Below are 1,058,295 nucleotides of genomic sequence, written 5' to 3'. Positions count from 1 at the left end.
GGAGCTAGCACGTGTGTGTGTGTGTGTGTGTGTGTGTGTGTGTGTGTGTGTGTGTGTGTGAAAGAGAGGGAGAGAAAGACAGAGAGACAGACAGACAGACAGACACTGGGTATGAGGCTGGGACGAAGGGAATACAGGTGAATAAAATCACCTGCTACTCTCCAATTCAACTGTTCCTAGGACTGGATTTCTGATTGCCCTCACAGCAGTGTTTCAATGCCCCAGATGGAAATGAGGACAAGATGAAAACCATGTTGTCACAAATGAAAGAAAATTGACAGCATTAAGGATGAAAGGAGGAGGACACTTCTTATTCTAACCTTGTTAATTGTCAGCGACCTCCAGCTGACTCACAGAATAGATGTCTCTCTCCCTACTGGCTACAGATCAAAGACCCAGATAACCTTGGGCTTGACGCAAATCAAAGAAGGGTTTTCTTTCCACATCCTCTGGTGGGCCTGGAGAAAACAGGCATAATAATCCGGGTAGGGGAACTCTGAAAAGCAAAACCCAACACCTACTGGCAATGATTACTGTATGTCATATTTGCTCCTTTGAGGTTGGTAATGAATGTTCACTATAATTTAAAAAGTGACAGAAGACAGTTCATATCACAGTTTCTGTTAGAGGAGTCGCTTTCCCCATTCCTCATCTTTCCATAAACAGGGCTCTACTTCTACCTCACCTGCCAAGAGGGAATGGCAGTGGAGGACAGGTCCTGGGGTGAAGGTGCTTCTCATGGCTTCCCCAGGGGAAGAGGAGCACGGATCCTCGTGGTGAGAGTCAGAACTGGCCATTCACCAGTTGGTCCCTATTTCTCAGGGGGGACATGTTAAGACTGAAGATTATAGTCACTTGTGCTCTTTCGCGCCCTCTGAGCTGACTGGGATGTAGGGGAGGGCCGAATTTCCACATGACAGCGTAGCAGGGATTGGAGGAAAAGGCTCTCAGACATACCCAACTCTGGTCCCGCACGCAGGGAATGTGGCTCTGGTGCACGCTCTGTGACGGGGTGTTGGAGCTGAGGCAGGAAGCCCCATAAAAAGACCTGCAGGGCCCCCAAGCAGGGTCACTACTCTCCTGCCAGCACCACCCCGTTCCCTGGCCCAGAGGCTCTATCTCACTTTTCGCCTCTGAAATGGCTTACTTAGCCCTAAAATTCTGTTGGTTCCCTGAGCTCACTTCTGATTGGTTATTTCCTTCACTCATGAAGGTTATTAATCTCACTTCTGATTGGTTATTTCCTTCACTCATGAAGGTTATTACTCTCACTTCTGATTGGTCCACTTCCCTAACTTCTGATTGGTCCTTTTATAGTACTTCATTTGCATGGAGCTCACTCCTGATTGGTTATTTCTCTCACTCCTAATTGGTCCATTCCCCTCACTCCTGATTGGTTATTCTCTCACTCCTGATTGGTCTATTTCTACAAAGCTTGTTCCTAGTTGTCAACTTCTGTTCTACTTTATTTGCATATGATATTGCAAAGTGTAAAACTGGCAACCTATAAAGACCTGTGTAAACCTACCGACAGGGTCCAGAGCTTGCAGTGTTAACTCCTCTGGGTCCACTGGCGAAATAAACCTGAGTTCTCCAACTCTTCTCTCGCCAAGATCCAGGTTGCTGTCACAACTGAGCTGTAACACCAACAGAGCAACATTTTAGCTACTGTCTCCAGCTTTTCTTTTTAAAGGGAACAACTGATCAGATTGATAATGTGAAGAAATGGAAGCTGAAAGTACACAGGTCAGCCTTCTTTTGATGAACCCCTTTTCAGAATTATCTATTCAAAACACACATTTTTCTCTCTTCCAGGACCTCAGCTCACAGGACTGTCTCTGCACCACTTGGTGTTGGGCAGGGAAACTCAGCTCAGGGGGAAAGACCTCGGATCCAAATACTGATCGAAAGCTGCCATTATTAAAACTGATTTTTTTGCTCCTTGTCCTGTGCCTTTGGTTATTTTCCCCAAATTTCTCAGAATTCTGAGGGAATACATACATTGACGGCTCTTTTGAAGTAGAAACATCTGAAGCAAAGTGAAAAAGGACAACCATAGGTTTGTTTTTTATGTCTGTGAGTCTCTGTTTTGTAAATAAGTTCATTTGTGTCTTGTCTTTTTTTTAGATTCCACATATGAGTGATTACAGGGTGGGGGGGTGCAGAATTAGGAATTTGAGATTTGCAGATACTAACTACTATATATAAAATAGATAAACAAGTCCATACTGTATAGTACAGAGAACTATATTCAATATAGTAGTAACCTGTAATGAAAAGGAATGTATGTTTGTGTGACTGAAACATTATGCTGTGTGCCAGAAATTGACACAACATTGTAAACTGACTATACTTCAATTAAAAAAAAAAAAAAGACAGGACAATTAGGGTGAGTCTACCACTACTTGAATCTCAACTCTGACACTACCATGGCTCTGACCTCTGTTAAACCAGTTATTCTCCTTGATCAATAAAATTGAGGATAATACCTGAGACCTTACCTCTCAGGATGAAATGAAGACTCATTCATGGAAATGTATAAAATGCATTTAATAAATCGAAAAGCTAATGTTCTAGAACATTTACTATGTGCTGTAAACATTTATAAGTGTTTCATGTGTAATAACTCAAGTAATCCTCACAACTCTGTAAAGTAGGTTCTGTGTTTTGTTCTTGTTTTACACATGAGGACATGGAAGCCCAGAGAAGGTTAATAGCTTGCCTAAGGTCATAAGAGACAGAGTTGGTATTGTAATGCAAATAGTCTGGCTCCAAGCCCCAGTACCTAATTCTCATGCTATACTCTCTAATTAATGACAGGTGAATCTAGTTTTTTTAAAAATTATTTTTCCTATTAAAATGAGAGAATGAATGCTTGAAGTTAGATACAGGTATGAGCAGTAGAGGAGTCTCAAAAACACCCCACGTGATAGACATGAGGGAGAATCTCTGATGACTAAGCTGAGGGAAGTTTGACCACTTTCCTCGTCCTTTGTCATGTGCTTCCCACTCTCCCTTTCATCATTATTTTTGTTGTTGTTTTTACCTAAGGCATGATCAGGACAAAAATACTTATGAGTTGTAATTTAGGAAGGATGTTTGGATCATACAATCTGGTATACTTGAGAGGAAGGGATTTTAAAGACCGTTTAAGAGAAAATTAAGGCCCCCAGCAGTTTAAGGAACATAGCAAAGCAAGTAAGCCCAGAGCTTAGTAAAGTCAGGGCTACAATCTGGGGTTACAGCAAATGCAACTTAAAAAATGAGTATTATAACTCAAATTAAATGTAAAAACTCATACCTTGAGGACATCCTCTGTGTGTGTGTGTGTGTGAACAAAAGAGCAAGAAGACTTGTGGATTCTTAAATTTTGTGTGTTGTGGATCTAAATGTATAACCCTGTGACACTGTGGTTTTTTCCACTGTGATAATGTTTTAGCATTACTTGCTGGTAATCATTTGATAATAGCTCCAGATGCCTAATCTCCAGTTCTGAGACTGTGGACAACTGAGATATTATTGCTCTGTATCATCAAGCACATCTCCCCTAAGTAAGATAAGATTTTGTACAAGGTGAAGACTGTTCAGTAGTACAGGCATACCTCATTTCTGTGCTTCGCAGATACTGTGTTTTCCACAAATTGAAATTTTGTGGCAACACTGCATCACAAAGTCTGTCAGCACCATTTTTCCAACAGCATCTTCTCACTGTGTCTCTGTGTCACATGTTGTCATTCTCACAATGTTTCAAAGCTTTTCACTATTATGTTTGCTATGGTGATCTGCGATCAGTGATCTTTGATGTTACTGTTGCAAAAAGATTTTGACTCGCTGAAGGCTCAGAAGATGTTTAGAATTTTTTAGCAATAAAGTGTTTTAAAAATTAAGGTCAGTACATGTTTTTAGAAATAATGCTAGTGCTTACTTAATAGACTACAGTATAGTGTAAATATAACTTTTATATGCACTGGAACACCGAAAAAAATGTGTGACTCACTTTATTGCTATATTTAGTTTATTGCAATGGTCTGGAATTGACCCCACAACATCTCCAAGATATACCTGTACTAAATGATTTGTAGGATGATATGGATTTGTATTCAAGGTTCTTATTCTTAACCCTAATGTCCACCGCATAACTTCTAATAGCTATAAAGTCTTATCCTAAGAGGTATTTCAAGGCAATTCCTCTGGCATAAGAACTGAGTCAGCGAATTACAACAGAACTGACCACCCTTATCATATGGTGACCCAGTTATTATTCCTCAAGGACACCTATTGCCCCAGCAGTAACTGGCGGTACCAAGATCCTAATGCAGGTCTTTTTGACAGCAGGGACCATGTTCTCTCCATGACGTTATGAAGGGTTCCAGTACCAGTTTTTCCAATAGTTCGTCATGTGGCTCTGGGCATACTCAACAGTTCAGTATATCACAGTCAAGATTCTTTTGGTTGCAATTTACAGACATGGACTCAAACTTGCTCAAGCACAAGTGAGCTCATTATTGAGTTCACAGGGATAGCGCATGTAATCCAAGTACAGGAAGCGCAGTTTAGCAGAGACAGGAGCGGAAACTGGAACACCTTTGGGAACAAGGCAGTTTCTCCTTACTCTGCGAGGCTCAGTGTTCTATCTGTGCCAGATTCATTCTCTTGCTAAACTGCCAGATGCCTATCTCTGTTAGTGCCAGGAACCCATCTCTGCTGGTGGGGGCCGGTTTTCAGGGGACGGCATTATGAGTTGTGTCTGAATAGGTGTAAACCACAGCATGTCTACATTTCCTTATTTGGCAAATGGGAAGACTGGATTAGATAAAATATAATTGATAGTAACAAAGTCCTTAGTCTGCTTCAGGCGCTTGGCAATATGATTTATATGGACAGGACATGGTAACAAAGACAGATGAAATGAAATGATTGCCAAAATAGTGATACAAGCATCTAGAAAAAATATCTCCAAGTAGGAGATGTGGAGTTTTAACATGAAATGCTAAAAGAGAGAGAGAGAGTAAGAAAATATGAAATAATTCAAGTTGAGTTTCTCAAGTTTGGGAGACAGGACTTTTTCCCTTATGGGTATATTTCAATATTGTTCCACGATGTTAATTATCTTTCATGCTATGTTGTTGGTAGGTTATGATGCTTCATTCATGATACCATGTGAAAACGTTCCACTCTGTGCCTAAGCTTTATTATCTCTTTTCAAATGCAGCAGTATTTCAACTTTTTCAAGTTTTGAAAATGCAGTCTTTCCCAATGAGAAGTAGAAGAGAATAGGGGAGGTGTTCAATTAAGCAACTTTATTTCCATACTGTATAGTGAAAAGCTCTCCATTACTGGAGGAAAGTGATACAAAGCCAGCAAAGCTTACACGTCAGTAGTGAAGCGTCTTTCACAGTTTCACTGCAATACGCCCCTTTAGTAACTGAACTAAAGAACCAAATGTCATTTTGCATGTAATAACTATAGTAAAAAGAATTTTTTCTCATCATCTAAGGATGAAAATTATTACCATTATAGGAAGGCAACAGTCATTAAATAAATTAAAAGCATCTTTAAATTTTTTCCATATACATATATAATATATATATTTTTTAAATTGCCATTGACTGTACAAGCATTCAGTTCTCAACTAAAACATTTACAGAAATGAAGGTGGAAAGCTGAAGGGAAGGCTTGGTTTTTTTAGGAAAAGGGGATCATTTAAGCACCTATAGACTACATTAAAATACAATTCTCAAGGGAAAAATGATATACAGAGAACTCAGACTTACCCACGATATCTTGTTTAATCTCATATTTCATCTTAACACATCAAGTGTGCAAAGCTATTTTCTAACCCAACCTTGATTCAACCAAATCAACATCCAGACATTACTTATGTGTTAGCACGGAGAAAGACTAAACTGAATAATGTAATTATATAAAAATTATTCTAACCCAGACTGATTATAATATTATACACATATGATTGTCTATGAAAATAATAAATGGGCAAAAAGGTTTTTGAGAACTATTAAGGTAAAAAATCTTACATTAATGAATAAATGACCATCAGTTAGTACATAGCCAGGTGAATGTAAAATGTGATCTGGGATATTGTCGTCCTGAGATCTGGGGAGTCCGCTCTTCTAGTTGAAATTTTACAACCTCAAATCCTATAAATTGTATATTATTTATACAAGTTCTGACAAAATACTTTGAAAATACTATATTGACATCAGCAGCCCCTGAATTTGAATTCAAGAGTTATTGAAAAAAAATCCATTTTCTAAGTGACTTAATTCTGTGTGTGTATGCGAGTGTGTGTGTGTGTGAGAGAGTGTGTGTGTGACATGTAGGAATGGGGGCGGGAAGGTGGTTGGAAGAGGGGAAGAGAAAGAGCATGACTTAGGAAGTAGCATTATAAATATAATGTCTTTTCTCACTAATGCTGCTTTAATATTAGGAGATTTATAAAAAGTTTACGTAGTAATTACAGACACTAGTACCCAACAAATTGCAAAATAGTCACTCAATTTTCCAACTGTTCCGTGTACATTTTTATTAATTAAAATATTACCTCATTTACTTCAACCCTTAATACTGAAAAATAATCTTCCTTTATTTTTTGAGACTGAACTTTATACCTTAATATGTCCCCAGTGAAGTAGCAAAATGATGGTTACAAGGTCACCGACAAGTAACTACTGGTCAAAAAGGATTTGGATGCTAAGAGACTATCTAAGCTCTTTCACTGTGTTAGACTCTTGTCATATCAATTGCTACTTAAGATGAAATCTTAATTAGTTAAAAAATTGGAAATTTTTATTATTCAAAGTTGGTTTTTGTTTGTTTGTTTTTTGTTTTTTTGGCTGCTGTAGGATTTAATCTGTAACAAGCAGGCATCAATTCAAATTAAGAAAGGTAACAAACAGACATCTGGATAGAAGAAGGCTGAGAAGAACTACTGGGAAGTACTAGAGGTTTTGGTTGATATCTCTCTAAAAAAAACTAAATAAAGAATTTCACGCAATCTGCCAATGGAAAAAAAATTTTCTTCACTGAAAGGCGCTATGACCAGGATAGGGCAGCCATACACTGGCTCACTTCTATGACATAATTTTGCTTTCAGATTTTTGATAAAATGTATTAAAAATCATTTCATCCCTTATCTCATTTTGAATCTTTAACTTTATGCTACCAGAACAACAACAAAAAATGAACTATAAGAAACCATAGTAACTCAGGCACCAGAACTTAATTCATTACTTAGAATAGGTGTGTCTCATTCATGAAGTCAACACACACTTTGACCCAAAGTGTTAAAGAACTTTTTTTTCATGATCTTCTTTTAATGGGTTTCCAATAAGCTAGCACTACTACTTAAACCACAGAGCAGGCCACACTCACTCAGAAACACTGAAGAGTGGGATGGTCTCACCTTTGGTTTATGGACAGCGATGCTTACAGTTCTTACCCTACTGCTATCGTCCGTCCAAGAAGAGGTGTGTGACCTAGCCAGTATGCTAAACCCAGACTTCGGGTGGCAGAAGGACCTTTCTTCCAGGTCAACGAGTCAGCCTCTTCATTTTACCCGTGAGGACACTAAAAACACACAATTAACATGTGTCTTTTACAAAATAAATGCTCAATTAGTATTTCTTAAATGACAACCCACCACTGATCACTAAAGGCAGAAACAGAACAAAGCCCCATGTCTTCTGCTACTTCGCGGCCTCTGCAACAGCTCAGTTGTCTGTAGTCTGGCCAGACTGAGATGAGAAAAGGATGAACTGTAGACAGAACACCAGCAACCCAGGGGCTGAAAACGTCTTGGTCACACACACAAATTCAATGAGCGAAAAATTTTTGGCACAATTTTTCAAGGGCAGCAGTGTAAGAGGAGATATTTATGACAAATGGAAATGGGAAAAAGAACCAAAGAAGTATCTATGTTTTAATCCCTTTCTTGTTGGATAATTTCAGTGAGCTTTGCTGAAGTGTAGATTTCATGGCTGAGCCAAAAGCCTTGATCCGTGTGAAAAAGTGCCTGGACTTGTGATACTGAACATGTGATTGTGATTAATCTCTAATCATCCATCCATTTCTGAGCCTTGGAATCTGATGATTACTTTATAGCAAGTAAAGGCACATTAAGAAAATTAAAAGTTTAATTGAATTTTTGAGTTCAGTTTAAAAGAACAATTGAAAGTAGTTGTGGAATAGAGGCACAGAAGAGGAAGCACATCTGGGTTTTCGAAAGTTGGGTTGCTGCTTCCCTTTCCTGGGAGGCCATGAAATGAAAACGTTGGTATTTCCCAATAAATGGCTGGGCCAAATGGTAACTCTCTGCATATGAGCTTGGATCACTCTAGCCTTTCTGGTTACGTTCTCATAATTGAATGGTGCTTTCCAGAACATGAAATGAAAAAAACCAAAGAATCCTGTGCAGATTGAATAGAAAACCATGTTAAGCAAGCCTTCCTACAGAGGGTACAGGCCCCTGGCAATGTCTCCCATGTGTATATACCAACACTCAGCACACACTCTCCACTCAGCGCTTCCCACCATGACCCACAGAGAAAAACACAGGCAAACAAGAGTCTCAACACATTTGAAGATAAACATCAAAGTGGATTGGATTATTTAGCACTTGCTGAGCTGCTCAGGAATCTAAGGCAATAAGCCTACTTTAAAATATGAAATTATTCTATTCTCTATGAGCAGAGATAAATGATAAGCTATTGGTCTTTTTTTCCAATCTATTTTCAAAGCCCATTACAAAAATAAATCAGTGTGTTCTCCAACAGTTCTAACAACAGTTTGAGTGATTATTTTTCTTGTGTGATTTAAAAAAAAAAAAGAAACAGATGTCCATATTTACTAAAATCTTCCTTTTAGCTACATTCAGAAACAAATACAGTCCAGTTCTCCTTGGTGGAAATCATCAGAATATTTTTTGCTCATTCTCTTCTGACTATTAAAAAATTTTTGACATGAAATGCATTGGCAGTGCAAAAAAAAAAAGTCCATAAAAATAAACTAATGATTGAATTAAGCATTCACATGAGTTCTTTGCCAGGTTATCTGCAAGCACAAGACTCTACTGTCATGTTTGGATATACTTTAAGTACCACATTCTTATTTTCATCAAAGAATAAGATGCTGAGCGAGGACATCTTTTCCGGCACACAACAGGGCTCAGGAATTCCAGGGACGACCCCCACTGCTCTCACTATACTCTGGATCGTAGCATGATTTGATGGCTTCAAAGACTAGAAAAAGAAAAGGGAGGACATACGTTAGGTAGAATTGTATCCCCTCATCACTAAAATGTACATATCATGAACTTTGTTTCAACAACTTAAGCCCTGGCACGTTACACATTCAGCCCAATCTCCAATATCACCATCACCAAAAGAGTTGTCATTTACTAAGTGCCTGCTATGTGCCAGGCATGTTATATGTAGTCTTTCTAATCCTTATAACAAAACTACCATTTCTTACATTTTACAGGTAGAGAAACAGACTCAAAATGCTTAAACGACATGTCTAAAGTCAGGTAGACACATAGAGTGAGGATTTAAATCCAGTTTTCTAAGCAAGAATCATTTAATTAAAAGTGACTTAAAGTCCAAACAGGGGATTAATACATCCTAGGATGTTTTCAATAACAAGATTGCAGCAGAAACAATTTGTTCTTGATCCTATGCTAATGGTAAAGAACCCTTAACAAGCGCCTATTTAACATAGATATTTTTGCCACTGCCATGGTGATATTTATACCTTGTTTTAAAAAAAAAAACACCAAGCGTGTCAAGAAGTATTGATTTATGTAATGGCTAGCAACAGGATGAACTGATGGTGATTATTCTAACATGTAATTACAGTACTCAAGTCTCAGGAGCACAAACTTGGGGTTAAGAAGACTCCATTGGCCACTGGGGGTCACTGTTGCTCCATGGGTTCAGACAAAGGCTGAAGCGCGGTTTTGAAAGCCTGCGGCATATCCTCTGGAAATAATCTGGGGGGCCTGAGGTTATCCCATGAATGTCAGAAGTTTGACCAAAGAAGCCTGGGTAAAATCTGTTCCCGAGAAATACCAAATGGGACCATTAACATCCATGGGAGACATGTGGTTTTATTTAGAGCGTCATCCGGCTCTGCTCAGCATTGAAGACCAGTCACTTTTCTAAGCCCAGAATGTTTCGGTATTGCCAGAGGGGTAAGGACCTCTTCCTGAGAGATGCCACACTTTTCAACATTAGTTCTCCCACTGTCTCTGTGAAGCAGATGAAAACAGTTTTGTTTCAAAAGAATGTAGAAGCAGGAATTTGGTAACTGGCCAGAGATCACATGTCAATTCAGGAGTGGGATTTAGGCCAAAACTCTGGCTTATTTAATTTCACAATTTTGAGCCATGTTTCAGAGGCACCTCTGCCCCCAATGAACTGGTATTTCAATTTTATACACCTAAAACACCCAAAATGGGAAACTGGAACCAGTTAAAAGGTTAAGAGTACATACGAGCCAAGGGAGAAGCAAATAATCTAGAAAGAGGGCATACTGTAAAACAAATAAACAACAACAACAACAATAATAATAATAGTCTTTTTGGCAGAGAAAGGTCAAATCTGACTTATCTCATCCCATCTTTCCCTTCTAGTGAACAAAAAAATTATTCATACCTTAGACTTCAACATGATTGCTAACAGGCATGTTATTTAAACATTTGCCTTGATGATGGCCAGCTCCTTTATTTACTCTCTCTTCCTAGAGACTTTAAGTGTATGTTAAAAAGAATAGTTAACTTTTAATCAATCAGCTTTTCAAAGCAAGGTATTCTCTCCCCTGAAGGACAGGAAGTCTATGTTGTTCTATTTTGCGTATCGAGTGCCCCGTGGCATCAATACCACCTGTGTAACTAACACAACCTGTAATCCCCAGAGTGCAAGAGCGGCCAGTCGCCACCGTCTGATGACATACACCAGTGTTGGTAATATCTGAAGAGAACGTCTGCAGCCACTTTTCTTCTATTGTTTTATTCTTAAGATTCAATCATCCAAACAGCATACAATAATGCCCCAAAGGATTTTTTTAAACCGTAGATTTTTCTGACATTATTCTGTTACTATTAAAATTTTACTCATTCCTATACTATTTAATTTTCATAAAAAAGTAGATCTATTTAAGCAGATGAGGACTTGATCCATAAATCCTGCTGTGCGTTACCAGTCCTCAGTGCCTAGAGCAACGCAGACTCTCTACACACTGAATAAATACTTGCCAAATGGACACAATACTTATAAAAAAAAAAATAGCATACCCTCCATTTTACCTATTTCTGTGGAAATAATTCCCATCAACAAAAATAAAAGTGTCTGAACAAATGACCTGGCGTAGATATGGAAAATATTCATGGGTGTTTCCTAGGAAAATTCCTGTCCTTTTTTTTTTTTTTTTTTAAGCTCTAACTCACAAATCATAGATTCAGGAACTATGAGCAGTCTCTCTGGTGGGCTCCCTGGAATCCAGGCACAAGCCCTTGATTCCGGACTGGTGGGTCTTATCAGGAACCTCTCAATTTTCTAGGGAGTTTCCCCCCTCTTTTTTCCACTGTGGAATCCTCTGATCAAGCTGCTGTGACCCAGAATAGTTATGTCATGTACAAAAGCTCCACGCGGTCATTTGCTAGTCTAATGTTTTGTTTGTTTTTGAGTTTAGTTCACACTTCTCAGGACTCTCTTTACATAGCTTAAGAAACCTAATGATGACAAATGCAAACCTGTGTTATTTCCCTCCCCAGTCTGTCTTTTTAAAGATGGTGAAACATGATGTTGACATCCATTTAGGTTCTTTTTTTTTTTTTGCTTAGTTAACTCAGCATATCAAGTGTAGGATTTTCTGAGTTCATCTTCATGACTAAAGATTGGAATTGAAAACCTCAGCAAATGAATTGAGGGTGTCTTATTTTGAACTCATTTGTGGATTTCTTCTTTCTATAGGACGCTTCATTCAAAGTGTTTATCCTCTTTGCCTCCTACTTCTGTGTCTTTGCTATTCCCAGCCTTTGCACCATTCCATGCAAAAATAACTTCATTCCTCTAATCCTCGTTGGTTCCCTTGGACCTCTGTCAACAACAATGGCTCAGTCATTTTCATCTGAAATCTGTTTTCCAATGTTCAATATTACTCATTATCAGAGAAATGCAAGTCAAAACTGCAATGAAGTATCACCTCACACCAATCAGAATGGCTACCATTCAAAAGTCCATAAATGATAAATGCTGGAAAGGGTGTGGAGAAAAGGGAACCCTCCTACACCGTTGGTGGGAATTTAGTTCAGCGCAGCCACTATGAAAGACAGTATGGAGATTTCTCAAAAAACTAAAAATAGATTTACCATGTGACACAGCAGTCCCACTCCTGGGCATATATCCAGAGAGAACTCTAATTTGAAAAGATACATGAACCCCAGTGTTCATAGCAGCACTATATACAACAGCCAAGACAAAGAAGCAATCTAAATTCCCATTGACAGATGACTGGATAAAGAAGATGTGGTATATTTATGCAATGGAATACTACTCAGCCATAGAAAAGAATAAAATAATCCCATTTGCAGCAACATGGATGGACCTGGAGATCGTCATTTTAAGTGAAATAAGCCAGAAAAAGAAAGAAAAATACCATATGATATCACTCATAAGTGGAATCTTAAAAAAGGAAAAAGAATACACTGATGAACTTGTCTACAGAACAGAAACAGACATAGTAAACATAGTAAACAAACTAATGATTACCAAAAGGGGAAGAGAGTGGGAAAGGATAAACTGGGAGTTCGAGATCTGCAGATACTAACTACTATATATAAAATAGATAAACAACAAGTTTATACTGTATAGCACAGGGAACTATATTCAATACCTTGTAGCAACCTATAATGAAAAAGAATATGAAAAGGAATATAGGTATGTATATGTATGATGGAAACACTATGCTGTACACCAGAAATCGACACATTGTAATCTGACCATACTTCAATAAAAAAATAAAATAAAATAAATGAAATCTGTTTTCCATCTCTATTACAGTGGTGAGGGGAGGCAAAGGTTTGGCGAAAGCCGTGTGGGTATTTTTCATCTCATGGCAGAATTCCAGGGGTCTCTCCTGGGGAGGACAGATCGGCTATATGGGCTTGAAATCAGAAAAACCCAAGCTGCCGTGTCTGTGAATGAAACCTGCAGGGGTCAGGCACACACCTGCCAAGCTGCGGATGATGTCCTCACATTGGATTTGGTTACAAATGCATTAGCAGCAGAGAGTATGTCATCAGCTCAGAGCCTTCATTGCTAACTCGGGCCACTCGGGGTTTTGCTCCATGCTCTTCCAGTCCAGCCCACATGGGTGTGATAGCCCAGAAACTATCTAATTGGAATCAGTGAAAGGGCAAAGCCTGGAATTTGGGAAAGGCAGAACACAGCTGTTCTGAATTACAGACAGGTTGTCGACTTTTGCAGACGAAGAGCCCAGCTCTGGAGAGCAGGCTGTCACTCAGGAGGCCAGAAGGAAGGAGGCCCAGCAGAGGATCTGGACTGGGAGAACATTTCTCTGGGGCAAAATGTATATCTACTGTCTGAATGTTCTTTGGCGCCTCACTGATTCCACATGTGTTTGTATTGATCTGGTCAGAGACCTTTTTTCCCTCTGTTGCTCAGACTATATTTTTATTTAAGTAGTTTACTCTGGTTACCATGTTGGACTCTGTGCTGATAACAACGGTGCTTATTAATTACCCCTAATGTCACAGCTTCCATCCTGTGGGTGACTGCACACTTGAAAGACACCATGCCTGGAAGGCTTCAAGGGAACCACTGGAAAGCTGTAAAAATTAAGCAGATCCACACAAGGTGATGAGAGACTGGGAACTCCATGTCACAGCCAAACTTCCACTCTCAACTTGGCAAAAGGAAATCTCAAACTCAGAGAGAAACCTCCACACTCATCCGTGTTATGTCTCCCTGGAGTTCTGATGACATTCCAAGTTCTGACAAATATTATCATGAGCTCAGCTGCTGTAACCGATGCTCTCCTGACTCTGTTACTTTCCAAAGAACTTACAGACTGCGGGACCCGAAGGGAGAATCCTATTTTAGGCTTTGTGATATTTAAAGAGGGATAAGAAACATTTACAAAACATTTTCTTGTCTTACATCTTTTATCCTCTTGATCCCTTTTCTTGTGTGGTCTTTCTTCAGCCCCCTACATTCGATTTTCTGTTCTCCTCAGTCTCAGCAATGGCCATTAGGAATTATGTCAATGGCAAAAATTTACTGAGTGCCTACTAAGTGTAAGGTGCTCTACGGTCTCATTTTCCCACCATTTTTTATTAGGTAGATACTATTATATTTTTGTTTACTGTTTGTACCTGTTTCAGAGATGAGGAAAGGAACATATAGAAAGCTTGAGTAACTTCCCCCTAAAAGCAGTCGCTGGTAAGAGGTGGATGGAAGTTTTAAGCCAAAAGGATTTGAATTTGTGGACAAGCAGCACCAGCAACATCTAGGAGCCTGTTAGATGCGCAGGATCTTAGGCTCTACCCCCAGCGCCACTGGATCAGAATCCGTGGATAAACAAGATCCCCAGGCAAACTGCAGGCACATTAAGGTTAAGAAGCCCAGATGTGATTAAAGTATTTAATCATTCTGTTACATGAACACTTCTCTCCTTAAACGTATCTCTTCTATCCTTAACTTACCTCTCACAAGTTTTTAAATCATTATTCTTTAGGTCAGTGAGAACCACAATGAAGATAACTGAAGCAACAGTGAGGCTTTTAAAGAGTGAAAGAAAGCAAAGCCAACAGGGGGTGGGAGAGGCAAGCTGGGAGAGCGGTGGAGACCAGGCTAGGTCTCGGTCTCCCGAGGGGAAGGTGGAAAAGCTAACTGGCTTGAGTATTTCCACGTTATCATGGCTCCCTGGGCCCTAAACTCTGGAGTCAGGAGGGAAGAGAAAAGTGCCTTCCCCAGGCTACCTAGAAGAAATCAGTTTGTGAGAGTGAGAGGAATGATTTGGAAGACTCCGAGACTCATTTAAAATCAGTCACCCCAGGTTTAGATTTTTAATCTGTTTTTAACCCATTTTTAATCTGTTTCTACTTCTCAACGCCACAAAGCAAGCCACACTGTAAAGATTCATCATCGCCTGTTATTCTGGGCATCTTGGCTGTGTGTTTTAAATTCTATCCCAGTTTGAACAAGTTTTGATTGATCAGTAAAACTCCTTTATGAATATTTAGACAAGGTAAGGCTGTTTATGTCATTGTAAATGTATATAATCCTTACTTTGTGTTTGGATTCACAAAACATGGAATCCACAAGGTCGAGAAAATTTAGAAAGCGTGTCCTTCTGAGACATTCTGACTATAAAATGGGATTTCAATCAAGTTCCTGACCTGAGGCCGACCTGGCCTTGTTTAGTTGGCCCTTTGCTTTACGTGTGTGTTACACGAAGCATCCCAGTGGCCACAGGACTGCAACACGAACATGCTACTTTAAAGATCTATCAGCGGAAGTCGGTCACTTTTTGAGGCAAAGGGATTTTATCTCAATTAACATACCACAGCCAGAGTTGATTCACTTCAAGCTTTGCAAAAAAAAAAAAAAAAAAAAGAAAAAAAGAAAGAAAGAAAGAAAAGAAACCAAAACAAAAAACCCACTATTCTTCCCCTGAATTTTATTCCTAGCACCCCTTTTCATTGTATAACAGAGATTCAAATTGTTACAAGCTAAGGATGTAAGTGCAGCAACAAACTTAACTGAAGACCAGAGGGCGCCACTATATCTTATTTACTTTAAATCCAAAGATACCAGTCCCTTGGACTTGCTATGCAAGATGGAGGTTGAGCTGTGGAGGTTTCTGAGAATATATTTTGTCAGGATCCTGAGTTCTGATATGATAAGGTTCAGTCCCTATTGATTCTGGAAGAGACACCGGTAAGCTCTGAGCGGTTGAAATAAGTCTTAGAAGTCTACAGAGTCATTGTATCCTATTATGACTTCTTTTTCTGCTATTTTCAGGGAAGCAAATGAAATAAGAATCTGGTGGATTTCCTGAGGCAAGTTTACCTGGTCTAATCTGAATTCTGACCCCCATGGGGTCATCTCACAAGAGACGATTAAAATGTTCTGCATCATGGTATCAATCCAATTAGTCCTTCCCTTTGCTCTCATGACATTCACTCATTCCCTGAGTACCCCTCAAAGATCAGCCTTCTACCATTTGGGGCTTTCTTGTTGTGGACAGGTGTTAATACGCATGTGACCATGTAGCTAAATATGCACAGTGTTTGGAAGCAAAGAGGAAAATATGTTTTACAAGCACATTTTTTCCTCATAACCTTCTTCATACCAATATTGACTTCATATTACTCTAACAACCATTAAAGAAAAGCCAAGCATAAGCATGTAACCAATTACACTTTAGAATGCAATAAATAAAGGTCCACATGGACTCTGTAAATGAAAACACACACTCAACTCGTGTCTTTCTACCCTGTGGAAAGAGGAAGCCCAGGACAAAGAACAACGTCTACCTTCGGCATGGGGAACTGGCACGCGCCGGAGCAGTAATAGGCATCGAAGGACTTGGGGGAGATAATCCACTCGCTCCAGCCAATATCCGCAAAGTCCACTTTCAGGTACCGCCTGGCGCAGTTGCGAGGTTCAATCCATTGCTTTCTTCTTGCCTTCTTCAGGGTCTGTTCATCAAACTGGAGCGTCTGGCTCTTCTGGTGAGGTCCCTTTCTCTGTTTCTTTTTGTTCTTGCTCTTTTCAGGGGGCTGAGTCTGAAGAGTCTTGTAAGGTTTTCTCTCCTCCCATACCCCGTCCTCCTTATACTGGTACTCTGCCCCAGGAAGCTCGTTGTTCTGCAGAGGCAGCAGGACCCCAGCAGAGCGCTTCTTCCTTCGTTCAATAGAAAGGGCAGCCCTGATACGGCTATCCAGTTTGGGCACAGCTCCAGTGGGGAAATTCCGATGTCCTTGCAAGCTTGATACCACGCTCTCTGGCTCAGAAATGGCAGCATCATTGGCATACACCAAGATATAAGGCTCAGGAGAGGGTATCATCTTCTTTGGCAGCTGTTGTCCTTTGGAAGTAATGTTAAATCCTATGAGAAACTCCTCATTTTCCTTGGCCTCCCTCAAAACTTGAGTGATGTCTTTAGATAGCCAGGACACAAAGTCTCGATGAGATTTGGTTACATCCACTGAAAGATGACCCAGGAGTTGACTTTGGTTTCTGTTGGATTTGAGGACCCATGCAGAGAGGTCAATCTGAATGTGCTTCCTCTGAGCATGATGTGAGCATCCTTGGGACACTGGACAACTCAGGCTGATATTTATTAGCTCTCCGATATAGAAATGCAGTGTGGCAGATAAAATGTTTTCAGACTTGGTTAGAGAAGTCAAGTTAAAAATATGCAGTTCTGTGGTTTCAAGGGTTCCTAGGAAGGAAAAAAAAAAGAAAGTAAGCAGGAGTAAATAGGACCCCTGCTTCACATCATATACAAAATAAGCCAGTGATTTAAATACAAAACCCTAAAATTCTTAGAAGAAAACTGGGAGGAAAATCTTCTTGGCTTTGGATTTGACAGTGGAGTCTTAAATATGACACCAGAAGTGTAAGTAACAGAAGAAAATAACAGATAAATCAATAAAACAGATAAACTGGACTTCATCAAAATTATAAATTTTGTGCATCAGAAAACATTATCAAGAAAGTCTGTACAACTGACAGTATGGAGAAAATAGTTTCAAATCATATATATGATAAAATCTAGTACCCAGAGGATAAAAATAACTCTTGCAACTCAACAACAACAACAAAACAAACCAATAAAAAAAAATGGGTAAATGAATCAAATAGACATGTATCCTAAGATGTACAAACAGCCAACAGCCTCATGAAAAGATACTCAACAGCATTAGTCATCAGGGAAATGCAAATCAAAACCACAATGAGGTGCCATTTGACACACACTAGGCTGGCTATAATAATACAAAACAAAATAACAAGTGTTAGTGAGGTTGTGAAGAAATTGGAACATTTTTACATTGTTGTTTGGAATGTAAAATGGTTCAGCTACTGTGGGAAACAGTTTGGTGGTTCCACAAAAAGTTAGACATAGTAACAACATGAGACGCCACAATTCAGCTCTTAGGTATAAACCCCAAAGAACTGAAAGTATTCAAACAAGTCCATGTACGTGCGTGTTTAAAGCAGCACTACTCTTCACAATAGCCAAAAGGTAGACACAACTCAAATGTCTATCAATGGATCAATGGTAAGGTGTAATACAGTCATATAATGGAATATTATCCAGCCATGCAAATGAATGAAGTACTGATAGATACTACAATGTGGATGAACCTTGAAAACACTTTGTTAAATGAAAGAAGCCATACAGAAAAGATCCCATGTTGTATGATTCCATTTATGTGAAATATTCAGAACAGGTAAATCACTAGAAACAGGATGCAGACTAGTGTTGGCCAGGGGCTGAAGAGAGGGAGGGATATGGATAAACCATTTGATGGGCAGGGGGTTTGACTTTGGGATGAGAGAAATATTTTGGAACTAGGTAGACTTGGTAGTTGCGCAACATCGTGAAGGTATCAAATGCCACTGAATTGCTCAATTAAAGATAACTATTTTTAAATTATGTGATTTTCACTGCAATTAAACAAAAAGATAACAGGAGTAATTTTATAAACTGGATAAATATCACAGCAAGGATCAGACATTTTTAGTCTTTTGCTCTTTCCTTTATACAGTAGTGAACTCAGTGGTGTGAGAGCTGAGAGCTCTGGCTTTTAAATCAGAGATTACCGAGAAATATTCCTATAAATTTGGCCCAGTGTCACAGGAGCATCTTATGTGAGGCAGAGCCTACTGGTTACCAGCATTGGTGAAAGGAGACTCACCTTGACTCAAGGACTGACTCAGTCACTTATTAACTATATAACTTTGGGAGAAAAAGTTCCATTTTTCATTCACAAAATGGAAGAGTGCCTTCTTCTCCTGTCGTCAGAATTAAATGAGATGTGTGTAAATCCATTCCTAAGGGGTCCGGTAAGTGTTTCTTCAGGACAAATTATTATTATTGCTGTTAGTGCTGGTGTTGACCATAAAACAAGGATTACACCTTCTTCTACCTGCCTCACAAAGTTAAGGGTGCAGGATGAGGGTAGATAAGCAAGACCGTATAGCTCCATGTTCAGAGAACATAGCTAAAAAAATGAGCCACGCTTTCAAAACTGTCCTAAAGAATTAATGCTGTTGTGGAGCTTGTCTAAAGTTTATGACATTACATGGGTTTAACTTGAATTCTTCTGTAGAGTTTGACCAAATGACTGAAACTGGCCAACTGTATTTCCAATTCTTCAAATGCAGAAATGAAGGTAACAGAAGAGGCGACTGATTAGTAAGGGCAGAAGTTGGTTCTTGCTCTTGAGATCATCGAATGAGCTAATGGTAAGGCTGAGGTTGGACTCAAGAATCCCCGGTCCCAGGATTGGTCACCAGAGCCTGAGCCCTCCTCCGTGCACTTGTTTCACATACATATTTGTTTCAGAAACATACACGCAATCGTGAAATTATGTTCTTGATCAAAACCATATTTCAGAAAAAAATAAAACATTTAAAAAAGATCTGGAAACTTATAATGAGTTCATTGAGTCCCCAAGTACGAGGGAAGTGCAGTGAGACACATATTTTACTCATTTCTAACATTGTGTGAAGGAAAAGGAGGAAACTGCCATTTGTGCACATTTGTATAATCCATGACACCAGGATAATATTATACAGACCTCTATAACAAAGCCACGCATCAGGCTTGTTCAGAGACTCCAGCTTTAATTCATACCAATCACCAGAGCATATACTTTTACCCAGATGGAAGTTTAAAATGGAAGGAAGAGAAGTCACTCTGTTCTAAGTATGTGGCAATCGGATGGTTGCCAAACGAACACACTGGCTGGGAAGAAATGAACTCAGAGGGATGTGGGTGGTAGAGTCTTACTGGGGAAACCAGTCCGGCTCCTTTCCCCCACATTTTGCTTGCAAATATTGCCTTCTTTCAAACATTTTTCCAGATACCTTGTGATCTGCTGTTAACTAGACTCCACTTTGTGTCTAACCTTCAATATCTTCTCATAAATGTCTCAGAATCTGCCACGCTGTCTCTTTGGGTGGTTTGATTTTAATTCAGTGCCTTAATTTAAGTCAAAGCCCTGTGATCCAGGTTCAGCTCCACCACACCCAACAGCTGTCCTCAGGCAAATTACCTAAACTCTTTAAGTCTCAGTTTGCTCATCTGTAAAATGAGCCCAATAGTATCAATGGCAGAATCATTGTGAGAATTAATTGGAAGAATATAGGTAATACATATCACACATAAGAAAAATCTCAATGAATGTCAGCTAAGTCGAATGGTAATGTCCAATATGATAGCAACTAATCACTTAAGTTTGAATTGAGATGTGCTGTAAGTGTAAAATACACAGTGTATTTCAAAGACTTAGCACAGAATGAGTGTACAATATTACATTAATATATTTTATATTAATTATGTATTGAAGTGATAATATTCGGATACACTGGGTTAAATATTGTGATAATGTGACTTTTAATGAAAAATATATATTTGGCCTTCATCCCTGTTTGTGGCACAGATCCTAAAACCCTTGGAATTGCCTAAGTGATGAGAGCCAGAAATGTCTTCTGTTATGTTACTCAGGTGACTTTTGGAGGCCACCTAAGAGTGGGGGCTGGTTGCCGGGGGAACCAATCCTGTGACTAGAGCGCTGGCACTTTCAGCTCCACCCCCTAACCTCTGGTGTGGGGAAAGGTGCTGGAGGCTGAATTAATCACCAATGGCCAATGATTTCATAAGCCATGCCTGCATAATGAAGCCACCATAAAACCTTACAAAAAAACAAGCTTTGAAGAGCTTCCGGGTTGGAGAACACGTGGAAATTGGGGAGAGCAGTGCACCCACAAAGGGCGTGGAAGCGTCAAGCCCTTCCCCCTACCTTGCCCTGTGCATCGCTTTTATCTGGCTGTTCCTGAGTGATAGCCTTTTATACTAAACTGGTAAACTAGTGAGCAAATGGGTTGCCTGAGTTCTGTGAGCCACCCTAGTAAATTAATCAGAGCCAGGGAGGGGGTTGCGGGAACCTCCAATCCTCAGCCAGTTGGTCAGAAGCACTGAAAACAACCTGGGTTTGGAATTGGCGCCTGAGGTGGAGGGCAGTCTTGTGGGACTGAGCCCTTTACCTATGGGATTTGATGTCTGGGTAGACAGTGTTAGAACTGAGGTGAATTCTCAGACACCCTGCTGGTAATACATTATTGAAATTAATTTCACATTTGGCTTTTCATATTTTTTAATGTGGTTACTAAAATTTTAAAATTACATATGTGGGTCACATCTGTGGCTCAAATTTAATTTTTCTTGGACAGTGGTGGTCTAGAATGACCACCAGTTTTGTGCTCATATAGTCCAAAAGGAAAGGAAAAAAGCATTTTTTTTCTAAATGCAGTGAAGAATTAGGAATTTCTTAAACATGCATATGCAAACCAAAAATAAATTGGGCAAAAGATTATTTTTTGGAATGCAACATACCTTCCTTTACCAAGAACATATTAGATAAAGATAATTTTGGCAATTGCTTTTAAATTTTCCCTCCAGCTGTAGTTAATTGATTCAATCTGCAATCAAAAGTCTAAGACCAACTAACTGCTCTAAAATAGAGTTAAATGGGCAGTTGAGTAATAGTGCTTTATGGTATAGTGATTCTATATGTAGTTTCAGTTGTGTTATTTGTGTATTACACACACACAGCCACTACAAGCAACGATGAACAGGAGCTAAAGCAAAATAAATGTTTTTTGCGATTGAACACCTATTAGGTGCTGGACCCTTGGCTGGGTCTTAGGGCTGCCTAGTGGCCACTGTTGTCCAGACTGGGGCTGGGGAAAAAGATTAAGAATTAATATGCAGGTAGCTATGCCGTGATGATGCTCCTTACTGTCAAAGGTATTAATTATGTCCTTGGAGCACAGAGGAGGAAGCAATTAACTTTCCCCAAGCAAGAGGAAGAGGAACACAGAGGGAAGATGTAACCTGTGAACCAGACTTTAAAGAATGAGGGGAAAAGGATGTGTTGGGTGTAGGCAGTGCTGACACCTGGAAGCTTTTGCATACGTAATATTGTCAATGTTTCAAACAGAAACTTATAAAAATATCCCAAATTAACTTAGTTATTTGAAGTCCTTATCGACATCAAACCTGCCTAACTTCAGAAAAGAAATGGCCAATTCATGTTTAGCTCCTAACTAAAGGTGTTATATCACGCCCAGCACAAGCGCTGTTTCCACCTGGGTGAGGGGACCCATGACCTCTGCCTGACCTACATCTCCCTCCTCCTTGCCTTTTTTAAAACAATGAGCTAGAAGTCTCAACCATTCCACAAAACTTGCCCTGACGTCTCTAATCCATACTTTATTTTTACCCACTCTGACTTTAAATCATTTCATTTCTGTGCAAGTCAATGCTCTTCCCCCCACCACCCCACCACCAAAGCCACCAAATAGTATTTACAGTGGACAAAAACAGCGGTGAGGGAGAGGGAGTTGTCTGAATTTGAGTAAGTGAGGCTAGAGGAATCAATAGGAATAAGATAAATACTTCCCTGCAAGTTGAATTATGTGGTAATATTATCCAACTACTCTAGTGCTTTATTAATTTTTTAGATTTTATATTAATACAACTTATCATTTTTCTTTTTCTTAAACATTTTTTATTGAGTTATAGTCATTTTACAATGTTGTGTCAAATTCCAGTGTAGACTGCAATTTTTCAGTTATACATGAACATACATATATTCATTGTCACATTGCGAACATAACTTTTCAAATAGGTCTCTTCTCATATACTGAAGAACAGGAGTTTGGCAATAGCCTTCTCTCTCTTCCCCATGAATAGCATTGATTTATCTAAGGAGAAGATATTGATACTGAAATACCAGTGAGTAAAAAAATGCTTTTGTGTTCACTACTTCTATTCTGAAATATTCTGATACTTCCCTATTTGGAATCATTGGATCAGAACATGGAGGTATACTTTCTGATTAATAAGAACAAACTGATACAATACTAATATTTAAAAAAAAACACAGTGGGTGTTATCAGGTTACAAAACACAAAACAATAGCTTGTATATTTTTAGGCTGTTTGTAGTTTACATCTACTAGAAAACATTAACGTGTGCCACACCAATCCAATTGTATCTAGAGTGGCATGCTTAATTCTGGGTGCTCTCATTTTAACTACTTTTTGACACAGAAGAGAGCAACTAGGAAAGTAACCAAGAAGTTGGCCTTAAAATTCTCTCTTACAAATTTGAGCTGAATAAATAGAAAATGCATGGCTTGGAGGAAGGGAAAAAAAAAAAGATTAAGCAGGGACATAAGAATTGTTTGCAAATGCTGGAGGGGCTGCAGAGAGATTCAGAGAGATCAGAGTTTTTCTTTCAGTGTCAAAGATAAGAATTAAGTCTAGAGGTGACAGTTGAATGCAGTCAGAATCCAGGTCAACGTAGGTAATGACTTTCTAAGTGTCCAGCCTGATGGTGAGACCCCTCTGTGGGAACAGGCAGACAGGAGATAGGTGGTCATAATTCAAGACTGTTACAGGAGGATCACTTTATGGGAGGGGAGGCATGAAAGGTGAACGAGATAACTTCTCAGATTCCTTGCAAGGAACTACAGTAGACTTTATTCCCAGCTCTTCACGAAGAATGTATTTGATGTCAAAATATAACTACCAATAGGTGGCGCTGTTCTCTTACTGTTTGCCGGCAGCAGCCCGAGCGTGGATTTTCTTTGCTGAGACTACACCTACAGCTGTCAAGCTGCGATGAACCGCTGTCGGCATTACAGTCTTATTTTGAATTTTCTGGAGTCATAATATCAGTGAAATAAAAGTGGGTTTAGAAGTCAGGTAAGTTTCGGAACAAGACACCCTTTCCTTTGCACAGCTGTTAGGACTTTGCAGCAGCTGCCACTTCTTGAAATGCCTTCATCCAGCCTAGTTCTCCTGGAATGTCTAGATTTGGTTTTTAAAGCAAAGCAGAGGCAAACTTGTCATGGTAGCCCACTCCCTTGGATCAGACCCTGCCTCTATTGCTCTTTTCATCATCTTTGTTCCTTCCATAAATTCCTTAAAGACAAAGCCTTGTAGTGATGACATCATATTCTTCTACCCCCAGTGTGGGGCTTAACTCTTCAGCGGTGCTCAATAAACGCTTCTTTTATGAATAAACAGATTTAGTCCAACCTATTCATTGTAGAAATACAAAAATGAAGGACCATAAAAGTCAGCCAGCCAGTATGCACTGATTTTGGAGAGGAACCCAGCCCAGGTCTTCTATTACCCATACAGATGGGTTTTTGTTTTTTTTTTGAGTTTGATTATTAGATAAAGGTAGGAGATTTATTGCTGTTTTCATCCGAAAAGAAAGCACCTGCACCTCATGAAACAGAGGACTCAGCAAGGAGACCGTGACTTGGGCCCAGCCATCCTATTGCAACAGTTCGGTTCCTCTCAAGGAGTAGCCGAGGCAGTGCCCAGGGAGTGGTAAGTGGAAGTTCACCTTCGTGCCGGCCCACACAGAACGTTTTCAAAGGGAAATAGAACGTACAATGGAAAGCTTTCTATGTAAAGTCTGACTTTAAAACAAATAGACTAAATGAAATCTTGATGATTAGTTAAATCCCCAGGAAGCAGGGAAAACATTTTAGTCATACAGAAAATATGTAACTAAGAACAACTCTTTTTCCACCTCTTTCTCCAAACAAAGCACAGCTGCTGGAAATGCCAGGGGTGCCTAGGACAGGGCCACATACACCTGGAGCCACTGGCTGAATGCTTGCTGCTTGGCGGAGTCAAGGCTGCAGCTTCTATCTGCCACCTTCAGCTTCTAGACAAACGCAAGACAGAGATATTCTAAATAGAGCACAAAGTCACAGAATTTTGTTTTTCTTGTGGAGTCCCAGTCAAATGACTTGAGTTTTATGGGATCTCAAAACAACCAGTCTCTATGTCCAAAGTAAGACATGGCCAAAGATGATATAATGTACTCTTTTCTAGAACAGCAAAATATTCATTAATCAGTTTATCTACTCTTAGCCTCCACCCAAGGGCATTCCTAGACTGTGAGCTCTCAGAGGGCAGACCTATGTTCTAATAAATCTTTGAACTCCTAGGCCTTTGCACAGTCTGGGGCATTGATCTTCTGAAAAATATTTGTTAAGTGTGTCAAATGAGCAACTGTGTAAACTTAACCAGATTCTAAAGTGTTTCCTACTTAACACCAAACTGAAAAAACTTTCAAGAAGTTTCAAGTTCCCAAAGTCAGCAAAAGGCCTTCTTGGGTATAAGCACTGTTTGGAGTTTCCTTTCCGTTCATCAGAGAAAAAGCATCACTAGAACAGTGGTATATGAAGTAGAACAGTGCTGTCATACAATATATATGTGGTAAAATGCCTCCTGGGAAATCCTTTCATGGCAAGTTTATTTTTAAAGCATCCTTTGCCTGGCTGGTAGCTTTTCTACTAGCTTTTTTTTTTTTTTTTAACTATCTTTTCTTATCTAGTCCCTTGAACATCTAATTCAGCTCAACTGAAGTATTTCTCGAGTGCCTACTGTGTGGTAAACTATGCCAGGTTCTCAGAATACAAGCATGAAATGAGATATGCTCTTTGCTCTCCAGAGACTTGGCCCCCGCTCCATCATCCTCTTTCTAGCAAAACTATCAGGCCCCAAACTCACTGCAGCTGTGAAAGAAGGGTAAGACATCTTTATTAACTTACTTTTGAACTTCTCCCCAGGGCAAAACTGCCATAAAGACATTAATATACCTTCCAAAGTGAAAGAAACTTGCCCTTATGTAAATTAACCATTTGTCCATGGAGAGGCCCACTGAAAGGGCCAGATGAGACGTTAGTCAATCGTAGATTTTGGACGCTAGTTATAAGATAGTCAGAGCTCCGGGGACCTGAGCTCAGAGCACAGTGTCTCAGACATGCGTCAGCATCACCCTGATGGCTTGTGAAAGCAGGGGATTCTGTGCCTCACCCTCAGTGTGTGATTCAGATAGCTGGGGTGGTGGGCTGGAGAAGTTCTAGCAAGTTCCCAGGTGAGGCTGATGCTGCTAATCCAGGGACCAGACTTTGAGAACAAATAACCTCAAGAAATCACTACGAAAAGTGTGATCCTGCTCCACTCAGCCACCAAGGTCAGGACAGAAATGGTAACTTCTTGAACGCAGGTTTGGGATATCACACCTTTAAGAGGACTACCACCTTTTCATTTTACATTGCCTCCCAGACACAGCCTTTGTGCTACAAACAACTGCACACTATTAAGATTTTTAGGTGTGTTTAAGGTTTTGAAGGAAGCTAGAGAGATAATCTCTAAAATACTAAGAATATCTCCTTTACGTGGGGCTTCTAAGCTTTTAATGAATTTTCACATTCATTTTCTCAATTAGGTTTCACCATCTTCCTGTGAAGACCAGCACAGTAGATATGGTTTAACACATCTGACAGAGGAAGAAACTAGGTCTAGTACCATTAGATGACTTTATTAGTAAGCAGTTCAGCCAAGATGAGCATTTGGATCTCTTAATGCTTACTCAGCTTCAGGTAATAGAAAAATCGAAACTCTAGGAATCTCTTCTCTTCTTGAAAACAATTTATCTTAACCCATGCCTAAGTGCAGCAATTACACTCAATTCAAACAGTATCTGGATTAATTCCATGCAATTAAATTAAATTTTTCTCTGGAGGAAAAGCAAATAAGATCATGTTGGACCTCTGTAGTTTTAACTATAAAGTCAGAGGACTGAGGAAAGAACCTTTTATTTCTAAAACAACTGGATGCAAATGATTTTATCTAAGGAATATTTAACATTTACTCACTATAACATTTAATATTTAATAATAATGTTTAACTTGACTCACTTGATAAAGTAAGAAGAACATACTGAAGTTGCTAATACAGTAGGATCAGTTTGTCCAAACACCTTTATTCATAGTGTGCCCAAATGTGGTTCTATTGTCAAGAAAAGATGGATCTTAAAGGAAGGTAGATCATTGAAGGAGTCAGTAAAACACCATAGTCAATTGGCTTTATGACTTACATGTGACTATTTTAGATAAATAGACATCCATGCCTTTAATAAAATTATCCCTGAAAATGCGTGTTGCCAACAGTATTGCTTTATGTACCAATACTCTAGTACAACCAATACTAACATGTGAACAGACCAGCAATTTTATGGATTTCTCAATATATTCCATAGATGGGGGCTCTTTAGTCACACTGCCATGGTTTATTACTGTCCAGATATCATCCTGGTATACTTGTGTCACTTGATTGATACTATGTCAATGTTTCCATTACAAAATTCTTTTTTCATGAATTCATAACATAGTCATAAAATTCACTATGACTAGAAACTTGGCCTTGGAAGGTTCAAGCTGAGACTATTTGTGATGCCAGACTTCTTTCCACTATACCACTTAAATAAAATTATTAAGATACTGATTCCTAGGACATTCAAATTGAATAGATGGGAAAAGCATCAAAATTTTGGGAGAAAAGTTCTGATGTGAGAGCACAAAAATCCTGACGAGCAAATACAAAGTATATGCAAAGTTGCTCAGTAATTTTCACTAGGTTTTTGATAGGCATGGCTTTTATTCTATCTAATGAATCCAACAAACAATGGAGATTTTATAAAGGATTTGATAGATGTCTAAAACCAAGGGATGAATGATGATAAAATATTAACAAAGTAATGTGTGTGATTTCTAGTTAATTTTTCCACAAATAAAATAGCTCTTCTTTTAAAAGGGTAAAACTAGATGTCAAATAAAAAACATTAATCCTATAGAAGAAAACAATGAAGGAAAATTCATAAAGAAACAGGCAAAATAAAATTAGTGACAGAAAGTCTAAAATTAGATTCAGAGAAGTTTGAGACAAGAAAGCAGGAAGATGGAACAGTTGCCCTTTGGTATCCACAGGGAACTGGCTGCAGGACCCCTACGGAGACCAAAATCCACAGGTGCTTTAAGTCCCTCATATAAAGTGGCATAGTATTTGCATATGGCCTACACACAGCCTCCCGTATACTTTAAATCATCTCTAAATTATTATGATTTGGCAAAATCAACTTTTGCTTTTTGGAAATTTCTAGAAATGTTTTTTCCTGAATATTTTCAATCTCTAATTGGATCTGTAGAACCCAGGGATATTGAGGGCCAACTGTACAATGCCAGCTGGACTCAAGTCCAAAAGGTAACAATGTAAGTAAACACCCTGAGATGGGTACTAAATGGGAGATGAGAAGGGAGATAGTTTTCAGCTGTAATATTCACTTGATTTTTGCATACTTTCTTCCTTGAGAAATTAGGAAGACTCTGAAGCAGTGTTACCCCAAACAGGTATCTTAGAATCACATTTCTCTGAAATGCTCTCTCAGAGAGAAAGTGATCCACTCTTAAGCAGATTCACTAGTGTTTAAAGGCCCTGAAAGGTCCCAAAGCAAAGAAAACCGTTCATTTTTTCTCCAGCTTATTCGACCATGGAATGCAATTTTATGTAACACCTGTTAACATTTTCTAAAGACCCTCTTTTATAAAAGTTTCTCTTAGAAAATTAGATCAGATTATTAGAAATAATAGGTTTTGAGATGAGTTCAGTATGTTTGAAAAATTGTCTGGCAAAAATATCCTGATGCCCATTTCTTCCATTTATATACAAGGTTGGACTTGCTTTCTTTAAAGCCTCTTCCAAATACAAAATTATGTAATTCCAAAATGCTTAAGAGCAGGTTTGATATTCACAGCCCTATTTAATTTTTAGAAAAATCTGAAGTGGCTCAATCAAGTGCTTATAAACTTCCACTGATTAGATAAAATGTCTGTAACTCTTTTAATATTTTCTGAATTTTATATATATATATATATATATATATATATATATATATATATACACACACACACAAATATTCCCTGAGTGAATTATCTGCTTAGGGGATTTTTTTCATTGACCCCCATGGTTTCTTGGTCTCTTTGAGTATGTCTAACTATGCTAAAAAGCTAAATTGAAATTATTTTCTTATGTAACTCATTTTCTTTCTCCTTTCCATTAGCATAGATAATCAAGAATTCATGGTATTATGGATTTTTAAACGTCAGAGATTGTAAAGCTGTCTTGTCTATTACAGTAAAAACTTCATTAAGGGCTATCAAGTATTCAAAGTAGAGTGTAATTCAAAGCAGCTGCACATCCAGCTCCCCATCTCCAGATGTACTATTGTCCTTTGAATAAACACATCAGATAATCTAATGCTCTTTAATTTTAAGCCTCATTTCTAGGTGCCAGAAATTTTAAGGTAATTCTGTTTTAGTAAAGTTATTATATCCCCTTGCCATCAAACCCATCAAAAATGATGTGTTCCCATGCATTTCACAGGGCTGGCTCCTACTGGAATGATTATTCAGCCCTCAGTTATATCTTTCCCAAATGTATATATATTTTAGCCTTGTACTTTAGAAACATGTCAAATGATAGTTATTCATTTTTAAAGATTTTTGGTCATAGAAGGAAAGACTCTCCCCTTTCTCACTGAGGGAAAATATTCACATTTGAGTCCATCTTTCCTCAAATTTCTTTTCTTTTTATCTATGAAGTCTGTGTGGTTTTTTAAAAAGGTGACACATATCCACTGAAATGCAATCTTTTTGTAGTTATATGCCGAAAATTAAAATAATGGTAGTTTCCTAATAAGAACACATGTGCTCTAATCACTGTTCCTAAATAGGTTAAATTCATGATTAAGAAAAATAAGATTAAGTGACTATGGGAATGATGAGAAACTAATGAACACAAAGTATGTATCTTAAAGGATCGAGCCAGGAGAAAACCTCATGTAAAATATTCTTTTTTTTTTATTATTACTACATAGAAGCCAAGGACAACTTAAACTAAGATGAAAATAAAAGCTGATTTCATATTCCTCTTGTCTTCCTTCAAGACGTTGTGTTTTTCTACAGCTGAACTTCTCTGTCATCAATAATTTTGTAAATTACCTTTTACAAAGGGAAAGATAAAACCTTTCTTTATGTAAACCCTCACACATCACAAAAAGACTCAGGAGCGCTCCAAACTTACGGTTTTGGCAAACCAACAGCATAGCGTTGAGGGAGGAGAAAAGGGTTAGCAGAAAGTGTATTTAGGATGAATGCCACCCACCATCAAGTAATAGTTTAAGTAGAAAGTAATCAGAGGGAGACCACAGCAGCTGAATTTCAACCAAAGATATTCTAGGTTCAGAACAATAAATAATTTTAATCAGGTATGTTCCAAGGAGCAAATAGGGCTCTAAGCCTCTAACTCAGCCTGGGTAAGCACTGGGAAAGTCTGCTGGAGCAGCACGCACTCCACAGACACGGCACGCACCTGACTTCCCATTAAAATCTGTCGCATCCCTTGGTACAGGGAAGCCCATATGTTGTGAAACCTAGACACTACGGACTAAAAAACATACCTAATTTGTTAATGCAGACAGCACCTTTCACCTACATCAGAGCATATGTCACAGGACGAAAGGTGTTATGGAAATGCTGATAATGGATAAAGGAGAGAGACACACATGAAAGCCTCAGCACCTTCCTAGAGTCCTGCCTTATTAGAGCCAAAACTGCTGTATAGTAAGTCTTTTCAGTGTGGTAGTAACTAAACACTTTTGGAAGGGGTCCAATGCGAACCACCTCTCCAGGAGTCTCCAGTGTAGTAACAGGACACTTAAGCTTCCACAAGAACCAGTGTCTACATTTGATAAATAAGTCATTAAGACAGTCTGTAGGATGCTAAAGGAATTACTTTTCTTATCAGGGCACGTAGCCTTGTATATATGCTTCAAGCTGCAATTCATCATTTCAAGGAACTTCTGGCCTCCGTATCAGAGTTTATCATTTGCTGGTATAAGACTGCAGAGAGGCTGATAAGGGACGCTTTAAAATTATAATGCAAGGAATGAGTTGAAGCCAGAAAGTAAACGGGGCCTGAGTTATTCAAAGCCTTATTCTTCTCCCACTCATGGTTCCCTGATCCTAAAACAAACCTATAAAACACTATACAATAGATGTGCATGAAACAAACTTCTATTCCACCTCCAAATCTTGTGATTCATACTAAAATGAAATTTGCTGATACCAAAAATACTATTCATCTCTTGGGTGCCTCAGCAGCTTCTTAGGAATATTACCAAGAAAATGAACATCGAGGTAAGAGTGATTTGAGTACCTTCAGTATTGCCACCTGCCTTGCCCATTCAACTTCCTTCCAACTCTTGCTTCTCCCACCCTGCTCCTTCATCGAGCTCTGCCCTCAGAGTGGCACTGGAGTAAACAGGGCATTCACTGGTGTGGTCAGCTGTCAGGACAGCCTCCTCAAGTGGCTGGCATATGATGGACAACTCAGAGCAGGTTTCTGTTTCCTTAGTAGAGGCCAGCTCCTTATAGATCATGCTCGTGGTTTTAAGAAGCAAGTGAAATCTGGTTCAGCTCAGACTCTAGCTAAAGACTTCTGCATTAGAAAGCATAATTCACATTTATTGTAAATGTCATCATGCCTGTGAGCTCCAGAGTGTATTTACAGTGTCAGACTAGGGCTTTCCTTGATGGATGCTTGCATGTTCCTCTTTTCCAGGAGTCCTGCATATCAAAGCTTTGGGAGATTTCTTTCTAGTGATTCTGACAGAATTGATAGAGCAAGCGTGAGGCATGGCCTCCTTACTTGAAGATTCTTGGCTATTTTTCAAGGGTTCACTGAAGACAGGCTTTGCAGTTACATTTCCCTTTGTCATGAATGTAGGTAGTGAACAAAAAAAGCCTGGTGCATCCTCAAAGCATAGAAACCGAGTTAGTGTCCAGGAAACTTTCCCTCAAGCTGTTAGCACAAGAGAGGCAGGCTGTTAGTGTAAGTTATTCGCCTCACCAAGGGGGCCAGGAGAAACCGTGTTAAGCCATGAATTTCAGTCGGCAGTGATCTGTGTGTTGAAAAATGGGATGAGCAGATTTTCATCGGCAGATTCCAAGAGGTGTTTACATCTATGGCTGCTCACCTCCCTCCCAACTCCTCCCAGGGTGGGTGGTACAATCCCTATTTGCCCAGATGGCTTTTAAATAATCGAAACACCCGAGCACCTGGTTTAGTTTGTGTTTGCCACCAAGGGACTATCAAGTGGAAAGCGTCAAATATCCTAACACAGAGACCGTGAGTTAAGAGAGAGTGCAAAGTCTGGAGAAGCGACGGTCTACAAGGCGACGGGAGCGCGTGTAATTCAAGTGTGACTTTTCTCTCTGGTGCCCTGGGGTTGGCATAAAATGACATCTGCCTTTAAGTAAACATGGCTAAAGCCCAGTCCAAGGGAATTTCCGCTGACCGACTAAAGAAACACCGGCACAAGGTACCCCAGAGTTGCCCCAGACACCCAGGGCAGGAGGACTCCGGTGGGCGGCGAGGTGGGGGAGCCCTTGCTCCACGCACTTTCTCCAGCCGAACCCCCTCCAGGGCTGGGCGCCCTTCTCTCCACTTCTTCCTCTCGATTCGGACTCTATAATTGGGCTGACTCACGGGCGGAATGCGGGATGGGACTGCACCGAGGGGCTCGGAGGGCAGCTGGGGGCCGAGGGAAGGTTTCTAGGCATCACAGGTCAGATGAGGAAGCTGCGGGGGTCCCAGGAAACATCTGGGGCGGGACCACGGAAAGGGGGCGACTCGGGCACTCACCTGCTGCTCCGGCTCGAAAGCTGCGAACTGTGTTGCCCTCCCGCAGGAGCTGGGGCCGCAGGGGCGGAGAGCCCAATTCGGAGGACCCTGGTGTCCGCGCTGTCGCGGCTCTGTCACTGCCGCTGTACCTGTCGTAGAGTCGCAGCATGTGCTCTGACACCTTGTCGTGCGGCTGCAGCAGGGGGTCTGCGCCACCACCTGCGGTGCGGTCACCCGGCACAGCCTTGCGGATCCCCGGGAAATGCTGCTTGAGTGTCTGTCCCCGCGCCAGGCTCACGCACAAGCAGCCCAGCCATAGACAGAGCAGTCTGCGCGTCCCAGCCATAGCGAGGTCCCGGCACCGCGCGTCTGCTGCCGCGTCCCGGGGGCGGGGGGGTGGACCCTCTAAGGCGCGAGGGGCCCGCGGCAGAGCCAAGGGCTGAACTCACAACTACCTGGGGCAAGGGGGCCCGGAGCGCGGACGCTGCCTGAGCAGGACAGCGACAAGCCCCACTTTTAGCGCGGGCCGATCACGGACCGGCAGGTGGGCTCTTCCCGGGCAGCGGCGAGGACCTCACCAAGCGCAGGGCGCTGCCAGGACCGTCTCCACTCGGACGCCGAAGAGCTGAAGTCGCGGCGTGTGTGGCCGGGGTGTTTTCGGATCTGTCCGTACCCTCTCTCCCCGCTTTATTTTCGGGAACAGCCTGCCGAAGCGACCGCGCTGCGCACGGGGACTAGCGCTGAGTCGGGCGCAGAGCCCGAGCGGGGTTGAGCGCCGCGGGCCGGAGGGCGCTCGTTCGCCTTTTGCAAGGATTGGAGCAGCCGCGGTGCGGCCGGATCGAGTTTTGAGTGTGTGTGTGAGTGTGTGTGTGTGTGAGTGTGTGTGTGAGTGTGTGTGTGTGTGTGTGTGTGTGTGCGTGCGTGTGAGGGGGTGGGGTGGGGGAGAAAGAGAGAGGGAGAGGGAGAGAGAGAGAGAGAGAGACTTCGTTCCCTGGCTGATGTGTACAGTCCGCCGCCAATCTCACTATCTCCCTTGCGCTCGCTCGCAGGCAGCTGGGACCCCTCTATAGCCAGGAGCGAAGGGAAGAGGGAAGTAACCGGCAAACTAGCAGGGGAGGGAGGGGAAAGAAGAGGAAGTAGGGGTGGGGGTGGTTGGGAAGAGGAGGGGGTAAAGGAGACGGTCGAGGAAGAAAGAAAGGGTAGAAGGGAGTGGGTGTTATTTTTTAATCCCATCAAGAACTCTGGCTGTTTCCTGGCCAGCAAGAGAGCAGAGGAAAATAAACTTCTTCCTGGATTCTTTCTCCTTTGCTTCCAAATAAAATCGAGAGGTGCACACCATCCTCATTTCCTTTCCTGGGCGTCTCCTGATCCAGGTTGCGGACCCTGATCTGTGCTGGGTTGCCATCTCTCCTTGTCTCTCTGAGAGCTTACCCATCATAGCTCCTTCTCTTCTGCATCTTTACTTTGCATCTCCCTCCTCGTCAGGAGAAAGATACGGTGCCAGTCAATCCCGTCTTAAAACAAATAAACCGACAAGCAAACACACCACAAACACTCACCTACCCCTACTTTCCCCCTCAAGACGTTTGTCTCCAAGATTGCAGGCCCTGGGGAAACAGAAGGACTTCTGGGAGACGCTGGAATCCACAGCCAGCTTAACTCTGAGATCCTTCCTCACCTTCTCTTCCCTGGGGGTAAAATGGTGACTAAACTACTGGCTAACAGTTTACTGCTCACTTATCATGCCCTAGGTATTCATTGTTCTTTTTATTTCAAATGTATTATCTTCGAAGGAAGCCCATTTTACAGATGAGGAAACTGAGACAAAAGGATACTCATGGATGGCAGAGCTGAGCTTCAAACTCAGGGAGTCTGGTTCCTGGGCTCAGGTCCTTAATCACCAATCACCACACTATTAATAATGAAACTAGCATTTAAAAAAATTAATTGAAGTATAGTTAGTTACAATGTGTCAATTTCTGGTGTACAGCACAATGTCCCAGTCAATGAAACTACTATTTAAACTGAAGTTTCAGTGTCACAGTCCACATAAACGTTCTTAGCCCAGTGTCTGGCCTGGTGCAGTGAGGACTTCAGTAAATGTCTGTTCCAGCTTGTCTGTTCCCTAGTGGGAGCACAGTGGGGTTTATGGAAAAGAATACAGGCTTTTCGATCACACTGGGCTTCCAAAATTCTGTCTTTTTTTTAAAAGGTCAATAAGGACACATCCCTTTTAGAGTTTTGTTTGGATGACATTAGAAAACAGTGCTAAAGTGACTGGCACACTGACTAGCCTGTAGTAGGGGCTCAATCCCTTTTTATCCCAAACTTATCCCAAGTGCAGACTACATTCTCCGCACTCAATCACTTTTCAACCCACTGCGGTTTACATTTTGCCTTTGGCCACCCCTGGAACTGTGCTGCAGATAATAACACAAACTTCAAGGGTGGTTGTGAGGATTAAATGAGATCATGTGTGTGATCTTTGCTTGCATAAAGAACATAATAGCTTTTGTGATTAATTATGAAGACCCAGTTTCAAAATTCAATAGGCCCTGCAAATTCTCTCCCTCTTTGATTTGTCCCTGTGAATCTTTGGTTCTTTCCCTCTCAGTTCTGTGAGCTGCCTTCTCTTTCTAGGCCTGCCTTCAGGGCTTTCTCACATCTTTATTCCCTGCGCTGGGAGGATGCCAAATTGAGAAAAAAAAAAAAATCTGCTTTGGTGGTCACCTCTGACCTTTTAAATATATAGTTCTTGGTCTCCTCCAGCCTCAGTCTGCATTGCTAAAATTTCACCTTCCTGCTTTTTGAAACCATCCCCAAGACTTCTCTTCCTTTAGATCAAGTGCATAGCCATCTTGCTACTTTTGCCACTTTGTACTTGACATAATTTTTCATCTGTAGAAGCTGTGCTGTGAGTGCTGGGTTTGACCGTAAGTCTTCAATGCCTACCTTCACTTCTTCCTAGATGTATAGACTTTCCCTTCTTTCCCTTGTGCTTCCACTTTCTTACAGGAGTCATAAGTATAAAATAGTATCTCCTGTTGCACAGAATTGTTGTGAATAATCATTGGAAAAGTCCATGTCAAGAGATTAGTACAGTGCCTTGCATACAACAAGTGCTTAAGAAGAATCAGCTATGAGCTAAGAGAATTGCTTGTATGTTTTTATTTAAAGCAGAGGTCAGGCCATATCTATCTTTACATTTTAGTGATCTGCCGCTACATTTAGAGTAAAAAAAAGGGACAAAATGTTAAGCAAGTAAAATAACCCCTAGCCAGAACTCTCACTTGTAATTGTGAGACTGGACAAAAAAGTGTGGATGGAAGCTGGCAAACTGAAGAACGCTTGTAACAGCTACATTCAGGACCAAAAGCAACTCATTTGCAACTAACCTATGCCCAAGATGGAGCAAGGGATGAAACAGATAAGCCAGCAGTATCATGTCCAGCAATGACAAAGAAATGGCACTCACGCCAGACCTTCTGAGTGACTTCCTGGGGACCTGAGCTGAAAGCAAACTGAACTGGGTAAACTGACAATTAAAAAAAAAAGTTTAAAAAATTGAATTGGGTATAGTATTTCCCACCTAGAGATGCCATGCTATAACACTTTAAGACCATAAAAGGATGTTTTGTTTTATCTTAGGTCATAGAATCTCAGATCTGGATGGATTAAATTGTCTCAGAATGCTGGCATCATTAGATGCCCTCCCCCCAAAAGGACTAAATATTAGGATTCATAATTCTGGCTGTGCATCTGACTTAGTTGATATATGAAGGATTTGTAGCTGTTCAAAAAAAAAAAAAAGGAGCTTCTGGATTGAATACAATGGTGATACACAGTCTGATTTCTTATTGAGTCTGATTAATTAAAATTTGTCTTGTATTTTAGTAGTAGGAATTTCCTATTTTATTTTAGAGATTAACTGTTACTGTTACAGCCAACCATTGAATCAAAGGACACTTATCAGTCTCTTCCTAAAGACAAGGAGATTTAAAGAAAGCCATCTGTGTAATTTAAAATAACAGCAAACACAAATTTGAAATTTTAGTGGATTCTGTTGAGTTGAGCTCTAATTTTGACCACAAAATCATGTCTGTGTGTGTGTATATGCATGTGTGTGTGTATGTATACTACACATGTCTTCTTTTTAGCTCTCTTAAGCACTGTATACATACATTTTCTAAATTATTATTGAGTACTTACTCAAGTCTGTATCAGCAGTTGTGGGGAAAATATATAAGAAAAATGTGTCTTAGGCTCTGAAGAGTTTACCTTCTAGTGGGTGAACCAAAGAAAGCCACATGGGACAATTAACCAAAAATGGGAGAAGTAGTATTCAACCATGTTTTGGAGACTATGTCACAATTTGCTGTTTTAAACAGTGAAAGGAGGAAATCAACGGGAGATGGAGTAGCCAGGGAAGATTTCCTAGAAGAGGTGAGGTTTTATTTAGCCTTGAAAAATGGGTAGGACTTTAGGCAAGTCAAACATAAAGGATTTGTAATTTAGAAAAGAATAACAGTAAGAGAGAAGTTGCAGAAGTAAGAATGAGTTTACCATGCTAATAAGGCAGTGTCTGTTGGGACAAAGTTTGACCTGATCTGAATAGGGCTTGTATGCTGGAGAGCACAGGAAATAGAGACGGATTGTAGGGTGGAACGCAAACGCAGAAGGCCTTGAATGATAGATCAAGGGAAAAGTAGGGGACCCTAAAACGTTTTTGAGAAGAGAAGGCTTTCTAATGAAGGCCAGAACTCTCCAAAATGGTCTAGAAAGTTTTAATAACTACTAAATTTCCTGCCTCTGGAATTATGAAAACATAAGGTAGATAGCAACTGGGGGAAATTTTAGAACTGATTCAAACATCAGAAGGTTGATTAAAGATATTTAAAGCCTTATTAGTTACAAACTTCCTTGAATGCAAGGATATATATATAGATAGATATACACACACATATATACCTGATATATATATGTATCTGATTCACAGTGGCGTCAATATATAGGGGTTTATTTTCCCTCTTGTAAGAAATCTGCAGTTAAGGAGCTGTTGGTATTTGTTCAGTGACTTGACAGTGTCATGTCTCATGTTTATGTGGCTCATCTTTTCTCTCTTTCTTGCTGACTCAGGGTCATCAGATGGCTCCTACAACTCCAGCCATCAAGTCCTCACTCAAGGAAGAAAGGAGGAGAAAAGGGGAGGCAACCAGCTATACCTTTACCTTTTCATCAAGAAAAGTAAAGGCTCTCTCAGAACTCTGACAGGTATCTCTCATATATCATTGGTCAAAATCTTACCTCACGGCCACCTCTACCTGGGGCCATTCAAAATTTTCTGAATGAGGGGGACTGGGAAATTGAGTATCTTGTCTCGGTCTGGGCACATTTCCACTGCAAACAGAATCTGAGTTCAGTTGTCAAGGAAGAAGGGACAATAGAAAATGCAAAGTCTGTGAACCTTCAATCCATTTATTAGTAGTTATTTTCTATTCTGCCTGTAAACTTGTTTAGTTTTTCTTCATTCTAAAAACAAAACCAAACATCAAAACACTTTTCCTTATCTGTTTCACAAACTATCATCCTATCATTTTCTTTTCTTTGATCTCTTAACTTGTTTAAAAAGTAGTCTGTACCTAACATTTCACTTTCTTACTGCCTAGAATCACATCACTTCATTTTGTTTATTACCATCTATAAGAGGATCTTTGTTCTCTACTGAAATTTGTGTTAGGTACTAAACTTCTAAACACCGGTCCATTTGCCACCCCACCCCAAGTCTTCATCCTTATTTACCTTTAAGTGTTCGACACTATTTACCACCCTCTCCTGGAAACTCTCTTCCTTTTTTATGTATATGGCACTATTCCGGTTTCTTCTTGTCTTTTTGATTACACATACCTTTGTTTCCTTCACTCTACAAATATTTAGTATCTGTTGTGTTCTTGACACTTAATTTGGTATTGAAGATACAAAGATGAAATGAAATGGTCCCTATTCTCCCTACTGGGGAGACAGGAATATTATCACTTAAGAAACCTTAAGATAGTTTTGAATGGCTGAATAAGGCAGGAAGTGTTGCATGGAGGAGATGATACTTGAATTGAGATTTGAAAGTTAAATAGGTGTTTCTCCAGGACTATTTCAGACAGGATATTCCAGGCAGAGGAGTTATCAAGAACACAGAGATGGGAGAGGCCTTTCTTCTGGGATTCTCTCCAACTTCATACCAGTCTCTCTCTCCAGTTACTTCCTCAGTTACCTCACTTTAGCTATGTATGTAGCTATTTATTTATCAGAAATTCCAAAAATGCCTTTCCTAAACTAAGCTTCACTATAGAATTTCAGACTCCCATTTTTTACAAACTTGTGGATGTCTTGCTGGCACCATAAATTCTGTGCATCTGTAATGAAACTGATCATGCCCCCCCATCTTATTCTTGCTTTCCACTCTTCTGTGAATGGCACCAGTATCTTTGTAGCCATCCTGGTTCCAAGTCTTAGAGTCACATTTGCCTTCTCTCTCTCTGATCATCATTTCTAATCATTGCTAAGTCACATAGACACTATTTCTTCGATATCTCTGTCATCTGTCCTCTTTATTTTTATTGCAACCTCTTTCATTTAGTTGCTAACTTATTCTACTCTAGACTAGTTAAAGTCTCCCAGATGGCTTCCAGTTCTTCCTCACTCCAACTGTATATGATTTCTATTGCTGCTCAACAACCTAGAGGCTTAAAACAGCTCTCATTTGTTATGCTACAGTTCCGTAGGTCAGAAGTCCAGGTGGGCTCACCTGGGTTTCTGCTTAGGGTCTCACACTGAAGGTGCTGGATAGGTGGGGTTCTTAACTGAAAGCTCATTCGTGTGTCGACATATTGCAGTTCCTTAACGCTTGTAGGACTGAGGTCTCATCTTCTTGAGGGCAATTACCAGGGTTTGTTACCAGCTCCCAGAAGCCACCTGCCACTTCTGCCATGTGTCTTCTGCATCTTCAAACCAGCAATGGGGAACTTCTTGCATGTTAAATAGAGTATTTATAATCTCTTTCTCCAGAGAGGGTCCCCAGCCTTTTAAGGGACTTGTCTGAGGTCCAGCTCACCAAAGTAATCTCCCTTTAGTAAACTCAATTTTACCATGTAACATAAACTAATCACCAAAGGGATATCCTGTCATACTTTCTCTTACACTGAATATGGAGATTATACAAATAACTAGGAGTCAATTTAGAATCCTGCCTATCATAGTAATCATCTAAATACTGCTACCAGATTTATCCTCCTAAAATTTAATAAAATCTTTCTCAAAAACCAGTAAGTAGTTGCTCATTACCAATTAAATTTAAGCAAAAAAAAAAAAAATCCTCAGTTTGATATTCACGGCCTTCCACCGTTTGTCCTCAGCCTGATTTTCTGGTGTGTCTCTATTTTTCCCCACATATCCCCTATGCCATAGTAGATGGTTCATTTACACTTTTTTCACTTGCAGTCTTCCTTTGCCTGGTTTATGCTCCTCAAGACCATCTGCAAATGCTACCTTTTCTGTGCAATAATTCTTAATCACTCCAACGGCTTGTGAGCTCTTAATCCTTTAAATCTTCATAGCATTTTATACCTCTCATAGCATTTGAGAGATTCTGGCATATGCTGCTTCGGTTTACTTTTATAAAGAAAGAGGTATCTCTAATAAAACCCAGCTCCCTCCAGGTTGGCAGCAATGGGAGAACATCCACCTGGGGAAGAAGTGAGCGGACCTCTTGTCTGACTCTTCTTCCCCAGAGATTTTCCATCTGCCCCATCTTTCTCTGGCTGATTCTTCTTTTTGTTACTGCATTGCACTAAAGGATTCTGCTATGCCTTTCTCTCTTATTCTGGCTAAGCTTGAACACACAACCAATTTAATTTTGGATTTCTGTCACATAGTTGAGGCAAGCCTGGAACTTGCAAACAATCATTGACTAAAGGTTCATGGAAATAAACACACAGAGACCAACACACAACTCCATAATCTGGCTTACACCACACTTTGATTTTCTGCTTTGTTCTTCCTGGCTCCTGTTTTACCATCATTTTTGCTAACAGTTTTGTTTTTTAAGTGAATATCCCTCATGTACCAGAAATCCCTCTAGGTACTAGAGATACAGTGGGAGCAAAGTAATTATTTGTTATTAAAAAAAAAAAAATCTAGGGTCAAGATCGTAAGACCGAGAGAGGCAGAGGTAGGTGCTTCCTCATGTGTTCATAAATATTCATTGAGTTTACATTATGAGCCATACACTATTCTAGAAGCTGGGGATAGAGCCATACAGAAGACCTTTGAAATCCTACCCTCATGGAGTTTACATTCCAAGAGAAATGGACAATAAAACCAAATTAAAAAATTCAAGAATTTCACAGAGGTACCATGAAGATAATAAAACAAATAGGATCAAGAATGGTGTGTATATGTGGAGGGGGATGCGGTTCCAGGGTGGTGAGGTGGTCACGAGACACCTCTCTGAGGACCCAGTATTTGAACAGAGACCTGAATGATGAGTAAGTCCGCCTAACAAGGTCTGGAAGGAAAATGTTCCAGCCACTAGCAAAAAATTGGAAAGGAGAGCCTACTGAGTGCTTTACAGGGACCGAGGGTCTCACACGTTTTTCATGATCTACACTGAGAATAATCAGTCACTCCGAGGATTTCCCCCAACACCTTGTTCTCTGTCCTAAATAAGAAAATCAGACAAGAATCCAAGGCATAGGCTTGGGGTTGGGGAGATGTGGAAGTGTCATTACATTGATCTGACTTATTAGATGCAAAGACCTTGAAGGCAGGAATAGTTATTCATCTTTTATTTATTTATTAAAAAAATTTTTTTTAATGAAGGTACTGGCAATTGAACCCAGAACCTCATGCATGCTAAGCATACACTCTATCACTGAGCTATACCCTCCCTCCAGTTATTCGTCTTTTACCCTCACTGCCTTCCCCTAATTTCCTTACACATCATTATATGCTTAATATAATATGTATGGAACAGAATCCAACTGAACAGTGATAAGATGAGGGGTGTTACACCAGATATCTCCCATCAAATATATTTATTTTCCTATATTAATATATAGAATAAAAAAGTTTATCTTCCTATAACAGAATAATTTGATTTTAGCTTTTGTTTATTTCCTTTTTTGAAGTCATTTCAACTGCTTTTCAACTAAGACATTCCTTAAAATTGTAATGATATGAAAATTAAAGATGACTAAACATACAGAATAAGAAAAAACAACTAATTAGATCCTTGAGAGCAGAAACACTATTTTCACATCACCTGTCATCATAGGACGCAAACGAAACCAAAATTAGCATATTGGAATATCTCTTCTCAGTTTCCCTTTTCTATGCCTAGGACATAGAATATTTCTGTGTGTTAACTGTATCTTTAGAACCACATAGTATTTTGACTTTTTCCTGTTTAATTAAAAAATAAAGAAATTATATTGTGACGGGGCTGGATCCCTTTTCATGCTTGACTCTGGTGATTCTGCTTCACAATCAACACATCTGAACAACGTGCACAGTAAGGTTTTATCACTAACTGACACACCTGGTCATATTTTCTGTTGTACTATTCAATCCCACCTATACTGAAAATTTCAGCTGATAATGGTGCTATGAGAATTTGCCATTACACTTCCCCTTCTTCTTAACCCACTCCCCCACCAAGAAAAGAAAAGGGTTTTACTTATAACAACTGATGTTTTCGCCCTTGGTAGAATGTTCTGTGTCATGCTTGAATCACAGCATGAGAAATTTTGCGAGCCTGCCTTGAAGCCTTCCTCCCTCTGGCTGTTCATTGAGTCTTTGTGATTTGATAGTCTGAATGTCTCCTCAGGTGCTGGTCCCATTGTTTTCTGTGTGTTGTCTGCAGGATTTGTGGGTGGAACTCGACCCCACCATCCTAATCAGTTTCTTCCTGCAGGCAGTTCAGGTGCCATCCTTCCTCTGTAATTTGTGTTTAAATTCTTACGGCCTCCCCAAAACCTTTTTACTAGCAGATTTCTCTCTCTTGAATTTCTCTTGGATGTTCATACATGGCAGTTTACTGAGTTTGATTCTTGTCTTGGGGAAAAGCTGTTAGTTTAAAAACTCTTTTCCTCTTAGAATACATCTCTTTTTTCACCTCGCCCTTTTAGTGTTTATTTCCTAAGCTGAGTTTCTAAAAGGGTAACACGTACATTATTTTGTGCCCTAGCAATTGTTCCATACACAATTCAGCAAACATTTCCATCCATATTTCCATAGCATCCTCCCAGGCAGTCTTGCCTCTAAGCCCCCATAGGTGAGGATTAGCTGGCAGTGCATAAATACACGTGGCTGCCTCACTCCTCCCCCTCCCTTCTGCTCTCAGGCTCACCCCTATCCCTCTCCCTTCTCCCACTTTCTTAATTCTACCTCCTTTGGTCCCTCTTCCTTCCTACTGGCCCTTCCCCTAAACGTGGTCCACAAGATGGTGGCAATAGGGCTGCGGATTGAAGAGGCTACTGACCTTCCAGTATCTGGAGGGAGGTGATCTCATTTGTCACCTCAGCAACCCAGGGATCCAATCATCAGTATGGCTGCAAGCATCTGCCTTTTCACCTGGCAAATAAATTTCTGGGTGTAGCTACTCAGATGACCCATGTTAAAAACCTTGACAGGATCAATTAAAATCGCTTAGGTATGGTGACGAATGCTTTAAAAATATGGACAGAGGGTGTAGAAATGATAAATATCACCACTGGGAACTAATTTGATTCTCTACTTTCACTTCAGGATTTCCAGGTGTTTTTCTGTTGTTTCTTCCTTGAGGGAAGTCATTTCAAACTGCCCCTGGATATCTGCCCACAGAAAAGCAAATAGCTTTCTTTGACCACAAATGATCACCACTACCAACTCCTCCACCCTGTTTTTCAATTTTTGAACTCTAGGGTAAATTCTTGCCTTATAACATTAAGATCTAGATAACTCTGGCAAGAAGCCAGCCACTGCAAACCAGTCTTTTACTAGGCAATGAAGAGTGATTGCATAAATGCTGTATAAATATTTCAGGTATCCATGTTGTCAATCCTGGTAACGATTGCTGAGCTGTAAACAGAGCAGGAGTGTCTGGATAGTGCCAGATTAGCCGAATAGGATTTGGCTGGACTGAAATTAAAATTGAATAGATGCTGACAGACTCGATTCTCAACAAGATCAAAGGATGCTTCTTTTCCATTTTCGTCATCCCTACAACTATACTAAGTGTACAGTACATTTTATTGGAATGTATATTTTGAAGGAAGTGTAAATAATTAAAAAGAGATTTGTGATTACTTCTGCAGCTAGTTTGGCATATATTTTTGAATTCTAAGGAATTGGTGAGGAACACCACTCAGGAATCTGCGGCCATCCTGTGGTAGTTGTTCTTGCTTTAAAACACTCTGCAATTCCACTCCTGGGCATATATCTGGAGGAAACTCTAATTCTAAAAGACATGCACCCCAGTGTTCATAGCAGCACTTTTTTACAGTAACCAAGACATGGAATCAACCTAAATGTCCCCTGACTGGGTAAAGAAGCTGTGGTATATTTATACAATGGAATACTACTCAGCCAAAAAAAAGAATAAAATAATGCCATTTGCAGCTACATGGATGGCTCTGGAGACTGTCATTCTAAGTGAAGTAAGCCAAAAGAGAAAGAAAAATACCATATGATATCACTTATATGTGGAATCTAAAAAACACAAATGAACTTATTTACAAAACAGAAACAGAATCACAGACATAGAAAACAAACTTATGGTTACCAGTTGGGGAAAGGTGGTGGGAAGGGATAAATTGGGAGTCTGAGATTTGCAGATATTAACTACTATATCTAAAATAGATAAATGACAACTTTAGCACAGGGAACTGTATTCAATATCTTGTTGTAACCTATAATGAAAAAGAATATGAAAACAAACATATGAATGTATATGTATGGTTGAAATATTATGCTGTACACCAGACATTGACACAACATTGTAGACTTCAATTAAAAAAAAAAAACACTCTGGTGCAAATTTCCACATAATATATATCAAACCCAAATCAAAACATGAATCTTCTCCAGATCAGCACATTTCAGATTTCATTTGTTCCATAAAGCCTTTCTGGAAGACTCCAGGCCATTATTTGATACATAAACACATGAACACTAACAGATCATGAACAATGGGCACTTGTGTACATTTGCGTCCCTATTTAGAAAGCAGCCTCCCAAGGGCAAGAATCACGCGTAGCACCTGGGAGAGGTCTTTGCCCGCAGTAGGTCCTCAGTAAATCCCCTTCAGAAGAGCAGCTGCAAGAAAAACACTGGGGCACAAACCATGACATCCTAATTCTGTCACCTAAGATGGCAGAAAGATGAAGAGAGACTTTATTATTATTATTATTATTTTGTTTTTGACTTCTGATAGTTGATTATATCTGCACAGCCTCAACAGGGCTGTCTTCAGAGGAAATTCATGTTGATAGCAGAAATTTGTTTCCTTTTTAGAGAAAAGCAGTACTGCTACTCTTCCAGTGATAAAAAGATCAGGAGGAAACCCATTTTCAATATTTTTCTCTGCACATTGAGCACTTGTACATAAAGTAAGTGTTAACTGCCTTCTCCAAAAATTTTAAATGATCCATATCATAAAAGATACGCAAGTGATCATACAGCAAACCTCAGCCCTTGAATTCCTATTTCCCACTTTCCTCTTAAATCATATGCAATAGCCTATTTGAAATTAATTTAGGAAATCAGACACAAGTTCCAACAAAGGGCGATGGGCAACCAGGCACTTTTCTAGTGGTTTTAAGTTGTTCTGTTTCCGCTCATTTAGGTAGGAAGAGGTCTTACACGTTATTGATCTTGGAAACGCTGTGGGACGTGTCTGTCCTGCTAGGTGGAAGAAATCCCACCTGGTGGCAGTGTTTGGATTGTATCGCCAAGTAAACATCAAGAAACAACTCACTAACAATTTTACTGAGAGATGGCTCGGACAGAACGAGACAGGTCCTGCTGTCAGAAAGTTCTAGGCACAAAGATGATTCCTCTCTTTCCTTTTCCATCCTTAAGACAAAGTAAGACCTCAGAGTGGCCTGGTGGGTGGAGTAGGAAAGGAGATTTCTCTCTGGAGACAGTCTCCAGGGTGGCAGAGCAGGGGCTGATCAGTGTCCCGCGCAGGGCCCTTTGTGAGCCATGGGAAGGACACACATTTTCCAACCACGATTCAAAGAGCTCCTTTCTTTGCTTCTTGAAATTCAGCCAGCCCTCAGGAGCTCCCCAATAAAAGGTAGATATCCCTGGGAAGGCTGACACCTTGAGCATTATCAGCTGGTATCAGTTAACACCTTGAGGGAAACTTAGGAGAGCTGCCAGGAGTTGGTAGAAAAAGAAAGGGGAAGTAGAAACAGTGCCTGTGATAAAGGATTGCCTACCACACTCTTTAGTGCAGGATGGGCCCCGAGTTAGTCTCCAGAACAAGTGGACTTCTGTCTTACCTCAGTGGCCTTGGGCAAGTCATTCAGCTAAGCTCGTTTCTGGTGTATCTATTGGTAGGGAAGAGTAATTATTCTTTATCTCAAGAAGGGTGCTGGGAGAAGTTATGGTCTATAAAACATCCGAGGTTCTCGGTGTGAGGCAGTTCATAAGTACAAAGTGTTATTAGTGGCTTTATTATAGGACTGTAAAGGTGATTTACGTAGCATCATAGTAGTAATATTTTGTGGAAGTACTTATCTCTAGTTCTGCACAGAGGTGGACCTGTTTGTATCTCTTTACCAAGCCATGGCAGAAGTCCTACCAACTACTGATGAACATAGATTAAGTTCTGATAGAAAGGAGATGTTGTTGACGTGTATTACCTAACACAGGTGTTTTATGGTATTTCTTATCAGAGAGTAATATCCGAATGCGTAGCTAAGCCCTGTTCAAAACAGTCTGGATAGAATTTTTTTCTAATCCTGTGAAGAAATGAAAGGCCTTCTTTTCCACGTCCGCAGTCATTTCCAGTACCCTTTTCTTCCATGGCAGGCCACCCTCCGCTGCGTGGCAGTTTAGAAGAATTGCTCGCTGCTGTCCCCTATCTTTCCACACCAAGAAACAGGACAAGAAGAGCCAAGGATTGCCTGGTCACTTCATATCTCAGGAATCTATGGTGACCATCCAGGGCCGAACATAGTTAGCATTTAACCCCTGGGTCCAGAATTCAAGGGCTTCTAACTTCCATCGACTCCATTTCCATTTCCACATTTTTCATAAACTCAATACATCCAATCATTTGCTATGAATGGCTGACCCTCTGTGTCAACACTATGACCCCGAGGACAAGTATAGCCTCAGTACCATGAAAAGCCTCTGGTTCATAGTAGCTGTTCAATAAAGAGTTGTTGAATGCATGACTAAATGATTTAAACCCTAAAAGACTTTCTTCATTCTTTCTTACAATCTGTGTTGCTGAGTCATTTGGCTCAAAACTCAGCTCCTTCAGGTAGCCTTTTAATTCAAGGCAGCCTTTTAATTCAATCGGATACATTTGCCAGAAGAGACAAATCCATAGAGGCAGAAAACAGATAAGTGGTTGCCAGGAGCTGGGGAGAGTGTTAATGGATAGCAATTCTGCTTGGGGTGATGCAAAGATTCTGCAAATAGAAAGTGGTGGTGATTGCACAGTGGTGTGTACCTTTAAAATGGTTTAAATGGTACATTTTGCATTATGTGTACTTTACCATACACACACAACCTAGTGCAGTGCTAAGTTAATATAGTCTGACTGGTGTTTGGCTAGATAACTTGCACCACCAATAATTGGAAAGATCCTGCAAGTCTGTGTAACACTGATAATTCTTTCCACCATGCAATTTGCTGCAAGGAAGAGATACTTTAACGTAGGGTGACCAACTTGTCTGGGTTTGCTCAAGTCTGTCCTGGTTTTAGATCTGAAAGGTCCATGTTCCACTCAATCTCTTTGTCCTGGGAAAACCACGATGGTTGGTCACTGGATTAGTCAGGCTTCTCCAGAGGAACCAAACCAATAAGACACATGTACACGCACACGCACACGCACACACACACACACGGATATAAATAGATATAGAGAAACAGGTATATCTATATACCCAGATTTAGAGAGATATAGATCTGTCTATCTACCTACCTATCTGTTGATTTACTTTAAGGATTTGGTTCACATGATTGTAGGGTCTGGCAATTTGAGATATGTAGGGCAGGCCAGCAGCCTGGAAATTCAGGAAAGAGCTGATGTTACAATCTTGAATCTGAAATCTATAGGGTAGGCTGGCAGACTGGAAACTCAGGCAGGATGTCTATGTAGTTTGAGGGAGAACTCCTTCTTCCTCAGGAAACCTAAGTCTTTGTTCTTAAGATCTTCAACTGATTGGATGAAGCCCACCACATTATGGAAAATAATCTGCTCTACCTAAGTTCAACTGATTATAAATGTTAATCACATCCACAGATAGCTTCACAGCAACATGTAGACTAATGTTTAATGAAATAGGCACCATAGCCTAGCCAAGCTGACACATAAAATTAGTCATCACAGACATGGTGCTTTAAATGCCTCTTGAAAAGTTTGATGTCTACAACAGTACAGTCTTGAGAGAGCAGTGAAAATAAGATATTTCAAAAATAAATCTAAGAAAATATGGATATTGATGGTATACTTTTCAGGACACAAAATATGAAGATGAACTGTTTTTTATAAAATTGGTGTAGGATTTTGAATAATCCTTCAAGGTGTTGAAATAGTTGCATTTGCAATGAGAGAATTTCCAATTTATCTAAAATTGTAAACAAAAGCACAGAGCAGGTGGAAGAGGGGTGCATCTTATGCTGTGGTGCATGCCACCCCAGTTAAATAATTATTCTTCAGATGCAGATCCTGCAATGATGGACCAAAGAGGCAGTGAGAGAACACATTAGGAACACACTGGCTGGAGTCAAAGAGTTGAATTCAAATCTTGATTTCTCTCCTAATGACTTAGGGGACTTAAACAAGCTATTAAACCTCTATAAGCCTCAGTTTACTCATCTATAATGGACTTTTCTTATCCAAGGCACATAGTAAGTGGCAGGGCAGGGTTAGGGGAAAAAAAATGTTCTTCTGATCTGATGTTCTTTATACTTTATCCTTAATCTTTACCCACTAATTTTAAATTTGAGATCCTTGAGACCTAGTGTGCTCTGACGGGGAGATCTTCTGGTCTGTGAAAGGAGGTGAGTTAATAAAGCCATGCCCTTAAGAATAAATAAGAGGTCATTCTCAAATGTGTTTTTCTTCCTCCAACACCTACCTTTTTTTGGCGTAATGAAGGCTATCGCCACCAATTGTAAAACAAACTGTTAGCTCTAATGCAGCATATGTTAACATTAAAGATCTCACTGATGAATTTAAGATAAGAAGCATAGAATCTAAGAACCACTCTTGACCCCAGTGCCTGGAGAGCTGTGAGCATTCTGACAGGTCTTATCAGTTACCACCAGTTGGAGGAAAATTTATTGATCTCTTGGTTTCCTATGGTTCTTAGAATGACTTAGATCCTTTATATTAGGAAATTATTCTCTATCACGTGGACTTTCTCAACTAAAAACTTCTCATCATTTTGCAATCTTTTCTTCCTCTTTCATCCTCTGTGTCTAATTGTTCCCAAGTTTTGCCAGTTCTTCTGGTAAAGATCTGATCCTTTAAAAAATATTCTCATTGACACTCTCTAGTTCACGTCTGTGCCTTGAAAACTGTTAATGCAGCAACCCCGTGAAACAGTTTTCCAATCTTTCAAATTCTCCATTCTCCTTCCCATCCAACCATTTTGCATACATCTAATGCATCATCCTTCTGCAGTATAAATTGATTATTTTTTCCCCTGATATAAACACATTGAATGGTCACTTGTTGTCCATATTATTAAGGATAAAAGGTCTGTGTAACTCAGGGAATGAACTCAGGGGAACTTCACTGACACTCTGAGTTGGCTGTGGAGTTTGGGCACCACGCGCATCTTTGTCACGGCTCAAACCCAGGACCCAGTAAGGAACATGGCATAGAGAAAGCACTCACGCATAATTTTTGATTGAACAAATCAAATAAAAAACTGATTTTTAAATTCTATTTGACTTGACATTAACCCCTAAATGAAGTAGCTAGTTCTGTGACACTTCATATTAACACACATGGAGTCATGTCCAAAGACACTTTGAGACTATAGGGGACAAAAAGGTCTGAATTTAGTTCTAGCTCTTGCTTCCCAGCCCACTTGGATGTATTCAAGCTTCCTTGACATTCTGCCTTTATATATTAAATTGTCCAGAAATAGCTATGTCTCATGACTAACTGAGTGTGTCTCAGCCCATGCAGCGTGTCTAGCTCTGGCAGTCCTTGTTGTTATGCAGCATGTCTAGCTGTTGTAGCCCTTACTGTTTCCCTTTATGTCCCAGTGTGGCTTATCCAGTATGGCTTAAAGTGGGAAAGTGAGGAAGCAATGGGAGTTTGATTACTTGGTTTTCCCCTATTTCTTCCAGACCCATTCCTAATAAGTCTTCAATTCTCTCTTCTATCCCCATTCAGCAGGTAAAAAAAGATTAGTGGGAAAGCTCTTCAATAAGTGATACTTAAATTCAGCCTTTTCTGCCTCTTCTCTGTTTCATCTCTAGTAATACTGCTATTCTGCTCCATACTTGAGTTCTTTAAGACTGCTTTATTTCAAAGTCAGCATTTCCTCTAAGGGAAGGGGCTATGTGGTCCTTATCTCACCAGGTGCAGTATCGCTCACACTGTTAAGGCACTATTGACCAGCTTGACCATATTCCCTTCTACTGGGGAGTCTTTCAATTCTCAGGAGTTGACCAGTCCACCCACTAAATCTTGTGAATCCTTACTTGCATTGTGACAAAGACTGGGCTCAGCTGTGACTTTTTAATCAGCTCTCACGGGATGTCTATGCTGGCCTTTTCCACTTCTTTCTGGCCTTTTTGTCTCCTGCCCCTCCTCCCTTCTTCCTGCCCTCTCTGCCCATTTCTGTTCTTGCCCAACATCTGCCCTTGGCCCAGGGGGCAATTTCCAGCTCTGGGTATTGTCTTTTTTTTTTTTTTTTTTTTCTTTTTTACATCTCCTTCAGGGTAGTAAACACCCATTTGCATTTCAATAGCAATTCCTGGCTATGTTTAAAAAGTACCACCCACAAATAATTAATATTTTAACACAGGAAACCCTGGTTCCCCTTTCTGGTCTGTCTCCTCTCTGCTTTCAGAAGGGAGGCTGGGCTTCCACACGTTGCTTGCTGTGAGTGCAAGTGAAACTTAAAATAGCCATGCTTCACTAAGTGTGCTTTTCACACTTTGAACTTGTGATGACTGTTCTTCAATTTATGGTTGTAACTGCTATCTCTCACCTTTTTCCTCAGGGACTCACCACACCTTGTTTCCTATAAACCATCCAGTGCCTGACTTACAGAGGGAAACTCCCTTCTCTTATTCATACCTTCTGCAGACCATTCCTCTAAAACAGCATAGAGAAAGATGACTGAAGACTCTCCAACTTCCTTCTGTACCCATGCTCATGTCTTCTTTTCCATTCTGCTACAGGAAAATGGGGTATGAGAGGATGGCCATGTCTCAGGTCCCAGGCAAGTCCCTGGGATGTGCCCTATCAAATAAGGTCCTTGGCTTCATGCAGAAAAGAATTCAAGAGTGAACCATAGTTGAGTAAAAGTAGATTTATTCAAAAAGATGCACACTTCATAGACCGAGTGTAGGCCGTTTCAGAAGGCCAGAGAGGCCACGAGGCATGGAGATGGGTGTTTGGTTTAAAATAAAAGTAGAAACACACTCTATAGACAGAGTTCAGGCTGCCTCAAAAGGCAAGAGAAAAAGCCAGGAGGTGCGGGATTGTTAGTTTTTCTGGGCTCGAGAAATTCATATGCTAACAAGTGGGAAGATTATTCCAACTACTTTGGGGAAGGGGCTGGGATTCCCAGAAACTGGCCTACGGTCCACTTTTTGACCTTTTATGGCCAGCCTTGGAACAGTCATGGTGCCTGTGGGAGTGCCATTTACCATGTTAATATTACTACAATGAGCGTATAATGAAGGAAAGTCTACTGGAAGTCAAATCTCCCACCATCTTGGGTCTCAAGGTCTACTGGGAGTTGAGTCTCCCTCCATCTTGGTGCTCGCTACTATGCCATTCTTTTAATGGCTATGCCCTGCTCTCTTCCGTCCTGTCTCAATTCTACCCTTAACCTCATCCCTACACCTCTAGATAATGTAAAGGTAGATTGAGAGGGACAGAATCTGTGGAAACATACCAGTTGCTTGTCACTTTTTTCAAAAAAGTGAAATAGAAATTATGTAATTATGTAGAGCATTTGTAAATTCCAGAGTGCTCTCCTTTGGGGTAGGAAGGACTATTAAATTATAACATTATTACTATATCCATTTTCCTAAAGAAGACACCGAGGTTTAGAAACGTAGGTTAACTGATTGCCATGCTGTCAAAAACCAATGACAAACCACCAATGAAAAAACAAACAAACAAACAAACAAAAACCCCACAACCCATATTAGTCTGCATTTCCTATCCTTTTATAGCCCAGGATCAAACTCATTCATTCATCCAGCTAACGTTTCTTTAATTCCTACTATGAGTGAGGTGAGGTAGATTGCATGACTAGGGGGTGCTTGTGTTAGATGATGTGGTTTGAAACTGTTCTATGGATGTCTTAATAAATCTTCCCCTCTCCCCACCCCCACCACTTGATCCTCTGACTCTACTTCAACACCACACAATTGATTCTCCCATATTATGCCATCTGTCCTTCCCATAGCAGACCCATGAGAACAGGTTTTCCGTAAGCATCACTTAGAACATTTATAACTGTTTATTGTAACATTTACTTTTCAAGAGTTAATGGATTCTTATTTGTTGGACTCAGATTCTCCTGCTCATATGCTTTTTCAAATTATTACTTATATTTAGGTTATCTTTTTGGGGAAAAAAGAGATCATGTATAAATATTTGTTATCCCAAGCTTAAAAAAAAAAAAGCCATAAGGATATTTCATTTGCCAGTCTTTCATTAGGCACTGGAAATAAAATATATTGTTTTTTAAAATATGTATCAATGCTTAATAATAGACAAACCAGAGAAGAAAATAGCAAACGAGTTATGTCTTTAATACAATACTTGAAATAATTTGGCCTTGGTGTAATGGGCAGCTTCACTCATTTGAAAATGTATGGAGACAGGTAACGAGGAAGATGTGATTTTGCCATCCTGAAGGGTTTTCCTGCAGTGAGCAATTAAAGTAATAAAATACTGGCACAAAGTAAGAAATGGACAAAATATTTTCTAACATTATATAGGTACTTCTACAATAATACAGAATGTGTATTTTATAAATTAAAAGCAAGGTGGAAGGTAAGACTAGGAATGGGCTAATTTTATCAACAAATCTATAGTACAAATTATATACCCTTCTTGTGGTACACAGCTATATTTGAGGTAAAATGGTAATATCCCTGTATGGGCCTCATCTGATGGTCAATTAAATTTATTAATAGTCAGCTGAGCTAAAACACTGAGTTAATTTTTATTGAGCCCTTAGTATGTGTTAAGGACAAGTCTAAGAACTTTACACTGATTATTTTACTGAATTATCTTAACCCAATGGAATAGGTACTATTATTATTCCTTTTGCAGATAAGGAAACTAAAGCTCCATGGGGTCAAGTTACACTCCCTAAATTTCACACAAGTGAGTAACAAAGAGGGACTGTGCTATGAACGCAGGCAATTTGCTTTCAGAAACATAACTCTTGAAATTAACTCATTCAAGCCTCAGTTCTATCGGATGCATTTTGAAAGGCCACCTTCATAAAGCCCAATGATGATAAAGTCAAAGTCTATTCTGAGCCTATTTTCCAAATGAAAACGTAGGACACATCATGTGAAAAACAGTAAGACACTCTGTTTGCCGCAGAGGGGCCACTCAGTTATTGCCTGGAGTGAACACGGCAGGGTGTTTGAAATCAAGGTTGTCTTGGAAAACCTTGGGAGGTGCAGTAGTGTATACATTCTCTTCAAGGTGCTAACCATAGACCTTATGCACAAGGCCCAGATTTGATATTCCTTCTTGAGAATGAAAGACTATTTGGTATTCTTTTTCAAGGGCTGCAGGTGTCTGTCTCATCATTCACCTAGAACTGAATCATTTACTCTTTCACTGACTGGTTGTAATATTTAATCCTTGGTCATTCAGGTATTGATCGAATGCTTGACTTACCTGGTAGGGCACTAAGTCTAAAATAGGCTTCGGATTATTTATAATTAACTTTAATCTAGGCTTGATACAGCATTATAGTATATTTTACCTATTCAATTAGGGTAAGTTTCCTAGGTTTTTTTCTTAAAAATGAAATCTTGTACACTGGTTTCTATTTAGCAATCAAACAATCAAAGCAAGGGGAGGGAGAAAAAAGAGAGAAATTCTTGCTCCTTAATTCGTTTATAAAAATAAGACAAACATTTCAAGAAGAAACACTGTCCAGTTCCAAACTTCAGTAGAGGTTACAGCTTCCTAAAACACTTCTTAGGAAAATTCAAATAACCCGGTTTCTCTATCTCACAGAGACCCAGGACTGATATTGGTGATTGGACGTTTCAGGATGTTGTGTAAGTCAGGTCTTTACACAAAAGAGAAGAAACAGTAGAAACAGCTTGCATCTGGCCTGTCACTATTCCTGCAGACCCTCACCTCCCAATGTCACTGAGCTTCAAAGGAATCTTTAAAAATAAATGTACAAAGTGTGAATTAGTTCAGCTTACTTAGAAGGCATCTTTAAACGTCAGCAGTGATATGGTAAGGGCAGTATTATGAAATAAAAAGTATAATTAACTTAAGTTCTTGTGATTCTGAAATAATTTATTGGTACCAACATCCAGACACACACAGAAGGGCTGCTGTAACCAGAGGAGGGAAGTGATGCACTATTTACACCGTTGGTTTTATACTCCCAGCGACAATTTGTGGGTAGGATTTATATTATGTAATTTTAATATAATCATTGAATGGGGAATGGGTGTTATGCTTATGGAAATATGACAAGTGGATACTGTAAAGCCAAATTTTTTCCGGCATTCTCCCGTGTGTGACATCTATCATGCTGAGTCAGTTGTATCTTTGTTACATTCACAATCTTTTCCTTAAAATGTCACCTGAGTGAAGAGGATTTTTGTTACCATCAAATAAAACTAGCATAAATAAGCATATGAAACATTCTTAGACACAATATATCAGAGTGGATAAGAAGATGAACTGGGGCTCAGCTGCATGTGTTCAAATCCTGGTTCTGCTGCTTACAGCTGTGTGACCCTCTGAGATTTACCTGACCTCTCTGTGTCTCAGTTTCTGCATCTGCAAGAAATGAGGACAATTACCAGTAGGGCTGTCTAATTAAGTAAGATTAAGACAAAACAAGTCAAGTTCTTTGAACAGTGTATGTAAGTCCTAGCTATTTAAATTAACTCAGAATTGAAGTTCCCTGCTGAAGAAACAGTTTGCAGAAGTGCAATCAGGAAAGTGTCCTTTTCTAACTGAGGTATCTAATCTATTTCTTCAGAAGATAAAAACAAGAACCACAGCCTCGTCAACGTTATTGCACACTGACTGATGGCGTGTATCAATGGGAGATTGGAATTGGTCAAGAGAGACAAAGAGCAAGAATTTATCAGCGCAGATTAGATCCTGCCAGTGCAGAGGTTCTCCTATCAGGTTTAGGCCCACTGTGGACCCAGACATGATGTTGTTACACTTCAGCTCATCCAAACCCCTCTGCACTTCACGCTCGCTCAGCGGGCCCCTTCCAAGAGGAGTTCAGTTTCTCACGTGCTGGGGACAGAACAGACCCAGCCACCCTGAGTTTTACCACGTTCTGGCATCTCTATTTATTTTGGTAATTCTTTCTATAATTGCATTTTGGGTCAGATCAGGTTCTGTAAGTTTTACGCAGAAAGGCAATATAGTATTGTGCAGAATTTCTCAAAGGTGAATGGGTGAAATGATCACTTGAGGAATTTGTTTCCAAAAAAATCTAGATTTCCACCCCTCTTCCACCACTACACACACACACACACACACACACACACACACACACACACACACACACACACACTGATTTGGAAGGTCTGGCCTGGGGTCTATTATGAATAGACACCCCAAGTGATTCTGATGCAGGTAGTCTTTGGACCACACTTAGTACAGGAATAGCAGGGAAAATTAGCTTTATAATTAGAGAGACCAGGCTTTGAAACCAAGCTCTGTCTCCTACAGTCTGCATGATTCGGGGCAAGTCACTCAACATTTCTGAACTTGAGCTTCCTCGTCTAGTAACAGGGGACTGATGAGTCTCTAGGGAGAACTAAAACACACACTGTGAGGAAATAGCCTAACATGGTCCTCACGTAGCGGTTATTATTGTCGGTTATTATTATTTCACCAATGTGAGACAGGCTGTTGGAAACTATTCATCTCAAAGAGAAGTGAAGCACCTATTAATATGCTCCAAGCCATGAAGGCTCAGGACCAGACCATGGGAGATGGTGACCCCACCAAGATGCTGCCTTTTCTGTGTTCTTACTTCAAGCATCTAACCCACGGTGGGTGCTAAATGGATAAGTCCTTTCCCTACTGGGCAGACAGGTAGCATCCTCTCCTGAGATCTTTTCCTTAGACAGCCTCTGTTGCAGAATTTCCAGGCTGACCAAAGTTCCAAAGCACACACTGGTGCATCATACTTTTTCTGTTTAGGGCAAATAGTCCAAGAGTTAAAATCCTTTCTTTCACTTGTAGAATCCCCAAATCTTATCTATGCAGTTAAAAAAAGTAAACTACAGCCCGGGAATGCTTTTATTTATGTTATAAAGATTTCAAGCTGGAAACCACCTTAAAACCATCTGGTCCAGATCCCATCTAATGTAAAGATGAAGAAACTGAGGATGGAGACACTCAGATGCAGTCTTGATCCCTGTTTCTTGTCCCTTAATGGTCCTCGGGGTAGACTGTCACAGCAACTCAGGGAGCTCTGCTCCACGTGCCTGGTTCACGAGGGGCAGGTTTCACGCAGGCTGGGTTCTGTTCATTGTAAGGAGGTGTCTGTGTGAGTGACTTTAGACAGCTTTGCTTCACTTCCCAGAAGAGAATCTGACAAAGTCCAGGCACTTTGGATCCCGCTGTGTGCTGACAAATGTCTTGACAAATGGGAGACGCAAAGAGGGTGCTGGTGGGTGGGAGAGGGGCTAATTCTCCCCTTGGGAATAGTTTAGACAAGACGCTAAGGGCTACAAAGTGACTCCCAAGTGTGTGACTTTTTAAAAGTCTCATTTGATTTCACTGGAAGGCTTCTTTTGATCCTGAGTTATTTTGTATTTCACTGGATATGCAAAGTCAACTATTAGAGATCGGCACCTTTCAATTATAAAGGCTGAGTTAGAAATTCCTTTTACTGTTAAACAGTGTATCAGGCAAGTTTGTTAACGGAATAAAAGGAAGTGTACTTTGTGCATTCCTTATAGTACAATAATCCTTTCTTCTGCGTAAGCTATTAGGATCTGAAAGTTACATGCATGGCCATTTAGACTTTCACCTTGTTTTGTACATACTGAGAAGAAACAAAATTCAGTTTGATATCCCAGAAATAAATCTTTCACTCCAAACTTTTGATGGGAGTGTTTCACATGCCTCTGGGTAAATTTATTTGACCCTCACAACACACATTTGACCACTCCATTACAGATCCTGACTCGGTGACTACTTTTTTATATCCTACTTGGCCAAATGACTCAGGCTAAATTCAACTCAGGATGAATTATACGTGATATTCAACATTGGTAAACAGCATCATGTATTATTTTAGATCCTTGATAGTCAAAGAACAACAATAAAATAGCATTAGGGAAAGAAAGAAATGAGGAAGAAGGAAAGGAAGAAAGAAGGAAGATAAGAAAGGAGGAAAGAAGGAAGGAAGGAGGGAAGGAAGTAAAGTAGGTAGGAAGGAAGGAAAGAAACGAGGGAGGGGAAAAAATACAAACTACAAGGAGAAATTCATTGTGTGGCTAAGGCTTGAAGGAAAGCAGTGTGTTTGTATTAAAGTGATGGGCTTGTATAAGTAGAGGGCGGATTGCGTACAAAGGCAGAAGCTCGGTTCCTGCTCATCTCTGTCTTTCTGAGGATCATCACTATGTGCTACCAGACATTTCTCCCCTGTTGAAATATTTTGAAGACTTGTCCATCAGGGGACTATTCCTTTGCCTTCTGCTTCCCTACTCCTGGCAGAAGCATCAAGGGACTGAGAAGTGTCTATACTCAGTGTCCTTAGTTCTGTCACTTCTCGAGGCTGTCCAGACAGTGTGCTGTAGCAGAAAAGAATGGAATTTGTAATCTTACATATCAGACTAAAAGCACATCTCCTCCCTCCGTTTACAGTGTGGTCGTGCACAAGGTACAAAACCTCTCTGATGCTCAGTTTCCTCATATGCTTAACTGGGATAATACTAGGCTTGTAGAGTGGTGTGCAGGAGGAGGGGGCTTGTACTAGCCCGTGAGAGCCCAGTGTGCCATCTCTGCTAACTCTCTGATCAGAGATGTTCCATTAGTAGCTTGAAATCGAAACAGTATTAGTGGAAATATTTACACTAAATCAATTGGCAAAGACTACAAATCAAGGCTTCCTTTTTATTTCAGAGAGCCTATTGTTAAGTCTTTATCAGCACATCTCTGCTCATGTATAAAATGAGATAACGAATAGGCTCGCATCAATTGTAGAGACTTAATGTGAATTTTCCTTCCCCAGACCCATCCCTAGAGAATATATATGTCTGAAAAATCTTTGATTTCCAAACCTCTAGCTAAAACAGAATGATAATAGATTTTTACTCAGAAACTCAATTTCACATTATTATCTGCATACTTAGTTTATAGTGTGTTATGTGGCTCTGTTCTCTTCTCTCTGTTTCTCTCTTGATCTCTCTCCTTCAACCTAGCTCAGAAGAGATCAGAAATCAGGCTTTTCCCCTCTAATTCTCACCTGATGCCTAATAGAGCATCTCAGGGAGATCCCTAAAATATTGTTTTTTGGTGATGGTTTTAAGTGTGGGCCTAGATGGTTCAACATCATCTTTGATGGACTGAGAGAACAGGTACAAGTCTAACACGATGAGAGTTATAATGGGTTCAACATACACTAAAAGTGGAGAAAAGGTTTCATGAGGGAGATATTTGTGTAGAACTGCAAAATACAGTAGGATTACCCTGGGAGAAGAGGGAGAACGAAGGGTAAGATAGAATGTCAGAGAGGACTTAGTTGCACGAGGAAGGGCAGAAACCTGCGACGCAGCCAATATAGCTGATGTGGGTCAGGCTGAGACTACATCTTAAAAGACAGACAGGGGGGTCTGTACTTCCTTGACTAGATAAGGAGCATGGGATAATCAGAATTTTAAAAAGATTAATGGGGTCATGGGGAAGATAATGAGGAGAGGAGAGACTGGAGTGCAGTGAAGAGTACCAGGTTTCCTGAGCCTCGGTTTCCTCGCCTGCCAAGTGGGAACAGCAATGTTCTCTTCTCGGGATTATGATGATCAGATGAGGCTTTGGACGTAACGGATATGCACCTGGCAGAGAGCAGATCTCAAGAGGGTGCTTCTCTCTTTCCAAATTCCTCTTAGAGTTGACTTTCAATTCCCCAAATAATTGCATGTTTCAGACAGAACTGGGAGCTGATAACATACAACTGGATGGAAAAGATGCCAGAGATCTGTATAGAAACAGATGCAAATTGTTTTCCTTAACAGGACTTAAGACAAGAGAAAGATGAGCAGGAGGCCGACTTGCTATAGAAAAACCGTACTGGTCTGTAGGCTCTGACTCTCAGCATTCATGTAATTAGCACATCTTGACAGGGTGAAAGCGGCCACCCAGCCTCTCCCTTTGAAGGGCCAGAGGTCATTGACAGCTGCTGCTCTGGCCTTTGCGGGTCTATGCTGCTTGGGACCAGCTGGGGGAAACAGAACCCCAGGAAGAGTGGTCGCTCAGTGATGAGAGCGCCGTTCCCTTTTCTTGTAAACAGTGAACACCCTTGAAGGCCCATCTGCACTGTTCCAATACATTCTGCACCTGGGTTTTTGTTTTCTTTGCTAAAGAACAGTTGCCTGGTATGCATCAGGAGTTCCCATCTGTCTCACAGATAGTCATGGGGCTCTTGACTGTGTGCATTTTATCTGGGAATGAGTGACTCGATTCATTCCCACTCCAAAACAAAATCTCATCCTGGCCCCAAGTCTCAATATTATGAATGTTTCAGTGGCAGAATTGGATTGTAACCTAAAATACAAAATGATCTACCTACCCCAGACTTAGAAATGATACACTTCTTGCCTGGTCATTTAATTAAAGTCTCCGACTCCTTCAGACTTCAACTTGAAAATTTTTGGCAAACGGCAGTGTCTGCAAAAACACTGTTCCTCTGAAAATTCCAAAACACTTTACGTTTGTCATTTGGTGAGCAATAGTGAAATTTGTATTTTATAAGTTAAAATAGCAGGACACCAAGGAGGAAAATACTGGCCAATTTTTGAAAGCCAGAGAAACAATAGGGCAGATAATTTAGGAATCCAGAAGCCCCCAACATCTAATTCTGTCAACTGAATCTCTGTCATGTCTCTTTGCAGTTTGTGCCTGAGTGTTTTTTGTTGGATACAGAGTGTTATGCCTTTCCCGAGGAAGGAGCATTTGATTAAGGGGTGCACTTTGGCCCTTTTCTCAAGGAGGAGAGGACCAAAGAGGTTTCTTGTCCTGCCTAGAAATTCTGCCTGCTAGCTAATTTGCATGAAAATATGTCTGCATGGCTCATTGGAGGCAGCTGAGCAAAGCTGGACCCCTATGTAGAGCTAAGAAAAGTACGGTTTAAAGAAAGCTGTGGCCTGAGTAGACAACAAAAAGTGTTGCTAAGCTTCACCACTAGGTGGCAGATCCTCTAGACAGGAGGAGGATTCCTGTTCCCTCTTCTGGGTTCTACCACAGGGTTGGCTGTGTGATGTGGAAATCCAGTCAGGAGCCCTCAGCTGAGAAGACACAGTGACTCCCAAGTGCCTTTTTACAGTGAAGGGGGGCCATTGAAAAACAGTGCAAAACAGGTCTTGACATCTAAGCTCAGTGTGCTTAGATGAGCAAACTAATAGATATGGGCGACAGAAAGACTATATGTACTTTTGACAAAATTGTATTTGGTGTGTCTCTGTCCAAGTATCTTTCTTTACCCTTTAAATGGGAGATACTGTGTACCTCACAGTGTTGCTGTGAGAGTTAAACGAAATAACCCTTGAAAGGCTACCTGGCACAGACTAGTTCCTCCATAAGTATTTGTTCAAAGACTGACTGAATAAGTCAACAAGCAAAGTAGACATAGTTCTTCTGAAATGTCTTGAATTGAACATTGCCTTGTCCAAAGAAAGGGAAACTTAAAAAATACCTTACAAGAAAATAAAACAGATAAAAATCTTTTTATAAGATACAAATATATATGTATATATGTGTGTGTGTGTATATATATATATATATATATATATATATATATAATATATATAAACTATATATATATAGTTTGCTCTAGGTCCTGGATGAAAGTCTATTGTAAATGCAAGGACCATGGTAATTCACTATTATGTCCTTTTTTTGTTTGAGCTATTGTTTCTTTGAGGGCTCTGTAGTTGCAGGTGATGGAAAATCAAGTGTAGACTGCTCAGTATTCTTTAGATATTTAGGAAAAATTGTGGTCAATAGCATAAATCCATTTTTAAGTATCTGAAATAATTAAATGAGTCCATTCCATGTTTAAGATAGCTTCCAGGATTCACATGGGAAGACACTTTCATTTTATCATAAAAAAAGGCTATAAAAATGGAAAGAGTAGGATATATGATGAGCATAATACAGTCTTAAAAAAACGTTTCTCCAAATTCTCTCAGTTATATTCAGGTACTTACACATTTCAGTAGCCAAATCCATTAAAAACAAAATGAACTTTATGCACGATATAGACCCAACTATCCCCACTCTGCAACTGGATTCATTTTGCAGATTGCACAACTGCAGTATAACTTCTCATGTATTTCAAAACAAAGTCTCCTAAAATATCTCCCTAGTAAGTCAAATTATATGTGTTTTTTTGGCTTATTTGTTCCTTTGATGGTAAAATTCCCTTTTTGTCCCACTGACTGCATTTTATACACGATTTTCACTACATTTCTCTTTTCAGTGTCCTGATAAGGTAGGTTCATCATGAAGATGAAGACTCTGAGACTCTGAGAGGCCATTTGTCCTCAGCCACACAGCTGTTCTAACTTGGCAAAATCAGGATTTGAATCCTGATCCTTCGACAAATTCAACACTTACTCACTCAGCAAGGATGTAAGTTTCTGTGTAGTTTTAGGAAACTGAATTTGGATATGAATTAAGTGAGTTTTAGCTAGAAAGAGGACTGCTGCTCAAGTCCTAGGTCAAGTCCAACTGCAGAAAGAGTAAAGGAACTTATACTAGGCAGGGGGGGACAGGAATTAAAAAAAGGAAAGATATTTGGAATAAGATAAAAGGGAGGGAAAAAATAGAGGAGAAAATGAAGGGAGGCGGTGGGAGGAAAGAGCCACACAGACCACTTCCTTGGAGTTTGCTCCCTTCCACACCCACAGATCTCATAATACATTTCCTTGCTCCGGCCACGTACTTCCACAGAATACTCGACCTCAAATTACAGTACTTACCACATTATATTATATTACTTGTTTACCCATATCCTTGTTATTTAGTAAACCCCATAGAGACAGGCAATATCATTCACATCACTGAGACTGGTACGTGATATGCACTTATTAGATACATTTTGAATGCAGCCATAAATAGGTAGAGAAGAGAATAATACCTTAGGCTGCTTGGTGCCACTAAATTTTGCCCACGTGTATTCTACAGGCAAGGGATTTGGAAGCTGGAATGTTTGCTTGAAGGTGGGTCAGAAATGACTGGATCCTTAAGGAGCTGGCATTTGGACTGAGTCAATATTTGATATTATTCAAAAAATGTAATGCATATTGAACATCTTAAATGAACTGAGAGGACAAGTTCCTCTCTATTGAATTTTGGATTATTTTCTGAATGATTGCTGATTATGCTTTTCTTCTTGGTAGAGTTTTCAAACTACAATTGAACAGGATTCATGTTATACTTATGTTAGAAAATAGATTTATTTCATAGTATTGAATATTACAATTTGGCAGTGGAAAGTTTATTTCTTTTTCTCCACTAATTTGATTTAGAAGCCCCTGTTTCCTTCCCCTGTAATAATAATGGCTCTCATGTTTTTGATCTGTGCCCGAGGTCATTATACCTCAAGAGTCTTTATGCATCTTTTCTATCTTGTTTTACCTCCTGAGTTTTAAGACGATCTCTATTAAAATATTAGGTAATTAAATAAAAAAGTAGGTGAGGACAAAAATGTCTCTCCAGGGACAAAAACAACTTCTTTACTTGAGTTTTATGTTATAACTTATAAGAAATATTTGAACTTTTTAGAACCCTAGAAAAAATTTTTAAGGTCTTGGTCTCTCTCCTATTTAAATCTTACTTAAGCTGGAAAATAGGCATGTGTTTTCAGATGACAGAAAATCATCAAATGCAACTCTTCAGCTTATTCTAGGTGTTAATTTCTTTGACTAAGTTTTATAATACGGATCATGTTCTTAATATCAAACTCAAACAAGGAGATGGTTTGGGTTTTTTTTTTGTGAAACTTAGAATCCCTTTAAAATTCTGCATTTCTGAGACACTGATCCTAGTTTACCTGGTGAATAGTCCAGAAATGTCTTGATTAATGAAGAAATCTTTGAATTATATTAAGCTTGGATTGAAAGACAGTTGCGTGTATGTGTGAGTGTGTGTGTATGTGTATGTATATATGTGTCCTGTTCTTTGACAATGCCTTTTCAGTTGTAAAAATGTCTCAGTGGGCATCTACTTATTGTGCATGCTAACACAGAGTCATTTACAGGTAGGGTAGGGGAGGGCCTGGGACGTCTGAAGAGGAAGCAAATTTTATAAACAAGATTGAGGGCAATAAGTACCTATTTTCTGAGCGAGAAGATGCCGGCAGAGGGCAAATGTGGGTGGGTGGAAAGGATCCTACCAGGAGTGATCTTAAAAGAGATCTCATTTAAGAGGACTGCCTTGAAGGGCCATGCCACCTCAATAGAAGGCTGGACCCTCTGAGACCAAAGGCTGAAAGAATGACCTAAGCAGCCAAGTAGCCAGAGACCAGAAGTTGAAAATTCTGACCTCAAAAGAACCCCACAAGAGAAGAGTTAGAGTGATTGCGCAGCCACCACAGTCACAGGGAACCAATGCCAGGTCATCACTGCACCAGGTACCTAATGCCGTGTCCTCTCTCCCTGACCTCCTTCCATTTGAACACCCACCTTAGAAAGACCAGGAACAGCAGCCACTGAGTTGTGGAGGAGGACCACAAGAGTGAGGCAGGAGAACAGACAAGAAGCCAGTCATGCTCCTCTGTTCCTCTCCTTCATTCTAGTTTTCCAAGCCTGAAGCTAGCCATACGTAGTCTTGGGGTTGGGGAAATGCAGCATTACTATATTTTAACTTTTTTACTACTTCACTTTTAAAACACCTTTGTGAACATCCCTCCACAACCATCTGCCTAAACATCTTCATTGCTACCTCTCTACAAGGGTAATGAAAAGCCTAGAAATAGTAGACATTCAAACTTTTTAGAAACTGCATATTAACAATGTAAATATACATACAATGATAAAAATGATGTTTCACTTCCCTTACTGCTCAAACAAATGCATATGCTATTACTTCCAAATATAATCTTTTTCTTTAGCATATTGCTGTTATGTTGATGTAGACCCAGAAATGGGCAATCAGCTACTCAGAGAAGATATAACTACCCCTTTTTAGAAATTAGAGGGATTGAAATCCAATAAGATATATCTGCTTTTTTGAGATTTGCTTTTCAAACTTAAGATGATTTGGATCTATTTCAGCATCTTCTCTAATTTTCAGCAATCTCAGACTCACATAGAAGTCACACTAGAAAGCAGAAGATAACACTTACATGATATACATGTATTATGATTTTTTCCACGGGAACAACTTTTTGCAGCTAGTGTTTTTGTTTGTTTTAAGGTATAATCCCCCCCCCCCATTTCATAATATCACTTGTACTGTAAAGAGAATGGCAGTGGGGTTAGGAGAGCAACTGTTACAGATAAGAATAAATCCCTCCAGGCCCAAGTATGCATTGGCTCTCGAAGCAGGTTCAACTCTGACAGCCGTTCCCGCAAACTGAACCTTACCAGGTGGTTTTGGTTGAATTTAATTCCTAATACTACTTTTTCTTATTACCATTTTGCGACACTGCCCAGGGAGATGGCCAAAATCTGTGCTTCTATGACACATGGCTGCCCTCAGTAACTTATTCATTAGCTTGGATTTCTAATCTATTGTTAAAGTCTATCTCTGAAAAGTTTGAGGAAGTGGGGAGATTTTCCAGAGTTTAGCCCGTGAATCACCAGAGGAAACTGGCATATGACTTTCTGAAATTGTGTAAGTCTGGCTACAAGTCATAATCTTGAATCTCTCACATCAAACAAGCAAACAAAAAGCATCAAAGTACACCCAGCTCTATATTCCTTCTTTGGGGCCAGGGAAAGTCTTCTTTCTTTTTACGTGCACACATAAATCAGATAATGAGCCCCTTCTCCCTCATTTCCTCATAAAATCCTTCTCCTTTTGTCTTAATACCAAATTCCAGCCAACTGACTCTGTTCTCTCCGCCTCTTGCCCCTCAAACTTCTAATCTCGTGTTATGCTGCCCCAATCAGACCCATATAATGAAAGATTCCCCAGAGTCCCCGGGTTGGGGGACCGTGAAACGTATTCACACCCAGACCACAGCTATTTCAGAATATGTTCATCAGATGTGGATGCTGCAGAATTATCGATGCTCACATTTTGCAGTGGGACAGAAACTATTTGAATGGGTTCAGATTCTTAGTTTCACTATGAGAAAACTTAGTTTTTGGCCTCCTGGAGTTAATTTACTATGTGTATTGTTTCCATCATTAAGTATAATAGGATTGACCTGTTGCAAGTGTTTGGATGGACTGACTGGCAGGTTTAGCCAAATTGGCTTGTCTATCTTCTGTTGGCAAAAACACCATACAAGGCTCAGAAAGCCAGAGACAGAATAGGATTTCAGAAATGAAGCTTAGTTTTTATGTAAACCCTGTGTAAGACTGTCCCCGACATGGGGAAGTAGACCAGCCTATTTAGAATGTTGCCATCCAGTGTCTGAATGATATATTACAATTTTAACCTATCATACACCACAAGACCAAACAGATTATCACTTTACCAAAGATGTACAAAGCTAAGTGCCCTCAAAATATAAAGTGTGATTCTATCTATGTCTTTGTGCTCAGAAAAGAAGAGCATTTTCAAGGCTGTGTAGAAAGCCAGTAACTTACAAAGTTAAGGTTTAGGCTATAGTCAGAGGTCACTACCCCTAAGGTTCCTGAACTCTCCAGGACACCGTTGTCCTCAAAATTTGTGAGTATTAGAGGACATAGTATTCAAAAATACTCTGAAATAGTGCTTGCATGTAATAAGGATTCAGCAAATATTAATGCCTTTTCTTTTGCTAAGTAAAAATATATAGAAACGACTCAGAGAGTGGTACAAAAGCCACTTCCATACGTCTTGTTTATGTATTAATGACATGGTTGGGCAAAATTTTAGGAAGCATTTCAAATTCAAAATCATACTAAGTTTTACAGTTTCAGCTCTTGGATAACTTTCAGCTGCTCCATGAAGATGCTGGGCTGCTATGTGCAAGTCAACATAATAAAGTATGCTTTTGTCCCACGTCCGCAATGAACTCTGTGCCACTTACTAGGTTTAATATTGTTTAATGCCATCACCACTTTCCCAGTTTCCCAGGCTAAAGATCACTAGGTCATCTGCAATTTCTTCCTCCCTCATAGCCAATAGGTCTCTAAATCACGTTAATACTGTTTCCAAAATATTTTTCACATCTGTTTTCTTCTTTCTAGACCTCTGTCACTGCCTGATGATTCCTTCATGAATTATTACAAGTGCCCCTTGAGTGACCCTCTTGTCTCTCATCTCCCCAGTTCCAACTGATCCATTACCCTAAGCAATCATCACCGCCCTGCAGCTCAAGAATTAACCCAGCCTCTCTTTTTCTCTCTTTGGTCCCACGTCATCTAATCTACAAATTAAAATGTCCTTTCTTCCATTTCTTCTTACCTCTATCCTACTGATATTTCAGCTTGTTCTGTCTAGTTTTCCCAGGTTTGTCAAAACAGAATACAAATGCATGGGTGGAGCACGAGACCTTCCATGGTCTGGTTGCTGTTCACCTCTCCTTCACGTCCCGCCAGGCACATCCTCCTGCAGACACTTCGTTCCAGCAGGTCTCATTGGCTCAGAGTTCCTCAAACACATCCTCTTTTCTAATTCTTTTATTGTAGATGTCTTACCTCTGCCTGGCTATTTCCTTCTTCTTCATCAGGACTTGCCTTAGGTATCGCCTCGTCCAGAAATTCGTCTAGGTGCTTCTTTAGACCATCAATCTTGTGAAAACTTCTGTCACACTCTTTATCCCACTAATTAAAATCATTTAATCATCTATTCCTACTACTATATTCTCAGTTTTCAGAACTTCTTAGAAGTTCTCAGAAGCAGGCCAATTTACCAAAAGTTGAACCACTGAAAATAAATCATTGAAAGCCAGTCAGCCCCTTAGTAAATTAAACAAGTATGAGTTGGCTTAAAAGTTAAGCTTCTGGAGGGCAGAGCATTATATTATTAATTTTAGTGTCCCTAATCCCTAGTCTAGTGCCCAGCAGAGCAGGCATTCAACAAGTAGTCTCCCCAATATAATTGAATTATTTCTTCATTAATGTCTCCCAAATGTGGTTCGGTCCAACAGCAATGATTTTCTTATTTCACAGAAATATCACTTTCCAACAGAGCCATTTTAGGGGTAGACTCAATCTTCTGTAGAAATAATGAAATTATTTTGTACGTCGAGAAGGTGATTCTCTTTTCTGAATCTATTGAACCCACTTTCTTGTCCCTTTTCTTTTTTATGACTCCCACATCAGCCCACATAACTTGCAGATTTTTTGCCTCAAAAGTCCCAAAGCCAAAGAGGACATTCTTAAAACTTTCTTGTGGTTATCATTTCTGGGGAAATCATTCCCCTGTCGTCCATATGTTTGGCACATTTGTCTCACTCTGTCGCCTAAGGCTCTGGGCTGACATTGTTTAGAAGCAACAATATTGTCATTTTCAAAATATGGAAAAATAAGCAAATCAGAGAAACAAACATTGGAACACCCTTAAAGAACTGTATCGACTGTAGGGGTATTGTTCAGACTACAAGAATGCTCATGGTTTAAAGATTATCTACAATGTTTATTGCATTGTTATGTCATAGACCCAGATGATATTGTTATATCAGAAGATTTTTATTATGACTGCCTCTTAAGACCATAATATGATATTTACTCTTTAGTACCATAAAGGTAATTCAATAAAATTAGTTTAAAAAATATCTGAAATGTTCCTTTTAAAGCAGATCAGATATGTTATACTAATTCTTCTTTAAACTACTCAAGAGGAAATGATGTAAATGTGTGCATTTTCTATACTTATTTATTCATTCTTTTATTCTTTTTGTTCACCAAAAAAATTCTGGAGTATTTATTTAGTGCAGTGACCTGAACTCAGCGCATTAGAAGTTCAAAGATAAAAGTCAAGATTCTTGCTCTTGAAAACCTCATAGATTTAATAAGGACAAAACAACATTTCTGCCTAAATATTGTAGAAGGAACTAAAACAAAATTAAAAGACATAAACTGTGGTAAAGAAAGCACAGAAGAGAAAGATGATTCATTTCCCGCTAGAGAAATCAGAAAAGACCACTTAGAGGAGATGGTAGTGGATTTTGAATTTGAAGAACAACTAGAATTGCAGCAAGAGGAGATGAAGAGGAAGTGATTCCAGACAAAAGACGTGCAAAGGCACAGTGGTGGGAAAGTGAAAGACTGATTTGGGGAGTAGCTTAAGTAGGTAATGGTGAAGGGAAATAATGGAAGTTGTCTGCGATAAAATTATAAATTCTTTTGTATGTAATGTTGAGTCATTTGAATTACACTTGGCAGGCGAAGGGTTGCTACAGAGTCTTGAGCTAGAATAAGAGAATAGGGATGTTCTTAAATTGATTAAACTAGCAGCACATGAGTATTCATTCATTTTCCATTGCTGCTGTTGCAAATTAATGTAAATTTAATACCATAACAAAGAATTACTATCTTATGTTTCTGTAGGTCAGAAGTATGAAACAGGTCTTGCTGGACTAAAGTCAAAGTGTCTGTAGGACTGTGTCCCTTTATGGAGGCAGTATGGGAGAATGATTCCCTGTGTATTCCGCCTTTTTTTGTTGTTGTTGTTTTTTTTTTTTTTTTTTTTTGCCATTTCCAGCTTCCAGAGGCTACTTGCATTCCTTGTGGCCCCCTCCCTCCGTCTTCAAAGCCAGCAAACTTACATCCTTCTGAACCTTTTTATTTAGTCACACTGTCTTCAGATCACATGAGGAACGCTTCTCTATAATTTTAAGAATTTGTCATTAGGTTGGGCCCACCTGAATAATCCATGAGGATCTCCCTATCTAAAAGTCCTTAACCTTAATCACATCTGCAAAGTCCCCTTTTTTCTATGTAAGGTGACATAGCCACAGGTTCTTGGGATTAGGACATGGCCTTATCTGGGGGCCATTATTCTGTCTTTCACCATGCAGGTGGACTAAAACTGGAAGGAGGCTTGTCTTGAGAACAAATTAGGTGGCTTTTGATCTGGCCTAGGTAAGGGACAGGATGGGATTGGGCTAGGGCGGTGGTGGTGAGAATGTAAAGAAGGAGCTGACACATGATTGGAGATCTACTAGACAGACTTTGGACTTACGTAGAGGTTATTGGATATCAGAGGATGATGTCAGTGGGAAGAGAAATATCAGGAGAAGGAGAAAATTTAAAAAGAAATACGAATTCCATCTTGAATTTGTTGAGCTTAATGTGCCAGTGAATTATTCAGGCAGGAAAATCCAACAGGCAGTTGGTAACATGCATCTGAGTTCTGGGAGACAGGCTGAGGCATAGAAATCTAGTAAAAATATATGTTCCTGTATCAGGAAACTACACATACCCCTCCTGACTATGTGGTATAACAACTGAGATAAAACATCTTGATGTAAAATTCATTATAAAAATAAAAAACAGTTTGTATCTTGCCAAATGAATGCAATTAATGGAGCAAAGTTGGTAGTCCTTATACTGGACTCTAATTTATAATATTTTCTTATTTTATGTTGTCAGCTTTCAGACTGAAATGCAAAAATATGAGTTGGCATTTAACATTTCCGCCCTAAATTTCATTATGTTTAGTAAATTTCTCTGGCATTTTTGAAGTGGTTGCATTTATTTCAAAGAAACAGATCAAAATCTCAAGCACTGGAATCTCGGTCTAATAGCAGGGTATTGAGGTTTGCTTCTCAAAAATGCTAACAGTTGAGATAGGATCATCTGTGTTTAATTTGGGGTTCAGCCACCTCTTTCCTGGCCCCGCGCCTGTGTGGTTCTGCCATTGCCTGCTGATGCTCCACTGAAGCTGACAGAGCATCAGGGTAAGTTTCTACTGGACGACAGGAAGCATTCTGCACTTTTGGGTATTTTTGAATTGTTCACTAACCATAAAAAGGACAATTAAAAGAAGACACAGTACTAGAAAAAGAATGTATTGTTTGAAGAGAACTTTAACCTTAGAAACATTTTTCTCTCTTTTCAATGTTTTATTGCAAGTGGTTGTTTCAGGTCTTATATCAGTTAATTCTAATGATAATGTATATGATTATGCCTTTTTTCATGTGGGGAAACTGAGGATTGGAAAATTAAATTGTGATTTCCTTAAAATAATTCAGCTAACAAGTGAATAAACCGGCACACAAATGCTAGTCTCTTGTGTTCAAAATCATTGCTCCTTATATGATATGACAATTATTCCTCAGTCTTGGAAGCACAGTTTAAGGTTAGAGAATAATGCTATTCTTGGCTGTTTCTTTGTCTACTGTCTGTGTTTCTCACTGGAAGGTAAGATCCCTGGGAATCAGGGGCTTTGACTATATTGTTTACCGCTCCAGTTCTGGGGCTCAGAAGATGGCCTGGCACATAGTAGGTGCTTAGTAAGTATTTGTTGGATGGATGAATAAACGAAAATACATTTCAACAATGTCATTGCTAAGGTAGTGACTGTTCATTTTTCTAGGCCCTTAACGGTGTGTGACAGTTTCAGATGTAGGCCTTCAGGTAGGGTGAGCTGCATGCAGAACCACCAGGGGAGAACTGGAGGAGTACTCACAAACTAGCCCTAAACCCATCTGAGTGGAAGGCCCCTGTACAATATTCTAAACAGTGTTCGACTACAGTCAAGGAATTAGGACATGTGAGAGCTGCACAGCTGAAGAAGGGCCCAGAGCGGCTACAGAGCTTAAGTAAATTGCAGGGGGTAGAACATCAGAAAATGAACTTGAATCTTCTAAGGCTAAGGCTGGTGAAAGTTTCTGGGATGTGTTGGTTCTCCATGACATGGGAGAAGGAAGGCATATGGTACCTTTTTACTTTGCATCACAGCTCTGGCTGGGCAGAGTTATAGTCAGCAATAACAGTTGCAGAATTTAGAAAATGTGCCTTTACGTACAGGAATTCAAAATTGCAGGCTTTTGTCACTTACATTTCCAAAATCCTTTTTTTTTTTTTGGTGTTTGATTGATTGACTGATTGATTGACTGTTTTTATTGAAGCATAGCTGATGTACAATACTGTGTTTGTTTCTGGTGTCCAGTAAAGTGATTCATTTATACATATATATACTTTTTAATATTCTTTTCCATTATGGTTTATTACAGGATATTGAATATAGTTCCCTGTGCAATACAGTAGGACCTTGTTGTTTACCTTGAAGGTTTTTGATTCCCTGCCCGACCCCCACCATATGTACCTGATTTTCTAAGTTTTCAGCTTCCTTAGTGCACTTTGGACTTAGACTGGAATTTCTCATCATCCATCTTATAGTGATAATTTGAAAGAAACACTGACCAATTTAAAAATAATTGGCAAATTAAAAACTAAAAATTTTGTTTATAAACCCACTGATCTTTTAACCTTGACATGTGGTTATAACTTTCATAGTAAGTGCATTTTTTTTCATCATTACATGCCAGCTATGGTGTTAATAAACTGCCAAGAAAAAGCAAAATTATTTTTCAATTTTAAATATTACTCATTACATAATCAGATTAGTAAATACCTACTTATTTGATTTCCTGAAAGAAATAACCATAACACATTACTGGCTGAATGTTCAGATTTTTTTGGAAGGAGATTATTTCTGAGAAGAGGAAATCTTTCAAATATTGTTCTTTTTTCAGTTATGAGCCATTTGAGTAGTAAATGAAATACTGTTCTTCTTTAAAAATTGACAGTTGTGTCTTTAAGAATAGATATTATTAAAATAAGAACTATAGTGGCAAGGATTTGGAGAGCCAAAAGGAAGGTTTGAAAGCTGTAGTATTCACTGATCTATATTCCAAAGTATAAGAACAAAGCAAATGAAATTTTGGAGAAATTAAGGATCCAAACTGATGAGGTGAGAGAGAAGTAGAAGTGGAAGACTAACATCACAGTTACCAGGTGTCCACGTCTTTCTTTTTATTTATTTTTTTGCTGTTTAAGGAGTTACTGGGGATTGAACTCAGGCCCTTGCGCATGCTAAGCATGCGCTCTACCACTGAGCTAGACCCCACCTCCCTCCAGGCGTCCACTTCTTATGCGTGTGTTGATAGGCTACTGAAGGCTGAAACTTACCAATGAGAAAACATTGTTTAATTGTTTTATGTTTATTTTTTGTTTGTCATTAACTGATAATTATGTTTCTTATTACTATGCAAGTAACTTACAATTTAAAGTCTTCAGGGAGGCTGGTATTAAATGCTATCACACTAAGAGGACTTGACACAGTTTTCCTAACCTTATAAACACTAAATCGGTAAATCTAATAGAGTCTGGAGGGAACCTCTACTAATTAAAGTCTGATGAAGTGGATTGAAAGTGATAACCTGTTATCAAAAGCAAATTTGTCGAACTGAAGGAAGATTTGAGGTGCTTCGTGCATCCACTGTTATGGCCTCACTACACAAAGGCACAGTCTATACCAGTGGTTGTCAACTGGTGACAGTTTTGCCAACCATGCAATATTTGACAATGTCTGCAGACATTTTCTTCTGTCACAATTGTGCTAGGATTGCTACTAGCTAGAGGCAAAAGATGTTGCTGTACATTCTACAGTTCACAGAATATACCCCCTCCGATAAATAAGCATGTAGCCCAAGATGTGAATCGTGCTGATGTTGAGAAACCCTGGTCTGTACTAACTAAAGAGCTGGACAGGAGTCTCTCTGCTGCTTTGTCCTACCCTCCCCCAACTTTCTTTAAAAAATAATTTCACTATTTGTCCCAGTGAAGTATTCTTGAAACATAAAGGAGAGCTGTTATGGCTGAAAAGACATAGGAGTCTTGGAGCTCCATTAGCTCTGCCTTCTACTGTCCTTTGAGATGGCCTTTAAGGCTTTTAAGAATACTACTTAAGAAGCATCGCTCTCTGACCTGGGTACCACTATTCTACCAGTCTTAAAACAACTGGACAAGACGACGAGGGAACCCTTGCAGTGGTACGTATGAGTGCCCCAGGTACGGTACCCTTGGGCAGACAGGAAGAATCTTGGTAAAAGTGCCTCCTGGGAATAACAGTTGCCACGATATCTTTTGGTGTTTGGCATCATGAGCATAGGAGAAAGTCCGCACTCAGCCCAGGACAGCTCCATCATATAAATGACTTCTAAGGACAGCCACGTGTGTTCTGCTGTGGTTGAGGAATATATGTGTGTAGAGAATTCAAGAGACATCCAAGTGCAGAGTGAGTGGAGACAATGGAAATGTCACTATCTTCTCTGGTAACAGCTCAAGGTCTAGATAGATTTTACTGCACTGGCCAATTAAAGAGGCTAGAATTTATTAAGTATTTACTATGTGACATATTATTCCAAATGCTTATATTAACTGCCTATTTAATCCTTATATGCTCATTTGGAATTTGAAAAATGATATTAAAGGTGAAGTAAAAATTCATTGTGTGAACTGTAAAAAAAAAATGTAATAAAGATGACCTTTCCCTAAAAGATACTAAAAGCTAATTTAAGACAAAAGAAATTAAAGCATGTGATGACCCAGCAATACATAAGATACAAATACTAGAGAAAAACTAAAAAAGGGGTGAATTTATTATGACAAACTTGGGATTTTTAAATTAGTGAAGCAAAAGTGAATTATTTTGAAAAATACTGGGGAAAATGATAGCTATTTGAGAAAAAAATTTATGTTATTAAATTCCTGCATCATCCCTTATATCAAAATAAATTTAAAAATGGACAGAAATGTACATCTTAATCACAACAAAAGTATCAGAAGGAAATTTTAAAAGTTATTACCATCTTGGAGTGGGGAAGTCTTTCTGCCATGAAATATAAAAGCTAAGCACAATTGAACTTGACTACTTAAAAATCAAATCCTTTTGCACAACAAAAGTTACCATAGAAAATCAAATAACAATAAGGCAACTGAGAAAAACACTTACATCACATATTTCAGAAAAAATAATCCTTATATTATCCCAAACTTCTCCAAATCAATTAGAAAACAAAGAACATCAAAGTAAGAAATAGGCAAAAATGCAAAAATATATGAAGGCATTCAATAAATACAGGGGAATATGCTCAAACTCACTTATAATTCAAGAAATACAACTTAAAATGACAATGGAAAACAAATATTTAACTATTAGAGAGGCAGATAATAAAAAGATTGCTAAGATGCATTATCAACGAGTGGAAAGATGCACCTTCAAACACACTTTAGGGTTATGAATCGGTGCAACATTTTGGGATGGCAATTTGATACCTATCAACATTCAGACACACTTTTGACTCAGCAGTTTTGTGTTCAGGCCTTTCTCTTACATGTATATTTACTTCATGGCAGAAAAATACATGAAAAAGAATGTTAGCAAAAATACAGTTTGTGACAACAAATACTTAAACATCATCAATATCAGACTGGTTGAAACATGGTGCATCCACACACTGCAATAGCAAGCAATACTTAGGAAGACTGAAATACGTTCATGTTCATATGGTCTTTATTTGTGCCGCTTATGTGCCCAGAACACTAGGCATCTTAATGAATATTTACTGAGGTGAGAGGGTGACCCTCATGCTAAGTGTGGAGCTATGAGGAGCAGCATGTAGCAATGATCCCAAGTAATTAGAAAAAACCCCCACACACTCATATTACATGCAATCAGTTTTCTGAAAAGAAAGACAAGAAACCATTAGCAGTGGTGTCTTATCTGTAATGGAATGAATATAAGAAAGCCGGGCCAGAACCAGGGTGAGGCGAATGAGGCACCTGGACTACAGATTGGAGGAAGCACCCCGAGATTGAGTGTCTCCTTCAATTTGGTGCCCAGGTATCTAACTCACTTCACCCTATCTCTGACCTTCTGTGAAGAAGAAGACTTTACTTCCATTTTTCTGTTTTTCAATTCTGTTTGAGTTATTTGCCATGAGAATATAAATGTAATTTTGGAATTAAAAAATGATAAAATTCAGATTTAAGAATCTGGATTTCATTCTATAAAAGGACTGAAGGTGACATTCAAGTACTTTTTAAAAATAGAATTGAGAACAACTATCATAAGTACTGCTACAAAACTGATTTTAAGTTTGGGTAAATATTACTGAGAGAGAAGATATATTGAAAATGATAATGATATAGGCCTCTGCCTCCAGATTACATTAATAAATACTAAAAAATATTGGGAGTTGGGCACTCATTTATCAGACAAATAAAAACAGAAATAAACTATGGTTGATATTTTAAATTTCAGAAAAATAAAGGATTCCAGTTTTTTCAAAAAAGGAAATTGAAGGGTTTTTTTTGTTTGTTTTTTTCATTTAGTAAAGGTATAATCCATGCTGACAATGTTCAGGAAGAATAGCAAAAGAAGAGTTTCAAAACTAATTGAGCAAAAATTGTTAGATTTACAAGGAAAGATAAACATTATTTTTAGTAGAAAACTTGGCTATCTATTAGCCTTTGATGGGCCTAAATATATGCATTCATACATATGTACATACATACACAGATATACACATAAAATGAGAGATATATGTACTTGGATATTATGTTAATAAAGTTTAAATACATATTAAAACAATGTGCAATTTTTTAACCGTCTCCAGAACATTAAACTAAAAATATAAAACTAACTGTAAGCTAAGTTACAAAAGAAATATCAATAAAATTCCCGAAGTGAGAACAGCCAAGGCAAGGTTCTTTGACAACAATGCACTAAAATTAGAAACCATGTTCACAAGTTTAGAGAAAAGAAATTAGGATTATTTTGAAATTTAAAAAAATCCAGCAAAAATTTAGGGCTAAAGGCAGGTGCAAACCTACACATATGAGTACTTATAATATAAGAAAAAATGAGAACACTAATTCTCAAAATTTTTTGATGTGGCCAAAGCTCTTCTCTGAAGGAAAGATTTTATGTTAAAAGGTTTCATTTTTTAAAAAAGCAGAAATAAAAATAAATGATTAATCACAACTCTAGGATTCTGGAAAAAACAACAACAACAACAAAATACACCTAAAAAGACATAAAGAAGGATCTGATGAAGAATAAAAATAGAAACAAATTAATCAGAATCAGAATCAATTAAAAAATAAAATGGTAAGCCCTTTAAAACCAAATCTCTTAAAATATAATTAAGACCAAAGGTACAACACAAATTTTAAAAATAGGAATTAAATATTTAATATCACAGAAAGGTATAGAGGAAATAAACTACAAAGATATTATACACTATTCTATGAAAATATATTAGAAAATTTCGAAGAAGTATTATTTTTCTGAGAAAAAAATTAACATTCAAAGTTGACTCGAAAACTATTATCTTCTCTCATAAGAAATAATCACAGTTTTTCTTCTGAAAATTTTTGAACCATGTGGTTTTACTGTTAAGAAACTTTAAAAAAAAGATAATCTGAATTCTATATAAAAAACTTTTCTAGAATATGGAAGAAGCCCACTTTGAAAGTCTGTTAAAGATAGTGTGAAAAAACTATACATATCCTTTAAGAGGATGAAAAGAAAAGCCAGATTGGGAAAAAATATTTACAAAACATATTTGATAAAGGACTTATATCCAAAATAAACAAAGAATTCTTAAATTTTAACAATAAGAAAACAGCCCAATTAAAAAAAATGAACAAAATATTTAACAGATACCCCAATAAAGATATCCAGATGGAAAATGAGCATATGAAAAGATGCTCAATATCATATGTCATTTAGGAAATTGCAAATTAAAAAATGAGCTACTATTACATATCTATTAGAAAGGCTACAATCCAGAACACTGACACCATCAAATGCTGACAAGGATATAGAACAACTATCATTCACTGCTGGTGGTACAGACACTTTGGGAGATAGTTTGACAGTTTCTTACAAAGGTAAACACAGTCTTACTATATGATCCAGCAATCACAGTCCTAGATGTTTACCCAAATGAGTTGAAAACCCATGTCCACACAAAAACCTGCACATGAATGTTTATAGCCACCTTATGTCATCACTGCCAAAACTTAGCAACCAAGATGTCCTTCGGTAGGTGAGTGGACAAATAAACTGTGGTACATCCAGACCATGGACTATTATCCTGCACTAAAAAGAAATGAGCTCCCCAGCCATAAAAAGACATGGAGGAAGCTAAGATGCATACTGTTAAGTGAAGAAAGCCAACATGAATGGGCTATGCACTATACGATTCCAACTATATGACATTCTGGAAAAGGCAAAACTATAGAAACAAAAAAAAGATAAATGGTTGCCAGAGGTCAAAGGTCATAGGGGGGGAGTGAGGAGTAGTTGGGGCATAGAGAATATTTGGGGGTTGATATTTGGATATCTGCTTTGATACTGTTATGGTGAATACCAAACAGTACACATTCGTCAAAACCCATAGACTGAATGACAACACAAAGAGTGATCCCCAATGTAAACTATAGAACTCAGTTAATTTTTCAATTTGGTTTATTAATTCACATTAATGCAAGATGTTAATAATAAAGGAAGCTGTATAAATATGGAGATAAGAGGTAAATGGAAACTGTACTTTCTGCTCAATTTTTCTGTAAACCTAAAAAACTTATCCAAGAAAATAAGTTCTATTAATTAAAAAAATTACATAAAACTCAATATTCAGTGTCCATAAATTGCCATTAGCAAAGAGGAAAATAAAACTACATACATAAAAAGTACTCTCATAAATAGAGTTTCAAAAATCTCAAATAATATACTAGCAAAATAATTTGGAAAGTTTATTGAAAAAAATCATTCAAGAAGCATTTTTACCTGGAATGCATCTTAAAATTTATCCACATAGTACATTGTATAACTTAATTTTATTTATAATAATAATTTCAATTGATGGCAAACAGTATTTGGAAAGAAATATTGACATCCATTCCTGTTTAAGTCTCACAACAGTATTAAGAATAGGAGTACACTTCCACCCAAATTAAAATATTAATATTAAATCAAGAGTCATCATAGTAATGGTTTTTAACAAAGTGTGTTTCTAATTTTAAGAGATTTCATAGATATTTCTTTGAGTGTCTTCTCAACTCATGATAATCCCCCTCTCTCTAAAAACAGCCCTTCAGATGCAGGGATGAACCTCCGAGCGTTAAGTCTACCATCTGACCTTGACCATTGTTGACTGATCCAGGGGTGGACTCCTGATCCTTGTGTGTGATCAGATTTCATCTGAGAATTTGAAATTTGGAACTGACAGACAGAGACTGAGCAGTAGTTGGAGTTCTGCTTTATTACTGTCAGTATTTGATAGAGAGGATTCCAGAATTCTATATTCTTTCTTTCCTGAGTCTTGGCTATTGTCACTTCCTTGAATTCTAGTATACTCTCATTTCTGCTTAAATGTGTGAGATTTGTTTTTTGTGGCTTGCAAACAACAACAAAAAACCTCCAGTAACTCAGACACTAATAGATATTTGATGGTATAAGTGGAGGGGTGTTGATCAGTGGACAATCTGGGTGGGAACTTAAGCAAACGTAGAGAGCTCTCTTTGTTTTGGAACTTCTCACAGTCAACAAAATGTCATATTGTGAGTCTCTAGGAGAAATCTGTGGTATGCAATTTTACAACCTTACTTGACTGCAGAATATTTTCTTTTGGAAGATACTTTAAAAAGACTAGTGTGCTACAGAACATACTTTAGGAAATACTTTCCTAGTGGTATTCCCAATAAACAAGCATCCTCATCCTCATGACTTAATATGGTTCTGGAAAATGTTGGCCAATTCATGTAACAGCTACAACAATCTTTTGGTAGCTGTAATGAGGTCAGAATCCATTCACGGATAGCAGCAGCATCAGCAACAAAAGTAAAAACTTAAGATCCCTCAGATTCCGTTTTAATCCAAGCTGGTGAATTTCTTGAGGGAAGCACTTATTCATTATTGGGCTCCTAGATGAGTATCCGGCTCACAATCAATCAATCAATCAATATTGTGTGGTCCATAAATAAGTAAGTAGATGTTTCCTTCTCATTTCCTTGAGATTAAGCTAGTTTCTGGTTACGGTTGATTAATTTAAATCATATTATTCTGGGAGATACGATAAAATTTGAAGAGGTCAGTCATATACCAGGCAGTTCTGATTACAGAATTGCTTATCTTAGAAAATTGTGTTATGAAACAGGAATCATACAAAAAAGAGAATTCATCCAGTCACATTGCCATAGCTGTTTTTCCTTCTGTTGTCACCACCAGCGAAAAGAGGAAAAAATGATTTCTGCTCCAATGACTGAGCCCCTCGGCATCCCAGACTTCTCCCTTTTCTCTCTCCTACACACTCTCTGCTCCATTGAACTGGGTGCATTGTTTTGTCATAGAATTACCTGCTTTTCTAAAGATTCTCATTCATTAACAACATTGTCACAGCTGTTGTAATTATGGGGAACATAAATCTGCACAGCCTGACCATTTTAGATTTCAAATTTTAGTGGAGCTGGGCTCCTGATTGATACTAAGTTCAAGTTTCCCTTCTCTGGGATTCTGGACTTGGGAGAAAAGAGAAGGGGGGAAGGAGGGAAGGAAAGAGGGAGGAAGAGAGAGAGGGAGAGGGAGGGGGTGGAGGAAGAGGGAGGGGGAGAAGAAGAAGAGAGTGGGGCAGAGGGAGAGAGAGAGGTGTGTGTCTGGAGAAATAGGCTGTTTTGTTGGAAGACAATAATGATGCACAGAGAAAAACACATTAGTGAGATAGAGTGGGACTTCTGATAGTGTTCAAACGTTTACTTTTGATTATTGCTGGGATGCAGACATATTCCTTTCTTTAGTTCTAGGAGACATCTCAGTGTTTTTATAATAAAGCTTCAAATTGGATATCCATCACTTGCAACTAGAGTCTTGGGCAATACACTTAAACTATCACTTGGAGAAAATTACACTTAACTTGCAAGGCTATTCTATTCAGCTGAGGGAGTCTATAAATAGATTAGAAAAACAGCAAGGAGAAATCATAGATGTTTTGGATTTTGAAGGGACCTTCAAGAGCCAAAGTCTGGAGAGATAAAGTGAATTGGCCAATTCCCAACATCAGCTTGCCAAATAGTCTGGTTCCTAATGCTCTTCACTCTTTATTGCATTGCTCAATTTCTTGTTTCATTTCCTTTCGGTCGGCTAGCTCATTCTTTGGTCCTGTGTCTTTGGCCCGCCGTTCTTCTGCTGATTCTCACATACATTTCACATATTCCCTTTTCTTGGCCTGCATCTGACCATTAGCTTCAAGTTAAAATTACTTTCTTGGTGTACCCTGGACTCAGGCGTAACAGTTCTCTAATTGCTCTCTCTTCTTTACTGGGTAAAAGTCAACCTAATAAGCTTCCATAAAAGGAATTTCCAATTTCCAATAGTTGCATTGGTTTGACCTTAGTACTGTGATCACAGCTCAAGGTAAGACATGAGAGATAAGCTCTACACAATGAGATGTCATTTAAACATTTATCGGGGTTGTGGCTCTGTTGACAGAATATAAAAACAATTTAGAAATAGAATGAAACCTTACATAGATTCATTGAAGATCAGTCAACCTGGGTTGGTGCTGCAAACTTAAATCAGGCTACAAAATTAGGCAATGTGACATTTGAATCCAAGGCCACTCTCATTTAAAAAGACATGAAATTGGAACCCTCAGAGGTCTACACTTAGCTTTGGCCAAGAGGTTCAAATCATGAGAATGCCCTGAATGTTTCTAGTCCATATCCCATGTTATGGGCTGAATTGTGACTGTATTTCGAGATAGGGGATTTAAAGAGGTAATTGCGTTAAAATGAAGTCTAATCCAATCTGACTGGTGTCCTCACAAGAACAAGAAATTCTGACACCTGGAGAGACGACAGGGATGCCTGCGCAGAGGAAAGACCATATGAAGAAACAGCAAGAAGCTGCCACGTGGCCTGTCTCTCGCTTGTGAGCCAAGGAGAGGGTCCTCAGAAGAAACCAGCCTTGCTGAGACCTCGATCTCGGACTTCCAGTACCCAGAACTGTCAGGATATAAATTTCACTGTTTAAGCCACCCAGTCTGAGGTATTTTGTCATGACAGCTCTAGCAAACAAATACGTCCAGAACCCAACTCAGATCTCTGTGCCGTGTTTACTATCATTAAATTCAATTTGGAAGGTAATGTAAAAATTACTTGTGATGACATAATTAGTTTTTTAGTGTCTTAAATGTTGGGACTAAATATGGGAATAATCTTGTAAATATACTATTTTAAATATTTGAAATACCTATACTTAAAAATATTTAAAATAGTTAAAACATTAAGAAGCATTGCCATATTAGAGGACAGAGTATCTAATAGGTAAGCCTTATCATTCCAATTTAAATGTATACAAAACAGAAACAGACTCATAGACACAGAAAACAAATTTATGGTTACAAAGGGAAAGGGAAAGGGAAAGGGAAAGGGAAAGGGAGAGAGATAAATTAGGAGTATAGGATTAACAGATACAAACTACATAAAATAGATAAGCAACAGAACTTATTGTATAGCATAGGGAATTATATTCAATATCTTGCAATAACCTATTAATGGAAAATATAAAATATATATATAACTGAATCACTTTGCCGTACCCCTAAAACAAAACAATATTGTAAATCAATTATACTTTAATAAAAGAAGAACAAATCTAAATTAGACTTAGTTGGGGAGGCAGCTCCTAAAATTATAAGGATTAAGAGAAAATTACATCTTAATAAAAGTTACTTTTATTTAAAAATAAAACAAAATAAAATGTGATATTTGAATAATTCATTTAGACTACTTTCAATTGAAATTTTAAATTTATGAACTATACTAAAACTTATATGAGAACATGAGTCAGTACATTTATACATTTAATTTATTAAATTTATGAGTTATTTAAATGTTTATGAAAGCTTGTTAGTTGGAAATTTGAAATCACTAGAAAATTGAATGTAAGGAAGTTCATAGATAAAATTTAAAATGTTTGAAGTTATTTAGTTAACTAAACTTTAGAAGAACTCATAAAAATTATTGCTAAAATTTCATCAAATCTGTATAGATAGAACAAAATAATTTGTACACATAGTTAAATTATAATTAGAGTTTTGAACTTATAAATGTAATAAAGCAAACATTTATTTCAAAAACAATCTCAGACTTACAGAAAAGTTGCAAGTACAGCACAAAGATTTTTTTTTCCTCAGAGATATTTATAAATAATTTGTTGATGATGCACCTTGAGTCCCAAATGCTTTAGTGTAATTTCCTACAATCAAGGACATTTTCTTATATAACCACAATATAATCATCAAAATCAGGACATAAACGTTTTTACATTACGACCATCTAATCTTTAGAAACCATTCAATTTTCACCAATTGTCCCCCAATTCCCTTTATAGGATATGGATAAGACTCAGAATCCTGTGTTGCCTTGATCATGTCTCTCTGGTTTCCCTCAGTCTGGGACGATTTCTCGGACTTCTGCTTTGATGATCTTGACACTTTTGAAGATACTAGGCCAGTTATTTTGTATAATGTCCCTGGATTTGGGTTTGTCTGTATTTTTTCCTCTTGATTAGGTTCAGGGTATGTAACTTTGGCAGGATTATTACAAAAGGGATGCTGAGTTCCTCTGTTGCATCTTATTTGGTGGGGAACAAATCAGTGCACCTCATTACTAATCATATTCTCTTTGATCATTTACTGAAAATGGTGTCTTCCAGGCTTTTCCATTGTTCCCTCTGTAATTAATAAATATTTTGTGGGAGATACTATGTAAATATCCTGTTGCTCATCAAACTTTCCATTTATTCATTTATGTAGAAACCTTATGGTTTCCTTTTTTGTGCCTGTTGTCATCATTGCTTATTTTGATGCCTGAACTTTCCCAGGTTTGGCCAGTGGGAACCTTTTCAGGGTAGATTCTGTGTCCTTTTGATAAGTCCCCTTCATTTTTCCAGAACTTCTTTTCTTTCTGGCACAGATATTCCAGACACTTGTACTTTCCCTATCTCAGCCTCAGAATCAAGCCATTTTTCCAAGAATCCCTTCTTGCCTTTGGCAAAAAAAAAAAAAAAAAAAAAAAAAAGGCGTTGAGAAATTAAGATCTGGGTGCTAGGTGTGCTCACTGATATTGAGTGTTGCTGCCCCAAGTCCCTCTCAGTGGAAAGAGCACTGGAATATGTGCACACACATACATTAACATATAGTCTATCTGTTGTACGTATTGAAAATGATGAGTTCACACCAAGACATCCAATTCTAATTTACCACCACTCTACTCACCCAGACTGGGATCTGACACCTTGTATCAGACCATCACCTCCCCCATGAATACCCTCTTCTCACCCTTTTGGAACTGGGGACACCCTGCTCTGGCTCTCCCATTCCCATCCCCACACTGAGCAGACTTCCACCTTGCTTGGCCCCACCTAATTGCTTAGAACTGGATTATTTAGAAAGGGAAGAGAAGACAATGGGAAGGAAAAGAGGAAGACTAAATATTAATTTCAAATAACAAATGGCCTCTGACCATCTTTTCTGCACAAAAGCCACCTGCAGGGGCACATTAGGAAAACATGTTCTTCACTATTATGAAGTCCTCATTTCTCTAAAATCTGATTTTCTTTAGATTCCATTTTCTTGGCTTCATGGGGTTCATATTGTCCAGGCATATAAACATAGCAAACACTTTAATGACTTTTGTACATCATCTCATGGGATATTTCATACTATATTTACTTACGTAGTGCTATTGAAAACCTTGCATTTATATTTCCTTATGCTTGTTTTCCAATTTGAGGCCTCTCATCAATATTCAATGATTTTAGGAGATCGCACTGCCACATAGCATAAGGTCTGGCTCACTATATTTGGCAATAGTAGGACCTGGACCATTTTTGGAATATTTGGATACATCTGGAAAACCTGAACTACAAAATAAGTTTCTATATCTCTGAAGTAGCAACAAGATTTTTTCCCATCAACTGTTACAATAAGCTTCAGTGCTTCGTGGAAAAATTTTTAGAAAAACTTCTTATCAAATTAAGAAGCTATTTATACCATAAAAAGATAGACAAGATTATGATTTTCTTTCTAATTTCTTTATCAACTTTTATTATTCTAATTTGCCTTAGACAGGACTTATTTATTATCCTAATTTGCTTCTGGTTAAAGGATTCAAACTTAGCAAACCATTAGGGAACCATCTAACGTGGTTGGTACTTAAGTCTTTCTTCTGGAAACATGGTCAAAAATGACAGCTTGTATGTAGAGCTCTGTCTGGATAGGGGTTCTAGTAGAGTTGTCACCTGGTTGTGCCTAAAATACATAAATCATATTGTTAATCAGTCCAGTCCATGAAAATAACTAGCATTATATGAATTGTCTTCTTGCTTCAGTGTTGTAGCAAACAGAACTAAGAATGCTGTGGCCATGCAGACATGCCCCACCCCAACCCATATTCTTTTTCTCAGGAGCAGAGATAATTCTAATCAGGAGCTTTGAAGCCTCAGGTTGTGACATTACTGAAAAATCTAGGATCAAAGCAGTGTCCCAGGTTCATGCTTGTCTAGACTCTGCTGAACCCCATGGGTCACTGACTTTGCAGAATTCCCAGGGAAGGGCTTTGCAAACACATGTTATTGCAGGGTAATAAGTCAAAAGGAATCCTATCTAGATTTCAAGTTTGTCAAATAGAAATATCTCAAGTTTGAGATTGGTTCAGACTAGTGGAACTAACTACCTGTCCAAGGTGAGTTTCATGAAACACTTCTTATCAGTTTAAAAACTATTTGATCTGCTTTTTTCCCCTTTCACATTATACTCTGAAAAAAGATTCAATCCTTTTACTTTTATTCAGGATAGTCTGTCATACTTATAGGCTCCTAGGGAGCTCCTATGGGAGCAAGTATTTCCTAATATAGTATTGATAAGAGAGAAGACAGATACTAAAAGGGTTAGATAATATCTATAATTGGAAAACATTAGTCATTGGGCATTTTCCATATTTGATGCACAAAAGAAACGTGTTACTTGCTCTCTCATCTTCTCTTATAGGAAATGATGACAAGAAATTTAGATCTGGGACTAGAGAGAAGCTTTGATATTCCCTTTTCTCCATAGTAGTCAATTTCTTGTGCCAGAGAGAAAGAATACGTTGGACTCATCTTTCCTTAAACAGAGTTAGTAAAATTGTAAAGATCTTGAAATGAGTAAAACAAACAGAGTAGGGGGTCTTGAGTGGCTCACCTATCCACATTTTTTTCTGTTCTGGTGCTATTTTACAAATCTTTAAATTGGAGAAAACTGATAATAATGCAAAATATTCTTGTCTACAAAGATGCAAATGAATTGTGCCCAGTGGTATGGAACTGATAATTGCCCAGTATTGGGACCTGCTTTGCATCTATTTGCAAGTTAATTTCAATTTTTCTTTTTCCCTATATATGTACTGCTCTTTGAATTCTCCTTTGAACTGCTTTGTAATATCTTACTAGTTCAAGCTATAATTAATGGATTAAATAAAATCTTTGGTCCATTCATTTTATACAAGAGTTACAATTACATCCTTTTAAGAAAAACTAACTTGTCAACATTTTGGAAGTTCCACTTGCATGCCCTGTGGATTCACCTGACAGTTGAGTAGCCTGTGATCCCAGTGTTGTCCTCCCTCCTGGGCGACTTGAACTCTTTCTTTTCTTGGTTCCCAGAGGTAAATCTCCAGTAGCAAAATAACTTTAACTCTGCTGATCCTCTGTTGTTTTTTTCTACATATTTTCCTGTTTACTATTTTTGCATTTTGTTTTTGTAACTTTTACAATGGATAAATTATTCCCCATTGGTGACAACAATGATTTGGAATTTGATTTTGCGGGTTAACCTTTGTGATCTCAGTAAATAAATTAATAGATTACCAAGATGTATTCTTTCTTAAGTGAGAGACAACAGAGAATCTGACTTGTTAGTTTTTTTCCCTTTGTCTGTTTATTTTGAAGAAACTAAGAATCTCATGCCCATTAGGAAAAAGGACAACTTTTTGATATATGGACTGATAACTTTTTTGTGTTTACTTCTGGTCTGCAGCTAATGTTTAGATCTGAAGCTGTAAGCTCCCTATGTGTCTCTGTGTATATATATGCTTAGAATTCAGAAAGGCCTTGACATGTTTAAGTATGAGTATATAATATCTTCCTATCTTTGGAGGGAACTAATACATTAGATTTAAATGTCTACTCTTAATTAAAGAAACTCTGTTCTGATTGGCCTATACAGTTCTTATATAAATGAGTTCTTATGCAAGTCAAATATTTATAAAATTCCAGGAAAATGTGGAAAGTAAAATTTTGATATGTTAAACATGATATATTTAAAAAGTTAGTCTCAGAAATGTTTTAAAAATGTAATGTTATATAACAGATAAATATTTGGTAAATCAGACTAGTGTAATAATTTTGGTTGAATACAAACAGCTTGTCCTCTGATTTATCAGTGTTAGGTATAACATAAGCATACATTTTATTCTACTGTACTTGGGTGTACTTGTCTTAAACTTATTAAGATATACTGATCAAATGAGCTAACATTACTCCTACACAATATTTAAGATAATGAGAAATGTAAACTTGTATTCAACAAAATTAAATCATTATTCTGACCACTTCATTTCAACAGTAATTTTATTATTTAGTATTTCAGCTTGAATATAATTCCCCAGATCTTTAGATGACCATTAGGTTGAATGACATAATGAATATTTATTTGATATCTAGATAGTTTCTAACTAAGATAGAATACTGAAAATTTGGTGCCTAATTATTAGGCATAATTTTAAGTTTATATACTTTTACTTATATCCTATGGAAAGTTTGTATCTTGGGTCATGTTAATGAATCTGTTCATTTTGTCTCTTAAAAAGGTGTATGTGTAGCTGTAGAAAGTTGCAGCATAAACTTTTGTCTCTTAAAGTGCTTTTGGAAGAGAGATAGTTCTTAGTTATCTATCTCTAGTTTTTACTATGAAATAGAAGTTACTTTGATTAAAAAATCACAATTAATGACTAGGTGAGACCACATATAAGCAACAGGGACAGACTAATACCACTAATTGTTTTTGTGTTTCAAAGAGAAAGCAGTTTATCACATAGTGGAGGTTTTATAACAGTATACAGTAGTAATTAAATATACATTTATATATATTTATAACCTACATATAATTTTATATGTTTATAATTTATATAATTACTATTGTATGCTGCATAATTATATATACTATAAATAACTATATATTATATATGTGTGTATATATATTTATAAAAGTGCTTTTCAGGCTTCTGTTTTTCTTCTTTTGTTCTATCTCAAAATCCCTGTTAAATCTTGGGTCTTACGGAGGACTCCAAAGAAATTTTATGTGAATTATAATTATTAATATTTACCATATTGGAAGTGGAAATTGAGAAAATTTAAAATATTAATTCATTTAACCATAGCAATGATGAATACACATTGAAAGGTTAACAGAAATAACATCTTAGTATGAATATAAAAATTATTTTGAGTTCATGGATCCCCTGAGAATTGCTCTGATACAATAAAAAAGCAAAATGAAGGACAAAATTTGGAAGTATATTTTACTTGCCTTGGTTTATAGTACCTGAGTCTGAAAAGATGTGATGAAATCTGCTAAAATTTTAGTAAAGTTTGCCTTATCTTGAAAGGCTTGCTTTCTTGGCTTACTGGTTAAGTCCCTTGCTTACCATATGAAAGGGATTCCTTTTTTTTAACCTATGTAATCTGTTTAGGTGGCAAATAGTCTGTGCCTTACGAGAATAATTTTCTATCCTTTGTGTTGAATTTATTACATCCTTGATTGTTTAAGAAAGAATAAATAAATGAAAGAGAGCAAAGAACAAAATTCCTCACTTATAAAGAGCTAAGGTTTTTTACTATCATGTTACTGTAAGGTTTATTTTAAACATTTTAAATTGTTTTAAATGTTCCTTTAATTAAATAGTTAACTCAGCACTATTTTTGTAGCACCCTGATCCAATCTTAATTAAGCATCCAAATATCCTCAGACAATTGTCCCCTGATTTTTCCCATTCCATAATTGGATCTTAAGTACAGAAAAGAATCAATAAAACCTTCAAGATATATTTTACACTTGAAGCTATCTTTCAGATTTCCCAGGGGGCCCCTGGAAAAATCACAAAGACTTATCTTTCATCTTGCAGGTGCTAGAAAGAATTAGATTTTTCCATAGAATTCTGTGGGAAGGGTGTTACGTCAGAAGAAGTGCTCAGCCTTACTGAAGAAGATTTGTACAGGTATAATGTTATTAACATCAACATTTCAGAAATGTGTTCTTTTTGGGAAGTCCCTGGAGTTATGTCATTGAACTTGCTATCTTATAATATGGCTTTACTCTCAGGGAAACACTGCTTGCAACTCTTAGGAATATTTCCATCAGGTTTTCCTACATTTATAAGAGTTCTGATTGTGCTGTGTCTGATGATATTTGACAACGGTAGTATAATGTATCTGTTATAATTTCAGCTATTGCTTTTAAAGAGACAAATGTTTAGGACTTACTGCAGACTTACTTACAAATCTCTTTACTTGATATTCTTGGTATAAACAGTCATAGCCTAGGATTATTTGACGTCGTATCTCAAGATTTTTTTCCTCTACAAAACTATTTTCATCTATTTTCCGAATCAGATATAGCATTCACCAACTTCTTTTAAAACAAATTTAATCATTATCCTTAGATGGTTTGTCTAAATTTTTTTTAAGTGGGGAAGGAGGCAGGGAATGGCTTAATCATCTTTTGTTTTGTACGTCACAGAAAGAATTAAACTTGTTTTCTGCATTATCCTTATTATGAACCCATGTCAAACTATTCACATTTGAAAATTATTAGTTTCACCACTCAGCCATTTTAAGTCCCTATCACCTACAGATAGCATTGTTTCCCTCGGATGCTTCCCTGGAGTCTCTCTTACAAGTTACAGATGAGAATCTGTGTCTTCAACTAAGAATAAAAGTCTCAGAATCTTGTAGAAAAGGACTATATCAGGTACTTCAATTATTGACAATTCAAAGCCGAGCTGACATAGATTAGACAACTTTCAGATTGTACCACGGATGGACTGAGTCAGGATTTCCAGGTCTTGTTTTAGGCTGAACAAGAAGACTGAATACGACAGCTAACCCAAGATCCAGTGGGGCAGGAATCAATTATAATAGGACTGAATGAACTAATAAGAGAAACTGATTGTGGTTATTTGTCTGGAATATTGTTGATATTCTTTTAAGGTTCTCTTTTCCAGATATGTAAGAACCACCCTATCTCTTCCCTGCTAAGCAATGTGTAGCCCATAGCAACTTAGTAAAGCCTGCTTCTGTAAACTGAAGTGAAACATTTTAAAATGATATCTGATTCTCACTTATTCCCCTAGGACTCAGAAATTTTTATAGTCTCCTTACTTTCTATGCTTGTTTACTTATTTGCATAGGTTCAATAAGACTCTGCCATGTACATCATACAGTTGGACAAATTGTAAACCAGGGCCTTGCCTGGACTGTCATATTTGCAAACAAGTAGGGACAGCCACTCTTCAGGGATTAAGTATGACTTTACTTAATACTTGCCTGCAAAGTCCTGACTTACTTCTTGGCTTAAAAAGTTCAAGAATATTATATATTATATGTAACTAACTTTAGAATACTTGGGAGACCTTGAGAAGAGAGGAATTTACCCCAATTTATAGATATTTTAGGGGAAATATGGTGGAGAGTGTTCCTTGGGCTTGGTCTCCTACCCTCAGGTCAATAAATAAAAGAGGATTTAAAAAATCCAATTTAAGGTTCCTTATGAAAACTCCCAGGCACAATTTAATTTAGCATTTGTTCAAAATTGTGCAGATTTAGAGTTTACAAAGGAAACTTAAGGTGTCCTATATGGTAAAATAACACTTTTACTGCATCCATGTGAAAAAAAGTCAGGCAACTCTAATTAGATCAGCTTTTTAAGAATAATCTTTCTTTGAAATTATTACAATAAAAAGAGAGGAGGAGACTGTCAGGGAAAACTGTGAGAGATTTTGAAACGGGCAAAAATCAAATAGCGGCTATCTTGACTACTCACTCATCTACGTTTTCTCATCTTTGACATCACAACTCTAAGTTGTAGTAATCTGATAATGCAAATACTTCTAGTCTGTATAAATGCAAAGCAGTTGTGTTTGATGCAAGGCAACTGATTTTTGCATTGATTTTGATAGACCAGTTTTGCTTTTATTTATAAATTCATTTCATAATCTCCTATTCCCTTTTCATGTCTCTGGTCTTTGAATCCTTGGAACCAATAGTAACATCATATGGGTCCCTTGTTAATTAATGAATTAAAAATCTCTGACACGTTCATTTTGTACCTGTATGAAAACCATGATTCTACCTTCTTTTAAAAATTATTCTTTAACAATAGATAACAAGGGTGCTAAAAACAATCTCACGTACACAACAATAAGAACAACAAACAATGCAGTTAGTTGAGAAAATTCAGCACTCAGGAAACTGACTTCAAATTCACAGCACTGTAAAGAGTTGTTAAAAGACTTCCACCTGAAGTCACTACTATGTACCAGGAGAGATGGGACTCTAAGCCAAATATAAAATATGAGTAAAGCAAGACAATGAGATAAGATCATTGATTATAAACTACTGAAAAATAACTGATGGAACAAAGTAAAAAGACTCTAACCTTACTCTATAAAATCTAATACAATATAGAGTTAAATGTATAAAGGAAACCATAAACCAACCCAAAAGAAAATATTGGCAAATATTTGTCCATTCTTAGTATGGGAATCTTTTAAAACACAGAAACAATGGAAGAAATCAGAAAAGGAAATCAATAGTTAGGACTATATAAAAATTTAAAACTTGCATGTTAAAAAATTCTAAATGTTAAAAGATAGGTATCTAAATCGTCACATGTCACTGAAAATGAGAGCCAAAGGTTTTCTACTTTTTTATATATAGAATACTTACAATTTAATGGGGAAAAAAGCCCTACTAAAACTGTATAGAAATGTGTGTAGAGAGCAGTAACAATTCCTGAAGAAGAAATACAAAAACATGCATGTGAAGGAAATGTTCATCCTTAATGATAATCAAAAATAAAAATCAAAATGACTCCAATAAATTTGAATTACAAAATTAAAATTTTAAAAATATGCAAAATAAATAGAGCATAGTGAATGGGTAGTCATAAGCAGTTCAGGTATAATGAAACATTTATAATTTCTAACTGCAAACTGATTTGACAATATCTCTCTAAAACTTTCCAACGTATCTATTTTTTGACTAAGCAATTTCCTTTTCAGGAATCCATCTTAAGGAAAAAAATCAAAAACTTGTTATAGAAAGTTGTTATTTAAACATGAGGGGAAAAACAGAAACCAACCTAAATGTCCATCAGTGGGAAATTCTTACATGAATTATGATCGCTTTATAGGATAGAATAGTATTTACATTGTTTCACAGCTTGCTATTTGCACTTAATAGTGTGTCTTGAACATCTATTCATACTAGCCCATCAACCTCAGCAACTACAGCGTTAACTGCTTTTCAGAACTGCTGCATACTATTTCACTGTGTTGAGGTATCACAGTTTATTTAGTCATTGCCCTGTCACGGATATGTAATTTCCAGTTTTTAACTACTGTAGTGAAAAGTGATATTCTTTTAGAACTTTCATTGTTTCTAAGTTGATACACCACCAAGAAGCAATGTTTATTCACTGAGCACCTATTCAGTGGCACATTAAACACACTGTCTTACTTATCATCACAATAACCTTGTGTAAAATGGTTGTTTTTACAGATTTAATAGATGAGAAAATAGAGGTAGAGAAGAGCTCCAAAGGGGTTAAATAATTGCCCATTGGGATTTCAGGATTTGCAGATACTAACTCCTATACGTAAAATAGATTTAAAAACAAGGTCTTACTGTATAGCACAGGGAACTATATTCAATACCTTGTAATAGCCGATAATTAAAAAGAATATGAAAAGGAATTTATATTTGTAGAACTGAATCACTATGTTGTACATCAGAAACTAACACAACATTGTAAATTGACTATACTTCAATAAAAAAATAAAAAATAGAAAAATAGAACAAAAACAAAAACAAAAAACTCACCCAAAGCTGATACGATCTATTTAACTCCGACTCATTTTACCTGTTGCCTCTCTTAAAGAGTTCTTCCCTGCCTGAGCCCTGGTGGCTATTCTCCACCCTTTCCTACTTGTCCTTTAGCCCCCTTTCAACTGTTCCCAGATAATTTGGAGAGTCTTTAGGTCTTCAGTTCTCAGATGGAATTCATTAAGAGACTAAGGCAGATTTCTGAATATCCTAAAATATTATTATATTACTCTGTGTATGGCCCCAGGCGTGCATTTTCTTTTCTGAGCAAACCATGAGACTTATCAGATTTTTAAAATATGTTGTGTTTCCCAAAAGGTTAAGAACCTATCCTCTGGAGCAGTCTCATGTGCTTGTGAGGTAGTTTTCTGGGTTACCAAGTTAGGGCTGCCTTTTGTTTGTTTGTTTTATTGTGCTTTTCACTCTTGAGGTCATATCTATCACTGAGGCCAGCAATGTTTCTGCTGACGATATTCCAACCAGCAATAAGCATTTAAAAGCTGTCAACGTGAGATTTTTCTCTCTTGCCAATGGACTTGATCACTGTCGATACTACTGTGTTCCATGTTCCGATATATTTCAACATCCCGCAATCTGCTTTGGGATTTCAACGCCTCAGAAACCCGTAAGCATCTGCTGGGGTGGTGAATGGTTAAGAAGGAGTCATGGGAGTTGACCACTTATTCAACTGTAGTCATGCTCTCTTTGAATTAGAGATAATCCCTTAACTGTGCTCTTGCCCCTGCAATGACTCCATGTCTGACTCACGTGCTTCTGGTGCCTGCTTCTTTGTCATTAGTTATCAGGTCTTTGAAATCATGAAGGAAACAGTCATTTTGTTCTTATTTAATCCCTTCATTCAGCCAGGAAACTCACTTTCCACTCTTTCCCATACTCTTTGTCCTGATTTGTGACAAATTTTGTGAAGAACAGTGTGAACTGGAACTAAAGCTCTCTTCCTCAGATTGCCCCATTCTCATTTCTGTATTGGTCCATTTTACTTTTGGCATAATGTGACTGGGCTGCCCTTCTGAGAAGCTTCAAACAGCAATTTAAAATACGTACTTTTCTTTCTACCACAGATATTCAACTTGGATGGTGAAGAGTTGTCATTCACTTTTATTAGTAAGCATTGCTATACGTATAATAATTTTAAATTATATATATACATATTTTTTTCTTTCCTCCTGCTTATCTTTTCTGTGCTATACCTCATATATGAGTTCAGCTATTGGACAGTTAACAACGGTGTGCTTATCTCTAGGGGTTGTTCCATAATACTGCGTATAAAATTAAAATCAGTTTTCCAGGTCAAGAAGAGGGCATAGCATTTAAGTTTTAGGACTTTAAATTCATAAAAGTCAAGCTCTGTTGTATAACATTTAATGTATTCCTCAAGGCCATTGATTTTAGCAGTAGTTAGTTGAGTAAATACTTAATTTATATGTGGTAGAACTTCGGTTCAGGTAGACCAGGTGATTGCCCAAGGGAGAAAATGTTTAAAAGCTTCTTAGTTTGTGGGTGTTTTAGGGCTATAATCAACCAAACATTCAGTAATTTGGGCAGCAAAACCAGAAAGTTGGCAAGACCTCAGCTTTACTTAAGAACTGTGACTGTGCCACAGTTAAAAATTAACATTTACAGGAGCCCTCTGAGGAAAATTCAGAGCCAAAAAAGTGATGCTGGTGATTCAGTAAGTGTCCCCTGCCCCGTTAATTCAAGTTTGTGAGGAGCTGAGGGGACACTGTTGGAGACTTTGAAGAAATCATAGTCTCTCTTAAACCTCTTCTATTCAGTATAGGTTCTTTTTAAAAAATGTCCAATGGGAAATATACCTGGGTTCTGTAAAAAGACAGATTGTAAAACTGAGGACCTTCACTGGGAGGGTGGAGCTTCACAAGATTAAATTTGAACCATCTGCAGAAAAGATGTAGGGATTTTATGGACCTCCATTTTGAGAAGTGCAATTTCTAGCCTGGGACAGGCTCCATTTGATTCTAACACAGTGAACCGGGAGCAGCATCAGGAGACAATTAACACCTTTCCTACTAATAGTAGCAAGTGCTTGGGTGGGGGTTGCTTGGGAAGAACAGAACAGAGGAGAGGGGAGCTGTAAGCAGGTACTGCTGGAATCGTCCTCTAAATTAAGCCAGCAAACAAGCAAAAACCCCCCAAAACAGAAGTATGTGTTTTCACTGGGAGAAATTACTTTTAATTTTAAACATTGTTCATCTAGATATTCTTTTGCTCATGAAAAAAAAAGTAAAATTTGGCACTTTTTTTTGGCATCTGTATTATATACAATAATGACTAAGTATTTATTTTTTAAAATAATAAAATACCAATGAGCCTAACACATCACGATTGCTCTGGACACCCAGAGTCAGCAATTCAAACTTCAGCAAAACCCCCCCCAGGGTTAATTCACCTACCAAGGAGAGAAAAGAACCAGAGTCAATTACTCTGGTAAAAATAGCATTAGCTCTACATATGTTTCTAGCATCTAAGATCTTAAAACATTTTAAAGTTAACCTCAAAAGTTTCCAGGATTATTTCTGGCCCTACTATTCATTTCTTTAGCAAATATTTAATATGCAGTTTATTCATTCCACAGAGGTTTACTGAGCACCTACCGTGTGCTAGCACTGGAAATACAATGGTAAAACAACCAGAAAGGGTTTCTGCCCCACGTTTCAGTTTACACTTTACAAGTCTTTGTCACATATGGTTCATATGAGCATCTGGGCAAACCTACATGAAAAGGATTCTTAACGAGGCCATGATAGCAAGAATGGGTACTGCCACCTTCATTCTACAATGAGCCAAGGAAAAATAGCAGTGATTTATCAGCGGAAGCATCTATTGGGATCGTTGGTACTGTGGACATTACCCAGAAGTCCTTGGTATACGGTCTGTACTTCTAGCCTATGCAGTCTCAGGAATCTGCAATTTAGACTCCTTAAAATTAAGATTGTTGGCTTAAAACTTGTTTTAGAGGAATGAACTTCGATTACTTTAGGAACATATGGTAAGGTGAAAAAACAGCTCATAATTGGGAGTTCAAGATCTGCAAATATTAACTACTATATATAAAATAGATAAAAAAATTTCCTCTGTATATGCACAGGGAACTAAAATCAATATCTTGTAGCAACCTATAATGAAAAATAATATGAAAAGGAATATATATGTATTTGTATGACTGAAACATTATGCTGTACACTGGAAATTGACACATTGTAACTGACTATACTTCAATTAAAAAAATCACTATGTAAAGCAGTGTGTATCAAATCCAGCTAATCTTTAAGCTTATCCAAAGAGACATTTAAAAATACAGATTCCTGGACCTTGCCACAGACGAATGATGCAGTTTGAACCCCTAGGGGTGGAGCCTAGGGTTCTCCTGATTGGCTAGAGGAAGGGGAAATGCTTCATAGAATTGACAAACATCGCTACTAATCAAAACAGGGTAGACTAGCCGCTGACGAGAGCTCATGTAAAAACAGTTTGCATTTCAAAGTAGCGCATTTTTATGTTTGAACAATTGTGATTTTCAGACAGAGGAGACTGGATTGGGGAGCTTCTGTTTGTACAGTGAGGAGTATTGTATGTAAAAAGAAAAGAAATGCATCCTGTTACGTCAGTGCATCATCTGCATTGCACATGCCTTCCAAGTTCATGACACTCAGGATGATCCAGCATCTCTCAGATCTCTGAACTTTTTTTTGTTTGTTTTTTTGCTTGTTTTGTTATTTCTCAAACAACTATATTCAAAGTGCACTCCATTAGACACCAAAGTAACAGAAAGGAGCTTCTGTTCTACTGAATTTCATAGTTTTAATATAATTGATTTTCTTTTGCACACCAATGTTTAGCCAACAGAAAAATAATCTCCTTTCAAAATGGCTTATTCATTTTTGTACTTAGACATAACACAAATGGTATAGATTTTCACTGAACTGTGTAGAATGGCAAAGACTCATTAGATTTGGCTTCCATACTTGGAATTCAATTCTCTCTCACAACTTCTCTGCTATCACTTTCCTTTCTGCACCTTGATCTCAACCCTGCTTGCACTTAAGAATCACCCAGGGAGCTTTTTAAAAAAGAATGGATGCCCAGGCCTTCCACCCATGTCAATTAAATCAGTATCTTTGTGGATGAGGCCAGGCATCTTATATTCTAATAGTTTCTGGGTGATTCTGCTGTCTGGCTCATGCTGAGAATCACTCTTTAGCCAGAACGAATTCCTCTTCCTTTCCATGCAGTCCCATGCTCTGTGCTTCCAGACCTTTGTGTGTGATGCTCCTTCCTACCAGAATACCCTCCCTGCTCCGGTCCTCCTATTTTCACCATACCCACCCTTCAAGATCCGGCTCAGATGCTATCTCTTCTGTTAATTTGTTTTTGAATGCCTAAGGTCCAAGTGAATTCTGCTTCCTCTGAATTCTTTTTTTTTCCTTTTTCTGTTTTATTCGGTAGAATTATTCCAGTTCAACTGCACATACATATTACATTGCATGTAACTACATATATACAGTACACTGCATATTTTTTTTAGTTTACTGATCATTGTTTCTAAGAACAGATTAGAGCTTTAGCTTTTTAAACTTACATAGTTATCAAATGAACACAGCTAACTACAAAATAAGAATCAACAGAATGTGGTAATCCAATCATAAAGGACAGTCAATTGCGCTTACACATAGAGCATTTTCTGTCCTCTAGGTCACTTTCTAGCTTGCCATTTATGTGCATAGTCTATTTCCCCACCAATTAAGCTGTGAGTTTTTAGGGCAAGAAACCCACCTTTTTGATTCACTTTTTATAGCTCCCAGTGCCCAGTAGGTACTCATTACACATCAGATGAGGAAGAGGAGGATGGAGGAAGAATGAAGAGGCTACAGACCTACTGACATCCATCCAGCTCATCATCTTCTCTATACTCATCCAGCACTAGAACTAACTCTCTTTCTCCCCAAAGTGTTGGAGCAAAGTGAATCTCTCAACCACTTTTTCTGCATGATATGCATTCTCTAAGTTTTGTCTTTCCCTGAATGATCAGGTAGTTGCAATATTAAAAAACATCAACTCAGAAACTTCCTAACCACAGGAGGGCCCCTAGTCCTAGTCCTCTTTGATCTTCACCAGGATTATTGTTATGCTCTCATCTTCTCCACACTTTCTCCCTAGTGTGTCCAATCTACACCCTCTAATCTCCTTAAAACATAGCTTTCCTTCTGTTATTTCCCTGCACAAGAGCCTTGGCATATTTCCCCATTTCCCCATATCAAATCTAGTCCAAGACCCTCATTATTCCTGCATTCAAGGTTTTCCATGACTCCCATTCCACTCCTCCAAACCAATACTTCAGGCCAGTTGAACTATTTAGGTTTTCCTTTCCTTTCCTTTACACCCATCAACCTTATCTTTGTTAATAGGCTTCACTCCTGGTATTATCTTCTTCTCCATCTCTATGAGTTCAATACCTAATCATTCTTCAAGTCTAGTTCAAAGATTACCTCCTCCATTATCTCCTAACAACCCCCAGTGCTGCTGCCCTCACCATCCCCTCTTCACTTGGTCCTGCCCCAGATTAAAAGACATCTCTTCTTTCCCTGAATTCCCAAAACATTTCTCTTTTTTGCAGCATATCACTTTCTTCCTTATGTTGCAGTTGTTTACAAGCCTGTTTCCTTAAAAACCTTACAAGCACTGAAAGGGCAAGGGGTGAACTCTCGCTCGTCTTTACATTCCCTATGGGATCTCATATGAAAGATTAAGCTCCATTGCTAGACTCTACTAATAATGAACTCTGTGACCTTGAGCTTGTCATTTAACCTGTGTGTGTCAATTTGTTCATAAATCAAAAACACATTCTAACTTAACAGCCTTAATTTGAGATGGCTTAAATTACATACTCCTGGGATCGCACAAGGACACCTGAAAGCACATACCAAAAAGATTTCTACATAATCTTAACAAAACCTAAGTTTATGGTCACATTGACAGTTTCCACAGATAATTTCCTGTAATTTGTTTTCTGACTTACTTGTATCAATATAGATTGGGGGTGACTGTACCCTTTCTGGCTATCACTTCTCCCTCAAGCATCAGTGACATAATCTATGCCTCAACTTTTAATTGGTGTAGCATCATGTTTGTGTGTTTGGAGGGAACCACTTATTCAATCATTTATTCTACAAATATTTATTGAGTATCTATTAACCAGACATTTTTCCAGGTGATGGGTTCTCACATTAGTAAACAGAAGAGGGGAGGGGAGGGAAAAAAAGCTGGTGTAACTATGGAAGATTTTTCCTATTGTAACTATTTTATACAATCTCTTATCTTATTAGGAGATCATGAAGGTTTTAGACCACCTATGTTAGGCTGAGACTCAACTATTTCATGGTTAATGTTTCCTAAAAGCAAAAGAAAAATGCCTATTTTTTTTTTTTTTTCATTTGTCCAGATAATGTAGGGGAGTGAGTGCAAAGTGCGTCCACTCAATCCTTCTAAAGATAATACATTGGAAACATTTTGGTGGGTGTGAATCACACACACGCATTCTTCACTCAAAAATAGAAACTGGCCTTATTTGTTCCAGATGTTATACAGCTGCAGGGAAGTTAAAGCCAGTGGTCCTGTTTTCAATGCAACCAAACTCTTATTGCATTTGGAATTTCTTAACCAATGAACTCATATTACTTGTTCTAAGACCTACATAATTTTCTTTTTTCCACTGTTACCATTCACAAACAACTGTTTCATGGGAACCATGCTTCAGAATTAATGAGTCTACATCTGTGTTGCACAAAGGAAACACATCCTGTTTACCACTGCTTCCACCTTTCATTTATCTTGACCCCTTTAATTTTAAGCATAAAATATTTCAAAGAGAGTACTTGAAGGAACGGAAAAGGAGAGTTGAGTTGTGTTGTTCTTACAATATTTTCCAGCACTTTAACTATGGAGTTATAAGAAGGTGTTCATCTTAGGAAGAATTTCAAGCAAAATTACTAAGAAAAATATTAAGTATAAAAGTATAACTTGTTTGTAGTTCAAAAAACTTGGCATATTCGCTTATTTCTTGATCCTCCTGTTGATCCATAAGATATGCTTTGTGAATGCATGAAATGCAAAAGGATCAAGGCTCTTTGAAGAGGATGAGTAAGTTAAGAAATCATGTAGGAAATGTACATGCTAACTTTATATCTAGTTCAAAACAACGAAAATATAGTTATATTTCGTTTGAGAATACTTGTGTTTGGGAACAGAGTATGAGATCTCTTGAGATTATTGCCCTTTTTTTTGAGAAGTGGTCTTTTTCGAATTGTGGTTCATGGACAATCAGCAGTAGAATCACATTGGCCACTTAGGAAAATATGTACTTCTGGGCCCTGTTGAGTCAGGATCTCTGTGAAGTGGGGCTGGGGTTCTAGTGGGGACACTGGAGAGCAAAAAACAACAACAACCATAAACACGCATCTTCCACATTAAAACCCAGGGAGGTTAAGTGAATTACTCAAGGCCATAGAACCAGTTAATAGTAAAGTAAGGCTTAGAATTTTGCTTATTGTGAACGGAAAATACTGGAAACCATATCAGTAAACAAAGAATGCTGAAACCATCAAGTCGTCAGCGGCTGCCCCCCAACCCCCACCCCGGGAAGACAAGCCTACAGCCCAGCCCAGCCTCTGCAGCCACTCACAATGGTGCACTCTGAGGGGACTCAGAATAAGAAAGGACAGGATACTGGCCCTAGATAGCTAGATGCTTGTCAAAGGAATGAATTCAATGAGCCCAAATGTTTGCTTCCTCCCATGCATAGAAAAGCACTAAATTCTTTAACTTGAGATGCCTGGCTTTCTTTAGATAACAAGTAATCTTTTATTGTTCCAACTACTTGGTCTTTGTTGTAAAGCTCCTATATATCCTAGCTCCTTCCCTGCCTCTTCAGAGCAGTCCCTCAGAGAGATCTGAGAGGCTGTCCTCCCAGCTCGAGTCCTCCCCCCAATTAAAACGTAACTCTCAACTTCTAGGTTGCGCATTTATTTCAGTTGACATTATTGATGCTGAGACCAACGTTCTTCTCTAGTAAGTTTTTATCTTCAAAAAGATAAACAAAATAAAATTTAAAGGAATACAAGTATACAAATATCATTGGCCGTCTCACCTAATAATTCTTTACTTTTATCACTAATTAACTAAATCAATGTTCACTCTCTTAAGATTTTAGAAGTAACTTTCCTTCAGACTCATCATGATCTTTTGGGTTATAATTAAAATCTTCCAGAAAAAAAGAGAAAAATGTTGTATTTCATGGATTGTTAACTAAGTCTTTGAAATCTCATGATTGTTTATTTTGGAAATGAGTGTCTTAATTAAAATTATTTGAACCATGTTCAAGTAGCAGTTTGAATTCAGTAATGATTCTTCAAAGACATACACAAAAACTATAACTTATGACATACACTCTTGATATACGTATATGCCACTAGTTAAAATAAAGCCCTAAAATGGTCTGTGTGATGCCATTGAAAACTGATTTAAAAAATTATTTCACACATGTTAATGATGCTATGAATCATTTACATCTTTTCTTATGTATGTAGTTTAGCCTTGGAAATGGAAGACTGTGAATGCTATTTATTAAGTTTTCTGTAATTTGCCTCAAATGATAATATTTAACATCCACTTATGAGAAGTAAAGAGGCACCATTAGAGAGAAGATGTGCTCATAAACTGAAGATGAATTCATAGATTCATAATAAACATGGCCTTAATGATGTTCAGGTCCAGTTGCTCATCTCACTAATGAGAAACCTGAGAATAAAAAGAGTAGCGTTCTTTTGAAGGAGACAACATTGTGTCAGAAAGTGTTACCACAGCCGTTAACCCTAACACTACCCCTCCCTTGAGGGAACATAAGCTGTGGGGAAGTGTTATCTTTGTTTTAAAAGACATCACCAGGAGAGAAAAACAAGAGGCTACCAGAACTGATTAGAACGACCGAATCTAAAATGGCAGAAGACCTGACTTCCCGTAGACCTTGAGCCTCATTATTTGCTCACTGTAATGCACTAGCATGGTGAGTGCCACTCTACCGGTGGCCATGACAGGAAGTACCGGACTACAGAAGAAAGAAAAGGAGGTGGCATCCCAGTTCCAGGAAGAACCTTGTCTATTCCCAGAAAACCAACACCTATTCCTCCCCCTCGCATTGATCACCCCTTGATGAGAAGCTGACTTGTGAAGTAAGTTCCCGCTTCTGCATCCTCTGGCCCTTGAATAAACCTTATGCTGTTTCAGTCTCAGCATCAGCTTTGTTATGGACTGTGCAAATCCGAATGGGAAAAGAACCTCCTGGCTAGGGCCCAAGTACCTGTCCATTAGGCCAATCTGGTGACAAAACTGCTAGTTGTCTACCTAAAACTTCCTTCTCCCTTTTGCAGAACTCCTGTTCCTAGCTGAGCACATGGCTAACTAAGTAAAAGATTGCATTTCCCAGCCTTCCATGTAGCCAGATACGGCCAGGTGACTAAGCTCTTGCCGTGGAACATAAGTGACTATAAGTGTGGTAGCTTTGAGGAAACTTCCTTACAAGGCAATAGGGTCATGTTATTTGCACCCACTCAGCTCCCTCCATACATTCTGTTTGAAATGCAGTTGCTTTGGCTGGAGATCTATATTGGCCTAAGAGGATAAGGACCACCTTGGCCCAGATGACTGGGAAGCTGCCACTCCAACTTTGGACAGCCACTATCTATTTTCACAAATGGGAGATAAAGAAGTTTCTGTTCGGTTTCAGCCACTGTCTTGGGGTTTCTGGGGTTTGGAGCTGTATCTGATTGCAGACAATAATCTCTTTCTTGCTATAGAATTTCATTTATTCATTCTTTGAGCACATAGTACTGAGTACATTCTATGAGCAAGGAACTTGTATTTAGTGGATATGAAACAAAATATGTTTTATTTTGGATTTTGAATTTTTTGTTTTGAAAAGCTTTTTCAAAAGTTTTTAGAACCAACTCCCCTTTTCCTTTGGTCCATCCTTGCCCCTATCCCAGGCATATCACGCAGTTTCTATCCTTTCACTATGAAAAAATATTTTTCTTGACTTTGGATTTTACACAGATACCATCACATGAGTAATACATAGTTTTCAAAAGTTAAAAAAAAAAACAAACTAAGCAACCCAAGCATATATGACTTTTAAGTTTTAACCTTTGCCCCCAGATATGATTAAAAGTCATGATATAAATATAGTCCTTGAAAATATGTAAAATGTAAATATTTCTCCTTGAACAAAATCAAAATATCATGGGACATGTTTTAAAAATATTTAAATAAAATATATTTTCTAAGTTAATGCTCAGAAATGCACTTAGGACCATGCTGTTTTCAGTGTTACGCACATACAAAAAGGGATATTAGAATTCTGAGTACATATGTGAGATGAGAGTCTCCTTTCCCTAAATGACTCATGTCTCCATTCAGAGCAAAAAGTGACTGGACATCCCCAGGATCAGAGCAAACAGATGCTCTACCCACTGGCTCCCTGAGGGCTAATTCTGCTGCTAAGCATGGAGAAGTGTGCCCACTTGTAAGTTCCATTTAAACTCCCCCTAAATTCTTCCTCACTGATTTCTAATAATTTACTAAGTTTTGAAGTTTCTTCTTTAAGGACAGTACATGCTCTAAGTTTCAACATAGCTTTTCATTTCTAAATTTAAAAACTTAAGAGTCAAGTATCTAATAGTTTTTGAGTAAGTGTAGAGATACAATAAAATTTGAAGAGATACAAAAGCATAAAAGCAGACTTACCTTAGGGTCCACGTTGAGAATTTTTCTGTCTTTTTTGTATTTAAAAAGTAAGCCTTCTGGATTATCAGCAATCACTTGGTAATTGGGAGTTGAATTACAAACGGCAATATGACTGTCCCAGTTGTAAAAGCTATAAAAATAACCATTCATTAGGAATTAATATGTATAATGCATTGAATTGACAAATACATTTTAAAAATATTTGAGGCAGTTCAGTTTCAAGATAAATGGACAGAAGAATTACAGTCTGTACAACCATGTAGAACACATGTGTGATTAAAAGTCTTACAGAAAAGATTAGACTGTGAGTTATTCTCAAATCATTTAGATACATATTTATGACTATTTTGCATGATTTCCTGGTTTGGACACTCCAGGACCCAGGGCCTATTCCAATATTACATTCCCAGGAAGTCAAGAAGAAAATTGATGCAATTTAAGGCTATTTCTTCTAGCACAGACCCTTCAGGGTATTGACTATTCAGGGTATTAAGAGGCTATTTACTGGAAGGAAAGGCAGGTTAAGTCACTTCTTTTCATTCAAAACAAATTAATTCATTTCTTTAAGGATCTATTTTTCAATAATATGTTTCCCAGGCAGTAAGAAAACTACTTGTGTTTAAGAGGTTACCATAGGCCAGGCATGATGTGATGTATTCTATCACAGCACCCGTATGAAATTGCTCTCATTTCAAAGGCAAGGCAAGAAGACCAGGGGAGGTCAACCAGCAGAGTTAACACCCTACACCTAATACATCATAGGGCTAATATTTCAACCCAGATCTGTGTGTTTCAAAGCATACACATGTGCTTTCTACTGTTCAGCACTGCTTGCATTTGATACTTTTTCTGGGATGATCTTCTATGGAAAAATTCTATTTTTTTTTCCAGATCTTATTTTATACCTACTTGTCAAGAACAAATACAATGCTGTTATGTGAGTTGAAAATATCCTCCATATACTTATTTTTACATATATTATTGCCACTAATGCATATCCAGCGTTATGTTTTCTTTTAAAATGACAGCCACAGGAAGTGAGGCCAAGATGGCAGATTAGAAGGAGCTTGAGCTCTTCTCCTCTTACGAGCACTCCAAAATCACAACTAACTGCTGAACAACCATTGATAAAAAAGACTGGAGCCTACCAAAAATGACCCCTTACAACTAAAAACAAAGAAGGAATCGTAATGTGATGGCAGGAAGGGTGCACTTGTGATATATCAAATCCCATATCCCCTGGTGAGCAACTCACAAACTGGAGAATAATTATATTGCAGAGGTTATTCCACAGGAGTAAGAGTTCTGAGCCCACATCAGGCTCACCAGTCTGGAGGTCCAGCATTGGGAAGAGGAGCCCCAAGAGCATTTGGATTTGAAGGCCAGTGGGGCTTAATTGCAGGAGCTTCACATGACTGGGAGAAATAGACTTCACTCTTAAAGGACACACACCAAAATTTCATGCACACCGAGACCAAAGGCAAAAGCAGTAACTTCACAGAGCCTGAGTCAGACCTACTTGCTGGTTTTGGAGCATTTCCTGGGGAGATAGGGGGCAGCTGTGGCTCTCCCTGGGGACATAAAAACTGGTGGTGGTCATATCAGGGAGTATTCATCTGCATGAACAAACAACTCAATTAAAAAATGGGCAGAAGACTTAAACAGACATTTCTCCAAAGAAGTCGTACAGATGGCCAACAGGCACATGAAAAGATGCTCAACATCGCTAATTATTAGAGAAATGCAAATCAAAACAACAATGAGGTGTCACCACACACTGGTCAGAATAGCCATCATCAAAAAGTCTACAAATAATAAATGCTGGAGAGGGTTTGGAGAAAAAGGAACCCTCCTACACTGTTGGTGGGAATGTAAATTGGTGCAGCCCCTATGGAAAACAGTATGGATGTTTTTTAAAAAAGTAAAAATAGATTTATCATATGATCCAGCAGTCCAATTCCTGGGCATATCTCCAGAGAAAAGTATAATTCAAAAAGACACATGCACCCCAATGCTCATAGCAGCACAATAGACAAAACATGGAAGCAACCTCTATGTCCATCAACAGATGAATGAATAAGGGGGATGTTGTATACACACACACATGGGAATATTACTCAGCCATAAAAATGTAATAATGCCATTTTCAGCAACATAGATGGACCTAGGAATTATCGTACTAAATGAAGTAAGTCATACAGAGAAATACAAATATCGTATGATATTGCTTATATTGGAATCAAAAAATGATACAAGTGAATTTATTTATAAACCAGAAATAGACTCACAGACATAGAAAAGAAACCTGTAGTTACCAAAGGGGAATGACAGGGGAGGGATAAATTAGGAGTTTGGGATTAACAAATGCACACTACTGTATATAAAGTAGATAACCAACAGGGACCTACTGTATAGCACAGGGAACTATACTCAATATCTTGTAATAACCTATAATGGAAAATAATATGAAAAATAATATATATATGTACAACTGAATCACTTTGCTGAAACTAACACAGCATTGTAAATCAACTATAATTCAATTAACAATTGACAGCCACAGAGATAATACATGTATAGCTCACAGCCTAGTATACCTCTCAATATTTGCAATATTCATTTTCAATCATTTCCCTTTTTCTGGGTTGTTTTGCCCTCTGTTACCCCCTTCTTCATTTTGAAAGAGTAGATTTCATTGATTACACTCTGAATTATATTATATATTTTCTGAGGCATCAATTTTTTGCTATTACCTGAAATTGTAATGTGTAAACCTTCAAAGTTTTCAATACTCAAAAAAAACCCCAAAACTGATTATATATTTATATCTTCAGGGGTGCATGTTAGTGAGAACTATTCTCTCTCTTCTCCTCTCACTCCTCTATGGCCAAGACCTGGGAGTGCCTGTCCTTTTTGAAGCACAGAGTTAGGAAAAGTGGGCTTTTCCTAAACAGGTATCTGTCTGTTTAGTCAACCCTCCTCAAGAGAGCAATTCTCTGATTTGAGAATTGAGGAAAAAAGCCGAACATCCATGGATTTCTAGGCCCTCACTTTAGCTAGCTTTCATAAGTGAAGTTTATCATGGCAGGCTCAGTTCCCAGTAGGGTGATGGTAGGAGAGCAGCGTGTAGCACTGGTGATAAATTCAATTCAGTGGTAAAGGGATTACTAGCCAATTTGAATATGCACTCAAGCTGGGTTCCCCGATTCAGATTAACTCGTAATAAAGAAGATAAACTGACCTTCATTCTCCTGGCTGTTCAGTTAGGAAATTGACAAATTGCGATAGAGGACATGGATGTGATTCTTAACTATACATATATCTGAGATAAATAGATAATAGATAATCCCAGTAAAATGCTTGAGTCACAGTTATGCTCAGACTGGCATGGTTTATATCGCATTCCTATCTTGTTGCTCACACCTCAAGTTAATAGCCTTATTGAAGTCCAGGCAAATTTTATATATATATATAATGCAAAAAAAAAAAAGTTAATTTGTATAGCATGTGGTATTTTTGATAAAGTGATTTTGATTGTTTGTCAATACTTTTGTTTTCCAAGGCAGGGAAGGGACCAGGTTTCATTTCACATGTCAATTCTAACAGCTAATAATTATTAGTATTTAATAAAGACAGTATTTAAAGAAGTATTAAAGAAGTATTTAATAAAGATAAGCAACTTTCAGTAAGCATGTGTTGGGTACTATTCTGAGACAAATGAATCTCTTACCTCATTTAATCTTATTTTCAACCCTATGAAGTGGGTATAAAACTATCCCCCTTCATACATGCAGAGCCCAGGTGATTTTGAAGTGTATACTTTTGAATGAAAATGAGACACTGGATTTGAGAACACATGGAAAAGTGGATTTAATGGTTATGAGAAAGACAGGGACGAGGTAAGGAACTACGATTACTCTCAGATTTCTGATCTGGATACCTAAGTGGATGGAATTATTTACTAGGAAATAAAATACAAGGAAAAGAACAGATTGCAGGAGGTGTGTGTTGAGGGGAACGGGCAGTTTAGTTCTAGATATGTTGAATTTGAAATCCTAATGAAACATCCAAGAAAATGAAAGCAAGCATCTTGGTTTGTCTTGTGTACTGCCCTATTACAATTCCTTTTCTCAGCCCATGCCTGACACATGGTAGATTTTGAACGCATATTAATGGAATAAGTAGATAATGAGTGTATTCCTGAACTTTAGAAAGTTTTCTTAGATGGAGTAATATATCTTGAAGTACCAGCGGTATTTAAATTTAAAGAGGTGGTTGAGATGGACAAAGGAGAAGATGGAAATAAGGGTGAAATCTGGGAATATCAATTCACAAGGAAGAAAGAGGAATCAGCAAAGGAGGCTAAAAACAGTGATCTAAAGCATCACCAGGAGAGGTTTTTTTTTTTTTTTAAAAACTGCAGAGAAGAATATATCAACGAATAGTATTTTAAGAAACACAGCAGTGCTAAATGCCTCATGAAGTAGATAACGTGTGAAAAGAGTCCATCAAAACGTACACTTGGAAAGAGATTACAGGAAAAGCAGTTGCAGTAAAATGGTGGGAGCAACACTCAGGTTAGAGAAAATTTAAGGGAAGATGAGAAAAGATTATGGAATAAAAATAATTCCTTTATGAATTTGATTATGAAGGAAACAAGAAAACTAGGACAGCACCAAGAAGGATATAAAAAATTAAGGGTCAATTTTTAAAAAGATGAAATATTTTGAATATAGTTCCATGATATGAAGAGGGAAAAGTAGAGAAAAAAGACTATAAAGAGGGAGGTGCTGTCAAAAGGCTTTGTCATGAAAAATTATATATGAGAAGATCTATCTAATATGCAACAGCCCTATGATATTCCTTTATCTATGCAGGTTAATTTGATTTTAGTAAGAGCTCTGCATATTACTATTCCTATTATATAGATGAGATAACTGGAGTTAAGAGAAGATAATTAAAATTTTTAAGTTTACCTAACTAGTAAATACTAGAATACAGTCTTGAGCCCAGTCTATATAGCATCTAAACAAGTACTCTTTCTTAAAATCTTTACTTTATTGTGGTAAGAACACTTAACAGGAGAACTGCCCTCTTAACAAATTTTTAAGTGTACAATACATTACTTTGACTGTAGGTACAATGTTGTACAGCAGAGCTCTATAGCTTATTCATCTGATGTAAGTGAAATTTTATGCCTGTTGATTATTAACTCCCCAACTCCGCCTCTCCATTCCCAGGCAACCACAACTTCATTTTTGATTCTATGGATTTGACTAATTTAGATACCTCATATAAGTGAAATCATACAGCATTTGTCTTTCTGTGACTGGCTTATTTCACTTTCTTAATGCCCTCAAGGGTCATTGTGTTGTCACATATTGCAGGATTTCCTTCTTTTTTAAGGTTGAATAAAAATTCCATTAAATGTATATACCATGTTTTCTTTATCCATTCATCTGTCAATGGACATTTAGGTAGTTTCCACATCTGGTCTATTGTGACAAATTTCTTTTAGGTTGCAAGTAGATGAGTGATTGAAAAAAAAAACATTCAGGCACTGTATATTTCTTGATTGGAGAGTTTAATTCACTTATACCTAAAACAATTATTGAAAGGGAAGGATTTACTCCTGCCATACTATTAACTATTGTCAGTTCTTTTGTCTGTCTTTTCCTCTCCTGCTGTCTTCCTGTTGTGTTAATTTTTTAATTGATATGCTTTAAATACTTGATTTTTTTCTTTTGTGTATCTTCTATGAGTAATTTTTTTGTAGTTATCTTGGGGTTCACATAAAATACCTTATAGTAGTAAACATTAACTTTAAGCTGATAATAAGTTTAATCACATACACAAACTTTACATTTTAACTTCTCCCCTCCTTTCACTTTATGCTATTGTTGTAAAAATGTACATCTATTCATACTGTGTATCTTTTCATTTTTTTAGTTATAGTTATTTTTAATACTTTTATCTTATACTTTTACAGTAGAATTAAAAGTGATTTACCTACTGCCATTACAGTAATTCAGTACTCTGTATTTGTTTATATATTTACCTTTATTAATGAGTTTCATACTTCCTTATATTTTCATGTTTCTGCTTAGTATCCTTTCATTTCATTTTGAATAACTCTCTTTAGCATTTTTTGTAAGGCAGATCTAGTGGCAGTGAACTCTCCAAGCTTCTTTTCTCTCTGGGAAAGTCTTGATCTCTCCTTCATTTCTGAAGGACAGTTTTGCTGGGAATAGTATTCTTTGCTGGTAGCTCTTTCCTTTGAGCACGTGAATATATCATCCCACTCCTTTCTGGCCTGCAAGGTTTCTACTGAAAATCTGCTGATGGTTTTATGAGCAGCAGTGGGGGGAGGTGTCTGCTGGAAATGACAAGTTGCTTTTCTCTTGCTGCTTTCAAAATTCTTTGTCTTTGACTTTTGACAATTTAATTATAAATATCTTGAAGCTGATTTCTTTGACTTACTTAATTTGTGCCCCTTGAGCTTTCTGGATCTGTATGTCCCTTTCTTTCCCCAGACTTTGGAAGTTTTCAGTCATTATTTCTTTGAATAAAATTTCTCATCCTTTATCTCTCTTCTCATTCTGGGAGTCTCATAATGTGTATACTTGTTCCTTGATGGAGTCCCATAACTCATTTAAGCTTTCTTCAGCCTTTTTCATTGTTTTCTTTTTGCTCCTCTGACTTATTTATTTACAGTGACCTGTCTTTGAGATCACCGATGTTTTCTGTTGCTTGATCTAGTCCAATATTGAAACTCTCTAGTGATTTTTTTAAGTTCAGTTATTGTTTTTCATGCCATGATTTCTGTTTTGCTCTTTTTAATATTTTATATCTCTTTATTGAATTTCTCGCTTTACTCATGTATTGTTCTCTTGAACTCAGTGAGCATCTTTATGTCAGTTATTTTGAATTCTCTTTTAAGTAAATCAGATTATTATCTTTCTTTAGGATCAGTTTCTGGAGATTTATCTTATTCCCTTTTGGGGGAACATTTTTGTCTGATTCTTGATATTCCTTGACTTTCTGTGTTGCTGCCTGCATATTAGATAAGGCAGGCAGCTCTTCTAGGATTCATGGACTGACCTTATTATACAGAAGAAGACCTCCATCAATCAACTTTGCCAGAGATTCACTATCCTTTTCTAAATTTTTTCCTCCCCAGGGAGAAGCATGCAGCTGTGGGTTTTGTCCTTTGCTCTGCAATGAGCAGAAAGTAGGATCTATGATGTCTACCAGCCCAAGACACTGTCACCATTTTCCCCTAGGTGGATAGACTGTTTCTGGGCCATCAGAACTCCAAGACTGCAAAACTAGAAGTCAGTCCTCTGGGGACTTAGAAGACTTGGGGGTCTGGATACAGAAACCAACTCCTGCCTCCCCGGGAGAAGCTGAGAGCAAGGAGGTTTCTTTTTGATAGTATGGTGCTATGTTGGTAGTAGAGATTCCAGCAAGAGTCGGGGAGGGTCCCAAACCTCTCTACTGGCTTTGGTGAGGCTGGTTTTGCATTTGTCTGGGGTGCAGGAACCTTTCAATTAGTTTCTGGATTTCTCACAAGGGAATTTGTCTGAGGATTGTTGCTAAATCTGTGTATTTGTGGGGAGAAGAAAAGTCCAGTCCTATTTTGTTATCGTGCTGATGTCAACAATACAAATGCTTTTTTTAACCTGCTATTTCTTGATTTCTTTTAAGTGGCAAAGTAATTATCAATGTAGAATAATAAGTTAATGTATATTTAAACCTTAATTCTACTCCTTTTAAGCAACCTATATCCAGATCCACATTCAAGATGCTGTTATAACTCATAACTCTATTTCAATTTTTATTGTCTATTAGTATTCCTTGTTAGTTTATCTACAGTACTTTTTTCATCTTACTGAGGCCTTGAGCTCCCTGGATCACTCTTTTAATTCTAATTTGCAACAATTAATTTCTTAATTTCTTTACTTTTATATATCATTCTCAAGACACTTGCTAACAGTCACAAATTTCTTGTTCAACAGATCCTCTTTATATTGAAAAATACCAGCTCTAGGTCAATTCAAATATTTACCTTTTCTATTCCTGCATATAGTCTTCTGACAAGTCTTGCTGAAAATAACATATTATACTGTTGATTTAATTATAAATTCCAAATTTCTAACCCCACCTGGATTCCACACACTGCGGAGTTATTTTTTACATGTCTCTAGCTATCTTTCTCTACCATTTATTATATTGTTCATGTATTCTATTCCTCTACCTCCCTTCTTACTCTCAGAGGATGGCTTCACGTCTTACTCTATTAAGAGAAAAATGATATTAAATGGGAAAATGATCAATATCCGTCACTAGAAAATTTATTTTTACTGACAATGTTCTCTTCCTCTCTTCATTCAGCTCAGAATAAATGCCCCTCTTCCTTTCCAAGATAAAAAATCATCTGTGTGTTCTGAATTTCATTCCTTATTGCCTCCTTAGTTACTTCAAATAATTTTCCAACACTTCTCTAATATAATCAAACTCATCTCACTGTAAAATTTTCCCAAAACTAACAAACACATGTAAGTAACTTTAGCTAAGTAGAGAAAAGAAAGAAGAAAAGTGGCACTCAATAAACGTTCATTGACTGAAAGAGTGACATATGCCCATCTCTACTATTATTATTTATGATCCAATTGATTATAATATTTTTAGTTATTACAGAATTAAAATAAAGAAGTAGCAAGAAAAATATTTTAAAAGGTAATTAAGAGAGTTGATCTCGAACATTAATCTGGGACTTATGAAATCTAAACCCTCATGCAATGGTTTCAGTTTTCTCTTATCTAAAGTTTAGAGGTTGAACTATATATTGCAAAGGCTCTATAAAATGGTAATAGTCTATTATTATAAAAGCCTTCTTTGATTCAATGAGTTCTTACACATTATTTTGATTTATTAGTGTTCACATCTTGAAAAATATTTGTAGAAAAGTTCATACTGTATCTAAAATAGATAGAAGAACTTAAGGGATAAGTGGTGTGAAATTATTTAAGGTTTTGAAATAAAAAACAAGCTTTCTTTTGCTTCTAATGATAAATATCCTAGAAATTGGGCATTTTAGTGTATAAGAGTACCTATACACAACTTATACAAATAAAGTGGGATAATGAAACAAAATAAATATGTGTAAAGTCTGTTCATTAAGTTACTAGGGGATCTCAGGTATGTTTTTGGAAACAATGGCCTGTTTGTTATCTATTTCACATGAGAACTCCTGATACCAGAGAAAATATTTTAATGCCATCCCAGGGCAACAGAGCTTTGGACCACCAGGGGGAGTATATTTCAAAGCCATTGTCTCCAGAATACCTTGTTTGCCCTGGTTTTGCTCAGTATCTTCCTTCAATGGAATGGAAAGGAAATTATGGAAGCACAAAAAGGCCAGTGTTATCAAAGATTAGAAAAATTTGCACATAAAAATACGTTTAAAGGCAAGCCGAGGTCTTACGGGTGAATGCAGAACAAAAATAATGACTATAACAATTATAGTCTCTAGCACATGAAGTATAGAGGAAAAAATGAGACCCCCACCACGTGAACATGGAATCTGACATCACAGAGCACATGCCACTGAAACAGAAATTATCAGCATCTACGAGACTTTCCTTATGAATATAACCAACAGTTTATATAGATGAGGAGGGAGTTTTTGTTTCAACTTCTGTTAATAATGGAATCTTTTGGGGTTTTAAACAGTTGGACCAGTAGGCATTTATAGTACCTAATACTTGTATATGCTTATAAAGTTAAAACATATTTTATGAGAGAAAAAGAATATTTATAAGATACAATTTTTAGGACAGAGAGATATTCCTAGTTAAAGGAAATGTGTAGAAACATAAATAAACAAAAACCTACAAAACTAGTTTTTGTGAAATCAAAAGATTTCATTAAAAAATGAAAATTCAGGAGATTTTATATGAGTCATGGGGACATTTAAGTGTTAAACATTATTTTCTCCTTTTTAATCCCTATGTAGACAGCTGTAGGTAGGATGGCCTTACAGTGTTACTGTCCAGAGTAAAATCCTTCTGAGAAAGAAAAGAGCTGTTACTGATTGTGCCAAGACAATAAGAGTAAGCCTAGATGATGCCAGGAAAACTGAGATGTGTGGTCTCCACACCTACAAACCATTTAAACACTGCTGTTTTAGAATTGATTTATCCAATGGTTGTCTAAAATGTTTCCAAAGTTTTGCCACAGACTTGCCAAAAATATGATAAAGATGTTTAAACAATGCTAAAACATATTTTCCTATGGTTGATCCCTTTTATTTTATTTTATTGCTGTGGAAAAATTATATTAAATGGAATTGCAATTGTGGTATAGAGACATGAAATTTAATCTCGAATAATAAATACTCCTGTTCTTTTTCTATTTGTCAAATAATCTCAAGGCAGTAAAACATTCTATAACAAACTAATTTTCTGAAATATGATATTCCAAGTAAAAATATAGGTTTGATCAGTTATTTTGGTTGGTAAGAATATGAAATCTAAAGTTTAGTGTTTCCATAAGTTAGCTGAGTTGGCTCCTATTCATGGCTACATAATGTATCTCTAACTTCAATCAGCTGCTTAATAAATGCATGTACCACTTGGGAAAATATAGGTAACTGTTGAACAACCCACTTTAACTATTAAAATAATTGGGGACATTAAAAGCCCTAGTGACAGGTGGTCAGGAGGGTCATTCTTTCAATTCAACACATCAAAAATACAAACAAAGAATTATAATACAGCATGAAAAATGATACAACAGAAATTTTGTGTCAGGTATTTTTGGACAGTAGAGGTCAAAAAAGAGTATGTATCTTGATGAAATAAATTTCCAATGAGATTTTCCTGATGTAAAGCAGCAGGAACAAGCATTTTACGTAGAAAGGATAGTAAAAGTTAGATTAGATAAGAACAAAAAAATGTACATACATCAGTGTTAACCTTTTTGAGAGACTTTCAGTAGTTTACTAGATGAGGCAGAAGGTAAACTGCTGTGGATTGAGAATTAAATGTGAAATGTGATTCTTAATTGTCTCCTACCCAAGTGCAGAAACTTTGAGTGAGCCTTCCCTTTGGGGCTGGAGTGAGCTCAGGGTAAAGAAAGCAAAGAGAGTTGGTAAGGTTGGCTCTCCTATCGCTTTCAGGCATGTAGATAGAAAGGAGTGTTTATTTCCACCAGGAAAATTACTCCTAATTTCACCTGAGTAAGAAGACAGATGGGTACCTGTCTGGCATGTTCACCATCATGTGCTCTGAGCCAAAAGTGTGGTGTCAAGTGGATGGACTGGTTGTGGAAGGTGCTAAGGGAGAGGTGAATGGAATATAATAGCAGGGATACCTAACAGATTATAATAGGTCCTCAAGGGTAGAGAATATTGTAACCCAATGGGCAGATTTCTTAAGTCACCATCAAGGAGCTCCCTGTTCAGAGGAACCCTTCTCATGGGTAGAATTTCTAAGGAAGGATTTCATACATGCTTCCATACTCCTAAAGCTGGCCTCCTTACCGAGGCCCTAGCCTTCTGGTAGGGGGCATCTGGCATGCTTCATTGCTAGCCCCATGCAATGGGAATGGAATAGGCAATAATAACAGATGTACCTATTACCATATCTCCCCAGAATAGGACTATGTAGATAGATTTTTGAGTTATACAAACCTGTTTCTGACTTTGCATTCAGAGCAAGTATTAGAAACATCCCGGGGTACCTCTCAGTTGCAGATCACAGAGTGAGAACCTCAAGGTCAAGCAAGAATGCCACATCCAGTCCTATAGTAACTGGGCTAGGTGGCCATTTGTGGTGAAGAGACTAAAGAGGAAGCACTTTCCCAATGCAGAAACATGAGGGAATGGTGCAGGGATAGGGTGAGTGTCACAGAGAGCCCTATCTTAATCTCATTCTCTTTCTGACATTATTAAAACAACTACTGCTAATGTTATTTTGCACTGATGTAGTGCTTTGTCATTTACAAAGAGCTTTCACCTTTATACTCTTGTTTAATGTCCAGAAGAATGATGTGACTTAGGCAGGGTGCTTATTTAGAGGTTATTATAAGATATCGAATATAGTTCCCTGTGCTACACAGTAAATTCTTGTTGTTTATTTATTTTATGTATATTAGTTTGTATCTGTTAATCCCACACTCCTAATTTGTCTCTCCTCTTGCTCTCCCCTGTGGCAACCATAAGTTTATTTTCTATACTGTGAGTCTGTTTCTGTCTTGTTACACACATTCGTTTGTTTTATTTTTTAGATTCCATATATAAGGGATAGCACAGAGTATTTGTCTTTCTATGTCTGACGTATTTCACTAAGTGTAATACCCTTTAGATCCATCCATGTTGCTGAAAATGACCTAATTTAATTCTTTTTTATGGCTGAGTAATATTTCATTGTAGATATATTCTACCTCTTCTTTATCCATTCACCTGCTGATGGACACTTAGGTTGCTTCTATAACTTGGCTACTGTAAACAGTACTGCTGTGAACAGTGGGGTGCATATATCTTTTCAAATTAGCATTTTTGTTTTTTTCAGATATATAGCCAGGAGTGGAATTGCTGGGTCATATGGAAGTTCTATTTTTAGTTTTTTGAGAAACCTCCATTCTGTTTTACATAATGGCTGCACCAATTTACATTCCTACCAACAGTGTATGAGTGTTCCCTCTTATCCACATCCTCACCAACAACATTTGTTATTTGTAGACATATTTTATGCCTTTGATGTCACACTTTACACTGGATATACATAACGAAAGAGCCTCAAGAGAAAGAACTGCATACAAATATAAGATGAGTTTTAGGATAAGACTAAATGAGAAAAAATAACGAGGAGATCCACCTTGTGAAATGCAGGAAAAGAATGAGAAAATGACCAAAACTTGATAGCTGTTATTGGTATCTGTTCTCTTAGGGACTAACGTGTATTTATCTTAGGCTAAGGAGATTTGTATAGATAAATGATCTTTGCTGCTTCTATTGGAATTACAAGATTAAAATTTCATTCTTAAAAAATAACAAACATTCTTTGGCTTAACATACTCTTTCTATCTGGAAGCTCTTGGCAATTCAGATTTTGTGAATATGAAAATATTTTGAACTATTGCATCAGCAACCTTGTCACTTGTTTTTAGGAATATTGAGATGTTCTTTAGGCTTATTGATCTTTCTGTGAGTAGTAGCAAATTCTGCACTGTAATCACCATAATCTTCCTTCATATCTGTGGATATATTTCTAGATTTATAATTTTCCAGTCATGACTGTGTGACAAGTAAGGCTTTTCATTAAAAGAAATGTCAGCATATTAGGGAAAGGAAATCATAATGGGTCTTGGGTCCCAGGAATCAGGCAGAGAAGTCAGAAATTAAAAACTGGGGCATAGGTATGTTGCAAGGGAGACTAGCTACTCCTCCAGGCTCAGGCATTCATTGTGCCTTGAGATGAAATGGCTCTGAATTGTGTAAACTAAAGAGATGTGTATATAGAGCCACACTATAAATGAGTATTATGACAAGGTTCGGGCAACATGAAGCTATGATAGAAGGGCATAATGCTGGAGCAGAGAGACTTCCTTCTCTGCTGCTATACCTGGAGAGCCATTACCAGAGTACCGGTGGAACTTTAGGTCATTAAAGCACTTTTTTTTAAGTGCAAAGAAGTTTTACTAGGCAGATGCATTAACAAGTTCTGATGGTATACTTGGTCAGTAAATGGGCTCATTTAGTTGTACAAGTCAGATGATTTGAGAAGGCTGGAGTTTCTGTGTTTATATCACAACCCTCTAGAAAAGGAAGGCACCTGAGCTGCTAGATGGCTGAGTTTCAACAGGAACAATTTGTTGAAAGAGGGCTCCTTGGCTATTGAAGATGGTTTTGTGAGTTTGCGTCCTTCAAACATGATATTAATCAAGATTTACCCCTTTGGGAACAGGTGGACTTGGTAGGCAGAATTCAAAATATCTTCTATGCTCACTACTCTTTGGTATTGCATCCTCAACGTGTCATATTGCTTGGCAAAAAGGACTTTACTAATTGTCTGACCTTAAAATAGGGAGAAAATCCTGGATTATCCAGGTGGGTACAATGTAATCACAAGAGCCCTTAAAAAACACAAAAGGAAGGCAGAAGAGTCAGGGAAATTCAAAGCATGAGAAGGGTTTGAGGCATTGTTGCTGGCTTTCAGACAGAAAGGCCACGGGGACCTCAGTTCTATAACTACATGGAACTGAATTCTGCCAACAATCTAAATGGGTTGGGAGTGTCCTCTTCCCCAAAGCATGCAGAAAGGAACACAGTTCTGCTCACACCTTAACCTCAGTCTTGTGAGACCCTGAACTGAAAATCCAGCCACACCATGCTGGACTTCTGACCTACAGACAGTGACATCATAAATGAGTGTTATTTTAAGCTGCTAAACTCGTGGTAACTTGTTACTCAGCATTAGAAAGCTAAGAGGCTAGGCAAAGGCTAATGTAAGGGCTTTGGAGTTACCTTAAAGGAGTACGTGAGGAGAAAATAAACATATTGTCACAGTTGGGAGGCTGGGATGGACCGAAGGCTCAAAATTTACTTTGAATATTAAAAGGAATGTGACCTCATTTTGTACTCGAGAGTGGTGAAGCAAGGAATAGAAGTTATAATTAGAATGTGATCAGGGAGAAATAACAAAAATAACACTGAAGCAACAAAGATCAAAGCAATGAGAATCCACATAGTAGAAAAAACAACCTTAGGAAGAAAGAGAAGCCAAACATTTCATAGCCTTTGACTTTTAATTGAATAGCTTTTTCTGTACATGCTATGGAAAGCTATCTTTAAAAAATGCCTGTCTGCCTCTGTCTTCCCGACTGTACAGAGTTAAACCGAGGAAAGGTGTGCTGGTTCTTCTGGGACAGAATTAAAATGGGAGCAGCTATTCATTGGGGCCCATCGTGGTTGATGGTAGTAAGGATCAAGGAGGGAAAACATTAAGTGAAAAGAATCAGAACTCCTCATCCAGCTCTCCTTCCTCATTTGACATACCTCCTTTGAAGACCTTCTTTATTCAAATAATAAAGTGTTTCATGTTTTATATTTACAAGTGAGACCATTACCTTATACTTGTCCCCCCAAATTTTATGCCAGAACTCTTTCCACTAGACTACAACTACTCAGTCTTTTCCTTTGTAAATGATTCTCCTTCTAATTCCTTTGCGATTTTTTGACAGTGAAACAGAAGAAACAATGTCTTATCATGTTCGTGAGTCATGATTTGATGAACATGAGTCATTGGTATCACCACCCACCCAGTCACCCAATCTAGAAATGTGGGTCACCTCAGGCTTTTCCCACTTCATCACCCTGCATCCTGTGTCTTATCAAGTCTTATAGATTCTAGCTCCTTAACTTCTCACATCCATGTGCTTCTCTCCAAATGCTGCATCACCAGTTTTTATGTGAATTAATACAATCAGTCTTCTCCCTTTTGTCTGCATCCCCTCTCATCTATCACCCTTGAAATCACAATTATCTTTAAAATTATCACATCAGATTATTACATCCCTGCTGAAAATACTCTCCTAACACCAATGGCTTTCACTGTAGCTTAGCACATAGACTCTCCAAAAACTGGAAGCTGCTTCTCTGGCCACTCCATGCACCCCTGACCCCATATTTCTCTTAGGCTTTTTGCACTTGTGCATTTCTTTAAACATGCCATTCCAGGCCCTGCCAGTGCCTCTCTAACTGTGGACATGCTGTTTTCTTTGCCTGGACTTCCCTCTCCACATGTCTTTTTTCCATCTAGTTAAGTTCTACTCATTCTCCAAATCTCATATCACACAATACTTCTCAAGGGAACCAACAACCCTCAGCTAGCCTAATTTATATTCCAGTCTCTGGGCTGAATAGATACTCACAGAAACAAAAGTTCTGTCCTGTAACAATTGACTTACTATTCTGTCTTCTCAGTTAGCTTGTGAGCCCCACATGGGTAGGAACAAGGCTTTATCTGACTATTCCTAGAGTTTCTTGCAGCGCCTGGAACTTGGTTAGTTCCAACAAATGTTGATCTTCTCCCTCTGCTACCATGAGACCACCATGAGGGGTGTGACTTAACTCTCACCTTCAGCATCAGCTTCTTTCCTCTTGGGCGTACTGCCATCTTCTTCCTCCTCTGGTCTTCACCTGCCCTACTAAGAGCTTTGGATTCAGGACATTATGAGATACTCATACATTAGTATAAAATAATCTGTCTCTTCTTTCATTTGTCAATGTCATGCATCTCTGATTGTGAGAATGTATGCTCTGTCACTTTAAAGAGAATATATTTTTGACTGGGAGGTAAGGCAGTTTCCTGGCTCTCCTTCAGTCACATCACACACTCAGTAATCTCTTTTGCTTTTACAAAGCATAACTCTCTTGTCAATATGACAGGAGCATCAGGCATCCTATTAGAAACTGAATGGCAAAGATCATTAATAGTTGAGTAAAACACACTGCATTTAAAAATCCATTGCTCCACCCTTAAGAATCTGGTAAGATATGCCTCTGACAAGTATTTGAACTTGATCATAATGACAAAACATAAAAAAGGTAAATTAGCGATATTTTGTTCATTAGAGAGTGAAATAGTTGCTATATGATACAGCAATCTCACTCCTGGGCATATATCCAGAGGGAACTTTAATTTGAAAAGATACATGCACCCCAGTGTTCACAGCAGCACTATTTACAATATCCAAGACATGGGAACAACCTAAATATCCATCATTGTGGTATATTTATACAATGGAATACTACTCAGTCATAAAAAAGAATAAAATAATACCATTTTCAGCAACATGGATGGACCTGGAGATTGTCATTTGAAGTGAAGTAAGCCAGAAAGAGAAAGAAAAATACCACATGATATCACTTACATGTGGAATCTAAAAAAAGACAAATGAACTTATTTACAAAACAGAAACAGACTCACAGACATAGAGAACAAACTTATGGTTATTGGTGGGGAAGGAGGGGTAGGGAATAAATTGGGAGTTTGAGATTTGAAGATACTAACTACTATATATAAAATAGACAAGCAATAAGTTTATACTGTATAGCACAGGGAACTATATTCAATATCTTGTAATAACCTATAATGAAAAAAATAGGAAAATGGGTATAGGTATGTATACATATGACTAAAACCCAGAAATTGACACAACATTGTATCTGACTATACTTCAATTAAAAAAAAAAGAGAGTGAGAAGATTAAGAGAGAATACACATTGAATATTATAAAGCCTCAGAGGAAATGAAAGGGAGGATATGTAGACTCCTGTTTGACACAATGGCAGATACCAAGAGACTTCCTAAGCTTAAAAGTAATGGAAGAAATCCTAAAGGGAAACTTGGATCAATTTAACTCCATAACAGTTTAAAATATTTTTATGTCAAGAGAAGTCAAACAAAAATAAAGGCAAATAACAGGGAAGGAAGAGGGATTGGTTGAGGAGTTAATCACCACTGGCCAATGAGTTGATCATTCATGCATACATATGGCACTTTTATAAACACTCTAACCAGTGGGGGTTTGGAGAGCTTTTGGGTTGGTGAGCACATTCATGTGCCAGGAAGGTGGTGGACCCCAAACGCCACAGGATAGAAACTCCTGCATTCTGGACCCTTCTAGATCTCACCTTATAAACTTCTTCCTCTGGCTGTCTGTATCTTTTAGAAGATCTTTTATGATTAATTGGTAAATATAGGTAAATATTTCCCTGAGCTGTTCTAGAAAATTATCGAACCTGGTGGGGGAAGGGGATGGTGGGAACCCCTGATTTTGCAGCCAACTTGGACAGAAGTGTGAGTACCCTAGGGACAGATTACTTGCAATTGGCATCTGAAGTGAGGGCAGTCTTATGGAACTGAGACCTTAAACCTGTGGAGTCTAACTCTGGGTATTTAGGGTCAGACTTGCATTAAACTGGAGGAGACCCAGTTGGTGTTCTGAGTGTTGGAAAATTGGTGAGGGGAACCCCCCTCCCACATTAGGTGTCAGAACTTTTGTGAGTAGAGAAACAGATTTCTTTTAATCTCTAAAAGATACCTCTTTCAAAAATATAACTACTACAGTTTTTATCATACCTTAACATTACATTAATTCTTCAACACCACCAAGTACTCAGCATTCAAATTTCACCAACTGTTCTATTAATTTCTCTTTTATGTGTGGTTTACTCAACTCAGAATCCAAACAAGGTCCATATTTTGTAGGAGTCCAGAGACTTCAACTAATGAAAGACAAGAGCCTTCAGGGACACTGAAATAACTTTGAAATAATGCTCAATAGTTTCAAATTGGTTAACTAAAGAACAGCACCATAAAATGTGATACTGACAGCTACTGTAACTGATACCCATGAAGAGTTTTCAGAGAGAAGATATAGTGCTCATGATATAAGAAGATTGAGAGTTACGTATATACAATAAAATAGCAAATAAATACATTCATGAACACATCTACACATACTGTTGACTACTTGCCAGTCATTGTCACTTTTGATAGAACTTCTCCCTCCTTACAGTAACATCACAGTAAAAATGGGCAAATATGTTCTTGAATGCTTACTTGCCCCTGGAGCAACATATATAACACGCATGCTGTTCTGTACATATCCTGAGACTATGATGAAAGGCAAAAGTAAAAGGTTGTAGTGGAAGGGAGACTGGTAGGTGTGGTGAGAGGTACACAGTTTCAGACCCAGTTGGATTCAATTCCAACTCCACAAACAGGTACTCCTGAGAATATCTGGAATCCCTCCCCTGGCTAACTGGGGGCAAACTGGTATTAGCAGTCCCCTGAAGACAAAGCTCTTAACAACCTAGAAGGAAGCCCTCCTTGAGCTGGTGATTTATTTTTCCTCCTTGGACCAGGTTTTTTTTAAGAAACATGTAACTGTTTTGTTGCTCTTGTCCTTGTTTAGCAGGTAGCAGGCATGTAGCTGATTACACGGCACATGTTTGGCCTACAGTCACTGACCTGGAGAACACAACTTTGCCCAATAGTTAACCTTCTGTCTCTCCCCAATATACATGCATGTGTCTATGTATGTTTTATATACATGTATGTTACATATGTTATATATATATGTATACTAACAGTATTTATATTTATAATTTTAAAATATTCAAAAAATTCCCTATTTAAAACATTTTAACATTTTTAACACTTTAAGATTTTGAGTTGGGAGAGATTTTGATTTTCTCTTTTATGCTATATACTGTTCTATAGTTTATGTATTATCCACAAGGAGAACACATTATTTTTAAGTCCAAAAAGAGCAAAAGTGTTTCTTTTTAAATAGAGGAAACAAACTTTTTATTATATTATGTGTATCAAATAGATAAATAAAATATATGCATTTTTTGGGGCTCCAAACATCTGTCTGGATGTGATATGTTTTGTAAGATTCTATGAAAAATCTTGAAGTATAAACTGGGATTGATTTTAAGAAACAGAGCATTCTTGAATTTTTACCTGGGACATTAAGAATTGACATGAAATCCATCTATAAACAGTAAGTTTTTGTTTTATTTTTAAGCAAAATATTTAAAATCATCCCTCAAGTTTTTAGTCATAAATTCATAAAAAAGAATTGTACCTGCTTTCTTATCTTTTTATATTTTAATTTTCAAGTAAAAGCTAATCATGTTTGCCAACTGTGTATCTCAAAATATATGTGCTATTCACATATGCAGAAAATAATAATAGTCATTCTTCAAAAACAGTAAACAAAAATGGTACTCTTAGAAAAAGAGCATTATCACTGCTAATGGTATAAAGAATGACCTTCCTGGATAATTTCATCTTCTCTCATTGTTTTAGCTAATACTTATATTTAAAAAAATTCCACACCCATTTCTCTGCCTGGACATCTCAGAGATTCAGAATTATATATCTATCTACTGTGCTCTAGATATTCCACTGCTACTTTAAATGCAACATATCCAGAACTGAGTCCTTGATCTTTCCCCTGAAAAACTGTTACCCTGAATTTCCTACCATACATTTGTTGGTACCTCCGTTTATTAAGACACTCATGTTTTAGATTTGAACTTGTGCTTGCTTGACTTTCCCCTCTCTGCATAGCCCGTTTCCACTCAATTCTGCCACTTTCCCTACATTAATATTTCTCAAATTGGGCTCCTTGTCATCCTGCCTCCCTCCACCATTGCCCTAATCCAGGACCATAGCTTATCTGTCTCCTTGCCTCCTGTCTTATATCTATTCAATCCATCTTCAACACAGCCTCCAGGGTGTTGCTCATACTCAGATTTAACCACATTGCTTCCCAAGGCAAATCCCATTCAATGACTCACCATCACCTATAGCATAAATTCTAAGCTTCTTAATTTGGTTTGCATGGCCCTTCATGTCTTATTGCTTCCAGTTTGAGGTTTATGCTGCAGCAACCCTGAACTGCTAATACTTTCTCTCCTATAGTATGTTGTTTTTCAGTTTTATACCCTTGTTCATGCTGTCCTCTCTGCCTAAATGCCATTTCGCATCTTCTATGCCTGGAAACGCCTATGCGTTCCTTAAGAATGAGTTCTGTCAGCACCTCCTCTAGGAAGCCCTGCCTTTTCCTCACATTAATTCTTTCTATATTTTTCTCCATAATTGGATATGCCCTAGGCATATTTATACAATTCTGTTTCCAAATTGTTTTATAACTGTCTATGTCTAAATTTTTATTAGATGATGGGTTCCTTGAGGAAAGGAAATGTACCTTATTTATGTGCTATAAAATCACTTACCACTATGCCAAACAGATAGAAGGTTCATAAATAGAAATTTAGAAAATAAGATAATAAATAATGTGTGGGAGAATATACCAAACTGTTTTCTCCAAACCTAGGGATAAAGAATATGAGAACTGGGCTTGGTGCTTGGATTTGTCAATGTGGGAGAAACAGTGTCATGAAAGTTTAGACTAGAAGGAGACAAATGTGCAATTAAATAAATAAGCAAATGGTTGTTGATTCATGAGGAACAGAATAAAGGTCAGGTTAGTGGAAGAAATTTGTGTTTTTTATAAAGATTGGGTTGAGTGACTCTTGATAAGAAAATCATATTTTATTAGTAAATTGGGTTTCATTTCACTTGCTTTTAGAAAATCAGCCACAGCCCAGAATAGAAGACCTCATCCCTCCCTTAACCACATCTCAACTCTTCTCTTCTCAGATCCCCATGTATACCCTCCAAGGTATCAGAAACTGAGCCAGAGCTCCCCACTTACTGCTGCAGAAAGACATCATGGACATTCAGGGGACTTTTGGACATTATCAGTAAGCAACAAAAAGAAACTGGAGGTTGAGGCACCACTATTTTGCAGTGAAAGGTTACATATCCTAGGGCAGGCTGGCTCAGGGACACCACCTAGAAAGGAGCTAAAAGGAAGATGCATTATGAGAAAAGAAAGCAGAGGAAGGGAAATTAGAGTACAAGAGGGCATCCACGTGGCATACCCTCTCAAGACCTAAGGACATCACGTGAAGATTTAAGTCATGAATACTGGCCTCTTCTGTGGTACAGGAAGGTTAGGTGCACTGACACTACAGTCTGGCTCATATTCCATATGACCCACCCCCACTGCCTTGGTTAGCACTGACTCAACTTGGTTAAGTTAGGAAATACTTTCATCTCTAGTGTGTATTCAACAGAAGAAACATAGATGAGTCAAGTTCAGAGTGAGGAGCTGGTAGTCCAGCTCCATATTAGTCTGATGGATATTGACAGATTCTGCTTAGGAGCTTACTGGTCAGGAAGGAATTTTGACCAGGATTATTGGTCTTGCTCTATTAACTTGAAAGGGGGCATAACAGTGTAGAAGTAACTTCAGTGCAAGATCTTGATGTGGGGTTGGGAATGGGGAAGCACATCATGCAAGAGTAGTATTTTGCATAGAAGAGGTTTTGCAAGTCCAAATTTTTACTAAGAGTTAAAAAAAAAAAAAAGGTCAGACAATTCTCTAGGAGGGAAGTTACGTTTGTAGCCTATACGGTGGAGCTGGATGGGGCATCCCAGCAGGCCCTTGTATCCTGGGGGCATGTCAAAATCCTGCCTATGCTAATGATCTGTGGTAGGCATCCTATTTTTGACACCTGAGGGAGTTAGGTTCATGTAAGAAAATGACAGCTCCCTTTGATCTTATCTGGATGGTGATCTTTGGCCTGGAATGAACAGACACATAATAAATTTTCTTTGAATGAACTTGATGTCCTGATTCTACATCAATCAGATAAATCCAGACTGAAACAACAGAAAATGATGCCCACCCAGTAGTGAAATGATCCCGACATAACTGAATTTGTGAGTCATGAATTTGACTCAGCGGGGAAAACAGCTTCTCACAGAGCTTGGAAAATGAGAGAACTGCTTCAGTTTAAGTAATGGATAGTTCAACTTCACCTGAGGATCTCTTACTAATAGTTGAAAATGGAAAACATTGCAATAGCCTGAAACTATAATTGAAAGTTCTACCCACTTGAATTATAATGTGCTGAGAACTGCAGATGATTGCATTTCTGTCAGACATGATTGTGACCAGAGGCTAAATTCTTGAACTTCATGTACCACATTTGTCCAATAAGTTGAATTAGAGAGTTGCATGGTAATTCAACATGGTTATTAAAACATATGGAGGCTAAATACTGATATAATCCATTGGATTATAAACCTGAATTCTGGAATCTGGAAACCATTCTAACTAGGAATATTCTGTTTTGTAATTTGCCCAACTTATAGCATGCTTTAGGAACTAACATTTAGAACTAAACGTGCATTTACTGAAATAGTGAGAAGAAAATAAATGCAGGTCCTCAGGGGTTTGGGTTCAGCGCCCAGTTGTGGAAACTACAGGCAGCCCCATATGACTCACAACCAACAGCTACACACGCCGCTATGTATGGGCTCTTCCTTTACCCTCCTGATTAACAGAGGGGCTCCTGCTGCCCCTGGACACCTAAGCCACCACCACAGTCTACAGATCTTTTACTTCCACTTGGCTTCCTTACAGGCGAATGCTATAAATGGAACTTACATCCTCAGAAACCATTTCCCTGAACCGGGAGCTTGACCCAATTTTTTAGCAGTTGCTACTGAAGCAACCCCAACACTGCTGTGAGATTCCATCAGCCACTTTGCCCTCCCTCTCCACCTCTCTTTCACTCTTGGAGCTGTGATTGTGAAGCTTGTGCCTGGGTAGCGTAGGAAAGCTTCCCTTTTACCTGTCGGGTGGGGGAAATTTTGTTATTGGATATTATGTATTATTGGATTATATTAGATATTATATTAAAAATGTTATTATATTAGACATTAGGTATAAATATTAGAATTTCTAAAATGTTTTCTTACATAAAACTACTACTATAGATGAAAGATAGTTATCAGTTTGCCATGAAAAGTTTACAGACATGCACAAACACACGTACACTATAGAAGTAATAGTATCATTGAATCTACCTGACTTTCATATATAACATTCTTGGGAAAATACAGTAAATGTTTCTAATAGCCAGTTTGCAAACTTCTGGAAATAAATCATTTTTAAATTGGGGTCTACAAGGAGAAGCTAGATATGATTAGTCATAAATCAGATTTTATCATTTGTTAGCTTCTACCATTTTTAAAATGGTAGGAAGACCAGTAGTAGGAAGAAAATTTACTTTGTTATTCACAGCCATGGAAACTAGAAATTTATCTCATAATTAGAGTCCAGGCATGTAGGAACAGAAGAGATATAGGCAAAATGTTTGTTATAGATGTGTTGCAAAATCAACTGAATCATCGTAGGCCAACTGGAGATTACTTTGTGTTACCCAGCTGCTTTATGCGTGCCATAGAAAACCAGGATGACAAAATACACTGACATTTAAGGTGAATAAATCAGATAAATCATGCTTGATTGGCACCTCCCTATCTTAAGAGGCTTTTAAAAAATACTTGCAAGGAGCACAGCTAATGGTACAGCATGTAGCACTGAGCAGACATCACATTTAATTCCAGTTTTAACTGTGCCATTACACTGGACAGGAAAGTACACCATTTCTTCCTGAAAATTTCTACATCTACACAGTAAAGCATCTGGAGCTGGTGATTTCTAGAGTCCCCTGGAATGCTACAATTTATGCCTTTGTCTAATGATTAATTTAGAGTAGCTGTGGTGAATGGATTGCTACCCTTGGAAACTGTGGAACAGAAAATTGTGTGGTGTATTCTGGAAGTTGTCTGTATCATGAAATGAGCAAAATAATCATTTATTGTGTTTTTAGAGCCTATTTATGCTGTGTGAAATCCTTCCTCAAAGCACAAAGGCTCCATTTCCTTGGGAAAAGTGCCATAGAAAGGAAATGAAAGCATTAGCCTGGCAACTGCTGGCAGTGACTATTAAGCTATTTGGAGGCTTGCTTATCTGAAGGTTAGCCAAAATACTGGTAAAGAATATGGGCTGGAGTTCCCTCAAACACAACATTTTATGTGAGGCTTCCAATACTAGTGTAAGTAATTACACAGAAGAATAGCTTTCCTTGCATTATTATGATATTTCTAATTCCTTTTCAAATCTAGAAACCAAAAGGCATTCAAAATCTAAAACAGAGAAAATATTACTATTAGTTTTTCTTTTACCAAAGATTGACATGAGAGTAGAATTTTGAAAAGTAATACATTTGAGAAAGGACTAAACTCATCCGAATTGACCATGTCATTTCTTCTGTCCAGACTCAGGTCTCCTGCCCAGATCTATTATCTGTAAAATAGTATGTTGTCTTCCAACAGTCTCCAGGACATGGTTACTTGGGTGTGCCCCCTTCATCATAAAACACAAGTCCAAAACTTCTCATCATCTCCCCTTGAAACTATTTTCCTTGCCCATTTCTTTTAGTATCACACTGGCTAGAAATCTTGGAGTCAACTTGGACTTTTCCCTTTCCATTCCTAATATCATTATATCCAGTTTGTCACCAGGCCTTTCCTTTCAGACAATTTCTTCCTTCCAAACAATTTCTTCCTTCCAAATGTTGCTCATATTAACCATTTTCTCTCTTCCTACTGCTCATCACTAATGGAAAACACTGGATTACTTGATCAACTTCATAGCTGTTCTCCCTCCAGACTTTCTTTCTTCAATATATGAAACACGTTACTTCATCCCAGCATTCATTCCCTGTATTTTATCAGTTACCTTTTTAAAAATCAATAATAGTTCCATCTTGACTCTTGAATTAAGTTGTAACTTAGCTGCTCAGCTAGACTTTCAATGTCTTTTATAACTTATTTTCTCCTAATTATAGAATCCTAGCAACCTTATTCCCCCTTCAGTTACAATTTTCTGGAACCTGCTCTGGCTGAATTGAAAAAATAAGGAATATATTAAAGTATCAAAGGAACAGTTCCCAGAACTCACACAAGGGTTGAAAGTAGTTCACGTTTCCTTCAGCCAGATTGTAGATCGCACAGTATCTGGGTTATTGGGCAGAGTCTCTGCTCTGAATCTGCCACAATATAGCTTGAAAACAAATGCAGAAGGACCTTACTGATTTCATATGACTTAATTACATTTCAAGACAAAGTGCTACATTCTTTAAAGGAATACAGAAATAACCAACATTGAACAATGTAAAATCCACAATGCCCAGTGTCCAGTTTGTATACTAGATATAAATAAGTAGGAACATATGATCCATTGCCACAAGAAACTATCAGTTAATAGTAATAGACTCGGAAGTGGCAAGGATGATAGGACTAGTAGACAAAAATAAAACAGCTAGTATATGTCTTTTAATACTCTTAAAAATGGAAGTAAAAAATACATTTGATGAAATTAATAGCAGATTAGACATTGCAGAAAGGAAAAACAGTTATCAGTGAATTTGAAGACATGGCAATAGAAGCTATCCAAAAAAAAAAAAAAAAAAAAAAAATTCAGAAGCTCAGTGAGCTATTGTATGTGTAACTAGAGTCCTCACAGGAGGGTAGGAGAGAAAGAGGCGATCCAGTTGGAATAGTCAAGATGGAGTTCAGAAAAAAATACTTAAAAAAAATAGAGGCCTAAAAGGTTCCTAATTTAGTGAACACTGTAAGCCTGTAGCTGTAAGAAGCTCAATGAAATTCAAGTAAATGAACATTACAAAAATTTACCAAGGCAGCAATCCAGGAAAAAATATGGAAAACATACAAAATTATGGCAAATCAATAATAAAAGGAAAAATCTTAAAAACTAGAGGAAAATATACATTTTGCACAGATTAAAAAAGGATAAGGATGATAGACAATATCTCATCAGAAATTATGTTAGCTAGAGAAAGTGAAGTGACATCCTTAAAGTACTTAAAGGGAAAAAAAAAAGATCTGCCAACCTAGAATTCTACACACAGTAAAAATATCTTTCAAAAATGAAGATGAAATAAAGACACAAAGATAATTGAGAGAAACTTCCAAACATTTAAAAATAACCCATAGATCAAAATGAAAATCACAAGAGCATTCAGAAAATACTTTAAATGAATAAAAGTGAAAAAAATATATAAAATTTTGTAGGATGAAGCTAAAGCAGTGTTCAGAGAAATAATAAATGCTTATATTAGAAAAGAAAAAATCTCAAATCAATCATCTAAGAAAAAAGGAAATCATAAAGATAAAAGTATAAATCAATAAAATTGAAGACAGAAAAATGACAGAGAAAAATCTGTGAAATAAAAAGCTTGTTCCATGAAAAGATCAATAAAACTGATAAGCCTCCCATTAAACCTCTTTGGTTTGATCAAAAAAAAAGAGAAGACATATCCTACAGACAGTAAAAAGGATAACAAAGGACTACTGTGAATAACTTTATTCTAAATAAATTTGACAACTTGGACGAGACTGACAAGTTCCTTAAAAGACACAAACTATCAAAGCTCAGTTGAGCAAATAGATAACCTGAAGAACCCTATATATCTGCTCATGAAGAGATGCTCACTGTCTTCATTATTGGAGGAAGGCAGATTAAATCCACAATGATACACCATTACAATAGCAGTTCTCAATAGGGAGGTGGGCATTTGCCTCCAGGGGGACATTTGGCAATGTTTGGAGACAGCTTTGGTTGTTATAACTGGAGGCTTGCTACTGGCATATAGTGGGTAGAGGACAGGCATGTTTCTCAACATCCTACAATAAACAGAAGAAAAAATTACTTGGTCCCAAATGTCATTAGTCTGACACCACACACACACACTAGAGTAGGGGAAATTAAGAAGGCTTACAATACCAATGTTGGCAAAGTTGTGGAGCAAAATAAACTCATACAATGTTGGAGAAAGTGAAAAATGTTATGGCATATTTGGAAAAAAGTTTGGCAGTATCTTAAAATGTTAAACATGAGCTTATTCTATCCAACAATTCTACTGATAGGTATTTACCCCAGAAAAGTGAACAGATGTCCACAGAAAGACTTGTTTATGTTCACAGCCATTTTGGAAGAACTCAAATGTCCAATGAATAATGAATAAACAGATTGGAGCAGATCTATATAATGGAACACTACTCAGCAATAGAAAGGAATACACTATTCATGCATGCAACAGCATGGATGAATCTCAAAAGCATTAATCTAAGGAAAGAAGCCATACTCCAAAGACTACATGCTGTTTAACTCCATTTGTATGGAATTCAAGAAAAATACATACTATGGTATCAAAAAAGCAGATCACTGGGGCCAGAGTGGGGGTTGGAGATAGACTACAAAAGCAAAAGTTATGTTTTAGGGAGTAATGAAAACATTCTGTAGCTTGACTGTGGTGGTATTTGCATGGCTGCATACACTTTCTGAAACTCACAAATTGTACACTTTAAAATTAGGAAGTCTTATTGTCTGTAGATTATATCTCAAAATAAACTGATTAAAGGAGGGAAAAAAAAGAAACTGCATGCCAAAGGAGGAAAACTTTTTCCACAACTATGGGTTTCAGAACCACTCAGCCTCTGTCAAAACTGGGAAGCCTCTTGCCCAAGTAGGATAGTGTCTACAATGCAGCCCCCTCTCCCAGCTCCCCAGCCCAAGTCCATGACCTCAAACTGGATGCTTATTGCCTACCTCCCCCTCCATACACACATGTCCAAACTGAAGTAGGGCAACCTATTTCTCAGTCATAAGCCTAGCTGTACTGCAGTCTGAGTAATGTGTTTTGTAGCTTTCCAGATTCCATAGCACATTAAGGAATAGTAAATGGAAGTTGGGACCAAAAATAAATGAGCCACTCCAAAGTATTCACCACAAATCTTCAGCTCACTTTCAAGTAGCAATTGGTTAGTCTCTTCCCTGCTTCTCACATGTAATGTGTTTATTTTCTCCCTTCTCATTTGGGATCTCTCTCATGCTGCCTCCCAACCTTTCCCTCTCATTTACTGTCATACCTTTCTACTTATCTGGATCCTTACTATCTTTCCAAGCCCAGCTCCAAGCCCCTCTTTCTGACAGTGCTGCCCTTAGACCCAGAAAAGCAGGGCTTACATATCAGGTGCCCCCGTTCTTTGGAGTGCCTTTCTAAAAAATGTCAAATTATCCTTACAGTGGTACTTAGTGGTGGAGATCAACTATGGTAGGCAATGCTGTATGAATGAGGAATCAGGCTGCACCAAGATTTATGTTTTCCCTGGTCCCTGTTTCCCCTCTTGAGGGTGTTCCCTGACTCTCTTTTATCACTGATTCTTGCTTGTGGGGTCCGCCAGAAGACTCAGGGAGGTCTAGGACTCATGCCCCGGGAGTCCTCCTGGACCCAGTAGCTGGGTCCTCTAGGATGGGATCACAAGAGGCTGTGCTGCTTAAAATGGGGCTGACGTTGATTTTGAATGATCGCACTTGGCACAGGAGGTTTTCAGGACACTAGGTTACCCGGGATGGATGAGTCAGTTCTCTTTGCCTGTTAAGACTACAGCCCTGCTCAGGTCTGCAGCATTCCATGGCCTCCACAGGTTCCACACAACGAAGGAGGCGTTGTTCCTGGACAGGTCATGTCTATCTTTTCTAAGGGCTTTCACCACCATTGCTCAGCTGTGTCAATTAGCTCCTCCAGCTGATGGTCTCTCTTGACTCTGACTGATAAGGTGACATCTTTTTCACCTGGGTCTGTCTTAGGTCATGTGTGTCTAAGGTTACACCTACTTCATTCCCTCCGACTATGAGCCCTCTGACTGTCTCCTGGTAAAGACAAGTGTGTAGTGATAATCTGATGCCCAAGTATTTTCTAACTGCAGCCTAAATGTTAATTTTGCTGACAGAGACAGAATAAGCTCTTGGAGAAGAGGCATTGTATCTTAAATTTCTTTTTGCAATTTTTACTGCATCTAGCTCTGTTAGGCACTAGTGTGTGATTACTGTTTGTTTTTTTCTCTGACAGATTTATTGAAAGGCCCACTCAGTCTTCTCAATAAATCAAAAATTTGATTCAGGGGATCAGATGCTTAATATTTTCTCTCTGAAAAAAAGAATTTATTAAATATTGTTGACTTACTACCTCAAAGTCAGCATTTCTTATATAAAAAAAGTAAAATATACATTATTTTCTTTGGATAATTCCAGACACATTCTGCTTTTGAAATAGAGTCCTAACTCAATTATAATGCCAGAGACCAAATCATTTTTGCATGGTATAAAAAAAGACCAAGTGGATATACACAGGTTTCTCAAATATAAAACAAGTGCCTCTTCCCATTTTTGTAACTCATTTTCCCTTTCAATAAATACTTCTTGTGACATTATGTTGATCCTGACAGAAATATTTCTGATTTCCTTTCTCTGGCATATGATGTGGTTTTAAAGGTTGGTGTGATGTACTTTGGTATGACATGAAAGTCATCATGAGATTTATGGAACTGACCAGAATCTTATTGCAGCCAGATTTTTTTCCCTAACAACCTAGGCCTGACATCTATTTGGATGATGAATGTACTCAACTTAAATTTCCTTTTAGCATATAGAAAAATAAATGGTAAAAAAAAAAAAATCTGCCATTTGGAATAGATACCTGGTTCCAAATCTATTCAACACTATCTGTGTTAGTTATAAAATTAAACCAAAAATGTTCTGATTCTCTTTATTTTTAATCAACATATTCATTAATGTATTTGATGTGAAAATTCTTGTAAACCAGTTTGTATTTATGTCAGAATAATGTCTTCAAATGTGAGTTTGGCAGAATAGAATGGGAGGAGTGTATGAGTGAAAAAGATGGAAAAGGATATTATAGAGCTACAGTAATCAAGACAGCATGGTATTGGTACAAAAACAGACATACAGACCAATGGAACAGAATAGAAAGCCCAGAAATGAACCCACAAACTTTTGGTCAACTAATCTTCAACAAAGGAGGCAAGAATATACAATGGAATAAAGACAGTCTCTTCAGCAAATGGTGTTGGGAAAACTGGACAGCAGCATGTAAAGCAATGAAGCTAGAACACTCCCTTACACCATACACAAAAATCAACTCAAAATGGATCAAAGACTTAAACATAAGACAAGATACAATAAACCTCCTAGAAGAAAATATAGGCAAAACATTATCTGACATACATCTCAAAAATGTTCTCCTAGAACAGTCTATTCAAGCAATAGAAATAAAAGCAAGAATAAACAAATGGGACCTAATGAAACTTACAAGCTTCTGCACAGCAAAGGAAACCATAAGTAAAACAAAAAGACAACCTAAGGAATGGGAGAAAATTTTTGCAAATGAAACAGACAAAGGCTTGATCTCCAGAATATATAAGCATCTCATATGACTTAATAAGGAAAAAACAAACAACCCAATCCCAAAACGGGCAGAAGACCTAAACAAGCAATTCTCCAAGGAAGACATACAAAAATGATCAATAGGCACATGAAAAAATGCTCAATATCACTAATTATCAGAGAAATGCAAATCAAAACTACAATGAGGTATCACCTCATACCAGTCAGAATGGCCATCATTCAAAAGTCCACAAATGACAAATGCTGGAGAGGCTGTAGAGAAAAGGGAGCCCTCCTACACTGCTGGAGAGAATGTAGTTTGGTGCAGCCACTGTGGAAAACAGTATGGAGATTCCTCAAAAGACTAGACTTACTATATGACCCAGGAATCCCACTCCTGGGCATATATCCAGAAGGAACCCTACTTCAAAATGACACCTACACCACAATATTCATAGCAGCACTATTTACAATAGCCAAGACATGGAAACAGCCTAAATGCCCATCAACAGATGACTGGATAAAGAAGAGGTGGTATATTTATACAATGGAATACTATTCAGCCATAAAAATTGACAACATAACGCCATTTGCAACAACATGAATGCTCCTGGAGAATGTCATTCTAAGTGAAGTAAGTCAGAAAGAGAAAGAAAAATACCATATGAGATCGCTCATATGTGGAATCTAAAACAAAAACAAAAACAAACAAACAAAACAAACAAAACATAAATACAAAACAGAAACAGACTCATAGACATAGAATACAAATTTGTGGTTGCCAAGGGGGTAGGGGGTGGGAAGAGATAGAGTGGGATTTCAAAATTGTAGAATAGATAAACAAGATTATACTGTATAGCACAGGGAAATAAATACAAGATCTTATGGAAGCTCACAGAGAAAAAAATGTGACAATGAATATATATATGTTCATGTATAATTGAAAAATTGTGCTCTACACTGGAATTTGACACAACATTGTAAAATTATTATAAATCAATAAAAAATGTGAAAATAAAAAGAAAAAGATGGAAAAGGTTAGAAAAAAAGAGTGATTGTAATGGAAAAGAAGATATATAAGATGGCTTAAAAACCAAAATCAAACAAAAGCAAGCAAAAACTCTGAAATAATGCATCAGACCAGAGACACAAGAACACTGAAAGGGACAAGCAAGTTATGTTTTACTTTATTTAAATACTTTGAAGTGCTCCAGCAAAGGATACCATCAACAAAATGAACAGACAACCTATAGAATGGGAGAAAATTTGCAAATGATGCAGCTGACAGAGGTTAATGTCCAAAATATACAAACAGCTCATACAACTCAATATAAAAAAAAACCCAAACAAGCCAATCAAAAAATGAGAAGAATATCTAAATAGACATTTCTCCAAAGAACACATACAGATGGCCAACAGACACATGAGACAATCAACATCGCTAATTATCAGAGAAATGCAAATCAAAACTACAATGAGGTATCACCTCACACCAGTCAGAATGGCCATTATCAAAAAGTCTACAAATAATAAATGCTGGAGAAGGTGTGGAGAAAAAGGAACCCTACTACACTATTGGTGTGAACGTAAATTGGTGCAGCCATTATAGAGAACAATATGGAGGTTCCTTAAAAAACTAAAAATAAAACTACCATATGATCCAGCATTCCTACTTCTGGGTATATACCCAGAAAAGGTGAAAACTCTCATTTGAAAAGATACATGCACCCAATGTTCATAGCAGCACTATTTATAATAGCCAAGACATAGAAACAACCCAACTGCCCATCAGTAGATGACTGGCTTTAAAAGGTGGTATATATCTATCTATATCTATATCTATATCTATATCTATATCTATATCTATATCTATATCTTTATCTATACAATGGATTATTACTCAGCCATAAAAAAGAATGAAATATTGCCATTTGTAGCAAAATGGATGGTCTTGGAGAATAATACTAAGTGAAGTAAGTCATAGAGAGAAAGAAAATATTATATATCACATGTAGAATCTTAAAAAATAATGTAAGTAAATCTATATACAAAACAGAAACAGACTCACAGACATAGAAAACAAATTTATGATTACTAAAGGGGAAAGGGAGGCACAGGAGGGATAATTAGAAGTATGGGATTAACAGATACAACATAGTATACATAAAATAGGTAAGCAACAAGGATTTACTGTAAAATACGGGGAATTATATTCAGTATCTTATAGTAACATATAATAGAAAATAATCTGAAAAAAAAAACTGAATTACTTTGCTGTAAACCTGAAACTAACACAATACTGTAAATCAACTATACTTCAATAAAAATAAATTATTTGAAATGTTCAATTGTAAATGCATAAATACTTTAAATATAAATACTTAATTTAGGAATAAAACGTTAACTTTGGGATGAGTCAAAAAATTGAAAGCTGAAGATTAAGAAAAGTTTAGTAGGATAAAGTGTTACTAAACATTTATTAAATTATCCAAATTGCTTTCTAAAAAAGTATTTGGATGCACTTCTAATAATCAATCTTGAGAACCAGAGAAGATGGCACAAATTTTGCAGAGAACTCAGAGTTCATATTTCCCAGACTACTCTACTTTTGAAGTAGAAAATGATAACAATGACCTATTTTAAAGCAGTCAATAATTTATGTAAAGTAAATGATTTGTAGATAAAATTCAGCTGTATACTTTGGTGTGCTAATCTGCTGGACTTAGAGGACTTTTTATGATCAAACATATATTTAGTTATTCTGAACTTTTTCTTTATATTGAATTTAGATGTAAACATAAACTTGTGGACTTTTTAAAGCATGAATTAATTCAAGCAATTATTATTAAAAACATACCTAATAACAGATTGTTTGAATTCTATTTATGATTTTCAAAAAATTCAATTATTTGACTAAATTGAACCATTAAAAAAACCCATTATTGTTACAAGCCTGTTTCAGAAAAATATCAAAATTGAATAGAGAGTTTAAGGCATACTGTTTTCTAAGTTATACATAGACTATTTGTTCCTTTTAAAAATCACAGAGATTTTATTTGTTCTTTTAGAATATTGAAAAGAAGTACCTTGTAAAAGAGAACAGGAATGTAAAAAATTATAGCAAATTCTCTTTCCACTTGAAGTTTAAGAAAGGCAAGGCAAAATAAAAAAAAACTTTCTCAGAATGAAAAATTTAGAACAACAAGGCATAAATTGCATATCAGATTTAGATGTTTTCTGCAACTCTAAAATACATATTATTGGTATGTATTCCTTTGGCATCATTACATAATTACATAATAGATTCATTTCCTATATCTGTTTAGAATATCTAATTATGAATTTATCACTAAAATTGTTATCACAACTAAATTACAAATTTTAATCTGGTGCCATAGCCAGAAACTAAATCTTGTAACAAGTATGTAGATAAATTCTAAAAAAATACTGTACCTTTTTTTTTCCTGCAACCATGAACTAACCCAGGCACTTACTGAAATTTGGTGACTATCGAACAAAATATAATTAATTGTTAGTATTTAATAAGGCAACTGGTAAGATAGATTTGGATTTAAATTCACAGCCACCACTACAGATGTTTGTTTAAATCAAGTAGTTACAGGTCTTGCATTTCAAAATTGCGGAGAACTGTAAGACTCAACAAAGTTGTACATGTATTTTGTAGAGTACAAGGCCTTTACCATGCTATGAGACTTTTCAGAAGTTTGGGTCATAATGTCAGCATCAGGCATGACTCTCATTACCTGAAGATTCAAATCGGGTGGGACTAAGGCAGGATGTGTGTTCATGTATGTGTGTGCACACACGCACCTCAATGTGTGTGTATTCAAAGTACATTTTCAAACATTTGCACTGAATCCAGAGTTATATTTTTGGTGTAGATCATGCACAAGAGTTATATGGTCACGAGAGAGGTGAACATTAGCACCTAAAGATAACTTCAACAAACTTGCAATCTGCTTTAGCAAATATATCAAGTGACTAAACTGAACAATCTTAGCAACATTACTTGAGGTGTAGTGCACCAACATCAACACAGCGATTTGGCTTGCGCACTTACTTCCAAAGGACATTTTGATCTGGAGATATAATGAGAAGCAGCACTTCACTTAAATGCCTTCAGTCCGTTGACTCTAATGTGCAGGGGCAGGTGCATCACCAAAGCAAAGTATGGAAGAATAAAATCCTGGCATGGGAGCAACTCTATCTTGGATCACTTCTCTACTAATTTTTCCCAAACCTTCTTACTTAAGCAGGTAGGAATGTCATGCTAAACCCATATTCTCAAAATATTAAACAAAGAAGTGGGGGAAGACAAAACCTGAACTAAAAAAAAAAATGTTCTTAAAGTTTAAACTCTATGGGACATCCTATCAGCAAAATAAATTAAGCGTAATTGACTTTGTGTTTTGTGGGTGTTTTCACGGCGCTGATAAATGTAACCCGTGGGATTTGTCCACCACCAGCAGTCAAGTTGTCAACATCTACAGATGTAAAGTGTCATAACTGCAGCACCACAGTTCATTACACACTCCCTACCGGCGACTATTGGGGACCATTGAGAGAACAGCAGAAGAGTTAGTGAGAATTGAGAAATTCAAACGCCAATGAATAAGACACTTCTGGCTCCCTGAGCAGTTTGAAAACACTTTGCCTGTTAATCTCAAGATGAAAAAGCATGATGAGAAACTGCAGGAATGAGCCCTTTGCCACAGGGAAACAGCACTGAGAGCCAACGGGAACTAAAAGAACGGTTCCTCCATCACAGCAACAAGGTGATGGGACACGGACTCGCCTAAGCTTTCTGGCAGGTTTCTCCTGGTGAACTTGATGCTTTTTGGCAACCATTCTGGGTGAGGGAGATTCAGAGTAAAAACACTGTCAGGAGATTTTCTTTGGACACTAAGAATATTACTGCTGTGCATATCCAAGTCTTCAGAATTCTAGTCTTTTTAAAAAGATATATTTTCTGGTTAAAAATTATTTTAGTGATTAGAAGAAACAATGGAAATCAGCCCAGCAGTCTCCATTCAGGAGCAGGAATTAGATGGCAGTCCATATTTATGGGCAAACTCACCAGTAAGTTTGGTTTAATAGCTGTTTTCTTTTATTCCTGGCTTTTTTCATTAAATGGACTAGATTCAAATATAATGATCATTAACTTGATGGACTGAAATGATCAAATGGTTGAAATGCCAAAAGATGACAAATAATGCATAGGTTTGCATTGGAACCAAGTGTTCCTTTAGTTTAATTAAGCTTTTCCAGTTTTTCCCAATCTCAAGAAATGGGGAACTTTGATTCAAAAAAAAAAAAAAAGGTATAGGGTGTGGGAGTACTGTCTTTTAAAAATGGTTTTAACTTATAAAATTTGGATCATGTTTTTATTACAAACTTTTCTCATGTAGAATTTCATTATCTCACACATACTTTTAGGTAGCATAAAGCTGGATATCTGAACAACAGCTTATCATTTTGCAAAAGCACTTTTCATTCATCTCCCAAAGCACAATGCTTTTTCCTTCATATTCAGCACATGCTTTTTATTGCCTGTGACAAAGGCTTAAGATGCTCATGCTTACTTCTTATGGCACGTATCACTGGGTTCCCTGAGGATCAATATCAGTTTTAGTGTGCATCAAAGATTCACTTCTTCTCACTAAGATGTATACATGGATGATTTTTATTATTAGGCTTTAGTCCCAAATTCCAGTGTGTTCTCTCGAGAGCTAGGCTGAACCATGGGGAACCACCAAGAATGGCTTTCCTTGCAGCAGGTTGACTTAAGGCCTATAAAAAACACGCTGAACAGCTTCCTTTGTTTCTTTTATCTCGGCCTGATTGCCATTATAGGTGCTCCAGACAGCACCACACCAATTGTGAGAAAAGTCAAACGCCAAGGAAAAATCCTCCATGGAAAATGAGAGGGAAAAGAGCATTCCTTTCACCAGAGTATGAAACAAATTATCCAGCTTAGAGCTTCTTAAAGGGTTCCCCATAGCATTCAAGTAAAAGGCCCCCACCAGCCACTCTGACCAGAAACTGGGGTGGGGTGGGGTGAGAGAGGCAGGTGTCTTCATCACAGCAGGCCTCACTCATTGATTTGCACTCTACGACTCTAAAAAGAGTTGAAGCTGTTCCCACCATTTTTTTGAGAAGCATTGCTTGGATCTAATGTTCCCCTGACCAAAAATGTTCATTCCTCCAATTGAATCATAGGATTAAGCCAGGTAACAGCTAGCATCATACTTGGCAGAGAGCAATGAAGGCAACATTTCTAAAAACAATACACTCAAAACTGGGAAACCTTCAATTTTACTTTAAATCCATAGATAATTAGCTAATTCATGACACAGTTATTGCTCTAAATAGAATCTAAAGCACACAAGTACATTATAAGAATTATTTTAAACTAACATTACTTCTACGAAGCGTATTGCCAAATAAGCAGTAATAGATTTTTTATTAAATTCAGAAACATTTCTCAATGCTCCCAATCAAGGCTGAATTTAAGTTTAACTTTACTTTTCTATAAATCCCTATATAAGTGAAAGGAATAATAAAAACTTCTTGAGACCAATGACTATGTGTTATATTGCTATGTGTTATAGATAATTAAAATTATTTAATGAGTTTCATTGAATTGACTGATAGACACCTCTCAGATATACGTTTGAAGAACTTCCTTAGAGCACCTGAAATAATTACAGATGGTCCCCAATTTATGATAGTTTGACTTACAACTTTTCAAATTTATGATGGTGTGAAAGTGATAACGCATTCTGCGAAACTGTACTTCGAATTTTGAGTTTGGACCTTTTCTTGGGTTGGTGATACGTGTGCGATACACTCTTGTGATGCTGGGCCCGGGCAAGGCAGCAGCCACAGCTCCTTGTCAGCCATGTGGTCACCAGGGTAGACAGATCATTTACCTACAACTATCCTGTACCCGTACGACCTTTCTGGTTTTCACTTGCAGTACGGTAGTCAATAAATTATGTGAGATAATTGACACTATCATAAAATAGGTTCTGTGTTAGATGGTTTTGTCCAATTGCAGGCTTATGTTAAGTGTTTTGAGCACATTTAAGATAGGCTAGGCTAAGCTATGATGTTTGATAGGTTAGGTGACGTTTGGTAGGTTAGGTGTATTAAATGCATTTTCACTTATGATATTTTCAATCTATGATGGGTTTATGTGTACATAACTCCATTGTAATTCGAGAGAGATCTGTATTCTAAAAATATTTCATTAGAACAACTGAAATAATTTTGTATGGCAATGTGATTTACATTTTGAAAAACAAAGCTGTAACAGGATCTACATATTTATCTGTACTCTATTTGTATGTATTCTGACATAAACTTTGATATTGCTAGTTATATACCTTTACAGAAAAAGGAATACTAAAGGGAAATAAATCAAAATAATGATAGTAATATCTTGGAGCAGTAAAATGATGGGTGATTTTAATTTTCTTTATACTTTTGTGTACTTTATTTTCTTCAATAAAGATAAATTATAATTACAATCAAAATAGTACTGCAATAAAATGATTTCTGAAAAATTCTTTACATCTGATTTCAATTTTTTTCTATGTAACTGTGATAGAATTAGAGATCTGGCCTCTGGATAGTAAGTAGAGGTAAACTTCTCCCTTTTCCATTCCCCAGTTTCTCTGGAGTTTTAGGTTCTTTGTTGGGCCACTAGGAAAAATCTCTCCTTGGGTTATGTATACTAATGATAGGGGCATGGACAACACTGAGATTTTCTTATCCCTAACACATCTGCAGACAGACACGTGATTTGACTTCTGAGGTCGGAGTGTCCCAATGTGGTAAGAGTTGTCAAAACAAAAGATGTTTTGTAACATTCCATAGTCTTCTCTATCTAAAATGGTAGGAACCTTCAAATACCATCTCACCAAAGATTTGGGTTTTCACTTTGCCTTTGCCAACAGATTCATTTAAAAAGCATATCTTTGAGGATTTCTATGAATCTAGTAAATCATAATGACCTGGTTACACTGTAATGCTTTATATGAAATTATACAAAAATATTGAAATACTCTTAATTTCTTTGCAGCACAGTATTCATTGATGATTATTTATATGTATACATACATGGCAAATTTATATGTAAATGTAATTCAACAAACCACTACCATAATGTCCTATATATAGAAACATCTCAGAGATATTTCAGGTTAGGTTCCAGATCACTGAAATAAAGGAAATATCACAATAAAGCAAGTCACACAAATTTTTTGGTTTCCCAGTGCATATAAAAGTTATGTTTACACTATACTTTTTGCTAAATGTTCATAGCAGCATTATTTACAATAGCCAAGCCATAGAAACAACCGAAATGCCATCAATAGACGACTGGTTTAAGAATACACACACACACACACACACACACACACACACAATGGACTATTACTCAGCCATGAAAAACAGTAAAATATGGCCATCTGCAGCAATATGGATAGACCTACAGAAAATAAAACTTAATCAAAGTCAAATAGGAAAGTTTAAATACCATATGATATCACTTATATGTGGAACCTAAAAAAAATAAATAAATTTGTATACAAAACAGAGTCACAGACATAAAAAACAAACATAGTTACCATAAGAGAAAGAGTGGGGAGGGATAAATTAGGAGTATGGGGTTAACAGATTCAAATTACTATACATAAAATAAATAAGCACCAAGGATTTACTATATAGCACAGGGAACTATATTCAATACACTATAATAATCTATAACGAAATATAATAAAAAATAACTGAATCAGCATGCTGTATACCTGAAACTAACACAATATTGTAAATCAACTATACTTCAATAAAAATAAATGAATAAAATAAATAATATAATACTCTTAAAAATTCCTTTTTTTTAAAGCTAACAATCATCTAAGCCTTCAGTGAGTCATTTTTTTTTTTTGCAATAGTAACATCAAAAACCACTGATCACGGATCATTGTAACAAATATAATAATAATGAAAAAGTTTGATATATTGTGAGAATTACCAAAATGTGACACAGAAACACAAAATTAACAAGTGCTATTAGAAAAAATATATATATAGAAACAGCAAAACTGTGTAATTTTAGAGATGAAGAGATCAGAGTATGGGGAGAGGGAAAACAAACATTAGCCAAAGCCAAAAACTAGCTGGCCAACTCAGGCAGAAGCGGGAGAATCCAACTGGCAAGCTTTGAGAAGGAAATACGAAAACTATTCTAAAACTTTAAAAAAGATTTAATTTAGAGCTCTCTTTGGAAATTTGAGGCTTAATAAGTCTCTAGTCATATTTAAGCTAAACTAGATATCCATATCTGAAAGAAATGAGAGAGTTGGACAAATAGCTGACGATGATTGAGCCAAGAGGATAAAATGTTAATAATATTAAGTCTGTAGTCCAGAAACCTGTCATTCTAGACAGTGGAATAAGATGAAAATTCGCCCGGGAACCCAATTTCAGTGGGTTTTGAAGTTCCAAGCAGATAAAACAGGCTGTCTTACACCTGAGGCAAAACCTAAGGATCATGAGCATCTTTTGATTGACAAAGTGAAGCCAAACATCTCTCCTAAAAATGTTTATCATTATGGATAGTATGAGAGCAAATAATTTCTGTTCTTTATTACTGTCAGAAAGACCCAAAATGTTTAATAAGAGTATCTTGTAACACCCATCCACCCATTCACCCATTTGCTTCATCCAAAGGAGAAGAGAATGTCTCTAGCAGATCCTGAGAGCTGCTTAAAAAAAAAAAAAAATCAACCCTTTGATAAAGCAATGGATTTCAAAAATGAAAACTGCTTAATATATACTGTATTTGTGTATGTGTGTACATGTTTTAGTCTAATGCAGAAGATCGTATACCTGAAGTTGTTTTATATCGCCCTGGGTATATTTTGTTTACCCTTCCATATCCCACATCCCACATCCCTCCTCCACCCCTTCTTTCCCTGAAGGGCAGAATCCTGCTTCAGTAGATGACCTTGCCGCCTGACGTGTGCATAGTTGCTTACTATGGTGGTGACTTGTGATTTAACTTATGCTGTTCCATAGCTGCCCATTTTCCAGTTTTAGAACAAAAATTATTCTACCACTTAATTTATTTCTCTCAAAGTACAGTCTACATGTTAGATAATTACGCAAATTTACATTTTTACTGGCCTTGATAAATTCCTTTTAGTTCCACACTTTTTTTTTTTTTAACCAATTTCACTACTAACTGACATCACTACTTAATGAAATGACAAACAACGCCTTAAAATATTAAGTATCTACTGAGGTTAGTTTTCATGCTAGGTATTTTACATGCAATACTATAGTGATCATATGATCCTTTATCATTTGAGGAAGATATTATTTATCAACTTTTATAAGATGTAGAAGCAAAGTATCATAGAAGTCTGAACACTTGCCCAAGATGACAGAACCAGAATTAGAAATGAGGATTGAGTGATCCCAAAGCCCTATCTCTTTAAATATAACCAGACAAAGACATTGCTATTTTAATATTCTTCCTATCATATTCATTCTGTACTTACAGGGAATGAATATGTATACATATAAGATAATAACAGAAAAAAACTGATTTAGAATGCCATAGGATGGGATGATTTGAATGCCTTTCCATTTCCTTTTTTTCTATCTTCTATCCTAAAGAAATTTCTTCTCATATCTGTCTTCCATGGTTGATTTCTGTTCTCATCTACTCCTACCACCACACACACACACACAATTTATTTCACTTTCATTTCTTTTCTTGTCAAACTTCTAGAGTTTTCTACTCATGACCTTCAAGTCACCTTTCAATCTACTACAATATAGTTTTCCCAATACTACCACCACGTGATGGAAACTGTTCTTATAAAGGTCACTAATGTTCTCCATATTTCTAGATAATGGACATTTTTAAATGTTCATCTTAATCAAGAGATGGCCCTTCTTTATTCTTTTTTCTCCCAGCTTTATTGAGCTATAATTGATATATAACACTGTATAAGTTTAAGGTGTACACTTTGTTGATTTGATACACCTATATATTGCAAAATGATTTACCACCATAGTGTTAGCTAACACATGCATCACATCACATAATTCATATTTCTTTTTTTGTGGTGATGATATTTAAGATCCATTCTCCTAGCAACTTTTGAGTATAAAATTAACTATAGTCACTATGCTGTACATTAGATCCCCAAGACTTACTCATAGCTGAAAGTTTGTACCTTTTGATCAACATTTCCCCTTTCCCCCAACCCTCTCCAGCCCCTGGTAACCACATTTTTGTCTCTATTTCTATGCATTCATCTTTTTTAGACTTTACATATAAATGATATCATACAGTGTTTGTCTTTATCTGACTAATTTAACTTAGCATAATGTCCTCAAGGTCTATCCATGTTGTTATAAATGGCAGGATTTCTTTCTTTCTCATGGCTGAATATTTTATATATATATTATATATATATATATATATATATATATATATATATATATATATATATATATATATATATTACATACTTGTGTGTGTATATATATTCTCAACATATATTTTTATATATATATATATATATGTGTGTATATATATATATTCTGAACATCTTTATCCATTCATCACTTGATGGTCACTTAGTTTGTTTCCATATCTTGGCTCTTGTGAATAATGTTGCAATGAACATGGGGGTGTAGATACCTCTTCAATATCCTATTTTCATTTCCTTTGGATATATACCCAGAAGTGGGATTGCTGGATCATATGGTCATTCTATTTAGTTTTTAATATTTTGAGGAGACTCCATACTGTTTTCCATCACTTCTTCATTCCTGAAACACTTTTCTGTCTTGAATACATGATACAGTTGTGCTCTGCTTGTCCTCCTATGCCACTGTACCTTCCTTCTCAGTTTAGTTTACAGAGTTCTTTTCCTCCCAAATGTGTAAAATTTTGCTTTTTCACATTATGTCTCTTCTCTTCTCTTCCCTAGTTAGCAAATTCCTTCCACGGATTTTCTGTTGACTACTTTCAAATTTGCATCTGTAGACTTCTCAACTCTAGACATATCTCATAGATAACTCAAGCTTAACATGTTGGAAAAGTTAATGATAATGACATACTTTTTTTTTTTTTACTGCATATTGTTTGTAGCAGTCACTGTTGTCAGTGCATTACATACACAAAATCATACAATCCTCACAGTAACCTTCTTGGGTAGGTACTATTAGTGTCTTATTTTTTAAACAGGGATAATAAATTAGAGAGTAATTTGCCCAAGATCATAAAGTAAGTAAGGGGCAGAAAAAAATTTTTAACCTAGTTTGGTTCTAGAGATCTCATTCTTTAGCTGCTAGACTCTGTGTACTCTCTTGGCCTAAAGGCATTTTTCCTTACTCTTCATGTAGAAACTTAGGAAGCAGTTTCCTCTTTTCGGAATGAGCCTACATTCTTACATTACCTTTTCAGAAAAGCTGTCCTTGATCATCCTGTATAGACCAACTCCTGCCTGCTTGTTCTCAGTCTTAAGTCTCCTATTTATTTCTTTGAAATTACTTAGTAAAAATTGTAAGTCATGCAACTTCCTCATCATTTTCGTCAGATGATGGGAATTGTTTTGCTCAATACCCACTCTAATCCCTTTCTGATGTGCCTTCCTGTACCGCAGAGGTGGGAGAGCTAAAAATCTACTTTTCTAAGGTTACCTCACAGCTGGGTTTTCCCATGCGATTTAGTTTCCATAATTAGAAGCTCTCAGAGGAGGAATTAACCTGGAACTAAGTTATGTGGGGAGAGACACAGGATATCAGGAACAATTTTGCTCAGAGTATAGCAGAAAAGGCAGTTCTATAACTGGCACTTGTGGCAGAAGACTCAAGATACTGCGGCTCCTGATTGTTGCAAAAGCAGCATGTTTCTGGAGCTGTCAACAGTGGTGGAAGCTTCCTGATAATGCAGTTTCCTGATTGTGGTGGAAGCTGCAGCTTTTTGCCAGCTCAGTTCTGCAGTGTGGCTTAAATGTAGAAACTCAATCTAGAATCTGTTTCTTCAGTCCTCCAAGTGATTTTGTGAACTATTTACATTCTTCTTAAATCTTTTCGTGATTAAACCAGCTTTAGTGGACTCTGTTATCTGCATCTAAGAACCTTGGTCATTACATCTAATAAGCTTTGTGTCTGTCTTATCTACCAGAATATAAGCACTTCAAGGGAAGTTATCCTTTTACTGCTGATTGCTGAATTCTCACTGTCAAGTACAGCTTAGCCCATAGTAGGTGTCAATATATAATTATTAAATTTCATGACAAAGTTTTAAAAATGTTTAATTTCTCCTGCAATGACAGAAACTGCTTTGGAATATTATTTAAAAAACTTCCTGCCAGTCCACCTTCCTATTTCTGTACGTTATTATATTTCATTTCAGCTTGGTCTGAGAATATGATATATCAAGGAGACTGAGATTGCTGAATAGGTATCAGTTACTCACAGTTACTAAAATTTCAATGTTTTCTCACACTTTTGCCCCTATTTGGAATACCCTTTTCTCCACTGTTTCACTATGTAGATTCCTACCTGTTTTTCAAGGACAAACCAAGTTATTTTCTTGCAGCAGACTTTCCTGTACTTCCTCAAATAATTAATCATGCCTTAATCTGTGTTTGTATAATACTTTGTAGATTTTTTATCATAGCATTTCTACAATAATAACCTTTTATTATTCTGAATCATTGTGTTATGATTACTAGGTGAAATAAAATGTGTGGGTGAAGAACATTAAAATGACAAAATGCTTGTGAAAATGTGCTATAAACTCACAAATGTAAGTTATTATCCTTATTATTACACGCAGAAGCAGAGGAAAATTACTACTCAATTTAACTTATTTCTCTTTTCAGGTAGGTAGACCTCCAATTTATTCCATTTATCTTCTTTTTTGTGGACTGACTTACACATGACCTGACTTTTGGAAGTCCTAGAAAGAGGGCTAGGCAGCCTTTGGAAGCCACATGTTCATTTGTGTGGCTGACTTGCAGAGCACAAGACTCCCTCAGAGTAATTCCTCGGAAAATTAAGAAATAATTTAGTTTGGAACTAGTTCATTCCTGCATACAAACATCACAATACTGTCTTCAAACAAATGAACACAGTGAATTTTTGCTTCCTTTTTTCCTTTTAAATAACTGGTTCCCACTTTGAAAATAATTCTGTATTGCAAGTATACCAAAATAACTACTTCTCTGGTCATTGAGAGGATTTTCTTTCATAGCATTTAATATATTAGGTGATTCATATTCAAACAATATAAATGTTTATTATTTCCAATATTTTTAATTTTCTTCTTTAGAGACTTTCATTAGCACATGTTGGAGAATAGGTATTAGTTTATATTTTGAATATTTTATTTGATTTATTTAGCATTTATAACATTAATACCACATCTCTCCACTGATTTTTATTTTATTTTTGTTCATAAACCAAAATTTACATCAAAAATAAAATAAAAAAATCAGAGGTGATATTTACAATATTAAACATAAGCCAGATGTGGAAGCATGCTTTTCCAGATTAAACATTTACTGAGCTGGCAGAAAAAGACTTTTTTCCTCATTTATCCAAGTAAGTTTTGTTTGAATGGATTCTAATTTCCTATTCCTTTACCCTTTTCACCATCTTTCTGTTGCTTTGTTTACCTAATAGTGGTTTTTCCTCACCATTGCCTTCCACAGTTCTGCACAGCTGCTTCCCAGATGAGCTAAATAGCTCATTTTCATCTTTAGACAAATTTAAACTATGGGCTAATCCTATATGGCTTTTGCAGACACAGTGACTGAAATCTCTGTGACAGTTCTCATATATGTTTGTGTGTGTGTGTGTGTGTGTGTGTGTGTGTTTCTTCCATAAGAATTCAAGTGAATTTGACTATTGAAAAACACCAAGCATCACTATCTGGTTCTGCGTCCTTCAAATCTTATGTATTCTTTAGGAATAGTGTGGACAAGGCCTCAATTTATGAAGAACATCAAGTATGCATTTGGAAAACAAGAAAATGGGCCTTTCAAGAAAATTGAGAAAGTTTCTAATTTTCTTATCTACTAAAGGTTGATTACCCAATTTCTCCACAGTATTTCACCCAAATGCCTTTATAGTGGCTTCAATCAACATGAGTTGACAAACCAAAGCAATAACTTCTTCTCCTCTCCTTTCCTTCCCTTCCCTTTCCTTCTCTTTCCATTCCTTTCCTTTCCTTTCCTTTTCTTGTTCATTTTCTGCACTTTCTTGACAGTGAAGTCATAGTCAAAGAACTTAGGCAACCAGCATGCTCTTTAATTTAAACAGTACAATCCCAAAGGTTTGACATGAGACTGCCACTCAGGTGACTGATAATGGATAGAGCTTATGGGAACTAATAAGAAGGCATGCTGGCATTCCCAATGACTTGCCTTTTCATGTTAGACTTGTTTAATGCTTCCCTTATTTGAAGGTGGGAGAGGGAATTGAGAGGTTGAGTTTTGGGTTATGACTAAAGAAGCTAAACCATTTAGAGTCTCATTATTCCATTTCATTAAATTTTGGCACAGAAGTGCACGCACATGTTACCGGATTGTAAGGTGTGTTCATGAGTCAGAATTACACAGCTTGAGGGCTTATCTGGTTCACTCTTTCTTAAAAAATGATTACGTAAAGAGTAACTGAAAATCAAATATAAATGTTGATAGAAAGTAAACATGCTGAAAGTTAAAAGAATAAAAATGTTGGTATGGGATTTTTCGATCCATGTCATCAACAAGTTAACTTCCCTTCTGTTGTAGCTTTACGATTCATGGGTGATTGAACGTAAATGACTCAGAATATGTATTAACAAGCCCTTACAATATTTGTGTCTATGTGAGAGTTTGAATATATACACTGCACTGATGTTTCCATCTCTAAATAACATCCAATTCTGCTAATGTGGGAAAGTTAGGAACTCAAAGAATTATATTAATCATTCCTGAATTCAAATGCTCAGGCAGACTACAGTTGGGTTTGCCTTCTTCAGTTGAGTGTGCCTAGGACTAGGTGTGAAGTCTTGGTATGTTCGTGGAACTTCTTACAGGAATAGACAAAGGTAAGGCATAATTGAATCAGGATTTTGGTTTCATTCTTCTCATTTGTCCATGAATACAAATTGAGAAATCATCAAATTGAATTGAATTATTTTTCTTTTAAAATGACTGTTTTTACTCTTAAAAGCAAGGGTAGGGGAAATACAAAATAGCACACAGATTGCTCTCTTTACAACAAAACTTTAAGATCCGCTTGATCTTTCAAATTGTTGTTACGGTTTTGAAATTTATGCGACAAACATTTTGTAATGTTTGAAAATGATACCATACATTGTTTGAAGAAACTGGTCTCACATTGTTTCATTCAATTTCATAAATCAGTAGACATGGAATAAATTTAATAAGTAATTTGGCAGTTGAAGTTCTAAAGTTTATAAGCTCTTACATCCAAACCTATTGCCCAACACATTCCTTTTCTGTAACAAACAAGAATCAAATGGGAACTTGATGATATAAAGAAAAGCATTTCTATACTAAAACCAGAAGGAAATTCAGACACTTTGTACATATCACACTCTATACTCTTGGATATTTATGAAAATAATGAAAGCAAGATTATACTAAAATTTTAATTATTCTTTAACTTGTAGATCACGTGGTGAGATGGAATTTGATCTGGGGAACACTAATAAAAAAGTTCTAATGTTATCTGACAGTTTGAAATACAGTGAAAACTGTCCTACCACTAACACTAAAATAAATTTTGTGAATCAACTGCAAATATCCAGACTTAAAATATAATAAATAATATAAATATAATAATATTTTGACAGAACTGCTATGATATTAATAGCCAGTACACTTTTAAAATTATTGTGCCAGATATTCAGGGTTATTAAAAAATGAATATCAACTGTAAGTAAAAGTAATTTACAAATTGTTTCTTTTATTTGAATAGTCTTCCACAATGTTAAAATGTTTTAAGTTAAATATTTTAAGTAAAGCTATATTTGCAAAGTGTTCCAAGATTGGGTTAGAGGTCTCCTTAGTAAAAATTGCTCATTTCATTCAACTTATTCATGCGATAGATTTTTAGTAATTCTCTGCCACGTGTCAGGTTTTAGGTAGTCACCAGAGGGAAAAATATGTTATAAACAGAAACCCATTGCCCCACATTTCCACAGGAGAGGATGTACATGGGAGAGGTAACTGATTTGAAGGGTGACAACCTAACTTACTTTGAGCCATATATTCCCGGGGTAGTGTGCATGCATTGAAAAGACAGCACAGAGCTACTTGGAGAACTCTTGTCTTTTGCACATTACCTACAGAAGACAGCTGGCTAGAGGTTAGTCTGCAAGCCCAAAAGAAGCTGAGAGTCCTTAGAGTCAGTTCTACAGAGTCAGCTTTTTCTCAGGCAGCCCTGATGTCTGGTGTTGACAGGGGGAAGTAGAGGCAGCCTCTGGACCAGTGGTCCCTGGATTAGCAGCATCAGCATCACTTGAGGATTTGTTAGGAATACAAATTCTCAGGTCCTACTTCAACTCTACTAAATTAAAAACTCTGTGAATGGGGCCTAGAAATCTTGTTTTAGCAAGTCTTCCTCATAATTCACAAGTATGCTAAAGTTTAGGAACTGAAGATTAGATCAACTTTATCAGAAAACTCAGTGCTTGGAATTATTGGACTACCACTGAGAAAGTTGACATTTTAGGTCTAGTAGCCTCTGTTTTTCCTGTGTCTATCTTTGCTTTCTCCATAGTTTTGTCTTATTTCTATAGACAGCATGACCATGTAAAAATGTAATGCACATCACTTCTGGCACATCTATCCTTCTGTGCTTAAGAAAGCCATTAATCCTCTTCTTCTTTGTGAGATTTACACTTAAGCATCCTCAGATTTTTAGATCATCACCAGATTTCTAGTGTTCCACAAGTTATGAATGTTGACTTTTGTACAGAACCTATCTAGAAGGTATTGATTTATATGTATTGCAAGGCTAGGAACTGATTTTGCCTACTACTCCAGAGAGCGAGTTGTGTTCCCTGAGGCATGTTACCTTACTTTTTGATTCCATGAAGGACACAGATACCATATCTGAAGGAAGATGATCATGATGTGTCCCTTTTAAATTAACTTAAGTGAGATGGTTGCCATATAGCTGAGACAGGGAAGCTGCAGGTGGTTGTAGACATTTATTTGCTGTCGTCCAGTTTCTTTTTGCTACATACAATAAAATTAATTTTTCAGTGGAAATAGTGGGTTTGGCATTTTGCAAGATGACCTAGAACACTAACTGATAGTTTATCTAGGAAAATGGCTCTGAGTTCCAAATACAAACAAATGCAATTTTGGGCACAATTTATTTACACATTAGAAGTTGTCTATGATTCCTGATATCTTTACAGTATAGTTTTAATTCTATTTGAATTGTTATAACAAATGCCATCCTTTCATCTAATTTAGAAAATTAAATGAAAAAACTCTGGATATCAAGGTTAATTTGCTACTAATAGTCTTTCTCTTAAAAATGTAGATTTTAAATAGGACATAGACAAATGCACAAATATTAGTTCATACTAGTTTAGCTACTATAAAATTTCTCCAAGAAAACTAAAATATATCTTCTCGGAAGAGATACTTAACAATTCTTCTTTAACTAAGGGGTCAAACTGAGCATCACTAATGATACAACAACTTGACAGTAAGTGCCTCCTGACATGATACAATATATAGTTGTCACCAATAGAGAATTCTTCCTGAAAAAATGTTTATACCTAATACATTCGAGCTTTTAAACTTATCTCCCAGTTTAAAGAAAACGCAGAGATGAGAGGAAAGAAATCAAATTATACCACAAGGAAACAATCAGACAAATCCAGAATACAGGACAATGTAAAAGGCAACTGGCCTTATCTCTTTAAAAAGACAACATTATGACCAAGAAAAAAATATCTTTTTGGAAAGTGGGCACAGCGGTGGGAAGGTACTATCTTAGAGTAAAAGACAGTCCAGAGACATAAGCAATGCATTTTTTTATACATTGGCTAGATGATCATTCACAAAACCAGCTGCAAAACACATTCTGGAACAATTAGGAAAATTTGAATATGAGCTGGATATTAGATGATAATAGGAAATAATTATTTATTTTCTTACATATAATAATGGTGACTTTATATAGGAAAATGTCCTTATTCTTAGAAGATGTATGATGAAATATTTAAGGATGAAATCTGCAAGCTACTTTAAAATGATACACACACATACATCCCAACATTTTAAAGAGAATTAAAGCAAAAAGCAAGTTTGGAAAAAAAATGTTAACAACTGTTTAGTCTAGATTGTGAGTATACTGGCATTTATGGTACTATTCTTTGAACTTCTCCAAAATTTTTTAAATTTTATAATAAAAAGTTGGAAAAGTTGCACAATTTGAATGTACTTTATGCCATTGGACAATACATTTAAAAATGGTTAAAATGGTCAATTTTATGCTATATATATTTTTTAAATGTTGGAGAAAATTTTGTATAAAAAATAATTCTGTCATAACCACAGTAAGTGTTGTCAATAAACTAGAGGCTGTCTCAGATCTCTAATTATTCTCTTAAGGTTTACCCAGAGACATAATTTTCAGGGAAGCACATTCTAGACAATTAAAGATACTACCAGATACTTGTTCTGGGAATCCTGACTTTTTTTTTTTTTTAAAGCAATGAGCCAAACAGAGCTTGGATAAAATTCTACCAGAATAATGCAGACAGATATTTCAGTAGGAGTTTGATAGGAACTGTTCTAGTATATTTGGGTTTTATAGACGAACAGGAGGTGGTCTATCTTTCAGACTTCTCTTATCCATCCTTCAGTTTTCCATGGAAGATGGTACTTAATGTTTAGCTTGAGGTAAAGGAAAAACTAAAATGAGCTAAGTATTGGAAAATTAAATTTATTTGTAAAAGAATTCCAAGCAAATATTACAAAAATCATGTGATCCACATTTCAGAGGATATGAATAGATTCTAAAAGTATCCTGGGACATAACTGAGGTTCAACAAGTCAAGGCCAATTTTTCCCTAAAGACTTTAAGGCTGAAGCCACAATTAAAGGCCACTTTTAGTTCTGTCCAGAGCTCTTCCACACACAAAGCTGTGGGGCACTGTAATTCTTACCCAGAGTGACTGAAAATAAAACCCTGGTTAAGTACAAAGAGCTGTTTTCTGCCAAGCTCAGTGAAAGGAGGAAGTAGCAAGGGTGGGTACAGGATGGCTGAAATTCCCCAGTCTTAACTGTGGATAGTAGACTGCTTAGAGTTCTGAAAAACAATCCCAAATTATGTCTTGTCAAGTCAGAAACACATCTGCAAAAGAAATATATGACCTGTCAATGACTAGGATATGGATATGAGACTGAAGGGGAAAATGATATCTTTTCATGACAAAGTCCTAAAATCGAATCATGTAGCACTGATAACATCATCAACAACAACAACAACAAATCATGGCACCCGGGATTCCACAGATCTCTATCAGGTCCTGGATGGTAAATGCAAATGTCTTCATGTAACTTTTTGTTAAGCCAACTAACACCACTCTGATGCATGTTCTTTGAGGCTACAATGTGAAAAATATTCCTAACCCATAAGGTTGTTGTAAAGAGTAAGTGAAATGATGTATATAAATTATTTAGCACAGTGTCTTGTGCACAGGAAGTGCTCAGCTAATTTTTAGTGCATCATAATCATCTCAGACTTTGACTCAGTCCAGTCACAGTAGTATGGGACAACCTGGGAGAGCCCAGGCTGAAATTAAACCCACTCAGAGGGGTCAAGCAAAGATCACGACTGGGCTAATGACAAAGATGACTTCAAAAACCTAAGATGGTAAGTTAGACTGGAGATGACAAACTCAAATGCCTAGAAGAATCCTATAGACGCTATGAATGAATGACTCAAGGGTAACAGTGCAAATGCTGGAAAGTGTGAGTAGTTATTTTTGTTAGTCTGGTGAGAACATACTCTATCTCAGGGAGCAGCTGCTATTTAATTCAAGATCACGGCTGGGATGAGAGAATGCAGGCTCGGTGTGGGAAGACCTCATTAGTTTTAGGAGAATCTGCAACTCAAAAATATTTTATGTGACATTTCCTGTATCTAAAACATTGACACAACTTTTAAATACATTGTGCAGGCCAAATAAAACATGTCTGCAGCCAGACACTACTAACTGGTAATCTCTGGTCTGTGGCTTCTTAGGTCCCACCTAAGATCAGCATTGGTCCTAAAGAACAGGATGGGATTGAACTTCTGGGTCGGGGACCAGTAGACCAGAACAGTGCTATATGTACATAATGTGGGCCATAAACATGAGCCATGTATGTAATTCTGAATGCTTCTAGTGGCTACACTAAAATAAAAAGAAATAGATGATAATAATTTTTATAATACATCTCATTTAACCTAACATATCCAGCATATTATTATTCTCACATGTTATTAATGTAGATTTATTAACAAGGTATTTCATATCTTTATGATGTCTTCAGAATCAGGTCTGTATTCTACATTTACAGCACATCTTTAACTCAGGGTAGGTCACACTGAAGTATTCGATAGCCATATGTGGCCAGTGGTGATCCTATTGGACAGCACAGGTCTCAAGTATGCTTCTCAAACTTCAATATGGACATTGAAATTTGGGGGGATCGTGTTAAAGGGCCTTTTCTTCATGGGCTGGGATAGAGCCTGAGATACTTCACTTCTTGCAGGCTCTCAGGTGGTGTCAGTGCTCCTGGTCCATGGACCACACTTTGAATGAGGAGCTAGATGGTTGTGGCAAGTCTCCTTCGATCAGCATTTGCCCCCCAAAAGCATTCTTTCCTCCCTCAAAATTTAGTGAATATCTGTTGAAGAGACTAAATTTATATTCTAGTGGTTGGTTACTATATTTACAAGTGAGACAACATTAATAACTTAAAAATAGGCAATATTTTATATACCATTTGCAGAAGCACTGAGTCATTTACTCCTTTATTTTTTTTTAAACTTGAGAACCTGCCAATACATTACCAGATGCTTTCATGAGAATGCACTTAAGCACAGGATAAGCACAACTTTACAATTCTAACTTCACAGTTTGGCACGTTCAACATTTTAATAAAACAGACAATGGGACTGCAAGGGAAATTTGACAATAATACCTCTCAAAGCTTTTGTATTTAAGGGCATTTCTCGGTCAAGGGTATGAATATTTCATGGACTCTCCAAAGAGAAATACAAAAAGAACTTTTTCATTTCCTCCTGACCATTCTATCTGAGGGATGGATAGAGCTCTGCAGGCGGACCTCAGATCTTTGTTCAACAATACACAAATATGGAAATTTAAGCAGCTAAATGTGGGGTAGAGCATGATTCAAGGATTCTACATAGTGTAATCATCCTCAGGACACAGACACTTTTAAACCTAGAAGAGTGTTCTGGAGGTGAGCAGTGAATTATAATTCCTAAGACTTGTTCTCACTCATCACTGTTTTGCTTGTAAACTTTAGCAAGTGGTTTATCTTTTCTCCTCTCCCAGATGTTAAGAAAAATGCTGTTGGACCTATTGCACAAAGTTGTTACAGGGAACTGTAAAGGAACTTGGTAAACTGTAACATGCTATTTGCTTATAAGTTATTCACATTTATGCTGGGGAAGATACTGAATCTTAAACACATGGTCAAGATGAAGTCTGAGCTGACAAGATGATCAGGTTCTCAGCCCTTGCTACTGCTGCATTTCATAACAGTTGCAGCTGTCTGCTGATATTTATATTTTCTGCAGTAAAAATGCAAGACATGATTCTAATCACAGAACTAATGTATCTTCCTACACAGGATAAAATAGCATGTCAAAAGATAAGTAAATAGAAACAAAAGATAAGTAAAATAGATCTTCTGAAATCTTTAATTTTAAAGTCTTTGTTTTAGTTCTGAATCAAACCAAGTATGGAACTATGGATACCAAAGATATTTTTCCCCTAGTAACAACTGTTTAAGTCATTTATTGGCATTAAATTTCTAGAGTGAAAAATCTGAAGTTTGCTTCTGATAAATGGCTTAAATTAAACTCAATGTGGTAAAAATTATACAGTGGGATCATTGGAATAGAGCTAATTTTGTTTAAAAGATCAGTAATTATCTGGCACCCAGGAGAAAAATGAACAAATGATGAAATCCTTAATTGAGAAAATTATAAAATATTATTTAAAAACATTAAAGAAGGCATAAGCAAATGTAAATAAATAAATGGAAGACTTAATATCACAAAGATGTCAATGAACTATACATTGGTCATTACCTGAAAGCAATTCCAATCAAAATTACACCATGTTTTGTGTGTGAGCTTTATAAGCTGAATAAAATGCACATGGAAGAGTAAAGGGCAAGCATAGTTTAGATACTCTTGAAAAAGAAAACCAAGGTGAAGAAACTGCCTTTCTTTGTATTATGAATTATTATGAACATATAAAAATGAGTAAGATTCTATTATTTTAAGAAGAGACCAATGGAACAAAAGAATAAGCCCAGAAACAAACCAACACATACAGAACTTAACTTTTGACACAAACGGTGTCGAAGACGTGAGAGGAGAGATAGTGGACTTTTCAATAAATGTTGCTATGGCAAATTCTTAGTCATACGGAAAACAGAAACAAAAAGGAGAGTCTTACTTAACCACCATATACAGTATTAAATTCAAGTAGGTTAATAAAAAACAAAACTAAAATACTCTATAGGACAATATCTTTATGACTTCCAGAAAGGTAAGGATTTTTAAATGAAACACAAAAAACGCAAACCTCTGAGGAAAAGATTAATAAAATGAATTAATCCAACTATTAAAACTTCTGACTTCTGACCATCAAAAGTCAGTAAAAAGGAAGTGAAAGGAGAATTACACACTGGAAGTTGATATTTTTCAATACGTAGAAGAGGCAAAGGATTATCAATATTCAAAAAATAAAAAATAAAAAGAACTCCTACGATTTACAAGAAAAGGAGGAACAAATAAACTTATGGTTACTGTGAGGGAAAGCAGTGGGAAGGGATAAGTTGGGAGCTCAAGATTTGCAAATATTAACTACTATATATAAAATAGATAAAAAACAAGTTTCTGCATTGCACAGGGAACTATATTCAATATCTTGTAGTATTATAATGAAAAAGAATATGAAAACAAATATATGTATGTATGTGTATGACTGAAACATTATGCTGTATACCAGAAATTGACACACTGCAAACTGATTATACATCAGTAAAAAAAAAATAACCAGTAGAAAAAAATGAGGAAAAGTCTTAATAGGTACTTCACAGAAAGGAAATCTGAACAACCAATAAAAGATCCCCAACCTGATTAATAATTACAGAAATGAAAATTAAAACCACAATGAGAGATCACTTATAATTAACCACAGTGGGAAAAGAAGTGTGCTGATGTCATGAACTGGTGAGGATGAAGGCTAACTACAGCATTTATATAGTATTTCCGGTGGATACAAATTAGTATAAGCACTCTGAAGACAACTTGGCATTATCTGTATCCTCTTTTGTGCTTAGGGCTTTGCATTTTTTCATAAACTTAGGAAAATAATAAAACATGTATTTTTGTCTTTCTGCAAGAATTGAATTCTATTTCAGGGCAGTCAAACAAACTATGAGGAAAAGTTATTCTCTGTGGAAGAATTTCAGCTAAAAAATGCAGAATGAATGGTAGAATTATAACAGTACCGTTATACAAACCTTAGTAAAAACATGTAAGGAGGCATCATTATTGTGTGCTCAAACCACTGAGTGAAGCTTGATGGGAACTTTATAGTGGAGTGATCCCAGTGACACCGCCTGAACCTACTGAACAAACTCACAGAGCTTAACATATTAAAAAATCTTACCTAAAAAAAAATTGACACTGAATTTCATCAAGCCAGTTGACAGGAAATAGGAGGATAGAAGGAACATGTAACAAACAACAACATGAGAGTGATCAGTCACATCTGGAATATGGCACATTTCTTAGGACACATGCCCTGGTTTCTCCAATAAATCAACAGCATAAAAGATAAAAAGGAGGGGGATGATTATAAAGTAAAAGATAGAATAACACAATGTTGTTTGGATTTTGATTCGGGCAAACCAACTTTGAAAATTAACCTAAGACAGTCAATGAAATATGAACAAGGACCAAGTATTAGATGACATTAAGGAATTATTTTGTTAGGTATGATGATGTCATGATAGTTTCTTTTAAAACGTTATCAGATAAACATTCATACTGAAGTGTTTACAGGTGGAATGACAAATTTTGTATTTGCTTTAACATAAAAAAAGCTGTTAAGGTAACAGAATCTAGTATTTTTAGTAAATTATTAGTTATAGGGGTGATGGAGAGGAAGAGGTCTAGGATAACATGGATTTTGCCTTGGGTTGCCAAGGTGATGCTCTTAGCCAAGAAAGGGGTCACAGAAGCAACAGCAGGTTTCACACATTACAATGAGTTTAATATTGAAACTAAGTTTTAGATGCTAATGGGATACCCAGATAGTTGTCTGAAGTGAGCAATAGGACAGTTGAATCTTAAATAAAGAAGAGATCTGTGCTAGGGTTGTAATTTCAAAGACAAGTTCACTCCAGAAAAAATGATCTAATCACCCAAGAGAATGCATATGGTAAGAAAAGAAGTCCAAGGATGAATTCTGGTGACTGCCAACGTGCATGAAATAAACAAGGGGAGAGTCCAACCTGAGAATAACAGGTTAGAGTAGTTGAATAATTTTGAGAAGAAAGAATTAATCAACACTAATCACATAACGTAGAGAAGATAAGTAAGAACTGAAAATCTACAGGGTTTTGAAACTGGCAGTCACTGGTGATTTCAGCGGGAGTCGTTTCATTTGTGTAATGGTGGCAGAGGGCTAATTACAATGAGTTAGCACCTACAGGAGAAGTGAGAATTGAAGACACTTGTTATTTTGAGGAGTTTAGCTGGAAACAGTAAGAGAGGTAGGTCAAAATTGGAATTCAAAGAGGATTTCTTTTCATTAATATAGAAATGATTTCAGCATGTTTAGAGGAAAGATAAAGGAGACAGTTGAGAGGGTCAGTTTGAGAATCTATGAAAACAGAGAGAACAATAAATGAAGTATGGCTTCAGTGGAAAGAGGGGTGAAAAAGATAAAAACAAGTTGAATTAACTCTAAACAAGACAAGGAGTCCTTTCCTTTCTGAATCTGGAAAAATATTGTGAGAGTTATGCATGTATAAAGGAACATTTTACTTAATAAAAATGAACAATTTTTTAAAGAAAAAAATTGTTTATACAGGTAGAGAGTAAAGTCACCTGGGGTCAGATTTATTTTATTTCAGAAATGTCACCAGAAAAGCCCGAGTCACTCTCAGGACATATTCCCTCATGGTTGTTAAGGAAGCCTATGCTTTGCTGTGTTGGAAGAATATGTACAAGTTTACAGCAAACTGGCCCCTGAGAGGTGGGCTGAGGTACAAGGCAGCACGGTGGTGTTTCAAGGGTTAGGAGCAGACATGTCCTGATGTAGATGGCAGGCCCGGGACCAACAGCTGCCAGAATGGACCTGTGACTGGAAATAATCAGAAGGCACTCTGAGTGGGGCACTGGCTAATGAGGAAGCTGATTTCGGTGGACAGACAGACAGACTGTGGTGGTGGTTCCCATGTTTAGACCCCACGTTCTCTGTGAAATGTGAGGTAAATTGTATATGGACAGGAGTCAGGGTCAGCAGTTGAGAACAACGATTTTGAGGGAGTGGTGAAGCTCCAGAATATTTTGTGTGTGTGTGTTGAGGGGTGAAATTAAAGTCTGATAAAAAGCACATAAATGGGTGTCTCAGGGCCACAAAGGTCCTGGTTGAATTTGGAGACCATTAATTATTAGTAGCAGCCAACTTTGTGAAATTTCCTAAAATTTCCTTCAGCAGTGCCCGGGGGTCCAGTCCTAGATGCAGGAAGAGGGTGACTGGGTCAACCTACTCTTAAGGGCAAGCAGGATAGATTACAACCAAAGCACAAAAAGACGTGGGCAGCAGGGATGATTGCAAGAGGGAAATTAAATGATTTGTTCTGCATCTAGGTTGAACTGACATGGTAGAGTAGATCCTATGTGATGGGATAAAGGCGCCAAAGGAAAGGGTAGGGGTCAATAATAAAAAGACTACTGTGGGTGGAGGGGATCCCAGAACAGGCCAGTGATGAGAGTAAATGAGGGTGAGCCAGTCAGAAGCCCAGACTTCAGTTGGTGGCCAAAAAAAAAGGGAGAGGAGAATGTGCTGGATGGACTGCTCCTAAGGCTTCTAGACGGAGTCCCAAGTGGTGCAAGAGCCTTATGAGATTAGCAATTTTTAGGTTCTACTTATCATTTAAAAGGAATGTTAAGGAGAATTTACTTATCTCATCTCTGAAGAGTTCCCTTCCTCAGGCTGTTCATGGAAAAAAATGCATCTATGTTCATTCTCCGTCTTAAAACATACATTTTTTAAAATCTAAACCACTCTTACCACTTTCCTCCTTCATATACATGAGCATTCCAGGTACAATGCAGAACATAAAATAAAAATCTTTTATCTTTACATCCGAGGAGCTTGTTCTCATTGAAGGCGTGAGAAATGTGTACAATTTACCTCATATCCGTGGGTCTTGGAAGAAGTCTTTTTTTCCCACTAAAGTAGACTTCAAAATCTTCAGTCTTTAGCCTGTGGGCATAGTCGATGTATCCTGACACCTCCTGCCCATGAGAATTTCTGTCACGAATAAAGATCACGGACTGGCAACACAGAAAAACGGAGAAAGGAGAGAGTAAATGAATACAAGTCATTTGAGTAAATTTTATATAGTAATAAAAGCTATAGTTATTGAGTGATACCTGTGCCACATCCTGTTCTAAGTGCTTTACATTTGATCCTTACAACGATCCTATGAAGTAGTACTATTATTTTCTCCTGACAGATGAGAAAATTTGTGAAAAGCTAATTCAACATGCATATAATGTGTACTTATAATAATTTTATATAACAATATCAATAAATAATTCATAGACATCTTCCTAAAGGCAGACGTTATTTTCAGTGTTTATAATACATTCATTTATTTACTTTTTCTTCAACCCCATTGTCTTCTCTTTGTCATCATTTTGTAAATTAAAAATCTGAGGAACAGAGAGGTTGAGTATCTCACATACAACCTTCAGTAAACTGAAAAACCTAGATGAAAACCCAGGGTTACGTGTTTGTCCTTCCAATCACTACATTCCTTTTCCATTTGAACACCTATATAGTTTCTGTTATAGACAGAAGTTGGGTCCCTTCTTTTTATTATCATAAGAGTCAAAAAATGACTTTACAAATTTAAAATCTCTTTACAAATTAAAATTTCTTTAAAAAAATTAATTCCATAGGTCAAAACTATAAAGTTTTAATTTCCCCACAAATATCATTGAGCAGCTACTGCATGTAGACATTGCTGTAGGTGCCAAAGATACAGTGATAAACACTAAAGGTCCTGATCTCTCAGAAGTTATGTTGAGCTAAGTGGAGACAGACAACAGACATGAAAAGAAAACAATACTTACAGTGAGGGATAAATGTCATAAAGCAGATACAGAAAATGGTTGGCTAGAGAAGGAGTTGGTGGCAGTGAAGGCTACTTTAGGCAGAGTGATCAGAAAATATCTTGCGGAGATCACACTTAAGCTAAGACTTGAAGGCTGAGAAGAGGGAAGCCATGTTAAGATCTAGAATAGCAGTCTACCAGGCAAAAGAGACAGCTAGTAAAAAAGCCCTGAAGTGGAAACAATGTGATACAAATGAGGAACTATAGTCACTCCCCTGTCAAGCCAATAGACATGGATCCTTAGCTCTAGAGGGAAGGAAAAAAGGGGGGGGGGAACCCTACTTGTAATTGGAAAAGCTCTTAATGTATTCGTTTCCAAATCTAGATCAAAGTGTAGAATTTCACAGCAAAGTTCTAAATCTGGAAGAACCTGTATACAAGCCTTCCTTTTCCTCTCAAGCAATCACTGGATTGTTACTTGTTGGGTCACTGTATAGTCAATTACAGGAAACACTAATATGGGTTATCTTAGATAGGAGAGCCTCCAAAAGGGTGAAGTTAGAAAACTGAAATACTTATTTTCCCTGCTACACTTACAAAAATATACTAACAATACGCCAACTGAAAAATGGAAGAATGGAGACACAATTTACAAGTATTTGTTATTCTGCTGATGTTTCATCTTCTAGACTACTCTGGTAAGGCACTGCGTGCTGAGAATACTGCGCTAAAAAGGATTCTGAGGTACTTTCTAAGCTCAGGGAGAAGGAGTGTTGTGATGGATTAGTGATATTTCCCATAGATATGGCTGGAGGAATTAACGTGCATTGCTATTTCTGTGCTCAATTTTATATAGACTCAGTCTTTAGTCCCTCTCACTCCCCTACATAATCCCAGTTAAATTTATAGATTTCTCCATGCTTTTAGTTAGTTAGTTTATAGTTTTTACAGCACAAAAAACTAAAGGGATAGTAACTCAGACTTCTTGAGACCCTCACCAATAACTAGCATTGCTACCCTTCCTTAAACTAGTCCATGAGCTATCATGAGCTATCAATATTTCATATGCAGTCCGAAAGGTGCTTGTAATCTTTATTCCATCAAGGCTGCTACTGATGTTAGGCAAGCCATGCAGGGACAGAGAGAGGGAAAAAAGTTACAAAGTAAATCCTCTATTTTCAAAATGGAACTCTACTTACAAAAGAAAGCTCCTCTGCCTCTCTCCTGTCTCTGTTTTCATCTGTTTCTGTCTCTCTTTCTTTAAATGAGAGATGGACCAGCCTAATTTTTCCAGCAGAATGGCATACCAGATATTTTAACTGACTCCCTTTCTGAAAACAAATGAAAATTGTGGAGAAAATCAAAAAAACAACTTGTACCATGCATTGATGCACTGGCAAGAAAATGATGAATACTCAGAGTCCAAAAACTAAGTGAAAGCAGGAGCACAGAGAGGAAAGCAGAACCCCAGAGAGGAAAGCAGAACCCTAAAGTCATCTTTGTCTTGAAGACATTTGCCCAACCTCAAGGAATCTCAGCAAGGGCTTCATGACCATGTGGGGGTGGGAGTGACAGGAAACCAAACCCAGCCTTTCAGATAGACTAACAGGACTTATTGCCACAACATAAAGCTGAGAAACAGACAAACAAAAAAGGATAAAAACCTTTTAATGTATCCAGAAAAAAGCATCATTCCAGAATTATACATCCAGAGAAAACACTTTTGTACTGAGCAAAATGTAGATATTTTCAGACCCCCCCCCCAAAATGAGAGACTTGGCTAACAACAGACTCTTGCCCAAATAAATTCTGTAGGATGTACTTCAGGCAAAAGAAAGTGACCCCAGCTGGAAGGTTAGAGCTAAAAAATAGAATGATAAGAAAGAATAGAAGAGATAAAGAATAGGATAGAATATAATAAATACATAGGTAAATATAAACACATACTGAATGTATGAAATAATATCCTCTGTAATAAAAAGAATAGTATGTCTAAATCATATTTGTTTTTATTAACATTAACATGTATGTTTGGAAGGAGTTATAATTAAAGTTGGAATGTCTAAATTTTTTAGAATGAGGGCAGCTATGTTGATTGATTTTAGAATTTGATAGCTATGTATGTATAAATAAAGGGTCACTACAGGAGATAGTGTAAATCATCTTTAAATTATAAGAGGAAACAATAAAATGAGGACAAGTGATCGATCAATGAAACAGAAGGCAAGGAGGGAGAGGAAAAATATGGAAGAGGTAGGACAAACAAAATACACAAATGTAATGATAATATTATGGGCTGAACTGTAACCCCTCAGAATCCAGATATTGAAACCCTAACCCCTATATCTCAGAGAATGCGTTAGACATAGGGACTCTAAAGAGGCAATTATGTTACAATGAGCCCATTAGGGTAGGTCCTAATCCAATCAGACTTTATAAGGGGAGGAAATTTGGACACACAGAGAGACATCAGGGGTTTGTGTGCATGGAGGAAAGACCATGTGAGGACACAGTGAGAGGGGCCACCTGCAAGCCAGAGAGAAAGGCCTCAGAAGAAACGAAATCTCCTCCTTTTCTTGTGCAAGGAACTGCTTAGTTCACGTTCAGGTTCTCTTCAAGCCTAACCTTCTGCCCTATTCACCCAGTTTGTGAGCAACATGCAAATGTTGTTTCTTTCTTAATGGGAATTCTGGTGATCATTGTAGTTACGATTTCTTTTATTTTTCAATGGAAACAAAATGTTCAAGTAAAATTTCTATCATTTTAAACCTAGAAAAAATCATAAGGAGCTGTTTTCACACACATCTGTACAGAGCAAATTCATTTACTCATGTCTTTCCAAGTATGGCTACATATGTGTAAAAGTATATTTAAAAAAACTTTGAGTGAAATAAAAATTGCTAAAATGAAACATTTTCCTAATTAACAACATGCTTTATGAAATCATTTAAAAAATCTTAGAACTATTGATGTATAGTAATTGGTAATAGTCAGGAAATCACAACTCAACATTTTTTTTACATTTTTTTATTGATTTATAATCATTTTACAAAGTGTCAAATTCCAGTGTAGAGCACAATTTTTCAGTTATATGTGAACATGTGTATATCCATTGTCACATTTTTTTTCTCTGTGAGCTACCATAAGATCTTGTATATATTTCCCTGTGCTATACAGTATAATCTTGTTTATCTATTCTACAATTTTGAAATCCCAGTCTATCTCTTCCCACCCCCCGCCCCCTTGGCAACCACAAGTTTATATTCTATGTCTGTGAGTCTATTTCTGTTATGTGTTTATGCTTTTTTTTTTTTAGATTCCACATATGAGCGATCTCATATGGTATTTTTCTTTCTCTTTCTGGCTTACTTCACTTAGAATGACATTCTCCAGGAGCATCCATGTTGCTGCAAATGGCATTATGCTGTCAGTTTTTATGGCTGAGTAGTATTCCGTTGTATAAATATACCACCTCTTCTTTATCCAGTCAACTGTTGATGGATATTTAGGCTGTTTCCATGTCTTGGCTATTGTAAATAATGCTGCTATGAACATTGGGGTGCAGGTGTCATCCTGAAGTAGGGCTACTTCTGGATATATGCCCAGAAGTGGGATTCCTGGGTCATATGGTTAAGTCTCTTCCTAGTCTTTTGAGGAATCTCCATACTGTTTTCCACAGTGGCTGCACCAAACTGCACTCCCACCAGCAGTGTCGGAGGGTTCCCTTTTCTCCATAGCCTCTCCAGCATTCGTCATTTGTGGATTTTTGAATGATGGCCATTCTAACTGGTGTGAGGTGATACCTCATTGTAGTTTTGATTTGCATTTCTCTGATAATTAGTGATATTGAGCATTTTTTCATGTGCCTATTGATCATTTTTGTATGTCTTCCTTGGAGAATTGCTTGTTTAGGTCTTCTGCCCATTTTTGGATTGGGTTGTTTATTTTTTTCTTATTGACAACTCAACATTTAACTTTAGAAACACATAATTACAAAAGCATAGTATAGGTTTATAGAAAAAATAGTGAGATAGAAGAGGTGAGAGATAGTTAGAGAATTAGAATGAAGCAAACACTCTTGATTAATTAATTTAATATATCCATTCAGAAAAAAGTGTATTTTCCTCCAAAGTGAATACTAATTACTCTTACCATTAATACTACTAGCTACCATTTATTAAGAAGACACAATGTTCTGAGCAAAGTATTAGGAACTTTTTATCATCTTACTTACTTACATATAATGGCTGGATAGCATTAATATCCTCACTTTATAAATGTAGGAGTTGGAGGTGTGAGAGTTTGAGAAACTCCCTAAGAGCATGTATCTAGAGAATGGGGCAGGCACCCACACTCACACCTTCACACCCTCACAGCCAGGGCGGCTTCCCATGAAGCCCATGTTCCTAACCACCACACAATGAACACACAGACCTGGATCCAAATGCTGGCCCTACCACCTGCGTACTCTGCGACACTGGTAAGTTAGTTATCCTTTTTTAGGATTCAGTTTCTTCTATTATGAAATAGTCATAACACTTGCCTCTTAGAGTTGCTGTGTGAATTAAGACTATTTTTGCTAAGCACATACATTGCTGAGTACATGGTAAACACTTAGTAAATATTATCTATTGCTTTAAAACACTTTACTGTTACTGTTACTATTGTAGTTATATTATGTTCAGGGTTTTATCAGTTCCTTAGGGATAAAGGAAATGGAATAATCATATCAGAATTTCATTGCCTAAGTGTGTGTAATAATGACTAGGTTGCAGGGCCTGGTTCAGTTCCTTTGTTAAGTTAGGCATCCTCAGTTAAAACTTTGGATGTATTTTAAAGTTAAAATTTAAGCAGTCCTTCCAGGCATTATACAGGATGGACCTAATTGACAATAGAGTCATGATTCTGGTATCCAGAATGGGCATAGTAGGTTAATGGAGCCCTTCTGAAGAATTAGGTTTATTTCAGCCTGAGTGTGATCTACTTTAGTAACTGAAAGTTTTCTCATTTGGAGCCCTCTATCATTTCAATAGTAATTGGACAATGTTATAAATAATTGTTTTCCATTTCTCTAATAAAATTTCCTTTAAAAAAAGACAGGTTTATTGAGGTATAGTTTACATAACATAAAATTCATCCTAAAGTTTTAAGTGTACAATTCAATGACTTTTAGTAAATTTGTAGAGCTGTGTAACATAATTTAATTTTAGAATATTTTTATTACCCCCCTAAACATCCCTTGTGCCCATTTTCAGTCACCCCTGTTCCCACCCCCAGCCCCAGGCAACCACTAACCTACTTTGTATTTCTATAGATTTTCCTTTTCTATTTTTATTCATATAAATAGAATCATATAATATATGATTCTAATAACTTTTTAATCACAGTTAATTTCCCAAAAGACACATGAAAACTATACTTTATATCTAAGGGCTCTTTTAAATGATGATGTTATGTTTATAAAAGGAAAAATTCCGAAATGCTCATTGTCCTTATATAAAACCCTTGAATCCTTTCTAGAAAAAAAGTCAAGGTTTCACCAACACAAGTATATCATTAAATCAAATGATATTCATTTGCAACCATGAATAATGGTCTATATTTATTTGCAACCTAAGCAGAAAACACAAATTTTTGTTTAAGTAAACAACAACAATGAAAAACAGAAGGACAAGCTATTGATAAATATCAAGATACAAGTATTCCTGATACTGAAGTGGGGGCTCAGACACCAAGGAGCATGTGGCAGTTGAGACTTTACTGAGATGGTCTGTGACCTCAAGTGTGAACCAGTGTTAGTTGAAAAGACTTCTGGAATGCTTAGGTCCTCATTATGTCTGATGTGTTGGGAAAAGATGAATTAAAGTACAATTTAGACCATTAATATATCATTTGGATCTTTGACTGCTTGTCTTTTCCCAGAAGTGGATAAAAATACAAATTCATAAACTTGTTATGAGTTGAGTACATGTGTTGCCTGATTTTTCTTGCCAAGCCCTAATGAGGAGACATAAACCTGATACATCGAAACGGGACTTTTTCAACAGTGAAGCCAAAGGCAGTTTTAAAAAAAGCATGCTAAGCAGTATGTGGCTGCACAAAAACAGAAACATCCATTTCAGGGTCTGAGAGCCGTCAGACAAGCTAAGTTCTTGTAATCCCCCCTGAGACTGTCAGCATGCCCCCTGATAAAGACAAATGAAGAAAAAAATTTTATCTCTTAGAATTTTAAGACTCTGGAATGCTTTTATGAATCATTAGTTTTAGGGAATCTTCTTTTGTTTTGGAAAAGAAACCATTTTGCAAATGGAGTCTAAGTTCTGACAAACAATTGTTTTCTAACATTTCCAAAGTCTGTCACTATAAATTTCTCTGAAACAAGTTATTTTCTGAAAATTGTAATGCTGATAATTATTTTGAAATTATTTTCTTATTCAGTGCCACTTAAAAATATCTTTTCACTAGTCACACAATTCTCAGGGTTATGTTGAAGACAGCTTTTCGTCCTCCCTGTTAGAGGCTTATTTTCAGAACCAGCAGAGTTTTACTTCCACATAATGTTGCCCAGAGCAGGTCAGAGGCTAGCTCAGATTCAAGAGGCAGGCAGAGTGACTTCTTCTCTTGATGAGAGGAGTTGCAAAGTATCATTGCAAAGGATGGATGGATATCACTGCACGGATAAAGGACAAAGTGGAGAATGGTGGCCATTTTTTTTTGCAATCTGTTAAGGGTTTACTATAAATAACATAAGAGTTTTGCTCACTTTTTGACAGTTGGAGATTCAATTTGATTTCTGAAGGGAATCATTGACTTTATTATTTTTTTCTCTCTCAGTTTACAAAAATATCCGTATTTGACAAGGTTCTTTTTTGCATCACCAGTGAGGATAAGAATAACTTAAGAATGTCTGATCTCACTGTTACCCAAAATGTTTTGGAAACCTTAGTAAATGAAAATAATATTAAAAGTAATATATATGCTGAAATACTGGAAAGGAGAAAAAAAATCATATTTTACATATAAACTGATAGTTTACTTAGAAAATCCAAGATAGCTAGCTGAAAAATTTCTAAGATAGCTCAGTAAGTTGATCCAATACAAAATATCTGTACAAAAATTGATTGGTTTTACTCAGCAATAAATAATCTACTAGCTACTTTGCATGCAATCTTTACTTGCATTATGCTTTTTAAAAATTATAACATTCCTCCAAACATTTTTTTATGAAAAATTTTTCTAAAATAACATAAAAAGTAAACGAAGAGGCTATATTGCTGAAGGAAATTTATTATTATAAAATAAGTGTATTAAAATTTTAGGCAAATTACCAATGGGGTACTTTTGATTACTTAAAATTTTGCTTTGATGACAGCGGCTAAGACTATCTGAAATAATTTTGAAAAGGAAGGCTAAACAGCAAAACTTGCATTTAGATATCAAGTTATAATTATTAAATAATAATCACATCTGATGTCATTGGTACAGTGATAGGTGGATAATGGAAAGTAATAACTTCAGAAACACACCCATACACACAAATGTGTATGCATGTAGTATACATGTTTTCCTATAGCATATTTTCTAAATTTTCTGCAGTGAATGTCTACTCTTTCTTTAAACACATGATCCTCAAAGTCTTGTTTCCAAACATACTGCTCTCTGACATTCATCTCCTATCTTTCTAGCTCACATACATTGGAAGCCCCAGTTCAAAAATCCTTTAGAGCTGCTAATTCATTAAACCACTACGTTTCACTGTTTATTACCCTCTTTATGTACTCACTTTCCTCCTATCAAGCTAAGATTCCATGGTGCAGTATCATAACTGCTCACCGCATAGCCCTTCAAATTCCTTGCACACATCCTGTTATGCTCATTGAAAAAACTGAAATACTGTTTCAACCCAACTTTCCTTTTATTGTTTTTGCATAGCAATGACTGAGTTTGGCTAGAGAAAAATAAAACTATAATGACTGGTCTCATAAATATTAATGACCATAAACTCCTTTGGACCCACAGCACTTGCATAATTGTCTATGATAAGTTCTTCCTCTCTTCCACACCACACTCCCAATTTTTTTCATATCTTCTTTCCTCAGACTTTCAATAATACCTTTTTTTTCTCACATTCAATGATTTTCTCTCTGAAAATAGAAGAATCCTGGGCATTTCCTCTGCTTGTCACCAGAGCTCCCATAACAGTTTTTAAAATACTTTTCTTTTTGCACTTCCTACTTTATATTGTAGTGTTTGAGGTCCATGCAGGCTGGAGACTGTATCTTTATTTAACTTTGTATGCTTAATATTTCCCCTGGATCTTGGTTCAAAGAAGGTGTATAACCAACATGGTTTTGGATTTGAGGTGATTAAACAAAGTTTAACAAGATAATTTGTCAGGGTGCTATTTATTTAATCATGCTTCACAGTAAGTGTCACCAGGCAACAAAATAATAATAGTGCTAAGAGCTAATTTTTGGAGAGTGTTTACTATGTGCCAAATTTTGTCTCATTTAATCCTAACACAAGGCCCACAATGTAGGTGCTATTATTAATCCTATTTTATAGATAAGAAAACTAAAGCAAGAGGAGGTGCTAAGGCCAAGGCTCGTATGGTTAGTGTGTCACTCAGAATTCCAACAGGCAACAATGGCAACGTTTATTTATTTACACAGGGATTAACAGATGGTGTGTAGGGACACCGCTTAGGACACTGCATGAAGCCAGGGCTATGAGTATTGAAACCATTCCTGCCACTGGCTTTTCCTCACCCTCAAGTGGGAGAATTAATCAGAACCCAAAGGGAGAGAGGGATTACAGACTGAGAGCAGCCTGGAGAAGAGCAGATACTTGATGTCAAGCGACAGAGATAGCTGCAGGTAATCTCACAGAAGGAGGAGCCTCACACTGGCCAAACCCAGCTGGGGCTAGAACCCAGATACCATGCATGTACTCCCACAGAAGCAGAATCCCTTCTCTACTCTAGGTAGAAAGTAAGGTGGAGAGAAGAACGGAAGAGGCTCTGAAGCAACTAAACAAAGGTACGAGGAATAGTTGGTGATAATGCTGGGGTTTGTACCCAAACATTTTACTGTGAAGCCTATGCTATGCTTGTCGGGGTAGAAGGCAGAAAGGGAGGTTCTGCTTTCAGTTCAGATTCCAAAAACAAGGTGATTCTTATGAACAAAGGGATTTTTATTTCCTTTCCACCATCAACATGGATGGAACATCCATCTTGCAGGGGAAATACAATTGCTTAGGAGAATAAGAGACAATCTTGAACCTAACAGAAAAATGACAACATTGAATGGGGATTCTCTTTAGCAAACCACTAAGCATTTAGCATTTTGCAGGGTGTATTGGTTTGGACCAAAGGGCTTCAGACGCAATCAAAGACTAAGAAATGAGAAATAGGAGAGGCTGACAGAATGTAGTCATCTCAGTGGGATAACAGCATCCTGACAGTGAGGATATGACAAAGCCAGAATAGAGTTTCATCAATTAAGAAGACATTATGGATTAAAACCACTTCCTTACTGAGGAGAAACTATAAATTGATCTCTGAACTTACTATATAGTGAGGCTTTAAAATTCATTGACTATGAATGTGAAGTAAATTATTTATCATTCTCATTATAGACTGGATTCTGTCAACTTCAGAAAGTCTTTTCATTGTCTCTCTACAACTCTGTGTTAAAAAAACTCATCAGTATCTTTTAATATAGCCTTCTGAATAGGGTAAATCATACTATGCTTTAGAGGGGCTCATTCACATATACTTAATGAGAGACTTAATGAGAGACAGTACTGCGTGCTGTCTTAGGTGCTGAAGACACAATATTGAACAAAATAAGACCTTGACCTCATGGAGTTCACAGTCTAATGAAGAAGACAGACGACTTCACTACACAGAAATCTGGAATGAACTTCTTTACCATCTGGGTATTTCTCTTATTCTTAGAACTCATTTTTTTGGAGGACTTTGTGGATGAATCTTCTCACCCCTGTGCAGTGTCCCCGCAGATCCCATTTCTTAGCTTTTCTCTAAACTGTATCTTATTGGTCTCTTGACTGCTTTGTCCCATATTAGACTGTAAGTTGCTTGTGACCAGGGATGCTGTCATGTATTTTGGCTCCTCCACAGTCAAGCCTCATGTCCAGCACGGAGAAGACATATAATAATATTTATTGATTAGATGCAAAAATGAACAAAAGAGAAAATAAAAATACCTTTCTTCTACCCACTTTCCAAATGTTAACCTCAAAATGAGCATAAGTCATCTGCATGCTTTGATGGTGAGAAGTGTAACAGTCACCATTTATTGATAATCCTCTATGTGACAGGGGCTTTGCCTATATTTCTATTAAGTAAGTCAGGCATTTCTGTTTCCATCTTTTAATCACATAAGAAAAATATTAAATATTTTGCCAAAGGACTCACAGCTACTTATTTGCCAAGCTGGAGCTTTGAATGAAGGTTTACTAACTCAAGTCTTTGCTCTCTCCTATATACCAGACTACATTCCAGCAAGCATGGAAGAATGTCTCCAATTAGTTGTAAATTGTTGCTATAACAATGAACACATTCTCTAGGAAGATATCTTCAACCCTATGTAAAAATTAGGACACAGTGGGATTGTGAAAACTCAAACTGCCATATTTCTCCTTCTATACAAGATTGTGAATGATCTAAAAGATACTTCCAAGCAATGCTGCCTGGAAGTGAGTACCTTCTGGAGCAAACCAGAGCCTATCCAAGGCTTTAGTAAGTGTCCCACCTCTCCCTCTTCAACCCCCCAAGGAGAGATGATAGTGCCCCTCCCAGCAATCAGTAAGCAATCAGTAAGGGGAGATGGTAGCATTACCTGGAATGTGAAATTCAGGGTGACCATATGGAGTGTAAAAGGGATTATGTAAAAGATAAGTTATAAAAGTAGCAAAGTCCTAGACATTATTATTCAATGCTGAATACATTTCAGAGATACAGAAAGGGGAGTTGGTGGAGACCAGCCTACTATTAAAGGAAGATTTCAGACCATTCATTCTCACATTTAGTGAATGTTTATCGAGAGTCCATGAGCAAATCATTGCTCCAGACAGTGATAATAAATAAAGTCCCTGCTCTCAGTGCATCACTTTTCAGTAGGGAAAGAAGAGTCATAAATATGTAAACAAATAACTGCAGGTAGAGAAATTGCGCTGTGAGAACAATGAAGTTGATGTTAATTGGAAAGGACATAGATACTTAAGATAGGGAGGTTGAAACAATCCTTTCTGAGAAGGACATGTTTTAATTGAAACTTGAACAATGAGAAAGCCATGTGAAGATGCTGGGGAATAACATTCCAGGCAGAAGGAGCAGCAAGTGCAGTGGCCCTCTTACAGGAAATCACCTGGCTTGTTCAAAAGATAGAAAGGTCATTGTGTCTGGATTATAGTGAGAATGGAGAAGCGGGCAGGGAAGGGATGACATGAGATACATTTGGGGATTAAGAAGGACCTAAATTCTGTAGGCTAAGTGGGCTCTAAGAATGACTTTCAATTTGATTTAAAGGCAATAGGAAGTCACTGAGGAGTTTCACGCAACAAAGTTACTGTGAGTTTTAATTTAAAGACATCACTGAAGAATTTGAAAGGTCCCCCAGAGAAGAACGTATGAAGCTTGAGCAGATGGTGCTGTGCAAAAAATGGAGGAGAGCACAGAAAGGACCACTGAATTGTGTAGGACTTTGCCTTAACCTTCAGGGCTAGAGGGCTGCTGCAACCAATATGAGCAGAGCAGACATAAATTCTATTTAGTCATGTTTTAGGCAGTAAACGGAAATTTAACCTACATTAGGGTTGAAGAAAAGGTAGTGAGACTGGATATAGCAACAATACCCCAGACCCTTAAATCCCATCCTCTTACCCACACCTGCAAAGAGCCTGAAGGAAATGAAAACTTCAAGCGAATAAACATTCATGATTATTCGGAGGTTTTGTTGGCGATACCCGGTGTCATAGCCTAAGGCCCTAGGCTGAATTATGTGAAGGAGCAACTGTTATTTAGGTGCCCGAGGTGACCCTGAGTCTTAGATTGCAGGTGGCTGAAAGGCCTCCTCTTCCCACACTAAGCGCACACCCAAGCCTCGGCTATTGTTATCAAATTCAAAATTTACCGGACAATCAGACTGGGTCATGCACTGTGCAGACTGGGCCATGAACTGTGCTAAACACTTCACATGCACTATTTCATCCAGTACTCACAGCGAACTTACTAAACAAGTACACTTTACAGATTAGGAAAGTGGGGCTTGAGAGAGGTAGTTTCCCCAGGTTATAGCTCGATGTGACAGAGCTGGAATTGGAAACCAAGTTTGTCTGATTCCTGAGCCCATTTTCTTCACCATTACACTCTATTGCCCCTCTACCACCCTGACAGTGATGTGAAAAAGTTAAGAGGTGGCAACCCTTCCCCAGTGTCTAGGGTGGAACTGGTTAATAACTTGGCCAAGCTCACTCATATAAGCGGTGGTAGAGCTGGGATTAGAACTCAGGAACCCGTGGGTATTGCCCAACAGGCTGCAGCCTCTTCTTTTCTATGTGTAATTTGTTTTTTCTGTCTAGAGGAAGATCCAGCCAAAGTTCACCAGCTCTCCCACCCCCAGCGATCATCTCCCTCATAGCACCCCCAAGGAGAAGGGATGAGTCCGGCTCCAGGATGTGCGTCTAGCAGAGGAGCTAGGGGCATGCAGTCTCTTTTCCTTGCTCACACACTGAGAAAGACTGGGCCGAATAGATTAGCTAGTTTCCTCTTGGCTTTAGAAAGAAATTCTGGCTTGTTTTCTTGCCAACACTTTCTTGTTAGACTGGTAAACAAAGATTTATAGGAGAGGGGTTGGGTGAAAAGGAGACACGAAGTTCCTCTCAATCTATTTCAAGTGTCTTGGGTCACTTAGGACAAAATCTAATTCAGACCAAAAGGCATCCTTCATGTGATTTAGTTTAGTTCATCACGGGATTTGGAACAAAAGCATCATTTTAAAAGAGGGTGCCCATTTGCCTCGATTATTATCTTAGCATCCTATTGGGGAAGGTTGTTCTCACACACGTTCTAGTTGTGCAGGGATCAAATACATATTTTTTGGATTTAGACTGAAATATGAGTGTAATTCTACCTTAGATATAACTTACATGACCTGGCTTAATTTTGTAATATTTTAATTATTTACTTGGTTTCTAAAAATCTTGTTTAAGGGGTATATTGTGATAGAAATATCTGAACCTGTGTGGACTTGTCTGTTCATCTGGGCTACAGAACAGGACAGTCAGGGACTGTGTTGGAACATCAACTTGGGGTTTGTAAAATGCTATTTGCACAGGGACCTTTGTATGATCATTTTGAGCATTAAGAGCTTCAAGACCAGTGCTATAGAGATTATTTCCCTCTAGGCAGGAAGAGTTTGTGACCTTTATTGCCAGTGAGACCACAAAATTGAGGCTAACTGAACAGCCAGGCACCAATTAAGATGCTTACCTCAGTCAAAGATGATGCACTGACTCCAATGTCAGAGCAAAATGAGCATCGGTCAGCAGCTCAATTATTCAATGTGTGTTTATAAACTGTTTACTGTTACTGTGTGCTAGGCGCACGATGACCAAGACACCACCTTTGTCCTTAATCTCCCTACGTTCTAATGTATTTGTACATATTTATCCTTCTTGGAAACATTTATTTGTCACGAGTGGCAGTTTGGGACAGTAGAAAGAGTCTAGACTGGGCAGGAGTGAAAACATCAGGGTCTACTCGCAGTTCTGCCACTAGTTAGCTATGCAGCCATACATGAGTAACTTAAACTCTTTGTGACTCACTTTCCTCACGTGTAAAAGGAAAGTAACAGGAATGATTAGACATCTGAATCTAAAAATCTAAGAGGCAAAGACATTTTTTGAGGCTATTTTAGCTTAGTGTTCCAAAAATTCTGGAATAACTTGTGTGCTTAATAAATATTAAATAAAAATAAGATCATCTTGATCCTCCTCTTCCTTTGCTCATAAGTCCAGAGGATCTTTAAAGAACTTAAAACTCTTATGTATCATGCTAGGAAAAAAAAAATCAAAACAAACTCTGAGAATAAGCATTAGATAAAAAGAACGGCCCTTAATCCTAAACTCTCTGAAATTCAAAACATGCAGGATGTGGTTTAAGGGTAATGTGCAAATATAAAATTGTGATCTTGAGATTAAAAAAATAATAAATGTGTGTTTATCTTTGTTATCTGCCCATTTAAAATACTTTTGTTCTTAACCATGATAATTATGCCAAAATAACCCAATAGCATTTACCTTTAAGACAAAACACCAACTTGTCTACTTATATTGACGTCAATTTAAAATATCAAGTCATCTAAGCCCTTTCTGCCTGTATGATTTGTTTAGGCATTTTAAGCCCATCAAAATAGCAAACATTTTTTGCTAGACATAGCCACAGAAATAGTTGATGCTATTTCTTATTAATTAATGAAGATTAGAACATAACATATACCATCTAGCTCAAGTCATATATTTTGATTATAAGAAATACTAATTTGAATGTGGACCACTCCAATATGAAACGGCAAATTCATTGTTTTCATAAAAATATACTTATTAACACCAGCAAAGCAAATAGATTAATAGATGAGCTTTTTCAATTTTTCTGAGTTAAGCATCTAAAAACAATGTCTTTGCATAATGACTTGCACAAAAATTAAGTTATCTGCTACTCATGTGAGACAGTTTTGCAATCTGTAGAGTGAGTACAATCTCTAGAGTGGGGACAACAGTAACAGTTCAGATAAATTAGGTTTCAGCGTGGGCTTGGGTTTTCCTTGCTGGGACCTCGATCATTTCTTGGATGTTTCTCAGGAACTTCAATTCAAGATCTCATAAGCCAGGAAGGCAAGTAAATCACTCTAGTGTGGCTCCACAAAGCAGAGCATGGGCCTTTATTACCTTTGAAGCACGTTCAGGGGATTGTTTAAACAGGAATTCCACAGAGAATGTCTTTTAAAAAACCATTTATCCCCTTGGAAATTCCTATCTGAGAACGTGATTTTAAGATGACAGTGAACAAGAATTTGGTTTTTAATGAGGAATTTACCTTTTCAAGTGGATTATCTTCTTTCTATTTTTTCAATATACCCACAGTATAGCCTGGTGGTATATATAGGAAAGAAACTGCCATAGTGGCAATTTTGCAGGATGAAGAAATAGAGCAATGACCAAGATAACCCTGGGCTGCCTAGGGTTAGCCTGCTAGTGAAGCCTGAAGGAGTAGGAAGAAGATCTCTGATTTCTTTAATCCCTTAAAATTTTCATTAGATCACACTGCCTTTTTGTGCTCCTGCTGGCCCATGAATTCATCAGTACAAGAGAGAATATTTCCTTTCCTTTGTATGATGCAAGAAAAATATGTGTTAAGCATTTTTGAGGACATTCTTTGCTATTCTAGAGAAGGACTTGTCATTTTCTCAGTAAATGCTACTGATGATGCTGATGATGAGGATGGGGATGTGATACTGCTGACCAATTAACAAATGACTTAATTACCTACAATGGGCAGAACAGTATAAGCATAAGAGGAATATGAAGAAACATAATGTGTAACATTTGCTACCATGCAGTTCACAACTAATTTGGAAGAAAATGCTTATCCATCTAAAAAGTATTGAATAATTCAAGGCAGCTCATGTGCATCAAATGAACAATATACGAAAGAAGCAGTTTAAATTTTCAGAAGAATCATATCACTGTGGGCTGGGATAATCAAGATAGGCTCATTGGAAGAGAGGAATATAAATAGATTTTGATGAATTTGTGCATTTGAGACAGACAGAAGTGTCCACATACCTAAAAAAAAATCAGCAGATGAGAGTCTGCTAATTTTCTCTAATGTTAAGGCAACACATGCAGTCAATATGCTAAAAATACGCTAAAAAGTCAATAACCTGGTTACAATGGAATTTAAAGAACCACAAAGAAAATTGCAGGTAAAATATTTGCGACCTCTAATCTTAGCTCTTTTTTCCCCTTTTATAAGTACTAGTGAAAACAATCTCTCCATCTCAGCTTGCTAATTTAAAAAATAGGGTAATTCTTATCATTCACTTCAATTTTACGCATGTATCTTTTTGAATTAGTGTTTTTGTTTTTTGTTTTGGATATATACCCAGGAGTAGAATTCCTAGGTCATATGGTAGTTGTATTTTTAGTTTTTTTGAAAAACCTCCATACTGTTTTCCATAGCGGCTGCACCAATTTACATTCCCACCAACAGTGTATGAGGGTTCCCTTCTTCCGCATCTTCGCCAACATTTGCTATTTGTGTTCTTTTTGATGATGGCCATTCTGACAGGTGTGAGGTGATATCTCATTGTGGTTTTGATTTGCATTTCCATGATTAGAGATGAGCATCTTTCCATGTGCCTGTTGGCCATCTGCATTTCCTCTTTGGAAAAATGTCTATTTAGTTCTTCTGCCATTTTAAAGATCAAATTGTTTGTTTTTTTGATGTTGAGTTGTATGAGCTGTTTATATAGGTTGTATATTAACCCCTATTGGTCATATCACTTGCAAATATTTTCTCCCATTCAGTAGGTTGTTATTTCTTTTTGTTGATGGTTTCCTTTGCTGGACAAAAGCTTTTAACTTTAATTAGGTCCCATTTGTTTATTTTTGCTTTTATTTCCTTTGTTTTAGGAGATAGATCCAAAACATATTGCTATGAGTTATGTCAATTAATGTTCTGCCTATGTTTTCCTCTAGGAGTTTTATGGTTTCTGGTCTTACATTTAGGTCTTTAGTCCATTTGGAGTTTATTTTTGTATTTAATGTTAGAGAATATTCTAATTTCATTCTTTTACATGTATCAGTCCAGTTTTCCCAGTATCACTTACTGAAGAGACTGCCTTTTCTCCATTGTATATTCTTGCCTCCTTCTGTAGATTAACTGACCATAAGTGCATAGGTTTATTTCTGGGCTTTCTATTCTCTTTCATTGACCTATGTGTTTATTTTTGTTTATACTGTTTTGGTTGTACTGCAGCTTTGTAGTATAGTTTAAAGTAAGGGTGTGTGATTCCTCCACCTTTGTTCTTCCTCAAGATTTTTTGTCTACTTGGGGTCTTTTGTGTTTCCATATAAATTTTATAATTATTTGTTCTAGATGCAAAAATCCTCAACAACATTAGCAAACTGAATCTAAAAATATATTGAAAGGATCATGCACCATAATCAAGTGGGATTTACCCCAGGGATACAAGGATTTTTCAATATCTACAAATCAATCAATATGATACACCACATCAACAAATTGGAGAATAAAACTCATGATCATTTTAATAAATGCAGAAAATGATTTTGACAAAATTCATCATTCATTTATGATAAAAACTCTCTAGAAAGTGGGCTTAGAGGGAACACACCTCAACATAATAAAGGCCATATATGACAAACCCACAGGTAACATCATACTCAATGGTGAAAAGCAGAAAGCATTTCCTCTAAGTTCAAGGATGCTCACTCTCGCCACTTTTATTCAACATAGTTTTGGAAGTCCTAGCCACAGCAATCAGAGAAGAAAAAGAAATAAAATGGATCCAAATTGGAAAGAAAGAAGTAAAACTGTCACTGTCTGCAGATGATATGATATTATACATAGAAAATCCTAAAGATGCCACCAGAAAACTACTAGAGCTTATGAATGAATTTGGTAAAGTTACAGGATACAAAATTGGTATACAGAAATAGATAAACAAGATTATACTGTATAGCACAGGGAAATATATACAAGATCTTGTGGTAGCTCATAGTCAAAAAAATGTGACAATGAATATATGTATGTTCAGGAACAACTGAAAAATTGTGCTCTACACTGGAATTTGACACATTGTAAAATTTGACACATTGACTATAACTCAATAAAAAAATCTTAAAAAAAATAAAAAAGAAATCTATTGCATTTCTACATGCTAAAAACAAACTACCAGAAAGAGAAATTAAGGAAACAATCCCATTTACCATCACATCAAAAAGAATAAAATACCTAAGAATTAACCTGCCAAGGAGGCAAAAGACCTGTACTCAGAAAACTGTAAGACACTGATAAAAGAAATTAAAGATGATACAAACAGAAGGGAAGATATTCTGTATTCTTGGATTGGAAGAATATTGTTAAAATGACCATACTACCCAAAGCAATCTACAGATTCAATGCAATCCCTATCAAGATACCAGTGGCATTTTCCATTGAACTAGTGAAAATTCTTTGTCATAACATTCAAAGCTTCCAAAACACTTTGGCCTCACATAAAGCATCAGTTATTGTAGCACTGGTAACAACATAATGATACTAGCAACCATTAGGGCTTATTTGATGCCTGGCACTCTCTCAAGGGCCTTGTGGTCTCAAATAATCCTCATAGCAACCCATGAATAGGCAGGCACTTCGCAGATGAGGATATGCCTTTCTTGCATATCTGGCCCCTGATCACTTCAGAACAACTTTCACTCACTTGGCATCGTCCAGTGTCTTTAATCACAAGTGACTGTTAGAAATACTCACTAGTTCATCCATTCAGAAAATATTTATTGAGTGGTAGGTAATGTGAATGAACTGGGAATATACATCACTTTGAGGAAAAACAGAGAAAGCAAAAACCAGAAAACCAAAAAACTGAGCATTCTGCTTTTTTAGATGCACACACAGTTAGCAAACAGCAACTATTTCCTACCTGAAATGACTAAAAGAGCTTTACCTTTTCCCCTTCTTCCTGTGAACTTGCAGACTTATCACTTCTATCTACTCTCTAATATACCACTAATTTGGGATGTTCTCTACCAGCTTCCATTTCTTACTCTTCTCTGCGCCAAAAATTAATCCCTGGATGTCACTGAGAAGGTTAATATGGAGTTGCCCTGTGTATCATTGTAGGAATAACGTTAATGCTAAAGAGACCAAATGTTATTTCACATCTACAAAGGAGGCATTTACCTTCATTAGACTATGCTTACTTTGGTAAACAGTTTTCCATGCAGGGTAGGTTCTACTGTTTGCTTGCATTTGAAATTACTTATTCATTAAAATATCTCCAATAACCAAGCAGTAATAATATTGGGGGAGAATCAGAATGGATGTATGAAATATAGAGAAAAATCCTTGAAAATACTTTTGATCAATAATGTCAAGCTTATTGGAACCATCAAGTGGTGAAAAAATTGTCTCATTTATGTTTTGTCTCTTCTCCTTCCCTCCTGATTTCATAAAAGCATCTGCCTCACACATTATGTGGCACATAGTAGGTCTAGTACATGGTATTTCTCTCTCTCCTCATAGAACTGTTGAGAATGCTATAACTGAATAATGAAGCACGTAGCTGGGGAGGCAAGTGGGATGAGTATTAGGAAGGTCTCATGGGTTCTCAGTTCTCAAATAAGCAAGTGTGGATTTTAATTATCAATATTCAATATATTTTTCAGGTTCAAGATCATTAATATATTTGTCTTCACTAGAACACTGAAATTAAAATGATAGTACTTCATAAAATAGGTTTATGGGCTTATAAACTGTGCCTTTTATTATCTGAAATATTTGACCTACTTTTGGTTACTATGTTCAGTAAATACTGCAAAATCTGTTTGCATAATCACATACTGATTGAGTAAAGTAAAATATAATTAAAATATATGGCTAAGAAAATATAATTACTATAAACTTTTAAAAGTTAAAGTATAGTACTCTTTTCTAGTTATGAATATTTCACATTTAGACTCTTTTATAATACTTGGATTTAGAAGATTAAAAAAAGCAAAATAAATCAAAAGTAAAAGAGAAACACCTGATTTTTCTGAGTACACATTTTTGTTTTAAACTAGATATCCCTAAATGGTAACAATCATGTCAAAGTTCTTGAAATTTTTTGATGTATTATCTTGCTTCTAATGCAAATGTAAAGTGAAAATTTCTATACTAGAAACTGATAAAAACATTTACTTAATCATTAACAGGTATTTCTGTAATAGAATAACACATTCTCTAAGTGGGACTTCAGCTTTTGTGATAACAAACTATAGCCTTGGGAATGAATTAAAAAGCGTTTTATTGTTTACTTAAACAGTCAAGATTAAAATAAACAATCTTAAATCTTTGCATTTTAAATTAAAGCTACATTAAGGAAAAATCAGAACTTTAAAATTTAGTATTTTTGAAAATTGTATAAACATTTTTTGTGACTAGCTGCTACAATCTTCATCACTTTTTTTAAAAACCAAATTATCAATGACGTTATCTTTGGTGAGTACTTGCCTTGCTTTCCTTCATTTACCAATGTGCTTTCAAGTTATTTTAGTCAACAATGTACATGTACCATTTCAAGTAAAGGATATAATTTCCAATGAGATGTAATAGAAGGTAGTAAAATAAGACTTAATTTAGAATTTAAGAATTCCCTTGGGGTATAATTCCTGCCGTTGGGAGTTGGCACCATCATAGACCATAATATGGATGACGCCCCCTGGAGTTGTGCTGTGCACATTCTGCATCACTGTTCATGACCACCCTAACTAACAGAACATGGGAGGCCAGCTACTGGGGAGACTCAAAAGTCCACGAGCATTATTAAACAACCAATACTTTGGAGCATCAGAGGAGTAAAAATCCATTCATATTGCGCTCATTGTTCTGACACAGGAAAACAAATCTGAAAATGTTTTCTGTGAAAACTTTATTTGGAAACAGCTCCCATAACCTTGCTTTGGCCTAGATTTATTATGAATGGGCACAGTACAGTTCTGATATGCAAAATTATTTGGAACACCATTATCGAGCACCAGTCCTTGCTGATTCAAGGATTTGTGTTCTTTCTTTCGTACAATAGGAACCAATTCAGGAATGATGGGAAATGAAATATTATATTTTTAAACAGTTTAAGAAAAAGGAACATAAATTTATTAGATGCTAAAATGGTATGTCTTCAATATACACTTATCAGCATTACACATTTGGAAGATTAATGGTATACCTTTTATTATTAATAAATACCTCTATAATATGAATGCAGATAAATACCACACATAACTGAGAAGCCAATTAAAATGCAGTTTTTGGAACACACTCCCAAAGATTCTATTTAGAAGCACGGGAAGAGACCTAGAATTTGTATGTTTAATAAGTACTCCCGAATTCCTAATGCCAACAGTCTAGCTCTCCCACTTTGAAAAACACTGCCATAAACCATATACAATGGTGGCTCTCAGCACGGGCATCTCTGAGAAGTTTTAGAGAAATACAGCTACCTCTCCATGTATTTATTCCATGGGGTGAAGTCCAGACATGCCTTGACTTAAAAAATTCTAAGAGTGTTTCTGACATGTAGCTAGACTGAGAAACACTGGGGTGAATAGAACTAACTTCATTTGCTGTTTATTATTAAATGCTTTTAATATTTGACCTATTTAACTTAAGATAAACAGTAAAACTTCTTTTGATATTTAGATCATGAAACCAATAAATAATACATAATGTCCATTTCCATTAGGGTGTTTAAAAATATTCATTATCTTGATCTCCTTCCCTAACACATCCTCTCCCATTATTCTTCAGTAAATGGCTATACCACCTACCCAGCCGAAGACAGACTATCTAGATAGTGGTTATGAGCATGAGTTTGGGAGTGAATAGTCCTTGATTGCAGCCCTACTGCTATTTTCAATCTGTGCAACACTGGATGTTAGCCAGCATTTCTAAAATAGTAAATACCTGGCAGATTATTGTGAGAATTAAATGAGATGGTTTATGTAAAGTGCTTAATACAATGCCTGGGTCATGATGAGCTTTTTTTTTTTTAAAGTCAGCTGTTATTATCATTTTTAGCTCCTTGTTCTTCTCATAGTCACCAATTTCTGATTCTTTCACTTTTTAATTAGCTTGAGTATTGTCCATTTGTATCCATTCTTGTTGCAACTACCCTATTCCATGCAATACCATCTCTTACCTGGATGACTACCATAGTTTCCAGCCATACTGAACACTTTTTATTCTTGGATTGTGCTAGACTTTCTTTTGCTTCTGGGCCTAACTACACATATTTCCTCTGCTTAAAACACATCTCTCCTCATCTTACCTTCCATCCTTTGGAATGTTATCCTTCCTTTTGACTAGGCTTGATCACTTTTCTATGTATTTGTCCTCTCCATAATACACATGATATTTTATTGTGATTATGTAATCATGTGAGTGCTTTTCATGCTGGGATGTGGGAGTCTGGATGGTCTTCACATGCCTTATTTGACAACTGGAAATCTAACATTTAAAAAAATTTGATGACAATCTATAAAAATAAAATAAGGATGTTCTGGAATAGCTGGATGACTATGCATTTTAGTGTCTGTATTTATTTTCAATTTTTTAAATTGTTATTTTCTGTTTTTTTTTTTTTTTTGATAGTAGCTATCCTAATGGTGTGAGATGGTATCTCACCACGGTCTTGATTTGCAGCTCCCTAATTTAATGATGTTGAGCATTTTTTTCATGTGCTTATTGGTCATTTGTGTATCTTCTTTGGAGAAATGTCTATTCAAGTCTTTTGCTGATTTTTGAATCTGGTTTTTGTTTATTGTTGTTGAATTTTAGGAGCTCTCTATATATTCTGGTTATTAATCCCTTATCAAATATGTGAATTGCAAATACTTTCTCTCATTCTGTAGATTGCCTTTTTAATTCTGTTGATAGAATTTTTTGATAAACAAAACTTAAAATTTTTTATGAAATCCAATTTGGCTATTTTTTTTCTTTTGTTGTCTATGCCTTTAGTGTCATATCCAAAAAATCATTGCTAGATCTAATGTCATAGGGCTTTTGTCCTAAGTTTTCTTCTGAGAGTTTTATAGTTTCAGCTCTTACATTGAGGTCTTTAATCCATTTTGAGTTAATTTTTGTATATGGTGGTAAGTAAGGGTCTAATTTCATTCTTTTGCATGTGGACATCCAGTTTCACCAGTACCATTTATTGAAAATTGTCCTTTTCCCCACTGAATGGTCTTGGCATCCTTGTTGAAAATCATTTGACTTAATATGTGAAGGGTTATTTCTGGGCTCTCTGTTCTATTCCATTGGTCAGTCTGTCTTTGTATTACACTGTTTGATTACTATAGCTTTATAGTAAGTTTTGAAATCAGAGAGTTTTCCAACATCATTCTTTTTTAAGATTGTTTTGGCTATTTGAGGACCCTCAGATTCCATATGAATTTTAGGATGGATTTTTCTGTTTCTTTAAAAAACTTCATTGGGATTTTTATGGGGATTGCATAAAATCAGTAGATCACTTGTGGTAGTATGGATGTTTTAACAATATTAAATCTTCTAATCCATGAACATGGAATGTGTTTCTATTTATTTATGTCTTCTTTAGCTTCTTTCAGCAATGTTTTAGTTTCCAGTGTACAATTTTTCACCTCTTTAAGTTAATTTCAAAGTATTTTATTCTTTGTGATGGTATTGTAAATTAAATTGTTTTCTTAACTTCCTTTTCAGATTGTTCATTATTAGAATATAGAAATGTGATTGGGTTTTGTGGTTGACTTTGTATCTGATCTTTTGCTAAATTTATTTATTAGTTATAAGAGTTTTTTGTGGAATCTTTAGGGTTTTCTACATACAAGATCGTATCATTTGTGATCAGGGATAATTTTACTTCTTCCTTTCCAATATGGGTGCCTTTTATTTCTTTTTCTTGCCTAATTGTTTTCGGTAGGATTTGTAATACTATGCTGAATAGGAGTGGTAAGAGTGGGCACTCTTATTTTTTTCCTATTATTAGAGGAAAAGCTTCCAGCCTTTCACCATTGAGTGTGATGTCCACTGTGGGTTTGTCATATATGGCTTTTATTATGTTGAGGTTGTTTCCATATACTCTTAGCTTGAGTGTTTTTATAATAAAAGAATGTTGACTTTTGTCAAATGCTTTTTCTGCATCAATCAAGATGATCATGTAGTATTTTTTTCCCTCCATTCTGTTAGTGTGGTGTATCACATTAACCAATTTTCATATGGTGAATTACCCTTACTGAGAACTTTATTTCTTCATATGGCTCCAAATCACTGTCTAGTAACTTGCAGGATGGCTAAGCATTTGTTGCAGGGCAGGTCTAGTGGTAATGAACTTCCTCAGCTTTGCTTATCTGGGAATGTTTTAATTTTGCATTAGTGTTTATGATGTGGCTTCAAATAAATACTGAATAAGTCATGATATGATACATCAATTAAAGCTTCATGGAAATGAAAATGAAAGTGATTTTACCCTTGACATTTTATTATGAAAATTTACAAACATGCATAAATGGTAAAATAATTATATAGTGAACCCTAATACACTTGGTGTCTAGAGCCTATAATTAACATTTTTGCAAGTGACTCTATTCAAATATTAATTCTATAACTTCTTAGCTGGGTGGGTAACCATGGGCAAGTTACTTAATCTCTTTGAATTTCAGTTTCCTTATCTAGAAAAGGGAGATAATGGTAATACTTACTTTATGCATTGCTGCAACGCTTAAATGTTATAATCTATGCAGCTTACTTTAACCTGCTACCAGGCATAAAACAGATATATGCAGTCAGTGTAACCTATAGTAGTTAGTATTTGTTGAACAAATGAATGAATGAGTAAACAAAGGCATAATACATTTCTTGAATTTTCTAAAGGAACTTTAATACCTGTATTTTAGCTGCTGGATTTATAAAAGTGGTGTCTCTAAGAATAAGCGCTCTGAAGAATATGAACATGGAAATTTTTTCTTAAGAGCTGAAACAACATACCTATATAAGGATTGTACCAGCCCAGTTATTTACTATTTAAATTGTTCCTGGTTACATGCAATGAAAGAAGGTGTCTAGTATATCCCTTGGATTTCTTTAGTAAAAAAACAATAAGACAATATGGAGGAATTGCTATAGTTTCTGATTTATTAATATATAGCAGTGACTGCTGTCTATACTGAGTTTCAGTTGTCTGTTGCAGCAAAGAGGAGAGGTATGGGAAGCAGGAAATAGAAGGGCCCTGGAACAATCTTGCCAACACAAACTAATACTAAGCCTCTTGCTCTCTCCAGGTTTCACTCCTGTCCCTGAGGAGTCCAAGGGCATGTGTTTAGGGTTAGGGCAAGGAAGGAGGTGCTAAGTAGGTCCAGGTGGAATTTTTTAAGGCAAACTGGCTTTTCTCCAGCTTCAGGTTTTGCTCACATACTTTCTACAGCTGCATTGCTGCTTAAACCACAGCTGGTGTGTTCTCTCCTGTCCAAGAATGGTTTGGACTATTCCTAAGATTGATGTAAGTGATTTTAAAGACCATCAGAAAGATGCACGTTGTTAATGAGAAAAAAATGAGACAAAACCAAAAGATTTCAAGTTGTTAAAGTCCCTAAACAATTTCAGAGGTAGGACTCAATTTGTTTAGTCATTTTTTTTGACAGATTTCTTTATCATTGATGAATACAGAAGGAAGACATGTACAAGATAGGATGAACTATATTGTAGAAAGAGCATTCTGCATACTGCATTAGAGGTTTGAAATCTAGCTTCCATGCTAACTCTGTTCCCCTTCTTATGCGGCCCTTGATTATGTTATGATACATTTTTGGGTTCAGTATTTTTCTATTCTTATGCCCTCTCATAAATCTTCTCCAGTTCAAAAATATTATAAGTGAATCGAACCTTAGGTTTTTGAAGCCACAAAGTTATAAAAATCAGCTTTCCTTTATTTCTCCTGTCATGAATAAGCATTAATCAAAAACACTGAGTGTACTAAATATTTAAAATACCAAACAGGCTCCTTAAAGATGTTAATTATTGTGTTTAAATATATTTGAAATAAGTTTCTTTCATAACACGATGAATGTTATTACATATATTCCTACTGATTCATTACCAACTTAAATCATATTTTCTGAATTATTTAGAAAAGTATTTCAAACTTGAATTCATGGAAGGAAAAAAGACCTTTATTGTCAATTCCAAGAAACCCAGTTCTGAAAAGTTTTCAAATGTTAGTGAAGGCTTTTCAGGTTACTTGAATGCACCTGCTTGATCAGACCTTCAACAAAGTATTTTCCTTGGCAAATATGTAATTTATGAATAAATAAGAAGTTGGATCCTGAGAAAGTGGAATAATAAGTTCCATGCCTTAAAGTCTTTGTGCACATGCTTGCGTGCAGTTTCTACCAAACTTTTACAAAATTAATTTCAGCAAGTCCAAGTGCTTGGGATACAAGGGGATGACTGCATACAGAGGCCTTTTCACACACCGCTCCCCACAGCCAGCGGTTCTTTTCTATTAGTCGTCTGGGCAGTCCAGCAGGCCCTCAGGAGGGTCCTTGGTAAACTTCTTTCGTGGGTGTGTGTGTGTGCGTGCGTGCGTGTGTGAGTGTGTGTGTGTTCGCGTGCGCGTGCGTATACTGAGCTAATGGATGGCTACCCATCCAGCCCCGGTCCGAAAGTTCCCCCTTGGATGAACAATCCGGCACTGTGAGTGTTCTGCAGGTGTCTCTGGGTGTCAGCTGGCCTCTGTTTATTATTGGTGTGCTGTGTTCAGGGAGGCCTAGCGGGCCATCAGTAACAACTCTCGGCAAATGGGTCAAGGAAATGAAAATAAAGCCTGTGCAGCAGGAACTTTTAGGGTCTGGGGTTTTGCTGGCAAGCTCTGCCAGAGTTCCTCTTTAGGTGCTACTTTAAAATTGCTACTTGTTTGACTTGGACGAGACTTCACATGGCGAGGCCGTGTGAGATACGTGGGGGCAGTTGGGGGGGGTTAGGGACCAGCTGGGAGCAGGTGTGCTGCTTTCTCATTTTAGCTTTCACCAGAGGAATACATCCTCTGCCTGGTTCTGAGGCATTTCTCTTCTTCAGAAGTTTGTTTGTATAATTTTTTTCCAAAAGTGAGGGAGGGGGGTTACTATTAAGGGAGTTAAGAATCATTCATGTGATTTTGAACTATTTTGTTTTTCAAATCTATTACTCACAGTTGAATAAAAAGAAAGAAACATATTTTAAAATGTAAAACCTTTTCCTCCTCAACTTACATTTTCCATGACCCAAGAATAAGCATGGAGCTTTCTTATCAAGATTGCTCTATGATGAATTTCCAAATACCACTTAATACATGGCAAGGTTTCCGGTTTACTTACTAGGCTCATTCAACGAAAAGTGTGTCAAGTTTCACGCAAAAACAATTTCTACTGAAGGAATTGCTAATTTGTGGAAATGACTTAGACTTAGCATAATGTTTTATGATAAATCACTTCTGTGATCATCTATGCCATCCTTCCCCAATAATATTGCAGACCCTATTCACTACCTTTAAAGGGATGTGGTAAAGTTAAAAGTGGTTCAGGGTTATTAGTCTGGGAATCTTTTAATTGGTTTAATTGCTTAAAATATTTCTCTCTGCCTAATGACCTATGTTATACCAAATGACAGCTCATATCATTTGAGAAGTTGTTATTTATTATATTCTTAAAATCTGTAATCTATCATAAACATCTTCATTCATTCATTTACTCACTCATTGCCAAGCAGTGTGTCAGGCAAGGCAAAGAGATGCAAAGAGAGCCCACTCTCTGCCCACCTATTGCACTGATCCATAGTGTCCACAGGTATCCTTTAAAAACTCGAGTCAGAGATCACATCGCCCCTCTGCCTAAAACCGAGCCACACCTCTTCACTCCTGCCCTCTTCTGCCCCGGGCTACTCCATCAACAATGGTCTTCTTGAGGCTCCTCAAACACACCAGGCACCAGCTCCCAATTTCCTGTTCTACAAAGTATAGCTGCATATTTCTTTATTATCTCCATGGTATTTATCTCCTGATCTGATTCTGTTCTCATTAATCTCTAGCTTTGGTCTAATCTCTTGTCTATTTTAAGTTTCATGAGGTCAGAGCTTTTTGTTGTTTCCCTCTAGTATCCCCTGGGTTTGGAATAGTCTTTTCATATAGCAGAATCTCAATAAATATTTGTTCAATAACTCAATGAACACATCAATACCTGGGCTTTAGTCTATTTAGAAAGAGAGATATGTGAATAAATCATCCTAATATCATAAATCTTCAGTGCAATGATAAAGATGTTATAGTGGTCACATGCCTGTCTATATTTATTAAAATGTGAATTTACTGAAGTGTAAATCCGCATGCTATTAAGGGAGTGTTTAGAAGTCAAGAGAAGCATCGTTTGTTTCAAGCTTTATTATATTACTAATATTTCTTTTGGCTCCTGTTATACAGCCACTTTCATCTGTAATTCTCTTATCACTTTTCAAATTGTCTGAAGGCCAAAAAAGAAAAAAAAGTGGGGGGGGGGATAAAAGAAAGAAACTAAGGGAAAAAAGAAAGAGAGGAAAAGACCGTACTTTCCAAAAATTTTCAGCTGGTTCTCAAGAACTTTGGCTAGTTAGTCTTTGGAGTTAGTCTTAGGAAAACTCCTCAGGCTTTGTCCATGAGAATGGAGTCTTTTAAAAGGTCCCTAAAATAGTAGGAGCCTGGTGTTGACAACATTGTTGTATTTGCTTTTGTCAGTTTTATACTGACACTCACAGGACTTGCTCACGCTAGAAGCTTTTTTGGATTTTATGAGTTGGGATGTTTCCCCATAGATTTTTTCAGTTTAGGTAAATAGAAAAGAAATGATAAAGGTCAGTGTTCGCAGAGATTGTTCTTGTAGCCTGGAAATGAATAATTGTGTTGCTCCCTTACTTATTCTTATTGAGATCATAAGTTACAGCAATTTCCTCCTCTCTACCAGTTAGCTATTTTTTAAATTTTTACTTGTCTAGACATCAAGTTAATTTTGGCCACCCCCCTGGTTTATTTGACCTGAAAACTTACTTGTTTCTTGTGAACTTGGTCAGTTGATTAGTATGAATTCATTCTCTCGACAGTCTCCCAAATCTACCAGGTGATTTGACCTCTTCCTTCAACTAACACACTCTTAACACTCCTAACTTAAGTCTTGGGTTCTTGCACTCTCTGGTGAGGCTTGCCTTTAGTCAGTATTTTCACACAAGGCTGTTCTAAAACCCTCCTGTGACTTTTCTGAAGCCCACAGAAAGTTTGTTTTTACTCCCTGAATTTTTTGTTGCCTACTTGAAGCCCTCACAAATCCTACATAGCTGCTTCTGCTAGCTGAGGACTGACTGCTCAAGTATTATCATTCTCAGCTCTCTCTTGCCATACATGAAATCATTTTCATATACAGTGACTTCCTAATATACTTAAGTTAAAGAAAATCATATCCCTCCAGCTCTCCTCATATTGCACATGTCCACCAGTTCTTCTAAGCAGTCATCTGTCTCACTCGGAATTACATGCACACACTTTCCCAACCTGGCTTATGACACTGTGAAGTGAAAGCATTTTGGTTACCCTCACAGGCCACTTCCTGTTAAGAGAAAACCTCTTGCTTCAGTGTGCTTCAGTAATTACGGTGTTTTCTTCCTTCCTTCCTTCCAAGATTTTTACTGAATGAGTTTTATTTAATTTAATTGAATCATACCATAATGACCTAATAAGCCGAAATTTAAAAGAGGGGTAAAAGCATTTCAGAATAGGCAATATGAAGCCTGAGGGAGAGGAAGGAGCAGAGAGGAGGGATGGGTCCTCAGCCACCATTTTCCAGGACAGTATGTAACACCGTTTGGTTTGGTGGAACAGATTTTTTTTATGGGTATTGTATTTCCCAATCCCAAATCAGGGATTACTAGGTCGTTATTATTGTTGCTGTTGTTGTTTTAATAAAAATTATATGTATTTAAGGTGTACAACATGATTTGATATACATATGCCCAGTGTTTTCAGTTCCTTATGTCAAACTGTAACCAAGGCTCTCCAAATCTCTGTTCTAATAGCTCTTTGATTTGCTTTTCCCAATTTCAGCAAATTATTATACATTGAGATTCCTGTTTTTTTTTTTGGTTGGTGAAAATGACTTCATACAATAGTTCCTTATATGTCCTTGAAAGAATGTAAGAATGTAAGAGAATCTAATGACATGTTAAAGAGAAGCATATGAAGTCTGCAGCTGAACTTTACTATTCTATTACCAGCTAAGATGTCAGCTAGAGCAATGGAACCGAATATAATATAATAGACATAAGTATACATAAAAGAATTTAGTATATAAAAAAGTAATGTTTCAAAACAGTGGTGAAATAACAGTTTACTCAATAAAAGCTATTGGAAAAAATTGACAAACTATTTGGACCCAAACAAAAGAAAATTTAAAAATAGTTACTTTCTAAAATCAATATAGATTGCATATAGATTAAAGATAAAATATAAAAGGAAAACTATAAAAGTGCTAGAAGAAATAATGGACTCATATTCACACAATTCATAAGTGATATACATATCAAAACCCCAATTTATTAACTTTTATTGAGGTATATAACTGACAAGAGGATAAAAATGTTGTCTTGGCTGACAGAACATTCTCTACTAAGTTGGAAAAAATCTCCTTGTGAAACCAAATTGATACCAGAAGTTTTCTTGATTTATATGGCAAATGGAAAAAAAAGTGACAGTGCTAAAAGATACCTGCTTTCAAATTGAGATAGTCTCATTACACCATTTTCTATATTAGAAGGATTCATTTTCCTTTACTGCTGAAAGTTCACTGATCATTTTTTCTGTTTTTTTCTATACTTAATGTAGATTCTACATTTTATTTTATCTTTCTTATAGTTTACATGTTGATTCTAAATTTGGAAGAATCTTAACCACAATCATTCACAAATCATTTGCAGAGTGAGTTGCTCCTGTAGAAATTTTGCATATGTTTATATGAATTATTATTACAAAGAGGGTGTCTTTTTTTCCTTTAAACCCTATCTCTAATTCTGATGTACTGTACTAATTCATTGACTTTACAAGTGGCTCTTCAGAAATGGTTTGTCAGATAGGCATTTTATGATTACATATGTAATAATTATCTGAATTTAAAAGGTTTTTTATTGATAGAATTATCTTTGGAAAGTAGTAAAATATTTCTTAATTTTAATTTTATAAGTATTGTAAAAAATATTATATTGGTAAAAAGTATTCACTGCAGTTTTCCATCCCCACACCCAAACCTAGTCCAATTCCTACCTCAGAGGGAGCCATTGCTAAGAATTCGATGTATACCTTTTTAACTCTTTACCTGTGCATTTATATTTATACATCTGTACTGTACACAATGTTGCAAACATTGAGATTGTTGCAACATTGCAAACTGAGATCATAATTCATATAGTGTTCTGCTACTTGCTAAATTTTATTTTTATAATTGACTTGGAGAACATTGTAGGACTCCACAGTATGCTTATAACAAACTGATGGATACAGTGCCTATTTTAATAGAAAATGTTTTCAGTTGCTACATGCAAAAGACTGAAATGAGAACATTCCCTAACACCATGTACAAAAATAAACTCAAAATGGATAAAAGACTTAAATGTAAGACGAGATACTATAAAACTCCTAGAGGAAAACATAGGCAGAACACTCACGGACATACATTACAGCAATGTATTTTTTGAACCAGCTTCCAGAGTATTGGAAATAAAAGCAAAAATAAACAAATGGGATCTAATTAAACTTAAAAGCTTTTGCACAGCTAAGGATACCATCAACAAAATGAAAAGTCAACCTACAGATTGGGAGAAAATATTTGCAAATGATGTACCTGACAAGGGACTAATTGCCAAAATACACAAACAGCTCACACATCTTAATATCAAAGAAGCAAGCAACCCAATCCAAAAATGGACAGAAGACCTAAACAAGCAGTTCTCCAATGAAGACATACAAATGGCCAATAGGCACTTTAAAAAATGCTCAGCATCACTAATTGTCAGAGAAATGCAGATCAAAACTACAATGAGATACCACTTCACACCAGCCAGAATGGCCATCATTGAAAAGTCTACAAATGATAGATGCTGGAGAGGGCGTGAAGAAAAGAGAAATCTCCTACACTGTTGGTGGGAGTGTAGATTGTTGCAGCCACTATGGAGGACAGTATGGAAGTTCCTTAAAAGACTGAAAACAGACTTACCACGTGATCTAGCAGTCCCACTCCTGAGCATATATCCAGAGAAAAATAAAATTCAGAAAGACACATGCACCCCAGTATTCATAGCAGCACTGTTTATGATAGCCACGACGTGGAAACAACCCAAATGTCCATCAACAGATGACTGGATAAAGAAGATGTGGTACATTTTTACAATGGAACAGTACTCAGCCATGAAAAAGAATAAAATAATGCCATTTACAGCAATATGGATGGACCTGAAGATTGTCATTCTAAGTGAAGTGGGCTGGAAAGAGAAAGAAGAATGACATCATTTATATGAAGAATATAAAAAATAATAACAATAATAATAAGGACACAAATGAACTAATTACTATTTTGCTTTTTTGAATACGTGTAAGCACATTTGACTGTCCTTTATGATTGGATTACCACATTCTGTTGATTCTTATTTTATGATTAGCTTTATTCCTTTGATAACTATGTAAGTTAAAAAAGCTAAAGATATAATCTGTTCTTAGAAATAATAATTAGTACATATATGAAAACTAAAAAAGTGCAGTATATTGTATATATTATTTACATGCAATATAATGTATATGTGCAATCGAACTGTAATAATTCTACATAATAAAAATTAAAATAAAAAAACTTATTGTGATTAGCAATGTTTGCTACCTTATTTTTCCTGACATCTTATTAATTTTTAAACTAATGCCTCATTATTCAGTATCACCGTTTATTTAGTTCTATGTCGTCCTCTTTCTTGTGTTTATTCCTTTTATTATTTCAACTTTCCTATATAATTATTATAAACAATTAGAATAGAAAAAGTCTGTAGTTAACGACTTATGAGACCTGACTCAAAATTATTTTCAATATTGGGAATTTCTTTTCTTTTATTTCTTTGTTTATTTCTCCCTCTGCATTTTCTCTGTCCTATCCTTCTAGAACTTCTATTAGACAAATGGTGGAATTCATAAATTTATCTTTTGCACTTTGGCTTTTCCTACCATATCCAGGTCTTTTTGTGTTACATTTTATCCTATTATTTTTTTGAGGGGTGGGGAGAGGTAATAAGCTTTACTTATTTATTTTTCGAGGAGGTACTGGGGATTGAACCCAGGACCCTGTGCATGCTAAGTATGCCCTCTACCACTTGAGCTATACCCTCTCCTCTTGTGTTACATTTTAGAGATTACTTTAGTTTGATCTTTCAGCTCATTAATTCAATCTTCAAAATACATCTATGTGGTGCTTTAACCCATATACACGAAACTGTCTTATTTAGATGATCACATATATCACTCAGGGTTCCAGTTGCCGTCTGGTTAGATTAGATAGGAAAGTTTTAATAAATTAAGTTAGATGTTTACAAAATCATCTGCAGGTCAGGAGGAGCATTCTGTAATTGGGAAGTCCTGGAACAACTCCCAGAACATGACAGGCTTGGCCAGGCTGAGGGCTGCTACTTCCGCTACTACAACGATGGCTGGCTCCCGGTCTAAGGGCCTCAGCCCCGGTCCAGTGATAGGGTGCCATGACATTACATCCTGCTGGCTATAGACCATCCTGTCTCAGTTCTGACATGTACCAGTAAACAGATGTCACATGCTGCTTCTAAATGCCTCTGAAGCCAGAGGACAGACACTTGGAACTTGGCTAGAGCTGCCTCAGAAAAGCCAAATGCCTCCCTGATTGTACTTGCCTGCAGACACAACAGAAGCAGTTCAAGTGTGGTCTCCACCTCGGCATGTTCATTTCTGCCTCCCAAACCTCACACACAGCGTTCTCCTAAGAAGCAAGCTAGGTCCCACACAGATGCCAAGAGGGAAAGGTGTTTGAGAAAGACAGACTTCCCAGTCTCTAGTGTGCAATAGGGTAAGCTACAAAGGAGCTGCGAGAGTTGAGAGAGGAAATCTGAGGCATTTGCTACATTGTATTTTTAATTTTACAAATCTATTCTTTATTATTTCTTTCTTTCTTAGTAACAACTATATTGTGTAGGTGCAATATCTTCTCAACTCTAAGTACACTAAATGCCAGTTTTAAAGTTTTCCTCTGTTTTCACTATTAACTCTTTTTTGGTTGCTAATTCTTCTGTTGAGCTTGGCACTTCTCTTTGGCTTTTGGTTTTCATCAAATGTTTAGCAAGTTTGGTTTGTTTGTTCATATTTGTACTTGATAATTCCAGTTTGCCTTTGGGCAATGTACGTGCTGATCGCATTGGCCTACTTCTTCTGACTGAGGGTGTGTGTGTGTGTGTGTGTGTACAGGATATTACCTATTTGAGATGAATGGGTGTCATGTCTTCTAGACGTCACATGTCTTGGGGCACTGTCCTGATATCTGGATCACACTTTTCAATGCAGAACTTATTCTATCAGCAAATCTTGTTCCTTAACTTTTTTTTTTCTCCTTTGACGGTCCTTATGGAGATAAGAGGTTACTTCAGGCTTTGCCCTGCTTATTTTTCTAGTGTCAATATTCACCTAGGAGTTGCTCTCAGCCAAACTGTTTAATTTTTTGAGAAAGCAAAAGAAGATTTTTTAAAAATTTCATTTGAAATTAATAGCTGAAAGCAAGTAAAAATAACAAATTTTGCTAAAAATTCCCAGGAAGTATTTTAATTAACCACATATATAGAGGTTAACCTAGTTGGGGACATTAAAAATTACTCCCAAATTACAAAGAATCTTAGGAAAAAAATCATAGGAACACAAAACTCACTGGAGAGTTGATTTCTTACTTATTTTTCTTTGGAATGTGTGTTTCAGCTCAAGCATTCTCCTTTCATTGAAACTATCTAAAGGCCTTCAAAATCCACTATAAACATGAAAAAAATGCCTCTGTATGGGTTTACTAATGACATGATGTCGCTCATGTCCATCTGGGTTTGATACCAAATGCCAACACCAAGTCCACTTTCAGAGCATGAAATAGGCACGTGCTTTTAACAAGTTTGGGGGGTTGCTGAGGAACATGTGTAGATGTCTCAACAACATTTTAAAAGGAAAGGACATCATTAGCTCCCTTGTTTAAGAGAAATGGTGAAGTGTAATTGAATTCAACTTGTTCAAACACACTTTACAAAGCTTTGAGTAGTAGAGGTTTGCTTCTTAGAGTTCTGGGACAGAGCAGTGACAGAAGACAGAAAAAGAAAAAGAATTATGCTAAGTTAAACTTTCCAGTACTTTTGAAAGGCAGCTCACGTATAAGCAGTCGCAGCAGACTGAAATATGTAGAATAAGGTGCACTGACTTTAACATAATTAGTTAGAAAAGAGAAAAGAAACAAGATCAAATGCAGTCTATCTTTACTCAGCAATAATCATACATTCAGACAAACTGATCAAACTGATTTTACAATAAGCTAAGGACTTTGCAAATACTCCTTCAAATTTGCTTTTTTTTCCCCTGGGTAAGAAATTATACCAAATTTTTGGCTGCATTGGGTTTGGCTTCAAATCTATGCTAGTATTTCTGACAATGATTTGACAATATTATTTTTATTTGCTTTACTCATAAGTCTTATGACACTCGCTATGGCTACTCCACAGAAGCTCCTCCCCCAATAGATGTTTCAATGAACTCTAGTTTACTAAACTTCTGAATTCTATGTGAATTAAATCGAAGTCCTGATTCATGTAAGTTCTGTCTCATTTGGTACAGATATAGTGGATGAGCCATAGGTTTTATTCACAAGCCCAGAAGGTTGTTATTTAGAAAAGATACCTACTTCCAATAAGTATATTAGAAGAAACAGAAGATGTCCTTTCTGAAACACACAGAACTACTTTGCCCCATTGCTTGCTATCCTATATACAATTATTCTTAATTTTCACAAAAATGAAGAATTTACTATAGTTTTAAGAATAAACTTCTAAACAACGGAAAATTCCTTTGCTCATGGAAACCTGCCTTTCATAAATCTAGATGTTGAGTGATAGAAAACTGCATCTCAATTTATTATGCCAAAAACTCAAGATAATTTTTTTCATCTATTTAATGACAATCTAAACTTTGATGATGTAAACCTTTTCCTCTGTGTTAATAGGTGTACTTTAATTAAGTATTTACATGCATATCAACATTTGTGCATATAGGCAGAATAAACATTTATATGTTTTCTGGATACTATAATTTAATGTGTGATGGTAGCTTTTCACATTAGTCTTACAAACTAGTCAGTTATTTAAACTTTTAAAGCAACACAGTTTTCTCCTCTACTTTAACTTTTCTGAAAGTTGATTAATAGAATAGTGTGATCAAAAATAACACTTCATGTGAACATGTCAATAATTTCTTAAAGAAATGCCTGAAGACTTCAGTGAGTATGCCTATAAATAAATAAAATAATGATATTGTTAGACCCAAATGTAAAACATGAAACCAACATACATTATAATAATACAGAGGTCTCAACCGTATTGTAGCCAGTCTTTAGGATAAAGTGGCCTGAAAATTATTTATGTAAATTATGATTAACCAAAGTATTTCCTTTGTAGCTATTCCATTTTTAATACTAATGTTCTGTTTTCCCTCAGTGAAAGTTTGTATCAGTTTGAAAACAGTATAACAACTATTCCTGTTCTTTTGACCATGTTGGCTGTCTGCACTGGACTGCAAGGTCGAGATTAGACTGTACGGCTCTAAAGGTTTTTCAAGCCCTACGTAGTACCTTGAAAATAGCAGGTGGTTCAACAAATACTTACTAACTAAATAAACAGAATAAATGCAAGCTACTTTTCGTGATAGATTTTAGTGTTTCCACCACTTTTTACAGCCTCCTTCTTCAGTTTGTCATCTGGGAAGGTTTCCTTGCTCAATTTAAGACAAGGAAGAGGACTCTCTTGTGTAATATGTAACCCCTCCACACACAAATTTCTGTCAAGACATTTGTCACCTGTACTTGAATAGTGTCAGCACATCCACCCACCTCTGCAATTTTGTGGGAGGCAGGGACCGTGTGCAGAGAAGCTTATGACACATAATAGGTGATCAATACATGTTGAGGCAAAAAGAAAAAAAATCAAAGCAATCATAAAGCAGTTCCTTCCAGCTGTGACTCGTTGGTCCACTCATCTCACTGGGTACAGATGACAGACACATACTAGCCACCTTTTTTACAAACTTCATTTTTGGAATTTTGGAAGGTGTATGACTACATTACTGGCTTATTAAAAAGAGCCTTCATCTCCCCATGTTGAAACTACATGGCTGCTACTGCAATCCCCTCTCACATAACCTTTCTGTTTTTCAGCTACTTCATATATTGCACTTTAATGTATTTATCACCTCCCATAATCCTGCCTTAGTCTAGATTTTTTTAATTCCCTGATTCTTTCCAAATTTCGGCCACTATGTTTCGTTCTGCTTTGTATCTGCTCTCCCTTTTAATCCATGTCTGGCTCCGGGCCTTTGGTTTACACCAAGATTAACCTCTCAAGTCTGAAGTACCAGATGCCTTATCTTCAATCTTTGAAGTTCTTTACAACCAGCTCTCTAGTAATGCAGCTTCTCAACTCACTGCCCTTTGAATACAAGTGGACACAACTGACCCAGTGTTGGTAGGTCACTTCTCTTAGTGACCACAAATTTGTGAGTTTAGCCAGCTGTGGCAAAGGGGACAGTCTGAGCTGCAAAACTAACCAGGCCATAAGGAGATCAAACCCATGGTCTTAGTTGTGGTCCTTGAAGCACTAATTATTAACAGCTCAGTGAAACAGTCACCAATACAACTGCCATATTAACTTAAATGGCAAATTTGGGTTACATGCTCTCAAGCATGCAAACTTTTTCATCTAATGAATTTACATGAGAAAAAAATATTATCATAGCTGATCACAATGTATACAATTAAGTCATGTGTTAAGGAATAGCTACACTATCATGGCCATGTATTACATATAGAACTTGTGTTTGTTTTGGGAATATATCATATGTTTACAATTGATATTGGATCATATGCTTCTGGTTCTCAACATGACATGATATCACTGCAAAGGTATTTAAATATACATTTTGTATATTTTAAATGTATTATTTGTATACTAAAATATCTTGGTAAAATATGATTGCAATTTAAGTGAATTGTTTTTATGGCAGCTTTTTCAATAAATGTAGAGAACCATATTATTCATAATGTTCAGAGGTGATTTAATTCAATCAATTAACATTTATTATAGCCTACGGTATTAAAATGGCTATAAGGGATATAAAAATGTGCAGGGATCAGGTTTCAACCTTATGAAGTTTATAGCCCTTCTGTGGAACCAAGACATACACATGTGCAAAGGTAAGAAGGGAAGACAAGACAGGAACCAAGTAAGTGGGTTCAGTGAAGGTTCAGAACAGAGAGCATTTGTGTCAGGCTGGAGTGATGGAGTCAGCAAAGGTTTCACTGCATAGGTGGGAACAGAACTGAGATTTGAAAGATGGATAGAATGATGCTTACACATTCGATTCCTGAGGCTGTCATAACAAATTACCACAAACTGATGGCTCAAAGCAACAGGAATTGATCACAGTTCTGGAGGCTAGAAGTCCAAAAATCAAGGTGTGGGCAGGGTTGGCTCCTCCTGGGGGCTCTAAGTGAGAAAGCATCCCGTGCTTCCCTCCTAGCTTCTGGTATTGCAGTGACCCTTGGTGTTCCTTGGCTCGCAGATGCATCCCTCTGATCTTTCCCTGTCTTCACATGGCCCTCTTCTTGGTGTCTTTCTGTGCCCTCTCTCCTTAGGAGGACACCACACAACAGATTTAGGGTTAACTATAAATCTAAGATGATCTTATCTTAAGATTCTCAAAAGATTACATCTTCAAAGCTACTGTTTCCAAATAAGGTCATATTCTGAGGTTCGGGATGAACATGAATTTTGAGGGGACATTATTCAACCCACTGCAGGTGGCTAGGGAGTGCTCACAGAGGTAGAGGACTTTGATAAAATTCCTTCAAGGACAGGGTAAGTGACAAGTAAGTTATCAGACATCAAGATCAGTCTTAAAAATATGCAAATTCAAAAAACAGTTATTATCATGGCTTGCCAGATAATACTCTTCTGGAGGAAAGATTCAACCAGAGGATACCCGGTGTGTTTCCTCCAATAAACAACAACAATAAAATAGCTCTCAATTTGTGAGTGCTTACTATGTGCCAGGCACTGTGTTCTAGTGTTTTACTAGTTTATTAAGATGTTGAAGTTTCAGCAAGACCCTTAAATGCAGGTAAAATTATTAGAGCCACTTTGTAGATGAAGATACTGAGCCCCTGAGTTGTTATACCACTGGCTCCCAGTCATGTGGCTAGTAAGTAATGTGACTGGACCTCAAACCCAGACAGTCTGAATTCAGTATTTCCAAATGGGTATTTCCAAACACGATATTGATGTAGCCCTGTAGGAAGGACTACAAGCTAGGAGTTTGGGGACAGCTGTGGAAGTTCATGTCAACCAGGTAAGGGAATCTGGTTTCTGTTCTGTAAGGAATGGAGTCACCAAAGTTCATGAGAGGGTGCATAACATGACAGAAACAGGGAAATGGGAAGATTGTGCCAATGGTTAACGTCCAGCAGAGACTGAAGAATGGAAATATTGATGCCATCTGTTAGGAGACATTTGCACTCAGACGCTTTTGCAGTCAACAGTCAAAAATTGATAAGGGCCTGAACTAAGGCAGTGGTAATTATGACTCATTTCAAACATACACTGGAGGGAATAATCCTGGCTCTGTAGAGATCCCTCTTTCCCCCTCTCTCTTTCTCTTTCATAGAATTTCAAGAGTCTCTCTATGCAGTTAAGAAAAAGTATGAAACATTATCATAGAATGCTTGCATGGTTTATTCTATGGACAATTTTACTTCCTTAAAAGTTGCACCTAGATCAAAACAATGCAATCTTCCTGTTCCCACCCAAAGAATTTAACTATAATACACTATCAACAAAATCATGAGTGATCCGTTCTCATATAATTACAGGGTGTGCCACAGTATAGATGTCTCCATGCAAAGCAGGAGTAGCCTGCAATTAGCCAGAAGAATTTTGCAGCAAATGTGGTTAGAGGCAAAAGGTTTACTCTAAATTTGACAGTTGGAGCTATAACTATATATAGTTTGTTGGGTTGAATTTTTTTTTTTTTTTTTTGGTCTTTGTCAGGACATTTTTGCTTCATCTGAGCATTTTCTGCAAAATAGTGAGTGTTACAGCTATGGATGCCATATGTAAAAGCTGTTTTTGCTTTGGATTGGTTTTTCCCCCACTCAAAATGGTCTGAATAATCCATTATGAAAATGTCTCTGCATTTTCCCTGCATCTGGAAGGTATGTGTATGAATTTATAATGCTTATGTGAAGCATAAGTCAGTGGCTAATCTATCGGACTGTAAATCATGTGACTATGTACCGTGACCACATTAAAACTTAACCACAAATAAAAAGAGAGAAACAGGCTCTAGCCTATAATTGTGGCTCTCAGAATCAAACCTCTCACATGCATTTAGTCTTAAATGTGTCACATGTAAGAGATACTTGAAAAATCATATTAGTTAATGTCTAACATGTGCAGCACATGAAGTGGCAGGTTAGCAGCTTTTGAAATGCTTATTTTATGGAAAGACAGAAAAGGATCACTACCTACTCAATGCAAAGGCATTAGGGCTAACCATGTAACATATACTGAAATCAAAGACCTGTATTTCCCCAAACTCAATACATTCCTCGCGAGTCAGAACTAATGTATTTTAGAGCATTATGGAGAATACATCTGAATTCAAAATTAAGTTCAACATTTTTTTTTCATGAAATGGTGCTATTCTGTAGGAAAATAACTTAAAATACAGATTGACAATACATCACTGTTTGGTGTTTCAGGTTAAACTAATGCTTCCACTGTTATGCGTGCAGATGCCTTCACAGAGGTCATCCAGGGTAGCAACATATTATGATCTGTGAATGCCAAATTCCTTCTTCAAATAGAATTTCGATTGGTAACCAGCAAATATGGTTTTGTCATAATGGTAAACATATGCATCTTAGAAAATTTTAACAGCCAAATTAATTGGCTTGACTCAAAATGTCAGTATTTCACTATCAAGATGGAAATACTGAAATATAACCCTATGAACTTTTGAATATTTACATACAGAAACATTTAATTGATGCATAACACTTTAAAAAGTTCCATATTATGAAATAAAATGCTTATTGCTCCCCTTTGCTTTCTTTGCTCCTCACTAACAGTGTGTAAATTGCTCACAGTCCCTCATCAGTTTCTCTTCCTGGTTTTTCCTGTTTGTGACATCTGCATGCAAATTGTTAAAATAGGGCAATTTAACCAGTGAGGTTCTCCCACTCCCCACCCTCGATTTTGACTTTTAATTATGACACACAGTGAAATGGGTTATGTTTCATTTTAACTCCAGGATACATCATTATTGAACTGAGGCGCCCTAGCATGTAAGCTGAAAAATGTCACTAGTCAGGGGAATATAGTAAATTACTATCAGATTTTTTTTTAATGAATGCTCTTTGTCATGTTTATTTAATGTGAAAGCTCTGCTTTAAACCAGTTAGAGCAAAAGAATGGCATCTTTTCAATTCATTGTGCTGTGACCTAGGGTTGCACCCAGGGACCTTTATTAAAGATCAGATTTTAAGAGTGTATTTTCCTACTAAAGCCTCTTTATTAAAAATTGACTCATTTTATGTATTCTACTTGAGTCACTGAATTTTTTGAAAAATGAAATCAATGCCTCTTGAATAATTTCTGATTTTTCTTTGGTGTTTCTTTGTGATGAGTACAAACCTAAAACATGTTATGTTATGGCAAAATGCAGTATCTAGTCATTACTTCACACCTGGCAGAGATATGTATCAATTTTGAACCAAAACTAAATTAACTCCAAAAATCACAATATAGTTCTACATTTTGATTCTTGAGATGGATATACATTTACAACATATATATGTTTCACTGTAAAGATAATTTTTCTCTAAAATTTTTGGTTTTATCGGTAGGTAAAATGGAGGGGTAAAGTGTTTCATATTTATTTATCACCCTCGTTATAAATAATTTTATATGTTTAAAGAAAAAAAAATCAATCTGTAAAGTTGAGAACTGTATTTCAGGGAGATAATTAGCTTTTAAGAGGAGAGGGCTTGGTGCAACTTTACATCCAAAACTTATCATCCTTCAGCTAACAAGCTTGACACCTCATGAATGAATTCAAAGGTAATTCTTTTTTTATTTTTAAAGCAAACTTAATGCAATTGGGTCTATACTTTTATAATCATTAATAGAAAAACCAACATCTTCAGATGATTAAAAATCAACAAGATACACCCCAGAGATGTCCTGGCATTTTCTACCATCTAATAGGTTTCAGATTTCCTTAATATATTACCATCTAAGAGGAAGTCAGTGTTGTGTGTGAACAGATACCTTGGAACGCCTGTCTCCCTCAGTGCTTTGAAAGGCTTTAACTTCTACCAGTGATGTCCAGCATCTCCTTGAACCCAGCAAATTCTAGTTCATCCTTCAAGACTACCATCCCTAAATGACTAGGCCCTTCATAGTTTCTAGTGACTTTTTTCAGTCACTAGAATTATCTCTTCACTGAAGGTCCAATTGCACTGGAAAATGAACTCCACAGGGTACAGAGTTTTGCTGGTTTTGCTTGTAATATATCTCTAGTGATAGATGTCTAGAACAGTGCCTAGTTCATGGTAGGAGTTCAATAAAATTTGTTGAATGAATCTCTCTTTACAAATTCCTCACATTATATTTTGGTTCTGTATTTGACTGCCCTAAGAAAGTTCTTCAAAGACATCTTGACAACTCCAGACCCCAGCACAGGGCCTGCTACATAGTAAATGTTCAATAAATAAATCATGGGCTGAAGTTTAGTAACACGATTTCAGAAAGCAAGCAGAGGGTCATTTTCTGAAAATGTAAACAGAGATAGAAGATGAGGGATGATGAATCAATCTCTTTAAGAGGACTTGATGTCAAATGATAACACCTGCAGTATGCTGATCAGTGACTGGTACATAAAATGTCTTCAGTAAATCGGCCGTTTTTCAATCATTAAATCAATCAACATGAATATATATTTCACTTATTTTTAAGAATGCACAGACAGAAGTGAGTCTACAATCTCCCTCAGTTGCTATTTAGTATTTTATTGTTGCGGCATTTAAGACATCCTTCTTATATCTGATTTATTATTATTTTACTTGTTATTAATGACTATAATTCTCCCCAAGTATGTTACAGTATTCCTGAGTGCAGAGATTACTATATTTGTTGGTATTCTCAGAGCTTTTAGCACTTTACTATGCTCTGAATGGGTATTCAAAGACTAATTGCTACTTTATTTGCTAAATATATTTTTGCTTTAATTAAAAATCATTTATTTTATGAATTAAAGAGATGTGGTCCCTGCTTTAATGAAATATAATTCAGTGGAAAGACCCTATTTATATCACTTTCCTCTGAAGGTTTGTGGTTCTTTCCTTTTTTACAATGTGTGGTGACAAAATGTGAACTCTGATAAAAGTTACAAAGAGTATAGTGAAAATGTGTAAGTATTTTTGTAGCTCTCAATATTATCTATAACAGATCCCATTCTCAAAGTTTCCTTCATATATACAACCTAAACATGGCACCCTGAAGTTTCTGCTTGTGTTCTCAAAATGAAAATTTCAATAATAGTAATGGACAGTTTAGCTTCTCTGTACTTTAGTTTCTTTTATCTGTGAAACAGAAATGATAACAATGGGGTGACTGCAAAGATTAAGTGATAATATAGTAAATTCTCAACATGGCACCCACCATTTCTTTACATCATATTTTTGATAAGTTTGACTATTTTCGATTTGTCAAAGTCATCTGGAATTTGATAATACTCTAAGACAGCACTGTCCCCTAAAAGTATCCAGAGATCAATGGAATAAATAAAGAAGATAAGGAGCATGATAATAATAATAGTAAATCAGTAGAAATAATATCTAGAGAGTATAGAAGAATGAAAGAGGCAATGGCTAAATGCTTAAATTTATGTACTCTCTGCATGAAAATTTCACGACCCACAACAAAAGTCTGTATAACTATATGGATAAGAATTAAGTAAATTTTCTTAAGTTCAATCACATTTGTTAATATACTAATAATATGTACACCTCCATTATACTTACAAAATGGTTTATAATATACCATTTTAAAGGTATTTTTCCTAATATTTTAAATGATTCTACTGTTAGATGTAAAGGTAAAAAAAAGATCTGCAAATTCTCATTTATCTAGATGGGTTGTGGGTGCTCTGGTTAACTGAATATTTTGGCTATATGAGTGTTATTACCTAATAATATATACATAAATGATCAATTTTCAAGAGATTAAAGTTATAGCTGACACTCATATAATTTAATAGTATGCTAAGCACTCCTCTAAACACTTTCTATTTATTAACTCAGCTGATCCTCACAATAACCCTGTGAGGAAGGTAAGCTATTACTATCTTAATTTTACAGAAGGGAAAGCTAAAGCACAGAGAAGTGAAGTAACTTGCCAAGGACTCCAGACACTACAAGGAAGTGTCAGAAACAGGACTCACACCCAAGATGACCGACTCCAGAGTCATTGCTCTTAATCCCTACATTATGTTGCACAGAGTGAAGTATAAAACACTTAGGATAATAAAACAATCAACTAGACCTTTCTAGGTCAGAAACTGTGCATCATTCTTGGAACCTCCTACTCCCTCATATGCACTATCATACTGAGAATGTCCATTCAGCTCTACTGCCAATCCACCTTTTACTGTCACCCCCATGATCACCACTTTAGTTCAAACCATCCTCATCCTTATGTGGACGACTGCAACAACATCTCAGCTAGTCTTTTTGCCTCCAATCTGTCCGCCTTCAGTCCATCTCACAAACTGTAAACAATGACACAAGTTGGTCATGTTATTCCCACGCTTAAAATATTTCTTACTGTCCATAGCTGAATCATTCAGTATGATGGCTGTGTGGCCATTAAAGCACTTGCAATGTGCTTATCCCTAAATAAGATGTGCCATGAATGTAAAATATACATGGCGATTTGACAACTTAGTATAAAAATGAAAAATATCTCATTAATCATTTTAATTTTGATTCTATTGAAATGGTAATATATCAGATTTATTGCATTAAAATATATTTTACATATGTATAAAATGCAATGTATTATATTCTGTATATTAAATATTATTAAGATTAATTTATCAGCTTTTTTCTTTTTTCATGGCTACTAGAAAATTTTAAATTACATATGTAGCTGGTATTGTTTTTTATTGGACAGAACTGACCCATAGGATAAATGTAAGCTTCCCCATGCTACAGTTTTCACCTTCATCTCCAATCTCTTAGCTGATCATCAAATCAGCCTATGATCCAGGCTATGATCCAGTTTGGTATATACTCTGGCCCAGCCTGTGACACTCTTAAGTACATTCAGACTTCTAAATACCTTAAGTTCTTTGATGTAAAGCCTTTCAATTTTTGATTTCCTTGGTGAAATCCTAGTAATGTTTCCAAAATTATTCCAATGGTTTTCTCTAAGAGATTTTCTCTGATTTATCCAGGTAGCACTCACCACTTACTTCTTCATTGATAATGTTCCCATATCTATATGTATGTTAATAATTTCCCTTATTGCACTATATGGTAAACATTGGCACCCATCTAACTCCTGTAACAGTCTCTGTGTTCTCCCACAAACTCTACATGCGTTTAATAGGTGTTCATAGAATAAAGGAACATAAATGGAATTTGGAGTAAAAAAAATTGCTTTGAATTATATCAACAGCACTGACTACACATGTGAATTTCAAAATTTATTTAAACTCTAATACGCAAATAATGGAAGAAATTGAGCTGGATATTTATTTATTCTATTGCATATCATTTGACACTCCTTTAAGAAATACATCCTTTATTTCAACTTCCTTGCCATTTAACTTTTAGTCAATAAAAGAAGGGGATTTCCAGGATTTATAAATAAAGATGTTTCCAGGGTTTGGCTTAAGGTTAATGAGAGATTTCAGTATAAAAGAATGACTGAAATTATACAAATTAATGCATAATTTAGAATGGCAACTTCTTACTGTATTTTTTTAACCTTAGGAAATTCATTTTGGTTAAATGAACAAAAAAAAATGCTTACATAGAAGAAAGGCCAAGTGAGAGACAATATAGTCTTCAAATTATACTTAGGGAGATGGAAAGAAATGAAAAGAAGGCATGGTGGAGCTCATTTCAAATACTGATCATTTTCCCAGAATTTCTTCTAAACACTGGAGGTTTCAAATATCAAAGAGTGTTTTTGATGGCAGAAAGAGTGGAGTGCATCTGGGAGCTTCTATGATGGTGAAGGGAAAGTCTAAAGGGCTCACAGATGACCACTAATGGACCAACATGACAGCAGCTAATAATGACACTGTGTTGAAGGCTTGCATTAGAAATCCCATAATTCTATTATTCTTTTAAAATGAAATAGGATAGAATGAGAATAAGAAGTGAAAAACAAACAATACCGTAATCAAATATACCACAACTCAAAGCACTCACCCACTTCTAAAAACATATTTTGAATAAAGCCAGGCCTCAAAACGGATAAGCTTAAGTGTTCGAAAACCTCCATCCCATTGCATTCAAAATATATTTTAAAATTAGTAATTTATCCCCTTTTTCCATTCCTACAGTTCCTGCATCTAGTCTTTCTGTTGTGAAATAAGCCAGGTGTTGGAGATAAGAATGTTTTCAAATGCTTTAATTAAAATGATGAATAAAACAACCATATTTTGACAAGTTTTAGGCTAATTCATTCTGAACATTTAAACCATGTTTTGAAAAATATAGTGTTTTGTTTTTTGTTAATTTGTGACTTCCTGCTTCACCAAGAAATGGCTTTACAGAGACACACAACATGTTTCTCTGACATCAAAAAGTGCTTGCAAAACATTGTTGTGCTGAATTAGTTGAAAATGAATCAGAAACATAAGGATTGTATTTGTACTGAACTTCACAGGAGTTTGAATGTGAGAAAGCATAGAGTGCTTTGGGCAGAATGGTTTTCAGATTTGACTTAACCCCTTCCTGTGAAAGTTTGAGGCACCATTTTCTGCACGAAGTTTCGCCTACTTCAACTGACGGACAATCTATTTTGCTCTCTTTTATCCTTCTTCCCAGTTGATGCCAAAACTCTACAGAACTTGAGAAGAATCTGAAAACAATCTACCAGTGATAAATGGAACATGAATGACAATCCTCATGATTTCTTCAGCTAACTATGAGTCAGAAAAATTAAGATTCCCACTTAATAATTCATAAAACTGATTTGGAACAAATGCTTTAAAATGCAGCCTTTATTCTCTCTTACATGTATAAATTTAACGAACAGCCTGTCAACTTCTTGTCAACCATTTTTTTTTAAAGTAATGACTGACAGTGCTAAAATTTTTAAGGTGATTAAAACGTGCCCATTTTATTGATAAAAATTAAAACATTACTTACATTTGTCATTCATGAATTTTATTTCATAATGCTTTTTGGAGGGGAGAGGAATAACTACTGCAAGTAGAAAATTCTGAAAACCATTGTTACAAAAACTAATCATTCAGCAAAAAGAAAATGATTGTTGAAGCTCAAAATTCATTGTTTCTGTTGTTGAACAAGAAATAGGTGTCCGTTGATTACATGGTCAGAAAATAAACAAATTGGGTATCATTCGATCCCTACTTTTAGATAAACATCACAGAAGGACCAAGCTCAGAATCTCCCTTTAAGCCACAGCTAAATATACCGAAAACATCATATGACCAAGTATTCAGTTAGACCTGAGTTGTATGTGGATATCTGTTGATCTTGCAAAATTCAAACTGCCTATACAAACTGGGTTGCGGAAGGGATAAATGTAGAAAATCTATCTGAGTAAACATTTCAAAATACAGGTTTTATTTATGTAGGGATAAAAAGAAAATAAATTCCAAGTGTGGTTTACTTAACAACCTTTGACTATTTGCCTATCAATACTATCTCAAACCCATAGCCACTGAAAAAAATAACATTTTCATGATTAAATAAATAACATTTACACTTAAAATTTATAATCACTATAATGACAGCACTGAATATCAACACTACAATTCACCAAGAATTTTTAGAGTTCTAACGCATTTCTACCTTCTCTAAAGATTGTTTAATTCTTGCTCTATCTCTAGGAGGCATTTTCATACTTGTCTAGTCTACCACTCATGGTTTAGGAATTTAATCCAAAAGTATACTAATTTCTTGGCAACTCTGTCAGAAAATTCAACTTACTTATGAGACCAAATCAACTCAGATACAATTTTGCTTTATTATCTAGTTCTACTGGATGCCTGCAAAAGCTTTATTAAATCAATAGTATAAAGCAGAGATCATATTCTTTTTTGTTATTAAAGATCCAATTATTTGTCACTGAGACTAGATTTTAAATTTAATTTTAATTAAATATTAATTTTAATATTCACATGTAGTAGATGACCATATTGGAAAATTATTACTTGGTAAAAATTTCAAGCCACATACACAAAGCTACATACAATAATCTGATAACAACATTATACAAATGTTCAGATAAAATTTACTGTGACACCAAGTTATTAATGTCAACTGATTTGGTATGTTTTCTGCTTCGTAGCTCTTTGCCAAAATTGTTTATATTTTTGACAATCTTACTCCTCAACATCGTCCACCACACTTCTAAGAACACGTGGGTAAGTAAGCATTTATGCATTTTAAACATATATTTGTCAACAATTCATTCTGAGAGGGAATATGGTCTCAACTTTCATTTTCAGTGAGCTTCCACAGTTTATACTGCTCATTTATGTAGGTAATAATACAGCTTAACTTCTCAAAATTTTCACTCATTGGCCTTCATCCTCAGACTCATTTTTCTTACTAAGGTTAGCTTGGACCTATCTAAAGGTGCAATAAAACACGTGTTATTTCACTTGACGTACTCATTCCCTGATTTCAGTGTTAGGTTCCGATGTGCATGGAGGGCTTACTTCTAACTTACCAAAGTATGCACCAAATCTCAGTAATTGCTGTAGTTGCTAATATGTATTGAAGACCTCCTGTGTGCAAGAATGGTACTAAATCCTTTCTGCGGATTATCTCACTTAATCCTCACTACTGCTCTTGAAAGTGTGTATCATTATCCCCATGGATATCCCCTCGACTAACAGTCAACGAGGTTAAATATTCATCCAAGTACACACAGTTCGGAGACAACAGAGTTAGGAATAAAATCCAGTCTGTCTGACTTTAAAGCCCACAGACCGAAACTCTCATCCATAATAGGGAAATTTTATCTTTTATATCCATGAAACAAAAGGAGACTTGCTAAGTAACATATTTCCTTTCTCTAGAATAATAATGAAAAGTGCAGCCAGTCAGAAAATTCAACTTCAAACTTTGTTCATGTTTCTTTTTAGCCTGTTAAGATCTAGTCATTGAAAATTTGAGGGTTTTTTTTCCTGAGGGGAGGAGGCATGTATGTTTGGCATTACATAATTAGGAACTGCAAAGCCTCACTTATACAGCCAATGGTTTTAAGATATACTCAAAACTAAGTGTCCCATTAAAATTTTAACATAGGGACCATTTCTGCTATTTAGGGTTTGGGGTAAAATATTCTAATCTCATCCTTAAATAAATGTTTTTTGCTCACATGTGATGGTTGTGAAACCTTTGGCAGGTAAATCTCCTAGTTTGTCAGGTACATTCTGACTATGGTTAAAGATGGGCCCCAGTGTCTATGAAAAAGAAAATCAAGCTGTGACAATTACGACAGGGACTTTCAAGCCTTTCAGAGTTTGTGAAATCTGCCTGTGTTGTACTATGTCTATGAAACTGCAAAGTGGTGGTGTGAACTGGAAGACAATGGAGAACACGTTTTTGCCACAGGTAAATTCATATTTCAAAGAAACCTATGCATTTAAAATGGAACCTGGTGGTTTTCAAACTCTTAAGTAGTAAATGAGAACAATGCTTTCATAAAAATGATAACACTTGATCTTGCTTTATGCACAAAAGAACCTTAACAGGAATTTGCATGGAAAAGCAAAAAAAAAAAAAAAAAAAAGGAAATTAGGGGAGAGACTATAGTGATGTGCACTCTGACTAATCCACTGAATAACCTTAAGCAAGTCTCCTACTGAAGGAAATACTAGTATATTAGTACCTACTTTTACCTGCCCATTGCAAGTTGAGTATGTAAGGGTAGAAGGCATGTTTTCATTTTTCCAAAGGCACATTAACTCTTAGGTGAATAGTCTGCATCAGCAAAATAATTGGGTAGCTAAGATACAGAAAAAGTCAATGCAGTTTTAAAATATGTGAACAGGTGAACAGATTTTCATTCTTGAGGAGGATTTAGCTGAAATGTGAATTCTAGATTTGCAGTCAGGAACTAGTCCCAAGTTTGTGTACTAAGAGTTGTTTCCTTGGGTAAATGTCTCTTACTTAGAGCTCCATGAGCTCATCTCTGGGGCAGTGCTCAACATCAGCTATGTGAAGGTAAATGTATGTCAAAGAGCCCAAACATAGAACATGCTTGATCACGTTTGGTTTTTCATTCACAGATGGTGGAAGTGAGCACTGATTTATAAAGATGTTTAGGACAGAATAATTGATCAGAGTATTAGCAAACTCATCGTCTAATAATCACATATCAGATAACTTTCTGTCAGTATTAACTTTTACCCAAGATAGGGAGGTTATCTAAAGTAAGGAGAGTAGGTTAGGTTCTGACTGATATCAACTGTCCTTTCCAAAAGTTCCTTCTGCTTTCCCACCAAACCCTTACCTAAGTATACTAAGACATCAGTTCATTCTTGATATTTAAGTCAATCCAGCGTAAGATACTTCCCAGTTTCAGGATTTCAGTGGGCAGAAGAGCCTCAGTGACATCCTAAAGGCCTGACAGAGTGATGCACCTCCCCTCCTGCCCAACACTGCTCAGAACAGGCCGATTGTGTATTGCAGTCAGTAGAGAGCTGTTCACCTGTATTTCCTAGGATTTGAGAATTTCTCCTAGTCAAAATCCCTCAGTGTTTTAGTGTACACACATGTAAAATCTCCAGATGGAAAACTAACCTCACATGATTATGTTAATCATTATTCAAGAACTGTATTTCAGCAACCCTCAAATGACTTGGCAATGGGCCAAGGAGAGCAGATATCGGAGACGAAGAAAGTATTAGATGTTTATATTAAGTTAGCCACATTTAATTTAGAGGCTTACCCATTCCAATGAAAACCAAAGCTTTGAAAATTCGAGAACACATTGTCTAACCCTAAACCACTTTTAATAAACAAGGACTTTCCACTTACCACAGAAAATCATGTTTCAGAGACCTATCATGTGTTCTCCTGTCCTCTGTAAAATGGCTTTTCTCTTCCTCCTGCTTCTACTGTCCCCACCACCCTCATAGAAGCTGAACAGTATAAACTATGCAGCTAATATTGTTAGTAACCAGAGGAGAGGGACTTTTCAAACAAATTTATTCATAATTCTAATAAGACACTACTTACTAAGTATTTAAGATGCACTGGCCAATGAGCTCATCTACACACACACACACACAGACACACACAGTCCAAAACCAGTAGAGAAGATTATCCCAGAAATACATTTATATACGTAACATATGTCAGTACACTTAATTTAATAAAATAACCAGATATGACATGTGCCAGTTTTTAATCCTTAGACAGAGATGAGGAAACTGAAGGCTTGGCAGCTAAAATTAGTTCCCCAAGTTACCCGATAGATAGTGCAGCTAGCTACTGGTGCAATAAGGTTACAGGCGCATTTCTGCCTAGCTCCCAAGTTTATAAGCTTCCCTTTCTCAGCACTGGTTGCTTACTGAGTGTCGGGTGCTGTGCTCAAGTACTGAAAGTACGTCATACAGTCCTTCCTTAGTGTGGGGTGAAGGTGGGGGGATGGGTTCTAGGACCTCTGCAGATACCAAAATCCCTGGATGCTCAAGTCCCTTATATAAAGTGGCTTAGTACAGTAGGCCCTCTGCATCCGTGGTTTCTAGACCAAGTCCTTTGCCTTCAAAGAGGTCACAGTTGAGTTGGGGAAGTGCTACATTATCTTAGCATTTTCTAAGTTTATTCAGAACTTGGAACAGTGTGTCTCAAAGTGTACCCCTAGATTATCAGCATCAGCTTCCACTAGAGACTCATTAGAAATTCAAGATCTCAGACCCCATTCCAGATCTGCTGCATCAGGAACTCAGGAATCTGTATGCAACATGCCCTCCAGGTTATTTTGGTGCACACTGAAGTCTGAGTGCCTAAACCAGTGGCCTAAATAGACAGAGATTAGAGAGAAACATACAGGTTAACTTGGAGACATGGGAGAAGGCTTCCTGGAGGAACAGACACTTCAGCTGAGTGGAGGATTTCTGAATTTTTTTTTTTTCAGGCAAAATAGACAACATTAGCAAAAGCAGAGAGGAAAGAATGTCACTGTTTGACACTCCTAGAGATTAAGAGTAAGAGGCAGGAAGTGGTAGTAGATAAAGGAGATCTAGACTGAGTCTATGTGCATGCCTTATACATTGCAGGTCTTGTTTCCTACAGGGCTTGGTATAAGGGCTGTAGCAAGTAACTTCAGGGACCCACTGTGAAAAGGACCTGGAATTGATGCAAAATCTGGGTTTCCTGTTTGCCACCTGTTATAGACCTTAGGATGCTCTTAGGTAGTGTGAGGGAGATGCTTTGCTGTCCAATGCTAGGAGAGAAGGACAGATTCGGAAGGAAGTCTCAGGCTCAGGTGCTTCCAGATGGGTGTAGGAGCTCTGGGACCTAGCTAGGTTGTGACAAATTTAAGCACAGGTGACTGAGTTGGAGTAGAGAGGGAAGAAGAGGGGTTGAAGGATAAGAAAAAGTGATTTTTTTAACAGATGTTCAGGATAACATAATTCTAAATAAAACACACACACAACAATAACAATAACAAAAGCAACACAAGGGAGACTAAGATTAACCATGAAGATAGGGATGGCTATGACACAGTTACTGCAGCTAGTCAGTTCACAGACCAGGGGACAGGACACCATCTGCCCTGCACTGTCATCTAAGAGAATATCGACAATCACAGAGTCAAGCATCAGCTCTGTACACTTCCACTTAACTCCTCCCTGAGCTTCACAGAAACCTGTGATTTACAAGTTAGGGAGTATTATGTTTTAATCATCAAGCCCCTTTTATAGGGACAATCTCTGAATAGTCTACCTGTCCATTTTTTGATCAAGTGGTCAGAAGGACAAACTTCTTTGCATAAACAGTATAAACATTTTGAATGGGGAAGGATTACATTTAAAGTGAGTATTTTGTGTTAATCCCTGGGGGATCTGATTTACAGAATGAGACTGACTTCAAGAATCGGTAGAACCGAAGCAACCAAAAAAACACTGTCAAACTCTGGGGCCTCGAGTGGCTGAAGCACAGCTACAAATTTAGCATCCCCTCATTTCAAGCATTCCAAAATATTTTAGTGATTGTCTTGATAGGATTCCAGTAAAAAACAGCTGTCAAAATGTATCATATATTTGCAAACCTCCTACACAGCACTGTTACTATAATTGGTTGAGGTTTGTTTTTTTTTTTTTTTTCATTTGACTTTAAAAAGGTTGTGGAAAGCATAATTCAGGTTTGGTCAAACTTTTATTAATGTTCACAGGAGGACTATAGTCCATAATTAGAGTTCAGTTTTTAAGTATTTCGTATTTGAAAAGTAAGCAAGCACAGAGGTGGCGATTTTTCTTTATAGCTTCAGTAATCTGAAAGTCAAACCCTCTTGGACAGTAGTATGCACACACTACTGAAATCACCACTTTTTAATCTCATGTATCTGCTCCATCAAACAGCCAAAGTAATTTGGTCAGCAGTGTTTCCATTGGTTTTAATATATCCTTCCCTACCTCCTTTCCACTCCAAACTATGACTTAATTGCACTAGGGTTATTCTTTTAAAGCCATGACATTAAAATAGCCTGAAGTACTGCAGTTCTTTCTGCAGAAACCATAGTCCACTAAACAGAGGGCCTATTTCACCAGCCACACGTCTATCACGAGCGTCTCAGAATTCAGGGTAACTAGTTTACTGGTTAAATCAGGGCCAAAGACAATAGCCATTCCAGATTGCAAAGTTTTTAGAAATATGTGGAGGTCCTTTTTGACATTGAAACAAAACAAAAAACCCCTTAAAACTTACAAGGATTTTTTTTTTCATTATTCTGTTCTGCTTGGCCCTGAACATTGACTTTTATTGCCAGACTCAAGAAGGGTACCTCAAAAATATTATTTCAGTGCTCTGAATTACTTTAACTGTGTTTTGAAACAAGGAAGTTTCCTATATTGATGAAACCAATTATAGACTCTTCCAGTTACCATTACACTGTGGAAAATATTAACTCCAGTAATCACTGGGAAAAATATCTACTCATATGGCTTCAATAGGCAGCCCAATCGGCCTCATAGATCAGAACTGCTATCCTGACCTCTTGTGCTCCATGCAGTCTAGTGATTCTTAATCCCCACAGACATTGCTGTCATCGTTATCCAAAACAAGTTTATTTACGTAAGTCCCATAATTCCATATTTTCACTTTAATAAACGTTTGCGGTATTTAATGCATTAGCAGAGCAGAGAGTTGCCGAGCTGATCAGAATATGGATTGAAATTTTGGCCATGGAAATGGAGAGAAAAGAGTGGTCCTAGAGATGCTCTGCAAGAAAAATTCTAGACATGATGGGAAAGACAGAACCTTAGCTCAAGGACAGTGCTTACTGGGATACCATTGGTAGAGGTGAGAAAGTAGGGTGCCATATACAGATATCCATGAAACTACAACTGTATGTTTTCAGCCGGGAACTTTTAACACATATAAAATAAGAATCTCAGGTTAAAATAAATAAGTAAATCAATAAAGACAAGCTAAAGATGAAATGCTAAAGCCACAACAACAACAAGGAAAATATTTAAAAGAATTTCCTTGTCATTAGGATATTCACAAAAAATTTCTCACTGAAAAAGGATATTGAAATTTGGTAGAATGTATCAGTCAATCTGATTCTGTTAAAGTATTTTTAAAATAAAATTAGTTGATACAACTTATCTTCTTTATCAGTCAAAGCATTTACCTGTTCTGTAATACGGAACACATCATGTGAACAGCAGAGCATAAAGGCATTTAAACAGTTATTAGAAACTCTTGACTATATGAACTGGGTGAAACCTTCTAAATATACTGTTGGTCTAAAAAAAATTAACATGAAAAGATAATGAAAGGCAGGTTATTTAAATCAAGATGAAAAGAAGGAATAAGGATGAAATATTAATCATTCAGAATATTTTGGTGAGCTAAAATGTTTTGGAAAATCCCCTAAAAACGTGCCCGACATAGGGTTCATTTTTCACTTTACTTACAATGTGCTTCTTTCTAGGTAAGTTATTTACTAATGAAAAGTGTAGGGATGTTGGGCTTGTACTTCTCTGCAGTTCTGTGGAACTTCTTTGTCTGTTTTTGCCTGGCTGCATCCCTGGAAGGTTGACCCTGAGATGTGCACTCAAGGCACTTCTACATCCTGGTGTCTGATTGGGTTTGGTCAATGGAAATGCCAGAGAAGTTGTTTAAAATGCCTTAATATACATGAAATCTCTGAGATTTTGCAAGGATATACTGTTTTAAGCCTTACTAATATTTGCTGTAGTTTTAAAACAAAGACGTGTTTCAATATTAAAGTGATAGAGACAAACATTAAGTTTTATATTCTATGGTTTTACATCCATTTATGAAGGAAAATGAGTTACTGAATACATGCTAATTAAGTAATAAAGGACAACTTTTACTGAAACAGTTAACTAAAGAGCATCACATTGTAGTTAAGGGAGCAGGTTCTGGAATAAGACTGGCTAAGTCCCAAATTATGTTCTATCACTTAATAGCTATGTGACATTGTATAAATTACTTAAATATTCCAAGTATTAATTTCCTCATCTTTAAAACAGAGATAATAATATACGTGGTGTGCTTAGTGTACTCCAAGATGGTCCCTGTCTCCTGGTATTTTCGTCCTTCTATAGTCCACTCCTGCATCAAAAAGGGATAACTTGTGTAAACAATAGAATGGTATATAAGTGGTATAGTGTCACTTCCAATACTCAGTCATGAAAGACATTGAAGTTGCTGTCTCTATCAGATCATTTACTCTTTTATCTTGAAAGTGGATTCTCCAGCCCCAGTCAAGCCTTCAGGTATCTGTAATCCCAAATGACATGGAACTGTAGCCTCATGAGAGACCATTCAAATAAAGTGCTCCCAAACTCCTAACTTACATAGAGACTATGAAACAATAAATGTTAAGCTTTGGTGTAATTTGTTATACCACAATAGGTAATGAATACACTCTGCCTGATAAGGTTGTAAGGATTAAATAAGATAATTATCTGAAGCCAATAGAATAGTATTTAGAATATAATGAGTACACAGACGAGTTAGTTATATTCCCAAGCACCACTGTCCTTTAGGAACTGAGATATCTATCACCTATCTATTACCTATCTATCTATCTAACTATATCCAAGTTCATATATATATATATATAAAAATGTGTGTTGTCTCATTTAAACTTCATATGGTTAGTGTCAGAAGACCTAACTCAGACTGGCTTAAGCTGAACTCCCCCTGCAAAATAAGGAATTTTTTGGTTCAAGTAACTAAAAGTACAGGGTGAGAGCTCATTTCACAAACTGCTAGATTCAGGGTCTTGAATGACTTCTGTCCGGTCTCTATCCCTGGGCTTTGCCTTCCTCTCATGTTATTTTAGTTCTCAAGCTCTTCACAGCAAGCTAGCTCCCTGCAGCTTCAGCCTTACGTTCCAGTCCAGTGGGAAAGAAAATGCCTTTCTCCCAAAAAAATCCCAGAAAAATTTTCTTTGTATCACTTTTGCTCTAACTGGACAATATCAGTGTCTCTGACCCAGTAACAGAGCCCGGGGAAGGAAGGCATAATTGGCCAGGTTAAATTACAATGTTCCGCTAATGAACACAAGCTAAAAGTGGAGGGGAGGGGACTACTAGAGGAAAACTAGGGTACTAGGGTCTCATGATTAGAAGGGTAAAAGGGATCCTGGGCAAAAATAATAGATGTCCCCCATGCCTCACAACAGTTAGAGTAGATTATATTATTATCACATTCCACAGAGGACAGTAAAGCCCAGCACTTGAGACGCTTGCCTGGAATTGCACAGCTACACCTGGAAGGGCCAGTAAGATGCCAGAACCCATGTGATATGCCACATTCTTATATTATCTGTCTAAGTGATCCTATGAATTACAATTTTATTGTGGCTTGGTAATTTGAGTTATTCAGACACTATATCTGTTCCACTTCTTCTCTTCTAAATTAGAATCCTGTATAATCTGGTCGATTTCTTCACTTATTCTATCTACTCAGCTACAAAACCTAAGTGAGTCATGGGCTGGACTGTAGAAAATCAATGTTCAATTTTGTTAACTAAACCTACCCTTATAGTTACTGGATGAACAACAAGTCTTAAGAATTTCCCACTCAGGCTTTGCAAATAAGTCTTATTCTAGTTTCCAGTGGATTAGATAGAGGGCTGTGACAGGCAAGTTTTTGTTGGCTATCCTTTCTGCTCTTAATGGAATCTAGCCCTTGAAGATTAAATAAAAAACAATCTAAAGTTCTAGAATACTGTACAAAGATATAGGTGCTCACCTATTTCTCTCCATTTAATATATCAGTATTTAATATAGCTCTTTTATTTGACATTAACTCTCATCCCAGGATCTTTCGAAGTACCACTTTAAAATGGCTAGTGATCATCAAAACCACTCTGTTAAGTTTTTCAGGATCAACAATATTGATAAAATAGTTCTGGTGATGATGAAATAATTTCCCTCTATGCCACCTTCCCAGAAACAATGAAAATGGTATGATGTTCCCCCTAGAACAGTATTCTTTAAACTACTCATGAGCAATAGCAGATACCTGGAGGTATCTGAATTTTCTTCTTCCCTTCCTCAGTATCTCACACTAGGACTTCTTGAACTTGATTAAATATAAATCTCCTTTAAAGAAAGCAATGTGGTATGATAATGTTACCTAAATAAAAAAGTATATAATTATGTATGTGATAATTACATGATACAGATTTTGTATAAATTTCTTACAACAGAAAGTTGTCACAAACAATCAGCATAAGCCTGAAAATAAATAAGTTTGGGGTCTAATTCATAGGTATAAGCTTATAGGCATAGGCTTAGGAAAAGAATCAACTTCACCCTTTTTTCCTTAAATTTTTATTTTATACAAACTGTGTATCTATTTCTACCATGAACATAGACTGCATGTATTTAGTCTCTGACGTCATTCACAGGCTTAGGTATTATTTTTATAAATGTTTCTTTTCATGATTCAGTTGTATAGGAATATAGGCCAAACTATTTGCATTTTCATTAGCATAAGTTGTTAGGAATAACGCTATGCATTTTTTCTAACTAAAAAATTTGTAGCAATACATATGAATGGGATTATTGGTTTTACATGAACTATGAGGTCAGTAAGAATCATTTGCTTGTTTCTAAGGTTGCCCAGAATTTAAGTGATGTTTCCCTTTAACACTGAGTACATCATACAATTTCTATACTCTAAGCCATGATGTTGCAAACATTTCAGTTATTCATCTAAAAAAAAAATGTCTGGGTAGGCCTTATATGTAGTACACTCTGCTAACTGCTATGGGAATGCAAAGACGTACTTTGCCTAAGATTATATAGTGGAAAACATGGGATTCTGAGAAAGTGGCATTGCCATTCAAGAGCTTGCAATGGCACAAAGTGACTATCAACAGCAATAAATCCCAAAACAAGGAAACATTTTATTAATGCCAGAAGGATGCCTTGGTGCAGGCAATAGCAGCCAAAGAGATGCTGGTGAGGAAAACAAGGCAGTGTCTTAAAAAACCCTTTAGAGTTGGTTTGGAGAATAAATAGGAATTCAAAAGTGGAGAGGAGGGTGGACAATATTCCAGGTAAGGATAAAAAGTATGAGTCAAAGCAAAAAATGAACAACCATAGCAACACAAATGGAAGCATAAGGAAGAGGAGAGAAAGATCCAGTGGGGTGGGACAAATTGTAAGAAATATTGTAGAGGTGGAGTAAATACAAGTAGAGGTGCTTTTAAGCTGTGTTCCACAGATCCTAAAGCCCTTAGTCAATGGGATTCTGGAGACTTTTTTTCAATACCTATTATGAACTGGGATTTCTCATATGCTTTCTTCAAAGAAGAGTCCAACTCTTCCTCTTTGAAGAGTACAGAGATACATACATTCATATTGATAGCCAAAGATTGAGAAGAATCTGTAGTGCTGGGTAGGGGAGTGACAAGGTGAAGATTTGGAAAATGATGAGCCAGTTGGATGAAAAGAAGACTAGGTTTCATTGTGGGGACTGAGAGTAGAGGCAGGGCTGGGAGAGACCAGAGGAAATAAAAAAGGCTAAGGTCTGTTTCAACATATATATATGAACAGTGTCTGAATACCCTAATTTATTATCCTGAGGAATTTGGGTACGTAATGGGAGGGTCTGGACCTATCTGTGGTGACATGGAGAAGGAATAATAGATTCAAAGGGAAAGAAGGCAAATAATACTGTGCTAGACAGCTGAATTGCCTGATCTCATTCAATCTTCATGCTGCTTCAGTAAAGTGGGATAGACAGAGAGCAGCGTGCTGGCCAGGCTGTGATCTGAAGTTAGAGTCACAAGAAATGGCTTTTCTGTGGTAGAACTAGGTAATGTAAGGAAATAGAGATGTTGACTCAAGAAATTCTATTAGTACCCATTTAGAAAATATGGAAGATCTGAAAAAATGAATTAATTTGTCAGGGCATTCGGTGTTGATATTAAGGGCACAGACACTGGATCCACTTGCCTGGCTCCAGTCTCAGCTTTGCTCCTGGTTTGCTATGTGACACGGAGTGAAGTACTTAAACTTACTGTGCCTCAGTTTTTTCATCTTTAGAAAGGAGGTAATAAATAGTTCCTGCTTTCTAAGCTTGTTCTGAGTATTAAGTGAATTAATACATGTAAGATGCTTAGAACACTGTTGGACATATATTAAATATTATGTGCTAGCTATTATTTTTATGCTAGTTCAGTTAAGACATGGTATCTGTACAAAAGCATACAAGTACAAATGTGTGGGATAACCTACACATATATCAAAATTGCATCAGGCCAAATACAAATACCAAATGAATACAAGTAAAATTGGGGAAAGCTGGCTAAGACTGATGGGTTGTATCAATGTCAAGATACTGGTTGTGATACTGTACTAGAATTTGTAGGATGTCAGCACTGGGGAAAACTATGCAAAAGATATTATTTCTTCCAATTGCACGTGAAGCGCAATTACTCAAAAAGTTTAGTTTTAAAAAGGTATGGGTTGTTCTCTGTCCCTTTACAAATCTGTGGAAGAAATGGCTGTGTTGCAGTGACTGGTTTATGTGAACAGGAGGATTTCATGTAATATGCAAAGAAGAATCATCCATTATGGGCTTAAAAGCAGTTTTCACCAGCAGTGTGTGAAGAAAAGGAGTAGAAACTCAGTAGGAGGAGGAGGGGATATAGTAAATCAGTAATTTTCTATCAAAAAATAATAATTTTTAGCTTAACTGGCAGTGAAGCCTGAAAAATGGAGAAAGGATTCCACAATCCTAAGGCTGTCACAGGAACTTGTTTAATTTGTTCACTGAAAAATAATGTCCAGATGAGGGATCAGCAAAGGCTGGAACCCAGATCTCAAACAAGTGAACTTCAGTAGGACCTCTTCCTAATTCACATAAAGGAGCTCAAAGGGCCAGTGCAGGTAGACAGTAAGACTTGTTCCTCTCCATACTGGTATATAAAGCACATTCTGTACGGGTGGTTTGTAAATATCTGTTGCACTTTAGCTAGGAAGTCTTGAACCAGTGTCTACAGCACAAATTTGAAAGAAAGAAGAAAGTTTTTAAAAATGATTTTGAGTCTCTATAAAAAAACTGAAACTTCAGAATCTAGAATTGTTGCTTTGACTTTTCGAGTTTCTGAGGAAATACCTGGGACTTAGGTATAATAAAATAATTCTACAGATATCCTTTTTAAAATATGGACTGTAAGCTCATTTTGTCCAACTTAAATAGCTAAAAGCAATTTTTTTTCTCTTTTAAAAATTTTGGCTTTTTTATTATAGAAATGTTCGAAAACACAAATGGAGATACAATAGTATAAGAGATTTCCTGTATCCATCAACCAGCTTCAAAAATTGTCAACATGGCAAATCTTATCCATGCAGCTACTGAATTATATATTAAAGGAAATCATGAATATTATATTATTATCTGTGTGTAGTTTAGTATGCATCTCTAAGAGTTAAGGGCTTTAAAAAACATATTCAGAATAGGATTATCACACCTAAAATTCCCCAACTGTTTCGTAAATATTTTTTTAGAGTTTATTGAAATCAGGACAAATGCAAAGTTCCAACACTGCATTTGATCAACATGCATTTCAAGATAAAATTTCACCTCCTCCTCTCCTCCCCCTCTTCGTTTCCTCCTCCTCTGCCTACCTTTGTCCTCTCCTCTTCCCTTCCTCTCCCTCTCCTCCTCCTTCTGTCTGTTTGATGAAGAAACCAGGTCATATGCTAGAATTTTCGACATTCCGGATTTGGCCAATTCTATGCCTGATGACATTTAACATGTTCTTCCATATTCTTGTAGCTTTTGTAGTTATATTTAGAATTTTGATCAGATTTATCTGGTTTCCATAGTTTCTTACTAACAGATGTCAGTCACTGCAGCCTCATTGAGAGAACTGTGCCTTTTTTTCTCTCTTTCTCCAGTTGTTTTTACAATTATTCTCTTTGTCTTAGGTTTTCAGAAGATTTATTATGGGATACATAGTTGTGGCTTTGTTTCATTCATCCTCTTTAGGATTAATAAGTTTTCATTTATTTATAAAGACTTGATATCTTTAGTTTATTATTTTTGAAAACTAGTATCTCTTCAGCTTGTTATGTTTTCACCTTGTTATTTTTTCACCTTATTATCTCTCTTGACTACATTAGAACCCCTGTATATAACCAAAGAAACAAAAACACTAATTCGAAAAGACACATGCACCACAATGTTCACAGCAGCATTATTTACAATAGCCAAGATATGGAAGCAACCTAAGTGTCCATCAGCAGATAAGGAAGATGTGTTTTATTCAACACACAATGGAATACTACTCAGCCATAAAAATAATGAGTCTTGCCATTTGCAGTGACATGGGGGGACTTGGAGGGCGTTATGCTAAGTGAAATAAGTCAGACAGAGAAAGACACATACAGTGTATCACCTATATGTGGAATTTAAAAAATACAGCAAACTAGTGAATATAACAAAAAAGAAGCAGACTCACAGATATAGAAAAAAACTAGTGGTTACCAGTGGGAAGGGATGGGGGTGGGCAATATAGGGGTGGGGGAGTGGGAGGTACAAACTACTGGATACAAGATAGGATCAAGGCTGTATTGTACAATCTGGGGAGTATAGCCAATATTTTGTAATAACTGTGAATGGAAAGTAACCTTTAAAGGCGTATAAAAATAAAAAATTAATAAAAAATTCAATAACAACAACAAAAGAATCCGTATGACAGTTACATTAGGTTCTTCATCTCTTACATTCCTTTATATACCTTCCATCTTTCTTTCTTTCACTGCTTTAGTCTAGAGAGCTTTTATCTGCTGCTAAACATGTCTATTGTGTTCTTAATTTCATTAATTGTATTTTTCACTTTTAGAATTTTCAATTTTTGCATATACTGTGGGTTCTGTGGGAAGTTACCAATATTGTCATTTATTATCTCAAATATATTAATCAGTTATTTTAAAGTCTTTACCTGGTAACTTCACTGCCTTGACCCTTTTTGGCTTTCTATTATTTGTTTTCCTCTCTCGCTTTTATGTCACTTGTCCTTGCCTGCTGACATTCTGATAGTTATTGATTAAATGTCAGACACTGAGTATGAAAAACTGAAGGAGTTTTGGATAAAGTTATGTTCTTCCAGAAAAGATCTACTTCTCTTCAGGTTGTCAGTAAAAGTGGTATAAATCAAGGACTGTCATCTAATCAAGGACTGAGGGATTAAGACTGGGTGTTAGCTTTGGTGGAGTCTGTCTAATTTGAGTTTCCCTTTATTCATAGAGCATAGCCTTTCAGAGGTCTCACTAAAAAACATGTTTTCCAGTGCTCTTTCTCACTGGCAGCCCTTGTCCTTTTGGTTCTGTGAGAGAGATGTAAATTCTGCTTTACATGGTAGACAGTCTCTGATAAAACCACGCCACGCCACCACTGCACAGCAGGCCAGATCTGGCCCTCAGGGAGTAGTTTGCTGCTCCCTGCTTTAGGTTGTCACTTTCTGCATCACCTCAATGCTGTGCCTGAAATTTGGCTAATATTCCTTTGGGGAAAATGGCAGAGAAAGATGAGTCACCTAAATTTCTTTCTGGAATGTGGGGCCCTCAAATGCTGGCTGCTATAGTTGCTCCCTAATTAATTATATTAAAAAAAATTTTGGGGGGGGTAGGTAATTAGGGTTTTTAAATTAATTAATTCATTAATTTTTAAATGGAAGTACTGGGGATTGAACCCAGGACCTCATGCATACAAAGCACACACTCTACCACTGAGCTATCTCCTCCCCCCTTAAAACATTATATTCATTTATTTAACATTTTTAACCCTGCCTTTATACTTATACTCAGTGGAAGGGATGGCCTGATACAGATTATTCCACAGTAGCCAGAAATAGAAGTTTCATCTACATATCACTCTTCTTTTTGATTAGGAAACTGTCTTCCACACAGCTGCTGTATTCTTTAAGAGCTTCCTTGATTTCTAGCATATCAGAATATTCTAGGTTTATCTCCTATATCTGGAAGAAGGCAGATGATGCAATCTTGATAGGTTGGCTTTACTTGAAAATAAAAGACATGAAGTAGGAGATAAAAAATAAGAAATACTTTTTTAATTAGGGGGAAAGGAGAGGGAAGCAGGGAGCTATTCAGATAAAGTGAACAGCAAATTAAAAGTCTTGAAATGGGAATGTGTGTGAAATGTTTTAGGAGCAACAAGAAAGTCAGCATGGTCAAAGCTGAAGAATAAGCAGGGGCACCAGAAGGAGAGTATGTCCAAGGGCAGAGAGAGGTACAAGGCACAAGGCCTAAAATTTACTATGCATTTGCTGAGCATTCCTCAGTTTTCTACATGTACATATTATAAAAATATAAACACTGTTAAAAAATGTACAGAAGAGGGAAAGAATAAAGCTATTCTAGAAAAATATGTAGTCTTTTCTAATTCTTATCACACTATGAACTGGATATTAATATTTCCATTTTATAGATGAAGAATTTGATGCTTTGAGATGTTAACTAAACTGTCCAAGATCATAAAACTAAGAAGAGATAGGACTAAGAGTCAAACCTCAGTGTTTTACATCCATATGACTTGTATTTCTCCATATGCCATGCTGGGAAATTTGGGAGGGTTAGTTAAGATCAGTACTGATGTAACTAAACAGAGAACCCTGCCTAGCCTGGATGAAAAGTCAAAGCAAGCACATGAGTGACCTAACAGAAAGTGAAGTCAAACAATCAAATGTCCTAGTGGTAGAAGAGTAGATGAAGTAGGGGTGGAGGCTGGAGTAGACATAGGGGTTAAGCAATTTCAGTATACTTTATGGATTTGTATCTGAACACATAAAAATATGTGATTTTCAAAGAGGAAAAATATTTGTTGTGGCTCCACCCAAAAGGTAAATATCTTTCTATTAATGATGAATGTACAAAATAGGAGGAGGACTAATCCTCTCTGGTGTGTGTGATTTAGATCACACCTGAAATTTGCAATCTGGGAACCAAACTTCAATAAGCAATAAATGATTAAAGTGGAATATGTAAAGAAGAGAGAGGACATGGTGATGAGGTAGCCAGTCACCGAAAAGTAAGTGTTTAAGCAAATGAGAGTTTTAAGGGTGGAGGAGATCTTAGGAGTAAATGGTAAATGATTTGTCCTCTTTAAAGGGTTATAATCAGATCAAGTGGCTAGACTTACTCTGTTTCATTCCAGAATTCATATCTATCTGTATCTCTAGTTATCTATCAGTATATCTGTATTTTCAATTACTTAATCTGTTTGAAAATGTAGTCAGCTACCTTTGCAGTGGTTCTTAACTCTTTTGAGGATGCTGACATCTTGGGGAATTTGATTAAGATTGGAAACAGACACATGAATCCAAAAATTTGCATATAACTTCAAGGCATTATCTGATCCATAAAACTCATTTAGGCACTCCTACAGCATCTGTGAACCCCAAGTTAAGAACCTGGGAGAGATTGAGAGTTCTCTGTTCTAGAAACATTTAAGTAGAGGCTGAGAAGCCACTGTAGCCTGACATTGTAGAGAAGGATGCTTTGATGAATTTCTGGCGATGGTCCTAAAATAAGTGTGAAAATTGCCAAATTAGCATGATATATCTGTATGTTCCCTCTCTTGATCACCTGTACAAGGATATCCTTGTATCCTAAACAGTCATAAAAGCCTCATTACCTTGAAGCATTTCATCCATTGCACCTTTTAAATTATTTCCATGGTGTTAGAGTTGGCAAGAGAGTACTTTGAACCTGGTGGCAATGATCTCCATCCAGGGGAAAAAAAAAGAAAAAGATGCAACCTGAGCCAGAACACCATCTACTCTACGAGACAATTTCTTTTATAAAATGCCAATATCCTCAAATGGCATCAAATTGTCGTATTTATTTTGTTGACTCAGTTGGTTCCTAAATTGCAATTCAAATCACTTACTGGAATATTTCAATGTGTTAAAAATAATATCGAAACAAACAAAGTTCATGCCTTTCTCACTTCATACAACCATTTTGTTTATGAATTTGCATCCCAGACAAACTTGTTTTATTTGGATGGTTAGTTTTTCAAAAATATTCTCCAACCTTCTCAAAAGTCCAAGATTTTAAACTTTTGGACAAACATATTTGTACAAAATCAGTATTTTTTTCACTTTTGGTGTCCTGGTGCTTCTTTTAGTTAATTTTCAAATTATTTCTTATTTTGCAGTTTGTCTCAGGCAACGAATGCTTGGTTAGAGTTTGGAAGACTATGTTCTAATTTCATTCCCCAAACTGATTAACTAGATGAGCTAAAAATACATCAACCTAACAGAGCCAAACAGCAAGGAAATAAATATTGTGTGTTACAGATGGAAGAGGTCTAGTCATGAATTAGTGAATACAGTGAATGAATACATAAAATTGAAAATCTATTATTTTTATTATTAAACTTAAAATCATTTATTATTTATAACTATTAAGGTAATATATGACCACTGAAAAAACCTGCATATAAAGAGATGCATAAGGAAAACACATTTAAGAATCTGTAATTCTAGCACCCTGAGATATTAAAATTATGTTTTAATACCTTCCTGTCTTCTTTTATACCTTACAAGTATATCTCTCTATATTACACACTCATTTTGACTAGAAGCATGTTTAAACATAGGTTTATAGCTCAGTTTTCTACTAAGCAATATCTTCATGCAGTTGTTCTCAAAACACAGTTTTTAATAGCTACATCATAATTCACCAAATAAAGACAATTTTTAATGAGTCTTTTCTTTGGACATTTAATTTATTCTAATTTTTATAAGTATGACTGTGATGAATGTCCTTGTTCATAAATATTTAGGAACAGAATCACTATATCAAAGAATGTGAATGTTGTAAGCTTTTTGATATGTATCACTAAAGTAGCTTCCATAGATTCTACCTGTTCTTTGTCCAAAGATCTAGAGATCAAGATGGTAGAGTAGGGGACAATGAGCCCACATCCCCCAATGGACACATTCAAAATATATCTATATGTGGAACAATTCTTACTGAGAACTTACTGGAGATTGGCAGAAAGAATCCCGTACAACCAAGGCTCCAAGAAAGATCCACATGGAGACAGGTAGAAAGGGAAGAGAAGTGATCACATTGAGACCTGTGCCCTTAGGAGGAGATACAGAAGAGGAGAGTGATTACACATGCTTGGAGATCCTCCCTGTGGAGTGAGCATTTTGAACCACATATTGGACACTCCAGCCCTTGGTTCTGACACTGGGAAGACAAGTCTCCTTAGCTGCTATGAAAATAAATGGGACTAACAGGATGGCTGTAAAAAATCTAGACTCCACTTGTGAAGAGCATGTATATACTTGCTTATTGCTAGGAATGTGAAAGAGGAAACAGATCAAAATTCCCAGGAACTGAATTAAATGATACATTAGACCAGCTGGACTGAATAGATATCTACAGGACATTCCATCCCAAACAGCAGAGTACACAGTCTTTTCAAGTGTACATAGAACATTTTCTAGGAAAGATCACATGCTAGGCCACAAAACAAGTCTCAACAAATTATAGAGGATAGAAATTATACCAAACATTTTTTATGACCACCACAGTATGAAACTAGAGATCAATTCCATGGAAAAACACCAATATGTGGAGAATAAACAACATGCTACTAAAAAAACCAATGGGTCAATGAAGAAGTCAAAGAGAAAAATCAGAAAATACCTCAAGACAAATGAAAATGAAAACACAACATTACAAAATTAATGGGATGCATTATGGTAGCTCACAGAGAAAAAAAATATGACAATGAATATATACATGTTCATGTATAACTGAAAAATTGTGCTCTACACTGGAATTTGACACATTGTAAAATGATTATAAATCAATAAAAAAAGTTAAAAAATATTAATGGGATGCAGCAAAAGCAGTTCTAAAAGGGAATTTTACAGAGATACAGGCCTACCTCAAGAGACAAGAAAAATCTGAAATGAACAACCTAATCCACCAACAAAAGATAGAAAAAGAAGAACAAACAGATCTCAAAGATAGCAGAAGGAAGAAAATAATAAATATCAGACAGGAAATAAATAAAACAAAATCCAAAAACGCAATAGAAAAGATCAAAGAAATCAAGAACTATTTCTTTGAAAAAATAAACAAAATTTATAAGCCTTTAATCAGGCCTATCAAGAAAAAAAGACAGAAGACCAAAATAAGCAAAATAGGAAAGGAAAGAGGAGAAATTACAACCAAAATCAAGAGATACAAAAAATCATAAGAGAATTCTATGAACAATTATTGCAAAAAATTGGACAACCTAGAAGAAATGGATTAATTTCTAGAAACACCCAACCTTCCAAACTGAATCAGGAAGAAATGGATAATCTGAACAAATTGGTCACTAGTAGTGAAGCTGAATTAGTAATCAAAAAACTCCTAGCAAACAAAATTCCAGGACTGGATGGCTTCACAGGGAATTCTAACAAACATATAAAGAAAAGCTAATACCTAACCTCCCAGACTATTTCAAAAGTTGAATGTGAGGAAACAGTCCCAAGTTTATTCCACAAGGCCACCATTACCCTGATACTAAAGCTAGAAAAAAAAAAAAAAACTGCAAAAAAGAATATTACAAGTCAATATCTCTGATGAATATAAATGCAAAAACCCTCAACAAAATATTAGCAAACTGAACTCAACAATATATAAAAAGGATCATACCATGAACAAGTGGGACTTATTCCAGAGATGCAAACATGGTTCAATATTCACAAATTAATCAATGTGGTATGCCACATTAACAAAAGGAAAGATAAAAATCACATGGCTACCTTAATAGACACAGAAAAAGCATTTGAAAAAAATCCAACATCTATTCATGATAAAAACTCACATCAAAATTGGTATAGAGGGAATATATCCCCAAATCATAAAGACCATTTATGACAAACCCTCAGCTAACATCATACTCAGTGGTGAAAAGCCAAAAGCTTTTCCTTTAAAATCATGAACAAGACCAGGATGCCCACTCTTGCCACTCCTATTTAACAAAGAATATAAATTATATTGGAAGTCCTAACCACATCAATCAGACAAGAAAAAGAAATAAAAGGCATCCAAATTGGAAGGGAAGAAGTAAAACTCACTATTTGCAGATGACATAATGCTATATATGCAAAACTTTAAAATCTCCACCAAAAAACTATTAGCAATAATAAATAAAGTCAGTAACATTGCAAGATACAAGATTAATATACAGAAATCTGTAGCAAGTCTAATTAATCATTAATTACCAGAAAGAGAAAGCAAGAAAACAATCCTATTTAAAATCTCATCATGAAGAATAAAATACCTAGGAATGGATCTAACCAAGGAACTGAAGGACTTATACTCTGAAAACTATAAAACATTGATGAAGGAAATTGATGGTGATACAAAGAAATGGAAAGATATCCCATTTTCACAAATTAGAAGAATTAATATTGTTAAAATAGCCACATTACCCTAAGCAATCTACAGATTTAATGCAACCCCTATCAAAATATTCATGACATTTTTCACAGAACTAGAACAAATAATCCTAAAATTTATATGGAACCACAAAAGAACTCAAACAGCCAAAGCAGTTTTGAGAAAAAAAAGAGCAAAACTGAAGATGGTGTCACACTCTGTAACTTCAGGCTATACTACAAAGCTACAGTAATCAGTACTGTACTGGCACAAAAACAAACACATAGATCAATGGAACTAGATAGAAAGCCCTGAAATAAGCCCACACACTTATGGCCAATTAATCTATGACAAAGGAGGCAAGAACATACATTGGGACAGCAACATATAAAAGAATGAAATTGGAACATTTTCTCTCACCATATATAAAAGTAAACCCAAAATGGATTAAAGACTTAAATGTAAGACTGAAAACTATAAAACTCCTAGAAGAGAACATAGGCAGAACACTCTTTACATAAATCATAGCAACACTTTTTGGATCTGTCTCCTAAGGCAAAGGAAACAAAAACAAAAAGTTAACACATGGGGCCTAATTAAACTTAAAAGCTTTTGCAGAGAAAGGAGACTATTGTCAAATAAAAAAAGACAATCTACTGGATGGAAGAAAATATTTGCAAGTGATATGACTGGTAAGAGGTTAATATCCAAAATATATAAATGGGTCATACAAATCAATATCAAAAACCAAAAAACAAATAAACAAAAAAAAAACCTGATTAAAGAATGGGCAGAAGGTCTGAATACACATTCTCCCAAAGAAGACATACAGATGGCCAACAGGCACATGAAAAGATGCTCAACATTGCTAATCATTAGAGAAATGCAAATCAAAACCACAATTTCATCTGACACATCTCAGAATGACTATCATCAAAAAGACCACAAATAACAAATGTTGGTGAGGATATGGAGAAAAGAGAACCCTAGTACACTGTTGGTGGGAATGTAAATTGGTGCAGCCACTTTGGAACAGTATAGAGTTCCTCAAAAAACTAAAACAGACCTACCACATGATCCAGCAAATTCATGCTTGGATATATATCTGAGGAAAATGAAAACACTAATTTGAAAAGATCCATGCACCCCAATGTTCAAAGCAGCTTTATTTACAAAAGACAGTATCTGGAAGCATCCTAAGTGTCCATCAACAGTTGAATGGATAAAGAAGACGTGTATAAATATATTCCATTGCATACTGAAATAGTACTCAGCCATAAAAAAGAGTGAAATTTGCCATTTGCAACAACATGGATGGACCTGGAGGGTCATAAACTTAGTGAAATAAGTTAGAGAAAGACAAATACTATATGTTTTCACTTATATGTGTAACCTAAAAAATAAAATAAATGAATGAATATGCAAAACAGAAACTAACTCACAGATATAGAGAACAAACTAGTGGTTACCAGAGGGGAGAGGGAAAGGGTGGGGTACAACATAGGGGTATGAGATTAAGAAGTACAAAATACTATGTACAAAGTTGATAAGCTATAAGGATATGTTATACAGCACAGGGAATATGGCCAATATTTTATAATAACTTAAAATGGAGTATAATCCAGAAAAATACTGAATTGCTATCTTGTACACCTGAAATTAATACAAATTGTAAATCAACTATACTTCAATAAAAAAGCTGTCCAAAATGTTTTTTTAAAAAGAGAAAATAAAGATTAGACATATAAATGTATATATTTATGTTAGCAGAGAATAAAGTATGAAAGGATATATACTACTGGTAGGGGATGTTTAGAAGTACAAAAAGATTATTTAGTTTTGTCTAAACTGATATTATTTTTGTTGTTCAAAATATAGGTATTACTATGCTTCCCCTAAAAAGGTATTCCTGTGTCAAATTTTGGTGATTGTGAGGGTAACTCTTGTGCCTGGAAAAATTAATTATAGCTATTTAGATTCTTTAAATTAATATCAAATTTAATCAATTCACAAAATCACAAACCTGTTTTACCTAATGTTTTAAGTTATATTTTTTCATTATTCTTTTCATAAATTGAGAAAATTTTAATAATCTTTCAAGAGAGCTTTTGATTAATGAAAGTAACTAGTCTAATGTAAACAAACCAAGATTTCTTAACAATCCCTACCATTTACAAACTTAATTAAATTCTTTGAAATACTTTCAACTACTCATGTATAAATTTGTTATTATCTTTCTTTTGAAGTAATTCAATAACTTCAAGTTAGCAATTTGCTAGAGTACTTTAACTTTAGTAACCCTAATATATTAAACTCTTAAGTGTAAAGACAGTTAAGACTCATTAATAAAATGAAAGATTATTGCATAACTTTTGACCTACAAATTGCAAGCCTCAAAAAATTATTCAGATACACATTTAATTGGAATCTAAGGCTCACTTGCTAAATACTATTTCCAATTCCCTGATTAAAACATTTTAAATATCAAATAAAATGATGGATGAAATTATTATAAAACTATGCATTTCTAGATTTAACAAAAACATAGTAAGGTTATGCTAACAATTTACCCTTTATCATCTATATTTGCAATTCTAATACTTCTAGAGTTTTAAAGAAAATTATCCATGTCAAGGAAAAGAGAAATTTGGGATCACCATGTTTTGCAGAACGAAAGATTAAAAATGGACTCCAGACATCCAGATGGATTTTTTTCTTGCCCATGAAGGACACACTGGGCCACTAGTCACTGTAACAACCATCAATTCAAGGCCATACTTTCTAAATAGAGTTGGGTAATAGCACCACACCTCTCAACCCAGGCAATTTTAGCAGAGATTATCTTCTGTTTTGAGTCATACCCTACTTACTTTAACACTTACTAGGATTCAATGAATCTAGACTCTGCTTCATACCATTCTGAATTTGTTTCATATTCTTACAGGATAGCCAGGGCACAATTCTTAAGAATATTTAAATGGTATCTGACTGTATCCCTGTATCTCTCAGAGCTATGCTGATTCTGTGGTTACATCAGTCCCAGCAATGACAATTGTAGAAAAATGCGCTTTTTCAAGTGGTTATAGACAAATATTAATCTAAATATATATGAGATTTTAGTTTAATGATGTATATAGAGTCACTATTCTATGCAGCCCAGGGATGAGCTCCCTGAAATGCGAGTCAGAGCTGAATGAAATTAATAGTGCTTATTTCTCACATAACTGTGTTCCATGTCCTTATATGGCCAGTCATGTCTTCTCTTCTTCACACCCTTTGAAGCAATCAGATGCCTGCAGCACACATTTTGCTGGCAATTCTTGATATGCTTTTTATCACTTTTCTTTAGGCTCCATTGATATTTATAATGTCCTTTGTAAAGGAAAACATTTCCACTAATTTCTTATTGACTACTGCTCTTTACCTATTTGGTTGTTACCTTAAATGTGCTTCTCTGCCCCAAGACAGTAAAACTTTAGATTTTCTTATCCCATGTGATTTGCCTACCTTGATTAGCCAGACATGATAGGTTAAAACCAGTTATAAAAACCTAAAGTATTGGCCAACAACACTCAGCAATTACAAAATACGAGGCAGTCATTGCTAATGGTGCTCTGATCCTCATTTTTCCTTTCTTCTGTAATAATAAAAATTTTGGCTAGATCTGTCATTGTTCACCAAAAACTGAATTTCTAGGAGTCCCTTGCAGCTAGGAATGGCTAGTTGACTAAGCTCTTAAAAAATGGGATGCGAGAGGAAGCAACTTCTTGTCATTCTCTTAAATAGAAATGTCCATACCCTCTCTGTTCTTCCCCTTGTCCATATCTGCTGGAGTTATGGCCCGTGCCAGAGAAGTCACCTTAGAGTACATAATGGACATAGTGGAAGATGTATGTTTAGGATGGCTGAGCACCAACATGGAAGGAGCACAGGTCCCCACCACTACAGGCCACCATTGCAGACTAGATGCTTAGAGTCAGCCTAATACTTAAGTGAAATAAAAAAAAAAAATTATACTTTCCCATCCATTACTACTTCAAAAGACTTCTAACTAGTAATGCAAGCCAAGAAGATGCACAGAAAAGTGCCAAAGTAGTAGTTTTTACTGGTTGAGCACAAGTAATAGACTTTATTCAATTGAATTGATTGGGTAGGAGAACAAATTTAGTTATAGTTAACTGTACCGTTTAGTATTGTAATTAATGTTTATATATGTAAAAAGTTTCTGTATCAAGTAACTATATTTCTGAGCAAATATGGATGTACCTCTTCATTGGTGGGAGGTAAATAAATTTGGCCTGTGCCTGATACTTTGCAAAAGCTTGTATATCTATCCTGGCATTAACACATTAAATTAAGAAATACGGTTCAAAATAGCTCTAGGCAGTATAGCATAATATTAAGGGAAGGAGCTTTAGATTAAAAGAGATCTGGATTTGGATTACAGCTATTTCAACAGATTAGGAGTTGCCTCACACATCTCAGCCAAACCAGAGGACTTCTATCTAAGAAGAGGAGCCAAAGAGAAAGAAGGCATTATCCCAAAACGATCTGTGAGTATGGCTTTCGTCTAATGGATTGAATGTCATGGAAATCCATGGAAGGCCCAAAAGTCCTTGAAAAAATTCTATCAGCAGAAAAATCTCAAACTTGGCCTTAAAAGAACAAAGGAGGTACAGATGAAAAGAGGTTGTCAGACCCTCTGAAATTCTACTGGTGAGAAGCAGGTGGATAATCTACTCAACTGTGTAAGTGTGCTACTTTTCATAACAAGGAAGGATGACTCAGAGGGTGAAACAAAGAGCCCAGAGGGTAGAACAAAAAGCCATAGAGAATTATTCAGAGTTTTTACAAAGTGACCAAGAAACTCTGGATTACAGACCCATTTTTGGACCAGAACTGCTTTTTACATTCCATTTCTTTTCTTTTGAACCAGAATGTTTGTAACTATTATCTGATATGCCTGTCTCACCATGTATGTTGGGAATGTTGTGAACAGATAATTTTTCTGCTTATTTTCTTGGTCCACAAATGGAGGGGAAGTGTGCTCCAGGAGTTATATTTATGAATAATAGTAGAAGCCTCACCTGCACCTCAATAAGATAATTTGGATGATGAGATGTTTTTACTTTAAGCTAAGGAGATTTAGATACAATTTTGGACTTGATCTGAATGGATTATGGAATTTCTATTTAGATGATGAGACTTTGGACTACAGCTGATGGTGTGATGGGATGAGTCTTTCAAGGACTTCAGAAGGGGAGTGAATATATTTTGCATTTGTAAGCACAATTCTAAGAGGGCCTCCAAGATTTCTGTCCCCTGGTATATACACCTTGTATAGTCACCTTCCTTCAAATATGGGTGGAACCTGAGAATGTGATGGAAGAGTCACTCATTTTGGTGATAGGATGTTCACTTTACATTATATAAGACTCCATCACAGCAATCTATAAAGACATTAGAAGGGTTAGATCCTGCTGGCCTAGAAGAAAGCCAACACTCACATTGTGAACTTCCTATGGCATCAGCTGGAAAGGAACTATGGGCAGCCTCAAGTTGCTAACAGTGGTCCCCAGGCAACAGCTAGCAAGAAAACAGGGACCTTAGTCACAGCCACTTTAAGGGAAATGAATCATGCCAAGAACAAATGAGCTTGTGGGAAGCCCTCAAGCTTCAGATAAGAATCTCAGGTGTGGTGAGACCCTGAACATGGGACTGAGCTAACCTGTACCTGTACTTCTGATTTATAGAACTGTGAAATAATAAATGGGAACTGTTTGAAGCCACCAAGTTTATGGTAATTTGTTGCACCACAATATAAATCTAATATAGCTACTAATAAGCCATGTTACCTTCAGTAAAATTCTATAACAGACTCACTAAGCCTCAGTTTCTGAATCAGTAAAGTAGGATACTAATACCTATGTCAAACCATAGCCTATTGAATGAAATAATTTTGATTAAGCCAAAGCAAAATGTCAGGCACCTAGTGAGCAATTAACAATATGTATATATCATTATTTCCAAGAAAATTATAAAAACCTTAAATTTTTCTCTCAACTGACTATATTAACTTATTCATCAAAAGTTTAACCTCAGGTTATCTAACCTGTTCTGCTCACATATTTATTTTCCACTTTTGGAAAGCACTGCTGTACATCACAGATCAAACTCAAATATTTTTGCCTAAAGCTCTACTTAAATCCTCTCAGACAGCATTAATCAGTCCATCCTCTGAGCAACCACAGTATTTGTTGGTTGTAGTTCTATTTAAGGCATACTTTATCCTACCCTCTATCTGGCTGTTTGCTTGCCTATTCCCCATAAATGGCCAGCTATTGGAAATCAGTTTTATTGTTCTTGATATCTCTGTCTTGGACCTCACCTCAGGCTAGGCCCACATCTAGAAGTTAGATTTCTCAAGCAGGCTTTTATTCCCTTCCTATGCAGGATTCTGGAAAAACAGACAGCCTTCCTGTGCCATTAGGCAGATTACTTCTAGGTGTATATGTCACAGATTGGGTTCTCCGAAAAGCAGACTGAAAAAGAGTTTAGTGCTCAAGCCATTTGTTAGGAATGCTCTTGGGATTAACATCTCTGGGAGGAAAAAAATAGGAAATAATACTGGACAGTAGAAGAAGCTGAGTTGTGATGCAACTACATTAAATGCCCCTGCTGACCCTCTGTGTGCCTTTGGAATTGGTATAGCCCTTTATAATTGTTTTTCACTGAGGAAACGGGGCCAGTCCTTTATACCACTGTGGATCAGTACTTGGATGCTGGTCGCCCTGGAAAAGGGGTGTGGCTTTGGTGACAGCTCTCTTTAGCTGGGACAATTTCCAAAGGGGATTGGCAGCAAAGGACAGTCTACCAGGCACTCCTAACAACTGGAATTATGTCTTTTATTGAAAAGGAATCAAGAAGTACATCACTTACCACACTGCAGACTTTAAGAGCCCCAACTTCCCTCCTCTGGTGGGCTTGAGACCTCATTTCCTATTTCTATAAGAGCATAAACACCACTCTAACTTACTGACATCACAATTACAAATTCCATTTCCACTGTATTCCACCCCTCACCCCAAGACCAGGTGCATTAATAGTTCATGAGTTTCTAGTTCCTGTTTATACTTAGAGGAGTCATCCAAACCAAAACATCTTGGAAGTCCACTTGCATTTGAATGGCACGACTGTCGCAGGCAAAAGGGGAAGTACATTATTTATTTCAAGTATCTTTCTCTCTTGTGATTTTTATTCATGAGGTCAATTGTTTGGTTACTGTATTTCATCCCCCAGCATTTCTATGTATATGTGGGAAGTTTCCATATTATCTTAGTCCACCGCCTTGCAAGAAAGAAAATGTATATTTGCAATTTTTAAAACTTAATCTGACTTTATCAGAATTGCATCAGATGTAATATATGCATATTCTATCATATTTTATAACAAGTTAAAATACAGCATCATTTGTGTAATAAATAGTAATTTATCCATTGATTTAAAATATTTATTATATTTGAGTCCCAAACACATATAAACATGCACAAAGATATACAACCACTCAAATCTGTTCCTATGTTTTCTATTTATCTCCATGAATCTGCTTAGCTATTTCTGTACCAATGTCACATTGATTAGATATTTGTAGATTCATAATTTTTTTACTCTATAAGATCTTCTTATGCTCTCCTTGAACATAGGCTGACTGTTACTTAAAAAAAATACTAAAATCGCCTTTAAAATTGCACAGACTCCCACTGGAAATTTGATTGGCACTTATCACAGTATTTAGAATGCACATGTTTTTGTTATTTGTCTAATCATTATTTACTTAAAAAAATATTTTATATTTATTATTTTTTCCTTTACAGAATTTGTTATTGTAGATACAGGAAAAACTATCTGCTTTTTTCCTGTATACACTGTGTAATTATCTACTTTATTGAAAATACATTCTAGTTTTCATAGCTTGGGTATTTGAATCTAAGGTGAAGCATTCTCTCTTTTGCCCATTCCATACAAATGTATCAATTTTTCTGTTTTGAATAGTGCAGCACATCATTGTAAGTAGAGACTGACCATGCTGATAATAACCACAGGAAGGAATGCATGACTGTGGTTTCTTTAGTCATCTAATTCTAAGCAAAATTCTACTATGGTTTAGCTTATCGGAGGGTCCTCCTATATTTTTTCCTTTGTATAAAAACAAAGACCACCATAGTGACCACCCAGAAGTAAAAGATTTGTTCCTAGGAGGATATGGAGAGAGAAAAAGAAGTTTGCTTAAACACATGTTCTTGTTTATATTATACTTTTAGACAACTTTAAATTGAGATTTCAAAATAAAATAGAGTCTCTATCTGATTTAGTTATTTTTAAAACATCTGCTATGACACAATAATACCAATTAAAACATAATCTTAACTAGGATCAGAGGAAATTGTAAAATGCAATCCAGATAACTGAATTACTATAAAAATGAGTATGGGGACAGGAAAAAAATGAAGTGCTTTTATAACAATTCACCAAAGAAACAGTAATCTGTTCATTGCAGGTTACCCATTCTTCCTGGGGACTTGGCATTCCAGCTGTCCTGAACTTTTTTCAGTTCTCCCAAGATACCATGATATCTCTTGGTTTGGGGGCATTTCATGCTCCTCTGCTTCTCTCCCCAACTCCTCATATCTGTCCGCCCATCAAGTATCAGTTTAGATGTCTCATTGTCCAGGAGGGCTTCTCTGGTGAATGCTTTTGGAAAGGGTCTCAGCTATTTTCTCCCATTTGTAATAGTGCTTCTCCTTATACTTTTGTTTTTCACATTTTTGTCCCAGAAAAAAATTTGAATTTTGAGAAGAGGGGGCACTCTAATTTAGAACTGGATCTTCAACAATTAACAAGGAGCTTGGCAAGTGGTAAGTGCTTATTAAATAACTGTAGAATAAATGAAAGACTACATAAATGATTTTTTAAAAAAGCAGTGTGATAGTTGTGTAATATAACCACTTAGCTAAGCTGAAACTATGTTTCTCAGAACTCCCTTCCCTGTATAGTTCCTGGCTAAAGTTAGGCAAAAGAGAAATGTGCACAAGGCTTGGAAACTGGAAATTACGCAGTGGCCATTGGGCTGTGAATGTCACTGTGGTTAGCTACGGTGAAACAGGTGTAGAGGGGATGGTGGGTCCTATTTGTTCTCTATCTTCCCTGCCCTTTGTCCAGCTCTTCTTCCTTTCAGACATCTACTTATCCCCCAGCTTCTTCCACAACTATGTAAGGTCTAATTCCTGCAATGGGTCCATTATTCCATAATGCTCATAGTAGTTCTCCTCTTCTGATAAAGCCTCAATTGATACAAAGAGTAATAATCATATTTCTCTCTCTTTCAGGTTATTTCATACATTGTTAAAAATGCCAAAGATTTGAATTAAGGTTAGTGATCTCCTAGGAGATTTTCACTGCAGAAAAACTTTGAACCAATATGGTAATTTAAAAAGACAGTCTAGCTTTATGGAGAATTTATGAAAGCCATAAAGTAGACTAAATCAGGGTAAGATAAATAAAGATTTTTCTCTGCCTTGGACATACTTCTTAGACTTGTGAAGAGGCTGTCTGCAGCTATGGGCAAACCTACCCATAACATAATCCCAAATAAAAAATGACTGATGAGATCTAGAGGGTTTTTTAATATTTAAAGAAAAAAAAAAAGCTTAAGGAGACTAGGTCCATATTGAAGTGAATAAAGTTATGGAAAATCAGCAATAAAATATGGAATAAAGCTATGGAATGAATTAAGTTAGTAAATAAATTCAGTGTAAAATTTGTGTAAATCAACATCATTTCTACTACCATTAAATCCCCGTAACACTGACATCAAATAATTCCAGTTTGCTATGTTTATGGAAAACCTGTCCTATACTCTAAAGACAGGAACAACAATAAAACAATTCCACAAAGAAATGAAATAATGGCTGTATCAAAATTGCCATGGATATAGAATAGTCAGTATTATTTGATCTTTCTCCCCCATTTCTTAACAAAGATGAGAATGGTGGCTGAAAGGAGCAGAATAAAACAACAAAACTAAACAAATAAAACAAACGGCAATTTTGCTCACATTTTTCTTCTATGCTTTTAAAGTACAACCACAATCGTTAACTGTCCTCTACTCAAAAGTTTTTAATGAGCACAGAATGAAATTCAAAGTATAACCATGACATTTAAGTTTCTCTCTTTAGTCAGATCTCCAACTACCATTTTAAATCTTTTTTCTCATAACCTTATCAAATACACATTTGGTTGTGTATGTATTATACAAATTCTACATCAGTTTTTGGACTGTGAGTACCTAGAGAACCAGCTCAACATATTGACCAACTTTATACCCTCCTTCAGAGCCTAACACAGTTCCTGGTACGTAATAGGCATTTGAAAAGATTTATTGAATTAAAGTGTTTAAACCATGCTAAAAAAGAAACAGGAAGTTTTAGGCACGAATATTACACAAATCAAGTTTTATGTCTTCTTGCGGTCATGACTTGTATTTTTTATAAAGATATAAATATATTTTTTCAAAATAATTTGAGTGAGCTTCACCATTTCTTTTCCAGACTTAATTTTAAGAATAAAACCCCAGGACAGTACAATAAACATTAATAATGCTTTCCTGCTCCTTCAATATTTGGAAGAGTGTAGGAATTCTCCTTGGCCAATATAATTTACCCTGATTTTACCCATATTTGAGAAAGTTTACTTCTGCTTTCTGGTCACTTTTGACATATAATTCTCTCCGTTTTGCTAGCTTTGTTAAATATGCCATCTTTACATGACTGACATACATTTTTTTGTAATCAAATTAGTAAAAAAAATTTAGAAAGGGAATTGTTATGTCTATATTAATATCATTTAGGTCCACAAACTTAGGTCATTTAGAAATTGTTTATTATCCTTTATTGTTTATATAATGAATATGTTATGAAACATAGGCCCATGAGGAAACATCAGTTTAATTCAACTTAGATTGCAAAAATAAAAAACTGACTTTGTGAAAAAGTTAGAACTAATGTTTAATAATGAAAAAAAGTCTACATTAATTTGCTAATACCTAATACTGAACTAGCAATATGAATAATGGAATCATTATTCCAGAAACTTTCAGGATAGAGGCACTGTCTTGACATTAGAAAGATTGCAAAAGAATGTAAGTTTGGTATTAATAAGTTAGCTATCAACAAATGTTTTGAATAAATAAAGTCAAAATAACAAAAATGCCTACAGAAAAATCCTTGAAATATTGATATCTCCATTGGTGATAAGTCCAATTATTTGTAGTCATGAGAAACACAATTTAAAATTACGTTTTAATGAATTTTGAATACTAAATAATTCTTTAATAATATATTTTAAAAATTGAATTTTAGTAGTTATCAAATATCTGGCATTTTAATTCTAATTTTAATTTTAATTATTTCTCTTTTTAAAAATCCTGTCCAATGTCTCATGTAAAATAATGAAGACAGATTATAAAAACTGACTTACCAGAACATAAGAAAAAACAAATATTTATGGGTTATGAGAACAGAAAAATAGTATTGATTTCTAGGTATGGTTTGAATAATAATTCTTATTATTTTAAAATTGTTCTTCACATGAAATGATTAAAACTCAAACCATGATACAATAGAAGCCAGCAAATATTTCTTGTAAATTTTTAGATAATAAGTATTTCAGGCCCTGTGGGCCATAGAGTTCTGTGGCAACTACTCAATGCTGCCATTACAGCAGAAAGTAGCCAAAATATTTCAAAGACAAATGAGTGTGGCCATTCCAAAAATTTTTGAAAAATATTAAGAAAATAAAATTCCAATAAAACTTTATTTATGGACACTGAAATTCATCATAATTTTCATGTGTCATAAAATATTATCCCTCTTTTGATGTTTTCTTAAAATCATTTTTAAAAAATGTAAGAACCATTCTTAGCTCCTGAGTGTACAAAAACAAGTGGTGGGTCAGATTTGGCCTGTGGGGCATAGTTTACCAACTCCTGACGCAGAGTACAGAGGAGCCCGTCAGCTGAGCTCTGCTGCGGGGTAAAAACCTTAAGCTCACAGACAGCAGTCAGACATAGAAAAATAACCATATGTTTTTGTACTTGAAGAATAAACCATAATACATTTGTATAAAGATAAACAGATGCAGTGGCACTGTGCAAAGGCAACCAGCCATATACCTGAACCATACTTCCTTCACAGGAAAAAAAAAAAGAAAACAAACCTGGGGCACAGAAAACAAAACAAAAAAATTAATGAAGCCATACAGATCAATCTGTCATGCTATTTGATTTTTTTAGTTGGAGAACTATTACAATGGATTTGAAATAGGCACACTATTTTCTATATTCAAACTACCTAATGTGCAAAGCAGAGGCACATGGGTTTCCTTTGAAAGGATGAAATTTTGGTGAACAAGGGGTGTAAATGGAGGACATGTGTTTTCCCCTTCATTCCAACAACTTGGGTAACCGATGTTTTCCTGAAGGTGGAGAGAGCGGAGTCTGCACAATATAGCTCTCAGATATCTCTAATGAGAGAAGACTATGGGCATGATGGGAGGATTGCCCTAAAACTTCAAACTAGCCCTTCATTACCAAAAGTACGAAAGGAAAGAAACAGGCCTATTTGAGCCAGTCTTTTTTATTTATTCATGTAAAAGTACAAAAATACCTGCTAGTAAAACGAATTGAGTGGATGTTTCTGCTGGCCACAGAGCTCTAAAGAAAACTTCACTGCTCATTGCACAAGAATTAGAAAGGGAGCCTTTGAGTTTCTCAAGTAGTGACAAAGACCTATCTAGGGTTTACCGTCAATCGGATTATGTTAGATTTCTACTTCCCATTCAGTTTCACTTCTACTTTCATTGTTCACTTATCACCCTGAAGAGTAAAAGGTGAACTTGATAACTGAACAGTAGAGTTTTCTAAGCAATCTTCTAAGTATTTGTTCTACATGATTTATGGTCCTTTAATTTCATTCATTCATATTTTGTCATAATATATAATTGAGAAAACACTGAAGAATGGTTTCAAAAATCAATCAAATGAAATGGAAAAAAAGCACTAAGTGTTACTGTCTTACAGAGTTTAGCATTTCTCACCCATGATGTCTATTTGGTTGTTTCTTTTCTTTTGTTAGATCTGACTCCAAAGGAGACAATTTCTCATTTTGCCTAATGCCTATGGGTTCTACTCCCCTGTCTCAAAGAGCAGACCAAATGTTATATTTTGAATCTTTCTATAAAACAACCAGGCAGAAATAGTAGAGAAATAAACCACTGCCCCAGTATCTTCCTCTTCCCTCTTCAAACTATTATAGACTTGTCTCTATCTCATTTGGTTACTATTGACCTAGAAAACCTCAGACTGCCCTGATCTCTAAGACTAGGATGCTTGTTGCCTCTTGATGATTAATGACTTTAAAAAGTGAATATCTAGTTTCACACAGGAGGTAGGCAAAAGTAAAAAGGATTGTTGCCACCCTTATAGGAGCAACACCTTTGACAATCTGCAAACACAACTTTTCTTGAACTCATAGAAGAGTTGAAGTCATAGACTGACTCACATGAACCCTAAGGAAAGGCAGGCATCTCCACAGACAGAATGCAAGCACGTGCTTACCTGGAGCAGATACCAATGAACATATGGAAGAATTCAGCTAAAATTTTTAATAAATTGCCAAAGGCTGACTGTAGGATAGCAAGAGAATATAGAACATAGGAGAACTATGGAAATGAAGGAAATTCATACAAGCTTCCAGGCTCTTCTTGCAAATAAAGACCAATGAGTGTCATAAGAAAGTATCTTATAAGGTGCAGGCCTAGTGGAGTTGAAGGTACAACACCGGCCCAGATCCTTCCCCACATTTCCCTGTGGAAAAAAGAAAGCCTTAAATGGTGGGGGAGTGGCAACAAACACTCACACCTTATTGACAAAGTGCTTACTTATGCCTAGTTCTTAATCAAGGAAAAAACGCTCTGTCCCTCACCCACAGCAAGATGGTAAGTATTGAGTAACAGCAGTCTTCTTACTCTTAGGAGCGGGACAGGAGGTTGTAGGAAGACAATCTAAGGCACTGTGCAAAGGGAAGACCTAAAATTCAAGGTGGAGCAGCCTAAAATACATACATTAGAATAGAAAAAAAAAAAAAAAAAAGAAAAAAAAATCAATAGTTCCTAAGCATTCATCTCAGATAGAAAAAATAATACTAATAAATGAAGAAAAATACAATGAATGGAATATAAAAGAGAAAAGCAATAGAGTGGAAGGAACCTCAGAGACAAATTTGGATCTTGGATAATAATAACAAAAATGTCATCTGCTGATACTGATCAAAAAGAGAGAGAGGAAGCATAATCAATTCCAAGAACGAAAAAGGAACATTACTTTGGATCATACAGACTTTAAAAAAGGTCATAAAAGAATTTTACAAAGTGTATGCAAATGAATTGGAAAGTCTGTGAGGACATATAATTCCTAGAAAAGCACATCCTACTACATTGACATAAGGAGAAGATCATAGCCTTCAATCCATAAATAACATATTTCTTACAGCAAAACTCTGGCTCAAATAGTTTCACCAGTAAGTTTTACCAATTACTTAAGGAAGAAATAATGTCAATCTTGTAAAAACTCTTTAAGAATACTAAAAAGAGAAAACACATCCAAACTTATTTTATGGGGCTAAGATAATCCTGATGCCAAAATCTGAACAAAACATTACAGGGAGAGAAAATCACAGGCTGACCTCACTGATGAATATAGCTACAGGTATTTATGTTCAAAATATTGACAAACCAATTCTAGTCATATCTAAAAGGATAATATGTTGCTGTTGCTGTACACCAGAAATTAACACAACATTGTAAGCTGACTATACTTCAAAAAATAAAAAATAAAATTAAAAAATGACATTACCAGGTTAGGTTTATTAATATTAGAAAATCAATTGAGGTAATTCAACAAATTAAGCAGAATAAAGGGGGAAAATTATTATTTCAACATTCAGAACAAAACATGCATAAATTTGTAATGAAAAAATCTCAGCAAAATTAAGATTAGAAGGAAATATTTTTAATCTGATAAACAAGATCAACAACAAAAAATTAAGTAAAATTCATACTTAGTGGTAAATGTTTTCCTCCGACATCAGGAACAAAATATAGATGTCCACTATGAGCACTTCTATTCAAACTGTAGTGGAAAGCCTTATCAATACATTTTTTGAAAAAAAAGGAAAAAAGAAAGAAAACAACATCTATGAGGCTTAGAAGCAAAAAATAATATTTATTTGTATATAATATGATTGTATATATAGAAAATGCAAATAAATTTTCTTAAGAGTCAGTAAGTAGATTTAACTATTTGGCTCAATTGAGAGTTAATACTTAAAAAAAATCAATTCATATTTCTATTTACTAGCCACAAAGAGTTGAGAAAATGACATTTTCACATTACTATTTATAATAGCATAAAAAACTTAAGAGATAAAGCTAATAAAAATTTTAAAACATTCTCTTGAAAAATTAAGTCCTAAATGAAAAGGAAATATCATATTCATGAATTGAAAAGGCCATTTTTATAGGCCCTCAATTTTCTCAAAATTGTTTTATAGAGTCAATAAAATTCAAAAGTCCACCTGATTTCTTGTGAAAATTGACAAAATGATCATAAAACAGTTATGGATATGCAAAGATCAAATAGCCCAGACAACCTTGAAGAATAACAAGATGGGAGAACTTATTGTGCTTAATATCAAGGTGTGTTTATGCAAGGACAGATAAATAGAAAAATGGAATAGAGACAAAAGTAGGAAAACCGATCTGTGAAATACAATCAACTCATTTACAAGAAAGGTGCCTCTAAAGGGCAGAGGGGAAAGGACAGTTGTTTTAATAAATGGTCTCAAATCCAAGGGATATCCATATGGGGAAAAAATAAAACTCGATCTCCCTACCTCATTTTATATATAAAAATCCATTCTAAGTGGTTGGTAAACATCAATATGAAAGATAAAACAAGGTAACATGGGAGAGTATCTTCATGTCATTAGTCCAGGGAAACATTTTGTAACCATGGCAGGAAACAGAAACTAACTATAAGAAAGTAATCGGAAATTGATAAGTTGGAACACATTCATTTTGGGAGCTTCTGCTCATCAAAGACACCATTCAAAGAATGAAAATGCAAGCTACACAACAGAGATAGCAGGTGCAACACATGTGTATTAGTTTTCTAAAGCTTCTCTAACTGATTACCAAAAACCTGGTGAATCAAAACACCAGAAAGGTATTCTCTCATAGTTCTGGATGACTGGAGTCTGAAATCAGCTTCATTGGGTCAAAATCAAATCGTCAGCAGGCCCTATGGGGAGAATCTGTTCCTCGACTCTTCCAGCTTCTGAGGGCTGCATCAGTGAGGCCCTGACTCCTTGTCACCTTATCTTCTACATCTGTGCCAAATCTCCCTCTGCCTCCATCTTAAAATGATGCATATGATTGAATGTATACTCCACCCAGATAATCCAGGATAATCTCTCCATCCCAATATCCTTAATTAACATCTGTGAAATTTTTATCAAATTAGGTAACATGTACAGGTTCCAGGGATTTAGACCTGATATATCTAGATGGTCAATATTCAGCCTACTGCACACTGTAACCAACAGAGGGCTCAAATCTAAACAACATAAATCAACAAGATAAATGTAATTCAATAAAAAAAAATTAAATGTACAACCTCACAAAAGAAGTTATCCAAATGGCCAAAGAATATGAAAGAAATGGTTAACTCTACCAGAGTTTGCAAGGAAGTGAAACTCACTAGAATGGCTGAAAAAGAGACTGACAGATCTCAAATTTTGCTGAGACTATTGAGCAACTTTAATTTAGTCTCACACATTCCTAATGGGAGTATAAACTGTTAAAACTACTACAGAGAACTGCTAATATTTTCTACTAAATGAGAAACTAATAACAAAGCAATTCCACTGCTAGGTCTATTTCTTACAGTAATTATTTTTTATTGAAGTATAGTCAGTTTACAATGTGTGTCAATGTCTGGTGTACAGCATAATGTTTCGGTCATACGTATACATAAATATATTTCTTTTCATATTCTTTTCACTATAGGTTACTAGACAATATTGAATATAGTTCCCTGTGGTGTACAGTATAAACTCATTGTTTATCTAGTTTATATATAGTAGTATTTGCAAATCTCAAACTCTCATTTTATCCCTTCTTATCCTCTTCCCCCACCCGGTAACCATGAGTTTGTTTTCTATGTCTGTGTGTTTATTTCTGTCTTGTAAATAAGTTCATTTGTGTCTTTTTTATAGATTCCACGTAGAAGTGACATCACATGGTATTTTTCTTTCTCTTTCTGGCTTACTTCACTTAGAATGACAATCTCCTCATCCACCCATGTTGCTGCAAATAGCATTCTTTTATTAATTATGACCAGTCAGAAAAGCCATTATTAAAAAGTCTACAAACAATAAATACTGGAGGGGGTGTGACCTTCCTACACTGTTGGTGGGAATGTAGTTTGGTGCAGCCATTATGGAAAACAGTATGGAGATTCCTCAAAAAACTAAAAATAGACTTAACATATGATTCAGCAATCCCACTCCTGGGCATATATCTGGAGAAAACTATAATTTGAAAAGATACATATACCCCAGTGTTCACAGCAGAACTATTTATAATAGCCAAAACACAGAAACCTAAATGTCCATCAATGGATGACTGGATAAAGAGGCTGTGGTATATTTATACAGTGGAATACTACTCAGCCATAAAAAAGAATAAAATGATGCTATTTGCAGCAACATGGATGGTCCTAAAGTAATTTATGCAGAAGTCCACCAAAAGGCAAGTCAAAGAATGTTCATAACAGCTTTATTCATAATAGCACAGGGCTGGATATATACCCAAATGTCTGTCAACAGTGTAATGGATAAATAAATTCTGGTGTATTTATATAATGGTGTACTATTTGTAACAGATCTTCAGTGCTCCACCTATATCTCCCTATATCCTTTTGCCATTCTTTTTGGTGTACTTTCATTTTCAGCAGCCAACACCTGTGCCTAGATCAAAAGGCTGTCTTTAGATTGCAGAAACCTAGTTTACTGTGTACCCAGAGAACCAGAAGTTCCTGGAAATGTATGTACCTTATAGGCAGCCCGTAACCAATGAGTTGCAGGGGCAAAAGTCTAGGTTTCCAAGCTTCTCTATCCCTGATCCAGACATCTCTGACCTCAAGCTACACTCTGTCCAGAGCTGACCTGTGAGATTGGGCAAGTACCCATCCTGGGAACTTTGCTTTATATTGTACATATCTTGCTTGGCCTCCAACCATCCCTACCCAACTCTCACAGTCCCCTACCATTTTTTCCTTTGGAATTTTATTAGGAACAATAAAGTCACATTATCATAAACACTTATCTCAGATTTTGCTTCTGAGGGACACAATCTAAGACATTTTCAAACATGAAAATGAACAAACTATTGCTATACCCAACAAGAAGAATGAATCCCACAACAATAATACTAAGCAAAATAAGCCAAACACAGAAGATTACACTGAATGGCTTATTTATATAAAGTTCAATACCAGGAAAAACTAATCTATATAGTTCTAAGTCAGGATATTGGTTTGCTTTGAGGAGGAGGATTAAAAAGAGTAATACATCAATCATCCAAGAGGCAAAGGAGTGCTTCTGGGATGCTGGCAGTGTTTTATTTCTTGATGTTGGTGATATTTATGTGGGTGTGTTCACTCTGTGATAATACCTTGAGACATGGTTTGTGATTTGTTTAAACAAAGATTTTAAAAATTAACTACTACATATTTAACTATCATAATGTTGTAGCATGGTCAAAGTTATCCATAAATCATCTATTTCTAATTATACTACAGCAGAAATAAATTTCAAATTAAAAAATACAATGAATTACTTAATACATGACCAAGAAATTGGATCATATTTTAATCTTAACTAATTGTTCAAATCAAAATAATAAGATGGATGCACATATAATCTCTGTGATATAAAAGACCAATTTTAGGCAATAGTGTAAATTTAAACATACTTATTTGCTAGCCTGTTATTCTGCCTAAAATTAACAACACTCTTAGACAGTTCTTAATGTCAACTTCAATTGCACTAAGAATATTTTGGTAGTTTAACAGAACTGAGAGGCAGATAATAATTTAGATACAGAAGAAAGTATAGATGTTGGAGAACCAGGTCCTAGAGATAATGAGCTTTCAAAAGTGTTTAGAGTTGCCTGGTTCTCCTGGACCAAAAGTAATAAAGGGGAACTGAAGACAATTTCCAGCTAATTAATAATTTTGGTTATTTATCACCATTATCATTATCATTCTTGTCCTAATCTGCAACTTTGTCGTAAGTAAGTACTTCATACCCTTAAGTAAGACTCCATAAATCAGTTTGTATTATTTTAAAAACCTATTAGATTTCATCTGTTGAGATTTTTTTCTCATTTAAAAATGTTCAAATGGCTTTTTTCTCCCTAATGACAGATGCATTTCTTGAAGCTGCTCTTGGTATCTAACTTTACAGAAACGCTGTCTATAATACCACAGATGGGGCAGCTTATAAACAACACAAGTTTATTTCTCACAGTTCTGGAGGCTGGGAAGATCAAGATCAACAGATTCAGTGTCTGGTGAGAATCTGCTTTCTGGTTCACAAATGGCTGTCTTCTCACTATGCCCTCAGGTGTTGGAAGGGAGAAAGGAGCTCTCCGGGTCTCTTTTATAAGAGCGTTAATCTTTTTCATGAAGTTTTTGTGTTCAGGAACTAATCACCTCCCAAAGGCCCCATCTTACTTCCAAATACCATCACACTGAGAATTAGGTTTCAACATATGAATTTGGGGTGGGGAGGGGAGACACAAGAATTCAGTCTATAGCAGACATATTAAATTAATATGTAGAAACATAACAATAATTAAATTGCAAATAGAATGCTTCATCTCTTCAATATAGAAATAGTTGCAGACAATAGAAATTTAGAATGAACTTAAACCAGTCTGATTATGTTTTACAAAAATATAACATTATTCCCTTTCAAAAGAAGATTTAACAAAAGAAGGCAAGTCAAATTAGAATGTCTGCATACCTTTACAATTTTTCACTTTTTGGTTTACAATTTGGTTAATTTTTAAAAACTTAAACATAATAAAAATGGGCTTTTTTTCCTTTTAAACTAAGTATACCCAACTCTTTTGCATTTCAAGTTCTTATTCCAGAGTGATAGCAGAGAGGTATAACTACAGGGAAATGTATTAGGCACATGTACTTGGAAATAATTTTGGGAACAAGCCATGTATATGCTTATAACTAAAATAATCTTTAATATAGAATATTTCTTTGAATTGAATGTTAATGCAGAAGGCTTGGCATATTTTAACATTCCTCCTGCATAAACCCCAGCTAAGGACATTATACTGTTTGCTTCCTGAAAAATTAACCCTATTCAGACATATGACATTATATTCAATAAATTAAATATTGATTAAAAATGCCCAGAGCCCTAAAATTCAAACCTGTCATTATGTGATGATATGAAATTTAAGAATATATATTTCTTCTACCATAAATCTATCCCAAATTTCTTTGGCTGGAATTAATTGTTCTACTCTTTTTGTATTCTAACTTGCTCAAAATTTTATTATAGAATTTTGAATTGAGCTCCTCCAAAATTAATGTCCTAACCCTCAGAATGTGATTGTATTTGGAAACTGGGCTTTTAAAGAGTTAATTAAGGCAAAATGAAGTCTTGTGGGTGGGCCCTCATCCGATATAATGGTGGTGTCCTTATAAGGAGAGGCAATTATGACAGAGAGAGACACAGAGGGAAGACCATGTGAAGACATCAGAGGAAGAAGGCCATCTACAAGCCAAGTTCAAGAGAGGCCTTAGAAGAAATCAACTCTGCCGACACCTTGATCTTGTATGTTTAGACTCCAGACAGCGAAAAAAGAAATTTCTGCTGTTTGAAGCCACCCAGTGTGTGGTCCTTTGTTATGGCAGCCTCAGCAAAATAACATAGAACATAATTGTACTCCTTAGCTAGAGATCATGGTGCAACTATTTTAGACATTGTAGATGGGGATCTCATCCTTTCCCTCTTGTTCTCCTTCCTCTTCCTGTCTTTGCTTTGTCTTCTTGCCCTTCCTTCTCTTCTTCTACTCCTTCATGGTATCTCTCACAGTCCCTGCTTATTTGTCAGTAAAGTTTCAATAAATAAAAATTTGTGAACAGCAACCCTGATATTTAGAGAAGGCAGAGTAGAGAAAATAATGGAAACACTTTAGGAAAAATGAAAGTAATAATGTTAACCTGAAATTTTCAATGACTAAATTTAAAAAGATAGGAAAATTGGGAAGACAATTCTCTCTCTTTTGAACAAAGCTCCTCTCTTCCTTCAGTGTTCTCTACTCTGAAGGCATGCTACTGGACAGACTCTGTGTTTGGAAATTTATCATGCTGCCTGAAATCCAAGTTTTCCTTTTCCTTCCTCCTGCTTTCTCAGGCCTTTATTATAAGTTGACAAATAAAAGATGAACCAAACTCCTGAAACTCTGAACATGGTATTAACTTGCAACATTCTTGATGATTTTGTCTTTCTTAAGGAATAGTTTAAGCAGAGCCTCCCATAATCCAAAGCACGTTTTGTTTGCGACGCCTTCACAACATGATGAAACCATGATATTGCGAAAGTAGCTCACACATGGGCTGCAGCTTTCACCATGACTTAAATCAAACACAAAGTCTGTTCTGCAAATTACACTAATGGTTCCAAGCCCATAAGATAAGAAAGAAAGAGCATAATTAGTGACCACTGTGTTTTCTTATCTGATAGACAGGTTTACTTTCACTGATGTTAAAAAATTACAGCTGAGTTCCAAAATCATAAAGCCACAAGTGGATCCCTATTATACAAGCTTCATGATTCTTATTCACAGATTTCATTGTGACCATCCATGTAATGATCTTGATAATGACAATATTCCATATGTAAACCCAGCAATTGTAAGAAAGTACACCAGAACATTACAAAGTCTAAAAATGACTTGAGAATTAAGAGTAGAATCCTCTTCCCATTTGAGTATGAAGAGCACTCAGCAATGATCTAGATACATCAAGTATATTATAAATACTTTAAAGTGATAGCGTTTATTTTTTAAAATATTACTATTTTCCAATGTGATTCTGTAAGGGGGATAGAGAGAATTTTCACTATAATGCCATTTTATACAGTTTAAATGATTTATCATGTGTTTGTATAACCTATTCATACAATATTAGAAATTTTACGTTAGAAAAAATAAGTATTCTTTAGGTTCTAATTTCTAGGTTACAGAAAATACAGAGGCTAGAGTAGCACTCTCAAAACAAATGAAATGTTGCCACATACATAATTTAAAATTTTCTAATAACCCATTTTAAAAACTAAAATGAAATAATAAAATTAATTGTAGTAGTTAATACATTTTATTTAACCCAACATACCTAAAATACTACCATTTCATGTAAACAATAAAAACAATTAATAATAATAAATTGTTAATGAGATAATAAAAAAAGAAAAAATAAGTATTGTCATGTGTCATATTTTAAAATATATTTTATAGTATAAGCATGATTTACAATGAAAAGTTTATCTTCTAAATTTTACTTTAGTAATTGCTAAGATTTATTAATTGCTTACCAAGTACCAGGTACTTTGATAAGCACTTTCTTTTTTAATTCTCATAACAGCCCTATAAGATAAGATTTTGTTTATCGCTATGTTTTACACAAGAAAACCAAAACAAGTAGATTCAACAGCTCTTATGTGGTGCAAGGAAGATGCAAAACCAGGTTGAAGATTCTAAAGCCTTATATCTCATACTCGGCACTGCCTTCTAGGTGTTGAACACCATGTAGCATTGTAATTCATAATTCCCTAACTATTCAATAAATTGTTTAAATAAATTGTTTTAAAATAAATAGATGACTGTTCTCTTTCCATTTTGTGACATGTAAATAGCTCTCCAGCATAAAATATGCCTGCATAAATGTTTCCTATTAAATAGTGAATGTGAAATGATTAAAGAGAAAAAAATCTTATTCTCCAGAAGAGGATAAAGTTAAGAGAGTTGTTAGGAAGTAGTAGGGTACTACTGTATTATATATATGGTCAGAAGTTTATTTCTAATATTAGACCCCAAATTTTTACCAAAAAGAAATAAACAACCCCATCCATTGTTGCAGTGTGGCAGAAAATACACAGGCTGAACACATGGACAAGTGATCAGAATGTACATTCTTCCAAGAGGGCAAAGCCATTCCCGGTCCTACAAGCAAATGGTGGCAGAGCATAGTGATGAGAAGAGATTGCCCTAGGGGTATAACAGATAAAGATACTGTATTAAAATGAATTTGAGCAAATTCATAAATAGCATTGGTGATAAATACCTAAAAGAAAAGTGATACTCCAGTGTAAATAAGTATGTGGAAAAGAATACCATCATACATTCTATAAGTTCAAAAAAAATATCCTAAACTGCTACTAGGTGTCAAAAAGAAAAACAGTATGTTTTCATGGAGTTTACAATCTAGTAGGGAAGACAGACACTCATCGAGGAGAGTGAAAAAAGAAGAGGTTGAATAAGTCAGCAAGACTAAATCATGCCAGATTGTTTAAGCTACTTTAAGGGATAAAGGGACTTTTATTACCCAGAAGGCATGGGAAATCATTGAAAGAGGTTAAGGAAGGGAATGACAAGTTAATATTTGCATTATAAACTGATAACTCATCAATGTGAAGAAGGGATTGGGGCTGCAGGGTAAAGGTAAGGGCACTAATTAGAGCTGTTGGTATAATCCATGTATGACTTGATAGTGGCTTAAAAACAGAAATCTTTACTGAATAGAAGGCAGGATTAGGTGACAATACATAATGGATGAAAAAGAAAAGGTGGATATAAAGGATGATTTGCTAGAACCCAGACTAAATGATACATGGTGTTAAGATTTACCTAGCAAGAGAACATTGGAGAGTTGTGGAAAGTTCATGGGTTCATTTTTGGACATACTTGATTTCAAGCATCTGTAAGACATCCAGGTAGAGATATTACTTAGTTGGGGCAATAAATCAGGAATTCAGAAAAGATATTTGATCTGAAGATATAAATATGTAAATTATCAGCGTATAGCCATGAATACAGAGAAGAATACCTAACAGGGAATAAACAGTGAGAAAAGAAGAAAGTCTAGGAGTGAGAGCACTATGAATTTCACCATTTTAAGTTAGATTATTGTAGCAGCTGGCAAAAGAGACATGACAAGAAAATCAGATAATTACTATGCCAAGGTAAAGAAAGGAAATGCTAACTGAGTAAACTAGCACATAGTCAACTGTGCAGAATGCTACCAAGACACTATAGAAGATGAGAATGTAAATAACACAGAAAAGAAGCCATAGCCAGAATTATTCTTTATTGTCCATGGCTGCCCACAAAAACTTCAGGAAAAGGAAGTCAAAATTTGCTTCAGAACTCTGCTATATAACTATCTTATATATGACTAAAATCTCATAAAGAAGATGACTAACAAATTGGACTACATTCATATTGGGAGTGTCTGTTCACTGTGACACCATTAAGGAAATGTAAAGGCAAGCTATAGAGCAAAAAAATCATGTTTACAAACCATATAATGGACAGAATGCTCAAATACAAAGTATATAAAAAACACAAATCAACAAGTAAAAGACAAACTAATAAAAAAAGGAATTGCTTCACAGCCTCACAAAGGAGATAGCCAAGAAGCCAATAAACATATGATAAAATTGTCAACTCCATTAGAAATCAGGAAAATGCACATTATTACTACAGTGTGGTACTTCTACAAAGTCATCAGAATGGCTAAAAAAGACGTCAACAATCCTAAGTTTTGGTAAAGTTGTAGAACCATTGGAAATCTTACACATTTCCAGTGGGCACATAACCTGTTAAATCTACTATGGACAACTCATAATATTTTCTACTAAATGTGGACCTAAAAACAACAACATATGGCCCAACAATTCTACTGCTAATTCATGAATATATATATATATATATATATATATATATATATATATATATTTTTTTTTTTTTTTTTTTTCTTATAGCAATGTAGGCACAGGGCCACCATAGAAGAATGTTCAGAACAGCATTGTTCATGATTGCCCAAACTGGAAACGATTCAAGAACCTGGTGTTTGTTTCTTGTATCTCCTATTGACCTTAAGAAGAGGCCTCTCACAAAATTCTGCCCAATTTTAAATCATATTTCATCTCTCATATACATCACATCAAATTCAATGAAATTAAGGGATTCCCCTATCATATCAGAAAAACTTTAATGAAGTTATAATTTGTGTCAGAGTGGAACAGGCATCTGTTCAGGAAGATGCACATAGAAAGAATATCATCACTGGTTGGCTCATAGCTGCCTTTTGCTATCACAAGACAAATTACAGGACTGGAACCTGTGAAAACCTGGAAAGTGTCATTATGATAGTGAAGCAAGGAGACACAGACAAAAGGAAAGAGAAAGAATGTGACAGGCAACAATCTTTGCTTGGAATATTGGTATTTTAGAAATCCTGATAAGTGTCAGTTAAATTCCAGCAACTCTATTCGATGTGATAAATCTTAATGTGATAAATATGTACCTACTAACTGCTGAGTACTAAAGGACAGCTCCCTTAAGCCATTGCAAATCCCAATGAGCAGATTAAAAAGCCCTTAGCTAACAACTACATAGCTATGAAGGCATACCACTGTGTAGTTAAGTACCTACAGTCTTGGCTCACTCTTTTTTTTTTTTTCCTTAAGTGACTGCTCCTTGTCAAAGTAATTTGATTAGTAGTGAAATCACAGACTCTGACTGTTTAGAACTATTGCCTTGGCAATGTATGCACACGAAGGCTGCTTTAGGGAAACAGAACTGGATGTTTGGAATATTGTCCATAGATAGTCATGGCATCTGGAGTGTAAACAGAAAATGGACTCATCTGTAAGCCACGTGGGCTCTAAACACAAGGTTGCCATTTGTTTGCTCACTGATTAATCCCACTGAGGCTTTCTAGTTCCACTGTGCACCTCATAAAAAAAAATCAAAGAAAGCTTGGATCCAAGAATATTTCTCTTTTGTGTGCATGGATCCATTATGACCTATTTTTCCACCTTTGCAAAATGTGTTCAGAAATACCGGCTATATTAAGAGCCTCTAATTCATTAATTTTAGTGCTGTTTTGTTTTTATGAAGCAGTAAACAATGAGACCACCAAGTAAGCCTGCATTTCCCATGATTATAACTATAATTATTATCTAGAAATATGTTGTTAGGCCGTTGACTGTGCTACCTTGGGAAGAGCACATTCCTTTAACAGAGACTATAATACTTACTTTATATGGCATTTTACAATTTTCTAAGTGTTTTCACTTGGAGCTTATACTAGACTCAATTAATTTGCACAATGACATTACTTATATTTAAAACAATTCTAACTTATAGATGGTCGCAACATGAAAATGTTTGCTCAAAATAACAGAGATTTAAAGTAACAAACCTACCTAGACCTTAGGATTCTGGTCAAAATACCTTTTTCTCCAGGTTCAATTTTTATTTTATACTTAATAGTAGTTCTTTAAATGTGCCAAACTGCATTCTTTAGACTTCAGTTATATAATCAGCTCTTTAGGATATAATAAGCATCACCTTAGCATCATTTGATTATTCAGTTTATTAATTGCATATCTTCTTTGTTATTTTTGGCTCCTCTTGTTCTATCTGTGAAAACTCTTCCACTCAAAAATGGCAACCCTAGTCCCTAGAGTTTGAAAAGAATTATTTTGTTCATCATCTATCATAGTCTACTCACAAATTCCATTAATTGTTGATTTGACATATTTCTGCCAGTTGTTTCAATTTATTTCTGAGTCCATTTTAGACTTTGGTGTCTGGAATTGATGTGAAAACTGTTACATCCTTTTGCTTAAAATAAAATTTGATTAAATTTTATAAAATCAGAATCACTATCAAGCTAGTATTTACATTTATTGAAAGATTAAAGAGACATAGAGTAAGTTGTTTTGTAAATAGCCTAGTTATATACTTCATATATGTTAAATTTTAAAGTTTCTTCCATACCTGATATATTCTTAAACTTTACTTAGTAAAACCTTAAAGAGCATCTTAGTCATAATATACATGTATAAACAACTTCTATATATTACTTGGAGCAATACATTTATACTCTTACTGGTTGTATTATTTCTTTTCCTCTCACAATAAATATTTATTCCCATTTGAATTTTTAGATCATTACTCTGTTTTTTATATTTACAGTCTAAAAAAAATTGGTTTAAAGTAAAACAAAATAAGTCCTCTTTATATTTGGATCTACTTTACAAATATATGGAACCTATTTCAACGGAAATGTTGTCTAGTAAATCAAACTACTCAAGTTCTTTTTTGAGACTATTACAATTCTATTACAATAATGGAGGACAGATTAGTTAAACTATGAAATAAAGACAATCAAATATCCAGCTGACTCAGGTGAAAGTTTTCAATCTCTTTTATATTACAGAACATGAAATTCTATCTGCGAGTATTTCCATGGTCTCTCTGACATATACCAGTGCTGCCGTCTCTTTTTCCCCTATATCTTTCCCTGCTTCTCCATGTCAGTAGACTTAAAACCATCTTCCACCTGCTTCAGATAAACTTAAAATTGTCCTATAAATAGAGATTTCTTCCAAAACCAAATTAAATAGAAAGCAGAAAGAAAAAAGTAGAGAACATTAAATTTCCTTTGGGATCCCTGCCTAATTCTTCTTGGGCTCAGAGCCCAATTTCCACTGAGCCCATTCTGGTTTCTTTAAAGCCATGAATGCAAAGGCCAGTACTTATTATCATGATCGTTCAGTCCTACCCGGCTTGTCATATTCTGAAGACCATTTCCTAGTTTCTAGTTTGTTTTCCTAATGGCCCTATTTGTACACACAAGCTTTGAATGGGGCTTGAGGGGATGACTTCTAACAGGCTAACTGAGAAATGCATTACAAGTGAGACTATATACTACCTTTTCCTATTTTCACTATCTACTGGAGTAGAAGTCTGTAAAAACTGCTGTTTTTATCTGTTCCAATACTAGATTATTTTCACTACAGAATTAACTATTGTTTGACTCGGAATGTAATTTTAATCATTAGTTACTGAAGGGTGATTAGAGACTAAAGAGCTGACCCATCTCTGCTCCTGAAGGAAGTCACATCAACCCGATTGATACCAACCTCTAAATCTGATGAATGACAAACTTATAGCACTCTAAAAGCTGCATAGATTTTTTTCACTCAGAGAAAGAGCTACCAAGTCAATCTAGTAAAACCAAGTTCAAACATGTTACTTCCTTCAGAAAAATAGTATTTCCAAATTAAATATTTTTACAAATTAAGTAGACATTTCTCAAACCACTCATTTCTAATAGATTCTTATAAAGCCCTATCCTGTGCCCAGAACTTTATATGTAGTATCTAATAATATTTTTAGGGCTACTACTTATTAATAACTTGCTATGTCAGGGAACTGTATCAGGAACTTTTAGGATACTTCACTTGTTTTAATCCTTAGAACACCCTCTGAAGTGGAAGGTGGCCCTTTAGATTAATTTATTTGCCTAAGCACAAAAATCTAATGAGTGCTTGAACCAAGACTCAAGCATAGGTCCTTTCTGTCTGTTGTCATATTCTCAATTTTTTACTTGCAGAAAAGCCCTCAGTCTTAAATTGCACGTACCTTAGGCTCTTCACACCACAATTACCTCAAGTCGGTTGGGATTGATAGCCAGCAGATTCTAGGAAACTGAGATAGAGTTTGAATTCCTTGGGAATTCTGTTAGCTCAAGACACACATCAGGCAAATAAATGAAAGCACATCAGATAAATCCCTACTGAGGAATGTTCTGAGCAGTACTCAAAACTATCAAGTCTTCAAAACAGAGAAGCCAATAGGAGCCTAAGGAAACATAATGACTAAATATAATGATGTAATGCAATATCCTGGATGAGATACTGGAAGAGAAAAAGGGCCTTAGGTAAAAACTAAGGAAATCTGAAAAAAGTAAGGACTTGAGTTAATAATAGTGAATTAACATTGGTTCATTAATTCTGACAAATGTTTCATAATGATGTAAGACAATAATAGTATAAACTGAGTGTGTGGTATATGGGATCATAAATGTTCTCTAAATCTAAATCTATTCTAAAATAAAAAGTTTATTAAAAAGGAAAAAATGCTACTGTATAATTCATTTTTACTAAATAAGACCTATAAACACAATTCACAAACTTAATGCACTTGTTTTTGGTGAAGATTTACCAGCACCAAATAAAGGCAATTTTATTTGGTGTATCATATCCATGTGCAATATTCCAACCTGCAACCTAACTTAATTAAGGCTTGGTTCATACTCTGCTTGGATCTGCTGGTCATTTTAGTAATAATATTTTTATACAACCTATGTCATTAGTTCCATACTTAAGGCATACATTTTCACCATCCCTTTAACTCTTCTCATTCTGATCATGTGTAAAATAGAGATAACAATAGATAACTCACAGGACTGCAGTTACGATGAAATGAGATAATGACATCAAGAGTAGTGGAAAATCTGCATATTTGTCAGCTCTCAAAATATACCGCTATCCTATTCAAACATTATTTTCGAGTATAGGACATCAAGTGTTGCTTTCTTGCCTACAAACATCTGAAAACTTTCAGAGTTAATGAGAAGCAGTTTAGAAATATCCGTTTGAGATTTCACTGCAAGATGGGCTAAGACACACGGCTTCTGGATGAATCACCAAACATTGAGCACCAAGGTTTCAACACAGTGACGTGCAGCCACTATTCCTGAAGATTTGCTGTCTCACCGCTTCTAGGTCATGTCGTTTCCTGTGATTTAATGCCTGCCTGCACTGCGGAGCTGACTTAGACACTTAGTATATCTATGATCTTTATTTCAAGGTTAGGGTTTATCTGTCTCCCCCTTTCTTTCTTTCTTTTTTTTTTTTTAGCCAGATGAGTTGTTTAGCTTCGTCTTGGTTGGAAACAATAAGATGCTGAGAACTCTTCTTTGGTAGTGTGAGCCTTAGTTTAGGATGCTTTTATTCATCTATCAGAAATTGTTTTCTTATCCTTCAGGAATATGCACTGCCACAGATACAGTGACCAACCCAATCCTCAACCAGTGAAGAAGCATTTTGCATGATATATTTTGAAGTGATTTGCACCTGAGATGATCTGGGTTCTTTTCAAACATGGAACTCAGTTTCTCAAGTTGAGGAGAAACTTGAGGCCTATCATTATTACAAAAGGTGGTCAAATTTTTAACAAATCAGTGTGCTTCCTATCAACTAGATAAATGACTCCTAAGGAATAATTTATATGGTGAGTAGATCTTGTGTGTTAACAGGCGCAAATATAGCAAACAGTCTTTGAAATGGAAAAGAAAATCATAAAAGGTAAGGGAAAGGAAGGGCTCAGATTCAGAAAAGCAGGACTATTTGCCAAAACTGGGGCCCTAGCATGCAAAAATGTTAGGGGTAACTTACATGAGTAGAACATGTACATCAAGTTTTTCAAAAGTGGCGATGAGAAACTACCTATTTTCTACTATTTTTTCCCTCTTCTTGTGAACTATAGTAAAAGCCTTTGAGTTGACTGGTCAGGTTTGGAGGAGAGCCACAAATAGAGATAAAGAACACAGCAGGGATTACAACCAGCACCTGAATGAGGTACAGTGTCATTGGACATCCTGACAAGGGAAAGATAGCAATTAAAGTCACTATATTGCTGTCTCTAAAATGAGATGTCTCTATTGTGAAGAAACTGCCGTCTTATTTTCTGACCCTTTTTTTCCTATTATCTTCTTTTACAGAAAGCCATGAACATTCAGTTCTAATATGAATTGTATAAGTAATGTTATCATATACCTTTAATAGATATATGAAATAATCTAATGTTCAGTTCATAGTGAAGTACAAAGATATGATCTTTATGGAAAACTCACATCTGTAAAGAGTTGCAAACAGATTGAACTAAATTTCCCAAAGAACAGCCTGGGTCCATATTTACAATCTGGCAATAATCATATTTACTATAAATGATGAAAAAGACCACTTGTGTTAAACATGTAGGCATGAAAGACCTTTAGATACATTTGCTTTTATGGCTTCTGACATGTGGCAAATTAAGTCATATTTTATAGATTTCAATTCTACCCATTCTCAAATACCACTGAGCAGCTGAATAGTCTCTTTTAAAGATTCCTACACAGGCTAAGCCAGAAACTAGTTCACGAAAACCAAGTCATTATGTATTGTGAACTCAAAATTCAATTTAATGTTATTTTATATTTATAATCATTTATACGTATATATTAATAGCAATCATCAAATGTATTTCCTATTTTATCAGAGCTAACCACAGGATCAAATAAACCTGTGTGTGTGTGTGTGTGTGTGTGTGTACAGAAACTAGTATATATAAATATAAATATAAATTTATCTAAAGAATTAGATTGGTTTACGATGTTTCAAATTTTCCTTTTCCTTCCTATTTTGTCATTTCTGGCAACAAGTTATACGTGTATAAGTCATAGTTCTACATATGTTTTTTGCTGAATATTTTCGTGCTGGTTTGAGATGGCTCCTTTAGCATTTACATTCCAGGTTACAGGATTAGCATAGGAAATTCAAAGAATTTTGTATCAAAAGTGAGCATTGCTAATGTGGAGTGAAGCTTGGCTCCTGGCCACACATGACAATACATTAACTCTTTGAAGTCAGGAGTGTTCATGAATTTAAATGCATATTTAAAAGTTACTTTTACGATTTTTTTCAGCAAGGATTTAGATCTCCTCTGTAAGGAAGAAATAAGAGTTGTTTTATCTATCTAGATACATTCTTTCAAAAACAAGTATTTACTATTTCCTTGTGTAATTGAAATCTTACTAAGTGGATATGAAACAGTTTGATCTAGTTTTGGGGGCAACACTTCCTCTCAAATCCAACTCTTACCTACTGATGAAGAGAGAAAAATTCTATCTTGTCTGAAACTGTTACCAGCTACCAGAATTTGAAAAAGAAACTGATGACTTAAACCCACCTTCTTCCTAGAAATAAAAATAATACCCTACTGTTTGCTATTAACTAATTACTTGCCAATATACCTCAAAGAAACCCTAGTACTTTAATGATCATTAATAAAATAATTTTTAAAAATTGCCTGAACTTTGCTGTGAATGACACAGTACTATACAACAAATACAATGTGTATGTAAACCCACACTAAGTATTTACTCACATAACTTAGAATGGCATATAAAAGAAATATTAAGTTTGACAATAATCTACACAATCAGGTTAGTCAACTATGAAAGTAGTTAGATGCAAGCAAGCCAACTGATTTCACATTTTCTAAGAAATTTTTTTACATAATATCTAATTTTTTTCATAAACAACACTACTGTCTACATATATATCTGAATCATCTTTTCATACATGAAGAACCAAAGCAACTGAATTGCCAGATAGTCACATTTCCTTTAAGATAAAACATTACCTGTTTCTGAGATGAGTGTGTCTTGAGCTTTTAAACACAGAACATTGACGTCAAATTGAATTAAGACCAATGTCTTTTGCTTTCTCTAGGCATCCACAGCTGGTCTCCTACATCTCACACTTATCTGAAGTCATATAGTCTTTAAAATTATCTCAGTTGTAGAAAATCTTTTCAGATCCTGCTATCATTCCATAAAGAGTTCTCCCCTTGCCACCTATGGAAATAGCCCACTCATTCTCTGACCCCTCCCTTTTCTTCATAGCACTTATCAGAAGCTGACATTATTCTATCCCTTTGTCTGTTTATCTGTCTGTGTTTGTTTATCATCAGTCTAGGATAGATTTGTTTATGGTCTGTCTCCACCACTATAACTGCACCTCCTTGAGGGCAGGGAAATTGTTTTATCTCCCGTGACAGACTAGAACTAGAATGACGCCTGGCACTTTTTAGAAACTCAATAATTATTTCTTGAATGAATAAGGAAATGAATATATAAGTGTAATGATTTTCATTAGAAAATGCCTTATTTTCCCTGTAAGAACTCTATACACTTCTTATTTTATAAGTTCAAAAAGTAATTTAGTAGTTCATTAAAAGTTTACTTGCATGCCTTTACAAGTTTTAATTTATATCTAATGCCCCTTCATAGATTTTCTGTTACAGTTCAGGCTGGGAGATTTATGCAGACTTCAAAGTTATTATTTACAGAACTTAATACATTACCTTATCTCAAAATTATAGCCACATACAGATGATAAGTGACCATAACCACATTACTGATGTGGGCACAATTAATACTGATTTAGTAGTATACATGTATATTCCTGGGAGTTTTAAAACTAACCTATACCAAGTGTTTCAATAAGGCTTATAGTTCATCAAAAGTTAGAAAACAATGCTAAAATGATTGTCATGGCATTTGGCGGACAATGAAAAATTTATACTGGGTTTCTTTTTCTTCCTTTCCTCAAAACATTTGTAGAGAGTCTATTATATAACCAGCTCTTTTCTAACACAAAGAATACAGAGAAGAATGAGCTCAAAGTCTAGAGGGATATAGAAAAGTAAACAGAAGATAATAATGCAACTCCAGTTGCTGTTTCTTTTCTTTATTGACTAAGTAGATGAAAACTCATATGCATTTCCTAACCAAGCCTCTTATATGATCTCACTGTCTTCTGTATTTTCAGTCAAAAGGGGAGATATTTATTAATTATTAAAAAGCTGGAGAAGCAAAGTTAATGTGTAATAGAAGAACAGGCAGCAGGTCAGTCTATCCATCTGGAAACAGCAAGCAGAACTCAAGAGTTCAAGGTGTGTGATTCTTAAAGCAAACTCCCAGAGTATCTATGGCTGTTCTCCAAGTAAACAGCAAGATTTATAAAGGAAAACCATGAAACTGAATCATTTCTTTCAAATATTCCACCCTTTCTGGCACATTTCCAATCAGATTGGTCTTTTTCCTGCTTCCAGTGTCTACACTCAAAACAAACAATTTTTTTTTTTAAATGCAGGGAAATCTTTGCACAGCATTTTAAAGGTGAAATCACCTATAATAAAGAGAAAAGTTTATGGAAGCTTTTAGTAATGAGGCAATTTTGGGTTATAGCATAGTAAACACATGAGAAGCTGATAATAAAAACTATGAATTATAAAAATAAATCAGCAAAGAACCCCAATGAGAACTGATGAAAATAAAAATAATCAGCAATTTTTTTTTTTAGAAATCTATATGTAGGAAATGACATTACAAGGAAAAAAAAATCATGAATAGTTGATGAAAATCAACTTGGCCAAAGCCTTCCACAGTTTTAGGCCAACGAACTTAAGAAAACTAGGTCACTCACTACTAGATCATGGTGAAATCAAGGCATTTTCTTCTTCCTGTTGGTAAACTGAGCTTGCCAGGGCAGTGCTAAATGAGCGAACGGTGAGGGCGAACAGATGGAGCAGGCACTGGGGTAACAGCCAGTGATAACGGGATTAAGTGAAAACAAAAACATGTTTAGAAACAACTGCACCTGCACCCATTAAAGCTTGCTTATGGCCACTGGGTCCTGATAGAAACCAGAACGTTTGACTCCTTGTAATTTGAAAGCTATTTTATAAGCCATTATTGTGCATTTCCTCATGCATGCCTTCCTTTTTATTGTCAGTGGAGGTTTCAAGGAAAATTGCCACAGGGCATTTTTAAAATGCAGAAGATCTGGTGATTTTACTGTGCTGGTTTTGTTTACCCAGATATTCTAACTTAATGTTTATTTTAACAACGTGGAATTACCTCGTACTTTTTTCAATGCATGATTTGATTGGCATTTGAAAGCTTTCAAAAATTAAAAAAACTAAATAAATCAGATGCTTACTACTCTCACAAAGGTTTTCCTTTAGATTTTTCAAGAGGAAAGGTAGGTGTCATCTTTAAACATACACACTGAGAAAAGGGGCACATAGCATTCGGTTGTGAGTTTGAGTTAGCAGATCTCTCAAATCATTACAACAAAATGTGAGCAGTAGGTACAAAGCCCAGAAGTAATACAGAGGAAATGCTATGTAAGGTTACCACCTCAGGAAATCTCAAAGTAAGACTAGATAGAGAACAAGTGGAGATGAAGGGCAGTCTAAGAAGAAAAGAGACACGTGAAAAGGGGGAAGAAGTGAAACAACACAGTGCATCTGGGAATTTCTAGAGCTGTTCAATATTTTAGTGGTGTAATTAAGCTAACAGCAGCCAATGCACTGCATGGCAGTGTGACAGTTGTGAAGAACAGTGTATTAGTTATTTATTGCCCAAATTATCCTTAAAATTTAGCAGCTTAAAACAACATTTATTATTTCACAGTTCCTGTGAGCCAAGAATCTGGTCCCTGCTGACCTGGGTGCCTCTGTCTCAAGGTCTCTCATGAGGTTGTTGGCAAGCTGCTGGCCAGGGCTACAGTCATCTCAAGGCTTGATTGGGAATAGAGTCATTTCCAAGCTCACTCAAGTGGGTTTCTCCCAAGGGCTGCTCATAATATGTCAGCTTGCTTTCCCCAGAATGAGCAATCTAAGAAAGGAAGAAGACTTCCTTGCTCAAGAAGGAAGTCACAGTCTTTTATAACTCAATCTCATGCGTGACATGCCATCATGTCTGCTGTATTCTGTCTGTTAAACGTGAGTCACAAAGTCCAACCCACTCAAGGTAAGGTGATGGCATTAGGACATGAATATCAGGATGGGAGGAGCACTGGAGGAGCACTGGAGCCACGTAAGGGGCTGCCTACCACAAACACACATGAATTTCCCTCTAGGCATGCTTATGGTGGCATTGCCAAGCCTGAGGAGTCAACAACCAAAAGAGTGTTGAGCTGGCATTAGTGTAAGCCAAAGCTTTCACATAGAACCTTATATATATTCTTTTGCCTATGAGACCAAACTGGTGGCCTCAATTCTGCAGGTGACTAGGAAATCTGTGAAAGCTTTGTGGCAGCACCCAGAGTACAGACATTTATTAGGATAAAGATGCATCTACCTTCCTTTTTTTTTTTTGGAATCTCAACCTCACCATTGAAGGGAGACAGCCAATAGCAGCAACCTGCAATCTTGTTTTCATGTATCTAAGAAACTTTGTCTTGGTTAATCAAAATCCCTTTTCCTGAGCACAGGAAAAAGGAGTTAATCTCTTTTGGTTGTATGCAAGTTCGAAGAGTAAAAGCATCTTTTAAAAAATGGGTATACTATTGGTGCGAAGGTCAAAGCAAGATACTGGATAAGTAGGCAGGAACCGGAAAAGGTAGGCTTTGTCTCTCATACTTAAAAGCTTAGATTAATGCTGTGGGCGATGTGTGACCTCTGAAGGGGTTATGCTTTATAGAAAGCACATTGATACCAATGTGGAAGGAAGAGTGGGTTTGAAGGCTATGTTTCAAGGATGATTACTTCTTCAAATCCTCATATTTGGGACTGGTGCAGGAACTAAGACAGGGGCAGAAAAGACAGAGAATGGAATTGAGAGTTTTTTTAAAAGCAAAATGCATGAGATGATGACGGATTGAATGTAGAGTGTATGGAAGAACGAAGGACTTAGGTTAATTCCCAGTCTCCTAGTTTACTTGATGAGATCAATTGGGAATACAGAAGGAAATGTACATTTGAAAGAATTTATAATAGGAAAGAATAAATACAGAATATGGCTTTGAAAAGTTTCAAAAATCTGAGGTCAAAAGAAAATGAAGAAAGAACTAAAATAAATCATGCTACTGGAAAAAATTTTTTAAAAAGCAAACAGAATCCATAGTAACATTCTTCAGTCTACTGCTTTTTGTTTTACCACAGTATTTTTCAGTTTATTACTCTATTATCATTGGAATACATGAAAAGTGCTAAGCCAAAGTTTTGTAGACTCAGAATTAAAGAAACAAATAATATTAGAGAAAATAATATTCTACACGTTTGGAAAAATAAGGGGATAAAAAAGAATATTACTATTGTGCAACAAATCATGTCAGTTTTAAGATTATTTACCGAGGTCTGAATATGGAAATATTAAGGATAGTTTTCTTTCCAAAACCAAGTGGAATTCTGTTGTTGCTATTAATTCTTAAATTATAATATGTTCTCAAGGAAAATCCCCACATTCATGGTTTTAGACACAGAAATTGTTTGTTATTCATTAGATGCAAAACTGACTTGAGCTTTCCTTAGCCTTCCAATTAACTGTTGCAAAAAGAAATTCTATTTACAAATTTATTAATATTGCTATCACTTCAAAGTGGGATGAAGAATTTCCTAACATATTTTACCAATAATTTTACATTTGTTCTCTAGACCATTTTCTGAAATATATTTTGCTTGTCAATGGGAGCACAGGATTTTAGAAACCGAAACCTAAAGGATCTGTCCCAGATCTAACAACAGAATATACTTAGGCAACATCTTAAAATAAGCCTCCTTGACTTGTTAATAATGGTAACAATAATAGTTTATGATAATAATGACAATCAATATAGAACATTTATTGAGTTCTTACTAAGTAACTGACACTATGCAGGGCTGTTTAGGTGTGTTCTTTCTTTAAATTCCTTAACATTTCTATGTGGGACTATTATTAGCCCTATTTTAAAGATGAGGACACCAAGGGCCATGCTTCCACAAGACAAGAACAGTGGAATCAAGATTTGAACTCAGGCAGTCTGGCTGAAGAGTCCATGACTTTTAACCACTTCTGTATGTTTTTTCCAGGCATTTATTGTCCTTAAAGCAATGAAACATTCCAGCGCACTTGAGTTAATACAGTTCATTTTCTACATTCTTTATCCTTTTGGAGGAGTAAAGTGAAGTACGGCCTAGTTAAATAATTTTCTGAAGGTATTTTAGCTATTTAAAAATATTACAGTAGTAAAGTAGTAAATAAAGTGTTCCAGAAGGAAAATAAGAATATGTACATACCTCTGTTAAATGACCTGGAATGTTGAACTATGTCATATTTTACTTGTGAGCCAAAATAAAAATGTTTTTTTCTAGAAATGATACATAGATGTTCTTTCACATTGAAAGTAAATATTTTTCTTGAACTATCTAAATGTTATCTTGGAACATATAGAGCAATGCCCTAACTCATGGTGATCTACTTTCTTTTATTAGTTTTTACTTTATTTTTGCTGAAAGGCTGAGGGTCTTGGGTGGAAAGATGAAAACTTTAGATTTTATCTGAAGTAAAAGAAAAACAATACAACCATGAAAAGTATTCTAGATGAGAAAAGACCAATTGATAAATTCATACCTCCAACCAACTGATTATATAATATCTCTTGGGTGCTGTGGTAATACTGTTAAAACATGGTTTGTATCTTTGAAATATCAGATTTAATTTAAATCAATTTTAAGCCAACTACTTTAGTTCACCATTGGTGAGTAATACAGCCAGTCTCCACAATGTTTAAGTTAGTGAAGAAATGGAAAATCAGGGAAAGAACATATGCTAGTTTTGATCTGCTATGAATGTGAAACGCCAAAAGCATTACAAAGAAAGATAGTTCGTAACACATTTCAGCACCAGTGAAGTGTGGGGGGAAAATTTAATCTTGATACATTTTGCTTTTACTTTCCTTTTAATTCTCATTATCTGATAATCACTTATTCAACTTTGAACACCAGTTGTATAAATGTATTTGTTTCATTTTTAAGTATATTTAAAATATAATATAAAATAAGTATAAAGTAAGTGTATTTGGAGGCTTTTTAAGAGATATTTTCTTCTCTCTTCTAAGTTAAATTTACCGAGTATTTGTGATTGCCTAATGGGACACATTTTTTTTTTAAGGCAAAAGAAAATCCACCCAAACACTTGAAAATTACAGGCAGCTTCAATCTATAAATTTTAATGTTATTATTCTAATTATGTCATAGAGGAAGAGTCCAAACTTCTGGCTAAATTTGACAGATTGAACACACCCATTTACCTCTGCTCCCTCTGGAAAGCCTAATGAAATTACAGTAAAGGGATAAAAATTGTGTAAACTCACAAGGGCAATGAGAACTAGGGAGGAAGTGAATGACAAAGAGAGAAACCCACAAAACCATAGACGATGTAAAGCAGATTGTGGGGCATTGGTTAATGCAGCAGAAGAGGTGGATGCCTGAGTGTTCTCTGCAAAAGGGAGAGAAAATTAGAGGCACTAGGCACGTGAAAGCTCCACTGGGTATCCAAGTTATGTGAAAACCTGTATGAGTACTGGTTAGAACAGTCTTCCATCCCCAACGTAGCTCTGGCATCCAGGAAAGTGTCTTTCCTTCCCTTGCACACATTTAGAGACGTTGAAAAATACAGGGTCTCTGTAACTCAGAGACCAGTCAAGCAGGAGGATCAGAAGCTACACTGAAAACATAATCATAAAGTGTCAACAAACCAGAAGGTCTAAATAAGAACATCCCAGCTCCCTTTTCTGATTAACTCTCAGACTGGCAATGAGGTCTATACTTGCCACCATTTTGTCCCTGTAATGGGCAGATGATTAGAGAAGTCTTTGCTGGTGAAACTGACCTCTGAAGAGAAAGAACCTGACTTGGGTTAAGACCCCCTTGACTAATTGGGTTCTTCTTCACTCAGGAGCTCCATGATGAGATCTACTTTGGTACCTTTAGAAAAATTCTGCCACGGAGACAGAGACCTTCCAAATGGAGTTTTTAGTCCTTTCTCTTACATATAAATAAACTAAGGAACTCCAGACATTGGAGGGAAGTTTCTAACATAAACAAAAATGATAAAAAAGACAAAGAGAAAAGGAGACTCAAGAGAAATTTAGTCAATGAAGAAAGCAAAATAAAAATCTCAAAATACACAAAATTGACATCCTCAAAGAGTTGAAAGAAAGTAGCTCACCATGATGTAAAAAAGAAACACTCAGAGAATAAGACAAATCTTTTAAGAATTAGAAAAATAATGGAAACAAATATTCAGGAAATATTAAGAAAGTACTTGGATGTAGTGATGTATCAAGAATGGAACAGTGGGAGTGGTCTAACCTGGATGCAGGCAAGAAAGGGGTGCACGGTGAGCAGAAAATTTAAAAGTAATAAAACCAACTAAAACTAGTCTGCTTTTTATTATTAGCATGAGTCAACAATTCTAAACCACATCAGTGATAAAGTATTCTTATCCACAACAATTTTGTGTGCATCTAATTGCTAAACAGTTGTTGCAGCTGCTACTGAGTCTAAGAAGAAATGAACTCAAGGAAACAAAGATATGGATGGACAATACTAACGTTTTTAGAATTTATTGTGAAATGAGATTTTTATGTTTTAATAGTGATTTACCTATTATCATTTCTTATTTTATATAATTTTGCTCTCCTGACCCTTTTTCCTTGTGAAATTAGCAAGTGGTTTGTCTATTTTGTTACTTTTTTTCATGACAACAGGACTGAATTATTAGTAAGGTAGACTATTTTCCCATTGTCTTTACTTTTATATTTAGTAACTCCTCTTTTGAGCTTCCTTTGATTTGCTGTTTTTTTATCTGTTTTTTGGGGGATGGGGTAGGCTGTAGTTATTTAATCCATCTATTCATTTTACTTTTATATTTTAATAGGTATCATTGACATACATTAAAATATGCACATATTTAAAGTGCATTATTTAGGTTTTGCCTGCATAAAATCCATAAAACTGTACTGACAGTAAGGATGATGAACACACCTATTACCCCAAAACCTTTCTTTTCACCTTGTATGATCTTTCTCCCACCTCTCCCCAACCTCTCATCCCGAGACAATCACAGATCTGCTTTCTTATACTATAGATTAGTTTGCATTTTTAGAATTTTGTATAAATAGAATCATTTATGGACTCTTTTATCTGGCGTCTTTCACTCAGCATAATCATTTTGGGATTCACCCATGTTGTAACATGGATCAGCAATTTATTGTTTTTTGTTTGTTTGTTTTTTGGGATTTTTTTGCTTAGTATTCCTTTCTATGTCTACACTACTGCTTTTTTATCCATTAGCCTGTTAACGGACATTTGGGTTGTTTCCGGTTTGGGGCTGTTATGAATCATGCTCCAATGACCACGTACAAGTGTTTGTATGAGCATCTCTTTTTGATAACTAACTGGGAGAATGACTAATTCATATAGTAGATGAATATTTAACCAATAAGAAACTGTCAAAAAAATTCTCCAAAGTGATTGTACTATTTTACATTCCCACTAGCAGAGAATGAGAGTTCCACATCTTTGCCAAAAGGTGATATGATCAGTCATTTATTTTAGCTATACTGATAGGTGTGAGGTGTATTTCATTATGGTTTTACTTTGTATTTTCCTAGTGAGATTATTATTGTTGAACATCTTTTCAAGTGTTTCTTTGCCATCCATGTACTGTTTCTGGTAAGATACCTGTTCAAGTCAATTGCCTGCTTTTATTATCGCCTTCTTTGTTTTCTAATAATTGAGTTTTGAGAGTTCTTTATATAGCCTGGATCCAAGTCTTTTATCAGATATATGCTTTAAAAGTATTTCCAAGTCTGTGACTTGCCTTTTCATTCTGCTAAGGGTATCATTTGAAGAATAGACATTCTTAATTTTCATGAAGTACAATTTTTCAGTTTTCCTTGTATGGATTATGCTTCTGCACGTGTTAGAAAACCCACAAATTGTCATTATTTTTGCTTTAAATAGTTGATTATATTTTAAACATATTGAAATAAATTTAAAAATCTTTCTGTTTACCAAAGTACTTATCATTTTTTGTATTCTTCATTCCTTTGTGTACATCCAGGATTCTGTCTGGTATAATTCTCCTGCTTAAATGACTTCCCTTAACATTTCTCGTAGTACTGGTCAGTTGATGATGAATTACTTCGGCTTTTCTATGTTTGAGAATCTTATTTTGCTAGTTTCTTGAATGATAATTTTGGGTAAACTGGGTAAAGGTTGGGTCAAAAAATTCTTGGTTGACATTTTTCTTTCAGTTGTTTAAAGGTATTTTTCCAGTGTCTTCCCACTTGCATTGTTTCCTACCAGAAATATCCTGTCTTCCTTACCTTTGTCTCTCTGGATATAATGTATCTTCTTTCTCCTTCCCCTCTTCTGCTGCTTTTAAGAAATTTTTTCTCTGTCACTCACTTTAAGAAATTTGATTCTGATGTACTTTGGTGTAATTTTCTTTATACTTCTTACAGTTGGAGTTCATTGAGGTTTCTGGATTTGTGGGTTTATAGATTCCATCAAATTTGGAATTTTTCAGCATTATTTCTCATATTTTTTTCTTCCCTGTCTCTCTTTTGTTAATTTAAATTGCCCGTATATTAGTCTGTTTGAAGTTATCCCTCAGCTTACAGAATTGCCACACATTTTTCCGTGCTTTTTTCTTTCTGTGTTTAGTTCTGTACAGATTCTATTGTTAATTCAACAACTGTGTCTTTTTTGCTTGTATTTTTCCCTCAATGTCTAATTTACTTTTAATCCTATCCAAAATATTTTTCATTTCAACACTTTTTTTTCACTAGAAGTTCAATTTGGGTTATTTAAAAAACTTCTCTTTACTTAACATTGGTTCAGTCTTTTCTCTAATTTCTTGAATATATGGATCATAAGTAATAAATGTTAACATTATTGATCACTAATTCCCTCATCTGTATCAATCCTGAGTCAGTTTTGTTGGCTGACTTTTCTCCTCATTCAATAGAACCTATTATCTGTAGTATTTTCCTGTTTCTTTTTTATTTTTTGTGATCTCTATTAGATGCCTGACTGAATTTTACCTCTTGGGTGCTGAATATTTCTGTATTCCTATAAATATTCTTGAGTTTATTCTGGAAAGTTGTCCAATTACTTAAATTAGTTTCATCCATTCAGTTTTTGCTTTGTTAGGTGGGCCAAGAGCAACATCTAGTCTAGGGTTAATTTTTCCTATTACCGAGGCAAATCCCCTCTGAGTATTCTACCTGATGCTCTGTGAATTGTGAGGTTTTTCCACTCAAGCTAGTGGCCCTGCATTGGCTTTAAAGCCTGTTCCTTGTCATCCTTTCAGGTAATTAATTCCTCCCACTCCAGGAAAGCTGCCCACATGCATCACTGATACTCAGCTGACTGCTTGAGAGGGGCCCTCCACAGACCTAGATGTCATCTCTCTGTGTGGCCTGCTCTTCTCCAGTCTACTGCCCGGTGAACCACAGCGGCGTTGGCCTTCCCAGACTACCAGCTTCATCTCTTCAACTCATGGAGACTTCTGGGTTTCCCCTCCCTGCACTGCAACCCAGGCACTTTCTCTAGGCAGTGATTTGGGAAAATTGTGGGGCACATCTCACTTATTTTCCATTTTTCAGGGGTAACTGCCCTTTGTTTCCTGATATCCAATGTCAGGACAACTGTTGTTTCATATGTTTTATCTACTTTCTTTAGTTGTTTCATAAGGGAGGTAAATCTGGTCCCCATTACTCCACAGTGGTCAGGTATAAAATCTTAACTATTTATACACCAAGCAGGGCTGGTATCTCTCATTCACCTGCTTCTTCTCTCACTTCTCCATCTATGCACTAAGACAGGAGCAGCAAAGGTCTTAATTCATTAATTTCTCTTCTTTCATTTTTTTGTGATTAAAAACATTTGGTGCTTCAACTTTTCTTCTGATTGCTGTTTAACTATGTCATTGGTCCTAATATGTGGTGTTTTAATTATTATTATTATTTGCAAATTTTGTTGTTTCAGTATATTTTTCCCTTTTTATCTGAAAGTTGTTTAATATAAGATTTTATTTTTCATTTATAGATGGAAGGACTTTTAGGTCTTTATTTTGTGAATAATTTCTGATTTTATTAACTTGTGATTGAAGAGTGTTTTTTGTAATATTTTTACAGCAGGACACTTACTGATGTTTTATTTATGACTTAATATATGATTGAATTTTCAAATTCTTATATGTTTTTTAAGAACTACTTTATTTTTTGTCCTTATTTTCAATAGTTTAAAAACCCTCTCTTTGACTTCAATTATATTCCCTACAGTCCCCCTACCATTAATTATTTACTCTTGACAACTGTTCAAAATACTATTCAGAGACACTGCTCCTGCATATTTGCATTAATAAAAATAACTGTCTTAAGCACATTCCTTACTGAAGAGATCCTTCCCTCTCCACCTGTGTATTCTTCAGTTCACCAAAAATGTGAGCATAATGTGGGTACCACAGATACCAGGTTGAAGACTCGGTCCCTGTCCTAGAGGAAGCATGCTAATCTGCCAGGGTTTTCTCCTCCTCGAGTTTTGCTAGAACCCCTCATGGTTTTGTTTCCATATTTTAAAGTGCAATATTCCAAAGGCTTACTACTCACATGAAGTGTTACTCAAATTATTGTAGAGTCTATCTAGAAACACCATGTTGATGATCACTAACAACAGATTGTGTATCATCTTCACCTCTTCATATTCTGTCTTACCTTTCCTTGAGTTACAAAGAGTTTGGCTTCAACAATTAGTAGGGCATTACTATTATCAAGTGTAATACTAAAGGAGAAGTCATAGAAAAATAATAGATACTGGAGAATTAACATACAATTATAATTATAAAACTAAACATGGTCAAAAAGTTATGGTGATTAATAATGAAAAGGTATTTTTGAAATGGGGAAAGTCAAATGTTTCAACTAGTTCACAGTTGTACATCTAAGATTTTATAAAAGTAAAACTTCATGATTAATAGAATAAAGCAAGAATTAGACTAACTCCACCTTAATTTTTGTTTGTACAATATAGTGATAAAAATACCAACGTTATGGGATTGTTGATAAGATCAGAACTAACAAATGCAAAGGCTTTCTTGACCCATAGCAGGCACTGGATATACAGTAGTTCTTGTTTTCATTATTATTAATGCATTCTTATGTAAAGATAGACATAAAAATTTTTTAAACAAAGATCCTCAGACATAAATAACTTAAAGGCCTTTCCAGGATACATTCTGGAGGAATTTAAATGTTTTGTCTACCAGTAGTTGGAAAGAAAGAGTAGAAGTCATATGTGATTTCTGCTGACCTGAGTTTATTTCCAGTAACACACAGTGGTCACAACAAAGCATTCAAATATGACTTTGTATATTTCAAATGTCATGGGAGAAGCTGGAACTACACAGGAGAAAATCATTGCCAGACGTTCTGGTTCTCTTCTCTTATTTAAAAACAGCCGACTCAACTCACCCTTCGGTTTTCTGCTTTAACATGCTCACTTCCTTAGTGAAGCCATCCCCTTTAGGCTAGACTACTAGAATTGGTCCTATGGCCTAACCCCAAATTCCCCCATCATAATATTCATCACGATTTTCATATTTCTTGTGTAGTCATATTTCTTCTCAATATATTGCAAACTCCATAAAAAGAGGAGACATGTCTGCTTTATTCCTTGTTGCCTCAGCACCACGAAGACTATTTGACGCAATGTTTGAAACTCAATCAATATTTATTAAATAAATGATTGAGTAAACAAATAAATTCCCTAACAGATGTGCAAACTTCTATGAAGAGCCAGAGATAGTTCTAGAATCTGGGTCTGAAGCAAACAACAGAGAACATGCAAGCACACTCCTCCAAAGGTTTTGACAGAGTGAGAAAACATTATCTGCATCTCCAGGGCAACCTCTCTATTACTGATGGTCACAGCAGACCTTCAGAGACCTTCAGGACTGGCGTTGCTTTAGAACCAGCTAGGACCTCTTAATCCAGAGCTACGCACTGAATGTGTACATATTCAGATTCAACTAAGCTAGTCGTAGAGAAGTAGCTATGTATCAGGCTTGGAGAGCTATGTGCTTTATCATGTCATTTTACTCAAAGGCACAAACTATAAGGGAGCAAGATGATCATTTCTATTATAGATAAGGATAGTGGCTACAAAAGATATCATAACTTTAGCTAAATCATGTAGATTACCCATAAAAGAACCAGGATGCATATACAAGTTGTAAGCTCACATGTCGGGAGTGAACGTTTTACGGTAAGGCACAGTGAAGCGATTATGTTCAAGTTGTTTTTGCATAGGCATGAGCAGGTCTGCACATGTCATCAACAGACTCAACTGAAGCTCAAATTACCTTAGTGATAACCAAGTGTATTTTAGCTATAGGGTATTCTAGGAGTTATCCTTTCTGACATTTCTCCTGCTGTCAGACATGAGATATGTTAGCTTTCTAAGTTTCTTTTTCCTTATCTGTGAAGTGAAACTACTATGTGCCTTTTTCCTCTCATAGGGTCATTTGGAGGAACAAATAAGACACCCATATAGAAGCCGCACTGTGTTAGTATTAGCACTTCAAGGTTTTAAAGGGATTGTTAACATAGCTATCATCTTGATTTTCTTACTCTGCTTTACTGAACAACGTCTGTTCTCGTCCTTATTTTTGTTTGGAGTTGTATAGCCTTTTAGGTTACTACTCCTGGATTTTTTAAGTCCTATGAAAATTATTCTAGTATGTTTACATATAGGAAAGTTATTTTCAGATTCTGACATGATGAAAAATCAAATCAAGGTCCCAGAAAAATAACAGCTGCTTACATTTAAGGTTTGCTTTATCTTGGTTACCACTGAAATGGGTACAAATTCAAGGTTTGATGGAAACAAAACTGGATGTGACTTTTAAACATAGCTCTGCATTTATCAGCATTACAACCCTTAGTTTGAAATCCTTACCAATAAAATGGGGATAATAACAAACCCTAAACTTCTTAAAATCATCAAATTCCATCAAATTGTGAATAGTAGTATTATAAAGAGTTTAGGGTTACTCACATAGTCAATATTTAAAGAAGACATGCATTCAAAGGGAAAAGGTGTATTAAAATCAATTTTTATTTGTATTTTTAAAAACAAATGTTTTATTTCTGAAAAGCACTTACCTCTAATGTTAACTAAATTGATGAGCAAGAGAGTATATTTCTTTGACAACACTATGTCAACTCATTTAGGCCTTTTGGAAATGCAATATTTATGACAACTCTCAATTAAAAAGTATGCTATTTCCACATCAGAAACAAGAAAAATGATTATGCCATCACGATACACAAAACAAAACTTTTTGGGGAAAATATTTCTTGATCTGTTATTATCAACAGCAAACAGACCTAAGTATTTTCAGGATTTGCAAGGAGATCAAAATATTTCTGAGGTAAGCCAACTTGTCATTTTTTTTCTCCTCTCTTAAAGGCTGGGTCATACAGAGGCAGCAAAATGTTTTGTGTTTCTTTGACTGTGTTCCACCCAAATCACACAGCCAAGTTTCAGTACTATTATGTTTATATAGTGAACTTCAGATACCTATTTCCTAATTTGGATTGATCAGAACATCTTCAAAACATCTGCCCAAGTTGGTACACTGCCCAGGAAGTCTAACAACTTTTGTGAAGAGAAAATGAGATTTATGGGCTAAGACAGGGAACTACCTGGAAAATTATGAGGTTTTAGTAAGGCTATCAGTACATCTGACTTTGCCAAGAGTCAGCCATGTGGAATGCAATAAAAACTCTAGGCAGCTTTAAAATAAACTCTTTGATTAAAAGCAATTATAAAAAATTGTCAGCTGTCCGAACTGATATTTTTCCTTGGAATAATGTAAGAAGTCAGTGTCGGAAGTGTGATTAGTAGATTTCCAAAACTAGCTCAGTTTTCCTACATGATATAGTCTGGAGGTAATGGGAAAGCCAGCTTTCTCGAAACTTTATCTCCCTTCCAAGTCCTAAGATGCTTACAACTTGAGTTTCTAAACAGGTCTTGTAAGACTTTCCAAAGGGAAGGGGCATATAGCAAGGTGAGGGTGTAACATATGTAAATAAACTGGATTATTGTGACACAGCATTAAAAGAGAGCATTTTCTTTGATGGATTCACCATTACGCCAAGCCAATCCTCAGTGTGTCAGACTTAGAAATTTGATTTGTGAGTACTCTGGGAATGGATTTGCATCTCAGAAATGGACTCAGAGAGGCTTGTAGACATGTAACAGATAAAACCAGATGCTATTCTAAGGATTAAAATTGAGAACTGTAACAGCCTACATATCCAGGTGCTCAGCCTTTCCTCAGAGCACTCTCTCCAGGCAGTCCAATCACAATGAAAGTGAAATTGTAATCAGAAGTTTGCTTTGAAGGACAGAATCCAAATAAGGATTATTTACTATGTAATCTGCATGTTTAAATTCATCATACCAGATAACTATTTAAAAATTAGAGTTAATCCTTTCAGGAAGCAACCGTTTCCAAGCCTCTCTCTTCCCTTCTGTCCCTCTGTAGCCCACTCTTCATGTAAAAAAATCCTCAAGGAGGAATATCCCACTGAGTCACTAACACAGATGTTAAAATCAGTGTCTCAGATAGCTTTTATCCTAAGAGGTGGAGGAAACAGCATTAAATCACCAATAACCTCAGGAAGAGGATAAAAGCCAACAAGAAATAAGGGTGAAGAGACAAGAAGGGCTGAAGATATTTTCTACTAATTCATTCATTTAATAGGGCCTGCTTTGTGGTTTACTTCTGTTTGGGGATGAGCAGATTCCTCTGGAGTTTAAGCACCTCTCAGAAAGACTGCAAACTTGGAAGTTAAATGCCTCTTTGCAGCTTGGGCAAAAGCAGTGACTTACTTGATTACTTTAGGAGACACATTTATTCAGTTTTTATTCTGAAAGTCATGACTTTATTATTTTATGCAAACTTAAAGTTACATATTACATAAACTTGGTTGCACAGCATAGTAGTTAAGATCATGGCTCTAAAAAAGATCTGGCTTTGAGTCTCAGCTCATCCAATTCCTAGTTGTGTGAACTTTTCTAAACAAGGGGATAACAAGAGTACCTAACTTACAAAGTCAAAGTAAGGATTGCACTGGAGCATGTAAAGACTTGGCGGAGTGCCTGGCACCTAGTAAGGGCTCCATAAATTCTGGTTGCTACTGATGTTGCCACCAATGTTTCCACTGTTGCTTTGGTGATGGCTTTGTGGGATTCTTCTGATATCCTCAGATTCTTCCTACATTATAGAAAACAATTTATTTCCTATGGACTAAGAACAGCCCACTTCAGACTACCGTCATCTCTTGTTTGGCCTCTTGCCTTAAAGTCTGATAGTTCTCTTCTCAGAACTGCACACAGCTGCTTATTGCACAGCTGGATATGCAATTTTTCTGACTTCAATTCTTCAAGGATCCCCGCTCAAACCTATTAACAGAGTCCTTGTAGCCAAGCATTTGCCCAGCTCTCCAGCCTCTTCTTTTTACTTTATAATCAATCAACACCATTGACCTTTAGTTCTTTATACATGGTGCTATCTCTCACTTCCATGACTTTGCTCCAGTCTTTCTGCTCTCCTGGAACACACTCTCATGCTCCATCTATCAGGTTAACTCCTGCATATCCTGAAATAGTCAGTTTTTACACCCTCTCCTACCCTTCCAACTCAATGGCTAACTCACCACTGCCCTCCAGCACCCAGCACAGTGCTCAAAGAACAAATGAATGATAGGATATCCCTCTGATAGAATACCATACTACAGAGAGATGAGGAAATGGGAGGCATAAGAAAGATTCAGTTTGCAGGTTTGAAGTGTGATATTGATCAGATTGTGAAAAAGTCTTCACACACACACACACACACACATAGCAGAACTTTTAGTACCATTTTGCTTAATCTAAAGGTCAATAGCTCATTTTGGGATAAACTATTCACTGATTTGTTGAATTAATCAGGTTATTATGAAGGACAAATGATTCCAAATCATTTTCATATTTGATTTCTAAAACATCTTTGGATCTATTATATTTGATTGTTGATTTGAAAGTTTACATTTTAGCAAAAAAAAAAAATTAAAGATTGTTAAGAATGGATCATACAATTAGTCATCATTACTGACTTACACATTTAATTTGCTCAAGTCAAAACAAGATTTTTTTGTACAGCCAGCACTACAAGCTCAAGCTAGCAGCTAAGAAACGATGATTGCCGTTGTTAGTTGGTCTGCCATTGGATAACTTTATGTTATCACATATAACCTAGTTTCTGGACTTAGTGTTTATCTGAAGTTTTTATTGACACATGAGGTTAAGTGAAGCTAATCTCCTCTATCCTGGGTGTATCACCTTTGTAATGTTAACAGTGGTAAAGATGTAGGGGTTTTTTCCTCAGTATGCTAAACAGTCATAATTCAGATAGTACTTAAGGAGCAGATGTTAGGAGATAATGGTTTTCAGGACAGTAGGGTCATCGAGCAGTAACCAAATGCCTTAGGTACATAAAGGGGGCATGTTGTCACAGACCTATACCTTTAGCTTTCAAGAAGTGTGTTTACCTCATAACTACAGCATCCGCATGTGTGAACCCACCAGAAATTTGGCTTAATTAAAATATGAAGGAGTTTATGAATGACATTTTGAACTAGATGACTACTGCCTCTTCACTGCTAATTTAAGCACAGAGGAGTCTCCATTTTAGAAATGAAATGCATGCAAAGGACGTAACTTTAAACACTGGGATGAGAACTGGAACTTCACATTTTAATCTACTTTAAGATTGTGTTCTACAATGCCCAAAGAAGTATCTCTTAAGCCTAATTAGAAGGTCCAAACTTGAAGTAACCTCATCTTGATGAAAGATAGCAACTCATTTTTCCAGCATAATTAGAAAATATGCCACTCTAGATCAGAACATCTCCAAGATGACTAAATACTTCTTATTTTCAGGCCTGTAATTTTAAAAAATATCCATAGTAAAGGCTATAGCCATAGTTTAAGGAAGTATGGTATAATGGGAAGACCTTCAGTCTTGGTTCCAGTTAGGTGAGAATTAGGACCCTGGCCCTGCTACTCACAAAATACGGGCCTTAGACAAGTCATTAGCATCCCTTAGCATTAATTTCATCATCTGTAAAATGAACGTAAATGTTAAATACCCTATAAGGTGGTTCTGAGAGTTGGTCTCAGCACATAAAAGGAGGCCAATAATTAGCCAGTATTATTGTTTTTTAATCATTATCTGTAGAGACTAATGGAATTTTAGAGCCAAAAACAACAATAAAAGACAACAGAGAGGTACAGAGGTCTTAAATTCAAATGCTGTCAGGGGCAAAGCAAATGCCCCGGCTAGAGCGAAGAAGTCCTGGGTAGAATCAGGGAATGTATGAAAGCCTCTTTAAGGCTGTAGATTCAAAATCTTTTAAACATCAAGGACAAAATAGTCTCACTTCAGTTCTTCAAAATAGAGACCAGGCCATCAATATGTAATGCTTGATATTCCAACATAATAATTTTAAAAGTAAGAAAGTCAATGCTCAGGGAGATTGTTTCTTGTTCTAATCACCCACTAGCTTAGTGGCAGAGATGGAATCATAATTTGCTTCCCTAGAGCTTCTTTCTTTCATTCCCAAGTTTATCTCTTTCTGGCATCTCTAAAAAAATTGAATTTTGTTTTCTGTTTTCTGCATGTTGCTTTCCTGGGATAAAGGAAGTCTATTTTCCTCAATCATTCTGGCCAATGAAAAGACAACTTCACCTACCTCCACACTGGGACTCAAATAATGAGGCTCAGATAAAATGCTCTCTCAGCTCACATTCTTCTGATTTTTCAGGTTACAAAGCTTTAGTTCCTCTTTAAGCCCCAATTTCTAAATCCCTAAAAATTTGTTCAGCTATTCTATTATCACCATGGTCTCATATAATTCAATTTTGATTTACCTTTCTCATTGTTCTGAGACCAGTATCTCCAGCTACCATTCATTGATTTTTATTGCTTATCAGTGATATAATGAGAAGTCAATCAGTTGTGCACAACTTATTCCACATATGTAACTGTAAATATTAAGTATACAGGTGCTAGTGTGCTCTGGCTGAATAACTGTAATAGTTGTTAACATTTTATGTGCTTAATAACTATCACAGGGACTTTAAAGTTTTAATAATTTTAAAGAAAATGAGAGTCCCCATCATCCATTGGCCCATGCTCCCCCCATCTTCCTACCTTTCTTCCTCAGTTATGTCTTGAGCTCCTACAATGTTCAATCAGTGTTGAAGCAAAACCCAAGATTTTTGTACAGTGCCACCAACCTGAGTGAAATTTGGATCATTGTATAAATGTTGACTTAGCAAAATACACTTCTCGTTCAACCAGTTTGTTCAACCCTGTGCTTAGTGACTGAAAGGACCCAGGCTGTGTTTGTGTTACATTTTATCTAGCTTGCGGATGATGGAACACCACGGGCCTGCACTAATCAGATTGTCCAGCATCTGAACTACTAGAGGGTAGGTGAAGCACTGATCCACTAAGATTGAAGAAGCAAGTTAAACTTGGAAAGAAACTTGCTCAATAATAGCTCTAAATCATAGGGGTAGTGATTTATACTAAAATATGAATGAGGACAACAGCAATAAATAACAATGCTTCTGACAACCCTGATATTTAACCCAGATTATTTATATGTCTTTCAGGCTTATACTTGTTTGCAACCTTGGCAAAATTTTCTCTTGTTTTTATACTTTACAACAGCATCATTTGCTTTCATTTACCCATACAACAGAGAGCTGTAAGTCAAAACGTCTTTCAAAGGAGCCACATCCTTTAACAAATGTAGAACATGTGGAAGAATCAAACAGCTAAACTCTAAAAAGAAAAATGGATTTTCCCAGCTACTGATATCTAAATGTAAAAACACTTGGTTATATATATGCTTTCGTTATAACATTTATTGGGCTCATTATGTTTTAGTATACTTTTCCCAAATTTTGAAAAAAAGCAAAAGTGTTAATAGCCATAGTATTTATAATAGAAAAAACAGAGCTGACATTTATTTTGTGTGACTTTTACAGTTTTAAGGCTGATACTCCACAGGTCAGATGTCAAATTAACCACACCTCAATTCCCTCTTTAAATATGTTTTCATTTACATTTGAAAAAATGCTTATAGTCATCTATTTTAGTATTTTATACTGTGTTTTTGGTTATTAGTAATAAAAAGTTCAAATTCAAGGGCATTTTCTTATGATGTATCAGCCTTATATGCTATTTGCTTTTAACTACATTATTATTTTGATTGTTTTTTTGTGTGAGTGATCACAGAATTTATCATATAATGAGTTGAAAACTGCTTAAGTGACCCTCTCCATTGAAAAAGCTATTTGCACAGGCCCATATGTACTTCTTTCAGTATGTTAAAAATACTAACATCAAAGGCATTTTTAATAAATATTTTACACTAATTTAAAATAGAATCCTAGCAAACCTTATAAGAAAAATACCACCTGACAGTCTTTCCCAATTGAACTTCTCTATGAAGAGTATAATTTGAACTATAATTAGTACATTGAATCTAATACAGAAAATGACAGACATCGTGTGGAATGTTGGACTCAGTTTTTAACTTAGGTTCAGAAAAATAGAAAGAATCTGGAATACATTCACATGAAGAGCAAAAAGACAAAAAAAAGTTCCTTACTAGGATTGAACTCTAATCTAAGTGGTCTACAAAGATAACAAAAATGTAAAAGCACATAAATAACAGGATGTTATGAACACATAGAGAATATAGCCAATAATATTTCAACAACTTTGTATGGTGATGGATGGTAACTGGCTTTATTGCAATCATTTCACAGTGTACAAAAATATTGATTCACTATGTTGTACCCCTAAAACTAATATAATATTGTAAGTTAAGTATAACCCAATAAAAAGTGTAAAAGCATAAAGCATACATTTGATCAGTCCTTTCTTTCTAGCCAGCTCAAAAGGAGAGCTGATTGAAATCTAACAGGAAAACATTGTGTATGCATCAAATGATCAAACTGTGAAACTCATACCAAATGAAACAATTTAACTGAAAAACTTGCACAGAGTTGAATATGCTAGTGACCGGCTGCCACTCAGATATACTAGTAAAGTTACCACTCCTGATGGCTATTGATACTGGGTCCAGATTTCCTGATTTGAAACAAATAGTCTCAAGCTTAAACTACTTGTCCTTCATGGATGAAAATAATCAAAAGGTCCTGATTTGTGTTGGCTGGGTCTTCAGATAGTCCCTCATCAAATTCCTTACATTTTCCTTCCCCCAAAGACCACTTAATCTAATTCATCACAGCTAGAGTAGTTGTGGCAAATGGATACATGTACAACTTTAATTTCTTGAACTATAGAAGAATGCTCATTTGCTCCAATTTTGTGTTTGCTACACAGATAGTTATAATTTAGCAACATGTGTGACTCACTAAATGAAGTTTTAAAATGTTCAAAGTTGGAAATAATGGGATTACTGTCCAGATAAGAGACAGAAATAAAGTGGAATAAAACACTTGGGGCTCTAGAATTTATTTTCTATGCCTAGGACCAGAATATTGGGAATTAAGAAGGATTGTGGAAAAAAAAAAAAAACTTTGAAAGGAGAGCTATTAAGCTGTAGTAATGGTGAGGTTATGTATGCTCTAGAATTTACATAAATTTAATACTCAAAATAAATATTTACAGCATAGTCTAAAGTAGAGGCAATCTAAATGTCAAAGTGAAGAAGTAGATTATTGGTGACTACAAAGGTTATCAGGAAAGAAAGATATGATGAAAGAATGTTAGTTGAGAGACTGCTAGAATGGCTGTTTAACCAATGTGGCTAAAAGAAGAAAGCAAGTTACATAAGAATGAGATTGAAGACATACTATCATGGGGAGCAAAACTTATGGCCAGAGTAGCCATAATTAATGACTGAAATGTGGGAAGGCTGAAAATACAGGAGTTTCTTGTTTTACAACGTTGATGATGCTGGACATGAAGCAGTTTCGAATGACATGTGGAGTAACTGTGCAAGTGGGTAACTGCCAAATTGTAGCAAAGGAACCTAAAAGAGTCAGAAGGACAAGAAATTATAAGATCAGAACATTAAGACTGTCACTATATAAATGCTGAAGTTACTAAAAGTAAATATAATTGATGAGTGAAAGGAAAAAATGTGTGAATTTGCTAACAATATACTTGAGAAGGATAAATTCCTTCACTCTTTTGTATAACCATCTCACATTTGTTGAGTTCCTTCTACTTTTCAATGACACTGAACCAAGTGCAAGAAGAAAACTTATTTCTTTACCTTAGAGATAAAAGTTGGAACCAAATTTATACGTGAGTAATATGGATTTGAAAATAAAGTCAAAAGAACTTAATTCTTTCATCAGTAATAAAGCTATCCTAAAAGAAAGGTTAAAGAGTCTTCTCTAAGTGGACAAGAAGTAATAATCTATAGAAAGAGAAAATCCCACTAGGAAAGGCAAATATATAGTAAGGACTAAGGGTCAACAACTTAAATAAACTAGTACAATGATTAAAAGACAAAAAATTATATAAAAGCAACTATAACTACAATAAACAGTTAAGGGATAAATATGAAGACATAAAATATGACATCAAAAACACAAAATGTGGAGGAGGGAGGTAAAATGTAGATCTTTTAGAATGTGTTTGAATTTAAATGACTACCAGCATAAACAAGTAGATATAATAGGTTAACATATATGAACCCCATGCTAACCACAGATCAAAAACTTACAATGCACACACAAAAACTAAAACAAAAGGAACACAAGCATACTACTAATGAAAATCATAAAACCACAAGGAAAGAAACAAAAAGAAGAAATGAACAAAAAAAACTACAAAACAACCGGAAAACAGGCAATAAAATGGCAGTAAATACATACCTATAAATATTTAATTTAAATGTCAATGGATCAAATGCTCCTATGAAAAGACATAGGGTGGCAGATTGGATTGAAAAACAGGACCATTCAATATGCTACCTACAAGAGACTCACTTCAGGGCTAAAGATACACATAGACTGAAAGTGAGTGGATGGAAAAAGAAGTTTCGTGCAAACTGAAATGACAAAAAGAGGAGTAACAATATATGTACCAGACAAAATAGACTTTAAAACAAAGGCTCTAAGAAAAGACAAAGAAGGACATTATACAATGATAAAGAGATCAGTACAAGAGATATTATACTTTTAACATGTATGCACTCAATATGAAACATATAAAGCAAATATATAAAGCAAATGCTATGAGACTTAAAGGGAGAAATTGACAATACAATAATAATAGGGGATGTTACACCGATACCAATGGATAGATCATCCACACAGAAAGTCAATAAGGTAACAAAGGTCTTAGATGCTACAACAGACTGGTTAAACTTAATAGATATTTACAGGACATGACAACCAAAAACAGCCGAATACAAATTCTTTCAAATGCATATGGAATATTCTCCAAGATAGATTACATACCAGGTTGCAAAACAAGCCTCAACAAATTGAAGAGGATAGAAATCATATCAAGCATTTTCATGGACCACAACAATAGGAAACTGGAAATCAACTCATAAAGAAAAGTGGGAAAAGAACAAACACACATGGAGAATAAACAACATGCTCCTTAAAAACCAAAACAGGTCAATGAAGAAATCAAAGAGTAAATCAGAAAATACCTCAAGACAAATGAATATAGGAATACAACACTCCAAAATCTAGGGGACACAGCAAGAGCAGTTCTAAGAGGGAAATTTATAACAATACAGGCCTTCCTTAAGAAATAAGAAAAGTCTCAAATAAATGACCTAACCTACCACCTAAAGGAATTAGAAAAAGAAGAACAAACAAAGCCCAAAGTCAGCAGAAAGCAGAAATAATAAAGATCATGGAGGGAATAAATAAAATAGAGATCTAAAAAAATAATAGGAAAGATCAATAAAACCAAGGGGTGCTTTTTTGAAAAGATAAACAAAATTGATAAACCTTTAGCCGGGCTCACCAAGAAGAAAAGAGAGGGGACACAAATAAACAAAATAAGAAAGGAAAGAGAAGAAATAGAACCCATACCACAGAGATATAAAAAATCAGAAGAAAATACTACGTATATTTATACACCAAGCAACTGGACAATACAGAAGAAACTGACAAGTTTATAGAAAGATTAAACCTGCCAAGATTGAATTAAGAAGAAACAAATAATTTGAACATACCAATCACTAGTAGTGAAATTAATAAAATTTCTGTAATAAAAGCACTCCCAGCAAACAAAAGCCAGGACTGGATGGTTTCACAGGAGAACTCTACCAAACATATAAAGAAGACCTAGTAACTATCTTTCTCAAACTAGTCCAAAATATTGAAGAGGATGTAACATTCCCAAATTCATACTACAAGGCCACCATTACCCAAATACCAAAATGAGATGAAGACACTACAAAAAAAGAAAACCATAGGCCAATATCTTTGATGAATATAGATGCAAAAATCCTCAACAACATATTAGCAAATCAAAAACAACAATATATAAAAAGGATAACACACTATGATCAAGTTGGATTTACTACAGGGATGCAAGAACGGTTCAATATTTCAAATCAATCAATATGATACACCACATTAACAAAAGGATGGGAAAAATTACCTGATCATCTCAGCAGATGCAGAAAAAGCATTTGACAAAAATGGACATCCCTCCATGATAAAAAAGAAAACAAAACAGAACAAAACAAAAACTAACTCTCGTCGAAGTGGGTATAGAGGGACATACCTCAACATAATTAAGGCCATTTATGACAAACTCACATCATACTTAACAAGAAAAGGAAATAAAAGGCACCCATACTTGAAGGGAAAAAGTAAAACTGTCACTGGCTGCAGATGACATGATTACTTTATACAGAAAACCCTAAAGTTTCCACCAAAAAATATTAGAACTAATAAATGAATTCATCAAAGTTTCAGGATACAAGATCAATATACAGAAATCTGTTGCTTTTCTATATATACACTAATAATTAACCATCAGATAGAGAAAATTAAAAGTAATCCTGTTTAAAATTGCATCAAAAAGAAAAAAATATTTAGGAATAAACTTAACCAAGGAAGTGGAAGTCCTATACTCTGAAAACTATGGAACACTGATGAAGAAAACTCAAGATAATACAAAGAAATGGAAAGATATCCTGTGCTCTTGAACTGGAAGAATTAATGTTAAAATATCCATATTACCAACAGCAATATACAGACTTAATGCAACCCCTACCAAAATGCCCATGACATTTTTTAAAGAACTAAAACAAATAAGCCTAAAATTCATATGGAACCACAAAGGACCCCAAAATGCCAAAGCAATTTTGAGGAAAAAAAAAAGAATAAATCTGGATAAGTTTCTTCAACTATTGCAATCAAACATGATTTAATTAACTCAACATCAGCAAATGGTTTTCCTTGCTTAACTAACAAATGAATGACTCAGAAAGTAACAATGGCTGTATCTTCATTTTCATTTTTTACTTTTGTGAAGGAAGTCTGCTATGATGAGACATTTCATTTTAGTTTTTAAATTTTTCTAACTATTCTTTTCTTATGATTTGGGATTATAATTGATGATTGCTTCATTTGGTAACGTAGATATACATTTTATTACTTTAGCACAACCACAGCGCCACCGCTTTGCCAATGATGTGATATGACCATATATGTGGCACTTAAAAGACTATAGAATTATAATTGTGCCACTGTGATTGGAAGTGCAATGCAAAGTGATGACAGCATAACATATAGTTTCTGTGGTTGCTGCTCAACTTTGTTATTATGACATATAAACAGCCACAGGTGATACATAAACAGATGAGCATAAATAAAACTAATAAAACTTTATTTATAGGCATTGAAATTTGAATATAATTTTGATGTGTCATGAAATATTACTCTTCTTTTGATTTTTTTCAACCATTTCAAAAGGTAAAAACCATTCTAGGCTTTGCAGGCATAGCAAAACCAACAGCAGGCCAGAATTGGCTGTCATGAGCCATAGTTTTCAAGCTCCTGTTCTACAGCTTAGGGTGTTTCATGTTTAAAGGCAAAACAGGGTGAGTTATTAATCAGGAATTTCATGTGTCATTATAATTCAGGTTAAATATGAATGGCACAGAATATTCATTGCAGAAATATCATTTTGCTTAAGCCTTGAGGTAAGATGCATGATAAAAGAATCAAACATCAAAATATCCCTTGACTCACTCCTTAAGGCAGTGTTCCTTGACACGTGATCCACGGAGCAAACGCCTTGGAAGGGGTGCTTATTATAAAGGCATATTCATGCCCCTCTAATTTTATTTCATTAGAAATCTATACTTTTCTTAAGCTATCCAGTTAATTTTTGTGTATTAAGTTTAAGAACAACTTCCTTAATATGGAAATATTTTGGTAGGTATTATAAGTGACCAAATCAATGTTTCATGGACATGGGTGAAACCCAAGAAGCCCATATGTGTATCTAATTATCTATAGACATGTTGTAAAAACTGACTGTGGCATTAACCTATTCAATAAATCTCATTCTAACGAACTGGTACTAGGACAAAGGAAAACTAGAAAACTCAGTCATACGTGCATGCTAAACATGCACACATAGTACACACACAGAGACATACACATTGACACAAAATCCTCTGTCCTACAGTAGGAAATAATTTAATGTATCTATAAAAGTTTTATAAATTTCTCCTTATAATTACTCAAGCTATAATTTGACATATGATTTCATCTATGATTATCAGGAATTTGTATATTTTCATGTTGGGAAGATATTAGGAGAGAAGAGAATAATTGCAAATCTGATTTGAATTATGCTCTCCCTCAAAAACCCTTTGTTTTTGGCAAAATCTTTATTCTGTGAAACTTTGAAGCTTGTGCTATCTAATGAAGCCAAGATTTAATATAAATAATTTTCATTTAATCCTTAGACAATACAAAAGTTCTGGAATATTCTCATTTGTCTTAATTAAAATTTTTTACATTTTAAGATATGTTCACACAAACCTAACTCCCAAATATAAGAAAAAATAAACTACATTTTTTAAGACATAGCACAGACCACATAGTAAAAAAGCCAGTAATGATGACACTTGTTCAAGGAATGCATCTGGGCATACTTGCTATGGAGAGCCTACATTCAAAGTCAAGATTATAAGAGAAGTATATTCTGAATTTTGATAATTCCATAGCAGCCTTTTAAACATAACATATACATGAACATATCTTAATGTAGGCACTTAAACACATGTGAGAAACTTGTACTCATCATTTAAAAAGCAAGAATTTTAATTTATTGCATAAACTATATTGAAGCAATAGTGAAAATGGTTAAAAACGAAAAACTATGCAAAATCCCACTATTTTAACAAATCAATATTATCCTGCCCCCAAGTCAAAATGCACTCATTATTTTTACAGTTGCCAATCATTGTGGGGATAAAACTTTGTGTCTTTGAAAAAAAAGAATTTTCTGCATGGTCTCATTATCATCATTAAGGGTACTTATAGTAATGTCATTGAGTAGGTGAATTCTAATTATATTCAACAGTCTTCGAATGTTGGAAAGGAGGTTAATTACTGATTTCTTAACTTTAAAAATGTATTCTAACAAGAACTAACTAGAAAGAAACCATTCAAGTGTTCCTAATCATTAAGGGTAGATTGGGGTTAAGTAGGAGATAACTTTCCCTATTAGATTAATATACCAATTGCTGTTGTCATAGGTCTTACTCAGCAGTTAGTACGGCACCAACTGTGAAACAGTCATTCACATCTCTTTTCTTCTTTTCACAGGCACACAGATAGATCACATTCTCAGCTTCATTTTTGATTAGCTTTGGCCACATAACGGAGTTCTGGGTAATAGAATGTTAGCACAATCCAACATGCAAGGATTCTACATTGCCTCATTAAACATCCTAGAAGCCAACTTCCACGACCTTTCTTATTCTTTCATTGGAAGGAGACAGCTATAAAACCTGGGAATCCATGTCTTGAAGATGACAGGGACACCAATAACCTGGTTCTTAATTGACTAAGTGGGATGAAACTATCTCTTATTTTCCACTAAACTGAAAAAGTTCATGACTGTGTCTTGTGAGCAAGAAATAAACTTCTAGATGTTCGAGCAATTATAAATGTTCTGGTCAATTTTTTTTTACAATAGTTACTATTACTCTATTATATAATATTTGGGGATATAGGTAAAAGAAGAGGTTGTACTTTCCCTCTTCTATCCAAGATAAAACTGCTAGCACTTTTGTCCCCCCAGTGCCTGCACCATTTTTGACTTCCTTGCCATTACCATATCGAGTTTCTATTTGAACCTGTAGTAGAGTCTAAAAACAATGTTTCTATGATCTCCTATCTATACCCAAACTGAGTGAACCTTATCTAGATTCTATCATCACATCTAAAATGGTAAAATAACCATTAAATCCTGTAGTCTTAGATCTTCTTAACTGACAACTCTGATAATGTAAAACCATGTATATCAACATTTTACAAAACAGAATGTATTAGAATGGAATGAAACCTCCAAAAGTTCTTGGTACATCTGCAGATATAATTCTATCTAGGACAGGTTAGTATTACATTAGATTGTTTTGGAAACCAATATTTATCTATTTTATTATAATTAAAGTCTTGAAGAAAGGCATGCTGCTTCTGCAATTTCAGGAATGTTTGATCTTTTGCCAACAATAACACTGACATGTAACTATGCCAATGATCTGCTATACCTATCATGAACCTAATCATAAAATGTAACGGTACAGTATCATGCCTTATTCTTAAATGAACAAAATAGGAGATTCCTTAACTGCAACTTACATCAACTCTATATGTATTTAATCTCAGCTAGGTCTTCAATTTAACTTTGCATTCCTTAAATTCAGCTGACAATCTATCTTATTTCCTATGATAGCCCTTCCAGAAATTTTCTACTCTTCTTAGGTGTCCACCTCCAATCCTGCATTTCTCATTTTCAGCAGTTATGTTACTGAGACAATGCAGAGCATCATAATAAGGTCACACAAATTCTTCACCTTTCACCTGTCTACACACATTTTCATCTATATGCTCTTCCTTACTTCCCAAAGCAGATGAATAACTTTCCAGCATCTCTTTGAAGCTTTATCATACACTACATCCTAGACTCTAGATATACCCCCATCCTTACTCTTAATTCTTAATTTTTACCTCCTCCAGATTTTCTCTATGATGCTTCCTCATTTTTCCAGTACATACCATTTTCTCTTCCTCCTTATTAATTTATTTTCTCAGTCTAAAGCAAAATTCTATATATCCATAAAGATAAAAAGAATAAAGAAAGGAAATCTTCCTCAAGGACTCTCAATATTATTCCACCTTTCTCTTCTTTTTCACTAACAAACTTTTAGAAGGATAATCTACCTTTTCTGCTTCTTTCTCTTCCACAGCTACTGGCTTCTTAATTCATCTTAAACTAGATATATGAGGAGGTAGGCTGGATATTGTCAGCTGAAGATGGGCTAAGATAACCATGGAAGTAGGGGAGCAAAGGTAAGACAAAAGGACAATGTATTTGGAGGAAAGAATGCTTATCTTATTGGGTGGCTGTGGGGAAAGAGAGGGAAAAAGGGCTGGGGAAGTAGAAAATGACAGAGTGTAAAGGGCCCTAAATTTCAACATCTATGCAGCATATTCCCAAGTAGTTTCATTGTAGTTATTTTTATCTAAATAATTATTTCACAACCTCTAAAACCACCAAAATATGACAATACACTTTAAATTCAGGAAAATGGGTAAGTAAGGGACCTGAGTTACTCTTTTGGGTCCCACATCCCTGTCTTTTGCTATATCCTGTCGCTTATTTCTTGGTATTGTATTCTTCTGCCTTTAGACCAAATCTAATTATCAATGTCCTTATCACATTATGACAATTCAGTTTTCTTTGCCACTATCAGAACACTCATTTTCATGTATTTCATGTAATATATAAAATACACTGAAGAGAAATCGGAGACTATAAGTAAGCCATTAATATGGGATATTCTGGTTAAAAGAATGAGAAATAACTATTTACTATCACTTCCAATATTTCTTATGGGTTTCTTGAGAGATGATTCTCCCATAAGATTACTGTGACTATAATGGGGAGCTTATTGAACCAATAATTCAGTCTTGCAAATAGATTTGCTCTTTTAGGAATTAATTACATACAATTGTCACTGTTCTGTTGAGCTTCCTCAGAGAGTTCTGGTGTGTAATGGTTTTCAGATGCCTGTTGAAGCAAAGTCCATGGACTGACCTGATATGTGCATACCTGCAGGAACTGACTGATTGATTTTCAACTTAATGATTTTTCTCTGTATTCCAGATACTGTTCTATATGCTTTAACATTAATTAACTTATTTAATTTTTAAAATATGAAAAGTGGCTCAGAGAAGCCTAGGGTTTGAGCTAAAGTGTAAGAGACAGGATCTACCCAGGCAGATGAGCACCTGGCCCATACTCTTTTCATCACATCATTTGGGCCTTTCCTAAGGCACCAAAAGCTGCCACTTCTATGTACAACCTATCCCAAGTATGTTAATCCCAGTAAAAATAGTTCATGTGGACAACAGAGGCTAGGAGTATCTTCACAAAAAATGTCATAATTTAAGGGAAAGTGACCTGAGAAAAGAGATGTTCTATTTTCTCTCAATAACAAGCAAACTTGTGTATTTTAGTTTACCTGGTTTTCAGATTAGAAAGCCAGTGATATTGCTCTGCAATAACTAAACAGAAATTGATCATTTTTCTAGATGGAACTGAAGGACTAAGATTATTTATGCACTGTCGATTACAGGAGGACATGTGGGCAGCAATAGTGAATTAGAGTTTTCTCACAGAGAAGAGAGGGGCAGAGACCAGAGAAAATTCCACAAGCATTTCTGTACATTTCTATAGATAATTCAATTTTGTTTATAGGTATTAATTTCCCAGAGTTTAACTTAAACTCAGTCTTACTGCTCTTAATTTTCATCCTTGGTAACAAGAAAGGTACTATTATTCTGTACAGAAGGACTAAAGAGATGCTGATTATCAGTATCAATTCCATAATCTAAAGACTACACTAACAATTCATTGTCTTTAAGGATATGTATACGGCAAGCTAGATTATTCTTTCATTATATCTTCCAGAAATTGACATTTTCTCTAAGGTCACAGAATGTTAGTTATAGACAGCAGTAGGTCAGCAGATCCAGGTCCAATCAAAGACAGTCATTGGTGAAAAGGTTTCAGTTTAATGAACTAGAAAGCTATGTTGATTGGTATTAACTTGAAGCAACCCAAGACCTATTAACTTCTTTGTTAGGTAGACATACATTGTGTTTATGTTAAGGGGCAGAAGTAGATTCCTCTCCAGTCCCACTAAGTCAAGATAGGTCATGGAACGTGAAATAGACGTAAGTCGGAAAAAGACAGCTGAGCATATACTGAGCTGGAGGCTGATCTAACTATGAAGGATGGTATTAACACAGTTTATTTCCATAATATATTTCCAGAAAGTTAAGCATTTTTTTCTTCCATTTTGTCAATTTTTCCAAGGTTAGTACCCAAATGCTCCGTGAATCAGAACACAGACTCAATTGGAACAGTTTCCAGTTTATCTGATGAGGCATGTTTGTTTTATGATACAAGATTTTAAACCCCACTAGCAATTAACTAGGATGAAATGCTTAATATAGGCAAACTTAATGCAGACTTTATATGTTTATTCTAAAAAATATAAAATGTAAAATATTTGCAGAGATGCATTTCTTTCTTACTTAGCAGACACAGTGAGGCGAAATGGCCAGGAAAAAAATACTCCATAAAATTCCAGAATTTACCCAAGTAGCAATAACTTAAAAAGGGACAAATAAAAGTAGTTGTATGGCCTTATCTGAGTACAGTTTTCTAGAATGACCTCATATCCACCACAGACATGCAGATTAGCCTGCACTGATGCCAACATTTCAGACATTTGGTAAGATATTTATCTCCATTCCACTAAGAGACAGCTTAGTGCTGTATATAAAAGCACAGAAATAATTTATTTCTTTAGCGCTTCCAGGAGAAAGTTTCTGTGCCATACGTTTTTTAAATTGATAAATGTCTTTTTAACAGAAGGCGAAAAAGGAATAAACCAAATATGGATTCATGAAATGTATGTAAAGAGTTTCTGAAAAATGGATATTTACAAACATTGAAATACATCCTCTCCACTGTGTTAAGCAAAAGAAAATACAAAGTATGTCATGAGAATGTCCCAACCTTGTGATTAACTTGAGTAATTGAAAAAGGCTGAGAAGATTTCTGAAAGGCCATTATAAAAATAAATCTATTTATGCATCTCCTCAAGCACCACTGTAGAGTTTTTCCACTCCACCTCATTCTCCCACCTGTTTGGAAAGATATGTCCTGGCAGTGTGTCTAGAACCTAATATCATTCCTAACCACATACAAATTGAATTCCAGCCTCATAGCATCAAATCTCTGGGGAATAAAATCTGGCCACATACAAAGAACACAAAGTGTTCCTTAACAAGATGGCAGGTATTTGGCACATGAATCAGGTTTTGTTTAAACAAGCTGATTAGCAGTATCACGCTGGCAAGTTCATTGTTTATAATCATTCTATTTCATTTGCCTATAAAAAGTAGAAGCACACATTCCGTTTTATAAGCCTAGTATGAATCAATAGGGATTTTTTTTTCTCTCGAGTAAATACTGGATAGCTAAAACAAGGGGTGGAAAGATAATTTAAGTACAAGGGATTTTAAAGCCCACCAACATTGCTGTAAGGAGAAGGTTCTGCTAACAATTACCCCATTAACCACATTCAAACTATTGTGGAAAAAAATAGACACACCAGTAAATCTCACTGTATTTCCTGCCTAAAATCAGTGTAGATAGATGAACATCTAGGACTACTACTTTTAAATATCACTTTCAGATCCTCCTTGCCAAAGGAGTCTTACCACCTTCTCAAGAGAACTAACACATTTAGGTATTTTTGAAAAAGTACAAGTCAGTTAAACTTGTTTGATGACTAGCGTTTGACAACTGAATATTAGGATTTAACATTTTAATATAAATCATGTCATTTTTATTTTCACAGAGGCCAAGGTATGAGAAATCTGCTTTCTTTTTTTTTTAAATATAACATTTATTGCTTAGATGGTTTGATACAGAACAGGTTTTCTTCTCATTTTGAATTTGGAAGTACTATACAACTGAATACAAAAGAGGAACGAAAGTACCGAAACTGAATGTGTGATTCTCTGTTCATGTGGCATAAACCAGTTTTGTACATAACATTTAGCAGCAGTTTTTAAGCTCCCTTTAGAAAAATATGAATTCTACACATTTATTATTGTTTCCTGTTTAATGCATGGGCTGAAATCTCTAGGATCAACTTCCTTCTGGAGGAAAGAGAGGAACAGAGGGTGGAAAGAACGGTGAATCTTTCTGAAACCAGCATCTGACTGTCATGTAGCTTCCCCAGGGGAGAAATCTGCTTTCTATATCCTCTCAGGCATTTAATATCTTCCTTTCTAACCCAACCCAAAGATTCTTAAACCATATCCTCAACTGTCTGATGTCCCTGATTTTCCATTTTTGGTCTCATTTCTGACCCCTCCTATTGTTCTTAGAACATTTTTTACTCCAAGTATGAGAGGCAAAACAGTACAGTGCTTAGAGACATGAACTTGGGTACCAAGTGGTCCTGGGTGCAAGGCTACACACTCCAGCTTACTCTCAAACTCCAAGCTTCCACATCCAGAACCCATCTTGCTTGGTTCTGAAGGTCCAGAGAGATAATGTGTGTAAGTGCATAGAACAGTGGCTGACACAAAACAAATATGTCTTTTCAGTAGTAAATAATTAATATTAGTTTTAATTTAGATTTTTATTAAATATTTTTCTTTCCTTGCCCTCTCTGGCTTCTTAGAAGCTCAGTCTACAAATATATAAAATCTATTCTATTTCTATTTAAAATATTTTAAAATTCTATTAAAAATTTTTTTTTACTAAAAGAATTCTCCTGAGTGATTGCCAAGATGGTGGAGAAGGATGCATAGCTTACCCTCTCCCATGAATACACCAAAAACTACATCTACATATGGAACAATTCACCCTGAATACCTACTGAACTTTGGCAGAATATCTCTTACATTGGAAATACAAGGAGAAGCCTCACAAAAGCAGATAAACAAGTTTCTACTGTACAGAACAAGGAACTATAGTTAACATCTTGTAGTAATCTATAATGAAAAAGAATATAAAAAGAAATATACATATGTATATGGATGACTGAAACATACTTCACACCAGAAATTGACACAACATTGTCAGCTCACTATACTTCAATAAAAAAAATTTTTTTTTAAATTCTCCGTCTCTCTAGCTACTGCCATACATAGTTTTCTCTCATTTACAACTTCTTGAACAAATATGCCAAACCTCTTGTCACCACATTCTCATTTTATTTATTCCTGAATGCACTGGTTTCCGTTTAGTTCCCCAAACCTAGCAAAATTTTAGAAGGCAATTTTTCCTATTCATGTTCTTCTAGCCAGAGCCCTTGCTAGGACTACAGGCTCATCTTCTGGCTGTACGTCTCTACCTGGATATATGACTGGCACCTCAGACTCAGTAATGTTAAATTAAAACACTGCCTTAGTTTTCAAGTATGTTTTGCCTCTTCTATTGCCCGTTCCAACTAGGGGCACCACTACCATCCATTTGATAGTATTAAAATAACAACAAGCATTATCTTAACCACAAACTATAAAAGTAATAACTAAAGCTATCTGAATGTCTCCTCTGTGCCAAGCATTGTTCCAAGTATTTACAAACATTAACTCACTTAGTGGTCCAAAAAATCCTAGGAAGTAATTACTACCTATATCTAATGAAAAAGCAGGCCTAAGTAACTTGTACAAGGTCACACAGCTAGGAAGTAGTAAAACCAGGTATTCTGCCTTTGGAGCCTATGCATTTAACCACTTTACTCTACTGATCTCAGCTTGGAAGCCAGAAAGGTGAAAGTCACCTTTAACTTCTCAATTTCCTTCACTTCTTTTATCGGGGTAATATACCAAATTCTGCTCATTTTAGTTCGTATATACCTAACAAATCTCTTCATGTTTTCATTTCATCTCACCTGTATGATTACTACATTCTTTGCTTCTAGTTCTTTCCAATGCATCTACCCTAATCCCACCAAAAGGATCTATCTAAAATTAAATTCTGATGGCTTCCTTCCCTGCTTCAGTGGTTCCCAATGACTTTGAAGATTAACAACTAAGTTTTACCTCTTCAATGCCAACTCTTGTCACTTTCATCCACACATATAACTGAGGATCCCAAACTGAGTACAGGCTGTGTCCAGAGCTTAAGTTCAGGCAAGTGTGATAACCTAGCAGTCTGCTGAGCTATGAACTTTAGGAATTTTCTGGGAGAATTTAAATCTAGGGACAAAGAAACAAACAAACTTATAAAACCAAAAACTAGCCAAAAAATGGCATAAGGGATTAGGAGTCAACGTAAGTTTGAAAGATAGCACAATGAGTTAAATTTTGGAAAATATGAATTTGAGGAGCCAGTGACAAATCCTTGCGGCAATGTACAGCAAATAAACTTGTGCTAGTAACAAAGCTCTGGTTACCAGAGGTAAGGAGTTATTTCAAATGTATCACATTGACCACCTCTTCAACTGTTCTCTGGTACTTAACTACCAGTAACAATTGAAGAGACTGTAAAATACTAGCTACCAGCATTTCTTGGGACTAATAAAGTGCAAGTTGGAGGAGAGAAAGTCACCTTCCCATTGCCAATTTTGCCATAGATTGCTTCCCATCGTGGGCACTATGGGGATTCAGAGTGTTTCTGGTACTGCCTGGTGAAACAGTAATTGTGCTTTCTGAATCTGGAAGAAATGTGGCAATAGGTTGGGAATTGTGGGGTCTGGTAAAGCAGCCATAGGTAACATGGTATCTGTTGGAGCAGCAATGAAGTGCTGTAGAGTGAAATGTTGACAGGCCACCCACGGTCCAGTAGGGAGCCTGCCCTGCCTAACAGAGCACATGGAGAACCTATTTGGAACCAAGATTTTTATAAAAACATTTGAGATGATATTGACTAATCTCAGATATAACTAGGTTACTGGTGTTGGGGGGTGTATCAATTATATCCCTCTGAAGTCTGGGAACCTAAAGTATTTACTGTAAAGGAGGAAGAAGTTGCAAAATTTAAGTATCACTCTTAAATGACTTATTTGGCACCAATAAACTCATAGGGACTAAGGAAATTCAAATTGTGCCAGATATATTAAACATTTAGTAATTTTTCAGATAAACTTGACCTGCTTAGTGTTCTGACTTATCTGTGTTGGAATCATTTTGCAGCATATGTTGTGAGGTCTCTGAAGCTAATGATCATCTAACCTAAAAGAGTGCTTTTAGTACATAGTAGGTGCCTAAAAAATATTTACTAGATTGAATAAAAGTTGAGGAAAAAAGTCCAATTAATTTAACTTACCAAGCAATTCAAATGTCTTAGAATCATTGTATTTCTTTATACATTCTTTTTTATTTTTGCCAGGAACTCATTTATTATTAAGGTTATCACTTATTAATAAGAACTCTTCTGTTTTTGTCCTTTATAATATTATATTAAAGTTGATAACTGTTACTAGTATTTTTGAAATATCTGTATATACATTCTTTTATTTATTCAAAAAGCATTCATTGACTGCTAGGCACTGGGCTAGATTCTAGAGATGTAATGGTACAAAAGAAAATTTTTGTCCTCAAGGAGTCTACTGTGATAGAAGTAAAGGCAACTGTAAATTTGGGGTACTTACTACAGGATAGACACAATGTTAGTGTCTATAAATGAATTATTTTATTTACTTCTCACAAAAATAATGATGAAATTTGGAATATATTCCCCATTTTAAGAAGTGGTCCCTCAAAGATTAAAGTGATTTGCCAAAGTCACACAGTTAGGAAGTTACAGAGCCAGAATTTCAATTTTGGGGTCTATGTTGGGTCAGTGCTACTATTCCTCAATCTTTCATCATTCAGCTATGACACTGACAATTTCTGTCGTATCAGGTACGACCTCCAATTAAATATTACTTGTCTAAAGCAATGATGTCTACGAAATCCTTAGTTTGATTTGTTACTTCCTTTCTTTCATAATATACAATAAATATTTGTATCAAAATAAAAAGTTTGTCCTCATACTACCACAAATCATCTTGAGTGTCACTTTGTATGGACATAGTGTGCTGTGTCATGTGACTTCATGTGAAACTGGAGGGCCAAAGGGAAGCCAGGTGGTAGCGGCCATAAATCTTGTTCTTGTCTGCCCTCATGGTGAGAAATCTAATTGTTATGATCATGCTTCCCTTTCACTACAGTCCAAAGTCACGATTCAACAAAACTAAGAGGTGTCCATGATCCTTCCCAGGGAGTGGCTCCCAACTATTGTCACCCAATGTCACTGCTGAGGTTTAGCCTAAATTGGGTAGGTTTATAACAACAAGTCCAAAAGGCCACGGGCCACTTGATTCTTGTTTCAGTCTATCTTTTGCAGTTGTGGTTTGTCCTGTTTATTTATTTGTTTGTTTGGAGATGAAACTAGTCATGGCTCCTGTACTTGTCTGAATAGACTTAGAAAGGTGAAGCAATAGGGCTCCATTACAAGCAGTGGCAGGAATTAAAAAGATAACAAAAACAGTGACTGTAAAAACATGTCTGCTTCTAAAATTACCTCCAAACCTTAGATTATCCTCTAAAGAAATTTTTATAATTATATATATAATTTTATAAAGAACTCATTCTCTTCAAGGTCCCATTTAACCAGGATCTCCAGTCCTGAGATAGATCATTTTTCTGAGAACTAGAAAAGGCTCTTTAAGGAATGACTAATTTTTAAAGATTTAAGTACTCTGGTTAAAATCCTTATAAAAGCATTAGTCCTTCCTATGTCTCAGGAGTCCTGAACTTCACATCATCTTCTCCACTGACACAACAGAAAATCATCCAAATTGCTTCTCTTCACAAAAGGTCACACATGATTTGTGTCTGGCTACCCGCTCCCACCCTCATCTCATACTGCTCCTCCCCGCACACACAGAATCCAAGCACGTTGGCCTTCTTACCCTTCTTCGTACACGTTAAGCTCATTTATGCCTCAAGGTCTTCACACTTACTGTTCCTTCTGTCTGGGACACTTTCAGCAGTTCTTCCCTTTGCTCATCGAGCCATTCAGCCCTCACCTCAATTGTCACCATCTCAGACAAGCCCTTCATAACCACCTTTTGAAATTCTTTATCACCTACCTTGTTTTTATACACTTTTGCGTTTATCTCATGAAATGATTGAGTTTATTTTTATTTATATGCTTATTGTCTCTCTTCCCTAATTGAACATAAATTATATAGAAACAGGGACTTGGTTTTATCCTCTACTCTACATCTTCAATGTCTATATCCTTATTCACTGTTCTATAACCTGATTCACATTCTGTATCCTTACTATTTAGAACATACAAGATAGCAATAATTAAAGAATCATTTTAGAGACCAGGTGACAAAGCTTGCAGACTTACTGTACTTTTACAGATCATGTGCTGCTTTCTCTGTTTTTCTCTCTCTTATCTTGGCATTTGACTGTCCTTTGTCACTTTTGACTGCTATCAGGAATGCTCTTCCCTCACATGGTGTGGTAAGACCACACTATTCTTCATAAATCCAGCTTCTTCTCTTTCCTATATGTCCACTGAACAAATGACTCATTTGAAATTAGTGTATTTAAGACACAGTGAATCAAACTTTTATTCTATAATTTTTAAAATTCTACATATATGAGGCTTTTGTCAGTTGATGCCCAAGGCATCTTTGTAGCATTAAAGATGTGGTCTGCATTGGTTGATTTCTGATACAGTCAACTCTAGCTTTATGAGAGGAGAGGATCATTTGAGGATGTGATGGTGGGGAATAAGACAAACAATATTTATACTGATGCTCACATCCATTTGGGTCACATTATTATTCTGAAAAACAGCATGTAGATGAACAGAGTACAGCTTGCCCCATCTGGGTAGCAAAGGTATCTGCCAAGGATGGCAATTGGACCTCACTGCATGTGAGGAAGCTGTCCCTGGAATAAGGTAAGTGGGAAGAAACTAGGTGGTTAAAAGAAAAAAGGAAAAGAAAAAAAAAAAAAGAAAACAAAATAAGGAGGCTCTAGCAGTCCATGCATTATCACTAGACCTAACCAGTAAGAGACGCTAATGGGATCAATTTTCTAATACATCTAAGATTCTCCAGACTAGCTCACACTGCCTAATAGTTAACAACACATCAAAATTTACCAGAATGAATGATAAAGTGTGGATGTGCTATATATATTATTATAATATTATCCTGTGCCCAAATAAGAAACCCATGTGCACATTTGTATTAACTTGGCTTTCATCATATTTAAGTGTATACTTAGTCTGTTTTAATGATGCTACTGTGAGGCATTTCCAAATACTACAGAATGTACAGAGCTTGACAGCAAGCCTTAATGGTCTGGTAACCACTGGAATAATGTTGGCCCCCAAATCTGGCACCTGCATCTAAAAAAAGGTCAAGTTACAGAGACTCATCCAAGCTATGCAAATGAGCTTTTTGTTTCTACTTTGGACTGTAAAGCGTATAATGCATGTGTTCTGAACAATTAAATTATAGTAATTTTTTTAGTTTATTTTAAAAACTGTCAAATTCAAGACACAAGCAAAGCAAACAATTTCAACTAAATACATGTTGCAGATAATCTGAGATTTCTTAAAAATAGTAAACATGTTTTCTACACACAGTTGACATTTATAAATAAATACAATGATTTCTAATGAAAGTTGTAACTTTTAAAAGAGCTACTAGCAAGTTAGAATTCAAGATGTCAGTTAAACATCAATTATTCTGGCAAGCAATAATTAAATTCACAAATGCTATGTAGATACTGGCAATTCTTTCACACATCCGTTACTATAAATTACAATGAAATTTAAATATTCAGAGTGTTTGGCAAGTCATCTGCTTTGAAGCTATGTTGGTAGATAATCAAAGCTGAGAGCAGCAGATAGATATATACTGTTCTTTCCTACTGAGAAAACATAACCATATAGATAACTACTGCTGACCAGCATCTGGCCTTCCAAAATAAGAATAAAAAACAGACTCCTCCACTCCTAGTCAGGTGGCATGAGTGCTGAGCTTTTTGCTTTTCATTAGAATCTGCAGGCAAAGAGCTGGAGAGCGCCTGTCTTGTGAGACGTATGTATTGACCTCAAAGGGTGAAATGCAGGGCACTATTTATTCAGGTGAAAAAATACAAAGCTTTGCGTGTTGTTTAGCAGTGATCAAACAAAGAAGATTCCAAGGAATGTACTCCATGTGTGACTTTCAGAACTCAACTGTTGTATTTCCAATATTAAGTGGTGAGGCAGAAACACCATCATTGTTAGGGCGGTGACATTTTTATTCATAATAAACTTCCAAATGAAAGGATTCTATAATTTTTAGGTATAAACAATTGAGAAATGAATAAATTTAGCTCTATGATTAAATTTAGCTGTTTATGACAGCTTTAAGGGCATTAATCTGCTGAGATGAATGAATGATTTCTACAAATTATTATCATTGCAAAGTTTGGAAGCTAATATTCTACATTTTGGATAGCCTTTAGATGACTAAAAACGGTCACCATACTCTATCATGTAAATCTGATCAGGATGTCATCATCAAATTATTTACAAAGCACTCATTACATACTTGCTAGGTGATGGGTGTAAGACTCAAAACCTGATCTCAAAGAATTTACAACTGTGCTGCCCCATCTCAGGATAAATCCCTCCTCTGTGTATCTTTAAAGCTTTCTGCAACAGCAGGCTATTAGTTTTATCTTCCGTGAGTCTCAGTTTTCTTACTTATAAAATGAGGATATTAAGATAGATCACTTACAAAGCTACCTTTAGGTATGAAAATTCTGAGATTCCACAATAACTAATTTCAAGAATTCTGAGGCTGAAGAGATCATGGGTGATAGAGCTGGAGTCTGAGATAAGAATGTGAAATATGGAGCTTTAATAAATAGATAGGAGGGAGGAGCACATTCCAGGGAATTGGAATTGGGCGAGCACAGATTAGAGGAGAGTTGACATAATAGTTTCAGAAGTCCAGTGATGGGATAGGCTTGCTCAAGTGGAGACACATGGGAGGGTAGCAGGAGAGAAAGTCAACTGGTAAGTTTGGCCAGGTGGCATAATGACTTGATTATCCAGCTGGGGCTTCAGGATTTATTATAGAGGCAAGAGCATTTTCTAAGGAGAAGGGGCAACTTTTGTAAAACATACTTTATAGAGATTTATGAAACTGATATATACGGGTGTATTAGAGGTGATAAGTCCAATTAGGAAGCTACAAGGATACAGGAACAGGTATATAAGGAACATACCTCAGGGGGTTTCAGCTGGAAGAGCAAAGGGAAAAACAGAAATGTTATACCATGCACATGGTCCCCAAATCACTGCACTATAGGGTGGAGGTCAGTTTTACACCCATCTTTGGAGGAAACCAGTCTGTATTTTCATTTTGCAGGGTAGACACTTCACATCACAGTAGAAATCTAGGCTCAGGAAAGGCCATATCCTGTTTAAGTGCCAAAGATACGAACAATAATTATATTCTCTGGAAACCTCGCTCCTCAGAATTAAGAATGGCATCTGTGTGCTGCCACTGCCACTGTGAGCCCTGCTGTTGCTCAACTGCAGTAAAACACACATGAACTAGAACAGGGCCAGCAAGGTGACAAAAGTTTTCTTTACATAGATTTATATGACCATAATTAACTAAAAAATTTCTTTGCTCTAACAATTTTTTTAGGAAGAGAATAATGTTTGCAATGCAAATAAAAGGATTTTTATAACATTATCTCAAAGGAACGAGAAGGAAGTACAAAAAAGCCAGAGAGGCATATGATCAACGAGAGAGCAGAAGGCTGCAGAATGTGGATTTCACTAGATAGGTCAACAATCTAAAAAGTTCTCTTAGGGGTTGATTCCAATAGCACTCAAATAAAATCTTCATCAACGTTCTCATGGATTTATTTAATCCTCAATATGTACGCTATACTTGGTTGGTGAGTGCAAATCTGCAATTAAATTGTGAAAACAGTTCTTAGCATGTTACCTCTGGAGTCTTTTTTCCTAACTTAGTTCTCACAAGAAGATGAAAAATATTAAGAACCCGAATCCCTCAGTATTCCTTGTGCCAGATACACTATGTAGATCCCATGGCAGGCATATTTAATGAGGGAGTCAATTGCTGCCTCAGTTCTAATTTGGCCTTTCCCAGTGTCCAATATGTTTCTCTCAAATGAACTGGTCCACGGGGAGCTTCAAAAAGTCAGGGTGTATGAAGAGAAGGAACAGGAAAAATTTCAGCATTATGACAGTTTTCTGCAAGCTTTATTTTTTACAAAGTTATGTTAATTGATTTCTATGGTTTAAATTAACCAGAGCACAGGCAGCTTAATTAATCAAAAAATTCCCCTTAATATCAACCTACACACATGCTACCATCCCACTGTGGAGTAACATATTTCTGCATTGTCCTACATATGGTCCAAATTAGCACCTGCATAGTTCAGTTATTAAATGAAAAACAGTCCCTTACTTGACCTACGGAGTTCTTGTATACAAGAACCTATCCAACAGCATTATGTCTTCCCTTATCAGATGTGTGTGGTATGACATAATGAATGTAACACTTCAGTGCAATTGGCAAGATTTCAATTCCCAAGCACGGGGTCACATTTCCCTGCTCATTGTTTTGAAAGCAGACATTATGCATTGGGTAGCTAATAGTGAAGCTCTGGCGTTTTCCCCTCAGAGATCTCAAACCAAATCTAAGAAACTAGTAAGCTAAATTTAATAACAGTCTGAAAATTCATTTGCTGAGTAAGAGCTTCTTAGAATAAATGATGAAAACTCCAGAGACAAGTTAGGTGAATGTGTAAGGCCAGCCCCAAAGTCTCTTTTATCTGAAAATTTTAAAGGACAATAGCATTGCATAGACTATTTGATTCTGGCTTTGTGAGTAAGTTTCCTATTTTTGTTGTCTTGATAAAGCAACATCCAGGCCCAAATTTTAAATACTTTCCTAATGTATTTCAAATTATGTATAACTACACAAATAATATATATCAATATCACTGTATTGCTCATATGAACTTTAATATTTTACCATTTCTATCTATTTTTAACATTTTTTTCTGAGACTTTTTTGGGACAACCATAATATACACATATGTCTGAAGTGCCTAGGCTTCAATGGAAGAGAAACAGCGTTTTGAGACTGTGTGAATAGCCATAATAGAATATACAGAAAGATGTACAATTACACAGAAAAAGAGAAATGTGAAGGTGACTGTAATAAGAGTTTTTAATGATGTCAAAGACTAGTAGTCGTGGCAAATAGAGGCTAAGCCTTATCCACTGGATAGAGAACAAGAACAATGGAATTCATTTGGGACAGAAGAGGTCTAGTTTAGATAAAATTAATTACTTTCTGATTCTAAAGAACTAAACCAGCATGTAATAGTTAGAAAGATTAGAAAAATAGATAACTTAGGGTAAATGACAGAAATAAAACAGAAGAGTCTTATGATGCCCCGGACAACAAACAATGGTCATTCATACCTGGAAGCTTACACTCTGATTCACCAGTTATAGAACAGAAAAGATATAACTAATCTGGCAAAGAATCGGAAATGGACAGCTGCAATTAGCAAGGATGGCATGTAGCTCTCGTACAAAACTATATTTGAAATGACTGGGACTCCAGTTTAGAAAGTGAAATCGAAAAATAGAAATGATTAAAGTCTATGAAACCCTGAAACTTACAAAAATGGACTTGTCTGTCAAATATTAAGATACTAGAACTAATGTGTACTCCTTGACACTCAAAGAAAGACATCTTATGATGCAGAAAAGAAAATGTACTAGACTTCCATGATAGCACAAAAACTTTTTAAATATTTATTGAGCATCTGCTATGAATAAAGCACTGTGTAAATAGTATGTACTCAATAAATATCTCATAAACTGTGTGCTATTCCTATTTTTCAAAACTAAAATTATTTTTAAAAGTTCTAAAATACTTATTTTAGGCAGTTGAGTAGTAAACATATGGAACTCATTAACTTTAACAGTTAAGCTAAAAATATAAATATGGTCAAGAGATATTTCATTTAATTCAATGTGGATTGATCCATATTAGGTTAGTTAAAAGAAAGTAGAGATTTTTCAGGTATACCTTTAGGTTTTATGTTATAAAATAAATATCAGTCTCCTCTATTAAACATCTTTTGGTAATGATACAGTAAAAAAAATACTGTATTCAATGATCAAAGGGAACTTCTGTAGGACTTTGGACTTTATGAAAATTTAGACATCAGGGACTATGATTTTGTTACTAAGAAGCATGAGGACCTATAGATATTTATGAATTTAATGATATAATTATTAATGTATTGATATGGAGGGGAATGTAGTGGGAGACCCCTGGAGATATCTTCACCCTTGTGATGCTATAAATAATAGTCTATAGATGCTTCATATTTACATGGTATTCTTCCCATCACCATCACCACATCAGCCCATAAAATGGCAAATTCATTCTCATATTATACTTGAGATAGAGGTGTTATACTAGAGAAGGAGAAAGAATTTGACAAAATCTGCAGACAAGATTTTTAAAAGTGGGCTGAATGAGAGTTAATTCGCAACCTGTAACTCAGCATCCCTCACAGAATGCTGAAGGATGAACATACGATACAACATAAGGAGGGAGTGCTACCTGGCAGAAGACCTCAGGGCTCTGTTCTTGGTACCATTCTGTTCGACCTCTTTATCAAACTGGGATGATGACAGGGAAGGTTTTATCCACTGGCAGCCTTTAAGAGCTAGGAGAAAGAGGTGGGATGGCAGAAACAAGACTGGAAGGATCTCAATGGGCCAGAAGTGACATGGTAAAACTTGAAAAATGAAACTAAGCAATACGCAGAAAATGCTGCCTTGGTGGGAAAGATCTAGCCTAAAAGCACTGAAAAAGTGACCTCTGAGAAAGGGGCTTCACTTTCTAAGTCTCAGTTCTCTCATCTATGTAATGGAGGCAACAGCAAGGCCTTACAAATAGTAAATGTGCTATGCGTATAAAATGCACAGTTTAGTACTTGATAAATTTTAGCTACTGTTCTTATTAAATATGTCATAGAGGATAACTGGAATCTGCCAAGTACTTCACTGTGACTCCATGGCAAACTATCAAAATAAAACACAATGACAAATGTCATGTGCTGTTCAACAGAACGCACTGCTGCTCTTCCAATCATTAAAACTGTATCACTTTTAAGAATATAGAATGTTAGTAACAGTTCAGATCTTTTAAGATAAAAGAGTTGGGCACAGTTTTGAGAGGGGAAACGTGGACTTGGAAATGAGACTGACCAGCTCTGTCACTAGCTCGAAGTGTGGTTGGGGACATGTTACTTTGGTCCCTGTGCTTCAGCTTCTCATCTATAAAATGGGAATGGTAAGAATAGCTAAATCATGGGGTTGTTGAGAGGGAGGATTCCAGAGATAAAATGGGCAAAGCTCTTAGCACAAGTCTGGCTAATGGGGAATGCTCAAAAAACATTAGTAATAGATATCATTAATATATCCTCTAAATTAAACAATTCAAACTGACAGAGAATTAAAAGGCCTTTGGCAATAACTTATGTATTCACAATAAGTCTTGGTTTTAAACACAAAGAAACCAGAGACAAGAGAGAAAATATGTATTTTACAAAGTAATTTAACGAAGTCAAACTTTCATTATCTAAAAGATAGGTAATTGGAATGATTCACTCCAACACTTATAGCCCATATTGAATATTCTATTGGCAAGAATTGAATTAGTTCCACATTTTGACCATCTGTCTTATTATTAATAACACTTACTATTAATTAAGAATTTACTTAATGTAAAATCATATACTGGAGGGCTTCATTTGATACTCATTAAAACCAACTTCATTTCAGGGCTGGTCTCCAGAAAACTGGAAAGAAAGCAGTTCTCCCGAACTGAGTTTCCCCCATACTTAGTCTTCTGCTAATCCCTTCTAGTCTACAATGTTCTCTTTTATCTTTTTTTCACTTTTATTTGAAATTAACAATTTTAACCGTTGTTAATATCTGATAAGGCTGGATTATTTGATTGTCTCATGCATACTTACTTTAACTAAGAACTGAAATCTTAAAACATGAGACTGAATCTATCAACCTGTCTCTGATTAGTTCTCCAAAAATCATCTCACCTGCATCATTTACAACTCTATCTACATGGTTTATTTACCAGAGACATGAAGAGATAGTAAGAGGGAATCAAACCCAGAGCATTTGCAAGGACAAGTGGAGACATTCATTTCTTAAGCTCACTAATCAAAGTAAAATAAAATAAAATAAAAATGTAACCAAGAAATTTGAGAGTGTTTTAAGGATCTTGAGGCTATAGCACTTTGTAAGTGATGACACTTCTTTCCCATAATTTTCAGGAAGTTGAGCAGAAAAACTTGTTCAACAGATGGTGTGTATTTAAAATCTCCAACCATCTTTCATATATTTGGAGTAAACAAAGAACACTAACAGTTTGAAAATTACCTTCTTCAGACAGACAACTTGATCCTACTGTTAAAATACTATATTTTAAATTAAAATTGAACCTATAGTTTCTGAGACTTTCATACTCACATTATTTAAAACTCAATTTTAAATAATGCGAGTATCTTTCAAATATTTCTCTGATGGCTACTAGAATGTGGGGAAGATGTTCAGAAAATAAGTCCCACTTCTTTTCTTCCTGCTTCCCAAAAAATGCCCCCGTAAATCAAATTTATGGAGTTGAATATAAAAAATTAAGCATATTATAAGCACAATAATGAGATTTATAACTGGAGAATAAAAAATAAAACCTTCAAGAGTCAACCTGCTGCTTGTGATTTAAAGTGAAGGACCAATTGATTAGATAGTTGTTACCCCCAAGGGTTGAAATGGTTTCTTCTTTGTTCTTTAATCTCCATTCTGAAAATGTTGCTCCTAAATAGGATTTTAAATAAAATTTTGCATCTGTTGCCTCAGAATCTGAATTAAAACTTGACAGTGAAGATACCAGTTGACAAGTGTTCCCACATTCTAAGGAGAGATGCTAGGCAGGCGGATTTACTGAGGAGCTAGACAGATCCCTCTCTCCATCAAATGCTCTCTTTTCTCTTCCCTGCTAAAAGACAAATAGAGAGTTATGAAGAGAAAAATTTGTAGGATACAGAGAGCTTTGTTTTGCTCTTTTCCCCTAGGATGGGTGACTGGAGTGGTATAAGGCAGTACAGCCAGGAGGCAGTAGTTGGCAGTGAGGCAGGATAAGAATGCTTCCATTCTTGTGGGTCAAGCCTTCAGGTGGAAGGTTTGAGAACTTCCCTCTCCTCTTACTTATATTAGAAGACATCTTATTGGGACAAAAGGAACTCAGCCCTCCAAATAAAAGGCAATATTACAGACTATGTGCTAGGCACTGTTCTAAGCACTTTATATGTCAAATTAGTGTAGCTACGAGTGGAGGTTACAGTTCCAAGTTTACAAATGGGAAGTTCAGATATCTAGTAAATTTCCCAGTGTCACAGAGTTAGTTAATGCCCCATAATATTCTTCCTTAACTCTAATAGATTGTATGGTGGGAGAAAGAAACTGAACTGGTATTGCAAAGACATTAACTAAAAATTGCATCAATTATACTGAGACGCTGTATAGTGGGTATTGCCATGGTTGGAGTGGGCGAGGAGAGGTCCTCTGAATAGCCCAGTGGCATATTCCATGAGGGAGATCATCTTTTGGACATGACTCATAACCAAAAGAATTGGTTGAAACTGATGCTGAATATAACTGCACCAATCACAAAAGACCATTCTCCTCTCTTTCTCCAACATGAGGAACCAGATACAGAGGGAGACCGGTTCAAAAGAATATAAAATAAATCACAAAACAGATCACAGCTTCCTACACCAAATGTAAGGTGAGACCTTATCTGATAATAATAATTGCACATTAGACTAAAGGTTTGATTAAGACTGGACTGGACTTTCAAAAACTGAAAGTGAAATTAAATTAACATAAGACTATTTTTAGTGGGAAAAAATCCCCAGAAAACTAAGCCTGTGATATGGTCCAGGGAAAAGGAAGGCAGATTCCACAGAACAAATCTGAAAGCAGTGGTTAGAGAAAAATAAAATTTACCTTTTTTGTATATCCCACTGAATTCAGCCCATTCAAAAGCTAACTGTTCCTTTTTCTCTTTCATATCTTTATTCTCCACCAGATCTTGAGGTTATGTTTCCAAGGCCTTCCCCAAAGTTCTGGAAACTTCTGGTGGTCTACTATTCTCCAGGTTCTAGAATTCCCAAGGGCTCCTTTCGTATTGGGTTACATGGATGCACGCATGACAATTAGCCCTTTGTCAGTTGGCACACACCAAAATGTCTCCCACACAAAGCATTCATGAGCTTAGTTGACTTTACCGAGTACTTGGTAGTTACTGGTCAGGATCACATTATGCATTTTATATGTTTTGTCACCTGTTAATTTACCTTTGGCTAGTCCCATGCTACATTACATTCTCTTTCTAATTTCATCCTGTTTTTATGCTTTACTTTTCCCTTTCAACATTTCAGGAATAGCTCTCTCTTTTTCTCTGCTTCTGTATCACTAGGTCCCTGGGCAACTGAAGAAGTGGGCAGCCCTAATTCTCACTCAGATGCCTTAATAGAAATGTCCTCTACTGCCCCACATTCCAGCATTCCAGGCCCAAACTTTCCAGTCCTACAGGCTTCCCACCTCCTTTCCTTCACTGGCCTCTCATAAATGTTTGCCTCTGGTGCTAGCCCCTTGTGATTTTTCTTGTTTACCCAACTCACTCCTTTCTGCACACCTGGGTACAACTTGTCTTTCATCCTTTGTTAAATTTCCACCTCATCAATCTCCTGATTGATGGAACATTAACAAACATATGCATGTACAGAATTCACAAGAGAGATTTCCCTCTGCCACAGGAAGGGATACACATAATAAACATTCAATAGAGAGAAGAACTATTTTTCATAATCATAGTATTAACTAGGAGTAGATAGGGAAAGGAACTAAAACACTATCATGCAGAGTTTCCAAAGATTATATTTTTCATAAAAATTTCAGAGTTGGAACACATTTTAGACATAATCCATTTTAATACTCTCAGTATAAGAACAAAGAAACTGAAGCCCGGGTAGAATAAATCGCTTACTGATGACCCACATAGCTAGTTAGAGGTTGGAGCAGAATCTTTCAACTTCCAATGCTATTCCAGGGTTATTTCCATTACACAACACTGCCTTTCTTTGTATTCTAATGGTTCAGGCATTATTAATATCCCTAAATATACAATATTCTTTTATTCTTATGGCCATTTGTGTGGCTGAGAAAGAGAGGACAAAAAATATGGTTGATAACTAAAATTCATCTGGAATCTCAAGGCACCCCAAATAGCCAAAACAACTCTGAAAAAGAACAAAGTTGGAGATCTCATATTTCCTGATTTCAAAACTTAATACAAAGTAATCAAACAGTTATGGTGCCAGCATAAAGAGAGACATACAGACCAACAGAATGGGAGAGCTCAGAAATAAACCCTCACATGTATGGTCGAAGATTTTCAACAAGGGTACCAAGTAATTCAATGGAGAAACAACAGTCTTTCAAATGGTGTTGAGAAAACTGGATATCCAAATGCAGAAGAATGAAGTTAGACCCTTACCCTATAGCATAATCAAAAACTGAACTCAAAATGGATCAATGACCTAAACATAAGATCTGGAAATATAGAACTCTTAGAAGAAAGGGAGAAAAACTTCATGACACTGATTTTGGCAATGATTTCTTAGATAAGACACCAAAAGCATAGGCAAAAAAATGTAGATAAATTGGACTTTATCAAAATTACAAACTTGAACATCAAAGGATGCTACCAACAGAGTGAAAAAGCAGTTCGTAAAACAGAAAATATTTTCAAATCATATATATGATAAGAGATTAATATCCATAATATATAAAAGAACTTCTATAGTTCAACAACAAAAATACAAACAACTCCTATTAACAAATAAGGCAAAGAACTTGTATAAACATTTTTCCAAGGAAAACATACAAATGGCCAATAAGCACATGAAAAGATGCTCAACATGCCTAATCATTAGGGCAATGTAAATCAAAACCACAAGGAGATACTACTTCATATCAACCAAGATGACTACTATAAAAAACAAAAACAAAAACAAAAACAAAAAATAAAAAGTGTCTTCAAGGATGTGGAGAAATTAGAGCATTGCTTGTGGGAAATTTAAATGGTATAGCCCCTATGAAAAACAGTATAGCAGTTCCTCAAAAAGTGAAATATAGAACTGCCATATGATCCAGCAATTCCACTTCTGGGTATATGCCCCAGATAATTGAGAGCAAGGACTTGAACAGGTATGTTGACACCCATATTCATAGCATATTCACAAAAGCCAAAAGGTAGAAGCAACCCAAGTGCCCATTGACAGACGAATGGATAAACAAAATGTGGTATATCCATACAATGGAACATTACTCAGCTTTAACAAGGAATGGAACTCTGACCCATGTGACAACCTGGATGAACCTTAAAGACACCATGCTAAGTGAAGTAAGTAGACACAAAATGATAAATAGCATGTGACTTTACTTACATGAGGTACCCAGAGTAGTCAAATGTATAGAGGTAGAAAGTAGAAGGTTGGTTCCCAGGGGTGGAGGCTAGTTATTGTGAAATGAGAAGTTTTGGTTTAATGGGTACAAAGTTTCTGTTCAGAAAGATGAAAAAGTCCTGGAGATGGATGGTATGAATAGCTGCTCAACCATATGAATGTACTTAATGCCATTAAACTGTATAAGTAAAAAAAGTAAAAAAGCAAATTTTATGTTCCATGTATTTTACCACAATATAAAATGTTGGTCAACAATTACAGTTGTATCTCATTAATTCTTAATCAAAACTATTCATTCATTCAAAATATTTACATATTCAAGGTCCCAAAACCAAAAGCTAAAAGCTGCAAGGATACAAGGAAAAATATTAACTATTTCTTAAAGAAAATTACAAAATAGTAGAACAGAAAAAAAATCATCATGTAAACAAAAGGATTCCAATGTATATAAAGTGATAAGAGAATTAACAGAATTTGAGTGATCTAGGAACACCATGACTAAAAGAGGTTAGGAGCCTAAAAGGGAAGAAAATGCAGAATAAAGGTATGACCACAGGAAATTATGGTTTAGGCTTAAATAACCAAAGCAGTTCTGTTTGTCTGCAGTACAGAGTAACGGAAAGACAAATAGAAAATAAAAGTAGATGGAGTGATCTTGGAGAGTCACTGGACTATGCTGGACTATGGAAATTGAAAGCAACTCAGTCAGAAGAAATGTTCAACCACTCTCCATCCCCTGGGAACTTTGATGCTAGGGTCTCTACTTTAGCTGTCCAAAAAGAAAAATCAGATGGTACTATCAAGGTTTGACAGGAGATATGATGCTTGATGAGTGTGACGACTGCTTCTTCTTGCTTGGCTCTTCCCTGTTTGTTGGTGTCTATGTCACATGTAGAAACCTAGTTGCAAGAGAGTCTGGAAATACGTAATGTTATTTTCCAGATTCTAGAATATGAGAAGTTATAACAGAAGGGGGTTGGAATGGATGTTGAATGAGACACCCCGCTATAGGTACTGAAAAACTAAATTTGATAAGCGTTGAATATTGTGGGAGATGAGGTGAGAAGAAAGGTATTATCTTTAGGATGATTTCCATGTTCCTGGACTTTTCAAGTAGTGGTGAGGAAATACGGGGCTAGGATCAGGTTGGAACAGGGGAAAATGAAAAATGATAAGGTCTGTTTTGGATAAGCTGAGTTTAAAGTACCTGTAGAACAACTCAGTGAGGATTTCTAACAGCACTTGATGACATGATTCTGGAGTTCAGAGGTGAGAGCTGAGATAAGAAAGATCTGTGAGCCCTGGGTATGAGATGAAAACTTGGGTGGCAGAGGAAGAAGTATCCAGGGTAGAGTAAGCTTCATGAGAAAGGAATATACAAACATGAATAAAACTCTGAGACATATTTAAGAGGCTAGCAGTGACATGAGACACTACTAGGAAAAAAAGGACCAGGTTGAGGGGTAGGAGGGAGAGTTTGCAAAAGGCAAAAAGCTTAAACATCTAATACTGTCAAATGCTACAAAAATAATTCAATCAAGTCTTAGAAGTGAGCAACAGATTTAGCCATGGTTAACAAATTCTAACCCCAGATATCTCATAATTTTGAGATATACAAGCAGTATATTTAAAAATAATTTAATGACATTTTCATATTATCAGTATTTAGAAAATATTTTAAAATATTGATAATAATTCAGAATCATTTGCCACTTCACAATTCATAATAATGGGTATCAAAACAATTTTTACACTTTAAATGTTCTCTTTTCCTTTAAGGAATCCTTAAGCATTTAGAATCCTCAAGGAATAAATAAGATTACTACAGATAAAAGTTCCATATTTTCAGCATTGGTTTAAACAGTAGATGCTGACCCCAAATGCAAATGATAACCAGTATTTTTCTTTTTGTTTGGTGATTCTTTATGAAAAATCAGAAGCTATTAACAATAAATTAAAATTTAAGTAATAAGAAGGTACATTCAGAGAGGTAACTTTTTCAAAGCATTTAAAATTTCAAAAAAAATGTAAAGGATTTAAAAATAGAACAAATGTATAGCTGGAGAGACAAAAGAATTGGATAAACAAAAAGAAAACTAATGAAAAGTCACTAAGTTCTAGCTTTATCCTAATAACGAGAAATACATGTCAGAGAGCACATTAACTATTTGACTCGGTTTTGACAAGAGCAAATGAGTATCTTTGAGAATCAAAAACTGTCAATGATTTTGAGGAGTAATCATAAAAAAACTAAATAGAATTTTTTGGAAACTTTGAAAAAGAAAAATTCTCTAGCTTTTGACAGAGATTGCTAAGAATTTTCAAAGTATACATAAAGTAACTTAAAATATATCTTGAAGGTCCCGTAACTATTCTGTACAGTATCAAAATGCAACAGTAATGGTTCTGCCTTAAAAATGTTCAGTGCAAACACTGAAATAGCCAAGGAGATAAAGTCTCACTTTTCTCTTAATCTGAGCTGAGAATTGGTCTATGCATATTCAAAATGATGTTGCACAATTTAGTGCAGCTGTTCATTTCGAGCAGATGAGAGGAAATCATTAAAGCAATGTCCAACCACCTGACTTCCACCTTCAAATAGAAGAAGTGGCAGAGAGCAGGGAGATGGTTTACATGCCAATAAAGGGAATAGGGTGACAAAATGTAAATTTCTTTGTGATATCTGTGAATGTTTTTGTAAAATGCAGTTGGCAGCTTTCCAGCTTTCCTTGAGGGGGCCCCACATTTATAATTTCAGCAGCTAAAATTCACATAATTACAATTTCAATTTCACTTTGAGGATATTGTTAGGCTTCTTTTGTGCTTGATCGACTGAACAGCTGTGTCTTCAAGTTGAAGTGTCTACTCACTATTTCAAACATTTTAAGAAAATAAAATGAAGCTCATATTTGGGACTACTATTAAAAGGAAAAAATATTCTCATGCCCTTGGAAGATGAGGGGATTGCTTTATTATTTGCTCTCAAGAACAACACATGCAATGCATATTTGAAGCCAACACAGCTGCAGAACACACTTACCATACCAATTCTGTCTACTCAGTGTCCTTTCTAGCTTTTATATAGATTCAGTTTAAGACACATGAAATGTAGTTACTTCCATGATTCCAGAATATTTGTTTTTAAAATCAGTATTTTAGTAATGTTGCATTAGGTACCAATGGAAGATAGCTTATCTTAGTACTTTCCAGTGAACTTTTAATTTTCTACTGACATTTTATCCTCAGATAATCACTTATTTATATCAGAAAATTTCACGATAGATGAATCAGACATAAAACACAGAGTGACCAAAAACCTGAATAAAGGAGAGAGAACACGAATCACAAACACATTATTTAGTATAAAGTTCAACAAGACCTAATAAAAACTATTGGGACTTTGGAGCACTGCAGAGTTTACAAAAATTCCATGAGCCATCTACACTGACGAATAAATACTACCTAAATACCTGCCATCTAACTTTATGCCTTTTTTTGTGCCTCTCTTTTTCCTGAGAACATAATGAATCACTAAATGTGCTTCATCTTCCTTCAACAGGAGCAACCAGACAGATACACATGAATCCAACAGCGTACTGATGTTGTCTACCTTGTTAATCAGCTTTTAGAAGATGCCCATCATTCCCCAGTGCTCTAGCATCATGGAGCTTTAATGATCAGGTTAGCCATAATTTGAAGCAAATATTACACTTGAAATGTAGTAACTAACTACAACAAGTAAGCACCTGAAATTAAACCAACTTAATGCTTGTCTACTACATTCATATACAAAAATGAATTCTCTTTAATTAGCATTCTACGCATACCCACATATACATTATAGACATTACTGATATGTAAGCAAATTGGACACAGACTTCATGTCAGTGAATAATTTCATAAAACACTCACGTGAGATGTCCAGCAAGAAAAGAACACTAGACTGTTGTCTAATTTATTGAGAAAAAATACCTTAGACTATGAAAAAAATTTCAGTGTTGGAGTGTAATATTTCAAGTGATAAACAGTAATTTTAGTGAAAATCAAAACCATTTTAATATAAAAATATAGTATCTCTTGATACCATTGTGAATATCCATCTTGTATTATAAAAAGCATTGTATAACTGAGTAACCTCTTTTGAAACAGTTTCTGATTTTCCCTTTGCTCTCAGACATCAGCTGTCCCTTCACACTTTTATGCCTGTGCTTACCACACAAGTACTTTCCTCTAGGAGAACTGGGAAATCAGATACTGAAATTTATAACACACTCTGTTTAAATTAGATGGTCAGGATTATGAATAGCCCCTTTTATCTATCAAAAAATTTAATTTTGATTTTATCTTACCTTTCTTAAATATCCTATATTCCAAAAATACCCTAAATTTATGCTAATTTTAATTAGTCTTTTTAAAGAATGTGCAGTATCAGTAAAATTAAAACAAATGTATTTTAAATTTGTGACTTTTTTGTTTTAAATAGACAAATAAATACATACATATGTTTATTATTTTAGTATTATGTATATATGTTTAAACATATATCAAATATACATTTTTATTGAAGTATACATATTTATTTTACAGCTGATTTACAATGTTGTGTTAACTTCAGGTGTACAGCAAAATGATTCCGTCATACATATATATATTCCTTCTCAGATTCTTTTCCATTATAACTTATAACAAGATATTGAATATAGTTCCCTGTGCTATACATTAGGTCCCTGTTGTTTATCTATTTTACATATAGTAGTCTGTATCTGTTAATCCTAAACTCCTAATTTATCCCTCCTCCCTCCTTTCCCCCTTGGTAATCATAGTTTGCTTTCTGTCTGTGAGTCTATTTCTGTTTTATAAATAAGTTCATTTGTATCATGCTTTTAAATTCCACATATAAGTGATATCATATTGTGATATTAGTCTTTCTCTGTCTGACTTACTTCACTTAGTATGATAATCAAATATATTTTTAAAAAAAGTGCTAAAGATGAAATATAGAATAGTTTTAAAAATAAGCATGCCTGATTTCCCCCCCAAATTTACATCTCACACTTTGTGAAGTAGTGTTTTAAAAATCTGGTTCTAAATTTGGATTAATTGCCCACTTGCTTTTGATGTCTGTCAGAGCTGAAAAAAAGATAATCACAAACTTACTTAAATGTAAGTAGAAAAATTACAAATCGAGAAGCACGAACTAAATTAAAACCCTCATTTTTCAATTACATTTACAAATTATGCAATAGTTTTGGTTAAAACTTGGTTAGCAAATTTACATCTTCTCTAATGTTAATCTGTTTTTCCTGATAAATTAATTGAAAGATATTAGACATTATATTTTTTAATTTTTTAAAATGTCTTTTGTTTAATCTACTGTCCGCAAAGGAAGCTTTTTCACATTTAGAAAATGTTTTCAATAATGTGTAGGAAAGACAGTGCTTAAAAAATATAGTTTTTATTTTTCACAAATAGTTTCCAAAAGTCACAAAAACCTCTTCAAAATTAGGAGTTTGAGATTTACAGATACTAACTAATATATATAAAATAGATAAACAACAAGTGTATACTGTATAGCACAGGGAACCACATTCAATATCTTGTAGCAACTTACGGTGAAAAAGAATATGAAAATGAATATATGTATGTTCCTATATGACTGAAGTATTGTGCTGTATACCAGAAATTAACATAACATTGTAAACTGATTACACTTCAATAAAAATATATTAAAAAAAGATTTAGAAGATTTAAAGATTTATTTTCTAAAATTTTAAATGCATAGATGATTATTTAGAACTGTCCTGAAATTACTCAGCAATGAAGTTACACAGAAGTGAAACAGTTTCAAATCAAATTTCAAAATGCTCTCTCCTATAGCAAACAAGAGTTGCTTCAAAAAGTGGTTTGTCTTCATGTTCTAGGTGCTTGACTTGCAAATCACTGAAGCTTCATACTTTCATTACTAATATCTGAAGGCTCTGTACACACTTTCGTAAGATTTACTGTTAAAGATAGTGGCTGTGAATCTACATTTCCAACTGTTTTCTTGCTAAAATCGAATTATAAAATCTAATTTAAAATCTACTTTAGTTTTGCCAACTTCTTGTTATTCTAATTAGTGCATCACTGTTTTTATCTCCAGTGTGAATGATGAGCTGTATCACCTTCCTTTCATCCTTTTTTCCCTTCCTTTCTTCCTTCTTTCCCCTCCTTTTACCCCTTCTCCCTCCTCGCCTCCCTTTCTTTCATTTTGCACAAATAGTTGTCAGTTTCTTGTCCACTTTCTGAAGGTTAGTTTAATTAAAACTAGATATTGTAATTGATAAATGCATTTGACCTGGCACACATTAACTGCAATATGTCAATATATGCTGAAAGAAAGAAAACAAGGTACCGTTGCCAACTGCTAGAATTATTTAATTCCCCCTCTTTCATCAATATTTTGTGTTTTTGTTAATAGCCAATGACATATATGCAGATTGGAATGGAATACATAGATTGAATGAAAAAAAAAAAACAGCGCCAATCCAGCTAATCCATATTTTAATACTAATAAAGATTAATTTCTTCCCAATTTTTTACATTGAAAACAAACACAAATCTTCTCGGCACAAAAAAGAAATTATAATAATGTGATGTGATAGAGGTGTTAACTAAAGCTAGTCTTAACCATATTGCAGTATACAAATGTAATAAATCAACTCATTGTATACCTTAAACTTACACAGTGTTATATGTCAATTTTATCTCAATTAAAATAAATAAAACCCAAATATACATATGAATTCTAATGTTTTCTCCATGCCCCACACTGGCTTATCTTGCCCACCCTTGAGGTTTGTGCTTTGGAGACCACTGATATGAACACTGAGGTGACATGATTTTTGAACAGGAGGATAGTATCGATAGATCAGTGTTCTAGAATGTTCACTCTGTGTAGAGAATAAATTTGAGTAGGCAATATAATAGATCAATAAGAAGGCAATTTATAATTTTTAATTTTTTACTACACATGTAATCCAGCTGAATAAAAATGAAGCCCTAAACTACAACAATCAGAGGGAAGGAGGAAAGGAAACAGATGGCTAAGGTGGAGTCACTGGAAATGGAGAGGTGAAGGGGAGACAACTTGAAGACGCCTCCTTAGGAGTCTTACCTGTACCACTTGGCAGTAGCCCTGCAATTCATCAAAACATGGCACAGGAAAAGGAGGTTTGGGTGTGAGGAATTAAGCATCTGCTTTTATCTGTCGTTGATATACAAGTAGGGCATGCAGCAGAATACAGAAGTGTGGAGCTGAGAAAAGAGCTTTGGAATAAAAATTAAGCATCATTTTACAGTCTTAAGTGGACAGCAGAGGCAAGGGGCATTGTCTGTGAAGGCCACTGATAACATAAGGCAAAGGAAAGAAGAGGCTCTACGTCTTTTATTAACAAGTTTGACACAGTAGCAGTATTTTAGACTCGCCAGTTCTCCATCTGGAAAACATGGAGGTCTGAGACTCTGTGCCAACATAGCACACACAAGGTGAGTAAACTGGAGGTGAGGCTAGCTTAGAAGCTTATGTTCATTTTACGTGCTGCTTGGGCAAGAGAACTTAGCCAAGGTATTTCTGACAGAGAAAACTGAACAGCCAAATCAGGAGGGCATCCACAAGAGAGGAGTGAGGGAGCACCAGAGGTAGAACAGACACACAAGAAGGGTAGGAGGTCAAAACAGTGTGGGCACATGATGGGGAGGGGGGCACCAGACATGAGGGAAGTACCTGGCACACAGGACATGTTCAGAAATATTGACTGTTCTTATATTTATTTCAAATACCTTTGCGATTTAAAAAATTAATCATTAACATATTTTAACAACTTATTCAAAGCAAGTCTATACATACATAATGTATATATATATGGAATAATTATAACAAAAACCTGTGTGACCACCACCAACTGACACATTCTCAGTACCTTTGTTGCCCCTATTCACCCTCCCTGATTACACTCCCTGCCCTCTCTCCCAGAGGAACTACTAGCCTGAAATTACTGTTTTTCATTTTTTACTTCTTTCTATAGTTTTGCCAAATGTATAAATACATACTTTATAAAATATTGTTCATAAAATTTTTGTACCTGGTGAAATTTACCGCATGCAGAGAATCCACTTGATGAAATATTTTTGGCACTGCTGAAGTCCTACATCCATTAACAACAGTACTTCATCATCTAAAATGTACAGTGTCATTTCTAATGCAAAACATTTATTGGCAACCATGTAGTCAGCTTCAAGTTCTCATCAGATGAAAATTTTGTTGTGACAATCACAGCCTAATTTGTCTTGTGTGTTTTGAAAGACAAGCGTACCACTGATTTTTATCTTCTAGCATAAGTGTAGCTTTTCATCTTCTTAGGAATTCTCTGCTCTGTTCTACTTTCAAAACCACCCAAATGCATTAATTTTGAGTAGAGTATGTCCTAGTTTCTCATTGTAAGAGCATTATCTTTCTCTTAGAGAGAATTTATTAGCCCTGCAACATTATTAATTCCTCAACCTTGCAGTTTAAGTGAATTCTCAAATTCATAAATATATGGACTGTTTAAATGGGCTTTGACTTTGTCCTGAATGAAACTGAATTCTATGTAACAGATTAATACTTCAAAATTTAACTGAGAGTTTTTTCCTTTAATGTGCCCATTTACTACAGTACCACACCTCACACACATACACAAACACGTGTGCATGCACCTAACAGCCTAGACAGGGAAACGAGATCTTTAGACTAATCAAAATATATATATCTGTATTTCAAAAACACTATAAACAAAATATTGAAGCCAAGGACAAGGGGAGAAAAATACTGACAACCTAAATGACAAAAGATACCAGCTAAATTCACAGAAAAGTACACTGATGTGCAATTCATAAAAAATCAAATAGCCAATATATGTAAAACATGTTCATTATCAAAGAAATTATTTTTAAGCAGAATATTACAAAAGAATAAGAAATAACAAAAACAATAATGAAATAAAGATACCATCTAGGATGGGAGATTTTAGAGAAAGTAGGCATTTAAATTGGGTAACTATTTCACATTACAAATCAAAAGCCTTAAGATGCTTACTGACTACATCCCAGTACTGTCCTATAAGAGATGGGCATGAATAGGTCTCAGGCAGCACATCCTCATGGCTACCTCAGAGACAATATGAACAGAGCATATCCCAACCTTAGATGACTGGCTAAATAAAATGTGATACATTTAGATGATAACATTTGTGTTAGTCACTAAGATCCTGTTCTTGAAAAATGATTTAGAATATTAAAAGATGCTAAAGAGATATGCTAAGTAAAGAACTGAAGTTTAAAAAATGATGTATCAATGTAATTTTATAGGAAAATAGTTTTTAAAAAGTAGGTTTCATAGTTGTATGTATCTATAAAAGTTATATACTACAAAGTACATTTTGGGGATGGTAGAATAAAAAGTAACTTTTTTGTCTTACTGATGCTTCTAAAACCATTTTCTTTAAGTATTAATGTAAAACTGTCCTGTTAAAAGTAAGTACCCTAATATACAAAAATCACAGCTCTCAATATATGAATACCATGAATTCTGCAAATTCTTGCAACTATTAACCCTCACAACATATTTTAAAATGGTTCTATATATATTCTGTATTCATATTTTCTTGTACTATATGTGTTATATAAGGCACTTCTGTACTACTGAAACTATTTTGTCACTATTTTGGTTATTTACAAGCTAACCTCTCAACTGAAAGCCAGTGCAGCACTGAAAAAAGGTAATACAGTTGTACTTCTTTTCCTTATTAATGAATAAAACTAAAAGCCCATTTTGCAAGGAACATATTCTTCAGTGATTTATGGAAGGAAACTCCTGAATGCCTAACATAGATGAAACTGAACTATATGACAACAATTAGGAATCTTTCAAAAACATTTAGGATTCCAATTTTAGTGGTCTTTTAGTAATAATACTACTTGACCAAACATTTTTCTACACAATAAAACTGTGTTTTTATATTACCTTTTCATTTTATTTAGAAATAATGATTAGTTTTAATCTAAAGTTTTTTAAATTAACTTTTCACTTTTGTCAAATGCCTCTGAAATACTGAGTTAACTGGACTTTCTGAATAGAAGGGGAAAGCACCAATAAAGTAGAAGTAAATGAAAATTTCTTAATTCCACTAATTTGGAATTTATTTTTAAACATCAACAGTAATTGCCTTCAAACAAAGTGAAACTTTTTGATTAAAGTCATATATTATTTTGCATTGCACCATATCAGTATTGCTGTCCCTGCCTCTGGTCTCCTCCCCCTTCAAATTATGTCCAGTAAGAAGATCCAAAATACGTATCCGTCAAGTCAAAATGAAATGTCATCTCCTCTATGAAGGAGCTTCCCAACAGGGAGAATTAGTCATTGCTTCATAGATTCTCCCATAATACCTTACACTCGTCTTAACAGATGTTCCATAAATTAGTGATAGGTGTCATTTTCAGACTCAGGCAACAGCAGTGGCTCAAAAAAGCCACTTACCAATGCCTTGGCCCTCAGGCAGCTTCCTCCTGACTCCAGGACCAATAGCTTCTTTCCTTCTCTATAAATACTTTCTCCTTCTCTTGTACCATCCTTTGCTGAATTTCCTCTCTCTGCAATTACCTTTCCCTCTATCTGCCAGAAAATTGTAAGGCTGAGTTTAAACTATATTTCCTATGTGAAGTCTCCTCTATTCCCTTACTGGGAAGTAAGCTCACCAGCCTCTGATTTCCTTTGTGTCAATGTGATATTGTTTTGTTCTTACTCTTGTTTCTAGAAAGCCCAGGCAGGATTGGAATCACTTTTGTACACTCAAAAATGGAATATTTGAAATATATTTTGATAAACACTCTTCAGATGAAAACTTACATAAATCCCCCAATGTATTAAAATGTGCTTTAGAATTTCTTGCTTATGTTTGCATTTATGATCTTTAGGTATTTTGTAATTAATCATTGAAAACAATGAGGCTGCTCTGAGAGACAGCTGAAAAGAGAAATCTGAGTAAAATTTATTTTTATGTCCATCAGCTAAACTTTTTCATTTATTTTGAAGTTTCTCTAGGTTGTACAATATAAAAAAATTGTGACTCACAAAATTAAGTTGCAAAAGATGTTTAAAACCTTATTTTCCAATCCCAAGATCTTTTAGTAACATTGCCCCAGAAGCATGAAAGAGGAGTAGAAGGAAATGTCTAAGTTGAATTATGGTAGAAGTCCTTGTCACTGACACAATTAGACTGGTAAGGAGTCTGTGTGACAAAACAAAACTAAACAAACAAACAAACAAAAACCCAAAAAACAAAACCACAGGGAGAGGATTATGAAAGGATACAAACAATTTTTTATGTAAAAGATACAAAAGGCCACATAGTTGCCATTTTTAAATTATGGATAAAGCCTTTTCCAAGCAAGTAGCTGCTCTTCAGAGCTGCTTATAATCCTTCTTTCTCCAATGCATCATCTATAAAGTCTAGTGTTTTTCTTTAAAACATAGCAGGAACTTAAAGATACTTTAGTAGCAACTTTCACATGAAAGTTCCCAGTAATTTATAATTGTTTTTTCTACTCCTAATTTAACTGTGATTTTAACCAAAATTTTCCAAAGCATTTAACTTACCTTTCTTAGAAACAGCATTTCTTTTTGCCCCCATATTTCATTTCCTTACCTAACATTCAATTCAATTACGTGAATGATTCAATATTAAATTTAATGTAATAGTAAAAAAGAGAAAAACTAGCATAAGCAGGTTTGGAAACCAAAATAAATGGCTCTTAATTATCACACAGCACAGTAGAGGGGGCAGGAGTGCACAGAGCACGCAACCAAGCATCTCGCTAACTTTGAATATCCATCCCACCACGGGCTTTCAGAGGAAATGGATCATTTCATATTCCAGTGAGTCAGGAAATGTAGATTTAGAGGCTTTCTATGGTACTAACTACTTAGTATTTGGACTCCCTTCTAAATACATAAAATACAGAGAAAACATAAAATACATGTGAAATCTATCCATAATAGCATTTTAGTACTTGCCATTAAAATATTATTTGATATCATTTAGCTGACTACAAAGATAAGAGCAGCAATGTGTCTGAGACCTGACTGATGTTTAATTACACTCTGTGCAGGTGAGTTGAAGTAATCATTGATTAATTTAATTCATGTTTACTAACTCCCAAAACATGCGATAAACTGTGCCAGGCTCAAGAATTATAATGCTAAAAAGATCCTCTTCTTTATAGAACTTATATTCTTGAGTTGCAGTCTCCAAACTTTTTGTTCACACATTTCTACCAGTAAAATTATTGGAGGATTATCTATATTTATTTATAAAATATGCTTATCAATATACTTATCCATATATATGCATATTTATATGTATATTTATAAATTATATGCATGTAATTCTGCACATATTATGTTTCATGAAATATGCATAGTCAACTTTGGATTCCATAGTTCTGAATGCAGTAAAATTATTTGTCACTTCCACCATTTATCTAAGGGACATGAACAGAAGTGAGTTTTTCTTTTTAACATGACCAATGCAAAGATACAGTCATTCATTTGATTAAAAAAAGTTATAAGATGAGCCAAGTGCACTGTGGTTGAGAGTTTATTTCATGGTCTACCCCCAAAACAAGTACACCTGTCTTCATAAATTAATAAATTGGTGGACTCAAAAAACTTAACAACACACATGAGAGTGTTTTAAGTTATATTTTAAGGAATGTTTGCAGAGCCTCTGCAAAACCCTAGCATCAGCAGCACATGGTTTGAAGACCACTGGTCTCTGGTCTGGGGCATCGAGGGTAGTGTCTGGCACAGACGCTCTCTCTATAGTATTTATTACTTGACACGTTATTTTAAGGAGAATTGTTCATATACTTGAACAACAAACTGTACTCTTACACTTTATTTTTCAGTGCTTCGAAAATATTTATAAATTCAAAGAATTGAAAAGCCAATTGAAATCCAGTGTTGAGTCTTTTGTTTTTCTCTCATTCTATGTTTTAAAATCATAGTGTCAGATCAGAGACTATACTGCAAAACTGAAACATTTATTATCCACTCTGATTTTATATTACTTTATTAGCACAACTAAATATGGCTTATAGGCTGGAAAAGGAAAAAAAGAGGGAGAGGGAAGAGAGAGGGGCAGGGGAGAGGGATAAAAGGGAAGGTGGAAAGAAGAACAAAACAATACCAAGGGTTCCCATGTTATCTGGAGGCTTGGATTGGGAGAAGACAGTGAACATCACTAGTCAATATGCACTATTCTCCAGAAATGAATATGATAAAAGTGTGACACGTGGCCTTGTTTTCCGATAAAACTTTCAAGATGATTTGGCTTGCTTTTTTCTAACCTTCAAAACCCTCGAAAATTAAAGTGGCTTACACAGGCGATAATGAATTAAATGTAGAATTTGTAAACACGCAACTGAGAATATAGCTTCTTCGGGCATAAATTGCAGCACTCTTAATCTGGACAGTAGATCTATTGCAATGAGCTGATGAGAAATTAGGATAATAAGTCATCAGCAGTCATCAATTTAAATTGGATGCAGGAGGCCAGCACAGGCATGGGGCTGTTTGGTGACAGTAATAAGGATATGGTGGAAGAATTTCCAGGCTGACTAAATATCACATCTGGGTGAAGCATGTCTGTTCCTGTCTTTTTCTTTTATTTAACAAATATTGCACGGGATGAAGGAATGTCAGGGCTAAACTCTCTACCGCAGACGTAGAACATATGCGTTTGTGCCAGCTCAAAGCAAGATTACAGACCCGGGAGGCACTGTTGTGGTCTGGCAGTTGAATCGTCCATTTTCATTAACTTGTGGTTCAAAGATACCACCACGTTTGAGAAAGGATGCTGCCTTCTCGATGACTGTGTGTTGAAAAATAATTCCTAAAAGCTAAAGCGTGGAAAGAACCACATGTTTGGAGATCATGCTAAATTTCAAATATTTCTGACTGAAAGCAATTCACAGTAAAAACACAGGTTCTAAGCAAAAATTATCTTCGCAGATAATGTTTCCCAAGTATTTCCCTCATTTTTACTTGCTATTGTTTGTGAAGGAAAATATGCCAAGTAATAGAAAGAACTTCACACAACAGAAGCCCAATATCTCTTCCCTATCTCAAAAATAATCCAAGTGACAGGAAGACATTTCAACTACCCAGAGAGCTGTTAGCGCTCCCTTTTTTCTAAGTTATTTTACATCTCGTAAGTTAGATGACTTGCAACTGACTGTTGCAGGGTGACTTAAAAAATTAGTGTTAATCATTTACGAATACAGTATTAATTTAAATGAGATTTAATATAGGCAGTTATTTGCATTATATAGAGGAAAATCTCTTGTTCTCAATGTCCATGTCATCTACTTGAATAATGGTATTTCATCTATTCTTTCAAGGCAAAATAAAAGTCAGACTACTTCTACAATATAGAGAGGAGTTTGCCCTGGCATTATGATACTGTGGCTAGCACTGACCATAAAAATCATTGAGATGTTGGAAGCAGAAGAGAATTTTTCATTTTCTAGATAGGGACCCAGGCTGTAATTTGCCCAAGCAAGGGAGTTAATGAAAGGCGGGGCTTGGCTGGTGTCCAGCACCACTCTACTGTGGGATGCTTCCCAACTGCACAGCTCTAGACACACTGCACAAATGCGGCATCAGGAGATTCACTGTCACAAACAGCCTAGACACAGGGGAAGGAACAAGAATCAATTATCTTCAATAGCCAATTCATTTTACTCTCATAGTCCACTGTGTTTTCAAACTCATACACTAAACTCTTACTGTACAAGGGCGATTTTGTTGGAACACCTAAGAACACCTCAGCGGAAAAGATATCCCCAGCCTCATAGCCACTCATGCTACTCATATGTTTGCTTTCACATTCTCTCTTTCCAAATGACATCTCACTCCATGCTCCTTTTGGGGGTGGGGGGAGGTGTCTGTGTCTGTATGTCTCTGTGTGTCTTGTGTGTCTGCGTCTGATTTGCATACATTTTCTAGGGTGAATCCATGTGTTATGTAGAATAGTGGGCCCCAAAGATACTCACATCCTAATCTCCAGAACCTGGGAATATTCTGGTTAAATGGCAAGGGGGAATTAAGGTTAGAGATAGAATTAAGTTTGCTAATTATGTAACTTTGAGATGGGAAGATTATTCTGGATTATCTGAGTAGGTCCACTGTTAGTTATAAGGGTCTTTATAAATGGTAGAGAGAGGCAGAAGAGGGAGAACACAAGAGGTGGCAGCATGAGAAAGATGCACTCCTATATTGCTGGAGGGATCACAAACCAAGGAATGCAGGTGGCCTCCCTGAGCTGGAGACAGCAAGGGAACAGATTCCCCCCTTGGATTTTCAGAAGGAATGCGGTCATGCCAACACCTTCATTTTACCCCAGTGAGACCCGTTTCAGGCTTCTGACCTCCAGACTTCTAGAATAATGAATTTGTGTTGTTTTAAGTCACTAAGTTTTAAGCCACAGCAATTTGTTACAGCAGCAATAGGAAACTAATACTGTCCAAGGAAATAGGAAAAATCAAAGTGGATAAAAGATACCACAATTTCTGAAGGCTCAACTGGGGGAGAATCCACTTCCAAGCTCACTCTAATCACTTCTGGCAGGATAAATTACTTCACAGTCTGTGGGACTGTGGGTCTCACTTGTTTGCTAGCTGTTGAAGTACATTTCCATAAATGATAGCTGTTTCTCTGGTTCCCCTTTTTCTGCTTCACTGTTCCACTTACAAGTAGTATTTATAAGGATCCTCAATATTTGTTGAGATGGCATACATTGGAGAACAGTGAAGGGAAAGGTGGGGAGTTCAGCTAATGAAGAGGATCTGTAAAGTAGATACCGTGGAACTCGGGGAGGAAGTCTGAGTTGGAAGGCATAACTGTGGTAAGATTTCTGTGAAAGAGTGTGTGTCAAGAAGCTAAGTTAATAAAGTCCTACAAGAAGGAAAGTTTGATTAAAAGTGACAAACATTGATAAAGATCAGTGAGAGTGGAGGTGAAAAATACTTCTGTATCTAAAATCCTTTTTTCTTCTTTTTTTTTTTGTTGTTTTTGCTCACATTTTGTTATGAATTGGACACTTAAAAATTATTCCATTTCATAATGAAGTATGAGAAATATTGCCCTATGAAGTTAGGCAATGGGACCAGAGTCACACACAGGCCTATCACAGGGGCAGCAGCTGCCTCTGGCATTTAATTCTTCCAAATAGATTGCAAAATCTATTCAAGGAGCAGAAGTTGGAATTCTCTAAACATTATGCTCATCTGAATTAGTCTTCATAGAACACTTAGACAAATACTTATTATTGTCTCCTTCAACCCAATTACCAATTGATCTGTAACCCCATGTGGATATAGGAAGAAAAAAATATGATAATAGTATGAAAACCCAAAATACGAAAATAAATCAATGGAGTTTTTTTTTTTTTTTTTTTTTTCATAAAAAGAACCATAAAATGGAATTGTTAAGTCTGGTTTCTGGTGCTGGACATGTTACTGAAAGACGATATTGAGTGATTCAAAGAGTCTCTAGACCTGTTTGCTCTTCAGTTTTTAATTAAAAATGGTATACTTATTATCATCAATGAAACAGAGAAAAGAGCTATAAAAATAAAGCTATTAATCCTTCCATAACTCTTTCATTCTCACCCCCACAAAGGCAATTAGTGCTAATAGCTTATTATGTATCCTTTTGCATTGTGTTTTCATATTAATAACATGACATACAAAAATACACATAAGACACATGCTTTATTTTCATAAAAATCCAGGATCACAATAACTATATTACTCTGTAACTGACTCTTCTCACCTGACAAAGATATATTGGAAATCCCTCCAGTCCAGTAGCTGTAGAGCTAAATTAAATTTACTTTCTAGTAACTACATAGAATCTCCCAGTGTGGCTGTACCATAACACATTCAACTACATCCCTATTGATGAACATTGGAGGAACTAAAACTTTACATTAGAATCTGAATGATGCAAAAGTCAATATTTCATACAGATAATAAAGTATCCTATACTGCTTAATGCTGTATCTTTCAAAAAAGCAATTACACTGTAACTTGAAATTATTTTTTTTCTTTTAAATCTATTATAATAATATTTTTCTGATTATTGATGAGAATTACAAAAAAACTCATTCTCAGCTAATTTTCTTGATTTTTATTTTTCTGCAGCAAAGGGGAACTGAAGCAGCAAGAACAGAACTTCCATATATTCCCCCAATCAAATCTATCAATTCTTGCATCTGGACCCAAAAAGACTCTGCCTCCCCCTTATCTTATAGGTTGAATTATCCATCTTCCTATCCAAGAGCCCAACTCTCCAACTTGTATGCTGGATACCACTGCCTCTCACCTACTCAAAGATATTACTCTAGAGGCCTTCCCTTTACTTTATCTTTACTTTTCCTTCTCTAGTGGATTTCTCCATTGATAAACAAATGTCCTATAATTTCATCTGCTTTAAAACAGTCGAGCCAATGACTCTGTGACCCCTTTTTTCTCTCTAGCCACTGGTCTATTTCTATACTTTCCATTACGGCAGAGTCTTCTAATAATTAGTGTAAATACTAGAGTCTTCTAAACTCATTCCCTCGTCTTTTTTTCTCTTGGTCCCACTACACTCAGGCTTCTATACTCACCCTACTCTTCAAAGCACTTCTTACCAAAGTCACTGACAACTTCCATCTTGCCAAATCTAATGGGTCATTTGTTTGTCTTCCTCTTAATCTGCCAGCAGCATCTGGCCCGGTAGATCACTTTCTCCTTTAAACAATTCCTTTATTTCTACACCAGTTTAGCATCTCCTTGGATTTTCCTCCTATTTCATTCAAGTGTTCTTTGCTCTTTTTTTTAACCACTAAAATGTAACCTCCATGAAGGGCGGGTTTTTGTTTCCGTCTTTTTTATTAGCTACATAATATACCAGCACTAAAAGTACAGTCCAGCATGTGGACCACGTAGTAGACTTACAGTATGCTTGCAAAACTATTGACTTTACACTGAATTATCAAGGTAGATACTGGTAATTTTGGCACAGTAAACTCCAAGAGTTCCTATTAATTTGTAAAATGCCTAAACAGAATTAATTATACTCTCTCATGACCCAACTTTTCTCCTGACTTTCCTAGTCAATTAATAATGCCATCATTCATCTCCCTGGACAATTAGATTATTCAGAGCAGTATTTAAATCCAAATTTAGTCAGCTGCCAAGTCCTATAAGGTTTTATATTTACTGTATCCCTTCCAACTGGATTCCTTGGCTTCTATCCTTCCATAGTTCAAATTATTCTTCATACTGTTAAGAGATTAATCTCTTATAAACTGAAGATTGAGAATGACAATTTGCAATTTATAAATTTTTAACTTCCTAAAAGCAACAGATTAAATACAAACTCCTCAGACTGGACTTTAAGACCCTACTAAATGCAGAATCATGCCCCTCCATTAGCTTCATTTAGTTATCCCTAAATATCCATGAAACAGAACCATCTCTTTTTCCCAAAGTAGGTACCTGTCATTAATTATACAGGTTCCTCTCTCCCCTGAATGACCCCTTCATTAAGTACTTGCCTAACTGTACTTTGCTTGGTTTCAGCTTAAACTGATTCTCCCCATCCCATTTGCTTATCTCATATGATACTTTTTTCCGTTCAGCTGAATGATACATGAGCTGTGTATACATGTCCCCCACTGTGTGACCATATCATGGCATGCTCTGTTAGGTCATAGTCATATGATGTTCTCTGTACTCTTTCTTGTTACAGTTATTGGTACTTTTATAAGAAATGCAAGCTGTAGTACATTTCTTATTCATGATTAAATTCTGTATAGCACCTAGCAAAATACCTTGTACAGAGTATACAATTAATTTTAAAAGTAATTAAACTAAGGTGATAAATAGGGCAAAATGGTGTGCAATCTCCTGATAACTACCATTGCGATATTGGATTTAAAAGAGAAACTGTTGATGTAACTAAATACGCTGTGATCAATATATTAACTTTACAGAAATTACTTTTTAGTTATAGACATGATAATGTTATGTCTGCATAGATATCAAGATTTAGTTTCAAAAATATGCTTTGTTCAAAAAAGAACAAGTCTTGCAAAACAGTACTCTGTATAATAAAAATTCTTCAAATTCATGCAATTCATCTGACATCATATTTAGCAGATATTAAAATTTTCTATCTATAGTGACAAAATTACCCAGTAAATTTAATTAATGGACATAGCATATTTATTTACATATCACATTAATACTTGCATGAAAGTATAAAATATTTTCATCTGGATTTTGCAGAGCAAAGTAATTGATGTGATTCTCTAATGATAAACTGCAGAGGTTGTCACTTTCTATACACAGGGGGCCACTAATTAATCTTGAGTAACCCTCTGAGACACAGAATATAAGCAGTGTGCCCAGAGGAGGAAAATAATAATTAACCAGAAAATAGACACAGAGGAAAAACAGACTACATTTCAACAAATACAGTGAGTATTATAGGTGATATCCAGTGTCACTACTGGAGTTCACCTTAGGGGGAATTATAAAATTCCCAAGACTAATCCTGAAACATGATTACACGTGTATCCTAACACTCTATGGAGGAAAATATATGAAGACAAGTTTGGAGCTGCTGCTTAACTAAACACTGGCAATGGAAATACTCTGAGTATTACTCTGTTTTCATAGGCTAGTAAGTATTATGCTCTGAACTTGAGACAGGGTTACTTTGCCCAAGGGATGTAAACCTGAACAAAACAGGTGGCTAATTAAGAGAAAAAAAGGGTCAAACTCGTAGTGCAGGCAGGCAATGCTAGGGGCCAAAATGACTTCGTCCCCAGTCCACTGTTCCTGCTCTCATCTCCTGCCAGCCCTGGTACACCCAACAGATACGCCTCTGGTATTCTACCAGGTCTAAGGACTTCGCATTTCCCCAGCTGCTGCAGAGCTGGATTGGGCTCATGGGCATACCTCCCAGCACCCACACAGCATCCTGGACTCAGAAGGGACCTGCACTTGGTTTAATTATTTTTTATTGTGGCAAAATAGACATAAATTAAAATTGACCATTTTCATCATTTTTAAGTGCAGTCCAGTGGCATTAAGTACACTTACCATTGTGCAACTATCACCACCATCTATCACCAGAACTTTCTCATCATCCCAAACTGAAACTCCATACCCCTTTAAGAAGTAACTTCCCCTCCCCCCATCCCTGTGACCACTAGTCTACTTTTTGTCTCTTTGAATTGGACTATTCTAGGTACCTCATATAAACAGAATCATACAATATTTGTCTTTTTGCCCATACTTGGTTTAATGCTTCACTGTCTCTGCCTTGAAATTCTTGATAATTTTAGAACAAGAGGCCCTCCATGTTCATTTTGCACTGGTACCCTCACAGATTATGTAGCTAGTCCTGTTGTGAATAACTGTAATTCCCTACCTATGTCTTTTCTACACCAGAAACACCTCCACGTCCTTCTGAGTTCTACTCAACTTCATCTCTTCTATGAGATGAAGAACAGATGCTGTGACCCACCACACTCACTAGTGTATTCTGCTCACTGATGGCACTCTTCACACTGCATTGTGATCCTTTCTTCTAAAATCTGTCTTCCCTGCTAAGGGGAATGTCTGTGTCTTACTTCTCCTTGTATGCTCCATGCCTGGTGTAGCTCCTGAAATGTGCCCCCCACAAAATGCACGTGTCAAAGCCCTAATCCCCAGTGTGATAATATTTGGAGATTGGGACCCTTGGGAGGTTATCAAGTTTAGATGAAGTCATGGGAGAGGGGGGAGGGCGCCCATGATGGGATTAGTGTCCTTATGAGAAAAGAAACCAAAGATCTTGCTCTTGTTCATTCTGCCACGTGAAGACACACTGAAAAAGTGGCCCCCAAGTCAGGAAGAGAGCCTTCACCAGAAACTGACCATGCCAGCCCCCTTTCCTCAGACTTCCAGTCTCCAGGAAAAAAATGTGAGAAAATAAATTTCCATGATGCAAGCCTCTAGTCTGTGATGTTTTGTTATGGCAACCCGAGCAGTTTGGGACAGTCCCACACAAAATAAGTGCTCTAATACGTCTACCCGGTACAAGGACAGCTGCACGCCCCAACAGGGGATCACTCCTGGCATTGTCACTGGACTCTAAACTGAGTAAGAACTGAGGGAGAAACAATAGAACACTGGGAAATGTTGGCAGCTTTGGTGGTCCAGAAACTCTAGTCAGGGACCTGATCTAGGCACTGAAACTGTGAACTGTAACTGTGTGTCTATATTCTTTTTTTTTTTTTTTTTTTTTTTTTTTTTTTTTTTTGGTAACTGTGTGTCTATATTCTCAGGAAAGTCTAAACCAAGTCTTAGACTCCGTGTTTTAGACATCTGATAGGTTTCTCCAAGTGTTTCTGATTCTGTAAGTCTCTAGCTCCTTTTCTTTGGAACAAGAAATAAGAATAAGGCTTATTTGTATCTTTCATATCAACTCTGTGTTCTCATCTGAGCACCTATGACTATTCGTAAGAAGGATGGCTAAATAGGCTTCAAAGCTTACAGTGTCACAAGCACACATATCAATACAGTGCACAGTAATATTTGCATGTGAAGGAAATGTCCTCAAATTGGAGCTCTTTGGCATAACTTAACTCCTTGCCACACCTCAACAAGTAAACTGAATAAAATTTCTCCAAGCAGAGAATTGGAGTGGAACTGTGCAAAGAGTCTAGGACAGAAGGGTTGGAGTCATTTGTTTCCAGTTCACCAGCCATGCTCTTACTCGTTGTGTAACTCTGGAAGTTTCCTCATGAGTCAACACAAGAGGATTTGGCAAGATGAATCTCCCTGAACTCCGAACACTACCAAAGTCACCAGTTTCCCTCCCATCTAAATGCTGGGTGCAAGTAGAAATTTAAAAAGAGAATTGCCTTTTTTGCTAGGAATTAACCATGATATTATAAATAAAATATTTTAAGAGAGTCAATCATATGTGACAAAAGAAACACTGTACTGACTCTTTAGCAGTGGCTTCTCCAGTGAAGACAGGGAAATAAGGCACCATGACCTTCGGTTGAACTGTTGCTTGGACGTGTTGTCTTTTAAAGGACGTGATAGAAATTATAGATGTCTGCTAATCACTGTCTGCCATGCTTCTAGGTCATCTAATAGGCTTGTTCTAGTGTTTCTGTTAGCTCCTTTTCTACGGAATGAGACTGCCATACTTGTTTATATCTTTCATGTCAACCTTATGTTCTCATTTGGGAACCTGTGACAAGTAAACGAGCCTGGCTGGTGAACAGCTTTACATAAAATGAAATGCTATAGTGCTGGGAATTCCTCTTTAATTTTAACTTTAAACTCAATCTTTCGGTTGCATGACTGACCACCTTATTATTACCTGTACTGAAAAAGGTCCCATCAATACTGAATGTCTTAGGTCCACAGACCAAAGACAAATGCTGCCATTGTGCAGCACTGTGTAACCTGTCAAGGAAATGCACAGGCATTGACAACCACGTCTTTCCGAAGTAAGGGGGTTTCACAGGAATGAAAATGCATGTCTATCACTTCTCCTTTTTACTGTACATCGTATTATATCTATTATACCTTGATGACAATGACTTTTTTCTCATTTTCCCTCTTTTTGTTGGAATACAATCTAGAGAATATTATCCATATCTTTTTTATAGCCCTTCCATACTAACATTTTATCTTCATTAAGCATAATACAATGGGTCTTACATTCTTGATCTCTAAAAAAATGAACAAAAGTAATTTATGACAGACCCAGTCTTTATAGCATCCACAGATGGACATAATCTTTATTTTTGACTGAAGTTTCAGAGTAGAGTTTCAAACTATTTTATTTTTTGATAGGCATGTCAAACAACACATTTGTTTAAAAAAAACTTATATTTTTTCTCTTTTCTAGAATACACTCATACTTTAGTTCTCTATAGCAGGGGTTGGTGAACTTTTTCTGTCATGGGCCGGACAGTATGTACTTTCTATTTTGGGTGTCACACGGTCTGTGTTATAATTAGCTAACTTTGCCATAAACAATGTGTAAATGAATGAGCACAGATGTGCTCCAATAAAGTTTTATTTACAAAACAAACAGCAGGCTGGATTTGGCCCACAGGCTATAGTTTGCTGACTCCTGCTCTGTCTTATTCTAGAAAGTGTTGTGCAAATCACAAACATAGGATGCCAAGATACGTTGATTTAGAATGAGCTTTTCCATCAATTATGTCACTTTGGGCATGTCTCTTAGCCCATGTGGGCTTCCTCATTTGTAACGTGAACATGTGTCATCTAGGTGAATGTTATCAAACCCTAACACTTCAGTAGTCACCTGAGGATCCCCTTCACTTGTGAACAAATGCTAGAAAGTTAATGATAAAACCTGTGAACAGCTTTTTTTTTTTTAATCTTAAAGTATCTTTTTTTTTTTGCAAAATATTTTAATTTTTGATGGCTCTCCTTTGAAAAGTAAACTTTTAGAACCACTCTATAAAATGTCTGAGTGATTATAAACGAAATACTCCATTCTCCACACCTGAAGATTAAATACTAGAAAGAAAGGGTCTGAGGATGATCTGGCTGTGGTACCTGACACCACATGAACAGCCAAGGTTAAGGCTGCTGTTCTGCCCAGCCAGGCAGATGCTCTCTTTCTCTCTCTCTAATTCCTGTCTATACTTTTGAAGAAGAGAGTGAGCTTTCAGGAGAAAGATGGGCCTTTGTTTTTTAAACCCTCTGAGGAATATTTGTGGCTGTGGTACATGACAATTGAGGTAGTACTCAAAAGGTCTGTCATTTTGGTAACAATACAGTACTTCTATTAAAAAGTAGAGATGCTTATAAGATTTGCTTTTCATGGTACATTTCCTTTAGGTATTAGTGAATTTATGTGAACTTTCTTCCAGGAAACATATAATTTATAATTCTATCAGAATGTAAAACTATCCAGTATCAGTGGGCCATATTTAACAAAAGATCTAAGATCTCCAAATTCTCTGCAGTTGCCTACAGTAATAGAGCTAAGTGAGGGCCATGGTTGCTAGAACACTCCTAATGGACAGATGAATGCCTGCTGCTATTTTCAGTACTAACATGGATCATAAAAATCCACTTCCTAGCAAATGACTGCTGTATTACCTGAGGGGAATCTGAGGGCAGCTGTGAAAACGTAAATGAGAATGTAAAATAATGAAGTAAACTGCTTATTTTACCTTTACATTTCTCTCTGATTAATTTCAATTTTTAAGAATAAGTCACAGAGGATAAAAAGAATATAGCAATCACTAACATAATTATTACTTGTAAGCAATTTTGTTTTGGAGAATTTATCTTACCTTTTTTTCTTTCTTTCTCTTCAGTTTATTTATTTGTTCCTGCCTCATTTCAGAAGCACTGATGGTGGCTTCCTAAAGTCTAACTAGGGTTCCCCACTTAGCTTTTAATAAAATGCACTATTTTAACAATTTAAAAATGTGAATTTGCTTTCTTTGAGTATTACTTATTTTGTCTAAATGTAATGGAAGTAAAGTAGGAGAGTGGAAGCGGCTGTTAGTTACAGGATAGCTGTTTGCAGCAGGGAATAAAAAGGAGAAGAAAAAGCAGATTCCAGATCTTTAACTTATGGTAAGGAAATTTCACTCCACATTCAGTATCCTGTGGGGGTAGCTCTCTCATGACTCACATTTTCTGTGGGGAAAGCTGCATATGACAATCACTATTTCAGCTGTTTTCAAGCTTAGTTCTTTGCATATTAAGTTCAAGAAGAGCTGGAAAGTAATAAATGAAAATTTGCCATAAACATGCATAAAATTAACTTCCTACTTTATAATTATAACGATTACAGAATTTTATAAAGCTAGATTACTCTAAGGATGCCTATCTTAAGAAAAGTAATTTTTTTTTACCATAAATCATTTCATATATTAAAGTCCTTTGGGAGATAGCATAATAAGAAATGATTTACAATGATCTCCGTGGAATACATAATGTTAATTATAGTTCTCTATTCATATGTTGCTCATTTCAAGTTAGACAAAGGATATCCTACATCTTTCATATTCGAGTAATTCAAGTTTAGCTGATATTCACTATATAGAACTCTTTGTCAACCTTTAATATAACTACAATTTAATGATAGATGCTCATAATGATGTCTCCAAAGAACTAAAAAAATCTCCTAAATGCTTTTAAGAAGCTTAGAAAATTCAAATTAGGAGATCTGATGTGGTTGTACTTTTGAGGACAATTTAATAATTCAATTATAGTAGCCTATCAAAAAAATTGTGTTTTGTCACATGTTCAACTTATATGCCTTAACATGCTACTTTATGATAATTGCAATCCAGGTAGAATGTTTAAACAGCTAAGTGAAAAATATTAGAAATAATAGCTAACATTAATATAGCAGTTACAAAATAGCAGGCAGACATTTTTAAATATATATGACACTGGAGGTAGATACTATGTGGGAACTGAAGACCAAAGAGATTAACTTGCCCAAGAAGTTGACAACAGAGTTGACTTGAAGTGAGCTTGATCTGGCTCAGGCAACTCCCCTACTCTGAACCATTATGCTGTGCTATCTCAAGAGTTTTCCTCTCAGCGAGAAGGAGTTTACATTCAATTTTTTATTTTAATAGGTCCATAGTTTATCATACTCTGCATTATTTAAAATGTTTAGAGAGGGAAAATACTAAACCATGGAGGAAAAAGCCTATAACTAAGACTAATTATTTTCAGGAAACATTGCTTCTCATACATTAAAATTGTTGGTATTGTACAAATTTGGTCTCTGAGCAAAATGTGTAATTAGTAATGTTCAAAGCAATTATTCTCTAAATAAATAAATAAATAAATAATTCTTCCATGAAATTCAGATGCAGGCAAAGAGGCAAGATTTAATTTTTTAAATGGCTAGTTTAGTTGTAACCTTAATTAGACTCAAAGAAAACTGAAGAAAGAAGGTCTGTTCCTGATAGTATCTTGCCAGATAGGAAACCCTAACGCCACAACATAACCTAGTAAAAAGTGTCCTAAGAATGAAAATTAAACAAAATGATAAGGTCTATTAAAATTAGCAAGAAAGCCATATTGTTTTAAAAATAATTTTGATGCTAGAAAATGATTTTTATCACCAAATGTTCATATCATAATGAAATAAATCAATAAAATGAACTACAACATGAAACTATAGAGAAAATGGTCTGAATAACTCTAATTTTCCAAAATGCTTTTACTACTGTTGACATGACTAAAGCAATCATAATCTATGATGATATGGATTAAAAAGGAAAAAAATTGAAAGAAAATGTATGTACATTGACTTGAAAACAGTTCATAACAGTCAGAATTATGCTAGTAGTTGAACATTGCAAGAGGCAAAATTGAATTGCCTCCTCATTTTCAAAATGAAACATATAAACTTGAACATCTGAACTACTAGGATTATAATATACCAAAAAGCATAAAGGAAAGGATGGTTACTTAATGGAAAATTACTAAATGGGAAGAAATGCATATGGCCAGAAATCCTACCATATAATTTTTTTCTTTTTTAATATTTAATTTTATCAACTACTAATTTCTAGCCCTGTTCTGTAATTCATAATTGGTGCTTCATATTTATGTTAGCATCTATTTAAAGACTTTGCATTGCATATTATAAAATTTATCAAATTTATTAGCCAAAAATATACATAAACACAATTAAAAGCATATATTATATAATAATATATCAACAGATATTTCATAAATATCAATTTTAAAGTAACAATAGAGTTTAGTATTCTTATCTACTAACTTGGTAACATTCAATAACTATAAAATCAACACTTTTATTGTACTTTGAAATTAAAGTTAAAAAGATAATCCTAGTGACTACAATATAGTTTAACATAGCAAAGACTGGGACAATTGATGTGAACATGTTATTTTATAACTAATTTAAACAAGATTAATACAGGAAGTAACTATATTTTATGAATAGCCCTATAACTGATCATACTTCTCTTATGCTTTCTAATTTTAATATTTTAACAGTCTAAATGGCATCTTCCTGTCATTAAGGGGGTTTGGTGAGGGTCTTTTCTCATTTTAAACCTAATTAATCTCTAAAATATATTGTGCTAAAGTAATAGTGTTAACATAACTCCTTAGTATTTTGGGATAAAAAAATAATAATTTACAAGTCTGCCTACTCTTAGCATTTATTTCATATCTACCATTAATCAAGTAATATCATTTAAGTACTTATAAAAATATTATGCTGTTATGGTCAATATATTACTTAATAATAGATGGATCATTAATTTCCTTGTATAATAATAACATATAATAGATAAATAATTTAATGTCAGGTACTAAATAATTAAATGTATGTGCTGAAAACTTTATCATCATAATTTGTCCTTCTTTCAATGAGTCCCATGGCCTTAAAGAAATGCATTTTCCAGGTCCTTGGACTATTTCAAACTTTTGACAAGTTTATCTAAGAAGAAGAAAAATTAAAAATCTTTAAGGAAGAAAATCAAAATATAGAACTATTTCTGTTTCCAAAATATAAATACAATTGGTATTGTCAAATATTCTACCAAGGAAATTACTCTATAAGTTGTAAGGTTTTAGAAAACTATGAAAGGTACATCTATCAACAAACCCTTAAAAGAAAATAAGAATCCTGAGCTAGACTGATTTATAGTTGTGTTGTAGTGTGTGCATATCATCTATCTTAGCAAATCCAGTAGTTCTGCAATTGCATTATTAAAACATTCCCCAAATTTCAACATACTGCATCACCTAATTTGGTGGAGTATTTTTTTTAAATGTTCTTAGAAACTCTGTAATTTGGAATGTGCTTATAGTCAGGATTATAACCACCAACTATCATTGAACTGTAGACCAACTGAAGTGGTGGTTATCGGGGCTTTTGCTGCTAAACAATAAGCATATGTCTTTCATTTGCCTTAAAATGAACAAAATGTGATTAGATAATAATATGAACACTACAGTTGCCACTAATATCTTTTATAATGCATCCAAAAACATAGTATTTCTTTAGCTTATTATCTCATGATTTATTTAAAAATTGCACTCTTAATTTAGTTATCACTCATGCTATAGCTTTTAAAACAATGGTATTCATCAGTTTACAAAGTAGAAGACAAATTTAGAGCAGGCAGTAAATTTTCCTTTTAAGACATCTTTAAAGATAGGACTTTTCTGATAACTGCTAAATTAAGTCTCGCATATGCAACTTTCACAGATGCGGGGTGATGAGGTTGAATTTGAAATGATTTTACTCTACCATTAGTCAATGGTTTCCTTTTCTCTGCCACAAAGGAAAAATAAACAGGCACTTACACAAATACTGCTTTTGTACCTTTACTTCCATTAACTCTGGGAATCCTAGTCAAAGTATGTTGAGCCTCTCAGTCTATCCTCCATATCTCATGGTTGTCTTACCACATTCCTTATCTCTCTGCTTCTTTGTGCTGAATTCTGAGTGAGTTTCTCAGTTCTGTCATCCAGTTCACAAATTTTCTGTTAGCCCATGTTCAATCTAGAATTTATTCCACCTAGAGATTTTATTAACTTCAATAAAAACAGTTGTATTTCCAAAAGTTTCACTTGGTTCTATTTATATCAAATTATTTGTGTGTCCTCGCTCCCTTTTTTGTTTCCTAATTTTTGTTCTTTATTCGTGGATATTATTATCAGACTATTTCATAAAATTAATTCATCTTGGATGCATTCTTCCGAACATCTGCCTAGTTTTGCTGGCTTCATTTCTTAATGTTAATGAAGTTTGCTCCCATATTTTGTTACCTTGGTTTGCAAGCTTATCTGGATGAAAGGAATCCCTTCTCTCCCCAACCCTTCCTTTCTCTCTCTCTCACTTGCGTCACTCTCTTCCTATTATAAGCCCTCTTCATTCTTCTGCATTGTAGTTATTTCCACTTAGCCTCTTAATGAGTTAAGTCCAGAATCAAACTATAAAATAATTCTTTCTTTGTGGTGATATCACTGATAACACAGATTTAGAAACTAAGCCAATGAGCAACTTGACTCATTTTCAATTAAAAAAAAGTACTCTATTGGTATTCTTGCTTACTTTGGCCTATGGGGTCTTATAAAGCCATAGCACCAGGCTCACGATCACAACCATAATTCTAACTTCCTTTCCTGAGGGGGCCTGCAATAGGCAAGAGTCATTCCCACCCCAAACACGAAACACAGTAAGCCCATTCTCTCTAATTTCAAGTACTACATAGTTACTACATGTTATTCAGACCATGTTTCTGGTCTACAGAGATACTGATCATGCCTTGAGCCCAGCTGTATCTTTCAGACAGTCTTTATTTTCACCTTTCATTGCTACTTTCTGGAGCAGAGGTAGTGCTTTAAATGTGAATTCACTGTGCTATCCCAACCAGAAATGCAAGTTATTGTTAAAAAGCTACTGATAAGAAATATTATAAAGACCAGTGAAGTTAACATATTATCAGACAAGAGGATTTTAGAAAAGGTGCCTATATAAAAGTCTTTATCTAAGAAAGAACATTTTGGCATACTGAGATTTGAAATACAAAGCTGATCAATAACCTCTGATCTAACCTATCTGAGGATTGCCTTATCTAACCTATCTGGATAGTAGGGCTGTAGTGCAGTGTAGTGATGTGAAGAAGAGAACAGAACCTCCCAGTATAGTTCGCTTTACACCTAAACCGCTGTATTCCTATTCAATGCTGCTGCTCCTTTTAGTTCATCTTACTTCCTCTCACCTGGACTAACGCAACAGTCTCCCGGTTAGTCCCCCATTATCAGTTTCTCCTCTTCCATGACCAGAAGAATTACTCTTCTAATAAAAAATGATCATGGCAGATCTTCAGATTAATGAATTCAATTGTTCCCTGAGCCTAAAGGAAAGAGACTGACTTTCTAAGCATGACATTCAAGGCCTTTACCATCTGCCCCAACTTACCTCTACAGCCTCAGCTTGTACTATTGGAACTTACGTGCCTTCTTTAGAACCAAAACATTCCTAACACAAGGCTTCACTCTAAGACTATAAGAGTTCCTCCCCTCACAGCTCCTTTACTTGAAATATTTTCTTTTTTCCTTAATACATTCCCATCAGAAGGCTGCACTTAAACCAAGGGCCTAGAAAACTCTAACTTCCTTTAACCCAGGCTAATAATCAAACAGCTTAGAAAATTCTCACTTCCTTTCACCCAGGCCAAATATCTGCCTTTTCTGCATGCCCCAGCCCTGGGTTCACACCCCATCTGAGGCACTTATCATATTGTATTAAGTATGTTTAAGCAAATAATTACAACTAAGATCTTCTAGAGAGTCCTTATCCCATTCACCCCCCGGATCTTCAATGTTTGTCTTTAACTATTCAGTTGAGCTTTTTACTCAGTTAGTCCAAAAGGACTTTTTATTAGAATCTGGTATTTAATCTTTCATAAGTCTTCATAATATAACTACTCTCTTAAGGGGGTTTAGTAATTCAAGTTTATTTCTTGGGAAAAGGAAAGAAGTCATTTTCAAGTAGCAACATTCACAGCACACACTTCAAGGCATCTCGGATAAAACTCATATTGTTTCACATCTGTAACTGGATCCTAGAGGAAAAATACTTTTCGTTATATACCAAATATTTAAGGTAATAATTGAAAAAGGGATGCTCTCCACTGGAAATGCTCACTGAGGACCATTAGAAAAGGGTGTCAGTGACTCTGCCAAAGGTCACTCATTTGATGAAGGAGACAGAGCTGTAGAGAGAGTGTGGAGCCTGGAAGAAGAAATAGCCACTTCAATTTATTTAAATACTGTAGGCCAAGTGTTCCATATAGTTGTGTTATTTAGTGTTCAGCACAAACCAACCCCCAAAGGAAGATATTGTTTTCCTCATTTTATATGCTAGGAATGTAAGGTTGACAGAGGATAAATAGCCAAAAATCTCATAGCTAGAAAGTGGCTAGGTCAAAATTTGAACCCAGATCTACTTTATTGTAAAGCCAGTGCTCTAACTTCCTGTAGGGCACAGATTTAAGGAGACAAAAGAGGCCTGAGAGACTATCAGTCAGTCAGTGTAAAGTTGCTTAAACATGACCTCAAAGAACTAATTAAATCAAGTGATGAGAACGATGACAGGGATGAGGAGCACAATCTGAATTTATCAGTATGTCATCAGGACTCAAGCCATCACCCTGAAGCAACAGTGACATAGTTTAAAAGTTCACTTGATTGTAGATCAAACACAAAATATAAAATAAAAATGAAAGATTTATTAAATTCATTTCAAAACTGTTTTATGAACATCTTTGGAGAAAATCACAATGGCGCTCAATCACAAAGCCCTTTCAGAAATCCTCCTCTGCCATCTCTGAGATTCGGACAGCATCTCCCTCAGCACCAGGACATCCCTGGCACCTCTGCAGTCACCCTCTTTCCAACAAACTGTTCTTTCCATTTTTCTCTGGAGTCATCCACCAATGAGCCACCCATAAATAAAATTATACACTGTATTATTGCTCTTATCAATAAACAAGGGTAATGGCAAACATTCAACCCCAAAGATTCTTCTATAAACTCGCTGCATAGCCTTGACCACTACACTCTGCCTGCATTTTCTCAGACAAGTATGTACGGATGGAAGAATTGGCTTTTTTTTTTCTCATCATTCTCCATAAATGTAACTTGTCAAAATTTATATCATTCAATCTAAGACAATAACAATGACAAAATGCCTTGTATTTCATATCACATATTTTTAAATTGTTTCCACAATTCAAAGTGTTAGAAGGATGTCTACTCTAAAGAGAAGGGCCTTCAGTGCCCTCTGAAAGGCTTCCACCTTGAGCAGGCCACTGCCACCTTGTGGCACTTTGATTCAACGAGTTTTGATAAGTGACCCATTCCTAACACACCACAATGAAGTGTGAACTGGAAGAGGGAGGACCTTTCCCAATTACTTACTTTGGTGGTAAACTGATTCTAGCTAGATTGTAATGCTGGATAGGTAATTCTTTTCATATCTAGTTTATATTTTCACATGTCCAGACAAGTCAATCAATCACCTTCTAATGAAATAAAATATTCAACAACTTAAAATTGTCCCTGAGTTCTGAATGACTTTGAAAAACTGAAAGGTAACCAAAGATCACTTTAGTAATTGTGATATCATGATTTATAAGAAATAAATTTATACTTGGCATTCATATGACCAAAATATATTTCTCATATATATATTTGAACTTCATCCACAGTTCCTGGCTCACACCTTCCAAAACACTTGGGATTTCTTGAGCAATAAGAATAGGAACATCTTTTATTATAATATTTGGTCTCCTATGCTCAGTCCCTGAAAGTCATTCAGGGCCACAAAGGTGAAATGGGTATTTTGTTCTTCATAACAAGACCTTTTCCATCACAACTGAGTTTATGCTATGGAAGATGACTTTTGGAAAGTACTAAGGATGAAGGCTGGTGGCCAGGAGAACCAACCATGTGATTAGAGGGTTGAAAATTTCAGTCCCACCTTGTGATTACTAGGGAGGAAAGAGGGGCTAAAGTTGAATCAATCACCAATGGCCAGTGAGCTAATCTATCATGTCTATGCACTAAAGCTTCCATAAAAAAACAGAAAGAGGGGGTTCAGAGAGCCTCCAGGTTGGGGAAGCAAAACAATTCCAGATGCCACCATGCCTTGCCCAAGTTCCACAAGAATAGAAGCTTTTTTGCCTGGGACCTCTCACTGTTCATCTCTTCATCTGGCTATTGATCCATATCCTTTAATATACTTTGTAATAAATCAGTAAGCCAATGAGTAAACAGGCTTTCCTGAGTTCTGTGAGCCATTCTAGTAAATCAACCAAACCCAAGGAGGCGGGGCGTGAGAACCACTGATTTATAGTCATCGGGTCAGAAGTACAGTTAACAGCCTGGACTTGTGATTGGCATCTGAACTGGAGAGTGGTCTTGTGTGACTGAGCCCTCTACCTATATAATCTGATGCTATCTCCAAGCAGATGGTATCAGAATCAAGTTAAATTCTTGGACACCTGCTGGGTGCCTGAGAATTACTTGTTGGTGTGGAGAAGCCTACACACACACACACACACCACACACACACACACACCACACACACACACACACACACACACACACTTTGGAATTGGGTCCAGGAACCCAAAAGAGTAAAAGACATTGCATATATAGTTGTCACACTTACTCTATTTTTGATTAATAATTTTTAGTATGGGTTTCACATATGCTTTTACTTCATTTTGACTATTAGAATGCATTTATTTTAAGCCCTTAATTAATCGTTTGTTCTATTTATAATATAGATACCCTACCCTACCCTAACTACACTAAATAAAAATCTACTTGTTATTAGCTATCTCATCTTCACCTGAATTGGGAAAATTTGATTTAATGTATTCTTTAGTTTACTAGTAATAAAAATCATGAAAATAATCAGAGTTCATGTGTCTGATTTGGCTGCAAGACCCTTCAGAAAGAACTCCCTTCCTGCTTCCTCAATTATTTTTATATGGTTTTGGTTTGTGCTTCCATTTTATCTTCTAGGACAATATTCACTACATGTCATTTCACCTCTAAATTATTTTTATATATCTCTCTTTTTTTCCCTAACACAATAGAAGTCCTCATCTTTTTTGTATCCATGGTACCCTTCTGAATATAAAAATACCTGATCACAAACTTGAAAGACTTATATTTAATTATTACCAAATTACTTATTTGCTTGGTTGTCCTTCAGTCCTATGTATCTGTTTAAGAAAAGCCATTTACTCTCTTTATATACATACTAATGAGGTAAGAATTTTACATGTTATGGATAATACTTTCTTCTTTAAAAATAACTTGACTTTATAAAATACCTCCTACCTCTTAATTCCAAGAAGTAAACCTTGCTTTACCTCTTACTTTTTCTTCAAAAATCTGAAAGAGTAAAAACTTATTCTTTCCAGACTTGCCCTTCATTAATGACCATGAGATGCTTATAGGTTATAGAGGATTCTTAATCTTCATTGTCATTGTATATGTTTGGAGGCAGCCAAAAGGTTTGGGCTCACAAAAAAAGAACTACTTTGGTCCAGTTCCAGGCTTGGCATCCAAAATACACAGTTTACAGTTTACTAAGGAAGACACAAACAAAATTTATGTGAAAATAGGATATGACACAACACAATACAATACAATGTGATATTCGTTGTAATTTTATGTGAGGTTAACTCTTAGACATCTGAGGTTGTATTGACCAATCAGAGGAAACAGCTCCCCTTTCCTGGAGATGGTTAGTAACTAAGCAGTAGACAGACAAGGCTAATGCCAGCTCCCTAGCAGCTGAAGGAATGGCGTTGAGGGTGATCCCTAGCATGCTCTGCTTTGAAGGAGACAGTGAGGGCCAAGATACCCACCCAGCTAAACCTACTCTACTCCATGCCACAAGGACTACTGTGGTTTCTTCCAGTAATGTCCTAAAGATCTTGCAGAGGCTGCTGAGTGAAATGGGGAAGACATAAATTATTTCTAAACTATCATTGCTAGAAGTACCAAGATGTATGCCCACCTAGGGTGAATCAGTGGTGTCAGGTTTCTATTCCAAAGTAGACATTTAAGTTAAGTATTAAAATATTTCTAAAACTTTACTTTGTGAAAAAGTTTGACTTCCAGTAACCCATAATACTATTTTATAAATATATGGAAATATTAGAAAAAAAGTAAACACATTATTATTTACTTTTCACTTGTATAAGTTTGCTTTCGTATCACTATTTACCTAGTCAATGAACAATGTTTGACCAGTAAATAGCCAGTGATTTCTAAATTCTGCACTCTGTTTGCAGTTCCCTAAGCTTAAATCAGTATTTCCAAAGTCTAGTAAACTAATTTGCTCATATTAGTAAATATTAGCAGTTTCAGTTCTCAGTATTAGCTGAAATTTATTGGCTCTATAGAGAGAAGGAAAGAGTTAATGTGATAAAAAAAAGAGAGATTTTCAAATAACGTATATTATTAAAATACAAATAAAGTTTTAACATTCTTTGCCATTGAGGAAATCCATAATATATGTTGTATTTATAATTAGATGATAAACACTTAAATTTATCAATGAAGAAATAGGAAACTTGAGGCTATAATTAAACATAATGATTCACAAAGATGTCACCTTCATGCTGACATTAAAATCATGTTTTTCTCTTCTAACTAGAAAACATTTCAACTTCAAACAACATTTTAATAGTATGTGCATGCAATGCTTTTTCAAAATTTTTGATAAATGGGACTAACTCACCTATTTATTTTTTTTGAAGCAGAAGATAACCAGAAACTTTGTTAAATTTTTATTATTTAAATTTTACTATTTATTAGTTCTGAAGTAAATCTCTACTAATACTGAAACCCAGTTAATCGGCATTCCATGCAGCAAGTTAACACGTCATTTCTTTGTCATTGAAGTATAGTTGACCATATTACATAACTAATATTCTATCAGTTTCAGGTGTATAGCATAGCAATTGAGTATTTTACAGATTATACTCCATTAAAAGTTGTTACAAGATAATGGCCATAATTCCCTGTGCTATACAGTATATCCTGGTTACCTATCTATTATAGATACAGTAGTTTGTATCTCTTAATCCCATACCCCTAATTTGCCCCTAACTCACTTAAATTTAAGACTTCTAACTACATTTAAAAAGAGACAAGTTGCTAGAAATTGTCAGCACCTAATCTTTCAAGTTAAAAAAAAAAAAAACTGTGCCATATCTCCTAACTTCCCTGTCAAACAATCTAAATGAACTTTGCCTCCTAACCTTTCAGGAGTGCAGCCAGGCTTCCAAGGACAAATGTCACACATGCTTTTCCAGCAGAAGACCTGGTCCCGGTTCTTCCCCATCACACACATCAAATCAGAGCCATCTTCTCTAATTAGAGTATCTGTGATATCAACATCTCCTTGTTAGTAGAAGTGCTTTAATTTAGAGTCAGTGCCTCACCACTGGCATGGACTGTCTGTCATCTCTGTTAAATATAGAGCTACTGGGATCAGGTCATTATCAGTCAGTCATACAAATGTACCTCTTAGGACACCTTCTGTCAGGAGCACCCTGTTTTGATCACTCCTTTGAGACTTAAAATATTCTAAGACAGCAGTTGATTTTAATAAAAACTTCCCATTAAGATAGAAATAATATCATAATTTCAGTGCAAACTGACATTAACAATCTGTTGAAATGAACTTAACTTGTAAATGGATGATTTGTTATATATACAGAGGGAAAAAAATGGAATACAAATTACAAACATACAGGGGCCCATGAACAATAGCATCAATTAACAAAACCCAAGTCCAAACTAATTGGGAAACAATTGCAGTAACTTAAAATAATTGCAGAGAATGAATCAAATATGTGCCTGCCTACCTTTTTTTGGCAAAGATACAGGGGAGAGTATGGCCAAGAGCGATCAGAGTTATGAACTGAAGACAGATTTTGTTTTCCCCAATCACTTTTGTCTCAATCAACAGTGTTTTGGTCAAGCACTAGTCTTTGCAGGTATAGATGGATTGTAGAACGCAGTCAGTTGCAAAGCCTCATCATCTTATGTACAAAGGGAACTGATGATGAACTAAAAGACAGTAGTTTTCAGATTTTATGTACCTAAGCCCCAGCCCCTGATGACACAATTCGGCGTTCTACAAAAGCAACATAGCTGATTCTCATGCAAGTAATGCATGGATTGCGTTTTGTAACATACCACTATGTGGTATGAGTGCATAACAGTCAAACATAAAAGCCACCTGAAATGGGGCAGCAGATAAGTGCTTCTCTTTGTTCTGAATGGCATTATGTATGTGACCTAATTTTGGAGAGAACAGAGGAAATTATGTAATTTGGGATTACAATGAATTGAGTTTAATGAACTGATTCAAATTTGTTTGAGACACTGTAGCTGCCACATCAGTTTTAGAGTTACAACAAAAATATGTAAAATAATGTATTAATTATCCTTAGAAAATGAGAGGTTCCACAAAAGACATGATGCCAATGACTTCAAAGCTCTGTATATTTTAACCATTTCTACTAGTCTTCTTGAATGAATTCTCTACTTCTTGGTTCTGACAATAGAAGCGACTTATGTCATCTTTCTGAACATTCCTCACTGGCTTAAGGTAAGATATCCTGAGTGAATATCCCAATTCTGTTGCTTACTAGCCTTGAGAAAAACTGCATGCCTTCTGCTCTACATCTTAGCCTACTCAATTGTGAAACAGGTAATGTACTTCATGTAAGGTTATGGGTATTAAATGTGATCGTGCATGTGAAGAGCCTAATAACAGGTTCAGCAAACCATTGTTATTTTCCTTTCTCTCCTTGGCTGTTAGTTTCTCCTTTCTCACTATTGTATTTAATTATTTTAGTTTGGTAATTCTTATCTTCTAAAGGTGAATAAAACAGAGAAACAAGCTTCTTAAGAACCATGTATTAAATGGAAGAAGACTTGGAGGGAGAGCCCAAGGCTACAGGTTTAGGATCTGGGGTGTACAGAGGCATTTTGTACTTAACGCAGAGGATTGAGAGCATTGTTCAACCTCTATTAAGTGGAAACAATATTAGAATACTGTAAGCCATTACAGTATTTAGTATATTATTTAGTAATATAAGAAATAATAAGAAAATTATTTAGTATAACATTGAGTTGGGTGCAGAAATAGGGATAACTCAATTTTCACAAATTATTTATATCAATATAGAGATTCCACAAAACATAATATTAAATAATAGTAATTCATTTTCAGCCTTATATATGGTTGATGTTGTTTCTATAAATAAGGATAATAGTTGATAAGGCTTAAAATATATACTTTAGGGTTTTTGTCATCAAAGTCTAGTGTAATCATTTCCAGAGAAATTAAATTTGCATTATGCTTTTGAGATAAATTCTTCAGCAACAAGCTGAGTTAACCCACCCTTTTCACCAAGTTTTAGGCTCTATTTTTTAGTTTACTATGTTATTTTTCTCCTTGGGGACACAGGGTAAGAAGCAGGGTATTGAAACAGAAGAATTACATATTTCGTTTACGTTCTGGAAAAATAAAATTTAATATTTCGCTAATAATGGTGGGTGGCTAACAGTATTCATGTATTCTTCACTGTATCACTAATCTAAAAACAACTGACACACTCTCTCCTTGAGGGCTGACAACAACAACCACCACCAAAACCCTCTAGAGCATGACCATTATTTGTAAAGTTCACAATAGTCATTCATTCATCTAGCTCAGTTTTAGGACATCGATCAAAAAAATTTTCCTCACACTCATGTACATCAGGCCAAATACATTCGTATTTTACAAATTCTCTACCTGGGACATGGGGTGTACAGTATGGGCAGTCATGACGCAGTTTATTTATTTTCATTGCTTAAGTCAAGACCCACTGTAGAAAGTGGTGGCGCTACAAATAACGTATTCAGTCTTCCGGCTTCCCTTTCATCCTTCGGTAAATGGGGAATTAAGAGACCAAGTCCTCAAAACTTTCAAGAGAACTCAAGAGAGTTTGTTCAATGGAGTTCAAATATCAGGCTAAAAGCAAGTTGCAATTTTGATTTGAACCCTGCTTCCTACTAATGTCCCAACCCAGGTGTGACCCGCATTTGATAAAACATTAACTTTGTTCTCTATGTAAATAAAACGGTGGCTGTCCAGGTGCACCTGCCGTATGGAATTACAGGCAACCACAAAGCTATCAGAGGGTAACGCAGCAAAAACAAACAGAACAAGTGTGCTAAGGGGCACATTTAGATTGCCGTTGTAGATTACGTATACAGTTAAATCTTTCTGTCAAATAAGTTGAATGCAGTTACTGAATATTATGTATAGCCCACATGGAAGCTAATTTCCTCAATGTTCCCATATCAGCCCCCGATTTAGAGGAGTATTTTTAAAACTGTCTTAGGTGAGAATGTTTTAAATTCGCTCAACAATCACATAACTGGAAGGTATTTAAGAGTACTGTGGAGAAAGGGAAAAAAGTGTTGGTAACTGAATATGGAATAAACTATGCTCCCTTTTAATATCTTCTGTGAAATGGCAGAATGATAGAGAGTACTTTGCCCATTTATTACTGACAGGTGTAATTTCACCCCTACTTGAAAGGCCATGACTTTAAAAGGAGATGAAAGCCTCCAGCTGATGAATGAGGGAAGAAAAGTCTGACAGGAAAAACACGACTGTCTCGAGGGAATTGAGTCATGTGGTCCTGCGGTTTACCATTTGGCCATGAAGTTACAAAGATTTACAGTGTGCTCTAAAGGGGTTTGGAACCCGTTTATTTGCATTTACTTCTGGACAGCTGATAGAACAACTTAGGGAAACTGCAAACAGTGTGACCAGCTCATCCTGCAGCTGATAATGACATAATGGCTTTAGGCCACCCAGAGCAATTGAACCACGACTGATGAAACCCTCCCGCCCGCAAGTTTCTGGGCTAATCACAAGATTTAAGATAGCAAACTGGGTATAAAATGCCTTTATAAATATCACTGAACACAAACCATGGGTCTACATTTAGAAAAGAGCTTATATCACTTTTGTAGATTATACAGCATTGAGAATAAAGTCCCACGGTACTTTTTAGTTTTAGGTCTGTTCTGACAAAACCTTCAGATAAAAGGTCTTTAAATTATTTTGATTAATTAAACCAACATACATTCTGTACTGTTATCATTAAGGCACTGGGCTTAGCAACTGAGTTTAAGAAAACTAAAAATGTAAAGGAGAGAAGATGTAAGAGTAAGCTACTATAATAAGGAAGAATGTAATGAGTGTCATAGGAAAGACACAGGATAGAATGGGAGATGAAAACAAGAAATGGCTATTTCTCTTTAAAATATTAAATTACCATACTGCTTTGTTAGAACTTACTCTTGCAGGAGAAGGTATTTGCAAACCACATATCTAATATGAAGCTCATATCCAAATTAAACAAGGAGCTCAAATAATTCAACAGCAAAAACAAACAAACAAAAAAACAAAACAAAAAGCCCCACAAATAATCTAGTCAAAAAACGGGCAAATGACTTGACTAGACATTTTTACAAAACAAACATACAAATGGCCAACAGATATTACGAAAAAGTGCTCAACATCACTAATCACTAGGAAATGCAAATCAAAACCACAATGAGATATCACCTCACACCTGTTAGGATGGCTATTATCAAAAAGTTAAGTGTTGGAGAGGATATGGAGAAAAGGGAACCCTTGTACACTGTTGATGAGAAGGTGAAATGGTACAGCCATTATGGAAAACAGTATGGAGATTCCTTAAAAATAAGGATTCCCACTTCTGGGTATACAGCCAAAAGAAATGAAATCTGGATCTCAACGAGATACTTGCACTCCCATGTTCATTACAGCATTATGCACAATAGCCAAGATATGGAAACAACCTAGGTGTTCATCAACCAATGGGTGGATAAAGAAAATGTGGTAAATTTAATATTCCATTTTGTGTGTGCATGCGTGTGTGCGTGCGTGTGTGCATGTGTGTGTATATATATATATTTCAACTATAAAATATAATTATAAAACATTATTCAACCATAAAAAAGAAGGAAAACCTGCCATTTGCAATAATATGGATGAACCTATGGAATATTACACTAAATGAACTAAGCTAGACTCCAAAAAACAAGTACTGTATGATCTCACCTGTATGTGGAATCTTAGTTAAAATAGTCAGACTCACAGAAGCAGAGTAGAATAGTAATTGCTAGGAGCTGTGGGTGGGAGAAATGGAGAGACATTAGTCCAAAGGGTACAAGATGAATACTTATAAGATGAATAGATTCTGGGGATCTAAAGCACAGCATGGTGACTGTAGTTAATAGCACTATATAGTATACTTGAAATTTGCTAAGAGAAAAGACCTTGTGTTCTCACACACACACAAAAAAAGTTGTGTGACATGATGGCTTTGTTAATTAGCTTGACTGTGGTAATGATTTCACAATATATATGTATATCAAATCATCATATTGTACACTTAAATACATGATTTTCTGTTATCAATTACATCTCAATAAAGCTGGAAAAATTGCTCTCTTTTCCTTAAACGTGCATCTTCTTACTACTTCAGTACTACGTCCAGCTTGAGTGGCTTGGCTGTTCAGATAAATTCAGGGATATTCATTCCTGTGAAATCAGTGTAATGTCTTCTGTGATTGGACAGCAGACTCTCACTTGCCTCTGTATCTTGCTGATGTTATTTATTTTTATTAGAGCTTCTATTAAGTTAAAGAAGTTGTTAATGTGATTAGAAAGAGGTGTGACAAAGGGGAACTGAAATATTTTCAATTAATAAATTACTTAGAACTACTTTATAAAATATAAAGACTTAAACATATGCAAATTATCTGAAAATTCATAGATATTAATGAGTATAATTCAGTCTTTTTAAAAGTTTTCAGAAATTTCCTACAGGTAAAATGGTGGCCAGATATGATTCAAAGAAGGATATAATTACTAAGCTGCATTTGGTTTGTTCAAGCACAGTTTAAAATTTTTTACTTCTTTTCAGTTTATCATTTTAAAGGTCATTTATGGACTATTCTTACAAAGTCATTATTTTACCAGACAATTCATTAGTAGGCACAAAGATATGATCACAAAAACTCACAGAATATAGCACACAAGTAGGAAAATATATGGACAGGTTAGGTATCAATGGAAAGCTACCAAAAAATATTGTTATACATAAAATAGAAATTACAAAAATTCCACTAATGCCATAGAAACAAAAAACAGGGAAAGTTGTAAACATTAAAATCACCATTATAAAATCATTATAGCACTCCTTGATATTTACTCAAAGGAGTTGAATACTTAAGTCCATAGAAAAACCTGCATATAGATGCTTATAGCAGCTTTATTCATAATTGCCAAAACTTGGAAGCAACAAAGATATCCTTTGATAGGTGAATGGATAAATGAACTATGACATACTGCTCGCTGCTAAAAAGAAATGAACTATCAAGCCATGAAAAGACTTGGAAGAAGCTCAAATGCATATTACTAAGTGACAAAAGCCAGTCTGAAAAGGATGCATACCGTATGACATCAACTATATGACATCTGGAAGAGGCAAAACTATGGAGATCAGTGGTTAGGGGAGGGGGAGTAGTGATGAACAGGAAGAGCACAGAGGATTCTTAGCAGGGTGAAAATACTCTGTATGATACTATAATGATGGATACATGTCATTATCTATTTGTCCAAACCCACAGAATGTACACCAACAAGAGTTAACCCTAATGCAAAGTATGGACTTTGGATGATCATGATGTGTCAATGTAGGTTCACCAATTTTAACAAATGTACCACTCTCTTGAGGGATGTTGATAATGGGAAAAGCTATGCATGTGTGGAGGAAGGGGATTTATGGGAAATTTCTGTACCTTCCTCTCAATTTTGCTATGAACTTAAATAGTCTTTAAAAAATCATATTTCACTATTACTTTGGGCCCACTACCAAAATAAGTAAGAAATGAAAATAAAATTAGCACTTATTACTCTGGATTGTTTAAAACTAATTTGATATTAAAGAAATATCCTGTTGAAACAATCCAACATTAAAAAAGTAAAAATCTTTACACTTTAATAAACCTATAAACCAAACTTGAAACCTTTCTAAAAGAATATCCCCCCAAATAGCTTCCTTCCCTCACTACATAGTTTCTTGACATTGGAAATATTTGCATGAACAGCACGACAAAGTTATCAAAATTCCTTAACACAGTTAAATAATATGACAGAAAAAAGTACTTTAATAAATATGAATATTGTTCAGATTTCACTGTAAAGTTTTGCTAGGATCAATAATTATACACAAGGCAGGAGTCCTATTGATTTACAAAGTCATGTTATTTAACATAATGTAAACATTTTTCCCCCCAAAACAACCTTAAGTTTCTGGACATAGTAAGTTGTTCAAAGAGCTAATAATATAGGTGTACAAAAAGCCCTGGGAAACTTTTCCAAGAAATTCATCCATGCATTTCTTTATATTGAGTAATAAGCCCTACTTTAAAAGTCTCACCCAGTATGCGAACCTCAAATACACAACTAAATTTAAATGTAGGTAATCCCAAATCATTTGTAGAATTGAATTTTATCATGAAATATTTTCATTCAGCATTTCCTTATTTTCACCTCCTTTTCATCAGCCACTCCCTCTCAACCTCTCTCTCTCTCTCTGCTCCTCCCGCCTCTAGCCACACACCCCCACAAATACACACACAGACACACACAGACACAGACACACACACTGTTAGCTGTACTCAGCTGTATGTAAGAATTCTAACCCATTTCTGACCCTCAACATGATGATTCTGTTTCAAACTATTATTTCTCATTAAACCTCCTGGCTTCATCCCATTAGGTTAACATCTGCTTTCTATCAATGCCAAGGAAGACAGGTTCTGTAAATAAACTCTCTTTAAAAAATAAGAATAAAAATGTAGGAGTGTATGGATCTTAAAAAAGTAGAAATCTAGGTTCTTTTATTACAACCAAAATGAGTCTTTTCGATATGAAAGCCCTCCATTTACTTCGGGAAAATCGTGGAAAACATCAACATCTGTGTATTGCAATAAAGGCACTACTTGTAACTGCCATTCATCAAGCCAGTGAGTAATTCGGAAAACAGTAGCAATAGACTTTGGAGTGCAGTACATGTAGGATGAAGCCAAAATGTTTTTCTACCTCGTAAAGGAAACTTTTCCATGAGCTCTACTTTCTGCCAGTTGCGTCTTCAAGGTATGAGCAGCAACAGCCTCCTGTTGATTTAACTCCAATAAATGGAAAGGAAACCCAAGTGAGGCATGTTCCATATGTTAACACAACCTCCTTTTGAAGTATCATTTGAATCCCACCCTCTCTTATTATTAGAATCAGTCAGGCAGATTGATAAGTGTGAGAATATTGATAAGTAACATGAGTTTAAAAAGTGTGCAATCTGCTATTAATTATTTAGATATTTCATTTACTCTCCTTTCAAGAACCCATTTTCCAATGTTGGTGAAAACAGACACGTGGCCCAGAAAGGAGAGTGTGAAATAGAAAAAGCAAGAAGCTTTTAAGTTGAATAATCTATTTCCTAATTATTTAGGTTTAATGATACACTTAAATGTGAATGATATAAAATTTAAGATGGTTTATTCTTTAATGTGAATTTCTCCATGCATTATAATTATATAAATATTTTGTATGTATATATATATAGATATATAGAAGTATGGATATAGAGATATATAATTATAATGTAGTAGATTCAAAAAGAAATTTCAGCTAACAAATGTCTTATAAATGTCTCTACCACATTACAGTAAGATAAAAATAAGTAAAACTACCTCACATAACCTTCCCATTGTGACATTACATGAGCTTCTAGTCCAATGCAATTTCAAGCTGCCCCCACCAAGATGGATTCATGATCGTAATTGTATTTCTATTCCCACAGCATTAGGTTGCAGAAAGCAGGTATTTCACCCTGACGGTGATACCTTTCCCAGTTCTCTTTGCACCACTTAAATGGAAAAACAAGTCCTCAGAACAGCAGTCCTTCTTATTCTGGACCCATGCCCTTCCAACACTCACAGCTTTCACGCTGCAGTCAGAAACCAAGCTGTGGTCAACTACTTTGGTTTTCTGAAAAATGACCCAATGTTACCCTGATTCTGAAGTCAGGAAATACTGAGATTCTTGTATCTATGATTTTTTCCTTCTTAGCATTCATTTTTACATATTTCTCTCCTATTACAGCTCTAACTCGCGGCATCATGACTCTCTTATCTCCATCCCCTTTTCTCTCCATCCATTGCCCCTTCCCTTTCTTACTTCCTGTCTCACAGCCTCTCTCTCTCTCTCTGTCTCTGTGTGTGTGTGTGTGTCACTCTCTCTAATTCTCTCCTCCCTTCACCTCTTTGCTTTTAGCAAATGCTGAACACCTTGACATCCTGGTGAAGTAGAGAATTCACTGACAAACAAGAGAGACATGGTCTCTACACTTATGGTGCCTCTTCTTATCTATCTAAGGAGACAGACATTGAAAGAGATGCAAGTGTGATGAAGTGTAGAGTATGACAGGACCATACAATACAAATATTTAACTTCTACTTGTCATATTCTTCCTGAAGAAGCAACACTCAAGCTGGTCTCTGAAATAAGTAAAAAGTACACAATATTTTAAAAGTACACAAATATGAAGATACAGAGCACAATAGAAAACTGGTAAGTAGAGGCAATCATAATCTTGACTTGTCCCTCTCCTCCTTCACTTACATGAAGGAAACTTCCCAAAAGACTAGCCTTCCTGGCTTCCTTTCCTCCCTTCCTTCCATCTACAGACATTTTCTGAAAACATGCAATATTCTAAATACAAGAAATATCAAATGACCATTATCAAATGATTCAACAATTATTATCACAAGTTAAATGCATAAATACCCTGCTAGAAATTATTTTACAAAAACTCTCAGAAAAGAGAAGGAAGTTTGACAGTTTTATAACAGTGAATGGTAAAAAGGAAAAAAATTAAATGCACATCATTGGGGTATGGATTAAAATAATATGGCCTATGCATCCGATTAAATATTATGCAGCTTTTAAAAAGACTGAGGCAGATCTAGACAACTAATTCAGCTGACTCAGATATATTGCTACATGAAAGAGCAAGCTGCAGGAGAGTATATACAAAATAGTCCCATTAGATTATGCGTGGAAAAGGATTTCTAAATCTGTATCTGTCATTCTATTTACAGGTGTATTTAAACTTCTATATATGTCTGTGACTGCATGCCAGTTGCTATTGTGATGGCTATACATCTCTGTACATCACAGAATATTTCTGGAAAGATTTATAAGATATTGTTAATTGCAGAAGGGGCAGTGAGATTGGAAAATGAGTCTCTCACTTTTAATGTTTAAATCTATTTTTAAGATTTACTTTACTACCTTATAGCTTCACTTATTTATAGTTTTTTAACTTATTCAATAAGAATTTAGGGAGCCTCAGTGACTCTTCTTTCAACAAATGGAGTGGTCCCTCTTAGGATTTCAAGAGAAAGGCAATTTGGCTCCCATCCCCTTAGAGGACTTGTGTGGACTGGCTAACACTGTCCTTCTCTGCAAACAGGGATGCTGCCCACGAAACACACACACCAATCCAGTGTGATGAACTTCTGTTTAAGTACTCAATATTTAAAAATGTTGGGAAGTGCCATTAAAAATGATAGGTTATAATAGGTGAATCTGGGTAAAAGGTATACAGATGTTCTCTATAGTATTCTTGTGTCTTTTCTATAGTTTAAAATCATTTCTTTAAAAAAAAGATTCAAAAATGAAATAAGCTGGCATAATGAAATGTTATTAAGTAGGTGACATAACAAACTGTTGTTTTCTATAGAAACAAATAAATGTCCTCTTTTCATTTCACCTGCAGGTTATACTGAGAGCTAGAATGAAATACCACAAGCATAAAGCTCATTCTTGAGAGCACATTCCTGACATTTGTTTCTATTTATTTTATTTAAAAGGTGATGTAGTAAATCAGTAAGAGTATTTCATAATGTTATTTCCTCTTGGCTATATAACCTAGTTTTTCACTTGTCCAGTCTGCATCTAGAGTTAGATGTATTAATGTAACTTATTTTATGTTTAAGGAAAAATTATTATTATTATGAAAACACTTTAAGAAAATCATTTTGGCATTTTTCTTCTCCCATTAGGCCGCATTTTATTTTTGGAAAATAAAGTCATAGACATGTTTATTAAGCATTTGGTTGAAAAGTAAATGTTGTTCAAAAGAAAATGAATTTGCACAGAAGTCTCTCTTATATGAAAATCATCTAACTCCCACTTTCTAAAATTTCAATAAATTATCTTAACATGATCTCAAGTAGAGCTACAAACAACAATTTCTCTTTTAACTGAAGTATGGATTTTATATAATTCAGCCATGAAAAGTGAAGCATTAATTTTTTTCCTCTATAACTGAATGTAACTTATCTTGTGAGTCCCCATTTTCACTGGTGGCAAAATGTGTGATCTCGCCAGTGTGAAATAAGCTCAGTTACATTTTTTCTTCTAGTTTAAACACACTTCCCTTGAGGAAAATATTCTGTTGGAGCAGAATTCTCCTCCCTCTTCTCCCTTTGATCCTTCTAGGGTTAAATTTTTCTTTCTGGTATCACACTGGCTTCAGGGGACAGGTGTCCAATCCAAGTCCATTGAATCTACCCATTCTGCCTTTCTGATGTGATGCACAATTCATACTTTTATACAAGGCATACTTTTGGTTTTTGATTCTTGTCCCTGCATGCACCTTGAAACATGGATGTCCCTTTTTGCTTTCCAGTTGCCAGTCATGGGCACACACCACCAACAGTTCACAATGAAGACAGAAAAAAGGGAGTCATCAAGAGAAAACTGATAAGCAGAGAGACACAGCATCCCCAGCTCTTAACTCTCATCAGCCACAGCTCACACCTATGTGCACATGGCCAACGTTCCAGCAGAGAGGAAACCTGAGTCAGTAACCCCACATATTTGTAAGGCTAAGGGTCAGGGAAATCTGTGATCTGCATCAGTGGGGACCTCCTCATCAGGGGATGGCTGTTAGAAAGGTGCTGCCTCCGGACCCCGGTGACATTCTGTTGAACTAAGCCAGCTCTCTGCTAAGCAACCAAGAGAGGAAGAGATTAGCCACCATGGCCACTGGATTTGTCTCTCATCAGCCTAAATCTAACTGTTGATTAATTTTTATATTTAACTTTTTATCCTGGAATTCTCTGGCATAAGTCAAAGATCTGGTATTTGGTGTTCTTACTTAGTAGTTTTCATAATTAGTTCTCTTGAACTTTGGAAAAAAATGACATCATTGTCCACCACTGATCCTTTGAATTCTTCCTTTCTGAGTTTATATATTTTGTATTTATTTTGTTAGGTTATTTCTTAGGCTAGAGCCTTCAGAATAATGATAATCTCGCCCAACTGCAGTGAATATCAACATTCTTGCCAGGTTGTCCAACTTTAATAGGCATGCACCTAGGGTTTCATCCCTGCATTCTCCTCATTTACATTTACTTGGAATCTCTTAATTTTTAAGAAAACTGCTTTGCTCTACCCTTTACTCCTCCCTACAGAAATGGACAAGTTAGTGGTTCTTGCTTCTTTCAACCCGGTGGAGCTGAAACAGCTGTTAAGTGTGAAGTGGTGTAGTGATCCTAGGTAAACAAACTGCTTTGTAGAGCAAAATTTCCCTTGGGCTAGCTGTTTCAAGATCTATCCTGGGAAAAAGAATAGCAAAGGCAAGCCCATTTGCTTTTATCCTTAGCCATCCTTTTAGTATAGATTTATTTATCTATTTGAAAATCAGTATCACTTTCTCATTCTATCTGATTTCAGGATCTTCTTTCAATTGAATCAAAATTTGGGTGAGGAATAGAGAAATCATATATAATGTTCTTCAACTCCAACAGTATTTATTGTTTATTCACATCACTTGCATTTCAAAATGCACAAATATGGTACATTTTCCACCAAGGAAAGTTTATCAAATGAAAAATTTTAAGAAGTATCCAAATCAGATAGAGCCAAAAGTAAGTTAGGCAAAAGTAAGTTACAGCAGCACAAATTTCCACGTGAGATTAAAAGCTAACCTCTCCAATTTACCTTGTTAGACAGTTAAGACGGTTATAATAAGCTGTCACCTCACTCTCATCACCTGTACACTAAAAGTATAGAACCATATTAATTTTTCCTAGCAGTTCCTTTCTTCAGCCCTCCGGAATTGTACTTTATACAATAATCTTGTACGTAAAGCCTTAATAATAACTAATATTTATCGAGCATTCACTAAGCACATCACATACTCTATCTCATTTAAAGCATTCCACAATTCAATGACTGGGAGCCACAATCATTCTCATTCCTCAGCTGAGGAAACTGAAGTACAGAAAGGCATCATTTTCCCAAAATGCTCAAACTAGTAAATACCTGAGCTCAACTATAAATCTAAAACTCTTGACTCCAGGGCCTACTATTTTAATCACAGAATAAGTCTAAATCCATTTATTTAAAAATTTCTTCCTTATATTTTAGACACCCAGAACCATTCTTTTAGGAACTGTCCATTCCCATGAATAAAATATCTTAATTTTTCAATGATGAAAAGAAAATAAACAATGACACTATGAAATAACTGTCATGAGAGCTATGGGACAGACGATGAAACATTCTAAATTTTGCCACTTTTTGCGACTTTAAGACAAAGCTTGTTTTTTGTTTTAAAGCTCATAACAGCACAGGGAGTTCAGTCTATATTATCATACATTTGCATTTGGAAAATAAATTTACACTGTCAAAGGAGAAAACCGACTTAAACAGAAGCTGATTAAATGCTTGAAAATAATTCAAGTCACTATACCATTGAAGTGATTCCAAAAAGTGACATGGATGTGATATAAGATCCTGAACTACATCAGAACTCCAGGATTTTGCAAAAGGGTAAGAGGGGAGTTCATTCACATAGAGGAAGAGAAAATTTTCTTTGGACTAGTTATATCAGATAATATGTTTGTTTAAGGAAAAATAAACAGGTGGGAAAAAGTTCTGCATGCCTAACGTGGAAGGAAAGCATATTGGTGCCTAATATATTGCAGAAACTGTTTTAGTACAACTCATTCTTTCAAAAATATTACCCCTATACAGTGGCCAAGGTCAGTTCGAATTTAGGTAATCTGCTATACACACACACACACACACACACACACACACAGCAGATTATATATGTTAAACTGATCTCAGAGGTATTCTGATACTTTACCTTTTAAAAATATTTCCTCTGTTTATTATTCATGGCTTACTAATTTTTCCCTTTGAGATCTGGTAATCTGTAGCTTTTTGTTTTGCTTTATATCCCAATTTTAAATGTATAACATCCAAGTTTCCTACTGATAATCAACAACCTTTATTCCTTCCTTGCTAAAGGCATATATTATGATTTGGTCACATGTCTTATAAAAACACTTCTGCAAATGTTTCACGAATAAATGATCCCTTGTAACCTAAACACAAGTTTCAGGCCTCAAAGATTTCCTGGGAGTGTAACAGTAGTAGCCTGCAAGATCAGGAGTGGCAGTACCTCGCTTTACATGAAACTCATAACAACGCAGTCACAAGGTGCACCTAAGAGACTTTGGGGTCTGTACTCATTGTTAACAGAGGTCCTTAAATACAATACCTGTGCAATTTTGAAGTCACACTCTGTGACCTAGTTAAAAAAAGAATAGACTGGAGATGAGGGCATTTATTTTCCAGACCCCACTGGCCACAAACTACATGGCTTAACCTCTAGAAGATTCAGTGTTCTTATTCCTCATCAACAATCCCATGTGAGACAGTGGAGAATCAGAGATGGCTCATGGGATATCAATGTCAGGCATCTGACTGTAAAGAGTCAAATATTCTCATGGCTAGTAAGAACTTGGAAAAGCACCTCACAAACAACTTATAGAGGTGTCTTAAAGAAGCAATGAAATCACAGGAAATGATTTGAGAACAAATTATATGGAAAATGAAGAAAATTATAGAGTTGCAATATAGGTGACAGACCTCTAGACTTGATATACGGTGTGATGGCAGGGATCCATAATTCATCATCTGATACTCTTCAGAACATCTAAAACTGTGCATTGCATAAAATAGGCACTTGGTAAATGTTGCAAATGACATGAATGTGTGCTCGGGGGTTTTTTTCTTCTTGAATTTGGCTGAACGAAAGCCAGCTACTCTACACAAAGTTTTTACTTTCACATTGTTGGAGGTGACCAAAGGCCAAGTGTGCCATTTGGGCATGCATCCTACCATCTTGTGGGTATTCCTTTTTCCAGAGGAGAAATAAATTTACACTGGAAGTAATTTATTCTGACAAGAAGGTGGGCAAGATTCCTGCATTAGGTGCCTCACTCAAGACTACATAAAGTGGGAATTCAAACCAAGATGGCTTCACTCATGACTTCCTTCCTAGAAGAGCTAAGGAAATATGACCTGGATATAACAGTAGGTGAGATATAATTGAACACCTTTGCTCACAGAAGGTTTGAGACTGGGAGCAATGTTAGCTAGGGAATCAGTCAAAGCTTTCAAGATACGATCCTATAGTGTCCAATATTCCCTATTAGTCACTTGCTTATCAAATCTACAAATGTTGAAAGACTTTGTGATATGTGGGAGACAGCTACCATGTCGGATTAAATATTTAGAATTCCAAAATACCCTGATAGGTTGGGACAAGTAACCCAAATAACTTGAAAACTCATTAAATGCTCAAGAAAAAAAAATAATAAATTGTTGCTTTTGTACGCAAACAAATTCCATTAGCATAAAATGAAGCATTAGGGTTAATAACAATTCATATTAAAAAAAATTAGGATATTCTGTAGTTCATGAGTGTGATGATTGGGTATTGACATGCTGTGTGACATGTGCCTCCCTTGAACCTTGTTACAACATTGGCACACTACCTGGCTGACATGAAAAAAAAAAAATAGGACATTCTGGCTTATCATTAATATTCAATTAAGTTTATACTCTGACTTGACTATGGCATAAGTCAACACAATCATGGGACACACTACTAGAGGTAGTGTCCAGATGGCAGGAATCTACAGTACACTGTGCCCTGTATTAGTACAATCTTCTCTACACAGGCATGTAGTGGAGTACTGAGTACAGTTTTAGATGACATGTTCGCATGCCCCTAGGCTCAGTCCTCAGACTTCTTCTCAATCTGTGCTCATTTCTTTAGCAATAGCATCCAATCTCATAACTTGAAGCAGCATTTGCACACTGAACACCCCTAAAACTCTTAACAATGCAGACCTTCAAATGGAAATCAAAATGTTTATATCTATGCCTGCTTGACATCCTTGCTAGGATGCACAGTAGGTCTATGGAACTTGACCTCTACTTCACACCGTATTCAAAAAAGTAGTTGCAGTTAAAATATACATCTAATGAAAATATTAAACAATACAACTTACAGCAGATAATATAGAAGTACATTTATGATCTTGTAATAGCATAGATATCTTAAATAGGATAAAAAAAAAAGCTCTAGCCATAAAGGGAAAGATTCATAAATTGGCCTACTACATTAAAATTAGGAACTTCCATTAAGAAAGCAAAAAGCCAAGGTATAGAGTGGGAGAAGATATTTCCAGCACATCTAATCAGCAAATTATGTTGTTGTATATAATTATAATATGTTCAGGATTGCACATAAATAGTGTTGTCATACAGTGGAAAACCGCAGAAATGAAACAGTATCTACCACAACTACACATGACATGATGACTCTCACAAATGAAACACTGAGTGAAAGAACCCAGACAATCTGATTCTAGCATGCAAAATTTGAAAACTGACAAAACTGTTCAATGGTGTTAGAAATGAGAATATTATTATATTTGGGAGGAGGAGAGTAGTGAGTAAATGGGCATAGAGGGGGCTTATGTAATGTTCATTTTCTCATTCTGGGCATCAATTGAAGAATTTGTTCATTTTATAGTAATTTATGGAGCTGCAAATTTATAAACTATATACTTTTATATGTATGTGATATTTTCAATTTTAAGAAGTTTAAGGGACATTGGAAATTAAGGAGTATCAAGAAGAAATCAATCAGAATACTGAAGGTTTTTAAATAAAGAGTGACTGAAAGAATAAAAAAAATTAACTTAAAAGCTTCATAAAATTTAAAAGAAAAAAAAAACCAAAGCTATCTTCAAAAATCAGTATGGCAGCAGCATTATTTTATACTGTTCCAGAAGACAAGGAACTAAAAGAAGGCACATTTTCCCCAGCACTAAATGTTAGACTCTGTGAAATGGAAATGACAACCTACAGAAAAATGGGCTACCTACCAGTGACAGTATTTAAACTAGTCTATCAGAGAAGTTGAAAAGGGATATCTATATCAGAAAAGAGACTGAACAAATGCACTATGCTCTTTTTATTTCTAAGATGCTATGGTTCATGATGATATTGGTGTCAAATGTATCTGTCCTTCTCTTCTCCCTCCCTCCTTCCTTCCCCCGGTCCTCCCTCCACAAGCCCTTTCTGCCTCCCAGACTCCAAAAGATAAAAATAGAAAATGAGATCTTTTGCCTTCTTAATTCTGTTTCCTTCAGGTGAGTCACACAAAATCTGGTAAGTGTGACGAGAGCCCTCACCGTGGGCCAGATGTAGAGTGCTATGTATTCTATGCCCTGCCAACTTCACTTCCCCCAAAGGAGAAAATATTTTGGAGCTGGATGTCTCTTCTCCCCAAATATTTTCCCAAGAATCTGGGAGAATGCCACTGCCTCAGAAAGCCCACAAGAAAATATGTGCACTGTCCTTGCTATATAACTTAATAACTATTTCAAACCTGACTACAGATGCCAAATTGGTATGCAGCTTCCTTTCAAATGACACCTTGTCTTTTAGGTCTTCAGAACAACAGCACTTTGTTGAATTTTATATTCATTTCAGCATATTAGTTCTCAAATAATTGAGATGTCATTTTATTTGATTACTTTTAACCCCAATACAATAAGGTAGAAAGCATTTAATTAAAAAGTCATCTTAGCTCTGGCCTATCAGATAACACCTGTTGCAAAGCAACAAATATATATAAAATGTTAAACAAGCCCCCGCCAAAACATAATGTCCAAAGTGTTTCTAAATCATTTGCCACATATATTACATTTCCTTTTATTCCTAGAAATCTTTAAAATATAGGAAAATCTACTTTACCAAAAATTATATTCATAATGAACAGAAGACTTTATACATGTGCATATAAATTGCACATATATATGAGCATATGATGCTCCTATCAAAAATCCTAGGCAGTAAGGATACAATGACATAATTCTATTTTAAAAAATAAAGTTCTGTAATTGTCGAGGATTAAAATAAATCTACCATTATAAATAAAATAGAATAGGAAATAGTTGGGCTTATTCATGAAGGAAGAAAGGAAGGATGGATGGCAGGAAGGAGGGAGGAGGGAGACAACAGCATCCAAGCAGGAAACCAATTTATCAGCTAAGTCCTGGAGAAGCTCCGAGGTCGGAAATTCCAGTTACATAAGAGTCAAAGAGTGAGAACTAGGGCTAGAAATAAGATCAATCAAAATACACTCCACCTGCATGAACAGATATCAGTAACTAGACAGGCATGCCCCTCAAACACCCAGACAAAGGACTGAAGATTAATAGTTAAAGATACCGAACAAAGTGCCTGGGGGGAATCAGAACAGGCACTTGATACCACAAAACAGCCTCCATATTTAAGAGGGCTCCTGCCAAACAGTAAGCTCCCTGGCCAATCATAGGTTCATGTAAAATCTATCAGAGCTCATAGGCTAGCTTTTATGTTGCCCTTTTCTTAAATATGAATGAAGAATCAAGGAGCACTAAAAATTTGAGAAAAATCTTGCAATATGATAGACAGGAAATACATACAAAATGATTTACCCCAGAGGACACAGAAGTAATTTAGACAACAGAAAATTAACAAACAAAACAAAAAACCTCTAGCCTCCTCAGCGAACACAACACTAGGATGAAAGAACATCAGTTACAACAGTGATATACCTGTTCAGCCTGCTGATCTCAAATGATAATACCATGACAGTAAAGGAAGAAGAGGAACAGGTACTAAAAGTTAATAAATTAATCTTGGAAAATACCCAATTATTTGGAAAATAAACAATAAAATTTAGATAACTCATGGGTCAAACAGAAATCCAAAGGAAAATCAGAAAATAATTTGTACTGCATATAAAATGAATTGCATGCAAATGAAAACATGACCTATCAAAAAGCCTGCTGGAGTTAACGTGGTACTTAGAGGGCTATTTATAGCACTAAAATACCTATGTTGGAAAAGAATACGGTCTCAAGTCAATGACCTAAACTTTCATCTTAGGAAATTAGAAAAAGAACAAATTAAATCCAAAGTAAGCAGAAGAAACAAAATAATCAAAAAGGCAGACATCAGTGACAGAAACAACACAAAATCAATGAAGCAGATAACTGGTTCTGTAAGAAGACCAGTAAAACTGATAAACCACAGGCCAGACATCTCAGGAAAAGAGACAAGACACAAATCGCCAATATCAAGAATATGAGTGGATATCACTATAAATCTTACAGATGTTAAAATGTAAGGAATATTATGAATAAGTTTATGCTAATAAACTTGACAAGTTTTAAGTGCCAACAAAAAGTGAGTATCCAGTAAAAGACAAGTATCCTAATTATCACTGTAATTTGTTAACATTGCAAGGGTTCTATATTGGTTATATCTATATTGGTCAAATATGAAGAGGAGTAGAGAGTTCTAAAAAAAGAGTGACAGAAAACTGAGCCACCTGAGACTTTTCCTCCATCTCTCAAGAACTAAAGCGGAGTATAAATTTATTTGGCCCCTACGCCAAAGGAGGCAGGTATTCTTGCTATCTTGAGTTTAATGAAGACGTTGGTTCAGATCTGGCCCCTCCCCTTGAGTCTCTCTGTCTAGGATGAGTAAACACAGAGACCAGCAATGGTCAGACACGCAGAAATGGTCCAAAGAAGAGCACCTGCCAACACTGCACTGTATTTCTCATCTAAAGGAACACTACCCTGGGATGATCCAGCTGTAAAATATACCTTTCCCGGGACTCAGGAGTGGGGAAAAAGAAATGGGAAGGTCCCACTGTTTCCCTTTCACTTACAGCATCTAAAGAGACAAAATACTGCTTCAAAAGCTTGGTTGTCAAGAGCACTTAATTCGCCACATACTGAGGTTAAGGAGGAAAAGAGAAATCAACATGATTGCTAAATTTCTGTTTGTGATCCAAACCTTGCTGAGAGCGTATCTACCAACCTCTTAAAGTACTAAATTATACTCAATTGAAAAATCAAAAGAGCTTTTGAATACAATATAACAATTTTCTCCAAATAGCATAAACATTAAATTAGAAACTGTTAGGTTTTACAACTTTCTGCCAAATTCATCATCACGTTTTGCAAATTAGGTTGAGCAAAAATGTTCACAAATTTTAAAGAGTTATCTTCCTCTTACTGTTCTGAAGGTCAGCTCTGTTATTTATTACAGTACAGTCAGCGTCTTCCCTGACAGCTGATTTTTGGTTGAAACTTCTATATGATTTAATTTCAGAAAGTAAAATTATTTTTTGACAGAAGAGCTATTTAATTCATTCATTTCCAATGACATATTTCATGTATCAAGAATTTTCCTTTTCCCACTGTTTTGTTTCATTGTTCATATTATGAAAGCTGTTGTGTTTGTTAACATTAAGTAGCCAGAAGTTTTTTTCTTCAAATTTATGAATTTGAAGAAAGAAATATTACTACAATGTTGCATCAATGGTCAAATAGTCTCATGAATATACTTGGCTTTCAATTGCACATATCCAAATCCAAAACAATCTCTGGATGTTTCCTTAGTTGTAGAGAGGAGCAGATTTATAATTTCATCAACATAAAACACTTAAAAATAGAAGCCCTTATGTATATCACCACAATCAAAACATCCGTTTATTTTATATTTTACTGAACCCACTGCATTTCGCATTGCATCTCTCCAAAGTTTGTAGCAATTAACCTTTGAATTGCCGTGTGCCAAGTAAGTACACAGAACGGGATTTAGAGGAAGTAATAGCTTTCTTAGATTCACACAGAGCATGAGTCCATAATACATCACATCAACAAGAGAAAGGACAAAAACCACATGATCATCTCAATCGATGCAGAAAAAGCATTTGATAAAATTCAACACCCATTTATGATAAAAACTCTCGCCAAAGTAGGTATAGAGGGAACATATCTCAACATAATAAAAGCTATATATGACAAACCTACAGCCAGCATAGTACTCAACGGTGAAAAACTCAAAAGCTTCCCACTAAAATCTGGGACAAGACAAGGATGACCACTATCACCACTCCTATTCAACATAGTCCTGGAAGTCCTAGCCACAGCAGTCAGGCAAGAGAAAGAAATAAAAGGGATCCAAATTGGAAAAGAAGAGGTAAAAGTGTCATTATATGCTGATGACATGTTACTATATATAGAAAACCCTAAAAGGTCCACACAAAAGCTACTAGAGCTGATTGAAGAATTCAGCAAGGTAGCAGGTTACAAAATTAACGTTCAAAAATCAGTTGCATTTCTTTACACTAACGATAAATCAACAGAAGAAGAAAGTAAAGAAACAATCCCCTTTAAAATAGCACCCAAAGTAATAAAATATCTGGGAATAAATCTAACCAAGGAGGTGAAAGAATTATACACAGAAAACTATAAACCACTGATGAAGGAAATTAAAGAAGAGTTTATAAAATGGAAAGATATTCCATACTCTTGGATTGGAAGAATCAATATTGTTAAAATGGTCACACTGCCCAAGGCAATCTACAGATTTAATGCAATCCCTATCCAATTACCCAGGACATATTTCACAGAACTAGAAAAAATCATAATAAAAGTCATATGGAACCATCAAAGACCTAGAATTGCCAAAGCATTACTGAAGAGAAAGAAAGAGGCTGGAGGAATAACTCTCCTAGACTTCAGACAATACTATAGAGCTACAGTCATCAAGACAGCATGGTATTGGTACAAAAACAGACATATAGACCAATGGAACAGAATAGAGAGCCCAGAAATGAACCTACAAACTTTTGGTCAACTCATCTTTGACAAAGGAGGCAAGAATATACATTGGAATAAAGACAGTCTCTTCAGCAAATGGTGTTGGGAAAACTGGACAGCAGCATGTAAAACAATGAAGCTAGAACACTCCCTTACACCATATACAAAAATCAACTCAAAAAATGGATCAAAGACTTAAACATAAGACAAGATACAATAAACCTCCTAGAGGAAAACATAGGCAAAACATTATCTGACATACATTTCAAAAATTTTCTCCTAGAAGAAATAAAAGCAAGAATAAACAAATGGGACCTAATGAAACTTACAAGCTTCTGCACAGCAAAGGAAACCAGAAATAAAACAAGAAGAAAACCTACGGAATGGGAGAAAATTTTTGCAAGTGAAACCGACAAAGGCTTGATCTCCAGAATACATAAGCAGCTCATACGACTCAATAAGAAAAAAATAAACAACCCAATCCAAAAATGGGCAGAAGACCTAAACAAGCAATTCTCCAAGGAAGACATACAAATGATCAAAAAGCACATGAAAAAATGCTCAATATCACTAATTATCAGAGAAATGCAAATCAAAACTACAATGAGGTATCACCTCACACCAGTCAGAATGGCCGTCATTCAAAAATCCACAAATGACAAATGCTGGAGAGGCTGTGGAGAAAGGGGAACCCTCCTACACTGCTGGTGGGAATGCAGTTTGGTGCAGCCACTATGGAAAACAGTGTGGAGAGTCCTCAAAAGACTAGGAATAGACTTACCATATGACCCAGGAATCCCACTCCTGGGCTTGTATCCAGAAGGAAATCTACTTCAGGATGACACCTGCACCCCAATGTTCATAGCAGCACTATTTACAATAGCCAAAACATGGAAACAGCCTAAATGTCCATCAACAGGTGACTGGATAAAGAAGATGTGGTATATTTATACAATGGAATACTACTCAGCCATAAAAACTGAGAACATAATGCCATTTGCAGCAACATGGATGCTCCTGGAGAATGTCATTCTAAGTGAAGTAAGCCAGAAAGAGAAAGAAAAATACCATATGAGATCGCTCATATGTGGAATCTAAAAAACAAAAACAAAAACAAACAAACAAACAAAAACAAAGCGTAAATAAAGGACAGAAATAGACTCACAGACAGAGAATACAGACTTGTGGTTACCAGGGGGGTGGAGGGTGGGAAGGGATAGACTGGGATTTCAAAATTGTAGAATAGACTACACTGTATAGCACAGGGAAATATACACAAAATGTTATGATAACTCACAGAGAAAAAAATGTGACAATGAGTGTGTATATGTCCATGAATAACTGAAAAATTGTGCTGAACACTGGAATTTGACACAACATTGTAAAATGATTATAAATCAATAAAAAATGTTAAAAAAAAAAAAGAAAACTGAAGAAAAAAAAAGATTCTAACTCTATTAGTGCTTCTGGAGGTTTCTTCCGGATGAAATTGGAGATAATCTGTTCCCATAAAAGGATTCTGCTAAATGATTATCCTCTCCGTAATAGAGATAAACTTTACTAATTTTAAGATGGTAGGTTCCCTTGCTGTAAGTCAAGAACTGGACTCTAATTTAAGCCAAATAGAAGTTTTACTGGAATGATCCCTGCAGTATCTTCCAGATTCAAAGGCAGGATTGAATGTTCAGAACACAAGAGTAGCTACACAGGCAGCTCAGAGAGCTCAGCAGTAGGAGTTCATGGACCATCTCTCTTAGCCTCAGTGAGTTCTTGGATGTGTAGTTCAGCACTCCTAACGTCACTTCCCAACAGAGAGCATCCTACTGGTCCAACATGAATCAGTCATCCAGATGCCTAGCAGAAGACAGGGACTCTGTGGCCTCTGGAGGCCTTCATCTGGATCTGGGTTCCTTTCCAAGAGGAAAAAAATTGTGAGCTGCCACCCCAAGGTTTGCTCTTTGTATTTGACCTTTTGGCTGCATTTTTTGTTCATTTCCTTATAAACATTTTACTAGACATAATAAATTCACTCATTTAAAACTTTCCCCAAAATATTATAATCTATGTTTCATGTTTCCATTTATGACTATGAAATATTTCAAATATAAAGAAAATTACAAAGGAGATTAACATAACATATTTACATAATGAATACCTCTTAGCCAACATCCAGCTAAACAGCTTACTCAAATCTTTACATTCTCCCACACTGGCATCAAAAATTTTGAAGAAATAAAACAGTACATAAAAGCCTATTCTTCAATTCTGTTCTTCTCTGCTCTTTCGTTTCCAACCTCCTCCCACCTTGCACAATGTAACCACTTTCCAATATTTGGTGTATATTATCCCCATGTAGCTTTTATATGTTAGAACATGAGTGTATCCATACAAATTTATTAATTATTCTGTATGCTTTTAAACTTTACATAATTATTTTTAATGATAATATTTGTTGAGAATTTACTGTGCTCCAAATAGAGTTCCAAGCTGTTTGCTTGTGTTAGTTCCTTTAATCCCCACACCCATTTATTGACTTCATTTTGCTACTAATTCAACAGGCAGACAAGGAAACTGAGGCATAGGAAGGAACAGAGCTTGTCAATAACTGAGGGAGGGTCACTCCTGCACGTGTTATTCTGAAACACATTTTTTTCTTTTAACTTAACGTGATGTTTTTAAGATGATTCCAGGATAATGTACAGAATACAGCTAGTTTTTCACATTGACAGCTGTACAATATCCCATTCCATAAAGAGATCACAATGTGTTCTCGTGTTAATGAACATTTAGGTGATTTTGCTAGTCTAATAAATGCTATAATGCACTTACTTGTAATTATTTTCTTATATATATGATTGGCAGTTTCTCTTAGATATATATATATGTATCTACTAGGTTAACGATTTTATACATCTTTCTTTTTACCAGATATTGCCAAATTGCTCTCTGAAGGGAATTTAACAATGCACGCTTTTGCCATCTCTGAACATGGTTTCCTCCTTCTTCACATCCTTACCTGCATTTGAAAAGATTGTTTTTTTTACTTCTTGCCAATTTTGTGTGTGTGAAATGTAACTCTTTAAATTTTCATTTCCCTGATTACTAGCACAGTTGAGCATTCTATATTTTCACACTCTAGTACCATATTGTCTTAGTAATGATGGCTTTTTAATATATGTTATTATGTGGTAAAACTGGTTATCCACACCTTTATTCTTTTTCAGAGTTTCCTCAATTCTTTTTTGGAAATCTAAACGTCATTCATTTACTAAAGATCACTAATGGCCTTAATTAAAAAATAATTTTTCTGTGAATGAATATTTTGTTTTGGGAATAAGATATATACATACACACATGTATATATAATGTATACATATGAAAATGCGGCAGATACCTGGACCACCTGGGATCTCACCAATCACACTTCATCTTCTCCTGGCACTCAGCTAGACTGCATTTCCCTGTCATCCCAGGTAGGTATGGCCATATTACTGAGTCTCGGGCACAAGAACTGAGACAGAGAACTCTAAACTACACTTTCAGGACTGGCTCATAATCTTCTGCATGATTCCCCTCTCTCTCTTCCCTGAGCTAATTCTCAATATCCAGGGCATTTTCAGAAGCTATATAATGAAGATAATAGAGCATGCCTATCAATATAGGTTTCTGAACTAATGCAAGAAACAGGAAAAGCCCTAATGTAAGTTTATCATGGACAAGGAACTGATCATGAAGTGAGAGAGCAATAAGTTATTATATTCAACCACTAAGATTTGTTTTCTTCTATAGCTCACTTCACCGTAATTACTACTTCGTTGTATGTACACAGGTTCATAATCTTTTATCTGAAATCTTTGGAGCTAGAATTGTTTTAGAATTCAGAGTACATGGATTTTGGTAGGATAATAAAGTGAATATTCAAATATTAACCAGCATTCCCAGGTAAGCCTAGGACAGCATCCATTAGCCTGACACATTCATTTTTCTGTGATGAACTAAAAGGGCAGTAACACTAAATGACATCAACTCTATAAATAGCTTCATGTCAGGTCAGATTTCATTGCCAAATCATCTTATTCCAAACTTTAAAAATCTTCTGTTTTTTCAGAACTTTGTGGATTTTAGATTGGTGGTTAACAGATTGTGGACTTGGAAGTTCACATACTCTTTCAGATCAGTGCACTTGCTGTCAGTATATCAGTGCTTTTTTTAAAACCATTTTTAGCCCTACTTTCATTTATGGAGAAGAGTGATGCAGTCTCAGGATGTTCTTATGTCTACTGATGTCTAAACAGTCCAGTCCTACTACATTTCACCATGAGACAAATAACCAAGTTAACTTGCTTGCATAGAATATTAGGGATATAATAACTCCATAACATGGAAAAGAGATTCATTTTTCAAATTTTGGTGACTTTATAACAACTTTACTCTTTTTCATATTCCAAAAGCAACCGAAAGGATTTAAAAAATACTGTACTAGATCTGAAAATGCATAGTGTTTAAAAAGTAATCAACTGTATCTCCATTCCTTATGATGGTTTTATTTCTTGTTATAGTCACAAACATCTTTGGTGAATGCACTCGAACATGCTGCTGGTTGCTCACTCATGAGTAGATTCACTGGCTTCATTCTGTCAATCCAAACAAAACAGTAACCATTCTATATAGAGCCAGGTACTAGTGGATATAAGATTTTGATGAGAAAGCTTATTATATATGCAAAATTTCTGGACTGAAAACCATGTTTGAATTTCTGATTATTTGTAAATGAAGATGCTTTTGCAGTATAATACATTTTATTTTAATTCAAATGATTATGGAAAGGGAACACTAAAGAAATAATTAAATTTTCACATAAAAAGGACTGATAAATTAAAATAGCATAAAAATATTTTTTGCCTATATAAGATTACATTATTGAAAGAGGGGCATTCTTTTCTTTCAACAATGTTTGAAACTAAGCTTTTGCATCTGCAGTGCATGTTGGTGGGGTCCCTCCTAGATCCACTTCCCCAGGCTGATGCACTCAGATCCAGATGCTGCAGGTGTTAATGGCTAATGGTTCACACCTGCACTCTCCTCAAAAAGGACTGCCCTTAGGTGATTGGAGCCACTTTCCTTCCTCCCCCAACCCATGTGGCTGCTGAGGATTAATTGATGGAGACAGAAAAAGGGAAAGGAGAGTGTATATAAGCACATGCCTCTGACCTCAAGGCAGAACAAGTCTGATACAATTCATGCTCCAGAGCTCCCTGTGTGATCAGACTGAGGCTGGATTTCCACTGAAACCACATCCCTACCTACCTTTTCCCTCTATACAATCATGCAGCCCTCATTCCCTTAATAGGGTTCATATGAGAGAATTTTCTCCCTAAGTCACTTGCACTAAAATCTGCATCTTAGACTCTGCTTCTAGAACTGAACTAACACAACACATATTATTTATAATTTATTAAACAACTACTAAGGATTCAGCTTATTTGTGCTTTAAACATTACATAATTTTATTCTAGAAGTATCTCAGCTCTATGAAAACTATGATCCCCATATTGGGGAGCAGGTGTGGAACTCAGACTCTGCAGAGATGAAGAACTTGTACTTAGCTTATAAATAAGTGGGAAATCCAAGAATCAAATTCAGATTAATACGGCTCCATAACCTCTACTCTAAAATTACTCATTGCCTCTGTATCATATTTTTGTCCAGGAAATTAAAAAAATTAAAGTTCTATCGGACTATACTTTTTTTTTTTAGCAAAATGGAAGTTGATGTGCATTCTATTTTCCAAACATTGATGTAATTTGTTTAAAATGAAGGTAAGATTGTATGACTTATATAATTTCCATAAGGGCTTATTAGTGGGCAAGCATGGATTCAATTAAAAAGGAAACAAACATCTGTATAATGCCTTCATTTTCTTGAAAGGGGACATTTTATAGAAGTTGGAAAATAGCAAGGAGGGAAAAGATCATGTCAGCACAATGTTAGTGGTCATATACGATGCAATCTTACGTTTCATAGAGATTTCAACACAGGAAATGGGTATATTAGGAACTGCCTAATTCATAGGTTTTCCTGACCCACATACAGTGGTTTCTTTGAAAGATTCTGAAGGAAAAGCTGTAAGTAGTGCTTATATACCAGCTTCAATAATGCATATTTCAAAGCCCAAACTAGTCAGCCATGTAACTGTTTACACAGTCAATATTCAGTGGGAAAATGAGTATCAACAGGTTCCATTTTCCCAACCCAGAACAGCATGTGACCCTTCATTATAATCCTCATTAGTCTCTGATTAGGAAGGAGCTGTTTTACTTTTGTTTTCGATTCAGTAAATCCAGGTTTCTTAGTTTACTGTCATCTGAAAAATAACGACTCCCTCCACCCACCCTTACTCTGCCACCTAGCTACCTTAAAGAGTTATGTGATCCTATCATATCAGAAACACTGTAGGGAGACCTGCGTCTTCTTCATCTTTGGAAAATAGCAAGTATTATGGCAAATAGCAAAGCGGTTTGCAGAGAGCAGAAAATTAATGAAAAGGATTGTGGTTTCCTATAACATTGGAAAAATTCCATAACAAAGTTTTTTTTTTTAATACTCTGCTACAATATCTTGCCAATGACCAACAATCCTTAGATCTCTAATAAAAACTAAGTATTTATGGTCTCAAGGAACCCTTTCTACCATCCTTTCTAAAGAGAGACTCAAAGCTATTCAATGCTTACCTTGAGAACTATCAACGAAAGTATTGTATATTTTCTGTAATTTCTATTGTATTTATAATTTTAGCTCTAGCAATGTTATAATTTTCTTTTATTGCAGAAATCATAGTATTTATTAAATACTGTATGTATCATGCAGTGTGTCAAGTGTTTAACCCATATTTTCCTTTCAATATTCAATCAAAATAAGATGAAGGCACACTTTTTTTATTTGAAGTATAGTTGATTTACAATGTTGTGTTAGTTTCTGGTGTAGAGCATAATGATTCAGTTATACATATACATTCTTTTCCATATTCTTTTTCATTACAGGTTTTTATAAGATATTGAATATGGTTCCCCGTGCCATACACTAGGACCCTGTTGTGGATCTATTTTATATACAGTAGTTTGTATCTGCTAATCCCAAATTCCTAATTTATCCCTCCCCTCCCCTTCCTCTTTGGTAACCACAAGTTTGCTTCTCTGTCTGTGGGTCTCTCTGTTTTGTAAATAAGTTCATTTGTATCATTATTTTTAGATTTCACATATAAGTGATATATAATATCTGTTGAAGGTACTCTTTTAATCTGTACATTACAGAGCAGGACATTGCACCTTAGAAAACTAACATAGTCTTTCTGCAATTTATAATACTGGTAAGTAGTAAATCTGAAACCTTAGACTACTTAATGTTTACCTCCAACTTCTATGCTCTTAACCAATGAACTATACTAAGTCCTCTAAAGCCCGGATCACACTTCTGTTCCCATTAATAAAATTATCATCAGTTGTTTATACTTTCCACTGAATCCCCCAAATAGAAATGCATGAATAATATTCAAAACTCCCTCTCACCACTTCCTATATCAAAATAAAGTTATCTCCTGATTACTCAAATCCGTGTTTTTCCTACCATTCATTCTGTCATTTCCTGATCCCAGCCTTTTATGATCTATCTGAAATGTTACAACAGCTCTCAGTTGACCTCCTCTTCTCATATTTCATCCCCTACCCCTACAGACACATACTTATCCTTACATACTGCTGCTAATGTACTCTTAAAATACCCATTTGATGACATTGACTACCCATCTAAATTCTTTCATGGATACACACCATCTTCAGGGCACTGTCCATGCTACTGAGCACAGCACAATAGAGCCCTTAGAGCTGCCTGTTGCCCACCTCTTTGGCTCTCTTGCCATCATATATATTTGAGACATATTTACAAGGTAGAACTGACCAGCTTTGGTCACAAACTGGAGGTGACATCTGAGGAATGGAAGAGGAACAGAAACTTGGTTTAGTTGTAGATTAAATGTTAGTATCCGAGGTATAGCAATATGGAGATAAACACTGGAATCTTTTTCTCCAGCTCTCTACTTGACACTTCCACTTCTTTCATCAAAGACAACTCAAACTCAGTCTATGTTTAAAATCAGATCCATGGTCTGTATACCCTACTGCCCATCTTTGAGTGCACCACCATCTATCCAGCTGTGAAGGCCAATTATCCACGGCCACTCTCTTTGTCTTAACCCCCTCCTTAGCCCTGTCCTGTCACCAATTCCTGCCTAGTTTACCTTCTAAATAACTCTTAGATCAGCTCTCTTTCCTTTATTTTCCCTATCATCTTCCTGGTCCAGGCTACCATCTCATCTTCTCTCACCAGATCTTGCATTTATTGGCATTTGCTTTATCAGCTCTATAATTTATTCTCTATACTGAAGGCATACAGATCTTTTTCTGTCTGAAAATCTGATCACATCATCTCTCAGCCCACTTCCTCAGTCAGAACTTTTTTGGTTCTTCCTTCATGGCACCTATCACAGTTGCAATTTTGCTTTATTTGTATGCTTACTTGATTACTTGATTTTCCAAGCAACTTTAAGCTCCACAAGGCACTTGCCATCCACTGTTCCTCAGAAGCCCACACAAATCCTTGTACAGAAACAGTTATCACCATTTAATAAACAACTGAATAAATTAATAAACAGATGGACAGCAAGATCTAAGCCTCTGTTTTGGTAGCAGGAGGCATAGAGTCAGTGAGTCATGGCTCTGGGTGATTCACTAAGGGAAAACGTGTATAGTGGGAGAGATGCTGGTCAAGTTGAGGTGTAAGGTGGTCAGCTAAGAAAGAGACTGAGATCAAAAGTCAGAAGAAAGTTGGAAAACTATACAAAGATAGGAGAGAAAACAGACGATCAACTACGTAAATAACTCAGAGTATTTTAGAAAGAAATTGGAAACTACTGTCTCAAATATTTTCTTTAGTCTCTATCACAGATATGAAATGCTCTCAAGATGTTACATCTTCATTCAAGCATCCTCTGTAATTCTACCATTTTTATCAAGACATTGCTGGAAATTGCAAAAAAAAAAAAAAACTTAATCTCATCCTCTTTTAAATGCTCAATTATTTAACATTTTCACTGATTTTTCTGAGAAAATGCATTTTGCAGTATCTCATAAGTTCATACAATGTGTTCAGTTCTCTGTGAATTTTTTTATGTCTACCTGTATTACTATGATTTGCTTCTCATCCGAGTTTTTGGATATCTAGAACCAGACCTGATTAATGTGCTTTTCCAAGCATTTATTATAAACATATACTTAATAAATGCCTCACTGTGGTGGCAGTGTTAAAAACTTCATCACATGAACAATCAAAAAACTGCACTTCTCAGGGAACAATATATCTGCTCCCAAATGAGAAGAAAATTGTTAGTCATTTTAGTCTTTAAATTTTTTTTAAAATCTGAAATACATGGGACATGAGGTAGAAATGTTTTCCTACATGAATAGCTCACATTTAAAATAAAATTAAATAATTATATTACTAGGAAAAAATACTCATTGTACCCATCATTTGAAATACTACACAGTTAATCCTTTCAAACATTTTTGTACATAAATTGCACATAAGGCTCAATGTTTTGTCTAAACAAAGTGCATGGAACATCATAGTAATTGAAAACACAGTATCTTGGAAAAGATGTTTTAAAAATGTGTGGTTATACATATATGTAAAGGTATGCTTCCATATTGTGCTTGTATATATGGCTATATATACATATACATATATTATACATACACATTATTTTGTGTACATTATATATGAAATTTAGAGGCATTCATGAAATAATACAAATTCTCAAATTAAATTGAGTTACTTCTGGCTTACAACAAGCTTTTTTAAAAAGGGATTTATCTAAACAATATTTGTATTGACAACATCTGACCCACTGAACCAATGAAAGCTTTAAAGGAATTACTTTTCAAGAATTTTTATTCTTCAAGTAGCAGCTATATAACCTTCAGTTTTCATAAAACACTTCTCTCCCAGGACACAGCCCAAGATTACACGTCCAAGCAGCAGCTTTGTGGGAATGGTATAAATGCATATAATAAGCAAATAATCCTACAGCTTGTGCATTGAAAATATTATGGTGGGGGCCCCTGGGGATCAGGGACAGAGAGCAATGCTGTTTTCCCAAGCTCCATAGCAGAGTAAATTCAAAGACTAAGCAGCAAAAACTAATACATCATGTTTGTAATTAGTTGACCAGAGGGAGAAAGAGGACACTCAGAACAAGATTCAATTACACTAAATAGCATCTGAAACCTGGGATCACCAAACTTAAAAATAAAATAAAAACTTGTGAGTGTGGGAAAGTAAATTTAATTTTCTTCTAATTTCCTAGTTACATTTAAAGAAAATTACCTAGGAAAATTGCTATGAAATTAGTCCTTCAAGCCTTAATAGGCCAGGCAGGTCAACTATGTCAGTTCTAAAACTATATGATAATTTTTCTAGTATTACTTTCAGTAAGATGAAACAAAAAGGGTAGCAAGTGTGCCTCTCCGTTGAAGTTCTCCATTTATTTTGCCCCTACACATTATGTAGAGAAATCCCAACGCTCAGGAAATAGTCATTTCCCTTTGAAAGCTCAGCCCTCATAAAATTCACATACAATTTCTGCTGACAGCAAATTAATATAGATTCAAATCTCATGAATATTGTATACTTCATAGGACTGCTTTTCAAAAAGCATATCCATTTAGTTAATGGCTTTTAAGTAAGCCTATGATTCTAACAATTAGATCTTTCTAAAATATGTTGTATTCTGTTGTAAACAGTTTGCTATAAAACCATTTGGAGTCTTCGTTAAGATTAGGAAAATAGAAAATTAAGCCTTAAATGCAGCCCTTGATACAATGACATGTATTCTGCTGATTATAATAATACTATAAATTCAAAGGGCCAGATAAATGATCATATGTTATTTTCAGAGTTAGCAAGCTATGAGTCTAAAAAAGATTCTAGTTTCCAAATCAGTGGCAACCTACCCAACATTAAATGACTCAAAAAAACTTCAATTTAGGTTTTCTAAGGGAAAAAATCATAATGATACAAGGTCATTTGGAGCAACAATACAGAAAAAGTAGATAAACTCACAGCAGAGCTATCTCATCTTCTAAAATTTCAATCCAACATACTCAGCAGGTGCGCCTCTAGGCTCTTTCTTCCCTCCTGCTATAACTTTAACAGTGGTTCTGCCCCTCTCAAAAGGCAAACCTTTTCCTGGAGCTCTGGATCCCGCCTTTCCAGCAAGAATCTCCTTTGTCCCCTACACCACCAATACCCCTCTCTCTACTGAATCACTGCTATTAACATAAAACTTGGTTAATAGTATCCATCTTAAAATACAATAAAACAAACTTCCTGGACCCCCAGCCCAATATCAGCTATCACTCAGTGTTTTATGTTACACAGCACTGTAAAAATCCTCAAAACAGTTATTTCTCCTTATCTTCACATATACACTTTTTTTCTTTCCTCTATTTAATCCACCAAGACGTTTAATCAAAGCTCTCCACTGAAACAGCCCTCAACAATGTAACCAATGATACTTACCTGGTCAAAAACAAGAACAAACTTTTTATCCTTTGTTGTGGGTTGAATTATGTCCCCTCAAAAGGTATGTTGAGGTCTTAACGCCTGATAGTTGCGGAAACAAACTTATTGGGAAATGGACTCTTCATAGATGTAATAAAATTAATATTAAGTCATATTTAACTGGAGGAGGAGGTGCTAATCCAATATGACTGGTGTCTTTGTAGGAACATAAGATAGAGACATAGATACACAAGAATGCCACATGATGATGGAGGCAGAGATTAGAAGAATGTCTCTACAAACCAAAGAACATCAATAGCTGTCAGCAACATCAGAAGCTAAGGGGAAGGCATGGAACAGACTTTCCCCCAGATCATGCAGAATGGTTCTGCTGTCACCTTGATTTCAGACTTTTGGCCTTTAAACCGTTAGAGAACAAATTTCTGTTGTTTTAAGCCACTCAGTTTGCAGTAATTTGTTATGGCAGCCACGGGAAACTAATATATCATCTTAGCCTAACTTACCTCCTTATTTCTGCTCTAGACTTCTTCCCCACATTCTCCTACCCTGCCCAGCAGCAATGAGGTCAGTCTTTCTAAAGTGTTAATCAGATCAGGTCACTTCTCTGCTTAAGATCATCCATCTAACTTTCTGTCACAATAATAAAAGAATAGATATAAAAATTAAAAATAAAGAATAAAATAAAAATTCCTTAAAACCTGTATGATCTGGCTGCTGATCCCCTCTCTGACCTCATCTGTCTTTATAATTCCCTTCAATAACTGCATTCCAGTCATTCTGGTCTTCTTACCATCTCTTGAACATACCATGATTGGCTGTCAATTCAGATTTTATTACACTGTTCCTTCTTCTCAGGGTATCTCTCCTTCGCAAATATTTATCTGTTTGCGGTGTCTCATCATTCAAATTCCATGGCCACCTTCTCCATTTCATTCAAGTATTAAAAGATGTCACCTCCTTAAAGTGATTTTCTTGTTCACAGTAACTAAAGCAATCAACCACTGTCTAGTCAATCTCTCTATAGCCAATATTCTGATTTTATACACCTATCCAGAGCTGAAATTAACTGTTCCACTTTTATTTTGCTTACTTATTTTCTTCCTCCTCTCTCAAATATAAAGAACTTTAAAGTCATAGATTCTGCAGTGCCCCAGTGTCCAGTGACTAAAACAGTTCCAGGCTTGAGCAGGTGCACAAGAAATATTTGCTGAATGATTGGAAAATGGATGGGAGTTGGTCAAGAAAATACACAGGCATATCATTTAGGAGGCTGTTATAATAATATATTTAAGATATTATGGGGGTCTGAATCTAGATAAATGATATTTGAGATGGTGAAATATGAAATGATTTGACATATTTAGGAGAACTTAGTGGCTCATTCAACATAAGTGAGAGAGGATAAAGGAATTTATTGTTACTGACATACTTCTGAGCTGGGTAAATGAGTGGATGATGCTGTCATTCATTGTCAAAGGAAATACCAACAAGATAGAAAGGTTAATAAAGATATATTTGAAAGGAAGTATACCATGGTGGTAAAAGATATGGGCCTAGGTCTGTAAAGCTGTTTGTATTTGTCGGTGCTACCGTCTAACAATGAGCTACTGTTTTCAACCCTAAGAAATCTGACTTCTGTCCTTACTATGGATGCATTTCGTTCTTCTCCGGTATTTTTTCTTTATTTGCATGTTCTCAAACACAACAGATCCTGAATCTCACTTGCTCCTTCTTGAAAGTACTTGCCATGGATTCCTGAGAGACCACATTTTTCTGCTTTCTTCCTACTGTTCTAGCTACTCTTTCCATTAAGGGTCAGATAAATTCCAAACTTTTCTATTGTAACTGACAAAGTCTTCTAAAGTCTAGTCTCTGCCCATATTTCCAACCTCACCTCTTTTAAATCTCACTCAGCCCACTTCCGCTAAGAAACTTTCCCTGATTTCAAGTCTAGGATAGTTCTGTACAGTTATCTAACCAAGGCTTGATGTTTTCCCTTTCTGAAGTACGTTTGAGGATTTTATCTGCATGTGAAATTTTCAAGGTACCTGATAGAAAATGCCAACTTTTTTAATTGGTAAAATAGACCTCCTTATAACATCTTTTTCTGTTGCTCTAAAATTTTCAACATACCACTTCTGATTATTTTTCTGTAAGTCATTTATTGCACTTTCAGCATGAATATTTACCTACTTTTATCCTTAACTTGAAACATTTTAAGACTAACAGAAGACTGCTATCACTAATATTATATTAGCAAAGCAAGAAAGGAAATATTTATTCTAAATAATATTAGCAACGTTAAGTATTTGATCTAGCATACGTTTTAATAAAGCAAGAGCAAGTTCTCCTTAGATGATTCAAAATCATGTCTCTTCATTATGTGGTTTCTATACCATCTCCCAAGGAAGACTCCAAGACTACCTTCTAAGGTAGCATGAAATCAGGTAGGCAGGGGGCAAAACTTGGGGATGAGTGGATGACATGACTTGGAGAAGTGTACTAGGAGGTTGGGCTGAAAAGAAGCGGGACGTTTCAACATAGGACTAGCACAGAGTTGAAGATGACAACCAGTCTGCCAAATATAGGCATTTTCTCCACAATAGATGCATAGAATACTACTATTTCTCACCATTTGGTTACTTCTGTAGATATAATTGGAATAACATTTTTCGACATATATTCCTGTAATATATAAATAATAAAGAGCCATATTATGTCCCTCATGAATTAATTTTCAGAGACAATATTAAATGCTGTATTATTACTTACTAGACATTATATACTAACTGTGTCTTCAAGGTATACATTTTTAGCCTTTGAATGAAATGTACTCACGCTCACTTTTCCACTGCGATTATCTTCTTCTCTCACTGCCAGAGCCTTCAGAAAATTGTCTTGCAGGTCTTTACCAGCACTTGTTAATGTCCTATAAAAAGCAGATCTTCAGTCATATTAGATAACAAATATATTTAGAATACTATGGGTAAAAAAATAAATGCTTCTTTATTCCAAATGACAATTCCTTATAATACTAAATCTATACATACACATTACACATAATCATTATAAACACACAATTATTATAATCTACTAGATTCTTCAATTTAATTTCATATAGTCTTTATTTACAAATAATTAGAATCAAGTTTATAAATAATATACATGCCTATATCAATACATATGCCAGATTCAGTTAATTCCACTCACATGCTCATTTTATTCTTTCTATCATGCCATGAAAATTCAATTTATTCCCCTCACAACCCACAATGAATTTAAATTGCCTATAATTTAAGCATAATTTATTTATTTAATATAAAAAAATGAAAATACTAGCGACCTAGGCCAACTCAGTTATTGAAACAGAGCATTCATTTCAGCTCCATGAATGGGGATAATCAAAGCAAGACAGGACACTAGCTTGTCTCTGTCAGATAAAAGAATGTTAAGAATTCAAAAGAGAAATTTTTCTTTATTTCTCTGGAAATAAATTTTAAAGAAAATTCATCATAAAGGTCTCAATCAAGCAACACTGAGCCACAAAATAAAGAGTGAGTTCAAGAGGGATTAGTGAAAAAATAATCCTTTATTTGGCAATTTTCTATATATTCAAAAAACATTTCTATTGTGTGTCCATTATGTACCAGAGACTGCACCAAGGACAAAGATGAATGACACATAGTTCCTCCTCTCAAGTTCCTGTGGTCTCAAAGAGGTGAACAGATACAGAAACACTGTAGTATAATATCATGGGATAACTGTAATAATAGAGATATGGATGGATATTGAGGAGTTCGTAAGAGAAATATCCAACCTATTCAAGGAAAAGTCATTTAACTTAAGCTTTCAAGTAATTATTGAACTAAATGTTAAAAGATGAGATAGCATTAGCCAGCTTGGGAGTTGGGGTGGTGGGAGAGGGAAAGAGTTATCAGTAACTATAAGAGAGATATGAAACTGCAAAGTGCCCTTAGGTAATTGCAAAAGTCAAAAGGTAAGTGCAGGAAATGAGGGAGAAATCATATAATATTAAAAATAAAAGCTAACATTTGAATACACATACTGTTATAAATACTTAGTTAAGGTCACAAAGCTAATAGGAGCAGACCTATATTCAAACCCAGGCAGTCTGGTTCTAAAACCCATTCTTATAACCACGAGGCCACACTGCCTTTCCAGGAAGGTCTTGCATGCTACACTAAGAAGTTTGAACCTTGTCTTCTAGGAGATATTGAACCACAAGGGTCTTATGCAAGGAAATAAGACAGTCAACTTTGTGTTCTAGTAAAAATATCAAGTGGCTGCGATAAATATAATCTGGAGAAGAACCACGATGGAAAGATTAATTAGGGGGCTTTAGAAGAGACGATGAAGACCTGATTTAAAGCAGTGGTGGTAAGAATAGGAAGGGATAGATTTGGAAAATATTTTAAAAGGTAAGTAGACCTGGTGATTTCTTTTTGTGAAGAGTTAAAGAGAGGCTACTACCAGATTTCTTTAAATCAACATAGCCATGTACAATATGTAACCTACCAATTAGTTTGTTGATCTATAAATGCAACCCATTAAGTTGATCGTAACTTGTCAGCTTCTTCTATTCTAGCTCTGTGTGCCTTGGCTTATAGTGTCAGCATCAACTAATAGTCCAAAACATCTAAATATACATAAAAATAACTAGTAATTAGTACCAATAGAGAGAATCAGATATTTGAGAAATACTCAATTTACTGTTCTATTCAAAAGTGAGACAATACACCTATGCACTATTCTAACATTAAATCTTCAAAATATCAAATTCATTTTGTCAGTAGCTTGGCCAGAAAACATGTATTGTTTCTCCACTGCTCACAAGATAATCTTACCACTTGGTCAGTTTCTACCTAATTTCCTCCTTATGGTCTATATTTAAAACTAGAATGAGTTAGAAATTCTCTGTGAAGCTTGAACAGAGAATTAGCTCCCATAGACCCACAGACCATCTAAAAATTATAGTTGAAGGAATGAAATAGACCTTCATATGTGGTCTTCTGTGATAGTTATAGACACCTGTTGGTTTTACCTCCCTGATATCTCTCCTGACTTTTTGATAACAGAACCCCAATTTTGGTAAACAGTCAGTCAAGGTACCCACTCACTTATAACTCTTACCTCCCAAACTTCAGCTAATGAATATGCCTCAGGTTTAACCAGTGTCACTTCAGCTCATGAGAATGTACATCATAAACAGAGAGACACAAGGATGAAAAGCAACTGGAGTTGTAGTGATTATCCTTAATTCCAACTACTTAGCCTCATCACTCAACTTTCTCTTCAAATCTACGATAATCAGTGCTCCTCCAATAAATCCCCTTTTTAAATCTATTTCATTAGAATTGGTTTCTTGCTCACAACCAAAACCTCTAATTGATACAACTGGTATCCAGTTAAGATACTGCAGATCTCCTAAAAGTTTCCTTATAGTAAGTCTACTCCCCACTCCTCCCACTTCCTCAAACACACTTTATTTTGTTGTAAATCTTTAGAACATTGCAGATAAGTTAAAGTCCAATTTGATCACCAACCCTGAAGCCAAAACACCAAAGGTAACCATCATTATCAGGTTTGCATGCATCCTTTAAGGTTATTTCCTATTGTTTATTTGTATATGTGTACCCATAAAAACATACACAGTATCATTTGGTGACTTGTTCATTTTACTACATATTTTGCAACTTACTGCTTTATTGCATTGTTGTTATTGTTCCTGAGAATAGATGTTTATGAGAGTGTCAAGGAAGATCAAAATCATCCCCAGGTCTGTCAGACATGAAAAGCCAGAATATATGACTAGGTAACATTCAAAATAGGGAAGGAACTCCTAATGCTCTGGCAGGCCTGGCTTTCTTACTAACTAATGGCTGAGGTTTTTAGCAGATACCTAGGCAGGACAGGAAAAGGGAGTAACTGTAGTAGAATTTTTGCTTTCCCTGGACACTTACCTTGGCATACCCTCTTCTCCCTTCTTCGTAAAAATAAAGCCTCAGTTTTCACCTGTAGCTTCCTAGAATAAAGACTACATTTCCTAGCCTTTTTTTTTCAGCTATTTGTATCCATATGACTAACTTTTGCACAATGGGAACCAAGTGAAAATTATACACAACTTTTAGGAAGTGTATTTAAAGGGAGTGGGTACCATTTTTCCCTGAAGTCAGTATGCAATAGAAAGACTGTGGCTCCAGCTGCCATCCTGACGTAAGTGGGAGGCCACTATTATGGAGAAACAAGAGAAAGGAGCATGGTCCTTGACACCTTGGAGAACCAACCCAGCTTTGACTGACACCATCTGGACTTCTGGAATATAACACGGAAAAGGGTTTATATTTTGTTTCTGCCACTATCATTTGGGGCTTTTTCCTACTATTTTTAACTAAACTAATCTAAACAGAGACATTCACCAGGCAAAACACTAATCCATCTGACAAAGATGTTGTTGAGGGATTGGCTTCGTAATCAAAGTAGACTTTAATCTTACCTGTTATATTCTAAGGATATCCCAGGAGACTGTATCACTTACGTAATTAAAATAAATTGCTTTTGAACCAGTCAGAAAGTTAAGTATTTTCAATGGAAGCATGAGATAATGGAAATTAAACTGAAATTTAGGTATCAGTCTTTAATTCTTATTCATTTACCAACTGAGTAGTCCAAGTCAACATGTTTTTCTGAACCTAGGTTTCATGATGGGCTAAATAATCTCCAAGTCCCTAGCAGCTGTAAAACTTGTAGTTTAAAATGATCATACTCTATCAGCAATCATCAAACATCATTAATTTACAATCAGTCTAAGAAATGTGACTATTACACTGGAGATATAATAAGATCAAATTGTTCCTCTTCAATATTATTCAAGTGTTACACACACAGACTTACATCATTTCCTATAACTTCTATGAGGAAGATACAAATATTTTGTATATGAATTGGGAACAGAGAGGATAAAGTCTTTTATAATCCCTAAGCTATTTGCAGCAGAGAAAAAAAGTTATATACATTATCAATTACTACAGCATGCTACAGATGAGAACCTGAAACTTCTCAGCAAGGAGAAATACTGGAAAAGAAAGGTAATACAGGGTATGTAGTAAGGAATTCTTAAATCTTTAACATGTATTACTCTTACTTAACTAGATTTATTTAACAGTCAGTGACCTGAGAAACCTTGCTTAAATAAATATTACAAAAGGAGTTACTTCCTCAAGAAGTGAAATAGTTCTGCTACAAAATCTTAGGATTGTAAGTTTTATAAAGGCAAATACTCCATCTTTGCTGTTTTCACTCCACCACACTTTCAAGTGGGGTAAAAGTGATATGGATGAGTTAATTTTTACCAACCTTGTCTAATCATTAGCTAAACACATTTATATAATTCTACATGAATGACTAAATGTATTCTTAATCCTCAAAAATAAGGCTACTAGTTTTATGAGTTAATTATGTTATGTGTCCCACATTCACATTTCATATTTCTCGAATTTATATTCAACTCATTAGCACTCATTTAAATATGTAATTCAACTTCTCTAAGCCTCAGTTTCTTTAAAAGGATGTTTTTGTATACTCAGTTTGGAAACATGTAGTGGAGATTAAAGTAAAAAATAGTAGATAAGTAAAATGTTTATTATAAAAACTGTAATATTATCATCTTAAGAAACAAACACACTTATTTATGAAAAGGCAGTTTTCAGAAATAGCTTTATTCCCCATGGTATGTTCACTGGCAAAACTATTTGTTATGTGTTTGTATTTGTTTGGTCTCGAGAAATATAATTCCGATTTTTTTAGAGGCTAAAATGGAAAAATTGTTTGCAAACTTGATAAAAATATGATTTTACTTAAAACAATGTATGAATTTTTAGACAATTCATTTGAATGTTTGAGTATTAAGTATGGAGATATATGTTCACAGTACTTTCATGCAGGGTACCTGTTGCTCTACCTGAGAGAGATGATCCTGTACATTTTCTCCAGGACTGCACGATACCTTTTGTATTATCCTTTCTATAAGTGAGGAGGAACAAGATTTTACTTTCCCCCCCAAAAAATATTTTATAAACATCTCTAACATTGATAAATCTTCACATTCCTTTTCTCACTGTGTCCTTGTGTATTTGCTCTGTATTAGCCAGCTCAGTCTGCCATGATAAAATACCACAAACCGGGTGGCTTCAGTAACAGAAATCCGTTTATCACAGTTCTGGACACTGGAAGTCCAAGGTCAGGGTACCAGCATGTTCTGTTTCTGGAGAGAGCTCTCTTTGGCTTGCAGATGGCTGCCTTCTCACTGTGTCCTCATCTCACGTGGCACAGAGAGAACAAGAGCAAGCTCTCTGGTGTCTCCTCTCAGATGAGCACCGGACCCATCGTGAGGGCCCCACCATCATAATCTCATCTAAACGGAATTACCTCCCAAACTTCAGTCTCCAAATACCATCACATAGGGGCCAGGGTTTTAACACAGGAATTGGGCAGGGCAGGGGCTTTGGGGGAGGCACACAATTCTATTCATAGCATATTCTTTCTCCCTTCAGAACTCATTTCCCACATCTTGTTTTTCTTGTAATATTCTGTCTTGCTTGCCTTATCACCTCTTTGGTACAACTTGGAACTATTTCAAATTTTCTTTTATCATGTGGGGTAAGTTAACAAGGCTTTACCTCCTGAGGTATGCTAGATTAAGTTACTGAAGTCAGCTATTTGTTCTTCTCCAGCTATCTTTAGCAACGTGCAAACAATTTCAAGCCAGATAACCATACAAAAAAAAAAAAAAAAAAAAGACAGACCATAGGAATTTGCTTCAAATATCATAGAGAAAAACTTCCTGTTCCTTATCTTGAATGTGAATTTATACGAAAATAATATACTCATTTCAGGAGTTCTTTAACCTTTATAGCTGGGATATAACCTTTATAACTAACATATGTTAAAAACAGCATAAAACTAAAATATTGAGTTAATCAATTATTACAAAGCCAACCCCTGTAACTCATCACCTAGGTCAAGGAATAGAACAATGACTACACCCCAGAACCCCTGCTCACTCCTTCCTGCTCACAACTACTTCTCCTTGGTAACTACTTTCTCACTCTTATGATACTCACTCCCATGCTTTTCCCTTATCTGTCTTCAACTTTCATCATCATTCTTTTTAAGCACTTACTCCAAACAATATAGTTTAATTTGCCTGTTTTTGAACTTTCTATAAATGGATCATGAAGTGTATATTTTTAATGTATTGTTTCTTTCATTAATATTTTTATATGTTCCCAAAATGTTGATGAATATAGCTGTATCTCATTTTCATTGTATTCTTTTATATGAATATACAACTATTTATTTATCCTTTTTATTAACATAGACCTCAGAGTTGTTTCTCATTTGTGTCTATTATAAACAGGCAGCTAGAATTTCCTTTCTGTGTGTCCTGAGCATAAATTTCTTTAAGATGTGTAACAAGCAATGGGATAGCTGTGTTGTAGGATACCTGTAACTTTAACTTTCCAAAATAATGTCAACTTATTTCCAAACTGGCTGAACCAATTTACATTCCCACTGCCAGAGCGACAGAGTTCTTTTTAGCTCCACATCATTCCTAAAATGTTGCATTTTTGGGCTTTTTAATATTGAACAATTCAGTGTGTTTGTCCTACTATCTCACCATATTTTAATTTTCATTTCCCTGATTACTTTTATGTTTTGTATGCACATACTTTTATGTCTGATTTGTATGCCCTCTGAAAGCTACAGTGAATACCAGAAATTGTATAGAAGGGAAAAAGCAGCCGGTTTCCTTCCCTTTGAGCATAAATTCAATAGGAGAATCCACCTTTAATGCCAGGGGTTTACTTTTTTGAAGATCTAAGAGGAAAAAAATAGTGGGCCTAAATCCAATGTGTGGTTTTTGAATCTCTTGTCTTGTAAGATATTCTTTGTTGCTTTTCTTTCTTTCTTTTCTTAAAATATAATTGAAAGAATGTTCCTTAGGCTTCAAGTCAGTCAGGATTACATTTGGAGAGATTTATGAGTTAGGAACTTCTACACTACAAACTGTGATTTCCATGGAATTTCCAGGAGGTCATCAATTTAAATTCCAGTAACTTTCAGAAAAGAAGACTAGTTGAGAAACAAGATTCATTTATCAGTGAGAAGGAATGAGAATCAAATTTCCATTAAGTAGGTAAATAGCACCCCTTTCGCCACTCTTTTCTATGTGAAGGAGTTTTTAAATTTTCAAATGCACAGTAAAGCTATCAGCATCTCCGGGAAAAACTTCAACTGTCGGAAGCACACAGACGAAAGACTAGAAGCACTAACGTGCATGCTGGACAGCTGTTTCTTTTCATTTTCTATTTCGAGGAAAACCCAAGTGGGAGTCCTGAAATCTGAGGTATCTTATGTCAAACTCCACTCCCCCTGGATGAAAACTTGTGCTTTTCTTTGAGGGTTGGCTTCTGTGTTGAGAAAGTGTCTCTGAACTCCTCATTTTTTGAAACACTTCATTTGGCAAGTTTCTTTAGTTAATTCTTGAATATGGTAGGTTAAGATGTTCTCACACTTTAAGGGGGGAAAAAAGGTTGCTTAGAGAGGAAATAAATGTTCTTAGTTTCTGAATATGTTTGATTTTATTCTGTAAACACAGTAAAATATAACTTTGCTATTTACTGTCTTCTAGGAGGCAGCTAAATCTTTTATTTGGCTTAAAATATACTCTCTGATCTTCTGGTTATATTTATACAGGGAAAGCCAATGAGAAAATAGAAAGCAAGGAAAGTAACCCCTTGTTTGATATGCTTGCCTCCAAACTCCTCTTGATCTGTGGTTCCTATCTGTGGGAATCTGTGATTCCTATCCTATTCATGGGAATCAGCCTTATTGCTCCGTAGAACACTGAGGCTGGTCCTGCAGATGACGCTTTAGAAAGCTGAAGTTCTTGAAGTTTAACATCTTTATGATATTTATACCTACTCTCTATGTGTGTGTGTCTCCTTAATAATTTTTGAAAGATTCCATAGAGAGAGGAAGAGAATTTGATACAATTGGATTCCAGGAGGCAACTCATCACCAGAGAACAGCAATCAAAGCGAAAGCCTACACTGCATTTCTCCACAACTATGCACGGTGATGGGGACTATCCTGCATCAGGAATAGTGGACATGTGGGTCCTCATACAGATGAAGGGGCACTGGATGGAAGAAGAGGAGTACTGGTGTGGGACCTTGGGTGGAAAGATAACTAAAGATTGTTAGGAAGGCTTGTTGTCTGATGTCCTCTGTATTAACCCCTGTGTTACCCCTTTAATAAAAGCTGCAGTACTGGGATGCAAGTCTGACCCTTAGTGATAAAGAGAGTTTAGAAAAAATAAGACGACATTAAAATGAGGGGAGTGGGAGAAAGAGAAAGTAACCTAAACCGTCATACTAAAGAAGGTTCAGAAGAGCCACATCTTTGTCCTTGAACCAAAGTCAACCAATAAAGAGATATGGCTTCCAGAGATAGATCCACCCTTAATATCCCTGCCACACTCAGTCCTTGGGGGAAAGCAGCCTGTGGGAGGTGTGGCCTGAACAACAGGTTTCAAAGAGCATCTGATGGGGCCCTCAGTTAATTACATTCCCTGTACTAGCTGCATTATACTGACAACCATAATCTCCTTTCATCCCAAACAAAAATCCCGAGGTTCAAAAACACTGACATAATGACTCATTTGCTTTATCATAAATAGAGTCTCAAAATAAAATTGCCAATATTAGCATCAACAATATGCTTTGCAAACACTCTGAAATGTTTTGCAGATCTTTTTTTTCCTTAGGCTATATCCCATTAGGAATGTATGGCCAGAATATTCTGTTTTAAAGTCACTACACATGGAAAAGTTCCCTTCTTTACAGCTATGATACCAGCTAGATATATAAGGTTCATTTATTGATTTTATTTCATTTTTTAAGATATTTTAAAATTTTCCTTACAATTATATGAAATATTCTTAGAATTCTAAAGTCAAATCTGCAATTTAGAGACTTAAAGAAGTCTAGCTTGCATCTCCCCCAATGCCCTCTATCCTATTCCATTGCCTCTTTTCAATATAGATCATCATTTTAAACAAGGGACTTGCTTTATATTGCTTTGTTAACTGCTATTTTTTTAAATATAAGCATGCATATCTATCTATCTATCTATCTATCTATCTATCTATCTATCTATCTATCTATCTATCTATCACCTAGCTAGCTACTTCTGTATTTATTTATGTAAGTAGTAGCACCTTATACCCATTTATCTCAACCTTGCTTTTTTTACTTAGCAGTATATTCAGGGAATTATTCTATAGTAGTAAGAGACATTTTCACTCCTTTTTCAGTTGCACAGAACTCTATTATAGGGATAGATCACAGTATAGTCACATGGCTACTGATGGTCACTGGGGTTGTTCCCTGTTATCTGTTATGACGAACACTGCTTTAGTGTATAGCTTTGAGCATAGGTCATTTCACATTTTTTGCCAGTTTATCTTTGGGATAAATTCCTAGGTGTAGAATTCCTGGTCAAAGAGTACATGAGTATTTTATTTTGCTAAATATTATCAAATTCTCCTTCAATCGGTTGGGCCATTTTGCAGACATCCTGTCATTTATGAGCACCATTTATAAGTTTCTGCATAGCCTCATCAACAAAGTATGTTCTAAAGCTATTAGATTTTTGCTGATTTGACAGGTGAGAAACTGAGTATACTTTTTGTATTTATCTTATTATAAACAAAAATGAACATATTTTCATATGTTTACACTATTTACATTTCTTTTTCTATGAACTGCATATTGATACCTTATTTTTCTATAATATTCTTGGTCTCTTTTTTTATTTTTTTCTTTAAACATGAAGAACGTTAGCTCTTCTCTATGATATGAATTATCAATATTTTCCCAGTTTTTCACTTGTAATCCTACTTTGCTTAGAACGCATTTTTACCAAGAAAATGTTTTATTTATGTGTTATTAAAATTATCAGTCTTTCCCTTACTGACTAGATTTTGAATCACTTGTAGATTTTGGAGGATTCACGTATGTTTTCTTCTAGAACTTGAATGGTTTATTTTTTATTTATTTTAACATTTATATCTCTAATTCCTTGGAATTTACCATACTTTACTGTATAATAAATTAATTTGATTTTAATTTCGTCCACTTGGGTATTCTCAACACCATTTATTTAAAAGTCTACTTTTATTTTTTACACTAATTTGAGATGACATCTCTATCAAAAAATTTTCGATACACACTTGAGTCTATTTCTGTGTTTTCTATTTTGTTCAGTTGCTTTGTGCATCAGTACAACACTATCTTGATTATAGAAGCTATATGTTCTAATATCTGGTAAAGTAACTCCCTCTCATGCTATTCTTCTTCAGGGTTTTTGTAGATATTCTTGCTTATTTGCTTTTTCCAAATGAACTTTAAATTTCTAGTTTAAAGAAAAAACCCAAAAACTGATGATCATTCACCAGGATTGCTTTAAATTTCTTAATATCACAGCTTATGTGTCTAAAGATGGTTGCAATGATATCTCTCATCGCACATGTTATTATGTTATTTTGTAACATAAGCTTTGCTCTCTCCCATTAAGGGGTAGAATCTACTCCTCTCTTTGACCTACACAATATAGCAGGAGTGACATTAAGAAGTGATATTTAAAAGGACTCAAAGCTTCCACTTTTGCACATTGGGGAAGCCAGTCACCATGTGTTAAGAAGTCCTACCACCCTGAATCTGTCATGTTATATGGAAGGCCAAGCCAGCTAATGGAGAGTCCACATGAAGAGAGATATTTGCTTGGCCAGCCCCAAAACATCCCAGCTGAGAAGACAGGTAACTGAAGAAGCCATCCTGGATACTCTAGCTCCAATAGAAGCAACTTGGAATAAAAGATAAGCTGTCCCCACCAAAATATGTCCAAATTGCAGAATCATGAGCAACTAAATAAATTATTACTATTAATCACTGAGTTTGGGAATGGTTTCATTTGCAGTAATAAATAATCAAAATAAAAATGATGGAGATTTTTCTCCTTTGCACTATTTATATTATGGATTTTATTGTTTCCTGTCTCCTATTGACTCACCCTTGAATTATAGGACAAACTGCACTTAATCATGATATATTATTTTTTAATGCACTGTTGGATTTTAAGATTTCTGTATCATATTCATAAGCAAAGTTAGTCAGTAGATATCTTTTTACATAAAAGCTTTGTAAGGTTTGTGAATCAGTGTTAAACACACTTCATAAGATGAATATAGAAGTTTCTCTTCTTTTTTAGTGCTCTGAAGTAGTCTAACTATTACCTGGGACTATCTGATATTTAAATGATTGGTGGAATTCCTGTGGTACAACCTGTGCCTGGAACTCTACTTTGGTGCAGCTTCTTAACTACTCTGAATCATACTACTCAGTCTTAAAAAAGAACAAAACTTTGCTATTTGCAGCAACATGGATGCACCTGGAGGGCATTATGGTAACTAAGTCAGATGACAAACACTATGATATCACTTACATGTGGAATCTGAAAAATACAACAAACGTGAATATAACAAAAAAAGCAGCAGACTCACAGATACAGAGAAAAAACTGTTCAGTTACTAGTGGGGAGACAGAAGCGGGGAGGGGCAACATAGAGGCAGGGTACAAAATAATGGGTATAAAATAAGCTACAAAGATACATTGTACAAGAAGGGGAGTATAGCCAGTATTTTATAATAACCGTAAATGGAGTATAACCTTTCAAAATTGTGAATCACTATATAGTACACCTGAGATTTATATAAGATTGTACAGAACTGTACTTCAATTAAAAAAAAAGTGTTAACCTCAGGCCTGTGTCAATCCAGGCCTGCCTAAGAGAATGGCCTCTAGTCCATTAGCACACACCGTTTTCTTTGGACTAGAATGTAGACAGATACAGATTTTTCTGTCTGCTTTTTCTGTTGTGTGGCACTGCCCTGGATGGAGGGAGCTTTAAATTGCAATGTAGGCCTTGACTAGAACGGTGTAAAAGATTGGCATGCGAATGGAAGTGCGGCTTCTCTGTGTCATGGTAACCGCGAGGCCTCTCAAAGAGAGAAAAATGGCCCACTTGCTTTATCCCTAGTCCTACATTTTCTATTAATCCAATAAATGCCGTATTAGATTAAAACCATGTGTTTCATGAGTCAGATCATCAAGCTGGACTCATAAAAACTATCATACTGTGCAACATCTACTTTTTTTTTGTCTATAATAATTGATCTGTTTACACAGTTAATCTCTTCTGTAACCAATTTTGGATAGTTGTGTTTTTCTAGAAAAATTTATCTATCTTATCTGTTGTTTATAAATTAGTGTTGTGTAAATTAATCTCTATTGGTTTTTTGTAAGTCTTCTTTAGTAGTGAAAACCCCCCAGCCATTTCTCATTTTAAGTATTTGTCGGTTCCCCCTTTTGTCTTACTTGAGCTAGCTAGTGGTTTGACTAGTTTGTTAATTTTTTTTCAAAGAATTGGCATTTGGATTTATTATTAATTCTATATTTTTCTCATTTATTTTTAATTAATCTCCTTTTTTACTTTTTGGGGGTACTTTGTAGTCCTTTTTCTACCTTTTGAATTGGGTACCTAATTCATTTGCTTTTACTGTTAGATTTTTATTAGTATAGGTATTTAACACTATATATTTTTCTCCAAAAACTGCTTTAACTGTATCCATAGATTCTGACAGCTGTATTTTCAGCACTCTTAGTTTGAAGAAATTCTGCTATTTCATTTTGTTTCCCTTTTGATCCAAGAGTTATTTATTAAAGTGATTTTTAAAGTCCCACTTGAAAGGACATTTGTATTGTTTTTGTTATTAATGTCATTTAAATTGGATTATGGTCTGATAATGCTCTTTGTAGTAACTGAGGTAGTGAAATTTTTAAGGGGATTTTTTTTTTTTCAGATGTACATGTGTGCCCAAGATATAGTCCAATTTGGAGAATGTTCCATGTAGACTTGAAAAGGTGAAGTCTTTGTTAACAGAGTTTAACATTCATTCATGAAAATGAACTTATTAATTACTTATTAATTATCCATCTAGTAAATATTTGTCTATCTGTTCTTACCTGGCTTGAGATAAGTGTGTTAAAGTCTCCTATTATTAGTGTATTTCCATTATTTATTATTTCCTCCACAATGGTTTCTGATTTATCAATTTGTGTTACTGGGTAATTAATTGAGTAATATTAATAACTCATATCTATAATTGTGAAATATAGCTTTAAGCACTAGAATGACATCATATATAATTTGTCTATTAATGCTTTTTTATTTGAATACTAATTTGTTACATATCAAAATTACAACTCTTACTCTTTTATTTGTGTCTGTCTAGAATACTTACTTTTTTAATTTATTTTTACATTTCTGTATTTCTCTAATTTAGATATTTTTATATAAAATATGGACTATTTTGTCTTTATAGTTGCACTAAGTTCATTTACACATACTGATGTTATTGATAAATTTAGCCTTAGTTTTTATCATATTGCTTTATATTGTATATATGTCAGACACACACACACACAGCTTTTTCACTATGGCACCTACTTTGTTACATCTTTTTTTCTATATATTCCTTGGCTTTATGAAAGGCTTGTATTTTGCCCAAATAACTACCTTTATCTGACCACCCTTCTATGAAACTCTTGCCTCTCCCCCTTTTTTTAAAGCTAACGTTCATTATTCCTACTATGAAGAATATTGAAATTAGCTAGCAGTATTTTTTCTCCCACTTTTTCCTATCCCTAAACGTCTAATTTGAAATCATATGCCTTTTCTCTTCAGTTAATCACTAGAAGGCAGTCAGTGAACTTAATCTATTCTCCGTACACTTTCCCTTATTTCTGATGGCCAACGGTATCTCTATTGCCAGTGCATACAACAATATTATACTACACTCGCCCCCTTATATCCCATTTAGTCTCTGTTTTATAGATAAATATATACTTATTGTTGACCACAGTTCTTTGGTTTATGTCTTTCTGGTCATTTTGGTGGTATAAAGTGTATTCTCTAGTTAATTCCCCAGGAAGTCTCATGGGAGCAATATTCCTGAGTTCTTTGCACATCCATGATAGTGTGTTTCCAGCCGTCGTACATGAAGTTTAGTTTGGTTGGATATAAAATCCTTAGCTCATATTTTCTTTCAGTCTCTTAAATATTACTCCATTACTTGCAGCATAAAACACAGAAAAATCTGATGACAATCTGAGTTTCTTTCCCTTAGAAGTCTTTTTTTCTTTTTCTTCAAATTCCATTTTTCATGTCTTGTAGGCTATTCTGTTTTTTCCTGAAATAGTAGTGTGCCCTTCCAGTCCTTTATCTCAGAAAGTTTCTTAAAAGTATAATGTTTAGTTTTAATTTTATGTTGTTGCTTTGTTTTTTCCTTCTCCAGGAATTCCTATTGTATATATGTATGTATGTATGTATGTATACTTTATCCATGTCTTTATCATTTTATACAGTTTTTATCTTATATTACGTTCAAGTCTTTTTAATCTCTTCATTCTGTGCAATTTTTAATTTGTTTCTCCTTTTTATCTTCTACTCCTCCTAAAGCAATGTGTGGCATCTATTTATACGTTTCTTTTAGTTTATTCTTCACTTAACAAAAGCGTTTTTTTTTACTTTCCTATATGGTGTTAGCTCTTTAATTTTATAATAATAGGAAACCAACATGCTTGTATTTCTTACTAAAATTACCTATAAGATAGAACTACATATCCTACTCTGACTGATGAACTCACTCTAATTGACGTCATATACAAGTTTAAAAAAAACAAGTAAAGGATATTAAACAAATGCAACATTGATGAAAATGCTTGGGGTCTTTTAGCAATTCTTGGCAGCCCAGAATGAACCCAGAATGAAGAAAGAGCATTGACAGTAACAGTATATAAGGCAATAGTATTGCTATGGGCTTTGAGAGAATTCAGGCAAGGCCTGAGCACACTGTCTGGCACTTAGTAAGTGCTCAGTAAATAAATCCATATTTTATTATCATTATGATTATCATTACTATTATTCAGAGGATCAAGACAGAGAAAGAGACAGATGGTATAGTAAAGTTTTGGGTTACAACTTTGACATTTAAATTTTGAGTCTCCTTTATCTTTACCCGTCCCTCCCTATGCTCAGATCAAGGAGCTACATGGGCTTCCCAAACAGGCTAATCATAAAGTGTCTGCCTTGGGCACTGCTTTTTAAAAGATGTATTAGAGCATTGTGCTAGATTCTGTTTTGGCAGTAATAGTATCTCCCATCCCACACGCTCTAATGCACTGTGCCCACGCCATCCCTTCCAGCAAAAGGAATAGTCTTTTTTCCTCCACCTCCTCAAATCTGATTACTTTGAACAACAGAACCCAGGGAAATAATACTGTGTCAGTTCTACACCCAGCCTGTAATTGAACTGGCATCTTCTCTCCCTCTCTTTCTGAGCACACTGTCTTAGAAGCCAACTGTCATGTAAGAAAAAGTACACTGAGACATCCATGCTTTTGAAAAGCCCAAGTTATACGAAGAAACCCTGGATATGGAGTTGCCACTTGGAGAGAAGGAGAGGGAGAAACAGACAGACACTGGTAGACAGAGCACTGAGGCCACAACCGTATCAGTGAACAGGCCACTGGAAGTGGACCCACCAGCTCCAGGCCCTCAGAGTCTATTGAGCAGAGACCAGCTGTCCAGCCAAGCCCTTCCTGAAGTCCTGACCCACAGAACTGTGAGCAAAACAAAACAGATATTTAAAGCTGTGATGTGTTTTGCAAAGCAGAAGATAACCAGAACAAATATTTATTTAGAAGATGTGGAATGAAATTTATTTCCTGTGTAAAAAAATATTATAAACCTTCATGTTTAAGTTCAAAACAAATGATTCTAACATGCAATGAATGGAAAGCCACATTTTAATTTAATTTATCTTCCGTTTCATAAATCTGTCTACCATTCATAACTGGCTATTCATTCACACATGCTCTAAGAATAAAACTACTGGATATAGTAATAAACTCTTGTTCAAAATATATTTAAATCTTTGTAAAGTCAGCTTTCATGTTAGCAAAATATTTCCATTTTTCTATAATTCTTTTCCTCTCCACAGCTTCCTTTGTAATATTCTGGACCATACAAATAGTTAGGAGACATTATTAGAAACTTTAAAGTCTAGATAATAAAATAAACCACTTGTTCCCATGCTATTCTGGTTGAGAATTTCACCTGGCTGGCTCAGAGTTGGTGGCACAATTACATATATGCTATGAAAACATTTAACAGGTCAGGTCCAGGGGAAAGAGATTTTTCTTTTTCATTTCCATTTGATGGCACTGTCTACTTCATCAAAAGTGGAATCTATTTATATTTCCCCAGTTATAAAAGCAATCAAGTGTGGTAACCTGTGTTAACAAGCACCCTGGTCCAATTTAAACCAGCAAGATTTCAATACTTTTTACTAACTGATGCCTCAAGCAGCATTTACTTGTTAGGTTGCCCCAATAAGGAAAACAAACAAGAGTGAATTATTTGAGAGACTATTTGTATCTAAATCCCTCCTTGAAAGGCAAAGAATTTTATTATGTTTTCATCTTAAGTAAATAAAATGGTTTCAGCTCCTTTAAAAACATTAGTAGACATATAATTTACATGAAAATCTTTTATACACAAAAATTCAAGTATTAGTTGTGAAGAAATCTGAGGTTTAATATTGGAGGAATTATACACATAAATTTTCATGTATAAAACTAAAACCCATTCCAAGGGAAAAAAACAATTGTAATACACGATAGTATTTATAGTACAGTTAGTTGATATCTGGACTTAGAATATGTATGACTCAGAAATAAAAATGCATATGTTGTCAGAATAAACATATTTTATTCATGAATACTCTATCTTTCTATCATGTAATTTTTTCTGAATTAAAGATACTTTAAAAACGTGCTATCTTTTACAAGGAATAATTGGATTAGGAAGTCACTTTTTAACACTTAGACTGTTAGTCATTTTGACATTGTTGGCATGTTGTCAGCTGAAAAATCTAGTATAAAAATTTGATTGCTACTTACATAATCTAACGTACAGGAAATGCCTTTGTAAGGACCTTAATCCCTTGTATTTTATTGTTTAATAAAATGAACAAGTAATTGTAAAAACTACACTTAGTGTATGATATTTGAAACTCCACAGAGTAAATGATTTTAAAAATATTATTAGTGCTCACATACTTCAGTTGAACAGTTTCCATGGTTATTGGAGTTTTGGCTTACACTGGAAGTCCACACCTGACCAAATATTGGCACAAATGTTTCAAACAGTTAACAGAGCTACCAGCAGCATGTCCCATGTCACCTATCCAGCATTAACAATATATATATATATAAATATATTTTAAAGTTTCTTTATCAGCTTTCTGCTAAGTTTGTAAAACCACCATTACCAGAAAGGGGAAAACACTGCAACTGAGAAGCTCTCCTTATGTGGTTATAGCATAGCCCAGTATACACAAAGAGGTAATTTTTGTCCTTCACATTTAGAAGTGTTTGTCTGTGTGTGTATCTGTGTGTGTGCATGTGTGTGTACTGAGTGATGCTTTTAAATATTTAGAAAATATTCTAAATTATATACATTGCTACATCTTGCATCATATGGGATGTTACGTTAGGAACAATGTTAATTTTAGGATAAGAGTTGTACGGATTAAAAGTAGAGGGATAAGAATCAAACTCTAACTTCATTTTTAATATGACTAGTAATAAATAAAAAATAAAACAGAAGCCACGATGAAGCCACTTAAAAAGATGATATTACCCAATCAAAAAATCTAAAAAAATTTGAACATTAAATTGAGACTTGGCTACAAAAAAGTAAAATTTGCCTACATCAGATCAGCCAAATATATGCAGATAAATGTGAATTTAAATACAGGAAGGAAAGAGTTGGATATGGTGACTCAGGATTTAGATGATTCCACTAAAATATAAAGGGATACTTGCTTGCATTTAAGATCAGTCAGTAAATATTAATATTGGTTAATTGTTCACTAGACATAGTAAAACTGTCATGTCTCATTTATAATTTTATATGCAACATACGTCTAATACAAGTTTGAGCTCAATATGTGATTGCTGAATAGATATATATAATCTGTGCTACATTAAGGCTATACTGTGTAAAACTTTATTTTTTTATTCCTACAATCACACACAGTAAGTATGAAATTTTATAATGGCATTTTGTAGATAGTTAAATTCTGCATAATATAAAATATGAATATGTTACTTAATGAACTGGCAAATTTTAAGGAGTTTGAATGAACAGAGGAAACTTTTGACAAAGAATCATGTCTGCAGATAGATTTTCATTTTTCCTTTTATTTTGCAGCAATGAGAAAGTTTATTTTAAAATATACAAACTTTTTTCTACCTGGTAACTTTATCAAACATTATATTTTGCTTTCAACAGTTTTTCTAAAATCTTTTTTTCTCTCAATTCCTAAAACACATAAATACTCTCAATTAACTAAAAGAAAAATTTATTAAAATAGAGTTTCATATGACAAATTAAATACACTTCTATGAGAGCTCTTTCACTCCTCTAAGCAGCAAATCATAAGGTATGTTCAGTAAAAGACTAAGCCTACAAGAATTTCATCAAATATAAGAGTTTTTATTGTCACCCTGCTGAAAATCCACAATGCATATTAGCATATTAAAGACACTGAAAAGTCTTACAGTAAAGAAACCTCTTTAACTCTGCCTAAATTCAGTGTTTCCAAAATTTATTTGACCACAGAATGAGTTTTTGTCATTTCACAGAACATCTGTTAATATATGTGTACCAAGTACACACACAAACATATCAAATACGTTTTTGGAAATGCAAATATTTCAGTAGTTTAAATATGTGGTGTCCTCTCTCTTCACCAAATCTTCCTAGTCTCCCTCTTGTAACACATCTAGAATCCATTCAACTTTCTCTATCTTCTTTCCACTATCCTAAATCCAACCCGTCATCATCATTTATGTTAAATATTACAAAAGCTTCTTAGCTGGCATCTCTAATTTTACTCTCCAATTTTCTTCACTGAAACCAGAGTACCCTAAAAATGCATATGACTGTATGTGTGTGTGTGTGTGTGTTGCCTGCTTGATTCAACCCCTCCAATTAATTGTTTCCTGTAGAATTTAGAATAAAATATAAATATCACAAACCAGTCCTGAAAGGCTTTGCAAGATTTTTCTTGCCACTCATCTCCCTCACTACTCTGACTGCGCCGGCAGTGTACAGTTCTTGAAACATGTGATGCTTTTCCCCACCCACCTCAGATCTCCCTGAAAGATGTTTCCTTTTGCTGAAAAGGCAACTACTGGAATTTTTTTTTTTTTGTCTCTTTATTTCTTGCTTGTCTATAATACATCAGCTTTATTGTCAGATCCTCAGAGAGCCCTCTCTAACCTCCTTTCTAATTTAGGCAATTACATAATTTCAATGAAAGATAATTACAGCACTTGAAAATACAGCAGATTAAAACTAAAATTTTATTACTTATGATAGTAAAAATAAGAGGAGAATGAGTTAAGCAAACCATCATATCCTGATGAGAGTCTTAGTTCACACAAACTCACACAGAGGAGACTGGCAGGGCTACCGTTCCCCTCACGGGAAAAGACAAAACATACAGCAGTTATACAAACTGAATTTCTTCTATCTTAGAGTTTCTATAATTAATTATATAGACGGATATTTTTAGAGCCTAGCTCTCATGTTTTACAATGGCTTTTTAAAATTTTCCTCACGAATATATCTTCTAACTTTTATTACCTTGCCAATCTTTGGCCAATGGCTCCGTAGTGGATTAGTATCATGATGATAAATAAACTACTTGAAATTCCTACCACATTATTTTAAAGTTCCCATAAATTCACATAGAATCCTTTTCTTTTTTTTTTATAGCACTTATAACATTTATTTTTGTGTTGAATTATTAAATATCTATTATCCTCACTGGGCTGAATCTAGTAAGACCGGGTACCTTATCAATTTTTCTTAACTCTGCATACCCAGTGAGTCGCAGAGTGCTTCAATAAATGTCTATGCATTGGGCTATATGCCAGAAACTGATACACTGTAACTGACTGTACTTCAATAAATAAATAAATAAATAGAAAGTATATATATATAAAATGCATAAGCAATAAATTAAACAAGTTAACCAAAGTTAAAAAAATTTAATTAAAAAAAGTCTACGAACTAAGTGAATTATTATATGAACCACCTACTGCTCAGTTAATTTGATATAAACTAGAAGAAGAAACAAGATAATATATAGTTCCCACCCTTAAAAAGTTATAAATTCAATAGAAGTAGACCATTAAACAGATAATTAAAAGTCTGATAAAAGCTATGAAGTACAATGAGTGTTAAATAAGCCTATAGAAATGGTATATAGTACTACATCAAAAATATCCTAAGGTTCTCCTAACTTAAATACTAAAAAGAAAAATACATATATATGTACCTATGTATGAATGTATGTATGGATGGATTTAACACGTTTGTAACTTTGATTGAACTAACCCAGCTGTTTCTTTGAAGAATGTTTAATCCTTATAATGGTCAAAACTACCAACCACAACGAAGCAACATGGAAAGAAAAAGCTCAAATAAACTTAACCATGTTTATATGGAATACACATAAACAGAGAAATTACATTTCTGCAATGTCTAAAGAAAGTTAGAAAAATGCTTCATGTATATTATTTCTCATAATTATCTTTCCTCTCATACGAAACATTTATTTTCTGTTCATATTATGTCTAAATCACATAAAAATATGCCCACCATGTTTCTAGGAAAAAGCAAGATACATGACTAAATGTCTGAGAGGAAGCAAATTTCTCTTTTGTAACAAGGTTTTAATTTGACTAGGACGCAAAGATCAGAGCAAGAACTGAATCATCTGCTTCTCGGATCCTTCTCTGTGGTTAGGAGCTCTGATAATTATCAAGAATAAAAATCCCCATCAAAGAAACATATGAGAGTTTTTGCAAGAGCTGAAAACATTTGTTAGATAGTTCCCTCCTAATCACTACAAAGGTTTCTTACATGGCACAGGAAAAAAACTTACTTGGGCCATTTGTGGCATATTAAGAACTCTTCATTACATATAAGTCTCAAGTATACATGATTTACTTTACTTCATGGAAATAAAACCTACATACAGAGAAAATATACACTTCATCCTTCTTATTTGAACCAGAAGTTCTTGGCTTGCTCTCCATATGTAGGGGTGCGAGGGATATCCCGATGTATGATCGGCAACTCTGTCTTTCCCCTCTCTGTTACATATAAACAGATTTTGTTTTGCTTTCTAGCTAAAGTTGTTCATTATAAAGAGTCATTTTCCTCTAAATCTCTTTGGGTCATCAAAATAGTCATAAAAGTCTGTATTTATAATTGCAGTTTGCAAGTTAATTTGCCTTCATTTCCTGCCCTTGTGTGGTGTACTGGACTTACATAGTCTTGTAATATATTATTTGCTTAACCTGCTTACAATTTCTCCATTTCATCATATGGAACAGTAGCTACTTATGATTCAAATAATAATTATTTTACTTATATTCGTATTTAATTAAAATATTTAAACATATTTTCAACTATTTATGTTTGGATTCTCTATTTAGTAAAAGAAAATTCAGGAAAAAGTAGATTCCTAGAAAGTCACTGTATATCTCAATATTCCTAGTTGCAAACAACAGAATCTGACTAGGTTAAGCATAAATCAAATTTATCAAAGGATCTTAAGGATCTCATATAAATTTGAAGAAAGTCAGAAATCCAGAAACAGAAGCTACTGAAAAATACTCAGGCACATTGAATTGATTGCTTTAGCAAAAACATTATTGCCTCTGCACTTGGACAAGACACTATGCTTTTATAGATGCCATAGCACATATCAAAAATACTAAGACTAGATCCCAGAAGATTCTCCAGTGCAAGCCCCAAGAACTAGATACTTTACTCACCAAAAAAGTATCCCCAATATTCTTGATCCCCTTGCCTTGGACACCTCCAAATACAGATCTCTTGCAGATCAAAAGATTTGCAAGCCAAATTGTCACATTTATGCCTTAGAAGCAAGAGACTAGAAGAATGATCCTGATTTCTGCTTTGAGGAAGCATTCTGCATTTTTTTTTTAATTCTATATTTGTCCTTTTGACATCCAATAATCACAGGGCCAAATTAACAGACGAAATTGTTTACTCTGCCCCTGCAATCCAGCTTTTGCAGGTATACGAAGATGACATTACAAACTTTCTAGCCAATCAAGACCCCAGACTCTCAACCATCTCCTCTACCTAACTTTCACACACCAAGCCAATATTCCTCTTGTCCTAAATCACCCAGACTCAGGTACCAAACAACTAGAGTCTATCCCTATTGCCCAGAGCCTGCTGACATTATTCAAATTAGCCAGTCCTAAGCTGTTTTCCTTACCCTGCCTTGCCTTTCTACATAGCAGAAAACACAGTAAAGGCTCTGGGCCTTGCTCTCTCCCTCACTCCTGCTTCTCCCTCCTGACAAAACCTGGTACTTCTCCATGTGGCCCTGCATGGCATGGCATTTCCCTTCTCTTAGAAAATGTAAGTAATCAATTCTTTCAAAGCGAGATATCTCCTTATCTATCACCTTACCATACCTAATTAAAAAAAATCCAGGGTACAAATCTTAGAACATGAGTCTAAGGCATATAATCTGTGGAACTATCCAAATACAGAACAGGTATTTCAAAGATGTTGTAGAGCCACAAATATGACAACCAACCATTCCATCTAATAGGTAAATGAGATCATTTTATTAGCAGAAAGTTTTCCAGTTAATTAAATTTAGTGAGAGAAACTGTAGACAAATTTCAGTTTAGGATACTTTCCTGGAAAACCACTAATATGTCCTTTAAACCTGTCCTTGATCTGAAGATATCTTTGGAGCTGTAAGACTGGTTAAAAACCTACTAAGGAAGTCACATTGAAGAAATGTGAAATCTATTGTTTATACAATATATTTTAGAGTAACTTAATCTAAGAGTTGTGGAAGATGTAGTAATCTTCTATTAGTTTTTAACAAAATTAAAAAAAAAAAAACTCACCTAATGAATCTGAGTAGTATAATTAAAAGATCTTTAAATGATACATATATATCATGACTCAGAGTTACCTAGTGGAATAATTATGCAAATTTGTTTACGTAGAACAAAACTAGATTTATGAAATTAGAGGATCTAAAGGTTCTTACCCAGTGTAGGAATCCATTCAGTGACATCCATGAAAGGCAGTAATTTGAATTCTGTGGCAATATTTTCAATGGCAGGGAATTTCTAAAGGCCATTTATCCCACTACTGAGCAGTTCTAGTGATTAGAAAATAGTTCCTTACACTGACTTGAAATTTTCCTCGATGTAGGTACTACCCACTGCTTCTAGTTTTGTTTTCCTAAATCCCACAGTTATGATCATCCACCAGGCATATCTTCAACTATTTGAGGATATCTTTTCTATGACCACCTCAGACCTCTCTCTTTATGCTAAATATCACCAGTTCCCTTACAACTTCAATACAAAAATGGTTCTAGAGCTCTCATTAGCTTGATGACCTTCCTCTGAATAACCTCCAATTAATAAGTATCTCCTACAAAATAAAGTTTCCACAATTCAGAACTATACTTCAAATGTGGTTAACTGAGGGCACAATGGGAAACCATTCGTGTTCTATACTTGTAAGCAATTACATCATGCTGTTGACACAAAAAATTTTAACAAAACTTAAAGTCACTTTTCACTAGCTGGCCAAGGTGTTTGCAAGGTTCAGTCATACTCCATTAAAGCTCAAGGGTAAAAGGATGACTGCCTGCTAATAGTTATCAAAATAGGAACACAGTTTAAGATTCCTATTTCTAAGAATCAAGATTCTCTTCTAGTGTTAATATCTTCCCTTCGCTAAGTGTTCACCAATCAGTTGTCTATTTATTTATTCCAAAACAGGACTAGAAGTTGACATGAATCTCCTTGGTCTAGAGTCTCCAAAACTAGGGGTCAGGTCTCTCATTCTTAGAAATGACTCTGAAAACAAAATGGTAATTTTATTCTACCTCCTAACATTGAGTTGTGGGGGCTAAAAAATGGGACTTAGAAAATATGCTTCACTCTTAACCTTTTATATTTTTATGTTGTGTGCTTTGACCTACCCAAGTTGAAGATGATTCTCTTTAACAAAACAGGCACACACACAAACTGGCTGAACTACGAGTCTCTTTTTTCTGTAATATAGTTGTATCTTATCTTATCCAGGATTGGCGTGGGTGGGATGAAAGTTCTTTTTTAATCCTTATTACTTTTACAGTTCAAAAATCAAGTAAAAAACCCTACTGAATCTAGATTTTTTTAAAAAACTTCTTGATATTCTGATAAATTTCTCTCTAGTTATTGCTATCATCAAAAGGCTTCGATCATCCCTATATCTACAAAATCTATGTTCAATTAAAAATATTGATGAATAAGGAAATTCATTTTTTTCCTTCAAATTGGAGGAAATCATTCACAGATTTCCCAGTATGATTTTAAAAATACCTTTGTCCTATAAATGTGTTAGTAAAAGAAAATGTCTTTATTTTAGTAACAGGAGCCCATGGTTTACTTTCCGAAACAAGAAAAGAAGTCTTCACATTCCAGACATAAAACTATAATTAAAAATCTCACTTTTTTAATATTCAACTGATTGCTACTGTTTAAGTAACTAGATAAGGTCCAAGATACAGTAGCTCCCTCTAAGCCCTGAATCAGCAAACCAAAACTTAACTGTTTCTATGCTTGACTCTCTCAGAAAAGGAAGGGCTAAGTCAATAACTCAGCACTAGCCTGCTCAGTACAAGTGACCTGACCTAGCTCCAATATTTCCCTTTGCTTCACCTCAGGACAGTAATCCTGTTTTAACCAGTCATCAAATGCCCAGTGTAAGTTCTTTGTTCTTGCTCTCTTTGGTCTATAAAGCCCTCTCCCCTTGTAGAACTCTTCGAAACTCCTTTGTATTTTCTAGACTAGATGCTTCCTGATTAGATGAAACCCAACTATATCAGTGGAAAATTTTCTTTTAACACCACACTAAATCATTTTATTTCTGTGGATAAACAGAACAAAATTAAGTTTGTTAAACTCTAAGAAAATCATCAAAATATTGAGATAATTTTTTCTTTCTAATTATCAAGATTAATTGTGAATTATACTTAAGTACATTTAACTACTAAGACCAGGCCAGCATATATTACAGATGGAATCACCTCATTTAGAAATGTTATAAAAAGTTATCTGAACCTTCTAAACCTTAACAAAAGTATATTGGGAAAACTTTCATTGATTTTTTTATGAGTTTTCTGTTTAATGTGTGGATAATTTTTTTTAACAAAAGATTCTTACAAAAACTTTTGTTGACTTTTTTCAATACTATAAATTACAGAATCATTTCTCAAAGGTTCAAAATCAGAGATGCAAAAAAGAAAAATAAAATCCCCTTTAATCCCACCTCCCAGAAATGATCACTTTTATTGTGCTTTTGGGCAAGAATTTTAAATATATAGCATTCAAGATGCTAGTATTCTTTCCTTTACACAAGGTAGATATCAATAATTAATCTTAAGTATTCTCTCCCTGTGATTACAGTATTTGCCCCACAATTCTGAGCACAGTACTGGATCTAATCAACATTTATGTACATTACCATTATTTAAATATAATACTATGCAACATATTTGTGGGTTTTATTTCTTACTTTAAGAAGTCAAGAACATGTTCCCAGGTCATAAAATAGGTTTTTTTTTTTTTTAACAGTATCATTTCAAAGGACAGCTTGGTATTCAATTGTATGTGGGTTCTACATTTTACTGTGGAAAGCTTCCCAGGTTATGTCTTATAAATAGCTCTATGATGAACATCCTCAAAGCATATGTGCATACGACGTGGAATTTATTTGCATTAAAACGCTTCTGATATGTATTGATAAATTGTTCTTAGAAGGTTTTTTGAAATATATGTATTTTTTCAAATATTGAAAGGCTGTGAGAAACGACTGGACCTTACATATTTAGTCCACAGAATCTTTCCCAATCCTTTTTTAAAGTTCCCCTGAGGCAGGAAACCCATTAGCTTTGTTTTGCCAACAGTTAAGGCTCTTCTATAATTAAAATCGCAAAGGGTATCCACCCTGAAAGGAAAAAGTATTTAGTGGCAAAAACTTCCTTTCTATCTAGAGGAGTTAAAAATAAAGTTAGAAGAGACGGGAACATTCCAGTAAAAGAATTCATAAATAGGAATCCTAGAATTCCACACCTGTGCATACTAATAAATGTTAACAACATTCATTCAACTTTGTAAAGACTAAAAGGTAGACCAATTTAGGGAACCATGCTTGAATACAGTGTTTTTATAAACTTTTGTGTTTGACCAGGTAACCACTGACAGCTTCAATTACCCATCTACTATTATGCAAATGAAATTGAAGCCAGAAGTCGCACACCTGTGCTTGCCTCTGGATTTAATATTTCTAATGAGTTCTTAAATCCTGTTCTACAGACAAGCATGTGAGATTGCTCAGCTCAGATTACAGTAGAGCAGGTGAAAAGCTTTTCAAACGGAGACAATACTTTCAAGGAATTCAATAAGGCGTAGTATACATAAGGTTTAGACATTGTCAGATGGAAAACAGACACAACAAGAGTATAATAAATTATTAAAGTGTTTGTTAGTATTGAGGTGCTTGGCCAGTGACATTAAAGTAATGAGAAGAAAACGGTAAAGAATGGTACTTAGCTACCCACTAGGTTTCACCTTGTGGGAGGTCCTTTATACTCTTGGCAGACAATTTTGGTGCAGCTGTATCAGGTCTGTGGTCTTTCTGGCTTGATGGCATTTTTTTTCCTGCTTTATAAACAATGTGTTCACCTTAAAGCTTACCTGCAAAATTTTTTACTGCGCCACTCAAATAACATAGATTTCCAAATATCAATGAAATAACAACAATAATAATAGCAGTTAATAATAGCTTTCACTATGTGCCAGACAGACTACAGGACTTCATGAGATTTTACATAATTTACTAATATTACATTATTTAATCCTCACAACAAACTACTAAGAAAATAACTATTTTATAAATGAGGAAACTGAGCCTTAGCCAACACATAATGATTAAGGAACAAAGCAGGAGACCATTCTAGCTACCTGACACTACACAGAAGTGAACAAGATAAATATGGCTTTCCAATCTTACATTCCAGAAGGTTGCAAAGAAACGACCAAAAAAAATCAAGAAATTTATAATGGACTAATTACTATTTTTTAATATTGCATTCCCTTCTGACAAACCTTTTTCCAACACTTAGCAGTAAAGTATCTAGAAAAGTGCCTCATTCTTCCTTATGCTAATTTCTCTTGTTTAAAAAAATAGAATTATTAAACTGTGATGAGATATTCCCCAAACAGCCAGATCTCCAAGACATTAAATACTCATTTGAGATTTTAAGATGGGTCAAGTTTAAGTAGGAAGAAGTGGAAAAGGCATTAGGGAGAAGCACCATGTACCTTAAAAAATCTTTCCCAAAGCCTCATCAGCAAGTGTATGCCCTCGTGTTGCCTCTTACACCTTAATGATCAGAAATGGGTCAGGTGGCCACATCTAGCTGCAAGGGAAACTGAGAAAGTGAGTACATTTAGCTGAGCACATTGCCACCTTGAACCAGATCAGAGATCTATTTTTAATGAAGAAGAGAATAGAAATTCAATAGGTCACAATCAGTTGCTTCTCATAGACAAGACAGTCTTTCTGTAGATTCTGAAAGATAATAAAAGACTATAATTTAGTATTATAAGTAAAATTTTAATTCTAAATTGAAAAATTGTATCAGCTGCAGGTGGTACCTGGTGTCCTGGAGTGACAACTGAAAACATATCTTTGAGCCACAAGATGAAATAACAAAACCTAGTAATATCTTCAAGCACTTGGTTTCACACATTAAGAAACATTTAAAATTATGTTCTGAACATTAAAAAGAAATGTATAAACTGAAGTACAAAGGTAAAAAGTTTTAAATAATTCTTGATCTCTTTCTTTCACTCACATTTTACATCCAATACATCAGGAAATGTTTTAAAAGCTACCTTCAAAATGTATCTGGAACCTGGCAATGGCTTTCTATTTCCACCCTCTTACCATCATGGTTAAGCCGTCCTCATCTCTTACCTAGATTATAAAACTAGTCTTTTAACTGGTCTCCCTGCTTCCTCCTCTGCCTCTCAACACAGCAGCCACAGCCATACTTCCAAAACATAAATCATTTTTGCCTTTGTCTTCAACCATCTAAAAGATTCCAATCTTTCTCAGGTTTGTATATTGACATGCAAAGCCCTACAGTATCTATGCTTTACCCACATCCACTCCACAGATCTTTTTTTTTTTTTAATTGAAGTATAGTCAGTTACAATGTGTCAATTTCTTCCTATCAGCTCTATCACTTATTCAGTCTAGCTGTTCCTGGAGGCACATGTCCACCTCAAGCTCTTGGACATGCCTTCATTCTGCCTGGAGCACCTTCTCCCCTAAATCTGCTTGCCTTCCTTCCTCACTTTCCTTTCACCTCTTCTTAACTCTCATCATATTGGCTAGGCACTGCCTGAGGACACTATGAAAAATGACAGCCCAGCCCCTCTTCTCTAGCATTCCATATCCTACCTCTCCTGCTTTCTTTTTCTTCGCATTTATCATCCTGTAACATACAATACATTGCCTCCTTATTTATTGTCTCTCTTCCCTCCCCAGAGTAGCCTCCATGAAAGCAGGGACTTCACTTTTTGTTAACTGATGAATCCTTGTGCCTGGAACATTGTTGGCACATAGGAGGTAATAAATATTTGTTGAATGGTTTGATGGACATCATTATGTAAATAAAAAGCAGAAAAGCCTCACAATTCAGAAATAGCAGAAAAAGCTGGATTATACCTTAATTAAATGACTTTCTTTTTTGCATAAGATTTCTATAAATGATACTCTCCAGAAAATATTATCTTGGTAGCAGGGTACTCATATTATTTTAATGTACCTTAAAATCATTTCACTTGACTATTTCAGGAAGTATTTGTACCTTACAAACAACATATATATGGTTTCTGAAAGAAGTCTCCAATATTAACATGATATATATTGCTACTCTTTGCATTTCAAATTTTGAAACACTATGATCATAGTCTCAGCTATATTTTCAAATATTTTTGTGATGTCATTGCAATCACATTCCAAAGCAAGCATCTGGAAGTTCAAATCCCTTGTGTACTTCATATAAATATTCTCATCATACTAGCAAACGTGTGACCTGCTTTGCTAACTCACATGCATTTTAAAAATTAGTATTTATAGTCTGTAAGGAAAAGTATTTCAACTTGGTTATTTATACAATTTCCTCCCTCAGGTCACATTTTTTTTTTCCTCACTGTGTTCAAATACTATTTTCAAAACAAGAGATTAGATGTTTAAAAATGTATCATATTAGAAAAGGGAAAATTTGCTATCTCTTAAATTCAGTTAATTTGTGTGTAATTCACTGTCCTTCCTTTGGATCCGCAGATCTGCTCTATTATCTCCCATGTATGGAGGGGCCAATGCTGTGCTCCCTTCGCCCTACTTGGTTTTTCTTACAACCTGTTTGCCAAGAAAAGGAAGGCACTGTATCTAAACAGGGAATTAGCAAGTCTAGATGAGCAAGAGGTCCTTAGCCTCTCTCCACACATACACAGAAAAGAAGGGGGGAAAAAAACTACTAAACACAGCAGTTCCCAAATAGTCCTTTAAAATGTTTCTTTGCTAAAATTCAAGATAAAAAATGTGTTCATGTGAAACACATGACTGTATTTCAGCAATGATTAAGCCACATTAGCGAGATCCAAACAGCCAACTGATTTTACTATGAGTGAAAACTATCAGCACAGATTGAGAGGAAATAAAGAATCCAATACAGACATACAAGGGCACTGAGTACTGTTCAAAAACTTGAACTATGCTGGTTCATGTTTAGAAAATAAGGATATTATTTGTCTTATATGATGTAGTATAATCTAAAAATGAAGCAGGGAAGGCTTCTCAAACTGTTCACTTGACTAAACTGAGACCTGAGAAATGAGTCGTACCTACTCTCAGGAAGGAACTGAAAGAACCTATGAGGCAGAGAACACAGCACAGACAAAGGACTGGATGTCAGAGAATATGGTGCCGGCAGGGGTGCAGGAGACTGGGGCTTGAAGAATTCAGCAAGAGAAGAAAGGCAAACTGTTGCCTGATGACAGAGGGTCTAGAAGTCACTGAAATGTTTCATTGAGATTGAGGAAGATAGTTTCGGCTACATGTGGAGAGTAGATTGAAATGGAGCTATTCTGAAGGCAGGTAAAGAAGCTTGTGGGAGTAATCCAAGCAAGGGGGTTCTGCAGCCTGAAAGAAGACAGTGGGTGAATAGAAGTGACAACATTTGACATCAATAAGGTAGTAAAAGTGGCAGGATTTAGGAGTTATTTGGGTTGACTGCAAAAAGAGAAAAAGTGGTCAGAATAAGGGAAGGATATTGGTTTCCTTCTCGGGGCACTGAAATTTAAATATCAGAGTAAGAGCTGAAGAGAATATGATGAGTTTAGCTTTGCATACTTTGATTTTGAGATTATTATAGGATATTGAAGGCCAAAATCCAGGAATAATCCTTATCTCTTCTCATCCAGTCCATGAGCAAAGCCTTTTGGCTCTAGCTTCAAAATATATCCAGAATTTGATCTGATCACTTCTCACCATTTCCTCTGCTCTTATTCTAATCCAAGACACCACCATCTCTCTCTGGGATTAGTACAACAGTCTCCTAATTGGCCTCCAGGCTTTCTCCCTTGTCCCTTTAAAATTGATTTTCAATATAGCAGCTGCAGTGATCCTTTTCAATTTAAGTTACATTGTGTCATTGCTTGGCTCAAAACCCTTCAAAGACCTCCCATCTCACACAGAATAAAATCCAAAGTTCTTAGCATAGCCTCCAAGGGCATGCCCCCCAATTCCTGCCTCTCTGATCCCATCTCTAAGCCCCCCTCACTGCTCTCCTTGCCATTTCTCAAACAAGCCAAGCACGCTCCCATCTCAAGGCTTTGTACGCATTCCTTTTTCTGCCTGAAACACTTGGCTGTCAGATATCTGCATAGCTCTCTGCTGTACTCAGTCACTTTATCAGCAAGGTCTTTCCTGATGAACCCATCTTGAACATATCTAAAATATCACCCTGCCCCTTTCTAACTGTTTAAACATTCTTATTTTTTTTCAATAATACTTATCACAATCTGAACTCTAAGAGCTGGCATTATATTCACATATGAAAGGATTTCCAGTAAGATGGAAACTATCTAGCAGCTTCTGATGTATTTCGTTCCACTTATTTATGAGAATAACACACAATAAAGTGAAAAATGCAACCACCCTAGAAACCAGGAATCTTAATAAGTAATCCACCAAACCCCAAGAACTTTCCATTAACCAAAACATAGATGGGGCTCTGACTCAGGAAACAGGAGGAAGAAGTTAGAGGTGACAGCCACCCACAACCACTTGTAAGCCTAATGCAGAAATGATGTGATTTGTCAACCAAGAAGACAGAAGGCATTCCCTTCTTCATTCAAGTTCTGAGATGGCTAGGCTCTTCCACCATCCTTCTCCAACAATTCTTGTCTTTATATAACAATATTGCAGAGTATCTCTTATTTTCAGGAATACACATAACATTGGCAAAAGCAGTCATAAGAAGCCATAAAGACTCAAAAAACTCTGAAAAAGAGGTACACACCAGGGAAGTGCAGAGGTGAGAATGGTCATGTAGTTTCAGCGAAATGGAGAACAGGTCAGTCCTTCCAGGGCAGCAGGTACAAGTGGAACAGTAATCATCTGGTGAAAGGTGGGGAAAGGCCTGATTAAGAGGGGCCTTCACTTTCTGATTTTGGCTTTGCACACTGACCTCTAAACAACAGAATGTCATTAAGGGCTTCTGTAAAAGGCAGGTAAATGAACAAAGTGGTATTTTAGGGAGACTAATAAGGCCCTATGCCCTTTTGCTTCTTCATGGCCAACACCTACATTTGCAAACACTGTGACAAAAGATGCAGGAAAGAGAAAAGGGTCACAGATAAATTCTTAGAATACCCTCTGTATATCTTTGTACTCTAATTTGCCCTGAAAACTGCTGCTTCCAATCTGAGTGGGATAATACGTTTTACAGAAACAACTTTTAAGATTAAAAATTCTTACTAGCAGGTCCCCAGTGATTGTGTAACAAGAAAACAGGCTGTGGCACTAAGGAACACACTTCTGAAAGATGATGAATTTATGTAAAGAGCAAATAACAATTGTTGATGTCTCCTGAATATGCTTAGTATGAACTAGGCATTCTATTAAGCACTTATGTGCTTTATCTCATTTTATCCTCACAATAAGAGATGAGGTAGGTATTGGATGAGGAAAATGTAGCTTGAAAAATTTTAAGTAACTGCCCCAAGGCCACACAGCTGGTATCTTGCTCTCATACACTATACTTGAAAAGAGATAGAAAAAGTTCAAAGTAGATTTTTTTGTCTAATTAATTATAAAATCTTAAAATAAAGGCCTTATATACATGTTTATTTGAGAACTAGATATTAGGCTCTGAAAATGTGTACCAGCTATACTGGGAACCAAAAGGGACACAAGATGCGATGCAATAGAAGAGCTATATAAATCCATTCTGCTTGCCTACTTGGCTATTTACTTGTGTTTGTTGGTTAGTATTAATTAGAATCACAGTACATACCTTATAAACTACAGAATAACATCATTTACTAAAATAACACAGTACCAAGAAAGCCAATTAAAAAGTGGCAAAACCTCATTTGATTTTAAAGTTACAATCTGCAATCATAGGATTGTACAAATATAAGAAATCTATATCCATTATTAAAAATCAGAATATTTAGAAGGTTTCACTTCCCTTTTAATTGCTAAGGCAATGACATTGAAGAGATGACATACAAAATTTTTATTTAAATTTGCTCTTTAATAAATATGCAAGCATAAGTAGTAAAAACTATGTCACTAGTCTCAAGAGATTTATGGTTTTGATTTAGTATATGTTAGTAGAATTTGCATTTTTAACAGGGTAGTGGAAAGATTCGGAGCCCTAAAGTAACAGAGAATTATTTTTCACTTTGAACTTCTGTTCATTCTTATGTAATGAATTTTCTGTTTTCTATACCAAAATGTAGTCTTTCAAGCTACTTTCCAATGAATGCATTTTCTTAATTTCTTGATTAAAATTGCTGAGCAATTCATCTCAGCTGAAGTTTTCAGAGTATTTAACTGCAGGCTGCCTTAGTCCATTTGGGCTGCTGTAACAAAACACCACAGACTGGGTAGCTTATAAACAATAGAAATGTATTTCTCACAGTTCTGGAGGCTGAAGTCCAAGATGAAGGCACTAGCACGGTCATGTTCTCTGGTGAGGGCCCTCTCACTGGTTTATAGCCAGCAATTTCTCTCCATGTCCTCACATGGTAGCAGGGGCCAGTGATCTCTCAGAAGCCTCTATTTTTATAAGGCACTAATCCCATACTTGGGGGCTCCATCCTCATGACTTAAGCACCTCTCAAAGGCTCCACTTTCTAACATCAGCATCTTTGGAGGTTAAGACTTCAACATATGAATTTGCAAGGGGACATAAAACATTCAAACCATAGCAGATTCCCCATAGAGGGCCCAGCTAAGCTATGCCCGGACTCCTGACCCAGAAAAGCTGTGAGATATATGAATACTAAGTAGTACAGTGCTATTCTATTCTATAATCAGTTAATATTAAAAACCAAACTTAAAGTCTCCATATCTCTTATACAATTGGAATTTCCTGAATTCTCTCTCTTATCAATTATTCATCTACTAAGTCAAAAAAATTTTAATGTGTATTATGTGCCAGGCAATAGTGCTTCATGCAGAGGCTAAACAGTGAGCAAAACCAGACACAGTCCCTGACTTCATAAAGCTTACTGTCTAGTGGGAGAGAGAGAGACTATTCAATTAATCATAAACTCACTTAGAACAGTGAGACTGCTATAAATTCTAAGAGGAGGAACTTGTCAGAAGGAGAGTGACCTTATATTCATAGAGGTCAGAAAGTTTCTCTGAGGAAATGAGCTGGTGAAGATGAGAGGCAAACTCTTCCTAGGTGAAGGAAAGAAATGCATAAGTAGAAGCTGTGGCAGGAGGAAACAAAGGATCTGAAAGAAGCCAGAATGACTGGAACAGAGACAGTGAAGGGGAACAGTGAGGGAAGGGGCCAGACATCTCAGTAGGAAATGACCAATTATGCAGGGGTCCTGGGGGTTTTGATAAGGATTACTAAAATCACTGAGAACTCTTAAAAGCCTTTGAAAAGATTTAAGCAAGAGGGAGACATGAACATATTTGCATTCCAAAGAGACCACACTGGCTATGTGGTGCAGAATGGACTAAAGAAGGCCAGAGTGGATTAGACAAACTCACTAAAGAAGATACTGCAGTGGTCCAGGTAAGTGATGATGATAGGTTGGAAAAGACTCATGATAAAGGTTGAAGAAACAGAAGGAAGCTGATAGATACAGATAAACATGTTAAAATGAAATCCATGGATATTGATGATGGATTGATTTTCTAGTGAGGCCATAACACCCTAAGATGACCCCAATGAGTCATGCTCTTGTATAATCCCTTCACACCTGAGTACAGGTGTAAACTGTGACTTGTTTCTAACTAACAGAATATGGCATAGGTAGTTGGATTTTACTATCTAGATTACATTATGTCATAGAAGACTCCATCTTAACAAACTGGAAAGAGAAAGATTCTTTGGCCTTTAAGAAGCAAATATCATGATACGTTGAACTGCCTATCTAGACAGCCATATGGCAAGAACTGTGGGTAGCCTCTAGGAGGTGAGGACAGCCTCCAACCAACAGCCAGCAAACAGCCAGGGCCCTGAGTCGTGCAGCCACAAGGAAATAAACTTCACCAACAATCAAAAGGAGCTTGAAGTAAATTCTTCCCTAGTCAAGCCCTCAAAGGAGAAAAAGCCCTGCTGACACTTCAACTGCAGTCTTGTGAGACCTTCAGCAGAGAAGTCACCTGTGTGCAGACTCCTGACTCACAGAAACTGTAGCCTAACAAATGTGTGCTGTTTTAAGTTGCTAAATTTGTGGTAATTTGTTAACATCAGTAAATAATACATCTAGAAAAAGGGAGATGATATCCAGGTTCTGGCTTGCAAATCCAGAGGGTATGGTACTTTCCACTGAGTGAGCAAGGATTGATAAACACCTAAGTTTAGGGACGGGAGCTCCACAATGAGTTTTGTTTTGGGCATGCTGAATTTGAGCTTCCTTAAGATATTCAAGAAGCATGTCCATTAGATATTTTTATATATGGGGTTCAAAGAAGCCTAAGGCTAGATTAATGGTGATTTTGTCCCTCAGGAACATTTGACAATGTCTAGAAATATTTTTGATTGCTTCAAATGGGGGTTCTACTGGCATCTGTTGGGAGAAGCCAAGAATTCTGCCAAACATCCTAAAATGCACAGGACAGAAATCCATGCCTCTAAAAAAAATCCAAATTATCATTAATGCTGAGGTTAAGAAACTCTGGGCTAGATATAAAACTGTATACATATGTGTGTAGATGATGTATGAGTCTATGGGTATGGTATTAGATTATCTAGAAAAAAAGCACAAAGTGAAAAGTTAAGATAATTTAGAACTGAGTCTTCAGGAAAGTCAACATTTTATGCCTGGATCAAGAAAAATTAGCCTGCAAGGGAAATAAAGTTGAGAGTTGCAAGAAAAGTAAAAGAGAGAGTACTGTATTAATAAAACTTTGAGATCTTCCAGAGTTTGTCCCCTTCTAAGCTGTACTTTCCTTCAATGATCTCATCCACTATTGAGTTTCAAGAGAAGTGAGTGTTCCAGTGTTAATCCCAAGGCTTGGCTATTGTAAAACTCAGAGGTGTATGATTTGATTCCTATTACTATGGTCTCAGATATCTGTGGATTAATATAAAAAAAATCACCCAAGTCAATTTCCATTCTTAACTAACATGCCTGGCCAATAAAAGCATTCACCCAATAATGAACACATTATAGCATTTCATCATAGTGAATAAGATTATGTTCAACTTATCATAGTATCCATGGTCTTAGAAGTTTAAATCAATTCTTCTCTCAGTCTTTATTGGTCCAATATGAATCCAAAATATTTCATCTGTTCCCAAGTAAAAATCTACACATCATTCTTCATGTCATAGGGGGTGCTCGAACATGATATTCTAGGCATAGATAAAAAGAAAGTCTTCTGGAGGTCAAAAGACATCCTTGAGTTTTACTAGTTGGTCTTAATGATGGTTGATCAATTTTCTTGTAATAAATAAACACATGAAAAGTTATTCAACATCACTCAAAATTAACTAAGTACAGTAAACCCTTGGACAACATTGGGGTTAAGGACACCAACTTCCCTCAACACAGTTGAAAAATCAGCATTTTACTTTATATTCAGCCCTCTTTATGGGCAGGTCTGCATCCACAGATCAACTAACTGCAGATCTTGTAATAATGTAGTATGCATTTATTGAAAAAAATCCATGTATAAGTGGACCCACACAGTTCAAATCTGTGTTGTTCAAAGGTCAACTGTACAGGTAAAAATATAATGAGGTACCATTTTTCATTTGGGAATTTGAAAAGATAAAAAAGAAGTTTGATAAGATCCTGTGGTAGTTGAATATAGATTACTATACTCAAATCTCATAGCCCATTTTTAGGAATGTAAATTGGTAAAAGTTTTTTGAAGGACTATCTGGTAACACCTATTAAAATTAAAATATATATATAGTTTAGCCCAAGAATCCACTTCTCAGAATTTACCATATAATTATAGTAAAAGAAAGCAAAGATATTAATATAAGGATATTCACTGTAGCATTTTGATAAGGGTGAATAATTGGGAAAAATCTAAATGTCCACCAACTGAAACCTATTTAAATAAATTACAGGGCATCCATATATCATAGTAATGAAGTAAATCTATATCCACCAAATGAAGTGATAATTGAAATATACTGGCAAATGATATAAGGTCAAAATACTTTATGTCATTCCATTTATATGTAAAAAGTACATGCATGTGTACATATATAAAAATTATATACATTTTCTATTAAAAAATATCTCAAAGAGAGACTATCATAACATTTTCAATAGCTTACTCGAAGGAGTGAATTAAGGGTGTAGACAGAGAGACTTTTGCTTTTCATTTAACACAATTTTATTTTTTAACTTCTAAAATAAATATATATTATTTTATAATAAAATATTTTAGCAAAACTATAATACAAAAACTTCTAATAAAAAATAGAAATAACTTTGACCTGAAAAATTCCAGTAAATAGAGCTAGTTTCTAATGATTGGATAGAGAAGATGTGATACACACACACACACACACACACACACACACACACACACAACGGAATACTACTCAGCCATAAAAAGGAATGAAATAATGCCATTTGCAGCAACATGGATGCAACCAGAGATTATTATACTAAGTGAAGTAAGTTAGACAAAGATAAATATCATATGATGTCACTTACACATGGAATCTAAAAAAGTGGCACAAATGAACTTATTTACAAAACAGAAACAGACTCATAGATGTGGAAAGAAACTTATGGTTAATGGGGTAAAAAGGAGGAGAGGGATAAATTAGGAGTTTGGGATTCACAGATACTAACTACTGTATATAAAACAAATAAACAACAAGGTCCTATTGTTTAGCACAGGGAACTATATTCAATATCTTGTAATAACCTATAATGATAAGGAATAAGAAAAGGAACATATATACATGTGTAACTGAATCAATAATGTGTACACCAGAAATAAACACAATATTGTATATCAACTATACTTCAATAAAAATAAAAACAGATTAATCATATTCTCTCTACATACATGTGTATATCTAAAATTCTCCTCAAAAATAGATTTAGTAACATAAACTTTCCAATATGAATGACATATAGAAAATGATATAGAGAATTTAATGAATTTTTAAAATATTTCCCTCAAAAGGCCTTGAATATGATTGAAGGACAAACTGGATAAAAGCCAGAATAAAGAAAAGAGATTTAGAAAAACACAATGTGATTTTTTTAAAATAAAGAAATAATTATGGGGTAGTTTGTGAAGGAGGCTCTAAAGGTCCTCAATTATGTAGGCAGAATGTAAAATAATTTTCAGTAGCAGTTTTCAACACACATGTGTGGCAAAAGCAGATTTCTTTTTGCACGGAAAGTAAGAGAGATTTATGAGTTACACTTTTAATAAGTTATTTCTTTTTTAATGATATGGGAATATTTTAATAAAATGTCATGTTTCTTTTCATTAGTCAAGTAAATGCCACTGCAGTTAACTATATCCACAGCTGTTACATTACATTGTCACACATAAAAGTTCAAAACGTAAAATGTGAAGATACACTGAATAAGTGCCACATTATGGTGGATAAGAGTAAAGATGTAAACTTAACCCTGCTCCCAGCTGGTGCAGCACAAATCCATAATAAATAGAATCCTTCAGGTGTCACGTGATTGCTTCTGTCTTCCTACCCAGTGTTGCCCAAGTGTTTTTAGGAACTCACCTGGAGAAAGTGACCAGAACAAAGCAACAAATAATGGCTCTGAGATATAAGATACATTATTGTGAAAGACTATATGGAATAAACAAAAGCCAAGATCCAATAATGTGCTACGATTATATACAAAGCTTAAACTTTATGTGTTAGTGTCAAACTAAACTCATGGGATCATATTTGCACTAGGTCTATAAAATTCTTGCTTGTGCTTGGCTCTTGCTTTGTTTAAGGACTTCACCCATAAGTGACAGAAATACTAAGAAGTGTGGGAGCAATTACAATGATGGCTCCCAATTAGCATAGGGGAAGAGGAAGACCCTCAGAAGTCTTTCTGGTGAGTTAATGCCTGAGATGGTCTTAAAACCAGCTAAGTAGGAAATGGGGAAAAAAGAGAAACTTCTGAATAAAGATGAGAGAATAAGACAACACACAGAGACAAGAAAAAGTATGATATATTCAAGGAAACTCAGCAGTAGGGGACTTCTACAGCTTAAGACAAATAGGGTTGAAACTGGAGAGATCCACGAAGGACTTCCAAGCCACATTAAAGATTTTGGGCTTCACTGTATATATGACAAAAATTCTTTAAATATCATTAAGGAACAGACTGACAGATCAGATTTTCACTTTAGAAAAGCTATTTTGGCAGTCGTATGTAAGTTATAGCTAAAGACAATATTAGCCTGGAGGCAAGAATTTCAGTTAGGAGATGTTATGGGTTGAATTCTGTCCACTCAAAAGATATAATAAAGTACTAACCTCCAGTACCTCAGAATATGACCTTATTTGAAAATAGGGTCATTGCAGATATAATTCATTAAGATAAGGTCCTACTAGAGTAAGATAGACTCAATCCAATATGACCAATATCATTATAAGAGAGAGGTAGAACATCATTTGAAGATGAAGGCAGAAAATGGAGAAGGGCATCTACAAACAAAGGAATGCCAAAGGATTGCTGATCATCACCAGAGGCTAGGCGAGAGGAATGCAACATATTCTTCCTCAGAGGTCTCAGAAAGAATTAACCCTACCAACACTTTAATTTCACACATCTAGCTTCCAGAACTGTGAAAGCATAAATGGCTATTGTTTTAGCCACCCAGTTTATTATACTTTGTTAAGGCAGTCCTAAGGAAACCAAGGTCAGAGCAATGGTACAGAAGAGTGGAAGTAGGGAAATGCCATTAAAGATGGATAGAAGAGAGAAACTTTCTGGATATATTTATAAGGTAAAATTGGTATATGTGAGCAATTGACCAAAAATTGGGAGTGAACTGTGGGAGGAGCCCAGAATGACTCAGTTTTCATGGGAGATGAGAGTGAATCAAAATAATATAATGAATATTGAAGAATCAATTTCAAGCGGGACGTATATTCATTTTTAATGGATTTAAGTAAAAAGGTAAAGGAAAATTTAGAATATTAAGAAAACAAATTCTAGTAACACTGGGCAGGTGATAGGTGTCCAGGGAAGTCACCCATTCTGGGGCAAGTAATCACCAATGAGAGTCTTAATAATATTATCAAAGTTCTGGCAGATAGGCAGGCAGGAATCTCTGTTGGGAAACCTTAATACGTTCTGGTAAGCAACGACCCTTAAGAGTCATGGTTCCTGGGCTGGCATCCTATTTTTGGCCACATAAAACAGGACCTCATTGGGAGAAATGAGTACTGAGAAAAGTATCATATAGGATTAGAATCTCTACGTGCTCTTCTGTTCTTCAATATCATGTTCTACCTCCCATTACCCCAAGATTCTTCACTTGCTAGGGTACCAAAAATGGCACCCTAGAAAAATCATTAGATCTGAAAATGTTACATTTCCAAAATATTTGTGTTTAATAATTAAACTGGTTATTAAATCTTAATAACGTAAAAGCCTTTGAGACCTAAAGTGATAATGAGGGAGATATTTTTGAGTAAAAATTATCTCTTGGCAGTCTTCAGTTCACATACTGGAAGTCAAAATCTACTTTGTTTACTTAAAAAACACTTCATACCTATATTCCCCTTTCTCCAACTCCTATTACTTCCTGAACTTGCTTTAAGTTCTCATTTTAATACATTTTTATTAGTCTAATTTCTACTGATAGACTATAAACTCCTTGAGGGCTGAGAATATGTCATCATAATTTTATTTTGGCACCGAAAAGAGCACAGTGTTTTGGAGAAGCAGACGTTTATTAAATATTTGTTGAATGAATGGATTGGTTTTCAAGGTTACACTGTCTAATAAAGACTCGGTCAGCAAATTATCTGATGTCTTATTCATTTTGGATGAATTTCAGCTGCCTCTACAATGATTTAGGGCATTCTTTGAAATTTATTTAAAGTGATAAATAGTATTTTGTTTAAATATCATAATTGGTATTTTTATCATTCTCTCTTTTGAAAATATCTCATGTTAGGCAAGATGGATTTCCATTGTATGAGTGTAGAATACAGTACACATAGTACAGATGTGTTCAAGAATATACAGTGACAAAAATCAGAGCTGGGTATGAAATTCAAAATTTTAGGTAGCTGTCCTGCAACCACTAGACTATTTATGAAATTCTTCTTACTTATTTGTTGTATTTACCTTTTATTTGAGGAAAAGTTCTCCAAGTGGTAAAATAACTGTTTAATATTTTACTTAAGTGATTTACCACTTTCAGAAAAGTATAAAATATTTGGCAGAGAACAAGACATTTTATGCATGTTAAAATAAAACTATTCTCTTACTTTCGTCATAGCCAAAGACTGTATTTCATAAAATTGAAGTATAAAAACATTAGTTTCACATAATAGAAATAGAAACCACTGCAACTTAAATCAAAGAGTAAATATTCAAGTGAACATCAATTTTGTGAGAGCCATAGAAGGATTAGAGTAAAATTTATCTCTTATTGTGTCTAGGGGAAATCTTTACCCAGTCCGATCATTTGGTGAAAGTTTTACTTAAGAGCAATATATGCAAGAACTGGTTCCTGCCAGTGTAATCCTTAAGGAATGAACCTAAAAATCTTCATCATTTCAGTAATCAATATCTAATTTTTTGTACTGTTTTTAAGTTTTCAAGTGATCATAAGACTTTCTTTTATCCACATATTCAGTGTCATTGTTTTAATGGCAAAAGTTTTCTCTATTTTTTTTCTTTACTTACATGATTCCTTTTTTCTGAGTTCACCTTTTTTAAAAAAAAAATTTAATATAGTTTTTAAAGGTTACTTTCCATTGACCATTATTACAAAATATTGGCTATCTTCCCCATGTTGAATAAATCCTTGAGCCCATCTTACACCCAATAGCTTGTACCTCCCACTCCCTCACCCTTATATTGCTCCTCCTCCATCTCCCCACTGGTAACCACTAGTTTGTGCTGTGCTTCTCCTTTCTTCATTAACTGATAAAAACTTAAAATTGGTGGCCCACTAGTCACCAGCAAAGCACTCTGAGGTATGTGTTTTCATAGAAGTCAGAGTCCTAGCTCCATTTATCTTTCATTTTTTATTCATTTTCCTTCTTATTTCTAAATTATATTTGCTTGCTCTATGGTGCCTTAAATCATTGGTAGAATAAGTTAGAACACAATCAATTTATAATTTTTAAAAACCAGCATAAAGTATTTTTAAATGTGCACAATTATAGCTATAGTTTTATTTTTTTTAATGTGTCTGTAATTCTACTATCTTTAAAGTCACCTTTCTGAAAGTACGAATGACTTGGGTGTTTCCTGCCAGCCATCACTTACGCTTGTGTAGACATGTATCATCCAGGCCTCATCTTCTCACACACAAGGCTGACCTCAGTACCTTGCACCTGCGTGCTACTGAGGCGTGATTTGGTGAATCTGTATTACAGCTGAGCTACTGCCTCAGGGGAATGTTTAATAATGATCAATGAAAAACTTTTTCCACCTTTATTGGGATATAATTGACATAAAACACTGTCCATTTAAAATGTACAAGGTGTCAATTTGATAACTTACATACTGCAAAATGATTACCACTGTAGCATTAACTAACACCACCATCATGTCACATAATTACCATTTCCTTTCCTTGAGGAAAACATTTCAGATCTACTCTCTTAGCAAGTTTCAAGCATATAATACAGTACTGTTAACTATAGACACCATGCTGTACATCAGATTCCTGCCAATTTATTAATCTTCTAACTGGAAGTTTGCACCATTTCACCAATACCTCCCCACTTCTCCCAGCTTGCAGGCCTTGGTAACCATCATTCTACTCTCTATTTCTACAAGTTTGGCTTTTTAAAATGCCACGTACAAGTGGTATCATACACTTACTTATCTTTGATGTCTGACATTTCACTTAGCGTAATGCCCTCAAGGTCCATCCATGTTGTCCCAAATGGCAGAATTTCCTTCTTTCTAATGGCTGAATACCATTATATATGTATATACCACAAGTTCTTTATCCATTCATCCTTTGATGGACACTTATGTTGTTTCCGTATCTTGACTATTGTGAATAATGCTTCAACAAACATGGGAGTGCAGTCATTGGGACCCTGTTTTCATTTCCTTTGACCATATACCCAGAAGGGGGATTTCTGGATCATATAATAATTCTATTTTTAATTTTTAAAGGAATCTTTATACTATTTTCCATAAATGCATCAAATTACACTCCCATCAATAGTGTACAAGGGTTTCCTTTGTTCCATATCCTTGCCAACACTTGTTTCAAAAACTATTTCTTGTTTTTTGGATAAGAGCCATTCTAACAGGTTTGAGGTGATATCTCACTTTGGTTTTAATCTGCATTTCCCTGATATCAGTGATGTTGAGCACCTTCATGCACCTGTTGGCCATCTGTATGTTGCCTTTAGAGAAATGTTTATTCAGATCCTCTGCACAATTTTCACTCAGGCTGTTTTTGTTATTGAGTGGCATGAGTTACCCTCTTTTATCAGACATATGGCTTGCAAATAATTTCTGCATAGGTTACCTTTGCACTTTGTTGATTGCTTTTTTTTCCTGTGGGAAACCATTTAGTTTGATGTAGTTCTACTTACTGATTTTTGCTTTAGTTGCTTATACTTTTGGTGTCATATGTAAAAAAGTACTGCCAAGACCAGTCAAAGAACTTTTTCCTTATGTTTTCTTCCAGGAGTTTTGTAGTTTCAAGTCTTACGTTTAAGTCTTTGATACATTTCATGTTAATTTTTGTGAGTAGTGCAAGGCAGGAGTCTAATGTCATTTTTCTACATGTGATTATCCTGTTTTCCCAACACCATTTATTTAATGAAGAGACTGTCTTTTCCCCCACTGAGTATTTTTGGCTCCCCTTTAAAATATTAGTTGACCATAAATTTGGGGATTTATTTCTGGGCTCTCTATTCTTTTACATTGGCCTATGTCCCTATTCTTATGCTGGTACCACATTATTTTAATTATTGTAGCTTTGCAGTACAATATGAAATCAGGAAGGGTGGTACCTCCACCTTTGTTCTTAAGTTTCAAGATTGTTTTGGCTATCTGGAATCTTTCTGGTTCCATACAAATTTTAGGAAATTTTTTTTTCTATTTCTGAGTGAAATGCTATTGGCATTCTGATAAGATTGCACTGAATCTATACATAGCTTTGGGTGGTACAAACATTTTAAGAATATTAATTTTTCTGACTCATGAAGATAGGATATCTTTCCACTTCTTTGTGTCCCTTTCACTTTTTTCATCAAAGTCTTGTGTAGTTACATTGTACAGGTCTTTCACCTCCTTAGTTAAATTTATTCCTAGGTATTTTATTGCTTTTGATTCTGTCATTAATGGGATAGTTTTCTTTATTACTTTCAGATGTTTTGTTGCTGGTGTACAGAAACACTACTGATTTCTGTATGTCAATTTTATATATGGAAATTTTACTGAATTCCTCAATTAGTTCCAACAGCTTTTTGGTTGAGTCTTTAGGATTTTCTATATATATAATCATATCATCTTCAAATAATGAGAATCTTCCTTCTTTTCAGATTTGGATGCCTTTAATTTCTTTGTTTTGCCTAACTGCTCTAGCTAGGACTTCCAGCACTTTCTTGAATAAAGAGTGCTGAGAATGACACACTTGTCTTGTTTCTGACCTTAGAGGAAAAGCTTTCAATCTTTTACCATTGAGTATGATGTTAGCTATGAACTTGCCATACACGGCCTTTATTACGTTAAGGTAAGTTCCTTCTAACTCATTTTGTTGAAAGTTTTTATCATGAAAGATGCCGTATTTTGTCAAAAGCTTTCTCTGCATCTGTTAATAAAACAATCATATGATTTTTTTATTCTATTAATATGATGTGTCACATTTATTGATTTGCATATGTTAAGCCATCTTTGCACCCTGGGGATAAATCCCACTTGATTATGGTGTATGATCCTTTTAATGTTCTGTTTAGTTCAGTTTGCTAATATATTATTAAGAAAATTTGCATCTATATTCATGGTGGTATTGGTCTGTAGTTTTCTTTTCTTGTAGTGTCCTTATCTGGCTTTGGTATCAAGGTAATCCTGGCCTCATAAAAAGAGTTTGGGTGTGTTTCTTCCTCTTCAATGTTTGGAAGAGTTTGAGAAGGAGTAACACCAATTCTTCTTTAAGTGTTTGGTAGAATTCACCCATGAAACCAACAGGGCCTAGGATTTTCCTTGTTGGGAGGTTTTTGATTGACTGGTTCAATCTCCTTACTCATTATTTGTTCATATTTTCTATTTCTTCATGATTCAGTATTGATAAGCTGCATGTTTCTAGGAATTTATCAATTTCTTTTACTTTATCCAATTTTTGGACATACAATTGTTCATAGTGGTCTCTTATGATTCTATGTATTTCTGTGGAATCATTTGTAATGTGTCCTCTGTCACCTCTGATTTTACTTATTTGAATCTTCTCTCAATGTTATTAGTAGCTAAAGGTTTGCCAATTTTATCCTTTTGAAAAGCAAGCTCTTAGGTTCTTTGATCTTTTCTACTGTTTTTCTGGTCTCTATATCATTTATTTCCACTCTGGTCTTTATATTTCCTTCCTTCTGCTCACTTTGAGCTTAGATTTTTTTTTTTTTTTTCCCTATTTCCTTGACATACAGGTAGGGTGTTAACTTGAGAGCTTTATTTTTTCTTAATATAGGTGTTTATTACTATAATTTCCCTCTTAGAACTGCTTTTGCAGCATACCATAGGTTTTTTATATGTTGCATTTCCATTATCATTTGTTTCAAGATATATTTTGATTTCCTTTTTGAATTATTCTTTGACCCATTGGTTGTTGAAGAATACGTTATCTAATTTTTGCATATTAGTACATTTCCCAATTTTCTTTCTGTTGTTGATTTCTAGTTTCATACCACTGTAGTCAGAAAACATACTTGGTGTGACTTCAATCTTAAATTTCCTAAGGCTTGTTTGGTGGCATATCTTATGATCTATCCTGAAGAATGCTTCCTGTGCACTTGGGAAGATTTCTGGAGATGTATTCTGCTGCTGTTGAATGAAATGTTCTATATATATCTGTTAGGTCTATTTTGTCTAAAGTATGGTACAAGCCCAGGATTTCCTTGTTGTTTTTCTGTCTGGATGATCTACCCATTGTTGAAAATCAGGTATTAAAGTCCCCTACTATTATCATATTGCTGTCTGTTTCTCCTTTCAGATGTGTTAGTATTTGCTTAATATATTTCATGTTCCTTCCTCCTTTCTTGTTGCCTTTCTTTGTGAATTAATTATGGTCGAATTCCCTTCTCTATCTTTTGTGAATCTATTATCAGTTATCATTTTGTGGTTACTTGCATAAAACATCTAATAAATATGATAGTCTATTTTATACTGATTACAACTTAATTTCAATTATGTACTCACTTCTGAAGGATAACTCTGCCAGTTAGAGTACTCTTGGTTGACAACTTTTTTCTCTGAGCACTTTGAATGTATCATCCCACTCTCTCCTAGCTTACAAAGTTTCTGCTAAGAAATCCACTGATGGCTTAATGAGGGTTCCTTTGTAAGTTATAATTTTTTTTTCTTCCTGCTTTTAGGATTCTCTCTTTGTCTTTGATTTTTGACAGTTTTATTATGATATACCTTGGAGAAGATAATTTTGCATTGAAATAATGGGATGATCTATTTGCTTCATGAATTTGTATGTCTAAATCTCTCCCCAGGTTCGGGAAATTCTCAGCCATTATTTCTTTAAATAAGTTTTCTACCCGCTTTTCCTTCTCTTCTCTTTCTGGAACTCTAATAATCTACATATTGATTCTGTTGATAGTGATTTAACTTTTCATAGATTACTTAGACTTTCTTAACTCTTTTTCATTACCTTTTCTTTGTTTTCCTCTATGCAGGTATTTTCAAAGTTCCTATCTTCTAATGCACAGATTCTTTTTCTATTTGGTCTATTCTGTGCTTGATGCTTTCTATTGCATTTTTTACTTCATTCATTGAACTCTTCAACTCCAGAATTTCTGTGTGGTTCCTTTTTTAGGATTTCTGTTTCTTTGTTAAATTTCTCACTGTGTCCATCATTTTGTTGAATTGCCTTTCTGCATTTTTCTTATAGTTTATTAAGTTTCCTTAAAACAGCTATTTTAAATTTTTTGTTGGGTAAATCATAGATCTCTATGTCTTTGCCTTCAGTTACTGGAAGATTATTGTAATCCTTTTATAATGTTTCCATGGTTTTTCCTGCTTCTTGGAGGTTTGTGTTGCTGCCTTCACATCTGAGTTAGCAGTCACCTCCTCCAATCTTTATTAACTGACTTCAGGGTAGCAATACCTTCCATCAGTCCTGTAAGAGATTCTGAGGCTTTCTCAGGCCTTGAATGAACATACCTGCTCCACGCTTCTTGCTCCCATTGTGGCAGAATTCTTAAGCTTGTATGTCTTCTCTCAATCCTACAATACACCAGGCTGGTTGCTGATAGCCTCTCTTTTGTTTTCCTGAAGGTAGCCCTACCATGGGACTTTTTTGTGTTTTCCCCCTGGCCCACAGATCCTACCTGCTTTCTGTGCATGCTTATTAGTCTTCCAATGAAGCTCATGCTCCCTGCTTTCTGGACTGAGCATAGGGAGCCAGCAGCAAAGTCAGAGGAGACATGCAAGTTTTGTGTATGCCTAATGGGCCAGTTGCGGGAATTCACATATGAGACTTCCCCAGTGGTTTGTGGGCAATCTTCCTGATGGAGTCCACTATGCAGTCATTAGAAACTATGTCCCTTTAATACCCTCTCAGAATCACATCTGCCTCTTTCCCAATATTCTTTTCCTCAGTCATGGAGCTCCAAGTTTAGGACCCTGGGTGCCATAAGAGAGAAATGAGTCTCTTTGGCAGCATCCTGCAAAGCTGGAGAAGGCTTGCAGTCACTCACCTGCTCTCCCTTACTCCATGGGAGAAATCTCAGGCCATCTGGGTCTCATTTAGGCCTAAGCTGTGCTGCTTTGTGGGAGGGGCGATATGGGCAAAGTCAAGCTGTTCTTCTTATCCACTCCAATTCAGTAAGTCATATTTTTCCCCCTCCAACAGAGTGCAACTTCTTCTCTGGAAACCTGGAATTCTACAAAGGCTCTCTTGTCCCTCCATGGGTGACTGCCCAAGTCAGTGTTCTCCAGGTGCTCTGGACCACTGCCAAGAGGGGCTGGAACTGGTTCACAGGCTACTGCAGGTCCACAGCTGGTACTGAGGTCTGTTAGTCTATTACCTGATGCACAGGTGGGTGAGACCCTGGGTCTCTTGGCAAATGGTACTGGATCCCACAGCTCCCACAGAGGCAGTTTTGTTTGTGGATGAATGAATGCCCAGTTTTTGTTCTCATGGAGGGGACAAAATGAGGAACATCTTATGCTGCCATGATTCTGATGTCACTATTTTCTTGGCAAATGTTTTGACACTTACATATTAAAAGTAAAGGAGAAAATTTTAAGGAAAAATATCTTAAATAATAAGTAAATTCTTTTGGCATATCAGAGTAAAATATAACCTTCCCATGTGTATCAGAGAAATGTTATCACAGATAGAATGCTGACAGAGAACAGGACCAAGTGAACTAACTCTAAAGTGTGCTGTTAAATATACCCCACCTAGCTCGTAAGGTCAGTATTTTGGTGCTCAGGGGAGATAAAATGAGTTAAGGAATGCCCCTCCCAGTGTTTTAGACACTTATTTCTCTCTGGTTGTGTAATTTACATAATTAAACATATTAAGTACTCAAAACAGAGTGAACACATAAAAAATTAAATAAAGAGCTTTTAAAGAACTTTAAAAGTCAACATGTGCTTCTTTCATGCTGTCTCCAAATACCTGTTGCCAGCTTTCCAGTGAGACCCCAAACTAGTGGTTGCCTAGAATGGAGATGAGGAGGCAGGTAAGGGGTAGAAAACCGCTCTTCTGCATCTCTCTCTGTCCTGGCCCATCCCAAAACTCACAAACTAAAGTTCTTACACTATATGAATCATAAAATTTTGTTCTTGGAACTCTGAGGACAGATAGGTTACTGGGCTTTTACTCACTTTGTTTTTGTAACTTCTAGTGTGCAACATATATTTGCGGATCCATGATTTGGGGCCGTTGCATGACAGTGCTGACAGATATTTGGCTATGGTCAATCAAAACCCCTACATTTTCTAGTCCTGAGCTGCTCTTCAGCCAGGCTCACCACCACACAACTACATCCATTCTTAGGTGGCTGACCTTTTGAACATGAGGCTAAAATTGTATATTGGTCCCTATGTTAAATTACATCTCATTGATTTTGGCCAATTCCAATCTGTCCTCAATTTCTTTGAATTCTAATTCAAACATCTTAATTAATCCTCAAAGCTTTAGTAACTACAAATGTATTTATTTGTTCAATAAATAGTAACAGAGTGCTTAGTGTTAGTATATATACTAGAAAGTGGGGTTACAGAGATGAAAAAGACAAAATTAATTTTTATTTTATCACCAGTATTGCACTTCTGTCAGCATTATTTCCTGTACACCAACATTATCTTGAATCTCTCAGTTCCTCTCCTTCCTCATCTTCAGTGAACCTCACTTCTACTCCACTTTACCATCCAACTCTCATGTTTGTACCCTAGATTTGTCATCCCTTGTAACTGCCAAACCTGAGACTCAAACAACCACAGCTGTCCATTATCCTAGCTCTACCATTCAGCATTTCCCCAGCCTTGCACCAAGTCTTAGATCTTAGTGAGGTACCCAATTTCTACTGCTGCTTTTTCCCTATCAAATAGCCTAATCACATCACTGCTTGATCTCCTCCCATATTCAACTCCATAGTACAGTATATCAATCACTCTTACTATGTCAACTCCCAGGCTTGTCTCTACACTATATCTTCCTTGATTTAAATTGAATGTCTTCCTCCAATACCTGGAAAGCTGTACTTTGCTAGAGAAAATAAGTAGTGTCATTAAAGATCTGTGGCCTCCAACATCAATAGCTCACTTATTGCCATCTAGGAATACTTCCAGGTATCACTAGTAAATGCTCTCTTTCCAGTCCTCATGCAGCCATTTCAAAGTATCTCCACTCATCTCAAAGCTCTGGCTACATTCTTGTTCAATATAAAGTAATAACCTTACCATTACAAAACAAAATTAAAGCCGATAGAAATCCCTCAATTTTCTGCCATCAGACGTATAAACTGAACTGCACCGACATGCATGGTTTCTGTCTTTTCTCCTGTTATAGTGGGAGAGGGGTTTGCTCTCCAGATAAGGGCAATTTCTCTTCCCATGGTGTGGATCATCCCTCTGACAGCTTCTCATGGATCTAGCTCTGTTAATTACTTATCTCTCTTCAGGAGGCTTCTCACCAGCATTTCAACATACTAAGTTCCTCCTGATCTAAAACAACAGAAATTCTTACGCCATCCAGTTTCTTTCCTACTCCACAATCAAAAGTTTGAAAGTGCTGCTGCATACAGGCATCTATTTAATCACCTCTCATTTATTCCTCAGCAAATGGTGAAACTAGACATTTCAGCAAAAAATCAGATGTCACTAAATTTACAAATAATTTCTTATTGCCAAATCCAATGAAAACTCATCTGTTTTTGTCTTAATATACTCTTTCATTTGGTAAATATTTATTGAGCCCTTATTACATTCAGGCCATGCTGAAGATAGAGTTGTAAAAAAAAAAAAAAAGGTAAACACAGTTGCTCGCCTTGTGAATATGAACTGTGATGGGCTACTGTGATAACGTGCTAACTACTCACTGGAAAGAACACTTAACTGAAGGACATTCTTTACACTCCCTTCCTAACTGACTTTTAAACCTTGTAACCAGAGTTCTATCAAGGGGGAAGAAAACATTCCTCTACCCTTCTAGGTTCTTCTGACTGGTCTAAGAATTAAATTGACATGAGACAGAACAACAGGAAAAAAATCAAACTTGTGATTCATACATATGGGAACCCCACATACGTGAGAGGGTCTGAGACCCCATATACATGAGAAGTTCAAAGACAGAAAGGTAAATGAAGTACATATGCCATCTTGAGCTAAGGGATGGGATGGGGACTGGGGCTTCCAAGGACAGGAGGGTCACTCACAGGACAGTGAGAAGAGCAGATGTTTGGTAATTAGATGTTTGCACTGCCATATAGATAGGACCACTTAGATAAAGTTTAACTCTGGTGATAACACTTTTTTACGGGAAAAATCCCCAATTTAAATTCTAGTAGTTAAGAGAGGGGCAGTAGTTTCTCTCGAGCCTGAAGGGTCTTAACTACCTTCAGCTCAAAATAACTCACTTGCCAAAGTGGCACATCTTGGGAAGGCCTGTTCTAAACCCTTATAGTTCCTTATAAGCCTTGGGAGGACAACTATTTTCTAGAAGGAAATTTGAATATGATCAAATTTCCTGTTCCCCCATTAGGTATCATATCTTGCTCCCCTAGAGTAATTAATGCATTGGTTTTGACTTTATCTTCTTTCTTGTGTTACCATCATGTAAATTTCCTGTCATTTACACTTAACCATAAGCTCCTTCAGCATAGACTTTATATTAAACTCTTTTTGTCCTCCAACTACATCCCAGATGTAGTTACACATACAAGATTTCTAATATATTGTTAAATGATCAGATGAACAGATAAATGGATCGGCATGTCAGCACAAGAATAATGAATTACTATTAAGTCCACAATTAAGCCCCCACAAAAGAAAGGCAGTTTTATTGGGTTGCATAGATTTCATGATGCAAAGGAATTATTTATATAGTTTATGTTATCACAGCTTATTTCCCTAACTCCCTGTGACATCACATTTTCTTTTAATTCCAATTAGAAAGCTAAGCAGAAACAAATTTAAAGTTTTCCTATCTCAATTGTTGGCACACAAACTAATTATAAGCATTCTGATAAGGAAAATAATACAAATTATGCAAATTTTCAAGATATAGGCAGGCTATTCTAAATGCTGCCAAGTTTTTGCCAATTTTTCTTGTCAAAGAGAAAGTTTGTGCCTATAGAGACAAAATGAAATGGAAAGTAGAGCAATTATGTAGAAAATTAGGCCAATTAAAACATAACTAAGATAATAATGTTGGGCTTTTCTACAACAATGCAGTGTGGTGACCATTTATTTCAACAAGAATCTCAGCTTTTAACATAATGACATGCTTTAATAGCCTCTATGTATAAACATATTTCTAGATGTTTCCCTCAAGCCAGTCACTTGCATCCCTCAAGAAATCTCATTTATTGGACAAGTACTTGGTTGGGGCAGATAAACAATTAATGCTTGGTTTAAAAATATTTCTTTGGATGTTAAAGTTAAAACAAAAGTTTCTAAAGAAAAAAATTTAGATCATTTTCTTTCTTAGCAGAGTAAGATGCTATAGTTTCTGCATGAAATTTTGATGTTTGAATGTTACAAAATCAAAAGACATTCAGGCAAAAGAAATTGCTTTGCAGGACTTTTTTCTTTTGTATTAAAGCAGACATAGTCCTGAGTAGACTGAGGTGATTCATTAACACTTTGTTCCCTTTATATTAAGAAAACTGTTTTCATCAAGTTAAATTTGGAAATAAGACAAATTAGTCTTTAATACAATAAATGTGAATTTAAATTGCTACTTTTTTAAACTTATTCCAGCAACTTCAATATGTAGTTACTGAACTTTGAAGTAGTCATGCTTTTAGCTCTGTTAGATTTTCTTTTTTCCTAAAAATGATATGACACTCTTTTTTTTTTTTTTTAAACAACTATACTGTATTTGAAAAGGCAAGTGAAACTAAGAGAAAGGAGTGAAAACGGTAGGGAAATAATCACCAAGTAGGTGATAGGCTTAATGCTTTTATGGGGATTCAACTGCAGCATCAAGGGACTAGTGGGCTTTATACAATCATTTTAATTTCATAGTGGCTGGCCAGTCTCCTTTTGGTAATTCACCTGAATTAAGCCCATTTTTATGCCAATAATTCTCTTCCTATTGACCCAAGGAATTTAAAACTTTTAAAACTCTAATCCACTCTGGTTCTTCTCTTTTCCCATCATGCTATTACAGACATTTAAAGTTTATTTAATTATTGGCTACCTCTTAGTTAAATTGTAAAATTGGCTTAAGTGTTATTAAATTCCTGAAAGATTAATAACATGATCAAAGAGCAAAGCCTATTCCTTAAAATGCAGTTCTAAAACGTTGGTTTTAAATTACTGTCTGAAAAGTTCATGGCCTACCGGTGCCCTAAGCTCTCCTCCTCTATAATATGGTGTAATTTTGAATTGATGTTAAACTGAAATCACGAGCCATCTTTCTGACCATGAAAGAAATTTGTTCCATACATGGAAAGTATATTTCTAAGGGGATTCATAATAATTATTGATGTTTTCAACAATAAGTCTATAGTAGAAATTCATGGGAACATCATTCACCATGACAAGAAATTTAATTATTTCATGGCACTCTCCCTTCCACACTCCCTTCTCTTTTCCTCCATCATATTTAAACATATATGGGTTAAAGTTTCTCAGTTAATATCTTACATGGCATAATATAATTAATTCTCCTTTAGTATATTCTAATAAATGTGGATAATAGTGATTGGCAACTTCTCAAGTAAAAATTTTATTATTCTCATTGTAGCTTGTATAACTTGAAAAATAATACCATTAACTTATACTAAATTAACATATTTTTTAAAAGTTTAGAAAACTATTTATCACTGCTACACATTCACTCATTTAACAAATATCAATTAGGTGCCTACTGTATAGCCGACATTATACTACGTCCAGAAGGACACTTTGAGAAGCCAAGAGTTTACCTGAGGATGAAATTGACTAATGAAGGTGTACCTTCCAGAAGATCTTTCCTCTACTAAATAATAACACAAATTCCTGAGTACTTGCACAAATGAAAACCTAAACCTTAACATGTTAGGTATATTAATATGTTACAAAAAAAAAAGCAGATTGCATTTTAGAATGTTTTGAATAAAATGTGCTAGAAAGGAGTAATACTTTTCACTTTAAAGAACATGGACTGCAAAATGTTTGGAGGAATGCCTCATAGAGCAACATTGGTAAGAACGACCAGGCAGAAGAACTGATGCTTGCTGTGACTGGATATGATTTCCACCACTATTTGTGGCTCACAGCCTGAGAAATTCTGGAAATTTTTTAGATTATAAAAGCGTATTACAAACAAATTCTCTGTACTAGGTAGGATGTACATATGCTTTATCAACCAAAGCACAACATTTTTGAGACTCAAAGACAGTATTATGAATGATTGTGCTGGGAAAACTGATACAATTTGAGACTATCCAGACAAAGCCACATGCATTAATATCAGGGGACCAAAGAATGTATAATTCTTCCATACATTTTTCTTTAAATGGAAATTCAACAGAGTTTCAAAATTTAAATTCAGCTTAGGTTATAACTGGAAGTATTCTTGATCTACTATTTATTTTATGCCTTCAACTAAATTACTTTTAAAACATGTTATTATATAATTTATTTTAATCATTATCATTAATCATTTATGTGGGGAGAGAGAAAGAGAAGAATTCTAAAAATACCAAATATGGGACTAGATGTAATTGAAGTTAATTCTCTAGAGGCAACAACAATGCACTGTTTCCCTCAAAATTATTATCACTTAATCCTCAAATACATTTTACTAAACTTTCTTGGTCTTGATATCCAAAGATTATTTCTGCACAAAGACTCTAATGTAATTCCCCTCTAATGAGGAATTAATTAACGTATTGGTTGAGAATTGATTAAAGGTCCTTATCAAAAGGTTATATTACAACTGTTTGAAATTCTTTCTTTATTTCTTTAAATATTATTGCCCAACTACTCCCTAAAACAGCTCTTGTTGTGAGGTTATGTTCTGAGTAAGCTTCAAAGAAGTGGTATTTCCTAGGCCTGGCTATCCTGGAGAAGGTCAATGAAACACCTCTGAGAGAGGATAACTGGTTAAAACCCATTTGTATTGCTCTGGCTTTGCCATGACTTATAGCTGTGTTAGCATCACTTGTGCATTCCCTTCGAGCTCTCTCTTGATCCCAGGAATAATGTAGCTGCAATTGGTGCATTCATGTATTTTAATAGTGTTGAAAATGCAGAGGTTGTGTTTCAACAGTTTCCAAAAATCTTCTCTATTCATTACTAATTCTTACTTAACATTCACAAAATTTCAACTTTTATTTTTTTAAAAAAGTGTCTGTTGAAGCAAGCAAGCAGAAAAGAATTCAAAAGGAAATTCCATTTGGCCCATTTCTGTTTCTTGTATTCACCATACATTTATTCAGCATCTACCCTAGGAGATACAGTGAGTAAAAAAGAACCACAGAGCTGTGTTTTCATGTCTCCCCTTCTCAAAAATTTATTCAAATACACAAGACAATTTTAGTTAGGTGCTTAGGAACCGTTAAGGAAATACACAGTACTCTAAGTAAGTGAAGGACAGTGACTAAATGAAAATTGCTTATGTTTACTTACTTTAGTTTCTAGATTATTCTCTTTAACTTTCAATAGTATTTATTCTCATTGCATATTAGCACTAAGGCTATCTACTTCTCTTTTATGGTCAGTTTCACCCCAAGGGTGTCAGTCACCTCTCCAATTACTCATACTCACTAATAAAAATCAAAATGCACAATTTCAGTTTCACTACTCCAGTACAGGGGCACAGATTTTTTTCACCAAATGAAGGGAGCCCCAGAAAAGGCTACTAGTAAGTCATATCTTAGTGTGTATTTGCCAATGGGTGCAGTTCCAAGGGTTGATCATGTAAGAAAAGGGAGTTTCAAATTGATGGGAAGGGGCAAGAGAGCAAGAAGTTATTATTTTAACATTCTGTGATAAAGCAAACACAAGAAATGCACTTAGAGACATCGACTTTGGAAAACCAGTATGGGCAGCTTAAAGGCATTATGTCTGCATGAGTGGCTAAAAACAGAGCATTGAGCACTGGAAAAGAGACAAGACGGCAGAAAGGGAGACGGGATGCTATTAAAAAAAAATTTCAACAGCTTCATTATTTTTCGCAGGCCAGGCCAGTGAAGGTGTTACTGAAAAGTCTGGTTTCTCCCCCTTATACAGAGAAAGGCAGCAAGAGGAACAATTTAGGAAAAAGCCATATATAAGGACATGGAGATTCTTTAGATATACACTTCGTGGGTACATGTGTATCTATATATACGCTCACTGACAAATATATATTCATATATGTATATGTGTGTGTCTACTATACAGACACTTGTGTGTATATATATATATATACACAGAATATGTAAATTCTGTAATCCTCACAGAAACCCTATAAAATTGGCAGTAGTATAATTTGTTTCACAGATGAGGAAACTGAGGCACAAAGAGGCTAAATAATTTCCCCAAAGTCAAAGTCACACAGCCAGCAAGGATATGAGCTGGGATATGAATTCATGCAGTCCGTCCTTGGTGTCTGGGCTCCTGACCACTAAAATATCCTATACTGGGACTGGTATTGGGAGCTGTGGAAAAGGTTATTTACCACCTGTTAGCATTTAAGTCTAAAATTTAGTTTTCAAATTCGTACTTTATAAACTATTACTTCAAATGCTCCCTGATTGAATTTAATAAAAATTTTAATTAGACTGGATGTTCTTTATTTAAACATGCAACTTTTTAAATAAAAACATGAAGTACAAACCAACCAATTTTGCACTGTATTTTCACCAGCTTTTGGCATGGATTTAAATACTAGAATTGTGTTAGAATGTAAATTTGGCCTTGCTTTTGAGCTTTCTACCTTATGTATCTTTCCATTACAGTGGTTTTGGAGAGCTATATGGAGAGTTAAATATTTGTGATTATATTTAGGGTAAAAAATCTGCAATGACTTTGAAGCTATATGTTAAAGATTCATGGCATCTGGTTCCTGTTTACAGTTTTTCAGTCTTCCAAGATACATTAATGAGAAACATAATGAGGTAAGTTAGATTTTCACAGAGTTATGCTTATTAACAAACATTCTCCCTGAGGTAATCAGACATGACCATACTTAAAAATTATATAGATTATAAAATATTTCAAATCCTGTATTTTTAAATAATGTAATAATAAATGCAGAAAACAGGTACTAAAGGGCAAAGAATCCTGAAACATGTTAACAATACTACTGCAAAGTAGAAATTGAAAGAGGAAAGATTTTTCTTCAATTCTGTGCAGAATGTATTACTAAATTGCCAAATAATAAAATTTAAAATGGTCAGTATCTATTGAGTGGTTATTAAGTACTAGGCATTTTTCTAAGAATAGTGATTACTCCTTAAACAACTTTATCAGGTAGATATTATTATTCCCATGTTTCAGGTGAGAATACAGAAACAATAAGAATTTAAGCAACTTACACAAGGCCCCACAGCTGATAAATGGTAGAGCTGGGGATTTGAACCCAGGCAGTGTGACCTCTTGAGCTTAACAGGTAGCTCCTATCCTATAGGACTACACTACCAACTGGCTCTAGTTGTCTTATTAGGCAGCCCACACATATAATGTAACTTATCCACTAAAAGCCTGAAGACTGCATCCTGGTTTGGATCCAAAATGTGTGTCACTATTCTGAGCACTGCCATTTAGAGCTGTTTTCCACATGCACTCCATCAGTTGTTCCTCAGAAGCCAAGTAAAATTTTCTCTTGCAAGAAAACCCTTCCTAGCACAGCAAGTTGTTTCACCTTCTCCCCGTCCCTTCAACCCAGTAGATGTCGAGGTAATCAGTCAGGAGATGGCTGATGGGAAAAGATGTGTTCTATTTTATATACACATAAGAAAAACTCCCAAGATACTAGTATATACTATGTAAAATGTGGGCCTGCCACCACTACCAAGTAGAATTGATCTTTTCATTATGTTCCTCTTCTATGGTTGTACTTATTCTTCATTTTCATCTAATTTCGCACACATAAAAGTGTTGGGAATTAGAGCTGAGCAACTAGATTCACCCCAGGTCCTGAAAAAACTGAAGAGGAGCAGGGGGAACCCTCTTTTTAAAAATAACTTATAAATGTTGATCAGTAATTAAAACTTGAGAATTTTAAAAAATCAACTGCTGGGTCTCTATGAATCTCTCAGGATTTCATATGAAATCTCAGCCTCAGTGTAGTGATCCCTACAATGATCCTAAGAGAAAGTAGCATTAAGGCAATTCCTCAGTTAATATAACTTTAAAGAGAGGAGGACCTGTTATTTTATGCTTGGTTTGACCATAGTTATTGGACATACCATTAAGATATATAAAGATTCTCTTTAGTCAACCTTTAGGTCATGTGATAGGCTTGGGGTCAGTAGCTTTATAAATGCTGCAGTACAGTTTGTCTGAAGATTCTGGTCTTAAATAAATTCAAAGAAAAGAAATATACTCTAAGTGCTATACTATGACCAATTTCATTATCACATCCATAGCCACTATCTTCATTGTTAGTAATTACTGACTTACAAAAAAATAAATATTAAAGTATCAGTCATATTCACTTTGGTGGAAAAATATGAACACATAGTTTTGAATGCTTTGATGTATTACAGTTACATTAAACTACTAGAGAAATATTAGAATTTATAGAATATACTAGACAAATTAAGATATATAATCACTTTATCTACTCAGGACAAATCATTTACAAATTGCATTCACTATAGCAATAATGCACTCAAACATAAATTATCAAATGCAATGGGCATCTCCTATATTTTATGTCAACAGTAACAATTAACAACATCAACAGAATGCTTCCTATGTGTCCTCAGTTCTGTTATTTTTATATGTACTAACAGCTCATTAATGAGGTGGGGACTTTTACTATAGTTAAGGAGAGGTTCAAAGAGGTTAAGTGATTGCCCAAGGTAATACAGATAAGTGAAGCAGCAATTGAACTCAGTGCAATGATGACTTTAGCTTCAGGAAGGGAGCTGGTTGACAGAGGAACCAACTAAGTGATCAGAGGGTTAGAACTTTCAGTCTCAACCCCAGAACTCCAGGGAGGGGAGAGGGGCTGGAGGTTGAGTTTTAACACCAATGGCCAATCATTTAATAAATCATGTTTACATAACAGAACCTCCATAAAAAGCCCTAAATGAGCTTCTGGGTTGGTGAACACACTGAGGTGCTGGGAGGATGGTGTGGTCTGAGGGGGCCTGGAAGCTCTACACACACACACTCCTCCTCCTATGCCCTATACCTATGTGTGTTTCCCACCTGGCTATTCCTAAGTTACATCCTTTATACTAAACTGCTAATAATTGTCCGGAGTTCTATCAATTGTTCTAGTGAATGATCAGACCTGAGGGGGGATCATGGGGACCCCTAAATTTGTACTCAACCAGGCAGAAATGTGGCTATTCCAGGCACCCCTTTTGCAGTTGGTGTCTGAAGTGGATAAAGTCTTGAGACTGGATCCTTAAACCTGAGAAGTTTGACTCTAATTCCATGTAATTAATGTCAGAATTAAATTCAATTGTAGGAAATTCAGTGTCAGAATTAGTTGGTGTCAAGAGGGGAAAAAAAAACAGAATTGGACACACATTTTTAAAGTATCAGCAACTCCATTTCATCAAAGAAAAATATATCCAATATACTTTATATCTTAGAACTGAATGTACATCAATAAGTATCTTATAATGAAGTGCCAGCATCCTCCAGCTTCCAAATGGAAAATAAACTCCGCAGGCAATTAATAAATTAGACATTAATACTGCCCTATATATCAAATGACTTTAAACAAAAATATTTAAATATATAATTAAAGTACTACTCTTTGAATTTCTTCTGGCATATTATTAAAAATAACATTTTTATTGATTATTGATCTTTTTAATTGAGAAAATTGTAGATTCACATGCAGTAAAGAGAAATAATACAGAAAGATCCCATGTGCAATTTATCCAGTCCCTCTCAATGGCAGCACTGTGTACAACTACATTATGGTGTAATATCATAACCAGAAGATCAACACTGGTACAATCCACCAGTATTATTCAGTTTCCCCCAGTTTTATTTGTACTCATGTATGTGTGTACGAATGTGTGTGCGTATTTGGTTATATACAATCTCATACATGTGTAGCTTCCTGTATGCACCACTGACTAAGTCAAGATACTGAGTTCCATCACCATAAGAATCCTTCCTCTTGCTCATTTGTAACCACACTCATCTCCCTCCCACCTCCAGACCTTCCCTTGTTCCTAACCTCTGATATCCACTAATCTGTCATCCATTTCTAAAATCTAATCATTTAAAAAATGCTCTATAACTTGAAGTGTATTATGCTAAGTGAAATAAGTCAGATAGAGAAAGACAAATACTGTATGATATCACTTATATTGAAATTTTAAAAATACAATAAACTAGTGACTAAAAAAAAGAAGCAGACTTACAGATACAGAGAAGCAATTAGTGGTTACCAGTGGAGAGAGGAAATGGAGGAGGGGTAATACAGAGATGGAACGTAAGAGGTACAAACTATTATGTATGAAATAAGTTACAGGTATGTATTGTATAACACAGAGAATATAGCCAATAGTATATAATAACTATAAATGGAGTATAACCTTTAAAAATTGGGACTCATTATACTGTACACGTGTAACATATAATATTGTACATCAACTATAATTTTTAAATGCTCTATAAATGGAATCAAAGTATGTAAACTTTGGTGACTGGCTGTTTATCACCCAGCAAAATCCCCTGGAGATTCACACAATAGTTATATGAATCAGGTCCTTTCTTTTTTATTGCTGAGTAGTATTCCATGATAGATAGGTACCACAGTTTGTTCAACAATGTTTAACAATATTTAAGAACATGGGGGCTCATTTCAGTTTGGGGCTACTCCAAAGAAAGCTGCTATGAACACCATATAGGTTTGGATTGTTTATGTGACCATAAGTTTTCCTGTCTCTGGGATAATTGCCTAAGAGTACAATTAGTGGGTTGTATGGCAGTTGTATGTTTAGTTTTATAAGAAACTGCCAACTTGTTTTCCAGAGAGGTTGTACTATTTTACGTTCCTACCAGTGATGTATGAGTGATCCAGTGTCTCCACATCCTCTCGAGCACTTAGTGTTGTCACTGCTTTTTTTTTGGCCCTTCTGTATTAACTCATTGAGGTTTTCATTTGTGTTTCTTTGATGTTGAACATCTTTCCATGTGCTTTTTAGCCATCTGTATATCCTCTTCACTGAAATGTCTCTTCAAGTCATTTTTCCATTTTCTGTTTAGATTATTTTTTTACTGCTGAGTTTTAAGAGTTCTTTATATACTCTACATTTTAGTCTTTTGTTGGATAAACAGCCTGTAAATATTTTCTCTGAATCTATAGGCTTTTCCATCCTTTTATCAGGGACTTCCACACAGCAAAAGTTTAAAATTTTGATGAAATTCAATTTACCCACTTTCCTTTTTATGGGTCACTCCTTTTGTTTCTCGTCTGAGAATATTTTGAATAGCTCTAGATGTTAAAATTTTTCTCCACTGTTTTTTCCTAAAAGTTGCATGCTTTTACATTTTATATTTAATTCTATGGTACAGTTTGAGTTAATTTTTGTGCAAGGTGTGAGGTTTAGGTTTTAGGTTGAGATTCTCTCCATCATCTCCTACTTCTTCTCCTGTTTTCCTTCCCCCCTCCTCCTCCTCTCACTCCTCCTCTTCCTTCCCCTCCGTTCTTTTGCCTATGGGTAGCCAGTTGCTCCAACACCAGTTGTTGAAAAGGCTATCTTTACTTCACTGAATTTTTTTGCATCTTCATAAAAAATCAATTGAGCACATTTGTGTGCATCTTTTTCTGGGTTCTCTATTCTGATCATTGTGCCCCTCTACCAATACTGTACTGTCCTTATGACTCTGTCTACACAGTAAACCTTAATCAGGTAGAGTGATTCCTCTCACTTTATTCTTTGCCAATTGTTTCAACTATTCTAGCAACTGTGCCTCACATATCAATTTTAGAATAAGCTTGTTGACATCTACAAAAAAACCTTGATGAAAGTTTCATAGGAATTTCATTACACTTGTAGATCAGTTAGGGGGGAACTAACACCTTTATTATGTTGATCCTCCCATTCCACTAACACAGTTGTGTCTTTTCATTTGTTTAAATCTTTGATTTCTTCCATACCATTAAAAAAATTCCCAGCATACAGATCCTTAACATGTTTTGTTCAATGTATTCTATGTCTACCTTACTAAGAGTTTTATTTTAAAAAGATGTTGGATTTTTTTCAAATACTTTCTTTGTGTCACCTCACATGATGATACGATTTTTTTTCTTTAGGTTATTGATACGGTACATTACACTGGTTGATTCTGAATGCTGAACAAGCCTTGCACACCAGGAATAAATTCCACTAGATTGTGGCATATAATTCTTTTTATACATTGTTGGGTTCAGTTTGCTCATATTTTGTTGAGAAATTTTGAGTCTAAATTTAAGAGAGATACTTTTCCTTATGTAGTCTTTATTTGCATTATTACCTTTTTCTGGCTTTGGCATCAGGATAATACTGGATTCCTAAAGTAAGTTGGGAAGTGCTCCTACCTCATTTATTTTCTGAAAGAGACTGGGCAAAGTTAAATGTTATTACTTTTCAAAGTGCTTATTAGAATTCTCTAGTGAAATTATCTAGATCTGGAGATTTATTCTTCAATAGCTTTTAAATTATGAATTAATTTTTTAAATTATTAAAGATCTATTCAGATTATCTGCTTCATCTTGGTTGAAATTTGATAGTTTACAGGTTTTAAGGAATTGGTCCATTTCTTCTACATTGGCAAATATATTAAAGTTGTTCATACTATTCATATATTAATTTCTAATGGTTGTAGAATTTGTCACAACATCCCCTATTTCTGGTATTCGCTATTTGTGTCTTATTTGTTTCATTTTTGTTAGTCTTATTAGAAGTTTATTTATTTTATGGATTTTTTTGTTTCAACTGATTTTCTCTATTGTTTTCCTACTTTACTGTTTCATTGTTTCTGCTCTTATCTTTAATGACCTTTATGATTTCCTTCTTTTTGCCTTGGATTTCCTGGCTTTGGGTTTACCTGGCTCTTCTTTTTCTACTTTCTGAGCTAAGAATTTAGTTTATTTCAGGCTTTACCTCATTTGCAATGGAAGCAATAAATTATAAATAATTTATGAATTTATAAATTATAAATTTCCCTCTAAGCAACACTTCAGTTGCAGACCATTTATTTTTATGTTGTATTTTCATTTTCATTCAGTCCTATGTATTTCTTTCTATTTCCTTTTAGTCTTTCTCTTTGATCCATGGATTATTTAAAGATGTAGTTTAATTTCCACATGTTTAGAGATATTTCTGTTATCTTTCTGTTACTGATTTCTAGTTTCATTACATTATGGTCAGAGAACGCTCTATGTATGAATTCAGTTTCTTTGAATTTGTTGAGGTTTGTTTTATCATCTAGGAATTGTTCCATTCTGTTAAGTGTTCCAGGGGTATTTGAAAAGACTGTGTTCTTTTTTTCATTGGGTGGAGACTTCTATATATGTCAGTTAGGTGCTGTTGGTTTGAGTGTGCTGTTCAGATCGTTTTTATACTTGCTGATTCTGGGTAGTAGTTCTATCTGATGCTAGAGGGGTGGTGTTAAAGTCTCCCACAATAATTGTAGATTTGTCTACTTCTCCTTTCATCTCTATCAGCTTCTGTTTCTTAAATTCTAAATCTTTACTGTTTGGTTGGTAAACATTTAGGATCATTCTGTCTTTCTTGTTGATTCATCCTTTTATCAATGTTATTTGCTTCTAGTAATTTTCTTATCCCTGCTTCTAGTAATTTTCTTATCAGATATTAAAATAGTCACTCCTGCATTTTTTGAATTAATGTTTTCATGTATAACTTTTTCTCTTTTACTTTTAGCCTAACTATGTCATTGAATTTGAAGAGAATTTCTTGTAAAGAGCATATGGTTGTGTTATATTTTTTAATTCATTCAGTCAATTTGTCTTTGATTGGTATATTTTGATTGGCATCATTGAGGAAATTATCAATGCCCTAGAACTTAAGTCTGCCATTTTATTATTATCTTTTTCTATTTCTTTCCCCTGGAACTCATTCTTCTGTTTCTCTTTCCTTGCCTTCCTGTGGGTTAACTGAATATGTTTTTAGGATTCCAGTTTATAGTGTTTTTGAGTGTTATTCCTTTGTGTAGTTTCTGTAGTGTTGCTCAGAGAATTATATTATCCACATATGACTTATAACTCACTGATATCAATATTTTTACCAGTCCTATTTAAGTATGGATACCTCATTTCCATTTAAGTCCCTTACCTTCCTCATTTTTAAATATCATTGTCTTGTGTATCAGATAGTTACATCTGATTATCTGTAATTTTTTAATGATTATCAAAATAAGAATTACAAAGCTCATGAGGAATAGAATAGCACATTATATGTAACCACACTTCTGACCTTTCATTGTTTCTTTTCTTCTTGCTTCTTGAACCGCCAAGAGTTTTTCTTTTATCATTTCCTTTCTGGATATTCTCTAAGGCTCCTCTCATTCTAATATTCTATTAAAACCTTTCCAAAGAATCTGAGTTTAAAATAGGCACTCAAAGAAATAGACATTTTTAAAAGTCTGAGAGAGGAGACAGAGATGGTCTAGAGCTGAGGAAAGACCACTGCAAAGACCATGTCAGGAAGCTAGAGAGAAGTGTGTTATCTATGAAGGAAGATTAATGAAGCAAAATTTATACCCTCCACAATTACATCTTGGACAGTACGAAACTGAAAGAGATTTACCACTCAAATAAACCATCCTAGAAAGGCCTCTCATTCAAACATTATAAAACACCTACAGTGTGCCAAGAACTGTGCAAGGTGGCAGAGATGTAGAGACGAGTGACAAAAGGTCTCGGTCCTAATTCATGATTGGCTTAGACAGGAGTGCCTAGCAGCAGAGCTTGACATAGGGATTCAGGTACTTCTGCACCGTTGAGGGAATGCTCCGAGGAGAAAAGCAGTGAGGGAAGCAGGGTAAGTCAGAGGATAAGGAAGGCAAGGACATGGGCTCAGCTAAAGTTTACTTTCGCTGATCCTAATGGAGACCACAAGGAATTCTGCAATACCAGTGGCACCACAGAGCAGTCCCACCTAAGGCAGAGGACGTTTTGCATCTCTGTAACAGCACAATTCTCTGGAAGAGGCTAGTTCAAGGCCATTAACAGCCAGCACTCCCTGCAACTAGGAATGGGTAAACTGGCTGGTAAAAGAGATCTGGGTGGGTACCAACAGCATCCACTACAACTGTCTGGGAAAGAAAGCAGATCACAATTAAATTATAGTGTAATTTGGTATCATAGTTCTGACAGGTACAAAAAAAGTATAAGAACAAAGAGAAGGAATGAATAAATTCTGTCTGGAGCAGCTGGAGAAGGCTCACCACATAATCTGTGGGGCCCAGTGGAAAATGAAATGTGGGGCACCTTGTTCAAAATTATTAATCATTTCAAACTGATGACAGAGCATTAAACCAAGCCTGGAGCCCTTCTAAATGTGGGACTCTGTACAACTGCACAGCTCACTCTCCCATGAACTTGGCTCTGAAGGTGAAGAGTCTGTGAACGATAAGGAACCAACAGGATTTTGAAGTAGATGAGTTATAAGCTCCAATTGTATTTTTAAAAGCAGTTTCTGGAAGCAGAACAGAGGATGATCAAGGAATCAGTTGTGTGATAAATCCATGTTCTTTTCAGGTAACTTCATCATGACTCATCTCAATGAAATAAAATGTATGGTGATTTTCTGTTGCTGACTAGTTAATACTAACATCTGTAATAGTCACTTCTATGTGAAGAAATAACAATTATATATTCCCAATGTATAATGTTCTTCAAATTATTTATGACCTGACAATTTCTGCTGCTAGTTACTACTTTTTTCCCAGAAATCAGCAACTTTATAAGATCACGATATAAAATTCCAATATTCACACTTAAAGGTCAAGATTGAAGACCTGACTACAAAAAATTACTATGAGTGTACACTACAATGTATTTTTGACTAAAAGCCACACATGAAGATAACAAAAGATTCTGGTATTTATTTAACTCTCATTCTGTTTTAAGAAAAAGCCTACTTCATGTAAAAGCAAATGCATCTTAAAACTTTGTTTCCTCTATATGCAGAGCACTATTGTCAATACACTCAAATTTAACTCCCCCTCCTCTACTCAAGCTTGTTCTAAAATGCTTTCACACAAATTCAAGATTTAATTCATAATCTTGTATACTTTAGCATGCTATACACTAATAAAAATAAAGGGTACCATGCTGTTCCTTTTTATAAGGTATTAAACTAAAATTACATAATTTCACATATTTAGAGTATATGAGCAAATACGTTTAAGTTACATCAGCCATACTTAGACATGTAATTCCAACTACACCACATCCTATGGTTTAAACATCTTCCTTCATTAGTCACCAAGAACAGCATGAAAACATCTTGGGTCAGGAAGTTATCTTCAGAATTTGTATTCAAGAAAGACTAAACTTCTAGAGCTGACCTCCAGCTCTAGAAGTCTGTGGTTCTCAGTCTAGAAAGTACTCTCAACCGTTTCCCATATTTCTCTGTTGGCAACTTGTCATTTGGCCTGTTCTGGTGTCTGGAGAGCTGTGTTCCAGAGAAAATCTATAAACATTAAGGGGAGAAGGCAATTGACCATGAACTTGGGAATTACTCAGCATTGGATCTGGAAGCCTGAAAATCTCTTAGTGTGGCTTTTATCTACTGATTTTTAGGCACAAAAGACAGGAACATTTTTACCCATGGTGATTTTGTATATAGGATGAAGAGTATCTGGATTCTCCTGTTGTATAGATCTCAAATATTCCCAAGGTCAGGGCAATCCCTATTCTACAAACCCTACAAAATGCTCCAATCAGAGCTATATAAAGTGCTCCATAAGCCAGCCAAGTGGCCCCTGAGTAGCTAAGGAAACAATTCTCAGCTCTCATCATATGACTGTGGCTGTCTATTGAGTCAAGGATACATCTTAGTTAAAATTTTCAATATGTTTCAAAAAAGAAATGTGTAAAGTAGGTATGAAGCTATATCTATATATTCAGTTGTGAGGAAAAACCAAGAAAAGTAAAAAACAAAAATCCACAAAGACCCTTTATTTTTCTATAACAATTTAATTTCTAAACTCACCCAAACTCCAGCTATTTTTGCTTAGGACTGAGTCTACATGCCAATAGTCCTACATAGTGTTAAAACACAGGGTTGGGGGTGTTCCTTGGTAACATCTGTCCACACTCACACCCTCGGAATCTTACCTCATCTGTGGTCTGGTCCTTGGATGTTAGTCTACTGAGGTTACAATTCTGTCAAGCCCAATTCTCATCCATAAGATCTTGTCCAGAAACTCTCTCTGCTATTTTCATGACCCTCTTGGGTGCCTGAGTATTTTTAGTCACTGCAGAGCATGGTGGTCCATGGGAGAGTTATGGGTAAAGCTCAGGCCAGTCTGCTTAGAGGTGTTATGTAGCCATCTCTGCCTGGGGGGCTAGTCCTCCCTCCCCAGGTCCTAGGCCTACCTAAGGGTAAGGTCTAGGTCTCCTCTGCTCTGGCATCTCCACTGAGACCTCTGCTGATCCTCACCTGCGGCTTAACTATTAGAGAGAGGCAGTCAGAGTACATGGCTCCTTTCTCAGGGACTCCCCCAGACTGAGTCAAAGCCTATATCAATTCTCCTTTGAGTTTCTGCCTAGCCCCATTCTTATACCCTCCTGGAGCAAAACATTCTCTTGCTTTTCCCTTTTTTCTCAGCATTTTTCCCTTCTCTGGAGAAATAAACATTTCCCTAGCACACTGAATAGGGGAGGGACCAAGATCTACCCAAAATCTGGGAAACAAAAGCAGAACATTCTTTAAAACACTATCAGCTACAAATGATTTCATGTAATGTTTACAGGTGGCTCAGCCAATCTGATTCACTGTTATTTATGCACAGTTTTAATAAAGGATGGTTGATCCTGAAATAACTCTCAAAATGGATATAACTTGCATATAATACTTTTTAAAACAATTACACTTAGGTTATTTTTTCATGTGTATTATATAATTAATTAGAATTAAAGTCTGAAATGACATTTTCTGTAACAATGAGAAATGATACTCTACTTGTACATATTTTTCAGATAGCCAAACATTTACATACCATGTTTATTTTAGCAATTTTATGAAGGTCTTCTAACAAATATCCTATATTTTTACTCCTTCTTAACTAAGGAATAAGACTAAATATGAAGACGCCTTCTAAATTTTTTTCCATATACTCATGTTGCTTCAAAATTTTTTTTAAGTCTTGATAATTTATTATCAAGTTTAATCTCTGAACAATACATATGGTGCTGACTGCAGGACTGACATTCCTATTCCAGGCCATCTAAGTTCCAACAAATTTATGCAATGTGTAGTGGTCTATTTGGAGACATTATGAGACTTTTAAAATATATGAAAATGTGAAACAACTGGACTTTGTTAAAATGATATTGCATTGCATATGGTGTCCGGAATAAAATGAAAATTAATTTTTACTTTGTTTTAAACTTTACCATATGTAAAGTCAACATTTGGTTTTCATCATTATACCTAAGTTCTATATGAAGTCAGTTAGTTCTTAAAAAGTATTATAAGAAGTTAGATTCATCTAAAGCAACTTACTTGACCTCTTTCTCCCAAAGAGGAGCAAGATATTAAATACAGATCATAACACAAAGATTATTTAAAACACTGAACTTGTATTTTATCTAGGATTTCAATCTGATAGTAGGCAACCAATCAACACAATTCCCGAAGATAGAAAACATGGTCTGAAAATTTATTAAAGCATAATGAGAATATCCTTAAAAACATTTACTAATTAATTGATAGTAGTCAAGTTGTCAAGGTTGCCAACAATATGTTTTAAAATTTAATTCAAAAGGAACTTATGTACTACTGATTTAAGAAGAGGTTTGAAAGCACCAAACAAATCTTAGCTTACAATAAAGATAATCCTCAAGAAAATATTACACCTATGACAAATATTTCTGTGATACTGGTAGAATCCCAATAGAGAATATATATGTGGTTCACTTATTCAACAAGTAATTATTTGGATACCTATTATGATGCAAGTACTGAAAGCATATGGTAAACACTTTGCCTCTGCCCTCCATGGTGGCACATGTGAAAACAGGCAGGGTGATAAGGAGCAAAAATATGGCTTGGCATAGGATGCAATGACTGCAGGTGAGAGGGGCAGCTAATTTACTCTTTATATGGGGGCAAGAGGGGAAATAAAGCCTTCCCAAAGGGTGTAAAGTATGAAATAAGACTTGAAGAATGATGAAATTACAGGGTGAAGATGAAAAACATTTATATTGTGTTTCACTCATTCATTCATTTAATAAGCATTTTTATAAACCAGGCACTGTTCTAGGCACTTGAAAATCAGCAGAGAAAAAATTAGACTAAAATCCTTATCCTCCAAGACTAAAATCCTTAACCTCCAGGAACTTACTACATTCTAATGGGGAGATAGACTATGAACGCATAAGCAAGTAAATACACATTCAGTCATACGGTAGGTGGTGGGGTTGGCCTCACTGAGAAGGTGATGTATAAGCAAAGATACAAAGGAGGAAAGGGTATGACCCATGAGAAGGGGTATGATATGGAGGGAAAGTGTTCTAAGCAGTAGGAATAGCAAGAGCAGGGTCCTTAAGGTAGGAGTTTGCATGACATGTTAAGGTCAGTTGCAGTGAAGTAAGTAATGGGGAGACTAGTGAGAGGTAAGGTCAGAAAGTGAAGAGAAGGCAGTTTGGGCAGGGCTTTGTAAGACATTATGTGGACTTTAATTTGTATAGTGAAGGAAAAAGGTATGTACTGAAAGTGTTGGGTAGAGAACTAAACTGATCTAACTGAATATGATCAGTCTGGCTGCTGAGTTGAGAAAAGAAAATGGTAGGGGGAGCAAGAAGGGCACAGAATCAGGCAGACCACTTAAGAAGTTATTATATGGTGTATAGTATTCCAGGCTAGAAATGGTGGTGTGTAGACCAGAAAGGTAATAGTGAAGGTAGTGAGTAACGATTCAACTCTGGATATATTTTAGAGGTAGATCTTATATGATTTGCTCACAGATTTGATTTGGGGTAAGATAGGAAGAGAAGGATCAAGGTAACTCAAACATTTTTTGGTCTGAGCAACTGGAAGGATGGATTTTCCACTTCCTTATATGGGAAAGCCTGTGGGAGAAGAAACTTTGGAAATGGAGTGGAAGGTCAGAAGTTCAGTTTTGGACATGATGAATTTGAGTTGCCTAGTAGATATCTAAGTAGAGATGTCCAGTAGGCATTTGAATAAAAAAGTCTGCAGTTTAGGGGAGAATTCTAAGCTAAAGGTATAAATTTGGAGATAACGACATGTAGTTGGATATGAGGGTCAAGATCTTAGCTCTAGAGTACGTAAGCAGTTATAAATATGGGATATTAAAAGTAACCAGTCAGTGAGACTGAAGAGGAATGACCAAAGAGGTAGGAGGGAAATTAGAGGAATATGTTTTCCTGAAAAAGCCTTAGAAACAAAGTAGAGATGCTGTCTCAAGAAGAATAAAGTGACTGTCTCAGACCAGGACTGATGATCAGCCATTGGGAAAAACAACATGGAGACAGATCAGTGGTGACCTGAGCAAGAGCAGATTCAGTGGAGAAGTGGGGATGGAAGGATACCTAATTAGAATGGCTTCAAGAAGAAAGGCATTGCAACTTTATGATATCAAACATTGGTGTGTGTTTCTAGTCATAGCATCCTGCAGTAAGAGCATACCAGGGAGCATTGCAATTAACTACTTTTCTTGCTAGTGAATATAGCCAACTCCAAGGTAAAATGGTAATTATCATGTCACAAAGTTAGCTACAAAATGCCTCATGATTTTTTTTTAAAGTGAAATGCCACACAAAATGTATCTTTTCATTAGGAAATTTTAAAAGGGAGACTTTATTTAATAGCCATGTTTTTAAGATTATAGAAAGCAAAAAGATTTTAATATATTAAAATAAAAATTATATAAAACTCACTAGTTCAGGAAATTATGAAAGAATAAAACAGATCTTATATACTTGTATACTACAAGGTGCTGGTTTATCTAAATACATTTCTTTCTAAAGTGAGAAATAAAAAGAGAAGACCTGGATGCAGAAAGTATAAATAACTATGTCAAGCAGTTTTGTCATAAAGAGGAACAGAGAAATGATATGCTACCTTGAGTGAAATATGGACTTACGACAGGGATTTATGAGATGAGAAAAATTACAGTAATTTTTTCCACTGATGCAAATGACTTAATAGTGAGAGGACGTTCTGTTGAAAGTAGAGAGGGTGGCTGGAGGGATGTTCTTGACTTGGCAAGAAGGGCCTGGCTCTAGTATATCAGTGAAAAGATGAGCTTTTAATTGAAGCACAGTCAGTTCACTGGTAAAAACAGGAGTAAAGTCAAAGTACATGGATACAAATGAGTTGCTGCAGTGGTAGTAGCTTTTAAAATTTTTACTTTGTGTTATTTCACTTAGATGGGAATAAAGGCCATCAGCTGAGAATGAGGACAGTGAGGGGGGAGGTGGGAATTTTTTGAACAAATGAAAGAAGGTATAAAAAAAGTTATCTAGGAGAGTAGGGAAGTAAATGGATTAGGTAAATGTAACAGGATTGCTGGAAGCACTAACAAAACATCTGAATTAGTGATCATGAATTTAGAAGTAAATTTCAACACAGCATTTTTTCTGGACATGTTCACCATCATAGGTATAGGCACATTGTAAGCAGAAAATTGAGTTTTGCCAAGTCTGGGATTTTACCAGGTAAACATGAAAGAGTGAGACAGGAGCAAAGGAATAGCAATTGAGTCTACAAGTGAGTGCTTATAGAGGCGGACCATGGAATTTTGAAGGATAACTGGCAATTGAGTACATGAGTGAAAATGTGAGAAAATTAGTAGAAGGTAAAAGGACATAAAATAAGGGAATTGTAGGGCCTGGTGAGTTTGAAGAATTTTGGAAATGGTGTCCTTGAGAAAGTGAACTGAAGAGATAAATAGTGGTTGGATAATGGTCTCCTCAAAACTGAGACTATGGATAGGTTGAATTTGCCAACAATGATAAGGTCAAGTTTATAGCACTGGGATTGAGGGACTGACGTAGACTGAGAGATAACAAAAATGGAAGAGAGAAGGTCAAGGAATTGATAAACTGGGGTAGTGGAAGATATTGAAATCACCTAGAAATATTTTATAGGAATTAATAGAAACCACAACCTTTGACCGAACTATCAAAGTATAGTTGATGTCCAGCCCTACTTGTTGAATTAACAGGTAAAATGAAATTTTATTATAGAAGAAAACTTGAAATTTAATGATACTCCACCACATAAACTCTAGTCTTACCTCTTCCTAGTTCTTACAGTTTCTTTTTCTCTTTCTCTGACCCCCTCCGTGTGTATGTATGTGTGTGTGTGAAACTATTATTCCTTCAGTAAATTTACTTTAGATAGTCAATTGAACTGATTAAAATTGAAAAGATGAAGAGACTCTGAAGACAATATCTACTTCATACAAGATAGAATCATTACAAGGTTTATACAGCTAAGTTCTTATTGCAAAAGTCCTTTCCTTATTTTATTACACTGAACAGAAAACAAATCAAAATGTAAAATTGCTTTTATGGAACCATCCATTCCATAGAACTGGTTGTAATCAGAAAAAAACAAAACAAAACTGTATCTTTCTACCACATGACAGAAAAATAATTGTGTTATACAGAACTATATCACAGAATATCACCATTGCAGAGTTCTTCTCTGTGAAGCAACTTACTGCATGGATGATCAATTTATTTGGATACTAATATTAAAAAGCAGAAGTCTGGAAATTTCAGAATATAAGTAAATGAGCAGGAGAAAAATCAAATTCATACTGCCTTCCCCTAGAGAAATAACACTTTCTCAGTATAATCTAAATATAGGGTTTTTTAATTTTGTTTTTTCCTAGGGTGTAGTAGACATGACATAATTTTTAAGGTCTCAATTATGTATTATTCTTGTATACCAGCTGAGACCAATTTTAAAAATGTATCTAGCTAGTATAATTAAAGTTATTTTTGTTCTAACTAATCATAGTGTATAGTATGAAGACAAAACTGTTATTTTAAAGTGTCACCTGTCTTTATATGGAGATCAGTTGTAATTTATTATTTTTGAATCAAGGAAATACAACATAAATCCTCAATAAGTAAAGCTTCTGGAACCTAAGAGTTCATCACAAAAGTTCCTGAGGTTTATTTAGAGTTTGGCATCCCTAATGCGTTTCTGTTGTAAAAGCATCAGACTTGTAAAAGCATCACGCTTGTGGAGAAGAGGAGCCAAAATGTAAGCACCCAGACCAGGTAGGAGGCCAAGGTGGTGGTTTTCTATGGAGGAAGTGATGTGATTGGACCAGAACAGTGGCCGTGAAAACTGACAGATGTCAACGAATTTAAGATCTCTTTCTGAACTGGAATCAATATGATCTGGTGATAGATGAGGTTTCAATGAAAAGTGAAACTCCCAAAAGAATACTCCTGAAATCCAAGGAAGTAATGCTTCTAAAACTAGTATTATAAAATTAATGCATCACTCTGAATGCACCACTTAGAAAAATTGCCCCCATTTTTACATAGGATGTAGTTCTAAAGGCTCCCACACACATTAACGATATTTTCAAATATGTATTATCAGGACCTACCTTAGGAGTAGATGGAGTGGGAAGATCATGTGATGCCCAAAAGAATACCCCTTCTATCACATGGCCCAAGGCTTGTCACTCTGAAATTTCACTATTAGCAATGCCTTCAGCAATCGACGGCAATAGGATGGCCTGAGTGATACGGACAGCTCCTTTCCCCTACTACCAACATGCAAATACATGTATGTTTACTGTGCACATGAAGAAATAAACCTCCACAAAAGAATGTGAGCAGATATTAGATGCAGGAGAATCAAAATCTCTAGAAATGGAAACAATAGAACAATCTGATACCGAGTTTTAATGATTAAGAGATGGATTCCATTTAACTTGAAGTAAATTCTGTTCTCAATTAAAATGCAAATAAGCCTGGAAAGCACTGTAGCTTTATCATCTAAAAATAGAAAATACTGTTAGACAGACCTTTGTTCACAGAATTAGATTAATCACCATGAAATGCATGACCAACTTTTCTCTTCTTTTTTTATTTTATACTGAACTTCCCTGAGCTGAACAGCCAACTCTAGAACTAGAACACTGACAATAATTCACATCAATCTATGTGTTATTGTCATGTATCCCATTGCTTTTGAGTTGCCTATCATATAATTGAGAGTTGGAGTTTATGAGAAGAACAATAGCTACTTGAGATTAAGAATAGAAGACCTTTGGGGAAATAATGCAGAGAAAAAATACAAATTTTGTCTACCTCACAATTCAGTCAAGAGTTTCCTGGATACTTTATATCAATACATCAGTTAGTATACTGACAACTAATTCAAATAACAGAGAAATTAAAGTTTGTTACCCCAATTCTCTGTCCCTATAAAACCATGAACAGATATTAAAACAAAGGTAGTAAAATTTCATGCAATTAATTTCTTAGAAATAGAAAACCATAGACTTTCAATAAGCTAGTCTAGCCTTAATGAGATAACCCCTCTGACAAGGACACTAGATCAACTATAGTATTATTATTATCTTTGCATGTACAAAACCCCACTGATTCCAATAACCATGTAACTATAAAGTTAAGTTTCTCCAGACTCACAGACATTGTAAGCAATCATATCGTTATTGGGGGAAAGGGGGCGGGAAGGAATAAATTGGGAGTTCAAGATTTGCAGATACTAACTACTATATATAAAATAGATAAACAACAGGTTTATACTGTACAGCACAGGGAACCATATTCAATATCTTGTAGTAACTTATGGTGAAAAAGAATTTGAAAACGAATATATGTATGTTCCTATATGACTTAAGTACTGTGCTGTACATCAGAAATAGACACAACATTGTGAACTGTCTATATACTTCAATAAAAATAAAAAAATATTAAGTTTCTCACAGCCAGAAATCTCTTTATACAAAATTTTGTTTCAAATAGTCTCACCTGGATTTACTATAACCTAAAGTCCTTAAAATGAGGACTGATGTTAAAATATATCTAACTACCATAACTCAGTCTAGAAGATTATGAATAGTAGAGTTTTACATTTAAAATCACAAGCAATTCAATGTCATTTCTATCACTTACATCTAAATGTCATTTCCCACACTGAGTCAAGAAAAAAAGCATAAAATAAGTACATTCAAATTTATCCATAAGCAAAAAATGCCAAGCAGACATTTAAAAAAAAATAAAACCACACACACAAAGTTATAAGCCATAAGATTTCCTTTTGAGGTGATAAAAAATATTTTTTATCTATTACGTACTTAACCCTTCAGCTACAGTATCTTCCAAGATTTTACATTAAAAGGGGGCTATTTTCAGTTCACATGCGTATTTACACATACTTATATCTTAATAAGCACTCTTCTTATATTGCTTAGTATTCAAGTGTCTTGGGAAATGGCCTGGGAAAATAAGAGGTAGTTGAAACTATTTTCGTCATTATTTGTAATGATACTCATATTTTATACAATGACTTCCACTTTTAGATTTTTTACAGTAATAGTCATTTTTGCATTGCTAATTTTAACAGTCTTATTGTATCCTTCCTAGTCTGTCAAAACAAACACAACTGCACAAAAGTGATGAAAGCTTATGTCACTCTCTTGTAATAAAAGGATACCATTTCATACTTCAGTTAGCACCTATACAAGCGAATTAACGAAGAGAAGAGCATTACATTAAAATGTAACTAGTTAGTTCCTCCACTCAGGAAAGAACTGGATTAAATTTTGGTCACTATTCATAGAATTGAGCAGTACAGTTCAATATTTCTCAAAGAATATGAAAGAAATAAAAGTTCCAAATCCTAAATTCCTAATCTATTACTGCTCTAGAAAAAATTGCCAAAAGGTAAGATATATGCCATCCCATACACACACACACACACACACACACACACACACACATATCCCTTCTTCATCATATATGTATCCTATATAAGTATATATCCTTTCATATGTGTGTTTGTGTGCATACATAGAGAGAAAGAGAGAATTCATAAAATGGTGGGAGGAAATCAGATTGATATTTAAGGACTGAGAAGTAAAAGCAGTGAACACAGACTACAGCTTAAAGATGTAAAGATAACCATAAGGATGTCTTGGAGAAATCAAGAGTTGAGAGCAAGGTTGTTCAGACATTAAAGGAGAAGGAGCTCAGTTTACCAGTTCCATGTAATTCCTCTGATTTTCTGTGATAACTCAGCTTAGTAATTCCTACCCTGGAGGGGGAATGGTCTTTCAAATGCCTACAGAAAGATCTCTGACCCCACATTTCCTCTCACATGTCCTTCAGGAAGTTAACAACACTCTTCTATCCTGCCCCACCATTGTCAACTTCCCTACCTAAGCTTATGCTTCCCCGGAGAGTTTTATCAATTGTGCACCACATTAAATTCTCAGTAAATGAAGAGCAGTTTGTCAGGATCTCTTATTTGCCAGTTTCTATCTGGAGAAAAGAACCACCTGAGTAAAGGAAATTTGCTATTTTAATTTACTTGATAAGTAGGTATGCAGTACAAGACTAAAGAAGGCATCAGTTTTAAAATTTACTTGTCTTTTGTGGCATGAACTTAAACTAATGTGGGCAAAGTGGCCCTGCCTACAGCTTTGGTTTTCAATATGAGATAAAGGTGATTTTTAATACAAGGTAGGTGATCTTTATTGTATATCATCAATCAAAATATAAAGCATAATACTTCATTTCCCCTTTATTTTATTTAACAAATCACGTGTTGAACAGATATCTGCAAACACCAAAACAATACAACTTCCAAAAGTTGATAAAATTAGATTCTGACCCACAGTGGTCTTGAATAAAATTGTGGTTTGCCAATACCACAAAGATTTGACTCACTCATCTAAGCATTTTATAATATAAAAATAGTCGGAGAGGGATAATATCATGGCCTTTTATAAAATCAGTCATCCTTGATCAAGAATAATTAGGACCACACAAAACATGAAAGTACTTCAAGTTATTTTCCATGTGGTAAAATATTGGGTAGTTGAGTAGAACTGAGCAGAACCAAGATACTGAATTAAAACCTTAACAAAATGATCATTGTAATTAAAATTCATCCTAAAAATGAAAAAAACAGTATTTTCCAACTAACAAATTTTTTATGCTTATTTTTTTCTATTAAGTTATAAACAAGAAAAAATAAAGAGGATAAATATTAATTACATCAAAGATAGTGCCATCTTTGAACATTGTAGAAATTGTTTTCTGTGTTCAAAAATGTTGAGGCAAGTTCAAACTGTTAAGAAAGCTCTGAGAAACCTATCCAAAGTTATATGATAGAAATTTTTTAATTTAAAAGCTAATTTAAATAAGTTAATTGAAATATATGTATATACTTATGAACTATAAGTATACGAAAGAAAGCTCTGAGAAACCTATCCAAAGTTATATGAATAGAAATTTTTTAATTTAAAAGCTAATTTAAATAAGTTAATTGAAATATATGTATATACTTATGAACTATAAGTATACGCTCAGATTTCTATATAAATTGAAATTGTAATAAAGACTACATTAATTACAAAAGAAAGCACCTCCAGAGAAAAACTGAGCTATTAAGTACAATAAACCAATTCCATTTTTAGTACTTTTGTTCCATTTAAAATGAGTTAAATTTCAATAAGCAATAATTCATATTGTAAATACAAATGTCCAAGAGCAGTGGAAGGGTAAGCTACAGTTGGAGAGGCCCAAGTTATCTTACAAATTATCAGAAAGGTTGATCGTTAATGCACTAATCTGTACTTGCTATGATCACATACTTTACAGGCTTCAACAGGTTTTGTTAAAACCCCCAGTTTCAGAACAACCAGACTTAGCTGTCGTCTCAGTGATATGTCCACATTTTATTTAAGTAAATAAGATCACCTTCCATTTGGTTATTCCAGTAATTTTGAGTACTTAGAAGATCCAGAAATTCTAAAGTCCCACAGCGAGCACGTGGGCAGCCTGATGGAGGGGAAAAAAGGTTTTAAAAAAAGAACTAAAATCACTTCCTGTGGTTAACGTTTTAGAACCTAGTCCAGAACAGTCTGTACCAATATTGTGGGTTTGTCGGTATCTTATTTATGAACATCGGAAACAGACTTGCATGAGTGCCATACTTTGAGTAGGACGCACGTGTGAGACAGATGGAACTTGTATTTCTATCAGATGTAATTAAAAACTTATTGAATATACTGCCAAATACCACAAATATTAAAACATTTTAGAATAAATTTACTATTGCTTTGACAGCAGTTTTAGCAAAATAGCTGGTTATTCCGACAAATGAGAAGACTGAGTATACTGGACTAGCAGAATTATTGCAATTAAAAACATGGTAGCTTGGTGTAGACTAATTTTGTTAGTACTATACATACAATCTATACAGATTTAAATTTAAGAATTTTATTGTAATAAAATACACCAGGCTCTTGTATGTGAAAAATTAGGAAACAGCTTTTAAATGAGATCTCCCAAGGAGAAATGAATAAATCAGAAGAGAACAAACTCAAAAATTGAACACTGAATGAAACTTTCTATGCAGTGAAACAAGGCCACCCAAAAGAGACTGCCCATTGAGACACAACATGGTTTCCCATCATATTCTTCTGAGAATTCCTTTCAAAAAATGCCAAATGCATCAGAGAGATTAGTTAGGATAGTAATATTAAATAACCAATGGATTGATGAACTAGAGGTCCCTGGTGATGCTGGAAAGGGCAATTTTAGTTGAGATGGGAATTCAATCCAAATTGCAGTGCTCTGAGGACTAAATGGATGTTTAGGTAGGATTCTCCCCCACCAAGAAAATAATATGCTAACATTTCAAAACACAAATGCATAAGCTTGTCATTGAAACAGCAACAACAAAAAAATGAAGTAAAGAAGTAGGTTTCTAAATTCTTTAGAGCTAGGCTTGGTATTAATGGTTATTTTATATAAATAAAATGAGATGTAACATGACAAGGTTTAATTAGAAGTTATGAGACATTTTGCCATCATACTCTAGAATGTGAGCTTTAATTTGAGAAATATTGACTTTATAATTTTTATTAATGTTAGGAGAAAAGCTATCAAGAGGAGACAGAGAAAACAACGTAAGTGTGCACTGATAGATGAACTGATAAAGAAAATGTGGTATATATTATATATTTAGTGAAAAAGAAAGAAATATTGCCATTTTTTACAACACAGACGGACTTTGAGGGCATTATGCTAAGTAAAATATGTCAGACAGAGAAAGACATATGATCTTACGTATATGTGAAATCTAAAAAAACAACAAAAACAAACAAACAAAAAAACCTCACAGATACAGAGACCAGATTGGTGGTTGACAGAGGCAGGGGTGAGGGAGTGGGTGAAATGGGTGAAGGGAGTTAAAAAGTACAAATTTCCTAGTTATTTAATAAATAAGTCATGGGGATGTAATGCATAATGTGGTGAATATAATAAATAATACTGTAATAAACATTTGTGAGCCACTGAAAGAGTACATCTGAAAAGGTTTCATCATAAGAAAAAAAATTTTGTTACTATATATGGTAATGGATGTTAACTAGAATTACTGTGGTGATTATTTGGCAGTATATGCACATATATCACATCATGTTGTATGCATAAAACTAATATAATGTTATATATCATTTATATCTCAATAAAAAAAGAGATGGAACTAAAATGGTCAAAGTAGCTCATGTACCTAAACTCCCACATGCACTCACCCACTAAAATTAATACAAATTAAAGAAGTAATATTGAAAGTAGATTAAACTCTCTTAACTATCAGAAATTTTCCACTTAGATGATTCGTTTTTTAAAAACTACATGCATACTGTTAACAAGAAATAAAATTATATCAAAATACCAAAAAAGGGTAATGATTAAAGGGAAGAAAAAAGTATATAGAGCAAATGCTAGCGGTATGTGCAATAATGTAGAAACGTTAATGTCAGAAACATTAAAGTTTAAAACATTACATGGTAAAAAAAAATCTAATTAGTGTTCTAGTAAGCAAATTCAAATTTGAAGCATATTGTCATTATTATACTATATTACAAGAAAAGAATAATGTGAAATATCAAGCGCAACAAAAATCCTAAACTAAACATGGTACACCATATTATGTGTTGCCATTAATAACTGTTACATGAAATCACTACCTTGAAGAGTTATTTGTACTCCCATGTTCAGTGAAGAATTAGTCACCTTACCCAAGGTATGAAAACAATCTAAGTGTCCTCCAGCAAATGAATGGATAAAGAAAATGTGGTTTATATATACAATGGAATAGTATTGTCTTTTTAAAAAATCCTTGCATTTGCAACAACATGGATAAACTTGAAGGGAATTATGCTAAGTGAAATAAACCAGACAAAGAAAGATAAATACAGTTGTCTTTCAGTATCCATGAGATCTGGGTTCCAAAACCCCTCCCACAGATACACAAAATCTGTGTATCATCAAGTCCTTATATAAAATTTGTATATAGCCTATGCACATCTTCCCATATACTCTAGGTTACTTACAATGCCTAATACAAGGTAAATAGTACAATAGTTGTAAATACAATATAAATGCTATGTAAATAGTTGCTGGTGTGAGGCAAATTCAAGTTCTGCTTTTTGGAGCTTTCTGGAAGTTTTTATTTTTCCAAATATTTGCCATCCACCATTGGTTGAATTTGCAGATGCAGAATCCACAGACACAAAGGGCAGACTGTACTGTGTGATGTCGCATACATGCAAAATCTAAAAAAAAAGGAGAACTCATAGATAAAGAGTAGAAATGGTGGTTGCCAGGGACTAGGGTGTGGAGGAAATAGAAGCTGGTTAAAGGGTAAAAACCTTCAGTTATAAGATAAATGTATAACATGATGACTACAGTTGATAATACTATATTGTATAATTGAAATTTGCTAAGAGAGTAGTACCAAGTGTTCTCACAAAAAAGAAAAGGTAAATACATGAAGTAACAGATGTGTTAATGGTGGTAATTTAGGAATCCTTTCACAATGTCTCTGTGTATCAAAGCATCATGATGTATGCCTTAAATACATAAAATTTTTACTTAAAATATTTTTAAAAATAAATAAACAAATTAGTTACAGACAAATATTTAAGAATTTTGAACTTAGTCCAAAATATACTGTTAGCAAATTTCAAAATGGAATGTATGGCATGATCCAAATTTTAAACAGTATATAAAATATAGATTCACATGTATATTTTAAGATGAAAAGAAAGAAGTAAATCAAAATACCAAATTCGGTTGGCAGAATTACAGGGAATCTTTATCATCCTTGCTTACTTCTTATCTTCTATATTGAATACATATCTCTTTTATAAAAGGTTACTTTTAGAATAATGAATATTGACTTTATCTTACTCATACTCTATTCCTTAACTTATAAATTAATATATTTTGTTTTATTTTAAGAGCCTCATTTATCAAAGCCACGTAAGGAAATCTACATCAAAAGAAATGACAACAAACTAGTGGTTACCAGCTGGGGGAGGTGGGGATGGGCAATACAGGGGTGAGGGAGTGGGAGGTACAAACTACTGGGTGTAACATACGCTCAAGAATGTATTGCACAACAGCAAGGAATACAGCCAATATTCTGTAATAACTATAAATGGAAAATAATGTTTAAAAATTGTACAAAAATTTAAAAATTTTAAGTAAAAAAACGACAAAAATCACTTGTTAACAGAAATTGCTTTACTGCGTTCAGAAAATTAAACAAAAAGAAAAATTGATATGAACTGTACAATTACTTTGGTATAAATTAAAGAAAATTTTCTTCTAAATAAAGAGAAATTGACTAACTAATTTTTTTTTTACCCACATAAAAAATTTCACAATGACCAAGAATTGGCAGCTAAATGTGTCTACAATGTTTATATCACTTCCTAAAATGTTACTTTAATATATAGGTAAAATTTGTTCTTGCAGTAGATCCTTTTTTGCTAGGAAATTAAGCTATATAAGGATACATTTCAAAAAGGAAATTAGAGTTTCAGCCAAATTAAATAGTTTTTCCTTCTCCTTCCTCTTGCTACCTTCATTGTAAAACATAAGCTAATATACTGAATTTTCAAATTGTGGATGAATACCAAATCTATAAAATCTAGCCTACCTTTATATGCCTTAACAAAATGAAATAAAATACAACATATAAATTGTGATGGTTTTCTTTTAAAACATGAGGTAAAGATACACATCTCTCTTCAGATTATAATTGAGAAAGTGCTGGACTTGGAGGCAGATATACTGGAATTAAGACTCTTAACTGCCACAGATGATCACTTTGACTTTTCTGACCACATCCATTAATATATTCGTTTATTCCAAAAATATTGACTATATGTATATTCTAGTCACTAAAACATAGGGGTGAGATTAGAGCAACGGGAAAGAAAGACAGGCGAGGTCTCAGCTCTCTTGAGGGTTTCATTTAGTGCAATGAAAGCCAATAACAAATACCTGAATAACTAAAGATAATTATGAACTGTATTTTTTTTAAAAAGCTGTGAAGGAAATAAACAAAATTGACAAAGGATTAAGGAGCAGAGGATGGCTTAGTTAACTCAAGTGGTCAGGGAAGACTGTTTAACATAACTGCCATTTGAGCTGAGACCAGAAGGATGAGGATGAGAACACGTAGCAGAGCAATCCAAGCAGGGGAAAGGCAAGTTAGTGGAACAGGAATTCACATGGGCTGTGAGGAATGGAAAGGAAGTGAGGAAGGTCAGAGGGCCGTGAGCACATGAGCATAGGCAGAGTGTATGAGGTACAGATAGGCCACTGTTGGATCACACGGAGACTGATAAGCCACAGGAAGGAGCTAAGATTTTTATATTTAAAGGGAAGCCAAGCAGAGGTCTTAAGCAAGGAAGTTACCTGATCAGATTTATGTTTAAAAAAGAAAAATCATACTACCTGTGAAGTACTATAGGAAAGCAAAAGATGGGAACAGTTAGGGTACTTTGATGATGACTTTTCTAAGATAGTGGAGTTGGGGATAATGGGAAGAGGAGCAGTTTTAGATGAAGAATGGGTCTGGAAATCAAGCAAAAAGTTAACTTCAAGAATATGAATCAACCAGGTATGACATGTAGATGACACAGATATTTCAGGCTCAAGCTCAGAGAGAGGCTCGCGCTGAATACAAACTAAGAGTCATCAGCATTTAGAAGCAGTTTTAAAGGCATGGGAAATATATGAAGTATGCATTTAGAGAATATAAATTACAAAGATAAATAATTAACACTGTATCCACCTTGACTGGTGAGCAACTGTATTAAGCATCTCTTTATTCTGATGCTGTTACACCTGGAGTCTTGCTGACCCTGAAGAGGCGGCCCCTCCTTGGACCAGGCAGTTCCTGGAGATAGTAAAGGACCCCCCTGAAAGTGCACCTACCTTCCATGTATCAATCAATTGATTCAAAGCCCCAATCATAAATACTCCCAATCATATCATTTATCAGGCTCTCACTCTCCCAGTGACTATGCCCCGCCCTCATCACCCAGCCCAGGTACCATACAACTAGAGACAGCCTTATGCATACTCCAGAGCCTGATGAAACTATTTAAACTAGCAACTAGCGTTATCTGCACCAAGATGTATTTCCTTCTGACTCCTTTACACATACTTCCAAATGCCTCCATTTTATCCTACATAAAAACTCTCTGCCTTTGACCTCCCATTGGTCACAACTATTTTCCCTGGATTTCCCGAAGAACTAGTTTATCATGAGCCACTACATGCTTGTTTACTTTTCAAAAACATACCATCATTAATTCTTCTTGACACTAGATTATCAAAAATATTAACCTATGAAATTTGATGATAATGAACAGTAAAGTAGAAGTTTTTGTAAGTTATTACACAGATATGGGCTGTGTAATATTGTTTACCTGACTACAATAAAATATTTCCTTAAACAGAAAGAAAACGGCTGTATTACCCTTATGTCCTATCTATGAATGTTAACTGTGGTATTTGTCGGCATATCATATGTGTTGTCCTGTGTGTTTTCCAGATGAGTTCTTTTTTAAAGCCTGAGCAAAGCTCATTACTGTTTAGTGCTTTTATCAAATGGCATCCAGAATTCTAAATTTAATTTTGCCACCTCCATTTTTATGAACATATTAAACTTACAGAAAACCTGGTATCCAGCCTATATTAATTCTATTTTTAAACCATGAACTTATCCCTAAATTTTAAAAAATCTTACTTATTAAAATAATCATTATATAAAATGTGTGGTCTTTCCTGAAAAGCATATTACAATTATTTTTTATTACTGTTAAATAATTTTGATCCACAGCTTAATGACATCCATATTAGACAAAATTAAATATATTTAACAAAGCATTTCATGTCAGAATATTTTTACTCTTGGTAAACACTGTTAAACACTAAAATGAACTTTTTTCTAGGAGAATGACAAGCTACACATGCAATGTTAAAACTAAAAATTGCCTTTCGTAAAATGGAGAGGCAAGTAAGATTGATTGACGAAGAAAAACACCCTCTTTATAGAAATACTACAGAAAATGAAATTTATGTAATAAAAAGTTATGGGTAAAATTGTCTTTAAAAAAGCAGTAATCCCTTCTGTAGAACATTTTACTGAATTATTGGATAGCTATAATGGTTTAAATCTTAAACATAATGACTATTTAATGTACTGGGTTTTAAACTATGAGATCACAAATGTGTTTGATATTTTTAAGTGCTAATTTAGGCAAAAAAAAAAAAAAAAGTCCAGAAAAGTTTTGGTAAATGTAAAGAACATAAATTGGGAATTCCAAGAATATATAAATTATATTATTTCTAGAAGAAGAAAAACAGGATAAGGAGCCCCTTGGTTCAGCATTTATATATTTAACCTCTGTTATTAGCCAGGAACTCTTCTGGGTACTAGAGAATGAGACAGAAGAGGTTTCTGCATCCATAGATCTCACATTCTACAGGACAGACATCGATAAAGGAGAACAAGAGTAGATAGTGACTTGTTAAATCAAAGTCAGGAGGCTCTGTAACTGAAGTTAGGCTGAAGCAGAAAAAGACCAAGTGACAAAGAAGTCAACGTTTAAAAGAGTCAAAATCAGATGGCATAGGTAAGGATTCTGAAGCCTTTAGGTGATAGAGGCTGTACCTAAAGTGGAAAGCTATCCGTACATTTGCCATGTTAAGAACCAGTAGTGAGAGGATGAGGAGACCCTTATAGATTTGTCGAGGAGACCCTTATAGATTTGTCCAGGAGACCCTGAGTTGGGTAGGTTATATTAAGCTTCACAGAGGGATAGGATACTAAGTAGAACAGAAAATGTAAGGAAAAAATAAAATAGAATACATATTACTTCTTTTAAAAAACCTAAGTCATCATAGATGACAAAGATCATTGTCAATAAAGTAATTTTTTTAAATTAAACACACTTTTCGTAACTGCTAAAATAATGTACTAATAGCTTGAAGTTACTAAATTGATTATTTTTATGCCTTTGGTGACATAAGTTCTGTACATCTTCCCAAAGTATTTGACAGAACTGAAATAATGCTACACTAGAGCAGCACTTAGAAACGGGGAGAAAAGAGGCCCACCTACACAAAGTGCCCAAATACACTTAGGACTGGGCATTCAACAAGAAAGTTCTGCTTACTAGAATGTTATAGTGTATAGGAGATAGCACGGATCTAGAAAAATATAAGGTCAAAGTTGCAAATAGGACTCTAAATGTCTGAAGCACCTGGCTGGTCACACAGGCGGGTTGTCACAGGTGATCAGGCTCAGGGGATATAGATTTCTGCTAACCAAACCTCCAAGAGATGAATTCGTTTTCTACTGCTGCTATAACAAATTACCAAAAACTAAGTGATGTAAAACAACATATATTTATTCTATTATAGTTCTGTAAATTAGGGCTCTAGGGGAAAATGCACTTCTCTGTCTTTTTCACATTCTAGAGGTCACCTGCATTCCCAGGTTGTGGCCTCCTTCAATCTTCAAAGCCAGAAAGCAGTTCAGTCCTTCTCACATAGCATCACCATGATGTCCTCTTCTGCCTCGCTTGCCCACTTTGACACCACTGGGATTACAGTAGGCCCACCAGGATAATCTAGGATAATCTCCCTACTTTAACTTCAGCGGATCAGGAATCTGACTTCCATCTACAGCTTTATTTCCCCTTTGTCAGATAGATAACATTCACAAATTCCAGGGATTAAGACATGGACATCTTTGGGGACTCATTACTCTGCCTAATACATCCTCAGTTCTCTTGGAAGTCCCTGCTTCAGAATTTACATATACATTAATAAATATATTTAAAAGATAAGAGTTGAGGTAACATTATCATTCACTAAGAGCTAGTGTTCAGAGAGAGAGAGAGACCTGATTCAAATTTCAGCTTCAACATTTAATGGCTATTTGATGTAACATATTTTTGAAATTATCTGGACAATGATTTCCTCATCTAAGAAACTGAGAAAAAATATCTCACAGGATTATTGTGAGGGTAAAGGTAAATTAGGTAAAAGGCTGGACACAATACCTGACAGTATAAGTCCTTCAGAAACACTAGCTGATAGTATTAGATTATTGAAAACAATGCACTGTTTGCTACCTCTCTGAATTGCTGCCCAGGGTTAAGACTGTCTTCCTTAATTTATTCTCTACTGCTTTGTTCTTTACTGTTTTACTAACGTGAACAATTGCTAAACAGCATATGTCACTACAGCCTGCATGCCAAGAAATTTTATTAAGTTCATGTGCTAAAAACTTTCTCATTTCTTGGATGACTTAATAAGACACTTCCTAGGAGTATTATAATCTTGAATGGTATTTTAATCTTTCCAAAAGGAACGCATTATGGGTAATATTGTTATTAAACAAATAATAGAAATATCATCTACATAAAAGTGACAGTCCATGAGATTTCACTCTGAATTTCTTTTCATCCTCTAATATCTCTTCCTGGTCAGAGAAAAGAGAAAATGTAGTTAGAGCTAGTACTGATACTACTGCAAAGAGTTTAATATGTGCTTTCTTATTGATCTGGTACACATTTCTGTTAAAAGAATTTCAAGCATCATAAAATTTTTCCTTAAATTCTATATTCCCAGGTAGAGTTGCCACCTGTGCAGTTATACAGCCATTTTACAATATTCTCTGACTCTTCCACTTCTTTTATTACTATCCAGTTTTAGATAGTAATCCTTTCTCATATAATTACTCAAAACATGTGCATTCCCAAATTTTCAAAAAATGCCACATATACCAGAACACAAAATATTTTTTCTTAACACTTCTTGGAATATTATTTCAAAATTAAATGTTTGACATTGAGTATTAGCCATGTACCATGTCCTAAATATAAACCAGGCTCCTAGTGGAAGATTCTTGGATGGACAGTATAAATAGGGGGAAAAAATACATGGTAGCCTCACGATCATCATGTTAACTGGTGACAATAAATAAATACTTGTTCAATTGTATTTTCTGTTTTCAGCTGAGAAGTAGGAACACCTGTATTTTAGCCCAAGCTCTGCTACTAATTAGCATGAAATTTTTAAACAAGTCACTTATAAGCCCTCAGGGTCAGGCATAGTTTCCTCAATCTATAAAACAAGGAAATGAAGACTAGGTCTCTACGTTTCCTTCTAGTTTTAAAATTTTATCCGCATTTAGTAGCTACAGTCAGTAATCAAAATCCTCCGAACAAAATAAAATTTATATTAACAAAATTATTTCATATGTACTTTGCAAAGCCAGTAAAATAGGTGAATTTACACTTGCAATGGAGTTTTTAAAAATGCCTTAAGCTGAGTGCAGTATGTTCAGTGAGTTTCAATTTTGTTAATTTAAAAAATCAATAGCTCACTAATACACATAGACCTTAAAAATATGTTATTTGCTATGCCTTTGGGGGAATTTAACTGGTGGTAATTGATCATTTTGCAAATTATTTTGTTTTTTGTGGCATACGGACATTTTTCAAAAATAACCATCTATAAACTTCACAAGAGTATCTTCATTTCAGTGAAGTACTTGCATCCTTATCTAGACTACTTGTCTTTACAAGTCAGATCTGCAATCCTCAGAGCATCTGCTGGCTGCCTCTACTGACACTAAGCTTTTTCAACAAAGTGTTGCCCCTAAGAAGTATCCATGACTATGCTTTCCCGTCTGCTATGACAATGTCATTGTCTTTGAACCTGCCATTTCTGCTTACATGGCTTAAAGAGACCAATAGTCTAAAAATATGTCTTTTAGGCATTTTGATACTTTCCCAGAGATAATGATTGACTTTCTGGCCATCAATGGATGTTTAATAATAGCACTTACTTGTTTAGATAATTTATGAGCTAAAATAATATAGAGTGATTTAAAAAAATACTCCATGAACAAATGTGTATTTCATCATACTCTTTGTAAACTGAGTTCAGCTATAAATAATGAGAACAAAGCAGAACTTCAGAGGTTTTCTACACATACTATAATTGAAAATTTATTTTGATTAGAATATAGTATCTTGAAAATCCAATTCTTTGAAGCAATCCATCCAGTAAACAACCAGCAGCATCTTCACAATATCCACTTTAGACACTTTCATCTTTGGAGTACTACACAATCACTAAGGACACATTAGGATACTATTTGAAGAAAGAACACAATGAAAACTTTGTATTAATTTGTTTTTAAGGAAAAATGCCCCAGTACATGAGGGAAAGAATTTATCAACTAGGTACTGCCCAGGTTCACATTAAATTGTTACAGCTGGGTATAACCATAAAAAAACTGGATATGACTATTAGCAGATACTTGTCCAGCATAAATCAGAACACATGTTTTAGCTTTATGGCAATGGGCTGTGAGCTTTTTGTCACTTGGTTCCCAAAACGTGTTAATGTTCCAGGTGTCCACCTAATTCAGTTAGTACCAATATAAAGATTTTTCAAGACGTGGTTTTTAACTTTACTGAACCAAACAAGTTTATTGCACTAAAGTGATGTAGCTCTTTAAGATGTTGCAATAAGATCTACATGACCACTTAACACTAAAATATCTAGTTTGAATTCTTTAATTAATAGGTGTGTTTACAATGCTATTATTCCTAAGAGACCAGTTTTCATAACAAATAATTCATTACTTTATCATTCTGTGGCAAATGTTTGCTCTTTTGATCAGAAATGTGTCTTAGTCTTACCTAACAGTTGGAAAAACCAATTAACAATAGAAACATTTATTTAAAGTCTGATTTGTTTTCCCAGAGTGTTCTATAGAATATGAAAGTATTTTACCTGCCTTTCTTATGCACGTTAGCATATTAAATGGCCTGAGAAATCTTGCGATAAAGAAATCAGTTTGATTTTCTTTAACTCAGCATCTCCCAAATTTATTTAACTATGTAATTCTTATATCCCTTAAAAAAATATTAACCTCATGCAGAGAGTACTTTAAAAGGCTTGGGATAGAAAAGATAACTCCAAGTTTTCTTTGTATACTTCATTTCTAATTCTTAAATGATTTCCACATTTTTCAAATCTATATTTTTTCACTTTAAGTCCCCATGTCTCATTCTTTCTTTTTTTAATAGAGAAAAACTTCGATAAACTGGCAACCTTAACTTCAACTTTTACATAATCCAACTCAATGCAGTAAATATTCACCAAGGTAAAATTGTTATACCATCCCTTAGTTTTCATTTTGGTAGACTAAATAGACCAAAGCCCTACAATTGTTTTTCCTTATAGATCACAATTTATACCCATCTGATCATTCTTCTGGAACCCTACCTTTTCAAAGACATGTATGATCATTTTGAATTATGATCATTGACACTAGGCACAGCAGTCTAATTAACACAGCATATTACAAGAATCAGAAACCACCTTAAACATCAAGACTTGTCTGAAATTATTCCTGCACATTCCCTTTATAAAGTATAATTCTTTGGAAATTCTATGTGAAATCACTGTATCAACACCCTCCATTCCCACCCTTACCCCCCAAAATACAGCTTTTTTTTTTGCCAAGGCAATCCTCTATACCGATGTCTTTTTAAGTAAGATATTTTAAATTTTGTAAATAAATGATAATAAATACATTAAGACAAGGAGTAAAACTTTCAATCTATGAAACATACAAGGAAATAGAATCAACTCATACCCAACTACTGCATTCAGACACAAAATGATTTCACCACCGGGTGCCCATACTTACTGGTGCTTAAAAATTAACTCAGTCCTTTTTGACACTGAATTTCCAGTAACTGTTTTAATTTTTAGACTTAATATTGTTTTTCAAAATATATACAAGATTTTTTTATTTGATAAGCTTCTTACTAAAAATATTTGTACTGATAATAATTCATTAACTATTTTAATGGCTAGAGGACTATGCTCATAGAATATAAAGAATTTTTAAATTTTTATTTATATGCATTTTATTCCAGATAAATAAGATAGGGCAATAAATGAAAGGCTATCAAACACACCGAAAAAATTCATTTGAACAAAATAAAATTCTGTGGGGTAAGTGGAATGGAATTAAAGTCAAGAAGAAATATTAGTGATAAATATTTTGAATTGTTATGGAACAGCTTGTCTGTTTTTAAATAGTGGACATCATCTGCTATGGCATTTAGTTCTTGTTGGATACATTTTAAAAGGTGGCATACAATATACCAGGGGTAACATTCTTTATAACAATTTAAATTACAGTAAAAATATTAGATATAAACTTTAAAAATACATGAAATATGTATTTTTTTTAAAAAATCCTTTAAGGAGTGAATGAACAATATGTCTGAAGACCACTGACTTAGGGAAAGTGAGGAACTAAATAAATGCACTAGGGAAATGTAGTAGGATTGCTGGAGCACTAACAGTTCAAGCAGGTTAGTCCTCATGAATTGAAAATGAGATCAGTCATTTTTGCAGGGTTTTCTCCAGCCTTGTTCATGTCTGCAAGTGCAGGTGTGGAGGGAGAGGAGAGCTGGATTTAACCAGAGTTGGAGTTTTGCCAAGTCAACAATAATAAAGTGAAAAATAGAAGCGAGCTGACAATGTCTGCAAGGGAGTAATTATAATGATGGACTGTGGAATCTAAACTAAGTTGGGAGGGAAATGGGAGAATGGAGACTTAGGGGATAGTTTTAAAAGGTGTCAGAACAATAGGCTATAGGGCTCATGAGAGTCAAAGAATAAATCTAGAGAACTAAAGAGAGAGCTGTGGAAAGGTCAGCAGCAGTGTTATGAAATGGAGACAATGAGGAGATTGCAGATATTAGTAATGCAAGATCTAGGGTCTGACAGTGGGATGAGATGGATAGAGTTGGTTGGTGTACAAGCTCATGGGAGAAGAAAGCCAGGATCTGAGTGGCCAGACTAGAAGGCTTATCTCCATGCTTACTGAATCCCCAAAATGATGATGGGCATAGGGACTGTTAAATTATTTAAACAACAGGCCACTTGACTGAGGTGACTCTAATGTCTTGGAGGCCTATATTTACAAGTAAGCAAACAAAAATCTAAGCCATAAATTCCTCAAAGTTACAAAACTGAAACCTAAGGACAACCAATTACAGACAACTAGCTAGGCTTTAAGATGAGGTTAATAATAATTTCCTTGCTTTGCTCCTGCCTTTTCTCAGTAAAAATCCTTCCCTAAGCTCCTGCTGGTGGAGCCCTCCTCACCACTTTCTGATACGGAGCTGCTTGATGAAAGTCGTTCTTTGCTCAAAAACTTGAAATTTTTTGTATACTTCAGTTTACCTTTTAACAGTTTGAAAAGACAAACCCAGGAGCTTAAACTGAAGTCTGCAGAAAACATTAAGAAGCAGGAGTGGTACATGGTATAGTTTGAAGACATGACTTCCCAAGCTGGGAGATTGGGGAAAACAAAGGAAAATTCTCTGGAAACAGCAGCCCCAGAGGCATGAAACCATCATTCAAGAGCTTTGCAAAGGAGATAGTGTCCTTGAGGAAGAGCCAGTTGGCAGTGAAGAGAGTGATGAGAAAAGAGCTCCAGAGAACACAGTGAAAGGGATTGGAAAGAAATGGAAGATAGAGTCAGAAAAGGAGGCACACACATGGAATGAAATTTCAGGAGATAAGGACTCCTGGAAATCCTGAGTATCCGTACAACTGACAAACAGTGAAACAGAACATGAGATTAATCTTGATGCTACCGTGGGAGAACCATGAGTTGGGCCCCATGAGTTGGTATAAAGATTATTTTAAAGTGAAAACATCTGAACTATAGAAGAGGCAGAAAGAAATTTTATCTGAACTTCACCTATCTGATCTAAAGTAGAGCCTCCCAAAAATACAGCTACCTTTAAACCCTCCAAGGGAGTTTCCTATGAATTCAGCTGCCCTGAAGATAGATTATTCACTCCCATTAGCATCAAAAAGCCCAAAAAAACTTTCCATACTCTCCCATTGAAATGCTAACCCAACACCCCACTCTTGTTAAGTTTAGTATATAAACCTTTTATCTTTGGCTATTGAGTGAATAACTCATCACTGAACACCCCTCCACATACCCCATACCCATGAATTCACAAATGAACCTTCTTTTCTCCTGTTAATCTATTTTCAGTTTATATGCAAGTCCTCAATCACTAGACCCAAGTTGGAAGACAATGAGTTATCATTTCAACACTATCAAGACAGATGGTGATGGTCAGTGGAGTTCTGAGTGTTAAGGAAAAAGAAGGAATAGGGGCAGTGGGATCTTTCTAGGAGCCGGAGATTCAAGAACTCCCTTATTACTCCTACCATGGATGCTGTAGGAGGAAGGACAGCGTTGTTAGAGCACTATGTGGGTCTTGCTTTACATAATTCATCCATTAAAAGAACAGACCACTTGGTCTCTCAGGGACTACTATGAGTCTAGCAATCTCTGCCAACTAAAGATGCCGCTCGCCATCTGGCTCTACAAGGATTGAGTCATTAGCCACTGCAGTCGCTGACCTTCGACACATGCTGAAAGAAGTTCAGAGCAGAGATCAAGAATGAGCCACTCCGCTCTGGGAAAACCAGCAGAATATGCCTTCAGACAGCTAGGTATTCTCAGGAGAAAATTTTGTGAACCCAATTTTGGGCATCTTCTTATACTTAGAAAACCACTAAAATCATTGACATCTGTGCCTTGTGACTAGCAGTAACCTTCTACCAAGATGTGTGCTTGATTGCAAGCACCCGTTCTCTAAAGGTACTCCTTCACACATAGGCTGACCTCCCCCCTTACATCTTTGGAGCAGTTCCTCAGAGCTACTGAGAGGCTGTCTCCTAGGCTATAGTGCTCAGTAAGTCCCCAAATAAAACTGAACTCACAGCTCTCATGTCGTGCATTTTTATTTCAGTCAACACCTCTTTCTTTAACTGACCTCTGGGACAGCACTTCTGGTTTCCCCCCTGCCTCACTGACTCTTATTCTCAGTCTCTTTGCTAGATCTTCCTCCTCTCCTAATGTCTGTGGGGCCAACTGACGTCCTTCAAAGTCCAGCAACCTCATTCCTGGGCTCTCAGGTATCTGCTTGCAATCCCTCAACAGATAAAGTATATTCTTTACTGGGCATGTTTGCCCTAAGAAACTAATAGCCCTCGGTAATGCCTAATCTCACAATAGCTCAGGCTGGCTCATTTCAGTCCACCTTATCAGACTCATAAGACCCACCGCCCCTTCGCAGACTCTAAACTTCTTACCTCACCTACAACCAATGAGAGACTTATGCACAAGCTGATCAGGCACCTTGTAACCATATGGTATAAACCCCAATAACTGGCCCTTGGTGCTCACACAGGCCCCTGTCGTCTGTGTGGCCCACTGTTGTTTATGGCAGCGTAACCTAATAAACTCCTTTACCATTCTCCTCCTTTATCTTTGGTAAATTCTTTTACTACCTAAAACGCTGGCCTGCCATGTACCTTAACAACATCTAAATTTTGAAGTGGTCTAGGACTCTGTCCGTGGCTGCCCTCTTTCCTTCCATCTCTCTCCCTCCAGCCCTAAATCATTCCCACTAAATTAGCTTTAAACACCAATATTCACTGATGATTTGTATTCATTTCTAAATGTACAACTCTAAGCCTGACGTTGTCTTGAGATCAAAACTTACACATCCCCAAGTGACCTAACATGTTCACTTGGATGACAGAAGCTATCTCAATTTTAACAAGTCCAAGAGATGTCCTTATTCCCTTCATACCCCAGAACAACCATCCACTTTCTCAGACTGCCTTGTCTCCTCATCTCAGCAAATGGCACCAAAAACTTACCAAGTTTCTCAGGCCAAAAATAATTTATGTGTCTCAGCTGATTCTTCTCTTTCACTCACACTGCATATGAAATCCATCAGTATATCTTGTCCCTCTATTTCAAAAAAAAAAAAAAAAAATCTAATTGTGCAACACTTCCCCACCTCCCAGAACAAGCTCCTATCATTTCTTGCATAGGCTACTGCAGTACCCACTAACTGCTTTCTGCCTGCTTCTGTTTCCCCCCATAATCTGCCCCCTACACAACAGCCAGAGGGATTTTTAAAAATACAGTATGTTCACAACCTCTACCTGTTTTAGCTCTAAGCTAAGTGCCTCTCAAAGACCTTACATGGCCTCCAAGTCCCAGTCTACACAGGCACCTGCATACCTCTTTAGCTTCCCTCTCCTCTCACTACCTCTGTCACCCTCTGCTCCAGCCTCACAGGCCTTCTCACTCCCCCCCACACATGCTACTCTAAGCCCCCAGCCCCCAGCCTTTGTTTCCTCTACCTGGACCCTCCTGAAAATCTGCAGGGCTGCCTCTTTCTGTTTCAAGCCTCTGATGGCTTTCCCTGAACACACTATATAAACTGCACCATCTCAAGTCAACCCAATCACCTTGTTCTGCTTCATTTCTTCATAGTATCAATTACCACATAAAACTGGATTTCACATTGATTAGTTTACTTGTTTATTACCCGTCTTCCTCACTAAGATATAATCCCCATGAATAGAGGAACCATGTCTATCTTTCTCATCTCCGTATCCCCAAAACCTAGAAAGATAGTTTCATCACCAAACAACATTGCTGAATGAATTGAGGAATAAACGAGTGGTCAATTTATAAATATATTCTTTACATTCTCATTCTTTTTGTTGCTTTATATACCAAATCTCAATTCTATGGACTTACACACTCAATTTTTTTTTTTTGCATCCTGTGAAATACTTCTAACCTGACCCATTTCCTGCATTCCATTATATGATATAAAACTATATTTAAATAGTTATTATAGTATACTGATGGTGAATGCAGGAATTTTTTTACTTCTTAATTGAAATACAATAGACATATAACAATATATTAGTGTCAGGTGTACAGCATAATGATTCAATATTTGTATATACTGCAAAATGATCACCACAATAAGTCGTTACCATATGTCACAATGTAAAGTAACAAAATCATTCTTCTTGTGGTAAGAACTTTTAAGATTTACTCTCTTAGCAGCTTTCAAATATGCAATGTAATATTATCAACTGCTATATATTGCCACATGCTGTATATTGTATCCTCGTGACTTTATTTTATAAGTAGACGTTTGTACCTCTTGACATCCTTCATTCATTTCATCCACCCCCAAATTCCCCTCTCCTCTGGCAATCACCAATCTGTTATCTGTATCTATTAATTTTGTCTTCTTTTGTCTGTTCATTTGTTCTGTGTTTTAGATCATGTAAGCGAAATCATACCGTATTTGTCTTTCTCTGACTTATTTCACTTGGCATAATACTCTCAAAGTCCATCCATGTTGTCACAAATGGTAAGATTTCATTCATTTTTATGGCTGAAAAGAATTCCTCTCTCTCTATCACATCTTTATCCATTTATCCATTGATGTGCCCTTAAGATGTTTCCATATCTGGGCTATTGTAAATAATGCTGCCATGAACATGGAGTGCTATATCTTTTGGAAATACTGTTTTTGTTTTCTTTGGATAAACATTCAGAAGTAAAATCGCTGGATCATGTGGTAGTTCTATTTTTAATTTTTGAGGAACTTACATGCTGTTTTCTATAATGGCTGCACCAATTTGCATTCCTACCAACGGTGCATGAGTTTCCTTCTCTCCACATCCTCACCAGCACTTGTCATTTCTTGTCTTTTTGATAATAACTATTCTAACTGGTGTGAGGCGATATTATAGTTTTGATTTGCATTTCCCTGATAATTAGTAAAGGGAAACACCTTTTCATGTGCCTGTTGGCCATCAGTATGTCTTCTTTGGAAAAATGTCTATTCAGATCCTATGACCATATTATTAATCAAGTTGTTTGTTTTTCTGTTGTTGAGTTGTATGAGTTTTTTTATATTGCTTAGATATTAATCCTTTGTTGGATATATGATTTGCAAATATCATCTTCTACTCTGTACCCTTGTCTTTCCATTTTGTTGATGGCTTCTTTTGCTGTGCAGAATTTTTATTTTTTTGTTTTTGTTTTGTTTTTTGTGTAGAACTTTTTAGTTTGATGGAGTCCTACCTGTTCATTTTTGCTTTTGTTGCCTTTGCTTTTGGTGTCAAATACAAAAAAAAAAAAAAATCATTGCCAAGACCAATGTCTAGGAGCTTGCCATCTATATTTCCTTCTAGGAGTTTGATGGTTTCAGTTCTTATGTTCAAATCTTTTATCCATTTTGAGTTGATTTTTGTGCATAATGTAAGGTAGTAGACTAATTCCCCCCTTTTCAGGTGGCTGTCCAGTTTTCCCAGCACCACTTACTAAAAAGACTATCCTTTCCCCATTCTTGACTCTTCTGTTGGAAATTAATTGACTGTGTATGTACAGGTTTATTTTGGGGCTCTCTATTCTCTTACAGTAATCTATGTGTCTGTTTTAATGCCACTACAATTCCGCTTTGATTGCTACAGGTCTGTAAAATAGTTTGAAATCAGGAAGTGTGATGCCTCCAGCTTTGTTCTTCCTTCTCAAGATTGCTTTGGCTACTTGGGATTATTTGTGGTTCTACATACATTTTAGGTTTATCTGTTATATTTCTTTGAAAAATGCCATTGGAATTTTGGTAGGGATTGCACTGAATCTGTAGATCGCTTTAGATAATAGGGAATTTTTTTTTATCCACTTGTCTTTTTTTTTTCTTTGTTTTTAAATTCTTTTTATTTGGGTAATATTTTATTTTATTTTATTTTAAAACATTTTTTATTGAGTTATAGTCATTTTACAATGTTGTGTCAAATTCCAGTATAGGGCACAACTTTTCAGTTATGCGTGAACATATATATATTCATTGTCACCTTTTTTTTTTGCTATGAGCTACCGATAATAGGGAAATTTTAACAACATTAATTCTTCCAATCTATAAGCACAGAGTATTATCCCATTTTTCTGTCTTTCTCGATTTCTTTCATCAATCTGTTACATTTTTCAGTGTAAGCTACCTTCACTTGTTAATTTTTTTTTCATTTTGCTACTCTGAACTCTAGTGTATTTTTCAGTTCAGTTATTATATTCTTATTCAATTGCAGTTTCTGCTTTCTTGTATTTTCTATCTCTTTGCTGAAGCTCTCATCTTCATGATCAACACTTTGAATTATTTATGAGAGAAATTATTTATCTGCATTTCATTAAGGTTTTTTTGCAGTTTTATCTTGTTTTTTCATTTAGAATATATTCTTCTGTTTCCTCACTTGCTTGACTCTCTGTGTTTGTTTTCTGTACTGGGCAAAACAGCTCCCTCTCCCAGGTTTGAAGGAGTGGCCTTATGTAAGAGATGAATCTTATCACTCAACCTTGCCCTAGCTCTTGTTTGTCTTGTGAACCTTTGTGATTGTTTAAGCAGCATGATTTATTCTTGATAGGTCCCAGTTATTGAGGGTGTGCCAAGACCTGTCAGAGTTCCAGAGGGAGGGATCTCAGTTAGTACCTAGTTTCAGGCTGATGGGAATCCTGACTCTCAGGCAGGAGCTTTTAAACTATACACATATATATATATATAGTCCTGTGGGACCCCAATCATAAACCCTGCTGGCCTCCGGCCACATAATCTTGAGGTGTCCCCTTGGTGAAAGTTGCAAAAATCAGGGATCCAGACAAGTGTGTAAGCTCCTTTCTGGGAAGCACTGGCAAGGCCAAGTGAGTGCAAACACAGTTCTCCCTGGCCTGCGTACACTGACAGCATCTCTGTAGCTTCTAGATGTGTGGTAAACCTGCAGCCTGCTCCTCAGGTTGAAGCTTCAGGACAAGTAAATAGGTCTTTTTTCACAAGATGACTGGGGGTGTATTTCAGTCTACTGTATGTGCAAAGCTGTGGGTGTGACAGCCTGTCAAGAATTGTCTCTCTGTTTTCAGTTCTGTGGGGTCCAGAAATGCACAAGCTGATGTCAACAGAGATAGGTGATTAATGGGTATCAGCTGTGTGGACCATGTGCCCTTTAGCAGACCAATCGGAGAGTGTAGGGCCAGTGCATGCCTGCTGGCTTTAGCAGATCCATGGGTGAGCACAGGGCTGGGGCACACCCACAAGCTTTGGTGGGACTGCAGAAGAGTGCAGGGCCTGGGCATGCCCACTGTTGCTAACAAGGTAGATGGAGAACACAGAAATGGTGCTCACCATCACCTCTACTCCCAGAGAGCTCTAACAGGCTCCTGCCCCTCCAGTAGATGTTTTAAAATTAGCAAATTAATCTCATTCACATTTGGTCTATGTGCTCTTCAAACTGTTGGTTTTCTGTGGGGTCCCAGAGGGAGTGAGTCTGTGTGTGAGTCCTTTTGGAGCAAAATGTCCTTTTCCTCTAGCCCTCTGGTTCACTTGGATGTAAGTCCTGTTGGTTTCCAAAGCCAGACCTTTGGGGGCTCCTCTCTCCAGTGCAGGTCCCAGGGGTTGAGGTGCTTGATGTGGGGCATGAACCCCTCCCTCATTGGACAGAAGCTCCATATTTGTGAGATCCCTTCTGTTTGGGGGTGGGGGTATGGAATGTCTGGTGAGACGATGTCTCTGCCTCTCCTACCATTCTCGATACGGCCTTTATCCTTTGTTGGGAAGGAGCCATTCAGTTAGTTTTCATGTTTTTTTTTCAGAAAAATTGTTCCAAACATAGCTGTAGATCTGGTGCATCCATGGGAGGAGATGAGTCTTCAACATCCTATGCTGCCATCTTGAACCACCCCTCAGAAAATTGTTTTAAAGTTGTTTGAATTTGAACATATACATTCTCCATCCCACTCAACCATGTAAAAGAAGAAAACTGAACTTGTCTTAGATTGCTTGTTTTTTAGAGATGAACAGGGAAATATTTAGTATCTTTATTAACCTTAAGTTTTCAGAAACTGACTTTAAAATTTATTGTCCCATCCAGGAAATTTCCAGGTTGAATAAACATTTCCTAATTACAATCACTTTCTTATTTCCATTTAAAAAATAAGGAGTATTATTTGTCAGGTCAGTAACGTCACTTCTCAGCTTTTTGAAAAGATTCATAATTCAACAAGTTATAAATATATGTAAAATCATATATATCAGATAAATTATGTACCCAAACATTATTGTTCAAATAAATATGTTTTTCTTGTACTTATTCCTCAGCATGTTCCTTTGCTTAATGAAAATGCTGATAATACAAAGTTGGAGAAACCTGAAACACGGTCACAACGTGATGAAAACTTAAATTAACTAATTGTTCCAGCTTTATTAGGCTATAATTGAATATTAATATTACATAAGTTTAAGGTGTACAACATGATTTCATATACTTAATACTGCATAGTGATTACCACTGTAGTGTTAGCTAACACCTGCATTATGTCACATAATTTTCATTTCTTTTTTGTGATGATATTTACAATTTACTCTCATAGCAACTTTCAAGTATATAATACAAACTATAATCAGTATACTGTACCTGAGATCCCCAGAGCTTATTCATTAAATTTCAATTCTAATTTCAATGTATCCATTAAATTAATTTATTAAACTAAATTAAATTTCTATTTATAATTTAAATTTATTCATTAATTTCAATCTTAAAGTCATGATTTTAAATGGTCAAAATATGTGTTAAATAATAAAAATTATTTATAATAAACATTTTTAATAGTAGAAATTTTTTAATAGCAAAAAGAGTTTTAGTTTTAATGTAGTTTATAATCAACCTCTCTTTGGTAGTTCATTGAGTAAAACAAAATTTCTAATTTTTTTGAACAGGTTGTGTTCTATTTTACTCCAAAAGGGCACAAAACATCTAAATCAAGGAGATATTCCATAAGAGACAATTTATCTCCCTAAAAAAGTAGCACATTGCATTTTTTAAAGCATAGGATTATTTTAATCTATTGAAAACTATAAATTTAAAATTAAACCTTACAACCGCTTGGGAAGGATTAACGATACTGGCCTCAGACTCATTTTACTGAATTTCTTTCGTAGAAATATATTTTTGGTTTTGGGAATTCACACATGCTCTGACTTCTTCCTAGAATATTCTTTACCCAGCTCCTTACCTGGCTGGCCCCTACTCACCTATCAGGTCTCACTTTGGCTGTATCTCCCTCTCTGTGTGGGTTTTCCTGGCCCCACAGCATCTGGGTTAGGGGTCCCTCCTGTGGATTTCCAGGGCACTCTCCACATCTATTCGCGTATTTATACTTTATTGTAATGGTCTACTTGCTTGTCTCTAACCTCTAAATAATTTCAAGCTCCTTGCGGGCAGGAGCTGATTATCTTCTTTATCAATATATCTATTGGAAAGCATAGCTTTTTTTTCATGAGTCAATGAACTGAATACCAATTAATCACATCAGTCACACTCACTGCAGCTGAATATTGCCACAGTACCTCCTATTTCCTAAGAAATCTAGAGGTCAATGCACTCCACTATTCATTCATCAGGTTCTGACCAACAGCATATATTTTGATGAAAAGATTAATTATGCATCAAATTTTCCATAAAAAAAGTAGCATCTAAAAACTAACCATCACTGCAAAGGTGGATTGTTATAGATTTCTTTTGCTTTAATGTCTTGCACCTGAAACCTAAGAAGGCTCAAAGAAACATTATCCCCCTCCTCTTTTGCTTACTAAATAACTAACTTGTTTTAAGTCCATGATCTCCATTTTCTAAGAAAGTAGGGAGAAATATCTTAAGTCCATATAAAAGCAAAAAGTTACACGAAAACAACTCCCCCCTCCACCCTTATTTTAAAGTTCAACGGTATTTACAAGACATAATCGATTCCAGTTTAGGATTTAAGAAAATGTCTGTGTAACATTCTAAAACGAGTGAGATTCAACAAACTGATTTATATTAAATTCCAAGCTTAGGACTCCTAAGTCAACATTCTAACAGTGCTAGCTAGTGAAAGTGCAGGGACAGTGTGGCTTGCCATGGCTGAAAGCAAACCGAAAGCTGTGAGTGAGGGATGGCTGCGGGGTCATGTGCTGCCAAGGCCTCAATGTAAACACAGGTGTGTGGGAAGGAGCGCAAGGGCTCTCCCATCTAGCAGCTAAAGAAACACTGGCAGTCACGCTGTGGCGTCTGAATGCTTGATTTTGAAAATAGGTCGTTTTTGTAAAATCACTACATCTTACTTAGCAGGTTAATACCCCCTCAACTTCAAGGATTCACGAAGCACACCTGAACCTCCTATCATTGTTTTACGCTGAAAATTAAGAGATGGAAAGCACATCTTTTTTTTTCCCCTGCTGAGCATCTCCCTGCTGAGTAAAGTAGTTTGAAGTTATTACCACCTCATTTGCTGGCATTTAGCAAGGATTCTTTTTACGGTTGCATGGAAGTAATGCCACAAGAGGATTTTTCCTGCCAAAATCTGTTAAATGGCATAGCAGTGTTTTTTAAAAAATATATTAGGACTATGACATACATTACCAATAAATTTGTCAACAATAATAACATTTGTTAACTGGTTTGGGTTTGGGGAGATTTGTTTTCATTTTAGGGTTTTGCTTTTTTAAAGCTGTTGTTTTGGGTTTTATCTTGGGATTCTTTTTGCAGGGAGAAGGCGCTGGTTTAGTTTTCTGATGTATCTATCTGTTATCAAATATAGTTAAAGTGTTAAAATAGTGTACAATAACTTTTAGGGTATGGCCAGTGGTTATAAATACAGGTTTTGAAGGCAGACAGTTTCAGCTCATATTTTAGCGGAACAACCTACTACTGTGAGGCTAGAGCAGATTATGTAAATCCTCAAGCCTCAGGTCTTCCTTTGCAAAATCGAGAAAACTGTGATATCTCCCTGTAGAGGGTTATTTTGTGGATTATATAATGCCTGATAATAATGCAAAGTAACTATTAATGTCATTATTACTGCTTTGTAATAACATCAGCTTATTTTATTTAGAATTTAACTTCATTTGATATGGTTTCCAAACTGCTTAACTGTACAAAATGATTGTCTACAGAATGCAAAACAAAAAAATTCGTAGTTAATTTCTCTGCTAAAATATAATCTCTCTCCCCCATTCTATCCTATTTTCTCAGTTTTGAATATTTCTAATGAGGCAATTTTCCACTGGATGAAAGATGGCACTTCGGTAAAAACTGTCAAAATGCAACCCAGGATTTCATTAAGAACATGTCATGCTATTATTATTCCTGATTCACAAAATAACTGACAGTTTTTAAGTCAACAAAATATTCTCATGAAATTGAGACAACTGTCAATCCAAGATTGAATATGAAGAAAACACAAACAAGTATGGGCCATTAAATGACATCAAGTGACTCAGTCATAATACATATAATAACAATTACATCTGTATAAAGTACTTAAAAGTATCACATTTCCTATTGAGCTGATATCTACATGGACTGTAGATATCATGTTCTTAATGACAAAATGAATTTGATTTATTTAAACATTGCTCTAAACTTCACTCTGGGAGCCAATATTCAGGCACAACAATAGAAAGAGAAAGAAAGAGAAGAAAGCAGACTGAGAATTCATTCATTCACTGTTTATTCATGTATTTAACAAATGGTATCTATGCAACCAAAAGTTTGTATACATCAGCTTCAAGCTGTGTAGAGTTTTGTTATTTCCCAAGCATTTTTACATACATTTTTATTATTTGATCTTTATAAGTGATGAGGGAACTGAACGTATGACATGTCCAAGGTGGCAGAGGCTTGTGGCTGGTTTTCCTGAATACTGCCTAGTGCTCTTTTCACTACGTGGTGCTGGAAAATCAGTTTTCACTATGCAAAGGAGAGGCTGAACCTGAGAAAGCTGATGACCACAGAAAGAACACAGAGGCGTTCCTTCCTGGAGGCTTTCCTGATATTCCTAGCATCCCTAAGTAAAGTTATTTTGCTAAATCAAATAATAACTTAGCTTTTTTTCTTCTTTCTCTCTTTTATTTTTCACTTAGACAAAAAAAAAAAAAAAGAAGTAAGTGTGAGGGAGTAAGTAAGTAATTAAGGACTTATATAAAATAAAGTAAATTTTTAAAAAATAGATAACAAGAACCACAGAAAATGGTAAGTAAATATATTACACAGGCATCCTTAAATAATTGATGGGACGAGTATCAAATTTTGTCCTAAGTATCCCAGCAAACAAAGTAAAAATGAACACATGGAAAATAATGTAATTCTCATTAGCAGAAATAAATAGGGGCATTTATTTCTTGAGAAAAAATAAAACATTTTTCCTGCCATTAAACTTCTAAAGGAAATTTCTTACCTGCTTTCTTTGATTAGAGAAAGATAATATATTAAATGACTTCCTTTCCTAACATCCCAACACTACATCCTATATATTGTTAGCTATTGTTAATACTATTACTATTAATATTATATGTATACTAATGCATAATTTTTACATGCTTTCACACAGAATATCTTTTGAATTAGGCACTGTTATTATTCTCACTTAATAAATGAGAAAAGCGTTTGTAGAAATGAGAAAACTTAGTAGCTTGCCCCAGGTCACCTAAATAGTAATGAATTTTATTCATAAATATTTATATACATCTTGTTACTCCAAATCCCATGTTCTCCTTCAATAAAAAGACAGCACCACATTGGCAGTCAACTCTGTGGCCACAGCCCAGAAAAGAATGGTTCTCAAAACCAGCAGGCATCAGAATCACCTGGAGGGCCTGAGGAAAAACACGGATCCCAGGACCTTGCCTCAATCAGAGTTTCCGATGCAGTAGATGTGACGTGTGGCCAGAGAATCTGCATTTCTGACAGGTTCCCATAGGATACTGATGTTGCTAGTCAGGGACCACATACTGAAACCACTGGCCGTGAACTTTATAGTTTCTAAATATATACCACACTTAATAGAGTATTTTTGCTGATTGCTTTTTATTAATTATCCAAATTTATTTGGTAATGTAAGTCCAGACACTGAGATAAAGGATAATGAAAGAGGAGCCCAAGGTCGTATCTAGAAATAACATCTTTTCCTAAACCACAATTACCAATGTGTTTTCTAAAGCAAACAAAGGAACCAATGCTCACTTTGGTTCTCACTATATTCTTTTATTAAAGACATCTACAGTGCTCACATTTCTGTTAAATCTTATTTTATTAATCTGGATTGCATATAAGGGCAAAAAACAGCTAACAAAAAGCCTATGTGGTACCAACTTTTTCTTTCTGCAGGTTGACCCTCATCCACACTTGTATCAAATCACTTAGCATTAAGAGCTCCATTATCTAGTCTGTACCACACAGTCCAGTGTTGGAGGGCGCATGAAAGGAAAATATTCTTCCACATGCGGAACAACTGGGACGCAGGTGTCAGCGAGGTTGTGGACTAAGTATCCTGCCTGGCAGAGACAAGGCGGGGAATTGGGAAACTTTCTGGGAAGAGATTCAGGAGGCAGATGAGTTTACAAGAAAGGTAGAATGGGGAAAGTTGGAGAGGAGGAGATGGAATAATCTGGAGAGGAAATCTAGAGCAAAATGATGAGAGCAAAGGAGAAAAGTGAGGCAAGGTTTGCATTTTAAGAAGTGGTTAAGAGAGTGGTACCCCCTAGGTATTGGCTTAGAATGGCTTTAGCTGCTCTGCTCCAGTCTTTAGCAACATCCCCAAACCTGGCTGCGGTGGGATGGAGGAGGGACAGAAGTCCTGATTGACAGCATTTGCCAGTATATGTGGCATAAAGGTGTAAGAACTCGCACCTTGGCCAATTTCAAGCTACCAGCTGATGGCCTATCTGGGAAGAGAAGTGCCCAATGGGCTTGCTAGCTTGTGAAACCTGGCTCCAGCACACTCCTGCCCCAAACCCACAAAAACACAGCCTAAGAGAAAATCAGTGGACCCACTATTCAAACATAGCTTCAAGGCAATAGCTCTGTAGCCTTCTACTAGAATGTTGACCCTAAAATCCTCCTGGTAGAATAGAGAACCACCCCTTCTCTGTAACTGATAGAGAGACACAGGATTGCCCTCCTGCAGGTTCCTAAACAAAGCCTTAGAACACAGCTTTTTCATCTCTGGGTGCTGATACACATCTCTAGATGCTCTCATTGTGCCTGTACCCTGCAGTTGGAGGGTCTGAGGCGATGCAAAACCGCAGCAGCCTGGGGTGAGAGAGCATGTGATAGGGTGGTCAAGATTACCTGCAGTCGGCTACTGGGGGCCAGATCAGTGAAAACAGAATTCAGGAGCTGAGGGATGAAAAATGCTGCCCTCAGCTGATTCTCTGTGGTTTGGGGTGGGCTGGAGAAGGGAATAAGCCCTCTCTATCACAGTCGGTTTCAAGGGAACTGGAAGGAAAACAATTGCCAAGGAGCAGAAGGTCCCCATGACCATTCACCGTAGTCCTCGTGCTGGGCAACAGTCCACAACAGGACAACAATTCCAAACTGAGCCTTCAGGTTAAACATTTTGAAATATGGTTCTATATAATGTGTGCCTATTTTAGATAGTTATGCATATTTATTTAAAAAATATACGGAGAGAAATCTTCACAAATTTCCTTTCTTCAAACATTGATAAGCAAATCACAGAGAATTTTTAAAACCTAAAAATATTTGCTTCCTTTTGTTTGAAAGAACACAACAATGAATATTTTGGTGATATTTCCATGACATGCTTCTTTGCAGAAAAGGTCTAGACAGATTTTGGCTCAAAAAGGGCTTCTAATTTGTACTTCATGCCATTTTTAAAATATATATATTTAAGTAGATGCCATTCAAGTCTGAGAAGACATTACATAAAAACTATTTTTCCTTTCCATTAGATATTTTTTCCTTGATTATTAGCTCACAAACATTTTAAATTACTAGAAAATGATTTGGGTGTTTTAAGGTATCCTGAAGTATTTTCAGGGATCTTCACTTAAATTAAAAAATTTAAAAATTGCCACTGCGGACCTCAAAACCTGGAAATTCTGTGCTCCTCTGAAACTCTGAGAGGATCTGTTTCTTCCCAGAAATTATGGCTGCTGAATGAAAGAGGAGTTTACATTCGTCTGTGTGTGAAATACAGCTTAAGTTGCCCTGCTGCAATCCTCCGGCTGGGAATGTTAATCACACACGGTGTTTATTCATTGGGCACGCCCTTTTTATTTTCTTTGGGACCGCATGTCTCAGAAGCCCTGCTCACGTATGTTCAAGGAAAAACAGTCTACAGAGGGTTAAAACATTAAAGAAAAGCTCCAAAATGTGCAGGAAGGCTGTGATTTGTTAGTGTGTTGGTTTGGTTTGGTTTTTCATTCTATGTCACTCCATTTCTTTCCTTGATTTTCTTTCTCTTTCACTCTCCCAAGGTGAGAGGGAGAGACAGGAATGTATTTTAATTTCCTCATAATATAGCAACAGTTTTTAAAGTGTGGAAGAGACGGAAGAGCAGTGAAGGATACAGAAAGTTGAAGCATTTGGATCCCTCACTCCAGTCATGATGCATTATCTCAGGTTGCTCCCGGGATCTGTGGGGCATTTTGGAATCTTTGCCTCTGTGACCCACCACCTCTTTTCTTATGCAGTAAACTATAACCGTCCTGTCTCCCCTTCAGGGGGAACTGTGACCCCCACCTCCAGCATCATTGCCCTCCTCTGCCTGTCAGCTTATTCTGTATCCCTGGCATTTTTGTTATCCTAATTAGGGCATCATATAAAATAGAAATAGCAAATTCTATTTTTGTCTATTCTTGACTTATGTCTGATGGAAAATAAGGTCCAGTACATACAATGCATAGTAATTTACTAAAATAATCCAAATCATTTAGGTTCCACACACACGCAAGAATTGTAATTTTTATTCTGCTATTAATTGTAAATAAAAATTAATAAATACCTGAAAGAAACTTAGCCATGGAAAAATAATTTTAAAATGGAATTATGAAAAATGCCACTCTTAATAAAAATATTAGGCTCATCATAGAGAAAAAAAGACTCCTCCGTTTTATCTTGCCAGAGTAGAAAATTAAATAACTGAAAAAGTAAAAAACATAAAAGTATTCTCTACAGTTCAGAGGATCCTTGTTTTTCAATTAATCAATAATATGCCAGGTACATTTTTAATATGAAGCTCACAAGAAGATGTCAAAATATTATGACAAGGTAGAAGAAATTATAAAATGTCTGGAATTTACAGTTTTCTGTTATTTGGTACAACTCACAGAAAGCTTAGCCCATTTAAAATTTATTAAAAATGAATTATTTGAGTACTACTAACTTCATCTGCAAATGGCAAATGCAAGAAAAAGTGTGTTTAAAAGGAAAGGTTACAAAAATAATGGAAGTAAAACAAAAACGAAAAGTTTGCTGGTTTGCAGTTTATTTTTTAAGCCTTTGAAGTTTGGAATCCTGGACGATATACCTCATCTGTAAAGCTCTGAAATTTTAGGAGCAAAGCTTTAAATATTGTAAAATTGAAAGATACTCATTGTTTTTCCAGTTGTGCATCACACACTATGGGTGTACCATTTAGCACTGCAATGTTTTGAGTGGCCAGTGAATGTCACCTTTTTCACTTCTAGGTAAAAATCATCATTTTCTTAATGAATGTTGAAAAGAGTAAAATGCATAGAAAATATAGCACATAGTTTCATGTGTCTTGAACTATGCAGCTACATTCAGTTTTCTTCAGCTTAAGTACCAGAAATGTAAGTAAATGTTACAGTAAGCAATTGGCAGCACAGTAATGTTAAGGTTCTAGCAACCGTTTACATTTCAGGGAGTTACAATTTGGTTTTCACATTGGCTCCAGGCTTAAAGTTGGCATGGAAAGCTCTTTATTGGAGTGTGCATTTTTTTTTCTTTTACTTTACAAAATAAAGTCAAAATTAGTTTTCTTGTTATTTAGTCAAAGGCAGCCAAAAACAACATGATCTTGGCTGAATTTAGGTACGTTTATGTATCTCTAATTTAAAGTCAGTTTTAACTTTAAAAGTGAAATGTTGCAGATATTTGCAGATAAGGAAGACCTGGTTGGACTGGTAGAGTTTTAATGTTGGTGCAAGTGAGCCTATGGCATGGAAGTAATAATATTACCTAGGACACAAAATATCACTTCAGTAAATCTCTGCTGTGTTTATATAATGTTGTGGACTGAACTGTATCCCCCTAAAATTCGTATGTTGAACCCCTAATGCCCAATGAGACTGTATTTGGAGATAGGACTTTTAGTGAGATCATTAACATTAAATGAAGTCCTAAGAGCGGGGCCCTAATCTAATAGGGTTAGTACTCATAAGAAGAGGAAGACACCAGAGATTCATCTTCTCTGTCTGTCTCTGTCTCTGTCTCTGTCTCTGTCTCTGTCTCTGTCTCTGTCTCTCTCTCTCCCAATCTGCACACACATAAAGAAGAGGCCTTCTGAGGACACAGTGAGAAAGCAGACATCTGTAAGCCACGAAAAGATGCCTCACCAGAAACCAACCCTGATGGAACCTTGATCTTGGACTTCCAGCCTCTAGAACTGGGAGAAAATAAATTTCTGTTGCTTAAGCCACTTCAGCCTATGGTATCTTTTATGGCAGCCCAGCAGACAGATGCATAAAACATATGAAAAACTAGAAGGACCTCAGATTATTTCAACTAAATACATTTAATTGGTTTAAGGCCATTTCCTTTTGATCATGAAATTCTTCAGTTTCTTGATCACACCTCATGTTCTTTCTTTATATAATTTTATAGCATTCATTCCTAATTGATTCATTCCTATGATCATGTTTCTAAAACAGCCATTTGCTATAGATGATTTTCAGAATTTTGCTTTTCTTCTGAGTGTTTAGTTTCATGTTTCTCTTCCTCCATTTTAATGTCTTATGTTAAATAGATTTATTTTTAAAATGTTAATCATTTTATTCCAACTTGATGTTGCCAAAAGCTAGGTTTTGATGATTATTCCCATCCCACTCACTGCTTGAGGGAGCAGGTGATTTCTTTTCTCAGATCTGCAACTTCAAAACAACCTCATGTGCATAGCTTCCTCCTCTACTTCTGGTTTTGCTCAGATATTCACCTGGTCCTATTCTGTTATCCTGAGGAGTCAACTTCTCCTACTCTCACTACCTTGTTCTCTAGTACTCTAGATTGAAGTAGTATGTTGAAGGGAAAAAACCTAAAATTTCCTGTACAGGCTATTATTAGGACCCTGTTATTCACTGAAAAAGGGAAATTTAGGGAGAAGAGGAAGTTTCTCAGGGTGACAGGCTGATGACCGCACTTTGAGACATGTTGAGTTTGAAGAATCTATGGGTCAACCAGTGAATTGTTGAATAAACAGATCTGAAACTGGGCGGGAGTTGCAGCTGTTGTGAGTTGGGAAAGCATGGGTGGGATGAGATCACTTAGAGTATATAAAGAGAGAAGAAAGCAAAATCAGTGCCACCAGAATTAATAAATAAATCGATGGTGGGAGGGCAAGAGCAGAGAGATAAGGAAAAACCAAAACTATGTGTCAAAGAAACAAATTGTGGTGGGGGCAGGGGTGTGACAACAGCGAGAAATTCAACAGAGAAATCAAGGAAACTAAGACCAGAAGAGTGGTGATATACTCTGATTTTAAAAACTACAAAGTCTTGCTGACCTTAGCAAAAATCACTTAGTGAAGTGATGGAGACAGAAGTCTGGCTATAGTGGGTTGAGGAGGTGGCTGCATATAATGACTCTCTCAGAAAGGTGGCTCATCTAATGAAGGAAACTAGAGCAGGAGTTGGAGGAGTTTAAAGGTTGAGGAAGTTTTATTTACTTCATTTGTTTTTCATAGGGACAGAATTAACTATATATTAAGGAGGAAAAGTATTGGTAGAGAAGATGATGTTGAAAATACACTAAAGGAAATGCATTTATTTTTCTCATTTAAGAAACTTGTTTTGAACACCCACTATGCACCATGTATCATACTTCTTGCTGGGGATCCAAGGATGGGTTAAATTAGCAAGGCTGCTGCCCTGTTGAGAATCCCAGATGGACCAAAAGCTCTAAGAAGGTAGATTAGATTAATATCTAAGTGGAGGCATTAGTCTTAAGAAGAAAGAGAACCAATTATTTCACAGAACTAGGATAAAGTTCATGAAAGCAGGCATGTTTGTAGACGAAAGAAAGGGACAGGATAGGAGTTAGAAGAAGTTCAGACATCAAGGTTTTTTCCTATTTCTATAACATAGGATGCAAATCATATACTCAAATGAGGATGTTCACAGTAAAATAAATAAAATAATTCTTGAAGGAAATGAGAAAAAGAAGCAATATGATCACCAAGCACAACTGACAAGGCAGCTAAATTTGAAGGTGGTGAAGTCTGGTACAAATCCACATGATGGTGTGAATGTCTCCAGTACCTCTCAGTGGCAGACCAGTTATGGGGCAGGGTGGGGAGGCAGAGGAGTGGATCTATCTTTGGTTATGATAACACTAACTGCTCTAACAGATTAACTTAGAAATTTAATGATTTCACACAATAGAAGCTTATTTCTCATTCATTTAAAATTATTCAGAATAGGATTAGGGATTTATTCATGAAGTCATTTAGGGAGTCGGGATAGTGAAAGCTCACCCATCTTCAGCACGCAACTTCCTTCCAAAGCACCACGGACGTTGTCATACAACCAGCAGGTGGGATTGGGGGAAAAGGTGGAGAGTCGTGCAACAGATTTACACAGGCTAGACCTAGAAGCGGCACACAGAAGAATGGCATGTGCTGCCTCTAGCCACATAGGCCCTGGAAGCTGAAGGCTGTCCCTGAGTCACACCTAACGCACAGACTCTATGGTGTGGCTGGGACCCTCCTTTCTTAGGAACCAGGCTCCTGAGGCCCACTGTGCTAGGTATTACTCTAGGGCAGGCATGGACCCCTTCCACCTCAAAAGATGTGACAACCTGTATCCTACTGCGTCAGGAAGGAAATCTGTTCTGCACCTCTCCTTACTTTCACAGGTTGGACTCTCTCTCCCCTTCAGGACTCCAAGCAGAAGCTCTAGGAAAATAAATGAGGTAAGGAAATGCAAAGGACCAACAAACAGTATCTCAACAAGTTAACATATATTGTTATATTTATAAGAAATGAAGTAATAACAGCATTCTAGGTACCCAAAGAATATACTAAAAGCAAGAATATTTCCTGCTACTCTGCCAACCTATCTAAGCCAAAGGGATTCAGTGGATAAACATCTGTCACTCCATTTAATTTTGCTTAAGTGTGAAAACTCAAAAGGATATGTTTTTAAACACCACAAACATGGCAGCCTCTTTGACTCTCTTCTCCAAACTAGGAAAATTATCAAAAACAACTTTCTAACATGCCCCAATAATGATTTCAGATTTCAGAGATGCTATTAGGACACAGGCAAATAACAAAGACAGTTACTCAGTTTCCCATATGATTTACTGGTGGTGGTGATGGTGGTGAAAATGCTGCCTGTGGATCATCAAACAGGGCAACTCTTGCCTTTCAATTTCATGGTTAACTGAAGAAACTCTGCTTACTTCAAAGTTATATTTGAAGTGGCTACATTTTGGTATAGTGCAAACTACTTGTGCAATATAACTCTTCCATTTTTACTTACTCTCATAGCCTCATGAAATAATAAGAACACTACCACTACCCATCTGCAGACGAAAACATACTCAGAAAAGCATTTGGAATGATTGATCACTGCCTCCTCCTCAAATTACTTTCCTCTCTTAGTATCCAGAACACCATACTCCTTTTGTTCTCTTCCTGGCTAGCCCTTCTCTGTCTCTGCTAGTAAGTTCTTCCTCATCTCCTGAACCTCTACACGTTGAAGTGTTGCCTGTAACTTTTCATTGCCTGTAACTCTTCTCTATCTTCTCTGTTCACATGACTTTAAATACCAGTATACTTGAATGACTCACAAATTAACATCCGCAGTCCAGATCTCTCCACAGAACTCCAAAATGCTTATCCAATTCCCCCTCTTCACAGCCACTTGGATTGCTACATGGCATCTCTAACTTGATATGTCTGAAACCCAAACTCTAGATTCCAGCCCTCCATAAAATCCTCCTCCCAGCAGCCTTCCTAATTGAACGGCTATTTCATCCTTCTAGATACTCAGGAAAAACACTTAAAATCATCCTTGAGTCATTTTCTTCTTCATACCTTATATTCAATCATTAGAGAAGTCTATTTTTCCTATCTTCAAAATACGTCTGGAACCCAGACACGTATACATATCACCTCCACCATTATCATCCTGGTCCAAGAGGCACCATCCCTCGCTTACTACAGTAGCCTCTCATGGGTATCCCTGCTTCCATCCGTATCCTCACCTCAATCTATTCTTCTTACAGCCAGAGAGAGATCGCTTATACAAGGTTTTGTCACTGCTCTGAGCAAAGCCCTCCAGTGGTTTCATATCTCAAAAGTGAAAGCCACGGTCTACAGTATGGCCTGTCAGGAATCTTCCCCACCCCTTTATTTCTCTGATCTCTTTTGCCTTTAAATCACTCCACTGCAGCCACACTGGCCTCCTTGCAATGTGGCAAGCACACCAAGTTTGTGACTGCCTGAGGCTGTTGGCTCATTTCTCCCTCTGCATGGAAGTTTCTTCCCCGACCTATCCTCCATGGCTCACTATCTTGGCTCCATCAGCTTTTTAATCAAATGTCATCTTCTAAATGAGATCTTTCTTGATCATTCATTTTAAAACTACAACCCCACACCCAGCAGCACCCTCCTATCCCCTTTACCTGTTTTATTTTTTTCCAAAGCACTTATGCCCATCTATCTTACTGTATATTTTGAGGGTTTGTTTGTTGTCTTTCTTTCCCAACTAAAATATATGGTCTCTGGATACAGGAATTTTTGTATGTTTCCTGCACTGTATTGATCAGTACTTGATGCTTAGACTAATGATAGACAAATAGGAGGTGCTCAATCAATACCAGATAATGAATGAAGGAAGATAATTCATTGATGTGTGACTCACTGAGTATTATATACTGGTGACTGCCAAAATTTATATCTGAAAAGATTAACTTAAAAAGTTTAAAGGCATTTCCAGGAGACGATTATTCCCTTGGGCTATATGTTATAAAATGAAATAGGTCACTCAGTGTATATTTCTTCCTATTCTCCAGGATTTTCCTCAAATTTACTGGTCCTACATTTTAAATGTTTTTTACACCTATCTCTTCAAAAGAATCTTTCTTGTTCTCTAAGTGTTGCTTTTACATAGCATTGTATCCTTGTTTTTAAGGATACTGAATAGAGTATGAAAGTGTGTATGAGTGTGTGGTGACAGCATTTACTAAATTCCCATTTAATTTAAACAAGTATCTGTTTCATTTGTGACTGTGTGTGCATTTACAGGCATTTTTAAATGTTTACCTTTGTTTTTCTTCCTTATGTTTTAAGTTTTCCTCAAATATCTGTTGGGCCTCTGTCATCTTTTCACATTTAGGAATGAAGCAATAAAAACCTAAATATGTGGGAATGCGTGCATGGGTGCAGGTGGAATTTTGTGGTGATGAGCTGGTCCTTTTCTTGAGAACTCCTACAGGCTGAGAATGCTTTGATCTGGGCATCAGCTCCCACACCAGCTGTCCACAGGAGATTCAGACAGTCACTTACCTCTAAAAGGAGGAACCCTCTAATATTTTCCTTAAGTGGGTTGATGCTCATTGTTGGGTATTCTGCCCACCATGTGAAGTATAAGATTATTGTGACCTTCCATATACAGATCTTAATGGTTCAACTCACTCTTCACTCCTGTTTTTCATCAGACCTGGTATCCAGAATCTTGTTGCTCTCCAGGATTCACCCGGGTAGATCAACTCCCTCCCAGGTCCTAGCCCCATCCATTCTGCTTCTTCCAGGACCTCTCCCCAAACTGCTTTCTGTCTGCCAGAAAATTGTTGAAAATTGTCAGCCACGAATGGTCACCCTGCTATCTTCATTATGATGTGTTTATGTGTTTTAATCCCTTTGAGGTGTCTGAGATGGTAAAGAACACAAGATCATGTAATTTGTGTGCCATCATGAACCAAAAATCTTCTCTGACTTTTAAAGCTACTGTAAAGCTAAAATGCTAGGAAAATAACTAGATAGGTAAAAATGAATATCAGGCTTGCAGGGTTATTTTTAAGGAATAATTTGAGGAAAGGGTATATGTGAATTTTTGAAAAAAACATTCTGTAGAGTATTTCTAAAATTTAGATTACTGGACCAAAACACTGACTAATTAAATTAAGATTTATAGGACAGGATATATGCACACTAAAATTTGGGGACAAATGAATGAAAGGGTTGATATACGAGAACTCACTTCTTTGTATGAGAACTCTTATAAGGGGTTTAAAGGCCTCTGCCTGGATGCCGTTGTCTACTAAAAGCTGGAGTGTTCGTGATATGCAAGGTTCAGCAGACAAAAGCATGATCTCTTCTAATAGTTTTTATGATTTTAAAACTTTTCCTTAAATATAAGTAAACAAAAGGGATTGAGTTCTCACTGCTTACTCTACAGCCCTCTGCAATAACAGGTGAGTGCATGTCAATCACATGAAACTTGCTAAGACTGCAGTTTCTATGAGACCCTACTCAGGGCTTCTGGTGACTCTCTAAAGCAGGCGTTTTAATAACCTGTGCCTATTTTAGTTTCTCCTCTGTTCCAAATCCCTGCACAAACAGCAGGGGCTGCTTTAATATAAATATTCGAAGTACCAAATGCATCATTATGGCCATCTGTTTTTACTACCATTTCTCATGATGTCTCTGACTTCAACTGGTAACGCAAACATCATTTTCAAATTAATCATCAACAGAGTAGTGTGAATTGTTTTAAGTTAAATTAACATCTCTGAAGATGACTAATGGAAAACACCAGTGTGGACAGATGTTTTCATTTGGGGAAATGTGTTATATCCCTTCAAACAAATCCCATAATCTACCCCCACAACTTCTACTACTTCACAAGTAATCAAGTAAAATACAATAACTTAATTACATTATTTTTCAAACTTATTGTTATACCACACTGTTCTCATTCAGCTTGGTTTGATGGCTCTTTTAATGTTAACAATATTAACAATAATAGCTTTACCTCTAAAAGGCATTAAATTTCTGTCATCTAAAATAAACCATTAGATGTATTTTACAATAGCCTTTACCCAAACAGAAGCATGTTAACATAACTCAGCTAGTTCCATTAAGGATACCCAAGGCTTTTACAAACCTGAGAGACCAACAGTTCTCAGAATAAATTCTAAAAGTAATTTTATCTACTTATCTTTCCCAGAAATGACAGTAGCCAGAAAAACTAATTTGGAGTCACATGTCCTGTAATTTATTCTATTGGGTATTCTTCTGTATCAAGAGGAACAAGTGGGGAATGAAATGAATAGCTGAGGAATTGTTTGCCCCAACAGGAGGATGAATTGACTAAAAGATAACTACAGAGTCATGCAAAGACTACATTGTTCCTTTAATGTCAGGATTCAGGTGACAACATACAGCTTACTATCATGACGGGGTGGCATCCCCAGGCAAAGGGCAGGCTTCCCTGCCCCAAGCTCGCACTAAACATCAATCACCAGGATCATGTCCCTTTAAGGTGAAGATCTACGAAGGCCTTCTAGAAGGCACCTTTGCATTTTTTTCTGGTGGGTTTATGTTTCTACCCGCCACAACTGTTCTTGTGCCCACAAGTTAACAGGTAACATCCTTAGCATTTTTCTGAGTGTTTACTGCGGGACCTGGTGCCAAGTCAGTTTCCTAGGAACAGTTTTCCAGGTACGGCTCAGGCTTTAGATCTGATGGGATCTAGTCTTAGTTCGCAGAGTAATTATCAGATTAACATAGTCTTAAACGAGGTTCATCTCAGTAGCATAGTTTGTTAGAGTAATGGGTTAAAAATGAGGAAGAGGCTAAATTAATCTAAGCCATCTATCACTAGAACTTTCTATCCTTCATAAAACAGTCAAAGAGGAAAGGAAATGAATGGATTATGTTGTCAAAAGATTGAAAACACTAAATCAAGCATTTAGAAAAGAGTTAGTTTACATTTCTGTAGATCATTAACTATGTTAATTGTGTACCAGACAGAACTATATGTTTCCTTTATCATTACCAAATAACATGAAAATCATTCCTACACGGAAAAATATTAACTCAGATATTTTTAAATGAGTTCTTACAATGTCTTAGTTGCATTGCTGGACCTGTATTATGGGCTGAACTGTATCCTCCTAAAATTCATATGCTAAAGTCCCAAGCCCCAGTACCCCAGAATGTGACTATACTTGGAGATGGGGCCTTTAAAGAAGTAATTAAAGTCAAATATGTTATATGGGTAGACCCTATTCTAATCGGACAGATGTCCCTATAACAAAAGGAATTTTAGACACACAAAGAGACACCAAGGATGCTAGTGCAATGCAAGAAAGCAGCCACCTGTAAGCCAAGAAGAGAAGTTTCAGAAGAAACCAATTCTGCCAACATTTTGATCTTGGACTTCCATCCCTTAGAACTGTAGGAAAGTAAATCTCTGTTGTTTAAGCCACCAGTCTGGTAATTTGTCATGGGAGCCCGTGCAAACTAATACAACCCCCATTGACTCAACAGATACTCCCTGGGCACAATCATGGGCCGAGAGGGTGCCAGCTGCCGGGCTGGGCACAGCACCAGGACACTGCTCCCATTCTCGCCGCTCAGTGTATTATACAAACACTTTGGACAGTGGAGAAGCACAATTACTAAAAAACGACATAAAAACTGACAAAGCGTTTACAACGTCCCAAGAACAGTTATCGTCCCTAATCTATTTTAGATTTACCTCATTTGTTTTTCATTCTGATAAAAATTAGCCAACTCATTTGGTCCAATCTTTTTAACCATTACCTTCTTCACTGCCTGTTTTCAAAGACGCTCCTTTTTTCACTCTTTATAATTCCACTAAGTTATTGACTCATTATTCTCCCCCGCTGAATTCTACAGATGTGACTCACAACCTCTTTTTTTAATGACACATATAAAAATAAAATTTTCACAAAATTGACTATGGGAGCATCTATATGGGGCTTAGAAGAAAAAATATTACATTTTCTTTGTATTTTATGATTATAATATCAATAAAATACAAAGTATTAAGGATAATTTTAAATACTGATATAAATGAACTTTCCAAAATAAAGTTTTTTAACTTTTAATAAAAAACATGAATTTTTTCTGTGGACATAATGCTTTAGTATATGGTTTTATGTTTGAAATGATTATACACAAATCAAGATTTTTTAATGATGATCTCTTTAAATTTTTCATTATGATATCAATGATAAATTTTGTTCACACAAGTAGGTGGCAGCAAATGAATATACATTGATTGTATTTCAATTATTGGAAATGACTTTCTACCAGAATTACCAGACTTCAGTTAATTCTTCTGTTGAACTTAATATTTCAGCCTTTAAAAATGTCTTCCTTCTTTTTTGTGACAAATATAACTGTGAATAGTCTTGTGGTGATGCTGATTTTTAACCTTCAAGTATTTAAAAACAGTATTTTCCTCAAGCCTACATGGATGTTGCTTTGCTCACGTTAATGTTTTAGGATTCAAACTTCTCCGCTGACTCTATCAATACCTGTTAAAATAATTTAAACTCCTTGGAAGCTGAAGAAACATCAGCCAAGTGCACTATTTTGAAAGCCAATAACAATGTCTTTAAAAATATGCAAAGTAAGAGATCAGCCCCTCCTCTTTCTTATACTCCTTTCTCTCTCTCTCTCCCCGCCGCCCTCCTCTCTATCAGACACACACACACACACACACATTTATGAGTAATTTTATAAACTCTTGTAAACTGACTATATTTCAAATTAAAAAATAAAAATAATTTCTTTTAAATTAGGCTAAAAAAGTAATTTTTCTTTTAAATTAGGCTAAAAAAGTAATTTTATAAATTCTTGCCTAACTTTCCTTGGGGAACCAATGTACTTCAGTATGATGTAATGTTCTGATCATATTTCTTTGAATAAAGATGAAAAATGATACTTTAACAGCTTGGATTTAATTATCATTATGTATATTCATTTTTTATTACCAATCACCATTTTTGTAACATATTTTAATATAAACTAGATCTATGGACAAACATTGACATATGTGAACATCTCTAATATTAATTAATGTATTTCTGAATTCCAGCATTTAAAAAGAACTTTTGATGTAAATCTCATATACTTTCCTGCAACTTAACATAAACTTCAGTACCCACAGATATTTTGGGGGAGTGCTTCCCTGGTATGTTATTGGTTTCAGGTACTTTTTACCACTTTGAACAATTTATTCTCAGTAGTGTGATATAGAGTTTCTTTGGAACAAATAATATTCTTTCAAGCATTTGTCTTCAGGTATTCCAAATGATGTGGTATCAGCAAGAATAGTTACTACTTCTGTGAAGTCACTGTGTGTAATGAAAACTTTTGATGTACCAATCTTCTGTTTGATGTACCAATCTTCTGAATTCATATTGTCCCTCTCATACTTGATACGAATGTCATACTATTTACTAATAGTATTATTTGAAAAGGCAACTTCCCCTTTGTAGTATCAAACACAGTATTAAGATATTTTGCAGGCTGGTAAAATTAGAGGTTTGCAGTTACGTTTAGTGTCTTTTTTTCTGACTTTATGGATTAATTAATTCTAAATCTAGTTTCTTGAGCTTGATTTGACACTGTTTTAAGAGATTTCAAAATAACTTGTGTGTGTGTGTGTGTGTGTGTGTGTGTGCCAACATAGTTTACTTTGCCCCACTGTTTTGCTGCATATTTCTTCCCAGCAAATAAGGCATTTAGGCAGAGAAACAGAAATTACTAGGGCAGAAAAAAAGCTGTTTCCCATTATATCCCTCCGTCAGTGACAAGGTATTCTACCTTGTGAATCAGGAACATTCTAGCTTTGAGAAAGAAGTTGTACATTTTGGTGAAAAATTAGTATTTATAAGTATTGAATTGAATTAAAAATAAAGAAGTTAGGGAGACTGTGGGACTTTCTAGCCTCAGAAAATTAGTTTGTGTTTTCTAGATGTTGGCATTCTTAGAAATTACATAAAACAAAAATGCATTGAAAATCTGAAAATTAAGCATATGGTTAGCAAAGCTGAAAACATTGCTAAATTATTCAATTTCATTGTAATCCTGGAAAATTTGAAAAATATAATTATCAATTATAATCATAATTTTAAATGTTTTTAAAAGATCAGTTTCTAAATCCAGTAAGACACATAATCATCTTTAATAAAATTATTAAATTACTGTTAATTATTTGTTTTTAGAAATAAACCTTTTCTACCTCTACATGAAAAAAATTATAAAATCTCATCAAAAATCAGACTTGGCTAACTGTTAACATCAATAGCCAATAAAGAAATAAGGAAAACAAGAATGAAGGTAGAGACAATTAACAAAGGAATTCTGTTTAATTTATTAATACTAATAATAAATTAGTAATAAAAATAATAATAAAATTAAGCACGAAACAGTTTCAATGTGAAAATTCAGCACAATATAAATCTTTAAAGAACTGTATATTTTACTTGTATTCACAAAACAAGGAACTTTACTGATAAACATCATGACTTAAATAATTATCAAACTGAAGTAGGAAAGTAAGTGGGAGAGTCTCCATGTCATCATGCAAACTTTGACTAAAAATCAAAGCAAAGTAGAGAAATGTAGGTGGTATATCTTGGCCCAATTGGGATATAAGACCATCTGCAAAAGGACTTTATAATTTGTGGAGTATAACAGAGAAACAGATGGATTTTCTTGTCTTGACCCTAAATCTCCAAAAAGTATATTAAGCTATTTTGCCTGATGTTTTTAATTTAGTTCTACCTCTGGGAAGACAGATGATTGGATAATCACTTGGGGCATGTTTCTGTCCCGGGATCTATAACTGCCTGATCATTGTTACATATGCAAAGCCCAGAGCACAAAGAACTCTCATCTAGAAGTATGTTTGATAACTTTCTATAATGGATATGTCATAACTTCATTAGAATAATAAAATAAGTGCACCTTGAATTCTATGAATTACTTGAGGTTGACACTAAAGCATGTTAACTTTTGAAATTGAGTCCAGAGATATGTATTTCTCCATTACGTTCAACGTTACTAACACCTAAACACAATTGAAAAAAAAAAATAGCCTAAAGCATAAATCCAATAACCAAAAAGACATATTATTGTACTTTAAATATCTATTAAGGAATATAAAAGAATATTTAAATAAATTAATAACCAAATTGCATTCTTGTATAGGATGAGTCAACATAATATAGTAATGTGACCCATTTTTTATGGGAACTGGAGCCCAGAAAACAGGTGCAAAATGTGCTGATTTTCTGGTTGCTGCTAATACTGTAAATAATAAATTGTCCTTCATCTCTGACCTAGGAGTCGTGTCTCCTATCAGCATCCATAAAACTATTGCAGGCTAATTTATTAGTGTGCCAATTGGGTAAAATCCTAAAATATACAGCTCTAGAGGAATGGCAAAATAACCAGATTTTGTATAGATACACCAGCATTAGCAATGATATAATCATTTACTTCTTCTCAGTATGATATTAAATTATACCTTCAAAACATCATTCAACTTCACTTTCACCCACATGATATTCATAAATGGATAACAGTTCACTACCATGTAGGACAGTTCACTATAGTCATTTAACTGGTTATCATAACTCTTGGCTACAAGCAATATATACACTTACATGATCTCAGGAGAAGAATGAGAATATGAAGCAGAATTTACCAGACTAACTGAAGTATAAAACAGAACTGTTCCAACCTACCCATAAAATCATGAGCAAGAAATAAATGCTTATTTTCATATGCCACTGAAATTTTTAGATTGTTTGTTACACAGCAACAGCTGACTGATACCAGACCCACAAAATATCCTCTCAATGTGATAAAAGCTTATTTCTCCCTATGCAATATTCTCAGTGGAGGCAATACAGAGACAGTATGATAGCTCTGCCACATGAAGTTATACAGGGACAAAAGCTCCTTCTATTTTATTGATCCACCTTTCCCTCAAAATTTTCCTTATTTTATTCCAAGATAACTCACTACCTTACTCATATTCCAGAAAATGAGATAGAGGAAGGGTGACAGAAATGCATCATACTTGCCTTTTAACAACATCCCAGATTCTGTACCCACCAAGTCTCTTTACATCCTCTAGCAAGATATTAGTCATGTGGACACACCTAACTGCAAGGAAGGTTAAAAAAAACTTACTTTATTTTTGGCAATCCTGCACATATCCAAAAATCAGGGGCTATACAGACACCTTGTTTTGTTGTGCTTCTCTTTATTGCACTTCACAGATACTGTGTTTTTTACAAATTGAAGGTAAGTGGCAACCCTTCATGGAGCAAGTCTATTGGCATCATTTTTCCAACATTTGCTCACTTCATTTCTCTGTGTCACATTCTGGTAATTCACAAAATATTTCAGTTTTTTTCATTATTATATTTGTTCTGGTGATCTGTGATTGTGGCCTTTGATGGTACTACTATGACTCTGAAGGCTCAGATGATAGTTAGCATTTTTTAGTAATAAAGTATTTTTTAATTAAGGTATTTTAATTAATTGCATTGGGTTTTTTAAGACATAATGCTATTATTGCATATTTAATACTCTACAGTATAGTGTAAACATAACTTTTCTATGTGTGGGGAAACAACAAAAAAAAATTGTGTATCTCACTTAATTGTGATACTCGCTTTACTGTGGTGGTCTGAAACCAGACCTGCATCTTATGACTGTATCTCTGTCAAAGGAGAGAATGGAAATTTGAATATAACTAGCATTATTTGCCACAGTCTATTCACGTGGCAACCCAAATATCCATCACAACCTCTCTCCTTCACATACAATACATTGATTACCTCCACAAGGGAGAGAAAATTCCAAAGTCCCATTGCCATGTTGCTGTACTCAGGTGAAAACCTCTCCTTCTGGATGTCATATAGCCCTTTCCATTTATTAATTATGGATACAGAGTCTCATAGTTTGGCAACCTACAAATTAAAACAAGTTAATTTGTCCCTATACACTCAATATTCAAGAATTGTAAAGAAAGTGAATATTGCAAACTAAACTCCCCCTACGGAGCAAAGAAGGATTGGGAAACTTATAGCAGTCACTGGGCTATGGCAGTAATCAAATCCTACTAGACTGGAGTTACAGATATTCCACGAGCCAACAATGGATTAGTCTCATCTGGAAGCCCCTGTTTCTGCTTTCCTTGAGGAAATGCCCATTTCTTCCAAAGCCCTTAGTTCTTTCTTATCTTTTGTCTTCCTTTGCCATGAATCAGGTAGGCACTACAGAGACTGCTCTGCTTGGAAACTGCAACGTTTTTGTAGCCTGTCCTTTGTTGGTCCAGATTTGGCAGCCCAGGAATTTCCTAAAGGGTTGAACAATTATAGGCTTTTGCAGGCTATGTTGTTGTTCTGTAGCCATACAATTACCTCAAAACCTTAGCAAGCTTCTAGGCAATTTGTTTTGGATTAGTTCCATATGTAAGTAACTATAGTCAAAGATCTAATCTCGATGTAGTCTTTAAGCCCAAAGATGCTTGTCTTTTCCTTATTACCTTGTGTGCTTTGCTTACCCTCTCTCTGGATGGAAGCTACATCCAAGCTATCTAAACCATTTTGTTTGGGTGGAAAAGCAATACTCTTAATTTGATTTTGCCTCTGGTCTGGCTCCCAAATCTGACAGGGCACTGAGCTTATCCTCTACTAAGGCAGTGGCTTTGAAGCTACCAGTTATAATTGCTTTGGTTTGGAATACAGAGGGAGTTGACTTTTTCAGCCCTCAAAGGCCTCAAATTATAGGACTCTCAGTGAAATTATTTTGCTAACCTGGCACAAAGAGCTTTTCTTAACAGAACTGTATTCCTTTCCACCTCTGCTTGCAGACTGGTTAACTCTAGTTTGAGTTCATCTCTGTTATAGGATTTTGCTGGAAGAGCAAGAAGCTGCCAACACAGATGAAGATCCTGCAGCTTTCCTATAATTTCCCTTAATGTGATGTATGGACTCCATTACCATTTAATCTGTCTTCTAAAATATTATAAACAACAATTATATCAATGCTTTGCCTCAGCATATCAGAAAGAACCAGCTTTTTATCTCCAATAGCTGTGTCTCTCTTCCTGCCTCCCCAGTGCTAAACATAATTACGTCAGAGACCTAGGTTACGCCACTTCATGCATGCCATTTCTGGTACCAACTTCTGTCTTAGTTGGGATGCAGGTTTAAAATGTGTAACAAAAGTTCAAATACAGTCCATAAAAAAAATAGATGTTTACTCCTTTCACATTATAGTCCAGAAATAGTCCTCTAGGGATGCTATGGAGGAATACAGGCTCTTTCTATCACGTAGTTCTGTCATCTCTAAGACATTGCTTTTATCTACATGGTGCAAGATAATCTACCACCACAAACACTTTTCAAAGCAGTAGGATGGGGAAAAGGTGGCAAAGGGTCAACTCTTCCTCCATTTAAGGAAAGTCTGGAAGCAGCACATATCACCTCCAATGGAGCCTGGGAAATGTAGTCCTTACTCTGTAGCCACATGTCTAGCTACAAAACAAGACTCCTTCCATTATAGGAGAAAAGGATCATGGATAGCAGGGAGCAAAAAAATAGTCCTTGCTACAACCTTAAAACAAATGACATTATTGGGGTCTAGCATGTTTGTATATCATGAACCAATATTTACAACAATAAGAACTAAGTTGACTAGCACACTATTTTAAGAAAAACTGCTCACTTAATAATATTTATAGAATATTTTACAAGGCATAACACTCAAAACATAAATTTTCTTATCAATAGATGTAAATATACAGTTTATCTTTTGCATTAAATATCTGATACATACTAGGCATTTGGTAAATAATTGTTGAATGGAAGAATGAATGAACTGACCAAAGTAAGCATTTATTGAGTCCTTCCTATGAGACCACAACTGTGTTAGACAACAAAGATATATTAAAAAACGTATAACATATGGAAGAAATTGGCAGCATTTTACTTCTGATACTGGCAACATGAAGCACTATACACATACAATAAAAATATAAAATAGGGAGATTTAGTACAATAACCAATGGCCAATGTAATGAAGCCTCCATTAAAAACTCAAAAGGACAGGAATTGGGGTTTCCAAGCTGGTGAACACATGTAGATTGAGGAGAGTGCTGCACTTAGAGAGGCATGGAAGCTCTGAGCCCCTTCCCATATACCTTGCCCTATACATCTTGTCCATCTGGCTGTTCCTGAGAGAAGGAAAGGAGAAAAGCTGAAAAAGAAAAAAAAAAAAAAAAAAAAAAAAGGAAAAGAAGAAAAGGGGAAAAAAAGACCTACAGAAACAAATTCAAAGCAATTAACAAAATGGCAATAAGAACATACATATCAATAATTATCTTAAATTTAAATGAACTAAATGCTCCAATCAAAAGACACACTCTGACTAAATGGATAAAGAACAAGACTCATATATTTTCTGCCTAAAAGAGATTCACTTCAGATCTAGAGGCACATACAGCCTGAAAGTGAGGGGATGGAAAAAGGTATTCCATGCAAATGGAAATCAAAAGAGAGCCAGAGTAGCATTATTTATATTAGACAAAATAGACTTTAAAAAAAAGACTGTCACAAAGAAAGACACTACATAATGATCAAAGGATCAATCCAAGAAGAAGATATAAAAATTGTTAATATACATGCATTCAACATAGGAGCACCTCAATATAGAAGGCAAATGTTAATAGACATGAAAGGAGAAATCAACAGTAACACAACAAGAGTGGGGGAATTTAACACCCCAGTTACATCAATGGACAGATTATCTAGACAGAAAATCAATAAGGAAACACAGGCCTTAAATGACAGAGTAGATCAAATGGACTTAACTGATACTTATAGAGCACTCAATGTGGAAGCAGCAGAATACACATTCTTCTCAAGTGCACATGGAACATTCTCCAGAATAGATCACATGCTTGGTCAGAAATCCAGTCTCAGTAAATTTAAGAAAACTGAAATCATATAGAACAGCTTTTCCAACCACAACACTATGAGATTAAAAATCAACTACAAAAAAAAAAAATTAAAAAAAAACACAAACATGTAGAGTCTAAACAATATACTACTAAACAACCAATAGATTACTGAAGAAATCAAAGAGGAAATCAAACAATACTTAAAGACAAATGAAAATGAAAACACGATGATCCAAAACCTCTGGGACACAGCAAAAGCAGTTCTAAGAGGGAAGTTTATAGCCATACAAGCTTAACTCAGGAAACAAGAACAATCTCAAATGAACAACCTAACCTTATACCTAAAGCAACTAGAGAACGAAGACCAATCAAAACCCAAAGTTAGTCAAAGGAAAGATATCATAAAGCTTAGAGCAGAAATAAATGAAATAGAGAACAAAAAAAAAGAGAGAGAGAGAGAAATCAATGAAACTACAAGTTGGTTCTTTGAAAACATAAACGAATTTGATAAAACTTTAGCCAGACTCATCAAGGAAAAAAAAAAAAAAAAAAAAAGGAGAGGGCCCAAATGAGTAAAATCAGAAATGAAAAAGGGAGCAAGTTACAACTGACACCACAGAAATACAAATGATCATAAGAGGCTACTACAAGCAACTATGGGCCAATAAAATGGACAATGTAGACAAAATGGACAAATTCTTAGGAAGGTACTATCTCCCATGACTGCACCAGTAAGGAATAGAAAATGTCAACAGACCAATTACCAGTAATGAAATTGAATCAGTAATTTAAAACTTCAAACAAAATTCCAGTATCCCATAGCTTCACAGCTGAATATTATCAAACATTTAGAGAAGAGTTAACGCCTATCTGAAACTATTCCAAAAAACTGCAGAGGACGGAACACTTCTGAACTCATTCTATGAGGCCAGCATCACCCTGATACCCAAATCAGACAAAGATATTACAAAAAAAGAAAATTATAGGCCAGCATCACTGATGAACATAGACTCAAAATCCTCAACAAAATACTACCAAATCCACTTCAACAATACATTAAAAAGATCATACACCATGATCAAGTGGGATTTATCCCAAGGATGCAAGGATTTTTCAATACCCACATTTCAGTGTGATACACCACATTCACAAACTGAAGAATAAGAGTCACATGATCATTTCAATAGATGCAGAAAAGGTTTTTGATAAAATTTAACATCCATTTATGATACAAACTCTTCCAGAAAGTGGGAACAGAGGGAACATACCTCAACATAATAAAGGCCAATATGACAAATCCACAGCTCCCACCAGACTCAATGGTGAAAAGCTGAAAGCTCTTCCTCTAAGATCAGGAACAAGATAAGGATGCCCAGTCTCACTGATTTTATTCAACATAGTTTTGGGAGTCCTATCCTCAACAATCAGAGAAGAAAAAGAAATAAATGAAATCCAAATTGGAAAAGAAGAAGTAAAGCTGTCACTGTTTGTAGATGATATAATACTATACATAGAAAATGCTAAAGACATTACCAAAAAACTACTAGAGTTCATCAATGAAATTGGTAAAGTTGCAGGATACAAATCAATATTCAGAATGCATTTCTATATGCTAACAATGAAAATTCCGAAAAAGGAATTAAGGAAACAATCCTATCTACCATTGCAACAAAAAGAATAAAACACCTAGAAATAAACCTACCTATGAAGGCAAAAGACCTGTACTCCAAAACCTATAAGATGCTGATAAAAGAAATTGAAGATGACACAAATAGATGGAGAGATAGACTGTGTTCATGGATTGGAAGTATCAATATGTTTATCATAGCCATACTACCCAGGACAATCAATGGCTTCAATGAAACTTCCATCAAATTACCAATGACATTTTTCAGACCTAGAATAAAACATTTTAAAATTTGTACAGAAACACAAAAGACCCTGAATAGTCAAAACAATCTTGTAAAAGAAGAATGAGCTGAAAGAATCATGCTCCATGACTTTAGACTATACTACAAAGCTACAGCAATCAAAACAGTATAGTATTGGCACAAAAACAAACACATAGATCAATGGAACAGGACAGAAAGCCCAGAAATACACCCACGCACTTAAGGTCAATTAATCTATAACAAAGCATACAATAATGTATACAATGCAAAAAAGACAGTCTCTTCTTCAATAAGTGATGCTGGAAAAACTGGACAGCTTCATGTAAAAGAATGAAACTAGAACATTCCCTAATACCATACACAAAAATAAACTTAAAATGGCTTAAAGACCTATATGTAGGACATGATACTCTAAAACTCTCAGAACAAAACACAGGCAGAACACTTTTTGACATAAATTCCAGCAATATTTTTTTGGATCTATCTCTTAGAGTAATGGAAATAAAAGCAAAAATAAACAAACCAGACTTAAACTTAAAAGTTTTTGCACAGCAAAGAAAATCGTAAACAAAATGAAAAGACACCCTACAGAATAGGAGAAAATATTTGCAAACAATGTGACCAACAAAGGATTAATTTCCAAAATCTACAAACAGCTCATGTAGCTTAATATCAGAAAAACAAGCAATTCAATCAAAAAATGGGCAGAAGACCTAAATAGAAGACGTACAGATGGCCAATAGGCACATGAAAAGATGCTCAATATCACAAATCATTAGAGAAATGCAAATCAAAACTACAATGAGATATCACCTCACTCCATTCAGAATGGCCATCACTAAAAAGTCTACAAATAATAAATGCTGGAGAAAGTATGGAGAAAAAAGAACTCTCCTGCACTGTTGGTGGGAATGCAGTTTGGTGCAGCTACTATGGCAGTATGGCAGTTCCTTTAAAAACTGAAAATAGAGTTACCCTCTGATCCAGCAATCCCACTCCTAGGTATATATCCCAAGGAAACCCTAATTTGAAAAGATACACACATCCCATTGTTGACAGAAGCTCTATTTACAATAGCCAAGCAACCTAAATGTCCATGGACAGATGAATGGATAAAGAAGATGTGGCAGATATATACAGGGATATATTACTCAGCTATAAAAAAGAGTGAAATAATGCCATTTGCAGCGACATGGATGGACCTAAAGATGATCATATTAAGTGAAATAAGTCAGACAGAGAAAGACAAGTATCATATATCATTTAAATGTGGAATCTAAAAAAAAAAAAAAAAAAGACACAAATAAACTTATTTACAAACCAGAAATAGACTTAAAGAAACAGAAAACAAACTTATGATTACCAAAGGGGAAAGGAGAGGAAAGGGATAAATTAGGTGTTTGAGATTAACATCTACTAACTACTATAGTATGAAATAGATAAACAGCACAGACCTACTGTGTAGCACAGGGAACTCTATTCAGTGTCTTATAATCACCTATAATGAAAAAGAACCTGAAAAAGTATATATATACACAAATAGATAGATAGATAGATACATGTGTAACTGAATCACTTTGCTGTACATCTGAAACTAACACATTGTAAATCAACTATACCTCAATAAAAAAGATGATAAAAATAAATGTATAAAATACTAAAAATACATAAATAATAAATAATAAAAATCAAGAATTTTTCAACACAATTTCTAATTATTGTACAGAAAATAAAACTGTTCTAAATTAAATTTTCTTAAAATTATTTTATAATTTCAAATAAAATATAAAAATTGGGTATCCTCTTTTTAACTCGCTCGCAGTGTGAAGGTTACTCTAAGGGCAAATGAAATAATTAGTATTTATGAAATTTTTATATTATATTGAATTTGTATATTTATATTATAACAAATCTTATATTTAAGATTTTAGTAAAAAGTAATGTACATTTAGCATGACATTGTGACATGTAACTATTTGCTTAAAACTGGAATGTTTTTCAAGTAATTTAAATCAATGACAAATAAATGAACTATTTCTTTATAACCATCAAAGTTATTTGTGCTTTTATATGAAGAACAAAATAATTCATTTGTAGTTTTGAGAAACTGAGAAAAGCAGAACTTAAAGCAGTCCTTTGATTGAAGTAAAGCATTCCTCTCATTTTTCCACAAATTTTTCTCTTTTCTATTCTTTCATTCCTGGAAGCAGTATTTAGCTATCACCATGGATCAATTTTAGCAATATATTGCTACAGACTATTGAGATACATTATTTAGAAGGCTGTCCACAAGTTAATGACTTGTCTGCATACATATACAAAACGTTTATTTTAATCACTCAGGTATATGACACATCCAGATTGTTTCCACAAAATAATATCTTAGGTGAAATCACACATCTTTAGCTTTTTATACTTTTTTTTCCCTCTGCAGTTCTGCATATTTGGGAACTAACAGATGAATAGGAAAAATTAAGCACAGTAAGTGCAGGAAAACAACTGCTCAGTGCCTGCCATGCCTCACTAAGAACAGATTTTTTTTTTTAATTCCTTGATGAAAGCAAAATTTTTGCCCACTTTGAGAGCAAAGTCATTTAGTGCTCTGTCAAGCATATAATGTGAGTAAAAAAAAGCTGAGAAATATTTTTTATTAAAAAGCACTTATTACAAATCATAAACATTGGTGAAAATATTCTGGGAAAGATGTCAAGCTAGGCATATTTAGTCCCCTCCATCCAACTCCAGATTCCCATTAACATGAACAAAAGTATATAGAAAAATAACGTGTGCACTGTATAAGAACAGGGAACTTTCTGCCAAAAACTATGAAGACTTTCTTTTACAGCACAGATGAAATAAACAAAAGAAAAAACTAAGCGCTCATTACCAATATTTTATCATCATAAAATATTTTCCATTTTTATTTGCTTTTAGATTTTCCTATCTGTAAGTGAGATTAGATGTTCCTTCCTTTATTCAACAAATATTTATTATGTTTTCATGAATGAGCTACCGTTATAGGCCTTGATATTCAGAGAATGTTCCTATCCACTAAAGGAGGGTTACCCAGAGGCCTGATGGCAGGCAGCAGCTGGGACTCTCACTACAGGATCAAGCCACCCACAAAACAGAACTTTTGCAGCCACATGTCAATGGCATTCAAGGCTGCTGAGCTGCCAGCAGCAGAATTCAAACTGTAAGGTTAATGGGCACTGATGTAGTGGCTTCTCCAAGCCTATTAAGAACAATGAAGGAGGAGGAGGAGGAAGGGAGGGGAGGTGGAAAGTGGGAAGGAAGAGGAAGACAGGCAGGGTGGGAGGGAGGGGAAATGGTGAGGCAAGAAGGAGAGAGGGAAACCCTGCAGAGATGTGGTTCCTCTGCTGCTGGAGCTCCACATTCCACTGAGGACTTACCACGTGCCAGATACCATTCCACCTACAGAACAAAACAGATGAAAATTCCTGCCCACAGAGCTCACACTCTGGTGGGAGAGGAGCTATCAATCAGTACAAAGGAAATAAAATATACAGCATGTTAGACAGGGATAAACACAAAATAGAAAAACTTAGCAATCAACATAAATAAGGAAGAGACAACAGCTATAGGGGAAAAGGGGTGTATAATTTTTAAACAGATTGGTCAGGGAAAGTCTCACTGAGACGAGTTCAAGAACAAACCCGTGAAGGATGGGAGGGAGTGTGCCACGAGCAAATCTGAGAGAGGAGATTCCCAGCAAAAGGCCTTAAAGCTGAACCACATCTGATGTACAGAAGGAACTGCAAGAAGGCTAGAATGGCTAGAGATAGAGAAACGAGGGGTAATGAGGTCAAAAAGATAATGGATTAGAGATGTGTTAGAAGAGACAGAGAATTGAATGATAACTCTGAGATTTTTGGCTGGGGTAACCATTTACAAAAATGGAAAAGCCTGCATGACAAACTAATTTGAAAGGGACAATCAGGAAGTTTATGTGTATCAGATATTCAAGAAGATATATGGAGAAAACAATTCCATAAGGAATCTGGAGATCAGTGGAGAAGTCTAAGTTGGAGGCTAATTAGTAGGCAGTTGTCAGAGCAGAGAGTGTATTTAAAGCTATGAAAATAAATACAATCATCAAGGATGCAAAGAAGACAAGCAGGAGAAGTTCAAGGACAGCCCTGGAGTACTTCAATATTAAAAACTTGAGAAGATAAGGAAGAACCAGTAAAAGAAATAAATGAACAGTCAGAAAAGAAAACCTAGGAAAATCCAAAAGCCAAGTGAAGAAAGTGTTGCAAAATAGAGAAAAAGATCCGCCGTTGTGAATACTGCTGTATATCAAAGAAGATGAGAACTGAAACTGGCCATTGAATTTGTTTGTTTTGCTTATTGTCTTCTTATGCTAGAGAAGACAATATTCCTGCAAAATATCACATAGCAGGAATTGTTTTCTATCTTAGTCATGAATAAATTATGAGAGACTAGAACAATGCCTGGTACATAATTCATGTTCAATAAATACATATTAATAAATGAATCTCAGCTTTTAATATAAATATAAAAATATAAAATAAAATAAAAATGTTTTATGATGGTGAAATGTTCGTAAATATTGTTAGATTAGAAAAGTAGAACTTTGCTATAAGCCTCAGGTTCTAGATCGCGCCAATTTACATAAAAAATTCAGAGAGTTTGAAGGATTAATAAAATGGCTGCACTTAGGCTAACAGATTGCTTATTCTTATGCTTGCCCTTTAAACGGTCAACTGACCTGACTGACCTGGTTGCTACTCACAGTTCCAGGCCCATTGTTAAAACTAAAGCTATTGATCTTACTATTTCTACTTTATTCTAATAATTGAAAGTAATAATCAAGCTTGGTCTGGGAGTCCTTCTCCAAGGAGAAGATCACAGGACTGTAACATTACAAAATAGCTGGAATTACCAAGACCACACCTTGAGTGCTTACAATATAAAGAGATCTAACTGCTGGCCTCAATAGAATTGGTCGCCTGGAGGCATCATGTCAACATTCTAAGGCTTCTGATCAGAAAATGATTCTGTTGCTAATTATCAATGCTTTATTGTTTGAACTATGGCTATATAACCACCCCACCCCATCCCCAAGGTGGGTTCACAGTTTTGAAGGCACTAGCCTGCTGTGAGTCCCCTTTGTCCTGCAAAGCAATAAAATTGCCTCTTTTCTTCTAAGCTCCAAGACCATGTCTCTGGGTTATCTGGCTCATCAGGGACGGGGGGGGGGGGGGGGGGGGGGGGGAATCTTTGGGCAACAAGCTAGCAGTATATAGAAAAGAAAACTTGGAAATAAAACAAAAATTTTCATCCCTAATTTTTTGCTTTACATCCAGATTACCTATTTTACCTAATCTTTGTATATTTACAAACATGGCCGTTTTGCAATGACATATTATAAATTACAACTCTTAATCCCAACTCAACTTCTTTCAAAAAGCAGTATTTAATTCTATTGAAAGACACTAAAGAACTCTACCAGAATCAAATTAGTATCCAACATTTCGTAGACTGCTGGACAGTGAGCAGGACCCTGTGGGGCCCCATCAGATACAAAAACCTTTTTGTGTCCCCACTTTCTTTTTGTAGGAAAAAGGCTTCAGCCTCCTAAACCTTCCCTGAGTTCCAAAGGGCAGATTCAAACAGTTACTATTCAGGAGAGTAAAGGAATGTAGGAACAAAGGAAAAGCTGTTCAATCAATAGTGCATCAATAAAGTGCAAAGTCCTCCTCAAGGGATCTACATAACAATATACCTTTGAGTTCTTCTGTAGGAAGTAAGGCCCCCACCGAGGTGGAAGATGATAACTTCAGGCTGAGTGCAAGATTCCTGGAACACCTCCCTGTTACTTCACCACTAACCAATTAGAAGAAAGTCATACATCCTGCAGCCCTCACCCCAAATTCTGCCATTAAAAATTCCTGAAAATCACCAAGGAGTTTGGGTTTTTTGAGTACAAGCTGCCCATTCTCCTTGCTTGGCCCTCACAATAAAGCTTTCTCTGCTCCAAAATTTGATATCTCGCTTTGTTTGGCCTCACTGTGTGTCAGGCACACAAACTTGGATTCAGCAACATGCTCACACTTAATCTTAAAATCAAATTTTAGACTCATGCTATAATAGCCAATCTGAGTCTATAGTCTCTGAATTTGGTATAATACTTCCATAAGGCAGAGTTTATAGTTCAAAATGACATAAAACTTCAGCACAGTAGCCACCAAAATAAATTAACAAATAAAGAATATTGATGACATAATAAGAGTGCAACAGTAACATGTCATCAAATGAAGTTAAAGCAGAAACATTTCTAGGACGTTCCTACTCAGATTTTATACTGAGATATACAGATTAGATACTTGTATAACTATAGCTTACCAACAATTGTCTAAGATATTTCATATTCTCAAAGATACAAATTCAACATATATCTTCTCATTAGTTTTTAGGCAAAAGAATACTTGGGTCTTTCAATTAAATGTGCCCTATTGTTTGAACAAGGCTAATGGAGAGTCTTCTTATTCAGATAAATAATTCTAGAGCAATTAGTCCCAGCTGATGACTGACTTTATAACATTAGTTGAATATTGGGTGGGATGCATGGAAACCTACTAGAATTTTCCTAGGCAATTTGCCAGAGAGAATTCTTGTCAAGAAAAACAGTCCTGTGATTTCAGCTTTGAACTCTGAACTGTACATTGTGTGAACATGTCAAATACCCATCCCACAAATAACCTCATGCTCTTTCTGAAAATCCTGCCAAATGCAATGAATCTGATTTAGTGGAAAAAAACATTTAAGGCCAAGAAAAATACACACATTGTGTATAGAGTGTCAATAATTTTGGAAATATTAGTTTACCTCTTTTCATGATTTCACTTTAAAAGAATGCAGTGTTGTTTCTACTGAAATATTTTTACCATAATTAGTTCATTTTTCTCCCAAGGAAACATTTTCTTCATAAGTTACTACATTTGTATATTATTTTCTTTGAGTAATTAATTCAGCTTTTTAAAAAATGACGCTACTAAGGTCAAGGTTTCAGATTTTGCACCCCCAGCCATTCCTTATTCCCATGCAGATCACTTAAATTGTTAACATTACACCCTGGGACCTAAATCCTGCCCATGTCACTTTATAGAATACAGATAAAAAACAGTCACTGCCTGTTTTCAATGTAGAATAGATTTTAGACTTTTCCTAACAAGATGTTGGATGGATAGGAATAGTAGAAGAATTAAAGTAGAAATTTTGTAGAATTAAGAATCAAACTAGAAATAAAAAGACAGTCATTTACGGTAAGCACTGTAATTCAGAACCAAGGAACGGCATCCGAGTAGGGGTCTGAAATAATGAAACATGAGTAAGTTGGGCAGCTCAACAAACTCTGCTAAAAAAGCAACCCCCTTCAGTTTTTGAGGGTTCTTTTTGGGGGTGCAGCTTTTGCAATGGCTTGCTGTCGAGCATATTAAACGTGCTAATTTTTCTGAGAAATGTAAAGTTCAAATAAAGAGCTATCCCTTAAGATCAACTGATGATTCTTCTTTCTATTTCATAGTATTTAATATATGGTAAACAGTAGCTATTTAATAACCATTTGTGAATAAATGCAAGTAGACCAAAAAAACACATCAGGAAGCTGAGGCAATTAATGAAAAATAATGTTTGAATCTGCTACTTAAAATTTTTAAAAAAGAGTATGACTTCCCTTGCTCTTTTATACAAATTCTAAGCTTCATGCCTAGTTGAAATAAAAACAAAATGCCCTAAATGCCTTCACCAATATATTATAATGTATCTCTCCATCTTGTTTAGAAACCTAAGTTGTTTTCTAATGCAGTACCTTGATTTGGAAAAGGAAAAACTACAGTAATGGTGGCAACTACCTCCTAGAGAAAAGTAGGTCTTAATCCTATTAGGGTCGCATAACTCTTTAATGATCCAATTTTAAAACAATAAGCTCTTACTACAGAACTGTGCACATCTTACACAAAAGGCCATATCCAATTTTGGGACTTTTCATGCCAATCACTAAAAAAGCCCACAGGAAGCCAGTTAAAGAAACTTCCTATAGAGGAGATGAAGAATAAATTTACAGATTTATTATTACTTTAAAAGTAAAATAAATTATTTTTAATTTCTATTTCCCAAGCTAAAATTGGTTTTAATAGGTATAAATAGACTAAAACTTATTAATTGGTGATATGCAAAGTAAAATAAAATAATATATACTTAAGAGGAATTATGTAGTTAAATAAGCTTGCATTTAATTATTCCAAATTTCTTACAGTTTGTAACCCAAACAAAATGAGAAAAAAACTTAATGGAAATAAAATGACAAGTACTAAATTACTGCCATACTGCCCTGCTCCCCTACTGAACTTGACCCTATTCCCATACCCTAGCCCTACTGCGGATGGTGACTATTTTAAAGTTCCTGAGCTCAGCTGAGTGGCATTGATATTACCTGTCTAAAGCATCTCTGATTCAAGTGGGGCAATTGAGTGGAAGTTAGTCTAGAATGAAGCAAGAAAGAGGTAAATGAACTATTAGGCTCATTTGATGATAATGATGGTTAAAACAAAAATTATAACACTGATTAAATATAGGTAGAGAAGATACTTAAAACACTTATGTTACAAACAAAGGGGAATAAAACAGTTAAAAGGTAGGTAAGTCTTCCATATTTCACTCAAACTAGAAAAATGACAACACCAGCAGATTGTGATAAATTATGTATATATAATTAATATCTAAAGCAACCACTAAAAAAGCTATGCAAAAAGACAACACTCAAAAACAATATAAGTAAATCAAAATCAAATTCTAAAAAGGTTCAAGAAATGCACATGAAGACAGGAAAAAGGAAACAAGAAATAAAAAACAAAAAGAAAACAAAAAATAAAATGGCAGACTTAAACCCTAACATATAAATACATAAATTATATGTAAATGGCCTAATATATTAATTAAAAGACAAAGATTGGCAGAGTGAATTAAACATCATGGACTAACTGTATGCTGTCTAAAGAAACTCACTTCAAATTTAACAATATAGGTCAGCTGCAAATAAAAGGAAAAAAAGATATATTGTGCAAACATTAATCAAAAAAATTGGCATGATTATATTGATATCACATAAAATAGACTTTAAAACAAAGAAACAGAGAGATATTTTCTAGTGATAAAGGGTAAATCAACTGAGAAGAACCAACACACTTCTAAATAATAAATGAATAAAAATGAAAGGTTCAAGAGAAATTAAAAAATACACTGAACTGAATGAAAATGAAAATATTTCATCAACTTGTGGGAAACTGCTAACTTAGTGTTGAGGGAAAAAAAATTATAGTCTGACCTAAATGCAGCAGAAAAGAGGAAAATTCTCAAATCAATAATTTAAGCTCCCACCTCAACAACCTAGAAAAAGAAGAGATAACCCTGAGCAAGCAGAGAGATGAAGAAGAGCAGAAATCAGTGAAATTGGAACATCACAGAGAAGCCAGAATGGGCTCACACAAAGATACCCAACTGATTTTTTATGGACGTGCAAAAGCAATTCAATGTAAAAACCAATCAATCAATCAATCAATCACCTTTTCAATAAACAATGCTGGACAATTAAACATCCATAAATCAAAAATAAAACTCAACCTAAGTCTCACTCTTTATACAAAAATTAGCTCAAAATGGATCACAGATTAAAACATAAAATAAAAAACTATAAAACTTTCATGGGAACAAAAAACAGAAGAAAATCTTGAAGATCTAGGATTAGGCAAAATGTTCTTAGATGATACCAAAGGGAAAACTGATAAATTGGAACTTATCAAAATTTAAAACTTTTGTTCTGCGAAAGACCATGTGATAGATGTGAAAAAACAAGATACAGTCCAGAAGAAAACATTCACAAGCCTCATCTCTGCCAAAGGACTAATTTCTAAAACATATAAAGAACTATCAAAACTCAACAGTTTAAAAAAAAAAAATCCAATTTGAAAAGTAGGCAAAGACATGAAGAGACATGTCAATGAAAAAGATATGCAGATGGCAAATAAGTACATGAAAAGATGTCCAGCATCATTAGCCAGTAGAAATGCCTTAAGACCACAATGAGACATCATTATACACCTGCAAGAATGGCTAAGATAGAAACTAGTAACACCACCACATGCTGGCAAGGATGCAGAGACTGGATCACTCATATTTTGCTGTTGGGAATGTAAAATAATACAGTCACTTTAAAATGTTTGGCACTTTTTTTTTTTTTCTTAAAAAACTGAAATGTGACTACCATGTTACCCAGCAATTGCACTCCTCCTGGGCATTTACCCCAGAGAAATAAAAAATTACATTTACCAATAAAACTGTACAGCCATGTTTATAACAGCCTTATTCATAACAGCCAAAACAACCCAGATATCCTTCAATGGGTGAATGATTAAACAAACTGTGGTACATCCATACCATGGATAACTACCAAGCAATAAAAAGGAATGAACATTTGATCCACACAATGACTTCAATGAAGCTCCAGAGAATTACGCTAAGTGAAAAAAAGCCAATCCCAAAGATTACATATTATATTATTTCATTTATATAACATTCTTTAAATGACAAAATTATAGAAATAAACACACTAGTGGTTGTCAAGGGTTACAAGGAAGGAGTAGTGTTGGGTGGGAGTGGCTATGGCTATAAATGGGCATCAGGTGGGATCCCTGTAGGGCTGGAAATGTTCTGTATCTTGACTGCATCAATGACAATATCATGGCTTTGGTGTATTATAGTCTTGTAAAATGTTACCATTGAGGGAGAATAGCTAAAGGATACATGAGATCTCTATTATTTCTTACAAATGAACCGACGAATATGTCAAAATAAAAATTTTAATTCAAGAACATTTATATAAAGAATAATAAATACATTATTGGTCTTTAGTATCAACAGAAAATTAAGAGATGCTTGTGGAAATTAATACATGAACCTTCGTTTTTATATTCAGCTCCATCACCTGTCTTGGTTTTACCTGGGCTTTATCTCTAAATTTTGTCTCAACAGACTTCTGCCAAAGATCCAGTCCAATTCTATGCTTCTAGCTGACTGTATTCTTCCAACAAGGCAGTGTCGTCCAGAAAGAAAGCAAAAAATTTATGAGGTTTTTAAATATCTGCTGCCCTTTAACTTCTGCAAGGGTACTATTCTGAATCTTTTTTTAAAATCTAGTGAATCATGAGTACAAACCTATCAGAATGGACACCAGACCATGAAAGGCCAGGTACATGTTTAATAAACAGCTCTGGCAGGAATGTAGGGGACAGTTTGTAGAAATTGCCAACTTGTGAATGCTCCTACCATGTTCTATTTCAAGCTATCAATGAACCTGGAAGAGTTACGCAGAATTGCCTCTTTTGAGGCAATACCAAGAATTGAAAAACAAAGACTAAAATCCCTAAGATTTTGACCTTCAATCTTTAAAATTTGGTATTTGTGAACTGAAATAAACTCATGTGGTGTTAAATTAATTAAACAAGGAACCCATCAGACTGAGGTGGTACTAATGCCTGGGTGGCCTATGTAAACAAATCAAAATCTCAGCCTGCAAACACCTCAAAGTTATGAAATCAAAATGCTAACGACAACCAATCACAAACAGCCAACTGGGCTTTAAACTATAGCCAATCAAATAATTTCATTTATTTGCTTCTACATTCTCTCCATACAAGTCTTTCCCTTGGCTCATTTCCAAAGAGTGCTCCTAACCACCTCCGGTTTGGCGCTGCCTGATTCAAATAAGTTTTTGCTCAAATAAACTCTTAAAATTTCTAATATGCCTCAGCTTACCTTTTAACAGTGGTCACTCAAAATTGGTCACAAATTTTCTCTAAGTATCTCCTGCTTAGCAGCCTCTAATGATTAAAGGCAGGTGAGTGCTAAAAGTGTCCTTTTCTTTTCTTTTTTTTTTTTAACATTTTTTATTGATTTATAATCAATTTACAATGTTGTGTCAAATTCCAGTGTTCAGCACAATTTTTCAGTTATTCATGGACATATACACACTCATTGTCACATTTTTTTTTCTCTGTGAGTTATCATAACATTTTGTGTATATTTCCCTGTGCTATACAGTGTAGTCTATTCTACAATTTTGAAATCCCAGTCTTTTTCTACAAGTCACCACCAGAACATGTGAAAAACAAAGTTAGCTTCACAATGAATTCCACCACATGCATAAACATTTTTAGCAAGGAGGCACAAACCCAGTTCTCTAAGCTAGATGAAGTCCTCGCCTCTCTAACAAGAGCCTCATATTAAAGATCTGAAGACAAACACTGTGTTTCGTGGGCAGCATTAGCTAATCATAGTGACTAGTTGAATCACACAAAGGCCCATCCTTTAAGCGATGGGAAAAAGGACTGATGGAAAGTCTACATATCTGTATCAATCTAAAAAGATTAAGCTGATGGATGTTCCTAATTATTCTTCCCCAGCCATGCAATAGTGGTGGTGCTTGTACAATATCTACCCAACCCACAAATCTTGAAAGCCTCAACTTCATCAATGAAAAAGTATGTCTAAAAGCACTTATGCTAGTTAATAAACCCTCTCTTGCAGATTCAGATAAGCATCTCTTTCAAATGCTAACTTTCCTTAGCCTGAGGAGTCTTGATTAGGGCATTTCAAGTGTTAACAAATGTCGTTTAAAAATAATTTACACATATATATCACACTTTCTATGCATAAGTACTTAAAAGTAACTTACAGACAATGTAACAAAAATCCCCTTTTAGATCTGTTGTAATATTTTACTTAGGAAAAATGTTATATTTTTTAAAAGCCTGAATATATGTGGTATAAATGTGCCTTTTTTTTTTTTTTTTTTTTTGGCTTTAGAGAAAAGCTCAGGAAAGACTGAGTTAGTTTCAAAGAGTTGAAAATAGCATGTTGGTTCATTTGATTCCCATATTAAATGATACTCAACCTATTTAAACTAATTAGTGGACTTCTAATTTCTTGGAGAAGACTTAACCATGTAGCTAATATTTATTGAATGTTTCCCTAATGCCAAGCATTGTGCTACATACTTAGCACAGTTTAACATCTCATTTAATCCATGCAGCAACCCTCTTAGTAGATATTACCATTGCCCCCATTTTATATATGAGAAAACTGAGGCTTAGAGCATTTAACACCTTCCCCATGGATAGCCTGTTAAAATGTAGTGAATCAAGGCTCTAACTCAGATATTCTAATCCCAAGTATCTGTTCTTAACAACTACCCAACGTTTCTGTGTTAGTCAAGCACTCCAGGCCCTTCCCCTGTTAATTCTGATTCTGTAGGCCTGGAGGACCCAAGAAGCTACCTTAGCAAGAATTCCTCCTATAAGTGTGAAGGAAAAGCCGGGCTGGGCTAACAAGATAACTCACAAATCTAAGTATCAGAATACTGATCTGAGTTCTACAGGACTAACTTGTAAATCTAGGTTAATTAGTGTTGGTTTGCTGTTCATGATTTTTTGCTAGCCTGCTGGATTTTCAAAGATGCATATCTGGCTTTGGAATGTTGGTTTGCTGCCTCCCCGCCTCCACTTTTGTGATAATGATGCTGCTAAAGCTGTTCCATGCCTATTGGCCGAATACCCCAAGCTTGTACTTTACCCTATAAAACCTCATGCGCACGTCTTGGTAGTGCTCAGAGCTTCAGAGCAGAAGCCCCTCTGAGGCCGCCGGTGTAATACATCTGAGTACTCCAACCCTCCGAGTGGTGCTTGTTTCTTGGCTGGCCTGTCATTTCCGTAACATAAGTACATAGGGTAGGGGGTCCTGGGAGAAAGAGAACAAGACATGGCTTTCTTGACATAAAAGATGTCATTTTGGGCCTAAGTATTTTGTGATTCAAGCCTGGTCACTGGGCTTGTCCCTGATCACCTCTCAGTAATCAATGGTCTTTAGGGAAGCGACGGAATGTGAGAACAAAGAAAAAGCAGTCAAGAAACAATAGTTCAGTGACAAAATAAGAGTCCCAGTTCCTCCTTGAGGCATATACATAATAACCTGATATATATCCCTGAGATCTGCAGGAACTAAGGCCCCCACCACGTGGAGAATGGAATGATGATGATGCCCTTTGCTGACTTCAATCAACTGAAGCTTGGACTGTACCTACCTTTGATCCAATTCTATGCAAAATTCTCTGCTCAAGCCCCTTCATGAGATGCATATGAGATCCTTCATGACTATGCATGACCCTTAGCTTATAACTTCTCCAATTTTGCTGTTCAAGGAGACATGACTTTGGGAAAGATCCTCAGTGTTCTCCCTACTTGATGTAAGTAATAAACCCTTCCTTCTCTCGACTGATCTTTGGCATGGTTGTGCCTAAGCTCAACACCCACCAAGGGGCAAAGCCAGTTTTTGGGTAACACTCAGAAGATTCCTATGAACAGGCAGGTTTGGGAAATCCCATATTATGTCATGCTGAGTCTCTGAAAATTCTAACATATACATAACCTAAATTCTAACACATACGTAACCTAATTTCTAACATATATTAACCTAAATTCATACATTTTAGCTTTTTTACTTTTTTATCTATAAGGATGAAGAACAGCAGATACTTTTTCATCTCTATATTTATATTTTTTAAATTTTTTATTGATTTATAATCATTTTACAATGTTGTGTCAAATTCCAGTGTAGAGCACAATTTTTCAGTCATACATGAGCATATATATGTGAACGAAAATACTGCAATGTGAACGAAAATACTGCAATGTGAATGAAAATACTGCAACCATATCAGTAAACAAAGAATGCTGAAACCAAGTCATCAGCGGCTGCCGCTACCCCCCAGTGAGGACAGGCCTGCAGCCCAGTCTCTGCAGCCACTCACAATGGTGCACTCGGAGCAGACTCAGAATAAGAAAGGACAGGATACTGGCCCTAGATAGCTAGGTGCTTGTCAAAGGAATGAATTCATTGAGCCCAAATGTTTGCTTCCTCCCATACACAGAAAAGCACTAAATTCTTTAACCTGAGATGCCTGGCTTTCTTTAGATAACAAGCAATCTTTTATTGTTCCAACTACCTGGTCTTTGTTGTAAAGCTCCTATATATCCTAGCTCCTCCCCTACCCCTTTGGAGCAGTCCCTCAAAGCGATCTGAGAGGCTGTTATCCTGGCTCGAGTCCTCACGCCAAATAAAAACATAACTCTTAACTTTTAGGCTGTGCATTTATTTCAGTCGACATATATATTCATTGTCACATTTTTTTCTCTGTGAGCTACCATAAGATCTTGTGTATATTTCCCTGTGCTGTACAGTATAATCTTGTTTATCTATTCTACAATTCATCTCTATATATTCTCCACCTTTTAAGAAATTGTTAGAGAACGCCATATTCCAATATTAAAAAAAAAAAACAAAAAACAGAGCCTTCCAGAAAACACAGTAAAACGATGTACTGGTTATATTAAAATATCCTGTAAAAAATAAAGACTAATAAAAATATGCTTTCTTCTTTCATAATTCTCTTTTAAAAATAACTGAAATAATCTCTATTAAATCATCATTGAATATATTCAGGTAAGTAAGTGTAGAAAACAGTTAACATGTTAAATGTCAGATTAATATTTTTTAAAAGTCTAATAACAAAAAGAAAACTAACAACCCCAGGTACTCTTCGTCTTTGGTTGTGTAAGGGAAGAATCATTTTCCCTCTACCCTTCAAGGTTCTCAGCTGAGAACACCAGGAGAAAAAAAAAAAAGAGATTAACAAGAGAAAAACAAACAGAAGCTTCATATGATGTACACCTCCTATAAATATGGAAGATACCCAGGAAAACTAAGTGACTCCTCGAAATGGCCCAAGCCATCACCTAAAACACCATCTCCAGCTAAAGAGAAAAATGTTGGGGGTTGGGGAGCCAGTTATGGGAGATTATCAGGCAAAGCACAGTAAACAAGGCTAAGGTTGTTATGCAGGTTTACGTCATTGCCTTCCTTACTGGTAAGAGTTTCTAGAGATTTGGTCATCCACCTCTTCCTGTTACAGTAGGGAGATACCCTTACAAAAGGAGATTGCTCTTACAAATGTAAATGTCCCTTACAAAAGGGTAACTTCTATTCAGTTGTAGAAGCTTTTCCTGTGTCTGCTGTTTCTTAAAAAATAACCAGGCAAAGATAATCCTTACGCCAAACAGGTATATTTTGGGGTGGGAAAGTCTGCTCCCCTTCCCTTCAGTGATCAATTGTATTAAATAAACTGATGTTATCAGAATTTTAACATACATAGATATTGACTAAATGATCCCTTTCTGGGTATTTGGATAAAAAATCCAATTTCATCTATAACTTTAAACACACACTCACATTTGAAGCATTTCTAGTGAGCACAGCTTTCATCAAGCTTTTTTAACAGTCTTTTTCACTTTAACCTAAGAGTCTGCTATTTTTACACAAGATTATAATCACTCCCCAGTGTAAAATCACTCCCCGGGACATTTAGTGGCTTAATTGGCAATACCGCCCTTTTACTAACAACTCCACAATAAAGGAAATGTTTTTAAACAGTGAATATGTAACAAAGCAACATGTGATTAAAATTCAATACATTATCTCTCTCGAATTTTATTATAGCAGGTGCAGAACACAACTGTTCAGAGGCTTGCTAAGGGCAAGGTTCCCTTTCATTTGAAAACAATTCTATTTTTACACCTGTTTTACAAAGATTCTAAATGAAAAGACCTAGGAACAGATAATGGAACAAGAAAATAACACTAAATATTTTCTTCACAGAAGCCTGAATTAGTTTTACCCCAAGGAAAGGAAGGGGTGAAAATAATCTTTGATCTAGTAAAGGTATCCCAGAGATACATAAGTGTGTTCTCAGAAATTTATGTGTAGTAGTAAATGTGTTAGATTATAAGGGGAAAATATTTTTTATCACCTCCCAATGCAGAAACAGTTACCAGGAGTAAGACCTAAGAATTGTCCATGTTATCTGTTATGCAGTAATCCTTTTCAATTCAACAGCTATGTATTAAGCATTTATTATTCATTCAATAAATATTTATTGAGAGCCTACCATATGCACTCTATGTATAATGTAAAAAATACATATAAGAAATTATGGGCTAGCCCTTGCGAGAGGTAAAAAAAAAAAAATGACTACTTAAAAAGAAATACTAAGAAGGGCTTATAATCCAATTGCTACCAGAAAGCATACTAATACACTGGCCATCCAGAGTAATACAAAGTGCTATGGGAATTCACAGAAGAGGTGAGGGAGAAGTCAGTGCATTGATGCAGTGAAGACTTGTAGGGTACCTTCCCTATGCCTAACACTATTCTGCATCAACTGGCTTATTAGAATATTTTTTTTTTAATTTAGAAATGTAAATAGGCAAGGATAGAGGCCCCCCCAAGTACTTATCACCCAACTTCCACAATTATCATTGCTTTTTGTCAGTCATTTTATCTGTCATCTCTCATTCTTCCCCACCCATCAAGTATTTTAAAGGAAATCCCATACATCCTATGATTTCTTAATGCTCTCTAACAGACACAGAACATGTGTGCACATACACATATAACACCATTATCGCACATAACAATTTATTACAAAATTAAATTTTTTAAGTAATTTAAAATAAAATTCCTTTTTACCATATAACCATGTTAACTTCTTGTCAACATTTTTTAGCTACTTAATCCAATATTGTATTCTGTATGGAGTTTGTTATAGAATTTAGTTTACTCTGAAGTTTCTCAAAAACCTTTTGAGCCTTTATGTGATTGTGACCTTTGAAACGAGTATCACAGATCTGGCAGAGATTTCCTAGGGTTTATTTTCGTTTAGTTACACACAGAGGGAGGGAGGGCATTCCTTCTCGTTCCTCCACTACCCTTTTAGGTCTCCATGGCCATACCTGTGTCTTGACTGGCTTACAAGTCCTGAGACCATTGAAAGTAAATGGAGTAGGGTCCTGTGGAGTCCTCCCAGGTACTAACCCTTTCTGTGTCCCTCATTTCTCGTTTATAGAAATAGGCTTCATTCAGCCTCCCTGATCTTCCCTGAGTTCCAAAGGAAAGATGGGGAAGGAATGCAGAAACAAAGGAGGAGCAGTCAAGAAAGATAGCACAGCCCTGGGCAGGGTCCTTATTCCCCCTCAAGGGATGTAAACAACAATCTGATAGTTCTTCTACAGAAACTAAGGCCCCCACCCAGGTGGAGGATGGTAACTTCAGGCTGAGCACAAGATTCCTAGAACACTACCCTGCTACCTCACCACCAACCAATCAGAAAAAAGTCTGCACATGGTGTAAAATAACGAAGGCTCTGACTCCCTCCCCAGATGATTTTCCCTTTAAAAACGTTCATGGTTGGAAAAGAATCTTCTGGGTTGGTTTTTGGACATGAGACCACCTTCCCTCCAGGTTTTTGGCCTCCTGAATAAATCAACCTTTCGTTTCCAACCAACACTCACCTCTCAGGTATTGGCTTTTGAGTGATGAGCAGTCAAACCTGAGTTAGGTAACAAAAGCAGTGTTGTCCCCCTAAAGTAGCTGGGTGCTGAATAGTCTCCAAGAACAGATGGCACCATTTCTTCTGGACAATCCAGGTACAAAGTAATGATTCTGGCTGGGATGTCCCTCGAGTGTGAAGGGCCCCTGTCTATATGAACTACTTGATTAAATAATCTATTTTTAAAGTTCATGAGTCTATATAATGTCTAATGGTTGCTGACAATTTAGTATAATGGGTAGAAAATAGGTGCTTAAGTTTTTTGTTTTGTTCTGTTTTGTTTTGTTTTATTGTCCAATCAGTGCATGTGAAACTGGGTCCCCTTAAAACCAAGTTCCCCTGCCAAGTGTATGATTAACTTCTCTATCCAAAACTTTGTTCTTGTTTTTGTCCTGACCTCTGTTCCCCTCAGAATGAGAAGTATCAAAGAAAAGGGGGGACTGAAACTGAGCAGGACCTTGAAGGGCCTTCTCAGATACAAAAGCCCCTCTTTGTCCCCAACTTCTTGTTTGTAAAAAAAAGGGTTTAGTCCCCTACACCTTCCTTGAGTTCCAGAGAGCAGACTCAAGCAATTACTAATTACGGGAGTGAGAAGGCAGAAACAAAGGAAAAGCAGTTAAGCAGAAAAGTAATGATACCTTAAACAACAGTTCAGTGATAAAACAGAGTCCCAGTTCCTCCCCAAGGGATATACATAACAATCTGACACAAATCTTTGAGTTGTTCTGCAGAAACTAAGACTCACACGTAGGTGGAGGATGGTGACGATATGCTGACCATATGTACTAGATCTTAGACTGGTTAGAACCAGAAGGTTAATGGTTACAATTCCTGAAACACCACCATGATATCTCATCATCAACCAATCAGAAGAAAGTCCAGGAGCTACAACTCTCATCCCAAATATTACCTTTAAAAACCCTTCCCTGAAAGCCATCAGGGAGTTACAGTCTTTTGAGCACGAGCTGCCCATTCTCCTTGCTTGGCACCCTGAAATAAATGCTATGCTTTCCTTTATCACAACCTGGTGGTGTCAGTAGATTGGCTTTGCTGTGTGGTGGGCAAAAAGACCCAGTTCAGCTCAGAAACACATGTGACAGTTCCTCCTAATATCTAGGTATCACTTCTTCTTGAACAAGTCTGGGAACTATCTCTTCATGTTCTTTATTGTCAAGCATCCTATTCTTGGTTAATTTCCTATCCTCTTTAGCAAGGAAAAAGTAGCAACACTATTATTACTCATAATGCCATGACTCTTCGGAACATGTTTATATTGAAACAATATACACCTTCTTGCCTCTGCACTTCCCTAATACCAGTTCTTTCATTCAATTTACATCATTCCTTAGAAAGCTGCCTCATCCTTGGTGCCACCAATGAATGCTGCAATACAGTGACATTCAAAAGATGACACTATGCTTTATTGATGATAATCACAAAAGCAAGTCTTACCCAGAGCATGCAGGAAAGTGTGAATGATAATTCCTTTTCTGCTCATGTTAAATTTACCTTTTGAAATTTTATAATATGGAATAAACATCTTCCAACAGTGCCTCTTCTTGAAGTCTTCTGACTATAATCACTGCACTCGTAGAATGTGAACTCTTTCCATGTTGAAACTGCAACCTCATCTCCCACACACTGCCACCAGTGGACTGTAGGGGAAAAGCCATTGTCAGAGAGAAGTGACACAATGCAGCAAGGAATGTCCTTCTCTTCTGGCGTGGCTTAAGAAAGACCAGGAGAACATGCATCTACATAGATCAAAGACAAAAGAGGATATCAATCAGGAGGGCCACTGGTGTTGAGAGCAATGATTTCTAAAGTTCTCAGAGAGCAAGGGCATGGCCACTTTGGAGGACCACCTGCAGAGAGGTGGGTGGCCACTCTGGATGCCATTGGGGAAGGTCATCTGAGGCTAGAGTACAGTAGCCTTGAGGCAGCACTACAGCTGGAAACACTGACGATGCACGCACCTGCACAAGTGGTTCAAGCACAAGGCCCTGTTAGTCTCTCAGAGCCCTGAATTTGTTCATTGACCTCCATGGGTGAGCCACCAATAATCTGTATATCAGCACATTCTTGTGACTCAATCTTGCTCAATCAGAGAAAGACTGTGCCAGTCAGAAGAGGGATTTGTCCACCAGTTTGCCCACTGGAACTCCAGCAAAATTGATGCAAAAATTGAATGTGACTTGCCATGTGAAAAATACAGGTAATAGGATAGTACGTCATGAGCTCCCAGAAGAAGGGGAGAATAGGGTTATCAAGGTATATCACAGAAGGCTTCAAAAAGTGTTTCAGTTGGGCTTTGAACAAAGGATAGGATTATACAGTATACGGGGAGACTCAGAAAGAAGTCTTAGAAGAATAATGCAGTTCCTGGCATGAAGCAGCCCCAATACAAGAACAAACAAAGGAATATGGAAAGGCAAAGAAGCAGAGCGGTCCAAGGCTGGAGTGAGGCACAACGAGCAGCTTATTTTGTGAAAGTAAAAGCAAAGAGGAGTTGTAAGGAACTACACAGGAAAAGCAGGTTGGAACAATGGATGAGGGAAAGCCCTTAAAGGGTTTTGAGCTAGAGAGAAACAAAACCAGAGATGGGTTTTTAGTGAGAAGAGAGCAGGATATAAAATCTAAGGGCAGAGACCAGGGCTGGGAGCCACAGGACAGTGGGGCACATCATGAACACTCCCCTGTCAAAACCTCCCTCCTTCAGATCACCCGGCATCTTGGGTGCAAAGCACTGGAAACACTCTTTAATGTAATGAAATATAAGACAGAATTGGATTTCAAATTGTTACCCAATTGTGAAAACAATCCTTCTGTAATAATAAAAATGACCTAGTATTGTCAAAAAAGAAACAAAACATGCTGAGTACCGCTTCAAGGAAAGAGCCACAACTACAACATCAGAGCATTTATTTCTGATCTCACGATCAGGATGGGAATATTTTACTGTTGGTAATTGGTTGGAATAGAACTCCTGGCCCAGTGCCTTCCTTTTCTGAATTTCAATGTTATCGGCCTTTACCCGATCCTCAGGCTTTAACACCTACACATGGGAGATCACTATAAATTAATTTTAGTAAAGAATTATACCACCATAATGCAATTTTTTAAATAACTGTGTATTATCTGGTTTGCTCATTATAACAGCATCTTTTGTGAACTGTCCCCACTTTACTCAAATCAGTCATTAGAAGGATGAAGTTTATGGAAATGTCATAGAGAAACTTGCTATATTTCTTGTATTTCTGATGGGCAGAACTGTGTAGATTTATAACTTCACACAAATAAGTAGTCATGCCATTTACACCTATGGTGAGAGTCTGTATTATCTATACCGGCCTTTAACACATCTCGGCTAATGTCCTAAATTATAACCTTCAAGGAAAGGATAGTAGGTCTTTTGTCAAAACCTAACAAAAATAAAATAAAATAATGTAAAAATAACAAAATATGTATGATGTAAATCACAGTCAGAACACAGTATTAACAAGTTTATTATGTAACAAATCCATAATTTTAATGGCAAAGTCAAACGGATCATCATAAAGACACCTCATAATCAAGAGGTTTCTGATGTAACTTTTTAATAACCCTGGGGTGTCAGGGTTCTTGAAATATGGGTATCAACTGCTTTTCTAGCATTTATACTAATGATAATTTGTGCTTGCTTTTCAGCAATATTTCAAGAAAAGATTGTTTTTCAAAAAGCCAATAGAGAGAGAATGAGAAGAAAAGCCACAGACTGGGAGAAAATATTTGCAAAAGACACATCTGATAAAGGACTGTTCTCCAAAATATACAGAGAACTCTTAAAACTAAACAAGAAACAAAAATGACCTGATCAAAAAAAAATGAGCCAAAGACCTTAACAGACACTCACAAAAGAAGATATACAGGTGGCAAATAAGCACATGAAAAGATGTTGCACCTCATATGCCATCAGGGAAATGCAAATTAAAAAAACAATAAGATACCACTACACACTAATTAGAATACCCAAAACCTAAAAAACTGACAACAGCAGATACTGACAAGGATGTGGAGCAGTAACAGTTCTCATTCATTGCTGGTGGGTATGCAAAATGTTATAGTCACTTTGGAAGACAGTTTGGCAGTTGTTTACAAAATTTGACGCATCCCTACCACATGATCCAGCAATTGTGTTCCTTGATATCTACCCAAAGGTGTTGAAACTTAGGTCCACACAAAACATGCACATGGATGTTTATATCAGCTTTATTCATAACTGCCAAAACTTAGAAGTAACCAAGATGTCCTTCAGCAGATGAATGGGCAAATAAGCAAACTGTGGTACATCCAGACAAGCAAATATTCAACACTCAAAAGAAATGAGGTATCAAGCCATGAAAAGACATGGAGGAAACTTAAATGCATATTACTAAACGAAAAAAGCCAATGTGAAAAGGCTGCGTTCTGTATGATTATAAAGATATGACGTTCTGGAAAAGGCAAAACTATGGAGACAGTTAAAAAAAGAAAGAAAGAAAAACCAGGAATTAGGGGCAGGAATAGATGGAACAGAGAGGATGTTTAGAGCAGTGGAAATACTCTGTATGACACCATACTAACGGATACATGTCCTTACACATTTGTCCAAATTCACAGAATGTACATCAAGAGTGAACCATATGTAAGCTATGAATTTTGAGCGATTACAATGTCTCAATGTAGGTTCATCAACGGTACAAATGTACCACTCTGGTAGGGGATGCTGATAAATGGGGGAGGCTATGAATGTGTGGGAGGAAGGCATATGGGAAGTCGCTATACCTCTCTCTCAATATTTCTGTGAGCCTAAAACTCCTTTTAAAAAAAAAATGAAGCCTTAATTAAAATATATATATAAAAACAAAATTCAAAAATTTGTTTCATTCAGATTCAATGTGCTGAGATAGGATTATACACAAATTAGTAATCCACTATATAAGTGGCAGTAATTTTTATGCAAGTGGTAAACAAGAATATTTTTTTATTTGACTTCTTTTGCAGAATTATCTGGGAAAAATCCAGAAGAAGAAAATTAGTAACAACTTCTAAACTTCATTAAGTCATTTTTTAGGCCTAAACCACATATTAGCTAATCCAGAAAGACTGTCAAATTTTCATTAGATATGTTGTCACAGCCACAGCCACAACTGTAATATTACCAAGTAGCATTAGATAGAGGTTATATTTTCATTTTTAAGTTGACTTAATCCAGCAAATACTTATTGCACAACTACAAGATGTTAGGTGAATTTTTTTTAAAGTGTGACACTGTCTTTCTAATTTTATTAATTTATCTCTATTCCTTCAATACAACTACTACTTCAGCACATTTGTGTTCCAGCCAGTGGTCTGGGTTGGGAGGGTCACTGGTGAACCAAAAAGGCCAGTGGTCCCTTTATGGTCCTTAACACAAACGTACATGAAACTATTCACATAGAACACAATGCCAAAATGAAGAGCATATGTAATTAAAATAAGTCAAGAGAGAGGAAATTCCTCTAAGTTACTCCAAGAGTAGTTCCATGTGGATGCTGGGGTTAGAGAAGGGGCTAGAAACAGAAGTAGAAGATGGCAGCTAGTAGAATATAATATGTATCCTTCAGAGGAAGGGGTAGGGAGGGTGCCGTGCTCCGTGACAATACTTCTGCCACAGCACTCTGTCCACATCTGTTCTACCTTGTATAGTTGCACATGAGATTTCATTTGCAAAAAGATTCTGCTGAAGGAAAACCAAAAAACAAAAAACTCTGGAAATCACTGACCTGATTACTGTGCTTCATTTTATTCCTTAAACTTGATGAAAGACAACTTTAGCATTATGTGAAAAATCTTTTGATTATTATGAATTAAGTTTTAAATTAGTTTCCATTTAAAAATTAGATTTGGAATAATATTCTTCTTTAGTTGCATTTTCCAGACGTGTGCCCTACAGCAGAAATGCCCATCCATTTCCAGCATGCCCCTTCACACCCTCTCCAAGACAAAGATGAGTTTCCTTTTCAGAGGAGATATTCATGCTGGTTAAGAGGACAATGGACCATACACTTTGCTCTCTTAGCCAGAAGTGACTGGATCTGGGTCAGTCGCATTTTTGGTCCTGGAAATTCGCAGTTGTGACGCACTACTTTTACGAGTTTCTGATTGCTTGAACAGGAAGTCAAATAAAGTTGTGTCAGTCACTCTACGGCATAAACACAGAGAAGCAGAGAAGCAGATTTGTAGCTAAAGACAGAAAAGAATGACACAGACAGGCAGACAAAAGAAGAAGTGAGTGACCATGAGACACTGGAGAAACACAGAAAGCAAACTTCATTCCCAACTTTTGAGTTCCTGGGTTCTGGTGCCTTATGAGACCCAGCTATAAAATGCGCTTCTGTTCCTTTCATCCAGAACCCTAAGGCATCTACTCTCCACAGCCCCTCCAGTTTCGTGGTCCCTTCATTGTCCCAGATTTTTCCTCCTCTTTTTTTACTCTTGTAGAGTGAGTTTCAGCTCTCAGACGTCTCTTTGTACAAACAGGGTTTTACTGAAGGTAAAAGTTACATTTGCAGCTTTTAGCCCCTGTCTGCAGAACTGCAACCATCTCCATCTCCTGAAACCCACCTTCGCAGGTGTCACAGGTGAGCTCATGCACAGTCTTGTTATCTTACCCATTCTGGTCCCTCTCAGGAAGGCCTGCTGCTCTGCACTGTCATTTAAGGGTAAGACTTCAAAGCTGCAGCCAGCACCACAGTCAACATCTAAGTAATGACACTAATGTCTGGGTCTATAGTGGATCCATGCTTGCTGTCCAATTCCACTCCCTCCATTCCCTCTTAAGCCCGTTCCAGTTAGACTTTTACCCCTATTATTGATGTCATTGCACAGGCAGCTTTGGGATGCAAACCACCTTCTTCTCTAGCCTTTTAAATTCTACTGATAAATCTTAGTTATAAGCCTAGAAATTTTTTAAGGGTCTGTTTAAGAAGCCTTTGATTGATTGACATTTGGTTCCATTTATAAAATTAAATACCTTCAAATATATGAAAGTGCATTCATAAATTCAATATACTCAATTTCCTTTTTAAATACTTGAATTTGTCTTATTAGGAAAAAACTCTCCGAAGTACTTTAGCAATTTTTGTATATTTAGTAAATTAAACATATAAAAAGGACAATCTTAAATTCTCTTAAATGTTCCCATACAACATATAAATTTAGAAACATTTATACATAAAACCACAAGTTGAAACTACTTACTCAATTACATATTTTAATTTGAAGCTACTAGGGTATCATTTTAAAGGCTGAAATTTGCTCATTTTAAGCAAATATAATACTAATTATGAACAGATTCTTCCCTAACACACAAATACAAATGCTCTAATTTTGAGTCTTAAACACTTTTATACTCCATTTTAAATCTTCTTGAGTTTGAAAAAAATGCAAACCCATTAAGGAAAACAATCATCATCCCAATTAATAGACATTACTTTAACCAGAGATTTGATAAAAGAGTGAACAGCCAGATGGGTGGATATTGTGTGTGGGTCGAGGTGCCATTTCCTGATCCAGCAAGTAAGAGACATATACCTACCTGCTGCCGCATTCCCCAAAATCCTCAACGGGCATAAGCTGCTGGGAGGAACGCCGCTATTTCCACTATGGCTCCTTGTGTGTGCCCACATCTCGTAGTCACCCTATTTAACATAGATCCTTTAGCTCTCTCTCCCCATAGCAAGCTCCATGGCACTACACTTGCCAAGTGAGAATGAATCTCTCCCACCTCTGTGCTTCTGGAATATGTTGTTTTTACTTCTCTTATTCCAGTTAGCGCATTCTGCTTCAAGGAATATATTTAGTTGAATTTATGTGTTAACCTCCTTTCTGATCTGGAAGTTCTTCAATGAAAGGGGCTTTTCCATGCTTAACTTTTATCCTAAAATGTGTCACACAAAACAGATTCATTTAGTAGTATCTTGTAACATATTTATTTGAATTGTAAAGGTTTTATGGCAAGTGTTTAATAAGCAAAAAAAAAAAAAAAATAAGACCTGTATATTGACTCAGACTATTAATTAGAAATGAAGTACAGAAAGCTTGGGACAATTGAAATGATGATTGAGATTTTCACAAGCAAGTGGTCTCAAACAGACAGGAAGCACAGTATGAGGCAAAAAGCATGGTCACAAGATTGCAAAGGTATGAATCCTTACTCTTCCATTTACTAGCGGGGTGATCTAGAGGTAGTTACTTAACGTCTCTGTGACTGTGGTCTACATCCCACATACTCAGTTTCTTATTCCATAAAAGGGGCCTAATTAAGGCCCCCTCATAGGACAACGATGGGGATTAGATGAGATAATCTAGACTACCTCATTTGGAGGAATACCTGTCATACAGGAAGAAACCGCTGCATAGAACACACCATAGATGATGCCCTCTGTGGCACTAATAAATGTTATCCATTATCTTTCTCTTTACTATGAAGTAAGTGTAAATTATGGAATGCAAAAGAGAAACTGGGCAAAGAGAATTCTTATCCTAGAAAATAACACTCAGGGCCTCTTAACAATATTCTCCTGATAAAGCTTCCCAAGGATAAGATGACATCACAGCAATGAGACAGTAACCAAACCCACTGAAAGAATTCACGTTTCTGCTACCCTAACAAATTAAGAGTGCATAGTACATAGCCCCAGGTTCTTTAAAGTTTTTCATGGAATAAATTAATGAGAAGGGTAACATTTTTCTAAAAACAAGATAAACGCTGTAGTATGTTAACTGCTAATTTTTAAATTTTAAAAAGATTGTTTATATCCCTTTATCTCTTTGAATTTTCCCAGAAGTATTTTTTACTAGAAATACAAAGAGCTGGAATAAGTTAAACTCTAAACAAACTTTAGGTAGTGATAAAATTAAATGAAGTATTGACTGAGGACAGTTAAGAATTAGTGAATCAAACATCACATTAAACATATACTATGCTATTTATTTAAATTTCCTCTAAAATACTTATAATATCACTTTGTGTTTAACTAAATTGTGGAAGTTTGCAATATTCCATGTCACTCATGCCTTTAGGAAGTGTCAATGCTCAAACTACAAAGTTTATTTGAATTGTAAAGTTTTATGATTCATGTGGCCACCATTCAGATGTCTTAATTAGGGATCAAATGGCCAAAGGAAATAACCATCTCTGGTTACACACAATGCTGCTTTAGTGAAGGGGAGCAACTTAATTATGACACATATCACAAAACATCACCAAATTTCCCTTCAAACCTAAGTCTTGGTCATCATTCATTCAACACGTATTTCCTTATATTCTCCTAATGATGATTATTACTTTTGTACCCACATTCTATTCTTAATATTAACAAAAACTGCCATTATCAATGGAGAATACTTCTAAATGTGTACAATTTCTCCATAGAATAAAACAAAGAAACAAAAAAGAAGGCCAAACAAAAATTCTGCCTTTGTCACTGACTCTTTGAAGGGCCTAAAGTTAGTAACTAAATTCTCTAAGTCTTGGTTTCCTTATCTTTGAAAGGAGAAAAATACCATCTCCCTGCGATTGAGATAATTTAGTGTGATGCCCGACCTTCCCTATAGTAGCAGCTGGTATAATTTCCTGAATAATTACTCCATTCAGAAAGCCCAGGGAAGAAAGAACATACGTACTATAGTTCTACAAATGAGCAGGTGAGAAATACTTTCTCCTCTCTGGTCCAGTTGCTAATACTATGGAGTTAGGAGGAGATCAGAGACGCTCAAGGAGACACCGGGTAGACCTCTGATCTCTGCCTTTGCTGAATTCTAGCTTCTGTCCTTGGATACATACTCCTAACTGACTGTCTTCCAGGTAACTCCACAAGAATAGAAATAACATGCACTGAATCTTGAAGTTGGAAGAGTTTCAAAAAGAGAAACAGGGCAGCTCCCTGCACTGCGATGGAAGACACTCACAGCATCCTAGGCAGAGGGCTCTCTATTCCTAGTTTCAAAGATCTCTAAGGACTGAACTCCCCCATATTCCTTGGTTACCTGTTTCAATGTTTAATCCCTTCTTTATAGTTATATCCATCTTTATGACCAACTGAACTTTTTCTCTTGCTACAATTTAAAACTATTTCCTTTTATTTGGTCTCCTGTGGAGGTAAAAGAACATCTGTTCTGCATCTTCCATGTAATAACCTTTCAAATGCTTGAAGACAGTTAAATCACCCCTTAGTCTTCCCTTCTCCAAGTTAAACAGTCCTGATCCCACTGAGCCCTCTCTTAGGAGCTAGTCCCCATTCCTTACATCACTTTTGCTGATCTTCGCTGGACCTTCTCCAGAGTCTCCATGTACTTTGCCAAATGCAAAGACCAAAATCGAACACAGCAAAAATGCCAAATAAAGCAGAAGGATTACTTTTCACTTCTGTATCCCTCTCTTGATAAAACGTTCCAAGTGGTGTGCTTGCCCTTTTTTCCAAAAATATATTGCTCTTTCTAATCCTCTTTGCTTTGTAATCATGTACGCTATCATTTTGTGGTACCTTTCTCCAAGGCTCAGATCAGATTTCAGGTGCTTCAAATAATTCCTCCCTGTCAGAAAGGACCAAATTTAGAAGCGCATAGTTTTGGAACATTTTTCTACCTTCTTTAAAAGCTAAAATAGAAAAGCTGTGAAAACAAAATCAAAATTCATACAATCCGTGACAAAACCATCAACATTTACATTCTGATGACATTTAAGAAGTATGTTTTCTTCGTATGTATGTAGAAATCCATTTTCTTCTAGTTTAAGAATGATATAATCTGACAGATCTTGTAGGAATAACTTGTTAAGAAGTAATAACAACAACACAGATAAAAAAAGGTTAAATTTTATGGATGAATTTGTCAATAACTTTGTAAAAATGGTGAATCCTAGTACATTTTAAATCTGGTTTGAGTTTTGCAATTTTAATCTAGACTCTACCTTCTAATAATGCACATTAAAAATACACTTTCTGACACCTATAATGCTTTCAATGTTTGAATATATTTATCAAGGGTTATGTTTCTGAGGATTTTAGAGTTGCCAATAACTCTAATTTTTTATTTTGAACTATCATAAATAACTATATTTGAAATCAGCTAAAATTTCTCATATTTTTTCCTTTCTTTGTTTACCTTCACGAAGGTACTGAACTATGTACAAATTCTCATTTCACAGACATTAAGCTAGAATTATATAGCTCCCTACCACATATATTTATCAGTTGTTTATAGTTTTAAAGACACCACTTGACCATTTTATTGTTCAGGAATGCTAACACTGAAAGATGTTAAAATGAAAGTGTTACAATGATTTGAAGGAAAACACTAAAGACAATGTCTTCATTTTAGGATTTTTTTTTTTAATAGGGAATTTTCTTCCCAATTTCTCCCATATCATCAGAGCCTCTTTCAGGTGTCTGCTATTCTTAACCAGTCCCTCAAATAGCAGTATACGATCTAAGGAATGTGCGGAGGAGTGGCAATATGCATCTCTGCTCTATGCATGACTTAAAGCAAATGTATAAATCACTCAGTGACTCCTAATAACCTCATACCCAAGTTAATTTCACATTCTGACTATCAAAAGACACTTTAAATTAAGGGAGAAGACAATCTGCAAACTGGAAGAAGCTACCTGAAGTATATAAAGCTGAAACAAGTATAAATAAAGTATTCCTACAAGAAAATAAGAAAAGTACAAAAGAGAAACCTATATTGCCAAAAAACATACGAAGGGATTTTTCAATTCAATGCCTTTAGCAGTTAGGGAACACAAATCAATACTACAATGAGAAGTCACTTTAAAAATATTCAAATGGCAAAAAGGAAACAAATGCTGACCATACAAGTATTGAATGGGATGGAGAGCCAAAAGACATTTGACTAATTGGTAGTAGGAAGGCAAACTGGCTCAACTACTTCAGAAGTAGTTAAACATGCACATACTCTACAATTGATACATCCCAATGGATGGCATATGCCCAGGAGAAATGTGCATAAGGAGACATGTTCATAGCAGCTCTGTTCACAACAGCAAAACCTATAAGCAAACCAAATCCCTTTCAACAAGGATGCTTAAGACTCAGTGGTGATACCACCAACAGAATGTCACGGAGAAGGCAAAAAATAAACTGTAGCAACACACAACAACATAAATTATTCTTAGTAATAAAATATTATCTGAGAAAGTAAGTCCCAAGAGAGTATATTCAGCAGTATCATCCTTTGTAAAGTTAAAACCACTAAAATTTAAAATTGACTTTTTAGAACACATATAGACATACAATTACATAAAAAGGAAAACAAGAGGATGGTGAACACAGAATTCAGGATGTTGGTTAATTTGTGACTGTAAAAATGGCTCCAATTATTACAAAAATGGGCTCTGTCTTTCATAGCTCTCCCCACATCTACGCTCTTTGCAATATAATTTGGCAACCCTCTTCCATCAAGAGGCAGAGACTATTTCTTCACCCCTTGAATCTGGCCTGGCCTTGTGACTTCCCTTGGTGAATAGAACGGTACAGAAATGACAGTGTGCCGGTTCAAGACCCAAGTCTGGGTCTCTCTCCCTTGGATCCCTACCTCTGCCAGGAGAACATGTCCATGACCCATGCTTTTGACATTCTAGAAGCAAATGTACAAGGCCCATTAAATAATCTGTGTGCTGAATGTACTGACATCCCCATGTCTACCTAAAGTTATTCCTCTTAGAGCTTATGTGTGATGTACCTTTTTTACTTTTCAATTAAGACATGGCATATCCTGATGGATAGGTATCATAAAAATATCATCCATAATTCTGAAGTTTTGATCAGCCAAAAAAAAAGGCATGTGAGTTGATATTAATAACTACTGTCAAGGCTATATATAATAATAATATCTGGGATATAGTTAATACTTTTTAAGAGCTGAAAAAAAGACTAAAAAAATTAATATGCTCTTCAGAAAATCACAAAGGAAATTCTGAAACATGCTACAACATGGATGAACCTTGGAGGACATCATGTTAAGTGAAATAAACCAGTATTAAAATAGACAATAGTATATGATTCCACTTATCTGAGGTATCTTAAAGTAGTCAAAATCACAGAGACAGAAAGTAGAATGGGGGTAGTAGGGACTGGGGGAGTGGAAAAGAGAGAGTTTTGTTCAATAGGTATAGAGTTTCAGTATCCTAAGACCAAAAAGTTCTGAAGATTGGTTGCACAATAATGTAAATATACTGTACTGAACTGTACCCTTTAAAATGCTTAAGACTGTAAATTTTGTGTAATGTGTATTTATACCACAAATATAAAGTTTATATTACACATATTTATAGATCATATATGTTATATATGATACATAAATGCTACTTAGCTATTGACCTGTTAATCATTGCCATTGATTCTCAATCTAACTTAGGAGCAATTTTCCTAAGTACTAATTACACATAGAAGTTAAGTTTTTAGAAGATATAAGTAGGTATAGGTTTTGATAATGTGATTTTTTTTAAAAGAAGGTAGATTCAAAATGCATAAGTTACTGAAGCTATGGGCGCCATACCTGGGACTCCATTGGCAATGCGAGATAAACATCAATGTTGCAAATTCAGCGACAAACCGTTTTACTGCTACTTCATCCGTAATACATCTAGCATCTGGCACTCTGAAGTCCTGAATCAAAAAGTCATTTATTCAACTAGTAGTTGAGAACTTACTATTTATCGGGCACTAAGGTTGACTGGTGAGACAGTGGTGAACAAAAGAAATATACCTGCTCATACAGAGCTTACTTGTAGTTGAGGAGAAAAACGGCATATATCAATCAATCAAGACAAACAAAAACCTATTAAGACCTCAGAGAAAAATAAAATAGAGCAACGTTGTAGCAAGCAACTGTGTGGCTAGTTTGGACTGACAGTCTGGGGATACCTCCACTGAGATACTGAGATATGGACTGTTGATCTGAATGACCGAGAGAAGACAGCCACATAATGATCAATCAGGCAGAAGAGTTTTCCGAATAAAAAGAAGAGCCAGTGCAGAGTCTGTGCCAGGAACAAGCTTCATCTTCACAAAAGAAATAAACCAGAACTATCAGTTGGTACTAAAAAATAGAAGAAAAGGATTCAAAAGAGCAGAATCATTTTAAACCTATGAATAACAGCCCTGGACTCCATAAACAAATTACTGCCTCTAATCTAGCCCCTTTTGCTTGAAGATTATTAACTTGTTACAAGCAGAAACAATCCCTACTAAAAGGAAATGTTTTGTTGCACTTATGTAAACAAATTTTATTTATTTATTGCTGTAGGGTTTTCCAAAATTATTTACATTTAGAATATTATTAAATCACATAAAAACATGTTTTAAAGGAGTCCAAATTTATTCTTAGGCTGAGAAAGTTTATTATCGCTATCCAAATCCAGGTGCAAAAACATTTTTGCTAATGTTACAAATTCACTACTTAGAGAGAAAAGCTACCCAAACACACCTGCACCTTTTCAGAACTGATTTAATATTGTGTTAAAGTAAACATATTAAGGACATGAATGTTTAGTCATCAAAAGTCTGTATTGCCCAATTTGCTACTTAAAGTGAATGAAACAAGCTACCAGGATTCTGATAAAGATAAACCTGCATTTCATGACTCCCTTTCCAAATCCAATATTACCAGGTAGTAATTGGTGCTTATGATTTCACCTTAGTATTAGCTTGGTCATACAACTCACATGATTGAGAACACATAGAGTATAATGTAAAAGGAAGAGGCTATGTGCTGAGGATACAGCATTTAGTGACCTTATTTCATTAAATGAGGCAATGAAGTGTAGTAGTTACGAATCCAGGATCCAACACCAGACTGCTTGGGCTTTCATCCTACAACTGCCTCTCAATGGTTGTTTAAACTGATATGTAAACTCCAAGTACTCAGCTTTTCCACTGTAAAATGGAGATAATTATATTGACAAGGTGGTTGTCAACATTAAATAAGCTAAAACATATACTAAATGCTCCAATCAAAAGACATAGAGTGGCAGACTGGATAATAAAGCAAGAACCTTCAAAATGCTGCATACAAGAGACCCACTTTAGGGAGAAGGAAACATATAGATTAAGAGTGAAAGGATGGAAAAGGATATTCCATGCAAGTGGAAAAGCCAAAAGAGCAAGTGTAGCAGTACTGATTTCAGACAAAATAGACTTTAAAACAAAGGCCATAAAGAAAGATAAAGAAGGACATTTTATAATGATTCAAGGAGTGATACAAGATGAGGATATTACACTCGTTAATATATATGCACCCAATATAGGAGCACGTAAGTACATAAAACAATTACTAACAGAGATAAAGGGGGAAATTGATGGGAATACAATCATTGTTGGAGATTCTAACACTGCATTAACATCACTAGACAGATCTTCCAGACAGAAAATAAATAAGGCAACAGAGAAATTAAATGATACAATAGAAAAATTGGATTTGGTGGATATTTTCAGAGCATTACACCCCCCAAAAATAGGATATACATTCTTTTCAAGTGCACATGGAACATTTTCTAGGATTTATCATGTACTTGGGCACAAAAGAAGCCTCAACAATTTTAAGAAGATAGAAATTATCTCAAAACATAAAATGCTCTAAAGTGCCTGGCACACGTCAGCAAATGATAGTTACAATACTACTAATTATTATTATTATTATATATTATACACAAAACACACTCAGATCAGTGTACTGAAAGACTATTCCCTCATATGAAAGTCTGTTTCTTAATACATACATACATACATATATATATATACATATATATATATATCAATGATATATGAATATATCATATCAACATATAGATACGAAGAAAAAGAGAATATATAAACTAAATCAAGTACAAATTAAAAAGTCATAATGTTAGAGTAGGCAGATAGCTAGATATGAGCAGAGAAATGAGGACACAGACCAAATGGCAGAAATTGGGCAGAAAGGAGGGCCACAGGCCAAATGCAGGAAACCATACATCATATAGGCACCAGGAGTCCCTGGGCAGAGAAAGAGAAGCAGGAACCTCTGGGCTAATAAGTGGTTACACATTTGGAGGTGATAAGCAGCCCAGAGGCCAAAAAAAGAAAGGTGGAAAAAGGCAAGAATCTCCAGTGTCCGAATGTAACCTTTTGCTCATTATGCCCTCATTTCAATAAAATTAGCCTGGCAGACTACAAGTACCCATCATGCACCGACACCATGACTCTTCTGATACAGACTAAATAAGGACAAAAATCCCTCCTCCCTTTGGGAAGGTGGAGTTGGGATGAAAATCTGACCCCAAACCCTTCCCTCCCTAATGAATATTCTGCCTATTCATTTTTACACCCCATGGTAACAATTTGCCAAAAAAACCTCAGGGCAGCCGCTCACCTGAGCCTGCCCTCTCTCCCCTTGAGAGTGTACTATCCATCCTTTAATAAATTCTCACTTTACTGTAAATCCAAATTTAAAAACAAAACAAAACAAAAAAATCCTTGACCCTTACCTTGAAAAATATACCAAAAAAAAAAAAAAACCCTCAAAGTTGATTATATATCTAAATACAAAACCTGCAACTCTAAAAGTTCTAGAAGAAAATATAGGAAAAAATATTTGTGACCTTGTAATACTCAAATATTACACACACAAAATAACCCTGAACCACAAAGGAAAATTGTTAAGTTGTGCTTCATCTCAATTAAAATCTTCTACTATTTGAAAGACACCGTTAAAAAAAAAGTTTTAAATGCACAGAGAGAATATATTTACAAAATGTGTATCTGGCAAAGAACTTGTAACCAGAATATATAAAGAACACTTATAGTCAATAATAAAAAGATATTTCACCAAAGAAGACTTATGGATGACGAAGAAGCACATCAAAAGATGCTCAGTATCATTAATTAGTAGGGAACTACATGTTAAACTATAATCCAATACCAACCACTATACCTGCTATCTTGGCTGAAGTTATTAACCCGAAAATACCATGTGCACTGTCTGGGAAGTACAAATGGAAGTCTCATACCTTGCTAATGAGAAAGTAATACACTTTGGAAACCCATTTGAAAATTTCTTATAAAATTAAATATACACCTGCCATATGAACCAGCAATCCCCTCTTGGGTATTTACCTAAGATAATATATGTCTTTACAAAGACCTATTTGCAAATATTTACATCAGGTTTATCAGAGAAGCCTAAAACTAACAACCAACTATCCATCAAGTGGAGAAAGGATGGATACACAAATCATTGTCCATCCATAAAATAAAATATTACTCAGCAAAAAAACAACAAATATGCATGTAACCACGTAGTCTCAAAAGCCTTATACTTAGTGAAAAAATGGCTCCATACTGTATGATTCCATTTATATGCCATTCTGGAAAAGGCAAAACTCTAGGTACAGAAATCAGGCAAGTGGTTGTCAGGAACTGACACGAAGGCATAAATACAAGGGCGTGAGGAAACTTTTGGGGGTGATAGAAATGTTCTTATCTTGATTTTGGTAGGGGTCACACTACTGTATTTGTCAGAACTCATCAAATTAAATACTTTAAAAACACCAATAAATCTGACTCTTAAAAATGAATCATAAAATTATAAAAATAAAAGGACTTGCTGCCTGGCTTCAAGGAGCGTGGTTAACTGACAGCTTTTAGTTAACTCTTTCTTGGTCAGCCTCAGCAATTGAGCAGACGTCCTACTGTTCTTGGGGTAGCCTTCACAAATCACTGAAAAAGACAATGGTTCAAAGACCTATATCCCCCAATTGTGGGACCCCTTCAACAGGCAGTCTTTGCTTTGCAGACCTTCCACTGATCTGGCAGAGACTGCCAAGTGGGCATTAAGGTCTGACAACTCACCCTATCCAATCTTGCTTCCACCCTTTTCCTTTTATGTTTATTACTCCCAGTTAGCCTTTTGAATTCTTAAGTCATTTCTGTGCCTGCTTTCCAAACAGTCTAGTCTGTGACAGGTTGTATCTGGAGTAGCCTGAGACAGAAGCCAGTAAGATGGGGTTTGGGAACTGGATCTCTCACCATGAACCCTCTAGTAATGAGATCCAAAGCCCTGGAAGTAAGTGGCATGCAGACAACCCCAGCACAAGGTGGCAGTCCAACTGTTAAAACGTCCTCATGTGGTAAGCTGGAATGCTATGCAATTAGACTGGAATGTCTAAGCCAATGGGATGATTTGGGCATTTGAAATATATAGAGAATGATAAATATAAGAACAATGGAATTAGATAATTATTGCTAAATTGCTTCGATGCCCTATAAGTTAATAATGCAAAGCTAAGAGCAATTAACCAACAACTGCAACAAAGTAAGAAAGCCAAAGAGGTCCTCATCTCATGCAGTGGGGAAGTAGAAAATAAAGATCAAGCATAGGACTTGATAGGCACAGTGGCTAAAGTCCAGAGACAACTGGATGCCAGCAGGGGCAGGTCTGCTACATCAAAATCAGAGCTCTGATTAGGAAAATCTGGGATCCTGACCCATGGAATAGAGACAACTGAGTAGCTGCTCCTGAAAATTTTGACCTCCCCAGACCTCTGAATCTTCTGAACCTAAAGAAGTAGCCTAGCTTTCTCCGATAAGATCTAGGAAACACCCACCATCAGCAGCAGCAATGCAATAAGAAAACAGAGTCCTTTCTCCCATAAGACATGTGTCCACCTCAGGAGATATCCCACTTCCACTTCTGACCACCAGGCCTATAAGAGGGTTAAGTCACAGCCAGGGACACATCTGGTAAGTAAGGAAAGGAACATGATTCCAAAGGAGCTGCAAGACCAAGACAACACATACTAGCAGGACTGGGGGAGTGCTCATGGGACTAGATTCTGTGGATTCTACACAGGGAAGCCAGACCTAAGACTGAACAAATCAGTTTGTTGACTCCCAGCACTCTCTCAGAACACAAGATACAGCATTTTGGTAAGGATCCCAGAAGATGGGATCACTTAGCTCATTGTTAGGGTGACTCCAAGGAACCTGGAACAAGCAATGGCCCACAACGAGTACAACTGAAATGTCTAAATTGCAGGGACAAATTTTGAGGAATAAATTAAAAGGCTTAGGAAAATGGGCATGCTACAATGGACATATTCTGTGAGACCAGAAGATCCACTATAGGATTATGGTCCATGGAAGGACACAGAGGATACCCAGTCACCAAGGCCATCAGAAATGTGCTTGTCAGAATGGCACCAGAATCACTAAGAAAGAAGTTCAGTAGTGGCTCTCCAATGCAGTCCAGGGCTAAATGTAAAAGAGCCTGTCACAGACCCTGGCTTGCTGAGAAGAATGGGAATAATGGTGTCTTGATGTAATAGAAGCTAAGAGGTGGAGCTTAACCACAGGAATCCAGATGCTTGTAATTATTATAAAGACCCATGAGGTTAGAGTGGTTGCCAAGGTTAGGGAACCTACAGAAAGTTATAGAGTTGGTTTATTGAACATGGCATTCCTTTGGGCAAAACAGATGGGCAGCCAAAAATGGTATTATTCAATTTGTATCACAATAAGAAATCAAAGTTGATTATCTGACACTGAAGGCAGTCATCCCAATAGAAAGTCAGGATGTCTTGCCCAGTATCCATACCTGATCCAGTTTTCAGACTAAGAACCTGTTGACTGAAGAAGTTACCAAGTCCTAAAGGAATGGACCTGTAAAGCTATATAAAGTATCCATTACAATGATTCCCTCTTTTCTTCCCCAAAAGGACCTTTTAACCATTTACTTAAATGAGTAGACACTAAGGAAAGGAGAATACCCAGATAGTTGATAGACTATTGGATGCAAGGTCACAGCTGAGATTGGTATCTGGAGATCCAAAGCATCATCACGGTCCTACTGTTAGAGTAAAGACATATGGAGGTAAGATAACAAATGGAGTCATGGTCAAGGGTTGGTTTATAATAGGTCTACTGTGTCCATGGATCCACCCAGGGATAACTGAGTCGAATTTCTAATTTAGACTGTCAAACTTAGCAGTTGGCATAATCCTCACACTGGATCCTGGAGAATGTAGACAACCACAAGCTCATCTAAGTAGCAGTGTTGACTGCAGGTGCCATGCTGGCTGCTAGAACAAATTAATATGACTTCAGGTACATGGTATGTAGCTACTGATTTGGTGAGTGAGTTCTTTTCTATCCCAATTGGGAAATGAGGTCAAAATCAATGAATTCACATTAAACAGACAACAATATTCACCCACAGTTTTGCCTCAAGGCTATACTAACTCTCTATCACCTGTCATAATGGAATCTGGTCCAACTGGACATCCCACAAAACATCACATTGATTAATTTCATCAGTGACATCACACTGATTGGAAGAATGAACAAGAGGTAGCTGTCACATTGCTTTTATAAGACATACTCTGGAGGACAGATAAACCCTACAAAGAGTGGGGTCTGTCATTTCATAAGTTTTCCAGGCTATGCCAGCAGCAAAGACCAATACTGAGTCCCTGGTAGGGCCTATTTCTCAAGGAGAACAATGGAGTTAATCTGACTACACTGGGCCCTTTCTGTCTTTTGTCTGTGGACAAAAGTTCACTACCACAAGAGTACTTACCTATTCCAGGTATGAGTGTGCCTCTTCTGTCTCCCTTGGCCTCAGTTGGAGCCACTATCTAGGTGCTTACAGAATGCCTAGTCCACGGCAGGGAATCCAATACAACACAGCATCCCAACCAGGGAACCCACTTTACAACACAGAGGTGTGGGAGGGAGTTCATGACCGTGGGATCCTCTGGCCACATCACATACTGCCCCATCGGAAGCTGTCAGCCTGAAAGTGTTGGAACGGCCCAGTGAAGGCACAGCTGAATCGTCAGCTTAGGGGCAATATTGTTCATGGGTAAGGTGCCATCTTTCAGAACACTCTCACCAGGGAAAACAGCAAGTGTCTCACTGAACTAAAAACCATGGCTGCCACATGAGCACTTTGGGCTTCTTATGCCCAAGGGCCAGCAGGCAAGAAGCAGGGGCACTATCTTGTGAAGAGTAATTGTTGCTGATCAGTTCAGGGGACTGCTGTTACAGAATGGGGGTGCAGAGTAACAAGTGACAACTCGAGGGACTCACTCGGGCAACTTTTGATATTCCCTTACAGAATTTTAAATGAGAATGAGAAATGCAGCAACCCCAGCCAAGGGAGGGTAGGATTACCAGGGCCTCCTCGTTCTCATGATTGAGACTCAGAGAGGTGACAGCTGAAGGCACAGAACTTAGGACAGATAGCAGAATGAGATGATGAGAACCAGCTCTGGCCCTCAAACCAGCAGTGATGGGGACTGTAGCTCATCTCACTAACTTTCCCCTTCTGAGTCTCCTCTCAGGGAGAGAGGCCCTCGGTGCTCTGGAATTGCTGGTCCCTACACGCACAAAATGGATCTGAACATCACGAGGGGCAAACTGTGGCAGGCACAGGACACATCACTAAGATACCCCGGGGAGAAAGGCCTCACCACCTGGCTGTGAGGAGTGCTGAGCTGAGAGCCTTCAGCCTGTAACCCTTCCAGGGTCTGCCTCAGTTTCAAGCTGAGCTCACACTTTCGAGGGACAGCCCCAGACAATGGCTGGGTACAGTCGAGGTACTAGGGCCTGACATTTCACCCAATGTGGGACTCCTTTAATGGACAACTCTCACTCTGGTGCTTTCTGCTGTGCTGAGAGTCCATGTTACTTTGGCATCAAGATTCTGACCTTGCTTAGTGCTGTTTCCTAACTTTCCCTTTCACAGGTGTTACTTCCCCAGCAAGCCTTCTGTACTCCTCTCATTTTCTGCTTCCTGGAGAAGCTAATCTGTGACAAGCCACACTCTTAGGTGCCAGCACTTCTTGAAATGGGTGCTCTGTAAGTGCTAGAGAAGAGGGTTGTGATCTACCTGGGGCTGCTCACTCACACAGCACAAAAGTATGTACGATAATCTGATAGTAGAATCAAGTGTTTCCAAGTTGGTACCAGTTGGCATGTTTTCAAAGTGATCCTCACGCAAATATGGACACAGGACATATTTGGTGTCCACACTCTGCTGGCCCTGCTGCCAATAACACAATGGACCTGGCAGGGAAGGAAACAAAGTAACTCCCACGTGGGACAAGAGGAAACATATGGGGCCCATCCCCACAAAGGAGATGAGAAGATGTGCAGATGAAAAGGCTTCCGATGCTAGCAGCTCCGGGTGGAATAAGTAGTCTGATGACTTCCAGCTCTGGCCAGTTAAAGACACGACTACATAGAATAAATACTCATTTTGATCCAAACACAAAATGGACGTGTACCTAGATAGAATTTACACTTTAGACATGACCAGCTCCTCTTGATACACAATAGGACACATCTCTAATAAAACATGAATATATATTAATTCCTTATAAAATCTCACAAAAAACTCTATACTTCTACTTCTGACTGATAAACATTTATTGATACCTACAGAAAGAGAAGACTCCCCTGATGTTTTATATAAGACACATCACATGTACACATGTACTTTGCATCATTTCAATTTTCTGTGAATAGAAGTCAAGTGTAATTGTGCTGAATAAATTATTGAAGTTTTATATAAACTACCTTTGGTAAGAAGAATGGCCCCTTCAGGGATGCCAATGCCTTAAGCCTTAGAACCTGTTAATATATTACATTACATAATACAAGGGACTTGGCAGATGTAAGCTACAGACCTTAAAACAGGGAGATTATCGTGGATTATCAAGATAGACCCAGCGTGATCACATGAGTCCTTAGAAGGATGGATCTTTCTGTGACTGAAGTCAGGAAAGACATTGTGTAAGGAGAGGTCAGATAAATGTAAAGGTTGGTACACTCCTGCTGGAGGGTGACCACATGGAGAGCCTAAGAAAGAACGTGGGAGCCTACAGGAGCAAAGATGAGTCCCCAGATCGACAGATGACAAGGAAACGAGACCTCAGTCCTAAAATCACAAGGAACTGAAATTGGCCTAAACAAGTGTAGAAGTAGACTCATCCTCAGAGCCTCCAGAGAAGAACTCATTCCAGCCAACACCAGGATTTCAACCTTGTGATACACCGAGCAGAGAACCAGCTGAGCCACTGTGCTCTGACTTCTGACCTACAGGACTATGAAGAAATACCTTTGTGTTGTGTTAAGCCACTAATTTGGTAGTAATGTGTTATGGCAGCAATAGAAAACTAATATGTTACAGAATGTCGGTATATTAAATTCCAATACTCTACAGTTCTGAAACACAAGAACCACTAAAACGATCAATTAAAATTGCACATTCCCAGAGCCAATTCACATTCCACTACCAAATGTTATTTTTTTAATAAATACATAGGAGACTTCAACCCATAATTACTGGGTATTTTTTAAATGTTATCTAAGAATAATACACCCATTTCTAAGTAATTATCCTCTCCAACACTTAAAACTTTAGCATTCATTTTTAAAAAGTAAATAGACAATTACCTTGCCAAGTCGTTTTCCAAACGTCTTATCACTTCAGGTGTACATCTCTTTCTTAATATATTTAATGTACTTTATTGGATTCATATTTTATATAACCATGTATAAGTCACATTAACAAAAGCCAGTGATCATTAATAGAGTTCAATGAATTGATGTTTACAAAAATGTGAGAACATAAATGATACCAAGGATTTAGGCCTCAAAAGTACAAAGAACTCAAAAACAAAAGTACAAAGAACTCTAAGGCAAAAGTCACTCATATTTCTAGTATATAACTACGTAAAGTCAATAATACTGAGTTATGTTTTAACAAGACTTTATTGGTATGATGGCCATACTTAAACCAGTAGCTCAAAGTTGCACGTGGCCCTCTTGCAACCATATCACAGTTCTTCTGGTTTCTGATCTGCAGAACACATGCTTAGAATATTCCAAGTCCCACCTGCTCCAACCAACGTTTCTAAATTACAACAATGCCAACCAAACTGGATTTTTCCAGAGACTCTACAATATAATACAAAAGCTGAATTTGGAATGTGGACACTTACGTTTTCTGAGTTCTTTCAGCCAATCTTGCAATCTCTATAGCTGCTTTCCTTGCTTCAAAATCTTCCCTTTTTACCACCTCTCCAGTCCCTCGGTAGCCTAGCTCCACCAACTGGCGGGCCAGGCCTTCATCCTAAAAAGAATATGAATTGTTGGATTTGCAGATGAATGAGACATCTTATTTTATCTAATGTATATGAATAATTGTTTGAAACGAAAAATCAAATGTATTATTTAAAAAGGAGACAAGATCTATTAAATACAAAAAGTTAGAATTCTTTCTAACAATACTTTTATAAACATGATTTGTCATCCCTTTCCCAGAGATGTAAAACCAAAAAAATAATAATAACATGAATCTTAAATAAATTTTCTCTAAGGGACGGGAGGACAAAAGTCTGTTGTGTTTTTAATCAATTTATAAGAACAGCTGTATATAATTAATAAAGTATCTTTAAAACAATAAAACTAGAGACAATAGTATTCACACAAAAAAAAGATTTTTTTAAAAACCAATTGCACAAAAAGAAAATTGGGTTGCTTTCAGAAAGTTCAACATTTCAGACTTATTTCCTTGAAGTCAATTAACTGATGACACAGAGCATTATAACTTCAAATACAAAATAAAAAGCAGATGAATTTCCCATCTGAGTAGAAAGATAGTTTCCATATAATGTTGGTACCAATAAAAACAGAAAAGTAGAAACCCAAGAAGATGACCACAAAAAGTTTCAAGCTGAAAACAAAATCTCCCCACAATCCTTTAGACCTTTTATATTTTACTTTAAGAATTGTCTCACACATTTCTGTCACTTGCATAGCATATTCAAAAAAGAATACCATTTTCCCATAACTTGAAGAGGTGACATTTTACTTGAAGTTACTAATATAAAGGCTAATTTAATGTACTACGAGTATAAAGTGTTACATAAAAATAGGTATATGTTAATAATGATCCTTACATTATCATCTTAAACATGAATGTCTGAAATATGATGAAAACAGCATATATTTTACATTTATCCTTACTTAATACATCACTGAATGCAAGAATTATCTAACAGAATTAAAAGAGAAAACTTAAGATGCATGGCTAATAATCTATTCAACCCATAGTGACTACTTTAAAGTTCAAACTATTTAAACAAAATAGAAAACTTGCTACTTTGCTTTGCTAAACACTCGAAAGCAAATACCAAACTCTACAGCAATATGGATGCATCTGCCAAGTTAATACAATGCAAAGCACCAGGCTTTGGGAGGCTCCTTGCCTTCTTCCTGACTTGTTTTCCTGCTTATTATACCTGCTATTCCAGGCTTCTTTAGTGTGAACCACAAAACTAAGCAAATGCCTCCACCTAGTGGAATTAATATTTAACAGACAAAGCAATGCAGACTTGGAGTTTGATTTACAAAAGTGAGACAATTTGAGTCTAAATTTTCTTAAATATATTACTGAAAGTGCGCTTATGGGAAGAACTCACAGCTGATCTCTGAGAGACTGTGGGGCTCTTCTAGTGGAATGTAAGTTACTTGTGGTCAACAGTATTTTCTACGATAAAGGCCGTTAAAACGTTGCTGTATTAACTTTGTATATGGAGTGAATTATACATTCCTGTGTGCCTTCCCTGGGCCACACGAAATCATCTGGATAGCCCTGCACTCATCGACACTACTGTAAACTGCGACAGATGACAAGACCTACTGAAAAAACAACTAGGAAGTTGAAGTTGGAGTTTCCCCACTTAACCATTACCATGTTCTAACTGGTGGAATCACAAGTCATCTCTCTAAATGGCCAATCATCTTTAAAGAAATTATCTTTAAAGAAACTGAGAAACAAAACATTTTATTTATTCACATATTTAGCATTTCTGGTGATTTTCATTCCTTTGTATAGACCCAAGTTTCCTAGTGATATATGATTTTTCCCTCTACCTAAAAAACTTTCACAATTCTTATAATAAAGGTCTGCTAACAACAAATTATCTTGGCTTTTGTTTGACTGAAAAAAATATTTATTTCACCTTAATTTTTTTGCAGCTTTATTGAGATATAATTGACATACAGCACTGTGTTAAGTCTACGGTGTACAGCATGATTTGACTTACAAACATCATGAAATGATTACAAGTTTAGTGCACAACCATCATCTTATATAGATACAAAATAAAAGAAATATAAAAAGTATTTTTTCCTTGTGATGAGAACTCTTAGGATTTACTCTCTTAACAACTTTCATATATAACATACAGCAGTGTTACTTATATTTATATTATCATTTACATTACATCCCTAGTACTTATTTCTCTTATAACTGGATGCTTGTACCTTTTCACTGCCTTCATTCAATTCCCCCTCACCCACCCCCAACTTCTGGTAAGCACAAATCTGATCTCTTTTTCTATAAGTATGTTTGTTTGTTCGTTTTTAAGGATAATTGATCTATTATACTAAATTAGTTTAGTATAAATACTAAATGTGTTAGTTCCACTAACACAACAGAGTAATGTGATACTTCTATACATTGCAAATTGATGACCACAACAAGTCTACAGATATTACATAGTTGTGGACTTTACTCCCCACACTGTACATTTCATACCATGACTCACTCACTTCCATGCAGCCGGAATTTTGTACCTCTTAATCTACTGCCTCTACTGAGATGATCATATGATTTTTATTCTTCAGTTTGTTAACATGCTGTATCACACTGATTTATTTGTGGATACTGAACCATTCTTGCATCTCTGGGATAAATCCCACTTGATTATGGTGTATGATCCTTTAAATGTACTGTTGTACTCAATTTGCTAATATTTTGTTGAGGATTTTTGCATCTATGTCCATCAGTGATATTGACCTGTAATTTTCTTTTTTTGTTGTATCTTTGTCTAGTTTGGGTCTCAGGGTGATGCTGGCCTCACAGAATGAGTTCAGAAGCACTCCTTCCTCTTCACTTTTGTGAAGTATTTAAGTAGGATAGGTGTTAACTCTTCTCTGAATGTTTGGTAGAATTCGCCTATGAAGCCATCTGGTCTTGGACTGTTGTTTGTTGGGAGTTTCTTTTATCACTGATTCAGTTTCGTTACTGGTGATTGGTCTATTCATATTTTCTTTTTTTTTAATTGGTTCAGTCTTGGGAAAGTATTAGGTTTTCAGGAATTTGTCCACTTCTTCTAGGTTGTCCATTTTATTGGCATATTGTTGTTTGTAGTAGTCCTTTGCTTTTTATGATTCTTTGTATTTCTGCTATGTCCATTGTAACTTCTCTTTTTTCATTTCTGATTTTATTTATTTGGGCTTTCTCTTTTTTTTCTTGATGAGTCTGGCTAAAGGCTTATCAATTTTGTTTATCTTTCAGAGAAACAACTCTTACGTTTCATTGATCTTTTCCTTTTTTTTTTAAGTCTATTTCATTTATTTCTGCTCTGATCTTTATGATTTCTTTCTTTCTACTCACTTTGAGTTTTGTTGGTTCTTCTTTTTCTAGTTCCTTCAGGTGTATAGTTAGGTTGTTTACATTTGAAAAATTTTTTTTTTGTTTCCTGAGGTAGCCTTATATTTTTATACAGTCCCTCTTGGAACTAATTTTCCTTTGTCCCAAAGATTCTGGATGGCTATGTTTTCATTTGTATTTGTCTCCAGGAATTTTTTTCTCTTTGATTTCTTATTTCACTTTAATTTTTGAAAGATGTATTGGCTGGATTAGTGTTCCAGGTTGACTTTTTACCTGAAAGCCCTTTAAAGATGTCATCCCATTGTCCCATGGCTTATACTGTTCCTGATGAAAAGTTCAATTTTTACTGCCTTTGTTTCTTTCTACATAATGTGTCGAATAAATTATGTAGATTTAGATTAGATTCCCTTAAGATTTTACTCATTTCACTGGTTTTCAGCAATTTTACTTTAGATTTCTTTAAGATTTTCTCTTTATCACTGGTTTTCAATAATTTTAAGATATTCCTTGGAGTGGTTTCTTTGCATTTATTCCCCTTGGAATGCAGTGTATTCCTTGCCCTATGGATTTATAGTTCTCACAATATTTGGAAACTTTTTAGTCATTTTTTCAAATATATTTTATTCCCTGTTTCTCTCTGATCCTTCTGGGATTCCAATTTTTTTTTTTTTGGAAAGGTAAACATATTATCATTTTTTTATTAAACTCTAAAACTCTAATGGTTTTGACTATAACAGTTCATCCTAGTAAAAACCAGTGATTAGCCATGATAGTCAAGGCATATAAATAAAGCAGTAATCTCCTATTAAATGTTAATGTTTCTTTTCTCATGTGATCATGAGTCACTAACTTTTGGATGTTAGCAGTTTGGGAGTTTTAGTTATAAGTTGGCATCATGCAAAGCAGAACCCAGAGACAGTTCACCCCTAAAGAAAAGACTTCATTAACACACACAAACTATAAAACAACATGTGGCAAAGGTAGACCCTACCAAGTAGGAAGCAAATGTCTACGGAAGACTTAATTCTGAGTAGACTGTTATTCTGAGATGAATTCTTCTCTCAGCTGCTGGGATCAACATATGGCCCCAAGGATGTGCAATGGAATGGCACCTGCAAGTTTCTGCAGCCTTGGTCCTTGATGTTGGACTGGGATTCCAGGGTTCCATGCCAGAAGCCTGTGTAGCTGCCTCAGACCTACAGGTTCCCAGAAGGTTATGGATTTGCATATTCACAGTTTATTTCCCTTACTGGTTTTAGGCTATACCACCCCTCTATACAGCCTTTGTGCCAGAGCCAATTCCTTCCTCTATGTGGCTGTGACCCTGATGCAAGAGCCTTGTACAATGTTTCTCAGTGGATGGAAGCAAGGTGTAGATAAGGAAATGAACTTTGTGTGTTATTAGGTGGTGTGAGCCATACTCTTTATGGAGGAATATGGGACAAGGGGCATCCAGCATCCAGGGCACTCAGTTGTTTCTCATCCGAAAAGAAAAAAGAAGAAAAGTCTATAACCACTAGAACATTGAGCATTGCCCCACAGGAGACCAAGGTTCTGTTAGCTTTTGTTTGTGTCTTTTGTTATGTTGTTTATTGCTAGAGAAGAGAGTTACTGTTGTAGCTCAATCTTAGATTTCTTTACTAAACTCACTGATTTGTTCTAATAAGTTCCAGTTAATTTTCTGGCATTTTTATTGTAGATAATCAATTATTACCTACAATTAATAATATTCTGACTCCTTCTTCCAAATATTTATGACACTTTTCTTTCATTATAGCATTGCTTTGGCCAGACTGCCAATAAAAAAGTTGAGTATCAGCAAGCACTTTTATCTTGTCTCTTATTCAAAGACTAAACATTCAAATGTTTAACAACCGAATATGCAGTTTACTACAAGTATTTGCTATATACTATTTCTCAAGTTATGATGAGTGAGGTTAGAATTTTATCCTACACTTTTTCTGCACCTGTAGAGGTTATCATAGAATTTTCTTTTTTAATTTATTAGCGTCATGAGCTCATCCTTGCATTCCTATGATAAATCACACCACTTAAGAATAGCCTTTACTAGTCTCTGATCTATTATTTCTTAATATAGTCTTAGATTCATTTTTCATTTCTTCTCATCTAGTTCATAAGTAAAATTAGTCTTTAGCTTTCCATTTTGTGCTATCCTTTTCTAGATTGATGTCAGGGTTACACAAGTCCTATAAAATGATTTAAAAAATTATATGCTTTTCTTTTTATTAATTTTTAATTATACAAGTCAGACATAAATATATTCTCCTTGTGAAAATTAAAATGTGGCAGATGTAGTGAATTTGTATTCTGTCAACCTGGCTAAGCTGGAGCTGATTTTCCATAATTTTCCTCTGTTAGATAGTTACAGATTAGGCTGGGCTACAAGAGACATTTGCAATAGGTTTGGAAGACACAAGAGGAGCAGCCTTATTGTTCTAGCTCTTGCAGGATCTTCTCCTTCACCTCCTACAATTCCTGGGCTAGGTGCATGACTATGTTTATCCCTTTGACTAAAGGTGTCTGCTTCTTCTACAGATGTCCCCTACCATCAAAGTTGGAGGTGCAGAGGAGGTGAGGGCCTAATCCAAGTTCCATTTTGTCCTTATGAATTCTAGCTCATCATTGCAGGTCTGTTTGCCCTTGCTTCCTCCACTTTTCATGTACCTTCCCTTCATGGCCGTCTGTCCTGATGACTTCAAGCTCCAGTACCAGACACCAAGGAAACAGCCTTTCATGGACCATTTAAATTGTTCTCATAATTGTGTAAGGTCAAATATCTACTGAAAAATTATATACATATGACACACATATATCTACATATACAAATACATATGTGTGTGTGTGTGTTCTAATTTTCTGACTGAACCCTGAATGAGTCACAATTAGCTACTGGCAATGGTTCCAAAGGAATAGAAATTCAAGGATGGGTTCTCTGAATTGGTTCTGGGTTACCTGGAATTGATTCTCTCATCTTATTAAAGGTATTATAAATCCTGATTACAGTAGGAAAGCCTATACTATAGTCAGTGAAATGCAGAGGCAAGTTATTTAATTTATCACCTTTAGAGACTTGTAATTAAGACAGGGTTTGGAATAACCAGGTGATGGCTACCAAAGGATAACTTAGTGTTAATAAGAAATATCATGGCGTTGGTTGCTTCTAAGTGTGCTGAAGGCTGTGGGAAAAGAAAATGAGAAACTCAGGGCTTGAGGTTTAGCCAGCCACTTGGTAGCAGGTTAGTTACATAGGATTAACCCTATCATGAAAGGGAAAAATACTTGGTACAGTTTCATGATTTTTAAAAGCTTTTTCCCACAAATGATATTATGTCATACATATGCGACTTCTCATATAATTATTGGTTATTTTAGTGTCTATATGAGAACTACCTGTTTGTTAAATTTGCCCATTTTCTTTTTTTTAACATTTTTTATTGATTTATAATCATTTTACAATGTTGTGTCAAATTCCAGTGTTTAGCACAATTTTTCAGTCATTCATGGACATATACACACTCATTGTCACATTTTTTTCTCTGTGAGTTATCATAACATTTTGTGTATATTTTGTGTAAATTTGCTCATTTTCAATTAGACTTTATTTATTATTGATATATAGGGCTTTATTCTATATAGCAAGTCTTTGATTACGCATTTTGCAAATATTTATTCTCAAGCAGTTGCTTGCCTTTGGTTTTTGTCATATAGAGTTTTAAATTTTTGGCATAGAAATTGCATATCAAACCTTAATAAAGTACATAGAAAAAACTGCATCATTGCATTTACTAGACAGAAGAAAATTTGAAAATAAACAGCTAACCATTCAACTAAAGAAAGTGGAGAAAGAATAGCAAAATATACCTAAGTAACATAGAAGGAAACAATTAATAAAAACAATAGGAAAATAAAATAGAAATTAAAATAGACAAATCCAGTCAGCTTTAATTGTCAACTAACTTTATGGTCAACTAACATTTGACAAAGGACCCAAGAACACTCAATAGAGAAAATACAGTCTCTTCAATAAGTGGTGCTAGGAAAATTTGATAGTCATATGTAAAATACTGAAACTAGACCCAAATCTTACACCACTCACAAAAATTGACTTGAAATGATTACAGACTTAAAGGTAATACCCAAAACCATAAAACTCATAGAAGAAAATAGGAAAAAAGCTCACTGATGGGTCTAGGCAATAATTTTCGGATTTGACACCTAAAGCATAAGCAAGGAAATAAAAAAATAAATAAATGAGACTACATCAAACTAAAAAGCTTCTTCACAGCAAAAGAAATAATCAACAAAATGAAAAGACCACCTATGGAAGAGAAATCATACATCTGATAAGGGGTTAACATCCAAAATATATATTAAAAAAACTCAAACACCTCAAGAGCAGAAAAACAAATAATACAATTTTAAAATGAGCAAAGGTCCTGAACAAATATTTTTGCCCAAGAAGATACTCAAACGGCTAACAGGTACGTGAAAAGGTGCTCAACATCGCTAATCATTAAGGAAATGCAAATCAAAACCACAATGAGATATTACCACAACCTGTTACAATGGCTATCACCAAAAAGACAAAAGATAACAAATGCTGTATTTTAACTGGCTGTGGATGTGGAGAAAAGTGAACTCTTGTGCACTCTTAGTGGGAATGTAAACTGGTGCAGGCACTATGGAAAACAATATGAGATTCCTCAAAAAAAAAAATAGAACTACCACACACACAATCCAGAAATTCCACTTCTGGGAACATATATCCATAAGAAATAAAAACACTTTGTCGAAGTGATCTCTGCACCCCATGTTCACTGCAGCATTATTTACAATAGCCAAGACATGGAAACAACAACCTAAGTGTCCATCAGCAGATGAATGGATAAAGGAATCTATGTCCATCAACAAGTGAATGGATATATGTAAGTCAACTAATTATGCTCTGTACCTTAAACTCATGCAGTGCTATATGTCAATTTTATCTCAAGAAAATCAAAAGAAAAAAATATTCCGTAAGTCATTAGATAGTGGAGCTGGCTTACAACTACAGCCGGAAAAGGTAAACCAAATGCATCTGTTCCTATCAGATTGAAATGCTGATGCTTCCAAAGTTGAGGGGGCCCAGTATGGTAAATTTGCCACCAAGTAGTTGGATGTTTACCTGAAGAAAAGGTGCTATATCAGAGGCACTTTACTTGGTTGCAGACAGTAGAATGCCTGTCATTCAAGTTGGACATTCAGAGGTGGCAGCAGTTATGTCAGCCTTGGCAAGTGGGAGCCCACCGCTCCAGTCAAGAAACAAAGCTTTCTTAGGCATCTCAGGAGCTCCTTCACATGCCCCTTCCTAACCACCAATCTTTGCCTTCCCCGAAAAGTAGCCACTCTCCTGACCTTCCCAGTAATCACTTCTTTGCATTTCTTTATAGGATTATCAGACAAGTGCTATTCTAGATGCCAGTTTAGTCTTGTCTACTTCTTAAAATTTCACGTGTTTTCTAAGTTTCTCTTGATCTACATCTTCTCTCATCCATGTCCTACCTGCACGATTTGATCTACAGTTTCCCATGAAGAAGCTACAGTGTGATCTATAGTTTCCCATCGCCTGGCTTTGCTGATTGCCTACTCAGGGTTCAGTTCCATGTGTTCCTCTCTCTTCTGTATGTTCTGCAATTAACAGCAGACTTGATTAACAGAGACTTGATCAGATTGAGGTTTGGGCTTTTTAGAAAGTTTATAAGTGGTGTTTTGTTCTTTCATGCACTAATGTCTGGTTCTTCCCCCTTTAGTGACATTAGCAGCTGTATTTAACCAATGTTACCAACCCTTACGTTGATATCATATTAGTCATTTTGATTTTCTGAAGCTCATTCTGTAATACATATCTTAAGAAGGACCCATGATAAAACTGAGTTCTTGCATGTTAATAACAATTTGCGTTTTTTATAACTAGAAGTCAGATTTGCTGGATATAAAACTCTTGGCTCACATTTTTTCCCTTTGGTATCTGAAATAAGTGATTCTAATTTGATCTAACATAAAGCATTGTTTTAAAAGTCTGATAATTTCATTTGTGTAACCTGATATGTCACTTGCTGTTTATGCCTAGATATCCAAGTGGCTTTTTAACTTTTTCTTTAAAGTCCATACAATTTTACTAGATATGCTTTGGTATTGGTCATACTGGATTTAAATTCTCAGGTACAGAGTGTATTCTTCTAATATGTATTTTCAAATCTTTTTGTTGTTTCTTTCAAGAAAGTTTTCCTGAATTATAGTTTTTAGTATTTGTTCTGTTCCCTGCTCTGACTTACTTCATCGGGGACTTCTATTATCCATATGCTGAAACTACTATCTTCAGTAATTATCAGTTTTGTTTGAACCTCTCTTTATTCCATTATGCTTTGATTTTTTTTAAAAAAAGTTTCATCCTTTATACCTATTATTTCTTTAAGATACTATCTATTGTGTTTATCCATTCTTGTGTTCCTTCCAGTTCAGTTTTCATTTCTACAGGTTTCATTTTGTTCCTCTTTCCTTCTTGGATTCTGTCACATCTGAATTCTTTCATGTGTGTATTATCTTCTTAATATCTTTTAGTTTGCATGCAAAAGGAAGGTCACAGTTCTGTAAGGGACTGCAAAGATGCTATTCTGCTCCTCATCCTCTTTTTTCTTATAACTTTGAAAGAGCTTTGACCTCATTTTTGGTCTTCCTGAACTTTTAAAGAATCTTACAGAACTTCCCACTTATTTTGTTTCTATAAAGTGTCCAAAAAATTTGGCACTTGCTTTCTAAAATTTCTTTTTAAATTTGTTTTACTCCCTTGCTTTTACCTGACCCTTCTCTTTCCATTTGTGTCTCTATTGTCCCTATCCTGCTCAGTATTGATTCCACTCCTAACAGCATCTCCAGTGCAGAGCACTGCCCAAAAATGAGCTATGGAATTTAGTTTCAAGAGTTCACAGGGGTCCATTGCTCCAACTCCTTCAGACCTCACCCAGGAACCTTTATCCTCACCTACTAATGTAGTGGCCAAAACCTCCCAGTTTCAGCTGCTGTTCTCAGATTGGACTACTCCACTTCCAGGGAACACCTGTGGACTGCTTTGTAGTTTCTTGTTCTGGGGTCTTCTGGATGTCCCCATTCTTCTCTCTGCTTTCCTCTCACATCGAAGCTAACACCTTCTGAGTGTTGTGGCTATTGATCGTTTCTCCTCATCTGCTTTTATCTTGGGCTTCATAGGAATAACTCTCATCTGGTTTTGTGCAAATGTTGTTCATGGGTTTTGGGTATCATAATCTGGCTGCTTTTGCTTCTGGATCATCCTATGCTCCTTATTTCCTTCCACTTTTCAGACCCCTCCCTCTCCTTTGTGAGCACCACTTCCATGCCCATGCCCTAAGTGATGACTGTTCTCCAGCATTCTGTCTTCAGCCCTCTGTTTTATCTCACCCTACATACTCTCCTCAGGAATTTTCTCTGCCTCTACCCTTGCCTCTTCCCAGAAGTAGCTGTTGAAGTTAGTATAAACAAAAAATTAAATGGAACATACCTTAAATACCAAGAAAATAAATTTGGGGGATTGCCTGAGACACAGCTGAGAAACTGAGGAGGATATCAGGCTCACAGCACTGTAATTTTATCATTATGATAAAGATTCAGAAGTACAGTGGATGAGGCATTCCTACCTCAGTTTCAGTCCCTGATTATCAGAATTCATCTCCATGAAAAAACCAGATATTTTTACTTAAGGAGAAGTACCTCTGTGAACCTAATGAAGGAAAAATATAAGATTCCTCTTAAGCAGAGAGCAGCTAATTTATGCCACATATTTTTCTATTGAATAAACAAAGTATAACTGATTCTGAAACATGTGAATTAAGATCTTTCATAGGGAACAGTATTTACTCTGTACCTTGATGGAATAAATACTGGAAAAAAAATACAATGGTTGGTGGTTAACTGGCTTACTGTGTAATTATGGTAAATTATGTTACTGGGTTTTTCTTAGAAACTTACCTAATCAATGTCTGCCAAATAAATTTAAGAAATATCCAAAAGGTTTAATTTGTGTGATTTACTTATTTCTATTTTCTAAATAATGGAAAGATAATCTCTAAATAAAACTTCCATATTGCCAATCTCTGTAAATAATTTAGCCATGAGTCAGGGAAATTCTAAAATAATTCAAAAAATACCCCTTGATCCCTTATCTGAGAAAAGCAATTCCATAGTATTCTTATTTCTCCCATGGTCACAGGCAGCCACTGAAATGAGGGGGATAGTGTTTATTTAACAAGAAAGAATCTGGAAAAATACAGTGCAAAAATTTGGCCAAAACTTTTTAAGTATTTGTATATTGATTTAGGGGATAGGTTAAATTAGATTAGATGATACTACCTCCCAGAACAAATACTGTTATTTGAGTTGGCATAGATAAATCTGATTGTCAATGCTGTTATAAGTTTATTGTAATGTTTACAGGTACCTAGTAAGACGACCAAAGCACATTGTACATAGAATGAAAAGCCTCTTTCATCCTCCTTTACCACCTTACCCTAGTTGCTGGGGGAGCTGGTATATACATTGTATGCTTTGACTTTTTATTAACTACAGTGAAACTTGGACTTTTTAACTGAAATTGAATGGCATTTGTCTTAATTCTGCCCAGTTATAGACCAAATCATACCTTGAAGATGTTCATATGCATCAATGTTACTTATACAAGCCATTTCCATTTAAGTTGCCTTACTCTATCTATTGCATTGTTCTTGCCAAGTCTAAGCTCTGTCTTGTTGGAATTCTTTTAACACTGAACCTATGATGTAAAAAATGTACAATGTGTTGGCTGGTCCAAGTGCAGTGGTGTTTATAACTAATTGATCACAGCCAGTTACAGATTTCTTTGGGGGTGAGGGTATAGCTCAAGTGGTAGAGTGCATGCTTAGCATACACAAGGTCCTAGGTTCAATTCCCAGTACCTCCTCTGAAAAAGTAAATAAATAAATAAATAAACCTAATTATCCAACCCCCTCAAAAAAATTTTTTAAAGTACAAAGTGTTTTAAATTTTATTCATAATAAACTAAGTTATAGCCTATTGTAACCTACAAAACATTTCTTATAAATTGTCTAATTTATTTTTTCATTTATATACAGTTTCTTAAGTAAATTTTTTAAATATTTGTTGTGGTCTGTTCTATAAACATTGCCATTCTCTTTCCCTTCAGGCTTATTTGCATGAAAGAAACTTGGGTTATGCTTGCTTGTATTACATGGCCATTAAGCTAAGTTCAGTATTCTCTACCTTCTTTCCTGTAGGTAAGTTTTGTTCATACTCTAAATAAGTGTTAAAAACATGCTTTTTATTTCCTACTTTATAAATAAATTCTCTAAGTTGTTCTCCATGCTACTTGGGGACAACAATGGACACCCAGAAGGATGTTCAACCCCCAAAGCAGCAGCGAATGTTATTTGTGGAGAATGTCACATAGAAAATGAAATAAAATGCAGGGATCCAATCCAATGCAGAGAATCTGGATACAAAATAATATACAAGAAAAGGACTAAAAGATTGGTGGTATTTGATGCTCAATGAAACATGGAATTCAGAGGAATATGTTCATTTGTAATTGGATTTGCTGTTAATGTTGTTGTATAGCTTTTGATTTGTTTACTATATACACACGATTTCATTTTAAAAAACACTGTATTTAGGTATCTATTAACAGTTTATATAAAGACATTGTTTTTCGTTCAATTAAAAAAAAAACTTTTCAGCTCATCGAATAGTTAACTGAGGTCATTTTTCATTTTTTTCTCCTACTTCCCTTCATTCTTAAGTATCATATAAAAAGCATTGTGGTTATTATATTTATACACTACTCATATACTTATTGTGGCTTGAGATGTTAAATAACAACACAGAGGTCAGGGCCATGGCAGGTAAACTCAGGAGAGATGATTTAAAAAGAATAAAAGCACAATTTACAAAGATATGAGCAAGATTAATGGAAACCAACATGGGATAGTGAAGCATCCTTGGGCTAGCAACAGTGCTAAAGTTATTAACACCATTAGACCTAAAAGGAGACAGGAGAGGAAACAGTCCCTAGAACTCCTAGAACAGGAATGCTGTCAGCACCTGGAAAGAGTGCTGCAGCTGATGGAACAAGAAGTTGGCCAAACATAAGGAATGCAGCCACTTCCAAACCACAGCCCGCAGGAAGACGACAGGGAATAAGTTCTCTAACTCTCTTCAATCTCTTCAGTCTCCTTACCAGCTGAAACAAACCCAAAACCAAAAGAGCCTGATTAATGACCACAAGGGATAACTTCCAGGGGCACAGATAAGGGTGGAGAAGGGTAGAGATTGAGTCTAGCAAAGATAGTATGCCCTTTGTATGTGAATCATTGGTAGTAATTTTTTTTAATTAATTGAAAACATTTGGCAGCAGCAGAATATCCTACACAAGAAAAGAGTGCCTAGAAGATAGTAAATATTTGTAAAACTTTTGCTGAATAAATAAAACTTAGACTGGACTGTAAGTACTAATACTAAGATGACTTAAGGTCAAGTCTAGAACTGATTCTTTTTTTGTTTATTTTTGTTGTTTTTTTTAAATTGAAGTATGGGTGATTTACAGTGTTGTGTTAGTTTCAAGTGTACAGCACAGTGATTCAGCTATACATATACATACATAAGTACTCTTTTTCAATTATAGGTTATTACAGATATTGACTATAGTTCCCTGTGCTATACCATAGAACTTTGTTTTTTTTTATTGCAGTATACTCAGTTTACAAAAGAATATGAAAATGAATATATGTATGTATATGTATGACTGAACTATTATGCTGTACATCAGAAGTTGACACAACATAGAACTGATTCTTAAATTCCTAGATATTAAGGTAATATCTACTACAGTAGGCTCTTGGTGAAGGTTTACTAATTCGACAGTTGAATGAACACATAGATACGTGGATGGACAGATAGGTGCATAGATGATTCATGAAATTTTACATACATTAAGATCCTTCAGTATAGTCTTGCCTAGCCCCTTCATTTTGCAGATGAAGTAATGAAGTTTCAAACTGATTTAAAACACAATAATACAGAATTCGAATCCTAATCTCATGACTCTAGGCTCTTCCAACTACAGTATGCTCTCTCTCACTTGCCATTCAAAATTTGCTCCATCCAAACCAAGTACAGATGACCAAAATGAAAAAGAAAAGAAAAAAGAAAAAGAAAAGAGCATCACCTCACAACGCATGATCCATGACACATGCTTGCCAGACTAGCCAGAATACTGAAACAACTCTGAGAAGTTCACTTGTCTCTGTGTGCCCTAAGTGGGCAAGTAAGTTGTATCCTCAGAAAGTATTGGAGAATACAGGTTCCCAGAGCTAATGACACTTAGAATTTTTCATTGCTCAGTCCAAAAATCTGTAGCTTAATATTATTATTAAACTAAATATTCATCTTATTTTTTATGAAAGTACAATAATAATAATTTTAACCAGTGCCAAATTTAACAGTAAATTTCTTTACATTTCCCCCAAATGCAGTCACCATTTTCCATTTTGGAGACCTTTAAAATTCTAATTGATGAAACACAATATTAATTTCTGACTCCTAATCAATGTTAATGATTTTAATTGCTTACTCACATGAAAAACTTTGCCTTAAAAAATTTGAAATCCTTCTTAATGATACTAAGCTTAAGCTTGGCAATTTTCCACATGTGTTACAAAGATAATGATATCCTATTGGGATATTTATCGTCTATACTTTATTTCTGTTTAGATATTCAAAAATTTAGATGCAAACAGTGTTTGGCACCATGATTTTTTCCCCTTCATTTCAGTGACTACGATGCAAGGCATAAAATTCAACCTTCATGATTTTAAACATATTATCTGTATAAAATATTTAAAAGCTTGTTTTTGAAGTCAGAATATATCTTGGGAATATCACTTGGATTTTTAAACACTTAATTCCAGAAAGATAAAATTATCTGTCCAAGGTCACACAACTTATTTGTGGCAGAGATAGGACTAAAATTAGATGTTTCTATTTCCTTAAAATTCTGTTCCTATCCAGCATATGAATGTGTTTTAGAGGATAAGCACTTTTCAGACCTTGGAATCCACACTGAAATAAAATCCCACTTAACAGGATCACTGGAGTCCAAAAATTACTATCCACTAAAATGTAGAATTACATCGTTGCAGATAAGGAGTTTGAGGATTTGGCTGCAGCATAGAAATCCTTCTCACACTCAGGTGTGGTGTGGCACCACAGAGCGGCGCCGGTCCTCTCTGGCCTAAGCAGAGAGGGGACAGCTTGGGGTTCTCTGGCATGGCTCCAGGACAGCAGAATTTCCAAGTCAGTGCCCATTTAGTGGGCCTGGTTTGGCTATGTACCAGGGCTACAGAGACCCGCCGTCCACCTCCTGCTTCCCAGGACCGGTAGCCTGTTATTTTCTCGCTCGTCCTGGTCCTCCTGGAAGAGGACAAGAACGCTATTCTGTCGGCGCCCTACCCCCACCCCCAGCCACCCCCACAGCACGCATACACCTTCAAGAAGCAGGTCGGGGGGGGCGGGGTCCTGAGAGGAAGATAGAAGCAATTCCAATTACGTCCGATTTTGCTATGTTGCAGGCTTTTTTTTTTTTTTTAACTCTCAACATTAGTTGTGATCCTTCACCCCGATAAACTGGAGTCAGGAATTGCCTGCAGGACGACCTGTAGCGCGTACCCGTAATTAGAGGGCTTTCTGAATCAACCAGCGTGAGGTGGAAATTCGTGGAACCAAATGCCCAGCACGACACGAGGCAATCTGAAAGAATACTGGCTTCTATTCTTTCATACAAACTGGCAAAGGAAAGAGAAGCAGGGTTTCCTACCTGAATTCCAGCCCGCCGGAAGGGTCTCGGCGGGCCTCGGAATCCGGCCACCCTCCTCAGCGGAGAGGGACTTTGGAAGGGGAGCGGGCCGGGGGGCGGCGAGGGGGGGCGGCGAGGGAGGCCGGCGAGGGAGGCCGACGTGCAGGAACGCCAGGCCCCGCGGCGGGTCTGCGTGCGCGCGTGCGCGCGCACGGCCGTGGGTCTGCGCCGGGTGATGGACACCTGGGGCCCGAATTCCGCACCGACTGAGGCAGCGCGGGGCGGGAAGACCCGCCGATTCTCCGCCGCTGAGCTCTGGCGCCGCCGTCGGTATTTCGGGGTCGGCTGTCCCCGCGGTCCACCGCCAGGGGGCGATCACCCCACGACGCTGGGCCTCGGGAGAGCCTGAGGGACGCGAAGGAGGTGGCCGCCCCGTGGGGCTGCCGCTCTTACCTCCAGGTAGTACAGGTCCACCGTAGTGATCTGCGAGTCCAGGAAATCTTCATAGGTGCTGAACTGAGTGACTATGTTGTCCAACGTGGTCGACCCCTCTTCCTGATCCATGGCAGTTACCTGGGCCGAAGCGTCCCTAGCGACAGAGGCACCGGCCCGGGTCAGAAGGTTCCACCCACTCCGTCCCTTCCAATCAGTTGGGAACCGGTGCGCAGCTTTGGACGTTAACCCCGCCCCCGTGTCTTGTTACTGCTCAGGCTTCCGCCTTATTCCTAAGAACGCCGTCTCAAATTACCCACTGCAAATCAGGTCTCACACCGTCACCTCACTCGGACTTCGGCGAAATGTGGAGCCACAGGAGAGATGCCAATTCCAATCCAAAATTAAGAAGTATGAGACTCCCAGGATATGTAGACAAAATATTATAGATCAGCGCTTCTAATCTCATTCTAAAACCATGCTATGAGGGACAAAAATATCAAGGTTAGTTCTCAGGTACCTGGAAGTTCATTATTGCAAGGAGAGTATTGCAAGGAGATTATCTCAAAACAGAAGTCTCCGGAAATGATCTTGTGACCAAAACCAATAATAAAATACATTAATGATTTTGTTAAATTATTTTTAAAATTATTGCTAATGTTTGGAGAGGAACAATTTATGAACTTCTCAAAGGAAAGAAACAATGAAAATATCTTTGAAGACTTCTTTTGGTCCCAAGTGAGTTTTTCTTTTTACTTTTTAAGTTTCAGTAAACACATAAAGAAGGATCTTGGCTTGTTGAAGTTGCCTTTGTTAAAGGGTAAATTAGAAATTAAAAGGTTTTTACTAAAGACTTTTCCTATAGAACAAAGTTGTGCATTTTTAAAAATATGGGTTTAAAGTAATCCAACTTGGAAACCAGCAAACTTTTCAGAAACCATTTTTGGATTTTAATGTTCTACAAATCATCCTTGGGAATCAACACACAGTGCAGCCCTCGGGCCTGTGGTAGCTGCTCTTTAAGTGCTTAATGAAGTGATTTTGAAGATTTTCATAGAAGTGCAAAAAAAAAAATTTAATGAAAACTTCTGGTAAGATACTTCATTTTAAGTTAGCTTTCTTAACTTTAAAAGATCATCTCAAAAATTGAGATGTCAGCTGGAGGATATAGTTCAAATGGTAGAGTGCATGCCTAGCATGCACAAGGTCCTGGGTTGAATCCCCAGTATCTCCTCTAAAAATATTAAATAGATAAATGAACCCAATTACCCCCCCCACAAAAAAAAATTGGAATGCCATAAATGTATAAATTTTAAGTGATGTAGACAATCTCTAGGATATCACTGACTTTTTTTTTAATTAATGAGTATATTCTGAAATGTTTTAAAAAGCATTTTGGACATTATGTTTAAATGCAATGTAATTGTTTAATTTAAGAGAATAGAAAGAAAGGAGAGAAAAATCCTATACACTCCTAATACAGCAACAATATTAATAATAATAATACCATTTACTTAGGGCATCCTACATGCCAGGCACTGTCCTAAGTGCCAACAACAGATTACATCTTTAACTAGCAGTTGTGCTAAAATTAACAACCACCAACACTTTGATATTATCTAATGTCTAAAAAGACATGAAAATTCAAATAGCCTAAGAACAAGAAGAAATCCACATCACTTAAGACATTCTGATAAGGGACATAAATCTCAGTATTCTCTATTATCTAGAGAGTTCTATAAGTCCATCCTGAAAAAGGCATAATTATGGATGAACTGAACACAAGAAAAGGCTTGGAAAAGTTCCAGCCACTTGCTATGTATGGAAAATATGTATTTGCTTTAGTATGATAATATTTATTAAAATTTTACTATGTGCCAGCCCTGTTCCAAACACATACTTTACCTTCATGGTTTCATTTAATCATGACTACAAATCCACTTGTAAAGTAGCACTAGTATAATTTATTCATAATATAGAGACAATGAATCTAAGTGGATTGGCCAAAGTCTTAAAGATGAAAATAGCAACACAACTTACTACTCTTGCTTGCCCACAAAGAGAAAGCAGATGTGGATCATGGTTTGAAGGACCACATGGAATTAACTATGAAAGTTAATTTTTTTGGTTTTTTGTGTCTATTCGGAAAAAATATATGTCAAATTGTGAAAGGGAACAGCACAAATAAAGGAGCAAAGGTGGAGTGGTGGGGAGAGGGCAAATTCCAAGAAGTAGAGGCAAGGAGATTGGGTTCTGTGTGGGAAAAAACTGCACATTGATTTGACAGTTGTGAGGGACCCAGTAAGGAGAGTAGAGGAAAGGAAGCCGACCAGAGGAGGAAAATTGGTAGGAAGGCTTTAAATGCTTGGCTAAAGAGTTTGAAGAGGTAGTACTCATGTCCTTGAATGAGAGAAGGTACAGTGAAAATGACTGGGTGATGATCATGTACTACTGAACAAAATGTGTCTTTACTGTTAAAGCCTCCAGAGAGCTTATTTTTATTATCTTAGGTCTGAAGTCCTCCTCCGTCATGATTTCATCACTTTCAAGAAACTGTAAAGCACCTAAGGAATCTTTGGGTTCACTAAACTATAGCACTTTGATTACAAGGACCTATGTTGTTCTGTTATGATCCATTGTGATTATGCCTTCTTAGTGGAAATTTCATTAAATCTACCATTCGGTCAATGGCTCTTTGATGAAGTAACCTCTAAAACATCTAAAGTTAAACAATCATGAAAATATTTTCTGTCAGTCAATCTAGTAAAGTGTTCCAACTCAAAACACCAGGGATGATTTTCAACAACTTAGTTTTTCTATGAATATTGAAAGAAAAAAAATGAAAATTTTTAAACTCGGCCTTGTTTTTCACAGAAAGGCTTGAATGACAGTAAGCCTAATTCAACTGTATTTTTCTTAACTTTCAGTTTAAGTTCAAAAGCACTTTCAGACTTGTGCCTGAGAAACTGCAATGAAAGGATGGCAACAAAGAAATTAATGAGCTCCAGCAAGTCTCTATTACCTATTGCATAGTCTTTGTTATAATGGGGAAATACTTTGTTTTGGATAACATGCATTCCTACTTAAACTCCTCGATTTTTAAAGATTGAAACCTGAATTTAGCACCCAATCCCAGAAATTCCATCCTTTGCCAAAGGACCAGCAAGGATTATGTCTATTCACAACACAACTCCAAAATGTAAGAGAAAAGAAGCACATGCTATGTAAGAATAACAAAGTATATACCACATTTAGCTTAGTTTACTGAGTTAAGAAACGGCATAATGTAAAAATAAGAGTCATCGGAATGTAGAGAAAATCTAAACATCAGTATCTCTTTGAAATAAGCAGACCTTGGTATTATAGTTACCTGGCAGAAGTATGTAAAACAATTTCAGATTAAACTTTCTACTTTTCTATTTCCAAATATTCAGCAATACACCATGATAACTGGGAAAGTGAGTGGGAAACATATTTTTGGTATTTTGACACAGTAAGAAGAGGAATGCCTTATTATGTTAATGAGATGCTAAACATTAAGAACTTGAACTCTATTCAAATGGACTTAAGACACCACCATATTGCAAGAAAGAAAAACATACAATCACTCTAGAAAGATAAGAGATTTGTGTCTGATGTTGCCCCATTGCTTGTGAAGTTTCTGTGGATTGCAGATGAGGACTACTGCTTAATCATCAGCCCAGGAGAGCTCTTTTGTGCTTTGTAATAATGACCACACTGAACTTCTTTAAAATATTTCTTGTGTTGAGATCACTGGACTTCCACACTGTCTCAGTTATTCTAAAGAGCAGGAGTTCTGGTTCCACAGCATCTCTGTCATGGAGACATGATGTGATCATGTATCGTAACTCCAGAGTGTTCCCCTGGCCTACACCTGACAGTGTAAAGAGGGAAAGACCAAGTATCAGAGGGAACTGCTCCCAGAACAGGTGTCCACACCTGGTAAATGTTTGAAAACCACTGTGCTGTGGGATAGATCATGGACATAATAGCCACAGCCATTTGAAACAGAAAAAACTTGGGCTCTCAGTGACTCTATAAGGTACTTCTAACAATTTCACTGAAAGTTCCCTCAACCTTTTTGCCAACCTGGAAATCAGGCTCCACCCTAAAACATCACTTCCCTCACCCCTATAATGCCCTTTCCCCTTCCCTCTCCCTACTAGTAAGCACCAGCTTGTTCTCAATATCTGTGAGTTTGTTTCATTTTTGCTATATTCACTAGTTTGCTGTATTTTTTAGATTCCACATATAAGTGATAACATACAGTGTCTTTCTCTGTCTGACATTTCACTTAGCATAATACCCTCCAGGTCCATCCACGTTGTTGCAAATGGTAAAATTGTATTCTTTTTATGTGTGTGTGTGTATCACATCTTCTTTATCCGTTCATCTGTTGATGGACACCCAGGTTTCTTCCATATCTTGTCAACTGTAAATAATGCTGCTACAAACATTTGGGTACATGTGTATTTTCAAATTAGCTTTTTTTCCCCCAGATATATACCCAGGAGTGGAATTGCTGGGTCATATGGTAGTTCTATTTTTGGTTTTAGAAAGGTACTTTTTCATGCTAATGTAATAACACAATTCAAGGCAATTTTTTTGAAGCACTATACAAATTCAGAGCAGCTAAAATCACTTCTAACTCAGGGGATTCAAAGAAAATGTAAAGGATACCATGGCCTTTGCAGTAAATTTGAAGTATTGAGACAAGAATCTGGGGCTCTGAATAAATGTCCATGCAAATGACTCATGTGTGCTAAAGTTTGAAGGTGAAAATCACAAGCTACGTTCAGTGATGTGTGACCAGGTAAATTGCATTATAGTGCAGGATATGTGTAACAAGAGGGAAAATGATACGGTATGATTTGTCAACTTAAGAAACTTCGGCTGTGTTCTTCAAGCAGAGGAGAGTCAAAGGAAGGGTTTGGAAAGAAGTAATCATCAGAACAGTAGTTTAGAAGATTACTCTGACAGCAGTAAAAGACTAGAGGGGTAGCAGGAATGTCTCTTAGATCCGGAAGAAATGAAGCAAGGGGAGTTTGAACCCGAGAATAGCTGTAGGAGAGATGGATTCAAGAAACCTTTGGAGAGGGATTTTAGAGAGGAGCAACTGATTTCAAGTTCAATGCATATTTTTTTACCCTTAAATAAAATTCAGAAGATTTTCATATTAAGAAATACAACAATGTGGTTGGTTTTTTAATGACACTTTGCTGGTACTTAATAAACTAATGAGGCACTGACTTAAAGGTTACAAAAAAAATCAAATAAGATTTCTGGGGAAATTAAGAAATGACATCTTTAAAACTCTAGAGACAAGGTGGAAACAAGCTGCTTCTCTGAGTATATTTAGCACCTCCAAAATATGCACTGACCTCTATAGGATTCCTCAGAGGAGAAACTTGATCTATTTTAAACCAACATCTTCTTCCCAGCCTCTGAGTACGATGTCAGAGATCATCAAGTACTAAAGCATTTTTGTAGCCATAGTAATAATACAACCCCAGTCACAACCAAGCCAACACAGAAAGGGGGAAAAAGATCACTAGACTTCACTTAACACTCTAGAAATAGCATTAAAAGAAGGGATGCCAATTCCACTAAGGGCTAATTCACTCGTTGAACTTGGCTCTGCTTCTCCAGGATATCAAACATTCTCTGACTATGGATAAATTAATCATGATAATTACAATAAAAGATGTTTTGGTCCATCTTCCCCAATGACACTTATCAAATCAATAAACTTAATCACTCAGCAATAATTTAACAAAACCAGGATAGGCACTGTGCTAGGCCCTAAAAGTGCAACAAAAAATAAAGCCTGGTCCTTTATATGTATTATAAGGATAATATAAGTTAGGCATGGGAGGCAGAGGGCCTTGACTAGTAGTTGGTTGAGTGAAGGAAAGGGAGGAGATGAACTAAGCAGATTTGAGAAACATGTTTGTAAATAAATGAAGAAAATACAACTTAATAGGAGCTGTGATAAAATTTTAAAGGAGCTATGATAAAAATATTTACAGAGTGGGATATAGGTGAGAAAAATTGGATCTGTGTGTGAAGGACAGACTTAATAGAAAGAATGCAAGAATGTCTCAAGAAATCAGAAAATAATTTTGTCTTCTCTAACAGAATGAGTTAGGGCTGGATGATCTGTGAGATCACGTCTAGCTTCAAATTTCTGTTATATTCTATTATAACAAATATTTATTAAGTGTTTGGGTTTAACCTAAGGAAGTCTCTGAGAAGAGGGAGAAAGAAGAGAATCATTCCCCAACAGTGCACTTTGCCCTAAGAAAATGCATATTGTACTAGATTATTTTATGCCCACAAATCTCAGCATGCTTGGCAAGACTATCACATTGTGTTAGTGTGTCGAAAAATGTGTATTTCCCACCTCCTCTGCTATTCAAAATTGTCTCTTTCCCTCTCCCTCCCTTACCTCTTCCCTCCACCACCACTACCCACCCAATACATCCACATCTACGCAGCAGTTTAATTTTTAAATATGAAAGCAGATAAGATGGATATTATTTTTAGGAAAATTCAGATAAAGCTAACCCTAGCCAAATGATCTGAACACTAAATATATTAACGCCTTAGAATATATTTATGAAGAAAAAAGGAGAAGCTTATATAAATAGAAGCTGTTACCATTTGCCAAAATAATGTGGTTAACATTAGCCAAAGGCACACAAAAATGTTAATTTCAATAACCAAGAGTGAATATTTCTGGCAAATTCAGTGTTTCAGCAGGAAACACATTAAATAAACTTATTTTAATGAACATAGCACAAACATGTTATTGTGTGACCATATTAAAGGACCCCCAGCTGCTGCCTTTTCTATCAGGACCTCATTAACGTGTTTATTTCTCAGATTCTTCTTACTTTTCTCCTAAACTTCTACTTTTCCATGTCCATTCAGAATATCTACTATCATATATAATTACTGGCCCACATATTCTTTTTCAAAATTGTTGCTATTCTCAGAATTTCAAATTTCTTCAGAAACTGTTTCCTCCTAGGGCACGTCAGTGTCAGTGTCTGTGATTTGCATTATAGGACATTGAAACAGAGGTGAGGGCAGTAACACAACTGAAATGGCTGTGAGTGAGTCTGTGATAAAATTTTATCACATAAAATGTGGCTCTGTCTGCATGCTTATCAATAACCGAATGCATTAATAATGATAACTTAGGTCTGTTTATGATACCTTATGTAATGCACTATGCTTCCTAATTTTTTTCCCCTTTCCACTTACTATTTACTGTATGAATCAGTTATTGGATTTTGAGGGGTTTTGTAACTGGCTGATAATAAAAATTGATTGCAAAGTACTCTGAGATCCTTTCACAATAACTGCTCTGGAGAGCAAAACAGTTTTTCATTCCATGTTCTTTTATAATGTTTCCCAGTAGATCACATATTCCAGAAAGAGTGTACGCGTAGTATAAATTTCTGAATTTTTTAAAAATGTAGTTTAAGAATATTGTCCCTCACTTTAATTAAAAATCTGATATTTGCCTTAAAATATTACTGCAAGGGCAGCTATCAAGATGTATGTGACTCTCGGCAATCATTCTGATTAACCCAAATCACTCAAAGTTTTCAAATAACTGTTAGTACACAGGATGGAAATCTAATTTTTAATTTAAAACACACTGAAAATACACTAAGTAATTTAAAACTACTGATTTCTGGAAGTCTATCCTGCATAATTATTTAAGAGTGAAGAATTATATTTATGAAATACTTGCATACTTTCTATTAAAGGCCTATATAATTTATTGACCATTATAATATACATGATTACATAACTAATTTGTTCCTCCACATGTTAATCAATCTTAATTAATAGAATTTTTAGGCTAATATAATTTTTATGTAGGTCTTTGGACACTAACAGAAAAAAGTAATCAAACCTTTTGTTGAGTCAAGAAAAAAACTGCTCAAAAGACAATTTTCCTGAGAAGCGAACAATTAATAGATACAGTGCTGACCTGGGTTCTAGAAAATCAAGGTCCAGTTATATTTATTTATTTATTTGGGAACCATAGTCAAATCCTATAGCTCCTTTATATCTTTCTTTATTGAGAGACAGTGATAATAAATTAGAGCTCCAAGTCATAAACAGTGAAAGTTAATTAAGAGAAATGAGCTACATAAAACAGAGGCCATGTTTTCTGCTTTTTATTTTAAATCATGAGCTCTTCAATCCATGGGCTCTCTACCTGAGACATCAGATGACAGCTGGCTTCTGATCACTGTTCAGGTGCTTCGTCCAGAACCAATTGCTCTAATTTATACACCGTGTTCCAACCAGTTTCTGACCTTTCTATTACTAAGGAAATTTGTTATTCTTCCACTTACAATCTAACTTTGCCCTTCCACCCCATATTTTACCTGGCTTTCCCAATTATGAATGGCCATTGCATCTGGCCTGGAGATGGATTTTTCTTCAATGTTGCTTCATCTTTTCCTAAGGAATGCATTTATTCCAGCATCCTGTGGGTGGCGCTCCTGCCTGGGTCTCCCCAGCCGGAAAGCCGGATCCAATGTTTGCTTCTCCTGCGTCTGCCAACGGTGCCCGGTAGGAACAGCTTTATCCACAGGTGAAAGCCGTAACATGGTGTGGTTTGAAGGGCATCAAGCCTGCCAGCCAAAACTCCCCTGGCAGCCTACCTGAAATTCCAGCCAAGGATCATTAGTGTTGCTCCTTAAAATAACTTTGTTGTTTTGAATCTGAATCTTTCTTTCCCCGGCTCTTACCTTTTCCAATTGAAATAATTGTTTTCCTACATGATTATTAAGAACTCAAACTTTCTTATGATTTCAACAGTTGTGTTATAGCAAAACAGAGGGTGCTTGGTAAGCAAAGTTTTATGTTTCTTATAATCAGTTTATCTCCCTTTTATTCTACATTAGTATTTAGAAAGAAAAAAGTATTAAAAATAAGTTTGCCTCCTCACTAAGGACAAGAGATTGTACTCACACAAGAGGAGAGTGGCCCGGGGATGTTGGTAACAGAAGTGATGGAAACTGTAACCAGAATGAGAAAAATCCAAGCAAACGGACACATAGGGAACATTCCTCACCAGATGATTCTTCTTTCTAAAACCTAGGAAGTTCTGAGTTTTCCTTTCACTCTGGAGGTTCTTTTTCTTATAAATGCCTTCTGAGCAGAAGTAGATTTTTAACAAGATTAAGCTCTTTGTTGCCTGGAACAAAGGACACATTAATTAGTAAATGCATCATTAAAGATGCATTTAATTAATTCAGCTACTGACAGCAGCACAGCATTTCCCGGAACAAATGGAGACCTAGCCATGTTGATTTGGGGTGGGGAGGGGTAAGCAGTCAAAGGAGCGAGCCCAGTCCAGGTGAGCAGCCAGGGATCAACATGGGAGTACAGTGTGATAGGGGTGTTGGCAGGAAATCACCAACATGACTGGGAGATGCGTAAATGAGGGGCAGAGGAGACCAAAGGGGACCAAAGAGCTTTTTTTTTTTTCAGAGCTTTAAAAAATGTTTATTGAAAATCATAGCACACCTAAAGAAAAATACCCAGAATGATTTATATCAAAGTGAATACCCATATTACTTCCCCCAAGGACAAGAAATATTTCCAGTACCCTCCCAAATCCTTTTTCTCCTTCTACTTGCTACTTCCTCTCTGCCTTACTAAAATGTTAGTTATTCCGATTTTTTGCACCAATCACTCCTCCCTCAAAGGGAGAGCTTAACCAGGTTTAGAGTTAAATTGTGAAAATGTGTGCTCCTGGCAGAAGAGAGGGAATAACCATGGAAACATACACATAGGAGGATGTCTCAGAAAGAGTAGTTAATACTTACTCCCAGCCCAGCCCAGCCCAGTATTTCCATGGCCTGGAGCCCGTCCTCCCTTCTCTTCTCTTCCCTGATGTGCGTGCATATGGACACCCTAGCCCAAAGGTTTAATCTGGGTCCACACCTGGCCTGACCACCCCTCAGGCAGGGTCCCTATACCTGCAGTGTGGAGTCCCTGTTAACAGGGAATTCTGGAATCCCAGTCCCCAAAGCCCATCTAAACAGGAAAGGATCCAGATCTGGGTGGACTTGTTCTTTTGGCTACTTAACTCTTCATATTAGGAGGGGCAGGGCAAGAAAAGGAGGATACATTTAAAAATACAGGGTCAGGGTTTCCGCTATCTCCTTGTCACCCTCCACCATGAGGAGGCAGATTGATTGTGAACAGGGCTGAAGCACCGAAGGGCAGTTTATAAAGTGGCCCATATCCCATAATGGGACTGCGACCAAGAACATTTGCCACCACAACTGGGCTACAGCCTCACTGGTCCCCGTGTACATTGGTCATTTTTTTTCTTAAACAAGGAAAGAAAAACATGGACTAGTATCCAACAGTTTTTCAAGAGCAACAAAATATCCTGTCAGTCCTCTCTATTCAGACTGGAGGGAATTTCCAGCCACTTAAAATTATGACACCACACTGAAAATTGCCCAATGTCACATTTCCACTGCTGATTTTCCTGTAAAGCTGTATGCACACACAATTTTCACATAAGGTGACTTTCAAAACTTAGTTTAAGGCATGTACAGGACTTTATTAACACCACTTAGAAAAGAAGGGAACAGCTCTATGAGTGAGAAAACATTCTGTAAGTGTGCAAATATGTGTAAAATTTCTGATTTCTCCAGAAGAAAGGTCAAATATGTTAACCTTTGCTCTCTGGATCATAGAAGAAAAAATCAAGTTAACAGCTTAAAACTAATGTTTCATTTTACAGATGGGGAAACTGAATTCTTACAAGTTTAGACATCTAGACCCAGCACTTTGCCCATTCGTAGTATGTACTTATAAATAATTGTTGGATGATGGAAATAATACCCAAAGCCAGAGATAGTGACAGAGCCAGCCTTAGAAACCAAAAGGACTCCTGATTCCTGGTCAGTTGTTTTGACATTACTCATCCTCACATTTTCCTGAGCCATAGTCAGCAGTGCAATAAGACATAATTGTAGTCATGTAGGTGCAAAACCCAATAAGAAAAATAATGCACTTCCAATCACAGAAATGCATCTTTGTACACTTCTACTTAAAGGAAACCTAGTGCCAATCCTTTTAAAGGGTAAAACAAAGTGTTGTTATATGTTCCTCCTTGGGCACAGGACCCTGGCAAAAAGGAAGCTATTCTTCTGCTCACATGGGGTTAGAAAAAGTGTTTTAACTTCTTTAGCCCAGATGCATCAAAAAAAAAAAAAAAAAGTACTGAAGTATATCCAAGTGTTCCTAAAACTCTTTCTTCTAAAGAATTACTAGACAAAAATCTGGCCTACTATAACTTCCTAGGTACCTTAGCAAATGGCCAGTGCTGATTTTATTTTATAGCATTGAATATTTTATCTAAATTCAATAGCTACTTGAGATGTAGAACTGAGAACTGGATTCAGTGAGTCTTCTATTAAGTCTATTGTTTTTAAAAATACAATTACAGATCTACTGAAAACATGGAATCATTCCCTACCAAACCAATGTGCCAAATGTAATTCCATCTGTTTGATAGTTTGACATTTTAGGTCTGGAAAAGCCCAGGCTGAAAGACGGCAAAGAGCAGGGAAATTTTCTTTCAGAAGTGAAGCAGCTCTCTTAGAACAGAGCTTTAGGAAAGCAGAATCCAAAACCGCTGTGACTAATACATTTTTCAGATTTATTAAGTAAAAAGGCTCAGAGGCAGAAGAGAGGCACGAGGCAAACAGAACTGGCGCCGGCGTCAGCTCCTCAGGATCCCTTACAATGCTCTAAGGTTATTCTCATAGCTGGGCAAGAATGAGGAGTGGTAAATGTGTAACTCACTGGCAAGACAATACTTTCTGAAAATAGTATTTTCTACTGAGTTATCAACAAAAAAGATGGATATAAGGGTTACACCAACTGTTTCTCTGGATATGGTGCACCTGTTTAAAAAAGAAAAAAGCCTAAAGGATTTCTTCTCCTATTTCACATCCCTTGACCTTTTCAATCATTCACTTCACAATGCTAATAAGCATCTGGGACATACCAACGTTTAAATGAATCTGTATTTTGGAAGTATATTGGATATTTCTTCATTCAGACAAAATAAGGTTCTTTTCAAAAATGTTTCCTTATTTTGCACAGGAATAACTGAAAAATCTATGTTGAAAGGGCTGGATACTTAATATTAAAAGTGTGTGATTGTTGCCTCAGAAATCATGCTTTTTTTGGTCACAGCTTTATTGAAGTATAATTTACATACCAGACAATTTACAAATTTAGAGTGTACACCTCAATGGTTTTTAGTGAATTCAAAGAGCTATGCAACAAATCACCAGAATTAGTTTTTACAACATTTTATCACTTCCCAGAGAAATCCTGTATCCTTTAGTCATCACCCCCATGCAGCCAACCGCCCACCACCAGTCCTAGGCAACCACTAATTTAATTTCTGTCTCTGTAGATTTGCCTATTCTGAACAATTTATGTAAATGGAATCTCAAAAGTGATGATATTTGGTGATTGACTTCTTTCTCTTAGCATGTGGTTCATCCATGTTATAGCATGTATGTCATACCTATTTTGGGCTGAATAATATTCCAGTTTGTGGTTATACCACATTTTATTCATTCATTAGTGGTTGGACATTTGGGTTATTCCACCCTTTGGCTACTTTGAATAATGCTGCTATGAAAATAAGTGTACATATCTTTGTATATATATGTTTTCATTTCTTTTGAATAATATACCTGGAAGTAGAATTCATGGGTCATATAATAACTCCATGCTTAACTTTTTGAAGAACTGCCACGCTGGTTTCCAAAATGGCTGCACCATTTTACAGTTCCACCAGCATTGTATGAGGATTCCAATTTCTTCATACCCTCATCAACACTTGTTATCTGACTTTTTATGATAGCCATCCTAGTGGCTTCACTCTTTTGATAGTGTTCTTTCAAGTACAAAAGCTGTATGTAAGTTTTGATAAAGTCCAGTTAATCACTTTCTTTTGTTGCTCATAAGCATACCTAAGGAATCACTGCTAAATCTAAGGTCATGAAGATTTATCCCTATGTTTTCTTTTAAGACTTTTATAGTTACAGATTTTCTGTTTTAAGTCTTTATTACACTTCAAGATAATTTTTATATGCAATATGAGGTAGTAGTCCAACTTTTCTTTTCAAGGTGGATATCCAGTAGTCCCACAGACATTTGTTGAAAAGACTCTTCTTTCCTCATTGAATGGTCTTGGCACCTTTTTTGAAAGTCAATTGACCATAGATATGTTGGAGTTTTTTCTACAGATCTATATGTCAATCTTCATGCCAATACTATCTGTCTTAATTATTGTTCCTTTGTAGTAGTAAGCTTTGAAATTGGAAAATTCAAGTCCTCCAAGTTTGTTCTTTTTCAAAGTTGCTTTGGCTATTTTGAGTACTTTGGATTTCTATAAGCATTTTAGGATCAGCATGTCAGTTTCTGCAAAAAAGCCAGCTGGGATTCTGATAGGGATTGTGTTGAATCTGTGGATGAGTTTGGGGAATATTGCCATCTTAACAATATTAAGTTTTTCAATCCATGAACACAGGATGTCTTTCCATTTATTTAGATCATTAGTTTCTTTCAACAATATTTTGTAGTTTTCAGAGTATGAATTTCACACCTTTTTGTTAAATTTATTCCTAAGCATTTTATTATTTTTGATGCTGTTAAATTAGTGAAATTGTTTTTTGTTTTTGTATTGTTCATTGCAAGAGTATAGAAATATATACTCTTATATGTACATACAATATATAGATTTTTATATGTTTATCTTATATGACACAACCCAACTGAATTTGTTCATTAGGTCTAATAATTTTTTAGTGGATTCCTTAGTTTTTCTGTATACAAGATCATGTCATTGCAAATAGAGATAGTTTTACTTCTTACTAATGCTTTTTAAATAATAATTCACCACATTTTAGCCTTAAATGAAATCATTGAATGGACTATGTCCAGATGTGAGAATTTATACATGGATTTTTCATTTTCGTCAAATCTACTTTTCACTAATATATGATCATTGCTAATAAAACATTACTTTTCTTCTCTTTTTGTTTTCTGTTTTTTAATATAAATTGCTTGAACAATTGTTTCTTCTGACCACTTTACTTCCCCACAGTAACACTGTTAACTTTCTGCAAAATTAACAATGTTGTTACCATTTATTCTAAAAGGATTATGTCATCTAACCAGTCGCAGGGTCAGCAGTTTTTGATTTAATGAAATAAGACAAATTTCTTGAGAATGGAGTTTTATACAGCAATCAAAAGTACAGAAGAGCACTGTCACCTCACTATAGCAGTAAGTTTGTAGTATTATAAATAAGACAATAGAACATCTGTCCACAAAAGGCTAATTAAAATTTTGATATATATTCCTCCCACACCACAAAACATAAATACCTGCCACTTATGGCTAATTTCCCCTCTACCTAGAAAACTGCTCCTGCAATCACTTTATAACACATTGAATAAAAAAGCTGCCAGCATTTGGCACAGACTGATAGCAAAGCAATAAAAATTAGTCAAGAATTATACAGCTGATTCTGGGAACACCACGAGTCTTTCAACATGTCTCTCCGTCTCTGTCCAAAATCCATCTATCATCCACATATGGCTGTCTCATTAGACTTAAGTTTCTGAGGCACTCATTAAGGAGCTCAGAGGATGGGTTAGTGTGTTACCAAAGAGGAGACTGAGTTCAGGGGCAACCTCCTGATCCCAGGATGTAGCCTCCAGAACCAAGGAGCATTATAAGGAAGATGGCCATGCAGTTTCTCTGAGAAAATAGCTCTTTTAAGGAGTTTTATCTGGAAGTTATCTGACACAGAGAGCAAGATGCTGCATTTAGGATGAAGTTAAAATCCTTCGTCAGAAGCAAATAGATTAATCTGTGATATAACTTCAGCTCCATTCTGAGACATTTTTTATTATGTGTTTCTATAAACGAAATATGTATAATCAGGGAAGGTTTAAGTAATTAGTCTCCTACTCGGGCTGGTTATATTTCATATTTTTTACTATTACCCACTCATACATTTTTTTAAGACCAAGCTTTAACTGTTATGAAAACAGTTATCGAATGTATATTAAAATTTGGCAGAGTTGATAGCCTAAGTTATCATTGATTCATAACAAAACAAACCACAAGAATGCTCACTTGCAAGTGACTTATCCGAACATGCCCCCATAAACTGTATTTAAATGCTGTTGATTTTTATCTCAGTGCAAACACTGGAGCATCCATATTAGTAAAGAGACAGAAAAATCATCTAGACTTGACTCCAGAGCCTTAGCTATTAGCCAGAATAATCTGAATTTTAATCTTGGATCTCCCCTTTTGTGGCTATGCCATATTGAGTAAATCACAAAATCTCTCCAAAGCCTGCTCTCTTCTTTGTAAACAGAAAGTGAGAACTATTTAGCTTATGAGTTACATTAAAGAATGAAATGAGAAAATGCGTATCAAAAAATTTAGCACAATGCTTGGCATGTGGTAAGTTCTTGAATAGACTTTGAATTCTACTCCTGTTCTTAGCCTACTAATTTGAAAATCTTAACTAATAATTTATGTGTAACACTCACATTTATTATAATTATAACTGAGAGTTAATAAAAATACAGTGCAATTCCCTCTTAAAACGTGTGCATTAATACTGTCTACTATTAATATGAATGAAATGCTTTAAATTTAAAAGATAAATATATAATATATGCTATATTATATGTACCATATATGCTATATATAAAGCATATACATTTATTGATAAAGCATATATATGCTACATATATTATGTATTTAATTTTCCAACTTTTCTATCTTAGCATTCACTCTATTACCTTCTTTACATCCAGGAAGGCAGTACTCCCTGTATGAAAGACTAGCAGATAACAAACCACAGCCCACATTGAACCATATTCCCACATTAATTCAACAGCTGATATTATGTCAAGGGTGTATCTTTTTCAGAGGCACTAGGCATACAATAGAAGAGATATGACAAGCCTATTTCATCTCCGTATCACCTAGAGATCTTAGTATTGTACCTAGGAAATAGTAGGCGTTCAAAAAGTATTTACTGATTAGAACTACATCTCATACATGGTGAAAGATAGGGGGAGATGATAAGGTAGATTAAAAAACTTAATAATATAAAAAAAGTCCCATATGCTATTAACTAATATAAAAATATTTTACTCTGTTTTAATACATATTACTGATAGTTACATATTGGTACAATAGTACTTTATGCAATTTATAAAAATTTAGGTGTGAATTTGGGTTCAAATAATGTTTTACTAATAGGACTGGTTTTAAAAGGTATGGAGACTTTGGCAAGGGGTGGTGCTGAAACAGTTCTCAGCCATCTACCTATACATCCATCTACCTATTGATCCATCCATCCTTTTTTTTTTCCAGCTTGAAACTTCTCTCACCCGAAATTCTTGTTTATATCCAGATGTGATGGAAGAGAGAAAAGAAGGTATGACTGATCATCAGTGGACATAAAATGGATTGTGAAAGGCTCTTAGCATATAATTCCCCAAGTCTCATAGGTACCACACAAATTATATCATCAAAGTAACTCTACTTGTCAAACTCTTAATATGCATTTGAAATACTTCACAATTCACAGTTGTGGATTGTCTTGATATACAGTTTGCACCTCTCTTGCTGAATTAAAGCAATCACCTTCTTATAAGTCCTCAATAAGATTTGTAGGGGTTTTGGATTGTTATTTTTGGTTTGTCTGTTTTCCTAAAAGGACTATACCTGTCTTTCCTTATGGATGAACCCAATACTCTAATTCACTGACTTAGGGGCTTTTTTGTTACTAATTTTCTGTTATAGATTGTCTTCTACACAGTTGACCTTCCCTTAGAAACATGAAAAATAAATATATAATATATAATGTATGTGTTGTAAATATATATGGAATTGAAATTTAAAAGGATGTGATAAATATAATTCATGTTTTAAATAATTTTGTTATTTACCAATAATTCAAATAATTTTCCTCTCACTAATATTAATATTTTAATTGAGAGCAATGTGATTGTTTTGTAATTTTTTAACTTGATCAACCCTTTGTGGTACTCACATGCTGGTATTCAAAGCTATGGGTCTAAATTCATTATGTTTCAATATGTGATTTTAAAAAGCTGTTGTAACTGCAAAATATTCTTCATAAGCTACATAGACCCATAAAGGAGAGATGAATGCAGGCTCTGATTATTAAATCACAGTATCTTTTTACGTGACACAAATGAACTTGTTTGCAAAACAGAAACAGACTCACAGACATAGAAAACAAATGTATGGTTGCCAAGGAGGAAAGGGAGGAGAGAGGGATAAATTGGGAGTTCATGATTTGCAGATACACACTACTATATGTAAAATAGATAAACAACAAGGTCCTACTATAGAGCACAGGAAACTATATTCAATATCTTGTAATAGCTTATAATGAAAAAGAATACGAAAAGAAATATATATAAGTATAACTGAACTGCTATGCTGTACATCAGAAATTAACACAACATTGTAATTCAACTAAACCTCAATCTAAAAAAATAGCCTTTCACAATCTCATCTGCCAATTATGTAAAAGAGTTTTGTTGAAATGCAGCAAATACATCTCTGTCTTCCCTGATAACAATCTCTCATGCTAGGTAGAAAGTGCTGTGCATCTTTAACTGGAGGAGACGTCTCATTTCCTCCAGTCCAGTACTTCCTGGTTCAGCCTCTAGTCCAGGACCATGTGACTGCCTCCAAGACCTTGTTTTGGTTAAAGAGAAGGGAATGGTTTTGCTGTTGAGGCTGCAAATATTGTGTGTGCTTGCACACATGTATGTATCCATACACATACATGTATTTTGAGATTGGTTAAAAGCATGTGAATGACAATTGACACTTACCAATTGACCTGTGCCTCAACAAAAATAAAAGTTTATATGAACCTCTCAAACGAGATTTTCTGATATAACAAAACTTGAAGATATGTTAGAGTAAGAAGGCAAGAGGGAAGGCAGGAAGAGAGAGACGGGAAAAGAGTTACTCTATGCTACAGCAGAGAGAACATTTACAATGTTAAGGTGTAAGAAGGATAGAGTATAGGAGCAATAAAGATACGGCCGTATGTGTCTCCTTCCTAAGTACTCCATTTAGAATCTGATCCTCCTCTGGTTTCCAAATCCAGAGGTGGAAACCAACCGTGATGAATGGACCATAATAATTTCATGATACGCTTCATATGGTACCTCTCAGAATCACATACTATCTGGAGCATCATTTATGAGAGAGCAGGAATGTGCTGCACCCAAGCCCTTCTCAGTCTTAGTTTATAAGCTGCCTTCATAGTAAAAAAAAGAATCGCAAAATCAAATTTAAGCACATCTCATAGTAGCTTTTTTAAAAAGGCAGTTGGAGAAGCTTCTTATTTTTCATATCCAACCCCATTCCTTTCATTAAAATTTGATTTTACAGGTAACTAAGTGGATTGCTTTCAACTGATTTTTAATACTCAGTTCATGGTGCAAACTTAATTCTGGCAGTTTGTGTTTTTGTTTGTGGAGGAGGTACTTGGGATTGAGCCTGGGACCTCGTGCTTGCTAAGCACGCATGCTACCACTGAGTATACCCACCTCCAACCCCAATTCTCGCAATTTCTGTATTTCCCTGAGAGCATCAGTCTTATCCAATGTTGAAAGGTTAACTTTAATAAATAAAAGAGCCAAAGGACTAAAATTCAAGGATTGAGATCTGTGATGCATCAGACCGTGTTGTCTCTTAATACATAAATGTACAAATATCCACTTTGCATGAAACTAAAGAAGCTATGAGTAAAGCTTTTATTTTACAGCTAGAGGAAGCATATTGAATAGTACAGACAAGGAAACAGGTGCAAAGCACTTAAGTTATTTGACCTCATTGTAGGGTTTGTTAGTGGTGAAGCAGGTGCTCCAGTGCATATTTCCTCCCTCTGAGACCAAGTTCCCTCCATGAGCCTTACTACTTTCTCCTCACACAGAACATAGCAGCAAAAGGGGCAGAGAGCTCAGTGTAAGGGTATACAAGTCTGCTTGTGCAAGTGCCCAGTAGCCTGTAAAGGCTGCTAACGGGTCAGACTAGGAACAATGGCAGCAGCCTTGCAATCTAGACAGTCTCCTAATTGCAACAGGAGGTCTGATAACTCAGCTGTCTGGTAACAGTGATCACCCAGTACTTAAATCGTGCATTAAGGAAATATCACTAACTTTCTCTTACGTTATTTTAAGCTCTAAACTTCAAGTGTCTACAGCAGTAATTCTCAACCCAGGCCCCTTTCTTTAGGAAAATTGTTCTAAGACAGTGTTCTCACAACTTTCCTGTTCATCAGTGTATTGCAGGCGCTCAAGGCCTGGCAGGTTCACAGATTCGGGCACTCTGAAGAACACCTGCAGAGTCGGAGGTGTCTCTGACATGTCTTCACTGCGAGAGGAGTACACAGGCTTCGATGGCGGCAGCAGGAAGCCCCGCCCACCTTACACAGCAAGGCAAACAAAGCCGGCACCCAGCCCATTACGACCTACGGGCTCACCAGTGCGCTTGCGTAGGACAAGTCATCACCGCGTAACAACACATTGGTACTGCGCATGAGGGATAGTATCACTGAGTCACTAGGCACCGGGCATCTAGCGAGGGACCTGACTGACTCCATTTTCCCTACAATCCGAATCCCCTGGAGGGCTTGCTAGAACACAGAGTTCTGAGCCCCTGCCAGGGTTTCTACTTCAGTAGGTCAGGGATGAGACCAGGGATGTTGTGTTTCTCAGGTGATGCTGTTGCTGCCAGTCCAGGGACCACGCTTCAAGAATCACTACTCTGAGCAGTTGATAAAAGCCCACTGGGTTCCTTCTTCCTTAATGATCTTTCCCCCACAGAAGGCAAGACTCTTTGACAACTAACTCCGTCAAGTCCCCTTCTGATCAGTGCCTATAACCTCTAGCACATGTATTTCCCTCTCAGTAGCTTTAGGAAGCCTCTAGCAGATTTTATCAGCTGGACTCTGCCATTTGCTTTTAGCTCTTAAAGAACAACACTCTTTCCCTTGAAACATTTCAAATACATTTAAACATAGTAACCATCTAAAGATGTGATTTTTTCCATAAACACACACTACATAAATGTTACACTACAGTGTCTCTTGTCCACGCTAGGCAGGCATGAGAGGGCACAGGTGAGTTATATTTTGCTTCTTCATGCAGAACAAATAAGTGGGTAAAAACAGCCCTGATACTCCTTCTTCTAAATGCGTTAACTCAAGAAACCTGCTACTGGTTAATAGCAACTGCTATCCAAAGTCTGGGGAACACCAGGATAAACATAAATCCGGAAAATATGAGGCTCATAAATTAGTTCCTAAAAAAGGAACTAACATTCATTGAGTGCCTATTAGGAGCCAAACCATCAGACGTTTTTAATTCACAAAACGGAACTCTGTGTTTTAGCAAGTGCTCCAGGTAGTTCTTAGGCAGATTAACATTTGAGAACCATTAATTTAAAGAAATAAATATTTGAATATTGGTATTTTAGGAGAAAAAGACCACTTTGGCATTTTAACAGGTCTGGTGAGGCTGGTGAGGTCTGCCCTGAAAGAGAAACACCAAATGAGACAAGGTAGCTGGGAACTTGGGGAGAATAACTTTGGGGGGCAGGCAGGAGTAATGTAAAGAGGGAAAACAGAGTTGGCGTCTGTCTCAAGCAAGCTGTGTGTGTGCCCTGTTGCCCTATTGTGGGGTGCTCTCAAAGTATGCTCAGGGACCCCTTCTGGAGAGGTAACTGAGGATGCCTCTCCCCCCAGGGACTCCACCACTCTGAACGTTCACAGGACAGCCTCACAAATATGTCAGAAAGTAGAGATGGAGTTAAAGAAATTGAGCTTGTGGGGAGGGGTTAGTGGGTACAAAACGGGATGGAGAGAGAGGGCTGCCTGAGTCAGACAGATTTCAGACTTAATTCCGATAGTCACTTCCTAGCTGGTGAGCTCAGGCAAATTACTTAATCTAACTCAGGTTTTGTCCTTATCTATAAAAGGGGATAATCATACCTACCTCAGAGAATTGTTGTGAGGATTAAAAGAGATAATGATGTGCTTGGCACCCAGTAGGAACTCAATTGTCCAAAGGCAGCTGGCAGACCCAGCTCCCCCTCTGGCATAATGGAAGTAGTCCTACCTTTTTCCTTAAGTTGAAGCTTTTCTCCATGGGTTTTTGCTTTTCATTATCTGCTTTGTCTTGTGTGAATAGAAATGACCAGAGTGGAAGAGCAGAGTCCTCCTGGGAGAGTAGGTGGGAACTGGGTTTGTATCAGCTTGTTCTCTCCTCCTGCTCCCCAACCTTGCTAGTCTGCCCCCTCCAGCGGGGGTGGGGTGGAGTGGGGGAGGGATGTGGGGCCCGCCGCAGGCATGCTTCTGTAGTCCAAAACTCAGCCAGCTCTGCTTGGAGACTCAGCCTTAATTAGGCATTTACCTAGCATAACTCAGCAAATCTGTGTTTGAAGTAGAATGATCCTGTATAAAACTTAATTTCTCTCTTTCTTATTTTGCCTCAAAAAGGAAAAATGGACTCTTCAGGATGGAGGAGGCTTGGGTCATATTTCTTCTTCAATCTGCCTGACTTGGATTGGGGAATTTTTAAAGTAAATACTTATGATGCATAGATGACTTCTGCATGCCAGCTACCTGTCAAGTGTAGCAAGTACTCAGCCAGCTACTGCATTAGGTTTTGGTTTAAAGCCACTCTAAATGATTTATTGTTTTTAAATTATTTACGTGGCATTATTCCTTTCTTGTAAAATGCAGAAGTGCTGTCAGGAACAGCACAGCAGCAAGCTTATGAATGGAACTACAAGTAAATCAAGGTAATTAGAAGCTTCAAGTTGCAAATACTGACAAGTTCTCCACCAGCCACCACTTCACTGACGATAATAAAATTTGCATGATTTCCTGACATTATACTCACCACATATTTTCATTGCACGCTCACTGTAATTACTTAGGGCATGATCTCACGCTCATGGCAAGCAGAACTCTCACTGAACCCAGCCGTGTCTATTACAGATGCTTAGAAATGAAGCGGATGGAATTAAGGGAAGAGTTCCCTACATAGCTTTAGGGATCTGTGATGTATCAACTGAATTTTGACAGCTAAGAAAAAGAATATTCTCAACTACTCCTATGCTACAATCAGGTCAAATTATAATGAGACAAAGTTATCTCAAAGACAGGATTCAGGTCCTGAGTTTTGTGACAGTTGATTTCTACAATTTGTTTTCTGGTTCTTTGATGTAAAAAAGAAAAATTAAAGATGATTTTAATCCCTGATATAAAAGCACATTTAGACATAACTCTAGGTGATACTATGGAAAGAAAAATTGTGTTATTCATCAAAAGTCAGAATGGACAATTAAAAGGGATTCAACACCCTAAAAGATCATGGCACCTCCAGATGTATAGGGTGACTAAAACATGTCAATTCAATGTCTGTAATCCTTATCCAACCACTCATTTTGTCAGTTTACTTCTCAGTACTTGGCCCATCTCTCCTACATACCAGCACACGGATTCATACAGTCTCCATGTGCAGGCTCAGAAAACCAAATTCACATCTGACCATTTACTCTTCTTTTCTAAACCCTAGAGCCCCCAACCCATAGCTGTCTCAGTAGAGAAGCTGTCTCAATAGAGAACTATATTATAAAATATGTAACAGAGTTTCAATGATGAACACACTGTGTACACTAAAACTTGGAAGACAGAGACAAAAACAAACAAACAAACAAAAACCCTGATTTGATTATTCTCAGCTTTGCCTTGTGATCCTGGAAGATTTAATCCCTCAACCTGCAAAGGAGGAAATTAGTCATTCACATGCAGCGGTTGTGAGGGGTAAAGAGATAAGATGAAGCACTGAGCACAGTACTTGGCCTGCAAGAAGTAATGGTCAATTATGAGTGGAAAGATACAGCTAATTATCCAGAAATGGCCTCTCTTATTTCGTAGGTCTTTTAGCAAGTCCACATAGAATAGAATGCCTTACTATGGAAAGTTAGTGTCTGAGTTAAGACAAAACTACTAGAGAGCAAGAAAAGGAGCTTTATTTTTTAGAATTTAACAACACTCCACCAGACTTGAAAAAAAAGGAGAATTTTAGGAATGAGTCTTCTCTACCCTCTAACCATGGAAAGCAACTTGGTGGCATAAAATAAAAGTATTAGAAGTTATCCCCCCAAATCACAGTGCTCCCAAACCCAAAGGTATATGTACTGGTAAATCCCTAAAGTAATGAAATTCACAAACAATCCCCAGATCTTAGCCTGGTCAAAGTTACAACCATAGTTACTGATTTACCTCCTCTGCAACTGTGACAATGCAGATATCTCTTGGCTTTGCGTGAATATGCTGGGGCGAGGGTGCTTTTGTAATGGTAAGGTATATGAACTTGTAGTAACATATTTGCAATCTTTAGAAAAATGGAATAAAAGTCCATTGTAAATAGTTTGTGTTAATTATCCTAAAAGATTACATCAAGCTCTGCGGTAGGTTTACTCATCTTTAATTATATCCATTTTTAGACCAGTAGTAACTTATGAGATTTCTGGAATGTGTTTAGTAATCCACTGAGGAGACTGACTCAGAGTCAAAGAAGAAAGATTTTCAGTGTGTCCAATTGCCGTGACTGCTGACTTCGGTCACTTGTTGCCCACCCTTTAACATGAGCAGAGAATGCATCAAAAGTACATAGTTCAATTAGCACAGAGCAAGCATGAAACTATTATGTAGATGGGACATATTTTTTATTGGATCACATGAGTGCTCATAACTTCTGCTAAAAATTATGTGCGTCATTTGTATTAAAGTGCCCTTTCCTTTGCCCCCTGCTGTATTTTGAAGACAAAACAGACCATCTTTTGTAGAATCCAGCAGTCTGCTCATTTGTTGTTGTTGTTGATAACAATAGTGTTCTCATTGCTCCCACTCAAGAAATGGGGAAAATTCATCTTTATCAGGCCTCTCAAAGACAAGCCCACCAGCTTTCTGAATGAGCACCTCACTATTTGAATGTGTGGCTTATCACTGAAATATTTTAGCATATCTTAAGGCAGTTCCAATGAGGGCTATTACCATGGTTTTCCATTTCAGTGAGATTTTCAAAAAGTGACTTAAATTGTAATTAATGTAGCAGCTGGCCAATCAACATGTTCACAACTAGTGAGTTTTATGTACTTTTAAAAGCTTAAATTTGGATAGTACCTTAGAGGCAATTTAAGATGCAACTTCCTGTATCTAGTATACTATAAACATTTCTTTTGTCTTTTTTTTTTTGTCACGTTTGTGTTTGTAACTGTAAGATTTTTTCCCCCTCTCTCCTTTAATTTGGAAAACATTCATTGTAAGAAAGAAAAACTAGTTTTAGAATTGAGTTTCTATATCAGTAGATTAATAAGAGACAAATTAGGAAGTGTGATTTATTTGAGGAAAGTCAAGTTGAAAACAAGACATAAATCCAGTAGGATAGTTTCAGGTTTTGGTTGCCTCTAAATTGAAATAATCTCATCAACTCCTTCTACCCCAGAGTGGAATGTTAAAAGACCTTTGAGAGTTGGCCTATACCAGCAAAGAAAGCAAAGAAATCTTTGTTAAAGTTTTCATTCATTCAGTTACCTATACTGATTAAACTGTGTCTTATTGGCATCCTCTCCCCGCCTCCCCTGCTGTCGTCTATAACTATTAAACAGATCATTTTCTAGTGCACCATATTCAAACGTTTGAAGAACTGTGTGTTCTTACAGAAGACTTTGTCTTATCCCTGTTCATCCACTAGAGCCTTCCTAAAGGAAGCTTACAGAGGTCTGCCGAGTTTGGGTGGAAGAACAAAGAGTTCTCCATGACATCACTTATAGTCTAAACAGAAGTTCAGCCGTAAGTGAAACCAACTTAGAAACTGGGCTGGAGGAGGAGCAGCAGAAAACCCAGCTGTGATGGTTATTTTCATGTGTAAACTTGACTGGGTTAAGGGATGCCCGGGTAACTGGTAAAACATTATTTCTAAATGGATTTATGAGAGCATGTCCAGGAGAGATTACCATTTAAGTGTGTAGACTGAGTAAAGAAGATCACCCTCCCCAAAGAGGGTGGACATCATTGAATCCACTGAGAAGCCAAACAGAACAAAAAGGTAGAGGGAAGATAAACTCTCTCTGCTTGAGCTGGGGCATCCATCTTTTCCTGCCCTCGGACATCAGTGCTCCTGGTTCTCAGGCCTTTGGACATAGGCTGAATTATACCATTGGCTTTCTTGGTTCTCTAGCTTGTGGATGATGGAATATGGGACTTCTCAGCCTCCCTAATCACATGAATCAATTCCTATATAAATCTCTTCTATAGAAAAATAGATAGATAGGGATAGGTAGATACCTATATAAATATATAGATATAAATATATATCCTATTGGCTCTATTTCTCTAGAGAACCCTGACTAATACACCAGCTCACATTGCTGGGGAACTTTACAAATCATCAAGTTAAACCCCATTGAGATGTCCAAGCCTTTCCAGTTAATTCACGAGAGGGGTAAGGTCAGGACACAGACTCACATCTGCCGATTGCAGCACTTCCTCTTACGAGCAGTAGACCCGTGGGTCCCAGCTTTGGAGGACATACACAGAAGTGGAATAACTAACAGAAGAAGAAATCTTCTTTAGTCATTTTTGCATATTTGCGCATAGTCCATGTTTGATAAATATAATAAAGTGCACAGCTTCTTAAAACTATAATAAAATGATTGCTTATGTATTAATCTGCTTTATTTTTATTTGCTACTGAACTGTGTGATTTGAAACATACCATTTAAGAATGAATGTATATTTGACCTACAAAATGAAGTAAACCATGAACGAAACAATTGTCAATTCAATGTATTGCATCCAGCAATAAGGGTATACCATTTAAAATTTCACTCTATACAGCATTGTCAGTGGAAGACTTTGGACCTAAATTATCTAAGCCATATCCTTACGTCTTTTGCAAAGGCAAATATCGCCACAGAAAGACAATTTACTTCAAAGATTATTAGATTAAAGTTGGTTGCTAAGGTTTAATATCAGAAGATATAATACAGAAGCTTGCCTGGCACAGTAAAGAATACATTATGACTTATGCCTGAGGCTTCGATCTTTTGCTTCATTTATAAAGTCAGGATACCTTTTTGTGCTATATATATGTGTGAATATGTTTGTTTCTATAATTCAATATATGCATTCCTAAAAAAATCACTGCAATATGCAAAATTATGCAATAAAAAGAACAGGAGAAAATGAGGGGGTTAGAAATACAACACTCAAAACTTTATCAGTGACACATTAAAAAAGGATAGGAACCTAATAAAAATAATAGCACAGTTTATACACATTAAATGGTTAAGAAATATGTAAATACTATAATAAATATGTCATTTTACCTTAAAAAAAAGTCTTACATTCGCTTATACTTAAGTTTCCAGTATACTCTGTGAAATAGAAAAAGATCAGAAAGAGGGAGAGGAAGCAAATGAATAATACTTTTATCATAAAAGAGAGATAAAGAAAAAAAACAGAACAGAGAGGAAAAAAACACCAAAAAGCCTGTGAGGAGAAAGTGGAGAATGAAAGAAGGGAGGGTGCTGGGCTGTGGGAAGGGGTGTGGCTTGTGAGTTACTGTCAAGTGCTTTGTACTCATCTGCCCAGGTTGCCATCACAAAAACCTACAGACTGGGTGGCTTAAACAACAGAAATTTATTCCCTCACAGTTCTGGAGGCTCGAAGTCCCAGACTGAGGTTCTAGCAGACTCAGTTTCTGGTAAGGGCTCTCCTCCTGGCCATCAGACCACTGGCTTCTCCGTGTCCTCACATGGCCTTTTTCCTCTGTGTGCAAGCCTGTGCATTGTTGGTGGGGGCGGAGTGGGAGGGAGAAAGAGAGAAGGCTCTCTGCTGCCTCTTTCTCTTCTTGCAAGGACACCTGTCCTATCAGATTAGGGCCCCCCTCTTATAAACTTGTTTAACCTTAATTATCTCCTTAAAGGCCTGATCTTCAAATACATGGGAGTTAGAAATTCAACATATGAATTTGGAGGGGGGGGGACACAATTCAGTCCATAAAACGATTCAGGGAGGTGTTATCTAAATCGAGTGGAAAGTTGTAAAACCAGATGTGGACAGATGTGGTTCATTGGTTTCATGAGAAGTGTGCAGTATATATTTATTATGCACATGTATGCAGTTTGGTTCATCTGAAATGCATAGTATTTCTCACCAATGAAATTGCATATAAGCAAACACAAATTCACATTTTGTTCAGATTGTTCCTTTACATATCAACTGAGTTGGAACTAATTAGCATTTTCAAAAGAAGCACTGTAACAAAAGTGACCATACTCATTCGTTCAATCCATGAATAGTGGCTGCCTCTTATATTCCAGGCACAAGGCTCAGTGCCTGAGACTCTGCAATGAATAAACCAGACAGGGTGGCTTCCCTCAAGGTGCCTACAGTCGAATTGGGGAAGACAGACTACTTACAGTTCCTTGGGGGAAATCAGTAGACACAGAATCACGTAAGATACTTGGGAGAGTGTAAAGTGCTCTAAGGAATAATAAGGAGGGGGTGAGATGGACTAACTTGGGAAGGAGGCTTCAAACAGAGCCATCGGGGAAGGCATCTCGGAGGGGACAAAGCATGGCATTGCTGAAGACCTGGAGGAAAGGCATTTCAGGCCACTGTGGTTGGAGCAGAGGGAGGAGGCTGAAGGAGAGCAGATGTGATAGGAGAGTGAAAGAAGGGCTGGGTCCATTCTAGTGGGCTGGGGAGCTATTAAAGGTTCTGAGCAGGACAATGACAAGACAAGATTCAAGTTTTAGAAATCTTACTCTGACTTCTCTGACTTACTCTGACTTCTTATTGTGAGAAGAAGAGAGATGAGTTGGGAAGCCATAGCAACAGATGGAGTTGGAGACAAGGGTGGTCTGGACTAAGGTATGGAGTTGAGAGAGATGGTAGGATTCAGGATTTATTTTGAAGGTTTAGGGAAAAGGAGGGATGGGCGGATTGCATGAGGGTTACGAGGGAAAGAGGAGGCACAAGAATGATTCCTAGATTTTTGGCTCAAGTCACTGAATATGTCATCATGCTGTTTATTAAACTGTGGAAGTCTGGAAGCTTAACCGGTTTGGGAACAAGAGTTGAGTTTTGGACATGCTAGGGTTGAAATTCCTGTTAGACATCCAAGTAGCAATGTAGAGTAGGCAGTTGATTGTGTGAACCTGGAGCTCTGGGAGAGGTTGAGGCTGGGGATTTTAATTTGGGAGTCAGCAGCATACAGATGGTATTTAAAGCAGAGGTGAGATCACACGGTGGGGAGCTTTGAGAGGGAGTAGAAAAGAGCCAAAAACTGAGCCCTGGGATCCCGGGAAGTTTAGAGGTCAGATGGAAGAGAAAGGAGCAGGCACTGAGCTAGCAGAAAGACAGGAGCAAGTGGCACTTGGGAAAATAACTAAAAAATGCGTTTAATGAAGGAGGGAGTGATCAACTTTTTTTAAAGAGCGCTTCAGAAATGTTGGTAAGTCACCAATTGATTACATTCCTTGTATAACTTTAAGAAAACAGAGTCCATGTGTTTCTATATAACACGTACAAACGCACAGACCAACAGATAACATCTTGAGGGAAGAGTTGATGCCTAAAGATCACATTTTGGATAAATAATATTTTAAGGTTTGTATAGCTGCCAAAACTTCTGAATTTGGTGTTGCTTATGAGTATAAAGTTCTTTCTGCCCAGGAGAATGTTGAAATATGTCCCCCCAAATGTAGAAAGAGGAACTTCTAGATCTTCTTGTTCCTCTCTGAGTTTTCCTTTGCACTGCAAGCTACTCCTTGGTTTTTACTGACCATAATAACTTTTCCTAGAGAATGGATTTCCTGGAAACCACCTGTGGCTGAAAGTAGCACACAGAAGGTTTATTGGGGAGTGCTCTTGAGAGTAACATCTACAAGTATGGTTACCAAATTTAGCAAATAAAAAGACAGGCTGCCCAATCTAAAAAAAATATATATATATACAAATTTTATTTACAAACCAGAAATAGACTCACAGACATAGAAAACGAACTGTGCTTACCAGGGGAGAAAGGGCAGCGTTGGGGTGGGGCTGGGGGTGAATAGATAAACAACAAGAACCTACTGTATAGTACAGGGAACTATATTCAGTTTCTTGTAATGATCTGTAATGGACAAGAATCTGGAATAAATAGAAATGTAGGTAGGTATGTGTATAACTGACTCACTTTGAACACACCTGAAACTAACATTGTAAATCGACTACACTTCAAAAATAATAATAATAATAATAATTTAAAAAAAAACCCAGCCCAAGCAATATTGAATATACTAATACTAAAACATTACTTGTTTTATATCTGGAATTTAAATTTAACTGGAATGTTGTATTTTATCTCTATCCTTACCTGTAAGGAAATGTAGAAGGCAGGGTAGAGGGAGGTGACACTTTACATGGTTACAACAGGGACCTCAGCTGATCCTGGGGCACTTTGAAGCTAGCACAGTCCTCCATTTTTCTTGCAAACTGTGGCAAGTGGGCTGGGCCATTGAGTCTCTGAATCAGCCAGTCACTGACCTCACGGTGCCCCTGGGCGTGAGTGTACCCTTGGCCACAGCCTTGAGCAGCTGAGTTTCCAGCCTCTGGGGAATAAGTATCACAGCACCAAAGAGGGAATCTGCGTCCAGCACCACAGCATCCAAGGTCAAGTGCCAGCACTTCACTTCCTTTTAGGTGTTTTAGTTATATATCTAATAAGGTGAGGTAGCTAAATATGTTCTGAAAACCAAAAGTGTAGATTAAAACTAAAAAGTGCTGGTCAAATGCGAGGTGGTAGTAGTCATTAGAGTAGTCAAGTTTTAATGCTAATGTTATTGCCTGCTTGCCCCCGCCCCTCCATCGTAGCATGGCTGGGGCTTATTGGTTAAACTGTCCACCTTCCCTTCCCTTCCCTTCCCTTCTAGACTATAAGCTTCTTGAGGGAAGAAACCATGTCTCATCTATCTCCTTGTAGACAATACTTTATCCTGTAGTAGGCATACAATAGGTACTCAACCAACGTCTGTGAAAAACGAAGAAGCGGGAGCTAAGTAAGCCCTCCAAATGATAGTTTAAGTCAGCCGGACCCACCCTCCATTAGGGTGGGGGGAAGCTGATTTCAGGCTTGAAAGTCAACGTGAGATTTCATTTTCATTTCCCCTCTTATTTTCTTCAAGGATACAAAACTGGCTCTACCCTCTCTGGCCTTTGAGTCTCTTTACTAGACAATGAGAACCTTGACCAAATCCTGAATCATTCAGCTTTTTAAATATTCACTTAGTGCATGACTTTCGACACATGGCACATGACAGGTTTCAAAGAGTTAAGGATACGAGAACCCTTTCCCATTTGGGTGCCTGCCTTTGGGAAATTTTGAGAGTTTCCTTCCCAAACGGAAGATGGCATTCTACATCCCCTCAACAATGAGTCGTATGAGAAGCCTCTACTTCTCTCTACAACCTCACCTCTTATGAATGCTTCCTTCTATTAACCCTTGAGTGAGTCACGCTGATGCAGGCTGATAACCCTCTGGTGGATATGCTTCTCCCAGAATAAGTGTTGACATGAAGTCTCCAGATCCCCTACAGCCAGACCAGTGATCCGAAATTTTAACCACATTGGATCCTGCCTGCACATCCTGCCTCTGGCTCCACACCCACCTTTCCGCCCACAGCGTGAAGCTGTGACCGACTGCAGAGGCAGACACTTGCAGGGTGGTCCTCTGAGCACACCCTGGGGGCGAGAGACATGAAATATTTATTGACTGCAGGCCAACGTTACAGGAACGCTAGCTGAAAGCACTGCAAGGGTGCCTCTGTAACACTCAAGGTAGACACGACAACATTTGCCAGCCCCCTCAAATGTCCTGGGGGAGGTTCGTTTGCGCTAAGCCTAGCAGCCCCCAAAGCAGCAGTTGTTCTCAAAGGGAGTCTGATACAATCCTTTGTTTAAGACCAAAAGTGGGAGGTAGAGTTTTTTTTTAAGTGCTAGATTGTTAATTTTCCAGCTTCCCGCAAACAGGTTGAAAAGAGCTGAAAGGTTAGGCAAGATTCAGGGCTATATTCAATTTTGATTTTTTAGCCTACACACTTGTTTCTATCCTGTAGACACCTTTATCATGGGAAACAAATCAGACTCTGGGAAGAAGAAAAACACCAGTTTCTCCCATTTTTAAGCAATACTGAAATTAGACATCCATTGATCTCCTATCCTAGCTATCAGATCAACGTTATAACAAATAGAATTGGAGATCTCCCTAGAAAAGCGTACATCACATTTTCACATGCTCTATTGGGCTCCTAATTATTTTTCAATGACTATAGGATAATCTTGCATCTTTGTCAATAACCGATGGAAAACATGCTAAAAATTTCCAAAGGGAGTGCCAAAGGAGTGTCTGAAGTTCTTTCAAAGCTATAATGTAACCCACAGCTTAAGCTTTTGGGTCTCCTGTGGTAAGTAGTAACCTAACATATTAAATTCCTTTGGCAAGAATAACTGTCATTTTTGAATGACACTAACTGTGAACTGGATGGAACACTCAAAAGAATTAATCCACTGCCCTGATAATATATGCAAGAGTGTAAGTTTCCCCTGAAACAGGTGCTATGTTTAATTCTATCCCCAAGACCGCAGCACAGTGCCAGTATCTTTTAAGGAGTTAAATAACCATTGAATTTCCATTAGAAATTCATTAGCGATTTCTGCCATAAATGATTAGCAACCAAGAAATCATTATTCCCTTAGTTTGAGTAAGTTCCTTTGGACTTTGCTGGACCGAGTTAATTTCTCATCATTAAACATTAAACTCACTTGACTAGCAGAGAGAGCTTGTGGTTTGTGCTCTGCACCAGCACACTGGGCTGTCTTTTTCTCATTTGATCTCTTGCTCTCCAGACTGTAGAAGCTGAGAATCTCAGGCAACCTGATTTCTAAGGTGAAAACAAACTCTCACTCAGAACCAACCCAGTTTTATTTCTGAGTGATATAACAAATGGGGCAACATAAATGGGCATGGCTTTCCCTCCTAAGCATTATTTACAGGAACTGCAGGTCTCAGAGATTTAGAGTAGTCATTGCCGTGACTGTTAGTCTTTCATTACCTAAACAGAAAACATGTTTTCACCCCTTCGTAATGCACCTTGTATGCAAAAAAAAAAAAAAAAAAAAAAGAGAGAGAGAGAGAATAGGCAAGGAACATACAACTTTTTGCTGCTTTTTGCTTCTAGATTTTAAACTCTTTCTGCCCTGTTAGGATGGTGGTTGTGTGGGAGGTTTGTGTTTCGTCTTCCAATACATTTAATACTCCAGTATAGTTACACTTGATCTCAGGGGCACTTTATGGAGAAGAATGCAGCACAACTAGCAAACTTCAAAAAATGTAAAGCTGTAACCTGTGTCAAAGCATGGAAACAAGTTATGGAATGCACACATCCCACAAAGAGAGCCTGGTGGTGAAACGAAGCAAGGTTGTTGAAGCAGAGCTGTAATTGCACCCCAGAGAGTAAAAGACACTGTGTTGCCTCCTCAGCAGAAATTCACCTCCCTGGATGAAAATCTGATAAATCTTCCAGTTTCCCACAGAGGGAGTGACAGAGAATTTAATGAGAAACACATTGGCACCGGACCTGTCACTGTGTGATTATGCATTCTCTAATCTCTCTGTAGGCGACAGAAAAAGGCGATCTTCTTGGAGAGAGTTTATCTGAGAAAAGGGGGAAAAAGCACATCTAGAAACAAATTACCGAAAAGTAATGTCTTCACCCTCCCACTGATACCTACTGATGCCCCACCGGACTGCTTGTTTGGCCTGCAAATAGCAAAGTCATCGGGATTTGCACAGTAACCTATTTTTATGATTGCCAATTAAATTGAAGTTTCATACGATGACTGATTTATTGATACTTAAATGCAGCTTGCAAGCGCCTGACAGTTTTAGTCTGGACTTGGGATCTGTGTTTGAGAAGTCCAAGGACAGTGAGTGCAGCAGCCAGAGTTCTTACTCTTGTTGTTGGAGCCATTTCACATCTTACATGAAATTATCTTTTTTTTCCTCATGAAATTCTCTTAACCATCACCGTCATCTTCATCAAATAAATCTTATCCAGCACTTACATCCATCCTATAAGCATTTCTGAGCACTTGACATATTCCAGGAACCTACAAATATAATTATATAGGCAGTACTTTGAATAAGTAGAATGTCCAATAACCTCCACAAAGTGTTTAAGTCAAAGGAACACATTATTCAAAATTGCTATCAGCTAAGAGCATTTCTTAAGTTCCTTTTATTAGGCTGCACTTGCATTAGACAACGTGCAAGGAGAGAGCAGCTATATTCCCTGCAGAAGTTCAAAATCTGAGAATACGCTGGTGTTAACCTCAAGGAACATACTGAATAAGTATCAAGCCAAATAAAAACGTATTTCACCAGCTGAGTGCCTTGAGCTCGCCAGCAGGGTCTCAGAAAATACTGACACAGTGGAATAGTAAGGGAATGGTGATGGAAAGTTATGTCATGAGCTATACATATTTGAAGGATGGTGTCAACAAGATTACTCATATTTCTTCATGAATTTCTAGAAGGCTTCATGGAGAAAGTGGGATTTTAGTCAAAACAGAGTTGTTCAAAAATTACATGTGTAATTAAGGTCTTAGAACTATTTATTATCAACAATGATACTACCCTGACCAATCCTATCTGGGTTAATTCAGATTTGCAAAGTCCCTTATGAAAAGATAAGCCCAGAATTGATCCCTGTTTTTTAAATCTCTTCACAGATCATTTTTTCTTAATCTAAGACAAGTCTTTAAAAAATATCTGTTTATTACTGTTTTGACAATTTTTTTCATGTGGTTGTCTAGTTTCATCTGGATATAGATTTTTAGTTTTACCTGAAGAGGAACCATGCCCTCTTTTTGGTACTTCTACATTTGAAGATTCATGCAATTATTGATGATGAAGCTGGAAATAATGTCAGAGATCATATAGCGGAACGAAGCCCAGAGAGTGACTTGTGATAATTATACGGCAGTCAGGACAAAAGCCAATTGAATAAAATAAAAAGTATGTAAGACCTCTTGATTCTAACCTAGTATTTTTATGACATAAAATCATTTAAATAGCAATGGATGAATTGTAGTTCAATATTCTGATGGTATGTGTGGACACTGTATGTGATTCTTAGGTATAAAAATGCCTCCCCTGACTCAGGCCGAGTTCTCGTCCTTTCTCTCCCAGGAAGTGAGATTGAGGAAGTAACACTTTTCTTGCACAATGCCTAATCATAGGATAATCTTATTTCAAAAACTGACTATTACAATTAAACTGACTTCCAAAAGAAAAATAAAGGGGTCATGTTCATTTACCCAAAAACTTCTTTCAAAATTTGTAAAAAGATGGTTGGCTTAAAAATAGATTTTACATGATCAAAATTTAGATGTAGCAATGAAATAAATTTTAACGAAGGTATAGAATTCCTTGGACAAGTTATTTTTGTTTACTTCCCATCACAGCAATGTCTACAATACTGTTTCTTATTTTAAAAATTAACTGTACAAGAAATTTTCTGCAGCTGTAAAAAATGGTGCCAGAATTCAAGTTTTCAGGTAGTGCAATATTCTCATTTCCTTTTGAAAAATGTCAGAAGTCATGGCTTAGTCCTCTCTCTTTTGGAAGGGTAAAAATGTTCAGTTTCTTACTTCAATATCAACTTTATAGAAAATTTGCCTACCAGATTTATAGTGTTTTATTTTCAGGTACAAGAAATAAAAGCATCTAAGAAGATATAATTGTTAAATTTGGAAATTTTGTCAGTGTCCTTTATAACTGTCACACAGTTTTGAACAGCTGAGTCACCATAACTCAGCTAAAAGAACTAAGTTAATTTATATATACCCACATTCTCAAATTAGTTTCTTTAGAAGAAAGTAATGGTATATTTTGTGAAATAGAAACCACAGTGTTATCACATCTTATTGAAAACCTCTATCTCTGCTGATGTTCCAAATAAAGAATATCTTAAATTAAATTGAACATAATATAATTAATAAAACTGAAATGTTAGTCTGAAGGTGTTTGTCATCTCTCTTCTAGGCAAATGAGGTTTCTAAATTGTAAGGTAAAATTTGTTGACATTTTTAGGTGAACACAATCACAATTAAATAACTTTATTTAATGTCAGATAAATCTAATCACTTAAAAAATCACCAAAAACTACATAAGCAAAGATCTCCTTAAAAGGTGCTAAATATTAGTGAGGATTATATTTATACTCTACATGAAGTTTTTTCTACATGAGTTTTTCCAATTAATTAATTTAGGTAACTTTATGCTTCAGTGAGCTTTAATTAAATGTAATTGTGTATGGCCAGTAAACTAAAGATAAGTGTAATTTAAAGTTGCTTTTTTTTAAACTTTAGCTTGGCTTTAAATTTTGAAATTAATGAGTCCTGATTTGCATAATGTATATTTGGTAGCTATTCTACTTTAACCTTCATATGCTAATCAAATCAAAGAGTACAGATAAGGTGTTATTTTTTAGTTTAACATAAACTACCAGCAACATTTGCCTAATACAATATATGCACTAATTTAATTTGCTGTTAATCATCATTAATGTCGTCTTTCTCTTGTCCATTTAGGAACACATGTCTACCATTCTCCTGTCCTGCAATTTTATTTTTCACATGTACTATGAACTTGATACATAGTGCATAATTCTTAACACTATATTAGAATAAACTAGAGGACTATGAACTTGATACACAGTGCATAATTCTTAACACTATATTAGAATAAACTAGAGGATTATTTTTAGCTTTATACCATGTATATAAGGTGATATGCCAATTGGATAAGAATTGGACATACCTTGGTTTGCAAAATTTCATTGTTTCATTTAATCCAGGAGGTTTTTAATGTATAAATTAATTACGACTTTTGTAGCATTTTATTTTGTTTTTTAAAAATCATGCGTTAAATCCAAATGTTTAACCAGATTATTAGTTTTACAATAAGACACAGAGTATGTGTGTGATGTTTTAGTTGACGGATGGATTTTATATATTATATATAATATATATGTGTATAATTTGTTTCCATTAAAACAAAGCTATCTGCCTAAGTGGTAGTAACTTGAATTTTGTTGAGTTTCCACATTGCGTTTGTGCACCAAAATAAACCATACTTTGCTCAAAAAATAAGTTTAGCAAATTCCTTATAAGAAATATGCTTAAATGCAAACCATAAACTTTCTGTGAACTCTTTTGCTCTTCCTATGAGACATTCTTTTAAACATTAGCTCTACCTTTCCTATTGCCTCATTTCTGAAGATAAATACTTATATTTCATAGAATTCCATAAAAATGACTACCCAAGAAAGTAAATTGTGTAAATTCTCTTAAACTAAATTGTCTGTGATTTATGCCCAACATTCAGTATTTGGGTTGGCAGTTAAGTGCCATTTTCAATGCATCAAATTCCCAAATTAAGTTTCCCGTATCACATGGCCAACTTTTTAAAAACATACATCAGAAAGTTTCCTTACAAAGGGGCAGATCTATTCACTGGGATGGTTATGTTTAGGATAGAAAACTCAAAGGGTGTTTGACTGAGTAATAGGAGTACTTTGACAATGGGACTTGACGTGGAAAACTGTTATTCCACTAAGTGGGTTGCTCCCTGTGGATCTATACAGTGGGGAGAGCAGAGGGTCATGGAAGAGGTATTTTAAGCACTCTGGTTTCATAGTGTATGCTTGAGGGACAGAATAAAATGTATTCATCCAGCTGTTAAAGAATGAGGGCAGGGTAGATAAAAGGACAAGTGAAGGCGAGGCGGAATTAGTACCAGTAAATGCTGTGAACTCAGTGTGCTTGTACCTCTAATCCTTTCCTTATCTACAGCTTTCAATTCTACCAAAAAAAGTCCTTATATTTTTTCCTTACTTCTAACCCATTAAAGTCCAAGCACCAAAGAGATAGAATTCCATATACGATCATGAATTTACACACACACACATACACACACACACACACACACACACACACACACACCCAGGCTGAGCCTTTGGTGCTATTGAAGAGAATTTAAACATTTTAAGATGTAAAACTAAACTTACATGATCTGAGGTATGGTAAAAATAATAATAATAATAAAAATTAAAAGTGCAATGAATAAGAAAAATGAAAGGGAAATCCACTTGTTACAAATGGGCTATAAACACATTTATAATTCATAAACTGTATTCAAATGGTTGTTTTATGTCTTATTAATTAAAATAATAAAAGTAAGAAAATATGCTCAATGCAGAGGTATGTTTTTTTAAAAAAACAAAAAACAAAAGTTAATAAAATATTTTTATCTGCATCAAAATATTCTTTGGAAACCAAAAATAAAAAATGTACCATGTATGTTTTTTCAGGTTGACCTGTAAAAGTCAGAAAAGTACATAGTTCCCATCATTTAACTTTCTGGAACCAGAGTACCAGGACGCGTCAAGCATAAAGCAAAAGGCTTTATGTGGCACTGAATTGAAGCAGTGCGCTCTTCATGTTGGTACAAAGAATTCCAGTTCAGTTCCTATCAGAAAACGTTTTGTTTCAGTCAGACTGAAACAAATGACCTGGCTTCGATGCAGTGTAGTAGAGCTGAAGCTGTGTCCGAAACTCTGTCTTCAGGGCACTAAAAACATCTAGGGAAACTCTTGAGGGAACTGCGCGGTTCCTCACGGCCAAGATGAGAATTATCCAAAGCGAAACTTGAGTCTGTACTTCACCGGGCTGGGGCTTCTCCGAGATGTGGAAAGGGGGACCTTTGGCTTGATGGGGTTAGGTGGCTTTTTCTTTTCAGGAACAGTAACTGTGAAAGAAAGTTCCGGCTGCTCCAATTGCTTAAATCTTGGCAGAAAGTGAGTGGAGATGTGCTGGGGTTTAACCCGGGGGCTGCAGCCCCGTTTAGCTTTCCCCCTCTTGTTCAGGGCCACGTACCACTCCCGCCCTGTGTTCTCAGTTCTGTGTATCGCTGAGGCATAGGTGTTATAGCTGTTCTCTTGAAATCGCTCCCTGAACTTGCAGTCATCTGTAAATCTGGCCTAGGGAAAAAAGGGAGAAGAAGAAATTCAAGTAGTGAGAGTATTTTCAGCATGTGATAAAATGAGGTCTTGTACTGCAAAGAAAAACCAGGAATTCCATGGACCCTTGCCCTCCTATGGCATTCTCTTTTATAAAGACACATTTTTGATGCTTTAAAATGACTATGGTTCCCATATTCCTACTTTATTCACCTTTGTAATGCTGATTTCTGCTTACTATGTACAATCATGACATAGTTATCAGTGAATATAAAAATGATAAGAACTCTTCATATACTTAAATTCTGTTTCTCTTTAAATTACTTTGGAAGTTTTAGTTAAAAATTTAATGTTTAATGTAAAATCTGGCCCCTCTTAAGCCATCAAGAAAATAAATACTGCTGTGTTACTAAGCAACAATTGCTGGGTGAAATACGCATTCATTCAGAGAAATGGAGTCACATTATGCTTTGAAACAAGAATACATTTTTCAGTGTTACCAGTGTGATTCATGGTGCTGAGAGAGGGGTAGCATATGGCCCTATTTAAAGTTGCGTATGTTAGAGATCTTCAGGAAAACATGTATTTTCACACAGTGACGCAGGAGAGTGTGTGTGATGCCAGGAAGAGAACAGTTACCTTTTGGAGTCACTTGTAACACTTCAGCCAGATCTCTCTCTCATTCTCTCTCTCTCTACACACACACACACACACACACACACACACACGACATCTGTCTTGGAAATACTCACAGAAGAATGGAAAAAGCAGAGAAGTACACATCCGTCACGGTGCAGCTTGATAAGCGGCATTATGACAGCGGTGTGCAGAGGGTGCAAGGAGAGCATAGAGGAAGGGCATCTAAGAGGATGGAGGTGGTGGGAAGAGGGCAGGAGAGTCTTCCTAGAAAAGGTGATGTTTGAGCTGAGTCTTCAAGTACACCGGGATATTAGTGAGGCAGGTGACGTGAGAAAGGATTTTCAGGGAGCAGGAACAGTGTGTTCCCAGGGCAGTATACGTACTTCAGTGGGACTTCCAATCAGGATGCGTGGAGAAAGAACAAGAGATGAGGATGACAAAGTTGTCCAGTACAAGCTCTGTAAAGGCTTATTTTGTCGTATGGAAGAAACTGAACAAGCATGGTCTGGGCAGAGAGTGTGAGTCGGTGTCAGATAGACACGCGATCAAATGCCAGTTCTCTCAATTCAGTTCTTAGGTTTAGGCTCCTTGTCCACAATCCTTACACCCATAGGGCTTTTGTGAGAATCAAAATATTTTTCTTAGGAAAGGATCTGGAGTTTTCATCAAATACAAAAGGGTCACAGGGGCCATAGGGAGTGGGTATAGCTCAGTGGTAGAGCGCATACTTGAGCTCCTGGGTTCGATCCCCAGTGTCTCCATTAAAAAATACGAAAGTGTCCATAACCCCCAAATAATTAGAATTCCTAACCCGGGCTAGATGACCAGGTTTCACAGTTTCAGGGAGCACCATTAGTATAAACTTCCTGGGCTTGGGAGTATCAAATATTTTGACACCTATGTATGTATAAGAATACTAAACACATAGATAGATAGATAATCTTTCTATATCAAACCCAGAGATTCTCTGCTGGAATTAGAAGTCCTTTCATTCCTTCGCTTTTCTAATAATGCCAAATTTTCTTCTGCAAAACAGATCACAGCACTGTAATCTGAAGGTCTGAACACTGCAAGGCAATCTACATAGAACTACCGTTGATGGCCACACGGAGTTTTTGATTTGTGCAAAGTCCTGGCAGTATCAGAAGATAACCAGTTTCAGAGCATTTCCAACAGCGTATTTATCTTACGTATGGTAGTTTCCTCAAGTTATTTACATTCAAGTGTAGTTCAATCAATAAAGTTTTTTTTTTTTAAATATGAGGGCTATGGAACTATGTATGTAAGAACTCCACAAGTCTACTGGAGACTCCCTGGACAGAGTGTTTTAAAGATCCACTGCCTGTGGCTTTCTTGTCGGTCAGAAGCTACCAGCCCACATCTAGGATAAGGATACTATGCTGACTTCACTTCAGAAGAGCACACATTTATTGTTCCTGTTTTATTTTTTTAATTAAAAAAGGCTTTCTTATAAGTCTAATGTAAATTTGTCTGCTTAGCACTTAAAGGGACTTAAATGCTCTCACATTCAATTAGATGATCCCAAAGTTTTATTTTAAAATAAAAGCTATAGCCATCTGGAATATTTTCTGCTACATAAAATGACAAGCGTTTCAAAAGGTGTAGGGGATTTCATAAAAAAAGAGTGGCAGGTGTACTTATCCTGCCTCAAATTATTTTCTTAAAATGCATTCGAAAACATTTTTAAAATGTACAATACATCATACTTTGACCTGACTTCCACCCCTGTTTCACACACAAAAAATTATTTCCTGAAATAGAGATAGCAGTGATTGCTTTTTGCAATTTTGACAGATTTTTTTCAAGTGTATTGCATTATTTAACCTTCTTTTTTCCCTGACAATGTCAAAGAAAGTAAAAAAGGAATATGTCTTTTTTTAATTGATGTGGCCAACAGACACACACACACACACACACATACACACACACAGTGTATTAACCTATAGCAATTCCATCTTACAGTCTTTCATAAGGGTGAAAACCCACTGATGCCACTCCTTAAAATTTTTCTATCTAAAAACTTTCTCTTTTCCCCCCTCAAGATTCTTGTTCTAAAGTTCTTTCTTAAGAGAAGCCTTTAAAGGGATGGCTGTTCAGGCTGTCACCTAGGGTAGAGATGATCAGAACGCTGAGGACCCACACATGACTGGCAGGCCCTTAGCCATTCCAAATCCCACATTAAAACAGGAGTAAGGCAGTCAGACTGTTTTGGCTTTCTTAATTGACTTCTAATTTAATGTTTTGTCTGAAAAATTCTTCCAGCTACAATGGAACAGAACCATTTGAAACAAACATTTCAGTGAGTTATTTCATCAAGAGATCTAGTTTCTTCTGGACGGATCGACTGTTCCTGTCAGTATTCCTGGCCCTGTCCAGACAAGATGGTGACCCTAAGTGGTACATCTCTGTCCCTTGTGTTACAAATGAAGCATCTTTATAGCAGAGTCACCAGCAGCATAGGCATTTAAATATATATACTTTACCATTACACAATTTTGAATTATAAATGTTTCAGGCTACTTGTAATTTTTGAAATCATCTTTGAATTATAAAAAGTCCTTTAGCAAAATATATTGTTTTAAAATAATAGAACTGGATTATTTCCTTAGAAAAAGTCAAGTCGACATGAAGACTTTTTGAACAGCTTAGGTGCGAAGTAGAGTGGTAAATCACATTTCAAATAAGCTGAAATCAGGACTCAAATCACCTCCACCCTCCCACCATCAGCCATGACAACAAAATCAATCATTAAAATGTTTGTAAAGAACCCCATCTTTGTTTCAAATTCATTTTTTTCATAAATTTATTCAGCAGATGTTTATTGACTGTGTATCACTGTGTTAGTTGCCACTTTTACAATGAAAAACAATATAGGCTTACAGAGAAAAAAAATGTGACAATGAATATACATATGTTCATGTATAACTGAAAAATTGTGCTTTGCACTGGAATTTGACACAACATTGTAAAATGACTATAACTCAATAAAAAAAGTTTAAAAAAAAGAAAAAAGAAAAACAATATAGGCAAGGTTCTGCCCATGTTCTTTGTTGACTTAAATTATTTTTCTCTTTAATTTTCCTTGATCTTACAAGTGTAAACACAAGTCACAATCAACAAGCCATAACTGCAAAATTAAAATGAAATGTTTAAATCAGCTAATTTCTATGTAACTTACAATAGTCTTGATTGACAAAATGAATAAAAATTAAATAAACTACTTTCCTTTGAATGTCCAAATTATTCAGAGGTGGCTCAGGGGGACACTTTGCTTTGATTCTACTCATCTGACATAGTGAGGGCACACAGTGGATTTTTAGAAGAAAGGTGAAATTTAGTTTAAAGAAAGTAAAACTTAGATATTCCAGAGTAGACTAATTTTGCTTAACTGAAATCCAACGGTCAATTAATCCAAACAGAAAATTCTTCCTGAAATAATATTTTTAAAAACTTTCAAAAACCTCCTAACACAGTTTTGTCCCTTAGTGAACTTGCCCTATGATGATTGAGAATCCTGTAGCAAATGAGTTGAGGCTACGCTAACACATCCCAATGCTCATTATGTGCGAATACAGACATAAATCTGCAGTATGTCAAAGAGGCATATAGAGAGCATTGACTCTGGATGAACAGCAGTCACAGCTCTCGAGTTTGTGGGGAATTTAATCAATTTTAATGCTTTATTTCACTTTGATTTGCCTCTTTCATCTGAAAAATTTTATAAAGGAGTAATGGACTAAATACAAATAATTAAAATATCATAGAATATAGACTATTGTTAAATAATTAAAATATTGTTATAGACTGTAACAAAAACAATTATAGACCAAACTGTGCTGTAAGCAAAGTTTTCCTGCTGCATACATTCCTACTTCCGGTTCCCCTGCCTCCTTTTAGTGCTTTTTGGTTCCCACCCCTACTCCTTCCCATGGGACTGCCTGGGGCAGATGCCCCAGGCCCAGGCTGTTTTGGATGGTTGTGCAGGATGTCCCAGCACAAAGGCATCCACTTTGGTGGTGCGTTAAGTCTGAAAGCCAGACCCTGCTCCAGTTGCCCCCTAGCAGAGAAGCCCAGAGCAAGGCAGCATCTGCCCAGAGGGGTGCCCTTGACTCTTCATAAGCGTCTCATGGGTCAGTTGTGGCCATACAACGCTACCTCCAGAGCATGGCCATGTTTCCTGCTTGGCACTGGACATCTGTGCTTCCTGTATCTCAGTCCTTCATGCTGAACAGCCAAAGGAATATACAAGTTGGATTTAATAATCCCTCAACCTGAGGTAATATAGTGAAGAATGCCAACTACAGGATTTCTCCTCCTCCAAACTTGATGAGTTGACTTAAAACTGCTCAGGAACTCGTGAAAATGCACATTCCCAGGCCCTGGGTCCAGAGGTTGTTTTAGTAAGTCTGAGGTGAGACCCTGGAATTGCATCACAAACAGCATCCTGTGTGACATTCAGGGAGGTGAGGTGAGAACCACACTTGGAAAGGCAGGGGGTAGGGTAGGACTTTCCTTTCTGCTGCTCTAAATAGCTCAAAAAAGCTGGGCTGTCGAGGGCTCAAAAAATGTGCCGGCTGCCATTATTATTTCATTCTCACCATAATTCCATGACTCTTAGGATGCTATTATCTGATTTTCCAGCCAGAAAAGTAAAGAAAAGGATTCATCTAAAGGCTCATGTTTATCAAGTGCCAGGATAAACCTGTGAGTGAAATCTCATCTACTAATTCCTAGCGTCAAGCTCTTTCTGTAGTTCTGCACAAACCCAAGGGCATCTCCTAGGCTTGTATAGTCCTACCTGCCCTGAATTTGCTCCATGATGAAATGCCGATGAAAAACAAGCACCAATCCCCACACCATCCGAGACACAAAAACACCATCTCTCACTTTAGGCTGAAATGGATCTTTGAAGCTATAAGTTGATCCATTATACCCAGATTTCTTCAATAAAATAGGCCCTCTAGCCAGATTTACATAGTACGACATTAAGGGAAAACTGACATTTACTGCAAAGACAGAGCTCTGAACCCATTTTTAAGCCTGAATTCTTAGGTATTCCATTTTACTGTGTAAACTGAAAGCTCTGGGAGGGCAAGGGGAGTTTCTATTCAACGCCTTGACACAGCTCATGGTCTTGACTGTAAGAATGGAGTGCTTAATAAATTATTTTTTGATGATGATGATAACTATTACTCAAGCCCCCATTCCCCCTTTCAATAAACATGTCCAGCTTTAGGGGCTGCTCACTCCTCACTCTGCCCCCAGTGCAGGAAGTCCTGTCCAGACTCTCATCCCCGGCAAGCCAGCTGGCACCCTCTGAAACCAGGAAAGGAGGACGTTCTAGTCCTTGCTCAGGGCTGATCAAGCACACATTCCATGCCTGTTTCGTAAACTCTGCAATTAGCTTTCCTTCCAAACATGATCCCCTAAAACCCTGAGAAACAGAAATAATTCCACCACATGCTTCTCTCTGCATCTTTAAAATAAGTTAAAATGTTTTTCCCCAACAGGCAATGAGCTATCAAGCATACTTTATGAAAAGACCAAAGAATACATGATAATCAACTTTCCCAAGATATATATATATATATTTTTTTTTTTTTCTTTTTAGAGAGAGAGAGAGAGAGAAAAAAAAAAGGCACAATAGGGATCTTAGAGATAAGATTAGGACCATTGGAAATCCTTGCCTCTTTAAGATCTTTAGCCTGGGAATTTTGCTTTCAGATTAGGTTCCTTGGAAAAACAAAAATACAGGAGATAAGGGACTACTGTATGCAAGACAAGTTTGAATCTAAAGAAAAAAAAAAAGCCAACAATAAATGGGGTTTGAGGCTGGTCTAAATATCTGAGGGGGTCACAGCTGCCTGACCCCAAAATCAGAAAGTATTCTAAGAGAGACTGAAGATCTTCAAACAGCTGCCTGAGAGCAAATTCAGGAAACTCTGTTCTAACATTAAATGCTGGATACTTTCCAGGCACTATTCTAAGTGTTTTATATGTACTATCTCATTTAAAATGCTCATCTATAGCCAGGCATTGTTACTTTAGTTTTCTTCCTTTTATAGCTGATAAAACCAAGGGATAGAAAGATGATGTAGAAGGACACAATCTAGTTGTGTCCTTCACCACCACACTCATGAACTTTGACTCTTACATCTGGACCCACCTCAGATAAATCCAGAAAGGCTCCCTATGGGACTTTGGATAAAGACAACAAACCTGAGGAGAGAGCAAGAACAGAGTGAGGAGGGAGCATAAACAGACAAGCAGCCAGAGAGATAGAGGCAGAAAGAGAAGGATGCTCAGTCCCACAAAGAACGTCAGCCCAGAAATGAGTTAAGAAAGAGGACAGAGGTCCCAGAGAAGGCTCTGACTAAACCTCATGGCTCTCAGGGAAGCAATTATCTGCTCCTACACTCAAAGATTCCCAAGGCATCTTGAGAAGGAGACCAGACACCTCCATCCTTGTAGAGAATGCTGAAAAAACCTGCATGCTAAGCATTTGGCTTCATTGCCTGTTTAGGGTATACCAGTAAGGGTTTTAAGGAGAGTTGCATGTAGATTAATATGAGTTTGTAGACTGAATGCAGGCAGGGAGCAGCGCACACTGAGATGGTTGACCTTCGAGTAAAACTTCTCTCACCGAATTAACAAACTTAGCACACAAAGGAAATCAGCTTAAATGTTGCCTGAGTCTAACTGTTCTAGGCTGATACTTCTGTTTACCACCTTTGTGTCCACCAACGATGAAGCATTTTCTACATGAAGATTTTCTGTGAACAAAACAGATCTCTGTTCTGAAAGTTCATTCTAAGAGGGTTTCCCCAAGCAACTCATCATCACATTGAAAACCAACATTTATAATACTTGGTGATAAGTTCTGTGGCAGACCCATCTCCTCCTTTCTAGACTTTAAAATCAAGTACTGGAGATACAGAAGTAGATGGAAAAAAAGATCCCCAAGAAGAGGTTGGAATGAGAGAAAGAAACAGAAACATGGAAAAATATTCTAAGGATGAGCCAGAATATTCAGAATATTCATTCTTTAAAATGTAATATAAAAATATTATTAAAATATGCAACTATTAATTCCTATAAAATAATAGCTGAAAACAGTGTATTTGTTCCAAACAAAACAAAATATCTTCTTTCAAGCTTTCCTCTATCAAGCATAATAGCATTTAAAGGAAGAGAGAAGTTTGAAAGTATGTAATTCTGCTTCAATCACTTGTTAACTGTGTTCACTTAGAAAGATATTTAACATCTCTGAGACTGTTTCCTCGCCTAACTATGTAATGAGATAATGTGAGTGAAAGACCTTTCAAAGAAATATGCAAATACTTTATCTCTGCCTAGTAACTAACTTTTAATAGTCTGATTGTTACTATAAAACCCAAGTTGAAAATCTACAATTATCTATGAATATTTCTTGATACACTATAGATTTACTTTCCCCAGAATTATATGAATACTTTACATTTATAGTTCACATTTACACTGTAAATAGAACCCTAAAGTTATTGTCTATTAATTAAAAATTTTTCCAGTTTCATTGAGACATAATTGACATACAACATTTTGTAAGTTTAAGATGCATAATGCGGTGATTTTATGTATATATTTTTGAAACGATTATAAAGATACTCTTTAAATGTCTCAGCACAATTATTAATTTAAAGCAACTCACTAATAACATATTTAATCCTTAAAGTATAAGGGGGTTTAGCCTTTTTTAGTGGTGATGAAACTTTGTAAAAGCCAAAATTAAATAATTATATTTAAAGTTATAAGACCAACTTTTTAGCATGTTTAACTAGAAACTTAAAACAGGAAAAAAACATTCGGCATAAAACTGATCATTGTTAGGATTAAAACTACTTCTAAATTCAACTTCCTTTAAAGAAAATCCACTTTATAATTTAATTAGGTTTCCATTTAGAGAAGAAGTGCTAATAAAAGCTCAGATAAGAGAAAGTGGGCTTGGACAATTGGTTTAAAAAGAATCCACATAATCATAGGGCTTAATTTTTTATCTACAATTCAGCTCAAAGTCATCAGAATGACTTTTATATCAAAGGGCTTCAGTGAGTGACAAGAGCAAGACTTGCTTTGTACTGTTTAAAAGTCATTATTCCATGAAATAACTTTAGCCTGCCAAGATGAGAAAGAATAACAGATGCTGTTTTTGCATTATCTGCATTATTTCGGCCAGCCATCCTTAGACATTTGGGTCAAGTTTCTGGAAATTTGTTACTTGCATTTGACAGAGGAATCATGTATCCTAACCTCTCGGTTTGACCTTTCTAATTGGCATCCATTTGTAATACTTCGCTTTCTGTTGCAATTATCCTTAAGCTGGCCCAAGTTAGTCTATTTTTTGCATGTACTAGGACATGAATCAGAGTATTTTAAAAATTTAGATTTTCACCAAAAACAAACAAATAAGAGAAAATTTCTTTTCAGGCATTGCATATTATTATGATGCTAGATGTTGAACATGTTTCAATCTTTTACAGCCTTAAAGTAGATTGAGGAAAAGTTATTCAGTGCAGATGTATTTGACCATTGATTTTTATTCTGTATGTGGATTTTTTAAAAATCAAGTATTTTAAAAAATAAAATGGCATGTTCTACTTTCCCATAGCAATGCAGAACTTTGCCTCTTTTATAAAATTAATAATAAATAAATCAAAGAGTAATTACTTTGTGAATACTATATTATAGCTTGTTAGAATATAAATAACCAGCTCAGAAAATGAAATAGGTAAATCTGGTAACAATTCTTGCAATGGATGATCAAAGAAGTTGATGACTTTCCATTTATCTTAATATACTGAAATTTTAGTAATTTATTACATTTAGATTATATTTAAATTATTATATAATAATATATAATATTTATTAAGCACTTACTATGTACCTAAAACTGTTCTTAAAGTTTAATGTATATTATCTCATTTAATCCTCAAATAACTGTAGAAATAGCTTGAATTCTATGATATCTATGATAACAAACCACCTTTAAATGCTAAGGAAAGGAAAACTGAAAGTCTTAAACATTGAACCAAGTGAAATTCTCACTGAATTTTTTTTAAAGGTCTGTAGAGTAAAAGTCATAATTAGTAAGTTTCAATTGATTGCACTTGATTAAAACATCTTATGTATTTCAAAACCTGGAAAAATGATATTTCTCCAATTTATTTAATGAGAATTAAAGGGAATAAGGATCAAAGGATTAGTTTTAAAGAAGAATTGCTGTTTAAAAAGATTTAGTGTGACAAAACCTAGTACACTACAGCAAAAGCATAAATCACTTTTAAGGACTGTGCTTAAGTACTAATACTATAATAAACAGAATCTGTGAGTGGGAAAAGTCAACTAAATGTATTTTATTATCTTTAAAATGTTTTAATGCTTCCCAAGTAATGCACATTTTGAGAACAAAACATAGAAATCAATGATTTGTAAATTGATTACAAAATGTATAAGTGGTCTGAAGAAAATTTTAAGAGTGTAAAATTAGTCTTCATAATTTTAAGAAGTTTTTGATGCAACAAAAATACAAGATAAAAATCCCTCAAATGAATCTAATAAAATTTCTCTATGACAGGTCAAGCTCATCTCATTATTGGTTTCTTCCCTCCGTATTTCTTAATTTGAATATGTTTTATTAGACTCCATCTTTGACATCATGATTAGTTTGTAAAATTAAGTAAAAACATGATCTACTGAACACACACACAATTCACCATAAACATGTTAACTGAAAATATAATATAATATACTATTTTCATAACATTTCTCCTCACTTGGACCATTTTAAAAAAATAAACAATGACAATCACTTAGAGAATGCTATTTTCAAGTACACTAATCCTTAAAACTTTTTGTGGAGTCTCTATTATACTTTCAAGTAAATAAAATACTTAAATGATTACTTACAAAAACACATACAATTCTCTTGGTTAAAGGTACATATAATTTTACAAAAACAAAAACATTAAGTAATCTGGGCAAATTGTCCTATCTACCAATTTGGAAAATCATTTCATTCCAGTTTACAAATGTAAAATCTCTACAACACCTTTAGCAAATATAAAGTGGTTCTACTTACACTTGCATGGAGTTTTCCTTTTTTTGACATCGCTAAAAATTTGTTGCTGAAAACTCCTCGTATTCCTACAATCCCCTGAGACACAGCAAATATTTCCAAAATACCTAGGATGACAGAAATCCCAAAATAAAACACAGACTCCTCTATATATCATTGTGAAGAATTAAATTTCTGCATAGATTCTTTCCATTCTTTATTACTGTGATTTTTAAAAGTATTTAACATCCTTATTTTTTGTGACATTCATTATGTAAAAGAAAAAAAAGTCTAGCACTCAAGTATTCTTTAAAATGATAAATTTCAAGGTTCAAAAATTTAGTTGTGCTTCATTAGTAATGCTTTTTTTTTCTTTACAAATATGTCACTTTTAGTAAGCAGTGTTTGACCATAGAATCTTTTCAAGTTCTAAAGGAATGGAAAAGACATTTTAAAATGTTTTACAAAATAATTCTCATGCATTGTTTTTGTCAGAGAAAATAGAGTACTTCTAATATTAAAGGATATAAAGATTGTACTCAGGACTAGTATAAACCATGGAAAGCCTTGAAATGATACTTATTTAATAAAAGAAATCCCTCTTCTCAAATTATCATAATTATAAAAGTACAAATCAATATACATATCATGATCCATCATTTAGTGAGTAGCTCATTCAAAGATTACACATAACATACTGAAAGCAACATAAATAATTCGGGATTATTGGCTCAATGAAGTGTTTAATGGATTATGGTTTCAAACATCTTGCATTTTGAATGACTTTTCTGGAAAAAAATTTAATGAGGTATTTTATTACATTATTGTTCATATTTGGTATTTCATAGTATTATCAACTCGATGTCCTTCTGTCTTCTGTAATAATTTGAAAGCCCACATCCACTGGGTCAAGTGAGTCACAGACAACACTTCATAGAGAAGATGAAACTCAGAGTCTGTACATAATTGGAATTCCTGACTGTTTACTGTGAACTCATATATAATGTTATATGAACAGGAGAAAAGCATAGTGCTTTTTGTTAACAGCCTACAACAAATTAAAAAAAAAAAAAAAAAAAGGCCAAAATAATATAGTTCATTAAAGCTTTTAAAAAGGCACCTAAGAAGAAAGGAAGGAAACAAGCAAGGTTGGGAGGGAAGAGGGAAAAAACATCTCAATATTTCAATCTGTATCTTGAGCACATATTCTAATTAGGATATCTCAATAGGATTGTGTCAAATAGAGAAATTCACCATATTTTCTTAAAATAGCAGTCTTCCCCTGATGAATTTGGAGTACATAAAAATTATTCAATTTACCAAAAAGTAGTGTGTTGTGGATATACATATATAATACATAGAATTATATAGATGAATATCTTTACAGCACACTTATGTTGCACAATGTGACCTAATAACTATAATTGCAGCAAATCCTGCCACTTATTTATTCAATTTATTTTTAAGATTTGTTAAAAATACTTGATCAGAAAGTTCATGGAGGAACTATTGTTCTTGTGATAAGCGTGCTTAGCTTGGGGTAAATAAAATGCATCTCAAGAAAACTGCAGCTACCACTTTATTAGTGGATGTTTCTTTAAAATGAACAAAAAATATGTAAAAACTATTAGAAAGAACCTACTTTTGCTTTTAGGAAGAAACTCTTAAAAATATGTTTTATAAATTCATTTCTTCAAAATATTTTCAAGGTGCTATTTATAATAGATTTTGCTATGTGAATTATTTGACTGTGATGCTCACCCAAAGATTTAGAAGCATTATCATTTTATCAATAGTAACAAAGCACATAGAATGCTTTGTAAAGATAAACTTACTATTCAATATAATATGCTATAATAATATTATTAATAAAACATAAATAGAACATCAGATACAAAGTTATAGTTCTATCAAAATTACAGAATGATACTGAAAACAACATTAATAATTTTGCATATTTGGGAGATGAGGGGGTGAATGTGACTACTGTGTAAACGTGTATCAAAAAATGAGACAGAGAGAACATGAAAAATTGTCTATGTGTAGAATGACAGATGCAAAAGAGACAATATGGAGTTGATAGAAAAGGAGACTCGATTGTGTGTTTCCCCCAATTTACTCATAGTTCTACATTCTAGAGGTTTTTCTATACCATTGTCTGGAAAATCACCTAGTTTTGTAAATGCAAATCTATTGTGTATTAGTGAAAAAGAATACATGGTAGCATACAAGATAAAATTCTCATTAAGCATAAGTGTTTGCAGGCTAACATTTAAGAGGCCACAGAAAAAGGGATCTGTAAATACTTGTTTAATGGGAACACTGCTCTGCCTATGTAAACTGTTGGTTTCTGACAACACATTCTATTTTTAAGAAAGACCTATTTTTGACTCAGCTTGTTTCCCAACACACTATACATTCTGTATGTACATGTTATGTAAAATTTGCACTGTAATAAGTTTTAAATATGGGCAAGATGAAATCATATACGTGAAAGTGTTATTTCACTGCATACCGCATGGCTTCTTTTCTTGTAAGTTCCAGTATAAAAAATGTTACAATGCCTGGAAATAAAAGAATTTTATAATTTTAAGAAAATTCTATTTAATTGAAAGCTTAAAAATGTATTTTTACATGTATCATTCTATTTAAAATTATGAAGAATGCAGGAAAGAAAAAAGATGAGATTAGATGAAATAATAGTTTTTTCACAGAGGCAACTTTGGTATGATCTTCTAGATCTTAAGGTAATTATGCTGTAATATTGGGCACCCTGTTAAGATCATAGTCTCCAAAGTAACCCCCAAAGTTATTTCACAATGTCTTTTTTTCTAGAATATTGGAGCATATTCTGCAAGCCTCACAATTCAACTTCCTGCCTCCTCACCAAGAGATCACAGGCCTGTTGATTTTACTATGCCAAATCTCAGTAACTCCTTAAAGCATTTTAAACCAATGTGCATTAAATCACACATATATATAAATCCCAGAAAACATTTCTCTAAAACTGATTTTTTTTTTCAATTTCAGTAATTTCCTCACTCTTATTAGGAGTCAGTAATAATAAACATGATGGGAATTTGCAATTCACATTAAGGGAGCCCAGATGGTGTCCCTAAACAAAACTGCAGATGGCCATGTGTGTCACACAGATCATAGATAGTCAATAAATTTGTTTGCTGAATTGGATTGTTTCTTTGACCTTCTCACTACCTCTCTTCCTTTTCAGGACACCCCACATGTACACCTGTATGGACACATGTCTTCATTCTCTCCTGCTATTTTGGCCCTCTAATGCTGAGGAGTGGGGCAGGGGGAGAGGATCAGTATAGTTAATTCATGTTAAAATGCAAGTGACAAAGTGTTCTCTTTCCTAGGGTGTTCACATTTAAGAGGATCAAAAGAAAAAAGCAGTGCTTAACTGAAGGGATTATTAGCTCTTGGAGGAATTTTGGGATTGATATCTAGGTTCAAAGATACAAGAACTTGGTGTCTCAGATTATACACACACTATTTAATCAACTCACTCACAAGCATAGGCATGTGTTACAAAGTAAACTTATTCCAGTAAGAAAATCAGTATCTAGATTTTTTTACTTAGTCCCCTCTAGAATTTTTAATATAATAGACTTTATTATCAGTGGTGGATCCAATTATGTAAACTTCTCCCTTTTCTCTTTTCTTAGTGAATAAGAATGACAGATACTCCATGTATTCAGAAGCTTTCAACAGCTCGTCTGAAAATCCTCAAAGAAAAATCATTTAAAAATGAAGTTTCTCTGCTTGCGTTCACACAGCAGGAGATACGTCATATCTTTATCAAATCCGAGTCTTAATAATCCAATTAATAATCCAGTCTTCACTGATTACGTTAGCAACATAGGAACATCCTGCTTGAGTTTTTCTATATAGTAGATAAAGTTTCTGGTTTATTTAGTCTTTGGGGACTATATAAAGGTTGATACTACATGACATCAAAATTGATAGTGAATTCAGATTTTTTTAAATGAGTAAAACTGAGGGTTTGGCTTAGCCAAAATACATGATTGGAATTTCCATATTTTATGTGAACACTTCAGCTTTGTGTAGCTATAGCTTTGAGCTTTTGCTCCCTAAACTGACAACTACTTTATTGCCTATTCTTCAGTGGCTCAAGGTAAGTCAACAGGAGCAGTGTGTTGAAACTAAACTTGAAAGCATAATAATTGAAGCAAAATATGTTTCTATTCAGTACTAGGATTTTATCATCTGTCTTGACCATCTTTCTTCATCCTTCCCCAGTACTTCCTCATAATAAGAGTTTATGTACAATGAGACTGATTCTTTTTTCTGTCTTCAAAGCTTTGGAGAACTATTGTATAAGAGAACTATTGTATTTCAAAAACCTATGGCCAGTGTACTTCTGATGGTGAAACTAGAAGATATACACAGTTTGCAAAAATTAGTGTCCAATGATGGTTGTAAAACATTTATACACACATGTATTTATCTGTTCTGACAAACACAGAAAAATTTTGAGTTTAAAAGCAGCTATTAGAATTCAGCTTCATGGCAAAATTTGACTCTTTTCTGAAGTAGCAAGCTGTGACAGAATAATGTTTTTTTGTTTTTTATCATTGATAACTCAGACAGTAGAATTAGAAGACGAGGTAAAACTCTGATGTATCCTCTATGGTCCTCTTGGTCCCAAAACTCTCTTAGTGTCTCTAGAGAGACCTGGACAATTGTTTCCTCACACACTCTAACCAACAGTTTGTAAACAATGCCTTAGTTTACATATGAATCAGGGAACCATCAAGTGCTGTCTTCAAAGAGGTATATGACCAACTGCAATTGGCAGGTCTGTTTTTCTCTCACAGCTTCTTAAAGACAGAGATTCATTCTAAACTTCCAAATTACATGTTGTCCTTTTAACATGACATATTTCATAAGTTCTCCATTGATCAATGGTTGCAAAATCGTATGAAATAGTGTTAGACACTCAGACATCACAAAACTGAAAATCACCATGATTTAAACAAGTAAATTTTACTCCTCAGTGAGAAAAACCTGTAGAAGGAAAAAAAAATCCCTCAATGAACCCCAAAGTAACCCAAATATCAAGTTTGGTGAGCTAGGTACCCTATGCTGGGTACACGAATAAATGGATGAATGAGTCAGTGAATGATCTCAAGCCATGTGAAAGATACAGACTAAACTCTGAAAGGCTGCTGTAAACTGGAATGAATTAGGAAAGTGTTAGTTAAATCAAGAAAGTTTTATTTAGGCACTTTAGTTTTGTTTATGAAACAAAACAGTGTTACAAAACAGTGTTACAAAACAGTGTTTTGTGCCTGTTCTTTGTTAGATACCTTTCAAAGTGGATTTTAAAATAAAATGTGCCTTAGAACTAACAAATACTGGCCAATGTCTTCTTTAGCTGAATGTATTCTTTGTTGAATTGTTCTCATTTTCTTTCCTATATTTTTCTACAACTCCCTCCACAAGGCCTTGTCTGCAAAAGTCCTTGTCTCTCATGGTTTCTTCCAAGTGAAGAGGATGAGTATCTTGGGAATAAGTCTGGTTTTCAGAGATCCGTAGCACACCAAAACACATGCCAGACACATCCTTTTACCCTCCCTGGGATCCAACCTGCTGCCCCTTGCAGGCTAACTCTGGATCTTCCCTTGGGAACACAGAAGTTATCCTCTGTTGAGGCTGCCTTCTTGGATAAACTACAAGAAGAACAGAATAGAAAGAGTGTTCCTGTAAGGAGAAAGGGGGAAGATTACTAGAAGTGGGGAATGAGATTTGAAGTCTGGAGCAGGGAAGAGTTGGGTGGGCCAAAATGAGAAGGCCAATGGAAACACTGAAATAGACATAACTCTTGTCGACCCTGAGATCTTGGGAAATTGTCATTTGCCCTAATTGACCTTGCCTTTTGCCACCAAAGACGGTCAGTTGTTGAATAAGAGTGCAACGAACCTTAAAACATAAAAGTCAAGCCCCCCTAAGGAGAGTGTGGAAGGCCCTAGCATTCGGTGAGGGGATGTGGAAAACCCTCTCTGGGGTTCCGTGCTCCAGGTCACCTCGCCACATGCGACATAGCCAGCTGGAGCGGCAGAGACCGGAAGACTAGTCGGAGACAGGAGACGGGCGTGGACTCGCTCCCTTTCTGGTGGCAACCAGCCGCCGGCCCACCGACCCCCGACCGGAGAGGGTGTCAGATGCCAGCTCCGCTGTGGCGCCGGCGCTCCTCCGGAGCTTGGGAAAGAAGACACGCAATTGACCGTAGGGTCATCGGTTTAAAAGACGGATAAAGTTAAGCACACCTGGGATCCACCAGGCTGACACTATGGGAGCCAGGAGACCCTGCGCGACGCTGTTTTCTGGCCACGTTTCCGCTCTCCCGAGTCTCTCAGAGGCTCCGACTGTGCTTCTATCTGCTAGACTAACCCCGGCTGGAAGAGCAATCCGGCTCTAAGGAGGAAAAGGCCCGCAGAGATACCCCCAGTCCCGCACACAACCCCAAATCATCTCTCCTCTTTGCAGCCTAGGGAGGCAGTGAGAGGAATCAGAGTGGTGTGGAAACTCAGATGGGGTAGAAAGGAAGAGGAGATGAGGAAGGAGGGAAAAAGAGGGAGCTAAAGAGAAAACTCAGAAAATTTTAAACTTGGCTTTAAAAAACCTACAAAATTTTCATCTGTACAAAATTGAATCGCCTCTGAGTTTCTTCTAAAATAAAGTTGTCCTTGGGGACCAAAGGCCGGCCACTCTTTCTCACAAGGTCTGGTCATGGTCTCAAGATATTAAACATTGTTAAACCCAACTCCTGAATTCATAATTCGAATGTCCATCACGTCCTCCCCTCTAAACGTGTCCAGTTTTCTAGATCACTGTCTTCTTCGAAGCAAGGTATGTCTTGTCTCCCATGTAATACACACATATATAATATAAATATGCAAATATGTACATATTTATAATAGATATACAAGTATATCTATTATATATAATATTAATTTGGGATTTATGATAGTGGTTGTGGGGAGGGGAGTATGCGAGGTTTGATTATTCTTAAAAAAAACTATTATTTATGGGCAGGGAAAGGAGGTGCACATTGATGCTCAGTGTAAAATACTATTCTGGTAAACAGAAGCAGAAAGTAAACAGAAACTAGAAGAGGAGAAAGAAAATTCGTATTTTTTCTCCAGGCACAGGCTGGAGCTCCTCTTTGGGACCAGGGCAAACTGGAAGCAAGGTGCCTGTCTGTACCAGCCTCCGGATAGCCTACACCTCAGGAATCTCCATTCCTCATAATCACAAGAGGGGTAAGCGTGTGCGCGCCGTGTAGACGGATCTCCACCCAACCTGCCCCGCCGTTTCCAGGGCCGGCTGGATCCCAGTGGCCGAGGCTCGGAAAGGTGCGCCTGTGGCCCAGGGAATAATCCGCTGTCCCTCCCGAATCTCCTGCCGCCCGCTTAGGACGGGTTTTGTAGGAGAGCAAGCAACTTACTTAACATATTGGCTTCGTGGGAGCCATTGACTTTGCCATCCGGGTAGATCTGCAGATGGAAACCGATGCCCACTCTGCAGTAGAGGCTGCCGGTCCGGCGCCCCGAGGGGCTCCACTGGAAACTGGTCTGCTCCAAGCCGCTTCCTTGGCTTCCCAGAGAAGCCGCGGGGGAGGAGGAGGCAGAGGAAGAAGAGGAAGACGTCGTGCTTTTGCTGCTCCAGCTGCTGCTGGCGCCTCCCGGGTTCCTAGCAGTGGCAGCCTGTCCGGGTTGCCCTTTGGGGACGAGGCGCTTCTCCCCGCGAGCCCAGGCGCTGAGGATCAGGTGGCTGAGCAAGAGGAGGAGGAGGAAGGACAAGCTCATTCTTCCAGCCGCGGGGGTCCTAAGTGCATCTTGTAGGGCTGGTTCTGGGCTCCGCAGCCCCCGCTCGGCTGCGTACCTCTGGCGCTGCCCCCCTCGCCGCACCGAGTGGACATAGCCTTGGGAAAGAGACAGGGAGAGGGGGTAGAGAGAGGGAGGCCACCCGAACGGATCTCGGCGCTGGCACTGGGATATTTATAACGCCAGTGATCTCACTGCTCCGTGCACGCCTGCGAAGCTTCCCCTCACCCGCCGCTTTGTGTACTCTCCGGCCGGTGCGGGGAGGGAGCCTCGCCGTCCCGGGGGCGGGGGTGTGGAGGAGGGAGGAGATGGGAGAGGGCGAGTGGGAGGAGAAGCCGGGCGGAGAGAAGCTGCACCCCGCCGCTGGGCGCGCGCACACCCGGGCCACGCACCCCAGCAGTTCTCACGCGCCACACGGCCATCCTCCACTCGAGCCAACGCTGCGCGGAATTCAGCTCCGCGCGAGCACTGTGTCCTCCCGGGGCCGCGACGGGAACGGGAGGTTGAGACGCGGGAGTGAATCTTGTCCTTTCCCACCTCTGCCGCACGCTTGCGTCCCAGCAAGGCACTCTCGTCTACCTAGGATCCAGCTTCCAGGTTCCCTTCCCTTTGCTGGGAGGACCAGACTATCACAACACTTGTCCCGGGAATCCCTCGGGAACTGCTCCCGCCGGGGATCCCAACGCTGCTAGTGCTTGCGACCAAGAGCCAAACAAGTATTCCCAGCCCAACTTGGGAAGGGTTTGGTGTGGCGCGGGGGAGGAGGGGGCTGTTTTCGCTGTTGTTACTACTGATTTCCTAAAGAGCTAATGAATGCATTTACTCAGCGTTTAGAGAGCCACCCTAAGCCATTACGCCTGAGCTTGAGCTGTTTTCCTGTTGTAAACTCTTGGTCACGCTAAACACGATGCTGCTGAATTTGTTTTTGCTTCTGGGAAGCTCTCGGTCTGTGTCTGAGAGGGTAAGCGCACACGCACATCACACTGAGAGCTGAGCAAGATAGGCAGGGTCTGAGCACCCAGCACATGTGACTAACTGTCCAGTTGTCCTCTCTCGCCCCAGGATCCCCTTGGCAGGAAGGATTAGCTAACGGCTCGCTTCAGCTTACTCAGAGCTGCCATTGACTGAAGGGCCGACCCCAATGAATGATTAATGATGCTCACACTGGATTTCAGGAAACCTGAGAACCGGGAATTTCCATGTATGCCATGCCCCTACTGTCATTTATCTGAGAAATATACCTGGCTTACATTCTTGAAATATTTCTGTCTGAAAATATATCTGAAGCTTTAAGCTACACTCTGATACACTATTCATTGGTTACTTTAATGAAAAGGCTGTGATTTTGACTGATGAAGTCGATTCACATAAGCCAAGGTTGATGCTAAGTTGTGGCTTTATCCATTACTGAGTACCCACTTAAGGATTCCTATCTCAATAATGAAAAGCATATAAAACACATATAGATTTTTCAGGATTGGAAATCTTTCGTGGCTACATCAAGGCAGCTTTAAACAGAACGTTACCTGGACAAATTAGCGAAGCCACTAGGGGGAAGGAAGGGCACGTCACACATAGATGTGCATAGCCTGGGCACAGTGCTCCCAACACACTGTGTAGGATGTTTTTCTGGGCTAAACACCTCCTTCTGTTTCCACTGTGCTAAACTCAAGCTCTATGATTCTGGCTTAATTACCGTGGGGTAGATAGATGCTGACAAGGCAATCTTGAGAGTGGACATTGAGAACAGACAGGTTGCCTCTGAAAACGGTCCACTTGACTGACATTGCCCCTTTCCAGGATGAATGATTGTGGGATGCTGGGCCTGGGCACTGTGCCTTCTGCAGGTGATACCCTTGATTCTGTGACAAAGCTGTCAGGGTTTAAGACCTGTTGGTGCTGCTGGATACCATCAGTAAGTTCCCCTGCATGTCACACAGTATACCACCCATGCCTCAAGTGGCAAAGATTTTCCAAAGCAAATCCAGCTTGCATCTCCTCCCTTCTCTTCCCTAGGAGTCTGCTGAAAGGGCAGGAGACTGACTAACCTTAGACGCACTATCAGCCTCCTTCCCAAACTCTGGAGGCCAAAACCACTCAGGCAGAGCCTCTGAAACTGACATTCTGCCTTTTCTGCTTTCTTTCAGCTTCTCAAGCACCACTCCCAGTGAAACAATCATTCTTGTATCCTTCTCGTTCTCTACAAGATTCCAGCTGGGGATTAAACTTTTGTCTAAGGATGACTTAGGAAGGCCAAACCACTTGCTCAGGTTTTAGCTCACCTCAACCTGGAGGGTGTCGAGGTGCACTCCGACCTCTCTTGGGTGCAAGGGTGAGACTTTAGGAAAAGCCGAGCGTTCTCCAAGCAGAGAGAAGTGACCAGCTCTTGTGACTGGGTTTAGCAAACCACAGATCCTAGGTTTCTTAACTCTCGTGGATGCTCGGGGGCTTAAAATAAGTGCGCGCTTAAAACCAAATTGATCTGGTGTGCATGAGCAAGTAGGGTGGATGCCACTAAACTTTTAAAAACCTGTAACAAGAGAGTTGAACATGTATTGGGGTCATTACCAAAAAAAAATTTTTAAAGACCTCCAAACACTGAACAGTAAAAGAGAGCAGCACTGCGCCTGTCCCGAGAGCTGGACAGCCTAGCCCCTCCCTCCGCAACTTGGCGGAGAGAGGAACCAGTCGCCCTGCGCTCCCGGCTGCGCCCTCCCTGGCCCGCGCCCTGCCTAACCCACGGCGCAGCAGATCCGCTGAGCCTCTGCCCACAGTAAATCTGCTGTCGGAAAAATTCTCATTTCACCGTCTCGGCTACTCAAGTTCTATTCCCATAGACTCCACTCTAAAGAGGGTGAGTGCAAGCGTGTACCAGATTTTCTCTGGTTACTTTCCAGATCATCAGAAGCCCTCTGGCTGGAGACGTTCCCCAGGCCCATTCACAGGCTAAAGAGCCTAGTGAAGGTCGCCAGGGTTAGGAGGACGCGTGCCCGGGGCCGGTGCGCGGTGCTGGTCAAAACCCCCGCGCTCTCCCAGACGCGGAAGCAAGGTTGCGGAGACGGTGCATGCTCCTGGCTACCTCCAGAGATAAAGCAAACGATCCTCCAAGGCGAGCTTCCACTCATAGCAACCGGATGGAGCACCAAAAAACTAACCAACAGATGAATGGGTTTCACCAATCAACTAGGTGCCAGATCTGGTCAGCAGCCCTTCGGGTTAACCTTCCTTAGCTTCTCAAGCCCTCCGCCTCACGTTCAGTAGCCCCACCTCCTCAGGCTCACCTTTCCTAGTCCCAGCACCTGAGCTTTCTTCCCAGGACTCCCATAGTTCAGTGTGAGAAATCAGACGTTGAATTTCTCTTAAGTCTTTTGTAGCTGTAGCTGTGATCCAGTCATTAGCAAAAAGAGTCGATTCAAAGCAAGATATAATGACTAGTATCCTCAGTCACTGGGCACTCAAAAGTCTAGGAAAAAGAGGTCAGGGCAAAGAAGTCAGTGCCCAAGCTTCCCTCATCCCAGGAACCAGCTTACTATTTACAACCTTCCTCTGGTTGTAAGCAGAAGTCAGAGTTTGCTGAGACCAGAGGCCAAAGCCTGGTCCTTCCTACAGTGCATCATGCTGGGATGGAGGAAGGACAAGAGGGAGATAGTGGGATAGGGTGAGCAACCTTTGGCAGGCAAGCCAGAGTCCTGGAAGGCTCTCCAACCCACAATTGAGGCTGCCAGGGTGCCCGCGGACCTCACACAGGTTAGTTTCTCCACATCTCCACTGCTAGAGGTACCCACACTCTATGAGGTTTGTCTGGTCTTAGGTTTGTTATAATGCAAGGCAAAGACTGGTTTTCTTTGCTTGATCCAGGCAGACAAAAGGCCAGAGGATTTCAGAAATGTTTCCTAAGTGAAGGGCTTGAACCTAGCCCTCCCTGTCCATTCCTGCCGCCCTTCCATACACTTAGAGGCTGTATCCAGACAGCAGCACTACTTTTGGCTAATCAGGACCCTGGTGACCCCCACAGTGCCTTCTAGTTCCATAGGTTTTTTAATGGAGGCACAGTTGCATTATGGGAGGAGTAATGAACTGACCCTCTTGGGGAGGGGGAGAGGTCAGTCCACATTCTTGCCAGGACCCTCTATTTCCTTCAATTGGATATTGTGTACTGAGAAAACTGGGGGCCTGTAGCACTTTGGGACACAGTGAATGGATGTACCAGAAGCTAAAGCAGAAATAGTCACCAGGTTAGTTGAAAAGCACTAGAGATGAGCTTTCTGAGAAAAAGTAACTGATTTCATTGAGTCAATTCACAAAAGACCTCTTTCTACCAGCAAAGGCTGCTTTGCTTTTTCTCTCCACAGATATAGAGGAGAGCAGCTGCCTGTGGCCATTTCAAAACAGCTGCCTCCTCAAAGAGAAGTAACAGACCCTTGAGAAGAAGGAGGAGATCTAACCTCCGGACCTGCAGAGTGCTTAATCACTCATCAGCACCCCGCCTGTGCGCCCCTAGTCTCCGCTTCCTTCCAGCACAGCAGCCCTTCCCACCCTTCTCAGCCTGCTCAGTACTCCTCTAGCCACAGGCTATTAGTTCCTGTAGCTGCTGCCAACTTGCCTGGTGAGAAGCCAAGCCTGGAGGAAATAGATAGCACTAGAAGCCCCTTATCTTATTTAGGGCCAGCCATGGAAGATGGAGGATGCAGTGCCTTGTGCTGGTGACAGGTGAGCACAAAAGTCATGGTTTGTGATCATGCCACTGTCCCTTGCCTCCAACAGAGCCCACTTTGCCATTTGTGATGATTTCTGCTCCTGGCACAGTCTGGAGCTAATAATGTCTAGAGAGGTCGTTCTGAGCATAAGGTAGAGAGGTGTGGTACTTCCAGTCTTAATTCTCCATGAGAAGTGGGTCGGGTGGCAAGAAGGGTGAGATATCAGAGACTTTTCTCATCTAAGAGAAAAAGAGGGTGAATTTGAGTTGCTGCTATTGGAACAGCTCTAGCATTCTGCATGCTTGGTTGGTATCCAGCGAGACAGGCCATAAGCAAACGGGCACTCATTCAAGAAAAATGAGGGCAGAGGATGAGAGAAAGGAAGCACAGTGTCCTCTTGTAGGACATCCCTCTTGTGCCAAATGAGGCAGGGGGAAGAGAACAGAAGTGAGATCAAGCCTGGTCCAGGGATAAACAGATAGGAAACTGCTGAAACCGAGGCCACATGGGCTGCATCCTTTCACCAGCTCCAGCAAAGACCATTTGTTCAGAAAGTAATTTGATCAAAGTTAATTTCTCAGGCTGAATCTGAGAGCTTGTCCACACAGGCTAAGTTTTCTTTTTCCCCCATAATAAGATGCTTATTTTTCTTCATTGTTAAAGGGGTAGGAGCCCCAAAACTGGGGAGATGGAACGGTTGGCAGGGAGTACACAGCACTGGAAAGATATCTTCAGCAAGACCAAGTGGATGTTTTGCTTCAGTTTAGTTTTTTCCCACGAAAAGTTCAGGCACCATATTCTAGAGAAATACTCTTTGTATAAATTTTCTAACATCAGAAACTTTCTAAGAAATCTAAAAAGTTTTTCAGCTTAACCAAAAGCTGTTAAAAAAAAAAAAAGCCAAAAAGCATCCATTCCTGGGGCCTCTAGAAGAATTATTGGTGAACCAGCCTTTTTTTTCCTTTCAATATTTTTTTTTAATTGCAAAATAGTTGAAAAATCCTGGACCATTCTTTCAGCAATCACAGTATGAAAGTGTTCAATAATCACAGTATGTAACAAAATTGAATTACCCACATGCCACCACCCTCAGCTCCCTTGTAAACATATACAAAAATGGCTAAAAGTTGAGCAGAGGGACCTAACAGTTATAACTTACGTTGCATATTGTAATCATAAATATATAATATGAAATCATGTTGATAAAGTCCGTGACTTCTGACCTATGTCCTCATCATTGGTCCATACCACCCTCTGCTTCTCATTCCAGTAGTAGCCGGCTCTGATCAGAGCAGCGAGAGGATCCTTAGCAACTAATGTATGTTCACAGATTTTTATAAAGAGAAGGATTTACCTTATGCAAGCCACTCTGCTATCTGCCCTAGCTCTGAAGCTCCTGTATGCTCCCTAAAGGAGGAATTGAAGAGTCTACAGCATGCCACCATCAAGACTTTTCTTGGAGGGGGTAGGGGATAGCTTACTGATGGGTGGAGTGCGTGCTTAGCGTGCACAAGGTCCTGGGTTCAACCCCCAGTACCATCCCCTAAAAAAAAAATAAAATAAAATAAAGAAAAACCTAATTACCTTCCCTCCAAAAAATCACCAAGAAAAAAAAAAGACTTTGCTTGATTATGAATGAGGCAATTTCCTGCTGGGAGCCCAAGGGGCCCCCAATAGAAACTCTCTGTAGTTTTGAGTTCACTTTTCTTATCAGTGCATCTGGTGTCTCAAGAAAATCATAAGCCCCTCCAAGGCAGACTCCTTCAGCCTTGTAATCCCCCAAATGCACCATAATATAAATTCTAAATGAGGATCTTTATGAGGGATGGTTTCAAAAGATGGCTTAATAATCATTTTAATCTCTCCCCAAAAGAAGTGAGAACTTTACTATATATAAAATAGATAAACAAGGTCCTACTGTATAGCACAGGGAACTATATTCAATGTCTTGTAGTAACCTGTAATGAAAAAGAATATGAAAACGAATATACGTATGTGTATGACTGAATCACTATGCTGCACATCAGAGACTAACTCAACATTGTATATCGACTATACTTCAATAATAATAATAATAAAAAGTATATTGCAGTGCTGGAGATTTGTAGTCTGTCATTTCCTCTACCCAGGGGACAGAGAATTTGGGAGATGGCGAGTGCTTCATGTGCATGTGTTTTCATCGTTTGCATCACCATAGCTCTTAATTACAGTAATCATTTTCACAAACTGGCTTTGTTTTCTCCTCTGGCTCCTTGACTTTTGGCAGGCTGCACCAGGCCAACACCTGTTGTCTCGTTATACAGAGAAACACCTGTCAGTGGAGCCACTAAGTACTAATGTAGAGACTGTCATCTGGGGGCTTGGGAACCTTTGCTATTGTCAGAAAAAAGGAAAGAGCACCTGTGTAGGGCCCAGGAGAGCTGAATGACAGCTTATTGACTCCTGACAGAAGATGTCGATGAATCCGTTCCCCTTTCTCTACCTACTCCCCAGAAATGCAGCCTGGGGCCACAACATCTGTTAATGAGCAAATGAATGTGATCAGATTCGAGGAAAATTCCTTTCTAAAGGAGACTGTAGTTAAACAGGTATGAGGGCTTTGAGGCATCAAACTCTAAATGGCTTTTACAAATAAATATCCAGTGGATAAAAGTGGAAAAAGGGAAGTAAGAAGAAAAGAGAAAAGATGCAAAGAAATGTTGGGGGAGCATGAAAAATGGGACCAAGAAGGTTTTTTTCCATATGATAATCTCTTTCAGAAGATCAGCATTTTGAGCGCTCTGGTGGCACTAGGCTGGTTCTAGGTAGAGATGGGTGTATCCAGCCTAATAGGCTTCAATGGAAAAACTCAGTGTCAATTCCTGAACGTAACGATTATTCTTTAACAGTGTAGATACTTAGATACGCTTATGTCCACACATGGAGAAGGAAGAGAACAAAATGACAGAAAGTTTTGGGAAGAAGAACGAAAGGAGATTAAAAGCCTATGTTTTTCAAAGACAGAGTTTAGCACCAATATTTATTCTTAGATTTCCTAACCTTTTGTTTCCTAAGTTCAAGATATATAGAAATCCATGCCAGCCCAGAGAAATGCCTTGATCCTACCTCAGCCTGTGAAGATCACCCACGGAGTTGGGAGTTACAAGGATGGGGATGACACGAGCCTTTCCATTTGTATCTCTTTCCAGTTGGAACTCCTCTCCGCTGTATTCTGTGGGAGGAGCTGTCAGCCTGAATTCTTCCCCCAGATGGATTTTGCTTCTCTCTTCTGTCCCATTGTCTCTCACAAAACCATTCTCCTTTCCTTACATTATGACTCTTCCTAGATTTGGGAGCTCTCCTGGCATTGATACAAAGAGAAAGCAGGGTAGGGGCAGACACTGGATGGATAAAATTGTAGGTAGGAAGGAGAGCAGGCAGGGGAAATCATGAAAAGAAATTTTAATCTTGGATTCATTCTTGATTTTTCTCTTTTCTGCACTCACTATATGCAATCCAGCAGGAACTCCTTTTGGCTTTATCTTCCAAATATAATCAGAATCCATTCACTTTTCACCATCTCCATTGCAACCACCTAGGTATAAGCCATCATCACCTCCCAAAAGGCCCTGTTTTTGGCCTTTCCTCCTTTCAATTTTTTTTTAAAGGCAGCATAGTAATCTTTTTTAAAAAGAAAAGGCACTCCTATCCTTAAAATTACTGGTCACTTCTTGTTTCACACCTAAAATAAAAGCTAAAATCCTCCCAGTGGCTTTCCAGCCCCTAAGTGATCCCCTGGCTTGCTCAGTTCAAGCCATACTGGCTTCCTGGCAGTTCTCAAAACTCATCGGAAACAGACTCACAGACATAGTAAACAATCTTACGGTCACTGGTGGGGGAAGAGGGTGGGAAGAGATAAATTGGGAGTTCGAGATTTGCAGATATTAACTACTATATACAAAAATAGATTTAAAAATGTATTTTTTCTGTATAGCACAGGGAACTATGTTTGATGTCTTATAGTAATCTATGATGAAAAAGAATATGGAATAGGAATATGTGTATGTATATGTATGACTGAAACATTATGCTGTACACCAGAAATCGACACAATATTGTAAACTGAGTGTACTTCAGTTAAAAAAGAAAAACTCAGCCATGCATTCACCTTAAGATATTCACAAAGGTTACTCTCTCTGTTTGGACTGCTTTCCCCTAATGTATTTGTCTGACTAATTCTTTACATCCTTCAAGGTTTTGCTCATGTTTTCTTCTCAAATGTCATCTGATCACCCTCCATACTCCCTAATACCCATTCTGCTTTTCTTTTTAATTTTTTTCCATAGAAGCTGTATATTTAATAAAGAGTTATGTAGCTCTTACTGTCAGCCAGGCATTCTCGCCAGATACTAATTCATCTAATGTACATACCAACTTATGGAGTAGGAACTGTTGTCTATTTTGTAGGTCATAAGAAAACTGGGGCACAGAGAGGGTAAGTAACTTACCCAAGTCACCCAGCTAGGAAGTGGTAGCGCTGAGGCTGGGACTCAGGGTGATTCTAGGAGCAGCACCCTTACAACTGTGCTTTGATGTACTTAGCACTTTCTAATATACTGTAGGATATACATCTATATTGTGTTTGTTGTTTGTTGTCTTTGTCCCCTGCTAATATGAAAGTTCCATGATGATGAGGCTCTTTCTTCTGTTCACAGATACCTAGAATGGGGCTTGATATATACTGTGGGTGCCCAATAAATGCTTGTGGAATGAATAAATAAACTCGATGATTGAGAGTCTGCTCTCCAGCTTGAGATACATTGTTTTGGGCTCATTATCAAGACATCCATTTCTCAGGCACCTCGATTTATCCTCCAGGGACTTCGGGTAAAGTAGAACAGGGAGAAACTTCACTCTAGTTCAGATATTTTATTTCATCCTATCATTTTTGAATGAGTGAAACTGCCATAGAGATGCAGCTGTTATTTCCCTCTGATTTTTTTTCACCTTAAGTTTCCTTTACAATTCCACCCACCCCTCTCCACACTGTACTTGGAGTGGGTAGATGTGAAAGGAAAGAAATGAGGATTCACTCTTGGTCTTATATACACACACACTAAACACTAGTTAGCTTTTACATTTTATATCCTCTAGGAATTTTGTAGTAATGACAGCACAAAGGCAGAAGGAATCTGCAGCCAGAGAATGGGCATGGACGATGTGACAGAAATGCAGCTGATTCTTCGTGGTACCCACACTTGAGAACAAAACAAGGCAAACCTCATACACGCAGATTTTTAAAAATTCCAGTCCAGCAAAGTGGAAGCCCTCAGTGCTTCAAAACTGTTTATTCTGTAAAGATAGCAGGCTCAGTGGTGGAAAAGACCCCTAATGAGAACAAACGTACCTGAATTCTAATTCTGCAGCTCACCTCCACACACACACACACACACACACGCACAGTAACTGTGTAGTGAGTTAAACCCTAGAGCCTCATTTTCATTCTCCATAAAAATAAGGGTAATAATTTCTGTTCTGACGTCCTTTGTTTGGAGAAATAAAGGTAAAAACACAGTTGTAATTATGAATGTGAAATTATTACAGATTTAATTGATAATTTAAATTATGTAATTACAAAAATTATAATTGTTTACATTAAATTTGTTAAAACAATGCACTTCCTTAATACACAAAAAAGTCTCACAATGCATGGATATAACTATTTTAACCAGATCATCTTGCCTTTGGAGAAATGCAGGTAATAAAATCAATAAGATGAATGCCCTTGTGTGTCACAATCTGTGACAGAAGCGCTTGGTCCAGTAGCTTTTTACAAGGTGGGATTATGATGCCCTATAGGTGGTTCAGCAGCTGAAAGACAACTGCAGAGAACATTTGAGAATTAGGGTGAATGAGATTTATCAGCCTGATTCTGAGGAACGCTAACGGAAGCGAAGATAAAGTAAAGAAGCCCAGTCTGCATTTGCAACTGTCTTCTTCAAATAGTGGTCCTTTTTCCCACCAACACATCTAAAGGCAGCAAGTCACTGGTGTGTCATCTTTTCTGACTCTAAGGCCTCCAGCAGGTACAGCAGTTTCCAGAGTATGAGGATTTGTCCGGATCACTTGTCCACCCTTTAAAAGAAAGGGATTTCGCTTCAGATTTCCATGTGGGAATACCTTTGTAGTGGACACTTTGAAGCCGTGCTAGTTAAAGCTATGTCGTAAAAGCAAACAAATAATCTCCCATTGTCTGAACTGAATGCCTTCACCAAGGCTGACGTGCCAGAGAGCACCTGGAACAAACTCTAACCTGTTTTCACCTCATTTTCTCCATTAGTAAAAGCAAAAGACAAACTCACTGGCTTCAAGACTTTTCCTCATATATGGTTACTTTTCAAAGTTTTTTTGAAAAAAGTATTTTAGGGCCTCTTACTGCATTAAGCTTTGTCTGTAATGTGTTTTGATTTGTTCAGAGAAACATGAGCAACAGGACTGTATGTTCACTAGAACAAGACATCATAGTAAAAATTTAGGGGCACATCTAATATTAAAAATTTTTTAAGTCAATGTTTTCTAAGAAAAAAGAATCATAAAGCAATTGTCTATTTCAATAGCAAAGGTCATTGTTGGTTTGTTACAAAGGTAAAGCACTTTGAAACATTTGAAATTGTTCCTAAAAATATTACCTTTGTATTAATGAGTAAGGAAGGAAACTTTTGCACTTTCCAATACAACTGTTTCACACCCAGTCTATTGCTGTGGAACACAGGATTGTTAACAAAGCAAAATGTAGGGGACTCATTGTTTACAGCTTCTTAAAAGGAATCTCAGGAAACTACCTTCTGTGTTAATGCAGGGAACCAGGACGTACTGGATGAGGTCTTAGTATGAACTGACACGAGATGCAAGCATCCAAAGGGAAGAGATCAGCACACACCCAGACATCAGCATTAGAGGCTGCTGGAGTGAATCACACAGCATTTCTCTGCTGCACAAACACACCTGACCTCGGCACATAAAACACACATTCAGCCTTCTGCACAGGCACAGTGCTCCTAGCTCTGCAACCTGGAGAACTTGTCTTAACCTCTCTTTGCCACAGTCTCCTCACTGGGAAAATGGAGACAGTGATAAATAACCTTTGCCTCTGAGTGCTGATTTGACTGTCACTGTAAAAGCTGAGGAGCTAATGCACACAAACGAAGCACTACCTCCCTTTCCTGGCACATCGAGTGCCTAAATACTGTTAATGATCATAATGTAACCCCTCTTTTCCCTCTCACATACTTTGGGGAAAATCATTTCGGAGAAGAAATGGATTACCATTTTGATGCAAGTCAACAAATACATCAAAATGGTCTTTCCTTTTCCAAGTCAGATTTCTTCAGCTCTGTGAAAGGTAAAGAAAACGTTCTTTATCCTGATTGGGAAAAATCACAAGGGATTTCCTTTGTCATAAATATCAGAGACAGTGTCATCAGATGACGCGTAAAGGAATGATATGCCTCCAGTTTAACAAAAATAGTGCTCAAGTTTTGCAGGCTATGAAATAATGATCGCTCTTGTCTTCCCATTACTGGAGTGATGACATTCAGGCACCTATATCTTGTGTTCTACCAGTAAGCGTAGCATATCTCTTCTAGATAAAAAGACAGCTGTCATGTAATGCCAGAATAAAGCCTTCAGATCACACTCCATTTGTCAAGTCAGTATGTCACAAAATATATTTTTCTTCTAGGGATTTTCCTAGCTTGTCCACATATTACAGGCACATTAAAGAGCCCTTCTTGTGTTAGAAACATAAAACACTCAAATAAAAACAAGCGCAAATATTCCATTCTCCAGGGGAAGATTAGAGTTTCCAGGAAACACACATAACTGTATACACACTTCTCTGTTACGTGCTTCTTTTTAACATGAAGCTAAAGGAGCAAATGAACAACAGTAGTCATCGCTCTACTTTATTTACATTTTGTTTTATTTTGTTTTTCATTCTTTAAAAAGTTTACCTATACTAAAATTCATTCTTTTTGGTGTGCTGCTCTAAGTTTTGTAAGTGCGTAGACATATAACCATCACCACGCTGAAGACCCTCATTTGGTTTTAATTAGCCCTAAATTATACATAACATAATATAAATGGCAAAGTGTAAGTGATTCATTCCTTTAAGGGGCAAACACAGAGAATGGGGGAAAATGACAGAGGAAAGGTACATGGGCTTCTGTCTTCTGAAATAAGCCCTTCATTTCCACAATTTCCATTTACTAATTTCTTCTCTTTTGTTCCCTTAAAAAAAAAAAAGTCTCAGCTTAAAAGCTGCTTTCTCTCAAGTGCCTTTCCTGACTCATCTCCCACCCCAGATCTAGATTAGGTCCTCCTGTGATGTTTTCAGAGTATCACTACTTACCACAATTTACCTATACAGCTTTTTTCTGCACAGCTTTTTATGGGTAATCAGCCTAAAGTCTGTCTCCCACACGACTAAGTTGAGAGTGTGATTGGTCCTGTAGTCTCTCCAAAAATGGCATTTGTTTCAACAATTTTTTCAGGCTCAAGGATAAAATAAGCCTAATACTATCAAATTATTTTTAAAAATTTTTCATTGACATGTAGTTGATTTACAGCATTAGTTTCAGGTGTACAGTGAAGTGATTCAGTTATACATATACATACATACATATATTTTCTTTTCAGATTCTTTTCCATTACATGTTATTACAAGAAATTGAATATAGTTCCCTGTGCTATACAGTAGGTCCTTGTTGTTTATCTACTTTATATATAGTAATGTGTATCTGTTAATCCCCACCCCCTAATTTATCCCTCTCTGCCTTTTCCCCTTTGGTAACCATATTTGTTTTCCACATCCATGAGTCTGTTTTTGGCTTGTAAATAGAATTTGTATCATTGTTTTTTAAATTCCACATATAAGTTATATCATATGATACTTATCTTTCTCTGTCTGGCTTACTTCACTCAATGGCATTATTCCATTCTTTTTATGGCTGAGTAATATTCTCTCTCTCTCTCTCTCTATATATATATATATATATATAATAGTCCAAATATATATATGGAATATATATATTTCAAATATATCAAATTCTTAATGGCATCATACCAACCCCCTTCTAATGGTTAGGTAAAAGTTGTGTGAAAGTAAAGATCAGTATGTACAGCTGAACATCAGCAGAAGGATTTATAAAGTATGTAAATGAAGTTACATGTGGAGTCTTCCTGGAATGAACTTGTTTCCAACCAACAAATGGCATGAGATCCACCACCAGTCTCTCTCCTCCCAGAGTTAGGCTCTACAGTTAGCTACACCCCTTAGCTTTCATTGGATAATCAGCTCTAAGCCAGGCTGGCCCACAAAGGTTGATCTGGGTTCAAATACTGGCAAGAAGGGCAACCTAGATGCTAGCAAAGATTTCTTTCACTTTGTCTCACTACAGAAATAGCAGTCACGTAGAGTAAGGCTGACGTGCCGCAAGATTGCATGTGACCGATCCTGTCTTCTTAGCTCCTCGTGCTCCTGCGTGCAAAGTGCTGCTTTAGTTTATTCAGTCCTTTAAAGGTCTGACCAGTAAGAGGAGACAAAAAAAAGCATATACTTTCTGCCTTTTATACTTTTAAGCTGGGGGAACAGGCCACATCAGCAGCCAAGGTCCTATCAACTAGGAATTCTTGCTACTCCCCTATTAAATGTTCCCAAGTTCTCTTTCTTCTGTCATCACTGGATCTATAGCAGCCCAGCCATGGCCCACCATGAACTCCGTGACAGCCGGAACTGTGTCTATTTTGGTCACCAGTTGAATCCCCACGATTCCTGTAACTGAGGATGCACTCAGGAAGTATTTACCGCCTGAGTGAAGAAATGAACGAATGAATGAATGAATGGGTTCTGCTTCTGACTGTGCCATCAATTAGCTCTGTGGTTGACCCAGTTATTTACTTTCTTCATATTTCAGGCTTTCCTCAACTGTAACATGTAAAATCTATAAAAGCAGTTAGACTGGATAATCAGCAGGAGTCTTTTTAAAAACAAGACAGATGTTATAAACATAAGATCGACAAGAAAAAGTCACTTATATTTACTTCTTATCTCAGGCACTACCAGCCATATTGCAGCCTATTTCAATTAAACTACATTAAATGACAGAAAGAATATGTTTTAGTCCTGGCAATGCTGATTATTGGCATGTGGCTTTGCATAGTATATAAACTGCATGCACTTCCATTTTTTATATACAAACTTAGGAGAAGAATAAGGAGATTTCTGACCTTTTATATCCCCAAAGTTTGATTATTCTAGTTGTTTTAAAAATTTGTTTTGTTTAAAGTAACTCTTTTTTTGTGAAAATTCCTGAATTGATGTCTTTTAAGTGCCTAAGTTCCAAAGATTTTCTTTACACTGAAGTCAAATTTACAAGTCCTCTAAACCTTACGAAGAGGATAGATATTATAGAGTTATTTCTGAAAAGGACAATAGAGGGTAGATATAAACTGGGAAAAACAAAGCATAGAGGGAAAGCGATGTCCCAGGAGATGGAATCCCTGTGCTTGCGGGAGGATTAGGATAAGGTAACATGATCACAGCATCCTTGCCACCAGAAGAGGGGGAGTACTCTAACTTACAAGGGTGGATTAACATCATTTCATCTCCCAAACTTTTCACTTTTTGCTCTCTTTGAAACAACAATTTTGATTCAAGAAGAACAATTTTACTTCTCCCAGGATACAAATGGCTTTCATTTCTGTGAGAATTTCTTTTAGCCTTTGGAAAAGTGCCAAAGAGCCAGGATTTCTCCAGATTTTAAGCACATTTCTGACACTGTGCATCCAATAAGATGTGACACATGGACATAATGGGTTCCTAGAGATAATTTTTAAAAAGAAAATAAAACTCACGTCTTTGTTACAGTAGTAAACCTCTCAGGCTGACAAGACCAGGCAGGATCAAAATGTCTTTCATTACATTCTTTCACATTCTTTTTAAAGGGCACTATTTTGCATTTGATGAAATAATGGCACACAGAAGGGAACATGCCCTTATTCAGAGCAGTTAGATTGAGAAAAAATAATTAGGTGTTGCCCTATGGCCAGAAACTCAAGGGAGACCATAGATTCTCTAAAAAAGAAACTAGACTTATATTTAGTCACATATGTTCCATTTGAGGAAGAAAAAAGTGAAGCATTTTAAACAAAATCTCTGTTCAGTGCATTTTCTTAAGATCTCAGGTTTTTTTTTAAAAATCTAGTAAAGTAGGAGAAGAGTCACAGAACAATGATAAATATAAATAAGTGGCAAAAAGAAAAATTTTTGTAAGGATGAAGAGTGAAACTGGATCAAGACAATGAAAAGACTATTTCTGAGATGACAGAAATTAATTTTTAACTTTTTAATGGACATCTTCAATTAATCTCCTAAAGACTCCTAAATCTTTATGTGCCCCAGATATCATTCAATATCTTCATCTTAGACTTGATCAGAGCCTGAGATAAGGATTGGGTGTAGATAATTCCTTTGGAAGATAGTTCTAGGAAGCAGTAAAGAGGGAGTTGAGAGAATGAAACCAGACGTGAGGGTAAAGGGCAAAAAAAGGGGATAGATCATTGAACTGGTTACCTGCGTCAGTACCTGGAGCTCAGACCCACTGGAGACATGCTGAGCACCTTGTAGAAACTGCCTCAAAATTGTCTCATAGAAGGATGGGGAAGTTGGAGCAATTAGCTATTGATTCCTTCTTCCTCCCACTTCCAGGCTGCTGGAAGCAGCTGTGCTGGTTGTGGGTACTGATGCCTTAGAAGAAAGCCTTGAGGCAGAAAAGCAGAGAGGTGCAACATTTGCCATTTGACATGGGACCCTGGAGATACACATGGAAGTGCTTACTATAGCAATGCTGAAATATTTGGGCTAAGAAGAGATGGTGCAAAGCACTACAGTATCTATTAATATCTTGACTCCAAATTGTTCCTCTTCATACAGTCACTTTTCCATTAATACCATCACCCCCTTTCAACTTGGCCAAGCTAAAATACTTTGAGTGATCATATCTTTTCCATCCACCATATCTAATATTGAAGTTTCACTCTTTCTGTCCTGGAAATCTGGAATCTGTTTCTTTTCTTTTTTATTTATTTGAACAAGATATATATTTTACATAGTTTTAATCATATTGTATGTATAATTTAGTTCCTTTTTATTTTAACATGGGAACACAAATTGAAAATGGGTAATGATAAAGTCCTATATTTAGGCTAAGAAAATCAATTGCTCAAGTACAAGATAGAGCACAGAGAAGCTAACAATATTTGTATTAAAACATTCTCAAATACAACACACAAGTAAAAGATCTTGGGATTGTGAGTTTGTCAAAATCTCAATGTAAATCGCTATTGAGATAAGGCTTCTCAAAATTACTTGCAACATTGGGATACTTTAAGAAAGATGCAGATACATGTTTCCAAAGCAGGATGAAATATTTTAAAATAGAACCAGAGAATAACAGCCAATAAAGTATAAAATATTTGATAATATTATTTGATTGAATGATCTGAGGATGTTCTAGCATATAAAATAGAATTGGGAGAATGATACCTTCTTTTGGAGTTATAGTTTTTGACAACATTTACTTGGATGTATTCCCAATTTCAATCCAAATATAAAAGTGAGTACTTAAAAAAAACAATAGAGGCCTTATTGCCATAACATTATTAGAGTTGAACAACTACTAACAGGATCCTTAATGGTTCACGTATGAAAACCCATAGTCCCTTAGTTATAAATTTATAACTGTGACTGGGAAAATTAGTGTATAATTTCTAAAATAGAAGAAATCCTAGAAGAAACTTTAATTTCATGTCCAGTTATAGAAAAGCATAGACTGAGATTTACTTTTAAAAATATGGTTTGTGTTTTTAGACATTAAATAATTTAAATTTTAAAAGGAATGCAAACTTATTCAAACAAAAGAGACCTCTACATTTAAAAATGTAATCAATGTTGGTGTATTCCATGTTGGTAGTATGTTCTTCCATGACTTTTTCTATGCTATTTCAATTATCCCCAAATATTTGGGAGGTTTTTGTTTATTTTAGGAAATGAAATCTTATAATACACATGGTTGTGCTGCCCTCATATAAAAATATGCCAAGGGTAGCCCTCCTAGACTAGATCAATACGTATGGATCTAATTCATTCTCTTAGATATTTGCTCTATGTTTCATAGACTCATATACAATAAATATATACTCTTTAAGTTCTTTCCAACATTTTTTAGCAGTAATTACTTACAATGCAAAACATTCAAATGTACCTTTGATTTTATTTCTGTGCGATAGAGTCCCCAAAACTGGGATAGCTGGGTTAAAGGTTACGAGCAATTTTTATCTGAATAAACGCTGCCAGATTACTTAACAAAAGCTATATATCTCCCCAAAGACCCCTGCAGCAATGCATGAAGCTCTCCACTTCTGTAGAAACATAGATATTCTGGATTTTACATTCTTGGAAAGATGTCTTCAATTATTTTAAAAGATTTGCTAATGAGATTGGATTATTTTGTATCATTCTGGAGCTTAGAACTAGTTTAAGTGAAATTAGCTTTTGGCTTGGTATATTTTTTTCTAGCAATGAGAGCTGTTCATAAATATAGACTGCTTTTTTCAGAGATCAGTTTACTGTTTCTGCAAACTATGCTTTGGAAATAACCTGCTAAAAATAATTCTTATATTTGCATAATAGTTTATTGCTTATATAACACATTCATATTTTAAATTTCTATTACTCTTTTGATCTCCATTAATCTGTTATTTTGTATGCTGGTTTTTAGTAAATCTTGTTTTCTGAAGATTTATATTAATCTCCAATGTATTCTCTCATTTTCCTTCTCCGTGTGTCTCCCAGCCCCAGTTTTGTTTTTGGCATTTTGGAAAAAAACAGAGTATTATGGGGTACACCATTCACCCAGAAGTAGGTAGTATAGTCATCGATATCCTAATTATGTGTCTTTTATAGATCACATACCAACTTAATATTCACTTTAAAATAGTAAAGTTTAATTCAGACTTATCTGTAAATGCAACACGGCTCTTAGATTTAGGTTTATCTCTATTACCCTAGCCAATGTCAGTGATGCTGGAACCAAACTGCAAAATATTCCTCCCTTCATCTCCCCATAACTGAATTTTGATATGAGAATCAAAGGTGAAGACTTTAAAAACAAGCTTAATGGAGTAGTTTTAATTAACAGTTAGATTGTATTTTGGTAGAGGTTGTAGTTCTTAGAAAGCCGGCAGGGGAAAAGTGTTCTTACAACTGTGAACATCAGAGACCTCAGAATTTGGTGATTACATGTCTTGGCAACAATGAGAGTAAGTACACCATCCCAAGGGCAGATGACATATTTTCCAGACGTCACTATTTAGTTGTGTCACTGTCCAGCGGCAGCCACCGATTAGGAAAAAAATCCTTCCTCCCCTTAAGGAGCATAGCCGGCACTGAAGGCAGTGGGGGAGATGTTGGCAAGGTACCGGAACAGGTGGCAGCAGCAGGTGTGATAGGCGAGAGATGACAAGGGCACAGAGTGTGCTGCGGCTGGCAAGCTGTCGGTAACCAGCGTTCAGGAACTGCCGAGAACAGAGAAAGAGCAGAGATGGTGGCACAGGGAAAGAGGAGCAGGGCAGAGCAGACTGTCATAGCAGGGTGACAGCTACCCCCTGAACAAGCACAAACAGGAAATGTGATGAGAGTGGAAGTGGTGACCTGCAGCCCCAGACTGGCTTGGAGGATCACACCATGATGACAGGGAAGCCTGCGGTCCTCCAGCAGACGTGCGAGTCACCCAGAGCTCACATGCCAGAAGGCAGACCACACCCTGCAGTCACAGTGAGAGAAGAAAACAAAGAGAAAGGAATTCAGTGATATTTCTTTTTTTCATCTCTTTTGGATGCTTTGGCTTTTTTTTTTCCACTCAAGGAACCATGATCTGAGGAACATGTGGATGTCCCCAAATACTCTGAGAACCCAGAGGTCTTAGATTGGGAATCAGAGACTAAACATATTGTTAAAGCCCCAACTGTATCTGCTCTATAGCTGTGTTGAGACCACAATCAAGATGTCTAATTATAGATGATTGTAAAACACTTCTCTCATACAATTCAACTGACTAAATATTTACTGATGCCATATTTACTGCATTAAAAGTCCCATAAAACAAGGAGTCGCTGAGGACTGTTACTATGCTGCATTTGGACACTGCCTTGATACTATATAAATACACAATGTGATTACATTTAAATCCACTGTGATAGAATTCCATCAATATTTTATTATGTTTGTTTTGACAGATTATCTCACATAAGATATTTCTCCAGGATTCTGAAGTGTCAGACTTGCTCAGAGTGCAGTGGAGTTGCAAAGCAGAGCTGAGTTTCAGTACATCACAATATATTATGTTTTCTGATACACCTAATAATAATTTTTAAATGGTGATTTTTTGAATGTCAGCCTGTGGTTATGACAAGATTGGTTTACTCATTCAAAATTCTTTTCATAGTGCTTACTTTGTACAGGTGCTGTTCTGGGTACTAGAGATGTCATAGACAACAACAATAAAAACAACCATGACCTTTACTGAACTTCCACTGCAGTGAAGGGAGGCGGATGATAAATAAATAAACCACTGAAAAATTAATCATAGTAAGCAGGATGGAGATATTAGGTTGGAGGACAGAATGTTGCTATGTTACATAGCACGGTCAAGAGCGGCATTCGTGACAAATCGCCACTACAAAGCAACATAAAAAGTGAGGAAGCAACCTGTGCAGATATGGAAGAAAAATTATTCTGAAAAAGACACACTTGGTGCAAGTCATTCATGAATTCTGTTGTTCAGGGAATCAGAGAAAAGGAAAAGTGGCTGGAAGGGAATGTAGGAATGAGAAAAAAAAGTTGTTTTTTTTTTTTAAGATGCAGCGATTAACCACTTGTGTGAAGATGAGGATGATTAGGAAAGAGGAAGAACTTGATGATATAAAAGAGGGATGGAAAGATGCTGGGAAGAGATTCAGTGCTCTAAGGTGGGATAGGCTTTTTCCACCTCAACACTGGGCCAGACAAGTCCTCACTGTGAGGGCTCTTATATATCCTAAGACTGCTTAGTAGCAACGACGACCCTACTACCCATTAGACGCCTGGAGCTCCCTCATAGTCAAGTTATGATGATCAAAAAATGACTCTAGACTTTGCCAAGTGCCCCCTGGGGGACAGAACCACTGAGAACCACTGGTGTAGGACTTGGTCTTCAGCAAGAGCATAGATAGTTCATCTACAGTAGCAAAGGGAAAGCAGGGTAAATGGTCATGGATTCAGATGATCTTAAAAATGTGATAGGTGGAATATAAGGAGTTACTTCTGATCGATTCTGTTTCACCTGAGAATGTGTAGGGGAAAGAATATACTGGAAATTGAAGAAGAGGGGAACAGCATCTGGGAGAGTGAGGGGGCGAATGGTCTAAGGAAATGCAGCTGGACTGCCAGAGAGCACTAAAGCTAGGTAATGAATTCAAAGTAAAATCAGCCAGCATGGTTAGGCATTATGACCATGGCTGCGGGTGAAGGACAAGGCTGCTTCTACCCAGCCATGTAGTTCCTCTTACACAATAACCTATATAGTCAGCTGCTTATCTAGATGGAGATCAGGAGAAAGGGAAATACAGAGACAAAGGAATTTAAATTAGTAACTCAAGATACTCTCCAGTCATACTAGGAAGATATTCGTGGCTACTTCAAATAGACGTCTCTAACAAGGGTCATATTTTGAGAATTGTAAATATATTTTTGTCCTTCATCTTTCTGAGTATAAGATCTTTATGAAGCTGATCCAAAATATACAACCACTTGGAAAGGGAAAATAATGGGAAGACTTTGCTAGAAAACATGGAGAGAAAGAATAAAGCAATATCTGATTTCTGACGTGGAAAATATGATTTGGCAGCAGGACTAGTTAGGACTAGTTTCCTTGTTCTGGGAGCACTGTCCTGTGCATTGTAGGATGTTTAGCAGCATCCCTGACTTCCACCAACCAGCACCTCACCCCAATGTGACAACTGAAAATACCTCCAGATACTGCCAAATATCTCCTCGAGGGAAAAACCACCCTTAGTTGAGAACCACTGTAGCAGAAGATTTCATAAATTCCTTTTAGTTCCATTTGATATATCAGGCCAGGCTTGAAGGACTTACATGACAGAATCTTCCAGAGTATGGAGAAAATTTACCCCTTTCACCTACAGTAGCTAAGCCATAGAAAAAGATATCATCTAAACGGAGGGGAAAATATACAATTTGTCAAAAGACTCCCTCACTTTCCTTATAGTGGTAATAATATGCTTCCCCTTTTGGTCCAATTATCATCCTCTGGAAATAAATTTAATTATTTTATTTAACTGCTATTCCATTTAATAGCACTTCATCTATTTGAAGACAGTTTTCATGTCCTGTCTAGCTCTTCCTCTTTTGAATTAATCATTTCCAATTCCATCAACCAAGTTTACACGTAAATTATTCTTGTGAATCATTTTCGTGGGGGACCTGGAGGATAAAGGGTAAGGCGTCTTTGTCTCTGTGTGAATGTAGGCAAGAGGATGTATACATCTTCAGGGCCTTTTAACACACTCAGCAGACATTTCTCTTAAGACACCGACAATATACACAATTCTGTTTCTTTCATAAGTGCATAATTATCTTATGATAGAACTTACAGGACACCCACTTCTAGTGTGGATTTTGTTAGAGGCCAGCCAGATTCCACTATAATGAGCCATAACATTCAAGTATGGGAGAACCCTGGAACTGCCTAGGAGTGGGGACACCGCTTCTAGTCTAAGCTCCAGTATTGTCAGCGTGACACTTACTCGATAGCTTAAATAACTGATGTTTCTCCTTTTTAACAATAGTTGTATCTTATTACCTTTATCCTTACATTGCAACATGTCAACTACCAAGGGTGATAAAAGGAAGTAAGTGATGATTGGAAGAATTCCAGTAGCAGTTACAAGAAATGACCACAGGAAGAAAGAAGGGAAGAATATGCTAAAAAACGAGTTAACAGTCACAAAAAGGAAGGGGGGGGGGGTAGAAGAGGAGAAACAGCAGGAAAGTCGCCTAAAAGTATAGGCTATGAGTACTCTTTCTTCTCCTCCTGTTTGGAAACTGACAAGCCCTGGGCAGCTATACTGACCGGAAGGAAGGAGTGGCGAGGGGAGGGTATGGAAGGACCAGAGAGCAGAGCAACTGAACACCTGAGAGAGCAAAAGGAAGGAAAGTGAAACCACGGAGAGAGGAAGCGTGAGTGTTAAAAGGTATTCCAAGAATTGGTGTGTCCCAGCTGAGGAATGGAAAGCGAGCAGGAGGAAAAGAAATCTGAATTTGAAGTATAAATTGGTCATTAGAATAATATTTAAAGAAGATAATAAGCGGAGAGACCTTTGTTAAAACTCATCTAAGAATAGACAGCTTAGAGCCGCTATCAAATTATTATAAATTATAGAGGTACATTTATATATTATATGTTATATATCATATAATTATATATAAATTATATATAATTATCTATAAATTATTTATATATATAATTATATACATATGTAATTTCCAACAGGTGATAGAGTCAGGAGGACAGGACTGTGTTCAAGATTCTACCACCCATGCTGCTATGTGAATGGGGAATGCTGGTTCGTTTGACCAGCAGTGAAAGTTGAATGGTTTTCCAAATTCTCCTTATATGTTTCCATGGTAAGAAAGAATATTATACAGCAATTGTGATTTCAGAAATGAGTGTATGCAATGTAAGTTTTGGAAGCAGAAATGTATGAAACATGTTCAGAGAAACTGGGGGCTTGGATCTAGTTTTACAGCATGTTTGTACCCATGTTTTGTATCAATGAAATGCTGAGTTCTGTTTAAAAACAGAGGCCACTACACAAAAAAACAGGCCCAATTACTCAGCCTTCTTTTTTACGATACTCTACATTTGACCCAGAAAATAAGCACAGGGCAAATGTAAAATGTATTGGAATAAAGAAATATTTATTTTAAAGTAGTTCTATTCTGCTTTTCGACTATGACCAACTGTAGTAGGCCACCAACCCAACAGACTTGACCTCAAAACAGCTAGCTATGTTTATTTGTTCCCTTGAAGACCTGATATTCTATTAGAACTTTTTTTAAGCAGGGGGAGAAAGGGGGTGAATGTATCATTTCCAAAGAAGTACTTACAAAAGTCTAAACCTCAAAATGAGAAAAATAAGTATGTTAATATGCTGTTTCAAGCATTATTTATGGGTGGGGGAGTTGGATGAAGGTGATCAAAAGGTGCAAATTTCTAGTTATAAATAAATAAGTACTGAGCATGTAAAGTACATAATGACTGCTGTATGGTATATTTGAAAGTTGTTACGAGTTCTCATCACAAGGGAAAAAGTCTTATTTCTCTATATGAGATGATGGATATTAACTAAGCCCATCGTGGTAATCATTGCACAATATATGTAAGTGAAGTCATTATGCTGTATATACCATGAACTTATGCAGTGCTGTATGTCAATTATACGTTAATAAAATTGGAAGAAAAAATTAAAAGTTTTAAAATGATATAAAATAAAATATTATTTATTAATTTTAAGACTAAAAATACATCTATGAATCATTTCCAGGGTCACAAAGATCAAATGAGAAAGTGTGAAGTGAAATGCTTTGGTAAGTATAAAATACTAAAGAAATTTAAGCTCTATTGTTATTCATGTTTCTTCTGAAATATAAGTCATCACAAATATGCATTACTAATGGCTCAGATAAATGAAAACATTCAATGATAAAATACATATGAAGAAAGAGAATTCAGTTCCTACACAGTTAGAGAAAAATGAAGTTTGGAAGATACAAATGTTTAAACGAGAAAAGCAAGTAATGTGGACCAAAGTTTAAGAGGGAAAGTATTTACTACTGTTACTCTTCTAAGGAGACAATAGCCCTTCCAACGTGGAAACCTGTTAGCTTTCCTCATGGGAAAAATTTTTTGTAGAAATACCTTGTATTTGTAGGACATATTTCAAAAGAATAAGAAAAATAGACAAATAATAGTTTTGTTATAATGTGCAATGTTAATAATAAGTGATTTTGTAAAGATGAGAAAATTTGGTAAAGAGACATAGCGCCTCAGATCACTTGTACGACTGGCAGGTAAAGATAAGCTAAAAAGATATAAAATAAAATAAAAGGTCAGTCAGTGATGGAAACTCTGTAGAAGATGAATGTGAGGAATGAAGGGAGAGTTTCTGGATGAAAGGACAGTGGACAGTTCCTTCTCCTTTCAGGCCTCCCTTACTTATATCAGTGAGACAAAAGTAGAGACTGTTGGTGCAGTGTGTGTCTACCAAGCAAGGAAACAGAAACGGCTGAGTTAGTTGTGAGCAGACTGCCACTGTTCTGGTAAGAGCAAATACAAAGCCACATGCATAAGGTACAAAACAGAACTGTGTCGTTTCAGGGATTGATTCTGCAAACAAGTTCAGTGTTCTTACAGTCACATTTAAAACTAGCCTTGTGCAATACAAAGATAAACAGCAAAATTTACACAATGATTAAAATTTTAAAATTTTCTTTACTTTGAGTAATATTAAATAGCTTAAATAGCTAATTAAAAAAAAAAAAGGACTGGCATGATAAGTTGAGAGACAGAAGCAGGAAAAAAGGAAAATGTTTTGTATTTCAGTACCTTTAATGGCACTCTTCTGCCTTCTGAACAAGAGGTCCCACACTGATTGTGAACTGGGCCCTGCAAAGTATGTAGCCAGACCTGCCTGAGGCATCATTACTGGGTCCCAACCATCACCCAGAATCCCTTTCCACCTCCTTACTGGGGCCTCAGTTTCTGTTAGAATTATACAAAGTTGTCATTCAGCAATTGCACAGAAGCTTGAAATGCTCAGAGATGCCATACAGAGAGCGGTGAATTTGACTAAGAGAGAGGCATCGTGCCCCAAACCTGCCAACCATATGTGTTTGGGGAAGTGACTGACATTTTTGGCCCCTAATTTCCTCAACTTTCAAATGGGGTAAAAATTTTCTATCCCTGAGGCCACTTCAAGGTCCAAAGAATCTGTAACTATAAGAAATAAAAATTTCAGTTAATAAGTCTGCAAGTAACTTGGAGAAGGAAACTCATACCTCCATTCTGCTTTAGCCTTCATAGGTGGTAAATCATGCGTCAGAGAAGGACCGAGAAGATTAACTACATTCTTGATATAATTACATAATTGTAATGTTTTGAGTAACAATTGAAATAAAAATATATAAAAATCACAGTCAAAAGAAAATATGAAAACTGAATATATTTTTGGATATTTTATAGTACTCATTTTATGTATATATTCATGTTACCTTAGAAACTGTTTTAAAACTTAGAGTTAATTAGAATAATGACTATTGTCATTTTGAACTCCTTAAATGATATTAAAATAGCATGATTGTGTTGTTAGTCTTTAATAATATTAAAGAAGTTTTATAATTATACAATTATTCATTTATATTTCCAAAATGTGTTCTTTGTAAACTAGCCAAAATTAATTACGTTCATTTCCTAAGTTAATTGCCTTAGAATATTGGTTAATTGGGTTTCCTTCTAACTTCTCAACCTTATATTCAGTGCAAAATATAACTGGAAAAGTTAAACTTTCATTTTAAAAACATACATATTTTCTTCATTCGGTCAGTGGGAAACTGAAGGCAGAGGGCATAGCTGCCTAAATTCTCAAAGCAAGTCAGGAACAGACTCCTAAGTGTTACACTTCTTGTACTAAACATCATGTTCTCTAACTTCATAAAAGGAAGCTGCCAAAAAACTTCAGCAAATCATAATAATGACATATTAAAATTTTTCCCATTAAAGCCAATAGAAGGCACAGATGCTCAAATTCTTTCAATTCAGCATTTTAAAGATCCTAGTTAATGCAATAAACCAGAAAAAAAATTAGAGGTATATATATCTCTGGAAGGAAGAGACAAAACAGTCAACATCTGATGATGGTATGATTGCTGATGTAAAAATCATCTAAGAGAATCACCAGACACACTATTAGAATTGATAGTTAGAATTAATTCATTTAGGTAGACAGACATCAGATCAACCTTTAAAAATCAGTAGCTTTCTTTTGTACAAGCAATCATGAGAAACGGCAAAAGAATAAAGGGTTTCATTCACAGTATCAATAACTACAGCATGACTGTGGATAAACCTGTCACGGTCAGTCTATTAGAAAAATATGTTAACTAAAGGACATATTATGACATAAAAATTTCAGAGATACATATATTCATTGACGAGAAGATTCGACATATCATTTCACCCCAGATTAGTATGTGAATTTAGTGCAATGCTCGCTTGCAATAGAATTTTTCTGTAACCATTATAATCTAATTCTAACATTAATATGAAAGAGTAAATAAACAAAAGTAGCAAAGATAATTTTGCTATTTAGTTTTGCTATTTGAAGAAATAAAAAAGCTTTCCTATGCCAGTGAGCTAAAAAGGTGCTACTTTTTAAAATGTGGTGTTACACAGGTATGCATGAATAATAAATAATATTAAATTAATAGTCAAGTGCCCAGAAATAACTCTGTAAACATAGGAAATTTACATTATCATAAAAGTAGCATTTAAAATCAGTAAGAAGTTATTAACTATTTATCAAGTGGTGTAAGGAATATTTATCATCCATTTAGGAAAAAGAATGAAATGAGATTTGTACCTCACACACAAAAATAATCCTCAGAAAATCTGAAGACTTAAACAAAATTATAACAATAAAACTGTATAAGAATAGATGAAAATATAAGATAAATGTACAAGATACATATTTGTTCTGAGAGTACAAGTGATCTTCTTAAGGAAGATACAAAAATTAAAGTCATAATAGAAAGAACTGATAAATAGACAGCATAAAAACAAAAATTTATGACAGAGAAATAAAGTTAAAAGTCAAGAGATGGGTTTGAAAAATACTTGCATAACTGTAAGCAATAAGCATTTGATATTCAAAGTACGTAAAACCTCCTAGAGATTAGTAAGAAAAAACAAATGGCACAGTAGAAAAACAGGCAAAAAATATGAATAAGAAATTCACAGAACTACAAATACCTAAAAAATGTATGGAAAGATGGTGAATGTAAATGGTACTAATAACTTGGCAATAGTTTCAGACATGAGATACCATTGAAATGACTATGTAAAGATAGATAATGAATGTTGGCCTGAGTTTGGGGAGCCTGCTCTTCTCCAGTTGTTGCTAGTTGCGAGGGCACTGGTGAGACACTGGGAGACACTGGGAGAGCTAATTGGTAGTATCTATTACAGCGTTCAGTGCCTCTCCCTATGATCCAGCAAGTCTCTTCACAGTACCCAGTGCAGAGAAATGCTTGGTCATGTACAGGCAGAAAAAGAAACTAACTGTACATTTTGAGGAAAATGGGTAATTATAGATAAGTTCATTCTCAAAGACATTATGCCATAGATCCAAAGAATGAGCGAGATTTATAGGAATCAACATGTAAATAACTTCAACATCTATTATTGAATAAAAATCATTGTACACCAGAAATTGTTGCAACATTGTAAACTGACTATACCTCAATAAAAAAAGGAAAAAAAATCTAACACATAAATGACAGAACAATTTGTTCAATGGTATTTAACATTTATTTTAAAAACACATGTGCACATAAAACAAAATAGTGTGGTATATATTGTAGGTGTCTGAAACATTTGAACATAAATATTTATCACCAGATCTGGAAGAATACACAAAAGGAGGTGCCTTTGGGAAGGCTTGGAGATTAGACCCAGTAAACAATGGAGGCTGCCTCTTCTCTGTAATATTTCAGTATTTTATACAGAAAAATTGGTCATGTATTATATTTATGCATGAAAATAATTTTAAATACTATTAAAATTAGTATTATGTGTATAATGATTTAAAGTGTACTTGCTGTTTTAACTTTTTTGCTTTCAGATGTCAAACATTTTCTTCAATAAGATCTTTTCAAAAGTGGTAAAAATTATGTTAGAGGGGCCTCTGTCACAGTGCATTTTGATAAGTAAGTCATGGGTGAATGATATAAAGAGATAGTCTTTTGGAAGGTAAGAATAAATGTCTTAAGTGATTTCCCTATAAATGCCTCCATTTCATAGAGAAATGAGATACTGCACTATTTCTGAGCTTAAAAACTGCTGATTTGGGGTAAATTTTAAGAATAGCTGAAAATACTTTAAAATCAATATCAGTATGGATATAGGAGAGCTATAGAGGGCATTTATTCAACTGAGAAGCCAGAAAATTGTAACTTTATGCCAGATGGCTTAGTGGGAAATACACATGACTATAAACAGACAAAAAATATAATATGTTTGTAATGTTACTTTTTATGCACAAGTAGTGGTACTAACAGTATAATAGCAGCTTGTGAATGTTTTTTATGTTAGTCAAAACCTCAAACAATAAAATGTCTTAGATATACTAAGCACATTAGACATTCACATTTTAAAGACATTGCTTTTTAAAAAGGGGTTCAAAACACAGCTTTAATGGATTACTAGGGAAATTAAATCAAGAATGATGAAATTCGGAGATTCAATTCAACTGGTGTTGATGCTGGATATTTTTCATCAGTACTAAGGTTTGCGGCAAGGGGCAGAAATTGAACGACTGTTTCTAAGTCTCAAGAGGGCTGCACATCTCTTATTGTTTCACACTAATACAGCATCATAAAGTCCATGAAAACTTTAGAAAATAGACATTAGTGTTCTAGATGCTAGCATTGAAATAGAGATATTTAAATAATCAAAAATAATATAGATATAATTAGATATCGAAGAGGGTCATTCAAAATGTCATAATATAAAATACACTTGAAACATAAGAATATACGACTCCAGTATCAGAAAGATTTTAGAAAAAGAGTTTGAGAAATAGCAGAAACTTTTCTGAGAAAAATCAAAAGTTCCAACATTGAAAATAAAGGCATGTAAAAAAGATTCAGTGACAGTAATCAAGGCTAAATTTTTCCATTTTTAAGGGAAATAAGTTGAAAAAGTGACCTCTAGTGGACTCTCAGCTTCATGCATAAAGTTGGCTCTTTTTATTTTGAAAAAAATAAAAGTTTGTATCACGAATATAAGTTGCTAAGGACATAGAATCTGGATAACGTATTTTTAAAAACACGTTTAGAAACATTGTATTTATTTTGGCTGTTTTCAAAATTTAGAAATCATTATTTCAAAAGGAGTTCACAAAGTCTCCTGATATAATCTAGTATCTTTAAAATAACATCAACTTTAAAAAGTACTTTTCACACATGGAACAGTGTTTATTGCCCAAAAGTGCATTTCCAGGTGGGCGAGGAGAGACACAGTTTAGATTCAGGAGAATGAGTGATAGGATCTCATTGGCCCATGCCTTTATTAGCCCAATGCTTCATTTCTTTCCCTCGCACACTGCCAGTGGATGGCACACCGACAAGACAGACCGACCATGGCACGTGCTGGCTTCTTACCTTCTAAACTCAGGCTGATCATCTGCAGGAACCCAGACCCTCTGATGAGCACATGCCGCAAACCAGCACCCATTATTTCTTGACTTCAGGATCTTGAAGGAAATTCGTTAAAAAGCACACATTGGAAACAAGATGTTGATTTACAGTAGGGTGGTGAAAGAGTAGAAGCAGAAGAGGTCCTTACTGAGTTAAAGAGGAGATTTCTCTTCAAAAATCACTATAAAATATATTTTTATGAAAAAAGAGAACCATTTTTTTCAAAGAGCAAAAAAAAGTTAAGATGAAATTTCTTGAAAATAAAATATATTCAGGAACTCTATTTCCAAGTAAACATAAAAATTCTGTGCAAGTTCCACAGAGCACAGGAAATTTCTGGAATGATCATTTTGCTCTTTCTAGCCCAGAAAAATTATTATTTAAAAAAATTACAGTTAAAATTAATTAAAAATTAATTTCTGAAAAATTGTAAATCAATAATCATCTCGAGGTGAGAATTTTTTTCTTTCTAGAAGCAGAACTTTATTAGTCTTCTTCAACTAATATCATATAGTTTTATAGGACTAAGAAGATTTCAGTAACTTTTGAAAACCTCTGCTAGCTCAACCCCACACCCATTCAGAGAAATATTAAAATGGGATGGGGTGTGCAAGCTTAGCATCACTTCCATCGACTTTTCATAGTTTGATTTTTCCTTTCTACTCAATTCTCTTAGAGTGAAAACTACAGAACTACATGTTTTTCATCTTTCTTGGCCTCAATTCTTCTAGCACCTAGGTGATTTAGGAAAAAAAGGAGATCTAAAAGGCTATTTAAAGAGATAGGATAATTTTTTCCCCAAAAGTTAAACATAGAGATTTGGAAATGTTGTATACAGAATCATTTTGGGGGGCTCTCAGAGGATCCATTGCTAATAGAATCCATGCTTTGATTCTTTTTTTTTTTTTTGAATACAGACTTCTTAGCGACTACTTGACAATTTGTCTTACCAGCCTATACAAGCGCTCAGAACGTGCCTTTCGTGCTTAAGAAGCCAGCTTATCAAGACCTCCCACGCTGCTCACTCCAGGCGTGAGTGAGCAAACAGGTCTGGCCGGTGTGCCCTAAAGGCCAGCATTCCTGGGCTCCGCCAGACCACCAGGGAAGGGAGCTCTTGGGAGCGGTGAGCTTCCAAAGGAGTCTGGAGGAGTGGGTTTTTACCCCAGATGTTTAGAGGAGACAAGGAATCTACTCTGTCATGTGGAGGAGTCCGTGGTTCAGACTCCAACTTTATCTTAGTTTCCCACTTAGAATTCTCAAGAAATAGTCTGTATCCCAGGAAATCTCCTCTCATAGTTTCCCAGCAACATCCTCTTTGTACAAAAAAGCACAGAAGATGCCTCCCTTCATTCACAAAAGGGAGAAAAGAGTTTAACCCCAAGATAACGGAAGATTCACAAAGGCCTATAAAGGGGGTTATGAAAATAAGAATTATTATGTATCTAGTACCTGCTAAGTGACTTGCACTTCCATAGTTCACCTCTGGTCTTTACAACAACCTTATATGCTTTTCAGTATTCCAGTTTACAGGCGAGAAAGCTGAGGCTCAGAAAAATAAGATGACATGCCAACAGTACACATGGCACAGAGCACCACCAAGAGGGAGTATCAAGGTCTTTCTGACTCCAATACCTGTCTTTGCTCTACATCCAAATACAACCTAGAAAAGCAAGGAAGGGTGACTGTCATCCCTTAAGTCATGAGTAATCTCAATACCTGATAACTATCCTTACCAGCTGCCTAGCCAATAATTTTGAACTTTGACTTAACAAGCTTTAGCCCACCAATGAACAACAACAACAAAAATTACTTACAAAACAAAATAAAACTTTTTTGGTGACTTTTCTCAGGCCACCTAGAAGCCAAATCCATCCACTCCAAGTACAGAGAAGTATTAAAGATGTCAGATATAATCCCCCAACGAAGGCTCCACTTCAAAGGTAAGTGGAGAAAGTCATTTAGGCAGGTGTGTAGCCTGTCACTTAATGCGCTTTTCAGTACAGCAGCAAGAACACAAAGAGTTGTTATAATTTGAGATACTGAAAAAGAAACAAAAGACTTTAAATCTCTGAGGCATTTTGTTTGACTCTTAGAACACTAGAATATTCTAGGCTGCTTGCCAAATGAATATTTGGTTGAATATAAATAAGCTTATTATCATGCATATGATAAATGTGTACAAAAGAATTGAGGGTTAATAAAACTTTTTATTCCTAAACAGACCAATATTTTATCAGAAAGGCCCATTGTGGGAAGAGATAAATTGGGAGTCCGAGATTTGCAGATACTAACTAATATATATATAATAGATAAATAACAAGTTCATACAGTATAACACAGGAACTATATTCAATATCTTGTAGTGACTTATGGTGAGGAAGAATATGAAAATAAATAAATGTATGTTTATGTATGACTAAAACGTGCTGTCCACCAAAAATTAACTGACACAACATTGTAAACTGACTATGAGTGTGTGTGTGTGTATACAAATATATATATAAAGAAAGACCCATTGAAAGTTTTGCCTATATTTCTGGGATGTTTTTCCATCTTAACACTTTCTGAATTCTGAGTATCAGCAGTATTTCTAAATTATTTCATTATACTACACCTTCTTTCTCTGACGAGCCGTAGAAAATGCCTGGAATTTAACACGTATGACTTCAAAAATTTCTTCTCATTTATTATGACAAAACTTTTGATTTTTTAAACTCAGCTTCCCTGGAATGTATATCAAAGGATTGTGCATTTGGATAAAAAAGGAAGAAAAAAAAATCAATGCAGTCAAAACAGTTACCTTATAAAGTACCCATTCCATGGGTCTGTATTTAGGATGCCTTCTTTAATTGAAATGGAATATTTGAATTATATATTAATAGAGAGGGTACCATCTCATTATGACATATGTCCTCGAGTGCTGTCTCACTCCAATGCAAGGGGGGAATATTATCTTAAAGAGAATAATAATGGTAATCATTGACAGATGTATCTGTTGAAGGAACAGATATATTAAATTATGTTGAAACTTAAGTCATAGATCAATCTGAGAATTTTTTTCCAAACCTATAGAAATGGCTTCCCTAATGACATGTGTCATGACCTTTCATTTGTCCTTGTCACATCCAACTGTTGTTTCAAGCATGTAGTGGCCCTCTTCCATATTTTATTCCTGAAGCTACCTACCTAATTAAGAAATTAGATGATATGTAACACGCTGGTGACCCTGACAATGAAAGTGATGATCTGATAGGATAAAGAGTGTTTCACATTATTAACTGAAGTTTTTTACCTCTGAAAGTAGTGGAGCTGGTTATTTGTATAGAAAAGGCAATAGAGGAGAAACAGATATGCATCCTAAGAAGGCAAATAGTTTTTAGATTCATATTTGACACTTAGAACATTATTTTTCTTCAATTTTGCTTGTTTAAAAAGAGAATAGGTAAAATGGGCAACACATACCACAATTTTGGCAACAAATACCACAATATGCATCTAAGAGTCAATTATTACTAAAGAGAGCACACATAAAAAAGTTTCTAGGAAGAAAAAAAGAGACCTTAGATGTCTTCTCTGTTCTCAACTGTCAGAAGCAACTTTTCAAGACTTTATTAGGATAAATGGACTCTGGAAAATTAGCTATTTCTCTCGTTTGTTCCTTTTCCTTTCTTGTCTGTGTAGGGTGTAATGGGGTGAGGGAGGGGAGGAAGATGGGATAGAAAAAGCAAGAAGTGAGAGAAGTTACTAGAAATGGTATAATTAGCATTCCTGACACCTTGTCTCTGGGCAAAGCTTCAAACAGAAGTTTGATAATCAATCTTTCCTGTGTCCTCTATTTTTATTAATACTCATATAAATGTAGTTTCTCACAACTAACTATTTAAAAGTTGAGTGATTATAGCAAACGACTTCTCTGTAGTATTTCATGACACCTACTAACTTAGCCTACCTCCTTATTTCCTGTAGACACACTGATATTTTCTCCTTAAGCCCATCCTATTTGATAGGGATGTCTTAATGTTGTACAGAAAGAAACTGTATCCAGCAATTTGAGCCAAAACAATTTGATAACTTAAGCTCCCTGAATTACATCACCTGAAATAGGACCTTTTCAGAAAGCACACACATAGTAGGTTAACTAATTAAGGATTGTGACATTCTTGGGACATACCAAGGGCTGTTAAAAGGGAAGTGTCTTTAAACTCTTCTTTCCTCCCCTGGCCTATGGTAGGAAAGACCTACAGAATTACCAAGTCATTAATATTCTTCATGCTTATTAAAGGTCAGCAACAGTGAATCAGTTACTAGCAACTTCCTAAAAGTTTAGGACAGGAAACAATAAAGGATGCTATATCCAAATAGAAGCTGCAAGGATAACTTAGCTGGATAGAATGTAATTACTGAGGTTAAAATTAGCCAGGTCACCTTACTCTTATGGAAAAAAAGCCCTGGGAACCTGGCAACCAAATAAATAGATAGGAACTTCCTTCCCATTAATAGGCTTCTTTCATTCTGTGCTGAAACGTTACTCCAAAGACATACACCTATTATCTTACCAAGAATGCTTCCTAAACCGAGTTTGGACACCCTCCTAATTATTAAAAAGACCCTGAGCTGAATAACTATAAATGTGTGTTATAGATATATAGATAGATAGATAATCATATTAGAACTGAAAATATCTTACAAATCACGTAGTTCAACCTCATTTTTTAGATGAGGAAACCGTCCAGAGTTGTGACTTCCCCAAGCTCAGTCAGCTATATTGACATGGTTTGTTTACTATATTATTGATCTTCTGTGGGTGGTAAATATTTTTAATATTTAGCTGTAAATTATTTTGTCAATTTAGCTAAATATTTTTGATAAAGGTTGAGTTCGACTTTGTCACTCAGCATATAGCAACAGCATATGTATGAGTAGTTGCTAAAAAAAATAAAGAATATATAACTTAAAAGTCAAAAGTGATATTGCAGCTAAACATGGAAGACATCCTTTCACTAACAGAGCATAATTATTCATAATCAAAAAACATTTAAAGACATTTCTTGTACTAGCCATTTTGTAGTTTAAAACCCGAAGTACAACAGATGATTCTGTCTATTTTCCACTAGGTGGCAATATATCTTTTTCTTTACAGTTTAAATGTGTTTTTCCAGGGTATGATGAAAAGACGTCTTTGAGTAGTTTTTCTCTGAGTTGACTCATTTGAAATTAAGACTAAACAATCTTAAGAAAGAGACATGAGAAATTAGGAATATACTAGGACAGAGGATAGGGTTGTCTTATAAAACATAGAATTAAAATTAATAAATTTTGCTTCCTATATGCTCATAAACAAAATTTAAACTGACATGACCCCCTTAAAAATTTGGTAGTGCTGTATCGTTTAATTGAAATCAGGTTTGTCATGTATTATTAGTAGCAAAAAGCACTGAAAATTTTCTTAGTCCTGTTTAAAACATCATCCTCAAGATTAGGTCATAGTGTTCTAAGCTGCAGTATGTATTTTCATAGCCTATCTTCAATCAGGACTTGGAAAATAGTACTCATTAAATGACTTTGTGTGCGTGTGTTAGTTTGTTTGGGTCCATACTGGAGATAAGTTGGTTCTGAAGGAATAATAAGACAACTGCTGTTTTCTTTAAAGTCAGATGGGTTTCAGTGAACTGTCTGCCAATGTACTGGCTTGCGAAGGCTGCCATAACATAATATCACAAACTGGGGGGCTTCAACAACAGAAATTTATTTTCTCACAATTCTGGAGGCTAGAAGTCCAAGACCAAGGTGTGGGCAAGGTTAGTGTCTTCTGACGCTTCTTCCCACGGCTCACAGATGATAGCCTTCTCCTCGTGTCTCCACACAGCTAAACCTCTGTGTGGTGTGTGCCCTAATCTCCTCTTCTTACCAGGCCACCAGTCAGCAGTCATAGTGGATTAGGATCCTTCTGTGTGACCCTACTTTACTTACCTCTCTAAAGGTTCTACCTGCAAATACAGTCACATTCTGAGGTACTAAGGCTTAGAACTTCAACATAGGAATTTGGGGTGGGGGCAACACAATTCAGACCATAACAACTAGTAAATCTATAATCACAGAGTGCCCCGTACTTTTAACTGAGCTATAGGACCAAAAATCCTAGATTGAAAGCCTGAGTTCTAGAGCTAAGCACTGATTCTAGAGATTATCTAATCCACTCATTCTTGACCCTTGCGGCACAAAAGAGCTTTCAAGTGCACCAGTGCCTGGTCCCACACCCAGATATTCTGATGAGTTAATTTTGAGTGGGACCGGTCATGAATATTTTTTAAAACTTTCCAATTGTCTCTAATAGGAGACCTGACTGCAGAACCACTGATTTAGACAACTATTTTCCAAAAGTGGTTAGAGAATCACCCATAGAGTTTATTAAAATGCAAATTCCTATACAGGGGTAGTGGCTGCCTTCACTCTGATCTGCAGAAATGGAGCCAAGTCCATTTATCAAGGGTCCTAGTAATTTTTATGAACCCAAAAGTCTGCAAAGCTCTGATCTAGTCTAACCCTCTCATTTTACATTGAGGTGAAAAGGCTGAGGCTTGGCGAAGTTAGCTCATCCAAGGTCACATAGCTAGAGAACAGCAGAGCCAGAAGGAGATTAGATGTTAGATCTCCTGAAACCTAATCTAAATTTTTTAGCAGGATTCTCTGAGCTAATAAAGAAATGTGTGGACATTAAAACGATCTTGTAATTCTGGTCCCAGGACTCAACTGCATCTACCCTCGAATCCAGGCAGGTCCTGACAAGTCTAGAAGCCCAAGAGGACAGGATTATTACAGTTGTATTTCCTTTTAAAATGCATTCCAGGAGCCTGTATTGTGTTTGTGGACAATGGGCAACATCAGAACTGATGGGTTATTGCGAATCCTACATTATACTGTGCTGCCAAGGCCCTGCAGGTCCCGCCTCCCCAGATTTAGGCCTGAGTCCTAGGTGGAGGCTACAGTAATGAGTTAGCAAATTCAGTGCTATGAAGCCGATGGAGGAGTCTGTTTCCCTGGCACCAGTAGCTTCTGCAGCAGGAGTCAGTGGCTTAGCATCACTCACCATCAGAAAGTGGCAGCCTCTGTGCTGGCGTCGGCTGGCAGAGAAGTAGCAGTGACTGATTGGTGAGCTGGAACAGGGAGCAAACTGGTAGCTCAAGAGATTTTCACTTCTGCTGCTATTACCCATCCAAAATCCAGGGGTAAAGAGAGCTCTTGGGAGCTTGGTGTCAGAGTCTGAGTTGGTAAAGGGAGGGAACACACATAGACAAATAAGTTGCGACATGATTTTAGAAAACCTAATGCATTGGAATCCAAAAACTTAAAATCTAACCCCTCAGGGGGTGATGATCCACAAATATTGAACATTTTTTCCATAAAGATTTAGCTTACAGGTTTTCTTGAACAGAGAATTTTCTATGCACTTCTATTTTTTGTTGTTCAAAACAACCCAGACTTGAGTGAGAAAGAACAGCAAAATGTTGACATGTTATGAATCACTAGAAATGGGAAAAAAAATCCATATGAAACAAAGATAGAGCATCAGTGAAGATTTTTTAATTGAATGTATATTTATAGCACTATAATTCAATTGAGCCTCAATATATCAACAACATAGCCATTTTCTAGACTGAGGATTTATACATTTTAAGTTTCCCAAGGGTTGGCTGCTGTTCTAAACCCTTCACGGTGTTTCTCAAAGTGTGGAGTGTGGAGCAAGACCCACCCGCTCTAGACTCACTTAGGATGATCGCTTACAATGCAAGACTCTGGGCCCCTCATGAGATCTACCCAGTTTCTGGAGATGAGCTTGAGAATCTGCATTTTTAGCAGATACCGAGGTGATTTAGAGCGATTGCTCCCTCGAGGACCTCTACAATGTCCAAAGATACTACTGCTTTTCCTCTGCTCTGGGAGCTCTTAATAACGTTTCTGATGAAAATTTCTGAGAATAGTTGTCTCTGGGGATTGTCGTCTTTTGGAGTTGTTACCTTACTGAGTCAATGAAAATGTGAAGTTGTTACCAGAGGTCCTCTTTTTTCAGTGTCTTTACATGATTTTCCAGCTGACCATGCTCCTGGGTCCCTGAGTAAGCTGTGTAGGAGCTGGTATGAAAGGGACCCAGACTCTGTACGTATTAAACTTTAAATTGCTTCTCCTGAAGTGTGGTCAAAGGGAAGACACCATCCCAGAGAAGAGAGAAAATGTGTGCTCTCTGAAATCCCAAGTCCCTGTTTTTAAGCTGTTACAAAACTGGCTTAATACCAACATAGATGTATTTTGGATATTTAAAGGATTTAAGAAATTCAGATGGGAGCTGCTGGCAACCATGTAACTTGATGAAACTTGTCTTACCATGCTATTATCATTACTCTGCATGGAGTTAGGTTTTTGAAAGGTAGGTTTTCTAAATATCTTCCTGGTTTTAAGTTTAGGCATGTTTGGAGGCTTAATAAACACTTTCAAGTGTAGCCTCAAACTCAAAGACCTCTGATTTGGAAGCAGTCTTAAGCATTACCACCCCCAGAAGAGAAGAACCTCTACATAGCAATGCCTCCTCTTTCCTTCGACAGTTCCAAAATTAGGAATTAAGCCCCTAAAAAGCAAATGGAGGGAAAAAAATACTTTCACGTAAGATTCAAACATTTTTTCTTACTATTTATTCATACTGGTGGGAATCTTCTATACCACCTCTTTGCTGGAGGGCAAAGGACTAAGGGATACCTAACAAAGTCATAAGGCAGAGGCAACCGAGGGTGAGAGGTTCTGAGACAGAATTCAGAGGTTAGATTAAATGTCCATGCAGATGAGCTTCCCACATTCACTATTTACCTCTATCCAGCCCTGCTAAAGCAAATAGTGTACTTAACCCTCTCTAAAAGCATTGTAATGGGGAAATCTAATTTATCTCTCTTTGTAGGAGGAACCCTGCAGTATTAGTCCCTTTCTTTCTTTTCTCTACCTTCATTTGGCTCCCACCCTGGACCCCTGAGCCTAGAGAGGCCTATGGATACTAAGATTTTTCTAACCCGCATGATTTTTTTTATCATTTTGGGGACTGGGTGTCGCTGTTTGGCAATGTTTTTCTCTCTCAAAGACCCAGTGAAATCTTGCCAGAGGGGAAAACAGATCTTAATTTATTTGTTTGTCTGGGAGAAAAGAAGTCATTAAATACTTTCAAAAAGTTTCACACTTCACACACACACAAAAAGTTACCAAACACAGAAAAAGCTACTTTGAGTTCTGCAAGCAATAACACTGGCACACCCATCCCAGATGAATCCCTAGAGAAAAGTATAATCATGCTACATTTTTCTGGATTTCAACCCCCACAGCAGATGTGCCCTGGGCTCCTGGTCAAGGGTGGGACTGGTTTCTGGATTTCTCCCCTGAAAGCCACAGCTTTGCTTTTCTCAAAAAAAAAAAAAAAAAAAAAAAAAAAAAAGATGAAAGAAATCTGGAATTGATGGCTAGACATCCGAAGAGAAGCGAAGGGACAAAGAACTGGTTGAATTAATTTCTTTCATCCCATAATTATTTTCTTCCAAATCTCATTCCTGTTCTTCGTTTACAAAGGACATTAGGATATTTCCCTGAAGAATTTACTCCCTGAAGAATTTGGGAAAAAGAAGATAGTGTAGGTGTTCTTCAAATCTCAATTTTAAAAGAGGGGAAATGATAAAATGACACATTCTAGCTCAAAGTCTATTTAAAAACACTAAAAAAAAAGTGAGCTGGAATCAGGGATCCCTTCTAATGATACTGACTGTTGGATTAATATCATTCATGCATCACCATGATCTGCAAAACCAGAGTTGTTTTCACTAAGCACTGAGACAGCATAGCTTTCTAAGCAAGGTGTCATTTCTTTAATGGTACGCAGGAAGAGAAACAGGCTTCTCTTCTGCATTTTGAGCATCTTTTCTACAAAAGGGCAAATTATAGCTAGGATTGCTCTTACAGCCCTTTTCGTTCTTATTGTTTTGCTTGTATATAATTTTTAAGTACTGGGAACACATGGTACTTATAATTTAAGATTATTATAGCTAAGCCAATTAAACCCATACGTCCTTCGATGGACTTATAGGCTTGCTTGATTTTACTTCTTAAATATTATTTCAGTGATCCTTCTGTAAGTTTGGGATGTAAGAAAGAAGAGCTGAGTAGTTAAATACACATCTACAAAATGAAACCAGCTGTTACTCCCACCTCTGCTTGAAAATGAGCAAAGATCATTAAAGGAAGTCAAGGCCACAAAAGAGTTCTTAGAGAGGACTAGAGCATCCTGACCACCTGAGGAAGATAAGCCGAGGCTAAAAATCTATCTCTCTTATCAAAAGGGAAGTTAATCCAGTACAATAGTATGAAAAGCTTCTACATGAATGATTGTATTTGCTTTTCAAGACACAGCTGTGCAATAAGCCCACAAGTAGTATTATTCACAAATTCAAGTAAAGTAAACTGAGATACATAGACGGAAAGGCCTCAAAATTTGGAGCAGATGTCCTGCCTTAGGAGCCATTATTCTTTCCATTATACTATGATATTGTATCACGTCTTTCTGTTCCAAGATCCTAAAACATGATGAATTGGGACCCTTAGGAGGCTTCCTCCTGGATAGGTTGTGAGAATTAAACCAAAGCAACATATGAAAAGTACTTAGAAGAGTGCCTGCCAGTTGTGTATCTATGTGTGTGCTAAAATGGATACGTACATTTGTATATATAAATGTATATGTATGTACATAATATACACATATATGCGTAAAAATGCACCATGTGTGCAAACATGCATACATACATACATATTCCAGTACACAGACACAGACAACTTGAAAAGGAATAAGTAAATAACAATGATCATAACCAGGTTAGCTATGAAAGGAGGACACTTTACCAGACCTCTCACCCTAGAGAGTTAAAAAATATAATTTTTTTAAAAGAACTTTTTCTTCAGTTTCTTCATCCTCTAGTCCTGGAGAAGAGACAAGTTTCTAAAAATTTTAAGTCCTGATTTAAAATAAGAAAAGCAAAAGTTGCCTTAGGAATGGGATCTGTGAAGCAGAGAAGCAGAGAGCATCCCTTCTGCCTGCCCAGCCCGATTATAAAGCCGGCAAGTGTTCAGGCCCACCAGTCTAAGGCTTCTGTTTCTGCCTCAGCATTCTAGGCCTCGTGGCCCGGTTGTCAACTCAAATGCATTTGGAAGAGGAAAGGGAGGTGGCCCAGCTTCTCACTCCATTCCCAGTTCAGTTTCTGAGCAGGCTAAACTTTCTACACCCATTGTAGGTATTTTTGCACCTTCCGCGGAAGACAGTATTTCCAAACAAGGCCCAAAGGTTATCTGTTCAAAAGTCAGACTAGCTGCTGCTTCTACGAAGAGGAACTGTTCAAGAGGTGGCCGTGTGAGATCCCAGGTGTGTGTATGTGTTTGTCTATTTAGAGAGGACCGGCACTTGTCCCTCTCTCTGCATCCCCAAGTAGGGTGTGAGGTAGTCCTCAGTACCCAATGTATGCACAATGCAGTCTCCGGTTGGGCTGGTGCGACCACCACAGGAGTTGGTTGCCTGAATGGCTGAGAATCATCAGGGGTGAGGGTTAGGGTGGGGATTTCCTAATAAAACTCCAGAAATGATCTCATATCTCCAGAAGTACTTAAGAGATGGAAAAGAACGTGGAGGTCAGGCAGGATTGCGGGATGGGGAAACAGAGATACCACAGAATGATCCAAATTGATTCCAGAACAGAGAACTGGAAAAGAAAATCTGAAACCTCGGGGCGGATCCCTGCTCGCCGCGCTTGCCCGCGCTCCGTGGTTGGGTCCTCGGTGGTCCGCTAAAGCGAGGCGTCCCGGCGCGGCTGAGCGCTGACGGCTGCCCCTGGTTCCGGGTGTGTGCGCCTCCCCAGGTCCCCGTGAGCCTTGCAGACCAAGCGCGGACTCCTCCACCGTCCTGTGGGCGCGGAGGGGAGTCTGCGCCGATTATGCGTAGGGAAGGAGAGGAGAAGCCCCTGACCCAAGAGGCAGGTCGCCCTGGGCCTCGGGCCCTCGGAATCGGGAGTCGGAGGTGCACTTCCTGGCCGTTTTATTGGTATGACTGGTCCCGGGCGTCCAAGGTCTCGGCGCAGCGGATCACGCTTACTGGACCCGGCGACTAAAGAGAGACGCTGAGGAGAGGGCAAACTCTGCAGAGGACCGGAAGCGGCGTGCACAGAGGTTCAGAGACCTGGGTGGGAGGAGGAAGTGCGCAACCCCGCTGGACCCCTGTCCTCTCAACCCCCACCGCAGCGCCGGACGGCGGCTGTGGCTGCACATCTATGTTCGCAACTGGCCGGCGCGCGGCTGCGTCCTCTACTCGCGGTACTCTGGGCCTCGGAGGGCCTCGGAGGGCCGCAGAGCTAGGAGTGGGCCCGGGACCTTGGGAACTTTCCCCGCTGGGTCCGGTGTCGGTCTCGGCTCTACAGAGCCTGCAAAGCTGTGCAGAGATGTGCGTGCGTCCTTTCCTGGCCCTCTAGTTCCCGCACGCCTGTGCGCGTACGCTGTCCTCTGCAAACACATCCTGGGAAATACAGGCGTCGCCCCCTCCCACGCACAAACGCCAACAGAGAAGAGAGGTTCGCAGTCCGCCCAGAGGCAGCACCCTTGGGGATCGCAGACGCTAGGCGCCGGGTCACTCCCAAGCCTTCTGCCCCTGAGTGGGACACCACAAGCACTGGTGCGGCAGCCGCTCGGTTTTCCTTTTCCCCAGTCTTTAGGACCTGTGGGTTTGGCAGGCACTCGGAGCTCAGGCCACCTGCTTGGGCTTCAGGGCACCAGCCTGCTCCAAGTCTGCATGACCCTGTGACCTTGTTTTCTCCGCAGCTGTGCGCCGACATTTACGCCTATGGCCTCAGCCGGCTCAGCAGAGGGGTTGGGTTATGGAATCTTAGAAATTCTCATCTAAGAAAGTTAAGATACATCCGAAAGCTTAATGCAACATTAAAAGAAAACATGCCTCAGTTTGCCTTGGCTGAAGGCAAAACTAGCTTTGGGCACCCTTCCCCTACTGCTTCTCGCCAAAAAGGTCTTGTAGGCAGTTTGGTCAGCAAAGCTGCCCAGCTCTAAAGTGTCTGCCACGAACACACCTACCTGGGTCGCCTGGGCAGTAGCTCAGCCAAGGCTCGGCTTTCTTCCACATTGTGTGATTAAGTCAATGACCATGCAAAAGAAAACACAGGGGAAGCTCAGGAGGTGTCTGTATGTGTCCCTCAAAAAAATAACGTTCTAGACTATGAGGAAGTCCTTTTCAAAAAGCAGTATTTGCTTACTTTTTCTTCAGATCTAAATTCAATTTTTGAATCTCCAGCAGGTAATAAAGCCACCATAGTGAAAAGGAGATTCTGGAAGAATGGGACAGAAATGAAAGGGCATTCAAGTTTTTTTGGTTTGTTTTTTAAAGTAAGACCCCAGGCAACCTGGGTTGGTTGGCTGCTTGGTTGGTTGGTTGGTTGGTTTTTAAGAAACTTTTGCTCCAGAGATCCACTATGTTCCAGGCAATTTAGTCAACCTCTCAGACATTGTGATTTAAAGATCTCTTGAGGCCCACTTTCTATTTGTCCCCAAATATCTTTCTTACTTCTTGCCATCAAATTTGCTCCACAACCAATCTTGATCTTTTCTCCAGAAAGCCCTCTTTAGATTTAAAAGGAGCCTGATTAGCTCACTAGAAAAAAAAAATTCCCCATGCTAGAAGTTCTTTTAAAGATAGCAGAACCTGTCTCACTCATTGTAGAGATAAGACACCAAGATGCAGGTAAATTAATGATGCCAATAATGATGCAAGCTTACACTAGTCATTCAGAGCAGTTATAACTGGAATTTTGGATTGTTCTTCTCATCACACTTTGCTGAGGATTAGTGTTTCAAATTACCCAACTGTTGCCTAGGAAAACTGAGAGCAAGCCTCAAAGAAATGTAGTGCTAAAAGTACTTGGATAATCTTAAGAAAGTCAGCCTGCTTTTTCAACAACCTTGGTCACACTTAAGGATACACCTTTTTGCCTTGCCCCTGGTCTTTGCCTGCCTAATAACTTGTTCTGTAGTCACCTTAAGATAATGAAGTTTTTACAATCCCTTTAAGGAAAACCATTGAAAGCCTGCAGTGAGACTCCGTGCAAGTTTCCCATTTCAGACCTTTTCACAAGTGTCTTCCTTCTGACATAGGGGACGGTTGGCAAGATTGTGAAGGAAGGAAGAAAAAAATGGGAAAACACCTTCTGTGATAGATAAATCAGTGCAATATCTGTCACTAGAGCATCTATAGAGTGACTCTGAAGATGCCCATAGATCAAGTGCTTGCTACTCTAGGACCTAAAGGATCATCATTCATTTGGTTTTGCATCTACTGGTTGCTGGACATACTACATGCACCTACATGTGTATACTCTGTTTAAGAACTGTTGTCAGTATATGAAGAGTACAGAGGGACTTTCTGTAAGAGGAAGGGCAGGGAGAGGAGGAAAGTTATCAGGTTATTCTGTATTGTGATGCTCCAGAGCTCTTTTTTTGTCAGAGGCTGTGCACCTGCTCAGGATTTTACAAGGAAAGCCGGGACTTGCAATACCTAGACCACTGTGGTCATTTCACCTTGGTTTCCAAAGAAGCTCTCCCTAGGGTCTCTTAGTGGGAAATGACAGAAAAGCTGAAGGGTTCTAGTGCACAAGATGCTCTTTCATGTAAGCTTCACTAGTAGAACCTGTAGTAGGTATGCCCTACTATAGGGCCTTCACCTGGTCCCCCAGACCCAGGCCTGAAGAATGGCCACTTGTGAAGATGCTAGTTATCCTGCTGCTGAAAACAATGCTGACATTCCAGGGACAGGTTAGCTGCATGTCCCTGAAGGCATCTTTGTTTAAATAATTTGTCCTTTAATCAAGAAGCTCAACACTTTCCAGATAAAGATGTTCCAACTAATAATCAAACCTTACCTTCTAACTTTGAGGCTCAAAATTGGCTTAGAGTAAATAATGCAAGTGGGGCAGGGTTTATCGCCCCTCTCTTCTGCTATCTCTTCTCAATAAAATAGATAGTATCTACTCAAAGTGCAGCCCTTAGCTACAAAAAAAATTTGAAAAACACTTTCCAAATAATTGCTTTGAAGAAAATAGTCATTTATTGTCAAAGCATCCAACATATCCGGATAATCTATAAAGTTTAATAAATCTTTCCAGGGATAAAAGAAACACGTAACTATTCAGACTCCATTTCACTGGCACAAAATTACACTTTGTATTAAAAGGAAATACATATTTACATAATGATGACATTCTTCATTGAAGTCCATAATCATTTCATGATACATGCACTTCCCCTGGAAATTTAAATTGAATGGTGACCCCCTTTTTATTTGTTTTGCTTATTTTGTAAGAACACAAACTGTAATCAAGAAATGCAGAAAGCATTTCACACTCCTCCTTTACTTTATATCTAAAATAAATTTTGCCCTTACATATAATTATTACATCTAAATCGTAAGTGCTTAATAATTTAAGTAGAAACGTATGACAAATGCATCAATATGTTGCAATATATGACATTTTTAAAAATGTACTTTTGTTTTTGGGAAAGTGAAAATGCGTGCATTCAAAAGAAAACCCCTCAACCAACCCACCAGATCAAAAATCCACCATCCTGTCGTGTGTGTGTGTGTGTGTGTGTGTGTGTGTGTGAGCGCGCGCTAGTGTAGGTCTCGGGTAAACATTTGGATGTAAAGGCTGTGGGGGAGAGCACATGTGTGCACGTGTGTGTATGTGTGTGTATGTGCGCGCGATGCTTCAGGTCACAAGGAGGTGGTGGATATCCTAGAGTGTTTGTTCCTGCAGGTGGCTCGACTGTGCGTATGCGCCCGTGGAAAGCTGGGGTCCTTTCCGTGTCAATTATGCGAGGTCATGTGTCTGGAGAGATGGTGGCGCTCCCTGAAGGACTCGTTGCAGATGGGGCACTTGAGTTTCTCCTCCCGCCTTCGCTTCACCAAGGGCTCCATGGCGTACTCCTTTTTGTGATGAGACCTCATGTGGTACACCAGGTCGGAGGTCATGCGGAAGGAGGCATTGCACTTGGCGCACCAGTTCTGTGCGGGCAGACACAGCGAGGTGAAGGAGGGTGGCAGCAGCGTGAGCGCCGAGGGCAGCTGCAACTGCAGAGGCCCCGCGGCCGCGGCTGCCGCGGCCGCCGCGGCGGCGGAGCTTTTGGGCCAGAAGGCAGTGGCGTAGAGGAAGGGGCTCTGTTTGGGCAGCCCGCCGCCGCCGCCGCCGCCGTTCGGCAGGGACCCGCAAGCTCCGTTCAGGTCCGCGGTTCCCTGGAGCTTCACGGCCAGAGGGTCGGAGGCGGCCGGATAGAGTCTGGTGGGGCCGACACCGTCGCCGGGGTGGCACGGCTCGAGCGCGCTCAGCTTCTGGCCCAGCACCAGCGGGGACAGCTGCGAGAAGGAGCGCGCCGGCTGCGAGAAGGCGCTTTTGCGCTCGTCCGACGCGGCGCCCTGGCCGCCGCCCGCCCCGCCCGCGGCCCCCGCGCCCGCGCCGCCCCCGGCGCCGTTGCCGCCCGCGCCTCCCAGCTGCGGCACCGAGGTGAAGGCGCTGCCCCGCGCCGGGCTGCCGCCCTCCAGCCGGCCCGGCAGCGCGCCCCCGGGCCGGGGGGCCAGCAGCTTCTCGGCGCCGGCCGGAGACGCGGCCACGGGCGTGGAGGAGCCGCCGCCGCCCGCGTCCTGGTCCTCAGCGGCCGTGCTCCCGCCGTCGGCGGCCGCCTCCTCCTGCAGACCGGCCGCTCGGGCCGCCTTCTTCACCTCCACGAAGGCGCTGCGCTTCGCCTCGCCCGTCTCCGGGCTGGGCGGCGCGAAGAGGCGGCCGTTCTCTTCCAGGCCGAAGTAGCTGCCGGAGGCGCGGTATTGCTGCGGCGTGCACACCAGGTCCTCCTTGGAGGCGTGCAGGGGCCGCTCGGCGAAGCGGCCCCGGCCTCCAACCAGCCCCGCGCCGCCCCCGCCGCCGCCGCCGCCGCCACTCTCCCCCGCCTCCTCCGGGAATTTCCTCTTCCCTTTGCCGACGCCCGCGGCGTTGCCGTCGGGACTCAACTCCGCCTCCTGGTGGCCGCTGCCGCTGCTGCCGCTGCTGAGGCTCCGGACTGGGGAGCAGCCGCTGGCTCCCCCGGAGTTCTCCAGCTCTCGGGCCAGATTGTGAAAGTCCGTGGACGGCTTCGCGCTGCCGCCGCCACCAGCCGCAGGCGGGTTACCGCCCTCGGGGGAGGCGGCCGGGTAGTGGTGGACAGGGCCGGCTTTGCAGAACTTGGGGCCGGGACCCAAGGGTGCCTCCTGTTGCTGCGTCTGCTGCTGATCCTTGCCGCCGCCGCCCCCGTGATCCTTGGTGCCCACGCCGCCGCCTTGCTCCTCTCGGGGGCTCAGCTCAGCGCTGTGAAGTCTCTTGGGGCAGCGGAAGCGCAGATGCGCCACATAGGGGAACTCAAACTGGAAACGTTGGCTGCATTCCAGGCATGTGTAAGGGGACGACCCTGCTTAGTGAGCAAACGCCACACACAGACACACAAGCGCACGCACACACACGCATACCACATGATTATTCAGCATCGTCTGCAGGACAGTTTGCCATCACCCTCTTCACAAATCCACCGTTACCTATCAGGGACTGAGTGCCCAAGAACAGAATATCCAGTAAGGCCTAATCCGACTTTGCCACCTGACTTGGGGGCCGTACAGTAATTAAGCCAAGCGTGCCCCGATTTATCCTCACCCATCTGTCCCAGCTTCATTCCGAACTATATCTTAGAGGCTTTCTCTGAGGCACCCCAAGGGAGGAAAGGCGCGCCGAGACGCCAGAGTGAGCCCCGATGCTCCCTGAGTTGCTCCCCGAGTTGCTCCCCGCTTGCTAAGGGCCCATACGCAGGTCGAGAGCCAACCTACCATTCATTTTGCTGTGGGATCTAGAGGGGCAGAGCAAGAGCAACTCAGTCAGTTCTTTCCCGTACCAAACTAATAACTCCTCATCTTTGGCAATCCTGCGGAGAGAGCGGTAAAACAGCTGTCCGTTTTTTATATAGGCTTCAAGGTTCTGCTCTTCTTTATCTCTGGCTGATTGGACCAGACGCAACCACATGAGACCTTCTGAGGAACCATTCGCCGCTGAGGTGTCTACCTACAGTGTAGAGACAAGAAAGAATACAAGAAGGGAGGGGCCGAGGGAGGGAGACTTTTTGTGAGACTTCTATGGCCATGGGAGCCAGGGCCATTTCTCCTTATTCTTTTCCAATGAATTATCTGAGATCAAGCTTCCAAAAACTTGACCCAAGTTGGCACCCACCCTCATGTTTGTCACCAGCAGGCAGGATGACATCCCTTGCAAGCTGAATCAATTATATATAGATTATTTAAGTCATCGTTTTCATACACTGGCTGAACAATAAATGAAGATGTTCCTTCCTACAATCCAAATTAGTGTTAACCTCTTGAGAATTGATTTCTAAATTACCCCATTGCAAAAGTATGGGGGATTTTGTTCGTTTTACAAGTAAAAAGCAAGCTTAGATCTTATCAATTATTCTACGGCATTCACTTATCTTCCTAATTTTGGCTTAAACAATTAATAGTTTTTCTTTGTAAAGAAAGAATAGGAAATGAGGACTTTTCACTCTCAAATATATGGCTTTAATGATGTTTTATTGTCAAACCATTAACATTTTTATTTAAATATGAACTCTTGGCACTAGCTAGCTTTACCAGCAAGAGTAATACTCCCAGGAACAAGAGACCTCGGGGGTTGGAAGGCAAATGCACCCAATATTTATAATTAAAGTACTTATAGAAAGTACTTAGTATGCAAATAGCCACAACCCTAGTGAACTCTCCCAAAGAGTTAAGGAAGTGGTGTTCATGTCCAGGAAAGCTCAGAACTGAGGCACTGATTTAGACATATCTGGCATTCAAAATCAAATTTGTCATTTATTTCAGAAAATCAGTTGACAATACTTTGAGTTTAATTTTCCTTTTCTAATTTTTGGTGTGTAAGATAAAATGTGTTCTCACATCATTGCATTTTCAGATTTCAGAAGCTGTCTCAGCTTGTCATCAAAATGACTATTAGTTCATTTTCAACAGGATATTACCCTCATACCCTACGTAGCATCAGCCAAGACTTACCCGGAAGATATAAGGGACTGTTCTCTTGTCGGTGGACTTTAGAGCTATGAAAGCTATGCTGTCATACAGGGAAGTATGGCTCAGGACACAGGGACCAAATATAGCGTTCTCAGGGATGTCACAGGTAGTGTAAACGCTGGTAAAAATATCTGTCAGACATTGTTGGACAGCCTTGGCATCTCCATCCCAGATGCCTCGCGGGATGCCCGAATCCTCCATCACTGGAGACAGATACAAAGGACAGTGGAAGCGAATTACATTACTCCTTTTGCCTCTATGAATCCAGGAAGAATATTTTAACTACTAGACAGATTTTTCTTGAATTTGCCTGAATTTTCCATAGCTCTTATTTCAGAAATAAAGCCAACAGCAGATTAAATCTGGCATATTTTGAAGATGCCAACTAAGAGTACTTTCTTTTCCTTTAAAAATTAAAAAAAAATATTTCAATGGGGGAGCTCAGAGTAGAGTGATTGCTTGAGAGGAAGAAAAACAGAGGGTTAGGAAAGAGAAGATCGCTTTTTTGCTTTACCTTGGGGGAGAATGGGCAGGGTTGGGGGGAAGTCGGAGACTAGGGGAGAACAATAGGATATTTTACTAGACTATTGACTTTCCAGACTGAAAGAAGCTTTTAACCCTTAGAAGAAAGCTCCTCTCTTCTCCTCTTATGTATTGAACTGGGTGCCCAGGAGCTGATTTTATTATTATTATTTTTTCTTCCAAAGAGGGAAGCAGCATGAGCAAGCAGGCGGAGACAGCGGAGCATGGCGAATGGATTTCAAGTGGAGTGTCAGGGCCACTGATTCGGTGTCAGCTAACCTTTCTCTGCAGCCTACAAGAGGGGACGTATGTCTGCTCATTACCATAATCCAACACTGTCCCTCCGAGGCTTTAATTAAAAGCAGCGAGCAGAGGTAATTATTTTTTTCTCGACATGCTTATTTATGGATGAGAGTGAATCCCAGTTACCTTGTTATACAAGGGGGTGGATAGAGTCGCATGCGCCTCATAAAGTGAGCAGGTACAGGGCAGGCCTGAAGTGTCCCCTGTCTGAAATACCACATGTGTAATGACTGGTGAATTCCTGTTTTCCCAGATAGGACCCTGTCTGGGCAAGAGAGGGCAGCCCTGCTTGAGTAGACCTCGGTGGGCTCTCCAGCTGTTTAATCCGCAGCAATCTAGAAAGTAATGCCCCAACGGAGGGCTCTCTATTAAGCTGTCATAAAGAGACATTTTCCCTTCCTTTACCGCTGGACACCCCCCCCCCCCACAAGACTTACCATTAAACGAACAAACAAAACAGATATTTAAATTTTAAAGTAGCTTTGAGTAACTGCATTGTTCACTCTTTCTGACTGATTAAAAGATTCTCTCAAGTTGGTTTTTCCCCAATAACGTGGCAATGATTTATGTATGTTTTGTATAATTTAAGAAGCAGGAAAGAAGAGACTGATTCTTTTCCTAAGAAGCTATTTTTTAATGAAATTATATGAGTAATGTCCATTTTTATCTTAATGTCTATTAACCAATTAATCTTGCAGATGTGATTACAAGATAGTGCTTTTTTTTTTCCTTTCCAGCTAACAGAGCATGAAACTTTGGTCAGCTCTTTCCCATTCACTCTGCTATATCCTTCAAATGTCAAGTAATGGGCTGTATCTGCCAGACAGGAATAAGAGAAAAATACCCACAAAGTGGGAACTTACTTTATTGTGCTACAGCGTCTATCCCTGGGCATTTTTACCCCACACGAGGTAGCCTTTCTCATCTCCAGTTGCAAATTTAGACACATTTAAAAAATCCCTCAGAACCTCTCAAAACCTCCTTTTCAACGGAGTCCTATTCTCTCTTTTTTCAATTTCCTCAATTCAGCGTTTTATGCCCCAATTTTTCTCTTCCTTTTAAAAGTCTCTTTCACACAAGCGTTTCATTGTGCCGGGAGGTCGCCCCGTCACTTCGGGCAACAGCAGGGACGCAATCATTAAAATGCAGTTCTACCTAACAATACGGTGAAAAGATCCTCGCTACGCCGAGCTAATAGGAGTTCGCGTCGCCGCGGCGGCCGCCACGAGCCTCGAGCCGGTCACAATAACTGCTGGGCGACGGTTGGGCTCTGTCGCCCGCATGCGGCCGCCTTTGCCACCCAACCTTTCACAGCTCAGCATCCTCCTCTAGGCCCGGGTTCTCAGGCGCCCGGGGGACCCTCCCAGAGCCGGCTGCGCTCGCCGAAAGCCGTCGCTGCCGCCTGCCGCTCGCCCTCTCCCGTAGGCAGGCATTGTCTGGCAGCCGCGCGCTCCCCAGTCCCTTGCTTCTTGGGCAAAGTGCTCTCCACCCACTCCTCCCTTTGTATAACCCTACCCTACTGGAAGTGGAGAGCCCCTCAACAATTATTTCCCCCCTCTTCTGGATAATGAGGAGACAGCGGACAACATTTTCCACTCTTCCCATCAAACCTGCCTTCCTCCCATCCCCCTCCTCCATCAATGCAAATACTTACCAGGAATAAGGTCAGGATCAAATCGACCAAATAAGGCCACCTGGAAACAGGAGATGCAATCGAGTATTTCTTTTGCCTATTGTATCAGTGTATTTCCATGTCAAGAGGTGTTGGTGTTGCAGTCGTGAAGGCCCTGCCTAAAGAGAGGAGAGAGATGGAGAGATGTGGAGAGAGAAATGAGGGGAGAGTAAGAGGAGAGAGAGAGGAGAGAGAGAGAAGAGAAAAGAGTTGTACAGATGGACCCGATGCAGTGACTGACTGGCACGCAGACACACACTTTTTGTTTGCTGCACATAATCTGCCCAATGACGCGTGACAGCCCACGTCCCCTCCCTTTAACTCTTTGCTGGGCTGGGCGCTCCCTCCGGCGCTGCCTGCCTGGAAGCGATCTCTCCGGCCTGCCCGCGCCCCGCTGCCCCTGAGCGCCTGCCCCAAGTGGAAACGCCTCTCAGAGCGCGGCCCTGCCCGCCGCCTCCTAAAGCCTCGGCCCTCTGGGACTGGTAGGGGGAAATCAGTTTCGGGGTCGGAAAGGGAAGTATCAAAAGACCTGGAGAGGGCCTTTTACTGTTTCGATTGGCACTGGAGAACCTCTGGTAGAGAGCTGGCCACTCAGCACACGCACGGACTCCGTGTTCATTTCCAGAGTCTGAGTTCTGTGAAGGGGATGGGGGGAGGGGCGTGGATTAGTCCCAAGGGATTCTCCGGTCTTTGAGCCGCGGCTGATGTGCGCAGCTAGTTGCCTGGGGGTGATAAACGCGCACCAGCTCTATCTAGGAGCGCTCACACTACCAAGCCTTTAGGAGCAAGATTCAGAAAGGATGCGCTTTGGTGAGAACTTGGCTCAGTCTTTCCTTGAAAACGGAGATGGGTAAGGGGGATGTTGTGGGAACGCTGCCAGACCTCGGAAGGGGATTTACAGGGATCTTCTGGTCCCAGGACACAAGTGCTTGACCGGGGAAGAAGTGAAGAGGAGATGGGTGGCAGGAACCCAGGTTACGGGGACACCAGCTCTTCCTGCTCTTCCGCCTCTGCCTGGCGCGTGCTGCATAGGGGGTCCCTTGCTGTGGGCGGTCGGTATTCTAAGACCCCCTAGGGTTGCGGAGGATAAGTTAAAGTAAAAATTATTACCGGGATGGGCTCCGGAGAGCTTTTCACTTCCAGCAGGTGGTGGAAGAGCGGATGGAGTTGCCGAGCCCGTCTCGGGAGCCTCGTTTGTGCACTAAGCCACTTAGAGGCGCTGGCTTGCCCCTTTAGTGCAGCAGCTGATGCTAATGACTTGAGGTCTTTAACAGCCTGAAAGTTGACTCCTTCAACAGAGGTCGCAACACATTTTTGCTGGGAGTTCTCGGGGTTCTTTTTCGACATTTAACTCTCTGCTCCTAAGGGAAGAAAGACTTTTGAGTCGTATAGAGAGTCCCACTCCCTCAGCCCCACCCACAACACCACTACATTGAAGAGGGCAATTTGTTAGCTTTAGGATAAATAGGACGTGTAGCCGGCTAAAGTGGACGAAGCAGAACCACTGTTTAAGGAGACAGCCTCATTTTTTAGCCAGTGCTGAAATAAGGTAAGTATATTGGGGTTGGCAAAAAGTAGCTTAAAAGGGAAAGATGTGTACAGTGTTACCTTGATCCTCTCCTGGCTCCGAGACCTCCCTCCGGAACCCAGTGAAGCAGCGAGGCGCGAAGCGCCTTCCCTTGCTGGCGCCTACAACAAGGAGGCCCGGAAAGGATTTTGCTGAGAAGAAATTTTTTTAAATGTGTAAGGAATTTCCCACTGAGTTCTCTTCTCTCTCTCCTCCCTTCTCTTTTCACCCAGCAGCCCTGGTCAGCCTCCCCACATAAGTTCCTTCTGATCGGACAGAGCCCCTTGCCTAGGATTAAGCTGGGACTTGGAGAAAGAAGAGTTGCAAGATCCTCATATACCAGGGAGGAAGGGGAGAATTCTTCCTGAATTTCCAGGTTAGCTATTGACTTTTCAAATAAACCTTCTCAAACTGCAGCTGTCCTTCATCTTAACATATCATTCCTCTTATGCATGTGTGCACACTTTTAAATAGTTTGGCCAAGGGCAACTCATGTAACGACCAAGACTCAATGCTGAGGGCTTTCACGTATTTCTATATAAGAATCTGCAAAGTTATTTAGCCACCAATTGGCTTATAACTGGGTGCTCCACTCATTACCCCCCCACAAAGCATCCCCCCATCACTTGTTTAAAGAAAGAATGGTGGGATTAGAAATGTCAAAAGAATTGCCTGAAACATCTGAAAAATAACTTGCAGTGTTAAAGAATTCACTTACATGAATTCAGAGAAGAAATGGAAAAAGAAAGGACAGGAGACATGCAGGTGTAAAAATCCCCAGCAAATTAAGATAAAGAAGTAGCCATAAGAGAGTTGTGGTCCCTTAGAAACTACAGCAATGGTGTGTGTGTGTGTGTGTAGCAGTGTCTTTGAACTAATTCCATTAAACTGTTGAACAGAACACTCCTTAGAGTCTTTCCCAGGACAAGTCATCTGTCCATGCAAGCCATTTTTAAAAATCCTCCTACATATTGTAAATATAAAAGCACCCACTGCAGTATATGGGCATTCTTACGCTTAAACTCTAAATGGCAGGCATTTTTCCTTTCCCTAGCCTTTCCTTTCTTAAATATAAAGGTCACTAAGATTATGTCTCCTTTGAGGTACTGAAACCTAGACTCTGATTTGTATAAAATAACAAATGTTTTTGGTATTTAAATTGGGAATGAGGGAGCTTGATCTTCTAAGTCTAGAAAATAATTAAGATTCTATACATCCAAGAGGGGAGTTATATACTGAGAATCTGGCCATCAGATATCTCTTCTCAGTTTCTCTTATTTGCTGCTCACTTAGATTTCCCCTACTGATTTTAGATAAAATGCCCAAATAAAAGAATTTCCTATATTTTATGAATCCAACCAACTCTTTGTCTTAGGTATTAAATAATACACATAACAAAAAAAATATTAGTAAGATTAGCTTTGAAATTTCTACTTTGAAGGTTTTCCAGTTTTTAAAGTGGTACATATTTTGCTAGGTAATATAAATGATCTAAATGAAAATTGTTAATAGGAGGTAAAGAAAATCTACAGATTGTTTTTATTTCTCTAGAAATGTATGGGTTAAAATGGTACATAAACTACTTTTAGATCATTCTGCAGTATTACTTACTGGAATTCACTGACACTAATGAAGGGCTGAAGCACTTATTCAGCCCCAAACAGTACTATAAAAATGCATCTCAGTCAATGGTTTTATCTAATTCAATGGAACAATGGGTTTATGCATATATTTGGAGCTCTTTTCCCTGGGATTTTATTTCCAATTAAATGATTAGAGGGATGACAATGAAGAGTGAGGGTATTTTTTGCCTTGCTCCACTTTAACAAGGCTTCTGGCAGTTATGGTAAAAAATACATGTGTAGACAACTGCAGTATTGTTTTGGAAGAGAAGGCTGGAGAGAGGTTGATGAATGATTCCCGAGGTGGTGCCTTTTATGACTTAAGTGGGAGGGTGGAGAAAGGGTAAGAAAGGAAATCTGATTCTTGAGAGTATTTGAATGGAAATGTCGTTTCTTCTCCCAGGGTAGAGAAATGGGGCCCCAAATATCTCAACTTCTGTGATAGGAGGCAGGCAAAGTCTCTAAGAACAACTTACTCAGAAGGATTATTACTTTATAAGAATGAAAACATTGTTTTTCTTTTTCTCTCTCTTTATAGGTCCTGGCTCATCCCCCCTCTAATCATATCACCGAAGCACCACACACACACACACACACACACACACACACACGTATATTTACATATTCACACTGGAAGACAAGAGGATGCCAAAGAAGCAGACAGACAGTGGAGAATTTTTCCTAAACTTATATTTCCCACAGGGAGGTCTCTGGAAAGGGCTTATGAGGAGACTGGGGGAGGCAGAGAGTAACTTCATGGAGGGGTATTGCATTGTCTAGCCTCACCATGGAGAGTAAGGAACTTTCTAAGGGATAACTTAGAGCCAAGAAGAGGCAGACTTGCTGAGCTGAATAAAGGTTTACATGTATGGGGAGGGGGCACTTTGTTTTTAATAAATATACATGGCAATCCCATTATGGGCCTGTTCCTTAGCAAGGATTACAGTGGGTTCAATAGCTGATAAATGAATTAATCTTTCCCAGGCTCATTCTGGGACAGCCAGAGATGCAAAAGATGGATAATCTTATAGCCAGGGTCCCAACTGCTGGGATCATTACTCCTGACACATTTTTCTCTCTTTCTCAATCAATGTTAACTGTTTTTCATGCTGCTGCTACTACTGTAACTATTGTCATTATAGTTATAACCTACCTTTCTCAAGTTTAAAACTTTCTATCTGAGGGATCTCAAGTTCCACTTGCCTTTCTGCTGGAGTTCAGCTTTGAGCTGGATAGTCTTTGAGAGCTTTGTTTAATTCATTTTCTCTCCTGGATCTAAGTTGTAGTCAACTGGCTTAATGGCTTCTGGGTATGACTTCTAGCAGGACAAACTGGTGCTACTGAAAGCAACCACCACAGGTCTGAAATCAATGTCTCATGCTCACCTGTGTCAAAGTAACCTGTGAGCCAGATCTAATATCCAGCATCCTGACCCCTTGGATTCTCCCAGATTTTGTACCCCTCTCCAGATGAATGGCTAGAGATCTGGCAAGGAATTTTCTATCAAATCTGCAGGTTACAAAGACCTTCCCAGAATTATACACACAGTCTTTGAATATCTCTTAGTAGGAGGGGTAGGGTAGGAGGAAGGAAATGCAGGCAGTCAGCCACTCTGAATCTCCTTGCCCTCTGGGCCAGGCTCTCTAGGGAGACTGGGGCTGAAGGAGTGTCCAGTAGTCTCAAGTGGGAGGGAGCATCAGATTTTGAGAAGACTGATTCTAGGCTGGGAATGTCATCAAGGTGAGAGGCTCTGCATCAGATTTCTTTACAAAGCCAGGAGAAGGGACATTATCCCAATACCTGGTACCTGAAGGTCTAGTTCCTGAGTTAAAAGAGAGATGCTTATTGAAACACAGTGGGTTCCCACTGGGCAGATTTTCGATTCCCTGGTACTTGATCACAGCTGGCCCTCTGAAGCATGGACTTAGATTATAAACTGGGCTGCAGGCAGATAAGCAGCATAAGGCAGTCCTCTCCTGGAAAGGGGGTCTAGGCAGAACACACACATGCCCAGGACTTTCTAGCTTGGAATCCATCGACTGCACTTTCCTGAAGCCTGAGGAAAGACACATTTGATTTTCTCTAAGGAAAAGGGAGGCGAGAAATAAAAGGAATGAAAAAGACTAGGGGAGTAGATATCAATCAGTGACCAGAACAGTGATGATTCCCATTGCTTTGTTAGAGCCTTGGAAATACAGTTTAGTTTTTTCACAAACTATGTTCTTATACCCAAAGCACTCCCCTGGTTGTATTGTAAATTGGACCGTTTGAGTGAAAACCACCTTTCATGATTTCATTTCAAATGAATTGCAGGTGTTTCATAATTTAATCCAGGGGTGTTAATCTAGCATCAATGGGGGAATGTCTCCCTAAACATTAAATGAAAGGCCTATAGCTTTTAACAGGTTTACATAAGCACTAAAAAACTACCAATGTAGGTCTTTTTTCCATTCTAATACTTAGGAGAAGCTGTCTCTTAAGGAATTCAAAGATCAGCTTGTCACAAACAATATTAACAGCATGACTACTATAAACAATATTGTATGCACATTACAAAGTGGCAAAAATAATAGGGGGATTGAAAATTTTATTTGTTCTCTTGAACTTACTGATTGAAAAGTCAATTTCCAGATTGATTTGATAGTCTTCTGATGATGTAATATAAAGGTAGCCAAGATATAATTCATAACATCTCTAAAGTTTTAAGGAAAACCCATATATAAAAAATAAACAATATCCTGAATTAGAAAATATATCATTCACAAATTCCTAAGAAGAATAAACATATTGAATTTAAAAACCTGAATGTTGAGTTTCCTGAAGGCCTCAAATCCAATTTAGGTCTGAACAATTTTATACCTGATCAGACATGGTTCTCTCCGTGGGTGTATGTGTGTGTGTGTGTGTGAGAGAGAGACTTCTCTTGGCTGCATGTCTACATAGTCACTTCTCCCTGTTGCTTGTTTTCATGTAAAATGGTTTTAAGAAAATAGTTTGTATTAAGTTATATAGGAGAACATTTGGTCTTGGAGAGGCAAAACAATAGAGTTCTAAAGAATATACTTTATACATATGATTTATTATCAAGTACCTTGTGTATATGATCAGTTGTCTCATAGCATTAGCTACATTCTAGAGCCAGTTTACCTGAGGCCCTAGGAAGTTAATGTTTCCAGACAGGGAGGGATCCTCTGAATTTGTGAAAATATCCCGGGGAAAGTCAATCCTCTGAGAGTGCAGCTGGTTCCATTTCTTATCTGGGGGACTGAATTAGCTTTTCTACCCCTGAAGCCACTCACAGCTGAGTTTGGGCCTAACGTTTGGGCCTCAAGGCAAAGCAGGGAAGTGCTTGCTAGCCACAGACAATTCCTGATGTCTGGATTCTCTGGTGCCCGTATCTCAGTAAAGGCACAGAGGGAAGAGTGCAGAGAAGGTCAAATGACAGAGACAGGCTCAGACATGGGCTAATGAGATCTTCCTGAGAGAGACCCAGGGAGGATACTACCCCGACCGTATCACAAGGGCAGACAACGCTCCCACTACATTTGCGAGGAGTAACTAAAGAATGACACTGAATGGGGCTTGGGCAGAACCAGACAAGCCTTGAGAGAAGGGTCACTCTTCTAGAAGCAGCATTAGCAAACCATGAAAGTGAGGCAGGAAGAAGCCATGTGGCACTCTAGGTGCGCGACAGACACACCCTGGACTAAGCAGGTGGGAAGCATATGTAGACGTCCCCTTCCCCTCTTTTCCACGTTCTCCAGCCTCCTTCCCCCTCCCTGGAATTAGTGCCAACTCTTGCCTCCTGCTGAGACTACTTTCCGCGTGGAAAGGCTTCTCGAGCTCTGGGCTTTCTGGGCAGCTCCTTTTACTCCAGCCCTCCGCCTCCATATGCCCCCTGTGTCCTCACCCGGCTCTCCCGTCTCCCCACCAGCCCCCTTTCCAAGGGCACGGGTCTGTGTTCCGATCTCTCAGTAGCTGGGCTGCCTGTGACCTCCCTCAGCCTTTGTTTCCTCCTCAAACTAAGGGTGCTGGCAAGAGGTGTCGCCGGGGTCGCGCGGAGGACTCAGGGAGGGAACGAGGGCGAGCGGGGCGAGCGCGCTTTGGAAAGCCAGTTGCTGAGCAGATGGTAAGGGATTACATCCAAGAGCCGGGGTTAGTTTCATTTCAGCCTTGGACATCCCAGAGAGATCTCAATGCCTTCATTAACGAACCTTCTCAGATGTCTAGAGAACTGACCCAAGAAGGACCAGCAACTCAGGTTCAGGCCACAACTCCATCAGGGGAACTATAATGCCCGGGTTCAAATCCGGGCCCGTGGCGCTGTCCGTGCTTCAGGCCTTCATCTGAGAACCGAGGGTAAGAAAGGGAACTCTTTTCACGAAGTTACCGAAGTTACCATGAGAGCTGAGTTGATATTTAGCAAGCGTAGAGAACAATGCCTGACACACAGTGAACAGCTATTTCGGTGCTGGCTATGTTACTGTTGGTAACACTGTTTTCGCTTCCTTCTCGGAAAATTTAGGAATTGTATTGTGCACCCGCTTTCAAAGCCACTCAGTGAAGCCTGGGGATTTCTCGATGTTTCTAGGAAGGCTGGAAGGAGGTACCGGAGAATAAAGTAAGTAGGCGGGAGGAATGTGTCCAGGTGTTCAGGAACCCCCTCCCTCTACCACCCAAGGAAGGGCCCAAACACAGAATATAGAAGAGCAAGCAGTTTTCAGCCGGGAGGCTGGGAGACGGGACTTCTATCCCTCACCAGCTGGGAGTTCTTTCTTTAGACCTGGCAGCCGCGCCACGTTACAGGCGCTGGGAGGTCCGGCGGCGAGGGCAGAGGGCTCAAGCAGTCCCACCTGGCGCAACAAGAAGCCCGTAAACGCATCGCTGGTTGACTCCACTGCGGCGGCCGGAAAGCCAAAGCCTGGCGGGGCAGAGAAGCCTGGGGCCCGGGCCTCCCGCCCCGACCAGGTCCTCGGGCCTCGGGCCGGAGCGGCCCCGCCCCTTCCTCGAAGGGCGGCGGCTCGGACGCAGGCAGGACCCGAGGCGGGGTGGGCCGCCCTCCAGGACCACCCGTACGCACTCCAGCCCCGGGATCAGATCGGGACAAGGCACCGCCACCCGGGCCTCCGCCACGCCCAGGCCTGGGGCTGGGCGGGTTCCACGCCCGCCGCCTTCAGGCCCCGCCCCGACGCCCCGGTCTGCGCGGGGCATTGTGGGCCGCACCGCCGACGGAGCCCCGGGTCGGGCCCGGCTAACTCAGCCCTGAGCCGGCGGGTCTCTACCCCACAGCTGCAGTCTCACGCTCTGTGAAACTTCCCGCCCAGGCAGGGACCCGGAACAGCGGTCAGTGTGGGCTCTTTCTTCGGAAGGGTCCTGGAGCTAGTGGTTAAGAGGTCGTCGAAATTTGGGATCTTAAGACACGTACGTTTGAACCCCAGGTCTGCAGTCTGTGTGTCTTTGCGCAGATCACCTAACCTCTCTGAACTTTAGTCTCCTCCTTTGTAAAATAGCAAAAACACCATTTGTCTCATTTGGGTGGCTATGAATATTGCAAAAGGAAGCCTGGGTCCCAAACCCAGCTGGACCATTGCTTGGGTTAATTTCTCTATTCTTCTGTTTCCTGTGAATTAAGGGGATCTGTGAACTAGGGTTAATAATACTTACCTCAAAGGTCATAAGAAGTAAATTAGATAAGCCTATGAGAGCATTTAGTCTAGCACATAGTAAGAGCCCAAACAGTAAACTATTTAAAGCATCTCAGTGTCTGCCACTTTGAAATGCTGGGTAAATGCAATTTTTTAATCTTAGCCCTCCCCCCCCCCAATCTCTTTATCTTCTTCAGAGAGAGAAAAAAATGCAAAGGTGCACGTTGGTATGTGGGTGGTAGTGCACACAGAATTGGGAAGAAGCAGTTTGTGGCAGAAAGTTAGGTGACACTTCTAGAAGCTGCAGGCCTTTCCTTCTGGCCTTCTCAGGGTAAGGTAAAAGAATACGAAAGGCAGGGGAAAGGAACTTAGAACATGCAAGATGCTCAACAAATGTTTCTTGTGTAGAAAATGGCATTTCAAATATTAATGAGACAAGGAGTCTGTCTGAAATGGAATGGGAAACCCAGGATTGGGACTGGCTTCCATCTCTCTGCACCTGGCTGCCAGTAGGCATGTTGGGAGCATTTCTATGTGACTTTAATGTCATGGCGTCTGGGAGAAGAAGATACAGGGGTGAATTATCTTGGGGTGAATTAGGCCTTTAGTGGAGGTTTGAAATCTCTATATTCCCCCAAAGCTTGAAAATTCAATTTAGAGTCCAGGAGCTGACATTCACAGATATTCTGTCATCATCCTTACAGCTTAGGCCCTTTCAGAGTAGGGAGCATACCTACATCACCATATGCCTTATCACTGCCACACTCCTTCAATGCCAGAGTCCTTTGATTTTTCAAATGGGAGCACGAACATCCTTTTTTGTTGTTGTTGTTCTCTATAGATAATAGGATAATGGAGGATGATGTTTTACCAGGAACTAACAGGGCATTGGGGAAAACATGGCCCCAAACAGCATTCAAGACCACATCCTTCTGCTCTACTCCTGAGGGCAGAGAATGCTGACGCAGCAACAGCAATCTAAGGTATTTCATAAACTTCTGGCTTTTTGTCTGCTCTCCTCTCAGACCCTGACTAAAAAGTGTTAGCAGAAAGGAAAATAAAATGAGATGAAACCAATTCCTCAACCCTTACCCCCCCGGTGGGGAGGGCAAAGGCAACAACTGGTGAGAAGGAGCTGCAACTTGGAAAAGATTTATTTTTCCTGGCTATAAATCTCACCCCCTTGTTCCTCTGCCCAACGAAGCATGATAAAGTCCTTTTCCATAAAGTATTCAGTATTAGAGCCACAAAGCTCCCCCAATCAGTAGCCATCTGCTTCTACCATAACTGCTGCTCCCGGAGCAGGGAAAGCAGCAGCAGAGAAAGGGCACCACTGTTAGGCTGCTGGACAAATGAGGAGGCTGAATAGCTTTGGTTTTCCTTGTGTATCTGTATCTATAGAGACAGGAGAAGAAAGGCCACATTATATTGATACAACAATTGTAAAACAAAACACGGAAGAGGCATCTAAAGGGCAATATCGCATGCATCAGGGGTCTCCAGATAAAAGGGGATCTAACAGATTTATAGAAACCTTTAATTGGTTTTCAATTGAAAGCTAAAGAGGCTGGGGCGAAGCTGTGAAGAGTGGCAAAGTGCTCTCCCTCAGCCGTCTGGGAGGCGTGATCGATTTCGCCGAGGGCGAGAAGAAGAATCCGGAACCTGCCCGACGCCTCGGCGAGAGCAGGGAACAACACTGTGTTGCGAGCTTAGCTCTGGGGCCAGGGAGTTACTGATTGGCTCATAATAACACAATCTCTCAATCTCTTTCTCTCTCTCTCTCCCTTCCTTCTTCCCTTCCTCCTACCCTCCTTCAGTCTGGTAGGTAAGTGGAGAGGGAAGGAAAGGATGCAAAAGTAAATCTAACTTCCCGTCCCCAGATAAATAGACCTCAGCTTAAAAACGCCAAGCTTTAAACCTGTTCATCAGCTAGTAGGGAGGCCCCTTTGAAAAAACAGGAGTCCCGCCCGCCCGCACCCTACCCGTATCCTCTCCTCTCTGCTTTTCTGGACTCAAACCGGAGAAGCTAAAAATCACTGGATACTCTCCACTTAGTACATGGAGAAGTTTTTGCTTGCGCCCAACGGGCTGGTTTCAGAGCGCTTTTCTCCACTCAGCAGGCACCGCGCTCCTTTACTTAACCCCTTCCTGCCCGGCCGGCGGCGGCCCCCACAAGCTTCCGTGGCCAGTGCCCACCCACGCAGCAGCCCCAGACATCCGTCCGTCGGTTCCTAAGGCTAATTTATTGGCCCGACCCTCCATTATCTTTTTCGATTTCCTAATTAATCAAAGATAAAAGGCAATGGTGCAAATTACGATTATGAGGGAACTGGAAGACGGTTTTGAATAAAATGGGAGAAGGGAAATGTGATTGATGGAACCACATGATAGGGGGTACTGAAATCTCAAGTGATAGAAACAGGCCTCAGGGGGTAAAACCCTGACCCCTCTGTCCTGCCAGCGGGCTTCTTTGCCTGCCCTAACGCTGTCGCAAGGGGACAGTTCCAAATGAGGTCACTTGGGTCCAAAGCCTTCGGAGGAAGGAGAACTGGGTTTCCTCTCAGGCTCCAACCTCATTAGGTGGCTACCGCCTAGCTAACTCTATCCGCCCCTCCACCCCCGCCAGCGCGCCAACCCCTCCATCCCCAGCGCCAACACGCACTCCACAGCCGCCCCAGCGGAATTTCAGGACTATGGGCCAGGGATCCTAGTCCACAACAGGAACGCCCTTTGACTGAAATGCACCCTATTATTACGTTGCTGCGCCAAGCCTCAAGTCGCTCAGTTTTCCTTCTGTCTTTAAATATTCCTCCAGCGAGGCTAACTCTTCGTGAAATTGCAGGAAAACAAGTCTAGTAGGTCAGAGATTGCATTTGCTCCTGTAAGGGATTAATGGAGCCCCTGTCTGATGCTGCTTTCCAGAATTACGTTCGGATTAAAAGGCAGACACGGCACGGGCACACATTTTGCATTCACTGGTGGCTGTGATTAATGTTTCCTAGGGGATTTGTCTTGGGAACTTACAGAATGTGCTCTCGGAGGTCTAATGCCCGACAACCGCGCGTAGGGGCGAGCAGAGGGTCTGTGGGCACGCGCCAGAGCACTGGGGGATTAGAGGAGTCGTCAGATGGGCGCGCGATGCCAGGCCCCGCGGCCTTTAGCGCCTTCTTCCCTCCACCCCAGTCCCTGCACAACTGCTACGGAGTAGAGCAGTCAGGACTATCCCAAGAGGCGGACTTCAGGTCTTAACAGGAGTATGTATCAAAGAAAGTGCCCTCGAAGTGTCCTGGCTCCGGGGTGGGGGAAAAGGGCTCAGTACCAAACCACTGAACTTCATATATCCGTCCAGTTAAGGGAATTCCGAGCTCCGTGTTCAGGGGAGGCGCTGCTCCCAAATGCCTCACTCCCCGCCTCAAACCAGAGTCTACGGGCACGGGCCCAGACCCAGGAGAGAGTGACTGCAGTCCCCTCAGGCCCCCCATTATCAGGGTTGCTTTCGGGGGCACCCAGGGGAGCACCTGTGGAGAGCAGCCAGAGCCTGGGCAGGAAAAATATCCCCTTTCTCATTGCCCCGGGGGTCTGTCAAACCCTGACCGCGCGGGTAAAGAGACCAGAGAAAGAGAGGAAAGTTCCAGGATGCAAGGGAGCAGGCGGGGAGAAGGAAGGGAAACTGGCAAGGAAGGAAGAAAGAGAAGCAACTAGGAATCGAGTGAGAGCGTAGGGAGAAAAACGCAGAAAATGGGGAAGGGGGTGGTCGCAGTTGCTGGGCATTACCGCTCTCCGGCAGAAGGGGGCACCTTTCCGGCCTGGACAGCCTTCCACTCGGCTGGGGCAGGACGCCCTGGCGGGCCCACCCTCGGGCTGGGCTCCAGGGTGCTGGGCGCCCCCTCCTGGCGGCTTCGCGGCGCTCCGGGCGGTCCCGCGGATGCTCTGCTCCCGCGACTGCTCCGCTCCAGCGACTGCTCCGCCGGCGGCGCGGGGGACGTGGAGGAGGAGCCGGGAGGAGAGTCGGGAGACGGTGTGAGGGTGTGACGGTGCTGCGGCGGCGAAGAGGCTCCCCGCTCCCTCCCCCGCGCCTTCCTCACCTGGGGCCTGCAGGGCCCCTTCATCGCGGGCACAGCTCCTGCGCGCTCCTCGGCGGCCCCGGCTCCCGCACCGATCCGAGCCGGCGGCGGAGCCCGCCCTCCTCGCCGAGCGATCGCAGTCTCTGCTGCAGCAGCTGGGAGGGAGGGAGCGACCGCCGGCTGCTGCCGGGCGGCGTCTGGGGGCCGCGAGCCGAGCGCGAGGAGCCGCCATCTGGAGCCTGGCAGCGGGCGGGGGTGCGGGTACAAGGGAAAGGGCCTGGCGGCTCGGCCTGGGGTACACGAGGGGCCGGGGTCCGAGCGTGGGAGCGCGTGCTTGAGTGCTTGTGGTGGAGTGTGCGTGAGGGTGTATGGCCCCTGGGGAAGAGGAGCAGAACCCTGCCCCTTTTAAGTCCCCTGAATTCCGGAACATTCCCTACAGGCAGGTCTAGCAAAAGAGAGGGGGGACCAGCGTGGCAGCCCCTCCTCCCACCAGCCATTTCCCCAGGAGGTTGGAGAGCTGGGGATGGGGATGGGGATGGGGATGGGGATGGGGCTGGGGCTGGGGGGGGGGGGCAAAACACTCCTACGCGCGCATACACCCGCTGTCCATCAGAAGTGGTTTTCTCATTTCCCTTTCCTCCCACCTTGTTCATCCCACTCCAGGAAACAGTCCTCTCCAAACGGCATGGGTTTTTGGACACCTCCACATTACTTCAGACAACTACTTCAGCCAGAACGTGGGACAGACACTGACAGGATATCACCTTTGGGAATAAATACCGTCTAGTTTCCGGTGGATGGTGGAAAAGGGAGGGGGTGGGATGAGGGAAGCTCATCCTTGCACTGCTAGCACAGGGAAGGAGAGAGTAATTGGGGAGGGGCAGGATAGGAAGTGTTATTTCTCCCCTCTTTTTTCATTTCAGATCCTTCCAATATTTTTTATCTTTAAAAAAATTCCCCTTCCTAAGTTTGGATGGGGTGGGGGAGCAAACTCAAGGAAGTGGAAAGGTGAGAAAGTATGGGAGAGGGCCAAGGGAGCCGGTCAAGGAACTGAAGCTCTCCAGCTTTGGGGCAATCTCTGCGGGAGATGCCCTCAGCTATAGGTTTTAGCTCAATGTAGGGAGAGCTGATCGGGTGTATAGGTGGTAGTGGGAAGTCTGGATTGAAAAAAAAAAAAAACATACTCATTCCCACCCCAAGGCATTAAAAGACACCCCCTCCCCAGCTGTCTTGTGTCCGGCAGAATGGCATTATGTAAAAGATCTGGCATGTCACCCAGTGGCACATCTGGTAGGTGTAGATGGCATTCATTAGCACAGGGCTTCTACTCTGCAGCATGCCAAAGCCCTGACAGAGATGCCCACTGCCAATCATTCATTCGCTGCCAATCCCAGAGCTCGGCCGGACGGGATGGCTCCCTTCCACCCTGGCACCAGGACTGGAGGAAACAATTTGTTGAGATACCAAGAGATGAAAGCGGAGTTGAGGATGCGAGGCACCCAACAGATGTATCCCGTGAGGAGATAACGGTGCGAAAAGTCATTTAGCAAGAAAACATATGCAGGATCTCAGGAGGGAGGCTTGGGCAGGGGTCTGCCTGCCTAGGGATGAGCTAAGGGAGGGGCAGGGGAACCCCTTCAGAAACCTCAAGCTGAAGTTGCTCCTCTGAAAACACACAAAGATCAATCCCCACTCCCTTAACTATAAGACCTCTTTCTCCCTCCTGCCGTCTCTCTCTCCCCTCACCCCTGCCCTGCCATGTGTACCTCTGTTTATCTAACTAGCTCTGAAAAGATGAACTTTCCTGCCATCCTCAAGGCTTTCTGATCACTGATATAAAAAGCACCTTCCTGTTCTTAACGTTGCACCATTCTCTTTGCCTTGTAATTTGTGGAGGGAGGTAGGCTGTTAGGTTATCTTTACTGCATCTTAAAAAGTAAATGTGTTTGGGGTACTAAAATATTGCATATATTAATATGAGCAAAAAAATGGGTAAAGATCTTATTTCAATTCCTGGACTTTCAAAAGAGAGAGATAAAGGAAAGCAAGGGGATTATTAAAACGGCCAAGGCTGGATAAACAAAATCTAGAATAGGGGTTGCCTCTGAGGTTGTCCTTTTTGATTAGGCTGGGTTGTGGTTACCTAGATGGTCAGTGTATTGTTTTCCTTTATGCCATGTACATATTTTATAAATATTCTTTTTGCCCATTCAATTTAAAAACAACAAAACTCAGAGGTTTGAGGAACTCAGTGTTTGAGCATAACAGCTCTTTATTGAATATATACACATATATACTATATATAAAATTTTAATACTCTTTTTAGTATAAATGTATACTGTGAAATATTTGGGGCATAACTTATGCTGCTGGCTCATGATCACAAGATGACTGCTCTAATTCCAGGCATCACACTATTGTTTTAAGCATGAAGAAAGGGTCGGGGCAAAGAAAAGTTGTTCTTTCCTTTTGTGTGAAGGAAGTACTTTTACTTTTTATTAGCCAGACCTGGGTCATCTGGCCATAGATAACTGCAAGAAGTCTGGGAGAATTAACCTTTAAAATGTAAAAAGGTAGGGAGAAGAGAATTAGGAATGGTTGTTGAGTTGCGACCAAGGGTTTCTAACCAAAAACTCAGGGCAAGGAAGACTAATTTTAGCACCAGGCAAGAGCAGATGATCAAGCTTTATCATTGTTTTAAATAAAAATCTTTTGTTTTTATTATAGACATTAAAACTTACCAGTCAGGATACTGTACTTGAATTTAGCAATTTCTTTGTGAATTTCATCAGATTCTATTTCAAAATAAGGCCTCAAGCTTAATCAATATGTTCATAAGACAGCAGACACAAAATCTGACATATATAAATAAAATTAGTTTTTGGAAGGAAAGTATAGACCCAATTTTTTTTTTTTTTTTTTTTTTTTTTTACAAATTTCAATGAAACAAGGAAAATGGCTCATAGGAAGGACTAGAGTTTTAATCCCAACTATGTGACTCACTGGATGTGTGACTTTGGGTATTTTACTTGTTTAAGTCTATGTCCTTATCTGTAAATGGGTTAATAATGTTAATAATGCCTTGCAGGGTTACGTTGAAACTTAGAAATAATGACAGGTTTTTAAAGGTGGTAATTTTGGGGGACCCAGCAGGAAACAGAATTCAGTCCAAATGGGTCATATGAAGAGACTGCTTAAAAAGATGTAAGCATGGTTATGGAACAAGTGAGATGATGAAGCACAGAAACAGTGCATTGAGAAGCTCTTAGGAGAATTAGTGTTTCTGGAACTCAGTAGTACTGGAACCTTAGAGAAGGGGCCCAGTGAGAGTCATAGGAACATGGCTGTTGCCAGAGAGGTAGCGGCATAGCAAGGAGGGAGCAGGGGTGAAACATTCCAGTCTTTCCCTTCTCACATCTTCCAATTTCACGTTGATATCTTCCATTGGCCAAACCCAACTGGAAACTAGGTGGCACTCTACTGGAAGCATGATGATGAATCTGCATGGGTCAGCTTTTGAGGACACTGAGTCAGGCATAGAAGGCTGGAGAATGGATCTTGGGGAGACAAAGGGAGAATAATTAGCACACCATTATTATTATTCAGCAATAAGATTGTCTGAGAACCCTCCCTGCAAACATCTTTGCAAAGCATAGTTCCAATGGGAAGTAAAAACTTAAGAGGCTTTGTAAACCTAACCATCCAAGTTTTTAAGAATCATCTCTCAGAGCCCTTTGGCTGAAAGTTCCTACTAGCACTCATGAAAGGTTTCCAGAAGTCTTGGCAGGCTTTGTAAGCCAAGACCTGGAAGAATTTTAGAGTACGCCCTATTGACTTCCTTTGGGCTTCCCCAGGTCTCTCATCATTTTGTGGCTTCCTGTGTCAGGATCAGTCTTGCTAGACCCGGTTAGTCACTTGCTGGCTGTTGCTTTCAAGGAAGCCAGCCAGTATTCAGCAAAAAGTGACTGCTTTATAACAAATCAACCTCACAGCAACAGGAAACCCTACTAATGCCTTTTCTTGAGTTCAGAGTCTGTGTGGACTTCAGATTGAAGTAATCTTTCCTCTTTCCAATTTTGCCGTCCCTGTCCTTTCCACCTATATCTGAACAAACCCAGAGACAAGACAATGAAAAACAACGGTAAAGAAACATATTCTCTTTTCTAATTTTAGATAAAATTATAAGTAGTATCAGAGTCTTGAGTGTTTACTCTAGATAATTAGCACAATTAAAAGCCTCGTTTCTGAATCTCCTAGAAACTAAGTTTGAAAAATTGGTAGGCCTGAAGTAAAATTAGTAGCCATTGTTTTAATGGAGAGAAACAGATTAACAAATTAGAAAAAAACCCTGAAAATTAAGAGTGAGAAGCAAAGATGAATAATTTTGGAAGCAACATATAAAACTAAGCAATGAGTATAAATGAAATAGATCAACCTCTGGCATGATAGCATGGGGAACTCTGTGGACCAATTTCCCAGTGAAACTGTTGAAAATTATGTATATAAAGGCCAGTCATTTAAAGCCTCTGAAAATGGTCCTAAAGGCAAACAGCAAATGAAGAATAACTATTCAAGAAAATCTATGAAAATTTGGTAAAAAGTGAGAGTCTGTGGTATTTGAACTAAGACCACTCCCTTCCAAACCCCGCTCCCAACTCAGTGAGACAGACTCCAGACTGCTGTGGCCAAGAACACAGCACCCCCTCTACCCACCAGCTCCCAACTGGAGGATTTTCTTTGCAAGAGGAGTAGGATTTCTGCTTTTCTCATCCTGCCTCTAGCTGCCTGTTGCTGAGGCTAAGTCCCACATGAATGTGGTTAGGAGATGCAACTTCCTTCTTCTGCCCAACCCTTACTTGTGGAATGAAGGTTCTCCTTTGGGTGTGGTGTCTTGAGAATCCTAGGGCTCAGATAGCCCTCTTCCTAGTCCTTGAGATTCCTTTCCAGGAGAAGCAAGCTGAGAGGACTGCAGGCTGCTGCCTACCCCCACTCCCATTCCCCTACCAAGCACTCAGCTCCTAGAACAGGGGTGTCACTCAGAGAGAACCTTGCCATTGTTCCCACCCCCGGCTCCAGAGCCCTGGCTCAGAAATTTTGCCTGTTGGAGGGGAGATGGAAAGAATCAGGTCATGAAGCAGATAGCTTGTAATCTTTTCCTGAAAGAACTGACTTTATCTGCAACAGAGTGGTGAAGTTTAAACCTAAGGGCTACTTTCAAGAACAGCAGAGGTTGTAGTAAAAGGCAACTGGGGGGAGATTTGTGAACCTATTAAAAATATAGCCTAGATTGTAAAGCCAGTAGTTTGTATGAGAGAATCCAGGAATAAGAGCTGGAAAGAGGTATCAAACACTAGCCTCAGAAACTGTTCCATCTAAAGGAGTCACAATATGATTGGATTAGTTTGTAGAGGAACTCTGCTCCTGGAACTCTTTGGCTTTTTGTTTTGTTTTTAATTTTTCTCCTAGTTTTATTGAGGTATAACTGACAAATAAAATTCTACATATAACATGTAGAAGGTGATGATTTAATATATGTAGATGTTGTGAAATGATTAACACAATCAAGTTAACTAAAACATTCATTGCCTCATACAGTTACCTTTATCTATTGAGAATGCTTAAGATCTACTCTATTTGCAAATTTCAAGTACACAATAGAGCATTAATAACTATAGTCACTATGCTGTACATTAGATCTTCAAAATTTATTCATTTTATAACTGAAAGTTTGTATTCTTCGACCAACTTCTCCCTATTTCTCCCACCCCTGCTCCCCATCCCCTAGAGTCTACCATTCTATTCTCAGTCTCTATGCGTACAACTTCTTTTTTAAAATTCCACATATGAGTGAGATCATATGGCATTTGTCTCTCTCTGTCTAGTTTATTTCACTTAGCATGATGTCATCCAATTCCATCTATTGCAAAAATGGCAGGATTTCCTTCTTTTTAATGATTGAATGGTATTATATGTATATATATCATATGTACATATATATGTGTATATATGATATCTATCTATCTCACATTTTCTTGATCCATTCACCCATCAACAGATGCTTAAGCTGCTTTCATAACTTGGTTATTGTGAGTAATACTGCAGTGAATGTTGGCAATACAGATATCTCTTTGAGATACTGATTTTGTTTCCTCTGGATATGGTAGTTGTATTTTTAATTTTTTGAGTAACCTTCATACTGTTTTCCATAACAGCTTTACCTAAACTCACATTCCCCCCAACAGTATATAAGGGTTCCTTCTTGTCCACATTTCCACTAACATTTGTTATCTATTGTCTTTTGAATAGTAGCCATCCTAATAGGTGTGAAGTGACATCTCACTATGGTTAAGATTTGCATTTTCCTGATGATTAGTGATGTTGACTGTATTTTTATGTGCCTGTCTATTGAGCATCTTTTTGTGTACCTGTCTATTTAGGTCCTTTCTCCATTTTGAAATCAGATGATGATGATGATGATGATGATGATGATGGTGATTGCTATTGAGTTGTAGGAGTTCCTTATATACTTGGGATATTGACCACTTATCAAATAGATGGTTTGCAAATATTTCCTCTCATTCTATAAGTTGCCTTTTCATTTTGTTGATTGTTTTCTTTGCTGTGCAGAAGCTTTTTAGTTTGATGTAGTCCCACTTGTCTATTTTTGCTTTTCTTGCCTGTGCTTTTGGTGTCATATCAAAAAAATCATTGCCAAGACCAATGTCAAGAGACTTTTTCCCTATGTTTTCTTCCAGGAGTTTTAGGGTTTCAAGCCTTACATTTAAGGCTTATTCATTTCAAGTTAATTTTTGTGACTAGTGTAAGATAGGTTTCCAGTTTCATTCTTTTGCATGGAAATATCCAGTTTTCCCCACGTCATTTATTGAAGAGACTATCCCCCTTCCATTGTGGGTTCTTGGCACTCTTGTCAAAGGTTGGTTAATAGTTTATGCATACTTATTTATTTATGGACTCTCTATTCTGTTCTACTGGTCTATATGTCTGTTTTTATGCCATTCTGTACTGCTTTGATTATTATAGCTTTGTAATATAGTTTGAAATCAGGAAATGTGATGCCTCCAACTTTGTTATTCTTTCTAAAGATTGCTTTGGCTATTCAGGGTCTTTTGTAGTTCCATACAAATTTTAGAATTTTTTTTTCTATTTCTCTAATGCAAAGGCACTGTTGAAAACATTGGCACAATAGGCCAGAAGTTAGTAGAGTTTAACAGCTGAGTGTAGTCGAGGAAAGAGTAGAAGAGAATCCTGCTGGTACCATGGCACCCCAGACTAGAAAGATAAATAATCCAAATAAAGAATAAGCATGGAATTGAATAGATATTTCTCTAAAAAAGATGGAAAAATGACCAATAGGCACATAAAAAGATGCTTAGTATTATTAGTCACTAGGGAAATGCAAATCAAAACCACAATGAGCTACCATTTCACACACACCTAGTATGGCTATAATAAAAAAGACAGACAATTTAAAAAAGAAGTTTAAATAAACCAAAATAAGTCAGGAAAGGGAAAGCAGAGAAACAAAAACCAGATGAATGAACAAAAAATAAATAATAAAATGGTAGACCTAAATGCAAACATATCAATAATCACATTAAATGCAAATGGCCTAAACACATTAAAGAAAATAAAGAGATGGTCAGAATGGATTAGGAACAAACAAAATTTATGTTGTCTATATAACAATCATTTCAAATATAATGATGTAGATAGATTAAAAGTAAAAAGATAATAAAAGTATGCCTGAAAACATTAATCATTAGAAAGCTATAGTGTTTGACCTAACATTGTAAAATGACTATAACTCAATAAAAAAAGTTTTAAAAAAAAGAAAGCTATAGTGGCTATACTAATAGCAGACACAGATTTCATAGATAAGGAAATACCAGGGATAAAAAATTCATTATGTAACAATAAAAAGGACAAATTTTCAGTCATTCCCAATAATCTTAAATCTGTATGAACCTAATAACAGTGCTTTAAAACACACAAAACAAAATCTGAAAAAAGTACAGGAAGAACTAGACAAGTATACAATTATATTAGAGACTCAGAAACTCCTCTTTAGTAATAGAAGAACAAGTAGAAAGATCAGCAAAGGCATAGAATAACTAAAATCACTATCAAACAACTGTATTTAATTTTTATTTATAGAACACTCAACCAAACATCAGTAGTATATACATTCTTTCCACATGCACATGGAATACTCACCAAGATACATCATATCCTGGAACATAAAACAAAGTTAGCAAACTTAAAATAATCAGAATAATAATAGCTATGTTCTCTGACCACACTAAGCAAGAAATAGATATCAGAAAGATACTTAAGAAACAGATATCAGAGAGTTAACAGGAGACTGTCCAGGCACTTCAAGTTAAACAACACATGTCTAAGTAACTCATGTATCGAATAGGAAATTTCAAGAAAAATTAGAAAATATTTTGAAATGGAGGAACATAAAAATACATAGCAAATTTGTGGAATGTAGCTAAGGTAGTGCTGAGATGAAAATTTATAAGATTGTGATATTAGGAAAAAAAAAAGGTTTCAAATCAATTATCTAAGTTCCATCTTAAACCAGATGAAAAAGGGGGAAATAAACCCAAAAGAAGCCAAAGGAAATAAATAATAGAATAAGAACAGAAATCAAAGCAAATTTTAAAAGAAATAATAAATATAATTAATAAATATACAGCTGGTTCAATGACAAGCCTGTAGGAAGACTGACAAAGAAAAAAGAAAAATTTTCTAATGTCAGCAATGGAAGACACTCAGTAGACATTAAAAGGGTACTCAGCTAATACTGTGAAAACTTGACAAATTCAGCAGATGAGATGAAATGCCAAGTCCTTAAAAACTACAAACTATCAAAACTCATCTAAGATGAAATAGACAACCTGAACAGTCCTACAACTATTAAAGAAATTGAATTCATAGTAAAAAACAAAATAAACAAAAAACCTTTCTGAAAAATAAATCTCCATTTTTAAGTGTCTTAACTGGTGAATTCTACCAAATGTTTAAAGAAGACGTAATGCCAATTCTACATAATTTCTGCCAAAAAGGAGAAAGAAATATTTCACAGTTCATTTTATGAGACTGGATATGAAATCCAGGCAAAGGCAATATAGGTAAAATAATCGCACAGATCTTTATTCCTCATGAACATAGACACAAAATCTCCAATAAAATATTAGTAAGTTGAATCCAGCAATATATAAAATGAAAGTGACACTAAAGGAAAATGGAGTTTATACAAGGAATGTGAGGCTGGGTCAATATTTGAAAACTAATCAAGCTAATCGACCATATCAATAACCTAAAGAAGAAAAACCCACGTGATCATGTCAGTTGATCCTGAAATAGTATTTGACAAAATTCAACATCCATTCTTGATAAAAACTCTCTGCAGTTTAGGAATAGAGGAGAACTTCTTCAACCTGTTAAAGGACAACTATAAACAATCTGCAGCTAACATTGTACTTGCTGCTGATAAAATGAATGTTTTCTATGACTGAGAAAAAGACAAGAATGTCTGCTCTTACCATTACTACTGAACATCCTCCATCCATTGCAATAAGGCAAGAAGAAGAAATAAAAGATGCATGGGGTAGAAAGAAAGAAGCAAACTGTCCCTATTTACAGATGACATGATTTCCAACATAAAAATTCCTGGGAATTTATTTGTAAAATCCTAAAATCCTAGGATAAAAGTGTGAGTTAAACAAGGTCACTGATAAAAAATTTTTTTAATTACAAAAGCTCCTGATAAAAGGGAAATACATATGAATAAATCTAAGTAAACTGCAGCATCTTTATACTGAAAACTAAAAAGCGCTGATGAAAGAAATCAGAGAACATTAAATAATAGAGAGATATATCTTATTCATGGTTTCTAATACTCAATATAGGAACATTGTCAGTTTTTCCTAAATTAATCCAAGGTTTAACAAATTTATAATTAAAATTACAGAGGGATATTTTGTAGATATAGACAATTCTAAAATTTATATAGAAAGACAGAAAATAGAATAGCTAAAAAAATTTTGAAAAATAAGAATAAATTTGGACACTTTATAGTTCCTTACTTCTAGACTTACTATAAAGCTAAAGTAATCAAAACTGTGGTGTTAGCAAAGAATAGACAAATAGATCAATGGAATAGGATAGAAAGTCCAGAAATAGAGCCATACAGGTGCAACTATTTGATTTTTGGCAAAGGTGCAAAAATAATTAAATAGAGAAAGAGTAAGTTTTTCAATAAATTGTGTTGCAGCAATTGGACATCCATATGCAAAAACAAAAGAAGACAACTAAGTCTCACACTTACTACATTAATATTAATGCAAAATACATCATAGATCTAAATGCAAAACCTAAAACTATAAAACTTTTAGAAGAAAACATAGAAGTAAATCTTCATGACCTAGGGTTAGACAAAGAGTTCTTAATCATGATACTAAAAGCATGATTGATAAAAGAAAAAAGTAACTTGGACTTAATAAAAATTTAAAACTTTTCCTCTGTGAACAAGCCACTATTGAGAGAATGCAAAAACAAGCTACAAACCAGGAGAACACATTTGCAAATCATATATTAACGAACGACTTGTATCCAAAATAGAAAAAGAACTCTTAAAACTCAACAGTAAGAAAATAAAGAGCCTGATTAAAAATGAGTAAATGGTCTGAACAAATATTCGCCCATCAGGACATAAGGATAGTAAGTGCATACACGTTCTACATCTTTAGACACTGCAGAGATGAAAATTAAAACTATAATGGTTTTCAATGTTTGAATGGTTAAAGAAGAAAATACTGATAGTAGCAAGTACTAGTACATGAGTCTGCTTGGGCTGCTATAAGAAAAATACCAAAGAGCTCGTGGCTTAAACAACACAAATTTATTTCTCACAGTTCTGGGTCCTAGAAATCCAAGATCAGGGTGCCAGCATGGTCCGGTTCTGATGAGAACCCTCTTGCTGGCTCGCAGATGGCTACCTTCTTACTGTATCCTCACATGGCAGAAAGAAAGAACATTTTTATCCCGTCTCTTCTTATGTGGGTACTAATTCCATTCCTAAGAGCTTTACTCTTGTGACCTAATTACTCCCCAAAGGCCTTACCTCCACATACCATCACATAGGGGATTCCAGCTCAACATACGAATTTTAGAGGGAACGCAAACATTTTGTCTGCAGCAGCTGACAAGGATACAGAGGAAATGGAACTCTCATATATTGTCTGTGGGAATGTGAAATCATTCAGTTACTCTGGAAAAGTTTAATTTTTTTTTAAAAATAAAGTTAAAATACATTTCTAGGACCTAGAAATCCCATTGTTAGCGTTTTACCCAAAAGAAACGCAACTGATATTCACAAAATTTTATTCAGTAACATTAATAGCAGCTGTAGTCACCATTACCAAAAACTAAGAACAACCAAAATGTCTTTCAGTGGGTGAATGGATAAATCACTTTGATACATACACACAATGGAATACTACTCAGAAGAAAAAGGAATGAACTACTGATGTATAGAAAAACTTGGATGGGGGAGGGTATATCTCAGTGGTAGAGAGTGTACTTAGCATATAGAAAGTCCTGGGTTCAATCCCCAGTACCTCCATTGAAAAAAATAATGAATCAATGAATCAATCAATCTAACTACTCCCCCTCACCCCCGAAAAAAAGACTCCTTAAGAAAAAAAAGTGAAACTTGGATGATTCTTAAAGGTATTAAGCTAAGTGAAAGAAGCTAATCTGAAAAGGTTACATATTCTTGTCTTTATTTCTGTGACATTCTCAAGAAGACAGAATTATAGTATTCAGAAGTGGAGTGCTGCTGTAACATACAACTAAAAATGTGAAAGTGGCTATCCCATCCTTATCACCACTTTATCCTTATCACACAAGTAGGCTTTATTTGGGCAACCCTTTGACAGATTTGCATAGTAGCTGAAATCCCTCACAGCATGAGGCTGTCCAGAGGCCACGCTGTAGGGGCCACCATTCAGAAAGGGACGAGGGGAGGGGAGTTCCTGAGGGAAATGTGTTAGCAGTGCTGGTGATGCTCAGCAGCCCAAAGGGAGTCTCTGAGGCAGAGAGTTGTAATGGGCAGCAGCAGTTTAGGATCTAGAGTTTGTTTCATCTGTGGCTAGCAGAGGCTGTGTGCAATTTTATGGGACATGCAAAGCAGGCAGGCTTTACATGGCTACAACCCTGCTTATTTGGGGTAAGTTTAAAACAACCGGGCATGTGAAAGTTTGAGTGTGACACTGGTGGAGCTGATGGTGGAGCCTTCTGTGAAGAAGTAAACAACCTAGAGGCCAATATACAGAGGCTATCTCTGGCTCTTTTATATAACAGGTGGGTAATGGGTAGAGACTAGAAGAAATTTGAGCACATAATAGAAAAAAGTCTAGGTTGCCTTGAGAAGACTGTTGGTAGAAATATGAATTTTAAAGGAAATTCTGGTAAGCATGCAGAAGGAAAAGGGGAACACATTATTGGAAACTGAAGGAATTTTAAATATAACTGGAAGAATTGTTATATAGTAGCAAAAACTTGGCTTCTCTGTGTTCTACAGTTGTGAGAGAGCAGAAATCATAAATGATAAAATTGGATATGTTGCTGAAGAGATTTCCAAGCAAAGTATTGAAGATGCAGCCTGGTTTTTTTCTTTCCGCTCAGTAAAATGCAGGAGGAAGGAGATAAATTAAGGAAGGAACTGTTACACAAAAAGGAACCAACATTTGATGACTTGGGAGAATCTTGGCCTATCCAGATTTCAGAGGATGGCACTATTAGGAGACTCACTGTTAAGGAAGGATGTTCTGGAGAGAAGGTCAAGGGTATGGCTGGATAAACTTTTGCTGAAGCAGTTAGGCTTGCTACTCATGGATCCATTCAGTCATCTTAGGAGAAAGCAGAAACAGAGATGGGGTTATCCAGGAAATATTTCTGGAGGGCTCTCATGTCTAATGCTGTGGACCCTTGTGACATACATGGGAGACCCACAAGGTTTTTGAGAATGTTATGTCAGCAGGAACACTGCTAGTTTGGACCAAAAAGAGCAGAAACAGGACAAAATGAGAGAAAGCTGTTGGGCTGCCAAAATTACTCAAGCAGAAAACTGCAACTGCAAACATATGCCACTCTTTAAGGAAAAAGTAATGATGCTAAGGGTACAGCCTCTGCAGATTATACAGAGGCCTGTGGAGTCCCAGAGGGCAGAGCATTAAGACACAGAGTATCATTCACAGGCCTTAAAACCTAATGAAATTTTCCCGTATGCATTTCTAACTTACCTGGAATTGGCCCCTATGTTTCTTTCCAACGTCTCCCTTTTGGAGTGGGAATATCCCTCCTATCTGTATCTAACATCTATGCCTTGCCCACCATTTTATTTTGGAAGTAGGTAACTTGTTTTCTTGTTTTACATGTCCACAGAAAGAAAAATTTTGCCCCAGAGTCTAACACATATCTGATGTAGATGATGAGATTTGGGATGTTTGAGCTGATAATATTTAGATGAAATTTTGGACTTAAGAATTGATGCTGTAATGAGTTGAGATTTTGGAGGATGTCAGGATAGTGTGAATATACTTTACATATGAGACACATGTGGATTTTGGGGGGCCTGAGAGTGGGCTTCAGTGGGTTGAATGGTGTTGTCCTCCAAAAGATATGGCAACATTCTAATCCCTAGAATCTGAGAGTGTGATCTTATTTGGAAAAATGGTCTTTGCAGACATAATTGTTTGGATTTTAAGATGAGATTACCCTACCTTACCTGATTGGTCTTTAAACGCAATGACAAGTGTCCTTATAAGAGACACACAAAAGAGTGATACATAAAAAAATGAGGTGAAGGCCATGGGAAGATGAAGGCAGAGATTCAGGTTAAGCAGCCATAAGCCAAGGAATGCCTAGAACCATCAGGAGTTGGAAGAGGCAAGTTGTTTTCTCCCTTAGAGCCTTTGGAAAGAGATTACACCTTGGTTTTGGAGTCCTGGCCTCTAGAACTGTGAGAGAACACATTTCTGTTGTTCAAAGCCACAGGGTTTGTAGTAATTAGTTATGGAAGCCTTAGGAAACAAATACATTTACCTTGTTATGTTTTTAGATTTAGAGCTCTATCAAGGGAGGCTCACATCTTAGAAGAGCCCTCATATAGTTTTAGTTTCTTTATATAAGATTGGGAGCTGGATATTTTTGGTTCTGGCCTGATTGAGCATGACTGATTAGCTCACTGGCTATTGGTGATTGACTCAATCTCTAGCTCCCTTTCCCTCCCTGGAGATCAGAAACTGGCACTGAAAGTTCCTTCCAACCCTCTATTCATAGTTGGTTACCCTGGCCAAAAGTCACCTTCTTTAATGTAAACCTAGTTGTGGTGGAAAGGGGCTTGTGATGAATAATAAAACACCTGTTTCACCTTTGTGGCTCTGAAGCATTTTCAGGCACTAAGGATAAGAGACCAAGTATAACAAAAGATGTTCCTATTGCTGTTATTGCTCAGGAAATTCCAAGGGATTTGGGAGCTGTGAGCCAGGAACTCTGAATGAAGACCAAATATATATGAGAAATGTATTTTGGTCATCTGAATGATCAAAAATGTGTATTTCTTACTTATAAATCACAATTTCTTGCTGGCCATGGGATTTTTGTTTGCTTCTCTGTTTTAAGAGAGCTAAGTATTCAATTATACTGATTTTTAACTTTAGAGTCTTCCTGTGTTTACGAACAAAAACAAAAACAAAAACTAGATGCTAGCTGAAAATCTCAGTCAAAGATCTAAATGAATATTGAAAAATAAGTCTTGGTATTTGAATTTTTCTGTTTTAACCTGGATTTTGAATGTCACTGACTATAGCCTTCATGTTAATTAACTTCAATCAAATGGAGACTATGATTTTAGCAAGAAATGTCAGAAAGAATAGGATAAGAAAAATATGTCAGCTCTCACTATTCACGTTGCAGGCTTTAACTCCAAAATAATAGAATGACAGGCTATCTAAATTTATTCATGCAGAACAATTACTTCCCATATCCGATTCATTACCATAGAGCCATGCTAACTCATGGTAGATTCATCTCTTTTATTTGCTTTCTCTGAAGGCATTTTTTTCACTTTACTGTTTACTGCTTGTCCAATATTTTGTTTTTTCTACTATTCTTTGTTCAAACTGCAAAAATCTGAAATAAAAATATAATATAGAAGTATAGGCATCAGCTAACATTTTCTATGGCATATGGTACTTCAGATGCCATATGTACCAGTGTTTAGTGATTCTGGCAAAGAGGCATAGAATGGTGAAATCCAACTGCCAGGATTGCTGAAAACAAATATGTAAATGCTCCAGGGCTTTTGTTATTCATAACATACCTCTAACACAGCACATACAATATGCTGTTCATTCTGTAACTAGTATAACTAATAAACCACATTTTCCTCTCTTATTTTTTAAGGCTTCTCCAAGTCTGTGTGGTCTTCTGCCTCTAACCTTGAATCTCACTACTGAACTCTGCATTTCATGAGGCTCATATTAATGAAAGAGGCCTAGGGGAATACATTCATCCTTTTTCAAGGGCATTTATTTATTTTTCAAATTAAAATCCGAAGTCTTCTGCAGGCCTCTTCTATGAAACAAAGAAAACACACTGGGCATGTTCTCTAGGCAGCACAGTCACTAGAGGAAAGCAGCTAACACCAGGAAAGGCAAATCTGGGCAGGAGAACAGGAAAAGTTCCTTTGCTGTGAGGCTGCCCAGTGGTCTTCCCAACAGTGAAGCTCCACAGGATGTAATGTGACAAGAGGTCTGTAGATACAATTACTTTGAGAAGTGGAAATAATGATAATTGTAATAACTTTTAAGCCTGTATGAAATGATCACAATTTAGAAAATAAAAGTTGACCTTGTTTGTTTTGTTGGCCTTTCTCTGCTGGTTTAGACATGGCTGATGGGAAGCATACCTAATCTCCTCTTTTCTGTTTCATAGATGGGAAATGTACACAAAGTGGAAAGAACAGCAGACTAGCGGTTAGGCAACTTAGAGGTCATTACTTTCCATTTGTCGTCAGACAAGCCGTTTAACCTCTTTGAGCCTGTTTCCATATGCACGATGAGGATAATAGCTTCCCTGGGGATATTACTGTGAGGATAATATGATATAATCTTTGTGGAAGTGCACTTATCTAGCATTATTATTATTAAAAAAGAAGCGTCTGTAGATTTACTGGTAGTTTAGAGACCTAAGGAGGCTTGTACGACTTACCACCGAGTATTTTTCTGTGCACACAAAAACCTAGAAGGAATATGGGAAATGGAAAGTTGTGAAACATGCCAGTAAGATTGTCAGCAATGAAAATGACTCCTCCTTGGCTTGAATCTTGTAGGTTGAAATCAAGTGAAAGTGACAGTTTTATAGGTAAAAAATGGTCTAATCTAGGGAATTTCGCTTGGTTTTCCTTAGCTATTTTGATGGATTCCCCATGATAACACACACACACACACACACACACACACACACACACACACACCCGCCCTTTCCTTTCCAGCAGTAACCAGTAACTGGAAGAGCAGTCTGATTTCCATTTCTGTTTAATAGCTTCTTCCCTTTCTATCACCCCTGATTAATCACCGAGTTATTCTGTTTGTTAACTGAGGTGCCCCTCAAAGGTGAACCTCTCATTTTCATGGCTATGCCTCAGTCCAGGTCCTCATTTCTTGTTTAGGTTATTGAAATATTCTACCTAATATTCAACCTAATAATTTTGTGATGGCAGCAATGGTAATTTGAAGACATTGGGAAGGGGAGTGAGAATGGAGTCTGTAGGATCAAGAAACTGCCTCCTGGTTTAGTCTGAGATCCAGGGTATAATCATGAAAAGATGTTAAGGACGTTAACAGAAGGTTGGGAGGGGAAACTGAATGCCTGGGAGACAGATTCTGAGAGCTGCTCCAGAGAGGAATTTAGATCTACGATCAAGGAGCTCTAACTCCCATTAGAGCAGTTGCTGGAATTACCCATCCTGTGACCTCACTGTCAGACATTGGGACTGGGGGATAAACCTCTTCTTATCTATAGGTGAACATTGTCTGGAAGGATTGCTTCTCTGGGAAACTTGGGAACTTAGACTTTCTACAGGAAAAGAGTGTTGCAGGAATCCTACGGAAAAATTCCCCACTTGGCCTGAGGTCCCTGGTATATTACCATGTATAATAACTTTTCTTTTCCATGGGTAAAAATAAGACTGGTAAATTCCAACTATTTTTCTTAAACAAGGTGGCTCAAGGTTGCTGGGCTCTGTTATGAAAAGCTCCACCACTGAAATGAAAGAAAAATTGATCCTTTTTAAAGCTCCTTTTGTTAGGAATTATGCTTGATTAGTATTTTGATATGTGTATATCCATGTATAAAATAAGGAAAACCTTTTCCAAGAAAGATTAAAGGATGTTACAGTGCATTTCACCACAGGTGAAATCATTTCAAATTTCTGCCTGGAAAAAATGATAAAAAATACTATGTGTAAGAACACCATTTCTCCTTCCAGCTAAGCCATATTGGACAAACCTGCAGAGAGCCAGCAATTAGGAGCAAGGAATCCCTCCGTCATTGGCCCCAGTTATGATGAAATAATGCCAATTCTGGGACTGTTAACAATTAGAATGTTTTTAATCTTCAGACAGAGATGTCTAGCTTAATCCTCAAATTCAGCAGAAACTGTGACATGTTGTTACCCTGGTTTTATTATTGACCTAGGACTTGTTAGATATATCTGCTCTATTAGAGGAGTCCTTCAATAAGAAAAAAATAATAATCGTGATGAAAGCTCAAAATAGCTTGCCTCTGATCATTAGAAGGAACCAATGTAATGCAGACATACTCCAGAGAATAGTATCAACCACCATTGATGCAAATTCTCAGGTGAGACTGGGTTATGATGCTTGCTTAGATTTTTGCATAAAGAAGTTCAGACTACCTTCATGAACTTCTAGTAAATAGATTTTGAAAAATTCAGAAAGGACAGAGAAAAGTGCTTCAGAACAAAGTAGGGCTCCCAAGAAGAGTACACACCTTAACCTAGGGCAGACATATTGATCAATGGGTCAATCAATCAGTTAATCAACTTAATACCTTAGAACCACAGTCTGTAAGAGACACTGAAGACGGAATATGAATATGACACAGTCTCAACCCTCAAGGAGGTTATATTTTAATAGAAGAGTAAGAAGAGAAAAAACAAAAGATGATGAGGGCCTCATTATAGCCTCATTATATGAGGTGGGGAGTGATTCATTCTGTTCGGGTTGGTCAGAGAAGGGTTCACAGAAGGAGATTATCTGAGATTGATCTTGAGAGATGAATAGGAGCCTGCTATAAAGGGAGGGAGGACATCACAGTCAGGCTGAACAGCAAGTAGTGGACTTTAGAAGGCCCAAGAGAATCATATTGGAAAGAGCAGGAAACAAAAGATTGGGAAATAAAAGATTGGGATGTAATAAAATATGGGTTACAGAAAAGGTAAGCTGGGGAGATGAAGAAAAAACAGAGATTTGGGAACTTGGAAATGCAGTAACTAAATTTTATTAGTAATTTGCAGGATAAGGAAATTACTGAGTCCAGTTATTGTGATTAGTCAGCTAGTAGGTGCAAATGTGTACTTTGGCTAGGTAGGATCTCAGCATTATTCCATCAATGTGACGTGTTTTCTAAGTAAGTAAGTAATTATTTATCATTATAATAATTATTAGTTTAATAATAACTCAGGCACACATGTTGCCATTAAAGAATTAACAAAATATCTCTGTATCTCCATCTATATCCATATATTTTATGGAATATTAATATATACATATATATGCACATGTGTGCATATGCACACACATGCCCACACACGTGTGCGCGCACACACACACACCCCGAATGTACTTTAGAAAAGAGCCAAACCCCTTTATGATAAATTTTCCAACAGAATAAACAATCTTGAATATAATGCAAAGCTTGCCAAGTCCTGTCAGAAAGCTCTTGTGGCTCAATGCGATTCTCGGATGGTGAAGAACCGCTAAAATAACCCCTTCACTCAGACTCCTGTGAGTCCCTGCAGGGAGCTTTCATTGCAGTTGTCACTGTGAAAAAGCAATCAATTTTAATATATAGATACACAGAGGGTAAAGGCATGTGAGTATATGTGTGTGTGTGTGCTCTCTTGAATATGTATGTATATAGAGCGACACCTAGGTCTTTGCTCTAATAAAATGTATGTATGAATAATTGGGAGGAAGGGCTGTTAGGGTTTCAGTGTCTTCTTTTTCACTCAGTAGAGTTCAAAACAATTTTTATTAGAGCTAGTAGAGATTTCCGTATAGGTTATATTAATGGAATGGATTTTTTAGTACACACCCAATAGAATAAAATAGTCACATAGAATGGTATTTTTCAAATAATAGGTTGTGATTTATTAGGAGGTAATGAAATAAACTAAAAGAGTTGGGGCCAGCATTTTACAAAATGAAGTAGGGTAGAAGAGAAAACTATGAGAAAGTGTAGGTAGCATGCACTAAGCTTAAGTATTATTTTGTGAAAACTTTGTCTAAGTGTGTCTGTGTATTGGAATATAATTTCCACTTTAAAATGTGGACTATAATTTTAAAAACATTGAAATTTGCTGACTATATTAGTTGGCCTTGGTCAACAGAACAAGATACCGTAACTGGGTGGTTTAACAACAGAAATTAATTTTCTCACAGTTCCAAAGGCTGGAAGTCAGAGTTCAGGGTGCCAACAGCGTTGGATTCTGGTGAGAACTCTCTCCTTGGCTTGCAGACCGCTGCCTTCTTCATGTGGTTGGGAGAGAGAGAGAGTAAGCTCTTTGGTGTCTCTTTTCATAAGGGCACTAAGCCCACCATCCGGGTTCCATCCTCATGAACTGATCTAAACCTCATCACCTCCCAAAGGCCTCTTCTCCGAATACCATCATGTTGGGAGTTAGGGCTTCAACAGATGAATTTTGGAGGGACGAAATTCAGTTCATAGCACTAACATAGAGTTTATATCTGAATTTTGTGTTCAGTTTAAAGTGTTACCATACTGGAGACTGTAAATTCCCTGAAGGCAATTATTGGATATATTTTATCTTTACACCCTCCACAGCCCCAGCAGTGTCATATACTAACTGCTAGAAGATCACAAAATGGTTATCAGACAAATGTTGAGAGCTCCAGATGCTTATATTTAAAAGGATAATAAGGGTAATATTTTGCATTGATTTGGCACTTACTACTTCACAGAGTGCTTTCTATAAATGATCTCGTTGATAATTTGGAACTATTATTTTAGAAGGAAGCATGCAGAATGTTGCATTAGTAGGTTTAATTATTTCCTAAGTGTGCTTCACATTACAGTGGTACACAATAAGACATCATTTAAGTAGACCCTAACATTTGTGTTAGGAAAGCACCAGGGTTTTATGGGGCCTGAAGCTTGTCAAATTTTGGAGAATTTCATTAAGAGCTAGAATACAAAATATGAATAGAATATTAGGTGCAATCTTGAATATTTATTTAGAAGGAAAAAAGAAATTGTAAAAAATTTAAAAACTGACAAATACCTAATTTCCGAATGTAGGCTGATAAAATAGAGAAATAAAATTGATATTTGTAGATTAACCCCTTGTACCCTGTGATTTTGCTTAGCTCACTTGGGTGTTGTTTTGGGATTTTTTTTTTTTTGTAGATTCTTTAGGATTTTCTACATAGACCATGTGTCCTTTATGAAAAAAAAGAGAAATTTTAAATTTCCTTTTTTGAACTTGAGTGGCTTTTTAATTATTATTCTTTCTATTATTATTATTATTATTATTATTATTATTATTATTATTATTATTATTATTATTATTATTATTATTATTATTATTATTATTATTATTTGCCTTGTTTCCCTGGCTAAGATCTCCAAGGCAATGTTGAATAAAATTGCTGAGAATGACCATCCTTGCCTTATTCCAAAATTATAGTTGAAGTAACCACTCATTCACTACTGAGTATTCTACTGGTGATAGATTTTTTTTTATAGATATCTTTTAGGTTGAGGAAATTCCTTTCTATCTATAGTTTATGGAGAGTTCTATCAGATATGGATGTTCAATTTAATCAACCATTCTTTTTTTTGTATTTATTGAATTGATCCTTTCAGCAATTTGATTATTATGTGTCTTGCCATGTTTTTCTTCTAGTTTTTCCTGCTTGGGATTCAGAGTTAGATTTGTGGGGTTTTAATATATGTAGTATTTTAATCAAACTTGGAAATTTTTCATCTGTTATTTTTTCAAATACTCTGTTCTGTCTCCACTTTATTCTCTCATTTTGGAGTTCAACCACTTATAAGTTTGACCAGTTTACTAATGCTCTGCCCACTTATTTTTCAGTATTTTTTTCTTCTGTCTTTCATTTTGGAAAGTTAATGTTGTTATGTCTTCAAATTCACTGATATTTTTCTCCTCTAATATCTAATTCGTTCTTGATCCTGTTCCATGTCTTTTTTTCTTTTCAGGTATAGTATTTTACATCTCTAGAGGTAAAATTTTTTTACATAACTCCCATTTATGGTCATGTTTTCTGTTACTTTCTTAAATATATGGAGCTTATTTATATTAACTGTTTTAATATTCCTGTCTGCTAGTTTCATCATTCACGTAAATTTTCTTTGTGTTTCTATACTTTGATTTTCATTCTGGTTATAAGTCATATTTTCTTGTTTATGTGAATGTCTTGCAATTTTTGATTAGACACCCGACATTGGGAATTTATGTTGCTGATTGATGAATTCTGATGATTCTTTTGAGTAATGTTAGAATTTGGTCAGGTCCACAGTTAATCAGTTGCACTTTTTTGAGATTTAATCTTTGTTTGTGTGGATAACCCTTTAGACTGGGATTAATTTAGCTCCACTACTAAGTTGATGCCCTTCTGAGAATTCCATCTGATGCCCATGTATTATGAGATTTTTCCATTCTGACTGATGGGAGGACAAACTATTTCCAGCCTTATGTGAGCTCCAGAATTGTTTTGCCTATTCCTCTTAGGTATTTTCCCGCCTGACCTTTCAAAGTTTTTTTCTTAGACATGTGCAGACCAATACTCCACCAAAGACAGTGGGACCCACTGCAGAGCTATGGAGCCCTTTCTATGTAGAGCCCTGCAAGTTGTAGCTGCCTTGAACTCTGTCCCTGTCTTCTCATCGAGGCAGTACTCCTGATCTTTGTTTGAGTTCTTCCTTCCTGTTCTATGGACTGAAAACCATCTCCAAACAGTAGGCTGGTAAAAATGTAGGATTCAACTTGTCTCTGATCTCTCAGGGATCGCAGTCCTGTGCTGCTTGTTGTCTCACGTCTGAACATTATTTCTTCATACATTTGTCCATGTTTTTAGTTGTTAAAGTATTAGAGTAAATCTGGTCCCTCGTATTTCATCTAGTCAGAATTTGAAGTCTACAATATTTTATTTAATGTCTGCATAGTATTCCATTTTATGGATACCAGACTTTAGTTGTCTGTTGTTGGATATTTACATTTTTCTAATCATTAAAATTCTTATTCATAAATATTATGAAAATTATTGTGCATATATATTTCTACCCTTAATTAATTTTTTAGGTAAAATTTCTGAGAGTATGTAAAAACCAAGACATTTTGGGTAAATTTTATGGTTTTTACTTATCTCGTTTAAAATCAGTGCAGGGATTCCTTAGGAGCTTACTAAATAGCAGTCTTCTTCAATATCTAATTTTCAAACAAACTGATATACAATGTAAAGGAAAAGCAGTAGGCTAAAATAGAACCCTGTTGCCTAGAGAAGTTAAGTTAGACCATGTGAAAGCTAAATGAGACTGCTAACGGAGCGCAGGGTTAGGAGAAATGCCCAGGTACAGATAATGCTGGACCAGGGGGAGCTTCACTATAGGGACACTCTGTCTCTGGAGGAGGAATGGGTGGCTTGTTCCCAGCAGAAGGCCACTGACAACAGGTTCTCAGGAAGCAGCAGGAAGGAGCTGAGCCAACAACACTCCAGTTTATTCTTCCCAGATCTGCCAATCAGGTAAGTCATTACACTCCACAGTAAAGCTGTATAAAAAAATACCAGCATTTGCACTACTTAAGATCTCTCCATAGAGAAGAAAATATCAGGAGCGAGTAAGAAATATTTCTCTGCTAATATCAAGTTAATAGTTATTGATAACTTACTATATGTCAAGTAACATGTATTGTTTTATTAAATCCTTACGTTGACCCTACAAAGTAGGTACCATTTTACAGGTGAGGCTGGAGCTCAGTGTGGAGGAGAATCACCCATGATAGTTCAATGTTCCTGAGCGTGGTTTGCAGGTCACCTGCGTCAGAAGGACTGAGGTGGCTTTTTAAATTGCAGTAGGTGGTACAATCTCCAAAACATGTGAGGAAGTATATAACTTTTATAAAATTTACATAACTGAATTTAATTTCTGCCTAGAGGCCCTGTTCTCAATTGATGACAGAAACATTAAATCTACTGACATTCAGAAAACCCAGGAATTCATGGATTATCCTATCGCTGTAGGTTTAAATTTACTCAGATTCAGAGTTCTGCTTTACCCTCTTTTCCTGAGATCATATCTAAGTTCCACAGTTACTTTTTAGTGGTCCCATGACATCAGAGGTTTGGTCTAAATTGTCCTCCTCCTCGATCTTTACTGACCAGAAATTTCACATTCACACCTAATTCTGCTTTCTCTCTGCAGGGTTCCCTTCCCTCTAGGTGAGTAAGCTCCATCTTTTCTTGGGCTAGGGGTGGGCGGGAAAATGGGATGTTATCTGATTCTTCCCCAAATCCATGGTCTATGGTATGGTCCTTGAATTTTGCCATTCACCATAAGCCTTTCTTCCCCTTTCAAAGTTGAAGGTTCTGTGGAATTAAATTTTCTGTTGAAAAGTAATATTTTGATTCTTCTTTTTATTATTATTTTTTTTTGCCCTGAGGTAATGCTGCTTCTGAATGAATAGGGGAAAAGCAACAGGAAAATTTAGTACTGGGGTGAAAATGGCTAGAGAAACCTCACTTGTTATCTCCGAATATTAGCCTCTTTTATGAAAATGCAGAAGGATTTTGAATCAGAACCCCTGGGCATGGGGCCTGGGAATCAGCATTCTAGCAGGTTCTCCAGTTTGGATACCTGTCTCAGGTGGATTCCAGAGGATTTTGAGGAGACTGAAGATGTAGGTGTCATAATGACATGAATGCTTAGATGCTCAGAATAGATATTTTAAAAATTTACTTGGACTTATCAGAATGCATGTACTAGGGCATACAGGAGCCTTCCATAAAGTATTTTGTCTTTCACTCTTCTGTCTACACTTTCCCCCTGAGCTTTGCCTTCTTCCTCTGTACCTTCAGTCTCAGTTTTCCAAGGCTCCCCTCCTTCCCTCTCCTAGCTGTGGCGGGTGGCTGTGAATGGAGTGGGAAGATTATAACTATCAGGCATCTATGATGTTCCTGAAACTTTATACGTCTGGGTTAATCTGCACAACATTCAGTTTATTCTCAGAAAGGTTAAATAAACTGTTCAAGACTGCACAGGTAGCAGGTGGCAGATCTGGGATTAAAATCCAAGCCCATCTGGTGCCAAAAGTGGGCTTTAATTATACTAATTATCAGGCTGCGCCTATAAAAGACATTTTATATGTTGTATTGTCTTTTCTGTTTTAGATTTCCAATAATAGTACTTTTGTTTATATGGCACTTTACAAAGTGCTCTAAGGAGTCAATTTAAGGCGTCTTGATTAATATTGATGTGGGTTTGAAGCTCAGGCTAACAGTTTTGTGAACAAGTTCACCTCTGAAATCCCCACATTTCTCTCTCTCTCTTCTCTTTTTTTTTTTTTTTTTTTTGGTTTCTGTTTTAGGATCTATTTCAAAGCATTAAAAAAAAACATATATGTTACAATACTTCTTTATCTGAATGTGCTTACTCAGGTCTAAGGTATCTGAAGCCCCCCTTTGTGTGAGATCACCTTTCTTAATGGCATTTTGGTGCAGAGTGGTTGAACTACTAGTTGTTAAGAGAAGACACAGGACAAGTATGGAAGCGAGGGGACAAGAGTTTCCAGAGAGAAGGAGAAGGGACACTTGTTAATTGCCTTTTGGCCTGTTGGCCCTTTCAGGTGCCTGAGGTCCAGCGTCTTTTAAGACACAGCCTCACCTCTTTCTCGGTCTCATGTGGGTGCGGCTGGCTGCACCCGAGGGCCGTCCTGTCTGCGCAGCCTGCTGTGCCAATGCCCTTGTCTTTCTCTCTTTATGCCCCTGGAAAGTGTAGATGTATTCATGTACTTCTTGATGTACTCCAGGGTAGCGTATTATTAAAGTACAATTACATTAAAAAGTATATCTATCAAAAGCATTTCTCCCCTTAATAAATGAGGGAAAGTGTGAATTCAGCTATTCTTTGAAGACACTGAATCTGTATAGTGGGGGTGACATTAACATAAAACTCTTCCTCTTGAGCCCCCTTAGCTGGATAGTGTGGGTTGTGCTGAGGCAGCAGTTAAACTTGCCAATTAAAATGATCTCAGTCTCCTGGTTTTAAGCAGCCCCGTTATATATAACTGTTCAGACATTCCAAAGTTCACCTTTCTGTGACTCCTCCTTTCCTATCCTACTTGAAAGATATCTGGATTCAAGAGGGCTTATCTGTTCTCATGGTCATGGGAAAAGAGATTGTGTTCTCCCTGGGTTCTGGGCCACGACCCTCATCCTTCCTCCTCACCAGGACCCTTATGGATCACTTGCGGAATTCTGAGGCTAGTGAAACTTGTTGTCTGGTCTCTTGGTATGGCCAAGGCACTGTGATCTTCCACTTACAAAAGTTGCTCCGCCTTAACTCTTGGTGGCATTGCTGGTCCTCAGCAGTTTTAACAATGATGTCACCTCTTACTCTAGCAGGCTTTCCGACTCTCAACTCGGTTACGTCATGTCAGAGTTTCTAAATCTCTTACAAACCTCACAGAGAAAGACTCAGAAGGTACTATTTCTTGCCCCCCTCCTTTTGTGCTTCCGTGTCACATCACAGTTTCTAATCTCCATCAGCTATCCTGTGTTGTTGCTGGGCAACTTAGGTGGTGATGTGCCAGAATTCCAAATGAAAAAGGGAAGAAACTTTTTACTTCCCATTTTATTTACTTGTATATCTTAATGGCTTTCCTCCCCAGAAGGAGTGCTAGAAACAAACATTTGAGAGCACATATTTGGGAGAATATCTGTGGAAACAGTGGTAAGGGAGTAAGGAAGTGAGACCGAGAAGGGAAGCCAATAAAGAGTGCATTATCCAGCAACCAAGATACGGTTTGAAACGGAGCAGAACGTACGCCTCAGCATTATCCAGTCCAAGGTAGCGGGGAGTTGGAATACTGACATACAATGCCCACTGGTCACTCGTTGATCTTATGGGGCATTCATTTGCAAGAACTCTCTGTGTGCTGTGTGTGGAGGCAGGGCAGGCTTTGATAGCCAGAGAAAGCCATCAGGCAAAGAGATAAAGGTCCTTCGCTGGAAGTCAGGCTGGCATGCACAGATGGTAAGTGCTGAGGGGACATGGCTGGGGCGTCAACAGCATCTGCTACAGTCCTGATACCACATAGATACACTTGTGACCCATGATAAGTTTACTCTGTTCTGTCACTGATTCTTCAGATTTATGGCCGGTCACAGCTTAAAAAAATAATGAAACAATACTAAAACCCCCAATAGACTAACACAAGAGGGTTAATAGGACAAATTACAGACCCCACTTCTCTAGTTCACACTGTGGTTGTAACTGAACTTCATTTGTTTTCCTCCTCTATTACACACTGTGGATTCTCCTCAGCCATGGACAGCACTTCTGTCCACCTAGGTTGCCCACTCAAGTATCCCAAACCTTCAACCTGGAGGGATCTGGGCCCCTAGTTACTATACCATTGTCCTGCTGTCTTTGCTGAAATTTTCCACTTTTCCCATTTGTGGTCACCATTAGGCGTACAGGTACTAAGAAGTGCTTCAGAGAATTTCCTGAATTCCAGACATTATCCTCCCTATTTGACATCAGCCAGTGTAGTGATTGATAATGGTGATCAGGTAATATAGTAACTTTCCTCTGCCCGAAACAGCCAGGTGGCAGCTACAGCTTTAGGTTTATTGGGAAACTTACTGTGTCTCCCCACAGAAGGATTCACCTCCAGGGAATCATGGACTCCAGTTCTGCTGAGTTTTAAGTTGTGGCATGGGAAACACAAGTTCCCTCACCTGAGTTACTAGGAATAATGGCGTGAGAGGCCAGTCCTCACACACCGTTACTTCCACCTCTTAGTGGTGGGTGCAGCACCAGGTAATGGCCCTTGTCTTGAGGTATGCAGCCCATCCTGAAGGACAGCACCTAGTATTGCAGGGTGTTGTCCCTAGCTGGCAGTTGGCTTCACCTTTAAGAGGTCATACCAGTGTACTCTCAGGCTTGCAGCTTCTGGGGGATGCTGTATACGGTGGGATAGGCGATCCAGTGGTTCATGTGTTTACCTCTTCCATTATAAAACGTTTGCATTGTATTAGTATTACCTCAGTGTTTGTCTCCAACAAGCCCTGTAAATATTTGGGTATTCCACTTTTATCAGTGTAAAATTTCTCGTTAAGTGGTTATAGGTCACTCTGGGGAACTGTAAGGGGAATTACTACTGTGGATACGTACAGTGTGCAGGCTCCTTCCTCAAGGAGATTACATTCCCCTTTGATCAGTGGCCTCTGGGTCTGAGAACTGGCTGAGATCTTGGAACTGGGTGAAGAATCCTGACATTGACTTGTGGTGGCTGACACCAACCTGCTCACTTGCTCTTGCTCTTTTCTGGTTATACAGGTGAAGCAGTACCTGTGTTGTCTGTCAGGTTTGCCTCTTGGGACTCCAGAGTCTGTTAGCTATTGCCGTATGGTCCCTGTGGGCGAGGCCCCTTCCTTGTCATACTGCTTTGCTGCCTATGTCCTTCTTGCTTCAGGCAGCTGAGTGCTACCACCTGGTCTCTCCTATTTTAGAATTTGTCTCTCCTATTTAAAGTAGGGGACCCAGTGACTTAAAGAGGATATCCACCTCTACTCAGTGATGCTATTGCCTCCCTTACTGCATTAACAAAAGGAGTATCCTTTGGGCCCTCCTGAGGAACATAGCTGGTGGTCTCTGGTCATACATAACAAATCTATTGTAATGTGTCCAATTCTCCAAGCCTTTTGACTCCATCATAAATACTTTGTCAAGGCAATTTTATTCCGTTTAATCTAGGCTACTATCATCTCCACATTTCAAAGAGCTACCCCAGCAGCATGTTAGGATCGGCTCAAAGCACCTTTGTTCCCAGTGTCCTGAGTCATGAAAGAGTGTGTGTAGATCTAAAATGCTTTATATCTGCTTTATATCCTATACTCTCAGATCCATTTTGGGGCATATTTTTTTTCTTGGTTCCCATGGTAACAAATGTTTCAGGTTCTGGGAATTTTTTTTGTAAATAACCTCTTTCTTTCCAGCAGAGACAGTACTTCCCTAATTTAGGCTAGACTGAGAGTTGTTCCTGATTATTGTTCCAAAATAGTGGTTCTGAAAGTGTGGTCTCCGGACCAGAAGCATTAGCATCACCTGGGAATTTTTTAGAAATACAGACTCCCAAGTCCCATCCTAGGCCTGCTGAACCAGAAACTCTGGGGGCCCTAGCTCAGTGATCTGTGATTTAACAAGTCCTCCAGGTGACGCTGAGAACTCCATGTGAAAGTCTGAGAACCACTCATCTAAAAGCCATGAGCAGAAGTGGGGCAGATCTTGAGGAATGCAGACATCATCTTATGGGTCATGTGCCTTAGGTGAAGACTTCCCATAGTCTCCAGGCAAGGAGAAGCTATCATCCTCTACCAAGGAGGAGTTGCTTTTGCTACAGAATTTTAGAGGATTTAGTGGTTTAAGAGTTTCCCTACCCACTATAATGGGAAGCAGCAAGAGAGGAGGGGAATAAAAGTGGATATTGACTCACTCAAACAGCAAAGTTTGCCCCAGAAAGCATGTAAAAAACATTACAAACATGCACACTCGTACATGTCTGTAAATGAATATATATATTTTGTTCTAGCTTCTGTTCATATAACAATGTACATCTTTTAAAGTGTAGAATGAGGAGTGGGGTGATGGTAAAGGAGACAGAAATTACGGAAAGTGGTATATCCATTTATATTTAGGAGAAGGGCTGGAGCAGGTGGATGTGCTTCTGCAGTACTACTTGGAAGATATGTTTGCCAAATTCACTGTAAACCATATACAAGAAGAAGAAGAATATGCATTAGGATAAGAATAGAGCTAATAAAGAAAAAATGTAAGAATTTTAAATACCAGAAAAAATATAGCTAGTTTTTTCGTGTAAGTGTAATAAATTCAAACACTGTTATTTTATGCATGTGTTTAGTCTATTTTTTAAGAAGGCATTAAGAGATTCTAATATAGTAGATTCTAACATAGTAGTATTAAGAAATTCTAATAATAGTAGATTTAAGTCAAGTTTTAGAATAGTTTGAATAAATAAGTTTACAGTCAATGTTCAATGTTTGGAAAAATGTTGATTTATTAGTTTGTAAATAGTATAGATATTTACAAGAATGTTAATTTTTATTTCTGAAGGACTATTACACCCTGAATATTTTTACTGGATAAATAAATTGAACATTAGAAGTATTCTTTTTGATACAATAAAGCTCCTTGGAAATTAAAGAATCTATCACTATTGGCTATTAATTTTGAGGGACTTCTAAATTTTTAAATGCCTATGGACCATTAATGACTCCTTTAGCTTTCTTCCTTCATTATATATGAGAGTGACCTCTAATATCTTTTAAAGTTGCACTTTGATTTCTTAGTAACCCAGATTCATATCTAAGATAATTTCTAAATTATGTTTAATAGTCATTATTGGAATTAGATAATAGTAACTATTGGTCAAAAGTCAAAGTTGAGTTTCTTGGATATTGGGTGTATTATTGAGCTGGTTATTGTTCGGTGACTAAAGCCCAATCCTACTGGGGATCCTCTGCAGCATCATGTAAAATACCATAAACTTTTCTCTCTGAAATACAGGAAGCCAAGACTTATATCCAATGGCTGTTTGGTTGAGGGTTTTCCCTGGGAATCCTTACATTTCTGGCTGCCCAGGAACTCCGGTTCAAATGAAAGAATTCTGAATAACTCATTCTTGAGCTAATAGTGGCCTGTAATTACTTTGTAGTCTCCCATGTTATACTTAAATATGCTTTGCCAAATAAATACTCTCTTTTTCTCACAGAAACTAGAAGTAGACAGTGGCAAGGGTTGTAGGAGATTGTGTGAGATTTCAGGTAACGATAGATCCAGGAAGCTTTTCCCAATCTGTTGGAGGGCGATATTTTGCTTTGTCCCCATTCCTGAAGCCTCATTCCATGTAGAAGGCATGTAATTAGCATGACACTCATGCCCTCTGCCCATGCCCTCACTCTTTCGAGAGGGAAGAGTGACTTAGCTGATAGTTGAGTTTGGGAGGACAAACTAGGCAAGAATAGTTTATTCCTCTCAACTCCCATTTCTTTTGGGATCTAGCTTACAGAACACACACACACAAACACGCACACACACATGAACACACACACACACACAAACACACACACACACACACACACACACACACACACAATTTGCTCCTGCAATAAGTTTTACAGGGACAGGCCTCTCTCCTCTCAGGGATGCCTGTGATGGTAATTTGTTCCCTGTGATCGAGGAAAGCCCCTGGCCTGTAACCCAGGCTAAGTAATAAAAGTGATATTTTGATTTCTGACTGCTTGACTTCTATCTGTTTTCTCTTAATTAGTCCAAAATGTGGTTATGAGAAGAAGGATATTATCTATTATCCCCACCCCAGCATTGTCCTACCTTCAAATCATGGAAATAGTTTGAAGTTTCCTGATAGAATTTTTAATTTGTATACAGTTACTTACAAATGACGACAAATGTAATGACTTCATGTCATGAATATAGTTCCTCTTCCACAAATCTTACATCTACAGTTAGATTTGCATTTTTCTGTGAAGTCAGGCATCTATTTCCACATCTCTGTTAGAACTGTGGTATGCTTTTCGTCATCCTTCTATGATTTTACTTCCTCAGAAAATCCATTCTCTTGGATATTCTTAATGGACAAAAGTTATTTTTCTTTTATTTGTTAATAATATTCATGCTGCCCATGGTTAACATTGCTAATTGATACTGTAAGAAATTGCCTTTTTTCGGGTATTAAAAGGGACTGTTCAAGAACAAATGTGTTGATAAATCTGATAGACAGATACTGGGCTAATTTGGGTTCCCATAAAGCAGAGACAGAGACAAGGGTGCCACTAGTTTATCTGACTGGGAGTGGGGAGGGGTTCTGGTTAGAAGTTAGAAAAATGAGGCAGGGATGAAGGGAAGGTTTTCAGAGGGCGTCGGTATTACTGAGTTGGTTTCTGCTTGTGCACCTGGAGCCCGGTTCTACTGGCGATCCTCTGAGGAACCATGTAGAAAGCACTGAGAATTGTTCTTCCAGGGGATGGGAGACCAAGAGGCCAGGTCATCTGTCTAGTGACTCTCCTCCTCAATTGACTGAGGGTTGTCCTTGGGAGAATTAACTCCACGCAGCTTCTGGGCTGCCCCTTGTGTGAACAGAGTGAAGAAAGGTGATGTGATACAGCAGGGACTTGAAAGGACTGGGGGTACTTGCATCTGACATAGGATCTGTTCACCGCAGCTTCAGCTGACATCCAGGAGGAACTGAAGAGATGTGCCCAGGGCACTTGTTCAAATATTACCCAGAAAATATTCAAAAGAGAGAAACCATTTGCCAAATTCATCCCATCAATAAGTACCTTAACTGTTGACCTGACATGGCTAAGCAAGTGTTTGCTTTTTCACAAATTCAAGTTAAGTTGCTCTGAGTTCTTCCAAATTCTAGAGCAGTCAGATATATCTATATCTTTATGTCTGTCTATGCATCTGTGTTTCTGTTGATCCAGTCAAGTTTTCCTTTATGTTGCACTGATTTTGAGTTAATGACATGTATTACTGAAGTAATAATTATATATTAGTTCTTAAATAATGTAACTGACAGTTAATTAAATTGGTCCTTGTAAGGAAATTACTCCTCTTTATGCCTGTATGTGTATCTCTGGTACAAAAGCTGGGATTGTCTTGTGATTTCAAGTAGTGATTATCCTGTTGTGGTTTACTTTACAAGAGTGACATTGGGTCCTCATAGGTCACAAAGTGCATTCTCTTTTGAACAGTGCTATTGACAGGGAAAGAGGACAGTCAGGGAGAGAACTAAATTTGAAAGCTTAGGTTATTGAGTGGTGGGTGATGAAGAGAACTTCTCTCTAGGAAGCCAGCCAGAATCTGGATAGGATGAGCAATTTAAGCTCCAGAAAAAAATTCATCATGTATAGTCCAGATTCTCTGGATTCAAATTCTTTCTGTGTATTTTGTTGCTGCCCTCCTACATTAAATAAAATCTTGTTAAGATGTTGTAGTTCATGTCCATCATGCTCATCAAGTAGAAGGTTTAGTGTTCACAATTGGCCCTTAATGTTAAGGGCTGGGAGCATCCATATCTTATGACCTGGTGCTAGTTTATGAGTAAGGGAATCTCCAGGAGGGATTTCTAATTCAGGACCAATAGTTTCATGAGTTGAGAAGTTAAAAATGGAGATGTATAATTAGTACATGAGTTTCTCAAACATCTGTCACAACGTATTGTTTAGTTACTATTGAGAAGGCAGTGAGCATCTCTGACAGATTTCATCTTTGTAAAACAAACATTTCTCAATGTTTTTCTTTCTTAAGCAAATCAATGAATTCTCAACTGGGGAAAATAAGCCAATATTAGAAAAATTCCTGCTGAAACAACCTGGAAACCCAAGAATTGTTTTTATGATTCACGTTTATGTGTCTAAAATAACTGGACCGCAACCTCAATTGCTTTGGTACAGTTACTTTTCAATAACTAGTTAAGAGTAGCCTGGGGTAGAATCAGTCAACTATAATGTGGCTGGCCCTTGGAGTTATTAAAAAACAACTTTAGAATGGTTCTTCTGACAGCTGTACATAGTCTACTTCTAAGGAAATTATATTTTGCTGGCTACAATCTATTCTCTTCTGTCTAAATATTTTTAAGGATAAACAATAGTAAAAAAAAAAAAAATCTGAGCCAGGGGTCAGTAAACATTTTTTGAAAAGGTCCAGATAATAAACATTTTAGGCTGTCCGGACCACATGGTCCCTGTTGCAGTTATTCAACTCTGCCAGTGTAGCTCAAAGACAGCGCTAGACAATACACAAATAGGTGAAACTGTTTCTTCCAATAAAAACAGAAACCAGGCCTGATTTGACTTGGTGATCAGCTGACATCTAAAGTAAGGGGGAGGTGATATTAATGAAACATAGTCTATGCAAGTAAAGTCATCACATGAAAGCATATACTTTACAGGAATCCTCTTTAGCTGGGCTTGTGTATCCAGCAGGCCTTTACTTTCAAGACCTGTGCTGCTCTTTCCAAGGTTTTGTATTGGAAAGGGTTTGGGATCTGCAGTCAGAGGGCCTGGGCTCAGGTCCTGCTGTTTCACCTGCTACTTGTGTGACCTTGAGCAAGAAGCTTAACCTTCCTAAGTCTTGGTTCTTTGCTTATAAAATGAGACTGAAATCATGTTTTGCTGTGAGAACTAAATGAGATAATATTACTGAGAAGAATTTTGCAAAAAAAAAAAAAATCACCTATAAATACTTAAATTGAGAAGTACTGCTTATCCTGGGTTGTTAGTTAACAAGTGCCATTTTCCTCCCTGTGAATATTTTCACAGGCTGATTAGCTTCATGTACTTCCCCTAAATGAGAAGGACGTTCATCCAAGGAGAATGTGGCAATATAATTTACCTCAGTATTAGGGTTCAGTTATGCATTCATCATAAGATTTTAAGAAATGTGCATTTACAGAGAAAAAGAAACCCTAGAATTTGTAAAAAAAAAATAAGAAAAGTTGCAGTAGGTGATACAAATAATTATTCAAACTTAGGAAGAAAAGATACTAGAAGGCAAGAAATTAGAGAAAATAAAATAAGTAGAAGGTGAAAGATAACTCGAGGGGAAAAATCAAGATAGGGCCAATAATGGTAGTTTAGGGGGGAAGTATTAAAAAGGCAAAATTAATAAAAGTAGGTCTAGTTTAAGGTGAAGATCAGAGTCTGCAGGCAAAGCACTGAATAGGGAGTTTGCAGCTCTGGGTTTATCTGTCTTCGTTACCAGTGTGACCACTTTGCCTTCTATACTTTGTTTTAGTTATTACACTTGAGACCTTCCTATTTCTATCTGTATTTACTGACAGGCATCCGAAAATAAAGGCCAGGGAAGCATTTCAAGTAATAGCCCATAGTTCTATTGGTTCTGCATTTCTAATCAGAGAAAGCTTCCTTAAGAAAAATGACGCCCATGTGCCCTGACTACAAAATGAGTTAAGATAAATGAAGATTAAATAACAGACTTGTTAATCAGGATTTGGGGTAGACTTAAATTTTCACAGTCCATTTTCTCGCTCTCACTTTCTCGCACTCTCGAGCCTGTATTCCTGCTTACACATTCTCACAACACACATCCACACCCACGCACGCCTGTCATACTTTGTCTACCCAGATGGATGAAATGGACTGAAGTTGGGTGCACCAATGTGTCTTTTATAATCAGTATTCACTGTCTCAGAGTCAGACAAATGAGGAAAAAATAAAACACATTCTTTTTTTTTTTTTTTTTTGAAAGCATAGAGAAATGACATTCCTATTTTTCCTCTTGGTATGGCTCAAACTAACCTATCTAGGTACCACGTTTATATTAAGTGGATATTCAGTTCTGCCATCTGGCAAACAGAAGGTTAAAAGTAAGACTGTTTAAGGAGAAACAAACAATTCAAGAGGGTTTTCTTTTCATCTCAAAAAAGAAGTATTTGAAAAACATCTCCTCATGTTTCAGTCATTGGATTATATGTGGTCTTGGCCATACTAGCAAAAATATGAAAACACACTGAAGAATTGTATCCTTTGTTAACATGGAGTTGTAGTGGATTTGGAAGTTTGGGCTTAATGGGAAAGAAAGAACAATTAGATACTGGGAACAAGAAAAATGGGAGTGATTTGATGTGTGAGAGAAAGGAATTCGTTGCTTCAAGGAGAAGTACTTTGAAAATTCCATGAAACACTATCTAGGGTTCCCAAAGATGAAAATCCTCTCAGGGAAAAAAAAAATAAGGTCAAAGTATTAATAACATTTTCACATTTTTTCCTGAGTTTAAGAATGGAGAATGTATTTCAGATACTTCCTAAATATCTAGGGGGAAGGATACACGTTCTGGTGGTAATACCATCTCTCTTTGCTTCATTTTCAGCAATTTCGGTATTATTCTGAAATGAAAAGCCAAATTTGATAGGGCTTTCCTTCAGGCCCCAAATCTGCCATTTTAATAAGATCATTTTGTATTCTTCTTTTACAGAACTTCATTTTCCTGATTGCAAACTTACTTAAGCCCCTTTCAGTAAAAGGAAAAGGATTCCTAGGACTATGCTTTCAGTATATGTTCTCCCAAAAGGATTGAAAGAGTCCATCTAAACTCTTTTGTTTTTAATCCATTTAATAGAGAAAGCAAGGAGGCATAAGGGTTGCGGGTTTCACCCAGTACTCTCCTCACACCGGGTCAGTTATGGCTGCTACCACCAAATAGAATTAGATAGTACATGTATATGCTCTGAGTTTTAAATTTTATTTTTATAGTAAATAAAATAAAATTTATTCAATATTTTTACAAACTTCTTATCATCTCTATCACCCCAAATCACTCCTGGGGCAGTATCAGGTTTACAACCATAACAAGACCATTATTTCAGTCAGTAACTGAAAGTGTGAAGACATGAAGGGAGGATCTGAATTGGGTTGAAATTTCTTATCTCTAGATTGCTTTGTAGGTAATTATAGATACCTGAAGTAATAAAAAAAATGCACTTAAGTAAGCTTTGCAGAGCAGCTTGTCAGAGTCTGCTTGCTCAAGAATACCCTGTTTTTGCTCTTTTTTTAATGCATTACAGAAGAAACACTCCACTGTGGTAACATACGATGAACGTGACACTGATTTGGAATGTAAATATATGCAGGGTGTTTTAAAGTGACAGCGTTTTGTATGTAAAAATACTTCAAATATATATACTATATTTTAAATGCAATTGACAGAGAATAAAACAAGGACAATCATTATATCCTAATTTTTAAAGTGTGTATTGGAAGAGGTATTCACTCAAGGATGTCATTTTTTACTTTGTAAGAAAAGAGTAAATATCTTACTCAGTTATTTTTTAGTACTTGGCTATGAAGTGGAGCAGGTTGAAAAATTAGCTTTTTGTTAGGTTGAATCATACAAAAATCCTGATATTCAAAAGATTTTTAACCTACACAGGGTAATTTTACATAGTTCAACCTAAAATATAGGGCTTCCTCAAAGGAAAAATCTCTCTCCAAAAAAGGGATACTTTTTAAAACAGCAGCTCTTTCGTGTTTGTTATATTTTGAATAACTAAGTTAAATTTTATACTACTTGTAATTTATCAGGTAAATATTTGTTCATACAATTTCCTAGTGCTATTTTCTGGAAATTGGATGGAAACAGAGTTCACATGAATTTAAGGCTTTATTGTAAACTAATGTCCCTCACATTTTTAAAGTCTTGAATAAGAGCCATTGGTTTGTCAGGACAGTTTGATAAATTTTGTTACATTTTCATACCTGTGTATCTACCACAACCGTCAAAATGTAAAACATTTTCTTCACCCCACCTTATTCTCCTGTACAGGCAATGCACCTGCCCTGCTAAGCAGCCACTGATATGATTTCTATCACTATAGATTAATTTTCCTTTTATAGAACTTATAAAAATAGAATTATATAGTCTGTACATTTTGCTCCCGGCTTCAGCCAGAATATAATGTTTAAAGATTCATGCATGTTGTTGTATTGGCAGTTTATTTCTATTTATTGCCATGTTGTGCTCCATTGTATGAATACATCATGATTTTGTCTATCCATTCACCTGTTGAGGGATATATGGGCTGCCATCAGTTTTTGGGTGTTATGAATAAAGATGCATACTGGTGTATAAGACTCTATGTTTTCATTACTCTTGGGCCAGTACCTAGGAATAGAATTGCTGGATCATATAGTAAATATATGTTTAGCTTTATATTAACTGTCAAATTGTTTTTCAAAGTGGTAATACTTTGATTTTTTTGTTTCATAGCCTTTGTATTAATTTTCTTGTTGCTGCTGTAACAAATTACCATAAATTTAATGATTTAAAACAACACATATTTATTATCTTACAGTCTTTGGGTCTTCCGAGTAAAGTCAAGGTGTTGGTAGGGCTGATTCCCTGTGGAAGCTCTGAGGAGAGAATCCATTTCCTTGCCTTTTCCAGCTTCTGATGGTTACCTACATGCCCTGGCTCATGAGCACTGTCTTGCTTCTGCCTTTACTTCTTCTACTGTCTCTTTGATCTCCTGCCTCCTTCATATGAAGGGCTCCAGATTTACCTGGATAATCCATGATGATCTCTCATCTCGAGATCCTTAATTTAATCATTTATATAAAGTCCCTTTTGATGTGTAACAGCCACAGATTCTGGGAATTAGGACCTAGACATCTTGATAGGCCATTATTCAGCCAAAAACACCCTCTAACCTTCCAATCAAGTAATTTCAGCTAAACTTACTCATTTACCCAAAACTTTAAGGTGCACGCACACATTCTTTACATACCTTCCTTAAACTCAATGACTACTAGTAATTGGTGGGTACCATTTGCCAAATACGGTAGCACTGAGTTGGCAAAAATGTAGGATGATGTAGGATCAGGATGTTTCTTTGTCACTTAAAGGAGATGAAATTCTAATCACCTGTTGGGAAGAAGACCATCTGAGAGGGACCTGTTGGAGCTTTAGTGGGACCAGAAAAGGCCCAGCTTACTTCCATCCTTTGGAGTCTAAACCTCAGAGGGAGGGTAAAAGAAAGTTCGGTCAAGTGTGTGGGAATCTCAGAGCAGTCGGGACCATGGGGCTGCTCCTCAGGGTGCAGTCTCCAAACTGCAAAGTACGGAGACTCTCACAATCCAACGTCATGCATGAGTGATAGATTGACCCTGATGAAAATGTCTGATTGATAAGTCCAAGGACAGCCTCTCAGAGCCCCATGCACCCTAGTGGGGAGGCAAGAGCTAAATGTAAACCAGTAGTCCCAAAGGGGAATAGGGGTATATTAACTGATGACTCGAGACTATGACAGGAAAGACTTGGCTTCTAAGTTAGGTCAGGCATCAAGTGAGAAAGCAGGACTCAAAGGCAGAATGAAGAAAGCACTCAGCACTGGCTAGTGAGGATGGAGGATGGCATACTTCACAGGCATTCCAGGCCTGACCCTGGAGACACACTATGAGCCTCGTGGAACTTACCTGGGAGGTAAGTTACCTGGGAGGAGAGGGAAAGGGGGAAAAGCACGACATTACAGATTTTTAAACCAAAAGAGATAAAGACATATCTGGAAGTGACTGAGCCACCTTGAATTAGGAAGATTAAGTTTTACATTAGAGCAAACTTGAGAGCTAAAAGAAAATTACCCATAGAAAAATTCAAAAGTACATTTTAGCAAATCTGACTTTGGTTGCCTGAGAGCTTCATGTTCCTTATACAGATAGAAAGTATATAAAAATACTGTAACAGGGATGATGGAATGACCAGGCTTGATGGAGACTACTTGGCCATAAATATCTGTTCCTCAAGATTCCAGACTCCTTGTTCTCAGCATCGTCAGGAATGTTAGCCACCGAGATTTTCTTAGAGTTTAATCTTAGAGGTTAACCTTCCTTATGATCATTGAGAAGATTCTAAGAGTTAGTATTGTGAAAAGTTGATGGGAAGTCCTATTCACATGTGAAAGGCCATTGTTTTCAATTTTTAAATGACAAAACCATGATTTGTGGCCAAATCAAGGTCTTTTAACTGCGGTCTATTTCCTTTTCTATACTATCATCTACATTGTCTTCCATGTCATGAATTCTTCTCTCCTGCCCAAGTACTATAAGATGACAGTATCAGATGATGGTGAGAAGGAAGGCACTCAGGTTCATCAATCTTCAAGTCACACAAGACCAGGCAATATTAGATGTCTGTCTACTGTTAATAAAAGCTTAAAAATGTGAGTGTCACTGGGCTATGGGTATTTTCTGAAGTTCATCATTTTGGCAATTTAATGTGAGGTATTTTATAGGGGAGGGGTGAGTAGGAGAAGACACTGATCTAACCCCATTTCCTGTTGGTTGTAATCCCATTTGTCACTCACCTGCTTGAACTGCTAAAGCCCTTCAGGAACCTGATTGTAGAAGCCTCCTGTTAAGTGGGAAAAGTCTCCCCTGCCTCTTAGCAAATCATGGTAAACATGTCAACACTTTATGGGATGTGGTAAACTTTTGAATATGTGAACATCTGATGAGGAGATCTTTTTGATGGGAACTTGTATATTGGTTCAATAGGCAGGACTAGTTATCTTCTTGTTTACTTTCAGGTATCTGAGACAGTTACACACACATGCTGGGATTTGGGGTCAGCCCTCTGTGAGGTTAATGGAAACATATTTAACGCATGGGTTTTTGAGTCTTCTCCCACTCCTCCGACTATTTTTAAATGGCAGTCCTGCCTCTGGGATGGTGCCTAGATATTCTAAAATAGATACACTAAATCCAGTACAAAATGTGGTTAGTTTTTTTTTTTTCTGGGTGTTTGCAGCACATTTGTACAAGTTGCGAAAAGACTTGTTTTGCTGAATTTTCATTAGCACATTCTTAGTGAGATAGTAACATTCAATATCACTGACAAATATATTGGGCATCTCTAGTAAGAGTTTTTCTAATTATTGGATTTGTAGATATTCAGGTGTTGGCAGAAATTCTAAATACTGATAATTTAAAGACTCCAACTATTACTGTGATGACCCGAATGCTCCAACTAGTAACAACCACAGCTACTTTTTGAGCACTTATATTCCAGGAATTGTTCACAGTGCTTTCCATATGTTACCTTACTAATCACAACAACCCTTTGAGGTAGGTACTGTTATCCTCATTTTGAAGATGAGGAAACGGAGGCACTGAGAGGCTAACCGTATCGCTCTAGGTTATATGGCTGGTGAGTGGTAAAGCTGTAATGTGAATGGAGTCAGTCAAGCTCCATAACCAGTATTCTTAATCACCATGTTAATTACGTCCCACTTTCTTTAGTCTTTACTTTTTAATTTAATTTTTTATTATGACTTTATTTTTTACAGCAGTTTTTGGTTCACAGCAAAATTGAAAAGACAGTACAGAGATTTTCCATTTACCCCTGCCCTGACATGGGCATAGCCTCTCCCTTATCAATATCCCTCACTGGATGGTACTTTTGTTATAATTGATGAACCTATATTGACACATCATAATCAACAAAGTCCATGGTTTACAATAGGGTTTACTCTTGGTGTTGTACATTAATGTAATGACATGTATGCATCATAATGGTATCATTCAGAGTATTTTTGCTGCACTAAAAAATCCTCTGTACTCCACCTATTCATCCCTTTCCCCCAAACTCATAACCTCTGATATTTTTCTTGTCTCCATAGTTTGCCTTTTCCAGAATGTCGTATAGTTGGAATTACACAGTATAGACATAGGCCTATTCACATTGTCTATTTCTTCTTGTGTGAGTTTTAGCAAATTGTGTCTTTCAAGGAATTAGTCTATTTCATCTAGATTATCAAATTTGAATTGTTCATATTATTCCTTTATTAGAATATTGATTTTATATTTTCCTTCTTTTCTAATATATTAATTCAACACTATAAATTTCCATCTAAGCACTGCTTTTGTTGCATCCTATAAATTTTTATAAGTTCTGTTTTTATTTTCTTTATGTTGTATGTTCTTGTTTGATCCCTTTATCATCATATATTGTCTTCCTTTGTCTCTTGTCCCAGACTTTGTTTTAAATCTAGTTTGTCTGATACAAGTATTGCTACCCTAGATTTCATTTCCATTTACGTGGGATACCTTTTTCCATCCTCTCTCGTAGTCTATGTGTCTTTATATTTGAAGTGAGCCTCTTGTAGGCAGCATAACTGAATCTGTGTTTTGTATCCAGTCAGCCACTCTGTGTCTTTTGATTGGATCATTTAGTCTATTTACATTTAAAGTAATTATTGATAGGTATGTACTTGTTGCCATTTTGCTAATTGGTTCTTGTTGTTTTTATATTCCTTTTTTTTTCTTCTTTTGCTCTCTTGTAATTTGATGACTATCTTTAGTATTATATTTTGATTCCTTTTCTTTTTTGTTTATTTATCTATTTTAGGTTTTTGGTTTGTGGTTACCATGACCTTTATATATAGAAACCTACAAATATACACAAGATCATTTTAAGTTGATGATTTCTTAAAATCTAACACAATTTAACAACCAAGCATTTTAACTGGAACCCTCCCAATGTTCATTGTTTTTAACATTATATTTTATATCTTTTTGTTTTGTGAATTCCTTAACTGCTTTTCGTGGATGTAGATGATTTTAATACTTTCATATTTTAATCTTCCTACTTCATTAGTAAGTGGTTGATCTACTACCTTTAATGTTAACTTGTCTTTATCAATGAGATTTTTCCTTTTATAAATTGCAAATTTTAGTTATGGTCTTTTCTTTCCCACTTAGAGAAGTCCCTTTAACATTTCTTTTGAAGCTGGTTTAGTAGTGCTGAATTCTTTTTAGTGTTTGCTTGTCTCTAAAACTCATTCTTTCTCCTTCAAATCTGAATGATAGCCTTACCAGGTAGAGTATTCTTGGTTGTAGATTTTTCCCTTTCAGCACTTTAAATATACCATGTGACTCCTTTCTGGCCTGCAAAGTTTCTGCTGAAAAGTCAACTGATTATCTTACCATAGTTCCCTTATACATAAAGTATGTAAAAACTATGTTTTTCCCTTGCTGTTTTTAAGACTTTTTTTATCTTTAACTTTTGTCACTTTAATTATAATGCATCACTGTGAATTCCCTTGGGTTCATCTTGCTTGGGGCTCTCTGTTCTTCCTGGATCTGGATATCTGTTTCCGTTTTCTGTTGCAGGTTAGGGAAGTTTTCAGCTATTACTTCTTTGAATAAATTGTCTTTTTATATGCCTTGTTTTTTGTTTTTTGGTGCTTTTTTTGATAGGTAGACATTTTGTACTGGGTTAAAAATAAAAACTGCTGTAAATAAGCCTTGAGTAATGAGGTGGTAAGGTGTTGGCCAAGGGGAAATATTCTATAGTCTTATGATTAGGTCTGTCTTTTAGTGAGCATTTGCCACTGAACTGTGAACTTCACAAGCATTTCTCAGTTTTTCGCCCTCCTTATTTGGGACAGGGTGACCAGAGTGGGCTGGATTTTTGATAGTTCCCTTCCCTCAGGACAATTAGACTTTGATAATACCCCCAGCAGGTTAATTCTGATTAACTAGTTACCCCTGAAGGCACAGATGCTCTGGCTTATTTCAAGATGGTTCCTTTTCCCCTCCCTTTGCCATAAGCACAAGAGGATTTTTCTTGATATTTACTGTGGGAACCTGGTCACTGTCTGTAGGTAAATCTCACAATATTTTGGGGCCTCTCCCTATGACTGGGTCCCTCTGAGTTTTAACTGTCCTCACTGAACCTCCAGCGAGTCATCAATTACAGCTCAGCTTGTCCTACTCCAGCACTTCTCCCTGTGGTGGTTTCTGCTTGTGAGTCTCTGCTCCAGTAAGCCATGAGTCCCTGGATTCACCTGTCTTTCTCTCCAGTCCCTGGGAGCAGTGGTTTTCCCTATGTCTTCCTTTTTCTTATGGATCTAAGAAGAATTTTTGATTTTGCAATCTGTTCAGATTTTTATTTGTTGTTAGAACAGAGTGGTGACTTGTGAGTTCCTTATACATGGAACAAGACACTGGAAGTCTAGTCTTTATTTTTGTTTTCCATTTTTCACTAATCTTTCCTAATTTTCTTTCTTGTTCTACTTCTCTCTTTTTTTATACCCTCACCATCTCCTTTCCTCCTTTTTTTTTAAGCTGGTTTCCTTTTCTTCTCATCCTCCTCTTCTCTTCCTTCCTTCTCTTCACCACACTTCTGTTTAAGTTTACATTTTCCAAAGAATTATCAATGTAGACAATGTATCACTAAACAGACATAAGTGTTTGTATCCAAGGTTTTATTGGAGACTTTAAAGAAGAGAACAGATTAGAATTGTGAGTTCTAACATTGGGAGACGTAAAGGAGAAGGTATTTTGCCATTTGGGTTGAGACTTCTTCCAAAAGTATTTAAGGCATTGAATTTCAATGGCTATTCAATATTCTGTTCCCAAATGGCTTTTTTCTTCCTTTTTTTTTTTCCCCCTGCAGGGAATTATGCAGGGGAAAAAAAGCAAATGATAAGGCAGGATATAGAGATGATTCATTAACCTTAGGGTAGATTAATGTATGAACAAGACTGGGAGTGGGGAATGACTCAGTGACAAGCAACCCAGGGGAAATCTTCCAAGAGAGAAGGAAAAAGTTACTTGAAAGGTGGCCTTCAGGAAAGCTGTTAAAGTAAGGTTTTCAGTAGACAGAATACCTAGGAGGTTTGAATAATATCTCCCTTGTTCATGCCTAAAATTTCTTAATCAGTGATTCTCTTCCCTATTTTAAAATACAAAAATAAAGTATAGGAAATAAACAGGTAATATTCACCCAGGATATCTCATGTACCAAGTACTTCCTATGAATTATTTTATCTTCATAATAACCCCATGAAGCAGACACAAATATTATCTGCATTTTTCAGATAAAATATCTGGGAAGTTAAGTGTCTTGTCCAAGAATGTGCAGCAAGGATGTGATGTAGCCAGCATTAAACAGAGGCCATCTGACTCAAAAGTCCAGATCTTAATCCCTGGCTCTGCTATAATAGAATACTGTATACTTGGTGGCTTAAACAGCAGAAATTTATTTCTCACAGTTCTGGAGGCTGGGAAACCCAAGATCAAGGCACCAGCAGATTAGATGTTTGATGAAAGCCTTTTTCCTGTTTCATCGATGGCCATCTTCTTCATGTAAGGTCATAGTGGAAATAGCAAAGGAGCCCTCTGGGGTCTCCCTCATAAGAACACCAATCTTGCTGCATCATGAGGGCTCCGCCTTCATGACCTAATGCCTTCCCAAAGGTCCTACCTCCAAAGACCTTCCCCTTGGAAATTAAGTTTTAATATGAATTTTGAGCAGAGTCTGTAGAAGCCCACCAGCATAAACACTTTTTAAGTTCCCACCTGTTATTAGTAAATGACTAATTTTTAGTGAAGTCATGAAGAGATAAGACCCTTTTTTTCTTTCCTCTGATGGAAAAGCTCTGAGAAAGAATAAGAGAGAGTGACTAGAAGAGAAGAGACAGGAAGGTGAGATATAGTGACAACTGAACAGAAGAAAAGGATGATAATATTAAAAATAGCAATAATGAATAATAACATTTCTTGTGCGTTTCTTCAATGATAGGAACTTGTTAGACAATGTGTACATAGTACTTCATTAAATCCTCATAAATACCTCATAAGTGGATATTTTATTTTACCTATTTATGTATGAGGAAGTGGGCACAGAGAAGGTAGCTGACCTGCTGAACATTATGCAGCTAATACAAAGCAGAGCTGGAATTTAAACCCAGACCCAGATGTGCTTTTTCTTCAACTACCTTATTGTGGGAATTGAAAAAGGCTCATGATAATAATTTGTGGGTAAGGCTATCCCTGTGTAAAGGCATCAGATTGTTTATCTTTTGGGGTCTTCAACATTTTACTTTCAGTTTAATAATTATAGTCTAAATGATCTGTATGCCTTCCAAAATCTGAGAATCACAAGGTGAAGCTTAGATTAGGAGGTGGTATGAGGAAAGCTATGTTAAAATTTGAACAGTGGTGTCTAAGTCTGGATTATTTTAACAGCCTTAATGCCCCTTCTCCCTGCACCCTGCTCCGTGAACATGTATTTATAAATGCTTGAATGAGGACTGTGATGCTGAGAGTCAGGAGGGCTGCCCAGATAGAGAGTGGGTGCATAACTCAGTATGGAAGAATACTGAAGGACTTTTTGGAGAGAAGGGATGATGGAAATGTAAGTGTTTCAAAGTCTAGACAGATGAAAACTTGAATTTTGGGAACAGTAAACTGTAGCTTATAGTGGAGATGGTTATGGCGTCACTGTGACTTCACCCAAGTAAGCTCTCCATGGTTTTCTGCAGTCCCAAAGATGAAGGGATCTCCCAAAGATCTAGAGGACTGGAGGCTGTTAAATGTTATACTGAACAGGAAGTGGAAGCAAGATGAGTTGAAGCAGAAGTCTGAGATCAAACTTCATGACCTAGGCGAGGGTCTCTTAAAAGAGCAGCAGTAATCTTTGGTGGAGATTGAGGAATTGAGGAATTCTCTGAATCTTTGAAGAAACTTGGGTCATGTGGAGTAATTTTCATGTAGACAGGTTGACCACTTAGGATCCCAATTACAAATAGCCTTAGGAGAATTTATTCTCACATGTCAGCAACATTAATTCATTTACTCAACAAAAATTTGTCTGAATCTTTTTCTTTAACTTATCTTCAAGTTCATTAATACTCTCTTTACCATATCAAATCCTCTCATAAACCCCTGTATTAAGTTCCTAAATTTGGTTATTGTATTTTACTTAACTAAAATGTATTTTTAAGTAAATTATGTATTAAGTAAATACATTTTAGTTCTCTGTCAAAATTCTTTTATTTCCTTTAACATATCAAACATAGTTATTTTAAATTTACTGCTGACATCCCTGTGGCTTTCTTTCTATTTTCTCATGTTTTTTTTTTTTCAATCAGGTTATTCTTTTTAAAAAAAACTTTATTTGTCTACCATTGTATCATTTTATTTTACTTTATCTTGGTGGGGGGAGGTGATTAGGTTTATTTATTTTTAGAAGGGGTACCAGGAATTGAACCCAGGACCTCACACATATTAAACATGCACTCTACCACTTGAGCTATAACCCTCCTAAGGTTATTCTCTTGTCTTCTCTTATTCTTGTTTAATTTGGATTGTGTATCTGACATTGAATATGAAATATTATAGAGCTAATTTGAGGCCTATGAGATAGTATCTTTCTCCAAGAGATTTCATATTGGCTTCTTGGATTTAAGGATACTCTTCTATGCTTTTACTTCATTTAGGGGTTAGGGTAATTAGAAGCTGAACTACATGACTTTCACTTGTCAAAAATATTAAGATTCTTGATTTTTTTTTTTTACTTCTTAGTTTAATACTTGTCATTCAAATTGTATTCAAAATTTTTAAATTAAAAATTTTAAATCTGAAAAAGAATTCTATGTTTTGGGCATTTCTATTATAAAGTGGTTATCAAGATGATCCAGAATGTATTTACTATATTTATAAATACATATATATGTATATGGCATGTATATAGTATATATATATATGTTCCTCAACTTGTGAATCGCCTAAAATCATATATATGTTGTGTATATGTGAGTGTGTGAATTTAATATAGTATGTATACATATATGTGTGTGTATATATATATATATACACATATTTTTATATATATGTATTCTTCAACCTGTGAATCCCCCCAAATCATGTCATCAGACTTTGTGAAGTTAGGTCTACAGATTCAGCTTGAGAAACACTTCCTTCCTTGTTTCTTTATTGTCAAAATTTTACACACTCTCAATCCTTGAATGGTTGCATTCCCACAAATTACTATTTTAGATTTAAAATCTTAATTATTTTTAAATTCCTATTTCAGTCTTCAGGTGGAAGTTAATTTAACAATATACTCTGAACTTCACTTTTCTGTCTGAGCACATGGCTTAAGATTCTTCCCATTCAGCTTGTGGCATCTCTGTATTTGAACCATGTCCAGGTGTCTTTCGACTTTGTTGAATAACTGAAAGAGCCGTTGCAATGCTTGAGACATTTGATTCTTCTAGTCATCAGAAGACGTTCTTCCTCTTGAATTTCCAAAATTCCAGAAATTCTAGTTTTAATAATTCAAAGAATAAACATCACAAACATCTCTATTTTCTTTTGTGTGGGTGGAGCAGATGCTTTAGTTCTTTGTTTCACATCCTCTCTGCTCACATCTAATTTTAGCGATTGCTACCATGTTTAGTTTTCTGTAAACTCAGGCTCATCTCCTGTTGTGGCATCTATATATCTTGTATCTTCCTGCTTGCTTCCTCAGGAGGGCCTTCTCCAAAGCTGTATGAACCTACCTGTGCTTCTTGGAAGTGTAGGGATTATTAACACTCCCACAGAGGCCCTCAATCAACAGAGTCCACAGATAAATGCGCCAGCTGCCTGTTTCTCAGGTGGACATTTCTGAGAGTCTTCTAGGCAAGTTGAGCTCCCATTACCTAGAAAGCAAACTTGATTATGAAACCTGATGTTGGCTTTTCTTCTCCCCCAATTTATTCCTCCTACACCTTCATGCCTGCTTCTAGAGATCATCTTCCATATAAATGATCTCAAATTAAGTCCTTGTCTGATGCTCTGCTTTGAGGGAACCCAAATTAAGATAATTAGATAGTTCCTTTATGAGTTTAAGAGTATGCAACTATATGCATTTAACAAATATTTACCGAGGCCCATAGTGTTCCAGGCACCGCTTAAGTTTCTGCTGGAAATGCAGAATGAAGAAAACAGACAAAGAATCTTCCTTCTTTGGAAGATTACATTGTAGTGCAGATCACAATGAAGCCTTATGGTTTTTCTATAGTGAGTGAATCTGGAGTAGGTTTGTAAAGAGGCCAAGCAGGCAGGTTTGAGAAAAGATTGGACCAATAGACTCAGAGCCTGAGGTAGAGGAGCTTATGTCTATACCTTATACAGAGAGAAACAGGAAGCCCCTAGATTCCTGGAGGGAGAGAGAGACACAGTTACAGTTTGTTAAAAGTTTGCACTCAGAAAGGGCCAAACTCAAGCTTTGCCTCTGTCACTATTTTTCAATAAAGATCAAGTCTAGTTAATACACAGATATTTCATAAATAATCATTGATTTATGTACAAGTTGGCGTTTAAGTCCTGGTTCTACTACTTTGAGCATGTAATTTAACTTCTCTGTCCTTATTTCTACATCTATAGATAAGGGTACTAACAGCACTGACCTCACAGGATTGTTGTGTAGTGTAAATAAAGGATCGTAAATAAAAAGCACATTTTATATTGTAAAGCAAATTTAAATATCAACTGTGGGATGTAAAAGAGTGTACCAGTTAAAGTCTAGGTTAGCAAAGACACCTTTAGGTGTGCCAGAGACGTTCCAGGCTTGTGTGGAAGGCTGTATGACGACATTTTGCTTTTTCTTCCTCTGACTATTGTACAGTTAGGTCTAAGCACCTCAGTGGTCAAGCTCTTTGTTAATTTTGACATCTGCTATTATCAGGTATTATCAGTTTGCTGTAGCTTGTAGTCCACACCTGATCGTAAGTGGTGCCTGAGTTTTTTGTTGATGACATTGCAAATGTAAACACAAGCAAAGCAAGAAAACTGCCCTTTCAAGAACAGCTGTGTAGTATTCTTTTCATTTGTAGACTGCAGTGGAAAAGCCCAAGTCCCGCTGATGTTAAACAGCACGGCTCTCTCACTATGCGTATTTTCGTTCTTCCCCGCCCCCCGCCCGCGTGCTTGAGAACGCCACATTAAAAAAGAAAACAGCATCCCTGTGAGCCATTGTCCTCAGAACTATTAGTATTTCATAGACTTAACGCGACAATGAATTACACGTCCAAAACAGGTTGTGTGTGTGGTTTAGCAAAACAAAATTAAGAGTCATTCCGGGGAAGGACATTGCCACAGCTTTGGCATAATTAGGAATCATCATAATCAAATACAGGAAATTGGCACATCTGCTTTTCAGGCTGTTGATCCAACTGTGAGGCTGCCTGTGCGCACTGGCACAAGCGGTCCTGATGCAGCTCGATGTGTTCTGCAAAGCTGTCTTTGCATAAATATTTACATAATTTTCTCCAAACACCACTATAAGCAGTTGTTTTTTATCACTTTTTCTCCCTTGGGTTATTATTTCTTCCCATCCCTACTCCTGGTGAAGGAGTGATCACTTGTTATTCTAAGGACTTCTCTTTTTTCAAAGGAAGTTTAGAGAAAAATCTTGGAACCTGAGAGTTCTATAAAATGACAGTGAGAAGGAGCAATACCTTTCATTTGGTACATTTTTCTAAAACTACAAAGAGAAGAACTGCACTCAACCCAGCTGTCAGGAACACAAAGCAGAGAGGCAGAGAGGGAGATTGGAGGGAGAATCGGTTCAGGGTTTGAATCTGGTGGGGAAGAGAAAGTCAGATGAAGTGAGGCAGGACAGCATGGTCTTAAAGAAGTCATGTCTCCACCCAACCCATGTCTCCTTTAGTTATTAAAGGTTAAAAGGGTCTTCTGCAGAAGCACTGGTTGAGTTCTTTAACTTTTAGTTACTTAATAATTCTGATAGTTTCCTTTCCCTTAGAATGATCTAAAAGATCTCTCTTGTCTCCTCCAGTTTTGATGTTCTATGTTGCATTGTTGAAACCACAACATATTTTAAAATGATACATATTTCATACTTTAAAAAAATTCAATTAAAAAAACTACCATCTTTTTCATTTTCCAAGCATTGTTTTGCTTACCAAGTTGCACAAGTGTCCTATTTCTGTTGACAACATCTAAATGGCAGCAGATAAAATCTTTTATAATATTCTAAATATTTATAAAGAATATTCCTCCAATGTGGAAGACATATTTGTTCTATTTTAGCATGAACCCTTTGTTTTGTTTTTTGTTTTTTGAATTGTTTTTTATTTGTTTGTTTGTTCTGGGGGGAGAGAGGTAATTAGGTTTATTTATTTTCTTATCTTAATAAAGGTACTGGTGATTGAACCTAGGACCTTGTGCTTACTAGGCAAGCACTCTACCACTGGCTACACCCTCTCCCTGGGACCCTTTACTTTTGATGCAGACTTTTGTCTGCCGTGAGTATAGGATTTGTACATAGGAGGGTAGCCTAGGAAACATTTTTATAACAAAATAATTGGAGGGTTTACACAGGGAAAGATATGTTTACCTTTCCTTATAAAAGCATTAAAAAGAGGCTACTTTCCAACAATTTGCAAATAGGAAAAGAAAAAAGATTCTAAGTAGGAACAGGCAAGAAATCTCCCTTAATCATATCCCCAACTACAGCTTACGTTAACACATACATATGTGTGTGGTACTGGTAGTTATCTGTTGTGTGGTTAGTTTTGTGTGTATATGAATGCTAGACTGTGAACGTGGTGCCTGTGTTAGGTGCATTTAAACTTTTTAAACCTTTTAGTGAGCTTTATATAGTTTAATTACAGAGTATAAATCATTTCTTTCCAATGAATTCCTCTATTATATTGAAGCATATTAAATCATAAGCATCTTTCGAGTAATATTAAACAGGCTTTTTCCTCTTTTCCTTCTGTCATCCATAGAGCATGGTTTTTTATTCTCATGCTTGTTTCCTCATGGACCCCAGGAACTGCTGCAGCACCAAAAACACCAGGAAGATAAAGGGTGAGAAGTGGGCCGTTTAATGGCCCCTCCTCTGCTGAGAACCATTCTGCTCTTTTTGGCTCTCTTTTCTCTTAGTATCTGTCTTATCCTTATCAATCCTTACCCTATACTTTTTCTCCCTTCAGTTTTCCAGATGAGCTGATGACAGCTCCATGTCAATGAATAAGACCACTGGGTGCTTTGTCTGCGGAGAACTTTGGGAGTGTAAGTCCTTGAAATGGTCCGATGAGTCAGTCAGATTTAGGAATACAATCCTGTGTCCACTGTTTGATTCATAGTGGCTTTGTACTAACTCATTCAATTTTTTATTAGTTTAGAGTTTAACTAGACAGTGTTTTTTTTTTTTGTGATGCACATGTTCACCTGTGGATATTTTTAAAACCTTAAAAACCCTTACATATGTATGGTGCTAGTGGTGGTGGTGATGGTGGTGGTGGTGGTGGTGGTGGTATGTGTGTGTGTCTGTGTTCACAAATCATTCTTTACCATCTATTACTGAGATGTTTTAAACTTTCTCTTTCCTTCTAAGTCTGATAACTCTAGATTTTCCTTTGTTTTTTGGCCAGGTCCTGGGGTTCAGCACCTATGTTATGTCTTTAATTGGTCATGGTTGTGATGTGATTTTACAGCTGAGGAGTTGTCAGCAACTTTCTTTGATAATATCTCATCTCACCATCAGCTAGCAATTTAATTTTTTTTTCTGCTTGCTTTTATCTATGGTAAGACTTTTTTTAAACTCCACGTGTGTCTTTTCATATTTGCATTTTATAATATATTTATTATCATCCCTTCTCTACTTAAAGTTACTCTGATAATATATAATACACTCTTCAAAGTTTGAAAGACAGGGCTGTGTGGTAAAAAGAGTTCTTTACTGGGAGTTTGGTGTTCCTGTCCTGGAGCTCCAGTTTCTTAGCTGTAGTGAGGAACCTGGACTAGAGAAAATTTTAGTCAACACTTACTGAGCAACTGTCACGTGCCAGCAACTGTTGTAGGTGCTGGTGAGAAAAAGAGACAGATTCTCAGTCTAAGTTTATGATATTATTGGAAGAAGAATCAATTCATAAGCAATTACAAAAAATTATACAAAGTCTCTATTAGGAAATGCATGGAGTATTAGGGTACACGCAGGGTATTTCTCTTCCTCCAGAGGGAGTCAGGAAGAACTTCCTGGAGTAGCTCACCTTTAAGATGAGAACAGAGAATAATAAGCAATAAGACAAAGACAGGGGGAATAGTATTTAAGGTAGAAGTCCCCAAATGGTATAAAAATGCCATTTTGGGATCATTTCGACTGTATTTATATGATATAATAGTTGAGAGGATAGAATTACTTACCTTTTAGAAATATGGAAACTTTGGGCTTGATCTGTAAGATAGAGCCTTAATTATTGTTAATTTCCTCATTTTTTTTTTTTTTTCTTCAAAAGCTCCCTCTGGGCCTGCTAGTTTAGCAAAGGAGTATTGGTAACATAAACCACATAACTCAGATACTAGAATGTTCATGCTGGAAAAAACCTACGAGTTCATTCAGTCCAGCACCCTTAATTCTGCACAATGTTTCTTCAAGGCAGAGAAATCAAGCAACACATTTACTCCGTTTTCATAGCTGGTTAGTGGTTGAGTTTGCACTAAATGTAGTCTCTGATTGCTGTTTTGTTGTTGTTGTTGTTGTTTTTAACAAAGGAGCTTTATCGTGTTTTAATTTTTCCCTAAGTTTTTTTTTCCTTCCTTTTTTATAAATTGAAGTATAGTCAGTTTACAATGTTGCATCGGTTTCTGGTGTACAACATAATATTCATAAAATAACATACATATGTTCCTTTTCACATTCTTTTTCATTATAGGTTACTATAAGATATTGAATATATTTCCCTGTGCTGTACAGTAGAAACTTGTTGTTTATCTATTTTACATACAGTAGTTAGTATCTGAAAATCTCAGTTCCTGGTTTATTGGTGGTTCTCCTCTTGCAGGTTGTATTTTCATAACATGAGTATAAATAAATATACGTTTCCATAGTATTTTATATCCTGGAGAAGAAAATTATAGAAAAGAGAGGTGGAAGTGGAATGATAGGCGTTTTTGTTTATTGGTTTGTTTTGTTTTTGGTTCTCTGGTTAGTGGTTTCATCATTGTGATATCTATGAATGGGTCTCTAAAGTTAAAAAATTAGACCTATTCACTCTTGCCTTCTTCAGGATGCATTTTAGTGTTAATTATATATCTGTCTAGTATTTTAATTGAGAAATAAATATTTTAACCAGAACAGTTAGTGTAAGTCTAAATTTCTCTTTTCCTAATGATGTCTGTTTCTGGTACTGTCTGTATTATAACTGTTAAGTTATAGATTACTTACGGATTTTTATATCAGTTCTGTTGGTCGAATATGATAGTGGTTAAGCACTCAGGTTCTGATAAAATTCTTGATTAGTTCTGGACTTAGTATTCATGACTTCAGGCAAATAAGGTAACTACTCTCAATAATACTATTTCTTCATTTGTAAAATGGAGATGAGATTGTGATGAGGACTTAGTGAGAGAGTTTGTGTAAAACATTTAGCCTCGGCTTAGAACAGTATTCATTGTATGTCGGTTGTTATTATTGTTATGATTCATAAAAGTCAAGTTCTCAGTACAAATCATGATTGGAGGTGGGCTCCAGAAACACTGCTTGCAGGAGTACTTGTCAAAGCAAATAAAAAACAAAATTTTACATTTGTGGAATGGATCAAACCAATTTTGATATTGATATTACCACTGCTGTTGCTGGAAACCAGATTTAGTTTATGGGTCTTGGCTGCCAGATGAATGAAGCAGAGAGCCAATTTTGTATAAGTGGGTCCCACAGGATTCCTGGGAGTGTCCGGAATGTGGAAGGCGCAGTGTGTTACTGCTGCAAATCTCTCTTCCTGCCAGGAGTGACATTATCCGGATAGCTTGGCTCAGCCTGGTCATCCCACCCTGTTGGCAGCAGGACAACTGTGAGACACAAACAAACAGCCTGGGCCAGGCGAGATAAGCCGCTGGGGAATGTGGGAAGGGGACACAGAGAGCTTGTGGAAGGACCAGAACAAGGAGGAAGTTTGGACAAGGATGTGATAAAGTCAAAACTTAAGTAGATCAACCCCTTGAGATTCCAACTGGGAAAAGTGAGATAATATTTTTGAGATAGTTATCAAGTTTTTATTGGCATTTTCCATTCCCACTCTCCCTCCTCTTAAGTTCATCTTCCACCCTCTTCCCTTTTTCCCTTTTGCAGACTGAAGCTGGTAGGCACATGCCATGTGGAAATGACATTGTGGACCAGGTTCTACCTCCTTCCTCCACTCCTTCCACATATCTACATACCTTGGTACTGAAGAAGTCCCTCTGATTGTGGACACACCCCAAGAAAGGGAGTGGGGAGTCACAGGGATTGACTAAGATTGTTTAATCACTTCAGGGACTTACTACCCCAGTAGAAATTTAAGAGTTAGAACAGCAAAAACAATATTAAATTCTTGAACATCTTGAGTTTGAGGATGAGATTCAAATGTGAAACATTTATATATATATTTCCTCTGAAAATTTCAGTTTCTATCCAAAGTAGGCATTAGGTAGAATATCTTAAGAAGGATTCATATTTTTGTGATACTTGTGAATAAGAAAGTACGAGGAAGTTTCTCATGAGGATTTCACTGCTGTTCTCCATAATCATGAAGCCAATTTTGATGCAATATAATTCCATTTGGGAATAACAATGACAGTCAACTCTAAAATTTTCTTGCTGAACTGAAATAAACCTCCATCTAAGGGGGAGGTCTTTGTGTTTATTCTTTCAACAAACATTTATTGAGCACCCATTTTAGGTCAGACACATGCTTGGCACAGGGGATAAACTGACAAGAAGCAGAGATGGTCCAGGGAGAGGGACTGTTTGCAAGCAGACAAGCCAAGCTTATATGTGAAACAGTGATGGGGGTATGTTCTTACAAATAATTTTCACATAGGGTTATTTAATCATAGATTTAAGTGGAAATTGGATAATCTATAATTTCCTCTTAGTCAACATTCTCATCCCCTAAATAGCTTCAGAGAAGGCCAGGATACTGAGAACACTGTGGGCAAATGTGTTCTCGTTGGTTGATGTGGCTTGCTAATTCAAAGTGTAAGACCTCACCTCTCAATTACTCACTTAACATTCCAGTACATTTTTGGAACAACGGGTAATTTTGGAAGCTGCCAAGCAGATGGACAAATGGTAAATGACTTAGCAGATCTAGGAAAGCTGAAACCTAAGCCTACCAATAAGCTAATTAAAACTGCTGAACCCTGGAAATGCTCCTGAATTGAAACCACCAGATTCTTCTGAAGGTGAGAGTGCAGGATGGGGCTGAAAGCAGAAGAGGTTGACAGCGTTGTGTTACAGGGAGGAGCACTCATTCTCCCTATTCCTTCTCCTGCCCAAGCGAAAGCCTGGAGGTTAACTGGTTGAACCAAAGATGTTCTGGTCTTAGCGATTCCAGATAGGAGTGGGTATGGAGGAGAGATGCCATAATAAAAGTGGAGAAAATGTGAAAGTCTATTTTCTGAAAAATGAGACCCCCAGGACACTTTTTCATGGGATTCTTAACATCCAGAATTCTGGAGGCCAAATTTATATTCCTCAGGCAGGAGATTGCAGGATTCTTCTTTGGGAGAACACAGCCCATGTAAAAAGACTTACAAATGTTACAGCTCTTTCAAAAAGACAGAGGGAGGGAAACGTCTACATGCAAGGCTGTGGTATAAGGGAGTTAAATCTCATCTTTTATACCATATAGTCATTAGTGAAAAGTCAGGATATATAACAATAAGTATGTTATTTGTTTTTACATAGTATTGGAAATATAAAGATAATACAAGAAGATGCTGCTAAAGTATTTGAAAATGGATTTCGTCTTTTTATCAAGGATTAGGGGTAGGGGATGAAAATGAGAATTGTGTTACTTTATAAATAATGAAAAATAAAAATATAAAGCCAATTAGTATGGACTTAGAGAATATTATGCTTAGTGAAATAAGTCAGAGAAGGACAAATCCTATGTGATATCACATGTAGAATCTAAAGAATAATACAAATGATTGTATATGCAAAACAGAAACAGACTCACAGATATAGGAAACAAGCTAGTGGTTGCCAAAGGGAAAAAGGATGGGAGGAGGGACAAATTAAGGGTAGGAGATTAAAAGATACAAACTATCATGTATCAAATAGATAAGCAATGAAGATATATTGTATACTACAGGGAATTATAGCCATTTTCTTGAGATAACTTTTAAAATTATAATCTGTAGAAATATTACATCACTATCCTGTACACCTGAAACTAGTGTAATGTTATAAATCAACTATACTTCAATACAAAAATTAAAAAATAAATTTAAAAAAGACAATCAGTAGAGTACCAGGGAGTCAAACATGTCTGGACTAAAATTTCCGCTTCTCCATCTATGAGTCCTGTGACCTTTGTCATGTTGCTTGAATTTTCTGAACTTCAGTTCTCTCCTTGGTAAATGGCAAAACAAGACCAAGCACACAGTAAGAATTCAATAAATAATGTCTATGTCTTATGATTATTTTGAATATTAAATAAGATAATATATTTATATAGTATAGTACTCAGTAAAGCTTAACTAATCCTATTTTGACAATGCTTTTGTAAGATGGGAAGAAAAATCAATGCAGAGTAAGGAGAGGAATAAATATTTGGCTCTGAGTACACGCATCGCACACACACACACACACATACCCACACACAGTATAGTAAAAACGAAGAGAAGGTACATGTGGGGTAGGAACAGTAAAGCTTATAAGCGACTGTTACATTTATCCTTTATGTTTAAGTTAAAAAGAACCAGATTAAAAGAAACAATGCCAATTCGAGTAAGAAAGAAGAGAGATAAATTTCCTAAATAATCTTTTGATGACTTCCCTAACACCTTTGTGGAGCAAGGGGGCATATCCACAGGGTTTACTGAGTACCTACAATGTGCAAGCTACTAATTTCAATTATAAAATTACATAGGTATTATATTTAATAAAAGTACTTTAACTTATATTCTTTCACTTTGCTTTCATAGTTGCCCTGTAAAATAGAGAGAATAATACTTGACATTTGGTTTTGCTAGGAGGTAAGGAATAGAGAAGGTGGGAAAAAAAAGAAAAAGAAATTATAGGAATTGCTTAAACATTAGTATCACTATGGAAGCAAGACAGAGATAATAATTTTGTAATAGGTATCTATTTTTATAACTCAGTGTGACAATTTGTTTATTAATTTTCAGTGAAAAGTACAACTGCCAAATGAATTAAAATGCCGATATCACCTGGTTTGCACATTCTGTCCCCTGTGAAAAAATGTTTCCATGGAAATTCAGATTGGTTGGTAGAAAGGCAGTCAGAGCACAGTTATGGGCTGCTTTTAATGGCTGATACCATCAAATTAGGACATGTGATGTCCCCCAACACACTCTCAGGTGATATTTTTTGCCAAGCAACCAGAATGTCCACATCAGCTGGCCAAGTCACCTTCATCTCTGGGTGGTGCTGAAGCCACGCTGACAGATCTGTGTTCTTTGACTTCGTGCAGATCATCTGGTGACACTTTTCTTCAACTATCTTTCAGTACAGTTGGTTAGGGTAAAGCCTTCTCTCACAAAAAGCTGCATTCCAGCCATGCCTTCTTGATGAGTATTACATATTTTAAATGGCAATTGGAAAACTCAGTTTGTGCAGGGATTAAAAATGAGTATTGTATCCATATGGTTTCTGAGTATTCTTAAAAGTGCATTAAGAGAAAACCCAACAAGTAATTAAAAAGCACTCGAGTTCATTTTGACAAGACCAAAGCTAAAGATGATTATTGGATTAAACAAATATGGTATTAGAAGCATAGATGTTTGTATCAGAATACAGAATGTGCTGCCTGTGATTCTCTTTATGCTATGTGTACATTTAAGATGCTATCAAACTCTTAATCACTACCCTTATGTTAGAAGCTTTGTTTGTCTTAGCTAGTGAAATGTCACTTCAACAAAACCAAAAGAATTTTTAAAAATACCCACATGCTTAGAGAGCAGAAAATAGCAAAATGTGGGAAAAAAGTCATCTTTGCAAGGAAAGGTCAGCAGAAACATATGGATCCCAAGTGAAATTAAAATAAGGTTTCTGTACAGACTAGATACTGTGGCAGATAACGGTGCCACAGGCCAGACAGAAGGTTCCCAAGGCCCCAGGCTGCTTTCTTACTTCTGCTCGGCTGAAGACTTTATCCAACATTATTTTGGTGATAACACTTGTTATACATTCTCTGGATCCTCAGATGCTAAATCATCCTGTAATAGACTTCATCCAGGAAACCCAAAGGCCAGCCATATTTCATCATTTTAAAGTTTCAGTGATTATAAAACAGCCATCTGTACATGTCTGGAAGCATATTTTTATTTGGGTTATTATTTGATAATGTACATACAATCCAATCTTCAATCCTCTCTAATGTGCCTATTTAAAAAAAAAGTCTATAATAGGAAATTTTTAGTCATATATTTTTTGTTTATATTTTATCTAGTTGATATGTACATAGGACTTCTTGCATCTATATTACATAGGAAAAGAATCAGTAATTACACAGAATAACAAAGAATATGTTCACTGAAAATTTTCTGACTATATTACCTCATTGAAAAAATTATTTTGACTAAGAGTTGAAGACCATATTTAACCATCCTATATAGAAAGCCCTCCTGGAACTTTCCATCTAAAACACACATTTTTATTCCTATTTAATATTACTTATTACTTATCAGTATTTACTTAGTAGGTGCTTTTATCACCAATCAGATTCAAAGTAGACTGAGAGAGAGTTAGATGCTACAAAAGTAGCTTTGAAACTCAGCCCTAGCTGGCACTCCCTCTCCCTGACTACAGACTTTTGGGCCTACATGGTTAAACCACCTGCAACAGATGCCTGGCATTCTGCCATCAATATTTATTTTTTGAGATTAATGCAAATATGCAAATATGCAAATACTGTTGGTCAGCTTGGAGATGGGGTAGAAGGAAAGGTAATACATAAATATTTTCTAGTGATGCATATATATTAGTGTGAATTTTATTATCAGATTGTCTTGTCTTTATGAAGAAAGCTCAAAGAACTTGTTTGTTTAGAGCAAGAATTGCAGGAATGGTTACTTTAATGGGAGCAAGTGAGAGAGTAGTTGCGATGGAGCATGGTAGAAATGGAAGTGGGATGGAAGTTAGCAGAGGTTTGGAGAATGCTGTTTGAGAGTGAGCCATACCAGTCAGGTTCCCAGCAGGAAACAGATGAAAAACATTCACATTGGATGGTCTCATGGAGAGATGATTTATAAAGGATGAGGTAGGAATAGGTCAGGAAGGAGCAGATCCTAGAGCTGTGTAGAGAGGGTTGCCTGACAGAAGCTGTGCCTGTTGATGACAAGGCCCTGCCAAGGCACAGTAGAAAGAAAACTGCACAGAGTGTCCATCAAAAGACTTGAAATTAAGTCTCTGTTCTGCAGTGGACCAGATAAGTATTGACTCTCTGTGCCTTAATTTTCTCAACCAGAAGATGTAATACCTTTTCCAGAAATTCCTTGTCATGTGATATCATTTGTATTAAAGTTCCAAATACAGAGCCCTACAGAGAAGGAAGGTTAAAGAAGTGAATGTTTAATCTCAAGGATGCAAAAATTAAAGGCACAGGTAAAAGGAAAGGAAAACCTTTACCTGAGACTGGCCTTCAGGTTAATACGTGGAAGGTGATTCATCTATATGTATGTGCTCACTGACACCTGTTTGAGAGATATATGTGTATAAATGTGGGATCAATAAGTCAGCAAGTTAGAAATAATAGCCCACAAAGGATAAATGATGGAGAGGGTGTGGAGAAAAGGGAACCCTCCTACACTGCTGGTAGGAATGTAGCTTGGTGCAGCCATTATGGAAAATGGTATGGAGATTTCTCAAAAAACTAAAAATAGACTTACCATATGACCCAGCAATCCCACTCCTGGGCATATGTCCAGAGAGAACTCTAATTTGAAAAGATACATGCACCCCAGTGTTCATAGCAGCACTATTTACAATAGCCAAGACATGGAAGCAACCTAAATGTCTATCGACAGATGACTGAATAAAGAAGTTGTGGTATGTTTATACAATGGAATACTACTCAGTGATATAAAAGAATAAAATAATGTGGTATATTTATACAATGAATACTACTCAGTGATAAAAAAAAATAACAATAAAATCCAGCAACATGGATAGACCTGGAGATCGTCATTCTAAGTTAAGTAAGCCAGAAAGAGAAAGAAAAATACCATAAGATACCACTCATATGTGGGATCTAAAAAAAAAAAAGAAAAGAAAAAAAGAGGACACTACAAAACAGAAATAGATATGCAGACGTAGTAAACAATCTTATAGTTACCATGGGAAAGGGGATGGGAAGGGCTAAATTTGGGAGTTTGAGATTTTGCAAATGTTAACCACTATATATAAAACTAGTAAAAACAAATTTCTTCTGTATAGCACAGGGAACTATATTCAATATCTTGTAATAACTTACAATGTAAAAGAATATGAAAATGAATATATGTATATATATGCATGACTGGAACATTATGCTGTATACCAGAAATTGACACATTGTAACTGACTATATACACTTTAATTTAAAAAAAAAAGGAAGAGTTAGAAATTATTTAGAAAGAGGTGGATGGACAGAAAGGGAAAGGGAAAATATCAAAAATAGCCAAAACTTTTTCCTGAATCATTAGAATAAAGAATATTAAATATATAATTTTGCTAGTGGAGGTCAGACTTAAAGAGAGAGCCAGTAACGCAGGCACAATCACAGGGTTCGTCCCCTCAGACACGGGAAATGTAACAGCTCATAGCTTTTAGCAAAAGGGTACAAACATTTTGTCACATTTCTTCAGAAATTTATTTCATACTCACATATACATTTTTAATGTACATTGTTAAACTTTCTTAGTAAGCCACAGCAAGGAGACTTAGAAACATTATATTTTTCCTGGTTTCCCCATGGAACTCAGCTTTCCGTTTAAATCCCACTGTATAGTAATGTATGAAGAATGTCAATGCACTTTACCTCTTACAAGACACTCTTGTACAAAAAATGACTAGTTAAAAGGGATGATACACTTCTTAACATCTGCATCAGGGAAAAGAGAAATTATGTGATTGATCTCATGAGTTTGGTACTGCGTTGTGATACCATCTAACACAAATGCAGTTTAAAATTCTATGTGAAGTCCCTCTGTTTTGACTGTCAATTCAGGGTGGAAAACCATTTTGTTAGAAGTGTCAAGGATATGATGAATGGTTAAGATACCAACTTTGTTAGCTTATTTTTTTGACTGCCACATGATTCTTCTTGTACTGTATCATGTATGAACAAAAAAGACATTAATTCAAAGACTAGAAATTCAATGAGTTTTAAACTAATCACCTCAAGGTGCCATGAATTTATCTGCGATATCCTTTACATACTGATGTCTGTGCCTACTCGGGATCCCTTGGTTTATATTCAGAATTTGTGCCACAGAAGGGAAATTGTTAATGAATGTCTTTAAAATGCAAATTTGTCAAGGTCAGAGTTTCAAAAACAGAAGCTTGTTGGTTGAACCATGCACTGCATTTTATTTCTCTTTAATTGTTGGTTCGATTATCAATCAAAATATTGACTGTAATTGTTTAAAAATTAATTTATAAAACTCATTTTCAGCCTTTTCTTTGTCAAATTGAGCTGCATGTGAGAGAAAACTATTTTGGGCAGAAAAGAGATGGCTATATGATTGGTATAAACTATACAGCTATTGCACGCTGTGGAACCAAAATGTCCCAGAGAATTTGGGTGTAAGAAGAATTTTAGTAAAGTGAATCTTGCTCCCTTGATGAGTCTCTTTATAAAACAGGAGCTACCCTTCTTGTGGAGGACACCTTTTAAGGTATCCACCTAATATGCCATCTCTAGGAGGTGTACTCTCACCACCAGGGTGGGGCCCTGTCTGCCACATGTGGATTAAATGTTCCTGCCTCTGAACTTGAGTTTCAATCAAGGGTGGACGCCTGATCCTAACTAGATCATTACAACAAAATCTTCTTTTCTAAAAATTTGAAATTGGAACCTGGACCTTCCAGATTAGACTCTAATCCCATCCATAGATCCCGTTACAGTCCTCTCTGGAGTTTCTATGAGATACTCTGTAGCTATTAGTATTTCTTTTTGTCTTTATCTAGTTCACATTGTTATCTGTTCCTTTAACCAAATTTACTTCTCCTTTGGGGGGAACCCTATGGATTGAACTGAAGACTTTGGTTTATTTTCTTTTTTTTTTTTTGATTGAGGTGTAGTCAGTTTACAATGCTGTGTCAATTTCTGGTGTACAGCATAATGTTTTGGTCATACATATACATACAAATATTTGTTTTCATATTCTTTTTCATTATAGGTACTACAAGATATTGAATATAGTTCCCTGCACTATGCAGAATAAACTTGTTTATCTATTTTATATATAGTAGTTAATATTTGCAAATCTCAAACTCCCAATTTGTACCTTTCCACCCCCCTTTCCCTTGGTAACCATAAATTTGTTTACTATGTCTGTTTCTGTTTTGTTGAGAAATTCATTAGTGTCTTTTTTTCTTTTTCTAGATTCCACATATGAGTGGTATCTTATGGTATTTTTCTTTCTCTTTCTGGCTTGCTTCACTTAGAATGATTATCTCCAGGTTCATCCATGTAGCTGCAAATGTTATTATTTTATTCTCTTTTTAAGGGCTGAGTAATATTCCATTGTATAAATATACCACAGATTCTTTATCCAGTCCTCTGTTGATAGATATTTAGGTTGTTTCCATGTCTTGGCTATTGCAGATAGTGCTGCTATGAATATTGGGGTGCATGTATCTTTTGAATTAGAGTTCCCTCTGGATATATGCTCTGGAGTGGGAATGCTGGATCACATGGTAAAGGACTTTGGTTTAGAAATGGCAGGCTTACTATCTACTGTTGAGATCTTCTGCAACCCTATTCCAACAATGAGATTTCCCTTGTGATGTTTCCTCTGAGCCTTCTCACTCACAGTCCTCTGCACAGCTTCCCAGTCTCCAATTTTTTTACAGGCAGAGCTTACTTTCTGACTTACATGTATTTCTCTGAGGCACAGAAATTCCTTAACCTTCTCACTTTTAAAAGTGTCATTCTTCTGATTCTACCATTAACTCTACAGTTTTTAATCAACCTAGGCATTAGTATTTCATTGAAAATATGATAAAAAACAATAAAAGAATGCCAAACTTTACCAATTTTGAAAATAATTTTAAGTGTTCTCAGTCCCTCGGTGTCTTTCCTCTCTAATTTGTCCTGCTACAGCAACCCAATTATTCTTCTAAAAGCAAAGCTCTGTTCAAACTCTTCTGATATTTAAAATGTATTACTGTCTCTACTTTGTCTACACAAAAGTGTTCATACACTAAAAGGGTTTTATCTGAGGCAGAAGTTGGCAAACTTTTTCATTAAAAGCCAGAGAGTTAATTTTTTAGGCTTGTGGGCCAGGTGGTTTCTGTCTCAACTACTCAACTCTGCTATTATAGCACAAAAGTAGCCACAGACAATATGTAAGCAAAAGGGCATGACTGTGTCTAGTAAAACTTTATTTACAAAAACAGACGATGGACAGGATTGACCTAAAGCTTTCTACATATTGCACCTTACCCACTTCTGTCAGCTTTACTTTCTACTCTATCCCTTCATACATTCAGGTCTCCACTGACATTATTATTATTACTTTTCTATGCCTAAACACTACTCACTTGGATGGAGGCTGGAGTGGGGCACAGGGAGGCTGTCATTTCTCTATGCACATTTTTCCATAAGAAGGTGCCTTAACATTAACTTTAAGGTATTGTTTAGTCATACTGCTTATTATGAGTCAGATGACATATTCTGGAGAAAGCATAATAAAATACATGATTAAAACATAATACTAATCCTATGAAAAAGATAAAGGGGGTATTCAAAGGTTGTGCCTTTAAAAAATATGCTTGCTCTTCTACCCATCTTAATTAATGCCATTTTTCACCATCCCTACCTTCAGCTAGAAGCTGGTTATGCCTTTTCTCTCTGCAGAGTTTTCTTCCCTTCATCTGGGCTAATCTTAAAAGCACTACCCATTTTTCAAAATGCAGATTAAAGGCTCTGTCCTTTATCAATCCTGATCTTTCCAGCTATGAGTAATTTGTTACTCTTCGGAATTCCTATTACACTCCACCTCATTTTAATTTTGGTATTATGGTTATTTAATTATCTTGATTCAATAACTAGAATATCTAACTCAAATATCCTCTTAATAGACTCTGTCTTCCGAAGAGCATGGAACAGTGCTTTGCGGAGAGTAGGCACTAAACATTTGTTTGATTAATAAATTTTAAAAATTTGTAAAAATAAATGTCTTCAAATCGAGCCTCCCTTTATTTGATGAAGAAGTGTTAACTCTGTATAAAGATCAGGGTCAAAAGCAAACCTCTGGTTTACTAAACTTGGAAAATATCCTCAGGCATTTGTGGTCCAGTGTGGGTGAACTCAAGTTGGTATTTTTGCTAGCCAAATTTGCTACATATGAAACCCATTGGCCATTTGGGGATTGACAACTTTCCTACTGCTCCTTTCAAAGAACTTCCCAAGAAAACTGGGATAGATAATCTATGTGCCATATGTGCTGTTAAAATAAAGTTGGATATGCACTAATCAAGCGGTTTCCATGAGAAACGCAAGGGGTCCAAAATATGAAAAATCTTTTAAATGGTAGTACTTATGGTAGGCACTCCAAATAGAAAAATTTCAAACTTTTTTATCTTAAAAAAATAGTTTATACCAAAGCTTAAATATCTTGGAGCAGAAACAATGTGGCTGTTTAAAATGTTATATAAACAAGTTTCAAAGAAGCGGAAAAAAAAAAGTTTCTTTTTCATGTTGCCTACAAAGTCTTTAAATATAATATTTAGCTTAAAAAAGAGGTTTTTTTTTTTTTTTCTTTTTGAAAATGGTGGAGACATAGGTATAGAGAGCCCTCCTCCTACAGGGCAAAGGGACAAAGATAACCAAACTGGAATCCCCTCAGCTGAACAGACAGGCTAAGAACATCGTCATTTAGGATAATCTAGTCCTTTTTATTTGTTTCTTTTGAGGAAGGTGTCATTCTTAGCTGTAACTTGTTTTGTCTACCTTCTGAGTTGACTGCTTCTATCTACAATCACTCTCATTCTTTGATTTTTTTAATTTAAAATTCCTGTTTCTGTGTTCTTAGGCAAACTAAAAAGATTTCTACATGTTTTATGATATCCTGAAAGTGTATGGGATCTCTTATTTTCTTTCAATTTTTCATTATGTAAAAATCTATTGATTTGCTTTCAGTGAAGTTTACTTTTCTTATTGAATGGAAGGTTCTTTAAGTTTATAGTGCTTTACAATTTTCAATTTTCTGCTAAATGAAATAAGTCAGACAGAGAAAGATAAATACTACACGATATCATTTATATGTGGAATCTAAAAAATACAACAAACTGGTGAATAAAACAAAAGAAGCAGACTCACAGAGAACAAACTAGTGGTTACCAGCGGGGAGAGGGAATGGGGACGGGGATATAGGGGTACATGATTTTAAAAAAGGGTTATTATGGGATTATATGAAATCATGTGTGTGAAACTTTTGAAAATTTAAAGCATTTTTGAACTCCCTTCTTTTTCTTTTTTTTAAATCTAATTTCCCTTTTTTCTTCAGAATATCTGAGTTTACCAAGGAGAGGAATAATATCAAATGAATGCTATGGATAATTTAAAAATTCAGTTTCTTATCTCTTTTCTTCCATTTATAACCTTTTATCATAATTTAAAATGCCAGCAAAATGACTAATGTAAGGTTTACAGAGATTAGAGAATGTTAGGACTTGTCAATGTCTTTGAAAACAGAATCTGGTCTAGCTACTCCAAATGAAAGGCATTTATTCAGGAGTATAAATAGCTCACAGTGTCATTTGGATTGCTGAAGAAGGAAGGTGAAGGCTGAAAATTCAGGAGCAATTCCCCAAATACATTCCATCACTGGGCTTCAAGGGAGCTGCCCACTCTGCTGAGATTAGAGGGGGTGAGCCCCAAAGCCACCTCTGAGGCCCAGGTGCTGCCTCCTGCACACAGCCTCTGTCACGTCCGCCCTGCACCAGCAAAAGGACAATGCAAGCTCTGCCTCTCTCCTCATGCACCTCAGTTCTCATTCAAAGTATGGCATGAGCATATATGGGTGGATTCTAAACCATGAGGAAAATGTGTAAGGGAGTTTAGGAAATGTCCATTTTAAGCTTTTTCTAGCTTGTAGAAAGGCATGCTGGAGAGGGGTTGGGTCAGTGTTGAGTGAGTTAATTCACTGTCCACCATTTCAGGCAACTTTTTATTTTCCATTCTCTTTGATTCCCATCACTTCTCCCACTGGGATAAACAGCAAAATGACTAGAATTTGAAAACTGTTTTATGAATTAAGTTGTGTTAAGATGCATCAAGGACCTGTGAGAAGAATAACTATTTTCCCATTTCCTCATTTGTAACTTCCTTCTCTGGTGGTGAGAAGTGTGTTATCTATGTTCATTTAATTTATCTATCCCTCTATACATAATCAGTTTCTCATCACCACAGTTACCCTCCACCAAATCTGATACCCTTGTCCTGCAGGAGTTCTGACACTGTCACCACCTGCTGCCCCCTACTGAGACATTGACACTGTACTTGGCTGCTACCCTGTGTGAGTGCTTTTTATAACCCATCTGGGCTCTGATACCCTATGGGAGGGTGGCTCCTGAAAAAAAAAACAAACCCTCCATTTGTTACTTGGGTTTCAGTAACCCGTGCCAGGTTCTCCCGTGCTGAAACTTTCGTTGTCCTGCTTGGGTTCAGCCCCACACCAGGCTGGCTCTTTGTGCAGAATTCCTTTTCACACTGCTTGGGCTGGGCTCTGAGACCCTGCACCAGGCTGCCTCACCCTCTACTTGCCCCTCACCTGCTTCAACATTCTGGATAGCTTGTCTTCCAGTGTAGAATTTCTTGCCCTGTTCATGCTCTGACACCCTGCACTGGGGTGACCTCCCTGCATGGAAGTCTGTGTTTAAGTTCCAACAACTTTATGATGGGCTTCCTTCCCTGCCCAGAAGTCTTCACAGGTATCCTTCTTACCTGGCTAGTTCTTTGACTCCTCATCCTGGGCCACTGTCCCCACCATGTAGAAATCTCCCTCACTTTTTTTGGCTCAGTATTCTACTCTAGGCTGCCCCTCCCTGTATGGGGGGACACTCCCCTCACTCCAGTTGGCCTCTGACACCCTGCCCTGGACTACTATAGCTCCTCTCGACAGTAACACATTGGCTTGGCCCCACCTAATGGCCTTTGGCCTGGATTATTCAGTAACAGAATGGAAGGGAAGAGAAAGAGGAGACAGAATTTGATACCTGGAACGTGGTGTCAGGGACATGGGGGTACAAAATGAGGCAAGCCCTAAACGTGTAACTGTGTATGTGAGGGACACAGGGACTATCGTGGTTTCTCTGGAGCACTGAGTACATGCTTAACTTGTTAGAGGTGAGGACAAAGAGCTAATCTGTGATACTACTGTGGAGGGCCTCAAGTTGTTAGGAAATGATATCTCATTGGCAGTTACTAGGTGGGTGATTAGTATGACTGGTTTTGCACTTCAGGAACATACATCACACTGAAGTGTGTAGGAAGTAAGAGCAGACAGAACAGTATTAGAATAAGTTCACTAAGAATTGAGAAACTGGCCTGGACCAGGTCTGCTATCGAGGGCATGAGACGAAGGGATGCCGTTACAGGACGTTTTATTCCAGGAGCCAATCCGAGCCTGCAGTCGTTTGCGAAGGTCTGACGTTGCACGTAAGTCTTTCATCAAACAAGCTACCAGGTGGTTAGCTTTTTGTGGATGTTTCGGATGCTGTGGTTGCAGAATCATAGAGAGATTCCTCCCACAGCCGAGTGTGACTGCTGGCAGCTCATAGCTGAGTTCCTCCTAAACTTGCCCTAAGCCAGAGGAAGCTGCCTTGCTCAAGGTTATACTTCCCTTGAGGGGGCAGCCCACATTTAAAGGCTGGTCCACGGGGAGACAAAAACTCTGATCCCATTGCCTCATTCAATTCAGGACAACTGCGTGAGGCCATTCCAGCTCCAGGGCTACCCCTGGGGTGGCTGAGGCTTCCTTGCAACTGTGTCACAGTTCAGCTTTCCCTCTGACCGTTTTTGCTTCCTTTACTCCTTGTAGGCTTTGCTGCTTGAGACCCACTATATCTCCTGGAGGCATATCTCAGAGTCTCAGGTCTGTTTCTAGAATTTAAAACACATTTATCCCAAATACAGATGTTGGTAATCTTTCTATCATTGGTTGGCATCCCTTATTGTCATAGATAGAGGTATTAATTTAGAAGTAATTGCACCCTCCAGAAGCATTCTGTTCACTCTCAGGAACTAGTTCAGACATTGGGGAAATCTAGTTCTCTAATAACTACACTGATAAAAGTTTAAACAAGCTTTGTCACCTGTAGGTAGATTTATTTTCTTCCTCTAAGTCCCGGAAGTTATCATATAATGAATCACTCCATGTGTAATGTGAATATGAATCACATCCGGGAGAGTCATGCTTGTCATTGTGGATGTCATACAAAGTTATCTACTTGCAAATACTATAGATGATATGATTTTTTACTCATAAAGGATACATTTATTTTTATTTCCCTGTGTTTATTATTGTTGCTCATTTGCCTCTTTTGTTTGTTTTTTGTTGGGGTCAGGGGAGACAGAAATAAACTAATGGAAGTGTATTGGAAAGGTGCACTCCTGAGAGCAGGGGATATAAGTTTTATGCTTAGAAAATTACCAAATACATAGTAGGAATCAATAAATGTTTGTTAAATAAAAATCAGTAAATAAATACTTAAGTAAAATTTAACAAAAGTCTGCAGGAGCTCTGTGGGTGTAAGAAATGGTCAATGATAGAGGGGCTGGTGAACACTTTTAATCATCAGGAGTCAATCTCAAGCCATTCTAACTGCATTAAACTGGGTTTAAAATGTTTTGGATTTATTAGCATATTTTATACAATAAGGTGATAAATTCTAATGTTGAATTAGAAGTTTAGTTTGATACAAAGAATAACTTTCAAAGAGTAGGGACTTGCATGGATTATGAAGCCAAATACTTCAGCAGAAATGCAGATAATTTGATAAAAGAGAAATAGTCTAGATTTATTTATGTAAATACTTCAGTCCAACCAACCCCCTCTACTTAAAAATCTGCATTTCTTATTACATCCTTGATTTAAAATAGAAAGTTAAACAGTGTCCCAGCATGGTACAAAAGTCATTTTGAAGCCTTACCTGGCCAGTGTCCCGCTGACACGGTGCCCGAGCCCTCTCACCTCAGAGAGGGGCAGAGAAAGCTTTGCTGTTGTTACTGCTCCTTCTTCATGGCTTGGTGAGATCCCCAGTCTGCTCTTGCTTTCACTTTCCCTCACTGTTGCTTGGAAATAGAGTGACCAAGAGCCTCCTTTAGGGACTGTTCCAGGGACTGACTCATTTTAGCACTGAAAGGCCCATGTCCCTGGACACCGCTCAGTCTGGGACAAATCGAGACAGTTGGTTGCCCCAGTAATTGATGACCTTCTCACTAATTTATATTAGATGAACGTGATTTGATTAATTATGGGTCTGTGCTAGGTGAGGCCACATCCCTGCTTTGCTGTAGATCTTATGTGAGCAAATGAGTGAAATGATAAAAGTTCTGGAACTGGGGTGAAATAATTGCCCAAACAAACAAATAAACAAAAGACAGGTAATACACCTTAGTATGTCAGTCACCAGGTGACCCTGGTCAGGAGAGCTAAATGAGAGAATTCTAGGAGGGCCTAGGAATTTTCAGAAAGAACGAGTTTTAAGTCTAAAGTATTTTGCTTTAGTTTGGGCCTAGGACAAGATGGATTCTTGGACAGGTTTGTGAAGTCCCAGAAGTTGAGTCACGAAGCTTGGGGAAAAGGAAGCCAATGAATGTGATTTTAAAATACTTCATCATGAGGGTAGAGTCCATGGATAGCATTGTGGCTCATATTTCTTTACCTTCTGTCCCCCCCTAACTTAAAACCAGTTGCCATTGCTTTTTGGCAGATTTTCCCCCCAGATTTTATATTCATGTACTGATATGGTATCAATTGCTAAAGGTATATGCTATCTTGGATTCTGTCTTGATTAAAACTGAAGTTGAAAATGGAGACCAGTTTTAACCAACATTTTAAAACTTTGGAAAAAGCCTTTAACAAGCTGTTAATACAAGTTTCCTGAGAATATAAGACTGTTTCAGTTTTGCTGTCAGAAGTCAAGGAGATTAAAGTGTCCACAGTTGGGCCCAAATTTGAAATGAGAGGTAGTAACATATGTCTGGAGACCTGATGGCTATAGAGGAATCAGAGTTTCAGAACCTTAAGAAAAAACGAGACCAAGGAAGACGGAATTAGGATGCTTATAATATAGCCATCCCTCTCACTGAAACATTTTATAGAGCTGATTTACTTGAAATCAATGGAGAATTCTGTTTCTTTCTAACAAAAGCATAGTTACCTTCCACTCAATCAGCCACTTGCCCCATGAGTACCCTCCCTACTCTATCAGGTAAGAAGCAGTGGATTCAGCAGATGATAGTAGAATTTCCATTTCTAAGTGGCAGACATTGCCAAACTGGGGATCCACCTGTATTTATTGACGCTCTCATCCATTCATAGCTCTCATTTTAGCCGCTGCAGGGATGGTCTAAGGTACCATTTTATTGTGCCCTGATACTGCAATAGTCTCCTAACTGGTCTTCCTGCTTTCATTTTTTTCCACCTCCAAGTTCACTGTGTCATATCAGCCATATTGATCTTTGAAAAAATAGAGCCTATCAGTTTATCCCATGCTGCACTCCTGGGGTTAAACTCCTCTAATGAGCTCCTGTCACACAATATAAAATAACTGAATTCCCTATTACAGTTTATAAAGGACATTAACTAGCCACTGCCTACCTCTCTTACTTCATCTTACTTACAAAACTCCAACCACATTGCTTTTCTTTGTGTTTCTCCAATATGTGAAGCTGATACTAATAGAAAGTTGCAGTGACTGGGAATGTTTCCTCTTCTAGCTCTTGGAATGGCTGCCTTCTTTCTGTTAGTCAACTAGTCAGTCATTCTCTGGGATATTACCATGTTTTATTTTTTTTTTAAATTTTGGTGAGGAGGTAATTTTGTTTATTTATTTTTAATGGCGGTACTAGGGATTGAACCTAAGACCTCGTGCATGCTAAGCACACACTCTACCACTGAGCTATACCCTCCCCCCCATATTACCATATTTTAAATCTCTGCAAACCACCTTCTAATATGGACAGTATTATGTATTTTTGTCTGTTTCTCTTCTCAACCAGACTACAGACTTCATGGAAACTGGGGCTTGTCATCATGTTCTGTGCATTAACTCTAGGTCCTAGAACTGTGCCTAGCACAGAGTAGGTACACAATAAATCTTTGTTAAAGTGATAAGTTTCTAACTTCAAAGAGATTGCAAATCTGGTTGTTTGTCAAAGATAATGTAAATGAAAAGTGAAATACACAGGCAACCAAGAGAATTGCTGAAAGACAATACAGGATTAAGTACTATATGTGATTAAGTACTACATGAACTTTTTATTATGATAAAAAGCACTGATTTAATTCAAATGAAAAGGAGGAGGTAACACTTTATATTGCCCTCAGTCATTGGTGTGTATATCAGTAAGATTGTTAGGTTTCCACAAGCCGAAGGCAAAAGTCTCAGGCAGAGGTGGTGGGAAGGGGGAGAGAGGAGGGAGTGGGTGCAGAATGAGTAAGCAGAGAATTTGAATGCATGCAAACTTTGGTGAGGGTGGCCTAGCTTGCTCCAGGATGAATTCTTACTATCTGGAGCTTGAGATGAACAAAAGTGGGATGAAATATTTTGAGGCACAACTCTCCATTCCTGAAGAGTTCTCTCCCCAGCTCCCCACCCCGACTTCCCCATTTCCCCCACCCCACCGTTTCTAGGCTTGGTGAGCTGAACTACGAAGTAGGTTTATAATAAAAGAGGAAGTTGCCTTCCTTAGGTAAGGGTGCAGCAAGTCGGCTTGCGGTAGTGACGGGGCAGAGGTGGGGCAGAGTGAGGGGGCCATAACATCCATTGAGATTGCTAGACTTCTAGTCTCCCAGCCACACAGAGGGCTGCTCTGCACAGCTGCTGAAATAGGCCGGGCCTGCAGGATACATGGATCGGCTCAATTTCTAGAGGACATTTGTTTTTCTAAACTACTTCTCTTTCCAAAACTGGCAAGCCGTTAGTCATCTTCAGCTCGGCACGAACCCAGAAGTGTGCGTGTGTGGCTCGCCGGGTTCGCATCAGGCCCCGCCCTCGGCCGCCGGGACGCACTGACACCGCGGGGACCTGGCCAGATCCCTTCTGGCCTGGTGAGAGTAGCTTCTCCCGAGCCACTAGCCCCGGGGCCAGCTCAGCCTCCTCCCCTAAACGGGACCGCCCGGCTGCGCTGTGCCAGCGCGGAGTGCAAGGAAGAAAGTTTGGAGTGTCAAGGGGAGTTGGCCGCCGGAGGAAGGGAACCGGAAGACAGGGGTCTCCGCTCCAAGTTTGCGCGGCTGTGGCCGCGTCCCGGGGGTGCCTGTCCCGCGGCGCACTGCAGCTGCCGGCATTGAGCCCCCCTGGCGGACTGGAACTCCCGGCCCCGGTCCCAGGCGGGCGACCAGAGCTGGGGAGGAACTTCTCTTGCGAGCTGTCGCCGTGGGCTCTCATTGTCTGCAGGAACTCTCCGGAATCGGGAGGGGGAGGTCTGGATCTCTCTTCCACTGGGATTCGTCAAGAGTTCCGGCGGCAGCTGCGGCGGTTGCAGTCTCCCTTTGTCCTCCTAGGACCTCCCTCCCTCCCCCTCTCCCTCCCTCTGTCAGTTAGTGGGTCCCGCTGACCTAGAAGCGGGCGCCCTAGCTGCTGGCAGTCCCCCGTCCCAGGGTGCGTCCCTGGGAACTCGTACCACAGTAGCGTCCCCACCGAGTCGAGCCGAGGGGGCTGCGAGCAGGAAGGAGTCACAGGCCCTTGGCTGCATGATGGTGGCGGGGTTGCCCCCGGCCCGCAGTCCCGGGAGCTGGTTGGTCCCCGGGCTGTGGCTGCTAGCTCTCAGCGGTCCTGGGGGGCTGACGAGCGCCCAGGAGCAACCCTCCTGCCGAGGAGCCTTTGATCTCTACTTCGTCCTGGACAAGTGAGTGCGGGAGGGAGTTCCAGGGTCTTCTGGTGAGAGTGACACTGGGTGGTGAGCTGTGGCTGGGGAGGGTGAGATGTGTGTGCGACCTGGGCAGAAAGATTGGAAACCGGTGATGGGTGGGTGCCCTGTTGATACCTCTGTCCGAAAGGCAAGCGCTTTCGGATCTGTGCGGGCTGGGGGTGGGGTAGGGGTGACAGGAGAAGGCCTGAACTGCTAGGCTCTCTGGGGAGATGAGTAGTCACTGCTTGCCAGTCTTGGGACTTCTTGGGAAACGAGATTGCTGCCACTTGGGGTAGCCTTCTGCGTCCCTGGAATCCAGACAAGACTCTCGGCTTTCTCTGTTGTGACCCCCTCATGATGGCTAAAGTTTGCCTGGTTTTGTCCTGATCACAGCACTTTCATTGTCACTAGGCAAAATCCAAGGTTAACATGCCCAGTGTGGTTTGCATTTCCTGCCAAGGAAGGCTGTATTTACTTTGAAGAGCTGGGATCCTACTCCAAACAACTAGCAGGCCGGTGATCCCTGAAGATGGTTTGACCTCTTTGATTCTTGCAACAACTAAGTTTCAGCTACTGATATTTACCTTGGGTGAAGAAGAGGTCAGGTTACCCCATGTAAATATGTTTCTAATCAGTTCAATTTTTTTTTCAGGTCTGGGAGTGTGGCAAATAACTGGATTGAAATTTACAATTTTGTCCAGCAACTTACAGAGAGATTTGTGAGGTATTTCTTCACTTTCCTTTTCTAAGCAGGGGAGTTTGAAGTGGAGGGAAGTAAATCAAAGGGTAGGGAGGGTATCCTCTTTTGGACACCTTTTGCAGAGAAAGCCTTTACTGCAATGTTGATTTTTAAGTGCCTCAAGACCTTATCACACACATGCTGTTATTAGGACAGCCCTTCAGTTGTTGAGGGCCTATTTCATCTGGATCCCAGAAACTTGGCTCTGGCTCTGGGGAAGCATCTTCAAATACTATTCCAAATGTCTTTTCCTTTCTGAATTTTCATGTTTTGAATTTCAGTTATGCTTTCTCATAATTTATCACATTAAACATTTATGCTAATAGTATCCATAATATATTTTTCTTTCCACACAATTCTTAGCATTGTAGAGGTCCTCATTTAAAAAAAAAAAGTGTTGGTAAACTTCAAAAGAACATGTGTTAATAACCCACTACCAGAAAAGACACTTGTGTGTGTGTTTAAAGAAATGACTTGTGTTTACACAATGTGTGGGTGTGTGCTGGTTTAAAATTTAACTGTTCTATATATGCAATAAGCCTTACTAGGAAAGATTGGTTTCCTATAAAAAGCACAACTGCTATAAAATCCAGCTTACTCTCTTATTTAGAGGTAACTAAGAATTAGTGGCATCCCTATTTAAAAATACCCCTAGGACACCAGGCTTTTGAGGGCTTTTTTTCCTCCTCCCTTCCTTTTTTTTTTTTTAAGAAAAAAAAAATGTAATGAGCAAATTCAAGTTTATCAGAATAATGGAAAGGACATGAAAAGGAGCTGTATCATTAAATATTGCTTCTTTCAGTCTTGTTAGCCCAAATGTTTTCTGTAAAACAGGCTTGGATGATCAAAACATTTTGAAAGTCATGTTGCAAGTAACTTCAAACAATCTGTAGAGGCCTAGGCAATCCTTGCTTTCAGTTATTGGCAGCAGTAAGCTTATCCCTATAAAAATGTATGCTTGTCCATGTTCAATCATCAGTCGCCTGCTTAAGAAGCCAAGTATAACACTCATTTCTGGACAGGGTCTGAGGTAGAGTTGTCTAGGAAAGAAAAAATGAACAAGGCTCTGTATCCTTAAATATCAAAGGCAGAAGAGACAGTTGTTTATAAATTTTCTCATTTAATCCAATAGTGTGCAGTGTCCCACAGATTTCCATTGAAAGCAATGGGTCACTGCAGTACATTTTTAAGAAATGGGGCTCTTATTTTGTTGGGTTTGCAAGTTGGAATTCTCTAATGCACAGTTCTCTGGCTTGACTTTAGTTGCTGGTTACTAACTAATGATACATTATAGGAAGTGAATAAAGGGTGACTACCCAACAGGATGACTTTTCAAATATGTATAATACTTTGAGATCATTCTGATCTTCAGCCGATAGATCTTAGTCTCAGATTTTCAGTTTCAGATCTTAGTAAGAGTTGCATAGAGTGTCTTAGAAACAAGAACCATTCTGTGAGATTAATGCCTAAAGCTTAAAAGACGTAGCTATCCAGGGCAATTGTTGCCAATTGAAAATGTGATGTTCAAGGCTTGGAAAACTGAAAATGCGTATCAAAACGTGATTTGTTCAGCAGGAACAGGCTCACAGACATAGAAAACAAACTAATTCTTAACCGGGCGAGGGGTCGGGGAAGGGAGGATGGGTGGAGAGATAAATTAGGAGTTTGGGATTTGCAGGTACTAACTGCTACATATAAAATAGATAACAGGGTTCTGCTGTATAGCACAGGGAACTATATTCAGTATCTTATAATAGCTTATGGTGAAAAGGAATATGAAATATATAGATATATATAACCAAATCACTATGCTGAACACCAGAAATTAACACAACATTGTAAAATGATTACACTTCAATATAAAAAAAAATAAGTGAAATGAGATAAACTGCAGTAACTTCATAGCACAAAAAATGTCTTTTGTTCATCTCTTTCACTTTGTCCATGACACTCTTTAGTTTTCTTACTTCAGAATAACTTGTAGGAACTCCTCTCACCGTTGTGGCAATTTAATCAAATGGGCTGTTCTCGAGCCCTAAATAGCACTAATGATAATCACTCTGAAGGGACTGGCCTCCTTGCAGGACGTGAGGTAGAACTCCAAAGGAAGAAGCACTTCCTAGAAACGAATATTGCATTGACCTAGAATTTATCTTTCCAGGTAGTCTCTCCCTAAATGATCCAATGGGTCAGGGAGGAGTGCTTGAGGACTGAGAAGCACTGACTAAATCCAAAATGACAAATGCAGTAGTGCTGAGCAGACTTGGTGTATCCACTTAGGGAGTTCCATTTAAAAGAAGCCTGGACTATTCAGTGAGACTGATTTTAATTGAGACTCCCTAGCTATACATCTGTATGGTATCAAAATATCTTTTAAAAATGCTTTAACTGCCTCTTTTCTTATTTTACAGCCCTCAAATGAGATTATCTTTCATTGTGTTTTCTTCTCAAGCGACCATTATTTTGCCATTAACTGGAGACAGGTTAGTGCATTATCATTTCACTGCAAGCTTTTAGTAGAGACTAATCTTGAAGGAATGATTGATATTTCGAAGTGGTGCTTCAGGTCTCTCAGTGGAATCAAGCAAATGCACAAACAATTTAGTTCTCTTCGCTAATAGAGGGGAAAGGAGGTATGAGTAATATAAAAGAGCCGATAATCTGAAAATCAATATCATTCATATTGGCTGTGCAATGTGCAGTGAAACCCAGATCCCTGCCTTAGTTGTGTGTATTTACTGCTTCCCAACTTCCCCCCTCTCTGGTACTATAAGTTGTTCTCCATTTTCTTGTTTAGATGTAATATATTAATCAACTAGGAATTTGAAGAACATTAGGGAGGAGAAAGACATGGACCTATTTGGATATATTACTGGATTGAGTAGACATCCTGTATCTCCAGTCTTACTCTGAGGTCCACTGATGTTGAATATGTTTACCTTTATAAAAGAACTTGCTTTCAAGTACACAGACACACATACATACACACACATATATATAAATTCAAATTTATATATAAATTTTTTTTCCCAAATCAATGTTACAGTGTTTCATATGACCATTTCTATGGCCTTTGAATCCATCATTGTGACAAGTTAGAAGTGGTCATTGACATATTTTGAAGAATAGTTGCTTTCCATAGTGGGAAGGGAGATAATTCTGCTTCATATTTGTATTTACTTCAGTTAGTACAAAGTATGCAAGATAGTTTTTGCTCAATTCTTGTTGAATAAATGAATGGGTTAATAACATTTGGAAATCAAATTTCTCCAAACTGTAAGTTTAGCAAGAGAGATTGTTGTACTTTGTTTTGCATAATATGTAGATTTCTGAAAAGTTATGTGTATATGGGTTTTTTTAAATAATGTTTTTCTTTAAAAATGTCAAGAAAGCATAATATTTAAAGGGACTCAGGCAGATAACTTATATATAATTCACAGAATTGACATAGCAAATCAATCAAACTTCTGATTTTTTTGTGCTTTAAGTTTTACTTTTCCTGGATAGGACATCTCTCTGCAGGTGAGCAGTCCAGCTTACAACCTCAGTCATCTCACTGACACTTCCTTTCATACTTTCCTCTGGGCATCTGGGTCTCATCGAGGGCCAGAGTAATAGTAGTCCCTAACAACCCGCATATAGCAGCTTTCTATATCCACTTACATAACAGTCCTTGCCTTCTTGAAAAGAAGTTATCTCCATTGCCCAGCTTAATTTCCAAAGATACAGCTTTTGATCCAGTCTCTCCATTAGGAGAAAAAAAGAACCGTTTTAACATTTATGGAGTGCATACAAAGAGAAAAGCATTTCGAGTAATACCAGATGCATAGTGGACTCAGCAATTGTCACCTGCATACACTGTGTCCGGTTTTCTGTTAGGTACTTTACATGTGGGTCCTCCAGCACTTTGATGAAGGGTAGTCACTGGTCGACAAGGCTGGCATTCTGTGGACGTGCGCGGACAGGGTTTAAATGGTTAATCACAATTAGAGATTCTTCCCTTAGCACTGACTCTATCTAACAGGGAAGAAGTTGGAATGGGATAAAGAGGCTTCCATTTCAAGAGGCAGCATAATATTGCAGCTAAAAGCTGCTGAACCAATTTACAAGCGGAATGGTTATGGACAAGTTACTTAACCTCTTCGTGCCTCCCTTTTTTCCATTTATGTAATGATGATGACGATGATGATAGCAATACCTTCCTCATAAGGTTGTTGTAAGAACTGAAGTCAGTGAATGTGGAGAATGTAGGAAGAGTCTGGCATATATGTAATTCAAGAGATGAAGGCTTTGTTGTTATTACCTGCAGCTAGGGAATATGTAGTGTTTTAATGAGCAGGGAGGAATTATGCTTCTATAAAGGGATTATTGTCTTGTTAGAAAGGATTTATAATATTCCAGGACGAATTTTAGTAATGCACTTTCAACTTGTTTTATATATAGTTGGCTCCCTTGTCTCTTTTTAAATAGAAATAAGTTCAGTTTTAGTAAATTGCACTATTTGTGGCTTATTGAATTAGTTTGGGGTGTCAGAAAGTACACTAAGAAGGGCTGGGTCAGAGTTCCAGTTTTGCTACTTATCGATTTAGAGACTTGGGATAAATCATCAATGCAGTGTGTCAGTTTTTATGTCTATAAACTGCAGACATAATCTACCATGTTTTCTTAAAAGAGTTGTGAAGATCAAAAATAAGACAATGCATAGAAAAGTATTTTGTGTATCACAGAAAAGTCTCCACTAAAGGATATTATTTCCTGACCCTAGTTGTTCTTTTACTAGTTTTATTTAATTAAATTAGTAACTTTTCAAATTTCTATGGTCCTCTGTATTTGGATATAAGGTCACTTTCCATCTGTTACACACTTTCAAGTGTGTGGAAGCCATTTGCATATTTAGATGCAAGATCACTAAACAAATGTTTTCACAGCTATTGAGGATCCTTCTTTCAAAGCCTAGAAAGGGGAATTCTATGTATGAACTTTCTTGATGTCGTATGTCACACTCACAGATGTGAGCAAAGGAAATGCAAAGGTCAAATACAGCAGGTTTCACAATTTTCTTTCTCTTGCTCATAACTCTTAAGCACCTTGGTAAATATGAGAAGTGCCTCCTTCATGTTTCTCAGAGTGTTGCTAAATATTTTCAGTAGATATGAAGCAAGATTGGAAGGCAGTGTAGAACCACCTCTTCTGTTAGGGTTTCAGCAGGAAGTACTGGTCGGTACTACGTAGATGCATGAATAGAATAATAAACATGGCAAGAAATGATCAGCTATACATGTTATATACTCATGATTTTAAAACTTTATTATTTTGTTATTTTAATTTGAAACACTCTCTTCTTCTCTTGCCCCCGTGAGTTTTATCCTTCGTGTATCTGTTAATCCATCCACCTCCCTACCTACCTGCTTTGCCTACCCTATACACAGTGTATTGTTCATTGTGGGCCCTGGGGGTAACACAGGGATGAATAATCTCTCATGTGTGTGAGAGTAGGGGGTGTACACATACATGTGAACAGCTCAGAGCTCTATATAGGATCAGGTATGGAAAAGTGCCAAGTGTTGGTACAATATGGAAATATCCAGCCTCTCAATATTAGACAATTTAAATCAGGACTAATTTTAAAGGATATTTTTAGGTATTATGCTGTATAATTGGGGATAGTGAATTATGCTTAGTTCTGTTCAATATAATCTTAATGGCATAAAAGTGATTTAATTAAAAACATTTAGTGAACAATTATTATGTGCTAGATATTATGCAAAATGTTTTCCAGTCATTACTTCACTTAACCCTCATATCAACTCCATGTAATAAATACTGTTATTTCAACTTTACAAATGAGGAAACTGAAGCTAAGAAAGGTAATGTAGTTTATCAAAGGACACAGTTAGTAAGTGGTGAGGAGTGTATTAGCCAGAATGGTCTCTTAAAGTGTAAAGCAGATGATGCCACTCTCACACTTAGGACAATCTAATGGCTTAGCATAGAAGACACACGCTTCCCATTGGCCTTAAAGCTCTACCTGATTGCTCACCCAGTCCTCTCCTACAATATCGTGTGCCACAGTCTCGCCCCCGGCCTTCTTTCCATTCCCACAACAGGCCAAGCTTGTTTCCACTTCAGGAGTTTTGCTCTTTCTCTGCCCCAGATCTTCCCCTGACTGGCTCAGTCTTGTCACTGAGGCCTCATGCCATGCACCACGTCCTCTGAGAGGCCCCACTTGTCCATCAAGCCTACAGGAACTCTGCCCCATCCTCCCAGTAATGGCTCACAATACTCTTATTTGGTTATCACTTTCTGAAATTGTTTAATTAATTAATTGGTTTATTTTATCTCTGTAACCCTAGTGCAGACTGCATGAGAGCAGAGGGGTCTTCTTTGTCTTATTCACCCATGTATCTAATACCTAGAACAGAGCTTGGCACACAATAGATACTCAGTGAGTATTTGTTAACGAATGATTGAGTTGGTCTGACTCTAGAACCTGAGTTATTAACTTCTATCATGTACTTTCTCTCCTTGAGAAATAAGTGATGACTTACATTTGTTGATTTTCTCATTCCTATTGTTACAGATCAGTTATAAACATTTTCAGCTCTCTTTTCAATACCTTTGTCCCCAAATTGAAAAAGTCATAATTATTTGACCTGAAAATAATAATCAATTACTTAGGAAAAAAATATTTCTTAGGCAAATTTGTAGGAATTTAAAGAGAAGTCAATTGATTAAATTTACATTGAAAAGTATAAATAATATACACATTTCTCTTATTTGAAAGGATTTCTCCTAATTCTTTTAAATCTGAATTAAAATTTACTTGTGATAAAACAGTTTTTTATAAGAATTGTTAATCTGTAAAGTAGTTCATTCATTTTGCATGGAAACTTTCAGTATCTAAAAGTTTTGAAGGTTCCTATCAGCAATTCTACTGTTTAGGACTACATCCTACTAATATACTAGCACCACTGGGCAAAGATAAGTCTGTGCAAAATTAAACACGGCAGCATTGTTCATAATAATGAAAATTGTATTAAATTTAAATGCTCATTATTAAATCAGAGTGTATTCATAGAGTGAGATGCTATACAGTCATGAAAAGAATTGGAAAATCCACATATGTCATGAAAAATTATCTAATATACTAATTGAGAAAAGCAAGTTTCAGAACATTCTGTTAAGGGTGATAAATAAAAATGGTGAAAACATTTTAACTGTTTTTATGGTGTGTGTGTGAGAATAAATGCATGGAAAAAGGTCTGGAAGATGGGCAACAAATTGCTAATAACAACATGGTCTTAGCAGGGAGATTCAAGGTGGGGAGAGCCTTCCTGGTTTTCCATACCTCTGGGTTGTTCAGTTTTATTTCAACAATAATGTATTATTTGTAAAAGAAAAAAATTAAACAAATGTTGAAATTAAAAAGAAATGTTACTGACTTCTTTTGTAGCCAGAGATAACTATCTTGCAATAAGAATGGAATTACAGGGCTAAAAAGAGTAGAAAGTAGAGCATATCCAGCTGTTACCTTGGAGGGTCCTACACGCTCCTTGTTAAGTGAAAGCGCCAGGACTGGGCCTTGGGTAGGAGGGACATAGCAGCTGTATACAAGCCGTGTGACTCTGGACAAGTCACTTCCTCTCTTGCTGCCCAGTCTCCATGTGTGTTAAAAGGAGCTAATCATGCCCACCAGATTGCAGGGTAGGGATGGTTACATGCATATAGTGATGCGTAGGCCTAACTGATGACAGCGTGGGAAGGAGGCTGCGGTTGAAATGGGATTTGGGGTGGACCCCATCATCACCATTTTCATCATTGCGTGCCAGAACTCTAACAGAAATTTAGAGAAGTTGAGTGACTTTGCCCAAAGTGACTCAGCTGAGGAGTTAGAGCCAGGATTCAGGCCCAGTTCTGACTCCTGTGCGTGAGCACTTAACCGCTGCACTGCCTCTGGCTCGCTGTTCCTCTTCTCCAGTTTTCACAATTAGTCAGAATTTGTCATTCTTCAAAGACACCCTCTAAGTGTATTCTGTTCTCTTACAGACCAGTGACATGGTGAGAGGCACTGACTCTAGTTACTGTTGTTGTTTTTGTTTTTATTTTGATTCTATTAGGGAAGTAATTACTCCTGTTTAGAAGACTCAGCTTTGGCTACACATTGTGCTAATCCTGAGAAGTCTGGGCATGGCAGCAACTCAGATTCTAGCTGTGGATATGTGAATAGTTACTTCAGTGAAGTCCCACATCTGCTTTATGAGTATGTTCTAGAAAATTAAATACATTGTCACTGATGCCTGGGAGACAGACCTGGCCCACTGAAGTGGCAAAACATGAAGGTCACTTCCTCCTCGCACTGAATGGGAAAATGGTGTAAAAATATACAAAACGCAGTAGATACGAACTTGAGGCGTTAGCTGTGTACCACACTTTGCTAGGTGTAGACTAAATTGGAGAAAACCTTTCCTCAAAACCCAGATCATGCGGAGCATTTTGTAGGCAGATATTTTTGAACCATTTGTTACTTTGGATTCACTGGTCTGGGTTCTGGACCACAGAGACCTTGGCATATATTGGTCTTAGAGTGGCATGTTAAAGAAACCATAAGCAAGTTTTTATATGAAGTACAAGTTATTGAGATAATAGAGTGTATTAGCAGTGTTTGTGTCTGGAAAATCATCTTTCCCTCTTTTGAAACCTTTAAAAAATTTTTAAGTTGAGGAACTTGTATGGAACATTTTTTTTTCAATTTGTCTTTCATGCAGTATGTTGTGCATAGCAGTATATAATAGCACAATTAAATAGATAGCTAGGCTGGGTATATTTGAATGCATGAACAGATTTTCCTTTATATAATTTTTTTCTAATTTTGTCAGACTGATTAATATTGTGATTTGTTAATGGAAGGAGACAATAAAAGTAGTAGATGAAGTTCATTGAGCACATACTATGTGTATCAGACATTTTGCTAAATGCTTTATATATGTAATTGCTCAGGTAAAGTACAATGCTAAGTGGATTATAAATCATTAGTAATTTTGTACAGACATCAATAACATCCTGAGAACATTGTTTTGTTTCATATTCTACTCACTTTACTAAGTTTTATCTTCTAAAATAAACATTTAATGATGTTATGTAACTGGCTAATCATTATAAAATTCTTGTGTACTCCTGCATTTTGTTTACAATTTTTTTTATTGCAAGAACTAATGTCCCTGGCTAACGATCTCTTGAGAATAAAGAACAGAACTGACCTATGATGTAAATACCTGTAACATTTATTCTTATGCCGTTACCTAAATTGGCATGTGGTAGCATAGACAAACGAAGCTTTTTGCTTTTGTGGTAGACTGTTATTCTGCAGCCTCCAATGAAGCACCAACTACATAGATACCCATGTATATTACATACATGTGTATATAATTATATAAATGTAATATGTATAATATATATATCATATATGTATGTAAAATCAATATTTTTTTAGACATATAATTTTAAAAATCTGGGCTGGGCCATGGCTTTCTTTAACCAGTAGAATGCAGCAGACATAACCATTAAACTGAGCCTCCGATTACAATTTGCTCACTGCCCTTCCAGGCTTTATTATGAGTCTCCTCAAGGTCCTACTCCTTTAGCTCCTACCCTAGTCCCGATGCCTATTTTGGTTATCTATTTCTGCATCATTAATTACCCCCAAATTAGGGGTATAAATAGAATGTATTGTTTCTCACAATACTGTGCTTTGAACGGGCAGCTCTTAGGCTTCCTGGGTTGTCAACCAGGAAGCTGGGATGGCTAGAAGAGTTGAAATGACCTCACTCACACGGTTGGCAAGTTGGGGCTGGTGTTGGTGCTGGCCCCAGCTAGTGTCTTGGGGCTCAGCTGGGACTGTTGACCAGAGTCTTTGTTCTCCTCTGTGTGGCTTTTGCACATGGCTGGGTTGGGCTTCCCCCCCCTAACTGTGGTCTCAGGTAGTCTAAGTTTTTATGTGGCAGCTAGCTCCCAAGGGCACAAAGAGGAAACTCCCTTGCCTTTTTAAGGTTTAGACCTGCAACTGGCACAGTGATCGTGAAAAACACCCCCAAACTTAGTGTTTCAAACAGCAAGTTTGTTGTCGCTCATGATTCTGTGGGCCAGTGGCTCGGCTCGGGGCTTTCTCTGCCCCACTTGATGTCACCTGGTGCTGTAGTCACAGCGGCTGGCCGTAGATCCTGGGGCTCAGCTAGAGCTGTTTAGTGGAATAACTTGGTTCTCCTCCGTGTGATCTCTGCACGGGGCACAGGCTTCTCACAGCATGATGACTGGGTTCTGAGAGAGCACGCCAAGAGCAAGAATTGTAAGAGTAAGGAAGCAAAGTCTCCAGTTCTCTTAGGGGTTGAACTCATATCTAAGAACATTATTTCTGCCTGATTCTATTGCCACACAGTAATTCAAGGGGATAGGGGATAAATTCTGTCTCTTGATGGGAGAGGGGCACATAGAGAGTGGGAAGGAATTGACAGAGGCCATATTTAGAGATTATCTACCATAGTTTATATGAAAGGAATAATGAAATCCCAAAGATGAATTTCAGAAATAAACACACCAGCTTAGAGGGAAAAAAAACTTGTATATAACCAAAGTAACAAATTAGACTGGTAATTCTGGCAATATTCTTCAGATTCTCATGTAACCCATAACCCATATCAGTAAATTTTGAATAAGTATCCTTTACTTTTATTATTTATTTTTAGCCTCTCCCTCTCATCCCTCTAATTCATTTGTATAAATTAAAACTATTTCTTTATTAACAACATTTATACATTTGCTTTTACTTTTATTATTTTAACATTACCATTATTTCCTTGAGTTAGGTTGGAATAGATCTTGATACATTTCCTTTACCTCCATGATTTTGAATAGTGTTATTGTATTCAAACTCTCAAGGACTTAAGAACAATATGTAGAAATACTTTGCTAGTACAATATGAGAGTCAAAATTTCATTTATTAGAAATGACTACAGTTTTCCTAAAATATATATATTTTTAATTGGGGCACTACTCATATCCTTTCTCCTGTCTCTCTCCTTTAATATCCTCTAATTTGTCTTCTGTCCAGGCACTCACTACCTTCTGAATTCTCAGTGCTGCCAAATAACATTATATTATAAACATCATAGTAGGCACCTAATAAATATTTGTAGAGTGAGTGAGTCCAAACTCCACTGGAACAGGCATTCTTATTTACTTTTATGACTATAGAAACCGAGCTCCAGGAAACCGCCCAAGTGCTGGTGGTTACACAGTTTAACAGTTGCAGAGTCAAAGTCTCGGTTCATCTTTTATTTGCTCCAACCCCTGAGTCTTCCTACCTTATCCTCTGTCTTTCCATGTAATTCCTTTCTAGGGCCTTCTCCTCACCAAAGCTTCAGTATAACACTTTCTTTCCTCTTTTCTCTTTCCCTTTCTCTCCTCCTTTCTGGTCTCTGTATCAAAATTTTTCAACCCTCAATTTGCCGAGTGAGCTCTCTTTGGAATCAAGAAGAAAGTAAACTGGGTGAACAAAATCCTACTAACGGGGGAATGACCAGTACCAGCGGTAACAACGACAGTAGCGACAGCTAACTCAGTGCTTGTTATGTGCCGTCTTGTCCACACAGTGGGCCATGGGGTAGGTATTTTCATCCTTGTTTTGTAGATGAGAAAATGAGATAGGGCTTGAAATTAATTTATGTTCTCTCTGACGATAAGCCGTACCATCCCAGAAACTGTATTTTACAGTTTAAAAGATTATCCTAGTCACCCTAAAAACCCTTTCGATAGAAAAATTGACAAATTAGGTGAGGAAGAGAGCATTCCAACCACGTGCAAGGTCTGTAAATTAGACTTGATTAGAGGTTTTTAGTTCTGGCTGCACATTAGAATATCCTGGGGAATTTCCAAAAAGTTCCCTGACCCATCGCACACCAAGTAAATTAGAATCTCTTCAGTTAGAGTCCAGAAGAACTTTTCTTTTTTTTTTTTTAAGCCCCTCAGGTGGTTCCAGTGTGCGGCCAAGGTGGAGTACTACACAGCATCTGCAGAGATGTGTGTGAGAGTAGCCAGGGGCTAAGCGTGAGTCGTTCTCCTGTCACCGCGTAGGATCACGGTATTCACAAGCAGGGGGTGCTCAGCAGATGTGTGTAGGTAATCTACACACATCCAGACTGATTGAAATATGGGAAGAGCTTTGAAATCTGGAAAGTTAGGATGAAAAGTTTAAGTACTGTACAGATGTATAAATGTACATCCTTAGTCACAAGCAGAAAGTACTTAAAATGATGCCTTAATTATGCTAGTTGGGCAAGTCAGAATTTGCTGCTAACCATTTTTCATGCCATTGTTTATAAAATGTATCTTTATCTTAGCTATGACATCATGCGCACCTTCCATGATCCCAAATGTCCTACGGATGGAGAAAAGCCATTGCTGTCGTGCCATGTATGGCAGTTGTAGTTGCCTTGTTTCCTGCCCTTCTCATCTCTTGTCTTCTTATCCTTCTTCTGCCCTTTTTCTTTCTTCCTTTCCCTACCCAGAAGAGATAACTGAGAGATACTAACAGAGCTGAAAGTATTCATTTCATAGATGAAAACAAAATGAGTCAGTGTGTTTTTGCCTCCTCCCCTGACCCCTTCATTCTGTCTTTTCAATCAATATAATTATAAAAACAAGAAGAAAGAGTTGATTATAGATTTTGGTTCCCTGATGCTCAACAGCAACAACAACAGCAAAAGCAGACGTTTCATATCCCAGTTTATTTGTATAAATTCTGCCTCTTTTCCAGAAAGTATTTGAAGCTACACAGAATATAATAACATTACAGAAAATTATTAACATATAAAAAGAAAGGTTGAGCTCTTTGAAAAGAGAATGTAGCAGTGTGATCACCATATGAACTTATAGAATTTTCTGAATGAGTGAGAAATGTACTGTGGGGTTCCCGATTGTCAGGGCAAGAAAGAGTTTACAGAGTTGTAGCGAGCACAAGGAGGAAGTGTCTGGTGATTACTCAGGCGTGGCCAAGGAGCTTCTGCCTTGTGACCTCATAGGGGACTTTGTGTATCATGACAGCAGCATCCTTGACTACAGCTTCACAACAAATACCAAAGTAGTTCCAGGATTGCTCTGCCTTGTAGTTGAAGACATAACGTTAAAGCCAAACTCAGTAAAGCTGATCTTCTAAGATGTTGTTGGATTTGAGCTGATTTTTATAACAGAGACAATTTTTCCTCATTTATTTTCTATCATTTTACCCCGTGAGTTATATGTTTAACCTACTACATAATTCTGTTTTCCTCTAGTTAACCATTTACTAACAGAGAAGTTTAGAACTTATTTTTAGTTGCTTGGGGCCCTTCAAAGGCCTGAGATCTGCCCTGTCTTGTTTTGGTTTCCATTTTTTCCCCCGAAGTGACCCTTGTTAATGGAGGAGAGGCTGATAGATTACGTAGTTACCTTGGAAAGTGAGCAACCAGGACTCACATGTGTTGATGTTAATGGTTGTGGGCAAGGAACACTTTTCCTTCTATGACTGTGTCGCTTCAAAAGTAATGATGCATCAGAGCAATTTAGAATATTATGGTGGCAGGTATGGGCAGAAAAGAGGTGCTCTGTTCTTCCAGTGAGATAAGCTAGCAGAGCCCTACCCTCCCAAAGACTCTGAATCCCACATTTGGCCAGGCTTTCAGCTTAGAGTCTCCTGCTGGTGTTGTCTGGTCTTCAGAAGTAATGGTGAGCTGAATCTGAACTGAACTGAGAAGGCAATTTTTACCATGCAAAATCTGTTTATGTAAAGTTGAATTTCAGTTGTCTTTTTCATTTCTCTTTTGGCAGCAAACATTAATGCTTGAGGACACGCTGCCACTCATTTCTGGGAAGCACCAAATATTTGGTTTTTATCTACATTCAGACAGAATTAGTTTCAAGTCGTTTCTGTAGGTATTAAAACATAAATATTTAGATAAAACAAGTTTATAAATTATGTAATTTACTCCATCATCTGTGGAATGATGAATTTTTTTCCTATGGAGATTGAAAAATGTATTGAACACTTACTTTGTAAAAGGCCTTATCATCACTAATAAGTGCAAAGTTGGGGGTTACATTATAGATAATAGACATGGTGATAGGGCACCGTAAACTTTCAGTCTGGTTGAGAAGTGAAAATATTAAATTAAGTTAGTAAAATTATTTTAAAGTAGAATGTCATTGAGAAACAGAATTATTCGTTGTAGTAAAAGTTGAGTATGGATACGGTTGGGGCACCTTAGAAAAAAAGAGTAAACTGAAGTTAAAGTTAGGTTCAGAATAGGTAGATTTTATACCAAGTATTGAAAGGGAAAATCAGCATGGATTGGTAGAGATGACTGAATTAGGAAGGAGGAAGATTAGGAACATATTTTGAAAGTTGTCTTGTGTTTCTTTCTGGCAACTTCTTGAGATGGAGAACTTGTCTGATAATCATTTTCATTACAATATTAAAATATAAGCATTATGTTACTTTTAAAATGTGAATGAGGCTCTGATTAATGACTCATTTATTTCAAGTATTTGAAACACAACTTCACAGCATGACAAAATAAATTTTTTGCTATATTTGACATTTGTTTTAATATGTGCATATATATGTGTGCATATACATATATATAAATTCTGTAATTTTGTGTGTGATCCCAGTACGTTTCTTGATGTTCAGATAATATATTTTTTATAATTAATCTTTCATCTCTCATCTTCAGTAGTGTGGGTGCTCTTCGTGTTTTATTTAAAACATTATACTTCAGTTTACCATTTCAAGACTTTTTTATTTAGAAAGGTATATTTTTACTTCTATTTAAAAACTAAAATTCTGAAAATAATATATTCAGATCTCTTTGTTCTGTTAAATTTAAAATTTTAGAAAGAAAATTTGAGTTTGTTTTAGATTGTTTTTGCAACATTGTTGTATTTATCTCAAGATTCTTGTGGTTTCTTTATTTTTAAAGGGGTCTCTAGAACCTGTATTTAAAAAACCTGAAAAATGAGTCTTTTACTTACACACACAAAATAACTCATAATATTGTAGTTATACTTCTTTAGACAAATTCCATTGAGATAACTAATTAGTGACGATGAAAAAGATTTTTTTATGGTTTTCCTTTATTTTGTCTCTCTCAAGAATCCATTATCATCCATCCATCCATCCAGTCATTTATTCTCCCATTTGTTCATCATATATGTATTAAGTATCTACAATATTCAAGAGAATGAGCTGGGGTTTGGATGGGTGAGAAAGTGCCATGAACGTGACTAGCTCATCAGAATTCTGACTCTGGTAGACAAAAGTAGGAAATATTCATTTCCATAAGTATGGGTTCAGTAATGTGCTTTTAGGAATTTTCAGGTAACAAAGAAAATTTCCAGCTTCTAGGGAGGTGGGATGAGTGCTTCAGAAATATTTTTTCACTTAAGCTGACTCACTCAATCCTTGTTTTTTTTTTTTTTTTTTTTTTTTTTGGATGAAGGAAAATGTTTTACTCCTTAGCATTTAGTAAAACAAATATGATAGAAATCTGTTGTCATATCAAAATGCCTAGAATATGCCTGGATTTTTCAAGACATTTCATATTGTCAGTACTTTTATTTTTCGCAGTTCAAATACAGATATTACTAAATACTCCTTAACATGACAGAGAGTGTGAGGCGCTATCTGCCCTCAAAGCCCAAGTTTTTTCCTTTACTAAAGAAGCCTTACTTGCAAAACTGCCACTTTTTTGGAGAAGTGTTTATTGTGATCTTTGCTTGTTTTTCTTTTGCTTCATTTTTTAATATATTATTTTCAGGGGCAAAATCAGTGAAGGCTTGGACAATTTAAAACGTGTTAGTCCTGTGGGAGAGACATACATCCATGAAGGACTAAAGCTGGTAAGTTCTTTTACATTTATGAGTATAGGAGAGAATATTGTCTTACTCTGTAATGAAATAAATATACCCCTCTAGAAAAACTCAAAGACCCTATTACATGTTTATCTTAAAATTTAAAAAAAATGCTCTTAGTTGTTCTAGGAATGAGACTGACAGGAAACGTTTACTGCAGTGATAAGAAAAGTTTTGATAGCATTTTGCCTTTTAAGGAAATTCCCCTTTTCTCTGCAGCTATATTCAGAGAACCACATTTTCTCTGTGATTATGGTCGACCAAGACTTAAAAGCCTGTATCATTTAAACCAAATAGTTACTGTTCTAGAATGTCAATATATGTATATTTCAAATTAAAATAGTTAACACAAAATACCCTGTTTTAAAAGCCAGTCCAATATATTTTGACTTTGCTAGACTTACAAATTCAGCTTGGTGGAACATGCTGGTTATAAGTTTAGATTAACTTGTGAGTTGGACAATTATTCTTCCTTTTCAGGCAAATGAACAAATTGAGAAAGCGGGAGGCTTAAAGACCTCCAGTATTATAATTGCTCTGACAGATGGTAAGTTGGACGGTCTGGTGCCATCGTATGCAGAGAAGGAGGTGAGTGTTGAACTGAAACTGTTCTTTCCACCCCAGTGTGCTTTGCTGTATGTCTCTGCATGGATAGCCTGATCTTTGAATAATTCACCTCTCTGTCTCCCTCTCTCTGTCTCTCCCTCTATTAGGCAAAGATATCCAGGTCACTTGGGGCTAGAGTTTATTGTGTTGGTGTCCTTGACTTTGAACAAGCTCAGGTAAGTACAGCAGATCTGTGAATTTTAATCTCAGCCAAATAATTGTCTTGAGGAGAGCTTATCAGATTTTTTTTCACTGATGACTTATGATGACAGTAATCAGTAGTTATAGATTTCTCTATAAAAATGGCCAGATGTCTTGAGCTCTATGTTTATAGTGTTTGATTTCCTTACTGAAAACAAAACTCTAATTTTCTTGAGCATTTATTTGGTTTGAAGTAATTAACATAGGAAAAACTTTTGGATTAAAATAATAGGAATACTCCTCTTCTTTGACTCAACTGACAAGATTATCATGACAAGTCTTGTTTACGTGTTTTAGTTTGATTGAAAACTCCACTCTTAGGAGTGCAGGGATTTGGGAAGTCTGTGCGCGTAGAAATCTTTAATAATTTTCCTTACAAAAACCAGTTTTTTTGATGAAGTTTCGAGGGCTTACACATTACAAATTTTTTTCCACTGACAATGTGATTTTACATTTAAATGCTTGGTTAAGTACACCTGAGATTCTTGAGTCTTGTGACATTTACAGCTAGTAGAACTCTGCTGTTTTGAAGTTGAAACTCAAGTAAAAGGACCCTGATCTCAGTGCATTTTGTTGTGATACACTTAGAGTAACACTAGTACCGTCACCTGCAATTCCTGACAGTGAAGTAATCCTCTGCTGTAATTTTTCAGATGCACATTAACTGAAACATAATGAAGTGTAAAAAGTATTTTATGTCTCAACCACCCCGTAATTAAATTTTCCTCCTTTTTCTAAAGCTCGAAAGAATTGCTGATTCCAAGGAACAAGTTTTCCCTGTCAAAGGTGGATTTCAAGCTCTTAAAGGAATAATTAATTCTGTGAGTATTTCTCCACAGACAGGAGAGGCTCATAATTGTAGATATATTTTAAATGTAAAAAGTAATCTTGATATCCAGTTCAGTTGGTCATTATCTTGAACAAAGAGATTAAGAAGGAAGTTGGATGTTGCAAACGCAGGGAAATTCTAAAGATCTGGATCTTGTTTGTAAGTGAGATTTGGTATTAATTCTTGCAAATTGAGCTCTGTGAGCCTGGGTTTGTGATTTCAAGTTTAAGATTTTCATAAATAGTCCCAGAGCACCCTTTGAGCATGGAGTTCCTCACCGTCTTGATATCTTGAAAGTTTTATAGGCTTTATAGAAGTGTAAAATAAAATTTTGGATTGGAATGTGTGATTACTTCCTCCTCCAAATATGGTATGTCTTAGCTATCAGTCAGGCAACTGGAACCAGCGGCTGAGGATTTGACTGCTGTTGTTGTTCTTTCCATTTCAATGATTAATGGTTTCACTGGAGCTCGTAATACTTCTGTTTGGAATTCAGTTGAGCTGTCTCTGGTGATCATTAGAACCGGGGCCACCCTAAACGGGGTCTGGGGAAGTGGAGTGATGAAATGCAAAGCAAAGCTCCTAGGGCTTCACAGCTGAAGTTTATGTTTCGTTTTACTGCCTTTTGCTAGAAGCACTAGGAACAGTTGCTATTAAGTATTTATGATATTTTGGTAAACAACATTCTAAAATGGAAGTGAATAATATACATTCTCTAAGCCAAAGCTTTTCCTTTAATCTTTAGATATTTTTGAAGGAAAAAAAAAATCTCAGTTTTTTTCTGACATTTGGTTCTGGCATTTACAATTTTTTTTAAAGATCATGTTTTTTTCAGAAACTAGTGAGATTTATTGAATTTGTTTTTGGTAGCCTGTAGGCTTTTCTTCCGCCCATAATAAGTGGAGCTTTTTAGAGGAAACATACGATTTGGTTCTATCCCATATTAGTATGACTAGTGGACAGGCCAAGTGTAAGTGCAGAATGGAAAAGAGATTCAGTTATTTTAGGAGTTTACATATGTGTTTAGTTTTAGGAAAAATTTTCAGTGTAAAAAATAGTAAATACTTTTATGGCTAGATTCATGATATATAGTCTACAACTGTGATTGGCTTTAAAATATTAAAAAATGGATTGACAATGCAAATAGAAGTATCATTTGACCCTATAAATAAATCAGTGTATTGTATTTTAAATAGAATTTTACTATACTTGTGAATTTGCAATTATTTTTATAATTAATACTGGGGAGGAGAAAAGACCTCTGTGGGTTTTTCCCTTGGGAAATTTTTGAAAACTCTCTTTTTGTGGGTTATGACGACAGATTTCTCTTTCAAGGTACTAGTAGTTGACTATCAGAGGAGATAAAGTTGTTGTTGTTTTATTAAATTCATTTGTTAAAGTTCATGGTTTAAATTTGTATTAGAGAAACTTCAGAATGGAATTTCTAACTACAGTGTTTCTTGCCTGAAGTTCTTGATGGACTTTAGCTCAAGTGAGTTATGTTGAAAGATTTAGCATGGAATTAGAGAGAGCTGGGTTATTTTAGCCACAAATTATGAATGAAGCCTCTTGAGTTTCCTCTGGAGGTGGCTGATGGGTATAGCTATCATCTCATTGTAATTAAACTTCAGCTATTTTGTCACAAATGGAGGAGTAAATGATCCTCAGGGAAGCCAGCCTCTGGGGAAGCCCTGGCAGTAACTTGGCAGAGGTGGCAGGTAGACAAACGGAGCCATTACAGTCAAAGCTGATCCCACTAGTCGCTGAGATTTTTGTCAACATGATGCTAGTTTAGGATTTCTGCCCACTTTGTAGAAATTTAAGGCCATTCAAACACTTTAGCTCTCTTCAAGGCAGAGATTGCTCCACCTCTGATAATATACAAAAAGTATACTTCTGCCTCAAATTTGAATTACCCCTTATACTTACAAATTATATTTTAAAAATTTTATTTGATACTTAAAACAAATATAGCGTATCTATTTCAGGGTAAGGGCAGACAGAAGAGAATATCTCTCTGTTCTTTAGGGTTTACCAAACTAATGGATAAAATTGTACTGTGGAATGTATGTACACGAAACTAAGCAAATGGAAGAAAACAGAAAATTTAAGTCTTTCAAGATATTTGGTACTCCGAAGGCAAAAATATTTGCTAAATAGATTACAGATTTATTTTTCCTGATAGGAGTCATTTAAGTACATCTGGCCTTATTAATTGTCAGTGCATTCATTTCCTTGAAGTTAATCTTTAATCGAGAAAAACTGATAATGTGATTTTCTTATTTCCGTTGTCCTTCCTCCCCTGCCCACCAAAATCCAGTGACCTAGATGGTTCGGTCCCCTTGTTTTATAAGATAGCAAGTTTTGTTAAGACATGGTTTGTCTAGGCTCAGCTTCTTAATCAGCAAAGATTGGAATTTAATTTTGGAGCCTCTTTTTATCACAGTTAGAAACACTAAGTAGTCCTGTCTTTTACAGCTTCAAAAGCAAGGGACCTGAAAGGGCCTTTGTTATGAACATTTTGCTTGTTAACAGTTCAGTGCCTTTTCTAAAATTTATTTGATTCAGAAAATCACATTACTGTTCTATTTTAATTTGGAAGGAATGTATCATTTCAAAATTTTTAGATTTCTATCCAGGCAAACAGGATAAATAACATTTTTTTGTACTATTGGTTTAACCTCCACTCTTAATTAGCACATTTGATGGTTTAGAATTCATTATCATCATCATGTAGGTACTAGTGAAAACCTTTTCCTCTTTTCCCGTTATCTAATATATTCTTTCACTTACTCATTTATTGAGCTCTTACTATGCTTAGGGCATTGTGTTAAGCTTGAAAGAGAAGACTCAAATAAGACAAATTCTCTGTTATAAAGCAACTCGAAAATGACAATTTAAGGTTTGGAATATGGTTGGGGCCCTGCAAGAATTACAAAGTGTGGGAATTTGGGAAAGGGAAATTTCCGTGCGTCACCCTATGTAATAAAAAGAAATCCTACAGTGCAATTTGTGTTAAAATGCCAATATGGCTAGAGTAAAGCTGACAGAAAGGTGGAATAATTTGGTCATGTGAGGCTTTGACAATGAGAGTAAGTATAATTAGAAACAAGAAACACGGAACTTCAGGAACAGCCTGGGCTGAGTGGCTGAGGCACCATAGTATTTGGTTTCGATTATGGAGCTATCATGGGGGATAAACATTGACAGGCAGGCTGGACCCAGATTATGGAGACTCTCAAATGTTTAGATGGTGAATTGCCCCTTATTGCATAAATAATTGGGGAAGCATGGAAGATAAATTTAGAGCATGAGATTCATATGATAGCAGTGAACATTCAGGAAGAATAATCTTTGGGTAATGTATAGGGTGATTTGGAAGATAGAAAGCTGTGTTACGTCTCTTGCAATAGTGCTTGTGAGACACGGTACAAAGAAGCCTAATATAGTGAAGACAATATGCGATTGGGAGTAGGAAGACCTGAGTGCTCTGCCACTGCCTAGCCTCGTGACCTTGTATATGTCCTGTAATGTAATCTCTCTGAGTTAAAATTTTCATCAGTCAGTGCGGATAATGATACCTATTTCATTGGGTTGTTTTGTGATTTAAGTGAGACAATGATTAAGAATGATGTAACTCAGAAGAGGTGGGCTTTAAAGCCTGTGGTGGGAAGCTGGGAATGGCAGGAAGATGGGACCATGTGGGGTGGGGTTATTGATTCTTCAGGACGACAGTCCACTGAGAGAAATGGCCAGCATTCTAAACAATCAATGACTTAGGTCTAAAGGGGGATGGTATTGATATGTGCAAGGATCACATCTAGTAGGTGGGTCATAACAAGGATGTCTAGATGGTGTAGCCACGCAGAGTCAAGTATCTGACTGTGCCCTGGTTCCAAATCCTCGGGAATCGGGACTCGGACCCAGCCAATAACTAGAAAAGGAGATTCAGTATTCTCTTGACAAAAGCTATGTAGAATTTCAGGAAACTCCATTCTGAAAAGAGGCACAATTTTTGTGGGGGAAGTTGTGGTGCTAATTAGCAATTCATAGTGGTAATACTACCCTGTTAGGAAGGAAACTGCATCTCCCAGTGGACCATAGTTCCTAAGGGCTTATTTCAGGCCCTGGGATTCTAGGTCCTTCACAATAAAACTAGGTCAAGGACCGCAAGGGAAGCACCCAATAAACTCTCTGCCCTGGTCAGAATTGTGTCGGGAGCAGGGTGGGGCTGAACGTCCCTTTGTAAAATCGCTTGCTCTTGCTAAGTGGGGCTCTGGAGACTCTGGCAAATATTGCTGTTGTTATCATTGTGATGGCAGGGAAACTGGAAATAAAAAGGTAAATGTGGGGAGCTTTAAAAAATTAACAGAACCGGGGGCTCACTGGATATAGGATATAACGGGCAGAGAGAGGAACCAAATGTGACTTGGGCCCTCCACCCCTGGCTCGTGTGAGTACCTAGAAGCATTGCAAGTGAAGTCTGTTCTCACAGAGGGTCTGGAGTGTGAGAGGACAACATGAAACTGGGCAGAAGGGCAGAGAGAAGCTGAATGGGCCTAGGAAGAAACCTCGCTGGAGGATGTCTCTTAGGGAAGTGGAAGTCCAGGGAAATGTTCCGGGAAACCTGCAGCATTCGGTCATTCTTTCTCTTGTTTTTTCTCTGCTCTCCCATTGCTCACAAACAGAAGGATATAGTTCTTCTATTTTCCACTTTACATTGTTTTTAAGATCTTAGAATATTAGTTATTTTTGGTTTCTTGGAAAAGTGATTGTAGGACTTTCATTTGAAAATAAAATTTTGTTCAGACGAGGATAGGTCAGATTGACCTGTGAGTGGCACACGGTTTCTAGTGCAGTGTTTCATAGTGCAGTCCTGTAGAAGAGGACATTAAAGAGAAAACAAAGCCTGATTAGCGAATAAAGGGAAAGAATAAAAATCCAAATGATCTGTGGCCTCCTTCCCTCTTTTTTTTAAAAAAAAACAAAGCCATGAGATATTTTACTCTTTGCAATTATTTCCGCAATTTTTATTTTTTTGCTGAAGTGAAACACTTCAGAAAGTGTTAAGCACAAGAGATGAATGAGTTGTGAAGCTGGGTTTATAAATAACCCTGATCCAAAAGAATTAAGAACACTGCATCTGAGGTGATGGCAGCAAGTGCCAGAGTTTCTAAGTACCTAATGGAGAAGTAGAGAAACATAAATAGGAAGGCAATGGTCACTCATACGTGTAGGAAATTTAAATAAAACTGTGATAGATTGTTTATAAAGGGAAACAGTGCAATATACATTTCACAAAATACCTTCATTTGTAGTGCTGGAAATACAAGCTTCATTTGACCTTTGGAGCCAAGATGTTTTTTCTCAGTAACATCTATTATTGTTAATGATAATATGTTATTATTATTTTTAAAAGTGTTGAAGAAAGGTGTCTAAACAGTATTTTAATGGATTGAGAAGACATTGCAAAATTATTTTCTCTACTGGAAAACCGTTTTCGTAGAGGAAGGTGGTACCTAATAAACATTCTGATAAGACCTTAGCTTAACTGCTTTCAGCAGGTTCTGCTATGAATGTTGACTGCCTCATTGTGGAAATCTCTATAAAGTCATGGTTTGATGAAAAACCTAAAGTCTGAGCTAACTATAGAGATATATTCACAGGGAAAGAAGAAAAACCAAACTGATACAACTTACTCAAATTGGAAATCAGTGTCTAGGACTCCTTTTAAAAAGGACTGGCTATAATGTGAGGCTCATTATATGTCAGATTCTTCTGAGCTTCTATTTATCCAAGGACCTTTAGTACTGAATATAGATGAGCTGTCCCTTATAACATCTTTCACATTAATGGTAGGAAGGTTGGGATCCTATTTCTCCCCCTCCTCCTTTTTTTTGCCCAGTGCTTAATATAGCATTGGTTACGTAGTCATTGTTTAGTTCATATTAATCAATAAATGGATACATAAAATCCATGCTTCTTGAAAATATTTTTATATTTTTATAATATATTTATGGTGTAGTTAAGCATTAAAAAAATCAAATCATTTTTTTGTTTGTTTTTGCCAGAAAATCTTTATTTTGGATTGACTTCTGATTCTGTATTACTTTGATTTCATCCTCTTTATTTATATTCCACTGTATTAAGACTTTTGGTTACAAATGACAAAAACCAAGTTCATAGTAGCTTAAGGGGGAAAAAGTTATTGGCTTTTACAGCTAACTGGATGGTCCAGAGGAGGAAATTGCCTCAGGTACAGTTAGATCCAGGGAATTAATCTGTGTTCTTAGGGTCTTCTCTCTTTGTAGGTTTTGCCTGTATTTCTGTTTGCCTCATTCTCTCTTTATTCAGATGAGTGCCAAATGAAAGTAATCACCAAGGGTTTCAGCTTATATGGGGCTCAACTAGCAAGCCCTTTGGAAAGAGAGACCTGTTGTCTCTGGGCATTGGTATACTTGGTCCTAGTTAAAGACTCTGATTTACTCCCTTGGATCAAGTGCTCACTCCTGTAACAATTATAATCAACAAACATATCTGGACCAGCCTGGGTAACATGCCCACCCCCATGATGAAAGGTTGGGAGCAAGCTGGAGAGGGAGATGGTATCATGATTGATAGCCTCACTAGGACTCTATGGAGTGGAGAACAATTTCCCCAGTAGAAAGGGAACACTGTTCATAGGTATGTAAGGATGAAAAACTGTTCTGGGTAGGGAAAAAAAATCAATAACTATTACAGTTTACTATATTCAAATACATTTAAAATGCTTTTGACATATTTTATTAAGTCACTCCACTTCTAAATTCTAATTAACTCAAAAATACAAATAGAAAATTTGCCTTAAATTATTCATTTACTTTACTGAAATTTTATAATCTTGACATCCATTGTCCAATGCTTTATTTGCATTTGCATGATAATTATACTTAATAATATTATTATTCTTTCCTTTTTCTTTATTTGGTTGGGATTGTAGTTTAAGAAAATCAAATCCATTTTCAATAAATAATTACAGCTTTGTGATATTTTGTGAGAAAACTAAAGTGGTGGTACTAGGTTACATAGCCAAAATTAAGTGCCAGATGTTTATTTCTTAACATTAATCTGTTGGACTACAAAAGAAGATGACCTTTAGAGGCTCACTTGTTTTTGAAAGCAAATTCAGTTGAGTGCAAGGACATTGAAAAGGAGGCTAAAATGGTTACAATTTGTGACTAAATGTACTGTCAGTGTAAATTATCATGAGTAAATGCATAATTCCTCAGTTATATCTCATTTCCCCACAAATATAATAAATCCTAATTTATTTGGAAGCAAATTTTTGAATATTTACTGTGTCCAAGACACTATTCTGATGTTGGGTTACAAAGATGGATATAGTATTCTTGACTTTTCTGAGCTCACAATTTTTAGGCATATGTGTTTGTAGAATCAATAGAACTGATAGAGCTTTTTTTTTTTTTTTTTTTTTTCTATTCCTGTTGCATAGGAAAATATTTTATTTGCCACTCTGGAGTTTCAAAAAATCAAATAGAACAAATATAGACTTACCATGCTTGACAGGTCTATTTAACATTTCAGTTAATGAAACAAGAGAATGGGTAAATAGGACTAATATGAAATAATATATGCATCTAAGTGAAAAACATGTTGGGACTCAATTTCTTTAGATTCTGAAACAAATGGTACATTTATTATTACTTTATACCATAATTTCAAAGCACTTTTTATGGAAAAATCTACTCATCCTTTAAGAAAGCATTAAATGATTATTCTGAGTTTATGCTGAACAAAAGAAAGAGAGGCACATAAACTTTTGTTTTATATCCCAGTCCATTTTTGGGTGTGTTTCTGTGTTACAGTGAAAAAGGAAGACTTGCTAATATGATTTGTTGTGAAAATCACAAGATGCAGAGGAGCTTAGTTGTCACTTGGGTTTTTGTTTCGCAATTTGTGATACGGACATGATTTCACCAACAGGATAATCAGTAACTCATCTGTTATGTGTGGAGCTGAGACGAGTAAAAGGCAACAGTCATAACTTACATTCGTCCCCAGATTTATTAGAGTAAAACTTTGTTTAGAATCCGTCGCTTGTGCTTAGACTGTTCCCTTGTTTGCCAAGGAAGAGAGAACCCATATTTAGAAATGGGTCAGTGCAGAACATGCCGTATTGAGCAACTGGTATTTTGGAGCTCCAAGCATTTTTTAAAAAATAAACAAACCAAAACATGTGATTACAAATTACAGTTGTTTTTCATTGAAGTATTACCTCTTAGAGAAAAATATATTTGGTAGGGATGTTTGGCAGCAAGATAGAAAGTAAAAATCATATGTCTGAATATTGAAAGGTGAAAAGCAAACAAGAAAAGATTGTGAAAAACATCTTTCTAGTTGTTTTAGCTGCTTATTTTATGCACATGTATGGCTGATTACTAAAGCTTCATTTTGAAGGGGACTTTTGGGGGGGAACTAGTGATGTTCAGTGATTTTTCCTCATGAAATTTAAACTTGGAATGCTTCATATTTGGGATGAACTCAGTGCTAAAACTTCTCAGTGAAGCAGAAAAAAAATAGTTTGCTTTTTTAGACCGTATTATTATGCTCACTGATATTTTCTGACATGCTGTATGTCATGGAAATGAGCAGTTTCTATTTGTTAAGTATACACTGAGAGTACTTGTAAATTATCTGCAAGGTACTGGTGTAGGTGATGTTATATACTCAAAGTCACTGTTAGAAAATTATTGCTAGAATGAATATTTTGAATTTTGAATAGAGTTTTTAAAATGTTGAAGATGTTTGGCTAGCATATTGAATTTAAGTGTGAAGAGATCGTCTACTTTGGGGGAAATACCTTTTTATTTAGAATTGACCTTAAAAAAGGAGGTCACAAAGGAAACCATTCAATGGGATTTAATATATTTTTCCTGTTTCCACATATCCTGTCTAGAATTAGCCCTTTTTGGAAAAGAAGAAACATATCTTAAATTTGTTTCTTTTTGTGTTGTTTTTATTGTTTCTTTCTCTTTAAAACAATTTTTTTTTCCGTTTGGCTCAGTGCATTGATTACCAAAAAAATTGAACTGTCCAAATAAGTTTTCCTTTCATTGTGTGTGACCAAAAGATTAGTTCAAGTAGCCCCTCATTAAACTCTGTATTTTTAAATATGTTAAACAGTTCATTGTTATGCACCCCATTTATTTGTTTTGTAGTCTGAATGCTTATGCTTTTTATTAGAAAGTTTTACATTTAATTTTCAGTTAATTCAATAAACATTAATTGAGCAGCTGCTGTTATAACATATTGTGCTGTATATTTTTTATATTAGATTGGTTTTGAATGTGAGGCATTATCATTCATTTAAAACATATTTACCTAGTTTCTTCTGGAAAGGGCTCTATTCTACTTTCCAAGAGTATCTTTCCCATTGCCATTTAGAAATCGGAAAAAATATAGATTTTAAAAATCTACCTTGGTTTATAATTAGTTGTAGGAAGTGGGCTTTTGTTTGTTTGTTTTGTTTACACTGGATGCTTGATCTTCAAATCATAAGACCTAGATATTTCTCACAAATTTAATATTAAACATCAAAGACACTGTGGGTCCTAAATAATATTTTGACTTCATCCCCTCATCTTAGCTAATTCCATGCTAAATTTTGTCTTAGATATATCCTGACTGCAATTCTCCACTAATTAATCCCATTTTATCTTCAGGGCCAGAAGAAAAGGGCCACAGCAATATCCATTGTATGCATTTCTTTCAGGCCATGATATGGCTTTTACTACCTCCTATATGTTCCATATTTGTTATTATAACATGTGTTCATTATGTAAACATGTTTAGGGACTTACAAGAGCTCAATCAAAATATGGGTTCATAGGTATCATAAAATGTCCAAGAAAGAAGAAATCAGGCCTGATGCTATCTGCTTATTTCTGCTCTAGATAGTTCCTTGATAATACTGTCAATTTTCCTGGTTATTATTCAGTAGTTGTAAAGATCTGATCATAACCCTATGGATGAGTAAGATAAGAAATTGTTTTATAACCAAGGAGATTCTTGAAAGAGTTATGTCTCTGTCTTAGCAGTGGTCCTCACACCTCCACAAATCTTGCGCATTCTGACTCCGAAGTGCGTGTCTGCCACTTGTTGCCCTGTGCGCAAATTTAGCCTGTAGTGAAATCGTACAACCTGACCACATAACACTAGATGCAGGCTCAATCCAAATTAATTTGCCTGGAGTATCCAGGGTGAAACCCCATTCTGGAACTTCATTCAGGCTGGACTTCAGAGGACAGCACAATAGGACCTACTTTGATCTCCTGCCAAACATCTGTATTCTCAGAAGCCAGCAAGCAGCACAGTCAGAGCTGACTCCTAAGGCTGCATCCGGTCTTACCGCTAACCAAACTAACCCAGAGGGAGGCGTAAACAACCTTATCTTATTCTACCCCACTCCCTTGCCAAAATGAGACATTCCATGAAATTTGTGTTTGCAGTGTTCACCCAAACTATTGAGAGTATTCTGATGATCTGAATTGTACAAATAACATATTCAAACTGTGTACAATAAGTTAGAAGCAACAGAAAATAATTAATGATAATTTGTAAGGGTGAATGCTACTGTTCCACACAGTTTTATCCCAAACAACTCATCAGATGGGAAATACTTGGATTTTTTTACTTTCTTATGAATTAATGGCAGGCTTTTTATCATACATTTTAAAGGAGGCATTCAAGATAAATACATTTTAAAGAGGACAGAAAGTTTTGATAATGAGTAAGGACAGTAACTGTTATTATAGAGATTAAATATATAAAACCATCTTTAGGCATTTCATTCCCAGTTTGGGACAATATGCTGGAATGTAGACCTTTTACACAAAGTACTAGAATTTAGAATTCTATATATTTCAACCTCTTTTCTTTTATAGATTTTTACTGGTTTATAAATACGAGTCTTGCCGATGGTCTTGTGTATACCATCAGCTACTCAGCCTAGACCTCTCCTGCCTGGAAGTTCACACTTTTATCTCCTGCCCAACCTGTGCCCTGTGGGTGCAACTGTAGGTTAAAAATGTTTAAAGACCCTGTGGTTCACAAATGCAGGAGGGAGAGAAACTAAGAGAAAGGGTTAGAGAGGGGCAGAGCTCCCTCAGGCAGACATGTAGGCCGACTTGATTTTCCAGTGTTGACGCTCCATGTTGGAACATATTCCTTCCTTGCATTTTTTGCTTTACTAATGGTTATGCTGCCTGAATTTCCATGTATAGGGATTTTCATGGCTTAAAAAAATAACCTCCTGAGGCTGTAATCCTGTCCAGGTTGTTTGAAGAGTCATCTTTTCACATATCCACATTCACATGTTAGTATGAATGAGTTCATGGAATAAGAACAACTACATTGAAATAGAATATTTGGGGGAGGTAGGGCAAACCTGGATTGTGATTGTGGTTAGAGAAAAAACATTTCTGTGCAACTAGAAACCTGGGTGAGACAATGAGAGGGGAGGGGCAAAGACTCACTTAGCCTATATCAAAAGTTTGCTAAAGTCAGCTTCACATCCAGAAAAAACAGAAAGATTAAACAAAACCAACAGTGCCAAACTTTTGCCTCCTCACTCTGAATGTCCTTTCTGTTCCCAGGATTCAGGCAACTTCTAGAGTGTTTGAACTATGAAACCTCAATACCGTTGACATAGTTACTTTTATGGAAAAAAATGTGTTCTAAGATTGAATACAAAAAATAACTTTTCTAAGCGCAGTTTGATTTTAATTTCCAAATTCCTACTATGTTCCCACACCAGTGTCAGGACCCCTGGTAGCTTGTTCTAGTCTTGCTTGTCTTTTAGCTTCTGTATGTTGCCAGGAAGTAACAAGTACAAGTGTTTTGTCTGTACAAAACCAAATCTGAGACCAAAAGCAGTAATAAAGTAAGAAAAAATAGAAAAAATGAATAAAAAGAGAGAGGGCTCTGAGCATTTGGGTGTCCTGTATATTACTAATTCATGGGATGATCCAAAATTTGAATTTATTCAAAGTCGTTGGTCCTGGGAATTTTAAAACAAACCTATAAAATCCCCAGTAAAAAAAACAGTGTAAGCCTAGTGACATACTTTTGAAGATAAGAAATAAGCCAGATTGTAGATTATTTTTGATAGTATAAAAGACATCCAGGCAAAACAGGCAGATACATTTCACTAGTTTGTTGGATATTAATTTGTCTAATGGATAGACCATTTATCCCAAGCCTGGAGGGTGGCAGGGGACTGGTTAGAAGAACGGAATTTGGGCTCAGTCAGACCTGGGGAGATTTGGCTCTGTTATTTAAAAAACTAATTGTTCTAGGATATTTTAAAAAAAATCTCTCTAAGTCCCAGTTTTCTCACCTATAAAATGGGGATAAAAATAGTATGTATTCTTAAGATTTGGAAGGATTGATTGAAGAAATTCAGATAAAATGCTTAGCACAATTTCTGGAATGTAATAAGCACCCAATAAATGATAATTATTATTATTGTTGTTAGAATTTGAATTTTTGGCTATGGATATTTGTTCTAAATTTAGAAAGTTTAACTTTTGTCATCCGTATTAATATTTGAGGATTTAAAAGTAAGGATTGGGTAATAATATATTTTTTTCACTTGTAAATATTCCTTAATACAAATATTACTTTTTGAGTGAACAATTAGTATACTCTTTTCACAGCTAGCATCAAGTTCTTTGCCAATCTATCTATCTGTCTATCTATCTATCTATCTTTATATATATATCTCTTTCAAATGATGCAATTTTGCATCTAGTGTGTCCATGACTTAGAGTGCCCTGGTTTTGTTAATAGCATTTGGCTTATCTTTAAATTTGTTCTATGGTGCTGTTAGCTCTCTCTGATGTCAACTAAGGCTGACCTTTATTGGAAACTATTTTCTGTTTCTATTGAGACTTAATGAAGACAGACGGCAACATGTATTTGAAGAAACATCTTTACAAGATCCTCTGTTGTACAAATGATGGCTAAGTGCAGAGTATGAAAGATAATGCATCAATTATAGATGGGACATCTGATCCAGTTTTCAATCAATCAGTAACAGTATTTAATTTGATAAAAACTAACTAGTGTTTAAAATAGTCATCCCCTCTGTCTTTTGTCATTTAGTGATGACAATTTTAATGTAATAGATCCATTATGATATTTTGAACATTTGAACTTGTGTAATTACTTGGTGAGAATGGATTATGAACTATTTTGTATTTATGGAAATGATTGTTTAAAAATTTAATGATGTAAACTATTTGTATACAAACATTAAATCACAACACCTTTTAGTTGTTCTTTTCTTAATATAGCAACATGGTAAACTCTCGATGGAAAAATCAAATTTACAACAAATTTTATTTTCTAAACATGCATACACTTTCTTCTCTCACTTCTCCCCCCACCACATTCTCTTGCTCTTTGACTGTTTTTCATGTGGAAATGGTTTTGGTGAACTTAGTTTCAAATTATGGGTCTCAGGATTTCCAATATTTACAATTTATTTGAGAGGTTAGATGCTTTTTCACATAAATTAACTTTATTCTGCTTTATCTTAGTCCTTTTATGATTGCTGATTGCTCACTGGATAGACATTTTTAATATTCTCATTAATTCATGCATTCATTCTGTATTTCGTAAGCATTTATTGGTTGTACTGCAAGTACAAGACAACATGCTAGTCCTGAAAGGCTTGCACAGTATGTCATCCCATTTCTGTACTCAAAGAGTTCATCTTCCAACAGAAGACGTGACTCATACACTCAATATAAGGTCCTATGAAATAAAAAAAATCAAAATAAAGTTTAGAGAAAGATAGGTATGTTCTATGTGGATTATGTCAATTGGTAATTCCAGTTTTATGACTCATGGTCTAAACTGCTTGTCTTTCAATGAATGTGTTACCTGAATCACTTTTTCTTATCTTGTTTTGTTAAAATAATTAAGTACAAATATTCAAGTAATCTAAGTATATTCTTACATATAATGTATACTTACAAGAATACTGTAATATACATTACTACAAGATATAATTAATATTTAGTTATTCTTAATCTCTGCTTAATGTAATTTAATTTCTTTAATCTTAGACTTGAATAGAACATAAATTTCTAAATTATACTGGACATTTTCTTTAAATCAAAATACGTTACAGGGGATAAACAGCGACTGACTTTAGAGCAGTGGACCATCAATGGTCCTTGTAGGTGTTCATTCTCCAGTTTTAAGGCACATTCCATAAGAATTAATCATTTGATCTTTACTATTGGAACTTTTCTATTTTAGAAATGTTTGGATGGAATATACCAAATTAGAAGAGGAAGTCAACCCACACACGTTTGTTTTAATGTTTGAGATCTGATTTAAATATGATCAGTATTTGAAGAAGAGAGAAAACCAACATAATTTCAGAAATTCACACACATCATTCTGGGCTGTATAGTCTTTGACATGGCCTTTGGAAAAAATCTCTTTATAACTTCTTGATTTACTTTATCCTAAGGAAGTTTTAGAAAATGGTGTATATTTATAATAGACATAGTCTTTAAACCTCTCTCATATTTTTTTTTACTTTTTTTATATTTCTTTTTAATCCTTTTTACTTAAAAAAACAAACCAGACATCTCTATCTCCCCACAACAAGATGAGAAGTCTACATATGTGTTTGCTCTTAAAACTCTCTCCTACCTTTCTCTACCTTGACCTTATCATTTCAGTGTTATCTAGAAACTTAATTAGGGGTTAGTACATGTATATATTTTTTTCTTATTCTTTTCTTCAAATTTAACTGTTTTTAAATAACAACAACAACAAAAAACCTCTAACAAGATACTTATTCATCTATCTACCATACTATAAATTTATCTTATAGTTAAAATTCATAATATTTACTCTGAAGGCAATCAGTGGCCTGATGAGTGGCCTAATGTTGGTCTCCAGTATGTTAAAATCTGTGCATAGTGGTTGTTTCATTGCAAACTTAAAATTCCTTCTCAATTTTGTGAATTTGAATCAAGCATTTGTGTACCATTTGAAGTCCTCGGTAGAATACATTTTTTTCTTTACTAAGATATTTAAGTACTTTCACTTCATATATCTCATATAACATCTCTCGGGTTTTCCCTCTCACAATTTTCTGTGTTGAAACATTTTTCTGTACTGCTGATAGAGCTGTGTCTAAAATAACTAATAAAAAGTTTGTAAACTGTGAGATACTATCAGTCTCCTTAATGGGATTTATTTCTAAATAAATTCTTTCAGAATTGCTGGCAGATAAAATAGATTTGAGGGCTTTCTGTTTTCCTTTGACCTTCTGTTTTCGTAGCTTAGTTCTCACTTATCTCAAATCGGCCAAAGCTAAAGCAATAATGCCCCAATTTGTTAGCTGGAACCTTTTTAGCTTCATATTCCTTTGGCAGAACTTCTATATTCTGTTCCCTTCAGAGACTTGTTATCTGAAGTATGTCAAAATATTTAAAGATGTTAGTGATTTGAGATACTTTCCTTCCAAGAGGGCACATTAACCTTTGACAATGGCCCTCAATGGTTACCTAAATTCTTAATTGAACAAAACTCTTTCTTCAAAGGAGTGTCAATTATAGGAGATACAATAGCAGACCAAGAGGTGTTTGGCACTGAAAGGTCTTTAAGTGACTATGAAATGTCTTTGGTCATTTCTGAGTTTAAATAGACCTCATTTGGAGTTTCTCAGATGTAAAATGTTACTCTGTTTCCTAATCACTGAAGCCTCTATCACTATATGAAAAGTCGATTCACTGGGAAGTCATCTTAAAAAGTACAAATGATTCCCTCTTTCAGAGATGCATATTCAGCAACAAAAATTCCGTGATTCGATCCAGCTGATTTTAAGAGTCGGACAATTTACATATCCACTGTTATTAAAGAAAGCACGGAAGGCATTTCTGTTTCCTGCCACAATTCTTCCTTCCTGTTTTAGTTATGAGCAAAAGATGCTAGAAATGACTGATCATCATCTGTCTTCCACTTCCGTCAAGAAAGGAATGTCGTTCAGAGATCATCTGGAACTTGTCTGACTTTGCTAACGTAGCGCAGAGCAGTTCTAAAAATAAAGACAGGATTGTTGAGTCCATTAGGAGCAGCTCATTTCGTCATTGTTGTTTTTCGCCTGTAGCCTTGTGCCTTGTATGGTGGTTTCTGTTTCTCAGAACAAGTCTAAGAAAAGCCATTCTGTTCCTGTGCTCTGGGAATGCTGGAGTACAGAGTCTGTGTTTTTGAGAATAATGTTTGGCTCCCACAAGGAGCCTGTGTTCTGCAAGTGTAACGTTTGATGCATATAAGGAGGAATAGCATCCATGGGAATTGAGGCGGAGAAATTGAATAGAAATGCCAGAGTCAAATAAAAAAGTGTTTATTGATATTATATTGAATCTTTTAGTAGAAAACATTAAATTAGCATAATTAAACAGGAGGTCTGAATTGCTGTCTCGTTTTTGCCTGATGGGGAAAGTCAGCATGGATTTTATGGCCATCAGGAAATTTTAGTTATCTTTTCATATCCAAGGCTACCAGACTTTGAGGCAGCAACCCACTTTATCTGGGCTTATCTGTAGTTACTCTAATCAAATAAGGATTTCTACAGAATACAATCTTAGAATATATACTGAGAGACAACACAGAAATTTCGTAAGACCTCGGTAGTTGTATATATGATAGTTAATAAATGTTCTCTGTCGTCTATTGAAGTTAAGGGGAGGACCACACGATTATTAGTGATCTTATGATTCATTTTACCTGTTAAGAGTTCGTTCTATATCTTGGTCTTCTTTTTTTCCTTTTTAGATATTAGCTCAATCATGCACTGAAGTCCTGGAATTGCGGCCCTCAAGTGTCTGTGTGGGGGGTAAGTGGTTAGAATTTAAAAATACCATGTAAGAAATTGTACTTTTTTTTCCTAGTTAAAATACATGATTTGAAACTCATGTTGGAAAGAGAATAACAAAATTAACTTTTTTGGCATCTTTTTCTGTAAGAATTTTTAAATAATTCCTTGAAATATTTCTATTTTAAATTCAAATTTTTAAGATTGGAGTGTTATTTTAAATAATGAACATATTGTGTGACAGGCTTTTAAAATCTTCTGTATATTTAGTTCATGTTTGAGACCTTTCCTCTGACAAGTAAAATAAAATAGGAATTTTCCCTTTTATCTGATTATACCAACAGTCATATATCTGTAGACTTTGGGCTCCAGGCCTCAGTGACCTGGCCAAAGTACAATACCTACCAGCTTAAGGCCCATAGAAAGTGATTTATGGATGGATGACAGGGAAGAACCAGGTGGCTTCAGAGTTGGTGCTAAGAACGGACTCAGGTTTTAGCACTTTCAAGCCATCCAACCCAAAGAGAGTGATTCTCTCTGGCCTGTTCTAGTTCTTCTTCAAGTCTGACCTGCAGTTTACTTTAAGAAGGAGAGATATGGGGTCTGGTAGGGTAGGAAATGTGCTGTGCAGTTTACCACAGAGCTTCCCAACTGCTGGATGTGGGATGAAGTTCTGCATCTTTTAGACTCTCTAATTAAAGATTATTGAGTTATTTAAGAGGAATAATGGATCTGAATATTCCAGAGCAGGATGGGATTCTTTGCATTTATAATTTTACCTAATCCTCATAACAGCGCTATTTGACAGTTCTATAATCCCTGGTTCACAGATGGGGAAACCGAGGCAGAGACAGGTTCAGTACTTGCTGTTAGTAGGTGTCCTATTAGACTCTTGTCTGTCTGACTCCAGAGGCTCATGTTCCTTTTACTGAATTACATTTTAACTTTAAATGCATGACACTTTATTTTAACTTATAAGAAAAATTCCTTTCATAACACACTGTATGGAGAGTGGCATGGCAGTATTTTCTTTCACAGTTAATTACCGTATATATGCTAGATTATCTTGGGTAGGAAGTCTTTGAGAGGACTGAAAGTTAATCAGTGTTGGAATAGTTGAGATACCTTCTTATAGCAAAGCAGCGAACATTTAGTTGCCATTCAAGACATTTGATCAGTTAACTATTCTTCTAGCAGGTTATCTCACCCTCTAACATTTAGTGACTGCTCCTCTTACGCAGAGTACAAGCTAAATCAGCTTTCTTCAGTGATGACCATAGGTTATTAGTCCAAAATGCACGACTGTTGATGTGTTATAAGGTTGCATGCAACTGAAAATAAAACTGGGATTAGGGGCATGGAGAAGCTGTTAAAGAACTCTGTGTGGAGTGTCAGAGATTAAAGAAAACATAACACATGACTGTTCAAAGAACCAGAGAACCTGAGGCATTAATTTCTTTAAATTCGCATTCCTCAGTACCTGACAGGAGAGAAAAACATAGTTTTCTTTCCTGCGGATATTTTCCTAAGATGGCAAGTTCTTTCCTAAGAATTTGAGCAAGATTCTATTGTGTCTGTCTGGGAATGACTGTTATGCTTCAATTCTAATATCTTGGTCACTATTGGAAAACACTTTGTTTAAAAATAAAATAATGGGTCTCCGTGTGACAGTGAGTGGTAGTGTCACCGCATTTCCCTAGAGGGTCGAAGAAAGTGAGAAGAGCCCATCTTCCTTGTTATTAGTTGGCTGAATAGAAATAAGAAATTCATTTTGTGCATCTTGATCCTTTTAAGTTACGTCTCTTTGTTATTTTTTGTAAAGCAGTGATTAAAATTTTTATTTTCCCTTTTGCTTCTAGAGGAATTTCAAATTGTTTTGACCGGAAGAGGATTCAACTTGGGCAGCCGGAATGGCAGTGTTCTCTGTACTTACACTGTAAATGAAACATACACAAAGAGTAGGTCCTCATGGTCTCAGTGTTGCTTGAATATCTGCACAGCGTATCGGTGACAAGAGTTTTCCTCTTTTCCCCAAATGAAACTGTGCTATATGTATGTTTTTAATCAGTGAGGAGAGAAATGAAGTCCAGTCGTAATACCAAGTAGTAATAATAATTAGTTAATGGTTATTAATAGTGGAAACATTTGCTCATAACTTAGTATTTGCTGGACCCTATCCTGAGTAGCCTTTTTTATACAAATGATGGGCTAGTGGCTGAAAAAGTCAAATAACTTGCCTGCGGGGGCACAACGAATAATGAGCAGAGCTGAGAGATGAGCCCAGTTTTCTTGACTGTCTTCTGTATGGACTACATGCACTGCTTGATTTAATTGCCTCTTTCTCCAGATTTATTTCTTGTCACTTTTGCCTGAAAATCTGACTATCTTGGACTACTCTATTATTTATTGCCTTATTTTATTGTCACTTGTTTTCTTCATCTAATTTTCCGATAATTTGTCAGCCAGTTTCTTGAAGACAAGCTTTTTGCCTTTCAGATACATTATATCTTCAATGCCCACCCAGCACAGTGTTCATTGATAATTATCATATTTAAGAAATTAGGTTTTATTTTTCCCTTGCTTGGCTTTCAGAAAAGCAGATGAGTATAATGTTTTCATCTTCATTCTGAGTAAAAACTCCTCCTCTTTAAATAGATCTTAGTATTCGGAGCATTCTGGATCTCTACTGAGACATTTTCGCCTCATTGACAATTACGTTGTCTTCTAAGGTTTTATACTCTACGGCAGATGCTACGATTCTATGAACTCTGGTGGAGTTATTTTTTGAGAGGTTCATCTACAATTTTATTGTTTATCTAATGGTTCTAAGCCCTCCGGTTAGCACAGCTTTGGCTACATACGCAGTAACTGCTCAATATGTGTTTGTTTAATTGAAGTGTGAGGATCTCAGCATGGTAAATGCCATGATTAATTCCTCTCTTTCCTATCCGATCATCATTTTAGTAAGGCAAGACAGTGATATTTGTAACAAACTCTCTTCCTAGTAGGTTCTACAACTGAAAAGGACAGAATAATTTTAGTGTTCTTATTCAGTAGTCATCTGTATCTAGGCGTTAGCTTTACCTAACTCCTTTGGATTACACATTTAAGTTGATTACACTATAAACATATTTTATACTTAGCTATATAAGGTTAAATTTATTAAAGTAAATCCTCAAACAAATGAATTAAATCATACTGTATTTTATTTTCATCATTCACCTTCTAGGATTATCCATTTGATTATGTAACTTTTCGGAATATTTATAGTCTAGATAATTTTTCTCATAAATTCTTAAAATTACAAGGGCAGTGTAAACATTCAGCTTTATAAAATGTATTTATGTATCATAGACATAATTATTTTAGTAAACTCTTAAAATAAATTTATTATCTTTTGGACATTTGTCTTCTTTACTCCATCATTTTTAAATTGTGCTTTTAAAATATATATCACTTATCCTTAACAATCTAATACATTAGCATAATGAGGAGGAAAGTTGATAATTTTATAGTATCTACAAGCTGCATGTGAACTTACTCTATGTCAAAAAATCATCATTTATAATTTACCAATATTATATATCAATGAGGCATATAATCTCTATTTTTCATTCTCTATTCCTTCTCATCTTTCTTCCGATGAGTATCTTTTTGGTTTTTCATGCTAATATAGCTAATGTTCTACACTTGAACTCTGATTGCTACATGTCTTCATATTATTAATGAAAATGTGTGAGATACATAAAACCCTTTATTAATTCAATGGCATTTTATTTTCCAGGTGTAATGCCGGTAAGTGTGGAACGTAATTCTATGCTTTGTCCTGCACCTGCCCTGCATGAAGTTGGAGAGTAAGTATTTCATTAAAAACATTTAGGAACTTTTTAGCTACAAATTAGGAAATGGTGACAAAATATACATTAGTTGTTTTATTTATCTTTTCTTGATCTGCAGATTAAATATGAAATAGTAAACACTAGGCAAATTACTGTGGTTATGATTTAACTATACATATTCTTAGTAGGTTGAAAATGGTAAAGCCTGTTTTATCTTGTTTCTTAAGTATTGATTAAAAGCCTCTATAAATATTTAAATGGATAGGATTGGGAACTATTGTTATGGCCTTTAAATGAGCCACAGCCATTATTTTGGACTGTAGAGTATTGAATTTAAACACACACACACACACACACACACACACACACACACACACACAAAGTTTCAAAGTGGGATTTTGATGAATTACCATAGTATTTAAGTATAAAGATTAAAAAGCTGAAGGCTTAATAAAGCATACCTTAGTCTAGGAAATATTTGTTCTTTAATTGATGTTCCAGTCCTGTTAATGTCTATATTTTCATGTTCTTTGGTGTGGTAATAAACCGTAATGATAGCTGGTTAAAATAAAGGATGTTTAGTTTGGAAGGGTTTTTATTTTAATCATCTATACACAGATAATTTTACCAGCAACTTAATATTTCCATTTGCAGTTTTTTCCCCTGCCTTCTCTACTATGAAGGAAATAATTGCAAATAGTTCAAATGCTCTCTAGTTCAACAGTAGTGGATGCAATACGTTTAGGATAATGAATAGAATACAGTTTTCAAGAATCACTTTATACTGATCTTGCACCTAGAGCAGAGAAAACTAAAAAATATAAGGCCCTAGTCCAAACTCTGAGTTAGTGTTCAGAGAGTGAAGACTGTGTTTTCCTTTGTGACCTAAGAGAATCATTTTAGTAGTTTGAAGTTGACTTGAGCACTTGACTTTTGTGGATGCTTAAATATTCAAGCTATTGGACATCACTTCTCATCATCCAAGGAAACTGGAGCGGTGTCAGCTTTCTATTTTAAATCCATTAAAAGTCTGGATAATATGACTTATAAAAGCAAGACTACCAGAATCTTTTTTATTTCTATAAGAAAGTATTTATTTTCTGTGTCATGTAGTAATCTCGTCTTATTGATAACATGCTTATGGTTCAATTAGACTGGCCTTGGAGTTCGAGGCAGGTCCATTTTGCATGGAGCCATCTTTACCCTAGGGGCACTCTGGGGCTCAGTGGCTTTCTGAGTTATAATGTCTCATATGATAGCAGTATTAAATCTATTGACTTCAAGTTTGGTCTTACTTTATTGAATCTGTAATTCTGTACTGATGTTCCTGATTGCCCCCCTACCAGTCTGCTTTCAGAGCTGTCTTCTGTATCTGAGCCACTGGCAGCCCCATCCTTCCTGTTGTTCAGGTAACCTTTGAGTTGTTACTGATCTCTTACACACAGCCAGTCAGCAAATCTCAGCTCTGCTTTCAAAGTGTGTTCAGAATGCAGTCCTCCCCACCACCTGCACTGATGGCATCCTAGACCAAACTGCTGCCTTTTCTTGCTTAGTGTATTCACCTCTCAACTGGGCTTTCTGCCTCTGTCCTTGGCAAAAGGGATCCTGTTCAAACAGGTCAGTTTATGTCGCCCCTGGAGGATGAGCTCCTCATTACGTTCAGGGTGAATGCCTCATCACTGCAGTGTTCCTCGGGGTTCCTCAGGATTTGGCCCTCACTGTGTCTCCAGCTTCATCTTCTTTTTGCCCCTTCTGTCATGGTCATGCTGGCCTCTTTGTTGTTCCTTAACCATGTGGGCTTCCGCCCACACCAGCACTTTTTACACTTGCTGTTCTCTGCTTGAAATACTCTTCCCCTCATGTCTCACTCTCTTTTCTCAACTTCTTCAGGTTTTGTTCAGATGTCAACTTCTCAGTAAGCCCTTCCCAGTCACCCTAATCAGACAACCTCCCCCCATCTTGAGTTTAACACTCTCCATTCCCTTTTCAAGGTTTACTTTTTCTTCAAAGCATTTATCTGTTTGTTATTGTGTCTCCTTCTTGTTAGGAATGAATTTTGTTTGTTTCTTGCTGTGTCTCTAGCACCTAATGCCATGCCTGACACACAGCAGATTCACTGAATGTTTGCTACGTGAAAGAATGAATACATTTTTCTCAAACATTTTGATTTACTGTGTATAGAAGGAGCAAACAGTGCGTTTGATGTCTGGGTATATCAGGTAGGAGAAAAGTCCTCGGAATTCTGTTTGGAAGGTCCTACCATTGCAGAGAGCACAAAACTATCTTGGCTTTTTCATAGTAACTACTAGTTCAGGAGGACAGCTTTCTTTTTTCTCCTAAGTGGTTATAGAATGCCTGTCCTGTTCAGCACTGAATTTGTTTTCTCTAGAATTTGCCTTGGGGCACAGTCTTTTTGAAGAGACTACCATGGAGAATTCTGATATTCTTTAGTGACTGGTAGATTGGCTAAATACTCCAGAGATGTGATTTTTAATAGTCATGTAAGATGTAATAAGTATCAGGCATGAAAAATCATCATTTGTTTGGCTTTTGATGTTAATATTTCACCTACAAGCAAACTGAGAATGTTTTGGAAGGAGAGCTGTCTAAAATAATTACTTTGACTTTCCTTTTTTTTTGTTGTTGTGTCAAGTACATAAAACCACTGAGGCAAAATTTACGAGATTTTATTTGTTACTGTACTGGCTATTTGATGATATCGTTATTTGTTCTCCTAAGTATGTTGCAAGTAGTTTGGACCTTTCCTCTGCTTGAATTTTCTTCAGATATTTTTGTGGGTGATGAGCTGTCATATGAGATTGTATTAAAACCAACACAACTGAAACCATTTAGCCTTGTAAGGTGACTGATGCTTAATATGTTTGTCTAATTAGCTTTTGGCTAAGGATTCAAACCCATTAAGTAGCTAGTTAGTCTATGTTTCAAATAAACACATCTGGCCCCACAATGAACGAAGGCTTTTCCTACGCGAGGGTGACAGATGTGGTGATGGTTCCCCTTATTCTCTCACTTAAATAATTCACAACGTGCTGGTGAAGTGACCCCAGACGGCCAGCCTCAAAGCCAGCTGCATCGTCTCAGAGCTGGATCCATGGGCACGTGCCTCATCTCGTTAGCGTGCTCTTTCAGTTCCCTTCTCATCTTTCTGTCACTTCCTGCATTACGTTTTCTTCGAGCATTGTTCGTTTCAACGCCCAGGGCTCACGAATTTTGGTTTGAAAGAGAGTTAACGTGAAGATGTTTACTTGGAGATGGGGCCTAAGAATGTAGCAAAGTAGCTGGAACCTGGGTTTGCATTTGGAAATTGATGTCACAGAGTAAACAAAAGCTAAAGCTCTCTGGGCAGTCTTGTCCAGGTATCTAGCATTGCTGGAATGGGTCTTTGGAGTACCTTCTTTGAGAGACATCTCTATTAAATTTCTCCATTCAGGATAGAATTTCAGACTGAGATAAACAAATTCTTAAAATTCTGTTTTAATACAAACAGAAAGAAGGATGGTAGCACTGAGATTATTCTTTTCTATTTTTTCCACTGGATATAATTTAATTTTAAAATGTCATATGGTTAAATCAATTGTCTTACCTAAAAAACATCTGTAGATTGTTTGGGAGTTAATTTCTGCCAGTGGTTCATTCGCACCAAAACCTCCTAAGTGTGAGTAGGAAGGACTGTGTGAAGTTCTGTGAAGCCCGCCCATCTGAGGGCGCTCACCTCTTGGGCTGATGTGCAGGCGCCATCAGTTCTTGCAAAATAGGCTTGTTCTCTGAGCCTTGTTTAGTGAGACTTCGACAATAGCACAGCTGCTCTGGAATAGTTGAGATCTCAAACCTGTAATTTGGCAAGAAGAACAGAGCAAATTGGGTAAATATACATAAACACATTGTGAAGAAAGAAAAACAGAACAGAATGAACCAGAGCCTTATCCTACAGCTTGTCTGATAGAAATGATTTAAGGAGGCATATGGTATAGTTAAATGTGCTTTCAGAAACATTGGCCAGAATCTTCTGGCAAATATGAAATAAATATCTAAATCAGATGAAACTGATAGTATTAGTTCTCTTAAAAGGCAGCGTGGGAAGACAGTTGACAGAAGCGGTGGGACATCAGCGTATGTGGAACATTTTAAGCATCTGATACCGAAGAATCATTGAGATGGATGTGTGGCAGACTTGGGGTTAAAGCCTGACTTGGTAATAGAGTCTTTGTGTTCTCCTCAACATTGTTACTTTTTCAATATAATTCATTTTGCCTGGAATAACACTGATTAATTCTATTTCCCTTTCTTGGTTGAACAAAACTGCCTTTTTAGCACAACTTCTCACATGAACACTTAAAATATATATACCAGTATGTGTATGTTAGGTGAACTTATTTTATCAGATTTTTTTTTGGAGAATGAGGCATGACTTTATTAGAAAAGTTAAACACACCACACACACACACACACACACACACAAACACAAACAGCGGTGATCAGTTGGTCTTCATCAGATGACTTGGTGGATGAAGCTGCTTATGGCTGCTCTGGTCTTCTCCCCCTTCCCTCCTTGGTCAGGGTCCAACTTGAAGCAGCACCATAGCTGCAGGGCTCCATCTGGGCTCGTGGTAGGACTTCAGACCTTGTCTGAGCTCAGCCACCTTGGCCATGGTTGGGTACTTCCAAATAACCTGCTGGTTCTGGGCAAAGCCATGGCCTGAGACGAGCTTCTTGTAGTGGGGAGACCAGAAGATGGAGTGCACTCAGAAACATCCACAGCACTCACCCCCAGAGAAGACATCCTAGATGCACATGTGTAAACCACTGGGTCTCCTTCCAGCTGCCAGGACATCGGGCTGCTGCGGAGGCCCAGCTACAGCTTGCACAGCCCATTGATGCTGGGTGAATGCCTGCGGGCAAATCCAGCCATCCACTCTAGGCCACACGCTGACCAAATGTCCTCCATCTGCATATCTATGTAGTCCCCAGTTCCATTATCTTAGTAGCAGGTGATGCAACACAACTTTATTCTTTCTTCTGTTTCTATGAGGAATGAGACTTCATTTACTTTTTTCATCATGGATACCAGGACTTTATGTCTTTATTTTTAATAAAAATATTAGAATCTTGGTGAGATGGGTTAAGGCTCAGGGCCCTCTCAGTTTTTACATTTCTCTACACGCCCTCCCCCAATGGTGGAACGCTTATTTCTTTGTTCCCATGGTGTGTTGCTTTCTGATTACACCTATAAATGTGGTAAGTTCCCCTAATCTGCATTACAGCTCCATCCTAAATATTATAGTCAGTTCTGGAAATTGTCTTTTAAAGAGGAACAACAATTAATTCCAGCACAACTAGGGATGGCCGACAAGATGTTGCCAAGTATGGAAATACTAAGGGGGATGCAGTTAAACTACTGAAAAAGATATGAATCAGGTGTGACACCTCAGCTCTCTTCAAATGTCGGGTCTGTCACGTGACAGAGAGGCTTCCTCTTTATTGCCCCAAGAACAAGAGGAGGAAAGAGTAGAAGATATAGGGAGGCACATTTCAGCCCAATGTAAGGAAGACTTTTGTAATAATTAGCATCATTTAGTGAGTGTTTCGGTAACTATAAAACTGTTCAAAGAGGGGCAGCTGCATGACGATATAAAAGATATTTCTTATATATCTACTTCTAAATTTTATATTATCAAAGTTTTTACTATTACTAAGACATTTGACAGTTTTGGATGAAAGGCGCTAAAAATTGAGTGATAATTTCCAAGTATCATTTTAGTATTTTTAAGAAATATGCAAAGCAGTTAAAATGGGATTATTTTCAGTGTAATACTGAAAAAATTTATGATGCAACTTTAAGTGTGATGTCCAGTACATTTCTGATACAGCTTTATTTTCCTTCTGAAATCTTGCAATCTTCTTGACTGCAGTGTTTGCTTTAGTTATAAATGTACATTGAAATATCTCAAAAAGAAATTGTTTTATTCAATTATTTTATTCTTTAACCACTTTGAAGAAAATGTCCTAAGACAAAGCATTCACTTACATATACTCATAACTAGAAGTGGATTCTTTAAACTAGTCACAAATATGAAACCTTGTTTTCAACTCATAACATTATGCATTAAGCTAACTTTTGAAAAGGTCTGCAGAGCATTAAACAGTAGCCCTTAATTTCAAAATATCTTAAGTCACCATAATTTTAATAACTTTTTGAGTAGTTGCCAGTTTAATTTTCAGTCTGTTAAAATTGGAGGTAAATTATTTATTACTTCCAGCAAATGTCTTTCACAATTTTATTTAATTTTTTCATCTTTTTTAATGGATCATAAAATTGCAGTCTTTTATTGGATATGCATAAATATAGCAGCAAATGAATACTTTGCAAATAGGTTACTGTGGATTGAAATGTCCACTGTATTTCATCGAATATGAGATTTCTCAGATCTGAGTAGCCCTAACATATGGCACTGAGCTATTCTCCTGTTTTGGAATTTTCATACATCTTTACAAATTAAATAAAAGCACTGTGACCATTGGGACATTGAATTTATTTACTTAATTGTATATCACAATACTATTTAATAATTTCTTATGTGTCATGAAATTAGTACACTTGAATTTAGTTTTATTATTATTTATTATTTATTGGTATTGAGTACCAATTGACATTAAAATGCACTTCAAGCAGTCTTTTTGTTATGTTGTTTAGATTTCTTCTATCCTTCCACTTAAAAAAATACTCTGAGGATGGAGCAGAGTATATGGACATATTTGTAAACAATTCTAAACAATGTAGAACCAGTTTATAGAAAAGGAAGTAGACAGAGTTTTCAGTTCTAAGCCTTTCGATTACATTGTAATACTTTGTTTTATTTTTATTGCAGCCTTATCACCAAGTACAGCCTAGCTATATTGTAGGCAATTTATAAATATTGGTTTAATTAGTAGTAGAATGACTGAGTGACTGATTGAACTTCCTGATAAACATTCATAAACCAATTTGGCATGCAGTTTTAGGTGTAAAGTTCAAGCACACAGCTCAACATAGTGGAAACGTGGGATTTAATCAAGATAATGCTTTGTAACAAGAAGGAAGTAGTATTGAAAAATTTCTTTACAGGAACCTGCATGGCATTATGTACTAGGAATTTTTGAACAATTTAGCTCTTTATATTGTTATATAACAGTAAGTAGAATGGAAATTCTTTAAATTGAACAAAACATTGTTAAGGAAATTATTTTGTTGTTGCTATACATTCTTCTATATTATCTGTGTTGTTTTTGAACTTGGATCTAAAATATTTATATAAAAGTATCTTGATATTCTCAATAATCTGTTAAAGAATAGTCAAGTGTTACAGTAATTTATAGAGTACCTGCTGTGTTCCTGGTGATTTGTTGGACATTTTATGTACATTATTTTATCAAGCTCTCTTCCCCAAAACAACTCTGAAATGGGCACACTTAACCCCATTTTACAGTTGAAGAACACAAGGCTGAGAATGTAATGACTAGGGTGCATACCTAGAACTCCTGATTCTCCAACACGTGGGCTGAATCTGTCCCCTTTCTCAGTTTTATTTGGTTCTTGGGACAATTGAAGATGAACTTTGTACTCACCTCCCACTTATGTATAGGATTTATTAAAAACAACATGGCTTTAATACATTTTTTGCCCATAATAAAGTTTTTGTAACTGAGAGTATGGATTCTATTGTCATAAATGTACTAACTAGCAGTAGAAGTTATACAGCAACCAGGGTGAGAAACCCATAGATGATAATGGAAGTGACATAAAATATGACAAAACATGAAATACATATATCACAGTTTTGGAGAAAAGAAAGGTCAAATTATTGAGTCTGGATTAGAGGGGAAGATGGTTTTATGAATCTGTGTCCAGCAAGGGGGTAGCATAGCTTTGGACAATGGTGTCGGGTCATAATAGTGCCAGTATCATACCTGTAATCTCAAAAATGTTCTTCTAAACAGATGATAAAATTTAAAAGTGGAAATAACTTTTAGAGTGTTTTTTTCATGATTGTAACACTTCTGAAAAATTTTCCCAGCAAATATATATGCATATAAAAATATACATTTATGTATATTCACAAATAAATACCTTATCTTAGCATATAGCAGATGCCATTGTAGTTAACCATGAGAAATACGTGAATATAGTAAAAAGTTGGAGGAGTGACCCTAAGCTCTTGTCAGTGAGAGAAATTTAGATATAAGACTCTAGTGGTTATCGAGGATTAAGGTGGCATGCAGTAGAGGTGAAAGCACTTTGTCTGCAGAGTCAGAGAAGTCCAACATTTGGGTGAGTTACCTTTTTAAGCTTCGGGTCCCTTATCTGGAAAATGGAGATAATGCTACAGCCTCCCTCAGTGTGTTGTTAAATAAGATGAGCTCTGTGTCTGTCTCGCAGTAAGGAATCCATAAAAGCCGTCATTATCAGTACTGTTGCTGACGGTCATGTTTTGACTGGGCTGCTACTGCCCTCAGGAAGATGAAGATTATACTGTTGAAATTGAAGTCCATGTGTCAAAAGAATCTTCAGGTGGCTTTTCATGGCTATGGAGACTTAACTCAGTTTTATTTGACACCAGCCACAGTATATACTAGACTGAGATTTTAGGAATAACGTCTGATTGTTTTGGTTGCCTACAAGACCTCATCAGCATGCTACAGGAGGCTACAGAAAAGAGTGAGCTTTGTTGTAAAATATACCTTGTGTTCTTATTCCATTTGGATAAGCATTCAACATTTTGAATGTTTCCTTCATTGATTAGACAACTGGTTCACTTCTGGTGAGTTCTACGGGCCAGATGATAAACAACTTCTGTCAGTGTCTACTGATCCCTTAAAAGTTGAGTCAGTAAGATTATCTGCTCAGTCATACATTATTATGAACCAAATGATCTTCCCCCAAACTAAAACCATGCCTTCCATGCCGTGTGCTCTCTGGTACATGCTTTGAAGTAGAGAAATTAGTGGCTAGGAAAGATTATTTTTGGATTCAACTATGCTTAGTCTTCAAAAAACCAAACTAAAACAAAACAAAACAAGGCACTCAGTTCTGCAGAATAAGCAACCAGGTTTAAGTTTTCTTTCTTAAATAAGCAACTTGGCATTCTGTGTTGAAATAGTTCAAAAGTTCAGTTAAGTTGGTATAAACACCCCAAGTTTTCTCTCTTTTCTGGATTTAGCTAAACTTTTTTTTTAAACAAAATGTTTTGAAGTGAATATTTCAAAAGAAATATTTTTAATGAGGGTAATTCTAAATTTTGAAGAAGAGTTTGGCTATGTTTGCTAATTGTATCTTTCCTGGTGGCTCTAGCCCTGTAAGAATCCAAACTAAATATCACATTAAGGAAAAAAAAAACACATTAAGGACTTTATTTCTTCAAGCCTCTCAAGTATGATGGAAAGAATTCAAAATTTACTAGAATCCTAGCTTTGCCACTTTGGGCAAAGAAATGAACATTTCTGGGTCCTAGGTACTTCAGCTGTAAAACTGTGAAACTACTTACTTTAAGGGTTCTTGTAAGGATTAAATGAGATAATATCCATGAAATGTCTGGGATAGTGTCTGACATGTGGCAGGGACTAAATAATAATCCTCATCTCCTCACTCTGGCGTCATTATTGAAAATCTTACCAGTTTCAGATTGTTTCTTTTTTATCTTAACTCTCCATAACTAATAATATTTGGCACTCAATCCAAGGCACAGAGAAGAAATTTTCTAAAGAAAATAAAATTACAATTTAGAGTAATTAAAGCAAAGCTTCTGCTATTAATTCTTGGAATTTATAATATTTTATGAGAATTGGAGCATAGTGTTGTACAGAAGCTAGATTAACAATGTTGCCTGCTACTTCCACTTTAATTAATAGCTTTGATTTGCTTATACACTGATTATTCTTTGGCAATATACTTTGTAAACTCTTTTGGAAAAGAGTTGTTTCCTTAATGCTTTAAAATCTCCTTGTCATTTTTTTCTGTTTGATACCTTCTTAGAGCTATTTAAAAAAAATTACCAACTGATCCCAAATAATGAATTACTAGAATCTGAATTAATAAAAATTTCACTATTTTTAATTGTATAATTATTTGAAATAAAAGTGAGAGCTATGTTTTAATTATGGTATTTCTTAGCCATAGACAAAAGTTATCCTCTCTTTTTTTCTACCTTTGTCAGGATATTTTAATTATCCTGGGACCATTTACAACAAATGCCTACTAATACATAAATCGTGTACTTTTTTTAAATTTCCTTCAGTTTATCTTTGTCTTTCATGGTCATTTTCTCTATATTTTACCTTTGAATGATTTATTATTTCCAATTTTATATTCTTAAAGAATGATCTTGTGATAATGGTAATATCTAAAGACAGGGAACATAAACTAAATGGGATAGAAGGATATTTTCCCCCTTTTTTAGGTTTTTGTGAACCTGAAATCTCAGTAATTTTCTGGATTAAGGAATTTTTTAAATTAATTTTTTTTTCTAAATTTAAAAAATTTAAATTAAATAACAGGAAGTACCGGGATTTCTTAATGTTTCTATTTATGTTAATGCTTGTTTTAGGAACAATTAGATCACCTGAGGAATTTGCTTCTGGCTACTGAGTAAGGACTGCAACTAAGAAAGAACAAAGTTAGGATTTGACTCTTTCAGTAAATTTTTCTGGCTAGTTTGAAATTATTTAAGTAAATAAAATTCTCCCACAATATTCTAGTTTTTTAATTTAGTTTTGATTATTACTTCTTTATTTTCTTTCAGAACTCTTGATGTTTCAGTGAGCTTTAATGGAGGAAAATCTGTCATCTCCAGCTCATTAATAGTCACAGCCACAGAATGTGTAAGTAACAGTCTGCATAAAGTTACCTTTTAAAAATAGTTCTATCCAGAAATAATTTATGGATCTTCAATGTTGCTGCAGACTATAGTAAAGAAGGTACAGACAGTAACGCTGGAGACCATTACAAGAAAGAATTTGTATAGAATTTATTTTAGGTTGTTTTGTTTTTCCCTTTCGCCTCCTTCAAAAGGAATTTATGAGAGTATACATTTTATTTTGATATTTATAAATCTGAAAAGTCATATTTAAAACCAAAATACAGTAGAAGAATAATTTCCAAATGAAGCATTTTTTTTCTTGAAACATTACATATGTACCTGGAATAATGCCTTTTTGTTAATGAAATCTGCATTATAGTATCTAAGGCATTTATTATATTTTGAAATTATTAGTGCATTTTAATGAGTGAGCTTATTGCTCTGTCCATTTTACTGTTGGTGCTTTCTCACATGAATAAGGAATTCCATTTTTATTGCTTGGCAGTATCTTAGTTTGAAACTACATTGAACTATAATTTAGTTGAGATGATTGATGTTTGTTGCCTAAGATGCAATATTTTGAAATGTAAACTCCATTGATAAAACAGTGTTTTCCTTGTAGGATTTTTTTTTTTTTTTTTTTTTTTTTGGTTTATGGAAAGTCTTGCTGTTATATTGTTGAACATGAAAACACGAAGCACTAAAAGGAACTGATCACAAGGCTGTTGTTCTTATGAGTGCATTTTCTTTGTAAAAATATATATAATCAAAGCAAAGAAAAAAAAAAAATCCCTGCCCTTTAAAAGACCAAAATCCCAAACCTAAACATTTTCTTACATCTCATCATTTCATATTTTGATCTTTTAATCCTAGAGACATGCTTCCTCCAGAAAACAAAACCGAACAACTCGATATTATTTGTAGAAGGGTAGCTTTGTTTCTGGTTGTGAGAAAACATTGCAGGGAAGACAAGCATCCATATGCACTCTTGGGTCTCTGCTGAATTCCCTGGATAACTCTTGACACCTGTTTTTATTTTTAAAATAGCTAGTTTTCTTTTCTTTTTATCTTCAATTCTTGTTGCAATTTGTAGGTTTTTTGGCGGTCGCAGTTTATAGGTTTTCTGGTCCCTCAGGATGTGGTTGTGATTACAAACATTTGTGGTATGTGGTTTCTCTGTGTTTAGCTCACTGGAATGACTTTCTTTCTCCATCCTCCTTCCTTTTCTGTACATCCAGCCACCTTTATGCAACCCTCTCCCATGCAAACAGGAAAACAAGTCTTTGTCTGGATCCTTATAACCATGCACTGTCTCAGTGTGCAGGATGCTGAAATTAAATGACACATCTGGAATTTACAGGTTGTGTACTTTAAGGAAGTCTTTCAAGGTCTTGCTAGTTCTCAGGGGAGCGTAATGTGACTGAGGTGGTTTAAGAGTAAGGTGATTTCAGGAAAAGGGACATTAGTTGTGTCAGAGATGCAGAGAGAGTGAGGGGACAACTTGTCATGTTCAATAAGGGATCAAAATAATTTTCATTGAGGAGAGATTTGAGCAAAGGCTTGAGGAAGGTGAGAGAGTGAGCCTTGAAGACCATGCAAGGGAAGGGTGTTTATGCAGTGGGAGCAGCTGGGCCAAAGCCGAAGCTGGGACTATATCTGCTAGCTTAAAGAAGAGCAAAGCAGTCAGTGTGTGGGTTGAAGGAGTTTTGAGACGAGCAGGAGAGGGTGGAGGGAGAGGAGAGATCACGTAGGGTTTTGTAAGTCATTGTAAGGACTTGAGTTTTTCTTCTGAGTGAAACAGGGAGCCACTGGAAGGTGACACAGCACCACATTGTTTTAAAAGGATCACTCTGGCTGCTGTGCAAAAATAGACTTTGCAGGCAGGGGCCGAAGTGGAAACATCAAGACCAATTCTGGGGCTATTTCAATAACCCAGGAGAGGAGAAGGGGCTCCACTAGGGAGATAGCAGTGGAGGTGGTAAGAAGTGATGGTTGGAGTAGAATGTGTTTCAAAGGTGGAATCTATGAGATACCTGGACAGATTAGATGTGGGTGTGAGAGAAAGACAATAGAATAGCTCTAAGCTTTTTCACCTGGGCAGCTAGAAAGATGAGTTGTCATCAGGTAGAACAGTCTTTGGAAGAAGATAAGGAGGTCTGTTTTGGAAATGTTGAGTGAAAGGTGCCCTTATCATCTCAGTGGAAATGTCAGAAAGGCTACTGAATACAGTCTGGAGTTCAAAAAAGAGATCTGGATTGGAGGTACACATTTGGGAGTTGTGTGGAATGAAAGAGTCAACCAAATTCTTTTTTTTTTTTTTAATGGAAAAAAGAGCTTTTAGGGAGGTAGAGCAAGAAGGGAAAGAAAACCAGAGAAAGGTTTTGTATTTATGGAGGAACTGAGATGAACTGAGTCTTGAAAGACAGCACAGGTCTTAGGCAAGGAGAAAAGGTGGGAAAGCATTATACAGGTAGATAGCAAACAGAAACTGAAAGGAGGAAGAACAAAATAGGGGTACGGGATTAACAGACACAAACTACTATATACAAAATAGATAAGCAACAAGGATTTACTGTATAGTACAGGGAACTATACCAGTTAGTTTGTAATAACCTATAAAAGAATATAATCTGCAAAAATACTGAATCACTATGCTGTACATCTGAAGCTAACACAATATTGTAACGCAACTATGCTTTAATAAAAATAAATTAATTAACAAAAATAAATCGAGAGAGGAGATATATTTGGCTGGAGTAAAAATAGTGGAAGCCTTGGAAATGGAAAATTTAGACCAGATTATCAGTAGCCTAAAAAAAAAGTCCAGAGTTCATCCTATAGATCTGTGGTTCTCTAAACTTCAGCAGACAGAGATGTCAGCGTTGAAGTGAAAGAAGGAAAGAAAATCTCCCACGTTCACGTGTCCCAAGGGCCAGACTACGGCTCTCTCCTTGAGCTGTGGTTATCAGAGTGGGATACGAACTTCAGCAACTAGAGTCACCACACGACAGGCATTTAGAAAGTTTCTTCCCCTCTTTGATCTAGAACTAGTTGAAAGGAGGGCAGCCGAAATTGTAACCAAAGGAGGCATGATGCCTCCAGAAAAAATGCCAGGAAAAAGTATTGCAAGCAACAATATTGGCTATTGGATCCGGCTCTAAAGGCAGGGGTGGAGAGATCCAACCAGTTCATGTGAAAGTTAAATGTGAATTTCTTCTCTCAGAATACAGAGGCACCAAAGTTGTTCTGGAAAGCAGGGGTTTATTTTTTTATTTAGAGATGGTGACATTCTTGGAAAATCTGTAAGACTGAAATAAGTTGCTATTAAAATGGCATCAAGTGAGACTGCACGTTACACTAAAGTTCTGAAATCTTTCATCAGGTAAATAACTTCCATGTCTGTCTTTTGTAGTAAACTAATAATCTCCAAACTAATAAAAAGGTAAGAAAATGGATTGCATTTTTCACAATCCTAGACTTACTCAATTTGAAAGAACTCTTTTATTCTGAAATTGTTCTTTCTGCATTTTAATTTAAAATATCCTTTAATTGAGGAAAAGATAACCAATGATTTGTCTGGTCCTTCTTTCCTTTCCTCTTTCCTTCCTTCCTTCCTTTTTCCTTCTCTCCTTTCCTCCTTTATTCTTGGAGTGGGAGGAATACCTAGTGATAGAGAAAAATTCCACTGGACAAAGTTAAAAAGGTAAGGAAGACCTTATCCAAGACTATTACAATAGAGAAGAGAGATGAACTCAACTCTGCTGAGATAAAGGGCTAGAGAGCTGTTTTTTTCCTTCTAATTTCATTGAGATGTAATTGACATACAGTGCTGTGTAAGTTTAAGGTGTACAGCATAATGATTCGACTTACATGACATGATTATCACGACACATTTAGTGAGAGCTGGAGAGTTTAAGAGCTGGAGTGGAGGGAATTGCAGGCCACCTGTCTCTGCTAACTGACCTTACCTGAAGGGAAAGTCATCTTTTTCCTATTCTCCTGATAGGAGGTAGTGTTAAAACTTGGAGCAAGGCACTCATTAAAGTGAGGCTCCTACCCTCTCATGGAGACTGGGAGTTGGGGGCACCACCTTCTTTGATGATGGCTCTCAGATCAAGAAAGACATTCCCCCTGGGATCTGTAAAACTGGAAAAAGACTTTAAAGGAGATTTATACACATTTCAAAGAGGCAGAAAAAGATTTTGCAATTATAAAGTTTTCTAAGTTTTTTTCTCTAGAAAAAGGGAGGTCGAGGACCTATTGTCCAGAAGAAATTTGTTTAAAGTTTAATCAGGCTCAGGGAAAATGTAAGTCCTTCTTGGACTGTAGAATAAATGAAGTGAATAAGAGAAGGAACAGCACAAGACGTGGGAAAACGAGGATACTTACACATATGAAGAGGCCAACATGAAAGGAGCAGCATCAGATGCTTCAGGGAGGGGAAGGAGGAGCGGTCAAAGGGGTCACGGTGACCTTGCTGCTTCAGCCTAGGTTGATGATTTGCAGTCTTCTGTGTGAATTTTATTATTTCACTAATTATTATAGGGTAATAAATAATATAATATAATAGTATAATATTATATAATAATATAATAATAATATCAATAATAATCACGGGATAATTTTTTTTTCATATTAGATTTGACCATTGTTTTGATTCAAACTCAAATACCTCTGGTGTGTGGCAGTAATATTACCATTTCATAGATATGGGACGTGAAGCTGGAGCTGATGAGAATGTGCCTGCAGATGTGTGCATTAAATCCCTATTCAGAATAGAAGAGGACAATGGGTAACATTATGATAAATACCAGGCATTGTATTTACATGCTACGCAGCCTTTAGGCATATTAGAATGACATAAATAGGTGAGATGCAGTTGGTAATCTTACTCATTCTAAGATGATGCTTTTGGCTCTTCACAGGCATTGAAAAGTGAAACAAAATAAAAAACCATTGCTTTAGCAATTGATTAATCCTTGTGGAAATGCCACAAATAAAGAAGGCCCTCTGTGTTCTCCAAGAGCATCCGGGCTCAGTCCTATTAAGGCACTTATGTCACTGGGCTGTAATTTCCTGTTTACTTCTTGGTGTCTCTCAACAGTCTTGAGACGAGGACAGCAGAGCCCGTGTCTTGCTCGTTGCCTCCCTCTCAGTGCCGGGTCCTGACAGTGCTCCAAAATTATTTGTTAAATGAGTGAATGAAAGTAATTGTACATTCAGTTTCAAAGTGGGGAAACTAAGGTTTAGATTTAAGAGATTCAAGATTAGAGTCTGAGGAAGGTTTGGATTTAGGCAGTCCATTCTCTTCATCTGTCTCAGGAGATTTCCTAAATGTGTCTCCACTTAAAATAATTCAGTGAAAGATTTTTTTTTTCCCCTTGGAATCGCTGCTCTTCTGACTCTTTTGGAATAATAATACTGAGAACATGTTTTCTGAGCACATATTAAATGCCAGACACTGTGCCAAGTGTTATACATGTGCTAAGCAGTTTATGATTTCATTTAATACTCACCACTCTAGAGGAGGCTATTACCATGACCTTAATTTTACAGATGAGAAAACTGAGGAACAGAGAGCCACCTCCAATCTTCAGAGCACATTTATGCAAACGCTTTAGAAAGTGCTTCTTCTAGTAGGTGCACCCAGCCCTCAGCAGGGTCCAGAGCTTGATGAGCAGAATATTGGCTGATTTCACTGCTCCCTGGAAAGGGGGGAGTTGGAGCCTGGAGGCTCTGGAGATTGGATTGCTTCTCAGTTTCACAGTCGAGTAAATGCTTGAGTTGGAACCCAAGCCTGTCTTTCCCCAGCCTGAATACTTGTACAATCTGCCATTTGTTACCAGATCCCAATTTGATCTATGTTAAGACAGAGGTTAGCATTTTTTTTTTTTTTTGTAAAAGATCAGAGAGTAAATACGTTAGGCTTTGGGGGGCAATGCACTTTCTGTCCCACTACCCAATTCTGCCATTGTAGCCCAAAGGGGGCCGGAGACATTATATAAACAAATGGGCGTGGCTGTGTTCAACAAAACTGTGTTCACTGACATTTTAATTTCATGTAATATCCTTTTCTCTTGATTTTTATCAGAAATGTAATAATGTAAAAAAAAATTAGCTTGCCAGGCATCTTATGAAATAGATGAGCTGATTTGGCCTTCGGGCCATAGTTTACTAATTCCTGATATGGAATATTTCAAAAGAATCAAATGAAATGAAATCATCACCTCTTCCATGACTGTTTTTTCTCCCCCTAGCTCTAATTTCATGGAAACAAAATTGTGGAGACCTATTTCCCCTTTTCTGTGTCAGTGTTATTCTAATGTTGTTGCTATGATTAATTATTTTCTAGCTAGATTGCAACATGCTAGTCATATAGTTTTGAAATTTTTGAGTGCTTCTTCTCTTCCCATAGTTATTTTGCAAGTACGTAGTGACTCTGATTTGTTTTTACACTTCTATGATTCTGTTAGCTAGAATTTCAGTTCTGTTTGGCAGATTAAAGTTTTTGATTGAACATAATAACTTGTTTTCGATAAAGAAAAGGAAATTAGGTGCAGATGAAGTTCAAAACTGAATGTGTCCAGGATGATTAGAAAATATATATTCCTTTTACCCTATAATCAAGCTCAAGGGTCTGGTGTGTCCCCGGGTAAACCTTAAGAGAGTTTTGGCTTCACAGCCTTGATCACCATGTGGGTACTAAGTCTCCAACCGGACTCCTCGGCTAACTTGTCTTTGTAGACACTTGAAAATGCTGCCTGTCAGAACTATGGTTAGCTAGGAACAATTGATCCTACAAATGGCTGACTGGAAAGTCATCTAACAAATGGACATTAATCCAACAAGTGGCCAATTGTCTCTGTAATAAAGAGATTACTGCTTTCCAAAAATTTGTGTTTCCTGTATTTTCTTCAGCTGCTTCAGCTGCAACCAACAACTGCCCCTCCACCCCACCAAACTATGTTCCAGCCAAAGTCGTCTTTTCTTGTTCTTGCAAGAAGCCACTGCTTCTGCCCCGACTCCCTTCCTGGGCTTCCATATTCTTCCTCAGGAGGCCCTCTCGAAGCCTGCACGGCCTAGTTCCCACTTTGCCCTGTTTCTGTTGTGCTCTCCTTCCACACTCCTCACGGTTCTGATTATTTGTTCACTTGTTCAAGGGTTATCTCTCCAGCTAACCCGTGGGCTTCATGAGGACTCATCTCACACGATCGCTTTGGCAGTTCCTTAACTATCTAGTATTTAAAGAGCAGCACTGCCTAAACAGGAGTGAAGCTTTTAGCTTCCACCTGTGATACAGATCTGTGCATAATCATAGCTAGTTCCATCTGACTCTGAAGTCTGCTGTTTTCAGCATGGTGTCTGCTCATGCGACTGAAATCTATGTGTTTGACCTTTCCTTAATTGTTTATAAAGTTATGTGAACAATGAAATGATTTCCCTTTCATGACTGAAGCCTTTCATGCTCTGATAATGGCTTTGGCAAATCTAAACAAAGGAACTGGGGAAGCCTCGGTTTGTATCCAGTTAGCCGAGCTAGTGTCTGGGACCAGGGTCTCCAGAGCTGTGTTTACGATGAGGTTGGGTTGCATTAAATTCTTTGCTTCTTCTGACTTGTTTTCCATCATGCTTAGCTTAATATGATAAAGATTAGGTCTGTAGGTCTTTCAAAAGTGTGTGTTTTCATAGTCAGTATTCTTACAGACAGATGTTTGGAATCATTTGAGAGAATATTATCACATTAAATGTATAGTTACATCTGGATGTGCATAGTGTTTTGTCAGTGTTCCTAATAGGGGCATTTTTTGACAGAAAATCCAAGAATTTTAACTGCCTGTCATGGCTACCCCATCTACTTTATATTCCATCAGTATCATTTTCCAAATTCCCTGCTCATGACACATTTGTAGAAAGAAAACCCTAACCACTAAACTTTTAGTATATTCACACCCTCTAGTTTTACATCCTTATTTCTGAACACAGGATTTGATTCTAAGAAAAGGGGGAAACGAATGTTCATAGAACCCTTTAGAAAGTTGTGTAGAACAGCCAAGCGGTGAGCCATTTCCATGGGTGCTGTGGCTCGATCCTCATGTGGGGAAGGTCTGGTGGGGAATGTTGTTTACATTCCATACGTGTCACAGATTGGGGCTATCTTATATAAGACCTTATATTTGAAGGTGGAATCATGAATTTATAGATTTGACAACATTTGTCCCAAAGGATATTATAGTTTTCTATGTATTTCTTTGACATTCCTTTCCTGTTATGTTCTTATTTGTCCAGATTTTAGAGCTTAGTGTAATCAAGCCTGTGGGGAGCTGCATGATTTCTTCTTGAATGTTTAGAATTCTGGGTAGAAAGATACACTTGGAGTATTTCATAAGTGTCATATGTGTTCTGAATTACTTTCTTTGGTTTTGAGGACAGAGAACTTAGATTATTTGCCTGGAAAATTTCTGTAAGGTATTTATCTCTCTCCTCTCTCTCTCTCTCTCTCTCTGAATCAAACACACACACACACACACACACACACGCAGCTTTCTATGTGCAAGACACTGATTTAGATGTTTAGGACACATCAGTAACCACATGCCGAGCTTACATCTCCATTCTAACAAACTCTACATCAAGAAGTTACTAGACGAATGCATGTCTTTTCAATTCTTGTATTTTAAAATAATTCTTTACGATAAATATTTGATAACATCTTGAAGTGCCTTAAGAATGGTCTACTGGTAAGTGGTAAAGCTTTATGAAGATATTGTGTGTGTGTGTGTGTGTGTGTGTCTGTGTATGTAAAGTTTCTGTAGTTATTTTCATTGTTTTCTGAAAAATAAATGAAATGATAAAGATTCTAGGTGGTATTTTGGTGGTGTCTGTTTTGGTTAATTTGCAACCTACCGTCTGCTATATAAATATTTTGTGTGGTTATTCCCTCTTACATTCAGATGCAAAATTAGAAATCAAAGGATACTTTAGTTGATCATGTATACTTGATTCTTAATCTTTTCCTAAAAATTTCTGAAATTAATGAATGTTTTATGGTCTATGCTGCTCTGAGAATTATTTTTAAAGTTATTTTTAATAGATTTATTAAAACTGAAAGGCTACTAACAACCAATATCTTTGGAAATTGATTTATTTGGAGATAGTTTCCATCTACTCTATGGTAATCTCTCTCTTTTGTTTTCCATTGTGAAAATATCAGATAATATAGGGAAATGATGACACACATTTCAAGATTTTTCTGATCAGCTAAACCAAGTATATTTTGCTAGCACTCCCTGCTATTTCTGAAAACTACCTTCTCTCTTCAGTTATTTACAAATAACTGTCTACATAAAGATTGTTAGCTCTTTTTGTGCATAGGTAATTATATATTGCAATTCAAATTACATTTTTAAATGTTCTGATTAAATCCTACTACCACTGTTGCTTCAACATCAGAAAACCTCTTAGCTTTGTTCAATCCTAGCATTTCCCAAAATGGATTCTAGGGAATCCTACTTCTGTAGGATATTGATAACGTTATGAAAAATAAAAAAGATTCTGTGCTGATACAACTTGGACTTACTTTTGTTTTTTTACTACAAAACCATCCAGAGCTTTAAAAATATGTTAATGTGCACAGTGCTTTTTAAAGAGTGATATCCTTTGCCACAGAGTTTCATGCCTTGGGAACAGCTGACTTTCTTATTTTGTAGATTAGAAAACAGAGGCACCAAGAATTTGAGCAATGTGCTTAACATTAGACCCATAGACTGCTTTTTTTTCTTTTTCTGATGTATAGTCAGTTACAATGTGTCAATTTCTGGTGTTCAGAATAATGTCCCTCGACTAAACTACTTTTAAGACAACACCATTCTAAGATGGATACTGACAGGTTCTTCCCACTCGACCCCAGCCTCTCTGTTAGCTCTTGGGATACATATGGCTCCCTCCTTGACTTCTGGGCTTAAACGTCTTATTTGTTTTGAATGGCAGTAAATGTATCTCTGAAAAGCTGCCTTATAAAGGCCCAAATTTCCATCCAGAGAGTGTATTGATTTATTTACAGTTATTTTTGTTCTTCCTTGAAATATTTCCCTTAAAAAACAAACCAAAACACGAACAAAACATGATAACTGGGGATCCTGGAGAGTGGGATTTGGAAGAGACACCTTGTTCCCTTGGAAACTTTTATCTCTGAACTAAAAAAAAAAAAATAAACACTCTTTGTTATGTGTGTTTGTGACTTTTGCAGTCTTATTTATTTGGAATTCATTCTCTTAGTAAATAGATTTAAATGCTGATCATAGAGTATATACTGGTAAGTAGGTTGGACATGGGCCCTGCCTTCCTAGGGCTCACAGCGAAGAGAGAAAAAGCAAATTAAATAAATAATTGTAGTTCACCTCAAAAATAAGCAAATAATCAACACATAAATTGTGATAATGCTAAAGATTAAAGTGTGGAGAACTATCCTTTGTACAGTAAGGAGGAGCATTTTCTAGCCAGAGGTTACAAGGAAGTCTTCTGGAGGAAGTGGCTTAAGCTAAGTTCTCTGATGAATAGGTACTTGGTAGGTGAAGGGGGTAGGAGGCAGAGCCCAGAGCAGGTGCCTTAGGGCTGGAGGAGCTCATCCTTAAGAAGTGAAAGAACACCAGTGTGGTTCTTGTGTGGGTAGTGGTTCAGCTGCCCTGAGAGATCTTCTGATAAGAGAATGCACGTCTTGCATCGATGGGTATGCACCACTTGCTAACAAGAATCATTGTTTGTTTGTCATCTCCTTGGTGATTTTTGAGATTCATCTTGTCCTATCATTTAAATATATAAAGTAAATAGTGTTCCATTATCAAAAAATCTGGGGAAATTCTGCATAAATTCTGCCTAGAGGTAATCATGCTTGTAACCAAAATAATCCTTCCCCAGAGACAAAAGATAGGGACCATATGGATGATCTGTACAATCTCAAATTGTAATTTTCCTTATTTTTTTTATGGCCGAATTTAAAACATTTTGGAAGTTTTTCGTATTTATTGCCTGCCTTTTCTCCCCCCATTTTTAAAAATTGAAATATAGTTGATTTACAGTGTTGTATATTAGTGATTCAGTTATACATATAATATTATTTTTATATTCTTTTTCATTATAGGTTACTACAAGCCATTGAATATAGTTCCCTGTTGTTATTGCCTGTCTTAACATAATATATATAAAACATAATATAAGGGAATTTAATACAAATAGGTTATGATATATTTATATATTATACAATATAAATATAATAAAAGGGAATACAATACAAACAGATTATAAGATAATTTTTTCAATTTAAAGAATTTAAAGGAATATGATGGAAATCAGGTTTGATATCATGATGCTTTCCATATTATTTTCTGCTGTTTCCTTAAAAAACATGTCTTTGGGCTTTGTCCCTAAACTTCACTGCCTTGTTTTTGTTTTCTGCCTCTTCTAGTCTAATGGGATTGCAGCCCTCATCGCGATTTTGGTGTTACTGCTACTCTTGGCCATCGGTTTAATGTGGTGGTTTTGGCCCCTTTGCTGCAAAGTGGTGAGTAAGAAGGATTTGCAACTCTACCCATTTTTTTTTAAACAGCAAGGTGTAAAGTAGGACCTGAAACCTGAATCAGTGACACATGGTTCAACAACAGCAAAGTTTCAGTTAGCAAACTGAATTTTAATAATTTTTATCACTGTAATAAATTCTGGAAAACATGCATGCCAATAGATGTTTATTATAAAACTTCATCTAAAAACACTTCACAGTCAGGTTTGGGGGAAGAAGCGGGGAAGAAGGTAGGAAAGGTTATAGGGATAAAGGGTTTTAATTTCAAGTAAATTGAATGATATGTTCTGCCGGATTCATTGGGAGAGGTTGATAATCTGTCAGGTTTTTGTTTTTATTTTTCAGTGCTTAATGAATCTTTCATTACTCTTTCATTACCTGAAATCTACTATTTCAGGACCGTCTCTGTCTGCCTCTCAGAAAAACATCCTATAAATAAGTCATGTGTAGGTGTTAGGGTACCCGTTAAACAGTCACTTTTGAAATTATGACAGTTGGTTTCAGGTTGTCATTTTTCACATTTGAGTAAAACCTCTGAAATAATATGGGTAGATAGAAGCTTTCTGTTACTACTGTAGCAAATTATCGCACATCTGATGGCTTAAAGCAACACAAATTTGTTCTCTAACAGTTACATAATCACAAACCCAACATGGGTCTCACTGGGCTAAACTGGACTGAAAGGGTACATTCCTTTCTTAATGCTCTGGAGGAAAGTCTGCCCTCTTGCCTTTTCCAGCTTCTAGAGGTGACCTCCCTTCCTTGCCTGACGGGCCCCTTCCTCCACTTTTAAAGCAACATGGCATCTTTGTGATTATTTTGTAGTCACATGTCCCTCTGACTCTGAACCCATCTGGGAAAGGACCTCCAATGTTAAGGAACCATGTTATTAGGCTGGAGGCACCTGGATAATCCAGGATAAATGCCTATCTTAAGGTCTTTCACCTTAGTCACGTCTGCAAAGTCTCTTTGGCCTTGTAAGGCAACATATTCACAGTTCCTGGGAATCAGGCTGTGGACATCTTTATGGGGCCATTAACTAACCTATTTTGGTAATATTTCTTGTCTAATCAAAACATTACACAGGACTTTATATTCTGTAGATCACGGCAGCATTTTACATAATATGAGGTGAGGGCCCTTTTTTTCCCCCTCACTGTTGCTGACTGATTTCAGCTTCCTTGCAACTTCAGGCAGTACTTTATATTACCCCTGCATTTATTATTAATTGTTCTTCAGTCTCCTTTCATGAGACAACTTTGTAATCCTTTATCTCAGAGCACTTGGCCCATGGACGAGGCACAGAATTAACTTAGACAACAGTGGAGACAAGAAGCATCCTGTCTCTTTGCTGAACTAATCAGTTTCCTGCCACAGCAACTTATGCTCAAACGGTTTCCTGTTGTAATCTTGATTATCTTAGATATGGCGATTTTAGGCTACGTAGCATTCTTGAGTCTCAAATTTAAAAGGGAAAAGGTGTCTTAATGTGATTTGTGCTTCTTATTTTTTAATTTAAATGTCACCGTGGTGGATATCCTTCCTTCATTACTTTGCAGTTTCATTTAATGTTGACCAGAGGGCTCAAAAGTATCAAAGCGTATGATTTTTAAAAGGACACTTGTGAAAACTGAAATGGGCTTCTTTGGGAGGTTGCTAGGTATGCTCAGATGAAGTCTCCACCCTCATATCTCATGGTGTAGAGATACTCCATCATCAGGTGGTGAGAATAGATCCGTTCCATCCCTGGGACACTGCAGATTGTGAATCACGTGGTTTATTTCTTTATGCAAATCACTCAGGGACACCATCAAGGTGTGTTTTCAGGATGTCAGGTGGGCTTCCTATCCTCAGAAACATGAATGTTTACTAATTTCTGCAACTTATTTAATAGAGAGAAGCACCTTTATTTTACATTTAGAAATATATATTAAAGAGCAGCTAGCCCTGAGTATGAGCTTGTATGTAGACCTAGAGAGAAGTGAATCATAGCAAATGTTTCCTAAGTAGGTTTAAAAGCAGGGAGAGGTAGAGGCAAAATTCTGCATTCAGCCCTTAGCAATCTAATATGGGCCAGTACAGTGCTAGGAACTGGTGGAACAAAACTGATTATCGTCTGAGGTGGAAACTCACACAGAACTGTGGGCAAAGTGTGAATGGTGGCTTATAAGTTCCCAAATAGCAACGTGTGTAAAGAACACAAAGGAGTCGGGGTTTGCCAGAGTTTAGGGATATTTCAGAGAAACTGGACTGAGCTACAGACTCCAAACTGAGTTTTGAATAATGAATAAGACATTGGCAGTTGGTGAAGGACATTTCCGATGAAATGTGTGGGGAATTATGAGCTATTCTGGCATGCTTTGGGAAGTCCTAGGCTGAGTTCTAGTGTGCCAGGGAAAGGGAGAGGTGAAAGACGGTTTAGAATTTAGGCATGCACCGCACTAGGGAGGGCATCCTCTGTCTTGAGGAAGTTTGAATTCACCTCAAGGATGATGAGAAGCCACTGGAAAGGAGTGTACACTTTTGATCAATGTAATCCCCTGCAAAAAGCTTTGCTTGTTTTATGGTGGTGTTGATATCTGGTCTTGGGAGAGATTAGGTCTTATTCAACTGAGTTCTTTCAACAGCTGAAGTGCAAAGCCAGCAACAGATAGTGCACCTTAGATATGACCGGAGGTAAATCTCTCCAAAAAAAGTGTAGAGAGTTGGAGTATAACATTTTTGGATATGATTAAGAATCTTGGAATAGGGTTATTATCCAGGATGATCTAGGCGGGCTCCAAATGCTGTCATAAGTGTGCTTATAAGAGGGAGGCAGAGGAGATTAGATTCCAGAAGGGGAGAAGGCAATGTGACCATGGAGGCAGAAATTAGAGTGATGCAGCTACTAGGCAGGGATTGTGGTCAGTCACCAGAAGCTGGAAGGGCCAGGAACAGATACACCCCTGGAGACTGCAGAAGGAACCAGTTCTACTCACACCTATTTTTAGCCTTGTAAAACTCATTTTGGACTCCTGGCATCCAGAACTGCAAGAAAATTAATTTCTGTTGTTTTAACCCACTCAGTTTGTGATAATTTGTTACAACAGCAGTAAGAAACAGGTACATTCCCTAAATGATTCTGATATTCTCCAGGGTTGGGAATCACTGCTTAGGGCTATTGATTTTGGCAACTAGTTTTCAAATCAGCTCATTACAAAGATTGTTCGTGGAGTACAGGAGGTTGTAAGATGGGAGATAATGAAATAGTCTTCAAAATGTTTGCAGTGGAAAAAAATTGTTTGTAGTGGTTCCACAGTGATTAAAAACAATACGCATTCTTTAAAAGTAGAATTACCATTCTGTTTTGTTTTGAGTAACTGTAAATATGCATATGCATATTGCTTTATACATTGAGTAGAATTTACTTACTGTTTCAGAGTGGCAAGGGTTTTGTAGAAGAAACAGGTTTCTAATTTTTAGGAGTATCCAAGGTGCATACGTTATTAGAACCTATTGACGGCAAAGACCCAGGCATTCTGTATTATTTTCTCAGAGTGCTTGTTATTTGCTAGAAGAGGTCAGTACAATCCCATTCATATTCAGATACATATCACTACTTCAAAATGATGTCAGACAGAGAAATAGAAATACTGCATGTTTTCACTTTTATGTGGAATGTAAAAAACAAAACAAAAGAGCAAATATAACAAAGCAGAAACAGACTCATAGATACAGAGAACAAACCAGTGGTTGTCAGAGGCGAGGGGAGTAGAAAGATGGGTGAAATAAGTGAAGGGGATTAAGAGGTACAAACTGCAAGTTCTAAAATAAATTAGACATGGGGATATAAAGTACAGCATAGAGAAAATAGTCAAGAATAGTGCAGTAACTGTGTGTGGTATAAAAATATTGAATCACTATGCTGCACACCTAAAACTAATGTAACATTGTAAATCAACTATACTTCAAAAATTATGATAGTTTCTAGGCCTACTATTATGTTTCATTATAATTATTGAATTAATAAAGAAGCATATATATTTTTGAGTCACAGATTTGGTTTCTTTTTTTTTTAAACAGATTTGATTATTATATTTCAATACAATTGGGTTCCTCTAAATCCTGTGTATTTTAATATAGCTTCATTACTCTGGGCAGGGATTCATAGATTCACCAGATTGCCAAAGAGGGGCATAGAATATAAAAAGTTAGGGAAACTCCTGTAATAGAATATATGGCCATCTAAGATGCTTTTAATATGAGACTATTTTTAAAAATTTAAATCTTTCAGTTCATTTTAATGAGTATTTTCAAGGATAAAAGAGAGAGATGATATCATTTAAAATGTTGCAAAATTGTGTCTTCTGTGTGCCTGGGCTTTCCATGACAAATAGAATCCAAACCAATGATATTTGGAGGACTTTATCTAGTAATAATAATAAAAGAACTCTTATGCGAAGCTGGAAGTCTTAGGCACTACCATTAGTGAATTACAGAGGGTGTTGAGTTTGCAAACTATTGCATAAGGGGAAAAGTTCTCATTTTTGTATGAAGTTATTTCTCACCATCTGTTTAAGAGTCTGTATCCTGTGCATTGAGTATCCTTTACAACCATCCATCCTTTACAACTGCTTTTCTATAACAAAGACATCAACAATATCCTTCCTTTTTCCTTAAATTAGAAAAGGGGCCAGGAGAGGTTAAAAAAATCATATATTGAATCATGTGTAAGATATCAGAAACTATGGATGTTTTCATCATGGTTTAGCTTAGAAGATATGTTGAGTTTATAGCAGATTTGTTTTACTGTCAAGATGGCAGAACTGACAGCCCTATAGTTGCATCATTTGGAGCAACCAGACACTCTGCAGAATTACAGATGTAAGGCTAATGAGGTGGCAAACAAAGGCTTTCTGTAGTGTTGTCAATTAGAGCGTGTTATACAGCTGCAAATAAATATCTGAATATGCTGGAGATGATAAGTGTTCACTTTGCTCTAGTGTCCTTGGCCAAAGTTCTCCATCCGCAAGGCAAAATTGCAAGCTCATTTTTCCTTAGTTCATTTTAAGACATTACATAAAGATCTCATAAATCTTAATTAAAAAAAAATTTTTTAAAGTTATCTTTTTGAAGCCCACTTTGCTTATAAGTAAGTTGAGCTTTTGTGATGAGGATCTGTCTGACTGGAGCTGTATAGAATCATTTTCTTAGCCAGCAACAGCTGTGCTATTCTTTCTAAATAGTAATAATGCTTCTACATTGCACTTGTTTTTTATTGTTGAGGAGGGCTCTTGGTGCCTTTATTGAGTTACTTTGAGAGCAGCCTGATTTGTTTCTTTTTTTTGGAATGCACAATAAAACAGAAGTAATTTAAATTTTAATATGCCTTCCTTGCACCATTAATTAAAGTGATTTATGTTTGGTTGCCTCCTTGAAATAGAGTGTGGTGTTAGTACTCATTGCTTCCATGGTGATGTTTTCTAACAGAGCACCATTTACAAAACAGGGTTTCAAACTCTTCTGGTCTTGTTTTATCTGCTTTGACAGCAGCACCTTTACTTAACTCCAGGAGAATACACTCTCACACTGTTCTTCCCAGTCCTCATTTGGCACTTTACATTATGCTTATTGTCTAGACTTCCCACAAGTTATTTATTTGTTCAAAGTAGACTCTTTGAACACTGATGAGTCTGTCAAGGAGGAAAGGAAAGGGAGGATGAGATAAGCCTGATCATATCTTGGTCTGAAAGTTGAAAGCATCTACCTTTGTGGGGTTCAGAAAAGGACTTCCCAAATACTAATGTCAGAAAACTTTGTGTTTATGCCCTTCAGAAGAAAGCACTACACTTGCTGTCTTATCTTATCAAAAAGAAAGGAAGAATGAAAGGAAGTCCCACATATATTTTAAATAAATTTTTGTAAACACTAAGAATGATTTCTTATGGGTCTCTGGGCTCTCAGGCAGTAAGATGACATTGCTCATAAATTGGGCATTTGTTTTTGTCACTGGCAAGAATCAGTCCTGAAATACTACTTGATCTACAGTCGTTGTACAGTATCTTCCTTTTTTAAATCCAAGGCAGTTCACTGTTGACAGTTCTTTTCACTCTTTTCTGAATATCGGAACATATGATTGCATCAAGCTGGCTGCAGGCTCCTGTGCTGACATTTTCTAGCGCAAAGAATGCCCACATCACTCGAACATTTGAAAAGTGTTAATGAGCAGATCAAAAGGACTGTTGCCTGAAGCGGCTTTTTTTTTTTTTTTTTTTTTGAAGAAATCGGCTCTCCTCCAAACTGAAATCTTCATTCTAGCAGCTAAGGAGATGAGATGTAGTCCTCCCTGATGATGATAATAACAAATGAAAAAAAAATTGGAGAAGACTCAAACTCTGCATATGGTTCATAAAGTGGTGAAAGTGTTTTCCAGAATCTTCAATACAGAGCTGAAGGATGCTAAGTGGAAAAAATCCTGGCAACTAGGCAATATTATGCCTTTTAAAATCTGCAAATTCTCATAAAATATGGTGCATATGAATACATCCTTTTCTGAGAGGAATGTGTTCTTGCACTATTTAATACAAGAATGGGATTCTCATGACTGTTATTTTTAATGTATTTGGGCCAACAGTCAGGTTTCCTTTTCTCCTGCACTAGTTTTACTGAAACATAGGGATATCAGTGGACACTGATTTTTGCCATTTTTGGCTTTTGGGCTGAATGGCTTCAGATTATTTTCAGCCTCCTTTGTTACTTACAAGGCTGTATGGTAGATTGCAGAGAAGGAGCATTTTGAAATGTCACACACACACACAATTTATTTCCTGTTCCAACACTTCTAGGGCATGGATGTTGGGTGTATGAATCGGTGTATGTATATTATGTCCTTATAAAGTGGGGATGACAGCATCTATCTCACAGAGTTACTATAAATATTCAACTATTGCTATCTGTTTATATCTATCTATCCATCCATCCATCCCAGCAAGTAACAAACTACTCAACAAGTCTTAAGCCTTTTCTCTTGCACCCTGTCCCTTTGTGATCCAAACCTTAATTTAAAAGAATGTCATGTGGCAAAAGAAGTTGAACTCAGAGTTTGGTGGTAGATGGGCCTGGGTCTTGGGTTTGCATCTTAATTCTAGTGTTTTCTCTTTGTGTATCCTTGGACAGGTTACTAAAGTTAGAGCCTCCCTCTTATATTTAGAATGGAGATAAGCACACAGGATTATTATGAAAATGAGAGAAAATAGAGTGTGTGGCGTATGTCAGCACCAATAAAGGGTGGTTATTGTTGATGGTATTAACAGCACACAGGTGAACCTCAGCTCTACTTCAGTTTCTTTAGGTTCTGTTATTTGTTGTGGTGGTGGTTGTGTCTCTTAATCTACTAGATCAAAATTTGATTTATGTAGAGTTTTAAGGTTCTGTTTTCATTGTTAACAACATAGAAAATATAGTTGCCAAGATTTAAAAATCAATTTAAATTTATAATAAGTCACGCATTTAGTCATACATAAGATTAATTACACATTATTGGAAAAATAAACCCTAATGTTCTTTTCTGGAATAAGGTGAATACAAATACATGTAGACATATGCCCTATTTAATTATGTAAAGGCACAGAAGAAAAGAACCTAGTGGAAATATTGTGATATGTATTTTGTTGTATCAATCTATTAGAATTTTCATTTTGGAAAGGACCTACAGTGAATCAGGTTTATTTCCCAGGTGAAGAAACTTAGTCTGGTCTTATGTTTTCCTATTTGCCTGTGAGTTCACATTTGCCTTTGAGTTCATTAGCTCTCTGACTTTATTGGTTAAAGAAGAAACTTGATATTTTGGGTTTTTTGGACCTAGAAATATTTTAGTTTCATGGAAATCTTTATTGGTTATCATTTATAGCTTTTTTTCTTAGTATTTTCCTTATAAATTTAGAGGTTGGCTGTGAGCCTTTGTGAACATTCTCAGCTAATTCCTTTAGCTCACTTTCAATCTTATTTTTAGTGTCTGTTGTTTGCAGAGCACTTTATTAGGCACTGTGATATTTATAAAGAGGGAATAATGATTATTGCCCTTAAAAAATCTACACATTTGAGGGGTAATTGAAAAGTTCCAAAATAAACATATAAACCTAAGTTAATGAAGCATGAATGGTTCAACTGTGCAGCAATGCATATTTTTAGAAGTTTTAAAGCTTCTAGATAAAGTGATAGAAAGTTGGTAGACTACTCTGTGAAGGCTGGATGGACTTAACATGGAAATGACCATTTTATTTGGGGTAACATCTTCTGTCAGCTTGGAGTAAAGGAGCATATACAGGGATGTTTGTAGATAGAACATTAAGGCAGAACTGTACCACACTAAGGCATTTGAACAATGAGAATACAAGAGGTGGCTCCTGTAGATGTACTGAAAAAGGACCTTTCCTTTTCCAGGTTGTGGCTTGTGATAATAAGGGTCTTTGATAAAGAGAAAGAATGCAAAGATGCCTCTCATCATTCTGTTGTGAGTTCATCAGCAATGGTCATAGGAGGATTCTAAATTGAAATTCAATTTGCGTATATCAGTGCTCAAACTCAGTGTTATGCAGGATAATGAGCATGACAAATACGACGTAAAAAAGAAAGTGTCATGAAAGGCGATGTTCAGTAATTCTCAGGAGAATATAGTGTCGAACAGGGTTGGGAATACTATTTAAGTCCTCAGGTAATAAGTAGGGTAAATTTGAAACCCTCACAAGGAAATGAAAATGAGTTCCAATACATTATACTCAGACTTAGTGGAATAAAGGATGTCCCTTGGCCTTTGTCTAGTGAGAGAACTCTAGAGAGCACTTTATGGTAATTTGCAAAAGTGAGTGGAAGCATGATTTGTATGGTTTTTCCCAAAATTCTGTTAATTCTTTGATTTCGGTTGTCACTGGAACAATTGGTCCATTTTGACTAGAGAAGTAATCAGTCAAGCTTCTGTTAGGAAGAATATTGACCTGGCTACATAGGCTAAAATGAAGGTTGGGGTAGAGATAGAGAAATATGCTAGATGTCTAACTTAACTACCAGTAAAGCATGTAGACATTGATGCCAAAAAAAGAAAACTATGTTAATTATAACTGGTATGCTATGATAATCAATTAATGTTATCACTATGTTATGAGTTAAAATGCATAGAATGAAGGTGGGGACCTCTGAGGGTGCAGCCATTTTGCCTGAGCACCATTCATCTAATTCTACTGGCTTAGCTGTGCTTAAAATGCCAGGATTAGTTCTGGAAACCGCTGTTTGAGATGTTGATCAAATGAATGTATGCTATGCTAAAGAAACTGATCGAGATGACCCAACAATTCAGGCCATTATATAAAAAATGGTTATGATGTTTAGCTTCCGGGCGAGTAGGCTCAATAGATACATGGTTATTATCCCAGTATTCAAAAATAGGACCTGCTCTCTTCTGAAAGAAAAAACAGTTATGTGTGTGTGTGTGTGTGTGTGTGTGTGTGTGTGTGTTTCCACATTCTAGGATTGGGACTAAAAAGTGGAAACTACAGAGAGGGAGGCTTTGGCTTCATTTGGGGGAAAATTTTTCAAGTGATGTGAGTTTCTTGCCAGTGGAATGAATTACTTTGTGAAGTAGTGAATTTCTCTTTATTGCAGGAATTCAAACATAGTTGGACTACATCTAGGTGGGAATTTTTCAGAATATTGAAGTTTTGGTTGAATGTGTGTTGGGAAAGTTGAAAAATATTGTACTAGATATTTTTAAAATCCAGAGAATCTTAAGTTTATGATTTTAGGTAGTGATAGTGAGAGTGGAATTCAGAGTCCTTCCTTCTCTCCTTGATCTTCCTTCCCTCCTCCCTCTCTTCCTTCCTTCCTTCCTTCCTCGCTTTATCCTTTCTCCATCTTTTTTTCTTTCCCACCTTCCACCTTTTCCTCTCTTCCTAACTTCCCTTTTTCCCTCCCTTTCTTCTTCCTTACAAAATAGAAGATCTATTTTGTGTTAGACACTTTACTGGATACACTGAGGAGCAAAGCAGACATAAAACACATCCTCACAGGAGTTACAGATTTTTGGAGTTAGATAAAATGATCAGTTGTGATCCATGGTAGGGGAGAACAAACAGGCATCTGTGCATATTGAGGGAGTCTGAACTGCATTGAGAAAATTGGGGGAATTCTTGGTGGGCAGAAGAGGAGAGGAAAAGATAGGAGACAGAGCAGGGGGAGTGGGGGGATTATGTCAAAGAATCTTTGGACAGCATAAATGATTGGGTGAAGTCATTTAAAAGTGAGAAGAAATTATAGATTATGAGACAATTCTAAGACTTTAAAGAAAGTGATTTACTTGAAAGAAACAGGGAAGACAGGAAGAAGAGTTGGCTTTTAAATGCAGATGACTAGCATGGTTTTGACCCTGTTGAGTGTGAAATATTGATAGATCTGGTTTTCATGGATTGCTTTTGGACATGTGGGTTGATAATGATATGAATGCTTCCTTTTTATAAAGGAAATGCACCTGTAGCTTAATCACCTTTATTTCATTTTACTGTAATACTATTTTGAATCTTAATCCTCCCCTGGCATTTATTTCTGGGCTGACTATAAAAATTCACAAATTTCTATCCTTCAAAATTTTGAAAAAGAACTGGAATTGTATGTTTATTGATAAAAGAAAATTGAATTAAGTAAGAGGATTACAGAGAAATAACAGCATTTCTTATATCAAAAGTTTGAATGCTACAGGAATGAGTGAGTTTGAGATTCAGTTATATTAAATTATGGTCCATGTATATCTATGTAGTTGTAATTACCATCTGTGTATTTTTCCCTGAGATTTTGATCTAAACTAAAATTTGAATGCTAAAAGTGATCTATGTGAAGAAAATTATGTCATGTTTTTACTAACCTAATTATTTTTTACACATTCTTACTGTCTCTTCCCTACATACTACTGAAGGTTTTACATTTGATTTTTTTTTTTTTTTTGTACAGGTTATAAAAGATCCTCCTCCACCACCACCATCTGCACCACAAGAGGTAAATGAGTGCCTAATGAGTGATGTGGATGGTTTTTTTTCCTGTATTTGGATATTATCCCCCAGTTTGATCAATGACATTATTATTAGATAACTGTGATACCTCTGTATTGACTTTTGCATTTTTGAAAATCATTTGTTATTTTTTATCTTCTTATGATTTCTCTCACATGCTAGAGGAATGGGACCTTCACATATTGATGAACATAGACTGGCCATCAGGATCAATAGTACATAGAGATTTAATTTACTTTTTATAGCAATATATCAGTAGTTCTGACATCACTTATTTTATTTACAAAACGTTGGAAGATCCAAGCTGGCAGTTTAGATATTATTACTTTCTCCAAAACGATTGTTACTTTTTATTACCATTAGGCAAAATTGTGTTGGCAACGTGAAATACGGCATTGCACATTTTGAAAGCTTCTCAACTACCTATCTTTTTAGTACAAATTTCTCAGAATTCAAATTTACACATACATTGAGGCTTGAAGTGATTACTGAAATGTGGTCCTAATTTTATGTCTTTTTATCTTTTAAAACATGAAATGATGAATAGATCTGTAAAAGACAAATGATGCTCATAGTTAAGGAGTAAACTTCTGATAACCTAGCAAAATAAGGTAGATTTCTCAAATTGTGGAGTGGAAGGAGTCCCAATATTCCATAGCACTTCACCTGAGATGTATGCATGTAAGCGTAAATTTGCCCACACGTGCTATATATTTTTTATTACATTTCTTCTGTATCAATGGCATTATTTTGAAAAATGTTTAAATGTGAGCCAGTTCTAAGCAATATTTTAAGAAATTATTTCAACCCAGTTTTAAAAACTTGTATCTACATAGGAGGAAAAGGAACCTCTGCCTACTAAGAAGTGGCCCACCGTGGATGCTTCCTACTATGGTGGTCGAGGAGTTGGAGGAATTAAAAGAATGGAGGTTGGTATCTTTAAAAAAAAAAATAGAAGCTGCTAATCTGGACTATGTATTTCTAGAATTATTAAGCCATGGCAACTCTACTGTTCACAATTCAATATCCTAATATCCAGTTTTACTTAACACTTTTTATTTGGACAAGTTTTATTTCTCTGGAATAATCCTAGCCATTTCAAAATTATTCAAGAAGAACTGACTTTATTAGTCAAAGAACTGCATTGATGAGATGTCTGAATTCTAAAGGGCAAAACAAAGTTAGGGTTTTTCTGACTATTTTGGAAAAAATTATTGCCGAGAACATCCAGTATGAAGAAGCGAGCTACTTAAAGTTACAACAATGCTTGTCTTTGAGAAGATCCAACAGTTGTTTGAGGAGAAAAATGTCAAAATAGTATGTCCATGAGCTTATCACAAATATTGAGGAAGTACATTTAAAGCTTTTTTTTTACAGCTTATAGTTATCTCTTATGAATGATCATAATTAATATTAAATATCATTTATAGAACATATTGAATTTTTAGACTCAGTGTGAATTAAAATTGAACTTAAATATTATATCTTAAAAATCAAATTTTTACCACCACAGAAATATTTTTCAAAGTGATGCATTAATTAATAATAAGGAATCACTGCCAGCCCTAAGCCCTTGACAACAAGATAGACAGGCCAGCATCCCACCCCAAGGAGCAACTGGAGGAATTTTCTCATTGAAATATTGACTGTATTATTAAACACAAATCCTGGCATTTCCTTATTAGTTATTCTTTAATTTTGCTTCTTGATAAGAAGGAGTTTTTATGTTTTGCAATCATTGCACATGTCTCCTTACTGTCATATCAGCTTTGTCCCATTACTGCCAGAAAAAATCAATAAGCTAATTAACAACCTCACAACTGTTGCAATTTTCCCTTTTTATACATTTCAGTAAAATTCAGATTCCCAAGGAGAGTTTCCCATTTGCAGAATACATTTCAGTATTCTTCAGAAGAAGCCCAGACTTTCTTAACATGGTTATCATTACCAGAGTGGCTAAAGAAGTCATCCGATAGTGGTTCTTATTTTCTTGACCACATTAGATCTTAAAATAATGCACATTTGCCTAAGAGCTTGCCACTTTATTGCTGAAATATTCTCTGAGACAGGTATCTCATTGCCAATAAGCCATGGAAAAGGTGGGCGCTAGAACCTATTAAATTTGTCTTTTGGAGAAGATTGCGCATGTGTTTGCCCATGAGTAATTGAGAACACCACACAGTACAAGAGAACATGGCTAGGCTAGCTCTTGTTGCTTGACACAGATGGAGGGTCATTTTCCTTCCATTTGCCTTTGTTGTGTCATTCTAGGCTTGGAGGGTTGGGGAAAGAGTGGATTGGAGGTATAAAAAAAAAAAGTCACACTTGTATAAAATTGTTACATATGAATATCTAAATATGATCTGTCACAGCTTATTTTTAGTTTATTTAGTCTCGTTCCAAAATGTGTGTGTAAAAAGATGTATGCAAGGGGAAAAAGAGTTTGACAGGAAATAGCACAACGTGTTAGTAGCTTTCCCTTGATGGAGTGATTTTCAGTTTGTGTTCTAGAGTTCCCTGTTCCCAACTTATTTGACAGTGAGCTTGTGCTGATTTATATTCAGAATAATAAACTTAATTCCATTTTGAAAGCCACACATACAAAATACCACGTGACAGTGAGATTCAGATATATTAGTTCTTGCTCAAAACACTAAGAACTGTGGCAGATTTTTGTTACTCCAAGATTCCAGTCTTCCAAAGATTGAGAACTTTTTTCTACAGAAAATGAAAGCATATGTATGAGCTCATAAATGGGTCCTGACTTAGAAGGAATATTATTGGAATATGTGCAGGAAAGCCAAGGGCTCATGAACATTCTTGAGTAACTCACATTTCAAGTGGTAAGAGTTATTGACTCTTATTTTTAATTTTAGATGTAACTGAATTTTATTTAAATTTAATTGGAATGTATTTGTTTGTGTTTTTATTTGTTGACTTTTAATTAATATGAAATTACATTGCCTTTCCTTTTCAGCTGAAGAAAATTTATGAAAAGGACTCACTATTAATAAGTTGGCATCCATTTTAGTCATAGATAATGTTGGCTACATTTTATGGAGTGCTCCATCAATGAGATGGAAATGAGAATGAAAGTGAAGGAAAAAGTGAAAAGTAAATATGGGCATCACAAAGGGGAAACACGATGCAGAAAAATACACAATAAAAATAAACTGAGAATTAAGCATCATGAGACTTTCTCAAACATGAACTTATTTAAACTTGGAGAGGAAAAATAGAAAACATAATTTGTTTTAAAACCATGCCTGTTTAAACCTGGAAAGTGTTTTCCTTTACAAAATACCTTAAACTTGGGGAAAGTAAATGGAATTTTAGAAATTACCTGTACATTTGAATTAAAGAATAAATCTTCGTAACTAATGTTATTTTAAGCCAGTATAGGAATTTTACATAGAATTTTTTTTCTTACTTCTCCTTTACATTAAATATTTAAACACTGTGGTAATGGCAATTTGCAGAAAGCTGGAACTGAGCTGATGTTAATAACAGCTGTTAGCACAACTGATCCACAATACCTAATGACTTCAAATGTGTGTTTCTGCCAATTCAGCGTGAAACTGTTTTTGTTTCTTTTCTCAATTCTGAAATTGCTCCTTTTATGATACAACCTCCCAGCCATCCAAATATGCTCTGGAAATTATGGAATTTCATTGTTTATCATTGAAAAAGCCAAGTAGAATTGGAAAATTTTAGCTATCAAGCTTGCACTCTTCTTTCATGGTAAAAAGTCAGATATATTAATTCTGTTAAGGCTGCCTTTAACAATCTGTTCTTCTTCTTTTATCCTTTTTGACTATCAGTGTGGTCAAACTAAAATATTAAAATGTATACATAAAAGTGTGTATATATATTTAATTGTTTTTAAGAGTTTTAGGAGAGCTCTATAAAATGTTTCTTAGTTTTTGACCTTGAGATTGAGAGGAGTTGTATTGTTTCGTGGTGATGGTGGTGATGATGAAACAGCTGCTTCATGAAGTAACACTCAGGGATTTATTTACTGCATTTCCTTTGACCTCAACAACTATATTATAAGTTTAGTCCTTTGATAGTTGAGTCCCTAGAAATGCCACATTGGGTCAGAACTCTAGTTCAACGATCTTTGTGTTCTTTATCTGAGAATACGGTGCCGGTGAGACTTGGAGAAAGAATACAATTACATTAGCTCTATGATATCCACCATGACATTGGGGCTAGTTAAAATCTAAGTTAAAAAATCTATAATTTCCAAATGAATCTACATTTTATCTACTTATATTTCTACTCCGAATGTCTTCTTTGAGTTATGACATTCCTATGCTTATTTAACCATGTATCTTCTTTTGTTTTTGTTTTTTTCCCTTAAAATTGAGACAACAACTCCAAGAGATGTATCTTGGTTCTGGTTGTTTTTAGTTCAATTTAGCTATATCTAAAGATTTGTAAAGTTTTAGTTTATCTAGGTGAAGACACTGTGATTTGAAAAGAGAAGGTCATTTCTCTGGAAAGAAAGCCAACTATCTAGCTCTAAAGGTTTAATGGTGTTTAAAACAATTTTAACAACCTCATAAAGAACATGCTAGTACCACTGATCACACTGAAAGATACAGATACGTTTTAATGACTCAGCAGGGTCCACTTGAAATTGAAAACCTATTCTAAAACTGTAATTAAAAAAAAGGTAAAAACATCTAAGTAAGCCTTATCAAAAAGGTATGAATGGTTCTTTCTGTGAACAGTAGTCATCTGTATTCCCACCCCTTAATTCAGGTCATTAAAATACTTTAAAAAGTGTTTAATCATTTTTTTTTCCTTTGTAGAAATCACTTAACTCTGGTGAGTCACTATGTGCCCTGCACAGAACTCCCTGTTTCTTTTTAGAACTTCACTTATCTTTTTGTCTTCTTTGGTAATGTCCTTGGTTTTTAGACTTCCCTACTGCTCCTGGTAGGACAAAGCCTTCCTGCAGGGGCCGCATCCTCTTTACATGCCCACATTTGCAAACATTTGGCCCAGATTTAGCCAATTTTCATTGAAAAATGAACATCATTTGACCTTGTTGTTTTTCAATATCCAGAGTTTTCAGAGAAGGGAATTTCCTAAAATTTGTGAGATTCCCTGGTGTCTCTGAATTTTTTCTCTTCACAGCCTAGCCTTTTCAGATTTGCCTTCCTCCGTGAAAAATAAACGTGTCAAATTACCATACTCATAGGAGTAGAGGAACTAAAGACTGAAAGCTACTTTACAAAGTTGATCTTTACAAAATTGAAGAAAAACATTTATAATTATTTTACTTCCAAAGGCTAAATGTTTAAATCATACTTTTTTGCCATAGATTCAATAGACAGTTTGGAAGGAACAACTGACTCCTTTGTATAAAATATATTTGTAAAATTCAAACCTTATTTATTACCCATTTCAGACTACATATGTTCAAATCCCTGTCCTGCCACTTACTAGTTGTGTGGCTTTGGGCATGACACTTAACCTTTCTGTGTCTCAGTTCCTCATCTGAAAGAAAAAAGTACAGTATCCATCTCATTGCATTTTGGTATGGATTAAATGCAGACTGGCACATGAAATCATTCAGTAAATGCTAATTATCACCATCATTATCGTCTGTTTCCCCCAGTGCCATCAGTATATATGGGTATGTGTTTAGCTGGAAGGAGAACATACCTCATTAGAGAATAGAGTTACACACTGTCATGCACTTCATACATACCCCAAAAATTAACTCCTTATTTGAAACAGTGGAGAAATGGTTGCATCAATTTAATTGATGCCAGATTTTTTACAAAGGGTCTCCATTTCTAGAATGTTAATATTAAGCACCTAAGGAGTGGTGAGAAACCTATTAAACCTTCCAAGCGGAGGAGTTTGGAGTTAGGATGCCTGTTCATCTTTGACTCTGAGGTGGTGAACCAATGAACCAGCTAAACAAGAACTTGTTCCTCTAGGCCACTCTGCGTCTGATACTAGTATTTCCCATTGTTTTAAAGGTCCGCTGGGGTGATAAAGGATCTACCGAGGAAGGTGCAAGGCTAGAGAAAGCCAAAAATGCTGTGGTGACGATTCCCGAAGAACCAGAGGAACCCGTCAGGCCCAGACCACCCCGACCCAAACCCACACACCAGCCTCCTCAGACAAAGTGGTACACGCCGATTAAGGTGACTGTCCAAACTTTGTGGGATTTCAGTGCAACTTTCTGGAGAAGCTGTAGCCCCTTTAGTCTCCCTGCCCCCATTTATCTGAAGGAGGACCGAGGTACATCAAATAGCAGACATTCAGTTCACCTTATAGCAAGTGAACACTTTCTGGGCAACAAGAAACTCCATTGCTGTTATTTATTTATTCGTCTAACTTACGAAAGAAATGAGAGTAGAGAATAAGGCTTTACCCTCTTCACTTCAGTGCACCTATTTAGCAAACCGGTGTGGAGCACACTCCCCCGGAATTGACAAATCCCGTCTCCCTCCAGGGTCGGCTGGACGCGCTCTGGGCTCTGTTGCGGCGGCAGTACGACAGGGTTTCCTTGATGCGACCTCAGGAAGGAGATGAGGTTTGTATGTGGGGATGTGCTGGGAAAATCCTGACCCTGGCCTCACGGGTCTGTGTGACGAAGGCAGTGAAATAATAATCAAAAAGAATCTAAAGTCCTCATTACAGTCGAGGAAGGAATTATTGTCTCGTGCAAATTCCTGTTAGGTGGAGTGCTTAATAAATGATTCTCTATTGTTAGAATATGTCTTTAAACGCTGTGCTTTAACACAAGGACTTTTTCAAGTAACACAAAAATTAAGATCCACCGCACACAGACTGTAATAAGCACCCTCGTCACTCTAGCCTTTGACTTGGATGACATCGGGTTCTGAGGTTTACCCAGTGGGCACATGCCTCAGAGTCTCCACTGCTTTAGGTATAAATAGGTATTTTCCTGCCTCCAACATTTGATTTAATCTAATTTCTTGTCTATATGAAAGTGCCTTTAACGTTATGAAGCATTGTGGAAGTCTGCAATGGTGAGATACACACATTTATGTATAAAAATACATACATACACACACACATATATGTTATGCATTTTCCCTATCAAGGAAGCCTATTTGAGGCTTTTTTGTTTTTGTTTTTGGAAATTTGGCTAGAATTACTCTAGTTTTATAATTTCTGTAATGTATCAGCTCTATTTCCTGTTGTATCCATATAAGAAAAATAGCTTAAAACTCATTCATATGTAACAGTGGGCAGGTTTGATTCAGAGACAGGACACTGTTAGCAATAATAACAGGACTGTTTCATTATGTGTCAATGTGATCATCATTCTGTGTTAACAAGTGCGTGATCTTCATTCATCTCAGCTTCAGAGCATTGTGGCTTATTCAGGTTAGATAGGCTAATTTTTTAAGGGTGAAATAATTGATGAAATTAATACTTACTTTACAATGCCATGCTATCTTTAGTGTTACACGATTCTAGCTTGATATCAAAAATACAAAAACGTCTAAATTTTAAGATTTTACTTCTATGAAATGGAGGTAATCTTAACAACATCTGAGTTCAGCCATTTAGAAAAGCAATTTGAGAAAACAGTCCTGGCATATTCCTAACAGATCATTTACCCTTTGCTAGGACCAGAGGTAGAGAGAACCACGTGGGTTGTGAAGCAGCCTCTTTCATTACCAAACCAATGCGATTAACAGAAATTTCTTATATGTAATGAAATCTGTGCCTCTGTTTCAATTTATGCACCATCAGGAGTTCTGCTTCTGGAACAACATATAACAACTCTATTCGTCAATACGCTAGACTTTCACTTTGAAGGTTTTAAAATTGTTTTCATGATCATCTTAGTTTTCTCTCCTTCATGTTAGACATTAGTTCATTTGCTCAATAATTTTCATCTTTTTAAGTGTGGGGTATCATGCTAGCCCTGAAGATGTATTAGTAAAAACAGAGAGTGGTTCCAGAAACCTTGTCAATACTTTCTATATTTTTTAATTCTTATGATTGAAATTTTGTTTATTTTTATCATTTGTAGTAATTTTGACTAAATTAAAAAATTTTTGGATTATAAATTTGCACAAGTAATGGCATCAGGTAAAATTGGGGAGGTGGGTACAAACTATAGACTTTGCCCTTAAGAAACCTGAAATTTTTGGGGGGAAATGAGACAGATACAAAAATAAAATTTATTCCAGAATCTGGACTGGGCCATACCATAGGTAGGTATCAAGTACTTCTGAGTGCATAGTGAAGAGAGATTAACTCTCACTGGAGGAATTTGGGAATGCTTATTAAAAAATATAGGCCTTCTATCTTTGAAAATGGATAGGGTTTCATCAGGTGGAGTTAGGTGCAATGCGTATTTCCACAGATGCAACATCATAAGCAAAATCTCTGAGGCAGCCGAGAACAGTGATTTGTGGATTACAAGACAGTCTGAGGGCTGGGGATTAAAACCACAATGATAGGTTGGGAACAGAAGAGAAGAAATCTTTGAGTTTGCATAAACTGATATATTTGTGCTTTTGAATGATGCATTATACTCATTCATTCATTCAACAAATATTTATCTGGTGTCTAATATGTACCCAGCACTTCGTTAGATACCAAGTAAATCTAACATTCTTCTTAAATTATAGTGCTAGAATATTCTCCATGTTGCCCCACCAGGTAAAGCATTATTTATTTTTCCATGGTTGAAGGAAGAGTAATGCTTGCATTATTTTGACTGTTTCCTGTGTTTTTTTAGTAATTTGATTACACTTTTGTCTGATATACCCTTAAAGCCATTTATTCTGACTCTTGAGGTTAAATTTTTTCAAAATTGAGAATTTTTCAGATTTTAGGGATCTGATATAGTCCATATATATTATGTAAAGCATCATCTAATCTCATTATTGAGACATTCTGCTTCAGAAATATTAATTACTGCAAGTGAATAAATACAGACTAGATACTCTTAAGTCAATTCAGGTCAGATTTTGCTTCCAAATGAATTTTGGTGACAAACTTAACATGAAACTTTCAGTTTTCAAAGATTGTGTATTTCAAAACTATAGATAAAAGATTGCAAATCTTTACTGTGTGTTATTAACTAAAATTCCACTTTTTCACTCTTCACCTATATATGTGATTTATGATTTTTAATTTGTTTTTATTTAAATGCAGGACTTTAAGCTTAGAAAATATCAATTGCTGCTCAATTAATTGATTTGTTTTTCCATCAAATATACATTATGATTCTGTGTGTGCCTGACACAGTCTGACGTAATTTCTCTTCATAATAACTATCCTTGATAGCCTTACTGCTTCCAAAAATTCGTCAACTGCAAATTTTCATCACTTATTTCAAGCCATGGTTAAAACCTCAATGGGGTACTCCATGGGAACCTTCCTCACAGGTTGACACTCTGCACAGTTAATTGACAGTAATATGGTAAAGTTAGGAGCCCAGCCAATAGTATAAACTCAGTTTACCGTCTTATTCACAAGGATATTTAATAAATTGTGTTAAATAGTTTTTATTCCCCCATCCAACCAAACCAATGATGCAAAATGATCATGGAAATCAGGTAACTATGGCATGATTTGCTCTAAGCTTCTGATTCCTGCTATGATCCTTTATAATATTTATTATTTTTTTAGACTGAGGTTTGATGTCAAATCGATAGTTATCAGCATAGAACTGTTTTCCTCTAGACAACATGGTAAATCTCTGCCCTCCCTTCTTTTTTACTTCCCATTTCCCCATTTTTCATGTTTCAGAAAGATTATTAATAATATCTAAGTTTCTGTCAACTCCACATCATCTACCAGGTCCTCTTTACTTGATAGAATTAACTCCAATATAAACTTCCCATCCCATACACATAACATAACTATAATCTGTATTTTTTCAGAGATTATAAAATTACCTAGTGAGTCATTCTAATACTTTGGCAGAATTAGTGTTCTGTACACTACTAAGACAACTGAAGCATCCCAATGTTTTTTATATGTTTACATTATTTTTTAGGCAGCCGTTATACTATCTCCATCACATGATCTCTAGAATGCTTTCCTCCCTGACCTTCCTTCCTTCCTTCTTTCCTTCCTTCCTTCCTTCCTTCTATGCCTTCATCCATCTTCTTTTTCCCTCTTTGTTTCTTTCAAGCACATTTACCTCCACTATGCTCTCACTTTCACAGTTGCTAATTTCTTATACCAGTTTGTGCATTTCTTATATGCTATGCTAATTTTCTTCTTGGCTTCTTCTTCTGAATGAAGCCTTTCAATTGCTCTATTCTTTTCCTCTGGAGTGTAATAAATATCATTATTGATAAGGCCAACCTATGGGACTCTGTGATGCCCCAAAGAATCTGCACCAAATAGGATGCTTAATTATATTAAATATTTGGTGAATTTTACTTAAAAGGCTTTATAATAACCATAATACATCAAATAATATTATCCAAAAGTAATATTTAATTAGGTGTCTAAATAAAATCATATTTGCATGGTGCATGGCATAATCTGTACTCACACTCTAGCACCCCACAAATTTTATTTACAAAAAAGAACATATAATATTTTAAAACTTCTAGTGCTTTTTTTTTTTTGCTTCAGAGTGTCTTTCATTTGATAAACTTAATTTACCTAGTAAGAAATTGAGGACCCAAAGGCAGAAAGAGAACAAGGGACTCAGAGCATATTTGGCACAGCTAATTTTGATGTGTGATGTTAAGATGAGATGATTTGCTTTGGTAATGCTTTATCTATGCATGAGAAGAAGACCATGGCTCACTGTTACCTTCTATTTATTGTGGCTAATTAGTTAAGCCCTCAAAAATTAAACTGTCTGAACTCTACGGTTTTTACAAATTTAGTTTATATAGACATGGTTTGTCTCATAGGATTACATGGAGTAGAGAAAAATTTAAATTTGGGAGACTAAGATGTCCAAGTAGCAGTGTCCTCTAGCTTTTTGTCTATTCTTTGTGTTGAATTTTCTAGGCAAACCAGGGCATAATCACTGAATGAGAAAATTAGTCTTGTAGTTTTGGGGATAGCTTTAGATGTGACTGGGCTCCACAGCATAAGGAAGGGTAAAATTCTTTAACCTTAGAGGTCTTCAACCTTACTTCTCTGAAACAAATCAGCATTTGATTAAACTAATTTAAAATACTGAACCCAAACCACTCAAACTACTCATGAATGATTTCATATATATGTGTATACTATATATATATGGTATATATAAAGACAGATATTGATTCTCACTGAGAAGGTTTGTCTCTGCATATCAAATAATTCATTGGTACAAATGTTATTAGCTACTTAAAGACAATTCTTTTTAAAAGAAACTTTGTTATCAATATATACATTGGTGAATACATTTTGCAAATAATTTTGTTATTTTCCTGTGCTTGTAAAGGTGTGTTTACATTTGATTATGCTTTTTATGAAATGTGTGCATGATGGTTTAAGAGGGATGTATGTGTATAAAGCATGTGTACATTGTAGAAATTAGGAGGACTTTTGAAAACATTTTCTAATCTTTGGATATGGATGCAGGTTTTTTTGTTTTTTGTTTTTTTTTAAGTACAGTCAATTACAATGTGTCAGTTTCTGGTGTACAGCACAATGTCCCAGTCATGCATATACATACATATATTTGTTTTCATATTCTTTTTTATTAAAGGTTATTATAAGATATTGAGTATTGTTCCCAAAAAACTTGTTTTTTAAAATCTATTTTTATATATAGTGGCTAACATTTGGAAGCAGTTTGTTTTACTTTGCCAAGAAACAAACGAGAAAGCTTTCTCTTTTCTGAATATTAACAGAAGTAGCAGTCACACTCTTTCTTTAAAAAAAAAAGACAACAAACTTTATGCTGCTTGAGAGACAACAAAACACAATTGTTTTGAGGTTGTGGCTGATGGTTTCAAAATAATAGAACCTCTGCCTAGTCAACTGCCTGTTTTCTACGTTGGAAACCAATCTTGTCATTTATTTATAAACTGTTTACTGCAGATTCTGCCTCTTGAGAGTTTAGTTTAGTGAACAAATCAGTGTACTTAGAACTAAACCCAGAGTCACGCACATTTACTCTGCGAGTCCCGTCACGCTGAATTTCAAGCCAAATGCTCTCCTTTTATGGCTCAGAGGCCACAGCGGGCTCGTTAGCGGAACTCACTGCTGAACTGAAGTCCTTGATCAAGTAACTGAAGTTCAGGCATAAAGTATCAAAGCGGCGCGAGAAACCTCTCGCTCTGCCCCCCGCACCCGCCACCTTTCGGCGCCGCCAGCTCCTGCCAGGGTGGCGGGGTTGGCGGGCTGCACGCAGACCAGGCAGAGGCTTTGATTGTGGCTGCAGCTCCTCGGAGTCATAAATGTTTCAGCGCGCGGCGCGCGAAGGTCGGGCCGCGCGTCCAGGTGTAAGCTAGCAGGTTGTCGCCGACATCTGTTTGCGGCGGCGGCAGCGGCCTCCCCAGCCCGCAGCGAGCGGCCCGATTGTCAGCGGAGGTAGTTGAGAGCGGCAGAACCGTTTTGGTCTCACACTCGCTGCCTGGAGGCCTGAAACACCAAAGGTAGGAGTGGGGGTGGACACAGCTGCGATCCCAAACTTGCCTTAGGCGCAAATAAAGAGATCTAATGAAGTTTGACTCCGTTGCGGTGGGGAGACGGGACAGAAAGCCACTTCAGAGACAACTTAACGCTGCAACATCTGCCGCCAAGTTTCCAGGGAGTGACGGGGGACAGCAGGTACAGATCGGAGTCTCCACGTAAACAGCCTCCATTAAGCCGTGGACTCTTTTGAAGGGCCTCCATCAAACATGCTGGAGTCCGCAGCAGGAGTGAGTTTGGTTTTCAAAGCAGTGTTTTGTTTTTGCAATAACAAGGTAATTTATAAATGATGCATTACCATGCGTTCTCTTTTTTTTGTCTGAAAAGAAGAGAGTTAGAGAAGCAGCAAAGCAAAGAAAGAAGAAAGCACAGTCCTAGTTTTGGAGTTGTTCCACAAACCAATTAAATCTCCAAGGAGCTGCTTGTCTGTAATCGAGGTTATGTTAACCTTCAGACGGCGCAGTCCCTCATTCACCAGTAAGCAGACATAAATTAAAATAGGGCAATAAAAGAATCCCAGTAATAGTAACACCCGCGAAACACACCCACTATTTCTTTGTTTTTAAACTCATAGAGCTTTTTATTACATGCAGGTGAACTAGAGTTAGATATTTTTCCCAGATGTATTTAATTTTTCAGTAAGACAAAATTTAGAAAATTGCATTGACTTCAGTTTTCTTCCTGTTTGTAAAGGCTTCCTACCTGTATTTGAATATTAAAAACCCAAAGTAAGGTTTACATGTTAATGGAAGCATTTTTCTTTCTTGAGGAAGTTTCCCCCTCTAGCACCTAGAATCAGCCAGGGAAAAATGGAAGAATTTGTAATAATTTTCACTGGGGAGACTATAAAAACTCATTAACTGTGCACACACACATATATGGCGTAACAGATTTGGTTAAAATATTAGTCTGACAAGTAAAGCTCCAGAGTGTGGCCAGGTAATAAAGATTCTACAGTAAACTGTTACCATTAATAATATTTAGGCTTCCTCACCTGAGGAAATAGCTGTGTGACCACCGCAATAAAGGAAAGGTGCTGACTCAAAGGTCTCCTTTGGAGTGGGGCAGCCGGGAAGCAGTGGCCCGGGGAGAAACGCTAGCATGTGGCAAAATTTTTATCAGTCAATGGTGAAATAAGAAACATAAGTGCATAGTGAGTTTCCAATTAAGCTAAATTTATTACGTGGAGAGGACTTCTATTAAATGTACAGATATGATTTTCATTTTTTAAGATGATTGATGGTAGCTGCTTTAAAACGAATGTTCACCATGACAAAACTCAGTGTCAGCCATTTGATTTTTTTAAAATCTACAGGAAAAAACCCTACAAAAACCCAACCTGAGCACAGGTTTATTTAAAAAGAACCAGAGGAGCCTGATAATCTCAGTGGCAAATGATTGCAGCTGGAGCCCTGGCTCACATCCCCAGTTCTAAATTTATGTTCATTCCTCTGTCAGTCCTGCTTCTGAATTCTCATGCTCAAAACAGGCCTCACCCTCTTCAGTGGTGGCTTCTTCAGTGATTCTCAACCTCCCAGGGATTACTCTGAACTCTGTCATGCTTACAAGTCACCCAGTGCCCTGTGCTGTTAAACCACTTCATCTTCAGGATGAAGAAGCATCTGGAAAGCAGAGATTTTGTGCCATACTGCCTTTGAGTTCCCCATCACGTTTGCAAAATGTAAACCACTTGTGGGTATTTCTGAGCAGACTGAAACCTCCACTCAGACAGTTTGATATGTCACATGTTTTCAGTGCTTGGAATTATGCTGCTAATGACTGCACTCTTAAATTTAGTTTTTAAATTCCATCTAAACATTTTGTGTCATATAGCCAAACTTTGTAATAGATTTTAGGGGCTGTAAGATAGCCCTTTATTTTAGCCTAACTCAGTCAGTCCTATTGCCCACAGTGCTTTCATAAATTTTCTTTTTCATACTTAAATGAGAGGGTAGAGAAAAAATCAATTTTTTTTAAATTGTAGAGTGATTGCTTATGTTTTATTTCTATAAGGATCTGAAATTTTAAATGGTGCGTTAGGTCAATTATAACGTGGCATCATTGGAAAAGAGTACCACTAAGCTTTTCTAGCCTTTATGTGACCACAAATCTCTCTCATTTTTATTATCTCTTGTCTATATTTCAGGGTATCCTTAAAATACTTTAAATACCCTGTTTAAATTGGTAAAAGTAATTAACTTTGGTTAATACATATTTGAAAGACAAATTTTTACTAGAATAACTCAGGTTGTGAGCATGCCATTATTACTACAATCCCACTGCCTGATTTATGAGTGGATGTGTATGTGTGTGTGTGTATATTATGTTTAATATGAATATATGTGTATATATATTCCTATAGGACATATTTTCTCAGTGTGTATGTCATCAACTAATGTCTGCTTCAGTGGAAAATAACATTCATGAAATAGAGAGCTTTTCTGATACCATTTCATAGCTTAAATAAAACCATCTCTTAATTATGCATGTAAGCTGGCGAAAGTGTTGATTCAGTTTGGTTCCCTAAAAGTGGAGTATGGAATATGCAAAATGTAATCATTTAAATTACAAAAAAAAATTAATTTTTTTCAAAGAAAGTATCAATAGAACTTAGACATTTAATTGACGTTTTACCCCTGGTCCAAAATAACTTGTGTATAGTGGCATCATATAAATTTTACGTATTAATCGGAAGTTTAGGCAGGGATATTTCTTGGTGAAAATTGATCAGCAACCTTTTTTTTTTTTAACATTTTTTATTGATTTATAATCATTTTCAGCAACCTTTTGATAATCAAGAAACAAAACTTATTAAGTTAGTGTAAATATCCTTTAATGCACTGAGTTTAGAAATAACTTTTTTTTTTGTCATCAGTGAGTTTTGGCATACTAAAAGCTACTTTTAAAATATCAAGAGCTAATATTGGTTGTCCAGGGCTAAAAACATTATTTTCATAGGCTTAATATCCTACTTTGATGTAGGGCACCTTGAGGACATCAATTAAATCATCCAATTGGGAGCAGAAATATCAGCGAACAGAATTTTAACCCTTTTTTTCCCTGTTTTTGAGTACTTTTTGTACAGCTTTCATGTAATTTTAATTACGGAAGATTAAATTTATATTTCTTTAAATATATCACTTTACAATTTCTAATAATTGGCAAAAATCTATATTAGTCTGCATACATTAAATATTCAGTTTTCAACTGAGAGCTCAAAAGATGCAGTCCAAGGAGGGAAAAACAGTGCATTATTTTCTAGACAGTTTATTTTAACAGAGTACATAATGATGGTGCCTTTGTGTCTACCAGACCCCCATTTATAAGTTTGGTTTAAGGAAACCTTCATAACTCAGTTAAGGATATTGGCTTGAGTAGGAAGCTTTTATTGCCCCTTCTTAAAAATGAATTTATATTAACACATTATATAAATCTATACTTTTAAGGAGAAATAAATGACTTTTCCGCTAAATAGCTTTCATTTCCCTTATTTCAAAATAAAACACTGTGATTTTTATAATATACACTTGTAAGCTCTAAGTAAATCATCTTTAAAATTGCTTCATGTAATCTTAAAGTCTCCATTAGTTCCATTCTGAATCAGATCACAGCCTCTGACATTTGAGAAATTTGAAACTGTTGTACCTTTAAGGTATAAAATAAAAATGACTTACTATCCAAACTTTGCAAAAAATTACGTCTAAGACTGCCAGTGGACCTTCACTTATTTACCATTTTATTTATCTGACTTTGGATTAAAAATTAACTTTTTTATTTCAAAGAATTTTTTTTCTCCTTATGCTTTTTTTTTTCAATTAATGAAGTTGATGTAGAGTTTACAGACATTTCAGTAATTTTATTCAGTGATATACCTCATGTCTCCCTCCTTAGAGAGTTCTTTTCACTTAGAAAATGTGGGGGAAAAGATGGTTCTAATTTCCTAAACTTTAGATTTCCATAATGCTTCTTCAAAAGCAGGTTAGTGTACTGAAAATAATATATATTAGATATGTTTTTCATAATCCTGTCCAGTATTAAGCACATTTTGGTTTGTAATTACACACACACACATATCATTTCATATCATATCTTAATTGTCTAACAGAGTTAGTAAATCTGTAAAACATACTTCAATAAAAAATTCAAATAGCACACGTATATACGTAACATACAGATAAAAGGTTGAGAGTAAAGAGCAGTTACTCTCCAATTACCTTTCTTTCATTTCCCTCCCTTCTCCTATCTCCTAACTTTGGTTGATGCCTAAGGTTTAGCCCTTGATCTTATGTTTTCTCTCATTTTACTTTCTCTAGGAGCATCTTGACTTTCACTGCTTTGCTATCATCATTATACACATGCTTTTTAGACAATTCTGCCCTCCCTTCTCAGTTCTACTTGCATGTCTCTGGAAGCTTACATGGACTTTCTTCTTGGATGTCCTGTTTTCACCACATTCTCTGTGCTTAACTGGACTAGCGTATTCCCTATATATGGCTTTCAAATTTTATCTTTTCTTCTAGTTATTCTCACTACCCTTCACCTGATGTATCTAAGCTGAGGCCCAGCAGACCTCATAGTTACCATACCTCAGTGAGCAGACCCAGGACCTTAACTTTTTAGTTCTGGGTGTGATGTCCTATGCTAACAAATCACAATACTTCCCTGTTATGTGCAGAAGCTACTGATTCAGTGAGAACTGTATGTATCAGGGTCCCTTTTAGTTTTATTGTAAGTAAAAGTAAAAATGAGCTATTGGTGAATTTATGCAGTAAACTCTACTGATTGTTAAGAGGTACATCAATTTGACTTTGTAGAACTTAAAAGCTTTTTGTTATTAGGACTTACAATTTTGTCTTCATGACTCTACCCTGAAACTAAGCTACTGAAAAAATTAAGACATCAGAGCAGTTCTTAAATTTGACAAATTTGAATTATCTCTTATAAAGATGTGACTGAGGATGCTGGTTCATAAAAATATTATTTATATGGAGCTAAGATTTATCACTTTGGGGTGATGATTAATTTTTAATTTATAATTAAATCTATTGAACATTTTCTGTGTTATAATAGCCTGACACCATTGTTTTCCCTTGGGTTGAATTCTGATGAATAGATGAAGGCTTGTAATTTTTATTAATTTTCTTTACCAGGATATGTTTATTGTTTTCATGCTTGCAGTTGCATCCTTATTTTTTCTAAAGCAGATTTCATCTTTGTTTCATATTTGATCTCAGAGAAGGTTTCAGTGACTGGACTTCTTGTGAGATGTGTATTCATCCCAGTGAAATCATACATTATAATGTCAATCTCTTGCATTATCATCTTCTGTGCAGGCCTCTGTGTGGCTTATGCTAGCTCTGAGTGTCTTATTAGTCCAGTTTACAGAAATGCAGGCTCTTCTCAACAAACAGTGAGAAGGCTGACAACTGAATTCAGTTCCTACCCTCCAGAAGAAGTATGATGGCTTTATCTGTCCCCTGAATCCAAATTAGGAACTAGTCCTATGCTCTTAACTAGATTAGTTCCCTTTCCAGTAACTGTTTAAAGGAGGGCAGCTGTCTGAGCTATTATTGGTTGTAAATTTGCTAATGTCTACTTTGTTCATGTCAGATACAAAAGGCAGCAGATAGCAGGATGAAAGTTTCAGGACCTCAAGTTGTCACAGCCTGAAATGAGCATGGAAGTGTCAGTGGAGTTGGGCATTGAAGAGATGGGAGCAAGTGTTACTCTGGGGAAGAGGAGGTGACGTCTGTCATTAATCTTAATTGCCAAGAGTTTTAAATCTGAGTTATTTTTACTGAAGTTAAGCTCTTAATACTGTTCGTGCTTTGACATCAGATGCTGTTTATATGATAAGAAGTTTAGGAAGGAGGAAAGAGGTGTGCTTGTGTGTGTGTATCTTACATAAATATTTTCATTTATATCTTTCAAAGATTTCCCTGGGTTAATATTCAGGCCTTCACCTTTTGACAGTTACTGTAGGGCAGTTAGGAATTACAGACAAGTCACAATAAATCCAGATAAAATTCCTAGGTATAGCAACAGCAGTAAATCTGAATAATATTACTTTCATGTTTACCAGCATACAAAATACTTCACTGAAGAGGAAATGCTAGATTATGGGCTAAAATAGAAGGAGAATAGCTCAGGAGCAGAAAGGGGGAAAGAAGCAAATAAAAAGGAAAAAGAAATGAAGAATGGGGAAAAGATTATTCCTCTCAAAAACCTGCAGGCAATAGGAGAATTAAGTGTTAAGTAACTACAAAATATATGTTTTTCTGGTTTCATATTCCACTATTGAGTCCCTAATTATTTGGAATTAAACAAATTGAACTTTCAGATGACTAAGCAGTCTTTACTTAAAGCTCTTTCCCCACCCCTCACCCCCACCTGCGCTATTGCTGTTCCACTCATGTTTGTCAGGTTAATCTCCCTTCACTATTAAATCTATGTTACTATTCCACCATACTTTTCAATGTGGAATTGTAACTAACTGTATTAATTATGAGTATGTTGACTTTGGAGGCTATGGAAAAATGGGTAGCAATTCTTCTAGGGGAAATCTTCAAAAAGCAGATAAGGCTTAAAGCTTCAGAAATCTGATTTCAGAATTGTATTTCATATTCTCTATGCATTTGGACACAATGAAAAGGTCTGCAATGAAAATATACAACACACTAAAATAATTTAATTTTTACATGTATATCTTACTTCTGATGATGGTGAACTGAATTCAGTAGCAAGTTATAGGCAGTGACTTGAATATTGTTGTCTACAAATTTAAAATCACAGATTTGGTTTTGAGTATATTACATTTACTCTTTACAGCAGTGTTTTCTTCCTTTTATGATGAGCTTTAAATGTAAATAAGATAAAACATGAAAATGAAATAGTGTTTATTTATCAACCTACTTACTTTTGCACACAATGACTCCTGGAGAGGTAATGTAAAAATCTATACGTATCAAGAGTTTAGATTTTAATTTATAGGCCTTGAAGAGTCAGTAAAGTTTTGGAGCTGGGCAGTAACATAATCAAATGGAATTAGAATTAGGCTCTTGAAAGGTTCTCAAATAAATTTGGGACAGGAGTGGAGTTTAGCCCTATATCAATGTTTTTATCTTTTATATAAGATCTTTCATCATGAGTTGCAAAAAGAATCACATGAAAATTATGATGTAGAAGGTCTGATGGATTGTCAAGAGGTCAAGTGGTTTTGTGGATAAAATAACACTATTTTTTCCAACAGAAACCTCATCTTTTTTTTTTAACACAACCTAGGTTCATTAGCTAGAAAAAGTCAAACCTTTTTTTCTGCTTTTTCAGAGGTCTAGGAGTCTTCCTTGCTTCTTAGGAATGTTTAGGTAGATAACTGAAGCTCATAGTGGCAATACAAATGGACTTGAATGCAGGTGTTTATGCATATGTGCATGCATGCACGTGTGGGAGGGTGTTTTGTGTCTGATGGGGGGTGGCAGCAGGGCATTTTGGTTGTTGAGGGCTCTCATAACTTCAGGAAAGAGGGAACACTGTTCTCATGGGAAATATTTAGGACTCTTTCTGCTAGCAGTCACTGAGCACCTACTATGTATCAGGTATGTTTAGTTAGGTATGTTCAACTCAGTGTTAAGAGTTAGGCGTCATTTTCTTCCCATATTACAGATAAAGAATATGAGACTCAGAGAAATTTAGTGAATCTGCGAAGGTTACGTTGCTGAAAAATAACAGAGCCAAGTTTCAAACCCAGTTTTTCTTTATTTCCTGTTCAGTAAGTGCCCCCATTATGCCAAGCCATCCTTGTTCAGGGCAACACTTTATTCTTCTCCCTGTTCAGTCAATAACTGACTAAATTAGGGCTTTTATACAGGTTGAGAAATACTTTTAAAATTTTCGATTTTGAATCTGATTCTCTTGGGGCTAAAATGATCAATTTTGTATCTATGTCTGTATCGGTAAATTATTTTAGCATGTACAGTTGAAATTCAACCTGCGATTGGTCAAATCCACCAATGTGGAAACCGTGGGTAGAGCGGACCGATTGCTACGTCATTTTATATGAAGGACTTGAGTGTCGGTGGACTGTGGTATCCCCTAGGATCTTGGAACCAATCCTCTGTGGATACAGAGGGCAGAGGGATAACTGTATTCAGAATGCATGCATATTACCCTATTATTTGTATATATATATAATTTAAATAATTTAATTATGCTTGCATCTGTAAATAAAAGATAATATTTAGAAGTGGCAGTAAATTCCACAGAAAGTTGATAAGCTGTGAGGAATATGGAATTTTGGCATCATAAAAGACCTCAGAAGTTATGTAATTCAACCCCTTCTACTGAGACTTCCACCTCCACCTCAGTTCTGGGCTCCAAAACGAACAGCATGTTCAAGGGCTCAAAGAGGGATGAAATAGTTTGTATATTCCAGGAATTGCAAGTAGTTGCCGAGGCTGGAGCAAGAAACTGGAAGTTAGGGAGGTACATAATGGGAGGGGGACAGAATTACAGTGATTCCTAAAGCCCTTGGTGACGTGTTGGTGAGATCACTATATTCAAGTGTTAGAAGACATGGGATCTCTATTCTATGATTAGCTTGAAGCCCGGTGCAAATGTCCTCATTTCTCTGATCCTCAGTTCTAGCATTTGTATTTAGAGAAATAAATGATCACAAAGATATCTCAAATTTTTTATCTAATTCCAACCAAGCCAGCTCTATGAAGATGGGACTTTTTCTGTTATGCTCAATAGGATACCAGGACCTTGTACATTGCCTCTCGGACAGTAGGCTTTAATAACCTTTGAGGAATGAAAGAATTTCTGTAGGTAGAATGTTTGGTCCATTGTTTACAAGTATGTTTAAAGTAATTCATACTTTTTTAGTAATTAGACATGTCGTAACACCATCAATAATTAATAAATACATATAAGCATTTTACAAATTATTATAAGAATTTAAAAATGGCTATATCTCTCAATATTCTGAATTGCACTAGAATAATTATAACAATGCTATGATTCTAGATCCATAATGAATATTTTGCTACTATTATGCTTTAAATAATTTGAAAATAACTGCACATGGAAGAAAGTAAAGAGAATACAGATTTAAGAAAGCAGTATATTTAAATATTATGCCAGTTTTCTGCCTTTGTATAATAAAACTTGTCTATTTATTGCTGCTTCTTTCAAAAAAAGAGGAAATATTAATGTGTGATACTGGATTATGTACATTGTCATTTTGATATTTTCCAATTTTCTGCCTTGTGTCACAACTGCAAATAATTTAAACACAGAGTTTCTTTTATTTAATACTGTTATAAGCAGTAAAGTACTAATGTGTTCCTGTCATTAAATATATATATATAGCTACATGGAACTGTTCTCCCATTGGGTCATTCTAAAATTGATTTTCCACCTTGGGCAAATAGTAGTGGACAAATGTTAAATGAAAATCAATCACTTTGATTTAAATAAGCTAAATACATTCCTTTTATTAAGTGGTCTTTTTCCCTACAGCTAACTGGATGACAAATAACATTTGTGGTGACCTCTAGCCTTTAATGAATGATTTTAACTTAACTCTCTAAGGAAAATGGCTTGATCATAATTTTATTCTTATAATAGAATTATCCCACTCTTGATCAGTTAAAGTATTTTTAGATATTATTTATAAATATAAAAATTCTTAATTAATATTATTTTAACCACAAATTTTTAGACCATCCTTATTTCAAATGTATATCATAAATATTTCATTATAAATACAGTGGATATAAGTAGCAACATGTTATTGGGAAGTACAAGGATCTAGCAAAACATGGAAGCACAGCAGTCTTTTTTTTTTATTGAATATTAATTTTCTTTTACTTGTCAATGTGTTTAATCTGCATGGATTTTAGGCACTGATTTTTCAGTTCACTTTGGTAGAACTTATATTTGGTCAAGAGATTGAAGTATGCATTTTATATCTTTATTTATTTTAATTTTTTAAGATTGAAATGTAGTTGGTAGTTGTGTTAATTTCAGGTGTACAGCAAAGTGATTCAGTTATATATGTGTGTGTGTGTATATGTGTATATATATATATTTTTTTCCATTATAGGTTATTACAAGATATTGAATATAGTTCCCTGTACTATACAGTAGATCCTTGTCTGTTTTATATACAGTAGTGCATATATGTTAATTCCAAATACAAATTTATCACCCCTTTTCCCTTTGGTAATCATAAGCTTATTTGCTGTATCTATGAATCTATTTCTGCCTTGTAAATAAGTTCATTTGTATCATTTTTTTTTAGATTCCATATATAAGTGATATCATATAATATTCTTCTTTGTCTGAATTACTTCACTTAATATGATAATCTCCAGGTCCATTCATGTTGCTAAAAATGGCATTATTTCATTCTTTTTTATGGCTGAGTAATATTCCATTATTTATATATACCACATCTTCTTTATCCAGTCATCTGTCCATGGACATTTAGGTTGTTTCCATGTCTTGGCTTATTGTAAATAGTGCTGCTATGAATATTGGGTGCATGTTATCTTTTCAAATTCTCCAGGATAGATCACATGCTAGGCCACAAAGCAAGCCTCAGTAAATTTAAGAACATTGAAATCATGTTTAAGCATCTTTTCTGACCACAAAAACTATAGGATTAGAAATCAACTATAGGAAAAAAACTGCAAAATATACAAACACATGGAGTCTAAACAATATGCTACTAAACAATCAATGGATTCCTGAAGAAATCAAAGAAGAAATCAAAATACCTAGAGATAAATGAATATGAAAACACGACAATTCAAAACCTATGGAACACAGCAAAAGCAGTTCTAAGAGGGAAGTTTAGAGCAATACACGCTTGCCTCAGGCCACAAGAAAAATCTCTAATAATCAACCTAACCTTACACCTAAAGCAACTAGAGAAAAAAGAACAAACAAAACCCAAAGATTGTGGAGACAAAGAAATCATAAAGATTAGAGCAGAAATAAATGAAATGGAGACTGAAAAAAAAAAAAAGCCCAATAGAAAAGATAAGTGAAATTAAAAGCTGGTTCTTTGAAAAGATAAACAAAATTGATAGTCTTTTACCCAGACTCATCAACAAAAAAAAAAAAGAGAGAGAAAAGGCCCAAGTCAATGAAACCTGAAATGAAAAAGGAGAAGTTACAACTGATGCCACAGAAATACGAAGGATCATAAGACAAAGAGCACTCTTAAACTCCATTTTTACAAGAAAAGCTAAAAAATCAAGAAAGACCCCAATGTAACATGTACCTTAGATAATTACATTGATATTACGATAGTGTAGGATCCAAAACTGTGAGCGACAATATGGAAAGTCAAAACTTGAAGAAGATACTTAACTAAGAAATTGAGCATAGTTCTAAGGAAGTCAACATACATTACCATCATTATTAATATTTTCATCAATAATAAAAACCAGCATAATCTCCAGAGCAACAGCTGTGTGCCAGGCACTGTGCTAGTGACCTTACATGTGTTATTGTAATTCTCAAAACAACTCACTTTCCTTATCCCCATTTTATGGGTAAGGTGGCTGAGGATCAGAAAGGCTAAATAATGCCAATGTCACACACATAGGTGGTGAGTGAGTGGTGTTAAGTTCTTTTGAACTTTAAATAAGTTAAAGGAAAATGTAGTATACCATTTAAATTCTGCTTTACATTTTAAAATTAATTGACCAATTATATAGAAAATGCACTACTGTTCAGAATTCAGTGTTTTAGTTGCAATTTTTAGCCCCCTGGAATGAATTGAGAAAATTATAACAATGAAATTAAATTGCAAAGTCCAACTTAGAAATGGGAATTTCTAGTCAGCTATTATGTAACATAGGAATTACTAGTGACTATTTAAATATAAAATAAATAAAATGTAAATGTTAAGTATTTTAATAACTTTTTTTGTAAATATTAGAGTCAGAAAATTATCTGTGGATTTTTGAGGGGCACCTACAGATATTGTACAAGGGCCAAGGCTTAGTAACAATTATAAACATGTATTTTCCTTTAAAAAAGGAATAAAATATAATTAGTGGTAGAAAATGTATCAACAAGTTACTCTTAATATAAAACTTTTCAAATTGATTGTTACTTCTAATCTCTAAAATCAAACTAAAAAGATTTCCATCCAGAGGCTAAGATTATGACACAATTCCAAATTATATTTTCCAAATGTGCTTCATATCAAAATTCATATATACTATAGAAGGGCCATAATTTTTAGTTTAGCATACTGTTGGCAGATCATATAATTTATTGTTTAGAATCCCTCTTAAAATCTAGTTCTCAGAATATTTCATCTTCATTTTCGACTTCAGTTAAATTTGAATTGAATTTACTGTTTATTCCTTATTTATTCTCTCTTGCTTGAGCTCTCATTTTGATCTATGGAGTAACTGATTCCACTTGTCAAATTTATCCTTTGATCTATCTGCAAATAGTGTGCCAAAATCATCCTTTAAAAAGCCCACTGAAATGGTTTTTAAAGTGTCTTCTCGGGTACATTAGTGAACACTGAGGCAAACAGGCTGCCAGACATTACTTTTAAAACTAATCCCCAGCTTGCAGCAGTGAACATCTGCAGGTTGATGGCCTACAGTGTAAGTGGTCCTCACGTTCCTTCCACTTCACATGGGGAGGCCAGGGTTTCTCGTAACAAAGCTGTTTTTGATCCTTTTTTTTGGTGAATTATCTTGAGAAACTTTCATGTCATGGCACACTAACATTATCATTATTACTGTTGTTGGTGTTGTTATTTTGCTGAGAAAATACCTTTTTACCAAATTGTAAGAAATCATGTCTCTCTTATTTCCAAGGTATCATTCTGTGTACTCCCTCTCATATACAAATACTAATATCAAAATTAATAGTAATGATAAGACAGTTTATGTAACTGAAGGTGTAAGAACAATGTCTATATAAACTGTTTTAAAGCTCAAGTTATTACATTTATAGTAAACAGTTCTAATCCTTTGTAAACCACTTACTGCTTTGTTTCTGAAGTTTTTTTAGGAATAAGAAATGGGGAAAAACAAATAATTAATGGCATTAATGAAATTATAACATATGGTCTATAAGATTGCAGGTGAATATCTCTTTGAATTTAAAAATTATTAATACTAGAATTTTTCTTTTTGGTGTGTTGGAAAACATGCATTTAAATACATTTCTGGCTTTTGTTTTTTCTAAAATTTTGGTTGAAATGTTTTTCAGTAAAATTGCACTGAGAGGAAGATAAACCATAATCTTGTCAATAGGCTCTTTTATCTAAAGAAAAACACTTAAAAAATTTAATGATGACCAGATAGTCTCTACCTTCTAGAAACTTATGATTTGGGGCAGGGGATAAAGTAATGCCTTAAAAATTATAACTCAAAGCAGAGCAAACAAAATTCAGTTAAAAACAAAAACAAAAAATAAAGCCAGTGGATGGATCCTAATTTCTAATACAATTTTTCTACCATTGTATGGCCTTGAAATCTATGATAGTGCTGCTTTTGATAAATACTGTATTTTGAAGAATTAATATAATCATTTTGCTTTATATTAATTCTTGGTAATATATACACAAAAATATTACAGATAATCTAGACTATATACTAATACTGCAAAGAATGGTATATGATATATATAAATGCATGTGTGTGTATATATATATATCCACAATTATAATTCCACATGAGACAATTGGTAGTTCAAAAAAAATGAGCTAGGATTAGGATGGGAGAGCTATAAAATAAAAATCATTTTTTCTCGTGCATCCAGTATTTTAAGCAGTCTTAGAGACCCCAAATTTAGAACATAGTCTTCAATAAATGTATAATCTATTCAAAGGACCAAGAATATATATATAGAAAATAAAATAATGAAATATTTGAATACCAGTTCAAGGCAGTAACAAGAGGTGTGTAGTGGAAGTGTTGCCTAATTAATTTCCAAATGAATGGTCTAGATATTAATTGCTGTGTGTGTTATCTGGGAAGAGCACATCAGATGGGGAGGTGAGATGACAGTTTACACAGGAAGAAAGATTTGAATTAACCTTGCAGGATTTGTACAGGTAGAAAATGCAGAAGAGCTAACATTTGCTCCGGGACAGTGGCTCAGCTATTTACTTCCAAACTATATGTTGGAAAATAATAGGGAATAAATCTACATCTTAGCCATTTCTGAAGTGTCTCATATATTAGAGGCTGAGGATCCGTTTCCTCCTACTTTAACATTGGATATTGTCTTTCTTATGGATCAAAACTAGTATCTGTTTTAATGTTTTTTAAACAAGAATTAGCATCCTAACCTCTCCTTGGCATATATTCTTATTTTCCAATTCTTTGCCATTTTTGATAATATGAAATATGCAAAAACTGAAGTACTCTTTGAATAATCTGCAATGGAGGGTGGACCAGCAGAGGGAGAGAGGGAAAGAGGGAGGGGAAAGAAGAAATATTAGCTTTGGTTTGTAAAATTCTGAAGCTGTTAACTTGCTGCAGCTATTTTCAGCAGCTTAATTCCTTCAAGAGATGTAGATGTGTAGCTAAAGGAGATGTGGCCTTTTTCGTCTAAAGCAGCGGGAGTTTCATAAATCAGCAAGAGAGTAACGGAGAAATGAGAGAAAGAGTGTGAATGAAGATGATGATAAAGGAATTTTTGGCTGTTTTCTACAACTGTTTCTTAGATTGATGATCCAAAAGAAAGTCTTAGGATGACTGTTTATTTAAAAAGAATATGAACAGATACTGAATAAAATAAAGAATATTTAGTGGCAAATTTTGAAGAATGAAAGTTTTCTATTAGTTTTATAAACTGAGTTGCAATCGTGCATATTCAAAGAGGACAGCACTGATATGATAGCTGTTCTAGTCCTTTCCTGATCATAAAATTTTGAATATGGTCATCAGTTGTGTTTCTTATTTTCTAAATATCAGACCATAATTCATGAGTTGTAGTATTTACAAATTGATGTATTTTCAGTGAAACTTTGTAGGAATGATACATGTTCACTAACAGAAAGTGGTTTAGTCTGGACTTGGCCAATTTGTCCAGTGACTGAGGAGATAACTAAAATTTATCCCATACCTTCTATGTGCCAGCTATGTTACATTCATTTTCTTACTGTAGTCCTCATAAAAAGTAGGTTCTCCTTTATGTGTATAGGACGTTAACAAAGGTTAAACAGCAGGCAGGTGGTAAAGTTTGAACTCGGAGTTTGATGATATCAGATCTTTAATTTACATTACATGGGGAGTTAGTGACTTGTAAAGATATAATCTACCAAGAAGTAAACTCTTGGGGCATTGAGGACACTGCGATTTTATGTGCATGTTTCTGTGTATATTATTACTTGTATTTTTTAACCTTCTGTATTGGCTTGCACTTTCCCAGGAAGGACCTCTGCAGAGATAGGTATTATGCCAGTATGGTCACCCACCTGGGACGGTGACAGCTGCTGCAGCTGAATCCAGCCCTTGTCATCATTAATGACCTGCATTTGACACTTTATCCCAGTCATCTTTGTTTAGTGTACAATATATTGCATTAGAATAATTACTACCTGTCATCCTCTATTTAACAGACAGCTCTTAGTCATCCCAGACATGTAAGCATCACGTGATCACGTACCACACCCATTGTAGCTCCTCTGTTCTCATCCCGTTTGTGAGTGCCAAGTGTGCAAGTGTCCTCTGTCTTCCTGTTTTTCTCATGATGTTCAAATACCTTTTATACCTAAATTGAAACATTTTCATTCTGTGACTCATATTAAAAGGATTTATATCCCTAGTTTTCAAATATTAGCCAGATGTTTATTAAGGGATAATATTTTCTGAACATAAAGTATGGTCAATGGATTTAGAGTCTCTATTCATCCTGCTAAAAATACTGGAGAGCTAGAGTAGAAGTCATAGAAAGAAATAGTACTGCTGACTCAAAGAAAGGATGATGACCAAATCCAAAGGGTTTAAATCATGTACAGAAGGTATTTTAATACCTATATTAAAAACTTTGTTTTAATTTAAAGATCTGAGTTACATCCAAGGACAGTTTCTTTCCTTCCTTCCTTCCTTCCTTCCTTCCTTCCTTCCTTCCTTCCTTCCTTCCTTCTTTCCTTCTTTCCTTCTTTCCTTCCTTCTTTCTTTCCTTCCTTTCTTGCATGTAGTTTGAGGGAGACTCAGGGGATTCACTGAATACTGAAATGGAAAGGACCTCCATCATGATTTTAAGTCATCATATTATTATATTTATTTGAATGGGTTTAGAAATGTCTTTGTCCTGGAGATTGAAAACTGTGACTTTTTTAGACTTGTATGATCTTTGTTTTGCTTAAGAGCCTACTCATAGGCATCTGTTTTGGTTTATTTTACTTCAGAGAGTTAATCTGAATTTCTGTGTATCTTAATTTGACACTTTAAGAAAACAAAATGTCATGCCTGAAATTTGGAATAACATATGCCCTGTATTCATTATGTGATTTACCCTAGCTTTATTGTCAGAAGACCAGGTTCAAATATCAGCTTTTGCATTTACCAGCTGATTGGCCTTGAGCTAGTTTTATAGCCTCTCTGAACCTTTTTTTTGATAGAATTTTTCAACTGAGGCTTTTTATCTGAATCAGAGAACAGAGAAAACAATTTAAGGGATTGTTTTCTCATTCTCCCAAGGCTTCTGCACAACTAATACAGACTTGGCTGAGAAGTCAGCTTGTCATATACAAGAGATGGTTCCAAAGGTCTTAATGCACTTGTGGCACCCTGGTTGAGAAAGGCTAATGAGGATAAAAGAAATTTCCACTTCACAAAATTTTGCCACTATGTTTCTCATTAATTGAGAAAAAGCTTTGGTTTTGGAAGCTAGAGGTGAATGCAGTCAACTAGCAATTTATTTTCTTTAGTTCCCAGATTATCACTTAATGAAAATGAGATTTCTCTGAAGCTAAAATGAATTCCTCAAATGTATACCTTCTGGATAAAGTATAACTTCATGGCAACAATGAGTAGAAAGGACAGAACAGAAATATGTTTTCAGATGGGCTTATTCAAATCTCTGTTTGTGGTATTAAGTTTATGTGTATGTTATGTTAAGTTTGGAAAGCAACCTTTTTTTAGAGTTTTGTAACGTTTACTGACAAGATACTTAACAGCAGATGATAATTACTGTGCATGCCTATACATTTTTGCAATAAGTTGTATCGTCACTCAAAAGTGACCTTGTGAGGTGAAGGGGAAGTCAAGAGAGACATACAGTGTCTCTTGAGAGCAAGTGGAATGATGCGTATCAGGAGAAGACACTAAAGATTTATTGTCTGTGGCAAAGGAAACACGGATCTCTGCTTGTGCAATAAGTGTTTTTGACATCGCCAACAGTAAAAGGTGACTGGAAGCTGTAGGTGAGAAAATATTCTGCTGGAGAAAAATAAGAAACATTTTTATGTTGTTGTTTGTATTATGAGCTTGCCTTGCTATTTAGTTTTTGTAGCACTTAAAAGATGAGGAATGGTCATGTGCCAAGCCAATCGTAGTTGTAAATAGAACCTTGCTACCCACATAATCAGATTTACCTAATTGAACCAACATGCAAGGCAGATTTAGTTATGAGAGGAGGTAGCAATGCAAAACGGCATAATTATTATTTTTCTTCCAATTTCATACTTTGCTTATGAACGCTTTCTTTCCTGTTTACATATGCTAGTTTAAAATAAGACAAATGTGGACATCCACATAGAAAAGAATGAAATTAGAACATTCTCTAATACTATATACAAAAATAAACTCAAAATGGATTAAAGACCTAAATATAAGACCAGAAACCAAAAAACTAGAGGAAAACATAGGCAGAACACTCTTTGACATAAGTTGTAGCAATATATTGGGGGATCTGTTTCCTAAAGCAAAGGAAGTAAAACCAAAAATAAACAAATGGACCTAATTATACTAAAAAGCTTTTGCACAGCAAAGGATGCCATCAACAAAATGAAAGACAACTTACTGAATGGGAAAAAATATCTGCAAATGATATGACCAATAAGGGGTTAATATCCAACATATATAAACAACTCATACAGCTCAACATCAAAAAAATGAAACAACCCAATTAAAAAACGGGCAGAAGAACTGAATAGACATTTTTCCAAAGAGGGAATGCGGATTGCCAACAAACACATGAAAAGATGTTCAGTGTCGCTAATCATCAGGGAAATGCAAATCAAAACCACAATGAGATATCAGTTTACACCTGTCAGAATGGCTATCATCAAAAAGAACAAAAATAACAAATGTTGGTGAGGATGTAGAGAAAAGGGAACGCTCCTACACGGTGGGAATGTAAATTGGTGTAGCTACTGTGGAAAACAGTATGGAGGTTTCCCAAAATAATAAAACAGAACTACCATATGACCCAGTGATTCCACTCCTAGGTGTGTATTTGAAATAACCAAAAACTAATTTGAAAAGATACATGCACCCCAATGTTCATAGCAGCATTATTTACAAATGTCAAGATATGGAAGCAACCAAAGTGTCCATCAACAGATGAATGGATAAAGAAGGTGTGGTATAGATACATACCAAAGGAATATTATTTAGCCATAAAAAGAACTATATTTTGTCATTTAAAGCAACATGGTTAGACTTGGAGGGTATTATGCCTAGTGAAATAAGTCAGACAGAGAAAAGCAAATCTTGTATGATATTACTTATATGTGGAATCTAAAAACTACAACAAACTAGTAAATATAACAAAAAAGAAGCAGACTCACAGATATAGAGAACAAGCCAGTGGTTACCAGTGGGGAGAGGGAAGAAGCAATATAAAAGTAGTGAATTAAGAGATACAAACTATTACATATAAAATAAGCTACAAGGATATATTGTACAAGATGGGGAATATAACCAATATTTTATAACTATAAGTGGAATATAGTCTTTAAAAATTGTGAATCACTATATTGTACATTTGTAACTTACATAATATTGTACATCAACTAGGCATCAATAAAAATTTTTAAATGAAATAAGACAAATGTATAACCCATTTAGCTTGAAATTTGGAGAAAAGAGAATAGTTCTAATGGGAAGAACTGCTTTACTTAGACCATTACCTGGCATAGAGCAAATGCTCAATAAATGTCAACAAATATTTTCACCATTAATAACAATATATAAGAAATCAGTACATTTCTTCTAATAAAATAATACAGTATGGATGATGGTTGGCTTAAAAATCTGGAACTTGAAATCATAATGGAAATTTTGAGGAATACAGTTATTCCATATGTAGGTAAATTCCTGCTATATAAAGACACTTGGGGTATATTCTTAAAAAATGGATTTCCATATTGGACTTTTGTACATATTACTTAATGTACTAAGTTGTCTTCTCATTGGAAAGAAATTTGCACCTCTCTACTATTTTTTTTTAATTGAGGTATAGTCAATTTACAATGTTGTGTTAATTTCTGGAGTATAGCATAGAGATTCAATTATATACATATATATATTTATATGTATATACATATATATATATATATACATATATATATATAATTGAATATATATAATATATATATATATATTCATATTCCTTTCATATTGTTTTCATTATAGGCCATTACAAGGTACTGAATATAGTTCGCTGTGCTATACAGTAGGATCTTGCTGTTTATCTATTTTAATACATAGTACTTAATATCTGCAAATCCCAAACTCCCAGTTTATCCCTTCACCCATTCTCCCTCCCTTGCTTGGTAACCGTAAGTTTGTTTTCTGTGTCTATCAGTCTGTCTCTGTTTTATAAATAAGTTCATTTGTGTCTTTTTCTCTTTTTTTAGATTCCACATATAAGTGATATCATATGGTAGTTTTCTTTCTATTTCTGACTTACTTCACTTAGCATGACTGTCTCCAGTTCCATCCACATTGCTGCAAATGGCATTATTTTATTCTTTTTTATGGTTGAGTAGTATTCCATTTCCACCTGTCTACCTTCTCATCTTCATCTGCAGTGAGCCATTCTCTGGAGGAGAGGTGTGGCAGGGGCTGAGAGAACCAGACTCTTCACTGAAGTCACCCTAGTGTGGATGAGTCTGTCTCCAACAAAGCCACTTGAAACTAAGCCTAAATTCATGAGTTAAATAATTCAGGTAATGTTTGAAAAAACAAGAATTATCTGTTTGAGAAACATTTATGCTTGATTTTACAAAGCTTCAGAAGAGAAAATTGTGGCGTTACTAGGCAATTGGCAAAACAACTTTGCAATTTGAAATGAACCTCTTTCTCCTTCTGTTTTGGCCTGAGTCACTCTGTTTGCTGCAACCTCAAACTCTAGGGAGCAAACACTGGGCTAGAAGGAAGGAGAATTGAAGGGGCAGGAGACCCTGGCAGCAGGGGTGGACATGCTTAATGTATTTAAAAGATTAATAGTCGATTTAAATTAAAATTGCCAACACAAAGCATGTTGTACCAAACTCACAAATGTATGGGTAACAACCATATGGGCTACAGCTTAGGCCAGTGACTTGTTTTTATACTGTGACGGGCATAGAGTAGGGCTTTTTATTCTGAAGGTGGAAAGAAATACCTTTTATTTGTCATGCAAATTAGAAATAGACACTTAAGTACAAGAACTCATGTTCAGATTTTTTTTCTCCCAAGTAGTGCAGTCCATCATTTTTTTGGTGTGGTGCCAGAATACGATACTGTAAAAAATCTGAACGTTTTTCTCCTACTGCAGCAGTTTAAAATGGTCTTGTGATTTAGTGGTTTTTAATGAGTATAACAGTAGCAATTATTCCTATATATAATACAATATATTAACCACCACGGATTACAAAGTAGCAATACTTAAGTTAATGCACTCCTTTTTCAGCAGTATTCAGATTTTTCTGTAGGGACTGAATTGCTTATAGAGAGATTGGCATGAAAATACAGAAAGCATTTGGGGTACATTTAATGAGCTTGAATTCTAGAGCTCTCCTCTCTTTCCTGCTTTTCCGCTACAGTTCTGCAGTTCACAAAAAATATCCTCTGGAGGAAAATATTTTGTAATTTGTATGAGTAGCACTACCAGCAATGTTAGGCTTTGCGAAGCCTCTGGCAGGTCTTAATTAACTTGATTCAGACTCAGAAGTGAATGACACTCTGCCTTCAGCCTTAGCACAGGAACCTGCCGTTTCATTCAGTGTTCTTTCCTTCTGACCATCTCTGTCTAAATGGGCAGTAGCAATGTTTATAACCAACCTCATGAGAGCTTTCACAAAGAGTTGAAACAACAAATTCCTAAAAATAAGGAATGGATAAGGCAGTCACGTATCAGTGAAAACTAGAATAAAATAGTAACCAGATGTCAAAATATAATTTCTTGTTTTTACTGAAAAGAAATGAAATATTCAAAAATATTAAGATATTATTAAAACACTAACATAATGCTAAGTAACACGGTTGATGTTCAGGATGAATATTTGGCTCAATAGATACTTAATTGCTCAAGTTTTACTTTGTCAGTGACACATAACATTTTATGATTTCTTTATTTCTGGTATAGATGATGAAACAGAAATCTGTTGTTTGAGAATGGCACAATCCAGACAGTATCTCTATCAGGGTAGATATGAGTCACAAATTAGGGTAGGGGAATAGGGGATAGCTCAGTGGTAGAGTGCATGCCCAGCATTCATGAGGTCCTGGGTTCAACCCCCAGTACCTCCATTTCAAAAAAATTTAAAAATAAATAAATTAATCTCATCACACACCCCCTCCCACATACACACACACAAAATTAGATCTGGGAAGAAGTGGCCCGAGTGGCAGAAAAGTCACTGGCAGATAGACCGTTTTCTGTGAACGTACTACAGTGAGAACGTCAATGAAGATAACATCCAAAGCAGATAATCAGAAACCACCTGCCCTAGCCCTGAACTTTTATGGATAGTTCAAAGAATCTTCCAGAGAATTTCTTCTCCTACCCTACGTTGTGCCATTTTAGATAGTTATGTGAAATTGGTTTTCAAGGAATTTAATTGAGCCAAATCTGAGTCTTTTGAGGTTTTCCTATTGCTGGTAATCACCTCATTAAGAACCTGAAATGGGCACCTTGTTTTCTTAATGCTCCTGTTGAGACTACAGTGATTGATTCCCGTCCTTTGTAACTGAATTAAAAGCTTAATTAAATTTATGGGTGTTTTTAAACTGTATAAAAATAGGGCTCGTTCATTTATTAATTTCCTAAGAGTAAAGTGAAAATATTATTGCCAATTCCCTTTTTTTCTGCTTTGTAACAAAGATTAAAATTAGAAATGCCTCCAAAGGAGTGAATGAACGCACAGTCAAATTATTCACTTCTTGCTGACTTTGTATCTAGAATTGTGCAAGAGACAGAAAAATAGAAAATATAATAATTCTTAATCTTGTATAGTACTAGGTGAGAATGATTGTATAAGTGCAGAAGGCTTTATAATCCACAGTGCAATAAATAACCAAAGCTTAAAGTGAATTATTTTAAATATTGTGCAAAAATTTTTAAATTCACTGCTTTCTGATTATTTCATGTGTTAGTTTTTTTTCTCCTTCACTACTTTTTAGGTTTAATAAGAGATTTTATTTCTTTTGCATCATTCTCTAACCCCTGAGACTAACTTGAATACTGTAGAAATATTTCACTCTTTCTTTCATCATTATAATTGAACTTTTATGAGGAAATTAATCATCTAAAAAGAAAAAGAAACTTTGATAGAATTAAAAAGATGTGAGAACATTTTGGCTGTTCATTTAGGGTTTGGATGTGAGATTAAGTGAAAAACTTCTCGTGTGGGAATCTTTGAAGCAGGGTTCCAAAGTGCATGTGTCTCTTGGTATCCAGTATGCACAGAGGATTGGTTCCAGAACACACCCCCATCCCCTGCAGATACCAAAACCTGTGGATACTCAAGTCTCTTACATGAAATGGTAGTATTTACCTACAACCTACACCCATCCTCCTTATCTTTAAACATCTCTAAATTACTTATTATACCTAATATAATGCCTATGTAAGTAGTTGTCAGTGCATAGCAAATTCAAGTTTGGCTTTTTGGAACTTCCTGGAATTTTTAAGAAACCTTTTTGATCTGAGGTTGGTTGAATTTGCTGGTGTGGAATCCACGGATACAGAACTTGTGTGATAGGAAGGGCTGAATGTAATGCTACCAATTATAGTGCTGATTTAGGAAAGAAAATGGTAATGGTTTTGAGAGTAGCAAGTTTTGATAGAAGATCTGGAAACAGAAGTTAAATAGCACTGTGTTATTTTAAAAATTATCTGAATAGAGACTGATGAAAATTCTAGCAAAAAAGAGGGCACCTTTACTAAATAATTAGGTAATTTGTAATACTTGTTTAAGAGTGATGACTGAAACAACTGAACTCCTTTAAAGTGTAGCATCATGATACTGGCAATGAGGTTATTCCCTCCATTTAGAATTATGAATAATATCTCAGTATTAGAATATGTGACCTGCAATCAGGGTTGTACATATAATCCTGATAAATTCCCTTCTCTTACAACTTTAGAATGGGATCATAGTTCTTCGTGCTTTTTTGGGGTCGGGGAGGCATATATAGGTCCTACTGGAAGTTAAGTCATCTCCTGAGAGTATATTAACTCAAGTGTCACTCTAGACAACAGAAATGCACCACATATTAATGTAGTGAATGTGAAACAGCAAATGCTCCTTCCAAAAACAAGGAGCCAAGTACACACGAGTGAGCAGAGCAGCCTCATTTTAAGTTCACCTTAGATCTCCAAGTTCTTTGATTAATTGTAAACATCTTAAAACTTCTTCACATTACAATTTCTGCAGCCAAGGGAAATTAAGACTTTCTTCCCACTTTATACCACGTACCTTAGGCACGTAAGCATAAATGTCAGTGTGCTGTCCTGCTCTTTGGTTCCCACTTTGCCTCCTCATATTCATGTTTAGCCCAGCCTTCGCCTAACTTAATGCTCCTTCTGGCATTTCCCCCAGTTTTAGGTCACCTTTTTTCCAGTCCAGCTGGCCTTTAAGATTTTCTTTTCATGTCCACTATTTCTGGACAGTGTACCCCAAATTCCCTGTCACTTCTTCATTTGCACTTTTGTGGACCATGATGTGCCACCACACGTTATGCATAATTTCAGGAATGTTGCTTCTAGTTGAGCAAATTATGTCCCGCATGAAGGTGGAAAGCAAGGGAGTACTGGGAATGGTCCCTGAAATCCAGCCCACTCTGTGCTGCCAAGCTGGGTCAGCCTCGGGGAGAGAAAGGGCATTTGTTCTAGTGGGTCAAGGTATGGTGACTTTTTAAAAAAGGAACATACAGTTTGTAAACTCTCCACACTGGTAGAGGGCATGCATTTTAATTTCAGGAGCATGTTCCAAACCTGTCTATTCTTACTTAGCAATGGCCAGCACTGTTTAGTTGTTTTCTTAATAGGCTGCCCAGAGTCAGTCCTCCAAAAGCATCCAGGATCTCACTTCGATGACTGGTGGGTCTCCTTCATGGAAGAACCGCTGGATACATAGATATTTCTTTGATTGGAACTTGACTAACGAGGGTTTTTGGGTTTTTTTTTTTTTTTTTTTTTTGGCTCCAGTATCTAGCTTGAAGTTTTCTTTAAAATGATTCTTTGCATCAGACTACTTGCCATTTCGTCTCTGTTAGACAGAAACAGTGGTAGGAACACATGGCATTTGCTCGTGTTCATCGTGTGTCAGGCCTTGAACTTCATGGGCGTGTCTACAGGTCTCCCAGTGCCTCCATGAGGCCATGCTGTTGTCCACATTTTATAAATGAGGACAATAAAGTGGAAAAGATAAGTTGCTCCCAGTCAAATGACTCTCAAATGGTAGATCTGGTTTTGAAAGATGAAAAAATGTTTACATGCTTGACCTCTCCTTTCATCTTATGCAAAAGCATTGACAGTCATTTACTAATATTCTTGTCACAGAAATTCTGCTCTACAGGTTTTTTCATACAGCTTCCCTGTGCCACAGTTTATATCTGAGAGAAAGCTCAAAACAGTAACAACTATTTAATTTCTTCCAGTAATTTGATTCAATGGTAAGATTATAATTTAGAAAAAGTAACTTCAGTTGTGTGTGTGTGTGTGTGGAGTAAGTTGGGGTAAAATACATAAGTAACTAAGATGATAAGTTTTCTTTGAACTTTTTGTTATTACAAAACAAATACATACTCATGAAAGAAAAATTGTGTAAGTTTCAAGACAAAGAAGAAGAGTGTCTTCTCATGTCATGTCACACAAACCGAAACTATCAAAGAATTACCTCAAAATTTTTCTGAACCTATTTTTAATTAGAGTTGAAATCATACTATAGAAAAGCTAATCTCCACCCTGCTTTAAAATTATATCATTCTTGGGTTTTTTTACCTTGTTATGTAATTTTCATGATAACAGTCACATAACCTTTTATTTTAATTAGTGTAGGAATCCCCTATGATTGGCTATTTCATAGTTTTTCATGGTGGGACGGCTACCATTATAACTGATGTAGCAATGATTACTTTTATTCGAAGCTGGGTATTTTTAAGGAGGAAATAAATAAGTAAATAAATTCATCTATTTAGTTAGATAACAAATAAACAGCATATTTTGGTATATTAATAGACAAATGATAATTTCAGGTAGCAGGAGCTATAAAGAAAACAAAATGAGGTAAGAAATAGAGAATGGGTGCGAAGAGCCTACAGATACTCCGATGCACGTGCATTTGTGAATGCATTCAGGCAGTTGCAGGAATTAGATTATCCTCATTCAATGTTATTTCTAAGGATATATCACTTATCTAAATACTTTCTAAATTAATACATGTGTGGCAAATAAAGCAAATTAAATATGTTCATCTGCTAAAGAATATCTATTGTTGATCTGGGAACAAACAGTGAGCTCTCACAGTCGCAGCTTTAACCTTGCCAATCACAGACTTCCTGTAAGTGCACTGCAGTTATTTGGAACCTTTTCTGGGTTGGCGTTGGCATTCTTTTGCTAGATTACATTTATGCATTAGTACCATCTGTGCCTGCTGTACCTTCTGTGAGTGAGCCCTGGCCAAATGACTGGCATTTATCTGAAAGTGGGGGGAGAGAGTGAGAGAGAGAGAGAGAGCGAGAGAGAGAAAGAGAGGGATCCTAGAACATGTATTTCACTCACAAGTACAGTTTAAGAAAGAATGAAATATTTGCAGCTGGTGTCCCTGACTTCAACCCTTACAAAGTTAACCCCATTCATTTGCTTTCTCTTAAAATGTATATGTATATTATATATATTATATATATGACATAGCTATTTACTTTTAGTCTGTGATATGCAAAAGAAGTTAAAACCAAGCATTTAAATAAGGAAATAAAACAAAGCACATTTGCAAAATTTTCAAGTTGAGAAAAATTATGTATGATTTGAGTATGTGTATAGACATGAATAGACATAATGTAAGTTTGGTTTTGTTGATTAGATTTAGTAGACTGCTTGAACTGGACTCTATTTTGGTGAATGTGTTGAAATCGAGACTTAAGAATATTACAGTCATATGCAGGAAAAGTATGGCTCTATATGGAACATATAATCAGAATACTGATTTTATTCTATAAAATCATTGTGAGATTATATTATTTTAAACTGTATGGTATTGCAAAATAGATCAGCAAGTAAAACCTACTCTAAAAATGTTAATGGAAATAGATAAATAATTCTCTGATTAGTAAAAATAAATGTCGAAGAGTCGCAGCTTATTTACACTATTTTCTGTTTTTATCTTGTACCTATTTTTAGTGGACTTGACTCTCTGGTTTTCATACCTGCGGCAAATTAGAAGCAGTACAGTTGACTTGGGCGGGGGCTGCGAAGGAGGGGTACATCATAGTTATGAGAGGTGAGGGTTGCAAGGAAGAGAATGAGAGAACTGACAGACACAAGACTGCAAAGAACAGCTTCACGTTCCCCAGAACGCCCTAAGGACACTGCTGGACTACATCCTGCTGTAATAATCAGTATTCACCATTACAAAACTTTGTCTTGGGTATGAGACTATGTGCAGCCAACTCCGTTTAGGAAGATAGAAATGTATGTTATTGAAAAGAGTTTCATCCTAAATGAGAAGTGTATAAAGTTTTAGGACTTAATGTCATTAATCCACACCATCCTTACACACTAGCTTGTATTGTGCAAGTATTAGAAATCAGAGGTCATTTCCTGTGGTCTCAAAAAGATTAGGTCTCACACAAATTCCCTTTGAAAATTTTATATTCCTTTTCATAATATTCTTCAGATTTAGTTTATAATGTATTTAATTTCTGAACTTCTACCAGATTTAAGTTTCATAAAGGTGAGCATTTTTCCCTATATTCCCATCCAGTAATATTTCATTATCTCTAACGGAATTTTAAAAGATCTATACGGATATCCAAGATGCAGAATTTTATTAATGCTTTAGTGGTGATGATTATGGGTGTTGGAAGTTGACTCTCCTGCGTCCAGATCCTGTGGCTGCTGTTTATTTACAGTGAACTTTTGAGTAAATAATTTACCTTTTCCAGGCATCAGTTTCCTGATCTGTAGATTTGGGGTATTAATACCTGCCACATAGAAGTGATGATTAAATAACCCCAGTGCTTATAAAGCCCTTGGAAAAGCACTTGATATATAAGGACTAAATTGTGTAATGGTTGGTCACAATTATCATTGCTGTTGTTGTCAGAAAATTATTGGTTATATTTATGTGGAATATAGTTGGTTATGGTTCAAATTATGTTTTTAAATATGATTGTACCTGGCTTCTCTGCTTTCTGTTTTATGTATATTTAGCCATGAAATCAGTTTGGAAAGGTCTTTGGAATCACAGTGGTATTACAGCGTTAGCACTAGGAGAAAGAAAAGCCACAGAGTCGGCTCCTGTCCTAGGCACCGGGTCCTGTCTCAGTTGGAGAGGCTAGTGGTGGCAGCAGTGTTAAGGACAGCTAATGAGAACTTTATTCTTTCCTCAACAACAGTTAGAATCTTTATGTTTTTGTCTTGGATGGCTGAGTCTGTGCGTCTGGTCCTATGTCCACCAGGCGGTAGGCAGTGGGGGAGAAGACCCCTTCTGGAGCCGACTGGAGTGACTGAGGGAACTGAACGGAGGCTGGGGGCAACCAGCAGAGCCATTGCCTCCCACTCTCAATTACCAGGATAATTGTTCCACTCTGAATTACTTATTCTCAACTCTTGCATATAGTCAAGACTTTGTTTGACTGTTAACATTCCATTGAGATTAGGATAGTAATATATCTCAACTAGAATTCTGAGTTAATTTTTGAAATATCAAATATTTTCTTGGCTATATATCCTGCAAAAATGCTTATTAAACGATACTTATTTTTACATGCCACCATTAGTTTTATTATATTAAAAGGAATTGACTGTCATGACAGATAATTAGGATAAATATACTTACATATATAAAGAGAATCACATATTAGTAATTTGTAATAAAGTCTGATATATCTTTAAAAATAAATTAATATACATTTGATTTAAATGTACCTTTCCTAAGATTCCTAACTTGGTTCTTACTGGTATATGGGAACTTTTTTATTTTTTTATATCTTGAATTCATCTATCAGTGCAATCTATAAATTATGATAGTATTTCCGTTGATTTTTAAATTCCTGAAATAATAACTCTTTATAGTGGTAAAACATGTATAACATAAGATTTACAGTTTTAACCATTTTTAAGTGTACAATTCAGTAGAATGAAGTGCATTGACATTGTCATACAGCCATCACCCCTGTTCCTCTCCAGAACTTTTTCAAAACTCCATACTGAAATTCTGTACCCGTTAAACAATAACTTCCCCTTGTTCCCTCCCCCTATCCCCTGGTGAGCATTATTTATTTCTCTGTCTCTATGAGTTTGATTATTCTAAGTGCCACATAAAAGTGGAATCACATAATACTTGTCTTTTTTTTGGTCAGTCTTATTTCACTTAGCATAATGTTTTTAAGGTTCTAGCCTGTGTCAAATGTCATTCTTTTTAAGCCTGAGTAATAATCCACTGTATATGTGTGTGTGTGTGTGTGTGTGTGTGTGTATGTCACATTTATTTATCCATTCATCTGTGAATGGACATTTGGGTTGTTTCCACCTTTTGCCTATTTTGAATAGTGCTGCTGTCAACACAAGTTTACAAATACCTGTTTGAGTCAGTTCTTTTGGGCATATACTCAGAAGTGGGATTGCTGGATCATATGATAATTCTATCTTTCACTTTTTAAGGAACTACCATGCTATCTTCCATAGTGCACTTTTTATATATCCCTCAGTAATGCATGAAGATCCCAGTATCTCCACTTCTTTGCCAACACTTGCTATTTTCTGTTTGTTTGATGATATCTATCCTAAGAGGTGTGAAGTGGAATAAAGATAGGTTTTGGGTTTTTTTTAGCTTCTACTTTTCCACTTACTTTTCCCATTTGTAAATAGATAGTGTGTACTTCCAACTGAAGCATTTTGCTTAGCATAGGAATACAAAGGTAAGAGAGTTACCTAGTAAGTTATGGTAACCTTACAGCAGCTTTTCCATATAAGAAACATAGTTGCACTTCTTAGTTCATTTAAAAATATCTAAAGACATGTTATGTTTAGCTGTCTCCACATTTGATGAAATAGATATATTTTAAAAATAAAGTAGTTACTTTCACATGAAAGTTTTTCCAGATCTTTATGAATTCTCATTTTCCTTTCTAAGCTTAAAGTCAGATCTCTTTGTTTGCTTCAATATGACAACAGTCTCATTCCTCTTTGCAACTACATAGGCTAAAACAACCATCTGGATGGAAAGTTGACATGTGGCTTGTAAAATGATAAGGTTAGAACGACAACCTTCTTCCATCAAGTTAGACACACTCCTATCTCATTGATAACATGGTTCGATCAACTTTTTTTTAGTAGACATGATTGGGATTGCTATGTTTTGGTAACTTAAATGTTCTGGTTTGCTAAATCCTCTCAAAAACATGCACAAGAAAATATGAATCAAATGGATTATCAATTCTTAAAAAATGGATTCAAACTGTCATTTTAAAATACTGGTTGATTTATTCAACACATATCAATCACTGTTAATTCAGCAGACCCTTGGCAGTCTTGCAAGTTTTCCAAAGCCATCATTTTGAATCAATTTTAGGTCTATAGTTCTCCCAAAGTAAAGAACATAGGACATTGAAGAGACTGTTTCAGAACACACTGATTGGTGGTAAATAATTTGTAAGATCATTTTATTAGGCAAAATTTGTCTTTTTCCCATAAAAGGGAAATGCAACAAAAGAGAAATACTTTAAAAATTCCTCTTGTCTAGAGAACAGCTGAATGATGTTAACTTCTTCTTTGCCCAATACCAACTAGTTCATGGACACCACCTCTGTAATAATGCAGTTAGTGGATAGATGGATGTTATTACACTGATGGTACTGGCTGGTTGCTGCTAATTAATTCACTCATTGGCTGATCTGTAAAGGTGTTGTTTTTAATATTGCTCAATAATAAATGACCCCAACTCACACCAAGAGGACTCTCTTGATATAATCCTTTTAAAATGTAGGAGTGAATTTTGTAGAACCTGAATAACGAGATATTAGCTATGGAAATCTTAAGTCCTGAAAGTTAGTATGATTATAGCAAAGAGATTATATTTTTGTTAGTTCTGAGTCTCAATAACCTGCATGATTTGAAATTACTATAAAGTAGTATTTGTGCCTGGATTTCAGATTTGCTTTTTCTTATTCCCATATGCTCTATTTTAAACATATGTTAAGTTGTATATTTAAAGCTGGAAGTACCAAAAAACCCACATAAAAATATGTTTTCTTTATTATCAAAGGCTTCAATGCCATCATCTTTTTTTTTTTTTTTGGAAAAAAAAAGAAGAGTGAATATAATTTAAGTCTGTAAAATAGATTTTTAATAGCACCAAATAGAATGAACATCTGGCTTTCTTTTTGCAAGGTGCATTAATGTTGTCAGAAGAGACTGAATAAAAATGCTGATACGATTGTCCAGGTTTGGGGTTTGCTGGTACAAGAATATTTTATTCATTCAGTCTTCTCTAAGTTCCAAAGATAGATGTTGACTCTGATGAAAAAATACAATGATATATATTTAGAATGACCAATCTTTCACGTTTAAATCTCAAAATGCGCTGCTGCAGTTGGGTTTTTCTCAGGGATGCCATTCAAACAATACATGACATTGTCATCTCACATAGCCTTTCTGTCTGTGATGATAGGGTGCCAGGTTAGAGTGTGACAGCTCGGCACGGCTTTTATTGTGGCGTTGTCCTGACGCAGGACTACCTGCACCTCTCTTTTGTTTCCGTCAAAGAGATATTTTCAAGTGTCAAGGTCTGGGAATTGAATTTTCATTGTCATATTTTAACAGTCTGACAGAGACTGAATTTAAAGGAAGCAAGCTTTATGAACACCCGATTTTCTGCAAATGCGAAAGGCAGCGTCTTGCCTTTTCCTTTCACCTTCCTGACTCTGAAGAATGTTCTGTGTACCGGTCTTGCCATGGAATTAATAATTTTCTAATAATCTCTTACCAAAGGAAGAACAACTCCAATAAAGCATTGTAGATTACGGACTTTCTTGTTCATCTTAAATAAGATGTAGTAATTGAAGTTGATTGTCAATTATAGTTTATTCTTTTCAAGAATATTTTTATTCTTTTTAAGTCCAAATCTTATTGATGAAGAGTTCAGTATTAACTAAATCTTAAACTTTCATTCACATTTGTCAGCAAATGCCATCAATTTTAAGAGTTTTTTTTTTAAAATACGTCTTTTGGGAAATCTGCATGAATTGTGCTGTATTGTTTTCAAATGACTAATTACTAATGATGTTAGTAATCAGGAAATACAGGATAATTCCTCCTGAAGCATAACTTGGTCTCTAGAATTTTATCGACACACATGGAGGTAGTAAGTGGCATGCCACACATGATGTTGATTTCTTTGACAGTGAATTAAGAGGCATAAAGGAAAATAAACGCCCACAAAATCAGCTAATTAACTGGGCACTGATCTAACGTTTCATTGCTTCATGACATGTTTACGTGCGATTAGGTTACTCACAATGACCACTTCCTGCTTGTCAAACATGTGTTGCATTTAGATCTACAGATCATAACGGACTTAGCATACATACTGTTATCTCTGTCTTCTCTGTCGGTGGTTTCGGGCATGAAGCGGACCTCACTTCCTACCATCTGCTCTCTATTTAAAATTGACATCAAGTTCAGTTCCTCCCTGATGCCTACTTGCCTTCCAGCTCAGAACACTTCTGTCCTGCAGTTCAGCCATTTCCCTATCATGCCTAGCCCCTGGGCCGACACGTAGGAAACAAGACATCTAGGGCTGCTTCAATATCCACTTCACAAAATAATCCAGGAGGACTTTCGCCATGGAACAGTTGCCTCTATTGCAGACTTACGAGTCAGTTAAAAACTGAAGTGTAGTTTTATAGCTTTGAATTTGTATGTTTAGACAGGGGATCCATTGTCCTGTATTTTATAGCTTGCTAATCATGGTGCAGTTAGAGTGAACTACCTCAGTATTCATATGACTATTGATATCAATATCAATTATATGTTTCAGAGAGATATATTAGCTGCATAGATCAAATTTAATGTTTCAAACCCAGTAGTTGTAATTAATTCAGCAAATATTTTTAAGCACTTAAACTGTAGGATGAACACTGTCTTAGGTATTTGCAAAATGGTAGTTAAAAAAAAATCATGAAGCTTACAGTCTAGGAAAGAAGGTAAGAGTTTTAACAAATACTTAGCTATTTTGTTTTAAAAAATTGGAAGAATTATACAGCTGAACAAACTTTGCCATCATCTAGAGTCTATATTTTTTGTAGTAGGAGAAGATATTAGGATAAAAATATTAATTGTGGTTTAGAAAATCATTTTGGCTTAGAATATCAGAATTTGTTTTTCTGAGCTAACTGAAAATTGACTCTATATCCACATCTATGTGTCTATATATCTTCCTGTCTATTTATCTATATATCTATCACTATCTGTCTACCTATCCCTCCATCTATCCATAAATCATCTATTTGCACTAACACTCCACCCAATATTTGACTTGTAGATGGACCTAAATTCCAGTTTCTGGTTCTAGGATTTATGTTGAATAATTACATGTAGACAATCAAATGGAGATTTAATCAAAGCCAATCACTTTTAGTTATTTGACTCTTAAATGTATGTGTCTTCAGCATTTTTGAGTTCTATGCAGGAAGAAGCAAACTGTCCTTTGCAAACAGAGGTAACTTATTACATATGAGTAGGTAATTCGTTCTCTCAAACACTGTCACAATCATGTTTTTTACTTATTTGAATGTGTCTATATGCTTATCTGTGTATAAATGTTTAAACTTTGAGATTTTATTCTTTCCATTTGAGGGAAATTAATTGTGTCTCCAGATATGGTTTAATATTACCACAATTATTTTAAGAGTCAGTCTTGTTAGTTGATAATGTTATTTAGGGTAGGAATGCCTGTATTGGTCAAGGGACAAAATTCATGTTTAGTTTCTCTGCACGCTATGAGCAAAGAATTCTCATTAAGTGCCATTGTATACTCATTGATAAGCGAAGTGACACCTGGGTCACAGTGGCATCTATCTTTGCAATATAAATCCCCGTGGCTACATATGAAAGGCTTGTTCAGACTTGCATCTGCATATAAAAGCAGGGATAGTCTTCATGCTGTCAACAGCCTAATTTTAGTATCCACGATTTAAGGTGCTGCTTGAAGTTTTGTTCTCCTTGGTATAAATTTAGCAATAAATGTAATCATTTGGTTGCTGCTGTAGCAGTTTAAGATGTAGAAGTGTAATGTGAAGAATTTTAATCCACATTACTTATGTGTTATATAAAAGCATATATCATTTTATATCATACATCTAAATACTAGTCTATAATAAATATTCAAAATTAAATCCTGACTTTAGGGATTTGGATGCTTTATTAAATATAAATATGACTTCAGCAATTGTTTAAAATTGTTTTCCCAAATGTAATAAAAAAAAAACCTAAAGCATAAATTTGTTGTCCAAAAATTGAATACATACATATGTCTTCTATTAGGACTGAATGCCTGGAATGAGTTCACTAAATACTTGCTGTACTGAAGGAAAACAGCATCATAGTAACTAATTTTCCAGCTAAAGCTTTAGGAAGATTTTTAATAAAAAATTTTAATTTACAATCTAGAAAGTAGCCTATAATTTCCCTTCAAAGTGAAACTTTAAAAACTGTACATTTCTTTAAAGTTTTTTAATTGGTATTATCCATCAAGTATTAATTTTTAAAACCTAAAGTGGTTTTTAAAATTTGTTTTTCTTTGAAAGATCCTGTTAAATGACTGTTCTTAGTCTCAGATTAGCTGGGAATTTAGCTGTCTGACAGATGACCCAAAGAGCTGTGGATACTTTTAAGTAGGGGCAGCTAATGAAAATTTGTATGAATCACGTATAGCCTGAATTCATCAACACATTCTTAGTTATTAAATTTCAACCTGGAACAACATACACTGTTTTAGAGTCCCAAAAGTGAGGATTTAACTCTTAAAACCTAAACATAGCTAGGGATAAATCATTGCATTCCTAGGATCATGTACATTAGCAAAATCTCCCAATAAATATTTTTCAGTGATAATGATGTATAAGCATTCAAGATTTCTCTTTAAATGTGCCAAAAGCAGTTTGATAAGATAAACAAATTATCTAAGTGACTAATTTTCTAGGAAAAAATATATGAGTTGCATGTAAAATTTTTGCTCTGTGATGTTAACAACTGAGGTTAAAGTTTTAAGTCTAGAAACACTCAGGTGAAAATTATCATTTTCATGCCACATTCTTCCACACTGAGTAAATTAATTTATTCTGTTTTCCACCTGATTGAATAGTGGTGATATATTATACCTTTCATTTGGATTTGTCTAACATTTATCTAAATGCATCATTTAAATATGGACTGAGTTTTCATTTAGCCATTATTTGACATAATGGTTGGAGTTTGTGTACTTTATTCTGATATTGTCTGTTGAGTGTATGTGGGAGAGAGAGAGAATGTTAGTCTTAAGAACTTTGAAAAATAAATCACTTTATATCTTAGCTCAGTCTGCTTTGTAAAAGAGATGAGAAGGGATCCAGGTGTTAACTTTGTATAACTAGTAACTTGGCCCTTAAAAGAGAATTTATAACAGTTGCTGCCTCAAGGCTTCAGATGGTCTCTGCTTCCTCTCTGCCCTCATCTCTCACTTTCTTCATCGCTCAGCCTGTTCCTGCCATGCGATCTTACTTTTCTACAGATATGCCAAAGACATTTTCACCCCAGGGCCTTTGAATTTGTTATTTTCTCTACTAGAATTATTCTTCCCCATAGGAAGTTTCACTGACTTCCTTAGAATCTCTGCTCAAGTGCCACCTGAAAATCTCTATGATATTACAACTCCTCCAGCACTGGTCCCCAACACACATGCTCATATATACTGACATTCTGTACCCCCTTTCTGATTGAGAGTCACCCTTTTCTTTTGGCATAGATTATTCGCAAGTGGTGCTGTGCACTTTGTAATGCATCACATCAACTGTTCTGTTTGTGATGCCAAGATAGATCAGAGAAACCATGTTATAAAAGCCTGATTCATCATAGTGATTATTTTATATTTTTGACATGGCTTACATTAGTCTTTGATAAATTTCTTTAGTTTGGGCACAGTATGTCTCAGACACATCTTTTACTTTTTCTATTTCAAAACTGGAGTGAACCATTCAACTCCAAGGAGCCTTAGATGTTTTAGATAGATTATGGTATTTAGAGAACATATTTGGATACTAAGGGTGCTAATTGTTATTGGGTTTTCATTGCTTCTCAGCATTTTCAGCAGGTGGAGCTAGGAAACTCAACAGTTTTAAAAAATCATGAGTTAATGGTATAGTTTCAATTCTAATTTAGCATTAAAAGATGTTACTTAATATTTTTGAATATATACTTTGTACCTCTTTTCTCTTACATGAAAAATCTTGGCCTTACCAATATTAAAATACTTATTTGCTCTATCCTATTTTTTTTATATATATATTTAGATATATATATCTGCAAATTAATAATGAAATGGGTATTAGTAAAATTAAGGCTAATGAATGAAATAAACTTTTTGCTGGTCTGTTTATCCCTGGATTATATTCTGTTATTGCTATACAAGCAAAATACTGTGTTAAGTTACTTGAAATCATTTCTTATGTAAATTTGGTTATGTATCCAGTTTATTTGTTTCAGTTTATTTCCAGTTCTTGTGTCTACTATATTATTTCTATTTGTCCTACCCATTCTTTGTTCATCTGTTTCTTTCTTTTTTTTTTTTTTTTTGCCTTCTTTTGGATTAATATAATTTTTTTTGTAATCCATTCCATCTCCTTATTTTCTTTTAAAGCTGTATCTCTCTGCTGTTTTTCAGTGGTTGCTTTAGAGATAAAGCTTCTTTAACTTCTCACAATCTACAATCAAATAATAGTATACTAGTTAAAAATAATATATAAACACTACTGTGGCCTAATTTCCATTTCCCCCTCTATCTCTATGTGCTCCTATTGTCATATATGGTACTTCTAGAAAAGTTATGAATTTAATAATACGATATTATTAGTTTAGTGCTAAGTAATCAATAGTCATAAAGAAATTTTATTTATTTTATGTATTTAGATTCTGTGTTTGTGCATATGTTTACTCCTGTTTCTTTTTATTTCTTCCTGCACACCTAGACTTCCATATAGTGTCTTTTCCTCCAGTTTCAAGAATTTCATTTAGCACTCGTGGTTGTTGAAGTCTGTTGCAGATAAATTATGTCAGGTTTTGCTTGTCTTTTTTTTTTTTTTTTAACATTAAAGGAATGATTCTTTTTTTTAACATTTTTTATTGATTTATAATCATTTTACAATGTTGTGTCAAATTCCAGTGTTCAGCACAATTTTTCAGTTATTCATGGACATATACACACTCATTGTCACATTTTTTTCTCTGTGAGTTATCATAATATTTTGTGTATATTTCCCTGTGCTATACAGTGTAGTCTATTCTACAATTTTGAAATCCCAGTCTATCCCTTCCCACCCTCCACCCCCCTGGTAACCACAAGTCTGTATTCTCTGTCTGTGAGTCTATTTCTGTCCTTTATTTACGCTTTGTTTTTGTTTGTTTGTTTTTGTTTTTGTTTTTTAGATTCCACATATGAGTGATCTCATATGGTATTTTTCTTTCTCTTTCTGGCTTACTTCACTTAGAATGACATTCTCCAGGAGCCTCCATGTTGCTGTAAATGGCATTATGTTGTCGGTTTTTATGGCTGAGTAGTATTCCATTGTATAAATATACCACTTCTTCTTTATCCAGTCACCTGTTGATGGTGTTTCCATGTTTTGGCTATTGTAAATAGTGCTGCTATGAACATTGGGGTGCAGGTGTCATCCTGAAGTAGATTTCCTTCTGGATACAAGCCCAGGAGTGGGATTCCTGGGTCATATGGTAAGTCTATTCCTAGTCTTTTGAGGAATCTCCACACTGTTTTCCATAGTGGCTGCACCAAACTGCATTCCCACCAGCAGTGTAGGAGGGTTCCCCTTTCTCCACAGCCTCTCCAGCATTTGTCATTTGTGGATTTTTGAATGACGGCCATTCTGACTGGTGTGAGGTGATACCTCATTGTAGTTTTGATTTGCATTTCTCTGATAATTAGTGATATTGAGCATTTTTTCATGTGCTTTTTGCTCATTTGTATGTCTTCCTTGGAGAATTGCTTGTTTAGGTCTTCTGCCCATTTTTGGATTGGGTTGTTTATTTTTTTCTTATTGAGTCGTATGAGCTGCTTATATATTCTGGAGATCAAGCCTTTGTCGGTTTCACTTGCAAAAATTTTCTCCCATTCCATAGGTTTTCTTCTTGTTTTATTTCTGGTTTCCTTTGCTGTGCAGAAGCTTGTAAGTTTCATTAGGTCCCATTTGTTTATTCTTGCTTTTATTTCTTCTAGGAGAAAATTTTTTAAATGTATGTCAGATAATGTTTTGCCTATGTTTTCCTCTAGGAGGTTTATTGTATCTTGTCTTATGTTTAAGTCTTTCATCCATTTTGAGTTGATTTTTGTATATGGTGTAAGGGAGTGTTCTAGCTTTTGCTTGTCTTAATATGTCTATTTTCCTTACATTCTTGAGTGGTATTTTCTCAGGATATGGAAATTTAGGTTGACTCTTTTCGTCCCCATACAGCATTTTTGAGAGTTCCACTGTCTTGTGTTTTACATTGTTTCTGGTAAAAAGTTGGCTGTCATGCTTAGAGCTGTTTTCTCTGCATAGGATGTCTTGGGCTAAAGGATAATGAGGGACAAAGCAGGTATACTCTTATGATATTCTCTGGTTTTCATAAGTTTTATTATATGTTCTTGATAAGGTTTTCCATATGTTTATCCTGCTTAAAGGTCACAAATTTTCTTTGATTTGAAGGTTTATGCCTTTCATCAAGTCTAGGAAATTCTTAACCATTATTTTTTTTTTTCAAATCTTTCTTCCCCTCTCTTTCTTCTCTCTACTGGGACACCAATTACTCATGTGACGGACCATTAGATATATATTGTCCCACTGGTCTCAGATTCTCTTTAGTTATTTTTTTCTCTTTGTTTTTCAATTTGAGCAATTTCTATAATCCTACCTTCAGGTTCAGTGAGTTTTTCTTCTTGTATGTCCTGTCTATTTTTATATAAATCAAAATGTTCTTTATATCTGATAGTACAATTTTTGTCTCTAGTTTTTCCATTTTGTTCTTAATGAGAGTTTCCATATTCCTGCTAAAATCCACCTTTCTCATTAGAACTTTTAATATTTTTATTGTAGTTACTTTAAAGCCCTTGTCTGTTAGCTGTAGATTTGCCTATATTAACTGTATTCCCATTGATTATGGTCATATTGTCCTGCTTCTTTGTGTGTACCATAATTTGTAATTTTATGCTGGACACTGTCATAAAAATAGAATAACCTAGATAATATTTACCTCTAGAAACATATATATACTTCCACTGTCATGTTGCTAATCTGTGGTTGAGCAGGGTCTTGGTTTGTTGCCATCTTAGTTATTTTTAGTTCACTGCTGGCTTCCAAAATTTTGAGGACAGGGTCAGGGGTTTCCCTTTAGCAGAGCTCTCTGTCTTTCCCTTTCGCTTTCCCTTTCCCTCCCTCTCTCTCACTCTAGCTCACCTGTGAGCTTCTGGGGTTGCAGTGGAGTTCTCTTTGCTCTCCAGCTGCCGAGACCATACGTCCTCTGTCTCCACCAGCTGCTACTTTCTGTACCTGGAGAGGCCTGTTCACGTATTGATTCTCTGCCTGCAGCCTTTGACTGGCCCTATTCCTCGCACTCTCGAAGGCCCCATGAGCCTCGGAGGGATCTTTCTCAGTTCTGCACTCAGGTTTCAGCAGGCTACTGCCATGTGTTTCCAAAAGGCTCTGGGCCCCTCAGGCCTATTTTTCTTATTCCTCTTCCCATTCCCCAAACTTTCAACCGTCAGTGGGCTGCTTCCTTTCCCTTAGGAAGGCCCTAGGTGTCTTTGAAAAGGGAATTATTTCAGCACTCTCCTGCTTTTCTCCCTAGCTTTCGGTTGACTACTGCTTTGCTTTTACAGACAATGTCATGTACTATGTGGGGATCTCTCTTTGCTTTCTTGCTATGTCTCCAAATTTTGGCAGGGTTCTGCCTTGCTCTTAGTGAACGCTATTTTAGCCATCATATCTTACTATTATGAGGTATGGGTTAAATGTTTCATTAACTGCAAACTGTGTGCCTGACTCTCAAGAAAAATAAAGATACATAGATATTTGCAAATTAAATGTTAACAGTATGTGTAGAGTCACTAGAATTTTGCAGATGCCATAACAGAATGAAGAGAAAAAATTTTGGAGATGAATTTATCAGGCAAACTCAGTACTTCCCTTCACGACATCAACTGAACATCCATGTGGTGTGTTGTCTCTGCTGTAAAATGGGACATTTATAGATTGAGCTTCCATTAGAAAAAAGTATATGAAACTTATATTTCAGCTCAAAATCATTCAGTTTTATTTAAAGTAGAAGATAACACAGCTTATTTTATTTATTATATATGTGTGTATATATATCTCTCTTTGTCTTTCTCTCTCGTTATGAGTGTATGTGTATGTATATATGTATGCTGTGTGTATATATATATTGCTGATAGTTGAATGTGGTCTTATTATATTATTAATATTAAATATGTAAGGACCAGTAACTTGCCCTTTTACTAAACAAAAAAATGAAGTAAACCTTTCAGGAAGTTCTGACCTTCAGAGAGAGAGAGAGAATAGTAGATGCCTACTCTTCACTCTGTACATCCAGTTGCTACAGGAAATCTTCACTCAAAAAGCCTATTGTGTTCTCAAGTCAGCATTTTTCCTGATATTTGTGATTTCCTGAACCTCTTGAATTGTCTTGTGTGTCTGTTCCTTTGTTTATCTGTGCTTTGAGTACAATTTAAAATTTGAATCACTTGTTTACTGTTGCACAAAGCAAGAAGGTTTAGTAAACTCTTGTTTGGAGTAGAGGTATAAATAACTCAGCTATCTGTGTTTGAAAAGTCTAAACTAAAGTGCAGTTGTATGCTTCAGCTTGTCAATGGATATTTATGAGGTGAGCGTAATGCTATAACGGTTATAGCAGTGAAATATACCCTGTGCAGATAGCTAGTAAAGGAGCTCACAGGTGTTAATGCCAGCAGAATTTTAATGCTCAAGAGATGGGAAATGTGGCATTTGCTCTGGTTAATGCTGCTCTTGCTGGTCACGGTGAAAATCAGTGGGTGAAATCAGTTTTCAAATATTGCAACAGAGTTGGAGTCTGTATACTTAACCAACGGCAAATATATTAGTTCCTACTGTTGTCTTATTTTTATGTCCTGGTTTAGTTAATTGCAGAACAGTAACAAAGCAGTGGACATTTTTATTCTGAGCATCAACTTTCCACTCCTACTTATTATGAGACCCAAGAGAAGGAATTGCCAATAATGAAACATCAGTGAACTTCTTACTCTAACAGATACTTGATGTTGCCTGAAAATCACTTAAGCAAAGTTGAAGTTGACAGATTCTAATTGTGAGTTTAGCTTTTGTTATGACCAGAGTTCTACTGGTGATTTATTTTGGGTACATCCTGTTTCTTCCTATACTGAGAGAAAGTGGGTAATGGAATAAAACTTCTGCACAGAGCTCTGCTGTAAGAGATGAATTGGGATATAAAAACATTTCTAGTTTATAAAGAATCGTATTATGCTTATTTTTCCTAGCAGTCAAAGAAAATGAATTTAAGCTTTTAGTCTTTAGAACTAGGGGATTTATTCCTACAGAAGAACTTTCAGGATTTTTTTTTTTTTTGGAATAACATAGTTTCAGCATGCTTGTGTGTATAAATTTCAAATTCATATTATCTATGTTAACTTAGTGAAGATTAAAATCAAAGGAATAATCATTTGACATCAGCTTTCTGCACAGTAGTTCAGTAAGTTCTACCAGAATAAGAAAAGGCAAGGAAGAAGAGAGTTAGACATGTTGGGATCTTTTGTATAAGGTAGATAGATGTTGAGGTTAATATATTTATTGGAGAATTTTAAAGGTTCTGATGAATATGGAGTCTTTATGATTAAGAAAATTAAGACAGAAACATATTAATTTACATTTACTTATCTCTAATCTACTTCTAAAAAAAATTGAGAAAACTATATATATAAAACTTCAGAATAAATTAAGAAATAATCATAGGCCAAAGTTAAGATATAGCTATACCAGAAAATGTACACTAAAGGTAGCAGTGCTTTTAGGGCATGATGTAAACCTGAGCTTTTTGAAAGTCAAGGCACAAAGAGAAAGGCTGAGTTATGTAATTGTCATTATTTAATAGGAGAAGCACGTGAGCTTACCAGAAGTGACAAGTTTTTTCCTAGCTAGCTCTGAACTCCAAGAATTACTCCCTTCATATCAGCATCCTCAACAGCAACTTCCCAAAATGCAGAATTCTCTCTATATGACCAAAATTTATGTGGGCTCAATATGAAGGGATAATACTGAAATGTCCTAGATTTGTTTAGGGAGGCATTTCTAAAGAGAGGTAAAGAAACCAAGCCCAGATATAATGATAGTTTACTGGCGACCAGACTTAACATAGGTATGAATAGCTTGAGTAATAGTTATCAAACTACGTTTTTAGTGTAAACAAAAACAAAATCTTATACTGAATTGCAATTTTAAAGGGTAGGTGAGAGTTCAGCTCCTTGGGTTGGATTAGGATTGAGAGGCTTGCAGTGGCCTCCTTGCTCCATTCTCGTGCAGCATTCCATTCCTGACGCATCTCGTAGAACCCACAGGACTTCATGGACTGCGGTATAAAAAATGCACTGACCTACAGAAACTGATGGCTGGCATTTCACTTAGGACCTCACTCTCAAAGATAGTTTTGCTAACTGATCTGGGGAGAAAGGATTCCAGAATTTTTATTGATAAGTGCCTGAGGTATAAATACTCTATTGATGGAATGGAGATACATGTGTGTGTATATATATATATATACACACACCCGAGATACTATGTGTGTCTTTAGAAAGTCTGATGTTGTATGAAAATTAAAGAGCTCCCCTTATATTCTTATTTAAATATAATGGACTCCAGTGTACACAGGACTTGAGGCAGGCCATGTGTGCACACACACACACACAAACGTTTTTTAAAATAGACTGCTGATTGTGACCTGGACTAATGCTTGAAAAGGCATTTTATGAAAACTCTTAGAATGAAAATGCTGACTGTGAATTATCACACTTATTCATCATTGGCTTCTGCCACACCCATGCACTCTTGAGTAGAGCTGTGTTCACATGGGTTCACCAGGGTAGTAACTGTAAAAACCTAGAGATGAGTAAATGAGTTGACCTTTGGGAACACTGAATGCTGAAAAATTTTGGCATAGTTGGTAGTTGGTGGCGATTCCTAAGAGTGAGTAGTCAGCAGGTTCATGGGCTGACGTTTAAACATATAACTATATTTTGCTGATTGAATTTACTATTTGAAAACTACTTTTTCAAACCATCAAATATATGAATATACAGAAAAGGTATAAAATAGAATGTAAGAAATCATATGCAGTTCTACTACTCATAGCATGTTCGTGCAGTCTGTTCATCTTGTCTTTTACTCTTTAGATATATATTGCATAATTATAGTTATGTCCATATACAAGTTGGCATTTCCCTATGTCTTATTATCATTTCCCTTCATCTTTAAATTTTTTTAATTTTTTCTATTTTAGTGGCTACATAATATTTAGTTACATAGGTGAATCATAATTTATTTAGTTATTCTCTGATTGTCAGACAGAAATAAATATAAGTTGACTGATTATATTTTTCATATTATAAAAAATCCCATGGTAAATATTTTGAAACTTTTGTCTAGATATTTTATTGGGCTGGATCCTCAACATGAAATGACTAAATTAAGGAATATAAGCTTTTAAAAACTATTATTACATGTGTTGCTTATTATACAGTTTTTGCCAGTTTATACTTTCACTAGTAATGCTTGAGAGTTCTTTTCTTGCTACAGGAGATCACTAGTTAGGTAGTTTGTTTGATGTAAGCTGCATATGATAGTACGCTTTAAAAGGTAGGCAGTTTTACTCTTTTTAAGCCATAATTTTTATTAGGCAAACAAAATATCATAACAAGATCATAATACAATGATGTCAATTATTAATATTTAAATGCCCTTCTAATATGCTACAGTTTAAGTTGGTCAACATGCCAATAGTAATCTTGTTTATAGTTAATTTGCCTAACTGATTGTTTAACATATTGAGAAGGTAAACTATAACCTCATCAGTCATTATCTGATTTATCACAGTTTTGAAATTAATGTACTTTAAATGTATTTGACTAGAATCTAAAGTCAGTAATTAAATTATATTTGTTCTGCCTAGCCTTAATTTTTTTTAATATTTAAGAAATTTTACTCCTAATCTATTATGTTATAAAAAAATCAATAAATGTAACAATTACTTCATTGCATCCAAGGAATTCTATATTCCCAAGGCAAAAGAATGGAATACATTCATAGTTCATTTTTAAACTAATGCAGTCCTAAGATACTAATTTATTTCAATTTTATATTGACTATATGTTGTTATTGTTGAAATTTATGACCTACTGACTTATATGGCGTGATACCAAATTCAAATTGGTTGTTATGATTGCCTAATTAAATAAATAATGTGAGTGTTTACCTAAAGCATCACAACAAAAATATATTTTGATTTTACCCATAATTCAGATTAGAGCATAATTTTAAGTCAAGAAAATTATTTTTAAAAATATTTAATTAAAAATTCAAAAATATAGAGAAAATGTTATTTCTTAATAGTAATAATTATTATTTATAACATAATATTACATGTTACATTATCCTTTAAATATTTATGCCACCTGAATCAAAGTTATTGAATTATTTTGTAAAATATAACATAAGCATAATATTACACATTTATTCTAACTTTTGCTATCAGAAACCTTGTGTTCATCTATTTGTAGTATCTTACAATTTTAGTGGTTTATTTTATGGACTATATAGTCCTATTACCTGATAATGAGTATTAACCTCTATATAAAGTGTTAAAATTATGTCTCTATGTGTATTTCTGTATATTTAGGTTACATTGAATTGTTTCTTATTAAGCCATTCAATTAACTTTAAAAAAATTTTCAGAACTTGTATTATTTGTCATTAAAGTGAAATACTCTCAGAAAAATAATCACTATTACTAATATTTTCTTTTCTATACTATTAATTGATGAGTTTTATGCTCAAGCTATTTTATATTGTTTACTTGTTACTTAGATAACATACCTTTATTGTATAGACATTATAAACATGAGGATATAACAGACCTGTAAACCTTGTCATATCCCATTTCCTGCAAGTAACAATTGCTCTGCTTTTGCTATGTTCTGGCATAGACTGCTTGCCATGTTTATCAGTGGCAGCCCAAACGTTCTTGATCTTAAATATAATTAGCATTACATTGATGGGTTTTTTAAGATGGTACCGAATAGTAGTCGGAGGGCCACAAACACTTAGCCACAGCGTCTTGCAACCAGGGTGTGTTGCCTTGATTTTAGAATATTCTGGTAAGTGGTTGGTAGCAGTTAGCATGAAATAATGCCCTGGGATTAAGATGCCTAGTAGAATACTGAATAAAAGTGTCCTTTGGCCAGTAGTTTCTTTTTTTCTTGATTATTCCTTTTCTATCTTTTCCTCTTTAGATCTCTCTTCTATTTTCTCCATGTTCTCTCTTTTTCCACTGTTGTAGTGCTGTACTTTAAATAGTTCTGTTTTCCATAGTGTTTTTTTAACTCTAATTTTACCATACCATTGTGTACATGAATGTTCTGTGGAAAAGATCTGAATGAACCATCATTCTTTGACCCAAGGAAAAAAATACTTAGAACTTCAAGTCTCATCTGAACATTGACCTTACCTCGGGTAATCATTTATTATATTCTAGTAGGAAAGTAAGTGTTCTTATGCTTTTATATATATATAATTACATCAGTATTTCAATAAGGATTTGTTTCTTTCCTAGGGCCGGTGCATAAACTTCTCCCGAGTTCCGTCTCAGTAAAAGGAAAGCAGGGAGACCGGGAGGTACGAAGATGTAAATCTTCACAATGCCAATTTCCAACCAAACGAAAAAAAAGTGCATTTCAGAAGTTTTTGGAAGAGCAGCTTTACTCCTGTCAGTCAGGAAATATTTTCTCTGCCTTTTGCTTTGCTTGCACCAAACATTTTCAAACGTTTGTTCTGCCATCTACCCGGCGTTGATGAAACCTAGGGGTAACTCATGATTCAGGACATTGAAAATAAAGAGGAACTGTAACCTACACGCTGCGGTTTACACAAGAAAGTCCATTTGAATGTGTGGAGGAGGGAAAAGCAGTAACAAAAGCATGAAGATGATATCAGAATGGAGACCATAAAACAACTGGCCGTGGTGGATCTTTAATGGAGAAAAGAGTGTTTTACACGGAACCATGGCACTTGTGTTTTTACATAGCAAGGTTGTTAGCCACAGGCAGAGTATGAAATATCCCACCAGGCTAAGCAAATAAAGGCATCCACTGCCTGATAGCTGTGTCAGAGCACAGACTCCTTCCAGGTCCCCTATCACAGTGTGCCTACGGGAACCTTCTGACTGGAAAATCTCGTCATTCTAACACTGAAAAGTGCACACGCATGACAAAATGTAGACAGGATGCCTCAAGGTATTGGTAGCAAGCAAGATTTTGCCCTCTAGTTTTTGAAGACACCTTTCTTTCATTATGCACTTGGGAAAAGAAGAAAATTAATAGAGCGTTATTCCACGGGAAGACAGCCTTTAACCAGAGATCTTGAGTGGAGTTTAAGGGACTCGTGATTTGAGGACTTGTCAAATCATGGTCGATCGGCAGATTTACCCTCTTTCTATGTTTAGGGCTTAGTAGTGCATAAAGCATTAATATCTGTAAACACACCTACGAGTTTGTTTTGCTTTTAATTTAAAGGAAGCAGTAACCACAAAGCTTCCGCTCAGGGTTTTTTCTTCCTCCAGTCTCCAAGGGCTCTTCAGCGTCACAAGCCAGCAACTCTCTTTGCATGAAAATTTCAAAGTTTAATTAATATAATTAAAGGCAACAGCAAGCAGCAGCCTGTGAAGATTTTGCTCATCTTTTTTATGCCTTTTGACATTGAGTGACCTATTACTGTATGCGCATTACTTGGATTTTGAGGGGCACTCTACCTTGGTTGTGATTCAGTAGAGGAAAGAAAAAAGACTTCTCATCAATTCATCAATTAAATTTTCAGGAGGGTCGACCACCACAAAGCATCGAAAATGTATGTATTATAATATTTTTTAGAAACACCACCATCGTGTCACGTCGAGGATGCCAAATTATGTTAGCGTGAGCGGAAACACTGTGGGGGAGGAAGAAGGCAGCAGCTGAAGAAAAAAGCTCAAATGATCTAGTCACTTTCGATACTGTACTTCAGATGCGAAATGGATATTCGACTGGAAACCTGACAAAGCGCGCCTGTTTGATGTGAACTGGTATAGACAATGACCAGTGGCTGGGTCAGTGGGATGTCTCTCTGCGAGCACAAAGGCTTATCAAATGACACTAAAAATAAGTTCAACAACCATCACGTTGGAAGGGAGAAGGCGAACATTTCATGTTTGGCGGGCATGTGAGTGCACAAGTTGGAAACAGCGATTTGGAGCATCCCAGTATAATTACCCGCATTGTGCTCTTAAGGGAAATTTCAAAGGACAGGAGTGATTCTGATGGTTGGTGTCCAGATTTGTGGCACTGCTCCAAGAAGCTTTACACACACACACACACACACACACACACACACATTTTTATAGATAGATAGACAGATAGATAGACAGACAGATAGATAGATAGATAGATAGATAGGTATACATATATATCCTCTAGCTTGAATCTTTTGCTCAAGTTTATTTATGTCACTGGCTGGCTGGATCCAACGTCATGTGTCTGTGTATTCATAAATAAAATTTTACCTGTGCCTCTGCTACCGTTTTCTTTCAGCCTACATAAACTCAAGCCTCGTTTGGTTTGGTTGAATATATAATTGTCTTGCTTAGTTTCAGGGACAGAAATGTCCCTTATGTTCACATCTGATCCTGTTGGTAGTGATTATGCACATGTACAAGTGTGACTTGGGAGCCGGGTATGTATCCATTGAGTTCTCGCAGACCTTGGTTCTACACTGCATCTGGGGCCGGGCCTACTGCTGTTTTCTTAAGTTAGCACCTCATTTCTCATCACCACAAACCCCTACACGGTATTTAAGAGCATCAAGGATACTACAGAAGCTAAGGCTTGTTTATTTGGCCGTTACTTTGAATCGGCCTAGTATCATATGGCATTGGTATGACACTTTTGTTTTGTTACATGAGCAATGTCAGTAGACCTCTGCCCTTAAATGGCAAAATAGATTTCCATAGATTGTAATGAAAATGGATTGCCAGTTCTAACCCCACTATGAAGAGCTCTCAGTGAAGAGAGAGAGGTAATGGTCTTTATGCAGACTAAAAAAGTACCATTCATAAAGTTCAAAGACAGGTGGAATTTTATTGCTCTTCAAGATACGAACCAGATCTATGCTACGATTTTCTCTGATTATGCTAACTAACAAATAGAGAAGAATTTGCTTTGAAGAGTTCTCTTTTCTCATCAAAGGTCTAAACATCCACACCTTTCAAACAGGCAAATAGAAGGGTAAAATAAAACCATTTCTATAAGTTTAATCATATTTTATATTTTATAGAGAGAAACAGTCCCTGTTTAATTTTTTGGACATAATGTCAGTCAAGATCTACTTCCTCTGAATAAACGAGTTAAGTCTTTATCCATAATCCATTTGTGTCGCATAAGGTTGCAAAAACAATTAAGTGGGAAATGACTCCTAACTTATGTGTCTACTCTGCCTGGAAAGAAAGTTTTGAAGGCATCTATATATATTTCATAACAATGTCTGTTCTTTATGGATTTGATCCATAAATATTTATCTATCTGAAAACTTTGATACTTGGAATGTTTTCCTTAAAGCATTTGGTGCTCCAAGAAAAAACATTTGGTGCTAAGAGTTGCAGCACTGATGCCTTTCCCCAAGTTAATTCTATTTTAAATTTTTGTATTTCCTTCCCAATGAGATGCAGAGTAAAATTTGAGGCCTTCCATTAAGTAGGGAGCAGCATCTGTCATCTATGGATTATTACTATTTTGGCAGAAGTACGTAAGGTTTAAACCTCCTATATTTTAAATTGTTAGGGAAGAAATTGCTTCTGTTTTTCCTGAATTTTACTCTAAATCATAAATTATTCAATATTTGTTTTTCTAATAAATCCTTACTGAATACAAGATCTGGGTATCTCCGTGAACTTAACTTTATTATCTAAATAGCACTGACCATTATTTACTGCTCAGAGGCAATTTATTAGTTTATTTTTTTATAAATCAAAACAGTTTATATTACCGCCAAGAAGGTGTCTAATATATTTTTTGATTGATCAGCTTATATACCTTTCTTTTTGATTTTAAGAAGGCAAAATATAACCAGGTCACATTTACAAATATTGTAAACATTGTAACTTCCTCCTTCATCATGAAACCTTGTGGTTAACTTTTGCTAGATTTTGTACAGCATCACATTACTGTAGGAAGTTTATTAGTGTTTTATTGCTACTGGAAAGTTTTGGTGGGTGTATGTGCACAGGAGGCACATATATACATTCTTTATCTTAACAGGAAAGAAAATATATACTCCTAGAATAACTGGAACATCTGTTGTATGTTTTAAGGAAAGAAACAGGCTGGTAAGGCTGGAGAATGTTGTCTGTCTGCAGGTATGAAGTGGGTGCAGCCATGTATTGTAGTCTCAGAGTTAGATTACTAGTTCACTGAGTGAATCTCTATGGCTTATTTCTGAGAACACTTTAATTTTGGTATATTTCTACCCTCACTAGGGTCTAATTCAGTCAATTTGACAAAAGAAAGAAAAATTTCGCTCATAATGAAGCAAGCCCTGTGCTAGTTTTTTTTAACACTTTATTTTTGTGCTCTTCTGCCAAAAGAAATGCTGATAAGCAAGTACACAGTATAACATGAAAATTTATATTAAAATGTGCTTGTTCAGATTGCTTTGCAAGAGCTATATTAAGGGGTGTGTGTGTGTGTGTGTGTGTGAAAGAGAGACAGACACAGAGAGATGGAGGTTGACTCAGAGTAAGGCACTTCAAATTGTCTTAGTTTAAGAATCTGATGGTAGAGAGCCTCGACCTTAGACATAGCCACAACCAGCTTGCTGAAATTGAACAGATCAGCTCCTCAACCATAGACTGGAGATGGGTGGGCTGGAGGTATCTCAAGTTCCTTCCAGCTCTGACAACATTTTTGTGAATATAGTCATATTGGAGGCTTTGGTATTTATGCATCTCATATATTTAATGACTGGCTTTATTCGTAGAGCATGGTAATATTAGCTCTGTAAACCGCCTTTTAGTTACAAGAAAGACATTGAACCATAGTACATAATTTGATAATTAGCCATGATAGAGTAATTTCTCAGTTAATTTCTTATAACTATAATTTGTTGAAGAGGCAACTGATAATAAAGTTTATATCTAATGAAACCTCTCAAAAGATGAGTAAAATACTGGAAAGTTTATCCATGTATTTCACTCAGACTTTACAGTCTTAGTAAGTGTCTCAAAGGCATATATAAAGATATACAGAAATTGTTACGAGCTGTTTATGCCACCAGTTTTAGTGAGTGAGGTACTTTGTACCCTACAGACAGTTAAATCGTTGAACTCTTCTCTTCTAAGTCAAAATTGGGGGCTGGGGGAACTTAATTGACAATAACTATGCGTATGTTTCCCATAGCAAGTATTCATTGGAAAACATTTTATTGAGTAATTTGAACACAGTTTAGGATAGGTACTGTGTTAGAATTGCTGACTTTTCCAAAGTCACCATTGTCATATTGTAAAAGATAACTATGAAAGTGAGAGTTTAAAAAATATAGACCCTTGACATTGTCTTCTAATTACTGTAAAGTTATTTGTACCTTGGGTGAATTATATTTTCAAGATTATAAGTGTCAATGGATAACCCAAAATAAGTTGTAAAAATTATTAAAATGTGCATTTTAGATTTGGTTAAAGACACTGAGTTAATTTTCTAGAATGTAGACTAACCAAAAAATAAATGCGTTGCCTTTGTGAGCTAAAAGGCACGGTGATTTTAAACAATTTAGTTGCTAAAAGAAAGGAACTGAGAGCTTTCAAAGTCACAGGAAAAGGAAATTGTTACATCATATGCTAAATTAGAAGGAATTCTAAACCTCTAGGCATGCTTTTGAACTTTTGTACTCCACCATCTGATTTGCCCAAGTAACTAGGGGAAGAAAAACTCACATTATGAAATAAGATTACTAGTTCTAGCAGATGACACCTGTAAATAGAATTTTTACTGGGTGAAATGCTGATGTAAAATGAGATGATTATCATTATCACACTAAGTTTTCTTCTGAGTTCTTTTTTAACATCCTCTAATTCTAAAAGCCTCTCTTAATTAAACAGAGCAATGACAGACCTTCATCTTCTTTAAATACTTTGTGTGAGGCTGTCACATGGGAAGAAAGATTATATTTCAAACAATATGCTCAAGTGTAAAAAATCTTCAACAAATTCTTAATGTTTAAAAAATTGGGAGAAATTTTCAGGGCTTCTGTAATTAACATCTTGGGACTCTTCCCAAGGGGACTAGAGATTACAGAAAGTTTGAAGGGTTTTAGAATAATGTTTATAAAGGATCTCAAAGACTGAATGATAACCTGGAATATTCAGTGTACTTTGTCTCATTTTAAAGGATGTTGATATGATTAGAATAATAGGACACAAAGCTAAAAAAAGAAAATTACGACAATAGCATTAATGGTGCTCAGCATCTCTGTGTTCCTGTCACTGCCAGAAAGCACTGAAATGATGTATTTATAGCAATGATTTTTAAAATTCTAATTCAAAATGATAAAGGCCAATTCACAAGTGATTTCAGAATTATTAAATCTATTGAGCTGATAGAATAACAATAGTATACTCCTCAAATTATTCCTTTAAAATCGTGGTAAAAATGGAAGTAAAATACTTCTTTTAAAAATATTTCCCTCAACCCCTTCAAAAATCGATCCAATAATTCTCAACCCAGGGTCATTGCTGCATATGTTTATTTCTTCTAGCTTTCAAAAAGTCACTTTTATTATCAATTAAATCGAGAAGAGAGGCTTGTGTTAGTTTTCTATTGCTGCTGTAACAAATTACCACAGATTTAATGGCTTAACACATTCATTCTCTGATGGCGCTGGAGGTCAGAATTCCAAAATCAGTTTCATTGAACTAAAAATGAAGGTTTGAGCAGGGTTAGTTTCTGTGGGAGGTGCTGAAAGGAGAATTTGTCTCCCTGCCTTTTTCAGCTTCCAGTGGCTGTCTGTATTCCTTGGCTTGTGGTCCCTTCTTCCATCTTTAAAGTGTATCACTCCAACCTCAGCTTCAATCATCACATCCCCTTTTGTCTCTGATCTCCTTCCTCTTTACAAGACTGCTGTGATTACATTGGACTCACCTGGATAATCCCAGGTAACTTCCTCATCTCAAAATCCTAAACACAGCCACATCTGCAGAGCACCTTTTGCCACATGAGGTAACAATTACAGCCTGGGGATTAGGCCATGGGCATCTTGGGAGGCCATTATCCAGCCTACCAGAAAGATTATACTAATTTTCCTTCCATTAAATATTTCCCTTGTATATGATACCATAAGGAAATACATAAGTTGAGTTTAACTTCCTATATTAGGTCTTTGCCCAAAATTATTTAGATCTTGTCATCACACAAGTGGTCTTGTTTTTGGAGGAATCCCACTTCTCCTCATTCTACTGCTTTATATTTTACTTGAGATTTCTCTCATAAAAAGAAAAATGCCAGGGGATAAATTCTTGGAATATTCCAGCCGGATGATAAACCTCGCACAAGGTTGAGAAGCACACGGGCAGTTCTTTGTTGCCTCTGGAACAGTTACCTGTTCTATCCGCATAAGCCCAGAAGTTACCCTGTATTTAGTTCCCTTTAATACTTTCTGCTGTCATACTGAAAATCAGCTTAGAAGATAACGAGAGATCACTACGGACAACAAAAATAATCTGATATTCGAATGCTAGCATTAGCAACAGACATTTCAAAAAGAACGTTATAAACATTTTTTAAACTATTGTGTTAACTATTTTGTCCTAAGTCATGGGATTCACACACGGCACACTTTGTGTTTACAAAGCGCATCGATTTCAATCATACCGCTCATACCTATATATATATGTGTATATATATATAGTCTGAATTGCACTGTTTAGTTCCATGTGTGATGTCACATCAGAACATACATCCTACGACGGAAAATTCAACAACTAACTACCGAATGCCAATTGAGGGCTCAGCGACGTGTGGCCAGCAGGGCAGTGGGAAGGAAAACGTTAAGTTTGTCTTACAGCGGAGAGAAAGAACACCTTAAGTAAACAGGTAACCAGTGGGATGAGCACTTTGAACGTTTAAGTGCGAAGGTCTAGGGCTTCGGGGGAAAACTGGAAGCAGCAGGAACTTTGAAGGATAAGGACACAAAAAGAGGAGGAAGAAGGATGTTGTAGACAGCGGACAAGCATGCCCTAGAGGGAATGGAAACTGAGGCCGTCTTTGAGGACTGAGAGTTAGGAATTACAGAAGAGAGAGCCAGGAAGAGCGGGAAAAGACGAAGCAGGATGATTTAGAAAGAAATCAAAGTGTGAAGCCATGTTCACGATTTTTGACCATTATCTTCAGGATGGAAAGAAGCCATTCAACAAGTGTTGGAAGATCTAAAGCAGGAAAGTAGTAATATCAGGATGACACTCTGAAGCAATGCCACCTTAGAGGGGAGACCGTAAAGGAAAGGGTGTATCATGGATAATTCAACATCTCGCCTCAAGTGCCACATCATTGTGCATTGTCTGGGCATGATATTTCTGAGCTTGTCATAATTCAAATCCCCTGGGAATTATGGGAGCATGTATTTTCTACTACCTCAATTAAGATACATCCCTCTTAGTTTTAAACAGATGCCATGTGTTTAAAGTTAGAACTAGTCATTCTTGCTTCACACTTCTATTTTTTTTTCCTGTTACTTTAAAGATTCGGAGAGTACTATTTTGAATAATTTGGCTACAGTATTTCCCCCTCCCCCAGTCTCTACGGAGCTTCTCACTCCTGTGCCTATAGCTCTGGGGTCTGGCCTCTACCCAAGTGTCTCACTGGGGATCTAAATTCTTTAGCCTTACTCTCACATTAGCTAGAGGTGACCGGCTAATGTGAGCACAGTCAGCCCTTCTTATCTGTGGGCTCTGTCACAATTTGTTGAATCCGTAGATGTGAGCTGCAGACGTGGAGGGCTGTGGGTGCTATAACGGACTTGAGCATCCACAGTTTTTGGTATTCACTGGGGTTCTAGTACCAAACCCCAGTGCATCCTGCATTACGATTATGCAGCCAGGTTCACAGCATCGGCGTGTCGAGCCCAGAAGGGCTAGTATAATGCACACTAGGATGTCACCCCTATGAAATTACTCTGAACTTTTGAGTCTTCTACTGCAACTGAGACCAAAAGAGCTCCATTCGAACATTATGTTATAATTTATTGAAAAGCCACATTCTTGGTCCTGGGGAAACAGTAGCAAAGAGGGACAAGGTCCCTGCTTTATATTCAAGTAGAGAAACAGAGTAAGCAATGGGACTTCTAGAGATATGCTCTCAAGAAAGTGTCAAATACATATGTGTGTGTGTGTGTATTCATACATATATTTATCATATCACATGTGCTATGAAGAAAAGGAAGCAGTTTGAGCTAAAAACTGAGTAGAAAGATTTATTGTTAAGGTGGTTACTCAAGGTCTCTCTGAGGGATGGGGATTCCAGGCAGAGGGAAGAGCTCATTCCCAGGTCCTGAGACAGAGATGCGCTTGGTGAGAACAAGGAGGTGAATGAAGAAAGGCAGAGAGGCGACAGAGATGAGAATGTGTGATAGAAGAGGGTGGGGAGCAGGGCTTCGAAGGCCAAGGAAGGAGGTAAGATTATACTCTAACTTCCTAATAGAAAGCCAGGTGTTGGAGGGTTTGAGCAAGACAGTGATATGTTCGGCTTTATACTGGGGAAAAAAAAAAAAGACTCTCGCTTCCTGATGGAGAGTAAACTTTAGGAGGCAAAATGGAAGCAGGGAGACAGGTGTGAAGTATGAAACATCCTCTGTCCTTTAATCTGTTTAAGCATAAAATCATCTATATATTTTTCAAGGAGCTGTGATTAATAATATAGAGAAACTATATTTCAAGTTGATCATGAGCTTATTAAAGGAAACACCAGGAAATTTAAGATAAATTGTACTCTAGTTGCTTATGTGCTTGGGTAACTAGAAAGATAAACTGCCTTTCCTCTCTTCCTCTTCGTAGTGAACAAAAGAGCATGACAGCCTTTGTCTAAGAATTTAACTCAGTGAGGAGGGGCTCTTGCAAGTCATACATTCAAAGCTTCAGCTGAGTTCCTCCACAGGAAGTAAATCTCAGACCTGAGTTCTGCAACAGAGGTTGAACAAAACTGAATTTCTTTTTATGAGACAAATCTTGGAGAAATTCTCCACATCCCCCTCCCCCACCACCAAAACTGGAGGGAATAAAATGGAGAGAAAAGAAGAGAGAGGAGGGCTAAGGAAAGAGATGGGAGGTTAGGTTATAAGCTGAGAAAACGGCAGAGGAAGTGTCTGTGTTTTTAAGAATGGAGATGCCTGCTTTTCCATTTTAAATTTCATGCCTTCCTGCAGTGTAAATCCTTCCAGCTCGTAACTTCAGTCATCTGCTCACTCAGGTTCTCTGTCACGCAAGGTAGTTGACTGAATTCAAGAAAAACAAAATGATCCCTAAAATTAATATGAAACATAAGACTCTCTGAAAATTTGCAGAAATACTGAGTATTGACCATTCCAAAACTGATGAATGGATTCAAGGTAATAGTACATAGAACTTAAACAGCAATCTTTCCCCACTTGTTAATTGTTTTTTCACGGGATAAAAAACTTGTAAAGAAAGGAGAGTGATTTCAAAGTCAATAGAACTAACATCTACTTCAAATACTGTTCAAGTAGTAATCTTGAACAAGACGTCAATAAAATTGATAAACTCTAAAATGTTAGAAATAAAAGGGATCATATTTTGCCTAATGCCCTGCGCCAATAGACTTTGAGTTTTTAGGAAAAATTATTAAATTCTATATATTCAACAGGAATAGCATTCATGTCACTCATATTTTTTGTTACTCTATATAGCTATGTGCACATACACACATAAGCCTTTCTAGGGAAAGATGCTAAAAACGACTCACAATATGAACTTCCATGTGCTTCACGATCCTAAAGATATCCCTGATTATTCATGTGAAGCCATACGACATCTGAAAATAATGATTTCTCAGCATCTTTGAAGCTAACCAGGCAAATCACCTGAAAGCATTAATAACTTGCACTTATATATCATTTTATAATTTTCCAAAATACTTCCACATGTATTATTCATTATTTCTATTTAACAAATATGTACTGGCTGCACACTTTATATTCAGCACCAATTTGGCCAAAACCCAGGCAAATTTAGTGTGAAATTGAGGTGTAAGGGCATGGAGGGAAGGCAGAAGAGACGGCCTTCTCAGGATACTCAGTAAAAAAAAAAAAAAAAAGTCTTACAGCGTGAATCCTGAGTGGCCCATTGGAAAATAAACCCTGATCACATAAAATGAGATTTAATGCTAAATGAGGCCTGTTTTATATGGGCAACCCTAGATAAACTCTGTACCACCGAGGGTATCTCATTTTGCTGCCGCACAATTTCCCGTGGACATTAACAGCCTTCCTCAGGGAGGAAAATAATTTTAAATCATTCTATTTGTTGCAAAACATTACTTTAGTCTAAGTCACGGGTAAGTTAAGCCACATAAAAATGTAATATCCTTGAAGTGTAAACAAAACAAAACAAAACAAAACGACATAAAAATGATGCAGTTAAGAAGGTGAAGATGCTTCCTGAGTGAAAAAAAGAATGAGGTTTCTGGAGGAAATTGTTTTCAGGGCCAGCTGAAGGACATTATGATAGAGATCATTGCTTTAACATAATTTCAGAGGCAGTTAATGTTGAACAAGAAAGGAGAGAAAACCCAAGACAGTGAAAGGGTAATTAATTCAGAATCTTAGTTTTAATTTCCAAGGACTATATGGTCAAGCAACACTTCATAGTGGAAAACTGAACAACTAGATTTATATTTTGCTCTTTTGCTTTGTGATAAGGAAATGTTCTAGGTGTTTATTCTATTAACACATCAGTATTTCCACTCCATTTTACCAACTGATCTACACAAAGCAGGTAAAGAACAGTGCTCTGTAGGTTGAAGCCAGGTATGGCAAACCTTCAACAGAATGATTTTCTGATACCCCCAGAGAATGGCACAAATGATGCGTCTGGGGTGGAGCCCTGAGGGGAGAGGAGGTTAGCTGCGCTTTGTAACCAGAAGTGTAAAAACTCTCCTCCACCTGCCAGCGCATGCCCTGATCCCACGCCAGATGAGTGCCAACCATGCCAAGAGAAAGTTGCTAAAAACCAACCAAAAAGTCAGAAACCAGGCAGCAACTGTACAAGGGATGAAAAACAACAATAAGGACAAAGCCATTGAGAGAGAGAGGAAATTGCCTGGAATTCACACATTCATTGGCTTAATTAATGACAATTGGCAGGTGCCTACCTTGTGCCCGTCTCTGAACTGGGCAATGAGACACAGCAGAGAGAACACACTGGTCTCAGCAATCTTATTGGCAAAAGGAGACAGACACTAAACAAGAGGATGCAAGATCATGAGTCACATAAAGGAGAAATACAAAGTGCTGTAAGAACTTGTAATGGGCAGGGGCTCACCTAGTCTGAGTCTTTAGGAAAAGCAGTGAAGTTTTTGCTGAGACTGGAATGATGAGTAGTGTTTCCTCTCTCCCTCCCTCCCTCCCTTCCTTCCATCCTTCCTTCCTCCTTCAGTCCTAATCACTTAGCAACATAAGTAGAGCATAAAACAACAGAGAACATAAAATAGCAGACTGTCTGGCACATAATAAGCTCTCAATGAGTATTTGTTAGTGAGTTAAAAAATGATTATTCAGACTTCTAGTTCCAAGACTGAGTAGTCCATTTCTCCCACGTCCTCTCTATTACAACCAAAAATCCCCGGACATAACACAACAGCAGCAAACACAGGAAGTCTCTGGATGGTGGAAGAAGAAGGCAGACTGCTTATGAACTTGAGGACAATCTGCCAGTGAGTCTCCTGGGTTTCCGTATTGCCTTCTTCCAAGGAGGGTGCCTTGGGAGAGACCCCCGGTCATGGGGGACTGGCACCCCTACTGAAGCTGACCTTGCCCTCTCTCTCCTCTGTGTAAGTAAAGTGTTGCTCCCTCCAGTACTTGACTGCACTGTATTTTCCTTGGCATCTCCAGTACCAAAATGCAATGGGCAGAAGTGTTTATTGAGCCCTCCCATGGGACTGATAACAGGTACTTTGCTTCACAGATTTTTTTTTTTCAATTTTTTATTGTGGTAAAATACATGCAAGATAAAATTTACCATCGTCAGCATTTAAAGTGTGTAATTCACTGGTTTTTAATACATTCATAGTATTGCACTATCCTTACCACCATCCATCTCCCAAGTCACACAATTAAGCATTTTTGGAATTGCTGCAACAGGCAAGTGGTTTATCTACCTGTATCGTTTTTCCAAATTGATCAATGTTCCATTTCCTTCTCTTTTTCTGATTGTAGCACAAGGGTTAAGCTTTCCTCTGCAAAAGAGTATAATTAACACAGCTGTGTGTATGTGTGACCATTCTTTTGAACTACTTAACTTGTTCATTCAGGTTCAACATTAAGAGGCCTCAGGCCACAGTTACAATGAGATGCACATTTTGGAGGCTACATTAATACAGTAATGCATTTCATGCTGTTGTTCCATAATTTGCCTAATCAAATAAAATGAGGTCAAGCATTACATTGGTAGGGTCCAACCTCCCCATCCATACAGTTACATTTAGCTAATTACATAAGAAATTACTCGTCTTCCAAGGGTTTGTTTGCATTGTTTAAACTAGTTAGAAGTCAGAATTTAATCAGTGTATTCTATTTGTCTCCTAAAATCTAGTGAGACAATTTCTCCTCCTGAGTCAAGCCAAAGTATATGGGAACAATGTGTGGGTCTTAATTAGTTAGTTAAACATATAGATATTTATTGATTACTGGCTACATAACAGGCACTTTGTTGGCCACTTATTCATAGCAGTGAAAAAGACAGAAACACAACCCTCACCTTTCATGAAGATCCTTATGACCTGTGAGGTACCATATTCATGGATCCCAGACATCTTTGGATAAGGGGAGCATTATCCTGCCTCCCACACTAATACAGAGAATGAATTTAAGAATTAGGCCTGTGATGATATCTTCTTGAAATAAATTTATTTCAAGTAACAGTTTAAATTCATATCATATGCCTCGAGAATGGAACTAAATTAAAAACTACTCAAATTCTCATAGGCATTTGAAAATTTCTGTTAGTTTCAATTTCAGATAAGTCCAATTTATTGAAACCCAGGTGGATTCTATTTTTTCTCATGCCAACTGAGATGTCTTTTTCTGATAATTTTGAAAGGCTCAACATTCTCAGATTCTTTGTCTGTAGTTAGTTGGCCACACACACCATACAACTTCCTAATTCTAAATTATAGCTTTCAGTTTTCCTGTTGTGAGACTAAAGAACACTGCTAGAAGATGTTGACTCAGTTACCAGTTGGCACCATAGATATATAGTATATATACACACACACACACACACACATATATTTTTTATATATATATATAAATTATATATTAACTTGTTAGGGTTTTATATTATATATATAATGTGTATATATTTAAATATATATAATGTATGTATATTTATATATAAAATATATATTTATATATATAATGCATATATTTATGTATAATGTATATATATTTATACATATATAAAATGCATATACACACACACACATCTGCACCGTTTTTCAGTATCATATACAGGTCTACTACAATTGAGGATAAATAACTCTTCAGGAAGGCAATTTTGAAATCTGGCATAAAATCCTTAACATGTGCACTCTCTAGACTCAATTAGGTTTGCTTTATGTTTCCTTTGATGTATTTATAGGCAATTAAAAAAATGAGATGCTTAGTAACTTTTTATACATCTCTCTGTACTGTTATCATTATGAGTTTTTTCTTAATGGCAAATTTAATCCACACACAAAAACTACTTTTGAATGGGAAAAACAAATCAATGGAAACAGTTGATTTTCACAAAATTCATTTATTCTAAATATAGGATAGCATGAAGTAAATAAGAATCCAACATTATTTGGAGTAGTTCTCTAAACAGTTGCAGAAACAGGGAAATTTATGAAGAAATATCTCCTGATATAAGGTAAGGTATGGAACAGAGTTTTTGATATTAAATGTGGGCAGTGACTTAGGAGATAGTCACTAGGATGTACCACTGTCATCTCACACTAAACAGCAACAATAACAACAACAAATAATCACTCTTCTTGACCCCACGTAGCTTGGCAGTTCCTATGTCCATCAGTTCATCAATCAATCATGCCGTCTAGAAATCATAGTCAATTTCTTCCTCTCTTTATTTTCCTAGTTCTTACTAGTACTAATTTTTCCTTTCGCTTCTTTGCTACTAGTGTTCCAATCAATTTAATCTTACCAATACTATTCAATAGATCTCTCTGAGATAAAGGAAAACTTCTGTAAATCTGCACTGACAATATGGTAGCCACTAGCAACATGTGGCTATTGAGCACTTGAAATAAAACTAGAAAGACTGAGAAACTGAATTTTCAAATTTATTTATTTTATTTTAACTTGTAAGCAGTTATCTACATGCTATGACTAATGTCTACTGTGTTGGACAAAACAGGTCAAGGGCTTCATAATCTCACTCCATCCGTATATATATTTAGTCACTTGGAAGTATCTTTTGGGGGAAAACCTACTTGTTCCCAGGAATAGTAGAGATTCACATTCCCCAAGGATCTGGTGGCCAAGAAAAGAATGTGATAGAGGTGTGTGTGCAGGGTGTTGTGAGAGAATGGACAGAGACTAACTAGGTGCTGAGAAAAGGCTTCTTGAGGAAGGTGGTGCTTGAAGTGAGATGTGATGGGTCAAGAGTGCAGAGGAAAGAAGAGCAGACAGAGAGGAATGTATAATGTTAACAAGGCAAAAGAGAGCAGTCCATTTGGGGGGAAATTATAGAAGTTCAAAGTGGATGAAATCTAAAATCCAAAGTAAGGAGAATGTCATGAGGTGGGCTTAGGAAGTTAAGCAAAGACTCCAGAGTGGTGTCTAACCTTTCTTTCATTTTCTATTTTAAAGTGCTTATAACATACTTATTGCATACTAATCCAGGTTATTTTGCTTTTTATTTGTTTATTTTTAAGCAAAAGAGAGAAATAATTAGATGAGCACATTGGAAATGTAATAAAATACAAGAGGGAGAATGGGTTGGAAGGTGTAAAATTTGTGGGGGTGTCAGTTGGGAGATTGTTGCCATGATCTTAGTCTATAATGGCAGTAGGGAGAGAAAGTAAAATGTACAGGAAAAAATACTACAGAGCTAGAATCAACAAGATTTGGTGATTGACTACCTGTATAAGTTGAAGGTAGTCAGGGAATCAAAACATTTCATAGGTCTCTGACTCTGGAAAATGTGGTTTGCAAGGGACTGGTGACGTCATTCATTAATGTAGGAAGCTTTGACCTGGGCTAAGAGTCATTTCTAAGATAAGTCACATTGTAGGCAGAAGACCTCAGTTCTTTGACATGTGAACCCCTTGATAGAGCTCCTTGAATCCCTCCATGGCATAGAAGGTTTTATGTGCCAGATCAAGTGATGAGAGAGAGACAGAGAGAGAGAGGATGGTTTTTACGACCCAGTCTTGGAAGTCGTGCACTCCCACTTCCTCCACAGCCCATTTGCTAGAAGGGAGTCACTTTGTCCAGCTCAGTCAATGCCAGGGTGTTGGGCTCCACCTTTAGAAGGAAAGGTGTCAAAGAATTTGTGGGCATATTTTAAAACTACTGCACTACTATAGGAGAAATATGAGCTTATTTATTAAAATAGTTAACTTTGCTCTAAATAGAGGGGAACTACGAGCTCAGTTCTGGTCCCCGAGTTTACCTCTGTGAAATATGTAAATGGAAATTTTCAGTAGACTTTCAGATGGTTTTATGTTTCTGGAGAGATATTGGTTGAAGCCATAGGAATGGATAAAAATAACTCAAAGAAAGAATGGTGACTGAAGAAGAGGGCCAAAGACACAAGCTCTTCTAGGGAACCCTTTGTAGGGAATTCCTGCAATAGGAAGACATTGATGGAAGTGGAGCCCAAAAATGACTCTAAGAACTAATAGTCAAGCTGTGTGCGGAGAATGAAGAAAGAGTGACAGCATTCTGAAAAGGAAGGGCTGAGTATGACACACATTGACTTTAGTTTATACACTACTCCTGCAGAGGAAGATTGGGGGACATTAAGGGGATTTTTAGTGATAGTTTATATTTTATATTTTATTTATTTTTTCAGTAAGATAGAAATCAAGAAAACTCAAATGTCGGATTTGTTTAATCTGAATAGCGAATAATGAATGTTATGTTGTTACATGTGCTTTCATATTTGAAACACCTGTGTATTTGAAATGCTTACATTAATAAAATTCAAAGGAACTGATTAACTTTGTCAAGCCCTGCAGAAGGTCAAGAAAGGCAAGAACTGAAAAATGTCCACTGGATTTAGTAATAAAGTGGTTAATAGGGTCCTTGGTAAAAATAATTTCAGCAAACTAGGGGTGGTAGAAGCCAGATTCCAGTGGGATAAGAAGTTACTATAGAGAGGTTGGCTGGAAAGGTCAGAAATAGGTCTCTGTAGGCTCAGAATTATAGAAGCTATTATACTTTTGTCACTGTTTCTTTCTAAAACAAGGTAACTTAAATTTATTTCTAGACCAAGGTGAGGGGAAAAGCTACCAGAGAGGGGAGACTTGCCATTCCAGACTAAAACCGCTGAAGAGCAGAACAAGATCCCAAATGCAGACGGAAGGCTTGTCGTGAGAGGATGTGGGTCTTTCCCTTTCCTTTTGTGTGGTGGGGAAAATAGGGGCTCCTGCCATAGCGGGAAAGAGGGAGTCACTGAGACAGAGACAGATGAGACTGGGTACCTTGATAAGCCTGATGAAACTCTGGATCTCCTTTTCGGGAATCAGAAACTGTTTAGTCACAGAACTGTTCCTAGTGCCTGAGAGTGACTGCCTGAGATTCACATGCTGGTTTCTCAGAAGCAGATGGTGGGATGGAGCCTTGGATGTGATTGTTTATTGAGGATCATTACCTATGAAGGAGTGGAAGTCATCTAATGACTTTTTGTGGACCACTTAGTGAATAAGCTGCAGATCATTCATACAGTCAAAATAAATGTATCAATATAAATGAATCACAGGAATATGACAGTGAGTGAAAAAAGCAACCAGCCACAGGTTATCTACCATATGATAAAATTTATGTCAGTTTAAAAAACAAAACAATAGTATATTTTATGTTGTAAATAAATATATAGAGAGTAAAAATACAAAAAATTCATGGGAAAGATACAAATCAACTTGGTTACCTATGATGGCCCGTGAAATATAAAGGAATGGGAAGTTCTGTGAGGCAAATATGTCAAGCCTTGTGCTTGACACATAGTAAGCACTATAGGTGTTAGCTAATATAATAATAAAACATGCTAATATGTTTATTCTTATTGGTATCCATGTAGGTGTCTGTTATATTGTTTTGTTGTTGTTGTGTGTTTAAAAGCATTCATACTTCATGATTTAAAAAAAATGAACACCATCAGGAACACTTTCCTAATTATACAAGGACAATAATATTGATTTCCAACATAATACATGACTTTAATCTCAACTTTCTGAGGGCCAAACTCCTGTGAATGTCCAAGTGAAATAGTCAAGTCAGTCGCATACTGTTTGGCTGAACACACACATGCACACACATATTCACACACGAGCATCCTCTTGGTGTAACATAAGCACCAATAACCTCATTTAAAGGCTGAGGCCCTGTGCATTTGTCTTTTCTCTCTATCTGATGAATTCTTCAAGGGCAGGACAGTGTCCCTTTATGCTCGGCCAGCCGTCCCTGGCATATTGTAAGCACTCAATAAATAATAATTAATTCAGTCGTTTAATAAATAATCGTGCATTTACTCAATAAATAATAATTAATGATAAAGTGACCGAAAAGAATGGCAAAATTTGAAGAAAAATGTTATAGATGAGATATTTACCTGTTTAAATTGAATTAAATGTCATTTTTGCAGATGTACTTAGAACCTGAGTCCTACGAATTTGATATACTTATGCCTTAGATTTTAGAACACTCTTGTTCTTTTAGTTCATCTCATCACCAGTGTCTCAGCTGTATTCACATACATTTATATAAACCTGTAATATGCATGTGTGCATTCATACATTTATCCATGTCCCTGTATTTGTATACATATATACATTTATACATGCATAAACACTTTTTTCCCATCTCAGTCTATATATCACTGACCCTTGGCAAGCCTGTGAGGCATTACATTTATTTTTGTGAGTGTGTATGTGGGAGGAAGTCACTCCATTTTGCTGACTTGTAACCCAGATCTTCTATGCCTCAAGTCCTTAACTATCATAGGAGTTAGTAATATTATTACTATCAGATTACTATTTAGTTAATCTCATAAACTAACTTGTCATGAGGTATTAGTAGCTCAGTGAATTACTTTCTTACCTTAATAAGAACTGTTGCTACTTTCCTCTTAAAAAGTGATTGACTGCGTGAATTCCAGAGATACCTGTGTTGGAAGTACAATTAAACAGGGATCCTTTTGGTGCTGCTCAAAGTATGGCATATTTATTCTTGCTACTGAATTCAGATGGAAAGTGAAAAATAAATTCACCCTGTTATTTGTTTCCATACGTCTAGCTCCTTCATCAAACAGATCAAACAATTAGAAATACCGATTTTGTATTACTTTACTTTTAGGTTGTACAGACATAGTCTTATTAAAATTTAAACCAGAGCTCAAAAGTCCATTTGGTAAACAGAGCAGCACATTAAAAATCATGTGTCATGTTGTAAATCAATCCAAGTTGATATGACCACAAGCATCTACCAAATTTCCAGTTTGTTTTTCACTTGGATATTGTATTTAAGACTCGTATTCATTTAGTCCTTTCCCCTCAATAACTGCAATTGAAATTACTGTTCATCTCATTCACAATCCAGTACGTGCCTCTTAGAAAAACAAATAAATGTCTGCCTTTTCTGAGTTAGTTCCATAGAGCAACTACCAAGAATGAACACCACATTTGAAGAAACATGTTAATTCAGACAAGGCTTTTACTGATGAGAACAATTTTGCTAAAGCGAAAGCTTTTTTGAAGAGGATAATATAAGAAATAGATGTAATAAAAGGAAGGCGCCCTTTAGATGACAATGAGGTGATAACAAGAGCTTGATGCCATGCTTATGAGTTATTTTGTTATTTTAGTCTAATGGCCGGGAAGGTCCTTTAAAAATCATCTAGGTGGGTATATATTATATGGAGGTAATAGTGAACATGATGGTTTCCATTTGACTTTAAAATAAACTTCAAAGTCAGAGAACTTTTTGTATTATTTTGCGTTGTCAATGTATATACTTTTGAAAGGCATGGTTTTCATATGCAAAATATCTTCCCAACATGTGCCTATTTTAAAAGAATTCTTTATTTGAAATGTAAAAACACAAAAATAAATACATTAATTCAACCAGGGAAATTGGTTAAGTCAACTCTGCCCCTTTAAAACTCACCTTTGTCTCTAATGCCTTCACCATCAAGGAAGATTGAAGACAGGATTCAGCGAGAGCTATCCTTCATATTTTACCTGCTCATTAAATGCCAAGATAGTTTTTTACTCAATGATACAGCTGCCAATGAAAATAGTGAGCAAAGACAACATCAAGGCCATGTTTTCATTTCGATCATTTTTCCCTAGTGAATTACAAGGTTGTGAGCTCTCCGACAATTTATATTGACCCAGGCTTCATAAATCTGGTACAGTAGATCGAGTTGCTGAGCTATATGTTGTGATCATGTCTTTCTCCCAACAACATTAATCACTTGCTCAAAAGGAAGTAGCATTTCAAGAGTGCTATATCTCCTGCTCGCGACCAAAAGGACATCTTAACAGAAGCCTTTAATGTTGCCCTTTTTCCCCCAGGGTTTCCATACTCACTCTTCTCTGTAGGTTCCCAAGCTCTAGCCTATCTTGTACTCATTATTAAGCAATGTCAAAATGAGCAAAAAATATGCAAGGAAGTATAGACCCATGAGAAAATTATTACATTTGTAAAGTACAATTACTAAAGATGGAGACAGAATTAATAGGACACTGGATGCATTTGCCTATGAAAAGAATTAATCTACCATGTCTAGGTTCACTCGAAGTTGGAAATGCATTTGAGACAAAATGATTTTATTTAATTTTCTCCTTCAGGAAATACTAAACTTAGCCGGAAACCAGCCAACACATCTGTCTCTGAAACGTTCCAGGGCAAAGATATTAACAATGGTCCAACAGGTCATGCATCTGGCCACCAAGTGGGAAAAAGGAGGGTTATGACTAATACACAGGAAATTATGCTATTCGACACTATTTTCTATTAGAGAATAAAACAAAGCAAAAAATTAGGCTAGTATGAATGAGATGAAATAAATGAGATTGTTTTCTCACATAATGTGATCGTGCCATTTCTTCCAATTGTTTTAGTACGTAAACAGAAGCATTCTTTTTTACTAAAGAATCACTAAAAGTAAATACATTGCATGGCCTTTTACAGTCTGATTTTTCATTTGCCTTCCTGTAACTGTTAATAGGTACTCTTATGGGAGATTTAATTTCCTTTATGTGCAAAGTAATTTGTAATCAAGTGGGTGGTTACTTTAAAGAGTAAGATGCATTTTGTTGAACACTCTTTTCTCTGACATTACAAGCTAGTCCATACAACATTTCATTCTTCCTTTCCTTTATTCTCTTTAAAAACAAACAAACAAACAAACAAAAAATTTTCATGAAGTGCAAAGTACATAGGGGACACTTAGTTTTAGTGCTTAAGGTAAACATGATGGCATCTTACTGGGGAGAGACAAGGGAAGAGTTCTCAGCATTTAATTTTTTTTCTTACCAGTGTGGGACACTTTCAGAAAATGTTGTTCCTATCCTCCGTTGCATCATTTGTGATATTTTAGAAAACCTTTTAAACAAGAGTTTAACTGTACACAATTCATCAGACTGACTTCTTTCATATTGCTGGCAGTTTTAATTATTGTTGATAATATTGATTTTCCAATTGTACTGAGTCTGAAAATAGAAAGGTCAATTGAGTTCACTTTTAAAAATACATAAAATGGTAATACTTTTCCCCAACTCTTTGCGCAAAGGACTAAAGTTTTAATCTCACTTCTGCTACTAACTGGCAGCTTGTAAAGCCATGGATTCTCTCAGCTTTATCTGTATGAGAAAGACCATTTTTAATACTACAATCTCATGATGGATGGAGAACCAGATTGCTGAAAGATTTGTTCGCTGCTTATTAAGTCATTTTAAAACCATCTGTACCTGGACTACATTTTGCTTACAATAAAATTAAAATGAGTCTGTGGGTAATAAAGACATTTAAAGGAATGTTGGATAATACAATTCAAAGCACAAAAACAATACCAACACTAACATTCTTTTGTACAAATACAGTGTAATATGATAGTAAAACCGTTGTATCAATAATACTTTTATGATGTAAGATAGTCTTACAAGTTATAAATGCACAAAAAAAGGTAAAGAAGGAAAAAGTTCCTCACAATCTTAGAGGGATTAATGTTGTTTTATAATTTTTACTCCCACTTTTTTTTTCTGTTCACACAGTATTTTAAATTGAATGCAAATTTATAAATTAGGATGTCTACAGAATCTTAAAAAAAAATTTTAATTAAAAAAATTTTAATTGAGATATAGTCAGTTATAATGTGTCAGTTTCTGGTGTAATGGCCCAGTCATGCCTATGTATACATATATTCATTTTAATATTAATTGAAGCAAAAACACTTTCTATGATCAAGAAACTCTTCTTGCACAAATGAAAATAATTTAAATCACACAAAAGAATATTTTTAAAGGTTATTATTTCAAAGAGCAGGTCTTTGACAGTATCCCTCTTCCTCAACTGTTAGCCTGATTATTTCACAAAAATCAGATCAAGGTCCTTCAATATTGAAATATCAGCAGGGTTCTAGGAATATCCCAAGAGAAACTAAACAGGGAATGGGAGGATTGAGATGGTGATAGGTATTTTGAGTTTTTCATGTAGAAGATAATTTTATATATATATATTTTTTTCTGTATAGAGGAGTTAAATGACAAGAAATGAAAGCTGTCTCAAGCAATGCCATGGCAATGACCACAATACCAAGAAAACTGAGTTAATCCATTTTCAAAAAACTAATCCAATTAGAAAGTACAGGAAAAAACTTACTAAAAGACTTGAGCCACACTCTTCCTGAAAGCTTTTCCAGTATCTTCCATGTGCTAAAGAGTTTTAAGTCTTTACCTCCAGTGTGGGCTCTCTTCTTACTCCAGACTCATGTGTCCAACTGTCTCTGACCAACCATTTGGATGGTTCAGAGTCAGCTTATCCCCCAAATGTTCAAAACTGAACCTACACATTTACCCAAGCCAGAAACAAACGGTGAAACCCTCTTCCCTTCAAACTCCAAATTCAATCTCTAGTCAAGTCCTGGCAGTGTGCTATGTAAACGCCTCTCACCTCTGTGTCACTTCTCCCTATCACATGCTAACTCCCTCCTTCAGACCACCATTGTCTCTCATCCAAATACGCTAAAACAGCCTCCTTACTGACCTACGGGAAACCCTGCCCCTCTCCAACCCACACTGCAGTAAGAAAGAGCGACTGGGGGTGAAGTGGGAGGGGACTAAGTGAAACTGATTTAGACCCATCTTTGATGAAATCTTTAAATATTTTCTGAGTCCAAACAATTGAAAGAGGATTCCAGTGGCTCTCTGATCTGGTTCTTGCTTTCCTCCCAAGCACCATCTCTCAAAATCTCTTGCTTTAAACTCAAAGTTCTAAACTAACTGAAACACTGTACTTCAATATAACATGCTCCTCTCTTCTTGGATCTCTTCCCATTTTGGCCTTTGCTCGAAAATTATGTTCCTACCCTTTGCGTGGCTAATCTCTACTCATCTTTTCATTATCATCCCTCAGGTCACTTTCAAAACGTAGACTTCACTACCCTCAAAGGCTTGGCTAGATACCCCATCTGGTATGCTCCCAAATCACCTTGCCTTCCTCTCTAGAGGATCTACCTACTGTGTTGAGATTCCTGGCTACTTGGAAGGTAGGAATTGTGTTTTTGTAACCATTGTATCCCCAGGCCTATATTTTCTAGATTTCTCCCAGTTTCCCATCTATGCCTTTTGGCTCCATCCAGCAGAACCATCCATAACTTGATGAACATGTCTGCACCATCGTTTCTCTCTCCATTACTTCCCCTTGAAATCACCCTCATTACCCAAATCTTCCTTGTTCCTCAAAGTCCAGCTCTTTTAGCACCCTATCCATGCACACTTTCCTGGTTACACAGTGCAAAACTCTTCAGAGCTTTTGTAACAGTTGTGTAACATGTAACAGGCCTTGTATGTTAAACACCTTTTTGCCAGTCTTCTTCTCTTCCTCAGAAGACACTTTCTTCCAATTCATTGGCATGGCATATCTTTCCATTTGTTTGTGTCATCTTCAATTTCTTTCATCAACGTCTTTGATTTTTCACCTTGATTTGACTTATTCCTTGATATTTTATTATTTTTGATGTAATTGTAAAGGGGATTATTTTCTTAATTTCTCTTTCTGGTAGTTTGTTATTAGTGTATAGACACTCAGATGTCTGTATATTAATTTTATATCCTGCAACTTTATTGAATTCTTTCATTAGTTCTAACAATTTTTAGTTGTTTATTTAGAGTTTTCTATATATAGCATTTGCCATTTGCAAACAGTGACAGGTTTGCTTCTTCCTTTCCAATTTTGATTCCTTTTCTTTCTTTTTCTTATGTGATCGCTGTGTCTAGGACTTTCAATACTATGTTGAATAAAAGTGGCAAGAGAGTGGGTGTCCTTATCTTGTTCCTGCTCTTCGGGGAAACGTTTTCAGTTTCTCACTGTTTAGTATGGTGTTAGCTGTGGCTTTGCCATATATGGCTTTTTTATGTTAAGTATACCCTTTTTGAAACATGGTAACCAGGAGGCTGATTGAGCTATTTAAGGTCATATGGAAACCACTGGCAGATTAACATCTGCACTTCTAAAAAGTGTCCTAAGCCTTATGCTATTATTCTTCCTTTTAAATGTTACGTTAACACTTAATAAAGTCTATCAATAAACTGATTCTTAAAGTAATAATCTTATTTAGATGACAGAATCTTCATTAACTGGTCATTTACTTATTCATTTAAAAAATATTTCTTGAACCCAAGTAACAAGCCAGGCATGCTCAGAACTAGCAATAACGTAATGAATATATGAATCCTTGCTCTGAAGAGGCTAACTGGGTGTGTGTTGGGGGATGGTAGGTGGTGAGTAACAGACATTAAGCAAGCAAATAAGTAAGTAGATAAATTAAATAAATAAATAAATAAGCAGGCAAATAAGCAAATGTCTACAGATGGTAAAAAGTACTGTGGAGAATATAAACTGGGTGGTAAAGGAGAGAGTAACTGGTGAGTCTCTTTCAGATAAGATGACCAGAGGAGTGTTCTCAGAGGAGGCAATAAGCGAATTGAAATCTAAAAGATGCAGAGAGCTGAAGAGAATTCTGGGAAGAGGGAACACCAAGTTCTGAGGCTGGGAGGGATTTTATGAGCTTGAGGGAAAAAAAGGAGGTTAGTGTGGTTGGAGTGTGGTGAATAAGGTAGGGGGCCATAACAATATACAGACTGGGTGGCTTAAATTGCAAAAACTTATTTGGAGGCTGGAAGTCTGAGGTCAGGCAACCAGCACGGTCAAGTTCTGGTGAGAGCTCTCTTCCTGGTTTGCAGACGGCCATCTTTTTTCTATGTCTACACGTTGCTTTTCCTTGGGATGTGCATAGAAAGAGAGCAAGAGGATCTCCCTCTCTTCCTCATCTTATAAGGGCACCAGTCTTATTGGGTTAGGACCGCACCCTGATGACCTCATTTAACCTTAATTATCTCTTCACAGTCCTATCTTCAAATATGGTCACACTGGGGGCTGGGACTTCAATATATCAATTTTGTGGCTATCCAATACAATCCATAGCAGGAGCATATTATAAATAAGGATGGAAAGAAAAGTGGTCTATATCATGCACTACCTGGTAAAAAATTTGGATTCATTTAGAAAGCAAAGAAAAAATATATAAAAATAGGAAAACCTTAAGTACTAACTCAGCTTTCTTTCAGCTTCTAGAAAATGTATTCATCTAGTGGAAACTTATTAAGCCCCTGTATCAGAGAGACACTATGCCAAGCTCTAAGATTGCAAAGATCAATCAATCATAGATGACCTCTGAGGAGCTCACAACTGAAGAAGCACACAGGGGAAAAATAAACTCATGGAGAAGGAGAATCTTTTCAACAAATAGCTTGGAAACAACTTTGACTCCTATTTCTCAGCATATGCAAAAATTAATTGGCACTAGATCATATAGACCTTAGTGTAAAAGTTAAAGCTACAAAGCTTATAGAAGTAAACATAGAAGAATATTTCATAATCCTGGGATAGGCAAAGAGTTTTTAGACATATATATATAAACATATATAATATATTACTTGTTAATCAATTTTAATAAACAATATAATGCAATGTGTATTATAATTATAATATAATACCATATAATTAAAATACAATATATACAATATAATACAATAATTGGAACTTGGACTTCATCAAAATTAATTTAAAAACTTTTGCTTATGAAAAGACAGAAAATGAAAAGGCAAGTGACAAACTCAGAGAAAAGATTCACAATACATTCATTAATCTGATAAAGGATTTGTATAGCCAGCATATATAAACTAAGTCTTACATTTGAATGTCAAAAAGACAAACCATAACACATGGGGAAACAGAAGCTTCCTAAAATAAAAGGTATATAAATGATCAATAAGCACATGAGAAGATGTTCACCATCATTAGTCACCAGCGAAATGCAGTTTAAAACCAAAAAGAGATAGCACTGCACTCACTAGCATTGCTAAACAGGAAGACAGGCGATGCCAAATGTTGGTAATGAAGTGGAGAAAGTCAACTCTCACATTTCTAGTAGAATTGCAAAGTGGTATAACCATTTAGAAAAACAGTTTAGTACATCCTAATAAAGTTAAACATATAATTCAGCAATTCCATTCCTTTGTATTTACCCAAGATATATGATAACATGTATCCAATAAAAACTTGTACTTGCATGCCCATAGTAACTTTATTCATAACAACCAATAACTAGAAACAATCAAACATCCATTAAGGGGAAAATAGGTATCAACTTGTGCTATATTCATCTGATGGAAACACAGTAATAAAAATGATGATACAGTCAACATTATGAATGAATCACAAAAATATTATGCTGAGCAGGAGGCAACAACACAAAAAAATACATACAGTGTGATTGTATTTATAGGAAGTTCAGGTGCAAGCAAAACTAGTCTTTAGTGATAAGAACTTAAAAACAAAAAATGTTCCAGGGAAGGGTGAGAATGTGTGGTCAGTATTGATGGAAAGGGAACTTTCAAAGGGTAAAGAAAATCTTCTGTATCTTAATTGGATGATGGTTACAAAGGTGTGTCATTTGTCAAAAGTCATCCAACTCTGCTCACGTAAGCTCTGCATGTTCTACTATATGTAAAATAAAAACGAATTATGCTGTACACCAGAAATTGACACATTGTAACTGATTATACTTCCATAAAAAAATTAAATTAAAAATAAAATAAAATAAATCAAACTAAAAGAAAAATAGATTTACTAGTAAATTGTGAGTAATAAGAGGGAAATGCAAAGAAGGGAATAATTATGCCTCAGAGTCTGACTAAATGTAAAGGGGTGAGGAGTGAAGTCTGTGATTCAGCCTGACTTATTGGGGAGCCCATGTTGGGTCCAGACTCAGAGGACTGGACTCACTTGACAATAGTATTTCACTCTACCAGGCACATGCACTAAGCTCCATGGCTGGGTACTTCTTCCTTTCTTTTGTACCTATAAGGACAAACAAATATGCCAATAACTACCAGGAGATCCTGACCTAAAGAAGGTAGATTGAAATTTATGATGAGATACGACTCATCCCGTTAGTAGATACACTGGCTCTGCCCGAGTTTGAACTCTGCTGGAAGGCTGGAGAATCTTCCACTTTGGAACTTGTTTCTGTTGTTATTCTGTTGTGGCCTGAAGAGCGCTAGCCCCCAGGGCACAGGGCAAGCCTCATCTGTTTAGCCTCCTTATTAAGGGAAGGGCGTTCCAGCTTTAGTCTCTCTGGGAAGGGCGGGGATGTTAATGTTTTATGCTCTTACTTGTTAATTTTAAGTACATGCAGAATTACATGCAGTGGTTGAACAGTAGCTTTAAGATCAAAGTCAAAATGAGACAAATTAAAATTAATAAGTTCAAGACATCAGACTAAAAGATTTACAGCTTTTTTAGAGATATACAGAAAAATAAAGAAAGATGAACTTTGCACAGACCCAGATAAATATTTGAATAAGCACTTTCTTCTTGATACCCACTTACATTTCCTTTAAAGACCCTTTTACATCTACCTGTTTCCCTGACTTGCTGCCCCTTTATGCATCATCTCAATACTCACAGCTGCTGTATTTCTGCTAAGAGCTCAATTTATTGGGCTAAGAGCCCAATACTAACTTATTGTCTGTATGATATCATTAAATCTACATTTAATATATTAAATCTATAAACCTATGAGGTGTGCTATTATTCTTCCTTATTTACAGATGAAAAAAACGAAGGCACAGAGGAGATAAGTAACTGGCTCCAAATTACACAGCCTCTAAGAGTGGAGATTTTAACTCAGACAACCTAATAGAGATGGGATTTTTAACCATCAAGCTAATCTATCATCTCCTCCTTGCCCCTTGATCTTTTCTCCCTCTTCCTCTAGTAATAACTTTGTGCTTTTACATACACTATTTAATTTAATCTTTGCAATGACTTTGAGAGGTAGGACTTAAAAATCTTTACAGATTAAAAAAAAAAAACCCAAAACACTTTTTGGGTTTTGAAAGGTTGATAAAGTTTGCATGGCTAGGAAGTGTTGATGATAGCTGAGTTTGAACACTTATCTACCTTCAGAGCTGTGAGTCTTTCTACCTAAGAGACACACTTTTAAATTAGAATTTCTCCCCAGGCCCATTTGTGTTTAGATAAGTTGCTAGTTCACAAACTGTGAAGTTTCAGGCACCTGCGGAAGTTATTTGGGAAGATGGTGTGGGGTGAAGGCTCCGTAAGTGACACCATGTAGTGGCTACGTGTCCCCTTTCTTGTCAGGCTGGTGCCGAGCGCGTGGAAGCGAAGCAGTGGGGACTAGGGGGCCACCTCCATCTCTCCCAAATGCACTGCTGGGTAGTCAGTGTCCACTTGGCTTCTGGTGTTACTGTCTAACCTTGGCATTTGACCTTTCACTTCATAACATTAGCACTCAGTCCGTTTGGAATCCTCTAAATCTGACTCTTCCTTCCATCTGATCTGGACAGTTCAAACAAGGTGGCTTGTTAACTACAGTGTGATCAGGCTTCAGGAAGTGCTAGAGAAAAGATTTTCAACATATCTTTGGAATCCATCTCAGTATATGGTTGACCTAATTCGATTTTACTTAAGCTAATTTTAAAGTAGTTTGCATTCTTTGGACAACATTACATGAAATGAACCCAGTAGTGAGTTGGAGGTCAAGAGAGAACCAGGCAGTGTGGAAATAACTGAAACAGGGTGGCATTCGCACATAGTGTTTAAGTATTTTTCAAAATCTTGGAACCTTGTTACTCTTCTAGTCAATTAATATGTTAAGTTTCTCCACATCTTATTTTCCTTATCTTTAAAGTCAAGACATTGAAATTGTTGAGTTTTAAGATCTTTTTCTATAAAATATTATACCTTCTCTATACTGTAATATGTTCTGCCTATGTATTTTTGATTTTTAAAAAATATATATGTAAACTATTATTCATGTATTCATCATTCTTTCACTATTAAATTGTTTGCTCACTTCCCAAAATTTATTGAGAACCTATACGTGCCAGGCACTGTGTTGACTTGGGTGCAGTAAAGGTAAACAAGACACAGCCCCTGCCCCCAAAGAGATCTATGCCTAGAATTGGATAAAACAATACAGAAGGCTAATGAAATTCTCACAGTGACACACTTCCCAGAGATGACAGATGACAACTGCTTTTCCTTTCATCATAAAAACATACAAAAGGTCCATTTACTTCATAAACCAGAAGGCACATGTCATTCTAATTGCACTTCCACCTTTTGTGCAACTTTCTCAGAACCAGTAGGGCTTTTATTTCTTCTTCTGCTTTTTTTTGGTACATAAATGAATAATACAGGAGACAACCAATAGCCAGTTTATACTCCCTGCTGTCCTTCCAAAGCTTCATTGCCCAAAATAAAGGTGCTGCGGAGGTGGAGAACCCAATTTCCATTCTAAGTTTCACACAGTGGATTTCAGTCAATTACAGTTTCTGTTCCTAAGATACAGTTGCTTACGGAGGCAAGTGGCACCCACATTTTTGGGAAACAGTGATTGTGGTCTATAGGAACCATATTCCCCTAATATCTGCTGAGACCCCAGTCAAGAGATCCTGTTCAGTTGCTATGGGGATGTCATAAATCCGATTCCATTTCCTTTCCCAGGCATCGACTTCTTTTTACCTGGGTTTTGACTCGTCTCAGTAACACAACAAACATCTTGGGGCGGTGGGGGGAACAACATGTTTGTCACTCTTTTTATCCTCACTAATGCATTGGAACTAGGCCATCTGGCTGCCTTTTGGGTAAATCCATTTTATAACAAGATTTTTCGTGTGTGATTCAGTAATTAAACCCCTTTGGATAGAGTTCAAGATGGACCTGCCTTATGCTGAATTTTGCTTTATAGCAAACTGTTAGTCACAGGTGCCAGTGAGTTTATAAATCAGGATGAGAAATCTCTTATAGATTTCAGAAAATTAGTTACCTTACCCCTCCCACCATACCAAATTTCCTTTGAGCTTAGGTCCATTCTTTTCTAGAGGCGGAGCAGAGTGAGAAAGTGCTTAGAATTGCCCTTGGTCTAGCATTACTAAGATTGCTGTCTGCCATCTTTAGCCTAAATCTAACCAGCTGGGGTGGAAAAGTTGAGATTAAGACAGCAGAGTCTTAATGTTGTTTCTTCTTGCTAATGTACAGACACCATGATAGACAACTATTCACTCACTCATTTAATAAGCATTCCTAGATATTAGGCTAGAATCTGAGAAATAACTAGAGAAACTTGTGAGCTCAGCTTCCTTATAACATGACTCATTAGACACCTAATATTCCTTTCTTGTTGTCATCGTTACATAGGGGCTTCAAACATCAAAATGTAACTTGACGTGATATCATCCTTGGAATCTTTTTGGAGACTATTTTGAGCAAAGTACCTTGCCATGTCTTAAACTCAAAAAGTATAAATCAATACAAAAGTGGAATTAAAAGTCAAGTGATCAGTCATGTTTTTCTTGATATCTTGTGGGAAAATGTTCAACTTCTTGGTTAGCTGTGCTTCCAATTTCTTTTGCCACAATTCATGGAAAGTTTGAGAATTTTCTTCTGGTCACTGATTCATATGAAGATTCCTTTGCAAAACATCAACAAATTAATTGGATTCTAGCTCTTTGCTTTTCTTCTTGTTCTCTTCTTTGTACCCACTTCCTGATTGGTGAGATGAGCCATCTCTCTACAGGTCTGTGTGCTTTCTTAGTTATGATGTACTTATAATGTCATCCATTCGTATCAGCGGCACTGAGAACTTGACAAGGAAAGCAATCCGCTGGGACAGCTAATTGGGTAACAATTCACTTTTATATCAAGCTAAATTATTTGAATCTTTTAAATAGATAATGAGCTTGGAACCTCTTCTCAGGCATAAGAATAGCTTGCCTTGGGAAGAGTAGGCTGTTTGATTTCTGGCATTTCCCCCACTTTAACATAGATTTGCTTCCTTTTTTTTTTTAATTCTTATTTTTTTTTTATTGAAGTGTAGTCAATTTACAATGTTTGTTTCAGGTGTATAGCAAACCGGCTCAGATATATATACACATATACACATATATATTCAGATTCTTTCCCATTGGAGCTCATTACAAGAAACTGAATATAGTTCCCTGTGCTATGCAGTAGGTCCTTGTTGTTTATCTACCTTTTATATAGTAATGTGTAGCTATCAATCCCAAACTCCTATTTGAAACCCTATGAATGGGTACTGTGGTCTAACCTTCTTGAGTAGAGACAGAATGTTCCTGAGAATTGCTGGAAATTCACCAGATGGTAACAGACTTTAGAAAACAAGTTGACTTTGACCTCTTTGTGGCTTCTGTGTTGGCCGACATAAATTGCACTCCCATGAATGGATGGCTGATGTTTGTAATAGAGAGGACTGTGCTATATGGCTTAGGCCTCTGCAAGGCCTAAAAAGGGTACTTAATGGGTTTGGGGCCCTAGACCCATTGTTAGGATTATATTTGGGGTCGCATTTGGGGAAAGTTTTCATCTTGCTCTCCCTGAGGTTCTTAAAAGCTGTTTATACAATTGCAATTCACTTTGAAACCTCCTGAAAATAAACTTATTGAGAGATTTTTAAGGCATTTTTTGTTCTGGTTGCGTCACCTACTCTAAGAGAAAATGATCTAAGTAGAAGCCAAGACGCGCTGCCATCTAGACACGTTCACAAAGAGGCAAATTACTGCAGGTGCAGAAACCTCTCAAAAGCTCACTGAGTTTAGAAAAAAATTAAAAATAGTTCATTGCAATATTGTGAAATGTATTTTTGTCACACATTCTTGTGAGTACTATGGCATGATCATTTCAAAGAATTATCAAACTGATCTTGTAATCACAGGATTTTTGTGCAGCAGTGGCTTTTGGACTTCTGGGTTTTATTCTTCCTGGCCACTGTGGAATGCTGTGGGTATAGTGATAACTACATGACTTTTGAAAGGGATAGTAAAGTTTATTGATGTGTTTTGCAACTTGCTAGTTGGAATCCTTCCTTATTAGTGAGAGGGTAAACTCCCAAGATTCTCCTACTGAGAGTAAAATCTTTGACTCGTGCTTCCTCTGGTTGGTGTAAGCCAGTATTTGCAGATGACAGCACCTAGTGTTAATGACCTGGATTTACATCTGTGACTCTGAGCTGATGGAGACTAAGGAGAACAAGGGTAAGAGGCACCGTGAATATTTGAAATGGCAAACAGAAAATGAGCATCAGGAGGATTGCCTCTGCTGGTCAAATTAGTGACCAAAGCAATGCAGTGTGTCACTCTGTAAACAAATTACCTGTTTTCTTCAGAAGTCAAATCAATGGTTAAGTAGGAGAATGGCAGGTGGGGTTCCAGGTAAAGGGCCAAACAAGACTCTTTCTCTCTCTAACAGAGTTGGCAGAAATTATCCCATTGGTGGAAAAGCCCTTATTGCATAAAGAGGTCAGAAGTCTTTGATGGTTAATAGATTTTTAGTTTTTATATTCCTTCTGATATATTAAGCTATTCATCCTAATTTTATTTGAATTAAACTATGTACAGAGATTTTAATTAAAACAAAACTGTTCACCTTTCACAGCCATTCTCCATTCTTGAGTTCCACTTCCCAATATGAATAGCTGTTTCTGATATTTCTCTCCATTTGTCTAAATAATAATTGTACACATACATGTATATGTATGACTGAAACAGTATGGTGTACACCAGAAGTTGACACAACATTGTAAACTGACTATACGTCAATAAAATAGATACATAAATAAAATAAATAGCAACTGTAACTGTAATAGTAATTGTTACTACTTAATTAAAAATTTTTAGAGATTATTACTTGATTTCTTACTATAGACAGACAGTATTCAGCCCCCCTCACCCTCTCAGGCACCCAGACTACAGGCGTACATGTTTCCTTCTTCTATCATTTCTAATGTAGTTGTTTTATCACTTTCATTTAGGTCAATATTCAGTCATTTACATTGCTATTACTACATAGATAGGTTTACTGCTGAGCCCTTGATAAAATAAAGTGGTTTTCCATTCATGTGGAATTTTCATTGCTTCTAGAGTTAATAATTGTCTTTTTAAATTTATTTACTTGTAAATTATTAATTCATGGAAATTGTGAAAGAACTGGCCAAATTATCAAATAAACTATCAGTTCAATTATTTTTTTTCTTTGACTCTTCCATATTTCTCCTGGAGTTTTCAATTTTCTTGTTCCAATCTTGATTGCCAACCACTAGACCCTCTGGGATTTCTTTACAGCCTTCTTGTCCTTTTCTGTCTTGGATCCCACATTGCTGTCCCTTTCATATTCTCTGCATTACTAAATTACTCTCATTCTGTTGGAGTGCATCCTTTGTAGCTTTCTCAGAAAAGCTGCCTGAGAAATTGATGTTTTGAAGCATTGCATATCTGAAAATATCTCTATTCCATTTTTTTTCAAACATTGATACTTTGGCTTGCTATAGAATTCTAGGTTGTACTTTTTTTTTTTTACACCTTTCTATTTTATTTCTTAAGGCTGCTGTTGATAAATCTGATACTGTTCTGATTGCTGATCCTTGGTGTATGATTTGTTTTTTGTCTCTCTGAAAGTCTGAAAGCTTTTCAGTCTTTTCTTAATTCCATTCCCCCACCTCCAGTATTCTTGCTGAGATCTCTCAATTTGAAATCACAAACACATGTTCCTAAGTTCTAGAAAACATGAAACATTCTTGTATTCTACCTTCAATAATTTCCTCTGACTTTTTAAAATAATTATTTTTCTAGAACACCTGTGAGTTGGATGTTACCCTCTAGGATTGATCCTTTTTCTTATTTTTTTCCCATTTGTTTGTTTTTTGGTTCTACTTTCTGAGCCAAGTCTTCAGCTTTATTTTACAACATCCCTATTAGCTATTTATATTTCTTCTCTCAGATTTTTAAGTTCCAAAAACACTTTCCCATTATTTGAGCATTTTCCATTTTACTATTATTGCATGGCTACAAACTCCATACTTACTTCTATGAGAATGTTAATTATAAAGTTTTCTTTTCATCCTTTATTTTTTGGCCTCTACCTTTTATGTTAGATTCTTTTCTCAAATGTCAGGTTTCTCTTTATATTAAAGAGATAATACATGCATCTGTTTCTGGAAGTATGAAAGATTGGATATTCTAAATATTCCTCTTAAAATAAAATTCTGGATAAAATTTATATAAAATTTTAGTTGAATTCATTTTGGATCTTCAGAAAAGAGTCTACAGAGACCGAAAACAAAATGAAGAAGAACACCTTGAAGGTAAGACACACCCAAGCATGCCTCTAGCCTGAGAGAGTCTAAAGCGAGGGAGAGAGACTAGTGAGATCACTAGATTGGATGGGAGGCTGGAGTAGTGATCCCAGCCTTCCCACTCTTTGGATACAGCTTTAAGAATATCTGTGTCATTTCTCATTGTCTTGAATTTAACTTCATTTGTGTACAAAAGATTCATCCCAAAAATTACAGCATTGTGTATGGATGGAGTAAAGGCTACAGAAAAAGTGCAAGTATCAGCAGAATTCTTGGTGGGTGGTGTTTCAGAGACTCTTATTGGTCTACTGGGAGCTAGGGAAAACTCTACTCCTTACCAACAGAAATAGAGTGGACTAAGAAATATTTCTGTTACTTTCCTTCCACCCAAAACTTTTCTTAGGGGTAAACTAAGTCAGATTTTCCATTTAAGTTGTAGCTTCTCTCATTTTCTAACTTGAATGTGTCAAGTTTTAATATGGATTTTGTTGTTGTTGTAGGGTAACAATCGTGAGATACTTCTTTATCTAATGTTATTTCAAATCTCTTTGGTGCTTGTTCAGAACTTTCTTAGTAACTCATCACTTTATAATTCCAATTGGGATGCCACGGCTAAATCAGGAAGCTTTTCTTTTTCCCACTGGAATCATAGATCCCTATTAAATTTCTTTTTTAATATTTTGCTTTTAAACAAATTTTAAAATAGTTTATCTCACAAATGGGCCAAGAAAAAAATCAATTATTCCTCATCCTTTGAGGGTAAGAGTAATAATCTAATACTGAGACTCTTTACTATAGTGTCTAGCTTTAAATTATTTCAGAAACACAAGTGTTGGGAGAGAGAGAAACATATGTCTCAGCAAGCAGGTGGCTGCGCAAGAAAAGAATCTCCATAATGGCTTGTCTGCATTTCTGGAATCTTGAAATACTGCACAAGCACAGCCTTAAGATAACCATAACAGACAGCAGGGTGTGACTTAATGAACAAGTAATAAATAGCAAAGAAAAAAATTAAGCTACAGGTGTTACATGGTGATGCATGAAATGGAAGCTCTGAACCATGGAGGAGAACTTAGCCGAGTAATTTTGACACTTCGGCAGGATTTAAAGATCTCTGGATTAAACTAAAGTCTTTTAAAGAAAATAAATATTATTTTAATCCTATGTAATCTACTATGGTAGAAATTATTTCTAATTGGCTGATAATCATGCATTTAATAATTTACTTAATAAACCTTAACTGAGAGCCTATTCTGTGTCAGGCTTTATGTGAGGCACAATAGATGCAAAGACATCTCAAAGTTCATAGTCTAGCAGTAGAGGTGAATAGCAACTGTACAATTATACTACATGATAATGAGTTTGCTGATGAAGGAAGCAAAGGATGCTGTGTAAGAAGGGCCACCTAACCCAGCCTAGAAGACTCTCAGAAGGAGCTGATATTAAGGCCAAGTGAGACTAATTTAGAAGAAGAATAATGCTTAAGTAGCTCCTTCTAGGGAGAGAAGGAAGCATGTACGGAAGCATGAAAGACTTGAGTCAAATCAGTAATTTTGAGTTGAGTACACTGGTATAGAGGGTGCAAGGACTGGGCAGGTAAACTTAGATAAGTGTCATTATAGGATTTAGAAAGATCAAACTGGTGGCAGCATGACATGTAAATTAAAGGGATTACAAGTGAAGGTAGGGAGACAAAAGGCTATTATTGTAAACCACAATGAGAACTAATAAAGTTCTGTACCAAGGTAATCACAGTTGACATGCACAGATGTCAAGATTTAAGAAATGTTCTAAAAAGTAGAATCAACTGAAAATCATGACAAATTTGATATAGGATAGAGGAGTGAGAGGTGCTGGGTCAAAGATGACGTTCAGGTCTCTGATTTGAACAAAGGGTATGAGTCCTGCCATTCACATAGATGGGGTAGTAGTGGGGTGTCTGGGAAGAGAAACAGGTAGGGAGGGAAACTAAGGGGTTCAGTTTGAGACGGGTTCTGTTTACGATGTCTTTTTAGGCATCCAAGTGGAAATACCCATGAATGATTGTTTATGAAAGCCTAGAAGTCAGGAGGGAGATCTGGGCTTAAAGATGTACAGTTGGGCGTTACTGTACTATAATAATGGTTGACGCTGTTAGTACGAATGTATTGCCCAGAAGGATTGGCCAAGGGATAAACCTAGAGAAATACTGATTCTTAAGGAGCAGGTAGAGAAAGAGCAGATTATAGAAGAGGCTGAAAAGCAATAGCTGATGAGGTCAGACTATAACCATGTAAGAATAGTCCCCCAGAGTCAAAGGAGTTCAAAGAAACAGCCTGCAGTACAGAGGCAATTACCACAGCACCGTTGAGCCAGTTAAGAGTTACAAAGTGGAAAGAGTGATGGTATAAATTATCAATCAATATAAAATAAATTTGAGAATGAAAAAGATTCTGGTAGTTGATTTTATGTATCAACTTGACTGGACCATGTGGTGCCCAGTTTTTTCATAAACATTATTTCTGGATGTGTCTATGAAGGTATTCCTAGATAATATTAGCATTTGAATCAGTAGACTGATTAAAGAAGATTGTTCTCACCAGTGAGGGGTGTGGGCATCATCCAATCAGTTAAAGGCCTGAATACACCAAAAAAGCCAAAGAAGGGAGAATTCACTCTCTGCCTGACTACTTGAGCTGCAACATGGCTTTCTCCAGCTCTCAGACTGGGACTCACATCATTGGCATTCCTGAAACCATTCTCAGGCCTTCAGATTTGGATTGAAATTTAGACCATCAGTTCTCCTGGTTCTCAGGACTTTGGATTTGGACTGAAATGACACCACCAGCTTTCGTGGGTCTCCAGCTTACAGATGGCAGATTTTCTCAGCCTCTGTAATCATGTGAGCTAAATCCTTATAATGAATCTCTTTCTATATCTCTAGCTGCATTATCTATCTATCTATCTGTCTGTCTATCTATCTATCTACACAATCTGTTGGTTCTGTTTCTCTGGAAAAAAAACCTGACTAATACAGGGATTGTTGTTAAAAATTACAACAGGACAAGTATAAACTAGACATTTTTTTGGAAAGCCGGGATGCATGGTCATCCTACATTTGGAAGAATTATTTCAATGCCATGGTAGGAGTGAAGGCTGCAGAAAGCAAGAGTTAAGGAGTGAGGTGAATTATAAGAATTTAAAGTATGAATGTACACACTTTTTTTTTTTTTTTTTTTTTTTTTTTTGCTCTAGCTTGTATTTAAAGCAGAAAGACTGAATAGGAGTTAGTGGCAGACAGAGGGTTACAGGAGAGTGTTTTGCATGGTAGAGGCTTGAACAACCTTGTTTGCAAGAGAGAACATGTCAACAGTGAGAGAGGTCAGGGAATTTATCATAAGAGAGAATAAATGATTGAACAACTCCTGTTTGGAAGTTGGAGGGGATGACAGAATTAGCTTCAGAAAAGAGGATAGAACATCTTTTCTAGAGACACAGGAGGAAAAAAAAATAAATAGAAAACAAATATAGCAAATGTGTAGGTGGGTAAGTGTGAAGTTGGACAAGTTTTAACCTGATTGTATTTTTTCTGCAAAATCTGAGAGGAGGCCTTGTGCTGAGAGTGAAAGACGAAATTACAGTATAGGGAGCTTATGAAAAGCAGGTAAGGCTGGAATGGTTTTCCTGGGTAATGAGAGAGAAGCTGATTTGAAACACACTCCAGGATTTTAGGCAATATTAAGGGCCAACTGGACACCATTAACTTACAGTGACACGGATCTACACAGTTTTATGTTTTATTCCCCCATCCCCATCTATTTTAGGTAGCGGGGACTGTGGCATTGACCAGACTGAGGTTATGGTAGGCGGATGCAGCAGCAGGGGACAAAGGATTGAGCAACAAAGGAGCGATTCAAATGCTGCATTACTGTCCACATGGGAACTGGGGACAGGAGAAGGCCGACTGATGGGTAAGAATGGAACCATCAATACATTTCAAGTGTAGTCAAGCATGTGAAACAAAGATGATAATAGCACAAATAAAATAGCTAGAAGAATAGGAAACTGTGTGTAGGGAGTGGACACAGAACTTCAGGATTTCAGGGGTGTGTCAGCTCTGGGTGGTGAGTGGTGGTAAAGTCTCAGTGGTGGCCATGGTGAGTGTCTGCAGTGGGGAAGAAATTGTGTGAATCGTGTTTCCACATGGATGCGGAAATCACTAGTTATCATGATGAAACTTAGAGCGGAAAGGGAAACTTTAAACCAAATACTGAATTAGATGACTGAAGTGACAAAAATGTGGGGATGATGGAGGGGATATCCAGATGTATTTTTACAAGGATTTAGAGAAGCAAAAGTTTGGTGTGGCCATGTGGCGTTAAAGCTACAAATGCTGCCCTTCAACCTAACTCTCAAGAGGGCTCCAGGGGGCCTGGTACCATCAGAGTCAGATTTTCACAAAGACACTGAAATCTAGGAAACATTCTGTGAAGAGGAGAGTGGAAGGGTTGACAAGAGTAAGAGGACTGGTTAAGAAAAAAAGGAAAAAAGACCAGCTTGGACATAACAATATGGAAGAAAATAGTGTAACTGAGAGGTGTGCCTGCATTTTTTAGGTGGGCAAAGATGACGAGGGGTCCGTCTGTCTAACCTTCTGCCCTGTTCTCCTCTTCATTCAAGGTGCACTTAAGAGCACCTGACATATATGTGTAGAATGTGGGACGTAAGCTCTAAGAGAGCGGGGACTTGTGATATTGTATGTTTCCTGCTGTGTCTAAAACACTGTCCCTAGCTCATAGTCAGTGTGCCACCAATATCTGTGGGAGAAAGGAATGCATGCATCCTGGAAGGTGGACAATATAGAGCAATAGATAAGACCATGAGCCTGAGATGGGATCCTGGCCGGGCAATCCTGGGTAAGTTGATTAACTTCTTTAGGTTTCAACTTCCTCATCTGTAACTTACAGGTTAGATTAGTAACTATGCTTCTGAGTTTCTGGAAGTACCTGGCACTTAATTAGCATGCAATGAATGGTAACATCGCTGCCACTACTACTTTTAGCTGCTTTATTTGTTGGGAAGAATTAGGGGATGACCATAATTTGAAGCCAGAGCTCTGATTTAAAAAAATTAGGTTCCCAAGCAGAGTATTGGTAAAAAATCCTAGAATAAGTGTGCCAGGTTCAAGATTAGTTAAACCCTTAGGGAGAATTCCTTCCTTGTATTTTTATAACAACTACAAAATTTCTACCCAGTTACTCTGAACAAGCTCTTTTTGGGATGCCAATTCCCTGGTAAAGCTGGGATTCCCTGGGCAGAATGACAAGGATGCTTTTTAACTCTGTGAATGGTGCCATTATTTCTCCCGTTTCCAAACTACTCTTACCCTGGAAGAAGGTAAAATTTTGAAGAAGGATGTGACTGTAGTTTCTAGTTAGTTTGTGCCTTTCCTGGATTTTCTTTGATTTTGTAAACTCTTGAATTCCAACGACAATCATTGTCTATAGTAGTTTTTCCCAGAAATCCTGGGAATACCTGAGTCATGAATAAGAAATCTTAACACAAAATTACTTAAGTAATTTAATTAATAGAAAATATTATACTGCATCAAATGTGCATGTGGAAAACTTGGATGTGATCTACAACAGCAAACCCATTTGTCTTACCCAAATCTGACGCTGTATTCCTTGCCTTGCATCTTGGCTCTCTTGACTCTGTACTTTGACTCTAATTCCTTCTCTACCAGCCCTGGAAACATCTTTGTTGAGGATAAGTAGCTCACTCCTTCTCCACATCTCACTCTAATACCCTTAGATTGTACATGACTCACGGGGAAGCCAGGAAAACCACTTCCAACTCTCTTATACTGATTCTGGCCAAGCCTCCAGTTTCCTCGTGCTGGGATCCTTTTGCTTTCTTGCTTTAAAAATCGACAGACTGTAAAATAGCTCTCACCCATCTAAACAACTTTCCGTGCAAGTCATCAAAATTCACTCTGATGTTCCCAAACACGGGAGGAAACTTGATTCCTTTCAATGTTGGAAACCACTTTGGTGTCCCCAGTTCTCTCCTTCCCCCCCAGTCCCTCAGTGCACTTGGGAGCCTTCTCAAGATTTTGCTCCAATCCTGAGGGAGTCCAACCTACCCGTGACATTTCTTTGATTTATGGTTTTGAGGTTTTTCAAATAATGTAAGTATTCAGGAGGAATATTTTAAACGAAAACTTGGGATTTTGTTTTAGATAGAGCCAAAGCCATGCATCTCTCATGGCTGCTCTTCTGTCTCATTTTGTACTTCTGGATACGAAGCCCTCCTGGATGTCCAGACAGTGCAGGAGTCTTGACATGATGAGGTGACTATGTTCCAGTGGTTTTTCTGCAGTTGGCCAAGTGGTCACTGGTTCGTTTACACAGTGGAAGTTTTGCAAAAATTACTTTGATGAGAGTAAAAGAAAACTATTTTTTTTCCCCTGAGAATTGTAGTAAAGATGAATCAATATATTTTTTATTAATTAGCGCTGAAGAGAAAAATGGGAGAAAAGTAAGGAAGGTCGTCAGTGAGGGAATTTTCTGGAACTCTACTGAAGCAAGTGCTGATACAATTTCTTAAGGTCAAAGATTGGAAGATGGAAGTTAAACTTGGCTTGTTTCCCATATGTGCTGACAGTTGAAGCTCAGGGAAGTTTAATCCCTTTTATATACAGATTGAATTAAGTGGTCATGAATTTCTGCAGTACTAATTAGCTTTAAACCAATGAGAAATCACTTGATAGAGTAAGAATATAATGCCCAGAACAACCAGAGAACCTGAAAATTTTGTCATACTGTGTTGTGGCTCAAAAGAGTACTACAACGTTAAGCAGAAAGAGATGGGAATTTTACCTGTTTTCCTTCTGCTGCTTAATTTGTTACTTCGTGTCCTCACAGTCAGAAATGTTAAATAACCTGTGAGGGAACTGGAATCTAAATCAGGCTTATATAACTGTCCCTGTAACTGCTAAACTTGTTTGGACATAGATGCAATCTAGCAGGAGGGATCCTTAAAAAATTACTTTTTACTGTATAAGAGATAAACTCATACACACGTCCAGACACCTATATTCCTAAGTTGATGATTAGATGAGTATTTAGGTATGCAGTTATTAGATTGTTGTGTATGAGTAAACAAATGGGAGAAATTTAAGGCACTGAAGTAGTCTGAATGAAAGCATAACATCTGATGTAAGTTACCTCTTCAAAAACGTCTGATGAATGAAGAAACTTAATCTTCTTAAGGTATTGGGGCACAGTTTTACCTGAAAACCTCAGGTAAATTTTGTATTTTAGTATGTATTCATATCTGTCTTAGAATTATAAGTGTAACGTCTTATAATTAACTTTATTTTTTATTGACGTATAGTCAGTTTACGATTATATATAGCAGTTAGTATCTGCAAATCCTGAACTCCCAGTTTATCCCTTTGCCTCTCCCTTTCCCCACTGGTAACCATAAGTTTGTTTTCTATGTCTGTGAGTTTGTTTCTGTTTTGTAAACAAGTTCATTTGTGTCATTTTTTTTTTTTTTTAGATTCCGTATATAAGTGATAACATATGGTATTTTTCTTTCTCTTTCTGGCTTACTTCACTTAGTGTGACGATCTCCAGGTCCATCCATGTTGCAGCAAATGGCATTATTTATATAACCTTTTAAGAGGAACAAAAACATAATGATAGGTTTTCTTCCCCAAATATCTGTGCAAGATGGGTTTTCCAGAAAGATGTGTTCAGTTTTTAATCCTACACTTTGGTGTACCACTGGGCACACTGGAGTGTTGTTCTAATTCAGTGGATTGTAGCTCTGGCTGAATGGTAGAAACATTAGGGTTCCTTTTTGAAAATGCCATTCGTAGGCTTTACTGAAGTCCCATTAAATCTGAATCTCTGTTAAAGATGTTTCTAATCTCCCCAGATGAATACAGTGTATGTCCAGAGGGGAGAACCACTGCTGGACCTGGAGACGTGGCCAGTTTGAGAAACATGGATGAGATCACATTAGATGCCATCTATCATTATACCTGTCTTCACATCACACCTCTCTTTGAAATTTTCCCTCATCCCTGGGCCTTAGAACAGCTGTAAATACAATGGTGAATTGATCGCAGGGAAGTGGAAACCTGACCCTCATGGAAACCCAGACCTCGTGTGTGGCCCCGGAGATCCTGAAGATCAGCATACAAGCTACAGCAGAGAAATAACTACTGCTTAACACTTGGGCATTGGTTTTTTTTTTCCAGAATAAATTCTTATATCTAAAGAAAATTTTAATTTGACAAAAATCGAAATTGATGATTTTCTGGGAGTATTTAATAATTATAATTTTATCAGTCTGACTTTTAAAACCCCACCAAATTCTCCTACAATATTTTCAGTATTTGCTGAAGGATAACATCCCCCCTTGCCTTAATCATGTGCCAGATTACTCGTAAACCTGGACCATATGCCACTGCAATTTGCTGATGGGCCCAAGCTGTTTTGGTAGATAAAAAATCCAAGGGGATTAGAATGGCTCAATCCTCACTGCGAACAGAGCAACGGCAGTAGGGCAGCTCCACGCTCTCCTCTCTCTCCTTCTCCGGACATTACCTACGGTCTCTTCAACCCAAAACCCAGAGATCATATCAATGCCTGCAAAAATGTATTTCACCCTAATAAGGTCTTTCTTTAGACACTTTCACTGAAACCAAGCTTCAGAGACACACAGATCATGCAAGGGATGGGACAGAGATCATTATGTGTGAAAGTAGGAAATATTTCCCCAATTGTGTCTTTAGGATGGTCCTGGGGGAGATAACACTCTTAAGTTGATGAGGGACATAAATGACATCTTTCTCCTTTACTTGGCTCCCGAGTTCTGTCCAGCACAGTGAATTCTCTGTCATCAATGTTTGAATGACTACAAGCTCTTCTGTTTATAATAAAATGAACTTCTATGACTCTTGACTTAAAATCAGAATCAGATGGTTGATTAAATTATTAAAAGTTAAAATGACCTTTGGCAAAATATAATTTTCTGGAGGACACTTTCTCCCACTCCAGTTTTTCCTTTCTATTGCAAGTGAAACTTTCCCCAAATGAGGAGGTCATTGTGATTTATTTTTGTGTGTCTTCAGATCCATTTTCTTGACAGCAGCCACTTGTTTTAAACATCTGACATGGTGTCTTTAAAGATAAAGAGATAAAACATTGATTTGAAGCATACTAGTTATTTACATGGCTGACAATGCTTTATACAAATAGAAATGGTAAGAAAATGCTTATTATTCAGATTTCTGTGTTACTGTTAAATAATGTGCATACTGAACAGTTCTGTGTGGATTTTGGAGGGTTGAATACTTGAAGTTTAGAGTTGGAAGCAGTAGAACTCATCCAATGCAGGAATCACCTGCATCTTCCTTTGCTCAATTCAAGAATCTTCTCTAAATATTCCTGGAAAATCTTATTTGAACACTTACAATGATGAGGAATGCTACAGAGCCATTCTTTCTATTGAATTTGAATCTTACACCCTGTAACTATTATTTATAGTTCTACCTTTGAGAGCTCAGTAGAATAATTTAATTTTGTTTTTCTCTATGATCACCCATCCAATACTTGTCTGAGAGACACAATCCTACCCCTAGGAATGTGACAGTAATAATGGGAACCTTTACAAAAGAATTTGTCTTTCACTAGAGATCCCACTTCTTACATACAGGGACAAATGTTCCAAAAGCATTATTCAATATTACAACCAGCCAACTAATATATGTGCTCAGAATGAATCACACCCATCTTAACTGTCTTTTTTTGGCAGTCAGAAAGGGATCATGCTCTCCTCGAACTCCTCCTTACTCTTTTTTGACGAACATTAAAGTACAGCTTATTTAGAAGATCTGGCATCATACTATAACAAGCAACTTAGGTAGCTTTCATATTCCTTGTGGTGGTGAGTTCTTTCTTAATCACATATTAATTTATTAATTCACTAACTTCAAACATTGTCTCTTAGTCAGGTTTCTTTCAGTTGACAACGACACGAACATAACTCCAACTCTCATTAGGAACAAAGGATTGTTACTATTTTTGTTATAATTGCACAAGCAAAATTCAGGTATAAGATTCAGAATTCCAGCAATGTAACCAAGCCTTCCTTTCTCTTGATCTCTTGCCATGTGGGGAAAAATGCACTGTGTTGTTTATTTTCACACTACTGCCACACTTAGAATGCTTCTGGCACCAGATGTGTGGGTTTGTTTCCACAATGACCAGTTCTCCAGCACCTGCTGGGTGTTCTAGCATCAGTTCAGTTCTGACGCTATCTACCAGGAGTTAGTACCAGAACCCACAAGTTAAGGGCTCAGGCTCACAAGACTGCCTCCACTTCAGGTGCCAATTGCAAGCCCCAGGTTGTCACCTGTACTTCTGACTGACTAGCTCTCAGTGTTTCCAGGACCGTTTCCTTGGGTTTGATAATTTGCTAGAACAACTCACAGAATTCAAGGAATCATCTACTTACAGTTACCAACTTATTGTGTAATAAAGGATACGATCAAAGGGATAAAGATGAACAGCCAGATGAAGAGATACAAAGGGTGATGGCCAGAAGGGACCTCAGCACAGAAACTCCTATCCCCATGGAGTTGGGATGCATTGCCCTCCTGGAACATAGATGTGTTTCCCAAAATTCTTTAGAAAATTTTACAGCAGCTTTAATCATGTAGGCATGATTGATTATGAACTCATTTTTCAGGCTCTCTCCCTCTCTGGAGACTGGGGAGATGGGGCTGATAGTTCCAAATTTCTAATTATGGCTTGGTCTTTCTGGTGATTGCCAGCCATCCAGAAGCCCACCAAGAATCACCTCATTAAAACAAGAGATGCTCTTAGCACTCAGGAAATTACAGGGCTTTTAGGAGTTCTGTGTGAGGAACCAAAGTCACAGATCAAATATTAGCAGGAACGAGAGGCAGAGACCAAAATGTACATCTTCACACGGAAAGTGTAAAGAAAGCACCTCCTTCTGGAAGTCTCAGGGGAGGATTACAGTGGCCACTTAGACCTGTGTTTAATTGAAACCCTGCCCCTCGGTCGGCCGCTATGAAGATGAGTTAATAGACCACTTTTACAGAAAGACTGGGTGTTTCAGTCAGCTGTTTCTGCACCTGGGGTGTAGCCACAGTGAGTCCTCATGTGACATTTAAGAACTGGTTCTCAGGTCACTATAGCCTTGTGGGTCTTGTGAACAGAAGCCCTGCTGACATTCAAAGCTAGACGCTTTGGGAGCCATCTCTCAGGTGCTGGTCTCAGAAGTTGAGCTGCCAGATTCAGGGTTCACACCTTGGCTCCTCAGGAGAAGCTGGGGGTTGTAAGTCACCTCTTGACTGTGAGTCGCTGTGCCAAGGGTGGGGTTCAGGATGAGATTGTGTCTTGGTCTCTCTCACCCATTTTCGTGTGTTTTTCTTCTTGTTCATCCAATGCGTGGGAGTTGCTTGGCTAGTTTCAAAGTTTCTTTCATATGTGGCTGAAGATTTGGTGTGTCCATGGGAGAAGGTGAGTTCAAAACCCCTCTAGGTTGCCCTCTGGGACCTGAGTCTGTCTGCTTGCCACGCATCTGTGTGCAGCTTGGTCCCCAGCACGTCCAGCTTGGGCTGTAATCCAGTTTGTGCGGGATGGAGGGAGTTCAGTTTTCTCACTCTTCCCAAATGTCACCTGATCTTTCGTGGTTGGTCAGGCCAGAGTCACATGCCCCACTTTGTACCCAGGTTCCTGTAACTGGGTTCTTACCTGGCCTCTCCATCTCTCTTCTATACTCATATGGAAAGCAAGGTGATATGGTTTAATGTGAATGCCGTGACCTTAGGATTTGAACTTTCCCAGTGATTTTTGGTATTTTTAAAGCTGGAAAACATTTTTCAAAATTTATGCTTCTACTACCGAATTCCGCCCATAAAATGGTCTCAAAAAGTGAATACATATCTGAAACATCTTTTTTTGTTCTAAGATCAGTTCTAGCATTAAACCCACAAAAACTCTGTCATGTAGAGAAGACGTAAAGTGGATTTATTTACAGTGATTAGAAAATAAAACAACAGAATTTAAGATGAGGGCCTTGAGTTATGAGAAATGTCTTTAAGCTATTAACTTAAAAAGATTTCAAAGTCCCTTTTTGTCAAATATCAAACTGTATAAAGAGGTATTTATTTGGTTTTGATAGTTAAATTACCATTTAAAAATTCTTAAAATCGTCAAACATCTTAAGTAGTTCTGATAAACAGAGTACAAGATGTGGGAAGTGTGGAATCAAAACTGTTTTCACTCATTAGGGACGACCTTACATAGTCTCACCAGTTATGAGTTATCAGGACATCTGTAACTTGTGAACATGATTTTCATATCATATTCCCAAATATTATGTATTTCCTCTTTATTTTTGAAAACATGTTAATATACAAATACACATATTGAGGGATGTATTTTTTCATATTTACTAAGTTACACCAAATCGTTAAAACAGGAGTTAACAAATCCATTTGTTAAGATATGCCAACAAAAGCATAACAAAACATACTACCAGAAGTATGCACGTCCTGGCTCCTTCGCTGAAAAGGTCACCTTTCCAGAGCGTAACAAACTGGTGCGTTGGGAAATAGAGAAACATCAATCAAGTCAAGTACATTTTTCACTTGTGTACTGAAGGCACAGTAAAGTGAGCATTAATTAAAAAAAAAACTTTATAAAGTGAGAAATGGAGAGTGAAAGATCAAAGGGCTGGATGAGAGAGTTAAGCAGATAAAGATATGGAAATCTGTTTCAAATCTGTTTCCACACAATCACTTAAAGAAGGAGATGGAATCACTTAAAGAAGACAGGTTGGAAAATCCAGGCTGACTTTTTGGTGAGATTATGCCAGTTGGCATCTGTACTGAGTGCATCGAATGCCCTGCCTCACATCTTCTTGGGCCACTTTTTACTCCAGCCATTGTTGCAGCCTTAACATGACAGGACTTGGCCTCAGCTGCACAGCCATACTGGTGTCTCGGTGGAGGAGGGTGAGATAGAGGTGATGCCAGCTGGTGCTAAGTGCTATGGAGAAAAGTAGAACACAGGGGTAGAAACAGGTGCCAGGGCATGGAGATGGGGCAGTTGCGATTTTTCATAAGGCAGTCAGCAAAGACCTCACTGGGAAGATAGTGAGTCTCTCTGGGGAGGAGCCTTGTGGACACAGGAAACAGTGCAGAAACTCGAAGGCGGCAATATGCCTGGAAGGTTCCTGAGTAACTCAAGAAACCAGCATCCCTGGAAGAGAACGAGCCAGAGAGGCAGGGAAGCAGGAGATGAGGTGATGGTGCCAGGAAGTGGAGAGCCTCACAGGCCTCTCTAAAGATGCTGGCTTGGACTGTGATGAGATGGGAACTCAATGGAAAGTTTTGAGAGAAGAACTGACATGTTGTGGTGGGTGTTGAGACTGGGCTGGAGAGGGTGGGGCCAGGTGTGGAAGCAGAGACATCAGGTAGGAATCTACTACGACAATTACGTCGAGAGATAATAGCAGCTTTTGCAGAAGCTGGGAGCAACAGATGCAGGAGGAGGTGGGAAGTGAGATTCCAGACGTACTTTGATGGTAGAACTGGTAGAATTTGCTCACAGGTAAGATGTGAGACATGAGGAGCAAGGATCATTTCAAGATTCTAACTGAGAAACAGGAGGAAGAATCACTATTAACTGAAACTGAGAAGACTTTGACTTGGTTGGTGGGTTTGGGAAAAGGATTAAATTCTAGATACAATAAGTTTGAGATACCTATTAGACATTGAAATGGAAATATAAATTAATCAATAGGCTGTGTATATGTGTCTGGAATTCAGGAGAATGCCCGGGATGAGACGTAAATTTGGGAGTTATCATCCAGATGGCATTTTGCCACCAAACTGGATGAATCACAGAGATAGTGTGTATGGGGAGAAAAGAGAAGGGGTCTGTGGACTGAACTCTGGGTCACTCCAGTGTGTTGAGGTTGGGGAGCCCAGGAGAATCTTGCAAAGGACCAGAGAAGGAGTGGACATTGACGGTGAGGGTAATAGACAACTTCTAAAGGGAAGACCAGAGTGGAGTTGTGGCTGGAGGGGACCTGCGAGGTTAAGAGAAGGGTTCTTCTGTTAATACTGGAGGAATAATAGCACACACACGGGCTGTTAGAAACTATTGGGTAGAGAGGGAAATTTGGTGATGCAAGAGAAAAGAAAGAATCACCAGAGCTATGGCCTTGAGTAGGCAAGAGAGCGTGTGACTTCATGCACAAAGGACCTTTAGTAGGAGCACAGGTTGTGCAAAATGACAGGATGACAGGGGGCAAACAAGGAAGGATCTGTGGGCCCGGATGCCAAAAGGTGGGTAGAGGTGATGATTCAAGCTTCCAGGCTTGTGAGAGTTGTGTTTTCACTGTTTCTATTTCCCTGTTCCATAGGAAGGAAGGTCAACAGCTGAAGTGAAGACAGGGAGGAGGCACTGGTGAATGAGGACAGCGGGGTTTGAAACAGTCCTCTGGAAGCGTGGGAGAGTGAGTGGATCAGGGAAACCTGCATGGCCCCTGAGCTGCAGGGACCCATTTGAAAGCGGGGCATGTGCATTTAAAGTTGTTTGCTTTTTTTCCTAGCCCTGTTCAGCTGGGTGGAGGAGTAGAATCATCGGAGAGCTGAATTTAGCCAGGATGGGGGTTTGGCCAGTCTAATATGATAAAATGAAAGACATGCAGGGAACGGAGGGTGTACACAAGGGATACCAATAGTTTTATATTGTAGATTTATGTTTTCGTTTGAATCAATTCCCTCATCTGACTTTAACTTTTCTACTGAACCTACCACCTCTCATTCATCCAACTGTGGAACCCCAGAGCATGATCCTTGCTCCTCATGCATGGAAGGGAGGGAGCAGGGTAAGGGGGGAAATCAGTCTAGTGTCAGAATATGGAGGCTCTAGAAATCTGAGCTAAAGAATACTGTTCTTAATAAATTCTCCATCCAGGAGAACCAGGAGGAAGCAGCATGTTCTTTCCTGACCTAACCTCAGAAATCTGAGTTGAACAGTAACCTGTTTTTGTAAATAACTTGCACTGGGACACAGTTACATCCATGTTTTTACATGTAGTCTGTGGCTGTTTTTGCATTTTGACAGCAGAGTTGAATGGTTGGGTAGAAACTGTATACCCTGCAAAACCTAAAATAGTTACTGTCTGGCCCTTTAGGGGGGAAAGTTTGCTAAACTCTAATCTAAAACTCAAAAGAATATCCTAAGTGGGAGCTTTCAAACTGATCAGTCTTGGGCTTTGTTGAGTAACTGAACCTTGTCATGCAAACCTCCAGTACTTATAGAGCAGTACCTACCAAGGGATCAGATTCCTCAGGGAGATTACAGGGCCTTTCTTACCCCTCATTTCCTAACTCCAGAGATGGTCCCTAAGACGAGACACAACACATGAACTGCACCCAGATTTAAGCATTAATTTTGGGATGTTTGCCAGACCAGATGGTTAGAAAAGCTAAGTACTATTGATTTATTTCTTACCCTTTATGAGGCAACATTAGAGACAATGGACCTTATCAGAACAAATGAGAATAAACAACAGAATGCAGATCAGAGGAGAATTAAGAACAAATGCTATTGGATTTTATTAGGCTATAATTAATTTTGTATGTAGAAAAGCACTAATTATTAGTTAATTGTTGACCACACCAACAGAGCTCTATCTCATGGCAGCTGGGCAAGGATGGACTTCTCTGTTTCATGAATGTCACTCTCTCCCATATAGTACTGTGACCATAATCTCCAGTACCCTGGGAATGCTTTCCTGCAAATGCAATTAATCATCCATCAAATGCCTTTGAGCACTTAGTAGACATTAGAGGCTGGGGAAACAGATTAATAAGACCCGATTCCCGCCAACAATGTTGCAGTGCAGTGGTGATTTGCACCCAGAACTGCAATGATTGTTCTTACATGGTTTTGGCTCACAGACCTTTATGAGATTGTGATCAAAACGACAAACCTTATTTTTAGAAAAACAGATGTGCAAAGGCACATCTAAACAGAATTTTACATGTAATTTCAAGAGACATTATATTTCCTGAAGGTCATTTATGAAAGTCTGTGTGGGAGCTTACTCCCTTTTTAAAATCCTTGTGGTACAGAGCACGGGCACAACTGAGAGAGAGAGAGCTGGTGTGTGTGCGCGTGTGCATGTGTGTGTGCGCTCACACACACATGCAAGTGTCTTAGTTTCTTAAGGATCTTAAGATGGAAAAATATTTTCTAGGTGGGAGGAATGGCTTATGCAAAAGAAATGAGACATGGTAAGTCAGGGGAATTCAGGAAGTCAAAGCAGTTTGGTTGGACACATTCCGAGGGCAGATGACTAACGCCTTGGGAGAAGAGGCTGAAAAAAGACTGAAGACTGAGTCATACCTAGTATATTGTATGAGTAGATCTGTCACTCTTCCTTGAAGGACTGCATGTCCCTAAGGGGGGCACACACTATGGGACATGCAGTTTATCGCAGGACACATATTTGTTTGCCTCTACCTGGTTGTTTATTGCTGATTTTCTCTTTTCTTGATTTTTTTCCTTTATTTTTTTTTTTAAATTTAGGCATGTGTTAGTGAACAAGGATCTTTATATATACTATATCATAGGATCTAATTAAATGTTGTAGCAATCGCACTAGCTTTTATTATTTATTTATTATTTTATTTTATTATTTTTATTTTATTATTTATTATTATTTATTTAGCTTTTATTTTACCTATTTTACCCACAAGAAAACAGATCCAGAGAGGTAACTTATGTGGTCAAGCCCACAGAGCTAAACACAGCAGAGCTGGTAACTGGACACCCTTTTTCCTAATTTCAGGTTTTATACTTTTTCCTTTGGGCTTAAGACACTGAGCCAAGTAAGTTTTGTTGATAATTGTGAAGGATAATTGATCATTTCTGGCTAATGTAGAATACCCGCTTGTAAGTCAGGTTATTAAATGTGACCATACTTTTTGTTTAGTATTTTATGTAGTAATTTTATTTAGGCCAAGAATGTTGGAGTGAATAGATTTTATTTCTATTTTTTAGTTGATCTTTCACACTTACGTACTCTGACTTTGGTTTTTATTTTGTTTAAGAGAAAGTTGCAGGAAGGCTTATAGCTGGGGTTGAACTGACCAAGCTGGACAGACTGGGAAAGGCTTGGAAGGGCTAAGATCTGGATTAGAAAGCCCTGGGAATTCCTCCAAAACACAAACTCCAAGCAACAGACAAAATGACTGCACATCATAAGGAGAATTACATGTTAAGAAGTTTTTTAGAAAGTGTTTTCAGCCTTATTCAGGGGTGGTGAAAATATCTAATTACAAAACCACAAAGCAGAGAGAGAAATGTTGGCTGAGGGAGGGGAGAAACTCTGTGTATTCACAAGTAGAGTCCAGTGTCAAATGTGGCTTGACTTCCATTAGCTTTGTTTTTTGACATAATAGATTTTTCTAGAAAGCCTTCCCCAAAATTAAACCCAATTAACGCACAAATTCCTACTGAGATTTAGAAGCCAATCAAAGACAGATTCTGAGATGACAGGCTGAGAAGGAAGGGACAGTGCCCAAGTCGATCCTGGTCGTAGTAAGATTCAGGGAGACCAGACTTGGGTGTGGCACTCGGACATCAGACGAGCGCAGTTCTAGGATACTCAACATCCAACAGAAAAAGGAAAGATGATAGTGGTTGAAGATGTCAAAGCAAGGAGGCTTCAGTAGATTAACCTGGCTTTTTTCGTAGTTGTGCTGAGGGTCGGCTCTGAATACAATACAATAAGATCCATCACTTGGTGAAATAATGTGCAATGAGACATTGAATCACAGCCACAAGAAAGGGAAAAAACAGTGTCAAAGGCCCCACCCAGTGTTGCATAAATGACAGGGAAACATATTTGGAACAGGATACGTTGAGCACTGTTTGTCTGTGTGTCCCCACCAGAAGAACAACCTCTAAACCCGTTAACCCAGTCAAGTCATTTTCTGTGGAAGTTTCTGTGACCTTTCCCACAGGCCTTCCCCTGCGCTGGATCCCAAGCTCGGTGCCACTTCACAGCTTGCATCATCTCCTCGGAACCCGGCCAGGGGGAGAGAGAACAGCTGGGAAGGGATGATTGTAAAAAGCCCCCAGGATTCTACAGAGGGTCCAGAAACCCCCTTCATGAAGTAAACTTAAGGAGCCCGAGGGCACTTTCGCCAGACACAACGGTAGTGTGAGAAGAGAGACACAAAATGCGAGTTGATTGGTGTGACCACGGTGCAGGGCAGACTTTTGTAAACAGGCTAAAAGTCCTGTCTATTTCGTAGTATTTGTTAATATGACCGCAGACACGTTGACTAAATCCTAGGAACAGCTGCTCTTGATTCAACAACAGGGCATTAAGTCCCACAGCAAATACATAAAGTCCCACTCTATTTTCATAATTGAAATACATATTTTAAAGACCCTTTCAGTTATTCAGTGTCACTGCACACATTATGACTCATTTTAAAAAGACTCTCAGTTTCCACAATGACTCTTAGTAGACTGTCTGTAGATCATAACATGAACTGAAGTTATTTCAAGAGAATATAGTTTTTATTTAATCTTAGCTCATTCCTCTAAATTGAAAGCCACTATTCCTAAAGCACCTCTTGGAGAGATATGAAGCAATTTCCCCCCTCTATTTTGGTTATGTGAATACATTCCATTGCTGTTTTATGATTTACGAGCTAGGTATTATGTGGAACTTTTTATTCATTCTGAGCCTATGTAATTGCAGCTACAAAATGGCGATATCATCAGAATCTACCTGCTACAGTTGTTTGAGAATTAAATAGAATAATATATGTAGTGCTTAGCAAAATGCTGGGACATAGAAAGTGCTCAGTAAGTGTTAGCAGTAATAATCTTTATCATCACCATCATTATTCATTTAAACTCAGGTTAGTCAAAAATATTCTCATTTTTAAATGATAAGTTTTATGTTTGAAGATAGCTTATAACTTCTGATTTTTAACTTTATATAATTATCACTACTGTCTAATTTGAAAATGTACAAAAATTTCAACATCCTCCAAATTTGCTTGGTAAGGGAGTCACATATACATAAGGGGAATTTTTTTTTAATTATTTCAAATTTTTAAAAATAGCTCAGTTTAATTTTCAGGCACAATAATGTTTAATTTATGAAAAATCGAAAAAATCTCAATGATTAAAATTTATTGATAATCATTTTGCATTAAGCATTTAATCTAATCTTTACTATGCCAAAATAGAGTCATTGATGTTTTTAATTTTTGCTTATTCAAAAAAAAAAAAACATGGAACGTTTGTATACCAATGTGGAATGCTTAAGAAATGTGCCACTCCGAGCAAATTGGAAACAATGATTGAGAACCTCAAATTCATCTTGTTTGCTACATTTTAGGGCAGCAGATTCTCCAGCTTTACTGAGAAATGTTCAGAGAGGGAATGGAAAGTGTTCTGAAATCAGAAGAAGACGTGCGTCAGTGCTTATCTGCCACGGCATGGAGACCTCCCTCGGTTTAAAGGCCAGCCAAGCGTTGTCTTTGGAGCTTAGCTATGTAACCCAATGACATAAATGGGAGTGTCAGGTTGAAATCCTTCCAGACTTGGATACATCATGTGCTGAATTTTTTAGACCTAGATATAAAAATAGTTTCCAGGCTTAGAATCAGACGTAATAAGGATGAAGTACCTCCATAAATTAAGTTTTCTAAAAGCTTCAAACGTAATTGAATTCGGGTAAGTCCTGCTATAATAAACAAGTCAATTTTCCCAGGGTCCTGTGTAGAAATATGTCTCAAAGTGGTTCACACTTTCAGAAGTTCTTCCATGGCCTTCGCTTCCCTAAGGGTATTGTGTCTGAGATATTCTCTGAAGGCAGATTCTAAGACAAAGGTTTTTGTAATCAGTAGTTGATTCATGGATCGCTGTAAAACAAGAAGCAAGTGATTCCAGGAGCAAGAAGAAGCGGTCGAGGGTTAGAACAGGAAGGAGGAGAAGCAACCCAAGGGACGGCGTCGGCCGACACTGTGGTTCCTTCTAAAGAGCCATCTGGTCTGTGTTTCAGATAAGACCAAAAGGTATCAAAAGAGGGGACACCTATTCCTTCACTTCTGCCTCGTCAAGAGAGGCCTCACCGATCCTCCCCTGCACTTTGGAATAGTGCAGTCGTATTTACAGACTGCCGGTGCAGGTGCATCAAAGCCAAAACCAAACATACAGCAAAAAAAACCCCAAAAAACCAAAAAACCAACAGTAGGAACTGAAAGATAGTAACACAGGCCTGAGTTGAGCACTGTCAGGTTGCACCTGTGGGAAGCTGGCTGACGCCGTCAAAGAACCATTCAGCACAGCAGTTCTGGGGTGGGACGTGGAGACAACGTGAAGTAGAGCTCAGTATCTGCTGCCATTCATCCCTGTCACCATTCGGTCTCTTTCATTCCCTTCCCAGTGTCCCTTTCAAGGTAGTAGCCAAACTTGCAAGGACTTAATAAAAGAGGGTGAGTTCAATGAACTTCAGTCTTCACTGCTGTAGCTAGTCCTAAAGCCATCATCAGTATCTTCTCTCCCCCAAGACCCATTTTGAATTTCCCTTATAAGTGGCTAGTAATGGTTGTGTGCCTGGTGGACTGACCCTAGACTTTATCCTCAGGGTTCAGAATAAAATCCGCATTGTGGAAGACTACGTGCCAACCTTACAGGGTGCTGTACCTGAGCTGGTGCCTTTGCCAAGCCTTTCTCCTATCCTGTTCTACAGCCAGCCACTCTGCTCAGGCAAACTACTTCTGGGTGATGAGGTATGTAATAAGTGTAATGGACTCCGTGGATACGTATCCATTCTTCTATTTCTTTTGCTGTAAAATTAGTCTGTTCTTGTCAAGATGAAGCAGACAGAAGAAAGTATACAATAAATACATGTGTTGCTTTATGTTTAACCTAAATAATGGTTTTGTGGTGGATGCAACCCACAAGGGTAACAAAATTCCTTTTGCAAATCATTCAGTAAAACCAAACTGCTCTGCAAATGTTTTGATGGTTAATGGTGATCACAAGACAGGGATTTTTGGTAAGAGAGCCATCCAGACCTGTGAGGAGCTGGGTTTTGATTACGGAAAGAGCCAGGCTGATGCTCTGAAGTTTGCGGGCACTGGATGAGAACTGAAAGTCCCTTGACGTTTGCTACCTTCTCCTCCCTTTCCTTCTCCCTGGCACAGCTGCTTTAGCTTTAGGAACAGCAAGGACAATGGGCAATTTAGAAAAAGTAAATGCAGTTTGCAAATTCTGAATTTGCAAAGTCCTGTAAGAATAATTTAGAGTAATGAATTTAAAAATCAAATTTGTATCGCCTTCTCACCAGCTGCAAAGTGTTTTGTACCAGAAAAAAATTTGCAATAATGCAGTATGGTACATTTTTCAACTCTGAATAAAGACTACTTGAATTTTAAGAGAGAGCAAGAACAAGAGTGAGAACGAGAGACAGAGAGAAAGTGAGCACAAGGTGTGCGTACAGGCCCTGGGGCAGGCACGGCACAGCACGTCTAGGAAGTGGGTCTGCGCAGCTGCTGGAGCTCAGACGGTGAGCACTGTAAATATTCACCAAGAGTCTGAGGCAACAGCTGGGCGATGAGGGCCATGCAGTAGCTGGAATAAAATAACGCCCTGTGTTTAAGGACACTAGCTTCAGGAGGCTGAAAGCAAATAGCTCCTCCTCTCTGTCCTGATCCTCCTATGGTTTGTTGTAAGGGTGTCCTGGATTTTAAGCAGTTCTCCCTGGTAAAAGCAGACTCCCTGGACACCACAGATAGCACTTTTTATGATCAATTTCTTATAGGGTGTGTCTCCATCCCCTGGCAGAATGAGATGATCAAAGCTGAAAGTTTCAATGACATCACTGAAACTGAAAATGAGGGAAATATGACATTAGAGCTAGAAGAGAAAATATGTCACTAAGTTCCCAAACCACAGAGAGGCTTCTTCTGCAGACTTCTCAGAAGATGGGGCTGCCTCAACACTGGGCCCATGAGAAGGAAAAGCTGTCCATAGCTCATGCCCACTCACTAGAACTCAACGCCACAGAGCACGTGCTTCATCCTACCTGAATTGCAACAGACAGATATGACATCTTAACATGTAAAAACAATCTGTTAGCATAAGTCAATGTTGGATGTGATACCATGTGAATAGATCAAGCATTAGGTAAATACTCTTATTGTAGTGATGGAGGAGGTTCTGTAAGGCTAAAAGGAAAGCCCAGGTGTCAATTCCAGTAAAGATGGCACAAGGTGGAAGAGCTCCAGTGTAATGACATTGGAATCAGACAGTTGGCTCTTCTCTTCAGGGATGACGCCACATTGCTGCGTGTGTGAGGGCACTCTAGAGCAGCAGTAGCGAGTTCATTCTTGATGCGAGGTAGTCCATTTAGCGCCTCTATCCCTGACACATCATTCATAACTCACTGTGTCAGCACCACTGGGCTGAGTAAATACGGTGGTTGACACTTGCAAGATGGATCATCTTGTCCAGTTGGTTGCTGAGTGCCTCTTTTGTAGTGAATACATCTCAGTGGGCATTCATGTGAGACATAAATATTTGCATATTCTGTGGCCACTTCCAGTGTTCCACCTACTGGCCTCTTCTCCAGACTTCTTTGCCTCTGATCATTGGTTGTTGCTCCTTCATGCACAGGGGTCAACGTACAGTCATAACTCAAACCACTGTCCTCTCTGCCTGGTAAACTGTAGACTGCACTGCTCATAATTTTGAACACTGAGAGAATTTCCTTCACCCCAATCTGGGGCCATCTTTGAGGAAGGCTGGAGCATGGTGGTAGCAGTACTTTTCTGGCTGGTCCTAAGGTTTTACATATTCCCGTCTGTGGACCAGATCTGAGTTTTTCCTCCTCTGTCAGTTGATCATAATTGTTTCAGATTGGGTTTCCCAGGAAGCAGAGTCTGTTCAAAGGATTTAACATGCAAGAGGTGTATCAGAGTGTGCTCTTGAGAACGTATCTGTGGAAGGAAAAAGGGTGAGGCAGGACTGGGCAGAGATGCGAGCTGTGATGCAGTATCCGTGGAGCACCTCTGCTTGCCCTGCAGACAAGACTGAAGACCAGAAGACTCCTGAGATCTGTCCTGAGCTCGGGGGAGAGAATCAGATCTTTGTATGCCTTTTTCAGTGATCACCGAATGTAGGCTACTCAAGATGGGGGGTGATCTCAGGAAAGGAGGCTCTTTTCAACTAAGGCAACCTCCAAAGGGCTGACAGCGAGGGCTATTACAGTGTGTGGGATAATGAGTCTTTTATCCCTGAAGGGAAATTTGGGAAGTGAATGTCAGCATATACCAGAGCAGTCAACCTCTAGAAGGTATAATTTGAAGGAAAGGCATTGGTACAGCAGAGATGGTTTTCATGGGAGTCTGCTTATGTGGTTTGCTTGTTCTTTCTGAACCTGAATAAAACATTGTCCCCACTGATACTTGGGGTTGCTGCTGTACACTGGACCTTAGGGCTTGGCTGATCAATAATACCTAGCTCCTGTGAGCCGTTCTGCCCACAAAGTCATTTGGTATCCCAGGTAAGGTTCCAGATCTGCATTCTCATATTTTCAATTCATAGGAGATAAGCAAGCTAAATGACTATCTAGAAATCTATCACATTGGTGAAGACCTTGCCCTCAGGAAACATCCAGCTCTGTTATCAATAGCCATGGTTTACTGATAACAATAGCAACTCCATGGAGAATTAGCGTATTGAAACACTAGGGTACAAATCAAAGTTGAAAGTTAACATATGAAGTCGCTCTTTTAAACAGAGATATTTCATGGCGGGAACACTATGAAACAGCTGAGCAAAAAGAACATCCATGATATGTGATAGGAATCCTTACAAAGTATCTTCAATTCACTCTTTTGGAGTCTAATATATGAATATAGTCATAATTGAAATTTCTTTGTTTATAATGTTTTCTTCTCAGAATATAGTTTTATAGAACCCTTGGGTTACTACCACCCTTAGCATCTTAACATCTGCAGATCTTAGCATCTTCTGGTTAGTGCCTTTGTCTATAATTAAGCAACTATATTTAAAAAGATTAATCCTCTAGAATATACACCAATCTTTTAATAATTTATTTTGATACTTGACACCTGTAAGTGGATTTACCAATGGATGTAGCTATTGGGGGAATTTATATATAAATATGTATAATAAGTAAAGTGTGTGTGTGTGTGTGTGTGTGTGTATATATATATATATATATATGTCCAATATAATACTTTTAGAATATAAATATGAAAACTTGAGAGAAAATTAACCTAAATTACATGGACTATGCCTATCTCAAATCTGCAGGATTACGTGGTGTTTTGAAGAGAAACTGAACTCTCCCCATCAAGATCTGAGGTCTAAAGCTTCTTCCTTTTGAACCTGGACCAGCTTTAGTGACTCTTATTATTAACCGAACATAGTAGATGGGAGCTGTATAACTCCAAGGCTGGATCAGAAGAGACCACGAAGCTTCCACCTGGCTGTCTTGGAAAGCTCACTCTGACGGAAGTCAGAAACCATGCAATAAGTCTGATTATCCTGCAACCAGTATGCTGGAGAAGACAAAAGCAGACGCCCTAGTCAACAGCCCAGCTGAGCCATCAGCCTATAATTGACTCCAAGGGTCAGCACTTGAGAGCCGTCTTCGACAGCCAGCCCATTCAGACTTTCCTATGACTGTATCCCAGCCAATGTCTGAGTGCACCCATATCAGAGCCAAGCATTCCTCAAATTTCTAATCTATAAAATAAGAAGCAAAGTGAAATGTTTGTTTCTAGAATTTTGGGGTTAATTGTTAGACAATGATAATAACCGATTAGTGTGTGCCAAGTTCTCTGCTCTGTGCATTATTTCAATCGACTCCTTTAATACTGACACTGATGCAAAGTTAAGTGTCATTTCATTTTAGAGATGAGGGGTTGGAAGTGGACATTGAGAAGACGTGATTGCTGGTTGACCCACAAGTTGCACCTGGGCAATCAGGGGCTCCTCACCCCCTCCCCTATCCTCAGAATGTGTGTTCTGCCCATCATTCCCATGGTGGGAGCCGTTTTCGAGGATGGACCCTTGAGAGAGTGATGTGTTGTTAAGACCATCTGGACAGGGTATGTGACTGAAGCCCTTTCAGGCCTCTATATAAATTTTCAAGATTCTGGCAGGTGGGTGTGGAAACTGACTCTTCTTGTGGGTGCCAGGGATGAGTTTTGCATGTAAGTCCCCTTGCTTATTAAACCTACCACCTACCAATCCAGAGTGCTCTGCCTCTTCCTTGGGTTTCTCTCTGTCCTCCACAGATGGGGGCCAGTTTCAAATTTCACCGGGGGAAATCCAGTGGTTCCAAGCCAAGATGACGAAAGTGAGCTTCAAAGAGGTTAACCTTCTCTTCACGGCACGCAGCTAAGGAGAGGCAGAGCTGAAACTCAAGCCTAAGTTTGCCTGACTAACCGTAACCTGAACAATAAGATCTAAAGAATCTTGTATTTGTAGAGTAAAGACCACTCTTTAAGCAAAAAAAAAAAAAAAAAGAAAAAAAGAAAAAGAAAAAGAAAAAAGAAAAAAGCAACATATCTGATACTAATTGAATTAGAAATATCCATATTCAAATAAAATAATTAAAAGATTTTCTCGGGTTCAGCATGTGTAGCCTGGAAATGAAAAATCTGGATGAGAGAGCCCTAGTGAAAAACAAATTTAACTATTACCATATGAACATTGTTGCCTGGATAGTGATGGTGCCAAATGGCTGAGCAAAAGGTATTGGAAATAATCTGTAACAACTTTTGTAAAGATGTTCTGGCATAAAAATGAAGAACAATTTTATTTTGAAATAATGAAAAGCATGAGTGAAAATATAATTAGTATCTGTAAAAAGTGAATCATTATAGTGCTTTGCTTTGAATGACCTTTGATGAAATTCACGTTCTTCAATAAACCATTACCCATTTTACCTGACATTAAAAAAGGAGAAATCAGGTTTCTTTTCTTTTCTTTTTTTGCCTTTCATCCCCTTTATATCATCTATCAAAACAAAAATATCAGACTTAAACTACTGTCTCATATGCCAAGACTGATTGAGGAACTATAATTATTCTTGTTCACACACTAAACATATTTTTTATTTGTTCTGATTATGTAAGTGGTTTGTAATTTATTTATCCCGAATAAAAACTATTTTCCATTTCTATTCTGTTTCACTTACACAGTTTTTTACATATTAACTCTCAATCCAGGCAAAGAAACGCTTCATCAGTGACGACCCCTTCATCTCCCTCACTCTCCTTCAGAGGTGTCTTCCTTTATTCTGCGTGATATTTGACATTCGGGGAATAGGTTGGATGTTTAAAATCCTATATTTATTAGTATTTGGCTTGTTTGATCCATGCTTTTTGATTATTCGTATGTGTAAGCATCATCTGGGGAATGCATGATAAGAACAGTCGATTCCTGGACCACATTGCCAGAGATCCTGATCTGAAGGGTGCAGAGCTGGGCTGAGGGATCTACAGTTGTAAGGAGGAGTCTAAGACTCTGTTTGCAGGCGGATCTTTCTGCATATACTCTTGTCTTTCAGACTATTTACCTCCAGTGTTTCTACATAGAATTTTTCCTCATAATCTATAAAATTGTCGTATCTTATCTTAAAATGATCATCAACTGAAATGAAAATGGAAAGGACAAAGCCAGGAAAATTCCTCTCCCCACAATTCATCTTTGTATTAATTCAGCAACAAACCTTACTAAGTAATCTCTATTACCAGACAATCCCTCGGTATTCAGAATATAAAATAACACAAGACAACTGCTCACTAAGATGCCTATTATAATAGGTCTCTGTACTTCAAAATCTGTGTTTCCCAGAAGTAATCATTTCTCTCCTATATCCTTTCTTTGCTGTTAAATTAGTGTGTAATACATTAAGAGAGGGTGCTTTGAAGTTTTCATTTGCAAAGATGCTATTCAAATCCTCTGTCACCAACGAATTGTGATGTGGAATAAGAATAAATTTTTTATTCATAAAATAAGGATAATAATATTCAATTCACAGAATTTTTTTTAAGCATTTCAAAATTTTCAAAAATAAATAAGATAATGTGGGGGCTCTGCCTCCAGTATAACAGTGCAAGGAATTCTATGGACTTGCTTCCAGCAAAACTGATAAAAAATATTTTTATAAAAAGCAACTATTTAAAGTCTCTGGAAATGGATCTAAGAGCACACAGCAAATGAAAAAATATTCATTCAGGAATATCTACTACAACTTGGCAAGAACAGCAAGAGTCGATGGTATTTGAACCAAGACCCAACTCTCTCCTTTGCTCTCCCATCTCAGCAAGACAGAAACTCCACTCCAGAGTTGTGTAACCAAGGATGCAGGACTCACTCTCATTTCTAGCTCCAAGTCAGAGGGCTATTTTCCTAGGAGAGGCAGCACAACAGCATTTCTCATCCTGATCCCGACTGTCTGTTGCTGAACCTAGGTTCTGAGCAAGTGTGACTGACAGGCAGGGGCTCCTGTCTCCCACTCAGCCCCCACTCGCGGGCAGAGGCTATCTTGGGTGGAGCCTCACTGAGAATGCCGAAGCCTGTCCTTTGCCTTGCTTGTCAGGTGGGTGGAGGTTCCATGTTGAGAGAGGCAAGCAGACAAAACCCGAGGCTACAGTTTGCCCCCTTCCACTCAGCACTCAGCACCAAGGCAAGTGTGTCTTTCCATTGACCCCACACCTAGCTCCGGAGCTATGGCTAATACGTTTTGCCTGGAAGGAGAATCAGGTTGCATATTAGAAAGCTCTGACTCCTTTCCCAAAAGAACTGATTTCATTTGCAATAGGGTGTAGAGAAATTTAAACTTCAAGGTGTCCTCAAAACTAGCAGGATTGTGGCAACAAACATATGATAGGAGGTTGGTAGATTCATTGGGGATATAGGCAAAAGTGTTGGCTAGCTGTTTGCCAGAGAGGTGGGGAAAGAGGCAGGGGGAGGAACACTTCCTGGGCCAGAACAAATCTCAGACAGGAGCTACCCCTTCAAAGCAGCCTAATTTCACTGGATGTAATTTCATGGGGTCTAATTTCATTGGATAGGTCGGCTGAACAATTCATACCCTAGGATATTGTTGAAAACAATACAGCAAGTAGCTGGCAATCACAGTAGTGCAACTAACTTGGTGCAGGCAGGGGAAAAGACAGTCAAAGGAAGTCCTGCCAAACACTGTCGTTTGAGGTTGATGTGGGCTATCCAAGGCTGTGTGCCTCAGCAAACCGCATCAGAGGCTTCACAGAGTGGTGGGTCGGGGTGGGGTGGGTGATCTACTTCACAAAAATGGTCCAGTCCATAACAATAACAGACCCTGGCAGGGAGAGGCCAGCACCAGAATTGCCAGAATATGTTATCTCTAATGTCACTTCCAACAAAAAAAAATTATGAGACATGCAAAGAAACGAGAACATATGACCCACACACTGGGAAAAAAGCAGTCTGTGAGTGACTCGATGTCAGGGTTAATAGATGAAGACTTCAGAGTGGCATTATAAATATATTTAAGAAACTAAAATGAGACTATGATGAAAGACATACAGAAAGGTAATAATAGCAATGTTGCAACAAATAGAGTATCAATAAGGAGATACACATTATAAAAGTAAGAACTAAAAGGAAATAAGAACTACAGTTGAAATTTTCAGTAACTTAAATGAAAAATTCTTTGGCAGAACTCAAGAGTAGCTTGGAACAAGTCAGAGTAGTAATTAGCAAAGTGAAAATAGACTGATAGAGATAATGCAATCTGAAGGACAGAGAGAAGAAAAGAATTAAAATATATATATATTCAGAGACATATGAGACAGTACTGAGCACACCAACATACACACAATGTGAAGAGAGAGAAAAGAGAAAAAAAGAAATAGTTGAAAACCTGCCAAATATGTTGCAAAACATTACACATCCATGAAGCTCACAAACTCATAGGCCAAGTGCAGAGATCCACAGACAGGCAAGTCGTGGTACACATGGTGAACGCCAAAGGCCAGGAGAAAACCTTGAAAGCAGCAAGAGAAAAACGACTCATCCCACACAGAGAACCCCCCAAAATTACCAGGTGAATTCTCCTCAGGAACAGTGGTGGTCAGACAGCGGTGGGATAACATGCCCAATGTGCTCAGAGTGAAGACTGTCAACCAAGAATCCTACAGGCAGCAAAGCTATCACTCAAAACAGAAAGGAGAAAAAAGACTTTGAAAGATAAACCAAAAGTAAAATAGTGTATTATTCACAGACCCATCTTTGAGAAACACTAAAGGAAATTTTTCAGGCTAAAAGCAAACGATCTCATATTTTTCAAATCCACAGAAGGAAACAAAGAACACTTATAAAGGCAAAAATGTTAATTGTGAAAGAGAGTATGAATGTATATTTCTTATCTTTTCTTCTCTTAAGTAATTTAAAAATCAATTGTATAAAACAAAACAATATGTATATAATGACTTTTTGAGCCTATAACACACAGAAATGTAATATATTTGCCATTAAGAGCTCAAAGGAGGTGGGTGGGAACACAGCTCAGCAGGGCTAAGGAAATGACTCCGGAGGTTAACTCGAATCCACAGAAATAAATCAATACATCCAGAAGTGGTAAATGATGAATACTCTTGGTCTTTCCCCAAATCTGTCTTTGCTAACTGAGATACTGACTTAACTTACTCTGTTTTTCACCCTCTCCCAAGAACCTAGGGGGTCCCTAGGCTGGCATGCTTTTGTGATGCTGGAGAAGGGACAAGAGGTGGGAGCCAAGGATCAGCAAGGGGTCTCTCTGCTGCATTTCCCAGGGGAGTTGAAGCCAGGAGAGTTAAGAGATGTGTGTGAGGAAAGAGGAATTAAAGAAGGCTGGTTGTGGAATCCCATCATGATATTCAATCAGTTTAAGCAAAAAAGAGAATTTATTTTGAAATTAACTTTTATTTACTGATCTGCACCTTTGACAGAAAGCTACCTGATCTACGTGATCCTTAGGAGAAAAGCGCCCACCACCACCTCTCTAGCCTTCCCCATATTTGCTTCAAGTCTTTCATTAGTGATGTTTTCATCCTGTATCTCGGACATTTTACCACTTGATGCAAATGGTACTTTTTATTTATTTTTACATCAATAATGGTAATAATCATTTTATTACTATATCAATAATACTAATTATTAACATTTCCTAGCCAAATAAGAGGCAGTTTGAAATAGAAGGAGTAATTGATAGATCTGTTTCAGTATAGTTTCCATCATACATATCCTGGTGTCTTTGGACTATCCATTTAAATTCTTTTTGAGTATCAAGTCTCTAACCTATTGAATGATGGGCATAACTTGGTCAGGGGTCCCGTGAATAGACTTCAGTAGGTTTAAGAACACCCAGAAATTCTATACACAATTTTCCCAAGATACCTTATAGATTTAAAATTATACAATGGCATTAACTGAACATCACATTTTTCCAGTCAAAATTTGCTTACCTCTTGCCATGTAAAATGTGATTGTTTCTCAATTTATTCAGTGTTCGGTTGTCTATGGAAAGAACAAAAGAATGGATTAAAACATTACGAACATGGTGTTGGAGTCTCCTACTATAAATTTCTGCTTCTATGACTCCTTCAATTCACAAGGGATGTGTGACTGCTCTTGTATTGGGATCAAAAGATAAGTCTCCATTCTGTTTTTGTTTCTTTATGTCTCTCTCTCTTTTTTTCTTTTTAGCAGAAGCATCTTAATAGGTCATTCAACCCAGCCCCGAAGGTTGAAGATGAGGAGACTGAAGGAAACCCTGCACTCTGCTGATTTAGCGAAGATGACACTTCTAGTCCTGAACAGCCGTGGGGTCAGTGCCTTTCCACTCCTCTCTCCAGTCCTTTTGCAGCCTAGGTTTACTCTGCTGAGGTTTTACAGCCCTGTTTTGTATTCAGATTCATAAACTCTACTGTCCATTGGAAAAAGTAGAAGAAAGTGAAAATATGATAATGTGATTCAGTCAGTAGTGGGATGAAGCAAGAAAAAAAGATTTATTTACAAATGTTTGTGCTGGTATAGCTTTGTTTCATTTCTGGTGAAATGGGTAAAATAATTTAAATGAATCTTATTTTTTAATTGATGCATAGATTACACTTTTTGTGCTTGAAAGCAGAGATAAATTTTACTCACAATTTAATTCTTATCTTCAGAGTCTTAGCCAACACTTTGTCTATGGAGGATTGGGATGTGACTCAGTGCACAAAATAAGGATAGAAAGTGGAAAGCATATTCTATGTGTAATATTAAACACAGAGAACACACTTACTTTCCTTGGTATCTGTGGCTTGGTCAAAATCACCTCAAAGTTTGAGGACCTTTATTTACCCCCACAGAACACTAAACCACATTTCTCCAAGGAGTTGGGGAAATACACTGTTTGAATCTTGTTTATCGAGAACAATGGAGTATTTTCCAGGGGACTGTTTCTGATACAAGCACGTAGAGCTTGTAAAAGAACAGTCAACATACATAAGCAACATTTATATGACCACCTGTGGAAGGATATAGGAAAATTTTATATCCTAGAAAACGCTTGAAGAAGGCATATAGGTCAGGGTCCTCTCTGAAAAAATAAATCCATTTGAAGTCCTTGAACATAAGAAAGTCAACATAGGGAGTTTCTGGTGCATGAATAGAAGAACTGAAAGCTAAATTGGTTTTGGTTGGGGCAACTCAGAGATTAGCCACAGCAAGAAGGTCTTAGTTTCCTGAGGGAGAGAGAAACAAAGGAGGAAATGATTTTGTTAGAATCCAGAAGCCAGGGTATCTGAAGAGTGGTGGAACCAGGCTACTTGGCAGGAGTTGGAGCTGGGGATGAGTTTCAGTACCTGTAAAAATAGCTACTGGAAACAGAAACATCCAGGCTTCTCGTCCGCACTTTCTAATCTTCAATGAGTTTCTCCCATTGCTAAACTTGCTGGGAAGTTGAGAGTAGGGAGCCCGGGAAATGCAGATTAATACAATGCACAGCAGAGCAGGGAAACAGTGGAGAAGGACTCTGATAACAGACAGGCAGTGTTATTGGTAGATGTAGCCGGTGTCCAGGTTCTTGCCCCATCCCAGAAAGAATTCAGAGACAAGACAAAGAGGTTAAGAAAGTTAAGGGAAGACTTACTAAGGGATGGAGAGTACACTCTCAAGGGGAGAGCAAACAGTCCCAGGTGAGCGGCTGCCCTGAGTTTTTTGGCAAGTTGGTTACATAGGGTGTAAAAATGAATGGGTAGAATATTCATTGGGAAGGGAAAGGTTTGGGGTCATATTCCCTGATTTTCATCCCAACTCCACCTTTCCAAAGGGAGGAGAGATTTTCCTTATTTAGTCCAGATCAGAAGTGCCATGGCATTGGTGCATGATGGGTACTTCTAATCTGCAAGGCTAATTTTATTGAAATGAGTGCATAATAAGCAGAAGGTTGCATTCAGACACTGGAGATTCCTGCCTTTTCCTACATTTCTTTGTTGGCCTCCAGGCTTCTCATCACCCCAGAAAGTGTAACCACTTATCAGCCCAGAGGATCCTGCTTTTCTTTCTCTGCCCAGGGACCCCTGGTGCTTACATAATGGGGTTTCCTGTATTTGGCTTGTGCCCCTCCTTTCTGCCCAATCCCTGCCATCTGGCCTGTGTCCCCCTTTCTCTGCTCATATCTAGCTCTCTGCCTGCTCTAAAAGTAGAGGAATTATTTCTTTGCAGAAACAATATCAAATACTCAAACGATTAGATGGCAACATAAGAAAAGATATAACCAAGTACTCAAAATTATCCAGATGACTACAAGAGACATCAAATATGAGAAATGTCTCCGGTTGGAAAGGAAAAGTGTGCAGGAATCAGGAAAACTAAGATATGCTGGGACGTGGGCTGTGACCAGATTTTGTTGGGGGAAATGGCAGGCCAGAGCACAGGTGGTGAAAGAAGAGGATTTAGAGGGTTTAGAACAAAGGGAAAGTTTTATAGACACGCTGTTACAGGCGACAGTGAGCCACGCAGACAAGAGGTGCCTGTGTGAGCAACCAGGTGAATATAGGGTTTTTTATTGAGGGGAAGGGGCTGTAAACACAAGGGGTAGGGGGCTGCATGATTGATTTGTGCATAGGTACCTGATTGGTTGTAAGATCTGTCAGGTACTACTCTGAATACCCGATTTACAACTCTGATAAGGACTGGACATCTGCCTGGGGCATTGTGAGGCGCAGTTTCCTGGGGCGGTTAGTTTTATTAGGGTAAACACACATCCAGAGAAAATGCTTTTATCTTGCAGAAATGCAGGTATGCAAGGGTCCTGCAGTGGGGAGTGGGGTTAAGGTGTCACCGGGCTCAAGGCACACAGAGAGCCCTGGAATGGGGATTTTATGAACTTTAGAGCGGCTTCAGGAAGCTCTAGCCAGCTCCACAGATTTGATTTAGAAAGAAAGCAGGGAGGTATCAAGGGTAGAGATGCAGCGTTAAAAAAAGACAGAGATAAGAATTATTCTGAAGTATGTGCGCGAGGTAGGGGTGGAGAAGGAAGGAGGTGGGCATGGCAGTCAAGTGAGGAGACCAGGAGAATAATTCCTTCCTCTTCTTTCCCTCTCTTTTATCCTTACTTCCCTTTCCCATTAAATCAACAGATGTTTACTGAGTACTTTTTATTTGCACATACAGTAGCCTATAGTAGGTACAGGATATGCACTGAATAAAAAGGCCTCACTCTTGCCTTTGGGGACCTTACTGATGCAGAAAAAATGGATGTAGGGCGTGAGGAGGGCCACGTTCCAGGCTTTGGTTGAGCCCTGGGACGTGCCCTGCCAAGTGTGGGTCCTTGGCTTCGCGAAGGAAAGAATTCAAGAGCGAGCCACAGTTGAGTAAAGGTAGATTTATTTACAGAGATACATCAAAAGACAAGAGAAAGGCCACGAGGTGTGGGGGTTGGGTGCTCAGATTAGAGTAAAAGTAGGTACACACTCCATAGACAGAGTGTGGGCCGTCTCAGAAGGGGGAGACATAGAGGGTGGTGGCAGCGAGCCGTGTTGCTGGTTTTTATCGGCTTGGTGGCTTCATATGCTACTAAGTGGAAGGACCAGTCTAACTAGCCTGGGGAAGGGGCTGGGATTCCCAGGAAGTTGGCCATTTCCCACTCTTTGACCTTTTGTGGCTAGCTCTGGGACTGCCATGGTGCCTGTGGGCATGTTATTTACCATGTTAATACATTACAATGATGCTCAAGATCTGCTAGAAGTCAAATCTCCCACCATCTTGAGCCTCAGGGCCTACTGAAGGTTAATCTTCCACCATTTTGATGTTAATTGCTGTATCATTCCTTGAATGGCTATGCCCTGCCCCCTTCCTGTCTCATTACTGTTTAATTAAAGAAATAGCCAATAAATCATTAAACAAACAAAAATGTAATTTTAAATTGTGTGTGAAAAGGCTATAAAGGAAACAAACAGGGTGACATCAAGCAGAAAAATATTCAGTAATAAGAGACAGATTGGGGCTTTTGACCCCTCATGCAGAAAACATTAAACAATATTTGGGGCATATTTCCTGGTACAGTGGAAAACTACTCGTTGCAGATTCTTAACCAAGGAAGTTGTATGGGAGGAAATGACAGTTTTTGCATTTTTTGATCGTCAGACTGGACTCGATATACGAGGCTATGATAGCAACATGAACAAAAATTTAATTTAGACTGTCAGCAGTTGTGGACAGAGAGAAAGCAAACTAGCCAACACTTAATGGCAAACTTGATTCAGGGTTTAAGAAGAAGTCAAAGTTGATAAGTATCATTTGGGAGGCCAGAATAATCATGATGTCATTAGTAAAGAAAGAGATGTTGGGGAAAGAAGATTTACAGGGGAAAGCAATCAGTTTTGAACACATAATTTTAAAGATGATGTCCATTAGAAAAGTGATGCAGCCAATTCTCCTGATGTGATCGATTTTATTTATAAATAACTAATAGAGAGAAATTGGGGTGCAAGGGTATATTCTTAGAAATTTGGAGTTTTGTAATATCATGCTTTTAAGGCGATGACAGAATATACAGTGGGATTGTTCTCACACAGTATGATAATCCATATACATTTAAAACTGTTTATAACAGCTGAGTCTGAGAAGCGTGTTATATAGCTTAGGGTCCCAGAGATTGTTCGCAGAACGCAGTAGGTACTCAGACTACTTAATGATGGTTAATTAGAATTATGCAGATCCCTGAGAAGGCAAAGATACCACTCAGGATCATTGAAGTGCTGATTCTGCTTTCTTGTCCTGGATTGTATGTAGCCTTGCAGACACTGAATGTGATACAAAAGCAGGGAAAAGTCTAATTTGTCTTAATACTATTTAGGGCGAAACGCACTGATTTTTAGAAAACTATTCTGGCACAGGCACCTGTAGAGGACACTGCTAGCGCTCCACCCATCTGCCCTCAGGTCTCTGCCATTTTACATACACGAGGTCTCAGTCATGCGTTTATACACACGAGGTCTCAGTCATTCTTTTATTCTGAATAGCCAGTACCTGTGTTTCTTGGCAGGCAGATGCTCACGAACTTTTAGATTCCACTTTCTGACCTGCACAGAGATCTCAGAACTCCTGGGAGCTTACTCCTCCAGCCTCACCACCATGGGCGGTGTGTAAGCAGTGTCTTGTCAGAGGGGAACTGAGAACTCAGTCCTGTTGCCATCTGATTGAGGATGATGTTGAGAAATGACCCACACTGTCTCCAGAGCTCCCCTGTGGAACTGAGCCAAAGTCTTCCTGGGACTTATGTTGCTATGACTCCCTGTGTGGTCTCCTTTCCTTCCAGATCCCTCTTCCCTAATTATCTAAATTTTTCCTGGAACACTTCCTAAAAAGACACTTTTATATAAATCCTCATTTTGGAGCCTAAAACCAACCTAACTAAGGTGTATTGGTTTTCTATTTGCTGCTGTAATAAATGACCACAAACTCAGTGGCTTACCATAACATGAATTTATTATCTTATAGTTCTGTAGGCTAGAGGTCCAACAGGAGTTAAAACCAAGTCACTGTTAAAACCAGTCACTGGACTAAAACCAAGGTGCTGCAGGGCTGCATTCCTTTTTCAAGGTTCCAGGGGAAAATCTGTTTCCTTGCCTTTTTCTGATTTCAAAGGCCACCCACATCCCTTGGCTGTTGACACTGTCTCCATCTTCAAATCCAGCAAAGGCTAATTGATTTCTTCTCATATCACATCACCCCAACTTCCTCTTCTGCTCCCTCTTCTGCTTTAAAGGACACCTGTGATTATACTGGGCTCACTCGGATGATCCACAATAATCTCTTCATGTTAACTTCAGCTCATTAGCAAACTTAATTGCATTTGTGATCTTAATTCCCATTTGTCTGGGAAACTTAACATAGTCTCACGTTCTGGATGTAGGGGGCTTGTCATTATTCCACCTACAGCAGATGTTAAACCCTGAGTATGAAAAAAGTCTTGTGGTAAGAAAAATCAGACTGTTTTCTCAGAGCACGCATTATTCTACTCTGTTTAAAGTGTTATCAGTTTCTGTCTTTTTTTGGGAACTGGAGTCACCAGAAAAGATAAATTACATCTGTTTCTAACTTGTTCTGTCCATCTTGCTTCTGTTAATTATTTGTGTCCTTGGCTAATTAAATTCGGAATTTAATCTAATCTGTGTGTATCTGGGGAGGGTAGGGAGTCTCTTCTTGCTAAACCACAACCAACACAAAAGACCTTAAGTTCAGCAATGATGAAATTGTAATGCACTATTTTTTCAGCTTGAAAATTAAGAATAAAAAGTATGAGCAATACTTCTCTGCTAGTGAATTCTCTATCAGTGTTCAGGAAGAGACTGAGTGGCAACTGCTTAAGGATATTGCAATGAGAATTAGAAGTTTGACACCTGAAACTAATATAATAGTGTATGTTAATTATAACAATAAAAAAGAATTCAAAGTATGAGGTTGTGTCTAAGCTCTCTTTTATCATATGTTTTATTATAATTATATCAACACAAGGAAGTTAATAATAATTTGGGAGCTGTCTTTCCATCATAATATACCTCAACCAAGGTGCCATCAACAAGGCAGAAAGAAGGCTGTACCTGCAGCAAAAGTTGCTCACCTTCTGACCAGGGAAATAATGCAAAACAAATTGGGAAAGGACAGAATTCTGAATCATGTTACAAAGGAAGCTTTTCAGTTTCCAGGAAAGTTTGGAAAACTCTCCACTGGGAGACTCTTGTAAGGTGCACAGGGCCATGAATTAAGTGCTCAGGTGAAAAAGGATTTTAGAAGCCAGAAAATAGATGTTTAAATATGCTTATGCTATTGTATTTGAAGCCAAAAAAGGAGACACTAGGATTGTTTGTCATATCTTAACTGCTGCTGAGAAACTAAGAAAGGTATTTCCAAAGTGAGATGCCAGCTAACGCTGGAAAACCTTGGGGGCTGCTTGCCAAGACTGTAAACTCCATTTGTCACAGAGCCTGTGTAGTACAGAGCTTCTTCTAAATTTATCATTTCCATTTGTTTTTGTCATAGAATTATAAACAACGTGAGGTTAGACACATGAAACTGCTATATGTGTTGCTTCTTTCGCTCTCTCAGAAGCAGCTTTGTTTAATATCAACTGCACTGTTAAAATCTATGAGGACTCAGATCCCACTAGATCCTAAAGTCTTAAGGGTGAGAGATGGCTGATGGTTGTCTTGTTCCTTTCCTTATGCTCTAAATTGCTCAACAAATGAATGAAAGAAGTGAGTGAATGGATTATTGACTAAAAATCAGTGTAGAGGTGTTTCTTCAATGTTTTGTGAAATATATTATTGAGCAGATACAGTAAATAGAACCATGTGAAATTGCTGATTTATTAATATTACTGATTTATAAAAGGGTGATTTCTTACAGTTCAACTGAGTAGATGACTGATTAGTAGTTCACTTGTCTTTCCTCCCCCCCAAATATTATATTCAGAATAAATCAGTTTATTAGATCCCTATTAAGGGCCAGATATTCAGATAAAAGTTTTTCCATGTTATCTTGTTTAATCCTTGAAACAACCCTAGTAGGCAGAATTCTAAAACAGCCTCCAAGATCCCCACTCCTGGTGTACATTTTTGTACATTATCCCTGAGACTGCAAATCTCATAGATTTTACTTACATCATTAGATTATGTAATGTAGCATCATTTAAAGAAAGGGAGATTATCTGGTGGGCCAGACCTAATCACATGAACCCTTCAAATATTATGGGTCTACAGATCAGACACAGAGAAAGTCAGAGATTTGAAGCAAGAGAGGGATTTGATGTGAGGGAGAGTCTTCCACTGCAGGCTTTGCAGATGAAGGGACCATGTGGCAGGGAATGTGGGCAGCTTCTAGGTCTGGAGTGATCCTACATTTACAGTAGTAGGAAAACAAAGGACTCAACTCACCAACAGCAAGGACATAAATTCTGCCAACAGCCCATGTCCTTTAAAGAGGATCCTGAACCACAGATGAAAACTGCAGAGACAGCTGACACCTGGGTTTTTCCTGGTGAGACCGTGCAGAGAACTGTCATGTGTGATCTATAGGAAGTGAGAGATATTAAGTTTGTGTTGTGTGGAAGTTCCTATGAACAGAGAATGAACACAAAGCCTCTCAGAACTTTCATTTCATTTTCCAAAAGAGGAATGGAGACTCAGTATTAATGCCTAATTTTCTCAGGGACAAATAGAAAATATTTTAACATATGACTTTTGATTATGTAGTTAATATTTTTTTCTAATGTCCCTTTGTAAAGAAAAGAGGTTTGGAAGAAGAAGCGAGAATTAGAGTTCTGTCAAGTCCATGATAAACTCTCATGTAGACAAGAGATCACAAAAAAGTCATAAGGAAGGTCCCTTAATTGTGGCTCTATTAAGCCTTTTACCTTTCTGGGTGTTTTAATTAGGAACATAAAGATTCTCTGTGAACTCAATTTGAGTATGATTGAAAGATATTTGGCAAGAAAGAATCACATGGTGTCAGGTGAGCTTAAATGTCTTTCTAAAGTGAGAGATATGCCTGTGGTTTGTGGCAACTTTCAGAGTTCAAGTTTCCTCCTTATTTGTTTCTTTTTTGCTGAGAAAACAGCACACCAAGCTCAACATATGATGAACTATTTTTCTTATAAATCACATTATGCTGTTTCATCCCATGTTGCTATGTTTCTTGTAAATCTCCAGGTAGAAAAGCAGCATATAGCAAGATCATCAGGTAAGCTCTATATAACACATTGTGTGTGGGGGGGTGGGGGGTGAGTGTGTGATATCATTTTGACTTCTAAACCCATGACATGTACTGGTCATATTTTATATAAATCATGTAACTAGGAAAAGTCCTAAGAAGATTTCTTCCCAAGTTACTCATAATCCCAATATATCGAAGTTGACTGGCTTTTAAAAATGAATTTTATTCTAGACATAGAATATTTATTTGCAGATAAAAGGATAGGTAGAACAAAAATTAATATACTATAGTCATATTTTAAAATAAATAAAATAAAATACTTGAGAGAAAAGAAATGAAAAGTATGCTGAACTTTAGATAATTAACTTCCTTACCACATGACATATTAGTTCTAGAAGAACCCTCTGAAGCAGAAATGGGCAAACTTTTTCCTTAGAGGACCAGAGAGTTAAGTATTTTAGTCTGTGGGCCACACATGGTTTCTGTCACATATTCCTCGTGTGTGTGTTTAGGGGAAGGGGGTAGGGGATGTATTTACAACCCTTGACAGTTTTAAAAACCAGTCTTATTTTCAGGGCTGAACAAATAGCCCAAGTAAGAATAAAATATTATGACAAACATGAAGAGATTAGACTAATCTTTTAGTAAATTCTTTTATTAAAGCATAATAAACTACAGAAAATACACAAACTGGGAGCATACAGCTTAAATCATTTTCACAAAGTGAATTCACTTGAAGAATAAACTGAAGTGGAGCCAAGAAAAGTCACATTGCTAGCAACTCAGAAGCTGCCCTTCCGGCCGGGCAGCCGCGGAGGTGTTGCCCGCATCCGTCTGTGAGGAAAGAGCCGCTCTCTGCTGCGTGGAGCGCCAAGAGCTCACTTCCCGGACCCGCAGCTCCTTCGTTCCTCCCGGGGCAAGCCCAGCCGGCCGCGGAACACAGTGGGGTCTTTAGGGCCTGATCATTTCTGGTCAACAAAGAGCTCCTCTGTTTGGCAGGCCTTTTGCGGAGCTTTCCATCGGATTGGCTGAGACACCTTCAGCTCTGCTTTACCCTCTGAGGCTTTTCTGGCTCGATTCTGTTTTCTCGCGCCTGTCAGGGGGGCAGCGGGTGTAGAGACTTTCACTTCTCGACTATGCTTTCCTCTCACTTACGTTTTTCAAGTGTTACCTCTCATTAAACCTACTGCTGTCCTAATCCATCTCAGCATCTGCTTCCTGGAGGACTGAGGCTGACGCCTGTCCCCTTCCATCTGCTCCTCCATCCTATCAACATAACCATGGCCCTAACTTCTGAGACCCCAGGTAGCTTACTGGATTGAACTGAGTATCAATGGAATCATATACTACATAGTCTTTTGCAACTGGCTTATTTTGTTCAATATTGTTTGTGAGATTCATCTTTCTTATTCTTACAATGGTAAATTGTTCATTCTTGTTCTTTAGTTTCCCATTGTATGAGTATATCTCGATTTATTTATCCATCCTATTATAGATGGACATTAGGTTGTTTCGAGTTTGAGGTCATTGTAAAAAAGTTGCTATAAGCATTGTTGCCTGTGTCCTTTGGTGAACATTTGATTCATGTATTTTCGCTTAGATTTGTACCTAGGAGTGCAACTGCTAAGTCATAAGGTATGCACATGCTCAATTTTAGTCAATTTTGTCGAACAAATTTCCAAAGTTCTTTTATGAATTTATACTTCCACTATCAGTGTATGATAGTTCCAGTTGCTCCATTAAAAAAAAAGTCTCTTTTATTTTAGCCATTCTGGTGGGTGTAAAGATAAATTACATTATAGTTGTAATTTGAATGCTATTGAAAAATGAATGCATTTTGTCTGTTTATTGGCCATTTGGATGTTCTCTTTTGTAAAGTATCTCCAAGTATTTTGCACATTTTCCCTTCTGTTGTGTTCCATTGTATGCATTTTTCATATTGATTTGTTGATGCTCTTTATATATTCTGTATAGTAATATTTTGTTAACTATATATAGTTCAAATATATTCTACTGTTTTTACTCTTCTAATGATGTCTTTTCATAAAAAAGAATTTCTTAATTATAATGTCATCTAATTTTCTTTATGGTTAATATTTTTTGTTTTTATTTGCCTACACTAGGAAATAATGACATAAAAATTTCTCCAAATTCATGAGGATATTGTCCTGTGATTTCCTCTGAAAAGCTTTATGGTTTTAACTTTAACATTTAGCTTTTGACTATATTTTTGCATATGAAGTGAGGTAGTGGTTATGATTCATTTTTTAATAGGAATATTCAATTTACCCAGCACCATTTATTGAAAAGGCATCTTTTCAGCAATGCAATAAGTAGCCATCTAGATGATAAAAGAAATGCTGCTTTCTTTTCTCTCAATTCTGTTTCACTGGTCTATTTCATTTTCCTTGCATCATTACCATATTTTCCTTATTATTAACGCTTTGTACTATATCTTGACATCTAGCATTGCAACTTCCAGCTTTGTTCTTCTCCAAGAACTCCTTGGCCATTCTTGGGCCTTTTCATTTCCATATAAATTTTATTATCATCTCATCAGTTTTCACTCAGTTCAATAAACTGAATCAACTATGACTCAACTGAATGACAATTGATAGTTTTACAATACTTAATCTTCCAAACTATGAACATGGTATAGCCTTGCATATATTAAATCTTCTTTAATTCACCTAGTATTCTTGTGATTTTTTGGTGGGGTGTGTGTGTGTGGAGGTCTTATACATATTTACTGTATTTATTTCTAGAGATTTATTAATTCAAAAAATTTTTCTGTAGATTCTTTCAGACTTTCTATATAGCCAACCAAGCTGTCTCTGAATAACTACAGCTTTAATTCTTCCATTCCAATACGTATAACTTGTATTTCTTTTTTGTCCTTTTTTTCAACACCTAGGACTAGCAATACTACTTTAGCAGCACTAAAATGGTGATAACAAACATCCATTCTCATTCTCAACCTTAGGAGAAAAACTTTCAGTAATTTATTATTAAGTAGGGTACTTGGTACATCTCCATAATCTTTCAAAGATTGAGGGAGTTATTTATTGTTGTATGTAAATGTTGAATTTTGTAAGTGCTTTTTTGCATCTATTGAGATTATACTACACATTTTATCTTTTTGCTTATTTATTTTCTAATAGTAAGTCAACTTTATATTCTGAGTAAACTCATTTTCCCTATATTGTTGTATTCAATTTTCTAATGTTTTGCTTTGAGTTTTTTCACCTATAATTATGAAAAAAAATAGTCTGTGATTTTTTTTTTCTTTTAATATCCTTATCAGTTTTTGTGTAAAGATGGCCTTGGATCCATACATGAGTGCTCCTTTCTTATAATTCCTGAAATAATTTTGGTAAATTATTTTTGCTTAAAACTGTGGAAAAATGCACTGGCAAAACCATCTGGATCTGGTGCTTTCCTTGTGGGGACATTTATAACAATGGATTTAATTTATTTAATAGACTTAGGGATCATTAAATTATCTATATCTTTTTCTGTCAACACTGGTAATTTGCTTTTCCAAGGAATTTGTTTATCTCAACTATAGTGTCAAATTTGTGTAAAGTTGTTTCCTTACAGTTCATCCTTAATTTTTTTTTTTAATTATATCCAAGATCTGACTCTTGTCTATTCTTTCATCACTATTACTGGCAATTTGTGTTCATTCCCTTTGAGGGGGCATTCTTTCTTGGAGTCTATCAATTTAATTAATCTTAGAATTCTAATAACTGACCCATGACTTTGTTGATTTTTCTCTATTGTAATTATTTTCTCTAGTTCATTCATTTCTGCCTTTCTGATTTTATTTTATTTTTCCTTCTACTTCAATTGGGTTTTATTTGCTATTCTTTTTCTAGAGCCTTAAGGTGAAATATTAGGCCATTGACTTAGTGCTTTCTTCCTTTCTAATAAATCTTCATGACTAGTTATAGCCCGAAATTCTGATATTTTCTAATTCAAATCTTTTCTAATTATCCAATTTCTTTCTTATTTCTTTTTTGACCTAAAGCTTATTTAAGAGTGTGTTATTTACAGGTGTTTGCAGCTTTTCTAGGAATACTGTTGTTAGCCACTTCTAATTTATTCTGCTGTGATAAGAAAACTTACTTTGAAAAACTTGTTTTCTTGATATTTATTGAGGATTTTTTTCTTGGCCCAGCATATGTTCTATCTTGATAACATCCTTTGTACACTGGAAAAGGAACATATGTGTTTATTAATGTCAAGTAAAGTAAGATAGTTGATATTATTATTTAAATATTCTCTATACTGCTTAATTTTTTTGACCACTTGTTCTATTAATTACTGACGGAACAACACACTTTCTCCTCCAGTTCCAATTCCCTTCACATTCTGCGGTCTCACACAAAGTCTCTAACATGGTCTTATCCACTGTGATACACATGTACCCCTAGTTCTTGTTTCTCTCCGCAAGAGGTATTTGTACAGGCCACTTGACATAACGTTTCTTAATTTTAAGAAAAGTATGAGAAAAATAGGCCAAGTCTCATCTTTCTTCTGCATTTTGGTCCAGATTTTATAGTATTTTGCAAGTATGCTTTGAGTTTCAGATTTTCTGTATTTTAAATATTTATTATTTTCCTTAAATTTTTAAAAAAAGGAATGAGGAAAAAAACTTTATTATGCTATATGTAACTAAGAGGCCAGTCAATACTTTTTAAAGTTTTCAGTTTATATTGCTCCTTTTAGATAAAAGTGATAAAGTGATGTCAAAGGTGTGTGATACTTCCTTTGTGCTTCAGGTGTTTTTTCTTGAATCCTGCAGTATAAATTTTACTGCATCTTTCATAAAATCCTCAGCTCAAGCAATCCTTATAAAGGAGAGAGTGTAATATATAGTTTAATATCCTAGTTTTGAAGTTACACAGGCCTGGGTTCAAGTGTTAGATCTATTACAATAATAGAGAAAATTGCTCAATTTCTCTAAATCCTAATTTCTATTTCTGTATGTTGGTGATGAAAATACCCACCTCACAAGGATGTGGTAGGAATTAATGATGTAGCACAGAGAGAACGATTGCTACATAATTATTGGTAAATAAACAGTGGCAATTATGATTATTATTCTACATGAAGATGTCTGATTGAATCAAAGTGATATTGTTATAAAGTTTTATTGCAAAATTCTAGCTTCCCTAATCTTTGGGTAGAAAGATAGATGTAACTCTCCACATACAAGTTAAATCATTTTGCGGGAGAAACAGAAAAATGGTAAACAATGATTCCTACGTTCTAGAACCTTCACATCTGAGCACTGAACTTCCTGGGAGGAAAGTTTTGCTCATGGAAGTGTATGCCAGCCAGTGGCATGTTATCTTTGTCTTGTCTACACCCTGACCTTTCAGCTTTATAACTTCCAAATGTTTATATAATGAGAACTGCCCTTTTAAAATTGACACAGTGATTAAAATACAAAATGAGAGCCGAGACTGCCCTCCAATAAATAGGCTGGATCTGAGCAGACATCTGTCCAGTAAGACTCTTCTAAGCAAGCAGGCACACATTTCTCTGCTTGTATCTAAAAAGTGAAGGTGACATTTATACCGTTCAGTAATTTTTCTCTCCATCTGTTTATTCAATGGTGAGATTTAAGTTGGCAAATGCTACACTCACATTGATACTACTCCTAGGCTATCTTTCAAGTATTCAGCTTTTAGATGGATGAATCCAGAGCCTTGCCAACACACACATTTCTTCTAAATTTCAATTTATAAGAAAACACTCCTTCAAGAAGAGAACTATAATCAAAGCCGAACGCACCCTACTTGGTTGGCAGTTCATCTTGCCACAGACCTCCCAGTTCCATCAAAGTTTCCCACATTCTATAATAAGTTGTTTTAACTACTTTCTTTATATCCAACCATACCTATATATAGGCTTTCTTCATACTTGAATAGAGATGAGCTGCAATTATTCAAAACCATCTTAATTATTGATTAACAGGGAAAAAATATCCCCAAAGCATAATAGAATACTCACAGTAATTTCAGCTTTATGCTTTTCAAAGAGCATAAAGATTCATAGGAAAGATTCAATAGCAATACAGCATTTTTATTCAAATATAATTACAATTAAGTCACGGATGTGAACAGGATGCAGGGATTTTAATTGTTCCTCTTCCTCACCTTGCTTTCCTCTACTGAAATTCTAGTCCTGGCAGCTGGCTTTCTTGTTCCCTGAGCATGCCGAGTGAGATCCTTCTGCCTAGTTTTCAGGGCCTTTATCCCCAGCTGATTCCTCTCCTTGGAACACTCATTCTCCATATTTTAATATGACTAACTCTCAATTTAAATGTCACTCCTTCAAGAGGTCTTTTCTGACCATTACTGTTTAATCTAGTGCCCTGTTTTATTCCTTCGGGGCACTTAACATGATACACAGTTTTTTATTTGTTTTTTCAGCAAAAACATATTCCACAAGAATGTAAACTACATGATAGCAGGGATTTGGATTTTTCACTATCTCCCTGTTTGTAGAAAAGGCTTGCAATATAGTAGGTACCAACAAGTACTTGTTGAATAGATGTATGAATGAGTAATTTTGCCAGTCAGATTTCAGCTTTCTTTTAAGCTTTACTGAAGTTTGATTCCAACACCTTTTGTTTTAAGCTAGGATCTAAAACTAATCACATTAAGTCGTGATGACCACCCTTATTTAATTTGTGCTCTGCTTTTCAGGTAAATAGAAGGTGGCTTCTTTTATTTCAAAAGCCTAAATCTCCCACTTGTCCTTCCACTAAGCCCTGTATCTGAGTTTGAGGGATGCACCTAAACTTTAATCATTTGCTAGGAAAAGAGCATTGATATCACTGAGTCAAAAAATGTGACTCGCTGTTCACTTTCAAGTTGTCTTAACTGTCTCCTTCCTGTGCGAGATGAAATGCTCATGGCATCTGAATATGCCTGTTCTCACTCCATCCCCTTGCCCCACTCTCCAGAAGTAGCTATGATCAAAAATTTCTTGGGGATTCCTTGAGAAAACTCTCACCTAAAAACACATATATCTATTGATATAAATATAAATTATACAGATTTTTAAGTACAGGTTGGAATGTAAAATAAAATTTACCTTTACTTTACAACAGAGTCTCTATTTCATTTCCCTATGAAAAGGTACAGATCAACTTCTAATAAAGTTGCAGAGTATTCCACTGGAAAAATTCTGATTGATACAGGTTTATATGTGTGTGTGAGAATGTGTGTAGGATAAATTTTTCAAAAATGATTTATTGTGTCAATTTTTTTTAATTTCTGAGCAAGAATTTTGCTCTTTTTAAAAGATAATTATTATTTTGTTCTAAAATGATGTAACACAATTACTTTTTTTGAGTTTCATTGAAATCTTCTCTTTGATGGGAAAAAGCACGAAATAAGTATGTTGTGCCTGAGATTCAATTTTCTTTCAATTTTAAAAAAACTAGTGAAATTTTCATTATTGCCTTTGGTTAGTATCTTTAAACCTAGCAAGTGAGTATATAGCTTTTTCACATTGGAAATAATAGCATGATTTTACAGTAGAATTGTGAGAGATTAGTTGTTAAGGAAGTGCCTCATTTGCTTTTATTGAACTTCAAAGATAAATGTCCAGAAATGCACCCACTTATTCTTCTATAATAAAATTTTTTTAAAATTTTGAAATAACTTAAAACTCACAGAAAAGTTGAAAATATAGCATAGATAGTACACGCATACACTTCACTCTGATTCCCGTCATGTTAATAATTTTCAAAACCACAGTACAATGATCAAGACCAGGAAATTAACTTTGGCATGTTACTCTCAGCTGAACCACAGACCTATTCAAATTTCAATTTCCCCTTACAACCCTTTCCAGCTCCACAGTTGTGTCCCCTCATTCTTCTCCAAGCTGTGACAGTTCCTGAGCCTTTTCCTATCTTCCACGACTTGATATTTTTCATACTCATGGTCAGTTATTTTTTATTGTCTGATATTGTCTCATGATTAGAATGAGGTTCTACATTTCAGCAAGAAAACTACAGAAGTGACGTGTTCTTTTCACTACATTACAACAAGAGGAAAATGATTTTCATATGCGTTATAATCAATAGTGGAAACTTGAAATCGCATAACTAACATGGTATTTGCTTGTTCTCTCTAATGTAAATTTACTATTTTCCCTTGGCAGCTGATAAATATCTTGGGACAGATATTTTGAAGCTCTGCAAATATTCTACTTCTCCTCAAACTATCACCCACTGCCGTTTTCATCTGTTGGTGGATCTCGCAGCAATTAACAACGATCGTGTTTACCTAATGATAATTCTATATTTCCCTCAGTCCTCCTAAACACGTGTAAAAAAGGAGCTTCTACTTCATTTATTTATTTACTAAATTACTTGTTTATATCAATATGGACTCATGGATGTTTATTTTATGCTAATAGGTTATAATGAAATACTATCATTATTTATTTTGTTGCTCTAATTGTTCCAAATTTGGTTACTGGGAGAATAACAAAATACCAAAGACTGGGTGGCTTAACGTCGATTTCTCACAATTCTGGAGGCTGGAAGTCCAACACTAAAGTGTAGGCAGGTTTGATTTCTCCTAGGACCTCTCTCCTAGGCACGCAGATGGCTGTCTGCTCACTGTGTCCTTAGATGGCCTTTTGTCTGTGCACATACATCCCTTGTGTCTCTCTTCCTATAAGGATAGCAGTTCTAGGACCCCACCCTTATCATCTCGTTTAACCTTAATTAACTCTTTAAAAATCCTATCTCCATATGTAGTCAAATGGAGGATTAGAAACTCAACATATGAATTCAATGCATAACAGCATTTATTTATCTGCAGGTGCCTGGCAGTCAACAGATAGCCTCTCCTCCCACACAGGCATCTGCTTCTGCTAAGGCTGCCTTGGTTCCTTGATTCCTCATTCTGCCTTTTCTCTGCTTCTCTAGTGTGAAGAGGGCTATGATGAGTCTCACGCTTTTTCATTCTCTTCATTCTTATTGCCAGCAGAGTCGTTGATTGAGCCCTTCTGGTCTGGCTGATTCCAGGGAGATTGCACGATGTAAAAGACTGGTAGGTGTTACTGTCCTCTCAGAAACCTTTCTTAATTTGCTACAAATTCCAAGTGGAAATAATAGTATTAGATTTTATAAATGAGAATACTTGGTCAAGGCCACACAAGTGATAAATATTAGAGCTGGATATCAAATGCTTGTCTATCAATCTAAATTACATATTTTCAATTGTTACCTTTGGAAGAAAAGACACAAAACCAAGGAAATAAATACAAAAGAAACAACAATGGCAACAAAACACACCTCTGTATTTTATTATACCATTTTCTTTACTGAGTATTCTATTTCCAATAACATCCCTGCAATATATGTCAACTTATCTTGTAAATGTACTCATAGAATAAAACACACATATGTCATGGTCATTATTATATACAAATTATCACTTCCAAAGTAACATATTGCTTCTACTCTGAGTAGCCTATTTGTTTCATAGTTATTTGCTTCCTTATACATCAAATCTACACAGGAAATGAAGCTCTGGCACTGGTTACTTTGCACTAATATAGCCAATACAGATTGATGCAGTTTTCTCTCCATGCCCAAATATCTATTAACATAGAGAAAATCTGGATTATCTGGTACTGAATGTGCAAAAACGAGTTTAGCTTTCTGTGCTGGATGATTGAATGCATCCTTGGATCAGGCTATCAAGGTTTAATTGAACTACAAATCCAAAGATAATTGGAATAGAACTCTGGTCCAAAACAGGACACAAATAGTCTAAGCTTTAGTTAATGAACAGAGGCAAATGGAGACTTCTGTTTACATTCATAGCATCCTTTGATTGTATCAACTCTTTCAAAAAACGTGGCATCACAATATTTAAAACGAACAGTTATATAACAATTATGCCGAAGTCACTTTGTGCTTAATAAATGAGACTAGAAAAATAAAGTGTAATGAGAGAAGATTTAAAAATAACTTCATTGTATTTTAGGCTCTTCAAGGCTATATGTTTTTTTCATACAATAGTAATGCAGCATTAGGTGCGTGGTAGTTGCTAAATGCATGCTTTATTTGTATGTATGAATGGTTAGTCTTTGGAGGAAATAGATTAGTAGATGAGGTAAAATAGAATCTATTCATTATAAAAGTTATATCAGTTGATTAAAAAAGGGTTTGCTTACAGAATAAGACAATGTATTCTAGTTGGTACTGTAGTTGCCACTGTCAGCAGTTTCTGATCTTTTGAATGAGCTCATTGGTTTAGAATTATCAAAATTAGTTAAGCCACATGCAAATTCACCTAATGTTGTCACCTTATCAAATTTTAAGAGCCGTGATGCTTATTTCTGAAATATTTCTCAAAGTGTTATTGCTTTTAAAATTCATGTTGACAAATGCTCACAAAACTAAATATGAAAGATCAAAATGATAAAATTGTAGAGATGGAGAAGAGATTAGAGGTTACTAGGGGTTAGAGGTGAGAGAGAAGAGGGAGAAGGGTGTGACTATAAAGGGAAGCATGAAGGAGATCTTTGTGGCAATGGACTGACTCTGTGCCATGATCGTAGTGGTGGTTGTAAAAATCTACATGTCATACACGTGTTTTGTGTGGCGCATGTAATAAAATGGTGCAGACACATTGCATCAATAGCAATTTTCTGGACTTAATATTTTTCTATTGTTACATAAGATGTAATCACAGGGAGGAACTCAGTGAATGGAACACAGAACCACTCCACTATATGTAATGTCTTGTGCATTGATAATTATTTCAAAATAAAAGTATAAAAGTAATTGGGCAGAGTTAATCTCAACTTAGTACAATAGTTGTGCACTGTTTTCCCCACTGCTTACATTTTAACTCTTCTGTAATTTTATTTTGACTGGTGCTATTTACAAGCTGTACATACTTAGGCTTTTGACAAGCAGTTGCAGGTGGCTTATCAACTCATCGACTGCATCGTGTACTCTTGCTGTTAAGTGATAAACACATGGCATTCAATCTGATACTTTTCTTTAGAAGACAGAATATCTCAAGTGTTTAGGTCCAAACACTGTTGTGACACTTGCTGGTTGCTACCTTTATTGCAAATATGGTTTTATACATTTCATCAGTACAATAAAAAATGTGAAATACTGGCTTTGTACTGATTTTATAGGTTTCTCTGTGATATCAAATATACTGTGAAACAATTTATCAATATTCTGTTACTCACTGATTCTTTCTTGTGTTCCCATATATTACACTTAGGTGAATGGTGTAGATCTTCCCATTAATACTACATAAATTATGCCGTGATACACATCACTGGCATCTTAGTATATACATAAAAAAGTGGATGAGAAAAATATTAGAATTCTCTTTTTCTGCCTGTCTCTGTCAACGCTAGGAACCCCCAAAGGCAAATAGCCCATCTCATTGCTTCAATTTGCATTTCTTTAAAAACTAGTGAAATTGAGCATGAATATTTATCTCAATTTGTGTTTCCCAGTTTATGAAATGCCTCTTCATAGTGATTTGCTTATTTTTTTCTACTTAGATAATATTCTCTCCCCAACTGATTTAAGTAGCTGCTTCTGGTCTAATTATATGGAGCTTTTGGTCGTATATGTTGCAAATATTCCTCCTTAGCTTATCTTCAGTAGGAAGATGGGGAATATGGTATATTCAAGGAATTGATGAGAAAAAAGCAAGCAAGCCTGGTGTGGCTGATGCAATCATAGAGCCAAGGGGAGCAGGAGCGAAAAACCATCAGAGGTATGGAAACACACAGGCTGTATAAAAGAATTTTAGTGTTTATCCTAAAGCATTGAGAAGCCACTGAAATGCTGTAAGTTAGGTGTGGGTGGTATGATGCTGGTGGAGAGGTAAAAGAGGTTTTTTATAAGAATTCTTTTAAAATAATCTACCTAAAACTCTTAGCAAAGAATGGAACATAGTAAATATTTAACAGGTATCTGCTGTTCATGTTAATATGACTGTAATGATTACTATCAACATTTCTGTCAGCAGGAGACTGAAGCCTGGTGAGGCTAAGTTTCCTAAGATTACTCCAATGACACAGCTATAAAGAATCACAGATAGATGCTTCTAGGCTAGATTTCATTCTCATTCTGATATCCAGAGTGTGAGTATGTCTACAGTGAGCAATTCATGAGCTCACAGCACAAATCTAGCCAGGGGAGTGATCCCGTTACAGACCAAACATTAGGAGTATTAACAACAAAAATTCAATTGTGCATTAGGTCACTCTCATGGGAGACATACCAAGTGCATGTGATTAATGTATTGGAGGCCAAAAGACTCAGTTACAATAGCATTTACACAGAATAGGTTTTGGGAAACAATATTATCCTCATTATAGTGTTAGTCTGCCAGGATTTACAAGTACCATTTTTCAAAATTAAATAATCTACAAGCTTGGTATTCACAAACACGCACATACTCTGTGGGCCCTCAATAAATACTAGCTGACTGACTGACAGATAAACACCGTCATAAACAGATAAGCACTTCTAAGTGAAGTGTAGCCATATATTTAAAGAGGCAGTATTGGATCTACGTGTATAAACTAGAGATTAAATATACGAGAAACATAGCAAAAATGCAATAGTGAAATAACTTTCTAAACTGTGAGCTCCTTAAATAGCAAATGAGGGTAAACTCCAACAAGTATTAAAGTATCCTGGATGAGAGTTATAAAGTAACTTTACACTACAAAATAGATGCTCTTCAAAGATCATAAACAAATCCATTTTTGTGACTTCAGATCTTTACCCCACCTATCAATTAATTTGCAAATAATGGAGACAGTGAACTTGTTAATATGTATGGTATTTCTTGAGAAGGAAGTATGGAATAAGGAAACAGAGGTGAAACTAATGATCGAGAAATGGGCATTTGATTGTACCCTCTCCTCTCAGTTTTCTGTCTGCTAAAGTCTTATTAAATAGCCTTACCTAAATCAATGAATAGATCCCTAGCAATTTAACTGAAATGCAGCATCACTGTGACTCACAATCTTAAGTTCAGTACTTAACTAGTTTTATGAACTTATGCCAGATTTAACTTCTATGAATTTAATATTTTTTTACCTCAATTGGAATACTTTAATAAGCCATTTCTTAAAACAAAATGTTTCTTTAAATATGGGTAATATCTGGTACAGGGCTGGGCATTTAATGAGCACGAAGTAAGTCTTCTTGGCTGATATTATTTATTAATTAATAGTGATAATGACAATTTCCCCAGTAACAAAGCCCACTTAGCATAATCTCTCTTGATAACAGGACTGCCCTGAGGAGTTCTGGTCGTGGCAGCTGAACTCACAGGATAAGATAGCAGGGTAAGCACCGGAGGACAGGACCAGCCTGGTGGAAAGGCAGGTCCTGCTCTCCAGGTTGGCATTGGCTGGATGCTTGAAATGTGTAAGTTACTCTGATCAGACCCAAAGGAGCAACTAAAGACCACAAACTGCCGTGAGCTCCCAGGGGAGGAGAAAGGAAGTAAATAACTTTAAGGACAAGTTAAGAGGAAACCCAAAGCTTGGAATGAAGACATGATCCAGCCAATTACAGTAAAGGGTCAAGAAGAGGGTTTTGTTGCTGCTGTCATTTGTTTATTTTAAGTACTTGGAGACCTCGTTCCTTCAAGTTATATTGCATATTGATTTCAGTCATGCCTGAGACTAACTGAACATTTCTCAGCATCACAATTAATCTATCTCTTGCTTCATTTTCTATGGAGGTTTGAGGTTCTTTGGGAGAAGGACTGAAAAAAAAAATAATGACTTTTAAAGGTTGATCCAAGTAGTACGATTTGTGAATACCATATTAATAGGATTTTAATGACTGCTATTAGCTGGTAGAAAGTGGCTCATAAATGTCTAAAATCACCATCTTTCTATACTCGTCCCTCACTTCCCTTCTCTCACTAGAGGTGGGGCTCAGATTGAATGGAAGGACAGGCCTACTGTGTTAGAGCATTAAATTTATCTTCTAAAAAGACATCAAATGTTTTCTTCTTAGAGTTTTAAATCATCCTGCAAGAAGTTATTTTTAGGACAAATTTAGTTGAGAAAATTGATATTTAGAGGCTTAATATGAATTAACAAATAAGAGGTGGAATTTGAAACCAACAATGTTTAACATTCAGGAAGACATACCATGTTTCTGGTTGAAAAGAGTTAATATTTCAAGGATGTAAAACTATCCCAATCTATATACACATTTAATAAAATTGCAATCAGAATTCCAAAGTATCTTGTTTTACCTGATCAAAATAATTGAAAAATACATATGAAACAATAAGAGTGTAAGAATTGCCAAGAAATTTTGAAAAAGAAGAATATTAGGGAAGAACTTCCCTTATCAGTTAAAAAAAAGGTTTTAAAGCTGCAAACAGCACAATAAGACAGTGAAATAAGAGTAAGTGTATAAATGAATGGTTCTGGCCATAGTTAAACTCCTAACTAAAATCACACTCGAGAATAACTTTCTTAAGGACTACCTTTACCTGTCTCTACCTGATTCATCTCTCTCTCTCTATTCTGCCACAACCAGATCTCTCTCTCCTCTGTCTATCCTTGTCTGTCTATCTATCTTTTCATCTATCCAATCTATTTATATCTATGCATTTATATGGAACAGGAAGGCCATCTTATCCAAGATAACACAGATATATTGGAAAGACTGAGAGGTCTGATTATAGAGAATATTTTCAATGTATTTTGAGAAACTATAGCAGCAACAGAATCAAAAGATAAATACTACAATCAAAATGTTTCCAATACATGTGACAATGGGTTATTCCTAGTAGACAAAGAACTTTTACTAATGAATAAGAAATAAATTGAGCAGCTCCATGGTAAAATGTATAAAGGCAATAATTAGGCATATCAAAATCTATATGGAATGTTACTTACACCATAATGTCTGTAATTCATTAAGACACCATTAGAACTGCTGTCAAAAAATTAAGCAGTCAAAATTCTACCACCTCTATTCCTCACAATTTTCTTTAGTTTCTCCTCTTAACCTATGATCAGAAAATTTAGTTCTCTATAAAATTTGCTCTTCCTTAAAATTCTTTTTTTCTCTAAAATTTCTAGACTTTCCAATTAAAATTCCCAGCTGACAGAGCTACTGATAGCAGCTAGATGTTAGTTTTTAAAAATACACACTAAGGTGAAAGAAGGCTTTTGCTTTCTAAGGTATCCACATTTGCACAAGTAAAAGACACAAATATTTGATCCTGTTTTATAGATGGAGGATGTAGAAGGCTTTTATTGATTGGTTTTTCAAGATTCTAAAAAGGGCTACATTTAATATTAGAATTAAAATTCAAGGATAACGATCTTCTAAAGAGGTTAAGCTTCACCTTCTGAGACATAAATACACAACATAAAGCACTCAAGCTTGTCTTTTAAAAACATACAAAAATTATCAGAGAAGACCCAAACCCAGAGAGATCTGTGCTATACGTTGGACTGACTTTATAGTGTGACCCAGAGGAAAAACTCCACATTGCAGATGATAAGAAAGTCAGAAGAAAAGTAAATAAGAAAGAACTATGCAGTCAGAAGCAGGGCTAAAAGATGGCAAATGCCAGAAATCAATGCAGATAAATGAAGAATACTGAATCTTGAGAAGAAAGAGAGGCAATGGTCAAAAAAGTAAAATAAATAAAACAAAATAAAACCACAACAACAGAAGCATCGCAGCAGTAACAGATTTGGGAGTTTTGGAAAAATTCTCCAAAATACAGTCGTATAAATCGCAATACATCGTATAAATGGTGACACAGTTCCCCTTGAAGTACAATATGAATTACAGAGAAGAGGGAAGGGTCTCACACGCTCTCTAAGCAAGTAACTAAACCTCTGGAGTACCTAGCTGATGCTGTTAGCCGGGTCTAGAGGCGGAAAAGCCTGAGCGGTGAACAAGGCATCATAGGCAATTTCAATGGCACCAAAAATTAAAATTTAGTTTTCTTCCACCATTGTGGTCAAAATATTTTTATGAATTCCCCATAGGCAGTAACCCAAATATCATTTTAAGAGTTTAACTATGTCAATGACCCTGTTGTTAAAAAAATGAACACTTTTGCATGACACAAATCTTCTAACCCGATACATTCCTCTCAAAATATTGAATTGAAAGATATACAAAGTTTTTCTACTTAAGAAACACACCATTCTGAAAATAATTCCTGTTGATAAATGCTGATTTCTTCCCTTCCTAACTCCCTTTTATCTCCTTCCCTTTTTTTTTTCTATTTTCTTTCCAATAACGGTCGATAGAAAAAAAATTCTTTTCCCTAATTTTCTACTGCTGCTATCTTTTGCCATATTTAGGAAGATTCTAAAACATTTACATTAGTTTTTCTTCACTACAGTATTACATTCTTTGCTATCTTTGATGTAATGGACATACAGTTAACATTCTTGGTGGCTAAAAAATAAATTTTATAAGATCAACAAACAGTAATGATCTTATAAAATTATTGTGTGCTCATTGTGTGTGAGGCATTAAGTGCATTATTTTTTATCTTTATCACAGTTTATGAGCTAAATCTTATAATTACCCCATTTGCAAAGGAGGAAACTGAGGCTCAGAGAGATTAAAATCACAGGGCTGGTCACAGGTAGAGATGAGGTTCCTACAGGCAGAGATGTCTGAAGAATTACTTATACCCCATCATACCATTGCAGTGTAGGTCCTGGGAACAGCACTTTTAACTCTTGTGGGGACACCATATTCATTAATAGTTTCAAACAATTCAAGGCGTTTAGAAATAACATTAGGTCGTGCAGTCCCAGGATAACTGAGGAGCTGAGCCGAGTCCCGGAAGAGAGAAGGTTTCATCTCTCTGCCTCATGCTTCTCATTTCCTTATACTTGTTTGTTAAATGGAAGGAGAATTTATGAAATGTTTAGCGAACTATTTGGCTTTATAAAGAATACGTGCAGTGGCTGGCTTTGTAGACTTTCCAGACAAAAATTCTTTTAGCATTATTTACTTTTGTCTAATTCCGTGGATAAAAGTGACCAAATTAAAACTCAGCCCTCATCTTCATCTCCTGGTTGCGACTCGGGCTAAGATACCTTCAGGTTTTATCCAACAGAAAAGGCACATCCAACCTCCTTTCAATAGTCATCGGAGCAACTATCAAAGATACACCGCCTTGAGAAGGAGAGGGATGAAATGAGTGTCAGATTCTAAAGACATGACATCCTAATTAAAAGAGTCCTTTGTAGAAGCCAGTGAGGGTGTAGACAGAGCCAAAGTGGTTGTGAAATCTTGTCTCTGCAGATGTCAATAGCCTAAGAGCAGGTCCAGTCATTAGAATCTGCTTTTATTGTGTCTAAGCTCAAGACATGAAAACTCACTGCAGTCGCCCTGCCTAGACACGGAGCTGCTTAGAACAAAAAGTTCTGTCCTGGAACAAGAAAATCAGGGTCATAACAGTCCAGGCATATAAATATGTATATGGACTATCATTCTCTTGTAACAAATGGTAAAAAGCTACGCAGGCGACAGTGAGAGAGTCAGGCGGAGAGCCTGCTTTATCACCTCCCTCGGACTGTGTTTCCCAAGCAGTGCTTCTCGCCAGTCCCGGGTCCCGGGCCATCATTAGTCCCTGCACATGGAAGCAATGAAGGTGTCTCTTCAAGTAAATCACTTGGGGATTTTTATAATCTCAAATAAAATTTTTCTAATATTTTTTTCTAAGTTTTCCAGGTTTAAGGTTTTAATCTTTTATTATTTATTGGGCAGCCGTTTGGAAGAGCATGGTGAGAAAGCCCGGATAAATAGTTGGTTGCAAAATCTGTGCCGTCCAATGCTCTCTTGAAAACTAATGAGTTCTTTCTTTTTCCTATTATCACTGTTCTATCCTCTGGTGCTTAAAAATTAATAGCATGTAGGTTTATAAACCTTTGGCTGTCAATCAGTAAAATTGCTGATAAATATATTTTGGAGATTGCATGGGAAAGTCTGCAGATAAATTTTCCCTTCAACCACCGGAAAGATCATAGGCAACCATTTCAACTAAACATATTTTCCAGTGTTTTGTTTTTACGATATCAGGACAAAGACAATTACATGTCAACATAAGAAATAAAATAAATCTATTTCAAACCGCAACTTTGAAAATTATTCAGAAAAAAATGTAAATAAGGCAAATGCTTTGGAATACAGGTGAATATTTCTTACTCCATTACTCCTGGGAGTTTGATAAAATAACAGATCATTGTAAATAACGTCTTTCTTTGTAGAAATAATGAGAATAAAGTCAATAAGGGGGAAAGTATGCTGTTCTAAGTGCTTTTTTTTTTTGAAAGTCTTAAGTCTCTGCATTTATCTCTGGTATTAAATAGAACTGATTTGCATCTGCCTGTTAAGTCTTAGATATGAATGTGGTTAGAAATTTATGAAACCTGAAAGGGTCTGACCCTTATCTAACGAGGGAAAAATAGAAAGCAGACACAAGGAGAATCGGTACAAAATATGAAGTCATAATGACTGCTGAATTATTATTCTTGTGTATCTATGCATTTGCAAATCCAACATATGTAAGAATGAAGGCAGGAAGAAGAAATGAAGGCAAGAATGAAGGAAAGAAAGGAAAGGAAAGGACGGAAAAAAATGAAGGAGGAAAGAGGAGGAAGGCAAATGATTAGCGGTGAGTCTGTGATGAGAACTGAATCAAATATAAAAGGGCTCTAATTCCTATGCTGCTTATTTAACACGATTCTAGCTGTCTTTTTCCTCAGTGTTTAAAACAAAATACGCTCTCTCTTCTTTCATGATAAGCATCATTCTTCCTTTTCTGAGACTATGATTTCGAAAAGGCTTTACTCTAATTTTGGATTATGTATGCCATTTGGACCTTCAATTTATTTGTGGCAGCAAGCACTCTGATGAGTGTACTGTTTGTCCTATAATTGCTGTCTTCCAGTGAGCATTTTGTTCCATTACGATCTCCCAGAACATTTTATTCTCAAAAAGATGTGGCACAGACTGATTCTTCATTTTAAGGATGCTACTTTAATTTCTCCAGGTTTTCAAATTATTTTTCATTTTAAATTATATTTTGAATAATAAAAAGTGGGGAAAAAAGAATGATCAGGACTGAGACACGTTGAAAATCATATTGAATATTTCTTTTATTTTAGAAATGAAAATATATTATGGAATGCAGCCCGACACAGACAACTCACTCATGATATGCATTAATAATATAAATATGTGAATGGAAACGAATTTTGTTGTAGAAGCAGTAATTCTGAGTGCTTTTAGAAAACCATATTTTTTAAAACCTTTACTTACGCAATTTCATCGTGAAAGCAGCAAGGCTGATTTTGAAATAAAGACTATCAGAGCAAGTATTGCTGGAGTATTTTATGGTAAGTAAAGAATAATGGCTTTATGTGTTTCATAAATGTTATACTGTTCCCCACAAGACATCTTTTTTTTTTCTTTTTTGAAAATGAGGAATGAGTGATTAGGAGAATGTGCATTTTATTTCAAGTATATTTAAGTAATTTAATTCTCTATAACTGTATCAAGGCCCTCAAGAGACTATCTTGTAAGAATTTACTATAGAAATAAGCGTTGACAATGTATCTACTTGTAAAATATAATCTGGAGTGACACACAGACTAGCAGGATGGTTAGAAATAAAGTTAGAGAGGTCAAAAAACATATTCTTCAACAAAACGTGGTTGACAAAAAAAAAAATTTAACAGGAACATATGACAAGGCCTTACGATTTAGATTTAAATATAGCTCTGGGCTTCCAGATTACCAAGTCAAGTAAGAGTATATTTCCTGTTATATTACAAAAGAAAACATACCAAATCTTCTGACAAGAAAAGGTAGAGTAACATTAGGCAAATAATATGGTAAATAGTTCCGCTAGGAAAATCCAATTCTCAAGACACTGGTTATAGATGGGTTTACACCAGTATTTAGATATACATTTCCTAGATGTTTCAGGGGCAGGCAGGGATATTATTGTTTCCCATGACCATTAATTTTTCACATCCATTTACAAATTGATTACATAACAAGGGTTGTACCCAGTGGGGTGAGCAGCACCTTTCTCACTTGTAGTTAGTTCTCTGCCTGAAATGCTCTCCTTTCCTGCTGCGTATCAGTAACTCCTACTCACCCTTTAAGCCTCCTCACAAACTTGGTCTCTGAAAGGAAGTTTTTTCTAAGCATCCCGAAGCTTTCTCATACCCACCCCTCACCCCCCAGCCCGCCCCGTGCGGCACTCTTCTCTCTGTATTGTCATAGTTGATTTACTTCTCTTCACTGAACTGTAAACTTCCTGAAGGCATGGAACAGTATTTTACTCCTAGTACCTAACACGGTCTTTGACACCCAGTAGATGCTCAGTAAATCTTCGGTGGATGGCTGAATGGATGAATAAGTGAACTTAGGGTTGCACTGAGGAGACTTGTCATCAGGAAAAATCCTTGTCATCAAGAGTTTGGGGTCAGGCCCTTGGGTAGGGAGAAGTGAGGGAGGGGGAGAGGCAGAACTGTATGGAGAGTGGTGGGGGTCTCAGCTCAGAGCTCGGATCTCATCTGCTCTCTTGAGCAGCTTCCCGATCTTTAAAGTCAGCATGGATACTGACTCTTGTGAGTAGAACTGGGTAAGGGACGAGGAAAGGTTTTATTTAATCAGAGTTCCAAAGCTCAACCTGCTGCATACTTGGAGGCTGATGGAGAGAATCAGAGAAAATCTTGATACAGTTCTATTCTAGAAAATGGATTCTTCGTGCGTTTATTTTTAATAGTGTCTTTGTCATAGCTGCCTTTGAGGAAGGCACTTTATATTTAGCAAGAACTGCTATGAATTAGTATTCATGGGCATAGCCTTTTTGTCTGTTTGTTCTGATGTTCCAAAATTGCAAGGAAAAAGTGCCTGCCATTTAATTATATTAAATCAGATATGTGAACAACAGAATTCTGGCGTCAAGGACTGTATTAGCAAATTGTGCCAATTAGAAACACACAGCAAGTACCATGCACTTTCCTTTTGCATTAGTGGCTTTTAAATCATATAGTGGCATGGTAACAAATACAGCTAGCATGGTATGACTGTCACATTTTCCACACGTTCATTTTTAGCTACTTTGCCTTTTAAAGAAAACATACAGTATGCTGTAGGCCTACACAGAAAGTGCTTCCCAAAATATGAGATAATTATATGCTTAAGGAGTAATATGCAAACACCCTTCTTCAGATAATTATGAACACTTATTTTTCCACATGGGAAGCTAGCCAAGAAGTAAAGACATACTGCACTTTGGGAAGTCATCCATTTTTAATACACAAGAGTGCCCTGTCAAATACTACGAAAATAAAGTTAACAGATTTCTTGTGATTGAATGAATAAATGAAAATAAAAAGAAATTCTAAAACGACAATTAAAAAACATCCATCACACAGTGTCACATTAAAAAACAATCCTATGAAGGGACAAAGTCTGCTATAAGAATAGACGTGGACAGTCATAAATAAACATTCAGTTTTTGATAGATTTTGAAGATATATGTATCTTCCTCCAGGAATATTCTTTAAAAATTAATGGAAATTGAAAAGTAAGCTTGTGTAACCTGTACTGTTGAGTATCATTTATTTATACTTAAGGAAATCTTGATTATTATGGTAAAAGGTGATAATTAGAGCACTGAACAAAGAAGATGGATAGTTGAAATACATATGGTGCTAAATTATATTTTTGTCCATTGCTCAAACATTCTAAAATCTAAAATTTTTACCAGATCTCCATTATGATTTTAAACTATCTAATTTGAGTATTAAGAAACTGTAAACTAAATTCTATTGCTTTGGAAATTTTATTTATTTAAGGATAAAATAAATTGGGAATTAATTTTAGTTTCTTTTAAGGTGTTTTTGTACATATTATTAAGAATTTACCTCTTGTTTTTAAAATTTGACTAATATTGTAATATTATCTGCTAAAGAAAATCTCATTCTCTTATTATTTTGGGTAAAGTTTACATAGAGTTAGAGTCACAGCTAGTAAGTGTGTACTTTAATGAGTTTTGACAAATTCACACAAACATAACACCCCAAAGAACACTGCTATGACCCAGAATGTTTCCTCATCCTCCACTGCATCAGTCTCTCTCATCCATAGGCAAACACTCTTCTATTTCCATCACTAATAGTTTGGTATGTTCTTGAACTTCAATGGAACTACCCAGCATGTATTTATTTATGCTAGTTTTTTTAAAATAGATTTTTGAGATTCATCTCTCTAGTTGCATGTATCAGTAGGTCACTCTGCTTTTATTACTCAGTAGTATTACACTGTGTGATATGCAGTGATTTATGTATCTTCCCTTCTTTTGGTACACCTCTAGATTGTTTCCAGTTTGGAACTATTATTAATAAAGCTACAATATAAACACTTTTATAAGTTTTACATGGACCTATGTTTTGATTTCCTTTGGGTAAATACTGGGAGTTGAAGTGCCAGGTCATATGAAAGGTGTATGTTTAAGAACTGCCAAACAGTTCTCCAAGTGTGGGTCAGTTTGCACCGTCACCATCATCACATAAAAGGGATCCGTCTGCTCCACAGCCTTGCCAACATTCTGCGTCTTCAGTCTTTTCAGATGTGTGTTGTTTAATTTTCAAATATTGGAGAATTTTCTAGATCTGTTTCTGTTACTGACTTCTGGTTTGAATCCATTATGACCTTAGAACAGATTCTGTGTGAATTATTTTCTTTCACAGATGGTAAAGTTTGTTTTATAGCACAGAGTATTGTCTGTCTTGATGAGACTGAGTTTATGTTCAAATAATATGACACCACCCCACACGTGGTAAGGACCTTGTAACAATGTATTCCGAATTCCTTCCCCTCATCCTTTGCTGTACAGTGTCATATATTTTAATTTTTACATATGCTATGAACAGGCAATACACTGTTAACCATCTTTTGCTCCAAACAGTTATCTCTAGAGCAGCAAAAGTTAAGAAAAACATACACTTAATTTATTTAATTTATTCCTTTTCCAATGCTCTTCATATTTTGTATAAATTTAATTTTCTTACATTTTTTTCTGCCTGAAGAACTTCCCTGAATATTTCTTTCCAAGGTAGCCTGCTAACAATAAATTCATGAATTTTTATGAGATCATAATTTTTTGCTTGTTTGAGAAAATATTTATTTCTCCTTAATTTTTGGATTATGCACTACTGGGTCTGGAATCTGACCGACCATCTTTCTTTTTCCTCCAGCACTTGAAAGATACTACTCCACTGTGTATTTTCTTGCATGTTTCTAATGAGAAGTCTACCATAATTCTTATCATTGTTTCTCTGTAGGTACTATGTCTTTCTTCCCTGATTCTAAGAGTTTCTTTTTGTCTTTGGTTTTTAGCAATTTGAACTGGATATGATAGGTGTTCCCTTCCCCCACTCCCAAACTCCATGCTTTTCTGAGCTCCTTGTATCTGTGGTTTAGTGTCTTGTCATTAATTTTGGAAGATTTTCAGCCGTTATTTTTTCAAGAAATACTTTGGCATCATTTGCTCTTTTCCTTCTAGGATTCTAATTATTCACATATCAGACTGTTTGATACAATCCCACAATTCATGGGTGCTTCCCCCATTTTCACTTTTTTCTCCTTGGTTTTCAGATTGGGCAATTTTTATTGACTTATCTGTGAGTTCACTGATCCTTTCCTTGGTTGTGTAAAGTCCATGGTTGTAGAGAGTCCACTGAAGGTGTCTTTATCTTTGTTTTTGTGTTTAATATTTCTAGCATTTCCATTTGATTGTTGTAGTTTCTATTTTTCTCATAAAAATATCTGATCTTACATGTGGTATACCTTTTCATTGAGTCATTAACATATTAATTATAGTTACTTTAAATTCTTTGATATTTCCACATTGATATCATATATTTGACTCTAGTTCTGATGATTACTTTGTCTTTTTAAACTTTTTTTTCATTTTCATATGCTTTGTAATTTTTTTTAAAGCCGGATATATTTTATAGCACAGTAGATACTGATCTTAATGCATTTTTATATTTCGATATGTGTATGCCTATCCTTATGCTAGGCTTGTAGTGTGGAGGACTATGTTAATATGCTCAGGAGATGGGCTGGATTTGCAGTTTGTAGCACAGGCTTCAAATTCCTCTAGGTTTAGGGTGTGGGTGGGTTTTCTAGAGCTTTTTCTCCAGTATCTTCTTCCCAGAGAGAGTATAGCTCCCCAGCTCTATCCCACTGTTAAAATTATCAGCACTCGTTGGCATGGTGATGGGAGGTGGAGAGAGATGCTCTCTGATGTTATTAATTCAACTTCATTCTTAGGCAGGATGAACCTGGGTCTCAGAGTGGTGTGACCTTCACAAGTGTTCCTGCCCTTGCTCCAGCTATAGTACATATAACTTTGCTTAGCGCACATTCCTGCCCCTTCCCCAAAGGTAGAACTTAACTTTTCCTGTTTCTCTTTTCTCTAGCTTTAACAGGTTTCCAACAGTGTCCTAAGCAAGAGTTTTGTGGCTTTTCTCCCTGCGGACTGTCTCCCTATAGGGGAGTCAGGGACATGGGCTTGGGTGGCGTTTTGATGGTGGTTGCAGTTCCCCTCCCCTGATGAGTGTCATGAGGGAATTGTTCTCAGGAATCTACACAGTTTTCTCAGTGAGGACCTCGTGTGGTTCATGGAGGAAAAATATATTAAAGGGCATAGACTCCCCTATACATGCAGCCACAAATGACTTTATACTTGCTCATCAATATGTATTTGGCCTTTAGTAATTCATTCAGAAATTTTAACTGACTCTTTTTACAGGCTTACATGGCACATGGTGGCATTTGACTCAGGTATACAAATGCTTGGTTCCTTTTTATCTGGGAATTTTTTTCCCTGAAGTTAAAGGTTTCTGATAGATTCAAGAAAAAGTCATTAATTTGAAGTTTGAGAAGTTTTTTGTTTTGTTTTGGTAAGGGTGATATCAACGTTCTTTACTGCTAGAGAGCAGCATCTCTGAGATGAAACAGGAAGTTTACCTATGTTCTTACTATATCTATTTTAATGGAAGTGAAGTGGCATCTCATTGTGTTTTTCAGTTGAATTTTTTGATGGCTAATGATATTAAGCATCATTTTCTATGGTTATCAGCCATTTGTATATAGTGTAGTTGAAAGATTTTTATGCTCAAGTTTTTTACACAGTGCTTAGTTGTTTTTTTGGTCTATTTATTATTGATTTGTAAGTACTCATTACATATTTTGGATATAAGCCTTTGTTATATAGATGCATTGCAAATATCTCCTCCTTGGCTATGACTTGCCTTTTTGTTTTTTAATTATTGATGAAGAGAAGTTTTTCATTTATATGAAATCAGCTTACCAATTTTTGTGGTTCTTGTTTTTTGTGTCTTTTTGCCTAGATCAATAACAAAAATTTTCTCTTATTATTTTCTTACAGGAGCTTCATGATTTTAGATTTCATGTTTAAGTCTATGATCCATCTCAAATTAATTTTTGTGTGTGGTGCAAAGTAGAAATAAAGGTTAAATTTTTTTTCTGAATATTCATGTAGTTGTTCCCAGCAGCACCTGTTGAAAAGTATTCCGTCTCCCACTGAATTATGTTGTTACCTTTGTTAAGAAACAGTTGGCCACATATATACGTGCTGTGCTCCTTATTCTTTTCATCGATATGGTTAAGCATCCTTAACCCAATGTCATACAAACGTGATTACTCTAGCTTGACTGCGTGTCTTTGTTCTTTGATGTTATATTGAATTTGGATGGTGTTTTATGTTGTGGTGAGAGGGAACTGGAGTTAGAGTCATAAGACTCAGAGTCTTTTATCTGTTTCAATTTCACAAACTGAGAATTTAAACCTTCTGAGCTCTTCTACCTTCTCTCTCTATATATTTTCTTTATTTATTTTCTTTTTATCTTGTATTTATTTTAGAAATTAAAATATAATATCCATCTTACCTATACATCATATAAATGCTTTGAAACAGCATTGCATTATACAGAGTTATAAAGAATTTTATATGTGCCTTATTTGATAAGCCATGTGTAAGTCTTTAGAAGCTTCAGATTTTTATTTCTGATTTTGACTTAAAGACAAGGAGAACCAGTGACACAAAGCCATAGAAGAATGACTGTTGTATTTCAATTAAAATAGGGCCTCTTTTCTTCTCATCACCCAATACCTCTATCTATAGTCAGGCAAAAACCCAATTAGATATTAATTGATGTGCATTAAAATTCATTAACTCTGCATGTGAGGCCTGGGCTATAATTAACTGTCTTTCTTACCTTTTGTTCTGAAATCTCTAGGTAAAAGACCCCGTTGTTAATAAGAAGGAGGGAAACAGTTTTGCCGTCTGTAGTTAGTTAGATGCAAGGTCTTCAGACGGCTGGGTGACTTAGTACCCAAATGTCTGATCATAACCAAGCAACACTGTCAAATATCCCAAACTATTTTCCTCCATGAAGTTTATCTTTGGTATGTTTGAAGAGGGAAAAAAATTAATGTTAGTTTAAATGTTTTGATCTCATAATATTTACACATTAAATTACACTTTGTGTATGTCTTCAACAAAATAAAACTTTATATTCAAACTTAAGATCCAAAAAAAACACTCCCTGAATGTGAAGTTTCAAATGAATAGTTTGATATTTATCAATTTTAAACTAGATATATTGAAATCACTATATATTTGCCTAAAAGACATCTTACAAATGAGTGATAGACAAAATAAATTACCTCAAACTCAACTGAAGTAAGAGTTTTCCTAAATAGCTTGCACTAGCTTCTTGGCATGATATCTGGATAGATTTATAGTCACAGTTATATTGGACCTTTGTTATCTGTAATCTACGAAAATAACCAAAAAAGTAACTGTTATTCCCTAGAATCTCAAGATCCTTAAAAACTAATTATGCACAGACTTTAAGTGAAGAATTTAACCCCATTTTACACTGAATTCCATCCACGTGTAGACTCAAAAGAAAGAAAACCATGTGAAATGAGAAATGAAGAAAATTTAAAAATTATAAAATTTACAGAAAACCATTAAGAAGTTTTAATCCTTCCACTTCTCCACTCTTTAAATTGGACAACGGGGGCCCCATGATTTAAATGACTTTTCCAAAGCTGTAATTCTGGTAAGTGTCAGAATCATAGGAAAAACCTGTTTCTACCTGATTCACAACCAGTTCTCTCCAGGACATAATAAACGTAATTCTCAGTTCATGCTTGAGTCTAGAAAACTATCACTCATTTCTCCATTAATCTGGATATCCTGTAGATGGCTCAGACTCCCAGAAGATGACAACGACATGTGGTGCTCACAGCTGATATTTATTTCAGAGCTATTATGTTGTAGGCATTGTTCTAAGTATTTACATCTATTAAATCTTTTAACCCTCCGATTAGTCTTGTGAGATAGGTCCTATTATTATCATCTCCATTTCACAGATGAAAATGCTGGGGTTCAGAGAAGTCAAGTAACCTGCTCAGAATCTCACAACTAAAAAGTGAAGGTCTGTGCTTAAAAGCCTATGCTCCTAACCTCTGCATATGAACGTTCATATGTGATCACGGCCTATTGTGGTTAAGTGATACATATGAGTCCAATTCCATAATACCAGCATTATGAGAAATTTCTCCAAATTTTTTAAACATTTTCAAATAATTACCTATTGAATTACGAATTAGACAATTTTCTCTTAGGTCTTGCTGTTTTAGATTCTCAGGTGAGAAATGGTTGACGGACAGGGTTCTCTTTCATTATTTATATACTTAAAATGCTAAGACGTTATTGAGTAAGATGTATTCTGATTCTTCATGGTCTCTTTGCTCACCCCTCCTCCCTTAATGCCAATTACCCACATCTTCCTTGGTCCTGGGCCCCTCTTCTCCTTCACTTTTCTCTCTCTAGGTGCTTCCATTCAGTCTTTGGGCTTTAAATCCCTGTATATACCCATGGCAACTAAATTTCTGTCTCTAGTCATGACCACTGAGTTTCAAATTTAAATATTTGCTGATTTGCCTTTTGACATCTCCACTCAAAGTAATAAATCCCTCAAATTTAATGTAACCTAAATAGAACTCTGTAATCCCTTCTGCCCTCAAACACAGATCAGAAAACAAAAGCAAAAGCAAAACTTACTCTTAGTTCAATACTTTCCATATTAGGTAATACCACCCTCATCCATCCCCCAAAATAGAAGTCACTCTTAATCTCTGTCCCCTCATCCTCCACAATCAATCCTTTAGCACATCCTCTCAACTTTCTTCCAAACCATACTTCATGTCCATCTTCTTTATTTCTTCTTCCTGCTGTCATTCTAAGCCAAATCGCTTACATCTCTTGCCTGGATTACTTGGAAGCCTGACATCTGATGTCCTGGCTTCCACTCGTTCCCCTATCTAATAAATTCTCTATATGCCAGCTAGAGGAACATCTTTAAAATGTAAATCTCAGTATGTTGCTCATATCACTTCCCTGCTCAAAAACCTCCAAAGCTTATCCATTACATTTTGCATAAAAAACAGCTCTTCACCATAACCTCCAAGACTCTATGTGATCTGTCTTGCTTACCTGTCTGATCTCATTGTCTGTGACTCTTCTCTCTACTACTTACATTCCAGCCACAAAATTTTGGCTAGAATCTCAGTTGCTTGAAAAAAATGAAGCATACTTTATCTGGGTGCTTTGCCCTAAGAATATATTACTGAAGATTAGGAGTTTCAAAAAAAGAGAAAGAATCACCAATGTACTGTACTTTTCTTCAATCACCTCCTGGGAAGGGGATTCCTTCCCCAGCCTCCAAGCCCAGTAGTTTCAGGGACCTTCTCAGATTCCTCAATATGGGGTGGGAGAGGATGAAGGATACTTTCACATGAAGATGTCTGAAGGTTAATAACCTGATAGTGGAAGAAAAGAGAATATTACAGGAAAAGAAAGAATACTGTGAATTTTCCCAGGGGGCTTATTGAGCCCTTAAAGGACAGAACTTGAAATTGATCCCTGTCTGGAGGGGCAACAGACAGTCTATGTGGAATGGACTGCTGAAAGCCAGGGGCTGAAGGGCTACCAAGAACATTCAGCTGTAAAGAATATTTCCCATACCAGGAAATCCTTAGTGAATGGTTAATAGCAACAATGGTGCTATGGACTGAATTGTGTCCCCCTAAAATTCATCTATTGCAACTCTAACTCCAAATGGTATTTGGAGATGGGTTTTGGGGAGATAATTAGGTTTAGATGAGATCCTGAAGTTGGGGCCCTCATGATGAGATTAGTGCCCTTATAAGAGGCACACTAGAAAGTATTCTCTCTTCTCTCCAATGGGAAGACACACAAACAAGAAAGTCATTTACAGGCTAGGAAGAGATGTCTCACCAAAAACCAACCATGTTGGCATCTTGGTCTTAGACTTCTAGCCGCCATCACTGTGAGACAATGAATTTCTGTTGTTTGCCAGCAAACTATGAAATTTTGTTATGGCTGCCAGAGCTAACTAAGACAGATGGTTTCCATTTACAGATGAAAATTTTCTATAAGAGAAAGAATTCATTTCTTGTCACGTGCCACATTCAAGGAGATTAACCCCAGATTAAAACCAGAAAGGCAACAAAGATTTTACTCTTTTTATGTACTCCCACCTCCCTTGCTTGGTCTGGCTGGGCTTGAAACAGCACCCAACAGGTTGGGAGGAGACAGTACATGGGACAGGAAGAATGTGACCAAAGTCCCCCTCTACCCCCAGGTTTCTGAGGCTGGGCCAGGCCTAAGCCAGAGGAGAAGAAACGCTTTAAATTGGATAACAGAGTAAAGATTTTTAAAAATAGTAAATAGCACCGAGCTTTTCCCCATATGATAAAAGATGAGAAAAATAATGGGATCCACCTAAGAGTTAATCCAGAGTCCAGGAAGAACAAGTCAACAAAGTCAGCTTGAAGGGACAGTGGTAAAATGAGTAGAGTTGCTTTCCGGTTTTCTCTACAAAATACAGGTTAATTAACCAGATACGCAATACCTACTACAGAAGGGCATGGAAATACCCTATAGGAACACATGGAAGTGACTGGGGTCCGGGGAGTGTGGAGCAATTCATGTTGCCTGTTGGGTCAGTAAGGCTGCAGAGAGAAAAGGGACTGTGAGCTGAGACTTTAAAAAGAAACAGAACATTCATATAAGATGAACAGAAGGAGGGAGATAAAGACATTCCAAGAGGAGTTAATAATGTAGGCAAAGGAAGAGAAACTTGAAAGTCCTTGAGGGCTCATGGAATGGCGCTAGAGAACAAAGTGTTCATGTCAGAGAGAGATGGAGATGATTCTACAAAGGTAGCCTGGGACCACCTGTGCCTTGTTAAGTAATCTAAACTTGATCAACAGAAGTAATGGTGAGTCACTAGAGATTTTTTAGACAGAGTAATGACTTTGAAAATTATTATGTGTATGTTGGAGTAAAAGAGGTTGCTAATGGGACACATTTAGAGAGATTAAAATGGGGGGATTGAGAATGGAACTTGGGGAAAACTCTCCCATGTAGAGGTGAGCAGAAGAGGATCCAGTGAAAAGTCAGGAACGGTCACAGAGGGAGAGAAAACCCAGAAATAGTGTCACAGAAGCCCGATGAGAAGAGTGCGTTTAAGGGGAAAGTGGACGGTGTCAGAGCCTGCAAAGCGGTCACAGAAAAGAGGCTGAAAGAGACTCCAGGTTCCAAACCTGTTGTGTTTTATTTTCCACATTTGGAAAATAAAGACCATATTTGGGTAGTTGAGGTGCTGCAAAACAAACAAAATGAAACCAAGTTCTAGCAAATCCAGATTTTTAAGAAGCGACTAATAAAGGTTTAAATTATTTTTTGCACTGCTAGAGAATCGTATCAGCTAGGGTGCTGAGAAACTCAGGGATTTGTTCAATAGAAGTATAGTCGATTTACAATGTTGTGTTAATTTTTGGTGTACAGCATAGTGATTCATTTATATATATACATTTCTTTTCAGAGATTTTTTTACATTGTTTCAGGTTTCCTCCAATTTTAAAGAGTTTTCCCAGGATTTTGTAACTGAGAGATATAATCAATATTTTAAAAGTTGTAGAAAATCATCCAGTTTCACCAAAAGTTATGTTTAAAAAGTAGAAATAAAGTCCTTTCTTTATAAGGAAGTGTAACTGGAATTTTAATGTGAGGGGGACCCTTGTGTCATCTTGTGCATCCTCCCCCAACCCCACCTCTGTTTTGCAGATGAGGAAACTGGAGTTCAGAGGTCAAATGACTTTCTCAATGTTACCTGGATAGTTATTGGCAAGAACGGGAACAGAAGTCAAGTCTCGTGATACCTCTTTAAGGGTGTATTTTCACTATATCACACTGGTGCTTCTTAAAAATTAGTGACTGGAAAGTAGAAAATGATCATTAGCAACGAGATGAAGCCCAAGCAGATGCTCTGGTGAGGTGAAGCTTATGGCACGGAGCAGAGACACAATTAACAAATACTGTTGGATTTGCCATGGAGGAAGTGAGTTTTACGACTCATAACAAAACTCCACAAAGGGGGATTTTGGCAGTTTCAATTCAACTTTCAGCAGCCCTTGCTTGAGGCTCAGCTTGCTTAATGGGCTGAGCTACCCTAGGTCCTCCTGGGGCTCATTAGATCAATGACTGCAGTCTTTAGACCTTGGGTTTTGGAGCCGAAGCTGCTTGTGCTGCAAGAGGCAAACTAGCACTGACTGTTAATATTAAAGAGCAATAGATCATTGGGACTTAAATTAGCGGAAGCAATTCCAGTTCTCTTTTGAGGACAGAGAGACATCACGCAAAGCATGGGATGAAAGTATGCTGTCAACTATATTTTAATCAGAGAAACTTGAATCAGCAAAGTCATGTATGAGCTATATCTTCTCCTGGTTTTCCCCCTTCATTCTGGGTCACATCAATAGAAGTATTATTTTCTCCCCATTGGCCAAGAGATAAATGTTGCATTAAGAAAAAAAACATACGGCAAAAATGGGGGAGTTACTTGTTTCTCTGAGTAGCATAAATAATGATGAAACTGAAACAAAATCTAACTCACAAATCTGCCAGGCAGGTAAACCCCGAGTAATTAATTCAGGCAGCCCTTATAATGGTTGCTACCAATTTATTATCCAAACCACAGTGCCTTAAATTTGTGTCTTTCTTCTCAAGACCTCTAGGATTTCTAGACAATAAAATGATAAAGTTTTTAAATGGGAAAAATATTTTTAAAAACATATGGGTATGTAAAGAAACAAAGGTAGCTTTCACCAGCCTCATGGCCTCACAGCCTAGTAACCGGTGGCAATAAGATGTTCTGGTCCGGTGAAGAGGGAGAGGAACTTTGGGCTTGCTGTCTATGTGGACGACCTGTCAAAGTCGAATCAGTTGAAAGAAATTTTGCTGAACTTCACTATCAGTGATACTTTTAAGACTGGATGTGTTCAATTGCAATGTTTTTTGCCCCTGAAAGGGTTTCTCCTCAAAGGAGGGAGGCTGCATTAGCCTGTTTAGAAAACATTGCAGAAGTGATGCTAATTCAAGTAAGAGTTCATTTCTTGCAAAACCCTCTGGGGAACTTAGATGGTTCAGTTTTCAAGTTTAGACTAAAGATGAGAATTAGTGAAATGAGAAGATGGGGCTGAGTCTTGCCGGCCTGCCTTGTCATAAGGACTGAGAAGTGCACACTAAATCTGCTGACAACATATGCACTTTAGTTATGAAAATCTGAATGAACAACGTTCTGTCACAAGTTTGCTGCCTGTATTCAATTCTAACCTTCATTCTGTTGGGGAATTTTCACATCGAACTGGGTTTGATATTTCACTCTGCCAAGAATAATCGCTAAAGAAAGCGGTGCATACTGACCACTGTGATTCATTAAAAAATGTTAATCCTGATGCACACTACCACATATAAAATAGATAAACCACAAGGCTTTATAGTAGAGCACAGGGAACTATATTTAAAATCTTGTAATAAACTGTAATGGAAAAGAATAAAAAAGAATGTATGTATATGTGTGTGTGTGTGTGTGTATCTGAATCACTTTGCTGTACACCTGAAGCTAGCAAAATATTGTAAATCAACTATACTTCAATAATGTATACAGCCCTACAGTCTTTCTCCACTCAAAATTGTTAAAAACTATGGCAATATTAATTTCTCTTGAGTGATAGATTCTACATTGTGGTCTTGAAGTAGGTACCACTGGGAGAAGCGTTGAAAACGTAAAGCTCAGCAAAATCCTTAAAAATATAAAGCTGTTTTTATACTTCTAATTTTATTAATCATGAGTTCTCTAGCATTGTCTGTAATTTATTCCTCCTTTATTAAGTGGGAAGGAGGGTGCCAGAGTCAGGACAGCAATTCACAAAGTGATGAACCCATAGTTTCTCATAAGTTGCTACTAAAATACACCTGTCTGTTTTTCTTTGATTGCTTTTCTGCACCCTCCACTATTTCTGAATCTGGAAGTTTGAGGCCAGAGGAGAGACCAGATGGATCAGGTGGCTGAAGCGAGAGCACAGGACAGCAGCGGGCATGCACTTGCCATCGATGGCCAGAGAGCTCTGGAACACTGGCTTCTGTTCTGCGCTCTGTCGCTGTCCAGTGGGGTGACCGTGGCCTCTATTTCCCAGTTACAGCTTGGTTCCTACAAAAATGATGACAGGCTACTGACTCATATTGATTGTTCTTCATTTGCTTTGAGACACATTAAATTAAATATACTTTCAAAACTTGAAGTTACGTTTTACAAGAGGTAACCCCAGAATGTCACCCCATTTGGCATGTGCCACGGGTTTGATGGGAAGGAAGGAAAAGGAGGGAGGAAGAGTGGGCAGCATATTCACTCCATGATTCTTTGTGAAATGAAATTGCTGCCAACGTGTGTCATTCTGACAAATTTCTAAGCAGATTTTAGAGGTTCATAGAGATGTTTAAGGGGTCTGCATTGGCCAGCAGCTGTGAAGATCACCAGCAAGACTGAATGATTCTCTGCATAAATTCGGCATAAGCCCAGTTAACAGAAAGATGGGAAATGGAGAGAACAGCATTTTCATCCGCACCTCTGTGACTCCCTGGAGACCCCTGAGGTACCCTGTGAAGACCAAGGAGATGGGGAGGGCAGATTCCTCTCGTCATCATCTACACGTGATGAACGGCCCCAAATGACAGTCTCCTTCTGAAGGAAAAAGGCAAACTTAGTAAGTGTCTTTTCAGCAATGTCATCACTCAGCATTTAAAAAAGAAACAAGCACAAGTAATAAATGTTGATTATTCCAAACATGCAGAATGTAGAGGCTGCACATTACTGCCTCAAAAGCAGAAAAGTTTTCTTCTTTTCTGAAATCAGTGACCCCCAAACTCTGTCATTAGTAACAATAATTAAAAGGTGCTCTAAGAGGGAATGGATGGATGATTGCCACTAAGAGGCACATTCTCATTAATTTATTACTGATTTTTAACTTTGCTTCATTAGGACATGTCTGGTGAAGGCCATTTAGGACTCAGGGGATTTGCCTGTACTTCACGTTGCCTCCATATTGGTTCCAGGGAAGGAGGATCATTTCAGTTTGTTGTCCTCCATGGACCTATATGTACAGGGAGGTGGAGAGAAACCTACTGCCTTGTAAATCTCCCAATCAAGGAAGTGGTCAGCTTCCTTAGGATGTTCCTGAGACTGACTGAATGGGTCTTTAGGAGGCAGTTCTGGGAAACAATCATCAGCTGAGCACACTGTGAAGCAGTTTGCATGTCATTTACGTTTTTACGTCAGTGAGCAGTATGAATAAAATTCGACTCTGTCCCCGATAGATTAGGTGCCTGGTCTCGAGGATTCTGAAAACACTCTAGGATTAGTTTCCCTCACTATCTTTTGCTCTCTGCGTTTCCAGCTCTCACGTAGTTCATGAAGATTGCCTCTTGGGAGACAGGGAGCTCTCCTCCATGTCTGGTCTTCCAGCCACACAGCAGGGGCCACCACACCTGACATGAGAGGGTTCTTCCCAAAAATGTTTTCTAATGAGCTCACTAAACAGAGAACTTTTTTCTTTTAAAAATACTCTTGGCCAAATAAATTATTCTTATCATGTCTCTGCCTTAGGGCTAAACATCTAGATCTATGTCTCTTGATTTCCCCATGGATCTCTCTTGTGATGGGGATGTGAAGGCATAAATTGATCTATCCCAGTATTGGGCTACCACCAAGGAGACTCGAATTAGGCATTTGTTGGCGGTCAATGGCATAATTTACTAGAGCTTGTCTGTCTCCTTTAGAATAGCAAATGCCATACCAAATGCCCTTGAACTTTATTTGAAAGGATCAACTCTTTAGGATTCTCTAGGGTGAAATTTTCCCCATTGTTATCACTGCTTTCATCTCCGCCAAGCCTAACACAAAACCTGGTATAAAGTAGACCCTGAGTAAATGAATAATTGAATAAATAAAGTGTTAGTTCATGCCATGGATGCAACGATCTTTTATATTCTTTTCCCCAAGGTGTTAGGTATGGAGAATGTAATCTAAGATCATCTGAAATAAACCCTTGAATAAGAACTGAAAATCATACTTGCTTTAGTCATGTAAATAAAGAAAAGTATTGTTTTGCTTAATTTGGTGGAAGGCTTGGAAATCTGGATTATGCTTTTAGGTATTTTTTAAGCAAATCTATTAAAGGCAAGAGAACATCCATATTGCCAATGGTAAAATAAATGCACAAAATGAATCCATTATCCAATACTCATAGAGCACTGTTTACCAATGATTAACAAATCCAACTGATATTAAGAACTTAGCCCCCTCTAATGGAGCAGACCATGGGGAAATATCAAAGAAGTGCTAACAGCTGGCTTGTTAATATTCTCAGCCTTTTTTCTTTTACAAGAGAAAACAAATGGGAAAGCACAAAAGCAATGACAGAGCAGTCCTCTTTAAGATAAACCATAAGAAGTAAAAGTACCAACTAGACTGAGAGCATGACCATTTCCCGGATCACAAATTCTAGTATTGGGTATCAGGAATCAAAAGTGCTATTAGCTTAAGGAGCACTGATACACAAGCAACTAATTTTACTCTTTAGCAAATACTTCACTAATAGAAAGACCCAATTACAGATCCTAATGGCAAAGAGCATTTATCTCATTAAGTCACTGCCACATGCCATCTGTTTCCAAGTCAAGTCCATATGAAAGAGCCCTTCAAATAGCAAAAAGAACATAGAGAACGTCAAATCTCACCTTGCTCTCATGGCTTTTTTAATATCTCAGTTTATTCTGAACCACTGTGAAAGTAGTCATTTGAAAAGGTAAAAATGAAAGGTTAAATACAGAGCTAATCCTTTCAAGAACAAGGTGCGATCCTATCTTTTGGATTCCCTCTGCCCTTCCTTTCTTCCTTCTACACACACAAATTAGGTCCCATCTTGAATGTCACTTGGTCAAAGAAGCCTTCCCTGACTCCGACATGGAAAGCTCCCTGGCCATATACAGTGCATGTTGGCTAGATCACCAGCTCATCATTTGTGAGTTTCCAGGGTGCTAAGGCAACTCTCATCTTTGATATAGTTCTAGTCTCTCTAGTACTCAGTGAAGTGCCTGGCACATGGTAGATATTCAGTCCACATTTGTTAAATGAATGAACAAACGAATGAATGAGAAGCTTAAATGGTAAAGATACAACTGTTCCAGCATCACCCAAAACTAAGCAGAGATTTTTAGATACTCTTTAGTGAGTATTAACTGGAAAGAAACACCTAGAGACACTTTTTTATCAATAGAACTTTCCCCTCCGGGGCCTGATAAGGCAGAGGGGGTCCTATGATCCCCTTACAGCTTCTTGTATGAAAATACTAAATCCCTAAAGGACCACCTGTGGAGGATATCTCTCTGAGTCATTGTAAGCACCAGTTCTGAATGGCTTCTTGGATCTCCTGAAATGTTAGTTTCAGTTTTAAACCAGAAGAGAATCCAACCAGTTATTACGAGGCTAGAACTCATTCCCTGGGCCCTCTTATTCCAGCTGTTTGAAAAAATAAATTTCCTAATTATATTAGACAGTCTCCCCTCACACAACAACTTACAATGGGACTCAGGACCCACACTGAAAGAAACTAACTATATGTGGGAACATCTGAGGACACTGTAGTCCAGCTAATAAAACATAAGGCAAAAGATTGGTAAAATCCAATTCTATTAAATGGAGAAGCATTTTGATTTATCACCTTATAGTGTAGTAATCAAACTCTTTCAGTGTAAGTATGACTGATTCAAGTATATAAAAAACAAAAACTGATGTTCACACACCTTCATGAATACAAAATGGCTTAGATGGTGAAATAAGCCTTCTATTTCACTATTTGAAGTAGGAGGAAGTCTTGATGTAGTTTCTAGCTTTTAGTTGTTTTGGTTTTGAAAGGTTATAGCACAATGAATTAAGAAGATCTCGTAAAACATCTTGTTTTGAACTGAGCATGCATTTATATTTAATTGTACAGTGTTGAACTTGAAAGCATTTTAGGGTTTTTAAATTTCTCCTCAAGTTATTTTTATGTAATTCCAAGGGAAAAATGCTAAACTCTGTAAATACTTCATTCTTGTTTTGACGTATATGTGTGCATGATAATTGCTCTTTGTTTCATCTTCACTTTTGTGTTATGTGTAAGTATACATCTGTGCATGTAATAATTGCTATTTTGTTTCCTTTTCTGCCTCTTTTGTTCTTTTCGACTAGAAAATAAGTAAATGTAATAAAAGATTATTGAAAATAAGGGTTAATCTTAAACCTACTCTTTAAGGAAAATAATTAATGATATCTTTTCTTTGTGTCTATTTTCACTATATAAATATTAATTAACATGGATTTAGCATTTAAAAGAAGTGTTTCCAATTTATACTGTAGTGTGAGAAATTATTAAATGTATAGGTTCAAGCTTTTATTCTCAAGCTAATACTTTTCGTATTAAATGCCGAATGATCCCTAAAGGAAAACTGCAGTATATCACAGCATCTTTGCACTTTGGCACACACTCTCCACTGGGAATATGTTATAACAATATATAATGTAACTGATTCCAGCATGACCTAAATTTGCTCCTATATTTATAAGTGAAAGTTTTGCTATCTTAATATACATGATATCATGGTAATCTTCTAATCAAATTTCAGAAGAATTAAGAAGGGAAATTTTTGTATTGATATGGGTTGAAGGGTCTTAAAGTGAGTATAGCAGGACGGAAAGAGGATGAGATTGTTGAGAATGTTTATAAATATTGCTGAGGCTGAAATGTGTGGCTGATGAGAGAAGAAAGTAAATTAAAGCCAAATTAATGATTAGGAAATTGTCTTCATTACGTCTAATGTAATAGGAGGAATGGAGTGAAAACTGGATGAAGGGGAGTATTTTCGAAGTGGGCTAATTAAGTCTTCAGAGGTGAAGGAACTCCCCATAATGATGAGGTCAGGAAGAATCAAGAGAATGTGTTCTGAAATGGAGGCGAGATAACAGAAGTATGAGGCTACTTAATGGACAAAGTGATGACCAAAATGGCAGTAGCATTTGGGGCTGGAGGAAACCTGTGACTTTGACACCACAGTTGCCAGCGAATTGGTCAAGAGTCCCTTGGATGTAGGCAAAACTGCAAGGAGTAGAAGACAAAGAGGGACTTATCCCTGGGGAGTCAGAGCAATGCGTTTGTGACCTGGAAGCCACAGTGAAGACCTGTAGAAAGCCAGTTGTGTCACAGACAGAGAAAAAGCAGCTTCCATTGTGAGACCTGCAAGTGTGGGTCCTTTACCAATGGGCCAAGTTTCCAGAATGGAAGGAAGTGGAAGGAGCATTGGGTGAAGAATATGAGACAGAACAGGATGCTAGCAGACACTGGTGTTCCACTCAGATCCCATCAATCCTTGCACACTTTCTCTGAGCCCCGCTGCTCAGAGCCCCATGCCCAGGCCCCCACCCCCACAGCCTTCATAGAGTTTCCAAATTAACTAACAAAAATACAGGATGGACAATTCAACTTGAACTTCAGGTAAACAACAAAGAATTTTTTTAGTATAAGTTTGTTCCATGTAATACTTGAGACATACAAAAAGAATTCATTGTTTACTTGAAATTCAAATTTAATTGAGTGTCATATTTTATCTGGCAACCCTTTGAGGGGAATCAACTTGCAGGAGTAATTTAGGTGGCAGGGCTCCTCTGAGGGACCAGGTGAGGCCAAATTTCTGCCTGAAAATGGACCCTTGCTGGATGTCTTCCCTCACCCTGCTCTGCTTCCCCCTGTCTCTGCCAGGTCCTTCCCAGGTACCAGAGTGAGTCACTCGTACACCATTCTTGTCTCAGGGTTTGTTCCTGTGGAATCTGAATTCCGATGAGGAGTTTACTTTGAGAGAAACTGAGTATAAAATAGAAAGAGTTTGCAGGCAGGTTGGCAATGGGACCGTGAGTCAGGAGGGAGCAAAAGGAAGGAAATTTGCCCCAGTTTTACAGAGGAGGAACTTTCCTGACTTGCCTGGCTCACGGAGTTAGAAAGTGGCATTGCTGAGGTTCAAATGTAGACAGGTCTGGTGCCTAAGCCCTTGCATGTGTCTCCACACACACTCCGTCTCTAAGGCACAGAAACAAGCAAGAGACTGGCTGAGCACAGGGCTTTGATAACAGACCACCTTGTACCATCTCAGGGGGACAACATGTTGACGTCAAAGGAAGGAGCCCGGTTTGTACTGTGCGTGGTGCCTCAGAGGAACAGATCACAGCAATGGATGGAATGAACTTATTTCAAGGTCTGAGGCCTGAAAGGAACATTCTGGTAAAACAGAGTCCAGAGCTGGGATGCTTCCATGTGCTTCCCGAGTGCTGAAGCCATTGGTAGTATCTCCCTGTGGCACTGGGAGGACTGGGATTGGAACGGAAATCATCTTTCCAAATGCCCTTAATAGAACATAGACGTGCTCTCAGGAGACTTTCCAGTATGAATCACTTAAAGGCCCATGTTTCTCCCTTATTATTTAAATGTTCCTTATGCAACATGTTCCATGTTAAAAATCACAACCATTTTTAAGTGAAAACATAACATAATTTTTAAAGTAAAATATAGTTACTTAAAGATGCCTTAGTAATTTATGTAATGTTCTTTGTAATTTTTTTTTAATGGAGGTACTGGGGATTGAACCCAGGACAGTGTGCACGTTAAGCATATGCTCTACTACTGAGCTATACCCAGCCCCCTGTGATTTCTTTACTATGACCTAATTTTTCTTTTATTCTCATTAACATACATTCCTTAAATATGAAATATTAGTGATAATAAATAATAATAGTGTTTTTCAATTGGAGGAGATTAAAAGGTTGAGAAATGGTGTGGCTAGGGGATGTGGAATATATCTTTGGCATTTGGACAGCTGTGGCTCCAAAATTTGGAGCTAAGAGTCAAGCAAAGAGTGTTTTATTGCCAGTATCTAAAACAAATTTTATTGGAAACTTTTATGCTTGTAGGTTTGAGTAGTTTTTATAGTGAAGAGTTCTGAAAACTGCTATAAAATTTTGCCTTGGGGGTTATGATTACATTTGTATCTTTCCCAAACTTATATAAATAAAAAAGACAGTTTTTACTGTGAAAGCTTAAAAGGTTAGAGAGGTATTTGGTCTGTGATGAACCTTTTATAGGTTTGATGTTACAGGAATTTATTTTAAAAATATCAATAAAAATACAACTCTCAAGCCTTGATAAAGAAATTGCAGGAAACTTGACGTTGAAGTTTCTATTCAAACAGACTGACTAAGATAATTTAATTAATTTAGTGTACCATGCAAACCATCTTTAATGTTAGCTGATGCTACAATTTCACATGGTTGTGATATGTAATTTACAATGTTTTTTGGTGGCTAGACAGTAACAGGAGGTAGAATTTTTCTTGCTAGAGCTGTTTACACATAGGCTGGACAATCACGTGGCTTGGAAACAGACACATCTCAGAGGAGACTAGAGGAACCCTAAGATCACTTTCCAAACGAGACACTGATTTTTCAGCTGTAGGGGGAATCATTTAAAAATAATATGGGGGAAATATCCCCCTTTCTTCCTCTTCTTCACACTAGAAGTTTTTATCTTGCAAAGACAAGTTCTATACCAAAGAGAGAAGAGGATGAGGCAGAAGGAAGAATGGGTGAGAGGGAGGGCGAAAGGGAGAGAGGAGACATTTACAGTGTAAATCATGTATCACACATGATCTAAAATAACTGTGTAAGGAAGGAAGTGATTCCTCATTTTCCAAGTGAGGTAACTGACTCAGTGTAGAACTAGAATTCAAACCTGAGTCTCCTGGAGACCCAGACCTGTACTTTTCCCCATTATATCGGTTTTTAGATTTTACAACTTACAGCAAAAATTGAGATCAAAAGTGAGGAAGTGATTGTCAATTTATCATATATGTAATAATACATAATAGAGAACATGAATTGGGCTTCTAAGGCACTTGTCCAGAAAGCTTCTGGCTCAGTGAGTCAGACAATCAGCAAACATCTATGGGGCACCTATTATGTGTCAGAGACTGTTCTAGGCATGGTAGATACTGCAGTAAACAAAGTAAACAGAGCTCTTGCCCTTAGAAAGCTTAGCTTCCACTGGGGAGGAGACTGACAACACACATATATAAGACAATCTCAGGCCTTGGTAAGTGCTTTGGAAAGAAAAAAATCAAGCAGAAAAGGTAGATTTGGTTTGGCTAAGAGTGTAAGGTCTGAGGATGGTAAGAAAGGTTGACAGTATTTTGTTGAGAGCACTGAAGGCCATGCTAACGACTCTGGGCTTGATCATGCAGGTAGTGGGCGATCCCATATGAATTTTTTTTTCTAGAAAATTATATGATTAAATTTGGGTTTTAGGCAGTTGCCTCTACTGACAGTGTAGAGACTGGAATGGAGAGGGAAGACACACAAGGAAAAGGCAGAGGCTTTTCAGTAATTCAGGAAAGAATGATGCAATTATCAAGGCAATGAGGATAGATTCATAAACTATCAGTGAAGCACAAGGACAAGTATTAATGACCAGATATAGAGATAAGGGAGACGAGGGTGGATTTGCTATTCCTGGGTAAAAAGACAGCTCTCCTAGTCTTAGAGAGATGAAAGATATAGGAGGAGGCAGGGAAAAAAACAGTAAGATGTTTCTCCAGAGATTATATATTTGGTTCTGGGGAGGTTGAATTCAAGGCACTTGTGGCATCATCCAAGTTGATTTTGTTTTTCAGTAAGCATCTGAAAATACAGTATTCTGAGTGCAGCTGGTCTGGAGATAACAATTAGGGGTTAGTAACTTACATGTGTCAACTGAAGCTATGAGAATGGACTGAGGATGTTACAAAATTTAGGAAAAATGGATACAGGATATTAAGAGATGTCTGTGATCAACCTGCTTTTCTTTAGAAACTAATATAGTAAGAACCAAAGCTACTTAAAGAATAAGGCAACAGAGGGAGTTCCCCTGGAGTGTGTCCTCATCTTTGATGCCCTGTTACCACTTTTTCCTTCTTCTCTTTCACTCTCTTACTACTACCATGAAACTTCTTCATTCCAGTTACTTCTCCCTCTCCTCTTTTCTCTTCAGTCTCATTCTCTCCCTCCTCCACATGCACACATACCACTTCTCACTTGGCTCTAATGGCATTTTATAAGATACTCAGCCTTTTCATTTCCCTTGTGATAAAAATGACTCTTAAAGAAAATTAAGGTTATAGGAAGAAGAATGCACTTGAATCAACCTTGTACAGATGAATAAGGTTACCATGGCATACTGAAAAGATCAGGGAATACGTTGTCAAAAACCTGGGTTTCCAGGCCAGCATTTCTACTTTAAGCTGCTCATTTACATTAACCCCTTTGAGTCTCTGTAGTCCTCTTAAGAATATACACATCACAGGACTGTGATAAGTAATAGATGAAATGATATATGTAGATGTGTTATATAGGGCTGTACCAATATTAGGTTTTCATCTACTGTCTGGCTTGCTCAGTAAATGTTTGTTGAATGAATGATCACCTCTATTAAGGATTCTTGAATTTACCCCTAAAGATCTGTCAGTCTCTATAAAATTGTTTCTTTAAGGCTTTATAGCTGCCAGTATTTTTGGCCTTAAATATGTTTTTATTACCCTCCTGTAGTTTTGGTTGCATTGGCTTTATATTAAATAGCAAAGTTATTAAATTATTATATAAAATGGGCATCATATAAGTATTATTAAATTATGCTAACAATAATATTAAAATTTTTTTTGATTATGACTTTTTGATAATCCTGATTTCTCTTTTCCTGTAAATCTTTTTCATTCAGTTCTCAACTATACACAAAGAACATAAAAATATTGAAAATACTCCATAAAACTAAACATAAAAGTATAGCAACCAGAGAAGGCTATCGTTAAGTTCTCGTTCAGCCATGAGTTTTATATGGCCTACTAAACTGTATTTACCTTATAACATTTTTCCTTACTGTAAAATATCCAAAGTTGACTTGGAGACTTGTCTTAAAAAGCTTGAAATTTGAAAACCGTGATTATTTCTCAGACCTTCTTACGGACCTCTCAGTGTAACGATGGGACCGCAGAAGGCATTGCATTGCAGTCCAGACGGCAGCTTGTTTTCTTTTCTATCAGATACCGTAAAGCTCCATTCCATGCTATGCCAATAGACTTGGTTAGATCGCAGTCTAAATTTAGTGCAAATGAACTGCAGAGATTACTGTTGATGAAGACATAAAACTAGGCTATCGGCTTTATGAAAACAAAGGCAAGGCCGGATATTTTTAATATTGTTTTTCAATATCTAGCACAGAAATCGTTCACAAAAGCTTACGCTGAACTACTAAACCGTTGTGTGCAGCAAGTTGTGGATTATGATTCACAAATACTACTTTGCCCACTTCAGAGTCTCTTTCTCAGTAAGCTAGAAAGCACGCGCCTGCTGTCCACGGGTGCCTCGGTGCTCTGTCACCTTCCCCGTGTGTTCTGACTTCGGACATGTGACCTTAGATCTTCTTTCTGAACGGAATTCTCTTCCCTCGTAGACTTCTTCATAGTTTGGTCTCTTACTTTGTTCAGGTCTCTCCTCACACGTCCTTCAGAGAGTTATTCCTTGACCACATTCAAATAGTCTTTCCCTTCCTTATTCCTAATTACCAGTTTCTGCCTCCTTTTCCTTAATTTTTTATTTATGACATTTGTAATTCCCAGAAATTAAACACTTATTTGTAAACTTTTAAATTGCCTGTCTCCCCCCTACCCAATAGACTATAAGGTTCACGCAGCCAGTGATCTTGTCTGTAGAGATCACTGCCATCTCCCCAAAGCTTAGATGAGTTGTCTGGAAAGCATTACATGCTCAATAAAAATCTGTTGAATTGATAAATAAATTCCTGATGTCTGTATTTGATTTCTCTCCCAGGAATCCTGGAAAAGTCTTTGAGAGTAGAAATTAAATCCTATATCCTACCAATCAATAGAAGGTCAAAGTCACTGGGTAAATATTTACATCTGCCATTTATCGAGGCAGGCGAGGTACTTGCATGTTCCCATTTAATCCTCAAGACAACTTCCTGAGGTAGTTATTCTTAGTCTGCTTTAATGATAAGGAAACTAAGACACAGAAAATATAAGTAAATTACCTCAGAATCATTCTAAGTATTAAAGCTGGCATTCAAACTTCATTTAGTTTGACCCAAACCCTCTGCTATCTATAACTAAATTATGTTCCATTTCATATAGAAGCCTTTAGAACCCTCTTAAATGGAATCATATTGCGTTTGTTTCTATTTTACAATCCAATAGCAAAAATTTCCAGTTTACCTAAAACTAAACCTTCAATTCAATCCTGAACTCAGTAAGTTAGCCAATGCCAGTGCTCTCAGATTTGGAACGTGTTTTCCAGCCCCTAAAGCTCTCAGGCTCTAAAAATAGCCTCCCTAGACCTAAGGGCCCCCAAATTTTCCTCAGTTATAATTCTCTCATCCAGAACATTTTTCTACCACATTTTAGCACCTGAGTGAATTTTATCCATTCCATATATCCCCTTTGGGATCATATAAATACAACTTAACTTTCTTAGAATCTGTGTTACTAATATGCCAAGTGTAAAATGATTCAATGTGCAGCAAAAGTTGTTAATCAATTATTGACAAAAATAAACACCAAATATTCAATACAGAATTGGACCCCAGGATATGAAATCAAGGAGAGAACTGTCAAAGAAAACTTGTATCAGACAAGTTAAATAGGCAAAGAAGACTTTAATTTTTACTTATATCTTAAGCATCTTAAATAATATGCGATTTGTTGCATACAATTTCTTGATATTTTCATTATGCATCATACTTCTAAGAGTTTGTTTCTCTAATTTATTATCTATGCTTCATTGTTTTGAGTAATTAATTCTGTTTTTAATTCCAGTAGTGGCAACTTTTATAAAAGTAATAATGTTAAAACATATTTCTCATATCACCCTCAGAAATGAGGTAGTATCTAGTGAATACCCACTGTAAAATATGAATAAGTTAACACTTTTACAGACATTTTTATTCCCTCCTTCTTTCTTCTGTGTCTCAGGTTTTGTTAATTTGCTATGATTTTTCTTCCTCCAATTGATTTTAGGAAACTTATCATTATTATTTCTTTACGTGGACAAAGGCGTCTCAAGATGGCCGTAGGTCCCTGTATAAGGAGACTCAATGATTCCTTCCACTCTTTTCCTACCACACCTCATGGTTGGTTAATTTCCACCCCCAAGGTAACTGGGAACTTAGTTCATTCTGGGCAACAGGCCAGAACTAGGGATTCAACACAAGGTAGGCCGGTCACTAACTATCCTTCCTGACAGCAGCTCCTAGTGTAGTAGACAGAACTTCCAAATGAGGAAAGAAAAGTTGCTTCTCTTTTCTTATACTTTCAATAATGTTCATTTAAAAAAAATTTTTCATTTTCATTCTTTCACTTTTCACTGAGTTCTCACTTGATAGTAGGAAACTCTATGGGCACTCCAGTCGCATCGTTTCATTTGTGTTTCCAGGCACGCATACTTGACATTTTAAATTTCGATTCTGCTTAATTCTCACGGCTTCACAAGCAGCTCTTCGGTTTACCTCTGAGTAAGGAATTTTCCCTGTCTCGTCTGCTTCGTTCACCCTCACATATTTGTTTCGAACATTTGGATTTGTGCTTGCTCAATGGTGTGTGAGTTTGAAATGCCAGGGGAAAATAATTGGACAATGCCATCTACTCAAAGTTTAAAAGCTTAATTATGTTTCTAGTGTTCTATCACTTGTCAGAAGCCACTATGTTGAATCTCAGATGGTTATCCGTAAGTTCTTGTGTCTTGAAAAGTATCCTGGGAATGAATTTTTAAAGCACTGTCTCAACTCATTTTCTTACAAATCTCTTTCTATTCACAAATCATTACTACTGTCTTACCAAATTTCTTGTGAGAAGGGAATCCCTGAGAGACAGATTTAAAGAAACAAAACAAAAACAGAGCCATCTAAATAGTCAAATGGTAGGAAGTTCTAAAAAGTAGAAAACTTTGTTTTAATTCTGCATCAGAAGTCCCCTGTCAGTGTGGTGGTCTATGAAATTATTTTACTAATTTATTCCTTTGTGAAATGAGAGGAGGAGAAGGAAAGCAGTTGCCCTTAAGTCACTGCTTTGAAAACTCAAGAGGGTATGATGGTCTGGGTAATCCCATTTGCAAAGACATCTGGGAAGAAGTACCACCTAAGTGGCCTTCAGTAGAATTTTTTTTTTCAAAAAAATTCCCTAATACAACTTTCTTCATAAACATTTCATTTTCTATATCTGAAAGCTTCACAATGTGTACATAAAATGTTCTATGATGCCTTATGAAAGATAATAAACACATTTTATTTATTTATTTATTTATTTATTGGTTTATTATACAGTTCATTTTTCCCCCAAACTTAATCCCATTCTAATCTCCATGAAACATTTAATACCAGTTTGCTGTTGTTGTTGTCCTAGGAAACACAGTTTGGGGAACCTTGCCTTGGGGACATGTTTCTCATGAAGCTTATGACTTTGAGATTTAAGTCAATAGTTTAAAAAGGAATAAAAAGGATGGCAGACAATCATTTTGTTTTACACTTGACTCTTGAACAACAGGAACAGGCAAGCACATGTGCATCCACAGACAAAGAAAGCTTCCATGGGGAAGTCTGTCTCTATACTTATGCCCAATTCTAGGACTTTGGCTCTTTGTCCCCAGATATTAACCTCACTCCCATTATTGCCCAATACTAACAACTTATATATCATTTTAATGTGTAAAAAATGGAAACTCATTTAAACTAATAATACTGGATGTAAGTTCATGCTAATTAAGAAATTCCTTAATTCCAAAGGGATTCCATAAATTGAGAGTTAGAATGGTGCACAGAGTTAGTGAAATCGTGAGGGAAGTAAACGACTTTGTTGGCACTTGAAAGAAGAAACTTCTTCAAGATGGAGGCAGAGAGACTATTACAAAGATAAAATTTCCTGACTTGGCAATTTGGTCTACTACCTACTCTAGCTGTGCTAGACAAAATTATTCCCAAATGCACATTTCTAAAGTGACTTCCAAAATGAAGTACCAATTATTATTCAATGGTATTGTGTGATAGACGTATCTCATTTGTACCCTTGCCAGCATTTTTATAATATTTGTAATCTTCGCCAGTTTTGTGTAGAATAATTCTTGTCATTTTTTCATTATAAACTCTTTGTCAGGTTAAGTATTTTAAATTTTTTTGTGAACTATATTTCCATCTTCTCACGCAACATATATTGGTTATGTAGGGACTAATGATTTAATCTGAACAATTCCATCCCCTTAGTTGATTTCCATTCTCACAGTTTTTCTGCTTTATGGACATATTCAGTGAATATGAGGTATAAACAAAACCAACTTGTTGTCTTATCTCAAATAACCCCAGAGTGTGATCTGATGATGAAGTTGCTTAAAACTGTGATGAGAATACAGTGGAAGACTGTATGCATTCTATTTACCATGCTGTTTTTAAGTTGGCTGAATGTCATGAATGTCAGAAACGAAACAAAGATGCCTGCTATCACCTTTAGTAGTTAACACTGAAAGAGCTAGTCATTAAGATATACCAAAAACAAACAAACAAAAAAGGAAATTAGGTAAAGTTATTAGAAATAGGAGACCAGTGAAATTATTTTAACATATAAAGTTACCTGTGCTTACATTATAGAAGCAATGGATTATCCTAAATTCTTTGGAAATCTTGGATTGTGTATATCATCTGTATTATGGGATAAAAAGTCTACTTTCTCCATTGAAAAGATAGTTTTTCATTTTCCTCCCCATACCAAAACCCAGTTGAAATCCAGAAGAACTATTTCACACAGGAAACTAATTCTAATTTCTTAATATGCAGGGAATATGTGTTCAGTCTTATTCAAGGAAAGCCTCACCAGTGGAAACAATTTTCATATAATAATAATTTTATAGAGCAACCTAATTTTTAATAATGACCAAATTAAAAAAAATAAATTAGAAGTTAGATACACTTAGTACATGCTGTTTCTTACACTTATAATCTTATACTTACTAAACTTGTCAAAAATCCAGTACAAGAGCTATGGAAAGACATGAGGAGGAAGAAGGAAGAAACTGGAAGGGCTATTGTTTCAGTTCAGTTGATGAAGGGATTTGTAAGGTACGAAAATGAGAAGGATAGATAGAGACAGATAGCAAATGATACTAATAGTTAAAATCGGCTACTTATTTGTACTGAAGTGTTTCACATGGAGTGTGGGTTCCAGCCTTCAAAACGAATTCATGTAGTAGCTAATATTTTCATCCCCAGTCATGTGAATAAGAACTGAGGCTCAGAGAAGTGAAACAGCATTTATAAAAGCAAAGAGCTTAGCAGCAGACATAGCATTGGAACACAAACTTATATGATCTAGAAACCAAGAAATTTATTTTATTTTAATTGATTCATTAACTTACTTAAAGTGATGTAGGTACCTAATTTATAAATTTAAATAGTTTTACAAAACTAAAAAGATAGTCGGTTACCCTAAATCTGAAATTCCAGATTCTACACAAGATACAACACTCAATTTTTTTCACTTGTGTTCTCTGGTCATTCACCTCAATATTTCTAGACATCAAAGGTTGTATCACTATTTTTTGTAAAGCAAATTTACTGAGCTCTAATTTATTATATCACAAGATGTTCTGTTCAGTGAGCTTAAATATGCTCACCAATGTAATCACCAGCCTCATCAAGAGACAGACATTGTCATCACCCCAGAAAGTCCTTTTGTGTTCTTTCCCAGTCAGTGCTTTCACTCACCCTGACCCAAGGTGTTGATGTAACTTTTATCAACATAGATTTACATAAATTAGTTTTACTTCTCTAGAGCTTCGTATATAGTATAGTTTTTTTTGTTTGTTTTTATTTTTGTTTTTTGCATCTAGCTTCCTTTGCTCAGCAAAACAATCTGGAAATTCATCCATGTCGTTGCCTATATCAGCACTTAGCAGTGTTTCACTGTATAGATTTGTCACAATTTTTAAAATCCATTTTCCTTTGATAGATATTTGAGTTATTTCCAGTGTTCAGCTAGTAGGACTAATCTACTATGAATATTTGTGCACAAGTCTTTGTGAGGACGAATGTTTTCATTCATTTTTGTAGTGGAGGAAGGTAGGTGTACGTTTAATCTGGTAAGAAACTGACAAAACATTTTCTAAAGTTGCACCATTCACACTCTCACTGACAGTGTATGAGAGTTCTAATTCCACATTCCCACTGACACTTATTTTTGTCAATATTTTTAATTTTAGCCATTCCCTTGGATATGTAATCATTTCTCATTATGATTTTAATTTACATTTTTCTGAAGAATAATGATTTTCAGCAGCTATTCATGTGCTTATTAGTCTTTCATATATTTTCTTTTTTAAAATTAAAGTATAGACACTTTTTTATTAAAGTTACACTGTATCAATTTCTGGTGTACAGAACAATGTCCCAGTCATGCATATACACACATATATTCGTTTTCATATTCTTTTCCATTAAAGGTTATTACAAGATACTGAATTTAGTTCCCTGTGCTATACAGAAGAAATTTGTTTTTTTTAATCTATTTTTAGATATAATGGCTAACATTTGCTAATCTCAAACCTCAAATTTATCCCTTCCCACCTCTTTTCTGCTGGTAACCATATGATTGTTTACTATGTCTGCGAATCTGTTTCTGTTTTGTAGATGAGTTCATTAGTGTCCTCTTTTTTTCTTTTCCACCTGTGAGTGATATATGATATTTTTCTTTCTCTTTCTGGCTTACTTCACTTAGAATGATGATCTCTAGGTCCATCCATGCTGCAGCAAATGGCATAATCTTTTTTAAAGGCTGAGTAGTATTTCATTGTATAAATATACCACAACTTCTTTATCCAGTCATCTGTTGATGGACATTTAGGTTGCTTCCATGTCTTGGCTATTGTATATAGTGATGCTATGGACATTGGGATATATATGTATTTTCGAATTAAACTCTCCTCTGGATATATGCCCAGGAATGGGATTGCTGGATCATATGGCAACTCCATTTTTAGTTTTTTAAGGAACCTCTGTCCTGTTTTCCATAATGGCTGCACCAATTTACATTTCCACCAACAGTGTAGGATGGTTCCCTTTTCTCCACAGCCTCTCTAGCATTTATCATTTGTGGACTTTTTAATGATGGCCATTCTGACTGGTGTGAGGTGATACTTTATTGTAGTTTTGATTTGCATTTCTCTGATAATTAGTGATACTGAACATTTTTCATGTGTCTATTGGCCATTTTATTTCTTCACTGGAGAATCACTAGTTAGGTCTTCTGCCCAGTTTTGGATTGCGTTATTTGTTTTTATTTTTGTTTTTTTTTTGTTATTAAGTTGTATGAACTGTTTGTATATCCTGGAAATTAAACCTTTGTCAGTCATATCATTTGCAAATATTTTCTCCCATTCTGTAGGTTGTCATTTTTTTTTTTTTTTTGCTTATGGTTTTTATTGTGCAAAAGCTTGTAAGTTTAATTAGGCCCAATTTGTTAATTTTTGCTTTTATTTCTATTGCCTGGGTGAGTGCCCTAGGAGAACATTGCTAAGATTTATGTCAGAATGTTTTGCCTATGTTTTCTTCTAAGTTTATCATGTCTTGTCTTACATTTAAGTCTTCAAGCCATTTTGAGTTTATTTTGGGGTATGGTGTGAGAGAATGTTCTAACTTCATTGATTTACATGCTGCTGTCTAGCTTCCCAACACCAATTGCTGAAGAGACTGTCTTTTCTCCATTGTATATTCTTGCCTCCTTTGTTGAAAATTAATTGACCATAGGTCTGTGGGTTTATTTCTGGGCTATCTATTCTGTTCCATTGATCCATGTCTGTTTTTCAGTCTTTCATATATTTTCTTTCGTGAAATGCCTGTTGAAGTCCTTTGCCCATATATTTTGTCTTCTTATTTTTGAGTTGTAAGAGTCTTTACATGTATTTTGTCAGATATATTTATTGCAAATATTTTCTCCCAAAATGCAGTATGTCTCATTATTTTCTTGTTTATGCCTTTTGAAGAACAGATATTATTAATTCTGATAAAGTCCAATTTATACATTTAAATTATATTATTACATTTTGTTTTCGAAGGACTCTACCTACCTACCCTAAGGTCACAAAGATTCTCTACTCTGCTTTCTTTTAGAATTTCTATGGTTTTAGAGTCCTCATTTAGGACTGTGACTCATTTCAAATTAATTTTTGTGTGGAGTGTGAAATAAGGTCAAGGATTTTTTTTTAAATGATAATCAATTGATGAATACTATTTGTTTAAAAAGCTATGCCTTCCATTAAATTACTTGGACACCTTTGTTGTAAATAATTGGCTGTATACATGTGGATCTCTTTCTGAAGCCTCTTTTTTGACCCATTAATCAATTTTATAATTTTTATGTCTATACACATTCTCATAATTATAGAATGTTTTAAAATTAGGTAGTATAAGCTCACCAGTCTTTTTAAAAATATTTTTCAAAGATATTTTTAGCTGTTCTAGGTTTTTTATTCCATTATTTTTTATATTTCAGTTTTAGACATTATGTATTTTTTATTGATTTATAATCATTTTACAATGTTGTGTCAAATTCCAGTGTAGAGCACAATTTTTCAGTTATACATGAACATATATATATTCATTGTCACTTTTTCTCTGTGAGTTACCATAAGATCTTGTGTACATTTCCCTGTGCTATACAGTATAATCTTGTTTATCTATTCTACAATTTTGAAATCCCGTCTGTCCCTTCCCACCCTCTGCCCCCTTGGCAACCCCAATGTTCATAGCAGCACTATTTACAATAGCCAAGACACAGAGACAGCCTAAATGTCCATCAACGGATGACTGGATAAAGATGATGTGGTATATTTATACAATAGAATACTACTCAGCCATAAAAACCGACAACATAATGCCATTTGCAGCAACATGGATGCTCCTGGAGAATGTCATTCTAAGTGAAGTAAACCAGAAAGAGAAAGAAAAATGCCATATGAGATCACTCATATGTGGACTCTAAAAAAACAAAAACAAACAAAAAAAAGCATAAATACAAAACAGAAACCGACTCATAGACATAGAATACAAACTTGTAGACATTATATATTGACTACTTAATTCTCAAGATGAAAGTTTAGTTATTCCTTCCTTTCCCCTATGAAATCTAATCAAAATTTTTGTTAAATGAGCATACAATTTATTGTTTGGCTATTATAGAGAGTGATATTATTTATAGATAATTCACATGAGGTAAAACAATTTACATTCTCTTTCTTGTAAAGATGTCTTCTGTAAAATTTTTGTTTGCCCTTTGCCTTACATCTCCATTTGTCCCTAACTCTATAGCAGGAATTCAAATCTCTGCAAAATGTTCAAATATATTATTAGTATTCCATCATTCTTCTGTCCTGATAATAATGTTTTCTCTCTAAGCCTGATATGAAGTTCTCATCCCAGAACTTATCTCTATAACTCTGGGAATCCTCTTCATTTATCTCCTGTGTTATATTAGGAATTTCAGTTTCCTACACCCTATATCTTTTTTTTTAATTAATTATTTTTTTTTTGGCAGGAGGGGTAATAAGGTTTATTCATTTTTTTTTAATGGAGGTACTAGGGATTGAACCCAGGACACTGTGCTTGCTAAACATGTCCTCTACCACTTGAGCTATATCCTCCCTCCTCCTATATCTTCTTTTACTTAGCATGAACCTCATCCTCCAGTGGCTAAGTGAGAAAAGGTGCATAGCAACTAAATTCTTGGAGGAATTGTGTTTGATTAATGTCTTTATTTTTCCCCAACTGATATTGTGAGTGATGTAAAACTGTAGGTTAGAATTCATTTTTCCCTCAGAATTTTTTTTTTTGGTATTGTTTCATCTTTTTTTAGTTTTTCATATTTCTGTCAAGAAGCCTGTCATAGTTTTGAGTCTAGATCCTTTTACGAGTGTGAGTGTATGTTTTGATGCTTCTACAGTCTTTTCATTCTCTTCCCTCTGAAATTTCATGATAATATTCCTTCCTGCATGTCTATTTTGTTTATTGCACTAGGTACTCTAAGCACATTTTCAGTTTAGACACTCACGTTCTTCTGTTTGGGGTTATTTTATGGAATCTAAACTGTAATTACCTGGTTTTGTTTTCTTTGTTTTTTTCTTTGGAAAACCTATTATTCAGGTACTGGACTGCTTGGCCATGTTTTCTCATCTTTGCTTTCCTATATTTTTTTATCTTGATACTTTTATTTTAATTTCTAGATGTTTGCTCAAATTTACTGTTCTGTTTTTTCTTGAATTTTGTATTGTGGTAAAAAAACACACAACATAAAATTCATCATCTCTATCACTGTTAACTGTATAGTACCATAGTGCTAGCTATAGACACACTGTTGTGCAACATATTTCTAGAAGTTATTCATCTTGTAGTACTAAAGCTCTACATCAGTGGAAAAACTCCCCTTCTTCCTTCCCCACTAGCCTCTGGCAACCATCATTATACTTTTTATTTCTAAGAGTTTGACTGCTGTAGATACCTCATATAAGTGTAATCATACAGTATTCGTCTTTTTGTAACTGGCCTATGTCACCTAGCATAAAATCCTCAAGGTTTATCTATGTTGTAGCACATGAAAAGATTTCCCTTTTCAGGGCTGAATGATATCTCATTGTATGTATATGCCACATTTTATTTTTCCATTTATCCATCAGTGGACATTTAGGTTGCTTTCACCTCTTGGTTATTTTGCATAATGCTGCAATAAACATGAGTATGAAAATATCTCTTCTAAATCCTATTTTCAAGCTATAAACAAAACAAAAAGACAAACCATGGACTGGGAGAAAATATTTGCAAAAGATGTGACTGACTAAGGTTTAATTTCCAAAATATACAAACAGCTCATACAACTTAATAACAAAAAAACCAAACAACCCAAACAAAAATGGGCAGAAGACCTAAGCAGACATTTCTCTAATGAAGACATACAAATGGCCAATAGGCACATGAAAAAATGCTCAATATCAGTAATTATCAGAGAAATGCAAATGAAAACTACAATGAGGTATCACCTCACACCAGTCAGGATGGCCATTATTAAAAAGTCCACAAACAATAAATGCTGGAGAGGGTGTGGCGAAAAGGCAACTTTCCTACACTGTTGGTGGGAATGTAAATTGGTGCAGCTATTATGGAAAACAGGATGGAGGTTCCTTAAAAAACTAAAAACATTGTTGCCATATGATCCAGGAATCCTACTCCTGGGCTTATACCCAGAGGAAAGTCTAATTCGAAAAGATACATGCACCCTAATGTTCATAGCAGCACTATTTATGATAATCAAGACATGGAAGAAATCTAAATGTCCATCAAGAGATGAGTGGATAAAGATATACTATTTATATACAATAGAATACTACTCAGCCATAAAAAAGAATGAAATAATGCCATGTGCAGCAATATGGATGGACCTAGAGATTATCATACTAAGTGAAGTAAATCAGACAAAGACATATGTCATATGATATCATTTATATGTGGATTATAAAAAATGATAAAATGAACTTACTTTCAAAGCACAAATAGACTCACAAACATAAAACAAATTTATGGTTACCAAAGGGAAAAGGGAGGGAGAGAGGGATAAATTAAGAGTTTGGGATTAGCAGATATATAAAATAGATAAACAATAAGATCCTACTGTACAGAACAGGGAACTATACTAAATTATATTAAAAAAGGAAAAAAAAAATTCTATTTTCAATGTTTTTGGATATAAACCTTAAAGTGTGATTGCTACATCATATGGTAATTCTATTTTTATTTTTTGAGTAATCTTCATATTGTTTGCCATAGCAGGTGCACCATTTCACATTCCCATGAATATTGCACAAGAATTCCAATTTCTCTACATCTTGCCTACACTTGTATTTCATTTTGTTTTGTTTTTAGATAGTGGGCATCTAAATGGATGTGAGGTGATAGCTCATTGTAGTTTTAAATTGCATTTTCCTGATGGCTAATGGTATTGAACATCTAATATATGCTTATTGGTCATTTGTATATCTTTTTGGGAGAAATGTCTATTAAGTCTTTTGCCCCTTAAAAATTTTTTTTAATGTTGTTGAGTTGTAGGAATTCTGGATAATAATCCTTTATCAGATACATGATTTGAAAATATTTTCTCTCATTCCATAGGTTGCCTTTTACTTTGTTGATTGTTTCCTTTGCTATGCAAAAGTTTTAAAGTTTGTTTTAGTCCTTTTGTCTATTTTTGCTTTTGTAGACTGGGCTTTTGGTATCATATTTAAGAAATCATTGCCAAATCTAAATCATGAAGATTTTGCTCTACATTTTCTTTTAGGATTTTATAGTTCCAGGTATTACATTTAGGGCTTTAATCCATTTTAAATTAATTTTTGCATATAATGTGAGGTAAGGGTCCAAGTTCATTCTCCTGCATGTTGGTTTCCAGTTTCCCAGCACCACTTGCTGAAGAAACTATCCCTTACTTATTGTGTGTATAACCTTGGCACCCTTGACAAAGGTCATTGGCAAGGGTGCCAAATAAGAAACGTGAGGGTTTATTTTAGGGCTCTTTATTCTCTTCCATTGGTCTATGTATCAGCCTTTATGTCAGTACCACACTGTTTCCATTACTATAGCTTCACAATATGTTTTGAAAACAGGATGTGTGAGGCCTTCAGGTTATGCTTTTCTTTCTCAAGATTGTTTTGGTAAGTTGAGGTTCTTGAGACATTGGGCTGTAGGAGTTCAGAGTCTCACTTTTCATATGTAGACTTTCATGTCACTAAATGTTTTCACTATAGCCTCTCTACCCTCAGCTGAGCTGGGTGTTATTATGGCCAGGGTCCCTTTGGTTCAGCAGAGAGTAAATCTCCAGTCTTCTGCTGTGATGGTCATAAGACTGGGAATGGGTGATAGTTGCTTTGCTGTTGATGGATGGAAAGGATCTGGGGTCTCCAATGATACTCTTTATTGTCTTGAAGTAAAGACTCAGTAATGTTCACTGGTTGATTAATTTTGTCTTTCAGCATTGGTGGACTAATTGCTGGACTGAGGAGCAGACAAGATAGATAAAAGGAGTACAAGAAAATTTCAAGCAAGAAAAACTGATACTGTTAAAAATAAAAGTTATTAAAATTGTTAGATTCCTGAAATTTCTAATTGTAACCCATTAGTGGTTGTGAATATGATTTCCTCACAAAGCTTTCTTTTTAAAGAAACATTATAGAATTTATATCTATAATATTTAAAACTCTGTTGACATAAGCAGAAATATTAGAATCTTAAATGGATAATCACTGAAATGAACCAGCTTAGTTTTTGCATGGAGAATTCTAAATATGTCTGACAATAGGATTAGATACATAAGAAGTTCTTTAGGAGAACAATTTCATTTCCCTGAATAGCTCATCATTTTTATTCTGGGGTTTTTCATGTAGGCTATTTAGGTGAATATTAAAAGTGTGAATGGAAATATTTTGTACCCATGATGCTACAGATTGGCATCTTCAAAAGACAGGAGACATTGCCAAGTCTATCGCTAATCAAGTTTTATAATTTACAACCTGTGCAAACTATGGGCTGAGAACCACAGCAGTTGTGCTGAGCATTTCTGGGAAGTTACCATCATCCCAGCACCAATTATTAAAACCTCTTACACACATTAAAGCTATAAAGATTAAAAATATAGCACATTTGTCATTAAATATGGATGACTTCATGTAATATGCATTATATACAAAAACAATGTCCTGCCACTTGAGCTTTATCACTACCCTACGGAAAATCCACAAACCCAGAGTCCCACATCAAAGCTCATTTTGGCAAAGCTAAGGAACAACTTTGTCATGCAAAATAAACACAGATGTTCCACACTCAGGCAACTGGCTAGAGGAGATGGTGCATAGGGGGATGCAGGGCTCTGTAGAAAATAATGCCTTCTTACACACTCTACAGCAATCTTCTGCGGAGGCTGCTGCAAACGTTGTTTAAAAGGACTGATTCTTCCATTAAAAAAAAAAAATCTGTCTTTCCTGACTATAGCTGCGAACACAGTGAACTATGTTCTCTTCTGCATGCACGTGGAAGTCTACACACACTGACTGAGGTTGTAGGTTTGGATGTTTTTGAGCTAAAGAGAACTAAATTTCTCATGCATCTTAAGCAGTGCCTTTCTTGTCAGTGATTTATCGATTTCTGTCTGTAAGGTATAATATTAATAACCATATTAATTATAAGAAGGTCTGAGGAAGGAAAAGTTTCTAGCCTCTTCCATTAACTGACAGTTAACACGGGGCGGTTCCAAATGACCAGACAGCTATAATTGACTTCTCTTTGTTCCATTCATTCTCAGCTAATTGCAATAGAATATCTCCACTAAACAAACATTCCTGGGACTCAAATGTATTTCTCCCAGGAACAAAAATAGAGTTGCAAAAGATGAGGAACACGTTTGGGATCCCTGATATGTGGCCAAGAATTGCACTGACATTCAGTTATGACCTATTTAAAATACCTACTCAAAACAGTTTTCCCTCTCCATGTACTGTCATGTGATTGGGAGGGACAGGATAGGGTAGGATTGGAAAGAGTTTTGCAGTTACTGTGATTTTGGAACTATACAATTTTTGTGAACATCTGTCTTGAAATGGTTTAAATCTGAAACATACCTAAGTCCCATGGAGGAGGGAGTGTTAGAAGGCCAACAAAATCTCCCTCTGTTCTGCCAGTAATATTGTCTTGTTTATAATGGGAGAGCATCCTATTCATCATATTCCATTTAATAGGAAAAATAAGTAAAAAGCATTTTAGGAAACAAGTCACCTCTTGAGAAGACCAGGAGTCTTACCCATCATCTTTCACCATCTCACATTTTAAACATCCTGCCTTAGGTGTGACAGGGAGAGAATTTCAGACTGTGCCCCATGTGCTCTTCATGCTGCAAGTATTTGTGTTCTCCTCTGCTCTGTTTATTGCAACGTCCTTTACACTTTTCTAAGGCTGCATGTTTATCAACACTTGGAATATAGACCCCCAAAAATATATTTATTTATTGTTTTATGGCTTATAAGAATAATATATTATATACATTGTAAAGAATACTCAAAACTAAAAATGATAAACAGCAGAGGCAAGGATAACATTTTAAAGATAATTTTAATTTTATTCCTTCTTACTAGTTTAAAAGCCCCCTAGTATTATAATTTTATTTTAGACTATAGGACTGAGGCCATGTGATCACTGTGACTATGCTTTTATGAATCTGGCTCAATAGCTACAGTACAGCAAAGGGAGGATCCCATTCTAAGTGCAGTTCACTTTGATACATGGTTATAATCACTGTCATAGTGGAAAGATACTTTGTGCAAATATAATGAGCCAAATTTTTGGCTGTGATTAATAAATCACGATCCTCATTTTAAAAAAATCCCAAACTCCCAATTAAGGAAAACAATTTTCTTAACATTTGACATACATTTCCATCTTCCCTAATGTCAATCATTTTTCTTTGCAAACTAATAAGTGGTTGTTACATTAATTTTAGCAAGTTGCTTCAATCCATTGAAAATTTTATTTTTGAGTATTTAGTATGCATGGATTTCAAAAACCTTATAGAGGTTTACTTATTCAGGGTAAAAATATTGCTTAATAATGGGAACATTCCCAATTGTCAGTTTTCAAGATGTCCTCTCCATAGCCAAGTTACTTTCTCATTTATTATTAAAGTGTTACCTTTACCTTGAGGGACATATTAATATTTCCCCCCAATGATCTGTTTGGTAGTATACTCCTGTCAGCCACTTGTCATCATAGAAAAGCTCAGTAAACTTGGAATACTTTACCATTCATTAAAAAAATGAGTAACATTTTAATTCCAACTGTTCATACTTCACCAAGAGATAATCAGTGAACCTCTGTGAGCTAAAAAGGTTCCTGATTTTTCCATGTTTTATTATAAGATTATATATATATTATTATATTCTAAATGTCTTATCATTAAATAATAACTACATTATGAAATACTCCAGTAGTTTTTCTACTTCTTATTTCAACTTCTTTTCTGCAACAGTTTTCTGAAAATGATATAATGGAGTTCATAAATAGTGCTGTGAAATCCCAGAATTCCTTTTCAAATTCCATTTGGAGCAACTGCTCAAAGGTTGGACTTATATTAAATATTGTACTTGAAAATATTTTATTTAAGAAGTCATTACTGTTAAAATATATCTCCTCTGACATAGCTTTTCTTTTTTTTCCCCTCTAATGGAGGTACTGGGGATTGAACCCAGGACCTCATGCATGCTATGCATGTACTCTACCACTGAGCTATTACCCTGTCCCCAATATGGCTTTTCTTAAGTGACTTACAACAGTATTTATTTGTGTATCTCACTATTGAAGTAAAATCTGGAAAATACCATAAGATGAGACAACACCTACGGGCAGATGATTGCTGAAAAGGTAAACTGAATGAAATTCCCTTTCCCTCTACTTCTGACTTCCAGCCATTGTGTCTCTGGTCCTGGGACTGAGGGACAGCTGGTAGTGAGTCCTAAGGCTCTGCTGAGGTCCCGTAAGAAAGAATAGGAAAGCTGACAATGTGCTTCCCCCTCCCTTTCCTGCTGTGCCCCATCCACAGGTCCCTTCCAGGGGCCTCAGCAGGGGCTGTCAGCCTGCCAGCTTCTACAACACATGTTCCTGGAGTTAGAGACATTCTGTGATATTCATGTCCTTTAGGACACTTCAGAAAATAGAAATAAATACCATTAATCAAATAAAGAAAAATAACAAACAGAGAGAGGAAAAAGAGTCCAAATAATCAATGTCAGGTCCAGTAAAACAGAACAGCTTGGGACACAGAGAAATACATAAATTTTGAAAATTAGAAAAAAAAAAACAAAACAGCAAGAGTAGTCAGGAGATTTGAGTGCAGCACACACACACACATTCCAAATTTCCTGAAGCTTAAAAAAAGCCTTAAATCCCATAGATGACACGAAGGACAAAAGGGCATTGTTGACATCTGTATTTATCATGTTATCTACAAAGAAAACATCAATATATTTTAAAAAGTAGAAATTATCAAGGCCATTCTCTGATAATAAAATTAGAAATAAAAAATTAAACCACGAAAAAAGTCTTACCTACATAGAAACTAAGAAATATACTTAAATCAAAGAGCAAGTAAAGAGAAAATTTAAATCTAGATAAAAGAAAAAATTAATTTCGGAACATACGATAATGGAAAATGTTATAAGAATACTTATATCTTCATTATTAAAGGTGAATGGCTAAAAGAGAAAAAAAATGAATACATTAGAAGACATTAGAAAAAGAACTGAAAAATGCATACAAAGAAACTAGAAAGATGGAATTATTAAAGATAAAGGCTGAAATTATTTAAATTGAAAATCCAGAAACAGTAGAAGGAATAAGTAAATCCAAACCATATCTCTTTCCAAAAGTTCATGAAAGAATTACCTCAAGGGGAAAGGTGAAAGAACAATTTAAAAATAAAAGCTATGAATAAGAAAAGAGACACGATCATAGATAAAGAAATAATTTTAAAATTGTATTTCCTTGAGTATTTTGGTCAGATTTTATTAGACTGTCATCGTTTCTTCCACATAACATGGCTGATGAAGAGATCACACTAAGAGGAAAAGTTGCCCGTATACTTACATTCTAGAATCTTTTCTTGTTTTCTCCTAATCCTGCTTCAACCAAGCTCTTGCCCCATCACATCACTGAAAGTCCCCTAGTCAACATTACCATAGCTTTGTGTTGCTAAACCTAATATTCAATTCTCAGTCTGCATCTTTTTTAACCTCTTGGCAAGATCTGACATAGAGAATTACATGTTTCTCTTTGAAACGCTTTCTTCTCACGGATTCCCAACACCTCACCCTTTCCCAGCCTTCCTCTTACTTTGTTGGTCATTCCTTCTCAGCTTTTTTAAATAAGTTCCTTATGATCTCTTAAACCTCTTTCTGTTAAAATGTCGTTGATCTACTTGTCTTCACTACCTCATCCAGCCCACGGCTTTAACTACCATCCATTTTCCCACCCACACCCTCTTCACACATGCACATACACACACACACCTACTTTGCTTTCTGTCTTCCCCATTTATATCCTTTCAGTCACTCAGATAAAAACTGTTGGCATTGCCCTCAAACTCTGCCTTTGTCAAGCATCTCATGTCCAATTTGACAGGAAATCTTGTCCTACTTTCCAGTTATAACCCAGAACACTGCTGGCAGACAGAACAACAGAAAGAAAATTAGCTGGAAAAAAAAATGAATGGAATCTCAGGGACCTGTGGGACTATAACAAAAGATCTAACATTCACATCATCATAGTCCTGGAAGGAAAGGAAAAAGGGAGCAGAGTGGGAAGAATATATGAAAACTGAAAACTTCTGAAACTGCCAAGACATATAAGTCTACAGATTCAAGAGTGTGAGTGAAACCCAAATAAGATAAACTCAAAAAATACACACCAAAACACATCATAATTAAAATTCTGAAAATTAAAGAGAAAGAAAAAATTTTGAAGGCAGTGAGAGAGAAATGTCACTTACCATTACAGTAAAATGATTAGAATGACAGTAGATTTCTCATCTGAGATAAGTAAGCATGCAAATACCATATGACCCAGCAGCTGTCCTTCTGGGAGTTTACCTCGAATAAACAAGACTTATGTTTACACAAAAACCTGTGCAAAATGTTTGTAGCATCCTTATTTGTAATGGACAAATACCAAAATTAACTCAGATATCATTCAATGGGTGAATGGTTAAACAAACTGTGGTACATCCATGCCCTGGAATACTATTTAGCAATAAAAATAAATAAATTATTGATACATGCAACTATCTGGATAAATCTCCAGAGAATTGTGCTGAATGAAAAATGCTGATCCCAAAAGGTAACACACTACAATTTCATCTATATAACATTCTTGAAATGATAAAATGGTAAGAGATTAGCAGATTGCCAGGGATTATGGAGGAAGCAGATTGGGAAGAGGTAGTTGTGGCTATAAAAGGGCAAAAGAGGTATCCTTGTGGTGATAGAAATAGTCCGTATCTTAGCATATCAATGTCAATATCCTGCTTATGACATTGCACTATAGTGTTGCAAGATGTTACCATCGGGGGAAACTTATTTCATATAAGCTTTAATTATAAAATACAAATTTGGAAAGCAAGCAGAATAAACAAACAAATCCATGTATTCTTTCTAAAATTTATGATTGTCTTATTACAGTGTATAATATATATGGTCAGCTGATAAAAGAGCAGTCAGAACTGACTAATATCATAAACTCTTGCTACACCCTTGATTAACCATAGTCCATTAAATCTGTATAGTGCAAGACACAAATGTATTTATTCCCCTGATCTTCTAATCAATTGTTTTTTCCTCAGAAAGTGGAAAATGGTCATTGAAATAAGTAACAGAGAGTTTAAACCAGGAATAATTAATTACTCTCAACTCTCTGTGCAAAAGATTCAATGCAACTCAATGCAAGTAATTTGGAATCTCCAGACTTTATTGAGTGACATTTAATGATCTAGTTCTTTTGAGCTGAGACACAATTCAAAGGCAATCTGGTGTAGGTGTGAGAAGCACTGACAAGGCCTCTTCTACTGTAGTTGTGAATATTCGTAACTGGGGATTTGTAAACCCTCTGAGGGTTTGCTCAGAAGCTTCACATTACAGAGCAAGATGTCGGGGGGTGCGCCGTCACGTCCTCCTGCCGTAGCTCTGTGAATTGTGGAGCCGTGTGCCACCACCTGAGGGCCAGTGACACTACAGAAAGTTCAACTGTGGCACGGGTTCCTGCTTCTTCCTTTCATTACTCTGCGGCGGTCAATAGCACAGGTGCTATGTCTACCTTCATTCTCGTGCAGTCAGGTCTTACCAAGGGCCTTTCCTTACTAAGCCTCAGGGAGGTAAACATTTCAACCATAACTAACACCCTGGAACAATTTCCTCTGTTAGCCATTCCATGACTGTGTCCCGTGAAGTCCTAAATATCTGCACCTTACACTTTGTCCCCAAGCGCACCAGAGTGTAAGCACCTTGTTGGGAGGCACTATGCCTTAGCAACTACTGTGTCCTCATCGTTTGTCACGGTTAACTCCTTAGAATAAGAGCTGAATAGACAGTGCTGGAATGCAAACTACATTGTTGTCTTATTTTAAGAAGTTGCCACTGCCGCACCAAACTTCGGCAAACACCACCCTACTTAGTCAGCAGCTATCAACCTAGAGTCAAGACCATCCACCAGCAAAAACATGACTCGCTGAAGGCTCAGATGATAGTTTGCATTTTTTAGTAATAAAGTATTTTAAATTATGGTATGTACTTTTTTTTTAGATACAATGCTATTGCACATGTAATAGGGTACAAGATAGTATAAACAGGCTACATTTATATGTACTAAGAAATCAAAAATCTGTGTGACTTGTTTTATTGCAATATTTGCATTATTGTGATGGTCTGGAACAGAAACCATGATATCACCAAGGTACGCCTGTAATTAATTTAGCAATCTTTTTTTTTCATTATGGTTAGCACTTTCTCAATTTAAAAAATCCTCTCTAATCCAATCTCAGAACTATATGCTCTTACATTGTTTTCTAAAGTTTTAAAATTTTACTTTTCACATTTCAGTATTTAATCTTCCTATAACTAATTACTATGTACGGTATGGGGTAGGGATTCAATTAGATTTTTTTCCATACAGTTACTGACTGCTCCAGCACCACTTACTGAATACTCCCTGCTAGCTACGCAGAGCTGCACTGCTTCTTCTAACCATCATCAATCACAGGTCTGTGTCTTTACGGCTTGTTGGTGGGTTTTCTAATTTTTTTTCATTGGTTATTTTGTCATATATCCATTGGTCAAACTGTCTTAATTTCTAGAACTGTATCTAACCTTTGACATCTTTTGGGTGAATCTCTCACTGGAATCTTCCTTTCAGGAATACTCTGGCTATTCTCAGCCTGTTGTTCTCTTAGCTTGCCAAATTTCATGGAAAACCCTTTGAGAGCTTCATGGCAATTACATTAAATCTGTACATTAATTTCAAAAAGCTTACATCTTTGTGATCTTGAGTTTTCCTAACATGAATTTGGATTATCTCATTTATTTTTTTATCTTTTAATGTCATCCACAAGTTTTTGAATTATCTGCATATAGGTCTCATGCATTTTTATTAGATCCCCCACCAAGTACCTTAAACATTTTATTCTATTGTAAATGCTTTCTTTCTCACTACGTTTTCTGTTTGTTGCTAGTGTATATACCAGACAGGTTAATAACTCCTTTTATTTCTCAAAATTTGTCTAAAAATTTGTTTTTAGATTCTTTGGATTTTCTATATAATATTATCATTTGAGAATAAAACATAAATGTCTTTCTATCTAATCCTTAGATCTTAAATTTATTTTTTGTCTTACTGTATTAAATAAAAACTCAGGAGAATGTTAAATGCAATTGGTGATGGTGCTCATTCTTATCTTTTCCTCATTTTGAAGGTAATGCTTTTAATGTTTACTCAACATTGAATAATACTTACTCTAGATTTACTGTGTATGTGGACAATGGAATATAGGACATAACTTCAGAGATTAAGTTGTGGTGATATTACTACTTAGTATTTATATGTTTATTAAACTATACACACATCAGCTTTGCAGCAATTACGGCATTGCATTGAAATAGTGTGTTTACAAGAGTAGTGGCCAAAATTATAACAGCTTTCCTTTTCCATCTTCTCAATCCATAGCTGATCTCTCAGTTGAAAATTCCTGTCAATTTGTCAGTGTCTCTATGAAGCACACTTTGAATCCATCTGATTTCATTTCCTCCTCACCTTTACTTCTTTAGCCTAAGCCACAATTACCTCTCACTTGGACTGGTCTCATAGCCTCCTAACTGTTGTCCCTGCTCCAATCTGGTCCCGCCATGGCCTGTGCTCCATGGAGCAGCTTTATTGATCTATTAAAATTATAAATGAAATCATGCCACTTCTTCACCAATGGCTTCCCATAAGCTGGGAATAAAACTCAAACTTCTTACCTGGGTTTAATAAGTCCTACTGGCCTCTTTTTACTGCATCCCAGAGTGAGTGGCCTTCTTTTAGTTGCTTGAGCAAAGTCATCTCCATCCAACACTATCTCAGAGAGGCCTTCACTAGAAGAAGAAACAACACAAAAATAAATCCCAGGAATAGAGCAGCTACATAAAAATGCAAGAAATAACAACAATGTAAGAAAGTTCTGTACAGAATATATAATTAAAGCATAGGCCAAACAAATAAAGTACATTGGCAATGGTTATTACATTTTGACTCAGCAGTTCTGAAGGGTGGTCTGCATTCTTAACATTTTAATTAGTTAATTTAAATTTATTTTAATTATAATGGTGATTCTGATGCAGACCATCTATAGACAATGCTTTGAGGGTTATCACTTTAGGAGTTCATTTAGGGATGAAGTGAGTAGGAAGTGCTTGGTGATAGAGAAATGTTACAATCTAGGCTTTATAGTTGTTTGATTTGACAAGGGTAGGAATGAAGAAAAAGGAACATTATTCACAATAGAAAGCACAGGAGTGAATTCTTTCATAATACAATGGTTTCTAGATCAATTAAGAAAAACTATTAAGGCTATTCAAATAATGTTTTTAAATTTAAGTTTCTAAGATTTCGGTAATATTTACATGGTCAGTTATCCCCAAACTTTTGCATAAAATGTTCATCTGCATTCCAGAGTATATTACAATTTTGTTGTTAGCTACTATAAGAGAATATCAGCCCAAGGCACTGAATTCATTTCCATCAGGTCAGAGAACAACTAAGGCTTTAAAAACTGTGTTGCTTTCCCTGTATTGAGGTCATAAAACTGCCCTGAGTCCCAGCACAGGTGGCCACTCTCTGTGTGAAATGCCCTAGCCTGTAAAACAAGAAGGTATGTCATGGATCCGTGGTGATCGCTGACACACTGAGCCTCTCCCTCATCTGCCTGAGAACTGGCATAAGTCAGACTTCATACGAGGCAGGAAACACAAAGCAGCCTAATTAACAGATTCCTTTCCCATTGAACTTGCACATTTGTTTGGGAGCTGGGGCACCAATAAGCTGAAATGTTTAATCGACTCTCTTTAAAACACCATCCTGAACGATTTACTTGTTTTCTACAAATTTTATCACCTATTAATAACTCACTAGCTTGGCAGACAGAAGCTCCTTCTTTAGCTTTACCAGATGATTATTTTATTTCAGTAGATTTAGTGATTACTGCTACTGGTGTCCTTTCTTATTAATCATAAAGAATTATATAATTAGACATAGAATACAAACTTGTGGTTGCCAGGGGGGGAGGGGGTGGGAAGGACAGACCGGGAGTTCAAAATTTGTAGATACTGACAGGCATATATAGACTAGATAAACAAGATTATACTGCATAGCACAGGGAAATATATACAAGATCTTGTCGTAGCTCACAGTGAAAAAGAATGCGACAATGAATATATGTATGTTCATGTATAACTGAAAAATCGTGCTCTACACTGGAAATTGACACTTTGTAAATGTAAACTGACTATAACTCAATAAAAAAAAGGAATGCTTGTATATAAAAAAAATTATATAATTAGGTAATTTTATGGTTAACTAATACTAAGGGTTCAATCTTTCAATTTTTAACAAACTCTACCTTTACATTATCATATTTCTGAGATGTTTTTGGCAATTTCTTTTGCAGTTTTCTTTTTTTTGGGGGGAAGGCAGGCAAGCTGTTCAAATATGACCACAATGCTGTATTTAAAATATATTACAATAATCACATATGGAAATGCACTGATTTCTAATTTGGAAATGGAACAGCAAAAAATAAAATAGAAATTTTATGTTTAAGAATGGGTATTTGCATTCACCATGGCCTTTGGCCATAATTTATCTGATGAGGCTAGATACTGACTTCCTCAAGGCATATACTCTCTTTCCCTTAAAATACTCCCTACACGGGTTTATATAAGCTCTGGGAGGTATCAGCCTATACATCTCATTTGCACAGTAGAGAACAGAAATATAGCCCAGTTATTTATTTTGTCTTGGGGAAGATGATGAATGGAACAATTAGAAGCATTAAGACTCCAACATGAATAGGCTATTGCATAAGAACTAAAGAGGAGTCTGTGCTACAGCTGCCAGTTACCAACAAGAATGGAAAAGCATTCTTTAAAGAGAGAAATGAAAGTAATGGCCTCCGAATAGTGTCACTCGACTTTCCAGAAGAGCAGAATTTGGACGCTAAAGTGTTAACGCCTATAAGCTGTTCAACAAGGGAATATATACTGTTAAATATTGGGAGTTATTTAAAATGCCAGTGAGTATAATAGCAGTGCTCTGAAATAACCATTTCATCTGCCTACATTACTCTAAAATTAATGAATAATGAAGCGATGCCCTTCACATTCTCTTCCCTTTCCATTCCAAGATATATTGATCAGATGACATTTATTTAAGTTTGGGATAATGTATTAATTTCAAGATAATTATTCAATATACTTTTGTCACTGTTGATATGCTTCAATGTCATCCAGGGGCCGGGGGATGAATAAACTGTTATCTGACATTGCTGGACAGGGTGCTAGAAATAAATGCAATTTTTCTCCTTGAGATTCACTGACTTGGGTTTTTATTTGGGGAGGGGCCTGGAAAAGGAGAAAGGCAAAGGTGCAGAGAGGATGATGATGTAGGCTGAGGGTTAAGAGGATAAGGATATTTTAAAACCCAGGACTTTGGGACAAAGTGCTTTTCCATTGTTGCTGGGGTCAGGCTGATCCTCAGCAAAGCTGACAGAGCCCATCCTTAGTGGAGGCCACTGCAATATTAACACTCATTTAGAGCAGATGTGGCTAAAAGCATGAAACATTGAACAAACAGCTGCCACAGATCCAGTGCCATTGCATAAGCACTTATGTTCTATTAATGCTGTGGATTGCCGAGGCCAGGAGGGCAGACGATATTCCCGACAGTTCTTTAGCAGATGGGCCAAACGATGACTCCTCGGAGAAGTGCTGCCCCGCTGAAGCAATCCTCCATCTGATGTAAAGATCCCAGTATAAAATCATCCACTCATAAAAAGGATACATCTAAGGTCAGATTAGGCTCCATCATGATAGTTTGTAGATGTGTCCTTCAGTTTGGGTTCATTGTATTTTACTGTATTCAATTTTATTCTATTCTATTCTGATTTGGATAGTGTGCCAATGCTACAATGTTATTTCTTCCTCATTTGTCACGTCCTGATTGTGTGTGTTCATACATGATGCATTAAAGGCTGTGTTTCTGCACAGAGGCTAAGTCAAGATCCTGCACTTCAAACCTGCATCTCTGCTCACCTGATTCGGTGGGCTCAGGCATGGTGCTTCCAAGACTACAGCTGCCGGCTTGAAACCTGTATGGGCTTCTGAGTTGTTCTTCTGTTCACCAGAACCAACTGAAATTTAAGACTACACAGCAAAAATGTCAAACATGATGGGTCATAACTATAATTTGTTCATAATAAAAATCAACATGTCTCCTGCTTATCTGTCGTGCAGAAACTACATGGCAGGGTTTGCAAGTATAAAGAGAGAAAGCACAGGCAAGAATTCTAGCTTGTCCTCTCTGAGTGCAGTCCTGATCTGTACTCTTCACCATCCCAGTTCCCCATGCAGACTTGGGTAATTAATCCTTAACAAGCCAACACACTGATCTCCAGCAGGTGGGAGCGGTGCTGTATGAGATTATGTTTTTAAGGATTCTCAAAGAACAGTGCTTCCTAGCCATAACTGTACTTCAGCACATTATGCCGTCTAAGTTCTCTACTCCAACGTCAGGAGCAAGGAGGAAGACAGGGAAGGAGTGGGTGAAGGAAAGGGTAAGTGGACTCATTGCTGGAAAATGACAAAGGAAAGCAACAAGCATTTCATCTACTCATTCTCCTCTCTTAGTGGAGGAGGGGCACATACTCGGCGCCAAGCTCAGTTGGGAGGAGGAGGCAGTTAGGGATACACTGATTATGCCAATCATCATATGAAGCTTATATTTTAAATACCGAACAACTGATGAAAAAAATTAAGCAATAAATTAAACCAATAAATTAACCAAGTTATTTCAGATTTTGATAAATGCTATAAAGACAAGAAAATAAGAAAACGTATTAGAGAGTACCTGGCAGGCAGAGTGGTCAAGGAACACCTGTCTGAGGAGGAGCTATTCCAGTGCTGAGATCTAAAGGGTAGAAGGAGCTGTTGTCTCACGGGGAAGATGGGAGGCACAAGAGCCCCGGGTGGGGGCAGAGTTAGGACGAGGGTCCTGTGGCAGAAACAAACTTAGTCTGTTTGAGGGATAGAAAGACGGCATTTTAGTTAGCTGTGCTTGAAGCCTCTGTATTACAATATTAATTCAGCTTTTTGAATTATCTCTAGGTGGAAGTTGCAGGAAGCAGGGATAGAGAAGGAATTTAGCCCTGTAACTGGCCCTGTTCCTCCAGTGAGTCCCCTCAGGCTCCTTGGAGAGGAGTGGTCCACATGGCTCAGCTCTGTAGTCAAGATCACCCTCCAAACCCTAGGCTGCTCTGTCAGGGCCATGACACCCAGAACGGAGAGAGGCAGGTAACCGTGACTGTCTGTTCAGCCACGGTGCTTTCTGCCCTCCTGACAGCAGTGTCCATATTTCCAAATATGAAGGATGAGGTGGAACTTTGCCAGGGGTCCAGCAAATGTCAGGACAAAGCTGAGTAATGCTTTAGAGTCTGCCCAGATGCCTCAGAACTGACTGGAACAAAATGAGCTGACAATGGTACCAGAGAGGAAGTCAGCTCAAAATGTTCTTTTTTTTTTTTAGACCTAACATGAAACAAGTCCAAAGCCAGGAAGCAGCAGTTCTAAACAAGTTGTACCAGATTAGATGCTGCTTAGAAACAGCCAAGAGACGAGGAGACGTGTGAAATGACTTTGTCCTGTTGAAATGTTCGCTGCTCTTGTGAGAGAGCAATTTCTAAAGTCTACCTTTCTTTCAACTCTGGAATAAAAAATGTGAGCAAGCCCTGTGTTAACAAGTTGACAATGATAACAGCATAAGAAAGAAAGGGGGGATAGGTTCGCCTAATTATAAAACCTCACACTGACCTGGAAAAGATGAGCCATGTGTGGCGAGGGAGGGGCCCTGAGTACAGTAGTGGGAAGCGGAGTGGATTTATACTTAGGTCTGGAATCTTGCATATCTGTTGTTTAGTGCAATGTTTTAGAGACAATGCATCTTTAGCCTTCACTTGAACTTAAAATTGCCACCTGGTATTCTTGGCTTTCTTTTTGGGATCATCGAATCAAAAAGTTCTTGGTAAATTAGCCCATCCGGTGATTTTCAAATGGTATTTTCCTGAGTCCTAGGGCTTTAGCTAAAGCACAGCAGGTGTTCATCCCCTGGGGGTTGAGGGGATTAAGAGGGTGAGAAAGAGCTTTCAGCTCCCCACCCCGGTTCTAGTTGGTTCTGCTTTTTGAGAGGCATAAAAATAAGCATCGACTTTGTAAGACAGGAGGTGGAAGGAAGTTTTAACTGAGGCAATACGGTCTACTTCTTCTTTTGGGTGAGTTTGATTTCTTGGGCCTTCATGATGGTTCCAAAGCACAGAGAGCAATCTAAATGGAATCTGAGTGGACCTACCAGCATTGATAGGCTGTTTACAAGACTCTTTTCTCTACTTCTAAAAATGATCACAACCTGTCTTGCTCACCAGTATCCTAATAAGCTCCCGGTGTATGGCTGATTCTCGGTGACTGAAGCTTGCTACAGTTACCATCATTACGTGGTGGCAGATGAGCTCTGATTCCTAGTCTAGGGCTCTCTGTAATGAGGCCTTTGGTGCCCAATCTTGCCCATGCTAAGGCCTAGCCAGGGGTATCCTCCTCCTCCAAGCAGCCTCCCTGACCACTCCAGGCCTCACTACTCTCTCTTTCCCTCCTAGTCTCACTACAGGAGGAGTCTAAACACAGTGTCTTTCAATGCCGGCTGCTAATTCTTTCATTAGTTTTGCTCTGTCAACAACATTGTAATGTCCTTAAAAGCACAGACTTAGTCTTAGATTTTTTTAAACTGTATTTCTCGAGTATGTAAGTCCTGGAACAGTGCTAACTTCATTACAGGGAAGCAATAAATATTTGTTGATGGAAGCCTTCCTCATTTCAGAAACATTACAACTTATTGAAACTTACTCCAATTTGGAAAACATCTTGTAACATCTGCTCTCTATATTATCTCTGCTCTCGAAAGGATTTAGAACAAATTTTATAATAAACATTTTTTACTTCTCTAGTACATATGTAATCATATTCTAGATGAAAACGAAAAGAGGTCTGTATTCTACTGTCTTTCAGCCTTTTCATTTGGGGTGAATAGGACCCAAATATACTGGCATCATTCAGCGTTTTATATACTCCACCAACTGATATGTTGGCTTGTGTATGAAAATGCCATTCAGAACTCCTGTATTTCCATCTTGACCCTCCCTCAAATTTTGCAAGACCCTAATCCAAAACATCATGTCTACACTGTAAAGTTGCTAATTTCTAAAGTGGTTGGAGAGCACTTCCTCGCCTACTCATGAGCAGTGCTCTGAGTCTGACTTAGAGGCTGTCTGTCAGGTGCATTAACCACCTTGGAGAACAATACTCCATAAATACCAGAGATCATTGTTTTTGTGTCTCCAAGACACTATTCCAAGAAGTGTAATTCCCTGGCCTCAAATGTAAGTTAAATGATATAGCATACGCTCTGCTTGGAGCATTGATGACTCTGGTAAAACTGCCACCTGGCTAACAAGCCCAATGAGAAATGTACAGGGGGCTCCAGTGTCATTTATAACAATGCCTATACATAGGATAACAAGGGCAGTGTTGGCTCCCACCTCGGTTGGCTGTCTTAACTGCTGGAAAGACTAATCTGCCTTCTAAGCTGCTGTTGGCCATTGCCACCTGCTGGCTCTGGCACACCGATCCCCTGGCTCCTCTCCTGGTGCTGTCCTGGCCGCCTCCCCAAACTGCCAAGTTTGAGCCAGAGAGCGCAGGGGCGTTGGGAGTTTTCACATTGCTGAGGCTGCATCACGCAAACTGGCTGACAGTGGGGCGTCTTGGTGCTCTCCAGGGTCAGTGTGTGGACCGCTCTGCTGGCCAGCTGGCTAGCAGCAGCGGGGATTGGAAACTGCCCCCGAGAACGTCACATGTTGGCAAGGCAAGGGCACCAAGGGAGTAAAACCTCGTAAGAGAAAATAAACAATGCTTTATGAGGTAGCTGTGAGCATTCTCTATCCAGCCTGATTCATTGTGAGCATTCAAAACTTTTCTCCGAGTTGCATTTGAACGTTTATATTTTAATCTTGCAATTCTTCGTTCCATCGGTTTTCCTTTTACATTCTTGCCTAGAACTTGGATGTTCCCATTTAGCACGTGAGGGGGTCGAAGTCTGTCTGAGGTCACAATAGTTTCCAGCGGTAGATCCGTAATGAAACTTCGGGATGCCCACTTTGTCTAGTGCTTCAATACTGACACAACTTATTTGTATATTTCCTCATCTGCATGACAAACAAAAGGGTTTTGTATGTGTTGTCAATGCGCTGAACAAAACTCCCTTAACATGGGTGGAGTCATTTATGAGCTATTGTCCAAATCGGGCTGTAAGAGCCCCAGCTGGAGTCAGAACTGACTCTGCACTGTTAACGTCCAGCACAAACAGACTCACAACAAAAATCTAGCACTCCGGGAGAGTGAATCATGCCGTGAGACTGAGGCTTTCTGGAGTGTTTTAAAATATAGGTTTTATTTTTATTCAGATATGATGAGACACAGTTTCGGAGACAACCGCCCTTGAAGAGATGTTGGTATACTCATAGATACCAGGAGGAGGGGCGAGGCTGTGCCATGGGGGCCACACAGGGAGCACCAGGGTCACTCACGAAGCAGAGGGAGCAGGGGGAAAGTGTGGGCAAGAAGCCTTGACTGTGGTTTCCATAGGAAAGAACGGGTGAAGCAGGGGGCACAGGCTTAGGTTAGCACTGGCTGGTTTGAATAATTTCAGGAGACTCTGGGGCATAGGGGCTAGCCCTGGCCCTGGCCCAGGGGTGATCAGGGCAAAGTCACAGTGGCCCTGAGTGTAAGAGCCCCGTAGAGGAAGTGATTGGGTTCTGAGCTGTCGATAGGTTAGTCTGATGTGACAAACATGTTCCCAAGTAAGTTGTTTGCTATCTCTAGGAATTAGCTAGCCCTGGACAGGGCAGCAAGGCCCCAGATGGGAAAGCATTAAGAATAGAGAATAAAGAGACATGCCTAATGCATGGAGTTAGCCAGTACACACCATGCCATGCTGCACTGACCTGACTACAGCAGCCTTACAGCTTATCTGCTCTTTATGTTGTCTTCACTGAAGAAACCTCAGATCAAATGTCCTTCAGATTTTCTAACTGCATCTGGTACAGCAAGGAAGGGTACAGTGGCCTGTGACCCTCCAGGCTGCCAGCCACAATTACTCCATCGGTGTGCGCAGACAGGGGAAACAAGGACGAGAAGGGAAGAAAGGAAACCTCATCAGAAACATCACTACGTTCAGTGGAAACACTGCAGAGAGTGGTGGCTGCTCCATCTGTTATGCCACAAATCTGATGAGAGAGGGGACCTATTAGAAAAGCACCAAATTCTCATTTTGTTTTGTTTTGCTTTGTTGTGTGGCAGGGAACAGGGAGCTTTTATGTTGATGTGGGATTATTAGGCTTGTAGGCAATAGGCAGTCATGACAACTTTGGAAGGATGATGACCTGGATTGGGACCCTGGCTCTGGCACGCTGGATCTCTGTGATGGTGGCTTGATTTCGCTAGGTCTGTTTCTTATCACTAATATGGAGATAATCATAGTACCCTGGGTAAGTGCTCAGTAAATGTTAGCTTTGAGTAAGTCAAATCCCATTAGAAAGAGCCAGAATAAGATTTGATCAATCTTGTATCCAATATGTGATTCTCTTTCTTATTTCACATCGTTATTAGCAAATACAGCATTTTCATTTTCCATTTCCATTCCCTTCCTCTTGAAGTTACAACATTTCTAGTTTATCTACCAAAATGATTCTGAAGCAAGGGTAACTTGAGCATGGGTTAGCATTAAAAAAGGACACAAGACTGGAAAGTAAAGACACGCTGCAAGAGAAGCTTAACACGTCAAGAAACTGCTCCAGTTTCAATGAAACCTTGTTTCAATTTTCCATTTACTTACATATAACAGCTGAGATAGATTTGTAAGCTTTTCCTTTTTTTGAAGTTGTGTAGGCTCATAGAAGAGAATTTGAAGAATGTTCTACGGAAGAAAGAAGAAAAAATTTAAACTATCCGTAGTATTTCATTCTGTTTTCATGTTTTCTCATTGTCTTTTCCCCTCTACATTGGTATTTTAAAAATATAATTGTTGCTCAGATGATACATATAATTCTCATCCTTTTATGTAATATTATATCGTAGCTGTTGCATACTCTATGGCATCATTTTTAGTGTCTAAGTAATCTTCTCTTTAATACTTTTCAGGTTCTTGTAAGAATTATTGAGATAACTGAGAAAATGTGACTATGGAACAAAAGTCCCAAACTAATGACCATGGGCTAGACCACTCTGAGGATGTACTTGGAAGGGAGGACCAACTTTAAAAAAACAAACCATTAGTTTTAAAAAATCAGAGAAGTTTATTTAAAAAGATAGATTTCTGCTTTTCTCAATAACTTGGACCTGGCAGTACTGCATCTGCATTTTCCTGTGCAAGAATCTTTGGAAATAGAGTAGGATCCCCATTGCACTTGGAATGAGCTTTTCAGTCTGTTCAGCTATGCAATCTCCCAAACCCTGTTGCTCCGATTCACTTAATTTAACTACATTTGGGACTGAGAAGGCTTGGAATGGATTCAGTCTAGGTGCATGCTTGAGCTAGATGCCACTGAGGCCAGAAAAAACTGTAAGAATTTAAGGCATTAATTTAGCCATGAGGTCCAGGGACAAGAATGGTGGTAGCAGTGAAACCAGACAACTCAATGGATGTGGAAAAGATGACAGAGTTTAAAGGATACTATAACTTTTCAGTCTGGTTAAATGGAAGAGTACAGGGGTGGTGGAGGAAGATAAGTTTGGTTTTTTTATCTATAGATTTTTTTTCTCTGTTTTTTTTTTTTTTACTGGAGGAATTTAAAAGTATACATTCTTACTATTTGTCTGCATTAACTGTGTTGCTTCCTAAGGCAAATATCATTCCTAAGAACGGCCAGCAGCATCTTTGATTTCTCTTTCTGATGTTGATCTGAGACCAGACAAAGAACTGAACTATGGCTGACATCGCTGAGCCATCAGGTGAGCCAGGGTAACAGCCCACTTTTCTATCATCTGATCACATTGTGCGTATTGAGCCAAATCACTGACCAAAGGAGAAAAGATTTGAGACCCCATCACAGGAGGAATAATCAGAATAATCAGAATATCAGCCTAATCAACACGACGACTGCATTCAAGAGTTTATGAGTGTATTTGTATAAAAAAGAATTCATTTCCTATGGATGACCTTGAAGGATAAAATGAGGAATAGTAAGCACAAACTGTATTTTGGCAGGTTTAAGAATAACTGCAATGAAGAATCATGTAAACATTAGAGGTCATCAAAAATAAAAAAGTCTCTCTGGAAAGTAGTGAGTTTCCTTTCACCAGAGGTGTACAGACACATGCTGGAAAATGCCTTGTCAGGGAGCTGGGAGGGGATGCAAACATTGCCTAAATGGCCTCTAAAAACTTACCCAGTCCTACCAGACTCTAGAAGCCAGAGCATCCCACAAGCAACTCCAGAGACTCTTAAATTGATAGATATCAGTTGCAACTCCGAAACACAACTTCTAGTAGAGCCAAGGACTTGAGAGCAATCTTACATCTCCTACTCAGATCTGCACTGGCTGCCAAACTGCAGGGGAGTAAAAGACTGCGTTATCTTGATAGACGAGCTGGAGAATCCCACACAGCTGTGTTGTGGAAATGTTCTCCATTTCCCTCATGATAACATTGAGTCATAAAAGAGAGAAATGAACATTTATTTGCCAACTCCACCTGTCTGTTGGGCCCACCATATCTATATTAGCATCAAGGGAACTTGCCTATAGTGCTGAAATTTTTATCAGTAGGAGAGAAGCAACTGTTCTTTTCCTTAAATTGTGGTTAAAGCCAGTTCCTTTTTCTTCATCAAAAATGAAATGATAAAAATTGAGACTTGGATGATTCGTTTGTCAACATTTATATTTACTAAAGTGTTTGGAACCAAAAATCTCTAAACTTCTGAGCTTCACATTTTTAAAATTCAGAACTAGAGTGAAAATTAGTTTTGTTCTGAATCCAGTCTGAATAGAAGAGTCTTTTATTTAGAAAAGAGGAAGAAAAAAAAAGCCAATTTACTTGTTTTTAGCTAAAAACAAGATCAAATGAAGAAAGAATAAGGAGGTGAATGAAAATTCAAGAGGAACAGTATTTTCTCTAAATCTAAATTTCTGAGATTTATCCTTTTCTTTTTTTAAGTTCTTAGTAAATTCATTATTTCTGAAATCACTGCAATGACATCTCTTCCATTATCAAAGAGGATTAATTTTAGTGTTGAGTGGGAAGTGAGTTTTCAATCTATCCAGATTAACTGATGCACTAATTGAAGTGCCTGTTTTCTTTTTATTTATATTTGCAATTAGATTATCCGCTTCCCTTACACTTTCAAGACCAAATACTTGTTAGGCAGATTCCTTTTAGAAATTGGCCCCACCATGTGACCTTTGACCCATACTTTCAAGCTGAAGTTATGTAGGATCTAGTGAGATAATGTATGTTGTTTTGATTTTAAGAATAATGCAGACACCAAACAGAACTAATCAATAACAAAAACAAAACAGGTTCTCTGGACCACAAGAACAAATCAAACCTGGCTTCGGTACCCACCACCTTCATCATCTGATTAATAACTGAGATTTGCTGACTCTCTCAATTACTCTGGTTTCATTACAGTCTGAGAAATACACCGAGCACTCATTTAGCTTTTATTATCTTTCTAGCCTGTGCTTGTATGAAATGCCCAAAACTGGCATTTCAGGAAAAGGATAGGTAAATTAACTACAACCAAAAGAAAAAAAATCAGTTTCTTCAATGCGACCCTGCAATCAGTATCACACTGCATTATTACCACCACATAGTAATGCACACTTATCATTCAGGGTACTGCAGAGCAGCACACAACTTGTTCTAAGTTCTTCCAAAGTGCAGCTCCTATGTATATTTGGCTTTTCTTATATTGTACTAATAAAATCCCCTTTCTGGTCTCAGGTGAACAGAGACATTTCCCAGTCCATTGCAACAAATCTCCTTCTTCTGCATCTACTTAGTCACTGGTCCACACCAGACATGGTTTTGCAATGACCTGGAACGAAAGGAGCACCATGGAACCTCATGACTCCGGCAGTTTTTAAGTGTTTTTAACTATGTAAAATTCTAAAACAGAGCAAAAAATACAAATTATGTTCTTTTTCTTTTCCTGGGTAGTAAATATCAGAACAACTGAACTGTTTCCTATAGCATCCTTAAGTCTGGGGATCTCCAGGTTTTGAACTAGCAGCTCAGAAAATGCCCAAGACTTTACGAGTTTAAACAGAACTTTCTAACTCTGGTCACTGAATGCCAGGGCCGTCTTAACATAGAGGTTAGCTAACGAGGTTAACTAGGTGTTAACTAACTTTGTTCATACTTTATTTTATAACTTTAGTCAGAAATCCAGCTTCTGCCCTTTCTTTGATTTCTGTATTCTGCATTCACCAACAGGATGGTGGCAGATTTGTTTCCAGGTCTCATCCAGATGTATGCTAGAGAATGATCACTAAATAGCACCGCCTGTAGATAGTAACATTTTGCATTTGATTTTATTACAATTCAGATTAAAAAAAAAAAAAACACCAGGAAAAGAAAAGGTGACCCCTCTTGAATTCTATTTTCAATCTGAGTATCAGTACTTTTGTTGACATTCTCCTTCAGTAGTTAACACCCAATGGTAGTTTTTCCAATCCCCCTGCTCTTCAGGCCAATGCCCCACCGGGGCGCTTTGCCATTGACCATGTGTTAGGACAGAATTTGAAATGGTATCTTTCTGTCTATGATAACAACATCCCAACCTGAAACCTTGAAGCCAGGCCCCCTATGCTTGGCCCACATGCAGCCACTTCCAGTGTGGCTGCTACTCTGTGACCTCGCCAACTCCTGCTTATGTACTTCCCTGGGCCGTTTGCATGCAATCTGTTTCCTGAGCTACATGGGACTACCTGGCAAGTTCTCTCCGTGCTAGGTAGGGGACCTTCAAACACACCCGTGTGGTCTTCCCAGGCCCAAACACAACTTTGATGTAAGAAGCATGTCCTAATTTTTTGATATGCAAATAAACAGAATTGAAAAATCATCTTAAACTGTTTCTTCTCAGATCAGGCTCATATAGAATCTATATTAAATTCTGCTTGCTTAACATTCACTTTAACTTTCACATTAAAATTTTATCATTATTTTAAGAACTCAAGCTCCTAAGCATATATTTTCTGTAATCAAAAAGTCTGAAATGAAAATATATTTGTATGGGAAGAATTATATTTAATTTAAAAAATTCTTTGAAAAGTAAAAATCTCTAAACTCTACTTTTCCATTGTTTCTACACATTCTTACTCTTGTAAACAGCCTTTTATAGATAACAGTGTAGAAAGATTCCTGTCTTTCCCTCCAGATTAATAGACCCACTGAAGGCAGACTTGTCAGTGAATGATATCTCTATTCAGGGATAACATTAGCCTTTGGATTCAGTCCAGTTTTCAGATACTATCTCTCCTGGATAGATTTAATAACCTCAGAAATACCACACCTAGAAAAAAAAAAAGCATTCATAAGAAAGGTTGCAAAAAATAAAAAGGCAGAGGATGTCCAGGACAAGAAGAGATGCTTAATGATCTATGTCACGTTTCCATTAAAATTACATATTAAGTACCATGCTTACATGCAAGTTTCACAAGTTTCACCAAATGGTACCACACCTGTGACACCGCTTTGTCAGGGCACCACCACAGAACTGGTTCATAATCCCTTTATTTCTAGTACATCACACTGATATATGATATTTTCTCCCAAGTTCCTTAACATTTTTTTTATGAGCTTGGGAATAAATAACAGAATATTCAGATGTGTGCATTACCTTTTTAATCGTTGTAGCACTACTTCTTTCCCTGTCACTGATCTTATGCTGAGAAGATAAAGGAAAGACTCCAAAACAGTTGTCAGTTGTGCAAAACCACGTGTGGAAAGAACAGGTATAAAGTATAAAGTCTTTTTTATATAAAATTTTTGATTATTATTTTTATTCATTTATTTTGGGGGGTGGTAATTAGGTTTATTTATTTTGATGGAGGCACTGAGGATTGAACCCAGGATCCTGTGCATGCTAAGCTTGTGCTCTACCACTGAGCTATACCCTCCCCCCAAAGTATGAAGCCTTATCATAACTTTATGCCTTGTAGAATTTTTTGAATAAAAAGATACCTATCTCATTTTTCTTTCAGTTATTCAGTTTGGGTTACTGCTCTCTGAGTTTAGAAGGTAACATTTCCTGAAAAAGTAGAAGACTTTGATGAAGCTCACAGAGAGACAATCAGTGATGAACACAGAAGAATCTCTTATTGTCATGGAGCTCAGAGTCTAGTCATCTTTAGCATAAAAAGATATGTTAAGTGCTTCAATCCATATCATGCTGTACTAGGTCAGGAATTGGCATACCTATGGCCTAAGGGCCAAATCTGGCCCGCCACCTGTTTTTGTAAAATTTTATTGGAACCGAGCCATGTCTATTCATTTACATATTGTCTGTAGCAGCTTTTGAGCTGTAGCAGCAGAACTGAGTAGTTGTGATAGAGGCCATATGGCTTGCAAAACCGAAAATATTTACTCTCTGGTCCTTTACAGAAAAAACTTGCTGACCCTTGTACTAGGTGAAACAACTGTTTATAGACAACAGCTTTACCTGTTTAAAGCTGGATTTAATTCTTACACCTTAAGGTGCTTTATCAATGAGGAAACTGAGGCCCAGAGAGGTTAAGTATCCCAATGAAAAAAATCACACAATC

General features: G+C 36.6%; 5 protein-coding genes, 3 long non-coding RNA genes, 2 other non-coding genes and 2 pseudogenes across 12 annotated transcripts; 7 read left to right on the top strand and 5 right to left on the bottom strand.

The window, feature by feature from the left end:
• Positions 1-5,279: 5,279 nt before the first annotated feature.
• BMP3 (bone morphogenetic protein 3) lies at positions 5,280-34,026 on the bottom strand. The gene is made up of 3 exons (XM_031432702.2): positions 32,913-34,026; positions 16,577-17,487; positions 5,280-9,257 (listed from the first exon to the last, which is right to left on the bottom strand). Exons 1-3 carry the CDS (start codon positions 33,235-33,237, stop codon positions 9,066-9,068), a joined length of 1,428 nt encoding a protein of 475 aa, XP_031288562.1. The 5' UTR covers positions 33,238-34,026; the 3' UTR covers positions 5,280-9,065.
• A 51,016-nt stretch (positions 34,027-85,042) lies between these two features.
• Positions 85,043-577,224, bottom strand: CFAP299 (cilia and flagella associated protein 299). The gene is made up of 6 exons (XM_010983384.3): positions 577,064-577,224; positions 560,234-560,364; positions 389,435-389,525; positions 162,482-162,624; positions 103,927-104,056; positions 85,043-85,204 (listed from the first exon to the last, which is right to left on the bottom strand). The coding sequence occupies exons 1-6, from the start codon at positions 577,172-577,174 to the stop codon at positions 85,109-85,111; spliced, it is 702 nt and encodes a 233-aa protein (XP_010981686.1). The 5' UTR covers positions 577,175-577,224; the 3' UTR covers positions 85,043-85,108.
• Positions 227,269-227,341, bottom strand: TRNAT-UGU (transfer RNA threonine (anticodon UGU)). Its single transcript has one exon. It is a non-coding gene; the product is annotated as a tRNA-Thr (tRNA).
• LOC116149085 (small nucleolar RNA U13) lies at positions 368,685-368,786 on the top strand. Its single transcript, XR_004132696.1, has one exon. It is a non-coding gene; the product is annotated as a small nucleolar RNA U13 (small nucleolar RNA).
• LOC116147172 (DNA-directed RNA polymerases I, II, and III subunit RPABC4-like) lies at positions 573,091-573,315 on the top strand (annotated as a pseudogene).
• Positions 577,225-614,368: 37,144 nt separating the features above from the next.
• FGF5 (fibroblast growth factor 5) lies at positions 614,369-633,970 on the bottom strand. The gene is made up of 3 exons (XM_010983368.3): positions 633,610-633,970; positions 626,142-626,245; positions 614,369-615,388 (listed from the first exon to the last, which is right to left on the bottom strand). The coding sequence occupies exons 1-3, from the start codon at positions 633,968-633,970 to the stop codon at positions 615,041-615,043; spliced, it is 813 nt and encodes a 270-aa protein (XP_010981670.1). The 3' UTR covers positions 614,369-615,040.
• Positions 633,971-679,469: 45,499 nt separating this feature from the next.
• On the bottom strand, positions 679,470-694,331 carry PRDM8 (PR/SET domain 8). Its single transcript, XM_064485714.1, has 8 exons — positions 694,071-694,331; positions 687,637-687,717; positions 687,139-687,389; positions 686,558-686,663; positions 686,011-686,147; positions 683,514-683,734; positions 682,281-682,512; positions 679,470-681,871 (listed from the first exon to the last, which is right to left on the bottom strand). Exons 6-8 carry the CDS (start codon positions 683,730-683,732, stop codon positions 680,244-680,246), a joined length of 2,079 nt encoding a protein of 692 aa, XP_064341784.1. The 5' UTR covers positions 683,733-683,734; positions 686,011-686,147; positions 686,558-686,663; positions 687,139-687,389; positions 687,637-687,717; positions 694,071-694,331; the 3' UTR covers positions 679,470-680,243.
• On the top strand, positions 686,142-690,389 carry LOC105091781 (uncharacterized). Of its 2 annotated transcripts, none has more exons than XR_837398.3 (3): positions 686,142-686,510; positions 687,829-687,971; positions 689,756-690,389. It is a non-coding gene; the product is annotated as an uncharacterized LOC105091781 (long non-coding RNA). The 2 variants fall into 2 exon arrangements; XR_010380877.1 differs by lacking the exon at positions 686,142-686,510 and adding an exon at positions 686,684-686,838 and having other exon boundaries at positions 687,832-687,971.
• A 77,034-nt stretch (positions 694,332-771,365) lies between the features above and the next one.
• Positions 771,366-905,075, top strand: ANTXR2 (ANTXR cell adhesion molecule 2). Its single transcript, XM_010983350.3, has 17 exons — positions 771,366-772,179; positions 772,835-772,906; positions 775,333-775,404; positions 788,768-788,849; positions 789,342-789,449; positions 789,575-789,643; positions 790,409-790,489; positions 807,361-807,421; positions 809,260-809,358; positions 811,185-811,254; positions 822,033-822,111; positions 833,551-833,646; positions 844,636-844,680; positions 845,531-845,623; positions 850,694-850,861; positions 851,173-851,253; positions 903,090-905,075. The coding sequence occupies exons 1-17, from the start codon at positions 772,025-772,027 to the stop codon at positions 903,126-903,128; spliced, it is 1,470 nt and encodes a 489-aa protein (XP_010981652.1). The 5' UTR covers positions 771,366-772,024; the 3' UTR covers positions 903,129-905,075.
• LOC105092089 (10 kDa heat shock protein, mitochondrial-like) lies at positions 824,199-825,406 on the top strand (annotated as a pseudogene).
• A 44,066-nt stretch (positions 905,076-949,141) lies between the features above and the next one.
• On the top strand, positions 949,142-963,526 carry LOC105091764 (uncharacterized). 2 transcript variants are annotated; one of them, XR_010380876.1, is made up of 4 exons: positions 949,142-949,507; positions 952,422-952,514; positions 958,686-958,830; positions 962,384-963,526. It is a non-coding gene; the product is annotated as an uncharacterized LOC105091764 (long non-coding RNA). The 2 variants fall into 2 exon arrangements; XR_004130637.2 differs by lacking the exon at positions 952,422-952,514.
• Positions 963,527-978,231: 14,705 nt separating this feature from the next.
• Positions 978,232-996,594, top strand: LOC135322139 (uncharacterized). Its single transcript, XR_010382490.1, has 4 exons — positions 978,232-978,610; positions 986,326-986,391; positions 990,633-990,688; positions 996,521-996,594. It is a non-coding gene; the product is annotated as an uncharacterized LOC135322139 (long non-coding RNA).
• The last annotated feature ends 61,701 nt before the right edge of the window (positions 996,595-1,058,295 follow it).

Source organism: Camelus dromedarius, chromosome 1 (assembly GCF_036321535.1).
Source record: "Camelus dromedarius isolate mCamDro1 chromosome 1, mCamDro1.pat, whole genome shotgun sequence".
Taxonomy (NCBI): Eukaryota; Metazoa; Chordata; class Mammalia; order Artiodactyla; family Camelidae; genus Camelus; species Camelus dromedarius.
The sequence above is the reverse complement of the archived record's forward strand: the minus strand, read 5'-3'. Positions and strand labels throughout refer to the sequence as shown.

Bases quoted from the DNA above. Each gene is read 5' to 3' on its own strand.
- BMP3 (XM_031432702.2), bottom strand. From the start codon at position 33,237: ATGGCTGGGACGCGCAGACTGCTCTGTCTATGGCTGGGCTGCTTGTGC. The intron at 17,488-32,912 runs GTGAGTGCCCGA...TTTCCTTCCTAG, and splicing joins CTTTCGAGCCGGAGCAGCAG to GAACCCTTGAAACCACAGAA. The intron at 9,258-16,576 runs GTAGACGTTGTT...TTCTTTTTCTAG, and splicing joins GCCAGTTCCCCATGCCGAAG to TCTTTGAAGCCATCAAATCA.
- CFAP299 (XM_010983384.3), bottom strand. From the start codon at position 577,174: ATGGATCAGGAAGAGGGGTCGACCACGTTGGACAACATAGTCACTCAG. The intron at 162,625-389,434 runs GTGAGTACATTT...CTGTGTTGCCAG, and splicing joins ATCGCAGTGGAAAAGTGAGC to TCCGTGATCTTTATTCGTGA. The intron at 104,057-162,481 runs GTAAATTGTACA...TTATTTTTATAG, and splicing joins CCAAGACCCACGGATATGAG to CTTTTACAACTGGGACAGTC.
- FGF5 (XM_010983368.3), bottom strand. From the start codon at position 633,970: ATGAGCTTGTCCTTCCTCCTCCTCCTCTTGCTCAGCCACCTGATCCTC. The intron at 626,246-633,609 runs GTAAGTTGCTTG...CTGTCATCCTAG, and splicing joins CCACGAAGCCAATATGTTAA to GTATTTTGGAAATATTTGCT. The intron at 615,389-626,141 runs GTAAGTAGAACC...TTTTTTCCCTAG, and splicing joins AAGGAAAACTCCATGCAAGT to GCCAGATTTACAGATGACTG.
- PRDM8 (XM_064485714.1), bottom strand. From the start codon at position 683,732: ATGGAGGATTCGGGCATCCCGCGAGGCATCTGGGATGGAGATGCCAAG. The intron at 682,513-683,513 runs GTAAGTCTTGGC...TCTACACTGTAG, and splicing joins CAGTCCCTTATATCTTCCGG to GTAGACACCTCAGCGGCGAA. The intron at 681,872-682,280 runs GTAGGTTGGCTC...CTCACTAAGCAG, and splicing joins ATCCCACAGCAAAATGAATG to GGTCGTCCCCTTACACATGC.
- ANTXR2 (XM_010983350.3), top strand. From the start codon at position 772,025: ATGATGGTGGCGGGGTTGCCCCCGGCCCGCAGTCCCGGGAGCTGGTTG. The intron at 788,850-789,341 runs GTAAGTTCTTTT...CTTCCTTTTCAG, and splicing joins TCCATGAAGGACTAAAGCTG to GCAAATGAACAAATTGAGAA. The intron at 822,112-833,550 runs GTAAGTAACAGT...TGCCTCTTCTAG, and splicing joins TAGTCACAGCCACAGAATGT to TCTAATGGGATTGCAGCCCT.